Source organism: Tetrahymena thermophila (genome assembly GCF_000189635.1).
Source record: "Tetrahymena thermophila SB210 genomic scaffold scf_8254697, whole genome shotgun sequence".
In the NCBI taxonomy this organism is placed as follows: domain Eukaryota; phylum Ciliophora; class Oligohymenophorea; order Hymenostomatida; family Tetrahymenidae; genus Tetrahymena; species Tetrahymena thermophila.
In genome coordinates, this window is record NW_002476463.1 from 751093 (window position 1) to 1770409 (window position 1019317).

The 1019317-nt window shown below is 22.4% G+C and overlaps 279 protein-coding genes across 279 annotated transcripts in view; 175 read left to right on the forward strand and 104 right to left on the reverse strand. All coding sequences in view use genetic code 6, as the record gives it.

Moving 5' to 3' along the window:
* Positions 1–8985: 8985 nt before the first annotated feature.
* TTHERM_00085399 (kinase domain protein) lies at positions 8986–15551 on the reverse strand (the record flags this gene model as incomplete). Its single annotated transcript, XM_001471220.2, has 15 exons — positions 8986–9106; positions 9357–9446; positions 9705–9791; positions 10052–10141; positions 12127–12216; positions 12474–12563; positions 12819–12908; positions 13162–13251; positions 13510–13599; positions 13734–13823; positions 14083–14172; positions 14432–14521; positions 14781–14870; positions 15130–15219; positions 15481–15551. The coding sequence occupies 15 exons, from the start codon at positions 15549–15551 to the stop codon at positions 8986–8988; spliced, it is 1359 nt and encodes a 452-aa protein (XP_001471270.2).
* A 3974-nt stretch (positions 15552–19525) lies between these two features.
* TTHERM_00085380 (transmembrane protein, putative) lies at positions 19526–20326 on the forward strand (the record flags this gene model as incomplete). Its single annotated transcript, XM_001012685.3, has 1 exon — positions 19526–20326. Exon 1 carries the CDS (start codon positions 19601–19603, stop codon positions 20324–20326), a length of 726 nt encoding a protein of 241 aa, XP_001012685.1. The 5' UTR covers positions 19526–19600.
* A 1246-nt stretch (positions 20327–21572) lies between these two features.
* TTHERM_00085370 (hypothetical protein) lies at positions 21573–23712 on the forward strand (the record flags this gene model as incomplete). The annotated part of the gene is made up of 2 exons (XM_001012684.2): positions 21573–22161; positions 22208–23712. The coding sequence occupies 2 exons, from the start codon at positions 21573–21575 to the stop codon at positions 23710–23712; spliced, it is 2094 nt and encodes a 697-aa protein (XP_001012684.2).
* A 665-nt stretch (positions 23713–24377) lies between these two features.
* On the forward strand, positions 24378–26511 carry TTHERM_00085360 (hypothetical protein; the record flags this gene model as incomplete). The annotated part of the gene is made up of 2 exons (XM_001012683.2): positions 24378–25014; positions 25070–26511. The coding sequence occupies exons 1-2, from the start codon at positions 24468–24470 to the stop codon at positions 26509–26511; spliced, it is 1989 nt and encodes a 662-aa protein (XP_001012683.2). The 5' UTR covers positions 24378–24467.
* Positions 26512–28048: 1537 nt separating this feature from the next.
* On the forward strand, positions 28049–29434 carry TTHERM_000085349 (kinase domain protein; the record flags this gene model as incomplete). The annotated part of the gene is made up of 1 exon (XM_012796772.1): positions 28049–29434. The coding sequence occupies one exon, from the start codon at positions 28049–28051 to the stop codon at positions 29432–29434; it is 1386 nt and encodes a 461-aa protein (XP_012652226.1).
* A 425-nt stretch (positions 29435–29859) lies between these two features.
* TTHERM_00085350 (kinase domain protein) lies at positions 29860–32255 on the forward strand (the record flags this gene model as incomplete). The annotated part of the gene is made up of 2 exons (XM_001012682.1): positions 29860–30670; positions 30733–32255. The coding sequence occupies 2 exons, from the start codon at positions 29860–29862 to the stop codon at positions 32253–32255; spliced, it is 2334 nt and encodes a 777-aa protein (XP_001012682.1).
* A 769-nt stretch (positions 32256–33024) lies between these two features.
* TTHERM_000085339 (kinase domain protein) lies at positions 33025–36560 on the forward strand (the record flags this gene model as incomplete). The annotated part of the gene is made up of 2 exons (XM_012796773.1): positions 33025–34867; positions 34945–36560. The coding sequence occupies exons 1-2, from the start codon at positions 33130–33132 to the stop codon at positions 36558–36560; spliced, it is 3354 nt and encodes a 1117-aa protein (XP_012652227.1). The 5' UTR covers positions 33025–33129.
* A 1051-nt stretch (positions 36561–37611) lies between these two features.
* On the forward strand, positions 37612–43492 carry TTHERM_00085340 (transmembrane protein, putative; the record flags this gene model as incomplete). Its single annotated transcript, XM_001012681.2, has 5 exons — positions 37612–38035; positions 38085–38345; positions 38426–39123; positions 39205–39940; positions 39999–43492. The coding sequence occupies exons 1-5, from the start codon at positions 37669–37671 to the stop codon at positions 43490–43492; spliced, it is 5556 nt and encodes a 1851-aa protein (XP_001012681.2). The 5' UTR covers positions 37612–37668.
* A 541-nt stretch (positions 43493–44033) lies between these two features.
* Positions 44034–50268, forward strand: TTHERM_00085330 (transmembrane protein, putative; the record flags this gene model as incomplete). Its single annotated transcript, XM_001012680.2, has 5 exons — positions 44034–44844; positions 44894–45154; positions 45235–45932; positions 46027–46762; positions 46826–50268. The coding sequence occupies 5 exons, from the start codon at positions 44034–44036 to the stop codon at positions 50266–50268; spliced, it is 5949 nt and encodes a 1982-aa protein (XP_001012680.2).
* A 724-nt stretch (positions 50269–50992) lies between these two features.
* Positions 50993–52132, forward strand: TTHERM_00085320 (hypothetical protein; the record flags this gene model as incomplete). Its single annotated transcript, XM_001012679.2, has 5 exons — positions 50993–51251; positions 51315–51365; positions 51426–51683; positions 51734–51945; positions 52004–52132. The coding sequence occupies 5 exons, from the start codon at positions 50993–50995 to the stop codon at positions 52130–52132; spliced, it is 909 nt and encodes a 302-aa protein (XP_001012679.2).
* Positions 52133–52992: 860 nt separating this feature from the next.
* TTHERM_000085308 (hypothetical protein) lies at positions 52993–53785 on the reverse strand (the record flags this gene model as incomplete). The annotated part of the gene is made up of 2 exons (XM_012796774.1): positions 52993–53649; positions 53711–53785. The coding sequence occupies 2 exons, from the start codon at positions 53783–53785 to the stop codon at positions 52993–52995; spliced, it is 732 nt and encodes a 243-aa protein (XP_012652228.1).
* A 1664-nt stretch (positions 53786–55449) lies between these two features.
* TTHERM_000085309 (transmembrane protein, putative) lies at positions 55450–55926 on the reverse strand (the record flags this gene model as incomplete). The annotated part of the gene is made up of 1 exon (XM_012796775.1): positions 55450–55926. The coding sequence occupies one exon, from the start codon at positions 55924–55926 to the stop codon at positions 55450–55452; it is 477 nt and encodes a 158-aa protein (XP_012652229.1).
* A 1275-nt stretch (positions 55927–57201) lies between these two features.
* On the forward strand, positions 57202–57966 carry TTHERM_00085310 (enoyl-(acyl carrier) reductase; the record flags this gene model as incomplete). The annotated part of the gene is made up of 1 exon (XM_001012678.1): positions 57202–57966. One exon carries the CDS (start codon positions 57202–57204, stop codon positions 57964–57966), a length of 765 nt encoding a protein of 254 aa, XP_001012678.1.
* Positions 57967–59228: 1262 nt separating this feature from the next.
* On the forward strand, positions 59229–59996 carry TTHERM_00085300 (enoyl-(acyl carrier) reductase; the record flags this gene model as incomplete). Its single annotated transcript, XM_001012677.3, has 1 exon — positions 59229–59996. The coding sequence occupies one exon, from the start codon at positions 59229–59231 to the stop codon at positions 59994–59996; it is 768 nt and encodes a 255-aa protein (XP_001012677.1).
* Positions 59997–60642: 646 nt separating this feature from the next.
* Positions 60643–61407, forward strand: TTHERM_00085290 (enoyl-(acyl carrier) reductase; the record flags this gene model as incomplete). Its single annotated transcript, XM_001012676.3, has 1 exon — positions 60643–61407. One exon carries the CDS (start codon positions 60643–60645, stop codon positions 61405–61407), a length of 765 nt encoding a protein of 254 aa, XP_001012676.1.
* Positions 61408–62204: 797 nt separating this feature from the next.
* Positions 62205–62975, forward strand: TTHERM_00085280 (short chain dehydrogenase reductase family protein, putative; the record flags this gene model as incomplete). The annotated part of the gene is made up of 1 exon (XM_001012675.3): positions 62205–62975. One exon carries the CDS (start codon positions 62205–62207, stop codon positions 62973–62975), a length of 771 nt encoding a protein of 256 aa, XP_001012675.1.
* Positions 62976–64018: 1043 nt separating this feature from the next.
* Positions 64019–67587, forward strand: TTHERM_00085270 (kinase domain protein; the record flags this gene model as incomplete). Its single annotated transcript, XM_001012674.3, has 2 exons — positions 64019–65705; positions 65765–67587. The coding sequence occupies exons 1-2, from the start codon at positions 64148–64150 to the stop codon at positions 67585–67587; spliced, it is 3381 nt and encodes a 1126-aa protein (XP_001012674.1). The 5' UTR covers positions 64019–64147.
* A 1482-nt stretch (positions 67588–69069) lies between these two features.
* On the forward strand, positions 69070–69706 carry TTHERM_000085249 (hypothetical protein; the record flags this gene model as incomplete). The annotated part of the gene is made up of 4 exons (XM_012796776.1): positions 69070–69118; positions 69174–69263; positions 69484–69570; positions 69618–69706. The coding sequence occupies 4 exons, from the start codon at positions 69070–69072 to the stop codon at positions 69704–69706; spliced, it is 315 nt and encodes a 104-aa protein (XP_012652230.1).
* A 2277-nt stretch (positions 69707–71983) lies between these two features.
* Positions 71984–74418, forward strand: TTHERM_00085250 (transmembrane protein, putative; the record flags this gene model as incomplete). The annotated part of the gene is made up of 7 exons (XM_001012672.2): positions 71984–72403; positions 72461–72579; positions 72636–72732; positions 72793–72923; positions 72982–73107; positions 73181–73487; positions 73549–74418. Exons 1-7 carry the CDS (start codon positions 71993–71995, stop codon positions 74416–74418), a joined length of 2061 nt encoding a protein of 686 aa, XP_001012672.2. The 5' UTR covers positions 71984–71992.
* A 621-nt stretch (positions 74419–75039) lies between these two features.
* TTHERM_000085239 (methyltransferase, putative) lies at positions 75040–76418 on the forward strand (the record flags this gene model as incomplete). The annotated part of the gene is made up of 5 exons (XM_012796777.1): positions 75040–75406; positions 75469–75563; positions 75610–75707; positions 75773–76142; positions 76218–76418. The coding sequence occupies 5 exons, from the start codon at positions 75040–75042 to the stop codon at positions 76416–76418; spliced, it is 1131 nt and encodes a 376-aa protein (XP_012652231.1).
* Positions 76419–77065: 647 nt separating this feature from the next.
* Positions 77066–78677, forward strand: TTHERM_00085240 (hypothetical protein; the record flags this gene model as incomplete). Its single annotated transcript, XM_001012671.1, has 3 exons — positions 77066–77359; positions 77495–77593; positions 77880–78677. 3 exons carry the CDS (start codon positions 77066–77068, stop codon positions 78675–78677), a joined length of 1191 nt encoding a protein of 396 aa, XP_001012671.1.
* A 1148-nt stretch (positions 78678–79825) lies between these two features.
* Positions 79826–80830, forward strand: TTHERM_00085230 (hypothetical protein; the record flags this gene model as incomplete). The annotated part of the gene is made up of 1 exon (XM_001012670.1): positions 79826–80830. The coding sequence occupies one exon, from the start codon at positions 79826–79828 to the stop codon at positions 80828–80830; it is 1005 nt and encodes a 334-aa protein (XP_001012670.1).
* A 1955-nt stretch (positions 80831–82785) lies between these two features.
* TTHERM_00085220 (MEK kinase) lies at positions 82786–84970 on the forward strand (the record flags this gene model as incomplete). The annotated part of the gene is made up of 2 exons (XM_001012669.2): positions 82786–83299; positions 84192–84970. The coding sequence occupies 2 exons, from the start codon at positions 82786–82788 to the stop codon at positions 84968–84970; spliced, it is 1293 nt and encodes a 430-aa protein (XP_001012669.2).
* Positions 84971–87148: 2178 nt separating this feature from the next.
* TTHERM_000085199 (hypothetical protein) lies at positions 87149–88169 on the forward strand (the record flags this gene model as incomplete). The annotated part of the gene is made up of 6 exons (XM_012796778.1): positions 87149–87224; positions 87303–87395; positions 87458–87547; positions 87650–87739; positions 87842–87934; positions 88018–88169. The coding sequence occupies 6 exons, from the start codon at positions 87149–87151 to the stop codon at positions 88167–88169; spliced, it is 594 nt and encodes a 197-aa protein (XP_012652232.1).
* A 2440-nt stretch (positions 88170–90609) lies between these two features.
* TTHERM_00085200 (polyubiquitin) lies at positions 90610–94092 on the forward strand (the record flags this gene model as incomplete). The annotated part of the gene is made up of 2 exons (XM_001012667.3): positions 90610–91240; positions 91349–94092. The coding sequence occupies 2 exons, from the start codon at positions 90610–90612 to the stop codon at positions 94090–94092; spliced, it is 3375 nt and encodes a 1124-aa protein (XP_001012667.2).
* A 1462-nt stretch (positions 94093–95554) lies between these two features.
* TTHERM_000085189 (kinase domain protein, putative) lies at positions 95555–98766 on the forward strand (the record flags this gene model as incomplete). Its single annotated transcript, XM_012796779.1, has 16 exons — positions 95555–95587; positions 95650–95705; positions 95758–95844; positions 95959–96048; positions 96171–96260; positions 96388–96480; positions 96546–96638; positions 96704–96793; positions 96859–96948; positions 97005–97094; positions 97143–97238; positions 97780–97860; positions 97917–98003; positions 98088–98189; positions 98342–98431; positions 98511–98766. 16 exons carry the CDS (start codon positions 95555–95557, stop codon positions 98764–98766), a joined length of 1524 nt encoding a protein of 507 aa, XP_012652233.1.
* Positions 98767–100483: 1717 nt separating this feature from the next.
* TTHERM_00085190 (polyubiquitin) lies at positions 100484–103966 on the forward strand (the record flags this gene model as incomplete). The annotated part of the gene is made up of 2 exons (XM_001012666.2): positions 100484–101111; positions 101166–103966. 2 exons carry the CDS (start codon positions 100484–100486, stop codon positions 103964–103966), a joined length of 3429 nt encoding a protein of 1142 aa, XP_001012666.2.
* A 936-nt stretch (positions 103967–104902) lies between these two features.
* Positions 104903–106099, forward strand: TTHERM_000085178 (ubiquitin family protein; the record flags this gene model as incomplete). Its single annotated transcript, XM_012796780.1, has 1 exon — positions 104903–106099. One exon carries the CDS (start codon positions 104903–104905, stop codon positions 106097–106099), a length of 1197 nt encoding a protein of 398 aa, XP_012652234.1.
* Positions 106100–106577: 478 nt separating this feature from the next.
* Positions 106578–107903, forward strand: TTHERM_000085179 (ubiquitin family protein; the record flags this gene model as incomplete). The annotated part of the gene is made up of 1 exon (XM_012796781.1): positions 106578–107903. The coding sequence occupies exon 1, from the start codon at positions 106593–106595 to the stop codon at positions 107901–107903; it is 1311 nt and encodes a 436-aa protein (XP_012652235.1). The 5' UTR covers positions 106578–106592.
* A 1094-nt stretch (positions 107904–108997) lies between these two features.
* On the forward strand, positions 108998–109682 carry TTHERM_00085180 (60S ribosomal protein L32; the record flags this gene model as incomplete). The annotated part of the gene is made up of 2 exons (XM_001012665.3): positions 108998–109194; positions 109259–109682. The coding sequence occupies 2 exons, from the start codon at positions 108998–109000 to the stop codon at positions 109680–109682; spliced, it is 621 nt and encodes a 206-aa protein (XP_001012665.2).
* A 3766-nt stretch (positions 109683–113448) lies between these two features.
* TTHERM_00085140 (hypothetical protein) lies at positions 113449–113637 on the forward strand (the record flags this gene model as incomplete). Its single annotated transcript, XM_001012661.1, has 1 exon — positions 113449–113637. The coding sequence occupies one exon, from the start codon at positions 113449–113451 to the stop codon at positions 113635–113637; it is 189 nt and encodes a 62-aa protein (XP_001012661.1).
* A 42-nt stretch (positions 113638–113679) lies between these two features.
* Positions 113680–114360, reverse strand: TTHERM_000085119 (transmembrane protein, putative; the record flags this gene model as incomplete). Its single annotated transcript, XM_012796782.1, has 1 exon — positions 113680–114360. The coding sequence occupies one exon, from the start codon at positions 114358–114360 to the stop codon at positions 113680–113682; it is 681 nt and encodes a 226-aa protein (XP_012652236.1).
* Positions 114361–115317: 957 nt separating this feature from the next.
* TTHERM_00085120 (hypothetical protein) lies at positions 115318–115602 on the reverse strand (the record flags this gene model as incomplete). Its single annotated transcript, XM_001012659.1, has 1 exon — positions 115318–115602. One exon carries the CDS (start codon positions 115600–115602, stop codon positions 115318–115320), a length of 285 nt encoding a protein of 94 aa, XP_001012659.1.
* Positions 115603–117517: 1915 nt separating this feature from the next.
* TTHERM_00085110 (phosphatidylinositol-specific phospholipase C, X domain protein) lies at positions 117518–123544 on the reverse strand (the record flags this gene model as incomplete). Its single annotated transcript, XM_001012658.2, has 6 exons — positions 117518–118663; positions 119011–119440; positions 120263–121275; positions 121748–121897; positions 122211–122673; positions 123021–123544. The coding sequence occupies 6 exons, from the start codon at positions 123542–123544 to the stop codon at positions 117518–117520; spliced, it is 3726 nt and encodes a 1241-aa protein (XP_001012658.2).
* A 1716-nt stretch (positions 123545–125260) lies between these two features.
* TTHERM_00085100 (cysteine desulfurase) lies at positions 125261–127651 on the forward strand. Its single transcript, XM_001012657.3, has 7 exons — positions 125261–125448; positions 125681–126321; positions 126429–126492; positions 126570–126628; positions 126699–126839; positions 127171–127364; positions 127425–127651. Exons 1-7 carry the CDS (start codon positions 125379–125381, stop codon positions 127567–127569), a joined length of 1314 nt encoding a protein of 437 aa, XP_001012657.2. The 5' UTR covers positions 125261–125378; the 3' UTR covers positions 127570–127651.
* A 1251-nt stretch (positions 127652–128902) lies between these two features.
* On the forward strand, positions 128903–130083 carry TTHERM_000085089 (class V family aminotransferase; the record flags this gene model as incomplete). The annotated part of the gene is made up of 2 exons (XM_012796783.1): positions 128903–129659; positions 129761–130083. The coding sequence occupies 2 exons, from the start codon at positions 128903–128905 to the stop codon at positions 130081–130083; spliced, it is 1080 nt and encodes a 359-aa protein (XP_012652237.1).
* Positions 130084–130653: 570 nt separating this feature from the next.
* On the forward strand, positions 130654–132513 carry TTHERM_00085090 (transmembrane protein, putative; the record flags this gene model as incomplete). The annotated part of the gene is made up of 1 exon (XM_001012656.1): positions 130654–132513. The coding sequence occupies one exon, from the start codon at positions 130654–130656 to the stop codon at positions 132511–132513; it is 1860 nt and encodes a 619-aa protein (XP_001012656.1).
* Positions 132514–133346: 833 nt separating this feature from the next.
* Positions 133347–139258, forward strand: TTHERM_000085057 (kinase domain protein). The gene is made up of 24 exons (XM_012796784.1): positions 133347–133752; positions 133799–133972; positions 134035–134090; positions 134145–134219; positions 134275–134630; positions 134917–135009; positions 135169–135258; positions 135414–135503; positions 135682–135771; positions 135831–135920; positions 136267–136356; positions 136496–136582; positions 136664–136756; positions 136976–137065; positions 137119–137208; positions 137296–137385; positions 137548–137637; positions 137760–137849; positions 138058–138147; positions 138221–138310; positions 138471–138560; positions 138692–138781; positions 138956–139045; positions 139166–139258. Exons 1-24 carry the CDS (start codon positions 133404–133406, stop codon positions 139224–139226), a joined length of 2694 nt encoding a protein of 897 aa, XP_012652238.1. The 5' UTR covers positions 133347–133403; the 3' UTR covers positions 139227–139258.
* An 89-nt stretch (positions 139259–139347) lies between these two features.
* TTHERM_000085058 (transmembrane protein, putative) lies at positions 139348–141227 on the forward strand (the record flags this gene model as incomplete). The annotated part of the gene is made up of 11 exons (XM_012796785.1): positions 139348–139425; positions 139506–139607; positions 139659–139708; positions 139781–139864; positions 139955–140059; positions 140115–140204; positions 140326–140415; positions 140462–140569; positions 140636–140725; positions 140817–140906; positions 140960–141227. The coding sequence occupies 11 exons, from the start codon at positions 139348–139350 to the stop codon at positions 141225–141227; spliced, it is 1155 nt and encodes a 384-aa protein (XP_012652239.1).
* A 669-nt stretch (positions 141228–141896) lies between these two features.
* TTHERM_000085059 (kinase domain protein, putative) lies at positions 141897–143498 on the reverse strand (the record flags this gene model as incomplete). Its single annotated transcript, XM_012796786.1, has 10 exons — positions 141897–141987; positions 142050–142139; positions 142213–142302; positions 142424–142513; positions 142576–142662; positions 142715–142804; positions 142899–142988; positions 143154–143249; positions 143351–143400; positions 143460–143498. 10 exons carry the CDS (start codon positions 143496–143498, stop codon positions 141897–141899), a joined length of 813 nt encoding a protein of 270 aa, XP_012652240.1.
* Positions 143499–143994: 496 nt separating this feature from the next.
* Positions 143995–145242, forward strand: TTHERM_00085060 (hypothetical protein; the record flags this gene model as incomplete). Its single annotated transcript, XM_001012653.2, has 1 exon — positions 143995–145242. The coding sequence occupies exon 1, from the start codon at positions 144091–144093 to the stop codon at positions 145240–145242; it is 1152 nt and encodes a 383-aa protein (XP_001012653.1). The 5' UTR covers positions 143995–144090.
* A 1019-nt stretch (positions 145243–146261) lies between these two features.
* On the forward strand, positions 146262–147149 carry TTHERM_00085050 (DnaJ domain protein; the record flags this gene model as incomplete). Its single annotated transcript, XM_001012652.1, has 1 exon — positions 146262–147149. One exon carries the CDS (start codon positions 146262–146264, stop codon positions 147147–147149), a length of 888 nt encoding a protein of 295 aa, XP_001012652.1.
* A 626-nt stretch (positions 147150–147775) lies between these two features.
* Positions 147776–148180, forward strand: TTHERM_00085040 (AIG2 family protein; the record flags this gene model as incomplete). The annotated part of the gene is made up of 1 exon (XM_001012651.1): positions 147776–148180. The coding sequence occupies one exon, from the start codon at positions 147776–147778 to the stop codon at positions 148178–148180; it is 405 nt and encodes a 134-aa protein (XP_001012651.1).
* A 197-nt stretch (positions 148181–148377) lies between these two features.
* TTHERM_00085030 (transmembrane protein, putative) lies at positions 148378–152798 on the forward strand. The gene is made up of 10 exons (XM_001012650.2): positions 148378–148598; positions 148750–148904; positions 148961–149044; positions 149182–149280; positions 149345–149659; positions 149729–149896; positions 149955–150114; positions 150171–150692; positions 150967–152118; positions 152201–152798. The coding sequence occupies exons 1-10, from the start codon at positions 148470–148472 to the stop codon at positions 152618–152620; spliced, it is 3204 nt and encodes a 1067-aa protein (XP_001012650.2). The 5' UTR covers positions 148378–148469; the 3' UTR covers positions 152621–152798.
* A 477-nt stretch (positions 152799–153275) lies between these two features.
* On the forward strand, positions 153276–157464 carry TTHERM_00085020 (hypothetical protein; the record flags this gene model as incomplete). The annotated part of the gene is made up of 5 exons (XM_001012649.3): positions 153276–153375; positions 153463–154215; positions 154437–155271; positions 155698–156761; positions 156830–157464. 5 exons carry the CDS (start codon positions 153276–153278, stop codon positions 157462–157464), a joined length of 3387 nt encoding a protein of 1128 aa, XP_001012649.1.
* A 1751-nt stretch (positions 157465–159215) lies between these two features.
* On the reverse strand, positions 159216–160561 carry TTHERM_00085010 (fatty acid desaturase family protein). The gene has a single exon (XM_001012648.2). It carries the CDS (start codon positions 160542–160544, stop codon positions 159285–159287), a length of 1260 nt encoding a protein of 419 aa, XP_001012648.2. The 5' UTR covers positions 160545–160561; the 3' UTR covers positions 159216–159284.
* A 962-nt stretch (positions 160562–161523) lies between these two features.
* Positions 161524–162174, forward strand: TTHERM_00085000 (transmembrane protein, putative; the record flags this gene model as incomplete). Its single annotated transcript, XM_001012647.1, has 1 exon — positions 161524–162174. One exon carries the CDS (start codon positions 161524–161526, stop codon positions 162172–162174), a length of 651 nt encoding a protein of 216 aa, XP_001012647.1.
* Positions 162175–163370: 1196 nt separating this feature from the next.
* On the forward strand, positions 163371–165857 carry TTHERM_000084988 (hypothetical protein; the record flags this gene model as incomplete). Its single annotated transcript, XM_012796787.1, has 2 exons — positions 163371–164952; positions 165262–165857. 2 exons carry the CDS (start codon positions 163371–163373, stop codon positions 165855–165857), a joined length of 2178 nt encoding a protein of 725 aa, XP_012652241.1.
* Positions 165858–166817: 960 nt separating this feature from the next.
* Positions 166818–169305, forward strand: TTHERM_000084989 (hypothetical protein; the record flags this gene model as incomplete). Its single annotated transcript, XM_012796788.1, has 5 exons — positions 166818–167017; positions 167159–167270; positions 167371–167494; positions 167601–168110; positions 168215–169305. The coding sequence occupies exons 1-5, from the start codon at positions 167001–167003 to the stop codon at positions 169303–169305; spliced, it is 1854 nt and encodes a 617-aa protein (XP_012652242.1). The 5' UTR covers positions 166818–167000.
* An 825-nt stretch (positions 169306–170130) lies between these two features.
* Positions 170131–173607, forward strand: TTHERM_00084990 (hypothetical protein; the record flags this gene model as incomplete). Its single annotated transcript, XM_001012646.2, has 5 exons — positions 170131–170981; positions 171050–171092; positions 171179–173219; positions 173274–173345; positions 173408–173607. 5 exons carry the CDS (start codon positions 170131–170133, stop codon positions 173605–173607), a joined length of 3207 nt encoding a protein of 1068 aa, XP_001012646.2.
* Positions 173608–175121: 1514 nt separating this feature from the next.
* On the reverse strand, positions 175122–175514 carry TTHERM_00084980 (like-Sm protein; the record flags this gene model as incomplete). Its single annotated transcript, XM_001012645.1, has 1 exon — positions 175122–175514. The coding sequence occupies one exon, from the start codon at positions 175512–175514 to the stop codon at positions 175122–175124; it is 393 nt and encodes a 130-aa protein (XP_001012645.1).
* Positions 175515–176195: 681 nt separating this feature from the next.
* TTHERM_00084970 (FHA domain protein) lies at positions 176196–177524 on the reverse strand (the record flags this gene model as incomplete). The annotated part of the gene is made up of 1 exon (XM_001012644.1): positions 176196–177524. The coding sequence occupies one exon, from the start codon at positions 177522–177524 to the stop codon at positions 176196–176198; it is 1329 nt and encodes a 442-aa protein (XP_001012644.1).
* A 1536-nt stretch (positions 177525–179060) lies between these two features.
* TTHERM_000083949 (transmembrane protein, putative) lies at positions 179061–179639 on the forward strand (the record flags this gene model as incomplete). The annotated part of the gene is made up of 1 exon (XM_012796789.1): positions 179061–179639. One exon carries the CDS (start codon positions 179061–179063, stop codon positions 179637–179639), a length of 579 nt encoding a protein of 192 aa, XP_012652243.1.
* Positions 179640–184321: 4682 nt separating this feature from the next.
* TTHERM_00083950 (transmembrane protein, putative) lies at positions 184322–184913 on the forward strand (the record flags this gene model as incomplete). Its single annotated transcript, XM_001012641.3, has 3 exons — positions 184322–184500; positions 184563–184696; positions 184753–184913. 3 exons carry the CDS (start codon positions 184322–184324, stop codon positions 184911–184913), a joined length of 474 nt encoding a protein of 157 aa, XP_001012641.3.
* Positions 184914–186457: 1544 nt separating this feature from the next.
* TTHERM_00083940 (transmembrane protein, putative) lies at positions 186458–187949 on the forward strand (the record flags this gene model as incomplete). The annotated part of the gene is made up of 3 exons (XM_001012640.1): positions 186458–187059; positions 187115–187242; positions 187303–187949. 3 exons carry the CDS (start codon positions 186458–186460, stop codon positions 187947–187949), a joined length of 1377 nt encoding a protein of 458 aa, XP_001012640.1.
* A 2837-nt stretch (positions 187950–190786) lies between these two features.
* Positions 190787–192369, forward strand: TTHERM_00083930 (transmembrane protein, putative; the record flags this gene model as incomplete). Its single annotated transcript, XM_001012639.2, has 3 exons — positions 190787–191457; positions 191513–191640; positions 191705–192369. Exons 1-3 carry the CDS (start codon positions 190853–190855, stop codon positions 192367–192369), a joined length of 1398 nt encoding a protein of 465 aa, XP_001012639.2. The 5' UTR covers positions 190787–190852.
* A 1935-nt stretch (positions 192370–194304) lies between these two features.
* Positions 194305–194839, forward strand: TTHERM_000083909 (hypothetical protein; the record flags this gene model as incomplete). Its single annotated transcript, XM_012796790.1, has 4 exons — positions 194305–194345; positions 194519–194604; positions 194698–194729; positions 194795–194839. The coding sequence occupies 4 exons, from the start codon at positions 194305–194307 to the stop codon at positions 194837–194839; spliced, it is 204 nt and encodes a 67-aa protein (XP_012652244.1).
* Positions 194840–198026: 3187 nt separating this feature from the next.
* Positions 198027–199493, forward strand: TTHERM_00083910 (transmembrane protein, putative; the record flags this gene model as incomplete). Its single annotated transcript, XM_001012637.1, has 3 exons — positions 198027–198565; positions 198624–198805; positions 198865–199493. The coding sequence occupies 3 exons, from the start codon at positions 198027–198029 to the stop codon at positions 199491–199493; spliced, it is 1350 nt and encodes a 449-aa protein (XP_001012637.1).
* Positions 199494–200481: 988 nt separating this feature from the next.
* On the reverse strand, positions 200482–201144 carry TTHERM_000083899 (transmembrane protein, putative; the record flags this gene model as incomplete). Its single annotated transcript, XM_012796791.1, has 1 exon — positions 200482–201144. The coding sequence occupies one exon, from the start codon at positions 201142–201144 to the stop codon at positions 200482–200484; it is 663 nt and encodes a 220-aa protein (XP_012652245.1).
* A 960-nt stretch (positions 201145–202104) lies between these two features.
* TTHERM_00083900 (hypothetical protein) lies at positions 202105–205042 on the reverse strand (the record flags this gene model as incomplete). Its single annotated transcript, XM_001012636.2, has 7 exons — positions 202105–202143; positions 202340–202346; positions 202472–202605; positions 202678–204116; positions 204327–204401; positions 204610–204768; positions 205003–205042. 7 exons carry the CDS (start codon positions 205040–205042, stop codon positions 202105–202107), a joined length of 1893 nt encoding a protein of 630 aa, XP_001012636.2.
* A 2142-nt stretch (positions 205043–207184) lies between these two features.
* TTHERM_00083880 (hypothetical protein) lies at positions 207185–207947 on the forward strand (the record flags this gene model as incomplete). Its single annotated transcript, XM_001012634.2, has 3 exons — positions 207185–207223; positions 207280–207381; positions 207570–207947. The coding sequence occupies 3 exons, from the start codon at positions 207185–207187 to the stop codon at positions 207945–207947; spliced, it is 519 nt and encodes a 172-aa protein (XP_001012634.2).
* A 1938-nt stretch (positions 207948–209885) lies between these two features.
* On the forward strand, positions 209886–210726 carry TTHERM_00083879 (transmembrane protein, putative; the record flags this gene model as incomplete). The annotated part of the gene is made up of 3 exons (XM_001471217.2): positions 209886–210064; positions 210124–210281; positions 210332–210726. 3 exons carry the CDS (start codon positions 209886–209888, stop codon positions 210724–210726), a joined length of 732 nt encoding a protein of 243 aa, XP_001471267.2.
* A 1836-nt stretch (positions 210727–212562) lies between these two features.
* TTHERM_00083870 (transmembrane protein, putative) lies at positions 212563–214250 on the forward strand. Its single transcript, XM_001012633.2, has 3 exons — positions 212563–213117; positions 213172–213380; positions 213433–214250. The coding sequence occupies exons 1-3, from the start codon at positions 212573–212575 to the stop codon at positions 214224–214226; spliced, it is 1548 nt and encodes a 515-aa protein (XP_001012633.2). The 5' UTR covers positions 212563–212572; the 3' UTR covers positions 214227–214250.
* Positions 214251–216060: 1810 nt separating this feature from the next.
* Positions 216061–217131, forward strand: TTHERM_00083860 (transmembrane protein, putative; the record flags this gene model as incomplete). Its single annotated transcript, XM_001012632.2, has 4 exons — positions 216061–216239; positions 216297–216475; positions 216536–216682; positions 216896–217131. 4 exons carry the CDS (start codon positions 216061–216063, stop codon positions 217129–217131), a joined length of 741 nt encoding a protein of 246 aa, XP_001012632.2.
* A 956-nt stretch (positions 217132–218087) lies between these two features.
* Positions 218088–218468, forward strand: TTHERM_000083849 (transmembrane protein, putative; the record flags this gene model as incomplete). Its single annotated transcript, XM_012796792.1, has 2 exons — positions 218088–218384; positions 218460–218468. 2 exons carry the CDS (start codon positions 218088–218090, stop codon positions 218466–218468), a joined length of 306 nt encoding a protein of 101 aa, XP_012652246.1.
* Positions 218469–219453: 985 nt separating this feature from the next.
* TTHERM_00083850 (transmembrane protein, putative) lies at positions 219454–221043 on the forward strand (the record flags this gene model as incomplete). The annotated part of the gene is made up of 3 exons (XM_001012631.3): positions 219454–220040; positions 220099–220298; positions 220358–221043. Exons 1-3 carry the CDS (start codon positions 219496–219498, stop codon positions 221041–221043), a joined length of 1431 nt encoding a protein of 476 aa, XP_001012631.2. The 5' UTR covers positions 219454–219495.
* Positions 221044–222080: 1037 nt separating this feature from the next.
* Positions 222081–223565, forward strand: TTHERM_00083849 (transmembrane protein, putative; the record flags this gene model as incomplete). The annotated part of the gene is made up of 3 exons (XM_001471216.1): positions 222081–222622; positions 222679–222839; positions 222901–223565. 3 exons carry the CDS (start codon positions 222081–222083, stop codon positions 223563–223565), a joined length of 1368 nt encoding a protein of 455 aa, XP_001471266.1.
* A 2224-nt stretch (positions 223566–225789) lies between these two features.
* TTHERM_00083840 (transmembrane protein, putative) lies at positions 225790–227159 on the forward strand (the record flags this gene model as incomplete). The annotated part of the gene is made up of 3 exons (XM_001012630.2): positions 225790–225968; positions 226027–226193; positions 226246–227159. The coding sequence occupies 3 exons, from the start codon at positions 225790–225792 to the stop codon at positions 227157–227159; spliced, it is 1260 nt and encodes a 419-aa protein (XP_001012630.2).
* A 3429-nt stretch (positions 227160–230588) lies between these two features.
* On the forward strand, positions 230589–232085 carry TTHERM_00083830 (transmembrane protein, putative; the record flags this gene model as incomplete). The annotated part of the gene is made up of 3 exons (XM_001012629.2): positions 230589–231133; positions 231196–231383; positions 231433–232085. The coding sequence occupies 3 exons, from the start codon at positions 230589–230591 to the stop codon at positions 232083–232085; spliced, it is 1386 nt and encodes a 461-aa protein (XP_001012629.2).
* A 1264-nt stretch (positions 232086–233349) lies between these two features.
* TTHERM_00083820 (transmembrane protein, putative) lies at positions 233350–234565 on the forward strand (the record flags this gene model as incomplete). Its single annotated transcript, XM_001012628.2, has 3 exons — positions 233350–233624; positions 233682–233839; positions 233901–234565. 3 exons carry the CDS (start codon positions 233350–233352, stop codon positions 234563–234565), a joined length of 1098 nt encoding a protein of 365 aa, XP_001012628.2.
* A 1459-nt stretch (positions 234566–236024) lies between these two features.
* TTHERM_00083810 (transmembrane protein, putative) lies at positions 236025–237515 on the forward strand (the record flags this gene model as incomplete). The annotated part of the gene is made up of 3 exons (XM_001012627.2): positions 236025–236566; positions 236624–236781; positions 236842–237515. 3 exons carry the CDS (start codon positions 236025–236027, stop codon positions 237513–237515), a joined length of 1374 nt encoding a protein of 457 aa, XP_001012627.2.
* Positions 237516–239145: 1630 nt separating this feature from the next.
* Positions 239146–240403, forward strand: TTHERM_00083800 (transmembrane protein, putative; the record flags this gene model as incomplete). The annotated part of the gene is made up of 4 exons (XM_001012626.2): positions 239146–239155; positions 239219–239323; positions 239613–239976; positions 240205–240403. The coding sequence occupies 4 exons, from the start codon at positions 239146–239148 to the stop codon at positions 240401–240403; spliced, it is 678 nt and encodes a 225-aa protein (XP_001012626.2).
* Positions 240404–242968: 2565 nt separating this feature from the next.
* On the forward strand, positions 242969–247227 carry TTHERM_00083790 (ABC transporter family protein; the record flags this gene model as incomplete). Its single annotated transcript, XM_001012625.2, has 8 exons — positions 242969–243206; positions 243260–243787; positions 243840–244066; positions 244127–244320; positions 244378–245746; positions 245798–246140; positions 246195–246818; positions 246872–247227. 8 exons carry the CDS (start codon positions 242969–242971, stop codon positions 247225–247227), a joined length of 3879 nt encoding a protein of 1292 aa, XP_001012625.2.
* Positions 247228–248800: 1573 nt separating this feature from the next.
* Positions 248801–249948, forward strand: TTHERM_00083780 (transmembrane protein, putative; the record flags this gene model as incomplete). The annotated part of the gene is made up of 3 exons (XM_001012624.3): positions 248801–249303; positions 249362–249492; positions 249557–249948. The coding sequence occupies 3 exons, from the start codon at positions 248801–248803 to the stop codon at positions 249946–249948; spliced, it is 1026 nt and encodes a 341-aa protein (XP_001012624.3).
* Positions 249949–250812: 864 nt separating this feature from the next.
* Positions 250813–252680, reverse strand: TTHERM_00083770 (FHA domain protein; the record flags this gene model as incomplete). The annotated part of the gene is made up of 2 exons (XM_001012623.2): positions 252373–252680; positions 250813–252310 (listed from the first exon to the last, which is right to left on the reverse strand). Exons 1-2 carry the CDS (start codon positions 252561–252563, stop codon positions 250813–250815), a joined length of 1689 nt encoding a protein of 562 aa, XP_001012623.1. The 5' UTR covers positions 252564–252680.
* A 3812-nt stretch (positions 252681–256492) lies between these two features.
* Positions 256493–257587, forward strand: TTHERM_00083750 (hypothetical protein; the record flags this gene model as incomplete). Its single annotated transcript, XM_001012621.3, has 1 exon — positions 256493–257587. One exon carries the CDS (start codon positions 256493–256495, stop codon positions 257585–257587), a length of 1095 nt encoding a protein of 364 aa, XP_001012621.1.
* Positions 257588–258648: 1061 nt separating this feature from the next.
* On the reverse strand, positions 258649–259344 carry TTHERM_00083740 (glycolipid transfer domain protein; the record flags this gene model as incomplete). The annotated part of the gene is made up of 1 exon (XM_001012620.3): positions 258649–259344. One exon carries the CDS (start codon positions 259342–259344, stop codon positions 258649–258651), a length of 696 nt encoding a protein of 231 aa, XP_001012620.1.
* A 1890-nt stretch (positions 259345–261234) lies between these two features.
* TTHERM_00083730 (F-box protein) lies at positions 261235–268338 on the forward strand (the record flags this gene model as incomplete). Its single annotated transcript, XM_001012619.2, has 8 exons — positions 261235–263264; positions 263903–264385; positions 267456–267572; positions 267623–267684; positions 267740–267829; positions 267880–267954; positions 268022–268197; positions 268255–268338. The coding sequence occupies 8 exons, from the start codon at positions 261235–261237 to the stop codon at positions 268336–268338; spliced, it is 3117 nt and encodes a 1038-aa protein (XP_001012619.2).
* Positions 268339–270034: 1696 nt separating this feature from the next.
* Positions 270035–272716, forward strand: TTHERM_00083680 (nucleolar protein,Nop52 protein; the record flags this gene model as incomplete). Its single annotated transcript, XM_001012614.3, has 7 exons — positions 270035–270131; positions 270196–270300; positions 270372–270616; positions 270708–270768; positions 271116–271374; positions 271434–272581; positions 272634–272716. The coding sequence occupies 7 exons, from the start codon at positions 270035–270037 to the stop codon at positions 272714–272716; spliced, it is 1998 nt and encodes a 665-aa protein (XP_001012614.1).
* An 830-nt stretch (positions 272717–273546) lies between these two features.
* TTHERM_00083670 (Ras family small GTPase) lies at positions 273547–274327 on the reverse strand (the record flags this gene model as incomplete). Its single annotated transcript, XM_001012613.3, has 2 exons — positions 274125–274327; positions 273547–274028 (listed from the first exon to the last, which is right to left on the reverse strand). Exons 1-2 carry the CDS (start codon positions 274255–274257, stop codon positions 273547–273549), a joined length of 615 nt encoding a protein of 204 aa, XP_001012613.2. The 5' UTR covers positions 274258–274327.
* Positions 274328–275476: 1149 nt separating this feature from the next.
* TTHERM_00083660 (Ras family small GTPase) lies at positions 275477–276366 on the reverse strand (the record flags this gene model as incomplete). Its single annotated transcript, XM_001012612.1, has 3 exons — positions 275477–275958; positions 276045–276237; positions 276316–276366. 3 exons carry the CDS (start codon positions 276364–276366, stop codon positions 275477–275479), a joined length of 726 nt encoding a protein of 241 aa, XP_001012612.1.
* Positions 276367–277493: 1127 nt separating this feature from the next.
* TTHERM_00083650 (small guanosine triphosphatase family Ras-related in brain (Rab) family protein) lies at positions 277494–278389 on the reverse strand (the record flags this gene model as incomplete). Its single annotated transcript, XM_001012611.2, has 2 exons — positions 277494–278029; positions 278122–278389. The coding sequence occupies 2 exons, from the start codon at positions 278387–278389 to the stop codon at positions 277494–277496; spliced, it is 804 nt and encodes a 267-aa protein (XP_001012611.2).
* A 2196-nt stretch (positions 278390–280585) lies between these two features.
* TTHERM_00083630 (hypothetical protein) lies at positions 280586–281623 on the forward strand (the record flags this gene model as incomplete). The annotated part of the gene is made up of 3 exons (XM_001012609.2): positions 280586–281103; positions 281191–281450; positions 281592–281623. 3 exons carry the CDS (start codon positions 280586–280588, stop codon positions 281621–281623), a joined length of 810 nt encoding a protein of 269 aa, XP_001012609.2.
* A 720-nt stretch (positions 281624–282343) lies between these two features.
* On the forward strand, positions 282344–284161 carry TTHERM_00083620 (SPRY domain protein; the record flags this gene model as incomplete). The annotated part of the gene is made up of 1 exon (XM_001012608.1): positions 282344–284161. The coding sequence occupies one exon, from the start codon at positions 282344–282346 to the stop codon at positions 284159–284161; it is 1818 nt and encodes a 605-aa protein (XP_001012608.1).
* A 779-nt stretch (positions 284162–284940) lies between these two features.
* TTHERM_00083610 (cyclic nucleotide-binding domain protein) lies at positions 284941–288978 on the forward strand (the record flags this gene model as incomplete). Its single annotated transcript, XM_001012607.2, has 3 exons — positions 284941–285009; positions 285072–286532; positions 286636–288978. 3 exons carry the CDS (start codon positions 284941–284943, stop codon positions 288976–288978), a joined length of 3873 nt encoding a protein of 1290 aa, XP_001012607.2.
* Positions 288979–291522: 2544 nt separating this feature from the next.
* TTHERM_000083599 (hypothetical protein) lies at positions 291523–292110 on the forward strand (the record flags this gene model as incomplete). Its single annotated transcript, XM_012796793.1, has 3 exons — positions 291523–291606; positions 291665–291900; positions 292035–292110. The coding sequence occupies 3 exons, from the start codon at positions 291523–291525 to the stop codon at positions 292108–292110; spliced, it is 396 nt and encodes a 131-aa protein (XP_012652247.1).
* Positions 292111–292630: 520 nt separating this feature from the next.
* Positions 292631–295477, forward strand: TTHERM_00083600 (cyclic nucleotide-binding domain protein; the record flags this gene model as incomplete). The annotated part of the gene is made up of 2 exons (XM_001012606.2): positions 292631–293083; positions 293372–295477. The coding sequence occupies 2 exons, from the start codon at positions 292631–292633 to the stop codon at positions 295475–295477; spliced, it is 2559 nt and encodes an 852-aa protein (XP_001012606.2).
* A 1072-nt stretch (positions 295478–296549) lies between these two features.
* TTHERM_000083589 (cation channel family protein) lies at positions 296550–300362 on the forward strand (the record flags this gene model as incomplete). The annotated part of the gene is made up of 3 exons (XM_012796794.1): positions 296550–296621; positions 296673–298091; positions 298227–300362. 3 exons carry the CDS (start codon positions 296550–296552, stop codon positions 300360–300362), a joined length of 3627 nt encoding a protein of 1208 aa, XP_012652248.1.
* A 1287-nt stretch (positions 300363–301649) lies between these two features.
* TTHERM_00083590 (cation channel family protein) lies at positions 301650–305757 on the forward strand (the record flags this gene model as incomplete). Its single annotated transcript, XM_001012605.2, has 5 exons — positions 301650–301742; positions 301826–303286; positions 303442–305225; positions 305341–305354; positions 305549–305757. The coding sequence occupies 5 exons, from the start codon at positions 301650–301652 to the stop codon at positions 305755–305757; spliced, it is 3561 nt and encodes a 1186-aa protein (XP_001012605.2).
* An 831-nt stretch (positions 305758–306588) lies between these two features.
* On the forward strand, positions 306589–311386 carry TTHERM_00083580 (cation channel family protein; the record flags this gene model as incomplete). The annotated part of the gene is made up of 4 exons (XM_001012604.2): positions 306589–306741; positions 306803–307402; positions 307463–308323; positions 308441–311386. Exons 1-4 carry the CDS (start codon positions 306670–306672, stop codon positions 311384–311386), a joined length of 4479 nt encoding a protein of 1492 aa, XP_001012604.2. The 5' UTR covers positions 306589–306669.
* Positions 311387–312185: 799 nt separating this feature from the next.
* TTHERM_00083570 (cation channel family protein) lies at positions 312186–316292 on the forward strand (the record flags this gene model as incomplete). The annotated part of the gene is made up of 3 exons (XM_001012603.2): positions 312186–312278; positions 312360–313958; positions 314214–316292. The coding sequence occupies 3 exons, from the start codon at positions 312186–312188 to the stop codon at positions 316290–316292; spliced, it is 3771 nt and encodes a 1256-aa protein (XP_001012603.2).
* A 983-nt stretch (positions 316293–317275) lies between these two features.
* On the reverse strand, positions 317276–318589 carry TTHERM_00083560 (hypothetical protein; the record flags this gene model as incomplete). Its single annotated transcript, XM_001012602.1, has 1 exon — positions 317276–318589. The coding sequence occupies one exon, from the start codon at positions 318587–318589 to the stop codon at positions 317276–317278; it is 1314 nt and encodes a 437-aa protein (XP_001012602.1).
* Positions 318590–320870: 2281 nt separating this feature from the next.
* TTHERM_000083539 (hypothetical protein) lies at positions 320871–321263 on the forward strand (the record flags this gene model as incomplete). The annotated part of the gene is made up of 1 exon (XM_012796795.1): positions 320871–321263. The coding sequence occupies one exon, from the start codon at positions 320871–320873 to the stop codon at positions 321261–321263; it is 393 nt and encodes a 130-aa protein (XP_012652249.1).
* Positions 321264–321773: 510 nt separating this feature from the next.
* Positions 321774–323537, forward strand: TTHERM_00083540 (methyltransferase TRM13 protein; the record flags this gene model as incomplete). The annotated part of the gene is made up of 1 exon (XM_001012600.3): positions 321774–323537. The coding sequence occupies one exon, from the start codon at positions 321774–321776 to the stop codon at positions 323535–323537; it is 1764 nt and encodes a 587-aa protein (XP_001012600.1).
* A 1090-nt stretch (positions 323538–324627) lies between these two features.
* On the reverse strand, positions 324628–324906 carry TTHERM_000083508 (cyclin-dependent kinase regulatory subunit; the record flags this gene model as incomplete). Its single annotated transcript, XM_012796796.1, has 1 exon — positions 324628–324906. The coding sequence occupies one exon, from the start codon at positions 324904–324906 to the stop codon at positions 324628–324630; it is 279 nt and encodes a 92-aa protein (XP_012652250.1).
* A 588-nt stretch (positions 324907–325494) lies between these two features.
* Positions 325495–325705, forward strand: TTHERM_000083509 (hypothetical protein; the record flags this gene model as incomplete). Its single annotated transcript, XM_012796797.1, has 2 exons — positions 325495–325541; positions 325600–325705. The coding sequence occupies 2 exons, from the start codon at positions 325495–325497 to the stop codon at positions 325703–325705; spliced, it is 153 nt and encodes a 50-aa protein (XP_012652251.1).
* Positions 325706–326117: 412 nt separating this feature from the next.
* On the reverse strand, positions 326118–331644 carry TTHERM_00083510 (hypothetical protein; the record flags this gene model as incomplete). The annotated part of the gene is made up of 14 exons (XM_001012597.3): positions 331379–331644; positions 331170–331272; positions 330546–331053; positions 330066–330285; positions 329760–330004; positions 329540–329695; positions 328842–329476; positions 328632–328785; positions 328406–328570; positions 328129–328350; positions 327876–327979; positions 326838–327809; positions 326552–326676; positions 326118–326289 (listed from the first exon to the last, which is right to left on the reverse strand). The coding sequence occupies exons 1-14, from the start codon at positions 331570–331572 to the stop codon at positions 326118–326120; spliced, it is 3975 nt and encodes a 1324-aa protein (XP_001012597.3). The 5' UTR covers positions 331573–331644.
* A 781-nt stretch (positions 331645–332425) lies between these two features.
* On the reverse strand, positions 332426–333466 carry TTHERM_00083500 (papain family cysteine protease; the record flags this gene model as incomplete). Its single annotated transcript, XM_001012596.1, has 1 exon — positions 332426–333466. One exon carries the CDS (start codon positions 333464–333466, stop codon positions 332426–332428), a length of 1041 nt encoding a protein of 346 aa, XP_001012596.1.
* Positions 333467–335385: 1919 nt separating this feature from the next.
* On the reverse strand, positions 335386–335838 carry TTHERM_000083478 (hypothetical protein; the record flags this gene model as incomplete). Its single annotated transcript, XM_012796798.1, has 4 exons — positions 335386–335406; positions 335456–335573; positions 335639–335736; positions 335785–335838. The coding sequence occupies 4 exons, from the start codon at positions 335836–335838 to the stop codon at positions 335386–335388; spliced, it is 291 nt and encodes a 96-aa protein (XP_012652252.1).
* A 2522-nt stretch (positions 335839–338360) lies between these two features.
* TTHERM_000083479 (hypothetical protein) lies at positions 338361–340520 on the reverse strand (the record flags this gene model as incomplete). Its single annotated transcript, XM_012796799.1, has 11 exons — positions 338361–338418; positions 338585–338686; positions 338743–338790; positions 338855–338896; positions 338966–339070; positions 339127–339218; positions 339567–339609; positions 339804–339883; positions 339993–340016; positions 340259–340423; positions 340512–340520. The coding sequence occupies 11 exons, from the start codon at positions 340518–340520 to the stop codon at positions 338361–338363; spliced, it is 768 nt and encodes a 255-aa protein (XP_012652253.1).
* A 946-nt stretch (positions 340521–341466) lies between these two features.
* TTHERM_00083480 (papain family cysteine protease) lies at positions 341467–342507 on the reverse strand (the record flags this gene model as incomplete). The annotated part of the gene is made up of 1 exon (XM_001012594.3): positions 341467–342507. The coding sequence occupies one exon, from the start codon at positions 342505–342507 to the stop codon at positions 341467–341469; it is 1041 nt and encodes a 346-aa protein (XP_001012594.1).
* Positions 342508–343645: 1138 nt separating this feature from the next.
* Positions 343646–346506, reverse strand: TTHERM_00083470 (hypothetical protein; the record flags this gene model as incomplete). The annotated part of the gene is made up of 2 exons (XM_001012593.2): positions 343646–345112; positions 345664–346506. 2 exons carry the CDS (start codon positions 346504–346506, stop codon positions 343646–343648), a joined length of 2310 nt encoding a protein of 769 aa, XP_001012593.2.
* Positions 346507–348191: 1685 nt separating this feature from the next.
* On the forward strand, positions 348192–349316 carry TTHERM_00083450 (hypothetical protein; the record flags this gene model as incomplete). The annotated part of the gene is made up of 1 exon (XM_001012591.1): positions 348192–349316. The coding sequence occupies one exon, from the start codon at positions 348192–348194 to the stop codon at positions 349314–349316; it is 1125 nt and encodes a 374-aa protein (XP_001012591.1).
* A 1663-nt stretch (positions 349317–350979) lies between these two features.
* Positions 350980–356627, forward strand: TTHERM_00083440 (rab-GTPase-TBC domain protein; the record flags this gene model as incomplete). Its single annotated transcript, XM_001012590.2, has 13 exons — positions 350980–351169; positions 351361–351503; positions 351635–351726; positions 351896–352142; positions 352202–352344; positions 352406–352606; positions 352661–352989; positions 353044–353469; positions 353711–354594; positions 354756–355899; positions 356018–356109; positions 356167–356442; positions 356499–356627. The coding sequence occupies 13 exons, from the start codon at positions 350980–350982 to the stop codon at positions 356625–356627; spliced, it is 4296 nt and encodes a 1431-aa protein (XP_001012590.2).
* Positions 356628–358041: 1414 nt separating this feature from the next.
* TTHERM_00083430 (hypothetical protein) lies at positions 358042–359634 on the forward strand (the record flags this gene model as incomplete). The annotated part of the gene is made up of 1 exon (XM_001012589.2): positions 358042–359634. One exon carries the CDS (start codon positions 358042–358044, stop codon positions 359632–359634), a length of 1593 nt encoding a protein of 530 aa, XP_001012589.2.
* A 1519-nt stretch (positions 359635–361153) lies between these two features.
* TTHERM_00083420 (lysozyme protein) lies at positions 361154–363497 on the forward strand (the record flags this gene model as incomplete). Its single annotated transcript, XM_001012588.2, has 4 exons — positions 361154–361764; positions 361861–361953; positions 362716–363297; positions 363401–363497. 4 exons carry the CDS (start codon positions 361154–361156, stop codon positions 363495–363497), a joined length of 1383 nt encoding a protein of 460 aa, XP_001012588.2.
* Positions 363498–364985: 1488 nt separating this feature from the next.
* TTHERM_00083410 (lysozyme protein) lies at positions 364986–365796 on the forward strand (the record flags this gene model as incomplete). The annotated part of the gene is made up of 2 exons (XM_001012587.1): positions 364986–365596; positions 365697–365796. 2 exons carry the CDS (start codon positions 364986–364988, stop codon positions 365794–365796), a joined length of 711 nt encoding a protein of 236 aa, XP_001012587.1.
* A 695-nt stretch (positions 365797–366491) lies between these two features.
* TTHERM_00083400 (lysozyme protein) lies at positions 366492–367304 on the forward strand (the record flags this gene model as incomplete). The annotated part of the gene is made up of 2 exons (XM_001012586.2): positions 366492–367108; positions 367208–367304. The coding sequence occupies exons 1-2, from the start codon at positions 366516–366518 to the stop codon at positions 367302–367304; spliced, it is 690 nt and encodes a 229-aa protein (XP_001012586.1). The 5' UTR covers positions 366492–366515.
* A 1775-nt stretch (positions 367305–369079) lies between these two features.
* TTHERM_00083390 (efflux ABC transporter, permease domain protein) lies at positions 369080–372914 on the forward strand (the record flags this gene model as incomplete). Its single annotated transcript, XM_001012585.1, has 7 exons — positions 369080–369338; positions 369434–369775; positions 369844–370202; positions 370362–370854; positions 370959–371618; positions 371861–372406; positions 372451–372914. The coding sequence occupies 7 exons, from the start codon at positions 369080–369082 to the stop codon at positions 372912–372914; spliced, it is 3123 nt and encodes a 1040-aa protein (XP_001012585.1).
* Positions 372915–373752: 838 nt separating this feature from the next.
* TTHERM_00083380 (hypothetical protein) lies at positions 373753–374013 on the forward strand (the record flags this gene model as incomplete). Its single annotated transcript, XM_001012584.1, has 1 exon — positions 373753–374013. The coding sequence occupies one exon, from the start codon at positions 373753–373755 to the stop codon at positions 374011–374013; it is 261 nt and encodes an 86-aa protein (XP_001012584.1).
* A 322-nt stretch (positions 374014–374335) lies between these two features.
* TTHERM_00083370 (transmembrane protein, putative) lies at positions 374336–375854 on the forward strand (the record flags this gene model as incomplete). The annotated part of the gene is made up of 5 exons (XM_001012583.3): positions 374336–374462; positions 374517–374558; positions 374615–374656; positions 374763–375488; positions 375577–375854. The coding sequence occupies 5 exons, from the start codon at positions 374336–374338 to the stop codon at positions 375852–375854; spliced, it is 1215 nt and encodes a 404-aa protein (XP_001012583.1).
* A 553-nt stretch (positions 375855–376407) lies between these two features.
* TTHERM_00083360 (telomerase associated protein p45) lies at positions 376408–377645 on the forward strand (the record flags this gene model as incomplete). Its single annotated transcript, XM_001012582.3, has 3 exons — positions 376408–376561; positions 376618–376773; positions 376834–377645. 3 exons carry the CDS (start codon positions 376408–376410, stop codon positions 377643–377645), a joined length of 1122 nt encoding a protein of 373 aa, XP_001012582.1.
* Positions 377646–378690: 1045 nt separating this feature from the next.
* Positions 378691–384568, forward strand: TTHERM_00083350 (hypothetical protein). The gene is made up of 13 exons (XM_001012581.2): positions 378691–378866; positions 378921–379059; positions 379138–379207; positions 379266–379528; positions 379707–380117; positions 380625–381430; positions 381838–382967; positions 383024–383244; positions 383301–383438; positions 383499–383632; positions 383709–383835; positions 383891–384138; positions 384193–384568. Exons 1-13 carry the CDS (start codon positions 378813–378815, stop codon positions 384427–384429), a joined length of 3978 nt encoding a protein of 1325 aa, XP_001012581.2. The 5' UTR covers positions 378691–378812; the 3' UTR covers positions 384430–384568.
* A 134-nt stretch (positions 384569–384702) lies between these two features.
* Positions 384703–390095, reverse strand: TTHERM_00083340 (zinc carboxypeptidase family protein; the record flags this gene model as incomplete). Its single annotated transcript, XM_001012580.2, has 14 exons — positions 384703–384780; positions 384836–386162; positions 386293–386642; positions 386694–386798; positions 386912–387267; positions 387317–387475; positions 387529–387871; positions 387929–388034; positions 388089–388236; positions 388301–388518; positions 388568–388704; positions 388769–389477; positions 389778–389996; positions 390061–390095. 14 exons carry the CDS (start codon positions 390093–390095, stop codon positions 384703–384705), a joined length of 4290 nt encoding a protein of 1429 aa, XP_001012580.2.
* A 1887-nt stretch (positions 390096–391982) lies between these two features.
* Positions 391983–392972, forward strand: TTHERM_000083329 (AMP-binding enzyme family protein; the record flags this gene model as incomplete). The annotated part of the gene is made up of 2 exons (XM_012796800.1): positions 391983–392642; positions 392700–392972. 2 exons carry the CDS (start codon positions 391983–391985, stop codon positions 392970–392972), a joined length of 933 nt encoding a protein of 310 aa, XP_012652254.1.
* A 2370-nt stretch (positions 392973–395342) lies between these two features.
* On the forward strand, positions 395343–397303 carry TTHERM_00083330 (AMP-binding enzyme family protein; the record flags this gene model as incomplete). The annotated part of the gene is made up of 3 exons (XM_001012579.3): positions 395343–397027; positions 397101–397200; positions 397256–397303. 3 exons carry the CDS (start codon positions 395343–395345, stop codon positions 397301–397303), a joined length of 1833 nt encoding a protein of 610 aa, XP_001012579.3.
* Positions 397304–398212: 909 nt separating this feature from the next.
* Positions 398213–400530, forward strand: TTHERM_000083319 (AMP-binding enzyme family protein; the record flags this gene model as incomplete). The annotated part of the gene is made up of 3 exons (XM_012796801.1): positions 398213–399900; positions 400053–400300; positions 400358–400530. The coding sequence occupies 3 exons, from the start codon at positions 398213–398215 to the stop codon at positions 400528–400530; spliced, it is 2109 nt and encodes a 702-aa protein (XP_012652255.1).
* Positions 400531–400931: 401 nt separating this feature from the next.
* TTHERM_00083320 (AMP-binding enzyme family protein) lies at positions 400932–403013 on the forward strand (the record flags this gene model as incomplete). Its single annotated transcript, XM_001012578.2, has 1 exon — positions 400932–403013. One exon carries the CDS (start codon positions 400932–400934, stop codon positions 403011–403013), a length of 2082 nt encoding a protein of 693 aa, XP_001012578.2.
* A 1544-nt stretch (positions 403014–404557) lies between these two features.
* On the forward strand, positions 404558–406633 carry TTHERM_00083310 (AMP-binding enzyme family protein; the record flags this gene model as incomplete). Its single annotated transcript, XM_001012577.1, has 1 exon — positions 404558–406633. The coding sequence occupies one exon, from the start codon at positions 404558–404560 to the stop codon at positions 406631–406633; it is 2076 nt and encodes a 691-aa protein (XP_001012577.1).
* An 847-nt stretch (positions 406634–407480) lies between these two features.
* On the forward strand, positions 407481–411166 carry TTHERM_00083300 (cullin family protein; the record flags this gene model as incomplete). The annotated part of the gene is made up of 7 exons (XM_001012576.1): positions 407481–407623; positions 408001–408550; positions 409052–409436; positions 409496–409866; positions 410191–410772; positions 410841–411082; positions 411142–411166. The coding sequence occupies 7 exons, from the start codon at positions 407481–407483 to the stop codon at positions 411164–411166; spliced, it is 2298 nt and encodes a 765-aa protein (XP_001012576.1).
* Positions 411167–411788: 622 nt separating this feature from the next.
* TTHERM_000083289 (transmembrane protein, putative) lies at positions 411789–413900 on the forward strand (the record flags this gene model as incomplete). Its single annotated transcript, XM_012796802.1, has 1 exon — positions 411789–413900. Exon 1 carries the CDS (start codon positions 411843–411845, stop codon positions 413898–413900), a length of 2058 nt encoding a protein of 685 aa, XP_012652256.1. The 5' UTR covers positions 411789–411842.
* Positions 413901–414939: 1039 nt separating this feature from the next.
* On the forward strand, positions 414940–416949 carry TTHERM_00083290 (transmembrane protein, putative; the record flags this gene model as incomplete). Its single annotated transcript, XM_001012575.2, has 1 exon — positions 414940–416949. The coding sequence occupies one exon, from the start codon at positions 414940–414942 to the stop codon at positions 416947–416949; it is 2010 nt and encodes a 669-aa protein (XP_001012575.2).
* Positions 416950–417744: 795 nt separating this feature from the next.
* On the forward strand, positions 417745–419766 carry TTHERM_00083280 (transmembrane protein, putative; the record flags this gene model as incomplete). The annotated part of the gene is made up of 1 exon (XM_001012574.1): positions 417745–419766. The coding sequence occupies one exon, from the start codon at positions 417745–417747 to the stop codon at positions 419764–419766; it is 2022 nt and encodes a 673-aa protein (XP_001012574.1).
* An 898-nt stretch (positions 419767–420664) lies between these two features.
* Positions 420665–422740, forward strand: TTHERM_000082268 (transmembrane protein, putative; the record flags this gene model as incomplete). The annotated part of the gene is made up of 1 exon (XM_012796803.1): positions 420665–422740. Exon 1 carries the CDS (start codon positions 420722–420724, stop codon positions 422738–422740), a length of 2019 nt encoding a protein of 672 aa, XP_012652257.1. The 5' UTR covers positions 420665–420721.
* A 1139-nt stretch (positions 422741–423879) lies between these two features.
* Positions 423880–426079, forward strand: TTHERM_000082269 (transmembrane protein, putative; the record flags this gene model as incomplete). Its single annotated transcript, XM_012796804.1, has 3 exons — positions 423880–424842; positions 425127–425204; positions 425285–426079. The coding sequence occupies exons 1-3, from the start codon at positions 423919–423921 to the stop codon at positions 426077–426079; spliced, it is 1797 nt and encodes a 598-aa protein (XP_012652258.1). The 5' UTR covers positions 423880–423918.
* An 847-nt stretch (positions 426080–426926) lies between these two features.
* TTHERM_00082270 (hypothetical protein) lies at positions 426927–430553 on the reverse strand (the record flags this gene model as incomplete). The annotated part of the gene is made up of 8 exons (XM_001012572.2): positions 426927–427594; positions 427658–427952; positions 428013–428278; positions 428328–428474; positions 428530–429165; positions 429227–429419; positions 429479–429580; positions 429639–430553. 8 exons carry the CDS (start codon positions 430551–430553, stop codon positions 426927–426929), a joined length of 3222 nt encoding a protein of 1073 aa, XP_001012572.2.
* Positions 430554–431020: 467 nt separating this feature from the next.
* On the reverse strand, positions 431021–431383 carry TTHERM_00082260 (Dpy-30 motif protein; the record flags this gene model as incomplete). Its single annotated transcript, XM_001012571.3, has 1 exon — positions 431021–431383. The coding sequence occupies one exon, from the start codon at positions 431381–431383 to the stop codon at positions 431021–431023; it is 363 nt and encodes a 120-aa protein (XP_001012571.1).
* A 1015-nt stretch (positions 431384–432398) lies between these two features.
* Positions 432399–434052, forward strand: TTHERM_00082250 (hypothetical protein; the record flags this gene model as incomplete). Its single annotated transcript, XM_001012570.3, has 8 exons — positions 432399–432566; positions 432703–432834; positions 432909–432970; positions 433056–433154; positions 433215–433280; positions 433352–433681; positions 433743–433818; positions 433873–434052. The coding sequence occupies 8 exons, from the start codon at positions 432399–432401 to the stop codon at positions 434050–434052; spliced, it is 1113 nt and encodes a 370-aa protein (XP_001012570.1).
* A 1601-nt stretch (positions 434053–435653) lies between these two features.
* Positions 435654–438838, forward strand: TTHERM_00082240 (WD repeat protein). The gene is made up of 4 exons (XM_001012569.3): positions 435654–436336; positions 436453–437092; positions 437227–437566; positions 437757–438838. Exons 1-4 carry the CDS (start codon positions 435744–435746, stop codon positions 438593–438595), a joined length of 2412 nt encoding a protein of 803 aa, XP_001012569.3. The 5' UTR covers positions 435654–435743; the 3' UTR covers positions 438596–438838.
* A 706-nt stretch (positions 438839–439544) lies between these two features.
* On the forward strand, positions 439545–441262 carry TTHERM_00082230 (eukaryotic aspartyl protease; the record flags this gene model as incomplete). Its single annotated transcript, XM_001012568.2, has 2 exons — positions 439545–440180; positions 440243–441262. The coding sequence occupies exons 1-2, from the start codon at positions 439572–439574 to the stop codon at positions 441260–441262; spliced, it is 1629 nt and encodes a 542-aa protein (XP_001012568.1). The 5' UTR covers positions 439545–439571.
* Positions 441263–442073: 811 nt separating this feature from the next.
* Positions 442074–442441, reverse strand: TTHERM_00082220 (Tim10/DDP family zinc finger protein; the record flags this gene model as incomplete). Its single annotated transcript, XM_001012567.1, has 2 exons — positions 442074–442174; positions 442312–442441. 2 exons carry the CDS (start codon positions 442439–442441, stop codon positions 442074–442076), a joined length of 231 nt encoding a protein of 76 aa, XP_001012567.1.
* Positions 442442–443794: 1353 nt separating this feature from the next.
* On the reverse strand, positions 443795–448743 carry TTHERM_00082210 (hypothetical protein; the record flags this gene model as incomplete). The annotated part of the gene is made up of 9 exons (XM_001012566.2): positions 443795–444390; positions 444645–445757; positions 445817–446327; positions 446411–446929; positions 447147–447247; positions 447413–447493; positions 447681–447744; positions 448211–448332; positions 448425–448743. The coding sequence occupies 9 exons, from the start codon at positions 448741–448743 to the stop codon at positions 443795–443797; spliced, it is 3426 nt and encodes a 1141-aa protein (XP_001012566.2).
* A 1335-nt stretch (positions 448744–450078) lies between these two features.
* On the forward strand, positions 450079–451381 carry TTHERM_00082190 (amine-terminal domain cyclin; the record flags this gene model as incomplete). Its single annotated transcript, XM_001012564.3, has 7 exons — positions 450079–450301; positions 450375–450555; positions 450606–450663; positions 450720–450789; positions 450857–450880; positions 450946–451152; positions 451215–451381. The coding sequence occupies 7 exons, from the start codon at positions 450079–450081 to the stop codon at positions 451379–451381; spliced, it is 930 nt and encodes a 309-aa protein (XP_001012564.3).
* Positions 451382–451613: 232 nt separating this feature from the next.
* TTHERM_00082180 (hypothetical protein) lies at positions 451614–452636 on the reverse strand (the record flags this gene model as incomplete). Its single annotated transcript, XM_001012563.3, has 2 exons — positions 451614–451843; positions 452012–452636. The coding sequence occupies 2 exons, from the start codon at positions 452634–452636 to the stop codon at positions 451614–451616; spliced, it is 855 nt and encodes a 284-aa protein (XP_001012563.1).
* Positions 452637–454483: 1847 nt separating this feature from the next.
* On the reverse strand, positions 454484–455179 carry TTHERM_00082170 (TATA box-binding protein (TBP): present in archaea and protein; the record flags this gene model as incomplete). Its single annotated transcript, XM_001012562.1, has 1 exon — positions 454484–455179. The coding sequence occupies one exon, from the start codon at positions 455177–455179 to the stop codon at positions 454484–454486; it is 696 nt and encodes a 231-aa protein (XP_001012562.1).
* A 2473-nt stretch (positions 455180–457652) lies between these two features.
* Positions 457653–458501, forward strand: TTHERM_00082160 (hypothetical protein; the record flags this gene model as incomplete). Its single annotated transcript, XM_001012561.3, has 1 exon — positions 457653–458501. One exon carries the CDS (start codon positions 457653–457655, stop codon positions 458499–458501), a length of 849 nt encoding a protein of 282 aa, XP_001012561.2.
* Positions 458502–460222: 1721 nt separating this feature from the next.
* On the forward strand, positions 460223–460647 carry TTHERM_00082150 (transmembrane protein, putative; the record flags this gene model as incomplete). Its single annotated transcript, XM_001012560.1, has 2 exons — positions 460223–460417; positions 460480–460647. 2 exons carry the CDS (start codon positions 460223–460225, stop codon positions 460645–460647), a joined length of 363 nt encoding a protein of 120 aa, XP_001012560.1.
* Positions 460648–461452: 805 nt separating this feature from the next.
* On the reverse strand, positions 461453–474043 carry TTHERM_000082160 (tetratricopeptide repeat protein; the record flags this gene model as incomplete). The annotated part of the gene is made up of 10 exons (XM_012796805.1): positions 461453–462225; positions 462534–464348; positions 464713–466306; positions 466596–466925; positions 467183–467599; positions 467795–467892; positions 468385–468463; positions 469028–472489; positions 472655–473492; positions 473583–474043. 10 exons carry the CDS (start codon positions 474041–474043, stop codon positions 461453–461455), a joined length of 9867 nt encoding a protein of 3288 aa, XP_012652259.1.
* Positions 474044–476100: 2057 nt separating this feature from the next.
* TTHERM_00354570 (tetratricopeptide repeat protein) lies at positions 476101–480592 on the reverse strand (the record flags this gene model as incomplete). Its single annotated transcript, XM_001010356.2, has 3 exons — positions 476101–476224; positions 476295–480035; positions 480132–480592. The coding sequence occupies 3 exons, from the start codon at positions 480590–480592 to the stop codon at positions 476101–476103; spliced, it is 4326 nt and encodes a 1441-aa protein (XP_001010356.2).
* Positions 480593–482063: 1471 nt separating this feature from the next.
* TTHERM_00354580 (tetratricopeptide repeat protein) lies at positions 482064–486554 on the reverse strand (the record flags this gene model as incomplete). The annotated part of the gene is made up of 3 exons (XM_001010357.3): positions 482064–482187; positions 482258–485998; positions 486094–486554. 3 exons carry the CDS (start codon positions 486552–486554, stop codon positions 482064–482066), a joined length of 4326 nt encoding a protein of 1441 aa, XP_001010357.3.
* A 1132-nt stretch (positions 486555–487686) lies between these two features.
* On the reverse strand, positions 487687–491551 carry TTHERM_00354590 (hypothetical protein; the record flags this gene model as incomplete). Its single annotated transcript, XM_001010358.2, has 2 exons — positions 488281–491551; positions 487687–488183 (listed from the first exon to the last, which is right to left on the reverse strand). Exons 1-2 carry the CDS (start codon positions 491525–491527, stop codon positions 487687–487689), a joined length of 3744 nt encoding a protein of 1247 aa, XP_001010358.2. The 5' UTR covers positions 491528–491551.
* A 1483-nt stretch (positions 491552–493034) lies between these two features.
* On the forward strand, positions 493035–494610 carry TTHERM_000354599 (IQ calmodulin-binding motif protein; the record flags this gene model as incomplete). Its single annotated transcript, XM_012796806.1, has 7 exons — positions 493035–493221; positions 493306–493385; positions 493484–493570; positions 493627–493689; positions 493837–494093; positions 494303–494459; positions 494518–494610. Exons 1-7 carry the CDS (start codon positions 493161–493163, stop codon positions 494608–494610), a joined length of 798 nt encoding a protein of 265 aa, XP_012652260.1. The 5' UTR covers positions 493035–493160.
* Positions 494611–494952: 342 nt separating this feature from the next.
* On the forward strand, positions 494953–496596 carry TTHERM_00354600 (IQ calmodulin-binding motif protein; the record flags this gene model as incomplete). The annotated part of the gene is made up of 2 exons (XM_001010359.2): positions 494953–495998; positions 496068–496596. Exons 1-2 carry the CDS (start codon positions 495046–495048, stop codon positions 496594–496596), a joined length of 1482 nt encoding a protein of 493 aa, XP_001010359.2. The 5' UTR covers positions 494953–495045.
* Positions 496597–498540: 1944 nt separating this feature from the next.
* TTHERM_00354610 (hypothetical protein) lies at positions 498541–499038 on the reverse strand (the record flags this gene model as incomplete). The annotated part of the gene is made up of 1 exon (XM_001010360.4): positions 498541–499038. One exon carries the CDS (start codon positions 499036–499038, stop codon positions 498541–498543), a length of 498 nt encoding a protein of 165 aa, XP_001010360.4.
* Positions 499039–500768: 1730 nt separating this feature from the next.
* On the forward strand, positions 500769–501128 carry TTHERM_000354629 (transmembrane protein, putative; the record flags this gene model as incomplete). Its single annotated transcript, XM_012796807.1, has 1 exon — positions 500769–501128. The coding sequence occupies one exon, from the start codon at positions 500769–500771 to the stop codon at positions 501126–501128; it is 360 nt and encodes a 119-aa protein (XP_012652261.1).
* Positions 501129–501536: 408 nt separating this feature from the next.
* On the reverse strand, positions 501537–502887 carry TTHERM_00354630 (Rab-family small GTPase; the record flags this gene model as incomplete). Its single annotated transcript, XM_001010362.3, has 3 exons — positions 502716–502887; positions 502121–502585; positions 501537–501733 (listed from the first exon to the last, which is right to left on the reverse strand). Exons 1-3 carry the CDS (start codon positions 502756–502758, stop codon positions 501537–501539), a joined length of 705 nt encoding a protein of 234 aa, XP_001010362.1. The 5' UTR covers positions 502759–502887.
* A 1771-nt stretch (positions 502888–504658) lies between these two features.
* On the reverse strand, positions 504659–516845 carry TTHERM_00354640 (IP3 receptor calcium ion channel protein; the record flags this gene model as incomplete). The annotated part of the gene is made up of 23 exons (XM_001010363.2): positions 504659–504787; positions 504845–505215; positions 505277–505703; positions 505762–506163; positions 506261–506659; positions 506883–507428; positions 507481–507548; positions 507717–508101; positions 508156–508495; positions 508557–508648; positions 508764–509461; positions 509513–509587; positions 509653–510296; positions 510371–510492; positions 510562–510807; positions 510867–511062; positions 511241–512760; positions 512851–513024; positions 513244–513565; positions 513618–513747; positions 513816–514296; positions 514384–515530; positions 515977–516845. 23 exons carry the CDS (start codon positions 516843–516845, stop codon positions 504659–504661), a joined length of 9783 nt encoding a protein of 3260 aa, XP_001010363.2.
* Positions 516846–518451: 1606 nt separating this feature from the next.
* Positions 518452–520917, forward strand: TTHERM_00354650 (transmembrane protein, putative; the record flags this gene model as incomplete). The annotated part of the gene is made up of 2 exons (XM_001010364.2): positions 518452–520841; positions 520893–520917. The coding sequence occupies 2 exons, from the start codon at positions 518452–518454 to the stop codon at positions 520915–520917; spliced, it is 2415 nt and encodes an 804-aa protein (XP_001010364.2).
* Positions 520918–522693: 1776 nt separating this feature from the next.
* Positions 522694–524146, forward strand: TTHERM_000354668 (transmembrane protein, putative; the record flags this gene model as incomplete). The annotated part of the gene is made up of 2 exons (XM_012796808.1): positions 522694–523112; positions 523174–524146. The coding sequence occupies 2 exons, from the start codon at positions 522694–522696 to the stop codon at positions 524144–524146; spliced, it is 1392 nt and encodes a 463-aa protein (XP_012652262.1).
* A 451-nt stretch (positions 524147–524597) lies between these two features.
* On the forward strand, positions 524598–525073 carry TTHERM_000354669 (hypothetical protein; the record flags this gene model as incomplete). Its single annotated transcript, XM_012796809.1, has 2 exons — positions 524598–524703; positions 525021–525073. The coding sequence occupies 2 exons, from the start codon at positions 524598–524600 to the stop codon at positions 525071–525073; spliced, it is 159 nt and encodes a 52-aa protein (XP_012652263.1).
* A 292-nt stretch (positions 525074–525365) lies between these two features.
* Positions 525366–527986, forward strand: TTHERM_00354670 (hypothetical protein; the record flags this gene model as incomplete). The annotated part of the gene is made up of 13 exons (XM_001010365.2): positions 525366–525475; positions 525532–525624; positions 525673–525762; positions 525897–526037; positions 526089–526178; positions 526251–526343; positions 526389–526737; positions 526790–527057; positions 527109–527202; positions 527264–527443; positions 527499–527591; positions 527641–527733; positions 527788–527986. 13 exons carry the CDS (start codon positions 525366–525368, stop codon positions 527984–527986), a joined length of 1893 nt encoding a protein of 630 aa, XP_001010365.2.
* A 1754-nt stretch (positions 527987–529740) lies between these two features.
* TTHERM_00354680 (ML domain protein) lies at positions 529741–530377 on the reverse strand (the record flags this gene model as incomplete). Its single annotated transcript, XM_001010366.3, has 3 exons — positions 529741–529821; positions 529874–530038; positions 530132–530377. 3 exons carry the CDS (start codon positions 530375–530377, stop codon positions 529741–529743), a joined length of 492 nt encoding a protein of 163 aa, XP_001010366.1.
* Positions 530378–532598: 2221 nt separating this feature from the next.
* Positions 532599–535019, forward strand: TTHERM_00354690 (transmembrane protein, putative; the record flags this gene model as incomplete). The annotated part of the gene is made up of 1 exon (XM_001010367.2): positions 532599–535019. The coding sequence occupies one exon, from the start codon at positions 532599–532601 to the stop codon at positions 535017–535019; it is 2421 nt and encodes an 806-aa protein (XP_001010367.2).
* An 845-nt stretch (positions 535020–535864) lies between these two features.
* Positions 535865–540893, forward strand: TTHERM_00354700 (hypothetical protein; the record flags this gene model as incomplete). The annotated part of the gene is made up of 17 exons (XM_001010368.3): positions 535865–535894; positions 535953–536085; positions 536147–536204; positions 536261–536595; positions 536656–536752; positions 536811–537191; positions 537252–537831; positions 538372–538921; positions 538980–539331; positions 539380–539430; positions 539484–539788; positions 539850–539992; positions 540047–540176; positions 540228–540350; positions 540412–540536; positions 540602–540712; positions 540771–540893. The coding sequence occupies 17 exons, from the start codon at positions 535865–535867 to the stop codon at positions 540891–540893; spliced, it is 3627 nt and encodes a 1208-aa protein (XP_001010368.3).
* Positions 540894–541580: 687 nt separating this feature from the next.
* TTHERM_00354710 (hypothetical protein) lies at positions 541581–544269 on the reverse strand (the record flags this gene model as incomplete). The annotated part of the gene is made up of 2 exons (XM_001010369.3): positions 541581–542968; positions 543345–544269. The coding sequence occupies 2 exons, from the start codon at positions 544267–544269 to the stop codon at positions 541581–541583; spliced, it is 2313 nt and encodes a 770-aa protein (XP_001010369.1).
* A 468-nt stretch (positions 544270–544737) lies between these two features.
* TTHERM_00354720 (MFS transporter) lies at positions 544738–547199 on the reverse strand (the record flags this gene model as incomplete). The annotated part of the gene is made up of 6 exons (XM_001010370.2): positions 544738–544979; positions 545054–545171; positions 545228–545385; positions 545448–545764; positions 545812–545989; positions 546272–547199. The coding sequence occupies 6 exons, from the start codon at positions 547197–547199 to the stop codon at positions 544738–544740; spliced, it is 1941 nt and encodes a 646-aa protein (XP_001010370.2).
* Positions 547200–548396: 1197 nt separating this feature from the next.
* Positions 548397–549953, forward strand: TTHERM_00354730 (hypothetical protein; the record flags this gene model as incomplete). Its single annotated transcript, XM_001010371.3, has 5 exons — positions 548397–548557; positions 548636–548861; positions 548934–549356; positions 549412–549679; positions 549736–549953. The coding sequence occupies 5 exons, from the start codon at positions 548397–548399 to the stop codon at positions 549951–549953; spliced, it is 1296 nt and encodes a 431-aa protein (XP_001010371.3).
* Positions 549954–550825: 872 nt separating this feature from the next.
* On the forward strand, positions 550826–552599 carry TTHERM_00354740 (tetratricopeptide repeat protein; the record flags this gene model as incomplete). The annotated part of the gene is made up of 2 exons (XM_001010372.1): positions 550826–552102; positions 552215–552599. The coding sequence occupies 2 exons, from the start codon at positions 550826–550828 to the stop codon at positions 552597–552599; spliced, it is 1662 nt and encodes a 553-aa protein (XP_001010372.1).
* Positions 552600–554258: 1659 nt separating this feature from the next.
* TTHERM_00354750 (hypothetical protein) lies at positions 554259–554732 on the forward strand (the record flags this gene model as incomplete). The annotated part of the gene is made up of 1 exon (XM_001010373.3): positions 554259–554732. One exon carries the CDS (start codon positions 554259–554261, stop codon positions 554730–554732), a length of 474 nt encoding a protein of 157 aa, XP_001010373.1.
* A 1796-nt stretch (positions 554733–556528) lies between these two features.
* TTHERM_00354760 (hypothetical protein) lies at positions 556529–559070 on the reverse strand (the record flags this gene model as incomplete). Its single annotated transcript, XM_001010374.2, has 3 exons — positions 556529–557298; positions 557401–557903; positions 558061–559070. 3 exons carry the CDS (start codon positions 559068–559070, stop codon positions 556529–556531), a joined length of 2283 nt encoding a protein of 760 aa, XP_001010374.2.
* Positions 559071–562956: 3886 nt separating this feature from the next.
* On the forward strand, positions 562957–563619 carry TTHERM_000354796 (hypothetical protein; the record flags this gene model as incomplete). Its single annotated transcript, XM_012796810.1, has 1 exon — positions 562957–563619. The coding sequence occupies one exon, from the start codon at positions 562957–562959 to the stop codon at positions 563617–563619; it is 663 nt and encodes a 220-aa protein (XP_012652264.1).
* Positions 563620–563639: 20 nt separating this feature from the next.
* On the forward strand, positions 563640–563985 carry TTHERM_000354797 (hypothetical protein; the record flags this gene model as incomplete). The annotated part of the gene is made up of 3 exons (XM_012796811.1): positions 563640–563687; positions 563748–563863; positions 563925–563985. 3 exons carry the CDS (start codon positions 563640–563642, stop codon positions 563983–563985), a joined length of 225 nt encoding a protein of 74 aa, XP_012652265.1.
* Positions 563986–565686: 1701 nt separating this feature from the next.
* On the forward strand, positions 565687–565926 carry TTHERM_000354798 (ion channel inhibitory toxin protein; the record flags this gene model as incomplete). The annotated part of the gene is made up of 1 exon (XM_012796812.1): positions 565687–565926. The coding sequence occupies one exon, from the start codon at positions 565687–565689 to the stop codon at positions 565924–565926; it is 240 nt and encodes a 79-aa protein (XP_012652266.1).
* A 403-nt stretch (positions 565927–566329) lies between these two features.
* Positions 566330–567444, reverse strand: TTHERM_00354799 (zinc finger, C3HC4 type (RING finger) protein; the record flags this gene model as incomplete). Its single annotated transcript, XM_001471155.2, has 5 exons — positions 566330–566530; positions 566586–566714; positions 566933–566995; positions 567051–567158; positions 567220–567444. The coding sequence occupies 5 exons, from the start codon at positions 567442–567444 to the stop codon at positions 566330–566332; spliced, it is 726 nt and encodes a 241-aa protein (XP_001471205.1).
* Positions 567445–568954: 1510 nt separating this feature from the next.
* Positions 568955–570781, reverse strand: TTHERM_00354800 (Tub family protein; the record flags this gene model as incomplete). The annotated part of the gene is made up of 1 exon (XM_001010378.3): positions 568955–570781. One exon carries the CDS (start codon positions 570779–570781, stop codon positions 568955–568957), a length of 1827 nt encoding a protein of 608 aa, XP_001010378.1.
* A 1891-nt stretch (positions 570782–572672) lies between these two features.
* TTHERM_00354810 (acyltransferase) lies at positions 572673–573821 on the reverse strand (the record flags this gene model as incomplete). Its single annotated transcript, XM_001010379.2, has 1 exon — positions 572673–573821. The coding sequence occupies one exon, from the start codon at positions 573819–573821 to the stop codon at positions 572673–572675; it is 1149 nt and encodes a 382-aa protein (XP_001010379.2).
* Positions 573822–575153: 1332 nt separating this feature from the next.
* Positions 575154–578055, reverse strand: TTHERM_00354820 (VHS/GAT domain protein, putative; the record flags this gene model as incomplete). Its single annotated transcript, XM_001010380.3, has 8 exons — positions 575154–575813; positions 575877–576129; positions 576191–576570; positions 576627–576806; positions 576866–576952; positions 577028–577282; positions 577512–577701; positions 577937–578055. The coding sequence occupies 8 exons, from the start codon at positions 578053–578055 to the stop codon at positions 575154–575156; spliced, it is 2124 nt and encodes a 707-aa protein (XP_001010380.2).
* A 1903-nt stretch (positions 578056–579958) lies between these two features.
* Positions 579959–581161, reverse strand: TTHERM_00354830 (actin-related protein 2/3 complex subunit 1A/1B; the record flags this gene model as incomplete). Its single annotated transcript, XM_001010381.1, has 1 exon — positions 579959–581161. The coding sequence occupies one exon, from the start codon at positions 581159–581161 to the stop codon at positions 579959–579961; it is 1203 nt and encodes a 400-aa protein (XP_001010381.1).
* Positions 581162–583532: 2371 nt separating this feature from the next.
* On the forward strand, positions 583533–584591 carry TTHERM_00354840 (hypothetical protein; the record flags this gene model as incomplete). The annotated part of the gene is made up of 1 exon (XM_001010382.2): positions 583533–584591. Exon 1 carries the CDS (start codon positions 583575–583577, stop codon positions 584589–584591), a length of 1017 nt encoding a protein of 338 aa, XP_001010382.1. The 5' UTR covers positions 583533–583574.
* Positions 584592–586292: 1701 nt separating this feature from the next.
* TTHERM_00354850 (transcription initiation factor IIA, gamma subunit, helical domain protein) lies at positions 586293–586832 on the forward strand (the record flags this gene model as incomplete). The annotated part of the gene is made up of 2 exons (XM_001010383.3): positions 586293–586478; positions 586620–586832. The coding sequence occupies 2 exons, from the start codon at positions 586293–586295 to the stop codon at positions 586830–586832; spliced, it is 399 nt and encodes a 132-aa protein (XP_001010383.1).
* A 1406-nt stretch (positions 586833–588238) lies between these two features.
* On the reverse strand, positions 588239–589126 carry TTHERM_00354860 (hypothetical protein; the record flags this gene model as incomplete). Its single annotated transcript, XM_001010384.2, has 1 exon — positions 588239–589126. The coding sequence occupies exon 1, from the start codon at positions 589061–589063 to the stop codon at positions 588239–588241; it is 825 nt and encodes a 274-aa protein (XP_001010384.1). The 5' UTR covers positions 589064–589126.
* A 553-nt stretch (positions 589127–589679) lies between these two features.
* Positions 589680–591624, forward strand: TTHERM_00354870 (transmembrane protein, putative; the record flags this gene model as incomplete). Its single annotated transcript, XM_001010385.1, has 2 exons — positions 589680–589952; positions 590425–591624. The coding sequence occupies 2 exons, from the start codon at positions 589680–589682 to the stop codon at positions 591622–591624; spliced, it is 1473 nt and encodes a 490-aa protein (XP_001010385.1).
* Positions 591625–592751: 1127 nt separating this feature from the next.
* On the reverse strand, positions 592752–593360 carry TTHERM_000354889 (transmembrane protein, putative; the record flags this gene model as incomplete). Its single annotated transcript, XM_012796813.1, has 1 exon — positions 592752–593360. One exon carries the CDS (start codon positions 593358–593360, stop codon positions 592752–592754), a length of 609 nt encoding a protein of 202 aa, XP_012652267.1.
* A 1534-nt stretch (positions 593361–594894) lies between these two features.
* On the forward strand, positions 594895–598887 carry TTHERM_00354890 (hypothetical protein; the record flags this gene model as incomplete). Its single annotated transcript, XM_001010387.2, has 1 exon — positions 594895–598887. Exon 1 carries the CDS (start codon positions 594967–594969, stop codon positions 598885–598887), a length of 3921 nt encoding a protein of 1306 aa, XP_001010387.2. The 5' UTR covers positions 594895–594966.
* Positions 598888–599883: 996 nt separating this feature from the next.
* TTHERM_00354900 (tetratricopeptide repeat protein) lies at positions 599884–605133 on the forward strand (the record flags this gene model as incomplete). Its single annotated transcript, XM_001010388.2, has 3 exons — positions 599884–601312; positions 601429–605034; positions 605090–605133. 3 exons carry the CDS (start codon positions 599884–599886, stop codon positions 605131–605133), a joined length of 5079 nt encoding a protein of 1692 aa, XP_001010388.2.
* Positions 605134–605375: 242 nt separating this feature from the next.
* TTHERM_00354910 (endo-1,4-beta-xylanase xylA, putative) lies at positions 605376–608399 on the forward strand (the record flags this gene model as incomplete). The annotated part of the gene is made up of 1 exon (XM_001010389.2): positions 605376–608399. Exon 1 carries the CDS (start codon positions 605508–605510, stop codon positions 608397–608399), a length of 2892 nt encoding a protein of 963 aa, XP_001010389.2. The 5' UTR covers positions 605376–605507.
* A 956-nt stretch (positions 608400–609355) lies between these two features.
* Positions 609356–611836, forward strand: TTHERM_00354920 (amidase; the record flags this gene model as incomplete). The annotated part of the gene is made up of 3 exons (XM_001010390.3): positions 609356–610244; positions 610495–610698; positions 610977–611836. The coding sequence occupies 3 exons, from the start codon at positions 609356–609358 to the stop codon at positions 611834–611836; spliced, it is 1953 nt and encodes a 650-aa protein (XP_001010390.2).
* A 632-nt stretch (positions 611837–612468) lies between these two features.
* On the forward strand, positions 612469–614331 carry TTHERM_00354940 (hypothetical protein; the record flags this gene model as incomplete). The annotated part of the gene is made up of 1 exon (XM_001010392.2): positions 612469–614331. Exon 1 carries the CDS (start codon positions 612601–612603, stop codon positions 614329–614331), a length of 1731 nt encoding a protein of 576 aa, XP_001010392.2. The 5' UTR covers positions 612469–612600.
* A 318-nt stretch (positions 614332–614649) lies between these two features.
* TTHERM_00354950 (hypothetical protein) lies at positions 614650–615222 on the reverse strand (the record flags this gene model as incomplete). Its single annotated transcript, XM_001010393.1, has 1 exon — positions 614650–615222. One exon carries the CDS (start codon positions 615220–615222, stop codon positions 614650–614652), a length of 573 nt encoding a protein of 190 aa, XP_001010393.1.
* Positions 615223–616676: 1454 nt separating this feature from the next.
* TTHERM_00354960 (kinase domain protein) lies at positions 616677–620489 on the forward strand (the record flags this gene model as incomplete). Its single annotated transcript, XM_001010394.2, has 2 exons — positions 616677–617641; positions 618407–620489. The coding sequence occupies 2 exons, from the start codon at positions 616677–616679 to the stop codon at positions 620487–620489; spliced, it is 3048 nt and encodes a 1015-aa protein (XP_001010394.2).
* A 496-nt stretch (positions 620490–620985) lies between these two features.
* On the forward strand, positions 620986–623257 carry TTHERM_000354978 (transmembrane protein, putative; the record flags this gene model as incomplete). The annotated part of the gene is made up of 12 exons (XM_012796814.1): positions 620986–621064; positions 621126–621453; positions 621505–621540; positions 621608–621694; positions 621743–621838; positions 621900–622237; positions 622285–622504; positions 622558–622647; positions 622711–622803; positions 622871–622963; positions 623023–623112; positions 623161–623257. The coding sequence occupies 12 exons, from the start codon at positions 620986–620988 to the stop codon at positions 623255–623257; spliced, it is 1647 nt and encodes a 548-aa protein (XP_012652268.1).
* A 1383-nt stretch (positions 623258–624640) lies between these two features.
* On the forward strand, positions 624641–626423 carry TTHERM_000354979 (kinase domain protein, putative; the record flags this gene model as incomplete). Its single annotated transcript, XM_012796815.1, has 13 exons — positions 624641–624678; positions 624730–624765; positions 624833–624919; positions 624969–625061; positions 625123–625230; positions 625305–625403; positions 625451–625540; positions 625584–625670; positions 625725–625814; positions 625878–625970; positions 626037–626129; positions 626189–626278; positions 626327–626423. The coding sequence occupies 13 exons, from the start codon at positions 624641–624643 to the stop codon at positions 626421–626423; spliced, it is 1101 nt and encodes a 366-aa protein (XP_012652269.1).
* A 361-nt stretch (positions 626424–626784) lies between these two features.
* Positions 626785–629427, forward strand: TTHERM_00354980 (EF hand protein; the record flags this gene model as incomplete). The annotated part of the gene is made up of 7 exons (XM_001010396.2): positions 626785–627065; positions 627133–627267; positions 627546–627882; positions 628157–628821; positions 628883–628988; positions 629046–629222; positions 629284–629427. 7 exons carry the CDS (start codon positions 626785–626787, stop codon positions 629425–629427), a joined length of 1845 nt encoding a protein of 614 aa, XP_001010396.2.
* Positions 629428–629684: 257 nt separating this feature from the next.
* TTHERM_00354990 (exosome complex component CSL4) lies at positions 629685–630481 on the reverse strand (the record flags this gene model as incomplete). Its single annotated transcript, XM_001010397.3, has 5 exons — positions 629685–629800; positions 629851–629935; positions 629988–630161; positions 630219–630394; positions 630451–630481. The coding sequence occupies 5 exons, from the start codon at positions 630479–630481 to the stop codon at positions 629685–629687; spliced, it is 582 nt and encodes a 193-aa protein (XP_001010397.2).
* A 1039-nt stretch (positions 630482–631520) lies between these two features.
* Positions 631521–633526, forward strand: TTHERM_00355000 (hypothetical protein; the record flags this gene model as incomplete). Its single annotated transcript, XM_001010398.3, has 5 exons — positions 631521–632574; positions 632631–632699; positions 632802–633151; positions 633209–633287; positions 633339–633526. The coding sequence occupies exons 1-5, from the start codon at positions 631629–631631 to the stop codon at positions 633524–633526; spliced, it is 1632 nt and encodes a 543-aa protein (XP_001010398.3). The 5' UTR covers positions 631521–631628.
* Positions 633527–634098: 572 nt separating this feature from the next.
* Positions 634099–636399, reverse strand: TTHERM_00355010 (hypothetical protein; the record flags this gene model as incomplete). The annotated part of the gene is made up of 1 exon (XM_001010399.1): positions 634099–636399. The coding sequence occupies one exon, from the start codon at positions 636397–636399 to the stop codon at positions 634099–634101; it is 2301 nt and encodes a 766-aa protein (XP_001010399.1).
* A 692-nt stretch (positions 636400–637091) lies between these two features.
* Positions 637092–639977, reverse strand: TTHERM_00355020 (Sec1 family protein; the record flags this gene model as incomplete). Its single annotated transcript, XM_001010400.2, has 11 exons — positions 637092–637177; positions 637231–637439; positions 637495–637577; positions 637681–638030; positions 638096–638195; positions 638253–638472; positions 638661–638797; positions 638851–639060; positions 639205–639375; positions 639526–639681; positions 639765–639977. 11 exons carry the CDS (start codon positions 639975–639977, stop codon positions 637092–637094), a joined length of 1935 nt encoding a protein of 644 aa, XP_001010400.2.
* Positions 639978–642614: 2637 nt separating this feature from the next.
* On the reverse strand, positions 642615–651334 carry TTHERM_00355030 (histone deacetylase family protein; the record flags this gene model as incomplete). The annotated part of the gene is made up of 18 exons (XM_001010401.2): positions 642615–642694; positions 642808–643359; positions 643618–643709; positions 643767–644145; positions 644198–644600; positions 645006–645085; positions 645137–645912; positions 645976–646397; positions 646472–646785; positions 646866–647277; positions 647333–647604; positions 647864–648427; positions 648564–648974; positions 649030–649473; positions 649532–649867; positions 650262–650657; positions 650926–651180; positions 651256–651334. 18 exons carry the CDS (start codon positions 651332–651334, stop codon positions 642615–642617), a joined length of 6267 nt encoding a protein of 2088 aa, XP_001010401.2.
* Positions 651335–652491: 1157 nt separating this feature from the next.
* Positions 652492–653989, reverse strand: TTHERM_00355040 (hypothetical protein; the record flags this gene model as incomplete). Its single annotated transcript, XM_001010402.3, has 4 exons — positions 652492–653178; positions 653462–653581; positions 653630–653711; positions 653829–653989. 4 exons carry the CDS (start codon positions 653987–653989, stop codon positions 652492–652494), a joined length of 1050 nt encoding a protein of 349 aa, XP_001010402.2.
* A 2715-nt stretch (positions 653990–656704) lies between these two features.
* TTHERM_00355050 (eukaryotic translation initiation factor 1A) lies at positions 656705–657346 on the forward strand (the record flags this gene model as incomplete). The annotated part of the gene is made up of 1 exon (XM_001010403.3): positions 656705–657346. One exon carries the CDS (start codon positions 656705–656707, stop codon positions 657344–657346), a length of 642 nt encoding a protein of 213 aa, XP_001010403.1.
* A 1038-nt stretch (positions 657347–658384) lies between these two features.
* TTHERM_00355060 (MFS transporter) lies at positions 658385–660070 on the reverse strand (the record flags this gene model as incomplete). The annotated part of the gene is made up of 2 exons (XM_001010404.2): positions 659896–660070; positions 658385–659812 (listed from the first exon to the last, which is right to left on the reverse strand). Exons 1-2 carry the CDS (start codon positions 659944–659946, stop codon positions 658385–658387), a joined length of 1479 nt encoding a protein of 492 aa, XP_001010404.2. The 5' UTR covers positions 659947–660070.
* Positions 660071–660962: 892 nt separating this feature from the next.
* On the reverse strand, positions 660963–662617 carry TTHERM_00355070 (sugar porter (SP) family MFS transporter; the record flags this gene model as incomplete). The annotated part of the gene is made up of 2 exons (XM_001010405.1): positions 660963–662450; positions 662513–662617. 2 exons carry the CDS (start codon positions 662615–662617, stop codon positions 660963–660965), a joined length of 1593 nt encoding a protein of 530 aa, XP_001010405.1.
* Positions 662618–664940: 2323 nt separating this feature from the next.
* Positions 664941–669297, reverse strand: TTHERM_00355080 (transmembrane protein, putative; the record flags this gene model as incomplete). Its single annotated transcript, XM_001010406.2, has 3 exons — positions 664941–667386; positions 668286–668417; positions 668717–669297. The coding sequence occupies 3 exons, from the start codon at positions 669295–669297 to the stop codon at positions 664941–664943; spliced, it is 3159 nt and encodes a 1052-aa protein (XP_001010406.2).
* Positions 669298–671874: 2577 nt separating this feature from the next.
* Positions 671875–672627, forward strand: TTHERM_000355099 (anaphase-promoting complex subunit 11 RING-H2 finger protein; the record flags this gene model as incomplete). Its single annotated transcript, XM_012796816.1, has 1 exon — positions 671875–672627. The coding sequence occupies one exon, from the start codon at positions 671875–671877 to the stop codon at positions 672625–672627; it is 753 nt and encodes a 250-aa protein (XP_012652270.1).
* A 1034-nt stretch (positions 672628–673661) lies between these two features.
* TTHERM_00355100 (dynein heavy chain) lies at positions 673662–689458 on the reverse strand (the record flags this gene model as incomplete). Its single annotated transcript, XM_001010408.2, has 28 exons — positions 673662–673739; positions 673832–674068; positions 674127–674245; positions 674305–674587; positions 674677–675426; positions 675481–675887; positions 676182–676686; positions 676745–678241; positions 678414–678941; positions 679015–679657; positions 679765–680057; positions 680116–680495; positions 680579–681200; positions 681301–681754; positions 681806–682301; positions 682358–682936; positions 682993–683186; positions 683244–683565; positions 683699–684083; positions 684148–684976; positions 685068–685951; positions 686011–686313; positions 686369–686530; positions 686594–686827; positions 686882–687130; positions 687322–687870; positions 687927–688127; positions 688391–689458. The coding sequence occupies 28 exons, from the start codon at positions 689456–689458 to the stop codon at positions 673662–673664; spliced, it is 13251 nt and encodes a 4416-aa protein (XP_001010408.2).
* Positions 689459–691069: 1611 nt separating this feature from the next.
* Positions 691070–695262, forward strand: TTHERM_00355110 (hypothetical protein; the record flags this gene model as incomplete). The annotated part of the gene is made up of 9 exons (XM_001010409.3): positions 691070–691100; positions 691174–691207; positions 691316–692069; positions 692120–692311; positions 692371–692400; positions 692460–693556; positions 693780–694124; positions 694214–694930; positions 694980–695262. The coding sequence occupies 9 exons, from the start codon at positions 691070–691072 to the stop codon at positions 695260–695262; spliced, it is 3483 nt and encodes a 1160-aa protein (XP_001010409.3).
* Positions 695263–695591: 329 nt separating this feature from the next.
* TTHERM_000355119 (hypothetical protein) lies at positions 695592–697091 on the forward strand (the record flags this gene model as incomplete). Its single annotated transcript, XM_012796817.1, has 7 exons — positions 695592–695942; positions 696050–696237; positions 696353–696419; positions 696475–696522; positions 696573–696725; positions 696784–696849; positions 696915–697091. Exons 1-7 carry the CDS (start codon positions 695691–695693, stop codon positions 697089–697091), a joined length of 951 nt encoding a protein of 316 aa, XP_012652271.1. The 5' UTR covers positions 695592–695690.
* A 752-nt stretch (positions 697092–697843) lies between these two features.
* Positions 697844–699799, forward strand: TTHERM_00355120 (signal peptide peptidase; the record flags this gene model as incomplete). The annotated part of the gene is made up of 1 exon (XM_001010410.1): positions 697844–699799. The coding sequence occupies one exon, from the start codon at positions 697844–697846 to the stop codon at positions 699797–699799; it is 1956 nt and encodes a 651-aa protein (XP_001010410.1).
* A 652-nt stretch (positions 699800–700451) lies between these two features.
* On the reverse strand, positions 700452–701484 carry TTHERM_00355130 (ubiquitin fusion degradation protein; the record flags this gene model as incomplete). The annotated part of the gene is made up of 2 exons (XM_001010411.3): positions 700452–700745; positions 700864–701484. The coding sequence occupies 2 exons, from the start codon at positions 701482–701484 to the stop codon at positions 700452–700454; spliced, it is 915 nt and encodes a 304-aa protein (XP_001010411.2).
* A 2626-nt stretch (positions 701485–704110) lies between these two features.
* On the forward strand, positions 704111–711606 carry TTHERM_00355140 (transmembrane protein, putative). The gene is made up of 8 exons (XM_001010412.2): positions 704111–705001; positions 705084–705342; positions 705399–705862; positions 705938–706316; positions 706497–709161; positions 710476–710618; positions 710707–711183; positions 711272–711606. Exons 1-8 carry the CDS (start codon positions 704267–704269, stop codon positions 711283–711285), a joined length of 5136 nt encoding a protein of 1711 aa, XP_001010412.2. The 5' UTR covers positions 704111–704266; the 3' UTR covers positions 711286–711606.
* A 1164-nt stretch (positions 711607–712770) lies between these two features.
* On the forward strand, positions 712771–713427 carry TTHERM_000355149 (hypothetical protein; the record flags this gene model as incomplete). The annotated part of the gene is made up of 2 exons (XM_012796818.1): positions 712771–712886; positions 712938–713427. 2 exons carry the CDS (start codon positions 712771–712773, stop codon positions 713425–713427), a joined length of 606 nt encoding a protein of 201 aa, XP_012652272.1.
* A 705-nt stretch (positions 713428–714132) lies between these two features.
* Positions 714133–716460, forward strand: TTHERM_00355150 (hypothetical protein; the record flags this gene model as incomplete). The annotated part of the gene is made up of 4 exons (XM_001010413.2): positions 714133–714327; positions 714403–714651; positions 714741–714893; positions 715183–716460. The coding sequence occupies 4 exons, from the start codon at positions 714133–714135 to the stop codon at positions 716458–716460; spliced, it is 1875 nt and encodes a 624-aa protein (XP_001010413.2).
* A 1703-nt stretch (positions 716461–718163) lies between these two features.
* Positions 718164–720875, reverse strand: TTHERM_00355160 (serine/threonine-protein phosphatase 2A 65 kDa regulatory subunit A beta; the record flags this gene model as incomplete). Its single annotated transcript, XM_001010414.2, has 13 exons — positions 718164–718253; positions 718320–718463; positions 718519–718660; positions 718738–718811; positions 718873–719147; positions 719201–719324; positions 719382–719465; positions 719535–719627; positions 719695–719835; positions 719888–719954; positions 720011–720192; positions 720287–720438; positions 720704–720875. The coding sequence occupies 13 exons, from the start codon at positions 720873–720875 to the stop codon at positions 718164–718166; spliced, it is 1740 nt and encodes a 579-aa protein (XP_001010414.2).
* Positions 720876–722074: 1199 nt separating this feature from the next.
* On the forward strand, positions 722075–725273 carry TTHERM_00355169 (hypothetical protein; the record flags this gene model as incomplete). The annotated part of the gene is made up of 10 exons (XM_001471157.2): positions 722075–722113; positions 722170–722219; positions 722703–722792; positions 723093–723182; positions 723393–723482; positions 723770–723859; positions 724160–724249; positions 724543–724632; positions 724859–724948; positions 725177–725273. 10 exons carry the CDS (start codon positions 722075–722077, stop codon positions 725271–725273), a joined length of 816 nt encoding a protein of 271 aa, XP_001471207.2.
* A 727-nt stretch (positions 725274–726000) lies between these two features.
* Positions 726001–730015, reverse strand: TTHERM_00355170 (plasma-membrane choline transporter; the record flags this gene model as incomplete). The annotated part of the gene is made up of 12 exons (XM_001010415.2): positions 726001–726539; positions 726592–726856; positions 726924–727096; positions 727331–727670; positions 727726–727901; positions 727956–728205; positions 728261–728332; positions 728390–728560; positions 728627–728824; positions 729044–729204; positions 729264–729344; positions 729445–730015. 12 exons carry the CDS (start codon positions 730013–730015, stop codon positions 726001–726003), a joined length of 2997 nt encoding a protein of 998 aa, XP_001010415.2.
* Positions 730016–731349: 1334 nt separating this feature from the next.
* TTHERM_00355180 (hypothetical protein) lies at positions 731350–734637 on the forward strand (the record flags this gene model as incomplete). Its single annotated transcript, XM_001010416.2, has 20 exons — positions 731350–731413; positions 731468–731540; positions 731602–731676; positions 731732–731809; positions 731874–731963; positions 732025–732117; positions 732175–732264; positions 732312–732401; positions 732459–732548; positions 732605–732700; positions 732748–732837; positions 732889–732978; positions 733536–733634; positions 733682–733771; positions 733825–733914; positions 733966–734052; positions 734098–734187; positions 734245–734337; positions 734388–734477; positions 734550–734637. The coding sequence occupies 20 exons, from the start codon at positions 731350–731352 to the stop codon at positions 734635–734637; spliced, it is 1746 nt and encodes a 581-aa protein (XP_001010416.2).
* Positions 734638–734728: 91 nt separating this feature from the next.
* Positions 734729–737544, reverse strand: TTHERM_00355190 (hypothetical protein; the record flags this gene model as incomplete). Its single annotated transcript, XM_001010417.4, has 9 exons — positions 737324–737544; positions 737121–737257; positions 736885–737036; positions 736690–736777; positions 736335–736631; positions 735858–736279; positions 735693–735802; positions 735553–735642; positions 734729–735305 (listed from the first exon to the last, which is right to left on the reverse strand). Exons 1-9 carry the CDS (start codon positions 737431–737433, stop codon positions 734729–734731), a joined length of 1983 nt encoding a protein of 660 aa, XP_001010417.4. The 5' UTR covers positions 737434–737544.
* A 565-nt stretch (positions 737545–738109) lies between these two features.
* Positions 738110–743413, reverse strand: TTHERM_00355200 (transmembrane protein, putative). Its single transcript, XM_001010418.2, has 12 exons — positions 742690–743413; positions 742234–742560; positions 742027–742181; positions 741679–741971; positions 741450–741625; positions 740568–741384; positions 739725–740477; positions 739317–739393; positions 738883–739262; positions 738655–738827; positions 738426–738594; positions 738110–738373 (listed from the first exon to the last, which is right to left on the reverse strand). Exons 1-12 carry the CDS (start codon positions 743016–743018, stop codon positions 738306–738308), a joined length of 3717 nt encoding a protein of 1238 aa, XP_001010418.2. The 5' UTR covers positions 743019–743413; the 3' UTR covers positions 738110–738305.
* A 2516-nt stretch (positions 743414–745929) lies between these two features.
* Positions 745930–752911, reverse strand: TTHERM_00355210 (transmembrane protein, putative; the record flags this gene model as incomplete). The annotated part of the gene is made up of 19 exons (XM_001010419.3): positions 745930–746153; positions 746210–746378; positions 746450–746622; positions 746679–746808; positions 746867–746969; positions 747028–747158; positions 747235–747327; positions 747383–747703; positions 747765–748205; positions 748633–749062; positions 749119–749423; positions 749478–749846; positions 749918–750210; positions 750261–750796; positions 750850–751740; positions 751924–752045; positions 752099–752189; positions 752254–752354; positions 752423–752911. 19 exons carry the CDS (start codon positions 752909–752911, stop codon positions 745930–745932), a joined length of 5412 nt encoding a protein of 1803 aa, XP_001010419.2.
* A 468-nt stretch (positions 752912–753379) lies between these two features.
* TTHERM_00355220 (hypothetical protein) lies at positions 753380–758117 on the reverse strand (the record flags this gene model as incomplete). Its single annotated transcript, XM_001010420.2, has 3 exons — positions 753380–755340; positions 755417–755611; positions 755672–758117. The coding sequence occupies 3 exons, from the start codon at positions 758115–758117 to the stop codon at positions 753380–753382; spliced, it is 4602 nt and encodes a 1533-aa protein (XP_001010420.2).
* A 1197-nt stretch (positions 758118–759314) lies between these two features.
* On the forward strand, positions 759315–762028 carry TTHERM_00355230 (hypothetical protein; the record flags this gene model as incomplete). The annotated part of the gene is made up of 2 exons (XM_001010421.1): positions 759315–759959; positions 760025–762028. 2 exons carry the CDS (start codon positions 759315–759317, stop codon positions 762026–762028), a joined length of 2649 nt encoding a protein of 882 aa, XP_001010421.1.
* An 836-nt stretch (positions 762029–762864) lies between these two features.
* TTHERM_00355240 (hypothetical protein) lies at positions 762865–764359 on the forward strand (the record flags this gene model as incomplete). The annotated part of the gene is made up of 6 exons (XM_001010422.2): positions 762865–762982; positions 763049–763301; positions 763351–763606; positions 763662–763905; positions 763957–764163; positions 764217–764359. The coding sequence occupies 6 exons, from the start codon at positions 762865–762867 to the stop codon at positions 764357–764359; spliced, it is 1221 nt and encodes a 406-aa protein (XP_001010422.2).
* Positions 764360–765637: 1278 nt separating this feature from the next.
* Positions 765638–766813, forward strand: TTHERM_00355250 (linear amide C-N hydrolase, choloylglycine hydrolase family protein; the record flags this gene model as incomplete). Its single annotated transcript, XM_001010423.1, has 1 exon — positions 765638–766813. The coding sequence occupies one exon, from the start codon at positions 765638–765640 to the stop codon at positions 766811–766813; it is 1176 nt and encodes a 391-aa protein (XP_001010423.1).
* Positions 766814–767736: 923 nt separating this feature from the next.
* TTHERM_00355260 (AAA domain protein) lies at positions 767737–768336 on the forward strand (the record flags this gene model as incomplete). Its single annotated transcript, XM_001010424.3, has 1 exon — positions 767737–768336. The coding sequence occupies one exon, from the start codon at positions 767737–767739 to the stop codon at positions 768334–768336; it is 600 nt and encodes a 199-aa protein (XP_001010424.1).
* Positions 768337–768723: 387 nt separating this feature from the next.
* Positions 768724–769425, reverse strand: TTHERM_00355270 (fumarylacetoacetate hydrolase family protein; the record flags this gene model as incomplete). The annotated part of the gene is made up of 1 exon (XM_001010425.1): positions 768724–769425. The coding sequence occupies one exon, from the start codon at positions 769423–769425 to the stop codon at positions 768724–768726; it is 702 nt and encodes a 233-aa protein (XP_001010425.1).
* A 2217-nt stretch (positions 769426–771642) lies between these two features.
* TTHERM_00355280 (hypothetical protein) lies at positions 771643–778409 on the reverse strand (the record flags this gene model as incomplete). The annotated part of the gene is made up of 4 exons (XM_001010426.3): positions 771643–772850; positions 772974–774724; positions 775012–776359; positions 778289–778409. The coding sequence occupies 4 exons, from the start codon at positions 778407–778409 to the stop codon at positions 771643–771645; spliced, it is 4428 nt and encodes a 1475-aa protein (XP_001010426.3).
* Positions 778410–782158: 3749 nt separating this feature from the next.
* On the reverse strand, positions 782159–785109 carry TTHERM_00355310 (hypothetical protein; the record flags this gene model as incomplete). Its single annotated transcript, XM_001010429.2, has 5 exons — positions 784940–785109; positions 784825–784883; positions 784528–784770; positions 784395–784447; positions 782159–784336 (listed from the first exon to the last, which is right to left on the reverse strand). Exons 1-5 carry the CDS (start codon positions 784993–784995, stop codon positions 782159–782161), a joined length of 2589 nt encoding a protein of 862 aa, XP_001010429.2. The 5' UTR covers positions 784996–785109.
* Positions 785110–786063: 954 nt separating this feature from the next.
* On the reverse strand, positions 786064–791055 carry TTHERM_00355330 (oxysterol-binding protein; the record flags this gene model as incomplete). Its single annotated transcript, XM_001010431.3, has 5 exons — positions 786064–787676; positions 787940–788038; positions 788883–789297; positions 789434–789982; positions 790036–791055. The coding sequence occupies 5 exons, from the start codon at positions 791053–791055 to the stop codon at positions 786064–786066; spliced, it is 3696 nt and encodes a 1231-aa protein (XP_001010431.2).
* Positions 791056–792535: 1480 nt separating this feature from the next.
* On the reverse strand, positions 792536–795936 carry TTHERM_00355340 (hypothetical protein; the record flags this gene model as incomplete). The annotated part of the gene is made up of 2 exons (XM_001010432.2): positions 792536–794252; positions 794429–795936. 2 exons carry the CDS (start codon positions 795934–795936, stop codon positions 792536–792538), a joined length of 3225 nt encoding a protein of 1074 aa, XP_001010432.2.
* A 952-nt stretch (positions 795937–796888) lies between these two features.
* Positions 796889–798565, reverse strand: TTHERM_00355350 (Frag1/DRAM/Sfk1 family protein; the record flags this gene model as incomplete). Its single annotated transcript, XM_001010433.3, has 2 exons — positions 796889–797878; positions 798212–798565. The coding sequence occupies 2 exons, from the start codon at positions 798563–798565 to the stop codon at positions 796889–796891; spliced, it is 1344 nt and encodes a 447-aa protein (XP_001010433.1).
* Positions 798566–800086: 1521 nt separating this feature from the next.
* On the forward strand, positions 800087–800596 carry TTHERM_000355369 (hypothetical protein; the record flags this gene model as incomplete). Its single annotated transcript, XM_012796819.1, has 1 exon — positions 800087–800596. The coding sequence occupies one exon, from the start codon at positions 800087–800089 to the stop codon at positions 800594–800596; it is 510 nt and encodes a 169-aa protein (XP_012652273.1).
* Positions 800597–801527: 931 nt separating this feature from the next.
* TTHERM_00355370 (aspartyl aminopeptidase) lies at positions 801528–802958 on the reverse strand (the record flags this gene model as incomplete). The annotated part of the gene is made up of 1 exon (XM_001010435.3): positions 801528–802958. One exon carries the CDS (start codon positions 802956–802958, stop codon positions 801528–801530), a length of 1431 nt encoding a protein of 476 aa, XP_001010435.1.
* A 772-nt stretch (positions 802959–803730) lies between these two features.
* Positions 803731–806196, forward strand: TTHERM_00355380 (kinase domain protein; the record flags this gene model as incomplete). The annotated part of the gene is made up of 13 exons (XM_001010436.3): positions 803731–803766; positions 803820–803869; positions 803929–804018; positions 804222–804311; positions 804369–804458; positions 804524–804613; positions 804716–804805; positions 804950–805039; positions 805120–805209; positions 805296–805385; positions 805659–805748; positions 805835–805918; positions 806028–806196. 13 exons carry the CDS (start codon positions 803731–803733, stop codon positions 806194–806196), a joined length of 1149 nt encoding a protein of 382 aa, XP_001010436.3.
* A 64-nt stretch (positions 806197–806260) lies between these two features.
* On the forward strand, positions 806261–806798 carry TTHERM_000355389 (hypothetical protein; the record flags this gene model as incomplete). Its single annotated transcript, XM_012796820.1, has 2 exons — positions 806261–806336; positions 806701–806798. 2 exons carry the CDS (start codon positions 806261–806263, stop codon positions 806796–806798), a joined length of 174 nt encoding a protein of 57 aa, XP_012652274.1.
* A 212-nt stretch (positions 806799–807010) lies between these two features.
* On the reverse strand, positions 807011–808314 carry TTHERM_00355390 (hypothetical protein; the record flags this gene model as incomplete). Its single annotated transcript, XM_001010437.2, has 2 exons — positions 807011–807741; positions 807828–808314. The coding sequence occupies 2 exons, from the start codon at positions 808312–808314 to the stop codon at positions 807011–807013; spliced, it is 1218 nt and encodes a 405-aa protein (XP_001010437.2).
* A 797-nt stretch (positions 808315–809111) lies between these two features.
* Positions 809112–810371, reverse strand: TTHERM_00355400 (hypothetical protein; the record flags this gene model as incomplete). Its single annotated transcript, XM_001010438.2, has 1 exon — positions 809112–810371. The coding sequence occupies one exon, from the start codon at positions 810369–810371 to the stop codon at positions 809112–809114; it is 1260 nt and encodes a 419-aa protein (XP_001010438.2).
* A 384-nt stretch (positions 810372–810755) lies between these two features.
* TTHERM_00355410 (hypothetical protein) lies at positions 810756–811997 on the reverse strand (the record flags this gene model as incomplete). Its single annotated transcript, XM_001010439.1, has 1 exon — positions 810756–811997. One exon carries the CDS (start codon positions 811995–811997, stop codon positions 810756–810758), a length of 1242 nt encoding a protein of 413 aa, XP_001010439.1.
* Positions 811998–813643: 1646 nt separating this feature from the next.
* Positions 813644–814711, forward strand: TTHERM_00355420 (chitinase-like protein cluster protein; the record flags this gene model as incomplete). The annotated part of the gene is made up of 1 exon (XM_001010440.3): positions 813644–814711. One exon carries the CDS (start codon positions 813644–813646, stop codon positions 814709–814711), a length of 1068 nt encoding a protein of 355 aa, XP_001010440.1.
* Positions 814712–815152: 441 nt separating this feature from the next.
* TTHERM_00355430 (hypothetical protein) lies at positions 815153–816722 on the forward strand (the record flags this gene model as incomplete). Its single annotated transcript, XM_001010441.2, has 7 exons — positions 815153–815189; positions 815257–815436; positions 815490–815703; positions 815802–815860; positions 815917–816150; positions 816217–816407; positions 816456–816722. 7 exons carry the CDS (start codon positions 815153–815155, stop codon positions 816720–816722), a joined length of 1182 nt encoding a protein of 393 aa, XP_001010441.2.
* A 347-nt stretch (positions 816723–817069) lies between these two features.
* TTHERM_00355440 (kinase domain protein) lies at positions 817070–818653 on the reverse strand (the record flags this gene model as incomplete). Its single annotated transcript, XM_001010442.2, has 1 exon — positions 817070–818653. The coding sequence occupies one exon, from the start codon at positions 818651–818653 to the stop codon at positions 817070–817072; it is 1584 nt and encodes a 527-aa protein (XP_001010442.2).
* A 1182-nt stretch (positions 818654–819835) lies between these two features.
* TTHERM_00355450 (hypothetical protein) lies at positions 819836–826225 on the reverse strand (the record flags this gene model as incomplete). The annotated part of the gene is made up of 4 exons (XM_001010443.2): positions 819836–821920; positions 821977–823051; positions 823437–825238; positions 825512–826225. The coding sequence occupies 4 exons, from the start codon at positions 826223–826225 to the stop codon at positions 819836–819838; spliced, it is 5676 nt and encodes a 1891-aa protein (XP_001010443.2).
* Positions 826226–826865: 640 nt separating this feature from the next.
* Positions 826866–827560, forward strand: TTHERM_00355460 (mediator of RNA polymerase II transcription subunit, putative; the record flags this gene model as incomplete). Its single annotated transcript, XM_001010444.4, has 3 exons — positions 826866–827172; positions 827228–827324; positions 827377–827560. The coding sequence occupies exons 1-3, from the start codon at positions 827004–827006 to the stop codon at positions 827558–827560; spliced, it is 450 nt and encodes a 149-aa protein (XP_001010444.3). The 5' UTR covers positions 826866–827003.
* Positions 827561–830105: 2545 nt separating this feature from the next.
* On the forward strand, positions 830106–834608 carry TTHERM_00355470 (IPT/TIG domain protein; the record flags this gene model as incomplete). The annotated part of the gene is made up of 3 exons (XM_001010445.2): positions 830106–830223; positions 830287–830502; positions 830551–834608. The coding sequence occupies exons 1-3, from the start codon at positions 830163–830165 to the stop codon at positions 834606–834608; spliced, it is 4335 nt and encodes a 1444-aa protein (XP_001010445.2). The 5' UTR covers positions 830106–830162.
* A 1414-nt stretch (positions 834609–836022) lies between these two features.
* Positions 836023–836558, reverse strand: TTHERM_00355480 (hypothetical protein; the record flags this gene model as incomplete). The annotated part of the gene is made up of 2 exons (XM_001010446.2): positions 836358–836558; positions 836023–836304 (listed from the first exon to the last, which is right to left on the reverse strand). The coding sequence occupies exons 1-2, from the start codon at positions 836406–836408 to the stop codon at positions 836023–836025; spliced, it is 333 nt and encodes a 110-aa protein (XP_001010446.1). The 5' UTR covers positions 836409–836558.
* Positions 836559–840027: 3469 nt separating this feature from the next.
* TTHERM_00355490 (hypothetical protein) lies at positions 840028–840341 on the reverse strand (the record flags this gene model as incomplete). Its single annotated transcript, XM_001010447.1, has 2 exons — positions 840028–840240; positions 840294–840341. 2 exons carry the CDS (start codon positions 840339–840341, stop codon positions 840028–840030), a joined length of 261 nt encoding a protein of 86 aa, XP_001010447.1.
* A 2369-nt stretch (positions 840342–842710) lies between these two features.
* TTHERM_00355500 (cyclic nucleotide-binding domain protein) lies at positions 842711–846135 on the forward strand (the record flags this gene model as incomplete). The annotated part of the gene is made up of 8 exons (XM_001010448.2): positions 842711–842731; positions 842786–842981; positions 843085–843296; positions 843346–843621; positions 843677–843778; positions 843832–844215; positions 844277–845107; positions 845161–846135. The coding sequence occupies 8 exons, from the start codon at positions 842711–842713 to the stop codon at positions 846133–846135; spliced, it is 2997 nt and encodes a 998-aa protein (XP_001010448.2).
* A 673-nt stretch (positions 846136–846808) lies between these two features.
* TTHERM_00355510 (hypothetical protein) lies at positions 846809–848344 on the reverse strand (the record flags this gene model as incomplete). Its single annotated transcript, XM_001010449.2, has 3 exons — positions 847632–848344; positions 846927–847503; positions 846809–846862 (listed from the first exon to the last, which is right to left on the reverse strand). Exons 1-3 carry the CDS (start codon positions 848258–848260, stop codon positions 846809–846811), a joined length of 1260 nt encoding a protein of 419 aa, XP_001010449.1. The 5' UTR covers positions 848261–848344.
* A 435-nt stretch (positions 848345–848779) lies between these two features.
* TTHERM_00355520 (copper homeostasis protein CutC) lies at positions 848780–849406 on the reverse strand (the record flags this gene model as incomplete). Its single annotated transcript, XM_001010450.3, has 1 exon — positions 848780–849406. One exon carries the CDS (start codon positions 849404–849406, stop codon positions 848780–848782), a length of 627 nt encoding a protein of 208 aa, XP_001010450.1.
* A 964-nt stretch (positions 849407–850370) lies between these two features.
* On the forward strand, positions 850371–851192 carry TTHERM_00355530 (inhibitor of apoptosis-promoting Bax1 protein; the record flags this gene model as incomplete). Its single annotated transcript, XM_001010451.1, has 1 exon — positions 850371–851192. One exon carries the CDS (start codon positions 850371–850373, stop codon positions 851190–851192), a length of 822 nt encoding a protein of 273 aa, XP_001010451.1.
* Positions 851193–851925: 733 nt separating this feature from the next.
* TTHERM_00355540 (inhibitor of apoptosis-promoting Bax1 protein) lies at positions 851926–852741 on the forward strand (the record flags this gene model as incomplete). Its single annotated transcript, XM_001010452.3, has 1 exon — positions 851926–852741. The coding sequence occupies one exon, from the start codon at positions 851926–851928 to the stop codon at positions 852739–852741; it is 816 nt and encodes a 271-aa protein (XP_001010452.1).
* Positions 852742–854319: 1578 nt separating this feature from the next.
* TTHERM_00355550 (extracellular response kinase) lies at positions 854320–857014 on the reverse strand (the record flags this gene model as incomplete). The annotated part of the gene is made up of 2 exons (XM_001010453.2): positions 854320–856302; positions 856835–857014. The coding sequence occupies 2 exons, from the start codon at positions 857012–857014 to the stop codon at positions 854320–854322; spliced, it is 2163 nt and encodes a 720-aa protein (XP_001010453.2).
* An 823-nt stretch (positions 857015–857837) lies between these two features.
* TTHERM_000355569 (hypothetical protein) lies at positions 857838–858287 on the forward strand (the record flags this gene model as incomplete). Its single annotated transcript, XM_012796821.1, has 2 exons — positions 857838–858002; positions 858240–858287. 2 exons carry the CDS (start codon positions 857838–857840, stop codon positions 858285–858287), a joined length of 213 nt encoding a protein of 70 aa, XP_012652275.1.
* Positions 858288–859372: 1085 nt separating this feature from the next.
* Positions 859373–862477, forward strand: TTHERM_00355570 (hypothetical protein; the record flags this gene model as incomplete). The annotated part of the gene is made up of 1 exon (XM_001010455.3): positions 859373–862477. The coding sequence occupies one exon, from the start codon at positions 859373–859375 to the stop codon at positions 862475–862477; it is 3105 nt and encodes a 1034-aa protein (XP_001010455.1).
* Positions 862478–863230: 753 nt separating this feature from the next.
* TTHERM_00355580 (cyclic nucleotide-binding domain protein) lies at positions 863231–865963 on the reverse strand (the record flags this gene model as incomplete). The annotated part of the gene is made up of 1 exon (XM_001010456.1): positions 863231–865963. The coding sequence occupies one exon, from the start codon at positions 865961–865963 to the stop codon at positions 863231–863233; it is 2733 nt and encodes a 910-aa protein (XP_001010456.1).
* Positions 865964–867472: 1509 nt separating this feature from the next.
* TTHERM_00355590 (transmembrane protein, putative) lies at positions 867473–870024 on the forward strand (the record flags this gene model as incomplete). Its single annotated transcript, XM_001010457.1, has 2 exons — positions 867473–868306; positions 868438–870024. 2 exons carry the CDS (start codon positions 867473–867475, stop codon positions 870022–870024), a joined length of 2421 nt encoding a protein of 806 aa, XP_001010457.1.
* A 437-nt stretch (positions 870025–870461) lies between these two features.
* On the reverse strand, positions 870462–871376 carry TTHERM_00355600 (NRDE protein; the record flags this gene model as incomplete). Its single annotated transcript, XM_001010458.2, has 1 exon — positions 870462–871376. One exon carries the CDS (start codon positions 871374–871376, stop codon positions 870462–870464), a length of 915 nt encoding a protein of 304 aa, XP_001010458.2.
* Positions 871377–873925: 2549 nt separating this feature from the next.
* TTHERM_00355610 (transmembrane protein, putative) lies at positions 873926–880851 on the forward strand. The gene is made up of 7 exons (XM_001010459.2): positions 873926–875147; positions 875419–876157; positions 876476–877090; positions 877143–877535; positions 877624–878830; positions 878893–879229; positions 879314–880851. Exons 1-7 carry the CDS (start codon positions 873994–873996, stop codon positions 880698–880700), a joined length of 5832 nt encoding a protein of 1943 aa, XP_001010459.2. The 5' UTR covers positions 873926–873993; the 3' UTR covers positions 880701–880851.
* Positions 880852–881242: 391 nt separating this feature from the next.
* Positions 881243–882865, forward strand: TTHERM_00355620 (NLI interacting factor-like phosphatase; the record flags this gene model as incomplete). The annotated part of the gene is made up of 1 exon (XM_001010460.1): positions 881243–882865. One exon carries the CDS (start codon positions 881243–881245, stop codon positions 882863–882865), a length of 1623 nt encoding a protein of 540 aa, XP_001010460.1.
* Positions 882866–883681: 816 nt separating this feature from the next.
* On the reverse strand, positions 883682–884970 carry TTHERM_00355630 (hypothetical protein; the record flags this gene model as incomplete). Its single annotated transcript, XM_001010461.2, has 8 exons — positions 883682–883784; positions 883840–883944; positions 883995–884082; positions 884143–884240; positions 884293–884382; positions 884504–884593; positions 884653–884856; positions 884912–884970. The coding sequence occupies 8 exons, from the start codon at positions 884968–884970 to the stop codon at positions 883682–883684; spliced, it is 837 nt and encodes a 278-aa protein (XP_001010461.2).
* A 288-nt stretch (positions 884971–885258) lies between these two features.
* Positions 885259–886290, forward strand: TTHERM_00355640 (methyltransferase domain protein; the record flags this gene model as incomplete). The annotated part of the gene is made up of 1 exon (XM_001010462.1): positions 885259–886290. The coding sequence occupies one exon, from the start codon at positions 885259–885261 to the stop codon at positions 886288–886290; it is 1032 nt and encodes a 343-aa protein (XP_001010462.1).
* Positions 886291–887473: 1183 nt separating this feature from the next.
* On the reverse strand, positions 887474–888562 carry TTHERM_00355650 (transmembrane protein; the record flags this gene model as incomplete). Its single annotated transcript, XM_001010463.2, has 7 exons — positions 887474–887564; positions 887695–887811; positions 887877–887890; positions 888025–888112; positions 888166–888197; positions 888254–888299; positions 888357–888562. The coding sequence occupies 7 exons, from the start codon at positions 888560–888562 to the stop codon at positions 887474–887476; spliced, it is 594 nt and encodes a 197-aa protein (XP_001010463.2).
* Positions 888563–889228: 666 nt separating this feature from the next.
* Positions 889229–890344, forward strand: TTHERM_00355660 (transmembrane protein, putative). Its single transcript, XM_001010464.3, has one exon. It carries the CDS (start codon positions 889293–889295, stop codon positions 890247–890249), a length of 957 nt encoding a protein of 318 aa, XP_001010464.2. The 5' UTR covers positions 889229–889292; the 3' UTR covers positions 890250–890344.
* Positions 890345–891033: 689 nt separating this feature from the next.
* Positions 891034–892509, reverse strand: TTHERM_00355670 (hypothetical protein; the record flags this gene model as incomplete). Its single annotated transcript, XM_001010465.3, has 1 exon — positions 891034–892509. The coding sequence occupies one exon, from the start codon at positions 892507–892509 to the stop codon at positions 891034–891036; it is 1476 nt and encodes a 491-aa protein (XP_001010465.2).
* A 5656-nt stretch (positions 892510–898165) lies between these two features.
* On the forward strand, positions 898166–903215 carry TTHERM_00355690 (transmembrane protein, putative; the record flags this gene model as incomplete). The annotated part of the gene is made up of 3 exons (XM_001010467.2): positions 898166–898696; positions 899247–899779; positions 900800–903215. 3 exons carry the CDS (start codon positions 898166–898168, stop codon positions 903213–903215), a joined length of 3480 nt encoding a protein of 1159 aa, XP_001010467.2.
* Positions 903216–904946: 1731 nt separating this feature from the next.
* On the reverse strand, positions 904947–906485 carry TTHERM_00355700 (hypothetical protein; the record flags this gene model as incomplete). Its single annotated transcript, XM_001010468.2, has 1 exon — positions 904947–906485. One exon carries the CDS (start codon positions 906483–906485, stop codon positions 904947–904949), a length of 1539 nt encoding a protein of 512 aa, XP_001010468.2.
* Positions 906486–907342: 857 nt separating this feature from the next.
* On the reverse strand, positions 907343–909124 carry TTHERM_00355710 (protein kinase; the record flags this gene model as incomplete). Its single annotated transcript, XM_001010469.1, has 1 exon — positions 907343–909124. One exon carries the CDS (start codon positions 909122–909124, stop codon positions 907343–907345), a length of 1782 nt encoding a protein of 593 aa, XP_001010469.1.
* Positions 909125–910821: 1697 nt separating this feature from the next.
* TTHERM_000355719 (transmembrane protein, putative) lies at positions 910822–911223 on the forward strand (the record flags this gene model as incomplete). The annotated part of the gene is made up of 1 exon (XM_012796822.1): positions 910822–911223. The coding sequence occupies one exon, from the start codon at positions 910822–910824 to the stop codon at positions 911221–911223; it is 402 nt and encodes a 133-aa protein (XP_012652276.1).
* Positions 911224–912571: 1348 nt separating this feature from the next.
* Positions 912572–914361, forward strand: TTHERM_00355720 (peroxisomal biogenesis factor 11; the record flags this gene model as incomplete). Its single annotated transcript, XM_001010470.4, has 5 exons — positions 912572–912841; positions 912999–913378; positions 913677–913793; positions 913845–914074; positions 914138–914361. The coding sequence occupies 5 exons, from the start codon at positions 912572–912574 to the stop codon at positions 914359–914361; spliced, it is 1221 nt and encodes a 406-aa protein (XP_001010470.4).
* Positions 914362–915580: 1219 nt separating this feature from the next.
* TTHERM_00355730 (cation channel family transporter) lies at positions 915581–923688 on the forward strand (the record flags this gene model as incomplete). Its single annotated transcript, XM_001010471.2, has 17 exons — positions 915581–916551; positions 916608–916651; positions 917041–917887; positions 917945–918152; positions 918211–918433; positions 918482–918600; positions 918661–918917; positions 918979–919843; positions 919892–920015; positions 920310–920536; positions 920609–921001; positions 921073–921608; positions 921674–921800; positions 922252–922903; positions 922966–923179; positions 923231–923286; positions 923414–923688. The coding sequence occupies 17 exons, from the start codon at positions 915581–915583 to the stop codon at positions 923686–923688; spliced, it is 6138 nt and encodes a 2045-aa protein (XP_001010471.2).
* Positions 923689–924419: 731 nt separating this feature from the next.
* TTHERM_00355740 (Serine/Threonine kinase domain protein) lies at positions 924420–928491 on the reverse strand (the record flags this gene model as incomplete). Its single annotated transcript, XM_001010472.3, has 7 exons — positions 924420–925638; positions 925794–925935; positions 926696–926811; positions 926877–927355; positions 927450–927539; positions 927797–928057; positions 928282–928491. The coding sequence occupies 7 exons, from the start codon at positions 928489–928491 to the stop codon at positions 924420–924422; spliced, it is 2517 nt and encodes an 838-aa protein (XP_001010472.3).
* Positions 928492–929487: 996 nt separating this feature from the next.
* TTHERM_00355750 (GRAM domain protein) lies at positions 929488–931292 on the forward strand (the record flags this gene model as incomplete). Its single annotated transcript, XM_001010473.1, has 5 exons — positions 929488–929535; positions 929629–929748; positions 929839–930034; positions 930093–930459; positions 930638–931292. 5 exons carry the CDS (start codon positions 929488–929490, stop codon positions 931290–931292), a joined length of 1386 nt encoding a protein of 461 aa, XP_001010473.1.
* A 1471-nt stretch (positions 931293–932763) lies between these two features.
* Positions 932764–934134, reverse strand: TTHERM_00355760 (FHA domain protein; the record flags this gene model as incomplete). Its single annotated transcript, XM_001010474.3, has 2 exons — positions 932764–933647; positions 933771–934134. The coding sequence occupies 2 exons, from the start codon at positions 934132–934134 to the stop codon at positions 932764–932766; spliced, it is 1248 nt and encodes a 415-aa protein (XP_001010474.1).
* An 801-nt stretch (positions 934135–934935) lies between these two features.
* On the reverse strand, positions 934936–935401 carry TTHERM_00355770 (hypothetical protein; the record flags this gene model as incomplete). Its single annotated transcript, XM_001010475.2, has 3 exons — positions 934936–935027; positions 935117–935155; positions 935215–935401. 3 exons carry the CDS (start codon positions 935399–935401, stop codon positions 934936–934938), a joined length of 318 nt encoding a protein of 105 aa, XP_001010475.2.
* Positions 935402–936111: 710 nt separating this feature from the next.
* TTHERM_00355780 (alpha-tubulin N-acetyltransferase) lies at positions 936112–937870 on the forward strand (the record flags this gene model as incomplete). Its single annotated transcript, XM_001010476.2, has 7 exons — positions 936112–936435; positions 936492–936713; positions 936786–937136; positions 937240–937490; positions 937535–937591; positions 937648–937756; positions 937814–937870. The coding sequence occupies exons 1-7, from the start codon at positions 936283–936285 to the stop codon at positions 937868–937870; spliced, it is 1200 nt and encodes a 399-aa protein (XP_001010476.2). The 5' UTR covers positions 936112–936282.
* Positions 937871–938874: 1004 nt separating this feature from the next.
* TTHERM_00355790 (Ibr domain protein) lies at positions 938875–941240 on the forward strand (the record flags this gene model as incomplete). Its single annotated transcript, XM_001010477.2, has 6 exons — positions 938875–939936; positions 940232–940466; positions 940524–940628; positions 940685–940795; positions 940845–941138; positions 941197–941240. 6 exons carry the CDS (start codon positions 938875–938877, stop codon positions 941238–941240), a joined length of 1851 nt encoding a protein of 616 aa, XP_001010477.2.
* Positions 941241–944949: 3709 nt separating this feature from the next.
* Positions 944950–945272, reverse strand: TTHERM_000355799 (E1-E2 ATPase family protein; the record flags this gene model as incomplete). The annotated part of the gene is made up of 2 exons (XM_012796823.1): positions 944950–945014; positions 945101–945272. 2 exons carry the CDS (start codon positions 945270–945272, stop codon positions 944950–944952), a joined length of 237 nt encoding a protein of 78 aa, XP_012652277.1.
* Positions 945273–945568: 296 nt separating this feature from the next.
* On the reverse strand, positions 945569–949312 carry TTHERM_00355800 (Na,H/K antiporter P-type ATPase, alpha subunit family protein). Its single transcript, XM_001010478.2, has 2 exons — positions 945734–949312; positions 945569–945680 (listed from the first exon to the last, which is right to left on the reverse strand). The coding sequence occupies exon 1, from the start codon at positions 949263–949265 to the stop codon at positions 945837–945839; it is 3429 nt and encodes a 1142-aa protein (XP_001010478.2). The 5' UTR covers positions 949266–949312; the 3' UTR covers positions 945569–945680; positions 945734–945836.
* A 2123-nt stretch (positions 949313–951435) lies between these two features.
* Positions 951436–956317, reverse strand: TTHERM_00355810 (EF hand protein; the record flags this gene model as incomplete). Its single annotated transcript, XM_001010479.2, has 4 exons — positions 951436–951759; positions 951819–951918; positions 951975–955925; positions 956043–956317. 4 exons carry the CDS (start codon positions 956315–956317, stop codon positions 951436–951438), a joined length of 4650 nt encoding a protein of 1549 aa, XP_001010479.2.
* Positions 956318–957459: 1142 nt separating this feature from the next.
* TTHERM_00355820 (hypothetical protein) lies at positions 957460–959413 on the reverse strand (the record flags this gene model as incomplete). The annotated part of the gene is made up of 5 exons (XM_001010480.2): positions 959309–959413; positions 958585–959237; positions 958340–958492; positions 957600–958028; positions 957460–957544 (listed from the first exon to the last, which is right to left on the reverse strand). Exons 1-5 carry the CDS (start codon positions 959333–959335, stop codon positions 957460–957462), a joined length of 1347 nt encoding a protein of 448 aa, XP_001010480.2. The 5' UTR covers positions 959336–959413.
* A 1008-nt stretch (positions 959414–960421) lies between these two features.
* On the reverse strand, positions 960422–961318 carry TTHERM_00355830 (hypothetical protein; the record flags this gene model as incomplete). Its single annotated transcript, XM_001010481.3, has 1 exon — positions 960422–961318. One exon carries the CDS (start codon positions 961316–961318, stop codon positions 960422–960424), a length of 897 nt encoding a protein of 298 aa, XP_001010481.1.
* A 1159-nt stretch (positions 961319–962477) lies between these two features.
* TTHERM_00355840 (D-alanyl-D-alanine carboxypeptidase family protein) lies at positions 962478–965390 on the forward strand (the record flags this gene model as incomplete). The annotated part of the gene is made up of 2 exons (XM_001010482.2): positions 962478–962721; positions 962983–965390. 2 exons carry the CDS (start codon positions 962478–962480, stop codon positions 965388–965390), a joined length of 2652 nt encoding a protein of 883 aa, XP_001010482.2.
* Positions 965391–965888: 498 nt separating this feature from the next.
* Positions 965889–966200, reverse strand: TTHERM_00355850 (hypothetical protein; the record flags this gene model as incomplete). The annotated part of the gene is made up of 1 exon (XM_001010483.2): positions 965889–966200. One exon carries the CDS (start codon positions 966198–966200, stop codon positions 965889–965891), a length of 312 nt encoding a protein of 103 aa, XP_001010483.2.
* A 244-nt stretch (positions 966201–966444) lies between these two features.
* On the forward strand, positions 966445–966771 carry TTHERM_000355868 (hypothetical protein; the record flags this gene model as incomplete). The annotated part of the gene is made up of 1 exon (XM_012796824.1): positions 966445–966771. One exon carries the CDS (start codon positions 966445–966447, stop codon positions 966769–966771), a length of 327 nt encoding a protein of 108 aa, XP_012652278.1.
* A 2214-nt stretch (positions 966772–968985) lies between these two features.
* Positions 968986–969516, reverse strand: TTHERM_000355869 (transmembrane protein, putative; the record flags this gene model as incomplete). The annotated part of the gene is made up of 1 exon (XM_012796825.1): positions 968986–969516. The coding sequence occupies one exon, from the start codon at positions 969514–969516 to the stop codon at positions 968986–968988; it is 531 nt and encodes a 176-aa protein (XP_012652279.1).
* Positions 969517–970738: 1222 nt separating this feature from the next.
* Positions 970739–973195, reverse strand: TTHERM_00355870 (Sec1 family protein; the record flags this gene model as incomplete). Its single annotated transcript, XM_001010485.2, has 1 exon — positions 970739–973195. The coding sequence occupies one exon, from the start codon at positions 973193–973195 to the stop codon at positions 970739–970741; it is 2457 nt and encodes an 818-aa protein (XP_001010485.2).
* Positions 973196–979153: 5958 nt separating this feature from the next.
* TTHERM_000355919 (hypothetical protein) lies at positions 979154–979549 on the forward strand (the record flags this gene model as incomplete). The annotated part of the gene is made up of 1 exon (XM_012796826.1): positions 979154–979549. One exon carries the CDS (start codon positions 979154–979156, stop codon positions 979547–979549), a length of 396 nt encoding a protein of 131 aa, XP_012652280.1.
* A 10162-nt stretch (positions 979550–989711) lies between these two features.
* On the reverse strand, positions 989712–1000994 carry TTHERM_00355920 (hypothetical protein; the record flags this gene model as incomplete). Its single annotated transcript, XM_001010490.2, has 13 exons — positions 1000902–1000994; positions 1000665–1000770; positions 1000116–1000570; positions 998664–999805; positions 997942–998479; positions 997535–997876; positions 997023–997475; positions 996711–996967; positions 993967–996659; positions 991563–993592; positions 991394–991509; positions 990800–991276; positions 989712–990750 (listed from the first exon to the last, which is right to left on the reverse strand). The coding sequence occupies exons 1-13, from the start codon at positions 1000956–1000958 to the stop codon at positions 989712–989714; spliced, it is 9705 nt and encodes a 3234-aa protein (XP_001010490.2). The 5' UTR covers positions 1000959–1000994.
* Positions 1000995–1002556: 1562 nt separating this feature from the next.
* Positions 1002557–1007276, forward strand: TTHERM_00355940 (hypothetical protein; the record flags this gene model as incomplete). Its single annotated transcript, XM_001010491.3, has 4 exons — positions 1002557–1003691; positions 1003768–1004435; positions 1004521–1006610; positions 1006670–1007276. The coding sequence occupies 4 exons, from the start codon at positions 1002557–1002559 to the stop codon at positions 1007274–1007276; spliced, it is 4500 nt and encodes a 1499-aa protein (XP_001010491.3).
* Positions 1007277–1007702: 426 nt separating this feature from the next.
* TTHERM_00355950 (hypothetical protein) overlaps positions 1007703–1019317 on the reverse strand; it is a gene marked incomplete at both ends in the record, with an annotated part of 14212 nt that continues 2597 nt past the window's right edge. Inside the window, 31 exons of the mRNA XM_001010492.2 lie at positions 1007703–1007751; positions 1007810–1007977; positions 1008043–1008147; positions 1008203–1008298; positions 1008595–1008684; positions 1008760–1008867; positions 1010099–1010188; positions 1010450–1010539; positions 1010815–1010904; positions 1011179–1011268; positions 1011538–1011627; positions 1011891–1011980; positions 1012245–1012334; positions 1012596–1012685; positions 1012949–1013038; positions 1013308–1013397; positions 1013667–1013756; positions 1014019–1014108; positions 1014970–1015059; positions 1015307–1015396; positions 1015660–1015749; positions 1016008–1016097; positions 1016357–1016446; positions 1016714–1016803; positions 1017067–1017156; positions 1017412–1017501; positions 1017710–1017799; positions 1018067–1018156; positions 1018419–1018508; positions 1018764–1018853; positions 1019100–1019189. Of these exons, the coding sequence (XP_001010492.2) occupies positions 1007703–1007751; positions 1007810–1007977; positions 1008043–1008147; positions 1008203–1008298; positions 1008595–1008684; positions 1008760–1008867; positions 1010099–1010188; positions 1010450–1010539; positions 1010815–1010904; positions 1011179–1011268; positions 1011538–1011627; positions 1011891–1011980; positions 1012245–1012334; positions 1012596–1012685; positions 1012949–1013038; positions 1013308–1013397; positions 1013667–1013756; positions 1014019–1014108; positions 1014970–1015059; positions 1015307–1015396; positions 1015660–1015749; positions 1016008–1016097; positions 1016357–1016446; positions 1016714–1016803; positions 1017067–1017156; positions 1017412–1017501; positions 1017710–1017799; positions 1018067–1018156; positions 1018419–1018508; positions 1018764–1018853; positions 1019100–1019189 (2866 nt within the window). The remainder of the gene's footprint in view (positions 1007752–1007809; positions 1007978–1008042; positions 1008148–1008202; positions 1008299–1008594; positions 1008685–1008759; positions 1008868–1010098; positions 1010189–1010449; positions 1010540–1010814; positions 1010905–1011178; positions 1011269–1011537; positions 1011628–1011890; positions 1011981–1012244; positions 1012335–1012595; positions 1012686–1012948; positions 1013039–1013307; positions 1013398–1013666; positions 1013757–1014018; positions 1014109–1014969; positions 1015060–1015306; positions 1015397–1015659; positions 1015750–1016007; positions 1016098–1016356; positions 1016447–1016713; positions 1016804–1017066; positions 1017157–1017411; positions 1017502–1017709; positions 1017800–1018066; positions 1018157–1018418; positions 1018509–1018763; positions 1018854–1019099; positions 1019190–1019317) is intronic.

Sequence of the window (1019317 nt, forward strand, 5' to 3'; positions counted from 1 at the left end):
ATATAACCAAGTTGAATTAAAAGATGTTGAAAGTTATAATTAAAGATAATTTTAAATATAAATTGATATATTTTTAATAAAAACATAATAATTATCTAATAATCTACTTATGATAAAATAAACTTTTTACTTTTTAATTACGTATTTAAGAAATTATAAAAAGTTCATCTTAATTAAGTTAATAGTTAATTTTATCTTAATCAAATGATTATTAGCTGAGAGAAAGTAATTAAAATGATATAGAATTATAAAACTTAAAACTTTAAAATTGAACACAAATAATAAAATTTAATTACATAAATTATTTTTCTTCACAAAAAGGCTTAAATTCTTAAATTTAAAAAATTATATTTTATTTTATAAATTTAATGTAGCTTATACATCAAATTAAATCATGAAAGTTCTCTATTTATATTAAAGAATATAATCTAATATTTATTTTTTATCCCATTTATTTCATTTATTTTAAGTATAAAATTATATTTCAATTTTTCATAAAATATGATAGTTGGTACATTAAGGCTTATAACTAAGTATGAGCAAAAAACTAAATATTAATTGACTTTTGTAGTCATTTTTCTAAATTCAGTAATTCTATCTATTTTATTTACTGAAAAAATTATTAACAGATTTGATCAATTTATTGAAATAGAAGTATTTTTCAAATGAATTCTTTCAAAACATTAATTTTAATTTAAATAGACAAATCATATAGAAAAATATAAGATAAATGAAAGATAAATATTACACTTTTTCCTATTAAATAGTACTGCACTAATTATCCCAATTTATTCTTTTTTCCAATATTTAAAATATCTGTTGTCTACTTTCATGAAAATTTAGATAAAGTCAACAAATAAGAAACTTAATAACTTTATTTAATCATAAATGAGTAAAGAAAAATGATATTTTTAAAATACAAATCAATTATAGGTTAATCATCACATAATTAATATTTGAAACGACAATAAAATGATTTTAGTTTTGATAATATTTATCTTTTGTAAAAATTAGAGAATATAATTCATAAAAATTTATCTACTTTTCCTTACATAAAAAATAATTAAAACATACTCCTATTTTATTTGTAATTCAAGAAAAAGATATTTTCAAAAAATTAATTAAATTGAAATTATAATTTTTGGGTGGTTTGATTATTTATTAAAGGGAGATTTTATTGAAAGTTAGATTATAAATCAATTAAAAAAATAAAATTCAAAGGTATTCAATAAAATTAAAGAATGCAACATTTCTATTAAAAAAACTAAAATAAACAAATATTATAGGAAAAAGGAAGAAGCTGCTTCTTTGCAATAAATATAGTTAGTATATTTTTAACTATATCTTAGCTTTTTTCTAAGAATGAAACTTAATAAAATGATTTTTCTATCCTTTTTACTTTAGCATATCATAGCTTGAATATATTTGCAGGTTATAAATTAAATCTGTTTTGGATAAAGGTTTCTAAGATTGTATCAATATGCTTTGGTATTATTCACTCAATAGTTGTTGTTATCATGGTTTTTATTCTGATAGCTATTATATTTGGAAAATCTGATAATAATGGTGAAGAAAATAATGCAGCTGTTTTTTTTATTATGCTTTTTTTTACTCTTATCTTATGTTTGATATTATTAATAGATATACTAAATTATAAGTACTTAAATTAGCTTATTATTTCTCTTGAAAATTTTGAAAATTAAGATGAATTGACAAGTTTGCATTTTCCTCATAACTCATAATAGCTATAATAGTAGTTTATCAATCCTTATTAAAATTAACAATAAAACCACGTTGAATTAAAAGATGTTGAAAACCAGAATTAAAGATAATCTTGAAAATAAATTACTATTATATTTATATTAACAATATAATAAATATCTAATAATCTACTTATGATAAAATAATATTTTTTACTATTTACTTATGTATCGTACATAGTTGAGGTATTTAGCAATTATTTTAAATGGATAAATTGATTGGTTAATATTTTAATAATGAAAATATTTTGTTTTTAATTTTGATGATAAATTATTTTTTGTTTTAATAATAAGAAATGTATATGATTATGAGAAAATGGTTGATTATAAAAATGGGTTTATATTCACAATATCCTTTATTTAATGTGTAATTAGAATATTTTATAAATATTCATATTTATTATTTTAAAATAATATAAAATTTTTTTAAAAATTAAATTTGATTATAAATAATAAAAAATAATAATAAAAATTAAATTATTTTTAACTAGATTTCATTTTTTAAATTAAAATGGTTATAAAAATAAACTAAATTAATTTAATAAAATATTATTTATATTCTTCATCACCATTTTCTCATAAATAAACCAATTTTTTTAAATTCATTTTATAAAAACAAAAGTTTAAGGATAAAAAAATAGACATTTTATTTTAAAGACTTAAAATATGCTTTATGTTTTTTTTGGTTTCAGCAAAAATTATCTTTTCTAATTAATTGGGAAAATAGTAAATTGTAATTGATAAGCTAAATTTGTACAAATTTGATTTATTTATAAAAGAATTTACTTACCAATAAGTAGTATAAAAGATACTCTTAAAATTTTTTATTATATATACTTAAGATTTCAACAATTCCTCTTAATTAAGTTAAGTTAGACACAATTTTGAGTATATTTTTACAAGTTGATAATAATTAATTATAAAATGACAATTCAAAAGTAAGTTAGATTTGAACTTTAGTTTAAGAGTATATAGCTTATGATTTAGATTAAACCAAAAAAGTTGACTAAATTGCTAAGAAAGTAAAAAATAAAAATAACAAGGTTTTAAGGTATATAAATTATTATGTTTTAATTTTTTGTTTAAAAAATTAAATTAAATTTCATACAAATTCTTCAGGATAAAATAACTATTTTTTATTCACTTTATTAAATTTATTTTAAATTTAAGATTTTTTTCATATTTTTCATAAAATATGTTAGTTGGAGCATTAAATTGTTTAAAAATAATTTATAACTAAGTATAAGTAACTAAACTAAATTAAATTTAATTATATTTTGTAATCCTTTTTCAAAGTTTAGTAAATATTTTTATTTTATTTATGAAAAAAATTATCAATAGAAATGATTAATTTTACAGGAATAGAAATATTTACTCTACCAAATTCATTAATATTAATTTTAATAGGCAAATCAAATATTGATAAAAAGTAATTAAATAAATATTAAAATTTATCTACTTCTTTACATAAAATATTTAAATATACTAATAGATTTTGTCTATTTTTGATTGTGATTCAGAAAAAAGATATTTTCAATAATTTAATTAAATTGAAAATATATTTTTTGGGTATTGATTGTTATATAAAATGAAATTTGATTAAAAGTTAAAATTATAATTTAATTAAAAAAACCAAATTCAAAAGAATACAATAAAATAAGACATGGAAAATTAGAATTTAAACAATTAAAATAAATAAACTTTATAGGAAAAATGTTGCTTCTTTGGGATAAATATAATTGGCATATTTTTAACTATATACTAGCTTTTTTCTTAGAAATACATTGAATAAAATGATTTGCTTATTCTTCTTTCTTTAGCCTACCATTGCTTGAATATATTTGCAGTTTATAAATTAAATATATTTTGGATAAAAGTTTCTACGATGGTATCAATACTTTTTTGTGTTATTCACTTCAAAGTAGAAATGATCATCGTTTTTATTCTGATAGTTATTAATATACTAAATTTTAAGTACTTAATATAGCTTATTATTTCTCTCGATAATTTAAAAAATTAAGATGAAAATACAACTAATAAATCATAACAGCTCTTACAATAGTTAATCACTCCTAATTAAAATTAACAAATAAACAACATTGAATTAATGGATATTGAAAATTAAAACTATAGATAACCTTGAAAATAAATTCACAAATTTACAATATAATACAAACCTTATAATAAATTATGATAAAATAATAAAATTCTTTAATTATGTATCTTTGTTAGGTATTAGTGTTTTTAGCTTATTTTAATATAAATCTACTTTCAACATATAAATTAAATCAAATTTTTGTAGTGGTTTTAATTTTTTTAACAATTTGTTTTAGAAAGATCTCGACATATAATTTTGATATAAAAAAATATTTATTTTTTATACAATCTATTTCATTTATTTTAAGTATAAGATTTTATTTCAATTTTTCATAAAATATATTAGTTGGTGCATTAACTTATTTGAAAAGTGGATTTATAACTAAATATGAGTAAAAAGCAAAATTTTTATTGACTTTTGTAGTCCTTTTTCCGAATTCAGTAAATCTATCTATTTTATATACTGAAAAAATTATTAACAGATTTAATCAATTTATTGAAATAGAAGTATTTATTCAAATGGATGGATCCTTTCAAAACATTAATTTTAATTTAGATAGATAAACTATATAGAAAAATATTAGATAATTGCAAGATAAATATTACTTTTTCTTATTAAATAGTACTACACTAATTATCCCAATTTAATCATATTTTCCCATATTTAAAATATCTTTTGTCTACTTTCATGAAAAGGTAGATAAGCAAATAAATAAGAAATCTAAAAACTTTAGTTCATCATAAATTAGTAAAGAAAAATCATATTATTTTTAAAAATATATTTTATATTATTTAAAATAAAAATAAATGATATGTTAATCAATAATATTTTTGTTAATTTTTAACTTTTTTATAAATTAGAGAAGATATTTACTTATTATAATTCCTAAAAATTTATATACTTTTCTAACAAAAAACATAATAAAGCAAACTAATAAATTTTGTCTATTTTTATTTATAATTCAAGAAAAGGATATTTTCAATTATTTTAATTAAATTGAAATTATAATTTTTGGGTGGTTTGATTATTTATAAAGATTAAATTTGATTGATAGTTATGATATAATTTAATTAAAAAAATCAAATTCAAAAGAATTCAATAAAAAAAATCAACAAAAGTATTCAATAAAATTAAAGAATGCAACATTTCAATTAAAACAACTAAAATAAACAAATATTGTAGGAAAAAGGAAGAAACTGCTTCTTTGCAATCAATGCAATTAGCATATTGTTAACTATATCCTAGCTTTTTTCTAAGAATAAAGATGAATAGAATAGTTTTTCTATCATTTTTACATTAGCATACCATGGCTTGAATATTTTTGCAGGTTATAAATTAAATCTGTTTTTGGTAAAGATTTCTAAGATTGTATCAATATGCTATGGTATAATTCACTCAATAGTTGTTGTTGTCATGGTTTTTATTCTGATAGCTATTATATTTGGAAAATCTGATAATAATGGTGAAGAAAATAAAGCAGCTGCTTTTTTTGTTATGCTTTTTTTTACTCTTATCTTATGTTTGATATTATTAATAGATATACTAAATTATAAATACTTAAGTTAACTTATTATTTCTCTTGAAAATTAAGATGAATCGACAAATTTGCATTTTGCTAATAACTCTTAATAGCTATAATAGTAGTTTATTAATCCTTATTAAAATTAACAATAAAACCATGTTGAATTAAAAGATTTTGAAAACTAGAATTAAAGATAGCCTTGAAAATAAATTATTATTTTTATAAATAATATAAAAAATGTCTAATAATCTATTTATGATAAAATAATATTATTTACTATTTAATTATCTATCTTTGTTGAGGTATTTCGAAATTATTTTAAATCTATAAATTGATTGATTAAGATAAAAATAATCAAAATATTTCGTTTTATAAATTTCGATGATAGTTTATTTTTTGTTTTAATAATAAGAAATATTTATGATTAAATGAATAAAATAATACATTTAAATTTTGTTAACTTAAACAATTAATTTGTTAAAAGTTTATTACATTAAATTTGTTTATATTTTATATATCTGTTCCAGCATTTGAAATATCACTAACCATGATATCATGATTTGTGATATTTCAAATAATTTTTATATTACTAATGAATATTTTTATTTTCTAAATCTTAATTAATTACTTTCTTTATATTTGATTTCAAAATATTTACAAAAATTAATCAAAACACAGAAACCTTTTTTCAAATTTTGAGAGTAAAAAAATTTTTTTTACAGTAACTTTTTAAAAAAATTGTTTTAAATGATAAAATAATTATTTTTGTATCCCGTTTATTAAATTTATGTTAAATTTAAGATTTTTTTTATTTTTTCATAAAATATATTAGTTGCTACATTAAATTGCTTTAAAAATAACTTATAACTAAGTATTTGTAACTAAGCTAAATTTAATTGACTCATGTAATCCTTTTTCAAAGCTTAGTAAATCTTTCTATCTTATTAATTAAAAAAATATGTGTAGATATGATCAATTTAATGGTATAGTAATATTTGTTATACCGAATTGATTAGGACATTAATTTTAATTTAAATAGACAAATTATGTCGAAAAAAATAATATAATTGAGAAAAATAAAATGATATCATAAAAAGTACTTAAATAAATCTTAAAAATTAATCTATTTCTTCTTTGCAAAAACATTATAATAAGCTTATAAATTTTGTCTATTTTGTTTGTGATTGAGAAAAAAGATATTTTCAATATTTTAATTAATTTGGAATTATATTTTTTGGATGTTTGATTGTTTATAAAAATGAGGTTTGTTTTAAAGTTAAAATATTTATTTAATTAAAAAAACTAAATTCAAAAGAATACAATAAAATTGGAAAATACAAAATTTGAATTTAAACAATAAAAATAAACAAACGATGTAGGAAAAAGGAAGAAACTGCTTCTTTGCAATAAATATAATTAGCATATTTTTTAATATGTACTTGCTTTTTTCTTTGGAATAAATTGGTTTACTTATCCTTCTTACTTTAGCATACCATTTCTTGAATATATTTACAGTTTATAAATTAAATAAGCTTTGGATGCAGATTTCTAAGGAGCTATCAATATACTTTGGTGTTTTACACTTCAAAATAGCTATTGTAATGGCTTTTATTCTGATAGATATTATATTTGTAAAATTTGATAATAATTCTGAAGATAAGAAATTATATGCTTTTATTGTAGTTTTTATTATAACTCTGATCTCATGTTTAATATTACTCATAGATATACTAAATTATAAGTACTTAAATTAACTTATTATTACTCTTGAAAATTAGGATGAACATATAACTAATAACTCATAATAACTCTTACAATAGTTAATCATTCCTAATTAAAATTTATAAATAAACAATATTGAATTAAAAGATATTGAAAATTAAAACTTTAGATAACCTTGATTATAAATTTATAAATTAAAAATATAAAATATAATAAAAATCCTTTTATATATTGTAAAAAAATAATATAAATTATCTTTACTTTTATACCTTAGTTAGGCATTAGTGTATGTAGCTTACTATAATTTAAATCTATTATCAACAATCAAATCTTTGGAATGTTTTGAATTCTTTTAACTATTTGCTTTGGTATCTATTGCTCTAAATATATTTTTGATGTGTTTTTTAATAATTTATCTTCTGGAATAGTGACAGTTATTTATTTTTCATCTTATCTAGTATATTATTTATATGTATTCTTAGTACATGTTCTTAACTATTATTACTTTAGTTAAATACTTGTAAATAATAAACCAAAAATCAAGATTACACTTAAAACATTTCAAACAGTCTATCTAAATTAAGTTAAAAGTTAATTTATCTTAATCAAATGGTTATTAGCTGAGAAAAAATAATAAAAATGATATAGATTTATAAAATTTAAAATTGATTACAAACAATAAAATTTAATTATTTAAATTATTTTCTGTTTTTAATTATTTGTGTTATGTTTTTTCTAAATTATACAACTTTTTTAATTGAATAGGTTTTAAAAGAAATAAATAAAACTATAATAAGAGTAAAATAAATGAGGTTTTATTTTAAATATTTTTTAACAATTTTTTTTAATAGCCATAAGAACATTTTTTTAAATTAAATAAGATAAGCATTTTAAAATTTATAATACCACATTAATAAAAAATTACATAAATTCTTGATATGAAATAAGCTTATAAAAGCCAAATTCAACATTAACGACTTTTAAATTTATTAATTTACTCTAAATATTATTGAATAAAAATCAAATTTGTATTATTGAATGAATAAATGATAATTTAAAAAACAATTATTTTATGATTTTAAAAAATATAAAATGAAAAAAATAAAAATAAGATAAATTAAAAATTTGAGAAAAAAAAAACAAAAATAAACATATTAAACAAAAATGTTAAAATAAAAAGTAAAACTTGATTTCTCCCTGAGGTTTTATTTAAATCATGGCATCTAATTAATCAAGATAAATAAAAAAAAAGGATAAAAATATGATTGATGGATAATATTTAAGATTAAAATATAACTGGCATATAAAGTTTGGCATTTATATAATTTAATAAGATGTAATATAACACTAAAAGTTTCAAATTGTTTGATTGTTTTTGGAGAAACAAGAGAGTTTGCTTAAGAGTATTTAATTTTTTATTTTTTATAAATAATTTATTTACTTACAAAAATATGAATCATATTTATAAATATAAAATCAATAATAAAATCTATTTATATTTGTATTTTAGATTTCAATTTTTTTCAAAATATTATTTAATAAAATATATAATATTATTCAAACATTTTATATTTATTCATCCTTTTTTCAATACTTATTTATCATTAGAAATTAAAGATAACTAATCTTTTTGATTTACGACACTTGCTTATTACTTTGAATATTTATAATATATTCATTGAGTTATAACTTTTATAATAAATTTGTGTAAATTATTAATAAATATCAAAATAGAATAAACTTTTAAATTAAAAATGATTCTTTAAATTAATAAATAAAATAATATTAGTTGAATAAAAAAGATCAAAAAATAAAATAAATAAAAGTTATCAAATAAATTCAAAGAGCTTTTTTGTTTTATATTCATTTTTTTTGTTTAAAAATCACAATCCAAAACAAATAAACTGTTTTTACCTAAGGTAAAGTGTCAAATTCGAGAGATTAATGCAATTTGCTAAAGCAGAACCTAAGCCTGATGTACCTTCATCACCAATTTAATTGTAACTTTTTAAATATTCAAGAAAAAAATATCATTAAATAGTTAATTAGAAGGAAAAAATGAAGAAAATATGAAATAATAAGATTAATTAATAATAGAAGCAAAATTTAAAAATAAAATGATGAGCTAAATTAACAAAGAAAGAACAAAAAAAAGCAAGCACAATAAAAAGAAAAAGAAAAAAGAGCTTTATTGTTTTTAATTAGTTTTTATAATTAAAAATATCACAATCTAAAACAAATAAACTGTTTTTACCTAAGGTCAAGTGTCAAATTCGAGAGATTAATGCAATTTGCTAAAGCAGAACCTAAGCCTGATGCACCTTCATTACCAATTTAATTTTCACTTTTTAAATATTGAATAAAAAATTTATCATTAAATAGTTAATTAGAAGGAAAAAATGAAGAAAAAATATGAAATAATAAGATTAATTAATTAATAATAAAAGCAAAATTTGAAAATAAAATGATGAGCTAAATTAACAAAGAAACAACAAAAAAAAAGCAAGCACAATAAAAAGAAAAAGAAAAAAGAGCTTTATTGTTTTTAATTAGTTTTTATAATTAAAAATATCACAATCCAAATCAAATAAACTGTTTTTACCTAAGGTTAAGTGTCAAATAGAAATTAATGCACTTTGCTAAACTAGAACATAAGCCTGATGCACCTTCATCACCAATTTAATTTTCACTTTTTAAATATTGAATTAAAAAAATATATCATTAAATAGTTAATTAGAAGGAAAAAATGAAGAAAAAATATGAAATAATAAGATTAATTAATTAATAATAAAAGCAAAATTTGAAAATAAAATGATGGGCTAAATTAACAAAGAAAGAACAAAAAAAAAGCAAGCACAATAAAAAGAAAAAGAAAAAAGAACTTTATTGTTTTTAATTAGTTTTTATAATTAAAAATATCACAATCCAAATCAAATAAACTGTTTTTACCTAAGGTCAAGTGTCAAATTTGAGAGATTAATGCAATTTGCTAAACTAGAACCTAAGCCTGATGCACCTTCATTACCAATTTAATTTCCACTTTTTAAATATTGAAGAAAAAATATATCATTAAATAGTTAATTAGAAGGAAAAAAAGAAGAAAAAATATGAAATAATAAGATTAATTAATTAATAATAAAAGCAAAATTTAAAAATAAAAACAAAGAAAGAACAAAAAAAAAGCAAGCACAATAAAAAGAAAAAGAAAAAAGAGCTTTATTGTTTTTAATTAGTTTTTATAATTAAACATATCACAATCCAAATCAAATAAACATTTTTTACTTAAGGTAAAGTGTCAAATTTGAGAGATTAATGCAATTTGCTAAAGCAGAACCTAAGCCTGATGCACCTTCATCACCAATTTAATTTTCACTTTTTAAATATTCAAGAAAAAAATATCATTAAATAGTTAATTAGAAGGAAAAAATGCAGATAAAATATGAAATAATAAGATTAATTAATTAATAATAAAAGCAAAAGTTAAAAATAAAATGATGAGCTAATTTAACAAAGAAAGAATAAAATAAAAGCAAGCACAATAAAAAGAAAAAGAAAAAAGAGCTTTATTGTTTTTAATTAGTTTTATAATTAAAAATATCACAATCCAAATCAACTAAACTGTTTTTACTGAAGATAAAATGTCAAATTTGAGAGATTAATGCAATTTGCTAAAGCAGAACCTAAGCCTGATGCACCCATTAAACCAATTTTATTCCTACTTTTTAAATATTGAAGAAAAAATATATCATTAAATAGTTAATTAGAAGGAAAAAATGAAGAAATAATATGAAATAATAAGATTAATTAATTAATAATAAAAGCAAAATTTGAAAATAAAATGATGAGCTAAATTAACAAAGAAACAACAAAAAAAAAGCAAGCACAATAAAAAGAAAAATAAAAAAGAGCTTTATTGTTTTTAATTAGTTTTTATAATAAAAAAATAAACAATCTAAAACAAATAAACTGTTTTTACCGAAGGTCAAGTGTCAAATTCGAGAGATTAATGCAATTTGCTAAAGCAGAAGCTAAACCTGATGCACCAATTGCACCAATTTAATTTCCACTTTTTAAATATTGAATAAAAAATATATCATTAAATTGTTAATTAGAAGGAAAAAATGAAGAAAAAATATGAAATAATCAGATTAATTAATTAATAATAAAATCAAAATTTGAAAATATATTGATGAGCTAAATTAACAAAGAAAGGACAAAAAAAAAGCAAGCACAATAAAAAATAAAAGAAAAAAGAGCTTTATTGTTTTTAATTTGTTTTTATAATTAAAAATATCACAATCTAAAACAAATAAACTGTTTTTACCGAAAGTCAAATGTCAAATTCGAGAGATTAATGCAATTTGCTAAAGCAGAACCTAAGCTTGATGCACCTTCATCACCAATTTAATTTTCACTTTTTAAATATTGAATAAAAAATGTATCATTAAATAGTTAATTAGAATGAAAATATGAAGAAAAAATATGAAATAATAAGATTAATTAATTAATAATAAAAGCAAAATTTGAAAATAAAATGATGAGCTAAATTAACAAAGAAAGAACAAAAAAAAAGCTAGCACAATAAAAAGAAAAAGAAAAAAGAGCTTTATTGTTTTTAATTAGTTTTTATAATAAAAAATATCACAATCTAAAACAAATAAACTGTTTTTACCTAAGGTCAAGTGTCAAATTCGAGAGATTAATGAAATTTGCTAAAGCAGAACCTAATCCTGATGCACCCATTGAACCAATTTAATTATAACTTTTTAAATATTCAAGAAAAAAAATATCATTAAATAGTTAATTAGAAGGAAAAAATGAAGAAAAAATATGAAATAATAAGATTAATTAATTAATTAATGATAAAAGCAAAATTTGAAAATAAAATGATGAGCTAAATTAAAAAAGAAAGAACAAAAAAAAAGCAAGCACAATAAAAAGAAAAAGAAAAAAGAGCTTTATTGTTTTTAATTAGTTTTTATAATTAAAAATATCACAATCCAAATCAAATAAACTGTTTTTACCTAAGGTTAAGTGTCAAATTCGAGAAATTAATGCACTTTGCTAAACTAGAACCTAAGCTTGATGCACCTTCATTACCAATTTAATTTCCACTTTTTAAATATTGAAGAAAAAATATATCATTAAATAGTTAATTAGAAGGAAAAAATGAAGAAAAATATGAATTAATAAGATTAATTAATTAATAATAAAAGCAAAATTTGAAAATAAAATGATGAGTTAAATTAACAAAGAAAGAACAAAAAAAAAGCAAGCACAATAAAAAGAAAAAGAAAAAAGAGCTTTATTGTTTTTAATTAGTTTTTATAATTAAAATTATCACAATCCAAATCAAATAAATTGTTTTTACCTAAGGTCAAGTATCAAATTCGAGAAATTAATGCACTTTGCTAAACTAAAACCTAAGCCTGATGCACCTTTATCACTAATTTAATTGTAACTTTTAAATATTGAAGAAAAAATATATCATTAAATAGTTAATTAGAAGGAAATAAAGAAGTAAAAATATGAAATTATAAGATTAAAAAATTAATAATAAAAGCAAAATTTAAAAATAAAATAATGAGCTAAATTAACAAAGAAAGAACAAAAAAAAGCAAGCACAATAAAAAAAAAAGAAAAAAGAGCTTTATTGTTTTTAATTAGTTTTTATAATTAAAAATATCATAATCCAAATCAAATAAACTGTTTTTACCGAAGGTCAAGTGTCATATTCAAGAGATTAATGCAATTTGCTAAAGCAGAACCTAAGCCTGATGCACCCATTGCACCAATTTAATTTCCACTTTTTAAATATTGAATAAAAAATATATCATTAAATAGTTAATTAGAAGGAAAAAATGAAGAAAAAATATGAAATAATAAGATTAATTAATAATAAAAGCAAAATTTGAAAATAAAATGATAAAATAAATTAATAAAGAAAGAACAAAAAAAAAGTAAGCACAATAAAAAGAAAAAGTAAAAAGAGCTTTAATTTTTTAATTAGTTTTTATAATTAAAAATATCACAATCTAAAACAAATAAACTGTTTTTACCTAAGGCCAAGTCTCAAATTCGAGAGATTAATGCAATTTGCTAAAGCAGAACCTAAGCCTGATCCACCTTTATCACCAATTTAATTGTAACTTTTTAAATATTGAAGAAAAAATATATCATTATATAGTTAATTAGAAGGAAAAAATGAAGAAAAAATATGAAATAATGAGATTAATTAATTAATAATAGAAGCAAAATTTAAAAATAAAATAATGAGCTAAATTAACTAAGAAAGAACAAAAAAAAAGCAAGCACAATAAAAAGAAAAAGAAAAAAGAGCTTTATTGTTTTTAATTAGTTTTTATAATTAAAAATATCACAATCCAAATCAAATAAACATTTTTTACCTAAGGTAAAGTGTCAAATTCGAGAGATTAATGCAATTTGCTAAAGCAGAACCTAAGCCTGATGCACCTTCATCACCAATTTAATTTTCACTTTTTTAATATTGAATAAAAAATATATCATTAAATAATTAATTAGAAAGAAAAAATAAAAAAAAAATATGAAATAATAAGATTAATTAATTAATTAAAAATATCACAATCCAAATCAAATAAACTATTTTTACCCAAGGTTAAGTGTCAAATTCGAGAGATTAATGCAATTTGCTAAAGCAGAACCTAAGCCTGATGCACCCATTGCACCAATTTAATTTCCACTTTTTAAATATTGAAGTAAAAGTATATCATTAAATAGTTAATTAGAAGGAAAAAATGAAAAAAAAAAATATGAAATAATAAGATTAGTTAATTAATAATAAAAGCAAAATTAGAAAATAAAATGATGAGCAAAATTAACAAAGAAAGAACAAAAAAAAGCAAGCACAATAAAAAGAAAAAGAAAAAAGAGCTTTATTGTTTTTAATTAGTTTTTATAATAAAAAATATCACAATCTAAAACAAATAAACTTTTTTTACCGAAGGTCAAGTGTCAAATTTGAGAGATTAATGCAATTTGCTAAAGCAGAACCTAAGCCTGATGCACCTTCATCACCAATTTAATTTCCACTTTTTAAATATAGAAGAAAAAATATATCATTAAAAAGTTTATTAGAAGGAAAAAATGAAGAGAAAATATGAAATAATAAAATAATTAAATTAATAATAAAAGCAAAATTTGAAAATAAAATGATGAGCTAAATTAACAAAGAAAGGACAAAAAAAAAAGCAAGCACAATAAAAAGAAAAAGAAAAAAGAGCTTTATTGTTTTTAATTAGTTTTTATAATTAAAAATATCACAATCCAAATCAAATAAACTGTTTTTACCCAAGGTTAAGTGTCAAATTCGAGAGATTAATGCAATTTGCTAAAGCAGAACCTAAGCCTGATGCACCTTCATCACCAATTTAATTTCCACTTTTTAAATATAGAAGAAAAAATATATCATTAAAAAGTTTATTTGAAGGAAAAAATGAAGAGAAAATATGAAATAATAAAATAATTAAATTAATAATAAAAGCAAAATTTGAAAATAAAATGATGAGCTAAATTAACAAAGAAAGGACAAAAAAAAAAGCAAGCACAATAAAAAGAAAAAGAAAAAAGAGCTTTATTGTTTTTAATTAGTTTTTATAATTAAAAATATCACAATCCAAATCAAATAAACTGTTTTTACCCAAGGTCAAGTGTCAAATTCGAGAGATTAATGCAATTTGCTAAAGCAGAACCTAAGCCTGATGCACCCATTGCACCAATTTAATTTCCACTTTTTAAATATTGAAGTAAAAGTATATCATTAAATAGTTAATTAGAAGGAAAAAATGAAAAAAAAAATATGAAATAATAAGATTAGTTAATTAATAATAAAAGCAAAATTAGAAAATAAAATGATGAGCAAAATTAACAAAGAAAGAACAAAAAAAAAGCAAGCACAATAAAAAGAAAAAGAAAAAAGAACTTTATTGTTTTTAATTAGTTTTTATAATAAAAAATATCACAATCTAAAACAAATAAACTTTTTTTACCGAAGTTCAAGTGTCAAATTCGAGAGATTAATGCAATTTGCTAAAGCAGAACCTAAGCCTGATCCACCATTATCACCAATTTAATTGTAACTTTTTAAATTTTGAAGAAAAAATATATCATTAAATTGTTAATTAGAAGGAAAAAATGAAGAAAAAATATGAAATAATAAGATTAATTAATTAATAATAAAAGCAAAATTTAAAAAATAAAATGATGAGATAAATTAATAAAGAAAGAACAAAAAAAAAGCAAGCACAATAAAAAGAAAAAGAAAAAAAGAGCCTTTATTGTTTTTAATTAGTTTTTATAATTAAAAATATCACAATCCAAATCAAATAAACATTTTTTACCTGAGGTAAAGTGTCAAATTCGAGAGATTAATGCTATTTGCTAAAGCAGAACCTAAGCCTGATGCACCCATTGCACCAATTTAATTTCCACTTTTTAAATATTGAATAAAAAATATATCATAAAATAGTTAATTAGAAGGAAAAAATGAAGAAAAAATATATCATTAAATAGAGAAAATTACTATAAAAATTTACAAAAATAGAGTTTTATATACCAGTTTTTCATTTTATAAAATAAAAATTTTTAATATTTTTTATGAAATTTTTTCTATCCTAGATTTTCAAAATTTATTTTTTTTCAAAAAAAATGATATTTTATGCTTAATAAAAATTAGCTTTATTTATAATGTAATTTAGATATAAATTAAATAGGTATTTCACTATTGTTAATTATGAGGAAAAAATGAAGAAAAAATATGAAATAATAAGATTAATTAATAATTAATAAAATTAACAAAGAATTAAAAAATAAGAATTCATAATAAAAAGAAAAACGAAAACAAATCAAATAAATTAAAAGAACTTTAATGTTTTAAATTAACTTTTATAATTAAAAATATTATAATGTAAAACAAATAAATAGCTTTTATTAAGTGTAAGTTTTAATAGCAAAAATTAAGAAAAAATATCAAATAATAAAAATGAATAATCAATAAATAATTAAAAATTGAAATGAAAATTAAGTTAAAATTGCTAAAAAATTTAAGTTTTAATAAAAATCAATAAATAATGATGATAATTTCTTTTATATAAATTATTTATTTAAATAAATTTAAAATAAAATAAACAAAAAATATTAATAATAATAAAAAAATATTTTTTAATTAAATATACTTCAGATTAATATGGAGAACCTAATGAGATAAAAGTGAAGAGCTTTTAAACTTTTTTTATTAATTTATATAAATTAAAAGGATATTAATAAAAAAATAAATAATTACTTCTTCTAATCTATTATATCTTTTAATCTATTATATCATTTATTTTTTTTTTCAAAAATATTGAATAGCAGTTTATGAAATTTAATTAATTAATTATAAATGGATAAAAAGAACAAATAAATACAATAATTAATTAATTATCAAATATTAATTTATATATTTGGCTTTATGAAGAGATATCACATTCACTATTTAAACTTAATATTTTTATTGAAAACATATACTTAAAAATATAGTAGGAATTAAAGACGGCCAGTTATTTATTTAGTAATATTTGAAAAAAACCTGGTAGTTAATGTTATTAAGTATTATAAAAATAATGTTTAAAAGTAGATTTTTCTGTTTTAGCTATGTAATTTTAGGAATATTTATAATATTTCTAATTATAGCCTTATGCCATACAAACAAAAATTTCATGGTTTGTTTGACACTTATTATGAAATATATTTTTTATTTATTTATTAAAAAATCTAATTTATATATATAATTTCAAAGATAAATAATTTTTTTACATCAAAATTTTTAAATTGAGCTAGATTTTATATTTTTTAATATTTTTTACTATTAAACATAATTTAAAAAAATTATTTAGTCAATAATGTTGAAGAGTTATTTAATAAATTCTATGCAAATAAAAATAATATTGATTTATCATGCCAATATGAATGAAGATTTTCATATTTTATATAATTTTTTTAGAAAAAAGGGGTATCCTCTTCAATTCTGTTGGTTAGTCAGCTCAAGGAATTAATGTAATAAAATTATATTCATTTATCAATAGTATGAGCTTAACTCTTACTAATGGTTTAATTTTTTTCTATTCGAAGAATTATGAATTAAAATTTATTAAATTATTGAAATATGATTTTAAACTTATTTTGGTTCTAGTAAAATCAAGCAGCAAATTAGTAATTTTTCAAGGAAGTCTTAACTTTTACTTTTAAAAATTTTTAGTTAAATATAAAAATCTATTTACCTAAAAGAAAATCATATTCCAAGAGGGAAATATTCCTTATTTGCAATATGTAAACATTTAAACAATTTTCTTAACTTTATTTAGCTTAAGAAGTTTTAAAAAACTTTTTAATTTTTGATAAAATATTGTCTTTATTAAAAAGTAATCAATAAAATTTATATAAATACTTTTTATTAGCTTATTAGTATGTTATTAACTATTTTTATATTAAATTGAAAATATAAAATATATAACAGCAATCAATCATAAAAATATTTTATGATTTGAATTTTTTTAGTGTAATGCTTTGAATAATAATGCTTTTTAAAATTTAAATAGATGTTTTCTTCTCTTCCAATTAATATCTACAGTTTATACATTTCTTCATTCCCATAGATTTGTTTTCAATTTATATTAAAAGTAGAAAATAATTAATTTTTGAATGTAAGTTTAAAGATGTAATATTTTATTAAATTTAATTAAAGAATTTATCTATTAATAGTAAGTAATTATGTAGTATATATTATTGTTGGTTACTTTGATTAAGTAATATATTTAAAACTTTCTAATAAATATATAAAAGTTAATTAATCAAAACATTTAACAAACTCGTTTTCTAAAAAATGCTCAGAAAAAACTTAGACATTGAATTATTACATTAAATCAAGTAAGAAGTATAAGGAAGATATCGATTCTTTACTCTAAACCTATTGTGTATAATTTTAAATTTATCTTAATTTTTTTATAAAGATAATTCTCAGTAAATTGGTTTCTTTAGCTTACTTGGATTGGCGTATCATACTTTGAATTTATTAGCTGTTTATAATTTGAATCTTTTTTGGATCAAAATTTAAAAGATTTTTTCATTTTGCTCTGGCTTAGTACATTCAATAACTTTTTTGATATTGTTTATCCAAGTGATAATTTCTATTTTTGTTAATCTTGATCAACCTTCTGTTAATAGTTAATCTTCTGCTTTTTAAACGCTCTTTGTCTTTACATTTTTGTTATGCTTAATATTAATAATAGATATAAATAACTTTTTGCACTTAAGTTAGCTTTAAAAATGTATAGAAAGTAAATATGAATAAAAATTTTCTTATGAAAATAAACCCACTTAATTAGATTAAAGGCTGGTTTCTCCTCATTAAACAGATAGTTTAAGGTAATTTGAGTTATAGGATATAGAAAATTAAAATTAAAAAAATGTTTGAAAATATCTAAATATAAAAACAATAACTTTTGCAAAATAATTCTCAATTTTCCTTCAATAAAATTATTAAGATTAAATTTTTACTTGAGTAAAAATTTTAATGTATTCATAAATATTTAAATATATGTAAAAAAATAATCAATTATAAAACTATTTAAAAGTTTAATTGCAATTTAATTTATTTATTTTGAATTTTAAAAATTAGTATCACTAAAATGAATAAAAATATATTAATTACTTCTATCATTTATAAAATTACACAAATTTTTAAATGACTTTATTGTTAGTTAATTCATTATTTTAAAACTTTGAGGTCGATTTTACTAAAAACGATAGAATAAATTTAAGTCCCTATGATTAATATTATTTATTCCTATTTTTTGCTTATTATATAAAAAATGTGTTAGTGATTTTTTTTCTTTTTCCCTTATTATTTTTTTGTTTTTTTTATTATTGAAATTTAATTAATTCAAAAAAAAATAATTTCAATATATTTTACTCAGTTTTAACAATATTTTAATCCTAGTTTAAAATAAAATTTATTTTTTTATTTCTAGATGAACTATTTTATATTTAAATATTTTAATTTAATAAGTGAAAATATTTTAAGAAAAAATGTTGAAAAAAAACATCAACAAAATTAAAATTAATTTGAAACAAAACTAGACAGAAATAATTGCTTAAATATATTTGATAGAAAGATAGATAAACTAATGAAGAATTTATTGCAAAAATCTTTTATAATATCATAAAATTATTTGTGTAGAGAAAATCAGTAATAGCCGATGATAGGTTTCTATTTGATAAGAAATTTGATGGGTTCAATCGAAAATTTGATTATCAAAATTTCGATTTACTAAATATAAGAAGCTTTTTGCAGCAATGAATGATATGATAATTAAATATATTAATTATCATATGATCATATTCAAATACAGAAAAATCACAAAAAGATAAAAAATATTTAATTTAAAAGATTTCGATTAATCAAATATAAAATAAAGCTAATTAATGATTTAACCAAACTAACAATAATACTTATAACTTGATAATAAAGTTGCAGGTCGTGCTTGCTTCTTGGCCACTAACTTGATTAATGTTTTAGTACATACCTTGGTCCTTTATGAAGTTTATCATAATATTGGAGCTAAAATTTGGGTCTTATATGTCTTGCTTGGCTACCTTGTTACTTACTATACTTTGGGTGTTGTTTCTGCAATTGATTAAAATTAATCATTACACAAATTTTATAAGATTTCATGCATTATCATTAGTGTTGCTCACTCTATTATTGCTTTAATTTGCCTTGGTTGTGTAATTTACTTGGGCACAAAGCCATCTTATGGAAGCGTTGCAGACTCTTTGCTCTTTTTACTTTACTTAGCAATTCTTATTTGCACTGTAATTGAAGTCATCATTGATTATTCTAATTACAAGTACATTAATCAATTAATTGCTTCTTCTAGCAGCTAATATTTCCTTGGTTACTCTCAACCTGCTTAATTCGCTCAACCTCCTATCCATTAAGTTGCCCAACCCTAATAACCTTAAGCATAGTTTAGTCAACCTTACGTTATTCACTACCCTTAATTACAATAACAAATTCCTTAACAAAATAATATAGATTTAAAGCAATAGTAATTCGCCTAACCTATCACTGCTGATGTTTTGAATGCTTCATACACTACTCATAAGTAGCCTTTAATTTTATAAAATGGCTTTACTCAATTCTAATGAGCAATTAAAATAATTGGGGTTATTCTAAAAGTAAAATTTATGTTTTATTAAATATATAAATAGTATGAAAATCAATTAATTTAGCAAAAATATTATTCAATACTTACTTATTTTATAACAAAATCTTTGAGATAATTTTGATTTTTTTTAGCTATTGGGAAATTCCCTTCTTAAATACAAATTTATTTTTATTTTCTCAAGTAGTTTATGTGTAAAACTGATTTTTATAATTCCGAAAGATAATTGTTATTAAATATTAACATTTACATTATTACAATAGATGATATGACTAGAAATTTTATCATTACTCACCTTGTTTACATTAATTAATTGCTTATCTTTGATAAAAATCCATTTTTTATTTCTTGAATAATAACAATAAAAATTATTTTTATATTTCATTTTTGTTGAAGATTTAAAATTTATTTATTAGTATTTTTGGATTTTAAATATCACAAAAAATAAATTTTATTTAAGTTATAAATTATATTCACAGACAAATAGAATTAAAGAATTGAGCTCTGACGACGTAGTCCTTTAAATAAGAACAACTTTGAATTAGACGAATATAATAAAATAAAAAAATATAATTCTAAATAATTGTTAGAATACAATGTAAGTATTTCATTTATTTGATTTTAATATTCTTGGATTTAATTTTTAAAATTGAAAATATTTAATTTTAGAATTTTTATTTTTTTATTTCAAATAAATAAGTGTAAAATTATTTAACTAAAAGGTTCAATTTTTATTATTAATTACTTTTTTTCTTGAACCTTAAATGCAAAAAGCAGCATTTAAAAATAAGAAAGGTATTATGCTTAATTTTTATTTATTTTAAAATTATGATTTCTAAAAATTGTTCTATTTGAGTTTCACTAAATAAAACAGTATATCATCATATCTTTACATCTTTGAATATATGTATTATTTAATTTGATTGGTAAATAATTAACAATAAAATTTTAATGAAGCTTCATTACAAAGCGAGATAAATCTATAAATAATTTTAAGAGTAATATTTTATTTTAATTAAAAATTATTTTATATTTAGTTTTTAAAAATTATTATTGTAAATTTATTGATAATATATTGAATTTTGTTTTAAATTTCTTTTAAGAGACTTAAGGCAATTATCAGATTATTGATTTAATTATTAATTTTTATGATACTGATAAGAATCAAAAGTGAAGTTGTTTGAAAAACTTTAAATATTTAAAAATCATTTACAAAACACTAATCAAAAATGGAAGATTTAAGTTAAAAATAAATGCTTGAGGAATAGTTTGCATCTTAATAAAGAAATTTGTCATATATGATGTAGGATATGGCTAATGATTTTTATTAGGAAAACTATGCACCAAATCTTAATATAAATATAAATAATCAGAGTTATACATAGATTAAAATTCAAGATGAATAAGAAGAGTAAAATGATAAGAGATCTCCAGAAATATAGAGAAGAAATTCTTATTTGAATGAAGATGCTTTTAATTTAAACAAAAAAATAGAATCCCCTAGATTAGAGTACGATTAAGAAGAAGATGATGGTGATGAGAATGTTGAAGAAAGCGATGATGAACCATTTATAGAACAAAAAATTAAAATGTATAAAAAAAAAACTAGAACTCGAAAAAGGTCATATGATATGGATGATGATAACTCTTAAGATGAATCCTACTTTTCGATTTCAAGAGAAGCATAATATAAAAGTAAGAATTTCTTAAAAACAAGAGATATGAATGATATAAAAAATGATTCTTTAAAGACTTCTTTTCATATAAATGAAAAATCCTTTAAATGGAGCACATAAATTAACCATCCTACAGTGACATGTAAAATTATAAATAAATAATTTAAAATACACATTATTTTTAATAGAAAGAAAAGGAAATGTCTCAAAGAATTATAAAATGGATGTTAATAAATTACAAAATAAAGAAAAAACAGAGAAAATGTTCTTCAATAAAGCAAAAGAGACAGACTCAAATATTCTATTTCATAGAAGCATTTAATAAAGCTTAAATGAAAATTAAAATATTTTTAAAAATATTTCTAAATACTCAAATGCCCTAACAATGTTTTTGCAGAAATTTATGATTCAAAAAAAAGAAAATATGAATAAAATTGAATTCTATCATTATGAAAAGCTTGATAAGGGTAGTTTCGGATAAGTAGATTTGTATTTTTTTGAGATAGATCAATATGATTTATGCAATTTCTAGAGTAAATATGAAAACTAACAAAGCAATTATTTTATAAATAGAGAAAATAATAACTAATATAATTAAAATTCTTATATCTTCTCTTCATAAAATTCTAGTCAATCGAATCAATCATAATCTACTAATCAAGATACTCTTTAGTAAAATAATATTAATAATAGTTAAACATCCTAAGGATCTACTTATTAGGGCTCTACTTAACTATATAGTACAAGTAAGAAGCAAATAATTGGAAATAATAATATTTCTTCTCATTTAGTGGATCAAAAAAATTAAAACTTAAATTACTAGGTAAATATTTAGCTTAATTCAAAAAATTATCTGCCAGCTGCTGGAAAAAAAATCAAAATTAAATATGAATTCATTCGTGAGCTCTTTATTATGTAGAAAGTATAAAGTGAATATATGCCTTCTCTTTTGGGTTAGGATATTGAGTAACAGATTTTGTTTATAGAGCTTGGGCTTTGCAGTTTATATGATTTAAAAATGTACAGCGAAAAACAAAACTATAAAATAAGTGACAATCTTGCATATTCGATACTTATAAATCTGTTTTAGGCAATCGAGAGTCTTTTATAAAACTTTGATCAATAGGAAAATAAAATTCTTCCCCTTTTCCATAGTGATATAAAACCTTAAAATATAATCTTGACAGTTAAAAACTCTAAAGAAAATATCCCATAAATTCAACTCTTATTAATCGATTTCGGAGGAGCCTCTTTCTAAGCTGAAGATTATTGGTCCTACTTTACTCCAGCTTTTGTATGTCCAAAACTTTGGGAAAAGTTGGTCAATAGTAAATCTCAGAAAGAGTTTTTAACATGGCCAGAAATAAGATATGCTGAATTATATGCCGCATGTAGGTCTGTTTAATTTTTAATCTTAAATCAGAATGATTAGAATTTATTTAAAAAAGAAAATAGTTAAGATTTTATTTAATCTTACTAAAAGCTTTACCCAAAAACCTGCAAAATTTTAGAGGAGGTGTATCTTAAAAATACAAACTGCTAAGTTATGAAAGGATATTCTAATATTTTAAATGAAGATGAAATTTCTTCTTAAAATTAGATATATCCTTAACCTATTTATTTCGAAACCCAAAAGTTATTCGAGATATCTAAATTTTACAATATAATAAACAATAATAGCTCCAAACAATGATATCTTATTTTCTAAAAAGTTTAAACAAAACAAATTAACATTACAAAACAATTTCAATTTTTAAAACATTTTAACCACTAAACTTAAAATGTCTAATAAAAATACCAAACCGAAAGATTTTATTTAGTCAAATGTAAAAAAAAGTGCTTATAAAGTTATTTTATGGCTTTTTTATATCTTAAAAATCTATAAATTCTTGTCAAAAATACTCAATTTAATTAGAATATTTGGTATTTCTTTAAATAATTATTAAAAATTAATTAAAAATCAATCAGCAAAACAAGAATAAAGTTATAAAATTAAAATATGAATTAATTTTTTTAATTTAAGATAAAATGAATTATTTTATATTTATTTATATTATTTATTAATAAGAAATATTATTTTAATTCAAATAAAATAATTTAAAATTAAAATTTTAATTAAATTCTTATTTGAATGAAAATTAATGTATCATAATTGATTTATTTTATGACTTTATTTTTTATTTTTTTATATAAAACATGTTTTTAAAAATTAATAAAAGATTCTCTTTAAAATAAATAATTTAATAAAAGTATCATACCATTTTTTTTTTGCTACTTGATGTAGACATAATGATTATTTGTATTAGATTCCTGATTAATTGAATTTCTATTTGTATTAGATTCCTGGCTATTATTAATATTAATTTTTGGAAATTTAATTAAAACAAAAGAAAGCTCTCTTTTTTATATTTTGGAAATCAATTATTCTTTCGAGAGTTTATCCATTAAATGATTAAGAAAACTTGTTCAAATAAACCAAAAAAAGTTTAAGATTTACCTGTTTTGTAGCAGTTTGCATCTATTATAAGAAACGATGATCTTTAAGTTTAGATTGAAGCTGATAAATATTATTAGCATAATATTGAGAATTAATGGTCTAATTATAGCGATAGCTCTTCGTCAGATATTAGTTTAGAAACTTCATAAAAACTAAGCTTTTTAGATACAAAGGATTAAGAAAGTAAGAAAATAGAATAATATGATAAAGAGAAAAGTAAGATAGATAATAAGAAAATTATAAGATTTGGAACGAGATAAGAAGAAAATGAAGAAAGCAAAAGGAGAACAAGATAGAGATCTTACAATGAAGATGAAGAGGATCAATAATCAAAAGAACTTTATTTTTCTATTACTGGAAAAAATCCTCTGTAGTAAAATGTGATTCAGAAGAAAAGAAACATGAAAGATATTGTGGATAATTCTTTACAAACATCACATCATATAAAAAACTAATCTTTTAAATGGAGTACGAATTTAAAATACCCATCAAATACTTGTATTGTTTATTACTTATAATAAATATTAAATTAAACTACTTATATATGAAATAGTTAAAAAAGGGATGATCAATGCATAAGATAAACAGGCTTTGAATTAATAAAATTTGAAACAAAAAAATAATTTTTAGATCTAATAAGACTTTAAATAATAGCAAAATATTTATGAAAGTATTACACAGAATGGTTGTGATTAATAAAGCATTTCATAGATGTTTGAATCTTTTGAAAATTTTGCCAATATTTAATATTATATTTAAGATACATAGAAAAGATAGTAAGAAAAAAAAGATAATGTTTTAACCCATCAGATTATGAAGCATTTTAAGTAATTAGATAAAGGAAGTTTTGGCAAAGTTGATTTATACTTCATTGAAATAGATTACATTTTAAAAGAAAATTTATAAATTTAATAATAAAATTTGCTCCTTTCTTCGTAAAATTCTAACTAATCTTATTCAACTCAAGCAAGTAATGAAACAATTTAAAACTCAATCTAAATGCTAAAACAGAAAAGTGATTATATTTTTACAAACTCATCAGCTGATTACTAAAATAGCATGTTTTCTGAAGGCGGACTTCAGTAAAAGACTTCTAAAGAAAACTAAACTTGGTAAAATAGTCATTTAAGTTTGTAATAAAGCACTTCAAATATGAAAAAACAATTATTACCTGTAGCGGGTAAATAGATTAATGTTTAAAGTGAGTTTATTCGTGAACTATATATAATGGAAACAGTTAATTGTGAGTATATGCCTAAATTACTGAATTATGATGTAGATAACTAAATATTGTTTATGGAGTTAGGATTATGCAATTTGTATGATTTAAAAATTGACAGCATTTAAAATGAATATGATTTTACTGATGAATTCACTTATTCAATTCTCATAAATCTTATTCAAGCTGTAGAAAGCTTATTAAAAAATTATAATTAGAAAGAAAAAAAATAACAACCATTATTTCATAGTGATATCAAGCCTTAAAATATTATGCTTACTGTAAAAAAATCTGAAGATTAATTATTGAATACTTAGCTAATTTTAATAGATTATGGAGGTGCTTCCTTTTAGCTTGATGATTATTGGTCTTATTATACACCAGCCTTCGTTTGCAACCAACTTTGGCAAAAGCTTGTAAACTCTAAGAATAACTGGGAGTATTTAACTTGGCCTTAAGTAAGATATGCTGAAATATATGCTGCTTGCAGATCTGTTTAGTTTTTGCTTATAGAAAGTTTAGAATCCAATTTGTTTAAGAAAGAAAATACAGGAAAATTTATAGAAAAATACAGTCAAAGCTATCCAAAAACTTGTAGGATATTAGAAAATGTGCTTATAAAAAATAAAAGTTTTTTGATTTTCAGCGATTACAGAGATATTTTATATGAGGATGAAATATCTGAATGTAGTAAATTAAATCATTATCCCATTTACTTTGACTAATCTAAGTTGTTTTAAATTTCTAAATTTTATAAAATAATTAATTAAAAATGAAAAATTTACATTTTAACAAATAAATAAAATTTTAATTAACAATTCGTAACAAACTAATCAAAGAAATAAAATTAAATTATAAAGTATTAAAATAAATTTTAAAATTAAAATAATTATATGCACTTTTTGAAAGAAAGAATTAGAAGTAAAACTTGGCTAATTGCAAGGGATGGACTTAATATTCTGTTTTGCATTATAAAATAGAGAATATTAAATATACAGCCAAAATTAGATATTAATTTATACAGTAAAGCAGAATTTTCAACCAAATTTTAATTTTTGGAAAATTTCAATTTGAGTCCACCCCTAATATTTTGTATATTTTATTTATTACTCAGTATAATTTATTTTATGTCAAAAATTCTAAAGAAAATCTAAATTGCATTAAATTTTTTCTGGTTTAAAGGAGATAATTTTTATTAGTTGTAATTTAAAACCTGATAATTTATTGATAAAATTCATTTGTTCCTTAAATATTTTTATAATTTAAGACTTATAATCAAATACTTTGATAATTTTACTCTTCTTTTAAATATATACTGCTTGTAGAAGATTTTTGATAATATTTAGTGTCTATAAATTAATTAGATAATTAATTAATTAACCAATAGTAATAATTTCATCAAAAATAAATAATATATTTGATAGATATGGGTAAGATAAAATAATTCTTAAATCCTTTGAAAGAATAAATATAATAACTGCCAGAGTTTTTGAAATCAAGGTAGTTCAATGATAATTTTAAGATTTAAGAATAGGCCAAGTAGAAATATCCGAGTGGCAATTAGAAGCCATAAGGTTAAAAAAGAATTTTAAAAAAAATAAATAAAAAAAAATAATCAAAAGTTGAATATTAAATTGAAGATTAAAATGAATAAGATTATCCCAATTCTGATTAATATAATTATGAAGACGAAGATGAAGAAGGTTAAATGGAAATAGAATAAAAATAGATTTAATAAATTAATAAGTTATCTGGTTTACCATCACAAATGTAATATAGTTAACCATTTAGCAACTCACCAATGTAATTTAGTTAATCATTTAGCAACTAACAAATGTAATCTAGTTAATTGAAATAACAATTAGATGATTTAAGTATTTAATCATTAAAAAAGTAAAAAACTATAATTAAAAATGATAATTTAAAGGAATCTGCATAGATTAAAGATAGATAAATTGAGCTAAACTTATTTAAAACCACAAAGCAAATATAAACTGCTAAAAAATCAATAACACAATCTACTAAAAAAGTGAAGTCAAGATAACTTGATAGCTAGAAAAATAAAAGTAGTGTTGCTGATTCAAAAAAGAGAAAGAGAGAAAGACCTAAAACAATAAATTAATTTCCCTAAGTTTTAGATGAATCAATCAAAACATCTTATTTTTTAAGCTAGAGATCATTTAAGTGGCTATCCAAAGCCCAGTCAATGATAAAAACAAGTATGTTTATGCTTAATTTCTAGATTGTTAATATAAAATAATTTTGTATTAATTAGTTAAGAAGGGAGTTAAAAAACAGAATAAGGAAAAGGCTATGTTTATAAGAAACCTGAAAAAGGCAAATCAAAAGGTGAAATCATTTTCAAATTTTAATATATAAAACCTATAAAGATCTTTTAAAGATTTTAAAACAATTTAAGACTTTACATCTAACATACTTAGATTAATTGACACATATATTAATAACAAAGATAAAAATTAGAATGTATTTCATTTATACTGTTAACTAGATAAAGGTAGTTTTGGATAAGTTGATCTTTATTTTTGTGAGATTGAATAATAATTTCTTAACAATTCAATATAACAAGATATAAAAATAGAAGATATGGAAATTGAATAATCTATAAATATGTAATAAACTTTATATCCATTTAAATAAAAGGAATACTCTTACAATCTGAGGAGCTTTAAAAATAAAATGAGTGAATTCAATTTATCAAGTTAGTCTCTAGGGTCTAAGAATTCTAAGAATAATACCTTGGCATCTACATTAATTGTTGATGAAAATAAAATATCTAATACTATATCAAGTAGAGATAATAATGAAAGTATATTAATATCTTCAACTATTGCTAGTAATAATAAATAGCAATATTTTCCTGTTGCAGGTAAGAAATTTAGTAATAAAGAAGAATTTATCCGTGAACTCTTTATTATGAATTAGATAAGTAGCACTTACAAGCCAAAAATCATAGAATAAGATATTGAAGAATAAATTATTTTTCTTGAATTAGGACTCTGTAATTTGTATAATCTTAAAATAGACAGCTAAATCAATAATTATAAGCTTACTGATGAATTTACCTTTTAGGTATTGATTAATATATTTAATGCCATAGAATCGCTTTTAGGAAATATTAATCCTAAAACACAAACTCCTTTTCCTATTTTTCATAGTGATATTAAACCTTAAAATATCATTTTGACAGCGACTTAGCATTTAGAGGATAAGTCTCCTGAAATTAAACTTCTTCTTATAGATTTTGGAGGATCATCAAGCGATATACAGGATTACTGGTCTTACTATACACCTGCTTTTGTTTGTTAGGAGCTATGGAATAAAGCAATAGAAGGAACACATAAAAAAGAAAAATTAAGCTGGTAAGAAATAAGATATGCTGAATTCTATGCAGCATGTAGAACTATTTAATACATTATCATAGACAAAAATGATGAAGAAAGTTTTAAAAAAGAAAACTATAAAAGTTTTATAAATAAATATTAAAATGATTATCCAAAGACCTGTTATATTATTGATAAATTGTTTGAATTCAGTAATATATCAAAATTAGACAATAATTATAAAGAAATATTAAGCGATTCAAAATTAAATCTTCAGTAATTAACTAATTTAAAAATTTAGTTCGATGTAGTAAAGCTCTACCAAATTTCTAAAATTTATGAAGTGGTCAATATCTGAAAGACAAATAATTCATAAATAAATAAATGCATTAGACTTTTATGTTCGATCTATTTTTTAGTTGTATAAATTTCAAGCATAAAAATAAGATTAAGTTTATTCTAGGTAAATTTTATCAAGTTTTACTGTAAAAAATATTTATTATGTTTTGATCTTAAAATATTAACTGAGTTTATAAAACTTTTCAATGATGAAGTAACAAATGTTTTATATATAGATTATCCACTTGATATATCTGATAGATTGCAATAAATAAAGTTAATCCAAAGAATTATTTAATATATTAATTTTTGTATTAAAGTCTTTACTCAAAAATTTATGTAATTAGTGTTGGTTGAAATTGCATCAAATGTAAATCAAAAAAGAACAAAAAATATATTTTTTAATAATTAATTCTAAAGTGAGAGATTATTTGGTTATTTGAAATGAGTAAATAACGATCTAGGGAAAGGATTTAGTAAAACAATTAGGAATCAAAATCTAATGAGCGAATCAATTCATTAAAGAAAGAATTTTCTTAGATTTAGCAAAATCGTTAGTTTAATGTGTAGCTTGCCGCTTTATCTAATATTATGAAGTAGGTAGATCATGCATATTGGGATAAGTGCTTTTCAAAAAAATAAATGAAGGAATGGGAACAAATAAAATCCAAATCTTCTAGAAGCACTTCTCCATAGACAGCAAGTATAAGTTTAATTAAATCAAAGCGATCTGAGAAGAGTAAAGAGCCAATTAAAAGTAATAAAGTAGTTTAGTAAAGATAAAGATCTTTTTCTCTTATTAAGCCCTAATCATAAGGTTAGCATTATCTTATATCAAAAGAGTCTAAAACTCTTACTGATATTTAGCCTATTAGAAGGTCATTTTAAGAAATTCCAAATTCGTAAACATTAAAAAAAATACCTGCGAAGAGTGATGAAGAAAATATAGATGAAATGGACGTTGAGCAAGAAAATTATGCTTCAATATCTTAAAAAATAATTCCAGAATTTAAAATAGGATAAATTACAATGAAAAGGTCAAGGAAGAGATCATATGATGAAAGCGAAAATGAAAAGAGCAGTTAATAAAATTCTGATTATTTTTCTTACTAAAGAGACCTGCTGCTATCTAATAAGATAAACTCTTAGCAAAGATCTATGCAAGACATTTAAAATGAATCTATGAAAACATCTCTTTACATAACACAGAACTCTTTTAAATGGAGCTAGAAGCTTTAATAATTTACTTCAACTTGTAAATAATTACTTACATTTACATTTCTATAAATAAGCTTATTATTACTATAATACAAATAGTGAGAAAGGGAGCACTTTAAAATTTTTATCAAAATTCTAAAAACAAAATTCAACAAGATAGCAATAATTAAATTCAAAATAATACTAACAGCAAAGCACAAAATTACACCAAATCAACAAGCTTGGAAATAAACATAGAATAGCAAAATATTTCTTAAAATTTATAGCTGCTACAATCAGCTGAAACCTTCAGTGACTTGAGTAATATCTACTCTGTATAATAAAAAAGCATAATAGATAGTAATAGCAGTGATTAAAATTTTTAGTATTATTGCAAGTTAGATTCAGGGAGTTTTGGTTAGGTAGACTTATACCTACTAGAATTTGAAAATAAAATCCCGTCTAAATAAGAAATTCAGAAGAATGAAAAGTAAAATGGAGGTTCTCATAGGAACATAGAACAAAAAGATGCATATTATAAGAAATCTTCTACTTATTTTTAGTCAACAGAAAACGAAATTGGAGATTTTGAAAGACAAGTGAAGTAATTAGAATTAAATTAGAATACAATTTAACTAAAATAATAAAGATCGCACGAATCAACAAAGGAAGACTCAAATGGAAATAGATTGCAAAATTCAAAGCTAGTTGATACTTCAATTAATAGTGATATTTAAAATACTCCAATAATGAATAAAATAAGAGCGAAAGCTAAACAACTTTCAATAAATAAATAATATAATTATTAATAAGAATAACTAATTTTACCTGTTGCTGGAAAAATGATAAAGAATTTTAATGAGTTTGTACGTGAACTGTATATAATGCAAACTGTTTAATTTGATATGATGCCTAAATTAATTGGCTAAGACATAGATCAAAGAATACTGTACATAGAACTAGGATTATGCAGTTTATATGATCTCAAATAGGATTCATTAAAAAGAGGGTACAAGCTTGATGATCACTTCACATTTTCCATTTTAGTTAATATAATTTAAGCTATAGAATCCATGCTTTCAAACTACAATGATAGTAAATAGAAATCACAGCCACTCTTTCACAGCGACATAAAACCTTAAAACATAGTTTTAACTATAAAAAAAAATAAGTAAACAAACTAATCAGAAATTAAATTAATGCTGATTGATTTTGGTGGAGCATCCTTTGAATTGGAAGACTACTGGTCTTATTACACTCCAGCTTTTGTTAGTCCATACTTATGGGAGAGATTAGTAAATTCCAAGTTCAAATAAGACTTCCTAACTTGGCCAGAAGTTAGATATGCAGAAGTTTATGCAGCGTGCAGGACTGTCTAATATCTTATGTTAGAGGAAAGACATAAAGATTTATTTAAAAAAGAAAATTGCTAAATATTTATCAGATAGTATGAAGTAAGCTATCCAAAAACTTGCAAAATACTTGAAAAAGTTTACTAAAGCATTTAAGACTACAAAATATTCAGCGACTATAAAAATGTATTTAATAACTAAGATTTTTATTCTATTAACTAAAGAATAGATTTTAACCAAGAAAAAATATTTGAAATTTCAAAATTTTACTAAGTAATTTAAAATATTTGATCTCAAAAAATCACATATATATTCAACCAATTTTAAATATTTAAAAATCTAAAATAAATATTCTTAAAAAAAATAATAACTAACCAATTTTGTTAATACTGATTTGTAAATAAATATTTATTAAATTTATATTATTGTATTATTTTATTATTTATTATCGATGTAAATAAATCCTATCATATTACAAAGGTTGTTATAGAAAATTATATTAAAACATATGCATTAAACACCAAATAAATTTCAAAATAGTTTTTAGAATTTTATGTTTGCTCCAATATTATTTGAACCAATTAAATTTAAAATAATAAATTATTTTTTTAAATATCTAATAAAGTAGTTTGTGCTTTATAATTTTTAGTGAGTGTCTAAGAGATAGATTTTTTCATCAAAAGTTTTATTTCATTTTGGAAAACTTTCAAATACCAAAAAATATAGTTTTTCTTAACTAAAATATAATTTTTATGTCTAGTAAAATATTTATGTATAAATAAATGATAAATTTATTAAGTAAATTTAATTAAAAAAATTTTAATGTTAATTAAAAATGAATTTTTTTATTTTTAGAAAATTAAAATATTTTTAAATAAAAACAAATTTTAAATTGAGAAATGACATATTAAAGTTTGGTAATAATCAGAAATTCACTAAATAAAGCTAAATTATGATCGAGCTTTTGTCTCTACTTAAAATATATGTATCTCAATCTTATAAAATTGATTTGCATCACCAACTTTTATAATTAATTTAATTAATTACGAAATTCTAATAATTTTTTTAATAAAAACTATTAATCGATAATTTAAGATTAATAATTAGGTTATCTATCAAATAAAAAAAGCATATCATTTCAGATAGAATTTTACAAGCAGTAAAAATGTAGCAAAATTAATCTTAAAATAGTAGACAGCAATAGAATATTGACACACTGAGTTAAAATAATGGTTAATAAGAAGGATTGCAAGTGATTGGAAGAAATTTTAGAAATTAAAATGAACAACAGCAAGGATATGAAGAGATTTTTAATGAAGATGACTCAATATTATTTGATAAGTAAAAATAGTAATAAATGCAGTAAAAGAGGGGTTTCTAAATGCAGAAACTTGCTCAAGATTATTACTCGTCAAGCCACGCACCAAGTAATCAAAAAAGCTAGATGCAAAAAATGCCTCCAATATAATCTAACAATTTCAACTATATCCAACCATAATATGTTTAATAATAAGGTTAGAATTAATATTTGCAGAATTAGCAATAGTAATAATAATAATTTTAACAACCATAATAATAGCCTTAATAGTAATTTAAATAAAATTAATAGAAAAATAAATAAGAATAAACAAATTTAATTACTGCCCCATATTTTTTTAATGCTAACTAAGTACCTGCTCCTCCTAGTGCATTTCTTATGCCTAATTTTAATATGAATTAAATTCCTACTCCTCCTAGTCTTAACCTTTAATAAAATATTCCATAAAATAATTCTAATTTTCTCAACAATTCTTAAAATTAAAATTAGAATTAATATCAAATATATGCTCCTCCTTAATTTTAATAGTAATAGTAAAACATTCCTTCACCACCTTAACTTCCAATTATTAATACCAATAATAATATTAATAATAACAATAATTTGTTTGGTTTTGGAAATAATAATAGTAATAATAATAATAATTTGTTAGGTTTTGGATTTAATAATTAAAACCAATCATAAAATATATTTAATAATTTATAATCTTAGAACGTTTAATTTTATGATAAGCCTAAGGTTTCTTCTTTAGATCAATAAAATGAAAATAAACTTCCTGCTATAGGTGGTGTTTAAAGAAGATATTAGTAAGGAGTCTTTAACCAAGATAAAGTGAAAGAAGGTGGCTTTTAGTAATTAACAAGAGAAGGCTATTTATCTTAACATCCAATATTTAAAAAAAATAAAAATGTTTCTTCAGCATAAAGCTTTGATGAAGAAGAACAAGATTTATCAGAATAAGATGATCAAAAATTTGGTACTTTGTAATAATATTCATTAAAGGAGAAGCTACTGTAAAATCAATCGAAGAGTTAAATAATAATTTAAAGCCCACTATTAAATAAACAAACTAAATCAAAATTAGATCTTGATATTTAACCACCAATTTAATACAGAGGCTTAGAGACAAATGAAATACAATCTGATGATAATTTAAACTTCGATCTCAATATTAATTTACCTAGTAAAAATTAAAATTAATTTATTGATGTTAATAATAGCTTAAATTTTGATAGAAACTTATTGGTAGATTAAAGAGATAAAAGTAGGGTAAGAGAGAGATCTCGCTTAGGTGAAAAAAAGAAGAAAAAAGAAAAAACTAAAAAATCTGAAACTCATCCTGCATAAGAAGGCCAAATATTATAAATACAAAGTCCTCCATAAATAAATGCTAATCCATTTGAAATAACTGCTAAAGAAATATAAATGCCTTCGTAAATAGAATTTAAAATAAGAGACACGTTAACGGGTTAAAAAGTCTTGAGAACTATGATGGATATTTAAGGAGAGTCTTTGAGAACTTCTCATTGCTTTTAAGCTTAATCATTTAAATGGACCTCAAAAATAAAAAGCTTTTCAAAAACAAGTATTTAATTAATTTGTTGATTAGCGACAGTTGATTTATATTTTATTTATTTATTTATTTTAATTAATTTTTTAAAGTTAAAAAGGGAAATTAAATGAATGATATAATACAGAGATAGAAATAAATTTAAATATAAAATAAGCAAAACACTAAAATGAAATTAAATGGTCCTTTAAGTTTAATCCCTGAATTCGAAGAGTCTGAAATTCCTCAATAAAGATTAGTGAGTAAACATTTATAAAATACTGATATTACTAGTAATCCAATATATCAAGATGAGAATTATACTATTAATGACTCAGGTATGGAATTAAAAACAAAAATAAATCAATTTGGAAATATTTTTCCATCAGTTGATAACTTTGCATTATAAATGACCCTATTTAAAAAAAAAATAGCTAATTTATATCAAAATGGGTAAACTCCAAACATTTAATTTTACTTTCATAGCAACATTGATAATGGGAGTTTTGGAAAAGTAGATTTATACTTTTTTAATTAAAGTAATTTAAATTTATAGGAAATAACACCTATTGAATAACCATTTAATTCACCAAAGTATTAAATTACATCTGAAACATCTAACGATACATAGTAATAAGGAATTTAAATAAGCAATGAAATGGAATTTGATGATATTTTGCCACTAAGTTCCTCATAACAAAAAACTGATATTTTCTTAAGCCAAAAGTAATTATCTGATTAATCAATCAGAAGTAGCAGTAATAATTTTTCAACTTTAGAAAGTGCATCGCAGCTAAACAGTCAAGGAATTTTTCTTTCTTCAAATCATAGAGAAAAAATTAATTTTATGATTAGCTCTTAAAAAAGAGAAGCAATAAATATTTTGCCAGCTGCTGGTAAAAAAATTAAAAAATAAGATGAGTTTGTTCGTGAGCTTTTCATTATGTAAACATTTCAGAGCTAATACATGCCTTCGCTATTCGGTTAAGATATAGATTAATAGATTTTATTTATGGAGTATGGCTTGTGCAATTTATTCAATTTAAAATAAGATAGTATAAAAAATAATTACAGACTTAGTGATGAATTTACTTATCAAGTACTTTTAAATATCATAAATGCTATAGAATCCTTTCTTAGCTTTAAAGATCCAAATAGCGGAGAACATAAACCTATATTCCATAGCGATATTAAGCCATAAAATATAATCCTGACTGTTAAAAAGGAAAATGATCTTTAAAATGCTTAAATCTAACTTCTTTTAATAGATTATGGTGGCGCTTCCATAGAAATTGAAGATTATTGGACTTATTACACTCCAGCTTTTGTGAGTAACAAACTGTGGAGTAAATTTGTAAATGACTAAAACTACCAAGAAAAGCTAAATTGGGAAGAAATTCGATATGCTGAAGTATATGCTGCTTGTAGATCAATCTAATATGTTATTGTAGAAAAGGATAAACAACGTCTTTTTAAAAAAGACTCTACTTAATTATTTATGAAAGAATATTGGCAATTATATCCGAGAACAACAAGACTTATAAATACAATATATCAACTAGAATAAAAAGGGAGAATTGATAGTAAGTACAAAGGAATTTTTAATCAAGACGAAATTTCTTCAATTAAATTTATTAATCCCTAAAAAATAGTTTTTGAAGCCTAAAAAATATTTGAGCTTTCAAAGCTTAACAACCATTTCAATTTGAATTTATTAGAAAATATTTGAATTTTATAATATTTATTTACTTATTTGAATTTTCTAAAAATTTAATTAAGTTCTTTAACCGAAAAATCACGCTATTTGCTTGGTATTTTAAATTAATAAAAGTTCTAATTTATTGCATTAATAATGCGTTATTAGCTAAATATTTGTAATTAATTTTTAATTTAATTTGTATATAGTATTCTCTTACCTAATCTTAAAATATAATAACGAAGTAAATACTTATTTATTTTAATAATCAACTATTACTTACTTATTTATTTTAACTTTTAGTTTTATAAAATATTTTCCCTTGTGTATATAAAAATTCAATTTAATCAATTCACTAATACATATGCCTTAAAAGCATATTAATTAAGATTATTTGTAAACTCTAAATGTAAAATTCTGTTAATTATAAATTAAAAAACAATTCGCGAGCAGCGGATAGATTTAAATTAGGGGAGAGTAGCTATTATATCTTTGAATTAGTTTATAGAAACAAATTAATTAAATTGAAAAACAGATATTTTTCTTATTTTTTTGTTATTTTGCTTTCTTTTTTAATAAAACCAATTAAATTTCTTTTTAATGAATCAATGCGAAATATTTGAAATTTTTTATGGTAAATCCCAGCTAGTAAATCAAGTATTATAATTAATTCCAAATATTTTACCAATAAGATTATAAAAAGTAAAACATACAAGAATTCATCAAATTTATGACTTATCCCTAGCTCTAAAAGCTTTTAAAACATTTTGTAATTTTAAATTGGCTATTTTCATAATATTTAAATCTATTTTTATATGTTTTTTTTTATTACAAGATAGTTGCTACTGTTAAGAGCTATTATAAATTCCTATTGCAAACTGAATAGATATTTATATAATTTAATTTACTTCTCTTGCAATTAAAAAATAAATTTTTTTTTTTGAGATTACACTATTTTAGTAGCTAATTTGGTTTTTTAAATTTGATAATACAGTTAACAAAGAAATAAACTTATTAGAATGAAAGCTAATTTATAAATCTAATTTCTAAAGATCTCAGATTAAAAAAGATTTGGAATTAGCTATATTATAATAATTAAATTAACTAAAATATCAAAAAATTATAAGCTTTACTTAAATTGATGAACGAAATTAAAAAAAAAGTTTTCTTCATATTTCTAGGAGTGGTTGTTTATTCCTTTGCCAAATAAGAATAAAGTTTAATCAAAGAGAGAGCCAAAGAACAAGACCAATTTATGATAATGAAGAAAGATAGACAACTATAACAATGCTTTAGTAATTGTATTTTATGCAACAATAGTTATTGTTTATAGTGTGCAGTTGATAGAGTTCTTCCTGATTGTAATTGTAGAGAAGGCTTCTTTCTAGATACCTCTTTAAATTGTCAAAAATGTGGTGAAAACTGTAAGACTTGTCTCCATTAATAACAATGCTAAATCTGTAATGAGCACTATAAGGTAGTTGGTGGTTTATGCGTTTGTGATGGAAGTAAATTATTTATTTATTTATTAATACTAATATAAAAATATTTAATAAGATTGCGATAATACTGTACTGTATTATACAACTCAAGTTGGACAAGATTTATAAAGCATAGTTATTACCTTTAATCAGATAATTGGAATTTAAAAAACAACTTCTAAAGATATTAATAGTGCATTTACTTTATCTTATGACAATTGCTCTATTCTTACTAAAGACACCTAATAAATCTATGGTGTTTTTGATGCAGGTGATTTACAATATGGTGGCTGCTACATTCGATAATCCTAGCAAAATTAGTTTATCATAATGCTTAGTAAATTAATTTTATTTTCATAGAAATCTTTTAATTCACTATTTAACTTATTTAATAATTATATTCCTTTTTAAATAAAGCTTCCAAACTAGATTAAAGTAATTTATTAAAAGCCCCGAAAATAGATTCTACTTAGATTTTGATATTTAATGGAATTCCGATTTATAAACCTCTATAATAAGGAGTTACTGCAACAACCACAGAAACTTAGATAGGATCATAACTAGCTTATATACCTAAAATATGTTATTTTTAATAATCAAAAATTTTTGCTTCACTAACAGAATAAAATTTATCTATATAAATTACTGCGATATAAAATATGTATGACATTTTTTAGGCTGGCAGCGGAAATATAAAGTGCGAAATAGTAAATTCCTCAGTACCTTCCATAACCTTTGATCCTTGCTCAGCATAAAATGGATTACTAATTTCAACTTAAAAATTTGTAGATTAATCTACGCTTTAGGTAAGTGTTGAGTGCTCTTTTTTAGGATAAAAAGCTAAAGACATAGTCGATATAGTTTTTACAAGTTAAAATTCATAAAATGTTAGAATTGAGTATCAAGATTTATTTTATACATCTTCTTTTAAAGACAATTTTGAAACTAAAGTCTCATTTTTTTCAGATACTGTCTTAGACTAAATTTAAATTAGCTAAAATATATATCCACCTTCAAATTTTGCTGCATCCTATTAGTTATTATAAGACAGTTATAATTGTACTTTTTAAATTCCAGGTTCTAATATCATCACAGAATAATACATATTTATTTCGGTATTTTTTCTACAGTTTGATATTTTATTTTTTAAACAAATAAAGTGTTAAACTAAAATAATTTTAATATTTAAAAAATAGATTATTGCATCTACATAAAATACAGTATCTACATTATAACTTGCTGTTTCATATTTGAGCTCGTTTAGTTTAGATGTGGATTAAAAAGTTATCTCTAATTTCTTTCCAAGTAAAAGCTTAACGATTAAAGCTAGCTTGATTGATAACGATGTCACAACCCAAGATATTAGTTAGTTTTAATTATAATGGTATTGTATTTCTGAAGATACTCAAACATAATGCAAGGATCGTAATTAAAATGTTATCTCAATATAATCATCTTTAACTGCACAAATAAGTCCTAAAACATTTAATTTAAATGGAAAATTTACTCTTTTCATACTAGCGAGAAGAAATAATAATCCGAATACATAGCAAATTGCAGTCACAAAGCTAGACACAGGATAAACTTAGTTCAATACAGTAACTGATATGAATTCCTTATAATTGATTAACTATTAAGATATTGTTTTCATTGAACTAAAATATGAAACCAATTTATACACAACAAATCAGACATGCACCTACAAAGCTAATATTTTAAATTCTCTAACTTAAGCATAGAAAACGTATGAGTCAATTTCTAATAAGCTATCTTTCATTATTTAAGATCTCTTTCCAAATTTAGATGTGATAGCTCAAAATAATTTTTCAATTTAGTTTTAAGTTTATGACTTAACCATAGATGATACTCTTTCTTCAAATACATATGCTATGCAAATTAGATAACCTCCTTAAGGATGTAAGCTAGCTTTAAGTAAATTTTAAAAATACGAAATAAAACTCATTTTTTTAATTTAATTTTTTTAATAAAGGTTCCTTAGCTGTATTTCAAACAATTACTATATCTGTAAACAGCTGCAATTTAAATGGGCAAGATACTCAATATTAATTTTTCTTTTACTCTAGCTAGGAATAATAAGACTAAGAAATAAAAACCTCAGGAATAATTGTTAACAGAAGAATGCTAAGCATAATTTCATAAAACACATAAGTCACGGCACATTTACCACCTGGAAATATCATAGTTATGGTAGTCACAGTAGGACCTAATAACCTTAGATCTAATTTTACACAAGCAGCTACAATTCAAGACAATAATTGGAGCTAAGTTGAGTATGAGAAATACATATAAAACCAATATGATTCAATTTAATAATAATCAACAAAATCTATTTAAGTTTTTGGATATTAATATATCGCAAATGCAGTGGAGTATTATGAGTCTAAAAATTCAAACTACATTCCTTCAGATAGCACTAATTAGTTAAAAAACTAGATAACTCAATAACTAATAGATTCATCTTGGCAAAATGAAGATGACTAAGTTTACTTGCTTTCAACTTAAATTAATATTAGGATAAAATAATCAAAAATAAAAATATCTTCAAGTTCTTCATAAGCATTTGTAAATGCTAATGAGAAAGAAGTTTAAAATATTTTACAAAAAATTAATTAATCTCAGTTAAATAATCAACAAAGATAGTATTATTAAGAAATATTATCTTCAGTTACTTAGAATTATATGAAGAACATGAATAACTTGAATAATTGGACAACAGGTAACTGCCAGAATGCTATTTAGTAATCAAACAATATAATGTAAGGTATAGCTTAAACAATGATTGTTAATTAGTAGCCAATTCAAGTAATTGCTGAAGATGTCTCCCTTTTAGTTGACAAGGTAGACTATATAACTTTATTGTCTAAGTATTACGACGATATAAAAATTGAGCCTGGCCAGTCTTAGTATAGCTAAAGTTACTTTGTTTTAATTTAGACATGGCCAACTACTCATCCTTTATATAGGGATGAATTAAAATAAATAAATGAGCAATATTATTCAAAATCTACCCCATAATAATTAAGTCTTCTTCAAAAAACATACCCAATTATGATACCTAAAATTCTAGAAGATGATAAAAGAAGAAGGTAACTCTCTACTGCAAATGCGAATTTGCCTGGGCCTTTTTAGTTATAATTCCCAACTTAAGATGAAAAGCTATAATGTATTTAGAGAAATTTAAATGGGAAATGGGTATCTAGTAGTTGTAAAACTACCATCAAGTTTATTAAGCAGAAAAGAGTTGTTAATTGCTCATGTTAAACTCCTGACCCAACATCTATACTAACAGATATTTCTGAGCTTTTTGAAAACCAAAATATTTAAGACATCTTTAATGGAGAAGGTTTTTGGAGAATATTCCATTTAAATAATTGGTATGAATATGCACCAATCTGGACAATAATTGCACTTAATATATTTTTTATTGCACTCCTAGTTATTGGATACAAATATGATAAACTTGACAAAGCCAAATATTTAAAAAAAGCATTCTTATTTTATGATTCTAAAATAGGATAATCATAAACTGTAGGTTAAGAAAACCTATTTATGTAAATTAAGAATTAACGAACTACATAAAATAAATTAAGTAACAATCCTATCAGCCGACTAAATACATAAAAAACACAAGAATAATTTGAAGATTAAGATGCTATTAATAATATTAACAATAACAAAAACAATATTAATAAAATTAGTTTGGAATTTAATAAAAAAAGCATAATTGCTGAAGGAGAAAAGGTACACTCTAACAATTAAATAGCCCAAAAAACACCTATTAACAGTTATAATAGTGAAAATTTGACAAGCGTAAATTTGATTTAATAAAATATAAGACAAGAAGGTTAAAATGATTATTAAGAATAACTTATTGATAATTAAAACAAAGTTTCGAATGAAAAATCAACTTAGAATAATTAAATAATTATAGAAAATGAATCCTAAACTTTGAAATTTAACAAAAGCTTATCATAGTAAGGCTAAGAATAAAATTAAAATGATAAATAAAAAGCATTTGGTGAAAAATCTCTTTAGGATATTGAAAATAATAATCAAAATAGAATTAATTAAGAAATCAAATCAAGTAACTAATATTAAATTATAAATATAGATTTGAATGAAAACAAAGAATAGGAATAATAAAAACATTCACATAATGATCTTAAGGAAATTAAAAATTTATCTCACATTTCTTCTGATTTTTAAAAAATCGATGAAAGAGAAAATTATTAGTAAAATGCTATTGAAAACTTTTAATTCGATATCAAAAAATAATTCAAAAAAGATGAATTCCTTATTTACGAAGAGCAAGATTATTCAATATATTCTTCAAATCTTGATTAAAAATCTCAAGATCAACAGTAATCTGGTTTATAATAAATTCAAATCACACCTTAAAATTAAATTAATTTGGAAAATGTCACTCCAGATATTGAAAATAATAAAAGACCAAGTATTAATATCAAGTAAAGTAATGATAGCTCAGATATTGAAAATAATAATACTCCTTAAATTGATGGAAAAACTCCATAGTTGGAATCACAAGTCTAGTAAATATAACACATAGACATTAAAAAATTATTTATTTAAGAAGAAGACGATTGCGATAATTTCTAGCAAACACCTTAACCAAACAGTAAAGCTGAGAAAAATTTTTTACTTAATACTGATTAGATTCAATTAGAATAATTTACGAAATAAGAAGAAAATATTTTATAAATTTAAAATTCAAATATTTAGTAATTAAAATAAGAGACTCCAATAATTAATAATAATTAAAACGATGAAGAAGCTATGAAAATAGATCATAAAAATGAAAGTTCAGATTAAAAAGCTTGTGATTTGGATATAAATGAATAAAAAAAGCTTGACAAAAAAAGGTAAAAAGAAATTGAACGGAGTTTATTTTTAAATGCAAAAGAGAAATTATAACTCTATTTATAAAAAGAGACAATAACTAGGGCAACACTTGCCTATCATATGTTTTTTTAGACATTCATAATATATGATAATAAAGTATCTAGAGTTCTAAGATTCACTATATATTATAATAGACTGATTTGGCTTTTAACAATAAATTCGGTTTTTGGAGTTAAGTTAAGTGTAGTTTAAGTTCTAGTTTTAAGTATAGTTTCAACAGTAATTATATAAGTAGTTACCACTTTACTTATGCTATTATACTTCAGATAAAAATTAAAAGTATTTGGAGTAATAATAACCAGCATATTTTTGCTATTTTGCTACTATAGTATACTGGTAGTAATTTCAGGATAGTAGCCTTATGATGCAAATATGTGGATTCTCTCTTATTTTTCAACTTTGATTTTATCTGATTATATCTTCGGATTGGCTATAAGTTTTGCCTTTTTTTATTTAAGTAGAAAATATATAGAAAAAATATAAGACCCTCTATACTTGAATATTCTAGGTTCTGCTTTACTAATCTAAGCTTTTTAATAGTGAATTTTATAAAAAATATTCATTATTTACTGTAATTATTTGTTTGTTTTATACTTAATTTAGCTTATTTTCTTTTGGGAATAATAATTTTCAAATCAAGTTATTTGTTTGTATTTTAAATTAATAAAAGCTATAAATTAGAGCATTTATAATGAGTTATATTGTAAATATTAATAATAACTTTTTAATTTAATTTGTAAATAGTATTCTCTAATCTAAACTTAAAATATAATAATCAAGTAAATATTATTTATTATAATATCAATTATAGATACACTTTTGGGGTCTATTAACTAAGATTATTTATAAACTAAAAATACTAAATTTTGTTTACTTTAAATTAAAAATCAAATCGCGAGCAGCGTAAAGAAAAAATTAAAATTAGGTGAGAGTCGCTAATATATTTTTGAATCAGTTTATGGAAATAAATTAATTGAATTGAAAAATAAATATTTTTCTTATTTTTTTGTAAAAATTTATGTTTTTTTCTTATTTAATAAAACCAATTATATTTGTTTTTATTGAATATTTGCGAAATATTTGAATGTTTTAATGGTAAATCCCAGCTAGTAAATAGGATATTATAGTTAACTCAAAATCCTTTAACAAGAAGATTATAAAAAGTCAAATATACAAGAACTTTTAAAATTTATGGCTGATCCAAAGCTCTAAAAGCTTTTAAATGTATATTTATTTAAATTTGCTACTTTTATAACTATTTAAATTAGTTTTTTATTTTCTTTTAACAACAAAATAGTTGTTCCTTCTGAGTGCTGTTATAGATACTTATTTTAAACTGAGATTACACTACTTTAGTAGCTAATATACTTTTTTAACTTAATAATGTAATTAACTAAGATACAAGCCTATTAGATTGAAATTAATTGAAAAATCAAATTTTTTGCACCTTAGATTAAATAATATTTGCGAATAGCTATATTACAAAAATTAAATTAATTAAAATATCAAAAAAGTATAAGCTTTACTTAAATTTATGAACAAAATTAAAAACATAGTTTTTTTCATACTTCTAGGAGTTATTCTTTGTTCTTTTGCCAAATAAGAATAAAATTTAATCAAAGAGAGAATTGAAGAACAGGATCAAGTATTTATAAAGAAAGAGAGACTACTATAATCATGCTCTCCTTCGTGTTTATAGTGCAGTAATAACTTTTGTTTATAATGTATGGATAATACAGTTCTACCATTCTGTTATTGTGCAGATGGTTTTTATCAAGATTCCTTTTAAAGCTGTAAAAAATGTGGTTAAAACTGTAAGAACTGTTATCAATAACAATGCCAAATTTGTAATGAACACTATTAGGTAGATAATGGTTTATGCGTTTGCAATGGAAGTAAATTATGAATTCATTTATTAATACTAATGCAAATATATTTAATAAGATTGTGATAATACTGTCCTCTATTATACAACTCGCGTTGGATCAGGTTTATAGAGCATAGTCATAACCTTTAATCAAATAATTGGTATTTAAAAAACAACTTCTCAAGATATTAACAGTGCATTTAGTTTATCTTATGACAACTGCTCTATTCTTATTAAAGATACTTAATAAATTTATGGAGTTTTTGATGCAAGTGATTTAAAATATGGTGGCTGCTACATTCGGTAATCCTAGCAAAATCAGTTTATTATAATGCTTAGTAAATTAATTTTCTTTTCATAGCAATCTTTTAATTCACTATTTCATTTATTTTTGTATAACATCCCTTTTTAAATATAGCCTAGAAATTAGATTAAACTAATATTTTAAAAGCTCCTATTATAGATTCTACTTAGATTTTAGTATTTAATGGAATTCCGCTTTATAAATCTTTATAATAAGGAAGTGTTGCAACAACCACAGAAACATTTATAGGATCATAACTAGGTTATATATCTAAAATATGCTATTTTGAATAATCAAAAGTTTTTGCTTCACTATCTGAAAGTAATTTAAAGATATAGATTAACACAATAAATAATCTTTCTAGCATTTTTTAAGCTAGCAGCGGAAATATAAAGTGCGAAATAGTAAATTCCTCTGTACCTTAGATAACTTTTGATCCTTGCTCATCATAAAATGGATTACAAATGACAACTTAATAATTTATAGATAAATCTGTACTTTAGGTAAGTGTTGAGTGCTCCTTTTTAGGATATAATACTAAAGACATAGTCGAAATAGTTTTTACAAGTTAAAATTCATAAAATATCAGAATCGAGTATAATGATTTATTTTTTACATCTAACTTTAAAGATAGCTTTGAAACTAATGTCTCATTTTTATCAGATACTGTCTTAAAATAAATTTAATTTAGCTATATTATATATCCTGCTACAACTTTTTCTGTGTCTTCTTAGCTATTATAAGACCGTTATAATTCTAAACTTTAAATTATAGGTTCTAGTGTCATGACAGAATAAATTATCTTTATTTAGGTATTTATTTTTTATTCAGTTAAAACTTTATTCTTTATTCAAATTTAAGAAGATAAAATGCTAAACTAAAATGATTTTAATATTTAAAAAATAGCTTATAGCATCTGCATAAAATACAGTATCTACATTATAACTTGCAGTTTAATATTTGAGCTCGTTTAGTTTAGATGTGGATTAGAAAGTTATCTCGAATTTCTTTCCAAATAAAGGCTTAACGATTAAAGCTAACTTGGTTGATAACGATGTCACAATCCTAGATATTAGTTAGTTTTAATTATAATGGTATTGTATTTCGGAAGACACTCAAACAGAATGCAAAGATCGCAATTAAAATATTATCGTTTTGGGATCCTCTTTAACTCTACAAGTAAATCCTAAAACATTTAATTTGAATGGAAAATTTACTATATTCATACTAGCCAAAAGAAATACTAATCCAAATGCATAGCAAATTGCTGTAACAAAGCTAGATACTGGATAAACTTAGCTCACTATAGTTACTGATATGAATTCCTTATAATAAATTAACTATTAAGATATTATTTTCATTGAACTAAAATATGAAACTAATTTATACATAACAAATCAGTCATAAACCTACAAAGCAATTATTTTAAATTCTCTTACTTAAAAAAAGAAAACAATTGAATCGATTTCTAATAAATTATCATTCATTATTTAAGATCTCTTTCCAAATTTAGATATGACTGTTCAAAACAATTTTTAAATTTAATTTTAAGTTTATGATTAAACTTTAGATTAAATTTTTTCTTCAAATACATATGTTATGCAAATAAGATAACCTCCTTAAGGATGTAAGCTAGCTTTAAGTAATTTTCAAAATTTTTTATTGAATTGATTTACTTTAATTTAATTTTTTTATTCTAATCAAGGTCCTTAAGCTGCTTTTCAAATAATTACTATATCTGTAAATAGCTGTAATTTGAATGGGTAAGATACTTAGTATTAATTTTTCTATTACTCTAGCAAGGAATAGTAAGACTAAGAAATATAAACCTCAGGGATAATTGTGAACAGAAGAATGCTAAGCCTAATTTCGTAAAATACATAAATCACTGCATATTTACCTCCAGGAAATATTATAGTTATGGTTATTACAATTGGACCTAATAACCTTAGATCTAATTTTACACAGACAGCTACAATTCAAGATAATAATTGGAGCTAAGCTGAATATGAGAAATACCTATAAAACCAATACATTTAAACTTAATAATAATCTACAAAGTCTATTTAAGTTTTTGGATATTAATATATCACTAATGCAGTGGAATACTATGAATCTTAAAATCTAAACTATATTCCCTCAGATAGCATTAACTAGTTAAAAAATTAGATAATTCAATAGCTAATAGACTCATCTTGGCAAAATGAAGATGACTAAGTTTACTTGCTTTCAACTTAAATTAATATTAGGATAAAATAATCAAAAATAAAAATAACTTTGAGTTCTTCTTTAGCGTCTGTAAATGCTATTGAAAAACAAGTTTAAAATATTTTACAAAAAATTAATTAATCTCAATTAGATAATCAACAAAGATAGTATTATTAAGAAATATTATCTTCTATTATTTAGAATTATATGAAGGATATGAATAACTTGAATAATTGGACACCTGATAACTGCCAGAATGCTATCGAATAATCAAACAACATCATGTAGGGTATAGCAGAAACAATGATTGTGAATTAGTAGCCAATTCAAGTAATTACTGAAGGAGATTCCCTTTTAGTAGATAGGGTAAACTATATCACTTTATTGTCTAAGTATTATGACGATAGCAAAATTGAGCCTGACCAATCTTAGTATAGCTAAAGTTATTATGTTTTAATTTAGACATGGCCAACTACTCATCCTTTATATAGGGATGAATTATAATAAATAAATGAGCAATATTATTCAAAATCTACCCCATAATAATTAAGTCTTCTTCAAAAAACATATCCAATAATTATACCTAAAATACTAGAAGACGATAAAAGAAGAAGATAACTTTCTACTGCAGATGCAAATTTACCAGGGCCTTTTTAGTTATAATTCCCAACTTAAGATGAAAAACTGTAATGCATTTAGAGAAATTTAAATGGGTAATGGGTATCTAATAGTTGTAAAACTTCAATCAAGATAATTAATTAGTAAAGAATAGTTAATTGCTCTTGTAAAACTCCTGACCCTACATCTATTATAACAGATATTACAGACCTCTTTAATAACCAAAATGTTTAAGACATCTTTAATGGAGAAGGTTTTTGGAGAATATTCCATTTAAGTAATTGGTATGAATATGCACCAATCTGGACGATAATAGGGCTTAATATATTTTTTATTGCACTCCTAATTATTGGATATAAATATGATAAGCTTGACGAACGTAAAGATTTAAAAAAGGCATTCTTATTTTATGATTATAAAAAAGGAGAATCCTAAACTATTGGTTAAGAAAGCTTATTTATGTAAATTAAAAATTTACGAACTCAATAAAATAAATTAAGTAATAATGTTCTCAGCCTAATCAATTCATAAAAAACATAAGAACATTTTGAAGATTAAGAGGTTAATAATAATAATAATAATAATAACAACAATAATATTAATAAGGTTAGTTTGGAATTTAATAAAAAAAGCATATTTGCTAAAGGAGACAAGGTATACTTTAACAATTAAATAGTTTAAAATACACCTATTATCAATTATAATAGTGAGCATTTGACAAGTTTAAATATTATTTAATAAAATATAAGAGAGGAAGTTTAAAATGGTAATTCAGAATACCATATCGATTATTAGACTAAAGTTTTGAGTGAAAAATTAAATCTAAATGATTAAATAATTCAATAAAATGTATCCTAAAATTAGGAAAGTAACAAAAATATATCATAATAAATCTAGGAATAAAATTAAAATGATAAAGAAAAAAAATTTGGTGAAAAATCACAATAAGATAATAAAATAGTTACTCAAAATACAATTAAGTAAGGAACAAAGTTAAAAACATAATAAGAAATGATAAGAATTGACTTAAATGAAAGTAATGGATAATTAGAAGAAAAAAAGTCACTTAGAGATCTTCAGGAAATTAATTCATCTCAAATTTCTACAGATTTTTAAAAGATTGATGAAAAAGAAAATTATTAGAAAAATGATATCTAAAACTTTGTGTTCAATACTAAAAAGTAATTCAAGTAAGACTATTCAATATAATCTTCAAATCTTGATAAAAAATATCAAAATCATTAGTAAATTAGTTAATAATAACTTCAAATTACTCCTGAAAATTAAGTTAATATGGAAAACATAACTCCTACTATAGAAAATAACAAAACACTATCAATTAATTAAAATAATAATAGTTCAAATCATGAAAATAATAATAATAATAATACTCCTTAAATTGAAGGAAAAACTTCTTAGTAAATAGACGTTAATAAATTATTTACTCAAGAAGATTACGATAATTTCTAGTAAACACCTTAGTCAAACTATATAGTAGATCATAATTTTTTACTAAAAACAGATTAGATTTAATTAGATTAATTTACAAATTAAGAAGAAAATATTTTAAAAACTTAAACTTAAAATTTCAATAATTGGTAACTAAAATAAGAAATTCCGATTATAAATAATAATTAAACCGATGAAGAAGCTATGAAAATATAGCATAAAAATGAAATTTAAGATTAAAAAGCTTGTGATTTAAATTAAAATGATTAAAAAAAAATTGACTAAAAAAGGTAAAAAGAAATTGAACTGACCTTATTTTTAAAAGCAAAAGAGAAATTATAACTCTATTTGTAAAAAGAGACAATAATTAGGGCAGCACTTGCCTATCATATATTTTTTTAGACATTCATAATTTACAATAATAAAGTATCTAGAGTTCTAAGATTCACAATATACTACAATAGACTGATTTGGCTTTTAGCTATAAATTCTGTTTTTGGAGTCAAGTTAAGCGTAGTTTAAGTTCTAGTTTTAAGTATAGTTTCAACTGTAATTATATAAATAGTTACCACTATACTTATGCTATTATACTTCAGATAAAAATTAAAAATATTTGGAGTAATAATAACCAGTCTATTTTTGATATTTTGCTACTATAGTATATTGGTAGTAATATCAGGATAGTAGTCTTATGATGCAAATATTTGGATTCTATCTTATTTTTCAACTTTATTTTTATCTGATTATGTATTTGGATTGGCTATAAGTTTTGCAATGCTTTATTTAACTAAAAAATATATAGATTAAATATAAGACCCTCTATACTTGAATATTCTTGGTTCTGCTTTACTAATTTAATCTTTTTAATATTGAACAGTATAAATTTTCATTATATAGTGTAATTTTTTGTTTGTTTGTTATATATTTAATTTAGCTTTGTTTCTTTTAAAAATTATTTATGGTCAAAGCAATTACCTATTCATTTTTTGTTAAAAAGGAAATAATTTCGATGGAATATACAGTAAATTAATTATTAGTTAAAAGCAAAATTCATCAATTTATCTTTATAACATTTTAGTAAAATGTTAAATTATAACGTAAATTTTGTCATAATCAATCAAAACAAATTAGAAGACAATTCTATTTTATTTTTATTTAAAATTTTAATTTGTGGTAATTTGTTTATTCATATTTTTTTTAACAAATTAAATGCTAGACTTTATTTATTTGTATTGAATAAAACTTTAATACGTAAGTACTGGTTAATTATTAAAATTCATTTAATTAAAAACTGTTTAATACATTTTCCTGAACTAAAATTATAAAGAAACCAATTTCAGGTAAAACCTTTAATAATCAAATAAATTAAATTTAGAGCATTTTAATATTACTTGTAGGGGTCTTAATTATATTAGTTAGTAATAGTTATTTGAGAGAATAATTATTAATCTATATATTTATCTACTGTATTTTAAGCTAATATCATGTTTTATTAAAAAAAATAATAAAATTATCAGCAAAATTAAATACAAAAAAAAGAGAGAAACTAATTTCATAAAAAATAAAAATTGAAAAATAATTAAAAAAAAAAAATTCAATGAGCTCAAATAAAATAACATTTCTCTTAATCTTATTAGTTACAATTAATGCTTAAAATTATATTAAATATAATAAGATTATTGATGAAAATAACTAAACTAATCTAACAATTAGAGAGCTATAAAATAATCCAAATACATCTTAAGATAATGAAAAATGCATTGCTTAAAATAGTTCTGGCTTGTATTGTGTTTAATGCTAATTAAATAGAGTACTTCCAGATTGCAAGAGTATTGACGGCCATTATTTTGATAAAAGTAATAACTTATAAAAGTGTCCAATAAACTGCAAAAAATGTTTAAATTCTAATAACTGTTTAGATTGTAATGAAAACTACTCATTTGTATAAGGCGAGTGTGAATGCAATGGGAGTAATTTAACAATTAATTTTCAAGTAAAAAATATAATTTTTTTTAAATAATTTTTTATAGCTTGCGATAATTCTGAGCTTTATTATTCTTCTCAGCTAGGAAAAGACTTAAAAAGCATTGTCATTACTTTTAATTAAATTATTGGAGTTAAAAAAACTACATTAAATTAAATAAATGATGGATTTGCCTTGTCTTATGACAACTGTTCTATTTTAGCTTAGTAGACCTAAATTAATTATGGATTATATGGTACTAGATCTAGTCATTCTGGGTGTTATATTAGATAATCTTAGTAATATTAATTCGTCATACAGCTGGGTAAGTTTTTTAATTATTTAGATTAGCTTTACTATTTTATTTATTAATAGGTGAAGAAATGGTTTTAAATAATTTAGCAAAACCTCCATAAATTGATTCAAGTTAAATTTTAGTTTTTACTGGAATACCTCTTTACTCCCCTCTTAAAATAGGAGTTAGTGCTATAACATCTTAAGAATCTTTAGATATGTAAATAAGGGCCATACCACCAATTTGTTAGTTTTAAAGTAGATCTTTTTCAGTTTCAACATCCTAAACTACAGTAAAAATACCTATTAACACCATCTTTCCTTTCAGCATTTACAAAGATAAATAATAAGGAATAAAATGCTAACCTTAAGAAAACTATTCTAAATATTATGTAGACGTTTTAAGCTGTTCAGATGCAGAAGGATTGGTCTTTTCAGTAAAATAGCCGTCAGAAAACATTAAGCTAACATTTTATGTGAATTGCTAATATTTATCTTTTGAAACACAAGATTCAGTTTCTATAACATTTACTAGTTAGAAAGAAGAAAAAATACTAATTTAATAAAATGAATGGTTTTATTAATCTAATTTCAAAGATAATTTTAAATAAAATATTTTATTCTCTTTTTAAAACTAAATTAGTATACACTAATAAAATTTAAATTAAATTATACTTCGATACCCTCTATATTCATCTGAAGCAGTACAAAATTCATCCAAAAACGATTACAATTTGAATGTAAATTGTACTAACAAACAAAACTAAGATATTGATTGTTCTATTGAGTTAGAAGGTTCATAATTTAATTAAGAGATTGAACTAATGTACATGGTATGGTGTTCATTTAAATTTATTTTTTTTTTATAACAAAAAAACTAACCCTTATTCTTTTATTATTTCCTTTTTTTAAAAAAAAAATAAAAAATTTACCTACTTTTTATTTAAAATAGATATCATATATGTATAATGTGCCATCCTATAAAGATCTTAAATTGGTTACTTCTAAATATTTTATAGTTTAGCTCTTAAGTTCATTTACCTTAAGCGTTGATTAATAAATTATTTAGAACTTCAATATAGACCAGGCTTTGAAAATAACAGGAATTGTAACTGATAATGATAGTAATATTACTGATATTAGTAAATTTGAGGTTAAGTGGATTTGTATATTAGAAGATGGGTAAACTGAATGCACGGATCGCAATTAAAATAAATTTAAATATAAATAATCTTTAACTCTAGAAATAGATCCTTAAATTCTTGATAAAAACTAACAATATAATTTCTACTTGATTGTAAATAGATTAAATAAGCCCAATACTTAATAAATTGCTTAAGTCAAAGTTATTACTATAACTGACTAGCTGGTTGTATAAACGGATATGAGTCTTATTTAACAGGTTAATTACTAAGATATAATTCAAATCTCATTATAATACAAATCTTAATCTAAGATATAGAATACTTAATACATTTATTTAGCAAATATTAAGCATTAAAAATCATAAATAATTAAGTAATATCAATCTAATTCCAACCAATTATCATTTATTTTTTAAGATATGTTTCCTGAATTAGATTTGAATGTTTTAAATCAATTTAGTATTAGCTTTTCTGTTCAAGATAATTCTACAGGCTTTAATATATCTTCAGCTATTTATTTTATAGAGTTAAGATAACCTCCAAGTGGATGTTAGCTAAGCTTAAGTAAATGCTTAATTTCTTTTTAATTAATTTTATTTTTACCTAATTCTTTATTTTATTCTTCATCCGTTTTTTTTTCGTAATTTTTAATAGGTTCTTAATTTTCATTTTCTGAGATATATTTATCAGTTGATAGCTGTAACCTAAATGGATAAAGAACTTAGTACTAGTTTTTCTATTACTCTAGCTTGGAAAAATAGACTGAAGAGATAATAACTTCTGGATAAATAGTTAACAGAAAAATGTTAAGCCCAATTATTAAAAATAGGGTGATTAAGACAAATCTACCTCCTGGTAATATTATATTAATGGTTGTAACAATTGGGCCAAATAATGTAAGGGCTAATTTTACACTGTAAACTACTATTTAAGATAATAATTTTGACTAAATATTATATGAATAGTATTTGAAAAATTAATTTGGCATTGCTTAATAATTAAAATCAAATTCTGATAAAATTTTTCATTATCAAAACATCACTAATGCTGTAGAGTATTATGAGTCTAAAAATCCAGACTACATTTCATCATATCTAATAAATTAAATAAAAGATCAAATCATCGAGAAATTATCAGACTTATCATGGTAAAATTAAGATAAGGAAATATATTTGCTTTCAATATAAATTAGACTTAGGATTTAATAAACAAGAATTTAAATAGATTCTAATACTTCACAAGCATTAGCTAGTAATAATGTGTAATCTATTTAAAATATTCTTAAGAGCATAAACTCTACTCGATTAGATAGTTAATAGAGGTAGTATTATTAAGAAATTATATCTTCTATCGCTTAAGATTACATGATTAATATTAACAATATCAATAGGTGGGAAGCAGTCGATTGTTAAAATTATATTTCATAAACAAGCAATATTATGGAAGTTATTGCTTAAACTATGATAACAAATTAATAGCCGCTTCAAATAAATACAGAGGGAGCTTTTCTTTTTATCGATAAATTAGACTACATCACTTTTATGTCAAAGTATTACAACGATTATACAATTTAACCTAGTCCTTTAGAGTTGGATTAAATCTATTATGTCATAATTTAGGAATGGCCTGCTTCTCACCCTTTATATAGAAATGAGTTAAGCAATGTTAATGAAAAGTATTATAGTTAAATATCACCATAAATGATTTTTGCTATAAGAAAAACCTATCCTGTAATTTTACCTCAAATATTAGTAAGCAGTGATAGTAGGAGAAGATTATTATCTTTATCTGATGCAAATCTCCCAAGCCCTTTCTAAGTGTTAATTCCTACAGTAGATGAAAAATTAGAGTGTGTACAAAGAACTTCAAGTGGAAAATGGGTATAAAATAGCTGTTAAACAAGTATCAAATTCTCTAATTAAAAAAGATATGTTGCTTGCTCCTGTAAAACTCCTGATATAACATCCCTAATAGCAGATGTTTCCGAGCTTTTTAACAATAAAAATATTCAAGACATATTCAATGGTGCAGGATTGAAAAGAATACTTCATTTAACTAATTGGTATTTGTATGCACCTATTTGGACAATAATTGGACTTAACATTCTGTTTGTTATTCTATTAATAATCACATATAAATAAGACAAGTAAGATCAAAGCTAAAATCTAAAAAAATAACTCACTATTAATAGTAACTCAGATAGTAAAAAATAAAATAAGGAAAATACTTTTATGTAGATAAAAAATATGAGTATTAGATCAAATGATTTAAGCAAAAAAATTAACTCAATTTAAATTTTTGAGAATCAAACAAATAAAAATTCAGAAAAAAAAAAAAACATTATTTAAAAAAGCGCCAATTCTTAAAATTTATAAAATGAATAATTAAGAGCTAGTGAAATGATAACTTCAAATATATTTTAATAACCAAATAAACAAAGCAGTAAATTTAAAATAAATGAATAAATTCTCAACAATAAAAACAGAGATAATTTCAATTTAGATTGTGAATCCTTAAATAAATCTAAAAATTCTTGCGATTTTGAGGAAATAGATGAGTATGAAAAGGATAAATAAAATGATGCTTCCAATCCTGAAAAGAAAATGAATAAAATAGATCTATTTGTTTTTTAGCATCCATAGCTCAAATAATTCAAATGCTAAAATAGATTTTAATCATCATCCTCATCATAACGAAGTGATAAAACTGAGCATGTTTTTTCATAAATATTTAATTAAATTTAAAATGAAAATAACATTTAAAGGGAATGTAATAATTTATAGATTGTAGCATAAGATAAAAATAATAGTAAATTTGAAAGTCAAAACGAATAGGAAAACTTAAGCTAAGACTTGAAAATATAACAAAATTAAAATGCAAAATGCGATCAAGAATAAGGAATTCATATAGTTGATATTGAAATTAATTAAGTAAACTAAGAGATGTAAATTTAAACTTATTAAGAAAATCAAAATTCCAAATAAGAGCTTTCAAACACAAATAAAGAAGGATAGAAAAAGTCAGACAAGCAAAGATAAGCAGAAATTAAATAGCGCATATTTTAGATAGCAAAAGAAAAATTGGAAATATATCTAGAAAAGGAGTAAAAAATAAAGGCAATACTTGCATACCATTTATTTTTCTAAATATTTATTATTTACAATTAAAAAATACCTAGAATGCTAAGAACAACTATTTATTATAACAGATTAATATGGCTTTTAGCAATAAATTCAGTTTTTGGAGTGAAATTGAGAGTTTTCTAAATTTTTGTGTTGAGTCTTGTTTCAACAATAATAATATAAATAGTTACCATTGTTCTTACTATTTTGTATAAATACAAAAAACTCTAAATACTTGGAATAATCACAACAAGTTTATTTTTGTTGTTCTGCTATTATAGTATTCTAGTAGTCATATCTGATCAATAACCCTACGATGCAAATATCTGGATTATTTCTTATTTTTCTACTTTATTTTTATCAGATTATATTTATGGCATGATCATATGCTATATTATGTTTTATCTCAATAAAAAGTACATTCAGAAAATAAAAAATCAAATTTACATAAATATTCTGGGATCTGCGTTACTGATTTAAGCATTTTAAGAATGATAAAACATTTTATATAGCATATGTTTTCTTAGAATTATTAAATTATATCTATATAAATGCTTTTCAAAAATGTTTTGGATTAAATCCTATTTAATAATTTTAAGGTTCATCTAATTACTATATTTAACTAAAATTTTTATTTAGTTTAATTTTTGTTTATAGTTTTCAAAAATATATTAGCACATATAATGAGCTATTTATTGATTAATCTTAATTATTTACAACCAATAATATATTTCAGAAACTTAATTTCAAAATATAGTTCAAATATCAGAAAGCTTATTCGTGGATGATCTACTTTATAAATTATTGGATTATTCAATTAAGAATTTTAGAATAACTATTTAATCTACATAACTCCTAAAATTTAATCTTAATATTGTGTAATCGTATTATTTAAAGAGTATTTTTGGCGAATTCTTTAAGTTTATATAACAAGCATTTATTTATTTATTTATTTTAAAATATAAACTTAATTTAAATATATTAAATAAATGATTAAAACAGATTTCTATTATCCAAAATTTATAATTTCATATTAATTCTATCATGATAATATTTCTAAAGACTAAAAAAGAAATATTAAATCAAGATTAATGTAAGCTTAAAAATGATAGATATCTATACTTATTTATTTATAAAAGAAAACTTTACTTTGAGGATATTTAATATCTTTGTTATTTAATTAAAATTTACCACAAAATAAATAATTAATAAGTAAAATTAATATTGATAGTAAAAAGATAGAAAGATATATATATATATATTTATATAAGATATTAAATAAATGAAGATAGATTAGGATTTAGTGGTTTTTATAACTGGGGCAGCCAGTGGATTAGGCTTTTAAACTGCTAAAGATTTGTTAGATAGAGGTGCTAAGTGTTTTTTAACAGACAGAGATTCAATTGATCATGAATTTCTTTAAAGATATTCAGCAGATAAGGTAGTATTTAGAAATTTAGATATTACAAATGAAGAAGATATTAAGAAAGCTGTTTAAGAATGTGTAAAATATTTTGGTCATATTGATGCCTTATTGAATAGTGCAGGTATTGCTACTATGCAATTTGTCACTGATGATAGCTTTAATACTAAAACAATTACTAATATCTTTAACATAAATGTTGTGGGAGGTTTAAATACAAGTAAGTATGTAGCTCTCTAAATGGTAAAATAGTAGAAGGAAAACTAAAAAAGCAAAGATTATTTAATAATTAACGTGAGCAGTGCTGCAGCAAATGGAGCTCCAAGTGGACTAAGTATATATGGAGCCACAAAAGGAGCAATTTTAGCAATGACTCTTCCTATGGCTAGAGATCTTGGTAAATATGGAATTAGAGTAGTATGCATTAGCCCTGGATACTTTAATACAAAGATGGGGAAATCAACTCCAAAGTAGCTTTATGATTTTATGGCTAGAATGAATTGTTTAGGTAGAAATGGAGAACCATAAGAATTTAGTTAAGCTGTTTAAGGAGTTATGGAATGCTAATTTTTAACTGGAACTCATTTTTATTTAGATAGTTGTTATGCCTCACCACATTTTTGATGAACTAATTAAATTTTTATGTTAAAGATATTTATTTATCAGTCAAAGTAGATTTTTAACAGAATTCATTTGTTTGTTAGTTAAATTAATAAATAAATAAAACCTAATTATTTTTGATATTAAAAACTATAAATTAGCTAGCTTAATAGATGTAAAAAACATATTTTTTTTTTACAAATCTTAAATATTTAATTTTTTTGGCTATTTACTAATTGATTTTATTTGAAAAATATTTTTTCTTTTTTAATCAAATATTAAAATTAATTTAATAAGAACCTTTAAATGCTATTAATATCGAAATTTTCAGATATGTTTAATTCATGATAACTAATATTTTTAGAGAGAGAGTATTATCCAATAAATCTATTTAAAATTTTATTTTGTTAACTATTTGTTAATTACAATAATTTATTATCTATAAATTCATTTTTTTTTTGAAATATATAAAAATCAGCCATTTATTTTTGTTAATTTTCTCATAAAGTTAAAGTTTATAAATTTCCTAATTAAATATAAATTCATTTTCTCTTTAATATTCTAATTTAAATCTTACTTCATATTATCTATCTATCTATCTATCCTGCATTAAAAAATTAACATTATCATATGATTAATAATATTTAAAATGAGTATTGTTTAATTCAATTTTTTAAACTGAGAATGAATTAAAAATTATAGATTAATTAGTTTTTATGATAAATCCAATATTTTAAGAATTTGAAATATCAAAATACTCTATTATTAGGTTATTTATAGGATAAATATTCATTTTTGTATAATCTTAAGTCTACAGAAGTATAATGACTTATGTATCTCTAACATTAATTTAACTCGCTTTTTATTCTACATCTTAATTATTTTCTTTATATTTATTTTTAAAAGACTTACGAAAATTAATTAAAATATAGAAAGTTTTTTTCAATTTTGACATTTTTTCATAAAATTAAATTCGTAATAATTTTATAAAACCACTCTCCATTTTTATATTAATTGTTGAGAATTAATTATGGATAAATATTTAGTTTTGTTTATTTATTTTTATATTGCAAAAAAAACGTTTTGAATAATTATTTTAAAAAATAAAAATAAATAACAAATGTTTGTGATAATTAAAAAATAAATGACGTTGAAAAAGAATTTGATCAAGATTTCAACTTAATTAGATATCTATCTTTTTAAAACTTTTGTTGGAGCAATTTCTCAATCATATTCTTAATACTAATTAAAAAATACATTAAAAATAATTTACAAGAAATTTTGATATGAAAATCGATTAAAATTTAGTTGTTTTTATAACTGGTGCCTCAAGCGGCTTTGGCTTCGAAGTTGCCAAAGATCTTTTAGAAAAGGGAACTAAATGCTACTTAACTGATAGAGATGATATCGATACTGAGTTTTTAGCAAAATACCCTAAAGATCAAGTTACTTTTAGAAATTTAGATGTTACTGATGAGTAAGGTATCAAAAGTTGTATTGATGATTGTGTCTAGAAGTTTGGTCATTTAGATGCAGTTCTAAATAGTGCAGGTATTGGAACACCTTATTAAAGTATAATTGATGAAAAATTTAGTTTTTCTATGCTAAATCTCTGTTTAAATATTAACGTTGTTGGAACTTTTAATGTATGTAAATATGCAGCTCTGTAGATGGTTAAATAGCAAAATTAAAACAATCAGAAAAAAGATTATGTAATTGTTAATGTAGGTAGCGTTGCCTCGGCTAATGCCACTCAAGGTATGAGTATATATGGAGCATCTAAGGGTGCTGTTCTGGGTATGACTCTTCCAATGGCTAGAGATTTAGGAAAATATGGTATTAGAGTTGTATGTATGTGTCCTGGTTTCTTTAATACAAGAATGGGATATAGTGTCCCTGAAAGGCTTTACAAGGCTATGGCTAGGGTGACAGCATTAGGAAGACATGGTGAACCATGCGAATTTAGCCACGCCTTCTAAGGAATAGTTGAAAGCACATTCATAAATGGAAGCCATTTTTATATGGATAGTTCATTTGCTGTTCCTTTATTGTGAAAATAAATTATTAAAATACAGTTCTTACGTCATATGACGTATTACATACCTAATTTATCGTGTAATAAATTAATTAAGTATTTGTAAATGAAAGTCAAATGTCCATAAATTAATTTCTTACTTTAGATCATTACAATAATGTTAATTTTTACTCTAAAAATAATTAATTACTTTTAATTTAAATGCTCATTGCTTGAAAGTATTTTGTAATTTATATAATTATTTAATTATTTTATTGAGGTTTAGTCCTAAATAAATACTTAAATAGATATAATTTATTTTTTTATTATTTTTACTTTAAAAAGTAAATTAAATAATTTCACTTTTTAAAAAACATTTCTTGCAAAATTAATTTTAAAAAATTCAAACAAATTTAACTTTAAAAAATTCAAAAAAATAAACTTTAAAAGACATTTGAAAGCAAATATTTGTTTGTTTATTATATATTTTATAAAAAGAAATTATCTTGATTTGATAAGATTTGTTATTTATTATTAAGAGGATTTATTTTAATTTAGTATTCTTGAGATATTAAACTTATAGTTTTTTATAATGTATTTGGCATTTAATTAAATTTTCTAATATAATTAATTAGGATTTATTTCAAGTTTATTATAAGATTCTCACAAAATAATTAAGCATTTTGATGAAAATAGATTCAAACTTAGTAGTTTTCATCACTGGCGCTTCAAGCGGATTTGGAATTTAAGTTGGTTTAGACTTATTAAAAAAGGGTTGTAAATGCTATCTTACTGATAAAGATGATATTGAACTTTAGCTTATTAGCCAGTATTCTAGTAGTCAAGTTGTTTTCAGAAACTTAGATGTTACCAATGAAGAAGGAATCAAGAAAGCTATTGAAGATTGTGTTATGACTTTTGGGCATATAGATGCTGTATTAAATAGTGCAGGTATTGGTTCTTTAGGATGTATCACAAGCGGAGATTGTAATAATAAAGCACTTGAAAGGTGCTTAAACATAAATGTTATTGGCACGTTTAATGTTAGCAAATATGCAGCACTTCAAATGGCTCAATAGCAAAAGCAAAATAAAGAGAGAAAAGATTATGCTATTATAAATGTTGGGAGCATTGCCTCTGTAAATGCATTAGAAAGGGGTACTATATATGGTGCTTCAAAAGGTGCTGTTCTTTCTATGACTATACCAATGGCAAGAGATTTAGGAAAATATGGTATAAGAGTAGTCTGTATATGTCCTGGTTTTTTTAATACAAATATGGTAAAATAAATTCCAGAAGAAAATTTAAAAAACTTAGCTAAATTAAATTGCCTTGGAAGGCATGGTGAGCCTTCAGAATTCAGTAGCGCCTTTTAAGCAATAATTGAAAATACATTCATAAATGGTACTCATTTCTAATTAGATAGTTAGATGGGTATACCCAATTTATGAAAGATAATTAATTTAAATGTAATAATTATACATGTCAAAATTAATTAATAGTATTTATTTATCTATTTAGACTTGTAAATCAAATTTGATATTTTTTTGAATGTAAGATTTACTTATTCTTAATTTTTTACATATCTTATTATTAATAAAGTAATTAATTATTGATTATTTAATAATATTATCAATAGATACATACATATTGATTTTATTAATAATTATATGCTAACAAAACTTTCTTTTAGTTAATCATAGTCAGTTTTAGTTTTAAATTAATTTTTTCATTTTTTATATTGAAGTTTATATTCAAACATACATATTGATAGAATTAATTTATACTTTTCAATAACTTAAAATATTTTTGTATTGTAAATTCTAATATTTCTACACCCCTCTTTATAAAATTTTATTTTTAATAACATGGATATTCATTAATTTTAATAATATTTTTGAATTTTGTGGGGTACAACATTAAATGAATTTATAATATTTGCTTATTTTAAGGATGTTTTCTTTTAATTTTTTATATAATTTTTTATAGAGACATTTTATAATGAATGAATGAATGAATGTTAATATTGGGTTTCTCTAATCAATTAAATAGCTTCAATTTATTAAATATTAAAAGCTTCTAATCTGCAATTATTCTTTATTGATTGATTTTAGAACAAAATATCTATCAAAAATTTAAAATTTATATCCACACAAGTAATAAATAATATTGGTAAATCTAATTGTGTAATTTCATAAATAATTTCTTAGGATAATAACAAAAAATCATAAATTTAATAGAGGATATAATGAAAATAGACTAAAATTTAGTTGCATTTATTACTGGTGCTTCAAGTGGATTTGGATTAGAGGTGGCAAAAGACCTTTTAGAAAAAGGATGTAAATGCTATTTAACAGACAGAGACAATATAGATCCAAAGTTCCTTGCTAGCTATCCAAAAGATAGAGTTGTATTCAGAAATTTAGATGTTACAGACGAAGAAGGAATAAAAAAAGCTATTGAAGATTGTGCAATATAATTTGGACATATAGATGCTGTTTTAAATAGTGCTGGTGTTAATATTCCTGCTTATTTATCAATAATTGATGAAAAATTCAGTCCCACACATGTTAATAAATGCTTTAATATAAATGTTGTTGGTACTTTTAATGTGAGTAAATATGCAGCTCTTTAGATGGTAAAATAATAGAATCAAGCATAATAGAAAAAAGATTATGTCATAGTTAATGTTGGTAGTGTTGCTTCATTTAATTCTAATAACGGGATGAGCATTTATGGAGCATCTAAAGGAGCTGTAGCTGCTATGACTCTTCCTATGTCTAGAGACTTAGGAAGATATGGAATTAGAGTTGTTTGTATGTGCCCAGGTGTTTTTGATACGCCAATGGGTAAAAGTGCTCCTGAAAGGTTATATAAAGCTACAGCTAAAGGAACTTGCCTTGGAAGACATGGCCATCCTTCTGAGTTTAGCAACGCTTTTCAAGGAATTCTTGAATCTACTTTTATGAATGGAAATCACTTTTTCTTAGATAGCTCGTTTGCAACTCCTTCACTTTGAATAAATTAAAAATAATGCATCAAATTTTGCGTCATCCTTTCTATAAATAAAATAAATATATTGTACTGATTGATTGATTGTAGTTTCTTTTATCAAAAAAAACCAAATATTTTATTTGATTGGATATTTTTTCAGTTCATAAATTTTGGTTATAAATAAAATGATGAATTATTAATTAATTACTTAATGGATGTTTAATTGAGATGAATTTCATTTTATTACTATGTTAAAATATTCAATTTAAATAAGAATTAAGGTGTTTTATATAAAATAAATAGTTATTTGCATGAGAGTTAGAATTCAAATTAATAGATAGAAGAATTAATAAGAGATAAATAAATATAAGTATTTAAACCTTTATAATGAATAAATTATACAATCATAAATATAAATAAATTTATCTATTAAGTTCATTTTGAATACATTAACACAAATATGTAGCAATTAAAATTTACTTATTTTACTCTTATTCTCTATAAAGTAAATTAAAAAAATGGATTAATTAATATTTTATATTTTTTAATTAAAATATTTAAAAATTAATTCAATTCATAATAAATTTTTTATTTTTTGAATTATATTATGTATGTATGTTTCGTAGCTATAAAAGTAAAACCTATATTTTTAATTTAGAAATATTAAATTTATTAAATATTTTAGATCATATGTGTCTTAAATTTGAATTTTCAAGAAAAGTTACACTGAAATTAATAAAATTCAATTAATATGTCTTTAATAACTTTACTACCAATTTATTTTTGAATTAGTGAAATAGCTTGCATACAAATTCGTTTCCTTTTTTAATATGTCTTTTGAGAATTTCATATATAAAAAAGCATTTAGAATAGACAAGTTATAATAGTTAAGTTAAAAAGATATTTATTTTTTATACATTTTTATGAAATCAAATATTTTAGAATTAGATTTCACCAAAAATTACAAATGAAATATTGAAAATTAGAAAAAAATAGAATCATATTGCGTAAAGACTATTATCACATAATCAATCAAAGTTTGAAATCATAAGAATTATTTTTATATAAATACTGATAAGCTTTTTTTATAATTTTTAAAAACTTATTTAGAGATAAGTGTTAGAAAAACTTGTACACAAAATTTTAATTCACTATAAAGAAGAATAAAGACCTGCTTATACTAATAAGTAGTAAACTATGAAAAAAACTAGCTAAATAGATGAGTAGGTTCTTTAGACTAACGCAAAGTCTAAATATTTTCCCAAAAAGACAAGGCTGTAAGAGTAGGATTTTTAAATACATAAAAATGTAGCTTAAAATGAAAAATTCAAGTGGCAAGAGCAGGCGAAATATAATTATGATGTTTAGCAAGAAAATAAATTAAATATAGATGATCAAGACGATTATATGAAAAATAATTTAGATAGTTATGAAAATACGAACACTATATAAACTTCAATTTAAAGAAATGCTAAAAAAATACAAGAAAATTTGAGGAGTAGTCTGAAAAAAGCTAAAGATAAGATAGATACAATAGATGAAAAATTAGGCATAAAAAAACCAGAAAAACCTAAAATAGTTGCAAAAATATCATTGCATGAGCAAGAAAAGATTCTTTAAAGAAAACTTTTACAACAACAATAGTCCTCTTAGCAATAATAACAAATATTTTAAGAAATTGAAACAGAAGATTATAACATTCAAAAAGAATTAAATAATTAATCATAACAAATAAATAATGATAATGTTAAAAGCTCACTTAAAAAATTAGAAGGAAGCATACAAACTTCTTAAAAACGAACTATTGGAACATAGGACTACAGTTCTATTTCAAGTTCATCAAATGCCAAAAATTTGCCTGAAAACAAAATTAAGGGACAACTTTCTTTATTTCAAACTCATTTAAAAAAGAATTTACCAAAAACTCAATAAAAAACTACTCAGTTAAGTCAATAGCAGTCTGCTTATTTTTCAGTTTCCAGAACAACAAACAAAAAACCATTAAATATTGAATCTGCTGCTACACCTAGAAAATAGATAGATGATCAATATAAAAGTAGAAAGTCAATAAAATTTAGTGAACAAGTTAACATATTTGGCTCTTCTCAATAGACAATTTAAGATCAAAGACCTACTGTGAAGAAATAAAATAATTAATAATAAAATGTTAAGGGAGAAAAATAGTATCGTTATGAAGATTTTTTTAATATTTAGAATACTTAATAAGAAATTAATAATTAAAAAAACTAAATAAATTTACTTGACTTAGAAGAAGAAGATGAAGCCAATAATTTCCCTAGATTTTAACAAATTGCTAACCCAAATTAATAAAACTAAGAGCCATAAATTTAAAGGAATAATAATGACTTATTTTTTTCTAATTTTGATAGTGAATATATTCCTTAATAATCTGGAGCAGTTAACCATTCTAATATATATCCTTTACCAGCAAGCTCTTAAATCATAGATAATTTATAAAATTAAAAAGGGAAAGAAGATACAAAATAAAATAGAATTTTAGATCCATTTAGTGATGGATTTGAAAGTGTGATTGAAAGAAGCAGAAAGAGAACAGAAAAATAAAAAAAGAAAAAGAAATAAAAGGAATAACAATCCAGAAAAAATTTAGATTCAAATAAACTTCCTGATAAGCAGTTTATCAGATCCATGAAAGACATTGAGTCTGGTTCTCAAAGAACATCATACGCATTAACAAAAAGATCATTCAAATGGAGTAAAAGTATATTTTCTAGTGGTAAATAATTAGTTAAATAATATTTGCAGTTTTAAATATTTTTTCATTGAATTTGATAGGTAAATCAAGTCTAAAAAGTGGATAAATATCTAAGGGATAGATAGAATATGTTTCTAAATTAGCAAATAAATTAGGATAAACAGATTCTTCAGAGGATAGTATGGAAATCGAGGAATTTGTTAATGAATTAGAAGTAAAAAATAAAAAAGAAATTAGTAAGTACTACGCTTTTAGTAGTAGTGATGAAATTACAGAGCAAAAAGGCTTTAAGCACAAGCAAAAAATTTTATAAAACTATTAAGATGAAAAAAAAAAATAAGATTTATCAGAAACTGATTAGATTGAAGGACTAAAAGCTCTTTAAAGTTTTTATAAAATGCTTTAAGTTAGTAATCATGCTGACATAGTTTCTTCTGTTGAAGCTTTTGGAGAGGCTATGACTTTGTTTATTGAAAGCTAAAAGCTTTTTTCCCACATACTCACTCTTGATTCATTTGTTTACTTTAGCAGTATCGGTGAAGGAAGCTTTGGCACTGTCGATCTTTACTTTTTTAAATAAAATAAATTATAAGAAAGTTAAACAAAAGACTCAAATTTCTTAAAGTAAACATGGCACACTTCAAATTCTACTATTAAAAATAGTCTTCCTCAAAGCTAATTATTTTCTTCTAGTTAATCTAATTAACCAAATGTGTTACAATTTAGTAATTTATCAGCCTAATAAAATGAAAATCCAATGATATTCAGTAGTGAAATGCAGCAAGAACAGTCAAATATTTTTAGTAGCAAAAATTCATAAAAAAATCAAAGAGACTATTAATATTAAAATCAAGATATGGCAAACTACATAGAAAAACAGTAATCTGTTTATATTGAAAAAATAGATTCAGAAGATTCCAAAAATACATAGGAAGAAGTTACTGCATAAAAATTTTAAGAAATGTAATATCTGCCTGTGGCTTGCAAAAAAATAGAAAATTTAGAAGAATATTAGCGTGAACTTTTCATTATGCAGACAGTTAAGTGTGAGTATATGCCTAAACTTTTTTACTAGGATTTGGATAAATAACTTTTATTTATGGAGCTTGGCTTGTGTAGCTTGGAAGATTTGAAAAATGATAGTGAAGAAAATGGGTATAAATTTAGTGATGAATTTACTCACTAAATTCTTGTTAATCTGATAAAAGCAGTTGAGTCTCTATTAAGTAACTATAATTAAGAGACTTAACAAAAGCAGCCACTTTTTCATAGTGACATTAAACCATCGAATGTAATGCTTACTGTAAAGAAATATAAAAACTAATCTACTTGCTCTATAAAATTACTTTTAATTGACTATGGAGGTTCTTCATTCGCTTTAGAAGATTACTGGGCATTTTACACTCCTGCTTTTGTTTCTGCCGCGGTGTGGGAAAAACTAATTAAAAGATCTTAATCTGGTTAATGCCTTTCCTGGGAAGAAATCAGATACGCAGAAGTATATGCAGCTTGTAGATCAATTTAATTCTTGCTCGTACCTGAACAAGATAAAGAATTGTTTAGAAAAGAAAACTATAATTAATTTTTAATCTAATACTCTTACCTCTACCCTAAAACCTGCTCTATCCTAAAATAAGTTTATTTCAGTGAAAACATTGGCTATATCAGTAATATATATGAAAGTGTTCTATCTGAATCTGAAAAAACTCTTTACACAGGACTCAATCCATAAAATATTCCTTTTGAATCACACAAAATATTTGAGCTTTCAAAGTTTTATAATTGTCTAAGTATGGACTCAAAAGAGCAACCAAACTAAAATATTGAATAAGAAAATATATTGAATCATCAAAATTAGAATCCTTTCTTACAAAGTAATCTCAAATCTACTCAAGTCTTCTGAGATAATTGAAATGTAGCTAGCTCTTTTTCATTTTTGAGCAAACCAAACAAACAAACAAAAATTAGTTTTTCTATAGTATAAAAAACAATAAATAAATTTCAATAAAACATTAAATTAAGCAAAAAAAACTATTAAATATTTATAATAAAATATAAAAATACGATCAAGTGAAAAATATATCACACAGTTTAGTTATTTATAATAAAATAATGCATCATTTATTTATATTAAATACTTTTAATATTTTTATTATCTCATTAAGTAAAACTAGCATCTTTTTCTTCAAATTAGTTCCTTAAATTTGCTTTTATTCTCAAAAAAAATATCTATATATTAATATCTTATTTTCATTTTAATATTTTACTTTCATTTAATATTCATTTTTGACCAAAATTAAACAAAAATAACTTTTTGAAAAGTATAAAAAACAATAAATAAATTTCAATAAAACGTTAAGTTAAGCAAAACTATTAAATATTTATAATATATAAAATACGATCAAGAAAAAAATATATCATACAGTTTAATTAATTATTTATAATAAAATAATGCACCGTTTATTTATATTAAATACTTTTAATATTTTTATTATCTCATTAAGTAAAACTAGCATTATTTTCTTCAAATTAGTTCCTTAAATCCGAATAAGTTTTTTAAAAAATTCTTAAAAATTTAGCTTCCCTAGGCTCCAAGGTAAGTAGGTAGAAAGAGGTAATCAAGATAATACGATTAATCTTTAATGATATCAACAATAAAATAAATCGTATCCTTTCAAATTAATCATCTAAACAAAAAATTTTCTGAAATTTTATTTATTTTAAAAAACAAGCTAACAAATATGCTTTATCTTTAACATACATATAAGATCGATGTAAATATTATTAATAAAATAAACATATGAGTTTTTTAATTTTTTTTGTCAAACTAAATTTAATTTTTTATTTGTTCTCAAAAGAGTTATTTTTAATTCATAATTTTTTTTTTAACATATTAAAAGAAATTTCATTTAATAACTTTTTGGAGAAAAAAAAAAATGTAAAAATAGATATTATTCAATGATGATAATTTCAAAGATGTAATAAAACTTAATAAATAAACTTAAATTAAATATTTTTATTAAAAAAAGTTTATATCTTCTTCTAATTAATCTGAGACTGAACTAATTTTTAGCTTGTAAAAACTAATTAAATTCTTATTTAGCTTTATCTCCTAATTATAGTTTATAGTTTATGAAGAAAAACCTTAATATTAACTACTCTTTTAAATTATAATTTATTTATTTATTTTTAATTACTTAAAATATAATATTTTTCAGCTAGAAATATATTCATTGGAAGTCTTTTATTTTAACCTTGTCAGGCTATAAAAATCTCAAGAATTTGAAAATATATATGAAACATTAGTTTATCGCTTTCTAATAATTATTTTCGGATATTACATAAACAAGTAAAATTTGCGAGTAACATATCTTAAATTTAAGTAATGTGTTGTCAAATTTAACAAATCTTATTAGTTTAGAATTGGATCTTAGGTTTTTAAAAAATATTAAACTTGGATTATTTCTTATTTTTTTTAAATTATCTAAGTTCAAATACATTTAGTGAATAAAGTGCTCAATATTTATGGACTGCTCTAGCAAACTGTAAAAATCTTTAAAATTTAACTGTCAATCTGGAGTAAACAATTTTTAATTAATTAATTAATTTTATTTATTAATTTATTTATATTTATCTTTTTGAATTATCTATTTGAATATTTATAAATAAATAAATACTACCAAACCAGAAAATATTATCTTTATTCAATTAATTTTTGTTAAATTGTTTAATATTATTTCATAATGCTTCTTTTAAATAATTATCTATCTTGAATTTTTTTAATATTATTTTAAATTAGCAAAAACATATTTAGAAAAGGATTTTTATATATAAGGTCTGCTTTATAAAGTTGTTCAAATCTCTAGAAATTAGATCTTGATTTAAAGTATTAATTAATTAAATAGATCCATTTTTTATTTAAAATTATTTAAGTTAAAATTAAGTTAGTCAAAATAGTGTTAAATATTTAGGTGCTGCTCTAGGTTATTGTAAAAATCTCTAAAACTTAAGACTCAAAATGAGGTTAAAATATTTAATTGCAATTATTTACCTTTCTAAATTATTTATTTATTTATTAGTAGACTAATTAATAAAAATTTTTAGGAAGATAATAAAGAAAATAGTTAGTTAGTTAGTTCATTTTCGAATTAAATTTATCTTAACATAATTTCATTTTATCTTTTAAAAAAACAAATAGAAAATTTTTTTCTATCTTTATTTTTTTTTACAAATTAATAAATATATGTATTATAGATATAATCCAATTGGTTCTATGGGAGTATAATATATCCTCTCTGGCTTAGAAAACATCCCTAATCTCACAGCTTTAAATCTAAATTTATTGTATAAACTATTTAATTTATAATAAAAAAATAAAGAGTTTTCAACTTCAAAAATTTCTTTCTTACTATATATTTAATAATATAAGCAAATAAATTCATAAATCAAGTTTCTTTAAGTTTATCTAATTTTTTTATCTATATTTTGATAATAAATCTTAAATTCAAAGGAGGTGTAAAATTGGGAACTAAGGTGCATTAGCTTTAGGAAATTATTTTTAGAAATGTATGAAACTCTCAGTTTTGAAGCTTGCTGTTAGGTAAAAAATAAATATTAAAAATTTGTCTTTTTTCTAAATAATAATATTAAATCATTAATTAATTCACCTTAACAATAGTAAAAATTTTAAATTAACAGAATAACTTATTTATTTATTTTTATTTTTCTTTTCTTTGATTAGCTTTAATGATATAAAATACTTATCTTTAATTCTTTTATTTGTTATTTGAATTAATAAAAAACTAACTTATTTTTAAAATATAAAAAAGTATGAATTAAATACATGAAGTTCAAAAGTCAAAATTAAAATTAGATCTCTAAAAACTAAAAAGATTGGTTGATAAAATGTTTTTTATTTGATTAGATTTATTCTAATACTTTCTTTGATAATATTAAATTGTATGAAAAATAAAAATTGTTTTTATTTAAATTAGTTACTATGTATGTACTAGTATATATGTTTTTTGCATTAAATATATTTTTGTAATAATTTTAAATAAATTTTATCTGATCTACTTTTAAAAAGCTGTTAAGAGTAAAATGATAAAAATTCATTTAAAAAACTAATTACAAATAGAATTTTTGAATTAATAAAAAACTTATTTTTAAAATATAAAAAATTATTAATTAAATTAAAAAATAAAAATTAAAAATAGATCTCAACTAGCTAAAAAGATAGATTTTATTTGATAAGATTTATTCTAAGCTTTTGATAATATTAAATTATTTATGAACAATAAAAAATATTTATTTTTATTTAAATTTTTTTTTGCATGTTTTAAATATTTTTGTAATAATTTTAACTAAATTTAATAATAAATATTTTTTTAAAAAGCTTTTATGATTAAAATGATAAAAATTCATAAAAAAAACTAATTAATTACAAATAGAATTTTTGAACTCATAAAAAACTTATTTTTAAAATATAATAAAAGTAGTATGAAATAAATTAAAAAATCAATCGAAATTAAAAATAGATCTCAACAAACTAAAAAGATTGGTTGATAAGATTTTTTTAATTTATTATATTTTTTCTAAGTCTTTTATAATATTAAATTATTTATGAAGAATAAAAATTGTATTTATTTAAATTATTTATTATGTATGTTTTTTGCATTAAATATATTTTTGTAATAATTTTAACTAAATTTAATAATAAATATTTTTTTAAAAGCTTTTGTGATTAAAATGATAAAAAATCATATAAAAAACTAATTTAAATAGAATTTTTGAATTCATAAAAATCTTATTTTTAAAATATAAAAAAAGTAATATGAATTAAATTAAAAAATCAATCGAAATTAAAAATAGATCTCAACAAACTAAAAGGATTGGTTGATGTTTTTTATTCGATTATATTTTTATAAGTCTTTTAGAATATTAAATTATTTATGAAGAATAAAAAATCTTTTTATTTATATGTTTGTTTTTTGTATTAAATATTTTTGTAAAAATTTTATTAAAAAGTATTTTTAAAAAGCTTTTTTGAGTAAAATGATAAAAATTAATATAAAAAACTACAAATAGAATTTTTTTTTTTTGATTAAATAGCAAAGAGTAAGCATTTTACCGAATTAAGTAAAAATGAAAATAAAATTTATTAATTTAAATGAAAAAAGATAATAAATAAATAATTAAGATTGTGCGAAATTAATTATTGGCCATAATTAGCTTTTAATTAGTTAATATAGTAAATTTAATAATAATTTATGTAAAATCTTATTAGCAATTAATTAATTAATTACCTTATGAAAATGTAGAAATATTAGAACGAAAACTCTAATGTGACACTAGAAATTAATATTACAATAGGCAATGATTTTAAGAAAACTCTTACTTACATACAAGGATAAGATCCTGTATTGGCAGCTAGTTTATTTTGTGAGCAGAATAATTTAAAACCGTCTGCTGTTTACTATATTTAATAAGCAATAGAGCAAGTTATTTAAAATGTTGATTCGTTTGAAAATGAAAACGAACAACAATCATAAATTATTGAAGGAAATTCAAATGACGAATATGATCCAAGATCTTCAGATGAATCAGAATATTAAAATTAAAGAAGTATGAAAAAATCTAACATTTATAATAAGCAATACTCAAAAAGTCCTATTCGCCAAAAAACCAAAACATAAATTCATTTTGGAAGTGATAACAAAGTAAATAAATCACTAAATTGAATAATTTAATAAATCAAATGTATGCATTAAAAAAAGATTTATAATGGAACAGATTCTGAAAACAGTCATAGAATGTATTAAAATAATTCGTTTAGAATATAAAATCCAGGCATAAATCTTTACTAAAAGGGGATGGTTCATCAAATAGTAAAAGAGTAATTTATAATTTATATAAATATAGTGCTTTAAATTGGATTATGCTTAAATAAAGAAAAAAAATGAAACAAATGCAGATGCAGTAAGAGAAAGATGAATTAAAAGAAGCTACATTTCAGCCACAAATAAATTACAACTCTATTTTGTTATATGTAAATAATTTATAAAGAATTATTTATTTATTTATTTAAAATAATTTATATAAATTAAAGGGCAAGCAAGATTAACAGTAAAGATATGAAAAAATAAAGAGAAAGATGGAGGATAAAATGAATATCATTAAATAAAATACTCAATTATAGGAATAATTAAAGTGCACATTTTAGCCTTAAATTGGTGTTGTGTATGAATTACTAATTTTTCATTCTTACTTATTTTTGAAAAGAGAATTAAAAAAATAGAAGCTCTAGAATTGGTCAGTTTGCAAAAGAGCACAGAGAAGTTAAAGAAGTTTTTTAGCATCTTTATTTAGATTCATATAGGAGATAACAAGAAAAAGATAAAAGATAGCAAGAAATAATAGAACTGTATATTTATTTATTTATTATTTAAGGATTGCTTTTAGCTTTTTATTTAAGAATGATTTTATTGATTTAATAGAGAAGAACAGAGGAATAAAGAACAATGCCCTTTTACTCCAGAAATAAGTTCAAGCAAAATCTAAAGCTTTAACAAACTCTCTTCAGAGAGAAGGATGCTTTAGAATCCATAATAATAAGATTAAGATTTCAGTTAGCGTCAAGACTTTTATGAAAACTATGATTTGAAAAACTAAGAAAATAATGAAAGTTTCGATTTCTCTAAAAACTCAGATGCTATATCATAGCTTAGCTAGTTAACTGAAAGAGAAGGTTTGCTAGCTCTTCGTCCGAAAATTTAAACACCTATTTGCAGTTATCCAATTTAAGTAAGATTTTTTTAATTAAATATTATATGAAATAAAAATTTCTCTTGGTTTTTTTAATTAGGAACCTTAGTAAGAATTAATGAAAGCATAGCCATAAATTCAAACATAACCGAAGGTTTAATTTCAAAAGAGTTTCTTTAACTTGGAGAATAAATTTTAGCAAATGAGAAATAGTAAAGAATAAATGAGTAGTCCAGTTAAAAAGTTTGTAAAACCAGAATAAAAGTAAATTTAAAAGAAAATAAAAAGGTCAAACTCTTTGAATGTTTGGGAGGATCTGTATAAATAAGCGCAGCAACAAAAAGAAAGCTAGAAATAAATAGAATTTAAGATAAAACAATAAATATAAAAAGAAATAAACAAGTAAAAACTCTCATTAAAAAGCAAGGAAATTATAAATTAATAGCGAGATTAAATAATTGAGTGCATATTCTAAGTATTGGATGGAAAAGAAAAAGGATATATAAGCCCAGATAATTTGTGCAGCTAATTCCTATCAAATAATTTGAATAAAATACTTAATCCTCTATATGAAGCAATACGTTTGAATAATACAATGTTAGACTACTCTCAATTCAATAAAGCAGTGAAATCTCTATATAACTCTATCGACTTTAATGATAAATTAGTTATTTCTAGAATATTATAAAAAAGATCATAAAGTCTTCCAAACCATATGTAGTAAGTAATAAATAAATAAATAAATAAATAAATAAAAAAGATATTTTTACTCAGAAAACTCTTTCAAAACTATTCATTAATCAATTATGCTTTTTTATTATTCCTTCAAATAATATTTAAAGATAGTAATTTTAATTTAATTAAGCTTCAAAAAAATGTTCAATTTGATTTAAATTTTTTTTAATTTTTTTTGGTGTTTATTTTTGATATTCTTGGTGATTTTTATAATTTTAGAATAAATCCAGCTTGACAAGATCAATTTTTTTGACATTTTTGTATTTTCTTTTTAACTTTTTACTAATTTTTTTAATAGATTCCTAAAATAAATCACAACAAGAGAGGAGAATATGTTTGCAAAAGATGTAAAACATGCTAAGATACTCTAAATATAATTGGTTAACTTGAATAAATTAAGCAATAATATCATACTGAAAGTAAATGTGAGCATCATTCTAATTAATGATTTTAAAAAATTTAAATTAAAATAGATAAATTATCATATCTTGAAATAAATAAATCAATAAATAAATAATAATTAACATATTTTAAATACTTCTTGAATATATTATATAAATTAATATAAATATTTTATTTCCTATCATGTAAATTAATTAATTAAAATTACTCATTTTTATGTTTTGTACAGGTTTTAGTTAAAATATTTGAGTATTCCTAGTAGAGATTGCTTTTTGATTAATGCATTGTATTGAAACATAATTAGCATTTTTTTAATATAAAATTATACCTAACAGAGATATGTTATTAACTACTTTTGATTAATTTCAAAGATATTTTTTAATCAATCTTTATTTATTATTATTTCCGATCACAAATTAATTAATTACTTTATATTTTTCTAATAGCTATAGTAATGTTTAATAGAATCAGCATAGGAGGCAATCCAAAGAAGGATGCAAACAAAGAGGCTTCTAAAAATAGCAATTTTAATTAAAAGAATCAATTCAATTCATAAAAAAAGGGAGAAAACAAAAATACTTTGAGTAGTCTATTACAAAAGCGCTCAAACCCTGAGAAGAGTTAAGATAATTCAAGTGGTAAACCTTATAAGTAGGCCTAAAATAATAATTAAAGTAGCAATAAGAACAACAGTTAGAAACCTTAAAATAACTAATCAAAGTAAAATGATCAAAATAAAAATAAAAAGTTTTAAAAGCACGAAGAAAAGTAGAACTAAAAGAACTAAGATTTAACAAATAGAATCGAATAAGGATTAGTAGGTAATAATAAAATAATATTTCATCAATTAAATTTACTATTTTACAAAAATATTTGCCAATAGGCTCCAAATTCAGAATGATCAACGAATACTTGTACACAACTGATAGCAAAACTTCAGCAGACCATTTTGCAAAAAACAAAGAAGATTTCTTATTAGTAAAAATTGTTAAATTGATTTGTATTTCTAATTTATTATTTTTAGTATCACTAAGGATTCTAAAGTTAAATCGTTAAGTGGCCTGAGAAACCAGTTGATATGATAATAAATGAGCTTAATAGCAATTAGATATTTTAAAATGCGTAATTTAATATATAGTTGACAAAAATTATTGAATGATATTACAATGTTTAAAATAATAAAATAGAGTTATTGCAGATTTAGGGTGCGGAGATGGAAAAATATTTGAATATTTTAGAGATAATAATAAGTTAAAGAGCTTAGACAGTAGTGTAAAGTAAGGAATGAAAGAAGTTCATAGCTTTGATTTGTGTGCACATAAAGATTTTATTAAAGTAGCAGATAGTAAAAATATACCTCTCAAAAATTCTGAATGTGATGTTGTTGTATTTTGTCTTGCATTAATGGGAACCAATTACATAGAATTTTTAACTGAGGCTAATCGCTTACTTAAATTAAATGGCCACCTTATCATTTCTGAAGTAAACTCAAGAATAACTGACATGGATCTATTTATCGGTATGATAGAATGCTTAGGATTTAAACTTTAGAAGAAAGTAAACAATTTAAATTAATCTTAAATCTAAATAAATAAATAAATAATTTATTTTATTATTTTCATCTAATAAAAGATTTTACCAAACACTTATTTCTGCTTCTTGACATTTAAGAAACTTGCTGATAATAAATTAAAGTTAAATTCCTAAATACTAAATTAAAATAAAAACTTTAAGACAAAATATATCGCTAAATTCCCTAAAACTAAAGATCAATCAGACGTTTTATACATCTCATAATCTCTCCTCAAGCCTTGCATTTATAAAAAAAGATGAATTAAATAATATCTTAAATAAATATTATATTTAGTGTATGTAGTAAGTTTTAATTACATTTAAAATATTCCAATTTATAAATTTCAAAAAAAATAATTATAATTATTTATTTAAATTTAAACCATAATTCTAAATACTTTTTTTGCTTTTTGCAGTATTTATTTTTTTTTAGATATTCCTTTTAAAAAAAATATTTTTAAATTAAATTAACTTGTGCTTTGAAATTATATTTATAAATATATTTTTTTTATTTTATCCTTCTTGTAAATCAAAAATAATAATAAATTTTTATAATTTTGATAGAATTATGGTGAGAGAGGCCAATAATAAAATTAAATTTTTATCTTAGCTTTCCAAATAACTTATAAGATTATATATAACTTTACTATATACAAAAATAACAATTTCTTATTTGTTCCACTAAATTTGCTGGATCAATATATACTATTATAGATTTTCATTGTAGTTCTATGAAAAAATGATTGGCGTCATGCGAGAAAATTATCAATTAATAATTAATTAATTGGTTCTGTTTATACATCTATTTATTTATTACTGAATTTAGTTATAAAAAAAAAGATTCTTGAAAATAAATCTAAAGTAATAAAACACATAAAGAATATTATAAAATCCAATTTTTGCAAAAAATGTCAATAAGTTTTAGTGAAATTCCATAGGTCATTACTGTTGAAGATTCTCCAAAAGGTAGAGACAGTTCGTCAAATATTAAAAGTGATAGTATTAAAGTTAAGGTTCCTACATTACAAGAAAAGCTTTAAAACAAATTAAAAAATGAAGAGAATCGCATAAATGAGCAAAGCAAAAAGTTGCTTGAACAGCTAGAATAAAATAAAAGAAATTTCCAACTTGAGCAAATCAAACTGCACAAAACACTTATCAAATAAAAAAAATAAGAAAATTATCAATTGTTAAAATCTATGGTAAATATTTACTTTATCATTCATTAAACTAATTTATATAAGTTACTAATGTATGTTAATTCATACATTTTTTAAAATATTGAAATAAATATCCTAATTTTATTGAGTTAATTAAGTTATTTTTAAATATTTTAGAGCGATGGACAACCTAAGCATCCACACGATTTTAAGAAGGCTAACAAAGAATTAGAAGTTTTCAAGGAAAGAGGATTTTTGCTGCCAACAATCGAAGAGGTAAAAACTTCATTAAAATTTTAGTTGAATATAAACTTTTTATCCTATAATATTCTATTGGCTGATATTTTATTAATAATCTATCTAAATAATCAGTCAGAGATAGATGATATTTTTATTTATTAACTATAAATATGTTTGTTTTACTATTTTGATTATTATTTATTCATTTACTTTTTAAAATTTTTTCAATAAATAGTTTTAATATGTTTTATTTTAATTTCTATTCAAATTATAAATTTGATTTTATATTAATTATTTTTTGCTTTATATGATATGATGATAGGCTAGATAAGAATAACAGCTAGAAAAACAAAAAGAGAAGTTTAGATAAACGTATCTCAAAGCAAAGGCAGTTTCTTAAATAGAAATTCCATTTTTCCCTACAACTTAAATCCCTAAATTCTTTGATAACATCCATTTAATGAAAAGTGCTGAAGAAGGTTAATAAGTAAGCAGCTAATATCCTACTGCATAAAAGAAGCTTGGCTTATTAGTATCTAGCAATAATATTAAAAGTTTATAAAATATTCACATTTCAAACGATAATTAAAGAAGCCCTGAAAAATCAGTTAACAAAGGTTCTCTAATGTAGCAATCTCAAATAGAAATGTATCATTTAAAGCCAACATCAGCTAATAATTTAGCACTATTCTAATAACAACTGCATTAGTAAAATGAAGAAATATCACAATATAAAAATGCAAAGAGTATGAACAGTATTTCATCTTTAAGAAGAAATCAATATTCGATGTCAAATCTTAGCACAGAAGCTGGAAGCTAGTAGAAAAATAAGTAATGGATAAATGCTTATCATTAAAAAGAGATATTTAGTCGCCCTCTTTATAACAATTTAGACATAAAACTATAAGGAAACAATCCTCATTTTAAACCTTTTAAACCAACGAAAACTTAAGGTTATGATTTCAATAAATACATATCACTAGAAGCTGGTGAAAGAGATAGCAAATCAGCAAACTTAAAGAAACTTTAAGATATATAAGCAATAAATTTCGAAGATGAGCCATTTGAAATTAAGCCTCCTTCATAGTTCAACTCTTTAACTAGAATTGATAACTATTGATAAAGAATCAATTAAATGATAATAATCAAATAAAATCAGATTTAAAAATCTACAAAGATTTACAACAAATTATATTTAAATGTGTGAAATTTGCCAAAATTTACTTTAATTTAATCAGTTTAAAATATAAATTTTAAGCTTTATAATAATTTTTCCCAAATAAATATTAAATAAATCAATTTACTAAAAAAATATTCCTCTGAGTTAATTCTGTGTATTTGGATGATTGATCATTTATTTACTTTTGTTTTATATATCTATCTATCATAAAAATCTTCTTTGAGTAATTAAACACAATAATGGCGATTTTATAAATACATTTTTAAGTTAATTTTATTATTTATCTTAAAATATACTCTATTTTCTATTAAATTTTACATATATGTTTTTAAAAGTTTTTAATTTTATATTAATTTACTATTTAAAAATTACTGTAAAATTTATGATATAAGTTGGTCATTATTAATGAGAGTAATTAGTATTATCATTAATTAAATGAATTTTATAGTTTTATAATAACCCTTTCATTACGATAATTTATAATATTATTCAAAATCTTGCTAAGTAGTTTATTTCTATCTAAAAAATGAATGAAAATTACTGTTTAAAAAATAAATTATCTAAAAATGTATTAATTTTTGCAATTCTGAATTAAAGAGTTTATAAAAAAAAATGTACCAATGTGTTTATATCTCCACACTTATAGATAAGCATAAGACGATATTCAGAGGATTAATTTTAGCAAAGTGGTGATATGTATTCAATTTGATGAATATACTAATATATACACCTTGCTTATATTTAATCTTTTTTTTTAACTTGTTTTTATTTGTGGTTTGAAACATAAAATAGTGTCATTCTTAATTAGAACATAAATGCTTATAAATTTAAATTTTCTGAGTTATTATTATTTGTGGGTCTTCTTAATTGAAATTGATTTAATTATATCTTTTAATAAATAATATTTATGTTTTGTATAAAGTATAAATAGACTCTTTACTTTTAGCGCTATATTTAATTGCAATTCTCTAAAGTAGTAGTTCATAATATTTCCAATCTAAAACAAAGAGATTTTCATATTATTTTACAAATTATTTTCAATCAATAATTTAACATTAAATAGAATTTTACTCATTTAAAACTCAAAAATGGCTTGCTCCCAATATGAATATGTTAAAAAATTCGAAACATACTAAACCCTTTTGCCTAATACTTACATAGTAGTTAGAATTGACGGAAAAGGATTTACTAAATTTACTGCAAATCACAATTTTGAAAAACCAAACGACAAAAGAGGTTTAGATTTAATGAACAAAGCAGCTGAGAGTGTTATGGAAACATTTAATGAAATTATGTTGGCTTATGGCTAATCTGATGAGTTCTCTTTTGTTTTCAAAAAAGATGCTGAATTATACTAAAGAAGAACTGAAAAAATAGTTTCATGTGTAGTTTCTTGCTTTACTGCTGCTTATGCTATGCATTTTAGCGACTACTTCAATATTAAACCTTCTTTTTTACCTATGTTTGATGCTAGAGCAGTTTGCTACCCTGATTTTAAAAATTTAAGGGATTACCTCAACTGGAGACAAGTTGATTGTCACATTAACAATCTTTACAATACTTGTTTTTGGACTATGGTCCAGAAGGGAAACATGACTCCTTAGAAAGCATAAGAAATCCTGAAAGATACCTTAAGCGATAGAAAAAATGAAATATTATTTAATGATTATGGAATTAACTATGCAAAGTTAGAACCTCAATTCAGAAAAGGATCCACTTTAATAAGAGTTTTAGTTCTCAAAGATAAGCATGCTAACAAAGAAGCAGAATAAGCGGAATCTTAACAAAAAAGAGAAAAATGTGAAGAAAATTAAGGATTAAACAAAGAAGGTGCTTTATAGTAGTAAAATGAAGAGGGAGAAGAACAAAAAGAGAATGCAGAAGAACTTCTAAAGGAGGAATCTGATTCTGTAATGACAAAAGGAGAAAAAAAATATATCGCTGGATAGAAAAAGTAGAAGAAATTAAATAGCAAGTAGCTAGAAAAGATTGAAAAAAGTAAATATCGCTCAAAAATAATTACATTATCTGACGACATAATCTAAAATGAATTTTGGGATAAGTACAAAGACTCGCTAAAGCTTCAAGAGTGATTGGCTAAAATTAAGAATAAATTAGAATTATTTAAAAATTTAAAAAGTAATTATAATAAGAAGTAAGATTTATTTATTTATAATTTTAAATCAAGACATTACTTAGATTGATTAAAGATGTAATAGAAAGATTACTACAAGCACAATAAGATTACAAATAAACAATTCATTAAGTATATAAAAGCATTAATAATTAAAGGGTTATTACCTATTTGTCAAATCATAATATTCTTTTGTAAACTGTGTATCTAGTTGGATTAATTTATTTATTTATGAATGAATGAATAATGTATTTTATTTACAAATCTACTGGATTTAATATTTCATGATTTAATAAAAAAAGATACTTTTTAAATACAATTTATAAGCGCTATCAAGATTTACTAATTATAATTTTACTTTTTTGCATCAAGCGCAATGAACTAATTTAATTTTCATTAACTTAATTCATCAGAATCTATTTATTAAATTAAGAATAAATAAAAACTTAAAATAAATCTTGCTCTTTTCTTTTTGTATTCGAAGGATTAATGCTAATTATAGAGTACTTCGTTATAAATTGTTGAGATTAGAAAATATTAAATATATTTAAGGTGTTTTTAAGTTGATGACAAGAAATAAAAAATCATCTATTTCATTGTAATTTATTTAAAAAATTTAATAAATAACCTTCTCTCAAAATCTAACTTTTGTTCAGCTAAATTTTTAGATAAAATTCCTACTATTTTTTATCTTTTGGGAATGTTCAAAGAAAAAGAAAAATACTAGTAAAATTATAAAAAATATTTTAGCTAATCTAAATTTTAGAATTAAAATATTGTTAAATTTAAACAAAACTTTATTTTCAGTTATGTTTGTTGGCACTTTCTTAAAAAAAGTATATTGTATCTAATTTTATAAATTTGTTACTGAAACATGCTTTTTAAATTGACTGGCTAAAAATTTCCTTCTAAAGTGAGTTATTTCTGTTTAAAAACAATAACTTATACTGAAAATATTATCAAAGATATGTTTCGTTTCTACATTTGTTGGAAATGAGCAATTGTAAAATTATGAAAAATATTTTAAAATTCAACCAAACGAAATATGTAAAAAGAAGAAAAATTAACATTCAACTAATTTAAACTAATATTTTATAAATTTAAAATCGAATTATACATCAATTATTATATTAATTTTTAAGGAGTTTTCTTTGTTTTTTTAGCATGTAGCTTTCAGATTTTTTTAATATCTTCTTCTGTTTTATTTAAAAAAGATTGATCTAAATAGATCTCAAATCAATGCAAGAATTATTTCAATATTTTACTTAACGCTTATAGTACAATTTTTTTTTCTTAAAATTTTCTATAAAACTAATTCACTTTTTCTTGACTATTCAAATACTAGAAAATGTTAACAAAAAGATTTAAATGGTTTTATTTTATGAAAAGTACCTATTTAGTAATAAATAATACTTGGAAATATAAAAATAAAAAGATATCTTCATATAAAGTAAAATTTTCTTAGTGGAGCTTATTTGGAAAAAAATTAAATTCAGTAATCGATAATAATTGCATAAAAAAGTTAATTAGCGAAAAGACATAAATAAAGAAAGATTGGGTGTATTTGTCATAAATTAATACTACTGGAGCGAAATTCAAGCATTTATTAATGGAAAATGACGATTGAGTTAGCTATCTAACTAGCTTTGATTTTGATTAATTTAATTATTGAGAATTGAACATACACACATATATATATATAATATATAGTGAATTGAATTGATGAATTGAATTAAGTCGTTTATAAAGTATTGTATTTTTTATGATTATTTATTAATGATTGATCACCTTAATTTTAAAATTATCGCAGACAAATAAAAAATAAATAATTTTTATAAAAACAAAACATTCATTTTCAAAGAAAAACCTAAGTAAAAAAACTTTAAAAAATAAATAAATAAATAAACAAAATAAATGGACAAAAAGTTATCTTCCAAGAATTTTTCCGACTGGGAGGTTGGTGATAGATATGATCTTATTAAGGTTGTAGGTAGTGGTTCTTATGGTTCTGTAGCTGAAGCTACTGACAAGAAATCAGGCAAGAAAGTTGCCATTAAGAGATTGAATGGTATCTTCGAAGACAATGTTGACTGCAAACGTATTCTTAGAGAAATTCACTTGTTACGTATTTTAAATCACCCTAACCTTATTAGAATCAATGAAATTATTGAACCTAAGGACTTATAGAACTTCGACACTCTTTATGTCGTTACTGAATATTGCTAATCCGACCTTAAAAAGCTCTTCAAGTCACCTATTCACTTGTGCATGATCCAAGTTTAAACATTAACCTACAACATTCTCACTGGTATTAAATATCTCCACTCTGCTGAAGTACTTCATAGAGATCTCAAGCCTGCTAACGTCCTTATCAATGAAGATTGCTCTGTCAAGATTTGTGACTTTGGTCTCGCCAGATCTGTAGAAGGTAATTAAAATCTCAGATTTTCATTTTTCACTTTCTCACTTTTGATTGGCTTTATCATTTATTTAACACTTTTAAGGATGAAAATGATCCTCCTTCTTCTATTTCTCAAATACCATAAAGTCAAATAGTAATAATAAATGTTAAATAACAATATCATGTTAAATTGCTATACAACTTCTACTTTTTGATTCATTTAAAACTCATTTTTATACATTTTTCTATCAAATATAATCTAATTGGTTTTAAAAAAACCGAATTTCTAAAACTAATCTAAAGAAATTCTTAAACAGAATTAATATCCACAGGCAATGACTTCAAGAAGTCGTTGTTTAAACAAACACTACTCCAAAATATTATTAAAATTAAAAAAAAATCTCCACATTGAAGATGATCTGCAAGAGTTTATCCTAAAAACTCGAGTAATAAATAAATAAAAGAAATATAAATAGATCAAATTGTTAAATGAATAATCGAGTTTGTTTCTAAAAAAATAAAATAAACAATAAAAGTCTACTTAACATAGCTCATTTCATGATGAATTTAGCTAATAAATAGATGATAACCTAGCAATCTTAGTAAATTAGGAAAATATAATTCAAGATTAATAATAGATAGTCAAGGCGATAGAAACAAAGAAAGAAAGAAAAAATAAAAATAGATATTTCAGCAAACAAAATAGCAAAATAAAATTCTATGAAAAAAAAACATAAAGAAATTTAAATAATTATCAGCAAGCATCAAATTAATTATTGTAAAAAGCAGATAGATAGATAGATTAAAAATTCTTATGTTAATCTAAGAATAAATTTTAGCCAACAATAATTTTTTTAATTAAAAAATTGTCTTTTTTATTTTTATTAAATAAATAATTAATTAAATTAATAAAATAAAGGTATTGAAGGTGCACATATTTATGATGATAGAAATAGCAACAGCCCTCAAAAGTAATAAACCAGTAGCCAAAGCCCTGAAAAGCCTGCAGCTACCAGCAGTGGAAGACCTAAACTTTCTAAAGAAAAGGGAATTAACTCTAAAACCACTAAGAGAGAATTGACTGGCCACGTAGTTACTCGTTGGTACAGAGCTCCCGAATTGATTCTTTTGGAAAAAGATTACACTGCTGCCATTGATATCTGGAGTATTGGTTGTATCTTCGCTGAATTGATGAATATGATCAAGGAAAACTCCCCCACCTTCTTAGATAGATCTCCTCTTTTCCCTGGTAGCAGCTGCTTCCCCCTCTCACCTGATAGAAACAACACAGTTAAGTAGGGTGGATTCCCCCACAGCCACAGTGATTAATTGAATGTCATCTTCTCAGTCTTGGGTACCCCTAATGAAGAAGATATGGACTTCGTCACTGATGCTAAGGCTATCGAATATTTAAAGAGCTTCAAGCAAAAGAAGAGAGTCGACTTCAAGGATTTATTCCCAGCTGCCACCCCTGAATGTATTGATTTCTTGAACAAAACCCTTGTCTTCAACCCTCGTAAAAGAATTACTATTGATGCTGCCCTCAACCATCCTCTCTTTACCCCTGTCAGAGATATCAAGAAAGAAGTATTTGCTGATGGCTCCGTTGTTCTTCCCTTTGAAAAAGAAGGAGACATGGCTATACCTAGACTCCGTGAACTCTTCATCGAAGAAATCAAGCGTTATCACACTAAGTGAGAGAAAAACTTTTATGCATCTATATTGGATTTGTAGATATCTGAAGCAAGCAATAACTACTAATTTTGATAACTTTATTAATAAATCACAAATATTATCTAAATACCATCTATTTATATGACTTGCTCAGATATAACATATAGGCAGTAAGTAGCCTGCGTGCTCAAGAAAAACAATATAGATCTCCTTTAAAAAATCCTTCACATAAATAACAATCTTACTTCTCCAAAACCACACATTTATTCATTAAATCAATATATCTATTACTAAATATATTTTTTGTTTTATTTACTCTAACTAAACAAACATGTCAGTCAGTCAGTTTATCATCTTTTTATTTCTTATAAATTAAATTAACTTTCCTCATCAAATAAATACTTTGAATTAATCTTTTCAAAGAATATATAAACAAATAAATAAATAAATTCAATTAATTCTTAACTAACATTAAACTATCAAAAAATTACTTCAAAATGAATGCTGTAATTTTTTTTACTAATATTTATTAAAAGTTATTTTATAAAAAATAAAGAGAATTAATTAAATAATGACTGAAACCTTCAAAACTGTAACATTAACTAAAAAAATGTTATTTTTAGATATCTTAATCATTTTATATAGAAAATAAATTTAATAATTTATTAATACTTTTTAGATTTTATAAGATATTAAAGTATCTACATTCAGTATGAATTTATCAGGTAGTTTGCTTTAAACACATTAGCCAATCAGATTTTTTAATTTAATTAGAAGTAGATGCTATAATTTTCTTAAATTTATACACATTAACATGCCAAAGATTGAAATTAGAGATAAACATTGTAGTAAATAAGGTTAGATTAGTATATTTATTATCATTTTATTGTAATGATAAATTTTATTATTATTAATTTTTTACCTAAAAATATTATAAATTTATTTTGACTGAAAAAATTAAGAGAATTAATTAAATAGTGACTCAAAGAAAGCCTTAAAAATTGTACCATGAACTAAAAAGCTAATTTTTAGATACCTTAATTATTTTATATAAAATATTATGACTTGTTAGATTTTATAAGATATTAAAACATCTCCATTCAATATAAATTTATTAAAATAAGGTGGTTTATTTAAATACATGAGCTAATCAGATTTTCCTAATTTAATTAGCAAGTAGATGCTTTAATTAATTCACTTTAATTTGCTTGTAGATGCTATAATTTTCTTAAATTTATACATGTCAACTGTTAAAGATAGAAATTAGAGATAAATATTGTAGTAAATATGGTTAGGTTAGAACATTTATTATCATTTTTTTGTGATGATTAATTTTTGAATTATTAATTTTTTACTTAAAAATATTATTAAATTTATTTTTTGCATTTATTAAGATTTCTTTCAATGATATATTTAAATATTTATAAAGATTGGAAACTATCTTTTTTTTTTATAAATTAATTAAAAAAATAAAATTGCTATTAAAAAATAGAAAGATCTAAAAATAAATTAACAAAAAATAAAATAATAAAAAACTCATGGAAAAAGAAAAAAGTTATCATTTTGTAAATATTTTTATATATTTTAAAAAATTTACAAAATTATTTATGATTAATAGCTAATTAATTAATCTGATTACTAAAACGCTGAATTGAAACAATTGCATTTACTTAAGTAAATATTTATTTACTTTTTTAACATATTCCTTAATCTAAAAATTAAACTTTTGCTTTAATTTAGGAAGTAAAAAATAATCAACTAGAGTGTTTTTTTTTATAAATTGAAATGTTGTTCGAAACTCATTTCCTTATCAGTTAACCTTGAGTAAATTTTCTTTTATTTATATTTTTTTAAAATAATTAAAAAATTCAATCTTTAAAAGCTTTTATTTTTAACTCAACCATAAAATATCTTTAGCTTTTATTATTAATTCGATTTTTAAGACATTAATTCTTCATTCAATTTTACCAAGTTTCTTAAATGAAAAAAAGTTTCATTATTTTATTAAAATAAATTCATTAGAGAAAATGATATCAGTGTGCCATGCATATTTAATTTGATGAAAGTGATTCAAAAATTAAAAAACTTAGAAAAAATAAACCTAAAATTAGAGTAAGTAGTTATTAAAATTTGATTTTATAATAATCCAAATATTATCTACTGTCTCTTAATTGAATATTTAAATAAGAAAAAATAGAATTGATGCTTAATGCATAAAAATAATAGTTGAAGGGTTTTAAAAATGCTCTAAGCTTTAAAATGTAGATTTAAATTTAAGGTATTTATTTATTTTTTACTTATTAAATTCTTTTATTTTATGAAATTAAAAATTAATTTAAATATTTTATCATTAAAGTTTTAATCGCAGATTGGATAAAAAGGCATTATAAAACTTATCTTATGGAGTGTCATAATGCAAAAATATAACTCATTTATGCCTAAGTTTTCAGTATTTTATTAGAATCATATAAATTTAAATTATTTCACAATAACTATAAATTTATTTCAAAGAGAAAACAAAATAGATGACGATTCTTTATATGAATTAAGCTCTGGTATTTCAGAATGCTAAAATCTTTAGTAATTTGCTATCAATTTAAGGTAAATTTTAAATAACAAAATTCCAAAAATCTTCAAAAATAATTATAATAAATTAAATTTGGTTTTTCATCTATCTATTAATTAATTAAAAAAATTATTTAGAAAAAGTTAAATTACACCAGTTGGAATAATAATCCTAGCTTAGTCCTTATTAAATTGCAAAGCTCTAGAAAATCTATCAATTAATTTAGCGTAAAATTTTATTTTATTTTTCTATTATGTCTCAACAAATAATTTCAATTTAGAAGCAATATTTTTTTATCATTTAACAAAATAAAAATGTTTAATAAACAGTTAATGCCTAAATGAAAAATACTCTAGCTGCAGTGATTTTGGATATTATCTTTGTTAGCATCAAAATTTAAAAAATTTAGAATTTAATTTTAAGTAATATTAATATTAAATAATTTAATATTTAATTGATAAAAAAATTAATTCATTAATTAAATTATTATTTTAATAAAATCAAGTGAATCATTTTTTAGTTCGTAAGATATTGAAGAGTTAAGCTAAGAGTTAAAAAATATGGAAAATCTTAGTTCTTTAAACATAGAATATTAATTTTAATACAGTTACAGCGATTAATCTTATGATTCTAATAAAAAAATGTTTAAAAGAATGAGCAATTCAACCTTTTTGGGTATTTTAACTAATTTGAATGATTGCCAATAACTTTAAAAGCTGAATCTCAATTTGTCGTAATTTTAGATTTAATTTTTATTTAATTATACTTATTTTGAATTCTATGAATCAAAAGAAAAAATGATATTGGAGATGACTATCTATTTTTTGAATCGTTAAATTTCAAATATCTAAAAACTTTAGATCTCAACATTAGGTAAATTAATTATTTATTAATTATTGAATATATATTATAAATTCTCTTAGTTAAGACTTTTCTCTATATTTCAAAAATTTAAGTTCTTTTTTAGAAACTAAAATTTAAGATCAAAATAAAAAGAGAAAAATCTTAGAGGAGATATTTTATATTTGTTATGTTATATCTATTTAATTATTTTTATTTTTACAAAGTTAAAATTGGAATTGGTCTGAGTGTTTTAATTATTTTGACTTATTTGGTAATATGCATAGTTTATAAGACCTAAAATTGAATCTAAGGTTTAAAATTAATTTAAAATTTTTATGTAAAGTGAACAATTAATTATTGAATTTATTTTTTTTAGCTGTAATAGGTTAAGTATCAAAAATATCCTTTCACTAGGCTTGAATTTAAAAACAAATTAGAATATCTAGAAATTGGATCTAATTATAGCGTATTTTTTTATTTAAATATTATAAAAAATTCCTTTTCAAACAATTCATTAATTTTCTTGAAATAATAAACATTTTTTGTTTATAAATTACTAGTAAGTGTCGACTTAAATTTGTATGTGCCAAAATTCTTTTTAACTAGATATCAGAATGCACACAACTCAAAAGCTTATGCTTAAATCTAGAGTAAGTTTATTTACTTTATATTTTCAATTCTTACAAAATCAGAGACTAAATTATTAAAAAGAATAAAAGTCCATCATATATTTATTGTAAAATAAAAGAGGATAATTTGATGATGAAGATGAAGAAGCTCAAGAAATACTGTGTAAATTAAAATTATGTACTAATCTTTAAAATCTATAATTAACTTTGAAGTAAATACATATCAATTAACAAATTAATGTTTCAATTGTAATTCAACTGATTTTAATTTTAAAAAGCTGCAGCTAAATTGAATTAGATCCAAGTGAACTACTAAATTTCAAAAATTTATAATCTTTGAATTTAAACATAGAGTAAATTTAGATAACTTTTTTATTATCTATTTTTTTAATTTAAAGTTAATATATTTTACTTTGCTTTTTTCTTATTTTTATTGTTTAGTTAGTTAATATGTTAAAATGAAATAAATTTATTTTTATCTAGCTTTTAGCATATCTAAGATCCTGCTTCTTTAGGAATGGCTATGAAAAAGCTAAAATCGCTTTCCTATTTAATTTTAAAAATATGGTATTTTTATTATTTTTATGGTGCCTAAAATATATTAAATACTTTAAAAAATGGTTAGGACAAATTACAATGTTTATCTTAAAAAATAAATAAACATAGGATAAATTCTTAAAATTAAAAGACTGGTCAAATGCTATCTAAATATTTATTGAATTTTAATAAAATTCAATCTATATTTATTTATTTATTTAATAAAATTCAAAAGTAAAAATAAATAAATATTTGATTTGTAAGTTTATTTAATAATTCTAATTTTTTAAAAATTTTATTTGAAGCATATGTATGTGTGTATGTGTGTATGTATGTATTTTGATTATTTTATGGTTTTATCTTTTGTGATCTTTTATAAGAATTTTACCAAAATAAATATACTTTTAGTGAGCTTATTTTTTAATTTTTATCTTAAATTATAAAATATTATCTAAAAACTCAATTTAATCTAATTTTTAAATGTATTAAATATTTCTAAATATTTTGTTTAAATGGAGTAGGACATTTTAATGATTAATTCGATTATAATTTGAATTTTTTTTTTGATAATTATCGTTGCATTGATATTTTGCTTTGAAAACAAGAAGAATTATATTAGATTAAAGATTAAAATAAATCAATTTAAATTAATTAAATTTGTTTGAATTCCTTTTAATCTTATTACTTTATCAATGCTTAAATTATTTTTAGATTACCTTTCTAATTAGGACATCAACTATATCAATATGGAGAAATTTAACATATTAGAAAGAATACTTAAAATGGCAATAAATCAACAAAATCAAATGAAATGTCTACAATAATTTAAGATAAAAAGATAAATTTTCAATAGTCTTTTAAATTTAAAAAAGTATTAAACGAAATACAAACTAAAAAACAAATACATAAAATACTCAAAATAAATTGTGTTTTGATGTGAATATTCTAATTCATATCCCATTTTAGTTCTATCAAATAAATTCAAGCTTTTAGGATTTACATATAAAAATTTAATTAAATATCAAAAGCAAATTTAATATCTATTCAATAATAAATAAAAGATACAATAACAATTTTAAGCATAAAAGATGGAACTTCAGTAATTCCTTTTAAATTTAAAAAATGATTAGGAGAACTACAAGCCAGATATTTAACTACTTAAATTTTCAGAAATCTTAGCTTAAAATGAATATGATGAGAAAACTTACTATAATACTTATAATATTAAATTTTAATTACAAAATGGACAAAATATATAAATTGCAGTAACTGAAGGAAATACATTAAGCAACTTAAAGATTTCTATATAAAAAACAACAGGAATTCAATATGAAGAATAAATTTTAGTTTTCAGAGATAAAGTTTTGAAAGATGATTAGATGTTATAGGAGTAATTAACAGATTTAACATACGATTGTTGTAAAGCATATGTTTTTGTTAAATCGCAAATAAATACCAATATTTAGATTAAAGATTAAAAAATGAACACTTTTACCATATAAGCCCATTTAATCTCTAAAATAGATTAAATAAAATAACAAGTACACTAATTCACTGGTCTTTAGTCAAATAAGTACCATTTAAAATATAATAACAAAGTTTTATTAGATAAAGAATTTATTTTTGAAATTTGCGGTACTTAATAATAAAATATAACACTTTTTTTGGTAGAAAAAGATCCTAAAGAAATAATTACAATAAATATTATCCTACCTTAAGGTAAAAAAATGTAATTATAAATGTATTTGAGTGATTTGATATATTAGATAAAAGAATAAATATTTCTTTTGGAAAGAATTCCTATATTAATCTAATAGCTTAAAATAGATGACAAAATTTTAAGTAAGTGTGACACATTAACTTTAAGCGAATGCAAAATAAAATAATATTCAAATATATTTGTCATAGTTGAGTAAAATAATGCATGCTTTGTTTAAAACACTTTAGTTACTCTAGCAAATGGTGAAAAGAAAAAAATAAAAGATATTTCTGTTGGTGATTAAGTAATTAGCTACAATTAGGAAGATTAAATAATTGAGGTAGATGTTGTGCAAGAGGTTATGCAATTCAAGGCTAATATATTTTGTAATATATAATTTGAAAATTCAAACATCATTTGTACATTGAATCATCCTTTTTATAACCCTGAAGAAAAAGCATGGAAATGCGTTTATCCTGGTGGAAATTCTACTTTAAAAAATTACTTAAGTGCTAATGATTCGTTATTATTATAGGATAAATCAATATCTTATATAAAAAATATTGATTTTTTTACTACTGAAGAACGATTCATCACTGTTTATCATTTAACCATTTAAAAAAATCATAATTTTTTTGTAAATGGAGTTCTTGCTCATAACAAATATTTATTTGTAAAAACATTAACTGGAAAAACTATTACTTTGGATGTTGAATCTATAGACACAATTTAAAATTTAAAAGCCAAAATATAAGACAAAGAAGGTATACCACCTGATTAGTAGAGATTAATATTTGTTGATAAGTAATTAAGTGATGGAAGAGATTTAAAATTTTATAAAATTCAAAGAGAATCAACATTACATTTAGTTTTAAGATTAAGAGGTGGTTGCTTTGTCTCTAATACATAAATAACTATGGCAAACAATTAAAAAAAATTTATAAATGAAATACAAGAAGGAGATTTAGTAAAAAGCTATAGAATCACAGATTAAACTTTTCAACAAAATGTTGTTACAAGATTCGTTAAGCATGACATTGATTAATTGTGTAAAATAACTTTTGGAAATTAACATGTGGTGTGTACAGTTAACCATAGGTTTTATGATCCAGAGAGCAAATTATGGAAATCAGTTTGCCCTAGTCCTGGCTCAGATATCAGCTTCTTAAAAAAATACGATTATTTACTTTCTGAGGAAGGTGAAAAATTATAAATTACAGAAATTAAAATATTCACCACTAAAAATCCTGTATTTATATACCACATACAAGTAGAAAATAACCATAACTTTTTTGCGAATGGTGTTTTAGCTCATAATATGCAAATTAATATTCAGCGTTAGTAAGGTTCATTAATTAAATTAAATGTCGAACCTTCTTATAAAATTATGGATATTAAAGTAATGATTTTTAAAGAGACTGGCATACAATTAATAGATTAAATTTTAAAATTTGCTGGAAATGAATTAATAGATTAAATGACGCTATCTGATTACTAAATTTGTGAAGGTACAGAGGAATAGACTCTCCATCTTGAATTAAAACAAGATTTAATGGCTTCTATTATTTGCGATGATAAATATGCACCTACCTAGTAAATGCTTGATAAGAAATAAGACAAGAATTAATATGCATAATTTAGAATTATTACTCCTGATTGTAATTACTTTTTTACTTCGAAAAAAGATAAGAAATTCTAATAGCTTGAGGAAAAAATTAAACCTTTAATTAAAGAAGAGTTTTTAATGATTTATGGTGGTAAAATCATAAAAAATAAGCTAGATTCACTTTAAGAATTTACAAAAAATCAAAGCTTTGAAATGATAGTAATTTCAAGCTCTAATGGTGGAGAGTAAATTAATTTATTTGATAAAATATAAAATCTAAACCAATAATAATAACAATGGACTGATGCTATTCTTCAAATTTATAGTAAACATTAAATTTAAGAGACATTTTAATTTGTAACAAACTACATACAGAATCTAAAAGTTTAAGAAAAAATTAAAAAAATTGCTTTACCAATTACAATTTGGACAACTAACCTTTTATACAGATAAATCAATCAAAGTCTTTCGAACAATACATATTCTGATTGGCTTCCATATTTAAAAGAATTTATGAATAGCATCAAATACTTCCCTTACTATTAAGGTAAAGCTTACAGAGGGATAAAAAACTTTTCTTACTAAGATTTTGACTATAAAATTGGAAATTATGTTACTTGGAAAAACATCATATCTTTATCCTTATCTGAGAAACAAGCCAGAAAATTTAGCAGTTTAGAAGGTGCTTTATTTGAAATTGACGTTATAAGTGCTAAGTAGATTTTTCCAGTTTCTGTTTTTTAAGATGAGCAGGAAGTATTGCTTTTACCTTTCTCATGCTTTTTAGTTTAATCAATATAAATATAAGAAGGCAGCCCTATGGTAATTAAGATGAAAGAAATAAGTGTCCCTAGATCTATTTAAGTAGTTATTTGGGTAGATGACAATCCTATCAATAACTATAAATATGCAAACTATATAGAAACATAAAATCCAAATGTAAGCATTGTATTTTGTAAAACTACTTATGAAGCAAATAGGATTTTAAGTTAATTCAATTGGATAGTACATCTAGAACAATCAGCAATTAGGGTTATCACAGATATGGTTAGAATAGAAGAAGATGGCAAGACCAATTAATAGGCAGGATTAGAACTAGCAGAACTTTTATTTAAATAGCTAAAAAAGAGCATAGAAATTATGATTTTTTGTCAAAATGTTGAATAAGCAAATAAAAATTTAAAAGAAAAAAATTTATAAGATGCAAGAATAATAATAACAAACAAAGAAGACAAAGTCATAAAATTTGCTTTATTCTAAATTTGAATTATAATTTTATTAATATATATTGTGACTTGCAAAAACTTGGAAACAGTAGAATTTTTTTATCAAATACATTAATTGAATCAGATATTAATTTTATATTTAACCAAAAGGAAGAGTAAAATTTTATTTTATTTTTGTAATGAGTGTTGAAGATATTTATTTTTTTCTTTAAATATTTTTATATAAGTTATAAAAATTAATTTTTTTAAATCTTTTAAGAATTACATTTATTTATAAAAAAAATATTTTTAATTTTTTTCTTCCTTAAAATCGAACTCTTTCTTGATTAAATTAATTCTTTTCTAAAGGATTAATTTTTCTAATTATCAATTTAATGATCTATCTATTAATGGCATGCTACTCATAAATAATGCTAAATTTTTACAATTTATTTTCTTTTTTGGATTTAATTGTTTTTTATATTAATAATTACCATAGAAAATGAGCAATAATAAAGTAGAGAGTTTTGAAGAGATAGAATTTTTTATCAGATTAGATATTTTAGACAAATAAAAATATATTTACTATTATCAAAAAATAATGTATGTATTATTAGTAAGTATAATCTTATGTAAATATATTTTTAAAGATATATCTAAAATGTTATTTTATTATTTAATCTATTTTTTTCTTAAATTCAACCTTTCAAAAAGATTGAAAATGTTTTTAATAAAATAAAAGAATTTTTTTGCTATTAATACTCATCTTTAGTAAGCGTATTTATTAATATATGTACAAAAATATCATTTATATTAGCATGATCTATTAGACTAATTTTTTATCATTAATCAACTTTTTGTTTCACTTTTAATAATAAGTAATTTAATCAATTATATTAAAATAGACTGATAACCGATTGATTGATATATTTAAAAGTGATTATTTAAAGATATTTTAGTAAATTGTTTGCAAATTATTCTATTTTAAATATCTAAAGATAAATTAAAATATGTATTAAATTACTTTTAATTATATATTTTTTAGCTAAATTTAGATTAAAAATTAAAGCGTCTATCTATTTCTTCAATTACTTAGTTTACTATTAATTTGAATGCGAAGATTATAAATTATAAAAAAATTTCTTATCAAATAATTTTTTGATATAAAATTAACCATAACTGAATGAGTTAATTAAATTACTATTTAATGTAGCATCTACTAAATTAATAGAGTTTTTAATAAATAAAAACAAAATTTTTGATGAATAAATAAATAAAAATTAAATTAAGATAGATAGAATGATAGATAGACTTGAAAGGATTAGAGTGTATAACAATTATTTTTGAGATTATATAAAATTGATTATTTGCAAAGTAAATTATTGCAAATTAAGTCAGAATCTATTAATTTAGATTTTACCTATTTGATCATTTAATTATATTCAAAACAAATAGTTAATTAATTTATATTTATATTAATTATTTTCAAATTATAAAATAAAGAAATTGATAATTAATTAGAAATGTGGTTTTCAAAAAAAGATGAGTATCGATTAGTAAATAAAAAAATACATACATTTAAAATATTTTAGAAAATAATAAAAATTTTTTAAAAAAGCTTGAAAATTTAAGCTATCTTTAAAAAACTAAATTAGTAGAAATACACTTAATCAAGTAAATTGTTTCTAAAATAATCAAATTTTCAAATTTATTTTAAATTCTATAGAAAAGTAAATTGCATACCTAATATGGCTAGTTTCTGTAATAAATTGACTTTTTGTTAATAATTGATCTTCTTAGAACTTAATCTTAAGTAAATTAAATAAAATTTTGTTCAATATATTTTTAAATATATAATTAGATTTATAAATTTAAAATAATTTAAAAATCATAAAATTTATAGAAAATTTTATTGAATTAATTATAGGGATAACTAAATAAATGCACCAGATATTTAGAGTTTAAGTAATTTACTTAAAAGATTTACTAATCTATAAAAAATTGGTCTAAGCTTGAAGTAAATTTTAATTTTTTTTGTTATTTAAGTTATTTATCAAACTTCATAAAAATTAAATACAAAAATAAATTAATTTAAAATAATTAATAATTAAATAATAAGTAAATTCATTAATAAATTAGGAGAAATAAGATAGATGCATAGTGTATAAAATTTTTAGTAGAAGCATTTTAAAATTGTAAAAACCTTTCAGATATTACATTAAAATTGAGGTAAAAACAAAATATTTTATTAGTTTTGTTTTTTTTTATTTTAAATATGAAATAATTTTTGTTTTAAGATATGATATTTCCAATTAAAAATTATTTTTATTTAAAATAAAAATAAATAAATAAATAGTTAAAATTCTAGATTAGATAAGAAAGCGTTGTAAAATCTATCATAAGGTCTTGCTAAGTGTACAAATCTAACTAGACTATATCTTTAATTCAAGTAATATATGATGATAATATCAAATTTAGATTTTCAAAAGTAATAAATAATATTTTTATGAATAGGAATAATAGATTATTTAATGATAATTTATTGGAGGAATTCAGCTAAGGAATCTAAAAATGTAAAAATCTCTAGTCCTTTAATATACAATTAAAGTATTTTTTTTATGTGCAACTCAGTTTAATATTTTGGCTAAATTTTTTACTAATTACAATTACAGTTCAACTCAAATAACTTTTGCTGGCTTAGAGAAATTAACATTTTTTTTACAATAATGTTTGCTATTAGAAAGCTTAGAAATTGGTTCAGAGTAATATTTAATATAAAAAATATTAATTAAAAATATATAATATTTTTTAATAAAAAATATATTAGAAATAACATTTAAAGTGAATAAAGTTGTAAACTTTTAGCTGTAAATTTGGGCTAATTGTCTAAATTAAAAAATTTAAAAATTAACTTTGGGTATTTTATTTTTTTAATCTTACTTCAATACTACATTTTTTATTTATAAAATACAGTTATTGCCTAATAAGTTAAGAAAATTTAGAAGACTTAGCAAGAGAATTTAGAAATTTGCAAAACCTTACTTACCTAAATTTGAACTTATTGTAAATATCTAATTCTATCTTATATATTTAAATAATTTAAAACATTAGGAGATGTCGTAGGACAATAGATGCATAAGGAGTTTTTAATTTGTTCTCTTATTTGTTAGATTGTCTGGAGCTTTAGCAATTGGATCTCAATTTTTAGTAATATATTAATAATTTTTTATTTAAATTAATTTTCTTAATATTATTTAATATAAAAATATTAATTAAAATAAAAATTAGAGAAAGCATTGAAAGTGAATAAAGCTGTAAACTTTTAGCTGTAAATTCGGGCTAATTGTCTAAATTAAAAAATTTAAAAATTAATTTTAGGTATTTTATTTGTTTAGTATTACTTGAATATAAAATTTTTTTATTTATAAAATACAGTAATTGCATAATAAGTTAAGAAAATTTAGAAGACTTAGTGAAGGAATTTAGAAATTTACAAAATCTTACTTGCCTAAATTTAAACTTATCGTAAATATCTAAATTAATAGCATAATTCTATCTTATATATTTAAATCATTTAATATTTTAGGAGATGTGATAGGAAAATAAATACTTAAGGAGCTTTTAATTTGTTCGCTTATTTGTTAAATTGTCTGGAGCTTTAGCAATTGGATCTCAATTTTTAGTAATACATATATTAATTATTTTTTGATTTAAATTAATTTATTTATTAAAATAAATTTTAATAAAGGGAAAGTATAATTGGAGATATGACAATTGATTCTTAATTAATAAGCTTCTCAAAACTAAAAACACTAAACCTTAATCTTTAGTAAGTATCTCATTTTATAAATTTATTCAATTAAATATTAAAATTAATTAAAAAAGAGATAACAACCATAGAGGAAAAATTGAGAATTTCTTTAAAGTATTAGAAAATATGCAAAACCTAGAAAATTTGAATCTAAATTTAAGGTTGAATATTTTATTCTCTATTTTTTTTTTCGTTCATTTGTGATTCATATATAACAGAATATCATAATTATTTTTTTCAAATAGCATAAACTCTTAAACAAACTGTTTAAGCAGTGATGCTTTAATGGAATTAGGTTTGGTTTTAAAACGACTTTAGCATCTAAAAGATCTAAGCCTTTAATTAAAGTAATAATTATTAACCAAAAACTTTTTATTTATTAAAAAATAAGGTCTTCTTTTAATATTAAAAAATGCCAAAATTTATTTTTTATTAAGTGAATTAGCTTTAAAATAAATAAATAAATAATTTATTTTCCTATTTTATATAAAATTATTAGCAATAATTTCATTAGCTCAAAAGACTTTAACAATTTACTTTACTAATTAAGTGAATGCTTTAAGCTTAGGAGTTTGCATCTTGGTTTAAAGTAATATCATTTAATTTATTTACTAAATTAATTTATACTAAATTTATAATAAATAAATAAATTTAACCTTATTTAAAAGCGGAGTGCCCTTAAATACTAAATATTACTTTGAAGCATTCAATCAAATAAAGAATTGTGCAAATCTTTAACATTAATCTTTATAAGATGATTCCATTATTATAAGTAATAAAGGAGATAACAGAGAAAATTCTTAAAATATTTTACAAATTCTTAAGAATATAAAAAATAAGTTCTTATCACCTATAATGTAAATAATGTAAATAAAAAAGCATATTTAACTTTTGAAATAAAAATCTAATAAAAAGGTAAGATGAATCTCTTAATTTAAAAAATACAGTTAATGTGCACGAATCTATGAATTTCAAATGCATTTTATCCATTAATTTGAATATTGAGTAAATATTTTATTTTAATTTGATAATAAAAATAATTTCTCATTAATTAATTAATACCTACTCATAAAAATACTTTTATCTATAAATTGGGTTTTAATCTGGATCTATATGTCAAAAATGGGTATCAAATAAGGGGTTATTAATAAATGAGAATTCACACACAGTATTTAATTTAACTCTTTTTGATTGAATCTTTTCTTTAATTAAATAGAAATACCTATAATTTAAATTTGTCTGGTTTAGGTAATTTCCTTGGATATTTACAAAACCTTTGTATCCTTGAAATTCATATTAATAAGAGGTAGTTTAGATTAAATTAAATATAATATTTTTAATTTTTATTGTTATAAAAAGATGCTCTAGTTTAAGTACAGAAAGTTATATTTCATTTTTTTAATGGATTAAAAATTCAAAATGTATTCAGTATTTTCAGATAACTATTCCAGAGTAAATTAAATTAGTTTATTTTACAAAATTAACATTTTTATGTGAAACAAATTTAAATTAGCAAAATCTTTCAGTTCAACAAATAAAAATTTAATAAGATACATTTATTTATTTTTTGAAATTATTTATCAAAATCAATAAAGTTTTTGCTAAAGAATTAACTTTAAATAATAATAGTTATTATCTGCGCTTTTATTTAATATAACTTGCTGCTTCTAAGACAAAAAAGATGAAGAGATTGGTCAACTTCATTACAAATTTGGGATTGTGATTAAATAAATGAGCCATTATTTTAAAAACAATCTATTAATTATTTTTTAATTTAATATCTTTTTTTAAGCTATTAGTTTTACAAAAATTTTATATTATTGTAAACATTTATTTATTTATTTTTTATATTTACCATAATTTAAGATTTAATTTATTATTTTCAAATTTATTTAAAATAAAAACATAAAATCTTTTTTTTAAAAAAAATAAACAAATAAATATTTATCTATTAGATTATTTAATAATTCTAAATTTAAAAATAATTTTATTTGAAGTTTGTGTATGTATTTATGTATCTTAATCATTTTATGGTTTTATTTTTTGTGATCTATATCAGACTTTTACCAAAATATACTTTTAGAGAGTTTATTTTTTAATTTTTATCTAAAATTATTAAAAAAAAAATATGTATTGATCAAAAAAACAATTTAAAATAATTTTTAAATTTTCTGTTTCTGAATTGTTTAAATGAAGGAGGAGTTTTTAATGATTAATTAAAAAATAATTTGATTTTATTTTAATTTCTTTGATTTTTTTTTCTAATTATCATTGCATTACTATTTTACTTGAGAAATAAGAAGAATTATCTTAGATTAAAATAAATCAATAAAAATTAAATAAATTTGTATGAATTTTATAAAATCCTATTACTTTATAAATGCATCAATGATTTTAAGATTTTCTTTCTAATTAGGTCATTAATTTTATCTATGTTGAGAAATTTTAAGATATTAGAATTAATACATATGCATTTTTTTAGTAAATTTGACAGAAAAATTAGTTGATTAATAAATTAACAAAATCAAGTGAAATATCTACAACAATTTAAGATAAAAAGATATTTTTTTTTTTTAACCTTTTAAATTTAGAAAGTAATAAATAATAAATAAAAGAAGGAATAAAAATTTTAAGCAAAAAGATGGAACTTCAGTAATTCCTTTAAAGTTTAAAAAGTTAATAATAGAACTACTAGCCAGATATTTAACAAGTTAAATTTTCACAAAGCTAAGCTTAAAATGAATATGATGAGCAAACTTAGAATTAGGCTAAAGAAATTAAATTTAAATTACAAAATGGAGAAACTTATTTTATTGAAGTAAAAAAAAAAGATACATTGAATAATGTATAGATTGCTATATAAAAAACAACAGGAATTCAATAGGAAGAATAAATTTTAGTTTACAAAGATCAAATTTTAAATCATGATTAGACATTTTTGAAGTAATTAATAGATTACAGCATATAAGTTTTTGTTTTTATTAAATCACAAATAAAAATCAAAATTGATATTAAAGACTAAAAAATGAACACTTTTAGCATAAATGCAGATTTAATCACTAAAATAGATTAAATAAAATAGCAAGCAATTAAAATCACTGGTCTTTAGTCAAAAAAGTACCATTTAAAATATAATAACAAAGCTTTAATAAATAAAGAATTTATTTTTTAAGTTTGCGGTACTTAATAATAAAATATAACACTTTATTTGGTAGAAAAAGATCCTAAAGAAATAATTACAATCAATGTTATTATTACTCAAGCTTAAGGTAAAAAAATATAATTATAAATGTATTTGAGTGATTTCATATATTAGATAAAAGAAGAAATATTTCTCTTAGAAAAAATTCCTATACTAATCTAACAACTTAAAATTAATGATAAAATTTTAAGTGATTCTTATGATACATCTACTTTAAGCGAACTTAACATTAAATAATATTCAAATATATTTGTCATAGTTGACTAAAATGAAGGCAACTCTGCATGTTTTGTTCAAAACACTTTAGTTACTCTAGCAAATGGTGAGAAGAAAAAAATAAAAGATATTTCTGTTGGAGATTAAGTAATTAGCTATAATTAGGAAGATTAAATAATTGAGGTAGATGTTGTGCAAGAGGTTATGAAATTCAAGGCTAATATATTTTGCAACATTTAATTAGAAAATTCAAATATTATTTGTACATTAAATCATCCTTTTTATAACCCTGAACAAAAAACATGGAAATGTGTTTATCCTGGTGGAAATTCTACTTAAAAAAATTGCTTAAGTGTTAATGATTCGCTATTGTTATAGGATAAATCAATATCTTATATAAAAAATATTGATTTTTTTACTACTGAAGAAAAATTTATCACTGTTTATCATTTAACCATTTAAAAAAATCATAATTTTTTTGTAAATGGAGTTCTTGCTCACAACAAGTAATTATATGCCAAAGCATTAACTGGGCATATTGTTATTTTAGATGCTGAATCTGATGACACAATTTTAAACCTAAAGACTCAAATATAAGATTAAATAGGTTTTCCACCTAATTAGTAGAGGTTTCTATTTGCTGGTAAAATTTTAGAAGATGAACGTACTGTAGGTGACTATAATATGAAAACAGGATCAACAATAAATTTAATTTTAAATTTAAGAGGTGGCTGTTTTGTCTCTAACACATAAATAACTATGGCAGACAAGTAAAAAAAATTTATAAATGAAATACAAGAAGGAGATTTAGTAAGAAGCTATAGTATCACAGATGAAACTTTTCAACAAAATGCTGTTACAAGCATTGTCAAGCACGAGGCCGATTAATTGTGTTAAATAAATTTTGGAAAGTAACATGTGGTATGTACAGTTAACCATAGGTTTTATGATCCAGAGAGCAAATTATGGAAATCAGTTTGCCCTCATCCTGGCTCCGGTATCAGCTTCTTAAAAAAATACGACTACTTGCTTTCTGAAGAAGGTGAAAAATTATAAATTACAGAAATTAAAACATTTACAACTAAATAACCTGTGTTTATATATCACATACAAGTAGAAAATAACCACAATTTTTTTGCAAATGGTGTTTTAGCCCATAATATGCAAGTTAGTATTGAGTTCTAGAATGGTGAAAAGCTAAAATTTAATGTCCAACCTTCTCATAAAATTTTAGATATTAAAGAAATGATCTTTAAAAAGACTAACATAAACGTAAAAGATTAAAGTTTAAAATTTGCTGGAAATGAAATGATAAATTAAAAAACGTTATCTGATTATTCAATTATTGATAGTACAGAGGAATTCACTCTCCATCTTGAAACAAAACTAGATTTAATGGCTTCTTAAATTTGCAAAGAAATATATGCTCCTAGTACTGCTTATAAACAAGAGATGGCATAGTATGCATAACTTAGAATTATTACTCCAAATTGTAATTACTTTTTTAATTCCAAAAAAGATAAAAAATTCTAATAGCTAGAGGAAAAAATTAAGCTATTAATTGAAGAAGATTTTTTAATGATTTATGGTGGAAAAATCATAAGAGATAAACATGCTTCACTTTAAGAATTTGAAATAAATCAAAGCTATGAAATGATAGTTATTTCAAACTCTAATGGTGGAGAGTAAATTAATTTATTTGATAAAATATAAAATCTAAGCCAAAATTAATATGACTGGACTGATGCTATTCTTCAAACTTATAGTAAACAAGTAGTTAATGAAACATTTTAATTTGTAAGAAACTACATACAGTAACTAAAAGTTAATGAAAAAATTAAAAAAATTACTTTTCCTATAACAGTTTGGACATCTAACCTTTTATACTAACAACTCAATTAAGCTCTTTCGAACAATACGTATTCTAATTGGCTTCCATATTTAAGAGAATTTACAAATAGTATCAAGTACTTCCCTTACTATTAAGGTAAAGCTTATAGAGGAATTAAAAAATTTACTTACTAAAAATTTAATTATTAAATTGGAAAATATGTTACTTGGAAAAACATCATATCTTTATCCATATCTGAGGAGCAAGCCAGAAAATTTAGCAGTTAAGAAGGTGCTTTATTTGAAGTTGACGTTATAAGTGCTAAATAGATTTATCCAGTTTCTATTTTTAAAGATGAGCAGGAAGTATTGCTTTTACCTTTCTCATGCTTTTTAGTTAAATCGATAAGCTAATAAGAAAACGGTCCGATGGTAATTAAGATGTAAGAAATTTGTGTCCCTAGATCTATTTAAGTAGTTATTTGGGTAGATGACAATCCTATTAACAACTATAAAATCGCAAGCTAAATAGAAATATAAAATCCAAATGTAAGTATTGTATTTTGTAAAACTACTTTAGAAGCAGACAGGATTTTAAATCAATTCAAGTGGATAGCACATTTGGAACAATCTGCAATTAGGATTATCTCAGATATGGTTAGAATTGAAGAAGATGGCAAGACCAATTAAAACGCAGGATTAGAACTAGCAGAACTTTTCTTTAAACAATTAAAATACAACACAGAAATCATGATTTTTTGTAGTAATGTAGAATAGGCAAATAAAAATTTAAAAGAAAAAAATTTATAAGATGCCAGAATAATAATAACGAGCTAATAAGACAAAGTCATAAAATTTGCTTTATTCTAAAGTTGAATTTTATTTATATTAATTCATAAATAAATAAGGTTATCCTCTAATATTTTTTCTTGAGTAAGAAATATATTAAAGAAGAATAAAATAATAATCAGCTAAGAAGATAAAGTCATTAAATTTACTTTATTATTTATATAAATATTAGTTATTATTCTCTAATATTATTTTTGTGGGTAAGAAATATATTTAAAGAAAAACAAAAAAATTTTTATCTTAGAGAAATAATGACCAATTTATCTCTTAGCCAACTTAATAGGTTTAACTGTATATAAATTATTAATTAAATTATATTTAATCAAAAGGAATACTAACAAAAGGATAGAGATTGGTCAAAGTCATTACAAGTTTGAAATTGTGATTAATTAAATGGGCCTTTATTAATTTTTGAAATAAATCTATTAACAATTAATATGATTTTTTAATTTAGTATTTCTAAACAGTTAGTTCAATAATAATTTTATTTTAATTATAAGCATTTATTTATTTTTTATATTTACATAAATTTAAGATTTAATTTATTATTTTTAAATTTATTTAAAAAAAAAATGCATTTTAAAAACAATAGTAAAGTTTATCTTATGTTGAAACGCAATTTGTTTATTTAATTCTTTAAATTTAATTTAGCAAATCATTATTTAGCTTAAAATTAATAGCTGTTATCAACAAATAAGTTTTTTTACAGTGAGATATTTTATAATTTGAGTAATAGAAAAGTGTAAGAATAAAATAAATGCACAAAGAACATCTGCTTATTTATATTTATAATATTATTTATAATACTTTTAATTACTAATTCCAGTGTATTTATTTTATTTTCATATTTTAATAAATATAATTCTATCAAAAACAATTAATTAATTTGATTGCTGATTTATTTTTTAAGTAAATACAATATATATATTTTTATTCATCAAAAAGCTAATTACTTCTTAGTCCATGGAGAGACAAAATCAGCTTGTCTGCTAGAGACACTAGTTTTAAAAAAATAATTTGCAATTTATTTGTATGAATAAAGATCTACCTGAGGGATTAAGTAGACTGCTTTGCTAGTATTGTCTTGAAGATTCGAATTCGTAGAATTTAATATTAGCGTCCATAGATGGACTAAAGATTAACACAAAAATTCTCAATCAATGGCCTCCTCTTCACCAATAAATAAATTTAAAAGGGATTCAACAAAAGCATTTAAATTTGGATTAAGAGTAAATAGTAGATTTCTATGATAATTTGAAAAACTAAATATGCGAAATGATAGAAAAATAAAAAAAGCTAGACATAAAGCTGCATTATGAGATATCAAACAATCAAGATTTTATTTAAAAGTACTATGAAATTTCTGATTTCAACTAATTCTCAAAGATAATCGAGCACACTAATTTATCTTTGTAATAAATCGAATAGCAGTTGGAAGACTTAATAAAGCTGAAGTACTAACAAAAAGACTAAAATTAATCCTTTGTAAACTCTTTGTGTGAAAAGAATCTGTATAATGTAGTAGATTAAAGCGAGCTAGTTAGACTTAAAGAAGAAATCTTAAACAAATTATAATAATTCTCATATTTTTAAAAATTTTAATAAAGTGATATTGTTTAAAACATGATTTAATGCAACTATGCTGATTCTTAGCAAATAAAAATTGAGAAAAATAATGGAAGAATCTAGTTAATACCAAGTAGAACTCTAATTGGTCAAGTATATTCAGAGCAGCCAATAAATTAAGACCTAATTTATGAATTTATTATCAATTTCAAATAAAAGCCAACCAATTACATTTGCATAGGTTTTGAGGAAGAGAGTCTTAAAAACAGATACCTTGGTAGCTATGGCCGTAACTCTTTTATTTTCGGATAAACAAACGACCTATTTTGTAATGAGCTTGTAAAAGGAAATACAAATTTGTAGGATATCTGTTAAAATGAGTTTGTTGAAAATGTGATCATTCAAGTATTGCTTAAAGAAAATAAATTTTACATTGCAGATTATCCTTAAAAAAGAGCAGTTAATTGCATGAATTAAAATCAATACAAATTTAAAAGAGAAGAATAATATTATTTAACAATATTAATTTACGATTAAAGTACATAAATTGAAATATTATCAAGCAGAATAATATCAAATTTTACACTTTTATGACCATCAAAAATAAAATTTGTTTTCATTTTATCATAAATTGCTTTTAAATAAAATATTAAATATTAAAATCTATTTATTTTTTTTAAACAAATTTGAATTGATTATCCTATCCTTAAAGTTATTTATTTTTTGAATTTGAGCTTATTAAGCTTAAAATTTTTATAAAAATTAGTAAATTATTCTAATTAATAACTCATTAATTAACAAAAATATCAAGCTAAGTATTAATTTTATATAAAATACTAGAATATAATGAATGCTTTTTTAATTTTGGATAGGTAATTAATATTTAATTTAAACAAATTTTGATAATTCAATAGAAAATTATTTTTTTTAAATTTATTTTAAAAAGCACTATAGTATGAAAAAGTGTGTTAAATTTGTTTATTTGTATTTGAAAATATTTGTTAGTATTTAAGAAAAATAAAAATAATTATTTATTAATTTCAATAATTGAATATATCAAGAAAAAGAATTGTTTTTATATCTTTTCATGTATGTTTAAACCTTATCAAATATTTTTTTAAATTTTTATTCAATATTTATTTTTGATAAGATATTATTGAAAATAGTTATCAAAAGTTAGAGAAAAGAAGAAAAAAAGTAAAAAATGAATATATTAGATCATTTTTGTAGCATACACGAAGAGCAGAATAATTAGATAAAATTCTTTTGTTTAAATGAAGAAATGCCTGAAGAGATAAAAAGCAGACTTCTCTGCAATTATTGCCTTGAAGACGCGAACAAACACAAATTAATTTTAGTTTCTATCGATAGGCTATATAATAATAATCGAATTGTTTCGTAGTGGCCACCTACATATTAAGATATCTCATAGAATATTCTTCTGCCAGATTTCTTAACAAAAATAAAAATAAGCTATATAGAAGATTATTATGAAAATTTAAAAAAAGAAATATGTGAATCACTAGAATAACAAAAAAAATAAGATATGATGGCGATTAGCTAGATGCTTGATTACGAAGGCATTATAAATAAATACAATCAGATTTCTGGTTTCAGTTAAATTTAGAATATCATCTCGTAAAATAATAACTCTCCCTCAATATTAGAGTAATAATTAAATGAATTGATCAAACAAAAGTATTAGGATATTGATAAAAACTAGTAGGTTATTGATGATATTTTTTAAAATATTGCTGTAATGCAAGAATAAGAATTGAAATTAATTTAAGATGATATCATGTAAAAGGTCAGATCTCTTTAAATTATATAAAAGAGTAGTTAAGTAAATTAAATTGGTAATATGGTTTCAAGTACTTTTAAGGAGTCTGCTAACATAAAAATTAAGACCAGTGCAAATAAGATATCAATAATTCCTAATAAGTTACTTTGTGGATAAGTGTATTCCATGAAACCAATCAAACAAGATAAAATTTACTAATTTATCGTTGAATTCGATAAAAAGCCTTAAAATTATATCTGCATAGGATTCGAGGAAGAAGCTCATAAAAATAGGCACTTAGGAAATTAAGGGAGAAATTCTTTCATTGTTGGATAAGTTAATAGTTCTTTTTGCTCTTAATTATTGAAAGGAAGCAAAAATTTGTAGGACTTAGTGACAGAATAATTTGTAAAACAATTAATTATTGAAGTTAAGCTTTGTGAAAACAAGTTTTACATATCAGATTTTCCTAATAGAACTTCTATTAACTCTATGAATGAAACTTAATATTAATTTAAACCAAACACTGATTACTATTTCACTATTTAAATTAATAATTAAGATACGCAAATTTAAATTTTATCTAGTAAGATAATTCCATAATTTTCTTTAGAGTGATAAATAGATCTTAAATAAATTAGAATATTTAGTTTTTAAATTTAGTTAAACAAGATATTTAATTATTAAAATCTATTAAATTGAAAGAGTGTCTATAGACAGACCATTTACTAATGAATTGATTAAAATATTTAAATATTTAGTAAATATAATTATTTTTAAGTGTATAAATATTATTTTATTTCCATGTTGTATCGGTCATTAAAATGGAATATATCTTCACAGTGTTTTTAAATTTTTTGATCCTCTTGCAAATTTTTGTATCAAGCATATTAAATATATTAATTAATAAATAAATAAATAAGGTGGATTCAATTTTTGTAGATAAAATTAAAATAAAAAAATATTTTATTAGTTGACTCTTAAATTATAATTCTTGTTTTAATTTTATGATTTAAATTCTTCCCTCTTTAAATCCTATTTTAATATCTTAAATTGAAAAAAATAATTAAAAACTATCTTTTGAATTTCGAATTAATAACAAAATAATTTATAAAATATTTTAAAGATTTTACAAAAAATTAATTGTATGTTATAAAAAAACATTAAACTAATAAAAAAAATCAAAATGTTGATTTTATTAAATTATAATTAATAAATTAATTATCTAGGGTCATTAATAATGCCGTTTTTAAATGCATTAGCTATTCTTTCAATCACAAAAGCTAAATAGCAATTAATATTTACATAATTTATTAATTTTGTGATAGATTTTTAATATTTTTTAATGTTATTGTTTTAAACATAAAATTGAATTGATTATATGAATAATAATATATAATATTCAAATATTGCATTTAGGAGATTTAAAATGAGTTAATTTTATCATAAATAATTTTCTAATTAATTTATTAGAAATAAAAAAATATTTATTAATCAAATTCAGCAGATTTAACAGAAAAAAAATGGTAGATTTTTGAAATTTGAGTGATAGTATTAAAGCAAAAAAATGAGAATAATTTTGCAAAATAGAAAAAAAAGAAGAAGATGAGAGGGCATTGCAGATTTATTGCAGGAAGAGGTTTGGCATGTTTGTTTTTAGGAGTAGAGATTAGTGGAGGTTGGTCTGTGTTGGAGATAAAGAAAAGAAAGAAATGAAAGAAGACAAAATTGTATTAGAAGGGGGGAAATTAAAAAAGATAAAAGGGATGAAAGAAAGAAGAATAAGAGAGAAGAAATACATAGTGAGCAACAAGAAAGTTTGTATAGATAAATAAATGAAGGGAAAGCATAAAAGAAACACAAATATTACAGAAAGCAAAATAAGGGATATATTAAATTAAAAAAGAAGGTATTGAATATATAAAATTTAACAAAGAAAAGAAAAAACAATTTAATTAATTAAAAGAAAAAAGGATAAAAGTAATAATAAAAATGGCTATTAAACCCGTTGCCCACAAGAAGATCATCAAGAAGAGAACAAAGAAGTTCGTTAGATTCGAAAGTGAAGATTTCGCTAAATTAGATTCTTCTTGGAGAAGACCCAGAGGTATTGATAACAGAGTTAGAAGAAGATTCAGAGGCCAAAGAAGAATGGCTAAGATCGGTTTCGCCTCTGATGCTGCCACCAAGCACTTACTCCCCAACGGCTTCAAGAAGTTCTTGATTAGAAACCCCGCTGATCTCGAAATTCTCTTAATGAACAACAGAACTTACTGCGGTGAAATTGCTCACAATATTTCTGCTTAAGTTAAGGCTGCCTTAGTTAAGAGAGCTGCTGAACTCGGTGTTAGACTCACCAATGCTAACGCTAAGGTCAAGGTCCAAGAATCCGCTTGATTACAATAAATATAATAAAATCATAAATATATTATAAAAATAAAGGGATAAAATATTGCACATTAGCTTATATTCAAATTAAGATAATAACTATTAACATAGTATGTAAGTAACTAATATTTTTCGTATGCCCTATTTTTTATAGCATAGTTATTTAAACCATTTAAATTTATAATCATACTGTCAACTACAAATAAATCTATCGCTAAACTCACTCAAATTAATCAAATACTCTTCGAATATTTTAAATTATTTTAAATTGCATCCTTGCATTTTGTATAAAGTCAGCATATTTGTAACTACGCTATTATCTCCGCTTTTTATGGATTTTCTAGCTTGCTTCAAATCACTTTAAATTAATTGCATTGATCTCACTAAGCAAATCTTTTTCTTTATATAAATATTTTTAATCAAAATAAAGAAACTAGCTAGTTATTTCATGCAAAATTATAAGTAGATTGATTCAATATGTTGCTTGCTGCTCAAGTTAGTTAATTTTATTTTTCAAGCTAACAAACACATATACTAAATAGCATTAAAACCTGCACATTTAATATCTTTTAAAAATCATAACTCCTTACTAAATAACTAACTAACCCTGCAAAAATGACTAAATCAACTTTCCTAATTTTTTAAACAGTCATAATTCATCTCTTTAATTTACACATAAATGTTGTTTCACAAATTCTATCAATCTCATCTTAATTTTCAACAAAAATTATTTAAATAAACAAATAAACTTTTTGAGATTTACATTTCAGGTTTTTACATTAAAGTAGAATTCCAAAATCAAAAAAGAAATTTTATAAATCCTTAACTAAAAATTTCATTCAATAATTATTTTGATATCAAATCAAATTTAAATTTATATCTTTCCCATATAAATAAATAAATAAACTGGATGGATATACTAAATATTTAATTCAATTAAATTTTCGCATAACATAATTTATTCAAAATTTTTAGAACTATCTATCATTCATTCATTATTTCTGATCACTAATTTTTTATTTTTTATAAATTCAATTTCAATAACTCAAATACAATCATTTTACTCATATAAATTTTAATAATAATTACTCAAACACAATCACTTTACTCAAAAAAAAAAAAAAAAATTACAATATAATTTTATTTCTGCAAGAATTCAATATTTAGACTAATTTTTTTAAATTAAAAATATTCTATTATAAATTTCATTTTTTTATATAAAATCAACGAAATAAAATTTTAAAAATTAAATAATTTATTTTTTTCTTAAATAAGTTTTTCAAAAAAAAGATTTAATAAACTAAATTATAATAATCATAAAATGACCTTTCATTCATTCTTAATTTCAATAAGATATTGGATCAAAATGGTCTAAGTTGAAATGCAAGTTTATAGTTATTCATAGTTTTGAGATTATAAGATTTTATAATTAATTAACCTTTCGTTTATATGGCTTCCAAGAAAATGAAATAAAATGATATATTTTAAAAAATAATAAAGTAGATTTAAACTATTTATTTCAAAATTATCTCATATTTATTTATAAAAAATATTTTCAAATCAAATTTTTAAAATTTAAAAATAAGGAATTTAAATAAAAAATGAAGGATAAAGTGAAGCAGTAAGTTAAAATAAAAAATTTTAAAGGTGATGCTTATAAATTAATTTAATATCTTTTATTTTATATTTTTTAATATTTAGTTTGCTTCATTTGTGTTTATTTTGTTTTATGTCTTGTTTGTTTTTTATTTGCTTGAGTGCTTTTAATTAGTTTGTTAGCTATTTATTAATTTATTTATTTTTATTAATTTATTTAATTTTATTTATCTTTTTAATTTTTTAATTTAAATATTTATTTTTTTTTCTTTTAATTGAATATTTTTTAAATTTTATTTAATAGTGAAAGTCAGACGATTCTCTTTTTTTTCATATGATTAATTTATTTTTTATAGAATCCGGTTTCTCTACAAAGCATGTAAAATTCATTGTTAAATTGTGCGCTATTATATTCTCTATTGGTTTGGCTGTATGCTCGGGGTGAGGATAAATGAAATCTGAATTAAAATATCTATTGGAGCTAAATAATTAACTACCAATTCCAATTGATCTTTTTAGATCACGCTATCTAGGATTGATACTTTGCTATGCATATTTATGATTATTTCTAATCAAAAGATATGTCATTCAGATTTCGGAGATTTAAAAACTTTAATTTAGAGAATATGATAGGTTTATTGCAACCGGGCTTAAAAAACTAGAGAGATACGGACCTTCTATTTTGAATTTTAAAAGAAAGAACGAATCGTCATTTTATTAATCATATGCAATCAATTTTCTTTTTTATTTTAGTTTAAAGATATCTTCTTTTATATTTAATTATTATGAAAAATATTCAAATATTTTTCCCACTTTTTACAAAAATTTATGAAAAAAACAATCAATAACAATCATACAAACAAACAAAATAGAAACACTATTTTTCTCAATTTTTTTCATAATTAATTAAAAGGTCTTCATTATTCAAATTTGTATTATTGATAAAGAGTCCTTTTAAAAAAATAAAAAATAAATTAAAATTTAAAAATATTATAAAATATTCATTATTATATTAGTTTTTAAATTAAAAACCAACAAAAAAAATAATGATTTTATTTAAAAACCAAAAATTTAAACAAATTTATTATTAAGAAATTTGGCATTTATTACATTTCTCAATCGCCATTCTTATTATTTTAAAAATTAAAAAATGAATAAAAATTAAATTACTAAAATTGTTAAAATAAATAAATATTCTATTATAAAAATAAAAAAAATATTATTTCATCAATTTAATCATTGATTATTTTTTCAAATTTTGAATTATCGTTTTACATTTTTTGAAATAAACACAATAGTTTTTAATATCGAAATTTTTGCTATTAAAGTAATCTTTTAAATATTTTAATGTAGTAGGTTTGTATATTAATAAAATAAGATAAGTATATAAAATCAAAGAAGATTTTCAATAAAAATAATCATTGAATACTCTTCTTATTCTATCTAAAACTTTTAAAGCGTAGATTATTATTAAATTTTAATTTTATTGCAAATTAAATTGAAATAGCTTATTTTTAAAAAGAAAGCACAATTAATTCTAAATATTTAATAATCTGTTTATTATTTACTATTTCATTTTTAAAATATGAATTTAAACACATAAAGTTTATACAAAATTATATTTTTTAAATTTATTCACATAATTAATTTATTGTTGAGTGATTCGTTAAATGCTGATTTAAAATTTCAAACAAATAATTAAAATGATTTTTTATTAAAAAAATAAAGAAGGCTTTTTTGATTAATAATAAATTTCTTATATTGTAAATCTAAGAAAAAAATATAATTGATTGTTATCAATCAATCTAATTAAAATTTCACTTCACTTGTCTCTGATCATGATTTTCAAAATTGAATTTACAACTATTTCTTTTCTCTTTATTTTTCATATCTTTGAAATTAATTTTAAAGGAAATTTATGAATTAAAATTAATCGTAACAGAATCAATAAAAGAAAATAGGCCACTAATGACAGCGCCAATTCGTAAAATCAGAAATGGTTCCTTTTTTTATGAAGATGCTCGAGAATGTCCTCTTTTACTTGCTTAAATCGAAATGACCGCCATGCAGTGAGAATTGAAGTTCATTCCTAGCGACTTGTTAATCCGAATGGAGATTAATAATCATCGCGAAAGTTTTTAAAACTCCTCTCATCCAGAAAAAAATAAAATGTTCCAGAATGATACGATTCTACAAATTTTTCTGCGATGTCACTTAGTTTTTACCTACAAACCAACAAAATTGGAATGCTACTTCAACGGAAACCATTGCTAGAGTTAGAAAAGCGATTTAGGCAGTAGAGAACCATAGAGTACTAGAGCACTTCACCCTGAGAATAGCTAGATCTGGATAATTTTTATTTTTCTGATTGTAAACTGTTGTAGATAGATTCGAAGTTTTTAAAAAATAATCACATTTTACTCCAGAGAATGAATGAAATATCTCTAATAACCAAATTCATATTGAATGGTTATACAAATTAGAGAGATGTGTTAATTATTTATTAATTAATAGAATAGAGATATTTCATTCCGATGGATTGATTAAATTCAATCTTAAAAATGGCAAACGAATTCCCCCTCAAAAGCTAATTATCTAGCCCGCCAGATAATTATTGCAATCCCAAAATCCTCCGCCTTGCCAAAAAAAGAATCTAATTTACAACAGAAAAAAAGAAAAATAAAAAGGACTAGAACGCTTTCTCCTATGTCTTATTCCGTATATAAAAATATTTTTTAAACTAGGAACCTAAAGAGCAAAAGAGCAACATCAGAGACTATAAAAAAGAAAGAAAAAGATAAAAATAAATAAAAATTAAAAATAAATTAAAAAAATAAATAAATAAAATATAAGATAAAATAGATAAAAAACAATTAAAAACACAAGAAACAAAAATAAAAAATAACTCAAGCAATATAAAACATATAAATCTCAACCAAAAATAAGATAGATAGATAGATAAATACATATACATTTCATAATATTTTTATTTTATTTAGTTACTAAATTTCAAATTTGAATTTGAATATTTAAACTAAGATTTTTTATATATTTTCTAATTTTAATCAAATAGTCCATAAATGATTTTCATTTTTTATTAATTAATAAAATTTTTTACTCTTTAATTATAAATGATCGTTTGAATAGATAAATATGGTTAACCCTATTATTTGTATTTTATATTTTAAATCCTAGAACTCCTCTTTAAATACAAATATTATTTTAAGGGTTATAAGTAATTATGGAATTTTAAATTTTTTTTTTAATAAAATATGAATATGGTTATAAATGATTACAGCTTTAAGAATAATTATATATATAATTAAACAAACAATTTTAAGATTTAATTTATATATTTAATATTTATGAAAAAATATTCTTTCAGCTTTTAGCTTATTTATTTATGATAAGAGTTTTGAGAGTTATTTTGTATGTTATTTATTAAAGTGAATTTTTTCAATCAAAATTTTGTAAGAACACCTTTAAGGAGTTTTGTATTTATATTTTTAATAGTATTTTATAATTTATTAATAAGTAAATTTTAGAAGTGTGGAGGGGAAAAAATTATTCAGAGATACAAATAGCAAATAGGATGAGCCAAGACTTTTTAATTACTATAATGTTTATAAATCAATCAACTTGTCTTATTTTAGTTGCTAAATCAATAAGATTCTTCAATTTATTTATGGTGGGGAGTATTTTTAATTACCTACAATTTGTCATAAAATAAATAAATAAATAAATAAATAAATAAGAGTGATGAATATTTTTTGAATAAATATATAAATTTTATTTTAGAAATTGTATTGATTTCACTATTTCAATAAGATAGACTTTTTATGAAGGAACAAAAAATAAATTTGTTATCGAAACAAATAATTAATTCTTTCTATAAAAAAAACTTCTAATATTTGTTTTTAATTAATTAATTATTTTTGTTGGCTATTTCACAAAATTAAAAAATTTTAGGGAAATTAAAATTAATATTTGAATAATTAACCTGAAAAAATTTGATGATGTTTATATTTAATTAATAAAAATACCTCTTTCAAGAAGGAATCTAAATGTTTTCTTGAGAAGTATCACTAGGAGCCGCAGTACTATTACTATCAGTTTAGTAATTTTAGCTATTTTGCAAATTTTAAATCCAGCAATCAATGTTTTTAGTAGTTTTTTTGAATGAAAGCTTTAGCTTTTATATCGATTCTCTTTTGTATTTTCCTTTAAACCTGATAAGAGTGTCTTCAGAAAAATCAAATGCTTCTGATTTCACAAAATTGAGTTTAAATTGTATTTTTTTGCTCACAGGCATTCCATACTAACCGCCTTGCATAATATGAGATCCAGTCTAATAATTTTTTAAGCTCAACAGTATTCTTAAACAGACAGATAGATTGCTTTTTTTTTATTTATTTGGTTTATCAGCAATTTGTTGAAAATAGAAATTTGTATTTATTTTTGTTTTAATTATTTTTATAATTATTATTCTTCGCTCTCGTTGTTGGTATATAAAAGAAGTTTTGTTTGATATATAGAGAAAAATGTTAAATTATTTATCAAAAAATAAATATCAAGCTTAAGAATATTAATAAAGTTTAAAAATTAGAAAATAAATTAATCACTTTATCAATCAGTGAGTACTTTCACCTAATTTTTATTAACTAAATAATTTGCAATGCCCAATTAATTAAAATAAACTTTTTTAATCCTTTCAATCCATGCATTTTTATAATTCAATTATAAAAATAAGTTAATTAAATACTTTTTATTTAGTGAGTTATGATTGATTTAAAATATATCGATTACATCACATCTCATAATTGCAAATGAAAGGTAATTAATTAATAAATCACAATTTTCATAACACTCTTGTATTATTTATTTTTACTATATTTTAGCTAGTTAAAAAACCATAAATTGAAACATTTAAATTGTATTTTTAAATAAAACACAATAAAGATTAATAACAAGTTAACTTATTTCCTAATATAACCAAAATTATTTAGTTAAAGTTATCTTTTAAAAGAAAAAATTCTCTTGTAAATATATTTCGTATTAAATTAATAGATCAATATTATTGCCTAGATGTAAACTAATATTCAATTTCAATGCTTGAAAATGTTTAAATGAGCTTAAAGAATAATTTAGTTAATTACGTATTATTTTAGAAACTTTTTTTAAATTATGTGAAAAGATTCAATTTTTCTTCCACTTTGATGCAGTATATAAATTATCTATAGTCTTAATGTTTATCAAATATAAAATTAAGTATAATTTATAGAATCTGCTACTTAGTTAGATAAGCGATTGTTCAATCTTAATTAATATATATATATTTGGAAAATACGTAAGTAATCTCATAAATGAAATTGTTTAAATTATTAATTAAAATTCGATCTATCTACGAAATCAAATTATAAATTATTAACATTAAATATCATATAAAAGCTGCAAGCAACTTAAGATCTAAAGTAGCTTACTAAAAAAAATACAAAGATATTAAGAAAGATAGCTTTTGATATCTAATCAAGAATAATAATCTTCATACAAAAAATGAAATAAATAATTATCATTAAAATATATTTTCAACTTTAGTTAAAAACAAGATTTAACAAAAATCACAAATAAATTGACAAAAAATTGTGTCTCATAAAACGTGTGATGAAAACGATTTGAAAAAATAGCTTAAAAAGTAAAAATTGAAATATAATTTGATTTTATTATTTATTTTTTGAAGATGAATTAGTTTATCAAAGCTTAAAATGAAATAATACTATTTCCTTAAAAAGTTAATAAAATAAGAATTTGCTAAGTTAAATCAATATTTAACATATTATTGTTATCAATAAATAAATTTTTAACTTTGTTGAACTATACAAATATATTTTTAGGTATAATTAATTTAAGTAAATTAGTTGTTAGCATATAAAGAAAATAATTAATTTATATTTTTATTTAATAAGTTGAAGTTATTATACATTATTTATTATTCATTCATTCATTCATTCATTCATTCATTCATTTATTTTATTTTATATTGCTTTATTTGAGATAACTTTATAACTATAAAATTCAATTTAATTATTTTTTTTATTTAATTAGATAATTTAAGATATGAAGGAAGTTTTATATTGATTGATTGATTTAATTATTTATTTATTTACTTTTTCTTATTCTCTATACTGTAAACTGTAACACTCAACTGATTTGATATATTGAATATCAAGTGTTAATTTACTTCTTACAAATCAAATAGAGGTGATATTATGTAAACTAGGTTAGTTATTTTGAGCGTTTTTACTTTTTTTGCTAAGACCTTATGTTGAAGTGTTTATTTAGTTGTTTTAAGTTTTTAGTGTTTGTTGATTTTGTTGTTGCTACTATTATGTTAGTATTTCTATACTTATATGAGCAAATAGAAAAGAGTTTGGAATTGGGTTTAGTTGTGAATCTAAAAGAGGAATTGTACGGAAACCTTTACGGATACAGCTAACTGGGATTGCGTATTAAGCGAAGCGATCTTAGCATTCAGGGTTATCGTATACTTGAAAAATGACAAAGGCTAATTCTGGGATGTAAACAGTAAAATCAGCAATACAGTTTTCAAACTGTGGGTTATAGCAGCTATTATTTTTTACCTAATTTGATACAAAAAGATTTTCGTTTGCCTAAATATCTAAGGCTGTTCCTATTAATCTTATGCTGATATAAGGTGAAAATATTTTTTCTTCATCGCCAGGTATTCTAAGGCTTTAAGCGCTTATGATTTCTACTTTGAGCCAAATTTTAGGCTTTGATGCTTCTTTTTCAAAATATTGGTTTGAAGTTTTTGCAGTCGATGAGAGGAGCCAGGGTGGTTTGAGCACATATCCACATGAAGCATTTTACTTGAAATATTGTAAATAAGCAAGAAGATAAAGATCCTATGTATAATAGTTCATAGCAGAAAATTAACACCCACTCACCATAGTCTGCAAAAAGTTATAATTTGAATGATCGCTTTTTGCTTATTTTGGGTAGGTCCTTAACAAATACTATCTTGTATGGTTAACTATTTGCTAGTTCATTTCTTCTTAGGGATTCATAATTAGAGCAACAGTTATTTAAGAGATTTTCTATTCGCTCAATTAGGAAAAGCTCCAAATAGAAAGCTCTTATTAAATGCTATACTTACATGCAAATAAAGCAGTGCATTATTCTATATTATTAGAAATAGGAACACTATTCTTTTTTTTGATATTTTTTTGTGATTTCATATTTACAATTTTGAAATCAGGTGAGTATGTTGAGTTCTGCATCATATCTCCTCTTATAGAAACATTATCTCCTCCATTATTTCCACCATTGTTTATCGCATTACTTAATATAGCATTAATATCATCAACTCCTTATTTCTTTAAAATTAATAGAAAAAAGCATTTAAATTTTATTAAAAAAAACAAACAAAGTAATATTTAAATTTGGATAATAAAAAATGTAAAATATTTTTATGTGACAGATTATTAAAAAAATTTATTGCATTTATGATTTTTTTATAAAAAAATTAGTTTTGTCATAAATGGTATTTTAGGTATAAGGTAGTTTTATTTTTAAACTAAAGATCTTTATTTGTTTTTAAATAAAATTTAATATTCTTTATTTATTTTAGATAAGATTGATATTTAATTTTTATTTTATTTTTGCTTGGAATTTTATAAAATAAAAATAATATTTTAAAAATATTTTGAAGATTTTCTTTTACATTTGTTGATTTGTTATTATCAAAGATTAGAATCTAACTAGTGATGTCCCTATTTTAAGAAACAAAATCGCTGCTTTCATCATCATCGTCATTATCTTGTTCTCCATTTAATAATTTTTTATCTCCATAAAAAGAATTATTCTACAGTAAATCTTTTTAAGATTCATTCTGCTATGTTTAAGCATTATTTAGTATGCTGCCTATAGGCAAGTTCTCAAACGAAGCTCTTTTCCTAGCCATGTAAAGCAAAGAGTGTCTCTTTTTTTCGTTTACATTTTAGTGTTTAATAAAGACGGGAGAATCCATTGCAAAATTTTCATCTTTGTTAGCAACTAAGTTTACATTTGGCTAACTTCCATGATACTCATATAGTGGAACATCTGACTTAAAAGGTATTTCTAAATGAGGGATTTGCTTAAAAGAGGAAGATCTAAATATGATATTAGTAAATTCTTAAATAAAAATTTAGAAAAGAAGATTAAAGAGTATTTTTCTATTTAGAAGTGATTAAAATTTAATTACAAAAGCCACAAACCTTATTCTGAAATGTGTAAAAAATCAAAAAAAGAAGATTTTCTAGAAAAATTAATATTAAACATATTTCAAATATATTACAAATATAATTTCAACTAAAAAATGAATAAATAATAAAGTAAGGAATTTAATTAAAATAAAGAAAATTAAAATTGTAAATAATCAAAAAAAAATAAATTTAAAAAAACAAGATTATAACTTTTTTATTATTTATTTTTTAAAATAATAAATTTTTTTTTTGTTAAAATAAATAAATAGTTGATTTTAAATATCAAATTTCAATTAAAAATGATACAAAATTATTGAGACATTACCTTTGTTGATAATTTGTATCGTTTTTTATGATACTTAAAGTTTATATGAAATTTTGATAATTATTTGTTATTATTTGCATATTTTAATATTTCTAAATTAATATGAAAAGTGATTTTTATTTTTGATTTGTGGAGTTTCGTTGCTATTTTATTTTAGATTCTGTTTAAAAACTGAATTTTTTAACTTAAGAAATAAATTTAAATTAAAAAAATATTTTGAACATGTGCTTTATTGTAAATAATAATTATGAAAATTATTATTATTTAAAAGTGATAAAATCTAAAAAGATTATAAAATTTCTTCATTTTTTCTTATAAAACAACAAAGAATATTCTTCTATACTTAAAAACTATATTTTGATTTAAGTCTGTACTAATAATAATAAAAATAAATTTATTTTTACCTTGCGGTGTGTCTCCTTTGTTTGTTGGATTGCTATGACTTCAAGGAAGGTGATCTTGCTTCTTAAAATTAAATTTAATCAGTTCTCATTTTCCTTTGCATTGCTTCTTTAGGATTTTCTACAAGACTATACTATGAATTTTACTATTGAATGACCATGGATTTAATCTCTCTGTTAGCAGTTATAAGAGCCTTATTTTATAAAATTTAAAACTGATTGATTTAATTAGTTTTTATTGTTGCATAATTATCTTCGTTTAAAAATTCTTTATCTAAATTCAATTCTAAATCTATCAGTTGCTCAATTTCATTTGGCTACTTTTTATTTAGCTATCCTAATAAAGCTATAGATGGTTATTTGCTATTATCTCGAGTTATATTAGGGCCATTTTATGGTTTTTTTTGGATGGTCTTTTACTAAACAATAGGTTTCTTTTAGTTACTGTTATTTTTTTTGTTGCTGTTATTCTTACTCTTCTAATTACTTTTTTTCCCACTGTAACTGTCATCATATTCATATTCATCATCATCTTCTTCTTCATTCTCTTCCTCTTCCTCTTATTATTATTTTCTCATTCTTTCTTCTTCCTCTTTTTTTTATCTCTTTTTTCTTTACTCTTCTTCTTTTAACTTCATCTCCCTCTCATACTACTCTCTCTCTTCTCTTTCCTTTACTTTTTTGTATACTTTTTTTTCATACAATGATATTATGTTTGCCAGCTTTCCTTTAGCTCTTATGATGATTTTCTTTTTAAGTTAATTAGGTGAGGGAAGATAATCTAACGAAATAAAATCCTCAGGAAGCCTATAAAGCATATCCTAGAACACATTTACCAAAAATTAAGCTATTAAATTTTATTAATTCACAGAGCATTCATGCTCCAAATTTATAATTATTGGATAAACACTTCTTTCAAATCCATATTGTTTAATCGCCTTGAAAATATCTTCAACACTAACTGGAGTTACCTAAAAAACTCCTTATAAGGCTTCAGGAACTCCTGATTCTCCATCCTAAAATTTATTTATAAAATAGCTTTATTTAATACATTCAAAATTGCAATATTTATAAGAAATTAAATAGCTATATTTATTGGATATAAAATTGCTTTTTTTATTGGATAAAAAATAGCTTTATTTATTAAAGAAAAATAAAAACTTGATTTAAGCACTAAAATTAGAGTTGTGCCCATATATTGAACTTCGATATTAGATTTTTAAAGTATCAATAAATATGTAATTTTGATTTTTTCTCATTAATTTTGGGTAAATAATATCGAAATATTAGATTTATCAAGCCTCGATAGATATTCTATTTTCTATAGTATCAGTATCGATATACAAAAAAATAAATTAATACCGAACATCTCTAATTAAAGTAATAAGTTTGTGATTTAAAATTCAATCCATTATTTATTGTTTTTATGAATAAATTTTTAACTAATTTTGCTAAATTATTATTTTTAATAAATTAGTTAATATTTACCTAACAATAAATATCAAGGTGCCTAACTCCCTTTTACAATAAATAAATGTATGCTTTTGTTAAATCCTTTGTTTAAGTGACTAAATCATAAACCAAGTAAGATCTGAAAGAGCTATTAATAAAGTAATCAGAAAGAGGTTTGTCCATATTCTATTTTAATAAAAATTATTTATTTTTATCAAAAATTTTAATGATAATAATGATGATTTTATAAATTTAAATTAAATAAATTAATTAATTTATATATTTAATTATTGTCTACTTGGGGCGTATATTAAAAGAACAATTAGCTAGAAATAAGTTAAAAAGTATTGAAAACTTGATTAAAATTTATTTGAACAAATTGTAAATTAAAATCTTTTTCGAATAAACCCTATTTAAGATATTAATGCTTTTAAAAAAACATCAAAGATTATTAATATAAAGAAGAATTAATTTGATTTTAAATGAAATATTTAGATACCGATATGACTTATTTTGCAGGATCAAAAATAGAATTATCCCCTGTGAATATTAGCTGACAAAATGACAAATAATTAATCATTTTCTTTTCTCTGCCTTTTGTAAGTTTGTTCATTTTCGATAACACTTGCTTTTCGTCATAATTTTCTCCTTATTCGTTCTGGTAGAACTTCAATATATCCTTTTGCAATATCATATTATTGTTTGTGCAATATGATTAGTAAATAGGTTATATTTCTGGCTTTTCAAGTAAAGTTATTGTTAATTCTATGAATTCGTTATAAGTTAATGATTTTTCATTGTTTTTGTAGTACTTTTTAATTTTGTCTTCTAGCTCTTCATTATTAATTTGTATTAAAAGCTTTCTTAATAGCTTTTTTACCTCTTTATCAGTAATCTTCTTTTTTTTATCGATTTCAGCTCCAAGAAGCAGCTAAGCAATAAATTGCTCTTTTGTCTAATAACTTTTAAAAAACAAAATTAATTTTACATTTTCAATCATTTTCAATGCTAAATAAATAAATATTTATATATTTTTTGGTTGCTTTTTGATTGTAAGTTATTAACATATTTCAAATTCAAAGTAACTATTTAATTGGCTTTCTTACTTTCAATATTTTTTTTAGAAAACAAATTTATAATAATGAACTTATAATTTTCATGATTAAATTTCTATTTTTTTTCATAACTTAAATAAAATTCATTCATAAGTTTATTATATTTTGCTTGAATGCTTAAGGGAATTTACAACCATAAAACGCTGGTTAGATTCATACTAATTTAAAAAAACTATAAAATATAAAATTGCTACTTCTAAATGTCATAGTCTGGACCATACTCTTTTACAAATAGAAGTCCTTTCCACCACTTATCTCGTGTCTTTTTATCATTAAATTCTAAAATTAACTCAAATCCTCCATCCATTGTCAAGCAAAGCGAGACTGATGAATCATAGTTATTAATTTCTGTTAAAGAAGGTTTGGATTGTATGTTTTTAATTTCGCTTAATTTAATCCTTGATTCACTAAATTTTTTGTGGGCAGATAGCCATTATAAGATGTTACAATCTGTTTCAAGCAAATAGAAAAAGCATTCATGTTTTTTCTTTCCACTTTTTGTGTATCTATTAATTACATCTCCATAAACCAAAGCATTAACTGCTTCATTAACAATAATACTATCTAAATTTCCTTTGCCTGTAGTAGCCCTACCATCTTTACCAATTAAACTTTATCTAAAACTTTGCTATTTCCTGGCTGCTTGGTTTAAGGATGGCCTTTAATTATTTGAAGCTTATTCTGCTTATTTCTGCTAAACCTTTTAATTGTCTTCCATATAAATTATTCCTTTTTTGCTATAATCTTAACAATGATTAATAATAAGTTACTGTGCAAAAAATTGATTCTTAATTAAATTTATGATGGAATTTTTGTTGGTTTAAAGAAAAAAGCAAATATTAAATAAAAATAAATAAATAAAGAAAAAGACCAATTTCATTTGGAAAAACTTCGTCTTATCCATAACAAATTATAAAAGATAACTCAACTCATTCATTTCATGTTTATATTTTTTTGAATTCATATTTAACTAAAAATTCAAGAAATTTGTTCTTTTATTTAAAAGAAATAAATTAACAAATAACTAAACTCTAAGTTACTAACATTCCTTATTAAATTTACATGTAGAAATATAGATTAAAACAAATAAAATTAAGAGTTATTTCTTCATAAATTAACAGATTAGCTTAATTTATTTTCTTGACTTGAAGCAAATTTATATTATCACGAATATTTTTGAAAAAATTTAATTAATAAAAATTATAAATTGCTCAAGTAATTTCATTTAACGATTATAATTTATCTAAATGTTGTAATTTTCTTAGCAAAAAAATAGTAAAATTAAACATAAATTAACAATTTTTTTTAATAAGATTGAAAGATACAAAATAATAAATTAAGATAATTATTAGATGAATTGATCCATATTAAAAAATTTTTTAATTTTATTAATTAAAGAAATTACAATATTTTGATGTTTTTAATAAAAGCCAGCCATATAATTTTCTCTTATTTCTACTTTTAAATTTAATTATGGATATTTTTGTTTGAATCATAAATCTTTATTGATTAAAATAAGAATTAAAGTTCTTATTTGATTTTCAATAAAATATTTTTTAATAAATTTATTATGAATTAATGAATATATCTTATTTAAATATTGCAAAATAAAGAGAAAATAAACTTTTAACATATAGCAATAAACATTTTTCAATATTTAAGTTGAAGGATATTTTTTGAGAAATGATAAAAATAGTATTTTTATAAAATCAACGAAGTAATTTTATTTATAAGTTTGTTAAAAATTTTAAAAATAATAAAAACTTTTAATTTATATTTTATAATAAAATAATAATTTAATAAAAGTATTTTTTTATGAATATTTGTAGAAAATCTAAGTGAGAAGATTTGTAGTAAATATGAAGGGTTAGAAAGTTAGAAATAATCATTTTTAAAAATAATTGTATTATTTTACTATTTATTTATAAATAATCTTAAAATTTGTAAAATTTCTTAAATAAAAAATTAATTTAAAGAAGCCAGAAAAATATTTTTATTAATGAAAGTAAAATCTTAAAGGAAAAAAGGTTATTAATTAATTAATTTAAACTATTATATAAATTATATTTAAAATAGATGATTTAATTATATTTAATATAAAAAGCAAATTTTGAATATGAATTAATTACTCAGCTTTGATTAAAATTTAAAATTATATAGAATTGATTTAATTATTTATTTATTTATTTAGCTATTTTGCTTTGGGAATATTCTGTCTTTTAGATTAAAAAAATGTGAAAATTCTTAACAATTTTCGAATAATTGTAGAGCATATAAACTTAATTTGCTACAAAAAAAACTCTAGAAGAGAAGAAATATTTCTTCAAAAATTCTATGATGATAAAAATAAACAAAAGTTAATTATTAATTAATTAGAAAGTGATCAAATAAAGTTTTTTCTTTCTAAAAATATATTCGCACTTATTTTATTTGTAAAACATTGTTAATTAATTAAAAAGAAAAAAAGAGAAAGATTTTTAATTTCTTTGCAAATAATAGATTCAATCAATAATAAAGATACTAACTTACTTACTTACATTTGCCATTTTAAAATGATCAAAAAAATTATACAAACAAGAGGACTATACAATTTGTTGAAAGCTCCATTTTCTTAAGAACCTTGTAATTAATCTCTAATATCTATTTAATTAAAATCAATTTATCAAATAGCATAAAAAACAGCTTTTAAGATTTTATTTTTTAGGAATTTGATCATAAAATAGCATCAAAATATAAATAGACATTTATTTGTTTAATAGTTTATAAAATGAGACTGATTAAGATTTTAAATTTCATCATAAATAAAAGTTTTAAATAAATTATTTAATATTTTAATTTTGATTGATATTAATAGTGCTAAGTTCAGGTAATTACAACACAGCAGATAAGCGCTCAATTTATTTAGATTTTCAAGCAACAACTCCATTGGATTTCAGAGTTCTTGATAAAATGATGCCTTATCAAACAAATATGTATGGAAACCCTCATTCTAGATCTCATGAATATGGGTGGGCCACAGAAAAAGCTACTGAAGATGCAAGAGCTTAAGTAGCTGATCTTATTGGCGCAGATCCAAAGGAAATTACTTTTACTTCAGGTGCAACTGAATCAAATAACTAAGCATTAAAGGGATTAGCCGCTTTCTATGGAAAGAAGAAGAAACATATTATTACTACTTAAATTGAGCATAAATGTATTTTAGATACCTGTAGAAATTTAGAAGAATAAGGATATGAAATTACTTATCTTCCCGTTTAAAAAAATGGTTTAGTTGATTTAGAAGTTTTTAAAAACGCTATTCGTCCAGATACTCTTGTAGCTTCTATTATATTAGTTCACAACGAAATAGGTGTAATTTAAGATATCAAAACAATAGGAAAAATATGTAGAGACAATAAAGTTTTCTTCCATACAGATGCTGCATAAGCACTTGGAAAAATCCCTATTAATGTAGATGAAATGAATATTGATTTAATGTCTATGTCTAGTCATAAAGTATAGAATTATTTTTAATATTTATGCAATAGTAGATAGATAAAATAAAATATAATATAAATAAATTCTTATTTAGAATTCATCTAAAATTTTTATCAAAAATAAAGGTTTATGGACCTAAGGGTATCGGAGGTTTATATGTTAGAAGAAAACCCAAAGTTAGAATTTTACGTAATGATTGATATTTATTTATTTATAAAGGAGATGAAAAAATGAATGCAATAAAAAAATATTTTGTAATTATTTAGCAATTATTAATGGTGGTGGATAAGAAAGAGGTTTAAGAAGTGGAACTCTTGCTCCTCATGTAATTAATTCTTTAAATTTAAAAAGACTTTAGAATTGAATTCAATTTTTTGTTTTATCAATAAAAAAAGTTGTGTGTTGGTTTTGGTGAGGCTTGTGAAATTGCCAAGAGAGAAATGGATAACGATAAAAAACATATTTAAAGGCTTTCAGAAAAATTCTTGAAAGAAGTCTACCAACGTATTCCAAATATATATATAAATGGTGATAAGGTAAATAAATAATTTTAGAAAAATATGAATTCCATTTGCATAAATAATGAATAAAACTTAAAAGTAAAAGCATTAGAAAAAAATTAAAGTAGCTATTTATTTTATGTCTTAAATTCAGCTCAGTTAAAGCAATTTCTAATTACATAAATTTTATGATTTTTTATTATAAATTTGCCTGATTTTCTGATTAAGAAATTTCTTGAAAAATTAAGATTTTTACCAGAAAATAAGAAAAAGAAGCAAATCTGATAAAAAATGTTGATTTACTGCTAATTTTTCTAAATGAATTTCTAAATACTAAGAATTAATTTAATTAATGTATAAATTAAAGGATCAAAGATATGTCGGTAACATAAATATTTCCTTTGAATTCGTTGAAGGAGAAAGTTTAATGATGGGTATCAAGTAATGTGCTGTGTCAAGTGGCTCTGCATGTACTTCTGCTTCTCTTGAACCATCTTATGTCTTAAGAGCTCTCGGTGTCAACGAAGAATTAGCTCACACTTCATTACGTATTGGATTTGGGTAAAATTAACTTATTTTAACTAAAAACTTTTAATACTTAATATTATTTCCCTTAAAAAGTCGCTTTACTACTGATGAGGAAGTCGATTATTTAATTAACCTCTTGTCTGAAAAAGTTTCTAAATTAAGAGAAATGTCTCCTCTTTGGGAAATGATTTAGGAAGGTATTGACATTAAAGAAATTTAATGGTCCCAACCTCATTGAAATAAATAAAAATTAAATTTATAATAAGTGTATTTATTTACTGTATATTATTATTTATTATTTTAAAATAATAATCTCATTTAATTAATTAATTTACTATTTTCACTCAATTTATGAATGGCGTTTTATTTTTAAAATTTAATCTAAATTAATATTGAAATCATATTTTTAATTAATTCATTTAGGGATAAACCGAATACTCGGTCTAAAGTCTATTTATCTTATTCGATGTTTGGTATTTTTTAAAATAAAAAATTTGTAACATTCTACATTTGGCAATTTTTTTTGGAAACAAACATTCAGTAAATTTGCCTAATAAATTTCTGAATATATTAAAATAAAAATTTGTTTTTTTATGAGAAATAATTAATGTATTTGTATATTTTAAATGTATAAATTGAATAAATATATTTAGGAAACTAAAATTAATTATTATCCTTATTAATAAATATATTTGATTGAATTACTATCAAAATTGATGTTGATATTCTCAGATAATTATTTCTGTAGTAGGAAATAAATATTTAGTAGAATAATAAATCATATTTTTAAAATTTAAAGAAAATTAAAAATAATAAATAAGGTATCGAAATAGGTTGGTTTCGAACCTAAACAAACTAAAAAAATAAAAAATGTTTAAAATTGTATTAAAAGATTAAATAATTATTTTCAAAATAAAAATATTTTTTAATTTAGAGAGGATACATTAAATATTTTTATGTACTTCTTCGCCTTCTAATAAATTTTTTCTCCAAATCATTAATATTTATGAATAACATTTTTTTTGTTTTAAAATCTAAATTAATTTAATATCATAATACCTTATAATTTTTATCAAATGATAGAATTATTTTTTTTTTATTAGCATGAAAGATAAAATTTATTTGCTCTTTTTCTTCTTCTAATAAGAACACTCATTTTTATATAAAACATTTAGAATTTTAATAAACATTATTTATTCTATTTATTTTTGAATTATATCTATTCAATTCAAGTTTTTGTTTTCTCCAAATAATAACATAAGAATTAATAATTCATTTTAAAAAATAGTTTAATTAGTTATATAATTTAGGCTTTCTAAGAAATTTATTTAATTTAAACTATTTTTTTAAATAAAAATAATTTATTTTAATTTAGAAAAAAAAAAATGATATTTATTTTGTTTAAATCAAGGATATTTATTAGCTTTGAAATTTTATATTTTGATAAATGAATTAATTAGGTGAAATTGAAAATTCAAAATAAAGCTTTGAATATTAATCACAAGATTTTACTTAAAGCGAGCATTTACTTTTAATTTAAATGATTAAAAATAATTAAGAAAATCAAATTAATGAGTGTTTATAATTAATAAAATTTCAACAGGAATCCTAAAATTCAAAGTTCCTCTAATACATACATTCCAGTTTGTTTTGAGGATAAAGAAAATGTTTTTGAAGTAGTGAATATGTCATTGAATGGTAGTTCAAGATAGGAACAAGGAAAGGTTCCAAGATTAGAAATATCACGTACCAGGAGCTTTTCTAGATAATCAAGCCCAAATAGCAGCTTTAGAACTTAAACTGAGAATGAGGCAAACAATTCAATGCTCCATTATACTAATTCACTATAATAGCATTTAAATACATAGGGTTCAACTATATCCAGAGATTATACAAAAAAACAAATACCTATTCCTAAGCCTTAAAATCTTCCATAAGCACCTTCTTCTAGGTCAAATTACAGTGTAAAAGATATTGTAAATGGAACTTAAAATAATTTATATAACTATGCCTACTAGCCTCAAAGGACAAAGAGGAGCTTAAGTGGATAAATTTACTCATCTCCTTCTTACGAAAACATTTAGAATAAATAATATTTCCCTGATTACTCTCTTGAGTATTCCTGCAATTTTTCTTCTAATGGCGGTAATTATGTCCTTCCTCAAGATTCAATTCTTAATGAAAGCAGGACAGTAATTTCTAAAGAAACAGACGCTTGTGTTCAAGAATATAAAGAAAAGATGAAAGAATTAAATAAATTTTTTGATGAAAATAAAGCTTTCGAACAAGAAGTGCAGACAAATTTAAAAAACCTTTAATATTTAGGATGTAAAAATTTGTCTTTATTTGAAATTTGAATTTAAATGACTGTTTATTTGTTTGTTTGTTTGTTTATTTAAAATAATTTACTTTTTTTATTAATAAATTAGAGAGAAAGTAAGATATAATACTTGACTGTATAAAAGACCTTGATGATTTATATTTCAAATACTAAAAATAAAGTAAATATGATGATTCTAATAATTAAGCAGTAGAAGTCACAGATGTCAGCACTTAAAATTACATAACACAATAAAAAAATCAAATATCAAGTTAAGATATCATAAATTGTCATAGTTCTCAATATGATTTTAGTGATTTTTAAGATCGAAAATCAGTTTAAATAATTGAAGGAGATTACAGTTTGTCATATAAAAGCTAGAGTCAGTGCGATATAATAAACTAGCCCTCTGTTAACGATTTTGACTCGTGATTTTATAATATTAAAAATATTGATACTACTTAATGAACAAATATTTCAATAAAATACAGAATTTCAAAAACTAAATTCCATAATTAGAACAATTTCATCTAAAAATAGGTTTTAATCCATTAAATAAATTTATTAAATTAAATTGTATCATATCAATGTTTGTTTGTATGTATGTATGCAAATTTATAGAATTTATTATTGGAAGCTAAATCAGTTTAAATCCCATTCAAAAACAAATACACCTACCTACCTAGTTATTTTGCTTTCAAAGTAACTAAAGAATTTAATCATCTCTTGCTTGAAGCTATATAGGATAGATTAAAAATTTAGTCATCCGGTTTGTCTTTATTATAGCTTACAACACTACTTTAAAATAGTGAATGAATTCTGCAAATTATTTTGAATTTCACTATATTCTTTCTTTTGGTTAGTAGAAGATTTTTTTTAAATAGAGGCAAGCTCTATCTTTTTATCTTTTTAATTTCATAAAAAATTGACTGTTAATACAAACAAATAAGAAATTTACAAACAAAAAAGTAAAATTTAAAAAAAAATAATTAAATTAGATACATGAAAAGTAATTTTCCATAAGACCAAATAGATTTTTTTCCTTTTGGAGAATTTAGCAGTACAATCTAGAAATCCTTATCTGATGGATCATTTTATTTTGCATTATCAGTTAGCTTTAGTTTCTTAGTTTTAGTTCTTCTGTGTTATATTTATAAGGCTTATCTTTACAAAAAGAAAGGTTATTTAAAGGTGGAGAAAAACTAACTAAAATATCTATTTAGAAATTCTAAATCTAATAGCAAGGGAGGATAGCACAATAGGAGACTACTCTCTTTAATGACAGATGAAGGTGAAGATGAAAAAGATGAGCATTTTTAGCAGAATAAAATGAAATCTAAAAATATTAGAAATAAATAACTATCAAATTCTAAGATAAATCACAAGAGTTAAATGGTAGCATTAAAAAAGCCTTTAAGTTTTTAAAATGAAATGAACTTTATTTGCTCTAAGAATGAAGTAACTATTTGTGAACAGCGTGCCAAAAATTTGGTTTAGTCTTCAAATTAAGATAATGTCTAAAATATAAATGTTGTATCTTAAATTTGTAATTAGGAGTATTAGATGTCTAAAAGCGGTCCTTTTCTAAATGATCAATAAAGTAATATAGTCACTGCTTTAGCCAGCCCTTCGAAAAATAATAGCGAAAAACAGCAAATGCTCTTTGGATAATAAAATAATGCTGAATTGAATAATTAGGCAGAAGGTAATTTTAGATCGAGATCATCTTCAGTTGCAAATAGTTTTAGTTCTGCACCACGCTCTCACAGATTTTAATCTACTGCTGATACAGCTTCGATAACTCCCTAGTCTGTGAATTGCTCCTAATCTCAACCCCAATCTATTAATCAAAAGTTAATCGATTCTTTTACAAACATAGTTGTTGTTTAGGAAAAAAGTAATCCTAGTACTGTAAAATAGTATTCTAATTTCAAAGAAATTGAGAACAATTAACTTAAATCTTTAACAGACTAACTCCAAAAAAGCAATGAAAACCACTTATTATCTAATTAAAAAATAAAATCTCAAACAATCTAAAAAGAAAAAGCAGTAGCTAAGAAAAATTAAGATTTTATGGCTGACCTTGAGAAATAAATGTAAAAGTAAGAAAAAAATGCTCTCGAATTATCTTTTGACAAAATTGTAATTCATAAAGAAACAAATTTTTGTCAGAGACTAACAAAAAACTGGATTAGACTATTTTAAAATCATTGCATCATATTTAACACTTTTAAAGAAGATATGATTGTCTTTCCTAGATAACTAAAAGTTCTTTTAATTTGCCTCTTTGTCAACTTGAAATTCTTCACTGGAAGCTTAATTTAAATATATTTCTTCAACAAGGAAGTTGAAAGACTGTAGTATAAATACATGTACAGATCAGACCATATAATGAATCTTGAGAAAATACTCCCAAAAGATGATATAGCATCAATAACTTTTGAAATAATTGTTAATGCAGGAATAACTATTCTACTTACATTATTAATCTGCATATTATGCCAAGCAGCGAAAGCAGAAAAAGACATCATATATATTAATTACAACAATTAGTAATTACTAAACAACATAAAAGTTATTTAAGGTATATAATCATACAAACTTTTTGTGGGACTTATCGTTTCCTTCGCTCTTGGTTCTTTGACTTTCTTATAATATATTTCAGTTATTCAATTAATTAAATTTGAGTTTGTTAAGAGATGGCTAGCGATTGATGCCTTAGTATTCTTATTTTATTTTTGCTTTTTTGATCTTTTCTATCTAACTCTACTCTCTTTAATCAAAGCTGCTTCAAAGACATCAGCAAGATGTCACTTACTACATAGATATCTTATCAAAAAGCTCTCATGGTGGTAAGTTTGAATCGACTATTTCCCTCTTTAAAAAAAATATAAATAATTAAACTATATCTTAATAGATTTATTTAAAAACATATGAAACTATCTAAATAGATAAATAAATTGTTTAAGTATTACATATGATTCTTCTTTTATGTCTATTCTATAATATTTATGCATTTCTTTTTAAAAAATAAAATTTGCTTTGTAATTAATTATGCTAAGTCATCACCTCGCTTGCTATCTAGTTAGCTAGCTGAACGATAAAAAGTTTACAATAAATTTAAATTTTAAATAAACTAAATTGAAATTTTTTTGTTTCAATAAGGAAAAAGAATATATTGTATTTTACTATAAACCCTCCTACATTCTTTCTTACCCACTTAATTATATATATAGCTAATTTCTAATAGCAGGTAGAACTTGGAGTAGGGATGGGTAAAATATAAGAAGATTTGCATTAAATGATAAATATTCTGTAAATTTGATTGCATATTAGAAATTTTTGTTATGATAATAGCAGTATGTCTTTATTAGAGATTACGTCTACTTTATTTGCGATATAAGATTATAATTTAAATATTACCAATTAATAATCTACTAGACTAAAAATGCCTTTTAAAATTATTTATTGTGAATATTTAAATTAAGCAAACCTATTTTTTAAGTTGAATTTGATAAAATTTAGTTTATTACTTACTTTAAAATTTATAATTACTATACGAAAGTAACATTTAATGTTTTTATTACTTTTTGAATACATTTATCAATTTTTACTACCACAATTTATTTAGAAACTTTTTAGAATTATAAAAAAATTGTATTGAATGATTAATATTTATCATAAATAGATACTTTTTCTTAATTAAGCTATTCAGTTTTTATTTGTTAAAGTATTAAAAAAGGCAAGCAATTATGGGTTGCACATAAGCCATTTAGCTTTATAGTTAAAGTTAAATTGAAAAGATAGATGAAGAAACTGTAATATAATTCTTAATGTAACATAAATATGACTTTTAAAAGGTACTGGAAAAAGGAGATTTTTCATTAGCAATGATTGCATATTCTTAGAAACTAAAATGTTAAGTTGCAATTAAGGTTTTTAAACAGTTCGAAAAGTTCAATTAGGAAAATGAAAAAGAATTAGACAAAAAGATAGAAGTTCTATAAAATATCACTAATGAAATATATTTCTTAAAGACAATTGAAAAGATTTACGATAAACAATAAGGATTAATTGCTATTGTGACTGAACCTTATGATTGTAATAATTATAATATTAATATCAGTTAACATTAAATATACAATAGGTAATCTTAATAAAATTCTAGAATTAAACAAGCTTAATATTGAATAAATTGTTGCAATCGCTTATTAGTTGCTAAAAGGTTTAGATGTATTGAAAAAAAATGGTATTTCTTTTCAAAATTATATCTTATCTGAAAATATTCTCTATAGCTAATCTAAAAATAAGTTTTTAATTGGTATTAATTATTAATTCAATACAATACAATTTATAAGAGAACTAACTTTATTATATATATAGCCTATTATGGATTATAAAACACAATGGCAAACTCTCTACCTATGAAAACACATGAAGTAAATAAAATGTATTTATTTTTTGAATAATTTATTATATTTTTTAAATAAAAGTCTGATTAACATTTAAAAAGCTAATAATCTCTGAAAGAGATTAAAAGGCAAGAATCAAGTGCAGAGATATAAAATGTATTTTATTTAAATTTAACTAACTTATAACTAATTTTTTTACATAAATGAATAGATTGATATATTCTCGCTTGGCTTAATTGTGGCTGAAACTTTTATATAAAGAAGACTCACACAAAAAGAGATTTTGAATTTGAAGCAAAAAAAGTTTTTAGAAGTATTTCCTTATCAAGAAAGATCAAAGGACGTAGATTTTATCAACTAAATTATTTCAAAGATGACAGACCCTAACAAAGATAAAAGACTTTAGCTAATACCAATTCTGCTTCAGAGTTTAGATTCATTCAATATTAATGAGAATTCTCTAAAATCACTAAAATTCAAGAAAGTAAGAAGGCTTTTCATAAGCAAATAAAATATTGATGACATAGTTAAAGCAAATGAATATGATGTGCTTGAAATAAATCTTGGGTAAATAATTTAATCAAATATTACATTTTAAGCATTTATTTTTTTAGTTATATTTTAAAATTTTTAAGCTTTACAAGAATCTTAATTTTTAAAAGGGGGATTTATTTTTTATATTTTTATTTAGCTTTTATAAATTAAAAAAAGTAAGAGTAACAATGTTATTTTAAGAAATAAATAATTTGAATATTATACCTACCTATCAACATATTTAATAAATAAATTGTTCATTTGATTTCATAAATACTTTAATTGATATTTTTGTTTCTTAAATTTATTTTCTTTTTAGGCAAAATAGTCTTTTTGGGGCAGAAGGAGCTAGCAATTTAGGTTAAAAATTAGAATCCTGTTAAAATATTGTTTCCTTAAATCTTAATCTTTAGTAATATATTTATTTTATTAGATTTTTAACACAATTATTAGTTAGATAAATAAGTTTAAGATTATTGATTGCTGCACATTTAACAAATACAAACAATAAGCAATTTTTATTATTTTTTCTTATAAAGTGTGAAATTAATAAAATTTATTAAATTCCTAGTCTAACTAATCTTGGTGCAAAAGGAGCTAATTATATTTGTATGAGTTTAGGAAAATGCTTAAAAATTAACACTTTAAACCTTAATTTAAGGTAAGTATTTTAATTATTTGTTAAATTAAAATAATTAAAGTTTAAAAATTATGAATTTGTTAAAAATTTAGTTAATTATTTTTAATTTTTAAATCAACTTTCTTTGAATTTGAATAAACAAATAAATACTAAAATATTTTATATTATTTATTTAGTTTCAATTAAATAGGAGCTGAAGGAGCGAAAAACATTTGTATGAACCTTGAAAAATGTTAAAGCATAACTTATTTAAATCTAAATCTTTAGTAATTTTTTTCAAAAATTTTAAAAATTAATAAACGTTAAAACAAACAAATAAATCAAATCAATGTTTGCTTTTTTATTTCAACTTTGGATTAATAGAAATGTCCATTCAAAATTGATCTAAATTAAAGAGCTTTCTTTTTGATAAAACATAAATTTATTTTTTATTTCTTTTATTAGCTATAATAATCTTGGAGCAGAAGGAACAAAATACATTGGGATGTTCTTAGAAAAATGCTAAAATATATATTCTTTGGTTCTTAATTTAAGGTAAATTTATTTATTTTCAAAATAATTTTCTTATTTACTTAGAAAATGTAATTTTAAAGTAAAAATAGGATTGGTGCAAAAGGAGCAAAAATTATTGGAAGAAGCTTAGAAAAATGTAAAATGATTACTTCGTTGGACCTTTTAATAAGGTTATATTATTAAATATTAATTCATGGAATATTTTTACAATTAATCATCTCATATTACTGCCAATCAATCACATTATTCTTTTTGTATTTTTCGCTATCAAATTTTTCAAAATTATTATTTTTAAATTATTTCTTTTTGTACTTTTGATAATTGCACATTTATCCAAACTTTTAAAATAAATTTGCCAATTATTACATTAAGTCAAAAAATTTTAATAAAGTATTTCTTAAAAATGAGTGTTTTTTTATTAGATGCACAATAAATTTATTATTAAGCAAATATGATTTCCTCATAATTGAAATTTTAAACCAACTTATTTCTAAAAATATTTAATTTTTCAAATAGTGAAAATGATCTTGGAGTGGAAGGAGTAGAAAATATAGGGACAAGTTTATAAAAGTGTCAAAACATAACTTCACTGAATCTTAACTTCAAGTAATTGTTATTATTTATATTTTTTAAGATTTAATAATTGCATTTTTTAATGATTTTTAATGCTATTAATTAAAAATTTATGTTTATTTTATTCTAAATTCAATTTTTGATTTGAAAAATTAATTTATTTTATTCATAGTGGAAACAATCTTGTAACAGAATATGCTTAATTAGAAGTAAGCTTAGAAAAAAGCCAAAATGTAAGTTCACTATATCTCAGTTAGCAGTACTATATATATTATTAAATATAGATTTAGATAATTTATAAAACATAAATAAATACATCAACAATATTTTTTTAATTAAGAAACTATAATAAGCTTTTTGAGAATGGTGCAAAATATATTGAAAGGAGTCTAGAAAATTGCCAAAACATAACTTCTTTGAAAATATAATTAAGGTTATATTATTTATAACTAATTTATTTAGCTATTTTTAAGGTAAAAGGGAGAGAGAAATTACAAAAAAAATATATGATAAATTATTATTTTTTAATTAATCTTTTTTTTTTTAGAAAAATCCTAAAATAAATAATCCTTCGCCTCCCCTTTCACCCAAACTTAAAAAAAATAAATTATAAATTATAATGAAATGAATAAAAACGTTATAAACTTTATAGTTAAACTAATCTTGGAACTGAAGGAGTTATGCATATAGCAAATCTTTTATAAAAATGTCAGAATATTATTTTGTTTGAACTTGATCTTTAGTAATTTGTTAAAAGTAAATCTATAAAAAATTTAATTAAGCATTTTACTTTAGAGGTAATCGCCTGGGTCCAGAAGGAGCAAAAAATATTGGAATAAGCTTAGAAAAAAGTCAAAATATTACTTCTTTGAGTCTTAATCTAAGGTAATCTAGTTAAGGATTTATTTATTTAATTAATTAATTTTGAATTAATAAAAATTAATAATAACTAATTATTTACTTTTTTAATAGTAATAATAACCTTGGTGAGGCTGGTGCAAAAATTATAGGGATGAGCTTAGAAAAGTGCCAAAATTTATGCTCTTTGACTCTCTCTTTAAGGTACCTTTATTAAAATTGAATTAAACTTTAAAAAAAAATAAATATAACTAACAATTAATTAAGAAATATTTATTTAAAATTTTAATATTTAATTTAATTTTTCATTTTAAATTCACATATTATTTACTTCTTTACAAAACATATCAAATATATTTTTAATAGTGGAAATAATATAGGTGCTGTAGGAGCAAAGTATATTGGAATGAGCTTAAAAATGTGTAAGAATATCACTTATTTAAATCTTAATATAGAGTAATTTAATTAATTTAATTGTTAATCAAATTTTAAGTTAAATATAAAAAAATAGTTTTTCTTTAAATAATAATTTTTATTAATAATTTTGTAGCAATAAAATACTAATTTATTATTTATAGTGTAAATGAAATCAGAGCTGAAGGGGCAAAATATATTGGAATGAGCTTAGAATTGTTTTCAAATGTTACTTCTCTAAATCTTTTTTTAACGTAATTTTCATCAATTAATAAAATTAATTTATCTATCTATCTATCTATCTATCTATCTATCTATCTATCTATCTATCTATCTATCTATCTATCTATCTATCTATCTATCTATCTATCTATCTATCAGCCATTAATTAAATAGATTATTATTTTAAATTATAATTTGTTTTATTTTCTAATCATATTAAAATTTATTTTTTTACTGAAGCGGAAATAATTTTGGAGCGTTTGGAGCAAAATATATTGCAGCAAGCTTACCAAATTGTGAAAGTATTACTTCTTTAAACCTCAATATATCGTAAATTTTTTTTTAATATAATTTTAATTATTTATTATCAAAATAAATTAACTATATGTTAATTTCTTAATAGAGGAAATAACGTTGGTACAGAAGGAGCAAAGTATATTGCAACAAGCTTAGAATAATGCCAAAATATAACTTCTTTAAATCTTAATATTTAGTAATTTTTTAAAATTAATATTTACATTGAGTTACTTACAAATGTATAAAAGAAGAGTTTGCTTTTTCTTCAACATAAAAAATAAATTCGAATGAATAGTTAAAAATTAATTTTTATTTCCTAATTCTTATTTTAAAAAAATATATTATTTTCTTGTTAGTAACAATAATATTGGTACAGAAGGGACATAGTATATTGTATCAAGCATAGAAAAGTGTTAAAATATTACTTTTTTGAATCTTTCATTAGGGTAAATTTATTTATAATCTTGTATTAAAATATGAAATGTCTTTTTTTAGTTAGAATAAGAATTGATTATTTATCTATTTTATTTAAGTTTAACTCTTTTTTAAGAATAATTTTAAATAAATTAATTTGAAGCAAAAATAATATTCATTCAGAAGGAGCAAAAAATATTAGTTAAAGTTTGGAAAATTGTCAAAACATTAATTCTTTGGATCTCGATTTAACGTAATTTTCATACTTATTAAAAATACATATAAATAAAAGTAAAAAACTATAAAAACAAAAAGAATTATTTTTTATAAACTAATAGTTAAGACAGACTATTTTTAATTTATAAAAGATATTTATTTTTTATCAATTAATTTTTAAAATATTTTTAAACAAATCTTTATTTAAAAGTGAAAATAATTTAGGTGAAAAAGAAGCAAAAAATATAAGAATTGCCTTAGAAAAATGCCAAAATATTAAATCAATTAATCTCTCTCTAAGGTAAGCTTTGAAAATTTAATTATTTAATTAAATAAATCAAAAATAAACAAAATAAATGTCTATTTCTGTTGATACTGTAATAAATAATTTATTTTATTTTTAATTTAAAAAATAATTAAGCTTCTTAGTAAATGGAATAATTTGGATAGAAAATTACTAAAAAACTTCAGAAGATGCTTGAAACCAATAATCAGTGCAAGTTTATAACAGAAAATTAAATAAATAATAATATAAATGCATTTTATTTCATTAATATATATTATAAAAATTATATATATATATATATGTATATAGATATTTGCATGTTTTTTTAAAAATTAAATCTAATAAGAAGTTTAATAAATTTTTTAAAAAATTTTTAAATTTTCTTGACTGTCTATGTGATATTTAACATGAATTACTATTTTATATTCATATTTTCTAATATTGTTTTAAATTAAGTAGAGAGTATTTTAATTAGTAAAAGAAAGATAATTAATGTTAATAATAAATATCTTAAAGGTAAAAATTAAAAAAATAAAATTAAAAGAAAAATAGAATGATATATAAAGATAAATAATAAGTAAAAAATAATATATTTATTTAAAATTTAATTTATTCTTTTAAATAAAAGTTTTTAATCACACAAAGCAACGATTAATAAAACTTAAAACTAAAATTTAAGTATTTATTTATTTAATTAAATAAAATTAAAAAATTAATATAATCATTTACTTGAATTGAATAAATTAAAAGCGATATAAATAGTCAAGATATTTCAGACTTATCATATAAATTGTAGTTTTTCAAAAACTTAAAATCTCTCATTCTTGAAATCAAGTAAAATCATCAAATTATTAAATTTATTTTTAATTAATTATTTTTTAAATCAAATTATATTTGTTAAAAATACAATTTACTAATAAACAGAAAAAATTAGCTAAAAAATTAAGATGCTTTAGAAATAATATCTCGTGTATGTTAATTGGAAGTTTTATCAGAATTGTAAATAGATCTTTCGTAAATAATTTCAAGGTTTTTATTGATTTAAATTGTTTATAAATTTCTTTATTTATTTTTCTGATTAAAGGTAAAATTTAGTTGATAATACAGGCTTAGCACAAATTGGTAAACAAATATCTTAAATAAAAAACCTTTAAACCCTTAAACTTGAGTTATCGTATAAATTTTTCTATTTCGATAAATATTTTATTGAATGGTTTAAACCCTAATAAAATAATATAAACAAAAATTAAAAATTTTTAAAATTAATTTATCGAAATTTTAAAAAAATTAAATAGATAAAATCACTTAAACAACAAAGGAGTAGAAGAGTTAATTTAATGTTTACAAAAGAATAAGAATATCTGTAATTTGGATTTAAATTTAGGGTATAATTTACTTTCTATTTAAAGTAAAATTTGTAAAAATCAAAAGTTTTTTTATGTTATACAGAAACTTGAGGCTTGATAAATAAGGAGCTTCAATTATTGGCGAAGGATTATATAAGATTTCTAATCTAAAAATATTATTTTTAGGGTTATAGTAATACAAACAAATTAATCTTTGAAAAATCAAAAAATATATCATGGTTAATTTGAATATTTTTAGATGTAATAAAATCGAAGATGAGGGAGCTCGCATAATAGTGACAGAATTAAAGGAAAATATTAACATAACTAATTTTTATTTAAATTTATCGTAAAATACTTTTAAATCTTAAACTATTTTATACTAAGAGCTTTTTATTTAATTTTGGTATTTAAAATCTGTATTAAACTTTAAAAATAAGGTAAAATAATATTACTAACATTGGAGCAGCTTATTTAGGTACATACTTAGGTCAATTTAAGAACATTGAATATTTAAAGTTAGCATTATAGTAAATATTTTTGATATATTTTTACAATATTTAAATGTATTTCTATCAAAAAGATCTAATAAAATAGAAAACTAAGGGTTTTTTGAATTGGTTGAAGGATTAGGGTATTGCAAAACTCTAAAAAGTTTAATTATCGTTTTAAAGTAAATATTTGTTCAATTTATTTTTAAAATTTCATCAAGTATTTAAATATTTATTAATGGGAATATTTTATATTTTATTAGCCTTTAACTAATACCCATTCATATTATTTTTATTTTATTCTTTGAATATTTCCTTCAAATTTCTCTTAATTACTTGTTTAAAAATTCTTATGAATGACTCATGCTTGAAAAATAATATTTATCTATTTATTTAAAATATATTTTTTATAAATAACTAAATATTTTTAAATTAAAATTTAAAAAAGTTTTAACTAGCTATTTGTATAAGATATAAAATAAATCTGCAAACTTTTTTAGCATTATCCAAATCTAACATTTCTCAAATTAGTCATAGGATCTGAGGTATTTAAGTAAATAATGATTTTAATTATAATTAAATTACAATTAATATTTTTATAAAATAAAAAAAGATAATTCTGCAATATGGAATCATATAAAGAATATTTAAATTAAATCAAAAAACCTTTTAGAAAATCAAAAAGGTTAATTAAATATTAAATATAATTTTGAAATAATAAATTTTATATTGTGAAGCATGTAAAATAGTATAAAATATAGCTTTAAATAATAATCAAATTTATCAAATTTATTTTATATTTATTAATTTTTCATGAAATTATGTAAAAAATTTTTCCTCTAAAAATTTGACAAAAGTTTTATGCATTTTAATATCAATAAAATAATTAAGTTGTAGATAATACAAAATTTATTTTATAGGATAATAATCATTATAAATATTGTTAATTGTGATAATTGTGATTTGATAGTTGGCGAAAAGAATTATGAGCTATATAGTTAGTTTTAGTTATTTTTGAAATTAGACTTCTCAGGCTTTAAAATAAAAATCTACTAATCTACTCATTTTCTTTAATTTTCTGATTGTCTAAAATTTAACTTAATTCTTGATTTAGTTATCGCTAAATATAAATAAATAAATTTAATGATAAAATATGAAAAAATTAAATTGAAGATGTTTTACATCATCATTATTTTTAAGCAATATAGATAACTGTTTTATATTAGTTATTAGCATAAATCTTGGGCTCCTTAATCTTAAATTCTGTTAAAACTTTAGAATTATTAAATAATTTATCAATAATTTATTTTGGCTGATAAATACTTTTTGATCAAATTAAAATTACTTTAAATCCATTTTTAATGATCGAAGACTTTTACAATTTTTAAAATGTTAAGACAATTCATTTAAATCTTAACTTACTAGGCCATTACTTCTGTTTTCATTAGTGGTAAATAAAAAAATAAGTAGATTAATTAAATTTAAATTTATTTTTTGAAAATAAAAATAATTTGTAAAAGAGTTTATTTTAAAAATTTATAATATTTATAAATTACTCAAAACTGAGTATGAAACATCTTAAAAGTTTACAGTTCTAAATTGAAATTCCTAAATGATAGAATCCTTCTTTGATAATACCATTACTGCTTTATTTGGATAAATTTATATTTTAATATACTTAGCAATAAAAAAGTTTTATTAAAATTACTTTAAAACTAGACCTAAAGTAGTTAGATTAAAGCACTTAGATATTGAAAGGCATAAGCTACTCATACTATTACCTAGAGAACACGATCTAATATACAAATTCATATAATTTAGATAAAATTTTTATTTTTAAAAATTACTTGAACGATAGAATTAATGTATTAAGGTTTTAGATTGTAGGAAAAGGGTTTGTTAAATTAATAATGCATTCGTTTGTTAATTTATTGTAACTAATTTATATTTTTTAAATGATAAAATTTAATAAAATACTTGATTAAATAACATTTTATTTAATAATATAACAGTTTATTTATTAAATTTTACTCTAGATTTATTAAAAGAGATCTTAGATTCTAACAATTTTTTAATCCTTCAGTTAATCCTTTTATCCCTTCACTGCTTATTTAATGTTGGCTTTTCATTAAAAATTAAAATTTTTTAAATAAATACTAATTAATTTTAATAATTTTAAAATAAATAAAAAGACAAAATAAATTTAATTAAATAAAATTTTTAAAAGTTTTTATTCATAATTGAAATTTAATTTTAATTAAAAAAAAAAAATTGTAATAAAGATACTCTCCTGAAATATCTAAAGCCAAATTTTATAGATTTGTGCAAAAGGATAAACCTTAGCCTATCTGAATTGCCAATTCGTCATTAATTTTTCGACAACTAAAATAGAGATATTAAAAAAATTAATAGATTATAATATGAATAAAAAATTCATATTAGAAATCATTTCATTCAATAAATAAATAAATCAATAATTTTACCTAAAGTTTAAATTAAGATGAATGCAAAAAGGAAACTAACAATTTAAAAACTTTTGTATAAAATAATTGAATAAGTGTTGTTGATTTTAAATATTTTAAATTGAGTTACATCTTAGATTTAATATATATTCTTGTGAAAGAAAAACATTTTTTTTTTTCAAGTTCACTAAATTACAATTTTCTATCTTGATTTATTTTCTTCTTTTTCTATTAATCTTATTTAAGATTTAATTTTATAATGTTAGATATTAAATTCCGATTACCAAATTAAACAATAAATAAAAATTTCAGAACATAATCTCCATTTATTTTGGTAATAAATAATGTGAATTCTATTAATAATAAAACCTAATGTAATAAAATAGTGCATGTTATGATAGGAATAAAACAATTCTAAACTATATTAATAAATGAATTAATGCTAATAAATAGATTGAAAAAGAAAAGATGTTTTTTTTATTGAAAATGGAAAATTTCTTGCAAAATTATAAGTTAAAATTATAGACACTTTAAAAGACTTTTGAAAGAATAATTATAAATAATATCAGGAATAGATTGTTTAGTTAGAATCCACTTTAAAAGAAAGATTATGTGTTTATGTGTGTATAAAATTTGATTAAAAGTAAATATAAAAGCATATAATAATTATATATATCAAAACAAACACAATTTATAGTGGTTTATTTTAAGCGCAAAAAAATATAATAAATACAAAATCTAATTTATATTAAATAGCATAAATGAATTTCTAAGCAATTAATTTAAATTTTTTATTTGAGAGTGATGCTAACTGTGCTAATTTAATTTTGAGCTATCTTAATAAGAGAGAGCTAGCTAGGTTCGGATAATGCTGCAAATATATTCACACATAAGTTATCGAATTTTAAAAAGATTAGTATAATGAAGAATACAATGATTGGAGATAAAACAAAATTAATAGGCTGAAAATAAACAATGGTACAAAGAAGGGCAATTAAAACATTAAATTTATTGAAACAGATACTAATTATATAATAAAAATGAGAATTTTTGATATTCCTCTTAAATATTTAGTTTAAAAGAATTGGAATTTTATCAATGAAAGCGATGAATAATATGTTAAAAAAATCAAATCTGATAAATTTATTAAAGAATACAACAACCTATTTTTTAAGAACAAATAATACAACGACATTCTATTTATTAACAGATCTATCATTGATCCAAGTCTCAATTATCAAGAAAGCGACTTCGATGAAGATGAATTTGAATAAACTAAATATTAAGAACTTTATCAAGGCTAAGAATTTTCTTCTGATAATTATGATTTTTCTAATATGCAAAGTCTTCTAAGTAGATAAAAATAGATTATTTAAAAAATGAATAAAAAAGAATAAGTTAAATAGTAATAACAAATTGAAGAGTCAAGCTACTTAAACTAATTATAAACAATCAAAAAAATTACTATCATTCTTTGTCACGGAGGTTACTTCTCAATTGGAATATTTAATGATAAAGGCAATTGTATTTTCCACAAAAGTGATCATAAATACGTTGTCCGTAAAAAAGCTGGTCAACGTTAGCTCAATTGCGATACCTAAACAGGAAAGAAAGTAAAATCTATTGGTAGTTAAATCAGAAGAGACCAAGAAAAGAAACATTAAGAAAAAGTACACAATATTTTGAATGAGCATATTGATGAAATAGATAAAACAGATGTAGTCTTTTTACAAGCTCCAGGTCTCAATAAGCAAATTCTAATCAGAGATAATGAACCACTCATGAAAGTATAACATAAGATTAGATCTCTTTGCCTTACAGCTAAAAAGGCTAACTACACAGAAGTAGAAAGAATATACAAAGCTATAACAAAAATATATTTAGTATTAAATAAAGAACCAAAAAAATAATGAAAATAATAAACTAAATAATTTTAATTCTATATAAACAATTACTTAGTGTTTGTTTTCATTCATATTTGCCATTTTTAAATTATTTTTGAGATTATCAACATTTATTAAATGAAATTCAAGTAAAAAATTTAAATTATTATTAAATTAAAAAGAAAATTCAAAATACAAATATTTTCTATTTGATAATAGAAATACAATACACAATTATTAATATATATTGTTGCCAATTAGCTTCTTTTTATAAAAGCTTATAAATATTTTTTTTTTAGTTTACAGCTTATCATTATTTATTTATTTAATAAGGAATAAATAATATAAATTAAATAATTATTTTTTCTTTATTTATAAAAATGATAAATAAATGCTTAAATTCATTCTTATATTCATATTTATGTTCCTTTTTTAAAATTATTTTTGTAATTATTAATCCTTTTATCACATGATCACTTATCATATTACCTTTCTAAATGTATTAAATAATGTTAAAATATTTTTTAAAAGTTTTTATTTTAATTTAACCAAGAAAATTTTCTTTGGTGATAGTTGTTTTAAATGTTTAAAAATATATAATTAATATAGAAAAATTCTAATTTAAAAAAAATCATTTAAATTCAGTAAATTTATTATTCAAAAATTTTGAATTAATTTAAAAAGAAATAAATAATATAAGTTTATTGCCAAATATTTTAGAAATTAATTTGTAAAATAATTTAATACATTTCAATTATTATTAATATATATTAGCATTATTTTTAGTTCATTAATGTGTTGAGTTTATTATTAATTAAAAATATATTTCTTAAGAAAACTATAGAAATTTATCTATTTTTTAAATAGATTTTTCTAGCAAAACATAAAAATCTCTGATTTTAATTTTTGATGATTCACAATCTAGTTAAAAAGATAAATTACTGTTTAGCATAATTATTTGTTAACAATAAATATTTATTAATTGAAAGTAGCTGTTACTGCGATAGTTTTATTTTACTCAAACATAGTTAAATAAATAAATACATAAAATGTTTTCTAAATTTTTGTAAAAGGCAACTTCTTCTTTTACCAAAAACTAATTGTAAAAAACATTCCTGGTATATACTCCAAAAAATCATTTCTTTTTTGTCTCGAATGATTGCTATAGCAAATTAGGAATAAATAAAAATGCATCTAAAGATGAAATTAAATCTGCATATTAGGCTTAATTAAGAACTATTTAATAGTCGTCAAGAAGCTCTGCTTAAGAAAGATAAATATAGGATTTAAGAAATGCATTTGAAGAAGCTATGAGAAATTTAAATTCAAAGAAAGGCAACGAAGACTAAGATATTTTTAAAAATAATAATGAAGACTATTAAAACTCTAAGTAAAGCGATAGCCAAAGGGAGCAAAGTAAATTTTCTAGTGAATAGTTTTAATAAGAATAGTATTAATAGAATAATGATTAATAATAAAAGAGAGGATGGTTTAAGTAGTTTTTACTAAATTAGAGTTACGGCTAAAAGCCTAATGCTCAGTAAAAGTAGTGGGGATATGAGGTTTTTGCATTAAGTATACTTGGTATCACTGGTATATGCTATGTAATTGGTTCTAATTTAAAAGATTATTCCTCATAAAATATCGATAAACCAGGAGCTAGAGTAATTATGACTCATAAAGATTTAAATTTGGCTAAAGAATAGTACTCTCAGTATTAAGAGTATAAAAAAGTTTAAAATCAAATCCTAGAATAACAAAGATAGAATCAGCAAATTCAGTAATAAAATCCATAAATAAAAAACGAATAGGATAGTATAAGTGGCTTCTTTGGAAATAATGACCAAAATAATAATAAATAATCTGCTTTTGATAAAGAATTTGAGGAATATAAAAAGAAACACTCTAAAAATATTTTTGAAGGAAAAGATGAGTGAAATTTCATTAAAAATTCAGTAATTATTTCAAGTATTTATATTAAAATAAAGTATATGTTTAGTCAGTATTTATTTATATATAAGTTCCTATTTTAATCAGGCTAGAATGAATCTATCTATCTATCTTAGTCCAATTAATTTATTTAAAAATATTTTTTTATAAAAATTTTCAAATAATTAGAAAATATTTTTTAAGTTTGTTTTACTTAATATTAAATTTAATTTTATTTATTAGAATTTTTTGAATATTTTTAATAAAATTAAGATAAAATTCCATCACTAATTTAAATTTTTTAACTGATTTTAATTTAATGCACAGAATTAGATTTTGAACAAAATACTCTTAAAATTATTATTGAAGAAGACATATTAATTATAAATAAAATGTTTTCACTACTTAAATATGAAAAAAAGCCTCCATAATATTTGGTGCGTCTTTGTTAAATAAAAGGATCACAAAAAATAAAAAATTTATTAAATTGACTTACTTTTAAATCGAAATATTTATAAAATAGAATGAATCGAGAATCTTTATTGGTGAGTTTTGTACTTGTAAATAAATATATCAAAGGAATAAATAAATATATTTTTTAGTAAATTTGAATTAATAAATTAGATATCTAATTATGAGCTTCGACAGCGATAAGTGGTTTTTTGTATTTGGAACTTTGAAGCCAGGATTTACTTAATTCTCTTGGAATTTATAAATTCATAATGACCATTTTAAATTAGCTTGCCATAAAGCTTATTTGAGGGATTATGAGCTGTATTAATGTAAATATCCTACTATTATCTAAGAAGCTGGAAAGTATGTTGAAGGATATATAATTACATCTGAAAAATGGGATGAACTTGTTAAGATATGTGACGAAATAGAAGAATATCCTGCTTATTATACAAGATTTTAAGTATAAGTTGAGTTAGATGAAGATCCATAGAAAAAAGTGACTGCATGGGTTTACTAAATGCAACCAGACAGATATAAATTAGAAGAACTAGAGAGAATTGGTCCTAGTTTTCAACCTAAATGATATTACTAAGATATTAAACTAAAATAGCATAGACAGCTTTTTTAATTAATTTTAATGTGTTTACTTTTTTATTTTTAGAAAAATGTATGCAAAATGTGTTAAATGATAAAGAAATTATCTAATATTAAATATAAGACATTAATAAATACTTTTCTTTATTTTGAATGTGGATATAATTTAATTTATCAATCTACTATCTAAATTGCTTAATTTCTTTTCAATTAAAAAATAAATAAATAAGTAGACTATATTCATTCATTTTTAGAAATAATAAACTCCAACCAAGCCAATGATTTAGATGTCTGAACATCAAGAACATCATCACTAAAATCATAAAAAAAAATAAAGCCTTCTACCAAATAATTTTAACATTTAATAATCAAAGAAGGCTTCAATGGATAAATCTTCTTCATCAAAAGTAATTGTGTTTGTTTAGCTTTTAAATATACATTCAAATCAGTAGAAATAAATATGTTCATTTTATCTTAAAAAAATTTGATTTAAAATTTCTTATTAAATTTTAATAAGATTGATTTGAAGTTAATGATTTTATTTGGTATTTTGTTAAGGACTCCTCATCGAGTGAAAGCTTCGACATGTCTTCTGAAATAAATCCTTATGAGAGTTCTGATTCTTCAAGCTCAAGTTCGAATTCAAATTCAAAACATTCGCATGAAGATGTTGCATAAGATAAATAAATATCCTAAAAGCTCCCAACATTGCAGTATAAATTAGATTTTAACTATTATAAAACTATTAAGCACTTCTATATAAACTTAGCTCAATTGAGAAGTCAAAATAAAATATTACATTTGTGCTGTCATATTATCTACACAAAGAAAGCAACTTTCCTGAAATAAATATGTAATTTTAAAATGAAATATTTGAAAGAAAAAAACATTGATAAACTGTTTTGATGCATTACTTACAAACAAAACAAACGATTAATTATATTTGATTTTAAAATATTGAAATTAATATTTAATGCTTGATTTATTTAGGAATATTTCTAAGATGATTAAAAAATTAAATATACCCAAATTTGATATGGTCTTACTTTACATAGCAGCCTGCTTTAAAGACAGAGAATATGATCAACAGTAAATTCTTAAATAAATTTTTCCTTTTAATAGTTTGTTTTAACATATTTTAAATTATCAAAAGAATTTTGTTAGAAAAAATTAAGCTAAAATTCTTTGAATTAAGTGACAAAAACGATAATGAAAAATTAGCATAGATAATTTATAGCTTAGTTGATGATTAAGTGAAAAACGATAAAGTTAAAATCGGAAGTATTTTTATTGAGCACTCAACTTACTTTATGTAGAGAGTTTTAGAAGATAAATAAATTTATTACGAGCTATTTTAGGATATTCTTCAATCAGGAGATATTAATATGAATCTTTTGATCCCTAAACTCTACATACCAACATCAACATTATACATTTTGCTTAATGAAAAAAAATTTGATTAATTATTGTAAGAAATAAATATAAATAAATGAATGAATGAGGATTTTTGGTAATTTATTTATGATTTTAAAAATAGATTCCTAGTTAAAAATAATATCAGAATCATGCATACATCCATGATATCTTTTACATCAAAACATGAGCTCACTTATGAAGGATATTTAAACAAACCCTTACTTAAAGTTAATTTAAAATTATATGCCTTATTTTACACAGACAAGGTGAAGGACAACAGTATAATTAAGTAAAGCTCAAAAATTATATATAAATTTAATTCTTTAATTTATTTTATAAATAATTAGGAAATTCCTTTTGGAAATTAGGTAGAGCTCTTAAGAGTATAAAGAATTGCTAAAGGTTTTTGTCAAATATAAACATAATTCTCTAGCTAAAGATATTTACAAAGCCCTAATAGATTGCAATCATAATTTTGATTATAAAATTCTAAACTTTTCTTTGATGGTAAATAAAAACAAAAAGTAATTTTTTATTTAATTTACTTGTAATTAATTAATTAGAATTAGAATTTAGAGTTTCTGTGGTTTTTGGGGAAGTAGCAAAATGTAATTCTAACTAGTTGGTTAAATGAAGAAACCACATAAAAAATATTAGTAGATTAACTATATTCTGTAGATGGAGTTTACTTTGAGTATTTGATTTACTATTTAAAGAGAGTAAAGAGATTTAAAGTGAAGCAAACCATAAAAAGAATGTGTGAGACATTAATTTTTAGAATGCAGACTTGTAGAAAGGGATAATTTTTATACACATTTAACAATCCATTGAAAGTCTCTTTAATTGTCATGGAATTACTCCATCAGACAAAAGAAAAAGTTGTGCATCATACTAGTAGATTGAATAAGGCAATTGAATTATATTACAAATTTGTATAAACTTATTGCTCTTTAATAACTGATGACTCACTTATGATTGATATCTTTAAAGATATTGACCTTGAAAAAAGAAAGGTTATTTATTTAATTAACAACAACAACAGTGGCATTCTCCAATCAAATCAAATAGTTGAAGATGCAATTGAAGTAAGTTATTAGACAAATTCTATTCAACATCAATCTAATTCTTCACTAATAAGCTGATCATAATTTTTTATAAATCAGCAAATTTTACATTCAAAAATTTTAAAAAACCCAAAAATTAAAAAATTAGCATGATCTTATTTATTGAGGAATTATATTTATTTATTAATTTAAGAAAGAAAATATAAAAGGCTTTTATTAAAAAATATTTTTTAAACTAATTTAAAGAAATATAATTTAATGAGTTTAATAACATCAATTTTTATTTTAAATAAAGTCTATGTGGAATGGTAATGTTGTGCCATAGGCAAATCTGCTCAAGATGTTTACAGTAACCTAAAATCTTTTCTTTTCAGAAATGAGTGATTATATAATTGAAAAGGATCCAAAAAAGAACCAAATTTTTATGATGATTAACAAGAATTATCAAAACCATCACTTTTCTTTATAAAGAGTCGTTTGGACTTATAATTGCCGTATTAGAAATTAAATAGATCAGTGTTTAATTTTAGTTCTAATGGCTTTGATATTCATTAATTTTAGTAGTTTATTTTAACCTTAATATGATCTGTAAGCGCTTCTTTCAGCTAATAATTATAATTATGATGATGTTTATGATCAAGAATTAGAAATTATTCGAAACTTAAAGGATGTTTACTTAACTTATCAAATTATTTTAGACATCATTATAGGTTTCAATTTTACCTTTAAACCTATCTTTATTCTTTACTTTGATTGGACTTAAAAAGCCTAAACTAAATTCTCAGTCTAAGATTTCTTTTGCTTTTTACTCGGAATTTTAAGTTTTATTTAATGGGGCTTTATTTCAAACATAGAAGATGTAGAAGAACCAATTAGGTTTGATATTTTGATAATATTTAGAGCTGTTTATATGTCTATAGTTATTGTTTAATGTGTATTTGCTATCAAAAACTTCAAAGTATTTGGTCCTATGGTTAAAGCGCTTTGGCTTGTAGTCCTCGAATGCTCTAAATTCTCTTTTATATTTGTATTGGTCATTTTGCTATTTGGATTTTTAGCCTACTTTTCATTTTTTGAAAATATCAATGGTAGGTTTACTAGTTTAGACTAAGCTTTGCTATTTCTCATTGAAGCTCTTTTTGGGCAATTTGCTTTTTCTGATTTCAATTAACCTTCACCTATATATGCACCTATATTCCTAAATGTTTATCTCTTCTTTATGCCTATCATTTTCATGTAATTATTGGTTGCCGTTCTGACATTTACATTTGAGGCAGCATCTAGAAGTGGTAGAATTCATTATTTCTTAGGCACTATCGATAATCTCAAAAATTTAGAGTACGACCCTGTCAATGGTTGTCTCGTTGCTATTCCTATTGTTGGAAACTTTATAAATATCACCTTTATATTGACTCATATGCTCTCAGATCCAGACCCTTCCGCTAAAGTAATTAATTAATTAGCAAATTTATTTAAATATTTGGTTAATTTTAGCTTAAATTTACTACTATAACTTATAAAATTAATAGGAATAAAATATTGACACACTTAAAAAAGTTAATAAATTCTTAGTTCGATTAGGATATTTCCCTATATATGTTATTTTCACAATTTTTTGTGCTTTGATGATAATAGTATTTTCCCCAATATTCTACATCGTTAAATTCTACAGAATTTTGAATGAAACTAACAAGGAAGAAGGTTATTCCAAAGGAAAAAGATTATTAAAATGGATTCTACTGGGTTATTACTATATGCTAGTCTAAACTATTCAAGACTTTAAAACTAACTATCAATACTTAATGCATGGTAAGTATGTTAATATAAATAACAGTCCTCATATAGACTAACAAAACAACTAGCAGTAGATATTAGCATCTCTAACTAAAAACTGTCTCAAAAATATGGAAAAATAAACTTCTAAATTGCCTCTACCTTCCCTACATTGAAAAAACTCAACTAAAATATGTTATAAAAATTGAACATTTTAAATTCAAATTATTTGTTAATTTCTTCTAATATAAATTATAAAAAAAATTAACTCTTAACACTTGCAAAATACTTGTATAAATTATTCATAAATGTATTTTTCCTTCATTCGAATTATTTGCAATACCATACATAAATATAGAATTATTATTAATATAAAATAATTTGTAAATAAATCATTTTTGTTACAACATTAATAGAAAGGTTAAAAATAAACTCCAAAGAAAAAATAAAATATATAAAGATTTGAAAAAAATATCTAGATTTTATTAGTGATATCTGAGATAAAATACTTTTATAAATTAATACCACAATATTCGCTCCAATTTATTCAAATTTTGTAAATTTTTTTTGCAAAATAATTAATTGCTTGTTTTTTGAATAAAAAAAATATTAAATATCTTAAAAGAAGCTTAGTAAAAATATATTTTTAGTGGTATTTAATAAAAGGGTTTTTATAGTATTTTATTTGTTGTGTTAGTTTTTTTTAATATTTGATTTGATTTATAAGAACGAACAAGTCATCATTTGCATTTTTATAAAAAATTTTATCAAAAAAAAAAAGATTTGATAAATAGATAGATAGATTAAAAAATATATAGTTAGGTATCAAAAATGAGTTTTTAATCTAATAGCACAGATACTAAGACATATACGCCTCCTTTTAAAACGAAGAATAGGGATTAAGGAAAGGACCCTATTTTCTTTTATACAAGTAAGCATTTACCTTTCGGTTTTAATTTTTAACATCTGCACTAAGAATAATCCTACCATGTTTATTAAATCTTTTTTATACAATTAGAGTTGAATAAAGATTTGAAAGAAAAAATTCAAGAAGAATTTTAATATAAGCTAGAAGATGATTATATATATTTATTGCTAGAATCTTACAGAAGAGACTGTTTTCATGAAATGATAAAAGTCATAATAATGCTTCTATTTAGAGATGAAAAGTCTTTCTTTAGTTTTTTTAAAAAATAAAACAGCAAAACACACATCTAATGTCTATATGGAGAGGGTTATGATGTTTAATAATTAAAAAATTAATCAGATCCTACATATTATCTAGATTTAATGAATAAGTATTTAAGAATAGGAAATTAGTACAGTTTTATAAAATGCAATCTTTGTTATAACCTATTCTAAAAAATTAATAATAACTACTAAAAATTTAGAGATTAATTACCTTAGGTGTTTGAATATGTCATATATAAATACAACTAAACTCCTAAGGCGTATCCATTTGAAAAATACAAAGAGAATCCTGGAAATAATACCCTTAAAATTCGTTTATGCTTTTTAGCAACTTATGCTTAAAATTTATGCACAAAAAAAGACAGTGAGAATGAACCATTTTTCATTTTTTAACAAGCTTATTGTAATTTTGATAAGCTAGAAGATACTTATTTGCAGGAGACACTAAAATCAGGAAGATTTTTTGTGGTTTCTAATAAAAATAATACAAAAAAATATGCTTTCTCAGATATGCCTGTTGTTGTAGATTTTACTGATGAAGAAATAAATCAACCCTCTTTGTATCTTATAGATTGGTATGGTAAGGTTTTAGTTTAATAAATCAAAAAAATAAATAATTCAGCCTATTTTTTTTCTCTCCCAACACTTACTTCACTTTATTAAAATTCTAACAATTAACTTAGCAAATTTTAAAAAAACAAGTATAATAATTTTTATTTTTAGAATAATTTGGTTATTTTTTTTTGGAAAGTTCATTTTATTTTATCAAACTTGACTGAAATAATTTTATTTTATTTAAAGAGGATCTTTAAGATTATATGATGCAAATATCTGGCTCAATCTCATACCCAAAAACTCTTTCATAAGATATATATAGAAGCTTGTAAGTTAGGCTAGAAAAAGAACTAGGTAATTTTATTAATTGTGATTTGCTAAGAGGAAAACTTAGAGAAGATCAATATAATATTACCCTTTGGATAGAAGCAAGAAAAATTTAAAAAGAAATAATATAAAAATCAAATATCTTAGAAAAAGAGTAAAAAATTATAAGAATTTTTGACTATGAAGATAATTTGATTTAACAAAGACAAATTGATCCTTTTGAAGTTGAATATATAGATCCAGAACATAAATGCAAATTTATTTACGGCGATGGGCTAGAAATTACAAATTACCTTCTTCCTAATGAGTATGACTCGGTTCTCATAGAGAATTATCCTGAAAACGAAAACGAGGTTTCCTTCTTCTAAGAATTTAAATTAAATTATCAACTGATTTTAAGCATAAAAAAGAAAAATTAATAATTATATGTTAAATGCCTTAATTATGCCTTGGCTAAAGAGTTTTATAATTACTTTATAAACAACCATTTAGTTAAAGATAAACAAAACAGACTGATATCTAAACCTCTAATAACAGAAAATCTCTATACAAATAAAGCTATGTATGTTATGAAGGTCTAATATGAGGTTATACATAATCTGCAAGGGCAATAAACTATTGAATAGGTATTTGATTTATTTATAAAAAATAGTTACAAAATAGTCGAAAATAAAAATAACGTATAAAATCAAAACTAAAAAATCTGCTATTTGCTATTTGATAAGAAAGAAACTGGTGACATCATTAAAGAAACGTAAGTTACATATTTATTTATTTATATATTTATTTAAAGATCTTTAAAGGTTTAAAAACATTTTGAATTCATAAACAAGATATTCTTATCAATTATCACCAATTTATATTAATGTAATTTCTCAATACCTCATTCCTTGGTTATCAAGATACCGAAAAATAGAATAATATGAGTTTGAAATTATTTTTTAAAATTTGAGAAAATGGCGAGTATTAATTGATAAGAATCTACGTTATTTTAAATAAAAAATTTTTGAAATTAAAATCATTTATTTATATTTATTTTTATATAAAAAACAAATAAAGAGTTAAAGTTTAGTTTGATTAAGCATTAAACAATTGTTTCCATAATAAATACTCAAAATAAATTTATTAAATTACTTTAAAAATGAATTTTTTTAAAATTTTATTTTTTTATAAAATTTAGATTAAATTAACAATTAGCTTATGGTATCAGATTTGTTAGCATGGATATGTAAGAAATTAAATAAGGTAAAATAACTATCGATCATAAAGTCTATATTTATTATGAAGAATTGCTAAAGAAAATATATCCGAATGAATATAAAATACTCCTACCAAATGAATAAGAGTACGAAGAGAAGGAAACTGTCCAATAATTACTTCAAAAAAAGACACAACTTGTTAAAAAATAAATAATTAGATTTTTTGACGATCCAAAAGACAATTCTAAAGTCAACATTTTAATTTAATCGGATACTGACAAGTTGGTTTTCAAAGGTTTATATGAAATTCAAATGGTTATTAAGCCTAAAGATATTTACTAATTAAAAGACACATACCAATATCATATTTTTACTAATGAGGATGCTAAGAATAAGCTCAAAGAATTAAGCATAAATAATTCAATTTACATTCACCATAATCACTAATTAAATAGGTTAGAGTTTTATACTTATTAAACAGCAAAACAGTCTAAAAATTTAGTTAAAAAAGTCATTTAAGAAATTGAAGAATACATTAATAAATACAAGGTTAGCGTATCTTTCAATATCTAATAAAGTAATTCTAAGGGCTTAGTTGAATATCTTAAAATCAAAGGCTTCCCTTACTAATACGAACATAATAAAATTTAAACAAAAATTGTTTACACTTAATTTAAAGAATAACTAAACTATATAAATGAAAATTTTATGAAGCCTCTTCACTAAAATGTTGAAGATTGCTAAATTTGTTATGATACTTAGGAGTTGTTTAAACTTTCTAATTGTTAATGTAAAACTGTTTGCAAGTCATGTTTGAAAGCGCATATAAAAGATGAAGTTATAACTTCTCTGACTCACTTTAAAGCATAAATTATTTGCCCTTCTTGTAATAAATAACCGATATCAATCAGAGATATAAATAAAATTTTTGATAAATTTGCTCTTTAAGATTTATTCAAGATGAGATTCAAATCAGGCATCGACCATCTTAAAAACGAAAATGGATAAAGAATCTTTAAAGGATGTGATTTCCCTGATTGCAAAGGTAATTAATTAACTAACAGATTTTATTTTTTTAATTCAATATTGAGTTGATTTTATTTTTAAAACTAGGTATTATGAGAATTCCCTACATTGTAACTAAAGATACTAGTGATCATTGGTAATGTCCTATGTGTTAGTACGATTATTGCATAAAACACATATTAAATTAATAATATCATTTACCTCTACATGATGTGCATGAAAATTTGATTTCTTGTGAAGCATAGATTAAAGATGTAGGTATAAATGATTTAGAAGAATTAGGAGTGATAAAGGTATGTCCTAACTGCAAAGCGAAATTTTCTCATGAAGAAGGATGCAATCATCTTACTTGCAAAGAGTGTAAATGCCATTTCTGTGCTATCTGCAATTGGTATGAACTATAGTAAAAAGATATTTATAAGCACTTGTAGGAATTACATTCAGGACATAGTTCTAATAAACCTGTTAGCCTTAAAACTGCTAATCAAGAAACAATAGAAAAGCTTCAAAAAAAATTAGAGAAAAGACAAAATAATATAAAGGAGGGTAAAATTTTAAAAGCAGATAGTGATGAAGAAGACAATGTTTTCTAAAAGCTTAAGCTACCAAAATCATGTCGCTTTTAACTAGGTGATGTAGACGAAAACCTATTAAAAGTTCTCTTCCATGAATCAGATTTTTAATTATAGTAATCACAAGTTTCTAAAGTATTTAATTACTGAAATTATTTTTAATTGTATACATTCATTCATATTAATTTAAATATTTTTATAAAAGTTTATAGTTTATTTCATTTAAGATTTAAATTTACTTTTTACATGCTTGTTCAAAAAAATCATTAAAAAAGAATTGTTTCTAAGAGTAAATAATTATTAGTGATTGATTTTCTGAATAAAATAATTAATTATCTAAAAAACCAAAATAAAATAATATTTAATATATTTTTTGTATGAATTTCGATAAAAAAATGTTTATTTTAGTTTAGAATAAAATATTATGAGCTTTCTTTCTACGTGTCAATAATATCAAATTTAAAAGCTTAAATTTCTGAAAACCAGCTTAAAACTAATATTTTAGATTTTTTTTTGATATTTAAAGTTACTAAAAGTAATTTCAATAAAATGATATGACTATAAAATAGTTGAAATTTTTTTATAATTAGAATTTTTCGAAACAATAAAATAATTTATAAAAATTAATGTACACATTTTTGAAGTTATATTCATTTTTTAATAAAATATTGAAAGAATTTCTTTATATTTTTTAATTCAAAAAAAATTAGATTTTAATTTGATTTATTTCTACTTATAAAAATTTGTAAAAATAATTCTAAACTTGTTAAAACCTGTTAATATTTTCAGATCTTAGATAGTTTTATTTAAAAAAATAACGCAATGAAATGATAAACATTTTATATTTATTAATATTTATAATTAAATTCAGAATTAAATAAAATTCTCTCTTTAATATTTCATTTTTTTAAAAAGCACTAGTGTTATTAATTTGCCTTTGTTTAACGAAACATACGTTTTTTTAATGAGAAAAAAGCATCTTCACATAAAAATTATATAGTGCTCATTAAAATCTGAAGATTTTAGAGAAATATTTGTGCTATTTATTACAATTAACAAAAAACAAATCAATTTTTTTGTCATTTTAAGCTTGAAAAGAATATTATTAATCTTTTTTTTGTACTTTTTAATACAAAATATGTTCAATAATAATAATATTAAACACATTGATAATATTATTAAAGATACATCAGTTTTCATCAGAGATAAAGTGTGATCTCTTCATTTTAAGCCAACCATAATAAAGTAACTATAATAATCAAATTAATGTAAAAATTAAAAATCATAATTCTTACTAATTATTTTACACCATTTTGAATGGCTCCAAATATAATTTTGAGACTAAATTAAAAATAGCTCAAAATTTTCATTCCATTAAAGAATATAATTTTGAGATGTGCATTACTTACCTTCTAAAAAAACACTAATTGAAAAATTTCAAAATTAATTAAAGGTAACTAACTTTGTTAAAAAAAATAAGTAAATAAAATAATTTTTTTTCTTATTATTTATAAAAATATTTTATGTTTTTCTTCTTTTATTTAATAATTAAGTATTATAAATATAAGCAAATATCATTTATTTTAAATGGATTTGAGTAGACATAAAATTTCTTTTTACATATCAATATTTAAATTACTACTTTTTAAACATATATTTTTTCTATAAAACTTTACTCCTTCCTTGATCTTTGAGCAACTTAATTTTGCCAAAATTAAAAAATGTTTAAGAATTTTATTAAATATTTAGATTAATGCTCTTATTTGTATAAAAAAATATTTTTAAAAAATATAATCCTAACATAATTATGCAAAATAATTTTATTTTGATAAATCAGATGCAAAAATTTTCTTTTTAAAGATTGAAACTAACATATAATTAAAATAAACGAAAGCAATTTAAAGATAATTCAGTATAAATTTTATGAAATACTACATAAAAACACACGTATACATCTGCTTTGAATTATATCAATCAGTTTTTGATGAAGATTATACATTTTGGAATGGGCCCCATGTGCATGCTCTAACTCTTGCTTTAACAAATTCTACCTTTTGTTCATGAGTTAAATTTTCTTTTGTCATCAATTTGTTAGCTAATATATCGTATTGCTTGAATGCAACAAAGCCAAATACTTCGAAGGCATGGGTATCCTAGAACATTGAAGCCTTTTGCTTTTCATATTCTTCTTTGTGCTTTTCATATAATTCGCTGTGCTTTGTCCAATGAGCACCAGGGTATTGGTGATGAACTACATGATAATCTTCTTCAAGAATGTTAAAAGTTCCAAAACGAATTGTGATATTGTATGCATATTCGTTTTCTGGATTTACAGGATCAATGAAGGCGTGCCATGACCAGTTGATAGCTGCTAAGAGAATGACATTCTCAAAGAAAGGATAGACGACATACCCGAAGGCGAAGAGAGGATGTATATTATAGCAGAAAACAACAAATCCAATAAAATAAATTGTTCCAACAATCATATTAATACAGCACTTATAATTTTTCTCTCTGTAGAATTAAATAACTGTGGAGACATTAGTTGCGTATAATGTAAATCTAGGAAGATATCTTACCCAATTAGCAAAATTATCACGTGGTCTATCTGCAGTAGAGATAATATCCAAGTATGAATTGTTGTACTTATGATGGTTCTTAGAGTGTCCAATTGCAAAAGTAGAAGGAAGAATACCGTAGAAAAGTCCTATGAACCAGTTGAAAACATTTTGGAAGAGGATTCCATAAGGTTCTTTGTAAAGAGACTTGCCCATGTGACCTTCCTTGTGGGAAAGAGCATAAGCATATGCAAAATTAATCATGAAAGGACCAAGTCTTAAGACATTGTAGGCAAGACAAAGACTGAGACTGAAGCCATATGTTAAGGTGTACTTAAGACACAATGTAAATAAGATAGGTACTAAGACAGCCAAAAGGATAATCACATTCATCATGTATGCATCTTCCTTGTAAGTGACAAAGCGCTCATTGAATGATTGAGTTTTTTTATTAAAAGCTGCTGCCATTCTAAATAGGAAACCTGTACCTGGTTAGCCTTTAAACTTTCTGTCTATGCACTCCCATAAGGTAGCTATAGCAGCCATCAAAACGACAGGCAAAGAGACAATCAAAATAAAAGCACCAGCTAACAAATTACCTTGCTCTCTTAAATATAAATTAGTTTTAGACATTTTTTTATAATATGCTTGCTAATTTTCTTAACTACTCATCGATCTATCTATCTATCTATTTAATTATTTATTTATATCTTTTAAAAATAATATTTAATTGAATTTTATTAATTATTTAGATGTGATGGGGTTGTTTTTTCAATTTTTAAAACTTTTGATAATGCTGATTAAAAAATTATACATCAGCTTCCCTGTAATCTTTTTTGTTAACTCTTATTTGGTTTGATTGCAAATTTCTATTTTTAAACACGAGTGTTTTAAAAAGTAATTAAAAGTATATATAATATTATTAGGCTTATTCATTTAATAGTAAGTAAAAGGTAAATTAAAAAAAGTATTTATCTCATACCTTTTTATCCATTAATTTTACTGTAAATATTATTTTTAGACCTCTCCAAAACAAATAAACTATTGATAAAATATAATTATTGTTTTTTTTTTTCATAATTTTCTGATGAATCTTATTAGTATTTATATTTACCGACACACTAATTATCTTACGGATATGACGCGTTTACATATTTATTCAGTGTTTGATTGGTTAGAAAACAGGAATATAATTGTAATTTGATAGAAAAAAAATTAAATGAGCTGAAATAACTTCTCAAGAAAAAAATTTAAATCTCTAATTTAAAACATTTAAATTTGATTTTAAAAAAGTAAGGAAAATTAAAAAACTCATTCAATTTTAAATAAAAATAAATATATTTTATTATTTTTAGATATTTCATAAGAAGCTTTTTTCAACTAAAAAATATATCTGTTAATTTTGTATTAAAAGATAATTAGCTTGAACAATTAATGTTTTTTTCTTTTATTTAATAAAAAGGAAGTCAAATAATTAGTAAAAGATATTTGTTTGTTAACATTAACATTTTCCAAACATTTGGATTGTAAAAATAAATCAAAAATTTAAAGATTTATAAATAACTCTTAAAATTAAATTAAAATAGAAAGTAAAATATATAAAGCATATTTGTTTGTATTTTGTAATTTTTCAAAAAAAGAGGTAATTATTATGAGTGAAAATAGCACAGTTATAAGTTCTGATTTCTAAACTGCGGATGAAGCGTTGCAAAAATTCAATGAGTTTTTAGAGAAATTACACTTAAAACAAAGATGGACTAGTTTAGAAGAAATAAAAGTTGAAAAAAAAACAAATTGGTTTAAGATAATTAGCTCTGAAGAATTTCTAAAAATAATAGAATGGATATTAATTGTGAACTTGAGAATTTAACTTATTAATTTTTTAAACAACATTGAAACTTATTTCTTTATTCTAGCTTACCATCTAATTCTTACTGCATACTTTTCTTATAAGAATTACTAAGAAAAATAACCTGAATTTCCTTAATTTGCAATTTCAATGATTAAGTAAGCTGGTTTATTCGCTGTCATTTTACTAGCATTCGAAGGTAGATTCTTAAATTTACCTATTCCCGAAACAATTAAAAGTGTCAGCTTCTTTTTCTTCCCAGTTATTGTTTTTAGTTAGTACTCAATTTTGACTGATGTTAGTCTTACTTTTAAACTCAACAATAGTATAGTCATATAAGGCTAAAACTGGAAAATTTAGCGTCTAGCTATGATTTGGATAAAAGCAGTTGAGTTGCATTAATTTTATACCAATAACTACTAAAAATCCTTAGCACTTAAAAAACTAAAATGAAATTTAATATAATTAACATCAATAAAATTTTCTAACCAAGTGATGAATGGTAGGTAGACTTTATATTAATTATATTTATTTTAATAACTTAAAAAATAATATTTGTTAATACATGAAATTTATTTTTAGTATCTTTAGGATTTAGATATATAGATAGATATCACAGCTTTAATTTATGCTTAATTATTTAAAAGTTTTAAATTTTTATTTTTTATAAAATATTTATTTAGGTTATATTTATTTTAGAATTTTAATAAACTTTGATAATTAATTTTATGATAAAATATTTATTAAAATTAAAAAAATAAAAATATTTAATGTAATTTTTAAAAAATCTAAAAATTTATTATATAAAATTATTAAGAAAATCAAATTCTTAAAAAGCTAAAAATTCACAATTCTTCACTACTCTATTTGCCATTTTGCATGAAGAATTACAGTTATTTCTTGGTAATTTTTTAAAATATTTAATTATATTCACAAAAATAAAAAGAAATTAAACCATAAAAATACTTAATAATTATTAAATTTGAAATAAAATTGAAGAAATATTGAAATAGAAATTAATTTTTTTAATTTAAAATTTTATTTAAATTAAAAAAAATAAACTTAAATTAAAAGCTTATCTCAAATAAAGATTAAGTTTAAAAATAAATTATATTTTAAATAGTAATTTCTTTGTAAATATTCTGAAATTATATATATTTTAAAATAAATTTATTGCTTGTTTAATTTAAAAAAATAAAATTGAAATGCTTAATTAACACTATCAATAATCAAATATAATACAATAATTATTTTTTCTATGATTGATTAATTGATTTATCTATTTTTTCTTGGTTAATTTATTTTTTAAGGTGATAAAATATATTTTAAACTTGGTAAATGCTTTTCAAGTTTTAAAATTAGAAAAACTAGTGTATGATTAATATAAAAATTTTAATTGCTATTTAAAATCTAAGAGAATTTTAATAAAACTTAATATTAGATTATCATTAAATATTAAATATATAAAACATTTTTTATTTTAACCAAATAGAATTAAATATCAGGTTTTTATTTTTTTTATTGTTTATATTATTAAAAACGGAATTATTAAAAATTTAAGCTCAGCTTAATTCATTATCAGATATATTACATTTTATAAATTATAAAAGTTGTTTGTGATTTAAATCAGAAAAGTTATTAAGAATAAAATGAATAATCAATAAAACTCAAGTAATTTGTGTATACTACCAGCTATTCATATTAAATGTATAGATCACCCAAACAATGAGATCAAGAGCGTATGTTGCTAACTTGACTGCGAAAAGCATAGCCCTTTTATTTGCTAAGAATGCAATTCCCATCCCAGTGATCATAAAATAGAAGAAAGAGATAGATTCCTTCTTTTATTTAGCCGTGAAATAGAAAAAAATGTAAAGATTTAGCAACAAATTTATGATGAAACTATTGGGAAAAAGGAGAATTTGAGCTTATTAAGATGGATGGAAGATAGCTAAAATCATATCATAAAGTTATAAGACTATATTAAAGCCTAGAAATTTTAGGTTGAACAAGATATTGAAGAATTTATTATAATAATTAACAAGACGCTCAAGAACATCAAAGAAAAATCCTTTCAAAAATTCGATGAGTTTTTAGATAACTACAAATAAAGTTTAGAAATATTTTAGCTATTTAAAGATGATGTGTTTTAATTGAATTAAAAGTTTAAATATTTCAGTAATCCAAACATATTGGCTTCTAAATTGATAAATTAGAACAATTAAAAGGCCAGCAAGACTATAAATGAAATAAAAAGAGCTATTCTAATTGCTTAGGAAACAAATTCAAAAAGCAAGGATTTTGTTGATAATCTACATCTTAGTCTTAAAGAGTTAAATAGTTTAATTGATGATCTCCCTTCTTATCGAGGAGCAGGTTTGTTCTAAGAAGAGTTAACTGAACCTCTGTAAAAAAAAATTGAAGAATTTTATATGGATAATTTACATATTCATAAAAATGCACCAATAACTCTGAGTCTAGCTAATTACAAAGAAAATCGTCTAAACAAAACAATTAAAACAAATGAAATTAGTCTCTCATAGAAGTACAGCTAGAATAATTCGCAGAATATTGACATACAAAGTATTATAAACAAAAGTGTTTTAAATTTCTTTGACCCAAACATTGGTTTGGTAAATTAGATAGGAGTGAATTAAGACGAAAAGCAACCAAACAAGCTCAATTAATTTAATGATTTGAACTTATATCAAGAAATCAGCAGTGATGCTTTTCATGAAATAAACTACCCACTTTACACACCTTTAAAGCTAAATATTAGAGAAATTGGGAAGTTTAATCTATATGAGAATGAAGAAATTCAATTTTAATACACATCTATGAGTTATTTAGGATACAATCTTATTGCTTTAGCAGGAAAAGAACCACATGTATATGATATGATATCCAAGAAGATATATACTCCTGATCCATTCGTGATTAATAAGCATTATCAAGATCTTATTTCAATAGAACCCATTTCGCCTTTGTTTTAACCACTGCATTTCAAAGATAAAATTATTTTTGCTACTTCTTCTCTTGATTCCTCTATTGTATTTTGGACTATAGACAAAAACCATGTTATTAATTCCTTTTAAAAGCTACTTGGCTTTTTGATGCCTGTCAATTTTATAGTAGACCTCTAAGATGGTGCTAGAATTCTAGCTGTAGATGGTAGTAATGAAATCTAACTACTTGAATACCATAATTACAGATGGTTATTTTCAAAGAAACGTAACTCATTTTTTAAATATTTCAATACTAGAAATTTATTTAGAATTATTTTAAATTTACTTTTTAACAACCTAAAATAAAAATCTCTAAAAATAAATTACTAAAATATTCAATTAATTCTAATTGAATTGAAGAATTAATTTTTAACATGTGAATTAATTAAAAATATCTCAAACTCAATAAAATTAAAAAATATAGTTTTAATTTAATAAAAGTTATAGAAATTTTTTAGATTTATCTCAAGAATAATTTATTTTGGAAAAAATATTTAAATTTTATTGTTTATTTAAAAAATTAAATGATTATTAGTCTCTCAATCAAAGGTTACAGACATAAAGCTAACTTAGAATTAATAAGTAGTTGTAGCTTTAGAAGACGGATAGATAAGTGTGCTAAAGTTGAATATTTCTTACAATTCTTCGTCTTCATTTGAAGAGATATTATAGTTTTAGACAGGAGTTTAAGGTGTAACTAGCTTAGGACTAATCCCAAAGACATGGGACAGAAAAAACTTCTACATTTTAGGATGCAAAGATGGATCTTTAAAATTATTTGATATCATATAAAAAAAAGTAATGGCAACTTTTAATTGTAATCAAGGTGAGTTATTAGATCATATTATTTTAAGAGAGAGTAAAAAATGTGCTTTTTCTTTAGTTTATTTGGGTCAAAGTGATAAATGTTTGAAGGCTTATCACTTCGCTGAAAATAGCAACGATAATGTAATAATCTAAGAGCAAATTCTATTAAATATTTAAGAATTCACCTCAAGTTTGCCAGGTTAATACAAAATCTAAATCATACCTTCATTTTAATAATCCTTCTAAAATTCTCCATTAATCTTAATTTTATCTGAAACTCACAAACATATTATGGTATTGCAAGTTGAGTCATAAGCAAAATGATTTTGATTTTACTTGAAATAATTTTATGTTTTATTAAATATTCTAAGTTAGATAGATTAACATTTTATAGCAATAAATTATAATAATATTTGTTATACATATGTTTTTGTAATTATCAAATTTTATTTTTTTGAACTGCTTTTCTTCTAAATGTTATAAGAATTATTCAATACTTACTTATTTAGTAAAGCATATTATAGTTTTGTTTCTTATTTTTGCTTAATTAATATTTATTTTATTCATTTTGTTAATTTTAAAAGTTATTTCTATCTCAAAAAAAACATTTTAATTTTGTATTTGTTTATCTTAAAAACACTTGGAAATGGATGTACTAATTATGAATTATTTAGCAATTTTGGTGTGAGATCATAAAAATAAATCTTGTTCTTTTCTGCTTTTTAAATTTTTAAGAGATTATTTTATTTTATTTAATTATTAATTTAATTATGAAAATAATTTTTTATTTTTTTTATTAATTTTTTGGTTAAAATTTGAAAAAGAGCAAATTAAATTATTTGAATAAATATGATTTTTTAGTTGATTTTAATTTTTTTTGATAAAGTATTTTTCAAGAATATATTAATTATTAAAATAATTTTTGTAAAAGCTATTGAAAGGAGTGAAAATAAATAATTTTTAGCAAATATCTTTTTATAAAAATAGAATTAAAATAAAAAAATATTTAAATAAGTAGATGTTTGTTTGTTTATTTGATTGATTGGTGAATAGGTAAAAGAAATACAATAAACATTACTTATCAGTTAAAAATAAAAGATATCTACTAAATTTTGAAAAAATAGCAATTCATTCTATTTTTTGAAAGCAAATCATTATGTTAAAACGAAAATTTAGTAATACTTGTTTTTAAAAGAGCGAAAATATGAATTATGCTTATTTTAATATATTCTTTGTTTCTATTTTCTTACATTGATAATAAGTTAATATTTATACTTTGAGGAAAAATTTGTAAAAAGATTTATTTTCAAAAATACCTTATTTTCATTTAAGAATAAACTGTAAATTAAAAACAAATATATAGTTTTTAGGTAGCTAATAAGTAAGAGCAGCAACGATAACCACTAATTGCTAACTAATTAACTGCAATATTTAGATTTACTCATTTATTATTAGAAATTGTATTCGATGCAGGGATTTTAAAAGTAAGCGCTTCATTTTACAATATAATTTAGAACAATAAATTTTGTTTGCTTTAGAGCAAATTCACTCAAGTTTGTTTTGACTGATTCTAAAACTTAAAATTATTTAATGCATTTATGAATATCAAAAATATATAAAAATAGGACTAGCTAATCTCCATAGAGAATGCAAGCCAAAAAAGACTCATCTCTAATTGTAGGTTAAGTGAAATCATAACAATCTGGGGCGACCTGTTTAATTCCTAGTGATTCTGCAGTAATAAATTCAGTAGATTTAATTCCTTTTGTAAAAAATAATAATGTTTACGAGCAAATTCATTTAACTTATAATTTTTACTTATAAAAATCTTATTAAGTATACACTCTATAATTTCATAAAGGCAAAGACTGCTAAAGAAACTATATCAAAGAATAGCTAAATTAATACTTCTCACAGTAACCAAATGGGTACGAGAAGAGATAAATCAGCTAATAATTCAGGTAAAATCAATTTATAATTTTGTATTTTAGTAATGCAATAGAATTTAATCAACAACAAATATTTGAGTTGATTTTCAAATTATAAATTTGTATTTTAATAATTTAGCTAGTAAAGAGAGGGCAAATAGTGGGAGTTAGAAGCATGGGTTGAAAAATAAATCAATATCTCCATCAACTTAAAAAAAGACTTCAGCTGCTTTGATGTCTACTTTGAAATAGAAACTAAAAAACTAAAATAGCCAGAATGGATTAAATTAAATTGCATAAAAAAAATAGCATAACTAATCATCAATTCAATACAATAGCAATAGCAACATAAATTAAAGTTTAGGAAATTAATACTTTCCTTAGCAACCAAGCATCAATAGCATTATTTAGTAGTAATGTTAATAAATAAATAGATAAAATATGCAGTAGTAGTTTCAAACTACCTCTCCTTATCTTCAAAGTAATTAAAAGCATACAAGTTCTTCTGGCATAGAAAGCATTGAAAACCTGTTAAGTGCAACCAGTAATGCAAATAAAAATACATAAAGCAGTTAAGACTCAAAATATCCTTTAAAAAATTCACTTTCGACTTCAAATATGAATAACTAAAACGACAACAAAAGTTAAAGTAAATACTTTTTTTTTTTAAATTGGAATATTACGGAGTAACAAAATTTATTGAGTTACATTTAAATTAAATAGATATTTAAAAAATTTAACGATTTAAAAAAGAAAAGAAGTAGCAGCTTTAAAACAATTCTATAGCATAAATATATGGCAAGCATAACTAATAGAATCATCATTAAAATTAATAGCAGTAAATTTAGCAATTAGCTTAGATGACTTCGCATTCAATACCTAGCTCTTCACAGCGAAAGACAACTTCTAATAAAAATTTATAAGTTAATTAGTTTGGGAATCAACAACTCTCTCAATAGCAACTTGCATAATTATAATATTAAATTTAAAGCTCCACAGACTCATCTAGTTCATTGAATATAAATTAAATACAGGGTATTTCCACTCTGTTTAAATATGATTAACTTTATAAAAGAATTGATACTTTTTGGAGTAGTAACATGTACAGCTATTAAACTGATGAAACAAATATGAAGAGCTACTTCGATAGCTTATTTAGCATATTTGAGGAGTATAAAAATTAATTAGATATGAAGCTTGTAGATATTTTATTCAAAGTATTTATGAATCCAATATAAAAAATGATAATTGAGTTAGAGAAGTTAAACGAAGATAAATCTAAGCTGTTAAAAGACAATGAAGAAAGAAGAAACGAAGCACGCTAACTGCTTTACTAAGTTGAGATGCTTTAACATAAAAATGATTAACAAACCGATATACTTAAATAAATATAAGATCATCAATTTCATTCACCTCTTTTGGAAAAATTATTTACAGAAAATTAAAAACTTAGCAAGCTCCTTGCTAAGTAAAAGCACAAAATGCATGAACTAAGAAAAAAAGATGAAAAAGTGATGAAACTGTTATATTTTATTCGTAAAGAAGGAATTGATGTAGACAAAATATATAAATTGCATATGTAAACTCCAAGAAATGAAACAAGCAGCGAAGAAGATTCATTTATGCTAATGAATGATAATAACTTCGATGATCTTCAGTAGAGCTCTCATAAAAATAATTTTATAAACGATGATTAATCAGAAGAATAAAATGGATTAAATGGAGAGGAACAAGATCTGCTCGTAAATAACGAATAAAATACAATAAATAACAACAATAATAATCATAAAATATACAACAACAATAACAACTACAATATGTAAGGTATACTGATTTAAAATTGATTAAAAATAAAATCAATATACTAACAACAATCTAATAAAATAAATACATTTTTCTTAATTTTCTTGATAAATCAACCACTCTTATTTTAAATTTTGTAATGTAAAGCTTACTATTTATTAAATAAATCTATATAAATAAATAAATAATATTTGTTTATTTAATTTGTTAACTCTTATATAATAAATTAATTTAATAAAATATTTCTTTTTTTTACAAAATCAAATAATTGTTCATTCTTAATATTACATTATTTCTTATTTTTAAATTATAAAGTTTAGTAAAAAATTAAATGAAAATAACTAAAAATAATATATAAATACTGTAATCTTCATTTAAATTTAATATTTTATTAATAAAAGCCTTTGTATTTAAATTTTGTTTTATGAGAAAGGTTTAATATTAAAAATTATAATGAGATTGTTTTTGTTCAAAGCAAACTACATTACATATTTTTTTTAACAAATTAAATGTTATTTATCAAAACAACAATGACTTTTTAATTTATTTAAATAATATGAAATTAATTCTAGTTTTTTGATTAGAAAAATTACAATTTTAAACTTAAATCTTAAAAATGTTTTTATTTATAAAGCAAAAACTGATATTCCAATTAATTATCTATTATAACTCAAATAAAGTCAATTAATTAATCAATCAATAAATAAATCACTTAAAAGAATAATCTTTTGATAAGATATGTTCAAAGAAATTAAACTACTTTCTAATTAACTATTTAATAAATTAATTAATTAATTTTAAAAATAATCAATTTAGATTACTTAAAATACTGACAATTCATAAAATTTTTGATTATTTTAGGTATTATGATATTTTCTAATATTCCAAGATCACCTTCTAACTAAATTTCAACCTCCATTTAGAATTAGGCAGGAATAAATTTTTAATCTTAGGTGTAGCATACTTAAATTCCATAATAAAATAAAATTACTCCTATAATGTCTACTAATAAAAATACTTTGACCAAAGAAGCTCCAAAAATATTCACAAATATTCAAACTCCTTATTAAAGCGGCTCACTACATAATGGGTAAAGATATTCTGCAACATAGATTAATTTAGCAGCAACTTCTTCTATTTAGCAAAATTAACTATCTTAAGTAAACCATGTCTTTTTTATGAGTCCTTAACCTTCTGAAAAGAGAATACATAGCTAAGAACCTGCTAGGAATTCATAAAATGTGATTAAAAAAAGCAATAATAATAATAGAATATTTACGACTCCAGATATTTAGCTCTATCAGCCATTATCACCTCCTCTTCATTTATAATAGAATATATTTTTAGATTAACAGTAGACACTAAATACGTAAGAAGACAAAAATCCTAAACCGTTAATCTAGAGTATAGTATTTTAGCCTTCTTAAAAAGCAGAGAATTTATAAAATAATCAAATTACAAATGAGAATCAAAATGAATTTTAGCAAATTTATCCGTTTAAACCAAACTACGAAAGCATTATTGAAGTTGGTGGAAGTTAAAACAAAGGTAATTTATATGCTGATGAAAAATCTTAAAACACATAATAATAAGCTTTGTAAGAAGATTAGTATGCAGCATTAGCAAAGAAGGTGATAACTGAGTACAAATTAGAGCTTTAAAAATTTATAGATGAAAATGCTGAAGTTATAATAGGCGATTAAACAGAAAATTAAAGGTATAATTGAATAAATATTTTATTAGTATTTAATATGATGAAAAAATTTGATTTTTTATAAAAAATAGAAAGTTAAATGAGATATAAGAGTTGATTGCAAATTCTAAGACAGTAATTTATTTATTTATTTATTTAGTTAGTTAGATATATTTAATACTAAATTTTTATTTTGATTTTTAAAATGTAATTTAAATTAGGATGTTTTCAACAAAATAAATAAATTCTGTTAAGAAAAATTAGAAGCAATTACTTATGAGTAAACAATTATTTAGAAGTAGATTTAAGAATTTCAGCAAACCCTAAAAGTCAAAGTGGAAGAACAATATTTAAATCAGATGGGGAAATAAATGAATGAAAATATTTCAAAGCTGATTGAAACCAAATGGAATGAAAGTTTCTCTTAAGTTTAAAAATAAATAGAAGAATGCCAAAATTCTTTTTAAATTTTAGATGGAAAATAAGATAAAGCTTTTATAGAAGTTGGACAGTTTTTAACAAAGCTTAAAACAGATATTGAGAAAGTTTTTTTTGAAGGATAGGCTTATTTCAAAGCAAATTTAGATGCATTTGGACTAAATTTATCAGAAAAAATAAACACTGCTGATGTTAAAAGTGTTTTTATTGAAATGAATTAAGGATTTTATGATCAAATATTGCCAAATCTAGATTCTTTAAAAGTTAGAACAGATGCAATTAGTGGAAGCATAAAGGCAATGGAAGAAGAACAAACTAAAAAGATTGAATAGCTTGAATAATAGCTAAGTGGGTATCTATCTTCGTTAGCCAATGGAGTTGAAAAACTTTAAGATACATAAAGGAGAACAGATTAGGCAGCAGTCTCATTTTAAAATGCCACCTCTTGCTTGCAATAATATAAAAATAAATTAGATATGCTTGAGAGCATTGTAAGAAATTTAGTAATGACTAGCAAAAACAATTAATACTCCAGTGAAGCACAAATGTAAAACAAGGTCGATAAATTAGTAGAAGCTTTATCAAAAATATAAGAAAATTTTAAATTATTAAAGGAAAAATATGAAAAAGAGTCAGCTGAATGGAAAAAATAAATTAATAATAACTCAACACTTAATGATTCTAAAGTGAACTCGACAATAGCTAACAATTTATCCAGTTAATCAATAGCTAGTTTTAATTCTTAGTTAATTCAGTTAACAAATTAAAATAAACAGCTGTTGGAATCTTTGAGATTTAAAGAGTAAATGATCTAAGAATAGAAAATGCTTATTGATAATTTTGAAAAGAAAACTTAGACGCAATCGTAATAACTTGTCGCACTTATAAAAGAGCTCAAGTAAATTAAATAAGAATCAAAGTAGAGATAAAATGTAATACAAGAAGCTAATAATTCAATGTTTTCATCTATTTAGTCAAATAATGGAAATAATCACTCAATAGCTGATTCACTTTAACAAGATATTATGTCTAATATCTAGGTCCTTAATCCTAAACATTAAACGAGCTAATAAACTCCTTTTGATTTTAATTAGTTAGAGGATTATTAAGAAGAATTCGATGATGACTGTGATAATATTGATGATGATGATGAAGTTTATGATCAAGAGCTATCTCTTAATGGTAAATGTCAGACAGAAGAGTATCAAAATTAGAGAGAAATTCAAAGCTACTTTAAGAAACTAAGAACTGAACAATCGTCTCACCCAAACTAACAAAAAACATTACATAAATATGAATAAGACATTTTCTTTTATCCTCATGAGAATTAAAATAATGATTTGATGATTTAAACCTGTGAAGTTAACTTAAGAGATTTAAAAACTCTTTCAGGATAAGAATCATATAGATAAAATAAATAGTCTTTATTATAAACTCAATAAGCTAACTTATTTGCTAAAAAGCCATTAGCAGGATTTAGAAAATAACTAAGACCAAGAAGAACTGTTCAAAAAAGATGTAATACCGAATCTAATATAGAAAATTAACTACCACAAGCTTTCATAAAATCTCCAACTTCAAATACAGTCATCTCAATTAATAACAACTGCAAAGATCCTACTTATTCTAATAGTTCTATATATAATTTAAAGACAGAGGGAAGTCAATCAACTCATTAAACTTCAAATAAGTAGTTAACTTCTCAAACTATAATATAATAAAACTCTTAAAATTGTTTCTCTTAACCACTTAAAAATATAAACACTACATCATATAATCAAATACCTAAGCTAGAATCTTCAAATCACACTTCATAACAATTCTGTAAAATAATTTATTTTTAATATGATAAATTAAATATTTATATCAAATAAACAGAAACACAAAGTAACTCCCAAAGCTTAAACTCAAGCTGCGCGGTAAATGACTTAGTTCATCTTATAAAAAGAAGTAAATTAAAAATTATTTTTATTGAATTAAAGATAATAAATATTTTAAAATAAATATATCAGGATTACTTTACAACAACACACTTAAAGAGTAAAAAGAATAAAAGCTTAAGGTTAAAATAGAAGAAAATAGAAAATTAAAAGATGATTACGGAAAATTCATTTATGATAAGAATGGATAAGCTTTAATATTTAGTGAAGAATAGTTGGAATATTTGGAATAGGAAGCTTAGATTATCGAAATAATCAACAAAAATAAATGATTGCTTAATTCAGAAAGATTATATAAATGCATAAGTAAATTATAAAATAAAATAAGGTGTTGGATTCTACAAACAAAATACTATTATATAAAAATTAATTATTAAAATATATTATCAAAATATTTGTTTATTTATTTATTCTTTTGTTTATTTATTTTTAAAAAATAGATAGATAAATAAATAAATATCTTCATTTCAAAAATATATAAATTTATAATATTCAACTTTTTTTAAAACAACTATAAATTTATTAATAATCAAGCACACTGATCGTATAAAAATCATATCACTAATCTTAATGGTAATTATTTATGTAATTTTGCATCTAAAATAACTACAAATCTAATATTATACTATTACATTTAAAAGCTTTCTTAATTATTTATTTTCAATAATTATCTGTACTTTTTAATGAATGATATGTCTTGAAAAGGAAAGATTATTGATATATTTAATAAAATAGTTTTTAAATGAATTAATTAAAGTTATAAAATAAATTAAGAAAATACTATTTGATAAAAATAAATAAAAATATATATATAAATATCTAAGATTAGTGATATCATTTTCATACAATCAGCATATTATGTATGTGTGATTGTTAATAAAATTTTTTTTTTTTTAAAGTTGAATTTTCAATTAATTATAATTATTTTATTTATGTAATTTTACATCTAAAATTATTACAAACCTTATATTATACTATTACATTTAATAACTTTCTAAATTAATTATTCAAATATTTATCAATATTTTTTAATGAATGATATGCTTTGAAAAGGAAATATTAATTATATCTATTTAAATAAAAGAATATTTAAATGAGTTAATTAAAATGTTAAAATAAATTAAAAAAATACTATTTTATAAAAAATAAATTTTTATAAATAAATATATAAATATCTAATATTAAATTCAACAAAATAAAAAAAAAATTTTATTAACAATCACAAATACATACATATATTGATTTATCTTATGAAAATAATATCGTGGATTTTAATGATAATTATTAATTTTGTAGTTTCACATCTAAAATAATTACAAACCTAATATTATACTATTACATTTAACAACTTTCTTAATTAATTATTAAAAAACTTTTTAAATGAATGAAATATTTTGAAAAGGAAATATTATTTATATATAATAATTATAATTAAATTTAAATAAAAGAGTATTTAAATGAATTAATTATGATGTTAAAATAAATTAAGAAAATACTATTTTATAAAAAATAAATTATAATAATATAGAAGCTATATATAAGTAGTCATAGCTGTAGATGTCATTTTTTAAGATTTATTTATTTATTCTTTAATTTATTCAAAATTTTATTATCTTGGCTTTAAAGTAAGAAATCTCTTTAGATATCTAACAAAATAAATAAATACGCTTAATAATTAACTAACTATCTTGTTTATTTAGGAATTTTATTCTTTTTTACATTAAATAATACCAATATGCATTATATGGCTTTTTGTTGAAGAATATAATCAGATAAAGAAATTCAATCATTGCTATTCCTATTCAACACTTGTTTTAGTAACATAAATTTTTCTCATGTGCTTATCAGCTATTATGACATTTCCAGACCAAAATTTATTTTATCTAAATATTTCATTAAATTTCTCTAATTTTTCAGAGTTATTAAGCACATCTTGTGGTAACTCAATATATTTTTTAGCAAGGATATCATTTCTTAAATATATTTTAAGATCTTTATTGATTGGTGTATTATATTTTACATCAACCTCAGTGATTGAATCATTGATCACCATATTTCTTTACTTATCTACGCAAATCAATTGGCCATATATTTTTCTATCGTCATTCAATTCTATACAAACTATCTTTCCAATAACAGAATTTATAAATTCTTTTTTCTTATCTTCATATGTAGCCATTTTTAACTTAAATTATGTTTATTTTCTATGTCCTTTTCTGTAAATTAACTATTGTCTTTTGGATTCACTCTATTTAATAAAGTTTTTTTCTCCTTTTCTTAGTATGCCTAAAAGCTTCTGATATATCTTTAAATAATTAATTAAATTTTAAAAAATATCTTACTAAAAATATTGGTTTTAAATCTAAAATTATATATCTTTTCTCAACCTCGTTCTAAGTGCATTCATTTTTCAATAAAACAATAACTTTCTAAAAATTTAATAAGAACATATTAATAAAAATAATTTATGTTTAAATCAAAACAAGATATTCACTTAACAGAAATCAACTAGTTGCAATCGTTTTAAAATTAAATTCTAAGACAGATGTATAATATTTTAGTAGCAATTAATACTGATTTTAGTTATATAAATTTATAAATACAAAACCTTTAATAAAATAAATAAAAATATTAAAATTAAAATACTGCAAATATTATTTATTTTTATTAATTAATTTTAATAAATTGTTCCTTTATCTTCAATCATTTATACTGTCACTAAAGTCAATAAATAGTTGTTTGCATGATAATATAAATTTATAAATACAAAACCTTTTATAAAATAAATAAAAATTTTAAAATTGAAATACTGCAAATATTATTAATTAATTTTAATAAACTGTTCCTTTATTTTTTATTTTCAGTCATCTATACTTTCGCTGAAATCAATAAACGGTTGTTTACATGAGGGACATATGTTATTGCTCTTTGTTAATGTACATTATAAGCAGAGGTCTTTGTGATTGCAAGGCTTTAGATAATATAATTTTGATTCATTCTAAGAGCAAAAAAGACACAAATTAGACACTTAATTAGTTATTTAATTAGAAATTTTAGAAAAAGTAGTTTCTACTTAATTGTTATTGCCAATTGATACTTTGTACTTATTCAATAATCCAAATTTTATTATGCATTCGTTATTTAGTTTAAAAGGAGTATTCTACTATATCTTAATACTAACTTTATCGTAGATTTCTGGCTAATTTAATATCAGTATTTATTTGATACAATTCATTTTAATACTGCAATGTAAGTTTTCAATAAGTTCATCTTCTTTGAGCTACTTTTAGAAATTTTTGCCTATTTAGTATGCATCTCCTTCCTGTTTAATATCGAATTCTAGAAGAAAAGAATGGATTGATTCATCTACAAGGTTAGAAAAGAATAAGCAAACTCTATTAGTCTCTTTATCCAGAGAGAAAATACTTTTTACCTCGCAAATAAATGTACCGATAAGCAACTACATATCTGCCTTTAAAACTATTTCATCCTATACAATATAAGTTCCATTTATAGAATTATTATCAATTAAAAACCATTAGCGATATTCTTCTTCATATCTTAAAGTAGCATGCTTTTTGCTTATTGATTTTAAAGGATCACTTATAACATAATCGCATTCTGTGCTAGCTCCTATCAAAACATCCTTGTTTTCTCTTACTAAAAAGTATCTTTCTATATCTTCATGAGGTCTCTTTTTTGGATTTAAAATTCTTTTTATTTCTTTAAATTAAATTCTGTATTCATTTATAGCTTCAAAGTTTCTTTTAATTATTGGCCTCTAAACAGTTGGATGAAAAATCTCTGGTTTCAGTATAGACAGATTTAAATCGTCTTTATCAGTTTAATTTTCAAATTAATCAAATTAATTTTCTTCTTATTTGGTCTCCTATATTTCCTCTTTATCAGTAGAAGACTAATCCTCACATTTTGGTTGTAAACTAAATTCGTAAGTCAATGTAGAAGCTTTGACTGATATTGAATTTTGAAATTCTATTTAGTTTTTAAACAAATCAGGATCACATAACGAATCTAACTTTTCAAAGTATGGTGTATCAACTAATTCAGATTATTTTTCGTCCTTCTAACTACCAACTGAATTTATTTTCATATCGACACTTTTACTCATACTAACTGGCAAATCTTGCAAAAAGTCTGCCCTGAATTCTATTTTTTTTTTATTATTCATATAAATAATGAGATCTTATAAAATTAATCAAATTAATTATGATCAAAATTTTTTATAAATGCTTCTAAGCACAAAAAAAATTGTAAAAAGGTTAATATCTCATGGATAGAACTTGGCAAGCATTAATTTAGATGATAAATTCTGTATTTAATAATTTAAGTAAATTTAAAAATATTATTTTTTGCACAATTTTAATTCAACATGAAATTCAAATTTCCAGTTAAATTGCAATCACACATAATCGTTTTAAATTTTATTTTTTAAAATTATAATTTATCTCCCCTTTAAATAAAGATAAAAAATTAGCTTTGAGTTTTATTGTTTTAGTTAAAATTTTCAGGGGTATTAAAAATTTACTCAAAAAGATTATATTTATATATACTTTCAAAAGATCTTTAATATTTAATAATATATTTTTTTTATTTTTTCAACAAAATAAAAAATTGAAATAAATTTGTTTTAGAATGATTTTAAAAAATTAGCTAAAACTATTTTTTATTTTTTGTAATAATAAAAAACAAAATAAATAGAAGATTGATTGTTTTTTTATACTTTATTTAAGAAAAGATATCTATCTAAATATAGGAATAAACTACAATTTAAATTATATTTATTTTATTAAGTTAACGACAAATAAATTATTTTTCTTTCTTTTTATATGGTTTTCAAAATTTAAATAGATAAATTTCATATATTATTATTATTAAAACTTAGAATGAATGAATGATTCATCTCAAGTTTTAATTATTTTTTCTTTTATTCGATAAATTAAGTGAATAGATATATCTATTTCTTTTATATCTATTTTTTACTTGGTAGGAATCTAAGATTCTATTAAACTAAATAAGATTTTACTTTTGATTTCGTTTTTTCACTCTTTATACTTAAAATCTTTAAATTAACATTAGCAAATTGGACAATTCTTTTTAGACTCCATCAATTTAATTACACAGTGAATACAAATCCTTGAGTGATTGCAAGGATTTAGAATACATATCTTTTTAGAAGTCATGAAACAAATACAACAATCTTCTCCTTCAATAGAAGATGAAATAGATGTAATTGTATCCAAGTTTTTCTCATTGTTTAGACACTTTAGCATTCTTGATTGTTTAGATTCAATCTTTTTAACAAATTATGAAAATATATAATAGTTTACCAATCCAAATCTTATAATATCTTAATCTTTTATCTTAACTGATTTATCAGGCTATATTATTTTTGCTATTTTATAATCTGCCTCTTGACAATTCCAAATTTTTATTTTATTCTTTTAAAATTATATGTAGCATTAGTTGTTGGCAATCATTGGATCATCTTTCAGCTAGGGTTAATGTAATTTTCCTATTATGAGCTTTTCATCAAAAGGAACGCTTTTTGTTATTTAAAAAGGCTCTATTGAATCATCAACCATGCATTTAAACGTGAGTACAAAATCAGTTATCATAAAGTTTATACTATAATCTATTGTACACTAAAAAAGTCCTATTGCTATTCTGTCATTTGGCTTAATAGGGGAATTATCAATCACTAGAAATGACCCATTTTTAGAATTATTATCGTTTAAATACCACGATTGCTTTTCTTTATTCCAGTAAAATGAAGCATGATTTGTACTTATCGAGCTTAGTTCATCGCTAATTACTATTTTGTTTGATAACTTTGATCTACCTACCTTTACTTCTTCAGCTCCATCGCTCTCATAAATTTAATCTGGAAGATTCATTTTTTCTTATTATTATTAATCCTATTTCAATTTTAGTTGTATGCATTTTAGTATCTTTGTTACATAAGTGCTATTATCAATAATTTCAGGATCTCCTAGATCATTATATTATTTTTAATCTAGTTTATCTGCTATATTTGACTATAAAACAGTAATTGGCCTATGATAATCTTCTTCTTCTACGACTTAAGTCTGATTTTTTGTTACATTCAATACCTAATTTTCAGTAACAAACTCAATGTTTGCTTCAGAGTTATCTTTAAAATCGAACACGTTGTTATAATCCTTTTTCTCTTATTTATCTGTATTTATAAAAACATTAGAGCTACAATTTTAGGATATAATCATGCTTTCCATTATATTCTATTAATTGGAACCCTAAAAGCTGAATGAATTCTCCATTTAAAAGGGTTGGCTCATTTTATTTTATCTATAATCCTTAAGTTTTCTTTAAAATGTTGTCTATTTTTGATTAATTTAAATTTAGAAATGTATTAAGTAATTTTTAATAAAAACAATCAGAAATCTTATTCTTGATGTTCGATTTACAAAAATTGATTTTGGGTAGAAATCCAATTAAACAAACTTTTGCTTTTTTTCTTTCTTTCTATTCCAATTGAATATTATTTTTTAGCTAACTGTATTTGTTCTTCTAATAAAAAAGGTATATATATACCTTTTATTCATAGCAAGCATTCAATCTATCTATTTTATTATTACTTCACTTATCTGTATCCACAATTTTAGTTTTTATTTTGTATTAAAAATCACTTCTACTTTTTTAATTTTAATAAAAATTTAATTTCTACTTCTAAATTTACAGCACTGTAACATAATTCATTAAATATTTCATTCTATAACAGATTTAATCATTATAATTGTAATTTAATAAACACTAACCATCTTTTATCCATACAAACAATATTGTTAATATTATTAATTGCAGCATTTAATTCTAATCTATTTATTACAACAAATTAATAAATCTTTATTTTTATTACTTTGAAATATTAGAACCAAAGAAAATGTATTTATTATATCAGTCATAGTAAATATATTTCCATCATAATTGATTAAATATTTAATTCAATAACTGATTTAATGATTATAATTCTAATTTAATAAATACTAAGCATCTTATATCCATACAAACATACTCTTTAATATTATTAATTGCAGCAATTAATTCTAATCCATTTATTACAACAAATTAATAAATCTTTATTTTTATTACTTTGAAATATTAGAACGAAAGAAAATGCATTTATTATATCAGTAATAGTAAATATCTTTCTATGAATGTTTGTTTATAAACTAAATAAAACACTTTAATTTTCATACAAATTCTAAATATTTATTTCTTAAAAACAAAAACAATAAATACTAACTAAACTTATTTAACAATGATTTTAAAGCTAACTTTTTTATTAAATAAACTAATCAGTTTTTTGTTACAAAGTTGATAAAAATTGGCATGCATTTCTTTAAATGTGTTTAGATTTAAGTAAATTAAGATCTTTATTTTTATTTTCTACTAAAATTTTGGCTAAAAAATAAAAATAATTTTAGTAACGATTTAATAATAAAAAAAAATAAACTAATTAAAAAAATCAAATTTATCAATTTTAAAATAATTTATAATATCAAGTAAAGATAAGGGTTTGTATAAAAATATTATATTTTGAAGATATTTAACCTTATTTTATGTAAGAAAAATCATCTGAAATTATAAAAATCCTATCTATTTTTAAAACAAAAGAATTTAAAAATAGATCTAAACTAGTTAGATTTATACTAAAATTATTATTACAAATGATATTTAGGTGGTATAATTTTTTGATTTATTCTTTTATTTAATAAAATGGCTATTATAACTTAATTATAATAGCCAAATGCAATTGCATCAATATTAAAATTTTTCTATATATTTATGATTTAATATAATAATCTTAAAATTATAAATATATTTTTTATATTACTATGAAAAATAAAATAAATTTTATACTTAAGTAAGTAAATAATTATTTATGATAGTCAAGTTATGTTTTATATTTATTTTAATTAAAAATAATAAAAATAATGAATAAATAAATTAATTTTCTTTCAAAATTTTAACGTATATTTAAAATGATTAAAATTTATTATTAAAAACTACTCAGTCTCAATAGGAATTGGATTTAGAACCGCTTTGGTTACTATCCTTCCTTAAGGGCTAAATCTCTTCTTTCTATCAATAAAGCAAAATAATAAATAATTATAAATAGAAATTATCTAAAAAAAACAAACTATGTAAAAATTATTTTTTAAGTTTTTTTAGATAATTTTTAGATCATATTAAAGTTTAATATTTTATTCTAAATAAAAGTTATTTATTTTTCTATCAAGTAGTTTTAATTATATTTTTCGATAAATTTTAATTCTCAAAATATTTATGCTTTCACTATAAAAAGAATTTATTGATTAATTAAATATTTTAAATCATTTATCTATCTATTATTCTACTATTATATTGTATTTTTTCTAAAAGAAGAAATATTTAAAAATAAAATAATTTACTTTTTTAGGATATTTGTAAATACTTCAAAAAAATTTATTCATTGTAATAAGTTTGCAGTCCCAACCAATATCCTTTATATTGCATAGTTTATTAATTTTTTAAAAAATTTATATTAATTGTTGAAGATATAAAAATATTTAATCTATTTATTTAAAATTTAATTAAATAGGCATAAATAAATTCAATTATTTGATTCATGCAAGCTTTATATCTAAATAAAACATGCTTGCAATAAAAACTAATTTGATTAGATAATAATTAGAGATATTATAAAAATTTCCCTTAATAGAAAAAAAATCTAAAATAAAAATTATTATAATAAAATTTAAGAAAAGTAACAATTCGAATTATTTTTACATATTACTTACTAACTACCCATCTCTAGTTACTATTATATTTTTAAGTGATATTTTAAAATGCAATGTTAATATTACTCTAACTTTTTTGTGATATCTCTTAATAAAAGCAAATTTATAAATTGAAATAATTTATTTGTTCTTTTTATATACAAAAAATTACTGAAATTTCCATTAATTGCTATTCAATATTTTTGAAGAAATAAATAAATGACATAATAGATTAAAAAGTACAACAAATTAGAAGAAGTTACTATTTATTTTTTTATGAATTTACTTTAAATTTATTTTTATTAATATAAGTATAATAAAAATGATACATTTAAAGAAAGGTATTTAGTTTAATTTTTATTTTTTAAGCATTTTTTTAATTCAATTTTATCTAATTTTAATTACACTATAAAATTTGTTTAAAACAAAAATAAAGTCTTTGTATCATAAAATATTTTTCTGAAGATTAAATTAAAATAGTTTTTTGTTCTTTTGTTATTATTTTGTTCATAAAAAAGTTAAGACTATTAATAAAAATTATTTATATTTCACTTTTAAAATCAAGTTAAAATTCAAAAAGATTCAAACAAAATTTTCTCGAAATTGAAAAAAAAATAAAAAATAGATAAATTAAGATTTGCGATATATCGTTGTTTTAATTACGATTAAGAAAACTTTTATTTAATCTTTCTAAATTAGTTTGAGAAAAATCTTTCAAAAAAATAAAAAAGAATTTCATTAATGTTTGTGATATCTTAATTGTTTTAATTATGATTGAGAAAAACCTTATTTAATCTTTCTAAATTAGTTTGAGAAAAATCTTTCAAAAAAATAAAAAAGAATTTCATTAATGTTTGTGATATCTTAATTGTTTTAATTATATTGAGAAAAACCTTATTTAATCTTTCTAAATTGGTTAGAAAATCATTCAAAATATCTTAATAATCTATATATTAATGAAATCTTGTTAAAATTGTGATTGCGAAGATAAATTTTGTTAAAATCTATTCTTACTTCCTTTTTTTGTGAAATAAAATCAAAGCTTAAATAAGCTTCCTTCATAAATATAAATAAAAATAAGTATATATTTAATGTTTGAGAATTATTTTAACAATTTTTAAATATTTGATTATTATATTTTAAATTATGATCAGATAAAAAATTTAAAAGAATATTTGACTTTTTTGATTTAAAAAAAATAACATCGCTAATATTTTATTGTACAACACTATTTAACTTAATATTATTATAAAAATACTATTAAAATGAATTTTAAGATTATATTTTTATAAGCAAGTAATTTGGAATATTTTAAAAAAGGTTCTACATTTATTGTTGAAGTTGAGTTTTAAAAATGTGTTAGTTATTTTATTTTACTAGTTTTTCTTATTCAAAATATTAAAAATAGAAAATTCCTAAATCTCAAATTTATGATCAACATTGAAAAAAGAAGAGATATTAATACTACATTAAATTATGTAGTATTTAAATCATTATTATGAAATCTTCTTTGGAACCTAAAAATATAAAATAAATTCACCAAATTCTAATCTCCTAAACTAAGGATGATTTTAATAGATACATACTTTTAGATTCTATTATTACTCATTTGCCTAATTTAATAAATAATAGATAGATAGTATTTTTATAGAAAAAACTAATTAAATTTCTTTTATTTTTGCAAATTAAGTTTATCAATTACTGATTTACCTAACTAAAAATAGTATTTGCAATATTGAAAAAGGCAAATTTGATTAATATGATAATCAATTTTTTATATAAAATATATAATTTATTTTAATAGCAAATGGAAAATAATAGTGTTCCTATATTTTTTTATAATCAAAATAAAGATCCAGACCCAGATCAAAAAACTCATTTCTTCGCGACATAAGCATAGACCCTATTGGTCGCTATACTAGTGACTGGACTGATGCAACTGTCAAATTATTTAGCTACTTATCTGATTATTTGCTGTCCTTTCTACTTTTTTTTGGTAGTAATTTAATACTATGTATTCTGGAAACCTAAAACAGATTTGACTATTGTTTTTATTAGTTATAATTGCTTAATGTTTTTTATCTGCTGTCCTATCTTTTTTTGTTTATTTTTTTTATTCTTTCACCCTACAGCTTCTATTGAATTCTAAAAAGTAAATAGCTGTTAAATGGTTGGTTAGCTAAAAGACTGGATAGAATGGAATGAGAAATATTCTATTCTATATATTAACTTTGAATACAAAGGTCAATAATATCTAGGTTAAGCATGTGCTTCAGATTAATTTTAAGGAAATACTTACAGTTCCATATGTCCTTACAAATTTTATAACAAATATGACTCATTATCGTAATTAAATTATTTTATGCTTATGAAATTAATTTTTAATTAATTCTTAATTAAACAAACAGATGTGGAGCTGATAATACAAATAATACAGACGCAAATGATACTAGACTATTACTTCAAGATTAATCAAATAATATAAGCATAAATCAAACTCATAGATTTTTAACTGCAGCAGCTATAGGTTTGCTTCATAGAAGTAATTTAGTTTAAATTCAATTAACATATATTGACTAAATTATTTTAAGAAAATAGTTGCACTAGAGATTATTTGTGGAGCTAAGTTAAAATTGCTAGTTGGTTGTGCTTACCTAATAAATTTAACATTTCTTATTACATGGAACCACGACCTTGTTATGTCAATTTTTTTAAAGGTGAAGAAGCCATTTAAAATGGAATTGGGAGAGCTCCTATGAAAGATTAAAAAAATTTTCCATTAATTTCATATAATGAGCATGCTTATTACCCGAAAGCAGATCTAATTTGTTTGATAATATTTACTTACTATAATTGGATTTTATCGTTTAATTTAATATTTTAATATACTTCTAATGCAATACTAAAAAAGCTTAGAATTTTTAAAATGAAAATCAATAAGAATATATAAAATACAATTAGTAGAGCTGATTAAAATAATTAAGATTAAGCAGTTTAGTTGAATAATTTACCAAATTAAAATGAAATAATTTAATCCAAAGCCAATAAATAATTGTAAAAGATTGTTCCTATCAGTAATTAATAAGAATTTAATTGAATAAATTATGTTGAATAACAATGTTTTAATAACTTAAGAGATATTTAACGATCCGCTGGAATAGATTTTGGGTCAAAATAAAAAACTCATTTACTCGCTTGAATGAAGATTTATTAATTTTATATTATTGACTATTACTAATTTAGAAAATTTTTAAAATTAGAAAAGTAAATAAGAAGAATCTGTTTTTAATTACTTTTTTTTATCTTTTTGTTTGAAGTTCTAATAAATTATAAATTAATTGTTTTCAATAGTGTAAATTTTATTTTAGTTAATTTTTATTGTAAATATTTAAAAATCTTTAATCAATAAAATACTTCATAATATATTAAAAATATGTTTTATTTTTATGAATAAAATGTTTAAAGAACATTCTTTTTAAAAAAGAATGATTATTTTCTAAAATGTTGAAAAAAAATTTAATGTTTATCCTCAAAATATAAAAAATCTTACTGTTATTTTAATTAATAAAGCAGAAATGATAACCCATATCTTAAAACAGGTACACTGTTGTTTTTTCAATTAAATTATAATTTATTTTAACCATTGTTTTTTTTTTAAAAAAATTTATATTAGATTTTAAATAACCTTACTAAATAATTCTGTAATATTATGAATCGATAATTAAATGTTTAGTAAGAATAAAATAAATAAACTTTTTAATACTTTTTAATTTTTTATTATGATTTATTTACAAGAACACATTTAAAATATTTGAAAAGAATAAACGAATTACCTAAGGTAAATATGTAGTATTTATTCATTTATTGAAATTATTTGAAGAATTTAATTTATTTTTTATTATTCAAGAATGTTTTTTCATTATTAGAAAAATTTATAATTTGAACTTCTTTAGTGAGTGAGTGAGTTGAATTTGCTTAGAGTAGCTAAAAATTTAGATAATCTAATCAGTTAAAAGTGATTAAATTCTTTTATTTAATCCCTCTTTCTTTATATTTATCATCTCTAATAAATATAAATTTTTATAATTATCCAATATTATTTTTACTGTTGGTAAATGTACTTTTATTCAATTTCAACCTATTACATATTAACTGGTTGTATCAAAAGTGTTTAATGTGTGGTTGGTTTTAAAATTTTAGATTGATAGGTATACATTAATTAAAGCAGTACTTAATTAAATAAGTAATTAAACTAAAATAATTGGTTAATTTAAATAAAATTGCAAAAAATAATAATTTAATAATGAATAAGGAGGAAATTGAGACTAATGAGGAGCTAGATAAGAAAAATGAAATAGAATTTAGAGATGAAATTGAGCAAAAAGATGTTTCTCCTGTTGAAGTGAAAACAAAAAAACCTAATAAGAATTTTAGCTCCTTTTTGGTAATATAATTATAATGCTTGCTTGTAGCAATTATCACTACTGGATTAATGTAATTATCAAATCATCTAGCTATCTACTTGATTTACTGCTGTCCGATGTATTTCTTAATAGTTTTCATTTAATACGCTTGTTGTTGGTATGGAGAATACAAATTTTCATTCTTTTTTGACTTATGTAGCTTTGTTGTGTTTATAGTTTCTTTACCAGTGTTCTTTGGAATATTTTTTGGCTGTTTTCATCCTACCGCTTCTGTAGAATTAGTACAAGCTTAAAATTGCTAAATGATTGGCTAATTAAGTAACTTTATTGAGAACACAGAGAAATACTCAATACTCTATATCAACTTTGAATACGAAGGCTAAAAATACTTAGGATAAGCTTGCGCTTCTAATTTCCATGAATCTCATATATTTAATAAAATTCCTGCTTATTTATTTTATTCTAAATATGAGGGAATTAAGTAAGTTAGATCTTGTTTAAGCATACAATAAGTAATATTTCTTTTTATTAATTAGTTGTGGGCCAACAGATGGAAATAGAACAGATCCATAATATCCATATTCTAGATTTTTATCTTAAGATAATATTAATTAAATAGATGTAGAGGACAAATAAAGATTTCTTGCTAGAATTTCAACAGCAGGTATTAAATTTATTCTTCTAATATTAATAATAAAATAAATATTATTTAAATTTTAAAAAGCTGGATGCTCTAGAGATTACAAATGGAGCTAAGTAAAAATAGCTAGCTGGTTATGTTAGTCTAGAGGATATGATGTAGAAAAATTAATGGAACCTCAATCATGTTATGTTAATTTTTATAAAGGAATAAAAGCAGTTGAAAGTGGTATATAAAGATCTCCAATGAGAGACTCAAGTAATTTCCCTCTTATAACATATTAGCCAAGCGCATACTTCCCTGTATCAGATTTAGTTTGCTTAATAGTATTTACTTATTATAGTTGGATACTATCTCTTAGTTGTATATTTCATCGCACAACTAAATGTATTCTCAGAAAAATTAAATAAAGAAATAAGCAAGCAATACCAGATTTACAACAAAAATCTGATCCATAATCAGTTTAATAAATTTAACTTGAATAATAAAATAAAGAAATATTAAATACAATACATTAGGAATAAATTAGCTTCAAAATGACAAACAATGTTGAAGATATCCAAGGATAATAATAATTATCAAACCCTATGACTTAATATTAAAAAAGATATCATTTCTTATCTGATTTAAATTAAGTTCCAGTTTTACCAATAGGTTCAGATGGAAATAAAGATGATATTGTAAAAATTGCATAAAAAAAAGATAATTAATAGAAATACCCTTTACTTTGAGTATAAATATGTATATTTTTTTTTTATTTTATGTTTTATTACAAAAATTTATTACATTTTTATTACTATTCTTTAATACTTCATTTTATAAATCAAAATTAATTAAGCTTACTGTAATATTGGTGAATATTTAAATTATTATTTGTATCCTTAAAAATTAAAGAGATTTTGTAAAAAGAAAAAAAATTATTATTAATAATAAAACTCAAATAGTTAAATAAGAATAGAAAAACTACGCTATTTGCTAGAGATTAGTAATCTTTCTATTTTGCTTTTACTAACTGCTTGAATTTGTTTTCTCATTTTCCTAAATTTCAGAGTTAAGTCACACTTATCAAAAATTATAATTTAAACTTATTCAATATAAAAAAGTTAAATTTATTTAAGATGATTGAAAAAATTAATTTGTTTAAAGGTTAAATGACTATAATTTTTTATCTTATCAGTTTTTGATTTTGAATGATTAAAGATTAATATTAAATAAATTTAGTTTTTTTTTTTTGATATACATTATTAATTAACTTTTTTTCAATTTAGAGAAACTTTTTTAGTTTAATTAAAAAGAAATGTAAGAAGAGTTTAATGTGAGGATGATTAAAAATTTTAGTAAATAGAATATATCAATTAATTAGAAATATATAAAAAAAATGTTATTTTAATTCAAAAAAAACTTTCATTTAATTAATATTAAAAAAATAAACAATAAAATAGAAAATAAAGATGAACGAACTTAAGCAAAAATAACCTTAATCTTTTAATTTTAAACAAAAACCTTATAAAAAATATCGCTTTCTTATAACCTAAATTTAGAGTTTCATTCTGTTTATAATAACTACTGGTTTGATTCAATTATCAAACCATCTAGCTATATACCTAGTCTATTGTTGTCCTATGTATTTATTCATAGTCTTAGTTTAATACTTTATTTGTTGGAATCCTGATCATAAATTTTCATTATCTTTTGATATCTGCAGCTTTATTGTAAAAATAAAAGATATTTAATTACTTTTTTCTAAAAAAATACCATGAATTTGTTTAAACAAAAAATAAAAATCTTTGAATTAATAAATCTTTTTCTGAAGATTAAATTAAAATTTATTTTTTGTTACTATTTTGCTCATAAAAAAACATATTTTAGTGATAAAAATTATTTATACTTCATTTTTAAAATGAAATTAAAATTTATAAGCATTCAAATAAATTTTGCTCGTAATTGAAAAAAAGTAGATTGATTGAGAAAACTTTATTTAATCTTTCTAAATTAGTAAGAAAAAATTCTTTCAAAAAAATAAAATTTGATTACACTAAGATTTATGATATCTTTTAATTATGATTGAGAAAGATTAAATTAAATCATTCTAAATTAGTTTGAGAAAAATGTTTCAATTTATCTTAATAATCTAGACATTAATAAAATCTTGTTAAAGTTTAGATTGCCAAATTAATATTTTTAAATTATATTTTTATTTACTTTTTTTTGTTAAAATAAAATCAAAACTTAAATAAGTAATAGAAATAGAAATAAAAATACTTATATATATTTAATATTTGAGAATTATTTAAAAAAAAATATTTTAATCTTTATAATTACTTAATGTTATTTATCTGCTGTCCTATCTTTTTAGCTGTTTTTTTTAATAATCTTCGAATGCAATACTAAAAAAGCTTAGAATTTTTTTAAAAAAAATCAATAAGAATAAAAAAAATACAATTAGTAAAGCTGATTAAAGTAATTAAGATTAAGCAGTTTAGTTAGAATAATTTACCAAATAAAAATAAGCAAAATTAAAATGAAATAATTTAATCCAAAGCCTATAAATAATTTTAAAAGATTGTTCCTATTAGTAATTAATAAGAATTTAATAAAGTAAATTATGTTGAATAACAATGTTTTAATAAATTAAGAGATATAACCACCCACTTACTGGAATAGATTTTGGGTCAAAATAAAAAACTCAAGTACTCGCTTGAAAGAAGATTTATTAATTTTATATTATTGATTATTACTAAATTAGAATATTTTTAAAATTAGAAAAGTAAATAAGAAGAAACTGTTTGCAATTACTTATTTTTATTCCTTTGTTTGTAGCTCTAATAAATTGTAAATTAATCGATTTCCATAATATGCATTTTATTTATTTTTGTTAACTTTTATTTAAAATTTAAAAAAATGTTTAATCAAAATAGTTCTTTATAATAGATGATAAATATGTTTTATTTTTATTTTTATTAATAAGATTTTGAATGAACTTTCTTGTTAAATAAGAATGTTTATTTTCTAAAATATTTAAAACAAATTTATAAACTATAAAAAATGTTTACCCTCAAAATATAAAAAAGCATACTGTTATTTGAATAAATAAAGCAGAAATATTAACCCGAATATTAAAACACAAGTACATTTTTAGTGAAATAATTATTCGAGAATAACTAAAATATAAATCGCCATTAATTAAGGAAAACGTACAGTATATGATATTCATTGAAATTATTTTAAGAATTTAATTTATTTTATAATGATTAGTAAAATTAATAATTTGAACTTCTTCAGTGAGTGAGCGAGTGAGTGAGTTGAATTTACTAAGAATAAAAATATATATTCTAAGTAGTTATTAAATTTTTTGATTTAACCCCCTCTTTCTTTAAAATCATCATCTCTAGTAAATAAATTTTTTATAATCATTCAATACTATTTTTGCTTAAGGTAAATGCACTTTTATTCAATTAGGAGCTATTACTAATTAACTGATTGTATCAGAAGTGTTAAATGTGTGGTGGGTTTTAAATTTTTAGTTTAATATGTATACATTAATTAGAGCAGTACTTAATTAAAATAAGTAATTAAACTAAAATAATTGATTAATTTAATTAAAAAATTGCAAAAAAATAATAATAATCAAAGAATGAATAAAGAGGAAATTGAGACGAAAGAGGAGCTCGATAAGAAAAATTAAATAGAAAATAAAGAAGAAATTGAGCAAAAAGACCCATCTCCTGTTGAAGTCACAACAAAAGAACCTAATACCTATTAGAAGTATCGCTTTTATATAGTATAGTTATAATGCTTGCTTGTCGCAATTATCACTACTGGATTAATGTAATTATCAAACCATCTAGCTATCTACTTGATTTACTGCTGTCCAATGTATTTCTTTATAGTTTTAGTCTAATACACTTGTTGTTGGTATTAAGTTTACAGATTTACATTCTTTTTTGAACTATGTAGTTTGATTGTGTTTGTAGTTTGTTTACCAGTATTCTTTGGAGTATTTTTCGGCTGTTTTCATCCAACCGCTTCTGTAGAACTAGTATAAGCTTAAAATTGCTAAATGATTGGCTAATTAAGTAACTTTATTGAAAATACGGAGAAATACTCAATACTCTATATCAACTTTGAATTCGAAGGCTAAAAATACTTAGGACAAGCTTGTGCTTCTAATTTCCATGATTCTCATATATTTAATGAAGCTCCTGCTTATTATTTTTATTCTAAATATGAGGGAATTAAGTAAGTTAAAACTTGTTTAAGCATAAAATAAGTAATATTTCTTTTTATTAATTAGATGTGGGTCATCAGATGGAAATAGAACAGATCCATAATATCCATATTCTAGATTATTATCTTAAAACAATTTTAATTAAACAGAGTTAGAAAGCAAAAAAAGATTTCTTGCTAGAGTTTCATCTACACGTACAAAACTTATTTATTTTTCTAATTTTAATAATAAAATAAATAATATTTAAATTTTAAAAAGCTGGATGCTTGAGAGATTACACATGGAGCTAAGTAAAAATAGCCAGCTGGTTATGTTAATCTAGAGGATATGATGTAGAAAAATTAATGGAACCTCAATCATGTTATGTTAATTTTTATAAAGGAAGAAAAGCAGTTGAAAATGGTATATAAAGATCTCCAATGAGAGACTCAAGTAATTTCCCTCTTATAACATATTAACCACACGCATACTACCCTGTGTCAGATTTAGTTTGCTTAATAGTATTTACTTATTATAGTTGGATACTATCCCTTAGTTGTATATTTAATCGCACAAATAAATGTATTCGCAGAAAAATTAAAAAAAGAAATGAGTTAGCAATTCCAGTTTTAGAACAAAAACTTGATCCATAATCAGTTTAATAAATTTAACTTGAATAATAAAATAAAGAAATGTTAAATACAATGCCAAATGTTAATTAAATACATTAAGAAAATATTAACTTCAAAATAACAAAAAATGTTGAAGATATCCAAGAATAATAATAAATATCAAACCCTATGAATTAATATGAAAAAAGATGCCATTTCTTATCTGATTTAAATTAAGTTCCCGTTTTACCTCTAGGTTCAGATGAAAGTAAAGATGATGTTGTAAAAAATACATAAAAAAAGGATAGTTAATAGAAATATCCTTTCCTTTGAGTATATATATAAATGTGTGTGTATTTTTTTTTTACATTTTATATTAATAATATACAAAAATATATTACATTTCTATTATTCTTCATTAAAATTTCATTTTATAAATCTTTAAATTCATTAAGCTTACAGTAATGCTGGTGAATATTTAAAAATATATAATTTTTTACTTCAAAATTGAAGAGATTTTGTAAAATGTATACCATTTAGTAGACAAAGAGAGTTACATATAAAATCTCCAATTTAGATGCTATCTCAGTATTAAATTTTTATTATATTGCTAATCCATAAATTTCATTTAATTTTTATGATTTAAGCTAATTTTGTATATAAGAGGAAAAGTGTGATCTGGCGATTAATTTTTTACACCCAATTTTTAAAATCAATTTTTTAAAAGGGATAGTATTATTAAATAATTATAATAAACAATTGACTTCTATTTGTAGCATACGCAGTACATTTATTTACTTTTGTAAAAAATTAAGCATATGAACTGTTTGTGTGAGTTGCGATTTAAAAATTAATGATATATCATCATCGATAATATAAACAAATAATTTAATAATGTCAAAATTAATTGTTTATTTATATAAATCTATATTTAGCGAAAGTCAATCTTTAAAATAAATTTTTACGTTCAAATCAATACATGAATGCTAGAATACTGATGTGATTAGCTTCAAATTAAGAAATTTTTAGTTGCAAATTGAAATATATTTTAGGAGAGATAAATAACCAATAAATGTTTGTATTGCGTTTGTTAAATTAGTAATATTAACTATTACTAATTCATTATATTAAAATAGTTGAACAGTAATCTTGTATAATTTAGAAGAAAATATTTGTAACTAATTATTTAGTAATAGTTCAAAAAAAATAATTCATCAACACAATATAATTTATATCATAATTGTTCAAATTATTTATTTTTAATTAAATGAAAAATGTCAGTAATAAACCATATACTTTTTTTATTGACACCCAAAAAAATATGTCAATTTATATTATCATCTTAATTTTTAAATAATAATTATAAAAAATAATATCACTCAAATCGTTATATAAGAATAGAAAAATTACGCTATTTACTTGATATTAGTAATATTTCTATTTTGCATTTACTAAATGCTTGAATCTGTTTTCTCATTTTCCTAAATTTCTGAGTTAAGTCAGACTTATCAAAAATTATAATTTAAACTTATTCAATATTAAAAAGTTAAATTTATTTAAGATGATTGAAAAATTTAATTTGTATAAAGGCCAAAAGTGGCTATAATTTTTTGTCTTATCAGTTTTTGATTTTGAATGATTAAAGATTAATATTAAATAAATTTAGTTTTTTTTTTAATATACATTATTAATATACTTTTTTTCAATTTAGAGAAACTTTTTTAGTTTAATTAAAAATAAATGTAAGAAGAGTTTAATGTGAAGAGGATAAAAATTTTTAGTAAATAGATAGATAAACATATCAACCAATTAGAGACAAAAAAAAAAAGTTATTTTAAATGAAAAAAAATTATCATCATTTAATTAATATTTAAACAATAAACAATAAAATGGAAAATAAAGATAAACGAACTTGAGCAAAAATAACCTTAATCTTTTAATTGTAAAAGCAAAACGAAGAAACCTTATAAAAATATAGCTTTCTTTTAACCTAAATTTAAAGTTTCATCCTGTTTTTTATAACTACTGGCTTGATGCAATTATCAAACCATCTAGCCTTATATCTAGTCTATTGTTGTCCAATCTATTTCTTCATAGTCTCTGTTTAGTACTTTGTTTGTTGGAAACCTGATCATAAAAATTCATTCTTTTTTGATGTATGCAGTTCCATTGTATTCTTAGTTTGCTGTCCAGTTTTTTTAAAAAGTATTCTTTGGTATTTTTCATCCAACTGCTTCTTTTGAATTTACAAAAGTAGAAAATTGCTAAATGATAGGGTAAATAAGTGATTGGATTGAACACACTGAAAAGTACTGAATACTTTAAGTAAACTTTGAGTATGAAGGCTAACAATATTTAGGATAAGCGTATTCTTCTAATTTTTATCAATATATATTAATATTTTTATAAAAATGATGGAATACATTTAGTTAGTTTGCTCATTTTTTTAAAAATATTAAATTATATTTGTAATACTAATTAGATGCAGTCCTACTGATGGAGATAATACAGATCCAAATGATAATATATTATTAACCCAAACTACTTAAAATTAAACTGATGGAGATAGTAAAAAAAGATTAATTAGAGGAATTTCATCCTATAAAATATGAAATTTATTTTTCAAACTAAAAATTTAAAATTATTTTTAATTTTAATTAGGTGTTTGTAAAAGAGATTACTTATGGAGTAAAGTAAAATAGCTAGTTGGTTATGTTAGAAGAGAGGATTTTATGTTAATATGTTAATTTTTTAAAAGGAAATAACGTAGTTGAAAATGGAAAAAAAATTAAGAACTCAATGAAAGACCCAAATTATTTTCCCTAATATCATATAAACCACAGGCTTATTATCCTAAAGCAGATTTAGTTTGTTTAATTATTTTTTCTTATTATACCTGGATATTAGCACTTAACTTTTTATTTTCTAGTACAACTAAATATTTTATTAAAAAAATTAATTTAAGAAATTAGATAACTATACTAACATAATAATAACAGTCTCACAAATAACCAATATAGTAAATATAAATTGATCAATAAAATAAAGATACACTGAACACATATCTAAATACTAACTAAATACATATAGAATAAGTGTAAGTAAAAAATCAGATTGAAAGTCTCTCATATTAAAACTAATTTATTAAATAAATTGATTAGCATCTGAAATAAGAAGTTTCTAATCAATATTTTCCAATTGAGAATTCAAATAATATAGTTAAAAATAATGAAAAAATAGATAATTCTATTAAATATCCTTTGCTTTGAAATTAATAATAAAAAAACTAATTGTATTTATATAGTTTTGAGATGAAATAATTTATAATTTTTTTAACACAAAGAATTCAAAAAATTTAACAGAAAAGTTTTTTTAATTTATCTTTTTTTTATTTGGTTTAAATATAATTTTTTAAACATTCGTTTTTTATTGAATTTTTATCTAATTATAATTACCAAAATAAATTTTTTTTAAAATAAAAAATAAAATATTTGTATGAAAAGAGAAGATTAAATTCAAATGTTATTATTTTGTTCAATAAAAAAGTAGATATAGTAAAATTTGTGATATCTCATTGTTTTAATTATGATTGAGAAAAATGCTATTAGATTTTACTATTACTAATTTATTAAATTTAATAATAAAATAGAAGGTATTTTTGTTAGAAAAAGTAATTAAATATCTTTTATTTTTACAAATTAAGGTTATCTATTACTGATTTACCTAACTAAAAATAGTATTTGTAATATTAAAATAGGTAAATTTGATTAGAATAATAATCAATTTTTTATATAAAATATATAATTCATTTTAAAAGCAAATGGAAAATTATAGTGTTCTTACATTTTTTAATGATTTTGGCAAATTTTCAATCTAATATGTTTTTTTATCTGTTAACATGTATTGATACACAGTCAGTCCTAGTATATAAAGTATGCTAAAATTAAATATATAACTCTATAAATAGTGTATCTAAATTTAAAATAAAATTTATGCACTTTCTAAAATAACAGTTGAACAATTTATATTATCTATAAGTTTAAAGCTTACTATTAATTTTTTAGTATAAGTAGTAATATTATATTCCTTATCATTATTATTTGATATTATCACCTTAATTTAAAGAATTGATGGTATATTTATAATAAAATGAGCAAAAAAGTTTAAAGTTCTTTATGACTATTAATTCTAAAAATAAGGAACTTATGATACTTATTAAAATATGTTTTAAAGTAGAGATTTAAACAAAACATTATTTTTTTTACAACAGTAAAACATTAATTTATTAAGATCAAAAAAATAATATTTTTTAAACAGTCCTTTTTTTTTGGATTTTTATCTAATTTTAATTACACAAAAGAATTTGTTTCAAACAAAAAATAAAATCTTTGTATTAAAAAATCTTTTTATGAGGATTAAATTAAAAATTGTTTTTGTTATTACTCTGATCATAAAAAACTTAGTTTAGTGATAAAAAATTATTTATACTTCATTTTTAAAATGAAGTTAAAATTTAAAAGCATTCAAATAAAATTTGCTCGTAATTGAAAAAAAATACATAATTAATTATGATTGAGAAAAAATTTATTTAATTTAGTATGAAAAAAATATTTCAAAAAAATAATATATAATTACACTAAGATTTGTGATATCTTTTAATTGTCATTGAGAAAGATTTTATTAAATTATTTTAAATTAGTTTGAGAAAAATTTTTCAATTTATCTTAATAATCTAGACATTAATAAAATCTTGTTAACATTGTGAATGCGAAAATTAAAATTTTTAATTCATTTTTAAAATAAAATTAAAATTTAAAAGCATTCAAATAAAATTTGCTCGTAATTGAAAAAAAATACATAATTATGATTGAGAAAGCTTTATTTAATTTTTCTTAATTATTATAAAAAAAATATTTCAAAAAAATAATATATAATTACACTAAGATTTGTGATATCTTTTAATTATTATTGAGAAAGATTTTATTAAATCATTTTAAATTAGTTTGAGAAAAATTTTTCAATTTATCTTAATAATCTAGACATTAATAAAATCTTGTTAACATTGTAAATGCGAATATTAGTATTCTTAAATTATATTTTTATTTACTTTTTTTTTGTCAAATAAAATCAAAACTTACTTAAATATGCAAGCATCATAACTATAAATAAAAATACTTATATATATTTAATATTTGAGAATTGTTTTAAAAAATTTTAAATATTTGATTATTAGATTTAAATTATAATCAGAAAAAAATTTCAAAAATTGTTTGATTTTTCTGATCAATACAAAAACGACATGGTTAATATTTATTTTATTGTACAAAAAACATTATTTAACTTAATATTATTATAAAACTACTATCAATATGAATTTTAAAATGATATTTTTATTTGCAAGGAATTTGGAATATTTTAAAAAAGCTCTACTTTTTTTTGCTTGAAGTTGAGTTAAAAAAATTACTTAGTAATATTACTGATTGATTTTTCTTTTACAATATACTAAAAATAGAAAACTCACAAAGCTTAAAATTTATCAATAATCATACTTTACAATTTGAGAAATATTGAGAAACTTTTCTTATTAAATTACTTTTTTATTAGCTATTACTAAAATTATTTAATAAAAATATCTAAAACAAGAAATATTAATTCTACCTTAAATTATTTAGTCTTTATTTTATAATTATAAAATTTTTAAAACACAAAAATATTAAATAAATTCATTTAATTTTAAACCTCTAAACAAAGAATGATTTTAATAAATACATTCTATTCGATTTTATTATTACTAATTTATCAAATTCAATAATAAAATAGTTAGGTAGATAGTACTATTATAGAAACAAAGTAATTATATTTTTAGAAATCAAGGTTCTATTACTTATATACCTAACTAAAAATAGTAATTGCAATATTGAAAAAGACAAATCTAATTAATAACATAATCAATTTTTTATATAAAAATATATCATAAATTTAAATAACAAATGGAAAATAATAGTGATCCTATATTTTTTTATAATCAAAATAAAGATCCAGACCCAGATCAAAGAACTCATTTCTTTGTGACATAAGCCTAGACCCTATTAGTCGCTATACTAGTGACTGGACTGATGCAACTGTCAAATTATTTAGCTATTTATCTGATTATTTGCTGTCCTATATACTTTTTATTGGTAGTAATTTAATACTATGTATTCTGGAAACCTAAAACAGATTTGACTAATGCTTTTAATTGTTATAATTGCTTCATGTTTTTTATCTGCTGTCCTATCTTTTTTACTGTTTTTTTTTTAGTCTTTCACCCTGCAGCTTCTATTGAATTCTAAAAAGTAGATAACTGTTAAATGGTTGGTTAGCTAAAAAACTGGATAGAAAGGAATGAGAAATATTCTATTCTATATATTAACTTTGAATACTAAGGTCAATAATATCTAGGCTAAGCATGTGCTTCAGATTAATTTTAAGGACATACTTTTAAGCCCATATACCCTTACAGATTTTATGGCAAATACGATTCAATAAGGTAATTAAATTATTTTATCCATTAGAAACTAAATTCTAATAAATTCTTAATTAAACAGATGTGGAGAGGATATTAAAGATAATGATACTAGACTATTGCTTCAAGATGAATCAAATAATATAAGCATAAATCAAACTCATAGATTTTTAGCTGTAGGTGGAGGCGGAGGAGGAGGTGGTGGTGGTGGCGGTGGTGGTGGTGGTGGCCATGGAGGAAGATTCGGAGGTGGATCCAGTGGAGGTAATTTAGTCTAAATTTTTAAAAAATTAATTAACATATATTAATTAAATTATTTTAAGGAAATAATTGCAGAACAGATTATTTATGGAGCTAAGTTAAGATAGCTAGTTGGTTATGTTTACCTAACAAATTTGATATTTCTGATTACACGGAACCACAATCTTGTTATGTCAATTTTTTTAGAGGTGAAAAAGCCATTGAAAATGGTATTGGGAGAGCTCCTATGAAAGATTAAAAAAATTTTCCATTAATATCTTATAAAGAGCATGCTTATTACCCTACAACAGATATAATTTGTTTTATAATATTTACTTACTACAATTGGATTTTATCATTTAATTTAATATTTTAATATACTTCTAATGCAATACTAAAGAAGTTTAGAATTTTTAAAGTGAAAATTAATAATAACCTATAAAACTCAATTAGTAAAGTTGAGTCAAATAATTAAGATTAAATAGATTAGTTGAATAATTTACCTAATAAATTTGATAATAACCAAAATTAAAATAAAATTGCTTAATAGAACAAAAGATAAGTAAAGATGATGGAACTAATAAAAGAGACATAAGAATTATAAACAAAAATAATTGATATTTAACTGAAATATTTTAATAATTAAGATGATATTTAGATGTCTGGTGGAATTGATTTTGTGTAAAATAAAAAAACTAAAACTCCAGCTTGATAGAATATTTATTAATTTTTTATTATTGAATTTTACTAAATAAGAATATTCTCAATTTTAATTTTGATAAGCAAATAAAAAGAAACTGTAAAATTAATTTACTTATTATTATCTTTATGTTTTTAGTTCTAATAAACTGTTAATGAATGATCAATTTATACAAAATTCAAATTTTTAGATAATTTATATTTAAAAATCACCATAAATTTTATTAATTTAATAAAAAAAAAGTTTATTCTTTAAATTAATTATCTGATAAATGTATATTTAGAAAAATAAATTTTCCTCTGCTATTTGACATCTAATATGAAATAATCATACTTAGTTAATTTTTAAAGAAAATAATGCAATTGTAAATGGAAAATTAATAACTCCAACTAAAGATTTAATTAAATAGCTCTCCCTTAAATATGGACATTATTTTTCTAAAGTAGATTTAGTTTGCTTACTTACTTGATTTTTCTTATTATAGTTGGGTATTAAAAATTAACTTTTGTATTTTATTATCAAATATTTAGAATATTCACTCAAGATAATTTAATATATATAAAGTTAAAGTTTGATTATATTCCTTTTATGAATCTTTAAGGTGATCTAATTTTCTTTTTATATAAAAATAAAAATATTGATTCTACTTTAGATCAAGGGTTAAATTATATTTTTGCAGAAATGTAACCCATTTCCCAAAAGGCTAAATATCTATTCACTTGTTTTTGTAAGAATTTTAAAACTTAAAATAAATATTAGAACCAACTGGTTTATTTTAATTTTATTTATTTAATAATTTTCTAATTTAATAAGAAATACCTACAATAATTTGTATAGTAGATCAATTAAAAAACTTCTGATTAGCAAGCACAGATTACTTATAGAAAAATTAAAAAAATTAGTAAATTATTAAATGTTTTAAAATAATTCATGAGCGAATGAATGATGTTTTTGAAAAATTTAAAATAAAAAAAATGACAAGATTGTAAATGTAAAATGATCAAATTTACTTTATCCTGATTAGAGAAAGTTTTTATGTTATTTAATTAAAAGGCTATGGTGAAGGATTCAATTTTTAAAGTTTTTGGTATTAATTTTTTGAGAAAACACTTTTTAAATGGTAATAAAAATAAGTAATACTTAATATTAACACAAGATTATTATTTGTGCAAAAAAAAATAAATATTGAGAAGTTAAAAATGGAACTTGAGAAAAAAGAAGCTCCCACGCTGAATTACAATGAAAATAAAGATCCAGATCCTAACGTGAAAGGCCACTTCATTATTACCTAACTATAGACTTTATTTGTGGCTATATTTATCACTTCAATGATGTAATTTTCTAATTATTTAGCTTTATACTTGATTTATTGCTTCCCAATATATTTCTTTATTTGTTTTTTTTTTTTTTTTATTTTAATTTTAAATTTGATCATATTCTAAATCTAATTGATTTAAATATTATTATCAAAAGTCAGATAATTTTTTTTTTTTTTTTACAAGATTAAATATTTACTTTCCCAAATTATTTCTGATAATTTATTTTATCTATAAAGTTGCACTTTAAGGTAGAGTTTTTTAAAGAGTTATTAATTTGAGAATCTTATTATTCTTAGAATTAAATTTTAATGTATAATTCTAAATTTTAATATTAAACAACCCATATTTTATTTAATATTTTATTTAAAAATATTTAAATATAATAATTTTTTATTATATTTAATGATTCATTTTTAAATTGATCAAAATATTATTATGATCAAATTATTTTTAAAGTTCTTATTTTATCTTATCTTTGTTGAATTATTTTTATTATTTATTTTTAATATCTATTATTTAATATCTTTAAATCTATAATTCAGAATATATGTTCATTGAATTTCCTCTTATCTTACAATGATTAATGATTTGTTTTTTTTATTTTTTATTTTAATTTTAAATTTGATCATATTCTAAATCTAATTGATTTAAATATTATTATCAAAAGTCAGATAATTTTTTTTTTTTTTTTTACAAGATTAAATATTTACTTTCCCAAATTATTTCTGATAATTTATTTTATCTATAAAGTTGCACTTTAAGGTAGAGTTTTTTAAAGAGTTATTAATTTGAGAATCTTATTATTCTTAGAATTAAATTTTAATGTATAATTCTAAATTTTAATATTAAACAACCCAGATTTTATTTAATATTTTATTTAAAAATATTTAAATATAATAATTTTTTATTATATTTAATGATTCATTTTTAAATTGATCAAAATATTATTATGTTTATTTTTACATTATTTTATAGTTATGATATGTTTATATTATATTTATTCTTTTAAACGTTATCAAAATAATATTTCATTTTTTATTTAAATTTTGAAAATCTAAAAGATTAAAATAGTTGGGGAGAGGTGATGACTTTTTTATTTAAATTTTGAAAATCTAAAAGATTAAAATAGGAATGAAAATTTTCTAATATTCCCATAATCCCAGATTCCCAGAACACTCGTGCACTCTTATTATTTGAAGCTTCTTTAATTAGTAAATAGAAATATAATTTAATTATAAAATGGTCATAAGATTTTAAATCACAAAAACTAATATGTTAATCTATCCAGATATTATTTAATAAGTTCATTGCTTATGATCTTAATTATGGGATGATTTCATTATCTATGTTATTAATATTATATCTTTATGCAAATTCTTTATATGTCTAATCAAAGAACTTTAATTTATAAGATATTCTCATATTATTAATGCTATAATTTTGATCCAAAAGTTATTCAATATAATCTTTGCTGAAATAATTTTCTAATGGAATTTTTGTTTCAAAGAGATATGTATACTTTAAAATAAAGGTATATACTAATATCCTTTATTATATTGTTAATATACGTTTTTATATGATTCCTTTATGTATTGTTCTGGTAACACATACATTAACAATTTAGAATAATGAGCAATTATTAACGAAGGAGATAATATTATATATGCTTACTCCTCTAAATGTTTTACATTTTCATTTTATTTTATTGAATCAATCATTTCTTCCATAACTTTTGTAAACATTTTATCTTATAAATCATCTCTAAATTATGTAGCTTTGAAAAAGTCTAAGCAATCTTAAAATAACTATTAGTAATCACATTATAAAATTTAAAACTATTATTATTTTATTTTATAAATCTTGTGAATTAAGATTACAACAGATTGAGCTACTTGTATCACTTCCAAATATGAGGATTCTCTTTTATTATTTATATATAGAACCTAGATAATGTACTATATTAATTTATTTGTCTCTGTCCAAAGTTGATCTCCATCAAAATAGCATAGTGAATCTGAAATTATTTCTATTAGTTATTAAAATCCAAAACCTTAATTTTACTATCTTATTCTATGAAAATTTGAAGAATTAAATTATGAGAATAAGGCTTCGAACAATTTAACCACCATATCAACTCCGTGATTTCCTGCAATTTCATATAAAAGAGCAAGATAATTTTTGGTGTTCTCCAATAAGAAGATATTTTGCTTTTGTATCTTCAAGTTTTATATCTTCATCAAATCTTAGACGAAGCAATTGAACAAAGATTAACAGTTCAATTATTCAAAATTATATGGAGTTTTATCAGCAGTTATAGAGTTGATAATTTATTGAATTAATCTGTTTATTATAAGATTTAATTGAATTTCACAATCGTTTACAAACTATTAGTCTTAATTTTATGACCCGAAAACTATGCCTGAATAATTACATAGACTTATAATAATATCAAATGGACTTTCTGATATTTTCTATTAATTTATCTTATTATAATTCTGTATGCCTTTATGGAAGATAATTTTACTAACGCGTTAATTATCTCTTTATCTATTTTGAATTTTTTAAACATATAGCTGTAATTAGCTTTACAGATCGAACTTTTTCTAGTTTAATAGAATACAATCAATTTCATCTATAAATTCCAATGGTTCTTTCTTAATTCCGAAGAGAACTTCTACTTTACCATTTAAAACAACTTTTTTATGATGTTAAAATTATTATTTTTCAGAAGTATAAAATTTCATTTTTTCTGATTCTACTAAAAACATTTATTAGTTTAAATAGTTGTTAAAAACACGTTTAAGCATGTTATTAAGTTAAATTTAACTTTAATCACCGCCACAGATTTATACAGATTTTTACTGGCCACAAATTTACCAAGAGTATTGATATAATTTCTCAACGAATTCTGATAATAAATATGGATGTGAAGAATCCATATATTATAACATATTTGAGAATGGGAAAAATAGTTTATACAACTTAATTTAAGATTCAAATTAACCTTTGATATTATTCTATTAGTTTATTACTCCCAAAAAAATGAAGTAATTTTTCAAATATGTATAAACCACACTTGATTATTTTACCATGTTGTAAAACTATGAAAACTTCTCATAGGGAATCAAATCAAGAACAAGTTAATAGTTCTGAATAGGGTAAGAATTTAGGAAAATATCTATTTCCTCTGATAATTCATTTGTTTTTAATTCTTTCTATATGATATTTGATTGTTCTATCAAATTCTTTTCTTGCATTTATTATAATATGAATTCGAAATTGTCCGTATTAAAATCTTCATCAAATCCACGCGTATCTTCATAATTTGATATTTAACATATCAAAAACTTTCATATTCGCTACAAACCTCTCTTGAGGCGTACATCAATTTGTCTTTTTTTTTTTCATTTCTCTCATTTTCCCTCTTCTCCTTATTAAATTTATTTAATAAGCTACATTATATAGTTCAATAAACTATCATATAAATTAAGATCAACTTATTCTTATGGGAATTGATAGTTTATACCATATAATTCTTGCATTTATTATAATATGAATTCGAAATTGTCCCTATTAAAATCTTCATCAAATCCACGCGTATCTTCATAATTTGATATTTAACATATCAAAAACTTTCATATTCGCTACAAACCTCTCTTGAGGCGCACATCAATTTGTCTTTTTTTTTCATTTCTCTCATTTTCCCTCTTCTCCTTATTAAATTTATTTAATAAACTACATTGTATAGTTCAATAAACTATCATATAAATCAAGATCAACTTGTTCTTATGGGAATTGATAGTTTATACCATATAATTCTTGCATTTATTATAATATGAATTCGAAATTGTCCCTATTAAAATCTTCATCAAATCCAAGCGTATCTTCAAACACTAAAATTTCACTCAATTCATCTAGAATTAAGAGCTGAAATTTATTCCAGAATTCTTTTTATCCTTTCAAATTTTCTATTTTTTTAATAAAAAAGAAACTCTGGAATTGCTGGATATTTTTAGTAAGGAGGAAAGGGTAAATAATAAATAAAATTTGAATTTATTGTTTTTTTCTTTGAGTTAATTGATATCTATATGCAACAATTAACCGAGAGTTTCAAGATATTTTATCTACTCTTCTTTCAAATCAAATTTTATTTTTATTATTTCTTCATATTAAAATATTAAAAGAATTCAAAGTCAATTTACCCTATTTTTTTTAGAGAAAATACGAGAGAAGGGTGATCATTTCACGATACCATTTTTTAACCGAATTTATAGGTAAATAATCCCCTATTTTCTTCTATTTCGCCCAGATTTAAAAAGAAGAAAAATTGGTTATCCAAAGTTATAGTTTGGATCTTCAGCCAAAAAATAATCTTCTCCATTTGCTTAAATTTAGTTATCAAATTTGGAGGCTATCTGGTCCAAACAACTTAATTTAAAAATAGAATCTTTATTTGAAATACAGATTGTGTTTTAGATTATGTCTAATAATCTTAATTATTCTTTCTTCTTTCCAAATAATTCAATCTCTTCACCAAGAACTAATACATTTACTTTTCCTTGGTGGTATGTTACGTTCATAGTTCCAGCATAAAGCTATATTTAATTTAAAAAAAGCCCGCTAATTTAATTTTAATTTATTTTATTGGAAGAAATTTTAAGTTTTAATTAATCGCTTAATTTTAATTTTTGTTAATTTTTATTTTATATTAAGTCTTCGGTTAAAATTTTGAAAAGTTAATAATTTTGATCATCCATGTATTAGACCAAAGAAGCGAAAGGGTAGAATGAGATATTTATTATTATTAATAGGCATTTGTTTGTCTGTTGTTTAAAAAAATCGAATATTAAGGCTAAAATATTTATTATTATTAATAGCCCAACTTTAATTATGATGCTTGATGTTAAAGCTTATTGGGCGATTATCCACCATAGAGGAGTTTGAGAATTTTTAAATCAATCTATCTGTTAATATAGGTAAAAATTGTAGAGCCTTAATTAATCATCAGAAAATAATTCTTATTTTTAAGAGCTCAATTTTCTTGAAGTCAATTTCGACTTCGTCTAAAATTAACAAGTTAAGATTTTTATTAATTTTTGTTACTTATTTTACTAAAAGAAAAATTTGTTTATTAATTAATTAATTATTTATTTATCTAATTTTCTACTTGTAATTTGTTGGGGATTTGTGGGGTTGATGCAACATTTATATTATTATAATTTTTTGAAAAAGAGCTTGCCTAAAAAATATATCTCTAGACCTCACTTTTCCCTTTATATACTAAAAGATGTTTTGTAGATAAAAAATTAGAAATTTATTTTCTAAATATTGGAAAATTAATAACACAAATAATTAGCTTTTTAGTTTATGAATTTTTAATGATGCTTCAGAATAAGTAGTTACAAATATATCAATTGATATTCATTATTTTTATAAGTAATAAATGTAATGAATATGCTTATTGAATATAGGAATTACCACAAGATTTTGAATTAAACTTAAAAAAATTAGATTATGGTTAAAGAAGAATTTAGAAATAGATTTGATTAAATGGTTTGGATGAAATTTATAAAAAAAAGGTTAATAAAGTAATTAATTTATGATATTTAAGATATTATTATTTGATTAAAAGTTGAAGAAAAAAAAAGTGTAGTTTTAATAAAAGCATGGAACAGCAAAATAAATAGCCACCTATATTTATTTACAACTAAAATGATGACACTCCTGATACAAAATATCATTTCTTTGCTACATAAATCTAGACTTTAGTTTTGGCAATATTTATCACAGCCATGATGCAACTTTCTAATCATCTTGCTCTATATCTAATTTATTGCTGCCCTATGTATTTCTTTATAGTGTTACTTTAATGGTTCGTTTTTTGGAAACCAAAACGTGACCTCTCATTTGGGTTTAACATATATAATTTTATTATGTTCATAGTTTGCTTACCTATATTTTTTGGAGTATTTTTTGCCGTTTTTCATCCAACAGCTTCTTTAGAGTTTAAATAAGCTAAGAATTGCCGATTGATTGGTAAGTAAAGTAAATGGATAGAATTTACTGAGAAATACTCCATCCTTTATATCAATTTTGAATATGAAGGAAAGCAATACTTAGGATAAGCTTGCGCTTCTAATTTCAATTAAGCTGAGACATCTAACCCAATTTTTCCATATTAATTTTACTACAAATATGATAAAATTTAGTAAGTTCATTTTCTTTTATTTATAAAAATTGAATAATACCTCTATTTATTAATTAGATGTGGTCCAACAGATAAAAATTCTACAGATCCATAATATCCTAATAGAATATTATCCTAAAATTATTTTAACTAAACGAATCCTTATAAAAACCAAAGAATTCTTTTAAGAAATCGTAATGGCTGAAGCAGCCTCAGTAGAGGTAATTCAAGACCAAGTAAAAAATAAATTTTTTAATTTTAGTTTTAATTGTATTTTTATGTAATTTAAAAGGTTCATGTTACAGAAGTTATTTATGGAGTAAAGTAAAAATAGCTAGCTGGCTATGCATGGATAATTAATTCGATGAAGAAGATTACATGGAACCTAAATCATGTTATGTTAATTTTTTTAATGGAGATATAGCAGCATAAAGCGGAATGTAAAGATTAGCTATGAAAGACTAAAATAGCTTTCCGTTATTAGCATTTAAGTCTCATGCTTACTTCCCTGAAATAGATTTAGTTTGCTTAATAATATTTTCCTATTATAATTGGATATTATCCTTTAATTCTTTATTTTAGTACCCAGCTTATTTCCTTCTCAAAAAGATTTCAAACAAAAACAACTAAAAAGTCATCCCACTAGATATTTAGCCACATTAAATTTAACAAGAACTCTAGCAAAATTAGTTGCAACCTATTTAACAGGAGTAGTAAAACAAACATAAATTGAATTTTTATCCAAACTTAGTTCAAATAAACTAACAATAAATGGATATCAGCCTGAGTAATTAAAGTGATTATGTCATTTAGTCTTTAATACCACATGATCAGCTTTAATAATCGTTTTATTAATAGCCAGACTCGAGTTAAGTTCCAATTCATATAAAACATGGGTAAACATTTTAATAAGATGATCTATAAAAAGATGATAACTCTGTTAAATCTTGTAAACTCTGATACTAAAATTTGAAATCCTCATCTTTAAATATTTTAATAATATTTTTAATTGTTAAAACAAATGTCATATTTATAAAAATTTTAGAAAGAAATTTCAAGAATTTCAATTTATTTTTAGAAATTAAATTAAAATTGTATATTTATTTTCATGTTTGTGTATATTTTTATAAAATGTCAGAGATTTTTATAATATTATTTTTTCAATTCTTAAATTTGATCTCTCTATTTTTTTATCAAAATTATTATTAAATTAAAAAAATAGGAGACAAAAATGACAATATAAAATAGAAATTGTTTGTATTTCACAATTTAATTGGTAAATTTATGGTTTTAAAAATAAGTAAAATCTTCACTTTAGAAAATTTAATTTTTTAATATGCTAAATATAAAAGTCTGTTTTTTTTAATTATTGGCTTAATCTTTAAAGTAAAATATTTTTAAAGTATAATTCCTACTTAAATTAAAAGAAAAATCTCACTAACTCTGCCAATATCAATAATTGTGTTAATACTTGTAAATTTAAGTTTTTAAAAAGATATTTAAATTTAAATTTTAAAATTTGAATCCTTAAGAGTATTTAGGATCAATCTTTAGATAAAATTTATAATTTAGAAAATAGAAAGAAATCTATAAATAACTTATGTTAAAAAAATATTATTTAGCAATGTGTTTATTATTGATTTTATTTTAATTGACAATACTTAATTTATAAATGAATTATTTCAAATTTTAATAATTTTATATAGAAGAATTATTCTTTGAAATAATTCATTTAATTAATTAGCATTGATAAAAGAGAGTTTATTTAGATAAATTCAATTTAGACAACTTTTCTGCTTTAATTTTAATTTTGATTTTTGAAGGATTAAGTATTCGATGATTTCAATTTTTTATTATGTAAATTAACATTAATTTTAAGATATTCAAAATATATGATTTTGCATTTTTGAGAATCTTTTGTTTTGTTAATTTTTTGTTTAAAAGTAAAATTGAACGAAAATGGAAATAGAAACACTACAAAAAGAATCACCTAAATCTTTTACAATTAAAATAAAAACCCCTATTCCTGATGTTAAATGCCACTTCTTTAATCTAGAATTTGCTTTTTACAACACTTATTACAGATTTTATGTAAATTTCTAATTATTTAGCCATACATTTAATATTTGCTGTACTATTTATAGAAAATTTGGTATTTATTTTACTTGATTTAATTTTTATATTCCCACATTTTTGGGTATGTATTAATTATTTGAAATTAATTTTCATAAAAATTAGGTGTTAAAATATATGACTGTTTAAGAATTTATTTTACATTAGTGATAGAAGATGAGTTTTATCACTTATTAGAACTTCTATTAATGAACCAATCAATTTATTCTATTAAAAAACAACTTAAACTATTTTACTCTTGTCTTTTCTTCTTTAATTATGTTAAACTATGTTTATTGAACGATTTAAATTAATTTTGAAAGATTGACCAATCAGTTGATTATAAAAGTTAGAAAGTTAAAAAAATAAATAATCTCCGATTTCAGAAGTCTTATTCTATTAATATATAACTAAATAAATTTAAAGAAAATGAAAGAAGTATCATTTACAATATTTAATAATTAAAAGAAAGACAGTGATTATCAAGTGAAATGCCATTTCTTTATGACATAAATATAGAATTTATTTATATTTATATTTATTACAGCCTTGATGCAATTTTCAAATCATTTAGCTGTATATTTGATTTATTGCTCTCCTATGTATTTCTTCTTAATCTGCATTTAATGGTGCGTTTTTTGGAAGACTGAATCTGATCTTACTAAACGCTTTCATATATTTAACGTAATTATGTTTATAATTTGCATGCCCATATTTTTTGGTATATTCTTTGGTGTCTTTCATCCAACATCGTCTTTAAATTTCCAATAAGCTTAAAATTGTTAGATGATTGGTAAGCTAAGTAATTGGATAAAGTTTACTGAGAAATACTCAATTCTTTATATCAATTTTGAATACCAAGGGGAAAAATACCTAGGATAAGCTTGTGCGTCTAGCTTCTTTTAAGCTAAAATAACTAGCTCTATTCTTCCATATAAATTTTATTATAAAAATGATTATATGACGTAAAAATATTACTTTATTTATTTATCAAAATTAAATTATATATATTTTTATATATCAGATGTGGTCTTACAGATGGAAATCGGACAGCTCCACAATATCATAGATTATTACCTTAAAATAATTAGAACCAAATTGAAATAAATAGTCATCAAAGACTTCTAAATTCGAATATTAGTAGTGGCAAAAATACCAGTAGTTCTAATTCTACTTCTAAAGGTATAATTAGATTTTTTGTTTAAAACTTAAATTTTTAAATTATTTAAAAGATTCTTGTTTTGCAGATTATATATGGAGTGATGTTAAAATAGCTAGCTGGCTATGTCAGGATAAAGAATTTAATGTAGAAGATTATATAAAACCTAAGGATTGCTATGTTAACTTTTTTAATGGGAATGAAGCATTTATAAACGGCTTATTAAGATATCCAATGAAAGACGTATATAGCTTTCCTTTAGTATCGTATTAGCCTTATGCTTACTTTCCTAAAATTGATTTAATATGTTTGATATTATTTAGCTATTATAATTGGATATTATCATTTAATTCAATATTTTTGTACACTACAAATTGTTTTCTCTAATATATATAAACCCTTTAAAAGCCTATGGTTTTTTTTAAAATAATACCAAGTTATAAAACAAACCCAACATAATAGGATTGAAATAGTATACACTTACTAAAATTGTAGTAAAAAATAAATTAAATAGATTAACCGTAAATAAATGTTGTTTTGAATAACTAGATTTAAAATATACATTAACTATAATATATTGAATATTCAATATTGTCTCAAGATCAAGATTAACAATAATTAAATTCTAAACCATAAATCAATTAAGTTCAAAATTATTCAATACGTAGAGTAACAGCGTAAAATTTAAAGTGAAAATAAAGTTCTTAAATGAGATATTGAAATTTAAATTCCTAAGATACTAAAATACCAGCTCAGGTATTAGATGGAGTGGAACATTAACTAAACATAGAAGATGAAGATAATATTATTCAACCTGATTTTGTAGATCATTAAATTTAAAAATCTATATTTTTACTATGCTTTCTTTATTCATTGTTTTTAAAACATTAATTTAGATTTTAATGAATTATTGAATTTTTTTGCTTTAAAGGATAAGTTATTTTTTAAAAAAATATTTATATTTATTCTTAAAATATTTAGAGATCAATTAGTTACAGCAAATATTTTTGAAAAAATTAAAGGGCGGGCGAAATATTTTAATTAATTAATTTTTGTTGAAAATAATGATTTTTTCTATTTTGGGTTTAAATATATATAAAATATTAATTATATTTTAAACCCTTTATTATATCAAGGTACAAAGGTATAAATAATATCTTTAATTTATATTATTAAAAATTTAAAAGTCAATAAATTATTTTTTTTTCTATTATATTTATTTTATCCTAAATTAAGTACAAACAAAATAATAATATTATTTTACTTTGTAATGTAGAAGTAAACTGATAATTTCTTAAGAAAATTTAAGTAAATAAAGGCTTGTTACACTAAATGAAATACCAGCTCAGACAATAGTTGGAGTAGAAGATTAACTAAATATGGAAAATGAAGATAATATTATTCAACTTGATTTTGTAGATCATTAAATTTAAAAATTTATATTTTGACTATGCTTTATTTGTTCAGTGTTTATAAAATATTAATTTAGATTTTAAAGAAATTATACAATTTTTTTTGCTATTATGAATAAAATATTTTAATCAATATACATATATATTCCTAAAATGTGTAGAGATCAAGTAGTTACAAAAAATATTTTGGAAAAAATTATAATTTACAGCAAGAAATACTTTCTTTAATGAATTTTTGTTTTGAATAATTTAAAATAATGATTTTAATTTAATTAAATGAAAAGATAAAATTAGAGGAATTAAAAAATAGATCTCTTTTAAACTTATATAGGTTTAATGATGTAAAATCTTTTGAAAGACTCATCCATCATATTTACTTTTCAAGTTTGATCATCAATTTTAAATTTTTTGCCAATAATAAATTATAAGTCACAAAATATTATTTTCATTATTGTTAATTTTTATGATAAAAATTTTAAATCATTATTTATTTTATTTCATTTTTATAACATTTTTATTTATTATTTAATTCTTTTAGATTAAAACCTACATTCAAAATACTATTTTTCAATCATATTAATTTTAACAAATTTTCAAAATAAATTTGGGTATTAAATATACGGCTGATAATTCATAAAAATGAATATTTTTTACAAAGTTATAGTGGATGATTTTTGTCATTTATTAGAACTTCCATTCATGAGCCAATCGATTTTATTAAAAATTAACTTTTTCAAATTAAAATAACTTTTCTCCTTTAACTATTTGAGCTAAGTTTATAGAAGGATTTAAGTTAATTTCAAAAGGCTAATCAGTAGATTGATTACATTATAATAATACACAAATTTTGATTTTCAATAATCTTATTTTATTAATATAAAATTTAATTTAAAGAAAACCTAATGTATACAGTGAAATAATTACCATCTACAATTTCTAACAAATAAAATAATGACAGTCATTTTCAAGTGAAGCGCCATTTCTTTATCACATAAATATAGAATTTATTTATGTATATACTTATTACAGTTATGATGCAATTTTCGAATCATTTAGCTGTATATTTGGTTTATTGCTGCCCTATGTATTTCTTCATAATCTACATTTAATGGATCGCTTTTTGGAAACCTAAATCTGATCGAACTAAATTCTTTCATATATTTAACGGAATTATGTTTGTAATTTGCCTACCCATTTTTTTTGGTGTATTCTTTGCAGTTTTTCATCCAACAGCGTCTTTAAATTTCAAATAAGCTTAAAATTGTTAGATGACTGGATAGCTTAGTAATTGGATAGAGTCTACTGAGAAATACTCAATTCTTTATATCAACTTTGAATACGAAGGGGAAAAATACCTAGGATAAGCTTGTGCTTCTAATTTCTTCTAAGCTAAAACAACTAGTCCTATCCTTCCTTATAAATTTTATTATAAAAATGATTTAGTTGCGTAAAATATTACTTTATTTATCAATATTAAATTATATATCTTTTTATTAACTAGATGTGGTCCTACAGATGGAAATTAAACATCTCCACAAAATATTCATAGATTATTACCCTAAAATGATAAGAGTCAAATTCAAATAAATAGTTATCAAAGACTTCTAAAATCAGGTAGTCGTAGCAGTAGTCGTAGTCGCAGTAATAGCCGTAGTCGTAGTAGCAGTAGCAGTAGCAGTAGTAGCTCTAGCTCTAGTTCTAGTTCATCTGGTATAATATGGATTTTTGTGTTTAAAACTTACATTCTAAAATTATTTAAAAGGTTCTTGTTTCAGAAGTTACATATGGAGTAATGTTAAAATAGCTAGCTGGCTGTGCCAGGATAGTGACTTCTACGTAGAAGATTATATGTATCCTCAGGATTGCTATGTTAACTTTTTTAGTGGGAATGAAGCATTTGTGAACGGTTTATTAAGATCTCCAATGAAAGACATATATAACTTTCCTTTGGTAGCGTATTAGCCTAACGCATACTTTCCTGAAATCGAATTAGTATGCTTGATATTATTTAGCTATTATAATTGGGTATTATCATTTAATTCAATATTTTTGTACACCACAAATTATATTCTCTAAAAGATGAAAAAGCTTAGAAAGTAAATGGTTGCTCTAGAACTAATACCAAGGTTTAATAAAAACCGAATATTAAAGGAGTAATCTAACTAAGATTTACTAAAATTAAAGCAAAATATAAATTAAATAGATTAACCATAAATAAATGCTGTTATCAATAACTAGATTAATACTATACATTAGCTTTAATAAGTAGAATTTCAAATACTACCTCCAAACCAAGATTAAAAATAAATAAATTCTTCACCATAATAATTGAATTAAGTTCAAGATTATATAAAGAGTAGAGCAACTTAGTAAAATAATATATAAAGTGAAGATAATATTTATATAAAACAAATTGAAATTTAAAATTTGAAGGCAAACAATGAAATACCAGCTCATACAATAGCTGGAGTATAATTTTAACTAAATCTGGAAATTGAATATAATATTATTAAACATGATTTTGCTGATAATTAAATTTAAAAATCTACATTTTGACAATACTGTCTATTACATTCTTTGTTTTTAAAATATAGATTTAGATTTAAATCAATAATTTAAATTTTTTAATTTAAATATTTAAATAATAAAATAATCTTTGTTAATATTGTTAATCCTTAAATTAAAACATTAAATTTATTATTTTAAGCTAATTTTATTCATTATATATTTTAATTTTTTTTATAATATAATATTTTAACAAATTTTAGATAGTATTTAATGCTTTTTCTCAAATTTTGAATATAAAAAATTCTTTTCTTACAAATTTTCTAAAATCTAAAATTTTTGTTATTATTTTGCTCATAAAAAAATTTAGTCTAGTGATAAAAAATTATTTGTACTTCATTTTTTAAATAAAGTTAAAATTTAAAAGCATTCAAATAAAATTTGCTCGTAATTGAAAAAAAATAGATAAAGTAAGATTTGCGATATTTGATTGCTTTAATTATGATTGAGAAAACTTTATTTAATCTTTTTAAATTACTATGAGAAAAATATTTCAAAAAAATAAAATATAATTATACTAAGATTTGTGATATTTTTTAATAATCATTGAGAAAGATTTTATTAAATCTTTTTATTTTATCTTAATAATCTAGACATTAATAAAATCTTGTTAACATAGAGATTGCGAAAATTAATACTTTTAAAATATATTTTTACTTACTTTTTTTTGTGAAATAATAAAATCAAAGCTTAAATAAGAGTCATAAATATAAATAAAAATACTTATATATATATTTAATGTTTGAGAATTGTTTTAACAAATTTTTAAATATTTGATGATTACATTTAAAATATATTCAGAAAATCAATTTCAAAAATTGTTTGACTTTTCTGATCAATAAAAAAAAACAACATGGTTAATATTTATTTTATTGTACAACACTATTTAACTTAATATTATTATAAAACTACTATCAACATGAATTTTAAAATGATATTTTTATAGGCAAGGAATTTGGAATATTTTTAAAAAAATTCTATTTTGATTGTTTGAAATTGACTTATAAAAATGTGTTAGTTATTTTACTGATTTTTCTTTTGAATATATTAAAAATAGAAAACTCACAAAACTTAAAATTTCTAAATGATCGAAATCGAAATATCTAAAACAAGAAATATTAATTCTACCTTAAATTATTTAGTCTTTAAATTATAATTATAATATCTTTAGAACATAAAAATATAAAATAAATTCATTTAATTTTATACTCCTAAACAAAGAATGATTTTAATAAATACATGCTATTAGATTTTATTATTAATAATTTATCTAATTTAATAATAAAAGAGATAGATAGTATTTTTAGAGAAAAAAGTAATTAAATTTCTTTTATTTTTACAAATTAAGGCTATCTATTACTAATTTACCTTACTAAAAATAGTATTTGCAATATTGAAAAAGACAAATTTGATTAATATGATAATCAATTTTTTAAATAAAATATATCATTGATTTAAATAACAAATGGAAAATAATAGTGCTCCTATATTTTTTTATAATCAAAATAAAGATCCAGACCCAGATCAAAGAACTCATTTCTTTGTAACTTAAGCATAGACCCTATTAGTTGCTATACTTGTGACTGGACTGATGCAACTGTCAAATTATTTAGCTAGTTATCTGATTACTTGCTGTCCTATCTACTTTTTTTTGGTAGTAATTTAATACTATGTATTCTGGAAACCGAAAGAAGATTTGACTGATGCTTTTAATTTTTATAATTTCTTAATGTTTTTTATCTGCTGTCCTATTTTTTTTACTGTTTTTTTTTCATTCTTTCATCCTACAGCTTCTATTGAATTCTAAAAAGTAGATAACTGTTAAATGGTTGGTTAGCTAAAAGACTGGATAGAATGGAATGAGAAATATTCTATTCTTTATATTAACTTTGAATACAAAGGTTAATAATACCTAGGCTAAGCATGTGCTTCTGATTAATTTGAAGGAAGTACTATCAGTTCCATATTTCCTTACAAATTTTATAACAAATACGACTCACTACAGTAATTAAATTATTTTATGTTTATTAAATTAACTTTTAATTAATACTTAATCAATAGATGTGGGTCTGATATTAAAAATAATACAGACACAAATGATACTAGACTATTACTTCAAGATGAATCAAATAATATAAGCATAAATCAAACTCATAGATTTTTAGCTGTAGGTGGAGGCGGAGGAGGAGGTGGTGGCGGTGGTGGTGGAGGAGGAGGATTCGGAGGTGGATCCCATGGAGGTAATTTAGTCTAAATTTTGTAAAAATTGAATTAACATATATTAATTAAATTATTTTAAGGAGGTAGTTGCAGTAGAGATTATTTATGGAGCTAAGTTAAAATAGCTAGTTGGTTATGTTTACCTAACAAATTTAATATTTCTTACTACACAGAACCACAGTCTTGTTATGTCAATTTTTTTAGAGGTGAAAAAGCCATTGAAAATGGTATTGGGAGAGCTCCTATGAAAGATTAAAAAAATTTTCCATTAATATCATATAAAGAGCGCGCTTATTACCCAAAAGCAGATCTAATTTGTTTGATAATATTTACTTATTACAATTGGATTTTATCATTTAATTTAATATTTTAATATACTTCTAATGCAATACTAAAGAAGTTTAGAATTTTTAAAGTGAAAATTAATAATAATTTATAAGACCAAATTAGTAAAATTGAATAAAATAATTAAGATTAAATAGTTTAGTTGAATAATTTACCAAATAAATCTGATAATAATCAAAATTAAAATGAAATTGCTTAATCTAAAGCCACAGATTAATTATAAACAAAAGTAAATTATGTTTAATAACCATATTTTAATAACTTTAAAGATATTTAGTTGCCTAGTAGAATTGATTTTGGGTAAAATAAAAAAACTGAAACTCTCGCTTGACATAATATTTATTAATTTTTTAATATTGAATACTAAATTAGAATATTTTAGATTTTGATAAGTAAATAAGAAGAAACTGTCTACGTTTACCTATTTTTATTTTTTTGTTTTTAGTTCTCATAAACTATTAATCAATCAATTTATAAAAAATTCAATTTTTTTGATAATTTATATTTAAAAATCACCATAAATTTTATGAATTTAATTAAATAAAAGTTTATTCTTTAAATTATTTGATTAATGTATATTTAGAAAAATAAATTTTCCTCTGTTATTTTTTGTTATTTGACAACTATAATGAAATAATCATATAAGTTATTTTTTTAAAAGAAATAATGAAGTTGGAAATGGAAATTTAAAACTCCAATTAAAGATTTATTTTGTTCTCCCTTAATATCAAATAAAAAAGTTATTTTTCTAAAGTAGATTTATCTTGCTTAATTGTTTTTTCTCATTACACTTGTTGGGTATTAAAATTAACTTTTTATTTTCTCGCACAACAAAATATTTGATTAAAAAAATACCATAATACCTCCAAAATCGCGACGATAGTTTTGACAAGGAATGACCTATATTTAAAAAAAATTCCTTGAGGAATGGATCAAAATTTAATTTCATTCATCTTAAATAACTAAAAATTAAAAAATATATTAATAAAAATTTAATTGAAAATGAATTAAAAATTAATTCAACCAACTTATTAGATAAATTTGTAAGAATGATTAAATTTATTGTTTTTTGATTGGATAATCTTATTAAGGTTGGAACTTAATAAATTTTACTGTAAATAATAAATCCAAATTAAAAAAAAATCTTAATTATCGTATTGGTTATAACTATTTTCAAAAAATTTTCTAATTAATATAAATTAAATATTTTATTGTAATTAGCAAGCATAGATTACTTATAGAAAAATTAAAAATAATAACAAATTATTTAATGTTTTAAAATAATTGATGGGTTAACGATGTTTTTGTAAAATTTATAATAAGAAAAAAATGAGCAAATTTCTGTTTTACTTAAAGAAAGATTAAATATTTGAATATTTCAGTAAATTATTTTAGAATTAAAAATAATTTTAAGGTTTTATTACAGGTTTTATGTAACTTTTGAATCATCTGGTCATATGTTTAATATATTGCTGTCTTATTTATTTTTCATAATTTCCAGATTGTAATTTGTTTTTTGGAAACATGAAACTGATCTAACTAGCTAAATTAACATATGAATTTAAGCAAATTTTGAATACGAAGGTAATTTTATTCATTTTGATTATTTCATTTTTTTTTACCATTATTAGTTAAATATTATTTAACTACTAAAATTAGAATTTATGAGAGCAAAGACATTTAGAATTACAATTACTCTTCTTAAAATTTAATAAATAGAGCTTTAACATAATTTTAGTAGTATATATATTTGCATAGCTATATATTATGTGTTTTAACTATACATATATACTGTACATACATACATTTAACTAAAATTTGCTTTAAAGACAAATTTAATAAAGTTTTCAATAATGAGCACTGATTATTTTTTTTTAATAGAAAATTTAAAAAAATTAGCTAATAATTAGCACTTTAAAATAATTGATATATAGACAATGTTTTTATAAAATTTATAATAAGAAAAATATTAAAATCAATAAAATTGAATTTAAAGCAAATAGCTCAATAGTTATTACCTTTAATTTATGCATTTTGATAAAATATTTACTATCAATCCTACTAATTTGTAAACTTACTTAAAATTTATAATAATAAATTAATAATTTTAGGTTTTTTTATATTATTTAATGTTCAGCTTGATTTAGTGTTTATTTAGTTTGTTTTAAAAAAATAATCAAATTATTTTTCTAATTCACTAGATACAATTTATTAAATTAAATTTTTATCTTTGGGCACTTAAATTAACTCTATATGTTGAATGAGTGGTCAGTAAATAAATATTGGTTGAATGATACAAAAATTATGTATGGATTTCACAATAATTATTTATTTTCATTTACATAAAAATAAATTTAATTCTATCAAATTTTAAGAGCAAAAGAAGCTAGAATTTATTAAGTCTTTACAAAATTCTAATCTAAATGTTTCTATAGCTTTTAATATAAGCCATAAAATCATAGGATAACGATTGTAAATTAAATTAGAGCAAATTTACTTTATACTGATTTGAGAAATTTATTATTTTATATTAATTAATTAATAGGTTATGCTTGTAGAAGGATTTAAATTTTAACTTTCTCTTTGAAATTTGATTCATAGAAAAACGCTTAATAGTAGATTACCAAAATAAGTAATACTTAATATACAAGATTATTTTTTAGGTAATAATAAAATTAATATTGAAAAGTTAGAAATGGAAGAAGAGAAAAAAGAAGCTCCTACATTTTTTTACAATGAAAATAAAGATCCTGATCCTGATGAGAAAGGACATTTCTTTATTACATAACTATAAACTTTGCTTGTGGCTATATTTATCACAGCAATGATGCAATTTTCAAATCACTTAGCTGCATACTTGATTTATTGCTGCCCAATGTATTTCTTTATAGTTTTTATTTAATGGTTCGCTTTCTGGAAACCTGAAGCTGATCTTACAATACTCTATAACATATATAATGGAGTAATGTTCATTGTTTGTTTACCTATATTTTTTGGTGTCTTTTTTGCTGTTTTTCACCCAACTGCTTCTTTAGAATTTAAATAAGTTTAGAATTGTCAATTGGTAGGATAATTAAGCAAATGGATCGAATTTAATGAGAAATACTCAATTCTTTACATTAATTTTGAATATGAAGGTTAGCAATACTTAGGATAAGCCTGTGCTTCTAATTATAACGATGCAAAGACAATTGCTCCAGTTCTTCCTTATAAATTCTATTATAAATACGATTCAATGGCGTAAGTTATTTTTTATTATTTATATCTTATATAACGCACACAATTATTACTTAAATAGATGTGGTCCTCTTGATGGAAATAATACTGCACCATAATATCATAGATTATTAACCTATAAAGATTAGAATTCAACTGAATTTAATAGAAATGAAAGAATTCTTAGAACTGGAGGTGGTGGTGGCCATAGCGGTGGCGGTGGCGGTGGAAGTAGCCATAGCAGCAGTAGTAGCTTTAGTAGTGGCAGTCGAAGTTCATCTAGTATGAAATATTTTTCCTGTTTAAACTTAACATAAATTATTTTATTTAATTTTTAAAAGGTTCTTGTTACAGAGACTATAAATGGAGTGATGTAAAAATAGCTAGCTGGTTGTGTTAGGACAGAGATTTTGATATAGAAGAATACATGTCTCCAAAGTCATGCTATGTGAATTTTTTTAGTGGTAATAAAGCATATTAAAATGGACAATAAAGAGCTTTTATGAGAGATTCATATAATTTTCCTTTGATAGCTTATAAGGAACATGCATACTATCCTCAAGCAGATTTAGTTTGCTTAATATTATTTAGCTATTATAATTGGATACTTTCATTTAATTCTATATTTTAGTACACAGCTAATTACTTTCTCAAAAAAATTAGAAGAACCAGTGAAAAGAGATAGATAGCTGTCTAGGCACTAGAATTTAAACCAAATCCAAACCAAAACCAAAACCCAATATAAATTGAATAAATTAACAAAGAAACACCAATAGTATTTTAAATAAACTAACAATAAGTAAATCCTATTGATAATGTTGATTGTATGCCTTAACCATAATATATGCAATAATACATATTACCTTAAGCCTAGTTTGAATAGCATTTAAATAACCCATAAGTATAATATTTTAATCCTGTTATTGCAATGGTTGGACCCCAACAATAACTAGATCATTAAAATGAGGATTATATTGTAAAATAACCTGTAAAAATAGATCATACTTTATAAAATCCTATGCTTTGATTTTGTGTAAATATATTTTTGTATGAAAAGTTAAAAAAAATATTTTATATTTTAATTTTAATTTACAATTTATAAATTTATATTTCTAAAAATTCTTAATTTTGTTTTAGATCAATATGAATAGTAAAAATATAAGTTATAATTTTTTAGAAAAATTACAAAATTTGTTTAAAATATATTTTAAAAACTCTCATAAATAAAAATATTCATATGGTATCATTTTATTATCAAAGCTAATTAAATCAACATGATAGTTTATTAAAATAATAATTTATTTGTCTAAATTCTACTTTTTACTATAACTGCTTAACCTAAATCAAATAAATTGTTTGAAATGGGTAATTATAAGATTATTATATTTAAAATTGCATATAATTCAGGATATAAATATAAATAAATTATTTATTTAGTAAAATACACAAAAACCTTTATCATTCTTTAAAATTATTTTGTAAAAAGCTCTTAAATTATAGTTAGTATTTTTTTGCAGTCAAATGAATTAGATTAATATTGTAAAAAATCAAAATAATAACTGCCTAAATTTTATTTTTCCAACTATTTTGATGCTTAAATCAAATAAGCTCTTAGAAAAGGGCTTTATAGTTTGTATATATTATTATTAAAATAAAAATTAATTATTGAATGACGAACTAAAAGATGTTTAATAGATAAAAATATTAGAAATTTTCTATATTTTTGGAAATTAATCACACAATTAGTTAGCTTTTTAATTTGTGAATTTATTTTTAATGATGCTTCAGAATAAGTTGTTATAAAAATATGAATTAATATTTATTATTTTTTTATTAATAAAAATCATAGCTATCCTTATTGAATGCAGAAATTGCCATAAAATTATTAAATAAACCTAAAAAAAAAATAGATTATGGTTATAGAATCATTTAGATATATTTTTGATTAAATTGTTTGGATGAAATTTATAAATAATAGGCTAATAAAGTAATTAATTTCTAATATGTAAGATATTATCATTTGATTAAAAGTTGAAGAAAAAAAGGTGTAATTTTAAGAAAAGCATGGAAGAGCAAAATAAATAATCACCTGTGTTTATTTAGGACAAAAATATAGATATGCCTGATACAAAAGATCATTTCTTTGCCACACAAATCTAGACTTTAGTTTTGGCAATATTTATCACAGCCATGATGTAACTTTCTAATCGTCTAGCTATATATCTAATTTACTGCTGCCCTATGTATTTCTTTATAGCTTTACTTTAATGGTTAGTTTTTTGGAAACCAAAATGCGACCTCTCATTTTGGTTTAACATATATAATTTTATTATGTTCATAATTTGCTTGCCTATATTTTTTGGAGTATTTTTTGCTGTTTTTCATCCAACAGCTTCTTTAGAGTTTAAATAAGCTTAGAATTGCCAATTGATTGGTAAGTAAAGTAAATGGATAGAATTTACTGAGAAATACTCCATTCTTTATATAAATTTTGAATATGAAGGAAAGCAATACTTAGGATAAGCTTGTGCTTCTAATTTCAATTAAGCTGGGACATCTAACCCAATTTATCCATATTAATTTTACTACAAATATGATAAAATTGAGTAACTTTATTATCTTTTCTTTATAAAAATTTAATAATAACTCTTTTATTAATTAGATGTGGTCTAACAGATGGAAATTCTACAAATCCATAATATCGCAATAGAATGTTATCCTAAAATTATTCTAATTAAACAAATCCATATAATAAACAAAGAATTCTTAAAAGTAGCGGTGGTGTTAGAACCAGCTACAATGATTTAGGTAGTTCAGGATCTAGTAAAAAATAAATTTTATAGTTTTTGTTTTAATTGTAAGTATTTTTATATCAATTTAAAAGCTGCATGTTACAGAAGTTATTTATGGAGTAAAGTAAAAATAGCCAGCTGGTTATGCATGAATAATGAATTTGACGAAGAAGATTACATGAAACCTCAATCGTGCTATGTTAACTTTTTTAATGGAGAAAAAGCAGAGTAAAACGGAATATTAAGATTAGCTATGAAAGATTAAAATAGCTTTCCGTTGGTAGCATTTAAGTCCCATGCTTACTTCCCTGAAATAGATTTAGTTTGCTTAATAATATTTTCCTATTATAATTGGATATTATGCTTTAATTCTTTATTTTAGTACCCTGCTTATTATCTTCTCAAAAAGATTTCAAATAAAAACAACTAAAAAGTCATGCCACTAGAAATTTAGTCATAATCTATTTAACAGGAACTCTAGCAAAATTAGTAGCAACCTATTTAACAGGAGTAGTAAAATAAACATAAATTGAATTTTTATCCAAACTTAGTTCAAATAAATTAACAATAAATGGATGTCAGCTTGGATAATTAAAGTGATTATGTTGTTTAGTCTTTAAGGCCATAAGATCAGTTTTAATAATCGTTTTATTAATAGCCAGACTCGAGTTAAGTTCCAATTCATATAAAACATGGGTAAACATATTAATATGATGTATAATAGGAAGATAGCTCTGTTAAATCTTGTAAACTCTGATACTAAAATTTGAAATCTTCTTCTTTAAATGTTTTCATAATATTTTTATGTTTGTGTATGCTTTTTTAAAAATGCCAGAGTTTATTATAAAATTTGTTTTTCAATTCTTAAATTTTATCTCTCTATTTTTTTTATTGAAAATGGAAATTAAATTAAAAAAATAATAGACTAACATGAAAATAAAAAATAGATTTTTTGTAATGTTTCACAATTTAGCTGGTCAGTTTATTGTTTTATAAAATATATAAATACTTCACTTTAGAAAATTAATTGTTTTTAATAGGCTAAATATAAGTCTGTTTTTCTATAAATTAAAATTTATGAAGGGTTTAATCTTTAAAGTAAATTATTTTTAGCATATTAATCCTACCTAAATTAAAAGAAAAATCTTACTTACTCTGCTATTTATATATTTAGATTTGTAAATTTAAGTTTTTTAAAATAGATATTTAATTAAAAAAATTTAATTTAAACTTAAACATTTGAATTCTTAAGAATAAATTTATGATCAATCTTTTGAAAATATTTATTATTAAGAAAATAGAAGGAAATCTATAAATAACTTATGCTAACATAAAAGATTAAACAATATGTTTTAAATTAATTATTCCTTTTATTTTAATTAACAAAACTGTTGATTTATAAATGAATCGTTAAAAATTTTTATAATTTGATATAGAAATATAATTTTGAAATAATACATTTACTTAATTATCTAATTTAATTGATAAAATCGAGCTCATTTACATAAATTCAATTAAGAGCAACTTTTCTGCTTTAATTTTTATTTGCTCATAGAATGATTAAACTTTTGGTGATTAGAGTATATTATTATGTAAATTAATATTAATTTTAAGATTTTCAAAATAAATGATTTTAAATTTTTGAGATTCCTTCGTTTTTATAATTTATTGATTAAAAGTAAAATTTAAAGAAAATGGAAATGGAAACACCGCAAAAACAATCACCTAAATTTTTTTACAACTAAAATAAAGACCCTAATCCTGATGTTAAAGGTCACTTCTTTATTATAATATGCTTTTTATAACACTTATTACAGGTCTTATCCACCTTTCTAATCATCTAGTCTTACATTAAATCTATTGCTGTCCAATTTATTTTTTCATAATTTCCATAAAGTGGTTTGTATTTTTTAAAAATTAAATGAAAAATAATTTTAATTAATGAATATTTGCTGTAAATAACAAAGAATATTATAAAGTAATTATTTTAATTTAATTAAATGAAAAAAGAATGAAATTTAATAAATAGAGATCATTTCAACAGAAATAAACAAAATATTTTGAAAAATTCATCATCTTTTCAGATGAATTTTCAAGTTTGATCATCAATTTAAAATTTTTGCCAATAATAAATTATAAATTTCAAAATACTTATTTTCCAAGGGGCGTGTTAAAATATGAGAAACAAAAATATTTATAATTTTTTTATTATTATTAAATAGTTTCAGAAAAAAATTTATTTTATTTTATTTTTATAACCCTCAAATATATTTTCACATTTTTGATTATTAATTTTTTAAAATTTACATAAAAAATTAGTTTTTAAAATAAATGAATATTTAAGAATTATTATTTTTTACACTAGTTATAGAAAATGAGTTTTATCATTTATCAATCAATCTATTTTATTTATAATCAACTCAAAAAAAGAAGAAATTTGCTCTAGCTCGGATTAAATTAACTTTCTTCTTTAATTTTTTTGAGCTAATAAGTTTATAGAAAGATTTAAATTAATTTAGAAAGACTCATCAATTAGTTGATTAAAAAAGTTAAAGGGCTATAAAAGTAAATAATTTCTGATTTCTTATTCTATATAACTAAATTAAAGAAAATTAATATAAACAATGAAAGAAGTATCATTTATTATATTTAAAAATTATAAAAAAGACAGTCATTATCAAGCGAAGTGCCATTTCTTCATCACATAAATATAGAGTTTATTTATGTTTATTCTTATTACAGCCTTGATGCAATTTTCAAATCATTTAGCTGTATATTTGATTTATTGCTCCCCTATGTATTTCTTCTTAATCTGCTTTTAATGGTTCGTTTTTTGGAAACCTGAGTCTGATCTTACTAAACGCTTTCATATATTTAACACAATTATGTTTATAATTTGCCTACCCATATTTTTTGGCATATTCTTTGCTGTCTTTCATCCAACAGCATCTTTATATTTCAAATAAGCTTAAAATTGTTAGATGACTGGTAAGCTAAGCAATTGGATAGAGTCTACAGAGAAATATTCAATTCTTTATATCAACTTCGAATACGAAGGGAAAAAATACCTAGGATAAGCTTGTGCATCTAGTTTCTTCTAAGCTAAAACAATTAGCCCTATCTATCCATATATATTTTATTATAAAAATGATTATATTTAGTAAGATATTATTTTATTTATGAATATTAAATAAATTATATATCTTTTTATTTATCAGATGTGGTCCTACAGATGGAAATAGGACATCTCCACAATATCATAGAATATTACCCTAAAATAATTAGAATCAAATATAAGTAGATAATCATCAAAGACTTCTAAAATCGAGTAGTAGCCATAGTAGTAGTAGTAATCCTAGTTCTAGCTCTAATTCTAGTTCATCTGGTATAATATAGATTTTTGTGTTTAAAACTTAAATTTTTAAATTATTTAAAAGAATCTTGTTTGGGAGAATACCTATGGAGTGATGTTAAAATAGCTAGTTGGCTATGTCAGGAAAAATATTTTAATGTAGAAGATTATATGGATCCTAGGGATTGTTATGTTAACTTTTTTAATGGGAACAAAGCATTTATGAACGGCTTATTAAGATATCCAATGAAAGACGTATATAGCTTTCCTTTGGTTTCATATAAGCCTTATGCCTACTTTCCTAAAATTGAATTAATATGCTTGATATTATTTAGCTATTATAATTGGATATTATCATTTAATTCAATATTTTTGTACACCACGAATTGTATTCTCTAAAATATGAAAAACCTTTAAAAGCATATGCTTTTTCTAAAAATAATACCAAACCCAACAAAATAGGAGTAAACTAGTTAAGAGTTACTTAAATTGAAGCCAAAAATAAATTAATTAGATTAACCATAAATAAATGCAGTTATCAATAACTAGATTCATGATATACCTTAACTATAATAAATTGAAAATCCAATATTGTCACCAAATCAAGATTAACAATAATTAAATTCTTCACCATAAATCAATTAAGTTCAAAGATATTAAATAGAAAGAGTAACAGAGTAAAATAACATGTATAGTGAAGATAATGTTCTTAAAAGAGATATTGAAATTTTAAATCCTAAGACATTAAATGAAATACCAGCTCAGACATTAGCTGGAGTAGAAGATTAGCTAAAAATAGATAATGAAGATAAGTAAAATAATATGTATAGTGAAGATAATGTTCTTAAAAGAGATATTGAAATTTAAAATCCTAAGACATTAAATGAAATACCAGCTCAGACAATAGCTGGAGTAGAAGATTAACTAAAAATGGATAATGAAGATAATATTATTAAACCTGGTTTTGTTAATCATTAAATTTAAAAATCTATATTTTGACTATGCTTTCTTTGTTCAGTGTTTATAAAATATTAATTTAGATTTTAATCAATTATTAAAATTTTTTTGCTATAAAGAATTAAATGTTTTTAATAAATATATATATATTCCTAAAATATGAAGAGATCAATAGGATAGATACAACAAAAATTTAGTGAAAAATACTATTTAATTGATGAATATTTGTTGTAAATAATTTAAAATAATGATTTTAATTTAATTGAATCAAAGGAGAATAAAATTAGAGGAATTGAAAAAATAGAGCTCATTTAAACTAATATAGAAAACTCTGACTTAAAATCTTTTGAAAAACTCATCAATTTTACTTTTCAAGTTAGATCATCAATTTTACATTTTTTGCTAAAATAAGCCTCACTATTTTCTGAAAATAAAATTTTTTTGTTATTTTTATTTAGAAAATCGACTTAAATTAGAGTTTTCATTTAAATTTAGAAAATTTGATTTTAAATAAGGCTTAATTAGAAAAATAAAAATAAAAATTTACATTAAATATTATAAAAATTATTAAAATAATATAATAAATTATAATTAAAAAATAATATCAAAAAATAAAAAATGATTGAAAAATTTGAAAAACTTATTTTGTTATTTAATTAAAAAGTTATGCTAGTAGAATGATTTAACTTTTTAAGTTTTTGGTATTAATTTATTAAAAATTCTTTATAGAAGATTACCAAATTAATATAATAGTTAATTCACAAGATTATTAATTAGGCAAGAACAAAATTAATATTGAAAGGTTAGAAATGGAAGAACAGAAAAATGAAGTTCCTACTTTTTTTTACAATGAAAATAAAGATTCTGATCCTGATGTGAAAGGCCACTTCTTGGTTACATAATTATAGAGTTTATTTGTAGCTATATTTATCACAGCAACGATGCAATTTTCAAATTATTTAGCTGTATACTTGATTTATTTATTGTTACCTAATTTATTTCTTTATTTTATTTATTTAATGGTTCGCTTTGAAGGAAACCTAAAGCTGATCTTACATTACTCTACAACATATATAATGGATTAATGTTCATTATTTGTTTACCCATTTACCTTAAGCCTAGTTTGAAAAACATTTAAATAACCCATAAGTATAATTTTTTAATCCTGCTTTTTCAGTGGTTGGGTCCCAACAATAATAGATCATTAAAATGAAGATAATATTGTCAGATAACATGTAAAAATAGATATTTCTTTATAAAATCCTATGCTCTGATTTTGTGAAAATGTAATTTTGAAGTAAATGTTTTTAACATAATATATTTTAGTTTAATTTAATTTAACTTATAAATTTAAAACTTTTTAACTATAAATTAAATATTCAAACTTTTGTATTAGATTTCAATATCAATAAAAAACTATTATTTTGAAAAAAAATTATCAAGGTTCTTTAAAAAATATTTTAAAAGCATTCATAACAAAAATATTCATATCGATTAATTTATATCCTCAGAACTAGTCAAATTAATATTGTAGTTTATCAAAATATCAATTTATTTGTCTAAATTCTACCTTTAATTAAAACTGTAATGACTAAATAAAATAAATTATTAATTCAGGATAATATAGATGTATCATATTTAAAATCACAATTATTTTTTTGATAATATAAATAAATTATTTGATTTTTTTAAAAATACACAAAATTCTTAATCACCATAAAAAATATTTGATAAATAACTTATAAATTAAAGTTTTCACATGTATTCATTCTATCCTCCAAATAAATTAAATTAATATTACAATAAACCAAAATAATAATTTATTTGTCTAAGTTTTATTTTTTACAAAAATTTTAATGGATGTGCTCCTATAGATAGATGGTAATACTATTGACTCTTCATATCATAGATCATTAACCTAAAATTATTATAATAGAACTGAAACAAATATTACTTATAGAATTCTTAGAATAAGAGGATGACGCAGCATCAATGGTAGCCATATTATCATTTATTTTCTTTTAGGTCTATTTTTTATTTTATTCAATATATTTTTATTATTTTTTCAATAAATTAATTAGAAAAACTGTTTGAATTTAATTTAAATTATAATATTTATTAAATTTTGTTTAAACTTAAAAAAAAATATTATGATTCTAATTACATTAAATGCATAATTCATTTCACCTAATTAACAATGTTAAAATTTAATTTTTTGTTTATTGCTTACGAAATTAAATTTTTTTGAAAAAACCTTTTATTTTAATTATTAAATAAAATTAATTTAACTTTAAGCAAAAAAATGTTAGCTCAATATTTAAAATTGATATGAATAAACAAACATTCTTTGAAAAAAATTATAACTTTTATTAACTAAATTTTATATACTTTAAATAAGTAATTTAATTTCAAGGTAATGGATTAAATATTTAAAATTAAAAAATACTTTGCTTGTATTTGAAGGAATTTATTATGAAAAAATTGGTATTTATTCTAAAATACTGAAATTTAATAACATTAATTCTTTCCTATAAATTTAAATCTTCTTAGTCAATAACTTAATTCTACAGTTAATTTTTTTTATTTTTATTATTTTTAAATTGTTCTGAAAAGCAATCGCTGATTATTTTTGTTAATAGTAAATTTTAAAAAATTAGCAAATTATTTAGAGTTTTAAAATAATTGAGAAAAATATTATTATTAATAAAATTGAAAAAAAATAACTATATAATTAATTACCTTCAATTTATGCATTTTGATAAGATATTTACCTCTACCACATTCAATTGATAACTTTCATAAAATTTGTAATAATAAGTTAATAGTTTTATGTTTTTTTTTTCATTATTTAATGATCAGTTTAGATTTCTTATCTCAATATAGAGTTTATTTAATTAAAAAAAAAATAATTAACTTATTTGTCTAACTTAATCAAGATAATTTATTGATTAAATTTTATCTATAAGTACTTTAGATTAACGCTTGAATTTGAATATCTTCTATTTATTAAAAATAAGCAATGGTAAAGAAAATCAAAAATAAGTAGAATGGTTCGTAAATAGATGGTGGGAGATATAGAAATTTAGTAATTTATTTTGCAATAATTTCCTCTATTTATTTCCTTAATAGTAAATTTAATTCTGTAAAATTTTAAGTACAAAAGGAGCTAAGAAATTACTAAGCCTATACAAAATGCTAAGTTAAATTTTTCTATAGCCTTTAATAAAACCATAAAATCAAAGGATACGATTGCAAATTTTATTAGAGCAAATTTACTTTATATTGATAGAGAAGCTTATTATTTTAGTTAGTTAAAAGTTGATCTTGTTAAAAGATTTAGATTTTTATGTATTTCATTGAATTTTGCTTGGTAGATAAACGCTAAATAGAAAGTTATCAAAATAAATAATATTTGGTATACAAGATTATTATTTAGGCAAAAACATAATTACTAATATTGAAAAGTTAGAAATGGAAGAAGAGAAAAAAGATGCTCCTACATTTTTTTACAATGAAAATAAAGATCCTGATCCTGATGTGAAAGGCCACTTCTTTATTACATAAATATAAACTTTGCTTGTGGCTATATTTATCACAGCAATGATGCAATTTTCAAATCACTTAGCTGCATATTTGATTTATTGCTGCCCAATGTATTTCTTTATTGTGTTTATTTAATGGTTCGCTTTCTGGAGACCTGAAGCTGACCTTACATTGCCTTACAACATATATAATATAATAATGTTCGTTATTTGTTTACCTGTATTTTTTGGTGTCTTTTTTGCTGTTTTTCACCCAACTGCTTCTTTAGAATTTAAACAAGCTCAAAATTGCCAATTGGTAGGATAGTTAAGCAAATGGATTGAATTTAATGAGAAATATTCTATTCTTTACATTAATTTTGAATATGAGGGTAAGCAATACTTAGGATAAGCTTGTGCTTCTAATTATAACGATGCAAAGACAATTGCTCCAGTTTTTCCTTATAAATTCTATTATAAATACGATTAAATAGCGTAAGTTATATTGCGTTATTTTTATCTTATATAACAATAATAATTATTACTTACTTAAATAGATGTGGTCCTCTCGATGGAAATAATACAGCGCCATAATACCATAGGTTACTAAGCTATAAAAATTTAAATTCTACTTAAGTTAATAGAAATGAAAGAATTCTTAGAACAGGAGGTGGAGGTGGCCATAGTAGTGGTGGAGGAAGCTCCAGCAGCAGTGGTAGCCACAGTAGTAGCCGTAGTTCAACTAGTATGAAATATTTTTTATTTATAAATTTCACATATTTTTTTAAAAAAAGGTTCTTGTTACAGAGACTATAAATGGAGTTATGTAAAAATAGCTAGCTGGTTGTGTGAGGACAGAGATTTTGATATAGAAGAATACACGACTCCAAAGTCATGCTATGTCAATTTTTTTAGTGGTGATAAAGCATATTAAAATGGACAATAAAGAGCTTTTATGAGAGATTCATATAATTTTCCTTTGATAGCCTATAAGGAACGTGCTTACTATCCTCAAGCAGATTTAGTTTGCTTAATATTATTTAGCTATTACAATTGGATATTATCATTTAATTCTATATTTTAGTACACAGCTAATTACATTCTCAAAAAAATTAGAAGAACCAGTTAAAATGGGTAGACAGCTATCTAAGCACTAGAATTTAAACCAAATCCAAACCCAATATAAATCGAATAAATCAATAAAGAAACACCAACCATAAATTAAATTAATTAATAATAATAAGTAAATCATAATGATCACGTTGATTATATGCCTTAACCAAAATATGGGCAATAACAACTAATACATTAAAATTAGATTGAATAATTATTAAATCCTCTTTTTGCATTGATTGGACCCCAACAATAACTAAACCATTAAAATGAAGATTAAATTGTAAAATAACCTGTAAAAATAGATAATTCTTTATAAAATCCTATGCTCTGATTTTGTGTAAATATATTTTTGTGTTAAATATTTTTAACGAATTTAATATTTTTATTTTATTTTAATTTAACTTTTAAATTTATAAATTTGTGGTCTGTCTTCAAAATTCACATTTTTGTTTTAGATCTCTATATTAATAGAAATGTATTAATTTTTTTTATTTAAAAAAATATCTAACAAATTTTAATTGGTTTTTTATAAAAACAACATTACAGTTTATCAAAATAATAATTTACTTATCTGAATTCTACCTTTAATTACAATTTTAACTCATAAATCAAACAAATTGTTTTAGATGGGATATTATAAGATTATCGTATTTAATCACAATCAATTTAGATATAAATATAAATTATTTTTTTTAAAGCACGCAAAAACCGATCAACTAACTTTTAAAATAATTTTGTAAGCAACTAATAAATTATAGTATTTATATGCAGTCATTTTATCCTCGAAGTAAATTAAATTTATATTACTATAAATCAAAATAATAATTATCTAAATTCTATTTTTACAACTATTTTAATACTTAAATCAAAAAAACTCTTAAAAAATGTCTTTTTACAATTGGTATTGATTATCGTAATTAAAATCAAAATTAATAATTGAATGACGAATTAAAAGATATAGATAAAAATATTAGAAATTTTCTAAATATTGTGAAATTAATCACACAATTAATTCGCTTTTTTTATTTTTTGTGAATTTTTAATGATGCTCCTGAATAAGTAGTTACAAAAATATAAATTGATATTCATTATTTTTATTAGTAATAAATGTAATGACCATGCTTATTAAATGCAAAAATTACCACAAGATTTTGAAATAAACTTTATCAAAAATTAGATCATGGTTATAGTAGCATTTAGATATAGATTTGATTAATTGGTTTGAATGAAATTTCTAACTAAAAGGTTAATAAAGTAATTAATTTCTGATATTTAAGATATTATCATTTGATTAAAAGTAGATAAAAAAGTATAGTTTTAAGAAGAGCATGGAACAACAGAATAAATAACCATCAGTATTTATTTACAACTAAAAATATGACATTCTTGATACAAAAGTTCATTTCTTCACCACATAAATCTAGACTTTAGTTTTGGCAATATTTATCACAGCCATGATGCAACATTCTAATCACCTAGCTTAATATCTAATTTATTGTTGCCCTATGTACTTCTTTATAGTCTTAATTTAGTGGTTCGTTTTTTGGAAACCAAAATGTGACCTTTCATTTGGGTTTAACATATATAATTTTATTATGTTCATAATTTGCTTACCTATATTTTTTGGAGTATTTTTTGCTGTTTTTCATCCAACAGCTTCTTTAGAGTTTAAATAAGCTTAGAATTGCTAACTGATTGGTAAGTAAAGTAAATGGATTGAATTTACTGAGAAATACTCCATCCTTTATATCAATTTTGAATATGAAGGAAAGCAATACTTAGGATAAGCTTGCGCTTCTAATTTCTATTAAGCTGAGACATCTAACCCAATTTTTCCATATTAATTTTACTATAAATATGATAAAGTTTAGTAACTTTAATTTCTTTTCTTTATAAAAATTGAATAATACCTCTTTTTATTAATTAGATGTGGTCCAATAGATGGAAATTCTACAAATCCATAATATCCTAATAGAATGTTATCCTAAAATTATTTAAATTAAACGAATCCATATTATAACCAAAGAATTCTTTTAAGAAACCGTAATGGCAGAAGTAGCCTCAGTAGAGGTAATTCAAGATCAAGTAAAAAATAAATTTTTTAATTTTAGTTTTAATTGTATGTATTTATATATCATCTTAAAAGGTGCATGCTACAGAAGTTATTTATGGAGTAAAGTAAAAATAGCTAGCTGGCTATGCATTGGTAATGAATTCGATGAAGAAGATTACATGGAACCTAAATCATGTTATGTTAATTTTTTTAATGGAGATATAGCAACCTTAAACGGAATGTAAAGATTAGCTATGAAAGATTAGAATAGCTTTCCGTTGGTAGCATTTAAGTCTCATGCTTACTTCCCTGAAATAGATTTAGTTTGCTTAATAATATTTTCCTATTATAATTGGATATTATCTTTTAATTCTTTATTTTAGTACACAGCTTTTTATCTTCTCAAAAAGATTTCAAATAAAAACAACTAAAAAGTCATCCCACTAGAAATTTAACAATAATCTATTTAACAAGAACTCTAGCAAAATTAGTAGCAACCTATTTAACAGGAGTAGTAAAATAAACATAAATTGAATTTTTATCCAAACTTAGTTCAAATAAATTAACAATAAATGAATATCAGCATGAGTAATTAAAGTGATTATGTTGTTTAATCTTTAATGCCACATGATCAGTTTTAATAATCGTTTTATTAATAGCCAGACTCTAGTTAAATTCCAATTCATATAAAACATGGGTAAACATTTTAAGATGATCTATAAAAAGATGATAACTCTGTTAAATCTTGCAAACTCTGATACTAAAATTTGAAATCCTCTTCTTTTAATGTTTTCATAATATTTTTATTTGTTAAAATCTATGTTATATTTTAATCTCAATTATTAAGAAATAAAAGTTTTGAAGTAAATTTCAAGAATTTCATTTTATTTTTAGAAATTAAATTTTATTTGGATTTTTATTTTCATGTTTGTGTATTTTTTATTTTAGATAATAGAGTTTTTTAAAATATTATTTTTTCAATTCTTAAATTTCATCTCTATTTTTTTATTGAAAATTATTAAATAAATTTTGATTTATATAAATTTGGTATAAGATTTAGCATTGAAAATTTAAAGAGATAATAAAATAAATTGGTTATTTATTTATTGTCATATTTATTCTAACAATTAATTTCTTTTAATTTTTTTAAGAACAATAGATTTATTGCTTTTAAAAATTGATGTCAAATTTTTAGCTAAAACATTGAAAATTTAAAAAAGAGATTTAATGCAATTCAAACCTATAGTAGAAAAAATGACTTTAGAGCTTTATGTTTAATTATTCTATATTGACCAAGATTTTTATTTATTTATTATAAATATAAATTTTATCAATTAGTGTTGTGCTTACAGTTATGAGGTGAAACTTAATATATATTTAATAAATTATATGTTTATTATATATTTGATTATAAAATTTAATTTATTTCGCGAGAAAGCTATAGCTTGGGATTAGTATTGGGGTTGATGTTAAATTTTTTGCTGGTTTATTATTATGCAGTTTAAAAAATAGCACTTCCAGGAAATTAAATTCTGCTATTGAGCTCTATTTTATAGCAAAATTAAAGTTAACTTTGAAAGAAATATTTTAATGAGACATATGTATAGATAAACCTTTATCATTCTTAAAAATTATTTTGTAAACAAATAATAAATTATAGTATTTATATGCATTCATTTTATGCTTGAAATGAATTAAATTAATATTAACATAAATCTAAATATTAATTGTATAAATTCTATTATTACAACTATTTTAATGCTGATATCAAATAAACTCTTTGAAAATGGCTTTTACTCTTAGTAAAGATTATAATAGCTACAATGAAAATTAATTATTGAATGACGAACAAAGATGTTTAATAGATAAAAATATTAGATATTGGGAAATTAATCACACAACTAATTAGCTTTTTAATTTGTGAATTTTAATGATGCTTCAGAATAAGTTGTTACAAAAATATAAATAGATATTTATTATTTTTATTATTAATAAATATCATAAATATGCTTATTGAATGTAGAAATTACCACAAAATTATTAAATAAACTTAAAAAAAAATTAGATTAGGGTTATAGAAGAATTTAGATATATATTTGATTAAATCGTTTGGATGAAATTTATAAATACAAGGTTGATAAATTAAATAATTTATAATATTTAAGAAATTATCATTTGATTAAAAGTAGAAGAAAAAAGTGTAATCTTAAGGAAATCATGGAACAGCAAACAAAATAACCACCTGTGTTTATTTACAATAAAAATTATGACACTCCTGATACAAAAGATCATTTCTTTGCTACGCAAATCTAGACTTTAGTTTTGGCAATATTTATCACAGGCATGATGCAACTTTCTAATCATCTTGCTATATATCTAATTTATTGCTGCCCTATGTATTTCTTTATAGTATTACTTTAATGGTTGGTTTTTTGGAAACCAAAACGTGACCTCTCATTTGGGTTTAACATATATAATTTGGTTATGTTCATAATTTGTTTGCCTATATTTTTTGGAGTATTTTTTGCCGTTTTTCATCCTACTGCTTCTTTAGAATTTAAATAAGCTTAGAATTGCCAATTGATCGGTAAGTAAAGTAAATGGATAGAATTTACTGAGAAATACTCCATCCTTTATATCAATTTTGAATATGAAGGAAAGCAATACTTAGGATAAGCTTGCGCTTCTAATTTCTATTAAGCTGATACAACTGACCCAATTTTTCCATATTAATTTTACTACAAATATGATAAAGTTTAGTAAGTTCATTTTCTCTTCTTTATAAAAATTGAATAATACCTCCTTTTATTAATTAGATGTGGTCCAATAGATAAAAATTTTACAGATCCATAATATCCTAATAGAATGCTATCCTAAAATGATATTCATTTACCTAATTCATATAATAACCAAAGAATACTTAAAAGAGGTGGCGGTAGTAGAGGCGGGGGCAGCAGAGGTAGTTCAAGATCAAGTAAAAAATAAATTATTTAATATTGTTTTTAATTGATTGTATTTTTATGTAATTTAAAAGGTTCATGTTACAGAAGTTATTTATGGAGTAAAGTAAAAATAGCTAGCTGGCTATGCATGGATAGTGATTTCGATGAAGAAGATTACATGTAACCTCAATCTTGCTATGTTAATTTTTTTAATGGAGATATGGCAGCATAAAACGGAGAATAAAGATAAGCTATGAAAGACTAAAATAGCTTTCCACTGATAGCATTTAAGTCTCATGCTTACTTCCCTGAAATAGATTTAGTTTGCTTAATAATATTTTCATATTATAATTGGATATTATCTTTTAATTCTTTATTTTAGTACCCAGCTTATTATCTTCTCAAAAAGATTTCAAACAAAAACAACTAAAAAGTCATCCCACTAGAAATTTAGCCATAATAATAGCAATCTATTTAACAGGAACTCTAGCAAAATTAGCTACAACCTATTTAACAGGAGTAGTAAAATAAATTTAATTTGGAATATTTTCCATACCTAGTCCAAATAAATTAACAATTAAAGAATAATAATCTCGATAATAATAATGATTATGCTGTTTAGTCTTTAATGCCACAAAGTGAGCTTTCATAATTGTTTTAGTAATAACCAGATCCTAACTAGGTTCCAATTCATACAAAGGATGGGTTAACACATTAATATAATCTATAAAAAGATTATAATTCTGCTAAATCTTGTAATGACTGATATTAAAATTTAAAATCCTCTACTTAAAATGTTTTCATAATATAATTATTTGCTAAAACTTAAGTTCTATTTTACTCTCAATTATTAAGAAGAAAAATCTTAAGAAAGATATATTTCTTAAATTCCAATGTATTTTTAGAAATTAAATTAAAATTGGGTATTTTCATGTTTACTTTTGCGTATACTTTACATAAAATGATAGATTTTTTATAAAAATTATTTTTTCAATTCTTATATTTGATTTAAAATTAATTTATATCTATCAAATATTTCTTGGTATTTCAACTCAAATAGTAACTTTTACTTTTTGAAATATATTTTTTAACTAACCATTTTTTATAGCACTTCCATCTATTAAATTCTTGTGGACATGCAAAGTAAGAATTATCTATAAATTAGGGTACTTAAATAAATAATTTTTTTAATTGTTATCAAAAAATCTTTGTTAATTTTGAGCAGAATTTTTGTATTTTTATTAATTTTTTTTAATCCACGCACTATAAAAAATTTAAATAAATAATCATTAATTATAATTATTACTATTCATAATTCTATTAAATTAAAAAGAAAATTTATTTTCTTTTGTTACTAAAATTATCTACTTGATCACTCATTATCAGTGATCAAGCATTTTTAAAATAGCAATTTGCTATTATTTAATTAACAGATACTCATCTAAAAATATAGAGATAGGTTCCCTTAATTTTGTAAATTACAAAACAATTCATAAATGAACTGTTTCATATTTTTATAATACAAATTTTAAATAGAAAAATATAATCTTTGAGATAATTAATTTAGTGAATTAACCAAATTATTAATTGGTAAATTCGAGCTTATTTACATAAATTAAATTTAGAGCAACTTTTTTACTTTAATAGAATTATATTTTGCTCATATAAGAATTAAGCATTTGGCGATTTCACTGTATTATTTTGTAAATTTACAATTTTAAGTTTCAAAATAAATGATTTTGCATTTTTAAGAGTCTTTCATTTTTTTAATTTTTTGATTAAAGGCAAAATTTAAAGAAAATCGTGATGGATACAGTACAAAAATAATCACTTATATTTTTTTTCAACTAGAATAAAGACCCTGATCTTGATGTTAAAGGTTAATTCTTTTTACTTAAATCTAGAATGTGACTTTTGCAATACTTATTAGAGGTTTTATGTAACTTTCTAATCATCTAGCGATATATTTAATAAATTGTTGTCCTATTTATTTTTTCATAATTTCCATAAACTAAGTAGTTTATTTTTTGGAAACCTAAAGCTGATCTAACTATTTGCTTAAGTATATTTAACAGGATAATATTTTTTGTATGTGTACCCATATTTTTTAGTGTATTTTTTGTGATTTTTCACCCAACAGTTTCTATTATATAAGTGTAAAATTGCTAAGTTATTGGATAGCTTAGCGATAGTATTGAGCAGACTGAAAAATACTTGATTCTATATATAAATTTTTAATATGAAGGTAAACAATACTTATGATCAGCTTGCGCTTCTAATTTTTATAAAGCTAAGACAGTTAGTCTGATTCTTCCTTTTAAATTATATTATAAATATGATGATGTTAAGTAAGATAATATAAAAAAACTTTTTTTAATTATTTTATCAAAAATAAGATGTGGTCATGTAATAATACTAATACTTAATATTATAGATTATTATCATAAAGCATTTATAATCAAACTAAAGCACATAAATTTTAAAGAATTCTAGAAACTGAAGGAAGCAGGGGTAGTGGCATTGGTGGTAGTATTAATAGTCACAGTAATAGCCGTAGTAGCTCTAGCTCATTAAGTTGGCAATATTTTTTTATTTAAAAATAAGAATAAAAAATATTATTAAAATACTTGCCATAGGCCTTATAAGTGGAGTTAAGTAAAAATAGCAAGCTGGCTATAACTTTGATGTAGAAAACTATAAGAAACCTTGATCATGCTATGTTAATTTTTTTATTGGAACCAAACCAGCTTTGAATTGTAGATTAAGATCTGCTATGAAAGGCTAATATAATAAGTAGCTCTAGTTCATCTGGTATAATATAGATTTTTGTGTTTAAAACTTACATTCTAAAATTATTTAAAAGGTTCTTGTTTCAGAAGTTACATATAGAGTAATGTTAAAATAGCTAGCTGGCTGTGCCAGGATAGTGACTTCTACGTAGAAGATTATATGTATCCTCAGGATTGCTATGTTTACTTTTTTAGTTGGAATGAAGCATTTGTGAACGGTTTATTAAGATCTCCAACGAAAGACATATATAACTTTTCTTTGGTAGAGTATTAGCCTAACGCCTACTTTCCTGAAATTGAATTAGTATGCTTGATATTATTTAGCTATTATAATTAGACATTATCGTTTAATTCAATATTTTTGTACACCACAAATTATATTCTCTAACAAATGAAAAAGCTTAAAAAGTAAATGGCTGCTCTATAACTAATACCAAGGTATAATAAAAACCGAATATTAAAGGAGTAAGCTAATTAAGATTTACTAAAATTAAAGCTAAAAATAAATTAAATAGATTAACTATAAATAAATTCTGTTATGAATAACTAGATTAATATAATACCTTAGATTTAATAAATAGAATATCCAATATTGTCTCGAAATCGAGATTAAAAAGAAATAAATTCTTCACCATAAATAAATTAAGATAAAAATTATACAATAAGTAGAGCAATTTAGTAAGATAATATATAAAATGAAGACAATATTCATATAAAACAAACTGAAATTTAAAATCCGAAGAAAGTAAATGAAATACCAGCTCAGACAATATCTGGAGTAGGATATAAACTAAATCTGGAAAATGAAGATAATATTATTAAATTTGATTTTATAGATAATTCAATTTAAAAATCTACATTTTGACTATTATATTCATAGCTTTTAAAATTTAAGCTTATATTTTAATCGATATTTAAAATTTTTTAGATTTAAATTATTAAAAAATCTAAATTAAGATTGCTAATACTGAAATTAAAATATTAAATTTATTATTTTAAGCTAATTTTGCTTGTTACAAATTTTAATTGTTTTTATTATTCTCTTTTTATCAAATTTTAACAAATTTTTGATATCAATTAATCATTTTTTTTTAATTTTGGATGAAAAAAAATATTTTTTTTTTACACATTTTATAAAACACTATTTCTCTTTTAAAATTGTGAGTGTTAATATAAATAGATGGTAATTAAGGAGAACATATAGTATTTTATAGTAACAATTAATTTTATTTATTTATTCAAATTATTAAATTATCATCAAAAATCATATTTTTAAGAAAAGATGAAAATTTATTAAGTCTTTTTATAAAATTAATCCAAAAATAAGCATTCATTATTAATTTAATCAAAAATATACTTATCAATTTTACTTATTTACTCAATTTAAAATGATAAATATTTTTATTATGCTTAAGTAACATTTTTATTTATTTACTTGCTAAAGATTTAAAATTAATTTAGAACTATCTTAAAAATAGTAAAACTTTCTTTTTCTCATAATTTAACTAAAATGGTAAAAGCTTTAAATTTTTGAGCAGAAAAAAAAAGGAAATCATTTTAATCAAATATTAATATTTTAAAATATTTATTTTTGTTTGCTTATTTTTGAAATATTATTTTTCTAAAATCCTAATCATTAAAAGAATAAAATAATAGCTTTGGCTAAAAAAAATGAAAAATATATACTCATTTTTTGATGAAATTTTATTTTTGTTAGTTCGAACAAATAAATATATATTTAGATTCACTAATAGCTTTTTGATAGGGCTGTACACATACATATACAAGAAACTAAAAAAAGTAAGATAATGATATCAAGTCTGTTTACTGAAATTAAAAATAATAAATAATTATAATCATCTATTTTTAAAAGAAATTGATTTTAACATATTTAATAATATAAAATATTAAGTATATTAATACAAGAATATATATAAATGTTATAAGATGTAGAATCATAATTGTATTAAATATTTTTTAAAATGTGTTATTTAATGAATTTGCTTTTCACAACAAAAAAAATGTATTTTTGAAATTTGTTAAGTTACTGGTATTTTATTTTAAAAAGCTATTTTTTAGAAATTATAATCAAAAAAAACTTTTTAAAGGAAGTGTTCTTGTGTAAAGTGTAAGATTATTAAGGATGGATTCTATTCTTTTTAAAATTTGATAAAAATAAAATTTATAAGCATTAAATAATAATATACACAAAATCATTTAAACATTACTGATTTTAAATATTGTTTAAACCTTTTTTTTTTAATAGTTAGCTCTCTAAGCTAGCTCTATTTTCAATATTCATAATAAATAAATTTAAAAAATATAACACTTAAGTTAAAAAGTTTTCAGTAGTAATATTTATTTCAAAATGTTTAAATATTTGAGTTTCTTAATAGTTAGATAGCTGTATTTTCAATATTATTTTATAAAGAATCTAAAAAAATTTAATATAATATAATATTTATATCAAAAATATTTAAGGAATATAATAGTTTTTTTCATGTTTGGTCTTAGAAACAAAACATTGCACTCGCAACTATTTATTGAAGTTGGCAATTTAAGCTTACTATTAATTACTAAACGAAGTGAAAAGGAAGAAAATTGATTAATTTAGTAAAAATAATAATACTTTAATATAAATTTCCAACAAAATCAAGTGATCCTACATTATGAAATAATATTCTAATGTTTATATTTTTTAAATTTAAAAATATTTCTCAACATAAATTATATTTATTGATAAAGTTATCATTCAATTTGTTCAACTACTTTTTGATGGATTTATATAGATTTTTATCATATTAATTTGTAATTTATTAAAACAGATTTATTTATCGTAGAAATAATAAACAACTTTATAAAAAAATCTCTTTCCTAAAATAAATAGATAAAAGTATGGTTTAAAATATTTAAAAGAAAAACATAAATTTTTTTTGCTCCTTAAAATATGTTCAAATTTAATTCTAACCTTATATTGATTTTATTTTTTTGTTTTACTTATTTCAATATTAAAAGAGCTCAGAATTTTTAGATTACATAAAAAAACTCATGGGAAAAAAACTATAATCTGTAAAAAATAATTTGGATTAATAAGTCTTTTCTTTATAATTATCACCATATAAATTAAACATAAAAAAATAATAAATTTCAATAAATCATAACTTGAATATTGATTACAAAATTAATTAAAAGATTGAGATTGTAAATTTCTTAAGTTTTTATGATAAAATATCATAAATACCAATACAATCACAATCACATATTTTAATTAAATATTTCTTTTTTTTCAGTCAGCTAAACTGTCTTTATATATAATTTATTAGTAGACCAGCCTGTTTGTAATATTCTCTGTGATTTTATGTTCTTTAAAAACCAGCACAAATATTTTGATAATTTAATTTATTATGTAAAAATATTTTGCTTAAATAAAATGTCATAAAATAAAAATAATAAAGTTCCTTTTTTTTCACTTTACAGATTAGCATCTAAATAAGATATTATATTTATCTTTATTGGTACAATCTCAGCAGTTGGAAATGGAGTTATGCAACCTCTTTTTGGATAACTATTTGGAGAAATGGCTCAGAAATTTACACCTGAAAATACTCCTGACTAAGTTTTTGAAGGAAGTGCTGTATTAGCTGGATATTTCATTCTTGTTGGAGTTTGTAAATTAAAATAATTTTAAAATGTTTTAATTTTAATTTAAAAATTTAAAAAGTATCGTTTTTTCTGTCGTGCAGCATGCTTTACTGTTGGATAAATGTAGGAGAAAAATAAGCTATTAATATAAGATATAGCTATTTTAAGAGCATGATATAGCAAGATATAAGCTATTTTGATAGCATCAATTCAAATGAGTTATCTTCAAAAGTTGCTTTGGATTGCTTTAAAATTTAACAAGCAATTGGTGAAAAACTTTGCATGTATATTTATACTCTCAGTATGCTAGCTGGGAGCTTAATTATTTCTTTTATCAGAGGCTGGTAGATTGCCCTTGTTTCTTGCATTATTATTCCTATTGTATGGTATACTTGCAAATTCTTAACTTGGGTTTCAAGCGGTGTAGTAAAAAAGACTAGTTAAGAGTACTAATAGGCAGGAGGTGTTGCGGAGTAAGCACTCAGTTCTATTAGAACGATAAAAAGTTTGAACGGAGAATAATTTGAAGCAGATAAATTTTCATCTTTAATCACTAAAGCTTATAAAGTATCTATCAAATATAGTATATTCACTGGTATTGCTTATGGTAAATAAATTAAACAGGATTTTATAAAAATAAATGATTTTTTTTTTTAAAGGTATTTAAAATATGATGCTTTTTTTTGACTTTTCTTTGACTTTCTGGGTGGGATCAATTTTTATTGAAAAGGGTATTACCAACTAAAACATGTAGAGAGATTATTTGTTTTCAGATATAATAGTTGTCTTTTTATCTATTGTCCTTACTAGTTTTAGATTAGGAGGAGCTACTGATTCTGTTAATTATTTCTAAGAAGCTTAAGTATCTGGATTCGAAGTTTTTTCTGTATTAATTTGATAAGCTTTTATCTGAATAGTTCTAATTTTTATTTTTTTTTAAAATTAGATCATAGAAAAGAAACCAGTAATTTAATAGAATGAAAGCGCAATCAAATTTACTGATTAAGTTTAAGATGGGAAAATTTAGTTTGAAAATGTTAGGTTTGCTTACCCAAGCAGAAATGGAATTGAGGTTTTCAAAGGTTTAAATTTTTAGCTTTAAGCTAAAAAGAAGACGGCTTTTGTTGGAAAATCTGGATGGTATTTATTAAATAAATAGTTTAAATTAAAATTTTATTTTCTTTAATTACATAATAGCGGAAAATCTACGATCATATAGCTAATAGAGAGATTTTATGATCCAACTGAAGGAAGTATTTATATTGATGGAGTAAACATCAAAGATATGCAATTAAACTCTCTTAGACTTGCAATTGGTTATGTCTCTTAGGAACCTATTTTGTTTGCAACAACTATAAGAGAAAATTTAAGATATTCGAAACCTGATGCTACTGAAGAAGAAATGATTGAGGCTCTAAAAAAGGCAAATGTATGGTCTTTTATAGAAAATTAAGAACATAAATTGGATACATTTGTTGGATAAAATGGAACTTAACTATCTGGTGGCTAAAAGTAAAGAATTTGCATAGCAAGAGCAATTCTAAAAAAGCCAAAAATACTTTTATTGGATGAAGCAACAAGTGCATTAGACACTAAAAACGAAGCCTTAATATAATTAACATTGGATGAGGTAACTTAAGGTATTACTACTGTAATCATAGCGCATAGATTATCAACAATTTAAAGTGCTGATGAAATTATTGTTATTGATGACGGTCAAATTATGGAGAGAGGTTCTCACTAAGAACTAATGGAAAAAAATGGATTTTATTTTGAATTTGTAAAAAAATAATAGAAGACTGAACAAAACAATGAAAATAATAATACTTTATTAGAAACTGATAGAAAATTAAATCAAGCTGAAGAATTCATAAATATTGATTTAAATAAATAAACTTCATTACTTTTTACAAACAATATCTTAGTTTAAAATTTAAATGGCACTAGTTATAAAGATCTTCCAACAACTTAAAGATAGATGTCAAGTAATCAAGATGCAAACTTAATATCTTAAAACTTAATAACAAATCTGTACACAGAGACAGACACTTAATAATTAAATTATTAAACTAGCTAAAATGAAAATAAATTAGATAGAATTCCTTAATTGAATATCGAAGTACCAAAATAATATTCATTTTTTTAGATGGTTAAAAAGTTATTGACATACGATAAAAAATAAACATTAAATGCTTTTTTGGGTATGTTTTTTTCAATTGGGAATGGAATCGCTTATCCTTTTTGTGGTTGGGTATTCGGGAATATAGCAAGCATTTTATTGAACCCCAACGTTGATCATTTTAGAGAAAAAGCTGATCTTTATAGTATTTATTTTGCTGTTATAGGTTTAGTGGATTTGGTTTCTTTGACTCTTTAATATTTCTTTTAATCAAGAATATCTGAAACTTTAACTTTAACTCTAAGATAAAATCTTTTTAAAAAATTCTTGACGATGCCAATTAGTTGGTTTGATAAACCCTCTAATAATTCTGGAGCTTTATCATCTTCACTTCAAATAGACTGCAAATAAGTTAATGTTTTAGTTGGCACCACATTAACTTTTAATGTAAATTTCAATTTTTTATATAAACGCTTATATTCAATTTTAAATAATTAGATTGCTAATGTAAGTTCACTTATATGTGCAATTTTGTTGGGGTTATCTGCTGATTGGAGAACTACTTTAGTAGGATTATTTTTGATGCCCTTAATAGTTTTGGCAAATATTCTCTTTGCTGTAAGAATGAATATTTTTAGTTCTAAAATGAATCAATCATCTGAAGACACAGCATAATTAATAAACGAGTCTTCATGCCATATTAGAACTGTAGCAAGTTTAGGAAATCCTCTATGCTTCTGTGAAAATTTTAAAGCTATTTTGAGCAAAAATATAAGTGATATTAATGAGTCTGCTTTTTAAGCAGGAATGGCAATTGGATTTACCAATCTTGCTCTTTTTGGTAAATTTTTTAAATTTTAAATGATAATTATTTGAAAATTTTTTCATTTAAAAGGTGTTTATGGGATCATATTTATATGTGGAGCTGCCTTTCATAGGAGTTATGATGTAGAAATCAGAGATATCCTAATATCAATATTGTGCTTAATGTTTGCTGCCTTAGGTATAGGAAAAAATACTGAATTTATGGGAGATGCAGGTGCATCTTTGGTTTCTGCGAATAAAATATTTTAGACCTTAGATTTATAGGATGAAATTTAGTAAAATAAAGGCGTATTCGAAACAGATTTGATCAATGGAGAGTTATCATTTGAAAATGTATCATTTAAGTATCCAGAAAGAGATGCTTATGTTTTAAAAAATGTCAGCTTTAAAATACCAGCAAAGTCAAAAGTTGCATTTGTAGGACCTTCAGGGTCAGGAAAAACTTCAATAATTTAACTAATATAACGTTTTTACTCAAATTATTAAGGAAAAATTTTTTTAGATGGAGTAGATATCAAATAATACCATTTAAAAAAGTATAGATCTTACTTAGGTGTAGTTCAATAAGAGCCTGTTCTTTTTAATGGAACAATCTAATAGAATATGATTTACAATACTTAAAATGTTAGTGAACAAGATTTAAACAATGCTTCTACATTATCTAATACTTAAGAATTTGTTAAAACTTTTGAAGGTAATAATTAAGATTTTTTTAATTAAGATTAATTTTATTTTTTGTAAAAAAAGAGGGTTTCCAAAAGTAAGTTGGTTAAAGAGGCATCCAAATTAGTGGTGGCTAAAAACAAAGAATTGCAATTGGAAGAGTTATTCTTAAGTAACCTCAAATAATGCTACTTGATGAAGCAACAAGTGCTCTAGATTCGTAAAATGAAAATTAAGTCTAAAATTCATTAAATAAAGTAATGTAAAACAAAACCTCAATAAGTGTGGCCCATAGAATATCAACAATAAAAAATTCTGACATTATATTTGTTCTAGATAATGGATAAATAGTAGAGCAGGGTGATTACAATTAACTAATGAAACTTAAAAACCACTTTTTCAAGTTATAATAAAATACAAATAATCAAGATTAATCTTGAATTATTTGTTGAATAAATGTTAATAACATTTAATTATAAATATTTAATATACTATTCAAAAGATTTGATTAATCTTCAAAAAAATTTTATTTCTAACATAAAAAAAATGCATTTACTAATATTTAAATCTATATAATTCTTATAAATTATTATATTACTGTTTGCTTACTATGTTTTCAATTTTTTAAGTTCCTTGAAATATAATTCTTAAACAAATTCTAAATAAATGAATTTATAAAATAAGAATTTTTAATATAAAAAATATTTTTGTCAGGGGTAGGTAGGAAAACGGGATTAATAAGACTTCCATTTAAAGTGAATATAAGTATTTGTATGCTTAACTATTTTAAAAGAATATATCAAATTTTTATTTTTACCCCTCTTTTCTTAAATATTCTTAAGAAAAAAGAGCAAAATTAGGTTTTATTTTTTAAAAAGGGGGTCTTAATTAATGTTAATTAGATATATAATTAAAGATTTTATTATTTATTATTAAATTTATAATTTTTTAATAGCACTGTAATTTTAATATAAATAAATTAATTAGTTCATTAAAGGTATATTAATAATCCTGAAATCAATATAATTATATAAATGAAAAATAGATTTATTTTTTAGGCTAGTATAAGTAGTAATGATTTTGGAAAATATCATTGAATTTATTTTAGCTAATTTTATAAATAATATTTTATTTTGAATTAAAAGTATAAAATATTTTTAATATTATAAGATTGAATAAATATGCAAAAATTAAATGTTCAAATATTGCTATTTAAAAAACATTTATTCTTTGATGAAAAAAAATTAAAATATCATTTTTAAATTACTTTTAAACAAAAATATCATTTAATGAAAAATAAAATAATTAAAATTTTGCTTAAAAAAATAATATTATTTTATTCTATTTTATTTTATTATTGAATATTATTATTGATTAAATTTTTAAAAAAGGGATAAGTTAAACATAAAACTAATTAAAATCGTATCATTAATTATATAAGAAAACAAACAAAGATTTGTTACACAGATTAAATTTTTTTTTAGTAAGTAAAAAGAGTAAATAATTTTTATTTTAGAAATAGAATAGAAAATAAAATAAATAAACAAAAAATACTGATCGAATAGAAAAATTTATGTAAAAATTTACAAATTATACATATAATTTAATGATGATTTCTTTTCTAATATTGATCTTTTTATTATAAGATAAATGTAAAATTAGTAAATTAAGGCCGACTCAAAGTATTAATTAATTATATTTGAAAATATTTCATAAAGAATTCAAAAATCTTTTAAAAAATTAAGCCTGAACTAATTATTCTAGTTATTTAGCATTAAATTTATTTGATTTACGCGTTAGTAATTATCACTAAAAAGTACAAAATTCTAAATCAGTAAAATAAAATTTTTGATATCAGTAAATTTAATTAATATAAACCGGATTAAGATTTATTTTGATATATTATTTCATACCATGTGCTCAGAATCAAAAGTATTTTAGAAAAAATTAATTAATTAATTAATTTTAATAAAATTTTTGATAAAAAAGCTCTAATAATAGTAATAAAATAAGATGTAAGACTCAGTTTAATCGATGTAAGTCAAGCACTTCGGGTTAACAAATGCTTTAATAATAATAGTAGGTGGTTTAATTACATTGGGTATAACATATTAAAATAGATTATATGCTCTGTTTTTAGCTTGTTTACCTATTTTATTCCTATATATGCTGATTGAATACTACTTAGTTTGGAAAAAAAAATGGGAGTTCACTAGAAAATTTAAATGCTTTAATTTTTTGCTTTTACTTATAACGCTTCCTATTTTCTTAGCAATGTATTATATTTTTTATTATGAATCCACCTCATATCAGTTTTAGAAAGTAGAGAACTGCTAGGTAGTTGGAAAAATATCTTCTAACTTAGAGTCAAATGAAAATTATTCTATTTTATATGTAGACTTTGAATATCAAGGATAAAAGTTATTAGGATATGCTTGCTCATCTAATTAAAACTAAGGAAAAATTTACGAAAAGATAAGGCCTGGGATATTTTATAACCAAGGTGATGCAATACCGTAAGAATTAAATGAACTAAAATTCAATTAAATTCTTAAAATTATTTTTCTAAAATAGATGCAATAAAAAAAAGAATTAGACAGAGTATGTTTATAGCTTTTTAGGTCAAGACGTTTAAAGTTAAGTTAGTATTCCAACTTAATAAACCTAACTTTAGAAAGTGTACTCCCGAATCTATAAAAATGGAGGTATTAAATTAATAAAATCCTATTTAATCTCAAAAGAATTAATATTTTTATTTAAATGTAATAGATTGCTCGATCCCTTTTTCATTTAGTTCTGTCAAATTACCTAGTTGGTATTGTCTAGAAAAAAATTTTGATTTGGAAAAATATATGGAACCATAGAGTTGCTATATGAATTTATATAAAGAAGAAAACACGGCTTTAAAGAGTGGAATAAACAGAGAAATTTTGCGTTCTTCAAGCAATTTTCCAGCTATAACTTTCTCAAATCCAAATTACTATCCTTAAAATGATTTAGCTTTGCTAATTATGTTTGTATACTACCCATTTTTAATTTCGCTAAACTTAATATTTAGTCCTCTAGCTAAATATGCTATCCATATAAAAGAATAAGCATCTTTTAACAAACAAGTTCTCTCAAGCGAAAATTTCACACTTAAAAGCATAAGCAGTTAATGATTTTAATTTTATTTTAAAAATAATTCAAATTAAACCAAAAATATTAGCTAAATTAATTCACACATTATACTCAAAACAAACTCAAATTTAAGACATATTTAAAATAACTTAATTAAAATTGAAATTATCAATAATTCATAGCTACTAAAAAATAACTAACTAACTACATATTTTCTATTAAAACATACTAAAATTAATTTATTATTATAATAAATAAAATATAAATCGATTTATCAAATTGTATTTTTTTATATATGTAATAGCAAAAACATTATTTAATTTAAAATAAATTAAATTAATAATTTTTTAAGTCTAGGAGCATAAATAAATGTATATATTTATCTATCAATCTATATCTTTTACAATTTATATTTTCATTTTCATTCAAACGCAAATTAAATTAATAATAACGCAAATTTTTATTAAAACAAGACTAAATTTATAATTTTCCATAATTCATTTACTTTAATAATAAATGCGCCTATTTGCTAAAACTTTAAAAATGAATAATTTTAATTAGTATTCTAATTTTAAATTAATTATCCTATTTAACTTAGTAGATAGATACTTTAGATTCTAAGGATAAATTTTGCATTAAAAGAAGAGAAAATAATCTTATACAGTATGTATTTAGATCTAAATTTAAGTGAGTTAAAGCTAAATTATTAAATTATTATAATAATTGAATAAATATAAGACTTTTATACATATATTGGACAGAATATAATTATTTTATATATTTTTTAAATTAAAAAATTATAGGAATTAAATATTATTTTTTATTTATTTATTTATATTTTTATTAGTTGTAAGTTACATAGTATTTTATATTTTTGTGTCTAAATCAACAAATAAAGTTTAAAATCAATTAAAATCAGTAACATTTTTTTTGCATATGGGGCAAGTGGCTAATGAGAGAGCACAAAATTAGCAGAATTAATCGTGACTACAAGGGACTAGTGTATATAATGTTTAAGTTTCTTTTCCACATATTCTGCATTTTTTTTCCTTTTTACTGCTTTATTTTTAAATGCCTGGAACTTCGATGGTAACTTCTAAGACTTTTGTGTATGGAGTAAATTAGTATTGATTAAAAAAGCCAAACCTTATAACGCTATTGGCTGATAAATCAACTTATTTTGTTTTATCTAATTTCTTAGCTGTTTTGTATTGAACATTTTCACAGTTTTATATCTTTAGCTTTTTATTTTCAAAGAATATGAAGCAATGATCATTTTGAACTAGGAAATCTGATTCAAGCTACTTTTAATGATTTTTACCAATCATAAATTTCATCCCTAAATCTACTTTTCCTATTACTGTGAACTGTGGAGTATCTTCAACAGAGTTTTCAAAGAGTAGTTCAACTTGGATTGGGAAATCTTTAGTTATTTTAACAACCTTGACTAAATGCAAGCCAATCATAATTTCATCATCAACTTTAATTGGAGAATTGTTTATTATTAAATAGGTACCATTAGTTGATCCTTCATCTGATAAGCACCAAGTTATTTTTTATGGTTTCCAAACAATCTAAGCATGTTTCCCGCTCACAGTATTGCAATCGATTTATATATCAGGAGGATTTGGCTTACCTGTAGCCTATCTTCCTATTATTACTTTCTGCTTTCCTTCACTTTAAAGAACTTTCGCTGGTTTGTTATTTTAGTCTAAGAGTTTTAGATCAAAATTCTATATGTATTGCTTGTTTTTCTTATGGTTCGTATTTGAGATGATATCAGGATCAAAAGATTGTGCAGGAATACTTTCATCCTCAGAAGATTCGCTTTTTTGAATTTCATTAATGATCTAAGTGCCAGCAAGTCCTTAGCCTCTCTAGATGTTTTAAATTCCTCCAGTACTATTGCATAGCTATTTATTTTGCTTTCCCTTAGGTTCAGTCTAATCTGATTGCTAAGACTGCTATCTGAGCTATTATTAACTTTGAGGTTAATAACTAAGAAGATTACTATTGTTGTTTTTAAAATAATTCTCTGAAAAATTAGATTAAGTTGAAACACTTGAGGAACAATCATTAGTCAGTACAGATTTTTCATTCAGCTATTGTTCTTCCACCTTTTAAAAATTTACTTGAATTGGAAAACTTTCTAAAATATCCTAATTATAGAATTAATTTCCTTATTTTTCTTCTTTCTCGCACTAAGATGCAGTTGATTATTGTTAAGAAGAATCATTAAACTTTTATGCATTAAAATTTAAATCTAATTATTATGCAAGCTTGCCCTAATTGCTGGTATTTTTAAGAGTATCAGAATATGTATGTATTGGAATACTTTCTAATAACACATTGCATGAAAGATATCCTGGTGTTTGCTTATCTGAAGACGGCATTGCAGTGCTACTGTTATAAATATATTTATTAATTTATATCCATTATTGCTTAGCTTAAAATGAATTGATTACTTCAAGTCTGAGTCAGAACCCTATTGATATTAATTAGAATTAAAGCTGATTGGAAAGCTCTCTTCAAGCTAAAACTTTTACTAATTTTGCTCATTTTAATTTTTTTGTTTACTAGTGTCACTAAATTTGGCTAAGTTAATCTCAAATTCTAAACTTTTATCAAGATTGTAATATGAATCTTTATGAGCCATATCTTTAATCTTTTTTCTTCTCCTTTTATCCAGATTTATCTATTTATTTTATTTGATTTTTATGCAATCCTTAAGTAAAAAAAAATCTTATAAAATATAAGCGTGATTTTCAATCAAAACTAGCAGATAGATTCTATTAAAAAGTTGTAAAGAAATGGCTTTAATTAATTCCTAAGAAATATATTAATTGCAATAAATTCTTTCAATAAATAGCTAGAAAAATTTACCATAAATCTTAATATCAGCCAATTTCTAAAACATTTTTTAAACATTTACTAACTAATTTTTCTTTCTAAATATATCTGTTTTTTACTTTGATAACTAATGAGTTTACAATACAATCTTCTTTTTTTATTGTTGATATCTTTAATTTGTAATAGAAGATTTATTTATAACATGTGATATTTATTTTATAATTCTTATAATTAAGTAAAAATATAAATTTGTAATTTAAATAAAAATAAATTATTTTTCTTCTTTTTAATTTTTCTATTTTACCTTTTTATTTTTTATAATTTTGTGACTAAAAACTGCTTTTGAGCATATAATTTTAATATTTAATTTAATAGAAGTAAGAATTGATCATCTAATTAATATAGATATTATTTTCAAACAATGAAAAATTTTTAATCATCAATTAAATGCTTTAACTGAGTTTCTTAAATTATTTTTAAAACTGAGTAAATTTCAATAATTTGAATTCAAAATATTTTCAAAGTGGTAGTTAAACGAAAGAAAAATAAAAATTATTTGTAAAATTTTCATACCAAAAATATATTTTACAAATTAAAAGATAGAAAGAAGATAATTTGCATATTAATATTTTTAAGATATTGCAATTTATGCTCATAGAAAAATATAGAAGCTATTACATAGCTAAGATAGATAAGAGGAAAAAAATAAATTAATAATTAATTAGAGTAAATTTTTCTCTATCTTGAAAAGAAACATGAATTGATAGAAAAGTAAGTAACAATAATATTAAAATTTAGAAATTTATTTTTAATTTGCGAGAAAAATACCAATTAATCAAATAAAAAAATAAGAAATTAATGAATTATTTTTAAAAAAGACAAGAATCAAAAACCTCAAAATAAATTTATTATTTTATTAGGTATATAAATTAATTTTCATATCTTTAATTTAAAAATCTTACTTCAGTATCGAATAGTAAAAATAGATAGATTAAAATTGCTAAAATTGATTTAGAAAATTTACTTAAAAATTATTGCTCTCAAAAGATTATTTTCATTATTAATCTAAAAAATGAAAGTGTTTGTATTTATTAAAACAAATAATTGAAATTATTTAAAAATTCTAAATAAAAAATAATTTTTCTGGTTTTTATATTTATTTTCTAGCAAATTAAGCATACTAAAGTACTTAGGGATCAAAAATGATAAAGATTGCTATTATCAAAAAATTATAACTGTGAAAAACATATAAATTTATAAAATAAAAAAAGGAGAAAAAAAAAACCAATTAAAAAAAATTAGCATAGAAATGAAACTCTAATTGCTAGCTCTCTTAATAATATATGCTTTTTTAATACATTTTCTTTTTAAAAGATATATCCAAAATAGCATTTTTTAATAAATGACAGATACTAAGAATATTACAATTAACTAATAACTAATTCATCAAAACTTATCTAGTGTAATTTTGAGGCTTAATTATGAGTTAGATACATTTATAGTAGATTAAATTTTTTCTGATGAAAAACTTGGGATTAATTTGCAATATAACTTAATGATAAGAAGCTAAAATAAGCTTTTTATTTTATTTAGACTAATTAATTGATATCCTGACAATATAAATCAAAAGTATAAGATGGCATACACTTCAAATTTTATTGAAGTTTCTGTTCATTATGGCATTAATCTCTAATAAATGTTTTAAGTAAACGGTTATTAGAATCCATAATTCCTTTATGAATATTTTGTTTCATTTAATCAAACAAATCTTTGAGAAGATAATGCCTTTATTCTAGCAAAAATTTTCATTAAAAAATATTTTTATTATTATTTTTAAGATATTAAAAATGGATTAAAAGAATCAAAATTAATTTATTTCGTTTAATGATAGGTTATGATTAGAATGAAAAAATACCGATTTATACATTAAACTATAATTATAAAATTTCAATATTTAGTGCATCTTCCCTTTTAAATTTAACTGTTTAAGTTTATGATTGGAGAAATCAGTTTTATAAGCTTTCTCATATCTAAGCTTAAATATTCAATTTAATTTTGAATGAAATTCTTATCTTTACTAAAAATAATATATGCACTTTATTATTTGTTATCAAATTTTTATAAATGAATGATGTGTTTTCAAGATAAAATAGAGTAGTTAATTAGTTATATAGCTTGCTAATTTTTTAATAATGATATTGCTGACTTCCATGTTAAATTGGATATTTACAGTCCTTACCCAGCTAAAGAATTTACAAATGTAAATCTAGATCTTTAATAATTTAAATTTTATATGTTATTCAAAGAGGCAACAAAAATTAAATGATAACTTAATTTGCACATTATGGTATCTATAGGTCAGGTTAGAATGATTTCAAATTAAAAATATTTATTTAAATTAAATTTACTAATAAGCTTCATTTATAACTAAAAACTCATCTGAATATTCATTCTAATTTAAAAAATTGAATTATTTAACTTTCATATTTAATCTAATTTCAAAGCATTCTTAACAAATACAAAAAATAATTAGATTTTCTTCATGCTCAAAATTTTGGTTTTACTATCCACTTTAATTATTTGTTTAGTTAGTGTAATTAAGTTAGGCAAAATAAATCTCAAATACAAAACTTTTATAAAGCTCTTAAAATGAATCTTTATGCTATATATATCTATGATACTCTTTTCTCCTTTTACTCAAATTGATTTATTCATTCTCTTTGATTATTATTCAATATTTAAGGGGAGGAAAAGTGTGATTTTCAATCAACCAAATCAGATAAATTCTATCAAAGATTAATAAAGAAATGGATAAAAATAATTCGTTAGAAGTCTATTAATTAAACTAAAATCTTTCAATAAATAGTGAGAAGATTTAAATATAAATTTTAGGATCAACCAATCTCTAAAATATTTAGAAAATATTATAATTAATTTTACTAAATTAGTATATCTAGATTACACTGTTTGAAATATTGATTTAATAATTGAAATAAATTTTTAGATAATTTATATCTTTAATTTATAATAGAAAATCTATTAATATCATATCAAATTAGTTATTAATTTAAAACTTTTATTATCATTGAAGAATAAAAAATTTTACATTTAATTTAAAGTAAAGGATTTTGTTTTTTATTTTTTCTATTTTAATTTTCTAAAAAGAGAAGTAAAAATAATTATTCTATGCATATAATAAGTATTTAATTTTATAGAAGTAAGAATTAATGAGCAATAAGTTAAAATGGATATAATTTCAAACTTAAAATGAAAAAATTGTTATTATAATTTTAATAAACAAAAGGATTATTTAATATGCCAAATTTTACATATTTGCTAAAATATTTAAGTATGTTTTAAGAAGAAAAACTATCAATCAGCTCAATTTATTAATTTCATGTTTCTCATGAATATTAGATCTATATTTATTTTCTATTCACTATTCCAGATCATCAATCCATAATTATGCAGCTATTATAGTAATTAGAAGAGAAAAATAAATTAAAAATAATTAATAATAAACTAGAGTAATTTAATAACAAATTAATTTTTTTCTTCCTTGAAATTGAAAGAAAAGATAATTCATAGAATAATAATAGTGATGATGATGATGATATTATTATATTTTAGTTTTTTAGCTTTCCTTTGGATGAAAAAATACCAATTAATCAAATTAATAATTTTGCAAAAAAACTAAAAAAAGAATATTGAAATTAACAATTGATAAAAAAACTAATGGAATTTAACAGCTAATTTTTTATTTAAAGCAAGCCTTATATGGCAAACTCTAATGAAGGTCAATTTTTTAAAGAAAACTTAACAACTAGCAAATTAGAGAGCCACGCCTACATATAAGATGATAATATCAGCTAGTTTCTGAATGAAATTCATAGCTATACTCACATTAACACTTTAATTGTTTGTTAAGACTTTTTCTACTAGAAGATTGATGAATGGTGTGATTTTTAAGATCAAATGGCTTAGTTATTTGCACATTTGCCATGTTTTGATAATTTAACAGACTTATTTATTAAATTGGATATTTACAGTTCTAATCCTAACTAGGAATTTAGAAAAATAAATCTAGAGGATATTAAAATTTAAGGTTGTCCAATGATAAATAGCTCTTTAATGCTTAGCGATAATAAAATCGATACAAGCTACACTAATATTCTTTCAATGCTATCTGCTATTCAATAAAGTAACCCCTATTTAAATAACAAAATTAACTTGCACCTAGTTATGTGTATAAGTCAGGATTAAAACACAAAGCATTTTATAGATTCTATCAGCATGATCTCAAATTTAAAATCGTTAGAAATTAAATACTATTGCTAAAATTATATGTAAGAAAATATTAATGATAATAATTAAATCTCAAACAATAGACTTCTTTTTCTCAACTTAACAAGACAAATATCTAAATGTTAGAGCTTAAAAAATATCAAGCTCATCATCCCTAGCTTAGACTTAATTCAGCCTATCCAAACTTAAGAAAACCACAATCCTAATTCTTTTAACTAAGAAGTTATGCAATTAACAAGTGCTATTTCAATGTGTAAGAATCTATAAAAAGTATCTCTTCACCTTCCTATCCAGTTCTTCTTTTAAGACTACTTAAAGCAAAAAAATTCATCTGAAAAAAGTATTCATTCTAACTTAAAAGCACTCAGCAATCTTAATAAAATCAAAATTTTTGAGTTTCATTTAATAAAATTTAAAAACACTCCCAACATGCGCAGAAAAACACAGCAAATTAATGATCTTAGTATTTACTTGAAGAAGTAAATTGTATAAAATCTATCTCATCTTGTGCTTTATTAACCTTGATTTAATAAATTCTTAATAACCAAAATTCAATTAAAAATGTTTTTCAGATTTGACTAATGATAATAAATTTTATATAAAAATAAATTTCAAACAAATATAATAAATTTATAAATAAAAATAAATATTTAAATATAATAATAATAATAAAATAGCACTAATATTTCAATTAAATTAATAATATTTTATGATATTTTGTAGTTTAGTTTTAATGAATTTATCAAATTATTAAAATCTTTTATTTTAAAATTAATTCAAAATTTAGTCTTTGGATTTAGTTTACTTTTATTTCTTATAAACAAACTTACATTCATTTATAATAAAGAAATTATTTAGAAAATTAAATATTTAATATTATTTTCAAAAGAAAAAAAAAAATGTTTTTTAATTCCAAAATTAATTAAACAAAAATCTTTTTATAAATAAATCATTTAATGTAATTTTAATTTCTTTATTATAATTAAAATATTGTATTTTTTAAAAACTTTATGATGTTGAATTTTCAAATCTTTTGACCATTTTTGAGAGAAGCCAAGTGCTTACGTAAAAGGAAATACAACAGATATATTATGAATATTTAAAAAATTATTTTGAGTAAATAAATAAATATCTGAATTCAAAAAAAGGTGTTTAATTTTCATCATTGTAAATTTAATTTTCTCAAACTTTTTTTTAACTCTTTAAAGTCGAAATAAAACTCATAACAATTATTTTTTTTAAATTAGAAAAATATAAATGGTTATTAATATTTAAAGAATTTAACTTTAAAGATTACTAATTTACTTTTTATTCTTATTTCAAATTTTTTTTTTTGGAAATCAGTTTTATATTAAACAACATTAATTTATGTGGATTTTAGTTATAATTAAAAATACTATTTAAAAAAAAATAATTTTTGAATTGAAATAAAATTTGCTATGAATTGTCAATTAAAAAAATCATTAGTATGATATTTACCATTTTATTTTTAAATGAATTCATTTTGAAACAAATTAAAAAATAAACATGTTAAAAAACTAACAAAACGCTATTTAACTTATTATTCAAATATTTATTATAGATAATCATGGGAGAGCGGTTAGATTATTAGCTTCATAAAAGCCCCATTAAAAACTTTTTACTTTATCTATTCTAGTATAAATGTCGGTCATAATTTTGTAGAATTGCTCATCTGTACCATTTTTGCCAAGACATAACTCCTTAACTTTTTCTCTACTAGGAGCTGCAGACATAGCTAAACTAGCACCAGCTTTAACCATAAAGGAATGATGCTTAGAGAAAGCAAAGTCATAAGCCTTTTAGAAAGCTTTGCTTGATTTTTATTATCTATCTATAACAAGTTCTTCAAACATAACTTTGAGATAATTTTAGAACCACATCATTCTTAATAAATTTCTTGAAAAAGAATCATAATTTGAATATTTAGGATCTTTAGTTAGCTTTTTGTTATTTTCTCCGTTAAGAGCAGCAATATTTAAGCCCATTTCTTTCTTAACAACAGCGAATAATTGTCCATGACATTCATCCTTGTAATTTTAAGTATGGGTTCTCAAGATTCTGACTTTGTCGTCAACATCACTAAATGCCATGCTAAGTAATTTACCCATTTTTCTAAAAACTCCGCAAAATTCATGAAGGAATTTGCACAATTCTTCAACTGGGAAATCCTAAGTTTTTTCAAAGCTTTCAATGATTGTATCTAACCATTGAACACAGCCCTAATGATTGAAAAGATCACTTTCTTGGTGGTGAGTATCCATTTTATTTCGGTACTTGCTTAACTTTTAAACTAAGAAATTTGTTTTAAATTTTATAAGTTAAATAATTAATTTTAATAAATATTATTTCAATTTGGTTTTATACTTGTTAATAATATTAATAAACTATAATTTCTTGAAGAATTTTCAGAAGAATAAATAAATGCAAGCTCAATCTAACTAAAATACTACCTTTAAATTATTTCACCAAGTATGCAAGTCCAAATTAATTTTTGGTTTAATATCTATGATGCGTCTGTGCCTAATCAGTTTTCTATTTTAATTAAATGTCAAAAATTCTTTCTTTTCACATCAGAACTGTTATTTGGCCATCAAAAATAAAAATAATTTTCTTATAAATATTAAAAAATACAAATTTAATTTTATATTTTAATTAATTTTATTTCAGAATTACTCTTTTTCTATTTTCAAATTTTAATTTAAGTTAAAATTAATCTACATCACAAAATCTATTTTAAATTTAATTAATTAAAATATTTGGTTTCTTAATCTAATTTAGCTTATTTATATTAACCTATTGAATAATATAGTGTCATATAAATTAATTTCCTGAAATGTTTTTATAATTTAAATATTTAATTAAAACTTTATTCAAAATATACTGTCATTTTTTATTTATTTATATATCAAATTTCTTTGCTAAATAAAAAAATTTATTATTTACTAATTTTTGAAATTTAGTAAATTTTTATTGAAGAGGGGATAATTATTTATGAAGATATAAAATAGTTAAGAATATATAAATCACAAAAATTATAAATAAATTATTAGAATATTTATTTAGATTATTGACATTAAATTTAATCAATTATATTTTATTTGATCTTAACTCTTGTTTTAAAAAATTGAAATTCGAAAATGTAATTTGAAGCTATCAAAATAGAGATGATTATGAAATGAATGTGGTAAACTTAAATATGATTCTAGACACTCAATTTAATATAAATATTATAAAAAATAATATTAAAATAAAAGGAATGAATGATGTGTCTCTTAACTTACTAGTCTAAAACAAATTCATTAAATTTATAGTAAAATTTTTTCAGTTTGTCTATATTTTGTAAAATCAAATATGCTGTTATTTTTTTATTTGTTTATGATTAATGAATTCACAAAAAAAGTTTAAATTTTTAAATAAATTTAATGTCTAGCAAAGTATTTATTTAATATTTTAATGTGTGATTTAAATAGCTATTTTTACACTATTTTAAAATAGAAAAACTATATATTTTTGATGAAAAGTTTGCTTTCCTTACTTACTTCTTTTATTTATATTGCACAAAAAAAAAACCAATTTTTTTCAGAAATTTTGGATCAGCGAAAAAATTTATTCTATGAAACAAACAAACAATTGCCATTTATAGTCATTTGAAGCAAAATCTAGGTCTTTGAAGCAATTAATTTTAAATAATATAGGGAGAATATTTATTAAATTTATTAGAATTTATGATTAACTCCAATCAATATGATAGAAATACTTATATTAAAATTCTTCCTGATAAAAAGCATATTAAAAAAGAGTGAAGAAATTAGCATCACTATTTTTTTTTTTGAAGTATATAGTCTATCTTTATATATTATGGAGTCAAGTAAAATAAAAATAATAATTTAGTAAAATGAGTGGACAAATAAATTGTCAAAAAAAAAAATGAAGATTTAAGAAGACACTATATTTTAATATAAAGGCAACTCTAATTACGGATATATAAAATACTAACAAATATCAAGGTATCAGTCAAGCAAGCAAGCTAGCTAACATTCAATAATGAAGCATATAAAAGTAAAATAGAATCTGTATGAATGAGAAAGAATGAAGGCTGAGTTAAAATATTAACAAAATTCCTTTGTTATTTATAATGTGTCTAATTATTGATGAGTTAATTAAAAAAAGAGGAAAAAGTATATGCATTTTATTATAATAAAAAAGAAAAATTATCAATTGTGTTTGCTTCTGAATTTTTGAAAGCAAAAGGGAAAAAATTTAATAAGTCTTTACTAATGAAAGAAATACCAAAAATTATCTAAGAAAGGATAATTTAAAACGAAGGGAAAGAATCTTAGCTGACATCTAAGATGGATGTTGAAAAAGAAGAAATAGATAAAGAATTAAAATAACGATGTGTTTAGCAAATAGGAGATTAAGGCCTGTTATATTTGCCATGCAATTTATTCAACTTTATTTGCATGTTTTTAAAAGCAAAGGAAATAGTCAACTTAATGAGAGTGAGTAGAGCTATGAGAGAGAAAGTACTCACTTAGGCTTAATACGCTATTTCAAATATCGCTCTTAAATTGTTCTTTAGCAACGAAATAGATGCGTATGTAGAATACGGCGAAGAAGAAAAATATCTGGCTTGCAAAGTTTAGAGAAACAATCTTATAGCAGAATACATGAAAGGAGCCACTATTAACCATCTTCAAAGATACTCTTAATTACGATCTTAAATTCAACATACTCCTCAAGTGGCTGATTTAGACCATATTTTTGCTGATATTTTGAACCCACCTATGCCTATTATGAAGATTAGACGAGAAAACGTGGGCATGCATGCTCATTCTTGGTTTTAAAATAAATTAGTTGATGTCTATTACGACAATTAGACTAAGTCATCTAAATAGTTAAACTCATTTAATTTCGCTAGCTAAGCATTTAGAAAAATTAACTAAGGATCAATCGGATCATCATTCGGAAATGGATCTTTATCTTAGACCTTTCCCGCATAATCATCAAGTGCTTTTGGCTCATCAGGAGCCAACATTTTATCATCTTCAAATTCAAAATCTCTCGGATTCTTTAATAATCACTTTGGGGCTTCTCACAAGAAGCTTAAGTTCTTTAGTTAAACTATTTCAGAAATTTAATAAAAATTAATAAGATAAAAGTAGATGCCACTTTAGTAGTAACAATAACTTTTAGGGATATTTTAGTCTCTACAAAATAATACAAATTCTAATAACGGTACCAACAATAACGATTTCTAGATGAGCGACTAACACTAGTTCTCATAATAGAATATTGAAAAGCTTTTAGACTTGATCAGATGGTATCGCGATTTTGATGAGATTTAGTTGATTACTGACTCATCAAATCCTGAAATCTAAAGATATATCTAAGAAAACACAGTTGTGCTTACAGTTTTACTAGTGTCTACCATTTTTAAGAAATAGTGTGAATTCCTACATTAATATCTAGAACTCAATAGCAATCATGCAACTTATTTTGATCTTATTTCAGAATACAATCTTAAATGGAATGCTTATTAAGCAGCCGTCATAGAGACTCAAGAGAATTTAGAAGAGGTATATAAATCTTTTAATGATTTGTATTAATGTGAAATAGGTGTTAAAATGTATCCACAGTACTCTGTACTTCGTGTTGCAGCTTAACATTGGACAAGAATAGTGCTCAAGCCACTTTAAGAAAAGTTGTTTGAAGCCTTTTTCTGTTTACTCCAAAATCGTAGATTTGAAAATTTAAGTTATGTTGTCACTGCTGATCCATAGAAGATCGATCCTAAGCTAGCATCTATTTATTATATGCCAGATAAATTAGAGATAACTTCAGGAGAACTTATTCAAAGATTTTAACGTTTAGCTCCTTAAAATGTGTTGTATTGTGGCAAGGCCACATAATGCTTCACCTCCAACTCAAATGCAATTTCATGCAACGATAAAATGTATCAAGAATTTTTTTCAAAAAACAGTTATTATGTAGATAACATGCTTTATACTTTCACCGAGAACATGATGGATCTTTCTGTTAATGAGGCATCAGTTCACTGGTTAGGTCACACTGACATGCAAGTTGGCGAAATCTATTCCAATTTACATCATAATTTCCTTGAAAAAACTGCTCTTTACTTTGAAGAACTCTACAACCAAGTATTCTTTGGATACGTCAAGTAATTTTTTTATTATTTATTTTTCAAAATTTTTCTTTCTCTTTTATTAAAAGTATTTTAATATGAATCCAATTTCTATTCTTCCTTTCTTATCTTATAAAGATTTTATTCACAAAACAACTCCAAAAAATAAAAATCAATTAATTATTTTTAAAATCAACAAAATCAATCAATAATTTGTTTTGTTGTTTTTTATAAAATTATTTTAAATAAAAATACTAACAATAAATTGATCAATCATAAAAAAAAATGCTTAATGAGAGCCTTATAAACTCTAGACTGAAATTACTATCAAGTTGTAGAAGAATTAATCAGGTTTACTCATCTACAGATAAAATATAATTTATTATCAATCAATCAATCAATTAATCTATCTATCTTTCTTTCTGCCGACGCTTTTAAAATACCTACCAATAAATAAATAGATAGATGAAGTTTTATCTAAATTCCTTTGTTTTATTAAAAATACTACAATTGTTAGTGTAGTTGCTAGTTTTTAGATGAGTAAATGAGAAAGATAAAGAGAATATTCTTTATTTAACCACTAATAAAAAAATCAGAAAATAATAATTATAAATGAATAATTTGAATGTTATTAAAGACACATTAAATATTTTTATTTTAAAATAATTACATAGCGAATGGAAACAATTCCTTATGGGAGAACTCAAATACTGTCGCAAGATAGTTAAAGAATCAACATTTAAATTAACTAATAAGCTTGTTTTAGAAAAATTTTTTAAAGCATTTGTCAAGGACATTGAGACTAGAGCAGCAAATGCCTAGCCAATTCAAATTTAATAATAGTAGCAGCAGTATGGCACGACAGAAGAGTCAATATTACGATAAAAGCTTCTTCTCAAAGGTTTAACACTATAAGCTTCTAATTATATTTTAAGTGAACCCAAGCTTAGAAAAGTTTTAGAATCATTCAAGGAGATGAAGGAAGAAGAAGAAGATTTTAACTGCAAGTCCGTCAGAGATGAGGATATTGAAGACATAAACAGATATAGACAAATCAAATAGAAATTAGATGAAGATTCTTTTGCTTTTTATGATCTCATCGGAAACGTTGATGCCAACCTCATTGAAAAGACAAAGAATTTAATCAGACAAAAATTGTAAAAATAAAATGAAAATTAATCAAATTTATAAAAATAAAATAGTGCAATTCTTAGCAATAGCAGTAGCAACAGCAATCCTTTGGCTTAAAATAATGCCTAACATGGAATCAATATTCAATAACTTTAATAGTAATCACAATTTAATAATAGCAGTCATAATCATGGAAATAACCATCACTATAATAATAGCCATCACAATCATCACCATCACTTATCAACTTACCCTACTCATTATAATGGAAGTCATTTCTTAGCTTTATAAAATTCTAGCCATAATATCAGTAATTACTTTAATAATAATCATCATAATAACAATAATGCTAGCCAGCTGCACCATCATAACCAACAGCAATAAAATACATAGATTTAAAATTAATCTACCCATTAAATTGATGGACTCTTTGTCATTTAATAAAATTAAACTTTAAATAATGGTAGCAGCAGCAGGAACAGCGTTAGCAATCCAAATAATGGCAATAATCTGAGCACTTTTCCTAACAACTGATTGAATCCTAATTAACTTTTTACTTTTTTTGAATAAGTTTGATACTCACTCCATCATCCTAATGCTCAAAAAATTAGGATGCTTTGATTTTTTAATTTTTTATTCTTTTAATCATATTCTAAATATTCTCAAAAGATTTACTTTTTGTTAGACATTTAGCAACTAAAAGTATTCTTTCATCAAAGACATCAATATCATCATCATCTATTTCATTCAATCAAAATCTTTAATGAAGAAGTCAAAATGTATACAGATATTCATTTTGTAATCCTTCTTGCTCTTTTTGCTAGCTTGTCTTGACCCAGTAAATATAATGAATGATCAAGGATACCTAATGTAGAAATATTTAATTGACAAAATTGAAAAAAAAAAAAAATTTGGTCATATCAAATAAAAAATTATTTGAATTAGTTTATTAGTAGAACTTAGCTACAAAAAAAAATCTTAATCTCTAAATCATTCATTAATGTCTAAATAGCAAATACTTATCAAAATTATTCTTTTAAATCAATTTGGACCTACTCAAAAGCTACTCTAACAAGATAAAGAATTTGATCAACTAACAAAAGAAAATCAATTGCATAGACATTTAGCAAGAAAGAAGAAAAGCAAATTAATATGGAAGTAAAAATTATCAATACGATTTAAATTGTTTTTATTATGCCATTTGATTGAAGCATAGAAATGATTCCTTCCTAATTGAGAAAAAAATTGTAAACAGAATAAATAATTAATATGACCTTTCTTTTAAGTACAACTTAAAAATAAATATATTTAGGCAAAATAATTAGGCAAGCAAGCAAACACATAGCAAAACAAAACTCAAAAAACATGAGACAGAAGTTTTGTACAAAAATGATGATCGATCCCAGGATAAGATATGAACAAATTACAATAAAAATGATGTAATAAAATAGAGAGAAATAAGATGATGATGAAGAAGAAAGAGATGATAAGCGAAAAAAAAAAAAAATCAAAAGTATAAAAAATTAGAATGTGAAAACACTTACTTCTAACTTCTATTTACACCCACCACTATCCACTACTCTAATAAATATACAAACAAACAAACTCTAACTTATAAGTAAACAAAGATTAAAAATAATATAACCAAACACATCAATTAAACTATAAATATACCATCGCAATAGAAAACACTACTACTATATTAAATTAGAAGTATGATAATTTTCAATCCTTTTTTAAATTTTCCTAGTTAAACTATCACTACTTATATAACACCTTTTTCAAGCCAAAGTCTTTTAGTGTGTAAAATATCTAAATTATGCATAATTGTATTAAACTTAAACAAAGTTATGTTTATTGTATAGAAAATCATTCATATATGATCATTCTATCCACCTTCATATAACTCTGGCACCTCAGATCCCCCAAACTGAGAAGCTTATATGTTTGTAGTGTTCGTCTATTTATTTTCTATTCCACACTCCAAGACTTAGGCTAAGGGTTGGGATAGGATTAAATAGGAAATCACGAACATTCTAATTTTACTCCTATCTTCTTCTTCATCATCTTTTTAAAAAAAAAATTTTTTCTTTTGTTTACATTTACAGCTCTCTATTTTTCTATCATTTTTATTTATTTATGTTTGTTCATTTTTACCCTTTCATCTTTGTTTTGTACTCCTGTCTCTCTTTTTCTTTATATATGCTGCCTAGTTTTGTACCAAAATTAATTATTAACTATTATTAAATGAATGAATGAGAGCCTTTATTTAGGCAAATATTTTATTAATATGCAAACACATTCAAGAAGAAGATGTAATGATGATGATAATTATGATGAAGATGATACAAGATGTTTTTATGATGAATAATTTCAAATTTGAAAAGATTAAAAGAAATCTAAAAACATTATTCAAATATATTTTTATTTTTTTAATATCAAATTAAGATCAATCAGTGAGTTAGTTTGAAAATATTTTATTAAAAAATTCATTTTTAAAAGGGATGGCTTTTTTAATCCAATCCAATCCAAAACATATAATTGAAATTTTAAAAATAAAAATAATATTTTGCTTTTGGAATAAATTGCTAATTTTACGCTATAAAATTTAATAATTTCATAAATAATTTGAAATATATCATTTTTGAACTTCAGGTGATGATTTGTAGATAGGCTTTATAGAGTATATAGAAAATATAATAAATTATTTAAAGTGATTGAGTTATGAATTCCTTATATAAAAGTTGATTATGATAGGTGAGATTAAATCATTTTTATATTTTAAATTCAATCAAAATATTTACTTATCTCTTTTAACATTTTAGAAAGTAGGTAGGTAGATAGTTATGTATGATTGATGATAGAAGAACAGTAATTTACAAACCTTCCCTTATTGATAAGAGAGTTCTTAAATTATTGTTGCACTTAGTTAATCAGAATGAAGCTAGCTAGCTATACTTTTATTTTTCTTTAAATATTTTTTTTAATTTAGGATTGCTTTGCTTACTTGCTTGCTATGCAGTGAATTCAAATATTTAATTTAAATCAATTTAACTTCTTTAAAGAAATTACAATTTAAAATTTATTTAAAAAAAGGCTTTTTGATCAAATCAATATATTCAACCGACCTTTTAGCAGCTAAGAAGAATTTTTATTTGATTGCAACTACAATACTAACAGTGAAGATGAATCTTACAACTTATAATCTTTTGAGTATATTTTACTTTCAAATAGAATAAAATAATAATAAGTTTTATAATTAGAAACACTTAGGTACGAGATCAATAATACGACTTTAATTTTGGTTTAAATATTGATATATAAGGTAAGTATTTTTTATACTTTATTTTCATTCTTTTTAACCATTTTTATACTACTAGAGTAAACCTATGAAGTGGCTACATTAGGCGAAAGCCTGCACTATTAATTTAAGAGCTCTCCTATTCCTTACGATGAATTTTAACTATCTCGTAAGTTATTTTATTTTCATTTATTTTATCTTTGACTTATCTTTAAAAAGTACCATAAGGATTTTAACAAAACTTCTAAATCGATCAACGGATGCAATATTCAAATAATCTTTCGCTTTCTGGAGGTAAATATTTTTTAGCTTATTCAATAAATAAATAATTATTTATTTATTAATATATGAAATTACTAAGATTCTTGTTTACTTCTCGGTGACTTGAATATTAAGGGGAGTTCTGATTATCTTGATGCTTAATAACTCAAGATGTTCAATGAATAAAGTCCAAGTACATAAGATTCGAGTAACCACTTCTTTGATGAAATAGATTAGCTACTACCAAATCCGAAGGCAAAACTAGTTGTAGACAGTGTATGATTTATTTAAAACTGAATTGTTTAATTAAAATATAAAATTTTTTTAAAACAGAGGCGAAAAAATAGTTAAGATGTATCTACCTAAGATAACAGCTTCAACTCAAATGAGATTGAAGAGGAATTCTCAATAATGTGATTTCCTAAACCTTTAATCTCTAAATAAGAAGTATGCAATCAGAAAACTAATTGCATATTTAAACAAAACCCCCAAAAATTTAAAGAGTTTTCAAATTAAATTTCTAAAATATGCTTTTAAAAATAAAAGTAATGCTTCTGAAAAATTGTATGAGATTAAATATTTCATTTAAATCTGTGCAAATTAATAAATTCACATCGTTGAAAAGAAAAATAAAATACTTAGAAACTCCAAGAACGACAATAGACTCCTAAATAAATGTTAGAAGCATTTTAGCAAATAATTTGTGAGCTCTCAAAATTCAACCACCTTTAAAGTGAGTTAGGCACTATATAGCTTAACCCTACATAATTTATAATAATATTTTGCTTGTATTGCATTTACTCATAATAAGAATTTGCTTAATTTAAGGAGGTCTTCTATTTAGGGCGTTTCTTTAAATGCAGAAATGAAATTTCTAGGCGGTCTCATTAAAAAGCATTTTCTTATTAATTTGTATAATTTGTAAATTTGAATTTATCATTTTTGTTAAAATAATTTTTTTATCATTTTTCAAAAGACTCTTTGTAGTTTGAGAGCCAATTAATTAATTACACATTATTAGTTTTTAAATTTTTATGAAAAATGTCTACTTTTTATTCATGTTAGCTTTATAATAATTATTACTCTATATTTTATCTTATTCAATGAGTATCACATATGATCTTTTTAAAAGATCTTTGGAATTGGTCTTCTTTAAAATATATCTAGATATTGAAAAGGTATTTTTTACTATTTCTTTATTATGATTTATAGATTTAATTGAAATTTATTACTAAAAAGTTTTATTTATTTGAGATATTTACTTTATTTTTAAAAAAATTGTAAAATAATAAATAAAATTCTTTGATTTATTATAATTTAGTGCTTTTTCAAAGTAAAAAATTTACTAAAGTTTGTTTTATTTTTAAAAATAATTTTAAATCTTTTTTACCTTTTTTGTGTAATTAAATATTTTATAATCTAAATCCAGTTTTATTTAATTTATTTCAAAGTTTTTTTGACTTAATTTAATTGATATTTAATATTATTAAAAGATATTTCTGTTATTTTTTAATCAAATGCTTTAAAAACTGTATATTAATATGAATGAATATTTTAAAAAACCCTACTTAACTATTTTGAAAGTAAAAGTAAATTATTTTTTTATCATAAAATCGTTAATTGAAGAATTTTTCAATTTCAAATCATCTTTTGTAAAAAAATAATGTTCAGTACTTTTTATAAATCATGATATGCAAATATCAGTTTAGTTTAGTTGCTAGCAATACAAAAAATTAGATTTAATTATTTGCTCAAATAGTTCTATAATTTAATAGTATTTTGATATAGGCAGAAAGAGAGTTAAAAAATTTAAAAGCCAAAAAGATTTAATTGAATAATGAAATTTTATTTTATTATTTGGGAAAAGCCTACCTAAAAACAGTATAAGAGAAGAATATTCATAGATAGATAGAAATAACTAATGATGATTTGAAAAAGCAAAACAAAGCAAAGACAAACAAAGCAATTAACAAAATAAATAAATAAACAAGCAAAATTAAGAAATTATAATTTTTTGAAGAAAAGAAAATAAATTAATAGTCAAAAAAGAAATAGTTTTGCAAATAACAAAATTAATAAATCTTTAGGAACTTATAAATAAACAACATTATAGATGAGTATATCCACAGAAAACAATTCCAATAACAATAGCGCTTCTAACACTAATGCAATCACTCCTGCAATTATTGCTAAAAAGCTATCAGCTATTGGTACGAAAATAGATAAATAAATGAATTTGGAAAACACTAAACTCTTTTTTTTTAAACAAAATAGTTCCTGCTAACACAAAAGAAGTGATTGAAGAAGTTAAATCATATTTAGATTCATAAAAGCTTGATAAAGATGGATATCGTTAAATCTGGAAAGGAATCTTCTTTGGTATGTTTATATCTTAAAAATAGTTTACATTAGAAATTTAAGTAAAAATTCTTTACTTTATAATAAAATAGCTATGTGGGCAAGTGATAAAGTTCCTGTTTAATAAGCTCTAGCTGATGAATTGGCTAATCTTATTTTTAGTGTCAATAAACAAAAATTTGAAGCCATTAACATGTGGTTTTAAGCTTGTTTCAATATAATGAATAAGGAATGGGCTAAAATTGATTACTGGAGAGTAAATAAGTTCTCCTCCTTAATGAGAAAAGTTATAACTGCCTTTATCAGATATTTAAGGAAGAAAGGCTATAATACTGATGTAATTATTGATTAATTACTAATTCTACTCAATTTAATTCTCAAATAAAAAGCACATAGATTTTAATCCTTATTTAAAAAATAATAATTAGTATGTCAGATAATTCAGCAAATCTGTTCATGATGAATTCTACGTTGAACAAACTCAAACAGGTAAGAATTTTCATATTTTGATCATTTTGACTTAAAAATTTATCTATTAATAAATCTGTCTATCTTTTTAAAGTAAATTTACTCCTTAGATTATTCTCCTAAATAGCTTAAAAATGTATTAAAATAAACTATTTCTCATAAAAAGCCAAATTAAAAAGCAAATTAGTAGAAGGCTTACTATTTAGGAATTAAATTTATTTAAAGTATCAAACAGTTTATTCACAAAGTGCTTGTGAGTTAAATTAATTGATTGTTTATTAGTTACATTGATAGATAGATATAAAAATAAATAGATAAATTTTTGATTAATTTGTCAATATTTAAAATTCTAATTAATTTTTAATCAGTAAGTGGATTAGCTCTACATATTATGCAAATATTCCCAGAAGTTTTGAGTCATTTTACTAGTGCAAAACATGATTAAGTTTGTTTGTTTCTTGATATCTTCTTGAAATAGCTCAATCCTAATTCTTGCAAGGGACTTAGATAAAAAATAAAGGAATGCATTTTCGAAAAAATAATAGAATTGAAGAATTCATCTTAGCTATATTAAAATTTTAACTTGAAAGCTTATCGTGAAAAGTTATTTGACATAGCAAAAAAGAAGTAATAGATAATTAGACTAACTTAAATATAAATATTAAATGCTTCTTATATATAATTAGGAAAACTGATGATGTCTCAAGAAAGGAAATTTATGAAATAGTCGAGCTTATAGATGCTAATGTTTAATTAGATGAAGAAGATGAAAGATATAACAAGTACATTAAAGAAAAGGAAGAAAATAGATAAAAGGTTAATGCAGAAAAAGAACTTAAAAAGAAAGCCAAAGAACCTTCATAAAAGAAAAATAAAGATGAAAAACAATCAAATAAAAAAGAAGAAAAAGTTAACAAGAAGGCTGATTTAGAAAATGAAGAGTAAAACAAATAAAAAAAGTAAAAACTCAATGATACATCTGCAAAATCAGTTGATAATAAATAGTAAAAGGTGACTGAGTCAAATAAAAAAAATGAAGAATAAAAAGAAAACAAAAGTTCAGCAAATACTAAAAATGAAGAAAAGTTAACTAAATAGCAAAAGAAAGAGCTTAAAAAGTAAGAAAAATTATAGCAAATGATAGATGAGGAAGAAAAGAAACTTTTATAAGAAGAAAAAAAACTCAATTAAATGGAACAAAAGCTATTAAAATAGGAAAAAAATGGTGAAAAGCTTTCTAAAAATGCTAAGAAACAAGTATAGGAACCTGAATAAAATGAAGAAGATTGGGATGATGAAGAAGACGATGAAGAAGAAGATTTTTAAGATGAAGAAGGAGAGGAAGATGATGAAGACGAAGACGATGAAGATTTCTAAGGAGAAGAAGATGAAGAAGATGACGAAGAAGAGGATGAAGAAGAAGATTGCGATGAAGAAGAAATGGAACTTACTGAGGAATAATTAAAAGCTATATTAGGCAAAAACGGTGATTTGGAAGATGATGAAGATGAATTAGATGAAGAAGAATTGCAGATGTTAATTAAAGGTACTGCTGAAGACATTGAGGTCGATGATATGGATGATGATTTTTACTGTGAAGATGATTTTGAGGGATATGACATTTAGGAAGTTACTAATAATCCTCTCAGAATTAATGGATTATAAAATGTCTATAACAGCTTACCTGAATATCATTTTCTTTCAGATCCTTAAAAAATTAAATACTTTAATAACTTAACAAGCAAATTTAAATAAAATCTTTTAAAAGAAAAAACAAATGGCTGCTCTCATAAAAAATCTGTAATTATCAATACAAACAACAACTTGATCAAAGGTAAATTTTTTTTTTGATATTACGATCTTATATTTAAATAATATTTTTAAAGAGTTTGATTTGAATGAAGAAGTCACAGCAATCTCTAAAGCCCCTGTCATAAAGAAAGCCAAAAAGGTTAAAACAGCAGCTTGAATTTGAAAACAATAACTTATAACTACAAAATGAATTACAAAATTCAATCAAATATCTATAAATTTGGCAACAAAGCAATACTAATAAAGAAAGAAATGAAACATAAAATTGAAATCACAAACAAATAAATTATTTAATGTTGAATTCTTAAGCTACAATAAATAACTCCAGACATACTTAATTTATATCAATGAATATTAACAATTAAATGGAAAAATTGTATTATTTATCTAAACTCTTTTAATCACTTAAATAAAGATAGTATATTCTTGTACTAAATATTATTTTGTATATATTTTATTGAATCAGATTACATATAATATTTTTTCATTTAATTATTATATACTTCCTAAAATATTGTGCATTTAATTAATAAATAACGCATAACTATGATTATATGTCCTTATAAAATTCAGAAAGATAACTTAACAATACTAAATTTTAATCAAATTTTGGTTTTTTTTTTTTGAACCTAATTGAATTTAATAAAACTGTATAAACTGTATATGATATAAAATTTGATGTAACTTCATAATTTGTTTATTGGGTTTATTGATAATGAAGTATTTTAAAATGAATATAAACATTAAAAAATGAATTTAAATAACAATAAAATTGATTAATAGTTAATTACACTGTTTTTTAATGATAATATAATATTATTTAGAATAAATGAAATTAATTATTCATTTAAATTTGTAGTAATTAGCAATATTTTATATTAAATTGTTTTTTAGACTTATTTATCTGCTTTGTTAAATATAGAAGATAGATTGATGGATGAATAGTTGGATAGGCGTGAAAATTTTAGTTTAAAAAAGCTAAACTTTTCAACAACAATTTTTTTTAGTTTCTCCATTTTCTTATTTTTTCTTTGGTACAATAGATTAAGGAGACCTAGTAGAACTTTTTATCTCATACTAATCTAAGCACATTTTAGCAAGTTAATAAAAAGATTCGCTCACATTAATATTATTAAGAGCACTAGTTTCCTAAAAAGGAATATTATATTACTCAGCAAGCTTTTCACCCTATTCTAATGAAACTACTCTTTGTTTTGAATCAGATTTATTTCCAACTAATAATATAGATATATTAGCATTATCGAAATTTTCTTTTATGCATTAAATCCAGCTTCCTACTTTCTCAAACGATTCTTAGTCTTCTACTGAATAGGCTACTAAAATACCATGAGCTGCTTTGAAATAATTTGGAGTAATGGTTCTAAATTTATCCTAACTAGCTGTATCCAAAATATGCAAATTAAGCTTTTTTTTATTAATTTCAAGTTTTTTTATTTTTAAATCTATACCTTTTTATTAACAAAGAAATTTACTTTTACATGTTTATATTTTTTTGAATTAGATCATTATTTTTTTAATTTTAAAATAATCAATAAATACAATACCCAATGTGATTATGCTACTATTTGGAAATTCACTATTGCAATATCTCACCAATAGACATGTATTTCCAACTGCTGAGTTGCCTATCATTAATATTTTAAAATAAATTTGCTAATCATCCTTATTCTAACTCATAAATCAATTTTTCACAAATAACCTTTTACTTTACTTTCTTTTCAAGTATATTTATTTTTTGAATTTTAATTTATAAAAATTTAATACTTCTTTACAGGTTAATTGATTATTGAATATCATGTTAGTATCATACCATAAAAATTTATTCCGCACCACATATCTTGAAATTAGAATATTTTCTCATATAATTTAAACATTAAGAAATTAATAAAAAAAGGTCTGTTTGATAATGCAAATTACAAAATTAATTCCAGTAAAATAAATCTTAAAATAAAATGGATGAATGTATACTTATTTTTTAAAATTTGTTAAAAATAAATTAAGTCTTCTCTATTCACTATTTATTAATACTAATTTCATGATAAGCAAAAAGATTACAAACTATTTGTTATTAACTGAATAATTTAGACTAATAAAATCCAAAAAAACTATAGGAGAAAATAAAACAAAAAAGACTTACAAATATTAATTATAAAAATAAGTAAAAAGTACTATCCTTATTTTTAATATTAATAAAAGATAAATATCAATTAATATTACTAAATTATTATCTTATAATTATAGTTAAATGGCTAATGATTGAGACTGAAATTAAAAACAAGAGATTTTCTGTGGTTTGTTATTTTGTATTAGCTTATTGCTCATTTAGTTATACTATTCTCTGATAATTATTTCTCTAGTAGGAAATAAATATTTTTTTGAATAATATTTTATTTTAAAAATTTAAAGAAAATTTATAATCATAAAAAAAGGTATATAAATAGGTTTCGAACCTGAACAAACAAAAAAATAAAAAGGTTTTAATCAAAGATTAGGTTTTTTGAACTTCAAATTTTGGTTTGTTTTTTTTTTGACCTAATTAAATTTTATAAAACTGTATAAACAGTATATGATTTAAAATTTGATGTAACTTCTTAATTTATTTATTGGGTTTATTGATAATCAAGTATTTTAAAATGAATATAAACATTAATAAATGAATTCAAATTACAATAAAATTGATTAATAGTTAATTACACTGTTTTTTAATGATAATATAACATTATAATATTAATAAAATAATAAATGAAAATTATTTTTTTAAATTTGTTGTAATTAGCAATATTTTATATAAAATTGTTTTTTAGACTTATTTATCTGCTTTGTTAAATATAGAAGATAGATTGATGGATGAGTAGTTGGATAGGTGTGAAAATTTTAGTTTAAAAAGCTAAACTTTTCAACAACAATTTTTTTTAGTTTCTCCATTTTCTTATTTTTTCTTTGGAATATTAGACTAAGGAGAAATAGTAGAACTTTTTATCTCATACTAATCTAAGCACATTATAGCAAGTTAATCAAAAGATTCGCTCACATTAATATTATCAAGAGCACTAGTTTCCTAAAAAGGAATATTATATTACTCAGCAAGCTTTTCACCCTATTCTAATGAAACTACTCTTTGTTTTGAATCAGATTTATTTCCAACTAATAATATAGATATATTAGCATTATCGCATTTTTCTTTTATGCATTAAATCCAGCTTCCTACTTTCTCAAACGATTCTTAGTCTTCTACTGAATAGGCTACTAAAATACCATGAGCTGCTTTGAAATAATTTGAAGTAATGGTTCTAAATCTTTCCGAACCAGCTGTATCCCAAATATACAATTTAAGCTTTTTTTTATTAATTTCAAGTTTTTTTATATAATAATCTATACCTTTTTATTAACAAAATTTACTTACATGTTTATATTTTTTTCAATTAGATCATTATTTTTTTAATTTTAAAATAATCAATAAATACAATACCCTATGTGGTTATGTTACTATTTGGAAATTTACTTTTCCAATATCTCAGCAATAGACATGTCTTTCCAACTGCTTAGTTGCCTATAATTAATAGCTTAAAACAAATTTCCTAATGTTCCTTATTCAAACTCATTAATAAACTTTTCACAAATAACCTTTTACTCTACTTTTTTTTCAAGTATTTTTATCTTTTGAGTTTTAATTTATAAAAATTTAATACTTCTTTACAGGTTAATTGATTATTGAATATCATGTTAGTATCATACCATAAAAATTTATTCAGCACCACATATCTTGAAATTAGAATATTTTCTCATATAATTTAAACATTAAGAAATTAATAAAAAAAGGTCTATTCGATAATATAAATTACAAAATTAATTCCAGTAAAATAAATCTTAAAATAAAATGGATGAATGAATCCTTATTTTTTACAATTTGTTAAAAATAAATTAAGTCTTCTCTATTCACTATTTATTAATGTTAATTTCATGATAAGCAAAAAGATCAACAGACCTTTTTTTATTAATTTCTTAATTTTTAAATTTATATGAGAAAATAAAAATAAATCTTAAAATAAAATGGATGAATGAATCCTTATTTTTTATTATTTGTTAAAAATAAATTAAGTCTTCTCTATTCACTATTTATTAATGCTAATTTCATGATAAGCAAAAAGATTACAAACTATTTGTTATTAACTGAATAATTTAGACTAATAAAATCCAAAAAAAACATATGGAGAAAATAAAACAAAAAAGACTTACAAATATTAATTGTAAAAATAAGTAAAAATTACTATCCTTATTTTTAATATTAATAAAAGATAAATATCAATTAATATTATTAAACTATTATCTTATAATTATAGTTAAATTGCTAATGAATGTGACTTATTTTGTATTAGCTTATGGCTCATTTAGTTATACTATTCTCTGATAATTATTTCTCTAATGGGAAATAAATATTTTTTTGAATAATATTTTATTTTTAAAATTTAAAGAAAATTTAAAATAAATGAGAAAATTCAGTTTTTTGAACAATAAAATTTGGTCTTTTTTGGACATTATTGAATTTTATAAAACTGTATAAAATAAAATATGATATAAAATTTTGATGTAACTTAATATTTTTTTTATTGGATTTATTGATAATGAAGTATTTTAAAATGAATATAAACATTAATAAATGAATTTATTCTAACTATCTGATAGATTAATAGTTAATTTTATAGTTTTTTAATGATCATATAATATTAGAATATTAATAAAATAATAAATGAAATTAATTATTTATATAAATTTGTGGTAATTAACAATTTTTTATATTAAATTGATTTTTAGATTTATTTATTTGTTTATATGCTTTGTTAAAATATAGAAGATAGATTGATGGGTAAATAGTTGAATAGGTGTGAAAGTTTCAGTTTAAAAAGCTAGACTTTTCAACAACAATTTTTTTTACTTTCTCCGTTTTCATCTTTTTTCTTTGAAGTTAACTTTTTAGATTAAGAAGGGCCAGTTATTTGCTCATCAATATCGTTTGATGAAGATTTCTGGTTCTTTTTTTTAGAGCTTATTATTTCATGCTAATCTAAGCACATTTTAGCAAGTTAATTAAAAGATTCGGTCACATTAATATTATCAAGAGCACTAGTTTCCTAAAAAGGAATATTATATTACTCAGCAAGCTTTTTACCCTATTCATATGTAACTACTCTTTGTTTTGAATCTGATTTATTTCCAACTAATAAAATAGATATATTAACATTATCGCAATTTTCTTTTATACTTTCAATCCAGCTTCCTACTTTGTCAAAAGATTCTTAATCTTCTACTGAATATGCTACAACAATACCATCAGATCCTTTGTAATAATTTGTAGTAATAGTTCTCCATTTTTCCTAACCAGCTGTATCCCAAATAGACAGTTTAAGCTTCTTTCCATTCATTTCAAGTCTTTTTATTTAAAAATCTACCCCTATTTATTAACAAAGTATTTACTTACATGTTGATATATTTTTGAATTAGATCATTATTTTTTTAATTTAAAATAATCAATAAATACAATACCTACTGTGAGTATGTGGCTATATGAAAATTTATTATTGCAATATCTCAGCAATAGACATGTCTTTCCAACTGTTGAGTTACCTATAATTAATAGCTTAAAACAAATTTCCTAATGTTCCTTATTCAAACTCATAAATAAATCTTTCACAAATAACCTTTTACTTTACTTTCTTTTCAAGTATTTTTATCTTTTGAATTTAATTTATAAAAATTTTATACTTCTTTACAGATTAATTGATTATTGAATATCATGTTATTAGCCTACCATAAAAAATTATTCCGCACCACATATCTTTTAATTAGAATATAATAACTGGAATTAATTTTGATAATTTGCCTGATCCAAGAGACCTTTTTTTGTTACTTCCTTAATTTTTAAATTTAAACGAGAAAATAAAATAAAATGGGTGAATCAATCCTCATTTTTATAATTTGTTAAAAATAAATTAAGTCTTCTCTATTCACTGTTTAGGAATGGTAATTTCCTGATAAGCAAAAAAGATTATAAACTACTTGTTTATTAACTGAAAAATGTAAACTAATAAAATCCAAAAAAGCTAAAGGAGAAAACAAATCAAAAAAAGACTTTACAAATTTTAATTGTAAAAATAAGAAAAAAGCACTATCTTTATTTTTAGTACTAATAAAAGATAAATATAATATAATATTATTAAATTATCATCTAATAATTCTAGTTAAATAGCTAATGATTGAGACTGAAATTAAAAGCAAGAGTCCTTTAAAAACGAGAGATTTTCTGTGGTTTGTTATTTTGTATTAGCTTATGGTCCATTTAGTATCGCATTGGGATAATTATAACTGCGGTAGCAATTTTAATGTTTTTCTAATTTGCATTTATATAATACATCTACTGAGAAGGATAGTCAGTTATTTAGGAAAGTCCTTAAGAAACAAAGCTTTGACATGGATAGGTTACTCTTTTGTTATTCCTATTTTAGTTTGGAGCAGTGTGACTGCTTACTATTTACAAAAATACTAAGAAGAACTAACAGATTACTCTAACTGTTCATCATTTTTTATAACTTTAACCTTTGTTGTATATGGGTTCGTTGTTTCTATTTATTAAATAATAAAAATTGTAACTCACCGCAATCAACATTTCCAGAGTGAAATAGATGAAGAGTTTTTAGGAAGAGTTAGTACAACTTCTTGATCTTCCCAAGAGTATGAAGGAAAGATACATTTTTAAATAAATTTTTTATAAAAAATAAAGCTCTACATAAAGAGTACATGTAAATTTAATTAACTAATGCTATATTTATATTTGTTAATGTAATACAAAAATAGATAAAAATAGTAAATTTTTGTGCTCAAAAAAAATATTTTACAATAAAAATTGAACTCCTTTCGATTATTAATATTTTTAATTTTATCTAGGATTTATTCTTTTAATTAATTGATTTAGTAATAAATATTAAAAATAATTATTTGATTTTTAGTCTATTTATTTAACAATAATAATTAATATCATCTAAAATACTTTGAATTTAAATTTTTTATAAAAACAATTTATTCACATAAAAAGTACATGTAATATTAATAAATTAATGAATGCTCTTTTTATTTTTGTATAAATTAATTAACAAAAATAAATAAAAATAATAAATTTTTGTGCTGAATAAAAAATTTTTATAAATATTTTTCAATAAAAATTAAACTCCATTTGATTGTTAATATTTTTAATTATAACTAGGATTTATTATTTTAATTAATTGATTTTGTAACAAATATTAAAAATATTTTAAAAAAATAATTAATATCATCTAAATAACTTGAATATAATTTTTTTATAAAAACAATTTCTTTGAATAAAAAGGACATGTATAATTAATTAATGCTCTTTATTATTAATGTATACAAAAGAGATAAAAATGTAAAATTTTGTGTTTAATAGAAATATTTATATAAATAAATATATGTTATTGCATTTTGAAATTTTAGTTATCTATATTTAATAATAATTATTATCTATTCTTCTAATTGATTGAGGATACATATTAAAAAGAATTTTAAGTCTATTAATTTTAGAGAATGATTAATAAATTAAGAATTTTAATATTTTGAATATAAATTTATTAAATTAATATTTTAATCCAGCCATAATAAATAATTAATCAATTATATATTTATAAGTTAAAAAGTATTCATTTTTCCATTTAATATACCAACTAAAATAATATCATAAGATCAATTTTTTAATAATTAAAATAATTATGAATAAAACAAACATACAAAATTATAAATTCTAACTTGGTTCTTTTACAGTTAATGGTTACAAAAAAATTTTACTCTTGAAGTTTACAGATTAGATTTTACTATAAAAAAGAATGTTTTAGAACTCAATCAACTTTTTATAATAAATTATTTTTTAAAGTAATTAAATTAGAAACTTAATCAATCAAAAGTGACTTGCACTAGTTTTTTTAAGAGTTTTGTAAATAAAATGGATAAGATATGGACCAAGTTCAAAGACTTGTTATAATTTGATAAAAAAGAAAGGTAGCAAATAAGTTAATGCGAAATTTGCGTTAAGTTATTTGTGAAAGATAGTGGATAAACCATTCATATTAATAATAAATAAGTAGAAATTTTTTATCCTAAAGATATCAAATAGCCAAAATCTGTAGTTTTTCTTTAAAATCCTAACATTTTCTAGAAATAAATTCTTTATGGGAAACACATAAGCGGCACTGATTTGGTGGCAATAATATTAATTGATTTAAAGTTGATTTTATTAGATTACAAGAGAGGACATGTTTTAAAAATAGTTAGTAATGTTAATTAAATAGAAAAATTGAACACAAATTGTCTACTTCTCTTTGGTACAAATTAAGTCAGAACTATTTGCAAAAGAACTTTTAAAGTTATCCATTAAGCCAAGACCTCTTTCTCTTCTCCTGTGTTCACTATAGATGTTTAAAAAGACCTATTTGTTATTGGGTCATACTGGGATATCTATGTGTATAATCATAACTTATAGTAAAAAGCAAATTAAATAAGAGCTCATAGTATGAATGTTCTATGTGTAAAATTTATTAATTAAAATAGTATAGTTTCTACTAGCGAAGATTATTATCTCAATATATGGGAGATATAATAATAAATAATAGAAGGAGAAGAAAAATATGAATTAGTTAAAAAATATACTGTGTATATGTCATACGTAGCTGCAAGTTGCATAATTCCTTGTCCATATAACAAATACAGCCTCATGGCTAATTCAAATTCATCAGTAAGGTATATAGTATTTAATCAAGATATTAATGGACAAAATCCAATAGACTATGATTCACTTCAGCACAATATCTGTAATCTTAAAATGGATAAAATGTTTGATTCTGAAATGCAATTTTATATAAAGTAATTAAATATAGATGTAAAAAACAGTCAGATGATAGCCTATTTCAAAGATTCTTGCAAATTATATTCTTTTTACTTTAATAAATTAGCTTTTTCCAATTTATCATTTAACTAAAATTGATCATCCAATTTTTAAATATTTATCTAAGAATTATTAAAATAATAATTTACCAAAAGGAATTTTAATATTTATTTATAATTAAATATTATATCTATTTCTTTTTTCATGTATAACCAACAATTTTGTTGAATTAATTCTAGATTGTATTAGTTAATTTAGCAAAATAATTAAAAATAATCAAAGTAATATTTTATTGTAATAAATTTATCAATTAAAATTATTATATTTTCTTTGATTTTAAAATTAATTTAACAAAAAAATTAATAAATATAATTTGAAATAAATGTTATAATTAATAATGAAAGATTAAAAATAATATATGCAGCTAATCAAAAACAATAAATATTGTATGAGATAAATAAATAAATATTAAAACTTTAGAAAATTGGATGATGAAAAATTTGTAAATAAATAAATAAATAATTCACAAGAGTTTTTAAATGAAAAGTTTTAATAAATAAATAAATAAATTTTAATAAATAAAAGGTTATAAAAAATTCAGTATTAATAAATCTTATTTAAAATATCTTAAATCAACATTATTTATTGTATGGATAGTTATAAATAGATTGATAATTAATTTTAAATCAGTAGATTTTTTAAATTACTACATTTATAGTTAGTTAGTTAGTCAGTTATTAGAGAAATTATAATTTTAAACAAAGTAAGCTTTAAAATTTTCAATACAACACATAAAGGTATTAGATTTTATTTTTAACCATGAATCAATAGCTAACTGTAGATAGCTAGTACCCTTATTTTAGAAATTAGCCAATAAGTCTTCAAGATCTTCCAAGCCAATAGCATTCATAAAATTAATGGACAGGTGATAATAGTTTTTAAATGGAATATTCAGGGGCAAATGGAACCGTCCAAGTGAATTATCCAAATTATTTAGTAGCTTAAAACTAAAGTTAATCATCAAGGATTACTCCTTAAATGAATTAAAGCTTTTAAAATTAATCAAGATCACCTCTTTAAGAATTAAATGTTTAAAGAAATAGCATGAATAATCTTATTTAAGAAAATGAATATGAAAATAACGGACCTAAGTATGTAGCTTTTTAGCTTCCTGCAATCATGTGCACTAAAGGAAAAGGCAACTCAATACACGCTCAACATGATTAGCCTCTAACTATGGTATGTGTTGATAGAAATTGTCTTGATAATAACTAATTTTTGTTATGTTCTATTTGTAGCTAAACTGATCACTAGTTTCACGAATAAGTCCCACTAAAACTTCTGATACACGATATAATAGCATGCTTGAACGATAAAAAAGACTCACCGAAAAAATTAAGCAGCAAACTGGCAAATTTAAGAGCAGAGTCCTTGTAGCGTGTAAAAGAAATAAGATAAAAGATATCCTAGAGATTAGATGAAATTGAATAAGAGATTATTTTTCTCTATGAAACTCTTTAGGAGCATTAAATAAAATAAGTTATTAGATTTTCATAAAAAGATGTTCTTGAGGGAATTGATAATCTAATGAGTTGTAAGACAAAGGAGCATCTGTAAGCGGAAATAAGAAACATTATGAATAATACGCACATTGATAGTGGTAATGCAAATAATTTCGGAGTAGACATTTTAAATGAAGCAATAGCAGAAAACACCTTATAAGATATTGGAATTAAACATGAAAACTTGACAAAATTACTAGTTAATCTTTAAAAAAGCTGTGAAGATTTACTTTAAGATAAAGAAAAATTAGTAGCAAACTTCACAATTAATTGCAATGAAAGCTTTAGTGTACACCCAACCTTAAATAACTCAGCAGTGGCTGCCTTAAATAATCATTCTGCTCTTTAGGAAAATATCGTACATCACAAAAATACTATTTATGATCCAGATTATGTAAACAAAAAAGGAGGGTTGCAAGGGAGTGGAGACTCTTTTAATAACATTCCAGTAGACGAACCTTAGAGTTTATTATAAACATCTTTTATGTCTCATACTTCTAAATCTAGCAATATCTTGACTTAGCGTTTCGAATTCAGCAAGACAATGCGTGATCCTAACATAGTTTTGCAAAGGAGAGTAATTATTAACGGTAATTACGAAGGGAATAATGAAAGATTACATTATCGTGTCTAACTAGTTTTACCAGAGCTAGAAACAGCTACGCCAAGTATTAAATAATGGAGCTTTAAAATTGCTAGATAGTTACCTCACTGGATTGGATTTGGAGTTTGTCATGTAAATGATATCAAAAAGCAATAATTCAAACTAACAAACAATGAATTCTCATTTACTCATCATGAAGGCCAAAAAAAAACAAATGATCATGGATGCTATTTAATTACAACACACGGATGGGCATTTGGCCATAAAAACTAACCTTAGAGAACTAATCTTCGTTTTAGCAAAAATGATATTATAACTTGTAGATTTGATCCTTTTAAAAATTTCATAATTTTCTACAAAAATAATGATTTCTAAAATCCCTATAATTTGAGTTTTGAATCCATCTGCTGGAATAAACTTTACCCATGTGTAGTATTTTGGTATCCAGGAGATTCTGTAGAACTCCTTTGAAGCACCATTTATTAATATAACAAATAAAATAATCTTTGAGTAAAGGATTGTTTTTATAATTGTAAGCTAATTTTTAAAAAATCTTATTTTTTAGCATGTATTTAGTATTGTTTTAAATGAAATATGAAGAAATAAATAATAAACAAACAATAAAAAACATATAAATAAAAATAAAAAATCACTTTTATAAATCTTTAAAAATTGAGATATTTTTTTTATGTTTAAAAAAACAGTTTGACAAATTTAGAAATTATTTAGCTATTATTTAATTTCCATAACAATATGTATACTTTTTTTTCTTTATATATTTTTTAATATGCCAACAGTTTAAATCATAAACTTTTTTGATTTTTTTAACCTAATGCATATTAAGGGAAACATATAATTAAGTCTAACTTAAGTTGTAGAGAGACTATAAATTAATAAATATAAATTATTTTGTGAAATTAGCACATAAATATATGTATGCTTATTAAATGGCTTTGAGAAAAATTTTGCAAGTATATATATATGTGGCTTGTATTTATATTTATTAAGGAATTATGTTAATTATTTTGATGTCTAAACAATAAATAAATTTATTCATATAGATTACGGCTACTTTTTTTAGTTTGTTAAAAATTATTTATTATTTCTACTTTTAAATAAATTAATTAACTAAATAACTCCAGAATATTAATAATAAGTAGAATAAAAGAAATTCACTGAGTTTTAGCTTTGAAATACTCATTTTTAAATTAAAAAGCTATTTAAAGTTTTGAATAGAGAAGGTTTTAGCTATGTAATCCTTGAAATATGAAGAAAGCTCATTTAGCCCATAAAATCCATTCCATTCTTTTAATGCTTAAGTATAATATTTAATTCATTAATATGATAATTTTATATAGAAATTATTGTGATATTATTTTAGGAGCACCAAGAATTGAATGATATTTCAAGAAAAAAAGATGATAGCGTTATCTCTGATCGTAGTATACAAAAAAATATAGAAATAATTCCTCATATAAAAAATGAAGCTAAATCTATTTTGTAGTCAATTAAAAATTCGCCAATCCATCATATAAAAACATCAATAGAAGCTAGCTAAAGATTTATCGAAGCAAGTCAGGATATAAATCCCAGCTAAATGATTATCCATAACAGAAAAAAAGGAGAAACAGTGATTTCAAACTTAACTAATCATGATGAAGCAATACAGAAATAATTAGAAAGCAAATCTATTAAATAAATTTAAGAAATGAAAGAACCTCGAAGACTCATGCTTGCAATTAATTTGCTTGTGAATGTTAAAGGGTTTTATCGTAAAGTAACTTAAAATTCAAGACTAATTGAAAAATTATCAAGAGAGTAGCATAACTAAATTGGAGATTTATCTTCATTTTTTACAAAAAATTAATTTTCAAAAAAAGTCAAAAGACTTTTTAAATTCTAGACAGCATTTAAAAACATGGTAGCTTAATTAAACAATAATACAAAGTATATTCCGATTTTGGCTCCGTACAGCATATTTAAGCAAATATGGGATCTAATTTAGACAATCCTAGAAATGATAGTTTCTTTTCTCTTTAGTTTGTATATATTCTTTCAACTTGATGTTTAAGAATACAACAATCTCTTCTTAATTTGTTTTATTCTTTTTTTCTGCGATGTTCTTGTTAATTTCAACACCGGAATTCTTTAAGAAGGTACAGTTATCTACAAAAGAAAGCTAATAGCTTAGGAATATATAAAAGGGAATTTTTTTTTTGATATAATTGGTCTTATACCCTTCATGAATTTTTTCTGGATAGGTGGAGTTGCATATTCTAGAAGAGAAGTGAACACCGTGCTAATGAGCTCGCTAATATCCATGAAGTGGTTTTCTCTTGGAGCAAATCTTGGAAAGCTTACTTTTTTTCTAAGCTATTAAAAAGGGATGAAAAATTCACTTGATTTGATAAAGCTAATTTTTCTTATGCTTTGCGTTTGCCACTCATTTAGTCTTGTGTGGCATGGGTTAGCTATATACGAAATATCATATCTGTAAAGAGATGACTCGTGGCTTTAGTAATATCAGATACTTGATTTTAATGTTTGGGTAAGATACTGCTATTCTTTTTACTATTTAACAGTCACTATGACAACCACCGGATATGGTGATATCACTCCAAAAAATTATATTGAAGTGATGTTTGCAATAGGAATCATTTTTATAACAGCTATTTTCTGGGCTTTCTTCTTAAATAAAATAGGTTAAATTATTGATAATATGGAGGAGAAAGAAAAGCAATATACAGAAAATATGCTTGTAATACATAGATTAATGAGAGAAGAGGAAGTTGACAAGGAGTTAAGGGTAAAGATCTCAAATTACTTGAAGTATTTGTATCAGGTATTTCTACAATAATATCGTTTATTGAATAATCTTAAATAAAATTCTTAATATAAACTTGAAAAAGTATTTATAATTTTATATACTTATTATATTTAAATAGGAATCAAATTAAGTACAAAAATCGAAGGAGAAAGAAATTATGGATAAACTCTCCAAGCAGTTGAAAGACGATCTTATATTGGACATGAATGGTAAATTTATAAGAAATATACCAATTTTAGAGAAACTAGAATCAAAGAATAAAATAGCTTAATCCATGGAAGAGTGTTTATTTTCTCCTGGAGAATATATTTTTAAATAAGATTAACTGGATGATTCTTCTTTGTATTACATAGCAAAAGGATCTGTAAGTATTGTTTTTGAGTCAGAAATTAACTTTAGAAGCTAAATAAACGTGATCTAAACTTTAGGTAAATAGCAATACTTTGGAGAAATTGGTTTTCTTTTTTAATCTAAGCGTGCTTATTCTGCTAAAGCTAATAACTTTTGCAGGCTTTTTAAATTACAAAGGGTTATTTTTGAATAGATAATTAAGCAATCCGAACATGATTTTGAAAATTTTTAAATGACCAAAGAATCAATCCTTATGAAAGATAATTATAAATTTTAAAAGATCAGATGCTATACTTGCAATCAAGGAAATCACTTGTCTCATAATTGTCCTAAAACCCATTTGACTATTTCTAAATAGGTGCATATTAATCGCCACAACTACTCATAACCACACAAAGAGAGAAGTAATTTCACTAGATGTAGAATTAAGATCAATAGTTTAATTACCATGGTGATAGCTCATAATGCAGTATTTTAGATAAACGATAATGTTGACTTTTTTGAATATCTTGATAAAATAGAAGAAGGTTTAAATTTATCTGACTAAGATCAAGATTAAGATTTCGATTACAGCGAAGCATACAACACAGATAACGAAAACTACTCTGATCATGATTTAAATCAAAATCATTTTTAAAAGTTTGATGAAATGGGTTCTGCTGATTAAGAATTTTCAAGAACTCCTGTTACAAAATCAAGATCATTGGTAAAAAAAGGTACAGCTAATTCATCTGTTCCTTTGCAACCAGGTAGGCAGAGTATCATGGAATAAAATGTGATGTCTTTCTAAAATCAATAGTAATCAATTATTGATGAAGCTTACCATAGAGAGGAAGAATCATAACCTTCATCAAAAAGCTCAATATCTTCTTCAGATTAATTATCAGATAAAGATTAGTCATAATACACACACACAGTCACTAATAACGATACATTAACATCTAAAACAGGTTAAAGGTAGAACTAAGAACAGAATATACCTCAGATTGTTAGAAAGTAAAAATCTAATTAAACATTTGTTAGAGGGGATTCTAAAAAGTTGAGTCACAACGTCACTGGAGAGCATTCCTCATTAGCTAACTAACTCAAAGGTTCATAATTGCTCCCCATCACAACTATTTTACCTCCGACTGATTCATAAGTATTTAATCAAGAATATCATCAAAATCAACCTAACAATAAAAGAATTGTTTCTGAATTACAGCCTTTTAAAGATAATGATTCACATGTAGGTTCTCTAACTTCAATTACAAGCAGATCCAGAGTCCCATCGAGGTTAGTACTGAATGAAAAAGATAACAAAAGAAACCCAACAACAAATTCATTCTAAGACTAAAATTAGCTGAATGCGAATAATAATGAATAGATCCGTTCTTTGACAAAAATTTCTACCCACTCAGCCAGAGAAAAGTCCCCTATTTAAAATTCTAACGTGAATTAAAATTAACAACAATAGAATGCAAATGATAAAAAACCTATGAAAAATAATAGCATAAATGAAATAGTTTAGAGTAGGAGAAGCAGGTTGAGTGAACGAAGAAGCATAGGAAGAGACCTATAATTTAACAATTAATTATAGCAATAGCTTTAGGAAATGCTGATAAGGAATCCTACAAGAGGAAATAATAAAAAACTGAGTAAAACGGATATATAAAATATGGCTAAATAAAAAACACGTGCTTCAGTTTCAGTAGATAAATTAGCAAATTAAATAAAAATGCTGTAAAACCTAAAAGGATACACCACGAATCAAACTTTAAAATCTAACAATGATAAAAATAATCTTTAAAAGTAAAATACTCCAACTAATTCTAACAATATAGAAGAACAAATAATGTATGTCCTAAAGGACTAGATAGATTTATAATAAATATAAATAGGAATGGAGGAAGAAATAAGAGACCAAACAAATTATTTAAATATTTAAGAATTCGATAGAGCATTTACATTTAAATTTTATTATAGAAATGATAATTATCTTCTTGTTGTTGAAAGATATCAAGAATATTGGAAGAAAATGAACAATTTATTAGACAAAATTGCCAAAAAAAACAAAAAAAAAACAAAAAAACGTTTGAAATCTAAATTAGGCGGAAAGTAAGTTTTCTGAATAAATTTATATTTAAATACATCATTATCAACTAGCCAAATAAAAATACACTTCAAATAATACATTTTGATTAATTAATATATTACTTACTACATTCATGCACCTTGACTGTAATTATTAATTTATTTTTTATCAAAAATATTATACTTCTTATTGTTTTTACCCTCTTTCTTTAAATTTTTTCATAAATATTTTACATTAAATCATTTAAAATATTTTTTGACTAAATTATGACTAATTTATTGACAAGTTAGTAATTAATTATGCACAATTTCAATGTCATCGTTAATTTATTTTTAATAAAACTAAGCATTTCATTAATTTCTTTTATTTTACATGTTTTAATAAATATTTTATCTATTTATTTTTGAAATAAATTTACAGTAAATCAAATAAAAAATGATAAAATTTGCACAAAGCATTTTTTATAGCACTAAATAGTAAAACTATTGAAACAGTTAAATTATTTGCTCAATTTTAGAAAAAGACTTTCCTTACTAATAATCACATTTAATAAATTGTATTTTTAAAATAAAAAATAAATACTTTATTGAATAGAAAATAACAAATTTATTAATTTAAGTAAAAATACTGAAGCACTGTAAAACCTGAATGATTGTAAGATTGATTAAAATAGGGAATAATTAAAAATATTATGGTTAATTTGATATTTTAATCAAATTTATCTCTATTTTTAGTACGTGAAATCAAGGTATTACAGATATTAAAACTTTTTTGATTCTGTTAATTTTTTATTAATTTAGTTTACAATTAAATAATATCACATTACATTCTAAAAATAATGAATCAATTAATTTTCTATAGACTTTGCAACTTAACGTATCAATAAATTTATTAATTTATTTATTTCTTTAATCAAAATTCTATTTTTATAATTTTAAATATCAATAAAAGTCACAAAGCTTTTTTTGCTTGATTGTAAATAAATGAATCTAATTTTTGAAAATTTATTCTGTTATAATGGTCATAATTTTTCAAACTTTATTTATTTTCTTCTTTAAGATAATTTAAATCAAAAAATATAAAAATATCAATGATAAGATAAAATTTGTCAGTAACTAAAATTAAAGATTTTTTAATAAAAATAAGATAAAATATAACAAAATAACCACAATTTAAATTACATAAATAAAAATTAGTAAGTCCCTAACTTTGAATGTAAACAAATCAAATATTTCACAAAAAATAAGTTATTCAACATTAAAATTTGATGTATCATAAAGATAATATTGTGATGAATATGAATAGCAATAAATTTCAAAATTTATAAATTCATTTAAAAGGAAAAAAGACTGAATTATTTATTACTTTTTTATAAGAAATAGAAATGTTCTATAAAAATTTTTATTTTTTGATGTATTTTTTAAATATAAATCTTAATATAAAGCTATCTAACAGAAGTAGATTTTTTTTATAAATTATCTTTTTATATGGTGGTCTGTCTATCCATATTTCTATCTAAATTATATTTGATGCGTATAATTGAATTTATTAAACATTATCCAAACTACTGATTAAAAATTGAGAATTGGAGAAATTTCTGTAAATAAATTTTTCTTTGTTATTTTTTAGCATCTTTAAAACTAATTTTATGTTCGTATGAATAATTATCATTAATTTTTTAAGAATTTTCATTTTGAATAAATTAGAAAAGAAGATATTTAATTTAGATTTGATAATTTAATTAGTAGGAAAAATAAAAGATATTATATTAAAATTTATTTACGTGAATTAAATAAATAAAAAATATTATTCTTATTTATTTATTTGTTTGTTTTGCTTTTTTAATTTCATTTTCAATAACTAATTTTAATTTATCTAATCTTTTTTTACATTACACCTTACGTTCTAGTGCTTAACGAATAAATTAATTTATGACTAATAAAATTTTTTAGATCGTTATCAGTTCAAAACTTTTTATATTTGATATGCTTTTATTTTTCTTTTAAAGAATTTTGAAAATAGGTTTTGTTACATTTGAGATATACATATATATTTATAATTTATCTAGTATCTATAAACCTAATTGTCTTTTTTTTTCAATAATAAACAATATATAAAATAAAATAAAATTAATTATTGATGAGAAATCACTTGCAGAAAAATTAAAAGTTTAAAGTTATTTTTTAAATAAAAAAAATAAATTACAGAAATCTTAAAAATACAAACATTTTTTATATTTTTTCGTAATAAATAAATTAAAAATTTTTTCTAAAAGTAAAAATTACTATTATAATAAACAGGTTAATAATAAATAAAAAGTGTTTTCTTTGCTAAAAAAAGAAACATATCCAATAATTTATCAAAGTAATTTTAAAGTAATAGATGATTGATTGATTTTCAAGGTTAGTTAGTACATACCTACTTTATTTATCACTCGTTTTTATTATTAATTTTAAAATAAATGCTTTTATACTTGATTTAGTTATTATTAATTAAACATTCAAAACTATTTATATTTCTAAAAAATAATTAAAAGTAGAACTAAGTATCATAGATAGAGAGATTTAATTATATAAATAAATGCTTACATTTTAAGATGATACTGTTTTTGGCAATGAAGAGAGCTTATAAAATAAAAAAAGAGCCTTTGTTTTTAATTAAGAAGTATCCCATTATTATACTAATTATATTTATTATAGAATAACTTCTCTATTATAAAAAGGACCATCATGGATTACAAAATATAAGCTTAAAAAAAGAAACATTTGTTACAATGAATGATTCATTTATCCAAAAATCATTATGCGATATTTCTGCTAAAGAGAGTCTTCCAAGACCTGATATTAAATAAGATAATTCAAATGAAAGTAACTCTAAAGTTATTTCAAATGTGAATAGCTTAAATGTCTAAAGTTTACAATTGAATTTGAGCTTTACTAAAAGAAAATAATCTAAAATGTAAACTCATCTTTCAAAGGCTACGCAAAGGAAGTTTAAATCTGAAGTTATACTAGATGAATATAATTAATAGCTTAGCTCAAAGGAACCAAGGAAATTAATGAAAGCTATTAATCTTTTAGTAAATGTAATAGGATTATATAGAAAGTTATCAAGAAATACAAGGCTGTTTAGTAAGCTTTCTCTAAGTTAGTTTAGATCAATAGGTGATTTTTCATCTAATTTTAATAATAAAGGCCAGCTATTTTAAAAAAAAAGTTTTATTACTTTTTTTTGTAGATTAATCAAAGCGCAGATGAATGTTTTTCAAACAATTCCAAAATTGTCTCCATTCAGCTTCAAGAAGAGTATTTGGGATTTGCTTTAAGCTTTTATGATTATCTTTTTGTCTTTTATATTGAGTATCTACTTTTTTTTTGGATTGAATTTAACTGAGTACCAAATTTATATCAAATATTGCTCTTTGATGTTTTTAATAGATATTTTTATAAAATTTAATACTGGAATAGTTAAAAAAGGAAGTATTATATTTGAATAAAAAATTATAGTTTCTAAGTATTTAAAAGGTATCTTTTTTTATGATTTGTTAGGAATAATACCCCTAATTTATTTCTTGACAAAAGGAGGAAATATGAATTATAAATATTTCTTGCTATTGTTTTTCTTTAAATTAAGAGTCTTAAAAGAAATCGGTGAGACTATTAATGTATTTTTAGGGTTTAAAAAAAACATGAAATCTGTGATAGATTTAATGAAATTGGTATTTTTAATAGCTTTTGTTTGCCACATATTTAGTCTTTTTTGGTATGGGCTTGCTATCACACAAATAGATTATGGTAGAACTGACACATGGCTTAATTCTAAGCACCTTGTTGAAGAAAGTACCTGGGTTAAATATGTTTACTCATTTTATTTTTTATCAGTCACTATGATTACAGTTGGCTATGGTGATATCACCCCATAGAATTACATCGAAGCGTTATTCACAGTTTTGATTATGTTCACAACTGCCATTTTTTGGGCTTTCTTTTTAGGAAAAGTAGGGAAGATCATTGATACTATCGCAAAACAAGATAAACTCTATAACAAAAATATGGGAATCCTTCACTAAATGATGAGAGAAGAAAGAGTAGATGTTAGTTTGAGAATTAAAATATCTAATTACTTAAGCTATTTTTATAAAGTAAAATTTTCATTAATTATTTCTAAAATTCTTCAAAAACAAATTTAGGATAGTAACATTTTTTAACATTTAAAAAATAAAATATAATTCATTTTTTCATACTGAGTCAAAGTTTTAAATGTAAAATTCAAAATAAAGTTTGAAAAAATGGATTAAACTTAATAAAATAAATATAAATAGATGAATAATTTAATTTAAAAAATAATTTTTTCAAAGATATTAATTAAAATGAATATTTTTTTGCAAATTTAGTTTGAAATCATTTAAATAAGATTTTTTGAATATTAGGAATTTAATGAGACATAGAAGAGCTAAGAGAAGATTATAATTAGTAAACTATCTAAGCAGCTTCAAGATTAATTAATTTTAAATATTTAAGGAAAATATTTAAAACAAATACCGTTTTTTGAAAAATTGTACTCAAAAAAAGAAATAGCTATTATTATGGAGGAAGTTATTTTCTCACCTGGAGAATATATTTATTAAAAGGATGATGTTGATGATTGTTCTTTATATTTGATTGTCAAAGGATAGGTTGACATAGTTTTTACTTCTGAGAAAAGAGGAGAATCTATTATTTAAACATTAGATAAATTAAAATATTTTGGGGAACAAAGCTTTATTTCTGGGTTTTAGAGAGAACTTTCAGCTAAAGCTGCTACTTTTTGTAGAGTATATAAAATACCTAGAAATAAATTTCTTGAAACAATAAAACTCTATGACTTTGATAAGGAGAGCTTTCAAATGCTATAAGATGCTCTTTTTCTTAAATAAAACTACAAGTTTTGCAACATTAGATGCTAAATTTGTTAATCCTACCAACACCTACCGCAAAATTGTCCAAAAACTCATTTTGTCTTATCAAAATAAGCTCTTATATGTAGACATAATCAATCTCAAGTTCATTTAGACCGCAAACAATTTAGTAGAAAAAGCTTTAAATTCTAATCTTTAAATTAAATAAAAAATTGCTATTAAGCTATATTTTCTATAAATGACAATGAAAATTTTTTTGAATATCTTGATTATTTAGAGAATCTTATTTAATCTTTCGATAATTTCTCAGTAAGTGAATAAGAATAGGAATTCGCTTAAATTTATGAGAAAGAAGATAAGGAAGAAATTAATGAGGGTAAAAAAAGATAAAAAAAATATTCCTCTTCTAAACAAAGTCTTTTCACAAAAATGACTCAGTAAGAAACACTAGAAAACTTTTAAGCTCAATAAACATACTAATAATAATAATCTAATTTAGAATCATAACTAAGTAGCATTCAATATTAAGATGAACAACAAAAAGAATAGGAAGATGACGATTAGTCTTACAATTTGTTAAATAAATCAATAAATCTAAATAATTAAATTAATCTGCAGTAGAAGCTAAATAGCGAAGCTTTATCATAAATCAATAATCAAAAGGCTTAATAAAATTAGAAAAAAGCTTCATTTATAATGAATACATTAAACATGCAAGACAGTAGTAATATTTAAGTTTTAGAAGGATAATTTAGTCCACAATCCGAATAAGGAAATTAAGTTGTTTCAGACTATATCTTAAACGATAATGATAATAAAAGTTAGTATTTTTAATCTAATTTTGAGTCTCAAAATTCTTTAAAGAGTAAATTTCCTTCAAGACTATTATAGAATAATACAGAAAAAAAATAAACTTCATTTACATCATTCAAGGAACATCCAAGTAATAATTTAGCTTAAAAAAGATAGTCAATGCAAGAATCTTTTAAATCTTAATCCTAAATTACAAATGATTTTAGTTAACTATAGATGAGTCCTCAGCCAGAAAGGGAATAACAAATCTATAAAAATAGCAATTATTAACAATTGCATCAATATACTAATAAAAGCAAATTAAAATAAAATATCCATCAAAATCCTTTAAGTCTACATAAAATTTAAAACAAACACATATCATCGAGCCATTTGTAAAATATATCTTAAACTGATATTTTAAACAGTTCTAAGATAGCTCCTTAGAGTATCAGTAACTTACCTCACTAAATTCAAGTTCTCATAAAACAAAGGTAATCTTCTTTAGGTTCTGAAATTTCTGAATCACCACTCTATGGTCAATAAAAAATAAAAACTAAATGTCAAGATAAAGAGTAGATTCTAATAGGATAATTAAATGATGAATAATTAATGTTTATTTCAAAATAAAAGTATGAAAGCAACATCACTGAATCTGAGAATAATTATTTCGTTTTGTAGTTTTTTGAAAAAGCTCATATTTTTAAATACTACAATCCACAAAGTAATTATGATCATGTTATTTTTAAGCATTAAAAAGTTATGCTAAATAATTTAAAACAAAGACAACACTTTCAAAATAAAGAGAGAAAAAAATCAAAATTTATTTTCTTATAAAAAAATTGAAATGAAAATTAAATAATTATGTACCTTTCTTTATAAAACTCAAATTCTTGCTTATAGACAAGACCATTTATTAAATATAATAGTATTGCTTAAACCGTATTTTTATTATATATATCCATACATGAATTTAGTTGAAACTTATTTTACATCATAATTCACAGAATTAAATTATTCAAATACATATAGGGATTGAGGAATTAATTCATGAATCCTAAGATAAAAAAAGAACTTCTAAAAAATTATTAAACAAAATATAATTTTGGAAATTTGAATTATAAATACTACCTCATTAAATTTAAATTTAAGCAATTCAAAATATAAATAAATCTTTACAAACGAAACAAAAATACCCTCCTTCCATCTCTTGGCTTTGGATTTAGAGCCACTTGGAGGAGTCAAGTTTTTACAGTGTAGTTTTTAAAATAATTTTTAGAATGGGGAGTACAGAATGAAATCAACTTCTTATCTTTTATTTATAATATTTTATTATTTAGAGATTTAATGAATTCTATAAAATTACCTTAATAAACAAAAATACAACAAAAAAAAAATAAATAATTAGTCTCTATTTAAATACATAAATTTTTTTTTTGTGTTTTTACAAATTAAACTATGATTTTACTTATATCATATTAACTGTATTCTAATTTTTTTGTAAAGTTTATTTCTATTAAGTTTTAATCAATACAGTTTTAGTTCTTATTTTATCAAAATATATTTTTTAGTAAATTAATTTGTTTGATTGTTTTTTTAGCAAGACCAATAATTGTTTTTTTCCTATAGAGAATTAAACAAAAATGTCATTAATATTTGCTTATTAGTTAGTATGCTATTAAAAACAACTTAAGCTGATTTCAAGAATTTATTTTTTAATTTGATATATATTTTAAACTAGATGATAGATAAGAGTTTAGATTGACCACAAAACTAAGTCTTTTTACATACATACATACTTATAAATTTCTAGATTTATTAAAGAAATTTTTGGGATTAATAATACAGTTTTGCATTATATTTCAATAAACTATTAGAAAACAAAAAAACACATAAATATATTAAAGTCATAATCAAAATGAGTTAAGATACTGATGAAAATAAACAAATTGAAGATAAGCATCAAAATCAGATTCACTTTGATGTCGAAGTAATCAATATAATTTTTGAAACAAATAATTTGAAAGTATTTTTATTTTAGAGTCACTTAGAATTATCGAAATTTCCATTGAAGAGAGATGATAGTATAACCACTAATTATTTAGAAATAGTTGATGAATCTGAACTGAATTAAAAATAGAATCTCAAAAATTCTGTTGATTCGTTGAAACTAAACTTAGACATTTTAAATTTTTCTGATTAGAAACGTTAGTCAATTAGAAGCTAAAGTAGACAAATGCTTACGCCTTTTTAGATAAGAAAAAGAAGTTAATAAATTAAGTATTCTATTGACGAAGGAAGCACATCTTCTGCCTAAACTCCAAATTCAAGAGATGGGAAATTAAGTAACTTTACTAGGAGAAGTAGAATGCTAAATTTTGTTAACTTGTTTTTAAATGTAAAGTTATTTGTTGATACCCTGCAAATTAATTTAAGAGTTTTAAGCAAGCTAACATAGGAATAGCATGATGCTATTAACGATGTTAGTTCTACTTTTGGAAATTCAAATCAGAAAAAATAATTTTTTAATAAATATAAAATTGATGTATTATAATCAAAAATATTTAAATTTCTCCCAAATATTCCTGTATTTAGTCCATATAGTATCTAAAAAAGAATATGGGATTACCTCTAAGTTCTCATAATCTTAGTATTATTTTATTTAATTAGCTTGAGCATATTTTTTGATTTAAGTATTAAATTTATGATACTCGACTTTTACAAAATTTGTTTGAGCATGTTTATAATCGATATGCTCGCAACCTTTAATACTGGAGTTTTATAAAAAGGTTCTGTAAATTATAGTAGGATAAGCATAGCGATAGCTTATATATAAAAATACTTACTGAGTGATATACTTGGAAATTTATCATTAATGATTTTCATTCCATTGAATGAATCGGATAATGAAAAGTATAAATTTATTTAAATTTTAATCTTTGCAAAATGGGTTAAGCTCAGAGACATTTTTTAGAGATTGAGTTTTTATTTGTGCTATGAGACAAATTAGAAGAATATACTTGATATTATTAGACTATTCTTTTTATTGATAGGAATTTGCCATATTTTTTGTTGTTTTTGGCATGGATTAGCTATGTACGAAATCAGCATAGGAAATTAAAATACATGGATGCATCATCTAAATATAGTCAATACTTCAATCATGGTAAGATATACTTACTCCTTTTATTTTCTCTCAGTAACTATGATAACTGTTGGTTATGGAGATATTACTCCTCAAAATCCTATTGAAATAGCCTTTACAATAGCAACTATGTTTGTTACAGGAATCGTGTATGCATTTTGTCTGAACACAATTGGATTTATCATTGACGATATTGAAAAAAAGAATAAAAATTATAAAGAAAATATGTAAGCTATACACTAACTTATGAGAGAAGAAAATGTGAATAATGATATTAGAACTAAAGTGTCTAATTACTTAGAGTATTTGCATAAAGTATTTGCTATTTCTTTATAAAATATTTCCTCAAGAATATTTTTTAATTTATTATTCAAAAATACCAAAAAAAAAATTTACTTTTTTTTAAAGCTAATTAATTTGATGTTTTAAAATTTTAAAATAATTGTTTAGGGATAAAATGAGATTTTATAAAATAAGCAGAAAACTATAATTGAGAAATTTTCTTAATAGTTGTAAAGAGATTTCATGATTGAAGTAAAAGGAAAATATATTAAGGACATTCCTATTTTTAAATCCTTGACTGAAAAAAATTAAGTTATTCTTTTGATGGAAGAAGTAGTTTATTCCCCAGGAGATTACATTTATAAGTAGGAAAAAAGAGACGATTATTGCCTATATTATATAGTAAAAGGAAAAGTGGAGTTAACTCAGACTCATTTTAAAGAAAAAGAAATTGTTCTAACAACGAAATCTAGGCAAGAGTATTTTGGTGAAATTTCTTTTATTACAGGATGCATAAGATAGCATACAGCAAAGGCTGTTGATTTCTGTAGAGTGTATAAAATTAATAGATAATAATTTCTTAATGCCATAAAATAGGATGATCATGATTATGAACTATTTTAAATGCTTAAAGATACAATAATTTATTAAAAAGAATATCAATAGTGTACATAATTATGCAAAACTTGTAATCAAAATGGCCATTACAAAACATATTGCCCTAAAACACATTATACATTAAATAAATAAATTTTAGCTGCTAAATTATTTTACTCAGAGCCTCATGCTAAAAGAATGGATTTTCATAGAAGAAATATAAGCAAGTAAAAATGTTTATTATTACTTAAATAGCTTGATGAAGCTTATTTCAAAATAAATGAAAATTAAGATTGCTTCAATGCATTGGATGAAATTGAGAGAGGATTAAATATATTTGAAGAAATGAATATTGATGAAATAAATGATTAGTATCTTGAATGTATAAATGAAGAAGATGAAAATATGAATAGTGAACCTCTACTACAATAAAAATATTTTAAAACAAATTATTCTATAGGATCTTAAAAGAGAATCTAAATGACTCCAAATTTATTCAATTAGGATACGACATAAAAGCAGAACTAGCAATACTAATTACATTTTAGATGTTCATTGCAAGAATTTGATGTAAATGAAAATGGTTATAACAATAAAGTAAACTCTTCATCTTCAAATTCTTTTTAATCTTCATAAATGTCGTGTTCTAACTCTGGTAATAAATCAATAATCTATTCCCCTAAAATTATATAAGAAAAATCTAAAAGTTTAAACGAAGAGAGTTAAATCAACAAAATTCCTAGTTATTTAAGATAAAAAACTTCTTAAAATGGCATAAAATAAGATGATTTGCGTAAAATAGTTACAACAGATCTCGATCAATCTTATAGCAAAAATTCAAACACTCTACAAAAATCAAGCATAAATTCATCAAATTAATAGGAGAATTTAAATTAAAAGTAAGAATATGTTATCTAAACCAATTTATTTGGTCCATAAATTTCTCAAAGTTATTCATAAAGTATTACAGATATTGAAAAAGTCTAAAAATTATAAACAATTGACTAAGATAATAATGAAAACGATATAAATTCAAGTAAAAGAAAGAAAATTAATTTACCTTAAGAAAATTTATTTAATTATTAAGGAAATACTGAAGGTTTCTTTTAAAAAAATGAAAATTAATATTTAAATGAGAATTATCAAACTAAGTTTTGTTTTAAAATTTAAAATAAGAATGATGCAAGCGAAAATATGATGAGATAAAACGAACATAATTTAGCAGGATAAAATAAATCAAATCTGTCAATTAACTTAGATTAACATTAAAATAGATCTAGAAAAAGCTTTAAAGGTATAAAAAGATGTATAAATAGTTAAGAAACTCTTCAATCAACCATTAATTAGTTTTTAAATAATCTTAAACAATCAAATATTAAACAAGCTTAAGATTTAATGACTGTTGGTTTCTCAAAATCAAGTTTACAAATGAATAGAGATAAATTTCTATATTCTACTAAGTTCGAAGAAAATGTAGATACTATTCAAGACGAAACTAGCTAGATTCTTATTATGCTTGATAAGCCTCACATATTTTAACATTACTTTCCATAATATAACTTTCCAATCATCTTAGAAAAAAGACACAAATTTTTCATTAAAAGATAAGAAAAGAAGAAGAGAGATAGAAAATAAAGTTCATAAAAAAAATCTGTCACATAAAAGTAAAAGTTCTTCTTTTCGTAATATATAGGCAATAATTCTTGAATAATTATGTTTAAAGAAAATTTTTAAAATCTTTTACTTATTTATACCTACATATATTTACATACATGAATTTTCTATTAAGACTACATTTAATTAAAACCTAAAAATCATATTTTTTTTATTTAGAATAAATTTTAATATTTTGTATGATAAAAAATGAAATAATTAATGAAGAGGGAATGAATTAGAATGCATTTTATACTGATCATATAAATTTATTGATATTCTAATTCTATCTATTTGACATATAAATTTTTATATTAATATTTATTTAATTTTATATTATTAAATTTCCATTTTGTATCAATCAATATTAAATTATTTTATAATTAATTACTGCTTGATTAAACTAATAGTATCAAAATCGTTTGCTTACATAAAGACCCAAAAAATTAATAAAAAGAAATTTCATATTTTATCTTTAGTGAATTGTTTTTAAAAATTGTTTATTATTAAATTTCGATTTCTATTTACTTTAAAAATTATTAAATTGTTACTTTCTTATTGTATTTTATTTTTAGATTTTGAAGGATTTTAATTAACTTTTTATTTGCTTTTTTTTGTGATTATTTTATTTTTTATTTAAAAGTATGCCTAACTAAATATAATAAATAAAAACCAAATTTTATTTGAACCACAATTTATATAATTGTTAAAATAACTTCAATTTATATAATTTATTATATCATTTTTTGAAATATGCCAAAAAAAATTAAATTTTTTTCAGATAAATACATGAAACCTTTTTACAAAAAAATTACTAATTTCTATAACAAAAAAGCAAGATATTACTAATTTTGTTAACAGAATAATATATTAATTTTTTTAAAGATTTTTTAAATACTGTAGATACTCAATAATTAAGGCCTACCTTAATTAAGGCCGATTTTTTGGAAAAAAAAACTTTTGGCCAAATTTTCAGTTTTTAAAATTAAAATCTATCGGCCTTAATTAATGAGTATCTACAGTAATATAAACTATTATTCTTAATTAAAATAAATATATTAGATTTAAAATTCTAAAAATATTTTCTTAATGCTTAGTTTTATTAAGAAATTTTAATGATTGCACAAATATTTTATTTCATTCAAATTTAGTTAATTAACATAGAAAATTTAATTTTGGGTTGAGTTTTTGATACTTTTTTAATAATAATTTATTAATATTTTGTTACTTCTATTTTTTTTAGCTAAAATTGGTAGAATCCTATTAAATATAAAAATAGAAGCTTTAAAATTTTTATAAAATAACTCAAATAAATTTAAAATATTTTAATTTAAGATATACATGAATACTGAAAATGCAAATAGTAGTGAATAAGATTAGTATTATCCTAACTTTAACTCTAGCCATATGCTTGAGGTTTAAATTGGAAACAAAGTAAAAAATGATTATTAATAATTAACATAATTTAGCTTAAAAAATGATATTTACCTTACAACTTAATTATAATTTTTAAATAGAATGAAGAGGAAGATTTTTATAGCTTAAACATGCGTAAGCAGGATACAATAATGATATCAGCTTCATTAGTTACTGAAGCAAAATATTTAAATGTAACGAAAGTAGATTCAACTCAAGATTAAATAAATGTGATAGAATAGTAAAGAACTAGACTAGGGTCAGTGTAATCAAAATTAGAGCAATAGTAAAAAAGAATGACTACAGAAAGAGATCAAAGATTTAGTAGTGTTAGTAAAGCTATATTAGGATTTTAACGTAGAAAAATTCAAGATTAGAATTCAAATTAAGAATAAAATTTAAATGTAGAAGTTTCTGAATAGTAGAATGTAGAAGTTGTACCAGTTAAGCTAATGAAAGCTATAAATCTACTTGTCAATGTAAAATCTTTTTATAGGCAGCTTTCTAAAAATTAAAGGATTTGGGGTAAACTAACTGATTAATAGCACAGCGTAATAGGAGATATAACATCTTTCAGAAAATTGGAATAAGATTATACATTTTTTGCCTTTTAGATAATTCGAATAACACAAAAAATTGTTAATCTTTTTAGATTGCAAAAAAACTCTGTTTTAATACAAATACCATTATTTTCACCATAATCATTATGGAAGAGGACATGGGATTTATTTTAAGCCTTTTTAATAATTACCATATCTTTTTTGCTCAGTCTAAGGAATTTTTTTTTTCTAGATATAAGTCCATATTAGACCTATTTTAAGTTAACGTCATTTGTTTTTGTGATTGACGTTATTTTCAGCTTCAATACAGCTTTAATACAAAAAGGTAATCTAAACATAGATAGAAAATAGATTTCTCTTCATTACTTAAAAGGAAATTTTGCTCTAGATTGTATTGGAATTATTCCTATATTTTTATAATCTTATGATAATTAATCGGAAGCTGATGCTCTATATTGGATTCTTGATTTATTGATTATTTTCAAGTTTTTTTTATTGTCAAAAATTATTGAAAATATTGCCTTTTATCTTAATTATGAGAAAAATTCCAAAAACTCTGTTGATTTGGCAAAATTATTATTTATGATTGGATGTGTATGCCATTTTTTTTGTATTTTATGGCATGGTTTAGGAGTTTATGAAGTTAAAATAGGAATCGAAGATAATTGGTTATCTGCATAAAATTTAGTCAATGAATAAAATGTATTAAAAAGATATGTTTACTCTTTTTATTTTTTAGCTGTAACAATGATAACTGTAGGATATGGAGACATTACTCCTAAAAACTAGTATGAGATGTGTTTTACAATATTGACAATGTTTACCACTGGATTTATCTATGCTTTTTGTTTAAATAAGATAGGTAGTATTCTAGAAAATATTGAAAAAAAGGATAAATAATACAAAGAAAGTATGCAAATCCTTCATGGATTTATGAGAGAAGAAAATGTTTCCACTATCCTAAGAGCTAAAATTTCTAATTACTTAGAGTATCTCTATAAGGTATTATTTTATATATTAAAAACTATCAAATATAAGATAACAAAAGTGACATTTTAAAATAAATTAAATAAATTTTTTTTTTAAATTAATAAAAACATTATTTTTGTTTGAAAAAATTTAAGAAAATTTGAAAATAAAATTTTATAAAATAAAAGGAGTCAAATGAAGTGTAAAAGCAATAAGAAAAAAGTATAATAGAAATTTTATCTAACTAACTAAAAAGTGATTTGATTAAAGATGTTTAAGGTAAATATGTATGCAATCTGCCCATTTTAAGCAAATTAAACTCATTGCAAGAAATTATTTACATTATGGAGGAATGCTTGTACTCTCCAGGGGAATTTATTTTCAAATAAAAAGATTTAGATGACTCTGCTCTTTATTTGTTAGTTAAAGGTCATGTTAATATTGTAATAGAAACTTAGAATAAAGAAAACCCAAATACTATATTAAGAACTATAGAAAAATAATAATATTTTGGAGAAATATCTTTTTTTACTGGATTTTGTAGAACTGCTTCGGCAGTAGCTGCAGATTTTTGCAGAGTTTATAGAATTAAAAGACAAAAATTTCTTGAGGTCATCAAAAAAGATGAGCAAGATTTTGAGAATTTTTAGATGACTGTTGAAACATTGATATAAAAAAATAATTTTAAGTTTGCAAATATAAAATGTTATTTATGTGGTCAAGGAGATCACTATTCTATCAATTGTCCTAAGACTCATCTTACTTTTTCAAAGCAAGTTATAGTAAGTCAAAATAACAAATCAGAACCTCACATGGAAAGATCTTAAACTGATAGAAGAACAATGGATAAAACAAAAGCTCTCTAATTAATATAAAGATGCGTAAATGGGGTTTATGAGATAAATAATAATTAAAATTATTTTGAAATATTAGATGAGTTAGAATAAGGTTTGAAATTAGATGAGTGGTATGATGAATCTGAGTCAGAAGAAGACACTTTTTCTCAAGATAAAGTGTATAATTAGAATATGAAATTAAAAGACGAATAAAATGTTTCGAATAGCAAATTAAATTTCCTGAATGAAATTTATCATAAAGAAACTGATTAACATAATGATAAATTTTATTAATAGCCTTCAGACATCTCTAGCTAAATAATGTGTTTAGAACAGAAAGATTAGAACAATAGAAGTAGATTATCAATATTTAATTTGAATAACAATAATAATTGCCCTCCTTAAACTATTGGTAAATATAGATCCTCAATAGTTGACTAAATTTAAAATAATATACCTAAAAATGAATCAAATTTATTGTAAAGTGTATCAGAGTAGAATCAATCCTCTTAATTCAGCAGCTCTGAATCAGACTCTAGTAGTACTAATTCTTAAATCTCTTCAGAGCAAGTATCTTAGAGTTCATAATTTCCAAAAAAAAAACGAACTCAAAAATCAAATAATAAATCATAAAATTAAAAATAAATTAAAACAAATAATTGCACAGAAACTAACTCCAAAAAAATTACCCAATATCTTGCAGAAAATGAGAACTTATCTCCTAAATTACCTAAGTATAAAAAAGAAAAAGTAAGTTAAAATGAGGGTAGCCTTATAATCTAAGAAGAAGATACTTAAAAAGATCATACAATAAAAACTGTTGCTAGTAATTAGAATATCCAAAACAAAATATTGAGTAACAAAAACATTTAGTATGAAGAACCATTAAAATAATCAATAGGGAAACTAGCTTCTTAATAAAATAATTTTTAAATCCAAAATACTTCAGACATTCATCATTCAAAAAATGTGCAGAGATCATAAACTCATAATAATAATAATAATCGAGATTAAGTAAAGCGAAAATCAATAACAGAATCAAAAAAAATAGCAGGTTCTACATCTTCTTTGAGCAGTTTTCCCACAAATACAAAACTTAATTATTAAAACCAACAAAGCATTACAATTAACAAAAGGTAAATAAGATAATCGCTTAACTAATAGTTGCTATTAAATTAATTTTAGCAATAATATTAAGGCTAGCTGGGAGCTTTTTAATAAAATCTTTTAAGCTTTATTTAAAATAATAAGAGGTAATCAATCAGGTAACCTATATTATTAAATGATTAAAAATACTAAAATTAAATGTCTAAATAATTTTAAATGAATGATAAAAACTAAACTAAGCAAAGAAATAGTCAGTTAAAATAAAATTTAAATTAACTGTTTGGACAGTTGAGTTAAAAAAAAATGAGTTAGATAAATGAACAATCAAATTAATTTCAGTAAATTCTATCAGGAATGTAAGATGGATGCTATGAATAAGACATTAATTATTATATGTTATAAAATTTCGAAATTGCTAAATTATTTAATTTCTACTATCCAAATTAGAATTACACTGAAGTCATTAAAAATCTCAAGTATAATTAATAAAACCTATTTGCCAAAAAACGTTAAAAAAAGATGTCAAAATTTGAATTGGAAATTTAGTCAGAAAAATTATGAGCAAAAAAATAATAAATAAGTAAATTTGATAATAATTTTAATCCCTTAATTAAATACTTTATTTTGTTAATAAATTATAAAATAATTTAATCTAAATCTTTAATGAAGTCTTTTAAAAGTATTTGTTTAAAATTTAATCAATTCATTCTAATTTTTCTCATCAAATTAAATTTAAGATAATTATTTAATTAAATTAATTTGTAAAGAGAATTAATAAAACTATTTAAGTTCTTATATTTGCTGCAATTTCTCATATTATTCCTAAATAAATTTATCTATTCAAATTTTTTATATTTAATTTTTGTTTGAATAAACTTTTAAAAATAAATTTTTTAAATTTGACTTATTGATATATGAATTTTTATTATATTTTGGGATCATGAACAAGTATTTTGAAAATCACAAAAAAATTATCTTCAAAAAAACCTGAGAATTAGTAATATAGGTTTTTTAATATTCAAACAATTATATGTGATCTAAATAAAGTAATAAAAATATTGTTGTCATTTATAATTATACTATAAAAATGTAATTGATAAAGAGAGGAAGACGATATAATTACTTTTTATATTAAGTATTAATAACTAAAAATAAATATAATGTCTTAATTATTTATTTATTATTTGTCTGAGCAAATAAGTAGTAATCAACAAATGAATAAAGTACATTATTTAATGGATTATATTAACTTTTATTAAATAATTGACTTTTTATTAAAATTTAGTTGTTTATTTTATAATATAGTTAAAATTTATAATATATTTCCAAGGTTTATTCATTTCCTTTATTATTTTTCTTAGTTAAACAAATACTGAGAAATAAATAATCAATATTTTTGAATAGATAGATAATTAAGTAGAAATAATAGTTTTTATTAAATTATTCATAATCTTGAAATACCTTAGAGAATAAATGGATTTTAATATAACAAATGATGATGCATCTTTAAGCGTACACATGAATAGTATTTAGTTCAATATCAAAGTATGTTAAAAAATTGAGAGCTTAATTGATATTATTTTATTTTATTTTATTTTAAATAAAGGATCATTAAGATTTGCAAAAAATGAATAAAAGATAATCTGAAACATTAAGTTACTGCACAAGCGAAGACTTAAAAACTGAAGAATTAACTCAAACAAAATATAAAATCTAAAAAAATTAAAGTGATACTTAAAATGATGATTTTTTGTTAAATCCTAATAAAGAAGAAAGTAGTTATTAGAATTCATTATTTAAAGTATAGTTTACTACTGTTGATAATAAAGAGCAAAGTAGAAAAGAAGAAGATTATGATGATTAAGAAAAGAAGCTAAAATACTTGATAACAGATAAAAGTAAATCAAAAGGGAAGTACTTCTCAAAAGAGAATTCATAATATTATGATAATGAAGGTAAATAAAAAATGGATTCAAGCCCAAATTTAGATAATATTTAGAAAAATTATCCTACTAGGCTAATTAAAGCAATTAATTTACTAGTAAACGTGAAGAGCTTTTACCGCCTTTTAACAAAAAATACAAGGATTTTAGGAAAATTGACTAACAAATAGCATTACTTGATTAATGATGCTACTTCTGTTTATTACATTCTAATGGAATCTAACAACTAAAGCTTGTTATATCACTTTCCAAAACTTAAGCAAGTATTGTAAAAAATAAAAATAGTAGTCAGAAACTTAAATTTTTGCATTCCTATGTTCTAGCCTTACAATCTCTCTAAGTTTATATGGGATATTTTATAAGCCATTCTAATTTTGAGTGTTATGTTTTTATTCAGCTTAGTGACGTTTTTTTAGATGAGCACAATTTAATTTATTACATTTTTTTAAGTGGTTTTTATTCTTTTTGTCTTAGACATGCTATTAACATTCAATACAGCAATTTTGGAGAAAGGTGAGGTTATTTTTGACAGAAAAAAGGCTGCTATAACTTATTTAAAAAGAAATTTTATCATGGACTAAATTGCACTCTTGCCTTTATTCATGTTTTTCTTCAACATATAATTATAGGGGTTGTATTCTTGGGCTATTTATTTTTAAATCCTTATGAAATTATATGTTCTTTCAGATATATTTGACAGGTTAACTTATTATTTAAATTATTAAAAGAATATGAAAAACATTGTTGACATAGTTAAGCTCATCTTTATTATTGGCTGTGTTTGTCATGTTTTTTGTCTTTTTTGGCATGGACTCGCTATATATGAAATAAAACAGGGATGTAAAAACACTTGGCTTTAAGTAAGAGGAATTTAAGATGAAGATGTATTTACTAGGTACGTCTAATCTTTCTACTATCTTGCTGTTACTATGATAACAGTGGGGTATGGTGATATAACTCCATAAACAACTTACGAAATAATATTTTCAACTGTAACGATGTTTGTAACGGGTTTTTTCTATGCATTCAGTTTGAATAAAATAGGTATTATAATAGATAATTTAGAAATGAAGGATAAATCTTATAAGTAAAGTATGCAGATAATACATAGACTCATGAGATAAGAAAAGGTATCGTAGGCTCTAAGAGTTCAAATATCTAACTATTTATAATATCTTTACAAGGTAATTCATAATAAAATTTTTAAATAAAAAAACAAATTATTTTTAATTTAAAATTAAGAAAAACTTTTTGAATATATGAATGAAGTATAAGCTTTTATTTTATAAATATTTTAAAAGGAATCAGATGAAATAGCTAAATAATAAGAAAGCGATATTATAAACAAGCTTTCAAAAAAGCTGAAGTCTGATCTTGTGTAAGAGGTTCAAGGAAAATACTTAAAAGATATAGAATTTATTGATAAATTACAAACTAAATTTAAAATTGTTGAAAGTATGGAAGAATGCTTGTTCTCACCTGGTGAGTACATATTCAGACAGGGAGAAATAGATGACTGTGCTTTATATTACATCGTGAAAGGCAGTGTTCATATCACTTATGAGTATTAAGATGGAAACTAAACAAGAAGTTTAATTTTAGCTGAATTGAAGAAATCTCAATATTTTGGAGAAATGTAATTTATTCAAGGAAATTAAAGAATTATGACAGCTTAAGCAAGTGATTTCTGCAGGACATACAAAATTCCAAAAGATTCCTTTTTTTAAAGTTTAAAAGAGAGTGATTAAGATTATGAAAATTTCCAAATGTTAAAAGAAGCTTTCACATTTAAAGAAAATCAAAAATTATTTAAAATAAAATGCTACATTTGTAATAAGACAGATCATTTTTCAATAAAGTGTCCCAAAATTCATTTAACATTATCTAAGTAGACAATGATTCAAAAAACAAACAATTCTGTACCTCATATTGAGAGAACCAAGAAAGAAAGAAAAAGAGAAAGGTTTCACTCTCTGGAAAAAAATTTTGAAACAACGGATGCAATCTTTCAATTCTTATAAAAAGAAGAAAACCTTACATAATTGTAGTAATTGGAAGAAGAACTACATCTAAGTTAAGATGAGGCTTTTATAGAAGAGTGCCTTTAAGAGCTTAAAGATCTAGAAAAAGCATAAGAACTACAAAATTTAGAAAATAGTTTGGTAAAATAAGACAAATTTGATAGTAATCCATAAAGAATTAAAGAAGAGTAATAAGAGGAAGAAGATAATGATAGCTAAGATAATGACAATAATAAAAATTAAAATGTTTCTATACAAGATTAAAATAAAGTTAAAATGTAGGTGTAAACTTGTTAAAGTAACTCTTTAAATTTAAGTTAAACATATTAGAACCGGAACTCATCTTTTGGTGAAATAAAAAATCAATAAGAAATTCCTATTTAATAATTTTAAAGAAATCAATCTATTAAAATGAGTAAAAAAAATGAAGCTATTCCGGATTAATAGTATCTTAATTAACAGTTTTCAGTAACTAGTTCAAAAAATTCAATAAGTTAATATTAAATTATATATGGGGATTAAAGATCAAGTTCACTTTGTAATTCTAAGAAATCTTGCACTCTACAAAAGACTAGCAGTTTATCCTAAAGTTTGAACGAATAAATAAACTAAACAAGAAGTAAAATTTAAACGAGCTCTAGTCCAAAAGCAAATATCATTTTATAATAGCCAAACGAAGGTGGGTTAAAAAATAGTTCTTTTGATTAAAGAGTCAGATAAATAAATAATGAAAATAGCAATCAATAGTAAAAATCTTCAGATAATAAACATAGTTTTTTATCCACAGCTTCATAATAAATTAATTATTCAAATAACGAGAATCATGAGCTTGAAAAATAGCCAAATATAAAAACATTTTTACATAGAAAATCCTTCAGTTTATCTATTTTGGAAGAAAATGAAACATAGTAACAAAAATAGATAAATCAAAGCTAATTCAAACCTTAAATGAATTAAAAGTAAAAGGAAGGCTATTAAGTTGATTCAACTGAATAACCTTAAAATGAATAAAATTTAATTAATAAACCTTATCATAGCAAAGATATTTAATAAAATGAGAAATAAAATATTCCCAATAGAATAAGAAAATCTAAATCATTTGATGAAAGCTTTTATTAGTAAATTAAAGATTAATTAGAATTAGATAAAATTCCAAAATAATATAATCAAATTAATGATAGAGATTCAAACTAAATTAAATTACTTTAAAAATTAGAGAAGTTAAATAGCTTTAAATAAAATCAATATTAAAAGACAAATACTCTATCTTTATATACTAAAAATCGTTCTAAATAGGGAAGTGTTAACAGTTATTTAGGTTCCTTAGCTTCATTAAACTCTAATGAAATAAATTTCGAAATACCTTAGAACTAGTAAAACAGTATTTCAAATAGAAGAAAAAGTAAAAGATTAACTATATTGAGGTAGATGATGCAATAAAAGAGATAATCCTTGATATCATCGCCAGCAGTGTAGCTGCAAATAATAAATCAGATTCAAAATTAATAAATTAAAAATTAAACTTTTGATATAAATTAAGCAGATTCGAATTTATAATTTTCAAACAAATTTAATAATGAAAATACCTAAAATTATCCATCAAGGAATTCTGGTATAGTTCAGTAGGTTAATTAAAATAGAGGTAGCATCAATACAATACAAAATTATCTTTCCTAAGCTTTTTTACAGCCTCATTTTCAGCCTTTGAACAATCAGAGGAATTCACATATTATGAATAAAAATCTAAATAAATCTCCACATTAAGATTTTAATAAAAGCAGATTATCAAACACTTAACTTTTTGGTAACTTAGATCTTAATAATAAATTAGTAGAGACTTTAACAGATATTAATATGAGAGAAAATACAAAGAAAACATTATTAGCTTCAGAATTATAATTGCCAATAGATAACAATTTACTTTATTAAGCAGAAATACTTGAATAAGATCAAGATTATTCATAGCAATCTGGAGATTCAAGCTATTATATGCTGCAACTATTTGAGAAATTTAAAATTTATAAATATTACTATCCTAACTGCAATATAGGTGTAGTTATATAATCCTTTAAATAGAGTTGGGAATAATAAAGTAAATTAAAACAATCTATAAGGCAGAAACAATCATCACGAAACACACTTCTAAGTAAAAAAATGAATAAATTCAATGAAAAGATTTACAATTTAAAGAAAACTAAAGATATGTCTTATAAAAATATTTTTTGATAATAAATTCTGTGTTAGTCTTTATGTTTTTATTTTGTTTTAAAACAAATTTGAGCAGTCAACATTTATAAAAATTCAAGATTAATTTAAAATAATTTTAAAATTAAATTTATGTTTTCTGCAATTATTTACTTAATTTGGGAAATTTTTATTAGATTTAAAATGAATTAAAACAAGTCGTATTTAGTTCAAATTTATTGATAAAGTTAGGAAAAACATGTTTTAATTAATTTTAATTATAAAGCTTTAAACAAGTTAATTTTAAAATTAAAATCATAATTTTAGAAAATTTTATTTGAAAAAAAAAAATAATTTTATGTGAAATTAAAAAATGAGAAGAAAAATTAATTTTGTTTTTATTATTTTTTAGTATTTGAATATTACAAAATTAATTAAAATAATGGGTTCATATTTTATTGATTAGTTAATAGGAAATTCATTTGTTTAATGAAATCATTATTTTGAAACAAATTTTTAGCTAACAAAACCAATCAGTCGTCCATTTATTGATGCATAATGTTTATATAAATAATTAATTAGAAAAAACATAATAGTTTGATTACAGAAATTAATAAAGTGAAAAATAAAATCACAAATAATAAATTTCTTTTTAATAAACTTTATTGAATAGTTTGTATTTGTTTCTTTATTGATTTCCTTAAAATAATTAATTAAATAATTGATTTGATTATTTAGTCAAAAAGCTTAGCTAATTTTTTTCCAAAAAGTCATACACAATAACATAATCAATTAAAAAAAGATTGTCTCTTTTTTAGAGAGAGAATATTGAAAAAGCAAAATGGCAAGTTAGTAATTAGATGATATAAGCATTGATGCAAGTTCGCTAGATAATACCCATTTTCATATGAATTAAATACACATATACGATAAGGTTAAAACATTTTTTTATTTGTTTGATCATCAGAAATATAAAATACTTCTACTAACTAACTCAACATGTTTATAAAAATAGATTGAAGAGGAATTCAAATAGTTAAACCATAAAAAAGGTTAATCTATTGATTTTGAGTAGGAAGCAGATAATAATTAATAATTTAAAATCATTAATGATAGCGTTTCAGCTGATTTAATAGCAAATGCTAACGTTAATACTCCTACTTAGGAAGGAGATAATACTCCTATCGAAATCAATTAAAACACATCTATTGTAAAAAATGAATAGTTAAGCATGATGATACAAGACTCATCAAATAGTTAAAATACTAGTTTAATCGTTAGCTAATTAAAACCTTTACAAAATAAGGTTTAATCCTCTAAGAAAATAAATCTAGATTAATTTAAGATAGCTATTTAAGGTATGAATAATTAACAAGTTTAAAGCCCATGTAATAGACCAGCCTTTGGAACAAGGCTTTTCGATGAGGGACCAGAAAACACTATAGAAATAAAATCTGAAATTGTTGTTCAAAAAGAGAAAGTTCCTGTTAAATTGATGAAAGCAATAAACTTATTAGTAAATGTTAAGCATTTTTATAGGTAATTAACAAAGAATTTAAGAATATTTGAGAAAATCACATAAAGACAACACTAATTAATAGGAGACGTTACTGCCCGATTTAAGAAATATCATGCCAAATCAAAATAAACAAGCAAGTTCACAATTGCATTTGGTGAGTTCTAAATCTGGTTTTAAAAATTTTTATCTTTCTTTAAATGGGTAATTAGAAAAATATAGTTATTTTAGCCTAATCATTTGTTTAAGAGAGTTTGGGATACAATAATTGCCGTCTCTATTATTTACTTCATATATGTTATCAGTTTGGTAGTTTTCTTTGAGTTAGACACAAATGACTATAGGACGACATTCACTATCGGTTATATTTAATTTATCTTTGATATTATTTTCACATTTAATACTGCGATTATAGAGAAAGGCAATGTAAATCAAAATAGGGTATCTGTTGCCATTAAATATATCAAAGGAAATTTAGTGTGGGATATTCTTGGGTTAATTCCTTTTATGATTAATTATTTTAAAATTGATATAACTAATCCTATAACATACAAGATAGCGTTTGGTTTTATGGCTTTTAAAATATTTTAACTTACAAATATTTTGGATGCTCTTAGCTTTTTCTTGAGCTTTTAGAAAAATAAGAAAAACCTTGTTGATTTGTTTAAAGTTATCTTTTTGATTGTTAGTGTTTGTCATTTTTTTTCGATTTTGTGGCACGGACTAGCTCTTTATGAAATCAAAATATTAAAGAGAAACGATACATGGATTGATAATGAAAATTTGAACGATGCTGAAATTCATATTAGGTATATTTATTCATTTTACTTTCTAGCTGTCACAATGCAAACAGTTGGATATGGTGATATCACTCCTAAAAATCCTATCGAAATTATGTTTACAATTATAACAATGTTTTGCACTGGAATGATATGGGCTTATTCTCTTAATTCTATTGGTTGCATCATCGATAATATAAATAAAACAAATCTAGAATATAAAAATGACATGCAGATGATACATTGCTATATGATTGAAGAATAAGTTGATTCTAAAGTTAGAGTTAAAGTTAGCAATTATATCGAATATTTACACAAAGTAATTATTTAACTCTTTTTTGATTTCTTTTTTTAGAAAATTTAATTATTTTGATTAACTTTCTTTCATCCAACAAATTAAATAAACACTTAATTTTAAAAAATAACTGACTGTTATTTGCATATTAATTAATTAATTATTTATTTATTTATTTTTTGATTTACTAATTCTTTGTTTGATTGTTTTTTGATTTATTTATTTATTTGCTTTTTAATTAATTAAATAATTTTTTTGATTTCTTTTTTTAAATAAAAGGAATCAAACCAAACGAAAAAGCAAAATGAAAAACTGATAATTTAGAAACTTTCAAAATAATTGTAAGAAGATCTTGCGAGAGAGGTGTAGGGTAAATTCTTGAAGGATATTCCAGTTATAAGAGATTTTGTTTCTGAAGCTACACAACTTAAGCTAATTTAATACATGGAAGAAATATTATTTTCTCCTAATGAAATTATCTTTAAATAGTAGGAGCTAGACGATGGAGCAGTTTACTACATAGTTAAAGGCTCAGTTTAACTACTTTATGAGAGTAGGACGGGAGATGAGAAGGAATATGTTTTTTAAGAATTGCATAAGAAATAGTATTTCGGAGAGATTTCTTTCATAACGGGATAAGTTAGAGGCGCTACAGCAAAAGCTTGCGATTTTTGCAGACTTTATAAAATAAAAAGACAGCACTTTTTGGAGATGATAAGACATAATAATAATGACTATGAGAATTTCTAAATGGTGAAAGAAGCGGTAACATTGAAAAACAATCTTAAGTTCGCCTCGATTAGATGCTATCAATGCAATTAGGGAGATCATCTATCTAACAAATGCCCTAAAACGCAGTTAACTTTAACCAAATAAATTATCTTCTTAAAGCACAATTATTCAGTATCTTCTCTAACAAGATCAGAACATAAGCGAAGGAAAAAAGATATTCAATACAGAACTCTATTAAAACTAAATATGATATAAGAAATAATGTATAATTTTATGAATAATCCAGACCACCAATAAGACTTGCTGAAGCTAGAATAAGAATTTTTTAGAGTAGAAGATGAGCTCATAAATGATGAGATTTCAAGCTCTGAAAGTTCTTCATCAGAAACAGAAACTCAAAAAACATCTAAATCCTAATTATCAATTATTTCAACGGCAAAAGAAAACAGCGACTTAGATTCGTTTGGAGGATAGTAGTAGCAGCAACTCTCAGTAAATAAAATAAATAGAAGAAAGAGTTCTATATTTGTTGGTTCAAACTCTAGAGGTAGTGTTATTTATGATAACAAAGGTTAACAAATTAACACAAAATAGCAAAATCTTAATCCTATCCCTGAGCATGATCAAGAACACTAAAAAAAGACACAATAAAATTTACAGCCTCTAAGCACGTATAATTTGATTGCTTTAGAACCAAACATACTTGTACTTGAGTCTTCAAATCCCCTCCCTCCAAAACATACAAGAAAAAACTAAGTCAATAAAGATGACTTATAATAATTCTAACATTAGGTTTAATTTGTCACACAAAATACGGATGATCACCATTTAAGCGCTGATCAAAAGGATATAAATATAAAGAGAGGAAGTGTATTAGCTCAATCGATAAGCTTAAATGATAAACAGCTATAATAATTAATTTCCATGGGTAGAAAAGAAAAACGAAATCATTCTTAAAAAATACATTCGAAAGAAAAAAAAGAAAAAGAGACTCAAATTAAACATAGGAAGGCATTGCAAAGAAGAAATGATCCAAGAAAATCAATGTCTGCAAATGCACAAAATGGTTTATTGCAAATTCCTAGCTCGTTAAATCCAATTGTAAACCATGCAAATGCAAATCCTTATTAAGCAAGCAATTTAGCAAACAGTTACACCCTAGGTTCAAATCTGATTTAAAATAACTTTCACAAATAATTTACTACACAAACTACAAACGGTTAAGAAAAATCTTTTCATTACTTGACCATTGAAGACTTAAATAAGAAGTTTGATAAGCTTTACAATTTTAAAATATACTATCCTCATAATAACTCAACAGAAGTTATACCTAAATATAGTGCAATTATATAGAAAAACATAGATAAATTAGTTTCAAGGCAATTTTTTAAGTTATAAATACTAAAAAAAAACCCTAAAAAAATTGGTATATCTAAAAACAATATACAATTTCCTAAGGAGTTTTCTTAAAATCAAATTAGTGTTCCTCAAACTAGAAATAATAACAAAAAACTAACGTTTTAGCCTTAAATTTAAAGTAAAATGAAGCCATAGACAGATAAACCAGAAAAGTGTAACTTTTCTATGAAGAATCTAAACTTAGTCAAAACATAGGAAATTATTTGATAATATTTTTTTGTTATGTTTGTTTGGTGTTAATGTATTTATTTTTTATTTGTTTTTTTCTCTCATTAAGAAAATATTTAAAATATCAATTTTAAAAATTTTATAATCAAATTAATTATTAATTTAGATAAAATTGAATATTTAAATTGAATTAAATATTTTTAATTACTTTTAATTTTTATTTGTGTTTTTTATTTAGCAATTGATTTAATAGCAACAGCAATCTTTTTAAAATTTTAATGTAGATGCCAATTTAAATTTTTTCTTTTAAATATAGTTTAATAATTTACTTTTAATAATTTTATTTGCTCTTTTATCTCTTTTTATATTAAATATAAATATTGCAATTAACTAAAATCAATCAATTAACTCTCCTAACAGATTTAAATTAAAAAATTAGACTAAATGTTTATTCTAAAAAACAGATTTCTTTCATTACTTCTTTAATAAAAAAAATAAAAGAAATTTAATGTAAAATTAAAATGAAAAATATTAATTTGTAAATAAAGTGAACCTCTATGAAAAAATTTGAGAAAAATAAAATGGTGTAGATTTAAAAGTAAGTCTACATAGATTTAATTATTTTTTTATTTAAATAAAACTCTAATTTTCTTTGACTTTCCTCTGGCTCTATAAATTCATTTTAGTGATTTTTTGAGGGAATTAATTAGGAAAGGGTATAATTCTTAATAGTGATTTTTAGAAAAATTATGATTTTAAGAATTTAAAGCTATAATATCAATACAAATATTCTTTATAAAAGGTAAGTAAAAAAACAAATATGCTTAGTTTTACTAGTGATTTAACTTTTTTTCAGGTTAAATTAAATTAAAAAATACCTTAATTTCAATAATAAATAATATATTTAAAAATTAATTCATTTTTAGATAAGCTTATGTCATTGTTTAATTTAAAATATTAACATTTTTTATAAAATATATCAATTAATGTTATTAATTATTATAATATAAATTCAACACAAATCACTATCGAAAGCTTTAAAGGTCTTTAACTATTTAGGGGACTCCTCTATTAAGCATTCTACGATATTCACTCCCAAAGAAGTTTTACTTCTAGCATGGAATAATAAAATTTTTTTATTCTTCTTGCTAATCTCGTGCTATTGCTGCACTATCTTTAGGAGGATGAAACCCACTATTCAATTTTAGAATGGTCTTTTTATTCTTGCAAAAGTTATCTTTAGGGCGGTAGTGAACAAGAGGATCATAGTCTTCACTTGTTAACTTCTTTTTGTTTTTCATTAGAAATTTAACTATTTCTAGGTTTTTAATTATTAATTTTCTTTCTTTTTCTTTATTCATTTCATTCAAAACTTTATTTAAGATCGTTTATTATATTTTTCTAACTTAATTGCTCATTTTTATGCAAGTATTTTATTTCTCTTGCTATCTCCTCTCTTTAAGAAAATTTTTTAAAAACTACTTGGAAGATTCATTTATTGGTTCAACCTTCTTATGAGATTAAGTTAAATCTTCATTGATATCACCGCTGTCAGAAGAATCAGATGATGATACAGGAGTCCTAATGGTTATAATTTTATCATCATCAAGAGGTAAATATCTATTATTTGGAAGTAATGTAAACGCGCTCTTAATCAGCAAACATTATTATTCTTTCTTAATCCCCACTGTAGGCTATTTATCTTATAATTAAGTAGAGTTAAGATTTTAATAAGTTTGAGATCTGTGTAATATTTTCTTAATTTGATGATTTTCCTCTTTAGGTGGTTATGTGATAAAAGAAGATGTTGAAAAAGAGTGCTTTAAATTATTTTCAGGACTTTTAAATTATAAAATCTTCTTTTATGGAGTTGAAAAAAATTCAGAGTTTTTCTTCCTTGAATCCTCTTATGTTGTTGAGCTTCTATATCGAGTAATTATTTCAGATAAATTATGCCTTTTTTCATTTTAAATTGATTTATTTAAAATATTTTCTTTTTGAGGAGAATAGGTTTTTATGCTGATTGAATCATGATTCCTTTAAATACTATTTTTTTGCTAGATTCGATTAAATTTGATTTATTATTTAGAAATATTTTTCAGATTAAGTTTTTCATAATCATTGAGAAGCTAATTGCTACTTTCTGTAAATGTTTGAAAATCCTTCTAAAAGATAGATGAATTCAACTTATTTGAGGTTGGCTTTTTAGCTTAGAATTCATTTTCTTTTATTTGAGCTTAGCTGACAATTTATTCTATTGAGGAAGTACAGTGATTAATACTTTATTCTTTTTGTTTACTTATTTGCTTTTTCTAAATTACATAAGTAATCTACATAATTAAATGTAATCGAAACTTAAAATGAAGAAAATGAACAATATCTATGTGAGAAAATTATTTTTTTAAAGAATTTTTATTTAAATGTGAATCCTAAAAATTATTTTTAAATTCACTTTTTTTAAATATAAACCAGAATACTTAAAATATTCTTTTTTTATATTTAATTATTTTATTTGTATTGCTTAGATATTATCATTGATCAATCAAAAAGTATATTAATTAATTATTCTTTCTTTCTCAAAGTATGTTTGATCAAATATTATAAAGTATGTATATTTGCTAATTTATATACTTAAATTAATTACTTTACAATAAAATTTTAAGAATAGCCAGCACCAAATATAATATAAAATTAGATTTCATGGTGAGTATTGATTCTATTTTTGATTATTCTCAGACCATTTAATTAAATGGCAATATAATTACCATAATAACCATTAAAATTAGTAAAAATATTATTGCATATTTAACAATTTGTAAATATAATAAAAGGAAATCAATCTCTCTCTACTCGTTCCTTCCAGTAAAATTAATATATTAATAATATCTATCATATTAAAATTTAAGATTTAAATTTAGACTGTTTCTAAGTTTGAAAGAAAATAACTAAGATCATTCTTAAAATAGCTTATTGAGTAAAAAAATAAATATATTCAATTCTCATAAATTAACACTTTTTAAAAAAACTATTGTCAAAAATTGGAGGGTTATAATCAGTGTCAAGGATGTAAAGAATTTCAGCAATTTTTGACTATTGATAGATAGTAGATATTTCAGATTTCAAAGTCATTTATTTCCAACCCTCTTAGTTTTCTTTATTAAAAAAGTACTATATAAAATGAAGTATTTTTGCATATTAAAGCAACTATTTATTGTAAAATTAATTCTATTCAAATTTATAGAAGTATTTTATATGAATAAAAATTGGTGTTTAAGAAACAGATAAATCATAAAGTGATTTTGGTCTACAATAATTGTTATTTTAAATATTTTTTCTTTAAATATATTTTATTTATCTCTATTAACTTTTATATAAATGATAAACTCTTCAAGTATTTATAAATATTAAATATTTATTAAGAATATCTTAAAATAATAAATTTGTCTTTTTATGAGAAAAGAAAAGTAATAAATTATTTATATTTTGCGTCTACAATAAATTATAATAAAAGCCATACAAATAATTAATGTTGGTGATAAAATAAAGAATGAATTTTTATTTGTGTTTTTTGGGATTTTTATATAATATGAAATATATCATAAGTAAGTTGAAATATTTAAAGCTTGGTTACTTATCCTATCGTCATTTTAGCCAATCAAACTATTAATATAGATTAATATATCTAAAGATTAGATTAGCTTTTTACGAGGATAGTAGTTTTATTAATTATATTCATTCTCTTCAAATAGAAGCTGATGAATGAATTGTAAGACATTTAAGATAAATTCTGGTTAATTAGATGTTAAGCAATTAACCAAATGGTTCATTATAAAATACTTTAATTAGCTTTCGAAGAAATGTTCTATTTGAAAGTGATTGGCATAAGAAAATACTTTAAGAATAAGGCTTATAAAAAATTAATATTCCCTACTTTAAGAAGTGAAAACATCAAATAGTTTATTTATTAATTAAGAGTCTATTAGTTGTTGTATGATGCTTTAGATATTTTCGAGACACTCATTATTTTCATTTATAATTGAATATAGAAATTTAGTTATTTCTTTCATCAAAGGAATATCTTTTAGCTCCAAGTGCCATATCAGCAATTAGAATATTGTGTTTTAGCTTTATAAATTAGATTGAGCAAATAAATTATATATATTACTATTTTCAATTAATATTGAAGCTATGTTTAAAACTTTCATGGATATACTCTTGCATTTTAAATGCAGTAAGCGCTTAAACATTTTTTAGAAAAAGTGCTAACTTAGCTTCTGAATTAAATATGAGTCAAATTTGACTAGCTTATCAATAAAAATGTCTAATATTCTTTCAGAAATTTCTATTTTATCCATATTAATATATTAAATCAAGTATTAGATGATATTCTACTTTAGTTTTGAAGAATCATATAAAGTGCCCATAATATCTATTATTTCTAATTTTTATTGGATGTCGCACACATTCATCATACGTGTCAAAAAAAGGATATCATTCAGATGAATTATTTATATACCACCTATTTCTTCAATTGCTTAAGCGAGGTCAATATAAACACGAATCTACTGAAGCTAATTATTTGAAAACTAATTATGCTCTATATCTTAAAAGCACTATATGTTTTTTAAAAACCATTCTTTTGCATCGCTTAAAAAGAGTTAAGAGCAGGATTGCTAAGAGATAATAGATCGAATTAAATCTTTCTTGTTTGCTACTGTGCTTAAGAATGAAATTTGCTTTTAAGTCAAACGATTTTAAGGACTGAATTTTGCGATTAATTCTATTGATGAATTGAAATTTGTGTTATCATTTAGACTGAAGTTTGTGCTTCCATAAAACTTTTTTTGTCTTATTTCACAGAGAGCTTACTAAACTTTAGCTTTGCGTATATTCAGACGATAGGTCTCCTTCTTTTTTAAGAACGCCATTTCCATATAGTCGTCTTCATCAAAGCTATCATTAACACACTATCTTTAACTCATGAGGTTTGAAATCAAAAATTAATAATGATGTATTAGTTTTTTTATTAAACTATAAAATTATAAAAATAACCAATAGTTAAATAATACTTTTATTTATGCAAATAAACAAACCTTCTTTAAATATTAGCAAAGATGAATTTTTAATTTGAAAAAAGTTTATTAAAATAACAAAAATTGCATAAAATTAGTTGAGACAAACAAACATTCCATAGATATTTTATCATATTTTTACTATGAATTTGTTAAATTTTTAAATGAAATGCATTTTTTTTAATCTACTTTGATATTTTTATTTTTTCTGAAAAAATTTAATAACTTTCTAATTTGTAGAATTTCACCGCGAAATAAATAAACAAACAAACAAATAAATCAATAGTTAATTAATTAATAAGTCAGTCAAATAAAAGCAAAGCTTAATAAAAAATAGACTAAATAATCTAAGTCAATATTAATATAAATTATTTGTTAAATATCTTGTTTCATCTCTAAGGACTTAATTAGTATTTGTTCTTCATAAATTCTTAAAAAAGATTATAAAATGAATTAGGAATCTACAGAAAAATCTCAAGAGATTGATTAGAAAATCGTAGAAAAAAAGAGGATATGCAAATTGTTTCTTAAAAGGAAAAATAGGTTTTGTAAATTTGAATGTTTAGAAGGATTTGACTACTGTCATCATCATGCACATGAAAATGCACGTTTTTTAGAAGAAGATACAAATAGCAAATTTTAAGAAAGCAATAATGAATAAAATGTTGAGCAGCTGAAAAGTAATATAACTGCTAAGACAGGAAGAATACCTTGTCCACTTGACCCTAATCATAATGTGGATATTAATAAATTGGAGAAACACTTAAAAAAATGTCAGTCTTTTAAGTAAAAAAATAATGTGGAAAATAACATTTGGTTTTCTAAAGGAATTAATAATAAATCAAATTTAAGTGAGTAGCAACAATTAGAATTATTAGGGGAAGAACAATAATAAAAGTTGCATGATTTAGATAATAAAAAATTTTTATAGCAATTATATAATGAATAAGCTCCTTAGTTGAAATAGCTTGTAGAAAAGATATAATAAAACTTTCAAAAAGCTGTAAAATTGTACAAATAGTATGCTGAAGTTGATGAAATGACAGAAGATGAAATTTATACTTATCTTTTAGATATAAATGATGATGCAGATAAAGAAAAAATTATCAAAAAATTAAAAACTGAAAATTAGGCTTTTTCAGATACTTAAAAAGACCATAGGTAGGTATGTAAATTGGTAGAAGTTATGAAATAGCAAGGTATATGGAACAATTAATATATTTACATTGAATTTGGTGCTGGAAAAGGACTTCTCTCACATGGTATTGCCAAATCTTTGTAGTTAGGAGAAAATTCAGAATTAACATGCGAAGTTTTAATGGAATCCATGAAAGAAAACTCAGTTAATTGTAAGGTAAATTTATAAAAAAAGAAAAAGCTCTCAACAGATGAAACAGTGGAAGAAATTAAAGAAGAAAATAAAGATTTAATGGATTAAGAATAAAATTAAAAAGATGATATTTAAGAGGATTAACCCTCATATAAACCTTATCATGCTTGCCATGTTTTATTAGAATTAGAATCAAGAAGAAATAAAATGGATAGATTGCATAGAGATAATCCTTTTTATTTAAGGTATAGAACAAACATATTAGATTTTAATGTAAATGCTTTGCATTAAATTTTACTAGAATAGAAGTATCCTTACATTAATCAAGATCTTCGAGTTGTTGGAGTGAGTAAACATATGTGTGGTGGAGCAACTGACTTATCAATAAACACCTTATTAAACTGTTAAAACCCTTAGAAATTTGAAGGAATGATGATAGCTACTTGTTGTCATCATAGATGCAGTCCTGACACTTATACAAATAATGAATTTTTGATGAACGAGCTAGGCTATACAAGTGAAGATCTCTAAATTCTTTTCTACTGCTCAAGTTGGTATGTTAGTGGGTAAATAAAAGAAGAAATAATGAAAAAAATTGAACAAAGTGAATAAAAATAAGTGTCTGAACAATTAAATTAGATATAAAACGAGAATTCTTAAGACAATAAGTAAGAAGAATCTAAAAAAGTAATTGAATAATCATAACCAAATAACAAGGAGTGGCTCTCTTCAGAAAAGAAGTCTTTGATTGGGAAAATGGTAAAGAGGACAGTTGATATAGGAAGAATTTTAAATTTAGTAAAAAAAGGTAAAAAAGGAAGAATCGTTAAATATTGCGATTTTATTTTAAGCCCTGAAAACTTTGTTATAATTGCTAAATGATGAAATGGTCTATTCAATATTAATAATAATTTGGTTTAATGGGATTTTATTTATTTTAAAATTTCCTAAATTATAATTTACTTAGCTAAATATTCTAATTAAAATTTTTTGTAATTAAGTTAAAATTTGGTATAAAAGTTTTACTTCAAACGATACATTTATGTTAATCGTGCATAAATTTAAATAAGCTTTTAGTAAAAATCTAAAAACTTAAAGTAATTTTCAAGAGATTATTTATCAATCAAATTTATTTTACATAAATCAAAGGATTATCAGAAAATATTATTTGAAAATTCAAAATAAAGAAATATTTTTCAAGTTTATTTTTAAATAATTTTGAAGTGAAAAAATTATAGAATAATTTATATAAATTTTTTTATTCTATTAAAAATCTAGCTTAAATCAAACATATTTGATTTAGACTGCAAATATGAATAAAAGTTTGAGTATTTATTTAATTTGTATGATTAATTATAAAGTTTTTAGTTAAATATTAAAATAATAATAATAATGATATATTCTGATTTGAAAATACCGAATTCATAATGAAATATGAAGTATTAAATTAATAGAAAACTAAGGTAGAATAATAAATAAAATTAATGATATATATTTGTTAATTTGAAAGAATTAGTTTTATGAATGTAAAAACAAGATTCTTTAAATGTTATCAATAACTTTTAAAAAATTTGATTTATTTATTTATGTTTTTTGAGTGAAATTTTAATTTGATTTTATGATATATAAAAGATAGTTAGACAAATAAGGATGATAAGTGCGTAAACAAACAATTCTAATATATAAATTTAATTATTAAGGAGTGCTGATTTTAGAGATAAATTAGCTCAAGAGTAGATGAACGAGCTAAGCATCACAGAAAATATTAGAAATGAATGTCTTTAATTTTTAGTTAGCATTTCTGTATTTAAAGAAAATCTTTTTGTTTCTTGAACATCTTTTTCTTTTAGATTAATTAATCTCCAAAGCAGCTGCATGCATTTATATTTAAGAAAATTTTACAAATTAATTAATGTTGTTTATTATGTGTGTGTATGTATGTATGAGTATGTGTGTATGTGTATGTGTGTGTTCAATAAGGAGGCTTGAAATCGCTTGGAGGTTTTCCAGTTTGAGGATCGGTACCAATAGCTCTTCTGAAGAGTAAAATATGGGGTTCAGGACGATGAATTTCATAATGTTACCAGCCTCTGCTTTATTAAACTCCAAGAGAACGCCACTCAGTTTCGTTCATAATTTTATTACGGGTCATTTTTTTAAATAAATGCTTTGGTAAAATGACATGACGATATTCATAATAATCGTCGCAGTACTTATCGCTATATTCAATTTCTTCAGGGAAGTGAGGCATCTTCTTACTATATTTTTTATATTTATTTTTTGATTTCTTATTTTTTTCAAATTATTATTTATTAATTATTACAAATCTGCTGCTTTTTCAATCAAAATTTTATATAAATTTTTTAATATAAAAGCATCAGCTAAGCAAGCAAGCACTTTACAAAAAGAAAGAAAATTTGATTAGATCCATGCAAATTATCATGAAAATAATCTTCAAACAAACTATGAAAGATAAAAAGCACATTAATTAATTTATATATGAGAAACAACTATTAATTTTTAACTTTTTTAATGTTTGTTAACAAATTTGTTTGCTAATTTGCTTGATTCTTAGCTTAAAATTTTACAATCGCTCTCTAAACACGCTTTTTGTTTTTTAAAATTATTAATTTTGTAATTTGAAAGTTTCTAAAATTTAGAAAAAAAATGTTTGTTCGATTGATCGATTGTTAGATTAATTAATAATTCAACTAAATAGCAGACAAGAATAACAATTTTTCTATGAAGCAAATTGAAATTAAAAGACAAATAATGGATATACTTCACAATAGCAAGAGAAAATGGTTTTGTGAGAAATCTTGCTTAATATATTATTCATATGCATTCTGCAAAAGATTAGCTCATTAAATTTCGATAATATCTTTTGTATTTATTTGAAAAAAGCGACCAATAATAATTTAAATTTAAACGTATATTTTATTAGAAAAGAGACAACTGAAAGAAACAAAGGTTATCTAACTAATACAAAAATTTGCATTCTTTTTTTACATTTAACAATCAATCAATAAATAAATAAGATTTTTGATTGATCACTAAAAATGATATAAAGGTGGATCGAAACATAATTAGTTACTTTGCTATGCTATTTACCACAACTTTTGAATTTAAATTAAGTGACAATTAATTTTTTCTACTAAAAAATTTTAGTTAAATTTCAAAAAATTTATATAGGGAGTATAATAATCTAATTGGCTAGCATATTTAAATAATCTTTTTTTTCTTAATTACACAAGGCAAAAATTAATTTTCAATTAGAAAATCAATAAAAAAAGGCACACCATAAATTTTATGGTGAATATATCCAAATTGATAAGAAAAGAATTTTAATAAATTTGAATTAAAATAGAAAACAACTAATAACAAAAATATTAATTGTGAATAATAATTTATCGTGTACAAACTCTATTTATAATTAACTGTAATTGAAATTAATGTAATTTTTCAAAATTTAGTAAGAGATCCTTGTTGCTGCTATTTGTTTTGCATAATTTCCATCTTTTTCTTGAGTCTTGCAAGACGAACTACTTCTGTAAAACTCATATAATCCTTCATAACTTTTCTTGAAATTCCTTGTATAGATTTAGTTAGTAATTATTCTTAGTGCTGTATTAACCTATTTAATAATCAATAAGATTTTAAGCTTATAATTTGGAGGCAATTTGAGGTGGTATTTAATCGATTAATTTTTAATGTATTTAAAGTTTATTTGATTTTGATGGGGAATATTAATTATCTTATTATTTGTAATATTTAGTTCTTATTCTAAAATTTGAACAACATAAATAAATAAATAAATAATAGTGTTTTTTTAGAGAAATCAAATTTCAAAAAGGATTGATTGATTGGGTAATAAATTCATTAAATATTTTTTATACCTTTAGCCAAAGTTATCATCAACAGCCATGTTTTTAGACACACCAAGTTTGAATTTAGTTTATTATAATTGCTTTTTATCTTTTTATAAGCTTTAAGTAACTTCTTCTACTACAATCTTGAGAGACTTTTAAATAATACAATAAATATTGTTAATTAGTTTAATAATTAGATAACAAAAACTAAATTAATCATATAAAATTAATAGATAAAATAGACATAGTAGAAATTAATTAAGTTTTTCTATATCTGTTCTTTTGTTTAAATAAAATTAAATTTTTAAATTACCTTGCTTGATTTTTGAGACATTTGATTAAGCCTATCCTTGTAACTTGCTTTTTATGAATTATCAAATTTTATAAAATCTTCTTAATCATGTTCGTACCTCTTTTGAATTTGTTGAGCTTTTGACAATATTTTCGATTTTTAGCCAGCCAATTTTATTACATTGTCAGATGTGTCTAAATATTTTCTTTTCCCCTAAGCCCTGTTTGGAGAATTCTTTTCGGAGTGAAATTGTAATTTATCTCTTTTTTAGGATTTAGGTGTTTATTTATCTAAAAATCTTAAATTCTTTCCTGGTGTATAATTTGGTATATTAGTAGTGCTGACTATTTGTGAGCTAGAAACAGGCTCTTCCTAAATATTCCATTTAAGTCTTTAGTTCTTAACACTTTTTGGTTCATTCTAATAATTTATTTCTTTTTTAGACTATACTTAATTTTTATTCTAAACGAATCCTATTTCTGATGGGATTGAAGTTAGTGTATTATTAAAGTGGTTGTTTATTTGTGTTAAAGAAGAATTATAGTTCTTTGTACTTATAGGAGATTTTTCATGCTCCTCAATTTGTGCTTTAGATTATCTAGCAAACTCTCTCGAGTCATCAAAATATTCACCATTTTTCTCCACTATTTAGCCTATATCACTTTTATTTACTTAGCCTCCTGTATTTTTAGCTTGGCTCTAACGAGTTTACTTTTCAATATCTCTTTCGTTTTATTAGTGTTTAAATTTATCTTATTGCTTCTTTTTTTAAGTATATTCATAATAAACATGCTTTAAGTAATTAGCATCCTAAAATAAGTAGTTATCTCTGTTTTTGAAGATTAAATCCCTTAGATTCTTTTTTCCTTGATGCTTAATTTCGCTTTATATAATCATTTCTACCTTTTTCTTCTTCTACTAAATATCTGTTGAGAATCCAACTTTAGCTTCCACAACAAAGGCTTCATCTTTTATCATCCTGTCAAAAGTAATCTTCAAAATTAATTACACATTTTTTATGTTAATTTAATATTTTATTTGAATAAATAGAAGTTTTACTTTATTAGGAAAGTTACTATAATTGATTGGTCTGCATTTGTTCTTCAGTTCAGATATTCTCTTAATGTTCAATATTCTCCTAGTATACCTTTGTTCTCTCCTATCTAATAACAATATTTAATATTTATATAAACCAACAATAATTAGATTTCATTTTTTTAAATTAAAAAATACATCCAGTTGAAAAAATATTATTTTTTTTTTTCAGAAATAATTTTTTTAAAAATTTATTATTGTTAAAAAAATAAAATACATTTTCCTTCTATCTCCTCTTCATTATAAAAATCTTCCTTTGCCCATTAAAAGGGTTTGCTTTCATAGCCATCTTAGCCAAGATCTTCTTAGAGCTTATTCTCTATATGGAGATCCATGCCCTAGAAGTCATATTCGTATGCTGTTTGAGGGCGAATAAACTATTAAATAATTTCTTTTTTTGTGTATCCTTCTTAAATAGCCTCTTTTATTGGTTAGAAGACTATATTTTTTAACAAATTTAATATGAATTTATTATCTTTAAAAAGTAGATTTACAATTATATTCTAACTCTTATTTGAAATCATTAGGAGACTTGAATCCAGTACTTTAATATTTCTACTTTTTAAGTTCATCTTTTGCTTATTTGTTTTTATGTTTAAGTTTTGTTTGATTATGGTGTAAATCACGGTTGACTTTCATATTTTCTAAAGGTTAGAAGACTATTTTATATAAAATTTAATAATTTTTAAAAATACCTAATTAAATAATTATAAATATTACACATATTTGTTGTGAGTAATTTTGGATTGTAGTTAGGTCCATATTCTTTTTTCTTTTTCACATATTTTTTCTTTTAAACCTACTTGAATTACTAATTAGCCTCTGCTAAGCTGCTGTCTGAGATGTCATCCTCATCACTCTTTTTTTTACCTGACTATTTTTAATGTAAAATAATGATAAAGTAATAGCATTTTTATCATATTTAAGTACATCGTCGTCATCATCTGACATAAATCCTTCAAAAATATCTCCAAAGAAGTCATCGCTACTTGCTGAATCATCTAAGTCTATTTAAGTATTATCACTCTAGCTGTTTTTAGAGTGACCGTCATCTTTAGAATTGACTTTTTCACCTTAAATTTCATCTATCTAATCTGATTAGAAAGAGTTCTACTTGCTAGATTCAGACATACCTATCTAATCACTATTCTTTTTTTAAGTATTAGTATGTAGAGATATGTCTTTATTAGAGATACTCTTTTCTTAAATCCCAGGATTGCTTTTATCTTACAATCTAGATTTCATCTACTCATCCAGTTAGCTTGCTTACTCTTAAGATACCTACGAAGCATTTTTGATTTCTACTTCCAACTACTGTTAATCAGATAGGCTATTAGGATTATTATTTATCTAATTCTTTTTTTCTTACATTTCTTCTAAATATTTGTTGTAAATTTCTTTCTTTTTTTTCTTTTCATCCTATTACTGCTTCTCTAAATCCTTAAGTGAAATCTTCTAGTTATATTTATGCTTAATAAACTACATCTTGTTCAAATCTCTCACCCTAAAAATATTATAAAGCTATTGGTTTATGTACTTATTTATTGTTGATGGTAGATTCTTTTCTATTTTTAGTAATTTAAATAAATAAATAAGTTCATTTTTTCACCACACAAAAATAAAATTACATTCTTCATCCCAATTTTTATAAAGGTTTAATAATTCAACCCAAAATACATGTTTAGCAACTACCTCTAAATCTCCTTTCTACTGAAGATAATCTGAATACCTTTTTTCAAACTCACTTTATATTTTTGAGCAATATTTTCTGACCTCATCCAATCCTATAAATAAAAATTATTCAAGTTTGATTGAAATAAAGTTATTTAAATAAATAAATTAGCCTACCTTTTACATATTTTGTACAGAACCAATCTGCAGTTTAAATACTAAAATATGCTTCTTCATAAAGTTAGAGTTCTTCCTAATATGTTGCTAAATTAATCATGCCTGTTATCATAGTTTTTACACATTTGCTAATTGCATCATCTGCATCTTTAGATTTATGAAATTCCCATTTTGTTTATCTTAAACGCAACTCACACTGTAAAACGAGTATTGCTTTTTCAATTTTTTCAATTGCCAAAGGAGTTCTATAAAAAAAAATAGTTTTTATTAGTTTGAACTTATTCTTTTAGAATGATAAAAATTTACCGATCTGCTTCGAAATAAATATTAGCTAACGAAATATGAACTCGAGCTATAACATTTAAAAGCTCCTCATTATTACTCTATAAAACCTAATCACTTATCCTTTCTGCTTCTTTTAAAAACCAATAGGCTATTCTATGCTTAGATTGTTTCTTAAGCATAAAAGCTCCCCAATTAAAAAGAGATATCACATTTATAAAAAACTAATCGAGCTCCAAATGAACTAATTAATAATAAAATTTTTTAGAATTTTAAAGAAGCCATTGATTTTTTGGCTAGAATATTGAAAAATAGTTATTATTTAAATTTAATGAAACTTTCTGCTAATATCTTAAATATTTATTTTTCTCCTCAAATTTTGTTTATTTGTTTATAATTGCTTTAATTTCATATTTATTTGTTTTTGAAGTTGACTTATTCTCATGCAAATAAAAGTTATTCCTATTTTAATTGAACTTATAATAAATTGAATAATATCATTACGATTTAACTCAATATTTTTCAGACTTAACATTTTTTCTATCTTTTGCCTGGTTATGATTTCATGTCCTTTTCGATATTTTAGTTTTAGATCATTAAAATTTTATAGGGTGTACATAGTATTGACATCATTAACAGTTTTTGGTTTTGATCTCTCTATACCTTCTGTTAAATATTCATCTTCTGAAGTAAGAAAACTTTAATCTTAATCTAATATATTTGGAGCTGTAGACTAAGAATTTTTGTCATTTTAATTGTATAAAGGTAAAATTCTAGTAATATAAATATTCAGAAATCTGTAAAGCTCAAAAACAGCTCTAATTCCTCTATCTAGATAGTTATTTAGCTTTTCTTCGTTTTCTTGCTCACTTTCTAATATCAATTCTTTAAGTAATCTATTAGCACAATTTAAAACCCTTCTATTAAATAATATTCTGTCCGTTATGCTCATGTCTTATTTTCTTTTCTCATAATAATTATTTAACACTTCCCATGTTTTTCTATTTTATCTCTATTTTAAAAATTATTTATGATGCCATAGTTATTAATTTTTAATAGCACAATCGCTTATATTAAAAATAAGTAAAATGCTTTTCATATTGTGAAATAATTTCATTGATATTTTACTTCTACCAACCATTAGTTTGTTTATTTATGTAATTTTAAATAAGGCCAATTTGATATAACATTTGTTTTCAGTTCATCTTTTGACATCCCTTATGGCTAAATTCTTTTAGATACATAATAATATTAAATTTCTTCAATCATAATTTCTAATTTTATTGCTAAATATTCAAAGAAAGAAAGTTTATGTTTTAATCATAATGATACATTACTTGTTTTAAGGACTATTTAATGATTGAATCTGTCCTAATAGAAAAACTGGATTTTGAGAACTTGTTTTGTCAGCAGTTTCTTAATTATCTCCTAATATTGGATTGGAAATCTACTGAGAAAGAAAATTTTACTTATCATCTTTAAAGATAGAAAGTTATTTGCTTTTGTTTTTAGAATTTCCAAATATTGACATTTTTGGATCTGTTTACAAAGAAATATATCGAAATTTGATAAAAAATATTCTTAGTTGAATAATTTCTAATAGTTAAATATAATCCAATCATATGTGCGAAATTGAAAATATGCTTTATCTAAATAATTACTAATTAGCTCTGTTATTAGTATGATAAAGCTAACTTATTTTTTATAAAGCTTGATTCAACTATAAATATTAACTAAAATAACTAAAAAATAATTTTAGTAATAATATCTAATATATTTTTAAATTTCTCTCTTTTTCCTTAATTATTCGAAGCCAAATTAGGATCAAAAATTGACTGATTATTTAATTAAAATATGCTATTCTTAAAACTAAACCTAAGTTTGATATTCCAAAAATTAAAATAATATTATTTATAAATCAAAATAAAGTCTTTTGAAATAATATTTTTTTTTAATTTAGTTTCATATTTTGACTATCAAATAGAATAGCTCTAAAGAATAATTATACAATATTTATTTAAACCTCCTGCAATATAATTTAATAAAAAATGAATAACTAATAATTTAGGATACTTTTAATAATGAATTCATATTCTATTTTATAAATTATCTTGTTTTACTTAATAACTTTAAAATAAAAATCTCAGATGATGATTGATTATTATTTATTTATTTTGAATAACAAATAGAAAAAGTATTTAAATGTTAGTTAGAATTATTGATATAAGTTTTATTTCTTTAAAGTGATAAAAAATTAGAATTTTAAATGTTATGTATATATGTATGATATGGATTTATAAAGTTTTAGGATATTTAAATTTAATATTTTTATTTATAATAGCAGTAATTTTTTTAGTTTGCAACAGACGCTATTTGTTTGTTATTCAGTAAGCTGGTAGGGCAGTAACGCATTCAGATTCGATACCACATTCATTTTAACCTCTCAAAATTTTGAAAGTTCCCTTATCTCCCCAACTTTCATTCCATGAATTAACGATAATCCAGTAGGGTGTACCATTTTCAACTCCCCAACCTACCATTTTTACAGCGTGTCCACCTAGTTCGGAACCAGTGACATGTTGATAAACTCCACTCTTGTAGGTTAAGAAATCTTCATATACAGTGAAAGCAACTTCAATAGGTCCATTAGTTTAAATTTCAGTCATAATAGCCTATTCGTTTTAATCTATACTATAAGCCTTTGAACCTTTGTGAAGATCTTTAGGGTAAGGAATGGTGTAAGTGGAATTAGAATCACAAGATTTAACGCAAGGAGGAGTAGGTAATTCTCCAGTGCAAGGAGGATATACATCAGAAGTCACATGGTGTGCACAAGGAGCAAGAGAATAAGCTTAGCACCAGGAGTTATTTCCATATAAGTCACCAGTTACTAGACCATTGTTAACATAATAGTCCATAGCAGCCTCAGGCCAACCACCATCGCAGCCAAAACCACATTCATCACAGCAAGTAACTAGGTTTTAAGTTGACAGTCTGATATCTTAGCCAAGGTGAATGCAGTGTCTATCACTTAAGGACTCAGCTGCTCCAAAAGCCCAGCAAGATCCACAATTAGATTAATCTCTAACTTCCCATAAAGATGAGCACTTGTCACCCCATTAAACACGGGAGTCGAATTCACTGGGTAAATTATTAGCTTACCTATTAACCTTTTCTAATTTAACACCAGATTTTTAATTCAACAAGGTTCCCATATGAGCCTTAACTCCAGCAATATCAGAATTAATCCACTTAATGTTCTCGCCAGCTTTCCATGTTGTGTTAGAATTATTAACTTTTTCAGCTATTTATTTTAATCTATCATGGTATTTTTGATGCTTAAATCTAAAGATTTCATATGTAGCGAATCCAGTTAAAGCAATTAACAGAAAACTTGCACTTAATATTAAAGCAGTGTGTTTCATCTTTTTGAACTATTTAAATAATTTCTTTTATAATTAATTATTATTATAATTATTGATTCACCAATCTTATTTTTTTAGAATTTATACACAAAAGTACTGAAAGAAAGAAAAGCAAATTTAAAAATTGCAAAGTTGTAAAACTTGAAGATATATTTTAATTTTAATAATTATCCATATAAATTAAATTATAACCATTAAGAAAAGTTTTATTGCTACTAATTATTTAAAATAGATTTAATTTTGAAGAATTATTTTTTTTAGACATGAGTAAAAAAGAAGATCCACAAATATTGAATAAATAAAGAGAAAACTGATAAAGTTAAAAAAATGATTGATGAAGGGATCAGAATTAAATAAAATCAAGATAAAAAAAATATTCTAATTACGATTATTTAGAAAATAAGTATTTGTTTTTATAGAAATACATTTAATTAATAAATAAAGAGATCCATAAAAAGTTAGGTAGGTTGATTTAATGCAATTTCTTATTTTTTATTGTTCATATTTTTGTATAACATTAAATAAAAAATATATTTAGAGTAGTAATTCAAATATATGTGTAAATGCTTATTTTATAAATTGAATATAAACTAAATTTTTTTTTATCTACCTTTTAATACATTTTTAATAAATTAGATCATATTAGATTTAATATTCTAATTTATTATATAATTTAAAATAACGAAAAATATTTTTTTAATATTTAAATCAGGAAGAATTCTATTTTTAATTACTTAAATCTAAAATTTTACATTTTTATTTTGAAATTATAAATAATTAAAAAGAATAATTATTTCTATCTATAATTAGTTAATCAAAAAAGTATCTCTAAATATAAAAATTGCATAAAAATAAACTTGAGAAAACCAATTAAATTCATAAATCTATTCAAGTATAATATTTTATGGTTACTATAATTTCATGTATTAAATATTACAGATTCAATTAAAACTTGTAAATAAATTATATTTTGAAGTAATTGCATTAATTTTAAATTAATTAAAAAATATATCAAAGTTGAGTGACTATTCTCATTTTTCTTTAAGTAACTTATTATTTTCAAGTTCAATGCATATTTAAAAATCTTTTATAAATATTTAAGGATTAAATCAATAAGCTTTTAAATATTAAAACATTTTTGAATAAAAAAATAATTAAATTCTATTTTAATAATTTATAATTTGAAGTTTGTTCTATCTTAAATATCTTGGATTAATGAATGAATAAAGTTATTCAATTAAATGAAAAAATAAATAAATATTAATTTTTATTTTAAAATATCACATACATTTACATAAAATTAATTGATTTAAATTTTTAACTAAAAAAATAAATTATTATATAAATAAATAAATAATTTTAAAATTAGATCATTTAGAGCTACTTTACATTCGGTAATATCCCTTCTAGCAAGTACAACCATTTTTCCTTTAAAGTAAAAAGTGTTCAGTTAAAATAAATAAAATAAGTAATATTTACTGGTCATTTATAATTAAGAATTTAGAGTTATCACAGCTGGAACAATTTTATCTTTAACAATTTAAAAATTTAAACAAAATATTTTGATTATTCTAGATAAAAAATTACTTGAAGTCTAAATAAAACCCATTATTTTAATCACACTAAATGCAAGTCTTATCATCTTTACAAACTAAACAATTAGGAATGCATTTTAAACAAACTGAATTCCTTAATTAATTAATAAATATGTTTTACTGAAAAGCTTTTAAAAATATTTTAAATAAAATATTTGAATTTAATTAATTATTTCCATTTACTCATCAAAATATCCTAAGCCACAAAATTTCTAACAAGAATCGGTAAACCTTTTTTAGCAAAAATATATTTTAGTGAATGCATAAATTTTTAAGCAATTAAAAATTTATTTTTTTTTTTACTCGTTAAATTTCTTATTAGATTCACACTTTATACATTTTTAACTTTTAATTAATATTGTTAAAAAGAGATTAACTTATTCAAATAAATAACTTCAATATATTACGTAGATTTTTAATAATAATAATCGTCGCAATAGCAAATATTTTTGGGATTGGGTATATCACATATTGTTTGATAAGGAGAGCAAAGATCGTTATCATTTTGTCTTCTATTAAAAAATATTATTATTATTGTATAAATTAGTTTTCAAAATAAGTTTTGTGAAAATTTTACTATTAGTTCAGATATTAACCTATTGGACAAATGATTGTTTCAAAAGAATGCATAAAGCCAGTATTATCAAATAGTCCTAAAATTATGAATACTTAACCCTTTATTATATTTTATTAATAAACAATTATTTGCTATTAAAAATTTACAATTAAAGGGTATAATTTAATTCCATTAGTAGTTAAAGAAGGAAGTAGAGCCATATTTTTACTATAAGCAGATTTAATCTCAATAAAAGTGATAGATTAATCACCTTATATCTGTAAGACTTAATTTTGGTTAATTAAAAGATCTTAATGGTATATTAAAATACTTCTTTAGAAATAAGCTTAAATCGTTTACCCTTTAAACGTTTTTAGATTAATAATTTAAATTTAAAAAGTTGATGTATCTTTTTATTGCAAACATCCTAAAAACTTAATCTAATTTTAGTTATAAAAAGAAAATATTGATGAGAAAAATATTATTTTATATTAATGATTGTTAATCTAGTATATCTAAAAATAATAATATAAAATAGATAAAAAAGGTAATATAGCTGTTCCTGCATTTGAAATATTACTAATGAATATTTTTTTTTTCTAAATCTTAATTATTTTCTTTAAATTTGATTTCTTATATTTTACAAAAATTAATCAAAATACAGAAACCTTTTTTCAAATTTTGAGCGTAAAAAAATTTTTTTACAGTAATTTAATTTTTATTTTTTTGTTAATTTAAATCAATTTTTCATTTTAAAGTTTTGTTTTTATTTTGAGTTAATTTATTAATTTTTTCTTCATTTTTCCTTCTAAATAACTATTAATTTTTCATTTTTTCTCAAATATTTAAAAAGTAATAATTAAATTGGTGATGGAGGAGCCTCAGGCTTAGGCTCTGCTTTAGCAAATTGCATTAATCTCTTAAAATTGAAACTTTATCTTAGGTAAGAATAGTTTACTTGTTTTGGATTGTGATATTTTTAATTATAAAAATTAATTTAAACAACATAACTCATTAAATTTGTTTATTAGTTTTTAATTGATTTATTTTTTTTCTTTTTTTTACTGTACTTGTGTTTTTTTTTTTTTCTCTTAATTTAACTCATTTTTTATCTTAAACTTTTGCTTTTATTATTAATTTCATATTATTTTATATTTTTTATTCATTTTTTCCTTCTAAATAACTAATTAAAAATATATTTTTTCTTCAATATTTGAAAAGGAATAATTTTTTAGAAGAATAAGGTGCATTGGGCTTATGTTCTGCTTTAGCAAATTGCAGTAATCTCTCGAATTTGACACTTGAACTTGAGTAAAAATAGTTTATTTGTTTTGGATTATGATATTTTTTAACATAAAAATAAATTTAAAACAATAAAACTCTTTTAATTAATTTGCTAACTTTTTATTTGATTTATTTTTTCTTTTTCATTTTTATTCTGCTAATTTTTTTTTATTATAAATTTTTAAAATAATTTTTAATTTAAAAACTTTATTCTATTTAATATTTTTTGTAGTTTATTTTAATTTATTAAAAAGTTAAAGCTATTAGTTTAATTCATAATAATAATAGAAAATATAAAACAAATGTCTTAAATTAAAAAGATTAGTTGTCATTAAAATAAGTCTCAGATTGAATATTGATTTACCATGAATAATAGGAATAATATGCTTTATTATATAATATTTTGTAATAAGATAATTTAACCTATAATATAGATAGATTTATTAATATATATATATTTTTATGAATATCAAATTTTGGTAAGTTAATAAATATTTTATAAAATAAGTGAAAATTTATAAATTAAATTTGCTTAAATAAATTAATTAATTTCACTTAAACTAACCAACCCTCAGTTTTCACAAAAAACAATCAAAACTTTTAATCTTAAATATTATCCATTATGTTAAGAAATTTGATTGTCAACAAATTGCAACTCCTAATTTTTTATTTATTTTTATTTATAGTGATTAATTCAAAACTAGGGAGAAATCAAATAGTGCTTTTTATATTGATCTAGATTATTTTTAACTCTACCAATGAGAAACTATCTATTTTTACTCGAATTTTAAAATATGGGTAAGTTTGATATAGCTATTTTTGTAGTTTATTTATCTATTACTTTATAATAATTTAGTATTAAATAATTACAATTATGAAAATTTAAATAATTATTATATGTACCGTACTTTCTGTTTGATAAGAATCACTTTAATTTAAGAATTTTTTTTAATAAGGAGGTAAATAAAAATAAACTTGAGAATATTAATTAAATTCATAAAACGATTCAAGTATAATAATTTATGATAACTTTTTTTAAAGAAAAAAATATAACAGATTCAATAAAAATTCCTAAATAAAAGATAATTTGAAAAAATTGCATTAATTTTAAAATAATTAAAAAATGTATCAAAGTATAGTTGATTATTCTTATTTTTTTTTAAATAAATTAATAATTCAAGTTCAATACATATTTAAAAATCTTTTATTTCTATTGAGAACGATTAAAGCAATAAGCTTTAAAATATCAAAATATTTTTGAATAAAAAAATAATTAAATACTATTTTAATAATCTAGAATTCAAAATTCGTTCTATCTTTGTTAATTATTCAATCAAATAAAAAATAAATAAATAAATATTAATTTTTTATTTTAATATTTTATATTTGTATTAATTTGATTGAAAATTTTTAATTAAAAAACAATTTATAAATATAAATTTGTAATTTAATAATTATATCACTTTTGGTTTCTTTACATTCGGTAATAGCCCTATTTGCAAGTACAACCATCTTTCCTATAAATAATAAAAATTTTAAATTTTTAGTTAAAATAAATAAAATAAGTAATATTTACTTATCATTTATAATTTGGAATTTAGAACTATCACAACTGTAACAATTTTAGCTAGAAAGATTTTAAAATTTAAACAAAATGTTTTGATTATTTTAAATAAAAATTACTTAAAGTCTAAATAAAACCCATTATTTTAATCACACTAAATGCAAGCCTTATCATCCTTACAAACTAAACAATTTGGAATGCATTTAAAACAATCTGAATATCTAAATAAATATTTTTTTAATTTTTTATTTTAAATTATTTAATTAATTTGATTTACTTATAAAAGTATCCTTCTGGACAAATATTCTAACAAGAATCCTTAGACCTTATGTAGAAAAAATATAAATAAATGAATGAATAAATTTTTAAATAGTTAAATAATTATTTACTCATCAAATTTCATTTGAGAGTCACACTGGATACATTTTTAACTTTTAATTAATATTTTTAAAATAATTCAGATTATCTTATTAAAATTTTAAAAAAGTTCTATATAATACGTAGATTTTTAATAATAAAAATTCTCGCAATTGCAAATGTTTTTAGGATTAGGCAATTCGCATGTTGTAGGCGTAGGAGAACAAATATCGTCATCACTTTGTCTTCTATTAAAAAATTTTATTTTTATAATTTGTATAAATTAGATTTGTGAAAATTTTACTATTAGTTCAGATATTAACCATTTTCACAAATGAGTGTTTCAAATGAATTAATTGTAATTTTATCATCTCCTTTGGAAATGAATACTTAACTCTAAATTATATTTTCTTAATAAACAATTATTTATTGATTGGTAAAAATTTACATATAAAGGTAATTATTAAATTGGAGAAAAAGGCCGCACATTTTTATTTAAATCGGATTTAAGTTGTTTTAAAATAATATTTTAATCATATTATATCTGATATAGTTTATCATCGCAAATTAAAAGATCTTAATGCGATATTAATATAAATTAACTTTCAAAAATTGATTTTTATATTTCAGTCTCATATTCACTCAATACCTTTAGACCATTAGTTAATTAATTATTCAAAGTAGAATCATTTATTTTAGTCTCATCATCTTTAAATGCTTTTAGATCATTAGTTTAAGAAGTACTTGAACCATAATCTTTATACTTACTATACCCAAAGAACTTAATCTAATTTTAATTACCAAAAGAAAATTATGTTGAGACAAATATATATTATTTTATTAAAATAGTGTTAATTTAGTACATCTAAAAATAATATCAACACAAAATTTATAAAAAAGCTAAAAATTAATTTATTAAAAGTTAGAAAGTGAAATAAATTCTTGTTTTATTTATATAAATGGATAAATATCAGTAATTACCTTATTTTAAGTTTAAATCTGAATAAATTTTTAACAATCTTGACACTATAATTGGGACTTAGCTTCTATTGTAATAGATTCTTTATCAAAATTAAAAATTATTAATTCTTTATCTTTGGTTAAAACTACATTTTTTTCATACTAAAGATAATAAATCAATTTTAGGTTAATTTATTTTAAATAACTTACATCAACAACTTCAGATACAGATAACTTGATTTATATTTAATAAAGTTTGGCTTTCCAAAAAATATAATTAATATTATTCTCTGTAAATTAAAAACAATAAGATGTTTTTTCGAAGTTCTCAATAGTTCTTATCAATCTATCTAGAGGAGAAAAATGTTAAGTTATTTAGTTAATTTTTGTATTCGTGTATTTCACATAACTTTAATCCTGATTATAAAAATTTTTTATATTTTATCATATTTTACCAAAAAATAAAAGTTCATTACTATTTTAAAGTATCCTGTCATTTATTCACCATATCTCATAATTAAATCTTCACAATCAAATTCTTAACCATTTTATACTTATAATAACTCATCATAATTTATTTTTTGATATTCTCCTTTATTGTATTAAAATACATAGAGATATCTTACTTTAGTGTTATCTTCCTATTATATTTTCAAAAAAATATCTTAAATTTATCAATTAAATCAAATAATTAAATGAATAAATAAATAAATAATGAAAATGATTTACCTCAATCATATATTCATCTTTTTCATCCTGTTTGCCAACAAAATTTTTAAGTTGTATTGAAAAGGTAATTTATGCTTGTTAATTGAATCTGCTATAAATCCATACTTTAGTTTTAGAATCTTGATAAATAATACTTTAATCCTCCTATTATATGATTTAGTAGTAGAGTTATTCAATATTTAAAAACTTAGAAATTTAAAGTTACGCTAATTTTAAACCAATATTTTTCTATTTCAATAGATAAAGTGTGGCAGCACAGTATTATTTTAAAAATTAAAACTAATTAGTTTTTTATTTTCATTCTAGAATTCAATCTTTTATTTTTTATTTTAAATACCTTTTTTATTCAGTTCTTTATTTCTAAATTTTGTTCTATCTATAAGTAGATAATTGCTAATTTCGCATCAATTATTTAAATTGGTATAAATTAAAAGTAATCAAACAAAAATTTAGCATTTATTTAATCATAGTAATTTTATTTTAGAAGAAATATATTTTTGTATTTAATACAGTAGTTTACATCCATTTTACATAGTTAAAAAAAATACTTTGAGTAAAGGTGTATACTAAAATTTATATGAAAAAAATAAAAATATTTGAGGTATATATAGTGAGAGAATTAATTAATATTTGGTATTAGGTGTTCAATAAACGCATGTTTACCATAAAAGGATATATTAAAGGAATTTATTCTCAACTTAAAATTATTTTAATTAATATGGGTCATAATTTTATTTCATAAGTAGTTTATTAATTTTACAGTAAATAATTAATCTAATAAGTTGATAAATAAATATATATAGATAGATAGTTTTATCATTAAAATCTTTGAAATTAATTACAGTATAAAAATATCATATAAATCTATCATAAATATTTATAAAATTTCATTAATATATCAAGAAAGATATCCTTGTTAATTAATTTTATGCTAGAGTATATTATTTATTTTTAATCAGTAAGCAGGAAGAGCAGTAACACAAGAGGATTCAATACCACACTCGTTTTTACCTCTCAAGATCTTGAAGGTTCCCTTATCACCCCAACTTTCGTTCCAAGAGTTGACAATAGTCCAGTAAGGAGTACCGTTTTCAACACCCCAACCAACCATCTTGACTGCATGACCTCCCAATTCATCACCAGTAACATGTTGATAAACACCGGTCTTGTAGGTTAAGAAATCTTCATAAACAGTCAAAGCGACTTCAATAGGTCCGTTCTTATAGATTTCAGCCATGATAGCCTTTTCATCCTTAGCAATACCATAAGCCTTAGATCCTCTGTGGATATCCTTAGAGTAGGGGATAGTGTGAGTGGAGTTAGAATCGCAAGAATTGATGCAAGGAGGAGTGGGTAATTCACCAGTGCAAGGAGGATAGATATCAGAAGTAACGTGGTGAGCGCAAGGAGCAAAAGTATAAGCTTAACACCAGGAATTGTTACCATATAAATCACCAGTAACCAAACCAGTGTTAACATAATAGTCCATAGCAGCTTCAGGCCAGCCACCATCGCAACCATCACCGCAAGCAGCACAGCAAGTAAGGAGATTTTAGGTAGAAAGTCTAATATCTTAACCAAGATGAATGCAGTGTCTATCAGATAAAGATTCAGCAGCACCAAAAGCCCAGCAAGAACCACAAGTAGATTGATCTCTAACTTCCCATAAAGAAGAGCACTTGTCACCCCATTAAACTCTAGCGTCGAATTCTTCAGGTAAACCGTTTGCTTAAGCAGAAACAGTTTCAAGCTTAATTCCAGATTCTTGACCTAATTTGACACCCATATGAGCTTTAACTCCTGCGATATCAGAATTAATCCATTTAGTATTTTCTCCAGCCTTCCAGGTAGAGTTGGAGCTGTTAACTTTTTGAATGATTTATTTAAGCTTATCGTGGTACTTTTCTTGCTTATATCTGAAAGCTTCAAAGGCAACAAAACCAGTTAAAGTAGCAAGCAAAATGCCAGCAGTAATAATTAATGCTTAGTGTTTCATGTTTTCTTTTACTATTTATAAAATCTTTAATGTATTTAATAATTATTATAAGTAGGCTCTTAGATTTTTCTGTGTATTAATACAGGAAATAAATAAATTAATTAATAAATAGATAAATAGACAACTAAAAAATCAAAAATACGAAAATTCAATCTCTTCACTCAATTGGTTATTTTTTATATTTCTTTTATTAACTTAAAAACAATCTTAACTATGATATGATATGCATGCATGCATGCTTGTCTGTTTTTTATTTTTAGATATTTTAAAACAATTAAGAAGGAAAAATAAAGAAAAGATTATTTAGCAATAAAATAAAATATTAAACATTTAAAAATTTAAGCTTATTAACGTTTAAAAAATTATTCATGTGAATTTAAATATAAAGTGGATTATATTTTGCTTGCATAATTCAGAATTTTTACTAACTCAAATAAAATCTAAAAATAGATGAAATATTATTTTTCAATTTAATTTACAATATTTTAAGCAAAAAATGATTAACTACAAATAAAAAATTTTATTTAATAATAAAATTAATCAATTATATTTTTAAGTTTTACTAATTTAAATATGTTGAGATCCTTTTATGAATAAAATTTGAAGTAATATCATGTAATAAGTATATTATATTTAAATATTAAAATATTAATTATGGTGATTGATTTTTCTAACTAATTTTAAAATAGTTAAAAACAACAAGTTATTAAAACAGTTACCTTTAAATATTTTTATCTTAGTAATAAAATAAATAATATAAATCTTAAAATAAATGCTAATTAAATATTAAATATGGTTTTGCAGATAGATAAATATCAAGAGTTTTTTAGGAAATTTATGTTTTGTTAAATAAAATGATATTATGAGATTTTTATATTAAATTTAAATATATTTCAAAGTAAATATTTTAAATGTTGAATTAGGAATTTATTTAGCTGTAAAATAATATTTTAAAAACATAAGATTTGTGCTTTTAAATTTAATGATAGTTTTAATTAATTAATTCATAATCTAATTATTAAATCTTACACAAAAAATTAACTTTAAATGCAAAGTGAAATAATATTAATGTTTTATGTAAAAATAAATAGTGCCAATAAATGTCTTTTTATTATTAATTTTTCTGTGAAATTATTTTTCATTTCTTTAATTCGTCTAAAAGCATATTATTTCCCTCTTCAAAATTGTTTGGTTAGTTTGACTACTTATTTTATGGAGCTTTTCTGCTTGAATTTTCTTTTTATTATGGCTTGCTCTTAGATGTTGGTGGATTTGAATTGTTATTATTGCTGAATATTAAAGTGTAAAGATATTTTTTAATTTCTTCTTTTGATAAGAACTCCTCCAAGATTTGTCTTTTGTTAAATTCATTGAAATCAAGCTCTGAAATTGTTGTAAAGTCAAGAGTTGAATCAGCAGTCTTGAAGCCAGAAGGGTTAGTGACGTCTTGATTACTAGGTTGATCTTTATTTTTAACATAAGGCAGCTTATTAGCTTAAGTTTGTTACAATTTCTTTTGCTTTACTGATAGTACACACTCCATAAAAATTTTCTCAAATTCTGTTTCTTAAAAGCATGGATCATTCAAAAATTCTGTTAATTTTTCATTAATTTCTTTTTATCTCTTTAATTCTTATTTTGCTTTTTCCAAATCAGTTTAATCAATATTACCACCTGGTTTCATAATTTATCTTTTACTGTATGGTGAAACATATTTACCAACTCCTTAGATTCTGCTAGCATTAAAACCTGTGTTATTTTAGAGCATTATACTACCTTATAGTTGCTACTGTTATTATTCATTTGTCATAATACTTGTTTAATTATTTCCCTAAACTGAATTATTATTATTGTTTTGATTGACAGAAATGCTATTATTGTTTGCAATATTTTATGATTATTTATTATTCTATTGAATACTACTTTGATTTTTAAAATCATCTTATTCTCCAAACAATTTTTACTTAGGAGGTAGAGACAAAACATCTTCCAAATTATCAAGCTTAGCATTGGGATCAAACTTATGTATTTCATCTTTGAGTTATTCCAACTCATTTTAAAGCTTTTAGTTATGTCTATCTGCAAAAACAATTTGCTCATTTAAAAAATTAATTTCTGCTTCCAAGTCTTTAGTTGTGTTAACAACCTTGGTGAGAGTATTTTTAAATTCCTTGCATTAATTTGAAAAATAAATGCTTGTTTCCAAAAATTTTTAGCGCTCTCTTTGGAGCTTTTCCTTTTTTTCTATTTTTCTCTTGTTGAGTTCTTACTCACTTGTGCATTCTTACAATTCTCTTAAGCGCTTTTATGCTTTAGTCATTTCTCTCTTATACATATTGCATAAATCATCTTCTTTCTTCTTGAATAACCCAATAAGTTTTTGATTTAATTCTTCAATATTAGTGTGAATGTCATCATAAAATTTTTCGATATCTTATTTGAATCCACTTGTAGGGATACTATAGCCTTCGTGTGCGAGGCTAACTTTTTTTAATCCCTCTTCTATTTCCGAATCACTCATACTCATTTCTACTAAAGCAAAAACTGAATAATATTGTTTTTAATTTATCTAATATTGTTAGCCAATAAACTAATCTTTTGTTTCCTTTAGGTATAATAATGAAATTATAAATTATAATAGTTTCCTTTTTTAATCAATAATAAATAAATAATTAATTAATTGCAAACTTAATTTTTTTATATATTTGTTTTACTTTTTTTTAATAATAACTATTATTTACTATTTTACTAACAAAATTTAATGGAAACAAATAATTTACCTAAATTAAATTAAAATTTTGTTCATTTAATAAAATAATTCTTTTAAAATAAATTAAAGATATTATTTATTCTTTCAGACGAAACATTTGATTTAATTTAACAAATTTAACGATTTTTCAATAAAAAATAACTTTAAATTAATAGGAAATAATAACAAAATAACTAATCATAAACAATCCAATCAAAAATTTGAATTAAATTTAAGCTTTTTACTAACTCATAAATAATTTTTACAGATCTAAATAAATATATATTGTGTAATTCTTTACATATGTTATTGTTATTAATTTTATAGTTTTTTTTAATTAAATATTTAAATTATTAAAGAATGATTTTGTTTCAATGATGAGTTCTATATATAAAGTAGTAATTTACAGAATTATTTTCTTTTGAAATATCTTTTACAAATATTTTTCTTGGATTTTAATTATTATTTTATTCTTCTTTTTCATTCATTTATTATGCGAAATTATTTTCTATTTTTTCCATTTCTGATTCATCTAAGGATTTTGGTGATTCTACTTCACTATATTGTTCATCAGATAAAAAATCAAAATCAAGTTTTCTTCTTGCATTAATATTATATTATTCTTTAGTAGATAGCTAATTTTCATCTGAAATCTTTTTATTAGATTCATTAAATGTAATTTCTTTTAAAAGAGTCTTATATGATTGCAGCTATTAATTATTCTGGTATTTTTTAATTTGGGATTTTATCTTAGAACAACTTTTTGTGCAAGATCTCTCTATTTATTTTTATGCAAATAAAACATTTAATGGAACAGTATGATACACTGCTGTAGTAATATGAGATTCTTGATTTTCTTTCTCATAGTTTTCATTATTATTTCCATTAAATAGATTTGAACTTAGCTATTAATTAAATATTTTTTTTGCCATAAAATCTGGATGTATCATACTATCTACTTCACCTCTGAGCCTATCGAGACTAGTACCTAACTTACCTAAAATATTGCGTATTCCTTTAATTTTATCATCGACATCTTATTGTATTTTGCTTTAAAAATCAAAATCTTTTTGTTAATACTATTCCAAATCATCTTTATGAAAATCATCTACATCAAAAATAAATTTATTATCACTGTCTCCACAAAATGAAACACAATCTGGAGATACTTTACTTATTTTTTATTTATCCTTAGCCTAGAATTTAGGAGGTGTATTATAAATCGAGCTATCTTCAATAAAAGAAAACATGTTTGTTGCCTTATTGCTCTATAAATATTATTATTAAAATCTTCTTTTTATCTTATATTTTATTGTGGATATTATTAAATTTTATGTTTCTTTCTTATTTTATTATAAAAATTATTTATTATGAATCTTTTAATTTGCGCAAAATTTCAAAGCTAATTTTTAAAAATCCAAAAGGAAATTTATTTATTTTCATGTTTTTAACTGAAAAATATATCTCATCTATCAATAATCATAATGCTTAAAATTACAAACAAACAAACAAACAAATAAATATTTAAACAAAATATTATTTTACTCAAATATTTTAATTATTTCTTATTTTTTATTCTAATTTATTTTTTCAAATAAAATTGAAGTATTTACTTGAATAAAATTTAAAAAATTTTTTTTCAAAATTTAAAGGAAAAGAATCACTGATGATTTTATTATAATTTAATTTTTTAGGTTTTGTTTTTAATTAAAAATAATTATAAATTAAATTTAAATTGATTTTAAGCATAATCAAATTTTTTAATTCTTATATAAGCTAAAAGAAAAATTATTTATTAATCATAATTATTAAAAAAATAAAAATGAAAATTTACTTTTTAAATAAATAATTTTTAATATTTTAAAGCAATATTTAAATTTCAATATAAAAAATAAAATAATTTGAAATTATATTTATAAATTTTTTAAAAAAAATTAATTGTGCTTGAATAAAAAAAATTAGAAAATCTTTATAAAATTCTATTTTCTTTAAGAGAATTTTATTTATATAATTTTTTGGTATTAATTTATTTATTAATTAATCTACTTGATTTAATTAATTAGATAATATTTTTATTAGTATTTAATAGTAAAAGTGTAAAATATGTAAATATTAATTATTTTTTCTTTGAATCAAAAATGCTTAATAATTTGCTTGATTTACGCTTGTATTTATATTGAAACATTTAAATTAATTGCTTTTATTCAATACACTAACAAACGAATGGTACATATTTGACCAAATTTACATTTGTTATAAATAAATTTTTGCACAATAATTAATTAATAATTTTAAATGAAGAACAATGATCATCAAAATTAATTTAGGGTATTTATCTTTTTGATTTACTTTATTTATTAGAAGATAAAATTTAATTATTGATTGGATTTTCACCCAAAAAACAGAAAAAAGAAATTACAAAAATCTGCTAGAAATATGTGTAATGATAGTCTCATCTATCTTTAGTGATAATAATTTGTATAGTAATACTTCCTATTTGTGTGACGATATTTTAATAAAAATCAAAAGATACATATAACCTTATGTTGCAATTATAAATATCTCTAAATTTAAATAAACATAGAGTGAAATTAGAGGTAATGAATGATAATGATAATCAAGATGATGATAAAGGATTCTTTTTTTTTTACTTGGATAAATAAAAACTTAATTTTGTTTGGATGATTTTTAGGTAATAGATATTAATTATATCGTAATATGTATTTCGGTAAGATACCTCAAAAATTGTAATTTTATTAAAGATAATTAATTGGCACTCTCTCTCTCTATTTATCTATAAAGTACTCTACCTAATTATTCATTAAAAAGTAATATAAAAAACAACTTTAATTGTGAATATTTATAAATCATTAATATCAAAAATCAACACATACATACATTATCACTGGAAACAAAAAAATAAAAAACAAAACAAATGGAAAATAATTTAGAAACTTAACAAGAAACCAAGCTTGCTCAAGAAATACCTTTATCAGAGAGCAAGCATGTTGAAAAAGAGTAAATGGAATAAGGCCAGAATAATGAATAGAAAGAAAAAGTAGATAACATAAACTTGAATTAAGTAAACAGAAGTGAGAGTATGAACACTCCAACTAATATTAAAAGCACAGAAAGCCCATATACTAGTAATAATAAGGCAAAATAAGTTTATACCCCATAATATGGAAGTGGAGTTAAGAAAGCTTACCCTCATTCATCATCAAATTTTGCAGGTAATGGAAGTAGGAAGTATTTATTGGACTCACCTAATCGTAGTTCAACATTTAAAAACTTGACTGAAGGTGAAAGAATATAAGGTAGCAATATTTTCTCTTAAAACTAATTTAATTTGGCTGGAGGCAACTCTTAAATATCAACCTAATCTAATTTTATGTCTGCATCATCCCTTCGTTATTCTGCCACCTCAATCACCTTCCCTAAGGCAGAACGTTTTACCATGCCTAAGCTATCTCATTCTGGCGTTCAATACGATCTTCCTACTCTTAAAGATCAAAAAGCTACTTCTTTTGGCTATGGCGAGAAGCGTCTTCTCCCACAATATCTGATAAAAAATGCAGAAGAAAACCCTTCACCAGCAAAATATTCCACCCATCGCTCTTTAGGATCACTCCCAACTGCTAAGACCTTTGGACTTGCTTACTCATACTATTCTAAAACTTATATTCCTAAAGTAACTATAAAAGAACCTGAAGCTAGTAGAGATATTCCTGGAGTAGGTTAATATGAAGTATCTGAGAAATTTGCATTAAATAAAGCTAAATATTCATTTTATGGAAAAGGAATTGTATTCCAAGATATGTTCCCAAAATGTTCTCCTCCTTGTAATTAATATAGTCCAAATGAAAAATTGGTAAAAAGCAGCAGATTCTCTGATCCTTCTTTTGGATATGGTCAAAAGTATGATTTTACCAAAGTAACAAAAGTAACTCCTGGACCAGGTGCATATGTAATGCCATCTGCCTTTGATAAATACAAGAATTAAAAACATAGAATAGTTTCCAAATCTCAAACCCGTATAAACCAAGCTTAACTCCAATGAAAAATTAATTTAGGAGCTTCTATTCAATTAAATTAATAAATCTGCCTATTATATAACTATAATTTTATTAGTAAACAATTAATGAAAATTAATTTACAGAAAATTCAGAGTAAATAAATAAATAAATATATTCACCAAAAATCAAACTAGAATCAAAGATTCAAAGGCCTTTAAATTAGGTCTTTCTTTATCTTATACTAAAAAGTAGATTGTATATTTTTATATTATATGATAAATTTTATTACATTAAAAAATCCATTTATTCTTTCACTCAATATCTTTTTACTCATCTCGTATTAATTAATCACAAACTCATAAACAAGCACACAAAATTTTAAAGATAAATAAATAAATATCTTAAAATATTACTTAAAATTAAATATATTTATTCTTTTTTATATTTGATAATATGAAATTTCTCCTTACATCTTTAGTTTAAAATATTAAAATTTCAATTCTATTCAAGCATTATTAAAGTTTTTTTTATCGCATATAAATTATGACTTAATTTTTTCGAAATTATAAATAGATATAGATGTAATTAAATTTTATTAATCACGAAAAAAACTTGATTGTATATTAAACATTCAATAAAGTATCTCAAATTAGTTTTTGAAAGTTTCAAATTTAATATTCATAATGTAAAAAAGGTACTTTGAATAGAATCAGAATTTTAAAATAATTTAACAATTTCATCTTGATAAAAAATATTTTTCAGTAAAAAATTAATTTCTGTTTTAACTATTTAATAATTCAAATGTTGAGGTAGTATTTAACATGAAAAAATTTGTTGAATATTTAAAAATGATTATTTTTTGAAAAACTTATTTTATAAATATTTTTATACCTCAATTTGATGTAAATTAATTATCTAGCATTTGAGTTTTGTTAATTAATCTAAAATTAAAAAGATTTCTTAAAGTTTATATCTAATGAAATACAAGTTTTTCTTTCTGATGTAAAAGGAATATTTAATTATAAAATATAACAGTATAAATGATCAATTTTAATGATTGAAATAACATTTAAGCAAGCAAGTATTTAGGTTTATCATTATTTATTTATTAATTAAAAATAACATTTTTAATATTATTATTAATAACTCAAATTATTTATTTATTGAATCAAATTCAATATTTTAAATTTCAAGAAAAAAAAATAAAGAAAACTTATATTTTGAGGATAAATTTAGAATAGATTTTGTATAGCTCATTTTATAATATAAAAGAATCAATCATAGGTAATAAGTCTATTGTTCTTTAGGTTAAACAGATGATCAGAATTAAATTATTTTAAGAGGCATATTTGATTAAATTTTAACAAAAATCAATTATTATCTATTAATTAATTAAATGAAAATTACTTATTATTTTTGATAGTCTTAATCAATCAATCAATCAATCAATTAATTAAAGCAAATAAGCAATTAAAAACATAAAAATTAATACAAGAAATTAAGCAACCAATATACAACTTACCTACTAACAAAAAAGCAAGCAAGCAAGCAAAAATCAAAAAAGTAAAAAGCAATTTAGCAAGTGAAAGAAAATATTGATAAATAATTTTTAAACAAAAATAAATTGAAAGCAGTAGAAAAGAAGTAAGTTAGTTAGTTAGCAGGCAATCAAATCATCAGTTATTTAGGATTAAATTAGCAACTATTATGAATCTGTCTTAATAGCAGAGCCACAAAGTAAGCAAGGCTCAGCCATTCGCAGATAACTCATCTAAGAATTTATATTATCAGAATTAAAACCCATCTAAATCTTATGCGAATTTAAGGTTAAATCACACTAACACATAATAAACATCACACACAGTAGGAAATAACTCTTTTATAGTATCATCAAAAAGTAATAAGCAGCATTTACAAATTCATTTTAACATAATTAAATAATTTTGTTTGCATATTTGCTTATTTTGAAAATTAGATCACAATTTTTGATATAAATCAATCAATTCATCAATAATATGCAACAAATAGAATTATTAAATCGATGGATTAAAATTAGTTTAAAAATGAAAAAATATTATTTTTTAACAGAGCAGGAAGTCAGAGAAAGGAAAATTTCAGAAAGCATTAATGGTAACGAAATCAAAAATCTATAGGCTATGTATAGTAGTGTAAGCAATCAAGAATAGATGAGTAAGAGTTAGACAATACACAACCGCACACATTTTTGGGATGTAAAAAATTGTATTTAACTGCGATACTAAAAAATTTCTAAAAATCAAGTTTAATGGCGATAATAAGAATATTTTGAAGCTAATTTCATAGAATTAAATTTTAAAAATATTTTTTTAAATAAAAATAAAAGTATTTGCTATTAAATCCCTCTGATGAAACACAGAGAGGCGCAGTTCATGATTAAATGATATTAAATTCTACTCTAGACCTACCAAATTAGTTGTAAGAAATGAATTAAATTCTATCATTAAAAAATAAAAATAGTAGCTCTAAATGCAAGCAATAAATAACTCAATATATATTATTGATAATAATTGAATTAAAGCACAAGCTTTAGCAAGTTGGACTAAATAAATTTATTATTATTAAATAAATAAATAAAAAAATAAAGGGTTATTAGATAGGACACTAAGAGAACAAGATGTGGAACTTTTGATTCAGAAATGCATATAAAACTAGAACACTTTTTAACATTTTATTGTAAATAGTAAGATATAAAATATAAACAGGGTTTAAATGAGCTTGCTGCTCCTTTTCTCTATCTTACAACTTCTAGCTATAACGTCACTCTTTCACAATCATATAATTATTTTATTAATTTTCTAGATAAATTTGTTCCTAACTTCTTTTAAGATTCTGTAAAATATTTTTTGCTATAATAAAAATTCAACTTATTTTATTAATATTTTTTTAATAGGAATTTAATAGTCTTTAATGCTTTTTCTTTGCTTTCACACTGTTGATGAAATACCATGATCCTAATTTAAATAATTTCTTACAAAAAAATGATATCTCTCCTGAAATTTATGCTTATCCATGGTTCATTACTCTCTTTTCAAGGTATTGAATAATTTATTTTCATTTTTGAATAACTTTGTTTAAAATATTATATCTTATTTAGCAAAGTAGAACTAGATATCGCATTTAATCTTTGGGATTTATTTTTAATCGAAAATGACTAACTTCTCATTCTATATATCTCTCTTGCTCTTATGATACGTTCTAAAAAACTGATAATGTCAGTCGATCCATCCGTTATTCCATAGACTCTTTCATCCCTCAAAATAGAAAACCTTTCAGACCTTAAAGAAATTTATGCAATGTAAAAATACATATAGCTTAAAATAGTTTTTTATTAAATATTTTTACTTAATAGTGCACTCGAGATACGTAAGCAGACACCAATTTCTTTTAGCAGTAGAATTAATTAGCTGAATGTATTGTAAAAAAATTATCATAAGCATTAGTCTACTATGCTAGAAATGAAATAAGCAGCAGGTTAAATTCAAAAGTATGTTGCTATGCCTATAAGTCCTATAGAGTTACTTCATCATCTCTATCCAAGCGTTATACAGTGTCCTAACCCTGACTGTGAAAAAAATAGTTTCTTAGATAAAATTGTTAACGGAAATCTAACAGATTAAAACCCTTATTAAAGTAGTTTTTAAAATTAATAGCACCAAAGCATGTTTAAAACTTTTCATGGTAAAAATATTTTCTTTAGTGAATTATTTAAATTGTTTTGTTTATATTTATTAGGGGATTGGCATCAAGATGGAAAAAATATTACAGAGGATAACGGAAGAATATTTTAAAATAATAAGTAAAAAGAGTGCAAATATTGCAGTATAAAATCTCTTATTCCTATTGAATTAAATAGTTATGTGAATAAAAATAATTTTTTGAAAGAAATAATTGAAATCAGCAGGCAAAACTCAATTAAAGTGTACAAAGATAAATAATTAGATTTTAAAACTTTTGACCTTAGAGTTTAGTCTAAAAACCAAGGATATTTAAACAAAACTACTTTAGTTTCTATGAATAAATTTGATTAAGAAACACTAGATTCATTGATAAGTGATTACATCGAATATAAGAATATCTCTCATTTTAGTTTTATAGTTTCAGAATACTCAACTTTCGAATCAGATTTTCATGTCAATTAATCCTTGCTTTACGTAGATCGTAAATAAATTTTATCTTAAATAAATTTAAACTAAAAGAGAAAATTTTTAACTTTAAAAAAATACTTGACATTATCTTAAATTTTTAACTTAGTCTTTTAAAATTTTAAAAATTGGATAATTAAATTTAAAAGAAAAAACATTTTAAATAAAAACTTTGGATAATATATAATCGATGTTATCTTGAATGTTTAATTTAATATTTTAAAATTGGTCAATTTAAAATTTTTATTTTTTAATAGCAAAGTAGCAAGAAGTTTATACTATTCAAAAGTTTTCTAGCGATTTTATAGAATATGGATTTCCATACATAAGCATAGTAGAAGGTGGCTTTAAAACATGCCATGATATAATACTTTATTAAGGATTAAAATTGAATGATCACAATGCTGAGCAATGTAAATATTGCATACGCTCTAATTAGCTAGCACAGCCTAGAAAATAACCAAACTCAATTCTTGATTTTTTCACAAATGTTTTCAGCTCCAAAGATGCTTCCTAAGCAAATTTGCCTGTTTAAGCAGGAGGAATAAATAATCCCCATTCGATGAATTCAAGCAATGTTTAGAGTAACGTAAATAATTTATTTATAAATTAGAAAAGAAACAATTCAATAGAGAAATATACAATACCAACAGCAAGCTTTGCTATTAGTTACTCAAATAACAATCAAGTAACAAGCAATAATGCAATATCTGCTAAATCATCTATAATGAGTGCTAATTCTAAGAGAGAATCTACCTAACCTACCTCTGACTACAAAGTTGCAAGCTCAAATTAAAACAATCCAAATTTAAGTAATTAACTTAGTGCAAGTAGTAGCTTTACCCAACCAATAATTAAAGTGGGTAGCCAAGTAAATAATAAAGATAGCTTTCAAAATAGAACAAGCAGCTTACACAATAATAGCTAATAAATAGAGAAGAGTAAAATATAAGCTCCAAGATCAAGTCATAAAATTAAAACTAAGCAAGATGAAGATGATTAAAGTGAATTCGAAGAATTCTAAAAGGAATAGTTTTCATCTGCTTCAAGAAACAAATTAGACAAATCTTCTAGAATCAATTAAGTACAAGCTTCTCTTAGTCCACCAATCAAACCTAAACTCATGAGTAAAGTAGAATAAGTAAAATTTATAAAAGAATTTTCAGATAAAATTTGTTATTTTTTCAAATTTATTTCGGCTTAGTTTTTCAAAATGAATTCTCATTTTAGATTAAATTAATTTTTTCTAAATAAATTTTTTGTTTATTTAATGAAATGTAATTTATTTTAATTTTAAATTAGTACTAGTATTAGCTAAGAACTCCAACAACTAAGTTTTTAAACAACTTTTAGTCTTAGGACAGTTCAAATAAATAAAGTGGGAGTGAAAATAAATTTAAGATGTCAAGAGACCAAAAGATTAAAACGAATGATATAAATGAAAGAAGCTTAACAATTCCTAATGAAGACTCCTTTTGTGATGAAAATATAGATGAGATTAACTTAAATTAAATTTACAATGCCCAAACTGTACCTGTTAATTCTAACAAAAATATCTTATCTGAATAGCCACAAGCTGCTCCCCTTAAAACAAATAACATGAATAATAACCAAAATATTCTTGGAAACAATAATAATAATCCTAACCCCTAAGTATTGATGGAAAGTTCTAGGGTACTTTAAAAGAATATTTTTAGCAGTAACACTATAGAAAAAGGTAGAGAAGCATCTAACTCGAAGGATAACTTTAGCAAACAATAATCTAACTCTCAATAGTATTCATCTTAATATTAGCAAAGCTAATCAAATTAATCTCATCAGAATTCATCTTTATCCCATTTTTAAAACTCTATGGCTGAATCTTCAATCTAAGATAAAAAAGAGAGAAAGTTGTATTCATAAAACTCCCATATTAGTTAGTCTTTTTCTAACTAAATGATAGGTAACAATATTGTAAATAACCAAAATAAGTCACAACTGTAAAACGAGCCCATAATAAATGTTACAGGTATCAGTTTGAACAGTAACGCTCATAGTAATAATATTGGATCTCCATAGTCAATTATTTCTTTGAAGGAGGAATTTCTAAAAAGCTAAACTGTAAACAGTTCAGATTTATTGAAAAAATCTTAGCAACCTCTTAACTCAAATGCTCTAAAAAAAATACAAAATATGGGCCAAGTCTTCCAAAAATAAACAAAATAAAATTATTTCGACATGGCCAAAAAGCAAATCAGCCAAAAGAATTTCTAGCTAAGAGGACTCTTTCAAACTTACAAAGTTTCAAAAGAAGCTTGGAATGATTTTATATAAATTTTGTAAAACAAACCATTTAGCTTTTATGAATGCTAAAATCTGAAAGACAAAAATAGTGAAGAAGTTCGACTCTTTTAAAATACTCCCAATAGCTATAAGTCCAGTCCGAGAATTCTCATCTTATCATAAGGTAATAAAAATAAATTTTAATAATATAATTAATCATCATTAATAAAATTATAAATAATGTTTAATGTTATTATAAACAATCGTCATATTATTCTAAATACTTTTTAATATAAAAAAAGAATTTGTATTGAGCATAAGTTCAAATTAATAAATAATCCATTAACTTTAACAAATCAAAAATGGTGTAAAAGTGAATAATATTATCGAAAAAGTAAGTTTTATTTATTTTTATTTTATGAGATCACTCTTAATAAAATTTTAATAATAGGAAGTAGCTTCATCGAAAGAAGATAAAAATAATTTCGTTTAAATTAAATCATTCTTTTTTATGAGAAATCTGCTCAGAATAACTTCAAAGAAGTTCAATAACAATATTATTTCTTTTTACTTTAAAATCCCTTAAATATTTAAGAATCAAAAGTTTGAGAATACCTAATATTTCTAATTCATAGAAAAATTTGATTTGTCCCATTTGAAGGAAATCATCATCACCAAAAAATATAATGAAATTCTCCATGAAATCTACTAGATCATAGATGAATCTGTAATTTATTTATTTATTGTTAAATTTTTAAATTAACATAATTTATTTTAATAAAGGAAAAGTTTGAAATTAAGAGCTTGTGTAACATGGAAAATGAGCTACAAGCATTAGACTGCATCAAGAAAGCTAAAGAATATTACACCATTCAAACAAGCACAAATATGTATAACAACTACATGCATTGAATCACTCTATCTAAGAAGATTCTACACATAAATAAATAATCCTTTCTCAAAAATTTTCGAAATGTTAAATAAAACATAATATATTCCAAATTATTAGCGAAATTATTTAATTTTTTCTAATAAAACCTAATAAATTAAATATAATTACACTATAACTAATGAAAAGCTATAAACTGCAAATAAATTCTACGCAATCCTATATAATAACTATCACTCACACTCACACACAAAAACTCCAATTTTTTTAAACCCCTAATAAAAGTTAGAGACTCTTCTTTTATCATGTTAGCTTACTTAATATGCTCAATCGTAAACATAAAAAGTTCAAATTAAAAGATTAAGAGCAAACTAGTGATTTTTTTTTTCAGTCAAAATATTTTCCTACAGTTTTTATATAAACATATTCAACAGGATTATTGAGTAAATATGAATGAAATCTGCTTATCTTATTACACAGTAATATTTGTTACTCAAAAAGATAAGTAGAAATTTAATTCATAAAGCTTAAATTATATAAAAATAAGCTATTCTAATTCTTATAAAAAATTACACGGTATTATAATGCGTATAAATAAATATATATATCTTAAATTTAAAATCATCAAATGGTAAATTAATTATCTATTTTTTTGAAATAAACAAATTAATCAAATAAATAAATAAATAAATAAATATATTGTGTACCTTCATTTAACTGTTTTTGAAATAAAATAAATTTTTATATTAAATTAATATATTCAAAAAAAGTCATTGAAAATATTTTTATTTTATTTAAAACTCTTAAAATTAATGAATTAAAGCAGATAGATGAGTTATTATTCTTAAATATTATAAATAAAATAAGTATAATTAATATATTGCTTAATTTATATATCAACAGAAATTTATTTAGTTTTGATGATATTATTTAATTAATTAGAAATAAATGAGTGGAAATAAATTTTAATGTTTAAAGTAAATAAAATTTAATGAATGATTATAAAACTTTGGCGTACAAAAAATTAATTTTGATAGAAGAAAGCTAGTTAAATAATCTTAATAAATATAACAAAAAAAAAAAAAGCATCAAACTACTTAAAAATACTATTTTTTTCTCAATCGATTTGATATCAAAAAAGCATTTGAAAAGTAAAGTGACCTTATTTATATCATTGCTATTTTGATTGATAGTTAAATTATTAATAAATCTTAGTTAAAAAATTACAAATTTATATTTATCTAATTTTATTGTATTTAACTAATAAAAATTTATACAAGTATAGTAGAATAAATCCTAAATATTAGCTTTAAAATCTTATAGTAAATCATTTAAGACGCATTTCCTTGATATTTATTGATATAAAATATCATTAAGACAGACAATACTATATTTTTAAGTTATCAGAAATTACAATCTTTTTGGAATTGTTGAATTATGATTAACCCACATTTCATGGATTCATATATGAAAAACATTCAAGCATAATCTCCTCCTAAAAATGGATAAATGAGAATGTTCCCTGAAAAATTTCATACTGATAAGATGTTTGGCTAACCATTAAATCGCATGGACCAAGAATAGGCAAAGCATTAAACAAAATTAAAAAACTATGGAGATATTGATAAAATAAATTAGATTTATAAGACAACATATAACATGAAGAATTAATTTAATTAGGGCAATACTTATTCAAATTTACACTTTTCTAAAATGGCATATCAAAAAAATAGAGAATCATCTCTGGATACATCTACAGAATCTCTTAGGAGAACTGGAAAGAAAATGGTAAATAATAGCTTTAGCGATTCAAAGCCTATTTAGCAGACATACTAATCATAAAATCATCTTTAGAACTCCTACTTTTATTAGTAATAGAATTCTGCTAGAGATATGCAAGCGTATTAGTAAAACATACCTAATTAAGAGACTCTTTCTAGCAGTAGACAATAAAATATTTAAAATAATGAAAATAAATTACCTCATACAACAATTGGCGACTTTTACAGATTACCTTCAAAAGATGATGTAAAATAGTATTAATATTCACCTCAAAAGAGGCCAGCTTTTGTTCCAGATAAAGTAAGTTGCAAAAAGAGATTCGATGAACGTGATCACCATGATACTACAATAGTTTAGTTAATTAGCAGGACAAGCGAAACAGGCTTTCATAACGATACACCTTCAAAAAAGCTATTAAAATCAGATACATTTTAAGACTCCTTTAATCATCTGTTTAATTAGTAATAGCGAGGATAAGGATATAGACCTGGTAAAAAAGCAGCGAATTCCTCAAGAGAAAATTCTGCTGAGAATTATCAATTCAAGAATATATTAACTGGGGAAAATGTATCAGGAGATAAAAGACAAGGTTTAGCTATTGTGGATAAATCTATGTATAAAAGAGAGGAGATGACGTTAGCAAATGAATTTAGATAAAAAGTTAATTCTTAGCGAACAAATTCAGCAAATCCAACCTATAAAAAGTTGTATTTTAGTAATATTTTTAATAGAGAAGATATGTCTGGTAGCGATAACTTAAATTCTTCCTTAAATAATGGGTAAAACTCCACGACAAACAAATTAAGAGACAAGAAAGTAGCATTATATGATTCAAACAATGTAAGAGGTTGTCTAGATCACTCTATTAGCAAAGATCCTATAGCAAATAATAGCAGTACATCTAGAGAAAGATAAATAAATAGAATCCCTATCAGCAATATTAGTAATAATGTATCTGCATTAATGATCTCCCATGAAATATTAACTAAATAACCAAAAGAGCAGCAAGATTTAATTAGTAAAATATTATAGACATAGAATACTCCTCATGGCAAGATGATATTAAAAGATCGTAACTAATCGCCAATGACAAAAGGCTTGTTAAAGAATGAAACTATGGGAACTCCTTAGAGATTTTTACTATCAGACTCTTCAAATAAAATATCCAGCAAGCATTCCCATAATCTGATATCTTCCCCATTTGTAAAATCTACCAGAAACTGTACAACTTAGCCTTTCTTCAATTGAAATTATATTAATTTGATAAAAAATAAATTTTTTTTATCCTTCTTAATGAAATAAATGCTTAAAATTTAACATTAAAATTGTAAATAAAAATTAAAACAAAAAAGAGTGAAATATATATATAACTAACATACATTCATACATACTTGTTTTTTTGTAAAAAAAATTATTTTTGTTATTAATTAAATTATTTTTGAAAGAAATTTTTTTAATTTTTATAAAAAACTGTAAATTTATATATACTATCTATTTATTTCTATCAAAATAATCAAAATTTTAATTAAAAGATTGAGTTTTTTCTAGGTTTTTTGGCCTTACCTTGAAGATCAATTAAAAAAAGCCTAAGAGGTTTTATTGTTATTAATTTGAATTAATAACTTTTTTAAATACTATTCATTAAACTAAAATTCTAACAGATTTGATAAGCTGTTATTGTTAAATATTATAGTGCAAAAAGTTTTCATTTATTTTCTAAAATTAATAGATTTAATAATTTTAGAAAATATTTAATTCAAAAATGATCTTTTGAAAGGAAAAATGAATTATTTAATTACGCAGAGATATAAACTAGTAATGCAAATTATATCAAAAATAAGTACAGATTGGAAATAATATTTAAAAATATTCTTCAAAATTTTATTATTAGATTATATCAGTCTTTAAATTAATTTGTATCAAATTCTTAAAGCTTTTTTACATATTTGAATGATTAAAATAAATTTAAGATTTCAGTGAAGAATAATTTTTTAAAACAAAAAGATATTAATATTATTATATACTAATTGTGTTTAATTGTTGTTAAAACTATTTTTAAATATATTTTTTTTTGAGTTTTTCTTTTTTTGATAATTTCTAATAGATTAATATTTGTCAAAATTAAAAGTTTGCTGACCAAATATATGATTATAAAAACCTTTTATTTGTTTATCAAATTAAATAATTTAAATTTAGAAAAAAACTTAGATCAGATTTATATCTATTTTTCTAGATTAAAAATTTGTTTTTTATGATATTTACACAAATTAGAAAAATAAGAGAAAATAAATTTTGTATTGCTTTCTTTATTTTGGTGATTTAATTAAAAAACCTTACAAATTTATTCTTTTTTAAAATATATCAAATTTACATAAAAGATAATAGAAAATTTTCAGTATTGAAAAGTATGAGAATTTGTCAGTATTTTTTCAAATTAGAAATAGCAAACAAGTAAACTTAGAAACTTACAGATTCCTTTTTGTAATTAACTTTTGAGATGATACTGATAATATGAATATTATTAAAAATATTTAGAAGTATATTTCCTAATCTTTTTTATTGTGCTTTTTTTTGGATATTTTATATTTTTCATAGAAAAATTGATTAATAGATAGATACTTAAGAGTGATAAATTATATCAATCAATATTAAGTTTGGTTTAACCTTATTAATTGCTTGAATACTCAAAATTTAACTTTAATTATTACTTGTAAAGAAAATTCAATTTAATTAATAAATTAATTAATTATCTAAAAAATAAAAAAAAATGAATAAATTATTAGTTGCAAGTTTAACTATCCTTTTAATTACTTCTTTTGCAAGAGCTTAAAAAGGAATCTTGGGATTTACTCCATAATACTCAGGATATTCCTAAGATAAGTATTTATGCATGAAAAACTCCTAAAATGAGTTCAAATACTAAAATCTTGTTGAAAAATAGATCTGGGGTTATGATCGCTACCATAAAACAGGGTAAAATTATGCTGATAATGTTGGTTTATCTACTAATTCTATTTATGTTCCCTGCATTAATATCAACGCAGCCGAGTTCCCATATTTTAGTTAAGAAAACTAACTCTTCACATTCCTTAAATACTTCCAACAAAATCATGATGTTTTCAAAGGAGATTTTTTGTGGGTTTCTATTGAGTAAAATTAATCTAAAAATTGCTAGTGGCATAATGACTTTAATATTAATTGTTCAGTTCTTGAAGAAATAATGAACTAAGTTAGGCGCTCATTTGTTGGAGTTGGCAACATTGGTATAATGACAAGCAAGTAAGATTGGGAAGCCCTTTTTGGAAATAAATGTAACAAGTACAGTAGTTACCCCCTTCACTATAAAAACTACGACAATAAACCTAATTTCAGTGATTGGTAATTTATTATTAAAAGTTTTCAATAATTTTTATTATTGAATTCTTTATTTTATTATTTATCTAAAATAATTTTAAATATACGATAAACAAACAGGATTCAATAAAAGTTTGGTGGCTGGACTAAACCATCAATGAAAACTTACTCTAAGGGAAAATATGAATGCTACATGGAGGCCGAGTTGACTGTGTATTGATTCAACAGAAATTATTTATAAATAAATAACTAAATAAATAAATTAAAACTAAGTATATATATGAAATTTTTATTATATTTTTATTTTCAGCATTAATTTTTTAAATTTGGTAAAATAAAAACAAGACTTTTTAAAATAAGATTAGATTTTACTTTTTTTATATTTTCACAGTATTTTTGCGGATATTAAATATAAAGTTATTTAACAATTAACTAGATGTAGGATTAAATTAATTAATCACAAAATATGAAGAAAAAAATATAATTTTGACAAAAAGTAAATAAATTTAACTAAACTAAGCAATAAAACAAATTTAACTTAGAATAAATAACATTGTTTTTGATATTTTGATGAAGTTGAGAAGAACTTTTCTAGGTTGGTGTTTATTTATTTATATAGAATCATTTCTATTATTCGATTTTATAAAAGAAATCCTTTATATAGTAATATCATAAAATTTTGAATAAATTAGGTTTTATTAGAAAGACTTTTTAAATTTGGATTATGTTTAGATATAGTGTAATTTTCTTTTTGATTAACAATTTTTTTATAATATCAAAGAGATTTTCTAAATAATAAGAAATCATCAAAAATTATATTTATATTGGATTTAATAGATATACAATTTAATTAGGTATTTTATTTCTATGAGAATTTCTATTGAATTTTTGAAAAAATAAATTAATCATCATTTTTCATAATTAATTTCAATTTAATAAAATTAAAACTAAAAAAATTTAATAAATGAATAAAAGAATAATTTCTTGCTTTTTAATACTATTAGTTGCTTCAAGTGTCTACTCATAAAGTAGAATTGCCTTCTATGATTTACTTGACTATGAAGAAAATATGTATTAATGCTTAAAGTTCTATAAAGTCTCTACTCAACTCGTTGATGGATTTAAAGATAACACCACAATATTTTCTCCCTAAGTTTAAGGTAAGATTGACAGAGCATAAGAATAAGGGATTTCTACAGATTTACTTTTTGACCCTTGCGTTAATACTGTCAGATAAGAGAATTTTTACACTCCTGAGCATCAAGTAACTAAATTCTCTGAAAACTACAAATTTCTTACAGGCTACGAAAATATCTGGTTTAATGTCATTTAAAAAGCTGATAGAAATTGCTTTTGGTCAACTGATGCCAACTTAAATTGTGAAATTTTGACTAAATACATTTCCCTTCTCCAAGCCTAAACAGGTAAGAAAATTGGTATTCGCTCATCATCTCTTGACTGGTCCAATATCTTCGGTACTACCACAAACTGTGCTAATTTCGGCAACCTTCCACTTTCTTACATAAACTATAATCAAAAACCAAACTTCTAAGACTGGTAATATTTAATTTATTTTTTTCGCAATCATAAAAAATGATATAATAAATAAAAGTTTAATTAAATTAAATATTTAAGTAAAAATATATTTAATTTTACAAAGGTAAGATTAATAATTCGGCTCTTGGAGAGGTCCTATGATGAAAGAATTTGACACTACTGAATTATGCGGTCTCACTACTACTTTATCTGTCTATTGATTAATAAAATATATAATAAATTAAAGAGATTTAATTTTTAGATTTATAAATTCATATTTATATTTTTAATACACAAAAAAAAAATCTAAATTTTAAAATTAATTTTTATTCTTTTGTCTTTAATTAAAGAATAAGTGTTACAATAAAAAATAAAAAGCTCTTTGCATTCTTAATCAAACATGCATAATAAATTTAAATTTTATTTAATTACATCATTATAAATTAAAATAATTAAACTTTTTAAAGTTTTTAAAATTTAATTAAAAAAATAAATAATTATTCATTAATTTAAATTAATACTATAAACAACACAAAATAAAAAAATCTAAAAAAAATACTGAGAAAAGCTATAATATTATAAAAAAATTAAGAGCTTTATTTCGAAACTAAAAAAATTTTAATATGGTAACATTTTTTCATGTAAACATATAAAACAATTTAAGTTTAGAAAATATTTAATTAAAAAATGACCTTTTGAAAGTAAAAATCATTTATTTAAACAGAGATGAATACTAATTAATCAAAATTTTTATAAAAATAAATAGATCTGAAATACTATTTGAAAATACTCATCAATATTTTATTATAAAGTTATATAAGCCTTTGCATTAATTTATATACAATTCTTAAAGAATTTTTACTTATCAAAGTGATTAAAATAAATTTAAGATTTAACAGAAGAAAATAATTTCTATTTTTATAAATAATTAATAAAATATGGATATATATATTATAATATTATAATTTACTAATTACTTTTAAGTTAAAACTGTTTTTAAATATATATTTTTTTAGTTTTTCTTTTTTTTTTGATACTTTCTAATAGATTGATTGAGAATTGTCAAAATTAAAAGTCAAAAAGAAGCTAATAAAAACTTTTTAATTGCTATCATATTAAATAATTTAAATGTAATAAAAAAATTTTACATCAGATATCAAACAATTTTTTTTAGAATAAAAATTTGTTTTTTATGATGTTTACACAAATAAGAAAAATAAGAGAAAACAAATTTTGTATTGTTTTCTTTATTTTGGTGATTAAATTAATTAAAAAACCTAAAAAATTTATCCTTTTGTAAAATGTAAATCAATTTCCATAAAAGATAATAGAACATTTTCTGTTTTAGAAAGGATAAGAATTTATCAGTATTTTTTTAAGTATCAAATTACAAACTAATAAACTTAGAAACTTACAGATAGCTTTTTGTAATTAACTTCTGAGATGGCACTAATAATATGAATATTATTAAAAAATATTGAGAAGTATATTTATTTTATAATCTTTTTTTTATGGTGCTTTGATATTTTATATTTTTCATCAATAAATTGATCAATAGATAGACTTAAGGGCGATAAATTATCTCAATTAATATTGTTTGGATTAACCTAATAATTGCTTGAATACTCAAAATTTAACTTTAATTATTACTTGTAAAGAAAATTCAATTTAATTAATAAATTAATTAATTATCTAAAAAATAAAAAAAAATGAATAAACTATTAATTGCAAGTTTAACTATCCTTTTAATTACTTCTTTTGCAAGTGCTTAAAAAGGAATCTTGGGATTTACTCCATTATACTCAGGATATTCCTAAGATTAGTATTTATGCATGAGAAACTCTTAAAACGGATTCAAATACTAAAACCTAGTTGAAAAATAGATCTGGGGTTATGATCGTTACCACAAAATAGGGTAAAATTATGCTGATAATGTTGGTTTGTCCACTAATTCTATTTATGTTCCCTGCATCAATATCAACACAACTGACTACCCCTATTTTGGTTAAGAAAACTAACTCCTCACATTCCTTAAATACTTCCAACAAAACCACGATGTTTTAAAAGGAGATTTTTTGTGGATTTCTATAGAGTAAAATTAATCTAAAAATTGCTAGTGGCATAATGACTTTAATGTTAATTGTTCAGTTCTTGATGAAATAATGACTTAAGTTAGACGCTCAGCTGTTGGAGTTGATAGATTTGGTATAATGGCAAGCAAGTAAGATTGGGAAGCCCTTTTTGGAAATAAATGCAACAAGTACAGTAGTTTCCCTCTCCACTATAAAAACTATGACAATAAACCTAATTTCAGTGATTGGTAATTTATTATTAAAAGTTTTCAATGATTTTCTATATTGAATTATTTTTTTATTTTACTATTTATCTAAAATAATTTTAAATATACAATTAATAAAAAGGAATGAATAAAAGTTTGGTGGCTGGACTAAACCTTCAATGAAAACTTACTCCAAGGGAAAATTCGAATGCTACATAGATGCTGATTTGACTGTGTATTGATTCAAACAAAATTATTTATAAATAAATAACTAAATAAAATTAAAACTAAGTATATATATGAAAATTGTTTTTATATTTTTATTTTCAGCGTTCATTTTTTAAATTTGGTAAAATGAAAACAAAACTTTTTAAAATAAGATTTGCTTTTACTTTTTATGATTTCACAGTATTGTTGTGGATTGAATAGATGAAAATTAATCAATAGCAAAATATGAAGAAAAAAAATATATTTTAAGCCAAAAAGTAAATAAATTTAATTAAACTAATCAATAAAACAAATTTAACTTAGAATGAATGACATTATTTTTGAAATTTTGATGAAGTTGAGAAGAACTTTTTTAGGTTAGTGTTTATTTATCTATTTCGAATGGGTTTTGATTTTTGATATTCAATTTAATAAAAGAAATCTTTTATAAAGTAATATCATAAAATCCTGAATAGATTAGGTTTTATGAGAAAAACTTTATTTACTTAGATTAGGTTTAGATGTAATGTATTTTCCTTTTTGGTTAACAATTTTATAATAATACTAGCTACCCTTTCTAAATAATAAGAAATCATCAAAAATTATATTTACATTGAATTTAATAAATATACAATTTAATTGGGTAGTTTACTGCTATCTGAATTTCTTTTGAATTATTGAAAAAATAATTAATCATCACTTTCTCATAATTAATTTCAATTTAATAAAATTAAAACTCAAAAAATTTTTTAAAATGAATAAAAGATTAATTTGTTGCTTTTTAATACTCTTAATTTCTGCAAGCGTCTATACATAAAGCAGCATTGCCTTCTATGATTTACTTGACTATGAAGCAAATATGTATTAATGCTTAAAATTCTACAAAGTCTCAACTCAGCTTGTTGATGGATATAAAGATAACACCACAATATTTTCTCCCTAAGTTTAAGGTAAGATAGACAGAGCATAAGAATAAGGGATTTCTACAGATTTACTTTTTGACCCTTGCGTTAATACTGTCAGATAAGAGAATTTTTACACTCCTGAGTATCAAGTAACTAAATTCTCTGAAAACTACAAATTTCTTACAGGTTACTAAAATATCTGGTTTAATGTCATTTAAAAAGCTGATAGAAATTGCTTTTGGTCAACTGATGCCAACTTAAATTGTGAAATTTTGACAAAATACATTTCCCTTCTCCAAGCCTAAACAGGTAAGAAAATTGGTATTCGCTCATCATCTCTCGACTGGTCCAATATCTTCGGTACTACCACAAACTGTGCTAATTTCGGCAACCTTCCACTTTCTTACATAAACTATAATCAAAAACCAAACTTCTAAGACTGGTAATATTTTTTTTTTTTCTCAATTATAAATAATGAAAAAATAAATAAAAGTTTAATTAAATAAAATATTTAAGTAAAAATATATTTAAATTTATAAAGGTAAGATTAATAATTCGGTTCATGGAGAGGTCCTTTGATGAAAGAATTTGACACTACTGAAATATGCGGTCTCACTACTACTTTATCTGTCTATTGATTAATAAAATATAAAATAAATTAAAAAAATTTAATATTCAGTATATATAAATTGATATTTATACTTTTAATAAACAAAAAAAAAAAATCTAAATTTTAAAATTAATTTTTATTCTCTTGTTTATGAAATAATAAATTATTTTACTTTATTTGAAAAAATTATTTACTTATTCATTCATTTTTTAAAGATTATGAACTTTATTTTAAGAAGTGTTTTTTTAATCTTTCAATTTTAACTAATATGCTTATATAAATATGCATTTACATTTGAATTATAGTAAGCATTTAATATTTTATTTATTTGATTAGAAAAATGATAATTTAAAAAAACAAACATTTCAAAATCTAAAAGATATGTTTTACAAATAAATTTTTTATTTAAACTTTAATTTTTTAATAAAATAATATTTCAGAATCAACCAAATAATAATAATTTTATAATTAAGTAATAAAAAATTAATGATTTCAATTATTTAATAAAAAATAGCAAATATTTATTCTTAACCGAAAACTATTAATTTTAATATTAAATCTTACAGTAAAGCTTGAATATATTTTAGTAAAATAATATTTCAATATCAAAAGTATTTATTATTTAAAGGGAATAAAAAAATTATTTATTAAAAATTATCATAATATCTCTCCTTTTCTAATAATTACTATGAAAATCGCTTTAACTTTATGTAGAAAGATTAAAAAAAAGTAACTGAATTAAAAATAAAAAACATTTTAAATAGCTAGGCATATAGGAATGACTATAGAAATTCAGTGCCAGGTTTTATCTTTTTTAATAATATATTAACCCATGTATTTATTGATTATTTTTTGATTAGATTTTTTATCGAGCAAAGAAAGAAAGATATTACTTTTATTTTTTTGGGTAAAAGAATTTTATTAGAATAATAAAATTTGATTTATTTAAAATGAAACAAACATTAATAAAATTAAAAATAGCTCATTTTATAATAATTTATTAAGCTTATTTAATTTATTTAGCAAATTATTAAATATATAAATGATTTTGTTATTTATGATTGATTTTAAAGACCTTATTTTAATTATCTTTAAAATTACCTATTAAAGATAAATCTTTTATGTAATATTTTTAAAATATTCTAAAAGATAACCTATTAAAAATATTGAGCTTTTAATCCTATTCTTCAATCTTTTTAAATAATCCAATATACTCAGATTTAACCATTTTTTCTAATAACCTCTCCTTTTTTTTTGTGAATTGTAAAGATTAAAAAGTTAATGCTTTTTTAAATCAACTCTTAAATTTTATGTTAATTTTTTAATTTAATTTTAATTATCTATTTTTAATTTATAAAAAATATATTTTATGTTTAAATCACAATCAAGAAGTACAAATAAGAAAAAATTAATTAATAAATAGTTTGCCATAAAGTAATTTTCTCTTTTCTTCTTAATAGCTAATTTAATGTTCATAAGCTGTAATGTTTCTTTTCCTATCATTTGTAAAATATACAATAACTATTACCAATATGTATGTATATGCTCATGCTTATATAAATTTAATTTAAAGGAATTGAAAGGATAGTTAATACACTCTCAATTAATTTACTGTTAAATCAGTGTCTTGCTTAAACACATAAAAAATATTTAAATCTTTTTGTTTGATAGCAAATTATAAATCTACCAAAGCAATAAGCATTAAACAAGTATTGATATTTTAAAAAAAGGACTCAAAATTTATTAAATAAATAATTGAAAAGAAATATAAAAGGAAAGTAAATTAATAGTAAAAGCAAATAAATGAAAGAAATAGAGTTAAAAGTAGTTTAGCAGAGTGTTTTTTCTTCAATGTCCTACTTCTTGAAGAACTCTTTAATCGAAATGAAAAGGAGATTTTGTTATTTTTTGCTATCACTAGTTTCAATCATAGTAGTAGTTTGTGCTGCATAAATTACCTAAACAATTACAGATAAATCTTAATTAATTTATTTGCAATCTGGTGAACTAGCTTATGGATAAATAGATATGAAGTTTACCACTAATATAGATTACATTTATAGTAATTTTATTTTTCTTGCACTTTTAGAAGTCATTTTTAAAACCAAATTCTGCGAATAAATAAACTCAATTAATTAATACATTTTTAAAATATAGTACCATTCTACAAAAATAGATATGAGGATAAATCAACATTCAACTTCACATAAGTTCAGAAGAGACTTGAGCTTTTAGGCTTAGAGAATCAAATTTCACCTAGAATTGTATTTGACTTAAATATTACTCTTGTATCATAGTAAGGAGCTTGTGTTGTAGATAGTTCAACTCCACTTTCTTCATTTCCAGAAATATTCAACTATTGTCCAAATTAAAAAGATTCTGAATTGATATTTATAGATACTGAAAAGGAAAGAAATATTGGATTAGGGAGATCATTTGACTTATCAGAGATTCCAGAAGATTAAATTGTGATAAATTAAGAACTTGCAGATGAGATGTGTAATTTCAAAATATATAGAAAAATTAAATAATAATAATATTATTAAAATTTCTACTTTTAATAAAAGAACTCAAAGAAGGCAGCACTGTTTTGTTCTCTATCAAGCCTAATATTTATTATTTCTATGGAATTTAAACTTTTTGTTGGTTTCACTTTGACGGAAATGAACAAAATTGCTAAACTTCTCTAACTAACTTTGAACATTATTAGTTTGACACGTACATTTCAGCTAAGGTTGCTAAAATTATTGATAAAAATGTTGGTAAAGAGTCATTTAACACGATGAAGAAGGCTGCTTTCATGGAATTTAAATATTTATATAAGCTCTTAAATAAGCACGCTAATTAATAGTTGAAATATTACTTTCCTTTATTGCAATATTATGACAATTTGTTTGAATTGGATCCTTACTAGCATACTGCATAAGTAAGCCATTAATAATAACTAATATTTAAATTTGAGATGAAATTAATAATAAATATATTGATGTTCAAAAAGGAATATATTATTTTATCACACAAATAGTTATTAATAAAAAATATTTTATTATTGTAAAAATTAAAAAATTATTATTAAATTTAATAGATGGTGCTCAATTTGCCAAACAGAGTAGATTTTTATACTAAACAAAATATGGACTAAATTGAAATAAGAGGAAACTTCATAGCAAGTGAAATAATAAGAATTTTAGGTGTTTATCCTGTTTCAATTAATTTACCAATACTTAAGCTATTTCATGATCTCAAATATGCTTAGATGTTTTTAAGTGTTGTTACAAATATGATTATACTTCTTTTCTCTTCTCTTAGCATAATGATGCTCTATAATCTACTACTTGTATCTGTAGAAACAAAAACATACGAACTAGGTGTATTAAGAATAATAGGACTTAACAAAGTAGGTGTTGTTATCATGATTCTTTCTTAAAGTCTTTCTTTTGTCATTCCAGGAGTTATAATCGGTATACTCCTTGCAACTTAGATATTAGCTATTGCCAGTGTAAAAGCTAAAGAAATTGTTGGATTAGATATCAGTAACTCGCCATCTATTAATTCATATGGATTATGCTTATTTTTAGGTAAAAATAAAAATGTTTAAATAAAATTTATCATGAAATAATTTATTAATTATAAAATGATTAAAAAAATTTATTTTTTATATCTTTAAATCATTATTTTACAGGGCTATTTATACCATTGGCTTCATCGATAATACCAATCAAGAGTGCGCTTAGTAACTCACTTAGTTTTGCACTTGATAAAGATAGGTCAAAGAGTTCTGCAGTTAAGATCACTGTTGATTTAGATGGTAAAAATACTAATTGGGGATAGATTAGCTTTGGCCTACTTTGCTCACTTTTTGGATTTTCTATCTATTATTTATTGCCTCTATCGCTTTTTACATTAGACATGAGTATGCTCATAACAATATTTTTCTTTATTTTAATTGGACTTTTAGTGGGATTGATACTTGTAAGTATTAACTTTTCTTACCTCTTTGAAAAACTAGTTGTCTATGTGTGTCTATTTTGGATATCGGCATCTTCATAAAAACTTGTCCTTAAGAACTTAACTTGTCATAGAATAAAAAATACCAGAACTTCTATTATGTATGGACTTAGTATTGCATTTGTAGTTTTTGTATGGAGTGCAATGAGTCTTTAAATTGACTCCTAATACTATCAAGTTCTATTAAGTTTTGGAGCAAACTATTGTGTGCTTGATAATTTTAATGGCTTTAAAATAGACTCTTATGAAAACATGTTTTCATCTGATCTAAAAGAATATATTAGATCTTATACCATGGTAACACAAAACATAGAACAAACTTTACAAGATAATGGTAAATTCATTAAAGTTCAATTTAAACTAAATTTTCAACTAAAAAAATTAATTAATTTAAATACTGTAAGTAAAGCAAACCTCATTTATATCTCCCTCCATATTTTTATAAAACAAATTAAATCTAGCAAAATATCAAATCCATCACTAATTTAAAAATTGATTTGATTAAAATAATAATAATTTACAGTATATTTTAATCAAAATAATTAAAAATATATTTAAAAAACTAAAAATGTATAGGTGTTCATGGTTAATTTAGAATCAAAAATAAAGGTTAAACATTAAATTTGAGAACTAGAGTTTTAGCTTTGTAACCAAATTACTTGCAAACAACATATAAATAATTCCTAAAGATAGAATAAAAATCATCAAGTGGTTTAGATATTGTTTAAGAATTATATTCATCATAAGAAGTAGGAAAAATAATAATAAGCAAATAATTAGCAGAATAGCTTTTCTATAGCTCTGATGTAAATTTAGATGAAGGAAGCAATGAAAATTACGTTTTCTTAGAGTTTACAGATGGAAAATAAACAGTTTTTAACTATTAATTTTAAGTTTCTTCTATTGTTTCTTCATTTCCAGGTATAAATATGCAAGGAGGAGGTTTATCTTCATTAGATTAAGAGCAAAATGTTATTATATCTATTCCTGCTTTTCAGCAAATACTTGAGAGTATAATTAATAAGAAATAAACTAATATTTATGATAGAATGATTATAGATGCAGATTTAGAAAATGAACTGATTATTAAATCTAAACTTAGGGCTGCTTCTAATTATTAATGTAACTTAAACTTAAATATTCAATTATTAATATTTTTTTATTAGTAAGATATATTTGGTCATTTAAGGGCTCTTCTGAAGAATTGGAATAAAATATGAAATTGATTAATATTTCATTTTCTGGTTTAGGAGGCTTAGTAATGCTTCTTTGTTTTTTCTCTCTGATATCTTCAATGACGGCAAATATCTATGACCAAAGCAAAGAAATAGCAATAATGAGAGCTGTAGGTCTGTCTAAGTTAAAATTATCTTTGATATATATCTACGAATCTTTTGTCTTAGTTTTTTCGAGCTGCATTATAGGAACTATTGTAGGTATGGTTATTGGATATTCTATGAGTATGCAAAGATAGTTATTCACTTAAATGGCTGTTAACTTTAGATTTCCAAAGGATATTTTGCTTTCTTAATTTGTAATTTCTATAATATGTGCTTTTGCCTCAACTATTATGCCCATAATTCACTTACTCAGATAGCCAGTCTCAAGCATAATAAGAAAAGTCTTTTGAGTAATTTTTACAAAAGCAAGCAAATAACTTTAACTGATTTATGAAATTAAAAAATTTAGTCAAAAATACAAAATACTACTATATATAATATATATACCAATAAATTCTGTATTCAAATTTATTTTAAGTTTTATTAAATTCTCATTTTAAAACTAATTTTTCTTCATCAATAATTAGAAAAACAATTACATTTCTTTATATTGAATTATATTATTGATCAATATTTATTATAAATAATCTGTGTAAAAAAAATAATCATCTATTTATTAATCAATCAGCATAAAGTAAGATAAAAATAATAAAATAGCTTAATTATCATAATCAAAATTTTTATTCATTTTTTTTTTAATTATTTAAATTTCAATAAATTTTTTATAAGACTATTTTAGTTTTTTTAAATGTAAATTAAGCTGTTTTTTATAAAAATACAATTATCTCAATTATTTGTTTGCAATAAGTTCGTTTTTTAAATTTTTGAGCAAATAATTTAGTAAAGTCTTTGAAAAAATTAGAAATATTCTTAAATTATTTTATATAATCTAAACATTTTAGTAAATGATTTAAAATAAATCATAAGTTAAAAAATATTAAATAGAATAAATTAATTTTAATTTTAAATATTAAATAAATTTTACAAAAAAATATATCAATAAATAAAAAAGTGGTTTAAAAGTCAATGAAAACTCTTTGTTGAAGCAATATATTTTTTTATTTGTTAAACATCTATTTAACATATGAATGCCTTGATTATACTTTAAAATAAAATAAAAATATATTTTTTAATTTTTAAACACAGAAAAAAAGAAAAGCATCCAAAATAAATTTCTTCATACTATCAATGCAATAAGAAAACTCAGAGTAAAATAAAAATTCAATCCCCTCTGAATTTTGGTATGGATAAGGGTTCTATTGTCCAGAATGCCACTTCGCCTTTGCATACTTTTATGAATGGGATCACATGTGGTATGAATGTTATTGGAAAGAATACAAAAATGGAGAATATGAATAAGCAGATAACCTATCAATTAAAGAGAATGATGAGTTAAAATGCATCAGATGCGAAAAGACAGTTAAAGTCGTAAAGAGAAATGAAAATTGAAGGGTTGGAATACAAAAAGGAGTTGAAGAAACTAATTTATTTCAGACAATTATTTTCTGTTTTTAATATTGTATTTTTATGAAAATTATGTTATATTTTTATTAATATAGTCCCCCGCATGAATTTTGAGAAAATCATATAATATATCAAAAGTTTCTCAAAATTCATGCAGGGCACTGTATATCTATTAAACATATTTTTTTGAAAATAGGATTTATTACTATTCAATAAATTATTCCAATTTGATAAATTTGCTTTAATTTAAATAAAATCGTAGGATTAACTAACAAATTAACTATCACATAAAGTATCAAAACAAACGATGTTTACAAGAAGTTTATTTAGAACTGCTGCTAATAGCATGTTCTTTAAAAAAAATAATATTTTCTCAACCTTCGCTTTACAAAGAAGCTTTACCACAAACTAAAGCAATTAAACTGCTAGAAGAAGTAAAATACTCTAGTTGCAATTTTGATAGTTTTTAATATATTATAAAATATTAGATCACAACCATAATCATCAACACACTAACTAAAAATCTACAAGTAAAATCTTTGCTAAGCTCATTCTCATATTTAATAACATTTTTTATACCTTAAAGCTTAACAAAAGTAGATAACTGAATTAGATCCAAATGCCAAAAGTAATTTATTAGCTATTTCTACTCACAAATACATTATTTAGATAAATGATTGAACAATTAATTTGCTATTAATCATTTGAATTTTTAAATTTTATAACAAAAAAAGATATTGATTTAATCCTCAGACACAATAGTGTCAGCTTAGAAATCGAATTAGATGGAACTAGGAAAATTTATTTTATAAATGAGAATTTTACTTTCAACATTCTCAAAGAAATGATAGAATTTGAGTATCCTAGCTGTTCAGTTGAATTTGACTTTACAAGAAGTGGCTCTAATCTCGTTGATTAGGACTCTAATTTATTTAATTTTTTGAGAAGTGACGAAATGGGTGAAGTAATCATAGAGGTCGATGATGAAGTATTTGTATTGAGAAATAGTGGTCACAGTGTTCTCAACCAGTACCTAATTTAGGTTGAAAAGGAATCTTAAGAGAATTAAGGTGCTCTTCACTGGTTTTTATAATGCTAAAAAAATAAAATACATCCTTCCCACGCAGGGGTACTTTCTCATCTTATAAGTTAATTTTAATAAGAAGTTAAAAACCTCAAAGCAGCAGCAAAGAAAGATATTAACTTATCTGAGACTGAACTTGATAATATATTTATAAAAACATTTAAAAGTTTTAGTGCTCCAGTTAACTAAGAAATTGAAGCAATTTAACATCAACAAAACATCATCGAATAGGAGCTTTCTAAATTGTATGATAGAAGAGATAATCTCTTTGAAGCTGCAACCAAAAAATCTTACTTTTACCTCAAACTCATTTTACTTATCTCATTAGGCCACTTAGCTACTTTCTACTATATGATATTCCATGTAGAATGGTTAGGTATGACTAATTTTTTGTTATTTCTAATATAAATAACTAAATTAAATTATTTTAACTCTTTTTAAAATTAATTTTATTTTGAAAAAAGGTTGGGATATAATCGAACCTATTACCTACACTGTTGCTCAATTTTCAGTTTTGCTTGCAATAAGATTTTTCTGGAAACATAAGTAAATTCGTTCAGTTGAAAACATCATAGAAATCGGTAGATAAAGGTACTTGAATTAGCGTGTGATAAAGGACATATATTCTAACTTGCAAGAATAAATAATTTAGAAAGAATAACAGAGAGACTTTTTAACAAAGAGAGCAAAGATACTTTTAAATAAAAAAACCTATAACACAATATCAATAAAGGACATTTGAAATTTAATTTTTTTAAAAAACATTCAAATTTTCATTTCTTTAACTTATGTATTTGTGTATTCGTATTAGTTTTAACACAAATTATTAATAGATTAATTCAATCAAAATATATCATTTGTTCATCGTTATTATACCAAAAAATTTATTCTTTATTAATAATTAATAAATTATTTTTTAATATTTTTTTCCAAAAAAATGTATTCTTTTAATCAGATTTTTGAAAACAAAAAATGTAGATTTAATATTTGAAAAAAAAGTAATATTTTTTTATTCAGTCTTGAGATATTCATTTTTTTCATATAATTTAATCTATTTTTTATCTAAATTAATTTTAAAAATTAGTTATTTAAACATAGTAAAAATAATATTAATTGTGTGTTTTTAAGTCAAATTATATAAATATTAAGAAAAAATATTATAAATTCTAAGCGAATATGTTTGAGTTAATAATATTGATATTAATATATCCAAAATTTTTTAATAATTTGCAAAATTAAGCGCCAAAAAATAATATTTTTCAAACAATTTTTATATTATAAATCATATAATTGCAATGGAAGATAACTTTGAACTAGTTTTTTTAAAAGAATTACCTTCCCTTCCAGATTTTTCTAAAGTATGCTTCACAGGGCTGATTTTGAGCTTTTCTAATTTTCCTTCTTCTGAATAAAATTAATAAAAAGATGTGCCACATAAAATAGCAATCAGTATAATAGCTTAATATATATTTTTAAATATATATTCAAATTAATTTAATTGCTAGTTTAAGACTCCACAGGCGAAGCTGAATTGTTTCTAGATATGTATAAATTTTGCTAGGAAGAAATAAGTGTATTTAAGGCAATTACAGGAATTGGAGTCCTTAAAAAGAAGAATATTGGAGCAGGATAGGTTTGCAAAATTATTGTTGAGAGATTTAGTAAATTCGTATATTGAAATTATTGATTCAGCTTAATATGTTAATTATTTAAATAAACAGGAATAATTCACTCAGCTGATGAAGAAATGCTGCAATATTTGCTCATTCAAAAGTATAAGCTTAGTAAAACTTTAAATGAACAGCAATAAATAAAATAAAAAGAATAGTAGATTAATTAGTAGAAGATTGATAAAGTAGTTTAGGATAAAGAATCTAAAGAGCATTTATTGTGGAAATAATAATAAATACCACAAATAAAAAGCAATTAAGAAAACATCAACACATTAAAATATAAAGAATTAATTGCTGGCGAGTTGATGAGAATAACCCATAAATTGCTGATTTAAAAGCTTTAATAATAATAGCCTGCAAATAATAATAAATAGATTAATGAAATGGATGTTGAATCAAATGAATTAGCTGAAAAAAAAGAAGTAATAATTAAAATTCAAGAAATTGCAAAAGATTAACAACTTTACGATACTTTAAGCATTTAATATCAAGTAGATTAAAAAGAATAGTATTATGCTAAAATTGCATAATCGCTAGAAGATTTTGTTTCTATTTCTGCCCTTAAAATGGTTTCATACATTTACCCCAATATTTCTTACTAAGTTTCTATTGGCTTTTTCCAAAACATCTTAGATATTGCTACAAAAACTGTGAAAGATAGAGGAGCTCTAGGTTGTAATTACAAATATTTGAAAGATAAACTAACTAAAGCACTTAATCTACAATAAATTTCATATCCTTTAATATCGGAATCATATATTAGTTATTTAGTTCATTTATTCTAAGATTTTAATATTATAGAAATAGAGAACGAACATAAATTTTATTATAAATAAGCATTTTAGTATGATGATTCATGAGGGAATGATTATCATTCTCAAAATAAATTGTAAAATTGTAATCAGATAAAAGATAAATATTATAATAAAATAGAATATATCCTTAAGTAAATTATAATTTGAGAAATTACATAAGAGTATTGTTAGAAATTTGTTTTTAAAATTGAAACTAAAGTTTGATAATAAATGAAATTATTTATTTTTTATTTGACAATAAAATTAAAACATTGATAATTTTAAATATTTAGTTAATTTGTATTTTATTTTTAATGGTCTTTAGTAAATGAGAAGTAAGTATGAGTTTAATATAAATGTTGTGTTAATTACAACATACAAAATAGTTAGATAAACAAATATAATAAATAATAATAAATTACTTGTCTTTTGTATTAAAAAATAAGTTAAAAATTAAAAATATATTAATTTAAATAATTTTTTTTTCATAAAAGAATTAAATTAAAACAATTAATTTTCTTGATCATTTATCTTTGTGATTGTTTTGTCTTTATTTTTTTTATCTTTAAATTTTAAACATCTTTTACAAATCATGGGTTTTCGCACAAATCAATAAATAAATTAAATTTTGTGGAATTTTGTTAAAATTTTAAAAATATTGATAATTTTTATTCTATTAAATATATATTTTATTTTTCGATTGTTTATACTAAGGAGTGAATGATAAATATTAAAACAAACATAAAATCTATTTAAAAAGAAAAATGCAAGTTAAAAATAGTATTTTGACTTTTTCAATTGTTAAAATAAACCAATTTAGCAAACTTTATTGTTTATTATCTTAAAATAAATGAAATAATCGAAAAATATTAAAAAATCATGAATATATTTTATTTTTATATTAATAATAAATATTTATTTAAATGTATATGATGAATAACTATGAAGTTAATTAAGTAAATAGCTACAATTTTTATATATCAAGTTTTTAAAAGTAAAAATAGCAATTGAAATAGATTAACTAATTCCTCTCATTTAATCAACATCAGTTTTTATGTTTTTGTAAAAGCAATATTAGATATTTATCATCAATAAATTTTACCTCATAAATCAAATTTAGCACACTATTTAATTAATAATTCTAATATACTCTGCTTAATTAAGCACTTAAAAAACCATCTTATAAAAAAGCTTTAAAAAGTAAAATATAAATAGCATTTTAGATATAGCTTTATGATATAGTCGCCAACATAAGAGTTTCACATATTAGATGAGGTTGCCATATTAGTAAAATTGCATTTTTTCAAATAAGATGATTATTTTAGGAATATTAAAAATTAGAAATCTAAATTTGTGGTTAACAAAAAAATTGATGATTATGAAAAAATCTCAAAAGCAATGGCTTTCTTTTTCCAAAGCTTTTTAGAAGTACAAAATACATATTTAAATAGTTTATAATAGCTGTTAGATGGATAAAAATGTAAAAATTTCATATGAATTTACTGAAAATATCATGTTTTATTTATTTCCATTTACATTTTATTTTTTAATAAATTAGAAGGTTAAATGGTAGATTAGCAAATTAATATTTACAACATATTTTAAGAGTCAGAATTTGATAGAGACATGTATGCATTTATTGATCGAGTGATGATAACATTAAAATTAAAATTATTATATAAAAAGAAATATCAAGGAGTTTTCAATCAAGCTTAGAAAAGAACTTTTAGATAAAGTAGAACAATAAAAGAAATTTTGCAATTATGTTTAAACAGGTATTATAGGCGAAATAAATAAAATAAATGAATAAATGATAGATATGAGAAGCTCTTTTAATAGAATTATAGATGAAGATATAATTACATCTAGACAGGCATTTTTAAAAGATTACGAAAATGAAAAAATACCTTTAACTTAATTATAAAACTGGTCAGATGATGCCAATTCAGGTTGAATATTTTATTTAAATTTGTAAAACCAAATAATTTAAATTTGTTGAATCTTATTGCTGTAATAGAAAAAAAAATAGATCAGTGATAGTAATTTTAGTTAGATCAGTTGTCTGATAAAAATAAATACTTCTATTTATTATTCACATATTTAATAATTATTTATCTATAATAAAAGCTCTATAGTGTTTGATTAATAATTCTAAGAGCTAATCAAAAGTTTCTTGCAGTAAACTAATTGATATAGGATAGAGATTTCTCAAAACTTAAACAGCTTAAAAGCTGCATTAGTACTTGGAAGAAGAGCAAGTAGAATAAAATTAAATGAATTTCTAGGGAATTTCTAAAGGCATATCATCTGTAGTAGCACCTTATCACGAACATAGAGAATCTTATTTTCCATCAAACAGAAAGAGTATGTATTAAAATATTTAAGCTTCTCGAGACATAAAAGAAAGAAATAACACTCTCTTGAAAGAGATGCTTCTTAAAAGTTAGAATGTGAATAAAATAGTCGACCAAAAAGAGACTTTTTTCAAAGAAAATTTAGAAGAAAACAAGTAAAAAGTTAAATCAAAGAAAAATAAATGTAAATAAATCATTTTTATAATAAAAATTTAATTTTAAATGAATACCCTCTATTCTCTAAATTTAATACAAGACCATTTTTTAATAAACTTATAGAATTTCTAAACAAAGAGTTGATAAAATATGTAAATAATTTTTAAATTCATTCAGAATAAATTAGAGAATACACAGTAGTTAAATGAATAATTTATACTAAAATATTTAAACTTTAAGCAAATAAAGCAAAATATGAAAAATTAAAAAAAAGCAAAAAGATTGTAAAATAAAATTTCAATAATTTTTAAAAACTTAAGAGGTCAAAATGCTTTTATTAAATACTTAGTTTTGTTTTTTGATAAGGCTTTAATTTAATTTAAATTTTAAATTTTTTCATTAATAAAGTAGTAAGTTAAAGTTCAAATAAATACTAAAAAAAAATAGTTTTCATTAATATTTTTGAATATAATGATCAATTTTATTTCTTTAAAAACATTAAAATTTATTATTAAACCAATCTAAATTAAATTAGATGGTGAACAAAAGGAAGTTAACGATTTGAAGGTTAAAATAGATTATAATTATCATTAAGATTTAATAGACTTGATAACTCCATTTACTGATTAATTAAAGATTAAATACAATCAAAAATAATTTGAGATTCTATTATATAGCTTGATTGTATTTAAAATATAAAATCATGATATTTTTGACTAGGATGATAAAAGTAGCATAAAAGAATTGTTTAGAGAGTTATTTAAAATAACTCCTGAATAAGATGCTTTGATTCACAGCATAACTCATAACTAACCTATTGATGAAAATCTTTTAAACTCTTCTGCTATTAAAGAAAAAGATCTTGATACTTCTGGAAGCTTCATAAGCTCAAAATTCAAAAGTATTTTGAATATAATGAATATATTATCTAATAAATAGTAGGCTGAAAATTTTGAAAAGGGAAACAATATTTTATAAATTTTGCTTTATAAAATTATAAATTTTTCAGAAAAAGATTCATTAATATAGAAAAATTAAGATTTTATGAAAAATCTACTTTAACATCTTCTAATTACAGTTGCTTTAAATAATCAATGGTACTGTAACATTAATTACGAATTAAATTCTGCTGAATTTGATTAATCTGTTGAATCATTTGAGTCTTTTGCTAAAATTTTCTTCTGTAATATAATTAAATATGAAGATATTCTAATGAATATAAAAGAATAACAAACTTTGCTTATCTAAACAATCACTTACCCATTATCGTACTAAATAATCAAAATATTAATTAAATAACTTATTTTCCCTTATGATCCTGAGCAACAATCAGATTTCTAGGTAAATAACTAACAAAATTATTATTTTCAACATTATTTTTTGGCTTAAATTTTTTTAATTTTAAAATACATTTTTCAATAAATTAAAAATTTCTAAATCTAAGTAAAATTTTAACGCTTTGCTATTCAGATAAAATAAATTAAAACAAAAAATATTTTTCTTTTCTCTAATTTTCTTCTAGCTAATAAAAATGAATTATCATTTTAAGCGAAAAAGCCAATGGATGAGAGTTCAAATTATTGATTTAATCAAATTAAATAAAACTGAATACATAGAAAAATATTTTTTTTCAATTTTTGCTTTATATTTTAAAAATCAACAATTTTTTGTTCAATTCCCTTCACTCAAAAAAATTATATTTAACAAAAGTTAAAGTTTAATTGAATTTTATTTTTTGAATATATAAGATGCTACATGAACATTGGGTTGATAGCTTTGAGTTAATAAAGAGCTTTAGTGATAATTACTTGAAATTGAGTAGCCATACCTTAAAAATTATCCTCATTTATGAATGTTATACAAATTATATTAAAATGTTTAAAAGTGTAAAAAAGTTTTAGTTTTTACTTTGCTTTAAAGAGTTAACTTTAGATTTCCATTTTGATAATGAAAGAGGGACATTTTAAGGTGAACAAATTATTTAAACTTAACTTGTGAATGAGCTTGTGTTTGATTTAAAAGATGTTTGTGATAATATCCATAAATATGTCATGTTAAGTCACTCTGCATTTCCATATTTCTGCTAAATATATGATTATTTACTATCATTTTACTTACTGAATGAAAAGGACACAAAATAAAATTACATATAATAGCATTTCGTACACTCAGGAAAAAATCTTTCTTTTGAGCTGATGAAGATTAGCGGTTTTGTCACATTAAAGTAGCCTTCACTTAATGTGAAAATTCCTCTTGAAAAATCTATAAGTTTAGAAGCAGACCAAACAGAATAAATACCCTCTGATAATTAATAGGATAAAATTGTATAAGAAGAAAACAACAACAACAATACAAAGTAATAGTCTGCTAGCTTTCAAAATATTTCTACAAAAAATTAAGATTAAAATATAAATAATATCTTTTTGCATGATAAAAAAGATAACAGTTTAACAGATTTCGAAAATCAAATTTAATATTCTGATTTGGATGACATATAATAGCAATAACCAGGTGAAAGCCATGATAAGCAGCTTATAGCTGAAACAAATTTGAAAAGAATATATAAAATTTTGAGCTGTCTGCATGAAGAAAAAGATCATATTTTTCTATTTAGTATCTATATTCCTGAATTCTAAAGGCAATTCGATTTCAAATAGCATGAGTTAATTGTTTTGTTTGTTGATAATCTCCTTTCAGATATCAATGAATAAATTAAAATTCTTATACAAAATAAAACTGATATTCCTAAATCGTCATATGAATTAATACTTTTGATATGTCAAGAATTATAAAAATTTGACAAAATTACAAACTTCACTAAGGATCTTTCATATTATGAAATAGCATTACCATTGCTTGATTTATGGCTTGAAAATTAGTAAATAAATTGGTTATAAAATTTGACAAATAAAAATAATTTATTTTATGTAAAAGCAAATTTGAGTTGGCAAATATGACAACCAAGTGTATTCAAAATGAAAGATGGGAAAATCAAGAGAGCGTTGGGAATCAAGTTTACTACAATAGCAAAAATAGCTAAGATTTTGTATCAATCTTATTTAAATCCATAGAGAATCTTTTAGTTTTAAGTTGTCCATAGTCTTTTAGCTTTACTAAAATTATAAATTATCTAATCGAAACTATTCTTTTAGATAGTAAAAATATTATTTTGCTTTTAAATCATATTAAATTTTTATCTTTTATTTAAAAGCTTGCGATTATTATTGCGATATTGTACTCTCTAGCTTGTCTGAATTATCAAAGAATATTCAAGATATATAATTTTAGCCAATTGACAAGTACTGCGAAGAGATTATCAAAGAAGACATATTCCAATAAGAAACTAATTGTAAATATTTATTTTAGTTTTATTTTTTTATGAATAAAACTTTTTAAAAAAACAATTCAGTGTAAGTTTTGAGATCAATTTGCTTGAGATTAGGAAATTTAAGATTTTTGGCTGATTAAATTAACTAAAATTCACATCTGAAGGGATAAAGTATTTTAGAAATCATAAATGATAACATCAACTTTGCATCGAAAGTAAGCAAGCATTTGTTAATAGCATTATTTCTATCCTAAAAAAATATTCATTCAATTTTAATTTATTCAAAAATAGAAAGTTTCTGAAATTCTTGGAAAATCATTTGTATTCATTTTTCTGAAGAATTTCTTTGATTGTTACCTATAAAATTTAGATTCTCACTAGCTAAATTAATAATCAATTAAAGAATTCTCTGTTAGTGGTAAATGAAAATTAATTATTGTTTAATATGAAAATAAAAATTTTTATAATAATAGCTTTTTATGGAATAATCAATCTACTCCCTAATTATAAGGCGTATTTCTCATTGATATTAAGAAGAGTTCCAAGATCTTCATTTAGCTATATTTAGAATATTATAGTTGACTAATTTGAAAAGTAAATGATTACTTGCTTTGTCGACATAAATAAGCTAGATAAAATACAAAATTAAAAGAAGTTTGGCTTATTCCTTCAAAATGAAATTGACTTTTGCCGAGATTATCTCAAATCTTACTTCTAAGAAGTAATAATTAATATATTAATTTTCTATATTATTAAAGTAATTTTCTTTAAAAAGGGTTTCAACCTTTCTTAGGTGTATAAAATAGCTATATTATATTAAAAAGAAACATCAGATCTAATAATGTAAATATCAAACTAAAATCTCCCTGAATTTGACCATTAACTAGCCTTCAGGATTATATACATGAGAAAAAAATATGACTAGTCTGCCAAAAATTATGTTACAAAACATTAACACAAATTTATATAGAAAAAAACTTTTAATTTAAAAAAATTCTTGCAAAATATTTGAAAATGATAATAGTTTATATATTGTAAAAATTAATAAATGCAATTTATTTTTTTAACTAAAAATTTTAGTTAATTAATATTAAAATTTAAATGGTTGTTAAAATAAATTTTATGAGGTAAAATTTGATTTAAAAAACTATCAGGTATATTTAGTTTAAGAATTTTTATATCGAAAAGAATTACTGCTTAATTATTTATTTATATTTTAATATATACATATTTATACACTCAAAATTATATAATATAAAAGGAGTTAATAAAAATTATTATAAAATCAAATTTATGCTTAGTACTGTTGTTAATAAGATACATTAGGGTTGTAACCATTGGTTTACTTTTAGTATTCTTCATTCTATTTTTTATTGAAATATATAAATTTTATTTAAATAAGTTAAAAATTAAAATACCTTTTTCTTTGAAGTAAAGTGTTTTTTAATTTTGTAGAAAGCAGAGGGACAGTTCATCTTTTTGTTAGAACTTTCTCTTGGTGAAAAGTTAATAAAACTATTAGTGGAATTAGGATTGGCTACATTAAGTTAGTTGTTTGAATAGTTTGAGTTAGTAGTTTAATGAGGTTGATAACTTACTCTTCTAGAAAAACTGTAATTAGCAGAATTATAAGAATTTTTAACTGGAGAAAGAGATTAAATCGGGGAATTATTTGCAGAATTAAATTTATTGTGAAATGTGTTATATAAATGGCCATTTTAATTATTATTATTATTGTTAGTATGACTTTAAATTTCTCTTTTTTTGCTTAGACCTGTCATAAGTTAGATTTATTCATCTTTATTTTCTTTGAATCCAAAGCCATTACTTGTAATATAATATGAATCAGCTTATTAATTTTAAAGAGGTTTAGTTGGAGAACACTCATCTAACTTAGCTTGCTATTGCTATATAAATTGCTAATAAGATTATGAAAGATGTCGTTTAGGTGATTATCCTTAGTTTATATTAGCATTTTACTGATAAAAACTTATTGGAGGAATTATTTAAGTTTAAATTTTTTCTTTTATCTATGCTAAATTACTAAATAAAGTGGTATTTAAAATGCTCTTAAGATGTACTTATGAAGGAATTTGCTAATTTTAAATACTAAATGCTTATTTCTTATTATTTAATTAGCTAGAATCTATCACTGCTCGGTTAGTGGCTAAAGAGTTTGTTCTAATCTAATTAAATGATTAATTAACATTTTAAGGCAATTTTTAACTGCTAATATTATTATTATCATTTAGGCTATTAAAGTAGCTATTATTAGTTAAAACAAGTACTCTCTTTCCTTGAATTTCCTCTAATTCATTTCCTTATTTTTCTACATCTTTCAACTTGTTAATAATTCTCATTAAACTTTAGTTATCAGTAGTTTAAACTAAAGGTGTATTATTTACTCTGTGAAATAGATTAATTATATTTAAATTATCATCCTTGAACGGAGTTGCACTATTATATCTTCCAGTTCTAGAACTGATAGGATTAAGATATTAAGCTTATTCAATTTAAGTGAATTCTTAGCTGTATAAATCATCGTATTTATCATAGTTAATATGGTCTTTTATCATTTTTTTTTATTCGCTTGAATTCAAAAATGCTATTTAGCTACTGAGTAAATTACTATTATCCTTAAGCTAGATCCTAGATTATTTTTTCTTAGAATTATTTCTATCTTTGAATATATCTAACCCAATTTATGAGTTACCTACAATTTACTATTTTTTCTAAGGTGTATTTCTTTTGTTAGAAAAGATTTGTTAATTCTTTAATGATTTACTTTAATCTGAAAATTAATTTTTAAAACAAATCCAAATAATAAAAAAAAAATAATACATTTAAAAAAAAAATAAATCATTGAAATAAATACCGTTAAGAAGATGGGACTGATTTATATTCTATTTTCAAAGACTTATCATTCGTTTTGGGTCTAATAACAGGTGCTTTAAAATGAGTTGGTGTTAAGGCTGATTGGTTATTATATGACTATCTAATACTGTTATCGTTAATAAATTTATTTATCCCTAACTCATTCTTTTTTTAAATGAGTTGAGAACTTATTTTATCATTTAAATATTCTTCTTTAAGTTTATCTGGATTATTTCTTTTAATTAATGTTTATTCTGTTTTGACATCAAAATTTTCTAAGTTTTTAAAGATGTTGTTAAATAGCTAAAAGTCTCTCTGAACAGTGGCTTAAAAATTTTTTAAGAAAGCTTTCTATTAAAAAGAATTAAATATGATTAAATTTTTTATAAATATTTATTTTACATCATAATCTTCTCCTTCTGACTCACTATCAGAACCACCTTCTGAAAATCCATCTGATTCTGCATCATTTTACTTTTGCTTTTCTTATTCCTCTGCATTTTTAGACTAAATTTTAGAAAATAAAAATGATTTTAAAAAATTACACATTTTAAATCTAAATAAAGAATTATTTAGTTTAAATTGATTGATCATAAAGAGTAATTTTTATAGTAATTTACGAAATATTTAGAGAAAGGAGATTCTTCAAGTAGAAACTGCTTGTTAAAGTTAATACTTTTTTAATTTATTTTTTATATTTTAAAATTCATTTTATTTTTATGATAGTACTGGGCCTTCTTTTTTTTATCTGGTTTACCATTTGTTTTGCTTAAGTAAGATAAAATTCCTTCATTTTCAGAATCGCTTTAAAATTTTTAAGAAAGCCTATCGTTCCTTATTTTAATCAAGCTAGCAGGAGTGACTTCTTCTACAATTGATTTTTAGATTAAAGCTCTTTAAGTTATAAAACCAGAATTATCACTTCTACTTCCAGCTGTAGTAGCTTAAGTTGAAGTTAAAAATGATTATTCATCCACTAATTTACAAATTTACTAAATATAGCTTTTTTAAAAGAATTTAATTACATGCTTTTTATTCACGTTCTAACTTTTTTTATTGGAGCTTTGCTTATTATGTTTAGTCATAATCAATGATTGTTTGAACATACTCGTCTATTCCTTTAGCTATTTACTCTCCCATACTAAGCCAGTCATTTATTGTAAAATCAATAGTAGTTTGATTACCTAAATAAAGAGTAAATAATTTAGATAAATATGATTATTACTTAAAATTATACCTATGTAGTAGCTTCCATTAGAAGCTTCAACAGTGAAACAATTTCCAATATCGTAATTATTAAAAAAAATTCCTCTTGCTGTGTTTTTTTTCATTTGAGAAATACGAAAAATGCAAGAAAAATATCTAAACATATCTGTCATTTTTGCTAGTATTTTACTGAATAATCTGCATTTGTAGTAATTTAAATCAAATATTGGATAATCTGGACCATATGTGAATACATTTTTCTTAACAGAGTGACCGTGTAAATCTAAAAACATGATCAAGTTTTATCCATACTATTTTTTCGTAATTGAAACTAATTCTTTCAGCCCGATGACAGTTGGATAAAGCATTTTGTCCTTGTTTGTTTAGAAAGAAAGTAAGATATTTAAAAGGAAGAATTAGTAAAATATTACTGGATTTGCAAATACTCTATTCAAATCTCTACCTGCTATACCAGTTCTATAGTTACCAAGAACAACACCATCAGGATTAAGCATCGGTACAATCTTAAATATGCATCTATTTATATTCATTATTATATTTTTTAAATGAAATATCTTAATTATACTTTACTTTTTTCTTAATTCATTTGCCTCCTCAGTAAACATGTACTTGAGAAAACCATGCATCAGGTAGGATCCATTTGACTCTCCTGGATGAATCCTAGCAGATATAATGATGACTTTTCTTTTATTTATTTCCTCCTCACTTTAGTTAAAATCTATTAAAAAGTTATATTAATTTACATTTATAATATTAAGCTTCTTAAAATTTTAATTCATTACCTGTAATAGTTAATAGAGGAACATCCAAACCACTCATTGAAGAGCTTAATTTTTCTTCTTTAAGGAAATTACCATTTTAAAGCTTATGTATTGTTGATAACTCCCTCAAAAACATAGTTAAGTAAGAAAATGTATATGGGGGACAGTACGCGATACTTACAACATCATCTGAATATTTAAAGACATACTCAAATGAGAGCTGGTAATAAACTTTAGGCCTATTTTTTATGAAATTTAATGATAGAAACTTTAAGTTTAAGGATTTACTTAAGTTCATCTATATATTCTTTTATGAATGGATATCTAAATTCTTTAAGCTAATAAGTTACTTTCTCTCCTTGTTGTGACCAATCAGATTTAAAAAGCAGGTTTTCTTTTTGTGAGTAAATATATGGCTTCATTCCCTGATGAAATTAATTTAATTTAATTTAAAATAGACTAAATAAAATTGATATAAATTTGAATTACTCTCATATAAAGAGATTTGTTTTTACTGAAATTACAAATATTAAATTTCACTCTTTAATTTGCTTAAGCACCTTTCACTTTAAAGTTATACCACTAAAGATGCCCTTTAGTATTTGAATCAACTCTCATAAATAAATCATATTCATTCTAAGCAACTTGCACAACACAGTCAAGATTGCCACTTTCAAAATATGAATCAAAAATCAAAGTTTTATTATTTTCTCTGTTTTCTTCAGTTAAAAAAAGGCTGAACTATTTATCATTTTTATTAAAATTACTTTAGGGTGTTTTCAAATTTATTTAAATTCCTTATGTTAAACTAAACATTTCTGAAGTACTTTAGTTTGTTTCATCATTTTAGTCATTTATTTTAATTATACTTTAATTATTATTTGAAAGATTTGGGTTCATTCCCAAAAATGGCATTTCAAATTTATTTTTATTCTTTTTTTCTAAAGAGTGAAAGAAGCCATTCATTCGAGAATTACCATAAAGACTGTTGAATTTAAAATAATATGAATCTTCTCTATTATTATCACAATAAGCAGAATGTAATTTCAAAGTATTTAAAGGGCGAAATCCTAAATAAATTAATTTATATGGAGTTTTATTTTAGGTAGGACTATTTAGATGAGATATAATAATATCTACAATGTTATTATCAAAAGTCATAGGCACTGGCCCTTAAAACTATATTTTTGGCTACCATCTATTTAATATTAAATTAGATAAATATGTTTGATTGATTTGTTCAAAGTAAATAAGCAAATTATAAAATAAATAAGCTCTCTTTATAGTTAGTAAGTAAATCTGTTATTTCTTTTAATTAGAATTAGTAATATAAAAGTAAATTTGTTGTTGCTAATTTAAAAACATTTTTTAAAACCAATAAATAATATTCTAAAAATTTTATGTCCTGCTACTTTTACATCATTTTAATATAAATAAGCTCAAATACTCATTTTTTATTCATATATCTTAGTTAAAGATAAATAAAATTACAGTTTACCCAAATATCATATCTGCTTCTAATGAGTAATCCTTTACAACAATTGGTTATGAGGGAGGTAGATTTTCATTAAAGAAGTTTATATCTCGCAATTAAGCTTCTTAAGGATCCAATTCTTCGCTCTTATTTAATTGCTATGAATTTTCTGCTTCCCCTTTTTTCTTATTAACACTAAATTGCTTTGAAGATCCATCAGAAAAGCCTCCATCACTACTTTAACTATTGAGAATTAAAATCAAAATATTGAGTTAATGGAAATCATTAAAAAGCTATTTTATTTTACAAACTATCTTTCCTAGTTTATTTTTTTGGCTTCATGCATGAAGTCTGATTTTAACTTATAATTGTACTTGATTTAATACTAAGAAAGCTATTTGGTTTTTTTATTTTACTGACACTTTCTTTGAAAAGTCTTGAATTTTGTTGTTTATTTTGCTCTATTTTTCTGAAAAGGAGGTAATTAATTTATCACAAGAAAAAACTCGTTAAAATCTAGTTGGTATATCAAAATTATAAATCTTAATAATTGAAGTCCACAAAAGTACCTATTTTTTAAATACAAAGTATCACACATATAATTATATGATTGGTAATATAAATCAATCATTCTAAAAATTTATAAATTATTTATTTGTGGTTAAATCAATTGACCATTTATTTATTACATTTTTTTATTATACATATTTCCTTTTCTCAAATATAACAAAAATAATTGCATATTCTTTTTATTTTATTTAGAATTTCATAAATTTAAAACTTTTTTTTAACTTTTATTTTATTTAAGTTACCTAAGATAAAAATATCAACCTTTTTAAAATAATCAATTAATTTTAAGTAAAAAAATATGATTGCTTTTAACAATTTACATTAAAATTTGAATTTATTTTTGAAGGACTTTAAGAATATAAGCTTAATAAACAAAATTAGTTTTCATCCTTCTTTTAGTATAGTTTTGATAAAAATTAACCAAAAGACACTGTAACAAATAGGTCCATTATTAACTATTAATGTTTGTTGTTCCCAAATATAACAAAAATAATTGCATATTCTTTTTAGTTTATTTAGAATTTCATAAATTTAAAACTTTTTTTTAAATTTTATTTTATTTAAGTTACCTAAGATAAAAATATCAACTTTTAAAAAAAAATCAATTTATTTTAAGTAAAAAAAAATGATTACTTTTAACAATTTACATTAAAATTTGAATTTATTTTTGAAGGACTTTAAAAATATAAGCCAAAAGGCACTGTAACAAATAGGTCCATTATTAACTATTAATGTTTGTTGTTCCCAAATATAACAAAAATAATTGCATATTCTTTTTAGTTTATTTAGAATTTCATAAATTTAAAACTTTTTTTTAACTTTTATTTTATTTAAGTTGCCTAAGATAAAAATATCAACATTTTTAAAATAATCAATTAATTTTAATTATAAAAAAATGATTGCTTTTAACAATTTACATTAAAATTTGAATTTATTCTAAAGCATTCTAAGAAAATAAGCTTAATAAACAATATTAGTTTTCTTCCTTCTTTTAGTATAGTTTTGATAAAAATTAGCCAAAAGGCAGTGTAACAAACAGGAGCGTTATTAATTGTTATTGTTTGTTGTAGAATGTGGTATATCAAGATTATAAATCTTAATAAATAAAATCCTCATAAGTACCAATTTTTTAACTACAAATTTATATGAGGTTAAATCAATTGACTATATATTTATTACATTTTTCATTTTATATTTGTTCTTTTCTCAAATATTTAATTATTTGATGAAGAAATATCAATTTATTTTTTTATCAAACATTTAATCTTTTTTTATTGTTATTTTACATATAAAATGAATGAAAATAATGTTTAATTCTAAAAATTAAATGTCTGATTAATAATTTTGATTTCTTCATAAAAAACTATTATTAAATATTTTTTATTTTTTGTTTGCTTGTTGAGGTTAGAAACCTATTTTGATACCTTTTTTTATTACTTTAAATTTTAAAAATAATATTTATTATTCTACTAAATTTATATATTCTACTATTGAAATAATTATCTGATATTAGTAATATGATAAAAATATCAACTTTTTAAAATAATGAATTATTGTTAAGTATCAGAATAATTACTGCTTTTAACAATTTATATTAAAATTGAATTTATTTTTGAAGCATTTTAAGAATATTAGTTGAATAAATAGAAAGTAAGTAACATGGGTTTCAAGGATTTAGATTAGTTTTCTTCCTTCTTTTAGTTTAGTTTTGATAAAAGTTAGCGAAAAGGTACTGTAACAGGAGCATTATTAACTGTTATTGTTTTTTGTATTGTTTTAGGATATTTCATTTATTTACTTCTACTATTTTCTGATAATCAAATTGATCCTAAATATGCTTCATAAAGTTTTGTCTAAGATTAAGTTGGTATTAGCCTTTAAGAAAATTTAGTTGGATTTAGGTATGAATATGACACCAATCAAAGTTTAGATGATTTGTAGTCAAAGTAAAATTAAACTTATCTTGTTTTTTAAACATACTTCTTATTTCAAAACGGAAGCAATAATTAATTGATTGAATTAAATTATACGAAATGTTCTGATCCCTAGCTTTATGGTTTTAACTGCTTCGATTTTTCTTAGATTTAAGATTAATAATTATTAATAAGCACTCAGGCTAATATTTTTTCTAGTTTATACATATTTGTTCATAGATGCTCTGATACAGATCAATTTAAATAATTTATCCCAAACAATTGTGCTAACTAAACTTAAATAGATTAAATAATTAATAATCCTTATGCTAATCTAAGATTCAACTTTTACACTTCATAATTTAACATGACTTCTAAAAAGTAGTAAGTAAATTACAGGAGCTAAGTAGTTTTTTTGTAAGGTTCATAATTTTAGCTATATTTATACAATATCTAAAAATAGGTTACTTAAGTTAAGTAAGGAAGTCTGTTTTAGAGAGAAGATTTTTTTAGCTCACCAATACAATATAATGTAGACCATTAAACTTTTGATGAACAATTTTCTCAAAGAACTGGATAAAAATAAATTTTACAAGTTACATTTGAACTGGATGAAATTGTTCAATATATTAAAATTTAATATCCAACATTTCCAGAAATATTAGCTCTCTGTAATAGTACTTTAACACTATTAATGTGTGTAGGCTTTATAGGCAAAATTATATAAGAGAGTTGATTAAAAGAGATATTTTTATGTTAATTTTATCAAACATTTATCTTCGAACTTTTGAAAGTATTTTATAAGCAAATGATATCATTCAAAAAAATTAAGAACCTGTTTTGACTGAGCGAGAGAATTATTATGAACATGAAGATGACGAAAAAGTTTAAAACAATAAATTCTCTTAGGTGCCTAATTTAGAAACTAAATCAAAAATATCTATTGATGAAAAACAAAATTAATATAGCTTTCAACTCGAAGATAAGCACAAAAGTATTAATATTGATTTTGATAATTAAAATAGTTTAAATTAATTTAATAAACAGAAATATTTACATATTAGCATGGACAGTAAATATTTACAAAAACATAAAAGAACAATTAATATCCCATAATTTAATTAGAAAAAGAAAAAAATAAATACAAATAATTCTGTATTAAAGCTAAATATGTCTTCATAATAATCTAACACTCTCAAAATTGATTCTTAAAATCAAAGCAAAACAATAAAAGGATAAAATCTTTTAGATATTGATGCAAGTAGTCATTATTATCCCAAAAAAAGTTTAGATTTTACAAATAAAATTACAAATCAGGTTTAAAAAACATAAGAGTAGTAAGAAATGAAAAATAAAATTTAGAATCATATTTAAATCTTAAACTGGCTTTAGGATAAATATCTTTTAAAAAAATTGCAATAAACTCTGTTTAAATCTCAGTAAATAATATTAATTTTTATTTAAATTTTAATTATAAATGTTTTATGAATAGGATCTGCAAAAAAGATAAATACCTTATTTCTAAAGGATTAGATCCTTAATCAAAGTAAGAAATAGAAGCGTAAGTTAATAAAAGCCTTGACATTATGCAGATATATAAAGATATCATATTTTTAAAGAAAGCTGTCATGATTCTTTTAAGTCATGAGCAATTAGCTGCAATCTAACTAGTTGGATTTTCTTCAAATTTTAACAGTAAAAATTAAATTAATTAAACATTATTTTATTCCTAGTAAACATTTTTAATTAAAAAATATATAGTTTCAAATTTCAATCACATTTAAAAGTAGTTTACTATTTTTGAATCATAAGAGAAGTAAAAAGAACATATAGAAATATTTTTTAATAAAATAACATCTAAAATGCATCAAGAAGACATTATTGATTAAAGAATAATTTCTTCTATAATTTGAAATAATTGTAAAATTTATTTTTTTATTTTTAACAATATATGAAAAAAAAATATTATTTCAAATAATAAAAAATATTTACAACAAATTTTGAATTAATATTCAGAAAATTAATTTAGCTTTTAAAGTTTTTTTAATATAAATAAATATGACAATTTTATGAGAAAAAATAATCTCCTAAAGAAAGCATATTAATTATACTTTTCAATCTTAAAAATATTTTAAGTAATGTTTTAGTTTTATGTGAAATTTTTTTTTGGTTGCCTAATGAATCATATTAAATACTAGATAATTAATTCAATTAGTTTTAATTTATAAATCTAAAAGTATTTTATATCTCAAAAATATAAAAATATATATTAAATCTAAGCGAGAAAAAACCAATTACCACAGACTGTGTTAAATTTTAAAAAAATAAGATTTAATGGCTGGGCTTGTTAAAATTGTGCACGTTTTAAGTCTAGTAGATGCTAGAGCATTTATACCATCCATATTCATATGCTTAGTCAAAATTAATCATTTAATAAAAAAATAACGATACTATTCAAAAGTTCAGTTCTATGTTGGAAGAAGTAAAAAAATGGCAAATTAAAAAGATATTTTTTTGCTTATTTATTAAAAACATAAAAAATATTTGAATGAGTCTTTAAAAAAAGTTGTTAATGATTTTTTCAATTCATTGAGAGTAATAAGCAAACATCTGCTCAATAAACCATTATTTATCTTATCTTTAAATTCAATAATTATTTATTTTTTGATTAAACTAGAATTAAATTTAATTTTGAGTTGATTGTATTAAATTTTTCTTTTTTTCACACTAATTTATTTAATTTGAAAAAGATTGATTAAAACCACCTTTGAAATCATACTTAGTTGATGATAAGATTTATATTTTGAATATGATATTAAAAATATAACAGGTTATAAATAAGAAGGGTGGTTTTATGGTTTTAGTATAATAGGATGCAAGTAGTATAAAATTAGTGGTAGTAGTGCTTTAATTTTTATTTTATAATTGATTATTTTCTAATTAAAATATTATAAAATGAAAATAACATTTAGCATTTAGAATTAGTCTAAATTTTATGTTATTTACTTTGTAATTAATTATAGAAAAGAAAATTAGCACAAATTGAAAATTAGTAGAATTATTGTTATTAAACCAGAATACATTTTTATTTAAAAAGAAAAGAAAAATGAATTTTTCAAAATTAGATATATTTTCAACTTAGTTTAACTTTAATTTAGGAAATTTGAACTCAAGAAAAGGAACATTTATAGGTACTTTGCTAACTCTCTTTATTGTTATAACTGCTTTGACATATTTAATATACATTCTTCAATAATATTTTAATAATTTGATCGAACCTAATTTTCGATCTTAAAATGTCATATCTTCCTAATTAGTTGATATTGGATTAACTAATGATATTTTAGGATTCAGATTTGAGTATGATTTAAATAAAAGCATAGACCCTTTGCAGGTTAAGCAAAATTTGACCTATATCGTCTATATGGCAGTGTTTGAGATTTATGATGGTAATAGATAGTAATTTATCTAGCTAGATATAAAAAAATGTGAAAATGAACAGTTAAATGAATTTAATTGCGTAGATTTTTCTCAATTATAAAATAATGTATTATTTAGCAATTATTAATCAAATGCCTACTCTTCAATTTAAATTTATATGTATGGCTGTTAAGATCTAGATAATATAAAAACAACTATCCCAAATAATTGTGCAAGCTAAGACTAAATTGACTAAATTATAAATGGCTATTATGCAGGATAAAGAATTATGCTTCTAACTTCTTAATATGATGTATCTTCTAAGAGTATTATGGCAAATTACAGGAGCATATTTGTGTACTCTATTGCAAACTAGTATGTTTTAACTACTGTTAAAGTATAAAAGCAGATATCAAAAATAAAGTAGGGCTTTCTATTATAATCAGAGGAAATATTTTCTTCACCAATATAGTATGGAATTTACAATTAAAATTTTGATAAGTAGTATTGTATTTAAACTAGTGGTTTAGGACCTTATAATTAATTTAACATTGTAATGGATGAGGTATAGTAGTAGATAAAAATACAATATTAAACAATACCTTAAGTTCTAGCTATGGTCAATAGCACTTTTACACTCTTAATGTTTTTAGGAGTTATTGGAAGGTATTTAGCAAAAAAATCTATTATGTAGGACTTGTTTATGCTTTTTTTAAGGAATATGTACTAAGATTCTTATTCTCAAATTCTAAAATTTAATAGTTACTTTTAAAGCAACTAAGATTTTGAATTTTATTTAAATTTCATGGAAACCAAGAGTAAGTTTATAGAGGAAAAAGAAGAATCTTAATCAATAGTTGTGCCATCTTTGATGTTAAAAACCAAATAAAAGCTAGATTAAAAAAAATAAAGTCTAATAAATTATGAAAATATCTATTCTTCATAAATAGGCGACTAAGATAAAACCATGAATTATAACTCATCTTTTAAATTTTTATCTAAATTATGCACTGTTTCTCATGATTAAAAAGAATATTCATTGGATGATAGACAAGTTAATATTTTTAATTCTTTTAAGTAATAAATTAAAGATTGCTCATCGAAAATTGATTAAAGTGTATCAAGTGAAAGCTCTCCAAATTAAATGATTAAAAGATAAATAAAAACACCAGTTACTAATAAAAGTTAATAGAAACAAAGATTTTCTTTCAAAAGCGTACGTCAATTTGAAAGTCCAGTAATAGAATAATCAAATAAATTAAGTAATATCGATTTAAATAAATCCGTTTTTGAGTACTACAGCTAAAAGCTAAAAACTATCTACAATTCTTCAATTTCGTTAAAAATTCAAAAAATGATTTTCAAAACAAGGTAAAATTATTTTTTTATTTTAAAAAATTTTTAAAAATCAAAAAAACAATATTTTGCTTTTTAAATTGAATAGATTTTGTAGAAGAAAAAAGGAATTAAATAAAATAGGATTAAGCCATCAAATGTACAAAACAATAGAGGATGAAGTTAATAAAAATATTGATATTTTTTAGGTATACAAAGATATCTTATTTTTGAAAAAAGCAATTCTAATTTTATTGACTAAAGATTAATTAGCTGCTTTACAACTTGTTGGATGCTCTTCGATCTATTTGAATTTAAAAGATAGTAAATTGGAATAGATTTTAACTTAATTTGGTAATTTATTAGTTCTCTATTCATGAAATAAATAAAAATTTTATTAATTATTTATTTGTTTGTTTGTTTTAAAGGTGAAAACAGAAAGCTCAATTATTTTGAGTAGTAGATGTCAATTCTATAATCACAGGAATTATAATCAAGATACATCAAAAAATTCATTGCAAAGTTTCATTACAAATAAGGTTTTGAAGAGATAGATAAAAGGATTTTATCTTCTATTTCTAAATGTAACAATGTTGATTGAGAATATATATTATTTTATGCTCGTAAATTAAATATTTAGTTATAATTTACAAATAACTAAAAATGAATAGATTTTATTTTGTTGGTTTAGTTATTTTTGAGTTTTATTTTTTAATATCAAATGTTTTGTATGTAAACCCTTAAAAGCATTTTCTTTTGGTTTTTGGAGATAGTTATTGAAAAATTAATAATTAAAATAGTCAAATAACTGGACATAATTTAATGAGTAGTAATTTAAGTATATAAAGTAGAATGTTTTTTTTAATTTTATTTTGCCAAAAATACACTGATATTATTTATTTTCTTATTAAGATTTCTTAAATTTATATTACTGATTAAATTTATCATAAACTCGAGATGTAAGATTAACAAAAATAAATTTCTTTTTTTAGCTATTTAAAATAGTTACATACTTTTTATAGTTGCTGTGTAATTGAAATTCTAGGCAAAAAAAGTAGCTACTCATTTAATTAAAAAATAGTAGAAAAAATAATTTACAATTATCAAAAATAAGAACAAGAAAAATAAAAAGAAATAGAAGAAAATTGTATAAGTAGAATTATTGTATAAAGCTAGCATATTATCAAGTAAAAGTCAAGTTAAAATTTTTAAATAGTAAAGATGAATTTTGCAAAGCTAGATATGTTTTCAACTGAGTTTACCTTTAATTTAGGTAATCTAAACTCTAAGAAAGGAACATTTTTAGGTACTTTACTTACTATTTTTGTAGTTTTTACTGCTTTAACATATTTGACATATATTCTTCAATAATATTTTCATAATTTGATTGATCCAAATTACAGATCTTAAAATGTAATATCTTCTTAGTTAATTGATGTGGAGTTAAATAATGATTTTTTAGGATTCAGATTTGAATACGATTTAAATAAAGGCATTGAATCTTTGTAGAAATAAAAAAATTTGACTTATGTTGTATACATTGCTTAATTTTAGATTAGTAATGGTGTTAACTAGCAAACTATATAACTTGATATAATAGAATGTTAAAATGAATCATTGTAAGGATTTAATTGTGTTGATTTTTCAAAGTTATAGAATAGCACGCTCTTTAATTATAAATAATAAAGCCAATACTCTTCAATCTAAATTTATATTTATGGATGCTTAGATTTAGATGATGTAAAAACTACTATTCCTGATAATTGTGCACCCTAAGTCGAAATAGATTAAATAATAAATGGGTATTATGCAGGGTAAAGATTAATGTTATCTTCTTCTCTCTATGATGTAACTTCAAAAAAATTTTTGATAAGCTACAGAAATATATTTGTATATGCTATAGGAAATTAATATGTTTACACTACAGTCGAAACTTAAAAGTAGAGTACTACTATAAAGTAAGGTTTGTTTATATAATCTGAATAAACATTTTCATCACCAATTTAATATGGGATTAACAACTAAAATTTTGATAAATAGTACAGCATCCAAACATGTGGTATTGGACCTTACAATTAGTTTAATATTGTAATTGATGAGATAGTATAGTAGATCAAAATCGAATATTAAACAATACCTTAAGTCTTAGCTATGGTTAATAGTACATTTACTCTTTTAATGTTTTTAGGGGTTATTGGAAGATATTTAGCTAAAAGGTCTATAATGTAAGATTTATTTATGCTTTTTTTAAGGAATATGTATTAAGACTCCTATTCTTAGCTGCTAAAGTTAAATAGCTTCTTTTAATCCAATTAAGAATTTGAATTCAATTTAGACTTAATGCAAAAAAAGAATAAGTTTGTAGAAGAAAAAGATGAATCTTAGTCAATAAATTTTCCATCTTTAACATTAAAAACAAAATAAAACTTAGATATAAAAAGATTGACTTCTATCAATTATGAAAATATTAATTCTTCTTAAATAGGCGATTCGGATAAGATAATTAATTAAAACTAATCACTTAAATTTTTTTCTAAAATGTCATCTGTTACTTATGAATAAAAAGAAAACATGCTAGAAGATAGGTAAGCTAACATATCTAGTTTTTATAAGCAATCAACAAAAGATAATTAATAGAAAATTGATTAAAGTATTTGTAGTGATTGCTCTCCAAACTAAATGCTGAACAAATAAATAAAGAGAGTAGTTACCAATTAATTAAGACTTAAAAAAACATCTTCTATTAAAAATATTTCTCAAACAACAGACAATCCATTATATAATTAAGCAAATAAATAAAATAATAACGATTAAAATAAATCTGTTTTCGATTACTATAGTGAAAAATTAAAAGCGATCTACAACTTTTCAATATCTTAAAAAATGCAAAATATAATATTTAAAACAAGGTAAGATTAAATTTAATTAATAAATAAATAAATTGAACCAACCATAATATTAAACAAAAATAATTTTAATTGAATAAGTTATTCTAACTTTTATCAGAATTATTTTAAAATTTAATATTTAATTACTTTCAATAAATAAATATATTAATAAGGTTCTGTAAAAGGAAAAAAGATTTAAGCAGATTAGGATTAAGCCATTAAATGAAAAAAACGATTTCAGAAGAAGTTAATAAAAACATAGATATTTTTTAAGTTTACAAAGATATCTTATTCCTTAAAAAGGCTGTGCTTATATTGTTGACTAAAGAATAATTGGCTGCACTTTAGCTTGTAGGATGCTCAACAATTTATTTAAACTAAAAGGATAATAGTTAATAAGAATAGACTCAAACTTAATTTGGTAATATTTTTAAAGTAAATTAATTTTAAAAAATAAAAATAAATTTGATAAATTCAGGCGAAAGCAGAAAGCTGAATTATTTTGAACAGTAAATGTAGATTTTGCAGTCACAAGAATTGTAATCAAGATACATCAAAAAATTTATTGCTAAGTTTCATTATAAATAAGATTTTGATTTAACAGATGAAAGAATACTGTCATCAATTTCTAAGTGTAATGATATTGAGTGAAAGATTGTTTAATATTTTCATCTATGTACATATTTATTTTTTATAAAACTATGCAAATCACCATATTTAATAAAAATAAATTTCATTTTTTTACATTAATATTCAATGGTAAAAATGTAATTCAGAATATTAATGAATTTTCTTATTTTAATTACTTAATTTGTAAATTCTGGGTAAAATTGATTGGAATGGGTATTTTTTTATGATTAAAAGCCATAGATTTTAGGCAACAACAAAATTTGTAAATTAGCTTGTTGGGATATTTGTGATATTTTTTTGACGAGTTTTTTAATTGAAAAACGAATGATTAATTTAATTTTACTTTACTTTGATTAATAAAGGAAACTTTGAAATTAATATTATTAAAAGATAAATTAAACAAAAAAAGGGAATAAGAAAATATGAGCTAAGTTAGTAGTCTACCTCAATCAAATTCACATTAAAAAAGAGTTTATAATATCTAGATTGGTAATAAATTGCCTAATGCAACACATGTGATGAGAAACCCTAAGTCACTTGATAAGCTACTTTATCAACCAATGCCAAATATTCACAATTTGTAAGATTTAATTAATGAAGGACTTAAAAACTTTGGATAAAGGGAGTTTATTGGAAATAAAAATTTGTAGACAGGCATGTATGAATATGAAACGTATGAAAACATATATAAGAAAGCTAGAGCTTTAGGTTCCTCTTTGTAGAATTTAAATCTTTTGAAGGTATCTCGAGAATAAAAAACTTTCAGAGTTTACTCCAATTTAAATTAGGATTTTGATGGTACAATTAAAATGGTAGGTATTTACTGTAAAAATAGACCTGAGTGGACCATATCAGATATGGCAAATGCGCTCTATGGATACACAATGGTTCCAATCTATGATACTTTAGGACCTGATTCTGTTAGTTATGTATTAGGACACTCTTTAATCACTACTTGCATTTGCTCAGCTCAATCAATAGAAATTTTATCAAAAACAAAATAACTTTTTGATTTGAAGAATATAATATCTTTAGAGGATAATTACAGTAAGGAGTCTAATCAAATTTTAACATAAAGAGGCATTAAAATAATTTCTTTCAGTGATATAATTGCATTAGGAATTAAAAATGGTGTTCCTCTACCTAAGAATATACCTACAGATACTATATTTACATTCAGCTACACTTCTGGTACTACTGGAAATCCAAAAGGAGCAATGCTAACTCACAGAAATTTGCTTTCTGTAGTTTAGAGTAAGCAAAATGGTGACCATTAATTTAATGAAGCAGACACCCACTTAAGCTACTTGCCATTACCTCATATATTCGAGAGATTTGTCCATGTTACCTGCTGGTTAAGTGGAACCAAAATTGCTTATTATAGTGGAAATATTCTTAAATTAAGAGAAGATTTTGCTGCAGCAAAACCTACTGCTGCTATATTTGTACCAAGATTGCTAAACAAAATATATGAAGATTTAAATAATTTTATTAACAATCAACCCCAACCTCAAAAAGAGTACATTCAAAAAGCGATAAATGAAAAGTTAAAAAATTTGTACTCAGAATAAAATCCTACAGTTTTTCATCCAATATATGACGAGAAAATTTTCAAAAAGTTTAATGAAATGTTTGGAGGAAAAATTAAGCAAATCGGAAGTGGTTCTGCTCCACTTTCTTAAAAAGTTATTGACTTTTTTAAAGTTATTTTTAGTGCTAACTTTAACTAAGGCTATGGTTAAACAGAAGGAACAGGTTTAGAAACAAACTAAGTACATGGAGATAATGTTGAAAATAATGTTGGAGGTATTGTTACAGGTATTGAGCTAAAATTAGAAGATGTTCCTGATATGGGGTATCTTTCTACAGACAAGGATGAGTTTGGAAATCATATGCCAAGAGGAGAAATATGTGTAAGAGGTCATAGTGTATTTGCAGGATATTATAAAGATGAGGAAAAAACAATAGAGGCTATTGATTCTGAAGGCTGGCTTCACTCAGGTGATATTGGTATTATTTTACCTAATGGAGCTTTGCGAATAATAGACAGAAAAAAAAACATTATGAAGTTGCAATAAGGAGAATACATTTCACCTGAAAAAGTAGAAAACATCTACATAAGATCAAGAGGAGTATCAGAAGCTTACATTCATGGAGATTCAATGTAATCATATTGTGTTGGAATAATAGTACCTAACCCTGATGAAATAGTTAAAATTGCAAAGGAACTTAATATTTCTGAAACCTCAATAGAAGCTTTATGCAAAAATAAATTAATAAACGATGCTTATCTAAAAATTATCTAAGAATTTGGAAAGAGAGAAGGTTTATTGTCTTTCGAGTAAGCCCATAAAATTTACTTAGAGCCAGTTTCACTAGCTTTTAAAGGATGTCTAACTTAAAGCTTTAAGCTTTAAAGACATATAGCAAAATAGGTATTTAAGTAGATCTTTGACTAAATGTACAGTACTCCTTTACCTCCAAAATTATAATCTCGTTTGTGATTAAATTGCTAGTTTCGATTTATTAAACCTATATTTTAAATAATTTGAAAAATGTTATTTGCAATTAAAAAAATAATTTTAATAGTAACTTATTAATTAAATTGCTTATTAGTTATTAATGCATCAAATAAAATGTAAAAACATAAAAAATTGTTATTAGAACTATTAATTGTATTTATTTGTTATGATAACAAAAATTTAAAGAATGAAATATTTTAGTTTTCAGAGCCATTTAAACAGAAAATGTTTTTTGTAAATAATTTTATTTTTATTGTAAAATTTATTATTAAAATTAAAAATAATAACTATAAAAAATGCTTAATTTAGCGAAATTTTTTAGTTCTAAGGATTGATTAAGAAAATACATAAGAATAGTCTATTTTCCTTTTAATAATAGCTGGATAAGCTTCGATCAGTATTTTTTTAAACTGATTGGGTATATCATTGTAAATTAATTATTTATTTAATTGTCTTAAGCGATAAAATAACTTATTCGTACTCATAAAATAAATACTAAAATAATATTTACGTTTTTTAATTGTAAATTTATTTCTAAAGCATTAAAACGTAAAATTTTAGTTATTAAAATTAAGAAATATTTTGATTTACGTTTTATTATTGGTTTTTTAATAATCTAATTAAAAATGTTCTATTTAAAATGCAAATATTATACAAGGTAGAAGAAAAATATTTAAAGAAGTTCATGATTATGAAAATTTGGAATCATATTGCTAATATAAGGCAACATTTTTGATTTTATATTTTAAGGTATCAACTATTTCTAAAACTTATTTAAATATTTATTAAATGGTATGATTCAATTAGCATGTATAGATTACTGATATTTGGTTTCTCTAATATTTCTATTTTTAGAGAGAATACCAAATACCATAAAATTTTGAAAAGATTTTGTAATAATTTAAATTACAAAAAAAATAAATAACCTAAAGCTAATTAAATCTTTATCTTTAATAGAAAAAGTTGTAAGACTGATAAGTAATTTGATGTAAAGAATTTACGTATTATTTAGACACGCATTATAATTGAAAAATAAAAGATACAAATTGCATCATGCTTTTTAAAAAAATATTTAAGTGAACGTTTATTTTTATAATGAAACATAATTGTACATTTTAGTTGAGAATTATATAACTTAGCTTCCAAATTTTGCACTTCTTCAGTTTTTATTAAATATTTTTAAAATAAAATTGAGCATATTTGTTGTGTTTATGAAGATTCGAAATACTCATTTCAAAACTTTTACAACCATTTATTTGATTTAAAAAGAAGCGGATGATAGAAACTTGAATATGCTTTTTATTAAATGAAAAGACTTAAATAAATTATTCTTATCTGTTTAGTTAGAAGTGATGCAATTTCTAATCTTAATTAAAATAACTCTGTATCAAAAAAAATTTGATTCTTTCTGATTTTTGATATTCTTTTACCTAATAAAAACTCATCTGGTTATAAAAAGAATCAACAAATTAATTAATTAATTAAATTAAATAATAATAAACAAATCAATTTCTAAATTAATAAAAATGAGTGTAGGTAATTAAGTTTAAAAGTCAATATCAGAAAGAGTTTATAACATTCCAGTTGGAAATAAGCTTCCTAATTCTTCTCACGCAATGAGAAATCCTTAATCAGTTAATGGACTCCTCTACTAACCCCTCCCTGGAGTGCTAAATCTCTAAGATCTAATCTAAGAAGGTCTCAAAGTAAATAGCCAATATGATTTTGTAGGAACAAAGAATCCTAAAACAGGAGTCTATGAATATGAAAAATACCAAGATATTTATGATTAAGCAGTTGCTTTAGGTTCTTCATTTTAGAATTATAACTTGCTTAAAGTCTCAAACGATCACAAAAATTTTAGATTTTATAATAACCTAAATCAAAATTTTGATGGAACTTTAAAAATGGTAGGAATATATTGTAAGAATAGACGTGAATGGACTATTTCTGATTTTGCTAATGCCCTTTATGGCTTTACTATGGTTCCTCTTTATGACACTCTAGGACCTGAATCTGCAAGTTATATATTAGGACACTCTGGAATACTTACATGCATTTGTTCTACCTAGCAAATAGATATCTTGTCAAAGGCTACTAATCTGCATGATTTAAAATATATCATTTCTATTGACGAAGATCTTAGCGTGGAAACTTAATAAACCTTACAAAATAGAGGAATTAAAATTCTTAAATTCAAAGACTTGATAGATTAAGGTCGCAAATAGCTGGTACCTTTACCAAAGAATCTTCCTTCTGATACAATTTTTTCATTTAGCTACACATCTGGAACTACTGGAAATCCTAAAGGAGCTATGATCACTCATAGAAATTTGATTTCTATTGTATGCAGTCAATAAAGAAGTGAGTCTAAGTTCGATAATAAAGATGTCTTCCTCAGCTATTTACCTTTGCCTCATATTTATGAAAGATTTGTTTAAGTGACTTGCTGGTTTACTGGAACTAAAATTGCTTATTATGGAGGAGATATGCTGAAATTAAGAGAAGACTTTGCTGCTGCTTAACCAACTGTTGCTATTTTTGTTCCAAGACTATTGAATAAGTTTTATGAAGAAATAAATGCTTTCATCAGCAGAATGCCTTAAGCATAGTAAAACATAATACAAAAAGCTATTTAAGAAAAGATGTAAAATCTACAGAAAAAAGAAACATACACTTTCCATCATCCAATTTATGATGAGTAAATTTTTAGTAAATTCAAAAACATGTTTGGTGGAAAGCTAAGAAGTATGAATTCTGGTGCAGCTCCTATTTCTTAAAAGGTATTAGACTTTTTCAAAGTAATATTTTCATGTAACGTCGCATAAGGCTATGGCTAAACTGAAGGTACAGGAATGGAAACAAGCTAGGTTATGGGCGATATAGAAGAAAATAATGTAGGTGGTATTGTTTCAAGTATCGAAATCAAATTAGAAGATGTTCCTGACATGGGATATCTCTCCACTGATAAAGATGAATTTGGAAATCCAATGCCAAGAGGTGAGATATGCATTAGAGGACACAGTGTCTTTGCTGGATATTACAAAGACGATTAAAAAACAAATGAAACTTTTGATTCAGATGGCTGGATGCATTCTGGTGATATCGGAGCTATCTTGCCTAGTGGAGCTTTGAGAATTATTGATAGAAAGAAAAATCTTTTCAAACTACAATAAGGAGAATATGTTTCTCCCGAAAAAATAGAAAACATCTACATAAGAGCTAGAGGTGTTTAAGAGGCTTTTGTTCACGGTGATTCTTTGTAAACTTATTGCATTGCAGTAATTGTACCAAAACCTGACGAAATAGTTAAAATAGCTTAAGAATTAAACATAAAAGAATAAAAAATTGAAGTTTTATGCCAAAATTAATAAGTAAATCAGTTCTACTTAAATACAATTTAAGATTTTGGTAAAAAAGAGGGATTATTTTCTTTTGAATAAGCTCAAAAAATTCACCTAGAACCTGTATCATTAGCTGTTCATGGGTGCTTGACTAGTAGTTTTAAGCTCTAGAGACACATAGCTAAATAAATATTCAAAAAAGTAATTGATGAACTCTATAGTAAACCTTTACAATAGAAGTAATCTCCTCGTTTGTGATAAGCAAAACAAATTGTCTGTCTGCATGTTAAATAAATTAAATTTTATTTTGTTTATAAGTAATATTTTTAAAATAAAAATCTAATGCTGTTATATTTATTTTTTTTGTTTTATTCAGTTTAAATAAATGATGCTTTTTATAAATTTACTTATTTTTTAAAAAATTTCTACAGATTTTCATTATTAATCTCAATAAAATAAATTTAATTACTTTATGGAAAGTTCTATTTTAAAAAAATATCAATCTTACATTTTTTAGAGATAAAATTTTTTCTTTTTTCTCAAATTTTGATTATGTTAAAGATAAATTCTTAAGTTTTATGTAATTTGATTGCCTATTGGGACACAGATCAAAGATTTTAAAGTAATTAAATTATATAATTTTATTTAAAATTATTTAATTAGTTTTTCTCAATATGGAATTTCAGAGGCGTTTTAGAAAAATTAAAATTTGGGTGTAGAAATGAAATAAATCAGAATTTATCGAATTGTTTTAATAAAATGAAAAGAAAAGATTATTTAATATTTATCGCTTAAATTAAAATATTAATGTAAATATCATAAGAGAATAGAATATAACACAGCTTAATAAAGAATTAATGAAATTAAAAAGATGTCTGATATCTATTACATATAAATATATAAATAGATATCATATACATATACATGAAAAACAAACATATCAATCAATATATGTATGTATGTATTCATTTATTTATTTATATATTTCAATTATTTTCAATATTGAATAAATAAAATAAAAAATACAGAATAACTCAATTTAAATTAGACTCATTATTTAAAAGAATAGTGAAAATTGAAATAAAGTAATTAGATAGATTTAAAGATGCTACACACAGCTAAAGTCAATGAAGAGCTGTATCAAAAAGCTCGTGAATTAGTTACCGATGTACATGCAAAAGTACTAAAGATTTTAAAGAGAGGTGAGAATGTTGTCGTTTCAAACGGAGAGTATATGCCATGTTATAAGTAATTCCTCTTTTCTATAGATTATGCATAAATGCATTATTTAATATTAGAAGCATTGTAAAAACCTTTAAATGGTAGCTAATGTTTACATAAATTGCAATAATTATTCATTAAGCTTTAAATTTCTAGCTTTTTTAAGCAATTTTAAAACATTTACGAGTTTTCTTGATATAATTTTATATTTCTCTATTTAAAAATTCCCAAGAAATGACATTTAGACAATATTTTTTTAGTAAGATTTAGCTGGAATTTGGAGTATTGCAATAAAATAAAAATATTTTTATTCATAGAATATTACTTTCAATGTTTTTGATAATATTTTAAATGTTAAATGAATTTTAAAAATATAAATTCTAATAAAAATTTAAATAAATTAGTGCAGTTATTAAAGCTTGTGATTCTTCCTAAGAACCAACCGCAAATAAAGATGAAAAAATATAAAATAATGAAGAAAGGCTATTCAACTGGTTTAAATAATTGATTAAGGAATATTTATTAGGTGATGTTTAAGAATCAAATTTAATTATGGATTAAGAGTAGTATATTGAAAAGGTGTATAAATAATATAAAAATTTTTAAATTTACCTCCATTGGCTCTCACGTCTGTTCTACTACCTTGACTAATTCTTTTTAAAAAACAAGAATTCTACTCTCCACGTTGAAGGTTTTAAGATATACAGAGATGATTATTTTTAGATTATTAATAATAAACTATTCAATCACATTGTAAATTTCTAAAAAATGGCTAGAGAAGACTAATCAATTCCTCGTGAAACTGTAAAAAGACTTATTCAAATATACTAAGAAGTAGGCTTTAAAAAGACTGTAAAGCTAAAAAAGATTGCAAACTCTTCTGAGTTCGCTTATGAAGTTGACGATGGCTCTAAGTATTACGAAGATAATTTCTAAGCAAAGTTTGCGGATGAGGTAATTAAAATAATTATGGAATTTTAAATGAAATTGTCTGCAAAGTTTAACAGAATCAGTGTTAAAAAGTTTAGATTTTCAAATTCTAGTTTAAAATTTTAATTTGCTTCAAAAGATTTAATTGATTAAGCTGTGGAAAATATTTTAAAGTTATTCGACTATTTACTAAGATTTAAAAATATCCTAATCAATCAATCAATCTTCATTTATTTGTCTATTTTTCTCCTTTCTGATGATATCTTTTCTATCTGATGTTTTTTTAAATTAAAAGCATCTACTCTAAAATTAAATAGGATAATTTAATGATCAAAGTTTAGTTTTAAATTTTAAAAAGTAGAAAAAGTTAAATTACAAAAAAAAAATGTTTTTCATTGTTTTTTTGAAAAGATAAAAATTTTATTATTAAATAAAAATTAATTTTTTCTAATGCAAAATTGAAATTACTCTTTTATAGATTTTAATAATGTGAAATGGATTAAATTGTATTTTGTAAATAAATAGATGGAGCAATACTATTTAAAAAGGGTAAATGAGTGGAGTAATTTAAGCACTCCAGAATATGTAGAATAAGCTTTAAAAAGCCTTTAAAAGGAAGAAGAAATAGCTTAATACTTCTACAGCAAATCATAAAAGATTATTGTAAATAGAATTGAACAAATCGTTATCTAGCAATAAAGTGAAACACTTGCTAATAATGAGTAAACAGGTTTATATTCTATGCTTAAAGAAAAGAAAGAGAATGAAATGAAAAATTTATATAAACTTTTCAAAAGAGTAGCTGAAACTCTTGACCATGTAGCCAAAAAGCTTGGTTAATACATTAACTACCACGGAAATATTTTCAATGAATAATCTGATAGCCGTAAATCAGAAGGAGTTACATAAAGTAAAAAATAATTGAATTTAGAAAATTAAATTAATTTTAATAATAATTATTTTGTAAAGAGGATATTGCAGTTGAATTCGTCTAAAAAGTATTTGCTCTAAAGAAAGAATGTGATCATTTGGTCTAAGATGTTTTCAACCAAGATATTACCATCTAAAAAGCAAGAGATAATGCTTTCTAAAATTTCTTAAATAAAAATGATAAAAGTACTTTCTTTCTTGCTACTCATGCTGATATCATTTTGAAACAAGAAGGGCTTTAAAATGAACAAGAAATCGAAGATCGTGTTTAAGAAATTGTTGGTATTTTTGTCTATTTCTATTCAAGAGATACTTTCTTTAAACATTATTAAAAATTCTTTTCAAACCGTCTTCTAAACGCTACTTCCAGAAACAAAGAAGCAGAAAAGTCATTAATAGCAAGATTCAAGGTATAAATTTGAAATGATTATTTTAATATTTTTTTAAAATTAAAATAAATTTTGAAACATTTTTTTGATTATTAAACCAATTTCTTCTCAGATTAATTAAAATATATCTTACTTTCTCAAAGAATTTTGATTAATTTATGTGCTTTTTATTGCTCAAAAATTAAATTAGTTTAAGAGAGATATATATCACAATTTGTAGATGAGTTAGTTATTTTTTACTTTTTTTAGATATTTACATTGGTTATTTGAGAGTGCTTTTTTTATTCTATTAGAGAAATTAATCTTAGATAAATGAAAATTTAATTGAATTTTTTGTTAAAATAGACTGAAGCAGGTTAGACTGGTGTCAATAAAATTGAAACAATGCTGAAGGATATTAATAATAGTGAAGAATTCAATTAAGATAATAGAAAACATATTAGTCCTCTTGGAATAGAACTAAATGTTAGTGTACTCACTACAGGTAGTTGGCCTATAGCAAATACCTAAGAAAAGGTTAGTACACCTTAAGTTTTAAAGTCTAGCATAGAAAAGTTTGAATAACTTTATAAGTCTAAATACAAAGGTAGAAATATTAATTGGTTATATAGTTAAGGTACTGCAGAAATGTAATTTAGATCTAAAGAGAAATATTTGTTAATTGTAAACTCGTATTAAATGGTTGCTTTGCTTTCAATCTAATCTTAAGCTAATACAATCAGCTACTAAAAGTTAGTTTAAATTTCAGGAATTCCTGAGAATGAACTTGAATTCTTACTGATGCCCTTTGTTAAATTAAAAATATTGAACAAAAGTGATGAAGGAGACGCTTTTAATAACAATTCAGAGCTTTCTATTAATAGCCAATTCTAAAATAAGCTTAAAAAAATAAAATGTATTCCTGGTGGTAAATAAGCCCAACAAAAAGTATTTATTTTTATTTAAAAAACACAATTTAAATTTTGTTTAATTATTTTTTTTTTAATTTAAAATAGAAATAAAAAGAAGACGATGAAGGCAGAACTTAATTTATGGAAGAAATGAATAGAGAAAGAGAATTTATTGTTGATGCTTGCATTGTTAGAATTATGAAAAGTAGAAAAACCATGAAACACAATGATTTATTCCCAGAAGTTATAAAATTAATCAATAATTTTAAACCAGAAATTCCTCTTATAAAAAGACGTATAGAATCTCTGCTTGATCGTGACTATCTCAAAAGAGATGAAAATGACAGGTAAAATTTAGTTAATTTAAAAAAATATTTTTATAAAATAAATAATTGTTCTAAATTAGAAATACATTTATATACGTACCATGAAACTTCTAATAAATAACATGACACTCACTCACTACTAATAAACATTCACAACTTATAATCGAAATATGCTGCTAAAATTATTTAATTTCAATTATAAATTTCATTTATAAATCAATAAATATATGCATGTCTAAGTTTATAAAAATCAATTATCTTTAATGAAACTATTTAAAATTCTCATAATAATTATATATGCGTGCGTATTATAACTAATTGGCAATTATTATTTTTTGTAAAAATATTAAAGAAATAAATAAATTCACTATATTTAAAATTAAACCATTTTAAAAAGTTAGAAGTTCTATTATTTTAGCAAGCAATTCTTTAATTTTTGGAATATCTGTAATAAATAAGAAATAAATTGTTGCATTATATTGTAATAATTAGTTTTTAAAAATAAGCCAAATTATTGTTTGTTTATTTATTTATTTTCTTTATGGAGAGAAAATATGCGTTACAGTAAATTTTAAAAAATAATTGAAAAATTTAAAACGAATGAGGTAAATTTCAACAAGAAAAAAACTATGAATTAGTGGTCTTTTATCAAGTTTTTAAAAGTTCTATTAATAATAAATTGAGAAGAGAAATAATCTTTAAAATAAACAATTTAACAAAAATTTATCAAATAAAAATAATTACAAAAAAGTAACAACTCTAAATTAGTAGGTAGGTAGGTATGTAAAAACTTCAAAAATTAGATTTCTTTTCGTAGCAATTTTCTTTTCTTGTAGGACCACAAAAAAAAAAGAAAACATCTGAAGGAGGCTTATACACAGTTGTAGCATTTAGTTTATCTTTAGGTTATCTCATTTATCTGCTTGTTTTCTATTTTACCAATTAGTTCCTTCCTAAAATTACATCCAAAATAAAAAATCAAACTAATTTATAAGATATTACATTTAATGAGAGCGTCTTTGGATTTACTTTTAGTAGCAATGGATAGACTTTATAGTAATTGCAGTAATCTACAGGCAAGTAATATCTCATTTTCAAAGCTTAGTATGCTTCTATAGCTTTGCAATAATAAAATTATTATGATCTCCCAATCACATATTGCACTGATTAAAATTTTTAAGGCTATTTGTGTCTTGACTTTAATAATATGTCTGATGTTGAAAAGACTTTGTTTACTGATCCAACATCATAATCAATATCTTAATTTGTATTAACAGTTTAGCCTTGTACAGGATTACCTAATTGTGCAAGCCCTGCTGAAATCCAAAGTAAAATAATTGACAGTAACTTCTAGTTTTATTTGAAAATTAGAATTATTCAGTACAATGAACAATCTCAAAAATATGAAGAAGGATTTCAAATAGATTTGATTCAATTTGATGATAACTTAGCTCTATAAAATTAATACTAATTGACATAATCTATTACTACAGTAAATCAAGGTTTCCTTTTTTAAACAACATCCGTTTCTAAGTTTATTTCTGGTTATTAGAAATCTTCCTCCTATTACACCCTCAATAATCTACTTCAAAAAGCAGGATTTACTGGATATGCTTAATTTGTATTTTAAATTTAGCAAAATTAGGAGATAAATCAAATACAATATCCACTTATTACTGAAGCTTTAGCTCAATTCATGCCTATAGTAAATATTTTATTTACAATAGGTATTTTAACAAGATTGTTTTCAGAATCTAAAATAGTGGAAAATATTAATACATTATACTTAAAAGAATATTACAGAAGCACTGCTCTTAAATTATTATCAAATGAAAAAAAAAATAAAAATTTAAAAAGTTATAGTAGTGATAATAAGAATAATATAATTGAATAAAATCAAATAAATTAAAAGAGCGATCAAACCCCACTTGAAAGTAATAATTTAAATAGCGAAACCAAAAAAAATTCAAACAATCTATTAACAGCTGATTAAATTATTGATACTCAAAAATAAATTGATGAAACTGTATTTTTAAATGAAGAAAAATCTAAATTTTAGGCCAATTTTTTCTAATTCTACAAATAATACTTCTTTGGTAATTTGATAAAATAAACTTCTCAAAAGGAAGCGATGTATCAAAAGATGTGCAATTTCACTAAAAAATCTATAGATATTTTCGAATTATACAGGAATTTGATGAGGGTTAATAAGGCCATTAAAATGCTTATGAGCAAAGAATAATATGCTGCTCTTTAATTTTGTGGATGTGAGATGGATTTAGATTAAATAGATTTTGAAAAGAGCTCTACTTCAGCTATAAATAATAATCAAAAGCTTATTAGTTAAATTAATGATAACTAAAATAGTAATAATAATCATCCAAATAATTAAGCAGCTATATATCCTACTTATGCGATAGATATAGAAGAGGGTAAAATTCAATAAAAGACCAATCTAAATGAAGAAAAAAATAGTTTAACTATGAGCGCTGCTGGTGTTGATAATGGTTTATCTATTAAAAAATAAGCGTATGATAGCTATAAAACTTAATTATCTAAATACAAGGAGTAATAGCTATCTTAAAAAAAAAATGATAACTAATCTATTGATTCTGAAATATAACAATCATTGTCAAATTCAAACTAAATAAATAACCACCTTTAGCAGTAAGAAGAAATTCTATCAAACAAAAGTATGCTACATTTTTATCTGAACAAATTTATAGATAAAATAAATAAGAATTAAAATTTAACGCAAATAGATTTAAATATTTATTCATCTCTTATAGGAAGAATTGCGCCATCTTAGGAATAAGAGTAAGTCTATAACATAAACTGAAATTCTTCTATCATATTTTGAAATAATTATAAAACATAGAAATATTTAGTTAGTTAGCTTTATATTTTTATGTATTTTTATTTTAAATTTTGATTATTTTTTATATTTAAATGTATCAATCACTTTTTTTTTAAAATTACATGTTTTGTCTTTATTAAATTTCTTTTTTATTACATATAAAAGCTTGAATTAAAAAATCTAATTTTCAGTTTGTTATCAAATGACTCAAATAATTTTCTCATATTCTTTCTTTAGCTTATTTATTTATTATGTTTTAAGTTATCTATTTTTTCTTTTTTACATTTATTTCTCAATTTTCTAGTCAATTTTTTAATATTTTTATTTGCATTTTTGAATTTATTCAATCAATGTAATAATTTATAAATATTTTGGTGATTTAGCTTTAAAAAATAGTAATTATACAATCATTTTAAAAATTATTTTATACTTTTTTTATTTGATAATAATAGAATTTGTCTTAAATACATACTTTTTATAACATTTTTAAAAATATTTTAAAGCAAAAACTTTTTTTTCTTTTTATTGTAAAATTTTTAAAGTAAAAAATACTTGAAATTGAAAAATAAATTTCGTTTACCAAAAATAATTATTGAAATTGTATGAATAAATGTATTAAAGGGTATGAATGATATAAAAATAATATTAAATTGATTAAATTTTCAAAAATGAAGCATCATTAATTAATATTAAAATTATTTTTCGAAAATTGAGGAGGTAAATAAAATGTTAAAAAATATTTTTTTTTTTTAATATTTAATTATTGAAGAGTTACCAGAAAATATAAAACATAATGACTTCATAATATGCTAAATTGTCCTAAAACCTCTAATGATTTTAGAAGAAACTATAAAAAATCACCACAAAAAATCCATGAATAAATTGTTAAATTTTATTAAGTAACAAAAACTATCTCTATATATTTAATAAGATTAAATTGAGAAAAAAAGACTTTAAATAAGAAGGTATATTACTCTTTTTTGTTATTAAAATAATAATTAATATTATTAATTAGAAAGGTATGTAAAAGTTATAAAAATTTGATTTCTTTTCATAATAGTTTGCTTTTCTTGTAGGAGAATAAAAGAAAAAGAAAACTACTGAGGGAGGCTTGTACACAATTGTCGCATTTAGCTTGTCTCTTGGCTATCTCATTTATCTGATCGTTTTCTATTTTGATAACAAGTTTTTGCCTAAAATTACATCCAAGTTAAAAAATCAAACTAATTATTAAGATATTTAGCTAAACTAAAGTGTTTTCGGATTTACTTATAGTAGCGATGGGTAAACTTTGTAGTAATTGTAGCAATCAACAGGCAAGTAATTTCTCATTTTTAAAGCTTAGTATTCTTATTTAAGTACATAATCTTATACTACTTTTGATCTTCCTATCGCAGATTGCACTGATTAACACTTCCAAGGTTACTTATGCCTTGACTATAGTAACATGCCTGATAATCAAAAAGCTTTATTTATTGATCCGTCAACATAAACTATATCACTTTATTAGTTAACAGTTTAACCTTGTACAGGATTACCTACATGCGCAAGCCCTGATGAAATCTAAAGCTATATAATAGACAATGGTTTCTAATTTTTTTTGAAAATAAGAATTGTTTAGTACAACCAGTAATCTTTATAATATGAAGAAGGATACTAAATAGAATTAATCTAATTTGATGATAATTTAGTTTTACAAAATTAATACTAACTAACCTAATCAATAACAACTCTAAATCAAGGTTTACTTTTTTAAACTACATCTGTTTCTAAGTTTATCTCTGGCTATTAAAAATCTTCATCATATTATTCTCCTAATAATTTACTTAAAAAGGCAGGATTTACTGGATTTGCTTAATTTTAGTTCTTCTTATAGCAAAACTAAGAAATAGATTTCATACAATATCCTCTTATTACAGAAATTTTAGCTCAGTTCATGCCTGTAGTAAATATATTATTTACGATAGGAATTTTGACTAGATTGTTTTCAGAATCAAAAATTGTCGAAAATTTAAATACATTATATTTGAAAGAATACTACAGGAATACTGCCCTTAAATTTTTATCATATGGAAAAAAAGAGGATCAATTAAGATTTTATAATAGCGATAATCAAAATCAAATAAGCGAAAAGCGTGATCAAAACATACTTTTTAGTGGTAATTAAAACAATGAAATAAAATAAATTACCAGAAACCCTTTAACAGCTGAATAAATTATAGGTTTATAAAAATATATCAATGAAAACAAATTTGAAAATAAAGAAAAGTCTAAGTTTTAATCAAATTTTTTCCAATTCTATAAGTAATATTTCTTTGGAAATATAATAAAAGAAACTTCTCAAAGTGATTAACTATATCAAAAGATGTGTAACTTCACTAAAAAATCAATTGATATTTTCTTATTATATAAGAATATGATGAAGGTAAATATGGCAATTAAAATGCTTATGACTAAAGAATAGTATGCCGCTTTGTAATTCTGTGGATGTGAAATGGACTTAGACAAAATAAATTTTGAAAAAAACTCAAATTCCACAATTAAGAATAACTAAAATCTAAAAAATAAAAACTAAGAACTTTAAGAAAAACAATATAATATAAAAAATTAAAATAGTTAAGCTGCTGTTAAAACTGCTTAAGTATAAGACATAGAAGAAGGCTAATATAATTAAAAGATTAAGTAGATTTAAGAAGCGAGTTTAAGTTAAGTTGCTCTATTTGAAAAAGACCTAACTTAAAAAAGTGAAATGAATAAAATATATATTAAATAAAAATAAAAGAATAATGAGTATTAACTTTCTTTAAAAAATAATGATAATTAATCAATCAATAGTGATTTGGCAACATTAACCACTTTTAATCAAACAAATAACCATCTCTAGCAATAAGAAGAGATTCTTACTAATGAAAATATGCTACATCTCTATCTAAAGAAGTTTATAGATAAAATAAATAAAAATTAAGAATTAACTCAAGTAGATTTAAATATCTACTCATCACTGATAGGATTTGAGCCAAAAATAAGCTGATATTATAAGCCTGTGCTTTTTAGATAAATAAATAAATATCTTTTTATTTAATTGTAACCTTTTTAGTTTAGAAATCCCTTTAGAATACACTCAATTTAAATAAAATTAACAAATAATTATTTTTAATATTAATACTTAATACATTTTAAAAAATATGAATCATCAATGCTCAATTAATACCTTCTAAAAACATATATCTGTTTTTATTTTTAATATTTTTTTAATCTATAACTACAATTTAAACTTTTTTATCTAAAAAAAATATAATAATATTTTAATTACTTTATCTTATATTAACTAAATATTGAAATTTCTACTTTGAAAAATATTTTAATATGTTTAAAAAATAAGGTTTGTGTTTATATTTATTTTCAAAAAAAAATCATTCCTTTCATAATAAAAGTTAAAGGTTTTCCAAAATTACATTATTTCAGATGAAAATATAAACCTTAAAATTTTAATGTTTAAGTATGATTTAGACTCTCACTTATATTTAATAAAGAAAAGAAAATGTTAAAAAATATAATTTTTTTAATATTTAATAATTGATGAGTTTGTAGGAAATACAATAAGCAATGATTATATAATATGTTAAATTTTATCTAATAAAAATCAAAATAACCACTAAAAAAACGATGAATTTATTGGTATATTTATTTCTCACAAAAAGTATCTCTATTTATATATTAAGACGAAATTGTGAAAAAAAAGACTTTAAATAAGAAGGAATTTTACTCTTTTTTGTAATTAAAATAATAATTAAAATAATAAAAAACATCAGAAATATTAGAAAGTATGTAAAAGTTATAAAAATTTGATTTCTTTTCATAGTAATTTGCTTTTCTCGTTGGACCGCAAAAGAAAAAGAAAACTACTGAGGGAGGCTTGTACACCATTATTGCATTTAGCTTGTCTCTAGGCTATCTCATTTATCTCATTGTTTTCTTTTTTGATAACAAATTTCTGCCTAAAATTACATCCAAAATAAAAAATCAAACAAGTTATTAAGATATTTAGCTAAACAAAAGTCTTTTCGGATTTACTTATAGCAGTGATGGAAAAACTTTATAGTAATTATAACAATCAACAGGAAAGTAGTTTCTCATTTTTAAAGCTTAGTACTCCTCTTTAAGTTTGTAATCATAAAACACTTTTGATCTTCCTATCGCAGAATGTATTGATTAAAACTTCCAAGGTTACTTATGCCTTGACTATAGTAACATGCCTGATACCCAGAAAGCTTTATTTGTTGATCCGGCAACATAAGCAATATCACGATATTAGTTAACAGTTTAGCCTTGTACAGGATTACCTACATGTGCAAGCCCTGCTGATATCTAAAATTATATAATTGACAGTGGTTTCTAATTTTATTTGAAAGTAAGAATTGTTTAGTACAATGAGTAATCTTAATAATATGAAGAAGGATATATAATAGATTTAATTTAATTTGATGATAACTTGGCTTTACAAAATTAATACTAACTAACCCAATCAATAACAACTCTAAATCAAGGTTTTCTTTTTTAAACTACATCTGTTTCTAAGTTTATCTCTGGTTATTAAAAATCTTCAGCATACTATTCTTCTGCTAATAATTTACTTCAAAAGGCAGGATTTACTGGGTATGCTTAATTTTAATTCTTTCTATAACAAAACTAAGATATAGATTTCATATAATATCCTCTTATTACAGAAGTTTTAGCTCAATTCATGCCTGTAGTTAATATATTATTTACGATTGGTATTTGTACTAGATTGTTTTCAGAATCAAAAATTGTCGAAAATTTAAATACGCTATATTTGAAAGAATATTACAGGAGTACTGCCCTTAAATTATTATCGTATGAAAAAAAAGATGATGAGTTAAAAATTTATAATAACGAAAATCAAAATAAGATAAATGATCAAAATTAAATTAGCGAAAAGTGTGATTAAAACGCACTTTGTATTGTTAATTAAAACATTGAAACAAAACAAGATACCAGAAATCAATTAACAGCTGAATAAATTATTGGTTTGTAAAAATAGATTGATGAAAACGAATTTCAAAATAAAGAAAAGTCTAAGTTTTAATCAAATTTTTTCCAATTCTATAAGTAATATTTCTTTGGAAATATAATAAAATAAACTTCTCAAAGCGATTAACTCTATCAAAAGATGTGTAACTTCACAAAAAAATCCATTGATATTTTCTCATTATATAAGAATATGATGAAGGTAAACATGGCAATTAAAATGCTTATGACTAAAGAATAGTATGCCGCTTTGTAATTCTGTGGATGTGAAATGAACTTAGACAAAATAAATTTTGAAAAAAGCTCTACTTCCACTATTAACAATAATTAAAATTTAAATAATAAAAACTAAGAAATTTCAGATAAATAACACAACATAAAAAGTTAAAATGCTTAAGTAGCTGTATATCCTGTTTAAGTATAAGACATAGAGGAGGGTATAAATAATAAAAAGGTAAATTAGAATTAAGAAGAGAGTTTAACCTAAATGGCTCTTTATGAAAAAGATTTACCTGAAATGAATAATAGATATGTTAAATAAAAATAAAAAAATAAAGAAAATTAGCAGTCTTTAAAAAATAATGATAATTAATAAATCAATAGTGAAATGCCAACATTAACAACTTTAAATCAAATGAATAATCATCTCCAATAATAAGAAGAAATTCTTACTAATTAAAATATGCAGCATCTATATCTAAAGAAGTTTATCGATAAAATCAATAATAATTAAGAATTAACTCAATTAGATTTAAATATCTATTCATCCCTAATAGGAATTGAGTCAAAAATAAGCTGATAATATTTACTTGTTTTTTTAAAATAAAATCAATTTATCTAATTGTAAGTTTTTTAGTTTAGAAATCCCTTTTGAAAACTAAAAAATTAAATAAAATTAACGATTTATTATTTTTAATATTTTTCAGTCAATAATTCCATTATAAAAACAAAAATATTAATCAATTTACTCAATTAATAATCTTTAAGTACTACTTTTAAATAAATTGTTTCTTTTAATTAATTATTTTTTAAAATTATTATTTAAAGAAATTCAAATTTATTTGAAAAAGTAAATTTTGCAATATTCAAATTACTTTACTTTAATGGCTTCTTATTATCAACATATTAAAATCTGTGTTTAAATTTATTCACAGACAATAGTCATTCCCTTCTTGATAAAAGCTAAAATTTTTACAAATAATTAACAGTAAATCTCATAATAGCATCTTTTGTTTTTCCTCAAATTACTAGTAAAAAATTTATTTTACGACTGTAAAGAGAATTTAAGGAAATCTTCTTTTATGTTGATATAAAAAGCTTTAAAACTATAATGTTTTCCCCTCAATCTATTTAGTAATAATTTTATGGTGCTTCATATAAAAAGTAAACATGGAGTAAACTATACTTTATAAGTTATCAACTATAATTTTTTGAATATATTTTTTAAAACAAGGTTATTTCTTTAATTTAAAAATTAGATAAATTTTGTTAATATATTATAAGAATATTTAAAAAATGTCACTTTTATTTGCTAAATTGGGTTTAGTCTTTTTTTAAACTCGAAGAGAATTTTTAAAAAAATTCCCACTAGAAAAAAACGACGAATTTTTAGGGATCTTATGTTACATTTTAAAAAGTCTCTCAAATAATAATAAAATTAAAAAGAAAAAAATTAAGTTAAAGGCTTTTAATTATGGTTATTAGACTTTCTTGGTTTCAAAATAATTAAAAAAAATAATAAATATTAGAAAGATATGTAAAAACTATAAAAATTAGATATATTTTCTTAACAATTTTCTTTTTTTGTGGGATAAAAAAAGAAAAAGAAAACCTTAGAAGGAGGCTTGTACACAATTACAGCTTTTAGTTTATCTTTAGGTTATCTTATTTATCTTTTAGTTTTATTTTTTGATAACAAGTTTCTTCCAAAAATTACGAGCAAAATAAAAAATTAAACTACTTTATAAGATATTTAACTAAATTAGAATGTCTTTGGGTTTACCTTTAGTAGCTAAGGTTTGACTTTACAATAATTAGAATAATCTACAGGTAAGCAATATTTAATATTTAAAGCATAGTTTGCTTATATATCTTTATAAAAATAAAATTATACTGATCTTCCTATTATTGATTGTCCAGATTAAAGCTTCTCAGGTTATTTGTGCCTTGATTTTAATAACATGACTGATATCCAAAAAACTTTGTCAGTTGATCCAACTACATAAGCTATGTCATAATATACATTAACGGTTTAGCCTTGTACAGGATTGCCAACGTGTGCTAGTCCTGCAGAAATATAAAATAAAATAATAGACAAAGATTTTTAGTTTTATGTAAAAGTTAGAATTGTACAGTTTAATGAGTAATCTCAAAAATATGAATAAGGGTACTAGATAGATTTAGTTTAATTTGATGATAACTTGGCTTTATAAAATTAGTATTAGCTAACTTAGTCAATAACTACAGTTAATCAAGGTTTCCTTTTCTAAAATACATCAGTCTCAAAGTTTATATCTGGTTATTAGAAATCATCATTATACTATTCCCCAAATAATTTACTTTAAAAGGCAGGATTCACAGGATACGCTTAATTTTTGTTTTTTTTACAACAGAACTAAGAGATAAATCATATTCAATATCCACTTATTACAGAAGCTTTGGCTCAATTTATGCCTGTAGTAAAAATATTATTTATATTAGGTATTTTTACAAGATTATTTTCTGAATCAAAAATAGTAGAAAATTTAAATACATTATTTTTGAAAGAATATTACAGGGGAACTGCTCTTAAATTATTATCATCTGAATAAGAAGATGAATAATTAGAAAGTAATAAAAGCAATAATCAAAATAAGATTAATTAGTTAAAGAAAATTAATTAAAATATTGATAAAAATGCAATTTATGGGATTAATTAAAACAGTGATACCAAATAAATTTAAAATACTTCTTTAACAGCAGATCAAATTATTGGTTTTTAAAAGTAGATCGATGAAAACGAATTTAAAAATGAAGAAAAATCAAAATTTTATGCTAATTTTTTTCAATTCTATAAACAATATTTCTTTGGTAAGATAATGAAATAAACTTCCCAAAGAGAAATAATCTATCAAAAGATGTGTAGCTTCACTAAAAAATCAATAGATATTTTCTCGTTATATAAGAATATGATAAAGGTAAATATGGCCATTAAATTGCTTATGAGCAAAGAATAATATGCAGCTTTGTAATTTTGTGGATGTGAAATGGATTAAATAAATTTTGAAAAAAATTCTACTTAGTTTATCAATAATTAAGAAAATATAAGTAATAAAAATTAAGAAATTTTAGATAAATAATAAAGTAATTAAAACTAAATTTAGTAAACCACTATATGTAAAGCTTAAGATTTAGAAGAAGGTAAACATAAAAAAATAGTTCATAAAAGTGAAGAAGCATATAGCTTAAATTAGATTCCTGTGATTGACAGTAATTAAACTTCATAAAGATAGACAAACAATAGCTATATTAAATAAATGCCTAAAAATATAGAGTGTTAAATATCTTTAAAAAATAATGAAAACTATTCAACAAATTGCGAGATGCTATCTCCATCAAGTTCAAATTAAATAAATAATCATCTCCAGCAATAAGAAGAAATTCTTACTAATAAACATATGCTACACCTATATCTAAAGAAATTTATTGATAGAATAAATAGGAATTAAGAATTAACTCAAGTTGATTTAAACATTTACTCATCCCTTATAGGATCGTAACCAAAAGTTGGCTGATAGTATTAATGTGTATTTTTTAAGTAAATAAACAAAATATCAATTTATTTCAAAGTTATTTTTTGATTAAGATATTCCTCGAAAATTAAAAAAATTTAATTAATTTAAACCATTTGTTTTTTTAACTATTATCAATTCATATAAATTTCTTTTTTAATAAAAAAACTTTTGATGGTAAATTAGCACACAATTAATACTTTTTATTTTGGTTAAGTATTTATATTTATATTTGTTAAAATTTATATATATATTAAAGTAAATCAAATAAAAAAATAGCTAATTTCTTATATCTCAATTACTGGAAAAACATGCTTTTTATTTTAATTAAAATTTTTATACAATTAAGAATTTGAGAATGATAAATTATAAAATTAATTTTTTTTCTGATTTTTAGATTTTTTAGTTTTTGTATTATCAATTGCAAATATTGTAATTAAATATAGAATATTAAATCATTTTAATTTACTATTTGATTGATTTTTTTTAGTGTCAAGTAGTTTTTATATTCCATTTATATATATATATATATATATATATTTTAATTTCGAAGTTGAAGTCAAATAAAGTTAAATTAATTACTGTATTTTCTTAATTATCATTACTAATTTTTAATCATACTTTCTAAAAAATGAACTGCTTAAAAATTTTAATTTTTTTTTAACTTAAAAACTATTTTAGAGTTGTAAAAAATACAAATTACGGAAAATAAAAATAAATGAGAGAAAAAATTTATTAATAATATGCTATTATTAGCTATGCAGATATTTTATTGGTTCAGATTAAAATTAAAAATGAAATAAATCATACTTATTTTTTTTTATCAATTATAATTTTTCAAATATATTATTTGAGACTAAGCTGTTTGTAATCAATTTATTTTACTTAAAAATCAAATTCAATTTTGATTTTATGCAGAACGAATTTTTAAAAAATTATACTTTTATTTGCTCAATTGAACTTTATCTTTAAATGAACTTGAAAGTCATTCTGATGAAATTTAAAAAAATTCCTATTCGAAAATAATAAACAATGAATTTATTGGTATCTTTTGTTATATTTTAAAAAGTCTCCCGATTTATAATAAGAAAAATTAAGAAAAAAAGTTTTTAAATAATGAGTCATCTTTGAACTTTTTGCAATTAAAATAATTAAAAAATAATAAAAAATACTAGAAAGATATGCAAAAATTATAAAAATTAGATTTCTTTTCATAGCAATTTTCATTTTTTGTGGGGCTATAAAAGAAAAAGAAAACAATAGAAGGAGGCTTGTATACTATTGCGGCTTTTGGTTTATCTTTAGGTTATCTCATTTATCTTCTTGTTTTATTTTATGATAACAAGTTTCTTCCCAAAATTACTACTAAAATAAAAAATTAAACAACTTTATAGGATATTTAGCTAAGTTAGAGTGTCTTTGGATTTACCTTTAGCAGCTAAGGATTGACTTTGTAATAATTAGAATAATCTACAGGCAAGCAATATCTCACTTTTAAAGCTTAATACTCTTATATTTCTTTATAAAATTAAAATTATATTGATCTTCCTATTACTAATTGTCCTGATTAAAATTTCTCAGGTTACTTGTGCCTTGATATTAATAATATGACTGATACCCAAAAAACTCTGACTATTGATCCTACTACATAAGCTATGTCATAATATACATTAACAGTTTAGCCTTGTACAGGATTACCAACATGTGCTAGTCCTGATGAAATAAAAAAGTATATAATAGACAACAATTTCTAGTTTTATATGAAAATTAGAATTGTTCAGTATAATGAGTAATCTTAAAAATATGAATAAGGATACTAAATAGAATTAGTTTAATTTGATGATAGTTTACCATTTTAGAATTAATACTAGTTAACTTAGTCAGTAACTACAGTTAATCAAGGTTTCCTTTTCTAAAATACATCAGTCTCAAAGTTTATATCTGGTTATTAGAAATCCTCATTATACTATTCCCCAAATAATTTACTTTAAAAGGCAGGATTCACAGGATACGCTTAATTTTTGTTCTTCTTACAACAAAACTAAGAGATAAATCATATTCAATACCCACTTATTACAGAAGCTTTGGCTCAATTTATGCCTGTAGTAAATATATTATTTACATTAGGTATTTTTACAAGATTATTTTCAGAATCAAAAATAGTGGAACATTTAAATACATTATTTTTGAAAGAATACTATAGGAGCACTGCTCTTAAATTACTATCATCTGAATAAAAAGATGATTAATTAAAAAAAGTGAACCCGAGCTCAGTAAAAAAAAAAAATATATTTCATCTCTCGGTCCCAGTTGTTGGGACCGAGAGATGAAATATATTTTTTTTTTTTACTGAGCTCGGGTTCACTTTTTTTTATATATTAATTAAAAGTTAATAAAAGTGATAATAAAAATCAGATTAACCAGCTAAATGAAATAAATAAAAAGATTGATAAAAATGTACTTTATGGTAATAATTAAAATATCTAAACAAAATAAAATTCAAATAATCCTTTAACAGCGGAATAAATTATTGGTTTTTAAAAGTAGATCGATGAAAATGAATTTAAAAATGAAGGAAAGTCAAAGTTTTAATCAAATTTTTTTCAATTCTACAAGCAATACTTCTTTGGTAAAATAATAAAATAAACTTCTCAAAGGGATAAACTCTATCAAAAGATGTGCGAATTTACTAAAAAATCAATCGATATTTACTAATTATACAGAAATATGATGAAGGTTAATATGGCAATAAAATTGCTTATGAGCAAAGAATAATACGCAGCTTTGTAATATTGTGGATGCGAAATGGATTTAGATTAATTAAATTTTGAGAAAAACTCTCCTTTGTGTCTTAACAATAATTAAAATCTAATTTATAAAAATTAAGAAATCTTAGATAAATAACAAAGTAATAACAACTAAATTACTTAACCTATTATATATAATGCTTAACTTTAAGACTTAGAAGAAGGTAAAAATAAAAAAATAGTTCATAAAAACGATGAAGCATATTTAAATTAGATTGCTGCTATTGACAGTGATTTACCTTTATAAAGGTAGGTAAACAATAGCTATATATAACAAATGTCAAAAAACAAAGAGTATTAGCTATCCTTAAGAAAGAATGATAACCACTCAACCAATTGCGAGATGCCATCTTTATCAAATTCAAATTAAACAAGCAATCATCTTCAATAATAGGAAGAAATTCTTACTAATAAACACATACAGCAGTTATATTTAAAGAAATTTATTGACAAGATTAATAGGAATTAAGAAATAACGCAAGTTGATTTAAACATCTATTCATCCCTTTTAGGATCAGAATCAAGGTTTAGCTGATAATATATACTTGTATTTTTTTAGTATAATCAAATTGCAATTTGTTCTTTGTAAATTTTTTGATTAAATTCTTCCTAATTCTAAAAAATCTAATTAAAATATTAATTTTTTTGTTTTTAATTTTAATCAATTAAAAAATAAATAAGTTCATTTTTTAATTAATAAATAAACTTTTGATTTGAAATCAATAAGAAAGTTTATTAATTAATTAAGTATATTACCAATAATGAATTAGTGTTCAATTATTACTCTTTGATTTTGTTTAATTATTTATATAAAAATTATTTAAAGCTTTTTTTTGCAAATTAAAGGTATTGAAATAAAATAATCTCAAAAACTTAAATTTATCAAATACCAATTTCGAAAAAATTTTTTAAAATATTTATTGTATTTTTATAATATTTCTAAATTTTAAAATTAATTTATTATTTTTGCCTGTTTTTAGTAAAAAAATCTTAATATACTATCCCTAATACACTAACTTGTACACTCATATTGAGGATTTATGGTAAGTATATATCGAAGGAAGTCTTTTGGTTAAATATAATGAAAAACTCAATAAAAATGTATTAAATTTTTTACTTTCATAAATATTATTTATTAAATTTATTTCTTAATTTTTAAAGATCATTATCATTATATTATTATTTTATTTTTTGATTTCGAAGTTAAAATTAAAATCAACTAACTAACTAGCCATCAGTTATTAAATGAAGAACTATTTGCTTCAGATATTTTGTAATTATAATAAATAAAAATAATTAGAATTTTAATAATTTATTATTTTGCAATTAAATATATAAAACTAATTAAATTTATTTTAAGCAATAATCAATCATTCATTGATTCATTTTGTAATAAAGGCTAATATCTTTCTAAATTTTTCCCAAGAAGATTCAATAGCAAATATCATGTCTTCTTTAGTTTTTTCCTCGAATTATTCATATTTAATTTATTTTACAACTGATCCAGGAAGGGTAAGGAAGTCTTCTTTTATGTTGGTATGCAAAGCCAATAAACTCTAATTTTTTTTCTCAAGCTATTTAATTAATGGGTACATCATTTTATATGTTTCCTCTAATAACCCTAATTAACTAACAGTGTCATAAAGAGAAGTGAGCCTTTCTTTGAATTTTTACTACTCAATTTATGGATCAAATACTGTAGTTGAATTACTGTTATTATTATTATTATTATTATTGTTAGAAGTACTGTTTGCTGTTTTTGAGCTCGATTACTAACCATTTTTATTTAAAATATTTCCCATAATAGAATTTCCAGTTTTACTTGGATTTTTAACTGTATTCATTGAAGTTATTGATTTTTACTTACCTTTACTATCATCTTTTTTAGAATCATCAGTCATTTCAAACTTATCTGTTCTACTTACTAGCTCTTATATTGCTTTAGGAGCTTTTATCTTTAAAAAATTTTATTTGATGCAGTCATCGTTAACCAGAAAAGGTATTAATCTCATAACTGCTACATTGAGAGGTGTTTTTTCGGTTGTTACTCCTATATTTTAATTTGTAAATAGATATATTTAATCTTTAAAAATTTATATTTGTATATTTTTACCTTAACAAAATTCTCTGTATGTAACTTCTAACCAACGACTGCTTTTTTTAGGCAGCACTTTACTTACTATTTTGGTAAAATCTTAAAACCCAATTAGACATTCAAATCTTGGATTAGATTTCAATTTTAAGGAAGAGTATACTCCTTCTAGCTCAAAGAATCTTTAGTCAACCATAGTTTCTAATATGCATCTACACAAAGTATCGAACCGAATATAAGAGTCTTCTTACTCTTGTTATGTTCCTGTATACACTCCTAAAGGATCGTTTGTCCTTTGAATCACATCTTGCTGTACCTAAAAAAATAATTAAAAAATATTACTGTCTGTTTCACTTTTTTTTTTTGCTAATTTTACTATCCTTTTAAATTTGCTCTCTAAAGCAGAGAGATCTAATTTATATAAATTTTCTTCTTGAGCTATTGTTTCCCATATTCTAAGACTGTAGTCGTTTGAAACTAAGTCCAAGCACCTCTGTAAAATATTAGGATATAAAGGCAAGTACTAATTTTAACCATAGTAATTTTTGTTAGTCATTCTTACTAAATAAGCTATCTTCTATAGGATTGTAACAGTTTCTTAAGTTCTCATGTATGTCTTTTTAAATCTCTATCTATTTATACCTTTAATAGAAAACTTATAAAATTAAAATTCAATAATAAATAATTTAACCTATTTAAACTGCATAAGCTGTATTGTTGTAGAGATAAGAAGTGTTATCTTAGTCTTATTCTAATAGCTCATCTAACCCGCATATTTCACAAAATATCTTAAATCTTTCATTCTATTTCCCATACTTTTTTAAGCTAATAAGATAATCTTCATTATAAAAAAAATATTTTTTTTTTTAAATATAATTTATTCATTTCTTTACCTTTCATGAGTGATTCTGCAACATCTTTGTTTCCAAATTTTTTTAGAAACCACTCACAAACATAAATATTCATTGGTATGCAGGGACGTAGGTCGTTTTCATCCATGATATCAGATAAAAACTTATCTGAAAAAACAGCATTTGTAACCATTAAAGTCCACTCTTTAGACTACACAGTAGCACTTTTCAGATATATAATAGGCTAAATAATAATATGTGTTATGTCATTTTCTTTTTTTAAAACTGGATTCTTTTCAACAACGAATGTGCATTAAATTTGTTTGTCTGCTGTATAATACTGCTTAATCTTATTTTTTATATCATCCTATTAATTATTCTTATTTAAAACCCCACTATTATTATGTGCATTAGTTCCCATTTCTATTTTATCTTTTTAGTTTAAATTGGCTGAATTAAGCATGCCATTATTTACATTCTAAGAAGCATTATTATTGTTATCTTTAAACATGTTGTTGTATAACTGAATCTTCTTGCTTTGTTTTTGTATTTATTCATTCAATCTTTTATTTTCTTATTTTAAATTCTCAATTGTTTAAGTGTAATAGTCTTCTAATATCCTTATATTAGAATTTTAAGAGCTAATTGAGTTTCGTTTCTGATCCTGCTCATTACTTTCTGTTTCCAAAAAGAAAATGTTATAAATAAGACTTATTTTTATCATAACTTAATTAATTACCTGCTCCCTACTTATCGGTCTGTATTGTGAGCATTTTATGCAAAAATTGGCTCCTTTGTTCTTGTAAGTCTTAACATATTTTAGTCAATTCTTCATTTTCTTTATTTAGTTTTCCAATCTTAATGAGTGCATTATCAATTTTTTCGTAGTTACTTTTTAAGAGATCCTCTAAATCTTCAAACAGCTTACAAACCTATCACATATAATATTATATAAAACTGCTTTAATTAATACTTGAATAATTTAGTTTACTTTATCATTTCTTGGGTCAGTTTTTAAAATACTTTTAAATTAGTATAAAGATTTTATATAAACATTATAGTCTTGCTTACTTTTACCAAAAACTTCTAATTCCTTTTATTAGAAATATTATGTGTTGGAGAAATAATTTTTTAAAAGAAAATAATTTTACTTTGAAATAATAATTGTATGTATCCATCAAGACTTTAAGAGCCTCCTAAAAATCAGTTATCAAAATAATTTCTTTGTCTTGGAAGGTATTAAATTTTTTCAACTACTCTTCTTAATTGTTGATATACTAATCGTAATACTCTATGATGGTTTAAATTTCCTGTCCTATAATTTAAGCAATTTCTTTATTAACTTCTTTACTAGGTCCATCCTTTATTAAGGTTTCAATAAAAAACCTTTCGTATAGCCTTTTAATGTTTACAACTCTCTCTTTTTAAGAAGAAAGAAATTCTTTTGATTTCATTTTTTTTATAAGCTCTAAAGTGTATTTTTCTTTATCATCATGGTGTTCTAATATTTCTAATAGATTATTAGAGTAGTTTCCTAGGATATAAATAACGTTGCTTAAGTTTGTCACACGTTTAATCATCTCAGAATTTTGATTATTATCAGTTTACTGCTTTTTCTATTTGGTTTGTTATTGAAATCTTTCTTCTTACTATTCATCTTATATCATGTTCTACTATGATTTCTCAATTGTTATTTTTTTAGATTTAGGACTTAAATCTTTTTATTTAAATTTATAAACGACTCCTTTTTCTGCGCTCACTAAATGATGAGAATTTTCTCTTTTTGGTGAAGTACTTTACATTTTAATTTAGGGAAAATTTGTTTAATTCTCAAAAGAATTATTTCTTTTTAATTGATTACTATCTTGCCTAACAAAATTAATTCCTGTTCTAGCCGTCTTTACTCCACCAAGTATTTTATCAATCTCACTTGATAGGTCCAATTCTTTCTTCTATTTTTTCCCATAAAACGAAGGAATTTATTCTTTGCCTAAAGTTTAAAATGGATTTCCATTATCTTACCTCGTTAAAATTGATTTTTTATCTGTAAGTTCTACCTTCATCATTTGTTTAAATAGTAAAATTTACCAAATATATAAAAAATTATATTGAATAGATTTAAAGAATGTAATAAGATCTAAACATTAAAGTAATCATAAATTTAAATAATACAGACTAACCTTTAAAAAAGAGCTTAAATTTAATGGAAAAATGTATGTTTTAATAAATCAATTTTAATTGATTATTTTTATTTTAAAAAATATTTTAAAATTTATCAATAGAAAAAAGATAAAAGTTGTTTTTTTGTGTTTAAAAATTAAATAAAAAAAATTCATTTTTAAGTAAATAATTTATTTTGATAATAAAAACATTAGCTAAATGAATGACAAAAAATATCTTGCAAAAATTTCAAATTTTTATATTTTTTTTGAAAATACTTTTTAACATTTTAACTAAAATTATTTAATAATTAAGAATTTTTTAAGAGAAATCTAAGACTAAACATAAAAAACAATAATATTTAATCAATTATTCATTTAATTTCAGCCTAAGTTGGAGCTATAACAGGTTTTGATTCTTAACTGTTTAAGGGTACTTTAGCATGTTATTAAGAATAAGGATTATGTGTAATTAGATAATATGAAAAGAATTCTATAGGATTAATTGGTCTTTCTTTTTCTAAAGCCTCTAATGCTTAGTATACAGTAGGAAGAATTGCTTTTTCAAGATAAAGTCTAGTTGGTAAAGCATTTAAATTTATTTAAGGTTGATCTTCTAAAGCTCTCGCTTCCACATATTATGCTTCCTTTTCATCATCTAAATTAAATTCAGGATCTATAGGCTTGCTTTTTGATTAAATTTTAGTTCCTTCTTATTATAACTACTCGCCTTCCATTTAATATATCTCTAATCTATTCCTAAGTAAATATGGTTAACTAACTATTCAAAATTTTAATTTATTCTATGCCAAAAAGCAATTCCTGTTTTCAATCTTAACTATTGAGTTATGATTCTTATCTAATTTTTTAATACAAATTTTAATTGCTTGTAAAAGTAAAACTTTTTCTTATTAATTAAATAACAAAATTTAATAATTAAACTAATGTTTGCAAATAAACAATATTAATTGATTTATAATAATTAGATCTATTATATTAAATAATTTGTTGTAGTATTTATAAAATACTTGCTTTAAATTCTTTATTCAGAGCTAATTAAAAAATAATTTTTTATTTTCATAATTAACAAAAATATAATTTGAATATTAAAAAAATCTTTAAAATGAAAATATATTTAAGGAATGCAATCTGCCTAAAACAATAAGTTTTTATCAAATAATCGTTAAGATATTTTTATATGATTTTCATATTTTCAAATGATTGAATATTGATTAATAATATTGATTAATTATGATTTACCTTTATCTTTATTTTTATGCTATAAAAAGCTAATTCTTCTTCAATGTTATTTGACTAAAAATGTGATTCGATGATTATTTAAGCATATAAAAATTTATTTAAATTATTATTGTCATGTAAATTCAATAAAAATAATTTTAATTTTTTTGAACGCTTAGTAAAATAGTCATATAAAATAAGAAGAAATGTTTATAAATAAAACGCTTAAAAAGAAAAGTTATTAATCTTAGTAATCAATTGAATTTTCAAGATGAATCATTCATTCATTAAATGATTTACTATCAGGTTTTTTTAGAATGCAGTTTTACATATTTCTTTCGTAACTTCGATAAATTAATTGATTTATGTAAGAATAAAATTTGATAAGATTGATTAATATATAATAATATAGTAGAAACTATTAATTTGTCAAATAAAATCGAATTTACTTCAAACTTTTTAGGGTAGAATTAACATTTAAAGCTGCATTTAGAAATAATATTCATTTGAGAAATGGCGTATGTTACTGATTTACATGATCCCTCAGGATTGGGAATGTTTTCTAAGGCCGGTAGATTCACGTCTGAAAAATACATTATATTTTAGAGGAAAGATGAAATACTTTACAATAAAAAAAGAGTGCTTAAGGTTTCGTCATATCCTTCATTAGGATTGGAAAATGTAAAAATTAATTTAATTTCAACTCTCATAAAATATTTTAATTAATTAAATTATTTTTTAAGTTTTTTGAATCTTAAAATAGCATTTCAAAACTGTAAGTTTTTAAATCAATAATATAATATTTTTTTTTTAAAAGAAAGTGAATGAGTTTGATAAAAAGAAGTAAGATGACGCAAAAAAAGATGAAGAGGATAAAGATAAAAATAAAAAAGAAGGCAATTAACCATTTGATAAGCAGCTTTCACGTGAGCGTTTGAATTAGATAAAGGTAAATAAAATACATATTTTGCTTTAATTCTGTTTTTTAATCTATTCAAATTCTTTAAAAAAAATATAATAAAGGGTATTAAAAATCCGCCTAAACCTGTTGGGTATTATCATCCTAGATATACAGTTCTCGAAAAGTAAAGCTTTCTCTTTAAAAATAATTTTTATTCAGGAAAAATAAAAATAAGTGCTTAATTAATAGATTTTCTTTATTATAATTAGATCACCTTAGCTAGTTTGGAACATCCTTGAAGTATATAAAAAATAATATTAGAAACCTATTTCAGAAAAACCAGAAGTGACATATGAAGAGCTTACATAGTAAAAATGAGTTATAAATAATACAGGAAATAATTAATTATATTTATATTATATTTAAAGACCAATTCCTGAAAAATTGCCACTTAAGGTTCAAGGTTTAATTGAATATGGAAGATCACTTGGAAGGTAATTATTAGATTTAGTTGTTAATAAATATTGATGAAATATAATGTGAATTTATATAAAAATAAATTAAGAGGTGACACATTAATGAACTAAAAAGGTAATCCCCATGAAAATAGATTTGAAACTATTCATCTATCTTAAACTTGGTCAAATATGAAGAGAGTTCCTTCTTTTAACATGAGAAAAACTATTGGAAGAGAAGATAATAAAATATATGAAAATAAAGAATTTGCACCAGATTATCACCCCAACTACGAGTTTGGTAAAAGAGGTTTAGGAAGTAGTGGCCCACTTTTCCAAAAAATACCTTCTCGTAGGCCATTCCATAAGGCTGCTTTAACTCATAATGAAAATTTCTACGATTTCGATAACTATAAAACTAAATCAGTTATATTTAGAAAGTAAAAACTCATTTAAAAATAATCATTAAATAAATAAGTTTTATTTCATTTTCAAAAAAAGTACCACTTGCCCAGACTTCAAGCGTTAATTACCCAGAGAAAGAGATCCAAATTCTCCTTTGCCAAGTTTTATGCAAGTAAATAATATAAAAAATAAAAATAAATATGTCTAAATAAATTATTTTAATTAGAAATTTGTAAACTCTAGAACTCAGCTTGTAAGTTTAAGTCATAAAATGTTAGAAGAAAATAATTATATGGAAGGCAGATTCTAAAGTACAGAATCTTAATTTAAATCAGTACCTAAAACTAAACCTAAATAAGACGACGAAGAATCTCAAGATTCTATTGTTTACGATAACTAAAATTGAACTAGGAGAATAAATAAATATCTATTTTAAGAAATCTTCTTTATATAAAAAATTAACTAACTAATTTAAAAAAAAAAAAAATTTATTTTCTATCTTTCAAATCAAATTAATTTATATTTTTATAAATTTTCAAACGAATATAATGTAAGAATTTAGGTGTTTGTTTAGAGAGTTATTTTAATCACAAATATAGTAAAATATTCTCAAAAGTATTATGTTTCATATTAATATCTCATTTACAATTTATTGGCATTATTGCTAATTTTATTAAAAATTGTTATTACTATGAAGCTTTTTCGATAATAAAAAGTCGTTAAAAATCAAAATAGTAGTTTTTTATTAAAAAAGATTTAATTCTAATAAAAAGTATTTTCATCTAAAATAATTTGAATATCTTATTAAAAAAAAAATCTTTTTTATTAGTGTAAATTATAAATTTATAAAATTTGATTAATTTTTAATATACTAACTTAAAATTAAAAAGCATTGCTATTTATGTGTGAGAAAGATTTCTTAAAAAGTATGGAAAATACATATATTTATTTTAGTGCATTTGATAATTATAATAATATACCATAATTCCTCAAAATATATGCCCAACCGAAAACCTGAGGAAAAGTTTTTATTTGTTTCTTATAAATGGGTATTAGGGAGGAGTTAATTAATGAAAATTATGCTATATTAAAGGAATAAAAATTTAAATTAGAAATTTTGCATTTAAAAACATTTTATAGTTATTATCAATTTATTTCATATCATCTTTATGAAAGTTCAAATTATTTAAAAAGAAAAGTTTTTTTTTAAATAAAAAAACATAATTCAAATTACTTCTATTGAGCTTCTTGGTTTTAACAATATAATTCTCTTTAATTTTGATTAATTATAAATAAGTGCTACCAAATGATTATTAAAAATATTAATTGCAGCAAACTCTATTTATAATTTACTTAAATTTGGTACATAGAATTTTGGTAATATTTATTGATATAAATTTTATTTTTTAAATAATTAACAGAATTATATGTAATTCTCAATAAATTGATCTCTATCTTCATTTAATTTTTAATTTATTTTTGTTGATTTTATTTAAAAATATTTAATTTTCAATATTTAAGTCAGTCAAATTGTTTTTAAGGACTTATTAATTCAAAATCACAAACAAATTCTTTCTTACTTTTTTATTTCACAGAAATTTTAAATAAGAAATTAATTATTTTAGAATTAAATCTTATTAGTAAAGTTCAATTTATATTTTGATTGTCAAAATATATTAAAATAACTTGTAAAAAATAGAAAATATTTTAAAGAGAGATTTATTAATTAATAATAGACAAAAAATAAATCAACTAGTTTGTTTGATGATTAAAAAGAAAGATAACTTTTATCTTCTATTTTATATTAATTATTAGATCAGATTTTTATAATGTGAAAAATAGAAAATGAAAAATTACTGATTATTTTAATAAAATATCTTTCATGTGTTCATTTTCAGGATAAAAATTTTGATATTTTATATTTTTATTAGAAAGAGCAGCTGAGCGATTCTATCATTTTAAATATTTTAAATTATCAAAAAAGGGAATTATTTCTTTATTTATAATAAAATTTAATAAAAATTGACAAAAAATTTATAGAAAGTAAAGCAAGAAAGAAAGAATTTATTTATTGTTTGTTTGTTTAGGTTTACAAAAATGATGAACACTATCTACGAAGAGTTCGATTTCGGCTCGAAGATTAAAGATTTACAAAATAAAAAGATTAAAATAAAGAGGGCAGTTAAAAAAGATGAGCATGGAAATCCTATCATGACTCAAAGTACTATTGGTGGAGAAGATTAGAGCTTAAGCGAATCAGTCATGATGTCGAATAACAAAAATAAGATTAATCCTACCTCAAAACCAAATTTAAGTGCATCATCATTGACTAACTCTACTATATTAAACAAAGCTCTTGACTAATCTTAAATAGTAGCTAATCCTAGATTAATTTAACCTCCTCAATCTAGCAATTAACAAATAGGAGGAGTAAGCAACACTCAATAAGGAGTACCAGAAAGAAAAATTAATAACCCACTTTTTTATTCCACTGCTCCAAGTGGAGCTGCTGGTGGCAAATTCAATAGCCATTTGGTTGGAGGAAATCAACTTCTCAATACAACTAATAATTAGATACAACAAAAGCTTAATCCTGGATAAGATGATTCAGGAAAGGGTGATAGAAAAGCAGGCAATCAACTCTTCATGAGTTAAAATGTTAATTTGGGATAAAGCACCGTTTCCTCAAGGTAATTGGAAATAAATTAAATAATAGAAAAACATTTATTTAGCAAATAATTAAATGGAGACTTTTAATAATTGGATATAAAACCCATTTCAATCTTTTAATATAAATATAAAATAGATAATTTGCTCAAGATTTGTAACATTTAGTTCTTCCTCGTTCTGTAACTTAGGCCATTGGTGAAGAAGATGAGGCTGTTCAAAAAATGGAAGCCCACATTGCAAAAGAGAAGAAGAAAATTGATATAGATTTCGATTAAACCATTAGTGATGTAGTTGAAATGTTCAATTAACAACGTCAGACACTTCATTCTAAATTTGATGACTTTCTAAATCGTTATAAAGAAAATTATTCTAATTTGAAGGAAAGAGTTACCTACTTCAAAGAAAAATCCTATTTAGTTTCAAATAAGAATAACACTTCTGCACCTAACTAGAATATTAGTACTTTGAATATGGTTACTTATTATGGAAGAGATCCTGTAGCTACAGACACTATAGTCAAATTGAGGGATGAAAAGTGCAAGCTTCAAGCAACTATTGACAACATCGAAAAGGAAGTAGAAAAGAAGCTTTTGAATTTCCTTTCTGATGAATTATCTAAGCAATCTTTCCACTTACCTCTTTACAATCACTCCGAAACTTCTTAACTTCTATTAACAGAAATCAAGATGAACATTATCAATTCTTTAAGTGAAAATCTTAGAAACTTAAATCATTTAGCATATGCAACTTAATTCCCTGAGTTTAGACATATGACAGTAAATTATTATTCAAATTTCATTTTTTATTACTTACTTCGAATCAACAATAAGAAATTTTATCATGATGATAATTAATTATTTTTGAATTTGAATTTAAGGAATTTTGAATAAGGATATTTTTTAATTTTTAGGTAAGTCCAACTATCACATCCCTTATTTCTGAAGATAGAACATCAGTTATTGGTGATTACAGACCTCAAAAGGGTCTTTAAGTTTCTATCGAAGCTAAATTTTCAACTTCACATAATGACTCAATTTTGTGTTTGTTTGCTCTTAATGAAGATACTATAGCTACAGGTTCTAAAGATTCAACCATTAAGATTTGGAATATTACTTTAAATAAGCATTTAGCTAGTCTCCAAGGTTATCACTAGTCATCAGTTAACGCTCTTAGAGGATTTAGAGCTTTCCCTTCAGAAATGAACATTGGAAAAAGCTAAAAGGGCTCAAATTTAGCCAAATTTTTGCAAAGTAATTTTTTTTTAATTTAAATTCAAGCAAGCAAGCAATTTTTTAACAAATAAATAGCTTTAAATAAATTATTTTAAAAAAGATTAAATTAAAAAATGAATAACAAGCAAAAATAATAATTTATAATAAAATAATTAATTAAAAAAGAACAAAATAATTAATTATTTATCATTAATAATTTTATAAATAGATCGTTAACAAAATGAGAAAGAAAAGGAACTTTTATATTTGGCATCAGGAGGTGGTATGGGAGACCATTAAGTTATTGTTTGGGATATATAAAAACATTCCCCAATTAGAGTTTTGAAGGGTCATACTGGAACTGTTACCAGTTTAATCAGTGTCAAGGATGGTAGAACTTTATTAAGTTCTTCATAGGATGGCACAATAATTATTTGGGATGTTCTTAATGGAGTTCCTTTGGCTTAAATGAGAGAACATGGTGGACCTGTTAACTGCATGACTATTTCAAAAGATGGTAGTATGCTTTTGAGTGGTTCAAGTGATAAAACAATTAAAGTTTGGGGATTAACTCATGTATTTAATGTAGGTTTACAACGTAAAGTATTAGATGTTTTCACCTTCTAAAAGTCAATTGAAGACACTTGCCATGTTTACAGTATAAACTCTTCTCATATGGATCCTAACATCATATTCACTGGTGGCTCTGACTCCAAAATCAAAATCTGGAACTTAGCTAACAATACTTTGGAGAGAGAAATCGTTGGACATTAAACTATAGTCTCAGAATTAATTCTTTTTGAAAACCCATTCGATAACAAAAAAAGCAACTATATGTTATTAAGTTGTGGATCAAGTGATGAGCTCCTTCGTTTGTCTAACCCAATCTCTCCTATTAATAATGGTTTAATGATTGATGAAAGATTATATCACGAATGGGCTCCTTCCTGTTCCCCTGTAATGCAAATCATTCGTAATAATGCTGATGATTCTATTCGTGTAGCTATAGTTACTCAAGATGCTAATGAAAGATTCTTTTTAGTATTCAAAATACGTTCAGCCTATTGAAATTCAATTATTTATTTATTAAATTGGATTTTAAATTCTAAAATTATTAGTGCAAGTTTAGAATATTTTAATTAATTATTTATCTTATTTTCTGCAAACCTTTATGTATCTGTTTAATTTAAGAATGCAACTTTAGTTGTTTTCTTATAGATTGATTGATTATGTAATTTAATTTCAATTAAATACTATTTTAAATTTTTGTAAAAATCTATTTTAATTAATTGAGATAATAACGATCAGTAATTAATTAATTAATGGTACCTTTTAACTTTTAAATACTTTAAATCCAAATATTTTTTTTTGTAATTAGAAAAATAAAAATAATTTTTAAGTGTAAAAATCTAATTACTATTTTTATTAGTTATTTAAAAAAAATATTATGATGTATTTTTTAATAAGTAGAAATATTTAAGAATAATTAAATTATCCAACAGTTTATCTCAATGTTAACATCTTTAATCAATATTAAAAAATAAAATTTAATTTTAAATTTTCCATTTTCAAAAGCTATTTTTATTTTATTTTATTTATTAAATTGAAAAAATAGTCAATTTAACTTGCTACTTATTTTATTTTTTTTGGTTAAATTTGTAGGTTTTTGGATTTAAAGTATTATTTTTTAGGGTTTGAACAAAGATGAAAACCAAAATTTAAAGAAAAATTAATGAGATTAGTTTCATTTAATATTATTAAATACATGAAAATAATGTCTGGGTTTTATTATTTTGGAATGCAAAGAAATAAACAAACCTATTTAAGATTTAACAATAATTACAAGTTTAAAGGTTCAAATGTGCGCTAGTACTACCTATCTATTTTATATCTTCTAATAAAGTGTTTATTTTTATATTTTAAATTGTCTATATTACCTTTAATAATCAATGGATACTTTTTGTAGATATTAAAATTCTTAATTTTTAGTATTACAATTAATATTATAAATTAAAAATTAATTAATTGTTTTTCTACAAAAAAGATGAATTAAAAGTTACTATTTATACTAATTGCCTTAGCATCCATCTTTTTTAACTAAGTAGCATGCTCAGAAAAGGTAGAAATTGATCTTGTACATACCTTAAGATAAAAATTTGATATAAAGAGTGTAACATCTGGAGAATTTTAAAAAATTAGGAATCAAAAGATTTAGCAAATAATTTAAAAGTTCGAAAAATAAAATAAAGCATAGATAAATAAGTTAAATTTAGCATCAACACCTCAAGAAATAGAAGAAAATATTCATAGAAGCTATTCTACATTCAAAGAAATCGTGACTCTCACAAATTTTATTAACTTTTAATATATTGGTTAAATCAAAGTTGGATCATCAAATTAGTAATTTACAGTACTTTTTGATACAGGCTCGAATCAGCTTTGGTTACCTTAGGATTAATGCTAGTAATGCACTTTTGCAAATAGTAGATATACATGTCAAACAAATACTTGTTCTAATACAACTTAAGATATTGCATACGGTTAAGGCAAAGTGAAAGGATATAATTCGAAAGATTTAATCACTGTAGGTAATAAGTCTACTTTTTACCCTTTTCTTTCTGTCTTTTAAGCTTAAGATTTAGATGGATTCTAGGTAAAATATTATTAATATGCTAATATATTAATATAAAATATTTGTTTTAAAATTAAATTTAGAGTGATGGAATAATGGGAATGGGTGTATCTAAAAAGGACAGTCTAGTTAATAAATTGTATATGGAGAAAAAAATAGAAAAAAATTAATTTTCTTTTAAGCTTTCTTCAATTGATTTAAGTTAGTATTCAAAAGACCAACAAAACATGGCAACAGATAAGAATTCATAATTAATATTAGGTGGATATGATGATTAGTTAATAAGTGAAGACAGTATAAATTATTTCTAGGTTGTAAGCAAAAGTTATTGGGCTATTAAAATGCGTTCAGCAAGATATAATAAGTAAGACATTTTTAATGGCAAAAATGAATTAAGATTAGCTTTGATCGACACTGGTACTAGTTTGATTCATATGCCTACAGCTGATTATTAAGCATTTAATAGGACGGTATTAGAAAAATCAAGCAATAAAGGATGCTTCGAGTTTGGATTGCTTATATGTGTGTGTAATTAGAAACAAATACCTAATTTCCCAACAATTAGTTTAACTTTTACAGATGTTGATAATAATGACCAAATAATTAATATTTTACCAGAATATTACATCATGTATTAAGATGGTTTTTGTGTATACTTGGTAGCTGAATTTCCTGATATGGGCATTAACAATATGTGGATATTAGGAGATGTTTTTATGAGATAGACATATAACATATTTGACTATGATAGACAAGCTATTGGTATTGTTAATTTGTAGCCAGAAGACGAAGAAGGTCATCAAATAAAAAGTGGTACATTTAGTGGCTTTGGTAAATTAGTTATAATGCTATTAGTAATTGGTATTGGAGCCTTTTTAGCAAATTACATTTATTAAAATTACATTAAAAACAATTCCAATAACTAATAACAAAACTATCAAGGCAACTATTAATAATATTAGCCTTAGTAAAGCTATTAACCTCCTTAGTAATATTACTAATAATAGCCTCCTCAGCAATACTATCAATAGCCACCAGCTTAATATAATAACTAAAACTATTAAAACATTCCTCTTTAGCCATTAAACTAGTAATAAGTTTGATTCAAAAAGTAATTAAACTCCTAAATACAATTATTTCTAGTGTATTAATATTTAATTACAAAGATAAATTAATATTTGTACAAATTAAAATAAATAAATAAACAAACTATTTATGCATTCAAAGACTATTCCAAATAAAAAGGATAATTTTTTAAAATTAAAATTTAAACGATTTTCATATTTAACAATCTAAGATTTATTTTTTTTAATACAAATTAACTGCTTTAAATCTGTTTTAAATTTCTTGACATAATTTTATAACTTTGTTGATACATATCATGATTTGTGTTTGATTACTTGCTAATATTTTTATTTTTAATATTCGAGAAACAAAAAGAAAGATTTTGATAAAAAATTAATTAATTAATTAATTTCTGCTATTGATTTATCTTGTTTGTTTGATTATACTTTGAAGATAGATTTGAAAAAATAAATCAAGAGAGAAAATAAATATTTTTAAGTTTTTATTCTAATTTATTCCTTTAATTCTAGAATATTAAATTTTTCGAATACTGATTACAACAGGCAAATAATTTTCATTGAGAAAAAAATAAATTTTAATTGGCAGTAATCGAAATATCTACTCAGCAATAGAAATACTAACATAAATTTGTATGAATGCTTATTTTTATAAATTACTTTCACAAAGTTATAGTAAATTTAAAAAAGGAAGATTTTAGATGTATCTAAGCTAGGCAACCATTTCATGTCTTACTATGTACATTTAATATAAATTTAATTTATAGATATATGAATTTAAATTGAATATGCGAATAGAGTTTTTGTTTTTTTTATCTTCTTCTACTTTCAATCAGTAATTGGACTTAGAAGGTTGAATTCTATCAACTCCACCATTTTCATTTAAAGTATGCATGAAATTTAAAGCATTGATCAATTTTATAGTGCATGACTCTGTTTATTAATAATAAAATCATAAAATTATTTAATTGGAATTCATAACTTTTAAAAAGCAAGCAATCAAGCAACTAATTAATTAATTCATATTTCTAATCTGTTTAATAAATTGTAAAAATGTAATTTCAAATTACTTAAGCAATATTCTTCATTATTATTTAACTTTTTTTAGGGAGTGCTAACACATTTATCATAACAAATAGTGTCTATGTCCGATATTTTTGAAAAGAGTAATTAAGCTGCTTTATCTTTCAAATCTGACATTTTTAATTTTACTTTATATGAAAATAAGTTTTAATTTGAGTACTTTTTCTTAATAATTAAATAATTTATTAATTTATTAAAATTTTTTAATAATTTCTGGTTTTTGTAATTAATTAATTAGTCATCTCTTTTATATCCTATCAAATTTTTATCAGCCAATTCAATCATTAAATCAAGAATATTCTGTATCTAATTTGTAAAAATCCATCGTAATAAAATTATCTAATGCCTCAAAATAAAATATAAGATAAAATTAATTGATTTTTGAAGATTTTGTTAAAAATTAAAAAATAATATTTTTTAAATTGATTTATTTATCATTACCTTCTAAAATTTTTTTATTCGAATTCTAAAAAGTAGTAAATAATTTATATTTTATTTAAATAAATCTAAAAATTGTGTTTATTACTTAATAATTAAGTTTTAAATAAAAAAAAGCAAAGAATTCTTAAATTTAAGATTTTAGTTTTTCAAAAAAAATAAAATATTATTTCTAAATATTTCTAAAGAAATTAAACAAATTAGTTTTAATATTTTGCAAGTTTATATTATTTTTTTCTGGATCATCGTCTAACAAGCCTTCTTTAAAATCTAGAAAATTTTATAATTTTTATTATTTTTTTAATTTTTGAATGAAAGATAAATATTTTCGTTTTATTTTATGTTTAAAATAGAAATATAAATAGATGAATCATATTGGATATTTTTATAATTATTTTATATCAAAGTTATGGTGTTAACTTTTATAATTGAGCAAAATTTGAGTGTGTTTAATTAATTTGATTTTAATTGTTAAAAGTATTTAAATTATTTATTAAAATGATACTTTTGAGTTAATTTTACTGTTATTTTTAAAATAGTGAGTTGATTTTTATGAACAACTAAAATTAATAAATTATTAAGAATATTATTTATTTTAATTAAATAACTCATAAATTTTACTTTTAATTTTAAATATTAAAAAATTGAAGAATATCAACAAATATAAAAAAGTTTAAAAATATATCAAATTCAAAGAAATATGAAAGTAAAAGTAATATTATAATAAGAGTAAACATCAAAAAGCTAGACAAAACATGTATATAATAAAATAGATATTACATTTATTACACATTTAACATTTTATATAAAGTAAACATTTAAATTATTTGTTTAGGAAAAATTATTTAGTATTTATTTTGTTTTTATTATGTACATTATTATTTTGTATTTCTTTAATTTTGAAAGAAATCAAGTTATCAAGTTATCGTAGATTTTTTTTAATAAATAGAAATCTAATTTTTATATTTATTTTAATATTGTTTATTTAAAAAAATAATACATTTGTAAAGATTGATTGTTTAAATATTGTTCTCAAAATTACTTTTGAATAACTATTTATCTAAAATTTATTTTCTAAGCACAAGGTTCAATATGCTCTTATTCGAATTCTTCGAAAACAGAACTTTCTTAGAAACGAGTTCCTGTCATATTTTACTTTTGTAAATACCTCTAACTTTGCAGTTCATTAAATTAATTCTCTTATTATAAGTCTATATTTACTTTATTTTAAATTTCTAAACTTTGGTTATTTTATTCTATTGTTTATTCATAATGATTTTCAACTCCATTAAAAATAAACTGATTATGATTCAAAAACTTATTTAAAGGTGTACTTTTTGACAAAGGTTATGTGTGATTAGTCGATTTTAGGTAAGAACAATTATTCACTGTTGCATGAATATTATCTGCACCCACTTAAGTACCTTAAGTAGATAAATCTATTTCACTGTATTAATGATTAAATGCCAAAAAATGCTTTATAAACTTTTACCACACTTCTTCATCAGTAAAAGTTTTTATTTCTTTTGAATTCATTATTAGTTTATTGTTATCAAACATAACAATCGATTTTTTAAATAGAGGGTTATTTTAAGGAAAGCTCATTGTGTACATATTTTCTTCAGTTGCTTTATTTAATTAAATAATTTTTTATTTTTAAAGTATATTCAATAAAATAAAAACTATTTATTTAAATCCAATTTCAATTTTATTTCATCAAAAGTTGATAAATTTTTAAAGTAAAATCTAAAATTTTTTTGTTATTTCATCAAAAATAATTTTTTTCAATTAGTTTAAAGTAAATTTTATTTAGCTTATTTAAATAAAAATCTTGAATTTAGCTTTAAAAATTATTGTAATTTGATAATATTAAAAAGTTTACTTTTAAGAATTGACTGTTTTTGGATATTCGAGGTGTATTAAGGATTGTTCATAGAATTAATTGTATTCAAGACTTAATTTTGTGAACCTTAACGAGTGTGATAAATATTTTAAGGCATTTAAGTATGTGCAGCTGCTTAAGTTGAATGAATTTTGTTTTAATAATCGTTGGGATTATATTTGAATGCTTATTTTGGGGAATCATCATTGTGTTCATCATCTTCCTCTTTTACTTCCTCTACAACATCTTTTTAAGCAAAAATATCATAGTAATCATTATCACCTTCCACTTCACTTAGCTTTAAATTGTTTTTGTTTTAAGCTTGACCATTTTATTTATAATCTCCACTACCAAATTAAGAGCGGTTATTTTATCTTTTATTTTTAATTAAAGCAAGTTGTTGCTAGTGAGTTATATTATTTAATTATGATCCATTTAATGTTTATGAATTAATATTCAAGTTATTGTGAATACTTAAAGTGTGCAAATTTTAATTTAATTCGTTTTCTTGAGTATTTAGATTACTAAAGAATTAATTTGTGTTGAAACTTTGGTAGTAACAAAAGCTAGCTTTATTCTTCTTTTTCATTCTAACTAACATGGTTTTATGGAAATTAATGGTGAAAATCCATTATTTGCGCTTATACTCGCTATCAGCAGCAATTATTAAACGATCTGGAGTTTTTTTATAGATTTTTTACAGAATTTTTGAAAAGAATCCTTATTTGCTACTCTGCTACTGACCATTTGGAGTTTGTTATTATTAGCAATTATATTATAACACTTTAGGACTTAATATATTAGTAGTAATTTCATTTTTTAAGCTTTTTTCTCCTAGATTTATACTTAATTTATTTTACATTTTATTATTTTCATTATTTATCGTATTATTTGAAGGGTTGAAAACAACTACTGAAGAATGCTAGGATTGTATTTATTCTTCTTTCTTCTTAGCTTCATCTTCATTGTTATTTTAATCTGGCTTGACAGTTTTTTCAAGCATAAAAGAATATTGACATGATGGAGTATGAGGTAATTTTGGATCTAATTTAATTTCGTATTCCATAAGATTTATTTTATCTTTCTGTTTGATGTTATATATTTTACATTTACCTATTAATTCATATCAAATAATATATTATATAATAAACCATAGAAAGCTATTAATTTACCTTAATCTATGACAAGATATTATTTTTTGAAAGAAAATTGGTTGAGATTCGTGTAAGATATATTAATTGATTTTTTATCGCACATTGCAATTTCAATTATACCAGAGTATTATCTATAGTACTCAGGAAAGTTTTATAGCTTAGTATTTAAATCTTTATCATTCTTTTCATTAAGGACTACTGTTTTGTTGTGGAAGGAAATAATGCTCATTATAGTAATACTTTCCTCTGATCTTATTAAATAACTTTTGTTAGAGGATTTATCGAATAAAAAGAAATTTTATAATTCATTTTTTCTTGCAATTGATTATGTATGAAGATTAGAATTAGACATTTTTGATGCATCGTTAGAGTTGTTGTAAGTATTTAATTTATCTCCTTCTGTCATTGACATAAAATTTTTGTTTCTAAGCTTTCTTCTTTCCATATTTGCCTTCCTAGTTTCCTAATAATCTAGCAATTCTATGAAATTGCATTTAAATAATTCTATATTGAGGCAGCTTATTTCTCTCTATTAATTAAATTAAGAATATAAAAAATGTAAGATTAATCTAAAATAAATGTATTATCAGCTTTAAAATGATATAATTTTACTTTAAGAGAAGTGGGTTTGATAGAAACTAAGTGTGAGTTATCGTGGTAGATGTAAAAGAATAAATTTGACCATTTATTTTGATGTTTCTTGCTTTTTCTTTGTAGCCAACCTTTATTTTTAGGGCGATTCTCTTAAAAATAATCTTCTATTTCATTTTCTACTTGATTTTCTTTATCATTATTTTCCTCAACAGCAACTTCAAAGTTAAGATTGAAATTTTTCTTAAGCAATCCCTAAATACTTTCTCTTTCCTGTTTAATGTCAAATGTGTTTAATGCCCTTTTTTAACCACTCTTTACTTCTTTATCGTCATAAACTTTTAGTTTAAGAGTAGTAGAAGTGTCTAGCTTTGGTCTTTGGTTTTATAAAAAATCTTCTAATTGATAAACAAAGCGATCACTTATAACTTTAGTAATCTTTGGAGCACAGTTTTAAAAGAATTATACTATAGACTATTTTTTTTTAATGACTCCTGTATAAATATTATCATAGAATTCAAAAATTTCAAGAAGTTATATCTATATAATTATGAAAATAAATATAAGACATTTTATTTAGGTTACAAATTATTTAATCTTTCATATTTTTGTTAATTAATTAAAAATAAATAATATATTTCCAGTAAAACTATTAAATAATAAAGACTGTGTGAGTTCTTCCTTCAGTCAAAATATCAAAATAATACAAAAAATACTTTAAATCAAATAATTAGTAAAATCATAAATAATATTTTACAAAGTCTAAATCAAGATCTAAATGTGCTTTGCTGTAGATCATTAAATCTCTTAAATCTAATTAAACTTTCTCCTTTCCTAATACTCTGAAAAACTCCAAAACTTTTTTTTTTAATTTTATTTAAATTAACATTTAGTTTTAGTAGGAATTTTATAGAAGACTATAAAATCATCTAAATAATCAATCAATCAGTTAGCAATTAATAAATGTAAAATTAAAATTAAAAATTATTTTTTATATTAATTTCTAAAATGAATAATAAATACCAAGTCTTAGCAGTAATTCTGTGGTTGCTATTTCAGTTAAATTTAAAGATTTTAATTCCTTACTAAAAAACAAGAAAAACTCTAATTTTTTATAAAAAAAATATATTAATTAATAAATAAATAAATTCGATAATTAAACTAACTTTATAAAAATCCTATCAAATATTAAATATAAATTTTGTTCATGAATGACAAAACTCTGATAAATTGGTGGTTAAAAATACATCCTGAGTTCTTTAAATTAAGATTAAAGTTAAAAATAATTTACATTCATGAGAGCAAAAGTCATAACTCTGACCACTAATACGTATAAAGACTTTTTGAGCTTCAACCTGTTTTAATTTTTATAGTGATACATGTTAATATGGATTAAAAAAGTATTTAATGTTAAAAATTAAAGTAAAACATTAATTTATGTATATGTTAAGTATTCAGCAATCTGTATTTTTTTTTAAATTTAAATTATATTTTAGTTATTTAATCAGTTAATCATTCTGTTACTCATTAATTATATATTTTGTTAGATTGTTTATTAGATCCCATTTTTAATTTAATTGCTAATATTATTTTATTTATTAACAAAAAAAATTGATGGAAAACTTATTTCTAACTCATTTTATATTCGTTAGTAGCTTTTTGAAAATACTTATCATCCTATTTTGTTATCTATCTATTTATTGATTGGATATTTAATTTTTTGATTTTTTCTATGTTTCTTATTTGCATGCATGTATTTGAGCTATTGTTTCATTCAATTAAGTTTTTGTATGTAAATTAATAAATTGATCTAATAATTACTTGACTTGAGCATATTTTCAATTTTTTTAGGAGTTTAAAAAAATTGTTAAACTAAATCTTTCCGTTTGAATCAGCTTCAGCTAGCACCATAAGCTCTCTTATGACAGGAATTGATTCCATCACTGTTTTATATTGAAAAAGTATTAATATATTTTAATATGAAAACTTGCCATAATAATAAAAAAGTTTATGAATTTAGTAGAGAGTAGCTTACTTAATGATAGATTTTCTTAGTCTACATTTTAATCAATATAATTGTCATCTTTTAGAACAGTAGATTCATTTTCTAAATTCAGATTGCTGATATTATGAAGATAATTGTTGCAATCCTAATTTTAAAATTGTATTTTATCCATATTGTAGTCATCTTATGCTTAAAAATTTTCTTGCTCAACAGAATCATCAAAGTAGGTACAGGGCGAGCATTTGTCATTTTTAATAGGAGAAGTTTTATAGTTTGCTTACTATTAATTTACTAGCTGATAAGTATAATGCGACGGATTTTAGTGGCATATGTTTTAATAGCTACTCATCTTTTTTATCTTATGTTGGATTTGTTTAGCTATTGAGCCTAGAATTAACCTTTAATTTTTGCCTTTTATATGATATTCTATGCTTATTATCAATTAAAACCTGTATGTTCTTTATTAAACGGAATTTTTTACTTTGTAATAACATAATTTTTTGTATTTTTTTTATGAATCTTAAGTGAATGTATTTATCTAATTATCGGCTGCTTGCAGTCATTGGTAAAGTTAATAATATAGAGAAATCAATCCAAGCTAAAGCAAATTATAATAATATATATTACTATAAATTAAATTACAAACATACTATTATTATTATGAAAATATCAAAAAAAATTGAAATCAAAATTAAAAACCAATTGATTCATTTCATTAATATAAATATTTTTTTTCGTTGATACTGCAAATATTCTTAATTACCATATAGTTATTAAGGTGTTTACTCTTAAATCGATCATTCGAAATAAATATTTCATTCTATTTGTTCATTTTATTGATCGAATGGCAACTGTGTAGCCTTTTTTAACAATATTTTAATAAATACTAATAACAACATTTTATTTTTAATTATTTTTAACATTTATAATCACTTTCTTTTCTATATTTTCATTTTCGCTCGCTAAGCAGCATTTAACATTTTCAAATATATTTTTTTACTGTTTATCACAAATTAATTAATCATATTAACAAATTTCCTATCCAAATTAGCTTGACTTTTTTTTAAATTTTTTTTTCTTTAAAAAGCTAAATAAATTGGTGAATTTTTATATTTGCGACAAATACTGATCATATTGTTTGGGGTAATAAATTTACTGTATTTTTATAATTTATATTGTCAATTAAGTAGAAAATATAACAAAATAGTATCAACTAAATTCTACTCTAGAGTAAATTACCTTCCTTTAAAAAATTGATAGAAATACTCTAATGAATTTTTAATATATTTAACTGATTTATTAAATTCAAGGATAAAGAGAGAATAAATTAATAAATACCTCAAGTAGATAATCATTACTATTTATTATTTAGTTTGATCTAAATTCTAGCATTAAAAAAAATAGGTGATTTTAAAAATTAATTAATTATTTTTGATATAATGACAAATAATCAAATTTAACTTTTTAAAAAATCTAATTTTTAGATGATTTTATACGCAACACAAATAAATAAAAAATAGCCGAACTTTTATTTCTTAAATAACGTCTTTTAATAAATTTTTTTGTTTAAATTTTATGTATAATTTATGTGTTTGTTTTCTCACAAATATTTAGGATTATTGTAAAATAAATAATCATATAAATTTTAATTAACTATTTTTCAACTTAAATTTAGTAAGATTTAATGGCTGCTTTTTCAAAATTAAGAGGAGAAAAATTAATTATTATAAAGTAATAATTAATTTTTTAACCAAAAACTATATTTTTCGTTTGTGTTTATTTGATAAATATTTAAAATAGTGCTTGCTGTTTTATGAAAATGAACCATCATTAAAATTTTGAATAATTTTAATTTTGTTCTTAACTTGTATGGTCTGTTCCATCCCTCTTTGGGATTAAAGTTACAGGTATCTTACCTATATTAAACTCCAATTTTCAAAGATATTATATTTTTTTACAAATACTTCAAATTAAATATAGAGTTTTTGAAGCACAATTTGAATGAAAAGCGTCATGAGGAATATGTAAAAAAGTCAAATATTAATATTCCAGCAGATTTGATTGCTTACATTTTTTAATGTTCAGAACTGCTTGAAGTAGAGACGATTGTCCATTTCCATTCTATCCACTTATTTCACTTTTACTTAGAGAGGAATCCACAGTATTTATTCATTTTCTTAATCTTTTTTAATGAAACACTTTAAATTATAGTGAATTGAAGAGTGACTTGTAGCTAGTGTGTCTCGTTTGTCTGATGCTTTCATCGAAGGTAACTTTATAAGTAAACATTATATTTATAATAAGACTTCTTATTAAAATTGAAAGTTATATGAGAAATGTTAGATATGTGCAGATAATATCATTTACATATCTAATTATTCATACACCAAACAAGGTAAACAAATTGAATTTAATTATCTTATAGCTATAATATTTTACTTTAAAATGATAAATACCACTAGATATCCTAAAAACAGAAAACAAAAGTAAATAAATAAAAATTTAATTTAATCAACTTTTAAGTAAGTTTAAAATTAATTTCAATAAACAGTTTTAACTTCATTTAATTTCTAAATCACACTAAGAGATGAGCTATTAGTTGACAAAGTCATGATTTTTCTAAAACTACTTGACCCTCTTGTAGCCTCAAATACCTTAGAAGTGTTCATTAAGATATCTATATAGCTAATTGAGGCCCTCTACGAAGATTTTTTGTACATAAAGAACTTCCCAGATATGAATTTGCTATCTGCATCAAGTAATTTGATTAAATTCAACATATTATTCTTAAATACTTTTTAAAATTTTTAATATATCAAGTAATTTAATGTGCATCCGTCCTTTTAACAAGACATACAGGAAATATGCCAATTATTTTAAGATTAAGCAGTTTGATAAAGCAAAATCAATTAACAGTCTTGTAAGTTTCTCATTAAATATTTAAGAAAATCCTTAAAAAAGAGTTTATGAAAGGATTCTCCTTTTGAATTAAATTGAAAATGGATGAATAAAAACTGCAATGAATATATATATATATAAAGTGTTTAGATGCACATACATATTTACAATTAGTATAAATTAGTTAAAGAAATATATAATTAATTATCTAATAAATTTAAACAGTTAAAGAAGTTTGATACTATTTATTGTTATTTAATCAATTAGAGAAATAGAATGTCAACCTATTTATCCCTTTTTATAAATAAAATCTATATGATTTCATTCAAAATACTCTTCATCTTTTTATTAAGCTAATTTCTTGCCCTTCCTTATTTGTTTCATATTTTCTTCTATCATAATTTATATTTCATCAGTTTTAATACCACCAGCCTCTGCATGTTCTTTCTTTCTATTTTCTTCATCAATGAAGAATTGATCATAGTCTTTCAAGAATATTGGATACAATGAATCAAATACTCTATCGATGCTTCTATATGATGCTATTTAACCTATTATAAAATTAAAAAATAAATTATATTATCATTATTTTATAGTTTAAACTTTAATCTTCTCTTATTTTAATAGTAAGCTTGCTTAATTATAATAATTAACTATAAAATACTTTAAATATAAATCTTGTATGCTAAACAAAAAAATTATTTTTTTTTAATAGTTACCTCCTATATGCGTGAAGGTTAAAGTCAGACAGACCTTTCTTATAATTGATTATTTTCTCATAAAAGTACCCCAACAAATACTAGAAGCGAAGATTCCCCAAAAGAATCCATTAAATCTGATACGATTTTGACATTAAGCGACTTAGTTAATGTACAAAACTCTATTATCGAATTTTAGCTTATTTATACCTTAAATTCTGTTTTCGAGAGTGTATATATACATGTCCTACTCTTCAATACCACCATATGCTGATTTATATTTGAGAGGGCTTTCCATATCAGCTTTGTTTCTGAAGTACAAATAATTCAATATTTTTTACTTTTATGAAAAAGAAAAATTATTTTTAGGTTCATAGTCATCACCAATGATGCCCTTAAAAAAAGCTTTAATGTCACCAAGAGCAGTATCAACGTATTTTGCAACTCTCATTTCTTCACCATATTCAGGTTTTCTCTCATCAGTAAAAAATTGCTTTTATATCATCTCTTTTTAATACTTAATTTCTATTTTCTCGAGTTGTCTTTCCTCAGATTTATCTTAGAAGTACTTTGCTTTGGCGATATCATTTTCTACACCAAGTTTAATGGCGTCTCTAATTGTCTTTGGTTGATCGTTTGAAGACATTTGTTATCAGTAAAACCTAATTTAAAATTATAATTTTTAATACACTACGAATGTACTAATTAAAGAATAAATATTGATCTCTAAAATATTGGTAATTTTTAATCAAAAATTTGCATTTAGAAAATTCTTTTTAAAATAGCATATCCTTTACTATTCTAAAATAAGATACATACATACATACATAAACATAGAAGATCCATGTCAAATTAATGAATCTAATTAATTATCTGTTAAATTTTAATTTGCTGAAATAAATAGCTATAATCTCTGTCATAATATCTAATTATATTTTATCATAGATAGATAAATCATCTTTATTTAAAAACTTACTTTTCAATAAAAAAATGGTATTCAAAATTTGTAGATAGAAATAGAAAACAAATAAATAAATAAGTTAAGTTAATAAATAAATAAATAAGTTTAAGATAGATTTTAATGTAATTTCAAAGAATATAAATTTAATGACATTCTGAAACTATTGAATTATTATTTCAATAGTCTCTTTTTTACATACACAAAGAAATTTAGGATTTTACAAATAAAGGGGCTTATATGTACGTTGGCTGGCTAGTAAGTTTTTGTTTGTTTATTTGATTTTTTATTGTTTTATCTTTTTTTTAAAAATGGTTGGATATTTTATTTATCTTGCCAATAATTTAATAATAATTTATTATTGTCTGTATGTTTGTTTGTTTGATTGATTGATTGAAAAGGTTATTAATTATGGTAATTAATTAATTAGAAATTAAGATTTTTCATTTGACTTTCGTTATTTATTTATTCGAGTAATGATTTGCTCCATTAAGTATGGCTAAAAGTTCTCTCCACATGTTTAAAAGGCTTATGGGTTAATTTAAATTTGGAAACATACATCAAATTCAGCTGCAATTATTTGAACACTATTACATATTTTCTTGCTAATAACTTGATAGTTGGTTTGATGCTCTCTTAATAATTAATTAGTTCTGTTCCAGAAATTAGAAGCAATTTATTTTTAAGAAAAAAAGGAGTCTTGAGCATAGATAAATATATTATAATATAATTTATCTGAATGCTTCAAAGATGATAGTTAAATAATATTAATTTATTTATTTATTAATTAATTACTACAGTACTTAAGTGTTGGGTAATTATTAGTTTTTTTGTAAATATATGATTATGTGCTTCTATTTTTGTTTCAGAATCAAGTTAATTAATTTTAATAAAATAAATATTATTGTTTTAATAATGTTTTAGTATTGTTGAAGGGAGGCGAAAAAATATAATGAGTTTCATGCTATTTTAATTGGTTTATAAATATTTATTTCAAAAGTACTCAGCTATTTTTGCATTGTTGGATGGTTGGCTGATTTACTGGATGTATGTTTATTTGTTTGTTTGTAAGTAAGTTTATATTTAGGTATGTATGTAAAAATGGTTGTGTCTAGATTCAAAACAACTTTCTCAATTTATGATTAATTTAATGCGAATTAAAAGCTAGAAATAGAAAAATGGTTCTTTGCAAAGCTTAGAGTAAGTGATTAATTTTTATTATTATGATTGTTTGTTTGTTCGTTCTATGATATTGTAGATTAATTATTAATTTACTAATAGGATTTATAAATAAATATAATGATGTATTTATGGTTGGCTAAGAAATGAGAAGAGGACTAGCTGATAGAATGAGAAAGATAATAAATGGATTTAGAATGAATTAAATTATTAATGTTTTTATTGATAAGAGTATCTATTTTTTTATATTTATATAGCGCATCATGGTTATTATATATATTTATTTAATGATGTCTGCTGATTGATTGATTGTTATGTTAATTTATTGGTTGGCTGTTTCATTAAGCTTAATTAATTCAATTTTGCACCATATTTTGTCCTAATTAACCACCATTTTGGGCGTTGCTGGATGGTGGTTCTTTCTTCATAAAGGCAACAAATTCTGGTTTGATTTTATCGTATGCTTACTAAATATCTTCTTAGCTTTTTGCACCTGTGAAAACCATTTTACCAGATGCGAAAACTAACGCAATAATGTTATTTTTTTTCTTTTACTCACCAGGATTAAGCATATAGCGATAAATTAAACCGGGGAATGTATCATCATAAGTTGAGAATTGCTTATGATCTTTATCATCATGTATTTTATCTAGACACACAGGGTATCCTAGTTTACATGAGGCGACTATATTTCTAACTTGGACTTCTTTATTCTCAAATCTACAGTCCACATTGAGCTGTTTTTTGATGATACCGAAAATTCTCTCTGCGGCAGTTTGACTTTCATTTGTACTTCTTGTTCCAACGATTGTCATATTTCCAGAAGAATAAATTAAACCAGTTGCTTTGGGATCTTTAATACGCATGAATACAGCAGGAAATCTTTTTGGATTGTACTAAGTATTACGACACTTTTGCGCAATCTCCTAAAGATCAAAAGTCTATTTTTGCTTGCTGCTGTTGCCATCTTGACGAATCATCTTGATGGTTGCGACTACGTTTTGGATTTTTGGAGTGTCGTCAGATTTATTTTGCTAATTAGCTGAATTCATCAATTCCTCTCTATTCTTTTCACACTCTCAGTTTTTCTTCTTTTGTAATTTTTAATTTATTATAATTTTTTGACTCCCCAATATTTAAGCTTCAAACCCCAAAACCTTGAAATCTCTCTCTTTTTTTATATTTTTTAAAATTTTATACAAAAATTCTATTTTATAATCACATTTTGGACTGAATCGGTACCCTTTTAGTGCTCCTGATGTTTTAAATGCCTTCAATAAGACATTTTTTATTACAGTTTTCTTCCCTATTATCAGTGCTTTAGAACCTTTCTTAACAAATAATATAAGAAATTGTAATAAAATTTGATCTCTTAAATAAAAGTGGGGATAACATTCAATTAAAATTCTTAATCGCTACATAAAATATGTCATCCCTTACCTTTATACATTTAACTCCTCTTTCAGAGCATATATTCAACATTTTAACTGTATTTTAATTTGCTTTTCTTTTTTTAAAAGGGGGTGCTCTCATATTGTCAAAAATTCAAAAAAATTTGAAAAACCATTCTCCTTTATTTTACGCGCTAATAAATATTCCATATGTTAATACATTGATTTCAAATAAGATGTTGTTTCTATTACAAAAAATCATGATACATAATTAATTGATTAATCAAATAAAAAATCAATCTTTCTAAGGAAGGAAAAAATCAAATAAAATTTGGGTAGCAGCTAGCTTCCCTTCAAATACGACTCATAAAAATTGATATATAATTATTTGAATAATACTTAATTAAAAATCAAAAATTTCTTATAGATTTCTAAATTTCTTTAAATACAATCATAGAAATAATAGAACTAAGAAATAGTCGCTACTTCCTCTTATTGAAGTAGCTCAATCAAGGAAATATAATAAATAAGAAGATACATTATATCCAAATTCAAATTCATTTATAATATTTATGATTTATAAAGCTAATTCTTTCTCCGTTTGCATAAAAATAAAATACTTAATTATTTTATTTAAAACTATTTTTTTGTTTGATATTTATAGAAAACTTGTTTTACCAGCTTTTTTATCAATTTTTGATATAGACAAATAAAGAGGAAAAAGAATATAATTATTCAAAATATCAACCAAAATATAAAATGTCTAATTAATTATCAATAAGCTAATAAATCATAGAATCAATAGATACATTTCAATTCCAAATTAAATTTTATCGATAATTTAAAAATTTTCTTTCTTTGATTTAGTTTGTTTAAATAAAAGTAAAATAAAACTATTTTATATCTGAAATATATATGATTTGAAATCAAATAGATATTTGCTAAATTTATCTATCTAACTATTCATTTTATTTAATTAAAGAAGAATCATATATGACAATTTTAAGAAATTTCTTTATAATTATTAATTGATTTTTTAACTATTTAATATTCTAATAAATAATTATTTTATATTAAAATGCTATAGACAATCAATCTTTTTTAATTTTTCAATTCAAATATCATCTTGCTAACAAATATATCAAATCAAATAGATGCATTAATTCATTATGTTAAATTTTATCAGATTTGGCATAAATTATATATTGAAATCTGAATACTTCAAAAGATAAACTAAAAAATTGATTAATTAAATAATTATTGAGCAAGGGAATTTAAATTAGACTGATTTCTTTTCAAATTGTTTTAGAAAAATTTATGTAAATTTTATATTTAAGACATTTTGAATAAGAAGATGCATTATAAAAAAGTTTGAAATAAGATTAAATATAGAATATTCAGTGTAAAATACTTTTATTCTATACTATTTTTCTACCAAAATATACTCGAATGATGTTTTTATAAAACTTCCATATTAGTCTGTAATTTTTATAAAAGAAAATAAAGTTGATTATATAGGCAAATGTTTTGAGAATAAATATTTCAATAATAATAAGTCCAATTATTTTATGATTAATTCTAATTTTAAGATTCGAGATTCAAGAAGTTTCTAAACGAAATATTTAACCAGCAATTTATTCTATCTGTTAAAATATTGCTTTTATCGATTCTAATAATAATTTATATTTACAAACAAAATAATAAATAATACTAAATAAATCAATATTGCCCAAAAAATATAATTGCTGCAATTTGAATAAATAATAGAATAAAAAACCTTAATAATTGATATAATTTATTGATTCCTACAAAATATAACTATTTAATATTCGTAATTCTAAAAAAAATACATCTTTTTAGCTACTTTTTTAATTAAGGGTAACCTGTAATAATACAAAATATTTATCTATTAAAGTAGTTAGTTGGTCTGCTTTACTACTTCATAATTGATAGCCTTTAACTGTTTTAATTGAACACGCAAGCTAGAGTATTAAAAATATAGCAAAATAAATCTGAAAAAAAAAAAAACATAACAATAAATAGTGAGAAAGTAGCTAAGAATAAATTTTTTAGACTATTTCAGTGAGAAAAACAAATAAAATACACTGGGAGATCAAAATTTAATTAGATTTTTATGAATAATATTTTGATTGATAAAGGAAACACATTTACAATGAATTTAGTTCAAAAATGTATAGATAGGTTACCTAAATGGGATGATGTTACTCGTAACATGCCATTTATCATCACAGGTTCAGTAGGAATAGCATTTATTTTGATGAGCAGGTAAGAAAGGAAAAAGCAACTTTAAAGGGAGCGCAAGATGCTTGAATAAAAGCTTAAAAAAGACACAAAGGCTACTGAAAAGAAAAATGATTAAGGAGCAAAACAAGTAGAGGAAGAAGAAGAAAAAAAAAATGATTAAACAGAAAACAACAATAATTAAAATAATTTGCAATTAAATCATCAATTCCAAACAGAGAAAACTGAGGAGAAGACTCCCCAATCGCTCAATAACAACTTGAGATTTTAAAAAAAGATTAACAAAAAAACCTTGGAAAACGATTCAGGTTCAGGTGATGAGAATGACTCAGATGAATTTTAAAAGAAGCTCCAACAACACTAAGCTCATTAAGGTAGTAACCACGCATACATTAACAGCAGCGAGTATGATTTCTTCAATAGCCATAGACACAGCTAAGGTGAAGATGATGAAGAAGAGAGATTTGATAAGGTGAACCCAAATGAACAAATCTCTGAAATAAACTCTGTTCATTAAAAATCCACTATCCCAAAAGAAAAAAGACAAAAACGTGCTCCTATAAAAATCAACAGAAACTTTGCCACAGACACTGAAAATAACGAAAAATTACAAAAGTTGAAATCTATTGTACAAAAGGAAAAGAAGATTGAAGACAAAGTTTTCTTTTAAATGTTTTTGAACATCGTCGGCACTGAAGCTGAACAAGATGACGATGATTGATTGAATTGTTTATTTGAAAAGCTAATAGCACTATTTTATTTATTCCTACAAAAATTGCCAATATATCAAAATCCATTACTAATAATCATTCCAACGAGCAACTAAACACAAGCTCTATAACTAAAATACTCACAAGCTTTAACACCTAACGCTTTAATGATCTTAATATCTTACTCTATCTTAATACTCCAAGCAATAGTGAAACAAAAATATTAAAAATTTGTTTACTTTAGTAAAGTAAAAACAGACAAAAACGCAGTTGGTTACATGCTAATTATAAAAATTTTAAAGCGGAAGTGCGAAAAGAATAATTTAAAATATTTTTTTATAATATAATATAAAATATACATAAGTAAATTCATAAAATACCATTTATTACTTTTTATATAGAAAACTAATCAATATGATGAGTCTTATAAATAAATAAGAAAAAAATAAGTCAAATCAAATCAAATCAAATAAATTTGAAAACAAATAAAACTCTACATTAAAAAAATCTGAATTAACCCAAATCAATCAACCAAATATTTATTTTCTTTTATTGAAATGATTATAGAATTTTAACCTAAATATTCCCAAATATTAATAAAAGTGATTGTTTTTGTTGGTAAATTAGTTTTGCTCTTCTTATCCCCAAAAACTAATAAACTAACAACTTATTTTTTTATATATTAGGGATTAATTAAGTCCAAATTTAAACAAACAAACTAAGAAACAATCAATAAATCAATTAATAAATTTGTAGGTGAAGCAACATGAAATAAAATAGTAAAATTTAACAATAATTGATACATTTATTCAAAAATATTTTAGATGTAATGGTCCTAATTTGTATATTACCAAAAAAGTTTTCTATATTGTTTATTTATTCTTATTTTAACAATTTTAACTCATAGTTTCTTTTTATATTACTAAAATATAATGCATGGTATCTCTTTTTAAATTTAAAGATAATTCATATCTTTTTTTTCGTTTTTAATTCTTAATAATTTTTATTTACAAATCTATCTAATTAATTAATTGCTGAGTGTATCTTTTGACAAATATATATTTATTCTATGTTTTCAGTCTTCTCATTATTTTTTAGAGCCAATTAATTTTAATTTTTTTACTTTAACTGATAAAAATTAATAAAACATTAACTTTTAAATTAAAAACTCTCCATCAAAAATAAATAAGAAACTTTATTCGCTAAAATAAATTATTAAAACAAAAAATAGAAAAAAAGTAAAATTTTAATAAATCTTTCTTTGTTATTAATTTTAATTTTATATTTTTTTAAATACAAAAAATACAATTTTAAGTCTAATTTTTTTGTATTTTTTTTTAACAATTAATTCAATTTATTTTTTTAATCAAATTTGTTTTTTTTAAAAAAAATATTTTTTGAGTTATTTAACAATTTACTTGTACATAAAAAATTAAATTTAATATTTACAATGATATGATCATAAAATAGAATAATAAATCAAGAAAAAAAATATTTCTAATCAACCTTTTAATTACTATTGAAGAAATGGATTTTTCAATTTGCTAATTATTTTTACAGAATCGTCTAAGAATAATTAAAGACAGGATTTGATTATAAATTTTATGATTAGAAATCTTGATAGTTGATATCTTTTCAATTAATTTTTAAATTAATAAATACAAACAAAATAATTTATAAAATTTTTCAAAAACATTTAAACTTTAAAAAAAGTAATTCGTAAATAGCAACAATGTTAAAAGGAATCTTCGAAGCTCTTGCAGGCAACTTAGTTATAATTTGGGTTATGTTTATTTTATGCCCAGTTTATCTTGTTTTAGGAAATTTAATCGCAAATTTCTATAAAAATATCTGGTTAATGGTAACTAGTAGATAGTCATGGGTTTATAAAAATTTAGGAGATCTTTCATGGCTCTTCCCCTTCACTGTAATAATTATAGTTTAAGAAACTAAATTCTATATATGACTATTTTTTTTATTTAAATATAGTAAAGTAGCTAACAAATTAGATTAACTGATACTCTCTTAATTTCAGTTTTATGTGGTATTTTATCTCTTCTGATTGTAGTTGCTATGGTTTATAATAATATGCAAGAAAAAAACCAAAAAAGACTTGAAAAAGAAATCAAAGAAGAAATGGATAAAAAGAAAAATTGAAAACTTTAATATTATTTGTCAATATAAAATTTTTAATTTGTATTTTCATTAAAAGTATTCCTTTAAAGATAATCTTTTAAAATCATCAAAAATGAATTATTTTTGACACTAATGAACTAGATAAAAAATATCTAATCTTCTCATCCTATCAAACTTAAATAAATTAAAAAAAAAATACTTATTACTATAATTCAATTATTTATTTACTTTTATAATATATTAATATTGCAATATAATTTATTTAAAATTATTAGTATTATTTAAAAAGCTCAATCAAAAATAATTCATATTACTAATTTAAAATTGGCGATGAGTATATTTTGCAGCAGAAAAATTCTATTTATTTTAATTTTTAAAATCTACTTTCATTAATATAATCAGATATTTTAACTACTATTCCTATCAAATAAATTCTAATTTCATAAATTATTTTTTTAAAATAATCAAAGATAAATATTTTAATTTAAGAAATTAATTATAACTTAAATTGAATTTTATTTTTACTTTAAAAATAATTAAAGTCTAAAAGAAATAAAGAAAATTAAAAACAAAAGAAAGTCTTAAAAATTATTTTAGACATTCTTAAATGTGTAAAATGGAATCTTTTATTTTTAATTTAAGCATTACTGTAATATAAAAAAGTAAAACATACACAAAATATTTGTAAAATTAAATTAAAAAATGGGATAATGAATTATAATAATATTTTTAATTATTGTAAATCCTTTACTAATATTATATAAACAATGTAAAATATGATTAAATAAAGATTATTGATGTTATAATATATATTGAATAATAATTTTCATTTTAATTTACTAATATAATTCATAAAGTATGGATTATCAATAATAATATCAGGCTCGAATAAAGTGATAATCTTTTTATTTTTATAAAGTTAGTCACTCACTATTTTGAAAAAGTTCCTCCATCCAAATACGTAGATTATTAAAACAAGGAAAATCTATGTGGAAACAAGAATGTATTAAGTAGTCCACATATCATTTATTTTATCATACCCGTTATTTAAAAATATCTATTATGTAAAATCAACTATGAAGCACATGTAATCATAGAAGGTTTCAAATTCTTTCACATCAAAATTATGCTCCCACTCAATAAATTGGATTTTTCTCATAATTGTATCATTTATACTAGAAATTTAATATAAATCATTCATTTAATTTAAAAAGTATTAGCTAGCCACCTAGAAGCCTTTAGTTAATATTCCACCTCTAATTTCTTAACATTATTGGTAGTTAAAAGTTATTTAGTTTTGTAGGGAAAACAGATTAGGATATTAATTTATTACTTCGCAAAGATTATTTTAATATATTTCAGTTATTATTGATAAATATGACTTATTACTATTGTTGGATTGTGATTAAATTGTATTTGCAATTTTCTACAATTTTATAAAATTGTTTTAGCTTTCTTAAAAGATTTTTACGAGATTTTACTCGAAAAATTAAGGATTATAAAGGTATGAATTTTGACTCTCTACAAGCTTAGAATAAGTGTTTCCGTAACTGAATGCTACAGTTTTTGTTAGTGAATCTTTCATAGCAAATAAAGCATCTAATTTTAATTAAAAAATTAAATATTTATTTATTTAATAATTTAAAACACATTTTATTAAAATGTCATACTTGCAGTTAAATATGAGTATTCATAAAAAAATAATTGTAAAAAAGATAATTAAAATTTTTTTAGATTATTAATCTTTTATGTAAATAATTTAAAAAGCTTTAATAAAAACTTAAAATTATCATAAATTTTATCGGTTTTGAATTTGTAAAAAAATATTTAGAAAAAATAAAAATGAAAATGATAGCATAAATTTATTTAATAAAGAAAAATTTTAAAAATGTTAAATAAATTATTACCTAACCCCAAAAAGATAGTAATACACTCTTGTTTGAAAGATTGAACTAGAATTGAATTAAGGATAGGTTGAATGCTTATTATTGCAAATACAGCAAAACCATAAAGTGGGAGAAGAAGATTCATTTTATTTATGCTAGATGTTTAAGATATCAATTTTTTCTTAGAATTAAAATCTAGTGCTTGGAAAACTAATGCTTTTTTGGTGTCAATATTTTCTATTTCAGCAGAGATACAATTTTTTTTAATTTAATTATTTAAATAAAATTGTTTATATTTTTAATTTTTAGATTAAACAAATTGCTAATTTGGATTATTTGAATTTAATAGCTATAAACTTTCTTTACAAGAGCTCTTCATTTTATCGATACTTTATTTTTGTAGAGTAGAGAATAGCTTTAGAATAACTTCACGTTCTTTTTGAATGAGTATATAAATTGGCAGAGTAAACAGAACTTATATGAAAGTTAAAGCTATAATGACTATCATGACAGTATATACATCCACTGAGATAGAACTGTTAGAGATTTATTATTCTAAAAACTATAAATTATTTTACATGAGTTCATAATTTTCAGTGATCATTAATTATTCTTCTAATGAATGGTATACATTTAAAAAATAATAATACATGTTAGCCATATAGTTTTGCATAAAAACTAGTTCTGAATCTCCTTAGCGAAATAACTCAACAACAGAAGTGCTAGGAAGATCTTATTTAGGAATGTAATAAGAATTTCTTCTGTATGTAATATCCAAAAAATACCATCCTATAGTATAATCACTTATTATTTAATCGTGGTAGATGTATTAACCGTAGTGTTATAACTGAAGCATTTTTTGTTAGATTTCTGGTTAATAGTTTATCCAAGAAGCGCTTAGCTAAGGTAAAATCTTTGAGTTTTGTATGAGTAAAAGATTGATATACATCCAAATTTGGTTGCATGTAGATGAAATTGATGCTGGCCAAGAAACAAAATGTAAATCAAACTGAATACTTATAAGTCCATCTACCATCTCGACAAACTAAAAGAAACTAAGTCCTATAATAAGAACGAGAGTAAATAATCCAAAAAGACTTAGAAAAAAGAGAGATTTATTTAGCTTTTTATTTGCTAATTTATTGTAAACTGTTTTAATTTAGATCTGATGGCCAGTTTTACCAGAATTTTAAGAACTCTTTTCATTCTCCTCTTTATTCCTATTTATATCAGCTTTATTTACTTTATTAATGTCATTATTATGAATATAAAACAATGAACTACTTTCATTATTCTAAGACTTGTTTACTATCAATTATGATTAAATTGAATAACCACGATTAAATTATTTTTGAATATTTTTAGTGTTGTTGTCTTGGATTTCTTAAATTGAATTATTTTAATACTGATTCTGATAATGCTTCATTTAATCAAAAGACTACTCTATTTCAATGAAGCTTTCTATTGGTTTAGATAAACTCGATTGTATATTTAATTCATCATGTTCTCTATATACAGAATTAGCATATAGTTAATTTAAAATAGAATCTAAATAACTCTTATTAAATTATTATTATTAAACTTAAAGATAATCTTAGAAAGTATGTGCAGTAGTTAAACTATTTTTATTCATTTTAGGAGTCAGCAGGGAAGACCTTTAAGAGTTGATTTTTAAATAGTTTGAATCAGCTATTTCTGTAATTGTTTTCTAGTTGTTTTTTGAGTGGCTAGTTATTTGGTTATTTTCTTCAGTTTCATTTGTTGTTGGATGCATTATCTAATTAAATGTATGATGATGCATTTACCTTTATCTAGGAGTGATCATTAAATCTATAACTTTAATAAAATAAATTAAAATAAATATTTTATTTTTAATATTAAAATATTTCAATAAAAAGTTATTTGTTTGTAGTAAATATATTTATTTAGCTTAAATAATTAAAATTAAATTTTTAATGATTTCTAATTTTATTTATTTTCATTAAATAATAGATTAGATTTAATTATTATTTACTTTTAGCTTATTTAATCAAAATAATAACTTTATTTTATATTCCAAAGTATAAAAAATATTATTTTAAGAAAAGCTTTAATAATTGATATTTTTAAATACATTTTCTAGATAAAACTCTTAGTTTTTCTAAAAAATTAAATGAAATTCAAAGAATTCAAAATAAAATAATTTTTAAAAAGTGTTTACTGTTGATTGAGGATACTTCGTTGTCAGGAGAATATTAAGAGTTCTACTTGCTGGCTTTTGCTTGATTATCTTTAAAACAATCCTGAGAGATAAATTAATTTGTTTTGAGTAACTAGCTTAAATAATCAAATGCTGTGAAAATTTCTTAGTCAGAGGAAACATTATATATTGAAACAATTTCTATTATTGTTAAGTCAGAGCTTTTAATTTATTTCAAGCTGTGCATCTTAATGTTTATCTTAAATACCTAAAATTGGTTAAGATAAAATTACGATTTACTGAAAGATTCAGTTAAATTTTTATAGCTATAAATTCTATTTTTTTAAAAATATTCTTGGGTTGGTAGGATTGCATAGCTTTAGATTTCTTTATTATCATTTGGTTGAACAGGCTTTTTTTTGAAATCAAGGCTACTGAGTATTGGTAAAAATGAAGGAGTCTCCATTTATTAGAGCTGTTCTTAGTTTATTAAGTTATTTAAATATTGATTATAGAAATTTTTTGACACAAATCTAATTTTCTAAGTCTTGTTATCATTAATAATAAAATAGCTGGAGTTATTTAATGGAGTAAATTATGCAAATACAACTATTTACTGTAATTACTAAATATATTCTATACTAAATTATATTTTCATAGGAATGCAAAAACCTTAGCTTGTTTACGCAATAACAAAATTAAGTCTTTGCTTATTTGTTATTTATTCTCTTTATTAGTAGGCTTGGTCTGAAGAAAATTATACCAAGTATTAACTGATTAATGCTTAATGCTCTTTTTAGAATTCATGTGGAATAAAATCATAAATATCTGTTCCTTGTGGTGATTTTATCTCAAACAAATCAGAAAACTGCTATGATGCTTTGACTATCATATTTATATCATCTTTTTCTAAAGATATTAAAGCTGTAGCTTAATTTAAATATTATTAAAATTTATAGTTTGAAGAGGATTAAATATGATTCATTTGATTGTCATGATCAAATTTTAAGTCAAAGCCAATGCTTTTCTATAGCAAAGGAATTATTTCTGCTAATAAATGATTACATCTCCATTTTTTTTATATCTCTTATTTATAAATTTACAGCTGTTGCTTACTTTTTAAAAGTTAAAGAGCCAAAAATTAAAATTAATCCAATTAAATGTAATCTTTGTCTATTAAATTTAATACTTCTAATTTGTCTATTAAGAATTTCTCATAGTATTTCTTTAAACGATCTATTTTATCTTCTACAAGTAAAAAGCTGAATGATTAGTTTGTTTGCTTATTTAATTAAAACTCCTATTTTTTTTTTAAGATATTTTAGTTCAAAAACTCTAAATACATCTTGCTTTTTAAACTTAATGATTTCTACATTTGTTATAGCAAATGGACTTAGTAGAGACAATTAGTCTTTGATAAGCTTACATTCATCAAAAAATTAATGTAAACAAATTTAAGTTCTAGCAATTAATCTGAAAATTTTGAATCATTAATCTTTTCATTTTAAGCCTCTGCACATTATTAAATGAGTAACTAGTTGATATAGTTCAAAACAAATATTTTACGTTTATCATCGCTGATAACGTTATCCCAAACATCTTAAGCAGTTTCAGTCTTTAGTATTAAAATAAAATTTTTTATGAAAAATTAAGAATTCGAAGTTTAAATTTACTTAAATATAACAAAAGCAGTCTGGATAATTTAAACAAATTTGATTGTGATTTAATATGATATCATCGATTACTTATGAAGATTAATTTTGAGCATAATCTATGTAATTAATTTTCTTCAAATTTTAAATCAAGGAGTAAATTAAAAAATAGATGCTATTTTTAGTTCTTTTTTGTTAATAATGCGAATATCTCTTAATTAGGCTAAAGCTTGAAAACTCATAGAAATATACTATTTTTAGTATCAAGGGAAAAACTACAACAGACAAAAAAATTAAAGAAATATCATTATTAACAATTCTTACAAAAATCAAAGTAAGAGAAAATCCTAAAAGAATAGAATACCCAATCAAATCTATTAATCTTATATTTCTCTTGATGAACGCATTTCCTTAAAACACCACCATTAAATTATAAACAGAAAAAAAGAAAAAAAATATATCTTGATAAGCAAATATGCTTTTAGTATTGTTAATGATCAAGAAAATCATTGTTATCTGACTAAGTTCTTCAAAATACTTTGTTGGAAACTTCAAAAGAGAGTCATCTTCGCTTTCCATCAGCTAAAAATCGAAATTTAATAAGAAAGCTCCTGATTCTATTTTTTAAAAAATATAAAAAATTGATTTGATGATAACCAAAAAAAACAATAAAAAAAACTGGAGTTTTAATGATAATCTCAAAGATAAAAAAATCCTAAATTTGAAAATAAAAGTAGTAGATATAACAAAGTGTTAAATGAGATGAATTATTTAAATGGATAAAATCTAAAACAATAAAAAATGATTAAATAATTTTAAAATTTACATATGATTAGTACTAGTATCATATTTAAAATAGCAGGAGCTAAATTCGATTATAGAGATAAACTTACAAATAAAGATGGAGCAAAGAAAATATATTTGTAGGATCTCAAAATACAGCTAAGCAGTTTAACCAAAACTAATTAGTCATTTTATACATTAATAGCATATGAAACCAATCTGAACAAGAATAGCACTACTATCAAACAGTTGATTGTTAAAACAAGCCATAAAATATACTCATTTGTTTAATTTTAAATTGTAAAAGAGTCAGTCTTTTATTTGGAATGAAATTAAGCAGAATCCAACGAAAAAAGTTTGCATCTCATTTCATAGTTAAATAAAATGTATAATGCTTATATTTTATATAAAATGACTAATATTCCTGCAAATGTTGAATTGAACTTGGAGATTTTATAATCGAATAGCAATTGCTTAATAAAGTATTATCTAAAATTTTCCATTTTCTTTTTTCTTAAACTGAGTATTATGAAGATATAATTTTAATAATTTAAAAAAATAATAAACAAATTATGTAATCTTTGTCTTTTTAAATCATTAAAAAGTTTAAATATCTCCAGATTATTTTTGCTACTTTAAATTAAACTGTAAATTTTTTATTTGTTTACTTATTTTCCACAAAACTAACTATTAATTAGTATTAGAAAAAACATCTTCAATTTATGTAATTTTTTCAGCAAATACGAAGGATCATTTTATAATTAGCCTAGAAAAAAATTAACAATATATTAAAATGAATCTTTCAGAAATTTACAAATTTGTTTTAAATTTAAAAATATTAAAAAATAAAGTGGAGAAAGTTATGAAAATAAAATGTTTTGTGACTAATTTTAATATTTATTCCATATTTATATTATTTTTATAAATATTTCGCAATATCAAAAAATTAAAAATAAATTTCCCTAAATTTGATTGAGATAATTTTAGAGATATTTTTGTTAAAAAATAATTTTTGATATAATAATTATCAAGTACATTTATATTTTTATTTTATAAATAAGAAATATAAAAATTCTATTGATTGATTCATTCTAAATATAAAAAGTAAACATATTTTTTCATTTATATAAAATCTGATTTATCAACCAAAATCTTTTACTTTTAAAAATATTAGATAAATAATTTAATAATTAATTATTTTTTTATATTTTCTTTTAATTAAATTAAAAATTAAAGTAATGCAGTAATTTTCTATGACATTTAAGACAGATTTAATTTCTGTTTTAAAGTTCTTCCTTGTGATTTAGTTTCCCAGTTTCCTTGAGGTTTATTCCATTCTTATAAATTAAATTTTTATAACTACTATTCCACTTTTATTTCTAAAATTGTTTCTTCAATAGTCTCTAAGCTTTCCATCTTTTTATGAGCCATTTAACTTCATGCGGTAACATTCAATTTTTTTAATAATTATTGTTTATTTATATATGATTTAAGAGAGTATGAAATCTTATATTATTTTCATTTTTATTTTAAAAATTGTAAAATGCCAAATAATAAAAAATTTATAATAAATCATATTATAAAAGAATATCCTTCACATTCTAATTTAAAATAATTAATAGTTTCTAAATTAACTCAAAAACAATTTACATTTCAAAAAATAAAACTTTAGTTAAATATAACTAAACTAATTTTACATAAGTTGTATTTTTTCTAAAAGAGTTTGTATAATAATAGTATTTAATATATTAACAGCAATAAATAAAATACAAAATAGCTTTAAAATTTAAGATTAGCTTTAAAATTTAAGATTGGCTTTTAAATTATAAAACTAATAAAGTGCTAATAGTTATTATACTTCAGAAGTGTTCATAAATCATAGGATACAGATAATTTTTAACATGCTCTCTAGAGTTGTAAATATATTAGAGTAGTTTTTCTTCTGTACTAAAAAATGTAACTACTGGCTTTTAGTTGTAGAAAATATTTCTAAAATCTGTATGTTCTTACTATGATAAATCCTAATTTAAAATTAAAATCAATAGTTCTACTTGTAAGTTGATTAAAATAGCACAAAGCTCGTCAAATAATTATTAATTTTTGATTTAAAGTTACTAGTCAGTGATAAAAATAAGATATGTGTAAAATTCTTTAACTCTTTATTATTATTATTAATCATTTTTTTCATTATATTTCTTTTCAGAAATATAATAAGATATTTTTTCATCAGTATTAAGTATAAACTACTTTATGGCTGCTTAAATACCTTAATGAAATAAAAACTCACCAGAAATAAGACATGGATTTTAACTGATTTATATTTAATTTGATTGACTTTCTAAAAGAGGACTTTATTCATAAATGATAGAAGTATTAACTTATGATTACATCATTTTTTACTTTTATTCATAATTTTGATTATCTTATTTCTAAGGATTTTGGTTAATTGCATTGTTTTATTATTATTTTGATTAATTTATTTAAGACAATTAATCTGTTTTTTGATATTCTTTCTATTAATTTTTATTGGATACAATTTAAAAATAGGTCTATTGGTTATTTTAAATAAATTTATTGACTTACTCTTAATTATTATTATTACTATTATTTAAGGTTTTACAAATATTTTCTTCATTCAGCAGTTTATTTTGAGTAAAGCTTTTCTTTAAAATTGTAGGAGACTAAATACTATCCATAACTTCAATAATATTATTGTTTTCATAGCTCTTTAGCATACTATTCCCTTAGTTAATATTATCGATACATTCTGAATTTAATCCAGAAAAACTTTCTCCTAAATTATTTGGTTTTGCAAACTTGGAAACTTGAAAATTTTGGCTGTCTAACATACAATTCTATTATGATTTAAATTTATTTTTGTTAACAATATTATCACTTGAATCAAAATTATTAAACTCATTTTTATTATTTGAATTTAGTTAGCTAAGTTGTGGGCTTGAATCTACAAATTTATTTTCTGAGACGAAATTATGAGAAATTATTTATTCATAACTGCCTATTTTAAAGAATTCTTCCTAATTTTCGGTCTTGTGATTTTTTAAATTATTTCTTTATGGACTAAAAGTGTATTTCCTTATTAGAGAGTCTGGATTCAGTAATGAATCATCTTGATTAAACTAAGATAATAAGAAGTTTAATTATTGATTTTAATTATTTGTAATATGTTATGCTCTAGTTTTAAGTCTTTGCTAAAGCTTTTGTGCAAATGAAGGTTTTTTATTTTATTAAGTTTTATTATCACTGAATTTTATTTCTTCAAATTATATGTTAAAGGAATCTTTTAAGTTTTTTTATTCATTTTAAATTGGTCTACTAAATGAAGATCGATTTTATTCTGATTTTTAGATTTTTTTTTAAAGAGTATCTTAAAAAATACTCTTAGTTAGTTAAATACGGTTTTAAAAGAAAACATTTTAACTTTGTTAAAGTTATTGAACTTCATTCTAATTGTATTTAAATATTCCATATTTCTCTAAACTTTTAAAGTCTTTATTAAGTAACTTTTCGAAGAATATTTTGATGAAAATATTTTCAAATATTTCTAAATTTGAATTTAAAGTTTTTAAATTGATAAATTGCACTAGCTGCTAATAGTTATGATCTTCAAAACAATAGTTTAGCAAACCGATTTGATCTCTTTCTTTAAATAAAATATCTTTGATTAAATCACTTTAAACAGTATAAGATCTAAATAGAGAATATTTGCTAAAGCAAGCTTAAATAGTGCATACTTTAAAATAACTATCAGGGAAAATTTAATATTTATTAGCTATTTCTTATAGTTCTGGATTATTAATATTTTATTATTTGAATAGTTTACATAGCATATTAAATGCCTGTCTTTTAAGATGAGGTAAATAAAGTACACATTTTTCTAGCATATTCGTTAAAATAGTCCCAGCATTTTTGTAATTTTTTAGAGTAATTTAATGTTGAGCTTATTCAAGAGCATAGTACTAAAAGAAAATATCGGAACTGAATTCATAGCGACATAGCTTGAATTAATCAATTACTTTTTTTACTTAAAAGTAGCATTTTTAATTTGAAAAATTTTCAATTCGAGTGCTTTTTCTTTGTTTAATTTTATAGTTTTGTTTCTTAATTGATTGCTTACTTTGACTTACAGTTTTAGTTCTGGAACGATCAATGCAACTCGAAGCAGATAATTGTTATTGATTCGATTATGTTAGCTTATCAAATAAGTCCTTTAAGGCATATTTTAAATGTGCATTTTTATAATTTCTATAACTGTCAGGTAAATATTTTTGAAGTTACTATCTATTTTTATCATTATTCTAAATTGGGGATTCTAAAAAACTAAAAATGTTATTTTAATACTCATATATACAAAAATGTTTCTAAAAATTATTATCCTTCTGCTCTTTAGATTTATCATCTTCACTTTTTAGATCATTCTTTTTAAATTTTATCAGGTAAAAATTGACAAATTAATCTAAGATTTGAATAGAATCTGACAGAGAGTTATTCAACTTATTTGTTAGAAGTTATAAATAACACTCATACATGAATCTCTTATTAGAATCTGGCAAATATAACTTGCTTATACTTATTAATTCATGAACTTGTTCAATTAATACTTCTTAATGATATGTCTCTTTGCTTTATACAGCAAATGAATTAAGTGCTTTTATTAAATTGAGTTTTCTATTGTACAAATTCCAAAAATGGTCATTTTTTTCTAAATATTGATAATTATTATCTTTTGATTCTTTATTATTTAGGTGCCTTTCAAACTTAAATTGGTATAGTGCTTATTCTTGATCACCATTCTGCTTATATATATTTACAAAATCTTTGATGTTTTTTACTATCTGAACTCCATTTATCTCATGGTCGTAAAGTCCTAACTCATATTTTGCAAACACAACTGATTTCTAGAAATTTTCTATTGATTCTTAATATCTACCACATTTATAGTGAATCACACCTATGTTATTATAGCAAACTCCTAGCGCTCGGTTATTTCTAAATTTATCAAAGTGTTAAATTTGAATATTCAAGTTGATAAGAGAAGTGCTTTCATTATCTTTGTACAAGTTTTATGTAGTAAAAGCCAGCACCTTAAAAAGATTTTGAAAACTGTCAAACAATTGCTAAGTATCACTTGAAAAGCATTGCTCCTTTTAACTTTATTCCTACTACTGTGAATCATAGTTATTCAAATCTTCGAAAATCCACATATCTTTGTTTATATCTTCTATGGTTGGTAAATACTAAACCAAATTATCTTTAACTTACTTTTTTTAATCATTGTCTTGAGAAATCATTTAATTTAAAATCTTTGTTAAATGAATAACAGGATTTAAAAATGAAGTCCCAAACTACAATGAGTATTTTCCATGTATTATTAAAACTAGAATAGTTATTCCTAAACTGATATAAGAAAATAGTACATTGTAATATAATATTTATTGCTAAATGCTATTTGAATATTATTCCATTTTTTCTTTTGAAAGAATGTCTAAAAATAGAAAAGCATTTTTAACCTAAAACTTCGGAGCGGGATTAACTTTTCTTTAATATTCATATTTTGGTACTTTATCAATGAAGGTGACTATATTTTTAATCACTAAACACTCAGTCCCGTTTCTGTTGTATTCGAACAGATATTAATCAGAAAAAGTAAATCCAAATAAATCTGCAAAGCTTGTGTTTTTTATGATAAAGTCATTATTTTATGTGATATTGTTTAAAAAGTATTTTGCTTAGTTTTAATCTTATAAGTATTATGTTTCTATGTCTTTTATAGTTACAACCTAAGTTCTTTTCAAATTTTATTCAGAATCATAAACCACAGTGAGGTAAGAAGGATTCAAAACAAATTGTAGCTTTGAATTATTACCAAAATTTTCGAAATATTTTGGAATTAAAGTGAGATCTAATGTCAAACAAAGAATAGAATATTTAGTATATTCTGAATTAGGGTCATCTGACTCATATTTTAGTCTTCTTTTACAAAAAGGTTGTAATATAAGAGGAGTTACATCTGTATATAATATGGAAGGGTTAAAAACCATTGTTGAATAATTTCCCATAGTTGGGCTGTAATAATATCTGCATCTAACATCCATTAGATACTATCCAATATAAGGGCAACCTTTAGGAGGAACATACCCTTTGTAAGTAACATTAACACTAACAGTGTAGATTAATCCATCATAATCAAATCCATAATAAAAGTCTTTGAATTTCATCCATCTTCCATTTTCGTTTTTATTATCTAGCTAAATAGATTTCCATATTGATTCAATGCGTATTGTTTCATCTAACTCTTTTAACTATTTTTAATCTAATTCTGTTAAGAAAGATTAACTAACTTAATGCCTTTTTTAAATTAAATAAATTCATCAAGAAAAACCAATAATAAATAAGTAAAAATCAGAGGAAAGAATGATTATTAAGCAATAATTTTACCAAGTAGAAGTCATGACTGAGTTTTTTTTAAACATATTTAATACAATAGGGTTTTCAGTTTAATTATAAGTCCTATCTATATTGTGAATAGCTGGTATGTACTTACTATTTTTTATTATTTTGCCCTGTATAACATTCCCAAAAAATTCATTTACTAAGTTCATCTACCAATCAATTTTTTGAGTTTGCGAGCTTAGCTGATATACTATTGCAGAATTTAGGAGTTTGGAACTTGTGATCTAATCTTAGAATAAATTATTTGAGAAGTCTTTAACTATTTAGAAGCAGACATCTTAAAAGTAAATTAGTATTAAATAAGTAGAGACTACTAATATAAGAGTTGGAAAGAGAGTGATTACTAATATAACTGATTGCGTTTTATGATTCTACAAAAATTTGCCTATAAAGTTTAGACCTTAGCCAGATTCTTTGTTTTGGTTTTTAGAAAAATTGTATTTCATTTATGGTTGATTTCTTGATATTACTTTTTGTTGATTTTGATTATCAAATTGTTTTTCTACTAACCAAATATAAATCAAAAGAGTAATTAAGAGTTTTCCTTCTTAACATAATAATTAATTTATCTATTATTTAGCATTTATTATCGTAAAACTAAAAATTAGTTTAATTTTGATATTTACCATGAGTTTATTTCCATATTGGTCATTTCTAATTAACATAAATTATATTTTATATTTTAAATTGCGATAATTAGTTTTACATTAAGAATAAAGATTATTTGTAAAAAAATTGCATTCATTTTTTTTTTTGCGAAAATTTCTGTTTAGTTTTAGTAAAAATTGAAAATCAGTTTTTATTTTTAAAAAACAATCTTTATTCAGATGAATTTTTAATAAAATGTGTATTTTTGATGGATTTTGATAAATTATAAAACTTTATTTTCCTTTTATAATAAATAGAAAATTATCAGATATACGAATTATCTTTTAGCGGATCAATATTAATTGAATTATTATGAATTCCTAAAATATAAATTAAATAAAAAAAAGATAAATTAAAGAGTTCAAAAATTATTTTATTTAAATTTACTTTTTAATTAGAGTTTAAAATTACTTTTATTCAATAAAAATTATTATTAATAAAAACAAATATGAAATTTTTACTTTTCTTTTTAAAAAATACTTATTTATTTTAGAAAGAACTTTATTATTTTCCTTTTTAAATATTTTTCATTTTATCAAATTATTTTCAAAACATAAAAAGATATTTTTATATTTAAAAAGCACTATTAATATTTTAATAACAAGATTAAAATTTTAATAATATCTACATAATAAGAAGTAACTTCTAGAATTTTATTTACATTATATTTAAACAATAAGTATTTTTTAAGATAAATTTTTTATTATTATTTAATTTAATAGTTATTTATTATAATATTTTTTGTTTTTTTAATCAAAAATTTTTTGATAAGTATATTTTTTAAATTAATAAACTTTGTCAATTTATTATAATTTTTATTTTTCACATTTAAATTTGATAGAAGATTAATAATGGTTGATATAAAATAAAATTTATCATCATAAAAATTTAAATTTATTTATTTTTTGCATGATTTAAACGCATTTTAGCATTCTTTTACACATTTTGCTAATATTTTATAATTTATTTTATTAAGTACTGTATCTTTTTTTTTAACTATTATTGTCAATTTTTATATTTAAGTATAAAAAATATTTATTACTATAAAATTAATTAAAATACTTAAAAATATGAAATATGAAGAAACAATGAAAAAATACAATAGTTTTTAAATTAACTTAAAAACAATTTACATTTCAAAAAATAAAACTTTAGTTAAATATAACTAAACTAATTTTACATAAGTTGTATTTTTTCTAAAAGAGTTTGTATAATAATAGTATTTAAAAAATAAAGAGCAATAAATAAAATACAAAATAGCTTTAAAAATTAAGATTAGCTTATAAATTATTAAACTAATAAAGTGCTAATAGTATTTAATTTCTTCAGAAATGTTCATAAATCATAGGTAACAGATAATTTTTAACATGCTCTCTAGAGTTGTAAATATATTAGAGTAGTTTTTCTTCTGTACTAAAAAATGTAATTACTGGCTTTTAGTTGTAGAAAATATTTCTAAAATCAGTATGCTCTTACTACGATAAATCCTAATTTAAAATTAAAATCAATAGTTCTACTTATAAGTTGGTTAAAATAGTACAAAGCTCATCAAATAATTATTAATTTTTGATTTAAAGTTACTAGTCAGTAATAAAAATAAGATATGTGTAAAATTCTTTAACTCTTTATTATTATTATTAATCATTTTTTTCATTATATTTCTTTTCAGAAATATAATAAGATATTTTTTCATCAGTATTAAGTATAAACTACTTTATGGCTGCTTAAATACCTTAATGAAATAAAAACTCACCAGAAATAAGACATGGATTTTAACTGATTTATATTTAATTTGATTGACTTTATAATAGAGGACTTTATTCATAAATGATAGAAGTATTAACTTATGATTACATCATTTTTTACTTTTATTCATAATTTTGATTATCTTATTTCTAAGGATTTTGATTAATTGCATTGTTTTATTATTAATTTAATTAATTTATTTAAGACAATTAATCTGTTTTTTGATATTCTTTCTATTAATTTTTATTGGATACAACTTAACAATAGGTCTATTGGTTACTTTAAATAAATTTATTGACTTACTCCTAATTATTATTATTATTATTTAAGGTTTAACAATAATTTTCTTCATTCAGAAGTTTATTTTTGGTAAATCTTTTCTTTAAAATTGTAGGAGACTAAATACTATCCATAACTTCAATAATATTATTGTTTTCATAACTCTTTAGCATACTATTCCCTTAACTAATATTATCAATGTATTATGAATTTAATCCAGAAAAACTTTCTCCTAAATTATTTGGTTTTGCAAACTTAGAAACTTGAAAATTTTGGCTGTCTAACATGTAATTCTATTATGACTTAAATTTGTTTTTGTTAACAATATTATCACTTGAATCAAAATTATTAAATTCATTTTTATTGTTTGAATTTAGTTAGCTTAATTTTGGGCTTGAATCTACAAATTTATTTTCTGAGACGAAATTATGAGAAATTATTTATTCAGAACTTCCTACTTTAATGAATTCTTCCTAATTTTCAGTATTGTGATTTTTTAAATTATTTCTTTATGTACTAAAAGTGTATTTTCTTATTAAAGAGTTTGGATTCAGGAGTGAATCATCTTGATTAAACTAAGTTAACTATAAGTTTAATTATTGATTTTAATTATTTGTAATATGTTATATATTAGCTTTAAGTCTTAGCTGAAGCTTTTGTGCAAATGTAGGTTTTTTATTTTATTAGGCTACATTATCACTTAATTTTATTTCTTCAAATTAATTGTTAAAGGAATCTTTTAAATTTTTTTATTCATTTTAAATTGGTCTACTAAATGAAGATCGATTTTATTCTTATTTTTATATTTTCTTACAGTTTTATAAGAAAGCTTTTTAACTTTGTTAAAGTTATTGAATTTCATTCTAATTTTATTTAAATATTCCATATTTCTCTAAACTTTTAAAGTCTTTATTAAGTAACTTTTCGAAGAATATTTTGATGAAAATATTTTCAAATATTTCTAATTTAGAATTTAAAGTTTTTAAATTAATAAATTGCGCTAGCTGCTAGTAGTTATGATCTTCAAAACAATAGTTTAGCAAACCGATTTGATCTCTTTCTTTAAATAAAATATCTTTGATTAAATCATTTTAAACAGTATAAGATCTAAATAGAGAATATTTGCTAAAGCAAGCTTAAATAGTGCATACTTTAAAATAACTATCAGTGAAAATTTGATATTTATTAGCTATTTCTTATAGCTCTGGATTATTAATATTTTATTATTTGAATAGTTTACATAGCATATTAAATGCCTGTCTTTTAAGATGAGGTGAGTAAAGTACACATTTTTCTAGCATATTTGTTAAAATAATCCCTGCATTTTTGTAATTTTTTAAAGTAATTTGATGTTAAGCTTATTCAATGGCGTAGTACTAAAAGAAAATATCTGAGCTGAATTCATAGCGACATAGCTTGAATTAATCAATTACTTTTTTTACTTAAAAGTAGCATTTTTGATTTGAAAAATTTTCAATTCGAGTGCTTTTTCTTTGTTTAATTTTATAGTTTTGTTTCTTAATTGATTGCTTACTTTGACTTGCAGTTTTAGCTCTAGAACGATCAATCCAACTCGAAGCAGATAATTGTTATTGATTCGATTATGTTAGCTTATCAAATAAGTCCTTTATGGCATATTTTAAATGTGCATTTTTATAATTTCTATAACTGTCAGGTAAATATTTTTGAAGTTGCTATCTATTTTTATTATTATTCTAAATTGGGGATTCTAAAAAACTAAAAATGTTATTTTAATACCCATATGTACAAAAATGTTTCTAAAATTTGTTATCCTTCTGCTCTTTAGATTTATCTGTTTCATTTTTTAGTTCGTTCTTTTTAAATTTTATCAGGTAAAAATTGACAAATTAATCTAAGATTTGAATAGAATCTGACAGAGAGTTATTCAACTTATTTGTTAGAAGTTATAAATAACACTCATACATAAATCTCTTATTAGAATCTGGCAAATATAACTTGCTTATACTTATTAATTCATGAACTTGTTCAATTAATACTTCTTAATGATATGTCTCTTTGCTTTATACAGCAAGTGAATAAAGTGCTTTTATTAAATTGAGTTTTCTATTGTACAAATTCCAAAAATGGTCATTTTTTTCTAAATATTGATAATTATTATCTTTTTATTCTTTATTATTTAGGTGCCTTTCAAACTTAAATTGGTATAGAGCTTATTATTGATCACCATTCTCCTTATATATATTTGCAAAATCTTTGATGTTTTTTACTATCTGAACTCCATTTATCTCATGGTCATAAAATCCTAACTCGTATTTTGCAAACACAACTGATTTCTAGAAATTTTCTATTGATTCTTAATATCTACCACATTTATAGTGAATAACACCTATGTTATTATAGCAAACTCCTAGCGCTCGGTTATTTCTAAATTTATCAAAGTGTTAAATTTGAATATTCAAGTTGATAAGAGACATGCTTTCATTATCTTTGTACAGGTTTTACGTAGTAAAAGCCAGCATCTTAAAAAGATTTTGAAAACTGTTAAATAATTCCTAGGTATCACTTGAAAAACATTGCTCCTTTTAACTTTGTTCCTACTACTGTGAATCATAGTTATTCAAATCTTCGAAAATCCACATATCTTTGTTTATGTCTTCTATGGTCGGTAAATACTAAACCAAATTATCTTTAACTTACTTTTTTTAATCATTTTCTTGAGAAATCATTTAGTTTAAAATCTTTGTTAAATGAATAACAGGATTTAAAAACGAAGTCCCAAACTACAAAGAGTATTTTCCATGTATTATTAAAACGAGTATAGTAATTCCTAAACTGATATAAGAAAATAGTACATTGTAATATAATATTTATTGCTAAATGCTATTTGAATATTATTCCATTTTTTCTTTTGAAAGAATGTCTAAAAATAGAAAAGCATTTTTAACCTAAAACTTCGGAGCTGGATTAACTTTTCTTTAATACTCATATTTTGGCAATTTATCAATAAATGTTACAATATTTTTAATCACTAAACACTCAGTCCCGTTTCTGTTGTATTCAAACAGATATTAATTTGATAAAGTAAATCCAAATAAATCTGCAAAGCTTGTATTTTTTATGATAAAGTCATTATTTTATGTGATATTGTTTAAAAAGTATATTGCTTAGTTTTAATCTTATAAGTATTATGTTTCTATGTCTTTTATAGTTACAACTTAAGTCCTTTACAAATTTTATTCAGAATTGTAAACCACAGTGAGGTAAGAAGGATTCAAAACAAATTAAAGCTTTGAATTATTACCAAAATGTTCAAAATATTTTGGAATTAAAGTGAGATCTAATGTCAAACAAAAAACAGAATATTTAGTATATTCTGAATTAGGGTCATTTGACTCATATTTTAGTCTCCTTTTACAAAAAGGTTGTAATAAAAGAGGAGTTACATCTGTAAAAAATACGGAAGGGTTAAAAATCATCGTTGAATAATTTTCCATAGTTGGGTTGTAATAATATCTGCATCTAACATCCATGAGATACTATCCAATATAAGGGCAACCTTTAGGAGGAACGTACCCTTTGTAAGTAACATTAGCACTCACAGCGTAGATTAATCCATCATAATCAAATCCATAATAAAAGTCTTTGAATTTCATCCATCTTCCATTTTCGTTTTTATTAACTAGCTAAATAGATTTCTTTATAGATTCAATGAGTATTGCTTCATGTAACCTTTATAACTATGTTTGATCTAATTCTGTTAAGAAAGATTAACTAACTAAATGCCTTTTTTAAATTAAATAAACTGATAAAAAAAACAACTAATAAGTAAAGAAAATAGTAAAAATTAGAGGAAAGCATTATTTAAAAAAATAATTTTACCAAGCAGAAGTCAAAATAGAGTTTTTTTTAAACATTTATAACACAATCTGGTTTTCTTTTTAATTGTAAATCCTATCTAAATTAAGAATAGCTGGTATGTACTTACTATTTTTTATTACTTTGCCCTGTATAACATTCCCGAAAAATTCATTGACTAAGTTCATCTACCAATCAATTTTTTAAGTTTACGAGCTTAGCTAATATACTATTGCAGAATTTAGGAGTTTGGAACTTGTGATCTAATCTTAGAATAAATTATTTGAGAAGTCTTTAACTATTTAGAAGCAGACATCTTAAAAGTAAATTAATATTAAATAAGTAGAGATTACTAACACAAGAGTTGGAAAGAGAGTGATTACTAATATAACTGACTGAGTTTTATGATTCTACAAAAATCTGCTTATAAAGTTTAGACCTTAGCCAGATTCTTTGTTTTTGTTTTTAGAATAATTGTATTTCATATATGATAGATTTCTATTCCTTTATGTGCGTATTGATTTTCAAACTGTTTGTTTTTCTACTAACCAAATATAAATCGAAAGAGTAAAATTTTCCTTCTTATGAAAATTTTATAATTAATTTATCTGTTATTTCACATTTATTTATGAAATTTACCACCAGTTTATTTTCAAATTAACATAATATAAATTAAATTTTGTATAATAAATATTTATATGTCGTATTATATTAAGACAAAGGATTAATTGTATAAAAAATTGCTTTCATTTTTTTTTGAGAAAATCTCATTTTAATTTTTGTAAAAATTGTTAATAAAAAAAATAATTATGTAATTTTTACTTATCCTTTTTAAAAAACAATTATTTTAATTCTTATTAAATATTTTTCATATTATCAAATTATTTTAGAAAGATAAAAAAGATATTTTTTATTTAAAATTTATTATAAATATTTTGATAGCAAGAGAATTTACAATCGGGGCGTTTATGGATCAGTAGGTAGAAAAAAAAATATTCTACACAAAATAATGAGTATAATTTTATTCGTATTTGCTATTTTATAAAATAATTAATTATTTTTACATTTATATATATATATATTATTTCTTTTTATATTTCTTACTTCTTTTTATATTTTTATATATTTCTTATTTCTTTTTATTATAAAATTAATTAAAATACTTAAAAATATGAAATATGAAGAAACAATGAAAAAATACAATAGTTTTTAAATTAACTTAAAAACAATTTAAATTTCAAAAAATAAAACTTTAGTTAAATATAACTAAACTAATTTTACATAAGTTGTATTTTTTCTAAAAGAGTTTGTAAAATAATAGTATTTAATATATAAACAGCAATAAATAAAATACAAAATAGCTTTAAAAATTAAGATTAGCTTATAAATTATTAAACTAATAAAGGGCTAATAGTATTTAATTTCTTCAGAAATGTTCATAAATCATAGGATACAGATAATTTTTAACATGCTCTCTAGAGTTGTAAATATATTAGAGTAGTTTTTCTTCTGTACTAAAAAATGTAATTACTGGCTTTTAGTTGTAGAAAATATTTCTAAAATCAGTATGCTCTTACTATGATAAATCCTAATTTAAAATTAAAATCAATAGTTCTACTTGTAAGTTGATTAAAATAGCACAAAGTTCGTCAAATAATTATTAATTTTTGATTTAAAGTTACTAGTCAGTAATAAAAATAAGATATGTGTAAAATTCTTTAACTCTTTATTATTATTATTAATCATTTTTTTCATTATATTTCTTTTCAGAAATATAATAAGATATTTTTTCATCAGTATTAAGTATAAACTACTTTATGGCTGCTTAAATACCTTAATGAAATAAAAACTCACCAGAAATAAGACATGGATTTTAACTGATTTATATTTAATTTGATTGACTTTATAATAGAGGACTTTATTCATAAATGATAGAAGTATTAACTTATGATTACATCATTTTTTACTTTTATTCATAATTTTGATTATCTTATTTCTAAGGATTTTGATTAATTGCATTGTTTTATTATTAATTTAATTAATTTATTTAAGACAATTAATCTGTTTTTTGATATTCTTTCTATTAATTTTTATTGGATACAACTTAACAATAGGTCTATTGGTTACTTTAAATAAATTTATTGACTTACTCCTAATTATTATTATTATTATTTAAGGTTTAACAATAATTTTCTTCATTCAGAAGTTTATTTTTGGTAAATCTTTTCTTTAAAATTGTAGGAGACTAAATACTATCCATAACTTCAATAATATTATTGTTTTCATAACTCTTTAGCATACTATTCCCTTAACTAATATTATCAATGTATTATGAATTTAATCCAGAAAAACTTTCTCCTAAATTATTTGGTTTTGCAAACTTAGAAACTTGAAAATTTTGGCTGTCTAACATGTAATTCTATTATGACTTAAATTTGTTTTTGTTAACAATATTATCACTTGAATCAAAATTATTAAATTCATTTTTATTATTTGAATTTAGTTAGCTAAATTTTGGGCTTGAATCTACAAATTTATTTTCTGAGACGAAATTATGAGAAATTATTTCTTCCAAACTTCCTACTTTAATAAATTCTTCCTAATTTTCAGTATTGTGATTTTTTAAATTATTTCTTTATGGACTAAAAGTGTATTTCCTTATTAAAGAGTGTGGATTCAGGAGTGAATCATCTTGATTAAACTAAGTTAACTATAAGTTTAATTATTGATTTTAATTATTTGTAATATGTTATATATTAGCTTTAAGTCTTAGCTGAAGCTTTTGTGCAAATTAAGGTTTTTTATTTTATTAGGCTATATTATCACTTAATTTTATTTCTTCAAATTAATTGTTAAAGGAATCTTTTAAATTTTTTTATTCATTTTAAATTGGTCTACTAAATGAAGATCGATTTTATTCTTATTTTTATATTTTCTTACAGTTTTATAAGAAAGCATTTTAACTTTGTTAAAGTTATTGAATTTCATTCTAATTTTATTTATATATTCCATATTTCTCTAAACTTTTAAAGTCTTTATTAAGTAACTTTTCGAAGAATATTTTGATGAAAATATTTTCAAATATTTCTAAATTAGAATTTAAAGTTTTTAAATTAATAAATTGCACTAGCTGCTAGTAGTTATGATCTTCAAAACAATAGTTTAGCAAACCGATTTGATCTCTTTCTTTAAATAAAATATCTTTGATTAAATCACTTTAAACAGTATAAGATCTAAATAGAGAATAATTGCTAAAGCAAGCTTAAATAGTGCATACTTTAAAATAACTATCAGTGAAAATTTGATATTTATTAGCTATTTCTTAAAGCTCTGGATTATTAATATTTTATTATTTGAATAGTTTACATAGCATATTAAATGCCTGTCTTTTAAGATGAGGTGAGTAAAGTACACATTTTTCTAGCATATTTGTTAAAATAGTCCCTGCATTTTTGTAATTTTTTAAAGTAATTTGATGTTAAGCTTATTCAAGAGCATAGTACTAAAAGAAAATATCTGAGCTGAATTCATAGCGGCATAGCTTGTATTAATCAATTACTTTTTTTACTTAAAAGTAGCATTTTTGATTTGATAAACTTTCAATTCGAGTGCTTTTTCTTTGTTTAATTTTATAGTTTTGTTTCTTAATTGATTGCTTACTTTGACTTACAGTTTTAGCTTTGGAATGATCAATGCAACTCGAAGCAGATAATTGCTATTGATTCGATTATGTTAGCTTATTAAATAAGTCCTTTATGGCATATTTTAAATGTGTATTTTTATAATTTTTATAACTGTCAGGTAAATATTTTTGAAGTTACTATCTATTTTTATCATTATTCTAAATTGGGGATTCTAAAAAACTAAAAATGTTATTTTAATACTCATATGTACAAAAATATTTCTAAAAATTATTATCCTTCTGCTCTTTAGATTTATCATCTTCATTTTTTAGCTCATTCTTTTTAAATTTTATCAGGTAAAAGTTGACAAATTAATCTAAGATTTGAATAGAATCTGACAGAGAGTTATTCAACTTATTTGTTAGAAGTTATAAATAACACTCATACATGAATCTCTTATTTGAATCTGGTAAATATAACTTGCTTATACTTATTAATTCATGAACTTGTTCAATTAATACTTCTTAATAATATCTCTCTTTGCTTTGTACAGCAAGTGAATTAAGTGCTTTTATTTAATTGAGTTTTCTATTGTACAAATTCCAAAAATGGTCATTTTTTTCTAAATATTGATAATTATTATCTTTTTATTCTTAATAATTTAGGTGCCTTTCAAACTTATACTGGTATAGAGCTTATTCTTGATCACCATTCTGTTTATATATATTTGCAAAATCTTTGATGTTTTTTACTATCTGAACTCCATTTATATCATGATCATAAAATCCTAACTCATATTTTGCAAACACAACTGATTTCTAGAAATTTTCTATTGATTCTTAATATCTACCACATTTATAGTGAATAACACCTATGTTATTATAGCAAACTCCTAGCGCACGGTTATTTCTAAATTTATCAAAGTGTTAAATTTGAATATTCAAGTTGATAAGAGACATGCTTTCATTATCTTTGTACAGGTTTTATGTAGTAAAAGCCAGCACCTTAAAAAGATTTTGAAAACTGTTAAATAATTGCTAGGTATCACTTGAAAAACATTGATCCTTTTAACTTTATTCCTACAACTGTGAATCATAGTTATTCAAATCTTCGTAAATCCACATATCTTTGTTTATGTCTTCTATGGTCGGTAAATACTAAACCAAATTATCTTTAACTTACTTTTTTTAATCATTGTCTTGAGAAATCATTTAATTTAAAATCTTTGTTAAATGAATAACAGGATTTAAAAATGAAGTCCCAAACTACAAAGAGTATTTTCCATGTATTATTAAAACTAGCATAGCTATTCCTAAACTGATATAAGAAAATAATATATTGTAATATAATATTTATTGCTAAATGCTATTTGAATATTATTCCATTTTTTCTTTTGAAAGAATGTCTAAAAATAGAAAAGCATTTTTAACCTAAAACTTCGGAGCTGGATTAACTTTTCTTTAATACTCATATTTTGGCAATTTATCAATAAATGTGACTATATTTTTAATCACCAAACACTCAGACCCATTTCTGTTGTATTCGAATAGATATTGATTTGAAAAAGTAAATCCAAATAAATCTGCAAAGCTTGCATTTTTTATGATAAAGTCATTATTTTATGTAATATTGTTTAGAAAGTATTCTGCTTAATTTTAATCTTATAAGTATTATGTTTCTATGTCTTTTATAGTCACAATTTGAGTTCTTTTTAAATTTTATTCAGAATTATAAACCACAGTGAGGTAAGAAGGATTCAAAACAAATTGTAGCTTTGAATTTTTACCAAAATTTTCGAAATATTTTGGAATTAAAGTGAGATCTAATGTCAAACAAAGAACAGAATATTTAGTATATTATGAATTAGGATCATCTGACTCATATTTTAGTCTTCTTTTACAAAAAGGTTGTAATATAAGAGGAGTCACATCTGTAAAAAATACAGAAGGGTTAAAAACCATCGTTGAATAATTTTCCATAGTTGGGTTGTAATAATATCTGCATCTAACTTCCATGAGATACTATCCAATGTAAGGACAACCTTTAGGGGGAACATACCCTTTGTAAGTTACATTAACACTCACAGTGTAGAGTAATCCGTCGTAATCAAATCCTTAAAAAAAGTCTTTGAATTTTATCCATCTTCCATTTTCGTTTTTATTAACTAGCTAAATAGATTTCCATATTGATTCAATGAGTATTGCTTCATCTAACTTTTTTAACTATATTTAATCTAATTCTGTTAAGAAAGATTAACTAACTAAATGCCTTTTTTAAATTAAATAAACTGATAAAAAACAACTGATAAGTAAAGAAAATAGTAAAAATTAGAGGAAAGCATTATTTAAAAAAAATAATTTTACCAAGTAGAAGTCAAAATAGAGTTTTTTTTAAACATTTATAACACAATCGGGTTTTCATTTTAATAGTAAGTCCTATCTAAATTGTGAATAGCTGGTATGTACTTACTATTTTTTATTACTTTGCCCTGTATAACATTCCCGAAAAATACATTTACTAAGTTCATCTGCCAATCAATTTTTTGAGTTTAAGAGCTTAGCTGATATACTATTGCAGAATTTAGAAGCTTGGAACTTGTGATCTAATCTTAGAATAAATTACTTGAGAAGTCTTTAACTATTTAGAAGCAGACATTTTAAAAGTAAATTAATATTAAATAAGTAGAGACTACTAATATAAGAGTTGGAAAGAGAGTAATTACTAATATAACTAATTGTGTTTTATGATTCTACAAAAATTTGCTTATAAAGTTTAGACCTTAACCAAATTCTTCGTTTTGGTTTTTAGGATACTTATATTTCATATATGATTGATTTCTATTACTCTCTGTTGATGTTAATTATTAAATTGTTTGTTTTTCTACTAACCAAATATAAATCAAAAGTGTAAAATTTTTTCCTTCTTATGAAAATTTTATAATTAATTTATCTGTTATTTCACATTTATTTATGATATTTATCACCAGTTTATTTCCAAATTAACCTAATATAAATTAAGTTTTGTATAATAAATATTTATAATTAGTTTTACATTAAGGCAAAGGATTATTTGTATAAAAAATTGCTTTCATTTTTTTTTTTTTGAAAAATATCATTTTAATTTTTGTAAAAATTGTTAATAAAAAAAATAATTATGTAATTTTTACTTATCCTTTTTAAAAAACACTTATTTTAATTCTTATTAAATATTTTTCATATTATCAAATTATTTTTTAGATTTTAGAAAGATAAAAATGATATTTTTTATTTAAAAGGTATTATAAATATTTTAATAACAAGATTATAATTTAGACAATATCAATAAAGAAAGAAATAAATTCCAGGTACATTTTAAAGAATAGGTATTTTTTAAGATAAATTTTCTTTTTTATTTAATTTAATGGTAATAATAAAATTTCTATTTTTTTCAATCAAAAAATTATTGATAAGTATAATTTTTAAATTAATAAGTTTTGTCAATTATTTATTATTTTTCATAATTAAATTTGAGAGATTAAAATTGATTAATATAAAATAAAATTATATCATAAAAAGTTCAATTAATTTTTTGTTGTTGCATTATTTAAACGCATTTTAGCATTCTATTATTAATTTTGTTTTGCTAATATTTTATAATTTATTTTAAGTATTATATCTTTTTATTTAACTATTATTGCCAATTTTTATAATTAAGAGTAAAAATTAATATCAAATTTTTAAAAAGTGATGAGATAAATTAAAAAAATTAAATTAAATTTTGTTCGTTTTTAATAGGTTAATGTTGAACTTTATTTATAAAATAAGTAGACAATATAAAAAGATAAAGTAAATAAAACAAGTAAAATATTTATTTGATGCAAATAAATACTTTTTAAAATTAGTGAAAGTTAATTTATTTATTTATTTTTTAATTAATTACATTATACTTAGTTAATATAGATAAATAAGAATATACTATCAAGAGTACGAACTGTCTAATATGTTAATATTATTAATATCTTCTAAAATATTGCATAATTATTTATTTTAACTTTAATCAAAATTACATTCCTAATATTCCTGCTCAATGAATATGTTTTCGTTTATAAATCCTTTAGAGTTATTGTTAATAAACTCATTTTTGAGAAGGTTTTATTCCACTTTTTGATGTGCATTTTCGTAGCATGGTAGTTAATTTATTTATTACTGTTGAAGTTATTATTTTTAGTAAATTTCTTCAACCTAGTTTCCATTTTTATTATTTTGCACAGCTTCTTCGTTAGTTTAAGTTGGGATTTTCTTAATTTCATTTAAATTTAACTTTAATTTCTTTTGAATACCATCCTCTATTTTAGATCTCCCACTGTTTGCATTAGACTAATACTTAAGTTAATCAATTTGATTAAGAAGGGAATTTTCTAAGCTTTAAGGTTTTCCATAATAATTAAAACTACTTTCATCAGAATCATTTATAACTATTTTATATAATTTACGTTAGCAAAATGTTAAATTAAAAGATTTGAAAATCATTCTTTTTATTCTTAAATATAACAAAATTAAAAAAATATTTACTTGACTCGTCTGCATATCCAAAGAACTATGAATTGTTTCTTTAGTCGATGATTCCATTTTTTAAATTTTCAATATACCTTGATCTTACAAGATTGTTTACTTAGCCCTAATCATTTTCTTCCTATTCATCATCTTCTTCATCATCATCATTGTTATTATTCAAATTTTGCTATTTGTGTGAGTGTATTTAATTAACAACGTCTCTTTCATATATTTCATCAATGTCAACTCCATTTTTTTTTATTGCAAGAAGAAGTTTGATCATGCTTGATTCCTTGTCTTTGTATGCAGTTAATTTTTTTTCTTGTTCAACTACATACTCTCTCAGTATTTAGTTTTCATTGTAGACTTCTTCAATTTCTTCTTTTGTTACTTGGAAATTATTTTATTAGTTTTATTTTTATTTTTCTGTTGAATCATTTTCTTTTAATATTGTCTGAGTTTGTTTTTCTTAAAAGCGGCTAATTTCTATTTATTTTTCATTTGGGCTATTAAACTGCTTTAATGATTATACCTTATACTATTAAGTTTCTTCTTAATTGGTTTTTGCAATAAACTCGACCTAATTTGTAGGAGACTATCCACTGCTAAGTAACTTTTGATTTTGATTAAAATTAATATTATTATTGTAGTTGTCAGAAGGAATATTGATGTTATTATTTGTTTTTGATTGATTAGAGTTTGTCACGTTTGTAGAATTGCTAAGCAACTGCTAATTCTCATTTTAAAGAATGTTAACTTTATTTATTAATTACTTTTTTTCATTGTTAATAGTTTCTACATTCTTTTTTAGCTGCTAAGTTTTTGCTGCAAATATTTTTAAATTCTTTATTTTAGAATTCATGTCATGCATAAGTGAATCTAAACAAATCTTTAACTTCTAAAGGCTTGATTAGAAATAGATATCTGACGAGCTCAGCTAAGAAAAGACTTCCATAATTTCTGAATAGCTGTTTTAATCAATTCTTTGTTTTAAAATCTAATCGAATTTCGATGAAATTTTTGCATTTTCTAAATTTAAGTTCTGCTCAGAGCTCTTTGAGTGTTGCTAATCTTTTTCTGAAATTTTATCCTTTGTATAACTATTTACGGCAGTTGTATCATCACAACTGACATGATTTTATTAATGCTAACTCTGCTTATCATTTTAATTTTTGGCTGAACTATGCTACTCTATTAACTGCTATTTCAACAGTTAAAAATTTACTTAGCTTTAATAAATTTATTTATTTTATTTAATTAAGAGATCAGTTCCTCCTCCACCTACTCCGCTTTGAATTGAAAGTTAAGGAATTTTTTTAGGCTCTTCTTAATTTTTATTTTAGTTCAAACTATTTTAAGCAATTTTCTAATGATTTGGGTTTGCAGTAGAAACTGATATGCAACTTTAGCTTTTATGAGATTTCTTTTGTTAAGTCTTTTTAGCTTACAATTACTGCTATTGAACAGCAGGCTTTGTGTTATTATTCTTGCCTTAATTTGTTATTTTAGACAAAAAGTTTTTACTTTTTTCTGAACTCCTATGAGAAGATTTCTCAATATCTCTACTTACTTCATTATTTTAACAATTATTAGTGATTTTTTAATTAAAACTCAAATTTCCTGGTGTTTTGCTAACCTTGATTTATAAATAGTTTTAATTATCTGCATTTTAAACGGATTAATTCTAATGATTATGAGGAGTGCAGAAATTTGCTTCTCCCTTTTCACCAGAGTTTAACTATTTCAGTTACTTTGCACCATTTGAATTAATTTAATTTGTTGAAAGAAGATGGAAATTAGATGTTGTTTAAGGACTAATTCCTTTAAATAGCTTTTTGACATCAACTATATTATAAGATCCTTTGGAGCAATCAATATACATATTTTCTTTGCTGTATTTTGGTGAGCTTGAGCTCATAGACGCTACTTTCCTATGTTTTTATGTATTGCTTAACTATTAGGTAGGTGATTTAATTCCAGATAAATTGGTGTTATTAAAAAAATTTGGTTAGCTTTACCCTTACTACTAACTTCCTGTAATATTACTTTAATTAACACTATTGGAGTTATGAATTTCATTCTACTAGTTGTTTACAAGCTAGTGAATTTGCTTAATAAATTAGTTCTAAGAATGTTGAGGCTATTATTACTAGTAAGGTTGATGTGTATCATGATTCATCAATTAGTGATATTGTTATATAGTGAAACTCAATGTTTTTGAAAGTTGATTTGCAGAATTTGATTGGACTTAATTTGAATTATTGTTCAAATTCGTTTATTGTAACCCAAACATATTTTTACTGTTAAAATTATTTATGCTGTTGCTGAGAAAAGCTGTGCGCTATTATGGCTAAGATGCTTGAGAAGGTTAAATGCTGTTTTTGTTGGATCCTAAAATTTGCTAGTTGAAATTGTAATTATTATTATTATTATTACTGCTGCTATTATTCCCTTAGTAGTGATTAACAGTTGTGGAATTATTTGATGGAAGAGAAGATTTCGAATAAGAAGCATTAGAAGTTAAACCTGATTAGTGTACATTTCTTGGATGCCCTTTCGCTGAGTTAGAATTTTTATCTCTTTTTTTAAGTTTTTCAAAAATAAGAGTTGCTGCTAAATTTAAATTATCTAAATCAGATTATTTATGATGCTAACTATTTTTAGAATATCCTTCTAGTGCAGAATTATTTCGTTGTACACCTGAATTGATTACTTGGTGTTGTATAAAATTCGAGTCTGCATTACCATCTTAATGATCAGTATCTTCATGAAGCTATTCCTCTACTTCTTCGTTTTTGTTCTTTAAAAAGTTATTTTCATTTTCTATATCAATTTTATTTTAAAGTTTTTTTCCATTTTGCATTTATTACTATATCAATTTTTAAGACGACTGTGCTGAAATCTATGAAGCAGAATAAGAACAGGCAGAGTCCTTCTTCTGATTTTAAGAAAGATCTTGAATTTATTTATTCTAGCTTTAGAATAAGTTAATTTTATTACTGCTAGAATATTAAGGTGTTATAGAAAGAACCTTTTTAAATGTTTGATTTGAATTTTAAAATGAGCTATTCTAACAATTATTGATTGGCGTGTTGCCATGTGTAGTAGAGCCAACGTTATTTGAAAAGATGTTTCCTGTGGCTCCTTAATTGCATATCAAACCTAAATTGCTTAAGCTGTTTCCACCTATTAATATAGCATTTAATTCTGTTTAAATTTATAGCTTGCTATTTAAATTATTCCTTATTTTATCTAAATTTTGCATATGAGCTGATTTGTTTATACTTTAAAGTAATTTATTATGAGATTTTCTATTTATTTGAGAATTTACTATTCCAACTGATTTGTATATTGCTTGCTACCTAGCTTCTCTTTTGCATGCTTGTTTAGTCTTTGCTATTTATATTTGATTCCATTTCAACTATATTTATATTTAAAGTTCTCTATTAAATTTTGTTAGCATTTTTACAATCTTCAAATTTGCTAGTCTTAAGTCATTATTTTTTTTGTTTGATTGATTCTTTCTTTATTTGTTATCCATTCTACTTCAAACAACCAAACAACTTCTTTAAAGGTTATTCAAGTCACTTAATTAATTATCCTCTCAAATCATTTATTTTTAAAAATATCATTTTAAAATTATATATCAAAAAATAAATAAATAATTACCTTAAAACAATCTCAAACAGTAAGTTTAAATTTGTATTTTTTAATCATAAAAATATTTGCTAAACTTTTAACTATTTAAAAGGATTAGTTATGATGAACTAATTATTAAGCTTTTCAAAAAAAATATAAAAAATGAAACTTTTATATGAAAAAAACTAATTTTTGTTGATATTATTTGCAAATAATTTAGTTCTCTTTATACAATTAACATTTTAGCGATAAATAGTTCATTTATAATATGTTTAAGCGGTATTAATGTTAAAATAGTATGCTGAAGACAAATAAATGCTTATACAAATAATAAGTTTAATAATTTATTTTTAATTTGCTAAATAGAATAATGCTATTTAAAATTAGTAAAAACCAATAAATAAATTAATTAGATTGATTCATCTAACCAGATTTTTTTCTTAAATCTTTCAGATCTCAAAAAATCAAATAAAACACTTAAGAAACTATTTTTGGAAAAAATATTTAATCATAAACTGATTTTTTATTCTTTTTTAGATTTAAAATATTTCTAAGTTTATTTGTAATTTTTTTATTTTCATCAATAAGATTTTAATTTTACTTTCCTTCCATATAAAATTAACAAATCAACTATTTATAAATGAATTTCAAATTATAATAAAACAGAAGTTGTTCTTTCATAATTATAAAAATTTAGGAACAAAAAGATGCTTTTTAAAGTTTACCTTTTAAATTTGAGTTAAAATACTTATATTTGGAAAACAAATAAACATTTTATTTATTTTGAGATAGTATTTTTTACTGCTTGAATGAAAAAATAAAAATTTTTTTTTCTATAGTCGATTTAAAAATCGTTTTTTATATTTAAAATAAAGTAATTTCAAAATTTAATGCAAATATTTTCATTTTTTCACATTTTAACATTTAAAAATGTTTTATTTTTTTATTTATTCTTAAATTTCTTTCAACAAAAAATTTTTTTAAAAATATTTTTTTAGTTGACTGAATCCAATGAAATTTTGCAAAGATTATTTAAATTATAACTAATTTAAAAAGGATTTATATCATTTCATTCTAAGATCTAACAATTAATTTGTAGATATGATTATATGTATAAAGATTATTTGAAATTTAAAAAGCATAAAAAACAAACAAAAAATAATAATAAATAAATAAATAATTATTTAATAAAATAAGTATCTTTTTTCATTATTGTCCAAACAAAATATATTTTAATTAAAAGACAAATTATAAAAGTAATGTTCTCTCAAACAACTCCTTTTAGAAGAAATTTCGAAAGCCCCGCTAGAGATATCTACAGTAATATTTATATTTAATTCTAGCAAATATATTATTTTAAAAATAACTTTAATTTGATTATTTTTATTATGATTATCTTAAAAGCATCGCCTAATCTATCTAAAATAGCTTAATTAAATGAAAGAGTTAAAACTATCCAAACCAATTTTGAGGAATCTAGAGCTGTATTTCATTTAGATATTTATTGATAAGCTGCCTATTTATTTATATTTTAGCAGCCATTGCACAATTTATCACAATTAAAATGGATTCTATAAAATAGGCCAAAAGAGAAGTATTTTAAAACAAGATGAGATATGTAGATGATAGAATAAATAAAGTTGAATAATAAAATGATTAAAAGTTTAGAGTAAATAATTTTATTTAGAATACTCTTTATCTAATTAATTTTGAAAATTAATTTAGTTGCTTGCTGAATAGTTGAATAAGATATAAGAAGAAGCTAACTAAGAAACATTGGCTAAAGAAGTAATAAAAATTATTTAAAGAATTTTGAGAATAAAAAAATAAATAAAGTATTTAGTTGACTAAATACTTTGAAATAGGCTTATAAAATTGAATAATTCTTTGTAAGAAGCTGTAAATGTATTTTAAATTATTTATATTATAAATTAGATTCATTCTGAAAAAAGATTAAAGGAAATTAAGTTGCTGGACAAAAATTTTTCAATCAACATTAGCAAAGAGCATTAAGAAAAAAAAGAAAATGAAACTAAAATGTTGAGATAAATTGATGAAAAGATATAAGAAATGAAGATTGAGCTTTTCCGTGACAGAAAGAAAAGAGAAGATTACGAAGTTTATAAGACCAGCGAAATAGAAAATAGAGTTAACGATCTTAGAGAACAATTTGAATAAGAAAAAAAAATTAGGTAAAAAGCTGTTAAAGCATTAATTAATTAATTAATTATTAGTATTGATTGTATTTATTAAATAAATAAATAAAACCAAAATAAAATTTATTAATTGCAAATAGATTAAATGCAACTCATTCATTATTTAAATTCATCAACATAAGTTGATGAAATTATGAAATGCAATTCATATATTAATCTGTACTATGGTTTTATATAAAAAAAAGAGATGAAGTATCAGAAAATCTTATTAAAACTTTTGGAGAAGAGATTTTAAAATTTTAGGATCTTCTTAGATAAGAAAAGAAAATCAGAGAAGAATAACACAACAATATGCTTAAAGTTTTAGAAGACTTGAATGATTCTTTAACTTCAGAAGTTACTGTAAGAAAAAATATTTTGTATTTTTTGCTAAAATTAATGAATTTCAATAAATAAATAGTAAGAAAAACACATTAGAGAAAAGTCAGAAGAAATGTTGCTTAAGTTATTAGAAGATACTTGTTAAAAGATTGAATCATCTCTTTTGAATTGAGATAAACGTTAACCAGTATTTATAAAATAGCAATCAATTTTGAAACTCTATTAATATAATTAAAATAAATGATACTTTTTTAAATTTCAAATTTACTTTTTAGCAGAGTAAATTATAAATAATCAGCTTAATTAATAACTAACTCACCTTCTTTCTTTATTTGTTTGTTTTATATGTTAAATTTTGTGAAATCTATTTCATTAAGATTATATTTTATTTACTATTTTAAAATAATTGCTTAAAAATTTCACTATAAATAAAAAAATACTGATTGATGTTGATAATATTTTTAACTACTCCGTTTTACTTTAATTATTTATTTATTTACTGTTCAAGAAATAAAAAAATCTTTTTAGAAAGAATTAATTTTTAATTTCTCCTTAAATTTAATTAAAAATTGAATGGTAGTAGAGAAACAAAGGAAAGAGAGTTATTATGGGAAATTGTTGCGGTTAATAATAGATCAATAATGGAGAAGTTCCTTCAAATTTAATATTCAAAGACAATTAGTATTTAGCAATGGCTCCTGCACTAGAGGAAGGAGAGGAAGTCAAAGAAGATTATTAAGATGTTGAAGAATAAAATGAAGAAGATAAAATTTTAATGTAGAATAACATTTAAATGATTTAAGAATAAGGCTTTGCTGATAATACAAATATAGAATAATTATAATAAAATCCTATTGTTTTTTAACAATTAGAAGCTAATAATTTAAGTAAAAATGAAGATGTAGTAGATGTTTCCTCTAATATGATATAGAATTTAAGTTATACTTCAGCAGCTGCTGCACCTTCTGACTCATCAGCTATCAAAAGAAAGTCCACTTTCAAACCAACTTATGTTGAAACAGATCCTAAAGTAATTGAAGAGCAAAGAAAAAGGAAGGAAAATGAAGAAAAAAATAGGATTGTAGAATACTACGCAAATTTAAATAAAGAATACGAGATTACAAAAATCTAAGCTCTTTATAGAAGCCACAGATCAAGATAAGAAGCAAAAGAAATAAAAGAAAATAAAAAAGTGTATCTAACAGAAAAAGAAAAAGCTTATTCGCCAAATTCAAAATCTGCATAGCCTTACTAGCAGTAGAAAGTTGTTTTGAATTCAATTTTACAAAAATTAGTTGATACCTATGGAAGATTTAATCCTTATAATCCTGAAATCAAAAAGAATCAAAGAGTGAAAAAGATTATATGTGACCTTGATAAAGTTAAACTTAATATTCCATATGTATTTTCGAATTCTAAAGGTATTTATACTGGAGAATGGAAGAAAGGACTTCGACATGGATATGGTACATTTGTCACAGAAAATTAGATTTATGAGGGATATTGGGAAGAAAACTACGCAAGTGGTTATGGAAGAACTATTTTTATAAATGGAGACATGTATAGGCATTTTTATAATTAAACAAATAATTAGAATATATTTATTTTTATTACAAAATAAATAAAAAGGTACTAAGGAGACTATTTTAAAGATTAAGCTTAAGGTTAAGGAATTTATATTACTAAAGATAAAAGTAAATATGAGGGATAATTTTCTAATAACAAACCTCATGGGTACGGTAAAGAAAGCTGGTATGATGGATCTAAGTTTGTAGGTACTTTTGTTATGGGCAAGAAATAAGGTGAAGGAAAATTTTATTTTAGAGATGGAAGTGTTTATCATGGAAATTTTGAAAATAATATGTTCAATGGAAAAGGGAAATATATATGGCCTGATGGTAGAGAATATGAAGGGTTATGGAAAGATAATAAAATGCATGGAGAAGGTGTTTATACATGGCCAGACGGAAGATAATATACAGGACCATATATTGATGGTAAAAGAGATGGATCAGGATATTTTAAATGGCCAAAAGGAGAGTCATATTAGGGCTAATGGAGGTTTGGTTTACAGCATGGAGTAGGATATTACACTGATGATAAAAAAATAACAAAAAAAGGATATTGGAAATTTGGAAAGTTTTAAGGATTTGTATGAAATTAAAATAAATAAATAAATATATTTGTGGAATTTAAATTAATTTTTATATTCGTTTTTTAATTTAAAAAAAAATAACTATTTTAAAGAAAAGCTTGATTATTTTATAAAATAATATCTTTTGTAAAGAAAGGCAAATAAACAAATAAATAAATAAATAATCTCTCAATAAAATTACATTTTTAAAATTGTTGATAAATAGATTTTATTCAAAAAATTAAAAAATAACTTTTGTTTCCTTTTTCAATATTTTCCTGAGTTAACTAACTGAGTATATTGCTTGCTTATAAATGTTTTATTTTTCATTTATGAATAGTGATCTAATTAATAATCTAATAATAATAAAAAATAAATAAAATTAATACTGATTAACTGAATTTGTTAAATCTATAAAAAACAAAAATATATTTACAGTTTAATTTACTTTTATATTGTTTATGAAAAAGTAAAATTTGGTAATTTAATAAAACTGTCAGGAAATTCATTCATTATTGAGATCTAAGAATAAAAATTTTTTATCTCAAAAATTTTTTTTTCAAAATATTAAAAAAACAATTACTCATATTTTAATTTTATTATATATTTTTTCTGTAATGGATTGCTTTTAAAATTTGATAATTTTAATATTAAAATATATGTTTTTACTAAAAGCTGCTTATTTTTTAACTTTAGATAATTAAAAGTTAATTTATTTATTATCTTATTTTTTATTTTGAATAAGAAATCTAATATTTACTCTTAGTTTTCTAAAGAAAAAACATCAATCCATTCAAAATACAAATAAAGTACTTAATTTTTAAAAAATAAATTTTGAAAAATAGTTTGAAAGCAAATAGAAAAGGAAAATTATGATTAGGATAAGTAAAAAATAAAGCAATAAAAATTAAATTAATACTAGAATTCTTTCAAAGTTATTTTAAATAATTAAATTAAATGTTTTGTAATAGTAATTAAATTATTCTATTAAAAAATATAAGCCTTTCAAAAGAATATTTAGCATCAAAAATAAATGTAAATAGAAAATGTTTTTATTAAAGTATATATTATAAAACTTTAAAAAAATGTTTAAAATTTATAAAATATAACTAATGTTTTGTTGGAATAAGATCACTAAAAATATATTAACAAAAACAAATTCATGAGAGAAAGAGTGTGTGTTAATCGTAAATAATCAATAAATGATTCCTTTTTTTGAATCTCATTTATTACAATTTTTTCATTAGTTCTAAATCAAGTTTTGATTACCCTTATCTTCTATTTTAGATTTTGATGCTTAATTTTCAGAAAAATTAACTATTTAGTTGTTTTAATCATTATTTTAAGTACTATAAGATTGGTTTTAGAAATTTTATTAAGTAATAAAATTATTCAGTTATTGGAGTTGTTCTTATATCTCTTGTTTTTCAGCAACAATGTATAAATATACTAGTCTTTATGACCAAAAATCTGTTTATTTTCAGCAAGAATCTGTTCAATAAACTAGTCTTTTTGTGCAATAATATGTTTTTTTTCAATAAGAAGCTTACTTTATCAGTTAAAAATCTTTAATAGTCTTTTGTTTTCAGCTTTAAAGTAATCCACTTTATCATTTCTTTCTAAAATAAGAAAACCATTTTCTTTTAATGATATTCAAGATGTTGTATTATTAACTTAATCAAAAATAAATATAAATAAATGATGTTTTAATTGAAATACAATTTTTCCAAATTAATAATTACATGGGATTTTTTAGAAAACTTGAAAAAAATTTTTTTAATTTAGACAAATAAAACTAATGTTTGTTTGAAATAAGATCAATAAAAATACGTACATATAAAAACATATGCATACATAAGCATAAGAGTTTTGATTTTAAAAGCAATCAATAAATCAAGCTTAGTTTTTTGAATGTCAATAGTTACAATATTTTCATTAGTCCTAAATCGAGCTTTGATACCCCTATCTTCATTTTTAAGATAATGATGCTTAATTTTCAGAAAAATTAGCAATTAAGTTGCCCTAATCATTTTAAGCACCATAAGATTGGCTTTAGGAATTTTACTAAGCAATCAAATTAAGCAGTTATTGGAGTTCTTCTTACATCTTGTTTTTTTCAGCAGTAATCTGTTCAAATTTCCATTTATTATCAGCAACTTCCTTTTTGTAAAAAGCAATCATTTCATCTTTTTGATCACAAAGCTTGTCTTTTTGATCACAAAGCTTGTCTTTTTGATCAATAATTTTATTTTTTTCAGCAATAATCTCTTCAAAATACTTGTCTTTTTGAACAATAATTTGATTTGTTTTAGCAATAATACCTTCTTATTGAAGAACAATTTGATTTTTTTCAGCAAGAAGCTTGCAGTATTCTTCAACAATCTTTAATGTTCTTTCAATTTCAGCTTTATGGTTCTTTTTTATAATATTTTTTTAATACATTTGATGTTCTTGTTTATTTTGCATTTTTGGAAAAAATATTGTTAATATTATTATTTTTATATATCAAATTAATTATGAGTAAAATTTTACTGATTAATTGTATTAAGTTAGTAAACCTCATTATTAAAGTTACATATTGGACTTAAGCTGTATCAGACTAACCACCCTATTAGCCTTAATTTCCATCATTTAGTTATTCAGAGAATGTACTAAGGTTGTTTATCAATTGACCATCCATCCATATCCATCCATGAGCAAAAATAATCCGAGAAAATTTAAAATAAGGATTTTTATTTGTTACTGATAATTTTTATTTTTGATTATAAATTATTTATTATTTACTTTTGATAGTGATTGATTAATTTTAAAGCTAAATATTTTTGAAAAAATTTTTTCAATAAATATTATTAATCAAAATTTAAAAGATACACTAAAATTAACAAAATTCTTGTGGTATCTTTTTTAGATACACTAAGTAGAAATCAGAAAGTTCAAAAAGTAATTAAATTTAATTGAATAAAAATATACAAAAGAAAACGATACAGTAAGTACATGATATAAAAAAAAAAGTGTTATCCTATCAACTTATTCCGCACCCTTAATAAAATTCTCCAAAAATTAAAAAAAAAATATTAAATAGAACACTTTTTATAATTTATATTTACATAATGTATTCAATTTATGAATTTTTTTAATTAGTTATTTCCTTTACTTACTTATTCATAAATATTTTTTTCATTTAAATTAAACCTAATAAAGGTATCAAAATATAATGTTATCCATTTCATCATATTTTAATACCTTGATTAGCAATATTTAAAAAAAAAATCTAAAATAAATTTGAACACTTATTTATTAAACATTTAACTAGTTGATGTTAGATAAGGTTACATATAATAAATAATATAATATTAATAAGAATAATAATTTTTAAATTAAATAATAGTATGAAGGTATTTATTTAAATTGACTTAATAAATTAAATTAACTTGCTATACTAATTAACTTCTTTTCTTAAATTTTTTTATCTTTTTAAGCCAAAAAACTTTAATCATTTAAATTAGTAAATTTCAAAATGGAAACTATGAAGAAATTAAAATCTTTATCTAGTGACTCAATTGCCTTAATTTTAAGATTTCTTGATCTTATGACTTGTAAATAAAGGAGCAATTATTAATAGCTTTGTGTTTTTCCTTAAAACATTTTCGAATAAGTGTATCTATAAATTATCCATGAGAAATAACACAAACCATTAATTGTTTTTATTTTTGCAGACTTAATTCTTTTAATTTTAATGAATACCTCTTTGTGCATTTATTTGTATGCTAAACTCTTATTAAGAAGTTAAAATGATTTTCTAAAGGCTAGTTTTTGTGATACTCCATTAAATTCATAATAGTGGTTGTATCAGCCATATGTCTCTATATTTTATTGAATTATTATTATACTTCTACTTCGCCATTAATTTCTTATTCACTATCTGATGAAGATGATGTAGGCATCTTTAAAAATTATTCATCAATAATGTTTGCCTGCCAATTATGCTAGTAGAAATACCTGCAATTAAAGGATATTCCATCTTTCTAATAACTAGTTTTAATGAAATCAATGAACTTATTTGAGTCAAATATATCAGAGACTTTTGTTAGCTATTCTGAAATTTATGGCTAAACAATAAATTGTATTTTTCTATTGTTTGGGTGATTCCTAAATAATTCTACGCAAGTTTATAAAGTCCTTTGCATCGGCGAATAATGTACAGCTTATATTCTCAATTTATGAAGATAAGAGCTTTATTTTTACACTATATTATTCCATAAGGATATAAAGGTGTATCTACAAAGTCTTAAGAGTTGCTAAACATTTTATCTTTAATTAATTATTTTAATTTCTTGCTATTAATAGTTTATGAATTTATGTATTTGTCTACGAAATAGTTGTAAAAAGAGTAAGCATGTCTTATAAAAATAACATTCCCATCATCGCTAGCGAACTAATCATATGGATTTAAACTAATACCCAGCTGTTACACTTCACTTTCATCAAAAACAAAATTTTTATGTAATTCCCTAATTTTTAGCTCGCTAGGAGTATTTTGGTATAATAATAATTGATTTGAAGCCAATAATTTTAAAAATGTAATAAAAATTTTTTTACCATCGTTATTAATTTTCAAAAAGATAAATTTGTTATATTTTTAAAGATAAAATGTTTTTGATATTTCAAATAGTTTATAATTTCTGAGGATTAAATTTTGAATATAAAATTTTGAAAATTACCACATTTTTTGGTTTTTAAATATTAGGATAACTAACTCTTTTGAAAAGATGGCTTAAAAATAAAATTATTGAAGTAAATTAGATTGATTGATGGTATTGATCTGGAAAGATAACAAACAATAAAAATATAAATTTTGACATAAAAAATATTTATTGAATAATTCTTTAGTATAATATAAATTAGTTTATTAAATCATTTATTTTTTACATAATATCTTGTTATTTCAGAAAATAATAATAAAATCAACAACAAGAGCCAGAAGGTTTCTTTTTGGGTTCAGTTTTACTTGGGTGTAATAGAGATTAGCCTTATTCATTTTTCTTAAATTCACTTCTGCTATTAACTTATTAGTCTACTTGTTACTTAGGTTAGGTATTTTCATTTTGTGATTCTTGCTTATTTGCTAGAGAATTGACTTTTTCATGTTGCTAATAGATTTCTTTTAATAAAATTAATAAAATAAAATTAACAAAATCAGTAAGTCAGTGATGATTAAATGTAATAAAAGAATTAATGAATTTTAAAAACAAACACATTGGAAGTATTTTTTTCGATGTAAATTTAGCTTTATTTATTTTATTCATTGATCCCTGTATTTATTTTGTATAATTTCAAATTGTTTGTGTAAAATAATTTTTGGATAGAATTTATGAGTTGAAAATTCTACTTACACTACTATTTTTAAGTGTCATATCTTATAAAAGATTTTTCAAATTTACAATAATCGATTGCTTCACACTTAAAATTAATAAAAACTTTAACTTCTTTTTTTTCGCTTAAATAATTAACTATCAGTAAATTGAAATAATTCAAATGGTCAGTCTACCTTCTATGAGAGAAGTGAAGGCTTCTTTAACATTGTCTCCTGTTTTAGCAGAGCAGAATGCAAGAGCTAGGTTTTTAGATTGAGCAAAATTTAAAGCTTCTTGATTATTTACTTGCTATTTATCAATTAAATCTTTCTTGTTTCCAACTAATAAAATAGCAATTTAGTTATCTTAATTATATTATTTAATTTCGTCAAGCCATTTATCACATTTTTTGAAAGTTTGTTAATCTGAAATATCATAAACTAAAACAGCTCCAACTGCACCACGATAAAATGCTCTAGTAATAGATCTAAACTTTTCTTATCCAGCTGTATCCCAAATTTATACTTGTACGACTTACCCATTATTCAATTTAACACTTGTTGTAGCAAATTCAGCGCCAATAGTTGTAACATAATCTTCTGTAAATTTATTTTTGGTGTACCTTTAAAGCATTTATGATTTACCTACACCAGTTTCTCCTATTAATCATGTAAATAATAATTAGTATAAATTATAAAACCATAGTTAATTTTTAAAATATCATCTATAATAAATTGTGCATTTCAATGCTAAACACTAAAATTTATTTAATTTGGAAACTATTAATACCTAACATGATAATCTTAAATAATAACTAACCAGTATCAGCCATTCTATCTATTTTAATCCAATCTAAATAATTTCCTTTCTGCTTTTATTCTATTTATAATAATAATTCTTTACGCAACTTTAATTATTAACAATTAATTATTTATGCCAAAAAAAATTTATATGATATTAGATTTCTTTGTTATTTTGAAAAAATGCAGAATTAAAATTAAAAAAAGTGTGTGTGCTCTTAATACTTAAATATAAGATAGACTTCTCATTTTAGAAAACTTGTAAAATATCTCATGTCAGGAATAATAATATCTATCTATCTATTGATCAACCTAAATGTGCTGTTCTTTAAACACCTAAATTTTCTTTATTTTCTCCGAGAATTTAACAAATCTTATAAATTTGATTCTCTATTTTTTCAAAAAATATTTAGAATTTTAATTTAAATATTTTTTAAAAGCTGTTTTCTTAAGCATTAATAAATTAAAGAGAAATTTAATTCATAGGAGAGGAAAGGGGTGTTAATAATTATACTTAACATTTAAATAAACAAATATTACTTACTATCTGTTTTAGTCATGTATGAGTGTGAAGAAAGAAATTATTTTCTTTTATAAATACTCTTAAACAAAGCATAAAATACAATAAAAACAGGCCTTTTAAAAAGTAAATTATTTAATGATAAATTTACCAAGTTTTATTTGAAAAAGTGTTTGAAATTGATATTTATTAAAATAAAAATTTTTAATTCAATCTTCGTAAATAAGTGGCTGATTGTTAGATAATGAATATATATAAAATATTTCTCTCTAAATCAAACATAAATTAAAAGTATTTTTAAAAAGCTTTTATGTTAAAATAAAAAAATAATTTTAAATTATTTTAAAATAAAAGATAATTTATTGATTTAATTCATTAATAAAACATAAAATTGTAATTTAAATCTTTAGGTTTTGTCTATTCTTAATAATTTAAATCTTTTTGGTAGAATCTCAATTACAAAATTTTTTAAGCTCAGAAATAATTTATGTATTTTTAGCATCAATGGTTAATTAATTTATCTATTTTAAATATTAAATTATTTTCTCCTATTAAATATATGGAATTAAAATAGACTTTTAAATGATTTTCTAGAAAAATTTATTACAAATAAATTAGGTTTGAATTTAATATTCTCATTTATTTATCAGAGCATTTATATTAAAAAATTTTATATTTTTGGATTTGAATAAGATTATTTCATGGACTTATCAAAAAAACAAATGAAAAAATGAAGTATAATAATTCATATTTCCTCAAATAAATTGTAATATATTATATAAATAATAAATAATTAGTTACCTTATTTTTAGTTTAAATTTCAATTTTGAATTTAAGAAAATTTATTGTGAAATTTATCAAATTGCTCTCTTAAAATATTTTGGTATACAAATGAATTAATAGTAATTAAGGAGAACTTAAATACAGTATCTATTAAATTAAATATATTTTTGTAAGTTAAAATATGTTTTTTTTATTAAAATTAACTATTTTTTTTATGTTTGTTTTAACAATTTTTCAATTTATTATTATTTAAATGTAATTTAAGAAAAATAAACATAAACAGACAAACCTAAAATAAATTAAATTTCTTAAAATAAAAATAGATAGATAGATATTGAAATTTATTTTATTAAATCTAATAAGCTAATTAATTTTTTTAATAATTCATAAAATTTATTTTCAGAAGAAATATTTATTTATTTATTTACAAAAATACAAATAGTTTATTTGATTTTTATTTAAAAATATTTATTATGTATGTATATATAATCAGATAATTATTACAAATTTATTAATATAAAAATAAAATGATAAAATTTGATTTTTTTTAATATATTTTTTTAAATTGAAATTAAAATTTTTTATAGAAAAATTTAAAAATATTTATTTTATTAGCTTATTTATTTATATCAATCACTATCAGAGTTAGGAATAACTATTTCATCTAAACCTTTTCTAATAACCTCCATTTTTTGGGTTATAGAATCTAGTTAAATGGCTACATTTTCTTTAATATTTTTTTCATTAAATTCTTTATACTATTAAAAAAAAATAATTATATTTAATCGAAAAATTAATAAATAAAAAAATATTACATCAACATATATTTGGTCTTCTTGGAACCTAAGATCTTGCTTCTTCTTTTCTATTTAGACTTTTTCTTCTAATCCATCTTATTCAGCAATAAAATCTAGAATAGGAAACCAATTTATCTGTTACCTATCAATTTACTATTTGATCAAGTTTTCAAAACCAGAAAGATCATTTTTCGACTTAAATTTAAGGTACATTATAAAGAAAATATAGTTCATTCTATTATGGTCTTCATTTACATGCTAATCCCAACCCCCTGGTTTTCTATCTAGGTAATCTCTTTTTTAGCCACATATAAAGCAAATTGTTTACATATCTTGATTTTTTGCAGCATCTTATTCTCTTAGCTTTGCAAGAGTGTCAATGATAATACCTGAATTCAATTATTTCGAAAAAATTAACAAAATGTAAATCAAATCAAATCAAAATTTTACCAGAAATAATTTCTGTTAGGATAATTACAATAATAAAAGTGTATGTTAGCTGTTGGAGACTCAGTGTACCTATTCTCCAATTATCTGTATAATCTGGAGGATAGCTAGATGTATAACCTGCATTATTTTTAAAAGTCATATCAAAAATGAAAAGGAAGCAAGTCCAGAGCGTAAAACATTGATTGGATAAGTAATCCCAAAAAAAGTAGTAAACAAGGATAGCAAAAATGTATGTTAAAACTAGGAATAAGATAAAAGTTAAGAAAAGCTAGTATCTAGCTATAATTAATGATTATAAGATATTTTTAAGAGATGGAATTCTTCTAAAAATATCAAAAAGGAGAATTGCAGTAACAACAGGGTTAAATAACGCTAAAAAAGCACAAGCAATCAACCCAATATCAACCCATTTTTCAAATACAAACTCCTAATATATGTTAAAAGTAGAATTAAATAATATATTAATAAAATATTTATTAAATTACAAGTAATTTCTCGACTTAAAGTTAGATAAATTTAATGTACTTATCAAGCTTATTCCTAAGAATTAAATTTAAGTAATTTATATATTTGTGTATTTTCAGTTCTTGATGGGCATATTTATTATCAATTTTATTATCGTAAAAAGAATAGTCTCTCAATATCAAAGAAATAAAAACAAAAGAATTCAGAATAACTTAGATAATTTGAATCACAACTAAAAAGTTCACAAAAAAGCCAACTGGATTTAAGTTAATTCCAATAAAAGATAGGTCCTAGAAAGGAGTTGAGTTTTAATCATCGTAATAATCGTCAGTGGTTGATTCTTTTGCCAAACCCCACTTAAATGTAACAAACTGATGAAAAGATTTAAAGCTAAACAAAATAATTATGTTTTAAAACATAGCCTAATTTTATTTTTTAAGTAAACAAATTTTTAACATTAAAATAACCAAATAGTTAAAAATGAGTGAATGAATGAATTAATTAATAAAAAATTATTACAAGTCTGAAGGAAAATGTTTAAAAAGTATAGCTTTATTTGACAATCTTATCAGATATAATTTTTTTTAATTTTTACCATAAAAGATATATTTTACTATAAGCTTGTAATAAAACATTATCATCTTCTACTTATTCATCATCTTCGTCAGCCAATTTTTCTTGATCAGTATAATTTATTTTATATTCATGCTCGAATTTTATAATTATTTCTTAGCTATATTTTAGTAAATCCTTTGTCTTTGTCTTTGTACTTAATCTATCATATTTTTCTTCATATTTTTTAATTATCTAACTAAAATCTATGCAGCAAGCAGGCAGTTTGGGAAAATATATTTAATAAAATTTATTATCAATATTCACTTCTATGTGTAATGAATACTTTTTAAAATACTCGTAGCCCTATAATTAAATTTTTATTTATTATTCATTAAGTTATTATTTATTAAATAAATTTATGAAATTCATTGAATTGATTAATAATAATTAATATCACAATGAGTTAAAATATTTCGAGTTAGTTTTATTATTTTATTTATTTATGAAATAATGAATGAGCAAATAAAAAATAAATAAATAAGTAAGTAATTTAATGAAAAATAGGTTTTTAAAGTTGAATAGTTACTTCAAGTATGTAATTTTGGTATTGAAATTCTTCTTAGTTATCTATATCTTGGTTGAAGTTTAGACTCTTCAAGTTATTGTTCTTATTTTCCTAGTAATATAGTACAAGTAAATGATAGACTCTAAAACCAGTATCGACAATAATTCCATATTTTTCTCTTTATTCTGAAGGAATTTAAAGTATTTCTTCGATTTTTACAAAAGAAAGTCTAAAGAGTTTTTCAGATAACTTAATATCTGATTATTATTTATATTGTTTCAATTTTCCAAAAACAATTCCTAAATTTTCTGAAAGTGTTTATTGAGGAATATCATTCATTATTTTATTTAATATAAATGAATCTTGATTTCCTTCTAGTAAACTTTCTAAAAACTGAATGCATTTGTTCTTTAATTTCGATACCATCCAGTTTTCATTAGTTTTAAAAAATTTGTTTGCTACTTTCTCAGAGAATTTTTTGCTTAAATTCTTCAAATTATCTATAAGTCTGACTTATATTTCTTATTTACTACCATTAAGTTTGTTATTCTTTTTCTGCTGTTCGCTCTAATAATTTAAAATGAAATTATTATATCATTTTTTACTAATAAAAGCTTACTGATAATTTAGATTTTCCCTTAGGATTTTATTTATTTTTGAATTTGATGTATTCGATATTCTCTTCCTCTAAAATTAAAATATTAAATTTAGTTTACTAAAATCAAAAATTTTACAATTTTAATATCAGAATTTTTGAAATTAATTTTTTTTTTGAACTTCAAAATGATATTTTTAATTTATTAAAATTCAATTTAAATTTATTAAAAAAAGAAATTTTAATAATAAAAGCATTACATGTTAAGATATCGCAAATAGATTTCAATATTTTTGACTAAATCAATTCAAGCTAGTTTTCATAAACTGGTCCTTAGATAGATTCAATAAGAGTATCAAGAATCTGATTGGCCTTTTACAGAGAAGATAAGTCAATTTTGAGCTAATCAGGAATATTGTGATTTCTAATTACAATATCAAAAAGATCTGATATTTTTTCAATTAAATTAATGCTATTTCTAGAATTAGTTTGTTATCTGATATAATTTTGATTTTTTTTAAATTAGCCAAGGCAAAGAAGCTAAATTGTCTTTAAAACTTCCGATATACCTAAAAATTTATCTTTTGATCTGTAGACAAATTCAATCGTTTCCAAATCTTATTCAATTTCATCATATATAGAAACCTATTTATTTATTTGTTTATATAAATATGAATAAAATCATTTATAAATTTTTACATTCAGAGTCTTCTTTATCTCTTCGTCAATCATATCAGATACCATATCGAAAAATAATTAAGAATTAGCATTCTAAACAAAGAATTGATATATTTAGTTTTAAATTTTTAAATTTCCTCCTTGAAGCAAAGCATTCAAAAGACTGAATATTGTCCTCCTCAACTTTATTGACTAATGATGCAATTTGTAATCAATATCTTTATTACAAAGCATCTCTAAGAGATATTTAGGGAGATTATAATTTGCAAATAGATCTTAATAGGACTCTCTCTTCTTTTAAATCATATTTTCTAGAATTGCTTACCTCTCACTTTTGCTCCCAACTTATTTAGCTTCATTTCTATTTATTTATTAATTTATTTTTTTTTATAAATTTTTAATATTCAATAGTAGTTTTTTACGCTTTTTTTATTTCATCTCTGTCCAAAGGATTATCAAGCAATAAGATCATAGTCCTCATAATATCAACTATAACTCTGTATTCATTCCATCCCTGATAGTATATTATTTTATGAATAAATATAAATTTAATCTTTAAATAATCAATTAAAACAAACTCAATTTTTATTTGTAATATCTATTTAATAAATGAATATATATATATCTACCTTGCTAATAGAATACTAATTAAAACTTATTCTTAAGAATGAAGTAAATCTAGGGAAAATGGTACTAATCTTTTAGCTCTTTTCATCATTAAGGACTTTGTCTATTTTCTATATTGCTTAAATAAAGCTCCTCTTTTCTAAATTAATAATTTATTTCATTTCATCCATAATAAGCATGTTTAGTAAGAATATTTTAGTATATTTATCTTGAACTAAACTGCTTCCTTTACTACTCAATATATTTTGCAGGGGTAGAGATACGTATTGTTCTAAGTCGCCATCAAATTAATTGTTAGATATTTAATAATATAACTAACTATTTTTCTAGTTAAATCTACTTGACTGAGTTCTAACAGATATACCTTGGTCTTATTAAAATATATATTTTTTTGTCTCTAACAGAGTTTTCTAAATTATATTGGATGATTAAAACATCTAATTTTTGTTTATTTAATCTTCTATTTTGTATTTTTTTAAAAGATCTTCAAGTATTACTCTCTTTTTTTCAAACTTAGAACTTATTTTAAAAATAAAGTTTATCATTGGGAGAGAGTACTCAGTTAACCATTGTATATAATCTAATTCGCTTTTTTCTATTTTTGAGCACAGAGTTTAGTATAGTCTATTCTCGTAAACAAACTCTTCGTAATAGCTTTAGTCTTTTTTAATCTCCTCTAATCCTTCATTTCTTGCTTTGTCTAATTAAAAATTAATTATAAATGAAAGTAAATTTATTTTGAACAATTTACAACTATTTTTATCACTGCTATTTATCTAATTGCTTAATGGAATTTCATGCTAATAGTTTTGGTACTGGTTGAACTCTTTTTATTTAATTTAGAATGAATATAGGCTTTAAAATAAAAAAAATATATCTTTTATTATTTACAATAATTCAAGACGGATTTATTAGTATTTATCATTTAATCACTTAATTTCTGCAACTGCATACTCATTTTTTTAATTTCATTGTCTAAGAATCGCTATGTGTGACTACTTTCAAGTATCTGCTTTTGGTAGTTTTGTAAATTTTACTAATCAGCATAAAGGATCAAAAAAATCTAGCACAAAGGCTTTTTAAGAAGGAGAACAAGTCTATTTTTGTTACAATCTTGAATAAAATAATCTTCCTTCTATAAAAAAAATAGCAAATAATCGCAAGGAAGATATTTTAATAGAATATTTTTAAAGAAAGAGGATTTTCCTTCTGTTTCCCTAATGATATCTAAAATTGAGTTTAGCAATTTTTAGTGATATAAAAAAGGCTAATTAAACTAAAATTCCTCTTCAAAAATATAACTGTAGCAAGGTTTCTAAACTTGTTAAACAACATTTTGAGGCATTTCTAGGTCGAATATGTATTATCCATAATATTTTTTATCGCAATCGCAGTAGCTTTTATTTTTGTCATAGAAGTCATTTCTCTTCATGTATAAAAAGACTAGCATCTTTTCTGTACTCATAGTAATTTAAATATTCTAAATGACTTTCCAAATATTATTTGTTATTGGCATTTTGAGTTTCTTAAAGAACCTTGTTAAATAATAAAAAAATTTATTTAAAATATCTCACTTCTTTTTATTTGAATTAAAAAGCTATTATTTTACATAATATTTTAAATGAACTGAATATATCTTATATGTCTTCCACCATATCCATTCTAGCTGTTAGGATGGCAAATTTTTTCTAAGTATAAACGAATAATATCATCATCAACTTCAGTTGAAGCCTATTTATTTATTATTACAAATTTAAGTAAATTCAAAAAAAGATCTTAAATATAAGTGTATTTATTTACCTTGTAATTATCTTGATATATTTCATTTATAAGATCTGTTTGCCCAACATCTACGTATTTCATAAAGCGGATAAAAAACTTTACATCTTTATAGAGCTCTTTTTTATTAATTTTGTTATCTTTCAGACAAAAGTTCTTTAAAAATGTAAAACATCCAGTAAACACCTATGTAATTTAGCAGCTTGAATCATATTTGTTAATTTCCTCTAAAATATGAATATTATCTTTCAACATATCCATTATAAGCTTTAAAAAAAAAACAATGAATACTTTTTTTCAGTTAAATTGTAAAATATTTAATATACCTTTTATGAATTTGCATTTTTCATCATAAATTATCTTATCATTTTGATCTAACTTGCATTTTTACCGACATCAAAAATCTTTTTTTCTTGCACTGATTAAACATACATTAACTTATTTAGATCCTTTATTTATTCTATACACTTACAAACCTCTTCCTTTTACTTTAAAAGAATTTTATGCTCATCTTGATGTTTCCTTTTTGTTAAGTGTTAAATATTAATATACGTTTATTTAATTGTTTCTTAGAAAATAAATATCAATAACATATATTTATTTAGTTAGTATAATGTAAAAAAAGATAATTTTATTCCCACTAATGAATAAATTTTCTTATTTTAAATATAATTTCATTAAAATTATTATGTAAAATTACGAAACCCACTCTGGATCATCAAGAAGCTTTAATCTTGACGCATGTACAAACCAAGTTTCAGAAGTTTCACACATGAAGGAAAACTCTTTTATTGTAGTTTCAATAGTTGAATCTATTTTGACTTCTTCTTCATCTGATATGATAATGAGGTTTTTAGAGACTTTAATTGTGTGCTTTCCAAGAGAAAAATTTTTAAAAATAATATTAAGGATTAGACAGTTAAGCTAATAATCACTATTGAGTAAGAAGATATCTAGGAGACTTATCAATAATTATTCTGATTTTTCAGTAATTTTTGAATCATAAACCTCATTGAGAGATGTTTAGTCTTTCAGATAAAAATTTAATGCAGGAAACTCTTCATCCTCTTCTCTCTTTTTTTTCTTCTCATAATCTTTAAAAGGATCATTAGAATCTTAATTATAGTTTTTCAATAGTGTAGCTAATGGTAGTTCTATTTTAGGGAAAATGTCTTAGATTGTTTCAGGTTTCTGCATATGCTGATAGATGACATCTTCAGATTACAATTTTTATTTATAAATGCAATTACGAATATGTTGAATTATTTTATCAATCTGGTTGTTAATCTTTAAATCTATGTAAATTAAAAAGATCTCAGCTATTTTTTTCTTGATATCGATATTTGTTTGTCTAGAAGACTTTTCATTTATTTATGTTTGTCCAGGATCTTCGTTAGGACTCTATATTTATTTACGATACAAATTTGAAAAAGCCTCTCTTTAAAGCGTGTCTTTAACAGACTTTCTTGGAATTCTTTACTTAGAAAATCTATTTTTAAAAGTTGATTTTTCTTTAATATCTGTTCCAAAATGAACTTTTTTGTTAGCTTATGTCTTTTCTATATCCTTAGGTTTGCCAGTAAGAAATTATTTAAATTTACTAACTGCAGAAGTTTCTTGAAATTCTTACTTATGCACATCTTTTATCTTTGTTTTTTCATCAGGCCCAAGCCTAAGGTTAGTTAGTAACTCTTAATAAATTTGTTACTATTGTCTTTTCTCAGTTATACTAAATAAATCAAAAACAATAAATTTACGAATCAGCTCAATTGTATTTAATGTCAGAGATTTATTACGAATTTCACTTGAAGCCTTGCATTTCTCTAAGTATTATATTATAGTGTTAAACACCTTCATCCTTAAATATTTTTTAATTTCTTCATCTTCTCTACTTTCATTAGCCTGTTAATTGTATTCATAATAATTTTCAAATTATTCCATTTCTATATTTTACTGAGAATATCCCATTTTTTCATTTCTTTCAATTATATCATCATCTTCTTATATTCCATAGATAACTTTCTGTTTTTGCTAATTTGAAGGTACTAACTATACTGAATGCACTAGATCTGGAATGCATTAATGATATTAAGGTTTTCTATCTATATAAACACAGTCTAATATAGAGATAATTGATGATAAAATCTCAGAGTCATCTGCACTCCACAAGTAACTTTGAATACTCATAAAAGGTAAAATAGCTTTCACCTTCTCGATACACTTTTAGTAAAAAATAATTAATTAATAAAAAAATTTATCATAAATAACTTCTAAATTAAAATTAAATAAATTCATTTATTTATTTATTACGTTGTAATTTCTACCAGAGCAAAGACTAGCATAAAGCAGAAATAACTTTTGAACAAACTTTTTTTTATTTATTATTATATTATCATTTGATTTTTTGTAAAACTCTAACAGTTCTAAAGTTTTACGATCAGTGTCGGTTAGTATTATTAGATTTTCTATTTCTATTTTTTTATCCTTTTTTATTAAAATTAAATATTTTTTATTTTAAATAAATATTTTTTACAAATATATTTTTTTTTAAATTAAAAACCAGGGAAGTAAAGAATAATTCTAATTCTAAAATTCTTATTGATAAGAATTAAAAATTATTTATTTTGGTTGTTGGTCGCTTTTAAAAATTTAGATTTCCCTGTTCAAAGTTTTTAAATAATTTAAAAAAATTAAAATATTTACTAATGGCATAATTTTCATAAATTAACTGTCATATAGATGTTTATTATACTTATTTCTAGTAAAAATAAGATCACATATTGAGCTTTAATTGATTGTTAAACTTTCTTAGCCATTCTTGCAAAGACAGATAAGTAAATCTAAAATTTAGAATTGCTAACCTTTTTAATTTTTTTCTTTTTCACAAACTAATTTATATTACTAAAGAATTATATTGATTAATTTATTTTCGTTGGGCACTTAAACTTCCTTTTATTTACCAACTTATTTCTTTCCGAACATTATTCCCTCATCCAGACTGTATTTTAACAGCATTTCATTTTTCCTGTAAATTAATTACAATCAATTTAAATTTATTAAATTAAATTAAATTGTACTGAATTATGTTTTATTCCACTTCTAAGTCGTCTGGCATTTTTAAGATATCAGCGAAATTTTAAGCAAGAAGCAAGTCTTCGTTATCTTGAAATATTGCAATAATGCAATTTTCAGCTCCCAGGTTAAAGCCTAATGTTTTAAATAAAATTTAATTGAAAAACTTAAATAAAATTGTATATAATTAATTAATCATTCACCTATATGGTTTTTATAAATTTTGATATACTTAAAAGCTTGCACTTAATTATCAAAATTTTGTAAGCAAATTTGGTAAATTAGATGATAGCATGCACGAGTTATTTTCTATAAGCCTTTAAATATTTTGACTATCTTTGTTTGTATTTCTTGCTTTTCTATTTTTGTATTCTAATCATCATTGATATTATAAGATATCTGATCTTTATTGTCTCTAGTCTTTTCAAACATCAAATATTATTTTTAGTTCAATAATGCCCATTTAAAAGTCTTATTTTCTTAGAAGAGATACTTAACTACCAAAGTTACATATCTCAAAACACCTTGCTCTCTAAGCAATCTTTATCTCTTTATATTGCATCTAAACTTACCTTCTTTAGCTTGATTTGTTTGCAAAGAAGATCTTTCGTAACAAAATTAGATTATTGACTAAATTAATTTGTTAAACTGCAGAAACTACTTTTCTAAGCTATCACCTTGAATCTTTTTGAAAATTTAATAATTTTTTCCAAAAATTAATATTAAGATAAAAATAGATCAAATTCTAAACAGGAAAATCAAATAAATTACCTTGATTTTTTTACATAAAGGTGAATTTATATCGAAATCTTCAATAAGATTATCCATAGATTCTATACGGTAGACTATATTCTCCTATACATACTTGAGTAAGTTTATTCCTTTTTGAAGCTAAGGTATACAACTTAGCAAGAAGAGAATTTCCCAAACATCTTCATGAGGAGCTTTATATAATTTGATAAATTCTTTACTATTAGACTCAACGGTAGTAATAACTGCTGCTAATCTTTTTTAATATTCATCTACATTGTCTGTCTCATCATCTGAATTAATTTTTACAGCATTATCTTCCAAAACAGAAGTACTCATAAAATTGCTATCATTCTTAGAAATATTCTACAACGAGTTGTTTGGATGTAGCACATTAGAAGATTAAAGATTAGGCTTTATATCATTTAAAAAAAATCTATCTTTCTAATTAGAAAAATCCTTTACATACATTTAACCTAGAAATTGCTTGGTTTACTCATGCTAAATGTCATATAAAAATTCGTAAAGATATTCATTATTTGCAGTAACAACATTATTATCATCCTTTCTGATAAGCGAAAACAAAGTAGCAGATTAATCTTTAATGTCATTTTAATGCATTTCCACAATACCTACTCTCTATTTTTTTTATTTGTTGTTATCATAGTAAGGCATGTAGCTGCGTTCGTACAAATAATTTCTATTTTACTCTTCTTCGTTTGCATTTTCTTGTACAATCGCTAAGTACATACCATTTCTTATATTTTTTAATCTAATCTTAGATTTAGTAGAAATAGGACCTCCGCTCTCCATTTATGGAGCTTCTATTTTCCATAGACCACGTGTATTCTTCATTTATGAACTCTGCATTTTTTTGAACAATAAACTCAATTAAATTGTTGTCCTTTACTATATTTTATTTAGCTGCTTTTATTTTATTTCGTATTCATCTTTATTACTTGCTACTTAATACTAGCTTAAGCTCTAATATCTCTAAGAAACTTGAGTACCTTTCATAGTTTCATCTTCTACATTGTCCACACACTCCAAGTAACTCTCACTCTAATTCTCTGTAATCCAAACAATATCACCATAAATCAAAGTAGAGATATCTTCCTAAGTTACAGTCCTTTTGTCATCTTCAATACACTCACAATACAATTTCAATCTAATTAATTTAAATTAAAAATAAATAAAATCATTAACCTAATACAGTTTAAAACAAACCATGAAAAGTTAATTTTATTCTCAATTATTTTATTTTTTTTGCAAATAAACATTTCTACTTAATTTTATTCTGAAGTTAAATCTTCTAAAAATTAGATTTGAATTCGATAAACACTAAGTAATTTCCATAATTAACTTAACATCTGCAAAAATATTGCATATAAAATGGTTTTATTGTTTTTTATATCAAAAAATACCTGATAAACTTAATTTAACCTATTGCAAAATTCATTCAATCAATTATTTAATAAAGTAAATTAAGTTTTTTAAATATAAAATTTCTATTTTTCTATTTGAAATTCAAAATTCAAATGAAAGAAAGTCTTTTATTATTTGATAAATGTAATTAAATTATTATGCTATAATGAATGATTAATTTTTGCTTACTCAAAGATAGTTTGCTTCATGAACTTAAAGAAAAAATCGCTCTTCTTTTCTTTTAAAAATATTTCTAAGCTTTTTTAATTATCTTTAGATTTATCAAAGTCATTGTGACTTGAATCTTGATATATCTTCTACATTTCTTAATTATCCATTTTCTAATTCTCTTAATTTAAAAAGTAAATATATCCTTCCTTTTCGATATCAATCGCAAGATAGACGTGATCATCAAATTGCACATCTTTGGATAGGTCGAGTTGATGCTTATAAGCAGAAACAAACTTGAAGAAAGTCATTTCACTTGGATTATTCTCTAGTTAAAGTGAAAAAGAGTTTTAATAGTTGTCATCGAAAGAGAGATTCGAAAGACACAAGTACTTTTTTGACCTGTAATGCTGTAACTAAAACTTTTCTCCATAAGCTATGTTCAAATTTTTATTTTTATTAAATTTTAAGTCATTTTATGCTAATTCCTTATTTAACTCATGAGACAAATTTTATAAATACTTCTCTTGCTTTCCAATATTCTCTTCAAATTTCTATTTATCTTTCAGCTTCTTTTCAAGCTGAAGCCTGTAATCGTATTTATCATCCTCGACTGAATTGATATCTTATTCAAATTTTTATGTCTCATCTCTGTAGAATTGATCGAGCTGCTTTTGAATTTCTTACTGCTTTTCATACTGATATAAAGGCAACACCTAAAATACAGAATCTAAAAAATCAACATTTCTTAATCCATCACTATTAAATCTATAATCTTATGCTACAACACATTTCTAAATAAAACCATCTGCAGATAAATAGCTGTTCTCTTACTAGAATATTTTCAAACTAACCAAACTACCATAATGAAGATGCGTTCTATTTCTCATTATAGTTTTTATATCTCCTATATATGATCTAGCTAGCTACCTTTATTTATATATATTAATTAATTATTTTTTGAATTATAAAAATATTTTGGCAGATTCTTTTGAATTTATTATAAATTTATTAATTAATTAAAATTTGAAATCTTTTACTAATTGCTTTTTAATTTCTAAATTTTAAAAGCTTTATTATGTGGTTCTCATTCTACGACCTAATTCAATAAAAAAATGAATATAGATATAAATAAGTCAATTTTAAATGATATTTTTTTAGCTCGTTTGCATTTAATTTCTAAATGAGAAACCTAAGAAGTTAGAATTATCAACATTCATTAAGTTAATCTAAAGTTTTATACTACTTTATAATTATTAAATTTGTTGAAAATTAGAAATTAAATTATTAAAACAGGGTAATTTATATCCAAAGTTTAAAATTAAACTATTTTATAATAAAATTACATTTTTTATCAATAAATAATTCAAAATGTAATTTCTTTGTTTATTTTGATATTTTTTTTTAATTAAATATAAATAGACAAAAATAATGATAAATGAGTGTTTTATGCTTTTTCAAGTATATCTTTATGAAATCCAAATTTAATTATTATGTATGTTATTTGCTACTTTTATAAATTGTTTTTTTTTTTGTAATTATGAAATCAATTTCAACCTTATTATTGTAATAATTAATTAATAAAATAGATTTAAATATTAGTTATTATATAATTTATTTTGATTTGTTTATTAGTAAGATAAAATGTTTGAACAAAATTTAAACATAAAAAGAGAAATCAAATGGTTTTTATATTAATAAATCTAAATTTAGTATGAATTTTATTTTTTATAAGTGTGGAATTGATAATTAATGCTAAAGGACACAAAAAACAAACATAAAATTTTAATAATATTTGTTATTTATAAATTTGAAGAAAAATATTAAAGCTTTTTTAAACAAAAATTTATTTTGATTTTATTTTTTATTCTATTAAATGAATTAATTTATTTTTATTCTATTGAAAAAATAATTATTTTTATTTGTATTATTAAATAAATAATGCAAGCAAATATGTTTATTTTTTATTGGCTTAATTATGATGAAAATATAAACAGTAATTGTCTTTTATATTTTTAGTGAGTGAAGTAGCTAAAATTTATTATGGTGCTTTTATCTTTTAATTTTCTAAAACGAGAATAACTTTAAAATAAAATAAATGATCCGGTTTATCTACTTTGAGATAGTGTTTCTTCTAGAATAAAAAAAATAAAATTAATATTAAGAATCAACTCATTTGATATGGGGTAAACTATATAAAATACAAGATTAATTATTAATCATTGCTATTTATTTACAACAAAACAATAAATTTTGGTGTATCAATCTGTTGGAAAATAAATAAACTTTATTAAGAGAATTCAATTATAAAAAGAAATTAGATTAATTAAAATCATAAAGCTAGTGCTAAAAATTTCAATAATAGTAATTTATTGAGATGATTAATTAACCCTTAAAATAATAGGTTATCTACATTCAAATTAAATTAAAAAAAATAATTTATAAGCAAATTCATTAGAAATTGTAAAAAATTTAAGAAATAATAAAGTAGAAGAAATGAATTCTCTTACTAATTTTATTAAATTTGCTGATATTTATGGATAGAGAGTTCAAATGAACTTTTCAAAGTAGCCAATATATAAAACAGTATATGGAGGTTTAATTACCTTGATTATAGGCGGTTGTTTTATAGCAGGTTGTTACTTTTTTGGATGCATACTTTTTAATAGGCTTAATCCTTCAGTCATTACTTCAGAAAGATCTGTTACGTCTGCTGCTAGAATAAATATCACTGAATCTAATATCGTTGCAATGTTTGGTGTTTCTAATGGTGCATCCTAGATCTGGTCAGATCCAACTATATTTAGAGTGTATGCTGTCTAACAAATTATGCAGATAACAAACAGCACAGATTCAGGTTTGTAACTTAGATAATTAATTTCTTACAACAAAACTATGAAAACGTGTGATGAAACAGATATAGGAATATCTGAAGTCAAGCCATATTTTAATGAACTAAACTTAACTAATTTATACTGCTTTGAGTAAGGCTAAGATATCTTCATGGAAGGAGATTTCGATGCTTAAAGATTTGCCTAAGTGTTTGTGTATGTAGAGAAATGCTCAAATGGGACTGTACCGAATGTTGTATGTAAGCCTATAGATGTTATTAACTAGAAATTGCAGCTTAGCAAAATATAGATGTACTTGTCTAATACTATAGTTGATCCTTTGAATTTTGAGGAACCTTTTTCTTCTAAAGGCATGAATCTATATACACAAACGTCTTCAAATTTTCCAAAAGAAGTTCAACTTTACTTCACAAATTAATATATTTAAGATGATGTTGGCTTTATGTTTAGCTAAGTAGAAGAAAAACACAGCTTTGTATATACAATATAGCAAGAAACTACTTTTTTTAGTAATTACAATGTGCTTGTTCGTGTTTTGATGAGACTACAAAAGCAAAAAGAAAATCTTATGTAAAGGAGATACTAGAAATTTTAGGATGTTGTTGCTTAGATTGGAGGTCTCATGAAATTGCTGACTACAATTGGCTCAATAATTACTTATCGCTTTACATAGCTATACTTATTTAAAGCTATAGGTGATGAGATATTAATCTATGATGATGCTAACATTTAGAAAACTAAAATGGAAAAAAATAACACTTCAAAATCTAAAAAGAAGAAAAACAGTGATATTAAATATAAAGTGAATTCTTCTTAGGAAAATGTAGATAAAATCAAAAGTCCTACTAGTAATAAGTCATAAGAAACTAATAATTAAAAAAATAATAATTAAGAAGGTCAGTAGTAACTAGATGGTTTTACTTCTAAAATTTACAATTTAGAGCAAAAGAAAAGTAAATTTGAAAAAACTGCTTCGTTTGAATTATCTAATTCGCCAAAAAATCAATTAGAAAAATCAAAATTTTAACTGACAATAATTTAATCTCAGAAATTTTTCAAGGTAATTTAAAATAGCATTTAATACAATTTTATTGATTACTTTAAGTAGTTGTTTGCAAAAGTGTTGCAAACAAATGACTTCAGAGCAAAGCTAGTCCAAAAGGGTATGTAGATAATAGAATAGCAGCTTGATATTGTCTATGTTATAAATAAGCTAAACGAAATAGATAAGCTCAAGACAGTTATTTTCAATAGAGATTAGTTAAAAATATTTGATTGTATTCCTAAGCCTATAATTTCTGATGATTACTTATTCAGTGATCAATTAAATATTTCTCCCCCAAAAAATTAAAATAGAGAAAGATAAGATAGTGTGTAGTCTACACAGATGCCGCATGGTAAAGATAATATGGTCTACTACAACATTTAAAAAGCAAAAAGTGAAGAATAAAAAATACAAGATGCCATTTATGGGCTCTAAAATATACTGAATAGCCAGCAACTGACAAAAATTGATAAGAAACTTTTATAAATAATTGATCCAAAACTACTTTAGAATTATTAGCCTGATAAATATAATGTGGCGTAAGATCAAAATAGATTAGAAAATAGCTCCAGGTATTAAGATGATTCCGTTTTTGAGTCTCATAATCATGTTTTGCAAAAGCTAAATAACTCTAACTAAATGGCCAATGAGCAATTAAAGATTAAAAAATACCTAAGTGAGAGTTTAAGCCGTTTTTCCCCAGTGTCATAATAAGCTAAAAATATATCTATTTAATAAGATTCTAAAATCATACAGCCATCTTAATTTATTTAAGATTCAATAAAGCAATCCTCTGTTTTCAGTGATGATTAAAGTATTAAATTAAACTGTGAATCTAGGATTGATGAATAAATTAATTGCTTAGACATAGAATCTTCCGAGAGAAGACACTTAAATGTAAATGCAAGCTAATATAACCCATATCTTCAAATATAGGCAACAACTCTTGAATCTATAGCCCAAAAATCCAAACGCACTAAGAAGATTAAGTAAATTTTATTTTTCTGTTTATATTCTCAAATAATTTTTAAAATAAAAAGAAAGCCAGATAACACTAATAAGTGATCTACAAATTAACTTAACTATTTATTGTAAATGGAAAAATAAATAAAGAAATAGATTTTTTTAAAAAATAAACCTTAAATTCAATAAAATTTATGTTTTTGATTAGTAAAAAACGTTTTTTTTCTTGTTATAATTTGTAGAATGTTAAATATTTCAATCATTAATATTCAAATAACTAAGTTAGTAATAATTTGCGTTTTTTAAACATTACTATAATAATAAATAAAAGTTAATTAACAACCTAATTTATAATTACAAATAAAAAAAAAACTTAATAATCACAATGAAGTTAGTGATTAGAAAGTAGATAAATTTTCAAATTAAGAATATATCTAAATTCATACAGATCGAATTAAATAAGTGTAAATAAAAATTTCAAACATTTAACTTTATTCAAATTTTATTTATAAATTAATTATCATAATTTTTTCTTTAAACAAATTAATTACATCATCAAATTTATTTTTCAATCTACATTTCTACTTCAAAAAAAAGCTTTTTTTAATTTCTTATTTCTTAAATAAGGTTTAACTTGAAATAAAGAAAATTTTTAAATCTACTTTATTATACATCATAATATCTCGCTCTAATCTCAAAAGCTCTAAAATTCTCATTATATTTTTTAATATAATACCACTCATAACTATAAACCTTTCAGCTATCATTAATTTATAAAAAATTACATTATATGTATCGATATTAATCAGAATATTTTTTAGAAGTTATATATATATCTAATTTTAATAAGTAATTTTATTATTTTAAAATATTGATATCTTAATTATTACAAAAATGCAAAAAATATAAGCCTTTAACTAATCCTTATTATTATGAGTTGAAAATGAATGACTTAATTTTTACGATGTTTATAAATGTAATTAGTAGCTCGATTAGCTCAGCTGGTTAGAGCATGCGGCTGTTAACCGCAAGGTCGTAGGTTCGATCCCTACATCGAGCGCTTTTTTTTAATTATAAATTTGGGGAAAAAAAAATATTTGCTTATTAGAATTAACTTAAATAATCTTAATCAATAAACTAAGAAATATAGTAACTAAATAAGTGTTTATTGAAGAAATTTCATATTATTTTTAATGTAAGACACAAGTAATGCAAAATACATGTTTCATATCTAAATAAGTAAGAAACACAAATTTACATATTTTATTTGGTTTTTTGGTATTAAACAATGAAAATTCATTCGTATTTTTAAACAATTTTTTTTTTAAATGATCAAATAATTACTTTATTTTTTTTTTAAAAATATCAAGCTAAATAAATAAGAAAATAGTCTTGATCAGAAAAAATAACCTAGATACACGAACTTCTTGTGCTATAATAAAGTTACAATAAAATCAAAGTAATTTATAAGCATTAGATATTAATTAAAGTTATAATGTAATTTTTATTTTAAAAAAAAATTTAGTTGGTTATTGTTTTACTATCTTAAAAAAAAAACTTATGAGGTCTTATATATATTTATTTAGAAGAAAACCATAAAAGATATTGAAATCTATTTCAATTTAATAATTATCTGGTATATTTCATGTGAGAGTGTAAATAAATAGATTGATAATTTATATAAAAATCAAAATTTTAAAATAGAGTTATAGTTTTATTATAAATTTATAATTTGAATTATATTTTTAAATAGCTTCGAATGGTCTTTGTTAGCTAATCTATTTCCTTCTTATATTTGAAAAACATAGAAAAATTGTTTGTAGATTTAAAAATTAGATAAAATAAGTAGACTTAATTAATTAATCAATTAAAAAGAAAATGTTGAAATCTTTATTTTATTAAATTAGCTAAGTATTATTTTCTGATGGTTTAAAGAATGTATGGATAATACTCCTAAGTGTCAGTAATAACATATCATTAATTTATTACATTGCTTGCTTAGAGAATAGGGATTTTTCTAAAGGAGGTTTGTTCTTCGTGTACATGTGTGTGCCAATAATAAATACATTTTATTCTTTAATTATGTTCTGCTTAAATTTAATTATCACTTTAAAAAAGGACTTTGCTTCCTTTTAAAATTGCAGAAGCATCACAATAAAATAAGCTTTACTACTTGTTAAATGCATTCTATCAAATATTATTTGGGCTATTATAAATGCTTTGCTAATTGAATTGAGATTGGTTGAGCTTATATCTTAATTTGCAATCTATAGCAAACATAGTATAACAATAAACAGGTAGAAAATATACAATTTTTACAAATAAAATAAATAATTTTATAATAATTTTAAAAAAAAGGGATTTAGAAAAATATTTATTGGATAATAACCTTTGGGAACATAAATAAGATTTATATGTTAATAATACTAATTAGTAGAACATAGATACAGATATTATATAATTAGAGATATGTGAGACTGAAAACCAGTTTTTACCAACTCAGTAAGATCAAAAATTAGAAAGTGTACAGAGCAGAAAAATGATATTTAATTAAAATTTATAGTCTTAAAATGCGAATGCTAGAAATAAATAAGGAAAGTAATAAAAAAATTCTATCCTAATAGCTAAGCAAGATGGGACTAGTTCTATTAATAGAGATTTTATATATTTTAATAAGTAAAAACTACAAAAAATAGATATTTAGTAAACCTAAAATAAATTAACTGAGGATATTATCTTCCATTAAAGCCAGGAATTCAGTTTGAAAGATATTTTTACAAATTAAATATTTAAGCTGAGTTTGTAAATATAGCTAAAAATCAATGTAATATTCAGATCGATACCATTTATTGCAATTTTAATAATTGTAGAAAATTAATTTTTGCATCTTTAAACATTTTGGTTAAACATTTTTGTTGTTATTTAGTGGATTTATGATAGCTTTGATAAATAATTAATATTAAAAATAAACTAAATAATTTAAAAATTGCTTGAAATCAATTAAAAGGGATTTTTAATTAAGAACTAGCTTAATGCATTAGACCTACCATCATAAGTTTGCTTATTAAATTCAGATATTTTTTACAAATTTACTAAATTAAAAAATGCTAAATAATATGAAAGAGTCACAGATTTATAAATTATATTTAATGAAAAAGAAAAAATACTTAATTTTGATGATTTTGATACCAAAATGTTTATTTTAGGCGACAAATTAAATAATTTAATAAAATTATAGCTCATTTGTAGGTATCAATTAAATTTAATAAAATTTTTTTAACATTTTAATTTAAAAGTTAAAAATTAGATAAATAAGATTATTCGTCAGTGATAGATGTTGCATCTACCATTTTGAACAGTTTTTTAAATTTAAAAGAATGTACACTTATTATTGAGTAAAATATGTTTGAATTGTGTTCAATTTTAATTAAAAGCTTTTCAAAAATTACTATAAAGGGATTTGTAACTATCTGATTAATAAATTGAGTTATTTAGATTTTCTAAAACTTAATAATCTCTTGAATCAATAATGATAGCATTTAAGAATTATTTCTAATACCTTGATTTAAACAAAGATTAATATGAACGAATTTTAGATGATTTAAACCCAGACATCCTTTTTAATGAACATTTAACTAAGTCTCTAAAGTACTTAAATGAAATTAACTACTTCACATAAGAAATTCCGATTGATTTCTTGGATATAAAACTTAAAAAGAATCACTTATCAGAATAAGAACAAATTTAAATGACAGCAATTTTAGAAACTAGGCCTATAAAGAATGGAAAACTAAATTTAAACACACAAAACAAATAAGCATATTTTAGTTTCTTAGATACCTTAAAAAAGTTTAAATAGTACAACTTTTTTTTGCTTCTCAATAATGAGTAAATTTTAGCAAAAATTAAACACAAAAATACAAAAAAATTTCAGCTTGCATTTAATTTAAAAAAATAATTTCTACTTGCCAAATTTAATTTTTAAATACATATTTTGGTTTAATTTAAAAAAGAAAAATTATAGAAAATATAAATTTTGTTTTAATTTTTTAATATTTATTATGTTTTTTTCTTTTTTTAGTTAAATCAAGACATGCATATTCAATAAATGAAATAAGTTTTTTAAATATTTATTTTAATTTAAACAGAGCTAATTTTTTTAAGTGAAATTTACAAAAAATGATATTTTATTTTATTTAAATTAGAAAGGATTGCATTGCTTTTATAGATTAAGATGTTATAGATTTTGATAAATTGATTAATAGATTTGAATTATCTTTAAATCATATGAAAATAAACTCAAGTTTGTTAGGAATATTTATTAAAAACATAGAAAAATTAAATCAAGTATAAAATATTTAGATTAATTTAGAGTAAATAAATTGAAAACTTATATCAATTGAGATTAATTTTAATATTTAAATAAAGAAATTTAGGGATGTCTAGTAAGAATTTTGAGTCTATCATGAAGTTAATTTTAAAAAATAAATACAGAAAAAAAATAAAACTGAATTTGAGGTAAACAAGAAATCTTTATTAATAGATGTTTTATGAAATATCATTTTTAAAGTTAAAATAATTAGAGGAGTAGCTCGTTAAAGGTATTATCTGACTCGCTTAAAGATTGTGTATCATTAGAAGAGTTTGATTTCTAGTTCAGGTATAAATTAAAAAGAAAAAAATAAATTTAAAATTACTTTTAAAAAAAAAACGCAGCAATAACAATTTGAGCTAAAAAGATTTTCTGAAAACTTTTTCTTAAAGCATTTCAAAATTATTTTTATTGAAATCACTGAGCCTAGAATTTAAGTAAATAATTACAAACAATCACGAGAATTAGAATAAAATTATATAAAGGGATTGTCATATTTCTCAATACGAAGCAATTCCTTTTTTCACCAGTTTAAAAGATATCAAGAATTTAAATCACTTAAATTTGAACTTGAAGTAATTTTTTGTGTTTAAATTTTTACTAATCTTAAAAAAAGCTCTAAAAAAACAAATTGACTACAAATTTCTTTGTTTACTTTCAATTGATTTAAAATAAATATAAATTATATCTATATATATGTTAAAAAAAGAAATAATCAGATTGATAAGTAAGTTTTCAGTGAATTTTAATGGTGTGTTGCAATTGATTAAAATTCAAAGTTGCAAAGTTCTAGATATTTAGGAAGTTTTCTTTCTAATTAAAATTTGACGACTTTAAATCTTAATCTAGAGTAATTCATCAATACACAAATTTTATATTTACATAAATAAATCTAATAAAGTAATGTTGAATTGAGGAGTTAAGGATTATAGCTTATAAGTTAAGGTATTATGCAATAATTTAATTTACTGGAGCTAATCTTTAGTGTTAGGTATTTATTTACTTATATTACATTTATTTATATAATTATAAAAAATGAAAAATAAATTTTGCTTAAAAATAGTGAAAATAAAATTAAAAAAGAAGGCTTAGTATCACTGTATCTCAGTTTAAAATGTTTAACCTTAATAAATAATTTAACTTTAATTTGCAACAAGTAAGTAATTTTAATTTGAATTATCTAATTTTAACACTTTTATAGAATAAAAACCAAAAAGTCTTCTCAATAAATTGCTTAAAAGGTAAAACTTAGTGATATAAAAAGAGAGGAAATTTTAAAAATAAAATAAACTGAAAGAAATTAAAGATTAAAAATAATTAGAGAAGCTAATTAATTAACAGAAAATGTTAGCCTCAGCATAATTAAAAACATAGATAAAGTAGATAACAAAAGCAAATAAAATACCTTAAACTTCATAAATAATTATTTAGAAGATTACTAAAACGAATCTTCTTATAAACAGATTGAATAATTAACCTCAAATAAATAAAATTCTTAATTGAAAAAAGCAAGCTAATAGTTTGAAACAGAAAAAATCAACAAAAATTTAGTAAACTTTTTCATTTAAAATAATTAAATAATTTTTTTTAATTTAAAATTAGTCAAAATAATTTATTAAGTACAGTAAACAAAACTCAATTATTTTAAATAATGAAAACTGTTTTGATTTAGAAAATAAAATAAAATACATCTAAAATAATGAACCAAAGAATTGTAATTCTAAATAACTTTTTAAGAAAAAATAATCAAGCATGCAGAGTCTTCAATTAAAAAATAAATAAAATACTATATAAAGTTAAATTTAAAACAGCTTTAATTTGGATGTAACGTTTAATCAAAATCAAAAATTAAACTATTCTTTACAAAGATGTAAATTAATAAATTTATTGTAGAGTTTTACATTATTTAATTTAATTATAGTAACATAAAGTAGAAAAAAGCAGTCTTCATTCTAAACTTTGTGTGAATCTTTAATAAAATTAACAAAATTAACTAGAATTTGCTTATCATTTGAGTAATAAAATAGTTATTTGTAGAAATTAATTTAATAATTATTTGTATTTTTCAACTTTTAGGAACAATAATACCATTTCAGAAGGACTCATATAAATATGCTACTCCTTTGACTACCTACCTTAGATGAAAATACTTATCCTAAACTTTGGCTAAAATTTTATCTAGTCAGATGGCTTTTACAAATTAGCTGAATCGTTGGAGTTTCTCTCATAATTAGAGGAGCTAAAAGTCGATTTTAAGTAATAATTTAAAATTGTTGATAATAATTAAGAAATTTTAATTCATTTTGTATAGCTGCAATTAAATCGATGATTTCGGGTTGGTCTGCTTCTCTAATATGATAAAAAGGTTTTCTAGATAATTGGCAATATTCCATTTAAATTTAGAGTAAGTTGCATTTTTTTATTAAAATTTCATACTAAAAAATTTTTATTAGATCAAATAAAATTGAATCACTTTTAAGTATTGATTATTTTAGTAAAAAATTTCTAAAGCATCTCAGAGTTTAAGACTTTAAACTTGTTGTCTTGTAAAATTATTTAAAATTCGAAGATAAAAATAAAATTATTTATAATAATAACAGAGATAATCCAATCTGCCTTACAGAAAAATATTCAAATAATAACGATACCTAAAATAAAAACACAGGATCTGAATAAGCAGATACAATCAAAAGTTCAAATAATTTACATAATAAATAATAAGAATTTAGAAATATTTAAAGGATAAGTGAATTATATCCTTATAGTTTCTTAATTGAACATAAATATTTTAATAAATGAAATATTTTTACAACTTTTAATTTATATTTGAAAATTGAAGTATCTAAACAGATAATCAAATAACTTAACAAAAATGTATCATTCATATGATACTATTCTATGATCAATAGTATGATAGTGGTAAAATATAATATTTAGACAAATATTTAAATGTAGAAGCAATTAAATAAGTGCTTTAATAATTTTAAACTAGCCACATTTTATTTTTAAAAATAAATTGAGCCTTTTTGAAAATAATTTAAAAAATAAAAAAAAGTTCTAAAAATGATAAATTTTATTGATTGTATCAAATTAAATTTATTTAAATTTTACTTCTTTATTCATTTGAAAATTAAAAGTGCGAAATAATTTTATTTTCTTTGAAATTAATAATAAAATCTTTTTATTTTTATTTTTTAAAGAAGTAATTAAAAATAATTTTATTATTAATTTATTATTTGCTTTACCTAAAATATTGCATTTTGCTAAATATTTTATTTGTTTATTAAATGGTAAATTACCTTAGAAATATAACTATTAATTTAAAATATTGCATTTTGCAAAATATTTTATTGTTTATTAAAATAGTAAATTACCTTATTACAAATGATAGATATATTTCTTTCTTTTTTTAGCTTATTAATATCTTAGTCAATTATTTGAAAAAGTATAAATTTATTTATTTCTTCATTTTGTTTTTAATGAAATTTTAAAAAATATTTTTTACAACTAAATATTAAAAATTAGTATTTTTCTTTATTTTTAGAGTAATTTTAAAAGCTGGTTAAGCTCCAAAAATATTTATATAGAGGTATCAGATTTTGTAGGAAAAAAAATTTTGATTATTTTATTCCCATAAAAAATATAAAAAGAGGATTGAGAAATAAATACATCATAAATAAATTTAATTACTTTTGTAAAAATAGATATTGAAAACTTTATTGGAGAAAATTAAGCTTATTTCTTATTTATTAAAATGTAAAGTTTTTGTATCGATCCAGAAATAATTAAAGAATAAAAATAAAAGTTGTAAGTGTTTTCTAAATCATTTTAAAATGAAAAGAAAAATTTAGTTACCATTGAAATAAAAATTGCAAGTATGATTTCCTTTCTTTTGAGTGATATTAAAATTAATTGCGGTATAACTAAATTTATAAAAATTAAATTAATTGTATTCTTTTATATTTATCCAAGCTAAAAATCAAAAACTAAAATAAGAAATTTTAAATAGAAAAATTTAATCAATTAAAATCGTCAAGCCAAGCAAAGTCGTCAGTCAGTCAACTATTAACATTAATGTTTTTTTTCCAGTTCTAAAAAAGTAAAAAAATAAGCAAATTGTAATCTTAGTTACTCTGAAAATCTTCACAATAAAATTTTTTATATTTCTTGTACTATGATTTCCATATTTATACTAAAGAATTTGCAAAATTATAAGTTATTTGCATTTAAACAATCTAGTATTATTACGTCAATAACAAATATTAATTTTTTCTTCTTTTAATATTTTCAAATATTGCTTTCTCACTTTGATTTAATTAGTCAAAAATATAGGCAAACGTTTACAATTACATTTAAATTTTAATTTGTTGGATAGATTTTATAAATTATGATATTATATGATATGAATCATTGTTTCTTTCTTTCAATCGTTTTGTTACATTGTTTAGAATATAAAATATGTTAAAACTATTTTTATTATATGAGAATTAATAATATAGAGTAAATATATTTATTGAATTCTTGTGCTCGCTTTTTTAAATTAGATAGATTTCTCATAAATCCATAGAAATTTGAGTACAAGATATTTGATTACCTGCCTTATTTAAAAACTTCAAGTCGAGAGTATATGCGCCCTATATAAAAATGAAAATTAATATGTGAACACTAAATAAAATCTTTATTTACACCAGGAGCTATACCAGGAATTTGGAAGGTGTAAGGGAAAGTGAACATATCACCAGGATCGTAAGTACCTGTAGCTGCTAAGTTATTGTTAAAGACTTGTACTCCTGAGAGTTTGACAACAACGTTCAAAGCTTTTATGTCTGTGTGAACCATGTAAGTACCAGTCTAATTTATTATTAAAAATAATGAATAAATAATGGATTTATAAATGCTTGATTTCTCAATCAAGAAATCATTTATCAAGAGTTGTCAAATTACAAGAGTTGCATCATTAGGAGGAGCAGCACGTTCTGGTTGAGCTGAAAATACAATAGAAGTAATAATCAAAGCATCGTTTTCAGAACCACAGTTTGTAAAGTTCCAAGGAATACCACCCAATCTAATTTTTCTACCTTAATCGTCTAAAGGATAGGAAGTAGTTTTAGCGTTTTATACTTAGTAAACACCACATATTGTGACTAATGCGAGTGCAGTAACTACCAAAACTAATTTAAAATCAGTCATTATCTTTTTTACTTTGTTTTGTTTGTGTTTATTTTAATTAATTAGTTTTTATAAGTCCGCTTAATCTGAAATTTAATAAAGATGCTAATAGGTTGTAATAATATTATTCTTGTAAAGGTAAAAAATAAGCTTTCTTTCTTCTCTGAAATTTATTTATTTATTTAATATTGACATCCAAGCAAGCAAGGAAAGTACTTAGCTGATACTATGTATTCAATCATATTGAATTTCGCATTATAAGTGATTTATTTAGATCCATGACTTAGTTTTGATAATTATAATATTATTCATATAGAACAGAAATATTATAATTGTGTATTACCTTATACTATTACGTAATATACTATTTCTCAAAATAGAATCTCAGGTATTATGTTTACTTCTCTAACTAATCTTAAATATTTTTATTTAGTAATTCATTCATTTTTATTAATTCAAAAATAGTAAAAAAAAATTAATTGGTTCAAATCAAACAAGCTCATTATTTTTAGGCATTTTTTAGTGTACTCTTTATAAGTAACAACAATTCTTTTGCTTCATTTCTTGGCTCAATCTGGGCATGCTTCTGCATAAAATTACTAAATATTATTAAAGGCAATACTGATTAATCGTGATCTATTTGAGATTTTATTTGTTCCTTGAGCTTATTTTGTAGTTTTGTCTTTTCCCATTAAAATATTTTAAAATAAGCTCTTTTTGAAAAAAAAGTTATTTTTGCTTTTTAGATAGATATCATTTGCACCTTTTCTTTTCAAAAAATACAACCTAAATTAACAAATCACATGGTTTTCATTAAAAATCAATTAAATATTGAAAATTTAAAAAATTTACCAAGTATTTCTGATGATCAAAAATTAATTTCTTTTATAATTAAAATTGATGAATAAATTTCCGCTAGACTCAGTAATCTTTGAGTGAAGATTTAACTTTCTAATTAAATAAATACTTAACTATATTATTGATTGATTAAGTCTGATTACATCCTAACAAATATTTATTTTATAAAGTTTTCGATCAAATTCAACATTAATTATCTTTTCAATAAATCCTCAATCAAAAAATAATATTTAAAATAAAATTAACAGATTTCATTTTTAATCATAATAAATTATCCATTTAAGCATAACTCATTTTAAAATATATTTTAGATTTTTCAATAAATGAAATAAAAATAATAATGTTTTATAAATATAATTTGTAGGTAGAAAGCATAGATACAATCACTGTTATTAGATAAAAAATAAGAATTATTTGATATTTATTTATTAATTAAATTTTTTAGTAATTTTTGTAAGATTTCAAAAACAAATTTAAGAGCAAGACTATAAAATAATATTTATGTTAACATGAAAATAAATAGACTTTAATCTAACGAAGTAATTACTTAATTTATATAGAAAATTTAATATTGTTATGTTATTTTAAAATTTTATCATCTATTAAATTTCAAAAAGCATTATTTATATATATAATATATATTGTGTAAAAAATTAAAAGGGATGAATAACTAACAAGGAGATTAACTAAAATTCAAATCAAATTATAATCAAAAAGTAAGTGAATAATTAAAAGAATATTAAAAGAAAAATTTAGATTTAAACTATAATTATTATTATTGTAAAAATATATTAATTTATTTATGTTTTTATATTTATTACTGAGTATATTCAAAAACAAACTATTTATCAATAATTTTGTAATAAAAAGTTTTTTTATTTTTAAAATAACTAGTACCCATAAAATTAAAAATTTTTTTAGGGAGGTATTTTAAGGAGAAATTAAGTATATTAATTTTATTACTGACAAATTTAAGAAAATGTTTGTGCAATGTAATTAGTTAATATATTGTTATAAAGCTAACATTTTTTAGTTAATTTTAAAGAAATATTTGCTTATAAATAAGATTTATGCAAGGTTATTTTAAGTTCAGTATATTTGGAAAAAGCAAGCTTATAGAAAGATAATTTTTTAACAAAAAATAAAATTTCTGCATCCATTTATTTAATTTTTTTACAATTAATATTTGAAATACTTCTCTTGATTTAAAGAAAGGTAAATATTTTTTTATTTAATTTATCATAGAAGTATTTATTATATTTGTTACATAAAAGACTAATATTAGATGCTATATTTAGTAAAATTTGGATTTTCTGGAAATTAAATTTGATAATTAAAAAATAAATACAAAAAATACAAAAACTTTTAATTACTAAAAAAAAAGATGTCTAAAATTCAGGATCTCTTTAGAAGTATTGATATTTATGGGTAGAGGATAGATATCAACTTTTAAAATAAGTAAGTTTATAAAACAATTTATGGCGGTGCTATTACGTTCATTATTGGAATATTTTTTATTGTGGGTTGTTGGTTTTTTGGCGATTAGCTCATTAACAGACGAAATCCTTCTGTTATCTTTTCAGAAAGATATGTGGAATAAGCCTAAAGGATAAATATAACGAGCGATAATTTAATTATAATGTTTGGAGTTTCTGATAAGCAATCTCAGTTGTGGGTAGATCCCACCATATTTTAATTAAGGGCAGTATAATAAATTTTACAATTAAATAATAATACCTAAAATGGTTAATATGAAAGAAAACTTATATCTGTAAATAAAACTATTAAAATTTGTGATTAAAGTGATATTGGAATTCCAGAAGTCTATAATTACTTTAGTAAACTTAGCTTAAATAAACTATTTTGTTTTGAAAAAGGTCAAGATCTCTACATGTAAGGAGACTTCGATGCTCAATAATTTGCATAGTTGTATGTCTATATTGAAAAATGTTAGAATAACACTAGTGAAGTAGTATGTTAGCCAATAGATGTTATTAATTAAAAGCTTTAGCTCATAAATATTGATATGTTTCTTTCAAATACTATTATAGATCCTTTGAATTATAGTAATCCTTTCTCATTTAGAGGGATGAATTAATATTCTTCAGCATCTTCAGTGTTCCCAAAAGAACTCCAACTTTACTACACAAATTATTACATTTAAGATGACGTTGGTTTGCTCTACACATAAAAGGAAGAAAAACACAAATTTCTATTTACAGGTAAGCAGGAAACTACTTATTTTGGGGATTATAATGTCCTTGCTCGTATTTTAATAAGAATATAAAAGACAAAAGAGAATTTAATGTAGAGAAGATACTAAAAAATATAAGATGTAATTGCGTAAATGGGAGGATTATTGAAAATTTTATTTTTAGTTGGCTCGTTTATTGTTTTCCCATTTTCATCTCTTATCATGTATAAAGCAATCGGGGATAATATTTTTTTATACAAAACTACTGACTATAATTAATAGCCATAAAATAAAATACAAATTCATTAAAACAATAAAGTGAATTTGAATGATTTTAGCTAAATGAATTTAAATTTATAAAATTAACTGATGCAAAATAGTTCTAAAAAAATCAACGAATCTAATTCAAATTAATTATACTAATAATAATAATAATAATAAAATTCTATCTATCTCATTAATCAAAATGGAAAAAGCAGTAACAAAAAAATAACGGAGAAGAAACAACTTGTTTAGCAATCAACAGACAAAAATCTTATCCAAGATAATAAACAAAAAAAAATAAAAGTAATTTAGCAAAATGAAGAGTAAAAAACAGAACAATCTTCAAAGATTAATTCATATTAATCGATTTCTTACAGCTTTTTCGATTATTTCAAAAGTATATTTTGCTTTAAAAAGACGTTGAATGATTAAAAATCTTAATTAGTTTAGAATGGAATAAACCAAGTTAAAAAGCAGTTAGATGTAATTTATTTAATAAATAAGTTGCAGGAAATAGACAAACTCAAATCTGTTTTGTTGGATAAAGATTAGATAAAATTATTCGATTCTATTCCAAAACAAATTACTTTAATTGCTTCACAGAGTCAAAATCCAGTCAAATTTCATAATTTACAAGAATGTAAGTCTGATTCAAATAAAGAAATTTATGATAAGTCAGGAAAAGAAAAATCATTCAGCTATAATAAAAGCCAATAAAATTAAGAAAATCAATAAAATTAAATTGTATTGTAAGCTCTTTAAAATATAGTAAAAAAATAGCATTTAACTTAACTAGATTACAGATTATTTGATATGATTGATTGTGTTAATTTTGGAGACATTTAGATATCTTAAAAATAATAAAATTTGCTTGAAACCAAACCCATTCCTGCAAATATACCTATTAACTCTTCAACATAAATAGCAAATTTTTAGTCACCTAAAAGTCTTAGTGACATAAGCCAGATAAAAATATCTCTTTTTTAGAAAACATCCACTAACAGTAATCAAAACAAACCAGAGTAGTCAAATACAAATAATTAAATTAACTCAAACATATTTATTTATAATTAAATGTCATCTAAAATTAATTAAGAGGAAGAAGTTCCTTAAATTAGATCTAATTTAGAAGATGAGACATTAAACAAATTCAATAATAGCTAATCAAACTCAATTTTAAACTAAGAAGTAGATTTAGAAATCTCAACTTAAAATTTCAAAGAGCTTTACCTAGAAGAAAGCAAAGCTAAATATAACCCAAATACTTAATTTAAATTCAATACAATAAACAGCATAAAAGCTATGCAAAATAGCAAAATATTTAAATAAAACTTCAAGCAGCAGTGAAATATTTATAATTTATTATTGGTCAAATTTTCTACTAAGAATTCAACGAAAATTGTCGCGAGTTTATGAAAATAAATTTTACTGGTTTTTTTATACTCAAAATCATTTATATATTATCATCTAATTTTAAAATTTTCTGATAGAAATATTAATTTCATTACTATATTTAATAAATACAAATCATATATAGTAAATGTTTAATAAAAAAATTTATATAATTACATTAATACAATATAAACTCTCTAAATTGGTATCAACAAGACCAAAAATTTTGCACAAAATATACAGATGAAAATTCTATTTTTGTTTAAAATATTAAAAAAATTTTTTACATTCAAAATTTGAGAAAAGGCATTAAATACTATTAAAAATTTGTTAAAATTTAATAAAAACAGAATGATAAAACAATTAAAATATATAGAAAGAACAATTAGCTTAAATTCATAAAAATTAAATGAAAATTTTCACAGTTGGTAATATTTTAATTTCAGGATTAGCAATTATTTTTAAAGAGGATATTTAAAATAAATATTGATAGTGTCTAGTCTTAGTATTTTTTAGAATTTAAAAAAAATAAATGCAATATTTTAGAAATATTTATGTTATGTAAAGCATGTTATTGATAATTTTCATATTTAGAAATTTTAGTTAGCTAATTAATTACTATGTTTGTGATATTTTTAATTTAAAATTTGCTCATTATAAATTAAATATTATTTAGATTTTCAAAAATTTTAGTTATTATATGATTGGTAGAAAAGATTTATTTAAATTGATTTAATAGTTTGAAAAATAGATACATCAAGTTTATTTCTGATATAGTAAGCTTATTAAAAAATTAAAAGATGCAAAAAGAAATTGTCACCAAAGTTGAAGTAAAAAAAAGTTTAAAGAGAAATAATAACTAAGTTAAATGTTAATTTATTTAATTAGGATGCTAATAAACTTATTAGCGATAAGTTTTCAGTGATGAAAACAACCTGCAAGGCTTTCTTAGCATTTTATAAAGAATTAGCTAGTATTTAACAAAATTATGCAGATTAATTATTAAAGTTGACTAAAACAAGTAATCTATATATTCTCAATGCTAAATAGCAGTTTAATTTAATTTATAAAATATTCAACAGCCGGAAAACATTTTGGTATGAAAAAGTCATTAGCAGAGTGTAAAGAAATTGAAAATCCGTAAGAATTTAAACCAAAATTAGTTGATCTTATTTTAAATATAAAATATTATGCAGGACAATTCGCGCACTTATTGACAATTAACTAGGTTTTTTGCTAGGGATGTCAGATATCAATAGCCAAGTAGCATAACAAATAACTTAGAAACTTATTCCTGAAATAAATGATATTTATTTGAATTGCAAATAAATGAAGCATGATATAATGAAAGTAATTCAAAATGAAATCAAAAAGCCTTTCAACACTTACAATGATAAAATGAAGAAGCTACAATCTAGCATTACATCTTCTCAAAAGAAATTAGAGAACCCAAGCAGATTATTGGAGCTATAAAAAGAAAATGAATAGATTCTCAAAGAAATAAGCAGTTTTGGAACTGAATCAGCAAAATGTAATCATTCATTTTAAATTAGAAAACCTTTGATTTTTTATGTTTCTTATTTTATAAAAGAGATGCTCAAATTTGTTGATTAAAGTACTGAAAGGGAGACAAAAAGAAATATTTAACTTAAAACTTGCATTTAATTATTTGGAAATATTACTCACAAGTATCACAAAATTATTTATTTGTAGTCTTAAATTAATTATTATAAATGAAAATTCTAGATAGTATGAAAGTGCTTCAATATTAAGCAAAAAAATAGCTGAGAGCTATGAAAAGATGACATTAGAGCCAGATCTAAGTGATTTCAATTAAATGTCATCTTCTCTTAAAATTGCAGCAGGAATAACCACAAGCGATGGTTTAGTAAATAAGAATAGCAAAATTAATATTGAACAAGAGAATAGAAATGAAATCAATAAATAAGTTCAATCCACTTAACCATAAAATTAGTTGTAATTAAAAAAGGAATAAATTGATTCAGAACTAAAATAAAGCAGAATCAGAAAAAATAAAATTAAATATGATACAGTTTAATCTTAATCGATTCCATTAATTATTAAAGAACAGCTAGGAATTTTTCATAATAACATTCCAGAAAATGAGTAAATTAATTTTTAATTTTTACCTTTTTATATTAATTTAAAGTTTTTACGATAAAAAAGGGAATTCTGTAAGCGCTTCTAGCTTTCTTAGTTTGGTATTTTGATATGCTCCCTTGCAAGAATATTTTTGCAAAATGAGAGTGCCAAAGATTAGGAATAAGCTGAAGAAATCGAAGTTTTTATTTCTTATATTAAGAATAAATTCAAAATTAGTTTGAAGGACTACAAAATGATCACTAAGTTTTTTGGAAAAAGGCAATAAAATTTATAAGAATAGAATAATTATTTATCTTGTTTGTTAAAGGAATGTACAGATTTAATTAAAAATAATAATTTATTAGATGATGAAGTGAGATTCCTAGTGTTATTTACATAGCACTTGTACGCTTTTATAGGAATTAATTAATACTGGAATAATATTTTAATTCCTAGGGCTTATTATTAGCAACCTAACCCAAAATTAGAATTGACATATAAGAATAACTTAGAAAGCATTCATGCAATCTTCTCACAGTAAAATCCAAGTAGAGAGGATTTAATTAAGTATTCTTCTCTAAACATATTCTTGGAGCCTTAGATAACTTTCCCCTTAAATTAATCTCTTACTTAAATGATGATTCAAACACTTGTTGAAAACTAAGTAAATAATTTCTCATTTACTGTTTAACGATTTTATTCAATTAAAGTAAGCCTATTAAACTTGGCTCAATTATAAACTGAGCACTGTTAATTAAAATCGCTCAAAATTTTAATCACAAATTTAACTTTTTCATTATAAAATCTATGCTTACACCTAAATATTTTGGGCAAAATTTTTGGTCTCGTAATTGTCCAATTTAGATAAGCTTGACTTTATAAAATTTAATACTTTTGTTAATATTCTCATCTAGAATAAATTACTTTTACATAAGATTTCTTTTATAAAATAAATAAAGGCAAATTAGATAAAATAAAAAAATATTCATGTTTAAATTTTCTAAATATTTGAAATTAAATAATTTAAAATTCAAATATTTGATTTGACATTTAAATTATTAATTTTTGATAATAATACAAAGGCACTAAATTTATTTTTTAATTGTATTTTAGTTAAAACTACTATTGAACTTTTTACTTATTTAACTAAATATATTTGATTTGAATTGAGTATTATTTTTAACTTTTAACATTTAAATCATAGTTGCTGTAGGAATACTGGGAAGAGAATCTAAATTGGATAATTAAATTTGGTTAGGAGGGATTAAATATGAATGCTTAGAATATATAATTGACTTTTATTAAATATTACTATGAGAATATCTTGCACAGTAGCTTGGTAAGGAAAGAAAAAGAATCTCTTAAATATTTGTTAAACTTAGAAAGAGTTTTAGAACAAACATAAGAAATTCTATTAAAAGAATAAAATTTAACTCCTAAAAATGAAAGTGCTAATTAAAAACTATTAAGCTACCTAAATCAATCAATTAAATTCACATTGTCATACAAACCCTTCCTAGATTTTCTTGATATCATTAAAAACTTTTGGAATTATTTCTATCCTTAAGAAAACTAAATTAAGGCTGCTTGTCATTTACTTTACATTCTTGCAGTCAGTTAAAAAGATTATACAATATACTCTGATTTGGAAGAACTATTCATCTATATTTTTAGCTCTGCAGGTTTAAAGTATTGTACTAACTTCTACAAAAAGATTAAATTTAATCCTTAGGATCCAATCGATAAAGAGACTTGTAATTAATAAATTTCATTTTTTAAATGAATTTAATGGATTTATTTGTTTATTAAAAGTACCAAAAATCTAAGATGTTTTGGCAAACAACAACAGAGAGGGATTAATCGTGATCAGTAGCTACATTCCATTGTTTGCAAAGCACATGCATAGATTTATTGATTACAGATAAAATGAGTTGAAAATAGAGTTTGTTAACAATTATATTGAAAATTTACTCTCTGAGATAATTAAAATTTTAGAACTTGTCGTAGAACACAATATGCTAAACAATGACAATAGTTCTTTTGCTTTCACTATTGCTTTTGAAATTTCGAAGTTAGATGATATTTTGAATAAATATAATCCAGAAAGAGCCACATAATATTACTAGCTCCTAACTCCTTTCATTGATTATTGGTTCAACAACTTGTAAAATTTTTTATTAACATAAAAATATTAAATTTATATTTTAAAAAGAGAATTTTAATGTAAAAACATGCTCTAGAACTGCTTAAAATAAGAAAATTGGTAAAATTGGAAGTTTAAGTTAAATAATTTATCAGATAATAATTTTTAAATAGGTAAACTGGAGAAGGTTAGAAATTGTACACAAGGAGTGTTGTGGATTATTGTTCTCTCATGTTTAAGAGTATAGAAGTGATGAATCAACTAGTAAATGCTCCTGAAACTAACAGATTTAGGAAATAAATAGTTAAAAAATTTGAGATACTTGTATATGAAGCTTTAAATGACTACTCTAAAGAAGTTTTAAATAGCTTGAACTATATAAATTCTATTGAAGAAACTTAATTTAAGAAGCTTTCTACTTCTAAGTTAAATCCATAAATGTACCCTAACAATACAGAGAATGAGATTATATCAAACTGTAAATAATTTATTTACCCTGCATAAATTTTATTGATTTTAGTTTAATTTACAAAATAAAGTAAAAGAATTTAAAGCTATTTGCTATAGATTTGGTAACATGTAGTTCTTACATGAATAAATTGATACAGTTGCCTAAGATTTATTGCAATTCTCCTCTGATATCCTCAATGGATTGAAAAAAGAATTCGATTAAAATATCTAAGTAAGCATTTACTTCAAAATTAAAATGTATTAATTAATTAATAAATAAATAAAGAAAATTAGTAAATTGGCCGCTATGAAGCTTGTTAGAAATTATATGAGAAAGCCTGTTTTCAATCAAATTCTTATGAACTTTGATGCTAATTAATTCAGCATGCTATCAGTTGAAGAGTTCTCGAAATAATGTAAATTATTTAAGTTTATTATTATTTGAAATAATCATAAATTATTTATAGATAAGGGATCCATAAAGAACCTTTTAGACGAAGTTGATGACTTTTTCTAATTATTTTCTAAGAGAGTTCCAAAGTAGCACCAAGAAATTCTGGCAGTAGCATTTGCAAGCCAATTCACAAAAGGTAAAAAATAAATTATTAAAATTTGAAAAAATCAAAATCAAAAATAAATAAATAAAATTAGAATATATATTTGCTGTGATGGACGTTAATAAATATGTTTTTGATATTGACAGTAGTAGATTTAGCTAATATTTTAAATACGAAACAAACTACATTAAAACATATCTCTCTTCCAAAATGCCAATGGTAAATAAATAGATTTCAATCCAAAAATATGTTAATAAATATGAATATTTATTTTGAATTATTAGGGAGTTAACATCCAACTAGGTTTGGCAGAAAATATTTCAATATTAATGTAAATTGCTAGCTATCTCGATGAATCAGTAAATGACCTTCTCAGTAATTTTGAGTAAGCTATGGTAAATAAATTTAAAATTAAAAAATAAATTATTGAAGAAAATAATTAAAAATCTTTAGGTATAAAATGACGAATTTAGATGCTCTATTCTTTTCAGATTGTTGTATATCAGAAGAAATGAAAATAATAAAAAATAAATTGAAATAATCAAAAAATATAAAAAGTATTATTTAGGAGTATGATTTTTTATAATCCTCCTTATCTTCATTAAATATCTTATTCTTTTTAAGTTAAATTTCCTTTAGTATTGAATTTTTTATTAAGGATATGTTTTTGATAAAACAAAAATAACATAATTTAATTTAATATTCAATTGTTTGAATTAAAAATATAATTTTTAGTTTATAGAATAACAACAACTCTTAATTAAGTACCATAAATGCTCACTATTTCACACTGAAATTAATACTCACTCTCCATATTTCCTATAAAAAAATCACTACTAAACTCTTTTGTAGTTTGTGAGTAGAGTTTAAGTGAATAAATGAGCATTTATGGTATCTAATTCATTTTAATTCAACAAAAATGATTGAATATCTTTGATTAAGATATTTATTTTAGTTGATAGAATAAGAATAACATTTAATTTAAAATATAGAACTATAAATTAATATGTTTGTACTATTAATGTTATTGTATATTATATTTTTGGAATTCATTTAAATTTTTAAATTTTAAAGATTAATTGACTTTCAAATGGTACCTACCTACCTACCAATAAATAAAATGTGATTATTTTAATTAGTGAGAATAATAAAAATCAATCATATTTATTAAATTTAAAATTTAATATTTTACAAAAATACAATTTTAATGAAGTTGAATTTTTATATATGAAAATATATTTCTTTGAATTTATTCTTTCATAATCACATTTTAGTAGCTTTTATGAGCGAATGCAAAGATGACTCAAATTATACGGAAGCCTATTCATCAGAGATTTTACTGTCTGGTATTTCATCTTTCTTTTCTTTAGTTATTTATTTATAAAGGGCTAATGTTTGTGAGTAAAGAGGGCTAATGTCTTCCATCTCTTTTGATAAATCTGAAAGAATAATTAAAATGCTTGATATAAATTTGCTGTCTAGATTTCCTATATAGAATTAACCAAATTTATCTAATAATATGTATTAGACTGTTCTTAAGAAATTAAGCTTATTATCTGCTTTATCTTTTTTGATGAGGTCTTTTATATAGTACTTAGTAGTTAAGATGAGATTTTTTTCAATTTTCTTATCCAAAATAGCTCTAACTCCCATTAATTGAGTGTTGTTCATCAAGTATTCAATCAAGGGTTTTGGTTGCTTTTTTAAGTATAACTCGAAAGCTTTAATAAGGAATAAATTATATTCTTTAGGAAGTAAGCTTATGGCTTGCTAGAGCATTTCCTTGCTTTTAAAGACTTTTTTCAAAACGAGAGTAGCAATTTAGATATTTTTGGAGGGATCTTCTTCATCTTTTTTTATGAACAAGCCCTGTGGTAAAGAAATAGCTAATTTTTTGCATATTAAGACAATAGTGTTTTCAATAACAAGACGGAGAGTGTAGTGTATATTATTTGAAAAGAGAGTCATATTGATATCGGAGTGGTTATTTTCAATGTAAGTAATAGAATTTTAAGAAATTTAGATCATAAGCATAGCATCTTCAATTAATTAGTTAAGTTGCATAATCACTTCTTAAGATCCTGACTTCTTTTTGTCCATCATTTCCTTTCTTAACTACTCAATGTATTTCTACAAGCTAGGCTATGCTATGCGATACAATTTATTTTCGAAATCATCACCCTTATCATTTTAATTTATTATTTTAGCTTCTAGGAGAATGGAAATGAATTCGTCTTGATTGAAGAGATTATTTCCTTTATCTCTTTACTCTTCAGTTTACTTTTTAGTTGGTTTTTATGCTCCTCCTTTCTTATCTTTTTTGTTTTCAAAAGCTCTAGTTGAAACGCTAGCACTAGCAGCAGGAGGTTATTTCTTTCCTTTTCCTCCTTTCTTTTTCTTACCTCCATCCTCACTGTCATCATCACTATCATCCAGAGTCTTATCTTTCTAGATAGCCTTTTATGGATTTTCTTATAGCTAAGTGATAATATTTTATTTAAGGCCTGTAACGCATTTCTCAATATAATGATGACTAAATATCATAGTCTCATCTAATTCCACTTCAGTAAGCTTCAAATGCTTATTCACAATTGTCTCAATATCTGCTTCAGTTAAACAAGTAGGGAACATAAACGACAAGTCTGTGTAACCTATTAAATTAAAATTATAACCATTTTAATAAACCATAGCTGTATTTTTTTTAGCAATTATCTGAGAAACTTCAAAAAAAATTTATTCTTATTTTAAAATTTATTTAATAATTTATTTTCTTTTTCAGATTTCAACAAATTATATTTAAATTTTGATAATTAAAATAGAACTTATTTTTAATTATTTAAACAGATTAACTCGCTTATTTTGTTGATTTTATAATAAAAGTCCCTCACTTATTTAATTTATAATTATCAAATATTAAATCTTATATTTGATATTCTATTATTTTAATTAAGTTAAGCCTATTTAGAGAGCGCGAAATGAAATGATTGATAGAATAAATGAATGAAAAAGTATTAAAAATGACAATACCTTCTTCTAAGAGCAAGTTGACAATTTGTTCTTTTAATTCTTCAAGTGAGTCTTTGTAAAAAGCGCAGTCATCTAAAAGAATGATTTAATCTCTGAACATCTGCTTCAGAGTTTCTTCTGGCTTTTAGATGAATAGCTTTTATAACATACTGTATTCAATGTATTTATTTTATTTCAAGAAATCACGAATAGTGTTTTCTTAATTCCTTTAGAATCTTGTAGGAACAAATTAGCCGCTAATAATTTTTCCTTCAATGGCTTCACTGCTAATGAGATCTTCTATTATTTCTTGCAATTATCTTTATTCTATTTAATAATCTTTTGCCAAGCTGGACAACAAAATAGGCTTTGTTGCACCTCTAAATAGACCTCTGAATTTAGATTTAGTTAATTCTTAGTAAGTAAGTGTACAGAGCTTATCTCCTATAATGTTTCCATCAATAATATTATTGTCAATTCTGTATTAAAGTTGCTCTTTCAAAAATTACAATGTCAATGAATACTTGCTAGTTAATTCAAAAAGGAATATTTGAGATTATTATTGTAAATCTTCATTAATTTCCTCACATATTTGATTTAAATAATTGCTTGTTATAACTTCATTGCCTACTCTAATAAAGTCCTTTTTGTTCTTCTTTATTATTTTGGGGACTCTGTTTTCAACAACATCTTCAGTAACATTTAAAATAGGAGGAATTTCTAAAACTTGAATTCTTCCTCTTTCACTTATTAACTATGCTAACTATTCATCTAAATGTTCAGGAGTCATATATTCCTAACCATCTTGACTGTAAATTAGATGTAATCCATAATCATTGATAATTTTATTTACTAATTCTACAATGACTCTATCTGAAAACTTATTTGTGCAGGTTTATTCCTATACCTCAGCCAACAATCTTTAAAGTTCTAAAATCTCGTCCATTTTATTTACCTTTTAGCTATCTATTTTCTTATTAAATTACTTGTATTTATTTTCTTTCCTGACAATCAAATAAATTTTGTTTTAATTGAATCTAATAATAATTCTTTTAATAATTTGCTCTCTCATAAACAGCCACGCAAGCAATTAAGAATAAATATCTTTGATATTTTAGTTTAATTTAATAGCCAAAAACTAAGCTATCATATGATAGGCTTATTAAAAAATGTTATTTTTTCATTTAAAAACCAATTTATTTAACAAACAAACTAATAAAAAATATCAATTAAATAATCTGTTGAATCAAGCAAACCATTAATAATAAAATAATAAAATATTTATTTAAAAAGTATAAAATTAAAGAGATAAAGTCAGTTAATTTAATTATTATAGATAGGCATTATATAATAATAAAGAAATTTAATAATTAAAGAATAATATTATTTTTGAAAATTAAAATTTTTGAAACACTCATTTATTTTTATTGTCGTCAAATTCTTCATCTTAAACTTCAACTTCTCTTTAAATAGATATGTGTTCTTCAAATTCAGGATCTCTTAGTTCCTCAATTTAGTCCTAAAGCTTTTAACCTCTTGTTTCTGAAAGGGGGAATGAGCAAGCTACACCTGCAATACCAATAATTCCTAAAGGAATCATAGGTGATATGGAAAGATTTTAGCAAAGTGTTTTCATGAAAGGAGCTGCAGTACTTCCTAAAATAAATTTATTTCAATAATTAATTAATTTATGTTATTTATTCAAAAACATAATTAATTAATTTTATTACCAACTGTACCTAATGCAGAACTAAATCCTAAAGCAAGATTTCTTACAGTTGTAGGGAACAGCTCAGCAATCCAAATATAAACGACTGTCCAAACGAAACAAATGACAAATCTCATAGACTTTAAATTTTTTAATAAAATTATATGCAGTTAGTTATGATTTTAGAATAAATTACCCCAGCAAGTATAATTTGAATAACTTTTTAGTAACAGAATGTGCTTCCAGAACAGGAGTCAGGTATGGTTAAAAATATGAAGGAGAAGGACAAGACAGTGACTATACCAACTCCAATAATTGTTGTAATTTTTCTCTTTATTTTTGGAATGAAGTGATCTAATTAATTAATTAATTTAAAATTTTAATAACAAAGTTGTTACATTTAAAATGAAAATTACCTGTAACACAATATGCAAATAATTCGCAAAGACCAATTACAAGGGAATTAATATAAATATTAAATCCGACTTAACTGATTGCAAAAGTGATTCCGTAATAAACCATTTAGATTGCTAAGAAAACAACTGCACAACATATATTTTTTACTCTCAAAGATTTAAACTTGAATAAATCGACTATTGAATATGAATTATCTTTGTCACTTGTTTTCAAAACTGATTTTAGTACATCCAATTTAAGTGGCTCTTTTTTATTAACTTTAGCTATTTCATTTAAAACTATTATAGCTTTTTCTGTGCTCTATTCATGTAGAAATCTATTTTTAAGTTTAAATGAAATTTTCATTAAAATAAATTGATTTACTTGGGGGATTCTTATATGAGGAAAATACCAAAGTTAAGGATAGTAACTGGAATACCAAAAGCAAATAAAACCAACCATCTCCAATAAGGGATTAAGTAAGCAGCTAAAATTAAAAAGCATTCACCTGCAGCAAAGAATATTTGGACTCCAATTGATGTATACTCTCTGAATGGTCCTTCTTTTTATTATAAATACAAATTTTATTATAAAAAATATGAATAGTAATTGTAGTTTTTTCTTCATATCTACAAACATAAAAATTCCACTCGGTTTCCCATATATTATTAAGCCCACCTTCCCCCCACTAACTTTACTAACGACTTACCTGGTAGTTAGTCTACATAATGTAAGTTATTTAGTAGGTATTTGATAATTGAAAATCCTTTAAATATAATATGAGGGAATTCTTTTTTTGAAATATCATCAAGAAGCATAATTAAGAAATATGATTAATAATTACATGAGTGCTCATTTAAAAAGGAAAAGTGAATAGTGATAGCAGGGTTTGCTCCTAATCCCTATAAAAACAGTCCAATACTGCAAGTAACAATATCTTTTTGAGAAAAGCCTACCATGAAAGTACCAATAGTAGCAATAAGCCAACTCCAGAAGAGAGCAGACTTTCTTCCTTTATTATCGGCGTACCATGAAAAAAAGAAGAATCCAATAAGACTACCTAAATAAGTAAGAGCAGACATAATACTATAAATAAATCCTCTATCACATACGAGAGGAGGGTCATAGTAAAATATTAAAGAATCATCATTTCTAACAATGTAATCCATGTAATTTTTTTAATCACAAACCCAACTAGCATTACAATCTGAAGCAGATATATTGCTTGGGCAATCATATTCTGGATCCATAAAAATAAAGTTGCTTTAAAGTAGAATCCAAGCACACCAGAACCATTAGAGGCCAAACCATATAAAGGCTCTTAACTAATACCAATTAGCGCTTCCAACTAAATCAAGAGCTTCTTCAAATGTAATTTTTTAAGACACTACTTATGATCTACGAGGATTTTATGGTTAATTGAGAGACTATTTCAAAGGTGTGTTTAAATCATCAACTCCGCTTATATCAGAGTGATTTATTTTGCTTACTTAATCTTTATTTGAAGAATTCATATATTGTTTACTTTTCTTTTCACTTTTATTAAATTCTTTTAGTGATTTAAAAGTATATTTGTTTTAAAAGTACACTTTTAATAATAATATTGGCAAAGGATTAAGATTTTGTTAAAAATCTAGAACCTCACTTTTATGAATCCTTAATATGCAATCAGAGACTATTAGTGATGTTATTTTAATACTTTTACTGATAAGCCAACAAAAGAAATTAAATTTAATGAGTGTAATCTTTTGAATTACTAACTCTGCCTTCATAATAAAATTATTTGAATATATTATCTTAATAATAAGTTATTTGAATACATTACAAACTATTTAAATCTTTGTCTAGAATATCTTTCTGCCTACATTTCTTTCTTAAATTTTAAGCTAAATTAAAAGGCCTAAAAAATTTGTATCAGTTAAAATATTGATTTGTTTTTTTACTTAATTAAAACACATTTTTATGTATTCTCATTAATTTTTATCCTAATTCAAAATTGTTTGTATCTCATTGAAATTTCAAAAAAACAATTTGTATGGCTAACTAGAATGGATTACTTTTTTAAGATGAAATTAAATTAAAATGTAAACAAAAAAAAATTTATTTAAAATCTTAATTTTTTATTGTTTATTAATAATTTTTTCATTAAAATTTGTTTTTATTCAACATTTTTATCATTTATCAAATATCATAAAATATGTTTGTATCTTTAATAAAATATATTTATTTCTGTTTTAAGCTTAAATTTAAAATAATAAATTAAAAAAATTATTATATTTGTTAATATATTATTTGCTTGTTAATAAATTTCTCATAAATATTCTACCTGTGGTCAAAACCTTTTTTTATTTATGGTGTTAAAAAATTTAGTTCACAGTAAAAATACAATTTAGGAATTATAAATTTATCTTTTTACTATCTAAAATTATTGAAAGATTTTCTTTCTATTTGATTTGATCAACATTAATTAATAGTAATTTCTTAATTGAAATTAAAGTAAATAACAAAATAAACACTTACTTACTTCTGTTAGTAATTTTTTGATTCTATTTTGCTTAACTAAAAATCAATTATAATTAATGTAAGAATTAAGGTAGAAGCAAATTTAGTATTTAATTTAATAATTATAAAAATTTAGCTTACCTAAATTAAATTTTTATTTTACTAAATTAAAGTTGATAATACTATTATTAATTAATTAATTATTTCTTTTTTAAAACTCTTTATTTATTTATTTATTTATTTATTTGTTCTCAGTTTGATTTTAAAGGCTATAATTATAAAATATTTATTCGCATTTTTAATTAATTACATAAAAATACTTCATAATATTAAAAGACTGCAAATTATTTATTTTTTGCTTTTCAGTGTATTTAATTATTACTTAAGAGCAAAATCTTTGGAGAATTATTAAAAATTATTTGTTTTCTGCTTATAATTTTTGATATTAACTTCTTTAAAAAATATTTATGAGACTTCTCTAAAATTAATCAGATAGCTCAATTATTTCAAGATACTAAAAGCCAAAACCTGTGCTACCTGAAGTTAAAAATTTCTTAGCAGAGGATTCTATAATTTAGAATTTGCAGCAAAAGCCTTTAAACTATGATTTGAGTAGTATTATGCCAAAGTAAGTAATGCAAATTATGCATGCATGAATTAAATAAAAGTGATGAATTCAGTTTAATCAGAAACATTTTTAATAAAGGAAAATAGAAAATAAATAAGACAAAGAGTTCAAGCCTTTTTTTAATGAGAGAGATAGACTTGGGAGACTGCTTTAAAGGCCTAAGAATGTAAATACATCTACTTAAAATAATGAATCGACCCTTGGCTTGTCAAAGAGTTTAAAAACAGCAAATATAAGTGATACTTAGTTTCAAAACATAAGTAGAGATACCAATACAAATAATTCTAAAAAGCTTTAAAATAGAGTAGAGTTTTGATTATTTTTCTTAGCTTTTTAATATAATTGTGCATTAATTTATTTAATTTAATAATTTAAGGGCTCGCTTCAACTTAATACAGTAGCTATTATGCATCTCAACGAGTTCTACTAGCAAACAAATGATTAGCAAAAGAAGGTCTTTTAAAATTATCAGAAATTTGATGAATTAATTGAAGATTAAACCGGATTGCTAAAAATAAACACTGAAGAAAACGAAAATATATCCTAAATTTCCATGAAAGATAATACAGGAGATAATACGCACAGTAAGATACCATTAGATGAAACTGTTAATGATAAAACATCTAAAATTTAGAAGTCAATAAATTATTCTATGATCAAGGATTATAGTCTTTTCTAATAACTAAAAGAGTTTTGTATATTATATTAAAAACAAGAAAACATAACTCCTGAAGCAGATTAGTTAATGAAAAATATAGCAAAAATGTATACTGAAAAAAAAAAGAGATATTAAATTTAAGTATGCTTTATTTATAATATAAATTAAAGTAAAATCTACTATTTATTCATAATAGAAATAAAAGGTGAGCTTACCTAGTATTGGCCAATATGAAATAACAAAATCTGATAATCTTATATTTCGAAAAAGTCCGAATACGATTATCTGTAAAAGTAATTTATAAAGTTTAAAAAAATAGCCTAAAGATAGTCTAGAGGTATTTATGCAGGGATAAGAATAGAGAAAATAGAAGCTATCTAAGCCATAATAATATTTTTCTTCTTTAAAAAACTCAAGGAATTAGTTAGAAGAAGAAGATACAACTTTACCATATTTAAAAATAAGTAAAATAAAATAATCTTAAAAAATATTTTGTTAACCTAATATAATTTATATCTAGGAAATTTAAAAGTAGATTATCAATCCACATATATAGATGAAGGAAAGTTATTAGATTAAATGAACTAAGAATTTTATAAATACCCTTAGGAGTTTGCATACAAATTAAAAATAGCTTAGTAAAAAGTATAAAAAATATAAAATGATTTAAAAACATGGGATGAAAGATACAAAGAAAAAATGTTTGAAAAACCTAAAGATTTAATGAATTCTTTGTGAAAAAATAAATAAAATCTTTCTAAATTTCAAAGAATTAAAAAATTAAGTTAACAAAAAAGAATATTATGAAAAAGAACTTATTTGAATTAAATTTTATTAAAAGTTTGTAAGTGAAATTAATGATTTATGAAAACATCTTTACAAATATAGCAAAAATTATTTATATAATCTTCCTGCTAAATGATATTTTGCAAGCCTTAAAAATTATTTAAATAGTAAAAATTAAATATAAAATATCATAAATTAAACTAACCTCTTTATTACTTTGAGATTTGAAGCTAATCAAATTACTTTAATGCTTCACTTTAAAATTAATTTATAATCTGTAGTCTGTCTAGATGAATTATTTATGTAAATATTATTTTATATTTATTTATCTATTTATTTTTATTTATTTTTTAACTAATAATTATTTATTTATTGATTCAAATATTTAATTATCCTTTTATGTTTTGCTAAAAATAATTTCTTTAATCATATCCGTTAGATGGTTTTAATGTGTTTAAAAATTTTTAAACTGAAAAAAAATAAAATTGTTAATAAAATGTAATTATTTAAGAGGCTTTTATTACTTAAAAGATTAGATCTAATTAAAATCATTTTATTGCCTCATTTTAAATCTATTAATAAACTAGAATTCCTTATAAATAAAATGAATACTCTTTTTGTTTAAAAAAATATTATGATAAATAAATAATGCTTTTACATCTATTTGTTATAAAGTGAGTTTCAAAGATTGATTAATTAATTAACGTGATAGATAGATAGCAAGTAAATATTGGTGAATTTCAAAAGCGATTTGTATTAAATTTGTTTTTTAAAACAGTAAATATTTATATTAATAGAATTTTAAGGTTTTTTTTGAAATTTAAATGAGTGATACTTCTAAATCAAGATCGAAAAATACCTCCTACCATAAAGAAAATACTGTTAGTTTGTAGCAGTAGTCAACTCTTTAAAATGAAGCAAATAAAGAGCAAAATAAGCCCTATTAGCAAATCATAAATGAAAGAATACAAAATAGGTTAAATGATGCAAGAAGTGCTATTTAGAAAAAAGATTATTACTCAGCAATTAATGGATTCACTAAAGTTATTTTTTTGAAACCAAACCAAGCTGAGACATATAAAGAGCTTGGAGATGCGTATAGTCAGATAAATGATATCAGCATGGCTATTATGCTTTATAAAAAGGCTAATCAATTATCTTACAGTTTAATTACAGAAGATAAAATGAAAGATCTGCTCTTTCGTAAAGGTCTTATGCTCTTAATGCAAGGCGAATATAGTGACATTTTGGAGGGATCTTAATATGAATAATTTGCTCGTTATTTAAGATATGATGTTTAATCTATCATGCAAAAAATATACAATTTTAAAGCACCTCCTTAACAAATTTAAATAACTAATGCCTCTTCTGAAGTTCCAGCATAATAAGAAGCACCAGAAGGAAGCTAAGAATAACAAATTTTAGCAGGTTTAAATGAAAGCAACAATGAAAATAAAGCTGAATAAAATGATGAGAAAAGAAAAAGAGCATTTTAGCATTTTTTAAGAGCATATTGTTATGTTCTAACATATCATAAATCTTATGCCTTAGAAGAATTAGATTTAGCTATATAAAAGGACAATAAATATATTCATGCTTTTCTTCTTAAAGGAAAACTCTTGTGGAGTTTAAATAAATATGCTGAAGGAAATGAAATATTTTGGAAAGCTGAAAATATTTTTAATGAGCATCCTGAAGTAAGAGATTTCTTGAAAATAATTGTGCCAAAAGCAGATGAGCTATTAAAAGAAACACGTTATTTGTTAGTTTAAAATTAATTAGATAGATGTCTTGTTAACGTTAAAAAAGGATTAGAATTATTCCCAAACAACACTCAATTTTTATTAATAAAAGCCTTTATATTACGTAAGCAAGGGCAATACGAAAATTCTCTCAACTTTTTACTGCTTGCTTTTCATACTTTGAGAGATAAATCATTGGAATTCGAAGTTAAAAATTAGATTGCTTTAACTTATAATGAAATGGGTACAGTCTGCTTTAATAGAAATAAATATGAAGAAGCTATTGCCCTTTTTAATGAATCTCTTTAATTTAAACCAAATGACTGGGGAGTAATCACTAACAGGGGAGATTGTTACAGGTAAATTTTATTTGAAATAAATATTAAATTACTTTAAAATGAAAAGAAATTTTAAATTCAAATTTGCAAGTGGAAGTTTGTTTTTATTCATTTATTCATGTTATATAAAAAGAATGCAAAATAGGATTGATGATGCCCTTAAAGACTATTTGAAAGCACATAAAATTATTGGAGACAAAAGTGAGCTGAATTTAAGAGTTTCGATGATGAGAAACAGCAGAGGAATAGTATTATTTAATTAGAAGAGATATGATAAAGCATTAAAGGAATTTAATGAAGCAATTAAATAAAGTGATTAAGTTGCACAATATTATTAAAATAGGGCTAAATGCTATGTAGAAATGAAGTAAATGCAAGAGGCTATTGAAGATTATATATAATGTTACAAATTAGACCCAACAAATAGTGAAGTTGGAGTTATAGTTAATAAATTAAAATAGGAATCTATATTAAAGAAAAAAGACAAATACATGAAAATTAATCATGCAAATAACTGAATAATAATAAATTACAATAAAATCAATAATTTTTACAATTAAAATAATAGGTAATTTTATTTAATTTTTATATTAAATAAGTATTTTAATATCAGTAATAAGTATTTTTAGATTAGTCCTTCATTCATTCATAACTACTTGAATAACTAATTATTTGTAATCTTAATTAAAAAATATACAGATATTTAAATAATTTATCAATTTTATTTTTTTCTTTTAGCATTACTTAATATTTACTTTATTTTAAGGTTGATAACTAAGAATTGCTTGATAAAAAAATTATAAATTTAAAGAAAGATAGATAGAATATAAAATAAAATTATTAAAATCAACATAATCTTAACCCTATTTCGTATCTATTTTATCAATAAAAATATTTGATTTTATTTAATCTTAAATGAAAATGTATAAAAATATTATTTAATTTATTTAAAATATTTCTAAGAAATTAAGCTATTAAAAATATTTTATATAAACTTTTTTGAATGATAATTATATTAATTAGAAAAAAAATGTTATTAATTATCAAAAAAACGATTAGTCGAAATATTATTGCATATCATTATTGAATATTTATTTAATATGAAAAATATTGTTAATTATCTGACTTAAGTAAGAATACAAATATATTTTAACTTTTACTTAAAAATAATTTATTTTAAGTCATAACAAATTTTCTTAACTACTTGAATTTATATATATATATAGTTATAGATTTGGTGAGTAAAATAAATTGATATTTCTATTTGATTTTTATGGAATAATCCAAAAATGCAGCTCTATTCTGGAAATTTCTGAGTTTTAAATTTTAGTCTGACAAATTTGGAATAAAAAGTTATCAAAAATTTGATCTATTATAATTTAAAAACAATTAATTAAATAAATAGGTTTGGTTTAACAAGATTTTGTAATATGATGATAGTAATAACATTCATAATTTGATAATATATTAAATTGACTGATAATTTATTATTCTCAAAATTATGGTAATTAATTACTTTTAATATATCAGGAATAAATACTTTGCTTTAAAAATTTATTATTTTGAATAAAGTTTGATTAGTATTGTTCTAACAAGCAAAATTTATTTATAGATTAAATTCTTTTTCAATAAATTCAAAAATTATATCAAATGTATTTGATTGATTTCTTATTTAAAATTAATCTCAAGGTAAACGCAAAGAAGAAAACAATCATTTTTATCTAGATAGTATTTAAGGAGATAAATATATAAGTGATTTGATAAAAAATATATCATTTTCTAGACTATTTAAAATATATATAAATAGAAATAAAGAATTCATTACAGAATAAGAGTGTTTAGTATTATAAATTTGTCTATTCAAAGCTAAATCTAACATAAGTGACAGTAAAAAATAATATGTCATTCTGATGATGCAATCTCAAAAATCAAAAAATTGCCATTACTTAAAAATTTAAGTATATTTTTTACATTGAGTTTTCTATGCTCAGGAGATTAGCTCTATCAAAGCTATGAGAAAGGGATAAAGGCAAATCATTATAAATGCATGCAAATAAATCTTCGCATAAAATAATAATTAAATAATTAAGAAAAAACAAATAAACAAATAAGCAATAGAGTTATAAGAAAAATATCTTAGTTAATTTATAAAAATCTTTAAAAAATCAAGTTTTAATATGAGCAAAGAATAGTATGTTTTTGATTATCCCTTCGAAACCGTACTCAAAGGTTTCTGGCATAAATACCCTCATCCTGATTTGAGTTTTGTGAAAGATAATTTCGTTTTGAGCTACGATATAATTGACGAGTAGACATTACACGTAAAGAGATTAATGTATTCCAAAATGTACAAATATTTATGGTGCTATACAATCGAAGATATTAAAATATACTTTGATAAACGTGCAATGGAAATGAAATCTAAAATAATAAAAACATCTTCTATGTTCCCTCCTACTGGTTAAGCTGTTGAACTGATATCATATAAAGCTTTAGAAGATTTCAAAACTGTTTACGAAAAAACTATACAAGGAACAGAAGAAGGATTTATAAAGAAATACGCAAAGAAATTTAATAACACATTCTAAAAAGGTTGCCAGATTATTGAAGAAAACTGTAAAAAAATAACTGAGGAAATGAAATCTAATTGATTTTGTGTTCACAATCGATAATTGATTTTACGTAGAAAAGCAACTGAATAAAATAAAAATTTGTATGAGATAGCTTGCGAGAAGGTAGGTGCTTACTAGTCTTTAACTAACAAACTAAAAACAAATAAACTAATTAAAAAGACTATTCAAAATATCAATTGGAATAAATTAATACTGCTAACTAATTAATTAATCAATTAATAAATAAACAAATACTTACTTACTTAATTTATTTTTGATTATTATTTATAATTAAAAACTCTAAATTTCTACTGCAAATTGGATGTCTTTTACCCCAGAATAATCAAAAAAATTAATTAATATTGATCATAATGAAAAAATAAAAAGGTATTAATTCAATTCATATTTGACTTTAAACAATCACACTTCTGAAGGAAAATCTTTAGTAAAACTGTTCTTTCTCTGTTTGCCAAAAATTCATTTAAATTAATTATAACTTACATATTTCAATAAAAAAAATAAACAGCAGAAATCAGCTAACCCTTTCTTCTATCATAAAGAAGATTTTTATCTCTATTAATATTTTATTTATTAGTGCTTTCTACTAAATCACTATCTATTTCAAATAACTATATATTTGTGTATATATTCAATATTTCATCTTATCTCTTTTCAAAATATTCATAAATTCTTCTAATTTCTTTAATTAGCAACTTTTATTTCCACTTCAAATAGATTTTTAAAAAAGCTTATTTATTAAAACTTTCATCAAATTAAATAAACAGAGAGGTAGGTTTTCACCAATCAAAGAAATGGAATTTTTATAAAGATATTGGAAATTTTCTGATATTAGTTCAAGTATTCTATCTGTTAAACTAATTTTTTAAATATATTAATAATAATAAACATGTATATAAATGGAGATTTACAATTACTGCAAATAAATTTAAAATAGAAATAAAATAAATATATTGATAAATAATAAGTAAAGATTGAAATATTAATAAAATATTCCTTTCTAATTTTAAATTTTATTTATTAAAAATAAGATTAACATTCACCATAAATAAATTATCTATCAGATTTTCCACAAAAGCTCATAGCTTTCTTCATTCTATCTCAATAATAATGTATTCAATAAATTTAATTATAAAATATTAAAAATTTTCATTTTATTTATCTTAGAAAAAAATTAACATTTAATTATAATTTTAATTCCTCTTAAAATAGAAATGATATTATTTCCCTAAATAATAGTATCATTTTTTCAACTTAGTCTAATAAAAAAATTCTTAAAGTAGGACAATTTTTTTATTTAATATTTTTAAAATATTTGTTTTTAAAAATGAATTTAAATTAAAAAATTTGATTTTAATTTTAAAAAACAAAAGATTTTAACTTTTTTAATATTATTTTTCTGAAATAAATTTAAATTGAGTAAAATTTATTTGTTTTTTCTAAAATAATTTTGATTTTCTAGAATAAAGACAATGATATAAATATTAAAAATTTTAAAAAAGTTATTTTAATTATCATTTTAAATTTCAATTTAAAGAAGAATAAATTTGAAAAAATATTTTTTTAAAATATTTTTAAATTTTTCAAACCAAAATGATTAAAATTGATATAAAATAATTTATATTGAGAAAATTAAAGACATTTTTTTATAATTTGATTTCATAGCAAATTGTTTAAGTGTACAAAAAGTTAGTAAGCAGTTTTACAAAGATGAAAAATAATTACATTTTTCTATATAAAAAGAAAACCAGTTTACAGAAATAGTTTTTTAAATTAAAAATAGATAGATTTATGTGATAAATTGATTGGTCTTTGGGTCAATTTTAATTTTGTATAGAACCATTTTTCTAGTTCTTTAAATAATCTTCCTTTAAATTTCTAATAATACCTTCTAATTCTTTTTCTACTGAAGGACTAATTTAGTGAATTTTAGCAAAGTTACGAGCGAAGGTGTGGGGATCATCACTTTCCCTAAGTGAGATTGTAACGACTTTATTTTTGCTTAAACTGACTTTAAATTGAGAGAAAGGCTTTTCTTTTTAGACTTATCTAGAAAGGAGAGTGGGGGGAGCTGGTTTAAGCTTTTTTAATGAATCATAACGCTCTCCTTTACTTACTTTTTCAAGCTTTTATTTTAAAATTTAAGATCTTTAGAATCCTGTTTTAACTCTTCCTACAGATTTTTCGAAATCACGCACAAGGTCTTTTGCATCGATTTTTTCATTAATTCCAGAAATCCTTGACCTATTTACATTAGGCTTAAAGGTACATTAATTTAATTCTTCTTATTGTTTTTCATAATAAATTTATTCTTCCTTTTTTACTCTCTCCTCCAAAGGTTCGACTTAATACAGGCGATCAAATATATTTACATGTCCATTGTATTTTAAAAGTATAGAATGCTCATTAATTTTGCTATTAATTGACAAATCTGGCTTAAAAGTGCACTACTCCTTTTCTTTTTAATCTTTTTCTTATCTTAAATTAAATATCTTTTCATTTATTTTTTCCTACTTTTTATATAAAATCTTATATCTTTCTAGTTAAAACCTTGATGGAGAAATCTAGTCAGAACCTTGCAATGATCCTATTTATAATTTAATAATTACATCAATATATTATATAAAACTTTCTTAAAATATAATCGATTAATTTAACATTATTTTTTTAATTTGTATTTTTAAATTACCATTTCTATTTTCATAACCGTTGTTCATTCCACACTCTTCTTCATATTCCCTCTATTTTTACTCATAAACATCTGGTGTTAAGCCTTCAATTGGATTCTCCTATAAAAACTTATAAGTATTATGCAACTCTAAGTGTTCTGATGTTTTTTCTATTTTAGGATGGAAAGTAAGCATCTCTCCTCTTCTGTAGCAGAATTCTTCAAATTATTTTGGCTTCAAGAAACCTATTTTTTTATAAGCGAATTGATCGATTTCAAGTTCCTTCCAAGCTTCTACTAGTTTGATCAACTATTCTTCGAAAGAAGAATCACTCATAATATACTCTTCTTAATTCTAATTATACTTCAGTAAGTACTCTCTAATTAAATTTACTGTCGCTATTGTGGTAAGCTTAACAGGATCAAGAAGTATTCTAATTAAGCAATAAACTATTTCAGTAGATATTACTTCAACCTATTCATTGTTAATAGAACAAACATTCCAAAATTCTTCATGAAAATACCTTAAAATAAAATAAAATAATATAATTTTTTCATATTTTGAATAAAAATTGAAAAATGTTTTTATAAAAACAAACAAAAAAATCAACTTATTTATTCAATTTATTTATTTATTCAACTAACTAACTGTTAATATTTTTAAATATTTAAAAAATTTACATTTCTGCAAATCTCCTTTTTACTTCCATTTGCTTAGTTGAACTAGGATTGTTTTAAAAAGGAAGTATATGACAATTTTCATCGTACTGCAAACACTAAAATACTTTCAATTGATAGAGCACTCTACCTATTTGTTCGAAATTCAAATTGTTCTTTCTCATAAGGTCTACTTGCTATAATGCATTATTCAAAGTATTTTCCATTTTGTAAGTCAAAAGTTGGTTTGATTTTTTTGAAATTTTTCGAGAATTAGCAGATTCTTTTGCCTATTTTGAAATTAGCTTATCAAGTAACACTGTTTTTTCTTTTTTGACTTCACTGTAGTGATACAAACGAAGTTAAGCTCGATTGGCTGATAGAGATCTGCTTTGATAGTGCTGTTAGGATGAATTTAGACCTGATCTGTTTTATGATTATCTTAAATATTCTGTGTAACTAGCGTTTAAAGATTGTTGTCTTTATCCTTGATAAATATAATCATAATTGCTACTGCGACTGCTTCTAAAATTTTAGAGTTAATTTTGCTGAGAAAAAGAGCGATTTTAGCTGTTATACATACTGTTTGTGCTGCGATTATGTGCAGATTGCTAATTGTTAAGATTAGTAACACTCTTTGTAGTTAAACTGTAGGCTAATTCACGAATTTCGCGAGGAGATAAAATCTTTTAAAGCTCAGTGGATACTAACTATAGATTATGATTGCGCTAAACTTACTATGAGGATGAGGATCTTAGATTATTCATTTTTTGCTCGTAAGAATTAGTCAAGTAATTTTACAAATTTTCAACTTTCTTGATTTTTTAATGATGCAGGAGTTGGGGAGAGTCTTATGAGTATATTGGCGACTACTGAGCCTTCACTTAAGAAGGATCTGTTGATTAAATGTTAGGGTTGCTTATAAAAATATTGTGAGGGGAATTTGCTTAAGCTCCTTAAGAGTTTGCTACTTGATTATTCATCAAATAAGCTTACTCTTCTATTTGTTCATGCTATTGTGAAGATGGTTGCATTTATTTTTTAGTCTTTTTTTCTTCTTTACACTATAACTCTTCTAATCACAGCTAGCTTATTCAATATGGTAAAACTTATGGTTTGATCTATCTTTTGTTTGTTATCAAATAAAGGATATCCCCTATGTTTTTAAATACCGAGCACTTATACTTTGGAATGCGAAAACAAACGATACCTTTCTTTAGAGAAAAAGCTTTTGTAAAGTAAAATAATATAAATTATTACTTTTGATTAAATAAATAAATAAAAAAAGAATAATAAATAATTTATGAATAAATAAATGTTGATTAGTTCAGCATTTTAATATATATCTTTATTTGTTTCATATATAATTTTATTAAGCAACTATAAATAAATTAATAAATAACATACTAATTAAATTAATTTCTAAAACAATGAATGCAATTTATTTTTCTTTCTCTTTTTACTGTTTCATAGTCTTTCCATTCTAATTTTCAAAAATTGCTTGTAAATAAATAACCAATTAAAAATAAATAAAAAAATTAATGGATTTGTTAGTAATTTAACAAGAGTCTATTTAATATTTTGATTTGTAGCTCCTTTTATTTAAATTATTTAATAAATTTTTATTATTTAAAAAAGATCTTCCAACTTTTCCATTTAATTAAATTTTATGTGATAAAAATAAATTTTTACAAAAATTTAAAAGTAAATAAATAAATACATACATACATTCATTTCTATAAATTACTGGATTCTTTCCTTTCATTATTTGTTAACAAATTTTATTTATTTTTAAATTAATTTTAAAAAAAATATTTTAATATTAAAATTAATACAAAAAATTGTTCTAAATTTAAATTTTCTAAGTTTAAATTTTTTATTAAATTTAATTAACCAAGTATAACTCAATTAATAAAATTTTAAAATCTTTAATTATTTCTTATTAGGGTTTTATTATATATTATAGTTATTTGCTGTATATTTTCTTTAGATTGTAAACTGTAATATTAATATAAAAAATAATTATATTAATAATTTTTTTATTATTTTAATCGAATTGTGTTCATATTTACTTTTTAATTTAAATAAATTTATGATTTTTATTTTTATTTTTTAAAATAAAAAAATTATTTACTAATTTAAAAATAATAATTTTATTGCTTCTTTATTTTACTTACTTTACTTAATTATTTATCGATTAATTTATTTATTAAGAAACCATATATAACTTAATTTTATTCATAATTTATTTTTATTGTTTATTATATTTTGAATTAAAAAACAAAATTTTTATTTTATTTTTTTTAAGATTTAATTTTTAAAAGAAATAGAATTTTTTTATTTTATAAATTTTTATCACCAAAATTTATCATAAATAAAATGAATTAAAAAAAAAATGGCTTAGAACTAACAATTTCAAATATATTTTTATTTAATTTTAAACTCATTAATACTCAAACCATTAGATTTTAATTAGGTTGGCTATAAAATAATTGATATAAACAATAAAATAAATAAACCTTAAAATATTAATACATGAAACATTTGATTAAATTCGATACGATGTGTTAAAGTGGAAATATATAATGTTTAAATATTTAAAACTGTTAAGATTATTAAAATTAACATACTTTTAACTAAAATAAATGTATTACTTGTAAATAAAAATTTAAAAAATAAGATTATTAATAATAAAGGATATATTAAATAATATCAATTCTTTCAGGAAAAGAGAGGATGCACATAAAAATAATTTGAAAATTAGAATAGGAAATAAAAGATTAATAAAGATATTTACCTTATTGTTATTGTTAATTAAATTTAATATCTTCTTTTTTGTAATCAATAATGATAAAGCAATAAATTTTTTAAAATAATTGTAAATAAATATAATTTCAAATTGCAAACAGTATATTAAATTTAAAATCATTTTAGGAAAAACTTTAAGTTTAATTATAAATTATGTAATTTAAATATATTAGTAAAGTTGTTGTTGTTACAAACCTTAATGATAACTAAATAGAGTTTATTTTAGTTAATTTTCATGACAAATGAAATTTTATTATTGAGTTTATATTGTATTTAAATAAAGATTATCCTCTTAAACCTCCATATATCAAAATTTTATCAAACTTCAATTGATTTAAGATTAATATATTAACAGTGATATTCTTAATGATTAATGGTGTCCAACAGTTACAATATTATTAGATTTAAAAATTTTAACAATATTTAATGACATTAGATAATCCGATTTATGCAAATACACATGGCAATAATACTAATAAATGCAAAAAAGATAAAAATCTCTCCAAATAATGCTTGATTAGTGTCAAAATATATTTACTAATTGATTAAATTATTATTGATAAATCATATAGTTATTAATTAGTATAGATAAATCTTCTTTTTACACAAAACAGCATCACAAATAATAGTCTGCATAACTAACTTTATAAATTTTAATAATTTCTAACCATAAGTAAAAAGAAGTATTGAATTAAATCTTAAACAGTATGTAAAATTAAATCATAAACAGTATTTGACAATTAAATAATAAATAAATCATAACCATTAAACATAATCAAGCATTTAAATAAGAATTGAGATTAATTATTTTGTTTATAATGATTTTTATAGACATTTATTACTTTTTTGTTTTATTTATTAAAATGCAAAATCAATTAAACGATAAGCAATAAAAGATAATTTACCAAAATTTATTTTTGCTTTTAGTTTAAAAAAAATAAATATGCTAAAAAAATTTTTATTTTATATTTTATATATTATGTTGTTGTATTTCATAAATCATACAATTTAAATTTAAAGTTGGACTTGGAATATTTGATTTTTTTTTTTTTAAATATTATTTATTTCTATAAACTATCATCCTAATTTTTATATTATGACTGTTTATTATATTTAAAAATCAATTTTATTTACTTATGAATAGTTAAATAATTTGCTTATTTGAAATAAAATTGGGAATAGAAAGAATAAAGAAGATTAAATTATTTAAAATAAGTGTTAATGGATCTCTTGCAAAACATGAAATATAAAAAAACCTTAATATTATGCTTTAATTTTAAAATTATATATAAGTACTGTGAAATAATTTTCTTAATTACTTTAAATTCTTCTTTCCTTGAAATAGAGCTCACTTTTTTGCCAATCAATAATATTATTCTTCATTATTAATCAATCAATATTTTATCAATTTCATCAATTTTCTTTTCATTTTCTATCTTTTCATTATTTTATTCAATATCACTTTTGTGGGAAATTATGATACCTTCCATTTTTTTACTTCTCAAATCTATTTTAAATTAGTGATCTTAGCCTTCTTTGTCATCTTGATATACAAATTTTATTTAAAATATTTCTTCTAATTAATTTAAAACTTGCCTCAATTATAATTCATCACCTTTAAAATTATCGTTTAAAATTTTTGCCAAAGATATGAATTTATGCTATGCTCTATTAATTTTATTCTATTTTATTATTATTTCTTCTTATTTATCTTCATTTTCAATGATTTATTGTAAATCAATCAATTCATCAATCTTTTATGAAATCTCTTCATCATTTTAAAAAAATTCATTTTTAATTTTTCTTACATTTTCTGTTAGTTCTTTATAATTGTGGTGATAATCTTCACGTTATGCCATTTCATCTTAATTTTGTAGAATTATAATCTTAAAAAATATAAGTAAATTCTGAAAGTTATTTTTTGAAATACCTTTTTCTTTTTTTAGTTTTTGGTATTTGTAAAGAACTTAACTGAAAATGGTAATAAAAGACTAATGATATTTTTCAAAATAATCTTCGAAATTATGAAAATATAATAATTTCGATTCTATATTCCTGTTTTCATCTTCAAATAAGGATTCTGTGTATTATACAGCTAGCATAAACTCTATCATGGAATTAAGAATTCTTTAAATAATTTCTTCAATATTAGTTTCAATATTATCCTCATTAAATGGGAATTAAAGGATTTTACGTAGTTCATTTAGTTCCTTATTAATTTAGTCTTTAAATTTCTAACATTGTAAATTTTTTTCTAAAATATTTTAATTTTCCCTTTTTTCATCTTCCGACATTTCATATTACAATATTCCATATTACAACATTTCATGTTACAACATTTCATATGACAACATTTCACCTTATTGCAGTAATTAATGCAATTTTTTATTTTCTTATTCTCTGATCTTTAATAATCTTTGTTTATTTTATAATAATATAATATTTAATTTTCCTCACCGTTTAAATGATGAGGCGATGAATGAATTTTTTATTTTCTTATTCTATGATCTTTAGAAATCTTTGTTTATTTTATAATTATATAATATTTAATTTTCCTCACTAATATCTAAATAAGAAAAAGTTTAAAAGATGGACTTATAATATGAATATATCTATATTTTTATATTATCTGCTTTGAATAAAATGCTATCTATATATTCCAATCATTATAACAATTAGTTTAATTGTAGGGTTAAAATATCCTCTTAGTAAGCAACTGTGATTCAACAAAAAAATAGTATCAGGTCTATGTTGTTACTAGATAAACAAATTTGAGCAAATAGTTTCTTTAAAATATGTGTATTTAAGATTGTATTATCACAACGAAAAAATATGAAGAAACGGTGAAATTTTATAATTGTTGGAATACATTTTGAAAAATTTTAATTTAATTGAATAAAAAGGGTAATTTTGTATCAAAGCCTTGTCTTTAAAACTCTCTTGACACATAATTAATGAACTCTTTTGAATTTACTGTGGCGTTACTTTTAAAAGCTGAATCATCTGTGTGTATTTAAATGTATGAAATTTCCCTTTTGCATTTAGTAAATCTATTTTGAAAGCAAATTTTTTTAAAAAAGAAAAAGTTAAAATAAAAATAATAATGAATGCACCTTTACAAATTAAACAAATGTAAAATGATTATTGCAAGAATGGAGCTGATAGTGAACACTATTAAAAGAGATTTTAATTAAAATGTTTTGAAATTTTAAAAAATTTAAACAAATAATATCCAAAAGAAATTGAAATTCTTGTTTGCTAAAATCAATATAAAATCATGGACAAAAAGTAATGATCATAGATAATAAAATAGTTTGTTTTGGTTCAACAAACTTTACATATGCTGGATATTTTTAGAATGAAGATTAGTGGTTTGGGACATCGAATATTGAAACCGTTCAATAATTTGTAAATGATTTTGAATTAAGTAATGGTTGTGAATTTATTTTATAAGAAAATCTAAAATATAGATTCAATGAATATAGAATTAGTAAATAAATTTGTTTTTATTTTAAACAAATTTATTTTAAACATTTTTTGAAAACAAGCTTAAAAATATGGTTTTACATTTCATATAAATTAGAATGAATAATTAATAAATCAGCTATATTGTTTTATAATTTATGATTAAAAATTAAAATAATTATTATTGTGATGTTGTTTTTCTTTTTTATATTAACACACATAAAATATAAAAATCAAAAAAGAAAATATTTAAAAAAAAACTTTTACTATTATTGATTCAGATATTAATAGAATTTTATATAATAAAGCTTAATTTACTATATTTTACTATTATAAAATATAAATTTTAGGCAGTATCAATAAAGGTTATAAAATCAAGATCATTTAAATTTGCTTACAAATTATCTTAATTGGTAAATTATATGCGGAAATTATTTCTATTTATGCTTGTGAAATAACTAATGTACTCAGTTATAAATTTAATGCAACCAAATAATCAAAATAAAACTAAAATTAAAGATTAAAAATAAAATTATTTTGTAAAAATATCTATCTCCTTTACTACTTAAAGTTCCAATACGATATTTGAGTTTAAAAATGGTAAAATAGAATTAATAATTATTAAATTTATATCAATAGTATTCTATATATTTATTATTAACACATCAAAATTTGTAAGATTGAAATATAAATATACGAGTATTGTTTAAAAAACAAAAAATAAATTAATATCTAATTTTCAAAAGTGAGTGGAACATTTTATGCCTACTTTTTTTAAATATTTATCTTATATTTAAATCATTTTATATTATCTTATTTAAATTTATGCACTTTTCACATATAAATGTTGTTCTTTCTATTTCTTAAATGCAAAAACATAAGAAGACATTTATGCTTAATAATATTTATGAAATAAAATAATAAATTATAAGCAATTAAAATAGAATAAAAGTATATTTTGTTGTGTTTTTTATGTTATAAATAGCTTTTGATTATAGAAGAATTTCATTCTCTTTATTTACTCTTATAAATTTTAAATGAATAATCCTATTCCAAATTTGAATTTTAAAAGATATAAATAAATGAACTAACTTTTAAAATTGCTTAATACTAAAATATTTTGAAAGCAACAAATAAATTATTTTGAAAGGTGCAATAAATTTTATTAATGCCTATAATAATTGTTACAAACTAACTCACTTTTCATTATCTTACAAATGAAACATTAAGTAAGAATAAATAATAAATAATCTTTATAAACATAGAAGAAATATAAGTTTTTTTTGTATTTTAAATAATCAAGGTCATTAATGAGAAAAATAATAATTTAATTTAAAATAATAAAATTAAATTAAAAAAAAAATATTGTCAGCTATAATGAATACTCAAAAACTTGCTATTGTTTTGACTGTAGGAACTCTTATTCTCCTCTCATCTGTATACTACATCTACAAAATAAACTAAGTAGAATTAGAAAGTGATGATCTCCTTCATTTATCAGAACCTAATTGTAATGGTATAGGTGCATACTGTACAAATACCAATGATTGTTGTCCAGGTCTTGTGTGTTCTTATGACACGTATGTCAATTTACGTTGTTTCAAAAGGAACCAATGAGAATGAATGAATACTTTATATTTCTAATTAATAAGTTTTTGATATAAAATTTATTCTATATATAATGAAATATTAATATATTAAAACAAAAACAAATTGTTTTAGAAGAATAAGATTACAAAAATTATTTTAAAAATTAAAATTTGCATTTAAATTGGATTTAAATTTTATGTCGGTTCGTTTTTTTAATATCTTATTTTTAGCTTACTAAACTCATAAAACAAAACTAAACATGAATAAAGTTTTCTAATTTATAAATTTAAAGCATATTAACAAGTAAAGATATGACACATTAATTGGGTGTGAAATTTATAAATCTGAAAATACTTTATTTATTAATATTATTTTTTTGGAAAATTTTTAGAGTAATAAGTTTTGTCTGATAATAAATTAATAGTTATTGTCATAGATCATAGACTACTATTAAATCTTTAATGGGTTATCTACAAAAAGGACATTCCATTTTATAACTCTATTTAATTTATAAGGAACATTCATAGCACGAAGCCTTATGCCCACATGGATAAAATACTGTATTAATTTATTTTGAACTACATATTGCACATAATTGACTATCATTTAATTAAGGAATATCCAGTTTTACCTTTATTTTAAAATTAAAGAAATAATCATTTTTAATTTAGAAAATAATTCTTTACTTCCTGCTTCTGAGCTTCATACAAAATTACTGAAAGATATAAGCAGCAAACACCACAAATAAGATCAGCAATATATGGTATACAAAATATAAAAAGCATAAGCTTCTCAGAGGATTATTCATCTTCATTCTTTTGTCATTTTATTATTAAAATATGCTTTAAAAATAGCTGTTAACACAAATTTTGTTGACGATTAGAATAATTAATAAGCCTTTTGAGTATTTTTTAATATAGTTTGGTTTTGAAAGGCTTTAAATGTACCAAAACCTTTAAGAAAAAAAGATTTATTCAATAAAGATAATTAACTAAAATTGCTTAATAATAAATATTATGTAAATGTATGTTACCCTCAAAAAGAGGATTTCTAAAATGGAGTAAAGGAAGACTACAGAAAATACTGAACTAGTTATCTAATAATAAAATTGTATAATTTATAAATATTTATCAATTATTTCAATAAATTACGACTCCATGAACTGCAATATGCATTTTATTCAGAGTTAGAACTCCTCCACGTCCAAAAAATATTATCAACAATAAACACATTACATTTACTGCCTATCCCACTCTCATCTATAAATCAAATTTATATAATAAATTGATAAACTTTAAAAGTTTAATTTAATTTATCTACTTTTCTAATTGTGTACATTACAAAGCCACTTGATGAAGCAACTGTTTATAAAATTAGCGCTATAATACATCTATTTCTCCATAATTTAATATGATAAGGAAGTCGATTCCCTCTATATTCTGGATCCAAATAGTCTTGATAATATGACTATAATTATTTATCAGGTAAATTATTGCTACTGTTTTGCTTTTCTTTTTATTCTTCTACCTCAAAATTTGAGTACATTTTCTTCTAAATACTTAATGATTTTGTGATATGTATCAATTTATCTATGAATATTTTATAAAATAAATCTTAATTCGGAACAAATAATACTTTAATCAATTTTTAATATAATCAACGAATAAATAATATTATCAGAAAATTCATAAGCGAACCAATAAAATATTCAATTTAGTATTTTCTATTTTATTTATTAAAGCACTACAAAAAAACTTTTAATCTTGGATTTTAATCTATCTCTTAAATTCTAATTTCTATACTATTTGGTTAAAACATTCTTTAAAAATACTTCGATTAGTAGTTCAAATTAAAATATTCATGATTAAGAGTAGAAATTAATCTAAAACTTAAAAATAAATTATAATAAATTTCATTTTTTAATATTATTCACTCATATTTTGTCAAAAATTGTAAGGTTGTAATACAAAACTTACTTATTTTTTTATTATATAATACTTTAAATATCTTCTAATAATTTTTAAATAAATTTTCTAGAAAATCCTATTTTTGAAATATCTTGCTTGATTCATACATAAAAAAGTAAAAACTTCTAAAAAATGTATTTCTAAATCAAATATATTTATTTACATGACAAAAAACCTTAAATATTAGTTAAATCTATTTAAATTTAGTACCATAAATAAACTAAAGTCTAAAATATCCTTTAATTATTTTATTTTATTAAAACACAATAAAATAATTGAGCTTATAATTTACAAACTGAATCCATGAAAACCAAATAAAATTGACTCTTTAATTTTATGCAAGGAAGACAGTAAATTTAAATAAAAATAATACAAATTAAACATTTTCAAACTTTATTATTAGTTAAAATTATTTTTTAAAACCAGTAATTTTTGATTTATTAATGAATATTTTTATTAGATTTGTGTATTGACACTGAAATTAATGAAATGTAAAAAACAAAATCTTATTCAATTATTTGATAATCGAAATCACTTTGAAATATCAAAAACAAACAATTATTTTTTTGATTAAATGTTTTTAAAAATAAATTTCTTTTTCTTAGAATATTTTTACAATTTAAGTTTATTTGTTTACTATCTATTATTCATCGATTTTATTACAAAAATTAAAGCTTAAAGTAAAATAAACAAAGTAGGTGATTTTGAAAAAATATAAATTTATATTGATGTTTATTACTTTAGAATGTAATAGATAAAAATGCATAAATTTTAATAATAAGCAAGAATTAAAATGATTATTTTTATTTATTAAAATAAATTTATTCAATATTTTTATTGTAAGGAACGAACAATATTTTTGTCTCAATCAATACCTAGTTTTGACGAATGATAAGAAAGCAATTAAGTATATTTGTATTTAAGAAGCTAAGGTAAAGATGAAATTAATTTGGAAGGTTTAGATAATAATTATGAATATTAATAATTTTTATAGTTTAATTTAAATTTTATTATATTTATTTGGTTGAATCTATCAAAAAAACAACATAGAATTGAATGAATGAATTTTAACTTGAAATTAGAATCGCTCATTCACATGCTATTTTATAATCAAATGAGGAGAGACAGATACCGAATGCCTGAACCAAAGACAATGGATGCATTACGTCCATATTAAAAGCATCGTCACCAACACGACCAAATTATAATAAAATCATTTCATCATTTTAATCGTCAATTAATTAGAAGTTTTTTACTGATGGTCTATCTACTCTACCATTAAAGTTTAAGACGAAAGCTTGGACACTATCGTTCCATTTTGGGGGCTTATTCTGGAATAATAAAAGTCCATCACGTCTACCTGTTTTAAACATTGGGAATATACCTTCCTTGTTTGATGTAGGACGTATAGTTATTGGATCGCCATTAGGTTACAAATCTGGGATTAAGACTTTCATTTTACGAGGACCTCTAGCACCTAATAAATTAGATTCGTAAATAACACCTGCTAGTTCTTTACGTGCGTTTTCTAAATTTTTGCATTTCTTTGGGTTCTCACCAGTATCATAAATGTGAAATTCAGTTCCAAGGAAGTTTGAACGAACTTTACCTAAGAAATGAGGTGACTTTCTAGAGAGCTCTGTTTTACTCATCGACATAAGATAATTGGATGTCTTGTTGTTGGAACGCTTCTTTCCTGTTAGGAGATAACGCATTCCGCTTGATAGATGGACGTGATATTTAGGATAGAAACGGGCAAAACCACTCTTATCTCTTCGAATCTAAGTTTAAATAATCATACCTTTAGGAATTGGCCTTGTTAAGAATTGCTTCATATCAAATATTTCTATATTTTCTGCTATGTAAACTGAGGTGGGACTTTTATTTTATGCAATATTTTACTAAATTTGCTCGTTTTGCTATTAAGTAACTGGATGATTCACAATACCTACTGCTTATTAGGCTTAATTTGCTTCATCATCTTCATCGCCAATAACTTCGCTTTTATTGTTCTTTTATTCTTCAAGCTTTTTCTTATGGGCAGCTTCTTCATCCTCCTTTTCTGAATCTTCACTGGAATCTCCATATAAATTTTTAAGAAGCTAATCTGCTTGAGCACGAGCTGCGTTATTTCCTGCACCTTCTTCCTTTTAAGATTCTGCAGGTTTTGTACTACTGTTTTAAACATTACTTGATTGTTCTGTGTTTTGTTAAAGAGGTTAACTTTCTCCCTTTTTATTTAGCTTATCAATAATATTCTCTCTTTCATCCTCATCAGAATCATCAATATTGATAATGTTGTTATTCTTGATTTCATTATCTTTCTCATTGAATTTTACAATATTATTCATCTTGGAAACAGGAGCTAAGCCAGAACCCTTAGCATTAAATTCACCTGGCACATATTAGTTATTATTTACTGAACTATTATTAACAATTGTTTAGAGCTTGTCAAAATCAATTCCGTCTGTATTTTATCCGTAAGTAAAGCCGGCACCTGGCTTTTTGTTAAAAGTCATTGAAGAAGTTCCAGTGAAAGCTGCTTATTGCTTATTTAAGAGAATATCACGCTATCTATCAATAACAGACTGCTTGCTTGAGGTCTAAGGGCGGTCTTCAGCGTTGCTATAACCAGCATTCGAAAAAGTTGTCTTTGTGCTAAACCCAGTCTAATTAGAGCTACTGTTATTATTTAAGTTTGGCTTGTTACCTAATATTAAATTATTATTGTCATCATCGCTATCGCTATCATCATTAAATTTGAGTATTCCTGGCTATTTATTGCTGGCCTAGACATTTGAAGAGTTGTTAATAGTTGAGTTCTAGTTACCTCTTCCATACTGCTAGTTTCTTCCATATTACTACTTTGAATTATTGGATGGCTTGTCGCCAAAATCGTCATCTCCTCCAAACATTTTAAAGTTTTTTTTATTTAATTAATTCTTTATTTTATTTTTTTTGATATCAAATTGTCTCTCTACTTTCTCTCTTTTTAAAAAATAAATTAACTATTTTCTGATTAATTTTTCTTTATAATTTTTTTTCTATTTTGATAACTCTTATTAAAAATAAATAAATCATTCTAATGGAAACACATAATTTCTGTATAATTATTACTACTAATTTAAATTTTTACTCAGCTAACAATAAATTTGAGGTAATGATTAATTATCATTTAGCTGATTTGTTAAAAACAAACACATTTTTTTCTCTGATTTATATTATTTAATTATTTATTTATCATTCATTTTTATATTATTTTTATTTTTATTTTTGCTGCCAAGTTTTTGAATATATTTTTCTTACTTAAATCAATTACATATCTAGCTTGCTTTTTGTTCTCGCCTTCTTCCTTTCTTTCTCTATATTCAAAAATTGTACACCATAAAAATTTTCTTTTTAATATCTTTCTTTTATTTACCATTCAGCCTTTTTCATCTTATTTTGTAAATACAGAAATATAAAAAAAACTCAGATATGATAATTATACATAGTACTATGCTTTTGCTATTAATTTTTTTGTTTTTTCTCTCCTTAGAGCTTATCAAAATTTATAACTTTAAATTATTTTCGAGATAATCTCAGTGTATAAAAATAGAATAATTACTTCTTATAAAATTAGATTTTTATTATCTTTTTTAAGATTTTTAATTTTTGAAATCATAAAATTTAGATTTAAACAGATCTTGCACCATTTTAAGTATGATATATTTCAAGAAAGAGTACAGTATATTTATAAATTTTTTTGAATTCTTTTGTAGTGCTCTCATAGTATAACGAATTAATATGATCGCTACTTTTTTTATTATTTCTTGCTTTGAATTTTTAATTTATTTATTTTATCTTTTCCAATCACTAAATAGTATTTTATATTCTATTCTAAACCTATTTTTTTATTTTGAATGATTTATTATTGGTCATAGTAAAGTTCAAATTTTAAAGTTGTGAATAAAAATTAAGTATAAATAAGTTAAGTAAATTTGTTTGATAAAACAAATAATAATTTTTCAATCTGAAAAGAAAGAAATTATTAAGTAATTAAATAATAACTTAAAGTTATTAAAAGCAAGACATCCGATAATAGATAATTATAAAGTGTACTTCAGCCAATTATTTATTTATCGAAACAAATTAAAAAATTATATTTTTTTACCTAAATTCAAATTTTAATATTTTTCTACATTAATAGTAAGCTTTTTATAGACTTTTTGTTTTATAAATATTATAAATTTAAATAAAAATTAATAAATAGTTAAATAGTAAGTAAATGGAAATATTTGCTTTTGTTTTTTAGTTGTTTCAACTTGATTTGCCCAATTTATAAATTTAGAAAATTATAATAAAAAATGAAAGGTTTGAGATTAGAAAAATCATTTGAATGATTTAAAATGTAAATTTAAAAATAATTTAAAAATTCAAGCAATTTAAAAAATAAGTTTGTGATAAATAAATGATCAATCAATGACAACGAATTAGTTAGTTAATTAGTTCTACCTTTAAACATTTAATCAAGCAAATGCAATAAATATAAGAATCTAATTTTAACACTTATTATAAAATCATATTTACTAAAAATTCAATTAATTATTTTTTGATATTTAACTAGAAATAAATTTATAATTAAAAATAAAAATAAAATTTTATTCAACATTTAAGGATTTAAACATAAATATAAAATGGTATTTTTATGTATTTATTTTATCAGATTTAGCATATGAAAGAAGGATACATAAATAAATAGATATATTAACATATCCTATATCCTGTATTTCATTGAGTGATTTCAAACAAATTATTGAAATATTTTCAATTATCTTTTTTTGTTTTTGTTGCATTCACTTTTTCAGATTTTTATCTGCTTTCTTCTCTTAACTATTTTTTAAATAATTTAATTTGGTCATAGTATTCTTTCATGTGACGCCATCCGGATTCACTTGGTTTAACGGGAAGTACTTTAAGATAGATATCACGAATGTGCTTGGCATAGATTTCCCAATCTTCTTCATTTTTCAAGTTAAGGTGATCAGGGAAATAAGTGTCGAACTCATACACTTCCATAGTATTGTATAATTAAGAGCACATGATTAAGGCATGATCAACTAAATTCATACTATCCTAAGTTGGGTTAAATTTAGTGTACTTATAATTGATAGCATATAATTTAATTGGGAGGAAAGATTCAAAAGCACCTTTCTTGAATGAAAGAAGGTAGTGACTGTTAGTGGTAGTGCCTTCAGGGAAGATTAAAATGGGAGGAAGATTTTATCCTTCAGAGATTTTTTTGCCACGCTCAAGGATAGCATCTCTTACGGCATTTTTTTAGGATCTGTCATCTCTTTGAACAAATATTGATTAAATACCAATAGCAGCAGGTCCGAATAAAGGGAAATTAGCTATTTCTTCTTTAGAGAGGAAACTGGGAGCTTCTTTGACAGCTGACATGGCCATAATATCAATCCAAGAGACGTGATTGCAAGTAAGAATAGGTGCGGATTGACCCTTTTTCTCGACTGCATACTTTTCAGCAGGGTATTCGGGTTCATAATCTTTAATTCTTTTTTAGATAGTTTTAACTCTCATAAAACCACATGCAAAGTTGATTCCCCAACCGACAAAATTTAAGTTCTTGGCTATCAAGAAACGCTTCCAGCGGGGAAGTTCATCTTGTGCTTGGCTCATATGCTTAATACCTAATAATTTGCAAGTCATTGCAAGAGTAGAAATAATAAACACAAGAGATAGCAATCTAAAAGGAGCCAAGAATATGGCACAAATGTAAATTTCCAATAAGTTCCATTGCTTTCTTTCAGTTCTTTCAAAAGGCTTGTACTCTTCCTTGAATTATGGCATAGGGACTGAGAGATAATTGTAATCCTTATTAATTTTTTTATTTATATACCTTACGATAAAGATGGCATATGCCGTCCAAAGAGCTGCTATAATTATCAACCACATGAGAATTAATTAATTAATCAATAAATCAATCAATATTTATTTCTCTACTTTTTATTTTTCTTAAAATTTGTAATCAATTATTTTTTTATATCATTTTGGTGATGGGATGTTAAAAGATTTCTAGCAAAAATCAAATTTTTAATCAGGATTAATCTTATAACTCGTTTAAATTAATTTATCTTAATTAATTATAAAAATTTCTTACTAAATAAAGCAAGCGCAAGCAAACATAACTACATCTCTTATTTATACTACAAAAGAGTCAAAGATACTCAAGCGCTAAATATTTTTATATTCATATTTTCTTTAAAATGGTTACAAAATATAACTAAAGAAACTTAACTTGTGAAAAAAAGTTAAATATTTTTAAGGCACTAATGCTACTTAATTGAACAAACATAATTTTATCTAATTTTTGTAGTACTGAAATTTTCTAAAATATTATAGACAGGCAAAAAATAGGCATTTGAATTTCAGAATTTGTTAATTCAAATAAAAAATATTATTAAGACATCACCTACGACATCGCTCACCTTTTTATGTGTAACTCTAAAATCTTAATTTCTAATTTCTAAAAGAAAATTGATATTTTGATAAATTACAAATACGTCAATAAATTAGTCTAAACAATCAATTGTAAATGATTTGTGAAATATTAATTTCCTTACTATTAATAGTCATTCCATACGTAATTATATTCCCAAAACATCTTTTAGGTAAAATAAATTTAGCAAACCAAATAAATTTTGATTTGGCATTCAGCTAATTTTATTTTTTTAATTTAATTTCACGTATTTTGATTTTAAATTAAAAAAAAATAAAAATCTAGAGTGAAATTCTAATTATTTTATTGATTTATTTTGGATAATTTATATTTTCTCAATATTTTGAACAAAGCAAGAACAAAATAAAATTAATCAATATTTTTTGTGAGTTTTTCTATAAATTTTTTGTTAAATTTTCCATTAATTTTTTATAATTTTTTCTATCTTTTCTATTTTCAAATTTTACTTAAATTTTTTCATTCAAATTTCTCTATCAACTTTTTTAGGTTTTTCTTTTTTATTTTTTTAAAATACATTTTTAATTAGATTTTCTACGAATTTTTTATTGAAAAATGAATATAAACATGAAAAATAAATTAAAATTTATAAATAATTTCAAAGAAAGAGTTTGCTTTAAAGTGATTTCAAAGTGAATTGACAAACAATATAAACTTGTATTTAAAAGAGAAAGTATTTACTTATTTTAAGTTTTAATTTTAAATTTATAAGAAAAGAGATTTAAATTAATTATTATTTAATTCTTATTTATCTTCAGAACAAATCAAAGTCAGGCTATTTAGCAATATTATTTTACTAAACTGGCTTATTGTTAGCGTTATTATTACCTTTAGATATAAATAAATATTATTTAAAAACTATTATTTTGAAAAAAAAATTTATTACTTTAGATGCCAAGCATGTCATCTAGATCATCAAAAGCATCTTTCTTAGCAACGTTTTAATTTCCGAATCCACCTGAATTAGGATTAAAATTGTTGTTGGGTGCACCTCCGAAACCGCCACCCATATTCATATTATTATTCATTCCAAATCCAGTACTTGGTCCAGTACTCATACCTGCACCACCATATCCCCCCATATTTGGATTTGTGTTAAATCCTCCAGCACCACCTAGAGGATTATTATTATAGAGACCTGCACCAGTATTCATACCCATGCCAGTGTTCATACCCATTCCATTATTCATTCCCATATTCATTCCGCCTGTAGGAGCCATACCTCCCATTCCCATAGGATTATTATTTATATTGGTTGCAAATTAATTATTTGCTCCCATAGCACCGTAAGGATTGGGATTTGTGTTATATTAGTTCATGTTATTGTAACCCATTGCACCACCCATATTTTATCCTACAGTATTGAATGCTGAATATTTATTTGCAGGGTTTACTTGAGCATTATTTGACTATTTATTGTATAAATCACTCTATTTAATATTAATAAGTTTTTATTATTATTTAAAACATAAAATAAATAAATAATAAATTACGATTGAGGTAGTACCTACATTGTTGACAGGAGGATTATTGAAATTGTTAACAGGAGGCTAAAAGTTATTATTATTATTTACTGGAGGCTAGAAGTTGTTATTAACAGGAGGTTAGAAATTGTTATTAACAGGAGGCTAGAAATTGTTATTAACGGGAGGCTAGAAGTTGTTATTAACTGGAGGCTAGAATCCGTTGTTTACAGGAGGTTAGAAATTATTGTTATTTGAAGATCCATCAAAAATATCAACTAAACTATTTTATTTAAAAAAATATTTATAATTGATACTGAATATGATTGAAATAAGTAACTTACTTTCCAGTATTTTAGTTAGGAGGTTAAACGACCTTTGGAGGGATAGAAATAGGAGGTTGATCATCATCATCGTCTAATAAATTAATCATGTTAGTTTTAGGAGGTTACTAGACAGGTGGTTGAACAGGAACTTGTTAAGCAGGAGGTTAGAAATTTTGAGGAGGTTAGAAGTTTTAAGGAGGAGGGATTCTATTTTAAGCTTTAGCAAGTGATGTGCTTAAGGCTTGAGCGGTATCTGCAAAAATGCTAGCAGAGGGAGCTTATTACTTACTAGTAATTTCAAGCTATTAAATTTGATTCATCACTTCTTCTTCTACTGCTTTACCTCTAAATGGTTTGGGCTTTTGATGTCTTTTTAAAGCTTGATGTCTCTCAAGAGTCTTAAGTATAAAATAATTTGCATAAATTAATTAATTAATTGAAAGTATTTGGTTACTGATTATATATCATCATTGAGTTAGAGAGATAATTCTAACAATTATTCATCATTTTCTGTTGCTAACTATTCTATAAGACCCTACATATTCTTTTCAGAAGTTTTTAAAACTGTAATTAAATCGTTAAGAGCTCCATTTTGATCAACATTTCCTTTAGGATCTTAATTGTCAATCATTTCCTATATTAAGTTTAGTTATAATTATTTTATTACTCATTTATCCATATTAAATTAATTACATTAACCAAAGTGATGTTTTGCTTTATGGTCTCAAGATCGTTTTTCAACTTAAGTTTTGGGCCAGAATAATTTTAGTTTGAGTTAGTCTTTTTAAAATAATTTTAATTAAATATAATTTAAAAAGGCATATTTAATTTAAAAAAAAAAAATATTTTTTTTACTCTGTTTTAAGTAGCATTGCTTGATGTAGAACCAATTGGATTGTTTTAGCTGCTAGGAGGTTTGTTTTAGAAAGTGCTAACACTGCTACTACCGCCACTGCTTCCCTTTAAATTCTAATAAGGAGAAACATAATTGCCAGGAATTTCAAAACCTTTTTGTATACAGCCTTCATAGAATTAAAAGAATAAGACTTATAAATCCTTATGGAAGATTTCTCTCCAACATTTAATCAAACAACATAATCTCTTTTTTACCTATTATTATTAATTTATTTATATTATAGTTAATATTTATCAATTTTATAATAAAATCATCTATTTTCTTTTTAAACGCTACTATTAAAAATTAAATGCTTTATAGAGCATTTAAAAAACATTAAAGAAAGGTAGAACAACTAATATTCGTCAAACAGTTTAGGAAGAAATAAGTTTTGGGGGAGGCAGAGGTGTATTTATTTTTTTATATAATTAATAATATTTTTACTAAGTCATCTAAATCATGAGATTTAAGAAGTGTACCCATACGTTACATGAATTCCTTGGTTGCAATTTAATTATAAAGAGTAATATCGCAACTGTAAGAAAGATATTCTAACAACTCCAAGCACAACATAACAACTGTTTTGTCTCTTTTCATGAGTCTATTATGAATCTGCTTAATGGCTTCTTTAGGCCTATTTTGATAAGTTAAATAAAATCAAGTGTTAAGTTTAAAATAAAAGCTCTGCAAATATTAATATTTAATGTCTGGAGTAAGACTGAGAGTAAAAAAATGTGTATTATCTGCTTATTTTTAAGCATCTAAATACAATTTTAAAGGAATACATTTATTTAAAACGCTAAAGAGCTTTAAATTGAACCAAATTTAAGATTATATGAAATATAACTATGATATAAAAGGCGTTTTACATGTCAGGACGAGAGCGAACAACTTCAGACACTTCGCGCATTGCATTCACATCAGGGCGTTCCAATCTTTCGCTTGTGGCATTTTCAATTAAATTACTCAGTACTCTATAATAATCCATTTCTGATATTTTTTCTCCTTTACTTTTATAATAGCTATTTATTTGTTTTTCTCACAAAGATTCTTTTTTTTTTTCTTTTTTTTGAAGTTAACTAATAAAATCGAGCAAAATTTATTTGAGTTTTTATTTAAAGTCCTGCTTTTATTTTCTTTTTAAAGCACTTTCAAAAATTACGATTTATCAGATCATAATAACCTCTTCATTTACTTTCAATTAATTGATAACTTTTATTGAAATCATATAAAATTAATAAATAAATGAATGAATAGCTTGCTTTAATCTCTTTATTTTAAAATATCAAAAACAATCTCACTAAATCCTCATTATATATGTTAATTATTTCTGCACACAGAAAAAAAACACCATTATTAACTTTGGTGCATTCGAACAACTCGCTCACTGTTTCAATCTTCAAAATTTTATTTCAAAAGTTTTTTTAAAGTAAATAAGTTGAATAACAAATAAACAAAACAATTGCAAAAAAAAAAATTAACATATTAATTTTCAAATTTATTTTTAATATTTTCATTCGTAGCTTTTAGCTTAAAAGTAATAGACATTTTAAATTTATATGTCTCCACCAATTCTGATTAGTTGATTATCTCCATTCTTACTATTGTTAGATCTACTCACATATTATATTTAACTTTTGAGTTTTTGAGAAGAAAATATTTTATTTTTAATAATTAAATTAATTGAAATAATAAAAATTGTTATTATTATGAGTTTCTTATCTTATTTAAAATCTAAAGTTGTTTCTATCTATTTTTGATTTAGTTTTGGAAATAAACAGAATATTTCACATCAATTCTCCAAAAAATTTTAAGAATAAAAGTCAAATTTAAAGGCAATCAGCTTCCATCAAAAATTAATAAAAGTTTACTTCAACTCAAATTATTTCAATATTTTTTGAATTTAAAATAAATATTAACTTTTAATTTATTATTTTAACTTTAACTAAAAAATAAAAATCTCCAACTTCCACATTTAATTTTTAAAATCAAATAAATAAAATTAAAATCTAATAATTATAATATCTTCAAATTTATTTTGTAAATAAACTTTCTTTTCCCAAAATTAAATCCGCCATCCTAAACCTCTTTTATTCTAATATGGTTTTTTATATTAAACAAGAACTTAATTTTATTCTTTGAAATACTCAAAAATTTTTATTATAATTTTAAATAAAAAAATAAAAAACTTATTTTTTAAAAATAAAAGAAAAGTGAAATTTTTTATTTTAAAATGAGTTTTTAAAATATTTATTATTCAGTTAAATTTAAAAGTAAAATTGGATTGAATATTTTTATTTTTATACCAAAAAATATTTGATTTGACACCAAACTTATTATTTATTACTTTCTAGCTTTGATTCTTTTATGAAATAATTGTAAAAAATTGATTAATGTATCTTAAAGCTGATTAAAATATTCTAACATGATATTTTTTAAATAACACTAAAATTTATAAAATTATTATTTAACTTTTAGAAATACAAAAATTTTGAATTTTTCAAAGATTAAAATTTAATTAACTGAAGAAGTTTGGATCTTTATTTAAAAGACAAGTTTCTTTTTGGTATTTTCTAAAAAATTAACTTATTAATTATGCCGTAAACTCTAATAATAAACCTATTATTAGTTAGTTATTTATTTATTTAACAATAACTTTTATTTAAGAATCTTTTTAAGTTACTTTTGATAATATTTTAAAATTTTTTATGCTTTTAGTCGTCTAATTAGTTCTAGCTATCTGAATCATTAAATTTTATTATTATTATTTTTATATGTGTAAAAGGAATTAAAAATAGTTTTAATATTAATGTTTTTATTATTATAAAACAGAAAAAAAACAATATGAAATTAAATTTATGATAAAGAATTCAATTTATTTATTTGATTTATCAAACATTCCAAAAGAAGATTTGTCCATTAATATCGTTTGAAGATATAACATTCTTCTCAGCAGGATAGTGCTAAAGGCAAATAATTGGATTAGAATGACCAAATTTAGAAGTTGCTACAGGTTGTTAAGAATTTCTAAACATGTTTTGTGCAGCCAAACCTACTCTATTTTAAGCTACTTTAAATGCAGTTTGATCACTGCTTGCTTCTATGGTTTTGATTAACTTGATGCCACTTGCACTAGACTCTATTTAAAGGACAGAACCGTCATAAGTACCAGCTATTAAGGTATTATCGTCTTTATAAAGCATACAAGAAACAGGTAGGCCTTTGAGGTGAAGGGGTGTTTCGTTAAAAGTAGGCTTTCCTTCAGGTGTTATAGCTATGTTAAATATACTTGAATTGTGAACTGAGAAAGTCAAAAGCTAGCCATTAGGTGAGAAAGCTAATGAATCAATCCATCCACCAGTGAGATTTTGTGAAATTTCAATACTAGATTCATAATAAGTATCAAATAATGTAAACTTTCCTTTATATTATGGATCCTCTTAATTCAATTGATCAATGTACAATTATTTGTATTGCTCAATGTCTGCTTAACTATTCTTTTGTTAAACCATGTCTTCTATATGGCTTTAATAATTTTTTTCAAGATTCAAAGTTATCAAACGAACAGTGAAATCCATTGATCCAATAGCAATGGCCTTAGAGGAAGGATGGAATGCAAGTGCAGAAATAGATCCTTTGGGACCCTTAATTGCCATAGTGCTCCACCAATTATTCTTTGTATCATAGTAACCAACGTATGCCTTGTGATCACCACACCCAACAGCAAATTTCTTACCATTTGGACTCCATACACATTTAATACAGCCTAATTTATTTTCGCAAATAACTGATTATTTAGTCCAATTGCCATTCTTATCCTATGTCCAAACCAAAATAGATTTATCATGAGATGCACTCAAAAGCTAGTTATTTATGGAAAAGCTTAAACCAGAAATAGTTTGTGTGTGCTCCTTGAGTTAGGTTTTGTATTGCCAAGTATTAATTTATCTGAAGGAATCTTTTTTTAAGCTATATATTTCAATTACATGAGATTTCTTTAATGAAACTGCACACAATGTTCCATCAGGAGAAAATGTATGGCAAACTACTCCTTCTTCCTTAAATATTTTATCAACTGCTGGCAACTCCTACATTTCGATTCACTGCTATAAAATAATTTCTAATATTGATTAGGAATCTTTTTCCCTTTTGCTTTTTTATTTATTTAATTTTTTTAGTGTGTATGATATTAAAGATTTTTGTATCTTATTTAGTTCCTTCCTTATAAGACAGTAATCAGCAATAATTATTTATCTTATTTGATTTATTGATTGATTGATTGCTTGATTGCATACATGCTTGGTTCTCTATGACTTTACCAATAAAAATTTATATTTATTGAAAATGCATAATTTGGCTGATTATCAAAAACCTAATTCTTTGTTTATTAGATTAATTGACTAATTGTATGTAAATATGCATGTTTCCTGCTATTTAATAATCCATATCTGACTAAATTATTTCTTAACAAAAATTTCTATTGATGTAATTCTCTCTATCAATAATTTCTTGCCTTTTAATATTATTTTGCCTTAAAATATTGGTGATAGATGAATCTTTGTTATTTAGAAAATATCATCTATTTTAATTGAGCTTTTTTTAAATAATTAGATTTTAGATATTTTTAATTTCTTAATTGCTTAGAATTAAAATAATAAAAATTTTAATAGTTTCTTTTTACTATTTATTTTAAAAATATTTCTATTATAATTTAATGAAAAGTGTTAGAAATTCATTTAAATTAAGTTAATTATTATAAATGAATGATTATTTTTATTTAAAAATTAATTCTCTTTTTAATATTTTGTATAATTAATTAATTTAAAAGTTATTTCTATTATAATTTAATGAAAAGTGTTTGATATTCATTTAAATTCGTTTGATTTTTATAAATAAATAATTATTTAATAATTAATTCTATTAAATTTTAATTTCGTATTTTGAAATTTCTATTAAATATTTAAATTTCAATAATACTAGTATATAAAAAATAGACAAAATTAATTGGAATAATTAGTAAATATTATAATAAATAAATAAATATATTTTAAAGAAAATTATATTATTAAAGTTAAAAAATTTAATTATTCAAAATTTATTATTTTTTTTATCAGATTAGAAAAAAATTTGACGAAATCAAATAATCATTTAAAATTCATAAAATTTATTAATAAAATTGAAAAGATAATATTTAACAAACATCTTAATTAAGGCATTTTAAAAATATTTTTGTAAATTTTTTAGAGAATAAAATTTATTTTAAAAAATAATTGATTTTTTGTTTTTATGATTCATTGTAAACATAAACAAAAACTTTTTTTACTTTAGGGTTTTGATATTATTTAACTATTTATTATTTTAAGCTTAAATATAATAAAAGTAAGTTTCTATGAAATAAAAGTTACCTTATATTGCTAAATCTATTTTATTGAATTATAATATAGAGTTATATTTTAGCAAAAAAACTATTCTTTTAATAAAAAATTCGTTAAAAATTTATTAATGAAGAAAGTGAAAATTCTAATTAAATTGAATAGTTTTTAATTATTTATAGATACTTCATAAGAGTTGTGTGATTATTATTTGTGAATACTTTATTTTGATTTTATATTACTATTCTAAAATATGAGCATTAATATTTTTTGGAAAAAATATATCTTAGACATCTCATTTAGCCTTTTTTAAATAATTTATTTGACTTAATAAATGATCTATCTTATGTATAAATAAAAGTTGGTTGAAAAATGTTTGCTATTTTCCTCATATATAATATATAAATATAATAAATGTGTGACATTAAAGTATTTTTTGCGATAAAAATAAAGTCTAAATTAAACATCAATCTGTATGTATATTATAATTTTAATTTATTGATATTTAAAGAGTAAAAAGTTTAAAATTAAGGATATATCAATTAAATAATGTAATTATTAGTTTAGGTTACTTACTTTCTGTATTTTCTATATTTGGCTATTTGGCAAATTAAAAAATTAATTTAAAATGTAATATTTTAATTAGATTACATTCAAAAGATCAAATAATACACAAGATCATTAGAATTAGCTACAATCTGAGATTTAATGATTAACTAAAATAATTTTATATTCAGCTATTTATGAATAAAAACTTTATTTTTATTTGATAATTGATTCTTTAGCTACATTTACATTATAAACAAAATGAATTAAAATTCAAATTATAAATAGTTCTATAAAATGATCTAATTACAATACAAAAATAGTTTACGTTTATGTGCTTAATAAAATTAAATTTGATCAAAATCTGTTCGAATAACTTTTCTATATGTATTTGAAAGCAAAACTTACTAGGGTTTATGCAGAAATAATTAATCACACAACCAAACTATAAAATTACCATTAGTTGCAATTACTTTTTATTTAATAAAAGAAAATTTTAAGTAAATTAGACAAAAGACTATAAATTGTTGGGTATTGAACCTGATAAAAAAAATAAATAATTAAAAAAATAAAATTAACATTAAATCGGATGTGCAAAAAGTAAATTATCTTAGCTATAATTTTAATTAGCTCAGTTTGTTCTTTTGAAGGTCTTACTACTGAACTTATTCTTAAGGATGATAGTACTATAGTCTTTCCTATTTAATAGAAAACTCAAGATGGCAAATAATGTTAATTCTATGTTACTCCAGTGATAGATTACTGTTCTAATGCGATTACTGAAACTCCTGCATAAGCTGTTTAATGTGGAAATACAGAAGTTGGTTCAAATTATTTTGCTGATGGAAATGACTACTCAGGTGACTTCTTTATTGGAGAAAAGAAAATTAACTTTGAGTTTACTATTCCAAATAGGGGATCTGTCTTTTATGGATCAAATTAATTCTGCTTTGGGTTTAAGTATGACGGTCAAGTAAATGCCTTTACTTACCTTGATCACAAAGTTCCTAAGTAATAGATCTTTTTGAGTTTACCTTAGGCTGGTTCTAAATAAAACAAGGGTACTATTGACATAGGTGATGCTGATTTATCAAAAACTAAAGATAATGTTTATCCTTTCTCTTTAAAAAGTTCTGGAGAAGCAGGTTATTACAGTGCCTATTCCAGCTAAAATGTACAATACGGCTAATTCAGCTTATTTAGCCCAAGAATTGTTTTTCTTAATATCAACTAACCTTTCTTTTTGTTTTCACTTTTCTAAATATAAGACTTATTAAAGGCTTTCACTGCATAAGGCATAAAATATGATTATTAGCCAAACAAAAATCACTTCATTTCAGTCTCCTCCACTGACAAACTGAAAAATCTTGAAATCTAAGTTGTGACAGAAGACTCTAAGCCATTCATTATCACCGTATTACCTTCTTAATATACATTCAAATTGGCTGAAGGAATTTATTAAGTTTTAATTTAACTTGCAACTTACAAAGGAGCTATGTCTCTTAGTAACAGAGTCTTAGAAACTTACTATCTAGGAGTAGACTTTTCTACTAAACAAATTTTAATAGCAGAAAAGAATACCTAACAACAACAATAACAATTCTGAATGAATAATTAATTATAAGATAAATAAAATTTGAATTTTTTTTACCAAAAACACTATATAAAGTTTTTATTTTTTTAAGTTTAATTTGTTGTTTTTTGTTTAAAATTTTAAAATAATTTCAATTAAATTCTATATTTTTATATTATTTTTTTCAAGAAATAACAACAATCTCTGTGCAATAAAATAATTTTTTTGGTTTAAAATAAAAAATTTACATAAACTTTGACATGAATTCGAAATTCATTAAAATATCAATAAATTGGTTCAAAATAAAAAAATTATAACTTCTCAAAAAATCAAATTAATTTATGTCACAAATTACACTATCAAGTTACAAACTTTAGATTAAAGATTTTTAATTTTGCAAATATTACAAAATTAATGCCTTATGCAATCTATCTTTCTATCATCTTGATATTTTTATTCATTAAATTAAAATAAATCATTTCTATATTAAATAAATAAAATAATAACATTAATTTTAGATATTTTAGTTTTACTAAGTTAATTCTTAAAAAAATGAATTAATGAAATACGATTAAAATTGAATTACTAGTAAATATGGTCGTTTCAATTATTTTAAATGATTAATTTCTCCTCACTTAGCAATCAATTTAATTTTTTAAATAATTAAAATAATTAGATTAATAATTAAATTAATTGTTGATATTTTGATAATTATTTTAATTAAAAATTGATATTTATATTAATATTTAAAAATGTCTTTTTAATGCTAATAATTGTTTTTATTATAAAAATAATGAATTTTAGTCAATTAAAATCTTTTAATTATTTAAACCCTTAAAATTAATAAATAGTTTTTATATCAAAAGATATTTTAAATATATTTTTAAAAGTAAATAGTTGTTTTTAATATCAAAATAACTAGCCTTTCTAAAACAAACTCGTATAACTCATTAGACTTTAAAAATTTTTAATTGCTATTCTAATTAATTTTCTGCTTGCAAAATAATCATTTTTTTTTTGTAATATTTTGTAAATGAGTAATTTTTTAAATATTTTCGATTTTTGTTTAAATGAACCTTTCTTTAAAATGCAAGATTTTAAATAATCAAAACATTTTAAATATTACTGAAAAGAATAATTTAATTATTTTTATAGTTAAATTTAAATGTAATAATTAATAAAAACAAACTCTTTTATTGAAAAGGTAATAGATACAAAATACTATTGTGAATATCCTATTTTTTTTAAATTTATTTTTTAAAATATGGTAATTAATAATATTATTTATTGTTTTATGTTAATTAACTTGCTTTAGAGGAATTAAAAAATGGAATAAAAAAAAATATTACCAATTTTTTAACTAATATTTTCAAAATAGTTTTAAATTTACCTATAAATTTTATCATAAAAACAAAGTTATATTTTAAAATAATTTCATAAAAATAATGAGATAATAGGTATATGTATTTGTTTGTTTAGTATAGATAGGTGCTATGAAAATAGATTAAATATTTATTTATTATCTAAAAATAAATAAATTATGTAAGGTAATGAATTAATGAATGGATTAGTGTGAATTGTTTGATAATTAGTAAAAAATGAATTAAAACAAGATAAGAAATTCATTGAAACAAAGACTAACCTGATGGTTTTATTTAAATGGGCCTTTTAAATAGGGGAAAAAGGGATTTTAAATATTGTGTAATAAAAAAAATATAATAATAATCAAATTAGATGGATATTTCAAAGGATATTTACAGAATTTGCAGTTTAGGAAAAACTCTAACAGAAACAATACAAGAAGTAATTCACGAAGATCCCTAATCAAAAGAAATAATTGAAAAGATATGGAAGATTTATGATACTGTTCTTGATGAAGAAATGTCTAAACTCTAGAATACTCCTGACGCTACAATCAACGTACATTGAATTAATTTATTTTTCTTCCTGTTTTGACTCGGCCAATTCATTATTTTATAAGTTTTGAGCTGATCATGTAAAAATAAAAATGAGTTTTAATCATATAGCAAAGCATTAATAACTTTTATGATTAAATATTAGGGAAAGCTTGAAACTTTCTAGCGTATTCCCCTTGAAAACTCGAATAATAATAAGTAAGTTTGCAGACTCGTAGTTAAAGATGCAAAAATTGATGTCAAATATAGTAATAATAGCTCAAAAATTGATATAAAACCACAGTATTTGAAGATTGTTGCTTATGAGCAAGCTTCCAATAAAGATAATAAAAACAAAAAAAAGAGTAATGCAAAGTGATTGACCTGTAAAAACTATAATTTTTCATTCTTTCATTCGTTAGTTCGCTAAATAATTCTAATAACCACTCAACAACAACAATAAAAACTACTTATAATATCAATCAAACTTTATTAGTTTTACATTTTGATAGTATGTTTATAAGCTATTATTATTTTATATTAGTTTGTGTCTCATTCATTCTGCTATATCTATCAATCTATCTATCAAATATTGTTTATTTTTTATAGATTATTCACAAAACAAAACGCTAGCAAATAAAATTCAAATTTATATTTCGATTTTTGCTTGTTTGATCAAACATGCCAACAAGTTAATTCATTTACAAAATTAAACACAAAAGTCTTATTTAAAATGGTTTTGTCATTTATCATATTATTTTTTTGTTAAATGAAATTTTTTATTGAATAGAAAATAAAATTAATTATATAAAATTCAAAATATAATTTTGTTGGTTTGATCAAACAAGTTAATAAGTTAATCCATTTTAAAAATTAAACACAAAAGTCTTATTTTAAAATGATATTTTAAATTTTTTTGTTAAATGCAATTTTTTATTGAATAGAATATAAAACTAATCAAATAAAATTCAAAATATGCTCTTGCTTGTTTGATTAAATAAGTTAATTCATTTTTAAAACTAAATTCAAAAGTTTTATTTAAAATAATTTGTCATTTATCATATAATTTTTTTGTTAAATGCAATTTTTTATTGAATAGAATATAAAGCTAATCAAATAAAATTCAAAATATGCTCTTGCTTGTTTGATTAAACAAGTTAATCCATTTTCAACATTAAATAAAAAAGTGTTATTTAAAATGATTTATCATTTATCATATAATTTTTTTGTTAAATGCAATTTTTTATTGAATAAGTTATAAAACTAATCAAATAAAATTCAAATTTTATATTTCTATTCTTTTTTTGTTTGTTTGATCAAATATGCCAAAAAGTTAATTCATTTTCAAAATTAAATACAAAAGTCTAATTAAAAATAATTTTGCCATTTATCATCAATTTTATTGTTAGCAAAAAAATGTAATTTTTATTGAATAGAATTTTTTCTAAAAATTTAAATGTAAGCTTCATCATTAAAATCAATTTATATATTTATTTATTTAAAAGCACTCCTAAAGAAGTTTTATACCAATTAAAACTCTTATTAAATAATTAAAAATATATTTTAGTTAATTTAAGCAAAAATATAAAAGTAGAAAATATCATATTTCCTTTGTGTCAATTTGATTAGCTTTTATGAATCAATAAAATATTAAGTGTAAAAAATAATGAAAAAAATATTTTAAAAATAATTATTTATTGAAACAACATCAATCAATCAATTAAAGAAACAAACTATACACCATAGCTTATTTTTATATTTAGTATTTACAATTTTAAGATAGAATCAAATATTTTGGAAAGAATTAATTTTATGGAAAGCCTCCTTTAAATTAGAATTTACAAAGATCCAATTATCTAACTCATTTGGAGTGTAATTTCCCATTTTCTTTTTTAGTTTCTTTTGGAGTTTCTTCTTTTCTTTTTTATTTTTGGTTTGTTCAGTTTCTTTTTACATCTCTTCTATTTCGTCGAGTTTTTAATAGCAATATGGGAATACCAAAGGAACATTTTTGTTTTTTCCAAAGAGTACCACCATACAGTATTTAAGAGTACTTTAGGCGGGATGAGCTTCTTCTGGTGAAAGTAATATTTATTCAATAGTTGTAAAATCAAAGGTTGTATCAAACTCAACTCTGTTATAAAGCTAATTGTCTTCCTTTCTGAGTAAAACAAAGTTTTTCACTTTGAGTTGTACACAGTTAGCTCCCTTTGCATTAGCATTATCTATATCTCTTTTAATATTTGTGAATAACCATGTTTTGATTTATTCCATTTCATTTATTTCTTCTTCTGTATATTAGCTTTCTAGAGATGGCTTTAAATCAGTTTAATTTTCTTCTTAGCTTTATTCAGGAAGAGTTGCAGGGAATAATCCTTTAGATTCATTTTAAGGTTGTTATTCCTAATTTTCTTTAGCTATTTTCTCAGCCTATGTTGCTTTTTTAATTTCCAAATTGAATCTAACGCTTTTGACCACTTTTTTCTTTTTGACTTCCTCTTATGGCTGCTAGTCTTATTATTAAGAGTTATTCTTAGTTTCTTCCTATTAAGCCTATTTAGCTTCTTTGATTTCTAACTATTCCAATTATTTGTTTAATTCTTAACTCATTTTTTGTTATCTTGATATGCTAAAAGTAGTATTTTAACTATAGTAGGAATTAATAATTGTATCTTTTTTAATTAAAATACCAAACACTTTTCAACCAAAATATGCATTTATAATTTTATATCAAAAATTAAGACCAAAACCTTTTAAAAATTTTGTCTATAAAGTAGAACAATAACAAACAAGAAATCTTGATATAATTAATAATAATAGTAAGTAAGAATGATTGATATCTAATTTTCAAGGCCATTTATCTATTATTTAGATGAATGATATTGAAAGATAAGATACAAAGTAAACTAAATTATTGTTATTAATTGGCCTAATACAGAAAATTATTGTAGTCATTTTGCATTTAGTTATCAATTAATTAATTTATTTTTTTTAAGCAGCTGATACGATTTTTTACTCAAAAATTTTAACATACAAAAATAGTTAAGAAATTAAAGTAAAGAAAAGCAAATAAATCGTATCAAAAGTTAAAATCATAAAATAGGGATAGTTAGGTTTCTATATTAATTTCTGAAAAACATTACAAATAAAATAAGTTTAAAAGCATTAGCGAGCAGATAAGTTAAGTTAAAAATAACCAATAGAGTAATCTTTGCAATTATAAAAGATGGAAATACCTGATGTCAATCGCCCAAAAAGGCCTTCTGATGATTAATCAAATATATCAATGCATTAAGGTTCATTTTATCAATCAAACGATACCTAAGTTAACCTTTACAAAAAGAAACTTCTTCGAACTGTTATTGGAATTTCAGTTGTAATACTGTTGATCATTATAGAAAGAATTTTCTATGAGGTGTTTTTAGATAATGAAGTAACATTATTGCATAACATACAAAATGGACTAGGATTGATTGAAGAAATCACAGTTAAATAAGAGGTATTTATTGCATTTTTACAAATACAATCCATATAAAAAAACTAATAACATTTAAAGCAATAAATTATCAACTTATAGCTATTGAGTTTATTCGATTCGTACGAAACCATTTAGCTTTTTTATTATTTTTACAAACATAAATTAATTTGCTTACAATTTAAAAAATCTACAAATAAAAGTATAAAAATATTAACACATCAACAACTGAAATAATCTCTTTTTCAATTTATAATTAATTCTACCTTTTAGCTTAAAATATTTCATTTTTTTCAAGCAAAAATAGTTTTTTTACATTCCTCAATTAGAAAAAATTAATTAAATAAAAAATTATAAAATCTATTTTGTTAAATAATAAATTTTCTTTTATTTAAAGCATCATTTAAAAAATTTATTCATTAATTTATTATGCGTGCATGCTTTCTTTTTTAAAATATTCATTGAAACAATTTATTTTAAATTAAAACGAATATAGAACGAAGCAGAAATTACTTTTTGGAAGTTTAAAGCCCACTGGTTCTGGGACATGTTTGGATATTTAGATCTCTTTAAGTATAATTTCTTGATTCTTACTGCTTTTATTGGAACTATGTTTGTTTCTATTGACTCATTAATTGCTGTCAAAGTTGGTTATATGGGAATCTACTCAAACTATTTGATTTCTTGCTTAGAAATGGTTTATGGCGGTCCTCGCCCTTTTTGGTAGAGTGATACTATTGGCTCACCTGTCTGCTTAAACACTTACAGTCATCCTTCTAGAAGCGCTTTCATACTATATTTCTTAATATTTTACACAGTTTTTTGCTTTAGAAGAAGAGTTATTAATAGAGATATGGATGATTAATCTAAAATTTCAATTAAGTTCAAAATATTTGAGATTGCTTTGAGTATTTTCGTTTTGCTTTTGGTATTTGTAAAGTACATTATGGGAAGCGACTTTATCATTAACATTTTACTTGCAATAATGTATTTCTTGATTTATTACTACTCGCTGAAGTTTATGGACAGCTACATTGATAGCTTGATACAAAAATCTACCATTCAAGAAAGATCAGCAAAGAAATATGTTTTCTACTGGTTTTTATATTTGGTTCTCTCAGAAACATTCGCAACTATCTTATACAGCTCCTAAGATTATTATGCACCAACTGATTGGATTACAAATTTCATACAGTGTTCATATGCAAATGGAACTCTAAATGGAGACTTACCATACGATGAAATATTAGGACCTTGGTTTACTTTTGTTTAAACTTCCTGCTTGTTTGCTTTAATAGGTGCTGTATTTGGTGTAGCTTATACCTATAGAAATACTGCAAAAAATTATAATTGGTACAGAGGAGCACTCAAAAATAGAATTTATAGATCATTGATTTTAATTTTATGTATGGGGCCATCAATTGTTTTAACGGTATTCTAAGGAGATATAGTAGAAACAAATTGGGTTAAATAAATTGGCATTAACGAATTCTTTTTAAGTGCCTTCCACTACTTCTTTTTATACTTCTTCTTATTTGGTGTTTTACCCTCCATATTCAAGAAAATTGGTCTCATAGAAGACATTGACGAAGACGGCTACAACATTCTTTAAAATCATTAATAACTAAGCTTTATCGGCAATAGATCACAATTCAGAACAATAAATGACTAAAGATAAGAAAATTCATAAGAGTGATGAACATCCATCCTCAACTTATAAAAAAATTTAATTATTATTCATAAAAAATATCTATCTATAAATCGATATTGCAGAAATTTAACAAATTTAATCTTTTACTTTTTACATATTAAAATTATTTATGAGTAAAGCTATTTTAAAATAATAAATTATATTCTAAGATATTTCAGATAAATTAATTAAATTTTATTATTCTATCTATATTAGCTATTATTTATAATATCAAATTATTAAAATGATTAAATTAAATTAAAATCAATACTAAATAATTAATTATTAATTTTTAAATTATTTAAAAAATCTACAAATAAAATAATTTAGCTAATAAGTTTATTTTTAAATAAAAATTATGATGCATAATTAATTAATAAAGAGCAAATAGCATTTGCATAGAGAATTTTGAGTAAAATACAAAAATAAATCATTAGGGGTGAAATTTATTATGAAAAAAGTAATTAAAGATAACAAAAATAAATAATTGAGTTTGTTTTTGTTATAACTACTACTAAAGTAGGATAATTTATTTTGCAAATATTTTTTTTGTTTTTCTATTAACTAGTTTGTTTGTTATCAATAATAATGATGATTATATGTAAACCAATTTAGATTATATATTATTTGGTTTAATATTTTACATACATCAATTTATTAAGTATTGATTTATTAGTATAAGCAATTAAATAAATAATATCTTGCCAAATAAAGAAAATACTAATATAGATATATATATTGTTATTATTTTTTAGGTAAAGTAGAAAACAAAAATATATTTTATTAGGATGGATAAGATACTAAAGAATATTAGTACACTCTTACTTGAAGTATAAGAGACTCTTTTAAATATTAAAGCCTATAAAGATGTTAATAGAGTTTACCTCGCTTTTCTTGAAAAAGTAGAAAAACTTTTACTTAAAGAAAATAAAAATGATTTGATAGCAGCATTTGAAAATATGCACGAAACTATTGAAGCATAAGAGCTTTCTCACTAATAGAAGCATGTGCATCACTTGACAGCTATCATAGCCATTCAAACAATTATAAAATTAGGAGATGGATTGGATATACTCTCTAAAAAAAATGCTTTAGGTTAAATCATCAAAACTTATATAGCAGAAAAAATATAGTCATTATGCATGAGTGAAAGTGAGCAATTCAAAAATTGCTTGCTAATTTTAAGCTATTTTACTGTTGGATTCAATTGCTGGCGTAAGTGTCGTGATCATGTGCCCGAACTTTACTCTGGAATGAGATATTTATTTATCTTCCTTTAAAAATAGCTTGTTACTAGCAACATTGATGGAAAAAATACAAATGCTACTTTGCAATAGAATAATGATAAAGATGATGATAAATAAAGATTGATTACTTTTGATAATTTATTTGAGAGTGTTATCATTAATAATGAAAAAAGCTTAAGTCATAGCGCTTTGCAAGCTTTTTTGAGAATTTGTATTGCATTTTTGAATAACACCTTTAAAATTACAAACATGGAGTCTAATTTTGATTTCCTTTATTAGCCTATCTTCTACTAGCTCTAAGACATATATGAAAATGGAAGATAAATTGGAAAAAACTTGAAGGAGTATTTAAAGTAGTGTTAAGATAAAATTGGAGAGTGGATAAACGATTTCTCCTACAAGAGCTCCTTAGATATTCTTATAGAAAAGCCTATAATAAAAATCAAGCAATTAGATCCTCGTATTATTGAGAAGGGCAAGGCCTTAAATGACCATTTAGAAAAATCCAGAGTTAAAAAGAAACTTAAAAACCACACTAAAAAGGTTATTAAGGAAATAAAATCAGATCAAGCTATTTTAGATAAAAAGAAATATGAAGATTATGTAAGAGATCATGCAGAAAAAGATTAGGCCAGAAAAAGGTTTGTTACAATTATGGATAATCAAGCATTAGAAATTAAAAAGATGAGAACAACTCAAATTAATTTCCACAGAAATAAAAAGAAAAAAACAAGATTAGCTGGTAATCACACTAGTTGAAGTTGAAGTTGACTGTGAATTGTTTTAAAATTAATTAATAAAGTAAAATATTTGTTCAAATGTCTATAAATCAGTTATTAATATTTTAGCCATTCAAAATACTTTGTAAATAAATATAAAAGATTACAACTAAATTTATTTAAAATAAAAATTCAAAATTCAAATAGATAGCCTCTCAAAAAAATAAAAAAATATATTATTTTCTTTCAATAACAATTGGTTAAAAGTGGTTTAATCTTTTACATTAATTTCATTTAATAATTTTAGTTTCATTTTTTTAAAAAATATCTAAAACATCTTTTATAAAAAAGAAAAGTAATTTAACAAATTTCTTTTTATTTGTTTGTTTCATTTTAAGTAATTAACTTTTAAAAATTGTTAGTAAAATAAAAAAATTATGATTTTATTGGATAGCAGTAATTTAATTCTACATAAAATTCTATTTATGTGAATTAAATCATATAAAGATTGTTTTACTCTTTATTTATAATAATGATTAAAAAAGTAGAGTTTAAAGTTTTTTTTTGACATAATTATTTTATTTTCGCTCAAAAAATATTTTTATGAAAATTTAAAATAAAAGAGTTTAATTTTAAGAAATGCAAATAAGAAAAAGCTTGAGATATGGAAGTCGAATAATCTATTGAGGAATTAAACAAAAAAATTGTAAGTTAATATATGAAAAAATATTTTGTATGAATATTATAAATTTAGTAGCTTTCATATTAAATTGCTAAGAAGTAGGTTTATTAAATATAGAATAAATCATAATTTATTTGAAAGTGAAGAATATAAATATTTTATTTTACTTAAAATATCTCAATATATTTTATAAAATATCAAAACTAATAATAGACAGCTTCAAAAATTTAATTTTGTGTGTTTGAGGCAATTTATAAAATTAAAAAATCTTTAATAGTAGCTAAAATAAATTCAAATATTTTAATAGAGAATGTTATTTAGATTAAACAAAGTAATAAATACTCTATTTATATAATCTATTAGTTTATTTATTTAATATTTATGTTACTAAAAATTTTTATAATTGCTTAAAACATAGTAATGTATTATTAATTCAGGATGAACAAACAAATTTTAATTGTCTTTAGTTATATGAATAGAATTTTATTAGCTTAATTTCCTTTTAGTGATATTTGTTCACTACAAATTATAATTAATAAAAAGAAGGACATACAATTTATAAGGTCTATTTAATTTAATCTACAACTAATTGATTATTTAGAAGATAATATATTGTTGATTATAATAGAAACTTTTTTGTTAAATTATAATCAATTCAATTCAAATCAATTAATATTATATTAAAAAAACCATTAACTATATGAATAATAACGTAGAGAAAGAATAGTAATCTCTTTAGCTAGCAGCTATGAAGAAGTTCTATAGTCTTAAAATATCTCAATAAAATGTCAAAAACATTATCTACATTAATAAAAATACGGAATAAACCAATAAATAATAAAATTAAAATCATAACTAAGACATCTTAAGTGGTTTTAAAAGTGATTTAAAAAAGAACAAAGGTGATTAAAAAGGACTTATTCCTAATTTAATCTCTTATTAATCATTAAAAAACCAAGTTTCAGACATTAAATTTAACTTTGACTAGAATTAACTTTAAATTTCTATAAGTCAGCTTGATTATATTCTTATTAGTAGCAAAGATAATATTTTATATGAAAATTAAAAATAATTATATGTAGAAGTATTAAGTAATTGCAATAAATAAATAGATCAATATCTTAGATTATCTGTATTTAAACAAGATAATGTCAGTGATTAGTCTTTATATTTGTAATTAGCTTAAATCCTTATTAGCAAGTGCTAAATTTGGACTCAAATTTATGAATATGAGTCTCTTATGAAGATTAAAACTTTGATAAATCTAGGTAAATTTTATAGATTGCAATAAAAAATCTTTTTAAGTATGGAGACTTTAATTGATGCGCTAAGCTTGATTATGAGCAAAAATTTAATTGAAAAGTGTGGTGAAGTTTACTTTTATTTAGCCTAGTTGAATAGCTAGGTAGGATAGCATGTAAAAGCTTTTGAATTTTCAAAGAAAGCTCTTGAATATTGTAAAAAGGAAATGAATTCTGAAGAAGTAGCAGTTAGCATACAAAAAGGTAGACTATTAATTTAATTATAATAAGGTCTTCAAAATCAGAACAATAACATACAAAGCGCTAATAATTTATCAATTTATAAAGGATAACTAGAGAAAAAGGAATAAGTTAAAGAGCAAGGTTTAGAAATTAAAAATTAAAATAATTTCAAAAATGAAGAAAATCTTTATTTAAGCGAAGAATCATTTTATTTTTGGAATGAAATAAAATTAATAAATTTAATTCGTTGCTATGAAATTTAAGCATAAGAAGAAGAACACTTTGAGAATTTCGATGAATCTTTCAAATTACATTAGAAAGCAGTATCTATTGCTTAAGAAAAATTAGGAATAGATCACCCAGCTTCTGAAAAGCAGCTTTAAAAATTTATTAATTTCCAAAAAAGATAAGTAGAGTTTTAGTTAAAAAAGAAATAGAATTTAATTAATTAATTTAAGCATTTAAATATAAAACCGATTTTATAAAAGGATCTCAAAGAAAAAAGATAAAAATATGGCTAATAACTTAGCTAATAGTTCGCATAATAAAAAGTAAGCTAGCATGAAAATTTATTTTCTCCAAGAAGAAACTCACCAATTAACATTCTCTCAAAGTCACCTTACAATGAGAGGATTATTCCTTGCCAATCTGTGACATCTAGGACAAGCATAAATTTTAGGAATAGAAGCGAAGAGACTGCAAAAAGAAAAAATGTTGTAGTAGTGCGCTAGAAAAAGCTTAATTTAGAAAGTCTTCCTTATAATTTAAAAGTTACTCAAACAAATTACACTTTACCAACATAATCTTCGATGCTTACAAGTTCAACAACTGCTGCTACAACAAAAAATTAAAATTTCTAAAGCAAAAAACATCCTTTTATGTCTTCATTTATAAGCAGAAAGTTGTAAGAAAATAATATTTCTATATTCGAAGGTGACTGTGAGTAATTAAGAAATTTATTGTTATCTCCATCTAATGAAAAAAGAAAATACAAAGAATGTTAAACAATAGAGGAATCTTAACAATAAAATGAATAAACAATAAAATAATAAGGTAGTAGCACAAGTCTTTTTAATGAAGGATTCTCTAACTATCCACCACCTCGTTTGAGATCAGGTAAAAGTCTTAGTTTAACAACAAGATAAAAAAGTCCAAGCATTGATATAATCAAATCAGAAAAAATTAAAAATATGATTGAGAGTAAAATTGCTTTGTAAACCTAATAAACAGCTTAGCCTTAAATAGAAATATAAACTGCAAGAAGCAACCAGTTAGGATCTTTTTTAAAGAATAATATTGTATCGCCACGAAAGAATTATTTAACCAAATCATACTTACAAACATTTGTAGATTAAATTAAAACAAACTGGACTACAGTTAACTAGTAATGTTAGTAAATTAACTTTCTCAGGAAAAATCAAACTCCTTCGAGGGAATAGCAAATAAATTAATAGAAAATATTTAATGTGGAAAATTTTAGTAATAAAAAATCTCCTTTATACTGTGATAGTGCAGTTCCAGCTATGTTCGTATAGGGATATTTTTAAAATAACATTGAAGATTCAAATGAAATTTAATCTAGTTAAATTAAAAAGAATTTAATAATTCTACCAAATCAAAATATTTTTTCTAAGAACTAAATACGCTAGAAAAAAATAAACTATGATTAAAAAGAGTTGCTCTACTAGCAGCTATAAACTAAGCTTAAAACTGAAGATTAGACTAGTAACTAGAATAATGTTAATGACCACTGCTCTACAACAATAACTACTTCAAACCACTCAAATTCAATATAGTATTTTCCTAATTAGGATAAAGCAAATGAACTTTAAAGAAAAAAATCTTATTCAATCAATACCTCCAGAGTTAAAAACCTTGAAATCTATTAAGATTCTCCTCATAGTTTGCAGGATAAAAACGCATAGGAGCTTATTTTTGAAACAAATTAAATTAAAATAAAATAAATTTAAGCTAAAGATTCAGCTGAAATAAATAATTGTGAAGAAGTAGAGGGATAGCTGAAATTTTATTTGAATAAAGTCTCTAAGATAATAACAGTATAATGTCTTTTGAATGATTAAATGGCCTTTTAAAATGAGCAGGAAAAATAAAATTTATAATAAAATAAAAATAATTATGATTCAAGAAAAATTAATTGCTACTTCTTGCAAATTGATAACTTGTTTTCTTTAAACTAAGTTATCACAACAAATAAGGGATTTATTTTACAATAAATATGCGAAAAAATTGTTTGCTTTTTATTGATTGAAGCAAATAGTAATTAACTTATTTTTAATAATTTAAACTAAAATAATAATATTAAAAACCTATTTAAAATTCTAGAAATACCTTAAGATGATTTATAATTTTTCTTAATTTGCAAAGATTCTTAAAATAGCATAATTATAAATTAGGAATAAGCTAAAGAATTTAGTAGCTTCAAAGTGAATAAGCACAGAAGCGCATCAGTAGCTATAAATAGAAACCACCAAAATAATAATTAATTAGAAATCAGTAATAAAACTAAAACAAATAGCATTTATGAAAACTAAGCAAATAAATAGGTAGTTTGCTCATTCTTTACTAAAATATATCCTAAAAATTAACACAACCAAAATTAAAAAAAATAAATAATAGAAGATTGCTTTAACTATGAAGGATCAAAAGTATAATCTCCAATTAATTATGATCAGCTGAATACCTAAATAAACAAATAAAATTTTCCACCTAAAATTAAATAGAATCCTATATAAATTTAGCAACGCATTTAATAAACTGAATTACTTTCTTCTGAAAATGCAAAATAAAACAAGGATAAAAAGAATGAATCGCCTTAAAATATTGAATCCGAACAACCAACACAAAAAATATAAACTCCTAAATAAAATTCAACTAAAAAACGATTAGACACAGAACAATTTTCAGATAAATCTAAAATAATTAATTTGTATGACTAAGAAAAAATAAAACTATCAGACTCAAGTAAAAAATTTGAAGATTTTGGCGAGAATTTAGTAACTTCATCTCAAAAAAATTTAAATTTTATATCTTATTATCAGGTACCATCATTTTTGGATTCTTCATTTAATTCTAATAAAAATGGCTAGTGTGATAAAGAAGAACAAAAGAATATTTGAATCTTAAGAATTTAATATTAATTTTGTTATATAATTTATTATAAAATTGATTGAAAGTTTATAAGACAATCTTTATTTTCATGTTTCTAATTTAAGATTAAAATTTTATTTTAAAAATTCATTAAATTGATTCACATTTAAATTTTCTAAGATATATTTATTTTATAGTAAGACAACGAACTCATTTTAATTTTTCAATCTTATACTTTAACAAAATTTTGAAATATTTCATTTTTTTCAAAATATGACTTTTCCAAATATTATGAAAAAATGTCAACTTATAAAAAAAAGTATAATGAAAATTGTCATTTTGAAATATTTAGTTTGAGAAGATTATTTATTTATTAGTTTAGAAAAAAATTTGAGAAAATTATCAAATAAAAAAATATTATTTTATTCAAAATAGACTGGAGCTTAAAAATTCTTATCATTCATTGCTATCGAATTTAGACAAAACAAAAAAGTTTTTTTAAATGAATATTTTTAAAGCAAATTAATAAAATATAAGATTTATAAATTTTTATTTAAAAAATTGCTTTTAATTTCTTATATATATTTTATTAATAGAAATACGGTCATTTAAAATCGAATTATTTTATTTTAAATTAATTATTTTGCAAAAGGGAGGCAGACAAATAAACAAACAAACAGACTTATTTTTTAAATAAGTTATAAAAATGTGAAGAATTGAGGATTTAGATTAAGCATCAATTAGTAATTAAAAATAAAATAAAATAGCTAGCATTATAAATATCTCTAAGACTGAATAAATAATAAACAAAATCGAATATATGTTAATTATTTAGAAAGTTTGTTATTAATAAATATATACTGAATATTTTTTAATTAAAGTAAACAGCAAGGAACTAATTAATTAAATAAATAAATTTACTTAACGCAAAAAAACAACAAACATTAAATTTTGAAAATAACCACAGAGATTTAGAATATCCAGGTAAAAGGTAGAAGTAAGAGGTATTTATAGTTATAAGGTAGATGATTAGGAATATTTAATGCTCTAATCCAATTCAAAATCAAATAGAAATGGACTATTATTAAAAAAATGATTTGGTTTTGCCTATATAGCATGATATTTAAGAGATCACTTATGATCCAAATGATTAAATTCTATCATAATATCGCGATTATATCAAAAATAGCGACGTTGATTTTAAATTGGGCTTGCTTTAAAGTGGAATATAGAAATTAGGATGGGTAATACAAAATATTTAAGCATAAAAAAGCAAAGCAAATCTGAACTCCATATTTGTTTAGGCAGTTACTTTATTGAATAATTAAGCATTAAAATATATGAATAATGGAGAAGTTTAAAATTCTATGCTAATACTGGAAAAATGCTTAACATGGACGAATCATGAAGGTTCAGATCCTCTTATGAGAATTATTACCCTCAGTAATATAGGAGTATGCTATAGGAAAAAAGGCAAATTATCAAAGAGCTTAGACATGTTTAATGAGGCTCTTAAAATTATGTTTGAACATGATGTAAAATCCTACTTAAGCAATGTTTACCTGAACTTAGCAATAATACACTCTCAGATAGGAGCTCATATAAAATCTATTGAATTCGCTAGAAAAGCCCTAGCTGAATCTTAATTTGAATTGATTGGTATCATAAAACCGATTCAAAATAATGAATTGTAAAGTAAATATGAAAACAGTAAGTATGATGATTATCTAATAGAAACTGAGTAGATAACTGAACAACAAAGCTAGCGTGAGTCGAAGGTCATTAATCTTATTCTATGCTATAAAACTTTAGCTAATGAAGAAGAGCACTTTTAAAATTTTGAAGAAGCATTGCATAATTATGAAAAAGCTGTGGATGTTGCTTAGTAGAATTTAGGTTCTTAAAATTAATTAACACTTTCTTGTATACAAGAGTTTTCACAGTTTTCTTAGAGATATTCAAAGATATAAGTCTTTTAAACAAAAAAATAATAGTAAACAAAGTAGAAATTCCCTTCTTCTCCATTCAAAGTGAGAAATCTTGCTGCCTATTCAAGTCAGAATATAGCAAGACCTAAATTAAATACTAATAAACTTTAGCTGGAAAAGAAATTACATTTGTCTCCTAATAAATCTACTACTATTTAAATATAAATAAATAGTTTATCTAAGAACTCAATATTGGATAATTAGATCTCCATGAAAAATAGCTCTAGCTTTTTAAAAAATAATACATAAATAAGTTCAATTACTAGTCCTTCTAGCAAATTGTATACCTAATCATCGAAATTTAATGTTCAGTCATCTCCAAATTCAGTTTCGTTTTATAAGAATACTAGTTCTGCATAAAGACCTGAATAATCATTTATGAGGAGAAGCTCTAAAAGTATTTGTAAAACACAAGTAAGTGCTCCTTCCGACAAAAGCGAACTTGCTTTAGACTATTTAGGAATCTGTAATAAATTTATCATGCATTATTAATTTAATTTCAAATTATTTTACATAAATTTTCTTTAATTTTTAAATGAGTACAAAATTTGAATTAGACTAAAAAAATATTTTAATAAATAGCTTAAATAATCTCTAAAAAACATGAAAATAAAGATTTTGATTCTTAAATAACTTCTCCTTCTGCAAGAAGCTACAGAAGCTAAAGAGAATAAGATTCTTTAAATATTAATTAATCAACTAGAACAAGGTTACTCAGTCTTGAGAATCGTCCAAGTTCAACTAAAAATTCAATTGAGACTAATCGCAATAAGAATTAGTTATCACATACTGCTAGAAATTCTCCAAGTAACAGAAGTAAAGCTTAGAGCATATTTAAAACAATAAATTCTCCATACTTTACAAATTTATAAGAAATTAAATCTTTGAGTAGCAAAAATTTTTTCAGCAAGTTGCAAATCAGCCCAAATTAATATAAATTATAATCAAAGAATAGAAAAAATAATTACTTACAAAATCATCAATTAGATTTGAAAGATAATGTTCTTGACACTTTGAAAGTTTAGTTTTAAGATGCCTTTTTAAAGATGAAAAAAATCGAATAATAATTAAAATGTCATATTTTGTAAAACAACTAGCCTTAGAATCTGAATATATAATAAAAAAAAACTTTTAACTTAGCATACAATGCTAATAAAGATTAAAACTTGTTTCTAAAAAACAGAAGATTAAGACCTCAATCTATGCATATTGGAATTAATAGAAGCCTAAATGCAACACCTTCAAGAATTAATTAAAAAACTGTTATCAACTTTGAAGGTATTTAGGATGCTCCATTAAACATACAAGAAGTATTAAATAACTGCGATACAAATAACTCTCAGTATTTGTATTCTCTCCACTCTTCTAATTATGATATAAAATTGCTCTTAGAGTTAAATAACACAACTTTAAAAGATTTTAGCTAACAATAAAATCATAACTAGGGTGATTTGAAGTTTTACCTTAACTATAACACTATGATAATATAAGCTCTATTTTAAATGAACTTAAACCAATATCAGCATACTATTGATGCTAGCGATAATCAATTTTTAAAAATAGAACCTACATAATTATAAAATCTCTTAATAAGAATATGCAATAAAATTTCTGAGAATTTATTTATTGATTAACATAAAAACTATTTAGTTTATTAGAATCAAAATTGTGACTAATGTTAAGTTTTGATAAGTTACAAAGATTAAAACATTATTTTGATTTCGAAAACTCCCTTTAGCAGTATTATATTCCTTTAGCAAAAGAGCGATTTGAGTAATTATTCTCAATAATAGGACGTTTAAGCAACCGAATAAACAAACTCATAAAAAAATATATATCCTATTTAAAATCAAGTAAATTAAATTAATTCGCTTTAATAGTAAATAACTGTTAAATCTTAACAAAAAACTAATGAGAATGATATAGGAGAGGAAATTTATGTTGATGATTTTGACCTTGAAAATAGTTTTGAAGAAATTAGTTCTTTGTCTTAGTAGGTACCAAGTAAATAATAACAACAACATAAAACTGATAAATAAAATTAATCAGATAATAATTTCAGTTAAAGAAACTTAAAAGGGCAAATTAAAGATAAAATAACTCTTTCATAAGATATCTCACAAAATTTATCTCCAAGATAATTGCAAACTCAAAAAATACCTGTTTCATAAAAGGAGACTTAAAATGCTCAGAATTAACAAAAATACTTTAAAAACAACACAAATGCACAATCCTCTTCAAAAAAAATTTAGCTTGATACAAATACAAAGTAAAATAGTAAGATGAATAACGAACAAAAATAAAATTAAGAAAAAAATGAGAATAAATTGCAGTAGAAAAAGATAGAAATGGACATTAAAAGTATTTATGAAAAAGTAAATCATGTCAAAAGAATAGAAATTTTACCTTCTTCTGATAATTCAAATAATGCGAACACAATTAGCAACTTATCTCCTAAAAATACTTAAAATAAGTTTAGTTCAATACTATCAGAATAATTAAACGCATTCAATGAAGATTTAAATAAAAATACATTCGATGAAGGACAGAGTTTAAAGAAAAGCTAAAGATTTTATAGAAGTAGAAGTTCATATACTAAAAAGGGAACTCTGGAGAGTCAATTTTTTAAAACAAGCGCAAATTAAGAATTGAGCCCAATTAATAAACAATAAAAAGGTTTCAAAGGAGAAATGTAAAATGAAAATTAACAATTCAAGTAGAATTTTAAAAATCCTCCTTAATTTTTAACTCGATAAGAAAAAATTGCAGGCTTGAAAATTTGGAAAGCGTATGAGAAGATGAAGTACAAAAAAGTTATAAACTGGGCAAATCAAAAGTAAAAAATGGGTAGATTTTTAATAGAATTTTTCAAAAAAAAGTTTTTCTAATAGCTAGTTTAAAATTTAAATAAGCACAAAGAAGCTGCAGTAGTAATTTAAAAGTTCTACAGATAAAAGATCAATTATGATTAACAATAAATGGGTAACTCGCAGTAAGATAATAATTATGAAATATATTAAAAATTTACTATTTTGAATTTTGATTGTAATAGTACAACAAATAAAAATTTGAAAATTGATTAAGATAGAGTTGTTAAAATTCAATAATAATTTAAAGCATATCTCTTAAGAAAATCTCTTAGCTACAAAAACCAGATAAATGTAAAAAACAATTAGAAAAACACTTAACGAAATAAGGATGAGAAAGATAACCAATAGAATAACTTTTTAAAAAATTTAGCAACGATTATTAAAATTTAAAGAATTTTTAAAAAAAATTAAGCTAAAAAACAGAAAGATTTAAGTCTAAAAAATTCAAACAACTAACAAATAAAGTCTTTAAATAATAACAATAATAATTTAGGCTAAAATGAGGGAAAGTTGACAGATTTTTTTAAAAACTTAACTGTAATTATTAAAATTTAAAGAGTTTTTCGCAAAAGACAAGCAAAAAAACAACAAGAGCTAAAAAAAAATAAAGATCAAATAATACCTTTAAGCTAAGGAGCCAATAAATAAGCTCAAAAAGGTGACTAAAAAATAGATTTTTTTAAAGAATTAAGTTTAATCATTAAAATATAAAGACTTTTCAGAAAAAGGTAAGCTAGAAAACATAAAATTGAAATGAATGATAAAAATAAAACTTAGGAGCAATAGTAAACAAATGGTATAACTAATAAAAAATCTCAAAAAGGTGACTAAAAAATAGATTTTTTTAAAGATTTATGTTTAATCATAAAAATATAAAGACATTTCAGAAAAAGATAGGCAAGAAAACTTAAAATTGAAATGAATGATAAAAATAAAACTTAGGAGCATTAGTAAACAAATGGTATAACTAATAAAAAAGATCAAAAAGGTGACTAAAAAATAAATTTTTTTAAAGAATTAAGTTTAATCATAAAAATATAAAGACTTTTCAGAAAAAGATAGGCAAGAAAACATAAAATAGAAATAAATGATAAAAATAAAACTTAGGAGCAATAGTAAACAAATGGTATAACTAATAAAAAATCTCAAAAAGGTGACTAAAAAATAGATTTTTTTAAAGATTTATGTTTAATCATAAAAATATAAAGAAATTTCAGAAAAAGATAGGCAAGAAAACTTAAAATTGAAATGAATGATAAAAATAAAACTTAACAGCAAAAGTAAAAAAATGGTATAAATAATAAAAAATCTCAAAAAGGTGACTAAAAAATAGATTTTTTTAAAGATTTATGTTTAATCATAAAAATATAAAGGCTTTTCAGAAAAAGATAAGCTAGAAAACATAAAATTGAAATGAATGATAAAAATAAAACTTAACAGCAAAAGTAAACAAATGGTATAACTAATAAAAAATCTCAAAAAGGTGACTAAAAAATAGATTTTTTTAAAGATTTATGTTTAATCATAAAAATATAAAGGCTTTTCAGAAAAAGATAGGCAAGTAAACAGATAAAATTAAACTAAACAAATGAAGCTATTAATCAAACATTACCTAATTAAAGTAGAAATAATAAAAATAATAAATCTAATTATTTAAGTCAGAAAGAAGATTCTTTGATAAAATTTTTTAAAAATTTAAATGTAATCATTAAACTTCAAAGACTTTTTAGGTAGCGATAAGTTAGAAAACAAAAAGAATTAAATCAAGAAAAATAGAATAATATTTCCACAATGCCAATAAATAATGAACAAGTTCAAATAAAAAGTTAAAAAAGAAATTTTTTTAAAGATTTGAGTGTAATCATTAAGATATAGAGACTGTTCCGCTAAAGGTTATCAAGAAAATAGAAAGAGCTAAACAAAATCATCCAAAGCAAAAATACCAATAATTAAATAGATTCTACTCTTTAAACTCAGAGATAGGTTTATAAATAAAATTTTTTTAAAGATTTAAGCATAATAATCAAGATATAAAGACTTTTCCGTAAAAAATAATTAACAAAACAGAAAGTATTAAATCTAAATATGGAAAATAAAGAACCAAAAACTCCTATATAAAATAAATAGGTTCAAATGGATGGCTAAAAAACAAATTTTTTTAGCGATTTAGCAATAATTATTAAGATACAAAGACTTTTCAGAAAAAAATAAGCTAAAAAACAGGAAGAGAAAAACCAAAAAAATTAAAACAAAGAATAACAATTCGCAAATCTAAATAAAAATATGAACAATATCTTAAATACTAATTTAAGTCAGGAGTAAGCTTAAAAAAGAAATTTCTTTAATGATTTATCTATAATAATTAAGATTCAAAGACTGTTCCGTTAAAGATAATCAAGAAAAAAATAAGAATTGATAAGGTAAAATCAAAATGACTAGTAATTAGAGAATAAAACGAACAATTAGGTTAAAAAAGATGGCTATAAAACTAATTTTTTTAGCGATTTAGCTTTTATTATCAAAATATAAAGGCTTTTCAGAAAAAGATAAGCTAAGATATTGCAAAATAAAAACCAAAATAACTAAAATAACGAATAATAAAATTAACCTATATTAAATAAAAATAGCAAGAATATAACTGACTCAATTAATAAAACAGGCTAAAAAATAAATTTTTTTAAAGATTTAAGTATAATAATAAAGATTCAAAGACTTTTCCGTTAAAGATAATCAAGAAAAAAATAAGAATTGATTATGTAAACTCAAAATGACTAGTAATTAGAAAATAAAAATAATAATTAAGTTAAAAAAGATGGCTATAAAACTAATTTTTTTAGCGATTTAGCTATTATTATCAAGATATAAAGACTTTTCAGAAAAAGATAAGCTAAGATACTGCAAAATATAACCAAAAATAACTAAAATAACTAATAATAATAACCGATATAATAAAAATTAACAATCCTATAAAATTAAAATAATGATAATAAAATACCATAAAAAAGTAAAGATTAAATAAATTAAAAAAATTCCTTTGATTTAGGGCATAAAGAAGATCAGTTGACTAACTTCTTAAAAAACTTAAGTGTAATTCTTAAAATTTAAAGACTTTTCCGTAAAAAACAGGCAATAAAAAAGAAAGAACTTAACCAAAATATTCAAAAAGAAATTAAATTAAACTAATAAACAGAAAAAGTACTTGAAAATTAACAAAATACTTATTTATGTTAAAGAGAGTAATCAAATTAAATTATAAAGAATAATTAAACTAATTTGAGATCAAGTGACAACTAAAAGTAGTACACATTGCTAGTTAGAGCACCTGAAAATGAACCCACAGAATTAGAAAAATAATAACAAAATCAAATTTCTTTATAAAACATTCAAGAATTTTATTACGATTTCTAAGTAGAGGAAAGCAATAATAACAGCTCAAAAAAATAAAAGTAGAGAAGCTTAAACAAAAATTTAACTGTGCCAACATAAATGAAAATGCTGAATGAAGTATATTAAAACTAGACTTAACAAAATGATTATGATCTTTCAGATGATAAATTAACATACTCTTAACATTTAATATTAAATATACAGAAGAATATAAGTTCATTTTCCAAATAAGAAGAAAATAATGACTAAATAGATGAAATAGTTTCTAAATTGGTTTAATCAATTGATGTTTAGCAAGATAAAGGATTATAGCATACCGAAACTTAAAATAATTAATAAAAAGAAATAAGCTAAAACCTTTAATTAGAAAAAGAAAAATTTGTTAATTAAAACAATAACTAAAATTATTCGATTCAGAAAAATTTTAATTAAAATAAAAAAGTTCTGGACAATTCTGAGTAAAGGAATAATCAGCCTTCTAAATTTTAAGGTTAGTTACACACTGATTAATTTGATCCTGAAAAGAATAACTCAAGCAAATCTTTTTAGAATGAAACCTTTTAGTAAAGTCAAATAAATTAAAAAGATTTGGCTCTTACAGCTTAATTCTCGAACAACAGTTATTACATAAACTAAAATTTAAAGTAATAATTATTATTTAACTTCTCTCAATAGAAATAATAATCAGATTAATCTCAACAATCTAATAGTATAGCACCTTTAAGTCCAAATTTTCCAAATAAATCCTCAAGTGAGAAAATAATTTAGTAATCTTAGCAAAAAAATATTTTATTTCCAAAAAATGAAGAAAATTTATTCAAATTTTTGAGTGATAGAATTCCTCAAGAATAAGGATAGCAATTACTTTTAAAGGATATTGAAGCCTAAAAAAAGTTAATCTAAAGAAAGGTTAACATCAGTAGCACTCTTCCTCCTGTAATTGGAGAGAGATGCCTTAAACTATCTAATGAAAGAATGCCCTCTATTAAAGAGTTAGAGATAGCTTAATTTAAAGACAAAAATAGTTAGGATAATTAATAAAATTCATCATAGCTTTAAATTTAAAGTTCTTCATCAAATACTGATAATAAAATTCTTGTTTAGTCATTAAAACCAAAAAATGAATAAATGCAAGTAAATCAAGAAGATCAAGGCAAAGAATCTAAATTAAACAAAATTGAAACTGCTTATAATAATTTAAATTAAGGAACTAAAGTTATAAAGGATAGTAAATCTGCTAATTAAGAATAATAAAATTTAAAAGATTCAATCATTTAGAAGGATCCTAGACAATGAAAAGAATAAAATGGAAGACATAAGAAACTCTAAAGGTAATAAATTAATTATATATTTATTTTATTAGCTAAAAAATTAATACGAAATGAATAATCAATAAATAATTAAATAAAAGGGTTGAATTATTATCTAGATGTTAGACTTATTAAAACTCAAATATAATTATTTTCTGAATTAGGATTATTGAAAATTTATAATTGATAATATAAAAACTGAAAGTGTGCTATAAAAAAAATTATTTGAAATGATTTTTTGTTAAATATTTATTTTAATAAATCAATATTTATTGTATAAGAGATAAGAATTATATAAATTAAAATTTAAAAAGAAATTATTTTGGTTAATTTTTATTATTACTTTTTTAACCTAAAAATTTCTGGTTGGTAATGTGCTAAGAAAACTTTTTAAAGTATTTATTATAAAAATTTAGTTACTTCCTGGAATAAATTGTTTGAAGTAAAATCTTAATTTAATTTAATTGATTAACCTCAAAATAAACATTTAAAATGTGAAAATAAGAATTATTTTAGTTAGTTTTTAAGATTTAAATTGATTATTTTTTGAAAAAATATTAAAATATATGTAAAAATATTACTTGATATAAATTACAATTCTATTTATTTAATTTTAGAACTGTAAAAGATTTCTCTTTGAGGGATTTTGTTAATGTAATTAAAAGGTTTAAAGTTTGATAAAAGAAAAACTAAAAATACTTGTTTATTAGATTATCTACTTTAAAAATATAAAAATAATTGAATAGTATTTTTATTTTATTTATAAATTCCTTTTTCGGTGGTATTATATTGATTTTTTTATACATATCAGATGCAATAGTTAAATTTTATTATCAGAATTTAATAAAATAAATTGTAAGAAGGCTGTAATAATCTAGAATCTTACAAAATAAGATTTATATCTAATAGATATGACAATCAATAATAACACTTATTTATCGCATGGATTAGCAAGTAAGTTTTGACGGATCTTTAAATGCGGCTTTTGATTTCCAAAGATCAATTAAATTAATTAATAGCAATCTTAGACTTATTTTTGACAACTTTACCAAGCTTAAAAGTATGGATTATATTACAAAATTCACAGAATCTTCTCTATATTAGTAGCTTTATAGCAACAAGATCTATGTTGGCTTAGCTGCTCTAGCCCTCTTCATTGGCAAAAGGACTTTAACACCCTATTTAGCATTAAGGAAAGATTATCTTAGTAAATCATAACTAAATGCCATCAAGCAATAATTCTATTAAAAGAGAGATAAATAAATTGATTTAGCCAAGAAATTGATTAAAAATGTATCTCAAGAAAAGTAAGAGCAAATAATATCTGTTTCTGCAGTTCAGCTTGCTAAAGATATAAAGGATGGCAAATTTACATGCGAAGAAGTTTTTATAACTTATGCCTATAGAGCATCAACCATCGGAGTTGAACATAATCTTATTTGTGATATTGATGTAGAAACTAACTTGAGTTTGGCCTAACAAAAAGATGAGATCTTTAGATCTACTTAGGATAAATCATCTCTACCTGTGTTCTTTGGTGTACCAATCACTGTAAAGGAGCATTTAAAAACAAAAGGCCTACTTTCCTCTTGTGGATATGTTTAATTTGCATAAAGACCTGTTGAGAATGTAGATTGCGCCTTTGTCCAACTGCTAAGAGAATAAGGTGCTATCCCATTCGCCAATACAAATGTTCCTCAAGGTCTTTTTGCTATTGAGTCTAATAACAATCTCTATGGACACTCTTTGAACCCCTTTAATAAAAATCTGACTGTAGGGGGCTCATCAGGAGGAGAAGGTGGAGCTTAAGCTACTCGCATTTCAGCCTTTGGTAATTTAATTAATTTTACTATAGATTTATAAAAAATGTAAATCTTTATGTTAAATTTTACAAGGAATATTTTCTATGAAAATAAGATTAAAAAATAAGCTTAATAATAAATGAAAATATTTAATCATTGTTTCAGATAGTAAATTAATGTCCTATTATTAGTTTTTGGTAGATAAATAAATAAAAATGATAAAGCTTGATGATAGATCTGAAAATATTAATCTGCTTTATTATATATAAAAATAAATAGGTATTGGTAGCGATTCTCTTGGGTCTGCAAGAATACCTGCTGCTTTCTGTGGTGTACATTCTTTTAAAGGAACAGGCAAAAGAATAAGTTTAAAAGGAAGATTGGGTTTGACAGGAACAGAATTAGGGGGCTTTAAAGATATACAAACTAGTATTGGACCAATGTCTTAATTTGTAGAAGATATAATCGAAATCGAAAAAATAGGTGGGGGAATTTTAGAAATTATGTTTAAAATAGTTCATCTTCTAATTTTTTCAAAATTTATTGAAAATATTATCTATCTTTTTTTTTCAACTTTCTCTTTTTTAAAAAAAACATAATTTAATAAAAACTCTTTTATTACCTATTATAATAATCGAACTTTCTCTTATTTGAAAAAAAAAAACAGTTTAAGAATACTCTTTTATTAAGTATTTTATTTTCTATTTTTATGGCTGATAGTTTGTTCAATTTGTTGATGTTTTTTTTTAATTGATTTAAAGTTTTGGGCAATTTTAATAAAATTGATGATGATTCTCCTCCATTGTTTTGGAATGAAAAGCTCTTTGAAGAAACTAGTTTGCAAAATGTGAAAATTGGAGTAATTAGAAGATTGAATAGCGTCCCAAATGTTGCAGCTATAGATAACGCGCTAAATGAGACTATTGAAAAACTAAAATCTTTAGGCTGTTAAATTCATGAAATGGAAGGTCTTCCTATCGATGAAATGTCTATTTAGATACAAAAGCTTCTTGCTACCCCTGGTGTATAGCTGATTATATTTAAGATGCTTAGAGGTGATGAGCCATTAGATATTCATAAACTATTCCTCAATATAAAATTTACACCACAAATGATTAACGACTTGAAGATTAAATTGTTAGAATTGAAAGGGCTTTATAGGGAGGCTCAGTTTATTAAATTAGCAAAGACAAACGACTTTATTACTCATGCTACCGAATAGATAAAATTAGAGGCATACAAAAAACAAATGCAACAATATATAAGAGACAATAAAATTGATATAATTATCAGTCCTGTAACTCCATTTACAGCAATACCCCACAATTCAGGAGGAGATTTACTGCAATTCTTAGGATTAGCTGGAATTCCAAACATTCTAGATTAACCATCAGGTGTCATCCCAATCAGAAATGTTACTGCAGAAGAAGCTGATCCTGTTAAATACAAAGATTAATATTAAGATAAATATACTCAAATTATTCGCTAGAGTATTTAGCAAAGCACTGGCATTCCTGTTGGTTTACAAGTATCAGCAAATACATGGAAAGATGAAGTATGTTTGAAAATTATGAAGGAGATTAGTTAATTATTCAAATATAATTGTAATCTAAGCGGGTGACATGACGGATTAAGGATTACATATATTAAAAAATTAAAATTGATGTATTTTTTATAATAATGTTTGTTTATGTATGTGATGGTGTACTTTATGATCAATTTATAATTTGAATTTTTTCTTTCTTCATTTTAGTGTAAAAATAGGTTTGCGGGAGTCAAAATATTAAGGTTTAGTAAAAAAATTAAAGATATTAGAGTTGTCTTTAATAAATCACCGCTTTTTTAACAATTAATTTAAGAAACTTAAAGATTTTTTGTTTGTTTTATTTTCTCCCCATCTATTATAATAATAATAAGCGTAATATGCAAATTAGTCACTTGTAATTCTGACTCAAATAACAAGCAAGAATTTTATAAAAATTGGAGAATAATTTCCATTTTTTCTTTTAGTCACTTTAACTATCAAATATAAATACAATTTTGAAACAAATTATTTTATTTTACTTTATAGAATGCATAAGCAGCTCATATTGGAATATATTTTGTTCCCGCTTAATGCTTTTGCTTGCTCAGAAATTTTGAGTTATTATGAATTTAAATTAAAATAAAGAAATAGTTATTAAAATTAGTAAAGTTTTTTTTTGTACATATTTTAGAAAAATTAAACTTATATCTCTAAATAAGAGATTATTAGAGATTAAAGTTATAAATTATAAAAAAAAAATTAATTAATTAGGCCTCTTGAATTTAAATACGGGAAATTAATCTCTAATCTTATAATTAATTAATTAAATAAATAATAGATTAAAACAAAAACATAAAAAAATGTATTCATAACCACAAGTATAAGATCTTTATTATGATTAAAAAATCAGAACAATTGATTCTAATGGTTGTTGTGTGACAGAAGCAACCTAAGACCCCTCTGTAGAATCCTTTTACTATAAAGAGGATCATACAAATTCAACTAGCTATGGTTGTGAGGCATATTCCTAACCGCTGCAATGCAATCAACTTCAATAAGAATTCTTCCCGCAACAAAAACCTGATGTTCCTGAAGTCTTAGAAGTTCTTACTACATACTATCCATACCTTTAATAATATGATTCATCTTAATAAAACTCAACTGATTATACATACCAAGACATTTAACATGAAAATTTTTAAATTTAAGTATAACCATAATAGTATATTGATACCTTCGAAGAAAATAATCTTGATTAATATTAACCCTATATAACAGAATCAGGTAATACTAATCCTTTTTAATCTATTAATAAATGTCAATAGAATACACAATATAATTAATAAGCACAATTTTAATAATAGAATTTTAATCAATAGCATCATCACCAAGAATAAAACTAACATTAACAATATGAATAATAATAATATGTATAATAATAATAATAATAATAATAATAATAATAATAATAATAATAATAATAATAATAATAATAATATGAATAATAATAATAATAAGAATACTTATAATATTAGTAATAATATCCATCATACGAAAGTGAGTAATATTATTAATAATAATAATACTAATAATAAACTTAATTAGAACTATAATTTTACCAAGTCTAATATGAATAAAAATAATAATAATAATATTAACAACAATAATTAATCTAAAATTAACCATGCTATATTGATGAAAAAAATTATATCTAGAATTAAAAAAATTAAAACGAATATTAATAAGACTATTTTTATTAGAACCAAGTACATTAAATTGAACAAAATATAAAGAACTTAAATTTGAACACACATTAAGAGTAATACATAAGTTAATAACAATTTAACCAATATCATCAAGAAACATAGTTTTAAGGAGATATATTAAAAAGTTAATAATAAAATTAATTGAGTTAGAGCCTAAAAACAAAAAAAATTCAGAAAGAAAAGAAAGATAAGCCCAAAAATGATTTAAAAGATAAAATTAGAATTCGTAAATAAATAACAATGAAAAAGGTGGCAAAAAAGAATGAAAAAATGCCTGTAAAACCAAAGAGACCAGAATAATCAACATCATTTCACAATTAATTCAAAATATTTTTAACTAAAGCTATCCCATATATTTGTTAAAAAATTGATGAAAGTAAAGATTTAGATTTAGAAACCAAGAAGAAATACAAATAAATTATTCAACCTTTTAAAAATAAAATAAAGAAATCAGATGTTTATTTTCTTATAAATAAATATGATGAATTATCTGAATAATAATTTGAGAAATTGTAAAAAATATGCAAAGAAAGTTAACAGTTGATGAAAGATGCCAAATTTGATCCTAAGATTAGAGCTTTTTTGCAAGTTTAAGATTTTATTGAATAAAATAAAAATTAAAATGAAGAAATAACTTTCGATTGCTTCACATAAGCTACAAAATCTATAAACTAGCTTAACTCTTTTAATCGTACCTATCTCTTTAAATTCTGTGAAAGCGACTACTATCCAAAAATATTTTCAACTAAAGCAAATAAAATTGATTAAATCTATGTTACTAACTATATTAAATTTGTTCTTATGAATCCAAAGATTATGGAATGAACGAACAAAAAAATAATAATTTAAGTAAATAAATTTTGAATCTATTGCAAATAACTAACTAACTACCTTACTAATAAATATTATATTAAATTAAAAAAACAACAACATTAAAACATTATAAATTATAAAAAACAAAATTATATTTATTATCACAAGATTAATAAAAAAAATAATTTAGATTTTTGTTATTGGTCACTCATGTGTATTTATTTATTAATGATATATTAATTTAGCAAAACAATTTTTCGTCTTAATATTTTATTGATTCTAAATTCAATAGGCTTTTTAATTTTTTAAGTTTATTTTACTTATTTGATTTCATATGTTATTTATTTATTCATTTAAAATATTCAATAATGATTCTTTTGGTCTAAAAATGAAATATTCATATTCTTTTGTTAATAATATTTCATAGTTTTATACATCTATGTAATTTTCATCCTAATCAAAAAGAAATCCAATCTCATTTTCACATATTACTTCTTCTTCTGCTTCTTAATTTATATTTTATTCACATTAATTTGCCTTTAGTTTAATCGCAGATTAATCTTTGGATTAATTAGCGGGAGAAGGAGGTGTTGATTCAAAATCACTATCAAAACTATCATTACTGCAGGACTCATACAATGGTTCTTGAAAAATTTTAGATTCAGGAAAAATAAATACTTTTGCGCCATCCAACCTGTAATATTATGTACCAAATTCATAAGGGCTCTATAGCCATTTACCATTCATATTTTATGATGAATCAAAAGGGGGGTTTTTAAGAACATATTCTTCAATAGGCATGTAAAATTATTAGTCATTCTTCGCTAGCTTATCCTTCATTTTTTTCAAACGCTCTTACTTTTTTAAAGTCTTATTAGCTTAATCTGCTTAATTATCTTCCATTTTTTTAACACTAACTAATATGTAAAATATTAACAACAAAAGTTTTTTATCTAAAAATTATCACCAAAAATTAATTATATATTATCTTTTTTAAAGTTAATATTTGAAGCTATTCATACATTCAAACATAAATAAAAAACATCTATAAAAAATTTTTAGCAAGTCTATAAACATAATAAAATACTTTTATTCAGTGTAAAAAATAAATAAAATTGAATAAAATTTATACTGATAAAATATTTTTAAATATGAAATAATACTTTTATATTTTTAAAAATTGTTAAACCTCAACAAACAAATCAATAAAAATCTAAGCACTTAAAAAGATATCAGGAAATATCAGATACGATGAAATAATTTATTAAAAATATGGAGTAGAATATAAAATATGATATTAATTTATTTAAAATCAATAAACAATGACATATATTAGCTTGGAAAGTACATCAGTTTTGAGGAAAAACAATCTATTAAAAATTTATTTGTCAAAGTAATTATTTTAAATTATAATTTAAAAATCTAAAATATAAAAATTAAATTTCTTTCTTGCAAATCAACATGCCAAAGCAAATCTTAGATTTGATAAAAAAATACAAAATAAAATATCATGCATAAAATATAATCTCTAACAAATCTACAAACTATATTATTTTTTTACTCATTTCAATTCAAAATCAAGCAATAGTGTAACAAAACTTTAATAGTTGCGGTAATCAAAACTTTCGAAATTTAAAAAATAAAGGAAAAATAAAAATTTGTTGATATTAGATTTCTGTCCATTTTAATGATATCAAAACTTTCTATTCCTATCACTAATTTTTTTATTTTAAATATACAAATCTTTAACATTATTATTTTTACAAGATGATTAAAATAAGAAAATTCTTTTTCACTTAAATTTTAATTTTTTAGTTTTTAATTTAATATTAAAAAATTTTTAGATTAGAAAAAGAAAATTAATCTTTTAAAAAGATAAAATTAAATTTTTATTAATTTAAATTTTAAATTGATTGAGTTATTAATTTTCAATAAATCTCACTATTAAAGAGCATTCTTAACATATTTGTGATGATTTTGTTCTTAAAATAGAATATATTTTAAAAATATTTATAGGGCTGGATTAAACTAATTATTTAATCGCCATAAGATAGATATAGATAAACACTTAGCACTAAACATTAGTAATATCTAATTAAGTCTATGTGTAAATCAAGATTATATAAGTGAAGTAATTTACCCTAAATCACATAAATATTTTTACAAAAAATTAATATAATTTAAAATAAGATTATTTAGAAGATAGATAGATAGATCAATCAATACTCTTTTTAGAAAAAAAAATATCATAAGACTTACTTATTTTAGTATTCTAATCTTTTAGAAGCAAGTTTAAATCAAAAAAAAAAAAAAATAGGAATAGCAAATACACAAATTTAAAAGACTTTATTTATAAAATGAACAATAAGAGTACAAGACTTAAAAGAATAGGAGACAAGATGGAATTCGATATGGAATATAATCTACAAAGCGGAAAAGTTATAGGCTAAGGTTCGTTTGGTAGTGTTTACAAATGTGTTTCAAGTGAAGACAATTAGGAATGGGCTATTAAAATTATAGAAGTAGTAGATAGAGAAGAATATAAGGGATCAGCAGAGCATGAAATGAACATATTCTTATAAATGGATAGCCACCCAAATATCATTGGTATTAAGAGAATTTACACTTGGACAAATGACATTACTCATAAATTTTCAGCTGTAATTGTTCAAGAACTAGCAGATAAAGGTCTTTATGATGAGTATTAATAAAGAAGAAAGTTAAATGCTATATTTACAGAAGACGAGATCATGAATTACTTAAAATAATGCATAGATGGATTATATTTTATCATGTTAAAGAATGGTATTTATCACAGAGATATTAAAACAGAAAATATCCTATTGAAAAATAACCAAATTAAAATTACTGATTTTGGTGTCAGCAAAAGCATTTAAGCAGAAAAAATACGTACTTTATAATCTAATACTATAACAGGTACACCACTTTTCTTGAGCCCTAAATTATGGGAAGGTTACATCAAGAGAAGTGAATTTAATGTTTAGCACGATTTATAAAAATCTGATATTTTCAGTTTAGGTTTGGTCTTTTTGTAGCTTGCATTGCTACTTTCAAATTAGGAGATGGCTGGATTAAATCAGCCAGAAGGTGATAAAAAGCTTATACCTTTATTGAATAGGATACGTTCTATGAAGCTAAGAACAATATTAGCAGCTATGTTAGCTTTTGAAGAAAAGACAAGAGCTGATTATGCAACAATCGTAAATTTCTTTAGCATGAAAGAAATAGACTTTAGTAATGGGATTATAAACCAATATCTTCCAAATATTCTACCTAAGCTACCACAACCTCCTATATTTGCGTAAAAAACATTTTATAAGATAGACTAGTATTTTGAGATATTTATGTATCGATTTAAATTTGAAAAGCATTTATTTTTTTAAATTGCTTTGATTACAGATGAGCTAGAAGCATCAAAAAAAGAAGAAACAAATAAATAATTTTAATTAAATTAAAAAAGATATTCAATGACTTTTTTTAATGAATGAATGAATCATTGATTAATTTATTGATGTTTAGTATTAACTAAATCACAATTATATCCATTAACAGAGAATTTTTAGAATATAAAAGATAATCGTTACCGAAAAAAAATTAATTGAGTATTCAAGCAAAATATCTTCGTTTTATTTAATATCGTTTCAAGCACAAGAATGAAAAAAAAAAAATTAAACATCAAAATAATTATTTGTTTAAATAAAATATGACTAAATTTGGTAAAAAACATTTTAAATTTATGAGGAGATCAAACAAAAAAATACCGTTTTGTTATTAAAATTTTATGAGCCTGATTAAAGCTGAGAAAATCTAATTTAAAAACTAGCCAGAATTTGTAATTTTTCTATTCTTCTCTTTTTAAAAATTTGCAATTGGGAAAGTATTTTTTAAGATTAAAAAAAAGTCTGTATTTATTTGCTATTAAAAATGTGTTTACTATTTATAAAATTTTATTCATAAATTTTAAATTTAACATAATTTTATTTAAGTGCTAATAATAGCAGCGTTAAAAAATGACTACCTAACAAGAAAATAGAAATGTTAATTATTTTTATAATTCTTAAAATAGATACAATAACAATGCACCTTAAGTTAATGTTGCTAATGCACAGGGAGGTTACAGACTATATGGATAAAATATAGCTAGTCCTAAAAACACTTGCTCAAAACACTGTAAAGAAATCGAGTTTTTCTGTGAATATGAAAACTGCTTTGAGGGGCTCTGTTCTGAATGCAGGGCTATTCATGCACCTAGTCATAAAAGCAAAATTATGGCTTATTCTTTAGCAGTATCAAAATACATAGATTAAAATATTCTAAGTCAAAGCTACATGAAGCTTAATGTAACATTGAATAATGAAGTTAAAGGAAAAGTAGGAAAATATTTAGTCACTTTTAGAGAAGAAATGCAAAAGGCATGTTAGGAAATGAAAAAGCAAATCAATTAAGCCTTAGAATCAACTGTAAATAAATGGCAGTAAGATATAGAAAGTAAATTGCAGAGTTCAGGAAGAGATGCAGAACTTGCATATTTGTAAATCAAAACAGATGAGAGAATTCTGTAAGAAAATTAACAGAAGTTCAAAAGTTCTCCTACAAATTATTTCTATCTTTAAATGATAGCAAAGCAGTAATTGCAATTAGAATCGAATCTGTCTTGTGCTAGTGAGAAAGTTTAAAGAATCTAATCTGACATTTAAAATATGTCTAAAATTGAATCTATGTATCTCAATACAATGAATTTATCCTACACCTTCGCAAAAAGCCTTAGCCAGTAATTTGACTAATTTTTCTCTGAATTAATATTGCAAACTAGTGAAAAGCCTGTTTAGTAGCCATATAATTCAGTGTCTTCTAGCAAAGTAATATAAGTCAAAGGCAATATAGCTTCACATTCTTAGCCTAATGATCATGGTATATTGAATGGTAATCCAAAAAGCAGTAATTATTTAAATGTTTAAACTCCGAGCAATTTAAATGCTTCAGGTCAGCCAGTTCGCAATAGAAGTTCAGATACCGGACAAAGCATAGCGAATAAATTTTCTAATTTCTTTAATGGAGTTACTGGCTCGAAGCCTTCAAATGAGCCTTATACTGCTAGTAAGGAGGCTGGAAGTCCTTAAAGCAGTAAATTTTTTAAATCTGCACATTAAAACGAAGTAATTGAATTTACTCCTCTCCATCCTACTAAATAGTACTATATAACCACATCTTAACTGTAAGACTTAATCTTTATAGAGTAAACAAAATAAAAAAGAATTCTTCTCACAACTCAAAGTGATGGAAAAATAATTAAAATAAATCTATAAAATGAAGAAAAAAGTGAAGTTTCAATAGCAAACTTAGCTCCAAGATGCACATTGCTTTGGCCTTCAACTAAACGTATAATTTGTGGCACAAATGATGGAAAAATATTTTTATTTGATCCCATAAACATGAAAATGATAGACCATCCTTTTAAAGACTCACAGAATAATGCAATAATTAATATGACTTTGTTCGAAAAAAAACTGCAACTTTTAACTGGCTCAGTAGATGGCTAAGTTGCTCTTTGGAACTTAGAAAAAAAGATAATAGAGAGAGTATATCAGAAGCTACATTAGGGCGAAATCAGAGGAATAATCACAAATAATAATGATTAACACATGATAACAGTCAGTACAGATAAAAGCATTATTATAACTGAAATTATGACAAATAAAACTATTTTCACAAAAAGCAATGCACATTTAATGTCAATTGTTGCCCTTAAAAAAATTAAAGAAAACTCTTTCTTTACTGCAGGAGCTGATGGTTATGTTAAACTGTGGGAGTGGGTAGGATAAGAAAACGATTTAAAGCAAGTAGGAGAAAACAGAGTGCATAATGCTCCCATAACATTCCTAGACTATTACCCTAAATATAATCTTATTGTAACTTCATCATCTGATGGCGTTATTCACTTTACTGACCCTTCTAATTATAGTCAAATAGCAAGTACATTAGCAAAGCCTCTAAAAGGAGGTGCAAAAGGCATATATTGGTAGAAACCATGCTTATATACAGTTGATAGCAATAATATTTAGAAATGGGACAATGAAAAATTTGTTTAAAATTTAGCAATTCTTAAAAAAAGAGTAAAAAGTTAAAACTCAAATTGCAATATTTTTTGAATTAAAATATTTCAATAAATATCTTCTCTCATTTAAGCATACATGTAATATTTATAAGTAAATTAAACCAAAAAAAAAATTTTAATTTGTAATTTTATAAAAACTAGTTAGTTATTTGTATATTTCAGCAGTGTTAATTAAATTTTAAAATCTACAAAAATGTTAAAAAAATTAGATATTTTCATTTAAAATATTTCAATAAATATCTTCTCTCATTTAAGCATACATGCAACATTTTAAAAGTTAATTAAACCAAAAAAAATATTTTAATTTAGATTTTTATAAAATTAGCTAGTTATTTTTATATTTCAGCAGTGTTAATTAAATTTTAAAGCCTTCTAAAATTTAAAAAAATTAGATATTTTCATTTAAAATATTTTAATATCTTTTCTCTTTTAAGCATACATGCAACATTTTTATAAGTAAATTATTATTTTAATTATTTAATTTTTATAAAAACGAGCAAAATGTATATGAATTATTAATTATATTTAAAATGACATAAAACATTTAAAAACTTAGATATTATTTTAAATAAATATCAGATTAGAAAATTTTATTTAATTATTTTAACTGTAACTTCGTAAAATTATTTAATATCAAATAAAAAATTGGGTTAATATAAAAATTATCTAGAAAATTATTTAACGATTTATATTTTTCAGCATTTTAATAAAAGTAAGAATTTGAAAAAAAAGCAAAAATAAAAGAATTATTATTTTTTCTCAAATTAATTTAAGATATTAATAATAAAGAAAAAAATTAATTAAATTCATTAATTTGTTTTATTTATTCTTTAAAAGATCAAATTAAAACTTTTGAATATTCAAAATTTATTATCAAGAAAAAATTATAATTATAAATAAAAGTAAAAATAAAAAATTTAATTAAAAAAAAAAGCAAACAAATCCTACTTATTAATTGATATGGGAAATTTACTAACTTTTTCTGAAAATAATTTAATGTAAATTCTTTAAATTTTAAATGATGGTTTATTTTTAATTTGAAATAAAAGAGATCCTGACTGTAATGAGCTTGATTTAGAATTAGAGTATGTTTTTTTGCTTTAAATGCTAGAATTTTATTTTAATATATTTTTTATTGAAATTTTTTACTAGCTAAAAGTTGAGTGATAAATAGTTCTAAAATTTTTGTCAAAAAATAAGCCATATTCAAAAACTAAATTTACTTAGATTACACTTTACGTAAATATTTTTTAAAACAAATAAATAATTATTTAAGGAATTCAAAAGTAATTTTAAAAGCGCTCCTAGTCTGTAAAAATTTAATAGGCTATTAGAAGAAGTAGCTAATCGCCTTAGTTTGAAATAAATTGAGATATTTTTTAAGTAAATTAATTAATAAAAATCATCAATAATTTAAATAATTTTGAATTAAAAATAAAAAAAGTGATGATTGCTATTTTCATGAGGAAATTATTTAAGCATTGAATTAAGGATTAAAAAACTGCCAAAATATTAATTTTTTGGAAATTAACTTTTTTTGTGACATGAAGTAATTAATTAATAATTTATTCAATTTTTTAAAAATAAATTATATTTCAATAAAATTAAATGTTAATTTCTTTAAATTCTAAATGAAAACAAACTCAATTAATTCTCTTAATATAAATATTTTAATTTTTTTAGGAAATATTATTATTTAAATTCTGATAATGATATTAATGTCAAATCACTAAGCGATCTTTTATCATCAAACTCTAATAAAATATAGTCTATTAAATTTAGGTTAAATATTTCATTAAAATTTAATTTAAAACTTATTTTTTGAAAAGCATTTTTTGGATAAGTAGTTCTGGACTACTAATGCCATTAAGTTCACGCACCTAGTGTTCAAATATCAATAATTTATGCTTAAAAATTAGGTATTTTTTATTTAATTTTTAATAATTTAAACTGTTTTTATAGAAAATTAGAGATATTTGTTGGTGGTATTCAAAGTCTGAGTCAGTCAATATCAAATCTTGAAAATCTAAAGACTTTAAAATTAGATTTGTAAATTTTTAATACTTTATTTCAATATTTAATGAAATCAATTTTTGAGAAAGATATGTTAGCTTAGTTGATCAATAATTTAAATATTTATGCGAAGGAATATCGAAATGTAAATAACTTTATGAATTCCGTTATACTTAACTGTAAAATAAATTTACGTTATGTTTTTTTATTTTATTAATATCATTTATTAAATAAATCCTTAGAGAAAAAAGTGAGCTAACAGACGATTCAATATAATTTTTAAGTAAAGCTATAGTCTAACTTCCTAATTTACAATCACTTTATATTAATCTGATGTAAATTTAAAAAAATATTTTTGATTATTTTTTAATTTGTTATTTTTATTGGTTAATATGAAAATAGAGAAAATAATTTTGGTTAATAGAGAATTGGACAAATATTAGGAGAAAGTATTTCAAATAGCTAAAACCTAACTTATTTATTTATAAATTTATCGTATCTACTTTTTTAAATTGAAATTTTCATTTATTTTACTCCAATTTTTTATTCAATAGTTTAAATAAAATTAAATAAGATGATGCTGAAGTTCTTTGTAATCAAATATCTAAATCTCCTTAATTGTATTATTTAAGCATATTTTTCAAGTAAATAATTAAAGTATTTATTATGTTTTAAAAAATTAAAATTTTAAGTAAAGACAAAATATTAGAAAGATTCAATAACAAAAAGAAACTATGTCAAATTAGTTTTAAAACAAAAAAATTAATTTATTTAAGTATAAGTATATGAGATTGATAGAGCTCAAGTTGATAACAATAAATGTTTGTAAAAAAGGATTATTCCAATAAAATTTAATAGTATTTTAAATCAATTTGAATTTACTTTTATTACCATAAATACAATAAAATTTTATATATATTTGTTTTTCTTTTTTGTAGGCTCTAGTATGCGCATTAATATTTAGTAGTTTCAATTCAATTTATTTGTAAATATCATATTATTTATTTATTGATGGAATATTAAATCTTAGCCTAAAAAAATAATAAATTTGAAATTTTTGGATTATATTTTTTTTTGAATTTTTTTATAAACAAATAGATATTATATAGCTCAAACATTTATTAATAAAAGCAATGTATATAAATATATAAAAGAGAAACTATAAATAGGTTATGAGAGTTTCTAATTTATTAGATTAGGAAGAAAAATACTTTAGAGTATTACAAATAGGTTTTATGCCAAGAGTTATAATTTTAGACATTAAGTGCCTTTAAAAGAATAGATAGGAAGTACTTTTACAAAACCTCTAAAATGAGGTGCAAATTGCATATGATGTTAGAAATCATGCTTGTATCCAGTTGATATCAATAATATTTAGAAATGGGATATAGAAAAATTTGTTTAAAATTTAGCAATTCTTAAAAAAAAGAGTATAAAATGAAAACTCAAATTGCAATATTTTTTGATTTAAATTATTTCAATATCTTCTCTCATTTAAGCATAATAATTTTTATAGGTAAATTAAATAAAAAAAAATATTTTAATTTGAAATTTTATAAAATTAATTATTTGTATATTCCAGCAATATTAATTAAATTTTAGAGTAGATAAAAATATTAAAAAAATTAGATATTTTCATTTAAAATGTATCAATAGCTTTTCTATTTTAAGCATACTTGCAATGTTTATTCCTAATATGCCAAAGAAATAATTTAATAACTTAACTTTTATAAATACCAGCTATAAGTATGTGCATGTAGTATTAATTATATTTTAAAGGCTATAATAAATTAAAAATAATTAGATATTTACTTTTTAAATCAAATCAGATTCGAAAACTTTATTTAATTATTTTAACTGTAACTTTTTAATGGATTAATATAAAAATTATCATTAAAATTATTAAAAGATTAATAATATAAGAGCATTTTTATAAAAATAAGAATTTTAAAATGAGCAGAAATAATAGAAATTTAAAATATAAAATAAAAAGAAAAAAATAAAATTTATTAATTAGCTATTTTTTATATTCTTTTAAAATTATTTACATATTTTTTTAGAAACAAAAAATTTTATTTTAAAAGGAAAAATTAAAACTTTTGAATAAAAATTTTTATTTTATTTATTAAAATTAATTAAAATAAAAGCAAAAAATTAACACTTATTTGTTTGATGGGAAATTTGATAACTTTTTCTTAAAGTAGTATAATGTAAATTCTTTAAATTCTAAATGATGTCTTATTTTTAATTTGAAATAAAAGAGATTAAGACTGTAAAGAGCTTAATTTAGAATTCAAGTATGCTCTTTAGCTTAAAATGTTTGAAGTTTATTTTAATATATTTTTTATTCAAATTATTTACAAGTTAAAAATTGAGTGATAAATAGCTTTAAAGTTTTTGTCAAAAAATATGCCATCTTCAAAAACTAAATGTACTTAGACTTTCTTTTAGGTAAATATTTTTTAAAACAAATAAATAATTATTTAAAAAAATTCAAAAGAAACTTGAGCACTAATAGCTAGTAAAAGATTACTAAGCTACTAAAGGAAGTAGCTACTTGCCCTAGTTTGTAATAAATTGAGATAGCTTTTGAGTAAATTCAATAATTCATTCAAATCATTAATTTATATAATTCTGATATTAAAATAAAAAAGTGATGAAAGCACAATTTAACAGGAAATCGTTTAAGCATTAAATTAAGGATTAAATCATTGCTAAAATATTAATTTTTTGGAAATTAACTTTTATTGTTGTGACTTCTGGTAATTTATAATTTGTTTAAATTCTATATTAAAACAAACTCAACTCTCTTAAGATAAATAATTAAATTTTTTAGGAGATATGACAAAGAAAATTCTAGTAATGATTCTAATGTCAAATCATTAAGCGGTCTTTTGTCATCAAATTCTAATAAAATATAATCTATTAGATTCAGGTTAAATATTTCATTAAAATTTAATTTAAAACTTATTTTTTAAAAAGTCTTTTTTGGATAAGCAATTCTGGATTATTAATGGTATTAAGTTCACTCAATTAATGTTCAAATATAAATAATTTACATTTACAAATAGGGTATTTTTGCTTTTATTTTTAATAATTTAATATGTTTTTATAGAAAATCAGTGATATTTGTTGATGGTATTCAAAGTGTAAGTCAGTCAATATCAAATCTAGTTAATCTAAAGACTTTGTAATTATAATTGTAAATTTTTAATTCTTTTTTATAATTTTTTATTGAAATTATTTGTTGATAAAGACATTTTAAGCTAACTGATGAATATATTAAACATTTATGTGAAGGAATATAGAAGTCTAAGTAACTTTATAAATTCAGTTTTACTTTACCGTAAAATCGATTTATTTTGTGCTTTTTTACTTCATTAATATCATTTATTAAATAAATTCATAGAGAAAAAAGTTAGCTAACAGACAATTCAATATAATTTATAAGTGAAGCTATAGTCTAACTTCCTAAATTATAATTACTTTCTATTAGTCTGATGTAAATTAAAAAAATATTTTAGACTCCTTTTTAATTAGCTATATATGATAATTAATATGAAAATAGAGAAAATAATTTTGGGGAATAAAGCATTGGATAAATATTAGGAGAAAGCATTTCAAAATGCTAAAATTTAACTTATTTATTTATAAATTTAGCGTATTTATTTTTTTAAATTGATATTTTCAGTTATATTATCCAAATTATTTATTCAAAAGTATAAATAAAATTTCATAGGATGATGCTGAAATTCTTTGTCATGAAATATCTAAATCTCCTTAATTGAACTATTTATGCATATATTTCAAGTAAATAATTAAAATATTTATTATGAATTAAAAAATAAAAATTTTAAGTAAAGACAAAACATCAGAAAGATTCAACAACTAAAAGAAACTACGTCAAATTAGTTTGAAAACAAAAAAATTAATTTATTTAAGTATAAGTATATGAGATTGATAGAGCTCAAGTTGATAACAACAAATTTTTGTAAACAAAGATAATTCTAACAAAATTTAATAATATTTTAAATAAATTTGAATTTATTTTTATAAATATAAATACGTTAAAAGTTTATATATTTGTTTTTTTTGTGGGCTACTAGTATACACATACACACATATATATAAAATTTAATAGTTTCAATTCAATTTATTTGTAAAGATTATGTTATTAGTTTATTTATTGATGGAATATTAAATCTTATCCTAAAAAAATAAATTGAAATTTTTGGCTTATATTTTATACTGAATTTTTTATAAACAAATAGATATTTTATAGCTCAAACATTTATTATTAAAAGCAATATATATAAATGTATAAAAGAGAAACTAGAAATAGGTTATGCGAGCTTCTAATTTTATTAGGTTAGGAAGAAAAGTACTTAGAGGATTACAGATAGGTTTTATGCCAAGAGTAAGATTTTGAACCATTCAGTGCCTTTAAAAGAATAGATAGAAAGAGACAAGGATTCATACTTGCTTCAGATATTTAGGATTTTTTGTCTTCAAATGGAGCATTTTACGAATTAAGAGATTGCTAAACATATATTTATTAATATGATATAGATTTAGATAATAAGTTATCTTACATGGAGTAAATTGAATTTATATAATCCTACATTTTTTTAACAGAAATTCAATTTTATAAATATCAATCAAAGGTTTTTGAAATCATTACTTCCGTTTGATAATCCCGAGTTAAGATAAGAAGTTACTTAGAGGCCTTCTTACGAAATCGAACCAGACGACTTACTTCCATATGATGTTGAAAATGCATTGCTCAAATTTATTGAAAAGTAAAAGAGTTTTCTTTTGTTTTCATTTAATTTAGAAGTGAAGTTAAGAATATCAAATAAAATGAAATAACTTGAAAAAAAAGCAATCTAAATATAAAAAATAGAAAGTCAAATTGATAAATTTTGTTAAAATTGAGCTAAGACTTTAGCATGGAAGAACAATCTAAAAATATTCTTTGCTTTGAGATTTCATAAAATAATTAAAACATTCATTTTTTTTATCAATTAAATAAAATTTAATAGAATTATTTATGATATTTTATATTTTATTAATAAAGAGATATTTACATAAACAAAAAAATTGAGAATCATAAAATATTGCTCCACAAATGCAGTGGATTTAGTGCTAAAGATGCATTTAGTAGAATCGATAGAAGCAACGAAGGAGACATTAATTTCACAAATTTATCAGAATATATGACAGATTGTGGGTGTGATCTAGAAAATTAAGAAGATTTAATCATTAATATTTTGAGGAGATTAGACAGAGATGATGATGGAAGGCTAAACCTTGCAGAATTTATCCTTGGTATTTAACCTTTACAAATAAACTTAGAAAGACTTAATAGAAGAACTAATGATTAAAGTATTCTTGAGAAACAACTAAATCAAAGTGTAAACAAATTAAATTTAACTTGGATAAAAAGAATTTTAAAAAATATTTTTTTTACAAATAAAAGTAAAATTTGATTTTGTTGCTTTTAAAACTGTTTTGTAAGATAATGTTCAATTTAATAAAAATAATTATTTTAAATTGAAATTGAACATTCAAAACAATTATTTTATTTTCGATGTCTTTTATAATTTTTTCATAATTAAAATAATATTTTAATTTATTTGTTAAAAAAAGTTGACAAAATATTAAAAAATAATTTTATTTAAAAAATAGACAGCTTCAGCTTTAAATAGAAGCATAATTAACAAAAGTATTTTAAATAAGAGTACAAATATACAACAGGCATCTATAAATGCAATTAATAATAGCTAGTTTTATGCAGGAAAAGATGCTTCTTAATTAGATTTAACCTATTCAAGGACGATCAATAATTTGATGAATAGTCATACTCTCAATAAAAATCTTATTCTTGAAAAACTTTAGAACAAACATAATTAAACAAACACAAGCTTTAGAAATTTTATATAAGAAAATAAAAAAGTTGACTTTAATGTAAGGAAGAACAGGAGCTTTTCGAATATTGATAAAGAAGAATTAACAACTCCTACTCTTGTACTTAAATAAGATAAATTCTTCTAAAAGAAAGGAATAACAAAATATATGAATTCTGAGATTTTTAAGCAACTAAAGGAATTGATTTTAATTTTTAGAGAAATAATTAACTTTGAAAAGGAAATAGAATTATGCAAATAAAATTTAGCATTATGTCCTGATTTTAATCTTTAAGATGCGTACAGGGTCTTCGATTCTTAAAATAAAGGACTTGTTACTCAGTCTGAATTTCAAGAAACTTTATCTTCTTTGAACATCTTCTACAATATAGAAGATATTTTTCTCTTTTACAGGAAATTCGATAAAGATCACGATGGTCGTTTAAGGTAACAAACAATTTTTATTATCATCAAGCTAAAAAAACTAACTAATTTATTTAAAAAAAAGGTTCTCAGATTTCATCGATGCCTTTTTACCAAAACAAAAGGAGTATGCTAAAATGATAAATTGTAGACAGCCAATAAACAAATAAAACTTACTTGAATATCATAAAGTAATTTTTTTAAAAATTTTGATTAAATTTACAAAAATATTTTTAAAAAAACAATAGGTATTTTAAAAAGAAACTAGATTGAATTTCGAAAAGTTACTAGATACTCATCTTTAATATGGATTTACAGTTGAAAGGATGCTTTAAAATTTGCATGGAGCATATGAAAACTTTGAATTGCTAAGACTTTTTGAGTTGATTGATTCCGACGATGATGGATACATCTTGTTTAATGATGTAATTAAATATAAATTTTATAAAATTATACTTTTTAATTTGTTAATCTATAATTTTTTAGCTGAGGAAATCTATAGAATTACAAGGGTTCTCTGTTAGTGAAAAAGAGTTGGGATACCTATCAGACAGATTCTGCAATCTTTAAGAAGGGAGAATTCCATTTTAAGTATTTATATAAGAGTTAACACCCTAGCTTTAATTCTGAAAATTTCAATTTGTTGGCTGATAAAAAACTTTAACATAATTTAGTTTATTCAACCAACAAAACTTAAATAAATAAAAAAATTAATAACATACTAACTTTATCATTTACTATAAAAAAGAAAGACATTTATAGGGTATTTAAAAATATCCAATCAAAAAAATAAATAAATAACTGTATATATTTATAGAATTATATATTAGAGTCATTTTTTAATTCATTAATTAACATATGTACTTGTTTTTAAAATATTTGCCTTTTCATTACATTTAAGCAGAGAATAAAGATATATTTGGTTTAGCTACTTTTCTTTTTTCTTTTTATCCAGTTTATACACAAATCATTTCTTCCCAACTGAAAGGAATCATTAGCTATTCTATTAAATTTAAATAAAAATTAATTAAAATATTTGAATTCTTTTATTACTAGATTCAGTATGCTTAGCAAAAACTACTCCTAATTCATCTTCGGTCACAGACAAATATAATTTTTATGAATCGCCATATGATATCTTTAATTAATTTAGAAAAATGAGGTTCAAATTATTTAATTTAAATAATTACAAATCTAGCTTTAATGATATCTCCTGGAATAAATTATTCCTCCATTTTTAAAATATCTAAATTAGTTTATCTAACATCTTATTTTCTAATTATTCCTTATAAATTATAGTTAATCACAGCATCTTCTACCATCATTATTTTGACTTCAACTTTATTGTCTCTAATTCTTAACACCTAATAAGTATGCAAAATAACTTATATTTTCATAATACTTTCAATTTAAAGATTTACCTTAGCTGTCACTATTGAGCCAACTTGTAAATTTGCTACTTTGTTGCCTAAAGGAACTATACTTACTATATTGTCTTTATCAATTTAGCATTTTCCGCAAATAGAAGCAAATATTTTGCCATTCAATTCATAGCATCCTTATCCTGCTGAATATCTAACATTCCCTTGAGGTAAATCTATTTTTTATTTAATAGCCTCTTTAAATAAAATTCTTATATCACTAATTTATTACTTAAACTTTAACCAGGTAGATAAACGTTCATTTTACTAAATAAATTCTTTGCAAAATTTCCTTTTAAATTATAATATCTAGTTTTTAATCAAAAATTATTAAATTAGGCTAAAATCTTTTGCTTTAGGTTCCTATATAATTAAATAAGATCCAATAAATTATTATGAGAATAATTAAAAAATTCTTAGTTAAAATTCAACAGTTGAAGATTTAATAATTGACAAAAATGATTTTATTTGTATTTAAAAGTAATTTTTAAAAATAGTGAAATTCATAGTGAATTTAATTTTTAAACAAATGTTAATTTAAATAAGTTTAATTTACTTCTTCTCTTAAAATATAATTAAAATAATAAAACCATAGCTTTAAATTATATTGTTGGTAAGGAAAAGCAATTCCTTGATTTATTATAAAATCAATAAATAATTTTATTTAAATTTTTGTCATAAAAATCTTATTTTTTAGTTTTTTTTTGTTTGAATATGTATTTCTAATTTTATTATTTTATTAAATATTTTTTATAATGTAAAACCTTGAATAAGAAGCTTAAATATGGATCAGGTATACTACAAAATCTAAATTTTTATTATTAATTATTTGATAGTGATTAAATGAAATTATCTTTTTTAAGATTGTAGTCTTATGGTATTTATTTTAATTTTTTTTATTTTGTTTAAATCTTAACCATAATTTTAAATTGAGGTCTTTATTTTAAATTAAAATATTTATTTTTTTATTTTATAAAATAATTAAAATATATTTTAAAATGATGAACTTACTTAGTTTAATAGGAAGTATTGATTTTTAAACAAAAGTAAATAAAAAAATTAAATTTATAAATGAATTTGTTATTTTAACTGATAAATAAATAAACTTAGATTTTTCAAAATAAAAAGATAGAAAAATTAAAAAAAGAAGCAAATCTAAAAAACTTAGCTCTAATTTTAAGATAGAAAAAGTATTAAATTCATGAAAGTTTTGCAGTAGAAATAAAGATTAGCAAGCCAGATGAATTCTTAGCTTGCAAAAATTAAAACTCAGTAATAGAATAAGTTTTTTGTGTGTGTTTAAGATTAAGAGTTAGTTACCAAAAAATAAAAAATCTAAAATCTAAGTATTTAATTTATTATTTTTCTTATTTTTATTTGCAATTTTACACAAACAAATTAGTATTTCAAATGCATAAAAACTAAAGTATACAAGAAGATAAAGAATAATAATTTGCAAAACCCTTGGATAATCAATATGCACGTTTCGATATTAATAGCCTCAAAAATGATAGGGGATATAATAATTAAGAAGAATATGAATATAACTACTAGAGAGATTATAATTTGAGCTCTGTTTAGGTTTCTTAAAAATCAGAAAGTAAAAATTAACAAATATAGAGCCCAAATTAGTAAAATGGGTATAGACAAAATGAAGTTTAAATTGCAGAAATAAGCTTTGATGAGAACGATGCACTTTAAATATAAAAAGAAACTCCTTTATTTTAGGGATAGGCTAATTATCCTATTTAAAAAGATGAAGCAAATTCTTACTTCAAAAATTATATTGCCTATTTGAAGCATAAAAATAATGCTTCTGTTAGTTAAGAAAGTGCAGAATAAAGAATGCAAAATCCAATTTAAAGCAAATAAAATGGAAATGATTAAAATATGTAATCAGTAAACTTGTCTCCAATTTCAAAGATTTCTCATTAAAAAAGTTAAAGCTTGAATCAATCTTAAGATCAGTAAGAATAGGAAGAAGATAACAGGAGTGAAATATCGTAGATATAAAAGTATATTTTGAAAAAAAAAGAGGAACACTTAAATAAGTAAATTGAAATTAAAAATATGAATTATGTAGATGCTAACAACTCGTAAGACCTTATAACTTAAGATAATTTAGATTATGCTGAATTAATTATAAAGAAAAAACCCAAACTAATTCAAAATACTTCAAATGAAAATAATCCTTAAATCAAAAAAGCTCTTATCACTTAATTCTAAGAAGAAAATTAAAAAGAAAGTTTAAAAGCACAGCCTTCGGAGGATGAAGAAGTAATAGAAGGTTATAAATAAAATCAATCAACTGAAGGTGAAGGTGAGTTATTTGTAAGCAACGAAGAAGCATTATAGAGTAATTTATAAATGTTTATAATACTTTATTTCAATTTAATTTGTAAATATCAAAAGAAGCTGAGGAGTAAAAATTATCAACGTACATATCGCGTCAAGTCATAAGACTCTCTCTTTAAAATTAAAGTAAATGAATTTAAATTTCAAAAAAAAATTCTTAATTAAATTAAAAATTTTACATAATAAATAAAACTAAAATTATATTCGTTTTTTTAATTTTATAAAAAGAAAAAATATTATTCTAAGGCGAATTATAAAAATATAAACCTGGCTTGAATTATAATTTTATTTCAAGATATATAACTTTAAATTTAGAGAGCATAAAATATTATAAAGATAGAGTGCATTCTAAGTGCTATGAAGATAAACCTTTGTAAATAATACCTATTGCTAGCATTTAGTCTGTTTCTAAAGTGCAATTCTAAGTTCCTCTCCTCCCAAAAGAAAAATAAAGATAAAAAAATAATTTACAGAAACTTTATCCAGATAATTTAAGTAAAAATGTGGTAGTTTATTATTTTGAAATAATTTTAGATAACAACGAAAACAAGGCTGAAAACGACAGCTAAATTGGAAACGTAAATAAATATTTTAGCTATGGTTTTAAAAAATTAACTTTTTAACTATTTAATTAGAAAATTCAATATAACCATTTAATGCCTTAAGACAAATTAGATTCTTATAGAAATGGAGGACTAAATAAAAAAATTAAGGGTAAATTACTAAAAATTGTATTGAATATATAATGTTCTATTAAAATTTTAGATTTAACAACTTGGTCAGGAAGAAGTCATGAATGGTATGAGTCAGAACAAAGGCTTTTGTTTTGTACTTAAGATAAATCAGTTCTAGAAACATGGGTAGCTGTTTTGAATTGGATTATTTCTCTTAAAAAGGAATAGAATATATCGTCTTACTCTCTTTTATACTCCACAGAACGAATTGAAAACTGAGGCATTACTCTAAAATAAAACTGAAATATTCTTTCTAATTAAATAGAATTAATTTTTTAAATTAAGCTTAATAAATTCTTCAAAAATTTTCCAATCTAAACAAAATAATTAAAAATAATATTTTAAAAAAAACAATACATCATTTTAATATAAATAAAAATCAATCTTATTAATAAAATATATAATTAGTTATTCAACTTATTTATGAATGTATATATCTATCAATACTTTATAAAACCTAATACAAAATATTCATAAATTTAATTAAGTTAATTAAGCAATTTTTATTCTTAAAATACCAATTTATGGTAATATGTTCTCAATATATTTAATAGAAAATAATTCATTTTTTTTTAAATAATTTATTAAAAAATTTCTAAAATTTCTAAAATAAAGAATTAATCATTTTTATTAAAAATTTTTTATTTTTGTTATATGCTGTATGTTTTATTTAATATATATTAGATTCAATTTATCATCATTTTTGAAGGAAATAAAAATATTTATAGAATATTAATTTGTGAGAATTAATTATTAATTATAAATAAAATGACACTACCGTATTAACTAAATCAATTTTATTGCATATTCTAAACTCTTTCTTTTATTTCATCAAAATATTTACTTAAATTACTCTATTCTAACTAAACATGAGGCTCAATAATTTTTTAGAATTCAGGACTAAACTTATTATAGTTTTAATTATTATATTCTTGTAGCTCTTCTAAGAGTGTTTGAGTATAACACTCTGACCCATCATCAAAGTTTTTATTATAGTTATTTAGACTAAGGCATAAAGAAACTATTTCTTAGTATTTTTGTTAAGAATATGTTTTATGAGAGTCAGATATTATTCTGAAAAATACATCCTATAGAAAATCTATTTCTTTTAAGTGAATATCAGCCTCTTATGATTACTTTATCAGTTTGATTGTCAGTAATACAGTTTCTTCATTTATGTTTTTGAGTTAAAAGTTCATTAAATCATTAAGTTTTATTTGCAATAATTTCAAATTTTTATCTTTGTTTTCAATTTCATTTATAAACTTCATAAAAAGTATCAAAAAATTTGATTTTAGCATGAAGCATCCTTAAAATACCTTAGTTTCTCCATATTAATCTATGATTCTCTTTACAACTTCAATTACTTATTCAGGATGTATTTATGAATGATCAAGCAAGAAATTTATAAAGTAACTTTAATTCTATTGGTTTATCCTTTGAATATTATCTGTTACTTGAGCTAAGAAGTTCTCACAATTCTTGAACTGATCAGAAAATAGCTCAGAAATTATCTTAAGTAAAGGAATTATTACTTGTTATTAATTTACTAATTCAATGTTTTAAAATGATCCATTTATCATTTTCAATAAATCAGATTTAAATATTTCTAAAAATAATTTGAATTATTTGTTACTTAAAAATTAACTTAACTTATCCTCGCTCTTAGCCTTTTTTTCTTATTCCTAATTTAAATCATACATTTTTTTGTTGTTTAAAACATTATCTACAATTTAAATTAAGCTACACTTCATAATTCTATCGAATTTCTAATTGTGAAGAGTGTAATAGTTGAAAATAACTTAAGTTAGGAAAATAACATCTTTATTTGTTTATATAACGTTCTTATCAATCAATGATATTAGTTAAACAAGTTGCTTATACAGGGAGTGTAATTAATTGTATTCTTATGAATAATCTAACTTGACGATGTGTATATAAATTTATGAAATCTCATTTATTATTTCAGATAAAAATATTTCTATCAAAGGAGAGTTTTTGAATTACACACTTTATAGCATTGAAATTGCCATCTCAAGCTTTTATGCTGGCACTAAATTAATTTCTTTTCTAAATTTAGGTTCTTTTTAAGTAGCATTAAGTAAAAATATCCTTGTTAATGCAGTTTTTGCTAACTAGAATAGTGGCTAATTGAAATCATAAATTCCTAATTTACGGATGAGATATTCTCTTCTATAGTATTTAGTCTTAGAGAGCAAGTTAAAGTAGACTAGCTCTAAAAAACGAGAGACTTGTTAAGGCTCATCCTTCATATGCAAAATAAAAAAATTTGAAAGAAAATATAGCTAATTATTGTCTAAGCTTTTAAACTTATTGCAAAAAAAAGCATCATAATTCTAATAATTTATCTTAAATTTATAATTAGTAGCCAGAGATATTTTTTATGCAAAGTAGAGAATGGAAGGTAAAAATTCTGATTATTTTAATTCTTCTATTTCTTCATAATCTTTCAATTTTTATTAAAGATAGTTAAAACCAATTTTTTGTTATTAAACACTAATATCTTCTTTGTTAGACTCTACAATAATTAATATTGCTTTCAAGATGTTACTAAAATCGTCATTGTTAATACTATAAACTCTCGTTTTTAATTATTATATTATGAATTATAATATCTTTTCATATATTATGTCCTACTATTCCTGATATTCAGATCTTAGAATTATTTTTTGAAGCAGTAACGATAAAGGAACAAAATTTTTATAATCAATTATAATTTTGTTATTTTGTAAATCTTTAGCCAATTCTACCATATTTATTTCATGATATAAATCAAAATCTACTATAAACTGAAATGCAATATAATCCTCATGTATTTTAAATTGCTTAGTAAGTATTTGAGAAGCCTAATCTTTTACTTTTAAGAAGTGCTAATCTTAAATATTTGCTTTTCTCGATTATTCTTACAAAAGTAATGAGTAGAAATAATATTAAGAATTTATGTTTTTATATTATTTTAAATTTTCTTCATCAAAATCCTATTCAATTTCTATTTTATTTTCTAAACTGACTTCTCTTGAATATATTTTAACTTTCTATAACGCTTTATTCCTAAATAATCCTCTTAACATTTTACTTTTATGAATTTACAAAATCTTAATTTGTTTAATGTTGAATAAGAATTAATTAATTTTATTTTTAATGAATATTTTGAAAATAAATCTTTATTTTATTAATTTTAAATCATCAAATGTAAAAATAATAATTAATATAAATAAAAAGTTGTTATTTTTATAAAAAACAAGATTTAAATATTTTATTTTTATTAATTTTTGGTAAAACTTTTAAAAATAAATTTATTATTAATGATTAAATCTTTTATTAAACAATTTACAATAACTTAAATATATTTTAGCATATTATAATATTCTTTAACATTATATAAGTATGTATTAGAAACATAATCTCTTTTTGTTTATTTTTTATCTTCATCAAAAAAATTTTATATTTATTTTTGTTTTATTAAAAATGAAAGATTTAATGTATTTAAATAATTTAATTTATAAATAAGTAAGGCATTTTATTTTTTTATTGAAGTTTTTTATCCTATTTCAAGATCTTTTCATAAGAAGTTAGCTATTGTCAAAGTGAATGACATTTATTATTAAAAACAGAAAACAATAACAGTAAACTTTATATGATTCATTGTGAAATGTGAAATGTGATATGAAGTATTTTTAAAAGGAATTATCGATGCAGAAATAAAGAATAATTTTGACATTTATTAATTACTTACTGATTTAATTTATTAGAAAAGAATTAATCATAAATCAGCAAATCCAGACATAGCTTCTTTGAAGATGGATTTACTATTTATAATATTAGTGGTGCAAATAACTATTTCTTTATCTTAATTTTAATAGATAAAATTAAAATATTAAAGTAAAAAAATATTAATTTACAATGCAGTTTTCCTAGCAATCTTAAAGCAGCAACTTCACCGTATGAAACTCCTCCAATAAAATAAACTACCACTAATTTTTTTTAGTTTGTCTTTAATCCTGCTTTAGGATTAACATCTTTAGGCATAAAATAATTTCCTAAAGTTTTTAATTCCCTTTCAATTTCTCTCCATTATCCTTTCTTAAATGTTTGCTGGACTAGTCTAACACTGCAATAATTAAAAAAAGAATAAAAAAAGCTTTTATTTATGATTAAAAATTTACGATATAGGAGCATATGCTATATAAACATAAGATATGTCATTAGGATCAGTTTCATCAACTTACTCATTAATAAGCTATAATTTCTATTTATTTTTTTAATTTTTATAAATTAAAGAAAAAAATCAGTAAAATATTAAAAATTATTCATTGCTTTTTCCAATTAAAAATAAATATAAATTAAAGTACTGCAACCAAGTTATTCCAATCTTCTTTAGCTTATTTGTTTTAGTATTTTTTTAAAAACCCAAGCTATTCTAACCTATTTAAAGTAGCTAGATGCTCAATACCGTATTATTAAATAATCAACTTCCTTAATTGATCAAATACTTTTTCTTTTAATCCATTTTATACTTAGCACATTAGACAGAATAGTCTTAATACTTCTTCTATGGGGTATTCAAAGAGGATTAAGCATTCTAATCTTTCTACTACATCTGAAATATCATTTGGGTCTAAAGGAAAAAGTATTGATGTCTCTAATTCAAAATGGCGATCATACTACTATGCTTGCATGAGGTGTGTTAATAAGTATGTGTCTTTATTTATTTTAATCAATAAAAAACAATTTAATTCTTTCTTTACAATAATTAGTAATTAATACGTTGTTCAATTTTTTTCATATCTTCATCTTTTAAAATCTTTTTGACTTAATCTTACTCGTCTTAACTTAATCCATTAAAACCATTATTTTCTATATATTTCTATTTTATAAAAATATTAAATTAATAAAAAACTAAATTAATTTCTTCTTTTCTTACATTCAAAATTATTTTAAACTCTTTTCTTTTTACATCTAAAAGCTCTCTTGCTACATTCAAAGTCTAATTAGATATCGAGGCGAATATTTAATCAGAGTTTGGATTTAAAAAAATTTATATTTTTTGAGTATCATCTTTGACTGTTTCGTCTACCAAACTCTATTTAATGTTGATAGAATTCATAGTTATTCCAAACTGTTCATCAAGCAATGCTTAATATCTGTTTTATTTTTTGATAATAATTAGCATAAATTTTAATTCAAATAAATTAATAAAATTTCATAATAATTTATCTGAAAACATAAAAAAGGGAAAATAATTTATTGAGACATTATTTTTTTTATGCAAGCAAAATAAGTATTTTATTTTGCAACTTTTAGAAATAATAAGAAAATATCAAAATTTTACGTGATTGGAGTATACAAAGGTGTTGCCAAATCAGCAGTTCTATCTATTATAATAATTGATTCTAGAGTTTTATAGTCTGCTAAATCTCCTTATATGATGTGTTGCTTCTTCTTTTAATTTAAAACTTATTCTACTGCCTTTTAATTAAGATTTATTTAGATATTTTCACTTTACTAAATAGTTTATTTACTTTTGCTGCATTTCCTATACCAAAAATATTATTTGTTTGGCCATATAAGTATTATATCCTTAGCAAAGAATCAGCTATCAATTAAAACACGCTCTATTCTTTTTCAAAATAAATCTATTGTAAAGGGTTCTGAATTTCAAGAGAGAAAAGATCCTAGCCAAAAGGGATTAAGTCAAAATTAAAACTTTTAAGGGTAATGTTAGCTTCTACCTTTAATAAATGAAAAAGAATAATATTTAATCTTATTGATTTCAACTCAATTTACAACAAAATTAAAAAAAATATTATTTTAATTTTAAGTAAAAATAACATTTCTTATGTTATTTACTGATAGAAAATAGTAAATTAATTTACACCATAAAGATTCTATTAGCAAATAGTGCTTATCCTTGGTACCATAATACATGTATACTTTCTTTTAACCTCTTTTTACTAGTCGACTAGGATAATTGTCTTTATTTTTTGAATCAAATTTAAATCTGGATATATAAAGAAATAGATTCTTTCATGACCTTCACCTACACTCTATTGTTTAAAAATTGAATAAACTCTCTTTCTATTACAAATGAAAGCATTTATTATCTAAAAAACTAAGTATAAAATATCTAAGCTGATAGATTTTTTAACTTCAGATAAGTAAAATAAATTATGAGACAGTAAATTCAACATTATTACATCTTAAACTAAATAAGAAATTTTATCTATTCCTGTTTCTGACAAGAAATCTTTAAATCCTGTCTATTTTGACTCGCCAATACGCTTCGCCCTTATTATCATATCAAATATTTAATGGAGCCTTTTATCCATAAGCAGAAGCTTCTTTCCTTCATCCTATTTAAATACAATAAATCTCATTGTTAATTATTTTCGCTTCAAATATTTAATAATTCAGCAAATTTTTAAAAATTTCTTACTTATTTAAAAACATCTACCAACTTCTATTTAAGATGAGTAATGTAAATTTCCTCATCAAAATTCTTCTCCCTCTCTAAATTCTAATTTTCCTAATCATATCCCTCATTTTCTCCAAACTCCTAAAACTGATACTCAAGTTAATCATCGCCTCCTAACTAAAATATGTCGAACTTTGGTATATTGTCTACAATTTTGCTAAAAAAGTTATCCATAATATATCGATTAATTCAAAATTTTAATAATAATTATAATATTTTGTTTAATTTTTTGATAATTATATTTTTTGCTGAAATATTTTTTATTTATTTTTTATAAAGCAAAATATAAAATCATTTGCTTAATAAAATTATTAATCTCTTAAAATTATTTAATTTATTGTCAACTTAAGAAATAATTCAATCAAGCTATTATTATCAATATCTTGTTTGCTAATTTAATTAATTGAGTGTTTTATTAACTCTTTTAAAAATTGTAAATTTATTTCATTAAAGAACCAAAACAAAAATTCTACTTTAATTTTCCATTGTAAATAATTAATTTATTTAACATTTTATAAAATAGAAATTTAAAAGACAAACCAAACGAGAATTTATTTATTTATTAATTATTTAATTTATTAATTTAAAGTTAATTAAATATGTTAAAAATTAATTTAATTTTTTAAATTTAATACTTGCTGAATATTTTTCATTAAATGATGATATCATCAATTAATTGACTAAAAAATACAAAAATACTAGCTTTTATTAAGTAAAAAAAGGTTATTATTTGAAAAAATGCAAATACTTTAATTTAAATGTGAGAAAAATATTAAAAGTAAACACCTTTGAATATCACAGATTATTAAAATAAAAGAACACAAAAAAGTTAGAATTACTTCAAATTTGTTATATCTATTTTTTGGAAATTTAATAAAAAAGTTTTAGCCCAAATAAATAAATAAATTATACTAATCAAAATTATTGTGGAGGATATTTAAGTAAATTAAATAGATTTGATTAAGTTAGAAAAATGTAAAATAAGTGGTGATATTTTTTATATGAAGATAAATAAATCTATAATATAAAGTTTGACAGAAATAATTTAAATTTATAAAATGTATTTTTGTTTAATTAGACATTATTTTTGTGATAAATATTTGATATTGGCCTATATTCTTCTTTCTTGAAGTTGAAAATATTTGATTGAATAGTTTGTTAGTAGACTTAGTTAATAACTTAGAGATGCTTTTTAATTTATTATTACAATATAACAGATTTTTATTTAAAAATTACTCTTTTTCTTTTCATTTTTATTCATGCTTTTAGAAAAAATCAACTCACTGTAGATTGAGTGCTTATTTGTTGCAAGCTTCTTATATTTTATTAGCTTTTTTAGATGTTTACTTTTTCCCAAATTTCATTTTTTTTGCTATTCTCATTTTTCATTCTATCTTCTTTTTGCTTTTTGAGTGAATACTGTAGATAAAAATAAGTTCCTACAAATCCCAAAACTAAACAGGTAGCACATATTATAGATCCTACCCAATACTAAACATATGTCCCTATATCTAAATAATATTAGCAATAAGGTCCTATATATGGAGAAGGACAGTAGCATTGGTTAGAAACGCACTACCCTCCGTTATTACACTTATTTTTTGAATCATCGCAATATGTCTTTTATCTAAGATCTTCTAAAAATATTATCTATTATTCCTGTAATGTAAGCTAATTATTTCGATTATATTAATTTTTCTAAATGCGGACTTATTAACTTTAGCTTATCATAATAAATAAAAGGAGTATGACATAGTAATTTGAAGTTATTTTAGCTTTAAAATTTATGTTTCCTTTCATAATATTTACTCTAAATAATCTTCAATTATTCACTTTTTTAGATATTTAATTAATTATTTTTACTTTGATGGTAATTAAAAAAAGATTCATAATTATATGATTTGAATATTATTAATAAAAGATACTTATTTATTGAAATCGATTTGAAATTTTTTATATTAGGCTTTAATTAATTAGTAAGTATCTTTTTTTATGTTCTGAAAATATTTTCTAAAATACTTCTTCTTATTGCAATTATAACATATGATATGAATTTTAAATGAAGTATTTACCTTCGAATTGTAAGTAGTAGTATTTATATTATTATATAATTTTATTTTGAATTTTTTTGAATAATGAATGAATACGGAGTAGTTTAGAAATCTCACTTTTCAAGTGATAACGTATTTATGTTATAGAAAAATTTAATTTGCGTTACAATAAAAAATGTATTTCTTTTGATAATAAAATTCGATAAGCGTAATTTCTAAAACTCAGCTAAATATTAAAAATTTTATTATTTATTAAATTAAAATTTTATAATCTACTTCTAAAAATTATAATTTATTTTCAGAAAATATAAACTTAAATATTCAAGGTATTTTAATTAAGAATTTTTTATTATCTTTAAAATATATTATGGTGGTTCATACAAATTTTACCAGTAAAGTTAGTGAAATTTTGTTAAGAATTCTTTATTAGATTTGTTAGTATAAATCTAAATTTAAAATATTAACATTATTAGAAAATAGATTTAAAACACATCTTAAAATAATTATATACAAATAATAATTAAGAGTTGTTTGGACTTTAAAATATTATATGAATTTACATTAACACAACAAAGTTAATACTTAATTTAGATTTAATATTTTTAGATAAAATTAATTAAAAAATTATTTATTGAATTATTTATAAAAAAAAGTAAGTAAAAAAAATTATAAATAGTTGTTTTTATAAAATAAAATTATAACAAAATAAATAAATAAATATATTTGTTTATAATCACTTTAAATTAATTGAATCGAAACATCATAAAACATATAGAAGTACGAATATGAATTAAGGAATAGCAAATTTGAGTATCATTTGTGATAAATCCAAGATGGGTACTAATTTTATTTTAAAAAATAACATTAAAGTAAATGATTGGATATGACTGGTTTATTGTGGATATGTTAAAATTCTAAATAGATATATATATTCAAAATAAATGAATCCTTACAGCTTGGAATAAATAGAGTCTGGGCTGATATCAGTTAAATCTAAGAATTATCCATTAAATCAGGATAACCAGGTTAAACACTACCTCCAATAATATAAACATTATATTCAGTGTTCGGAATCATGCTAGGAATAGTAATATTATATTTTGTATATGGTTATGATATTTCTATCTTCCAGCTTGGCACAATTCCGTTTGTAGAGTTATAACCCCATTAAATTTATTAGCCATTTGGTTTACCTTTATCCTCTTAAGTCTTAGTAGCCATAGCATAAACAAAGCCATAATTATCAAGCTCCACAGAAATTGTAACCTTATTTGTTGCTGTGTCTATTTCAGTTGGTGTAATTAAAAAAGTAGGAACATAAACTGAAAAATTAGAATAAGGAATTGTTGCACTAGTATTGAGATTAGTTAAGATATTCGCTAGATTATTTAATTAATTTTAAATCAAATATCCGACAAGACTGTAGGGAGAAGGGAAATTTTCTGTAAAAGGATTAGATATAATTTATAAGTGAATCGAAGTCTGTTAAGTCTGCAATATTCTCTCTATTCAAATTAACAAATAAAATCATTTAATTTACTATTAAATTTTATGTATTTAATTTATTGCCTTTCAATTAATTAAAATTAAGTAAGAAAAAAGACAAATAAAAAGTGTTTTGAATGGTTTTTTTGTAATTGAGCAATAATTAATTATTTTTTGTGTGTCTTTATATATATTTGATGATTTAATTTGATAAATATTTAAAAAATTTAGAACTTATTCTAAAGTGAATAAATTCTTATTAAGATAATGTTTATTACCTTTTATAAACGTATCTTAATCCTATAGAATTCTTGAGGAAGTTTATGTTGAGCTTTAACTTGATGTAAAAACATATTTTCTTTCTATTACTCTTATTATAAAATTATGTTATAAAATACATATTAATAGTTGAAAATTTTTTATTTACTATGCCTACATCAAACTAAGTACAAAAGCAACTCCATTAATAATATTTCTCTTTTCTGCAGAATTTAAGTAAGCTTAATTAAATGTTAAGGCAAAGTCTGCAGCAACATACCTGCTTGAAGTTTAGAAATCAAATTATTTTAATCCACTCCATTAACCACCTCTATCTACAGCATAAGCAAAGCAGGTATAATATACTTGTGCTTATAAGCCTGTAAATGTGTAAGTAGCCTAATTGGTATTACCTATAATAACGTTTCCATACATAGTTCTTGTTGATTTCCATTTAGGCTTTTTCTAAATCAAAAGGTCATTTATTGAAGGAGCATCTGTTCCTTATAAAGCTATCATCAAAAAAGCTTAGGTTACTTCTGAAGTACCTGTTTTAAATTATTATTCAATTTTATAATTTAAAAAAAAAATTATTAATACCTATTGTTATAGTAGCAGTAGTCTATGTTGTAGTTGTATTGGAAAAGTCTGTTATTTGAGGCGGACTTGTGTCTTATCCAATAATAACAAAATTTAAACTTGTTTGACTTAATGTGTAAACATCTGAGTTAATACCGTCCAAAGAAAGTTATAAAGTACCACTTTAGACAGTAGTGTCAGTTGTGCAATTCAAGTAAAATGATACAGAATTAACTCCTTATGATAACAGTAAACTCTTTTAAGAAATAGTTACACCTTGGTAGTTTTGCTTGAATAGAATTAAAATTTCTAAAGAAAGATTAGGAGCATAGTCGGTAGAAATTACAGTTGGCAAAGACCAACCTCCTAAAGGTACTTCTTGCAAAGTTCCTACATTTATTCTAATATTTTTATTTGCTGTTACCTAATTATTTATTTATTTATAAAAAATAATATTTCATAAGATTTGAATTTTAGTAACTTAAAATTAGTTTAAAATTTTGGTTTTATTTTGTTTAAATTAGAAAAAAAAATTAGATTAAGAACAATTAAATGCAAGCAGCTTGTTTTACTCAATTTAAATTAATTTATATTATTAAAATATTTTTCTATTTTCGGAATAAATAAATTTTTAAAAATAAAAATTTGATTTAAATTTAAACAAATTTTATTAAATTATTTTAAAGAAGTTATTATTAAAATGTTTAAAAATAAATTAGGGGAAATTATTTATTTTTGAATGAAATAAAAATTAAATTATTTCAAAAAATTCTTTTTAAATTATAAAAAAAAATAAATATTTATTTGTGATTTAAAGAATTTAATTTACTTGAACTTAAGTCTTTTACATAGGAGTATAGAGAGGAGGATTTTATTCTCCTTAAATAGACCAGTAGATGTAATAATTACCTTGTATTTGTAAATAATAAAGATTGTAATCAAAAAAAAAAATTTAGTTACCTCCATTTAGTCCCTGATCTACTGAAACTCTGAAAGTAGATGTTAAATTTCCTAAAAGTAAGGGTAATTGAGAAGGTATAACTGTTATTCCTTATTAAGAAACTTAGGGAATAAGAGTTAAATTAAGAGCGCATGGATAAATAAGACTGACTTAAAGATCTTTGGTTTATGTACCTCTTTCTACTATTATTGTCTAATTAGCATTTACACTTATATAAGGTCCAGGAATTTTAAAAGTGAAGAAAGAAGGATCTATGTTAAAGAATGTCTATGAAATGATATTATTGTTAAAACCATCAAAAGCTTTGATGATAATTGGGTTTGTTGATCCTGGGTTGGTTGGATTTAGGAAATTATTAATATATAGATCTGTTAGTCCACTAAGCTTTACTTAATTTCCTGTAACAGTTACTATATTGTTATTGACAGAGCAATTAATATTATTCATAATCACATTTGTGGATGTGCAACTTAAAACTTGCCAATTCGGTACATCATATTAACTAGGGTACTCAATTAGGATTTGACCAAGTGAGTTAGCACTGGGTAGAGGATATGATGGGTCTATGATAAATTGCATGTAATAAGTAGAGGATCTTCTAATGTAATAGTTGCTTGGGTACATATTTTATAGCTATAGCCATGAAGGTGCTGCTGTTGTCCTTAAATTTCCAGCATTTCCATTAAAGTCAACAAAGTAATTAGTAAACAAAGCGTATATTCCAATTTAAAATGATCCACCGTTTCTGTCTTAAAGCTCATTTGGGTTCATTATTCTATTTTTTAACAATCATAATTAAATACAATTAATTTATATATAATTAATAAATATTATTTACCCAGAAATAACAAGAACAATTGGATTATCAAAACTAGGAGTATATGATGTTATTCCATTTATTGTTATAACGCCTAGGCTGACTGAACAGCCTATTTCAGAAGTTAACCCACCTTAGGATTAGCAGCTTATATTTTAGCCTAGGAGATTATCATATTATTATGGGAATTTAATGTATATTAAGGAGTTTGAAGTTAGACTATTAGTAGGAATTAAAATAAAAGTATACTATCCGTTTTGTGCTTCATTAATAGGAGAAAAGGACATTTGTTGAACTTAAATAGGAGTTGCACGATTAGTAATTTATAAAGTTCTTAAATTAAGTGTGGTTGTATCTGTATCTTATAAAAGCACACCATCATAATAAATTTAAACAATAAATCCATCAGTCTAACCTGGAGACGGGTTTTAAATATTCTAAACCTGTAAGTAAAAATTAAAATCAATTATTAATTTACTTACCTTGATAATAAAATTAAAATTTGATAAATATTTACAGTAAAATTTATGGTATCTGAATTATAATCAGTTTCTGTAACTAGAATGAATGTGTTGCCTGATATTGAGCAGCTTTTAAAAGTCTAAAGTCCGCCTGAAACTTAGCAAATTGGGTTTATTGGCAAATTCTAAAAACTGCTTATTGGGAAGGTAATTTAAATAGTAGCATATGCTTTAAAAGAGGATGAAGGAGTGAAGGCTATAGTGTAAGTAGCAAATAAATATGAATTACTTGGAAAAGCATTAATTCCTTAAAATATAACAAATCCTGACTGAAAAGCTGTTCCTGTTACATAACCGCTAAATGCATTTCCTTTTTTATTTTATTCAATAATATTTATTTTAAAGGTAATTTAAAATTTTAAATATTAATAAAAAATCAATAATGGTTACTTTGATTAATAAAGTTATTTTAGTTTTAATAATATGCAATAACAGACCATCCTGTAGTTGTTTAGCTAATTGAAGCTGGGTTTTTAACTCCATCCACTACTATTCTGAAAGGAGATCCAGCAGGATGAGATTAGATATTAGATATAGTAAAAACATTATTTTGCACTTTGTATATTAAACCTTAAGAAGTTAGAGGATTTAGCTGAGGAGCTGAAAATGAAGGACTGGGGAAACTCATTTACAAATTAAATTAACTATCAAACGTAATTTGAACAGAAAAACCATCAAGCAAATCATTTTAAGGAATTATGTAAAACTCAAATCTTGAACCTGGTTGAAAAGCAGCCTTAAAAGGTACTTGTATTTAAACATCTGTGAAATCATTTACAACTGGCAGTGAATTTGAATTACGCTTTAGAATTAAATAAATAATAAAATTTGCTATTAATACTTTATTGTAAAATTACTGATATAGCTTAGATATTTGACTAGGTTGCTGGATTCATATAAACTGGAATTTAGATTATAGTACCAAATATTTGTGCATATCTTGGATAAACAAGGTTTCTTATATAGATGTACAAGTTGTTCGTAGATTATAGTTAATTTGTAGAAGGATTTACACTAGTAATTTGAATTAAAATCCAATTTATTGAATGATATAAAATAGTTTGTTGAGTATAATATGTACTTCCTTCTAATATGCCTATAGATATACTATCATCATTAGGGATAAATCCTATTCAAAAAATATATTTCAGATTATTTTTCTTTTTATTTAACTTAGTAAAATGGCAATTAAATATCATAAATTTCACTTTCGAAATTCAAACAAGACAAACACTCTAATTTAAATATAACTAAAATGTATTTATCATTGTTTATTAACCAACTTATTTTAAATTTTGGGAAAAAATGATTTTTTATGGTTTATTTAAAATTTTAATTAGAAATTAACAGATTTAAATAAAAAATGAAGTGTTTTTAGTTAAATTTACCTGTATCGAATGATGGAAGAATTAGTATTATGAAATCTCCAAGATTATATGAAGGCACTGTGGCACTTAACGCAATTTTAATATCAAAACTTTATTGAAGATAATATATATTAAATGAGGTTGTATCTAATATTGTTTTAGGATTAAAAAGGATATAGTTATCGTTCTATAAGTTAGTCACAGCACCTTAAGGATAAGAAGCATAATTTACATTGATATTTCCAGATGTATTTAAAATTTACTCTCTTCTGTTAGATAGTTATTTTAGCAGTACTTTTATTTATGCTGGAGATTATAGAGGATTAAGAATATTTGGAATATGGAATCTTATGTAGGAATTCGGAGCAATAGACTAAAAATACTTCATTCTGATTGCAGTATACGTCGCAGGAGCTGATGAAGTAGTGGGATCAGCATATGTTGTCTTTATTAAATAACATTTAATATTGTATTCCTGCAAGCTAAATAGTCCATCCAGAGCCTTGCAATAAAATTCCTTGCCAAATTAAACATTACTGCCAAGAGTTTAGTCATAATTTGAAATGAATAAAACATCAATAAATCCTATTAAATTTTATATTTTTTTGTTAAATAATTTAGAATTTTTTTAAAAAATGTTGCTTAAAATAATATCAAATAAAATTAATATTTCAAATAATTTCTTTGATTTAGAAGGTTAATTTTATTATTTATTTTTTACCTTATGGGTCAGTTGAAAGATTTGATGGCATTCCTTAAGGGATTGTTAATGATACTGTTGTTAGAGAAACCTCTAAAATACCTCTTCTTATATAGTCAGTAGCAGCAGCTGGTGCATAATTAAGATAGTTCATATAAACGTATTGATTAACAGAAGTTAAAGGCTAGGGTGTTATTATTAATAAAATGCTGAAAGTGAATAAAACGTTAGTTTGAGTGCTATCATAGATAGTTAAATCGACTAAGTATGCGCCTTAATATATCGGAGTAGTGATAAAGCCAGTAAATGATAAAGTTCCTTAAACACCATTTGTAATTGATGAGCCAGGAGCAGTAGAAGAATACATTGTGACAACTTGATCTTTACGTTTGCAAATATTTGAATTTATCGCATTTACTTAACATTTAGAAGCTTTTTATATATAAATAATAATTAAAATAAAGCAGAAAATATTTCAATTGAAAACCTGAAACAGAAGAAAGAGAAAATTAGCTGGGAAAAATAAGCCTATAAACACTTCCAGCTGGGATAGGGGAAGGAGGAGTAAAGTTAATGGTAGCAGACGCTAGAGTATTTGCTTGATATTTATTGTTAGCTTAGTTTTGAACTAATATAGCTCCATTGTATGAATTGTATGGTTATACAGTGATGAAAGCAGAAGTAGAGTCTTAATCGATGATAGTAGTCATCTAACTACTTGTGTAAGTTGTAACAACGATTGAGTTTGAATTACCAGGAAGTCCTGGCAAAATTAGTCTCATAAAAATAGATATCTCTGAAGGTGATGTTTAAGGTGCAAAATTCTTGAATCTTATATAGTTATTTGTTACATCAGTATCATCTAATTCATTATCTGAGCTGATATCACTCAAGCCATATAAAAGCTAGTAACTCGAAGTAAAATCAGAATCTTTTTTGCAAAGAAAAATTTGAATTATATAATAAAAATATTTTAAAAATAAATGTACTGTTATCAAATAATTTAATAGAGCCATCAGAAGGCAAACTTATCTAAATTATGGAACCACTTAGTAATGGATTTTTAGGAAGGAATGTCAGAGTGTAATCAATTATTTTTTGTTCTGCTTAAACAACCAAACTTTAAACAGGTTGAAAATTTATATATTGCATCTAACCTGGCGTAATTTGTAGACCTTTTAAATAATTACTCCAAGCAAGTACTACTTTAGTGTTTGCTCTATAAACAACAATTCTAAAATTTCCTGTAAATATTGATATAGTTGGATTTGTCATTGTTACACTTAGCCCTACATCACTTCCAATATTTATGTCCTGTGAAAAACCTAATTAATTTTAGTGTATGTTAATTCTAATTAATGATTAAGTATAGAAGTAAAATTTGCTGTGAGTGCTGTATTACTTTAAAAAGTTTAATAAATATATTTTTCTCATTATTAATATATATATATCTGTAATTAATCAATTTTTGATATTCTTTTTAAATTAAATGTGAAGTTTGTTTTTGAAAAATAAATTTTAAAGCTTATTTTTAAAGAAGTATTCTTTCTTTTGCTATTCTGATTGACAAATGATGTTTGTAAAGAAATAATTAATTTAAGCAATAGAATCATTTATTATTTAAAAATTTTAATATATTATTTGCTTTAAATTTAAGAATACTTTGCAAATAAATTATTTGTTTTTATATTATAATTTTTATCAAATAAAATTAATTACCTGAAACTTAGATTATTGTAGTTCCAGGTTCCAGCGTACATTATATTTAACCTTAAATCTAAACACCATTAATAGGGTAAGTTGAGCATGAAGGGTTTTTGGAAATAGAAAATCCTGAATTGGGTATCCATAATTCTATGTATGAATTTTAAGGTATGAACGTTGCAGTTTTAAAGGCAAAATTATATTTTGAAGGTTGACCTGCTGAAGTAGTTCCTGAAGAGTCGACTGCTATAGTAGTTGAAGCTAACTATGCAATACTACCAGCAACACCAAGTGATCCAAACATTAAGTTTGAGTCATAATAGTTTTAGCCCCTCATTGTTTCAACATAGAAATTACCTGTACCTCCAGCATTCAAAGGATTTAAAACTTGATAGATGGTCAAATTAAGCTCTTTAATAAAATAAAAATGTATATATGCCGAACTATGTCAAAATATTTCATATCTGTAAGTTATAAAATATGTTTATTGTTTTTAATTTTCAAAGTATTCTAGTTTAAATATTAACTGTGACTGATATCAAAACCATTCTCAATCATTGAAAGTTTTATTAGAAACGAATATTTATTTAGTTATTTAGTTTTGTTTGAAAATTTTAAACATAAACTTATTTTATGTAGATTCTGTTTTAAAATTTAAATTAATAAATATATATTTTACATATGTTGCTAAGGATATCTTATGTGTCAAAGTAGAAAAATACTTTTTAATCATAAACATCACATCGCATGTTGCAAGTTGTACTTGTTACTGCTTGTATCCCTAATCCAGGAGCATATTGATATGGGAAGGTTATAACAACTTAACCACCAGCAGGAATCGAAGATTAAGGTATAATTTAAAATGTATAATCTGCTTTTTAGTTATTATTTGCTATCGTATTGTAAATAGGAGTGGTCCCTTATAAAATTGTGCCTTAAATAATAACAAAAAGATAATTTAATGATTAAAATATTCAAAATTATTTTTTTTTATAAATATATGCATTACCTGCAACAACGTCTTTGATAATTGAAAAATTAATCAAGACGAATAGAGCAGCTAAACACTGACGACTATCTATTTACATTAAAACTTATGGTTTTAGCTATTTTATTAATACTTTTAATAGTGCTTAATGAAGATAGCGTGTCTATTTTTTGCAATTTCTACTTGGATATCTTTAATTATGTTTATATAAAGATTAAAGTTGTGTTTGATTAGATAGATTTTGAAGCTTAGAAATTTATTTCAAATATACAATTAATATAAGTTTATAAGTAGTTTGATAATTATAAGATTTTTATTTAGTTTTTTTGTGGAGATTGTAAAAATACATCATGCCCTTGTTAATTCTATGAGGTTTTATTTCACGTAAATTATTCGCTCTTCATTAGATTATCTAATCAACTGATACTGTTTTTGTTAGATAGCGACTGATAGGTGCTCAAAAGACTTTTAAGAGCTAACAAAATTCGTTACATCCATATTTATAGACTTTTGGCAAATTTCAATCAATAAAATTTCTCTCAAACAAAGACAAATGATATTTTGCATATTTCAATTTTGCAAAGAAGATCTTATTAGATTTCGATTCATCAAAATATTTATTTTCTCATGTTTCAAAAGTAAGTCATTCATTCATTTATTTATTTATTGTAGAAATAGAAATAATAAAAAGAAATGATTTATCTTGATATTGAGTTCATTTAAAATGGAATTTATTTCAAAAGAATTTAATGGAATTAAAATGAAATTAGAAATAGTTTATTTAGTTTATTTGAATTTGTTAACTAAATATCTTAAGATTTACAAATATAAAAATAACTTATGTAATATAAAAGTTTAAAATATGATTGATATTTAGGTTAGTTAATAAATGAGCAAATAAAGTAAGCTTAGTTAGATAAGTAAGCTGGTTATTATATTATCAATTAATCAACCCACTGATAAAAATAGCAAAAAACAATAATTATTTACTTCATTCTTGAAATTGGAGTGAATATGTGTAATAAATTAAATTTTGTAAAAATGTGGTATTGAATTGATTTTTTATGCTTTAAGTTTTTTATTCTGTTTGCTAATTTTGAGAACTATCATTAACTATTACTTTAATATCTGCTTTAGAGAATAATATGTGTCTTAAAAGAATAGATTTTTTTATATGCAATGTAATATTATTTTTTTTAGAATTTACATATATGCAGTTAGAATGTAAATTACTTATACAACTGACTGCACGCTCTTTCATTCATCATCTGCTTTAATAACCAACTTTGTATTTGTATATCTGTTTGCAAAAAGCCAGTTAGCAAAATGTTAAATTATATAGACTGCATTTTTAAGTTATTCATCAGATGGACCTATAATAACTAAATCATTTGAATTGGGATATTCTCTGAAATAATTAGGTAAGACTTCGATGACTAAATCGTTGCATATTAAGAAAGAATCGTCACCATTATTTATTTGGCAGTACTCTTATAGTCTTCTAGATTATTCAATTTAATATTGCTATTAGGGTGGTGCTGCTTCAGAGTTTCCATTTAATTCTGGATTATCTCCGTTTTAGCCATTAACAAGCATATTTTATTATTGCAATTCATTGTTTATTTTTTATTCAAGAGCATCCCAGCCATATTAATTCAATGCTTTACGATAAAAACAGAGGAATATCATAATCTCTTTTAATGCTTCGTTTTATACACCTTTAGCTATGTAATTTAAGAATAAAACAAATATTCTATTCATTTCAGTCTTCTTGATTTCCTCTTTTGGATCTATTTCTTCATAAATATAGTTTGCTGGATCATCTTCAAGTTGCTTAATCCCATCTAAAATTGCTTTATACTCAGTTTCTTCCTTACCTTGGAAGAATTCAATAGGGAATATAGTGCTTAGCTTATTATCTTCAGTCCACTCGTCATTTTTATTCTATTATAATTTAAATATTTTAAAAAATTCAATAAAAAATTAATTTTCTTCTAAACAATTTAAAGATTTTCAGTCATCCTTTTTGATAGTTTTTAATTATTTTTTTATTTATTTTTGATTTAATTTTAATATTTTGATATTCAAAACTTTTCATTTTGATACAATGAAAAAAAAATATTATGCAATTAAGGATTCTGATAGAATTAATTTGTTTGATTATATGATGGATCAAAAAACATTTTTAAATTTTTAATAATTTTAAGTCAAAATAAAATTTTTTTACTCTTCTATAATTCTTATCAATAGTATCTAAAAAGTTCAATATTTCTTCAAGCACATCAACTGCTTCGTTAGATCCAACGCTCTTCTCTTCTTCTTTATTATTTTGATCACCATCTTCTTTCTAATAAATTAAATTCAAATTTCTATTTCGCTCTAAAAGTTTGTTTACTTTGGGAGGACGTCCTCTGCTATTTGCTTTGCCTTATGGTCCTGGAAGACTAGTACCCTCAGGTGGTTTACCATCGTGTTTTCTTGTTATAAATAATATAAATCTGTTAAAACAATGCTAATTACAATAAGTAAAAGAATTAAAGCTTCATTATTTTAAAAAAGCTAAAGCTTAAAAGAATTGAATAATTGCTATTTACTGTTTAAGATGAGTATATAAAGCAGGGTATGATAAATATGATTTACCACAACCGCAATTATAGTTTCTGTCATTTTAATCTTTACGGGTTCTTCTAGTTTTCTTTTCAGATTAACCGTTTTAACCATCTTACATTCCTTAATCCACTTGCTAATTATTCATTTTACTACTATTATTTTTAAATAATGGAAAAATGAAAACCTAATACAAGAAATCGGCTTTTATTAATTCTAATTTATTAATTGTATAAGAGAATATTGCTTACTACTATGAAATGCTTAATATTTGTAGGTGCTAAATTTATAAAATACGCTTTCTACTTTTATTAGATAAATTCTTTTCTGAATCACTAAAAAATATCTTTAGAATGTATATAATTATTAATTAATTATTATTAATTTAGTTAGAAAGACAAAAAAATTATAAATATTAATTAATATCATTGGAATGTATTTATTATTAATTTATTATTATTGTCTGCCTAATTATTCCACTATCAAACAATATTATAAATCAAAAAATCAATTAATTAAAAACACTACTTGTCAATGCAAAAAAAAAAATTATAAATTATTTCCCGCACAACTATTTTTTATAATTAATTCAACTCAAAGATTTGCGATTATATACAAAGACTATACATTGAAATACATTATTTACTATCATATAAATTAGCAAGCAATCAAGAAATTTATTTATATTTATTTTCAAAACACAAAAGATATTTTACTTTTGTCTTCTCATAAATTATATGTGATTAATAATATAAAATCTCTTAGTTTTTGCATTCGTTGATTCATGAAATAATTAAAATTTGATAGTTTTTCCATTTTTAATAATGTAAAGTAGCATAATAATTTATTAAATAATCTCTACTTTTATCACTTTCAAATTCAAAATATTTTTATTTAAAAATACAAATTTAAAAAAAATATTAAATACTTTTAAAAAAAAATTCATATCAAAATTTCACATTTATAAAGTTAAAATTTAAAATGTTTTGTAAAACCAGTCTACTATTTGCCATATATTATAATACTTAAATTAGATAATTATTTCCCAAAAATGTTCAATTATCATACATTATATGTGGTTAATAATATATTTTACATTCATTGATCCATCAAATAAATTAAAATTTGAGAGTCTTACCATTTGTAATAGTGTAAAGTAGCATAATAATTTATTAAATAATCTCTACTTTTATCAATTTCAAATTCAAAATATATTTATTTTAAAAAATATAAAATACTTTAAAAAATAATACAAAATATAATATGAATAAAGTTAAGATTTAAAATGTTATGTCTAACCATTCTATTATATTATTAGTTAAATTAGCTGATAATGTCTCAAAAATGGTCAATTTAAAATAAATTATCATATTAAGTTACTATATTTCTAAACTAATATTAATGAAAGGTAATAATTAAAATTAAAAGATAAACTCTTTTATTGTTAATAATTTGATTATCTCATTTTTTTCAACATTATTTATAATTTAAAGATAATAATTTTTTATTCTAATTAATAACTAGAAATGTTTTTTTATTTTACCTAATTACCAAAATACAACATTAAAGTAAGTCATAAAATTTTAATCATGAAATAATACTTAAGTAATATTTATGGCATTAAATAAATTTTAAATTAAAATATTGGTTGGAAAACTTTTATGATTATTTTCAAGATTGAAAGAAAGTATTTTATAAAATTGCTTATTAGTTAAATAATTAAATTTTATCACATTTCATGGACATGGCTCTAATATTTTGATAAATTTACTTTAAAATGATTAATAATTATTATAGTAAACCATATTGAAAAAAAGATAAATTCTATTAAAACCCAATTTTTCAAGAATTACTCCACTTTTATTGATTACAATATTATCAAAAAACATAATTTATTACTTATTTATATCAGAGGCAAAGTTGAATAAACTACTCTTCTTATACGGTTTGCTTGTAGTTATTAAAACATTAATTAAAATTCAAAAACAGAGATGATAAAAAGTATTATTCTTATAAATCTTTATTCTTGTATTTAAAAATAAAGTTCTCATCAGCTTTTGTAAAGTTCTAACCTAAAATTTTTAATTTTATCTTTAATTTGAATTCAAAATATTTAAAACTTCTATAATTATTTAGTTAATAGATCAAGTATTTGAGAATTAAGTAAGTAGAGTAAAAATTGATCAAAATTTAAAAGAGTGTATGACCTTTTATATCTAAAAGGTAAAAAGAGAATAATAATAATCTTCAGAATTATATTAAAAAGATCAATTTAAATAAATTTTCATAAATTAAATAATATTTTTCTTACCTTAATTTATTATAAAATATTAAAAACTAAAAATGTTTATTTGTTTATTTATTTGCATGATATTGATAATTTTGATAGATAAAAATTAAAAATGTATTGAATATTAAACAATTTTTGTCTAAATGATGATAAATTTCCAACATTTACTCTAATATTTTTCAAATATTATTAATGAGCAGATTTCAATTTATTTTAAAGAATTAATAAATTTTTAGAAATTTAAATTAAGTAGAAACTTTAATATAAAATCTATAAAATTAGAAACTGAATGTAGAAGAATTTATTATAACTTTCTTGGTAAGTTGATATTGAAAAACCAATATAATTAATACTTGCAATCAGATAAAATCAGTTGAAATTTGTTTAAGTACATTAAGCCAGTTCCTATTTGAATTTAATCACCATAAGCAATTTTTAGAACTTCTATGTGATGTAATAGAAACTGTCACTAAATATCAAATAGATAGTAAAGCAAACCTATAAAAATTATTTACAAATATTTGATTATAATTAAAAAATTCAGCTAAATCAAACATCAAAATTTAAATTAAAATGGGGCAAACCAAAAGAAATTAAAAATAGAAATTATCCTAAAATTATTATCAGAAGATGTGTCCAAGCAGAGAACTTCCAATTAAAGAATTTGAAACAGATTACGCTATAATAGAAAAAAATTTAGGCTAACTTCATTTTGCTGTTGCTTGTTCTGATGGTAAAGTTAGATTAGGAGTATTGAGAGGCAGACTTAGATACAAAATTTATGTCAATGAAGGAGATATAGTTCTAGTAGGATTAAGAGACTACTAAGATGACAAGTGTGACATTATTTTGAAATATCACAAAGAAGAAACAAGACAATTATGGTAGCTTAAGGAGATTTCAGATGATTTTTACTTAAAAACCAGACACATTTTCCCATTTAAATGTGGAAGTGATGCTAATTCTATTAGTAGCGTTAATGATTCAGATATAGTCTTCTTGAATGATGATGAAATTGAAGATTTAAAAAGCAGAACCACACTAATGATATCCTAAATGGAATCAAACACAGACTAGTCATTCTCATTAATTGAAGGTTAGCAATCACTAAATACATCAGGCTTTGACAATTTCACTCTCAATTCTGACTTAGATACAAGATCAGAAAGATCAGAAAACACATAAGTTTCTGATTTTGAGGTTTTAGATATTTGAAAAAACGTTAAAAAATTGATAGATTTTATTTTCAAATGGCTTTAGTTTTTTCAAAATATTAAAAAACTGATTAATCACTACCATATTAATAAATTTTTATGCTAGTTGATTGATAGGTACACTTCTAAGAAAACTTACTTTATATTACAAAATTATAAATCTACAAAAAAAACTTCTACTCTTACCATAAAGCTGTTTATAATAAAAGCAAATAAATATTTTATGTATTCATCCACCTTTTATTTTTAGTTTACTCTTAAAATATTTTTATTCTATTATTTTAAATTAATAATCATAACATTTATGAATGAATAACCAACTTATTACTAACAAGTTTTATATTTTATCAAACAAATATTGAGAAATTTAATCAAAAAAATTTTTGACAAAAACTTTATCAAAAATTAATTATGTTATTTAAATGATTAATCATTAATATATCTAAATTTTATTTAATTAGTATTTTTTACTTCTTTCTCGCTTATTTATTGCTTGTTTTTCTATTCTATTTTTTAAATAATAAAATTTTACTTCATAGAAGTTTAAATAAATTAATTTTAATGTATTAAATAAAAATATTAATAGTTAAAATAAATGCTCAATTAATTTATTCTCTTACTTTTTTTAATCAAACCAGTAAATTCATAAAATTAATAAAAATATTTTATAAAGCGAATTAGATTTATTCATAAAGATTTTCTTTAACAATTTTTAATCAAATAGGAAAAGATTATTCAAATTTAACTGTAAAAAAATCAAATAAAATTTGATAAATAAAAATAAATTTATTTAATAAATAATTTGTTCATTAAGATTTTATCTTATAAATTAATTTAGTTAAACACTAAAAATAAAGTAAATTCAATAAAATTAATCAATAAAAATTATTTTTTTGCAAAAAATGAATTTTAAATAATTCATAGTTTATTTTATAAAATAAAACTTAAATTTACATAAAACTTAATATTATTTTAATTAATATTTCTATAAAATACACAGATTTTAATTTTTAATTTAATTAACCTATTTGTATTAATTTCAAATTGGCTGATAGAGGGGAATACATTTTTATTCATTGGATTCTTATGGTTAATATAATTTTTATATTTCTAGTTTAGACTTATTTTTTGTTTCTTCTACTAAAAAATAAGTAAATATAGAACATAAGAAACAAACTGTGGAGTAGAAAATAAATAAAATCCATAATTTATCAAAATAGGGAAGCATCATTACGATTATTGTTCCACAAATTTAGTTGACTGTAGTGGCAATACTAAATCCTTTTTATGGAAGAATTTCTGAACAATATAGCCAAATTATTGGGCCTAGCGAAAAATTAAATGCCACATAATAACAATCAATACATATAACTGTCAAGTATGTGATATTCTTATCATCTATTTCACTAAGAATCGCTAAAGATAATATGAAAAGCCCAGTAAATGCAGAACCAACAATAAGAATTATACGACGAGTATATTTTTATACAATTTAAGTGTTGACTAAAGCAGCACAAAAGAAAGCTGTACTTGAAAGAAGTGTTAGTAAGTTTGCAGTCTTAAATTAATAGTTTTCTTTCTCATAAATCTAACTTAAATACATAGTAACCGCATTGATTCCAGAAAATTACTAAAAAAATTATAAGGTGCAGCCAATAAAAAGACGCCAACGATTTTACCTATTAAACATATCTCTATAACTCTCTTAAATATTATTAGTATTTTCTGCTAACTACCTTACTTGCTAATAATTTTGATCAACATATTAAGGTTTATAAATTTTCTTAAGCAAATTCTTGCATTTTTCATTCTCATTATTTATAATATAGTAAAAAGGTGTCTCATGATTAAAAAATAGCTATAATAGCACCATACGTGTTATATTTATTAATAAAGGAAAAAAAAATACATAATACCAATAAGTATCTTCAGGGATTGGAAACTCATTAAAAAATTAGCCATTTAAATTTGCTAAAACAATTCCAAAATTCAAGGAAGTAGTAAAAAAAATACCCATAACTCCAACTAAACTAAGAGGAGTAATTTCTTATATATATTTAGGCACAAGAGAAGTATTTAGGCCTGTAACAAAACCAGCAAAAAGTCTTGCAATAACTAATAAATTTATATTTTTAAATAGGCACAGCAATCCAGTTATTATTCCAAAAATATCAGCTAGTATTAACGAATTTTTACGTGATACAAAATCTTAGATCTTTCCTGATAATAAAGCACCAAAAACAGCGCCAAAAGGTATAGCTGAGTCAATCATTGAAGAATAAAAATTTTATTAGCTATGCTTTACATCAAAAACAATAAAAATAGTATTTTAGGCAAGAGACATAACTCCTAGTTGATATCCAAAATATAAAACACCCATATTGGCAACTAAAACAATAGCAAGTATGTAATTAAAAGAATTGTATTCCTATTCTTCATTAACTGTATTATATTATTCTTCCATATTCTTTTGTAATTAAATAAAATAAGTATTTAAATTATATTGATATTTTTATTAAAAAAATAAAAAAGCTAGTTCAATTAGTATACACGTATTACAGAAGAGTTTTATTTTTATTAATTCTATGTTTTTTATTCCATTTTTATTGTTTTGCGTGATCAATTTATTTCTGTTTTATTCTTAAATATTGATTTTGTTTTATTTTATCTTAGAACTAATTATACTTAATTATTAAATTTATTTAATTTAAATATCTTTTTTTATCATATAGAAATTATAAATAAAACTAATTATTTATCATTAGAAATTTAAAAATATCAACTTATGTTCAAATAATTAAAACTAAATCCAGATATTGCTTGCTTGCAGATTATTATTAATAATACTTTTCCTAAAGACATACTGATTTATGAAAACTCATAAGCAATGATATTAATTATTAAATTTGTAATTTATTTGTTTTTCATAAGCTAGCGAAACTTATTTTTTTTGTAATTAATATAATATTAAGTATCAAAGTTTTGGTACCCCTTTTTAATGGGCACTTCTGTATGTTGGGGATTAACTTTTTAAACCTCAGGGAATGGTAAAAATGTGGGGATTGTGTGGGCCTTAATAAATGAGGATTTACAGTATATTAAATTTAAAAAAATAAAAATACCAATAAATTATCCAGATTAGAATATGAAATAATAGGTAAAACAATACATAATTAAATATACTAACTAGCAAAAAATAATTTTTAATTAAAAATAGAATAATGTTTTTAAAATTACAAGGTAATTTATTTTAAATTATGGATTTACTTCAAAAATTGTTTAATAATTATTACAAAGTAAAAATTATTTATTTTAATTTATTTTCCTTAGATTTTGTTTAACTCAACATATTTATTTAGAGCTTTTTTAAAATGATAAAAATAATTAATTGTTTTGTCTGATGGAAAAAAAATAATTTTATTTATTTCCTTCTTCAAATTTGACATAAAAAATTTAAATTTTAATTATATTTTTACTAGAATTTATGAATAAAATACGATTAGTTAATTAATTAATACTAAATTTAATAAACGATTTGTTAAAATGCATAACAATAATAGAGATAGAAGATTGATTGCTTTGATAAGTATTTTTTATATCATAATGTTTTAAATAAATCAAGAGTTATACTTTTCTTTATCAGTAGAGTATGTAGAAAGATTATTGTATTATTCTGAGCCTTTTGGTAAATACATGTTAGTGATTTCTATTTTAGATTTATCTTTTGTTTCTTTGACCAAAAATATAGTAAAAGCGACACAAGCAAAACACATAGCTGCATAAAAGATAAAGAGTGGCCACAAAGCACTAAAATAAGGGAGAACAAGAACAATAATAGTAGCTCCTATCCAGTTAGACATAGTAGCAATACCAATTCCCTTTTCAGGAAGAATTTCAGAGCAATAAAGCCAAACGATAGGTCCGAGAGAGAAGTTAAAAGCTACAAAGTAAAGGAAAATAAAGGCTACAGAAAGCATAGATAAATCCTTATTATTTACTTTGGATAATATTGCTAAACCTAGTTAAAAAGCTCCAGAGAGGGCAGATCCATAGATTAGGATAGCACGACGTCCAAAACGACTAACAAAGAAACCACTTAAGAAAGCAGCAGATAAAAGAACTATATTTGAAATCAATGAAAGAAGGTTTGTTGTTCTGAAGTCATAATTGTTATCTTTGAAGATGTTGCTACTGTACATAATAACTGCATTAATTCCTGAAAACTATTGGAATAATTGTAATGTGCAACCTATTATCAAACGCTTACGATATTAAGGCTTAAACATATCTAAATAACCTTCAGAAGATTGCTTAACTTTTTCTACTTATTGTTCTACTTCTGATTAAACTTCATCAACGAATTGAGGCTTGTAGATTTTTTCAAGGAATTGCTTACATTTTTCAGGCTCATTTTTAAGGATATAGTAGAAAGGAGTTTCATAATTGAAGAAAAGGAATAAAAAGAGAGTACGAGTTACAGTCAATGCTAATGGGAACAACAAGACATATCTCCAATAGGTGTCAGAAGAGGTTGGATTTTCTTAAAAGAATTATCCATTTAGAGAAGCAATAATAATACCAGTATTAATACACATAGAGAAAATGGTTCCCATAATACCAGATATTGCGATGGGAGAGACTTCTTGAATGTATTAAGGGACTAATGCGCTATTTAATCCTGTAACTATTCCTGAAATCAATCTTAAAAAGAGGAATAAATTAATATTTGTAATTTAAGTTAAGCAACAAGCAATAACACCAATAATATCAGTAATAATGAAAGCGTTCTTTCTTGATACATAATTAAGAAGTAAACCAGCAGAGATAGAACCGATCATAGCACCAAGAGGAATTGATGCATTAATTAGAGACGAGTACATATCTTTTTTGTCGCTATCTACATCGAATACAGCAAAGATAGTGTCTTAGGCTAAAGACATCACACCAAGTGAGTAGCCAAAATAGAGAGAACCAATTGATGCAACTAAAACCATTGCTAACACCTTGGCAAAAGATTTATAATTTTATTCTTTTTCAGTTAACTAATCTTTCATTTTTTGACTTTGTGAATCTATTTATTTAAATAAGTTGTTTTGACTTGAACTCTTTTATATGTTTATAAAAAATGATGCTTATATAAAAAATGCTGACTTTTATTGTTGGTTACAGGACTGGAGGAATCAGATTTGGACTCTTCTTCTTATTATCTAGAAATTGTTAATTCTTCTTTTTATTTGTTAGAATCAAAAACTTAATGTTCTCTTTTTTTCATTAAAAATTGTATTATAACTTTACTACTATCTCTGTATCAATTTAAGTAAATTAAAATTCAACTCTAAAATATGATTCAGTCAAGCAATTAACTAACTAACTAGCTAACAAAATAATTTAATTCGTTTACAATCATTTAAAATTAACATAATACAAAAATCAAATTATCTATGCCATATACTTACTTTAACCCGTATATGTGATAAAAAAATAAAGTTAGTGATGCAAAATATAGATGTTTTTGTGTAAATTACACATCATCATCATTTTTATTATTTTTTCCTTCACTATTTTAGTTTATTAATTCAAAGAGTAGTACTAAATGACTAAAAGGGTATGTGTAAAAAAATTACTTTTTAAAAATTTAATTATCATCATCAAACCAAATAAATTAACTTTTTATTATATATTAATTAAAAAGTGTGCTAAAAGAACTATAAACTGTATCCAATTTATGTCGTAGTATTAGATATGTTACTTTCTAAATTAATAAAAATTTATATTTTTATACAAGCTAAATATTTTCATAATTTTGCTGTAATAATTAAAAGTTTAAGCAATCAAGTTGAAATTTATCTATTTTTAGCACTTCATTTTTATGATTCTACTAAAAATACTTTAAAAAACTTGCAACAAAAAAGTTATCCCATTTTACATGTGACGACCTTTTTCTTCTAAAAATAATTAATTTGAGGTGAGAAATCAGAGACAAGCTCAAATAAATTTGAAAAATTTATTCTTTCGAATATTAATTTTTTACTACATAAAGTAATAATCTAAAATTATTAAGTAAGTAAGGAGAAAAAAAAATAGGCAACAAATAAAAAGTTATTAGAAAGACTATAACAAAGATTTTCAATTTTCTTTGCAAGTTGAAAATTATTATGATAATAAAATGGTCTATTAAGCTTTAAATTGCTTAATTAAACAAGATATTAGCTACATTATTTTTGTATATTTGTATTTTTAGCACTCGTCTAAAATGATATATTTAAGCTCATTTAAATCTTTTAGAATATTCTTTTAAATTATTTTTAAAAATCAAAGCATTAAAAAAATAATAAATACTAAAATTAAAGAGAAATTTTTTTAAACTTTTAATTAACTACAATAATGTAATAAATAGTAGGTATGTCTTTAATACATAAATACCTTTTAGATATTTTTTGTCTTTAATTCTTTTATAAATCATATTTTATTTATATACAATCAATATTTTATAAAATAATATAAAAAAACAAATTCTTTCTCAAAAAAATTTGTTACTTTCATTACTTTTTTAACTAAATTAATATTTTTAGATAGTATAAAAATTACAAATATTCTAAATAAAGTAACCATTTTATATTTTCTTTCTAATTGATTTTTATTTTTTTTCAATAACTTATATAAACCATACAAATTTTGTAAAGTTACTTTTTTTGAAATATTTATATGGTAATCTTTAAAAAATATTAATTATCAGATAATATATCCTTTCTTGTAAAATAATCTCAAATTAATAGATATTTTATTAATCAAATTGAATTTTTTGATGAAAAATACTCTATAAACCATATATAACTTGGAATTTACTCATCAATTTTGTTATAAAGTTAAAATTATTCAGAGATAAAATATAAATTAAATTTATTTTTCTTACAAAAATATTGCTACTGATTGAAAAGGGTTTTCTTATAAAAAGCAGAATTTAATTTTATTTAACAATAATAAATTACTAAAATAGCTAAACAAATAATGAGTTTTAATTGATAATTTATTTATTTGAAAAAAAACTAAATTGATTTTTCAATAAAAGAAAATTAATAAAAGTTAGTGCTTCAATAATATTAATTAAATGTTATTAAAGCAGATTTTATGAAATAAAATTAGAAATTTTATTAAATGAATGAATACAAATACATTATTCTTTGTTTATAAATTAAAATATTATTTGAATATTTATTAAAAATATTCTAGTAATTTGAATAAAATAATCCAACATATCTAGCTAATTTAACTTTTGTTATTTATTTATTTTATTTTTCAACTCTTTCTTTCTTTTGATAATTATTTTTAAGCAAAGTTTTAATTTTATAAGTTTTTTTTATTTTCAGAATTAAAATTATCAGAGTTATAAGATGGTAGAGTTTTTATTTAAATCGATCACTATTTATTCATTAAATTAATGGCATATAAAAGATTTAATAATCTATATCTACTTATTTATGAATGAATGAATGAATTGATGGAAGGATGAATGGATGGATAAAAGTAGCAGTAATGTTGATTATAGTTTTCTTAAATAAGATTGCTTATTTTTTGAATCAAAACAATAATTTTTTTCAATTGTTTAATTTGTTAACGTTTAACAGCATAAAGTCATCACAAAGCATAAAGTTATCAGTACGCATCGATAGCAGAGACTAGCTGTTATCGAGCCTTTTTAATGCCTTTTCAATAAATTAAGAAAGTGTAACGAATGTAGGAGCTTCTAACATATTTTTTCCATTTTATTTAAATTTTTAAGCTATGAATTCATCAAGTTGCTATTTGACTTAAACACCATTTTTTTATTCTTTGAGTGTTAGTCTCTCAAGCACTTAATTTAATTATGATTTATTATCATAAAATATATGATTGAGGAAATGTAGACTTAAATTAGTGTAATTATTTTCTTCACATTTGTAGCTCTTCCACATATACTTTTAAAAATACTGCTTTGAGCCATATTTCTCTTAAATATAAGTTTACAAATTGTAGAAAATAGAAAGAATATCTTCATGTTTATACTTGAAATTCGTGTTGCTCTTACGGAGAAGCACAGGTAATAGTTTTTTGCGTTAATTAATTTGATCATTCAGCTCTTGCTTTAGCTTTTCTGCAGTTTAATAGTAAACTTAAGTAACCTTATTTTTAGAAAAATCAAAGGGCAAAAATTGAGACATCTTCTTCATTTTAGCATCGTTTTGGAGTACAGGTTAATTAATTTTTGTGATCATTTATTAGCGGTATTGCTCAAGGATATCTTTATGAAATTCAGCATCTATGAGCTATTATAATTAATCCAAGGTAAGTTAATCGATTACTTATTCACTCTAGTTCATGTTGGTACGTCTTAAACCTCCACTTTCATAATAATTAGTAGTATTTGGATTTCTTTATCTCGATATCTTCCATGCTAAATAAGAATCACCTCCAGGAATACGTCCACATGTCCTTATAAAAATGAAAACTATTATATCTAAAATTCTACGAAGAAAGTAAATTAATATTCCAAACACAATTAAGAGTATTCCAAAAACTATATGAGCAGCAATCATTATGACACTGATAGCAATTTAACCAGCTCCTCTTACCATCAGCCTCCAAATCAATAAGTCAAGTAAGGGAGCAAAAATGGGTAAGTCCCAGCTTTAATGATTACTCGGTACAGTAAAATCCATGCAAAGCAAGCAAATAATAACGCATAAGAGAGTATAAATAGGAGCAAGTACTAAAGAAAGTGGAACTAATATTAAAGCAAATATACCAATAATCAAAAAAAGGATACGCAAGAGAATGTTTGTGCAGATGAAGCCTAAAAAAAAGTAACGCAAAATCCAGTTTTCGATACGGTTGCAAATACGAGTTATTGACTTGCCTAATAAACCATGATCAGGCTCATTTTCAAAGTTTTCAATATTTTATTTGGCAGTAGTCTTAATGTTTTTATACATTCTTGAAACAGTATCCTCCATGCTATCAAGATCGTCTTCGATTTTACCAGTTTGAGGATTAACAAGAAAGTTTGTTGCGAATTAATTAGGATAAATAGCTGCTTTCAATCCGCAAGGAGAGTACAAAGCAAATTATAGACAAAAGTTGATAAATTTGTGAATCATAAAATAAGATGCAGCAAAAAAATAGAAAATTTTCCAAAAGTAAAAAGAGGTAGGTACAGACAATTCTCTTATCCAATCAGCAGAATATTTAATACGCCCTTAATTATCAACTTCCTTAACAACTCTTGGCTTGAAATATGAGAATTGCAATCTGTTAACTTTGGAAACTTCTCTAATATTATCTTTTATTTTTATTTCTTCCAAAAGACTAACACCTTTTTTAATTTCTTCTGCAACTAAATGAGCAAGCTCTGCGATTCTATCACATTTTTATCTTTTCAAATCTTTAACAACACTTTCTGGCTTACCATAATTACGACTGTTATGCATCTAAAGTGCTCTGTGTCTTTACATGGTTATATATGCTCTGAAATTATGTTCCAAGCTTTTTATTACTTCTGGATCTAAATCATGTTTGGATGAATAATATTTCTCCATTCTACTGAATAAGCTATCATACAGTTTCTCCTGCAAATCTATTTTTATATATTGCTTATCGTCATCTGTTTATCCTATTTATAAACTGCCATCTTGAATTTGTTTAGCTAAAGAAATTAGCTCTAATTCCTCTTAGAAGTTAAAGTCGTTATTCAAAAATGTAGACTTATTTGCTGCTAAGTAATTTAAAAATAAAGTGTCTAAATATTTTCCCCCATTGCTCTTCTTAATTTGCTCTTCTATTCTTTTTTAAATTTGCCTATTTGATTCATTCTTTAACTTAATTGGATCAATATTGTATAGTGGAATTCCAATCAGTAGAATTAGTAAGTGAATTGGAATACCTAAAAGCACTCTCAATCCTTCCAGCATGTTGATGTCTAAGCAAGCACACTAACAATTCTCAGAATTTACTTGTAAGTTTTTCCTATTATAAATGATCAACTCAATTGTTTCCCAAGTATAAAACCTAAATAAATATTAAGCAATATTTAAATATTTTAATGAATAAAAATTTTTAAAATTCTTTTACAGTTAATTTTTAATATCTGTCTTTAAAATTATTTTTAAAATTCAAAAAAATGACAAATTAAACATTTTATCTCTGTTTCTCATTTATGCTTTTAAATTTTGTTACTTCTATAATTAAAAATTTCAATCGACGTTTAAAAAATAAAACCTAATCTGAAGACTTTATTAATTGATATTTTAAGAAGGCTACTTTTAAATTAATATATTATTAGTAGGTATTTTACAACAAAATATGTTAGAATTGAAGTTTGATTACAAAAATAAAATTGTATTATTGCTAAATTTCGTATACTTTGCTGAAAAATTAATTAATAGTTCGCACTTATTTTGATAATGTTGTATGATTTTAATTACATTATTAAAAAAAATTATTGTAAATATTTTACCAGTAATATTGATAAATATTTACTATTTAGAAGCGCTTCGAAAATATCAATCATTCATGTATTCAAAATTATGAATTACTATTTATTGTCTATTTTAAAAGCTTTTATTATTTTTTCTAAATTGGTAAGTTGGATAGAACGAACTAAAATATGAACTTCTTGAAAATAAAGTATTTAAATTTTATGATATTTATGGTCAATTTCCTTCCTTTTAAATAGTTTTAAATTAATAGAGGTAGATCTTTTTAAGCATATTGATAGTAGAAATTATTGTCAAAGAATGCAAATTTGGCTATTCACCCAAATTTATTTTACATTTTTAAATTCTTTATAAATAAATATATTTAAAACTTGAGAAAAAATTAACTTCTATATTTGATTTATCTATATAAATCAATCACTCTTTATTTTAAAAATACTAATAACGAACTAACTAAATAATTTTCTTTACCTCCTTTTTATTTGTTTGAACTAGAATTTAGCGCACTCAAATGCATCTTTCAAAAATCTAAATGAGCGCTCCTTGCTATAAAAAACCCAAGGCTTGACCATCCAAGTTTCTGGTTCTCCCGCTGTTAATTACCTTAAAATAAATAAAAATGTTTTTTTTAATTTTAAAATTTCTACCAAAAAATAATTTTTATCGTATAATTAATAAATTAAGTTTTCACAAATTTTGCATCAACTCATTAGAAAAATTATGCTTCAAAAATCATTGGAACTTTGTTCTCTTAACTTTAAAAGCGCTGTAACATGATATATTTGAGGTAAACAGCTATTTATTGAGGCTATTTATTTGATGGTTACATCAATTTGATCACTTAATGATTCAAAAAAAGAATTAATTGAATAAAAAAATGATTTCTCAAGCTTATTTATTACACTGTGAATGTGCCTGTGTCCCAAATATCGCTTAATTATTATTTATTCAGGTCGTCGTATACTTTTTGCTGCTGCAGTTAAACTTTCTATTTTTTGCTACTTTTATTCAATAAATCTTCTTCATCTCCTGGTCCTCTGCTGCTATTACTCTTGCTTTATCTATCTTGGTTTGTAAGCAGACTATTCATTTAAAAGAGACTGTTTTGCTTGTAGAGAATCTGCTGAGGTATTATTTTAGTTTATTAGGTATTGTTTCCGAATTAGCTTTCTGGAAGAAAAAATTTAATAGGCTAACTACCATATTCCCAAAATAATACATTCTCGTTAATCCATTAATTCAATTCATTCGCAAATTAGAACTCAGCCGAGTTTTTAAACTAGTAGTTTTTAACAAGATTTACATTTTGGATCATTAGATTAAAACCACTAGTATTCGAGTCTTCGTCTACATCATTCATTTAATCCAAAAACTTTTAAGAAGTAAAGGAATCATTTTAATTCTTTCCTTCGTTATTATTGTAATCTCCTATGTCGTCCTTCTTGTTAGGCTTGATTTAGCCTGGTTTTTCTTAAACTTTCATATTAAAACAACTTTATTTATACTTTCTCTTTATAAACGCTGTATTGATAAATTTATATTACTTTTTTATAATGTTTACAAATAAAATAAATTGTGTTAATTATTTATCATCATTCCTTGCTTCATTCTATTTATACTCAAAGTAAACAAAACAAATAAGAAACAAAAATTTTCATTAAAATAAAAATCAAAAACAAAACAAGCAATCAAATTTAATCATTAGCTATTTACCTACTTACCTACCTACCTATATAACTATTTGCTTATTAGCTGTTTTGTCTATTTAAACATACAAAAAACAAATAAACAAAAAAATTATCATTTTTTTATTTTTTTATTTACTTGTTTATTTACTTATTTAATACTAACTCATAACTTTATTATTTCTACTCTTTTAAAATTCAAAATTCCTTATTTACAGCCATATAATTTTCCTTTTGTTCAAATGGTATTCCATAATTAAACAAATTAATAACCCTTCTGAATGCATTAAAAAAAAAATAAATAAAAATTTTTTGAAAATTAACTTAAAGAGAGTACGTAAATTTATTTATTGTTGACCTCTTTTATATAATGCATAACTTCTCAAATATATATTTTCTAATTTCAGTTTTTTGAGTTTTATATTAATTCCATATCAACCTAAATTTACCAATTTAAATTTAAAAAAAATGCAAATTTCATCCAGCTTAAAATGAAAGAGTTTTTTGATATAATTTCTATTGGTTAACAAACAAAAATAAATGTATTTTTTGTGAATACCTAATTTTAATTTAAGATTTAAATTACTTTCTGATAATAATCAAAGAACAGTTGATTATTTTTATGTGAAATTAACATATAATTTTATGGTTTTTATTTGATTGATATTTTAGTCCATAAAATTTGTTTTGTTTACATTATTAAGTATGCTTTAAATTATTTAATATCAAATCTCCAAGTTTTATTGTTCTGAAAAAGCATATTTAATGCCACTTAATATATAGATATTATCTATTATTGGTATATATTCAAACAAATAGATGAAATCTTCACTAATTTAGGTTATTTAATAAAAATAAACAATTCTATAATCTTAAAATTTATTATAAAATATAACAAAAATAAAAATTAACTCTTAACAAAAAGCTATATAAAAAATAACATTTAATTTAATTTATGCCTTTCTTAAGAAGTAAAAATCATACTTTAATAAAGTAAAAATAATTTAACTTATAGAAGTAAAATTTTATTATCAAGATTATTTTTAAATATTTACCAATCAAATTTTGATGATATTTTTGCATACAAGTTTTGTAATTCGCTTAAATATTGCATATATTTTGGTAAAAAGTACTTATTTACTATCCAAAAATATTGAATGTTATTTTAACTAATATCTATTAAAACTCTGAGTTTATAATCAATTTATCTAAACAGAATATGAGTTAACAATATATTAAATAGCCTTCTTTAAGTAAATTTGCTCATTTGATTCTTAATCTAATCATTATTTTTACCTTTTTTATTTTATTTTAATGTTAAAATTGTATTTGATACTTTCATTTTATTAAAATTTTTGAGAGTTTGTTATCAAGTTTAAAATAAAATTTGTTTACAATAATAAAAATTTTCTTGAAATTTTAATAGTTCTCACCAATTTTAATTTACTTTATTTGATTTTGTTATTTTTTTAAGTATTTGTAAGCTAATCAAAAATTAGTTAAAAAGAACGAACTATTGAAAGTAGTTAAGAATAAATCAGGTAAAAATTAAATCTATTTAAATTACATTATTTCCCTTCAAAAAATAAAATAAAAAATAGTATTTTAGGTAATTTTAGCCTTTAACTTATTATATTTTTTTTATTATTTGATATTTAATTTATTTTATTTAAATTTACATCTACCTTTTTAATTATACAAAAATGTCAAATTTATTTTAGGAATCAATCATACATTTAAAACTCTATCAATATAAATAGAAAAAAAATTTACATAATTTAAAATATTCCTTTATTTCAAATATTTTTATTCAATCTTTAATTAGATAAAGTTTACATTTTTTTATAAGCTGATTAGTTATTTTATGATTTACTTATAAACTAAAATCTGCCAAGCAGAGCAAACCCTTATTAATAGAGTAATTTTAAAAATGGACAAAATTTTTAATCATAAATTTGACTTTTTTGATTATGAAATTTAAAAAAACTCTGTATATTTTAGGAAAATATTTAGTCTTTTAACATCCATTTTAGCACGTTTCACTATATAAACAAACAGTAATATATTAATTTAAAAAATTTTATTTGAAATAACAAATAAACTTAGTTTCTAAAAATAATTTCAAATAAAAATTATTTTATTTGAAAAGAGTTTTTTTTCAATTATATTTTTTAGAGATAATAAAATAAAAGTATAAATAAATGATTTCAAATAATGGATGAATGAATAAATAAGATTCGTAGAAATTTAATAATATTATTAACAATTAAGATATTTTGAATCTGAAAAGTTAAATAAAAATTTTATTCTGATCTACTGATTTAAAGAGTATTTAGAAGAAATATTTTCTTAAATAATAAGTTAATTTAGGTATTATGGATTACTGTTAAGTTTACTCTAGCTTAATTAAGTGGGGATTGACTACTCTTTATATTGCAGTTACTATTTTCATGTGGGATTAGGAGCCTATATGTGTTTAGCGAATAAATGTTGTGCTTTCAATCATATTTTTTATAGGAGTTAATAAATGTGTTTCTATATTTAGATTATTTTTATAAGAGAAGTCTCTAGATTTTGAGATAACAATCCTAATGATAATTATACATATTTAGAATGAGCGTTTGAGCTAGGGTTGCATTGAAAATACTACTTCTCTATTTGAGCGTGTTTCTGTTTTTTTATTTTTTATCATACTAATTAGTAATTCAATTTATTTTGTAGTGGCACTAAGTTTTCTAATATTTTCACTTCTATAATATTTATTACTAACAAGAGAAGTTTATAACTAAGACTATTTCGAACAGAAAGGAATAACAAGCTAGTAGTTAATTTAGTTGATTAAACCTTTAAGTGATGAATGTAGCAAAGATGAGTGTGCAATCTGTTTATCTTAATTAGGAGAATAGTCCAAATTTACAAGTGAAAATATTTAATAGAATAAACTTTAAAATACTAATGAAAAAGAATAAGTCTAATAGTATATAAATCATAATAATTGCATAGTCTGCATTCCTAAATGTTAGCATAAATATCATTTTTTCTGTGCTAAAGAGTGGCTAAAAAATCACAATACATGTCCTTCTTGTAGATAGAATTTAAAAGATTTATCTTTTAACTAATAAAACTGAAGCTTAATTAAATAAACATATTACTCAAATTAAAATCTAAATAAAATACTTAATAAAAACCTCTAATTTAAACTAAATTATATTAGAAATGGAATTTAATACTGTTAATTCTTCAGCATCTCTTAATAAATAATATTAACATTACTAAAAATAAAAAATTTTATAAAAAATATTAATTTTGTTTAAAAATCTCTGATTTAAACTTAATTATATTTGATATGTAATTAAATATTATTAATTTTATTGCTTGCGTTTCTTAGCAAATATCATTGAAGTTATTTATATAAATTTAAAAATAAATATATTAAAAAATATTAATTTTTTTTTTTTTAAATCTCTTGTTTATACTTAATTATATTTGATATGTAATTAAAAATTATTAATTTTATTGCTTGCGTTTCTTAGCAAATATCATTGAAGTTATTTATATAAATATATTAATTTTGTTTAAAAATCTCTTATTTACTTAATTATATTTGATATGTAATTAAAAATTATTAATTTTATTGCTTGCGTTTCTTAGCAAATATCATTGAAGTTATTTATATAAATATATTAATTTTTTTAAAAAATCTCTTATTTATATTTAATTATATTTGATATGTTATTAAATATTATTAATTTTATTGCTTGCGTTTCTTAGCAAATATCATTGAAGTCGTTTATATAAATTTAAAAATAAATATATTAAAAAATATTAATTTCATAAAAAAAATAGATTAATTTAAAATATTTATAGTAAAATAAATTAATCAACAGCTTTATAAAAAGTAAACAATTTAATAATTAAAATAATGAACTATTTAAAATATTTATTTACACTTTAATAAATAGTTATATATTAAATCTAATTTTTATTTTTAAAAATTAAATTTTTTCTGAAATGGCACAAAAATGTCTTATTGATTAATTAATACTTTATTTATTTTAATTGATTTTTTTATTTATTTAAATTATTTACTTTATTTATTTTTTATTTATTCTAAATTTTCACTTTACTTTTTTTAACATTTTAATTTTACTTTCCTATTATTTCAATCATTTAATTAGCAAAGCAAAGCTGTACCTCTTAATGTCCAAAATTCAGGTGCTTCATGCTTTGTGTTAAGTGACTATTTTACAATAAATAAATTTTAATCAGTAATTTGTTTCTTAAATTGAATATTAATTTCATTTTTTCAAATTAAATGAAAATATTTCTTACAACTGCTATAATGAAGTTGGTTGATTGACCTGTCGTTGATAAAACACCTACTCTATCTGATGTTTTATAAACTGGACAACTGTAATTATCCTCAGGTTAAGTATAATTTTCTTAGGGATTAAAGTGGATCATGGGCATAGTGGAATATAATTATCCTATTTGTTAGTCTACTAAAGAATCCATTGGAGTGTCCCATCTAGCTCCATCAAGATACAATCCATAAATGTAAACACCATCCTTTTAATTAAATTTAAATTTGAATAAAATAAGAAGATTTTTAATTATATTTTATTACTTTGGGACCTGCAAGTATTTTATCATAATCAATGCTCATTATTTTATATTTAAAGCTCAAACTATCAATAGGGATTTTATATTTTCTAGAGTGTGTCTGAAGTACACCTGTTAGGAAACCTATATATATCAAATAAATAAAATCAATAAGTAAATTTCATTAACAATTCTAAATATACCTTGAGGGAAATAGAAACCACTAAGCCAATATGAGACAGGATTACCAACTTCAAGCCACTTTTTCATCATATTCACTCTCTCAATCAAATCAATAAACCATGAGCTCAGTGGTTTAAGAGAAGAATAAGATACTTTTTTCCATATTGGTGGGAGGAAATTATTTAAAAATGATAGGTACATGTCATCTAATTCCTAACTCATGACTACAAAACCTTTAATTGCTTTTTGCAAATTACTCAAACTGTCTTTGCAAACTCCTAAAAGTCTATTAAATTTCTCAATCTATTTAAAATTATTTTAAACAATCATATACTTTCTGGATTTAAATTCTTTAAAATCATAAATAAAGAAAATAAGTTGATATAATTTACTTCTTAAAGGAGAACTGTGGTGAGAGAAGGAAGTGATCCAGCGTCTGTTTTTTTGAATAACTCTGCATTACCTGTGTTTTTATCTAAAAGAGGAGGTAATCTAGACTCTAGATCTTTAGCTAAATCCATAACTATTTCATCTTAAGTTTTACCTGTTCCTCCACTTGTACTAACTCTAGGCTAAATGCTGATTACAGTCTCTATCATTTTCACAGATTCCTAGCTATTAAAAGTAATATTAGCATTTTCATGCATGCCAAATACTTCTGGATCATCAAAGTTAGGAAGATTTTCAATATAATTTCTAATTTATTCAACTTAATCAGATAAAGGAACATAGTAGATGCCGCTACCAGAAAGCTTACATTAATCTTTTAAGATTTCTTCATTATAATATTTTTTCAAGATACTTAAAAGACATATTCTATCCCAATCATCAGTAACTCTACCACCATAATTAATATGACCAGTCATGTAGAGCATAGCCTCCCAAGGTATTTCGTCTGTTGGTTCATTTAAGAACATTTTTAATGTTAGAGTACTAATGTCTAAATCACTATCATTAAATTCGTATGCTTTGTTAAAACCAAGAGGACCGAATTTTCTTCTTTCTTAGACTATTGCATGGAAAAAGCTTAAACCAAAGAGCAACCTATTCCATTATACTGGTTTGTATGAGCAGCTATCCAAGAATTCTTAGTTAAATTCTTAATAGGATCTTTTTAAATTTGCTTTTAATCCTCTAGGAGCCTGTAAATTTTAAAACAAAATAATTGAGATCAAATTATTAAAAAATTAAATTACTTCAGTAGTAAGCTTTAGACCATTTTATAAAACAGAGACAGGGAAATAATTAACAGGCATAGATGTCAAGAAAAGCCTAAATTAGTCATTCTAAATGAAATTTGAAGATGGGAAAGCTTCTACTATTTTTTCTAAGCTGCCCATCCAACTCTTGGCTAAATGGCAATTCTACAGTAAAACCCAAGTTCCTTAGTTTTTAGCTTTTTCTATTAATATTTCAGCCTTCTTACCTTGTCCTTGACCAAGTGATATTTAGTTTATCTATATTTCTTTTTACTTAGCGAGTTTTAATAAAAGAGAAGTAGGATCAGCACCAGATGAAAGAATAAAAATAATTGGTGTAAAGCAATCACTATCATTATAAACACTTTCCATATTACTAGTCACTATTTCATCATAAAATTTACCTATTTTTTTTTATTTTTTAATTAAAATAAATAATTTAAAAACAAATATTTGTTAATAAAATGGTTTTAGTTTAGAAGTTAATTTTGAATTTATTTTAGATTTAATTTTATTCTTTTATTGTTTTATGTTTTATTTACTTAAATTTTTAAACTCTATATTTTTGTATCAAATAAAAATTTTAATTTTTTGAATAACTAACTAACTAACTAACTAAATAACTCAATCAGTCAGTCAGTCCTTTGTGTTAAAATAAAGAATTATAATTAAAATAGATTTATTTTGTTTAATCTTACCTATTTCATCACTAACATAATGAGAGAAGGAGTGCATAACTTTTTCAGGTCTGAAAATTTTGATTAGAATAAGTTTCAAGAATCTGTCTATTTCTTCACAGCCTTTAGGAAGCTTTTCGTGGTATATGTCTTCACTTTATATAAAGCTAGCCCATGAAGCCATGTCTTTCTTGATTAGATTAGGAATTTCTTTGAATTGTGTGATTTAAAGGGAACATTCGAAAAGTGTAATCCATTATTTGTCTGAGATTGTTCCCTTTGCTGGGTTATCAGGAATTCTAGAAGTATCTTTAATTGTAAGAGCTGGTCCACGCAATAAAATATTCCATGAATTTTAAGTAATTTCTTCTCTTTGTCTTTTAATGGCTGTGCAAATTAAAAATGAAAATAGCTTCTTATGGGTATTAAATAGACCTCTACAAATATCCATGAATAATGTTTTTGTAATATTTTCAGATAAATTTAATAATCTTTCTTCTAAAACATTAGTTTGCTAAGATGTTTCCTATTCATAAAATAAATATTATATTAAATTGATAGTTTTTTTATTAAAAATAATTTACCAAAGCTATTTTGAACAATTTCTTGAAGTAAGCTAACGAATATTAATACATAGGATCAATACCAGATAAATCACTTATAACGAAATAGAGTACAGTACCTCTGATTGATACAGGAACATATTGAGATCTACTGATGTTAATTTATTCTTCAATTTATTAAGCGGCTACTAGATCTTTTGCAATAACTGCAGATTGCTTCTTTGATTTTTCTAGAGTTTCAATAAGTTCTATGTCATCTAAAATCATACCTTTTGAATTAGCTAAAAGTTCTAAGATTTTATCTTGAGCTTCTTTGATAGTTTTTTTGGCATTCGCAATTGAAACTGTGGTTTCGTCTCTTTGCTTTTCTATTTCAGGCTTTTCATTTTTCATGACATCACCTAAGAGCTAGTCTTGAAGACCTTAGAAAGTGATACTAAAGTTTATTACTGTTACCTTTATAAATATTTCAGGAAGATAGTGTGGGTTAGCCATTTTTGTTGTGATATACATTTTGAACCTATTATCATAATCTATCTTTTTATCTCCTACTCTGATTAATTTTCTTCCATCAACTTCGAAAGTCTGTTAATGAAGCACAGAGTCTATAGAAGGTTCGAGCCTTTCACTTACATTTTCAATAAGTACTGGATAACCTGAGCTGATAGCTCCTTAAATTACACTTAAGAAGTGAGATTCACTGAATCTGACGATTTTTAAATTGTTATCTTTTTCATGATTCTTTATCCATTTGTTAGCTTCTCCTTATGGATCTATCATCAAAGGCCATCTTTCTGATTACTTAGTAATTACACCATTATCAATACTGAAAGCATCGTTTGGAAGTCCCTACAAATTCCAATCACGAATTGTGATAGGCGTTTCTAAAGTATCTGCCAATGAATAATTTTCTGGCATTGGTACACCTAATTCTTGCATACCTTCGACCCAGGATTTAGTCATAGGATCACGATATTTACTGATAAATCCTCCCAAATAATTTATAGATGCAGAAGCCAAGAAAACACTACCAATAAGCTACTAAATAGTAACATCAATAGTTGCAATTTAATTTTTCCATCTTACTCCTTCATCAGCCAATAAATCTTAAAGTTTTTCAGCAGCAATTAAACGATTCTTAGTTCTCTCTAATTCTTCTTCAAGTTGCTTTTTGATCTATACTGTCTTGTCACATTCTTCTTGTAATTTTTATACTTTATCTTTCACTTTTTGTAGTTCATTCATTTTGAGTTTTAGTTCATTATTTTTAACATCTAATTTAGATTATAAATCTCTAACCTTTTCTTTGAGTGGATTGACATTTTTAGCCACCTTAGAATAATTATCCATAGCATTACACCACTTTGCAATAGAGCTACAAGCAGAAGAAGCCTTCTAAATATTTACAGGATCCCATTCTGGTTTTTTAAAATAAACTCTAGCCTTATTCAAATTTTTCTCTACTATACTATCTTTATCATATTTCTATAATCTTTCAATAAAGTTGTCTTGTAAAACCTAAATATTAATTATTTCATTTAAATAAATTTTACAAAAAAGCTAGTGAAAGAAATGAAATTTAAAAAAATAAAATATTCATCAATAAATTAAAATAAATTTTTAAAAAAAGAAAAAGTTATTCTAAAATTAATAATTTTTTGATATAAAAAATAAATAAATAAATCAATACCTTTAGTGCTCTTTCCCAGTCATTCTTTTCACCAAGCAAACATAAAACACATTCTAAAACCATTTATACAATCTCAGGAGGTTTTTTATAGGTTCTGACTTAATCTATATCTGCTTTGTTAATACTTTTCAGTGCTTCCTCGGCTTTTTAAAGATCAGGAAGAGCCTTATTTAATTCAGTCTGAGCTTCATCAGAAATAACTTTGATTTCTTGAGCTTGCTCATTTACTTTTTCAGCTTCTATTGAGACTGCTAATTCTTTCTCTCCTGCTTCAGCAGAATCAATAGAAAGTTATTAAATAAATTAATCAGTTTTAATTTATTGCTCTTCAAGTTAAGGTTATAGTGCTTCCATTTCAACTTTAAGTTGAGCAACAATATCATTTGTAGTTTAGAGCTTTTCTAAACCATCTGACAATTTCTTTTTAACTGATAACATTTCTTCTCTCTTCTTGGTTAACAATTTACAATATAACTTAATTTAATCTAAATAACTTTTAGGAGTTGTATAAATCCTTCTTCTTAGTTCCTAATTTAAAAATGCATTTAAGTTTAATTTATCAATTTTAAATTTAATAAGATTTATCAAAATTAATTATTACTTTATAAAATAAATCACATTATTGAGAAACATCGACTGCAACTCTCATGCACATTTCGGTTAAAGAATCTCTAATGTTAAGACTTGGTAATTCTACTTGACCTAAGAAACGCTGGGCAACTGATAGTAGGGCTTCTTTAGGCCAAGGAGGGAACCAATCAAGAGTACAGCAATTTACTAATGAAGGGAATTTTCTGCATCTTACTCTCAAAGCTTCACCTACTGGAGACATGCATAAAATTATATGTAAATTTTCTCTAACTCTTTCAACAAAGAAACTCCATAAAGACTCAGGAGAATCAGGTCTTTTTAATTTAACAGCAACTGTTCTAATATTGTTAATTACATTATCTAAATCTTCTTTCTTTGCATATAAATTAGGAACTTCTCCTGTATTAAGCAAATTATTTATATCTTCTAAAAAGCTCTCACTTGAGATTTAAACATCTGTAAAGATAAACGAGGTAGGAATGCCTTCCACACCAGATCTGTTCATGATTTTCATCAAATCTTCTCTAAATGATTAAGAGTTGTAGTTTTTTACAAGTTCTATCTAAAATACTTCACATTTCATTACAAAACTAGATAACTTTGATAAGCTTTACTTGCCACTTCCTCCAACTCCAATAAGCATAGCATTACCTCTTTTATATTTTTTTATATTACAAAATAAATTTTTAATTGTTTTTTTGAAATAAATAAATAAAAAGAATCAAGCTTTATAAAGTCTAATATAGAAATAATAAGTTACCTTGGCTGTCTGAGAATACGAGAAATTCTTACAATATGTTCCATAGCATCATCAAAGAAAACGAGATTCATTTTATCATTTGATGAAAGGTTGTAATCTTCTAACTTTTCTTCAAGGTTTTTGATAACTTTTGGTCTATCAGTAATTTCTTCATATATATTTTATCCGAGATCTAACTTTAAGATATCAGAAAATAAGAAAGGTACAGTAAATATTTCTTCTTATGACCACGATAAATTAAAATATCTTGAAACCATACTAGTGATTTAGTTTTTGAACCAACCTCTGTCCTCCTAATTTTTTATTTATTTATTTATCTCTAACGAGAAATTGTAAATAAGTTTATTTTACATCATTAACAAGCCTGTCAGCAAAAACACGGGAAGTTTCATGAATCCAAAGTTTAGTAAGAGATTCTAAACTATTAACTGATTAAGGTCTGACTTATAGTATTCCCTAGAATACTTTAGAAACATCTCTTAAGTTAAATATATAGTGGAATTTAGAAGGAATGGGCAACAAATCTTTGCAAATGATGTTGTAGATATCTATTGTTGATTTTACCACTGCCTCATGAGATTTTTTCACACCTTCAGAGAAATTATAGCTGCTCGTGAAACCTTTCATAATTGAGCCAAAAATTTATTCCATAGTAGAATTTGAAGGCTAAGGCAAGCAGAATACATTGAAATGCCTTACAAATCTAGGAGTAAGAGGGTTACGACCACCACCTAATTAATTAATTGATAAATTCATTAAATTTGGATTAAATTTAAAAATAAATTTTTGAATCAATAAAAATATTGATTAATACCTGGAGGAGCACCTGCACATATTAAGGTGGTATCTTCAATATTTTTCCAGAAAAGCTTCTATCTATCATAAAAGCCTCCTTTATCAGCGAGTTATCTCAGCAATTCAATACAAGGTTATGCACCATATGATTCTAATGCAGGCATGTTAACGTCATCAATAAAGATTGCAATTCTTTCGTTTGGACGTGCACCAAATAGAGTTTTACCCTTTTTATTAAGCTTCGATTCAATAGCAAGTTGTGTCTGTTTTGGATTAGTTTATGCTGAAAAGTTTAAGAAAATACCATTAATGGTAGCTTTTTCTGATTTAACATCTTTATTTTTAGCGTTATATAAGAAATTTTGAACAATAACAGACTTTCCAACACCAGTATCACCTGTAAAAAGACAAGGTTTCTGTATATATATCAGCTTTTCTAATATATGAGTAATCTTTTTGGTATCAACAGTAGGAACTAGCAAATTAAAGTAAGGAGTGTCTCTAGAATAAGCAAAATCTTCTGGCTTTACTTCCCAAGGGACGAAATTTTTCTATTAATTAGTTTCAACAGTGAAGTCGAAAATAGTTTCACACTTAGGGAATCTTAGCTATTAGAATGTATCCTTAAAATATACGTCCAACTAAATTAATTTGTTTATTTAATATTTAGTTAAATCAAATATTTTATATTCAAAAAGTAAAAATAAAATGAAAAAAAAATTTGAAAAAAAACAAACATACGGTATCGTAATGCTTTTGACTAACTGAGCCACAAACACCCCAAATCAATGAGAAGACATACATGTAATTGATTCTTTTTAGTATTTCCTCATCTGAATCACTTGTTATTAAAGTTTTTAACAGAACTTGTAGGATATTGCACATATTATTAGCCTATTGTATTTGAATTGTAGGGAAAGGCTCATAAAAGTTTCTTGTAAATTTAGAAGTTTAATCAAAAGTGTTATTAAACATATTAATTAATCCGTCAAGACAATTCCTACTCATATAAATCTTTCCATGATTAACAGCTTCTTCTTTACTGGTTGTGTTAATGTAGTTTTAAGTCCAAGTCTTAACATAAGGCATCCAGCCTAGATCTTCGTGGCATAAATAGACCATACCACATCTACTGACTGTAGCAGGTGAAGCTACAGCCAAATCTTAAACTTCAAAGACCATTCTTAATTCTTATCTTTTATATCAATTTGAGGTTAATTTTAAATATAAAAAAAATTTTTTTTACCTCAATTTAATACGTTCTGAATTAGCTAAGCAAAGAGTCATGTTATCATCCAATACAGTATTCATATTTTCAATCCAAAGAGCATCAACTGGACCATCAAAAACAATCCAATCTCTATGGCGAGGATCCCAAGTTCCATCAAGACCTGGAGTATTTACATTTCTGATTATGGAAGAAGCCAAGCCATCCATCCATTCCTATGTGAACACATCTACTTCACCGTATAGCTCACCCATAGTAATACACTTAGGATTTAAAACATGATAATCTACATATTAATACCTTTAATCTGGATCATTTTACTTTCTTAAAGTGCTCATTGTTTTTGCCAAATTCTTATAGCACTCAGTTTTACCACTACCTGTAGGGCCAACAAGCATAACACCAAAACGTACATTCATAGTATCAAATAACTGAATAATTTTAGTCACAAATGTGTCAACCACTTAAAGTCCACTTGATTTTAAGCATTAATGAATCACAAACTCAAGATTACCTATATATTTTTTATTTTTGTTTAAATAAATTTAATAGCAATATAAGAAATTTTACCATATTGGACTTCTGGAATTTCTGCACCTGGGAAAAGATCCTACACAAGAGCAGAGAAAAGAGGTAAATCATCCTTCAAGAATTTAGGAACATTTGAGTCTCTCATGGCTCTAATTAGAACGATGTCTTCACTAAGTTTGCTTTCTGCTCTCTTGAGAGAACCTGCCATAACTAGTAGGGATTTGACTGCTCTCATACCAAAATCATAGTGATCTTACTGTGAAAGCTATTCGGAACTTAACTTATAAAGCTAGACCATTTTCTTTGAAAGTGTTTGTGCATTTTCAAAACCTTCAGCAAAAAGCATAATTTCTGCAATCATAGCATAATCTGGAATCATCATACTTACAGGACGGAAAAGTGATTTTAAATTATCAGGTAACTCAGTTCTACCAGCATAACCAGGATTCATAGTAATAAATACACCATAAGTGTTCTTTAAAGGTATTTCGATACCTTCAAATTCAAATTTCTCCTTTTCTGCTAACAAAGCTATACGAATTGTAAGCAACTACTAAGCAATAACTGAAAGTACTTCAATATCAATACGATTGAATTCATCCAAACATGCCCAAGCACCTAAAACACACAAATTAACATTAAAAATAAATAATTATATTATTCAATAAAAATACCTTATTAAACTAATCCTGAATAAAGCTTATTCATCATAGCAGCTGTGATTTAATCAGAACAGTTAAAGACAATACATAATCTACCTAAACTTTTAGCTAAATCTTTTGTGGATTCAGTTTTTCCTGTACCAGCAGGTCCAGCAGGAGCAGCACCTAATTTGTTTTCTAGAGCAGAGGTAATAGTGATCCAGCACCTATTTTCAATTATATAAAAATAAATATCTTTAACAAATAAATAATAAATTGCTTACCTATCTGTAAGAGGAGTAATAACTAGACGTGATGTAGCACCTAAATATTCGTAACCGTATGTTATTTTGGCTGTAACTTGATTGATCACACAATCATCTTGTCTTTCGTCCCAATAATATCTTAATTATTATTACCAATTAAAGTCAGTTACACTTTCTATGCTTAAATTAGCTAATCTTTCTACAATATCTCTATTATGCACATCAGTTGTAATAAGAGCAACAATAATCTTTCTATGTAAACTTGATAAGTCCCCTCTAACTAAAGCAGTTAATTGTTAGAGCTATCCAACACAGACTTCATACCATTCCCACATATTACCTTTTTAAATAAAGAATAAACATTTTAAAAATAATTTTTGTTTTATTTCAATAAAATTTTATTTTAAGAAAAAAAAATGTTTAGTTGATTTATTAAATGAATTGAACTCATTTGAAGAAAAAAGTGTAATTACCTTTTTCAGTATTGTTAGGATCAAAAATTAAATAATCTTGGGTATTTAAACACCATAAAATTTGACTAATTGTAGCCACTACTTAGCCTTTGTTTGTTAAAATCCACTCATTACGTTTCTTCTTGCCATCCATATATTCTTGTAAACCTTCTCTCATTTTCTTTTTGATACATTCAAACATTTCTTTTTGCAGATAATCAAGCCAAACTTCTACATTACTTTTGGCTTAAACATACTTGGAAAATTCTACAACTTCACCTTCAGGTGATATCATACCATATATTAAATTACTATTTGAAGTAGTTTTATCAGGTCCCATATATAACTTAACTAATCCTTCAAAACACTTACCCAAGTGAGGTTCAACTTCTTCAAGCTTGCTAGCCTATAAATATAAATAAATATGTTTAAAAATATAAATAAAATTATTTTTTGAAATAATTATTTACCTTTGCCAAAATTTCTAGCAATTCATCATTTGATAAGAAGTAGAAACGTGGGAAAGACTATCTCTTCAATTCAAGATAATCTTCTAACTATCTCTCAATAACATCTAAAGCCTCACAGTTTTTACCGAGATTTTCGTTTAAAGTAGTACCAGGCCACTTGATAAGTTTAATTATTTTACGATTCATAGATGTTTTTTTCATAAGTTATCTTAAGAATTTGTCACACACATCGAATTAGTGAGATTCTTAAGGCAAATTCTTTTTAATATCTGGTGCACTAAAAATATTTTCTAAATACATCCATTTTCTTTGATATTCAACCCATTTATCAACAATATCTGAAAGCAACAATAAACTTTATTACATTTTTTCTGCCCTAGCTCTTAGAGGTCTGACATATCTACTAGCAAGAATGTTATTAATTGTTGCCAAACCTTCATCAAATTCTTAAATTAGTTCATCTACATCTGCTAAAACCCATAAATCATTAGAATCCTTGTATTATTTTAAGTGTAATTCTACTTCTTCCCATCTCTTTTCAACTTAGTCGATTTGCTATCTTAAACTCTCTTCTTGAGCTGCACGAACTGATATGTCCATTATATCTTCTTAGTGCTTATCAACCTATAGAGCAAGTAACTTCTTAAGAGTAAAATCGGCATCTTCAATGCTAAAGTCACTTTTTAATATTGCTTTAATATCTCTCCAATGGTCTTCGGTTAAGTATTCACTTCTTAAGGCTGTTACAACAGGCATAGTATCTTTGTACTTCCAAACCATGTTCATTAAATGGTCAATTACTTTATTTTCAGGAAGGTTCTTCTTACATCTATAATATATTTAAAAATACAAATAAATCAATTTTTATTTACTCCTTAAATAATAATAATAAAGAAAAAATTTTTTTTAAATTTGTTTACCTATTAACGATACGTATGTACTACTCAGTTTAAGAAGCAATCTATTTAGCATTAATTGAGGCAAAAGGAAGATTTTCCCAATCTTTTTACAGTGCATCAAATTCTAGAATACCTTTCCACATACTCAATCTTAAATTGAGTTATTCTCTAGCGCTTAGAAGTGTTTCGTAATTTGCTGTTTCTTAAACTGCAAGAATTTCTTCATATTAGATGTATTTATTCATATTATCTTCTTACATTTTAATTCTCTAATCAATGTCAATTAATTCTTTGACATATGCTTCTCTTAATTTCTGATCGACAGTCATTTCCAAATATTTTTTATTCTAAGATTCTTCAAGCAGCTCAACAGCTTTTTCTTTAAGCATTTTAATTTTATCTTGCAGCTTTAATTTTTATTTATCAATATCCTAGGTAGTTTAAGTTTCTGCATTATTTAATGCTGTGTTTAGCTTTGAGTCTAAGTCATTAAGCTTTAGCAGTAAGTCTGTATCTGCTTTTTGTAACTCTTGCACTTACTTCGATTTGAGCAATCCAAGAAGTAAATCGAGATTCATCAATTCATCTTTTTTACCTGATTGCTCTTTGTAAATTCTATCTAAAGCATTTTTCCTTTCAACAAACTACTCGATTTCAGTAACACCTCCACTTAAAGCGCCCTGGGCCTATTCTAGCCACTGTCTAACTTTTTACGATCTTTCTCTATATATTTTGAGTAAAACTGTCTCCAATTCATGCACTCTCTTTGTATGATCAGGGATAATTTATTTAGCTAAATCGGTTGTAATAGCTTTAAATAGCCCGAGATTAGCTTACTGAATGAATTTAATATTGAAAATTTCTGTGTTGTCTTAATAGCATTTTAAAGCTAATGAGAATGTTTTCTTTATGAATAATATGAAAATATAAATATAATATTAAAAATAATATTTGTAAAATTTACCTATTATCTTAGTAATCTAGGATTTTCTAAAATACTAATATTGCAATTAATTTCTCTCCAAAACATATTGAAATAAGGCTTGAATTCTTCTTAGAATTTTTCGATACGCTTAAAAGAAGACTCAATAACTTTGAAGCAGTCTTCCATAAAAGAATTTTGTTGCATACTCTCTTTAATCCAGGTTGTAGGATTTAAAGAGTAGCTTTCTGGTTTGGTCCATTTTTCACCAATAATTTCGTCCCATTCTTCTAGACCTTTGACATAAATCAAAAACTACTAATGTTTGCTCCATCTTTCGATGTTCTAATTTATTATTTTTTAGGATAAATATGATTTTCCTCAAAAGCTAAATGTTTACTTAAATGCAATCTAATCCTTCTGAGAATATGTGTTAAATAGTATCTAAAAACTCTTTCCTACTTGGCAAAACTTATAACCATGAAGTATGAATGTTTACAGCTTCTCTTTTCACTTTAATGTCATCATCGTCTAACTCTTCATCAACTTGTAAAGTTGTTTTCTAAATTTTAATTAATCAAAAATTAAATATTTAAATAAAAAATATGATTTATTTAAATTGTACATTTTCTTATTGCTACTGTTATTGCTCCTCTTCATTTGTAATTTCTTTAGTAAATTCAGAAAATTTCTCTAAATCAAAATCATCCAAATTTTTTTTCAAGTTAGCAGCTCTATATTGTTATGTCTAAACAACTAAATTCTAATTGATATTCTTCAAGTCATATTTTAATTTAAAATCAATCTTAAACATAGGATCAAATTCTTAGTACAATTTATCAGGATCACTTTCAAGAATCTAAATAAAAATAATAATTTTTTAATATTAAATAACTTTAATTCTATTTATTACCATATTTTAAGTAGCGCAATCAGCTGTTTCTTTGATTTTTGATAAAAAGTCAGTTGCTGAGTTAATATAAACATTTCCTAGACTCTAAATTGCTACAAAATCAAGCAAATAAGCTAATCTTAAGAATCTAACAAATTCATTTCTCATCATACTTCTTTAGCCGTAATTCATATCCTAAGGAAAACCTAAGCTTTCCCATATTTGTTTCTTCTCATCCATAACTTGATTCTTAATCGATACTTCATGAGCCTTTTTTAAAAATTTTTTTATTTGACATTAATTCATTGAAAAAAATGAAAAATAAATTAATCAAAAAAATGATAATTGAAAATAAATTTAAAACAAACAGTCTTTTCAAAAATCATTTTTCAAATTTTATTGTGAAATTAAAAAATGTAATTTTCTTAAATAAAATATTTGTTTTTATTAATATGAATTACTTATTCTCTCATTTGTTCTTCTTCGTTAGATTTTGCTTTTAGAATTTTAAGACGAAGTTGATCTATTTCTTCTTTGATTCCTTTTCTACAATTATCATGCAACTTTTAAGAGAAAGTCTCCAATTTAGAAGCTACATCGCTTCTTTGATTTTACTATAAATCTTAAAATTCTTGTAATGTTAAGGTATCGCTTCCTTACACATCGACAAATCTCAGTTTTTCTATATCATAGCATAAAGCACGGTGATTTAGAAGTAATTTTTAATAAATAGGTTTTAAAATAAATAATTTTTCGTTGAGAATATCTCCAAGTTATTTGTGACGCTATTGATAAATTATTTTACACCATTTCTTTAAAGTTTTCCATTTTCTAAATTTCTAAAAAAATTTCAAAGACTTTATTTCGTTGAACTAGTCTCTCTCTTTAAGCCAATCACTTAAATGCACAAAATCTGATGGCTTATTATTTTCAAATCTAGTAACACCTTAAGAACTCAAAGTGTAGTAATCGTTTATGTTATTTTTTTTCAGTTCATGATACTTAACAACCTTTTTAAATATTACAAATTTAGCTAATAGTTAAAAATTAACATTTTAAAAATTACTTTCATATTATATGCATCATTTGAGTTTTATTGGATTTTTACTAGATAAATAAATTAACTCAAAGGAACCTTGCTTTCTCTTACTGCTTATATGAAGCTATCTATATCTCTTGATAGGAAAGTTTCTCCGTTATTCTCAATAATATTTGTATCACTAGCTTACTTATATAATCCCTTTTCGATCTGATTTCCAGAAGAATCCTATTAATTAATTAATTTATTTATTTACTTCTAAATACAACAAATAATAAAATTTCAAATATTTTAAACAAAGAGAACATATATTTATAAATAATCTATTTAAAATTATATTTGATTTATCATCATTTAATGTTAATTTCATTCATACTTATTTATTTATTTATTTATTTGGGCAAAATTCAAAATTATGTTTAATAAATATGCAAAAATATGCCAAATTTTAAAAATGCTATTGTTTAAAAAATTATTAATAAAATATTTACTGCATTGTATTGAGATTGATCAGGACCAATTGTATCGTCATCTCTAAGGACAGATTTAGAAGCTTAGCTTTAAAATACCTTTTTCATTTATTGAGTTTGATAATACTCTAATGAAGTGTTGTTAGTTCCAATCATCTCATCCATCAATATCTTCACTGGTTTTATTTTATAAGAAACATTAAAAGGTGCTCCACCATAAAAAGACCCATCTTATTGATAATTGTCTTATACTTCTTCAATTTAATTAAAAGATGTTTGATCCATCATTGTTTAGTTCAATCCTTATATCATACGCTTTTTATTTTTATCCCTTGAAATGATATTTCTAGATGGTGGCAGCATTAAAGAAAAGCTATTATCATATAAATTAATAGCGTTGTTGTTTAATGGTGGTTATAAATTTGATGCGGGAATATTATTGCTACTATTGTTTAAATTATTCTTTTATCCTATTGAGTTTGCACGTTTTGTACCCAAAGCCTGTAAACGAAAACTTTTTGAAATTTGTTTTGATGTTGGTCTAACTAATTCATTAATTGTCATGCTAAGATTATTTCCATCTTCCTGGTTATTTCCCTTTGTAGTTTAAGCACCTGCTTTGACTATAGGAGGAAGAATATCTTTTGGTTTAGGATTACCAAGTTGTTATTATTTCCAATTATCAATAACAATTTTAGGTGTCATAGAAGTATCTTAAGAATTACCTCTATACCTTACAATTTAATTTAAATTTCCTACTTAGACCTTTTGAAATAATCTATTTACAAGCATTTACTTTGCTTAACTCATCTTTGCTTACTAAGACTAAAACTATTGCTGCTATTATGAATAATCATTCTTATTAGAATTTCCATTGCTATAGTATTAGTTATTGTCATGTTAATTATATTGTTGTTATTGAGGATTCTCGCTATAGTACTATTGTTAATCCATATCCTAATACTAGTCTTATTCTTCACCATTGAAATCTCTTTAAGAATTCATTCTTTATTGCTAGGATGATGTCATACTTTATTATGATGTATTCCTAGAAACAGAAGAACCTCTTCTGCGAAAAGAATTATTCATTTTTACCTAATTTTCTTTGATTGTTTTAATATAGCTATTATTTTTTTCTTATAAACTTAATTCTATTCTGTGTTTGAGTAGTAGCTAGTCGTACTTGAGATCTAAGCTTGTTTGATATTTTATGAAATAAATACTAAGTAAACTTAATAGATAAAGATGCTTTTATTTATTTCTCTCCTAATTTAATTACTTATCCTTTAATTTTTGAAATTAAATGAGCAAAAATAATTAAATTTCTATTAAATATTATCTTTTTTGTTTTATGGATAATAATAAAGATTTTCCAAACCACCCCTACAATAAATTATTGATGATTTTCTTTAGTTAAACCCAAAAATTAAAATTAAAAAATTAGTAAAAAAGCTAATCTCAGATTAATAATAAATAAGTGGACCTCCTTGCGCGATTAAAAATTCAAATTATTATTATCGACTTCTCCATCGTTATATTTATTTGAATAATAAAAAAAATTCAAAATCAAATAAATATTTTTATTTCTGATATTTATTTATTTATTCTTCACCATAAGTTTTTTGAAATCCTCAAAATGCATGCATCAATCACATATATAAATAATCACATGTTACTACTTCAATTTATTTATCACCTAAATATTTAGGATACAAAAACTTTAGATTGTTTATACATTCTAAAATAGATTTAAATAATAAACAAAAGTTTAGATTATTAAATTAAGCTAAACTTATTTAAATAATTTTATATTTTATTACAACTAAATTCAATACAGAAGCCATTAATAAAATTTAAACTATTATTGAGAAAGAGATTGTTTAAAGTTGAAAATATTTATTCAAATTAAATTAAATATTTAATGATTTAATAGAATTTTCATTTCTATAAATAAGTTGAATGTTATCAAATTAAGAAATGTCATAATACAGATTTATTACTAAGTTTTAATTATAAAAAAGTTATATTGGATTCTAAGCAAAAAACTGTAAAATCTATTTAAAATTTAAAATAGTTTATTATCTATACACTTTATCATGTATCATTTAAACTAATCAAAAAAAATTAATTTATTAAAAATTGTATCCATTGATAATTAAGACTATTTTGAATAAAGTATAAGATTTTTATGAACCTTATTTTTGTTTGAACTTATCAAATCAAATATTTCTTTAATAACTAAATTATTTTTTTTATCAAAAATAAAATATAACTTTATGTATATCTCATTTAAATTTTTTTAATAAAATGTTAAAAAAAAAATAATACCATTAAAATAAAAATTAACGAATTTTAAGTATGTTTTAACAAATTTTTTTAAATTGAAGATTTATTTAATAAAAATAAAGTAACAAAAATAATAAAGATACTACAATTTTGAATTTATTAGTAAAATTAAATGCTATTTAAAGATATTCATATAATTAATTATTAATCCCTAAGAATCTTTATTTTTTGCAATATTAATTCTTTTTTTTCATCTTATTTATAAATAAATAAATTTTGTTTGTAAGTTGTTTTGTTTTAAATATTTATATCATTAATTTGATTAAAATTTACTGAAATTTTTCTAAAACTTAAGATAGTTAGTTATTCATATACGAATATAGGAAGAAGATTTTAAAAATAGTTTACAGTAAAATGAAAAATTTAGATAATGTTTTCTTTGAAGGTAATTTATTCTTAATAATGAAGATTGTTTGGAATCAGATTTATATAGATTATCTATTATTAATATACAAAAGATCTCGAAGACATGTTGAAACTGGATAATAAGGCGTAATTATTTGTTGTTCATTTTAAACCTCTCTAAAGATTAAATTGATTAATAGTTGGAGATGGTATTAGCAATTTTATAGATAAAAGAAGATAAGTTATAATTAACAGAAATTAGGCAAGGCCATAAAGTTAGAAACCTAGTACAAGTACTTTAGCTCAAAGAGATAGGGGTTTTTAATAAGCAGCAGGAGGAGATGATGATATTCAATTCTTTGAAGATAATAATGATTTTTTTGGAGGGGAATAAAGACAAAAATCAAGTACATTGCAAAAATTTGATAGAAAAATGGATGTTAGATCAAATACAACTGTAGATTTTACTAAGACTAGGAAAGATAATAATGAATTTGATGAGTTACTTGGTAATCTTGACAATAAGTCTAACTTCAAACCAAGTTCAGGCATTTCCTAAAAGAATATGCAAGGATAATACAACTAATCTTAAGTGAATTATTTTTAAGATCTAAATGATGACATCGATGATGACTTTTAAAAGAAATCTTAAATGGGTATGACAGGAATGACTATTTAAACAACTTATTCTAAGAACGAAGATAATTTCCTCAGGATGGGATCTTAATAACAATCTCAATAACACGACTTTAAAAGAAGTTAAGATCATTTAAATTTTGAAAATAAAAATGATGATTTAGATTTGGATATGCCCTTTTCTAGGAGAAATCCTAGAAGAGCGGAGACTCAAGTTAAAAGTATGATTGATGATGATAATTAAAGAATGAGTATTATTGGTTCTTCATTTAAGCCACCTATTCCTTCAGGGAGTATGTTTGTTACAACAAGTTAAATAATTGGTAGCAAAGATCCAATGCAACCTTTCAACAAGAAGATTTAAGAATAAGGAGTAAATATTTTTTTAATAAAAACAATTTAAATTTTACTATAACTATCAAGTACCCAAGTACTAGGTCAAGAGGTAAAGATGATGACAACATCCTCTCCGTTTTAGAAGAGGAAGAAGATTAAAACAAAAATCCTTTTGGTAAAGGTATGTCGTTTGGAGTAGGTAGCCAATAAAAGTAGTAATACCCTTTCGCTGGAGGAATATTTGATGCTAATCCTACTCATTCTAGAGTAAAAAGTTAGGTAACTTATTTGCTTATTTACTTAACTATATAAAATAATAATTTATTTATTTAAAAAAGGATCAAGGCTCTGAAAAAGGATCACAAATAGTAAATGTTTTATGAAAGTAATAATAAAAATTAATATAAACTTAATTAATATTTGATAGGGAAACTCTAAGAAAATAACCTAATAAAACGATTTAGAAGATGCCCTTGAAGGATGTGACTATAACCCTTCTTCTGCTTCAAGATTAGCTGCTTCAAAGAGACCTAGAACTAGTTAAAAAGAAAATCAAAGTTAACCTGGCTCAATGAATAATACTATGAACAATATTAATCCTTCTGTAATTCAGTCATAAGCTCCTAAATCTCAAGTGTACCCAAGATTAATGAAATCTCCCGATGACCCATTTCAAAGTAATATAAATAGTAACAACAATAATATACTCAACGAAAGTGTTGGTACTTAGTAAAAGTATAATCGTAGTTAAGGAAATAAGAATGAGTCTTCTTATATAAGTGATAAAGATTTATATGGAGGAAGTGAAACTAAAGAAGGACCTTAGCAATTTGATGAAAATAATAACTTAGATATAAATAAATTTAGTAGAAGAAGCAGTTATATGAGAGGCGGAGCTGCACCTTAATCTGCTGATAATAAAAACTCGGGATAGATACAGCCTCATTCAGCTTTTTTTTAGAATTCATAATAAAATTAGGGTCCTCTTAGTGATATCCCAGATTTGAAAATGAGTGAAACTAACTTTTAATAAAATTAAATTAATAGCAACTATGGATCAGAAAAAACACCTGCAGATCCAAAATAATTTTAAAAATAAAATTAAGAAGAAATATCATTAAAGTTACTTAAGCAAATGGAAGAAGAAAGAAAGAATATGAGAATTTAAATAACAAAAGAGCATGATGAAGATATGAAAAAGTTAAAAGTAAATTATGAGGATTAAATTAAATCAATTAAAGAAAACTATGAGTAGCTTTTAAAGTTTGAAAAAGATCGCAATTAACAACTACAAGATGAAATGAAAGAATTGATCATAAAAGATAGAGAAAGATAAAGATAGCTATTTGATATAGAAGTTGAGAGTCTTAAAAACTCATTTGAAAAAGAAAAAGCTTAAATTATCATGTCTCACTAAATTTAAAGTGAATCGCTCAAAAAATAACTTCAGTAGTAAGCTGAAATTATTGGATTAGCAGAGTAACTTAAATAAAATTCAGAAAAGCTAAATTCAATATCTTATTAGTAAATATGTTTTATTAAAATTAGAAACTTTTAAATATATCTTAATTTCTTATTTTCAAAATTAAATCCAAACATATTACATCTGAAAATTTTTGGATTTAATAAAATTCAATAAAATAAAATAATTTTTTTGAATAAACTAAAATTAAATAAGTATTTACATTAAACTAATAGTTTAAATACTAGAAATATAATTTGTAACATATTAATTTATATTTAACAGGATTGAGACTACTTAAGAAAGAAATTAAATAGACATGTAAAAATTAAATAATGAAGTTTAGGAAAAGCAAAAATATTTAAAGGATTTAGAATCTAGATTAAAATTAGAATAAGAATTTATAGATTCTGAAAAGAGAAGATTAGACAAATTAAAATCAGATATTTAGTAAACTGAAGAGAGCTAAAGAGGTTACTTAGATAAAGAAAAAGCTATGATTAGGACAGAATACACAAGATTGAATGAATTGCAAGATTAAATTAAAGAAATAGATGCTGAAAAGAAAAGGGAAATAGCTCATGAAAGAAATAAAATGGAAACTGAAAGATTAGAAATACAAGAAGAAAGGTAAAAAATTAATTTATTAATAAATAAAACTTTTTTTATTTTTTATATTTTATCTTTAATAATTAACTAATAATTAAATTTTAATAAAGAATAAAGCTAAAAGAGGAGTATGAGAGAATGTATAAAGAATTTGAATTGAAAGTGAATATTTTTGAATAAACAAAAATGGAGCTATAAAGAAGTTAAACTAAAATGGAGTATAAGTAATAATAGCAAATTAAAGAGATTGAACAGAAGCATATTGACTTACTAAAGTAAGAATAGATAATTCTTTAAAAGACTAAATTATTAGAGTTAAGAGAGTATGAGCTCAAATAATAAGAATAGTAATCAAATTAATATTTCAGATAGGTAGCAACTGAAAAGGCAAATTTTGATTCCGAAAAGTAAGGTCTCAGGGTATTGGCTGATAAAATAGAAGCAGAAAACTAAGGAATAAGAGAGTTTAAGGCAAACTTCGATTTAGAAAGAATGAAATTAATTTAAAAGGAATAGGAATTGTAGGATTAAGAGAAAAATATTAGAAGAAAGTAAGAATAAGTTCTTTCAGAAAAAAGAGAAGTAACATAACTATAAGATACTCTCAGAAACCTAAGAAGTAATTTTGTTAAAGGATTGGTAAATTCTCCTCCTAATTCATTAACTTTAGCTCCTTCTTTATCCTCGTTTATTTCACCAAATAAGTCTTCTGCAACAAATTAGTTTGGATTTAGGTCACCTCAAAATTAATTTTTATCTAGCTAAAGAACTCAATAAAATTAAGATGTTACTTTTAGGTCTCCTGAAAGCAAATTAAATAAAATCCAGTAAGATTTTTTAGTGATTATTTTAATTAATTTAAATAAAAAAAATTAGTATTAAAGAAGTTGAAAGGGAATTAGCTTTCCAAAATTCACAAAAGAATGAAGGATATGTAAAATAAGTTATGCATGAGAGATTCGATTTAAAAGGGTTTATGAACCAGATAAGAGAAATAGACTAAAAGCAAATGAGCAATGTTGGGTATATAATGAACGAAAAGGATAATTTGTATACTGGAAAAACCAAGGACAGATTTCCTACTTTTAATTTTTATGAAAATGAGTAACATAGTTAATCAGAAAGAAGTATAAATGCACATTCTTATATTGAGAATTGAAAACATTAAAATTGATTTATTTTATAATTTGTTTTAATTTCTATGAGATTATTATCACTATTTATTATATTTTTATAGATTTTGAAAATGGTTTTAAGACCAAAAATTTTATTTGGATTATTGGGCTTTTTGTTAATTTTAAATAAAATATTTTTTGATAAAAATTTATTTTTTTAATCATTTTAATTTTTTAAACAGAAAATATTTGTTAATAATGAATTTTAAAATATTAATTTGTTTGTTTTTTTGTGTATTTATTTAGTTGTATTACTGATTTTGTTATAAAATTCAAAATTTATAATTGAAATATGATTTATTTCATTCAAGTATTATTAGTAATATAAATCTTTAAGTGTGTACTTTTATTAATAAAATAAACATAAAATAAAATAGAAAATACTTTGGAATAGCACGCACTTCGCATTTCTATGTCTCAATACTTTTCTAATATTCCCAGAGATTTCCCTCATCAACGCAGAGGGAAACAAATACCATAGGAAATCAAAGGTTCTGTAAAAAGATTGGATTAGCAACAAAATACAGAGGGAAACTGGGATAAGCTAATTTAAAAAACATAGGATTTTTAAGTATGTTCAGATCCTAATAAGCAAACATAATATAGATAAAGAATGATTGACGAATTTAAAAGAGGTTAATCGAACATTTTTCCAGAATAAGGAGTAATTATATTCTAATATAAATTATTTATGATGCTTTTCAAAAGAATTAAAAGATATTATGTGAAGAAGATGAAATTTAAACATTATTGTTTTTTAAATGAATGTAGACAGAAAATGAAGTAGTGCATTTTTAAAAAAGGGTGTTTCCTGAATAAATAGCAAATCAAAATAATACAGGAGGTATCATAAATTAATTGACTCGCTAAGATGTAGATTAATACTAGCCTTAGAGATAAATTCATAATATTTAACAAAGACAAAGCTGTCATGACGATTATGTAAAAATGTGTTAAAAGTAAGTTATATTCAAAGATTCTTAATAAAAAAAACGAGAGATTATTATTAAAGATAAATTAAATTTTAATTTTTTACCTAAAATATCTCAATTAACATAAAATAATTTAAAAAAGGAAAAGTTATTATCCTTAATCTGATTTAAATTATTATTCACAAATTAAAACACTTCCTGGATAAGCTGTAAAATGTTTTTAAAATTTAAATTAATTATTTAACCATTTTATATACTTGAAAGTATAGAGAAGGAGATGAATAAAAACTGCTTGGTCCAGTTGAAGAAAGAGTAATTAATTTATTTAGCATAATTAAAATTAATCATCTTAAAATGTTTAGAATAGAGGTATTGCATCTCTCTAACAAAAAAGCTAAATTACTAACTTACCAGGAAGTATTTATGGTAAAGTTGAAAGATAACCAGAGAAAGTACCTAATCCAGATTCATATAAAGTAAGACTTCAAGAAACAACACCTGAAATGTACAACAATGTAATAAATTTATGCCAAACTTATTTGAAGATATGAATTATAATTTATAATTTAAAAGAGTAATTTGACAGAGTACTATTTCTAAAAGATATAACCTCATAGTGTTGAGAACGCATTACATTGTGTAATTAATTTTTTAATAAAGATATTATCTAAATCAAAATTATTTAACAATCTTTATATTTTAAGTAAGAAGAATATGATATTATTCCAGATAAGGGTTTACCTAAAAAGTTTCCTGAGAAAAAAGACAATCTATACAGAACCACCTATACAAACGAATAAGTAAAAGCAGACACAATAACCGGTTGTAGAAAAAAGAAAGCTTTTAACGATCCTTTCCACACTCACTTCTAGCTTGGCTGATTATTTAAACAATATTTATTTATTATTTTTGTTTCTTTATTGCATTTAAAAATTATCATTTCTAAAAATTAATTTAAATAAATAAATTAATAAATTTAGCTGTATAAATAATTCAAAAAATAAAATTTTTAAATTGTGTAAAATAAGAAATAATTCAAAAAATAAAATTTTTAAATTGTGTAAAATAAGAAATAATTCAAAAAATTCGATTTGAAATAAATTTTTTCTAGTTTTTTTATTATTATTTTTAGCTGTTTTTTAATTTTTAAAAGTAAATATCTTTAAATTAAACTACTTACTTCACTAAAAAGTAAAAATAATTTAATTGATGCTTAAACTATTTTAAAATAATGATTTAATTACATTTTACAGTAAAAATTAATTATTTTATTTTAGAATATTTTCATTTCATAAGTTATCAAATAAATTTCTTTTCTTACAACAACTTGAGAATCCAAACAAACATAGTTTTTTTTCTATATCAAAATAATTGTATTCGAAAATAAGTAAAAACCAATTTTTAAAGATTAGAGCGAACTTTTTTTGAATGCCTAATTTAATCAGTTTTTGATAATTTTTTTGATTAGCCTAATAATTATTTGCTAAATTCTAAGACTTAATTAAAATCTTATAAATGATTAATTACAATTATTCATATCTTGAAGAGTAATATCAATTATTATTAATTTAATTTTTTTTGGAAAGTTAAAGATATTTAATCATTTATTGAAATAAAAGTGATAACTTTAAATATGAAGCATCAAGAACAAATACGCAATTTCTCTATTATATTTATAATTTATCTTTTGCTCGTTACGGTTAGATGTATACCTGTAGAAATATCAATAACCAATAATTAAAATTAAGAGAGCGTTATTTATAACTAGTCTAAAGGCTAGAGCAGAAAATTTTCATAGGATAGCTTATTAGCATGCTCGTGTTCGCCTGATTCTTACAAATAAATTGAATACAGCCCAAGCTAACAAAATTATATTTTAATAAAGAATGTAGGATCTGATCCAATAGATTTATAATCTGCTTCTTTTTATTAAAGCCAATCTAATGATGTTTATTTTTCACTTTAATGGATAAATCCTTCAGATAATAAATAAAACTAATAGTATAATGCATAAATTAACTAAAGCATAACTATCTAACCTAATCAAAGTGTTAAAATACTTTAGGTAGTTTAATTTCCTACTAAATTTGATGAAAATAACTATTGGGTGTAAGCTAGCTTAGATTTTGTATTTAGCAGCCCAAGCTATCATCTAAACGTAATATATACTGCTATTTTAGATAGTAATTATAAACCTACAAAATTTGATTGGGTTCTGCTTGTTTTGATTTCACTTGCTTGTATTATGATTTATTTTTTCGCTAGATTTGGATAGATTTACGCTTTTAAAACTTCGTTTTGTGGTTATAAAATTGAGTGGTGGTGGGGAATAGTTTACAGTATAATTTTAACTCTCATTGTGCTGTTGGTAAAATATTATGATTCTACAAGTGTTCTTCTATTTGACATTATAATCAGTGCTATTTCCATTTTTTGCTGTTACTTTTTTATGTGTGAGGTTTTTGGTCTTATTTTATTTAGGTGTAGAACATTAAATTCTACCAGATCTAAAAAGTCTGTTTAAATATTTTTCTTTTAGCCATTTATCTCAAAAGTCAGAGGAGTTGATTTTATAGGAGCAATCTTTAGTTTAGCTTGTGTTTCTTCTTGGTACTTTATAAAGAAGCCTTGGTTTATGAATGATATTTTGTCTGTAGCAATTATGAGTTGCACTATTAAATTTTTTAAAATTACATCTATGAAAAGTGCAGCCATTTTTATGGGAATAACACTACTTTATGACACAGTTACAGCTATTTTAATCCATTATAGCTAGTCTCAAAGTTATGATTCTCTGATATTGGCAAAAGCCAACTACCCTTTCGAGCTGTAAATACCGTCATTTAAACATATTTTAGATAAAAAGTGTGCCTGGATAGCAATAACAAGCATAGTTTTACCTGGATTTTTTTTATAGTACTTACATAGGTTTGACAAAAGTAGAAATTCTTAAGTTTATGCTATCTTAGGATTTTCTGGATTGTTTTTAGGTTCAATTTTATGGGTGCTTGCTACAATTTGGAATATTCATACATGGCCATTTGCTTGCTTTACATATCCGTTAATTTATTTATTTGTTCTTCTGTTTGCTCAAAAAAGAGCAGAAGTTTATGATCTTTGGAGTGGAAAATTTCATGATCCAGAGCTATTAAATCCATTAACATTAAAAATAATGGAGGATGAGGCAAGGAGAGAAGAACAGGATGATTATTTAGAGCAAATAGAAGAGTAAAACGAAGAAGCCGAGGATGATGAAGAGGAATAATGTCGTGTTAAATTATTACATAATAACATAAATAATGACTCAATGCTTTAAGCTTCTACAAAGGAAGAACCTGAAAAAGTAGTTTTTTCAAAAGCATTTAACTCTTCTGCAAACAGAAAAACAAAAATAAATATAGATAGTGAGCTCTTTTATGGTCTATAAGTAAATGATTAATATATTGAAGATTTCTAAAATTGTAGAGAAACTAATAGCAGTAGTAATGCTAACTCAAACACCAGCCACCACGACTAATAATTTAGTGAAGTCAGATAAATATATCATAAATAAGAAGAATTAAACGACTTTTCTTTAGATAGCTAATGAGCATTTAGCTTTTATACATAAATTAAAATTTAATAGGCTACGAGTAAGCTTATTAAAAATTTTTGCAGATTTGTAAACAAATAGTATTTATTATTTAATGTGTCAAATTTATTGTAGCAAAAAGAAATTTTTCTCATTGTTTCATTGCATAAAAAATCAATTTAATTTATTTTTTTTAAGAAAACATGTTTTAAAAGTATTAAAAAAATCAAAATTTTTCGAATTTAATCATATATTTATGAATTATAACAATTCTCATATTATAAATTTATCTTTATAGATAAAAAATATTAATATATATTTAATGAATTCTATCAAACAGCTTACTTTTTGATATTATTTTAGTTATTTTAAAATTCAAATTTATATTAAAAATAAATATTTTGATTTAAAAACTTAATTTATTTTGTGTTACAAAAATATTTTAAAACTTAGTTTGATGAATTGCCATAGAAAATAAATTTATTTGATTTATATTGTAAAATGACATATTGGAACCTAGTTAACAACTATAGTTAAGTATAATGCATGTTATTTATATAGATAAATTAGCGAAAGTATTTATATATATTTTGCTTATTTAAAGTTTAATTCGATATTATTATTTGATTAATCTAAGGTACTTTCTACAATTAAAATCTTTTTTTAATAATCATTTTTTTTTATTCATAGTAGACATAGACTTTCCAATAACAGTTGATTTACCAACGAATTCGTTATTAAGTATTTTTCTTCTAACACCGTTAGGTAGTCTATGCTTTCTAGGATCGTAATCTTCCTTTACTTCTTCTTTCATTTTTAACTTCTTTTAATCAATAGCTTTACCATCTATTCTAGTAGCCTTTCCACTGAAAGGATTTTTCTCCTATTTAGGCTAATTTTCTTCACCCATGACAACACTTGATTCCTTTTTGGTCATAGTTGGCAAGGGATGCTCTACATAATCCTTTATTAAAAATAAAAAAATTTATTTAAAATTAACTTTCTTTTTTTCTATTATTGCTTTTATGCATTTGTTTAAAAATCTAAAAGCACATTATTTAATAAGAAATTCAAATAAATACCAAAGGCTTAGCGAAATCTACTTCGATTTCTGCATCAACGACACAAATTGCATTATAATCATTAGCAGGTTTTACTTCTAAAATATCAATCTAAAAATGCTATTTCATAAATTCTATGTGAATTGTATCTCCTTAATGCAAAACTGTATAGTTTCTTAATTCTTTTTCAAGGATAGCTCTAGGATCAGGTAAATCTATAAAGGCAGTTTCGTGTGGCTAAATTTTTACGAATTTTCCTTTTTTTACATCAGTGACAAGAGTTACCTAAATTTATTACCCATCAAAGCATTATAACATCTAAAACATCCAAAATGGAATGTAGCAAGTACCTTCAGGAGCTATAAATTCCAACACACCTACATATGTCTGCTTATTTAAATAGGTATTTTATACACAAAAAATCATAGGATAGGGTAAGTTAGATGCTGAAAGAGTATTTAAAACAGAAGGTGGCAACAAAATCTTATTTCCCTTTTCTAAATCATGTCTTTCTAGCATATAAGCTGGATAAACTTCCAAATGATCTGAATACTAAGGCTTTCTATTATTATAGGCGTAGTATTATTGATTATAATTACCACCGCCACCGCGGCCGCCAATTAATTAATTGATGAAGTCCATTTATGAATAATCGATTTCTTTGCTATTAAAAATTAGGATTCTTGAATACTTTTTTTCGATTGCTATACTTAAAAATAATTTAATATTTTTGATGAAAATTTTCTTTTTGTTTAAAATATTGAATTCTCCTTTTAAAATAAATAAAAAATAATCAAATCTTATAAGCTATTTGTTAATTAATGATCAAAATATAATATAAATAACAAAAACAATATTTTCACTTTCACACTCTTTTCTGAAGGCTTATATTTTATCAGCTTTCTATTCTTGAAGGTAATCAATCTATTTAATATAATCGTTTCTGCTTTTGCTGCAGTTAACTTTTTCTTAAATTTTGTAAAACAAATCAAATGTTTTCATTTTATAATTTATTAATATTTTTTTTATTTAATTTAAAAAATATTTTTCCGAAAAATATAATTTATTTTATTGATAATTTAGTAATTAAATAAATAAAATCTTTTTTTAATTTAATCTAAAAAACTAAACATCAGCTTAATTATAAAAATATAATTTTAAAAAAATCTTTTTTGAATTACAATATTATTTTTTTCTTTCAAAATATTTTGGCTTTTAAATAAATTTTAATAAATTATTTATATTTTAAAAAATAAATATTCTTTTTTATCATTTGTTTATATTCTCTTGTTTCTTATTTGTTATTTCATCTTTTAATTTATAAATATTTCTATTTCAAATTTTATAAATCCAAAATCAAAAAGTAATTATTTATTAATTATTAACTACAAATATTGTAAACTGAAAGATGTTAAATTTTTGGTAAAGGAAAATTCTAAATTTTTTTCACTATAAATTATTTAGAGTTCCTGTAGAGAACGATTTGGTTTCTAAATTTAGAAAAACAAAGCTGATAGATTTAAAATCTGAATCTGAAGAGCTGTATTTCATTTGCTTATCAAATCTAAAAAAATATTATTTTATCAAAGTTGAAAAGATAAAAAAAATTTAATTTTTGCTGAATGTATTTGATTTCTTATTGCCCATACTCCTCATTATTTGCTCAAACAGCATAACTCATTAATAAACGAGTAATCGAAGAATTATTGTAAATAAATTTTATTTAATGAATGAATTTTAACATAAAACAATTTTAACAAAATATTTTTATTTTATTAAATGTTCTATTTTGAATTATAAACCACAAAATATATCGAATTTTTTTTAATCAACTTAAATTAAAAGGTTTTTAAAATTAACCAAGAAAAAAAGCGTTATTTTACTTGAATAAATTAAAATTTAAATAATAATAGTCTTAATAAGTTGATTGAAAGACAAAAATTATTAATAACTTTAAATTTGCAATTATCTTAAATGACACCTTGATAAAACATTATTTTAGCCAGTTTCCTATTAATTGCAATACTGCATTTTATAGTGAAATAAATAATTTATCTTTATTTAAAATTTTATCTTGTATTTGATAGTTTTCTAGACTATAAATACATTTAATTAAAGCTTTAAAAGATATTATTCCTTACCAATCAATAGTCAGATACTTTCTTTATTGTTTTTTATAATGAGGCTTCATAATTTAAGTCAGTAAATCTATTTTTAAATACTATTATTATCAAAAGTAAGATATTTAAGAATAATTTACTTTTTATAAAATATATAGTTCCAATCTACTTTACTAATTTAATATTGATTGTAAGTTTATAAGTTAATCATGATAGCCAATCTATGCCTATCATGTAATAAAACCTGCTTATATTGTTTGTAATTTAGATTCATCTACTATTGCTTAAAATGTGCACTAATAAGTTAGTTATTCAGATTAATTTTAAACTAAATAATTATTTATTTATTTACTTATTTGTCATTTTACTTTTAAAAGATATTTGACCAAATTATTATGGTTTAAAAATTCATATCACTTAAATTTTTTATTAATTCTAAAAAACATTTATTTTATTAAATATAAATGAGAAAATATCTTTATATTATAAATTTAGAATTTTTTTAAATAAATAAATAAATAATTTAATTATAATTTTTTTAAATTGTGAAAATGTTCAAATTAATTTTTACTTATTTTACAAAAATATTTTTTATATTTTTTTTAACAATCAAAATTTTTTGAACACAAATGAAATAATTTTTTTAATTTTTAAAATAAATCAAAAGTTCTTACTAAATTAAATATTTTTTCTTAAAATAAATATTATAATCTAATTTAAAAATGGAAAAGAACTTCCTAAATAAGATTTTAGCTTTTTTTAGGAAATCTAAGAAACGAATAGGTTTTAATATGATAATTTATGGTTTATTAAAAAATATGTAACATATTCTAATATTTAAAATTAAAGTGTATTTTTATAAAACAAAAATAAAGAAAACCATATCTAAAATCAATTTATTATCAATCATTGTAAGATGTTATTTGTTAGAGTTTAGAATAATTTGTTTAAATAATAGAGTAAAATAATGAAAAAATAAAATGAAGATCTACTAAATAAGTAAACGTTTTTAAATAATTTTTATTTTGCAAAAGATATTTTAAATTTAGTTAAATAAATACCCTTAAAATACAAAGTAATTAAAAAAATAAAATTTATTGGTATTGAGATAATTAATTAATTAAAAACGCGAAAGAAAGTTTTATTATTTAAAAATAATCTAAAACCATATACATTAATAAATACAATATACTTAAATAGATAATATTTTAAGGGCAAAGTTTTTAAGTTTGAAACACTTTAAGGATTGACATCATCACCTAATATAAGTTAGCTAACAAATATATTCATCTTTGTAATAGGATATGAACGATAAATTTTACGAACATCCAGTTGATCGAGTTCGTGAATTGGGGTAGCTATCATAATTCCACAAGCGTGATGAATTTGGAGTAATCCAAAAAAACTAAACATCGATTTACGAAAACAATCAATTAAATAGTTAGAATTATTAAATAGTCTAGGATCATGGAATAGGCAATGTCCCTAAAAGAAAATCAATCCAAGAAAAGATAAGAAATTTATTTTTTTAACAGTATAGTTTCTTATATATTTTAGTAGGGTCATTCTGGATAGCAATGATGGTTTTATTTTGTCTAGAAGTCAATTAACCACATTATCAAGATGGAAAGATTATTGCTCATAAAAGAATAAACCAGCTCTAAGCTAACTCATTTTTATACACAAACAGTGAAAATGACCATAAAAAAAATATAACGATTAACATGAAGGAGTCTTAGCTTAAGATATTGGATGAGAAGTTCTCTCATGATTACTCAGATCCTTTTAGAATAGAATATGAATGTTTTAGCAATGAATAAATAGATTTAGAATAAAATAATATTTTTTCTAATTGCTTAATCACTCTCTATGTAAATTAAAATTACTTAACTAGGAATTAAACATTTAGTTAAATCCAAGTCAACTGTATTGGACATGATAAGTGTGTTTTTTACTTATAATCAAATTATTTAACATCTGAGAGACTGATTCTTAATGGCTATAATCTATAAGTTCGCGCAAATCAAATAATAACTGGAGTAAGGAATTAATCATTAATTAAAATATTTTGAAAGAATTTAAAAAATAATTCTTAATTTATTTATTATTTTTATGTAAAAGGAACTTGCATACAATTCGCATTTAGGCTCTTTTTATGTTTAAGACCTTTAATCATACAATTCATCACATATTAATACTTTCAGAGGAGATGTTGTAATAGAAACAAGGCAAAATATTCTATTAAACACATACACTATAGATAAATTTATATGTGCCACTGCCCCTCTAATGGTCTCAGCAGATGATTTATAAAATTATTATTAGATATTAAGTCTAGACAAATAATTTGTTGAGCTGAATGAAACTGATTGCATTGGCTGTATTTAAGATCTATTATTCTTTTAAAAATATTAATTTTATTTTAATAATTAAAAGCACTATTTTAGCACTCTAAATAAACAGTTTCAAACGACTTAAAAAAATAGATTCAACATCAGCACTCAAATAATTAGAAATCCTCAAAATAGTTTTCTTAACAATAATTTGATGGTGAATATCCAGATCAAAACGAATTAAAGCGCTGCACTGCATTAAGAAATGTTTTATTATTGAATAGCATCTCCTAATAATCTATTTAAGAACTACAATAAGCATAGAATATTACTATAAGCAGCTCAGAAGGAAACATATTTATCAATGTTATTGATTCATATAATATTTATGCTCCTCCTATTATGAATTCTTTGTATCTAAACAATACCATGAACCTCTCAGAGAGCTCATTAAGTTTTTTAGACTCTTAATTAAAAGATAAAAAACCTAAGGATGTATCTCATTTAATCATTAACTTATATTTTGATGGAAGAACAGGATTATTCAATGAAACAAATAAAATCAGTGTAATTAATTAATTAATTATTTAATAAAACTCATAATTCTTTTAACTATTTTATAATATGTTTAAATTAAAAAAGACATCTTACAATTTCGAATATCTATTTATTCCTCCATGGTGGGTATCAACATTAACTTTCAACACTTTGAATTATGAAGTCTTAAATTATGATTTGCTATTTACTCCTGCTAAATGCCCTTATTACTTATCAAAAGAAATTCAAGAATACACATATAAAAACTTTACAACAGGGTAATATCCCTATTTAAAAGAAAATTATACTTATAATAATTACTCTTACGGCTACAGTCTGTTTCATAATAGCTCATATGAATAAACATAATTCTATGAATCTGTGTATAAATTAGTTTACAACCAGCTCTATTCTTATGGAATAGATGATATTTCTATTCGCTATGAAGGAAAAACATATTAAAATGAAGATATAATTTATACAGGTAAATATATTTTTAATTCTTATTCAATAGATTTAATAATAAAATTAAATAATATAATTAAATCTATTTTTTTATGAAAGTAGCTCTAAAAATTAATATATTAAAATTTATGTATGATTAAATGAATTGATTATAGCTAATAAAATTAAATTTAATTGTATTTTATTAAATTAAAATCAGTAATGATAGCATTTGGAGTGACCATTTTAATTTTAAGTGCCATAGGATCTGTTGCTATGCACATATATTTTTACAGATTAATAGAAAAACATAGAAATTAATTGAAAATGAATGCATTTGAGATGTGGATTTACATGACAATGAATTTATTTGGCAAATACAAAGCCTAAGATGCTCCTTTACAGAATTTAAATTAGTAAGATAACAATAATTTGATGGTTTAGTAGCAATCACTATAGTATTCTTAACATAACTAACTAAACAGTTAGTATTAGTATACTTAAAATTTATATTAATCAGAAGTCAATACTCTTTTGATTAGTTATTAGTATTACTTTGATTAAACCTTTATCTTAATTACAAGAGTGATGAATAATTCTATATTAATGAATTATAATGAAATTAAAAAAGAAGATTAGCAAAATGACATTGGTCCTTTATTGATAAATTTAATTTCTCAGCCAATAAATGTCTTGTTTAATAATGATATTTCTAGATATATTCCACTTACTGTTAATTATTGCATTTTGTGTGTTGACTAATAAGTAATACAAGATTTAATAAAATAAATCGCTATAGTTAATGAGTACTTAATTAGTAACTAATAAACACCTAGCGATGATAAAATCATAGAATTTATCTACAAGATTTAGTAATTAATAAATGAATTTTAGCCTACATTTAATCATAAAGTATTTCAAATTTTTGCAGAGTAGAAGATTAATATTGAGAATAATCATGGATAGTTGAAACTTGCGCTTCTTAATCAAAGCATGGGCTTCTTAAAATGCTACTTATAAGGATACAAAGGAAAACTTGCAGGAAGAATAGTAAACTCAGAAGACTAAGAGCAGTTAACTCTAGAGGCAAATAGCTTAGATGCAATGCTAGACTAGTTTAGTTAGTTCTATATTAAATGCAAGCAAATTTGCCCTCAAATTTTTGATTAAATTGAAATTAATGACTAATAAAAAGTGTCTGTTTATTTAGAAACAATTCATGAAAATATGAAAACTCTTAACGTTTATACTAGGGTAACAAAAGAGCTCCAAAAACTGAAATCTGAATTTGTAATTTCAGGTTTTCTTGTAAACTTTAAAATGATAAATATACTATTTGATAGTATTGTATATAGTTAGTACTCCTCAAATTTTGTAAATTTATTATATGAGCTGTGGTAATATATGTCGATTATTAACATAAGCAACCAGTATGACACTACTTTAATTCAAAACATAGTCTATTTAAAATCGTCTAAATATCAGTAACAATAAGCGAAAGCATTTTCTTTAAGATAAACTCAGAAATATGGATCAAATTAATTTTATCAATCAAATTTGTTCTAATCCTCAAGTAATTTTGGTTAAGCTAATTAAATAAATGCTCAAATTTATGATTAGGATCCAAGAAATATAAATCCAAAAGTTTTAAGCATCATCCAAAAGTACGAGTACTATCCTACATTTGCTAATTGGGTCAATTTTATTTAACGTTAAGTATAAACAAAGAAAAGCACAATAGAATGCTTTTGTGAGCTCCTTTTTGCAAAGATTCCCAAATTAGATTCTAAGAAAAGAATAAACCCTGCTGAATACTGTGATGACTTGACATTTTAAAAATTCAAAGAGTATTATGCAATTTACTGCTACGCTCTCTACTGCAAAGAAGAAGTTGTCACTCCTAATCAGGAATTGAATTCAATTTTATAAAAGTATATGTATGCTTTGGATGGAGATTACTTAAGAGCATATTCTGCCACTGGAAGATATAAAATTTATATTGGATTAATGGAAAATCTATTCTATGTTATTAATATGGCCCCTAAAGTTAGTTATGAAGCAATCCTAGATAATAATTTTTCAGAAAATTTGATTAAGTATAAGCACTATCTGATTAAACATAGCTACAAACTCAACAAAGTCAATGCTTTCACAATCATCGAATAAATAATTTAGTATTTGTACATACTCTTCCTACTGAATTTACCTATACTTCTTTGTGCTCCCATCATATTTGCTCAGTATGCCTATTCAAATGCTTATTTCTAATACTAATACTCCTAGAACATTTATTATTAGTAAAACTTCCATAGCTTTTTCACAATATTTTGTTCTTCAGGTTTGCCTTATACAGTTTTTGCTATCACATTCACATTCATATTTATATGTGCTACAGATGCTCTTGTTTACTTTATCAAACCTCGACTTGATAAAAACAACTATTATTTAAGTTATTTCAAGCTAACTTTTTAAGAATTTTTACCTGATTTCAGCTTAATTCAAAGTAATAAAGATAATATATAGTAGAATTCTCTTTTTGTAGCAGAGGATAAGAGATTCTCAAGCTCAGGTCTAAATATGAGTCAATAAAATCTAATAAATGGCTTATATAAAAACTAGAATTAAAACTATGCAGGAGTAGACGAAGTTGATAAACATAAAATATCACAAGCTCCTTATTCTAACAGAACTTTTGGATTTTACTTCAGATTATCATATTAAGTGGCATTTAAAGTTTTACTGTGGTCACTCATAGCATTTAACACCTTCTTTTTCTTCTTAACTCTTTTTATCTTGACTATTTCGTCATTTGTTTATTTAGAGTAAGGACTACTATTTGCAATATTTTTGATCACTCTGATAGGAGTTCTCTTCTTAAGATAGAGGTAATTAATTAATTAATATTCTTGAAAATATCTAAAATAATTTAACTTATAATTTTAAATCAAAATTTTCCACCCATTAGCCATCCTATCTATTTATTACATTATTTATTTATAGAAAAAAGAACACAAAATAAAAAACATTCTTAAATACAACATTTTTATTAAATTTTTCAAAAGGTGGAAAGCATAAAATAAAATAAAAGTAATTAAAGTCATTATTATTTTTTTTTAGAGTAAAATAAGTCAATCACTTAATTAATCTCTTTTTTTGCTTTAAAGTTCTGATTAACTTTCACAGTTTAGCAAAATTTTTGAGGAAAAGATTTTTAATTTTTTAAGTGGTTTTATTTTAAATGATATTAGTTAATAATAATTAAATAGACTATTTAAATTTTGATATATGTTTATTTTTTGATTTAAGTAAAGTAAATAAAAAAAATATTGTTGCTTTTGGTTTTTAAAATAAAAATAGATAGTTTACATCTTTTGGATAGTGTATTTGCAAATATTACATTAAATTTAGCTTACAAAGCACGTGAATAAAGAATTTATTAATATTATTAAAATATTGTAAATGTTTTCATACTTAATCAATTACTTGAAATAGAGCATTCTTTACCATAAATTAATCTGTTTTATTGAATAAATTATAATTAAGAAAAACCTCTGCATAAGTATATTTATTTATTGTAAAGAAAAGTTTAATAAGTAATCGAAAAGATCTTATGCTAAAAATAAAACAGGCAAATAATCTTATAAAGTCGCTAATTTTTTATAGCACTTACTATAACAATTTTTGATGAATAAATTATTGAATAAATTTCAAATATCAAAAATACCAAGCTAAAAATTATAAAATAAAAAATTAACAAAAAATTAATAATTTATCTTACTCATCATAATAGCTTTTCTTTTTCTGATTTTTTATTATTAAAACCAACTATTTCTATCACCATAAAATTTCCTTAATAAACACCTATTTTAATTTTTATTATTTTTTGAATTTACAAATATAATACCTTAATTCATAGTAAAAATTTTTTAAAAAATTGACGCTTATTAATGAAGATTTATGATTGAATTAATTTTAAAATTAATTTTCCACTTTAAAACGAGAATAAAGTTATAAATTAAACAAGACGATATTCAAATTACTTTATTATTTTTCAATTATTTTTTATATTAGAATAAAATTTTATGCATTAATTTAAATAATTTGGATGCCATATTTTTTAAAGAAATTTAATTAGTAATTGGAATGTTGTTAGAAAATATAGAATTTGTAAATATATATAATTTCTTTATAAAACCTAGAAATCTCTTATTCACTCATAAAAAAACCAAAGAGCAATTAGCTCATAGCTGGGAGCGCTTGCTGGTGTGCAATATTACTCAATAATACGCATTTAATATCTCACTAAGTCCTTAATTAATAGAAAATTTCTTGCGCGATAAAAGTAAAATTCATCTTTTATTAAAATAATAAATTAATTAATTGAGCAACTAATAAAATCTAAGTATTAAATAACCTATATTTGTTTAAAGATTTAGATGAGAAATATTACAGACGTGATAAATTGATAGCATATGTAAAATCTCTAGCGTATTATGACAATTCTTAAGGTGTAATATATCGCTATATGCACCCTGAAAAAATAGTTGTAAGCCAAAATCAGTTTATTTAAATAATCTAATATATGGTAAAGCGTGGCACTAAGCGCTGCCTAAAACTACTCAATATTTCAACAACAGACATAATATCTGAGTTAGCATGGCAGACAATTATACAATTTTCTGTATTTTTAATTTGTAGTATGATTGTAGATTACTTCAATCTTTGTAAGAATGGAGTTTAATTATTATTTAACGCTATAGTAACTATAGTGATAGCTATTGCTATTTTCAGTTTTTTGGATAAAAAACATTCTTACATTAATGCTTAATCTTTAGATAATGCAGTAAATTATGTATCTAGAATAGAATGCAGAGCAGGCATAACCATTTTCACATAAAATATTGACAGTAAGATAAATTTTGTTTATTGTTTAGCCTTTCATTTTTTAATTTAAAATTTGTAAGATATAATAAAATGATCCTTTTTTAATTAAAGTTTAATAGATCTGATTAGATCGAACAAATGACAAAAAGTTGAGATCCTAAAATAGAGTTTGTATGAAAGTATATACAGTAAATTGAACAATTAATAATTTTGAATAATTTACATAAAATTAATACTAGTTAAACTGAAATTAAAATATATGTCATTTTTTATACAATTCAAAAATTAGTGACGTAAATAATCTAAGATCCATTCTTTATCAATCAAATATTGAATGATATCCATCAGTAATTTACATCTTTTATGTAATGTATAACATAATTAAATGTTTAAATGATTTTATCAGTAACACTCAAATGTAAGTTTCTTCCTAATTTTCGCATTTCAATTTCCTGATAAAATGAAAGTAGCAAATACTGTGAAAACTAAAAAGAGCTTTACTTTTTGAGTAGAGTAATCTTGATACCAAGTATTTACGCTACCAATCTGATTGTAATAAAAATTTAAAAATTAATTCATCATTAAATCGAATTAATCGACCAAAGATGTTAGCATAAAAACTAATTAATGTAAAAAAAGCAAAAAAATAAAAGTAATGAGAGCAAATGAATTAAAAAACAAGAAAAATAACAAGTTTCTTTGCAATTTAATTAAACAAATAAAAAGAAAGATTATCATAAGTTAATTGTATTTTAAACTCGTTGATTGTTTTCATTTAAATTAATTAATTCCACACATATATTATTCAAATTTTTAGTAAGTTAATAATTGTGTAATCATACACCTCAATTTACAATATTCCATAACAAAAATTGACTATATTTTAAATCATAAATTTCTTCCCGACATCCTCCTTACTCTGTTATCTCATAATAAAATTTTATTTTTAATATAATTAAATAAATAAATGAGAGAAATTCTCTATTAACAAAAATATTAAAATAAATTTATTTCTTCAACAAGGCAAAGAATTAAGTTAAAAGTAAACTTTTTTTGTTATTCACATTTTTTTAAATTTAAAGTATTTAGGAAAACAGCATGAATATTATTCCAAATAGTATAGAATTTGTTGTAAGTTTTGTGTGCTATTTATGTAAATCATTTAATATTAACAATTTGTAAATCAAATAAGAAATCAGTGTAAAGAAAATCCAATTTATTAAAAGAGAGAAAAATAGAAAATTTTAAGATTTATTAAAGATAATGTTCAATCTAATTAATTAACTAACAATCACTAAAATTCTTGAGTAACTAATAATAATTCTGTTTATGATTTTCTTATTTTTTATCAGATTAAATTAATTTGTTTTTACATGATTTACAATTGACATCAAAAATATTAATTTAAAGCAATATAAAATCTTAGTGAGAGTGGGAAATAAATGAAATGAATTATATTTATTTTTCAAACAATAAATTGAATAAATACTCAAATAAAATAATAAAAATATTTAAAATAAAAGTATAACTTTACAGTTAGATTAAGAACAATATTCAATTCTCATAAAACAACTCCATCTTTTAGAATTGCTTAAACAGCCATCTAATTAATGTCTAGCTTACTTCTTTCTGATTTAAATATTGAGACTATATGCCATGATTTATTTGCATTCGTTAATTAGCAAGGAAAATAAAGTAAAACCCTCTCAAAAGCTGAATTGAAAAAGTAAGAGTTATATATCATTTTAAATTTTCTAAAAAAATTTACTTTATTAAGGTAAAATGATGAATTTGATGTCGATCAACGAACTTAAAAATGCCAAAACCTTAAATAATGGTATCAGTTAAAGGAGAGCTAGTTTTTAGGTTGCTCAATGATTAATATAAGCCAAGAAAAGTAATTTATATGGGACGCCAATCGTGAATAGTAGCTTTGGTATAAGAATTTAGTAATCCCTACTATTAAAGTAAGCTTTCCTTTCAGTTAGATTTCCTCAAAAATACCTAAGATCTCAGCTAAAATAAGGTGCTTTAAATAATTAGAAAACAATACTTTTAAAGAAGTAGAATTAACAGGAGAATTGGAATAAGATGTCAAAGACGATAAACCCCTTTTCTTCTCAGGCATAAAATTTTTAGAGACTACCTTTATCTCAAGAGTATTAATTTTTTTCTAATCATTTTTTACAAATTTTAATAAAACCTTAAAAATACTAATCTATATAAATATCTATCTAAAATATATATTTTAAATTTCAATTTTTTGAATACCTTTTAAAAATGTTTATTCTATAAGAATGAAAGTATTTCGAAATTTCTTATACTTTAATTATAAATATGTCAACTAGTTTTACTAATGAGAAAAAATAATAGAGCTATTTGGTTAATAATGTTAAAAATAGATTTACAAATGTAAAATTTACCTATTTGAAGTATCTCAAGTAGAAAAATAAAAAAAGTTAATAATATTTAATTTTTTGAATAATGATTACTCAGTTTTGTATAAGCGAAAATCAATTATTCACCTGAAAATTTAAAGTAAGAGAGAAAAAAATTTTATATTCAAACACTGAATTCTTGAATTTTGAAATTTGATGTTAAAGATTAAACACGAAGGAATGTAAAATTTTATTTACAAAAATAAATTTTTAATATGTAAAATAAATATGAAAATAACCAATTTGAAATTACTATCTAATCAAAGCAAAGAAAGTTAGTGGTTTTAAAACAATGTTTTTGAATGTGCCTACAAATTTAAAATGTATTTTATTTTAAAACCTAAATAACCAATCATCATATTTGCTTCTAATTTATAACTCAAGTAAATAAATGTAATAGATAGATAGAGATAAAGATTAGATTTCTTTATTTTAATTTGAACGGCTATAAAGTTGATTTACTATTAAATACAATAATTTCAAGTATTATTACAGAGTAAACTAAATAATAAATTTCTGATCAATTTAAAGCACATGAATTACATAATACATTTTACAATTAATAATCTTTATTTAAAATAAAATTAGAGTGTAAGCTTTTACCTAGTATTAGTATTTTAAAACGCTCAATCATATGAAAATCAAAATTAAAATACAATATTGGCAAGCTATGTTAGTGATTCAATTTATGTAGAAGCAAGAAAGAAGAGTAAAAGATTAAGAAGTGAAGTAATATTTAGTTTTCTATTCATTAAAATTATTTTTTGAATGCATTTTATTCAAAATTAATCATTTTAAAAAAAGAGATTTACCTCGAGTTATTTAGACACACTTTTATCTAAGAATGAATCTTCCTAAAACCAAAAACAGGATTTAAAAAACAATTATATTGTATCTGAAATCAAAGAGCTCTACTAACTGAATTCATATTTAAATTCGTTGAACAGTGAACAAGATGAAAAAATATCACCTTTCATATTATCTTAATTATTCCCAAACATAATTAGAGTATACATCAACAATAAGATATTCGCTTAGTGCAAAGAATAGCTTGTAAATAACTTTATTATTTTAATGTTATTTTACATAAACTTATCTTTTTATCATAATGATTAATGTAATGTAATTAATAAATTTATTAGAATGAGACTGTTGTTCAAACTTAGTAAATACTTCGTAATTATTCAGCTTATTTTCTATAAAATAATGAACATTTCTAAAATGAGTCTGTTTGTATAATCTAATTATCAGTTTCTAAGTCATCTAAAGATTAGCTCCTTCCTACGATTCAATAAGTAAAATATGCAAATTTCTTACTTTTTTATAATTTTTAACTTACACATTCAAAAATAATGTTACATAATTTTTTTTTGCAATTACAATTTTAATTAAAATGTATCGGTAATGGAATTAAATTTGCATCAATCAATTAAATGGAATAATAATAGAACTAATTAAATTTTAAAAATCTAATTTACATCATTTATTACAATAGAAATTACTTACTTTATTGCTTTTTAATAGATAAATTTATCATGTTTCTTTAGTCTATTCCTTCTAAATCATTTATGTCTTTATAAATAGATTCAGTAAAAACTCCTCAGATTTAAAACTTAAGCCCTTTCATGCATTTTTGAAAAGAATTCTTATCTTTAATAAGCCTATAGACAAGTTAATCCTTCTCAAGATGTTGCATAGTTAATCGAAGACCATAATAAAATCTTCAATATGAACTCTACTCAGATTATTAAGTTCTCTAAAGCATTAAAAAAAATAACCAAGATTGATGAATTCCTAAATTAATTGGAAGAAAACAGGTCTAAGGTAGAATATTCTTATAAAGAATTTATAAAGTAAGGAAATCAAAATTATTGTAAATATACAACCACCATTAATTTAAGAGACTTCCCTCCATTTGAACCATTACTTACAAAAAAAATAAAGGCAATCGCTAATAAGACACAATTGAAAAAGAGAAGCACAGAGTCTCTATTTGAGGTCGAAGAAAAAGACTTCATACTTAACAACAAATACATGAAAACAGAAAAAAATATTTCCCTATAATCCACTTAAATTACATCTTTTGCTTCTCCTTAGACTTAAATGCTCTAACTAGACTCAACTCCTTTAAAAATATCACTATCTACTGAAGACTTGCAAACTAAATTATTATCAAAAGAATCGCCAAAATTTTAATAAGATAAACCATTCAATCCTATGTTAAACCTAAGTTAATCTTCTATCTGCTGCTTTGACGAAATACATCAACAAAAGAAAGATCTCTATCAAAATGCTCAAAGCAGCTATTAAATTATAAATGCCTAAGAAAATATAAATTCTTTAGCCTATTAACCATTAAATATGGATTTACTTGAAAAATAATAAAATTTATAAAATAATTTGAATTAAAGTTAACAAAACTATATTAATTAAATGTAACAAAATAGTATTAATCAAAAACAGAACTTCAGTAACCAACAAATAATAGAAAATTAGTAAGCTAGCTTTTATTTAAACTAGTTATCTAACAATTAATAATAAAATCAATATAATTATTTTAACCAACCTTATATCCCTAATCTCAAAACCAACTTGTAATAAAATTAATAATAATAAATTTATTCTAGTAAAAATTAGTAAAATAGCTATCTAAACGAATATAATATGCAACACCTATATCACAACTAAAATTCTTAATATAACATTAATGAGCAAAATAAATAATAGTATTTTGGACATATTATTCCCTAATAACAAATACCCTTTTAATTACAGTTAGACAAAAATAATACAGTACAAAATTTATATTAACAAAATTTAATTATGTAACAAGCAGGCTCTATTTCTTTGATTTATATTTGAAGGTGAGAAAAGATTATATATGTTTTCACCTAAAAACTTTATAATATCTAATAGTTAAAAGCTTTTGATAAATTTGTAAATATTAATTTCCTTCTATTTTAAACATTTTTCTCTAATTTTATATGAATTGCATATTTAATTGTAAGTAAATCAAATTTCAGTAAAGTTAATATGTAATTTTGTAACAATAAACAGCTTACTAGATAAAAAAACTTAAAGGCGGCTGTCATTAACTATAATTTTTATCATTCAAAAATATTTGATTAAATATCACTCAAAGAAATTACATTTTTTTTATTCAGTTTAAAAGCAAAAATTTCAACCATAATTAAAATTTTTATTGACTTAAATTTCAATGAGTATTCTATTTAAAATATTAAGAGTTTAAGTCATAAAACCTATTATAAATATTTGGATAGTTATGTTAAAAACAAAAATGTTGTATTATCTCTTCAGTATTTATGAACATTTATTTAAACATCTTAATAATAATTTTTATGGTAAAAATAATAAATGCATATACATAATCGCTCTTAAATAATTTAATATTTTAGAGTAATTTTTTAATAGTAAAGTCAATTAATCAAAAAAATATTTAAATAAACTAATCTTAAAAATATTCAAATAAATTAATCTAGAAAATAAATAAATAAAGTATTAAAAATATTTTAAAATTTTAATTGAAGTTTTTACATAATTATTTCAACATTAAAATTATAAAAATATTTTATAAATAAATAACCTTTTAAAAAATAATGGAAAATAAGCAAGCAAATATTTAAAAAAAAGATTAAATAAAATTTAAGTAACAAGGATGAATTGAAATAATTTTTTATATTCGAGAATAGAAAAATCAAATATTGTAAATATAGGAATATATCATAATAAATCATATAAAATGTGGATTAAAATTTATATTTTCTATAATATTTTAAATTTATTCAAAAATAAAAATTATTTATTTGCATTAAGAAGTGAGAATAAAGAAAAAAGTAAAAAAAGATGAAAAATAATTTTATTAAAACTAAAATTTTAGGTTTAAATTTTAAGTATTTCTTCTTTAACTTTTTATTTCTCGCAATAGCCAATTAGTTTTATTTTCTTAATTTGAAAGCACTTAAAATTATAATTTTATTTATTTGTATTTAAATTAAGATTTTTAAAATTCATGAATTTTATTGGTTACTGTATTTAAAATTTAAAGAAAAAGCTGATTTCTTTTATTAGCTTTTCTGTTTACTAATAGAATCATACGAATTAGTTAAAAATAAACACATATTTTTAGTAAAATTTACAATTTTTTTATTAATAAAATATATAAATTGATTGATTGATTGTTTAAAAATAAAGCTGTTTTTAAAACAAATAAGTTTTTCATTTGAAATATTTTCTATTTTTGATTGAGAATGAGTTAATTTTGTTTGCAAATAAATGGAATACTTTTTATTTGTAATAAAGATATTTATTTATAAGTAAAAAGATTTATTACAAGTATTAACTAAATATAAATTATATATAATTAAATTGCTTTCTTCTTCATGCTTTGTCTCATTATTAATTTTAAAAGGGATTTACCTTGGGTTAAGATAAAAGAAATCATCTTGAAATATAAAATGTGTAGGTGTGAGTTTGTGTAAGTCTTTAAGTAAATAAATAAGACAAAAATGACGAGTATTAAAATATTATTAAGCTCAAAAAGTATTTCACATTGAGTCCAATGCTTATTTTGCAAAATATTTAACATCTATATCTGAATCTTCGCATAAGCTTGTTAAAACTTTTTTAGTTTATTCCTAATTTTTGAATTAAATTTAGTTAATACCTCCTTAAGCTAATTATAAATGAATGAATATTGTTACTTTTTCTTTAATTTAAGTACTGAGGGCTTTAAAGCACTTTGCTACATTAAATCTGATATTAGCTACGGGGTCTTTGCTAAGAGATATCAAGGTAGGGACAATATTTTTGTTTAAGTAATCAGAATTGATTTATTTATTAGATTGCTATAATTGAAAAAGAATAATTAATAAATGACCTTCATACTAATTTAATAAATACTATTAAAATGAAGAGCAGAGTCTCACGGTGTAAATAGTTTGTTTAGTCTTTTAATGCTAATATCTTAGGCATGATATTCTTTTCAGACCACTACCAACCTAAAGATTGGATAATATTTTTAACTGATTGGACTGCAGATTCTCTTTTTATTTATTTATTTAAAAATTTTGTTTATTGATTAATTCATTCATTTTTAGCAAATTTTTTATTTAGTTTTACCTGACTGCATAAACACGATCAGAAAGCCAGTCCATTAAAATTTTAATAATTTTATCATTTAAAAAGTCTGATCCCTTTGAATATAAATATAAATATTTAATTATGATTTCTCATTGATGGTAGGAGAAAGCTTACAATTTCCTTAGCAAAGAAAGAAATAATATCAATAGAAGAAGATCTTATTCTCCAGTTTTTATCTTGTGCAAGGTCAGAAAGAGCAGGAACGATAGATTGTTGGAGTGTATCAATACCTAAAACGTTCGTAATTTAATTAAGTGATTTAAATAAGCTGATTCTAACTTCGCTATCTTCATCTTTTAAGAGTTAAAGTAGCACAGGGAGTATTAAATCAACTGAATTTTTCTTTCCAATAAACTAACTCAATCCCAAAAAGCCTTATGCTAGCGAATCTAAATTCATTTGTTTTAAATAAATTCAACTTTCTCTTATTATAATTATTTACTTCTGACATAGTTTTATGTGTCAGTTGAAAGAGTTTTAACAATAGGAATAAGTTTTTGGACAACCTCATCAGGCTCAATTTATGCTCCTACAACAGAGAGCTTTGTAGCTGCGATTGATCTTAACTATTTATTATTATATTTTATATTAAACCTTGTCTATTTCAAATATCATTTAATTACTTCTGGTTCTTAATCTTCAAGATACTTAATGTAATTTCCAAAAATTAGTCTTTTAAAATCACTCTTACCAAGAGATTAGGTAACCTAAGGAATTTTAATAACAAAATTATATCTATTAATTGTTTTTCTGTTTATCTTTATTTATTCATTTACCTCTTGAAGCTTTTCACATAAGTAATATTTAATTCTCCAGGATTTGTCTTCTGAAAGATTTTTAAGGTGTTGATGGATAATACTATGATTTTTCTAATTTTAAATTTTAATTAAAAGTTTTTTATTAGGCTGACTGTAATTTAAATTATATCATTTTTACTTAAGTGCCTTCAGTTTTTAAATATCTAGTACATGCATCTACCATATAAAGACGAACAAAATCTTATTCTTCTTCGATATTTTAATTTATAATGCTTAAAACTACATCATCGCTTTTTGGACAAGCAACAGCTACAAAATCCTATTTTTTATTATAAGTTTTATTTATTATATTTTAAAAGATATTTGCCTACTTTTAAATTTAAAGAAGCTTGCTTCTTGACTTAAGGAATTTGATCACGAGTAGCTGCGAGATAGATTCTAATATCAATAATATTTATCAGATTTAAAAGCTAATGCAATCAATCGAAACTTACTTATTCAACTCCTACTGGAAACTTGATGATACTTGACCGTAAAAAGAGGGAATAATCATTGTCAAAGGACCCTTAGCTAAATAGTTTTCACTTTCATTTAATCTCTTAACGAGATTTTGGAGAAGCTCCTCGTTCTTTTTAATATCTATAACTTTGATCAATGAAATTAGTGTTTGGGCAGCCTTATAATTTATATTAGTAATATTTTAAAAAATGACATATTTAGGTTAAGCACTTAATTTTTGCTTAGAATATCTATATTGCCAAATAAATTACCTTATTCCTGACCGAACTTTCATCAACTTTGCATAATGATTCTAACACTGAAAAGAGAACGACAGCATTTTGGTTTCCTCCTACGAAGTCAATAAAATTTGATAAGCTTTCAGCTAAGGCAGATAAAATTTCATCTTCATCATCCATCAGCTCTTTTTTTAATTTAAAAGTCAATGAGTTATTCAAATTGAAATTTTAACATGCTGTTTTTTTATCACTATTAACTTAAAACAAAATAACAAAATGTTTTAAGCACATTTTACATTTGAAATCAACAAAAAATATTTTTTTGAAAATTTCCTAAAAATTGAAATCAATAAAAGCAGTTATCATCTATATATCTTTTTGTATAGTTAATTCTAACAGCACTTTTAGAATAAAACTGATTGATTGATTTATTAATTAATTAATGTCTACCGTTCAAGAATGGAATTAGTTCCAAACGGGTACGTTCAGGTCCTAATGCGCTTGCTATAACATTTAAATTCTAAACTGAGAGCTATCTTTTACGAATATCCTCGCTCTTTAAATCATCAATTAAAGTACTAACTGGAATACCAGTCTTGTTTTCTACTGTTTTTTTGCTCATTACTTACTTACTACTTATGTTTATCTTATTTGTATTTATTTATTGATTTAATTGAAACTTTGAATTTGACTGAAAGAAGGATTTTGATTTTTTTAATTTATTTTCCTATAATATTTGATTTCTCTTCTCTATCTATTTAATATGAATATTTAAAGAATGCAAAGTAAATATAATATTTACAAATACACAATTAATTTTTAGTTAGTTATTTGTTTGTTTATTTATTGATTTATTTTATTTACATAATACAGTACTAAAATCTCTATGTATTAAAAAACTATTGCTTATTCAAATCTCAATTCTATGAATGAAATAGATTAACAAATAATCTCTTTATTCTTTTTTCATTACATTCATTATTTGTATGTATCTGTGCGTGTTGCAGCATTTTATTATTGTTTATTTGATATTATTAATTTATTTTATTTGAAAAACCTTTAAATTTGCAAAAACAGTCTATTTAATTAGAACAAATGATAAATAAATTTTTTATAAGTTTATTTATTTTGCAAATTTCTTAATAAAAAACTGCAAATTTTTATTCTGTTTTGTATTTTTAGTCGATAAAACTTTAAATTTAAGAAGTTGATTTTTAAAAGTAATTCAATTTTTTTATTTTTCAAATTAAAAATTAGTTGTATTTAATATCTTTTTATAAAAATAAATAATTATTTTAAAAATATGCAAAATTATTTTAGAGAATTAATAATGATCGGAGCTTTTTTAGACCAGTAGGCAGAAAAAACCTCTCTGCCTACTATTTTTTCGCCTTCCAAGTATTTTCCTTGGAGGGCTACTTTTTAAGACTTTTTAAAAAACATTTTTAACAAATTTTTAGTAATAATAATCAAAATAGTAAAAAATTTAGGAGGGATTGGTTTTAATTATTGAGGATTTATAGTATATATTATTATATATTTAAGATATTATAATACTTGCTTTATTTTTAACTTAGTGTATGCTGCAATGTATGACAAAAAACTAATCTAGGGTCCAGACTCAATTCCATTATCAACTTCCACATATTTTAGATAGAAATATTAAGATTTAATAATGAATGCTACACTAATTTTTTTGTGATATCTCTAGCTAAAAGCTAATTTATAAATTCATATAATTTGTTCTTTTTTTTTCAATTTATAATTAATTAAATTTCAATTAATTACTTACTATTCAATATTTATGATAAAAATAAATAAATGATGTAATAGATTAAATAATACTACAAATTAGAAGAAGTAATTATTTGTTTTTTAAAAAATATACTTTAAATTTATTTTTGTAAATAAAAAAGTTTTTAAACTCTTAACTCTAATCTCATTAGGTTCTCCATATTAGTCTGAAGTATATTTAATTTATAAATATTATTATTTCTTAATATGTTTTATATATTTAACTTTTAATTTATTTATGATATTTTTTTTCTAATAAAAATTCTTTTTTTAGATTTTTTAAACTTAATTTTAACATTCACTTTTTAATATTCATTATTCACTTTTTATTATTTGATATTTTTTCTTTCTAAAGGTTTAAATTGATAAAAATAAATAGTATATTTGTTTTGGATTTTTGATATTTTTAGTTATAAAAATGAATTTAAAACAATAAAACTTTTTTAATTTATTTTATAGCTTTTTATTTCATTTCTTTTTCGTTTTTATTGAATTTATGTTTTTTTTTATTTTATTTTTCTTAATTTTACTCATTTTTTATTTTAAACTTTTTGCTTTATATTAATTTATTATTTTTTTATTATTTCATATTTTTTCTTCATTTTTCCCTCAACTAAATAATTAATTATATATTTATTCTTCAAATTTTCAAAAGCAACTAATCAATTGATGCAATTGGCGCATCGGACTTAGATTCTGCTTTAGCAAATTGCACTAATCTCTAAAATTTGACACTTAACCTTAGGTAAAAGCAGTTTATTTGTTTTGGATTGTGATATTTTTTAAAATAAGAAGTGCTATATAAATAAATTTACATATTTTCTTTTAATTTTTTTGTTAGCTTTTTGTTTGATTGATTTTTCTATTTCTTTTTGTTTTAATAGTACTTTTTTTATTCTATCTTTCATAATTCAACTCATTCTTTATTTTCAACTTTTGTTTTTATTACTAATTAATTCATTTCTTATTACTTCAAATTATTTCTTTATTTTATCTTCTAACTAACTGATTAATTAAATATATATTTTTTTCAATATTTAAAAAGTGGCAATTAAATTGGTGCAATTGGTACATCTGGTTTAGGTTCCTCTTTAGTAAATTGCTCTAATCTCTCTAATTTGACACTTATACTTATGTATAAACAGTTTATTTGTTTTTAATATTGATATTTTTGAATATAAAAATGCATTTAAAGCAATATAAATTTATTCTTTTAATTGTTTATTAGCTCGCTTTATATTTTATTCATTTTTCTTTTTCTTATTTATTTTACTTAATTTTTTTTTCTTCTACTTTCTTAATTTACTCACAAGTTAATTTTATATTTACTTCAATATTTAAATAGTGGCAATTAAATTGGTGCACTTGGTGCATCAGGTTTAGGTTCTGCTTTAGCAAATTGCACTAACCTCTCAAATTTGGCAATTGATCTTAGGTAAAAACAGTTTATTTGTTTTGGATTGAGATATTTTTTAATATTAAAATGAATTTAAAATATATTATTTATTCTTTTAATTTGTTTGTTAGTTTTTTATATGATTTATTTTTCTATTTCTTTTTTATTTTACTTGTGTTTTTTTTTATTCTATCTTTCATGATTTAACTCATTTTTTATTTTAAACTTTTGCTTTTATTATTAATTAATTAATTTATTTTTATTTCTTTATTTTTTTCTTCTAACTAATTAATAAAGTAGATTTTTTTTCTTCTATATTTAAATAGTTGCAATGATATTCTTGATGATGGTGCATCAGGTTTAGGCTCTTTTTTAGTAAATTGCACTAAACTTTCAAATTTGACACTTGATCTTAGGTAAAAATACTTTGTTTGTTTTGGATTGTGATATTTTTTAATATACAAATAAATTTAAAACAATATAATTATGTTCTTTGAATTTGTTTGTTGGCTTTTTATTTGATTTATTTTTTATTTTATTTGTGTTTTTTTTTCTTGTTTTTTTCTTAATTTAATTTAATTTATTTTTAATTTTTAACTTTTGCTTGCTTTCTTTTATTATTAGTTAATTCATTTTTTATTATTTCATATTTTTTCTTCATTTTTTCTTTCTAACTAACTTATTAATTCATATTTTTTCTTCAATATTTTAATAAGTTACAATGAAATTGGTGCAAACGGTGCATTGTGCTTAGGTTCTGCTTTAGCAAATTGCACTAATCTCTCAAATTTGGCTCTTGATTTTTGGTAATAGTTCATTTGTATTAGATTGTGATATATTTAAATATAAAAATGAAGTTAAAACACTATCATATATTCATTTAATTTGTTTGTTGGCTTTTTATTTGATTTATTTTTCTATTTCTTTTTTATACTATTTGTGTTTTTTTTCTCTTTCTTAATTTAACTCATTTTTTATTTTCAACATTTACTTTTATTATTAATTAATTAATTATTTCTTTATTATTTCATATTTTTTCTTCATTTTTTCCTTCTAACTAACTGATTAAATACATATTTTTTCTTCAATATTCAAATAGTGGTAATGAAATTCGAGCAATCGGTGCATAAGGCTTATGCTCTGCTTTAGCAAATTGCACTAATCTCTCAAAATTGGCACTTAATCTTCGGTAAAAGCAGTTTATCTGTTTTTTATTGTGATATCATTTAATATAAAAATGAATTTAAAATAATTTAATTATATTCTTTTAATTGGTTTGTTAGCTTTTTGTTTAATTTAGTTTTCTATTTCTTTTTTATTTTACTTGTGTTTTTTTTATTCTCTCTTTCTTAATTTAAATAATATTTTATTTTCAACTAGCTAATTAATAATATTTTTTTCATTAATTTTAATAGTGGAAATTAAATTGGCACAATTGGTGCATAAGACTTATGTACTGCTTTAGCAAATTACATTAATCTCTCAAATTTGACACTTAATCTTCGGTAAAAGCAATTTATTTGTTTTGGATTGTGTGTGATATTTTTGAATATAAAAATAAATTTAAAAAAATAAAACTCTTTTAATTAATTTGCTTGTTCTTTATTTAATTTATTTTTCTTTTTCATTTACTTTACTAATTTTTTTTATCTATTAATTTTAAATATAATTTTTAATTAAAAAATTTTATTCTGTTTTATTATTTTAGTAATTATTCTAATTTGTAATAAAAGTTAAAACTAGATCAATCAAAAATAATAAGAATTGAAAGTATAAAGTAAGTGTCTTAAATCAAAAAAATTAGTTATCTTTAAAATTAAATTCTAGTGATAAGCAAGTGGTGAAAAGATGTACAAATATTAAATATTGGAATTATATATTTTAATATGTTTAATTTTATAATATTTTGTAATAAAATAAATTAACCTGAAAAAAAGATAGATTTATTATCATTTTTAAATTTATCAATATCAAATTTTAGTAAATAAATAAATAACTTATTGAATATAAGAAAATTTAGAAATTAAATTTAGTTAAATAAATTAATTTTTCTAAAATAGCCCTCATTTTTTACCAAAAGCAATAAAATCTTTTAATATCTTTTTAGTTATTATTTTTAATTTAACAAACAATTTTTTCAGAATAAATTACAACTAAATATTTTTAATTTTGCAAATTAGAATAAATTTAATTTGATTAACCTTTATTTTTTTAAAAATAAATATTTAAATCTAGTAAATATTTTTGGATGGATTAATATTTGGTAATTAATTTATGTAAATTTCAAAAAATAAATTAGTTAGAAAATAAACATAAAATGTGTAATAAAATTCTAAAAAATCTTTTTTTATTTTAAGAGATTGTGGTCTTCATTTCAAAATTGATAAATAAATATTTTGATTTCTTTATTTCATGATAAAAATACTTAATAAGTAAAATAAATTTAATTTAAAATATTTATTTATATATTTTTTACTTATTTTCGTAAAAGATATTTTTAATATTATTTAACTAATAACTTTAATAAATTAATAAATTGAATTATGTTATTTTCCTTTCACTACTAATTTTTAGGAAGCTTATTGCCCATAAACAATCTAGGTCCTGAATTAAGTCTTCCATTGTTAGCTGTTCCTCCTCTTGAAAGATCAATAACCTTCGTTTCGCTATTACCAGTTCCTAGTCTTTATTGAGTTGGAGCATTATTTATACTAAACGCTGAGCCATTATTAATTAGATGCTATGTTTCATTCTTGGTTTTACCATCAAAGAAGCTAACACCACTGCTTCTCATAGATGTTTCATCCATTCTCTTTAAAGCAACTGTATCTCCATTAGCAGAAGAAGCATTATCGTTTATGTACATATTACTTGTATTGTAGCCTGCAGTATTTTTTCTTTATTAAATTCTAACAGGTTAAGTTTAAATAACTTTGGTTGTATTTCCTCCAATATTAAAGTCATCCTTTTAATCATCTGAATCATCATCGTCATCTCCCTCAATAATATAAGAGTCTGAATCAGATTTTTTATTTTTACTGTTATCCTCTTCATCATCACTATTATCTTCGTCCTCATCATCTTTTTTCTTTTTTTCTATTGAATTTATAAATTTCATTTAAAAATTTTCAATATTTTAATGAATTACCGAATGGTTTAGTCTTTCCTTCGAATTCGTTAAAGTAATTTTTATTAATAGCCTCAAGAATTTCTTTATTTTTCAATTTCTGTGTAATTGCTGCTGCTTTCTCTGACTTAATTTTAAATGTATTTAAGTCTTCTTTAGCATAAAATTCCATAAAATCTCTAATGAATTTTTCAACGAATCTTTGTTCACCCACAAACATTTCTTTGTCTATAAAGTAACATTAAATAATAGTCTTACAAGCCATGTGAAAAGAACCTTAGAAAATCTATTTACCATAATTAATAATAATAATTTAAGAATGCTACTTTAAAAATTTATTTTTTTTAATTTACATCAGATATTTAATAGCAAATAATAAAAATAACACCAGCAGGTAAAATTGGTGTTTCTACTTCAGAAAGGTCATTCTAGAGAATAGGTGTATATGATGTAGTCCTGATTATAATATAAAGTAATACAGCAATAATCAGAGCACAACATAGTTTAATTTGGTAAATCATAAAACCTTAATTTTGAATTAATTATTAGAAATTCTTATTTACTTACGATAATTAATTAGAATTTTATTCTAAAGTTGTAAAAAAAAATTCTTATTCAATCTTTCTTCATTTTTCTAACAAAAAATATTTCTAAAATTGATGTTTTTTAATCATTTTAAATTCAGAATTTTATTTTAACTTGAGAAATAAATAACCCTTGAAAAATAAATCAATGAAAATAAAATAAAATATTATTTTACTAATTAAGAAATCAAGATCTTTTAGTTTTTCTTTATGCCTGTTGATTAAGAAATAGGCTTTTTTGGATGCAGTTCCATATCCATCTCCAAATAGACATGTTTGGACAAAGCAATTCACTGAAATATATCTTAAAAAGGATCTATAAATGTTTATACAAAAACAAAAGCATCCTTCAATATATCTAACAAATTAACTTCCTTAAGGTAGTTATCTAAATATGGCAATAACAAGGTCTAAAAGCATTTTAGGAATGATAAATATAGGTTTCATCAGGACATAGAGAGAAACAGTTCCTATATGATATCTGAAAATTCTCTTCAGTGTAATTTTTAGAGGAATCTTAATATTTTAAGTATAATTTAACTCTTTATTTAATAACTAACTAACTACTTACTTCAACAGTATCTTTCTTCTTTGCAAAAAACCAGATACATAGGGCGAAAGAAGTAATCATGTTGTTAACATTATGAGCAAAAAGTTACCAATTGAAGAACATATAAAACAAAAACAATATTAAATATACTGAGTATGAGCTATACTCAATAACTTTTGTCTCATTATTTTGAATTGCTTTTTAACAAAATATGAATTATATATATAAATGATATAAAATATGTTTTTTACCTGAGGCTGCTGTTGGAACCTAAACAACTTAACCAATAGTCATCGCATAAATACAAGAAATAACGGTTAATGCTCCTGCAGCTACTTAGAAAAATACTGAGAAGAAAGGTACTATTGTAAGCTGATTTAAAACTTTTATTACTCTAGAAGACGCCTTTACGAATCCTATAGCTAAGTTGATTCTGTTAAAAAGATTAATAACAATAAGCAGGTAAACTCCAGCAACAATCAGCATTACCCAAAATAGTGTCTTTAATTTAAAAAAAATACTCTAAAAACTAATTTAATAAAAAATTAAATAATACATAAAAGAGATATGCACGAGAACCGCCACATGAATGTTTATCAATGCCGAGCAAACAGTTGAATTTAATTAGCTTTATTTTAATAATTGTTATTAAAAATATAAATTTCGCCTTTGAATTTAATTTTACTCTAACATATTCTTCATAAAACAAATAAGAAATTATGCAAAAGCAAAATACACTTCCCCAAATGCAACCCCAAATCAAATATGGTACTTTTTCTTCATACCTTAGTACATATTAAAATGCAAATGCTAACAAAACTCCCAAAAATGCTCCGATACAAATTAGATCCAAAGTCTATTAATATTTAATCAATTAATAAATTATTATTTTTAATTAATATTTTTTTATTTTAAATTATACCAAATTTAAATCTGATGAAAGTCTCTTGACTGTATTTCTTGTTGTAGATAGATAAACTTCTACTGCCTGTCTATTTAAGGGTTCTTTCGGCATGCAATATCTTCCTAAATTATCACATGCAAGCTGCTAATAACAGAAAGTCTGCCATTCATCAGGATAAATAATTCCTTGCAAATTGTAAAGACATATGCTTTATCCCTATCCAGCAAATTTATTTCAAAAAATTTTCAAATAAAATATTTAAAAAGCTTCAAATAAAATTAGAAAAAGTCTTCAAATAAAACATAAAAAATTTCATATAAATTATGAAAAAATCTTCAAGTAAAATATCAAAAAGTATTTCAAATATTTTAAATTCATCTAATTATAAATAAATGATAAAATAGTTTTAAAAAAACAAATTAATTTTTTTTTTACAGTTGTTTAGGGACATTTAGATACACATATAGATACTTTCAAATCTATAGTAGCAGCTGCAAAATATTAGAATTATCTGTCTGATAAAATTCCAACACCACATATATCTCCTCTAAAATCATTACCATTTGAAAGTCTATTAGGCTATCCCTGCATGAAGCCTAATGAGTTAAAAAGAAAATTACTTGTTTAAAATCAGACATTTAATTAAATTTTTTACTAACTACTGCACAAAAAAAAAAACCCCCGTTTAAAATAATCCAAACTAGTAAACAAAATATGTTCGTGCAACCTCTTTCCTCTTTTTAAAAAAATTGTGTTATTTAAAATATTAACTAATAAATTAAAGAGAGAATCTGCCTATTTATTGATCATCTCTTGAATATCAAAGGTTTGTTTACCAACGATTCCTTTAAAGTCTTAGATTGGCATAAACTTTTGATTGTATTTATCATTCATATCAATTTAATCTAGTTTTTCTATTGCAGATAGCTTATCTTATTTAGTAAATTTCTGCTAGCCATTTACTGTTGTCACAGTTACTGTATTTGTTTTATTAGTTTCTGTTTTGGACTTTTAAGTATTCTCCATATTTCCAATATTAAAATCATCTTCATCATTTAACTCCAACAATTCCATTAGTCTCTGTCTTTTTTCTTCTTTTTTTTACTGCTTTTTTCTAGCCCTTTTTTAAGAGTGAGTTTCTTGTTACTCTTCAACATTTTGTGCTTGTTCATTTTATTTTTCCTCTTTATCACTATTTTAAGATCCTTCGCCGCTTTCTTTACCACTTCCACTTCCACTATTATCTTCTTCATCGGATTCTAATATTTATAAAACTTTTTGTGTCTCTACTTATTTTTTATCCTCATCTTCAAATGAATCATCTCCCTTTTTTCCAAAGATAAGAGTTTTGATTTCCATCTCTGAAGGAGGTCTGTTTTTATTTCCTTCTATTTTTAGCTAACTCATTTTTATAGTCTACTTCTCAAGAATATCAATAATAAATTAAATTGAATAAGCAAGAATTATAGTTTATAATTCTAAGCATTTAATAAATTAATTGATTAAAATCCGCAAATAATATTGATTTGAGTGTATGAAGATTTACATTCTACTCTAAAGCTTAATAATATTAACAAATAATAAATCAATCAATCAATCAAAAAATTGCCTGAATCAAACATTTACTTTAAGGATAACGTAAATCTGTTCAAATTGATTTTCATATTTTTTTATTATTTATTTATTATTTGAATTTATTTTAAAACTTTATTATTACATATTAAAAATTTATTTATGATAAAATATCCAAAACTTTCAAATCTGAAAATGTTTTCAATATATTTTTAAAGAAGTTTAATGCAATTCTTTTAAGTATATTTGTTATTTTGTTTATTCATTATTAGTAAGTATATATTATTTATATAAAATATTTTTAAAAAATAAAGACCATCTATCAAGTCTAAGTTTAAATAAATTTGTTGACATACTTTTTATAAGTTTTTACTTATTTAAAAATTTCTTGTAAATATTTTAAAAAATAAAAAATTTTCATATTATTCATCAAAAATAGCCAATAAATAAAATTTGATTTAATGAATTTACTATATCCTCTCTTTAATAATCGAAATATATAACAAAAAATTTTATTTTTTTGACTATTTCTATTGAGTAAGAGTCCAAAAATTTCTCAGTTATTACAAAAATATATATTATGGCAAATTTATTATTTTTATTTTGTTGAACAATGATAATTTAGATATTACATACTCATTTACTTGCAATTTAATATAAAAATTTTAAATGAAATATATTAATATCAAATAATTTCTTATCAATTCATAATATATTTTTAAAATAAATATTAAAAAAAGAACTTCATAAATTAAGATATTCAAATCTAATAACAGTTTATATGTATTAAATTTTATAACATCAATTTAAAAAGTTTTATATAAATAAAACTATAAATATAATAATATCAATAAATTTTGAATAAATGAATAATTAATTATCTCTACTTTTAACTATTCATGAAAGCCGTAAGTATATTTTAACCAAAATAAAGTTTATATTTTTATGTATTATTAGTTTAACTTTATATATTTTACTTCACTTTAAAATCATTTTTGTATAACATTAGTTTAATTAATTTATCTAAAGAATACTGTTTGTTTTTTCTATTCATTGTTATTGTTATTTTTTAAAATTAAAAAGGTATTCGAATTTTTAAACAAAATAAGCATATCAAATTTTTATTGTTAGATCTGTATCTTTTTAAATAAAAGTTTGTGTATAAGTAAATGGAAAATTAAGACTCAAAAAAAGAAACTCCTGCAGCTAGTAATTAAGAAAATAAACAAATAAGTATATTTACTCACAGTAATCTCTAAGATTAAATTAACTTATTTTATTTAAAAGATGAAAATCTATCGAACGCTAAGTTTGACAAAAATAAAGAAGTACAATAATCGAACTAGGAATAAAATAATGAGTAGAATTTAGTTGAGTTGAAATATTTTTTTAAACTGATTTCGATTTCATTTAATAAAAAGATTATAAGAGTAAATTAAACCAATACCAATTGATGAAGTTAAAGAAAGATTAAAAAGTTTGAATTTTGGATTTAAGTATTTAGTTTAAATTTCATAGCTAAAGGAATCTTAAAATTATGTTTATTTATAGATAATAAAATGAAATAGATGAAATTAGAAATGCAATTATTTAATCTGCTACAGAATTCAAAATGATCATCTAATAATAGTATAATCCTATTTATATTTATCAGAAATATAATTATTTAGAATGAAGGTTAAAAAATATATAGAAATAAGCTAATAGATGAAAAATTTGTCAAAGATTTCAACAACATCATTTAATTGTTTGCAAGCTTAGCTGAAGTTAATCTTAATTTCGAGTAAGTTTTATTTTTATGCTTTATATTAAATCTATTTATAAATGCAAATAAATAAAAAAAGATCTACTCAAATTACCAAAGTCTAATTAGAAAGCCTGATTAAAGAATTGACTAATTCGTGTGTTAGCTTGTAAATAATAGAGCTTAATTTTAGGTAAATTTAGCTAGTTTATAGAATAAATAGTTTACAGATAGCTTTTGTAATATTTAGGAATAACAATTTAAATTCAAAGTGCATCAAAAACATACTTCAAGACCTGTCTTAACTTCTAAAATTAAAAAAACTAACAATAAATTTAGAGTATTTATTATTATCTTGTGGAATTCTTATAACATAAATTAATAAAGTAATAATTATATAGGAGCTTATGGATTAGATATTGCTCTTGAAGGATGGTAAAAAGGTTTGAATGTGGAGTATTTAGATATTGATTTTAGGTTTGGTTTTATTATTTCTTAACTAAATTGGTTATTTAATAATTATTTAAAATTTAGTAATAATTCATTGTAATTTGATGGGGCTTTACTCCTTTTCTAAGAAATGAAATATTTAAAAAATATTGTATAGCTAAAAATCAATTTAGAGTAAATAAAATGACAAAGAAAAATTATATCAGTTATTATATTTAACTAATTTAAAGAGGTAATTCAATTCAAAGTTAGCAGCTTGATGAAAAATCACTTATGGAAGGAATTGTTTCATGCAAGTTATTACAAGAGATTGATATTGATTTATCGTAAATTTAAATTATAAATCAAAATTAAGCTTATAAATCTAAAAAAGCAATAATTCTATTGGAGATAGTGATGTCGCTGATATGGCTTTACAATTCTTTTAAGTGACAAGATTGAAAAAAATAAAATTAGTTCTATGGTAAAAATATGATTAATAGTTAGTAAGCTGATTATTTTTATAAATAAAAAGGGAAAACTAAGTCACATTTGAAGGATATTATAACTTTTTCTAAAATATATCTAAATGCAAATAATTAGAAGAGCTGGATGTTAATTTTGAGTATTATTTTAATTCAAAATTTTTTAAAAAAATCAAAATTTATTTAATTCAATATTTTTTTTGACATAATTAATTTTTTTTCATTCTTTTTAGCAAAAAAATATAAATTTTTGTATAAGCAATCAATAGAATCTTTTTCTGTTATATTTAGAAAAAATCATTTTTACATTATTTCTTAATGAATTTATTGAATTTGCTGTTAGAAAGTAACCAGAAATTAATTTTCTATTAAATTTTAGCTTTTCAAAAAGTCTATCAATTTTAATTCCATATTTCAAGAAAATTTAAAATCAAATATTTTCTAAAAAAGATAATTTTCATTAATTATTTTATTTTTTAATACTCTTCTTTTTTAATATATTGGATTAATTTTAATTCAAAGGAATGTCAATTTTATTTTTAAATCTAATAATAATTTAGGATTAAACATAATTTCTATATTTATAGGTTTAATTTTTTGTTCAAAGTTGATTTAAATACATCAAGGATTTTATTTCATACTTTTTAATTTAAATTTGATATATTTAATTCAATAATTAATTTAAATTTTATTTAAGTGATAATTAGTTGAATGAGATAGACGAAAGTATAGCATATAATTTTTCAGCACTCTATTAAAAAATGAATAAACTTCTTTTTCTCTCAATAAGCTTATGGTTTTTATTATTTTTATTTTTATTTGATAAAAAAATATTTTTTGTAGTAATAATTAACTTAGCAGTTTAGCGTGTTCTACAATTTTTAAAAGAATGGATGTTATTGCTGGTTTAAAATAATTGAATATCAATTTAAGGTTATTTTTTTATTTAAGTTATTATTTTTTAATATTTTGTAATAATAAAATAGAAAAAATAATTTGACTGCTTAAGATTGTATCGAGAGTTTTGAAAATTTTAGCAACATTTAGTATTTAGCTTAATTAAATATAAATCTATCGTAAATTTATACAAAATTAGTATTAAATTTTTTCTAATGAATTTTACTTAGTAAAAACAGAATCGAAAGCAACAAATATGGGTTTCTGAATAAAATAACTAGTTTTCCTTTTCTTCAAAAATTCAGTTTAGATTTATCGTAAAATTTTTAAAGTGTTTAAATTTATTAAGCATTTTTTTTAAGTTTAAACAGCTTTGATGAAAAATATATTGGGACGGTCTTAAAACCATTGTCAAACACAAACTCTATTAAGCAACTAAGCATAAATTTAAGGTATTTTAAACACAAAAATGTATATATAATATTAAAAATAAAAACTATTAAAATAAGTGCGTGTGGAATAAAAAATATAGGAATACAATCTGTGGCTGAAGTTCTATTTTAAAGCTATGTTTAAATTGAAAGTCTTGAATTAAACTTATCGTAAGAAAAATAATGTTTTTTAAAAATAATTATAAATTTTTTAAATTTAGAAATAATATGTGCTAGCTGGAATATTTATATAGCTATTTAGAGTGCTTAAAGTAAATGAGAAACTTGGTATTTTTATCAATAAATTTAAGGTATTTCTTTATTTTTTATCATAAAAAATAAGACATGTATTATATACACATATATATATATTAATTTAACAGAAATAATGGATTAGGAAGTATTGAGTAGGATTATATATTGAATATAATAGATAAAAAGAGATATAAATATTGTGAATTGCTGTTTTGATGATTGTTTATATTTAAAGTTAATTAAGATACATAAGAAATTATTTATTTATTTGTTAAATAGTAAATTTAATAAATTTATTTATTTTTCATCAAGATTAGAACAAATGTTTATTGTAAAAACTTTCATTTACATCATTTACAACCACATTATTTTATGAGTAATTTAATTATCTACTTGGACTATTATTTAATCCATTTTAGTAATTACTTCCGTTACTATTTGATCTTGCATGAAATTAGCTCTAACTAATTTATATCTATGATCCTTGTGAAGGTTATATAGTGTAAATATATGTAGATTATTATGGTTACTATTATTGCTATGGCTATTAAATTACTTGTTGATCATTACTTGATTTAATTTTTTATAAGTGTCTGTCCATTACTCTGTCATAATCTGACTAGTTAAACTCTATTTAGTTTTATAAATCTTTATATTTCTTATAAATTTCATCTAGTCTATCTTTGTTTTAACTGTTTTAATTATTTTAGTGGCTAATTGTTTACCTCTAACCATTTTAATTTCTATGCACCACACTTCCAAGTAATTGCCTTGTTCTTTTCTTTCTCTCTTCTTCATCCAATTACATGCTACCTCTCATAAGCTATTATTATGGGGCATGATTAATATATGATCCTCCATTAGAATCCAGATAATTTGTATTTCTATCATATTAATTTGACAAATAAATATTTAAATTTCAAGTAAAAATTAGCTAAATTATTCAAAATTAAAATTGCCGTTACAAGCATTGAAATGAGAATAATTTTAAAAAATTAATTTTTATAATTCTATGAAGTTTAATTATTTAATAATTAATAAATTTTTTTTGAGCTTAAATTAGACATTTTTATTTCCTTAAAAATTAATTGATATTTTTTAAAATATCATCAAGAAAAGCTATTTATTTACCTAATTTAAGAGTAGCTAAGCACGTCATTCTAAAATTTATAAGAGTGAGCAGCACTAGAAGCATCATTTTCTGTTGAAAATATCTATTAACTTTTTTTAAAGATAATTTAAAAAGTATTTTGGTTTAAAGTTAATTTTACTAGTTTTTATATTTTATAAATTAACGATAATTGTTTTCAGCTAATTCAATTATGTTCTGTGAATGCCTAGGGAAATCTTTGGTTACACTCCATGCTTCTATATGAATAAGCTTTTTAAGAAATATATATTAAAATAAAATAATTTTTCAAATGAATAAAATTTACAATGTGATTTTAAAAATAATCAAATCCTGATTCAAAGTAATCATCTTTCGAAAGAATGTATGAGCTCTAAAACATATTTCTATCTATCCATATACGGTGTTTTTATGTTTTTTAATCATACCCAAAGCCTAAACCTTTATCTGTGTAACTAATATAACGCTTTAAAGGTTCCTGTTTCTATTAATCAGACTATTGAAGTCTACTTCTTTCCTTTCTCTTAAGAATACTTTCAATAGAATAAATAGGCTAGAAATGAGGAGATATTTCAAATAATATTATTTCCTAAGATCCATAAACTCCTCCTTAATTAACTGCTGATGAAAACCCATCAGGTACATACACGCCTACTAATTGCTAATGATGGGTACCAGGAATTTCTTTTCCCAAAAACTTTAACAAAATTAAAAGTCCTCCTTCAAAACCTAAAATCAAATACAAGAAAAAATAAAAAAAAAGCTTATTTTTTTATAAACTTACTTTCTATTTGTTGCTAGAATGTTTCATAGTTAAAACTCAATTCACCAGATGAAAATATGCGATTTAAAATAGTGATTTTCCTAAATAGATGGTCGCTAGTCAAAGCTATTGCTGAGCTTATGTTGTAATCAAAAGCCATAGTTTGTTTAATTTACAATACAGGGAAGCCATATTGCATAGGCTTTCTCAAAAATTTGTATTCATAATAATTCCTCAAAATATCATCAATCAAGGGATATTTTTTGTAAAAATAATTTATTATTTCATCCCAAGATTTCGTTTCTTCTAATCCTTCTTCTTTATAAAAAAATAAATCAGAGTTTTTTAACAGTTTCTTATTAATTAACTGTTTTACTGAACATTACTGTAAGAATTAAATTAGGATCAGGAATATTGTAGCTTGACTTCGCACTATCTGTAGTTTCAATGATTTTAAATATTTCCTAAATTAAAATTATAATTTATTTAGCTTATTTCACTTTATTCTACTCTAAAAACCATTTTAAAGTTATTTTTAATTCAATATTTTAAATTAATATTCCATATTTACCTTCATAAATTGCTGGAGTTGTGTCAAAGTTGTTCGTGTTTATTTCCATTGATCTCCTCTTATTTTTGGATTAATAAGCTTAATTTTCCACTCAACGAGAGATTCTAAATAATACATCTTGTAGCCAGGCTCACTAAAAATTAAATCAGCACCTATTTAAATTTTAGAAAGCAATAAATTAGCTCGATTTCATAAATTGAATGATTAATTTATGCAAATAATTTTTTAAATATTACAAAAGTTGCAAAACCTTTCATATGAAATAAATTAATCATTTCCAAAAAGCTCATCTGTTAGTATTTTTTGTATTAAATCTGTCTCATACATATAATCTGCAAAACCCTAAGGATCAATTATTCCCTTCTTTTTTGTACTAGTTTATATTTTACATTTTATATGATACATTGATTGATTTTTTAATATTTGATTCAATTAATACTTTTCATTGTTTTCTGAGATAGTAGTGAATAGCATGTTAATGTAGTTTTTCTAGCTTTTATCAAAATTTGACTCTCTTTTCCTAATCGCACAGCAATTGTCATTTCCCATGTTATCTTAAATTCTATTCTTTATAGTCTTTTTACTAATGACCTAATATATGAATTATTGATTATATTATTTCTGAACTACTTCTAAGTTTTTAATTATTACTTAAAAAGAAATTATTTAATTAATTAACAACTATTTTTTATAGGCCGCTTATAATTTTTGATTGTTTTAAGATATAAATAATACTCTTGTTTATAATCTTATCAAACTTAATATCATAAAATACTCATTTTTTTAATAGTAATATATGATTACATCAGCACTTTTAATTTATAATTTAATAGAATATTAAATCAATTATTTTTTAAATATATTATTATAATCTTATATTCGTTTAAAATTCAACTATTACAGACAGACATTGTTTTAAAAAACTGTGTTTAAATTAAATTCTATTTTTACCTACTTATTATTTTCGTAATAAATTTGTTTCAAAAATAGTTTAGAATTAATATTTCTATTTAATTACACCTTTTTAAAAGTATTTCTACTTTCTCTTCCATAAAAATTTTGTTTTATCAATATTTAAATAAAATATAGAGCTTACTGATTCTAAATTAATTATAAGCATTATAATTATCTATCAAAATTTTAAAGATTAAAGCTTTAATCAAACTAACAAATATTTTATATGAATTATTTATATGTTAATTTTATCATCATAAATTACTATTTTAAAATTGTATCAGTAGATAACTATTTTTTAATTTGTTATTTATAAATCCTCAAAAATCAAAATTTTTTAAATGAAATAATTTTTCTCAAACGTGATTTTTGAAGATCTTATGATAAAGTTTAAGAGAATTTAATGTATTATTTATAATTTAAAATATTAGAAAATTTAATATATTTTATTTAAGTTAATTTTTTTATCATTTTTATTGATTTTAATTGAGAGGAGCAATTTTTTATTTGAATCTATTTTTTGAAAGTTAAATTTCTAATTTATAAAAAATAAGATTAAAATTAGAATTAATATCTAAAATAATTACATGGCAAATCTACTATTTATTATTTAATTGACTGAGAGGCATGCATTTTATACATTTTACGACTAAAAATGTATGTAGCTAAAATAGTTAAGCATAGAAAAACTATTGTTAAAATAGTTCCTATTTTAGATTAATTAGTTATAAATATAAATAAAGCTCCGCTACATACCTTTTTAAAAAAATATAAAATCAATCAAAATTTAAAACTGAATTTATTATGTATTTTTACAATAGCAATAGTAAGTTGTAAACCTATATCTACTATGTTCCACCAGTTTACAGTACAAGGCCAAACTTTTAAAATCAAGGCAATATTTATGACTTAAATAACAATTACAATAGAGAGACAAGAAATCAAGTAAAAGCTACTATTATCTTCACTTCTTAGAAAGCTAGTTGCCCCTATTTATATTTGTTAAAAATAAATTATTGAATAAAATTTGTCTAAGAATATTACCTAATACAATTAGCTAACCTTATTAAAATAAAACTAAAAAGGAAGGCTGATATTTTAAGTCAGTTGCTTTCTAAATGAATTGAATATTAGGAAATATAAAGGTTGTAAATGGATAGTAGATCAGTAAACCAAATAGAGCAAAAAACATATGAATGTAATGAGTATTATCAAAACACATAATACTACTATCTCTAACTAAATACCAAGGTTAAACTTAAGACCAATTACACACAAAGCTATCAATGAAAGTTCTCATTATCAGAAAAAAAAGATTTGATCCAATAATTTAAATGATTTTAACTAAAAAAAATTGTGGATGAGGAAAGGTAGCTATCTATCCACTACTATCTAGTCCTAGAGTTTCATTTTTTAAATACTTCCTATAGTTATAAATATTATTTTATTTTCAAGTTATAATTAAAATAGTATTTTACAAAGATTTTATACTAAGTAATCCATATATCAAAGAAAAACCCAGTGAAAGCCAAAAAAAGAAATCATAGCCTAAAACCTAAATAAAATTAATCATTATAAAGAATAAAATATGTTTCATTTTTAATTTTTAATTGATTATTTAGAATATGATTTTTATTCTTTCTTTTTATTTATTTCAAATTAAATTATAAAACTGATAATTAAATTAAAAAAAATAGATCTAAATTACAAATAATTATCACATAAAAATTTAATAATATAGCATAATCTAAATTTAATTTTAAAAAAATTAAAGTAAATTTTTTGATTGAAAAAACATTAAAGTAAATTTTGTAATTAAAAGTTAAAAAAAATAATGTAAATTTTGTTATTAAAAGTTGAAAAAAAAATGAATGAAATAAAATTACATTTCCATTTTTCCCATCAAATATTGAATAAGAAGATAAATCAGCTTCAAAATCTGAGAGGAGAGACCACTTGATAGAACTGTTAATTGCTACGCTTAAAAAGACATAGCTATCACAGAGACGATCTATAATAACTAAAATGTTACCTAAATTTAAATTGACCTTATAGACCGTATTCTATTTTTGTTTATTGTACTTATTTTCAGAATCTTATATTGTGATTACAGTTAGGTCTACGATAGTTTCCCAAGAGGGAGATATTCTTCTCTTAACCAAATTTTTTAATTTAAGCTTCTCTAACTAATCTAAATGATCTTAATCTTCAGATTTAGAGCTTTGGATAGAGCTTTTAATCAAATATGGAATATAGCAAAAACATTTTTTTATCAGAGTACCAAGTTATTTGATACATTATTTGCATGAGAACGAAGAACCTTTATCATTTTATATTTTTTCTTGTTCTTCTCCTTATTTTTGATTATTTTAGTTATTAGCCTGATTATCATATCCACTGAATAAAAGCCTATTTTTTCTTTCATATAAACTTTTTTCAAATGTATTGCTTATCAATGATGCATTTAGATTTTTTTACAGCTCTGGATTGCTAGATATTCTAAAAGGGGAATCTTTAAGCATTATTTCCCATTTCTTTTATACTTAATCAAAGGTTCTATGTTACATTCTAAAATTAATTGCCACCTCTGGACAGTTACCCATAATATTAGAATAAAGTTATTCTACACATAAGTCGTACTTTTTAATAAAATTTATTCATAAGCCAATGTTTTGATTTAAAAAATAATTTAATTTAAAAACAAAAAATCTTTTTAATTTGATTCTTACTATTGTTTTTTAATCTTCTCCCATATAAAAATTAGCTGTAAGTTTTTATAAGAAAATAGCAAATCCTTTCATGTCCATTGCAAAGGTTTTATAATTCCAGTTTACCTGTGCACTTTAATCAAAAGCCCATGATAAGAATTATTCATTTATATTCATATTTGATATTCTAACAAACTACAATGCATCATAATAGATAACTAATTCTTCATCATACTCGTGATTATCATTATTTGAAAATTGATAAAATATATGATGAAAAAATTCAAGTTTTGCATTCTCATTTTCTTTTACATTTAAATAATGTTCATTGTATGATAGTGTATTAGCATCGAGAGCATTTTCATTAGAAATTTAAAATAGATTTTTTGATTTGGAAGATGTAAATTCATTCTTTTTAGATTTATCTATCTGAGATAAATCATGTTATTTATTTCTTTTCTCTATTTTCTCTAACAATTTAGGCTCAATATTATCCTAAAAATGTTTTACTTTCAACATATAAGGAAACAAAAACTAATCTATGTTTTTAATTTCTTCTTCATCTTCTTCTTCAATGCCGCTGCTATTTTTACCTAAAATTTCTAATTTATCATCTAAATTTTCTAATATTTCTTTTTAGCTTTCTTCTTTTTTTATTATTTAGTCATCTTCTTTAACTTCATGAATATTACTTTGCAAGCAGCAAATATACTAAATGCAAGTTCTCTTGCTTTATTCTTTTCGCTTAGATTAATTTTTTTCATTTAATCTTTTGTATTCAATAGTAGTAACAATTTCGTTACTGTAGTTTAGGTCATTTTTAGATGTAAAAGGTATCCTAATAAAATAAATTCATAAATTTATTTACATCAAATTGATAATTTTAAAAAAGTTAATTTTTACCAAAAAACTGGCTTTCCCCTAAGCATTTATTCCTTAAATATTGACTCATTTCTTTCTTTCATAAACACATCCAATAAATGATGTAAAATTTCTAAAGTTGATTTCACAGCATTATGAAATAACATAAACTAAAGTTAGTACACAATGTATCTTCTAATCCTATCTAGCTCCATTTTCTTTTAATTAAACACTTTTTAAATTTGTTTTCATTTATTTTAATAATTTTTACATTAAGAACTATATGAAAAAATATTGTAAATCCAGTAACTCCTAACATTATTAAAATAGCACCACAAGCTATGGTATATTTTAAAAATACCCCATATTAATCTGATTTGCTATCAATAAAGAGAGAAATAACTGGTACAATAACAATAAATGGTAATATTGCAAATAGCCAACTGATAATAATTAGAAAAGGAGTCAAAAACCTTTAAAAGGAAGGATTGCTATCTTTCACACGCTTTAGAATGGCAAAAACTCCTATAAAGAAAGGTAGAATAAACATTAAGCTAATAAGGTCTTATTTATAAAAATAAATTTATTTAATTATAAATTCATAAATAAAATTGAATACATATAAAGTACTGTCTATCTTTAACTATGAATAGCAAAGGAAGTGTAACAATCAATATCAAAACCGTTGAGAAAATCATTAATTTATTAATCAAATTATTTTGATTTATTTTATTTAGCTATTCATTTTATTCTTCAGTTGTTAAATAATCGTTGCTAATTTTTATATTTTTAATTAATATATTTTTCTTTTAAATTTATTAAATACTTTAAATAATTCTATTATTCAAAAGCACGAATCCTTATTGATATATTAAGCATGATGAAAATTAGAGGAAAAACCGTTAGAAGACAATACAAAAAACCTTTTTTATCTGGAGTTACAGTATCAGGTTTCTCATATAATCCATAAGAAAGCAGACTATACCCAATAATAAAGCAGAAAGCATTAATAAAATAGGAAAAACTTTCAAAGTTGTAATATTTAATTTAAATCAAGAAAGTATGAATTGAAACATCTTCAAATTTGAGAGATTTGCTTATTAGATAAATTATACTTAATATTCCATATACTACTAGTATGAGAGCTCCTATCCTTTTTATAAAAAAAAAAAATTAAAATATCCTCTTTTAAATTTTTTTTTCAAATAAATTTTAAACCTAATTTATAAATTTTCATTAATGTTCTTAATTAATTAAATTAAAAAAATATTCAATTTATTACGATAAGAGAGTAAAAGAAACTGCTACTGCTTAAATATTTTATTCAAAGAATCCAGTATTTGATTTAGCTATAGCTAATATCCAGATAGGTATTATAAAAAATGTTAAAAAATAAGTAAGAGAATAGAGATATCTTTTCCTCTATCTGTATCCAAATAGGCTGAGAGTGAGCCAAAAGATGAAGATAAAAGGCAATCCTATAATAGGATAGTAGCTTATATAATGTAAATCTTCTATATTATTCAAATAGTTATATGCAGGCATCATAATTGAAATAGAGAGAACTCCACTTATAATAGGATAAAGTAACATTTTATTTTTAATGCTCATACTGGAGCTGCTAACACAAACCCCAAGTATCAAAAATATAGGAAGAAAAGCAATATGAAAGATTGATATAAGTAGATTAAATTAATTAATTTAAACTTAAACTATTGCTTCCCTTAATTTATAAATAAAAAACCCTTCAAAAATAAAATATGATACAAAGACTAATAACTAAGTAATCACCAAGCACTTATTACTAAAGAAATTGTTTATTTTTTAAAACCAAAATACTTCCTAATTTAATTACTAATTTGCTTCGTTTTAACTTAAAAAAGCTTAATCTTATTTCTTTCTTATTTGATCTACAATTTCTTCTAAAATTTTATTAAATTAATCTATTTTAGGTAAGAAGACATTGTAATGGAAAAAAATGTAAGCAAGAGTAACTATAAATGCTATCAAAGGTAATAAAACATCAATAATGCTCTTCCATAGTTCTACTCCATTTTCACAAAGTGCCTATTTAAGGAAAAATAGGCCACACCCATATACTATATACAACTCTATGAATAAACAGAAGACTAAGCTAATTATATCAGAATACCTTTTTCTAATAATTTTTTAATTTTTTTATTAATTTATTTATTTATTAATTAACTATCTAAATACTGTCTCTACTCAAGTTTAATATTAAAAATTTTTTTTAAGATACTGCTTTTGTAATTTAAAAAATTATTTATTTTTTTAAATTAAAATTTTATGTTTTTTATCAACAATTACTGAGTACTGACGGTAATTAGAAATTTTATTATATTATTCATTTTGAAAATAATTTATCTTTTAAAATATTTGTTTTTTTTAAAAATAAATATAATACAATAAATTACTCTATGAAGTTCCAAATTAGATAAATCACACTCCAATTAATTAGGAAGATTATACAAATTAACCAAAAAAATATTCTTGCACCTTCAACCTACTCATTTGAATTTGAAAACTATAAGGCCTAAATATAAAAAACAGTTAATTTCTTAAATTGTAAACTAAAGGATATTCTAATGAAAAGAAATAGAATTAATTAATTAATAATTTCATTTTTGATTTAATTAATTTTAAAAGATTTATATACATTTTATGAAAGCAATATATCTAAAAAGACATATGTTAAGATTCCTAGACAGAAGGTGTATTTGATTTTTTTATGCACCTTTAGAAAGATCAGTCCTAAAATAGTGAACAGAAATGAATATAAAAAAATCTTATCTTACACATACGACTACCAAGAATTATTACCACTGTACTTACTTGGTATTTCTACTTCCTTTGAATTTTAGTTAATAAATTGAAAAAATAACCTTTTAAAACTAAATAAAATTTACATAAATTATGAAACTAAACATGAAAGTAAAAGCAATCAAAACAATCCCAAAAATAAATTCAGCAAATCCTATACTAAGTGTTCCATTAAAAAATGAGCAATATTTGTTAAACAAAACATCAGTTGACTTCTTTATTGATTAAGAGCATTAATATACTCTACTATAAAATTATTTTTGAGCTATCCCATCTTCAATCATACTCAAAATCGAAATTATTTCTTTATTGGCAGGTCCTTTGTATGAATATAAAATATTGCCATTATATCTAATTACTTTTTTTATTTCATAAAACTAACTTTCATCTTATTAAATTTCATTTTAGATTTGCTTTTTCTCATCATCTTAAAATTCTATTTCTTATGATTCTAATTGATCTAAAGTCTTTTTTTAGTCAAAAACAGATATATCGTTTTCAACAGGTAGCTCAAACTACTTATTACTATTTTTAATCATAAATTAATAATTAGATTTTTAGATTTGTATTATTTAATGGAAAAAGCTATTATATCTTTAAGCAGTTTTTTACTTAAATAGTATAAATTTATATATATTAATCTTTATTAGAAAATGATTACATTTAATAATTAATTCAAAATACAGTCTTTAATTAATTAATTTTGAAAATTAAAAAAATATATAATAATAAGAGTAAGATTATTTTTAGAAAGTTATAATGACTTGTCTGATAATTAGCAAAAATATCTAAACAACATTAATTGAATAAACAATTAAAGAAATAAAAATATTTATTCTTCTTTCTAAGCATTAAAGATATAAGTCAAAATTTACCTTTAAAATATTTAAAATCATATTAACAAGTAGTTAGATTTAAATGCTATTAGATAATTCATAAATAAAGATTACTTACTTTATAAGAGTTAATTAAAAACTATTTTTTTGATTTTTCTTTTTAACCATTAAAGATATAAGTCAAAATTCACCTTTAAAATATTTAAAATCATTTAAAGAAGTAGTTAGATTTAAATTCGACAATTCATAAGTAAAGATTACTTTGCAAGAGTTAATTAAAAACCATATAAAATATTTTATAAATATATTCACCTTTAAAATATTTAAAATCATATTAAGAAGTAGTTAGATTTAAATGCTATTAGATAATTCATAAATAAAGATTACTTACTTTACAAGAGTTAATTAAAAACCATATAAAATTTTTTATAGATCTTTGGTATAAATGATCAAAAATGAAAAAATGTATATCTATCTTTAAAATCTATTTAATTATTACTTAAATACTGCTGTTTAGTTTCAAAGTATATCTTTGAATCTATCTATTTTTATATCATTCTTTATTATTTCATTTTATTTTATTCATTTATCAGAAAATATTTTTACAATAACGTTAAATTATTTATTAATTTTGCAAAGGTTATAAATAATAAATTTTTTATTGTTTGTTTAATTTTATGGTTAAAGTTAGAATAATAAATTTTTTATTGTTTGTTTAATTTTATTTATATTAAAAAATATTATGATAGTGATTGAGTGAGAATTTATTATTTGCGTTTTTTGTAGTAAAAAAACTATTAAAAATACATATATATAAATTAACTAACTAACTATAAAAAATATCTTCATAATTATTCTATTTCTAATATCTTTGAATTGGCATCTGATAAACCTTCGATATTAACTTTGTTTTTGAAACGTTATTAAGTCTAAAAAGAATCTGTAACATCTTTTGATGTAATATGATTTCCCCTTCTTGAAGCTTGAAGCTGAGGAGTTTGTTAAGGAGTTTCTACTCCAACTTTAAGTTACTCTAATTCTTTCTTTTTCTCTTGTGTTTTTTAAATTACTGTTTAAATAGAAAAGTTTAATTATTGATGGATTATTATTCAAATTAATTTTTACCTGGTAAATGATTTAGGACAAGCTTTTTTTGTTGATGTTTACCAGAAAAATACTTTTTTTTAATGATGATAGCTAAAATTATTATGACAATAAGATGTAGAACAATATTCACAATAAATAGTATCAACGATTCTTTTGTAATTACAATTAGAAGTCCAATACCGTTAATCTGTTTATTATAAATGTTTAATTAGCTTATATATTTTTTATTCTTAAGAAATTAAATAAACAAATAATTACAATTCCTATACATAGAAGGCATCCTATTTCTATAGGATTAATAAATCCAATTAGACAAGGTTCTATTTTAATTGCAAGCAAACTCATTCCAAAACCTACAAAAGATGTGATACTAAGTTGGATGATGCTAATTAAAGTTTTGTTTTAAAAAGAGTTAAAAAATGCTGTGGCACCTATTTTTAATTTAAATTAATAAATAAAAATGATGTATTTGTTGAATTTAAATTACCTAAAACAATTAATTTAGCTTGAATATAAACTGCAATATACGATTTATCATACTTAACATCAAGAGTATTATCTAAAAACTAAATACTTGGCTAAATAAAAGTAGATAGAGGATAGTAACCTAACAAAGCCTTTTTTTTATTAAAATATTTTAAATTATAAGTTTTGCAGATGTAATTTATTTTTTACTATAAAACCGCTAGCCATCATCCAAAAATGAGTATTGCTCAAACACTAAATAGAACTAGTTCTATAAAGACTCCAGGGTGAACTTGTTTCCCAATCACAAATACTTTTTGTTATGATATAGATTTTACAATTAAACATTTTAATTGAATTAAAATAAATACTATGCATCCATCAATGTTCTCATAATAAACATAAAAAAGGTGGCTCCTAATAAGTTGACACCTTTAGATAAATAGAATTGCTTGTGTCTAAAGTTTGCATTTTCACCATTTTCATCTTTTCCTAAAGTACCCTATTAATTAATTAATTATAGTTGTTTAAGTGCTCATTTAATTAGTATCTGTAAATTTAATTTTTTAATAATTTACTTCTTCAGCATAATCTTAAGCAATCAGAGCAATAAAAAAGTAAAGTATACCTAAACCAACACACAACCAAAATATTATTTAGTAACTACTAAACTTTATAAATTTTAAATTTAATTACATTATTTATTTTAAATTAAATAGAGCTTACTATTGATCCTGAAGTCACTTATGCTGTATCAACTTTTGTAGTATATCCAGGAAACCACTCTACTTGATTATTAAAGGCTACTCCGTAAAGAGTTAGAAAATCACTTAGTTTACCAACAATAGTCATAAGATTATTTATATTTAAATTGAACTAAACTTTCATAGCCTAATTTTAATTTTCTTCGTATGCTCTTATAGAATTAACCATTGTTGTAACTAAATTATCTGCCATATCATTCCAACTAGGAGCTTTCTTAGCTTGAGGTTTTCTGGAAATAACATTCTTTGCAATTTTTGGTTTAGTTAATCTCTATATTAAAGACTTTTCATTTTCAAAATGTAAATTAATTAACATTAACTCGAAAAAATAAATAATAAATTACACTTATTTTTTTATCAACATATGAGAAAGCTTTCCCTGGGTAAACACAACAGCAAGTTCTTAAGCATCTACACATCATAATGAAGCAAGAAACATTCTCTTTTATTTTTTAAGGTGCATTTTAGTCCTGAACCTTAACTTTGTTTTTATTTGATCCTTTTACTTCATTTATGTTCATTCTTTAAATGTTTTCATAGTTTAAGTTTTCTTCTTTTTGCATTGATAAAAGATATTTATTTTTTCTCTAGTAATTAAAAATGACATCTTCATCATCCTCAAGTTAAGTTTTTAAAGGAATGGTAAAAATAAAAGGAGATCCTTCCATCCTCTTCTCAATTTCTTCTTTCTTTATAAACTTTCTAATATCTGGTCTATAATTGCTTGCAAAGTTTGGAATATTTGTCATTAAATACCCAAACATTCTTTCATATAGTAGTTCTCTCTATAAAATTACACAAATACATTAATTAATTTTTATGAAATAGGAGTAGTTAAAAATATCTATCAAAAAATATTTTTATATTTTCTTTAAATGATTAAACTATAAATATACATTAAATCTATTTAACACTAAGATAAATTAACACCAAAATTTTGAAAATTAAAAAAAAATTTTAATAAATTTAATTTAATAAAAAAAAAAAACTCATTGCTGATTTTTTAAAAATTTAAATGTAAAAATTATTATTATTTGATTAATTATTTTTTTTAATTTGTAAAAGAATGTTTTGAATAGTGTTTATAATTAATATGTTTAATTTAAATTGATTTGCTTTATCTTAATATATCAAGAAATATTTTGTTTGGATTAAGAATTAATTATAAAAATAAAAGTAATTAAGCTAAAATAAATAAAATGATAAATATACCAATTTTAATGAAATAGTTGTAGATTCCTTGTTAATTGATACTTTGTTTGCTATATCAATCATACATTTAGAAAAATCTTATAGATTTAGAGCTAATATTCCTCCTTTCCAGACTTATGATGAATGTGAATCATATATTTAAGAAAGTTCTTTCTATATAAGCTACTATAGGTAAATTTCATCAAAGCTTTATAAGTCGCTTGGTATACTATCTTACTTTTCCTTTAAAGAGGGAACTTCAGATCTCAGTGAAGATGCATAGTCATCATCAACTTGCAAGATACCAGAAAGACGACAAAGTTCTAAGAAGTCGTTGTAAATCATCAATTATGGTTAATTATCGTCTTCATTTGAAAAATCCTTGTACAAATCATGAAAGAACAATCCTCTTTCAAATTCAGAATTATAAAGTAACTATGAGTAATCTGTGCTATTAGTTTATAATTTGAAATAAGTAACAACAAAATTTTTATTTAAAAAATTTACTATCTGAATTTATTTATATCTTCTGCTTTTATGCGTTTTATTTTATATGATCTAAACATTTAAGTTTTTGAACTTATTTATTCGTGCTTAGACTTAACTTTGAGTTTCGGATTTTCAAAGAGTTGAATAGCATTTTATTCTTTAGTCTACTCTATACGTTCCATCAAATTAGCTTATTCTTCATCTAGCTATCCTCTATTTTTATTTTATTTATTATATAGATAACCCATTTTAATTTGCTTTGGTAAATAATCATCCATGATCTATTCTGCCCTCTCAACTTCTTTAACTAAATCATCCATGGTCTATTATTTTTATAAATTTTTAGTTTTATCTAATAAATTAAGTTAATATTTTACTATCTCGCTTTCATCGTCTTTGTTTAAATTATCAACTTAAATTCCAAATCTACAAAATAAATAATCAAGACAAATATCAAGTTTCGATCTTTTATTTTCTTTCTTAGTTTCTACTTTTTTGTTGCTATTTTTTGAGACTATGATTTCTTCTTCGAAATTTTTATCTTTTGGTTTTTAATTGTGATTATATTTCAGAGGTTTCGAGTGGTCTTACAATAAAAGCTTCATCCTATCTTCTAATTGATGTATTTTATGAAAATAATCATATAAGATTGCCAAAGGATTAACATTTGATTTAACTCTGTTATCTATGCACATTTTTAGCATCTGAGTTACTACAAATTTTTTCTTCTTTTCTTCTTCTAGTCTCTAATAGATAAATAAAGGCATTAATGTATAAATAATTATCTTTAATTTTCAACAATTTTCAATTAAATTACATTTTTAATGACGAATATAAATATGCTAAAAGAAGTGACACCGCATATCAATATAAAAGCTACTGCTGCTATTATTGATCTCATAAAATCTGCAAAGTAAGGTCCCTCAGTTTCAATATAATTTGCTATAACTGGAGCTATTACAAGCAAGGGCAGGATTACACAACACCAACAAATAGTTGCCAAAAAAGGTGTAAAAAAATTTTATAGCTTCTTACTTTTGTTTTTAACTTCTAACAAGAACCATAAAAGTAAAAAGCAGCAGGGCATTCCTACCATAATCACAGCAATTCCTAATTATTTGTAAACATATTTGAAATATTTTTAGTAAAAATAAATTTACTTGTAGTAGTTTATCTCTGACTTGAAAGAATATACAAAGGTAAGCATGTTACAAATGGTACTATTATACCTACATATATCAATCTTTTCTAAAAAGATGTTTTTTGTTATATTTCTTGATATTCGGCATTTGATGATATTTAAGATTTTTATAATGAACTTTGATTCATTGAGTAAGATTAATTAACTGAAGAATCTAAACTAAAATTGTCTTCTTCGATAATGTATTCTAGTGACTCTGTTTGCAAAGAATAGTTTATTAATACGAATATCAAAGGAAGATTAATAAGCATCCCGTCTACAAATCCTCTGTCATCGTTTGATGCTGTAGAAGGTCTAGCATAAAAAACATAACATAATAGTGTATAGCCTAAGATAAATCCACTACTGTTTACTAAAAAACCCATATTTTTTAAATTAAAATAACTTATTGCAGTTAAATTAATAATTGATTTGGATTATCTTTTGTAAACATTTTAATATAGGAATTTTATAATGAAGACGACTAAATATATGAATATTAAACCTAATCCAGCTCTATTCAATAATAAAAGTTATTAATAACAAAGTCAAATAATTTTTAAATTTACGCTACAATAACTCCACTAATAAAATAAACAGTGCTTGAATTGAGACCAGAAATATTTATGTATGAGAGAGGTAATAAAAAACCAATAGGAAAAGCAAAGAAAATGCATGTATAAGTTATAAAAAAGAGAAATTGGAATCTTCTCTAAACTCCAAACATTGCCAATATGAGCCAGTAAATGATGCATGTTGGTAAAGCAATAATAGCTACATATGTAATGTTACCACCAAATGATGTATTCTCAAGAAGCCATGTCAGTGGAATGATTCCAAATAATGGGAAAGCAGCAACAAATAAAGGAAAGAATGTAAATGTAGCCCAAGTTTAGCGTTTAGAAACTGAAATAATAATTCCAAGAACAACAAATGCAGGTATAATAATAATTTAAAAGAGTAGTATTGCTAGATTGTCATAATTTATTGAGCTAGAAGAAAACTCGTTTATCACTTAATAAATTAAAAAAATTTCACAGAAGCAATAAATGCTGCCAATAACGATTGATGATATCATATAAAAATTTATTCTAATAAACTTTTTGAATCTCTTCCAATTTGATCTTAACTTTTTGTTTTGAGGATCCTCCTCATCATTATCCTCAATAGGTATGGGCTATTTGAAATTCTTTTAGATTTCTTCCTTTATCCTTGCAATAGCTATTGTGATGTTACTTACTGGAAGCATAAATAGTCTATAGTGTAGGATAATCCAACTTACAATAACAATTATGATAAAAGGAGCTATTAAAATATTTAATATACTATTGATGGCATCAAAAACCTAATAGTTCTTTTGAAGCAAAAGGTATGACATCACTTGCAAGCAGACATAATAAGGAATCAGTAAACACCAACCTATACCTAAATACATAGCACTACTTCTCTTAAAAGAGTTCCTATAAATAAATATATATATTCAATAAATTCTAGAACTTAATATTTTAGTACTGTAAAATTAATTAAAATGCTCCAATTCATTCTTAAAAGATTAAACAAAATATTTTGATATCATTTTTAACTTAATTTATGTGAAATATTTTAAATAAAAATTATTAATGAAGAAATATATTATATTTTACTTAATCCAATTGTAGACCAAAGAAAAAATGAACCAGTGCAAATACAAAATCATAGGATATATTCTAGAGTATAATGTTGAATATGAAACCATTTAAAAGCTGCTTATTCCATTAGTTAAAATCTATTAACATAAAAAAAAATTATTTTAATAAAATAACGAATTGATGAAATTACATTAAAATCATTTAGAAGAAGGAGAACTTAAACTACAACAAGAGCTAAGAAAAGTAAAAATAGTATTAAGACTGATTTAATATTTATGTATCTATTTTTAGAAATAAAAAGTTCAGTAACTTATTTTATAAATGAGAAAATAATTATTTATTTACATTATTCCATAAATTGTAAAAATAGCTCCAAACCAGATGGAGTTTCCCTACAATTAAGACTTCCATACTGAGCTTCTAACATTTATATCATCACCTACAGACTAAGTATATTTTAAGTGTTAAATAAAAATTTAGCAATTTTGATTTTTAATGATTTAAATGAATTTACGGCCATGTTTACTGCATAAACTATGTAAATAATGATGAAAAACAAATACATTATAGATTCGTATAGAGATAATTTCATTCTCCCACCAAAGAAAACACATTTAGTGTCAAAAAATTCTTCTAAATCTTCTAATTTTTATCTTAAATAATTGATTATTCTAAAATCAGACTATTAAACAGATTTTTCTTTTAATAATTCAAAAAGTTGCATGATCTCAGGGTGAGGTTTTCCTGTATAAGTGTATAACTTTCTATTTATAACTACAGACAAAGTAATATCTTAAATCTCATCAAGAATGTAGTCTTATTCTTGCGGTTCAGCTTATTTCAAAAGAGATATAACACTTTTTTTGCTTTTTTATGTAAATGTATTAGAATTTTAAAATATTGCAATATTGTTCATAGGTGTGTTTATTGTATTATTATCAATAGAATTAATATCATTTTTTATTATATTAAAATCTTTTTATTCATTGTCAGCAGAATTCATTTTAGTCCAAACCCTTGCAGAAATTCTAATATATTTAGTTAGTTAGGTATGATACTTATTAATTAATGCGTTTAAAAGTAAAAATTGAGTATCAAGCTTAATTAAAAATATCAATTTTTTTCTTTTAAATTATTAATAAAAAACTATGTTTAAATAAATAAATTAATTAATATGTAAAATGATGGTATATTTTTGCGTTTGGATAATATTTTTAAAACCATACCATTTATTTTAATATCCAAAGATTAGATTGGCACTCGAATTTTAAATTATAATTTTTTAACTTAAATTTTATATTTATTATGCTTGTTCTAAAAATATTATTGTAAATTTTGTTTATTTAAAAGAAAAGTGGTGAAACAAACAAATAAAACTTTATTAAAAAAAATACTATTTTATAAAACAAAGTATTTGTTTGAAATTTATTTTTGCATAAAATAATAATTTTTCCTTTATTTAATTTAAAAATCAGTTTTTAAAATTTCTGGATAAATCATAATCATCTCTAATTATAGTTTGGAATAGATTAGAAAGTTCACGCTATAAATTCATCTAGAAATTTTAGTTGTGCTTTTAAAATAGATCACTAACCTTACCAATTAAATCTTTTTGCTCTCTCAAATTTAACTTTTATTAGACATATAAATGGACAACGTCATATAATGAGTTAAAGAAAGCTTCGCAGTTTTTATGTTTATGTAGCTAAAAATTGTCATTAATAAATTTAATCTCTTTAAACATTTCGGTGTTCTTTAGCTCAGGTAAAAATTAGTAGAAGTTCTCTCTATTTATTAAGGAATTAGCGAGACTCATGCGCACTTTAGGCAAATAAACAGAATGAAGATCATCCAAAAATTCTTTTATTTGTTTTTTCCTCTGCTATTTTTGTATATAAGACTTTACTTCTTGATAAGCTGTTGTGTAATTCATGTGACATTCTTTGTATTTATCACCTTGAATTATTGTTTGTAATTTGGCTAAGAATTTTATATCAATTTTTTGCAGAGATATAGTGACTAGATTTTTAAGTTTTTCAATTATTCTGTTTGAGAAAAGGTAGAAGGAATTTAATTTAGAATTTTTCATTTCAGTTATAAACGTTTCCATACGTTTGTCGAAATTAGTAGAAAGATCCAAACATTAGTTAACATTTTATATGAAATTTTAATCTCCTAGATCAATTATTCCCTTACAGTTTTCAAAGCACTCCGTAAAGGCTAAGCGGATGCGGTTGCATTCGAGAGCATACTCAAAAAATGAATAAAAGCTGCGTGCTATAGTCTCAAAGCGGTGATATATCTCTATATTTATGTTCTTTCTCTTTTTAAGATATATTTCTATTTTACTTTCTGCGTTATATGTATAGAGAGATTAAATTTAAGACACAAAATCATCACTGTTGTTATATTTAGATTATTTCATGTTTGGCATTATAGTTTTAATCAAATTATTTGACTAATTTATCAAAAAATTATTAAGCCCAATAAAATATTTTGTGAGAAGAATATTTTGCTAAGCTTCCAAATGATAACCATCTAATAGTTGGAAATGTAGTGGCTAATTCTTAAACTTACGTTGAAGTGTCTTGATCTAATCTTAAAATTTTTAGAAATCTATTTTATTTGTTTAATACACATTTTCAATGCCTCCAACTATTTCAAATGTTTGCTCTGTTTCGAAGATAAAAAGATAGAACTTTTCAATACGAGCATATATGTCGTTTTTGTATATAGTTAATTGATCAATCAACTAATTCTTTTGTGTTATATTTTGCTCAATAGCTTTCTTATTTATTTATTCAATACATCTTTTATGAAATTCTTAAGAGAAAGAAGTAATAATATTGATTGATTTTTGAAGATTTCTATCACTCATACAGATAGAACGCAATGTTTCATTAAACGACTCAAAGCCATACTCTGATCCCAGTTTTGCTAAGTCTTATACCTTTTCATAAGCATTCTTAAATGTCTCGTGTTTTTTCATGTAAAGATCAACCAACTAAAAGAATCCTTAATTAGCATCTAAAATTTATTTAAAATCTTGGCTATCCTAATCGATGGAAACCATTGTTTGTATTCCTTAAATCATATTGCAAAATTTTTTGAACTCTGCTTCGCTTTTAGTATCAGTTAAATCCAAGCTGCTGACTAAACTTTAAAAAGCCTTTAAGTCAATCAAATGAATCTCTTTTTGTAAAAACAAGTTTCTCAATACTTTTTTATGGATTGCTTTTAAAGAAATGTAAATCTTTTTAGCTTTTTTGAAGTTCATAGAACTCATATTACACCTTACTTAAGAATCATAAATATGTGCTCCTATACTTTCTAGAGTTTCCTTAAGTTATTTGTAGAAAGCTTCTAAATCTTCTAATTGGAGTTTAGACTTGCCTTCATCTACATATTCCCATTACTTTTAGAGATTCAATCCTATAACATAAATAAGTTAATTGTTGGTTGAGTATAATTTATAATAAATTAAAAATATAAATTAAATTTAAATAACCTTAGTTTTAGAGCATTTTGATTGATTCATCTACATCAGACTCTACATACCTATACTTCAAAACATAAGACTCGATTGATTTCAAACTCTGCTTTGAAGAGTTTATTTCTTTCTAAATTTGATCACTTAATACTGTCAAAAAGTGATCATAAGGTAAATCTAGCTCTGAGCATATTTACTTAATTTTATTTTAATCTATATATTATTTATTAAATTAAATTAAACTATATCATTATATTCAAAAAATATATTTACCAATTTAGAGTAAGCTCTACTCAACTTGTTATTGAAGATCTATTGAACTCTTATATAGTTCAAAAATGTACTCAATTTCTTTTTGACTTATATTTGGATGATTCATTGAGTCGATGGTAGACTTGTGCTTGCTCATTATATCCATGGGATGAACAGTTTCAGAAAGCTACTTTTTTAGCTCTTGCATACTTTCTATGCTGTTTTTACTGTAGTTTTGAAGGAATTCTAAAAATTATCTCTACTTTGTCAATTCTTCATTGACAGTATAACTGTAATAATAATTCTATTCGCCTTTAGTTGTTCTTTCAATTAAATTTAAGTAGAATGTAATATCTTCTTACATATCCTGCAACACTTTTATAAAGCTGTCAAAAACCTAAATATTATATTCGTTGTTCTTGCGCATTGGAAGTCTTATGTCTAAAAATACTACACACAAGTATTTTAGCATTATTTTTTTAAGAGGTTCGTATTTAATTTATTTATAGATAACGCACTGCTTTAAGTTAAATAGTCCTGTCTGTATGTCAATCAATAAGTTTTAGGTATCTTACTCATCTAGACAAAGGATATCCCATGCCTTCCTAAAATTTGGTATAGATTAAGACATAAGATGGACTGCATCTTTCAAAACCTAATCAAGAGGTATATCTATAACTAACTGTGATTTTAAATTATCTTGTTAATTCTTTTATACTTGAGAGATAGTACTTTATCTGATAAAGGTTTTATCTATGTCCTTGTCTTATACCTGAGATATAATAGATCTTGCTGTTTCGCATAGATCCATCGCATCAGCTAGTCTTCGTAGTAACAATTCACTTGTAATCTTTTTTTAGTAAGATAATTAGGATTCTTGAGTTTTGAGCTATTCTTCTTCCTCTGTCTATTTAGCTCCATTAAATTCAATGCAATCATATTTGTATTCAATTAATTATAGCTTGCATAAATTTTCAAGTTAATTTAAATGAATTTCTTTTAATTGTCCTTCTAAATCTAAGTCAATTCTTCCATCAATTGCTAGTTTTCTTATTTTTTCTTTCTTAGTTTTTTAGCTTTCGATCATTTCAAGCATCTAATTTGAGAATGTCAGAGATGTTTCGTTTACAGCTAATTCTAGTTCTTTAATTAGCTTAATTTATGCTTTCATTCTTTCAGATAAATTGTATTTCAAATCACTTGGATTTGTATATCGAGTTAAAATATTTATACACCCTTCTTTTTATGATATTCCATACTTCGTTTCAATTAACTAAAGAAGATTTTCAAGCTTTTTTACCTATTTTGGTTTTGGCCTTTTGGAAATCCATCTTTTTTCATTGTTTTATCCAAAAATAGTTTAAGTTTGCTCATCTTTATCACCTATTTTATTAATGAATTAATAGTTTAGAGTTTTAGAATCAATAGCGTCGGGTAACATATCTTTGTTATATTTGTAAAAAGATTTTTGTCTTCTCAGCTTACTGGAAAGCATAGAAACATCAGGAGAGTTTAAATTGTTATTAGCTCCTTCTGATAAATTGCGTTACTGTGCTTTACGGAACATTGATAATTGCGTATTAGCAGCTTAAAAGGAACCGGTATTGAAATATTAAGGGCTATTAACTACTTCAATATCATCTAAATCTTAATGTTTAGTGTTTTCGCTAAACCTTACAGAATCATTTTCTCTAGAATGACTTCTTTGCTATTTATTATTTACAGTGATTATAGGTTGTATCTTCTTTTGTTAAATTCCGTTTTGAGGAATATCTTTAATACTATTACTATTGAATTTGCTGAGTTAAGAGTTTTATTGAGGATAGAGAGAAGTAGAAAAAGGTGTAGCTTAAGGTTGATTTTAAATCATGTTTCTCTAAAAATGAGATGGTGTAGAATTCTAAATATTAATTGCAACATTTTAATTAAAGTTATTATCTCTCTGAAGTGAACTCGAAAAATTAGAGGGTTAATACATCTAAGGTGGTGCTACGTTCTAAGCATATTGACTTTATTATTGTTGAATAGGCTAGCGATTTAATGGTGTATTCATTTAAATGCTAGTGTTGCTGAAAACTTAGGGCATAGCACCAAAATTATTATTCTTTGGAGTATTTGTGTATCCTTATGAGGGATTATTTGATAAATTTAAATTAGTAGGTTACATGTTTGCTTTTGGAGTTGCATTCCCTTGAAAAGGACTTGAATTTAAATTCATTTAAAAATTCTTATTTCCCTAAATGCTCGATTAAGAATTATAGCTAACAAATTATGAGCTTGATGGATTTGAAGGAGGCATTGTCCTCAGTAAATTCATATCTTAATTTTAATATGGCTACTACTTTTATTCAAATTAACCTGTACCCATCCTTTAAACACCCTACTAAAGTTAGCTTTAGTAGTTATACATGCCAAAACTGCTTAGCTATTAAGTTTAGGGTTATCTTTAACTCTGAAATGTATTCATATATTCTTTCTTGTTAATAAATATAATTTTTCAGCTAATTATAATAAATATTATTTATTTATTTATTTAGTCGTTTTTGTAAAATCATCAAATATTAATCATAAATTTTCTCGCTTATAATTTTTCTAAGACTTTAAATGTTCTATTTCATTTTTAAACAATTTAAATTATTGTCATATTTTATAAGAAAGTATTTATTTAGTAATTTTTTATTATTTTGCTGATTTAAAATGTTTTTAAAAAAATAATTTAATGATTTTTAAAGTAAAGTTAATTTTTAAAATAATCAAATCAATCTTAGTCTTAATAAAATAAATATATGAATCAATATGAATTTCTTTCTTTCAAAAAAAATATCTACTTACTTAAACAAGGTGTATTAAATTTTCAGTTTTTTTACAAAAATTATGTTAATTAATCTAATCTAATCAAAAAATAAACACAATAAATATATTTCTATTTACTGATTTAATAATAAAAATAAATATTAGCAAATACAATATCATAAAAAAGAAGCCAAGTTTTATAAAAAATAATTGTATCAATATTAAAAAAGTAAAAATATTAATAGGTTAGTTCAATTAAATATCAATGCGAAATATGTAAAATATAAATTTGGTTAATATTTTACTTCAAAAAAATCTAAATAAAATATTATTTATTTATTTCTGTAATATTAATAAGAGCAAAAAGAAAATTATAGTTGCTTTTATGAAAAATGATTATTTATTAATATATTTCTACTTTATTTTCATAATAGTTTTTTTTTGAGGGAATTTTCCATCATAATGTTTATAAAATATAATTAATTTATTTATTTATTTATTCTCAAAATATAAAAAAATTGTTTTAAAATTAATTTTTATTTTCATTAAAAATATATTTATTTAAAAATAATAATTTATTTAAAATTCCATCAAATGGTTTACAATACTATGAAGAATTTGATAAAATCATAAATCTTAAATTGAAATAATTGGTTCATATTAATTGGCTCTTATGACAGCAAATAAATTTAGATAAAGCATATTGATATTAATTATAAAGACTAAATAATTAAAATTTAATTGAAAAAAAATATTCGTTAAAGTAGAAAGAAAGTTTTTGCAGTTTATTGTTTAATAAAAATACTTACTTGATTAATTAACTAATTAGCTCAATAACTAAAATATTTACTGCTATTTTCAACTTTGAAATATGTTCTCTTAGTTTAATTAAAGTAAGCAATCTCCATTTAAATTTTTAGCCCCTGCTTAAAAGGAACCAGCTCGATTGAGTGGAACGATTGTAAATCTAAAATCTATGTCGAATTATGATTTTTTCATGCTTCTTTGGGAAATTGGAGATTTTTAATCAGAAGACAATTTAGATAGCTCTAATACATTATCTTTGTAAGATGGTTAAATATAAATATAGTTTCGCTTTTTTAGTGATAGTAATTTAAATGAAAAATAACAGCTTTCAAAGTCTGATATTATCATACTATTACTCAATGTAGACTAAGAAAATGTTAATGAGTAGTTTAAATTTATAGAAGATTATTTACATTTTTGCGATGAGAATAATTATGATAAAAAAAATTCTCAACTTTTCTTTTTTGTTTAGAATTTCAGCTTTAAAATTCATGAAAATAGCGATTTTGAGTATTAAATTTCAGAACTTCTAACAGAATATCCTTAAATTATTCATTGTAAAGTAAATTCCGATGATTCAACTACATTGAACTAATTACTCAAACCGAAAATCATATAATTTTCCTAGAAGCAAGACTAATAGTTAGGATGGAGTCCTATACTTAATAATGAATTAGATCAATATAGCTAGTAAAAGACTTCAAGAAATGTAAAAAATTATTACTTTCTCTATTTATTTATTTTTTTAATATTCATTTTAAAAATATAAAAAAGGTTTTAGATTAATTAGACTTATATAAATAAACAAGATAAGTATCTCAATCGCCGCCACCGCTTATGGAATAAAAAACATGGCATCAATCTTTTTCACCACCTCCTATGTTATTATAACCAAAGTAAGTGTCACAATCTCCTCCTCCAGCTGCATAAAAATCTAGAAAATCTATATTCGAAAATTCATTAGTTTTTGCTTTAAAACAACATTAAGAAGAAAAAAAAATGTAAGATGAGGCTTAGAAAAGCTAACTAGATTTATTAAATTAGCAATAATAAGGAATGAAATCTGCTTCTAAAATTATGTCAACTTCAAATATATAAGAATCACCAGAACAGTCCTTAATAAGTAGAAAAAGAGATACAAGTCAGAGCATTATGTATTATAATAGCAGTGTTAAAAAATTTGAAAATGATTCTCCTCTAAGCACATTAAGGTTTCGAGGTGAGGATGAAAAAGAGTACAATCATTAAATAAAAGTTAAGATGTCTCCATTCAAATAAGAAATATGTACAACTTATTCATATCCTAAACTATCTGGAGAAAAATAACCACCTGTTTTTAAAACGAGTCTAATTCAAGGTGATAATCAAGATTTTTTGATATAAAAGTTAGCAACAAAAATTTCAAGAAGCAGCAGTCCTAATATTTCATAGCAAGCCAAAGAAATTAAAGAAAAGAATATCTTAAAATAATACAACAAGTAGTAGAATTATCTTGATGTTAGTATCAATAATTAAAATTTAAATAAATCAAACCATCAATCTGAAATAAAATTAAATAAATATAGCGAAATACCTAGATCAATAACACCAACCAAGTTAATAAACAAGGTTAATTAATAAAATTAAAAGGACTAGAATTTAAATGAGCTAAGAAGGAATAAAAGTAGTCTAGGAATAAGGTAGAGTAATACAAACATGGATTTAGAGAGATCTCTAACACCAAACAAATTAGGCAGTAGAAAAATACAAAAGCAAGTTGTTACTTCAAACACTCCTTCTTAGAGTTGTATTATGAAGTTGAATATAGAAATTCAAAACAAAATAGTATAATTAGAAGTTGAAGAACACGACACACCTCACACGTTAACCTATAAATTATTATAAAAATGTAATTCCTCAGGTTAGCTTAAACAAGTGAAACAAATTTCACTTGTGATTGAATAAAAATTAAAAAAATACCTTTAAAATGTAGATAAATATTTTAAAAATCACTCTAGACCTTAAGTCACTCACATTTGCAAATAAAACAAATAAATACTCTAAGATTTGATAGAAAATGACTACCAAGAATTATAATAAAAGAAAAAAGCAACTCAAAATTATTACAACTAAGGGTTAGATAGAAGTTACTCGAAATATAATATTTAAAACAACAATGAAATGTAAAATGATGTGAATAACAGAACTTCAAGCGCACTTGGAATGAAGAATAACTTTTAAATACCTTAATTTTAGCAAAACCCTCAACAAATGAATAAATATATAGGAGAAATATAAGTTTAAGGAGAAGTGAATGGAAAGTTGTAGAATGTTTCTATGTTTATTGAAGAAAATGCTCTTCCAGAGATCTAAGCATAAGAATTCATAATGTAAAATAATCTTAGCCTCGACCTTAAAGACTAAATAGTTTAATAAATCTAATAAATTATAGCCTAACATAAATAAGCAAACACATTCTCTGAAATCTTTTAAGAAAACAGAGAGTAAATTAGCTTTATTAAAGAGCTAAAATCAAAGTATAGATTTGACAACAATGTACTTTTCTAAAGTATATAAAAATCCTAAGCAAAAGTTAATCACTTTAGAGTCAATTTAGAATTAGAAAATGGGAAAATAGTTAAATTTAACTTTAATGATACAGATAATTTGTCTAAAGCCATCAACATATTTTGCATCAACCATAAGCTTTCTTCTAAAAACTAGCAAAAACTATATAGTATATGTGAATAATCAATTAAATATTACAAAGAATTGTAAACCAAAAAACGCTAATAGTGATTGTTTATTAATTAATATTTTATGAATGTCTTAATTTAAATACAAATTTTAAAATAAATAATAATGAAACATATTTTTATCATTTAAACATCTATTTATTACATATAAAAGTTATCTTAAAATAATAGTTTAATTTATGTTGCATTTAAATCCTATTAGATAAATATCCTTTTATATTTTTAATATACTTTTTTTTATTTTTACATAGTGCTTCTCATGAATTTACGCCCACACCCCTTATATTTTTTTTAGTAATTTAACCTTGTTAGAAATTAATTAAAATAAATATTTTCAAATTTGAGATTTTTGGTAAATGAGATATATAAATTATAAAAAAAATATTTGAAAGTCCTTTTTTATAAAATAAATAATTTATTTAATTCAATAGAAATATCTAAAATTTATCTTGATTGATATTTGCTATTTATTAATTTTAAATTGATTATTTTGTTTAATTTCTAAATACCCAATTTCATTCACATTCTTATAAATTAAAGAAATTTAAATCTTCTATTAGTAAATTACTATAAGGGTGTTTGTTGAATAAAAGAGATTTAATTAAATTAAAATATTATTGTGAAATAATACTTTATGTCTCTTTACTTAAATAAATAGATAAAAATAATAATCTATGATTTTAAATATAAAAATTAATAAAAATATGTTTAATAGCATGCATCTATCTATCTATTTATCAGGATAATAAATACTACATTTGCCAGTAAATTAGTTTTTAATACTAAAAAAAAGTATCAGAAATAATTAAATACATATTTTAAAATTTAGTCAAATTTTATAGAAATTAGAACAATCAATATCTTTTAAATTTGATATTTATGTAATTTCCAAAGCCTCCTCCTGATCGCAGAAAAAAGAATTCTTAAATCAACAATCAAAAAGCAACTGAATAAAATAGTAATAATTTATATAGGAAGAGTTCTCATTAGGAATTAAGTAAATTCAAATAAAAAGTGATGAATCATTCAATCATTTTATTGTATTTTACAAAATATAAATTAGATGATTGTCAAAATTAATAAGCTTTGAAGATCTTTTCTTATGAAGAATTATTCAAAGGCTTAAAAGAAGAAGATGAATTAGAAGAAAATAATGTGATTAAAAAAGTGAGAAAATAATAAAATTAAAAAATGAGAGATTGCTTGAAAGAATATACAATTTTGTAAGGCTTTAAACAAGACAGAGAAGATTTGCCAAAACAGTTAAATATTATTCTATTCGGCCCAACAGGATCAGGAAAGAGCTCACTGATAAAGTATTTTAAAAATGCTATAAATATGGTAATTGAAAATATAAAATAAAAGAACATTTTATTAAGCTCTAAATGAAGAAGGAGATCTTCCTCCAGAAATAAAAAAAGATTTTGTTATTTAAACACTGCATCATAATGAAGGTACCAAAAAGTTAACAAGTATACCAATAAAAAAGGGTAAGCATTAACTAATCGAAACAGGTAATAGCACATTTACTATAGAAAATAGTTCTATAAATTGCTTAGATACCAGAGGATAAATATTTCTGAGTGAATAAGAAATGCAGCAGTTTAACATAATTATAGAAGTAAATAAATTTCATTTATTTAATTAATTTGATTTAAACTTGTATTGTAATAAAGGGTAAAATTAAAAATATGAGTGTTGTCTAACAAAGAAGCTTTAGATATGCATATTTATTATGGGAGTTTTGGAAAAAGAGTTCAGAGCTCTTTCCAGATGATATATTAGAAGAAAATTAATAGTCATTATAAAATTTACCTCACTGTGTTATAATAGTCTTTGATGGAAGTCTTGATGAAATACCAAATGGTGAAGAAGAAACTTAATTTTACAGATAGATGCTTGACTCTCTTAGAAAAAAAAGTAGGTATATATATAATTCTGATTAGTTTTAATTTTTAAAATATAAAAAAGACTATTTTTAGCCTCAAATAGTAATGAGCAGACTTGATTTAGTAGAAAAAAAGATGAAAAATGTGTTTGATAAACACTAATAAATGAGTGAAAATGAAAAACAAATGAAAATGAGCGAAGTTATAGATTAAAAAATACAGTAGGTAGTAAATAAACTTCAAATCCCTCGTAGTTCAGTTCACTTTATAGAAAATTACAATCAATTAAGTATAAGTTTGTTATTAAACAAAAATAAAGCTAAACATTTTATATTTAAATAGACTAGAAATTCGATGAAAATGTTAATTATTACTCATTGAAACTTTTGCAAGAATGCACCAAATAAGGAGATGAATTTATAGAGTCTTATTTAATTAAAAAAAAATCTAATCAAAATATACTAGAAAAATGCTCTATTTTTTGAAAAAATTAGATGAATGGTTAAAAGAGTAAAATAATAAATACAATTAGATATCTACTTAATTAATAAAATCTATGATAAAAGATAGGATATTAAAAAACCTAATTTTAGTTAGCTATGATTATTAAATAAGTTTTTATGCTATAATGAAGTATTTAATACTAACTTTAATTTTTAAATATTCATAGCCTAAAATCTAGCAATTTTTATTTAAAAATAAATAGATTGAAATAATAAAACTTAAGAATAAAAAAACATATTAAAAAAAATGAAATCAATGTTATTTATATTTATTTACTTTATATAAATTTCTAAAAATATTTATTTTGATAATAAATAAATTTAAGAATATTCATGGCTTAAAATCTAATAATTTATATTTAAAAATAAATAGATTAAAATAAAAAAATTTAATAATAAAAAAAAATTTTGAAAGTTTTAAATAAAAAATAGTCTAAATAAAAAAAATGAATTCCATAGTATTTATATTTATTTATATATTAGAATCATTTTCTTGTTAAGTCAAATGAATAAATTATATTCCTTAAAATTCAAATATTTAAAAAAATATATATAAAACTTTCTTAATAACTTTATTTCACAAATCATTTTAGGTAATTATATTTATTTGTAATTATTAAAATATTTCTATTTTCATTGAATGCAGCGTCTTTTGATATTATTTCTTAGTTAAAAATACCAAAATCTTTTTGAACATCAAATTCAATACAAAGCATTTATAAAAATAAACTTTGTAAGTATATTTTATTATGAATTTATATTTAAATTTATTTCTATAAACTTTTAAAATATTTTATATTCAATTAACTTAAATAAGGGAGGGAGCAGTTTTTTGAGAATTATTTTATTGGTATTTTATTCATTTTTAGTAATAAATAAGAGCTAATAATCAATTTAAATCCATCAATTTTTCAATATTTAAAAGTTTTTTCTTTTGCATGAAATTCAATGCATTAAAAAAATTGTAATAACTTGAAATTCTGAGCAAATCTAACATCTAGTGGAAACAATGCTATAAAACAAAATTAATTCTTTTGAATTCTTACATTTTTATAATTAATTTACTAATTTTATAAACAAAATCAGCCTGAACAATTTGAAATTAAGTTTCATTTGAGTTTTTAACTTAATTTATTTGTCTTATTCATTGAAATAATTTATTTATTTATTTGTAATTATTTTTTAAATTGGAATCAGTTAATAGCAATTAATTTTTTATAGAAATATTAAATAAAATATAAATTTAATAAAATAAAAGAAATGAAAAATATTCTAAGTGCAATTCTTTTTATTGCTTTTGCTTTACTATTAACCTAAGCATAGTTAAGTTCATATTGCATCTATCAAGATTAAAAAGCGAAAGAATGTGCTTTCTATGATAGTCTTTAGTAAAATTTTGGAGGAGTAAATTTACCTAAATACAAAGTGAACTTGGACCTTTCTTACAAAGACAGGTGGAGAGAAATTATCACAAATTACAAAAACCCAATTTAAATGTTTGCAAACTTTCTGTAATCTTCTGATGGATTCAAATAAATAGAATAACTCTTTCCACTATATTCAGATCCTAATTTTTTAAATGAACTCCAAGCAATATCTGACTTGTCAGGAGTATCATTTACTAGCATTTAATTGTTCAGTTAAATGTATGAAATTTTAGGTTCAATAGCATGCACAAGTATCATAGCAAGAAATCCAGATGGAAGTATAGTGCATGGAAGAAATTTAGATTATGGTTTTTTTTAACAAATATCTCCACTGCTTGCAAATATAGAGTTTTAAAGAAATGGAAAAACTGTATTTTTTGCTGATATGGTAATTGGAACTGCTATAGTTGTTACAGGAGTAGTTCCAAACGGATTTTCTATAACGATCAATCAGAGAGATGTTGATTAATAATCACTTAGTTACCTCAAACAATAGTACATTCCTGCTTGTTATTTAATATATTAAGTTTTATAGACAAATACAACATATTAAGATGCCCTAAATACTCTTTTAAATACTAAAGTAGCAATGCCTGCCTATTTAAATATCGCTGGAGTTTCTGGAAATTAAGGTAATGTGATTGAAAAAAATAGAGAAAGTAATAGTCTACAAACAACATTAAGTGAATCTACTTGGTTTATATGTTAAACAAATTACGACAGATCTATACCAGATCCTTAAAGTGATTACAGAAGACTACCTTGTGAATAAAAAATGTCGTAATTAAACTAAAGTTCATGGTAACCTTAAGAGATGTTTAACATATTATCTTAATAACCTAACTTTGTGTAATCAACTATTGCAACAGACATTATGGTTCCTAAAACAGGATTTATCAACTCTACAAGATGGTTTAATCCACCTCCTATTATGCAGCAAATATAATAAAAATTATACAAATAAACTTTGTAAGCTGTTACAGTGTTTATATTAATTTTTATTTTATGAGTTTGGTTTGTGTTGACTAAATTTAATTGTTTTAAATTAATATTTAATTCAATTACTTGACCAATTTTTTTTATGAAAGTTTAAATAAAATTTAATTAATGAACATTTTAGTTAGTTTCATTAAAATTTTTTCAATGCAACTTAAAATAGTTAACAATTTAAAGATTCAATAATGAGGTTAATTTTTTAATTTGAAAAACCTTTTTATGTAAAAAGCTCAAAACAATGTTCACAATAAACAAAATAATGACGAGTAATTGCATGCCTGAGCATTTTAGTATTTTAATTAAGAATCTCCCCAACATAGAATAATTGAAATAAATAATATTTTAAAAAATAATGAAATAAGAAAAATTTTGTAAAATATATATTAAATATTAGAGTTGAATTTTTGGTAATTAATATTAATACCCTAACTTCATTAAGTATTTTAAGGTACCAAATATTAAAATAAAATAAAAAGATTCTATTTCATGATATGTTTTTATGATATAAAAAATTTTTAATAATTTTAATACAAAATTTGATAGGTTTTTATCTTTTTATAAAAGAATTTATTCGTATATTGTATATTGAATATAGAATTAATGTTTTTTATCAAATAAAAAATATTTTGTTTCAACATAGAGTGCCAAATTTTAATAAATTGATGAAATTTATAAATAAAGTCTTCTATGATTTTATTTACCTACGTAGATAAATATATATGTAGTGTGTAATAAAGGTAATGGTAAATTATTGAAATAATGATATTTCTCCACAATTTTTGAATATTAATTTGTAGTTTAATTAAAGAAACAATTTATTTTTTTGGTGAACCAAATTTTGGAGTATTTAAAAAACAAAAATCACTTTTTTGCAAAGAATAATATCTTGATATAATTATTATTGTTAGCAATTTCGAATTTAGCAATTTCGTAATAATGAGTAGTGAATAATATCAATTTCCAGAAATACCTGAAAATGTATTTATGGTAGCACTCACTGGATGCTCAACTAGTGGTAAGACAACACTAGGCAAAGAATTATAGAGCTTTTTCTAAAATGATGCAAACACCTCATTAATTCTTATTCATTAGGATACTTTTTATCATCCAGATGAGTATATTTATTCAGTATTAAAAGGAAATTGGGAAGTTAAAGAAGCTGTTGATTGGGAGAAATTCATCAATCACATTTCTCTTTCCTTAAAGCAGATTAATCCAAACAGAAAATACTTATTTTTGATTGATGGATTCACTTTATTTTATGTTCCTGAGTTTTATAATATTTTTGATGCAGTTATCTTCATGCATTTAGATGATGAAAATGTTATTTAGCGTAGACTTGTTGGTCCTTGGAATGATACTATGGAATATCTAAAAGACTGTGTGATTGCAGATTACAAGAAATACAAAGTTGAATGCATTAAGTAATTGCTAGAAAGAGAGAAAGAATTTATCGTTTTAGATGGTAGAATTCCTAAAAATTTTATTTATTAATCAGCTCTATCTTGGTTGTAAAGTTTGAAGAAAATATAATGAAATTAAGATAAAAAATTTATCTTCTATAATAGCCATACTAAAAACAATTTAAAGTTGTACAGTTCTTTATAACTAATATGTTTATTTAGTTAGCATCTATTTATTTTTAATTTATAAAATTCTATTTTATTTATTTATTAATGCATTTAATATAATTCAAATATAAAGTGTTAAGCTAGATAGATAATAAATATTTAACAAAAATTATTTTTATTTACATAGTTAATTAGTTTTCTGGTAATGCCAGAAATAATTAAGAAATTTTCCAGAAATTTTGCACAAAAGCAACTTAAAAAATCAACTAACTAAGTTTTGATTTTAAAAATATTACTAATAAAAATATAAGCAAATGACAATCAAAAATTATTTATTTGTTTATATAAATCTTCAAAGAGCAGGAGCAACCATTTCAGCAACGAAATCAATTTATGCTAAAACATTTTCTCCTTCAAGTAATTCGGCAACAACGTGATCTCCGTGCTTAATAGGTCCAACACCATCTGGAGTTCCTGTTAAAAATAGATCACCAGGGTATAAGGTCATAAATTTACTTGCATATTCGATTTAATCTTTGATCTTAAAGTGCATAATACCAGTATTGTCTTTTTAAATAGTCTTTCCATTTATTCTGAGATGTAAGGTCAAATTGTATGGATCTTGAACTTTTTCTTTAGGGATAAATGAGCTTATGGGTAAGAATTTATCTTAACCTTTTGATAAATCCCAAGGGAATCCAGCCTTTTTTGCAGCAGCTTGAAGATTTCTATCTGTTAAATCAAGAGCTAAGAAATAACCCCCAACATAATCTTACCAGTTTTCTCCTGATTTTTAAAAGCTTTTATGAGAAGCTTCTTTGCTCATCATGAAACCGAGTTCAATTTCATGATGAACTTCATTTTTAGTGAAGAATTAAACCTTTTATCCTTTTTAGATATTAGGTAAAACAGAAGAGTGGGGCTTCTAAAATATAACAGGCTCTTTAGGAACTTCACTACCACCCATTTCTTTAACATGTTTAACATAGTTTTTACCTATGGCTAATATTTTATTCAACTTGGGGTTTAAAACCTTTGTAAATAGTTATTCCATTTATTTGAGATTAGTACTAATTAGACTTTTTATTTTTTAATTGACTTAAAATTTTGAATTAAATTATTATCAGATAGATATTTTATTTAGATATGAAATTTATTAAGAATACTATAATAGATAGATAGATCGATATCTTTGTTTATATTAGCATTTATCAAAAATGCTTTGAGTTAAGTGTAATTTTAATTAAGATATTTCTATTTTTTATTCCAGAAGCAATTAGGTACAGATGTCATTTATTATTATATTGAATACTCATATCTTTTTTTCTAATAATTTATATCTATTCTTTTTTCATTTAATTTATTTCAGGAACATTACAAACACAGTGAAAACTGTATTAAATTGGCACCAAAAGGATCAAAAATTTTACAGGTGCCACTTTTAAATATGGATTTTATGATGAAAATGTTAAATTTTGGCTTATAAAGGTGCCAGGCTTGTTGAATTTTACTCTATTTCATATCTAAATAAGCAAAATTTAATTACTTAAAAAAAAAGAATATTCTTAGAAAATATCTACTAAAATTTTATTTGATATTCAAATATTTTTTATCTAAAATATATTCTTATCAAATTTTATCAAAAAGGGTCTTCAATAATTTAGAAATATTAATGAAAATAGTTTTATACATTTAAAATCAATTTTTAATGAAAACCTAGAAAATAAATAAAAATATATCTGTATCTTTAAGATTTATTTGAGAAAAAAAATTAATGTTTAATTTACTTATTTGTTAATAGTTTCATAAAAAAATAATGTTAAGATTTATTAAAACTTTAAAGATATCAAGATGTTTAAATAGTTAAGCTGTTCATATTCGGGAACTCATATTTAAATTTTATTAAACGAGTTCTCAGCTTATAAGGGTGCAAGGCTTGTTGAATTTTACTCTATTTCATATCTAAATTCTATTTAAAGCAAAATTTAATTACTTAAAAAAAAGAATATTCTTAGAAAATATCAACTAAAACTCAAAAATTTTTTTATCTAAAATATTTTCTTATCAAATTTTATCAAAAATGGTCTTCAATAATTTAGAAATATTAATGAAAATCAATTTTTAATGAAAACCTGGAAAATAAATAAAAATATATCTGTATCTTTAAGATTTGAGAAAAAAAATTAATGTAAATAAATATACTAGTTTCGTAAAAAAATAATGTTAAGATTTAATAAAACTTTAAAGACATCAACATGTTTAAATAGTTAAGCTGTTCATATTCAGGAACTCATATATATTTTATTATATAAAATAAAAAAATAATTAAAAACTAAAAAACTAAAATTGATTTATAGTAAATTTAACAAGTTTTTTTTTAACTTCTAAAAAATTTAATAAAAATTATTAGAGTTAATTGAATGAGCAGATTTGAAATATTGATGGAATGAGAATTTAAATTGATTTATAAAGTCATTCTATTATAATTCAACAAGTAAATATAAAAATTATTTACAAATATATAAAGAAATAGTGTTAAAACTGAGTTTTAAATTTTATAAAATTGCAACAAACAAACTTTTATTTGAAAACTTTTAATTTATTTTTAATATCTAAATATATTTAATTACATATAATAATTGATCGTTATGATAATAAATAAAATTAATCCGATAAATAGAGTTAGTTAGTAGGTATTATTAACTTTTTAATTTTATAGTTTGAAAGCTTTTTTAGTAATTGACTGTGTTTACTACTTTTTATATTTCATCAGAGAGTTAGTTAGTTAGTTATTTATTTATTTATTTATTTAGTTAGTTATAAGTTAAGTTTATTTCACTAAAATATTCATAAGCTCTGATTTTTAATTGGCAAGTAAGAAATAAGTTTTGTTTATTTTAAGATTGAAAATGCTCATATAGCTATATTTAATTGCTCACCAAATTTTGTTTATGATGAATATTTATTTAACTTAACTAAAATTGAAGATTGATTGACTATTAAGATTTTATTAAGCTAATTTGGGATTAAAATAAACATTTCAATTTGGAAGAAATGATTGAAAGAAAAGCATTTTACTCCAAATAAATAAATTTATTTTGTATTTTTTTATTGAGTGAATATTTATTTTTTAAAGAATTATTTAAATATTTATTTATTTATATGAAATTTTATTATTATTTTGATTTGAGGTCTTATAAAACTAAACTAATTTTTATTAAAAAATAATTATAAACATAAACTGTTGTTTATTATTTTTTCAACAATTTATTCACAAAAGTTCAAGTTTGATTTCATCATTGTCATAGGACTATGGGTTATTTTATTATTATTGGTGAGTTGGGTTATTTATTTCAAGATTCTCCATATTAAGATCATAATCATCTTCGTATTTAGGTTGATAATTTTGGTAATCAGGGAACTGATAATTTTATGGTATGTAATTCATGTTAGGATCAAAGCTCGGGTAAATGTTATAGTTTTCATAACCGTTGAATTATATATTTTAATCGTAAATATTTTGCTAGTAGTTTTAGTCTTCTTGTCTATATTCTTAAATTTGTACTTGCTATTCTTACTACCATTTTCCTTTACCTTTCTTAGCTTTTGGGGGTTTTTCCAATTTTGCTTATGCTTTTTACTATTCTTAAATTTGTTTTTTCAAATCTTTCTTTGCTTTTTTCTCTTCTGCTGTCATTTTCACGCTACTTTTACTTTTAACATTTAACTCAGGCATGGAAGGTGGCATTTAATTTTAATCGGGCTCTAAATCTTATTACTGCATTTGAAGGTTTAAGTGATTACCATTTTTATTTTCATCATTTATATCTCTATAGATATTTTATTGAAGATGAATATTTTAATGGTTATATTATTATTAATGGATTGGAAGGTAGCTTTTATCTTGCATATTTTGATCTTAATAGTTGATTAAATTTTCAGTGTTATTTATTTGATACATTTCATAGTTGTGAGAGTTTCCTCCTTCGTACTACTCCTATTCAAATTTTATATCTTGATTCAATTTATCACTGCAAATATTTTATTAAACTTATTCTAACTACATTTAATCATTATGAATGTTATGCATCATGTTGCCTTGCTAGTTGTACTAATAATCCAATTATTCAGACATCATCTGATTTTATTAAGGAATGACTTCGTTTCCATTATTTATTATTTCTGATTGAGATTTTACTGGTGCTGCTGAGTTTCTACGTTTAGAATTTGTAGATTTTCTTGAAGATTCCTTCCTGGATTTTGATTTAACAATAACAGGCTCAGGCATTTGCTCTTACTATTCTTAAACATTTTCAATTTTCTCTTCAACTTTTATCAGAGAATCTTGAATATTACTACTTTAAACGTTTTCCATATTCTAAAAACTATTATGAATCTCATTTGCCTTTTACTGCTAGCTATTGTCAAACAAATTAATCTAATCTTCTTATTTAATATTTTCCTATTCCTAAGTAATATCTATTTTATTAAAAAAAAACATTACAAAAATAAATTCAATTTTCATCATAAAAATTTTTAAATTATAAAAAGTTATTAAAATTTTGATTAGCAAAAATGAATAATTTAGAAATAATTGTTTACTTTCTTAAGACATTTATCTTTCTTTTTTTTTCTCTGTTTTTGATTAAGATCTTTAGAGCTTCTGCTATTAAGGCTAGCTATTAGCATTTTATTAAGTTTCTTGCATCAACTTCTCTTTTTTGAGTTTTTTAGAAACAGAATTTTCAGAACTCTACTATGCAATTTAACTCTACAAGAAAATTTCTTTAGTGATAACTTCGTTAGGTTTTTCATTTTAAATTCTATTAACTAAAAGTTTAACAGTAGAATGATCCATATTAAATTGTCTACCAACTCCTCTGTAACTCTTAAGCTTGTCATATTATTAAAATACATCCCATTTTTCTTCGGTAGTTAAATCACGTATTCCTCTTTTTTTTTCATTAACACTTTTTTCTTTTGTTATTGCTACAGGTGCAGGAGGAATAGGATTTATGTTGTTTTGCATGTTGTCATCAAACTACTAATTATCATGTTCGCTATTACTATTGTTGTTGTTAGTTACCATAGCTGCAATAGAATTAGCTGCTTTTCTTTTCCTGTTTGAATCCTTTGCTTACTCCTTTGAACTCTTTTTTTTTGTTAACTTTTCAGGCATAGCAAAGGATTGTTGCTTATTGGAAATATCATCTTCATTTTCTATTTATTTGAATGATTGAGAAAAATTATTGGCTTAAACTGTAACAAGTTCTAATTCAAAAGGAGGTTGCTTCAATTAGTCTTCATCTTAATCTAAAAATTATTTCATCATATTTTATTTACTTTAATCTTTGGAATAGGTATCTTTTTGAGATAATTTAATAGAAGGATTGCCTAAATGCTACAATTATTGTTAATTAATCTAATCGTTATGGAACTTTTATATATTATTCATATTCACTTGTTCATCTAAATGCTACCCTTAATTTTATATTTAATTTTATTCTAACTGCTACAAACCTAAATGATCATGTTAGTAAATTTAATTCATATTATTTTAAGGCTATTAATACATGTAAACATTTTTATTATTCCACATTTCATCCATTTTATATTGCTCATTAGTTAGCTTTTTTTACAAATTTTCAATTAAGTTGCTTTCAGAAAATATATTTTATTAGTGAGTAATCTCCATATGTTGTTGCTACTCTGCTTATATTTGTTAATTTATTATTTCATCAACCTGTTATTCCTAATTAGGAAAATCTTCTTACTTTTCTTCTTATGCTTGTTCTTCAACTATTTTTTAGTTAGCTTTGGTTTTCTTTTTACTAGGAGCCCTTTTTTTAGTTTCTTTTTATTGCTTAGAAGTTTGCTTTAACATTTCACCTTCTAAACTTGGTTATATTTGTTCATCTTACAAATTGCTAGAAATTTAAATCTTATTATTTTCTTATTCAATTTATAAATTTTGTAGATTGAAATTTTCATTTACAACTTATTTATCATTATCGTACTTAGATTGTTATTCAACGTAATTTTAATTTAAAATGGAGGCCGTTGTAGTAGATGAAGAAGCAGTTGTGGTATTCGATTTATCTGAATTACTTTATTTCTTTTCCCTCTGCTTTTTAGGAGGAGCCTCTGTTGGGTTTTCTGTATTTTTAGCATTTTTTTTCTAATACTTTTTCTTACCTGTGTTCTACTAAGAAGTTTAAATTTGCATATTATCAGTGGTAGCAGGATAATTTTAATCAGCAATATTCTCTTAATTTTCAAGCTAATCTTAATTGTTATATTCATAAATTTATTATTACTATTCCTCTTTTTGATAATTTTCTTGTTCCACATTTCTACTTTAATTTTTATAAACACAAATCATAAGTAAGTAAATAAGTAAATAAATAATAAATTTGAATATTAAAAATTAATTGATTATCTTCACATTTTTCATATATGCGAACATAATTTTAATTAATAAATCAATAACAAATAAACAATTTTTGCTATTTTAAAATTAAAAGGTGAAAATTTCTTTATTTGTTTGTTTTTTTGTTAGTTTGAAAGTAATTTTAGAATAATAGAGGGGAATTTGATAACTTTTTATAAATATATTTAAATAATTGAATTTAAAAAATACTTCTCAAATCCTAGAGCTTCATTTGAAACAAATGTGTAGGCTTAATTAGCAATACCATGTCCCTAGATATATTGCTAATTTTAATTGCTATATAAAAATTATTGTTGTTAAACTAAATACTTTTAGTTTTGTTAATCTATTTACTATATTTCTTAATTGCATATATCATTTTCATTTTGTTATTAATTATACATAAGATTTTGTTGTTGTTGTTGTTGCTATTATTGTTATTATTATTGTTGTTGTTGTTGTTGATTTTAATGTAGATGATGAATATTATTGTGAATCTATTGATTATTTGTATTAAGACTTGAGTTGCTATCATTGTGCATTATATTTTAAATTTAAAATTTATTTTTATCATTTTGAAGATAGAGTTATTCATTTTACTAATTTTCTAATGGCTATGGCTAAGGAAGACTTTTTTTATTCATCTTTATAGTTAAAAGATTTTATGATGTTTCAATATTTATATTTGAAATGCTTTTTTATTCCTTTGGCTGCTGAGTTGATTAAGATTTCCTCTTTTGATTCTAGGGTATATGCTGATTAATATTATTATCAATTTGGTCGTATTAATTAGCAACTTAAAAGTCTTGCTTATTCAAAATATTCATATTCCCTACTTGATCTATCTATTCCTATTCTTTTTCCTAAATTTTATTTATTTCATTATATTCTATGTTTTCTTATATTATTTCTTGTTAGATTTTGTCATTATTTCCTTTCTTCCCTTTTTTTGTATTGCTTGTTGCCTTTGGATTCTCTTGCGTGTTTTGGCTACTCTTGCTATTTGAGTTTCTGGGCTTTTTTTGTTTGCCAGATGCTGCTGTCTGGAGCTAAGGTGGGGCTGGACTAGCAAATGTGTCTAATAGTTGATTGTTAGGGTAAATATTTTCTTAGGCTGTAATGTTTTCAGATATCTCTACTTAATTTTGCTAATACGGATAGTACTGGTTGTTAGTATTATCCAGATAGATTGGATTTCTCTATGTATCATAATTATTTATTAAACCTATTTAATTGTTATCTATGTAGGGAGTATTCGCAGCAGTTGGATGGTTCATGTAAATTTGTTAATTAAAATTGTTATATTATTTGGTAGGTTCAATTACTCCCTAATGAGAATATTGCTGATGATAGTCCTGATAATCGATTCTGTTGTCTCCCTAGCTAGAAAAAACTATTTCATTTTCAACACCTTCTAGCTAGATCTTATCGCCATCATAAGCGGGCTGATAATAATTAATCACATCTTCATTCATCTCATAGATGGGTAGATTTATTTAATTTATTTCTTCCTTTGCTATTTAATGACTGTTAAGTATTTTACTATTTTGCTTTCCTGCTTTATAAAAAAAATTTGTAAGTTTTGTGTTTTCTGACATTTAAGAAAGAATAAAAATTTAAGAAATGTGCCTTGATATTATGCTTTTGATAAAATATGGAAAGAAATTTGCGATAAAAAGAAAAAGGCTCTTTAAGAGAAGAAAAATTAGCGTAAAAATTAAAAGAAAATCCTCATAAAGAAAATGAACCAACCTCACGCTTTAAACAATTTAAGAATAGTGTCCTAAGAAATATGGAACAATTGATAAGTGAAGAAAATTATTTAAAATATTCGCTTCTCTCTCGCGCCTAAACGAAAAATTTATAAAGTGATAATATAAACAAAAATGTAATTCAAAAGCATCTTTTGAAGAGAGAAAGCATTAAGTACATACAAAATAAAAAGTAAAAATTGTTTGAGTGATAAGCATAAAATTTAAATGAAGAGTTGTGGTTGATGTTGATTATACAGCTGCTGCTGTAGATGCATTAGCTCTCAGTAGTTTAAAAATAAGAGCCTTTTTATTATATTTTTCACTATTTTAAAAAAGAAAGAGAGAGTGATTTGATTGTATTAGAGTTCAAACTTCTTAGCTTTTTTCTAAATGAAAGAAAATCTTAATAAGTATTAATCAATAGATACAAAGATATAAAATCCTTATCAAAATTTAAATATAAAGGGATTAGTAAGATTCAATTTTTATTCCTAAACTAGAAAATTATAGGGAAATTTATTTTAAATTTATTAAATTGAGAGTAGAATTGAGCAAAAAAATTTTTTTTAATATGCCTAAAAAATTTATTTTGCCTTTAAAAGTATGAGAAGAAGGCTAAACTTGCTTAATATTAATGCATGATTCTAATTCATTTGTTTTTTCTTTCAAAATTTATATTTAATCAACTTACTTGCATAATAAATAACTAAATGATTGAAAATATCTATAATAAAGGTAATATTTGGTTACATTATGTGTTTATTCACCTATAGGGGTTTGTTAAATATTTAGTTTTACCATTTAAAATTATAGTTGTTGATGCAACATTTTAAGCATGATGTAGTATTAAGTAACTTACTAGAAGATAATTCAAGATAAAAATATAAGTAAACTTCAATGGATTGAAATTTATAAATTTGAGAGGAAAATAACCAAATGAAAGCAATTTTTGGCTGAAGGCCATCAGAAATACATCCAAGCAATAAAAATATTATATTTTAAACTATCTCTGTAAGCAAAACAACGAGAGAAACAGTTGTTCATTTAAACTCTTTTGTTGTTAGTAATAAGCTCAAAAAAATAATCCAAATAAGTATTTGCTTGGATGCAAAAAGTAATACGCAATATTTATATGATACTTGTAAAATAAATTTAATAAATTATCATTGATAAATAAATAAGCTAGTTATTGCTATTTAGCGAATTTCATTAAGGCTCGGAGGGAGATTAAAACATATTAATTAACCTTCAAAAGATTTAATTTATTGAACAATTGATTATTGATTGGATGTAAGAAAAAAATAAATTGAAATATCTTTCTTTATTGAATCTGACTATCATTTATTTATTAATCGGTGTATGAGGAGTTATTAAATTTTAAAAATTATGATTGGGAGGTTTTTTAGATATAATGTAAGTGGTGAAAATAAAATAGATAGATATATAGATAGATCTATAGATTGGTTTGAGTAAATAAAATAAAAGAATAACCCAATCCAAGTTAGCCAGCCAGTAAAAAAAATGAAAGTAAGCTAACTTTTATTTAAGAATCTTAAATAAATAATAATAAAAAAATCAAAATGATAGATAATCTGTATAAGTAAGTAAGCGGTGCTTTCGATAAAAGCAAAATTTTTAGTTCAATTTTGGAACCTACTTGAGAGGTGAATAATTGAGGATTTAGCCTTGTAAAAATTAAGAAAGGAGAGTATATTTAAAAAAATAAAGGATACCTTTGCGAGATTGTCTTTTTTATTTTATTTCTGGTTATTAACTTGGCTGCTGAAGTTATTTGTAATCCTAGTCAATGTCGATTTTACTAAAATAATCATCTTACTAAATTTAAGTATTCATCCCAGCTGCTTAATTTCTATTTTATTTTATTTATGAAGTTGGGTGCTGCTGCGGGAAGATATGTTATCAAGAATGTTTATAGATTGATTTATTAAGTTGATAGATAGATAGATTGTTAGATAGTTACGGAAGGATAATCAATCAGTCAAACAATAAATAATGAATGAATGAATCAATCTATGAATGAATAAATAAATAAATGATAGGTGGTTTTCCAAATTAATATCAATCAATCTTTGTGATCAAATTGATGAGCCTCTTTATTTTGGTTTTTTTCTTTCTTTTTTTTCTTGTTTTCTTTTGTTGCTAATTTTTTCCCTTTCTTTCAATAAAAAAAAATTTTCTTTTATTTATAATTCCCCGCCCCACTTTTTCTTTCCCCAATATCATCTTTAATATTTAATAGATTGATAGATATATGCATAAGTACATACAAAGATTGATTGAGAGATAGCTAATAAACTCGCAAGCTATTTATCTATAATGATTTCACAAATAAATACATACATTTTTTATAGGCAAATAAATATTTCAATAATTGCGCGACTTCTAATAAATTTTCTAATTTAATTTAATCATGCCTAAATAAAGTACATTAAAAATTTTATTTTTATTGAGAAATGTGTCTCTCCATCGCTATTTGTATTTTTCGCACTTCAAACATAAAACATAGTATAAAAATTATCAAATATAATCATGTATTTTTTATTTTTTTTGTTTCAATTTTTGCAATATTTAAGTAACTTGCAACTTGTAGATCTAAGTAAAAGCAGAATTTTTAATTGAATTATTATTTATTTCTTTTTAGTTTATTCTTCAATAAAGCTTTAGCTTTTCTTTGTAATAAAGCCTTTTCTTATTAAATTTTGTTAATTCAAATAAGAATGATTCTCTTTAAGTGTGAATTGATAAATTTAAAATTTTTAATTGATTTTTGTTATTTGGCTTTCTTTGTTTTAGTACTTTTTACTCTCTAATCTTTTTTCTCTCATGCTCAAACAAGCAAGGAAAAATTTTATTTACTGATTTTAGGTATACTCCTTTTTTCTTTTATTACTATTTACATTTTCCTTTTTTATAAATAAAAGGGCACTTTTACTTTCAAAGAATCAAGCAAATACAAATTATGCCTGTTTCTTTGAGTTTAAATTTTTATTTAATAGACATTTTTATCATATTTCATTTAATTATTTTAATTTAAATCAATTTAAATTACCCATTACAAATATAAGATTGTTATATTAACTCCCACAAATCATTTCAACTATTTTATTTTCAATTTTAGATCTTTTACCCATCTTACTCTTTATATTGATTTAATGGATTTAATACTTTAACTTGCTTTCCCCTTTAATATCCACCCATTCATGAATACATAAAAATCAAATAACAAACAAACAAACAAATTTATATTATTTACACATAGAAATGAAAATAGCTTCTAAAAAACAGGCAATCAATCAATCAAACAAGCAAAGAAATAAAAAAAAGCAATCAAACAAACAAAGAAACAAAGCGAGAACCTAAAATTTTGGGGGCATTTGATTTTATGTAGTTTAATTTCTTTATAAATATTAATATGAAATACTCTCAATTTAATAAATTAAATTACATACTACTAGCCAGTACATCTAATATTCTAACACTACTCTCATTTTTTAAAACCCATTTGCCACTTTTGCTCTTTGTCTCTTTTATCCTGATTTTTCTCTGGCAATATATATATATATATATTCCACCTTCTTTTAAACCTGCTTATAATTAAAATAATCAGTCACAATATAATGAAATTATTTAAAAGTGACGTCGTATTATAAAGTAATTGCCTAGTGATTTAAGTGTTTTTATTTCTCTTAAAACCTTTATTTTTAAGTTACAAGTATTAATCAATAAAAAATATCGAAATTAACAGAGTAATAAATCTAAGGGTAAATCTTAACTAAATTATATACGTTATTTTCTATAAAATATTTTTAACCACTCGTATTAGTTACTTTATTCAGCAAATAAAATTAAAAACTCATCAATAATAATTAAAACAAAAATTAATTACTTTCGTTAGTAAATAAATATAATTTTTCTTATAATAATTATAAATTTTTATATAATTCATAAATTTTCTATTATTCCTTAATTTCTTTAAGAAAAATGTAAAATGAATTTTTAATAAAAATGAAAATTTTATAATAATTGATTTATATTTTTAATAATTTAATTAGACAATTAGCAAATGTGTAATATAGTAAATATTTACTCAATTAATAATAAAAAATATATTGCATTTTAATATAAGTTATTCTTATTTTTTAATATTGTATTGATAATTATTTAAACTTAAATTTTTCTTTATTTTAAAAGAAGAAATATTTTAAAAAAATAAAATAATAATTTAGTTAAATAAATAAAACAAAAGTATATTGAGATTTTGTTTATTCTTTTTGTATAAAATATCAGTTAAGTTATAAATAAATATTTAATCATCATGATAATCATGATAGATTTTTTAAGTTTTTAAATTATAAAAAATTAGATTTTCATCAATAATTAAAAAATTTCTTCTATTTTAGTAAGTGTATTATAATAAATTTAAGTATAATATATCTATAATATAAAAATATCTATAAATATTATATTTTAGCTTTTAATTCTTTGTTCAATAATTCTTAAATTAAAATCAAATTTATTTTAATACTTTTTACAAAAATAAAACAAACAATTTAAAAAATATTTATTGTATAAGATTTTATTAACTGAAATATTTTCTTTACTCATTAATATAACTAATTATTGATTTTTTCATTATATTTATTAAACAATTAACTAAGATGAGTTTAAGTACCTCATGCAAGATGTTTAATTCTTTAATAAACATATCTATCGCATCAAATTTATGATATATTAAATTAATTTGAAGCATCTTTTTCGAAATTTCAATAAAATTTAGGGATGTCTAGATATTGAATTCCAATATGAGTTTTTTAGGAATTATTTGATCTTTACTGATAACATATTTATTCACTGTTATTACTTTAAAAAGTTGCATCAAATTATAATTGTCTATTTAAAAAAAGATTGTTTAAAACTAACAAAAACTAAATATTTTTAAAAATATTTTTTGCAAGCTAAAAAATTTTAATTTATAGAGATTTTGCTTAAATATTTATTATCAATTAAAAGCTAAATATGATCTGTAAAAGCCAATTTCTTTAATTCTCATTTATAAAAATAGTTTTTATATATGACCTAACTTAGATACAAATAAAATTAATAAATGAAAAAAATAGTTTAATTGAAATGAAAAAGCTGCATAAAGGGATAATTTATATATATGAGATTAATATAATTAATTTTTTACTTCTATTTGTAAAGTGGGTAATCCATATTTTTAAATAAATAAATAAATTAATTTAATTTAAATGATTGTTACTAAAAAGTTTTATTAAAAAAACCACACACACAATTTTAATATACAAAAATTATCTACAATATTATTAAATAAAATTAAGGAAAAATGAAAAAATAAAAAAAATTATAATTTATCAACTCAAAAAACTCATTTTAAAAGTTATAATTTATTATTTTTATTTTCAAGCTATCTATCTATCAAGTTTGATGCAAAAAGATTTAATTATAATTTTAAAAAAATATTTTTTTCTTTTTTATTTAAGAGTTTTATTATCTTTTTACTTCAAAAATAACTTAAAAAAATGAAATTGCTTTTTGAAAATAAACACAAATTTGTGATTTAATCATTAGTTTTATTGATAGTAATCTTTTTGATTGCTGAATTATGTATTTTATTTACAGTCTTAAGCTATTTTTCTAATATATTCTCTCACATTATACTCATTATTACCTGCTTGAGTTATATATTTTGCTCCATATTTTGATTTGAAGTTTGGGGAATAATTTTGAAGGAGTTTTAAGTCTTATACTTTATCGCTGTAAAAAAGCATTTTATCAGAAGAAGGTTTTTCTTAGAAAGCGCTATATAATAATCCTGATTAATTGAATGAGAATTCTTTTGGGATTGATTGTTAAACTTGATTGGCTTAGTAGAAATTTATTTGTTCATTATTATTTTTAACTTGCTGTGGTGTAAGGTTAACGTAACTTTAGTAATATTATTATTATTATAAATTTAATTCTTCCTATTCTTTTATCTACTGTTCCTATCTCTGTCTTTAAGCACTATCATAAAGAGTACTGATAACTTTACTTTTATCATCTCTCATTTATTACTATTGGTTAAAATAGATTTATTTATTTTAATTGGTAGGCTAATTATTTTATCCATTTTCATCTACATTTTATCTTTGGAACAATACTGTTCTAGGGGAAGAAGAGTTACTTAATACATTATTGCTGTTTAACTTGCTTGAAATTTAGTTTCCATTACTATTTTTATTTACCTAAGTTTGTTAAAGCTACGAAGTATTATTTACAGAAAAAAATTGTTTTGTTTATTTTAAATAATTTTATTTTATCTCATCTCTTTTGTTAACAACCAGTGAAGATTGTGAAGCACTGAAGATATTAGGCTTAAATTGATATTTCAACTGTTTTTTACCTTAAAGTCTTTAATATGCTTCATTCTGAATAATTTATTCATTAAATTCTTTATCATAAGTTTATTCTAATTTGAGAGGCATCGTTTAGTTTTATAAATAATTGCTAGAGTTTTCTGTTTCTCTAAAATTCTAGCTCTGTGATAAACTCTTAAGTTGTTGCTGATAGTATTTTTAGTTTTGAATTGCATCTTATTATTGACCCTAAATGTAGCTTTGAAAAAATTAACTATCCAAAGATGCTCCCACTTGTTAAAACATTTGATTTTGATCTAAGCTTTAGTGAGTCATCGACTGATATTCTTAATAATTAGTCTACTTTTGTCTATATAAATTTTTATCAGGAGATTTCGTTCTTGTCATTTGTAAGAATTACTAGTCTCTTTCTATTCTTAGTTTTTGCAGCTTTTCTTCTTTTTTATGTCCCATTTTTAGAAGACGATCTTCTACTCTTTCTTGGAGTTTCTCAGAATACTCATAATTCGAAGAGGTAGCATTGAATTTACGTTATTGTTTCTTAGATGAACTATAATTTGAAATAGAATAATTGAAATTCACACTGCTTGCTAAAGAGTATTAGTTTTAATTTAATAAATCCTGCAATGAAACATCGTTTCCTTCTTCCTGTCCACCTCTCTTTTTTATTTTCTTCTAATTCACTAATGGGTCATAGTATGCTAAAGAATGAATATACTTAATTTTCCCAAAATCTTGACTTGAGTTATCCTTATCTTCATATCTTCCATAATTATTCTTATTTTGCATATATGAATCAGCTATCTAAGCATCTTAATTTTATCTTCCTTTTTTAGTAATTTAAATTGGTGTTATTTAATAGCAGTCAGTGTTTGAATAATCATAATTTTATGCTGTTTCTTCAAAATTATTGTTTTAAGAATAGGTTTCATAATTTGCTTGCTTTGGTTATGAACGGCTTGAGTTATCATTCTATGTATTTGAAGGAGATTTTTCATCTATGTAATTGCCACTAGCTCTTGCAGATGGAGTTACTAGCCCTGCAAATTACTTATTTTAAAGGGCTAATTACTATTAATTCTATGCTTCAAGTAATTGTTGTGGCTAAAATTGCTATTATTTCTATTATTGTTTTTATTTTTCGCTTAAAAATGCTACTTGCTATTTGTATTTATTTTATTCTTCAACTTGCTTTTCTTAGTTGACTACAAATTATTCATTATTTTAAATTTCATGTGAACTATAAACTTTCACTTTTTCAATCTCTAAAACATTCTGAATTTTATCTTCTCCATTAATACTTTGCTGTTCTACTTCATCGTGTCTGCATTAAATACTATTATCTGTGTTGTTTCTTAGACTTACTGCATCAATAGAACTTTTCTATTTTTTAAATTATAATAACTTAAAAGACACATAAATACTCAAAAAGTTTCTATACTTGTTAATTTGCATTATGAGGAGAATTTTAACTATCTTGACTATGATTTCCTACTAAATATTTTAAAGATATAAGTTAATAAAGCTCTATGTGATCAAGTAGATAAATGATTGATAAAACTAACTAAATTTACATTAAGCTACATTTTAACTGGCCATTTACTTAATATACTATTACATCTATGATGCCTACAATTAGGAGGATGCTTCATTAGTATTATCTGCTAATTCGTTGATATTTTATTAGGGTATAAATTGATTTTGATTTTCTAAAGTGCTAGTATTTAGAGTCACTGTATTTTGATTTGATTCTCCTTTTTCTGAGTATAAATCAAGCTTTTCTTAAATAAAATTCTACTTATACTACGATTCTGATGCTAGATTATACACTTTAATTTAACTAAAAAATGAATTTGAATTCAATAAGTTACCTTATCCTATGTTTTATTACTGGTTTTAATTCTACTCTTATCCAATTAATGAATCTTCTCTTCATAATAAATTAAAAAAATGTAAGTCAATTAAACTTTTTAAACTTTTGCATACTTAATATTGCTGTGAATGCCATTCTCTTAGATATCTTAATCTACCTAACTGCTCATTCTAATGAAATTATGATATAATGGGTATTAATCTTTTAAATAGTTTGCGTTTTCTAAAATATGGATAGATATCGATTTTATTTATTTTACTTTACTCCTTATAGTATAATAAATAATTAATTATTAATAATTATTAAATTCCTATAATTTAATTATTGTAATATTTAAGCCATCAGAATGGTTTAAAAAGCTTGATTTCTTTTAATAAATATATTTGTGTGTATATGAATGAATGACTGATAAATAATAAGCGATATGAAATGTTTAGATTTATTGATAATTATTTATTCCAATCATAAATTAACAAATAATTAGATAGATCAATTTAATTTTATTTACATTTATATAAAATAAATATATTTTCCCAATTAATTTTAATGAATGAACTAAACGTAAGATAATTCTCATCTTAAAAAATACTAAATTTTGCACAAAAATTAAATAAGACCCTAGTTACTTGATATATCAAACTCCATTATAGAACACAAATCTTATTATTGATTAAATTTTTCAAATTTAATTAAAACCAAAAAAAGAAAATTTATCTGTTAAAATAATTTTGAATTAAAAATTTAACAAATTATAAATTTTTTTGATAAATTTTCATAAAAAAAGCATTTTATGCACTATAAATTTTCATTTTTTTAAATTAATTAGAAAAGCTACAAGACAATATTTTAAATTAAAAAGGAAAAAATGATTGATATGCTTTATTTAAATTATTTATGATATCTATTTTTGGTAAATTTTAAATAAAATAATATTTCATTAAAATAAGAGAAAAGCTTTGTTTTATCCAAAAATATTTAGACTTGTTTCTTTTTATTAGAGGGTTTTTTTTTAATTTTTAAAAATAGCTTTTGTACGAAATAAACTACATTTAAAGAAATAAAAAAATTATAAAAAAAATTAGGAAATTGTTTCTATAACAGAATTATTTAGTTTAATTTAATTTTATATTTATAAATTTTAAGTTTTGTTTGATAAGTAGGCTAATAATGAATGTATGTATGAATGAAGTGTGCTAATAAGTATAACAATAATAAGTAAATATCAGAAGTTTTTTTTTCATTTCTTTTTCTTCATGTTTTTCTTTCTTTATTCATGAGCTTTTTCTCTAAGTTTACGATCGGCACGCTGATGATTTTCTAACAGCTCTTTGTAGGTTTATCCATCTTTTAAGTTGCGATCTTTAAGGTATAAGATGTCTTGACGATAGTTACAGTCACTGGGAATAGGATTTAGTTCATGCTCTAACTTAAATGGGAATGGATTTTCAATATCAAACCATTTAACATCATCAATAAAAATTTCTTTATTCCAAATACCTGTAATTGTAGAGACTTATTCTACCACATCTTCTTTCATGTTAAGGCCTTAGAATTTATAATAATGGGGATGCAAGCTTTTCAATTTAGCTATAAACTTATCATTTACTCTATAAATACCACCAGCCATATAGTCCATTGTGCAACCAGCACTTTTGAAGAAACCTTTCTTATCAGGGTTGACTTTAATATCTAATACTAGTTTATTTTTAATGTCATAAGCAAGGTATTTACCATCAACTGACATGTATCTAGTACCAAAGGCTGTGCCATTAAGACTACCTGGAGCCTAGATTAAACCAATTTCATTTCCGGTTTTATGGAATTTTACAAAGACATTACCTTAGTTAAGACCAGTAACAGAATTTGCATGCATTTAGGCGATACTTTCTAAACTGCCTGTTAGTTTGTATGAATCTGTATAATAAGAATAAGCACAAATTGGAGGATGATGGCAAATTTATTCAGCGTAAAAGGGATAGCCATCTAAACGACCTTGATAAGTTTCTCCTAAAATGGGGTTAAAAGGCTTTTCTAAGTCTAAGTACATAATAGTTGTTGTAACAAGATAAATAGCGCAATTTTTCATTTATTCAATTGGATCTGTTAGCTCAGCTGCCTTCTTTAAGTAAATTGGAGCAAATGCACAACTGTAAGCGAATCTTTCTAAATTAGAACGAGGTTCGAAAATATCAATAGGCAGTGAAATACTGGTTATAGATTTACCGCTTAAAATATTGGAACCAATTTTTGATAATATGAAAGATATAACTTTTTTTTAAGTGTTAATTTTCTCTTAATTTAAAAAAATGAACTTGCCAGTTTTTAAATCACGTTCCCAATCTTTTTTAAACTAATAGTGACCCTTTTCAGGATCTGATGTAATAAATTATGGTTTAGTGTCAATGCGGCCCATATTAAACTTCTAGTCAAGACATATCTTCCAATGCTTATTCTAATTAACAAATTCAATAATTTAAGGAATAGTCATACCAGCTAATTTATTTCCAGGCTTATTTATTTCTTACTATTGTTCAATGAGTGCTTGAGATTCTTCAATAATATTTTTGGATTTTTTATTATCGTCCTTATGAATTTCCTCACAGAATTTGCTAATCTCTACATTTAATTCTGCGTTTTGAATTTCTTCTTCTTCATAAATCTTTTTAACTATTTCTTTTTCTTCTTATTCAATTTATTCAAGCTCAGTCTTGCTGCTAATTTAACTAGAAGTAGGTATATTTTCCTCTTAGTTTTCTTCAATTTTGGTCATTATTTTATTTTAGTTAATAACTATAGAATACTATTGCTAATAAGGCAACTGTTAAGAGTCGAGTTGTATGCTTTAAAACACTTTTTTAAATTTTTTAAATTATAAAAATTAGATTTAATTTTTAAGTTGTTTCTTTTTTTTTTTAATGTTGATATTTGTCAAATAAATAATTTTGAAATTTATTAATTAAATAATTAATAATATTTATCAATTTGTTCTATCTTTTAAATTAAAGAATTTTACAATTAAGATATGTATGTATGCAAAATGAAAATTTATTAATTAAAAAAATTTGATTTGTGTGATAGACTAATGAATAAAAGTAAAAATTTTTCCTGTTTACCATTATTAGGATCGATTGATTTATAAAGTTAAGACTACTAAACAGATTCTAATACATTATGCTTGCGTCCCTTTTCATTTTAAGTCTTCCTGTTTACGGCTGTTTATTTTTATAAAACACAAAATTATTTTTAAAATTTCCCTTGCGGATGATAAAATGATTGTAATTTCAAATAGTGATTTTATAGATGATTTTGTTTGGTTATTGTTAACCTATCTTATCATTTTTGTTCTAATTTCTCTCCTAAGCTTAGACTTAGGAAAACACGTACAAATATTTTTAATTAAAAAAATTGAAATGTTTCACTTAAAGTCAGTAGTTACTATTAAAATTGATTAAATTTAGCCTGTCATTTCATATTTTAAGACTAGAAGAAAAATCTTTGACATAGTTAAAATTTTGAAAATTAATTTTCGCTATTTTAGGTTTTATTAGGGGTGCAGTGAAGGATGCTTTAATTTACCTAAAATAGGTCTAACATACATTATTCATTATAATTCTATTTCAGCAAATTAAAATAGAATAATAAAAAAGACTTTATCGGATCAGAGTTTTTTTAAGATAGTTGCAAAGAAAAGAGTTCCTGATGAGGAAATACAAAAATTTGGTTTCTATTTAAAAATTTATTTTGCTTGAAGATAATTTTATCTTTTAAATAAAATTTAAATATACAGTTTTTGATTATTTTAATTTTTTTGTTACTTATATAATATTATCATTCCTTCAAATATCCCTTCCCACTCTCACACACAATCAGAAAATATTGATTGATAAAGAGCATTACTATGTAAACTGAGTAATAAATGAATGAATAATCAATTAATTAATTAATTTCTCTTTTCTATTCTAAATAATTTAAATTACTTAAGAGCAAATTACTTCGTATTTTTAATAGAATATAATCTAAAATAAATCTTATCAATTAATTTAATAATCATCTTACTTAAATCTCCTATGTCAAACATGTTGATTTTTATGCTCTTCTAGAAGCTCTTTTGAGTTATGAACTAGCCCAGATTACAGAAATTGTTGATATATGCGAATGTGATAGAAGCATCCTATTCCTTGTTAGAGTAACCTGAATTGTTATAATAAAAGTCACCAATCATTAAAGATCTGCTTTCGTCATCCTTATGAGTTTTAAAGCACCATACTACATGTTCGATTTCACCGCGGACAATAGACATACTAGTAGGAATACTATCATATTCTATAGATTTATCAATCAAATAATAAGATTAGTCTTTGACGAAGGCATGTCTTAAGTAAACGAAATCACGAGGACGATACATAATTCCAATACCCTTATGCTTTTAATAAATTATGCATGTTTGCTCATTTTTCATTATATTAAGAACCTAGATTAAATTTCAAACAAAATAATTAATGATTACTTGTTAAATTACTTTAAATTTATCTAATTAATTAATTAATTAATTAATTAATTAAGTCTATTTTTAGTTTAAAAATTCTTTGCTTAAAAAAAAAAGCTACTTTAGTTTCAGCAACATTGCCATTCCACTTGCTGTAGTCGTCAACATTACAAATTGAGTTAAAAATTTCAAAAGCAGAAACACCTTAGAAAGCCAAGAAAATCTTAAATCTGCGAGGATCTTCAGTGCTTTACAACAAACTCATTCCATTATTAAAGCTTATGCTTTTGAAATCTCTCTCATCTGCCATCATTTCTAATTTGTAAGAGTTTAAAAATTATTAAACTGCTTAAGGTGTTTTTATTTCATCAATATGCTCTAAGTATTAATCTACGTCAATGCTCTGTGCTAAAGTTTACTATTGAAGAGCTTAATCTACTCTATGTTTTAAAATTTACTTTTACTCTTCCGTTTTTTGTATTTATCTTTATGTATTGTTGTCTTTATTGATAGGAGAAGGAGAGTTTGTATTTCTAGAAGGTGATTTTGATTCAATTCTTTAATTATTTAGTTATTGCTATTATATTTGTGGCTTTAGCAATTAAGATTGTTGCTGTTATTATTACTACTGTTATTCTTATTGTCTTTTTTAGGCCTAGCTTTGATCTATCTATTTATATTAAAAAAATTAAAAAACTGGTTGTTATTGAATTTTATTTTTACCTAAATTTGTTGCATTTTTTCAGGTTTTTCTGTACCCTATTTTTGCATAGGAGAAGAAGAACTGGAAACTACAATCTATTGTTGCTATTTGGATGATGGAGATGAAGAAACATCGTTTTAGATTTACTTTTCTCCTGCAACTTAAAGGTTATTTTTGGATGAGGAGGAAATTTCTTGCTACTAAGAAGATGACTTTAATTCTTCTTTTTTAGTTGCTTTATGCTATATGCTAAGTTAAAGAGAATCTGTAGGCTTCTCTGCTTTCTCAAGCTATTCCTCTTTTAAATTCAGCTATAGACTAGCTCTTCTCTTTCCTTAAGTGTCTTCGGAATCTTATTATTTTTGCATATTTACTTAGCTCTCACCAAAAAGGTCTTAAGAAGATTTAACTTAAACTGATTAAACTCCCAACCTATCAGGAATTAAATTATTATCAAGGAGCTGCTTACTTAATAGGCGCAAAATGCTATCGTGCCATAAACGAGCTCCATCAAAATTGACCCATCCAAAAAGCAACTATTTATATTTATTCTATGGAGAAAGTGAATCGAGAGCGAAAGCTTAGTATTCTTTCTTTTACCCTACCCATTTAACTGAGTAAGTGTTGAGATTAAGCTACTTTTGCTTCTTTTTTGAAAGTACAACAAATTATTTATTTATCTCGTCTAAGCGTACTTTCTTTTCTTTCCAACGCTTAAGTGTTAATGAGCGCATATATATGTTACCTTCCTTTACTTTTGATTGATTGAATTCTTCTAAAATTTGTTGGAGCATATTGTTGAAATAATTAATGCGAAATTCAGTATCTCCTTTAGTAATTTCTTAGATTACTGCTTCTTCTACAAATAAACCCTTTAATTTTTCCTCTTCTTTATGGGCATGTTTTGGCTTCTCTACCAAGTCTTTAATCCATTTTAGTATTTACAATCTTTTAGCTCCTACAGCTTATTCAGTGAATATTGCCACTAATTCTTTATTCACCTAAAATGCTTCAAAAGTCTGCTTCTATTATGCACTCATATGTATACTTTGTTAATATAGTTTATTACTTAAAATGATTCTGTAAAGCTATTTTCTTTTTTATTGTTTAGCTATTAAAAAATATTTTCAAGAATTTCTTTATTTATTTATAATTTCTGTCTGATATTAGTTTTTAGCTTGGAATTAATACCTATAATATTATAGCTTTTATTGAATATTTTATTTTATTAATAATTATAATTGCATTCATTCCCCATCTCCAATTCTTACTTTTCTAAAAAATTGAATAAAAGAACAAAGGAAAAAAATAAAAAATTGATAAGGTCCATCATATATCTTTATTTATTTTTTGCAGAATTTGTTTTTTATTCCAAAAAGAATAAGCATCAATCAACCACGCATTTATATAAATTTGATGAATTTTTCTGATAACTCACTTTCATGAAAATTTAACTAAGGATATTTATATGAATGTAAACATAAATAATATTTTTTGATTTTCTTACTTACTTTTATTTATTAATTTAAAAACCTCACTTTCATTAGTAAATTTTTCTTTAAGTTAATTTACCTATTTATTTATAAATTAGCTTAAACTGAAGTGTACTTCTCTTTTAATATTATTTCAATGATAAAAATATACTAATTCAAAAATACTTATTTATTTAGAATAAGAATTTATTGAAACTGTAAGATTATGCATTAGAAATGCTTGTTTAAAGATTACAATATAATAAATAACTCTAATGTGTATTATTAAATACCAATTCAAAAAAACCAAATAAAAAAATTAATCATAATAAATACTTCAAAAAAAGTTTAAGTTTTGATTATTCACACATACAAAAAGACTAACAAGCTATAATAAATAATTTAATAAAAAATTAAAGGAATATTATTGTAAGATAAAGCAAATAATACAAATTTAAAAATAAAAAGTACTTAATTCGCATTTGGAATAAAAGTATAATGAAACTATGACTTATTAATATAAACAAAAAAAATTAACATACATAAATAAAATTGATTTGAGAAAATTCACTAAGTATTTTTTAAAATTCCTTATTGTTTCTGTGCATAAAAAATATTGTAACCAACAATAAATAATAACTTAAAGGAAATATTTTTTACTAATATAAAAATAAAAATTTATTTATTGTTTTCTTATTTGGTGGTTAATGTAAGGATAAGATAAATAACAAATTTCTAAATTATTATATAAAATTCAATGTAAACTATGAGCATTATTTTGACATTTTTAGATTTAAAAAATTGGGTGGTATGATTGGAAACATAATTTTTTTTGAAGCAATTCTTTTATAATTATATTAATTAATTTTAATGTATTTTATACAAAATTAATGTTTTAATCAATAATTTAAATATTTGATTACTCAAATATTAAAAGATAATTTCTTTAATTTTTTCATATATAAATATTGTAAGAAAATTAATTTAATATTTACAAATTTAACAAATTCTTTCAACTTAAAATTGGAATTGTTAATCAATCAATCATTCATTCTTATTTATTTTAAAATAATATATTGTCAGTCTTTATGTCTTCATAAGTGTTTTGGATGGTGGAGGTAATGAATTTATGTTCTTTTGGTGGGCAAGTCAGTTCTTCAATTCCATAATAGTCTGTTTCTTCTTTCTTTTTTAGTTTTTAATAATTTTAGAGCACATACTAATTCTTTTCTAGTTCTTCTTTTCTAAAATTGTTTACAAGGTTTCGAATCAGATGTGGATTTGCTTTTTAAGCCAATTTCCCACCATTTATATGAATGTATTTCGGCATAAAGTGAGAATTTATGTTATCGATAACTTTCTATCTTTTGTTAAGTCTTTCTTAATTCTCTATTTCTTATCTTTCCACCTTTAATTTATACTGGTACATAGTGTCATAGAAATTTATAGATTACTTCATCGACTCCTATGTTTATTATTTTTTAATAGTTTACTATGTATCGTTTAATGTCTTTTCTCCAAACTAAAACTCCTTAACATGTATCTTTATATTTTAACTTTGTTTAGAAACCTACTTTTATACACTCATTGTGCAAGCTTGCTCTTTCTGCAACAATTATTATTATTATTATTGCTATTAATATTCACTTTAGGAATTCAAAGAATTCATAATAGGTAGAGTATTTGGAAGTTGCATTCTATTTATAAGTAATCTTTATCTTTACCTTTTAGAAACCATGTCTTAAATATCATCCATGCTATTATTCTGAATTTGTTTTTTATTACTAATTGATTTTTCATTTCTGATGCTGTAATCAAAACTTTATTCTTAACTTTTGAAAGGAGACTGCTGACTGGTAAACAGCGTACTTCCATCCTAGTGTTCTTCATAAGACTCGTTTTTACTTAAATTTTAATATTTTTTCTTACTTCTGGGATTTTTTTAAACAACTTAATAATAATCCACAGAATTTCCTCCTAATTCTGAGGAAGAACATCTGGAATTAACACTCTAAAAATGAAAAGTGTTATTTATTTGGTTATAGTTTTAGATTTTATTCCTGTTTACTCCTCTAATTCTCTAATTAGGTTTTATTGGGCTTATTTATTTATCACCTACACGAATAAGAATTTCTTCGTTTTATTTACAAAAATTAGAATTTGGGCTTAATTCCCCAACAGAAAGGTCATTCATACTTGTAGGAAGATTTTCTTAGCTTAATTCTGCCATAGAATTGTCATCTGATTTTGAAATGTTAAATTGATTTGAATTAAATGTATTCCTCATATTGAGTAGTATTTAAGGAAATTTGTTCTACTATTTTATAATTTTCTAAGATTCTAAATCTCTGTTTAAAATTTACTCGTTGACTTTATCTTCGTCAAAGCTGTTGTTTATCAATTAATTTATATGCTGTTGCACTTACTTTGAATTTTTTTATTATTCATATTCTTGCAGTCCTTTTCTTTTTTAGCAATTTTATTTTAATATTTAAGTAAATTCTTTTGTTTTATCTTTATCCTTTGTAAATTATTTATTCCCGTAGTTGCTATTAAATTTAGAGAGAATTTTTCTTTATTTCTCTTAAATAAGTTTTTGAGGATCTTCAATTAATTTACTTGAGTGCATCGATTTTTATAAGTTAGTTGGATTGCTATTTGATGTATCGTCATATTTACTCCAAAGACTATTCTATCTACTCTATATTTTTGATAAAATGCTTAAATCATTGCTTCTAACTGTATCATTTCTCCTTACTGTGGATCTATTTTTCATAAATATAATTGTTAAAAACCATATTTTTATTTTAAATTAAAAAACATTTAAATTTCCATTCTCAGAAAAGAAATTAATTAATTTAGTTAATTTTAATAAAAAATTGATTTTTAAAATGTTTTTATTTAATTTTTTTCTTTAAGTCAAAATATTCAAATTAAATACGTAGGTTAAGAGCAAATAGAGAAAGATTGATTTGTTTTTTATATTCTTTAGATGTGTTTTTGCATTTGTTCTTCTTATCTATGTTTTATATCAAACTTTTTCACTAAATGATCTTCATGAAATCTAGATGGATCTAAGTGTTTAAATATTGGCACAAGATTGTCTTTGTTGAGGATTAAATGCTTATGAGTTATCATTCCTTGATCTCCCATATACCTTTTAAATGTTGGTTTCTCTTCTTTTAAAGAAATTTTCTTTTTTTCATCTAAATATTAAAAGGATTTTTGAATAATTGTTCTGTATTGCTCTATCTTTTTCTTAAGTTCCTTTTTTTCATAAAGGTTCATATTTTCTTCTGCTTTAAGGAAATTCTCTATCCTGTTTTTTATCAGTAAATTATGTAAGAATAAAACAGTTTTAAACTCATTGATCATTTCAATCATTTCATGAATCTTTTCAGTTTAAGCTAATTTTATTAAATCACCTAATTTACTCAGTCTTTCCATTAAGTGTTTGAATTTTTTTTCAATTTCTTTTTAACTATTTTCTTCCACTCTTGAGTCTTTCATCAAAAAATCCAAGTACTCTATTTCTTTATGGCTACTAATTGAAATATCAATATTGTGTTCTCTTTTGTTTTAGGTAAAAGCATTTATGCTATGTCCTGTATACATTGTGTTCGAAGAAGATTTTATGCCATCATCTTTATAATTTATTGATTATGTGTATTCAATTTAATTAATTTTTGTATCATATTCTATCATAGAAGCATTTCCCATGTAGTTTTTGCTATCCAAGTTGATGAATTTTTGTTCTATCTCAAGCAATCTATGCAGTAAAGAATTTTTGATATTTTTATTTAGGACTTAATGCTATTCTTCTGACATTAACTTTTCACTTTTAAAAACTATTTCCTCGCTACTGATTTAGATTATCTATAAGTATTTTTCAAGAAGGTTTTTAATAAACTCTTTATTCTTTTCTGAAACTATTTATTCATAATCCAAAACTTTGCTTATTTGCTAAATCAATGTCGTAAATAAAATTATATTAATCTTGTTATCATCAATTTATTTCATCATAAAATCTTTTTCGAATTAACTCAATTTAGGTTTATTTTCTTTTTGGTTATCATCAGGCATTTATTGATGTAATATCATATTGTTGAAATCAGAAACCATATTCTTCAAAAATTTCATAATATAATCCATCGATACTGTATTAGAAGGATTAAATTTTTCTTCGAATTCTAATTTTTCCATCCATTCCTTAATTACTTTGTCTTCTATTTGCTTTGTATGATCTTCAAATTTCTTGCTTAACACCTAGAAATTAGGTAATAATATTAAGCTTTTTTGATATTCTTTTTTATGGATTCTCTAATTATAATTTGGTTACTTGTAATAACCATTAATTTGATGAATCCATTCAACATATTTACTCATTTCCGACTAGATTCTATTCTACTCGAGAAATAGTATATCCCTAGAAATAAAGCTTTCGTTCATATCGATAATTTATTTAATAATATCAGCGAAAAAAGTATTAATATATATTTATAATCAATCTAGCTTATTCTTAATTAAATTATAATTTGCCCTAAAAATTTAATTGGATTATATCTAATTGCTAATAAATATATTTACTGAAATTAATATATTTATTATTAAGCTTATTTACTGTTAAAGTATTAATTTCTAATTCTCATATCAAACACACAAATACATTTAATTATTTATTTAACATATTTACTTTTAGTATTTTTTATATGTAAAATAATAATAAATAGTTTATTTTTTACCATTAATTTTCCTTTCATATATTTTTTAACATCCATTTATTTATATAAAATCGATGATTTGGTTACATTTTTTCTAAAGTATTTATCTGACTGTTTAATTATATTTCAAGACTTTTTAACTGAAAAAAGCCCTTTTATTAAATTATAAAAATATCTAATAGGCCATTTATAAGTCTCATTTACTATTATTTTTATTATTAAATATAAAAATATCTTTATTTTCTTGCTTATTTATTAAATAAAATAAATAAATTGAATTTAAAAGCCTATTATTTAGCCATAAATTTATCTCCTTGTTCAGATGATCTTCTATCTATAAAACTCATTTATCATTTTATTTTACTAATATCAAATTAAATTAAAAAAATCTTTACTTTACTTGCTTATATATTAAATAGAATGAATTAATTGAATTGAAAAAAAAAATGTTCATACTTTATTAGTATTTTAATAAAAATATTTATAGTTTTTATACACAATAATAAATCAATAAAAGAAAATTCGATTAAGTTTAAAAACGAAATAAAAATATTTTGTTTGTAAATTCTGAATTTATTAAATGAAATTTTACATAAAAATTTATTTTGGTACTTTAAAAATCAAATTTTTTTTATATTTTATATAAATGTAAATATAAATTTTATTTTTTATAGTCTATTTCAATTTTATCCATTAATGTTTATGAAAGGCTTCTTAATAGACATGAAGCTGTTGTCAGCTTTAGAGATAGATTCAGAAAGATTCACATGATTTAATCTTGCAGAGTGGAAGTGAGCTTAAGCACAGACTTAACTGTGTACTTGGTGATTTTACAAGTAAGATTCAGTTGAGTTTTGCATGGGTGCTTGATTGATATTTTATTATTAACCGTTGCTTAGTTAAACTATGGGGAATTATTGAATGTGTTGAGTTTGATTTCCTTAAATTAATTGAGGAACAACATTCTAGATTTAAGGATTAGTAGCTTGTAAAACAGCGTTTTATGAAGAGGGTTCTTATTCATTTAATTGCTTTTCTTCTAAGTTTCTAGCAAGTTCAACTCTTAAATCTTATGTTTTAAATTATTAGTCATCAACACTAACTGTGAAATCCTTCAAATCAGTAGCAAATGTTTAAAGATAGAAAATAATAGAGTAGGTTCCAATCCATTCAGCAACTGCAAGAGCCCATTTCTATTTTAAAGCTAAGAGAATGATAAAGAAGAAGACGACATACCAAGCTTTAGCAAAAAATTTTTTTCTGTTGTAGCTGCTATTAGACATGAAAGCAGGGTTTAATTTTCTAAGTTATTAGCAAGTATTGAAGTTTAATTGGGTATAAACACAAAGGAAAATGAAGAATATGACTGCACAAGCACCATGGAATTAAGTAGGAATGTGTCCATCATCAATAGTAGCAATTGTGAGGCCATAGAAAAAGAATCCAACAAAAGCAAAATAATTCATTTTTTTGCTCACATTAACAACACCCATCATGGCTTCAGACTAAGCTCTCAACCACCAGTATTAAAAAACAAGCATTATTAACCAGTAGAAAATATTAGTAAGCAAACCGATTCTAAAGAATATATTTTCAGGATAATCTGTACCAGCAGAAGTGATCATGCATGGGAACCACTGTTGGTGACCTAAAGAGCAAGCTACGACATACTTTTTTTATTAAAAAATAAACTCATTATCACATTTTTTATAATCTCAGAATTAAAATAAATCAAACTTTTAGATTTAATTTTGAAATTAAATTAATGTTTAAGATTCTAATTAAAAAAGGTATTTAGAAGTAATAAATTTATTTATATTAGATTAATTGAGAAGTATGAATATATTTATATTTAATTTAGATTATCAATTTGATCAAAAAATACATTAATTTGTGAAGGAATTTTGTTAATAATAAAATCTAAAAGGACAAAGATATAATTATTCACCAAACAAATTGAATTTTTAATTAAAAAACAAACAATCAATTAAAGAATTATTTACTGTGATAAAGATGGCAAAAGCAGCTAAATAGCAGCTGATGTTAACCATCATAGAGACACTAAAACTGCCAATTACTTCATTTAACTGTTTTAAAATAGGGAAGTAATAAATAGGTTATGGGTGAACTACATAAACAGGACTTTAAGCACCTTAAACTATTTATTAACCCTATTGCAACAATTAGGCATTTTGAGGGACAAACTGCTATTAAAGCTAAATAGGAGCAGTCGTCTACATTTCAATAGATTAGTATCCTTATTGTGGATGTTGAGGAGTCTGCAATTAAGGATAGTTATGATTAGGTTATTGACCATAAAAGTGAGGTTGAATTTGAGGATTTATTTGTTGGTACATTTTTTATCAACTTTTCTTGTTTATCAACTCTTTCTTTCCAAAATCTTAAGCTTAATTTTACTTGCTTTTGTTTTATTTATAAAACTTTTTGTGAAATCTAAATTTTACTCATCAAATCTTGAAATTCTTTTACTAAGTATGCTTGCAACCTCTTATTTTCAGAATTGTCGCAATATTTGCTCTGGTCTGATTTCCATGAATTTATTTTGGGAGGTTATGAATTTTGGTTTAGTGTAAACATTTTTAAAGATTTTTATGTCTTTTAAATAATAAAACAATCTTTTAATTCTAAAATTTAGATTTGTTTGTGCCATTTTCGATTTACATTTTTTATTATGTATTTAAAACCTAATATATTTATTTAATATCATACTCCTTAGATTAACAATCAATAAAAGCTCAACATTCACCAAACCAAACAAAACTTACATTTTTTAAATAACTAATTAATTGTATTTGTAAAAAATAAAAATTTATTTTCTTCTTCCATTAAATAATTTTCAACATTTTTTTTTAAAATTAAAAATTATTCTCATAAAATAAATACTATTTTATAAAATAGAATTTTCTTTATTTAAATATCAATTTTTTAAACAAATCAGAGATAAAAAAATAATTGCAGTTATAAAAGAATATTTTTATATCTTTAAACATAAAATTTAGAGATAAAAAAACAATTAAATGAATAATTTATTTATTTTATGTAGATTTTCTTATTTTAAAAATATAATTAATTTATTTGTTGCTTTTGTTGATTTGCTTAACTTCTTTAGAAATATTTCTAAAATTATTTGAGCATGCATTCATATTTTTAATTAAAGACTCAACATCTTAATAGAGAAGGAGCAAACTTTTCATAGTTGGAAAAGAAACTTCCCATTAATTCAACAAGGTAGTAAGTATCTATGATACCGCAAGTTTCTCTGATAGAGTGCATACCCCAAGTAGGTGCACCAATATCAACAGCCTTAATACCACATCTGGAGGAGATTGCAGGACCGATAGTAGAACCACAAGGACTATCATTTTTAACAATGTAAGCTTGGAGAGGAACATTTACTAAATCGGCACAGGCCTTAATCAAAGAAGCACTGACGGAGTCAGTAGTGTATCTCTACTAGGGATTAATTTTCAATGCAATACCTTCATTAATTTTAATTTTATGGTTTTCTTTGTGACGATCTTCATAGTTAGGATGAACAGAGTGACCAACATCACAAGAGAGTAAGAAAGAGTTTAAGAACATTTTTTATAAATCATCCTTAGAGAGAGGAGAAGATTAAGATTGAGATAAAACTCCCCAAATTCTCTCCATTGCAGATAAAAGAACATTGCTTGCTGCTCCTTAAAAACTGACTGAACCACACTCTTCATGATCATAGAGATTAATCATAGAAATATTACTGCTATTAACAAATTGATCTAAATATTTAGGTTCTCCAATAGCTCTAATACAAGCCCAGGAAGAGAAGAGATTATCTAATCTAGGAGAGCTTACAAATTCCTTATTCAAACCTAAAAATGCTGAAGGTTGGACATCTGAGAAACACAAATCGACATCATAAATATTGTCAACAGAAATACCAGTCTTTTCTTAGATATCTAATAATAAACCAGCATAGTGATTATTCTTCAAAGGAGCGTTCTTAACATCATCTTCTGTCTTAGCTTTTCCAGTAAGAGTTTCGTAAACGATAGAAGATAAAATAGGCTTCAAATTTGTTTCAAGATTAGGTGAAAAACTAGTTAATTCTGTACCAGATTGAAGATGGATACAAAGGTTAGGAACTTTCAAAATAGGACCATCACTTTAGTAAAGAGTAGTCTTGTATTAATCTCTATCTTTGTATACAACTCTACCAGCTAGTTGCAAATCTCTATCGAACCATGTGTGCCATAAAGCTCCACCATAAATGTGAACACAAGTTTGACGGAAGTTAAGTTTGTCGATTTTGCTAACTGGAGCAAGTCTCAATGCAGGTGAGTCAGTGTGAGCACCAATAACCTTAAAGCCAGCATTAGAAGCGTTGAAATTTTTACCAACAACGAATGCAATGAGAGTAGAGTTTGATCTGATGTAAAAGTACTTTCCACCTTTTTCTAAGCTCCAATTATCAGCTTCGTAAAGTTGAGTGAAGCCATACTTAAGCAATCTCTAACGACCTTCTTCAACAACATGGTAAGGAGAAACACCCTTGTTAATGAAGTTAATCATATCTTAAGCGCATTCTCTAGAAGCAGCATCAATATCAATATTCATTTTATTAGAAAAATTATTAATTTCTTTTAAAATTTGACTTCGTTTAATTATTTATTTTAATTTATTTTTTTCTAAGCTTTTTTAAGAATTGAAAGTCATCTCTTTAATTTTGTTAGCAGTAACAACCAAATAATAGAGCATTTATTTAGTTATTTTTAGTAATGAATTAGTAAATTTCTTCTATTTACTCTCTATCTCTCTCTTTCATTTTATAAAATGTAGATACAAAGTACAATTTTCTTTTATAAATTTATAAAAATTATTGCAATAATTTTGATATTTAAAATAAAAATAAAACATTTAGATCATTATTTATTTAATCAGTGAATGAATCAATTACAGCTTTTATTTTTACTTATGGATAGATTAACTTTTTAATAATATTTTATTTAAATTTTGTAATTTATTTTGATTTTCAGCAATAAATTACTTTAGTGATACATCAAAATTAATTAAAAATAAAAGAAAAAATTAAAAAATTGTGTATCTATCAAAGATAATTTTTAAAACTCGGCTTCAAAAATCAGAAATTTTATTATCAAAATTTTTGAGATGAAAATTACGTGACTAATAAAAAAATTAATTTGTGATTTTATGCTTAGAATATTCAGCGAATAAAAAAATTATGATAATTATTACTAAACACCGAACATAAAAATATGACTTTTTTCAAATAATTATGTTGATATTCTCTTAAAATTTTCAGCATTAAAGAAGAGTTGGGGCAATAGTTTCATAATGTAAGAAGAAGGCAGACATTAATTCAACATAGTAGTATGAATCTACTACACCACAAGTTTCTCTGATGGAATGCATACCCCATTGAGGAGCACCAATATCACAAGCTTTAATACCAGTGTTAGGAGAAACGATAGGTCCGATAGTGGATCCACAAGGACTATCGTTTTTAACGACGAATTCTTAAATGGGAATTTGAGCCTTGGAAGCAACTGATTTAATAAGGGAAGCACTCACAGAGTCAGTGGTGTATCTTTAGTTGTGGTTGATCTTTAAACCAATACCTTCATTAATTTTAATGCGATGGTTTTCCTTATGCTTTTCAGGGTAGTTGGGATGGATGGAGTGGGCCATATCAGCAGAAACAAAGAAAGAGTTAATGTAAGTTTTATGGAGAGAATCGACATCTACATTAGCCTAAGTAGCAGATAATAACTTAAACACTCTGTCGATAGTTTATAAAAGAAGAGTACTTCCAGCTCCTTAGAATGATTCGGAACCACATTCTTCATGATCGAAGAGACAAATTACATTAATGTATGATGAATTTTCAATTTCTTAATTGACTTCGGGTTTTGTTAAAGCAACTAATGCAGCCCAAGAAGAGAAAAGATTGTCGAGACGAGGAGATGAAATGAATTCTTCATTAATACCAACAACAGTAGCAGGTTAAGAATCAGCAAAGCATAAATCTAAATCAATAATATTATCAACGGGAATACCAGTTTTTTTAGAAATATCGAGTAATAATCCTGCATAATGGTTGTTCTTCAAAGGAGCATTTTAAACGGCATCCTAAGATACAACAGTGTTAGAAAGCTTTTCATAAACTTCACTAGAGAGAACAGGCTTCAAATGAGTTTCAGTATTAGGAGCAAACTTACCTCTTTCATCTTGAGGGGTTAAATGAATAGCTAGGTTAGGAATTTTAAGAATAGGACGTTCGCTGTTGTATAAAGTTGTCTTGAATTCACCTTCAGCAGTTTTGTATACAACTCTACCTGCGAGTACAAGGTCTCTGTCGAACCAAGTGTGCCATAAACCACCGCCATATGTGCAAACGCAAGTTTAACGGAAGTTTTGGTTGGTGGCTTAGCTCAAAGGAGCAAGTCTCAAGCAAGGAGAATCAGTATGGGCACCAATAATCTTAAAACCAGTATTGTTGGCATCGAACTTTTTACCAACAGTGAAGGCAAGTAAAGTACTATTTGAACGGATCAAATAATATTTTCCACCAGGAACTAATTTCCAGTTTTGACCTTCATGAAGTTGGGTGAATCCTACCTTTTCAAGTCTTTCCTTAGATTCTTAAACAACGTGGTAAGGAGACAAACCCTTGTTAACAAAATTCAAGAAATCTCCTGTTAAATTTCTAGCTTTCTCAATGACGCTCATTTATATTTGCTATAACCTATTTAATTTTTTTTGAAAATATGAATATTTTAATTATCTTAATTAATTTGCATTATTTCGTTTTAGAAAGATTTTTTTTTCTATTTAAAGAACAAATTGCAGAATCGGAAATAATTAAATAAATAAATATCTTATTTATAGATATTGTTTGCATCACCTATTTTCTGAGATATCTTTCTAATCTCAATTTAATAATAAGCTCATGCGTCTTTTTTATAATTATAATATCTTTCTAAATCAATAAAAAAAATAGCATTTTTTTATTTTATTTTGCACATTCAAATTATTTTAAATATTATTTTTCTTTAACATCAAAATTTGGGTATTACATATTAATAAATAAACATTTTAATTTCTTTAATATAATATTATGTCATTCTAAAATAAATAACCAAATTTCTTAATGTATCGAATGGTGAAAGTTTTGAATATTAAGATTAATAAAAATCAAATTTTAAATATTAAGTATTTTGTTAATGTAAAGAAAAAATAGGCTAAATTAAAATATTTCTTCAACTTTTTTAATCACTTTAAATCCTAATTAATTATAGTCAAAAGAAAAATCACTTTTTTTAAAAAAATGTTTGACCTTATTGTAAAAAATATTGTGATTAAATAGTTTATAATTTTTTAATATCAATTATGTGGTTAACATATATATAAATTTGATTACTGTTTTTTTAAGTTATTGATTGATCAAATAAATTAAAGATATAAAAAGCAATATTTTTTTTGAATCTGTAAAATAATCATCATGATAAAACATAATATATACAAAGATAGTTGTGATGTAATATTTACTTATTTTTAAGACTCACTAAAAAAATATTTTTTAACATAAAGTTTTAGAAATCTAATTTATAAAGTCATGTTAGTCTAGAATTACAATTAAAGTAAAATTTCTTTAATTATCAAATAAATTAAAAAATAATTATGATTTTTTTATTAAAAGTGGCAAAAGTTTTACTGAAAAAGATTTAATGCTTTTAAGTTCTGCTTTAGAAAAATGCACTAATCTTACTAATCTGTTTTTAAATTTAGGGTAATTTTTAATGAAATAATTGAATAAACTCGATTAAATAAAAATACTATTTATTTTTTTAAGATTAAACAAAAAAAACATAAGTTATGTACCTACTATTGTACAATCTCTAGTAAAGTGTAAAAATATGAGAAATTTAAGTTTGTTTTTAAAGTAAATCAATAATTTTACTTACTTATTTTTATTGTAATTTATTATTTAAGTCAAAATAATTTAGGAAATGAAGGAGCTGCACAAATTGGAACAATTCTTGAAAAATGTTTAAATTTAGAAACTTTATTCCTTAACTTGGAGTAAATTTGATTGTTTTTTTTGTACTAATAATTTATATTTATTTTAAATGTTTAAAGCTTAAATGAAATTAGCAAAAAAGGGATTCAATCATTGAGTTTTTCTTTAACTAAGTTTATTCATCTTAGAGTGCTAACTCTTAATTTAGAGTAAAAAATAATCATTATTATTTTGGATATTAAAAATATAGTTAGTTTCAAATTTCAAATTATAGTAGCAATTATATCAAATAAGATGGTGCTATTATTTTAGGTTAAAACTTAGGAAAATGTTAAAAATTAGAAATACTAATCTTATGGTCTAGGTAAAAATCATTAATTACATTTAAAATTACTTACCTGAAATTATAAATAAAAAAAAATAAATTTAATTTTCAAGAATAAAAAATGTTTATTAATTCTAACAGCAAAAATGAATTACATTCAGGTGGAGCATCAGGTTTGCTTTCTGGTTTATCTGAATCTAAAACATTAAAAAATTTAACTTTTTGGTTTAAGTAAAATAACTTTTATTAATAATGCAATAATAAATAAACACCAGCTTAATTAATTATTAAATTTTTAAAAATTATTACAAAAATTTAATGTTTTATTTCCTAAATGTTTGATAGATTTAATATAATTTAACAATTTTTTAAAAGCTAAAATATGATTAACGAATAAGGGGCCAATTAAATGGGATCTTATTTAGCAAAATTAAAAACTCTAGAAACCTTGAAATTGGACTTAGAGTAATTGAAATTATTAAAAGAAATTAAAAATAGATTTTATTAAATAAATATTTTTAAATATTCAAATTAATTATTTAAAGATAAAACTAAATAAAAAATGGTGGCATTGTATAATTTACTACTAAGCTTGCTGAAAACTAAAATTTATAAGCCTTGACTTTATATTTAAGGTATGAGATTCCATTTCTTATTCTAAAATTAGCTTTTATTTTTAAGCTATTTTAATAAACTCATTAAAATTCATTTTTAAAATAAGAGAAAACACTATTGATGGGTATGGTTTAATAAGTATTATATATATCTTGACATAAATGCAAAGTTTATCCTCTTTAACAATACATCTTAAGTACAATAACTATTTTTCAATAAAAATTAGAGTTATCAATTATAAATTTTTTTTTTCAATTTTATCACTTCTATGCTAAATAAGCAAGTCTTTATTGAGTATATTTATGGTAATAAATAGTAAAAATTAAATTTCTTATTAGACTATTATTGATTTTGGAAAATTTGCAAAAAATGATCTCTTAAAAGTTCTGAATTTGAATTTAAAGTAAAACTTCAGAAAAGATAAATAAGAAATTTAATTTTTTAATTGAACTAATTTATAAAAATATAGCCAAAGTTAAATTGGAAATGAAGGAGCATACTATTTAGTATCATTTTTAAAAAATTTTCTTAACCTAAAAAGTTTGTATCTTTTTTTAAGGTAATTAATTTTAATTGAACAAAATCTAAAAAAAAAAATCATAAAAAAGAATTTGTTACTTTATTTTTAATTTTATATCACAAAAGAGACTGTTTAATTGATGATATTTCTAAATTTACCTCCGTTTTAAGTGAGTTGAAAAACCTCGAAATTCTTGAACTAGATTTACAGTATTTTTTTTTCTCTTCTCATTATAAAAATTCTTTTCTAAAATCTCTCCTTCAAAATATTAAAAAATAAAATAAAGAGGTTTTCAATTTTTTTAACTTGAATTAATAGTGATAACTAAATTGGTAGTTAAGGAGCTCTTAACCTAGGTGTTGCTTTATCGAACTCCTAAAAACTTAAAGTATTAAATCTAAATTTACAGTAATAGCCTATACTTTTAATCTTAAATTAAACAAATAATAACAAAATTAAAACAAAACAATAAAATCAGATATTTTGAATTTAAATTAGTTTTTTAGCTATTTTAAAATTTATTTAATTAATTTAAAGCAACACTAATATTAATGTTTAAGGAGCATTTTCTTTAATTTCTTCCTTAAGAAATTGCAAGTTAGTTTCAAAATTAACGATTTAATTAGGGTAATTACTTTTAATATTAAAGAAATAACTTTCAATACAATTATTAAAAATAAAATCCAATTTCTTTTTAAAGTTGTAAATAATTTGAAATTAAAGCATTCAAAACTTTTTATTAATATTAAAATCTTATTCAGTGACTCTACATAGTTCAAACAAAATTTTTTAATCTAATAATTATAAAACCCCATGTTTTATGAGTTTAAAAAAATGTTTCTGTTGTATCAAACAAATATCAAATCTGAATAAATAGTATCTAGTTTAATTTATAATCAGTATGAAAATATATTTATATAGTAAAAAAGAAAAATAACAATGTATTTTATTTTATTCTTTTCTATTTTTAATGAATATTTTTTTAAAAAAGATTTAACAACCTAGTAAGTTAAACATAATCATTAACAAATAGAGCTAAAAAAATTAAGAGATTAGTATTTCTTTATATTAAAATTTGAATTAAAATGAAAGTATCGGATAAAGAGAGAGAGACTCTAAGATATTGAAAATCTTTTGTCACATATGATAAAAAATCATGAACAAAATAATAATATAAAAATAAATATTTTTTTTTTAAATTATGAAATATATTTTTAAATTATAAAATTCGATTTGTATTTTTTTTGGATTTTTAAAATCAAAATATTAATTAAAATAAATTAATTTTATATTTTGTTTTTTCAATCAATTAATATTTAATTACCACCTTCATCCACATTATTTTCTTCATTTAGGATTATTAGTTTAACTGATTTTTTATTCAATAACTATTTATATAGATCTGGATAAAATTTTTCTATGAAAATCTCACTTTAAATAACATATTCTAATTTAATACTTTCTTTAAATTCTTCATCTACCTAAATTTCTGTTTTTTGAGATCTCTCATTAATGACATGTTATATTTAATCAGCAGTAATATCGAACTTTTGAAATATAATAGTATAATCATATGTAGATGCCCATTTAGGCCTTTCCTTCCAATGGACAATTTCAAATGACTCCTTAGTTGGAATAACTATATCATCTATAGTGCACATTTGATAGTCATTTGTTATGCTCAATTTATTGTTTACAATCATATCTAAACTGTCTAATATGTTATTCAGCCTATCTTTACCAAAAGTTATTTAAAAGGAGTTTAGTTAATTAAATAATAATAATCTATAATCTTCAGGTTCTACGCCTAATAAACTCATTAAAGATAAGGATACACATCTCCTATCTGTATTAATATCCATCCTATCAATATCTATCATATATAACTGATAAGCATAAAAATAGTTACCTTAATCAATTTATAATTTTACAAAATTATCTACAAATTATAAAAAATCTTCTCTAGATTATTATATATCTTCAAGCGATACTAACCTCTAATTTAGTTAAGTTTTAATATCTTAAATATGCTCTATTTGTAATTTAGTTAAGTTTTAATATCTTAAATATGCTCTATTTGTAATTTAGTTAAATTTTAATACTAAATTAATTGCGTACAGAGCTTATGATAGTCTTAAGTTGTAAATCTGCTAAAGTGATTTATTAGGAAATTAAAATCAGTTATACCACTACTGCCTTGGTTGTTAAGAAAAATTTGCAGCTCATTTTTTGTCTTATTATTTTCAACTAACTCTACTTGTTGAATGCAATTTAATTATGATGTTAAATCAAAATCATAAGGATCAGAGTAATCTTTGTAATATGTCTCAATTTCTTAAAACCCAAATAAAAGGTACTTAGCAGCTGACTAAATTTATTTAGTTAAAATTGGAACAACTTCAAATTGCTTTTTAACAACAAAGCCCTTCCTTTAATATCTTTTAGATTTTACTATTGACTTATGAACCTTAATTGGTATTATCTACAATTCTAATGGAATATTTTTTTCAGAAGACTAAAATTCTTCTGTGGATGATAAATTACTATCATATATTTACATTTAGAAACTTTATTGTCTACTTTAAATTTGAATTTCTTCTTCCATTTATAAAATATTTGCTACTTTATCTGATTCTATATTTTATATTTTTAATTTGGCTTTTTTGTTGTTTTTATCTTACTAAAATGAGTATAAAAGTGCTTAAACGAATTATAGGCTTATTAAAAAAACATCAACAAAAAAGTAATGATTTTCCTTAGAAGGACAGTACTTTTCTTACTTATCCCTATTTTCGATTAAAAAACTAAAGACATTAATTAATTAAAAGTGAGGGCAATTATTAATTTGCTAATTTTTTAATTTCATATTAAAAATATTACCATAAAACTTTAGTAGTACAATTAAGCAGTCCTAATATCATCATTTTATAATATCATACTTTGATTGAAAATTAGTTTTTAAAATAAATAGATATAAACATTTCCATAAAAATAAAAAAAAAAGCAATAATTAAAGCTCAGTATTTTAAAATAAACATAAATAATAAGATTAATTTTAAATATTAGCTAATTATAACTAATAAAATATACTAAATATGGGTTTTTGATTTTAAATTCTGAGAAAAAAATGAACTGAGATGATTTAATTTGAGAATTACTCTTTAAAAAAAATAAATCTTGCTAATTAATAATTCTAACAAAATATTAAGAAAATAAAATATGCAAAACAATTTGATGAGATCGTTTTGTTATGAAATAACAATTTATTTTTCATTTGATATATAAATTTTTACTAAGTTGGTATTGTATATGTAAAATAGTAGTAGTGTTATAATAATATTTTTTATCATAATAATTCTATTCAATTCATAATTGTAGTTTTTGTTTTTACTTTAGAGTACTTCATTCTAAATTATGTTCTTCTTAATTTTAATTTTACTATAAAGTTTTAATTTTTATTGATTTTTTTTGCTTTAAATCTTTAAACAAATCAGGATAGAATTTTTCTAAAAATATTTCGGTTTGAATACAATAGTCAAAAGTGTAAGTCTCAACAATGTCTGGATCCATTTCTAATTTGGATTTGTTTTATCTGATCTCAATCACTTATTTAATTCTTTCTGCTGGTAAATCAAATTTTGCAAACAATAATACGTAGTCAAATTTTGATGCCCACTCAGGCCTACCATCCCAGTATACTACTTCAACTAGTTCTTTTATCGGAATTTTAATTCTATCAAAAGTTCTTAAATGAGCTTCAAAGAATTTATTGCTATTACCATTAACAAAAATATCTAACATTTCAAATAGTTAGTCCATTCTCTTTTTACCCAAATTACATTCAAACCCATCTCCTTAATGAAGTACTACTTATTCATAATCAGAAGGTTCAATTCCTAATAAGCTTAAAACAGATAGAGATACACATCTTCTATCGTATTGGATATCTGCTTTATTCACATCAACAATATATAACTAATAACTATAAAAATAATATCCCAATTACTATTGCTAACTAATATAATTCTCAATAAATTATAAAAAATCCTCACGAGCCTTCAACAATTATTCTTCAGTAATTAACTTAGAATCTAGTTTCATCTTAAGGTAGTTGATATGCTCTGATTGTTATTAAGCTATTTATTAGTATTTTATAAGCTCTGTGTATAATTTACGATAATCTTGTGATGTGCTTTTGCTAAAATGATCTATTAAAAAGTTAAAATCTACAATTCCACTGCTACCTTTACAATTAAGGTTTATTTGCAGTTCATTTTTTCTGTTGCATCTCTCAACAGACTAAAATCCAACAATACTATTTGATTAATCAATCAAATCTAAATCAAATGGATTTGTGTAATCCCTATAATATGTTTCAACTTCTTAATATCCGAAAAGCAAATACTTGTGATTTTAGCTGATTTGCTTTGGCATTATTGGAACTACTTCAAACAGCTTTTTAACAAATCCTTTAAGAGGATTCTTCCTACTTTTTAATATTTACTTATGAACCTTAATTGGCACAATTTTCAATTATTTGTTAGAATCTTTTTTGTTTTATTACTCTTCTTTTTCAGAAGTAAGCGAATTAGTTGAAGTTAACATCAAAACTTCATTATTATTTTATTAATCATAATGTGTGCATTAAAATTCTATATCCATTTTATTGAATAGCTTATATTTTCAATTTGCGATAACTGATCAGATAATCCTTTATATGAACTTACTTTTAATAATCAATTACTTCCAAAAAATAATAGTAGAGTATCAATTTGATTAAATTTTGTTTTTTCTGAAAATCAAATTGTAGCAAACATAAATTTTTTAGTAATTAATAAATAATTGTAAAGATAGAAAAATAAGGTCAATAGTAAATTATAAATAAAGCAAACCCTAATTTAGATATTAAAAAATATCAAAAAGATTAATTTATTATAAGTTGGTACTATAAAATACAAAAGTTAATTTTTTTTTTTTTGAAAATGAACAATTCAAGAAAAATAAATAATTTGTTAATCGATTTAATTTTAGATTTTAGTATATTTTTCAAGGTAGATTTTCATTTTCTAATTTTACAGATTTTTTTTCTTTGAACTGCTTGTAAAATTCAGGATAGAACTTTTCTAAAAATACTTCACTCTAAATTACATATTCTAACACATGGTTTTCTATGTTATCATAAGAGTTATCTATTGAATTTCTTTTTAGCCTTTCATCAATTACATATTTAATATTTTCTGCAGTTAAATCTACTTTTTAAAGTATCATTAAGAAATCGTATTTTGATGCCCATTCAGGTCTTTCATCCCAAAAAATCAATTCTTCTACTTTTTTCACAGAGAATTTAATTTAATCTTTTGTTTAAATGGTTGTATCTTTACATCTAAATACGAGACCACTATTGAGCATCTCTAAATCCTCTAGTACTGCATTAAGTCTTATTCCTCCAAAAGAAGCTTAAAATGATTATCCTGAATGGAGCAATAATTATTCACATTCTGATAAATCTATACCCATAAAGCTCAAAAAGGCTAAAGAAAAACCTAATTTATCTAACTTTATATCAACTGTATCTACATCCAAAGTATAAATCTGATAGACGTAAAAATAATTACCTTATATGATTTATTAATTTAGTTAGTTTTCTACAAATTTTTAAAATTATTAGCGAGCATTATTTACTTCTTCTTGCTGTATTAGCCTTGATTATATTTTCATTCTTAGAGTGCTTATATGATCAATTAGCTATGTAGTTAAACTCTAATACTTAATAAGTTCTAAATAAAGCTTTCTGTAATTTTAATCTGTAAATTTTGCAAAATGATCTATCAAAAATTAAAAGTTAGTAATTCCACTGCAAGTTTTGTTATTAACATTTACTTGTAACTCATCATATTTCATACATTTCTTTATTGATTATATCTCTATACCTTGCTTGGTTAAGTCTACTAAATCAAAATCAAAAGGATCAGAATAATCTCTATAATATGTCTCAACATCTTAATAACCAAAAAGAATATATTTATGAGAAAAGTTTAACTGTTTAGTAAAAATAGGGGAGACCTCTAATTATCTTTTAACGAAGCCCTTTAAAGGATTTTTTCTAGTTTTTAAAATTTATTTATGAACTTTAATTGCAACTAATGATAACTAGGTGCTAGATTATTTTTCAACCTAAGATGACTCTCCTTCAATTTATGAAGAAGAAAAAGAATTTTAACACCCTAAAACCAAACCAATATTTTTATTTTTTTTACTTTAACTCTGTGATTATAATTTGCTATCCATTTTATAAGATTTTTCAGATTTCTTTAGTTTATGTAAAACTTTTTATTAGCTATTTTTTTTAATTACAATTTTTAACAAACTTAAAAAATAAATTAAACTGTATTTAAATTTAAGGAATTTTTACTAAAGTATCATATATATTGTTTTTTGATTTTATAATAACTAAAATAGGTACACCTAATTGATCAAAATTTTCCTTATAATATTTGTGATGATTTAAAATTTATCAAAAATGTAAAAAATATGAAATATAACTTGATCATTTTTATCTTAAAATTTATTACTGATTTCAATTTTACTTTTTTTAACTTTATCAAAAATAGAGAGTATCTTTTAGAAAATTTTAGAACAAATAAATTATTCAATTTGTTAAATTTTTATCAAAATTATTATTAGATTATTAAATTATTAAATATTTTTTATTTCAATTTTATTATTATTATTTTTTAAATTTTTTGAAAAAATACAAACATTTATTTTAAATAAAAAGAGAAAATATTATAAAAATTTTATTTAAAACTTTTTAAAAAATAAGTATTCAATAAAACTAAATTAAATCTAAATTTATTGTAAATTTTAAGCAGCATACATGGATTTATCATTATCACCGCGCTCTACTTTTTCATCCACCAAAATAAAATAAAATTTAAAAATTAAAATCTTTGTTTTTTTTTAAATAAAAATTTTTTTAAAGTTTATGTAAATTTTATTATTAATTTTAAAGATAATTTTAAATATAAATATTTTTGGTATGTAAATAAAGTTGATATTAATTAAGAAATAAATTTTCAAGATATTAATTGTTGTGAAAAAGAAATATTATTTGTGTATTTCGTTTAAAATATAAATTTCTTTATAGCTCTTTTTTGTTTATAATTTATTATTAAAATGAAATATCAAATTAATTTAGTTATAAAATTATTTTGAAGAATAAATCAATTATATTCTATATAAATAAAAGAAAAATTATTTAATGGATGAGTAATATTTTCCTTATCATTTATATTTTGAACAATAGCTATTTTACGACATTATTTACATATTTGAAGATTAATTTAATATAAAGAATTGTTTTTCTTCAATAAAACCAAAGTACTCTCTCCAAAATGACTAAATAAAAATTATTAATATTTTTTTGTAAATATTATTTTATTTGGAACTTCAAAAGTTTAATATTTAGTATTTTGATTTAACAAATATTCATAAAACTTATTCAAAGATTTAAATTATTTTTTTTCCATAAAAAAATCTTTTACATCTAAAAACCTTGTAAAGTTATATCTAAAATTAAAATTTTTGATACTCAGAAGTACTTATTGAAAAATGGGAAGAAGAGTTTATTAGTATTTAAAAAATTATCTTAAGAAGAAATGAAATGGAGATAAATCTGATGTATGGAGTAACTATTTGAATGAATTGATGTTAGGATGAAATCTGATAAGAAAAACACTAATTAGTTATTTAAATAAAATAAATGAATATGAGTCATCGATTTTAATTTTATTACACTTAGTTTAAACGAATATTTTCTTAAAGTATAATTAAATTATCTTATTTTGTATATTTCACTATAAAAATAAGTAAAATTGTTAGCTAAGTTTATAAATATTAATAATTTAATAAAATTATCAATCACAAAATTTGAGATGCAAAAGTAAGTATCCTTCGCATTAATAACCTTGATTTTGATAACAACTGCAGTTGTTTCTTATATAAGCTTAGAAAAAGGATCTAGTTTTCTTTCAAAGAAGGAAAATACCTCAAATCATCATCACAAAAATAATGCCTCTTCTTCTTCGTTTAAGAAGATTGCTTACATTAACTAACTCAGCGAGTGGGATGGACCCAAAATACTTGATGCTATGGGATTGAACTCGCCTTGCTATAATGTTTTTATCCTTACTTTTTGGATGCCTGGTTGGGTTTCAGATGCTTTAAGCGTATGGGAAAACATCTCAACATATATTAGCACAACGAAGTACGGGAAAACTGATGCTGAAATTTAAAAAAAAATTTTAGAACTCTTCCATGCTCAAGGAAAATAGCTCTTTATTAGTGCTTTTGGTGGTACTGATAATCCAACTGGATCCGATCCTGTTTAAATAGCATCACAGCTCGCAGATTTTGTTAATAGAAATCCATACATTGACGGTGTTGACATAGATTACGAAGATAATGATGCCATAGTTAATGGAACTGGAGTAACTTGGTTAATTACCTTCTAAAAAGCATTAGCTGAAAAGATAAACAATAAAAACATTATATTTACTCATGCTCCCTAAGCTCCTTACTTTTCTCGTGCTTATTACGACAACGGAGCCTACTACACAATCGAATAAGAAGTTGGACATCTTATTTCATGGTACAATGTTTAGTTTTACAATTAAGAGTCAGATAGCTATGATTCCTACGAAAAACTCTTTTTAAACAGTGGAGCACCATTTGTTAATACTTCTTATTAAGAAATCATTGAAAAAGATAAAATTCCTATTAGCAAATTGGTGCTTGGTAAGCCAGCTACTCCAAAAGATGCAGATAACACTGGATATGTTGAACCTGCCGAATTAGGAAAAATATGTACTGAAGCTCAATAGAAGCTGGGCTACAACATTCCTGGATTCTTTATTTGGGAATTCATAAATGATCAACACTGCGTCTTTTCAAATGCATTCTCTAAAAACTATAATCCAAATGCTATAAAAAAGACCTATTGATAAGTTTATAAAAAAATAAAACTTTTTATATTAAATAAAGTAAAAAATTATATAAATTTATATAAACATTACATCAAATTTTTATTAAAATAATCCAATTTAAAATTCTTTCAACACAAATTTTAAAAAATTTAAAAAACAAAGTCAATATTTTATATTAATTCCATCAATTTTATCCTCATTTTACATAATTCAAAAAGAAAAATAAATTTATTATTATTTTATTGATAATTTTAAAACAATTTTAAAGTTAATTTAATGTTTTTCATTATATGAATTATGGATTAGTTGGATGTTGAATCTGATGTATGATATTAACAATTATTAGGTAGAGAATATTGTTTAATTAAATTAAGTTATATATTTAAAATATCTAAAAAAGTAGAATACTTCTAAAGCGAAAAGCAAAAGTAAATTGAGTTATTCTCTGTTAATTTAGCAATGAAAAAGCAATCAATATTTAAGAAAGAAGATACATGTTATGATTTTATTTATGAATATGATGAATCATGTTTTTATTAATACGATTTTTATAATTTATACAGTATTAGTAATTCAGCCGCTGTTTAATGAGAATGAATTGAATCCATGGTGGCATTACAAAAAGTATTCTCAATCTGAAATTGAAAAGATTAACTAGTATTTTACCTCAAATAATGATTTTTTATCTAAAGATTTGGGAGATAATGTCAAATTAAATATGAAGGCATTAGCAAAAAAAATAGGTTTAAGCTTTTGTTTCAGTTTTATGAAAATATTAATTTATTATATTATTTAGGAGTTCTCCTTCCTCCTATTTTTGCTTAGGAAGACTCTTAGTAGATAGATAGGGAAGTAAATGATAATAGTGTTTCTTTAGATATAATTAAAACAGAACCAAATGAAGTTGATAACAACTTGAAGTTTTTTATATTGAACAGCTAAAAGTTAGATTATGTAACAATTAAAATGCTAAACATTGCATTACTTGGCGCAAAGATAAAAGTATTAAGGTAAATAATTAAGAGTAATTTATTGATTATAAAACTTGCTTGATACATAAATACAATAATTATGTTAAAAATTTATATTAAATATCAAATTAATCTAGGATAAATAATAATGTATTTGATATGAACACTTTAAATGAGCTGATTAAGCTAATTTAAGGTAATTACTTATTTAAAATCTATGCATTTTCATTTATATTAAGCTTACTTGAATAGTCAATAAAATAGTTAAGCTTTTTTTTGATTGGAATGACATTGAAGATTGTTAAAACAAAGAATACTTTTATGAAGTTTTATTTAGTAGATGTGTGGATTTGGAATTAGTCACTTTAAGGAACTAGAATATAAATGATCAAATGTTAAAAAAAATATGCAGTACTATTCTTGAAAATAATTCTACCTTAAAAGTAAAAGTTTTAGATTTCTTCTAAAATTAAATCACTAATGCAAGTATTTTTTTGACATGTTTGTTTATACAGAACTTGTATTTATTTGTAAATTGTTTTAAATAAACAGGTCTTGAGAGTCTTTTTACTCTACTCTCTTCATATACAAACATATAATATTTAGGTCTAGGAGCTAATCATTTAAGCTAATTGACTCCTTTGATAAACAGGATTGGTAAGAAGGTTTTAAGTTCAGAAGAACTTTAAGAATATAGAAGAAAAGAATAAGAAAGAGATGCAATAATTTAGAGGAATTTAAAAGTAAATTCATTTATTTATTTGTTTTTATTTTTTTACATTTTTTACTAGTAAAAAGGCAAGAATCAAGAAGAAGTTCCAGTTTTAGATGTTGTAAAAGATATAGGATAAGATAAATTTGCTTATTTTTACAATGAATAGCTTTAACACTTGAATTTAATACAAAATGAATACTCAGAATAAGACAAAGATATTTTAGAATAATTTTTAGCAAATGCTTTAGATGGTTTTACACTTAGCATATCAGCCAATAATTTTGAGAAAAAAACAATAGATCGCTTTAAGAAAAAGTTTGGACAAAAGATTTAATTTTATTGAATAAATTAGTATTACATACTTATGTGTATTCTAAAAATATTTTTATAATTAAAATTAAACTTATTAAATAATTATTTTGCACAATAATTAATAAAATCCTCTTATAGCAAGTTAAAATAATGTATATGTTTTTAAATTATTTCAGATATTCTTTTAAAACACCTTAAAATTCTCATAAATTCATTCAATTATATAGCAACACACACATAATATATATTAAATAAAATCAATTAAAAACTTAATTATATCTTTCTTTTTATCATTTTTCATATAATTAATTTAACCATTTTTATATTATGCTTCAATGGGTTATCTATATTTAAAATTTTCTATCATTAAGAGGGATTTCATCTCTTAAGGGTGTGTATTGATTGTGACTAACAACTTGAGCAGTAGAAACTAACTTAATTTCCGTAGTGGTATCCCCATTTTTATCCAAAATAGTAATTACAGTCATTGCAATAAAAGCCTGGTCCTTAATAAGTATGGGTCTATTTAACCTTTAATCGGAGTTAATTTCTCAAACTTTCCTCAAGCTCCTTCATGAGACTTTAATTTTTTAAAATAATTTCATTTTCCTTCTTCTTGAATTCAATTCTTAATCCTTCAAGTTCTTAGTTGAGTTTTTAGATTTGCTCATCTTTTATAAGAGAACCTTCTTTGAGTTTTTTTTTTTCATTTTCATGTGTTTTTTGTTCATCTAAAAGTTATTTGGTGAGATCATCAATTTTCTAGTCTTTCAATTTAATCTAATTCTCAAAATTTTATATTTTAATAAGTAATTCTGAATGATCTGGTTTAAGATTTTAAACTTTTTCTCCAATTTTTCCAATTTTTTTTTAAACCTTTTCAATGTAAATCATAATATTTTTAATATGTTCATCTCCTGAATCTTAAACTTCCTATTCAGCAATGACATCAACAGATATCATTTTTTAAAGCTCTGAGAGTGAATCAAAGATTGTCATTCTTTCGTTTGAATCAAATTTAGTTAATCTTGAGATAATTTTATAAAGAGACTCCTTTTTACTTGAAGAATCGCTTAAATTAGCAAAGTACTCAGATATTTGCTCTTTTTTTTTTTCATATCTCTTAAGTTCAGTTACACCAAGTAACATACTAATCATAAGACATCCAAATGAAAAAGCATCGCTTTATTTACTAAGTGATGTAGAAGCTTTAGTATTATCACTGGCATCTTATTCCTATGAGTTTTATTCTATTTCAGGAGCAATGAATAGAGAATTTTCCTGAGAAAGGTTTAAATCTCTTGCAGTAAATGCACTTACAACTGCATTGTTATTGAAATCTATAAAAATCTGATCTAAATTTAAATGATAAAAAAAGTGACCATTCTTGTGGGCATGACATATACCTTCAGCAATATCTTTTGAATACTTTATTACAGAAAATTCTGATAATTTTCCACCTTGTTGCTCTAAAAGTTTCTAAATGGTTCCTTTATTAGCATTGAAGATCAAATAAACCATTTCTTCACCTTCTATCTCATTAACAAGTTCTATAGAGTAAGGAGATCCACTACATTGCTTAAGTATCTTGATTTAATTATCAATATAATTTTTTAGTTCGTTAGCATCTTCTTTATTCTTTTTAGAAAATATTCCTTTAATGATATGTCTGTTTTCAATGCCTTTTTTATTTGCAGATATTTAACATCCTTAAGTATCAGAACTTAAAAATCTGAATTCTTCATATTCAAATTTTTTTAGCTCTTCTGTCATTTAATTGTAAATATCAGAGATAGTTTGTGATTCAAACTCGCTATCTGAAATTTTACTCATCTTCTCAAAATCGAATTCTAGTATTTCCAAGCCATTGATTTCAAGAGTACCTGCTCTTTCCTCTGTTTTATTCTTTTGAATAGCAGTATTAGTTTCAGTTTATGGATTAGTTTGAATAATATTCTCCATCTTTTATTAATTTTTTTATCTTTTATTTATTTATTTATTTATTTCTTTTTATAAATTTCACTAATTTTTGTTTTGTTTCTAAATGTTTTTAAATTCTCTTATATTCAATGGAAAGTATTTATTAATTAATTTTATACTTAAACTTCCTCTAGAATTAATTAATTAAATATATAAATTATGTATTTGTATTTTGTAGCTTTATTTATCTTTATTAAGAATTAACAATAGTAATAGTAAAGGAAAGCTAATTAAAACCAAGTTGTTAAATTTTTAGAATGTTCTTTTTTTTTTGTTGATATTTTTCACTTTGTTTATATTTGACCATTTTGTTATATTGTAATTTATCACTTTAAATTTCTAATATCTTAATCATATTAAATGATAAATTTATTAAATATAAAAATATAAAATTCAATTTGCTTTTAATTAGAAAAATAATTTTTTAAAAATATTCTAAAAAAGTCAAATAAAATTTGTATCAAGTGTTCAATATTTTGTTTAAATAAGCAAATAATTTATTATAGTTCAAGGAAAATGTTGAATAAAATATCATAATTTTGTATTTTAAGGGTTTTGAAATAAAATAGATAAACTTTATATAATAAAAATGAATTAGATAATATATATGTATATAAAGAAATTTGTTTTTATACATTTTTTTGCAAAAAAGATTCTTTTGAGGATTTAATGTACAAATATTTATACATGAACTCACTTTATTTTTAAAAATAAATTATATAATATTTTACAAATTTATTCTTGTCTTAACAAAAAGAGCTTAAAATAATAGAAAGAAAGATAGCTTACTTACTTAATAATAATTTTATAATTAATTGCCTTATAATTTAATATTTTTATCATTTTACTATTTTTATTATTGAATGTGGTTGATTTATAATTAGCTATTATTAATATTATTCAAAATGTTGTCTACAACTAACTAACTATTTGGAATCAAAAACATATTATTATTTTATTATTTAAAACTGTTTTAATTTAAATTGCTAATAATGATTATTTATTTATTTGTTTGTTTATTTTTTAGATTAATAGAAAAGAAAATAATTGGTTGATTGATTGTTTGATGCATTAAAAACTTAATATTTTTATAGCTATTATTTAATTTTGTTTATACTATTTATGCTATTTTGACTTCTTGTTTAAGTATTCTTTTTCGAAAAATCACACAGTCTTACTATATTCTATGAATTTACGTTCTCCTTCTTTCATTTTATCTTCTCTGAAATTATTAAATTCATCTTGTTTTATTTTGTGATCATTAAACGATTATTAGAATTTTATTTGAATTTCTTGTTCTATCTTTGAAATTTTCTCTTTTGCTTTTTCTGCCTCTTTTTTTAGAACTTCATTTTATTTTTATTTATCTTATTTCTTCTTATCTTTAATACTCTTTTCTTCCTTCTCTTTTTCTCTTAAGATAGGTCTTAAATTTGCTTCTATTCTATTTATTATGTCTCTACGTAGATTTTCGTTTTCTTAACTGTAAAAATCATTTAAGAAATCATCCTCAAAAGAGGCACCTCTATGCACGCTCTTAGAAGCAGACTATTTGCGCTTTTGGGCTTCTTCACCTTCTCCTTCATCTTGAGAGTCTGAGTCTTGATCGTTATCATCGTTATTGTTGTTATTATTTGAATTGTTATTCTTATTATTTGAGTTATTCAAGTTAGACTACAGACATTTGGCTATAGAGCTTTATTTACGTCTTAGTAAAGTAGGAAACAAAAATTACACTAACTTTGGATTTTCTAATAAATTGGCGACATACTTCTAGTTGCTTTCACTTAAAGAAGGGTTCTTCAAGATAGTCATAATAAGAATTTGTAGAGGGAAGTTGTTTTAATTTTAAATAAATATCTTCATCAATGATGATAAAGAGTGATTTTTTTCAAATTAGGGATGATTTGCTAAAGCTTCAAATGAGATACCTTCAAATATTTTGACAAATTTATTTCCATCTTATTCATAAGTGATAATCCTTATAATTAGGTTATCTCTCTTTTCAAATAAACCCAAATTTTTCATCTATGCACGTATCTTTTAATCATTTTTAGCATTCATCTTAATAATGCATTAAAGAATGAGTCTATGTATTTCTGCTTCAAATCCAATATATGAGTCTATGCCATCAATAAAAGCCTTGAAATTTTTCAAGAAATATTATGCTGAATCGTCTTTAAATATACAATTATTTCTTGAAAGCAGCTCATTGAAGAAGTTCTTAATAATAATGTTGACAAATTCATCATCTGAGTGAGAAAAGCGTTTAAAATACTCAATAAAATCGAAATCAGCTGGCTTTCTATGGAAGAAATGAACCATGATTTTCTGAATTATAGTAAATATTTTTTCTTTCTCCAACTTAAATGCCATATACTGAGAATTGCTGATTTGCTTGAATTTTTGTGATTGTCCTAAACTCTAGCTGCTGTTATTGCTGTTGCTATCCATTGACATTTTCATCTAAGGAGTTTAATTTACAAATTAATTTTTAGAAGTGTTATTATTTAATTCGCTTTTGATATTTTAATTTGTTTAATCATGAGCTAATACGCTGTTATCAGTTTATTTTTTTTCAGCGCTATTGAATAGGTGATTGCTTAAATTACTTTAGTTGTTTTGAAGATTTTGATTTCCTGAATTTTTTAAATTGATTGAATTGTTGATTAAATTATTAGAAATCTTGCTTTGACTTAAATTGTTTGATTGCTGTTACTGTGATTTAAAATTATCATGAGGATCAGACAGATCTTACCATTTATTTGGAAGCAGTAAGTAGAACCAATTTAGGAAACTAGTTTGATCAAGAATTAAGTTAACGTTGTTTGGTTCATCAAGGACTGCTTCAAAAATGTTTAGCATTTCATTTCTAAAAGAAATAGAATTTTCGTCATTTTGATTTTCTGGTTCATATTCTTTTAACACCTTAAAGAATATTTCAAGCAGATATATATTAGTGATAGTCTTTCCACCTTTCTGTTATTCCATTTGGGACTTAGATAAGTTCATAATACTATTAGCTTATCCACTTCTATTGAGCAATGTTGAAACTACAGAGGAGTTACTTGGATATAAAATATTTGGATTGTACTCCCAGAAAGTAAAGTCGTAGAGAATTTTACAGATATTCTAATTAATTTTTCCTTTCTGAAGCTTTTCACCAATTAAATGGTAGAAATATTCTTTTTTTCCATAGACTTCTGTTTTTTTAGTCTTTGAGTAAATGCTCATGCAAGAAAGTATAAACTTTTTATCAAAATGAATTGTTGAAAATTTTAAAAATTAGGATAAATATTATTTACCTTAAGCACCATTTCTGTCACTTCTAAGTTAGGACAATTGAGGCATCCAAATAGATTATAAATGTAATTTTAGCTAATTATCTTTTCGAGAAGAGGACTTACTTTTTCAAGTATTGTTGGTCTTGTATGTAGCTAAGGTGTGGTATTTAATAAAATATGAATAGCCATAATTGAGAGAGCATCAGTAAAGAATGAAGTGGATTATTTATTATGACTTAATTGCATTAAGTTGTTATAATTCAACAAACTATCAAGGACTAATTTGATTTCATCAGAATTAGGTTTTTGAATAATTCTTTCGAATATACTAAGAATTTATGTGTATAAATTATTATCTTTGGATAAAACTCTACTTGTGTTCAATAACTCTAATAAAAAGATTAGAATGTAGCTTTCGTTTTTAAAAACCTTTAAATTGCTAGATTTTAAAATTACTTTTCCCAAATATTCAAAAAATACATGATGTGAATCTTTTAAATTAGCATCGAATAAACTACAAAACAAAGCATTCAAACATATTGATCTCTTTGGTTCTATTGAAGGAATTTTTTCATCATCTTACTTAAGCAATGGATTACTTAAAATAGCATTAGAATTATTTACGTTCAGGCAAATATCTATGAAAAGCATACAAGCTCTCTCGACGTAATTGAAATCTTAAATAATTTTAGAAACCAAGTAAGAAAGGATAAAAATTCCATCCATCTCTATGAATTACTAAGCTCTTTGAGGATTGTTAACCAGAATATCTTTCAAAACAACCAAGACTCTGTAGGCATATTCAGTATAATTATTATCATTTTTTAACTTATTAAATTTAATAACCTTCATCAACATTTTTACCTCCTCTTTTTCTTGCAATTTGTTTACATACTTCTCAGATATTATTTTCTTTGTTTCTTCACATTGATTTCTGCAAATAATGCTCTTAATAAGCGTATTTTCTCTCTCTAACTTTTTCATTCTTTCATCTTTCTGTAATTAGCTTGAATGATCACAGCTCAAATACTAATCACTGAAAAACAAAAATTTCCCCAAATAATGAACAGTCTCATCATCATCTAAACAAATTTTTCTATTTCAAATAAAAAAATATTTACTTAAAGTAATAAACTCTTTAAAGAAAAATAAATTAAGGCAAGTAAGCAATTACATTTTTATTGGAAAAAAAATTCTTAAAAACAAAATAAATTGGTTTTTTTTCTCAACAAAAATTTCAAAATATATTTTGGCTTTGAAAGAAGAAAAAAAAAGATGCTTTCTAATATTATTAAAAACGAAGATATTTTCTAATTTTTTTAATGCAAAAAAGATATTTTCTAATTTAAATTTAAGTAAATCATTAATTATTTATTTTTCTGATAAATTACATTTGTTTAATTTTTAAATTTTAAATTATTTCATGATCTAATAAATTATTAATTAGAAAAGATAAATATAAAAATAGTAAAAGAGCTTACATTTAATCTGGAGTTGTAATTTTTTATAGAAGGATAGTTGCAATTTCTTTTAGACACTCCATTAATCCGTGGAAAGTGTTGTCGAAAGTAGAAATTTAGCAACATTTTCTCTATTACTTTCTTTCCATAAAATCAAAAAGAGTGTCGAGGAAATATATTGTTGAGTTTTTATTATCATCTCTTTAAATGCTCTTCAATATAATTTCTGTAAATGCGTACTCGTACTCTGTAGAAAAAGTTCCCTCTACATATGAGTATATTTTGAGAATTTCATTCACTTTTTATAATAATTCTTCTCTTTATTGCTTTCCAATAGGCATATTAGATTGTGTAATTTCGCTAGAGTAAAAAATAGGATTGTTCAGCTAATAAACATATTTTAAGCCTTCGAGGATGCTAATTTCATTGTGATTCTCTGTATTTTTAGTAATTTAATTAGTTACTCCATTTGTTTCAACTCCGTTTAATGGCTAGAAAATAGAACTAGAACTACTTTCATAATCACTCTCGAACAATCTCATAATTAAAGCTAATAAGTGATAGGTTGATTTAAGTCTTCTAGCAATGATGAGATTCTTCCAGTTAGACAAGAAAAGATTCTTCAAATTATCTAAAGACAAGGATATTACTTCATATTACTAGCTTGCAGAAATTAACTTAATAAAGGTCTCAAATGCATCAAAATTCATTATTTGCATAATTTCTTTATCATTGATAATGATGTCAACATATAATTTCATCATGTTTTCCAAAAATTTTTTATTCTTTTCCTCTCCATAATTGCGAACTCTATTAATTACACCTGCAAGAACTTCATATCCCTTCACTTTTCTAAATTCTGCTTTATACTTTTGATCTTCGCTACTAAGCAATTTGTAAATAGTTTACATTAAATTCAATTAAGCTTCTTCATTGTTATTACCGTTGTGAAGAGTTTTCAAAATAGCTTTAAATCCTCCCTATAAAATGGTAAAAATTTCATCACTTTAATCAGATTGTTGATCAATAGATTTAATCTAGCTTCCTTGACCTCCTTAGTAATTGATACTGCCTTAGTTATTTTTTTATTCTTCTAGTTCTTCCTCTATAATGCTTCCATGGTTGCTTTGAGGCTTGATATTTTACTAAGAATTAGCCATCATATTATTATTTTATTGTATAACTCGTTCATTAGAACTAACGCTAATTTCTAAATGATCGTTTGATAAAATGTTTGCTTACTCGCTGATATTATTTTGCTAATTAATCTTTAAAGCAATCAAAAGCTTTAAGTCCATTTCAAAAATATCTTCATAAGTAGGAGGATCAACAAATTCTTACACTTTTCCATTACTAAGAATATTGCCATTCGAATCTTTTCTATTATTTTAATAGTAGAGAGAAGTCTTTTTGGTTACACTTTACTATCTTTCTCTATTGTTGGTATTTCCATCTTCCTGAACTTAATTAGTGGTATTTTGATTGTCACTTTACAAAAATATTCTTTGAATTTCGTTGAATGTAAATTTTCTAAAATCTAATGCAATTTTTTTTATTTTTTTTTTTATCGAGTTGAACTCTTCTTTTTCTTCAATATGTCCCTACATTTCATTGAGGAGCCTTGATTCCTCCGAGTTATCAATTTATAAGAAATGAAGTAACGCTCTGCTTATGACTCTGGAAACTCTTTCATCTTTGTCCATCAGCATCTTCATTAACTTGCTAAAACCTTCCTTTTAAACAAAACTAACTTTTGAGTCAACATTTTCAGCAATCATGATAATGAGCTCGACCACAGTAACTTTGCTTTCACTTTTATCCAACTATTTTGTAATTTAAAAATAAAATTTAATTCTATGAAACCATAACAACATTTTCTATTAATTTTTCTCTAAAATTTGCATTTCTTGTATATGTAAACAAACTATCTATCTACCAATCAATCATATTTAAGATCAAAAAATTATTTCTTGATTCAAAATAATAAAAAAGACAGAGTAAAAAAATAGTTTTTATAACAAGAATATTCATTCGATTGACAGATATTTTTCTCAATATCTAAAATAATAGCAATAAAAGAAGAATTATGATTTTACTTTCTCTGCGACACTTAAGAAATTGTTAAGAATAGTCTGAGAATTCTCAATTTACTTTCTATATTTATCATCCCTCAATATAAATTCAACTATTTCTAAAACCTAATTAACAATTTCATTTGCTAATGCATTATTTGGGCTGTTAGCGTCTGCAGTCTTGTCATATTCTTCTAAAAACTTAAGCAAACTCTTTAAAATGTCACTTGCTTCTCCTAATATACCATCTATCTACTTTTTACTATCACTTTTTTCTGAAAGTGTCTTCAACGACTCCTTCACATGATCGAGGAATTTTTTCAATCTATTTAGAGTTTCAGGATCATCCTACAAATGGCTTACTTTTTTAAAATCCGCCCATAACTTTTAAGCTTTCTATACAGAGCTTGAAACTCTAAACTTAGCGAAAATATTCATACTTTCGTATGCTCCTATTATAATTTAAGTATGTTTTCTCGCTTACTAATTTGAATTGTCTTTTTATAATCCTACTTAATGAAGTTGAAAAACACTTTCTTTTGATTTGTTTATTAATTTTTTGTATTTTAATTTACCCTTGTTTCTCTCTCTAAATTATTATTTTTTACTTGAAGACAAACTATTAATTTTTTTAGAAAAAGGATTATCTTTTGTTGTATTTTTTAGTATTAATTAACATGCTTTAAATTAATTGCAATATTTTTTCTTTACTTAGCAAAGCAATGAAGCTGATCCCATCATTAAATTATTAAATTTAATAAAAAAAATATATTTTTTTTTGTATTTAAAAATCAAATATATGAATGAATGAATGTATTCTTTTCATTGAACTGAAAAAATAAACACATTTATAATTAATTAAATCAATTTAAAATTACTTCTATTTATTTATTTAATTTTAACTAGCAAGCTTTTGTTTAAAATTTAAATAATATTTAATATTTACTATTCTTATTGGGCTTTTTTTTTCTAAATCTTCATTTCTCTTTTACTCTCAATTTCTATGTATTTTTGAAATTTAGCTTTTCTAAATAATCAATTTTAGTAAATTAATTATTTAAAAAATTTACTTATTTGTTTGAACTATATTTTTTTGAGTAATCTTCTTAAAATATCTAATTTTTTATGGATGGTGTATTTGATTAAATAAGCTCTAATTATTTTTAAAAATTATAAAGCTGATGGAAAGGCATTATCTTAATTAAATTTTTTTGAAATATTTTGTCAAAGGTGAATTTTCAAATATAAAACAAATAATAAAATTAGTTAAAGAAATATTTTAGAATTCTTTATTAAATTCATTTTTTTAATAGTGTTTTTGTAATTGAATAAAAATGTTAGGTAGATGCTTAATTAGTTATATAAAAAATATGTATTTAAAATAAATAAATCAATTATATTTGCGAATTATAAATAGTCTAATTAGTGTTTAATATTTTGCAAAATAAGAAAAAAAGATTTACTTACTAAAAAAATATCTTTAAAGCAAGCTAAATTTTGGGTATTCTAATATAAAATGATGTAGCATTAAATGAGCATGCAAATTCAAAGCTAAAATCAATAAGATTAAAGCTAACAAGCCAACCAAGATCTTATGAATTTTAGGTCTGATTTTGAATAATACTAAAGATTTTAGTTAGATCTTGAATTTGTCAATATGCTAGCCAATCCATATTACATTTTATGTATAATTAAATATTACATTTTAGACAAATAAAATATTTAGATTTTTTTAAATAGAACTTTAAGAATATGATTATTTTTCAAACGAAAGATTTTAAAATTATTTGAAGTATTTATCATATTTCAAACAACCTGAATATTTCAAATTCGTTAAGTAAGCTTTACTATTTAATACAAATCATTTCTAAGCAATTTTTTAAAAAAAGGTATCCACTAGGCATAAAAATGCTTGATTTAATTTAACAAGACAAATTTATTGAAAACTTGAGTAATAACGGAATTGAATTAGCAAATAAAATGAATATTCAAAATACTTATACTAAATAATTTTTAAATTATTTAGCAAAAAAATCTAGCTTGTAAAAAGATATTAAAAAAGAAGAAAATTGATAAAAAAATTACATTCAAATTATATAATATAAATCTTTTACTAAAACTAATATAATATAATAAATTGATATATATTCCATTCAATCTCTTTACATAATAAATAAATTAGTTATCAATTAAATAAAATATTATTATTATTATTAAATATTTATGCTAAATTATTAAATCTTATTTAATCCCATTTTGTTTAATAATAAAATTCAAAACAAAATGAATGAGTAAAAATCAGAATACAATAATGTTTAATCCTTCTCTAACCATTTAAAAATCTACATTAAAAAGCCAATTTAACTAAAGGTGGATTTAAATAAATTTTAAAAATTAATATGCTCTTAATTTAATTATTGATCAATATCTAATAGATTTTATATAAAGTTAAAGTAAAAAATACTTTTTTAAAATAAAAAGAGATTTCAATAATTTTTTAAAGATTTGTTATTTTCAATTTTTGTCTCCTTTCACTCTTTCTAAAGTTGATTTTAAAAATAAAAAACATGAATAATTTATTTATAGCTCTTTCTTAAATATTTAGTTAAAATCACATTCTTTTTAAATTATTGTAATGAAATTAATAAGTTAATGTCTGTGATATATGAAAGTTTATTTCTTTTTTGTATCAAAACTGTATTTACCTTCAATATTTACTTTCTTAAAATATTGATTAATGCTAAAAAAATCTTTTATATTTTCTATTCTGATTGATTAAAAATATTTGTAAAAAATACAAAAAATGTTCTATGATTACGAGAACTAAAACTTTAATTTTGTTATTAGTTTATGAATGTGATTTTATTTGTTTTAATATTTAAAATAGAAAACTACTAAATATTAAATGAAGCAAGTGGATATTTGAATCTGTAATTTTTTTAGTTAGAAATAAAATATTAATTTAAATTATATTTTAATAATAAAATAAAACTTTTCAGAAGAAAAATGTATTATGTTATAATAAGCATACATACATATTTATATTATTTCGTCTTTTAGTATTTTATTATTCGACAAAAAAAATATCTTTTGTATTAAGAATAAAAGTATAAAAATTAAGATATTGTATTTAGATTTTAATCAGTTTGCCTCGTACTTAAATAATATTTCATGATTTGTATTAAATCTGTAATTTAAAGAAATAATACAAGTTGACCATTTAATTTATTTTATATTTAGATTTTAGAAGAATAAATTACTCTTTCATCAAATTTCAATTAGATCTATCAAAAATGATAAGAAAATAGTTATAAAAGACTTAAAAAATAAAATACCTATCAACATAAGTCAAAATATTTTCACCACAATTTAAAATAAAATGATGAAAATGTTTGATTTTTCTTAAAAAGATTTTTTATTTTATTTTACTTGTTTCTTCTTTTTTTAAAAAATTATTATTTTTTTAATTCTTTATTTAATTTTATTTCTTAAATTTTGATGGCTACAATAATAATCCAAAAATTTATTCTGTAATTATTAAGTATTTAGTAAATTATCATGTAAAATAATCTTCTTAAAAGGTGTCTAATTATAAAACCTTTCTTACATTTAGTTATTAAAATTATAAGCCTATATGGATCAATATCCTATAAGTTAAAAGTAATTTTTATAGAAAAAGCTATTATAATTGTTTTTTTAGTTTAAAATAGCCATGGCTATTTAAATTTATTTATCCTTATCATGAATTTTTATGAGGGATAAATTACTATTAAATTTTTAAAATACAATAATGAATATCCTATTACTTGTTAATTGCAAGCCAAAATAAAGTTAAGCATTTTATTTTATAGCAAGTTAAATTAGTCACTTGAATATGAGTTGAATGGAATTCTTAAGATTAATGTTATTTGTATGCTATTAATTTTTGACGATGTTAAGTCTTGCTTAATATTTAAATAAATTATCTATATCCACAAATAAGATACTTTTGCTTGAATTATAAGTTTATTAAAAAATGTAAAAGTCCATATTTAAACTAAGGATACATCTAATTTCCAGATTGCTAGTTAAGTCTTTATAATACACAAAATTTCACTAATTTGTGGTTTCTTTTTAATACTTTCACTTATTTTTTATGTGAATATTTCAATATTTATTTATACTAACATATGTTCCATGTTATGTCCATAAAGAATCTTATTTAAATCCATTCAATCAAAGGTTAGTACTAATTTTATTAAAAAATTCATACCAAAATTCGAATTTAATTTAGAATAATTTATTTTCATAAATTTAGTTTTTAAAAAATACTTATTTTCTCAAAAGGATTTATTTATTATTAATATTTTATATGTTAAGTACTTATTGTTTGGTTTTTGCACTGTATGATATAACAACTTTTTATATCCACAATATTTATTTATTTATTATTTTTTTGTGGTTTTCGAGTTGAAGTGGTAAAATCTATATTTAAATAAAAGAAGTAACTTTGAGATTTAATAAAAAATGATCAGCAAATTTCTGATTAATCTGCTACCAGAAAATGTCAAAAAAGTATTTTGGCTTTTAAAAATTTAATTTACACATTTTTTACTTTTAAAAAGTTTTGCGGTGGCTAAAAATTATAATTTATTAATTAATTAAAATAAAAAATAAGTAACTCAAATTGAATAAAATGGCTCTATAAAGGAACTATCTTATTTTAATAAGTTTAATCTTGTTAATAAATGCACAAGGTATTCATTCATTTTGATTTTATTTTTTTAATTAAAAAATATTTTTTAATTGACTAAAAATAGCCTAATTTCTGCACAGGAAAGTTAGACAGCTTTAAACTTCAGAAGTGACTGCATCTCCTCAGGAAGTGTCCTTCATAGGCTAATCTCACATCACTTTTTCAGGAATTTCCAGTACCTCAGATATTCAAAAAGTTGAGCTCTCGAACAACCAATAAACTATTGAACTATAAATTCTTTAGATATACCCAAACTCAGTTTTATGCCAATTTTAAGGAGGTATTTATTTATCATTTAATTATTAGATTTTATCATAAAATTAAATAGGTTTTAACGGAGTATTTTAAGGAATTATCACCTTGAAAAATGGTTAGACTATTTAAGCAGCAAATCAAATTACTTCTACTGTAAGAGTTAATTCTATCTCACCTTCATAAGGAAATTCAAATGGAGGTGTTCTTTTAACTGTTTATGGTTTCGGCTTCAGTTATGACACAACACAGATGCAGGTCCTCATTGGAAGCGTTGGTTGTGATATTCTTACTTCTACAGATACTTAAATTTAGTGTGTTACTAGGTCTGCTTAAAACCTAGTTAACTAAAGTGGTATTGTAGTTGTTACTAGCAATAATCTTCTTTCTCAATCTGCTGACCTTACTTAAACTACTTACACCTTCGTAAATATATAATAGCAACCTAGCGTTACAGCAATTTAATCTTAGGATGGTAATTTCTATAGAGGCTATACTTATTCTATTATCGGATCAAATCTTTTAGCAGATAAAATATCAACTCTACTTTTTATCGGTAACAGAAATATCTAATACTAATAGACATCTACTGGATTACAATTCGTTGTTCCTTAAGATTTATCGAGCACTTCTAATAGTTTAATTGTATTTGTTGGTTCAAACGGAAGTTCTGCACCTTATCAATTTTAAGTCAAAGTAGAACTCGACAAGCTCTACTGCTAAGACCCAAGTGGTAATTTAATGATTAGACAATATGGAAATTTGTTTTTCGCTGCTTCAATTAAAGGCCTTGCTCCCAGTTCTTAAATATAAATTTAATATGATTAAGGAAATAACAGAATGATAGAATTTGAATAAAATAATAATGGGATCGCCGTCTATACTTCATTAGATTATAATTAAATGCCAAGTTAGGTAACTTAATTGATTGTTGATGGTTAAAACATTCTTAATTAACCAATAAAAATCAATGTAAATCCTAATTCTAACTATTTAAATGTTGACTTTGATATATCTTCTGACTCCTCCACTTTTACTTTGACATTAAAACCAAATTAACAATTCCCTGACTTGCAAATCTACAACATACTAATTTTAGATAGTAACTGGCAAATAATTGACAACATGAAATAAATCAGTGGTAATACTTTTTCATTCAATAAATACAGCTAAAAGAATAGAATTTATTTCCATATTTGCAGTGATGCTGGTGAAGCTAGTTTCTATCCTTCATCTTCTGATTAATTTTACCTACCTTAGCCAACAGTTACTATGTTGCCTTACAATTAAAATGTTTAAACAGGTGATATTTTAAAGTTCTAGATAACTCCTTCAAATTAAAATGTACTTTATTCAATGAATGTACTTTGTCATAATGGTAACATGAATAACAGTACTGATACCAACCTTGATGATTACAGTGTATCAGGAAAGGATGTTTATTAGATTTTACCTAGTACCCAAGATGGTGATATATTTGGATATTAATTCCCTACAATACTCTAAAGAAATTTAGCTACTTCTCATACTTGCGATATCATAATTGCAGTTACCAATCCTCTTAACGTGAAAAAATCTCAATAAGCTGACTAGATTAACTAAGAATCTAACACCTTTGTAAGTTAATTTTTGCAGTAATAAGATGGACATTAAATAAATGGTGGAAATTATTATCCATTTAATGATATAGGATCAAATTAAATCTTTAATAGCTATTTTATTGAACTTTTCTTAAAAGCTGTTACTCCAGTCAAATAAAGCAGCTATGTTTTAAGTGTAGAACCTTAAAATTTATCAGCCTATGGAGGTGAAACAGTTATAATAACTGGTAATAACTTCTAAACTAGCTAGAACACTGGAATTTAAACCACTAAAGTATCATTCTTAGGAGTTGATTGCTAAGTTATAAGTCTAACTAACACTTAAATTAAATGTATCTCAGGATAAAGTTAATATTATGATCCCTCTCATATATAACAAACCAAAATTATCCTTGGACAAGAGTTTGCGTTCATGTTCACTCATGTCAATTATGTATTCAATTATAGTGACAAAGTACAGATGAGATATGTCTAAAATGACTTAATTAATGGAAACCAATTTTAAAGTATTCCTTTAGGATTAGGATTAAATCTTGATTTAGGAAAAATATTTTAATCTGATTAGTTAAATTTCGACACCATCAATGTTGATGGATATCTATCTTTCTAAACAAGCAAAGATTTAAGTATAACAATTAACTTGTTGAGTGGAAAAGGTATCTTCAGTTTAGGATCTTAAGATATTAGAATCAACTCTAATTTTGATGTACAAATAAATAAACTTAACATTCTAAAAGTTAGGTCTTATGGTCAAAAGTTATAAAAATATAACTACAGTTTGCTAAGTTAAGTTTCTCCATTATCAACATCAATCATTCTAAACGAAAACCCTGTTTATCTCTAAAAAGGAGCTTAAATAGTTGTTTTGGCTACAACTCAAAATGATGTGAATGAAGTATTCTAAGTAGATAGTGTCAGTGGTAATAGTGTCCTTCTGACAACCCCTGTTTAAAATCTTCACACAAACATACAAGAAACTTTAACATAGAAGAATGGATAAAAGTAAAACCTAAGCATTAATGTACCAGTTTTGTAAACCAGCAGAAATGTTTAAATCTCAATAGGGGAATCTGAACCAAGGATAGGTATACTTGATGATATCTAAGATACTAGAGTTAATATTCCATATCTAGTAATTATCAATAACTTAGTGAACTCATTCGTTAATGTCAGTGCACCAAGCTCTTAATCATCTAATTAATATGTTGAATTCAAAAATATCTAATCAAGTGTTATTCAAGCTTATGATGACCTCGTTTTTAATGGTGATACTTTCTAAAATAGTTATATCATAAGACCTAATAATTCCAACACTCTTAAAACAATCAGTATTAATTTTAAATTGTTTGAAGGTAACTTCCTCTAAGCTGGTGTTTCAATTACTAGATATTTCTATTATACCACTCCAGCTGTACCATCAAGCTAAAATTTTTCAAACAACATTATAGTTTCCTCAAACTCTTGTTTGGATACTATGATTGAATCCACATAGATTATTTCTATGGAATAGAACGTTTGCTTTTCTACAAACTATTTCTCGACCTAGCTTTCTCCCCATAATATTAGAACACAAAGTCTCGCCTTTACTGTATTGAATTTGTCATAATCTGTTTTCTAAAATTAAAATAATGCTTTTAGAAATCCTGCTGGATACAAACTAATTCTAGAATCTGACAACCAAAAGCAAACAAAATTCTTTATAGTTGCAAATTCAATATCAAATGCAACTAAATTTACTCCAAACATTATTACTATGCAATATAGAGATGAAGGTTTTGTCTAATCATAATTACAATAATTTGAATTATAAGGATTTTCTAATACTCCATAAGACAGTTTGGTAGGATTCTAATCTTATGTTAATGGTATAAATCTTATAGAGTCATTTAATGTTGTTTCTGATATCAGTTAAAATTCATCCTTCTTCTAATAAAATAACTAGAGTTAAGGCTTCATATTAATTGATTCTGATGGGTCCTTAACAGGTCAAACTTAAAATGTATTTAGTGCTAATTTAGTTAGACCCTAACTTAGTTGCACATAAAATGCTTAGCACTACTTTTGCAGTAAGCAAATAGGTATAATTACCGCTAAAGCCTCAAACTGGAATAAGTATCCATAAGATTACAATTGTTATCAGTTAAGCGGTGAGCAAACTCTAGTAAGTGGATAAATGTTTAACAATTAAGGAACTTTTGTAGCAGTTTTAGAAGATATTACAGAATTTTAATTTGTTGAGTAATAAGATAACTCTAAGCCAATGCTTCCATGCTATTTTGAATTAAATCCACTATATTTCTAAGACACATCTAAGGGCTATATAGTTAAGTATAAATAAGATGTATCTAATTTGAAAGTTAAACTTTAGTTAGAGATGGGGTATAATGGAATAGACATTTTACCAGTTAACAATTTAAATGTTGAAACTTGTCAGCATGGTGATTACTAAATAGTTTCAGATGGTATACTAGTATGTATTAAAAATAAAGATGGACAGATGTTTAATATTTCAGTTTCTTTATAAACCCAATGATAAATTAGTCCTATAAATTTGTATTTTTTTAATGAGTATTTTTATATAAAATTTTTTAAATTTTATTTTTTCTTTTTATATAAAGTTGAATCATTCAATATATTTTTTAAATTATTTTAAGCATGATGATCTCTTTATTCTTAAAAATATGAGAAATGCTTTTATTTTAGATAATAAATTCAACAAATAATTTCTGTTCTAAATTAAGATTTTATATTTTTTAATTTACTGTGAAAGTTTTTTCTGTTAAAGAATTTCTCTTTGAAATTAACAAATCATTTTATTGATATTGTTTTATTATTATGATTTTATTAGCATCGAATATTTATATTCCTATTCTAAAAATTTATTCTGTATTTCAGAAGACAATTCTGATTTATATTTATTAGAACCCTAACTTAAAATAGATTTCTTATAGCGTGACATTTATTATTTTAATTTATAAACAAATATAAGAGTTTAAAGTAATAAATAGAAATCATATTAAATATTCTTATTTACTATTAATACATTTCATTTTAAAATAGCTAAAGAGATTGAATAAAAGTGATGATTCAAGCTAAGTAACTTCTGGTATAGAATTAATTTAACCATAAAATTTATTATAAGTTTGTTTTGTGGCTGAATTAATTTAATAAAGATTGTCCATACAAATAATAATTATATTAACTCGAAAGAGACAAATTAAAAATTTCGAAAATCGATATTTAAGATTTGTTTGATAATTTATTTGTTAATTTTATAAGGTAATTCAAAAAATCTGAGATCATTCATTTGAGATTATTCTTGCTGTTTTGATTATTTTTAATTATTCTCCAGCTCTATAATTGAATTAGATAGATCCTGCAAGTAATTATTTTATCATAACTTCTTTGTTCATTTTATGCAAGGCTACTTGTAAGAAAAGAAAGTAGCTAATGATATAGAATTATTTAACCATAAAATTTATTAAATTTTGTTTTATGGTTAAATTAATTTAATAAAATGCACAAATATTATCCATACAAAAATAGTGGTTATAATAACTAAAAAGAGATAAATCAAAAATTTCGAAAACCAATAATAAATAAAACAAAAGATTTGTTTAATAATTTATTTATTAATCTAAGGTATTATTCAAAGAGTCTGAGATCATTTATTTTTAATATTATTCTTGCTGTTTTGATAATTTTTTAATATTTTTCCAACTAAATAAGAAAATTAGATAGATTTTGCAAGCAAATATTTATCCAAGCTTTTTTCTTCATTTTATGAAAAGCTACTCATAAGTAATAAAATAGGAATAAAATAAATTTTTAAGAAACTATATTCTTTAAAAAAATACTTAAAACAAAACATGAAGCTAATAATATATATTATCATTATAATTTCAGATTAAATTTAAAAAATTTAATAATTAAAATAATCTAAGTAGTCATTTATCATCTTCTTCACTGCTGTGATCATCTTATTTTTTCTTTTTCTTTTTATCTTTGCTTTTGTGACTATTTTTTTCATTATCACTGTCTTTATCGTGGTCTTTGTCATGGTTTTTTTCTTTCTTTTTATCTTTTTTATGTTCTTTTTCTGAGTTGTGGTCCTCTTCTTTCAAATTATCTTTATCTTTCTTATCTTTGTTTTTCTTATTGTGATCTTATTTTTCATCTTATTTATCAGATTTTTTTTCTTTCTTTTGTTCTGGTTTGACATGATTGTCCTGTTTCGGATTAATAAAATTAAAAATTATTTAATTTAAATCAGTAAAATTACATGTTCTTTTGGCTTTGATGCAGAGGATTCATTAGATGTGCCACAACCCATTTTTTTATTTTAAAAATACAACTTTTTAAGATTTTAGTATAACTTAATTAAATTTATTATTTATTAAATAAAGAGGAATACTTATACTATTTGAAACAGTTTATAAAATTAAATTTTCTCGAAATTGAGGTTTTATTAAATTCGAAACAACCTTCTTATAAAAATTTATGTTGAATTGTTATAATTTTTCATAAAAATGTATTTATGTTTTGAAACTTGAAAAATATACATTAAAATATATATAATTGATATTTTATTGTCCATAATATTTATTCTAATTACCTATCTCCTTGTGCACCTATGAGAGTATAGCTTGTACTACCACTAAATAAGCTTCAACCTTCTAGGTATCTAACTTTTCCTTGGAATTTCACTTAGATAAAAGCAAGCCAACTATTTTGTTAAAATTTCTAAATATATAATAATAGCATAACATATTTTTAAAACTCCCCTCCTATTAAATACAATAATATTTTAATTCTTAATTTTTTGTGTTTTTTTTTTGTTAATTATTTTTAAATATTTAGTAGATTGAGTTTAAAACATTTAATTTTTCTTTAATGAAAATTATTCCATATTAAATGAATTTATTTTATTTTTATTTAGAAAATTAAAAAGATAATAATAATTTGAAAAGAATTAAAGTAGAAAAAAAATTTTAAATATTGAGAGTAATTAATTTTTACCCTATTAAAATAATATTATGATTAAATTAATGGATACTTATTTTGTGTTCCTTCAGCAATTTAGCTATAAACTGTGAATATGTTTGATAAAATAAGATAAAATATAACAAAAATTTTATTTTGCGTTGCCTTTTAAGAATAAATAATATCCATTTATTTTATTCTTCTTGGAATTATTTTAAGTTTTTCATTTATTAATTATTAAAATATTAATTTACATTTAAAGTAAGATAAAAGCATGAGCATTCAATATAAAATCAAAGACTAAACATAAACATTCAAATTATAATGGGAGGATTTAATAAATGAAAAAGATGAAAACTAATAATAGGGAATTATATAAAAAGCAAATTAAAGATTTTTAGAAATTATTTCATCAGATTTTGATTGTTCAAAGTTTTCTAAAAATGAATTTCCAAAACAGTGGCTTAAATCGAATATAGTTAGATAATGCAAAAATTTAGCATATTTACAAATTTTTTTATCAGAAATATCATTTCACTTTTGTGGAATCAGCGAAATATGTTAAGCAATAGTAAAATGTGCATATTTAAAGCATATAGCATTAATTTTTTATAAGAATGATATTAATACTAACTTATCATTTTAGATAGGAGAGGCAATATCTTAATGTTAATTATTAGAAAATATTGAAGTGTCCTTTTTGCGTAATTATATTTTAGCTTAAGGTGCTGAAGAATTATGTAATTAGATATCAAAATGTAAGTTAGCTACTAATATTAGCTTAGAATTTAATAGAATAGGTATAGAAAATAATGATGAAACAAGCATCATAGGTGATTAACTATCTAATTGCTAATAAATTCGCTATATAAAATTAGTAGTACTTTAAAATTAAATAAAAATTATTTCTGCAAAAAAATTATGTGTTGAGCTAAAGAAATTAAAAATCTTCAAATTAGAACTTATTATCCAAGCTCATTTAAATATTTTGGAAATTTACAAATATTTATAGCAAATGTAGAACTTAAATACTTTATTTATAAAATTTTTAGCATTAGATTAAATAGAAAATGTTTAATTACAAACAAAAATTAAAAAATGTTGCAAAAGAATTGTTAAAATTAATTGAAATTTTAAAAAATATAAAAAATAGTAAGATATTTTCAATTTAAGTTTTGTTTTAAATTTATGTCTCCTTACGTTTATCAACTCTAATCTTTTTTAAATGGCAATAAATTTGTATTTCTTATCTCTATAAAGTTTATTTATTAAATAATATAAAAAAAATTCTATTACAAGTAGTGTTTGTTATATTTAAATTTAATAAAACATTTTAAATAACAACATTTAATAAACATTTATTCCAAAAATTTATCATTTAACTAGAATTCAAATATTTTTCTTTATTATTAAAGTAAATCTTTTAAGGGGAGGAAATGTATGTAAACTTATTCATTTCCTAATTGAAAAATTTACAATTTTTTAATATAAAAAAGAAATTATAAATCTAAATAAAGACAAAACTTAAATAATATTACAAATTACTTATTGTTTGTTTTCGAAATTCAATTAAAAATAACAAATTTAATTTTGCGATTTCTTAATTTTTGTTAATATCTAAAAGTTTTTAATATCATCTTATCCTAACTTATAAATAAAGTCTAATCATTTTTTTGAAAGAAGAATTTTTATTTTTTCTAAAAAAATACTACTTTTACATAGCCTTTTTATTAGTAACTTGATTAATAATTGTGAATTATACTAATTTCATTGTAATTTTCTATATTCGCTCTATTAAATTCATTGTAATATTAACAGTTAACTTGCATTTTTTGATAATTAGGCGTACTATAATATCTTGAGCTAAAATATAATTATCAAAATAACATCGATGTTTATTAATAAACAAAGCTATTATTTTACTTAATATCTCTGAATTGCTAAGCTAGTTTTAATAAGGTTCAATTCAAATTTATTGATGTATTATTTAAGTATTTATACTCACAAAAATAGTTGACTCCAAAAAAGTTGAATCATTTTTTAAATAAATAAAGAATGATAAATATATAAATTGATCACATTATATTAGCCACTTTTTAAAAAATATATTTTAAATATGTTTTTAGTTATCAAGGTTTGATGAAATAATTTCTAAAAATCATTGATTAGTTTTTATACTTTAAATAAATTTTATTTACTTTCAATTTTTTTATTATTTAAATTCTCCCATTTTTATTAGAATAGTTGGGTTTAGATTTTGATTTGATATTAAATGCTCATATCTTTTCTTTTAAGTGTAAACTAATATTTTAATAATTAATAAAGGAGAATCTCAAAATACATAACAAGAATGATTAAAATGAGTGGATATTACTGAATAGTTAAATTAACAACTAATAACCATAATATTTATTTGAATATTATTCTATCTTAATAAGAAAATTCTTAGAGAAATATTAAACCTCATTTTTTAAAAACTGTAAAATCTTTAAGCCATTAAATAAAAGTAGTGGTCAAAAAAAAATTAATATGTTTTACATATCTGTAATAAATCGATGGAAAATTACAAATTTTGTTATTCAATTTATTAAATTATCCAAAATAGAAAGAAATTAATTAGCTAAATAAATTTTAAAAATAAAAGATTTAACTTTTTATCTCTAAAATCAGCAAAAATTAATAATTTTGTTTTACTTATCCCTTATTTTACAAAAAATTATTAAAGTTTAGATCTTTAACTTTTTAATCTTTTCCGATTAATCTGAGCTCATTATTAAATTTTTTGCTTAAGATTAAAAATTTTATTGATCAAATTCGCTGATATACAGCTATATGTCTTTTGATATTTCGATTGTAAACAAAATATTAAAACATTGAATCACAAAGAAAAATAGATAAAATCCATTAATAATATAAGAAAAACAAACAATAAAATAATCTATATCTTTAATAAATAATATATATCCAACTCACTCTAATATTTTCATTTTTGATATATGATTATATAAATCTTCTGCTACTTAAAGTCCTTTTTATAGATTATCTTCTTCATCACTTTCATTTTTCTTTTTCTTTTTTTCTTTCTCTTTTTCTTTCATTTTTTTTTCTTACTCTTTTTTATTTTTGTCTTATTTTTCATCTTTTTTTTCTGATTTCTTAAGATCCACTTTCTCTTTATTTGCCTATAATAAATTATTTAAGTTTAATATTGATTAGTTCATTTAGTAATTATTACTTAGTCTTTCAACTTTGGATCATGAGCATTAGAAGAGCCGCAACCCATTTTTTTATTTTATAACAATTTTTATTTTTTTGTAAATATTAATTAAATTTTAACTATTTTTTAATAAATTTTGAAGGATATTCAAATATTTTAAATAAATTTATCTAATCTTCGAATTTGAAAGTTTGGGTTTTAAGTAATAAACTTAAATTTTTATCTAATCGAATTACGAGTTCCATAAAAAATTATAGTTTTATAATAAAATTCATTCAGCCTTAGAATTTCAATTCGAATCTACTTTAATTTCTAAGATATATTAATATTCGTTTTTTTACAGAAAAATATTCAAATATTTTGTAAAAAATAGTTTGTTATAAAATTAAAATATTATTGCAAGATAATAATATAACAGATAGCGCAAAACCTCAAAATACCTTGTTAATGAAATTTGATTTTTTGGGAGCTACCTCTCAAATTTTTAAGATTTAATTTTTTAAAATATGAGTAAAATTAAGCAAACTTATTTCAAAGGGTAAACATGAAATTACGATAATTAAAATATGAAAACAATTTAATTGTTTTAAGATGAATATATTGATAATATTAAAATAAAATAAAAAAAATTTCATTGTTTTTTTAATAGTAAATAAATTTATTTTGTATATTGTTTTATATTCACTTTTTGGTTAGTTAAAAATAATAAACTTTTTCCAATTTTTGTAATGTAATCTCTATTCTGTCCATGTGTTGAGGAGCCGAATTTAGAGGAAGTATGAAAGGTTTGTGTTAAATTTAAGATTAAAGTAATAAAAACATTTTATTAATATCATAATATATAAAATGTTAACTAACAGTTTAAATCTAGCTTATAAAACTAAAGTTTACACTTTAGGTATCTATAAATAACATATTTAAAAGGATATGATAAATTTTTTATATAAGGCATATGAATAATTTTAATGTAATTAAATGAAAAATATAGAGTAACTTGAATAATTTTTTTTATATATTTATTAATTGCCTTAAAATTCATAAAAAATAGCTAATAAATAACAGATATAAACAAATATTTTTTTCAATAGGAATATTATAGTTTATAGCTAACATCTTAAGTTTATTTTGAATCTTAATATCAAACAAAAAAACATTGTTTGTTGTTAATTATTAAATATGAATTTTATTCATTTTTATTTTATTAGGAATAGAAATACTACATTTGTTTTTTTAAAGTATTTCAAAAATTTAACATAAAAATAATATCTTTAGGATAAATTATTAATAAATAAATCTATTATTAGCAAATTAACCATTTTTTTTCATTTATTTTTTTCTCAAGTAGTTTTAACTTATTTATTTAAATATGTTGCTCTAACTATTCTATAAAAGACCAAAAATAAAACCTTTATTAAGTGTTAATTGACCAATTTAACTTAAATCAAATCAAATAAATTAATAATTAATAAATATACTTTAATCAATAGTTTTTCAAAATAAAATTAATTTATTCATTATTAAAATATTCCTTAGAGATTAAAAATTTCAAATTGATTTATTATCATTTTACTATAAGCAAATTTAAAATTTATTTTTTAATCTTTTTTATTTTGTATGTATTTTCAAAATGCTTTTCAATATAATATTAATTTTTAGTCTATTAACTTCCTAATTCTATTTTTTACAAGTTATTCTGAAATTTTATGCTTTTTATTAAAATTATCTTCACTTATAAATTAAATTATAGGCGTAAAATTTTAATTAAATTTCTTTTTAAATCCTATAATTAATTTAATACCAAACAAATTATATTTTAGACAAAGTTCTATGCAAATTTTAGAATAAAATGTAAATATTAATCAAAAATATTAATAAATAAATTGAATTTAGATAAAGAAAAATGACATTATTAATTTAATAAGTGATATTTATAGTTATAAATATAAAGCAAATATTTAGATGCAATCAAATAAAATAGTTTTTTTATTTGAATTATTTATAATTATAATTTTAATAAAAATCTAAATGTTATTTCACAAATTATTTTAAAACTTATTTTATATTTATGATAACAGTTTTATTATTGTTTTTGAATATCAAAATAAAATATGTTTAAGATTAATTAAATTAAATTTTTTGAAAAATATAAATTTAATATGAAAATTAAATTATAATATTTAAAAAGTTAAAATATTTTATTTTGGTTTCATACAAAAATAGTAAATGCAAACCAATTTTAGTTTATATTAAAAAATAAAAACTAATTTTTATGTAGGTTGATTTATTATTAATATATAAGTAAGTGTAAGTGTATTAATATATTGTTTTAAGTTGATTAAATCCTAAAAAATTTTACAACCACAAAATAATTAATTTATAAATTCATTAAATCTAAAATAAAGACTTTTTAGAATTCAAGTAATTTTATAGCTTCAATGCATTTAAATCGCACAAATGTATCATACTTAATTACTTAGTTAATATTTTTAATCTATGAAATTTTAACAAAGGAGAATATCATTTAGACATTAAGAAAAGCTTCTCACTTGAGGAATTCTATAGAAATAGATGCCCTGATTAAGTTTACTTCTTAAATTCCATTGTTTTAAAGCTATATTGAGTAGAAATTAGATTAGATTCATAAAAAATGTTGCGAGCTAATGAAGTTAGAGTCGTTTTCAAAAGATTAGATTGTCTATCATATAGGTAAATGATCAATTAGCTTATTTTTAATGATAAATTCCTTGCTTTCTTTATTTACAACTTTTTAAAAGAATAATCTATTTTAAACTTACAATTTAAATAATAGATAGCTTTAGCTAAAAATTTTTTGTTGTTCTCGATGGTAAAGTAGGAGTATATACGAAGATAAAAGATTAAAATGAATAAAATAACTCTAACGATTCATTGGACTATAAAATTAGTGAAAGGCATAACAAAAAGAGCAAAAAATTGTTATAATTTGTTAAAGAATTAGGTCCTGGTTCATCTTTTGGTGAATTAGATTTAGAGGGTGATAAAGTAAAATTAAAATAAAAGAGCAATTTTATTTATTTATCATTAAAATAAGCCCAGAGAAGAAACAATTAAATGTCTCTCAGATTGCAGCTTTGCTATTTTAAACAAAAGAGAGTTTTAAACTTTAATTAGATAATTTGAAGAGGAAAAGCTACTAAAGGAAATGGGGTTTTTCGCAAAGCTGCCTATATTTTAAGGATGGTATTTTACCAAAATTAGAGATATTTATTAGTCAACTATTAAAATGAAACTTAAGAAAAACAGTATTGTATTTAAAGAAGGTTAGATATGTTAATATGTATATATAATAGCTTAAGGAGATTTTGTCGTAAATTCTATTAAAAATATAAATAAGTTTTCTTCATATTCCATTTTATTAATAGGCTAAAATGAAATTTGAATAATATAGTGGAATAAATGATATTTTAGTTGAAGACTAGAAATCTATTTATAAAAATGAATTTTCTTCTAAAAAAGACTTAAAAGTAAAATAAGAAATATGTATTTATTATTTAATGTTTTTATATATATTAATAAGATTTCTGTATTGTCGTATCCTGAAATGTTTGGTGAAGAAGATATAATAAAGCAGTAAAATAGGAGCTACTCAGTTATTTGTGAAAGCAGTGAAGGCTGTCTACTAGCAATTAGTAAGGAAGATTTTATTAATAAAATCATGATAGACAGTAATTCTAACTAGTTTATCATGCAAAGAATGGAAAATAAATCGTCTAATACTACAAACAGAGTTTAGAATATAGAGAATTTGCTATCTCAATATTCAAATTTTGTTATTGATGATAAAAGCAATAAGAGTAAAGAAAGAGAAAGTTTCAGCAGCTAAGTTAATAATAATCAAAGAAGATCAACTTTTATAACTTATTCTTAATCTAATTCTTTTATGATCCCTGAAAATAAGCAGGTAAATAAATTTGAGTTTAAATTATAATTGTAAAAATATACTTAAATGATTTAATAAAAAGAAAGAGAATATTCCAATTAGATTTCCATCACCAAATAAGAGTAAAAATGAAGTCAGTGAGGATCAAAATGAGATAGCTTTACCTAAAAATGAGTATTTTCTACAAGAAATATAATAATTTAATTAATTTGGATATAACGAATCTTTCGAAGAAGAGAACCCAATGATACCTACATCACCTATCCGAGATAAGAAAAAAAAAAGAACAATAAATTTAGATTAGCTCTAAAGACCTGGTTCAATACATCTTTTAATAGAATAAGACAACATAAATAATTAATAGGAGTAGGTTTCTCCAATTAACAAGCAGAGATTATACAAATCATAAAGCTAATCATTTATGAATTTATAGCCAACTACAAATTAAGCTACAACAGATAAATATATATTTAAACTTAAAGAAAACTATTAAAGCTCGTTGCAACAAAAACTAAGTGTTGAAAAAGCTTTAGAGCAACAACAGGAGATGGTTTCTTCTAAAAAATAAAGGTTGAGAGAATCGTTAACTAAAGATCCATTATCTGAAGGATTTAAAAAGTAACTACAAATAAGATTCTTCAACTAATTTAGAGAAACAAGTTTAAAGTCATTATAAGATCATATTCCTCAATAAATAGTTTAAGAGACACCAAAAAACATCAATGAAAATAGTTTGACAAAATACAGAATAGATTTAATGAAAAACAATAAAATAATTATACCATATTCAGGTAAATCAGGAGTTAAAAACTATTTAAGAGACATGCAAAAAAAAGTTGATGAAAAATTAAAAAAAGAAAATGAAAATACTCCTCAGTCTTCTGATAATAAAGAGCAAGAATTTACAAACAACGTAATCAAATTATTTTTTTTTTAATTTATAGCATCAATTTAATTTTTCTAAAGAATAAAAGATCAAAGTCTGTCTTTTTTGAGAGAAACAAAGATCAATCAGTTAATTAAATTCAAAATATTATGCTTGGAAAAATTATAAATAATTATATGGAGAAAACTCAACAATCTCAAGGAAATTAAAATGATTAGAGAGTTTTAAAATTTAAAATGACACAAAACTCAAAGTAAAATTCCTGTTCAGATTAAAGACCAAATTAGAATTAAATTTCAAATTAAGATTCACTATAAAAAATGCAAGCAGATTCTAGAAAAAGCTCTATTTCAAATATGTCTAATACTTAGAAGTAAATAAATATATCAACAGTAATGGAGTTTAAAATAAAAAAGTAAGATATTACTCCTCACAAATTAGGATCAAAAGCTACTTCAACAAGAAGCATATAATCTAGTTTATCTTAATTCTCTCAAATAACGCCTATACATAATATGAATTTGAAAATAAACTAGAGAGATGTTAGTCCCTTAATCAAAAGAATTAAGTAATCATAATTGCTTCCATTAACTTAAAGCTCAATTATAACAAAACAAAATTTAATTTAAGAGTATCAAAAGAATAGTTATCATATTTCTACTCATATAAAAATACAATAAGCACCTACATAAACTATCACTAATTTATCTTAGTCTGAAAACCAAAGTTAGTCTAACATAAATAATTAGTATTCTGTATAATCATTTACAGATTGTTTGGAAGGTGTAAGAAGTAAATCACTTAACAATTTAAGTAAAATTTAAAATAACTCGTCTGTAAAAATGAACACTTTTGCAAAAATAAGTCCAAATTTATCTCCTTCAAAAAGAAAAAATATATAATAAATGCCTTTATATAAATTTTAAATACACCAACAAGCAAATAACAGATGCTAATCAGAAAATTAAGATAATATAAATAATCTAGGTAAATAAATAAATATTCAAAATAACTTTATTATTTCATCAAAAGCTAAATATACAAATTAAAATTGATTATTATTAAAATACTATTAATTTAAAAAAAAAATTAGATAAATTCTTTAAATTATTATTTAACCATTTTGTTATAAATGTAATATTTAAAAATTAATTTGCTTTTGAAATAAATTTTCAATTTAAAATAAAGTGACTGATTTATTTTAAATAATAATCATTAAATTAAATTTTAGTGACAAAAATATAATATAAAAGAAGAATTTTAAGAATATATTAATTATAATAAATGAATTTTATTTTAAAGTTATTTATGCTTTGAAATTTATTTATTTTTTGACAGGTTTTATTAATTTTAATATTTACACATAAAATTGTTTGAGATGTTAATGTCTGTTTGTTAATTTACAAATAAATAGAAGTAAATAGTAAAATACTTACAGAGAAAATTTGTTTGTGCATAATTATTTATATATTGAGGCTAATTTTAGAAATTATATTTAAAAGATATTGCAATTATTTCAGTTTTTTAGAAAATTTACTTTTTTATTTTGATAAATTTTATCAAAATGTTCGTTTTTTCAGTTCTCTATTTTTTATTGTTTCGATTCATTTCCCATTTCTACATACCAAAAATCCAATGATTTTTAGTTGTCAATAGTTTTTTTATAATACAAATGCATTTTATTAATTGATTACTAAACATTAATTAACGAAATTGATCTTAAATTAATCAGTTTTTTTCTTTGATCTAAGTAGGTTAATTAGTGTTGACTTACTTTTTCATCTAATAAAATTTAATAAAACAAATAATTTATAAACAAATAAATTTTATTAAAAAAATAAATTACTTGAAGATTGAGTTTTAATAGAGAATTTTGTGTATTGATATATTCATTTATAGCTTTTTGATTTTTGTTATGCAAAAAATTTATTTAGTATAGCTCTCTCTCTATGCTACTGCATTCTTCCATTATTTAATTTCTCTCATTTATTTTTTTTCTTTTCCATATATTTCTATCCATATCTTAACTTTATTCTGCCATCAATGGAGCTGAAACAAGTCCAATTGATGACTAATCAGCCTTTTAAGAAGAAGAACTTGAAACTTTACTAAAATTTTCAATTTATTTTTCTCCTTATCTCTCAAGAGCTAATCCAAGTGAATTTTATTTAATAATTTACTAGAATGATTCTAAATTTTCTTTTTATTCTACTGGAAGTGAATGAGGAGTTTATTAATTTTCATTTTTATTTTCCAACAGTAGTTTTTCATGTTTTTACTGCATCTCCAAAAAATTTGGATTGTTAAAATCTTAATTTTATTATTTTTATTAATAGAGTTCAACCTATTCTTTATGCTTTTTTTTCAAGTCATTAAGTTAAACTAGCAGCTTTTCATAGTTTTCTTCCTTTTTTTCATCAAACCTATTTCAAAAATTAAAGAATTAGCTTAATTAATCATTTGCTAATTTAACAAATAAATAATCTATTTATCAAGTATTTTAATATAAATCTAATTTAAAAGCATTAAACCATTTAAATATAAATGTTACCTTTTCCAAGGGTTAAACTTAATTTTTTCTATGTTTTTAGTGCTTTAAACATTTTATAGAATATCATCATATTTTAGAAATGTCTTTTCACTCAAAGTAGGACTATTATTGCTAGAGAATTGCTGATTTTGCTTATTTGATTGCATTTTTTACATTTTATTAGAAGGAGTTATATTTGATGAAATCGAGTCTCCTTTTTTCTCTTTCTTCTTAACAATAAAGCTTTGAGGTCTTTGAATTTTTCTTTGAGACCGTATTGCCTTATTATCTGATTCACTAAAAATATCTTCATCTTCATCATCTTTTTTATCACCAATAAATGCAGGTAAGTTATTATTTTCTCTGCTTGCACTTGCTTATCTTTTTTTTTGCATCTGTTAAAAATTATTACCCCTATATATCGAAGGTAAAATTAAATGAGTGCTTTGCTTTTTCATTTTTTAGCCACTCTCTGGATTTTATGGAGGAATATTTTAAATTTATTATTAATTTTGATTGTTAGGAAAAGGCTTTGCTGATTTTTTAGGATTTTCTAATTTCATTTATTTAGGCAGTATTTATAAAAGAGGCTAAGGAACATTTTATATTTATATTTGCTACTAGCTTGCAGCCTGTTTTCCTTTCTTCATAAGAATATTTATAAATTTAAATATAACTCTATCTTACAATATGATTTTTGACTTGTAAATTTTAAAAATAGAATGTGTAAATTCTTTAAATTAATAATATTGAATTACAAACTTATTTATTTGCTTGTGATCACCAATTATAACTCAAATTAAATTAAAAATTGAAAATATTAGATTAAAAATTTATTAAATTACTGCTAATATTTTAAAATAATATAGAAAAAACAAAATTTCAAGACTGATAGAGTAATAATTATTTTTTAACAAAAATCCAAAAATAAACAAATATCAAACAAGCAAAAAAACTAACAAACACACATATTTTGTTCCTTGGAATAAAACAAAATATTTTAGTAAATAAAATATTTTTTGAGCAACTTTGTTGATGAAAATTTAACATTTTTAGTAAAAAATTACATAAATTCTTTTAATTCAACAAGTAAATGATTTTATTTATTGTCAAAATTAAAGTTAACCTAATTTTTATTTAGATTTTCTCTATAAAATTTTATTTCATATTCAAACTATTTGAGTTCCATGTAATTGAGTAGCTTTAGTAAATTCTGCTAATTGCTTATAATTTTAAGAATTTATTCCTTTTCCTGGCATCACTTCAATTCTTCCATTTGCTTACTCAATTAATTTTTTCAAAACTTCCTAACCTTCTAAAGCATTTTTAAATTTTCCACCTTTTGTTAGTATTCTTGTAACCTTCAATTCTATCAATTTTTCTAAAGCTTAAAATTAGTCATCTACTTCATCAAAAGCCATGTGAAATGTTACCTTGAGTGGAGCTGATAGCTCTACAAACTCTTTAGTCAATTCAAAGTCGATCTATTTTTAATCTTTGGTTAAAAATCCAAAAACTACACCATCTACATTAAGCTACTTGCAAATTTTAATATCTTCTCTCATGATATCAAGTTCATCTTTACTGTAAGTGAAATCTCCACCTCTTGGTCTAATCATTACACTTTGTGGGATATTCAATCTTTCTTTACAAATTTTAATGGTTCCATAAGAAGGAGTAGTTCCTCCCTAAGCTAAATTATCACATAGCTCAATTCTATGAGCTCCTCTATTTTAAGCCTCTAAACTTTGTGTATAGCTTTCAGTGCAAGACTCAAGCAAGATATTTTATTGCATTTATTTTATATTTTTACTATTCAACTAAAAAAAGATATCTTAAATAAATATTAGATTGGCTTTTCAATAAAAAACAAATATTAGATTAAATAGCACTTTAACATAATCCAAAAAAGAAAGTGTTATATTTTGTATCAAAATCTGATGATTAAATCAGAAATTTTATTTTTTATAAAATAAATTTGTTTTGAGAAAATTTTAGGAAAAGCCTTTTCTTCTAAAATTTATCATGGTAAATCTTACCTTTGATAATGCTTAATATATTTTATTTAATCAAAAAATGTAGTTTACTTAAATGAATAATTGATAATTAATCATAAATTAAATGGCTAGAATAAAAAGAATAAAAATATTTTTTTATTAGAAAAGTTACAAAGAGAATTTACAGACAATACTTTACATATTTTCATACTTTCATTAAGATAAGAATATGCAAAATATAGAAAAATAAATTCAATAAGAAAAATAAAATAGTAAATGTTTATTTTAAACAAATATGTAATTATTATTATAAAAATTTTGGGTATTTCAAATCATTTAAACTATTATGAAAACATTAAATATGTTTACATTATATGAAAGTTATTTACTTTAAATGAATAAAATTTTAAAGTTAAATATTTTCTAAAGCAATTTAACAGTTTAGTATTTTTAAAAATGAAATAAGTATTTCAATAAAATAGACAAATATTAAAGCACTGTTCATCTCCCTAATATCTACCTTATGTATATTTGATAATATTTTAATTCTATATGGTCTCACAAGAAAAGTATAAATTAATTAGATGTATTTCCAATTTAAAAACAGATTAATATTTTTTAATTAGATTTGTTTATTGAATTGAATAATAAATTAATTATTTTGCTATAAATATGTAGCTATTAAATTTTTGTATATTACTAATAAATATTAAAATAAATAAAAATTACCTTTAAGTAAAGTAGAAAAAAATTGTCTAATAAAATGGATATTGAATAAAATTATAACTAAAATAACAACTATTATAATAATAATTCCTAGTATAATAATAATTAGAGTATTGATGGCTAGAATTAATATTAAGAAGAATTTAACTAATAATTATTTTAAAAGTAGAATGAAGGGTTGCTAGGAAATACTCGCCTTGGATTTATTCGTAAGGTCTACTTAATATTAGGTACCCAATTACTAGTTACTGTTTTGATGACAGTCGGAGCTATGTACTCTCCAGGGTTCACCACATTTTAATAAAATAATTTATGGCTATTATACACATGTATAGTAATAATGTTTATTGTAGAAATAGCTCTCTTCTGCTTCAGAAATATAGCTAAAACTGTTCCTATAAACTACATTTGCCTATTTATTTTTACATTCTGCATGTCATATTTTGTTAGCACTTGTTGCTCTCTTTTAAATAAATCAAGCGAAGATGGATAGAAAATGATTTTAGTTGCTGCTGTTATGACCTTTGGGATAGTAGTTGCTTTAACAATTTATGCTTTTAAAACTAAAACAGACTTCACTATTTTGGGTGGCTTCCTCTTTTGTTTTGTGATAATTCTTATTATATTTGGTATATTTTTAGTTTTTACTTATTCAAGAGTAGCTTACATTGTGTATAGTGCTCTTGGATGCTTGCTCTACTCCCTTTATCTGATTTATGATACCCAACTAATTATAGGGGAAAAAAAATATTCACTAGATATTGATGATTACGTGATCGGAGCTTTAATGCTTTATAATAATATTATTTATATATTCTTTGAAATTTTAAGAATCTTTAGAGTTTTGAGCTTAAAATGAGTGAAATGATTATAATATTCTAAATCAAACGAATCTACACACAAATATATAAATTAGTAATAAACTATAATTAAATAAATAATAGCAAATTAGTTAAAAATTATAAACAATAGAATAAAAAGTTTCTTTAATAAATAATTTCCATATTTTCATTCTTTAAAAATATTTATTTTTTAATATAAAAATAAATTGAAAATAAAAAATCATTATAAAGTTAGAATTTTAAATTATTTTTTCTAATTTTCTTTTGGGCATTTTAATTAATATAAAAATTAAAATAAATTATTAAAATATTTTTTTAAAAGTAAAAAACTTAAAACATATTTACTTTAAATATTTTAGAGAAATAAAATATTAAAAGAAAATGTTTTTTTATTTATGTATTATTTATTATTCTAAAGAGTATAAAAGAAAAAACTTACTTACATATTAGAATAAAATTTGATACTTTTTCAAATTCGCTTTTTTCTGCCTTATGTAAATTTGATAGTAATGTAATCAATCTTGTTTGAATACATATTAAAATTTATGAAGTAGATGAATTATCAATTATGAAAATAGATAAACATTTTTTTTGTTAGATTTGCTTATTTAATAGAATACTAATAGTTAGTTAGTTAGTTAGATATAAATATAGAGATAGCTTTTAGATTTTTTTATATTGTTAAAAGATTATTAAATACACAAAAAAACTAATTTTAAGAAATAAATAACAAAAAAGTTGTTTGATAAAATGGATATTGAACAAAACTAAAACTATAATAACAACTAGTATAATAATAATAATTACTAGTATAGCAATAATTAGAACATTTATGGCTAGAATTAATATTAGGAAGAAATTAACCAAGGATTTTTTGAAAAGCAGAATGAAGGATTGTTGGGAAATACTCGTCTTGGATTTATTCGTAAGGTTTACTTAATATTAGGTGCACAATTACTAGTTACTGTTTTGATGACTGTTGGAGCTATGTACTCTCCAGGATTCACCACATTTTAATAAAATAACTTATGGTTGCTTTACACATGCATTGTAGTAATGTTTATTGTCGAAATAGCTATCCTCTGCTTCAGAAATGTTGCTAGAACTGTCCCAACAAACTATATTTGCCTATTTATTTTCACTTTCTGCATGTCATATCTTGTAAGTGCTTGCTGCTCTGTTGTGAAGCAATAAAGTGATGACGGATAGAAAACAGTTTTGATTGCAGCTGTTATGACTCTTGGCGTAGTAGTTGCTTTGACAATTTACGCTTTTAAAACCAAAACAGACTTCACTCTTTTGGGTGGCTTCCTCTTTTGCTTTGTAATGGTTCTTATTATTTTTGGAATATTTTTAGCCTTTGCATATTCAAGAACAGCTTATATAGTCTATTGCGCTCTTGGGTGCTTGCTCTATTCCCTTTACTTGATTTATGACACCCAGCTTATTGTAGGAAAAAAGAGATACGCATTAGAAATTGATGATTACGTCATCGGAGCTTTAATGCTTTATATTGATATAATTGGTTTATTCTTGGAAATTTTAAGACTCTTGAGCTCTAGATGAGTGAAGAAATAATAATAATAATTTTCTAAATTAAAAGACTCTATAGAGTAAATGTATTAAAAAATAATATAAAAAGTTGATAATTAAAAACAAAAAATTGATATCTGTCTTTGTTTATTTATATAGCAAATCTCATTATAAAATTAATATTAATTGTCAATTTTACCAAATAATTCCAACATTTTTATAGGAGAAACTAATATTTTTGTATTTTAATCAATCATAACTATAATTTTAACTTAAAAAAATGATCAAATTATAAATTTTTTTTTAATTCTCATTATATGTAGATAAACTTCATTTTATATATGCTTTTTCCTTTGATAATAGTACATAATTTAAAAAGTTAAAAGTAAATAAGTCTATATTATTGACAGTCCATTTTTATTAAATTAATATTTTCATGCTTAAAATACAAACATCTTACTCACAAAATAAAAATTTAATTCTAAAAAATTTATTTAATGTTAATTCTTATAAAGGTTTTTATATATCTGAGCTTTTATCTTTATTTTTTAATTAATTTAAAATAATTAATATTTTTTAATTATTTTATATTAAAATATTACAAATGCAAAAAAAACCAAAAAACTGATATTTATACAAGATTTTTTTGCTTTTTATGGATTGAATAAATTTTGCCATAAAATCAAAATACAAAGCTTTTTAAGCTATAAAAAAGACAATTTATTTTCAAATAATTATAAATTATATTGGTTTTTTAATGATTTTTCAAATTATTAATAGCAATTTATTTTAAAAATACTATCTTTAATTATTAGAATATTGCTATATTTTTGTTTTAGAATATTACCATAATAATTAAATTTTCAAATCTAATTTATAATTGATTTTATGAAAATATTCTAATATAATTTAATAAATTTATAAAAAATGATTAAGTTTATATTAGCATTTTCAGAAAAGAGATAACAATTACTATCATAAAAAAAGAAGTAATAAATATAATAAATAATTCATAATTATAATTAAGGATAGATAATTTATTTATATTTTTATTTCAAATTTATCCATCATCACTATAATTTATTTATTTATTTAGTGGTACGTATTTACAAAAAAAGTAATTTTTATAATTCAAAATTATTCATATAATGAAAAATTTAATGTAATTAATAAATTTTATTTAAATTTCATTATGAACAAATTAAAAAAATAAAATCCCAGCAATTAATTCAGTTATTCATTTAATAATGAATTAGAAATAAAAAAGGAGCAAGTGAGTGAGTCAGTGATTAATGGATTTAGTATTGATTGTTGACTTGATTATAGTAACACAAAGAAAAATACTTAAATTTATAAAATCTAACAAATAGAATGCTAACTAAAAATAAATTTTAGAGATTGAGAGAATAACACACACTTAAATTTGTTTATTTGTTTGTTTATTTATTTATTAAATATAGTTGTAAAGTAAAGTAAAATATTTTGTGTAATATTTAATTCTCATTATTCAGTCAGTCAGTCAATCATTGAGTAAGTGAGTGAGTGAGTTGATATTTGATGATTTATGCAACATAATAATTATTAATTTGTTTGAATATTAGTTTATTGATCTCATTATTGTTTGTATTGCTATGCGTATTGCATCTATTTAGTAACTTGTGATGGCTGTTGTTGCTGCTAAATTTATTGTTATTGTTATTAGTTTTTCATTTAATAGTACTACTGTGCCTAGGTTTAAGATGGGTTACTTCCCTACTATTATTACTACTATTATCTTTGAACATAATTTGCATATGTAGCACCGCTTGCTCCTTAAGGTTGGTTTTGTTGACTTTAAGAAGCAGTAGCATTGCTACCTGGCTAATATTTATATTACTTTTATTGTGGAACATAGCTGCCGTATTACACAGGCTAGTTTTAAGCATCAGATTTGTAAACACCAGAGCTGTTATTTGAAACTGCACCAGCATTTCCGTTAGCAGCAACATTTTAACTGTTTGGTACTTGTCCGTAGTTATTCTTAGCTGGAATGTAGTTATTATAGTTTGTTTAGTACATGGCCTTGTTAGGTCCAGTGCCATTATTATTTGCAGCAGTAACATTATTTTGATTTTAAAACTGAGATTAAGTCTAATACATAGGTGCATTTTATGATTTAAGTTGAGATGTCTACTAGGTTGTACCATTTGCTTGTGTATTGTTTTGTGATTAGGTTAAGCTTTACTGTTGAGGCTATTGAACTTATTAGTTGGCTTGTGGCTAATACTTAGCTCCATATTAATTTGCCTAGTAGGGCTAGTATTTGCTTGGCTATTGTTGTGTGGAGGATTACACACTACTGTTTTATTATTGTAATTATTAGCTTTACTACACAGATCCTTGTTGAGCTTGTTCACGATTGTTTTGTTATCTAACTTATTATTGCTGGTATTACTATTAATTTGATGATTATTACTACTATTGCTATTACTAAGAAACTTGTTCTATATTTTCTTAAGAGACTTAACGAGCATTACGCTTTTCAGGTTATTGAGCAGAGTTATTTTTAACTGTAGAAGATTGTTGCTAATACTGAGAGTATTATATTTACTATTATTACTACTGTACTTGCTGTTAGGGTTGCTATTATTAACCTTCTGCTATTTATTAACCGTTTTACACTGCAGCTTACTAACCTTCATCTCCTATTGATAAACCTAATTATCTTAAATATTTATTTCTCCACTCAATTCTTTGCTTTTTCTTACGCTCATTTATGTCAGCGTAAAGAGACTCACGATATTTTCTTATGGAGAATTTTTCGTGGTCATTTAGAGGAATCTAGATAGGCTTGGAACATACATGCTCTTCAGCAGGATTGTGGAATTCAGCTACATAACGATGCTAGAGAGCTTGTTCTGCATCCAAACGCAATTTAGGATTGAACACGAGAAGTTTCTTCAATAAATCTAAAGCATCGGGAGAAGCGCCTTGGAAAAATTGCTCGAACTTCTTTTGCTTAGTAATGTTAATAGAATTTAAAATATTCCAGGCTAAAGAACTTTCAATAGCTTCAATATCTTCATTTTTAGGTTTGCCTGTTAATTCGAGGACACGCTCAATTTAATTAAGAGTACTTACACCAGGGAAAATAGATTTTCCTATAATAAGTTCACCTAAAATACATCCGACACTCCACATATCGACAGCCTTAGTATATTTAGTGCTACCTAAAAGAATTTCCGGAGCACGATACCAACGAGTAGCTACGTATTCAGTTAAAACAGGTGGAGCATCATCTTCTTTTTAGGCTACCGAACGAGCTAAACCGAAATCAGCAAGTTTAACGTGGCATTCACTATTTAAAAGAATATTGGATGGTTTTAAGTCACGGTGAATTAAATCGCCTGAATGCATATATTTAAGTGCTTTTAAAATCTAATACATAACGTATTTCTTGTGAATTTCTTCTAATATATCTGCACGAATGACAGCGTGTAAATCTGTCTCCATGAAATCAAAAACTAAGTATAAGTCTTTATTATTTTCTGCTTTGATAATATTCAGTAGTTTTACTATGTTCTCATGCCCATTCAGCTCTTATAAAAACATAACCTATTCATAAGAAAAGAGTTAAATTAAATTACATATCAAATTTGTTTTAACATTAAAGAGTTAATGAAGATATTGTAAATATTTTTTAAATTTATTATTATTATTTCATAATGATATTTATTTTAAAACGCAACGATCATCAATTTTACTAAAGTATCCTAATTTCGGAAAATATGCTTCATGTTTACAAATATACTTGCAAAGAGTAGTTTTTTAAATAGGGTTAGAATAAGCTTATTTTATAAAGTAGAAACCTTATTAATATAATTTTAGATTTATTAAAATTTGCCTTCATATTTTTTCTATTAACTGAATTATTATTATTTTGTCAAGTATGTTTGTTTCAAATATTTTTTTTGAGATTTTGTGAGTGTAACATGTTTTGAATTAAGCTATGAAAACGTAGAAAAATATTTAGATATAAACTCTATCTAAGAATCGATCATTTTATAATCTTTAAAAAAAATGTTATTATCTTCAGTGATATTCCACTTTAATAAAAAATTTAACTCAGCTAAATAGCAATAATTACCTCTCTAAAAGTACGCTAAGCATCAGTAGGATTATGGAAAGCGTCAAAAACTTTCTTGACAGCCACAACTTACCTCAATTTTCTATCAATAGCTTTCCAAACTATACCATATGCACCCTTTCCTATTTTTTATATGATCTCAAATTTTCTCATAATATGAGGTTCTATTTCTTCACTCATTTTCAATCAATAATCAATCCTGTCTAATAATTAATATTTTTCTTTTTCAAACGAATTCACTCTTTAAATAATTTATTAATCTTGTTTTGATTTTTATTATGTTTGATAAGGTGCTTTATAATATTTTGTTATTAAATAAACTATGATTATTCATTTCCTTTCCTAATTAACTTTTTATTTCAGCATGATTATTTTTTCAAACAAAGTTTATTTATTAGCAAATTTTCTTTGATGCAACAAACTAAGTTTCTTCTCTTTATAGCAAACAACTGCAACTACACAGAAATTAAATCCCTTCATTCATTAATAATTAATTCATATATTTGGTGACTTTCAATAAAAAATAAACAAAATTTTATTCAGCTATTGAATATCGATTTATTTATTTACCAATCATTTAGCTTTATGACAAAAAATAAGTACAATGCGAATATTGAAATGTCTTGATTATCAATAAAAATAGATTAGATTATCAATTATATGAAATTTATTTTTAATTAATTGAAAAGTTAATTTTATTTTTTTTATATAAAAAAATTTAAATCAATTATTTTGAAAAAAATGGAAGGTTTTTTTTTTTAGCCAAATAGAAAAATAAAAAATTTGATTTTTTAGTGAAATTTTATTATTATATCATTAATTTATTTATGTATTCGAAATGAATGTTATATACTCTGTTCTGATTGATTAATAATTGAATTTTATACTCTTTAATAGAATAAATAAATATTTGTTGATCTTGAAAATTTTGAAAATCAGTTTGACACAAACAAGATTTTCTATTTCTTAGTTAAGCAGAATTAGAATAAGATATAATAAGTTTATGTATTATATTTAAGGATACAAAGGATTGTTAGTATAATTAAAAAAAACCTTCAAATATTATGAAAAATATTTATTTTTTAAATTTAGTAGAAAAAAATTTACCTCAAAATAAAAAGCACACTATTTGTTTGAATAGTACTTTTTTATATTTTCTAGTCGCATAGTAAAATCTAATTTATATTAAATTAATTGATAATAAGAAACAATTACATTTTATTTTTACTTTTTAGATCATTAATCTTCAAAAAAAATAAAATGTAAATATAAGAATGATAGCAAGCTTTTTAGTGTTACTCAAAAGTATTTGGCTAATTTGCAAATATTGCTTTAAAATCATCAAATTTTATGAATTTATTATTTAAATAGTCATTTTTCAAAATATTTATTTAATCAAAAACAGGCCCAGTAGATTCAATCCTTTTCTATTAATATATTCCCTGGTTATTGAAAATTAAAGTAAATTCTTATAAATATGTTTTTGAAGACAGATTTTAACAATTACTGTATAAATGCTGACAGAATTAATATTTTTCAAGAGAGATTCTTTCCTTATTTTTTACACTCTCCTGTTTAAGCTCTTATAGCCACTATTATTAAATATAATTTTTATTTTACATTTTTGTGAAAAAATATTAATCATGAATAATTTATCACGCTGGCTTTATATTGAATTTATAAAAACCTAAGATTTTTATTTCGTATTGCTTGAATATAAGCTATTTTGCTGTAAATTGTAAGCACATTTAATTATATGACTCTTTGAATCCAGGAATTAAAAGAAATGTAATTTTTATTATATTTAAATCTTAGAAATTTATTTTTAAAGAGAAGATGATTGGAAATTTATATAGAATTAAGAAGAATAAGGAAAATTAGCTTTCATCTTTATAATAATTTGATATTTATTGTAAGGATTTCTTTTTTAATCTTATTTGATTTCAAAAATTAAAATAAGCATAAATTAAATGAATGGCAAATAATTGATTATTCTAAACATTGTAAAGTATCTAACTAATAAATATAAATATTATTTACAACGAAGCAATTATCAAGATTAATAAATTAAGTGCGAGCCTAATTAGTTTAAAAAAAAATAGACAGACAAGAACATGATTAAGTGTAAACACAAAAATTTAAATTATAGCTACCAGATACTGTAAAATCGTCAAAAAAATTTGTTTTTAAAAATAGCTGAAATCAAAAAATAAAATAAAAAAGCAAAATTAAATATTAAGAACAAAGTATAATTCGGAATAATAGTAGAAAAATTTATAAATAGAATAGCTGATTACTAAGACTCTTACGTGCATAAGTAAATAAATAAATTAATAGGAAACACACAACCATCTAATTTTAATAATTTGATTTATTTTAATTATAATAAATAATTCACAAAAAAAAGTAAAAAGAGAAAAAATAAAACAAAAAATCAAAGAATAGCTCTTAAAATTTAAACTAACATAGAAATTTTTTTAAAATTATTTGGAGCTAAAACAAAATTGAATATAATCATATAAAATTTTACTACAAAGAATGAGCTAATCACCAATAGTTTTAGAAGAAGCTGCTAATTCATCCTCTTTACATGATAAAAGTCTCTACAAAAATATAGAAACAAAATTTATGCTAAATTCATTCTATAGTCAATCTCAAGCAAACTAACTTTAGTAATCACCAAGCTCTAACGGATCTCTGAAGGCTTCACCATAAATATATCACTCGCCTCAGATTGGCTCAAATAATTAAAAAATATCAAAATTTAATACAGAGAGTGGATTTTCGCCTTCTTTAAAAAATAGAATTATTTCATAAACTACATTAAATAGAGGCAGCAATACTCCACCTCCTTCATTTTTTAAGCAAACTGAAAATTTTAAAGAGAGTCCAATATTAACTGAATAGGGGGAAACAAAAAATACTAGAAGGTAGACAATTAGTACTAACATTGCTTTTAACTATAAAAACTCAAAAAGTGTTTAATATCTTCCATCCTTTGGATTTAACTCAGAAAATAAAGCAAAGAAAGAAGAAACAGTTTAACTACCTCAAATTGAATAATTTCAAGCAACTAAGTCTGTTTAAAAGATAAAAAACAAACTTTCTCAGCTTGAAGACAAATAATGCTTCTTCAATGAAATTAATAAACTCTCTAGGAAATCGTTATGCAGTAATATAAATACAATAAGTGAATAAGTTAAAATATTTGCTGCTATTCCTGATACTGCTAGTAAATCTAACACAAACCAATAATTAGAAAGAGATTAATTTAATTAAAACCAGCAATAAGCTTAAAAAAATATTGACAAGAAAAGTCTTTAAGAATATACCAGTTTAACTTTGCAAATTAACAAGTCGCCTAAACTTGCTCCTACAAGCCGCCCATCTATATTTTAGGAAAGTCAAAATTCAATTAAGAGTGATTAAAGACTAACTCCATAAAAGGCTTATGGTCCTAATCCTAACAGCTGTTTGAATAAACTTTGCTTAACATCAAAAGAAACAAACGAATATGATTCTCTTTCTACTTAGAAGACCAAAAATGGTACTCCTATGAAAAAAGCTTCAATCATTTTTAAGTATCCTATTGCAGAAAATTCAAGCGGTGCATCAACTTTACAGGAAATCGAAGGCAGCAATGGTACATTATAAAACATAATCAGTAATAATAATAAAGGTAAGCATCAAACAAAAGATTAAAATAAGGAAGCTAGTGATATTTAATCATCTCAAACATTCTCTTCAGAAGAGGAATCTACTTAAACCTTGATTTCATAAATTAATAATAATCAACCAAATATAAAAAACTTTAACAATCTCCATAAGCTTTAATAAATGGATAGTTAAGATTATAAGAGCTCTTAATATTCACCACAAGTAGGGAGCTAAACTCTGCGCAGAAGAAAAACAGCTAACCATATGGTTATCACTCCATTGAATTAAAATACACAAAAAATATAAAGCCCAATTAACAAAGAAGAAATCATTTACAATCTAACAAGTAGATAAAGCCAAAAAACTGAAAGAATTATGAACTTATTCTAGTAGCAGCATGCTACTTTTAGCACTTCCTAATCATAAAGCGCTTTAAACTATGATAGAGCAGCCTTGATGAGATAGTTGTATTTCTTATTACCTGATTTAAAGAAATTTGTTACAGAGGAAATAGAAAAAGATGATGAACTAAAGACTAGCGTCTTTTCGTTTTACATGATGTAAGACATAAATGAATTCTCATTTCACTTTAGCTAGTATTTAGATCATTTAGCTGAGTAGCGCTAACTTACTTAAAAGACTTTTCCAAATAAATTTCCAAAAAAAATATTATCAAAAATAACTAGTTTTATGCTGAATTATTTATCTCAGCAACCAGAAAATAGCGAATAACTTAAATGTTTATTAAACGAATAAATAAGTAAATCTCTTCACATTGTGATGCCTTCAACTTTATTAGAAGCGCTAGGTGGATATAGCAAAGTTAGAGTCCTAAGCTAAGAAATCTTCAAGATGTTGCAAACTAGCGCTCTTTCCAGCCATATTTTAATCCACCCTGAAGAAGAAGGAGCAAATAAAATTGAAGAATTTTTACTTGCAGCATTGTAATCAGATTAGTCTAAAACTTAAAAAATGATTGACGAATTTAAAAAATACACAGGAACAAGCTTTAGTGGGGCTGAGTTTTATGTTATGAAGCAAATTTTATACAACTATTTTAATTCTCATACATATTATTCTGATGAAGTTAAAAATGCTTTCTTTGAGCTTTTAGAAGGTGTGCGCTACTAAGTTACAGAAGAAGAAGGTTTTAACTAATTATTATTAGAATAAAAATAAGCTGATTTAATAAAAGAAATGCATTTCATTTGGAAATAAGATCCTATTTTAAGTAAGCTAAAAGAATCATTCAAAAATTCTTCATTATCTTTTATCTAAACTGTCTTTGATTACACTTTTTCTAGTAATAACTGCTATCAAATTAGTAGTGCTTACTATGATAGCTTCTCCACCTAATTAGATATATTAGTAGTAAAATCTCTTCATTAAATGGTCAAGGTTGCTACAAGGAGATAAGGAATAACTTAAAATTTAGTTTAAATGAACATCAATTTCTTATTTAAGAAATTCTAATGGTTTATATAAAAAACTAATAGCAACTATGTCAGTGTAGTAGGAAATTGTAAAGAAATTTCTGATCAAATGCTTTTTATAATCTTGAATTAAAAAGTAAATAATGACTCTCCAACAGTACCTTCACCCACAAAACCTAGCAATAGCATCACTGATCTTGACAGTAAACAAATTGCTAAAACTAAAAATAATAAATTTAGGTTACTCTATTAACTTTAATAATCCAATTAATAACAAAATTAACAAAAATAAAATCTTTCTACATATTAACCTCTAACTGATATTTCAAACTTTTCCCAATTCTTGAGTCTTTTCTTTAATTTCTACTCCACATTTCATTATTCTGATTTAGTTAACTTCTTTAAGTCAGAAAAATGTACAATAGAAATATTTTAATTTTGGACTTAGATATTCTCAGAGGCCCTTGTAGACGTTAGAGGAATATCAACTAAATTAGCAGGTGAAATTAGCAAATTTATTTATGATCTCTTTGAATTTTTAAAAAATAAATGATTTTATAAATAAAAAACCTAATAATAAACTCTTCAATAAAAACATTACCAAATCAATTTATAAACTAAAACTTTAATAAGCAAAAAGTCATCTTCAAACAATAAATTCTGTATGTTACCAAAAATTAAAAATATTAAACCAAATATATAATCTATTAAAATAATTTACACATAAACATATTATAAAATCAATTTTGTAAATATTTTTCCATCCATCCATCTATATCTATCTATCTATCATTATATTTATATATTAAATATTAAACTAGACTATTAAAACAATTTCTATGCAATTCTTGTATAAATAATTTGATTTTTTAATAATACATTATTAAGAAATACTTTAGATTCTTTAAACTATTAATATTATTAATTATTTTTATAAGAGCTTCTTGATTTACTTTATTTCAATAATTAATTTCATTTATTAAATTGATAAAATAATAAAATTTAAGAGATAAAAAGTTCTATTTAGAATTTTATAATAATAAAAATATAAAAAATTCATATTTGATATTAATTATAATGCTAATGATTATTTTGATACTATAATTATTATTTTATAATGAGTACAATAAATACATTTTTTAAATTAAATTTTTAGCTTAAATATTTAACTGAAATATATTTTAAAGTTTTTCAATTGTTAAAAGAATCAACATAAAATTAATTATGTGTAATTTAATCAAAAGAAATATGTGTTACCATTCTTAAAATTTTAATTTAAAGTTGTAATAAAATGTATAATTAAACTTCAAATATCTTGCATTTTTTTAATTGGAGGATTTAACTTGTAATTATAAGAGGATTGAGGCAACTGTTTTGATTCTAAATAAAAATTAGAAGTTTAGTTATCTAATTAGTATTCTATTATATACCCCAATACATTCTACATTCCTCTTCTACTCTTTTTTATCATTCTCTTAGTATTTTTTACTGCACATGACGGAGAAACAATAAAAGGTTTTACTGGGACTTTGCTATAATTTTAGTTAATTTCATCCAGCAGTTATTCTATAGATGCAGATTCTCCTTGCTATTTTACTTTTTGTTTATTGTCTCTAAAAATTGAAGTATTAATTTTATCAAAAGTATTGTTTTATAAAATCACTTTTTTTTCTTATTAAGTTTGATATTTTTCTTCTAAATCTCTAAATGTTAAATGCTAATTTATACTTCCATCTGATTTATTTAACAATCTATAATTATTTTAAAAGCCTTCCTTCACTTATTTTTGTTCTTATTGTTACTATAAATTTATAGAGCTTAATCTTAAATTATAATTTTTACTGTATTATTAATTTAAGTTATTATTTGTTTAGTGAAGAATCTAAATTGTTTTATCTTTTTTATTTAAACCATACTCTATTTCATCTAAGTCTTCAATAAATTGATTGTTTTCTTCACTATTAAGCTTTTGGTATGAGCTAATTGCTTGTAATTATTTACTTTTATTATTTAACTTTTTTTATTGTTAATTGTATTTTCCTATTTATTGATTATCAATATTTTGCATTTGTTTTTCCTTAGTTTCACAGATAATCTAAGAATTAGTTTATTGCCTTTGGTTTTATTTACACTCTATTTCGCTTAAGTAATTAAATAATCTGTTTACTTTTTTGACCCCATTTAGGCTATTACTTTTTGCATCGTTTATTGATTCTACTTATTGAAGTTTTATTATTTAATTTTTTGGAGATATTTATTGGATAGAGTTTACATCATGAACATTTGCTGAAATATGTTCAGGTGTTTGATCTCTATCTTTATGATTAGAATTCGAAGTATAGCTTCTTTTATAACGAGACTGTTAAGGATTAGTCAACTAATAGTTTAATTAATGGATTAATAATTTGGATTATCCTCTTTTTGGTGTTAAGGAATTTGAATGCTGCACATTTGCATTTTAATTTTTAATAATTAAATGATTTTTCTTCTCAGATTATTCAATGGTTACTCTGTCACTGAAGTCTGTAACAGCTTTGATATATTTTTGCATATTATCATTATAAATAGAAATATTTTTATTAAATTGCTCAAAATTATTTTTTATTTAATCTACTTATCCTAATTAAATAGCTTTATTATTTAAATTTTATTATTTGTCTAAAATATATTGAGAGTGCTTTTAATTTTATCCATCGCTGGTAATAAATAGTTAATTTGGATGATTGCTGTTTTCATCTTTTTAATGAATGCAAAAACTTGTCTATTTTTTCATTAAAGCAGTCTATAAAGAAATGGATTAATTATTGAGAAAAGGTATTGACATTTCGGATGAACTATCATGTAATAATTTCTTATAGTATGTTTAATTCTTTTCTTTCTATTAAATATTAATTTCGTCGTTTTATATTTGATGATATTTTTGCTATTCTTTCTTGATATTTTTCTTTATTGCCAAAACTCTCATTTCTTGCTTTTCTTATTCTAATTTTTTCTTTGCAAGAATTTCGTTTCTAATATTTGCTTAGTTTTATAAGCTATCGTTATCAATAACCACAGTCTCAGAGTTTATATACTTTTTAAATTAATCATAAGGTATAATGAATAGTTCGCTTTCTGCTTAAAGGCATTTCACAGAATTAACTCTTTTTATGATATTTGAATTCGGATTACTTGAAATTTGATTGTTGGCCAAGTGATTTTCTAGAAGCTCATCTAATCCGAAATATTGACCCTCAGTAAGAGAACAAATTTCTATATGTTTAATAATCTTTTTATTGTATAAATCAGGCATTTAGTGGCTTTTTATTTATATTTCCTTTTAAACAGCAAACTCTCCTTTCTTTACAATATAAAGATTCTCAGCTATATCGTTCTCGTTAAATACTATCTAAGATTTCTTATAAACCTGAATTTTTGTTTTTTAAAGTATTTAATTGATTTCCCTCATTCTGAAATTGCTGAAAAGTGGAATAGATAGAAAAAAAGATATGCTATTTATTTTTTCTTCACTCTCTATCATATCACTAAAAAGCTATTTAAAAGTTTCTCCTTTTAACATCAAAACAATTGCTTAAGCACTCTTTACAACTATTTTCTAAATATCTTAATTTCCATCTCCCTAAACTGTTTTTTTTTCTCCAACTGTAGCCAAACCCGAAATCATTTTGAGTTCTTTAAATTCTCTTGCTTACTTTTTAGCTTATTTCTATTAAATAATACTCAATTCTTTTAATTTTTCTTTATGCATTAAATCCTTCTAATTAGTTTTATAGTCATCAGCTTTACTTTTATCATTATTATTAACTCCAGACCCACTTTTAAAATTTAGATCATTTGATTATTATTTTTATTATATTTATGTGTTCTCTTTCTCCCTTTGTTTATCTACATAACCATCAGCTTTCCTTTTTAGCATAGCTTATCCTACTTGTTTAACTTCTACATTAAAAAGTTTGTTGCTGTTTATAGCAGCAGATTATTAATTAATCTATTCTAAATTCTCTTTTAGAGCCTAAGCCCGTTTTTACTCCTCTTGCATCTCTTCCAAGAAAAATTATTCATTTTAAACATATAACGATATAGATCCATTCAACAAAATGTAAAAATTTTATTTGTTCCCCTAATTTATATTATAAAGCTCCTAATTACAATTAAAATACTCTAATTACATCTGATTTAAAGCTTAAATCATAAAAGCTTCTCCTTTTTTCCTTAAAGTCTTTTTTAAGAAGGGCAGTTTTTAAATTTTTTGTAATAAAAACGACATTTCATCTTTATTTCTCTCAAATGATTATTTTTTATATGTTTCAATTACTTATTATAAATCATTTTTGCTAAAATTAATTGCATTTATTTAGTTATTTACTTAACCTAAGTTTAAAATTTTCTGATTTATTTTAGGTAAAGATGATTCCTGAATATTAAGTTTTTTACGCCCTTATTCTATTAAAAATTTTGTGTTAAAACTCATATTTACTATTATCTATTTATTATTCTTATCTATTAAAAATTAAGAATTTAATAATATAAATTAATATTAATTTAATTGGTTTTTATGAATCTCAGAAGTGTAATTAATAATTTTTACAAATAATTTATTAATAATAAAAATAACTTAGCTATATATCTCACAAAATATTTATAAAACTAGAAATTTGTAATTATCATTTAAGCTTACATTATTTTAATACATCTTCATAAATTATTTTTTTTGTTCATATCTCAATTATTTTGTTTTAACTTAAATTAAATTAAATAAAGAATATTCATAAACACTAATAAAATTAAAATTTATAAAATAGAATTTTTTTTTTCAAAAATGTTTGCAAACAAAATAAATGAATTAATTAATTTAAACTTTGATTGATTAAGATTTAATTTAATAAAAAAAATTAATCGTAAATTATTTAAAATTTTTTGATAAGTGGCTTACATATTATGCTTTTCTATTTCGAAAATAATAGAAATATTTAAAAAGAAAAACCTTTATTTGCTTTTTATATTTTTAAATCGAAAATATTTGAACGATATTTATTTAATTTCTTTTACAGTAGTGGCCTATTTTTTAATTTCAGTTAATTACTACATTCTAATTGAATTAATTTTTATTTGTAATATTCCATTTTAATAAAATATATTTTGAATTTAATGTTGAAATAAAAATACTAAATGAGTTTTCTTATTCATTTCAAAAATAAATAAAAAAAAACTGAATTTTTTTAATGTTTTAAAATTTTAAACAATAAATAAAACATAAATTTGTCTTTTTATTTTTGAAAAAGTAAATAAAATGAGTACATTTAAATTTCAACCTATTATTGACATGTAATAATAAGAATAGTCATTAAAATGAATTATTAATTGCTTATTCATTAATTAAATTAATATGTTCATATAAAATTGTATTTATTAAAAAACTAATTTCTTATTAAAAACTTCTACTTAAACTTAATAAATAATTTTTAAAGATTGTTGAAAAATTAATAATAATTACTTCTTCTAAAATTACAATCTAAAAGTTAATAAAAAAACCAAAAAAACTAATTAAATGTGCTTTAAATATTTAAGTAAAATTGATATATTTGGTAGTAGAATAACTCTTAGATTTAAAGGAGAATCAACATACAAATCAAAATTAGGATCAACAGTCACTCTTTGCATTTTTGGAATTATTGCTTTTCGTTTAATTTCAATAATAATATCTATCTACTAAAGAAAAAACCCTATTCTAACTTATCAAGAAAGACAAGTTGACAACCCTGCTTAGTTTATTGCTAATAGTATGACATTCCCATTTGCTTTTGCTATGCAAGATCCTGTAACTAAAAATTATTATGTTGATGAAAGCATATACACTGCTACAGCAACACTTATGTAAAAGTATTTAGTTTTTAATTAGAATACTTAGTAATATGTTACTGTTTGGAATAATACTGAAATTCCTGTTCAACGCTGCACCAAGGAAAATTTCTAAAATTAAGAAAATGCTAATTATTTCTTGAAGTTAAATTACACTAATATGTATTGCTTTCCTCCTGATGCACAGATATCAATTTAAGGAGATTTTCCCTCTCCGATTTTGTAGTAAATTAAGTTTACTTTGTAGTAATGTTTAACAAATTGCAAGTCTCCAAATGAGCTTAATTATTATCTTATGAAAAGTGGGATAGGTTTACAACTTTCAGATGCTTATGTTGACCCTAATATCAAAGATAACCCTTTTAAAATGTATTCTAGAGATATGTATTTTCCGATTAGTAAGCTAATGCCAAAAGACGTTTTCATAAATATTAGAAACAATTATGTATATAGTGATTTTGGCTGGTTTACTTCTGATATAATAAATTAAGTCTTCCCTTCATATAGCTTCTATGAAGACTTTGTAAATTAATTGATAATTTTTGAAAAAGTGTGTGTTACTTCTAAATAAATTGAAGTGATTTTTTTATTTTATTTCTAAAACAATATATTTCAGTAAATTAGAAAATATTTTATTGATATTTCAAAAAACAGGTCTATCCAGCAGATTTTCAAAATTATTACTTGAGTGTCACAATCAGACTTGAAAAGTAAAAAGAAAATGTTTTTTAAAGATCCTATCCAAAGTTTACGGATGTAATATCTTAAATAGGAGGTTTTTCTTAAACTCTTTTAGCAATTGGGTTCATCATTTGCAATAATTTTTCTTAGCTTTAATTAAATCAATAAATTATAAACTCAGTATTCAACTACGATGAAACAAGAACAACAGATTAATAAAAATAAAGGAATATATAATAAAAACAGGTAATATTGAAGCAACAAAACATTGGATAAAGCATGAATTTATAAGATAGAAAAAATGAATAAAATTTATCTTCTTCAAAGTAGAAATCTAAGTAAGAAAATAAAAATAGTTTGTAAGAATAAAATAATTAGTAAGTATAAATTCCATAAAGTTTTTTATAAAAAATTGACTAAGAACAAACTAAATTACAAAATGTGATACCAGAATAAAGCACTCCATTAAATACAAGCAAAAACATGAGTTATTAATAATAAAAATTTAGCTAATTTTTATAAGAGCAAATGGAAGGTGATAAAAGTACTAACATTAATGATAGATCTAAGAAACATAACAGATAATCAAAATTTCAAGAAAAATAAAAAAAATATTAGAAAGAGTAAATATTCAAAGAAAATCAATTTGACGAGCTCATATAAAAGGAAACAAAAAGTATGAAAATGAATTTGTGGGAATATTTTAAATCATTAATTTACCCATGTGGTTATTTGAAAGATAAAAAGTAAATAATTAACTACAGCATAGAAAAACTTTACTATAATCTTGATATTATGTAAATACTTAAAAGGCTGATTGAAGTTGAAAAATTAAAAAGACTATTGCTTGATTAAGATTAAATTCGATTGTTTGACTATTTACCAAAACCAACTATTAATCCAGATTTAGTTTTCAAAAGTTAAAATAATCAGAATTCACTCAAAAGTTAAGAAATAGATTTACTTTATTCAGATAATAGATCAGAACTTTAAAAGACTAGAGAAGCTTTTAAAGCTTACTAGTAAATACTATCTAAATAAAATAATACTTATCTTGATCAAAAGATTTTAGAAACGTTAGATCCAAATTTAGTAGCAATTTTTAATGCACAATTTAATAATTACTAAGATGCACAATAAGAAAAAATTTCAAGCAAACATAATTAAGAACTGTTTTCTGACTATTGTCTTTTATAAAATTAAAATACTGTAAAGACAAACTCACCAAACAACTCTTTTGCATAATAAAAGATAATATTTTAAAATTATTAAAAAACTAAAAAGTCAACTTTAATTAGTTCTTATCAGTCATCAGAGTAATCCCCAATATAACAATAAACTGTTTAATAGTTAATTCTTTCTAGATATTAAATTTCAGATGAAGTAAATGAATTAAATGATATATAGAATTTGTCTAACTAATTAACAAAAAGCCAACAAAATTAGATATAAACAAAAGATTTATTAAATTAAGTTGCTTAAGAAGGAAAATATGATTTTTAATTATAAAAGCTATTGCCTTTTGAAAATTAAAAATTAAGTAATCTATAAAAAGTATGATAGTTTTATTTTACTTAAAGTAGTTAAGATATGTTTCTGCTTCTTTTAATTGATTAATAGGATCATAATTTATAAAACATTTTATCATAAATCTACAATGAGTAAATAAATGCAAAAACCTTATTAAAATTAGTATGCCAAAAACAGCTGTAGCACATCAATTTTTTATTAAATATTTGGAAACAGTTTTTTGATTATGAAAATTTATTAATCCTGCTTTAAATTTTAAATAATATAAATCTTCATTAATTATTATTCTATTTATTTATTTAATTAAAACCTTATTTATTATAAAATTTATTTTATATTTCATAAATAAAAAACTAAATTATTTTTATGTATTATCAATAAATGAACATTTAACAGTATAAATAATTAATTGATATTTACTTTTGATAGTTAATAAAATGCTAAATTAAATATACTAAATACTATAATCATAGCTAAATTTCATATTTTTTGTTAACTTTTTATATACTAGTATCTTAAGAATAAGTATTTTCAGAAATACTTAATTTGTTTTTATCATTTAAAATTAATACTGTTGAAGTTCTTGTTCCTCTATAATGCCTACTAAAATATGAGTAATAAGGTTTTATGAATATTTTTGATTCATTCCACATAGGCAGCAAGCTAAAAGTAAATTAATACTATTCATTCTCCATTATATCGTGAATATTTTAGATTAGTCCATTTTCATTTTCTTTTTATATTTTTTCTGCATTATTATCTTTTAAATTTGAAATAGTTTGCTAAACTAATTCTTTAAAGCGATTTAAGCCTACAACTTGCTTTTAAATTGGAGCTTCAAAACTTGAAAAATTACAAAATGTATGATATCCATCTCTCAAGCTAACAGGAGGAAACTTATCATAATTACCCTAAAATACAAACTCCATATGTTTTAGATTTGCTACTAAAAGATTAAAAGGCATGAACCTATTTTTATTCTAGAAAATGGTCTTGGCATAATTATATGTGCTATTTTCATCATCTTATAAGGAATATCTTTCAAAAAAATCTGTAGAAATAAATTCTTAAATTAACTTTCCTCTAGAGATAGTTTTCTATTCACTTGCTTTACTAAATACATTTATTTTAGAAATCATTCTATCTTTGAAGATCGACCAAGAGAATCTATTTGTGAGAAATGCTAAATTTTGTGTTTTAGCATTAAATCCTAGCCAAGTTCCTTTCTCTCTTTCATCTCTACCGCCAAAAATATTGGTGTCTTCTTCAAATTATCCTAGCTATAAAGTGGGTCTTGCAAAATCTTCTTCTCTGTTATGGACCATAACAAATTTGATCTTAGCATCTGGAGTTCTATCTATAAAAAAAAATGTTATACACATTTACCTTTATTAATCTAATAAATTTCAAAAACTTTTAATTTTAATATTCCTTGTCCAAAAGAAATTTCTGATTTAAATATATATAAATTAACAAAAATAGATAGATAGAAAGATATATCATTTTCTAAAATTTACTTACATTAAATTAAACGTATTATTTACACAAAACAAAATAATTATTGACAACTTCATTATGCATATGCTTTAATTTTTATTAAATTTTTTATATTTTTTAGAATAGAAATATATTAGTAAAAAAATTAACTATTTTAAATAGAAAAAAATGTCATATTAAAATGAAAATATATTTTCTACTTTGAGCTAAATACACTTTAAAAGTAGCTTTAATTTTCCATTTATTTAATTATTGTAATTTCTTATTTTAAAAATTAAAATTTATAATATCATAAAATATGTCATCTATTGGAGAATAGAAAGTATCATACCACTCTTTCTAAAAGTTAAAAATTTTAAATGAAATCTTTGAGCTAATTATAAACAGTATTTTAAAAAAATAGTCAAAGTTTATTGATTTCTAATATTGAGGAACTGGAAGAAACATTTATAAGTATCTTAAATTAAATTAATAATTTTTTTTTCACATCATGAAATTAAAATATCTCCAACTGTTTAGGTGAAGATGAAATTTTCATTAAATTTAAATATTTTAAGCTAATTTTGTTCATTCTATATTTTTATTTTTTTATATCTAGTTTTATTAAATTTTAATAAATTTTAGATAGCAATTAATGCTTTTTCTTATATTTTGAAAATAAAAAATATTTTTTTTACATTTTTTGAAAATCTTTGATAAATGTTACTTAAATTAGGAAGGGGCTTAAATAGTGGGGTACCTATAAATTATAGATTCTACAGTAAATAACTTATGAAAGAAAGTATCAAATAATTTACAAAATTATATTCTTATTTATATGAATAGGGCTTAAGTAGGATTAGAATAAAATAAAATCTATCTATCAATAAAAAAATTGTAATATAGTTTTCAGTATATTTTGATTTTTATGAATAAGATTTAAGTAGAATTAGTATAAATTAAATTCTATCTGCTATAAAATTTTAATATTTAAAGAGTAAAAAAAATAAATATTGGTTAATTCATGTATTTGAATTACAAAGATTAAAATTGAAAGTATTTTATTTACATTTTATGTAAGTTTAGAGTATATCTCAGTATTTTTTTGCGAAAATAAAAGGTCATAATTAAATAAACATGTATAATAATTATTTATTAAAATTAAATTTTAGTTTAATAAAATATTTTTTTTTTTAAATATATTATAAGTTAAATAGTCTAATAATAGGCTTTTTCATATTAATTTTTATAGATTTTTATCCAATTTAAAGGTTTATTTTCAAAAATGTTGTATTTTAATCTTAGAAAAAGAATTAAATTAAGAAAAGAATACTTAATTTACCTCAGAATTTTATTTAATTTATGGAATATATTTATTGTCTGGAACACAATTAATTAAGATTAAGAATGCAATCATTGAGACCACTAAATATTATTAATTTTTATTTGAGTAAAATTAAATAAATATTTAGGTTGGCAATTCTTATTAATTTTATGATAATAATTTGGTATAGTTTTCAACCTTTATTTTTTTGACAATGTAACATTTATTATTGATTATTAAAAAAATTATTTGTAATCCAAATCTTAAGTTATTATCTCAATAAAAAATAAATACTATAAATACTAACTAAATGCAAACCTTGTGTTTTAAAAATTAAAGATATAAAATAATTATCAAAGTTTACCTAAAAAATACAATTTTTAGATTATGACTAAATGTATCTAGTTGTTACAATCTTTATTTACTTGGTCTGTGATTTGTATATCCTTAAAAAATTTAAATCTAGACATAAAAAAAAATCTAAAAAAAAGAAACACAAAATAAATATTGAATCAATCTGAAAAAGTTATTTTAGATAGAAAAAGAAATTAATTAATTAATTAAATAAATTTTAGGTAAAATTATTTGTCTATTTTACTAGTAAAATCAACTCCTTTTTAACAGTGATCTTATACTCTTAATGTAAATAAAAGATCAAAAAAAGAAATTTTTATTATATTTTTGATAGAAATTAATTTAAAAATACTCATAAATCAATTGAGATAAGTGGATAATTACTAAAAATATAAACTATAATCTTGATCTGTAACAAGATGAGTTATGAAATATTTAACGCAAAATCATTATAATAGTTTTAATCTTTCCTCATTTATATATAATTTAACCATGAAAAAATACATATGAGAATAATTTTTAGACAGTAGGTATAAAGAGTATAATTATAAAGTAAACATTAACATTTAAACTGATATTTTTGATCAATTCAATAAATTATTCTGCAATATTTTGAAATCCTACTAATTATTATGCATACTATAGAATTTAAGATAATTAATAGATAATCGTTGATATATACAAAATAAAATAAATGGATGAGTTAATAGATAGGCTTTTCTAATAATGTATTTTTGAAATCAATATAAGGTGTTTATTGCTTAATTAAAATTTTCCAAAACAATTCTAATTAAAAAATAGGTAAACAAAAAAAAAGTATTTAATTAGTTAAGAACTAAGGAAACATGAATTAAAAGCAAACAGGCATTTCCAATAACACATTAAAGCCAAACAGCCACTAAAATCTTAGCAATAAAAATATTTAGCCTGTTTAAAAAGCCGAAAAATAAAAAGAGAAGAGTATTAATAAAACGAATCAAGGCACATTGTTGAATGGAAAGCATCTATTAGGCACAATATTTTAAACAATATTAGAAATTATAGAAGATAAAAGAGATTATGAAATCCCATACTCTATTTATGCTGGTATGATAGTAATTTATATGCTGCAGATAGGTGGATATGTATTTTAATCGGATTCTGTTCCATTAATGAAAGAATAAAAAATACAAACACTTGCTTATGTATCAGAAATTTCAACTGGAACTTACTTCTTATAGTTAAAAGGCAATGACACAGAAACAATAGAGTGCTTTTATTTAATGCAGTTTATAATGTGGTTTCAAGTTTTATATATTTGCTTTATTGCATTTCTTAAGCTGTTCTTTAGCAAGTGGTTTAAGGAAAATAGGAAACTATTTAAAAGACCAAATTAAATTTTAAATATCTACTTTATGGTTTATGTTTGGCTCATAGTCCTACCATACATTGAAGTATTTTCTGGGTTTTGCAATTGCGGATAGTATAGCTACTTGTTAGCATACACTGATCCATCAACTTGTTACCTAAAGCCTAAAATTTTCTTAATTTTAGGATACTCAGGGTTGGTTATTACTATTCTGAATACATTGATTCTACTCTTTTTTTATAGAAACTATGAATTCAACGACTCTAATATTTTAAAGAGGAGATTTCATCCTATTTTGCTTATTTAAGTTACTCTCTATTTTATAGTTATTTTCTTCTACTACATACCTTCGATACCCATAAATATCTTATACGTATGTCTTCATTTGGTAGGAGCTACATACATTTATGATTCAATCCTTATTATTCCTTACAAAAACTTATTTATTGCTAAATTTTATGCTGTAAGTTCCATATGCTATGAGGTGCTGTGCATTATTATTACTTTATGGGTTTATGATAGCAGCTTTCATGATAGCGAATTACTCTATAATTGCATGATATTCAGCTCAATTTTCATAGCTCTATTTTTTGGAATATGGAACTATAAATATGAAAAGATTATGAGATTTGCATCATTTATTGGCTATAGGTAATTTTAAATTAGTTGTTAATTTTAATAATTTGGGTAGTATTTATGGGAGTTTTGATTGATCTATTTTATTAGGATTAGTTTACATTATCTTAATATAATTGATAAGACGCAATAACAGTATTAAATAATTAAGTTTCTTATTTTTAATTTAGTATCTTTTTCCTACTAAATTAAAATTAAAGTCTTTTTTTACTTCTGATTAAAGATCAAAAAGATTAAATACTACTAATTTTAATTTACTTTATAATTTGTTTTGTTTATATAATAGCGAACATTTTCATATTGATATGTTTTTGGAGGAAATATTTAGGCTGGCCTAAGATTACTAAAAATCTGAATATTCTAAAATTAAACTATTTGAAATAATTTTGTTTCATCAAGCAAGCTGCAATCAGCCTCTATGCTATTGCAAAGCTAGCGCATTTAAGGACGAGAAAAACATGCTGATTTTAGAAGATGTTTATAAATTAATTGATAGTATTTTTATATACACTTTAAGCTCTTAACAAATTAAGAAAGATAGAGACTAATTTGAACATGTATCTTTGAAATATATAACTTATTTGTCTAAATACAGGAATAATCCTATGAGAGCTTATTATGAAATTAAAAAAATATAGTCCTAGTAGAGAAACGTAAGCCTGTACTTTACTACACTATCAAAAATTCTCTCATAGAAAATGGAAGAAAATTTAATTAATCTTTAAAATCAAAGAATGTCAATTTACTCAAGATACGATTAGGTTGTGATTTAAAAAAACCAAGTAAAGCTGATTGAAAAATCAGAAAAAATTAAAGGGGTTTTGCTTCCCCTTCTAAGAAAGTATATTATTTAAAAAACTTCTTATTTAGAAAAATTACGCTAAGGCTATCAAAAAATAGATGATTTACAAGTTGAAATATCAAAACTAACCAAGTTTGGTTGGCAAATATAAAAAGTGTTTTCTTAATATTTCAAAAAGAGCTCATATTCATCTTAAATAATGCAGAGCGTACAAATGTTAAAGGTAATTGTTTTATTCTAATTTAAAAATTTAATAACTAACTAACTCATTTTAATAATTCTACAACAATCTTTTACCATTATTAATTTGAAAGAGTTTTCAAGCAGTAGCAAATTTTTAACTAAAATAATGATTGGAAGTGTGAAACTAATTTACACTCTTTTAGAAATGATGCTGTTAGTTAATTATTTATTATTTATTTATTTTCAGATAAATTACTTTCCTTAAATTATTTGTTTTTAATTTATTAATTATGAGCTTACACTTAAAGCAGTATTTTCAAATGCAACTTTATATTACAAATTAACAATATAAAATTAGTTAGAGTCTATTTATAAGTGTACCGTTTTGAATGAGTATGTGAATTCTCTTTAGATAGAGCAATAAATTTAAGACCTTAAATTGAAAGATCTTTCTAAACCACAAAATTAAATACACTCTGTTAATATAATTAATCAGAATATTGTACATTTTTTAGTAAGCTTAGCTAGAGATAAAGGTAAGATTCTTACTAATACTAATTAATGCAAAAAGTCTTTATGCAGATTTTTGGGAAGACCTTTATCAGATGATAAAAAAATAACTCATATTGACATTTTTATGCCAAACTTTTTTTAAGAAATTCATAACGAGTTAATGTCTAACATGATCAATAAGGGATCTTCTAAGCTTCTCGAATAATCCTATCACACATTTGCTCAAAATTTTAAAAGCTTTATATTTCCTATTAATCTCTATTTGGATAGCACTTATCATTTTTAAGATGATTTTTGTGTCAACGCTACTGTCCTAAAGATAGATACACCCAATCAGTATATTTTATTTGACCCAGAAGGTAAAATCAAAGGGATCTCTCAAGATATATTTCGATAGATTTCTGACTGTGAAGAACAAAGTTAAGATTAAGCAGCTCACTTGAATTTTGCTAATTAATAAGTAAATTAGAAATATTTGAAAAGTTATTCTTAATTTATTTTTTTTCTTCCAGAATACATAACAAAAATATAGTTTTAATTTAGAGACATTGAAGAACAAAATATTGATTTTCTTTTTGATGCCCAAGCTAGCTGAAATTGTTACCTCCCATATGTTAAATACAATTTAAGGGAGCGAACAAAATTTTCAGAGATTTTCAACTGAGCTATTTCTTTAAGCTAAAACGACCAAGAAACAAGAGCAGGTTTGCTATAAAGAAAAGGCTAAGATAAAAATACCAAGCAACCTTACAAAAATCATAAATTAATTTTTAAATTATTCTGTTAATCCTCTTGAAAAAACAAGAGGCTCCACATTTAACAAGTAAGCAACTATGGCAACTGAAACCCCAAGTATAAATATTTTCTACGAAAAGTTAAAGAGCTTCCTTGAAGAAAAAAGAAGAGTAAAATTAAATTTAATGTTTAATTAAAATTTTTAAATGTTTGTTTTTTTTTTTAATTATTTATTTATGTTTGTTTTAATTTACTTAGGATTACACATTTGAATCATGCAAGAAAGTGCTGAACATAAAATTTAACTTATACTTTGATAAGCTACATTACATGAAAAATAACAAAAAATTAGAAAAACTTTATTATTGTATGGAAATCGTTGAGATATCATAATGTTCTGATTTAACAGATAAAACAAATATCTATTCTGCTTTAGATTATCAAATGTCACCTAAAAACATTTAAAATCAGTCAAGGAATGAGATCTCTTCAACAGATTCAGATGTAACTTCTTATTATAAATGTGATACTTTAAGATATAATGAATCACCTAAAAGATCATTTTAATCAAGAAGGCCCTCTTAACTAAATTTTTCTAGCAAAAAAGTGTTTAGTTAAGAAGATAATGCATTTAATCTTAATTCTTTTGGCTCATTTACAATCTAGAGTCCAACTAAATAATAGTAAATTAGCAGCTAATTTCCTTAAGTAATCAAAACTAATTCTGAATAGATTTTAAATGATTTAAAACTAAACCACAAACATGATATATAATTTGAAAGTGATTTTAATTCGTTGACACATAAAGAATAAGAGATATTCTCTGTAGAATATTTATCGCCTAGAGCTTCTGAGAGATAAAATTTTAAACTAACTGAAGATCATAGAGTTTAATCGCCAAGAAAAAAATCTTTAAGTAAAGGTCCTATATTTTCAAGCGAAAATTTTTTGAAAAAAATAGGGAGCTAAGGAAGTATCTAGGAGCAGACTTCCAATTGTCATACTTAGCATAGTTAAGAAGAAGAAACCAGTAAAACTAAATAAAGCAATTTTAAAAGTTTAGATAAAAACCCTTCTGATAACGTTAAGTCCATAACACTTGATTTAAATCCTCTAACAAAATATTTAAATGTCAAAATTGAAAAGTAAGTTAGCTGGAAGAACATCAAGCATTCACCAAAAAGCAATCAACCAAGCATTCAAATAATTAATAATCTAGCAAGTTAAAATAGCATATCTTCGCCTCCCATAAACGCCAATCATTCTAAATTAGATAAAACTCTGAAGAAAGAATAACAAAATAATGAAAAAAATGAGTAAATTTTAGAATAACATTTGTTTGGGTAAATTCAAGGAAAAAGCTAAAATGGATTCTAAAATAGAAGCAAAGACAACTAATATATGTTTGAGTTGGCCCATAACAAGAAAATGCATTATTCAATTCATCAATTTTTTATTTGTCTAGGTATTTATTTATTTATTTATTATTATTTATTTAATATAATTTCAATTTTTTTTAAATCATAGCTTGCTTTCTTTGTATTTTTTACATATCTTCTGTGATCCTTGATATTTCTTTATACTACCCAATTTAAGATATTATCAGAGATTTCAATTCAGGTATAACTGAAGCCTCCTTAAGCAGCTTATATTCTAGTCAGACATTGTTTTCCCTTTTAATCTACTAAATAGACACAGGTTCTTCGTACTTAAATAATTAATAAACTGTTAGGCAATAATTATAAGAGGAATGTGATTAAATTTCAAAACTTTACAGCTCTTAACTTTTACAGCTTTTCAATGATTATGAAAAGGGAATTTACTTATAGCAAAATTAAACATATACATATGTTTATTCTGCATTGTAATTTAAAATAATTTTTTAAAAATATGCTTTCATCCTTTTTTATATTATTTAAATTTATATAAAATATTAAAATAAAATTAGAGTTCTTTAACATGAAGAAAATAGCAGCTCTTATACTCTCTTATTCAGAAATTTATACAATATTCTTTCTGTGTGCAGCCAAGATAGCATAAATAAAAACTCTTTTTTTTATTTGTTGAGTAATATGGATTTAAATAAAAACTTAAGTAACACAAGAATTTAAGAACTATAAAATCAACTAAATGATAAAATAGATGATTTAAAGAGAATCTAAATACTATTTATTATTATTTTGTCTTCTTTAATGTTTGCCTTGTTTGTAGTATCTGGTCCATCGATTGGCAGGTATAATAAGTATAAGTAATAACTACTTCTTATAGCTACAAGGATAACATAGTTGGAATGTGAGAAACTTATCAGTATCCTATAATAGTATACTTCACTTCTTTAGGAAGATTCTGATGAAAAGTGGATGCTTGCAGATTTTGTAGGTATAGCACTGAAAATAAATAGCTAAGAAAATTTTAAAGTAAAAGCTTAAAAAAAGGATTAATAACTAAGCAGTTTGATTGTAGATTAAAACTTGGGCAAGAAAGTAGAGTCTAGAATTGTTATAGTTGCATTTTCTACTATTATTTTATTTTTCGGAATAATTATGACTATTGTCTTTATTTATAATTCTAAAATGAGTACTTCAATCAGTTTGTATCGAGATTCATTGCTTATGTAGAATGAGTTTTTCAATTAAAAAACTCTTTATGAACAATTAATTTCTTAAAGAATAATATAATCTGTTGATTCTAATTACCCTCAAATACCAGATAATAATTCAAAATTGAACATTATAAATAGTAGTTAAGAATTTCTTTAGGAGTACATAAGAGACTTTCTAAATAATTTGGATAAATGCAGTAGTATGGATGGTAACGATAGTTCTCACATACAGAATATTTTCACAAGTGATTTGTGTACATAGTTGATTGATACAGATTACCCTTGTGATAGTAATGACGATTATCTATAATAAGGATTATAAAGTCTTATATAATTTTAAATATAATTTATTGAGCGTGATTATTACTTGATGCAAAACGATCTTTCACTAGATTTACAAAAGACCAAGCATTAAGTATCATAGTCATCAGAAATATATTTCCACTATTTTATAGATGATTATGATAAAGTTTCAGAAATTTTCTAATTATTTTTAAAGCTTTTTAAAAATAGCTTATCAAATTAATATTAAAATTTGATCTATATAATACAATCTTATTTATTGGGTGTTTCTTCATTCGTTGCAGTTATGCTGCTCATTGCAGGAATTTTGGTTGGATTTTATTAACAAAGTATGATAAATCATCTCAGATTCTCAATGACCTTCTTACCTTATGAGAAATCGCTTGATGAATCCACATTATTCCTCCTAAAAAACCTTTCTAAAATATGACATTATATATAAAACAATAAAACTCCTAAAATTTAATATTTCTAAATTTCTTAATCTTAAATAATAAATGTATTTATATATAAATCTATACTTATCTTAAAATGGTTAATAATTATCTCTAACATAAAACTTATCTCTTCAAATCTGTTAGAAACTATCTCTAACATAAAATTTAAATTTGAATTAAATATATAAATATATTTTTAAAAATTTTTGTTTGCATGTACTTAGTTAGTTTACTACTGATAATTGCCTTGCTTTTAATACTAATAATTAGCTTGGATAAAAAAATAATTAATTAGAGGGATGGCTAAGAGTCTAAAGAATTCGGACAGTCAGTTATCATTAAAAAAAATTGAATTAGGATGGAAAAGCATGTAAATTTTAGTTAATAAATATCCGCAATATCAGATAAATTTAAAATGGATTTCTTTGATTATTCTTTATAATTTATTGAATAAATTTCTATCAAAATTGATTTATATAAATTATAAAATTAAGGTAGAAGAAAAAATTATAATTGACTTGAGTGAATTAATAGAATGGCTCATTAAGTAGACAAAGTAAAAAAGAAAATTTAGAAAGACAACGATAAAGAAGCTTCTCCGAAAAAAGGAAAACTGACTCATGTTTAGAAGTCTGCTTATCAATAAAATAAATCCAAAGGTAGGAAAATAAGTGTAAAAATAGAAAGAGGTGACAAAATTGTGATAGGAAACCATAGTTAGCAAAAAGTAATTGATTTTGTACTACTTGATAGGAAAGAGATCAAATAAAAAAAGGAAGAGGAAGAACAAACAAAGTAAATTGAAGCAGAATTAACAAAAAAGAAGTATAAGCTTAATGATAAAAAGAAGAGTAGCAGCAATATTAAAAAACCATACAATAAAAATAAGGAAAAGCTAATAACAATAATAGATGATGATGAGACTTATTCATAAGAATTAATCGAAATAGAGGATGAAGAGGATAATACAAATGGACATTTAGAAAAATAGGATGAGGAAGACATCCTTAAATAAAATAAAAAAATATTTAAAAAAGTTAATCCTTTTCTCTGCTAAGAGCTAGGCAGTGCATCAAAAGATCCTCGATAAAATAAATTAGTTTCAGAGATTTAGAATATTTTATAATAGAATCCTTCGTAAAAGCTCAATTTAATTTTGGATCTCGATGAGACACTTGTCAATACTGTTTGGGTTACTAATGAAAATTAAAGTAAGTTAGAAGAGATATACAGATATAAAATGCCTTCGAATAAAAATGTAATAACAATACAATACTCAAATAACGAAGGAGCTTAAAAAGAATTTATTACTATATTAAGACCTCATTTGAAGGAATTTGTAACAGAGATGAAAAAGTATTTTAATATTTTAGTATACTCTCATGGCAGAAAAGACTATGTCCTTAAATTATTAGACAAAATAGATCCTCGCAGGGACCTTTTTAACAGAAATAATATATTTAAGAATGAAGGATAAGTTAACATTAAAACATAAAAAGATATTAAAAATATTATTGAATGTGATTCGCCCTCTGCACTTGAAAAAGCTCTAAAATCTTCTATAATTATTGATGACATATTTGAAATTTGGCTTGAAGAAACCTTCCCAAATGTTGTTCCTATCAAGAGATTCTAACCTTTGAATGAATTTTTATAAAAGAATAATTAATGCACAATCTTTATGAACCACAATAAATAATTTTTAAGATTTCCTAAAACACGCCAAGATTATTTTTAAGACGTAGATTTTGAGTGTTCCAACTAATTCCTTAAGGGCTTATAAAGATATCTTACTTCAACAGCAATTTAATTTTATAATAAAAAATTAATTAAAAATGATTAGAATGCTGATGTTAGAGAGTATTTGACATTTTAAAAGCTCATGATTATGAATTAATTAGATCTTAATCTAACATTAATTGAATATGATGAGCTATACGACGTATTTAGATATGTAGCTCTCGCAATGGGAGCTAATATTACACTTAAAAATTTCAGATATGCCATAGTAAATAAAGATTTTACTCAATAATATGCTAAAAAAATGGCTTTATTGAAAGAATAAAATCCAAATCTTACTTTTATTGATGTATAATGGCTTGTAGATTCATTTTTCCTACATTACTAACTAGATATTTAAAATTATGTAATAGAATGAATATTTCATGCGATATTTAAAGAATTTAGCCATCATCACATGCAACTACTATTAAAATTTACTTATTTTGTGTATTTATTTGCACTATTAAATTTTATTAATAGATTTTTTTAAATTTAGTTTAAAATAAACATTATTAAAATATTTATTATTCAAACATCATGTTAAATCTTCATATTATATATATAAATCTACAATTTAATTCAATTTTTTATTATATCATACATTTCAAAATACCATACGCTATTACTTTAAAAATTAATGTTTGAGTGTTATCATAGATTTTTTATTTCTCTTTAAGTAGCTTTAAAACCCTATTTTTATGAATTTTATACTATATGGTTTGAAATAAGTTTTTTTAATCTGAAAATTTTACTATAAAAATTTTACATACATTTTTAAATAAAAATAAGATATTAAATCATATTAAAATTGAAGGAATATTCAAAATGTCTTAAATTACCTATATAAATTAGTTTTTCCTCTTATTTATTAATTAATAAATAAATAATAAATTCTGTATTAAATTAATTTTAAACTATTTTTTTGTTCCTCAGTAATAATAAATATTTCAATATTTTAGCACCTTGAAATCCTCTGTTCTTTTAATATAAACCCAAAGGAAATAAAATTTTTAATTTTTCGCCATTTAAATGAAATCTTTTAAAATTAATTATTTATGTTTTCTTAACATATAATAAGATTAATAATTACTATTTAATATATCAAATTACTAACAATATATAACTCACATTAAAATAATTACAATTAAGAAAATATAATTAAAATAAAATGAATAAATATTATATTTTTTAATCACAGTGAGTATACTATTTTATGTTTGAATTAAACTAATCTAGCTAATTTAAAAATTTTAAATAATTTGAAAGATTTATTATTTTAATAGTAACCAATATGCCTATTATTAATAGTAATAATACAATAAATAGATGATGATAATAATAAAATCTTACCCAATTATTTGAATGTCTAAAAATGTGATCTAATCACACATTCTAATTTATGAAGAGAAGTCTTTGCAGTCACATTATGAATTTTAGAACGACTTTCTAACTTTCCTTTAATAAAAAATGTGTTTAATATTTTATTAAAATAAAATATAAATTACTCTAAAAAAAGAGAAAAATATTTTAGATTTTTACATTTTGAAAGGTATTCTCCTATTTATTTTGCATGAATTATGTTCTTTTTCTCCACTATTTATTTTAAAAAATTTAAAATCTGAACAAGTTTAATAAATTGATCTTATTTTTTACAATCCTCAATTATATTTAAAGTCAAATATGTCAGACTTTTACATTATATTAACTCTTCAAAAAGTTATTCAATTCCTTTTATACTAATCTAATTTTTGCTTTTAAACAATTTAAATAAAAATATTAAAATCAAAATAAATATATTTTTACGACAAATTTAGATTCAAAGATTAAAGTTAAGGGAGATTTTTTATACTTTGACCTAAATATGATAAACCAATGTCCTCAATATCATTTTCTCTAATATATTTTTAATTAAAAAAATAATTATTATAATTGGCTTTTATTTTCCATAAATTTAATTATTTTAATATTTTTTTTAACAGTATAAAATTATTGGCATTTAGATTAAATAAATTACGTTAAATCAATTTTGATTGTTTTTATCTTTTGAGACTTTGATATTCCTTCAAACAAAATAAACACACCCTGATTTCCAATATTGTTTTTGCTTTTTAAAATTAATTAAAAACCTTATTTAAAATATTCTCAAGCAAATAAAAAAATTACTTGAGTTTTATATAAATTTTTTCAAGTATTTAAGATTTAGCTACCTATTCACTTATTATTATAGCTCCTTGCTCTTTTATTTCATTTTAATCATGTGAAGGTCTATCACTACCCAAAATAAGATCAAAAGATTACAATTCTTAAATTTATTCCATAGCTGAGATGAGTAGTTGATAATTTTGTCCATGTTTAATATTCTCATATCTTTATAATAAATGTTTAAGATAATTTATTACTTCTAAAATTTAGTTTATATTACACTAAATCAAATGTTTTATTCAATTTTTTATGATTGACAATTTCTTTAAGTCTTCTCATTTTTGTAATTTATTATATTATGTTAATTTAGTCAATTTTTAAATTATATTTGATTTATTTATTTATTATTTAAACAAAGCTAAATATTTGAGACCAAATAAGCACAAAAAAATATATGTCAAGTTAATATTTTTTTTTCTGATAACAAAAAAAATTAAATATTAACATCTTCTCAATAAAATTGATAAAAATAATGAGCTTCTGAATATTTCTGATTATAATAAAAATATACTTCTATATTTAAATAAGATATAGATAATTTATTTAATATCAAATATAATAATAGCAATGGATTTTAACAAGAATTCACTACTAAATGAATTGAATGAAGATGTAGAAAATTTGTCAATAAAAAGTAAGACATCTCCAAAGCTTACTATGAGAAAAATGTAAAGCTTAATAAGGGATTATCGTTTGATTGATTCTTCGACAGGAATAATTACAATGAGTATTGTAAATTTATTAAATATATAAAACGCTGATAACATTTTAGAATGTGGATGTGGTTAAGAATACTCGCTGCCATATATTTGTGGAGTTAAGAAACCATCTTCAAATTTGTATTTGACTGATTTTTAGGAAGTAAAATTGAGAAAAATAAAGCAAAAAGTTTAATTATTAGAAGATCATCCTTTATGTTAAGATATATATGATCATAGATTAGTACCTGATGTTGAGTTCTAATAAAAGTATGAAAGCAAAAAGCTAAATATAGTTGTTGAGCTTGCTGATGCAACTTAATTGAACTATCCTTCAAATATGTTTGACTCTTATTATGGTGGCCTTTTACTAGATGAGGTCTAAGAACCCTAACGTATAGTTGTTGAAGCTTATCGAGTATTAAAAAAGGGAGGACGAGCTGGATTTACTGTTTTTTCTGAAAAAGACGAAAAAGAATATGAAGTTTATAAAATTATTGATAATGCTTACCTTTAGATTTTACAAGAATAAGAAGATAGTATCAATTAAGATGAAATATAGATGAAAAAAACAAGAAAAGCAAGCAGTTATACCTATGAAGAATTGGATTCTTTTTATCTAGAAATCTATCAAATTGGATCTAGAGCTAAAATACAGAAATATCTTCAATTAGCTAATTTCTAAAATATCCTTATATGGGAAAGCTTTGTACCTGTATAATGCTACGATGCTAATCATTTCAACGAATGCTTTGAAGTTTTTGCTTAAGATTAGAACTGGGATCCAAATTTAAAGTAAAAGGTTTTTGAATTGAGTAAATGTAAATACTTTGAAAAAATGTAAGAAACTAATAAGCCTTTTGGATTTACAGTTATTTGTGCAGTAGCTCAAAAATTATGATTAATTAAATGAAATATTATAATTTTCAAGATATAAATATTAGCTCAATAAAATTGGATATACATAAGAATAGGTTTTGAATAAGTGATTGAGCGAATTAGTATTAAACAACAAAATCTACTTGAGCAGTTAAGTTATTTTATATCAGTAACTAAAATTAGGAAATTTAATTATCAAATTATTTTCATATCAATTTAATATTGGTATGATAGACCTAATATTTAGTAAAGTAATTGACAAAACAACTAACTTTACAAGGACAATTATCATAAATTTGTTAATAAAATATTTAATTTATATTATAATCAATAAATTTTTAAGTTAAATTGAATTTGTTAAAATGCTAAGCAATATAAATCATTTGATAAATCTATTTTTAATAAAATGAAAATTGTTTGAGCATATCACCTATAGAACCTAAAAGGTTTCCCTAAAAAATAGGTGCCCATTTTGTGGATTGATTTTATAACAAAATTGTTAAATTTGGGATAAAATCTTTTGCCATTTATAAACAGTTCTCCTTTTATTTATTATAGTGCCCAGTTTGACAGGTTTTACTAAAATAAATTAAAATTTTTTTATTTTATATAAAAATTTGTTGACTGATTGAAATCATATTTAACATAAAATAAATATTTTTATTTGATGCTTAATATGTTTTTATATTAAATAAATATTAAAATAAATTAATAATAAAAAGATATATCAATTAGAACTAAATAAAAAATAAATATTTTTATTTGATTCTAAATATGTTTATCTTTTTTCAATATTTTAAAATAAATTAAAAATAAAAGGATAATTTATTTGAAGTAAATAAATGAGCAAATCTAATTTTACAAATAAATATTTGAAATTTAAAAATATTATTTTAAATATTCAGATTAGTAAAAGTTAAATGAATGAATATAATTCTACAAATAAAAATTTGAAATTTAAAAAGATGATTTTATTTTTAATTTTTCAGAACCATAAAATTTAAAAATAATTATTTAGAAAATCTTAGTTAGTTAGTTAATTACATATATAAATTTAATAAATATTATTTATTTTCATCAAAAAATATACAACTACTTGGTTAAAGTTGTATAATTTAATATCCTAAAAAATAAATGACTGCTTTAACTTGTTTAATAATATCTAAAATAGAAATTTAATTTGAATTTATGCTTTTTAATTATTCTCAAATAGTCCTAAATACAGTAACATTTAGGAATAAGGCACAAACGATTGTAAAGATCAAACCTTAATATGCTCTAATTAAAGTCAGGAAACTATTTCATAAATTTTAATTAATGTCAATTTTATATATTTATGTATATGTTTCATCAAAAGATTTTAAATGTCATATTTATAAATTCAAAATCTAATTAGTAAAATATGTTTAATATAAATAAACAATACCTTGTATATTTTGCCTTAGTGATTCCTAAAACAAAAACATCAAATTTATTCCAGTTGATTTTACCTTTATACTGTAAAATGTTCAGAGCATCGGCCACATACTTGTGCGAATTGTTGCTATCAAAATATATTTAAATAAAAACAATTAACTTACAAATTATATCAGCCTTGAATTTAATTACCCAAAGAAACCAAACTTTTTTAAAAAATAAGTTAATTAATACTCTAAATTTCAAAAGAAGAAAAATAGTCAAATGAAATATTTATTTCTTTAATTAGTTTGATAGATAGCTAGTTAATTATTTGTTATTTAATAAGATAATAATTTACTCTTTTCTTTTAAAATAACTGATCCAACTGTTTAATCATAGCATCATAGCTTTCTTGCTAAATATTTGTTGTATCCAATTTATAATATCTAAATAAGTAGTTAAAAATTTATGTGAGATTCACCTGAAACAAAAATTCTACTTTAATGGTGAACCATAAGGCACAACATCAATCTTTTTATTTAAAACAAAAATTATTTTCATTTAAATTCTTTAGAAAAAACACTTACATAAACTCGGAAGTCCTTGTTGAAATCATGAATTACTCCTTTAGAGCTAAATATTCAGTTAAAATTATATTAATAATAATTAAATACTGTAAAAATTTCATACCAACAAATAGCAGCGTGACCTATCCATGGTATCAAAAAAGATATAAATGGAATTGCTGACCATACAATGCAAAAGGGGTAAAAATCATTATCTACGTCAATAATTTTTTATTTTGGTTTAATTTCTTAATCATTTTAAGAGTCTTAAGTGCTTGATCCATCATCGTCAACATTATCTTCTTCGTCAAATCTCTTAAATTTCATCATTTTAATATAATTTATTAGTTCAAGTAGATAGAGATTAGTATTATTATTTCTTTTTTTTTTAGAATTCAATTAAATAATATAATACTTCTACTCTCAAAGAAGGTAGATATTGATTAATAAAAGTAATTATCACTTGATTAACTTTCACTTATAACACAAAGAGCCATTCTATTTAAAATTACTCTAAGCTAAGAGATTTTTTAAAAAATAAAATAAAATATTGTAAAAATAATGTCTTTTAAAGCATAAAACTTTATTTTAATTTTGATTATTGTCTATAGTTATTCTACTTTAGGTAATGACAGATTATGAATGTGCAGTATAAATAACTTGTATTTCATGCTCTATTTTTGGTATGATATTTTTACTGCACTCAGAAATCATCAACTGAATTTTACTTTCATCCTAGTACTCATTTGAAATCTTAATTTTGATAATAAAAAAATGACTATAAAGTACTATTATATAAATAATTATTTCTAACCTTCCTTAGAATTGTTTAAATACAATAAGAATTATTTTAATGGTTATTAATAAAATTAGAGTTGAAGTTATTTAATATAAAATATCATTTTATTTTAAATAAATTAAAATGATTAAATATAAATATTATAAAATATTAATCAATTTTTTAATTAAAGTGTAATTAATTTTATAATAAAATATGGGAATCATTATTATAATATCACTTGAAAGTTTGTCAGATTTTGTGGTTGTTTGTAAAATTTATATGCATGCTATTAATTACTTGACTAATTTAGAAAAAGATATTAATTTTAATTTATTAAAATTTGTATTAATTCTTAAAAACTACTTTTATAAAATGATTGCTAGAAGTTTCTAACGCAGCTTACTTTATTAGTTAAAACAAAAGCCCATAAATTCATTTGCTAGCTTAGGTGTCTTCAACAAATATAAATTCTCCACAAGTTAATAAGATGGAAAGAAATAGGAGTTGGAAGAAAAAAGCCGCTACATTATGAATGAATTAAAAGATAAGGATAATTAAGGAACTGGATCTATGAGATTCAGCAGAGAGAAGAATTTTCAAAGCTATGTAATTTATGAGCATCACATGGATTAAAAGGAAATTCGACTTAAGATAAGACTGAGATTGTTATCTTCTTCAATCTGGTTTGGCGCTGGTGTGCTAGTATTCCATTATGTGCATCCTTTAGCTGCATTTATTCCTTTAATTATTATGTCTAGGTCAATTATGTCTTACAAAATGGGAAGCAATTACACCAAGAAGTTAATTAATAAAGTGCAGTTAAGTGAAGATAAAGCATCTGTCAAGCTATATGCCTTAAGCGGAGACATTTACGAATGTGCAATTGAAGAAATGGATTTTTAAGGCATCAATGATTTATCTGATGCCAAATCAAATGACCAAACATTAAAGGAAGATTAAAATAGCGAGCTTTCAAAATTGAAGCAAAGTTCTTTTTTGGCTATGTTCGATACCACCGATAAATAAGGCAATTACCTAAAAGATCTTAAAATACTCTTCAACGACTAGCTTGTTAATATGGAAAATGCAGAATTGCTAACTAAAATTTTAAGAGGTGATAAAGATGCAGTTTTATCCTTCCAATACGTCAACGAATATGATAACTCTTCTGATGAAATTTCAGATGAGAAATTAGAAGAATAATTATAAGAAGAAATTAGAAAAAGAAAGAAGTGATTTAAAAAAATGTTTTATCAATGATTTAATTATACAAGTTTAGCTTAGACTATATTTATTTATATTAGTATGTAGTTAACTAACTTCTTTATTCATACAAATTATATATAAATTATTCAATTTTAATTTTTATAAAAATAAATATGCTATTTTTATAACAAAAAGATATTTCAGCTCAATAAAAAGAAATATAAATAAATGTCTCAGCATAAAAAAATAATTTACAAAAATTTAAAGGATAAACATTCAAAAAATAATTTAATTTAACAATTAAGTTTGTTACTTAAATTTATAAAATGAAAGAATTTAGTTGATTTATTTAAATTTAAGCTCATATTTTATAATATAAGCATGAACTTTAAGGCTTCCCTTGAACAATTTATATTTTTATTATTGAAAATCATTTTTTTTATAATGATTGAAATTAATAATTGATGATATCATTGTTTATGTACTTACTTAAGGTAATTATACCTTAAATTCATATTAGCTTTAATCTGATATCTACTTGTTTAAATTTTAGCTAATTATTCAATTATTTTTTATATTATTCAAACAAGTAAAAAAAAAAAAATATTCGAATAGTAAAATTTTTAAATTTGCACTACACTAATATATTTTAGATTAATAATTTATATCTAAACTATTTGAATATGAAAGATATTTCTTGAAAGTTTTCTATTTAAATATTATTAAAAAGTTTAATCTACAAATATAATTTTTAGTAAATAAATTTGTTAAAAACTGTAAAAATTATTATTATTTGAAATATATTAAATAAAGATCATACTTTAATATCATCAATATTGTTATTAATTGCTTAATCATCATTTTCCCATGGTTCAAACTTGTCATAGAATTCAATATCAGTTTAATTGTAATTTCTGTTAGTATTTTATATTTATTTATCATTATTGCAATATTATGTTTTAGATAATTAGTTTAAAATAGATTGTTTTTTATTTTCATAGTTGATTGGTTAAGTGTACTTCTAATGGAAATATTAATTCAAAATCATATATTTATCATCTGGATTTTCTTGCTCGACAATATCTTTATCTTTTTCATCTTCTACTTATTAAGGCTGTTAAAATTGGTTATTATTTAATTCCTCTTATTACTCTTATTATTAAATATAATCATAGCTCTCTAGATAATTTTATATTTAGCTTTATTATGTTTCAAGCTAATCATAACTACTCTCTTCTGTTTACTAAACTGGTTTTTTAATATAATTTTACAAAATTTTTCTATTTATATCTAATCTCTAAGTTTTACTTAATTTATTTGTGTTTTCCTAAAAATTTTAGTTTTTCAAGGTTGAGTTTAAACAATTTAGTGATTTTTTTTTAGGAAAAATAGTTGTTATTTTGTTTAAGAGATTATTTTTATCTGGAAAAAATGATTTTTTAAATATTTTTCCTATGAACTAGTCAATTTATTTTTTTTTGGCTTCTTCGCTTTACTATTTAAACTCATTTAGCTATGAATTTTTTCTATTAAATAGTTCGGAGTTTGAAGGTAAAATATTAGAAGGATTTTATTTATTTTTTATCGATCTTATCACTACAGAATTGGATTTAATAGTTTCTAGCTAACTATCTTCTTTTAAATGCAATTAAGAACTGGATATTTCCTTTGATTGATCAAATGGCTGAAGTGTATTTTTCAATATCATACTTTTATAATTCGACATGCTTTAATTTTTTTTATTTGTGTTTTAAGAGTTAAAATCTTCAAAATCTAAGTAAATTCCTACACTACTATTAAATATATTACGATTTTATTTATTTTACTTTCTTTACAAATTTGCGTTTAGAGTTTCATCTCTAAAAATTTTATTTTTAATAAGTAAATTATTTGCTGTTGAAGGCCTTGATGATAAATTAAAAACTACCATGTTGTTTTGCTTCTAGTAGTCTTCCATATTTTTTTAAGAATTTATATTGCACTTCAGCTGTTTGCCCAAAGGAACTGTGTTGCTGCTTATTTTACGATGTTTTCTACTTTCTTCTGAAGTGCTAACTCTCATTATCTAGCTTTTATTTTGAAATTATTAACCACTCACATCGTTTGATTCGTTAAATTAATAAATATATGATTATTTCTATAGTTCTTGTTATTCTAAATTTATAATGCTATTATTTTTTTGTATTTCATTCTTTCTAAAAGCTACCTAAGTAGGTTTTTTCTTTATTGTAGAAGCTAAAAAATCCTAAGCCAAGCTACTCTGTACATTTTCCTATTCTGTATTAAGCATATTAGAAGGGCGTCTGTAAATGATTGACTTTTGATTGTCAAAATTATTTAAATTAAAATTAAATGAAAGTTATTTTTACTATTTTTCTGTTATTTCATTTTAGTAAGGATAAGAATTTAATTTTTAAATGTTATTTTTTGACAATTCCTTTTATGTAGAATTATAATAAAACCCTTGGGATGTCTTGCTATTGTTAACTTAGCTTTTTACGTTTCTGGTTGTGCATGAAGTAGATAATTGCTTACTTTGCTGAGAATCAACAAATTAAAGTTAGGATTGCTAGTTAGAATCAGCAAAAGTACTCTATTATTGTAAATCATCATTTAAATTTTAATAGGTGCTTTTTGTAAGGTTCATTTATGAAAAATTATCATTTTTTGAATATTTACTGTCTTTTTCATTGAATCTACTAGATTGCTAATCAAAAGTTATCTAACTGTTTTAAATGCTATTTTCATGATGCATCCCATAACTTGTTTGAAATTCTTTTAATTTAGTATTTTACTCTCTGTTTTATTTGAGCAAACTTTATTAGTCGTACTACTATTACTAATTAGAACTTTTCTAACTATGAGAAAAGCTTCCCTATGTTTTATTTTTATCTCTTGTAGACAAAAATTTTTTGTTATGGAGGTTTTTTGAGTATTTTTCGCTAAAAACAAATTAGTTTCTTGAGGACTAAACTCCAGAGTCATTGAAGTATAAGTTATTTGTTTTAAACTAAAATATACTTGGTTGATAGTATTTTCCATCAAATTCAGTGTAAATATTTTGGTTAGAAATTTAACCAACCATCATATTTGAGGTATTTGTGTTTTAAAATGATTTAGAAGTTTCTGGTTTATAATTAATTTGCTAGGTTTAACAACGATTTATATTTATAGGGCTTTTTGCTGCCTTTTATTTTTGTGATGTATCATGAGATTTTTAGCTTTTGGCGATGTTTAGATTTGTAAACTGCTCATTTTCATTTGTATTTGAAAGTACTTTCACTCTCTGTTATCTTAAATCAACTATCCTATAGCATTTTTGCTAAATTACTTTGCTTGGTCTCATTTTATAAATTATTTTCTACTTTTTATCATGAAATATTAAATCTTCTAATAATTTTAATTGTTATTATAATGGACTTTGACTTAAGTTTTTTGCCCCTCTCTACCTCTCTTTGCAAGGCATTTACTAAACCTTCTAATTGCTAGCTTAATGACTATCGATTTATTAGATTTACTACTCAACTACGTTATCATTTATATTGTTTTGAGATAAACTTAAATTCATTTAGTCTTATTGGTCATAAAATTAATATATAAACTGCTTATTAATTATTAAAAATCAATCGACTATTATTATGAAGAAATTTTACTTAAAGTACCTTACAATCTTCTTAAATTATTAATTACTCTTGATTATATTATAGTTATTAGTACTCTAAATATAGTTTGTTACTCTCATTTAATTGACTACTTGTCTTTCATAGATTTTATTTCTAGACAATTAGTTTTGTCTTGCAAATTAAAAGGTTAAAGATCGATAAAATATTTTTATTTTTTTGAAATTTAAATATTTTCTTTATTTGATATAATCTTATAACAAATTAACTATAAAAGAAATATATTATAGAAATAAATAAATAAAAATACAAAATTTTTCATAATTAATTAGTCTAGAAATTATAGTCACTAGTACTAAAAAAAAATAAGAACTAAGAGAAAATTCAATTTTTTATTAATTACAAAAATTTATTTGTAAATTATATCACTATTAAAAACTTTAGTTATTGAATAATCGTCGTCATTCAAATATCTCAAACTTTTTATCTATTAATCAAAATACAAATGTTATTTTGATCTGCCAAATTCATTCTAATTAAAACATACTCTTACTTTAGAAAAATTTACTATGATTTTTTATAAAATTCTAAGAGATACTTTTAAATTGATAATATAGTTTAGTTCCTTTAAGTTAATGTAAATAAGGTACTGTAATTCCTTATATATTTAAGTCTATTTTTTAGCTTTTTTCTAGTTAGAAGAAGGTCAATGCAGCAAAGTTATAGGTTTTATGAGGGAAGTGGTTGGTCTTACTTAATATATAAGAAATTACAGCATTTTATTTTATAATAAAATAAATTTTTTCAAATTATTTAACTCAACTTTCATATGAATATTTCTTAAATAATCTAAACACTACCAACATAAAATTATAATTTATTTTATTACATTAACATTAAAAATGTTTTAAAAAATAACTATTTTAATCATGCTAAAGTGAATATTTTAATTTCTGAAGTTCCTTCTTAGCTTTAACAAAAATATTTCTTAACCTTGTATTTTTTTTTGATAAAAATTAAATCTAAGTTGTATTGAAATTTAATCATAATTCATTTTTGTTTAAATAGTAAGCAAAATTAAAAGATAATTATATTTAAAACAAAATAAAAGTTATACTAAAAAGAGATATTTATTTAAATAGAATATATATAACTTTCAAGATGAAAATACTATCAAAGTTAAGCAATTATTAAATAAATGATGATATTAAAATAAATTTTTAATAGATTTCAATTAATGATTAATTCATACATATTTTTATTTTTTTGGAAGTAGAAATTTTATATTTCATAAACAAAAAAGGTAAAATTTAATTATGTAACAAAAGACTTTTGTTACAATTTAATTTTGTTTTCAAGTTTTGAAAGTTGAAATTAATTTGAAATATAATGGGTAAAACCGATTAAGATTCACAACCTTAAAAATAAAAACTAATTTGTAAGATAAATTTATCTTCTTAATCTGAATTAGACATATTAATAATTAGATTTCTCTCAACCTAAAAATCTAAGGAAAAGATTTCTATTTTTTAAAGAATAACAAAATAATTTTAATCAGTATTTAACATAAAAAGACCCAAAAAATTATAATATTTTATTTAAAAAACTTTCAAATTAATTAAACTTAAAAACTGTAATTTGTTTTTTAAGCAAGATTGATTTCTATTTATTTGGAATATACTTTTAAAAGTAGTTTCTTTATATTTTAAGTAACATTTTTAGGATGAAAAATTTTAGCAAAGAGTAGATTAATTTTTAAAATAATATTTAATTTTTATTATTATTTAAGGTTTTTATTTGTAAAATCTTAAAGAATACTTAAAAAAGTGCAAGAAAAAACCCTAGATAATATCAGTAGGAAACAGTATGAATGTAAGCTAAATCAATTAAATAAGAAATAAAAAAGTTTTCTTATTGCATTCAGTTACAGATGATTAAAAAGCTCTTTGTTTTAACATTACTAGATTAATAAGTGCAAAAATAAATTATAAACTATTTAACAAAATTATAAAACCAATTAATTATTATGCGGTTTGAATTTAAATCTTTTATAAATAGCAAATTTTTTATTTTTAGAAATTAATTTCATTAAAATAAACTCAAAAACTTATTTTTTTAGAATTGATTACTGAATTTTGATTTTTAAAGCAAATAATTTACCTTAATTTTATTTTATTTTACAATTACTGATTTATTTTTTAGATTCATTTTTTATTTTTTCTTAGTTTTTTAATAATAGATATTTCTTTTTCATACAAGTAGTATTTGTAAAAATAAATTAATAGCTTTTGTAAATATTGAAGGACCATATTCATATGTAAAGTAAATAGTTTAATTTAAATAATAAAATTATGATAAATTAAATAGAAATCCTTACATTTTTTTAGATAACCTATTTAAGTATTAAATTTATGTAGGGCTTAACAATTTTATTTTATTTTTCAATCCATTAAATAATATAAAAAGGAAAGAACTCTAGTAATGAATTTAATTTTAAGTGATTATAATTTTTTTCTTACTTTAGAAAGTATGAATTTATTACATAGTACTAACCTTGATTACATAAAAATGAAATAGTGTATTTTTGTTTATTTTAATATTTGACTGTATAGATAAAACATAATTTTAGTCTTCCCTTAATTGTAATTTAATTTTGTTTTCTACATTCTTTCTATTTGAGAATACCCAATTAGAATTAAATAATCCGATGATGAATAACATATTAAACAATTACTTTTATTTAGTAATAAAAAATAAATAGATTTTTGCAACGAGGAATATTTTATATTTTTGTATTGATTTCTCTTTAACTGCTTTAAAAAAATGCTATAAAAATCCGAAAGTATTTCAGTTTATTAAAATTCTTAACAAATTTGAAGATATATATTATTTTTAAATGGATATTTATCTCAAAAAAAGTAAATTTTTAGATAACCATTATTTGTTCAAGTAAAGAAAAATAATAAATTGCGTTTTTGATTAAATGATTTCATTACTCAGTAAGAATTAAATTAAAAATAAAAGTAATTCAAATAGACTTATTATATAAAAAGAATTTGTTTTTTTTTTCTTTCTGCTAGAAAATTTATATCGGAGCAAAAAATTAAAAATGAATCTACCTAAACTTTAAAGATTGAGCTAAGTGAGTTCTTATTCATAATACTGTTGATAAAAAAATTTAAAGCAGAAGAAAAAATATTTTGATGATATGAAAAAAATGTGCTAGAACTTTTTCAAGTATGAAATTGCTATTAGATTATATTTAAAAAGGTTTAAATAATGCATAAATTTTATGATTTTATTTATGTAGGACAATAGAAAAAGGGAATTAATGAATGAATGATTAATTAGATATTATTTATTAAGATTGTTATTGTAGTAATATAATTTAGCAATAATTAGAAAGCATAAATAGGATCAATAATTAATTAGTCCGATTTAATTACATGAGAAATATATGGATAGAAGAAGGCGCAAAAAACTGGAATCTTAGATTTAGAATTGATGCATTTATATTAACAGGACAAGATATAAATAAAGCGCAAAAGATAGACAGATCGAAAAAAAGTAAAACAATCTAATTAATAGAGCAATAAAGAAGAAAAGAAAAAGTTTTTAATTAAATTTATAATTATTAAAAAATATAAACAATACTTTGAAGAAATTAATCGATTCCAATAAATAAATCTAACAAAACAAATAAAGTAAACTAAAAATACAAAATAGGGAAATTAAAAACATAAAATTAAGTGAATTTAGGATATAAAACACATTGACACTATTCTTAAGTTTTCTTTAAAATTAATCTACCTTAAGTGCAATTTAATAGGAGACACTAACTAATCTTGGCATAACTACCTTTGGTGTTCATACATAGAAATACTTAAATATTTTTAAATATACAAATAAAAATAGACTCAAACCAATCTTTCGAATTTTGATTGAAATCTTTAATTTTGTTTGATTGCTTGAGCTTTTGCAAATCTAATATCAGTTAAAGTTATTTTTGAAAAAATAATCAATCAGTTATTGTCTCATTAATTACCTCTATCTTTCTCTGTTTTCTATCTCCATCTTTTGGTGTATAACAAAGGTCTATACAAAACTCTATAATTATAACAAAAACTGAGAAAAAAAAGTAAAAAAATAATAGAAGCCTTTTTCAGTTGTTTAGTTAATCAATCATTCACTCTAATTTTTAGCAAAATTAATTTACTTTGAAAGTGGAAAAAAATTATAAAATTTTTATATAATATTTAAACTGGTTGAAATTACATCAAAAATTATAAAAGTAAGTAAGTAAAGATTTTATTGAGGTTTATTTGAATGAATAAATACACTCTTTAGCTTAAAAACAAAAAAATTCGATAACAGTATGAGGCAGAGGATTTGTAAATATTGAAAATACACATTCGAAACATTGCTATTGTATTGACTATAACAGTAGTAGCTTAGATGATTATATTTATCATACATGGGACTAGCAATTATAAAATTTATCTTTATTTTTCTTTATATCTAGTTGGTATTCTTACTACTTATTTAGTTTCTAAGTTTTTTTTGCGTTTTCTTCGAATATTTCATTCACTTAACGTACTCCTCTTTGCCAGTCTGATTTTATGGAGCTTTGTTGACTCTGAACTGAAATAATCAATAGAAAACGAAAAAAGCTTAACTCCTTTTGTGAGAGGAATCTTTCTTTGCACTCAGTTTTTTATTTTGAATATCTCAAGCTATTTTCCTTTTTAAGCTTTGATGTACGTATATTTAATCGTTTTATTACTTAGCGCTGCTTCCTAAAATCCACTTGTAGACGCCTTAAAGCTTATTCCGATGCTAATTGCTCTGATCTAAAAGGTAAGAATTTTTATCCATATTTAATAAGATAATTTTCGAATTATATTTTTGGCATTAGTTTCATTGAGCTGAGAGTTAATATTTTGATTCCAAATTTAATTATTTTAGTCCATAACAAACAAACAAAGGAAGTGTAAAGCAGTGAAAAAAAATTCTTATCAATAAATAATAAGTTGCAATTTTCAATTTAGGTTACAATTTTAAATATTTAAAAACCCAAATAAAGAAAATATTAAAAACGTTTACTCAAATCAATTAGTAAATAGTGGTTGTTTAATTGTTTGATTTTCTGGTTAACTTCTTAAGTTTCTTTTAACCTTCCAGTAGTTTAATTTTAAAAAAGAAATTAAATTTAAATTAATTAAATAGGTTTAATGTTACAGTTATTGTAAAAAAGAGGATTACATATTTATTCTTTATTTATTTTTGATAATCAATATTTAAACTGATCAGCTAAGTTACTCAAACAATAACACCCTCAATCACTTATTTTTTTCTCTGATTTTGTTAAAAAAGAAAAAAATGAAATAATATTTAATTAAATATTTAGGGTTATTACGAAGACAAGGGTAAAAAGAGAAGATTTTTACTCCAAAAAAAAGACGATATCTGGGATCACCTTACAAATGAGCTTCTTCCAACCAGCTTGATTGTCGTAAAATGGGACAAACAGTCAAACAGAATAGAATTTTATTCTCAAAATAAGTAAGCTTAGAAAGTCTTCAAAATATAAAACACTGAAGATTTCAATGAGTTTTCTCGAAAATTTGTCTTAGAAGAGATTAATGATAAAATTGAGAGAAAAAGGTCCTTAAGAAAAAGCGAGATAAAATGGGAAGATACTTTGCTTTTTTAAATTTAAAATAAAATAGAACGTGAAAAATGTATTTTCGATAATTGTGAAGAACCTCAGTTGCTAAGCGATAAGGATCTATCAGAGAATAATTTTTTTCGCAAATTTGCTTAAACAATTAATTTAGATAATACATACAAAAAATCAGTTAGCACTGCGACTCTAACGAACAGAAAAGCGTTATCACCTAAAAGCAAAATAAATATGATGGGAGACACCTATAATCTCAAGTAAGTAAAATTTAATTCAAAAAAAATAAATTGAATAAGATAAAAATATCTTAACCAACAATGAATTCGTTATGAAATTATTTATAAAATCAATCATACTTTTAAAGCTAATTTAATTTTAATCTATTTCTTTCTTTTTTATATAAAAAAAAGTAAACTTCCAGAATATAAATTTTTTTATTTTACACTACAATTTACTTTCTCAAAAGTAATCTATCAAGATCAAATAGAGCTTGACTTTTATTAGATTAAAATAATTACAGAAAATTATTAATATTAAGTACATAGAATTTTACCTTTTAAAAATTACTCTTTCCCTTTTCTTCCCTTACATTTATATTTAACAAAAAGCTAGCTAAGCTAATTAATTTTTGCTAAAAATAAGAAAAAATATCTAAACCAAAAATAAATTCCACATTTCTAAATTACAACTTTTCAAGTGAACAAAATAAAATCATTTTTTTAATTTCCAATCAACAAGATTCTAGGTAAATAAATAAAAAGCTAATAAATAATAGTCTTTCAAGGCAAAAATCTTTTTGCTAAATACAAATTTAGTACGAAGAACGAATATGATTAAGTGATGACATTTTATAAACTATTATTCAAATAGAAAAATAAAGACTATATTCAATTTATACCTATTGAGTAAAATTAATTAAGTTTTTATATAAGCTTTGCCAAATTCTATCATTCATTATAAATTATTTATATTCCTTAATTAATTTTCTTGGAATAACCACATAAATTGCAAAATATTTTTAACTTAGATTAAATGAAAAAACTTTAATTTAGTAAATTAATAGTTGTTTGTAATCAGAGATAGATTTAATTAGCACCTTTATTTATTATTTTCACTCTTTTCTACCAAATAAAATGTTCTATATTTAATTTAAATTTTAAACATGTAACCTTTTATCACTTTAATCTTATAATTTGACAAAAATATTTATTATTTTTTAAATATTTTTGAGGGATATTTTAAAAGTTTTATCTGAATTTACTTTTAATTTAAAGCAGGTAAGAAAAGTAATTCTTAGGAAAAATAGACTACTTTTTAGGTGAACATAGACACTAAAATTTTGAGATAAGCGATGAACATGATAGATATTCAGTGAGACTAGGTGCATATTTTTTAAACGAATGGTATGGAGTCATTTCGATTGAAAATGAATCATTCCGTGATAGATATATTCAGTAAAAGAATTAGTATTTAAAGCTTAGTAAGTAAGTCAATCAGAATTATGAGTATTTGCTACACTGCTCTCGCTTAAATATAAAAAATATTAGAGATTTGCATTAAAAATTTGTTTGTTCAAACGGAGCTTAATAAAAAGGTTAAGCAAGATATAAAAACATAGGACAAATACAGTAAGAGATTAATTTAAACAACTATTTTTGTGATAGGAGCTCTGCCTCAGAAACTTAAAATTCTTTTAATGAGCCTATTAAAGAATGCTCTTCCTATCTAGAGAATAGAAGTCCTATTACTAATAATAAACAGAGACAAAATTTCCACCAAAATCATTCTTTGCCTCATAAAAGTAGCGATTAAAAAGAGGAAAATTTATAAAATGAATAATCCTTAAAAATTAAACATCTTTATAAGCAGAGACACTCTAATTCTCCACCACCAACTTTTGGTAGCGATTACTTTCATGCAAATAGCAATAATTTTAAAAATAGTTACTCAGATTAAAATTAAAATTTCAGCAATCAGCATGAGTAAATTTTTGAAGGCAGTAGCCCTAAGAATTTCAATATTAACCTTTTCACTAAATAGAATCGCAAAAAATCATCAATATTAATTTCGAGCGAGAATTAGAAAAATATAAAAAGTAACTTTGTAGTATTTAGCGATTTGAATGCACCTGTTCCGAATAATAAGAGTAACGATGATAACTTTAATAGTAACAGTAATTTTGTGTATAACTTGAATTAGTTATAAGCTACCTCTCACTAGACTAATTAGATCAATAAAAATATAGAACTATTAAATGATGCTAGTATTACACCTAAAAGTTAAAAATAACTTAACTCTCCTTATTTTAAATTATCTAATGAGTATTAATTTGAAAGCACAAAGCCCATATACACAGCTATTTTGATGAAGATAGTTCTTTTAAATCAAATGCTTAAAGCTACTAAAGTTAATAAATAAAATAATTAACATGCTGAAGGTGAGAAAGTTAAGAGTCATAAAAAATCATCACTTAAGCAAGTAGTTTAAAATATTACATCTCTTTTCAGATACTCTCTAAGTGATAAAGGCTCAAATATTTCAATAACATATGATGAAAATTTACCAAATAACATAAACCAAGATTAATCTAAACTCACTTAAATACTATTCAATAGTTTGCATTTGATGGTGATAAATACTTAACCTACACACGAATTATAACTCCACATTTCTTCACATGCTTGTTTGTCTGAAGGGGAGTTGATTACTCCTTTATCAAATTAAGATTTTATAAATAATAATAATAAGATTGTTTTAGATTTGAACAAAAACTAAGAAAAAGAAAAGCACGAACGGAATACTACATAAGAAAATGATAGGAACTAAGTCATAAAATTTACAATAAAATCTAGATTAATAGATGCAATTACTTCTAAAGTGCCAAAATTTAAGGATTTGAACATAAGCATATTCGAAAATGGATTTGAATAAGTTTTTGCTAAAAGTGCTATTCCAGCTTGCTAGAAAATTATTTAAGAAATAGGACCTTATTCTGCCATTAAGCTTTAGTTTGATCCTACAGATTGTACATTTTAAATAACATATTGTGTTTATTAAGATTTAGGAGTACTCATCAAAAGTTAAAATGTGAGTAAAACTAACATAAAAAATAAAAATAATGCGATTAACCTAACTCCACTAAATTATAATTAATTTACATCTAACAACGCAGGTAGAAGAAACACATAAAATACAGTACCAAGAGATAGAATGGAATCAAATCTTCATAAAAGCTACAACATCAACTAAAGTGAAGAAAATTTCTTAAAAACTAAAGATTTAAATTTTAATTAAATAGTAAGTAAATAAGTAAATCGTAGAACTATTTAGATATTAGAGAATTTTATTCCTATTAACAATCCTTAATAAGAAACTTTGAATCAAATAAAAACTAATAATAATTTTTTGAATTCACCTACAAATTAAATTGAGAGTAGCTCAATGAACTAAAATGTAGTTTTCTAGCTAAAAAATTTTTAAGATAAGTAATTTTAAAAAATTCTGAAAAAATACACTCCTTCTTTTTCACTGGGATTGATTGATGGGAATGCCTTACCTCTATCAAACCAAAAAGAAAAATAATAAGAACTAAATAGCTCCCAAGAAATCTCTCAGAATTAGTAAAGAAGTCTTATCAATCATAACTCTGTTTCAAACATAATACAGTAGCATACAAATTTAACTATAGACTGAAAAAGCTAATTTTAGATATTTCAATTTATTAATCAAGATAAATTCATTCCTAACTTTATTTATTTATTTATTATTCTAATTTTTGAAAAAATACAAATAAATTGAGTAAGTAAGTAAGTTAATTATTTAGAAATTTAATTCTGCAAGATAAACTTTCAAGAGAAAAGCACATTTATAATTTTAGCTTCCTTCCTTCCTTGCTTATTTGCTATTTACTTACTGATCACAATTACACAGCAAAATTTGTAAATTTCCTGAAATTATTTTTGTAACCAAAAAATGTAAAAAAAGATCCCTAAAATCACAATTGATCAAATATTCTTTTACCAATTTATTTAAAAATAATTTATTTATTTATTAATTAATTAATTCAAACACAAATCACTCCACTCCCTTTTTTCAAATAAATAAATAAAATAAATTCTAATGTTAAATAATAAATAAATGTAATTTAATAATATTTTGTTTGTAAATAATTTTAATTACTTTAAAAAATATATCAATAAAATTTTATGCTTTTTATGATAAATCTAAAATTAATTTAATTTATGCTTAAAAATTTAATTTTTTATATAAAATAAAACAAAGAGAAAGTCAGAAAAAGTTATAAATATTTTGATTTTTAAATTATAGTTGTTAGATTATTAAAGCATTAAGGATAAATAAACAGACATATCTTATATTTTTCTTAGTATTCTTTTTATTTCTTTTCTAAATTCATCTAAATCTATAAACATGCCAAGCTGTAGCTCTAGGATGATATATTGAAATATCGTATTCGAAGTAATAATAAGCACGATAAACGAAAGAAATTAAATAACCAACTACAAATATTTTTAAGTACAGATTTAGATAAGACAAGCTTCTTCTAATCAACCTTTCGAACTCATCTTATTTTTTTTCAAGAATATTCTACATCATTAATTTTTAGTTGCTTGGAAATAACTCACTATGACCACATTACTTTACTAAATCATGCAAATATTTATGATTTATATCTTTCTTTTGAATAATTGAAGCGATAAAAACCTAATACTTAGTTTCATCATTCTACAAGAAACTTTACAGTTATTTAGCACATAATTCATTATAATAATCAATTTCAAACTTTTTTGATTGCTAAATATTTTGATTGCTTATCATTAAGGAATAATAATCTAAAAGTTTTTCATATGTGTCAATATTTGGACTTATATCTTATAAATTGATTTTTGAAGAAATAACTGATGTTTTTTCTACATTGCTTGAACAAAACTTGTAGAGAATATTTCTCCTTTACAAAAAATGACAATTATATTTGAAAATATTATAGATTCTTTTATTCTACATAACTTTTAATTAATTATTTATTGCTTTATATTTATAAATTATTATATAATTACACATATAACATAATTACTTTGTCAATTCATTATAAAAAAAATTATTTTTAAAAGTAAGTACAAACATTTTTAAAGTTGTCTTTCAAAGAAATTAAACTAAAAAGGTAAAAATATTTTTGAGATTTAAGGTTGTATTTGAATGATTTCATTATTTCTTCAGATTTATAAAAATTATGATTTTGAAAATAGTTCTTTAATTTTATTGCATAAATTGATATTATTTTAAATGAAATATTTAATTTAATAGTAAGAATCAACAATCAATATATTTATTCATATTTAATATAAATATTCATAACATTTTATTCTTAGTTATTTATTTATACATATATTAATTCATATCAAAATATCATGAATTATTATTCCTTATAACATGTGCTATTTTTTTTCTCATAAGGAATTAAGATTTCTTATTTGTGTCTTCTTTAAGCTTATCGTAACTATGGATGTAAGTTAATTCTAACACATTCACTTGCCTTGTGCTATCAAAATAGTATTTTTATACCTAAAATACCGAAAATAGAGGGAAAAGGTATTCTTTTTCTTCAGGATATTCTGAAATAATAGAGATAGATCTAGGTCTATATTAGAATTCATCATCATTTTTATAAGAATGAGTTATTTCTAGTAAGAGTCTCTAGTCAGCAGGTTTTCTTTGTAAATAGCTGACAGCTTAAGTTTGATTTGAGGAAGTAGAAGTGAAAGCTGCCATAACAATATATCTTCCAATATTTGTGGTATTTGTCAAGAAATGTCTCATTTAGTTTGAAATAGTAGTGCCTCTATATAACAAGAAACTTTTATTTTTATAATCAAAGTAATTTTTTAATTCATTTCCATAATCTCCAAGGCCATTTCTGAACTCTTTCATTTCATCAAAATGAGTGAATCCTACACCAAAGTATCCTATCATAGGTTTGAATGGCTTCAATACATTTTCATTGAGAGAGTTAAGAGCAGAGTTAAGAACACCATAAAACTAATTTCCTTAATCAGTGTACATCTTAAGGAGTGCCTTACTTTTGCTTTATACATCAGGTAGTTTAGTTATATTTGAAAACGAATCTTTGTAAGAACTCTCTAATTGATCAAATGTTTAGTTTGTGTATAAATTGAACCCTTTCAATGTTTAAAGCACTTATATACCTTCATGAATTGATTTTTAGATAGATTCTAAGCTATACTTAGAAAAGTCTTACTTAACATAGTGTCTTTGAAGTTTCAAATAATCTTTATAATCATCCAAATAAAGTGGAATAAATTAAAAGGGAATTATATTGATAAATTAGAAAACAAGAGATTCGTTTTAGAAATAAGCTTAAAGATCTTATTCAGTAGTAATTAGCTAGGAATTTGATTGGATAATTTACTTCTCATCATTAGATAATTAATTTTATTCATTCTACCAATCTTCTGAATAGCATATTATTTTTTAGAAGTTGATAGTCTATTAGTTTTTGACTAAGTTTTGTACATCTATTAATTTTTATTTTGCTTATTCTACATTCAAAATTACGTACAAATTGACAAACATGTTATCTAAACCTTTAATATCGCTGTAAAAAGTTTCATAGTCATCATACAACAAGAATGATACCTTAGTTTTTATTTACTTAGATATTTTTTTACCTAATTTTTTATTTTTCTTCAAGTCTTATTCATTATCCAACCAATACACTACCTATCTAGATTTTATTTTATTTTCATGATGATGTGTTCTATGATAATCTACATCTAAGTCTTCATCAGCTCTTATCATTTCTTTATCTTAAAGAAAAGAGAACAATGTTGCTTCATGATCACTCTCAAATTATTCTGCCAAGCAACATCCTAAAATAGAGAGCAGATAAAGTATGAAAGCTACTTTAATTATTTATTTAGATATCATTTCAGAATATTTGATTTTTTGTTTGTTTATCTTTCAATTTCTAAATTTATATATATTTCACGCAGAATCTTTAGTTGAAAAATTAATGTAATTTCAAAGATAGAAAATAAAATAAAAAATCCAAGCTTAGAATGAAAGACTGTTTATGAAAAATAAAAAATCTATTAATACAAATTACTTGGAAGTAAATACAAAATGTTAAATGTCTTTCTTTTCATTCAAAAACGTAAAAATCGTTTTAAACAATTTAGTTAGTTATTATTTATTCTATAAAATGGTTTTAAATTGTAAATTTTAATTTATTTAATATAATATTTACTTTACTTTTATCTAATATAAATAAATAAACATTTATTTCTCAAAAATATTTTTAAAAAAGTAATTTATAAAGTTTTAAAAATTAACAAATTTTTTTATGATGGTAAATAACTTTTTAACAGTAAATATTATAAACAAAAAATTTAATAAATAAATTTAAATTCATAAAAAATTTAATTCTTAATAATAAGCAAATAATTTAATAATGCTAAAGTTTATTTTTTGCTTGATAATTTCTGGTTTTTTTGTCAACTTTCATTTCAAGATTTATTATTTTCAAATTTTAGAGTAAAATTTATTTATCAATTAAATTTTCTTTGTAAGAAAATTGAAAATTAATTGGAAATATATATTTATAATTATTAAAACATCTAAACTAACATATTTGCTATTGTTAAAATGATTAAATAGCATAATTATAAACAACTACTTTTCAAACATTAAATATAATAAATATATAAATAAATTAAAGAATTTTAAGTGTACATTTTTGTTTTTTTTAGTTTTAATTAATTAATAAATAAATATTTTTTTAAACTTCAACTTTCTTCTTTGTTTAAATATTATTGCTTTTGTCCATTCATCCACTTTCCTTGGAAAACGATATCATTATTTTCAAGAAGTATTCCTAGTCCATTCTTTTAATCATTTTCCCATTCTCCTTGGTATGTTAGACCATTATTGTATTTGTATATTCCATATCCATGTCTCTTGCCATTTTTAAAACTTCCTTCGTATGTTTCATTATTAGATGCTGTGTATAAACCATGACCAGTTTTTAAATCATTCTTCCATTCACCTTTGTATGAGCTTCCAGTATGATAGTAATAAGTTCCATTACCTTGTTTTTTATCATACCAATAATTACCGAGGTATCTATCTCCGTTTTAAAATTTATACTCACCATATCCATGTCTTTAATTATTAAGCCATTCTCCTTCATAAGAGCTTCCATCTTGGTATATAAACTTACCTTTACCATTAAAGGTACCTTGCTTAAATTGTCCTTCATATTTTTAATTGTTAAGTAATTTTAATTTTCCATATCCTTCTTTCTAGTCTTAGACCCATTCACCTTCATATTTCTCTTCTTTGTTAAAATATAAGGTACCAAAGCCATTTCGTTTTCCAGCAAAGAAATTTCCATCGTATAAATCAGTATTATTATAGTATAGGATTCCTTTTCCTTACATCTATCCTTCAAACCACTCTCCTATATAAACATTTCCATCTTTATCATAGTAGCTTCCTTATCCATGAAATTTATCATTAGAAAATCCACCCTCATATCTTTCTCCTAATAAATTTATAAATATTCCTTATCCATGTCTTCTATTACCATCAAAATCACCTATGTAAATACATCCATTACTCTAAATCTCAAGATCAGTCCTTTAATTAAGCTTTTGTTTGTAATTAATTACTTAATTTAACTCTAAATATTTCAAAACTTTTTAGTTTAATTATGGAGAAAATAAATTCTACAATTTTTGAAGTGCTTGAACAAAATTTATTCTAAACATAGGATTAAAATTCATCATTTAAAATGCTACTTCTAGTACTTGTTTATATTCATTTTCATAAGTTAGCACAGGGAAAAATCCTTTTTTGCAATTTTTACTCAAAATGAAATTTTCCTGGACATCTAATTTACAGAGAAGACAAATGATAGCTCCAAGAGAATAATAATTGCTCTAAGAAGTAACAAGTGTTAGAAAGTTTTACTCTTTAGGTAAAAAAGGATTATTTTTTTGTATCATTTACAAGGTATTAAAAGGAGAGCCTAAATTAAGAATTTTAATACTTAGATCTTGAGAAACTAATATGTTAGAAGGATTTAGTTACATTAAAACTTAGCTAGAATTGTGAATATCATTCAAACCAAATAGCAAATTTACAACAATTTGTAGTGTTTATTGAAAGGTAAGAGTATTTTCTTTTATAAATTAGCTTAAATTTTTCAAAGGTGAATATTCAATAATTAAAAAGTAACAATTATTTTTTAAATCACAAATTAAATCTCTATTTTAGAGTAAATATTAAGATTTTATTGTAATTGTTTGCACATCATAGAGCATCGCTTCATTGAAATCATCTTTGTCGTAATGCTTGATAAACTTTATAAATACATCTTATTCTCTTCTGAAGTCGTAAGCAATCATTAAAGCACCAGAATCTGAAGCTCTCTCTATAGTTTTAATAGTATAACCTCTTTGTTTTAAAAAATCTTGAGTTTCATAAATATTCTGAGCAGATATTTTATGCTTAAAAGGAACAAGAAAGTTTTTAATTGTTTGTAAATCTAATTCAATCTTTTCCATATTAATTTGTTTGATTATATTTTTTATTGCTTAAATATTAATAATAAGTATTTCTAATGTTTGCTTATAAAATAATCTTTTTTAATCTAGACACTTTGTAATTGTTTATTTGTTCTTTTTACCATCAGATTTTCTGGTTTTAAGAATTATTTCTAATTTAAAGCAGTTTAAAGATTCCAAATAAAAATGTCTATAAAAATGTATTTTAAAAAAATTCAAAGTAAGCATTCATGCATTATTTATATAAATTTTCTACAATAGCACGTTATAAGATTTATTTATCAGAAAATATAAGAATAATTATAGATTGTTTGACTTTATATGTTATAAATCTTATTTGTTCTTCTTATTTGTGATTGTTTAAATATTTTTCAATCTATTTTAACAAAGTATAAAAATTAAATGACTTACAAGGTATAAAATAATTATTATTTCGTCTACTAAACAAACAATAAAATACAATAATTTAATAAGAATCCATTATTGATTTCTTTGTTTTGTTATTTTTTTTTAGATTGTTGTGCTTTTTGGTACAAAGAAATAAAAATAAATTTAAAAGTGAATGAAAAACCAGAAGAATAATGTTTAAAAATAAAACTATTCTTAAATATCTTTTGATTAGAATTAAACAGTAAATTAATTTAATCTATATCAACTAAAGGATTAAAAGGTAACATTTTTAAATAAAAAATAATGTTATGGAAAAGAATTAATTACAATTAAAATGATATCTTTTCAAATTAAAAAAGATATCTCAAAAATAAAAAATTCTTAAGCGCAAATTAACTAAAATTCAACAATAAAATAAAAAGAATTAGTTATATTTTCTATATAATTTTAAATTTAATTGTAAAATATTTGTCTTATTTTTATCAATAAGGTTAAGTAGTTTAGATTTTAAATAAAATTAACTAAGTAAACAAATTTTAAGTTTTGTTAATTAATTTTGTTTTAATTTTATTTTCAATTATTCATCTAACTTATTTAAATCATTTTGAAAGTTGAAATATTTAAAGAAAAATTTAATTTCTCATTTATTTATACTAAGCCTTAAAGAAGATCAAGATATGAAATTTTGAAAAAATCATACTAATATTTCATAAAATATAAAAAAATTGTACATGACCTTAACATATCGGGGTTTGTCTACAATAAAATAAATTTGTTAAAATATAGGGGTAGTGATATAAGGATTAAGAAAATATTAATTTTTAAAGCTAAAATGAAAATTCTACTACATTGGTATTAATTTTAATAAAAAAGAAAAAAAATTTTACAAATTTAATAAATAGATTAAATATTTTTATAAAATTAAATACAAATTTTATCATAATTTATTTCATAAAATTTAATTATGATGCTTATTTCCTTCTAAATTTGATTATTTTAAATTTTTTTCTTAAATTGATTAGAAAATATTTTAAATTATAGGATTTTTTAAGCAAATATTATTGGTTTAATCACATAAATAATGAAATATTTATGTAAAATTACAATAAAAATAAAGAGTTCAGTAAGAAAGTATTGAGATATTAGATAAAAAATTGAATGTTCTAAATTTAATCATATTATTGATAGATTTTTAGTCACTATTTTGTTAAGTTTTAAAAAATATATATTTGCTTTTATTAATTAATAGTAAAAAGGTAAGAAAGCACCGAAAACAAATAAATTGCGTATACCCATAAAAAAATCATATGAAAGTAGAAATTAAATCGATTAGCACGCTTTTAGCATTATTAATATTAGTAGGAACAATACCAGGAAGAGTAAATGGTGAAGATTATTTTGTAAGTGAAATAATAAACTGCATTACTAAGGTGAGCTGCGTGTAGCAGTATAAAGTTTGTGCAGCTGATTAAACTTGTAGTACAATATTAAATGCTCAAAGTTAATGTAGAGTTAATAGCAATTGCAACTAAAATTCTAAATTAATTTGGGATCCGAATTGCTATTTAAAATGTGTTTAAACAAATAAAAATGTACCATATAACAATTTAGTATAATGCAGCAGCTCTTAGTGTCATGCTCAATCATAACTTTTGAACCCAGTAATTATGATAACAGTGATATTATATTTTATAATTTACTATATTTGATTGTGTGTCTTTCATGCATTAAATAAAATTTAATATTTTATTTTTAAAATATTTTAAGATTTCTATTCGTTAGATTTGTTTTGAATCGTTTATATCTTTATCTGTAAATTTGTTAAATTCTATTTGAATGAATCCATTTATTTTGAAAAAATACAAAAAAAATTTCAACTCTTAAATTAATTAAAATAAGAATAAAATAAATAAGTATTAAATATAACATGGATTATTTAAGTATTATAAGCAGATTTAGACACAGTTTTTCTTTTATAATTTTTAATTAGTACATTTTATTATGATAAATCTATGGCAATAATGATGCATAGATTTATATGACGTATAAGTTGATTAACAAATACTAAGCTAAAGAGTATCTGATAATAGAATTTATGGATAAAAGATTTGCAATAACTAGATAAAACTTTATATATTTTTGTTTGGGAATATATATAAAAATTATAAATTACCAATAGATTGATATATATTTTGATTTTTATCATAGATTGCTGTAACAACCAAAAAATGTCGTCATATTTACAATTCAAAACTCATAATTAGATTTTAACTGGCAATTTCGTTTAAAATTTGCTAGATATTGGATTGGTAAATTCAAAGAGAATTAAGAGTTTTTTACTTGATTTTTATTTAAATTTTAGTGAATATGAATGTATATGTAACTTTAAAAAGTAATACATCACTTAAAAATTAAAAAAAACAAAATTGTAAGGAAGTTAGGTAACACAAAGATGAGGAAATGTTTGAAGTAGAAGAAGATTGTTTTTAAGTTTAACTAAGAACTGATGATAAACTTATCTAGATATCCACTACCTAAGTTAAAACATTTAAAATAGGCAAAGATAATATCTTCCTTATATTTATCTATAAAATATTTTATGATTTGACTATTAATTTTAAAGGATGTATTATAAGATAATTTATAAAGTTAAGTAGATTTAAAACATAAACAGAATCTAAATACCCATTAATTTAAAAAAAAATAGAAGACTTAGATTTTAAATCGAAAAATAATATGAATTTCAATCATCATTAAAAGAAAAAGTTTATTTTGTTTGATGCAAATGCTACGATACAGTCGTAATATCTCTAAAAGAATATTATATTTACAACCAAAAGATTATAATTGACCTAATATCATTGCAATATCAAAAATCCTGAGAAAAGTAAGTACTCTGAAAAAAGAAAAATAGATTGATAGATAGAATTGAATTGAATCAATCTATTAAGCAACAAACAATAAATAATTAATCAAAGTTATAAATTCTTTTAATTTATCAGAAATAGGAAATATATATTAGAATTTTATCATAGTATCTACTGTTAAATAGCTTACATGGAGCCAAATATAGAGGAACAGATCGACCAAAAGGAGGAAAATTAAAATAAAGAAACTAAGACACTCAGGCAGAAAATGCAGAGTGAGACCAATATTTCTTTAGATAGTGATTCATCATAAAAATAATCTGCATCAACTTTCAATAGATAATTGAATAGGAAATCTTCTCGCTTAGACTTTTCTTCTCTTATTCCAAATGATTTATAAAAAAAAATAAGCAAAAATGTTGAGCATTATCATGAATTTAGTTAAAGTCTCGTGTATTCAGTAATGCTCTATCCTTTTTTATAATTTTCATCAATATTGTTAATTTTTACTAATTATCTATGCTGATAAAAGCATATTAATTGCTACTTTCTTAGAATTATTCAAATATTTTTAAATAAAAAATGTTTTACCAGAGTTATTTTATTTAAATCAAAAGGCTTCAAGTCTCTCTAAGCACTTCTCAGCATTGGTAAATACAAGCACTGGTAGAGAAAAGGTATTAGCAGTGTTCTAGTATTGGGGTGAATTCTAGTGTGATTTAGCCAAGCATTCAAATATCGCATAAATACAAGAACTCTACTCTAAGAGAATGCTCGCAAGTATTAGATTTATGTTTGTTATGAAAGAGAATCTATCTTAAGCCCGTAAGACATTCAGATTACTTAAGTTTCTTGATGATTTTAAAGCTGTTTAGAGAGTTATATAGACTAAAAAGCCATTTTTGTTTAAATTGTTGGGAGTTTTATGTAATTACTTCTCTTTTATGTATTACATCAGTGACAACATCCTTTTCATTATTACTCTTCTTATATAAAGGTATTTAATATAATTTATTTCAAATTAAGGATTAGCATGTAGAGTTTCTTAATTGAACAGTATAGATTTAACATGCAAAAGTGTTATTGAGCTTATTTGATAGTAATTTACAACTTTACTAAAAATTAATATTTTACATTTGTTTGAAAGTTTACTTCAAACAATACTCATCCACAGCTTAAAATAATTAAATTTTTAATAGAAACTGCATTAAAATCCAAAATAAAGATTAATTATTCGTATTAAGTATTCAAGATATTTATTTTTACTTTCAATAAATTTGTTTCTTTAAAAAAAGTAAAATATTTCCCAAAGAAAGAGAGCACAAATGGAAGGATAAGAAAAATTCCTTTTCACTACTTCGTATTGTTTTCAGTATCATAAGACATCTCTGGAGTTTATATATGAGATATAAGTAAATTAAAAATCTATAAAAAAAAAATAAAAATATATAATTTATACTTAGAAAAGAACTTGATATTTATAAACAAATAACTGAGGCAGAAGAAAAATAAATAACTAAAGAAGATAAAATATATGAGCTATGTAATAAACTAATTAAAAAGAGAAGAAAAAGAAGATTTGAATGGTTGGAAGTTACAATTGATGTTTGTAGATTTTTTATGCTTTACAAAGGATTAAAGTTGCCAGCTTATAAAATTGTAGATCCTGCTTTTATTGGACTATGTGGTGTTAGTAATTATAATAATTTTTTTATATTTTAAGTTAAAATATTGATTTATTTAATAAATGAAATAGTGTCTTCAACTATGAGTCTCATGAAAATGATCATAGATAAAAAAATATTTGTTTCTGTATAGAACCCAAGTCCTCAATAAAATACATATACTTATGAAGATCAAAATGGAAATAAAGTTAAAAATATTTTTTACAATATCGATTCATTCAGCACAACTTAAAACCTGAAGGACTTTGATGGTCTTGTCGGAAACGTCTATCAGACAAATAGTAATTAAAAATGAATTAAAAAAGGCAAGAAGAATAATTCGATTGATTGATTGATTGATGATAGATCAAATCTAATTAATTTTTTAATATTACAATCAGAAACTAAATAATAAATAAATAAATATTTGGTTGTTAAAAGAAGTTCTATAAATATTGATTTATCATCAAGAAAATATAAAATATTAAACATAAAACACTCACTAAATACTAAAGCTAATAAAAATAAAATAAATAAATAGTGTATTATTTCATTCTCCTTATTTTAAATTAAATAATTTAATCTTAGCATAAAATTTATTTTAATAAAATAATTTATTATTTATTTATTTATTTGTTTGTTTGATTTATCAAATGAAACATAAAAAACTTTGTCAGTTTTTATTATTCCATCAAAAAACTTAATTTGTAAAACAGCAAAATTCTAAAAAAAATAAAAAACAGTAAAAGAATTTTTTTGAAATTGTTAATTAAACCTCAAATAAGATAGGTAGAATTCTGTTAAAAATAAGTTGCTATTTAATTAGAAAGCTCACTTATTTATGTTTTTTATCATCAAATTTTTAACTGAAAATATTCTAGTCCAAAAAATTGTTTGTTTAACTTATGTTTTTTATTTTAAAATTTATATATTTAATGTATTAAATTAATGAAATAATTGTAATATTTTTGGAACAATTACCATCACTTAAAAATGTAATATTATTTCTTAAGTTAAAATACTAATTCATTAAAATTAATAGTTTTATAGAACTTTTTGCATTTCTAAATATAGAATATTTTAAACAAATAAAGAGCTTAAAATAATAATTTGAATTAATGATCTAGACTAGTAAAAATATTTATGTTTGAAGGGTTACAAGATAATTTAAGTTTACACAAATACTGAACATTTAAATAAATTTACTTGAAATCATAATAACAATCAGATTTTATGCATCAATTTTAGAAATCATCAATTAGCAACAATTAAAAATTATATGTAATTCAATCTAAAAAAATTAAATCTTAATTTGATATATCGAAGAAACTATTCTTAGGGTTTTAATTTTTACAAATTAACTGCAAAAGGTTTAAATTTGGCAATTTGCCATAGTATTATCATAAGCAAATAGCAAGGACATTTTAAATTAGATAACTTGTCATTATATAGGCAAATAAGGCATTTTTGTTAAGTTTAAAACTGATAAATTTAATAATATCTTAACTTATATATTCTAAGAATTAAATTAAATTATGAATACATACGTTGAATAATATACTGACACTGTTAATTATAGAAGGGGCGGCTTGTTTAAGTATCCCACAAAAGGAAGTGCTACACTAAGGACTCAATATTCTTTGCAGACGCGTAAAAAAAAAGGTTTAATTCCTAAGAAGATTCCTGAAAAATTCACATAAAGGGAATATGATAATAATGAATTAAGTTCGAAATGGGATGTAAAAAATAAAGCTTTACTTGAATATACATCAATTAATGAGGAGAGACATTACGCGGTAGGGGAAGAAAGAAAAATGGTTGATAAAAGTACCTTTTAGGGTTTAAATTCTTTTCAAATGAAAAGCTTGTTCTTTCAAAAGGATGAAGATTTAGAAGAAGATAATAGTAAAAAGATGGTTTAATTCTTCTACCATGGAAAAACATTCACGTATTGCAAAGAAAGTTGTTAATTATTTAAAAAAGAGCATTTGATTAGAAGATTATCTGTCTGGATTACAGAATGGAATTACTATAAATTTTTTACTTTTATTACAATTTTAACTATGGCAGTCTTCATGGGAATGCATAACTACAACTTAAGCGATGAGGAAAATATTAAATAAGGAGGATATTAGAGCATTTTTTCATACACTAAATATTTCTACATAAGTTATTTTGCCATTGAAATAGTTTTGAAAATCATTGCTAGAGGGCTTTACTAATCGTATAACAGCTATCTCAAAAACATCAATAATTTAATCATCTTAATAGTTTTTGGCATAATAGTTATATATGATACTTCATTCATTTTCCTCTTCATCTTTAGGATCTTTTACGTTTTTGAGTTTACAAGTAACATTAAGTAATTGAGAAAATCTTACATAATCTTAAAACTTTATCAAATTTCTGGTGAAACTCTATTTAAACTATTATTTCTTATATTCTTTTTTATTACTCTATTTGGAATCTTATCCACAAACATATTTTCGGGATCTCTAGACTACAGGTATGTATATATATATTTACTTTTATGTTTTTTTCATATGTATTTTATTAAATTAGATGTAGAACCACTCCAGTACCTGGCTAAGGAGATTGGGAACTAGGTAAAACTAAATTTAAGATAAAAAAGTTATAAATTTATAATTTTTTGTTCTAATAACTTTTTTAATTCAACCAAAAATGGATTTCTTAATTTCAAAATAAAAAACTTTTTTGTTGTTTTTAAAAAAATTAAATCAATGGCAAGGCAAATTGAAGAGAAATTTGTAAAAAAAATATTTTTTATAAATAAACTCTAAAAAAAACTTTTTAATTTGCTGATTAAAGATAAATTTAAATGTCGTTTTTTTGAAAAAATTAAAAATAATTCTAAAAATATTAAAAAACAAAAAAGTTAAGATTGAGTAAAATTTAAAAATTTTAGATTTATTTATTAGTTTAGTTCTTCCTAACTTTTTCAAATATAAAAAACAAATAAATTTTTAAATAAAAGCATAAGGAGTTTATAGAGTTTGTGGTGGTAGATTTTCATGTCCTGATAATACCTATTGTGGAAGTAACTATAGCTATATAAAAAATGATACTTCATACATTGATAGTGCTAACATGGATAAACCTACTAGTTCAAGATATTATAATTATGGAATCACAAATTTTGATAATTTATATCAAACTTATTTGACTCTGTTCTTATTTTATATGGTGGAAGGATATTATAATGTGCTTTATATGATGGAGGATTCTCATGACTAATTCATTCCTATTATTTTTGTTACTTGCTATTTTTTAGTGTGTACATATTTTCTAAATAATTTGATTATAGCTATCTTTTTTATCAAGTACTAATAAATTGAATCTGAAGAAGAAAAAAAGAATGCTTCATAAAAAAGAAAATCAAATTCTGTTAGATTTCAAGGATCTTAATAACATTAGCAATATGATGCTATTACTAATAATTAATCACTAGCTACAAATAGCTTTTATAACCTTAAAGGTGGAGCAGCTGATTCTTCTAACAAAAATGTAAATAGGATTTACCCTGAAAAAATAACTCTTAACACAGAAAAATAAATTTAAAATACATTTATAGGCTTAAATTTAAATTCTAAATAATAAATAATAAATCCTCCATACAAAAGAAGAAATGCAAAATAATTAGAAGAATTGAATAGAGAGAAGAATTATGGATAAAGTATAGAATTAAAACAAAATAAATAAATAGATTAACTGAACAACAGCAACAATAGCAATAACAAAAAAGATTTAAAAAAACATTTAGAGTATTCTAAAAAGGTATCTTTGAAATCTATAGCTGAAGAAAAAGATATTTTTTATATGAAGTAAAATTCTATTTATAAACAATTATACAATTTATTCTTAAATATCAAAAAATTTAGGGATAGAAATGTAGCAGAAGAGCTAAAGAAATTCAAATAATTATATGCTAGTGAGTTTTTAGATAAATCGATTTCAAGAGCAGAAACTAATAAAAATAAAAACAATGGGTAACAACATAACAATTTTTCATTAGCATATAGGACTAATGCGTCTTTCAATTCAAATAGAAGAAAAACATTTAATAAAATTCCATTTAGTCCTTCAATAGTAACTTAAATTTTGAAAATTAAATCCATTTTAAGAAAATATTTTTTAAATAATAAAGTATGGCTAATCAATTTTGAATTTGTTGTAAATAAAAAGCTCAAAAAATAAAATAGAATCTTAGTAGAAAGAAAATGAATTAGATTACAATAGGGGAATAATTGACATCTTTCTTTCAAACAAAATATTCTTAGTATTTATCAATCTTTGCATTTTCTGTAATATTATTGTACTCAGCTTCAATTAATACCCTGCAGTTAGTGACAGCTTCTACAGCATATTAAGTAATTTTTAAATAAAAATATTTTAAATCTAATTATACAAATTTAAAGAAACACTTAATTTGGTATTTATTCTCCTGTTTCTTTTTGAAGATGCGCTTAGACTACTCTCAAGTAAGTAGAATTATTATATCTTACTCGGTGAAATTATTATAGATGTAACTTCGACTGTAATCAATCAATCAATAAAACAAAATTATTATCATAAAAATTTTTTTCATAAATATAAGGTTATAGTTTTCAAAACAAAGGATTTGGTTCCTTTTTCTTGTCTGAAAGGGATTAGAATTTTGTATGCTTTTACAAATATTTAGAAATGGGTTAACTATAGAATATTAATAGATGCTATGAACCATAGCATGTCCTATGTAATCAATATTATGTTGATAGCATTTTCCTTTATGTACTTAGGTACGATAATTGGAATGTGGCTATTTGGAGGAAAACTCAAATTTAATGACTCAGATGAATATGACCTCGTCAATGGGTAAATAAATAAATAAATAAATATCATTTCAAATTAGATTCAATAACTTTATTTATAAAAGGAAATCTCCTAGATTTAATTTTGATAATATTTTATCAGCTTTTACTTTAGTTTTCACAACTATTTAAGGAGATCAGTGGAATAGGGTTTGGTTCGATTGTGTTAGAAGTGAAGGAAGTTTGAAAGCGCATCCTTATTTTATTCTATTAATGGTTATTGGGAAAACAATATTTTTAAATTCATTTACTGCTATTATGCTTGCATCTTTTGATTATGCAAATAAGAAATCAGATGCAGCTATGAGAGGTGCTAAAACTGCAATTGATTAAATTTTGAGTATGAAGTTGAGGAGAAAAAATTCTGAACTTCCTTAAGAAATGTAAAAGAAAGATTTTATAAAAAATGATACTTATAAGAATATAAATTCTAAGTTTGTGTCTAAAGGGGATGATGATAGTTAGTCAAAAGAAGATAATTTTAAGAGCTCAGTAGTCGACAGTGAAAAACAGGACGATAAATTTAGCTTAAAAGCATAATAAAAAAAAAGAAAAGTACTATAATAAGATAATAATGAAAATAGATTGTAAACAGAAGATAATTAACTGCAAACATTAGGTCCTCTAATTAATAATTAAGACTAATAGACACTCAAAGATTTTAGATCTCCTGGTCTCAATTTTAAAATTATGCCATTAAAAAATGATGAAATTGATGAACAAAAACCTCGAAATGCCAATTATCCAAAGCCTTAAAAAGTCAATGAAGTCACTTCTCAATTAGGAGAGGAGAGAACCTTTTAAAGACAAGGATCGAACAATAATGATTCAACCCCTGATTAAAGAAAATCCCCCTTTTAGTTATCCATGAGCTCCTTTAAGTAATACAATAAACATAGAAGTCAAGCTGATCTTGAGAAGGAAAAAAAAGTAAAATTAATTCAAAATAAAAAACATTTCACACAATTTTTAAAACAGAAACTAGGTAAAATAGGATTCTATTTGAAATATTCAAGCTGCTTTATGTTTCATAAAAATTCCTTTATAAGAAAAAATTGTATCAGGCTTATAGAGACTAACTATTGGGATAATTTTTTCTTAGGTAATTAATACAATAAATAATAAGTTATTTCAATTAAATCATCTTTTAAATTCTATTTATTTAATATTAAAATTAAGGAAAATATATTTATCTATTTATTTTTCTTTCTTTCTTTATTTTTCAAAGACCTTTTTATTTATTTTTAAGACTTTTTTATTTGTTTTTCAAAGTACTTATTATTTTATCAGAACATTTTTGATAAAAGAAATTGATTTTATTTTATTTAAAATATATTATCAAATTAAATTATTTGAATTTTAATAAATTTAAAAATATTTATTAATAAATATAAAGTTCACATAGTTTTTAGTTCAATTCAACTTGCATTGGACAATCCTCTATATGATCCAAATTCAATCTTTAAATAAGTCTTATAGATACTTAACTTTTACTTTACTGTTGTTTTTTGTGTTGAAGCTGCTATTAAAATTATAGCATATGGGTTCTTATATAATTTCACTAAGCCAGACTAAGCCTACTTAAGGAGTCCTTGGAATATCCTTGATTTTTTTGTTAATATTGTAAGATCTTTTTATTTTAATAAAATTATTTTAAAAATATATTTATCAATAAATAAATGAATAATAAATTAGTGTGCAATTGTAGATTTATCTGGATTTTTATCTACTTAAAGCCTTAAATCATTAAAATCACTAAGAGTTTTTAGAGCACTAAGGCCATTAAAAATTATAACAAAGAACGAATCATTAAAGCTACTGGTTAATTCACTGTTTCAAACAATTCCAGTTTTAACTAGTTTGGCTTTTGTTATTTTGATAATGACTTGGATATTTGCTATCTTCCTTATGAGTTCATTTAAAGGAGAATTACAATATTGCTCTTTTGACGATATTAATAATATGGTAGATTCTGATTTATATAAGAAAATAGTAACAATTTAAGATTGCAACTAATCAGGTGGCTAGTGGGTCAATCAATATTTTAATTTTGACACTGTTTTTTTATCTGTAATATCTTTGTTCAAAGTAAATTAATAAATATATAACTAGTTTGTTTTAAAATATTTATCAAATAAATTTTTGCTTGAAAAAATCAGATTATTTTAGGTGAAAATTGGACTCAATTGATGTGGTCATCTATAGACGCTTCTGGAATAGAAAAATAACCAATAAAAGATTATTAAAGAGGTTATGCACTTATCTATCTATTGCTATTGTTTATGGGAAATATTTTTACAACCAACCTAATTACAGGTTTAGTAGTAAATAACTTCAAAAGAATAAAAGATGAAATTTCTGGCTACAAAAACTTAACAAGCATTCAAAGACAATGGGTAGAAATGTAAAAGTATATGATGAAAAGAAAATTAAAGGTAGTTATTCCTACTCCTGAGAATACTTACAGACACTTTTGTTATATATTAGCAAAATCTTCTAAATTTGAAAAAATAATTATCTTCTTTATAATTTTAAATCTCGTAACCATGGGATGTTAATACAAAGGAATGGATGATTAGGGAGCTTATGCAATTAATGTTATTAATAATTTTTGCTTAGGTATTTATCACGTAGAGGCCCTTATAAAAATAGTCGGAGTTGGGGTTTATTTTTACTTCAAAGATGATTGGAACAAGTATTTTTATTTCTTTCATTCAAAGTTTTTTATTTGACAATAAATAATAAATATATCAATAATAGATTTGATTTTGGTGTTATTTTGATTACAGATATTGTTCTCTTTTCTTCTATTTTTGTATCAACGTCGACAGTTTCAAACTTGCCTATTATATTCAGAGCTCTTAGATTAGGAAGAATAGTTAAATATGTAAAAAGCTTTAAATTTTGTTAAAAATAAAAAAAATAACCTGCACAACTACCCACATTAATTTTATTTATGTCATTTAGATTTAATATTTAAAAATAAAAATAAATCGAGAAGCAAATTAAAATAAAAAAATTTACCTTAATGAAACTGTTTTTTATTTAATGACAAGAGTTAAATAAAATACTTAAAAAAAATAATTATAAAATATTATTAATAAAAACTGAAGACATACATTTCAAAACAATGTAAAAAAATGCTAAATAAACTAAATAATTTGAAAGGAAGCAAAATAATAATTTAAATAATTGCTTAAAAAATAAGTTTTGAAAGCTGACATTTAAATGTTTATTTAAATTATTTTTATTTACAGTATTTTGACTTAAAAACAAATTTAAACATTTGCTTACTATAAAATTAATTTATTTTTAAAATATTTAATTAAAAAAATTAGATTAGAGCTTCATAATCTTTAAAGGTTTTGATAGATTCGATATACTATTTGTTACCTTCTTTAATTAATATAGCTTTTCTTGTATTTTTGATAGCTTTTATTTGTGCAATTTTAGGAATGAATTTATTTTCTTAAGTCTAGCTTTTAGATGGAGATTAATAATATCCATTCTTTGATTCAAGAGCTCCTTATCCATACTCATATAATTTCTAAACTTTTACAGGTTCGTTTTTAGTTATTTTATAGTGTATACAAAATTAAAACTGGGATTGGTACATATAATAATATGGATTTGACTAATCAGGCTGCTATAGTTAGAGCTATTCAGACTAATAATAAGATGGTATCAAAGGTTGCTCTAATCCACTTAGTTACCCTTTCTTCTTAGTAGTGGTCTTTTTCTTAAGATATATAATCATAAATCTCTTTTTAGCTCTCGTAATCGAGGGTTTCTTTGACACTCTAAAAGAAAATGAAGCTGTAATTTCTCCAGAAGTACTTGAAAGTATTATTGAAAAATGGTCAGTCTACGATTAAAATGGTACAGGGTTCATTGACCCTGAGGAGATGTATTTATTATTATTGGACATTCCAGAGCCTATAGGTTTGAAAAATGAGTTTTTATAAACTCAGATTACAGGTCATGGTTATAGTAAATAAATAGATCAATAAATTAATATAAAAAAAATAGCTAATAAAATATTTATTAAAAAGGTTAAAAAAGAGATATTAAAGATAGAAAGAGCAAATTGTAACTTTTCTCAAAAAGAAAGATTTTCTAGGAGCTTATAAATTTCAATGTCAGATTATATTCAAACGACAAAACGCACTTCATGGATTTCTGTGTAAAAATATCAAGAAATGCAATTATGAAGAAAGCTAAGGATAATAATATCTCTGATCCTTTTCTGATTAACAGTAGGATAGTGTAAGTTAAATTACAATTTCATTAAACAAATTATACTTTTTTATATAAAAGAATTGAAGACAGTCTAGTGTAAACACTGATGAAGAATTGGGAAACAGAATATCCAAGTAATTAACCAATAAATCTACTTTACTAATTATTACTTGTTTATTTGATTTCTTTAAAATAATAGTTTGAAATTTAATTATATTTACATTTATTTAATTTTAAATAAACAATTAATTACTTAATTAGCTCTAAAGAAGTATAACAAGAGGAAAGATGAATTTAACTAGCCAAAGAAATACTTCACTATTTTAAATTACTATGCAGCAGTAACTATTTAAGATTATATTAGATAGGTTTAAAGAGAGAAAAAGATAAAGGAGTAAATAATTAAAAACAAACTTAGTAGTAAAATGAATAAAACAGAAAACATAAACACTTATAGCTTAACAAATAACTAAAAGTAAAAAGTTTTATAAAGAAATTATACAAACAAACCGTGGAGTTCAAACAATAAAAAATGAGAAAATTAAGTTATTTCTTAAACTATATATCTAACTAGCTAGATATAACTTTCTTGTTTTAATGAAAGAAATTAATATTTTTTGACACAAAAAGCGAGAAGGAGCAATCAAAAATAATATTTTTTAAGAATAAAAAAAATAGCAAACGATCATTAGTAATTAATAATTAACTGTTTGTAAATATAAATATATATCTAGTTAATTATATATAAATCCTATATATATGATAAGTAATTTAAAATTTTTTAATTTATTTAATATTGAAATTTAGTAATACATTTATTTATTTATTTATTTATTTATTTATTTTTATATTTAATTTTATTGATTAATTTACTTATTTATTATTATCATTATTATTATTTTACTTCGCTAGTAAGTTAGTTAGTTAGTTAGTTAGATATTTAGTTATTTGGTTATAAACAATTTTTATATTTTGGTTCTGATTAAATCAATATTAGTTAGTTTCAAAGGATTTTATAGAGATTTTTTCTTTAATAAATCATGTCTAAAGTTATAATAAATTTAAAAGATAGATTCAAAAAATTCATTTTGATAATATTTTAGATAAATTGAATTTTAAAACTAGCTTAAATCTATTTTAGATGATTTATTTATTTATTTATATTTTAATAAGGACAAACTGGTTGGTCTTTTATTTCAGCTTTAAATATTTATTTTGTAATTTGGTAGAAAACTATTTTAAGATCTTAAATAAATTATTTTTTTGGTCATAAACACACATTGCAGTCGAAGGGATTGTATCTAAAAATGAGATTACGATTTATTGTAGTAAAATGCCTTGAACTTATATTTTCTTCTACTTCGCTCACTCTAAAATCGGCTTCTTGGCAACTATTCTAATTGTATGTACTGTTTCTAATCCCTTGCCTTGAGTAGTATTGATGCTGTTCGTCTTCAAAAGCTTCTGAATTATAATTCTAATTTTCCTTGCTTAGAATACTTGGAGCAGCAACTATTTATTATATTGGGTTGTACCACATACTTGAGCTATTAAAATCTCTAAGTTTTATTTTGATGTGGTTTACTTTTTAGCAATGATTTTCAAGTGCTTCATTTTTTTTTAGATTATACTCTATGCTTCTATTTGAAGAGTATTGCTTATTATAGAAATCTTCATCCATATTCACTTTTTCATCTGAAATGATATTGCTGAGCCTCACATCTTAACGCTCCTTTTAAGAAATTTAGCTCATAAAAGTTGGGTATTAAACATTTATCGCCTCCATATTTTGGAAAGGCTTTAAAGAGTATTTGTTTTCTAATCTATTTTAATTTAAACCTTGCTTGTTAATTTATGGTTCATTTTCGATGCTTTCCCATCCACTAGATTTCATGCTAGGTTTGTATTCGTCCCTGTTTGAATCTAAAAATTGACTCTTTTTAAATTATGAAGCCTTCAGATTTAATTAGTTATTATTATAATCACTATTTTATTATTTAAATTAGTCTTCATTTTTATTTTATTCTTATTAGTCCAAACTATTTTTTAAGTCATATCCGCTTACATCAAAATTTTCTTCTATACAATCAATATTATTATCAATAGACGCTTCTGGGTTATCATTGTTTGTTTATTCATCTCCTTATTTTTACTTCTTTAACACTGTTATATGAAGACTCTGATTTTGCAAATATTTATTTCTGAAATCGCAATCAGCACTGGCACTTCTTTTTTCTCTAACAGAGCTAGCTATTCCACTATCATCATCTTTACTTTCCTCAGCATGAACATTTATAGGAGCAAAGTTGCTTTTATTTCTTTTTCTAACATCATTTATTTACAAGTATATTGAAGATAGCTTTGTCACTGTTTAAACAGTATTTGTCTAGCCTTTCCACACAGGATTAACCCAATACAAATCATTTTAAGAATTCTTATCTAAAGAATCTATTTTAAGTCTATTAAGTCCATCTAATGATTATAATCTAATATTTTTTTAAAATGTATCATTTTAGGTAAGCCAAATAATTAAATATTTTATTATTTATAAAATTATTTCTAATTAATAGTTTTTTTAATAAGATTAAAATAGAAAAGATTTGATTGATAATTATTTTAAATGAATAAAACTATTTCATACTTTTAATTTTCGTAGTTATGTAAATCGAAGTGAAGAGAGTTATTGATGATATTTTCTTTAAAGAATGGGCTGTTAAGACACTCTTGCGATGTAGGTCTATTGATAGGGTCTTTAGCTAACATTTACTTTACCAAAATTTTAGCTGTTAAGTTTTGAAAAATAAAAAATTTAATTTTAGAAAATGTAAAATTTAATTAAATTTATACTTTTTTATAAATATTAAATTCAAATAAATAAAATAGAGAAAATAAAATTTTAAGCTATAAAATGAATGCATTAATATATGAGGGATGAATTGTGTAAAAAAATAAATTTAATTGAGTTTTTTTTAATATTTAAGTTAAATAAAATTTATGCTTTTTAATAAATATTAAACTCAAATAAATAAAATTGATGCTTATTGATAAATATTAAACTCAAATAAATAAAATTGATGCTAAGAATTTAACTTAAATAAAATTTATGCTTTTTAATAAATATTAAACTCAAATAAATAAAATTGATGCTTATTGATAAATATTAAACTCAAATAAATAAAATTGATGCTAAGAATTTAACTTAAATAAAATTGATGTTTTTTAATAAATATTTAACTTAAATAAAGTTGATGCATTTTATATTTGCAAACAGTAAAAAAGTTAAATTCTTTAAATATTAGAGGATGTAAAATAACATCATTTATGAAATAGACTTTTATTTCTCTTTTAGACAATTAATTATTATTAAAAATATTAATTTAATTTATCTAAAATTCTATCTTTTTTGTGGTAGATTTATGATTGGAATAGTTTTTGTTAATTTTTTTCTAAAATTTATTTATTAAAAAGGGAACAAATAAATATGTGTTTATTTGGATTAAACACAGATATATTATTATTAATTGATTAATCAAATTTCTTTACCTGCTTAAGGGATTTTTTAATTTGAATCCAGTATTTAAAAATCAATTTCACATTTTTTATTTTACTCAACTACTTATCTGTGATTGCTTCCTTTGAAAGGTTATTGACCACATAATCTATGTTTATTATCATTAAATTTTATATTAATTAAAGGAAATTCAAGAAAGCAAAATTTGTTTACAGTATGTAAAAAATAACGCCAGCACTAAAGACATCCACTTTATGGTCATATAGTTTATGTGTATCTTTGTTTGAAAGAACTTCTGGAGCTAAGAAACCAGGAGTACCACATTTTTTAAATAAAAAATCATTTAATACAGTACTATCATAAGTAGCTAGGCCAAAATCAGCTATTTTTATTTTAGTAGAATTAATATCATCTTCAATTAGGATATTATCTGGTTTTAAATCTCTGTGGATAATCTTTCTTTGATGTATATGTGCAAGGGCAATCAGTATATTTTACATAAGTTATCTCATATTTTCTATAGTAAAGTTTTATTTGTCTTTTAATTTTATTTTTTTTACTAGCTCACCACCTTTGATATATTCTAAGATCAGATTTACAGAGCTGTCTGTTTCGTAAACACCAATTAATTTAAGACATCCATTTACATTATCAAGTTCTTTCATTATCTATATTTCGTTAAGCAGAGATTTCTTTTTTTTTACAAACAAATAAATCATTTAATAAATTTTCTTTGCTTTTTTAAGTAATTATTAAGTTTTAAAACTTTAAAAAAAAATATTTTACAATTCCCTTTGTTTACTATAATAACTTGTCTTTAGTTATAACTTTTATTGCATAATTTTCACGTGAAAACTTATCCTAAGCAAGAAATACCTACAGTTATAAATTAAAGAAATTTGAAAAAAGAAGAAAAATATTTAATGGTATTTTTAATTATCTCAATAAATTAATATTTATAAAATCTGGTATTAGATTTTTTAAACACCTTTGATTGATTTATTTAATGATTAGAGTTTTCTTTGAATATCACTAAAAATTAATTGATTAAAAGAAAGTCAACTAAATGCTTTAGAATTATCTTGTGTTATAAATAATAGAACAATAAAATTGTATAAAACATAATATTTTACTCTTGAAAATCCACCTTTACCAATCATTTTAAGTATATTAAACTAGTTATGAAAGTCAAGCATAATACAGCATCTTCTTAGAACAACACACCATTCATTAAATATTTGTTTATTTTCTGTTAATAGTTCTACAAAGGAGGAATCTTATCGCAAACAAATAATATACGTGTTATTTTTTAAGATTTTCACTTTGGATTCATAAAATTCTGCATAAACTAAGCTGAGATCTAACATTCCTTTTATCGATGTGCTTTTTTATTTCTATATCAATATTTATTATAATTTAGAAACCAAATATGATTTTATTTTTATACTTATAAGATTTAATAGATCTTTAAAAATGAATTAGTTAAAAATGTAGTCATAAATCAATTTTCGTAATTTTATTAGTGACTAAAAATGAATTATAATATGTCGATTTATTCATTTTCTTTTAAAGGTATAAATTATTTTTTTTTGAATATGATAGTAAAATATATTTCTACCTCGCAATAATATAGAGTATTATTAGCAATATAGTAGTATCGCTTTACGAGTCTCTTGAATGTTTTAGTGCGCTTTTAAAAATAGCTAGGTGTAACTTATAAATTCATTAAATCTGATTATTTGAGAGGTTTTTTTTCTTTCAACCATATTGACTATTAATTTGAAGATTTTTGTGAGGCGAATAGCCAACCATTAGTTTTAATTTTCATAATATTACTTGAAACTCTTTAAAAAATAAAAAATTTAGCACAGTAAAATAAAAACTTTTGTTTCTTTTATTCACTTTCTTATAATCTCTCTCTAAACAATCAATATTTCAGATTTTTATTGAAAATAAATAATTTATATATATTTTTTAAGAAAGGGGTTTGCAATAATTAATAAGCTAGATCTATTTTGCTAGTATAATAAAAACTTAAAATATAAAATATGCGATTAAAAATAACCAGATAAACTCAGATCATCAAAAAAACAAAAAAAAAAGTAGGTCTGAGACAGATTCAGTAATTCATAATTTTATTGCTCTTTTTTAAATTCTTTAAACAATATTTTTAAGAACTATCAAACTAGTAAAAGTTTTGTAGACGATTATAATAACATTTAAATGTTAAAATTTTTAATATTAAAAATTATTTTATTTTACTCCTTCAATAAGATTCAAAAAAATAAATAAATAAATTTAACTTGTACAAAAAATGAAAGGAAATATTTAAATAAGATAAAATTTATTTGAACAAATGCACCTTAATGAGTAACAAAAACTCCATAAAACTAAAAGGTAAATTTGAATATAAAAATTTTCAAAATCAACGTGAAAAGTTTACATTTTTTTTACTTATTATTGTTATTTTTTACTTAATTTTTTAGAGAGAAAAAAAATATTTCTAAAAAACAACAAGTTTTTCATTTTGAATTTGAGTATTTATTGTGCTTTAAAATTAGAGTAATTCATAAAAATTAAAAAGAGTTCTTTCTTGTATTGATTTAATTAATATTATTATTAACATATTATATAATTGGATTATTAGCCATAAATTTTTTATTAGATTGTGAGTTGTAAGATATATTTTTATATTATTTTCATCAAAATTAAAAATCAGTGCTTTGCTTAACTATTCTCCTTTATTGATTTTTATCCTTTTTCTGTCAAATCTTATTAAAAATTAATATTACTCAATCTTTATTGATTTTTACAATTACTCAAAATGTCATCAAAAAAGAGACTTCTCTAACTTTTTGGTTTACCAAAGGATGTAATAATAATTTATAGCATATTCCTTTTTCATAAGCTTGCTAATTTTAAAATAAAAATTGCAAAATGATACAATTCAACTTGTATAAAATAGGAAATCATTTTTGAAGATTTTAGTTGTGCTTGTTAGGATGGAATATTAAAACATGGAAGAATGTTTATAGCAGAAAATTATATTTGCTTTTATGCAACAGTTTTAGGATTCAAAACTAAAGTAAAAATAACTTTAATAAATCACTCTTTAATTTGTAAAAGATAAATAAATTTCAGTTTATTAACAATAACCCATTTTTGATATTTACAGAGAGTCATCAATGTAAATGAAATCTAAGATATTAAGAAAGAAGCAGTCCTAGGTTTTATAAACAATGCAATTGAGATAAAGACAAAAGACTAAAAATCACACTTTTTCTGCTCTTTCTGGAATAGAGAATCAGCTTATAAACTCCTCTATGGTATTTGGAAAGGAGAACCTCTCCAAGATATCGATAAAGAAAACAGTAAAATATTCTAAAATAGCTATTTTAATTTAACTTGATTATGTATACTATGTAATAGGCTCAGATAAAGATGATAATATAAGCGAATAAGGCAGCCAATCAGCTGGAGATAGCTTAGTGGTTGAATAATCAGACGTTGAAATTTTGAATCCAGAGACATCTGAAGAAAACAAAGAACTTTTAAGGTGTATTCTCCCCGTTTCTGTTGATGCATTTTTTGAAAAGTTTATTGGAGACAATGCAATTTTTTCTTATGGTTAGCATATGGAAAAAAATGGATCAACTGATATAAAAATTTCAGAATGGGCTGAAAACGAAGAACTCAAATGCTTTACAAGAGAGTGCAATTTGGTAATCAAAGTTTCAGGAGTGCCTCTAAGAGATACAAGTAGATTCCAAAAAATTTAAACATATAAGAAAGAAGGGTAATAAAGATTTATTAAATGAATAGTTTACAATCTACCTAAAATATATTTATTTATCAATCATCTTATATTCATAATATACACTAAAGATTGATTCTAAAATAAATATAAACTCGCTTTAATTAAATAATTATGATTATAATAGAAATTCAAAATTCATTTACTTTTACCATAATAGGGAAAATTTGATCATCTCAAGCACTAGTAAAGTATTTGACGTGCCTTATAGTGGGTATTTTACCACTGAAGAGAAATGGGAAATATCTCCTGTTGAAGGAAGTTCAGACAAGTGTTTATTAGTGTGTAAAGGCTGGGTTACTTTTAATAAAAATACAATGATGAAGAAAACAATTACACAAAGAAATGAGCAAGGTTTGAAAGAAGATTATGAAGTCTGGATAGGCAGGATCAGGAAAATTTTGTAGCCTAAAAAGCCTGAAGAAAACCCCAACAACTCAAATAAGCAACAATTTGAATAAGTTCTAACTAAAAATGAACTCAACTTAAACAAAAACAACCCTAAAGACAACCAATCTAAAAAGGTTTCTAAACTTCAAAGTTCAGGAAAAATTGTTGGTACTGAAGATTTTAAGAGACTAAACTAGGGCATAACTATTTTAATTGGCTTGATTGGTATGATTATCTTACTCATAGCTCTAGACATTATCATTTTCAATAACAATGTAAACAAGCTTGATTTAAAAATTGCTAATCTTGAAAAAATGGTTTTAAGTCTTACTTAATAATTAATAAACTAAAATCTTACATCATCATCAACAATAACAACCGATTATGCTATTGGTTAATAAAATAACATTAATCAAGAATTATGAATAAATAAATAAACTTTTCAATCAAAATAAAGTATTTTAATCGAAGTCTAGTTATGTGTATTAAAATTTTTATAACGTAATGAGTACTAATAAAATAAAAAAATTATATAGAAATGCTTAATATTGGCTATTTGTCTTATACTATACATACACCCTCATAAACAATATATGTCAAAATAAATTGATAGAAATTGATATTTAGAAAAATATTATATCTATGTTTATGGTGTATAAGTAAGTAAAGAATGAGGGGTTGCCATAGCATATGAAAAATTACAATAAATATATAAAAACTCCTAATTTTATTTTTTTTAAATTTTGAGAAGGTAAAAATTGTACATATTGTAAGGAAATTTGTAGAATAAAAATAAGTTTTTTGAAGACTGACTTTAAAGATTCATGAATTTAATAGATATTGCATTTAAAAATTAATGAATAAAATAAGACATGTTTAAAATTAAAAGCAAATATAGGAATATAAATTATATGAATTGAGTTTCTATAATTAATTTAACAATTTATTATTTGAAGATATTTATTACTGATCTGATTTATATTAAAAGTTAGTCATTTAATTTACTAATAATTTTAGAAGTAAATAACAAACCAAAAAAAAAGATAAATATACCGAATTACGTACAAAAAACACTTTAACTTCAAATAATCTAAAAAAAAAGAACATAAAATTTAATACTTATTTACATACAAAAAATCATATTTTAATTTTAATTGATTATTTATTGTGATATTACTCTCTTCTTTTTGCCAATTTATACTTAAGTTTATATCAGATAATTTATCATTAACCAAATTATTATTTTAAGTATTTTGATTTTAAATTAACTATTTTAAGATTTTTTATCATCGAGAAACACTCAATTATATTTGTGAAATTTAAAATTTGTTTTCGTCATGCAATTACGCAAATTAAATCCTGTATTTTCTAAAAAAAATTTAAATTGAAAAAAAATATAGTCATCATATGATTTTTAAATTCATTAACTAAAGACATAATTAGATATACAAACACTACAATTATAAACGTAACGAGTGAATGATGCACATCTGAACAATTAATTATAAATCAATTTACTCTCCTTTATATAAATTATTCAGTAATTTACTAACTAAAAATTAATTTGCCATTTTTAACGCTTAAATTATTTTCTTTAAAAAATAAAAGTAGTAAATAGTTTCTTGTGTTATTAAAATTATGAGCTGTTGAATTTATTAAACGTATCCTTTAACAAAAACTCGTTATTTAATTAAAGACAGCACAAGCGTTAACTATATAATTTTATATTATTAATTCTGAATAATTTGGAAATTGATAGTTTATTTACTGTACGTTGTTTTATTTTTTCATTAATTAAAAACATAATCACATTTATATTATTTGTTTTTTTAAAGTAAGCTTAACAATAATTTTTTTATTTATTTATTTGGTTGGTTAGCTGGATTTTTATTCTCCTCACAACTCTTCAAGTTTCTTATACACAAGTCTCGGATGAAATATGTAGTTATGTAACTCAAAAGAGAGATCACTTTGTATGAGATGAAAGTTACTATGAGTATTATTAACATATTAATCATAATTGGCAAGGTAAACGAATGTCCCAAGAGTCTTTTATTATTCTTTTAGCATCCATATTCCATATGTTTTATTAAAATAGATTACTGCATGATTCTAAGCAGCGCTTATGTGCTTAACTTGAACATCAGATAATTTATCTCTGCCTATAGTCAAGCTTTTTGAGTTTCCTTTAATAGTATAAGTTTGTCCTTTAAGTTCTCCCTCTATGCAATCTATTTCAATGCAGTATTCTCCAATAGGATCAGCCGTTGTTCCTGTTTGAGATACATTTTTTTAATTTTTTTTAATTTAAACTTGCTCTTCTCTCCATTCCTTAACATTATGAAACATCTTAGTTTATGATTTATTTTAGAAATCTTGCAGTTCTGCTTCTAAACTATACTAGCCAGTAAATATATAGCTGACAAAATTCATATTTATTTCTTCAAAAGTGGGTTCTGGGTATATTTTACGAACTGCAAAACGACAGCCACTACTTCCTATTTCAAATACCATCTTATAATCTAAAACCAAGGGCTTCTTTTCTCCAATAATAAATCTCATCCTATTCATTTTCTTACTCTAATCCTTTACATAATAGCCAGTAGTACCTATTCCTATCTTACAATGTGTAGGATAAATATCGTATGTATCAGGAAAAACAATATCATTAGCTCCTTTCTTTGTGCTACTGCCCATTTTCAAGACATCAAGTTTATTTAAATCCTACTCAACAGCTTTATTCAGAATAATTTTATCTCTAAAAATATCTATTGTGCTACCTTGATTAAATAATTATTTTAAATTAATACCAAATTCGTTAGAATAAAAATGCAATTTTGTAATAATTTGATATTAAATAAAAATAGTTTTTAATAAAAAATATTTTTTTCAATATAAAATACCTGTTTATAAGTAAACTATTTCAGATTTTTAATACTTATTTTATATTGTTAGCTCAATATAATCTAAATCATTATGGCTTTTTTTTTAATTTTCTTCATTAATTTTAAACTCGTAGTTGAACACAAGCTTTCTCTTTGATGGAACATTCCAATAGCTAGTAAAAAATATCAAAAAATCGCTTATAGATACTCTAAATTATCTATCTGGATCAATCAACTCTCTAATATACCTCATTTAATATTCATCTAAATCGCAGTCTCCGTATTATTTTACAAAATCATGAAATTTATCATTAAATTCCTCATAATCAACTTCTCTAACTCTCCCAAATAATTGCTTCCAAAGTTACAATCCTTACTCCATAGTTTAAGTTATTAATATTAAAGTTAAATATCTCAATAAATTGAATTAGCAATAGTAAAATAAGTCTTTTTCGGTAATTAGCAACGACTTAATTAACAAATACAAAATAATATTCAAAGACCTAATTATTATTACAGTTATTTTTATTGTATAAAATAAATACGAAATTATGGTAATACTTCAATATACAGTTAAAATATTCAGAAAGAAATAATTATAAAACAAACTAAGTGATGAAATTCTAGAATTCAAAAGATAAAACTGAATAAAATAATTTCTTTCAATATATGAAAAAATAAATAATATAATTATCTATTCTATTCGTTAAATTTACTAAAATAATTTGGAAACAAATTTTTAAAAGCAATTGAATAAATTATATCAAATAAACAAAAAAATTTGATAAAAACACTTCTTTTTTGATTATTAAATTAAATTATTCTTAATTAGAATTTTTGGCAATTATTCATAAATTTTCAATTGAAAAAAACTATTTTTAAAATTAGAAATTTTCAAAGTTTTATTCGAATAAAATATTTTTTTGATAGTAATTATCAATTATTGTTTTTTTTTAGATATTAATTAGATTGTTTCAATAATCTAAAAATACCATATTAAATATCCATAAAAAATAATCTAATTTAGATATAAAGATAGAATAGCATTTCTGGAAGATTCATTCAATTAAATTCTAAATGAAAAAAAAGAGTTTACTTACATTATTATTTAATATAATATAAATAAGGGAACTATTTGAAAATAGAATAGAATTTATTATTTTATATAAAATGATCTATTTCTTCATTAAGCTACCTACTAACTATTTTGAGTATTTTTTTGTAACATAAGCTATTTTCTTTCTGCTAAATTGTCGTCTTCCTTCTTTTTAGCCTCTATAATTTATATAATCAAAATGTTTACAATTTATAAAAAAATAAATGCTTTATAGCAATAATAATATTTTAAAATTTGATAACTTTACCTAGTCTTCTTGTAGTACTTTTTTGTATAATATTGTCATCTAAATGCATTTATATTTATATAAATTATTTAATTTATTTTTTCTCCTAATTATTTTACATATTCTTGTATTTATAATAATGAACTCAGTTATGGCACCTAATATAAACGCATTTCTAAAATGTTTAAAAATCAACTTCTTTCCCTTAGCTTAAGAATCTAAAAACTTAGACTCTGTAATCTAAAATGTATTAAATTTGTTAAGCTTTAAAGAGTCTTTGCTTTTTCTGATATTAGGGTCTGACATTAAATCTTTGAATAGTATTAAGTATAGCTAAATAAATTAATATTTAAAAAGAAAGATATAAATATATATATAGTTTTCATCCAATAAAAAGAAGAGTTAAATTATAAATTATTAAATTTAATAATCGTTTAAGTATTAGTAGAATTTTGCTTTTTTTAACATATATTTTAAATATTTTGCATAAAATTATTTATTTCATTTGATAATTTGAATATTTTATCAATAAAAAAATATTTTTTCCAAGTTTTTTTTAAAATTATTTAAATAATTTTTTAAAAAGATTTTATAATTTTTTATTTATTTTACATTTATTGAAATAAATTCATTTTTATTTATTAAGCAAATATAAAATTTATTTATTTTTCTCTTTATTAATATTTACAAAAAAAGGAAATTAATTTTATTTATTTTTCTAAATAAAAGCAATTTAAAAATGTTTCTGTTTAAGATGACCATTTTCATTCAGAATGAATAGCTTTTTGATATCAAAAATTTAATTTTTCAAAAAAAAAAAAAATAACTAAAATCAACTATTAAGAATAAAAAAATTTAGAAATAGAAGATTTCTAATTGTTATAAATGAAAGTGTTATTTTAATCAATGAAAACTTTAAAAAATTTAAAGAAACAATGAATGAATTTTAAAACTAACAATCATATAAATTTTAAGGCAGGCAAGGTAATTAATTGAAGGTTTTGCAAAAATCAATCAATCAATTACTGTTTAAAACATAATCTATAGATTAAATATTACAATATCTTTAACAAAAGAAAAAAACCCACTAATCGATTTTAGAAAATTAAAATCAGCACATACATTCAATTGGTTTAGTTAGTTAGTTAACAAACTAAAAAATAAATAAACAAAAAAATTAAAAAGCAATGGAGTTTAATTTCATCATTAATAAGTTAGTTTAATTGGACTAGTAAGGCCTTGGTGTATATATACCAAGGGCTAGTAGAAGCAAAGTTAGCAGTTAGCAAGAATAGTAGTTAGGATAAGTTTTAAATACGATGGGTGAAAGATCAGCGATAGTAAGTATTAAGTCAAATACGACAAATAAAGATAGAAATTTTACAATTAATAATAGGCCTAGGGATTAAAGCAAGTAATAACAAATTACGATAAGGTATAAGGAACAGACTAAAGAGTTTACATAGTGGCAGAAGGTAGAACTTGCTAGGGATTTCTTAAAGTTGGATAAAAGAATCTTTTTTATCGAGATATGATGGGAAATATTAAAGAAATTAAGCCACTATGTGTGCTTGACTTTTATGTACATGAATCTTGCCAGAGATAAGGATATGGAAAAGTATTTTATTTTTATTTTATACAAAAAGCAGAGAAATTCATTAATTTAAATTAAATTTTAATATGAATGTAGCTACTTTTTGAGTACATGATTTAATGCGAATAAACCTCACCAGAAAAATTAGCATATGATCGTCCTTCTCCCAAGCTGATAGCCTTCCTTAAAAAGCATTATAATTTAGTCAAATACATAGCACAAAATAACAATTTTGTTGTTTTTGATTAGTACTTTAGAAGTGATGCTTCTAGTTAAAACAAATAAAATTAAAATACTCGTTCTTATTCTTAGCCTTACAGTGATTATTCTTCGCAAATTCCTACTAATTATCCTTAACAGCAGCAATAACAGTCTAATAGTAAATCTTATCCTTATAAACAAGAAAATAATATCGATTTAATGCAACACTCTTCATCTAGAAACAACGTAAAAAATATTTATAAAATAGATGAACAATTTTATATTTATTTTCAAGCACTACTTATTAAACATGATTAATTTTTATAAAAATACTATTTAATTTAAATAGAAAGAATTCTTGAATGCAGGCAGAGCTATACTATCAAAAGAAGAAATTTATAAAAAAGATAACTTAAGTCAGTAGAATATAGAAAATACCTTAAATAATATTAATAATTCCTAATATTCAACAAAAAGCCAACAATAGCAGTAATATTAAAAAGACTACTAGTTAGATAAGTATGAGAATAATTGGGGAGCTGACAAAAATATCAAAAAGCCTCCCTTCCCTGGATAAGATAGATAACTTGATAAAATATAGTAAAATTAATTTATTAGTTTCAATAATTAAAACAAATATTTAGGTAAAAAATATAGTAAACTGAAAGAGAGCTTGATGTCGTTAATTAACAAATTATTAAGTAAAAAGTTTAATTATTTTTTGTTATTCAAAAATTATAATTACATTATTTAATAGGCAAAGGCAAAACCTCTCTCAAGACCCATTAACATAAAACCATAGAGCATAAAATGTTTATAACACAAATTAGTTTGGAACTTCTCCATGGGCTCAGACAGGATTTAATGTAAGAAATTAAAATAAAAATAAAAATATTAAATTATTTTTAATAAAAAATAAATAGTATTATTCAACATCATCTTCTAACTATGGAAATCACTACACATACTACAAAAAATGATTAATTTTTCTAAAACTTATTATTATTATTTATATATTTTTTTACCTTTATTAAATTTTCATTTCACTTGAACCTAATTCTTTTGAAATTATTCACATTCATATTGATTTTCCTTTATATTAATCAACTTCTATCATATTTTTCTTAATCTTTTAATTTAATTATTCGTTTTAAACATTGATTGAATCTATATATTATTTTTTAATAAATTTTAATGAAGAAAATATTTTATCTAATAATACATTTACTATTGAAGAGACTTACTAATTAAATAAATTCATTTCATTAAATTGCTATTAAAATCAGTTTCTTCCATAAATCTGTTTTGTCAAGAATTAAAAAGATTCATTTATGAATTATTTATTTTTTGATGATTATTTAAAAAGTTTGTTTAGCTAATAATGAAAAAATAAATAAACATTGTTTTAATAAAATAAATTTGAATAAGTTTTTTTTCTAATGAATACATTTTAATATTTTTTATTTTAAAGGATATTCATTTCTATAAAAATAATGTTTGGCAGATTTACTATAAATTTTTAAATTAACTATTTATACAATTTTAGTTATTTATTTATTTATGTTTTTTAAAGAAAAAAAGTTTATTTTAAATTTTGTAAAAGTAATGACTAAATTAGTTTTTTAAAATGCATAATAATAAATCTTTACTTCGATTAAAGTTAGATCATCAAGTTTATTCAAAAATTGTTGATTATCTATCTATCTGTACATTTAAATATAAATTCAGAGAAAAGGAAATTATATAAAAAAGTAAATATATAATTCAACAGATTCGGAATATTTTTTATATTAATTGTAAAATGAATATAAGTTAATTAATTTTTATAATATTTAAACTTCGCAAAAATCAAAAAAGAAAGAATTGCTGAAATCTCAACAGGCATCTACTAGAAACAAAATTTGATTTATTATATCAAATAAATTATTCTGCAAATTCAACAAAATTAAAGTAAATAGCACTTAATAAAAGCATATAAACATAGATGATTTATTCACAAGAAGAATGCATAATATAGTCAACTAGAGATATAGTAGAGTTGCCTAATATAAGTAAAATAACATAAGCTAGTAAAATATACTAGGCCAGTAAAATTTGCCATGAAAAGAATCCTACAGTAACATAGACTATGATAACTGGTTTAACAAACTCAACATATGAGTCTATTAGTGGGACTAAAAACACAATCTATCAATAGTAAAATTCCTAAAAAGAGGAAAATTTGAAGAATTAGCATTTTTCTTAAAAAAGCATATTATTATCTAACAAAGAGTAAGATTAGGCATTTTCTATTTTTTATAAAAATGATTAAGCTTCTAATGATAGTAGTAAAAATTAAAATAATGACATGTAAATAGAAACAAACAGCATACTTTCAAATAAAAGCAGAAATTAATCAGATTAATTAACATAAGATTTAAAAGCGAAGTGGGTTTTTACTCGTCTACTTGAGATGAATATATCTCAATACACATATTAAGATGTGATAAATATTCTTTGTCTTTTATAATAGTAACATTAAATGAATAAAGAAGACTTTTTACAATACATGGTAGATAAAAATTTTATTTAAAGCCAGTTAAAGAAATAAGAACATGCAATTAATATTGATAGCATCAAAGGCATTTAACATGAAAAATTTAAACAAGTATTAACAATTAAACAGGATATGAGACAAGTTTAAAAGAATTAAGGAGATGAAAAAATCCCTGATATAGAAAATAGTTTAGTATAAGAAAGATAAAGTAAAAATGAACAAATTTTGCAAAATAGCTTTTTATATAATAGCACAAATACTCAGAATATGAAACAAAGAATGATAAATAGGCATATTTAATTTAGATGCTCCGTAAAGACTTAAACTAAAAATTATTTTTTATCTGAAGCAGAAGGAGGAGTTACTTGCAATATTTGTTGTTTATCGTATTAACGCGAATACTTCTACACATTAGACTCCTGCAATCATTTATTTTGCAAGAACTGCATCATATAATATCTAGAAAATTGTATAAATACTTCATAAGTGCTAAAAATAAAATGCCCTGACGTAATAATTTTAAACATTTTTAACTATTTAAAATATTAAATTTTGGTTTTTATCAAATTATATTATTGATTTGATTTGATTTATTTGTTTTGAAAAATACAAAATCTATCTGATGAATTAATCAATAGAACTTTTATGATCTTAACCAAATTTTATAATTATTTCTAATACTAACTAAATCTTATAAATATTTCTGAATTAGCATTAAAAGGGTTTGTAACTCAATCATATATTTATTAAAAATGAATTAAAAATAAATTGACATTTTAATTATTAATATTTTTTAAATTATTAGGAAAATTGTAAAGTAGAATTTACAGATCAGATACTTTAAAAAATACTTGATACAAAAACATTTTAAAAATACTTAAAATTCAAAGAACTTAAAATAATTAATTCAGACCCTACTCTTAAATGGTGTAATCGCACAGGCTGCACCTTTTATTGCAAAATAAACCTAAATGATCCTAAGATAATATGCAAGTGTGGTCACTAAATGTGCTTTTAATGTGGAAATAACTGGCATGAAGGTAATTAAAATAATATTTATTGTATTCGTCTCTGTAAATAAATTAAATTTTAATTAGGAAAAACCTGCGATGAAGTTATACAAGAAGAGTTTTAAGGTGCGATTTAAAAATATGTTATTTCATTTTGTCCTACTTGCAAAAGCAAAGTACAGAAGGCTTCTGGTAATATCCATTTTAATATCTTGATCTAATTTAATTATTTCTTTAAAAATAATTAGGGTGTAATCGAATTTACTGTCCCATCTGCTCATAATCTTTTTGCTGGATATGTCGAACTCCAAATATATCCTATGCTCATTTCAGTCACTTAAATATTTTGGGTTGTCCTGGTATAATTTGTTCATAATTAATTAAAATATTTAGCTATTTAAAAAATAGGTAAATAATTTTCAAGATCAAACCCAGATGAAAATCCTCAATATTAAAGAATAGTAATGTTCATACCTAGATTAATCGTATTTATTTGTATATTAGCTGCATTTACAGCCATTATGCCTTTCTTTCTAGTTGGTTTAGCTATAATAACTCCTAACTACTTTTATTGGAATAATGTGAACTAAAACTATGCAATACCAAAATAAAAACAAAAGCAAAGATTTGTGAAAGCAATAGGGATATCGATACTTCTTTTATTTGTAGGAGTAATATTGTTCCCAATTTGCTTAATACCAGGTTCATATTTATTTTTAGAATATTAATTTTTAGCTTAAAAAACTTAATAATAAAATAGGTTCTTGCATAGTCCTTCACAGAATAATCAAAAATAGATTATGAAACAAATTTAAAACATATCTTCAAAATTTAGTTAAAAAATACCTAATTATAATATCAAAAATATTTTATACAAAACCCTAGAAAAGTAAGCAAATAAATGTATCTATCTATGTATTTATTAATCTACTAAGTATTAAATTTATAGAAAAAAATAATACTATTATAAAAGATGATATTTTCAAATAGTATATTGGTAAACTCGAATAATTATTTCGATAGTAGGAAATATATACCTAAAATCCTGATTGATTAAGGCAAAACTAGCAAAATTTGAAAATGAAATATATTATGACAAATTAAAAACATTTGCTATGCAACTAAATATTTGTTTCCTGCTCGCAAAATAATATTTCGCAATATATTTTTATAATTTATTATTTTATAAATTTTATATTATAATAAATTAATTAATTAATCATTTTTGGTTTTAAATTTCCTTTATCATTTTTAATTTTGAAGTGCAAAGTATCATTGTTAAATTAATTCTTTTAGAAAACAATTTTTTTATTGGTATTATAAATGAATTGAATCATATATCTTGTATTTGTGGCTTTGCTTGTTTTTCAAAGTAGTTTATTAGCAATAACAATCATGAAAACCATTAATTTAGCTGAAAGTATTTGTAAATTAAAATTGTTTGTATTAAATTTTTTAATAATTATTCTTTTTTAATTTTAATAAGCATTTAGTAATTAAATATAAAAATTATGAGAAATAATAAATTTATTAAATAAGTCCATCAAAATTTAACAAGAAAAAGAGTAAATTGTTCATATTAATTAATACCTAAATATTCATAAAATTAAAAATGGATAGCAATTAAAATTAACAAATTTTATTCGTCCTTAAGAATAAACTCTGCAAAGAAGATAAAAAATTGTTAGAAATTCCAGATTTTGAGGATGATATTAAATATGAAATAGAACAAGCTAAAAAGAAATACTCTTTCATCATAATAATAGGTTGTATTTTAAGCAAATTCGGGATGGCATTTTGCTATAAGTATTCAATTTAGAGCTTTGATAGCGATTTAAATGAAGAAGTTTATAGATATATTACATATTTTACTATAGTTTTGTTTACTGAAGTATTAATTGGATTTATAGTTGATTTAGTATCTTTGAAAATGTCGTGGATATTTACTTAAGCTATTTTTATTGGAGGTATTATAACATATTTGGCATCAATATTCAGTTCAAGCAATTAGTATATAGTTTTAGCAAACTACTTATTTTATTTTGCGTTTGCATGCAATTATGCTTGTGGGACTTATATAATATTTGATTCATCTTACTCTCTAAAGAATAAATTTATTTATTAGTCATTTTTCATAACTCTTGGTAGTTTTTTACCATTTTCAATTATCTTGATTCTAAATTGGTTTTCCGAATAATTATAAATAAAAGATTAATATTTAATCCTTTTAATCTTGATAGTTTTTAGTATAAATTTAGTTGGCTCTTTTTTAGTTTAGAAATTCTACAATAAGATTGTTGAAATAAGAGAGAAATCTTAAAAATATTAGCTCTTTATTTAATATAGAGGTGTAGGTATAACATTAAGAAGTATAATTAACTTTTATTGGAATCAAAACAATATTTATTTAATATTACTTATTATTTGTCTCATGTCATTGAGTTCTGTTGATAATATGTCTTTTTTAATAGAAAATTTAGCTATAAGAAACTAAAATAATGCAAAATATGACATCAAAAAAACCTTAACTCTAACTTATTATTTGACAAACATATTAGGTGTATATATTATCTTTAAATTGACTTCTAAAAGAAATATGATAGCTTTAAGTTATAAAATATTGAAAAATTTGCTACTTTCACTAACAGTATATTAGATCATCTTAACTTTTATTACATAATACTAAAGTGATTTACATTTTTATTTTCTCTATGCAGTCATCTTTGTAAGCCTGATATTTAAAGGATTGGCTAACATTTTAGCATCTATACTTAGCAATACATTAATTATTGTCTTACAATCAGAAAATAGCTCAATAAGATGTATAGGATTAGCTTTATTTGGAGCACTCTAGGATGCTTTAGATATTATATTTATTATAGATATTTAACCTTTTATTTTGAATTGTATTTTATCTCTAATTGGAATACTTGATTTAATCTATTGCTTTTACTATTTAAAGAATAAAAGCTTTTCTCTTTTGGAATCTTAATTAATAAATGAAACTAATCAACTACAAAATTAAAATTAGCCATTTATATAAACTGAATAAGACTTTTGAAAAATATTCATTTAATTAAATGATAATAAATATTTTTAACAAAAATAAACCCTTCTGTATATATAGTGATACCATAATTTTAACGTTATTTGCTCTCTAAGTGTAAAAAATTTTATAATTTTAAAATTTATATAATAGCTAATTTTTAAAAATAAATCCACATAATTTTTATAGTTAAATAATTAGGCATTATAATATGTCATTTTTTAATAAATTTTTAATATTATTAGTTCAATTACTTTTATAATAATTGGACTATTTAGTTCTTTGTTGGGTGATATAATTTTATGCTTTTTGTTAAAATAAAATAATTTATTTATCATAAATCTTATAAAAAATTAAACATTTTTATAACCTTAAATTTTATTAAAACATTTAAAAAGAAAGTTGACAATTTTAGACTTATTGAAAGAATAAATAGTATTTATAAATAAATAAATAACTAACTAGCTTCTCTCAAACAAACTAATTAATTTTAATTAATTTATGATTGAATAAAAAGAAGAATAATTAGAATAAATGGATAATAATTTTGTTTAATAGGTTAGTTAAATAGGTAAGAACCATCTTAGCGAGGAAGATAAAAATTTATTAGAAATTCCAGACATAGAAGAAGATATTTAATTTGAAATAGAATAAGCAAAATAGAAAAGCCACCTTTTAATACTTATTGGATGTATACTAAGCAAATTTGGAATAGTTTTTTGCTCAAAATATACAAGCATTACTCTAAATAGACAAATTGATGATGAAGTTTATTCGTTTATTACATATTTTACTGTATCTATGTTTGGCTAAGTTTTAGTAGGATTTATTATAGATCTATTATCCTTAAAGGCTTCATGGCGATTTTCTTAAGCCATTTTTTTATTTGGTATTTTAGCTTACTTTGCTTCAATATAATTGGAAAATAATTAGTTAGTAATGTTATCTAACTATTTCTTCTAATTTTGTTTTGAATGCAATTACGTATGCGGAAATTATGTCATATTTAATTCGTGTTCTCACCTAAAAAGAAAATTCATCTATCAATCCTTATTCTATGCAATAGGAAGCTTTATACCATATATAATAGTTGAAATTCTAAAATTGTTTTCTGTTGATGAAAGTATAAAAAGTTATTACTTACTTGGATTAATTTTGATATTCTTAATAATAAACTTGATTGGATATCTTTTGGTTTCGATATTTTACAATAAGATAGTTTAAATAAGAGAAAAATCATAAAGATATTAGCTTTTCTTGTAATATAGAGGAGTTGGTATAACTTTGAAAAGCATATTTAATTTTTATTGGAACAAAAATAACATTTATTTAATATTAAATCTTGTTTCTCTTAAATCGATGTGCTCCTTGTAGAATATTTCCTTTTTGATTAATATTCTTATAAATAATTAACAGAATAACAAATAATATGATATTGAAGGTATATTAAATATAACCTACTATTTATCATGTATATTAGGTGTATTTCTATTACTAATAATTATTTCTTCCAACTAAATAATTGCTTTAAGCTATGAAGTATTAAAATATTTTCTTCTTTCTTTGATTACCTTTTAGGTTATTTTGACAGTTCTCATATATTTCTAAGATCGTTTACCTTTTGACTTCTTCTACTCAGTTGTATTTATTAGTCTTATATTTAAGGGAATAGCCTATAATTTATCAGGTGTCTTGTGCAATTCATTATTAATTGTCTTACAATCAGAAAAAAGTTCTATTAGAGGAATTGGATTGGCTTTGTTTGGGGCTTCTGAAGAGATTTTAGACATTTTTTACATTTTTTAAATTGATCCTATGATTTTGAGTCTTATTTTATGTTTAATTGGAATATTAGATTTATTATATTGCTATTACTATCTAAAAGCAAAAACCTTTACTCTTTTAGAAGCTTAATTATTAAATTAAAACTAATAATAAAATAGTTAAAATTAGTTGTTAATGTAATTCTAATTACATACTTGATAAATTTAAAGTTTTTAATTAATTTTTATCAAATATTAAGTTTAAGCAATACTTTTTAATAAATTTACAAAATTACTTTTATGTTTTTATTTTTTAAAATTTTATGTGAAACATCAAATTTAAATATTAACTAATTCATTATTATAAAAAAATATATTAACTAAAATTCTAATATAGCAAGATGTCATACAACAATTTCGTGGTTTGCATGCCACCTATTTATTATTAAATAAATTTTTTAGTTATTTTTAATTTAAAAAAATTTTACGGGTAAAACATTTAAATGGGTTTAGAATATTGGATAATTTACAATTAAAGAATTATTTTTATAACACTTTTATCATTTTATAAATTAATAAACATTTTAATTATCACCAATAACAATATTTATAAAACCATTTATACTTTCTACAGCAATATTTTCTTATTTCCTCATAAATTAGCAACAAAATAGTTATTGATAAGCAACTAGTCCATAACCAGAAAATAATTGGTCTACCCCCAAATACTGTTTAAATTCCAGGAATATATTATAGTATTATAGCCAAAACTGTTTAAAATGCAATTCCTTAAAACATTAAAGAATTATAAGAACTTTTTACAAAGCTTGTAGATCTAGTCTTACAAGCAATAATATTAAACGACTATACAAAAATAATTGTTACAAAATAAACACTTTAAGCATAGTTTAGAGCTTCTGTCGAGTAGCATGCTGTTTGGGATATTAAAGGAGACCAATTTTATTATTTATTAATATCACAATAACTCCAATTAATATTAGGCTAGAATGCCCCACTTTCTGGATCACAATATACCAACGATTTTCTCAAATCAAAGTTACCTTCAGTAAGTTTAAACCAATTTATTTAATATTTTAACTTAGAAATAGCTTCTTAGTATTGAGGCTTATTACAGTTATCAAATTTTGTGATGTTGTATAAATCTTAATTATAGAAAGGATCAATTTAGTTGTTCATTAATGGATTAATATAACTACCAAAATCGTTTTAAGGTGATCTATATCCTGTAATAGAAGCTAAGCCAAATAAAGAAAGAACGGGGAATCCAAAATAATTAAATGCTATAAGATATCCTAGATGACCAGCTGCGCTAGCTATTAAACCAGTTTATAAACAGGATACGGTAATTAATTTATTAGAAATTAAATGTTCTGTTTTATTTCGAGGTTTTCTTGTCATCAAATCAGTCTCAGCCTCTTCATATGCAAGAGAAATAGCAAGCAAAAACTGATTGCATAAACTTAAAATTAGCATATAAATATTTGAAAGTGGTAATGGAATTTAGAAAATTATGAATGATAAAAATGGGATTATTTCTGCCATATTCGAAGAAAAAAGGAAAAATATAGCTTTTTTCATGTTATCAAATATTTTTCTACCCTCTTCTATGCATGAGACGACTGAGGAAAAGTCATTATCTAATAAAATAATATCAGCAGCATATTTATTTCTTTCCCAATCTGATAAATTGATAAAAATACCCACTTCTGCTTATTTAATCATTTTAAAATCATAATAATTATTTCCAATACCTGCTACAATATAACCTTCTCTTTGGCAAACTTCAACAATTTATTTCCTTTATTTTTCAAATACTCTACAAAAAACACAGTAAGGTTTAGATATCCATTAACGCAAATAATAATATTCATCCTCATTCTCTTCCTAGGATTATTCAATATATTATACTATATCTACACCACTGACTACAATAGCTTTGCACTGCTGGCTTGCTTCAAACCAAGAAAGATTATTATTTATTTCCATCAAATCTAAGTTAGTTAAGATATCTTTTGGAATGAAATTTAACTATTTTGCTGTGCTTGCTGATTCATGTGGATGATCTGCTGTAATCATGATAACTTTAATTCCTGCTTTTCTTAATTTTTAAACTTACTATAAAACTCCTTATTTAGGAGGATCTCTAAATGAAATTAAACCACAAAATTAAAAATTTTAAAGATTAAAAGGAAGATTTTAAAAGGATGAAACGTTAATCATAGATCCTTATGGGAACTAAGTATTTGATAAGTGCAATCTAGCTAATCCAAGCGTCCTTTAACCATCTCGATAAAAAGCACTAATAACAGCATTTATTTTTTCTCTCCACCTATTATTTAGTTAAGATGACTGACCATTTAATATTATTTCTGAGCAAAAGCTCAAAATCCTTTCTGGAGAACCCTTAACGTAAACAGTGTAGTAACTATCTTCTTGCTATTCCTCAATTATGATTAAAGAACATTTCATCTAATTAGTAAATGGTATTTTACAAAGTGTACCATTAGGATTTATTGCAATTTTATGTCTATTGCGAAATTCATTGATATCTTCTATGTACTAATAAAATCTAATAATACTAATATCAGTATTACTACCTACTGCTGGGCAATTCAAATAGTCAATATCTTGTTTATCTACTAATTAAGAAGTATCAAATTGAGCTTCACAGCTAAGTACCGCTGCTTGATGAAGAATCTTAAAATCAGGGTCTTATATATCATATTGAGGAGTCTCTCCATCTTAAAGATGAACCATATTTTTAGATTAATAAACTCTTCCTTTATAGTATAAATTATGAACAGATATTATATTTTAAGTTAGAACACCAGTAGTATTAGTGCAAATGCAAGAAACAGATCCTAGGGTTTCTATAATTTAAGGATTTTTTACATAAACTTATTTATCATGCAAACTATTTGTAGCAATAGAGAGAGAGATTGAAAAGCAGCATATTAAACCTAATGGAGTGCTCCTAGCAAGAATACTAATACCAAATACAAAGCTTTCAGACAAGTTAAACTCACTATAAAAGAAAGCTAATAAGAAAAACAATAAACATAAGAAAATTGCAACTATAAATATAAAAATAGTGAAGCGATTAACTTCAATACTTAAAGAAGTTTTAGCTTATTATTCTTCTTATTCTAATTATTCAAATATAGAAAGTATATTATTACTTCCAGTGTTTACTACAACACCTTCTCCAGAACCACTACAGCAAAAAGTACTATAAAAAGCAATATTTGAAGTTTCTAAAAAACTTTCTGGATGAGAGCATTCAACAGTTCGATATTAAGGTTCACTTTCGCCTGTTAGTTGATAGTTATCTACCATCATTCCATTAGATGATAAAATGCGAATATCTGCAGGAATTCTTTATCCATATTTTATTTATATTATATCACCAACAACAAGTTAACTTGGATCTACCTGTTTTTTTTAACCACCTCGAATAACATCAACCTTTTAAGCAGTAAATTGGGAATATAATCTATCTTTTAACACTTCTCTTGATGAGTGCTATTAAAAGTTAATAGCTGCACTAATAAAAATTACAATAGCAAGTATAATAGTGAGATAAATATTAGATGAGTTTGGTTGTATAATTTGAGCAACAAGAAATAGAACCACACATAGCCAAAGAGATAGAGAATAAATATTTTTCATTTATCTGAAGAACAAGAATATGATATTTTTTTTCTTAGGAAGTACTTTGTTTTCGCCGTGCTTTTTCAACAAAATATTAGCTTACTCATCTGTTAAACCTAAAGCAAAGTCAGTATTATACTTTATTTTCAGTTCTTCTAAAGAAATTTTATGATCAACATACTAATCTAAAATATTATTTTATTAATTTTAATTAGAATTTTAATTAATCTAATTCAAAACTTAGTCTTCGTTTTATTCTGAATATTAATTAGTGTGAGCATCTTTGTTTCCATCATCTTAATTTATATTTATCTATCGAACACACTAGTTTTAATTAGCTTCTTACATCTTATTTTAAGGAAGCAAATATTTATTTATAATTAAACTTTTTATTAAATTATAATTTATCGAAATTAATCCAATTAACTTTTAGTTTCTTAATAGTCTACTTTTTAAAAAATTTTTCAATCTATTTCTAATCTATTAAAATATTGACTCTGTTAATAAAAAAGATAAATTGATGAAAATCAAAAATTAGTTTATTCTTTAATTAAACTCTAAAATTAAGGTTCTTTTTATGGTAATCCCAATATAAATAAATAGAGGATCATCATAACTATTTTGTTTAGTAAAGATGATTATATATCCATTTATTTATTTACTTACTTATTTACACATTGGTTTTTATTTCAATTTCAATCTAAATTATTTCTTTATATTAAATATTTTAACTCATAATTGTTAATAAGGTTAGAAAAATTTTATTAATCAATAAAATTATCTTTAAATACTTTAAAACATTTTTAACCATTTACATAACTACATAAAAATAAATATAAAATTTATTAAGTTTAATAATAAGGTATAAATTTATTTTATCATAAATTCTGAAACTATTAAAGGACACAAATTATTGAATATGATCAATTTTAGAATTTAAAAAATACTTTTATTATTCCAAAAATATAAAGAAGATTAATTTTAAATAATTTTTAGTAATTGTTTTAAGCATTAAAAAATATCTAAAATTATATAAAATACAAAGAAATCAAAACAGTAAATGTGTAATATCTAAAATTTATAAATTTAAGTAAAATATTTATTCTCACAAGCTGGTAACACTACAAAACTATTCTTAACTTATATATATTTTAATATTTAATAACTCAATTAAAATAAAAAAAATTACAAAAAATCATAAATATAATTTAAAATAATAAGGTATTTATTTAATTTAAATTTAAAAATACAATAAGCAATTAAATAAAATGAAATATATTATTAATTATCTTAATTCTTTTCTCTTCTTCAGAATCACCTTTTTCAGAGTTTTCTTCCTCATTAATATCCTATAATTAATCAAAAAAATTACTTAAAAATTTTACAAACATTTAATATAAACTCATATTCCTAGTTAGATCTATATTATTTTTCATTAAAAATGTTTAAATAATATCACATGCTTTTGATATTAATTAATCCTTAAAAAAGCATATTTCTTTCTATTTAAATCTTTTAATTTCCTTAAAGTAAAATTTAATGTAAATCAATAAATTACTCTGTTTTTTATTCAAACTTTTTAACAACAAAAAAATTGTAACTTTTTTATATTTATTCTATTTTATAACCTAAAAATTATTTTATTCGTTTAAATTATTATCTCATTAAAAAAATCAAATAAAATACTATAAAGTAGATTAATTAGATAAATAATTTTATTTTCATTTTTATCATAAAATCTCTGTTTTATGATTATTTAATTTAGTAATTTTATAAAATTAAATTTTAAATTTATAAAAAATTTTAATTTTTTATATGCTTAATTATTTTAAAATAAAATATTAATTATTTAATAATCAAATAATTTGAAAATTCTTTTAGAAAAAATGATTGCAAATTTTAATTTTTTACTTCTTAAATATTCTTAAGAAAAAAAGAAGTATTAAGTTTGATTAATAAATTAAATTAAAATATTTTTAAATTAAAAAAAGAAATTTCTATAAAATCTCATCAAAATTTTATTAAGATTTCAATTATTATTTTACTTCAATCTAATATGAATTTTTAGTTAAAAATTTTTAATTATAAAAAATGAATGATAAGTCATCTTTACATAATTCAAAATAATGTTAATATTAGTAAGTTTATTAATTAAAAATTGTTAATAACAAAAATTTGATAAACTTTTTAAAATTATTCTTGTTTTGAGAGTCACATGTACTGCATTAGATAAATAAAAAGATTACTCATTATTTATTATATTTTGCATTTAAATATAAAGAGTAAAAATTTTGTATATTTTTTAAACAAAGAAGATTGTACTATCTTAGATAAAAATAATTACAAATATTATATATATTTTGAATATTAACAGATTGATACTAATTAATTTTTATATTATTTACATTAATTAATAAACTTTTTAAAAGTTATTTAGGATTTAACAAGTATTTTTATTTGCTTGCTTGATTGCTTGTTTTTCTTCATAATGAATGAATTAATGAATTTGGTATATAAATCAATGATAATTAGATTATGGCAAGATCTCTTATCTAAAATCTTCGAAAGTTATTTTTCCTCTTTAGTAGCGATCGAAGCGGCTAAAGATATTTTTAATATCTCTATCGACTGTGCACAAATGATAGGAATCTAAAACTTTTTTGAGCTCATCATGAGATAAATATCCATTTTTTTCCTTATCAAGTAAAAAATAGGCATCATCTAACTTAAAATCTTTAGAGTGTAAGAATTCTGACTTCATTTATTCTAATTTTTACTCTTAATTTAACAGCTGCTTAAATAATTAAGAGATGATGTCTTTGGTCTCAAAAGTGAATTTACTCTATTTTTTTCATTTTTAAAAAGATTTTTATTTAAAAAGTAAATTTTAAATGAAATTACAAAGTCTGGATGTCTTGGATTGTAAAGTGACACCCTGTTGTTAAGTATAGCAGAATGATCTGAGGATATAGGCTTGAATATGTCATCTACATCTTCTTTCCTATAATTAAAAATTTTTTTTTCCATTTTATAATTTAAAATTAAAAGAATTATTACTTCAAAAATTTCTAATTTCTGGGACATAACTTGTTAAATAGGAAATAAATAGATTCTCTTGACGAGTGGTTGTCAATACTTTTCAAAAATGATTCAAATTAAGGAAGCTCAATCAATCCTTTCTGATCGATATCCATTATTCTAAAGGCATCAGAAAGAGTGAAGTCTGCTCTCATTGACAAATTTTCTTTAATATTTTGAATTTCATTTGAGGAATCAATAATATATTTGAAGATTTTAATCATGTGAGATTCAAGTGGAGATTGATTGTGTCCATTGTTTAATGATTTATTGAGTGAGCTAATTTTGTTAGGAGTGCCAGACATATTTAACTCGTTTCTATTTGACTTGCTCACTACTTCATATGCCTTAGTAGGGCTTTCTTCTGGCTTAAAAGAATTACTAAAATGGTTAACTTTTTAGACATTTATATAACTTAGATCTTTTTCCAAAGCAAGAATTCTTTGGTTTTCTGCTTCTTCGATTTCTCTCAATTTTTCATTTTTGAATCTTTCTATTTCTAATTCTTAAAGTTTCTTTTTTTGCATTTCTTCTACTAAAATGAGTTCTTACTTCCTTTTCTCCATCAGCATAGTTTCTTCCATGCTTTCTTAAATTTTTTTCTATTTCTCTAAAGCAAGTTTAACCTCTTTTGCCTTTTGATTTTCTAACTCTAATTATATTCTTTTTTGTTCTATTTCTCTTTGTAATCTCTATTTGGTTTCCTACTCTGCAGCCAAATCATTATCTTATTTAAATTGCACTTGTTTTAAGTTTGATTATGGTTATTATAAACTAGCTTTATCGTTTTAATGTTTCGGAGTTGTGAGTGAAACTGGCTGAAGCTGTATAATTTGATTCTTTTCAATAAAAGGAGTTTCAGGAATTGTATTAGAAGCATGTAAACTGCTGCTTCTATCAACATAGTTTTTTGTTACAAAATCTTATCTGAAGGGACTACGTTATGTATTTTCAGCAGATGCCCTCATTTGCATTTCATAAATTTGTCTAGTTTTTTCTAATTCTCTTTATTTAATTTCGATTTCTTACTGTCTTCTAAAATCTTCCATTTAATTATACTATCTTACACGCTCAAGAGAAGCCTGTCTAGAAAGTTATTATTCTAATTATTAAACATCTCTTTCAATCTTTTGTGATTTTAGTTATTTCATTCTGATTTCATCGTCAATTCTCATCCTTTCCCTAATAGCTTATTGCATCTTTTCATCTTATTCTCTTATCCTATCTCTTTCTTTTTTAATGCGTTAAATTCTTTCCAACTCTTCCTCTTCCTATTTGATTTTCTCTCTTCTTAATAACTCCTCTTCAATTTACTATTTACGAATCTCTTCTTCTTTTCTTAGTCTATTAAGTCTTTCTTCTTCCATTAAAAATTGCTTTTATTTTATATTTTCAAGCTCTCTTAGCTATTTTTCTTCGATTTCTTTAATTTTCTTGATTTCAGCATTTCTAGCCTCATTTTTGATTTCAATCTAGTCAATAATTTATTACTCTTTGATTGATTACTTTCTAAGTATAATTTCATCTGCCTTATAAGGAGAATAAGAAGAAGTTCTACTATTTAATTATTATTAATCTGTATGCTTTTATCTCATCTTCTTTTCTATTTCATCTTGTATTTCATATCTTTTATTTTTTTCTATATAATATTCTTTCATGTTGTCCTAATAGCTAGTTCTTACTGGACTTACAATACCTTTTTCATATTTTTTAGATTTTTCTTCTTTTTGCTAATAAATTTCTGAGCTTCCACCAAGAGATTCTCTATTCAAAATTTATGTTTGCATAAGCTTTTTCTTCTCTGTTGAAGGATAATACCTTGAAACAGCGTTTATATCTTCATCAGTATTGTTATTTATATATCCCTAGAAAGCTCCTTCCTTTAAAGTGTTATTTAAAGGCTGAGGAATACTTTATTTTTTTTCAGTCTATGGCTAGCTAGATATTAATTTACTATTATTGTTGCTATAATTATATTTATCTGATTAAATAGTGCTGGTTTGCTTTAGAGGATCAATATCTTTTACATCAACTTTTATCATTCTTACTGGTGAGGGAGAATGGCGATAATTAGAGTAAGAATCATTGTATTTAGAAGAGCTGAGGTCTTCATAATTTGCTTATCTTCTTTCTTAACTTGATCGAGACAACTCTTCCCTGAGTTTTTATTTAAACTCTTTCCCATATTAGTTTGCATTTTTCATGTCATATTAAGAATCATAATTGATTGTAGAGTGATTGTTTTTGCTGTTAGAGTATAAATTCTCCTTCAATTTTTTATAAATTTAAGTTGTTGGCGAGTTTTTTTCAGAAAGAACAAGACTATTATTCAATTCATCCACTAACTTTTGCTTGAGCTCTCCATATCTTTTATTACTGGAATTTTCATACTTGGCTTGATTACTGTTACAGTTATTTTAATGGTAATTACTCAACAATAAAACTTTTTATGCAGGCTATTGAGCAGAAGAGGAAAATTAAGAATTAAGTTGCTACTATAATTCTGGATAACTTGTGTTGCTTTCATGTTATGAATATACATTATTTTATTATTAGTTGTTGCGTTTTTAATTAGAAAATTGCTATCCAAATATTTCATTTTTGATTTAATTTTTAAGCTCTTCTTTATAGTTTAAAAATGAATTATTTATATTTTCTTTTGGATTAGAAGAACGATTCAGCTTAGAGGTAACTTTTGAAGAATTACTGCTTAAAGGCTAGAAGCTATTATTATTATTATTTTAATAAGATTTCATACCACTGCTTGAACTCATAACCCCTTTGTAGTCTGAGTTTTAGTGGCCACTAACCTTCTTACTGCTTGTTTGATTGCTTGATGATCCTCTATAAGGATCTACATTTTAATTATTGTATTAATTTTTATAATGATTAGAAGAATTTTATTTAGACTAACTTCCAACAAATCCTTGTGAAGTACCTGTACTATTATTACTAAGTGAATTACCTCTACTTGGATTATTGTAGCTGTTGTTATTATAATTGTTACTATATGAGATGGTTTTCATTTTAGTTGGTGTTGTGTGGATATTACTGTTATTATTATTGTGGTAATTGATTTCTGTTGAAGAAGATTGTGGCAACTATGATTTTTTGCCACTATTTCTTTATATTGAAGAACTTTATTTAATTTTATCTGTTGAATTTTATCTTCTAGGAGTCTTATTTATGTTTGAGTTATCATTATTTAATTCATCTGAAAACCTTTAGCTACTTCTATTTGTATATCCTTAATAGTCATTTTACTAATTATAATATCCGTTCCCATGTGTCCCATTTTAGTATGAGTAAGAGCGAGACTTCGCTTATTTTTACTACTCAAATCCATTGCTATTTTAAGAATATGAAGGATTTCTGCTTTCTTTCTAAGCTGATCCTGTAAGATTAGTGTTATTTACTTTTTTCTTTGAAGAAGAATTGTTATAAACAGCAGAATTAGCTAAATTGCTAGAGGAAGATTTCTTTTCTTATTGCTGGGCTTAAGCAGCTTGTTAAATGAGGGCAGTTTTATATTTTTTAAATGGAGTTAGGCTTAATTCTAAATCTAACTAACTAATTTTCCCATCTTTATCATGATCACATCTCCTTAAAATATTAAGAATATCATCGCTTGTTGAAGAATATCCCATCAAATCAATAAAATTCTATAAATCACCATGCTCAATATGAATCTTATTAGATTTTTATGAAATACATCTAAAAGCTGCAGATATCTTGTAGTCCCACCTACTCATAATTTCTTCCTTTTATACTTCAACTACTCTGTATAACTAAAGCTCTTTTTCAAATACCCTAATTAAAGCCCATTCAAGCTCATATGTTACTTCCACTACTTTTCTTCTATGTGGAATGAGTTCCACCTTAAGTTGTCTTAAAAAGTGACTGCTGTTAGGCAGAATCATTTTTAAAAAGCTAATTTTTTTATCATAAAAATACTTAATTAAAACATCATCTTGATTTTATGAAATAATTAATCAAAAACGCTTTAAACAATTTTATAAAATTATATTCAACAAAATGAAAAATTACTTTGTATAGTTCATTTTTTCTTTAGAGCCATTGTAATTGTAAAATAATTAGTTCATTTCCTATGGCAAATAACGCACTGAAAAATTATCTAAGAAGTCAGTGATATCTTTGCGAATTATGTAATTTTTATTTCCACTAATTTTGACAAACAAGGAGTGAGGATCGAATTCCTCCTATTCAGAAAGAACTTATCTTACTACCTCAACTAATCTTTCATTTTCTGCGATATTCTAAAATAGATTCGCAATTCGTTTTTAAGTCTCTAAAGTGAGCATATTTTAACTATTTTTTTAATATTATCAATCAGAATAAAGTAATCTCCAATCTGTTTATTAAATATTCGCTAAATTTTATCTTTTGAAGAGTTTTTTTTCAAAAAAATTGATCTATGAAGTAATTTATATGCAGTCTTTACAGCTACTCTGTGATTTTGTTTATTTATAAATTCAAGCCAAATTAACTATCCTAAATACAATGATTGAAAAGAATACTTTATTTAACTATTTTTTTATTTTACTTTTCCTAAAAATATTAATAATCTGTTTGTATATAATTAGAATGTATTTATGTTTGTTTGTTTTTATTTATTTATTTGTTTGTTTATCAACCAAAATTAAAAAATTTATATTATTAATGTCAATATTTATGATAATACATAATTATTTCTATGCAATTAATTGAATAAATGTTAAAAACCACTTATTTTTCTGTTGGATGGAATTTACCTTCTCTTTCAATTACATTATTAATTAATAAATTTTAATCATAAACGAACTAATTGTATTCCAAGCTTATTAATTTCAATTGTTAAAAATTTTGAATCTTCAAATTCAATCAATTTATTTTTTAATATATTCGTTAAAATTGTCTGTTTATTATTTTCAATATTTTTACATTTATTCCTATTCTCATTCTAAATAAAATTTATATTACAAATAAAAACATATTTAGTAAAAACGCATATAAAAAATAAATTTAAAAAGTATTTGTAAAATTGTAAAAATTGATTTGATAAATATTTTTAAAAATAATAAATATTATTAAAATTAAAATAAAATATTTCTAATTTAGATAAGATACAACTAATAGCAAATAAAAATAATACAAGGTTGTAAGATATAAAGTTTTAAATAATTAATGAAAAAATAAATTAAAAATTATTTTAATTTTAAAAAGTAAATAATTGATATATTTTATTTTATGCAATTTGTGTTATTTAAACGAATATTAATTACTTTCAAAATAAAATCAGAAAACAAAAAAATGCAAAATATAAAATAATTTTTTATGAGATTAATAATCTTATAAAATGAGTATTTGTTTGCTTGATGGTTTTACTTTAATATTTTCATTAAAACTTTACCTTGATCAAACTTATTTTTTATTAATTACTTTAAATTTAAATACTTGACTTATTTCAGTAGTAGCTTCTTTCATAAAACTTTGTGCTTTTAAGAGCTTTAGTAATTGAAGCAGCTAATCTTGTAAGTTCTTCAACATATCTATTAGAATGAATTTGTTAATTTAAGAAAAATTCTAAGTTTTAAAAATCTTTACGTAGAAGGCAAAGAGGCTAACTCTTAAGGAAGAGTGTTTTCAACATGAGATCTGATTTCAGTTACCTTTGTAATGGGAACTCTATCAACTAATTTTTTTACTTAAGGAGAAGAAAAGCCTAATCCTGAAGAGGAGCTAAATACATTTCTCTCTTAAGATCTTCTTAGAGGAGTATTTGAAATCTAAGAAAGAAGATTTTAGGAAGGATTCAATGATGATCTCTTGATAGAATTCAAATTTGAGAATGAGCCAGCACTGAGCTTTCTTGGAGAGACCTAAGCGTTTTTAGTAGTTAATGCACCAGATTTTAAGGAGAAACTTTCAGAAAGAGTGTCTTTCTTCTTGCTCTCAAAAAGTGAGGTAGATAATTTATTTTGAATTGCACTACTTGAAGACTATACTGCTGACTTTGAATTATCTCTCTTTTTGCTATTAATATTAGTTAAAATAAATTATCATTTTAGATAAAGCAAAATTATATTCTAAATACTCTTTAAAATTTAATAATAAAATAAGATTTTCTAATTTTGTTTTGATTAATAATTTTAGGTAAAAATTCAAATTAAATATTTATAGATAAGATTATGAGCTGGTGATTTTAATTATTTGAATATGAAATAAGAGAGGAAATATTCCTTTGATGTAGTTGTTAGTAATTCAAAAATAAAGAATTTAAGAGATATTATATTTATTAATGTTTGGCGTTATTCAAAATTTTTAATTGTTTAGCAAAAATTTACAAGAAATCCATTTCAGAGAGCAAACCTACAGTTTTAGTCTAAGCGGGAGATTGAGGTTAAACAGATAACTTTCTTTACTAGAAATCAAAGATTCCTTTCAATCCATTACTCTATTACTATTATTACTATTGCTTTTGGCCTAGAGTTTCTATTCTTTATATTTTTGATAAATAAAAATAAAGCTTTAAAGCCGCTTGGATATATCTTATAATATATAAATATTTCAAGCAGATTATAAAATTTACGATTTTTAGACTTAAGAAAAGCGAGGAGGAGAATTGGCCTATTGTGATGATTAAGAATTGTAAGCTCTTTCGTTTTGAACGAAGCTCTTTTATTAAGAATTTTAAGGAGCATCTCCCCATAAACTACTGGCTAGAGAAGATTTTTCGTTTTTAAAGAAATTTTAGCTTTGTGGCTAAACTTTGCTGGCTGAGTGATCCTTTAAATTCCTCTAAAGTCCATCAAAAGATGGAACTGCTCTAGGAGAGTAAAATTTATGTGATAACTTGAGAGGAGAGTATTGCTATTATTGCTAATGTAAGCTGTGTAATTCTCTAGATTGTTGTTGTGATTGTTATTGTTAATTTTACTAACCTAAAGAATCGTAGTTAATTTTTTCAAATAATCTTTTATTCACTGGAGAAAACTACTACTGGGCTTATGGTTATTGCTATTAATGGAACTATTGCAAAAGCTAGCTCTCTTTTTGAGGTTGATTCTAGTAATTCACATATGAGGAATTAGAAACTTCGGTATTCATCTTGGAACTATCAAAAAACTTATTGTATCCTATAACCTTTTCTGTAACGTTTGTGCGAATACCCTTTCTCAATTCATTCATTGAATTAGATATTTCTTGTTATTAATCAGGTATTTACCATTTGTGCTTAGCTGCCTTTATAATATAGGTGCAACATTAATAAATAAATCCTATCTTATTTCTTAAAGTATCTATCTAATATTTACTTGACTGGATGAAAGTTAGAAATTCATTTTTGATGTCTATTAATTTATTTATCTATCTATCTATTTATTTATTTGAGCTATACTCTTAACTTGTTCAGATTTTTTATTAATAAATTATTATTAAATATTTGATATTTTTAATATATCTTTTAGATTTAAAGTTTCTCTTTTCTGATTTAATTGATTGATTGATTAATTATTTAATAATTAACAACTCACTTTGTTTCATAAAAATCTTTTAATGTTTTATTTTGTTTTATTTAATCATCTATTTATTTTTTATTTATTTATTTATTTTCAGAAATTAAAAATAAGCTTGAATGAATATCCTACAATCAAAAATTATAAGTTTTATTGTATTTTTGAAAAATAAACAAAATCAATCAATCAATAATCTTTCTAACTATCCTAACATTTAAAATAAATACTGAATCTTTATTTTTGATACCCACAAAAAATAAAACTATAAAAAAATTTCATATTTTTATTAACTAAAGCAACCTGTATAAATTCAAGGCGTTTTTGAAATAAACTTTGATGACCACTTAAAATATCTTAAAAAATAAATATTAGAATTGTATTTACAAGTTGTTTTAAATTGATATAAACATATAAAATTTCAAATTATTTAATAATAAAAATGTTTTCAAAATATGAATTCAAAAATTACTCACAAAAGTAAAGTGATTAGAAAAAATTATTCTTTTACAATTTTTTATTTGCTAAATTTATTAATTCTTATAAAAGTATGAGCAATTATATATTTATTATTAATTTAGAGCTTTAGAATTCCTATTTTATTCATGTAAATAAATAACTCAACAAAGAATTAAACATTCATTTTTTTTGGTAGGTTCAAACAAAAAATACATTTTGAAATGCTTCTTATACTTTTTTAAATTGATAAATAAGCTCCTTTTTATATGAATCTTAATTTACATTTTCATTTAAAATAATTTTTCTAAAACTTAAGCAAATTTTATGACTGACGATTATATACATAATTATTGTATCAAGTTAGACGCTTGCAATTTATTTAAGATATGAATTAAACTAAAGTAAGTTAATATTTATTATACATTTAAATATAAAAACGTGAATTTATTAAAAGACTCAATCCATTTTATCTAAGGCTCTATTAAAACCACCTTTTCTATTCATATATCTTCTATATTTTCTTTTTTCTTTTCTACAAAGGAATACTGATTCTTTTGCAGTTCCATTATGGTCTTTCCCTTTTGAAGAAGCAAAACCAGTTATACCTAGCATTTATATCATTTATTATTATAGATCATCTTGACCATCATCTTCTTCTTCTTCATCCATTTCCTCTCCTCTTGAATCATCATTATCATCTCTTGATTGGCTACTACTGCTACTTCTGCTTCCACTTCTACTATTATTGTCTTTTTTTTATTGTTTTCTTTTTGATTAATCTTGATGCTCTTTATTTTAATGGCTATTTTATTCTTGCAAATTATTTTCACTTTATGATTTTCCGTTTTCGCTATCTTTATTCACATCTTGTGATGAATTTGTTTTTTTATTATCCTTTTCATCATTTATTTTTTATTGAGAGGATGATTGTCCTTCGTTTTTTTAACTTCTTTCCTTTGATCTGCTTTTGGAATCACGTCTATTTTTTTTAGATCTTTATTCAGATTTGCTTTTAGATCTTTTGTTTCTAGTCTATGATTTAGAAGATCTTCTCTTTCTGTCTTTAGATCTACTTCTTGATTTATTTGATTTTCCTTTCTTTCTATCTCTGGACTTGCTTCGAGAGTTATTTCTTTTTCTCTCAACTGATTTGCTTGAGTTTTTATTTTTTCTATCTTTTGATCTCTTTCTGTCTTTAGATCTTGACCTACTTTATTTTCTATCTCTGCTTGAGCGTCTTTCACGACTTCTTTTTCTCTCTGCATCCCTTTTATCGCTATCTTTTTTCTTAGATCTTGATCTTGATCTTTTACTTTTTTCTTTCTCTCTTTCTCTCTCTCTTGATCTACCCATTTTTTTTACAACTATCGATAATAAATTAAATTTTTTTGTATAAACTGAAATTTAATTTGACTATATATATCTTAATCACTATTTGAATACAAATAATATTTAGATCTTCTAAGAATATCAAACATTAACAAAATATTATAATTAATTTCTTTAAGTAGACATAAAAGTATGAAATTAAAAAAATAAATATGTTGATTTTTTTCAATTAAAATAAAAATTTATAAAATTGTTAATTTGTTTTATTAAATTTATTAAAATAAATTGCAATCCATTCGCAATAAATTAGTTTTATTTATCACGTAAAAAAAAAGCTTAAAAATGATTATTTTCCAAAAGAATAAATAAATGTGGTGAATTCTAAATTAAAATTGATTGTGAGTTTGTTAAACAAATATTTTTGATATTTCGTAGTAAATACGCACTATAATTAGATTATGATTGCTAGTAAAAATTTTTATCTGAATTCCAAAGACTTTTTTGAGATCTAATTGTAATTAATTTAAGCTTAGTTAAATCTAATAATTAGAATTCTAGCCCTTCTCTAATAGTAAAATAAATTTTAAATAGTAAGTTCAAATTTTAAAGGAAAGTTATAATTTTAATATAATGAGTTATCACAATTAAATATAAAAAATTCAATTAATTGATATCAAAGTTGTATTTAATAAACTATTTTGTTTTGAAAAATGTGAAATCAGTGGTCGGTAAACATCTACTGAGAGTCTATGAATCAGCAGATAAATACTTCCCAGAAAATCTCAGAATAATATTTAGAGGTATTTAGTAGTCTTTAATCTAATTTGTAAAATTAGACTAAGGGAGATTCATGAAAAAATATCTATCTATTTTTGATAATTGAGTATAAATAAGAGATTACCTCTACTGAATAAGACTGTAGAGTAAATGAATGGTATAATATAAACAATATGAGCTTATGTTATTCATAAATAAAATTCTTTATTCAGTCAGATAAATTAATTATCAAGAAAATAATTAATATTTCTGCTATTATTTTTGCGCTTAGAAGACTTTAACAACTCAATCAATTAATGCATTTCTTAAATTGTTAAAATAAATAATTTTGATAATTTTTTTTTGTAATTATAGATATTAAAAAAGCTAATAAGAAGACGAGAAATAAAAAGAGTTTTATAAATAAATGATAGACTAAGTTCAATCAGCAAATGATTTTGATAAAAAAGAAGAATCAAACAATCAAGATAAAAAAGAAAAGAAGCTACATAAAAGACTGAGAACTTCATCAGCCAATTTATATTCAAAGAAGTGCAAGAAATAAAACATTTCACCCGCAAAAGGATCAGCCAATTAGGCGAAAGTAGCCAAATTACCTCACCAGCGTTCTCTTTCTGCAAAAAAACCAGCTCTCCCTGTTATATTTCAGGGTAATTATATTAAAAAATGATAATTATTTTTGCATTAAAAGAACTCTTCACTGGAGTATATAATTTTTTATTTTAGCAATGAATAAGTAAAGTAGAGTTAGAAAGTTTACTTAAAAAATCTTTTTCATCTTGTTAATATTATTAAAATAGTATATTATTTATAGTTTGCTCTATATTTTAAAGAGTAACCTATTAAAAATTCATTTAATTTATATGAAAATGCTTCATACATTTAACTCATTAAATTTAATTAATAAATAGAGCAAAGAATTAACTCTAATTCTTTGTTACCTATCTCTGCGCTGTGTTGGAGTGTTACAGATGCAGTTAGCGGTCAATTAATCTACTCTAAGATGAGTTCTGAAGTAAGAGAAATGGCTTCTTTGACTAAAATGATGACATTATATGTCTGCCATCAGCTATCAACTACATATAATCTTAATGCTGAATCAGAAGAAATTATTGTTCCAAGGATAGCTGCATATACATGTGGTACAAGTGCATTCTTAAGAGAAAATGAGAAACTTTGCCTTCAAGATTTATATTACGCGCTCATGTTGCCATCTGGAAACGATGCTGCTGTAACACTTGCCCACCATTTTGGATAGTTGTTAATTAAGAATCCCTTACAGCCCATTAAAATTCGCTAATAATTAAATAACTCTTTAATCAATTAAATTTAGATCTAATAGCAATCATAATAATGCCCTCAAAAATAAACTTCTCCAGAAAGAGATATGAGTCCATTTAAAAAATCTATGAAAGAAGATGCGAAATTACCGAGTGAAAATCCTGATTTATAGCAGAATTTAAGCTCATTTTAATAGTTGGATTAAAAAAAGAAATCACAGTAATATATTTCAAGATTTGTTAAAGAAATGAATAAATATGCGTAAAAACTGGGCATGAGAGATTCGTAATTTTCAAATTGCCACGGACTTGCTTCAAAGAGCAATCGCTCAACATGCGAAGATTTATCAAAAGTGGCGCTAAATATTATCCAAACTCCATATCTTTAATAAATTTGTTCGACTAAAAATTATCAATGCATTATCTACCATACAATTAAAAAAGATATTAGAAAAGCAGAGTGGGTAAATACAAATAAATTATTATGGGATGAAACTAATTCTTTTAAAGGAGTTAAGACAGGCTGCACTGATAATGCCGGGCCTTGTCTTTGCGTATATTATAAAGATCCTATTAATGTAAATATTGAATTAATTGTCACAGTTTTGTGCTGTAGAAATCCTGAAAGAAGGTTTGACGATTCCTCTAATCTTGCTAGGTGGGCAGCAAAATAGCTGAAATCTTGCTAAGCTCCTATATAATAATCTACATCAAATTAGAATAAGTTCCAATTTTACAACCCTTCAAATTCAAACTAAAAAAACCTCTTCTCAAGAAGCAATGCGTTCTAGGTAAAAAACAAAAATGAAATATCATCTGAAATAATTCCATAGCTAGAACAAGTACATTCTTCTGAAAAGGTTTATTAACTGGGAAGAACTATTAATTCCTTTACTCAACTGACCTCTTTTTGTAATATAAATACAAGCTTTATCCAAGCTAATAACAGTAATACAATCAATCTAAATAAAAGCATGATAAAAGCAGCTAAAAATACTTAGAAAGTCAAAAAATTAGTTTCACCTCTACTTTAGCAATCTGAACAAAATAGAATAAATAAGTTTATCAACTCTAACATTAATTAAATATAAAATCACCACTTCAATGTAAATTCCTTGTATGGTAAAGATGAATCAGAATTAACTGAAAGGAGCATTATCCCCCAACTGACAAACAGAGGAAACGAAAATATTTAAAACACAAATAATAGCTAAATTCAAAGAGACCACTCTGCAAAGTTGTTGTACAATTCAGCTGAAAAAAATATGTCCATTAATTTGATTAAAAAACGTATTGAAGACAAAACTAAAATTGAAAACGAAGCCAAATACTCAAAAAGTCCTACTAAGATCTAAAAAATGATCTCTCAGCTAAATAGTTGTAAACCGAGTACTATATAAAATGTTCCATAACTGGTAATAAGCTCATCTTAATCTACTTCCTATTCGAGCAACTAAACTTCATCTACAAATAAAAATTACAATGATAACATTCTTTCTATTTAAAGTGATGATAATACTAATAATAATAATAATAACAACAACAATCCTAATACAATAATGTCTCCAACTACAACAAAGTCTATTCAAATAAGTCATTAAAATAGTGAAATATAAAATTAAAACTTTGATATGAGCAATAATCCAAGTATAATTTAAAATTCAGAAGATACTCAACAAGATCAATCTCAGTAGAGCAGCTTATAATAAAATTTAAATAATAAATAAGATTCTCATACAAGTTAATTAAATATCCTTTTAAATGAGAGGATCTAATACAGATCTGAAATAAGAGATAGCATAAAAAAACCAATAGGAGGAGGAAATAGTATTAATTCTATTTAGTCAATCAGTTAAATCCAAAATTCTGAAAGAGCTTCTTCATTGATAAACTAAAGTTTAATAAACAACTTAGAAATAAATAAATCAACCAACTTGAATAATTCAAATGCAAATAATAACAATAACCACAACATTAAAATATTTTCAAAATCAAAAAAGAAAAGATACATTATTTCTTGTTTAGCAAATATAAATTGAGTTAATTAATTAATAAACTACTTTAAATTACAATTTATTTGTATTGAATTTTTCCAAAATGAGTAATAAATACATACTCATCAACTATTCAATACATTTACATTAAATATTATATTTACTATTTATTATTTTTAATATATAATTCTCTTTAATTCTTTATTATATTTTTGTAATTATTTATTTCAGAGTTAAATTTATTTTCAAATTATTTTTCTACACAAATCCGAGTTTCTCTTATTTTTAAAATCTAAGCTATCATAAAATAGTTAAACTGTTAGAGTGTATTTTTGTAAATTTAAGATTAGGTTTTATTTAATGTTTAAAATTATTTTTCAAAGATTTTATTTATGGTAAATATTTTTAAATTATATATAGTTTCTTAAAATTAAATTCAATTTGTATCTTCAATAAAATTTAGTAAAAATTTTGACAAACTGAAACAATCTAATTAATTATTTTGTAATAAATTAAAGTACAGAATTTCTAAATATATATTTATCAATTAAATAAACTTTTATTTACAACAATAGATTTTATTTTGTTTGGATTCTATTCAATTTAATTTTTATCTACATCTTCATCTTCATCATAATCATTTTAACTTTAATCTGAGTTTTATTCCTCTTTGAATTCATCTTCAGGTTATTACATTTCTTATTATTATTTTTTTTTGGAGAAACTAAAGTTTTAGTTTTATTTACACTAACCTTGCTTATCATTTTGTTATTAAATATCTAATTGCTAATTTAGCTAATCTATAGTTTGTTAACTTTTTTAATTTTATTCTTCGAATTCTTCATCTACTTACATTTCTTCTATTTTTTCTTCTATTTCTCCTTCTTTAGGTACTAGTTATTTATTTTGATAGCAGCTTTAATGATAAATTTGATAATTCTATGTAATATGTGCAACATCTTAAATTTATTTTGAACAAATATTGCAAAAAAGTTCTTCATAACTTTTTAAATTAAGATCTTTTATACAAATATCTTAGGGAGATAACAATTACTAAATCTTTACTGAAAAATATTTTTACTTTTTTTGAATCTTGTTTATGATTTTTAAAGAAAGCTTGTAAACTAGATTATATATTAACCAAAGAAGAAATGGACTAAATAAACAAGCCAAAAGAATTGGCAGGAATTCAAAAGTATACTATTCAGAGCAAGAATAATCAATTTAAAGGAGAGTCATCTTTATAGCCTTAAAAATTAATACAGTCTCCCCTTTAATTTATATTTAAAATTATGAGCCTCTAATTCCTTTATCACTAATAATATTATTTTATTACGTATCTGCAAAGTAATAACTAATATCATTTTAAGAGTAAATTTTTAACTAGCAAGAACCAGAATTATTATATTCAAAAGGCTTTAGATGATAAGAATAAATATAATTATTTACTGCTTATAAAAGTACCCAGTCTTAATATGCTAAACCATTCTGAGAATTTATTGAGTTTTGCATCAGATTACAATATCTTCCCCCATAAAGTCTATTACAGTTACAGATTCCATTATATTAACAATTACCTTACTACAAACAGTTAAAAGGACATACTAAGCTGCCATAAATATCTACCTAAAAGGTTTCGCTTGAAAGTTGTTAATCAAACTACAAAACTATATAGTTTATCGATATAGTTGAACCTTTTTAGCTGCATTCTTAAGGCAATTAAATAAAAGCCTTATTTATAAGCAGTAAATTATTATAAGGGTCATTAAATTATTAAATAAAGTCATTATTACTACATATTACTTAAAAATTTAAATTGTATTATTGTTGCGAGCTTATAGGTTAGATTTAAATGGTTAAATTACCCATGCTTTATTACACTTAATATGTTAATAGAGCTGAATTAGTTAAGTCAATCTAAACACCTTTAGAATATAAAGGGGCAGTTTGAGGTTTAATTTTAACTATCAAACTAGTAAAAATGACAAAAATAGCTACTAAATTTCTTTAAGTAATCATGAAATCTCAAAATTAGTTAGTTAGTTAGTTATTTTGCTTTTTTTTTAAGATTGTGTTTTTAATTAAAGAAATTATTTAAATTATATTCAGCTTTTTAATCTTTTTCCAAATTAAAATTTCATTAAGTTAAAATGACATCATATATTAAAGGTATGTTTTTTATTTAAATTGCTCTATCTAAGATAACCAACCTACTATTAAATTTTGACAAATATATAGGAGAATCATAAAGTAAATTCAAATTTAAATGTAAAACAAAAATGCATAATAGCAGTTTTCAATTTTTACATTGAAATTCACCATCTTAACAATGAATTAGTTAATAATATATTTTTAAAATATTTGTAGAAATGTAAGATCACAATATAATAATTTAGTTTTGTAGATTTTATTAGGATAATTATTATTGCAGCCATCTTAAATATTTATTTCTTCTAAAAGCGTTTTAAATAATTTTGCTAGATTTTATAATTATCAATCAATTCTTACTTTTATATTCTGTTTATTAAAAGTTTTTCCTACTCCTCTTGCAATAATTCTAAACCTAAAATTAATAAAACCATTTGTATATTATTTATACATTTTAATTCATTAAGAAATAATTTACTACTAATTTTTATGCTAAAATAAAGAATTTGCACATATATTATAAATAAGTACCCATAGCCAGTGAAATAATTCGGATACATATGCAAAGGTTGTAAATTGAAAATAAATAAATTGGGTATTTATTTTTTAGAATTTTAGTTTTTAAAATTTAACCTGAATATATATATTTACTAAATTAAAAAATATTAATTAAATAAATAAGTAAGTAAGTAACAAAAGAACTAATAAAAACAATAACTTTTAAAAAATAAATCAAATCTATATTTTCATATAAAAAATCAATATCATGAAATTCAAATTTTTATATAATATTTAAACGATTAGTAAGTATATAAATAAATAAATAAACAAATAAATAAATTTTTTATTCATTATAAACGGCTTTTCTAGTTTAAATCTTATCCTACTATTGAATTTTATAATAAAAATTAATTTGAATTCTGATTTTAATTAATTTAGATTTATACAATTTAAGTTGTTTAGGGTTTCAAATCTATTTCTAAGCTTTACTTTTTTACTCTATTTACTAGTGATAATTATTGTTCTTTCTCCATTAAATTAATTTTACTCTACTAATATGGTAACTCCTTCATTTGATTACTATTTTTTTTATCCCTTTAATCTTCTGTTAAGTAATTTGGGAAAATTATATTTGAATTTGTTCCTGTAATCAAGTTAGAAAAGCGTTTATTATGATTTGTATTTTCACAACACTTAAATTCGTTTTCATCATGTCGTAATTGATAGAATTTAGTTAAAATTATTTTTTAATTTGGATTAAACTCTTAAAAACATTTACTGCATTCCTTGATTTCTTTAAAAATAAAATCTCCTTTTGTAAATTCTTCAAAAGTCATCTTTTTTTCCTCGCCTTAATATTCAAGGATTTATTTTATTTATTCAACAGGAGATGTTTGTTGCTATTTAGGTTATTATTTCTTTTTTTATATACATAATATTTATACTAGCATTATGAGGATAATTAGAAAAGGTAAAACTGTACAAACAATAATCAAAAAGTTACGTTAATTTATTATTATTTATTGATTTTCTGATGAGCATTAAATATAAGTTCTAAAGAAACTATTAGGATAGTCTGTGTATAATACAATTAAATTATCTTCAAAGTAGGATTAATTCTCGTGTATTTATAATATTGTTGAGTTGTAATTTGTTATTTCATTAGTATTTACAGGAGCTATAAACATTTTTAAGCTTCCATAAGGTGTTAAAGTACAGAATTAGTAATTCTACTTTTGGTTTGAAAACAGTTTAAAAAACTAGACTTGATTATTTTAAGATATAAAGTAGCTTCCTAAAATAGCTTCTACGTTAGATTGAGGAGAGAGCTATGTTTATACATAGCTGCAATCGTATCCTGAGAAAAACTCATCACATTAACATAAACCAGTTGATAAATCGCAAGAACCTCTATTATCGCAGTCAAAAGGGCATATCTTTAATCCAGTTTCTGATTCTCCTTTCCATGCAATATAAGCACTAACACTAGATTATTATGCAGATTCATCTTAGCTTAAAGCATATATCTAGAACTAAGTCATAGGCTAATTACAATCATCAGGAATCGGGAAAAAAGCCTTGGTTCTTTTTAGCTTAGTATTATATGTATCAACTAAAACATTGCCGCGACACTAAACAACTAAACTCAAGTATTATTGTGATTAAAATGTCTAATCTAATACTATCTCAATAGCTACTTAACTATAAAACCCATTGTATATTTATTTAGTTGGTTATGAGCTAATATTAATTTTCTAAATGTTAAATACCACATATCCTAACGACTAAGAAACACAGATTATTAAAATAATTATAAGAAATTAAAAACCTACTTGAATCATAGCTTTCTTTTGATTATTTCTAAATTGATAAAGATTATTTAATTTGGATTTTAATAAATTTTTTAAATCTTTTTAGAAATCGCCAAAGTTAATTTAATTTTTATTGTTTTTATGCCAATTTTTACTTGAATTTTTATTCATTGAATGCAAATAATTTATATATTAGTAAATCAATCAAAAAAAATTTGATTGAACCAATTTTTTAATTTGATTATTTGTAGTTAATTAGATTTAAAAAGTGAAATCTATTTAAAAAAATAAACTCCTATAAATATTAATAACTCTTATCTATCTTATTAGATTTAAAATTTAAAATGGCTAGCGATGTCTTTCAAACACATTAAAACAAAATATTTTATAATATATTGCATTATTTTTTTCATGTTTATCTTTTATTTTTATTTATTAATTAATAAATTACTTGCTTGCTTTCTTACTAGATGAAGTTTATTTATTTTCCTATTTTTAATATAGTTTAAGATTCATCTAGCATAACTCTCTTGTTTTATCATTTAAATATACAAATTTAAATAAACAGAGTGCCAAGGTAAAACGGAATATGATAATTATTTAACTAAAAATTTTGAATAATTTATTAAAAATCCTAAAAACTCTAAGAATAATTTTATTTATCTATCTCACAAACTAAAAATTAAAAATTTAAAGACATTTTATTTCCATTTAATTTTTAAATTACTTTTTTTCATCATATATTATGTAATTTACAAAGGTCAAAGCCAAAACTTAAATTCTTTTTTTTTAATAAAATGAAATAATTTTCTGATAATATTTATTTATTTTTTGATATATTTAGTTTTAGAATTTATTTATTTTTGAACTATTAAATTGAGATCAAGATAATAAAATCATTAAATTCTAATTTATTTATTGATTAAAAACCAGTCAAGCAAAAGTTGACATTTGGTCTATCTCTTCTATGTAGTTGCGATGGGTAAGCAAGTGAGTTGCTCCTATTATTACTGGATTACTCTAATATTCATCCTAGAATTTTCTGATAGCTCTAATTTCTGCATAACTGATTCCACCAATAAAGAAAGCAATTATTTTTTTACTTTTTTTGAGAGCATCTGAGTCTTCACTCTCTGATTATTACAAAAATGCTTCATATTCATTGGGTAAATGCAAATCACCTTTTTCTTTTTTTTATGATTTAGATTCTTCTTTGTCTTTTTTTTTGTCTTTATCTTTCTTTTTAGATGATTTTACTTGTTTACTTGAATTTGTTGATTGCAATTTATTTTCAGATTACATCTCACTTTCTTCATTCAATAGTGGCTATTCTTTAAGTGGAGATATAGGTCTATTAACTTATCCAACTTATTTTATCCCAAACCCTAAACTATTTAATGCATCCTTTGAAACATCGTATGATTTAATTATTTATTTGATTGCAGAATGTATAGCTATAGCTGATAGAGGAGTGTGCCTCATAACGCTAAAGACGAAATACAACTAACCACATTCATCACAATCTCGCTTTTAGTCCTCTTCAGAATTTCCTCCTTTCTTTGATTTTTTTGCATCTGCACGTATTTTCTTACATTCTTAGCAATTTTTTTATTTATTCAAATAAGCATTATACTACTCCTTAGATAAATCTATAATTTGTTAATTAACTCTACTAAAAGTAGAATTTTTATCATCACTAAATTAGATACCAAGCCATGCTAAGTTTTTTAATTATTTTTATTCACTTAATTCAAATAGATTTAAAATTTTTTGTCTTTAGTCTTATTGGAGATCACATGTTATAAAAGCAATCATTGCTATCCTAAGTCTATCTGTGCTTTTTATATCTTTTCTATTTAATATATCTTATATACTTTGAATAATAGTATCACTTTTAATAGGTTTTGCAAGATCATCAATTCCAGTTACCATAGATTACTCAAGCTCACAGTTTAATTGCAAATTATATTTTTAAAAGGTATTGAAACATTTTAAAATCAAGTCAAAATGCACTGCATATTTTTATAAAAGTTCATTGTATTCTGGAAACTCTCCAATAATTTTGTTAACATCTTCAATACTCCTAACTTAATTTTGAGAAGACTTTGCTCTCTACATATTTTCTGTGTGTTTTTCAAAATCATCTCTGATTCCTTTCAAAGCTTCAGTGATGTTTTGATATCTAAACTTTGCAAAAACTTCATCCTTATGATCACTTAGCTATTATTTATATTTTTTTACTTCTTTTGTAGATTCACTTGCTTTGTTTTCTTTTTTGAGTTCTATTTTTTCATACTCAACTATATTTTTTTCTGTATCGACTTCTAATAAATCATAAATCATGCTCTAGTAAGAATAATCATGCAAAAGAGGTGTGACGGGATCTATACCTCTGTCAACTATAATCAAGTAAATCTCTCCTGATGTTGGATCGATGTATGGAGACTCACTTTCCTTCAATTTCAAAATCATTTCCTGCAATTTTTTTTCAAAATAGTTGGCAAACAAATAGCTTGGACTGCTTTGATTTTAGTTATTGTATAATATATTTATCTTATCAAACCTCAATAGAGCAGGTAGAACTGTAGATAATTGATCAGAAATGCATTCAAACATTATTCTTGCCTCTTAGCTTTCCTTCTTAGAAAAAAGAATTGGTAAAGATTACTCTAAATGTAGATGAAATCCGTTTTATTCGAAGAAAAAGAAAGAATGATTAAATTCTTTCATGGTTCTAATTCTTTTGACTAACTTTTCAGACTTTCCCATTTCTTCGAGCAAGTATTTTGGTAGCTTATTCATAAAGAAAATATGAACTCTAGCATATTATATTTCTGGTGGTTGCAAATCCTTTTTTTTCTCTGGTTTTTTAGGTTCTAATTCATCTTGTTTCCTCTTCTTTTTGCTTTCTTCATTTTCTTCAATAACTTCATCATCATCTTCATCATCTTCTTATTCGTCTTCATCATCATCGTCCTGTTTACCTTTTTTCTTCTTCTTCTTCTTTTCCTTTTCCTTTTGCTTCTATGCTTTCTTCTTTTTCTTTTCATCAGTGTTTTTAAGTTACAAAACCTGTCCCTCAAAGTCAGATATAAGTAGACTTATCGATTCTTTACTAGGTGAAAGTAAGTAAATGGCATGCGTATTTGGATGTTCTTTTCTTTTTAACTCCAGCTTTTCAATTGAAGAAACACCCATTTTTATTAAATCTGCCATTTTAAGTGCTGAAGAAAGCAGTTTTAAACTTTGCTAATCTACAACAAGAATAAATGTTCCTATATTTGGGTATCTGCTTCTTACATCATCAAACATTTCTTAAAACCTGTAGAAAACATTTTCTTTCAGGGAATACTAACTGATATTCTCATTTAGTTTTTGTAGTATTTGCATTATAAGTTCTTTTAAAAATGTTCTAAGTTGCTATAAATAATATTTGAACTCTTTTCTTTTATTTTTACTAATTGACTAATTGCTATAAAATGGCTGGTTGATTGATACTGATTTTTTTATTTATTATTTGCTAAGCTTGAAATATTAAAAATAGATAAAAAAATTCCAAATAAAACACTAATAGAAGAAAGAAATAGATTTTGTTTGATATTAATAAGATTTGTTTATACAACAATTAAACTTTGAAAGCAATTAGACAACTATCAAAATTCATTCATTCATTAAATAAATAAATTGCACATACATATATTTAATTTCTATTTCTCCTATGTTATTTTCTGAGCTAATAAATTTTATAATAATGATATTTTAACAAATCTATATCATAGATTTATTCAAGTATAAAAATCTCTTTAAGAAAAATATTTAATTTGGGTATAATTAAATTTAAAAACAGTCTATTCTAAAATACAATTAATTAATTAATATTTTCATAAATATACCTTAGTAGCTAGTTAGCTATTTAGTTTATTAGTTAGTTAGCTATTTGAATTTAAATACAATAATTGTAAACCTTATTGATTTTTTTATTCTATAATGAATTAATGAATAATTTAATTAATTCTAGCTAAAAAATTTATATTACTTGTTTGTGTTTAAAAAAATTCTAAATTCAGTCTATTATAATTTATCTTAGTAAAAAAATAAAGGGAGTTTATTTATTGTTATTTTTTTGAATTAGCGTTAATTTTCGTCAGACATACTACATGTAGATGAAAGTTAATTACATATTTTTATATAGATTTTCTATAAATAGCTTTTATAAGTTATTCTTGGTTAACATATTGCTAATATTATCTCTGGTAAAATAGACAAATAAAAAGGTCTATGAAGGGTTTTAATTGAATTTAGTTATATTATTAGGCTATTTATGATCATTTTGAATTAATGTGTTGTTTTTTATTTTGGTTCCCAAGTGTGAGTAAAAAACAAAAATTACAAATAGTTATTGATTTGAATATCAATTTCAATTTACTTTATTTGCTTTTTACTTTAAGTTGTTAGAAATAGGCTAATTTTTTTAATTTTGCTCAAGTGTATATCTTTCAAGTAAAAAGTGAGTGTTCTAGGTAATTATTAATTACTAGTATTTCATGCAGTCTATCAAGCACTATAACTTTATTTAGTGATATAATTAGCTTATTAGCAATTAATTTTGTTATAAATTTGTTACTTTTTTTCCCTTAAGCAAAATTTCTATTTATGTGGGAATAAAACCAAAAAAATACAAAAATAATTAGAATAGGATTTCAATTTCTCTCTATTTGGTCTTCTATTTTTATTATTTTAAGCAGTTTTAGTTAGATTAAAATTGCTTATTTCACAAAATTATTTAGCAAAATAGTAAAAATTTTATTGTTCTAGGTAATTTTTAATAATTAGTTAGTTAATTATAGTTAATATCACTATATAAAAGTAAAATAACTATAATTTTAGAATAATTAGTTATAGTTTAGTAATACTGATATGATTATGATTTAAAAACCTTTTAAAAAATACTTTCTTGGAATAGAATAAAAATTATTTCTTTCTTTTTAACTGGAAAAAAAATGTATTGGAAACTTTGTAAAAATAAATAAAATCTTAAAAATAAATAATTGTTAATAAATTCTAAAATTGCTCAGAAATCAAATAATTTTTCTACCAAATAAAATAGAAGCAATCACTAAATACAAAAAATATATTGCGTGTTTTAAAAATAAAAAATTAAGTTTGATTTGTCATTAAAGTAAGGCTTAACTAACATTTTTTTTATTTTACTTTTTACATTTTCCCAAGTAATTTGTAAAGCCTAATCAATACCAGTTTAGTTTTTGATTTAGTCTTCGACATAGACAAATAATTTTTTTTGTTTATTTATTTTTTACTTATTCCTATTAAGTCTTTAATCATAGGATTTTAATTTTTTAAAAATTTCATTAAGGTAGTTTAATATTTCTGTGCCACAGTAGAGAATTCGAAAGAAAAATAATATCAATTAGAATAATAAATAAAGTATTTTAATTATTTGATGTATACAAGAAAAGATTCATTTATTAAATGAGGTAAAACCATTTCATTTCATTTGAAAGATTTCATTGATTTTAATTTACATCGATTAAAATTACTTTTAATCAAATTAATGAAAATTAATTTTGTTGTTCAAGAAATTAAAAAAAGTTAATTAAATTTTGTACTAGATCGGATGCAACAAAATTAAAAATTTCTTTTATTAGTATTTTAAAAGTGGTAAAATATAACTATTTTGTAGCAATCATAATTTAGTTTACATCTAATTAAAAAAGAGCTTTTTCTAAGGAAACTTTCCCAATATTTTCGATCACATAGCTTTGTAAATTAATCAGTAATTATTAATTTTTTAATTTCATTTTTGTAGTATGCCCTATAATTTTTTATCATTACAAAACAAAGATATTTGTATTACACTTAAAATTCGTAACAATCTCAAATAAAAAAAAGCTTGTTCGTATCTTCAAATAGTATTCTGGTAGAAAATGCACTTAAAAGCATTTCATGATCAATATAAATCATCTCTTTCAAATATACTCCCAAAAAAAATTAGGAAAACTTTGAAGAATAAACAAACATTCTTTCTTTCTTTCATTCATTCAATAAATAAGTAAATCAATTGGTATTTCTATCAATTATGGGGATAAAATTAATCTTTAATCTTAATTAAATGAATGAGAAAGAGTATAAATAAATCTGTAAATACATTCAAAAGATGTAAAGTAAGGTAATTATATGTGAATATTGTTTATTTTGCAATAATTAAATTAAATAATAGGGATTCATATAATAATAATTACAATTTTTAGCTATTTCTTCATAAAATAATAAAAACACATCATATGAAGCTAATTGAAAAATAATGCGAATCAATAGAATGATTTGAAAATTATAATTGTATTTTTAGTTTTTAGTAATATTTTGAAAAAGATAACTTCTTAAGATTTTTTGGTGTTAGAATTTGTTCATACTTTGAAATTAAATTTAAAAGTAAACTAAAAATATGTGTTTTTAGTTAGTAAATTTATCTGATATCTTAATTTTGATCTTTCAATAAAAATATATTTTTGTGAAAATAGTACAAAGCGTAATTAATTATTGATAGTGAAGAATAGATTTAAATTAATTGTGTATATCGTTGTTTTTGATTTAATTAAAAGATATTAATTTATGGAATTTTTCTAGCTAAATTTATAGAACAATCTAAAATATACATTTGACTGACAACAAAAATAAATATCTCAAGTAGAAGCTATTACTAATGTTGTTTGTGGGGTTGAGATTAAATCAACAAAAAAATCAACCATATCAATTTATTTTAAAGATATTCTTTTACTAAAGAAATATCTAACAGTACTTTCGATTATTTTTTTCTTGTTAGTTATAATCCCCAAAATCAAGGAAAAGGAACAAGCAAACAAACAAATATTCAAATATTCGAGATAGGTGATTAATATATTTTGTAGTTCATTTACAAATTAATCAAAATATTAATTAAAACTGATTAAAAATTTGCATAGAGGTTGGTGATGATTAAAATTTGAAAAACTATTTATTTTACTCAATAAGTTATCAGCAAATAAGAGATTTAGATTAATAAAGTTGCAAATTTAAACTTTTACTATTTTATAAAGAAGAAATATTTACTTCTGTACACATTTTTTAGGCAGAATTCATCAATTTGATATGTAAAAAAATTTTTTTTTCATAATTGACAAATTTAGATTAAACATAGTTTTATTGATAATTAATAAAAGATAATTTCGCTGATAAAGTCTTAAATTTTTCATTTAAATTTGTATCACCAGCTAAACATATATTTTACTTTAGAGACCAAATTATAGATCAATTAATTTGTTCAAGCACTCATTTAAGCATATTAGAAGATAGAACATAAATACTAGTAAATGGCAAGAAAGCCATATAACAGATACACATTATATTACTGATTTTGCTTAATTTAATTTTTGTTAGTTTCACGAACTATAAATTTTTTCTATTCATTTTTAACAATCAAGTTTGTTTCTATCTCATAATTAGTAGTGGTAGAAGGTATTTGAAATTAATTTACAATTCAGAAATCTCTATATTAAGATTTCAATTTATTTATTGATATTAAATAAAAACCACTTAATATTTTGTATGGATATTTTGAAATTTTGGTTAATGAATCTATGGATCAATTTTGTTTAATGTTTATGGTATTGAGAGCTACCTAGCTCAATTATTTATTAAGCCAATAAATTTTGTTTTTGTTTAGTATTTTGATTTAGTAAGCACTATTTTGTTTGGTACTACTACTTTAACACTTGATAAATAATCAAATACTTCTAAAAGAATTAAATTCCCCAGAACTTTTGCTTGCAAATTAGAATGTATGTATTCAGATTTTTAATTGTTGATTAATTTTTAATGTTATTTGATAAGTAAAGACGCATTCTTAATAAAAGGTAATCATTCTACATATAAAATTCTATATTACCTTTCATAATTTATGTAATTTGTTTGTATCATTTAACTTCCCCTCTTTCATAAAAAATGTTTTCTAAACAGTAAAACTATCTCCTATGTTAGATTTACAAAGTTTTTTTAAAAAGGATTAGCAATCAATTTCCTTTATTTTTATTAAGATATTAATGGATTCCAATTTATAATTTAATTGAAGAGATATAGAGAGCAATCACATAGAATGAATGCTTTTATTTAACACTAAAAATTTTTATGATTTGAATAAAATAAAAGAGATAAGGAATAACAAAAAATTTTAATTTACTCTATTTTACTTAAGAAGAATTCTAAATTATATTAAATAAGAAAATGAAAATTTAAGTTGTTGCTAATTTTGTAAATTTGTTGAAGAGATCTGAAAAAATTAAAATTTGTCCAAATACTTTTAAATGATTTTGGATATGTAGCATTTATTTAATTCATTGACAACAATTAATTTAATTAAATTTTAAAGCACCTATGTCCACACAGCTAATTTACTTTGAAGAAAGTAATTATCAGAAAGAATACTACACAATTAATGTAATGTAAAGAGAAGCTGAATCATAATTATAATTTAATTGCTTTTAATTTTTTAGTGATAAGCATTTATAAACTTTTAGTTCTAAAAAATAAAGAGAAAACATATCATTAGACAGGAATCACTTGTTTAACTTTAATATTGTAAAACATAATGCTTCTTTCTCCAAGCTTTTGCTTTTATAAATAATAATTTTTTGCTTTTTGTTAGAACTAATGTCAATTAAGATTGAAAAGTTAATGCCTTTTTATCGAGAAAAAGACTTGAATTGTGGTTTATATTTATTTTAACATTATGGATGCTTAAATTTAATAAAAAGCTTCAAATACTTGGTTTCGGACATAAATGAAATGTCACCCGAATTTTACGCCAACAACATTAAATTTATCTTTTTATGGCTAAAAGAAGAGAAATAAAATAATTGAAGAACTTAAGATTATTAAAGTATTAGCTTACAAGGCTCAGTTTTTTGAAAAAAGTAATTTATATATTATAAATTTCTTTCCCACTTCAATTTATTAATGATAGGGTAGTAATCAATTTTAAATTATTTTGTTTGAAGAATAACCAAATAAAATCCCACCCCTTAATTAATCGATAGATACTGAATGACAAATAGACTTTAAAAAAATCAAAAATTAAAATAGTAGGTTGAAGGTAGAAAAGAATAAATACGAGTCCAAGAGACGATAATCAACATATAATTAATTCATTAAAAAAAAAAATAATTAAAGTTAAAACACTAAATCAAATAAATTTACAAACAAAAACTCATAATTCAACAATATCAATTCTTAAAATGAACTCAATCATTGACTACAATTGCAAGGAAGTCGAAAAGAAGATCTTCGATTGGCTTGATGCCAACGAAATCTTCATGGTAGAACCTGAATAAAAATAATAAGATTTCTTCGAAAAAAAGAGAATCTCAGTTGTCTCTTTCAGAAATTCCTCTTCTTCTATTTCTTCTGACTCATCACTTGACTTAAATGAAGTCTCCTTTTCCCGCAGTGGATCATTTTCACCTTCTTCTGGTTCCAACAGACTCTCTCTTGGCAGCAGTCTCTTAAACAGAAGAAAATAAAACAAAGTCCTCATTATTTGAAAAGACTTGCAAAAGCAAATCTAAATAAATAGATAATGATTTCTTAAACGAATAAAATACTGCTATATAAAATTAATTAAAACACTTACTTTAATCAAAAATTAATAAATAAATAAATAAATAAATAAATGATTTGACTAAGATATCTTGATTTTAATTTTTTAAAATAAAGAGATCGCTATAATCACTCAAAAAATCCATTATTTGGATTATAATTAAAATACTACTTCAAACAAAATATATAAAAACTACTTCAATAATCAATTTTCCATCTCATCTGAATCTTACAATTTTGATGTTGTCTTTCTTGAGAGAGTTATTAACATGAATACTGCTCACTCGCTAATTATTTATAAATATTAGAATCAATTTCCATAGCAAACAAATTAATTAAAAATATCAATATAAATAAATAACAACCTATTTAAAAAAGTACTCATGAGAGTACCTTTCTTTGAATGGACAACTCAAAAACTCTTCACCTATTTAATCAACTAATTCATTTAATATAAATTCTATTCTAATCAAGTTTATTTGTATTATAAATTCACTTTCTTACATACAGTTTCAATCCAATATAATATACATTCCTTAAATTTAACTAAAAAACAATCTCCCTTATGAGCTATATTTATTTCTTATTTTATAAATTTGATTTCTATCTTACAGCTTTATAGATGTTTATTTCTTTATTTGCTTGTTTGCTTGCTTGCAAATGAATTATCAAAAAGATAATTTAAGTTTATTAGTTTGTTTATATTTTTAGAATTTCTTCTTTACAAACAAAATTTACACATCAAGTAAAAAAGAAAATTTTTTGACATTGATTGGATTAAATCAAAATTTTTTGTATTGATTTAGAATGCCAATCAATCAAATTATTAATTTGGTAAATTAGTATATTTAGAAAGCTTATTTTTATTAATCAGAAAATGTAATGCTTTATTGTTTGGAAATAATCTTATTTTCATATTGATCAGTTTTTGAAGTTTTTAGAGATGTAAATTAATTATTATTATTAATAAATAAATAAATAATCAAACAAAGACTTTCTTAACAACCAGACAAATATTTATTTATATGCATTTTTATCAACCAAAATACAAAGGACCAGTCATTTAGCCAATAAATAAATAAATCAATATTTCATTTTGTCCTTCAAGTTATATAAAACTCACATCAGAACTTATTATTTTCAAAATATAAATTATAAATTTTAATTTCCTAATTTATATCGCAAAACATTCGAGCGAATATTTCATTTTATGCTTTAGCATTAATATCATTTTTAAATTTTAACTCACTTATCTTATCACACAAATAAAAGTTTATCTTGTAAACGAAATTTTCAAAAAGATAATAAAAACATTTGATATAAAAGTTAAAATGAACCTCAAATCAGGATTGCCGCTTGTCCAAAAGCTTATAATTGGCGCCAAAAGTAAAAAAAATATAAAAATGAAAACGGAAAATTCTTACACTTTTTTTAAAAAAATGTTAAATTCTAATAACTTTATTGAAGAAAGTATTTTTTAAAATTTAATTGATAAAAGCACTTATTCTTAATTGTTCAAAGCTTCTTTTATTCTAATTAGAAGCTAAACTTTTTTTGTCTATCTTGGTTAATAAAAGGTAATCACACTTTAAATTTTATGTTTTGAAAAGAAAAAGCATGTACTCTTTCCCAACTTTTGGAAATGAGTGGATAGGGTTAGGTAAACGGCATTTGTCTAGAAGGATTAATTCAAGTATTAAATCTTAATTAGTAAAGTTAAATTAAAATAATTTAAGGACTATTCGGAGGATTACTCCGTTTTTTTTTTATGAAAAAGCTGACATTTATTATGAAAAGTAGAAGAAATTTCAATGGAACTATTATTTAAAAAGGAAAATTTATGTGAATGTTCAAATGTGAAAATTTAACTTACATTAGAAAATGCTAAAAGTAAATAGAGGCTAATAAACACTAATCTCTATGTATTTTAACTTTTTTTAAATATTTTCAAGGTTATAGCATTCAATTAAATAAGTGGTGTGAAATAGCATTAAGCGATTTAATTAAAAAATATTGTAAATAAATAAAAAAATTAAAAGCAATCTCACACTTTTTCTTTCTTTATTTCTTTCTTTTTCATGAGATAAAAAATACATATAGAAAAAATATAAAAAAACATTGGAGGATGCTGATAAATATTTAATTAGCATATAACGCAATCTGTTTATTTCAACAAATTTAATATCCTACACAATAAAAAACATGCATGAAAAAGGTAAAATATTAAAAGCACTTCTCCCTCAATAAATAAAGGATCTATTATAAAATAATTTTATATAATATTCAGTGCATTAGTTTTAGTCTATATTCAATAATAGAGACAGCTTTTTAGCTTTTTCATTCATTTTACATTTAATAGAATATGAATGAGAGTTAAAAGTCATTTGCTCCTCTATTGAAATTTCCAGATGCATCTGGTTTTCTTACAGATGAAAAATATTGTTTTGATTTGAATATTTAAAAAATTATCGTCATCTTAGCTATTAATTACTAGAAATGTTTGTTTGCAATTTATTAGTAATTTATCAGATTAATAATCGACTTCAAAAATTTATACAAATCTTTTTTAAATTTGTGGAAAATATATCGCAGATTATTGCGGTCCAAATCTCAATTAGAACTAAGAAGTAAAAAGAATTAAATTTTTTAATTGAAAAAAACATTTTAGACTAAATTATAATTGCTGGAGAGATAATTGAATGAATGATCTATGTCATCTTACATTATAAGTTAACATTTTTAATATTGAAGCCAGATTAGATGAAAAAATTTATTGCCCATAGATAATAAATCAATTTATATTTATTAATAGCTCTAATCTCAATTTTCTGATGAATTATTTGGAAGTATACAAAATCACTTTCTTAATATCAATATAATGCTAATTGTATGTTAAACAGAAATGTATAAGCAGAGCAATATAAATAATCTTTAAACATTTATGTTCTTCAAATTAAAAAAATTTCCCCCTTTTAATATATAATTGTACTACCTAAGGCTTCTTGGAGGTATTTATGAACATTTATCTTTTATTTTCATTTTGATGTAACTATTTCACCAATATAATATGCGCTTAGTAACTTGAATTTGGATTTTTAATAATGAGTTATTGTTGATTGGTTATTAGATTAGCAATTTATTTCAACAAAAATAATATAATATTCGAATATATTCGTTAACAAAATTTATTTGATTGTGCAAATTAAGCACAAATAAAAAATTGTTGCCAAAAATTTGTCAATAATAAAAATAAATTCTGTGTTAAATTTAATAAAGTGTAAATGTAGTTTTTCAATTATGATGATTGATTTGTCACTTTGAGATTTAGTAATTATTTCTAACTTCTTAATAGATTTTTAATATTTGCATGCGTAATAATAATATTACAGTAAATTCAAAAAATTAAGACTTTTAATAAAAAATTTGTGACGCATCTCTGCTCTTTTCTTTCTTTCTTTCTTTCTTTCTTTTTGTTTTTATTTATCATTTATTTTTAATAAATTTTTTCAAACTTCATATTCATTCATTCATATATTTTTTTTATCTTTTTTTGATACTCTTTCACTTATTTACTATAAATATCTTTCGATTCTCGCCATTATTTACTCGATAACACAGTAAACGCTAACGCTTCGCTAATAAAAACAATTATTTGAATCACAAGTAATTGAGCTTAAGATAAAATTTTGTTGTTTAGACATAACTATTTTATTTTACATTGTTTTGAAGAAGAAAAACTAAAATTATAAGTCTTAAAATTATGTTATTATTTATGTATCACGATATTTTACAATCGGAATTTTCGATTCTAAAGTTAAGCAGTTAGTCCTTCGATTTATTTATATTATCTTTGAGACATTTCCATTAAAACTTTATGTATCTGGTGGTTTTAGCAATTGTTATCTTTTGGCATTTAGAAATCTATTTTTAGCTTAATTTAAATCTATTCCTTTTTTAAAAATATACATGTGATAAAATATTGCATTGATGATTAATATTTAAAAATTGCACAAAAGAAAACCTATAAAATGGACAAGTGAAAATGAGAAAGCCTAATTATTTTCATAAATCGTTAAGTGTTTTTGACTTTTTATAGTTATACGAATGAAAATGTAGCTGTTTGCAAATAAAACAGATAAAAAAATTGAGTATAAATAATATTTTGTCTTAGACATTTATGAGTGAGCATATTAATTAAAATTTATGAAGATATTTTTAGAATTTTTGAAGTTATCTTCTTAATCCTATTAATAAGTAAATAGATGAATTTTTTTTTTTTTACTTTATTAAAAAAAAAGTTTTTTATCAAAAATATTGGTATTCTCTCAATATAAATTTTGTAAAATATGTTTATTTAAGAAAATAGACTAATTCAAAAACTGAAATAAATAAATATATTTCTGGAATAGTAAATCCTAAATTATAACTTTTATAATTTTACTGTATATCAATTATCAAAGCTTGTTTATAATTTAAAGAGAAAAAGCAATTCAATTAAAACATCCTCTCAAACATAGAGATTATCTATCTCTCCTATGCTTTTAATTAATTATCACTTTTGTAATTTTGTTCAAATGTAAGAAAAATTAATTCATCATTAATGATACAATTTGTGTTCTAAAATCTTTTAAGAAATTTCATTATGTTTACAAACCATTTTGTTTAAATGAAAACTGCTTAAGTACTTTATTTTCCTATATGTTTTTACTCTCTTTCTAAAATTAATTTCTCCAGGGTTTAGATGTAAACAATCTTGATTAGGGAATTAGATATTTGCACTTACTTCTGATGATTTTTGAAGAGTTATTATAATTTTTTTTATTAACAGTTAAACTAATTTCTTTTTGTTACAATTTTCAATAAGAATTTAATCTTATCGATGTTTGTTTTGTTTGAAATCAATCTTTTCTTAAGATGGATCTTATTATTCAAATAACTTTATTAAGTTATTAAGAAGTATTTTATTTAATCTGCAGTAGCTGAATTCAGAAGCAGTACAAGACCTCATTTGAGGACAGACTTTATTTTGGATATTTTTAAATACATTCTTCTAAATCATTTATAAATTAGCTTATAATAATAATAATTATTATTTGATTTATTAGAAAATTAAAATTTTGTAGGTGCTCTGATAATAATGACTTTAGTAACATAGATGAAAATTATAGTTTTAACTTTACAAAATACAAATCTATAACAAATATTTTGTTTTAAATACATTTTATTAGGTGTAAATAAAAGTAGAAGGGCTAGCAACTTGAATAGTTATTAATATTTTAATTTTCTTATTTGTTGTTGAATTATGATGACAATATAGATTAAAATTATTGGTATGACTGAAGCAAATTTTATAGATCAGCGAATGTAAGATTCCTCATCTTAATAAAAAAAATAATTTTGAATCAACATAAGAAAAGAGAGATAGTTAAAAGGAAATATACAGTAAATCACTAACTGAAATAGTAAATAATATTACTAGTTAAAACTTTGTTTTCTCCAAATCTAATTTTAAAAAAAATCAATTGTTTTAATTAAACGCAATCAACTTTAGATACCACAAATTAATTGTTTAGGAAATGTATAAGAAAAATTGCACAATTATTCCAATTAAGTGAAGAAGAAAAAAAAATTAATAGGAATATTATACCTGAGTTTTTAAATTCAAGTTAATTATTCTTTCAATTTAAAATTATCCCAAGATATTATCTTGTGATTTTACACTTTTAGTTAGGTAAGTTTCTCTATACAAGAAAGAGAAATTAATCTAATATTCTTATATAAAATACTTTAGCACAAAATCTTTTTAAATAGATTTAAAAGCTGCTTATACATTTGGTTTCCATAAAAGTCAAACTAAATTTTGTAATTTAAGCTGGCTCACTTTGTAATATCTGAAATAAAATTTGCTCATTTATGAAATTATTGTTGCATGAATCTTTTTTTGGATATAAATCTTATTTTTAATAGTAATCTTAAATCTTAGTTATATTTAATTTTAAAACCTAAAAAAACTATCCTTTTTAAATTGTTTTAAGATTAATGTAAAAGTATTTTTGTTAAAAATATCTTGCTTTTAAGAGAAGCTATATTCATTTTTACTTAAAAAGATCGTTCCATTTAGAACATATCTTTATTAAGATAGATTTTGTAATGAAAATTTTTACTTACAAATTAAAAAATTGCAATCTAAAGTTTAAAATAAAGTAAAGATATGTAAGACTATAAAAATTTGCCAGTTATTTGCTTCAAAAAATTAGTAAAAATGTAATTTACATTGATTTTAAGTAAGAAAAGCAAAAATTAATTAAAATTAGCTTCTAAGAATATTTAATGGTCAGCTAATAGCTATTTTTGCTTAAAAAAAACATTTTTATTTAACAATAACATAAATAAAATATAGTGAATAACAAAGAGAGATAATTTGTTCTACCTACATTTTAATTTAAAAATTTTAATAGTTTTTGATATATGCTTGAATTTATCAATTTAAATTAATTAATTATTAATTCTTCCTCAGTTAATGAATAAATAAATTCTAACATTTGCATTTAATATAGAGCCAACAATAACTAGATTTTATGAGAAATAATTTGTTTTTTTTATTTTTTTTTATTTTTTCAAGTGTTATTTTATAAAAATACCCTTAAGACCTAAAAATATTTTTAATATGAGGTGTTCTTAATTCAAAAATATGCAAAAATACTTCTTAATAAATAAAATATAATAACAAATATTTGCATTTTGCAGTAATTATTATATTAACGTTAAAATAGAATATTTTATTCTTTCTTTTGAATGAAGTATTATCATTGATTTTAATTAGAATGAGAGGCTGAATAACTTTTTGTTTAAGATGAATTTTTCGCTTCATTCAAATTTTTGAAGGGGTTGAAATAGTTCTTGTACTCGAAGGCTGAATTGTAAGATTCATTTATATGTTTGATTTATTTTTCATTAAATTTAATTTCAAAGCTATCAGAATGTAGATTTAGTACTTTCATACTGATAGTCTAGTGCTTCTATAATAAATAATAAGGCAAGTTAAACAATTTAATTATCAAATGAGTAAAAAAAAAATTTTACCTGATCTTCTTAGGTATCTACACAATACTTAAATTTTAAGTATCTTTCATTAACTCCAATGTAAGAAACATCTTACTTTGCTACATTCAATATAATACGCAGTTATTCTTCATCAATTATAATAAATCTAATAATCAAATAAAAAACAATAATAAATTAATAAATAAATAAATATTGCAGTCATAAAGTATTTTTTTTGTAAGTATTTAGAAAATCAAATATTTTATTTCATTTTTATGTAAAAATTAATAATTATTTTATTGTAAATTGTATTTTTAATAAAAAATATTTAGTTCATTTATCTGTAAACAATAGCTTCATGAAGTTAGTTTACTCATTTAAATTATTTTTAAATTTAAACTATGTCATTAATTTCTATTGTAGACAAACATTTTAGTTATTATTGAAAGAAAAACTTGATAAATCTAGAATTATTCTAAGTTTTTTTTTTTTGAAAGTTGTAATCAAAGTTATTTAATTCCCTAATTAAATATCTATAAAATATAAATATTTCAGTATTTTTTAATTGAAATTAGAACTTTGAATATTTATTTTTATATAAACAATTTTTATACAAAAATAAAAAGAGATCATTAGGAATAGTTAAAATTTTTAATTCATTAAATTAAATTAATAACAAATAATTTGTGTATTCATATTAAAATTTACTTTCAAGAAATTTCTATATTATTTGTAATACTGGTTTTACTTAAAATAATACTTAGTTATATAAGATAGATTTATTATTATATCAGTTTTTAAATTAGGGGGTTGCTTCTTATCTAAAAAGAATAAACCTAAAAAACTTACTGGAATTATGTGGAAGTAATATTTTTTAGGTAGTATAACATAATTCAATACCACTCTCTAATTTCGCTTGAAATAAAAATTAATTCTTGCAATAATTTTAAATTTTTTAGCTTGTGCTTATAATACTTTGTATGTTTAAAGTAAAAAATATTGAATGAATTTACTTAAAATTAGATTGATTATTTAAGCAAACATTTTTTATTTTGAAAAGTGAAATTGTAGACTAGTATTTTTTTTTCAATCAAGCAAATAGATTTTAATTTTTAAGAAATAAGAATTTATCATTTTAAATATATTTCTAAAAATTTAGAAAATAAATTTTTCAATTTTGTTATAAAAATTATTTACTAGTATCGTTTTCTGTCTAAATTAAATAAATAGATTTTATCAGTTTTTACTATTTTATCAGATTTGATTTGATGAGACAAAGTTGAATTAATTGATTTTAAAATTATGTTTATTGGCTTAAACTGTTTGTGATTATTTTAAATTATAATTTAGAAGTATCACGAAAAAATACAAGAATTTATAAGAATTTAAAGTTGCAAAGTCATAAAAAGATGAACTATTTATTCTAATAACTTGGTTAAAATATTTTTAATGTTGATGAGTTTGTATTTAATGAAAAAAAAATCAATTTTATCATAACATAGTTCTTAATAAAATTTGTTCTTTTAATGTTAAAAAATTGAGGTTGATTATTTTAAAAATAAAATCTAAATCAATTTTTATTCGTGAAATTTAAATGATTTTCTTTCATATCATAATAAAAAATAATATGTAAAATTTTTAGAAGAATGTTTTTTTAAGGGGTTTAAATAGTTTTTCTTTAATTAAACTTAAATATTTATAAATTGTAAATGTTTTAATCAAATATTTTTTATTTCAAATTTATTTTCTCAAAGTATTTCTAAATAATTTATTAAAAATCTTTAGTTTATTTTTTTGATTTATTTAAAAACTTTTTATTTTCAAAAAACTTAAAAAATAAAGCTAAAGTCCAAAGATACCTACAAATACAAGAAAATTCTATTTAGAGCATAAAAATTATATTATTTATTTACCTCTCTTTTGTGACATACCAAATTTTGTTATGCATAAGCTCGTATTGCTCTGTAATAGTGTCTTCGAAATCTCCAAACTCCATTAAATTAAATGCTTCAAAAAACAGCTATTATAAAAAAACAAAGAAAAATAAATAAATTAACTGAATATAAATTTATTTATAATTTGCGAAATAATGATTATAATTATACCTTTCCCAATGACCTTTTAGGTTCATACTTTTCTAGGCAATAAGTATTTTCTATTTTTTTCACAGCCCTTGGATATCTTTTCACTTTTAAGATAGATTGGAGGGATTTTATTTTTTTCTAGTCAAGTTTCTATAATTTTTTAACCATTACACTGTTTAAGGAGTAAGGAGTGGAGAGTGGGAAAAGGAAGGCAGTGTGGAATAAATTAACGAAATTTCCTTTGAAACTCTTAAGTTAATTGATATCGGAGAAATATTTTTCTTTAGTTTTATCTTACCCTGAGTGCTTATTTTACTACATTTGAGCCAATATATTTTTAGAAATTTAATTTTAATCAACATGATCAAATAGCTCTGAGATGATACTTTTACTTATCACTTAGGCACTGCTTTTAAATGCTTAAGCTACCCTTTTAGTAAATGTATACCCACTTTTAAAGGTACTTTAATAAAACTTCTCTGTGAGGTTAACTTCTTCACTTCTATGTACCTGGTTAATTTGATAAAGGTTAAATAAATATTTAAAAATAAATAACAAACTTTAAAAAAATGTAAGCAAGTGAAGTAAAATAGAATTGTATAATAAATAATGTATATTTACCTCATCAAATACATTGTTCATGAGATCAACAAAAGCAAATCCTATCTCTTTGAAAAGTTAACCAGGATTTCCTATCAGATTAGCATTAACAATAATATTAAAAATTTAATTCTCAATCGAGCTGTAATAATGGTTGAATATTTTCTTCGTCAAATTTTGAATGGTGTAAAGATGATTTTCATCGTTGAATCTGTCAAAGTAAAACTTATTTGAGCCTATCAAATTTAGCAAAATCATTATGAAGTACTTGCTTGATGAATCTGAGTTTAGTTAGCTTGTGTGCAAGTTACTGAATTTCAAGTCAACAGAAATTGGTAAAATATCAAATTTTTCAATCATAAATTAGAAAATTTTCTCTGACTTCTTCAGCTTTTGTATTTCTTTTTTCTATAAAGGTAGAGCCAAGAATACCTTTTTCAAAATTCGAGGATCCTATTCTTCTGATAAGTGCTATTGCTGCTACTATTCATATTAGCTTTGTTATATCTTAGGATGTTTCTAGTTTTTAATCATAACATTATATTAAATAAGCAAATTGTAATGAAATATTTGAAAAATACCTGCAAGAGAGTTTTTATTTCATCAATGAATTAAATCAATCTATGGATTAGACCTCCATCGATATTTGTTTCTATGGGCTGTACTTCTATTTTGAATTTTTCAACGTGATTTATTTTAGTGCTTTCATAATATTGCTAAATGTAATTTAGCTTAAAAAAGCTTTTATATTTCGAATTTTTATTTGCTTGCTGATATTTTAGTGTAGTAGTGCTTGTATATTATGAAATAGCTTTACTTCTCTAGGTTAAAGTAGCTGGAGTTACAGTGCCTGTCATTTGAGATGTAACCGTTCTATCTTCCTCCGTCATTTCTCTTTGTTATTGATTTCTCAAATTTTATAAATCAAGGTGCAATTTTGGATTAATTAATTAAGCTGATAAATTCTAAGTATCTCTATTAGGTGTCATTTCTTTTTATTTTTTTATTTAATTATGTAAAATGGTAAATTTTTAATAAATAATACATCCTAAATTTATAGATGCGTTTGGTATTTTTCCTTCTATATGAGATGAAATTGATTTATCATCTACAATCAATTCTTTCTAACATTATTCTGTTATTAAAGTTTCTAAGTTGTGAATTTTATGATCTTATTTAATTAGACCTTATTATTAATTTAAAATGGATTTATCATCTAAAATCAATTCTTTCTAACATTATTCTGTTTTTAAAGTTTCTTTGTTGTAAATTTTATGATCTTATTTAATTAGATCTTATTATTAATTTAAAGGAACACTTAGAGTTTGTTTACTCCATAAACTAGATATTTTTGAATATATTTTCTAAAAGAAGTTAGCTTCCTTCTATTTCTAAACATCAATTTTATTTTATTTTTAGGCTTCTTCGTTCTCTGTATTCTTAATTTTTTTTAATTTCTCTGACCTATCTTTATGTTAAATCTTTTTGGTGACAAGGAATGGAGTTGGTAGAGGCTTTGCAGCTTGATAATCACCTTAGATATCTTGAACTTCAATCAAGACTTCAAATCTAAGTTTAAAAAAATAATTAATACATTTTGTGAAATATTTTAAATTACCTTTTATTCAACTATTTAAGACTTATTTATACTTATTCCATTTAAAAGTAAATTATTTCCCTTGGATGACTGTCAACAATAGAAATGCCAATTTTGTTGAGATTGAGACGAAAAGTTAGATTCTAATAAATATTTTCTTCAAATTTGTATTCATCAAAGAGTTTTTGATTCTTTTCGTACAATATCATAATGACTTTAGTCTTTGGATATTGCTTATCCTAAAATACCTTAATAACAATATCATCTTCTATCAATCTCACCACTTTTGTGTAATTCTTTTCTTAAAAATCTTTTTTAGTTAAATTGCACAGTAAAGAATCCATTGTGCTGATCATAATAGTTTCTTCTCCAAATGGATCATCCCAGCCAAATGGACTAAAATCTTTTAAGAAATGATCTATCAGCTTTTCATCATAATTCATGTTATTCTATATTTCTCTCGGATCTTGTTGCATCTTCACAAATAAGCTTTGGCTTCTGTTAATTTATTTAATAAAATTGTTACAAAAAATAATATCCATTTTATTAATTTTTCCATCATATTTTTCATCCTAAATAAAAAGTTAATCTTAAAAAAAAAAAGTTAGATATTACTGGAAATTTTTTTAGCTTACTGCCAATTCTTCGTTTGTCAAATTTACTATCTTAAATGGAGGATATTCATTTGTATCTTCTATTGTGATCAAATTTAGACTGGATTCTTTAGAAATCTTTTAATATATAAGGAAGGTAATTATTTATTCAGGAAATTGCTTAATTTTACAGTGATTCTGAGTAGTATAAATGAGTTGGATTTATTAATATGATTGATCTTTATTATAAATTAAGATGGCTTGTTGATTGGGAATTTCTATGACCATAGACTAAAATTGTGAGCTGGTTTGAGCTGAATGAAAGGATAGTGAATTTAATCATATATAAGCTATCTAGTCTAATGAGGAGAGAGAGAACTTTCAATTGACTGCTAAGAAGAAATGAACTGGTTTACAGAAAGAAAATGATTGCTTGAATTCTTGATAATAATTATCGGAGTTAATATAAAAAACTTAATCCCTTAATATTTTTCTGGGAGAGAAACTTAATTGGCCATCACAGAAAGGTATTTCAAATGCCTAAAGCTGAGATTTTCATTCTTTTATTGTAATTACATGAAATTTGTAGTGAAGCCATGATCATGATTAGTGTTTTCTTCGTTGTTCTTATCTTTGTATGGCTAGACCTATAACAAAGATTATATCTCGTCTTATGGGATTTCAAATCTGAATTGCTTTTCTGAAGAAAAATTACCAGTAAATATTTGAATATTTTGAGATTATGTTTTAAAAAGCTGCTCTATCTGTGCAATAGAAAAGTTATCTGAATTTATACCAAAATATGAACTTTTTATTGAGTTAATATCTGTTTCCTCATTTTAATTGTCTGCATTTTATTATTTCTCTGGATCAAGTTAGGTGTTTCCGTCATCAAATTATCTAATATTGATATGTTCATGACCTACTAAGGAATTTTTTTTGTCTTTTAGCTTTTCTGTAGAAAGGAAGTTATTATTTTATTTAGGAGATTTCTTGTGAGAACTTTAAATGTTTTCTTACTAAAATCCTCCAACTTAGTCTTTTCTTTCTTTATTGCTACTCTGGAATAATTATTAAGAAGAGTTGAAGTTAGTTGATGTCTGTTAAACAGACTAAGATCCTTAAATATAATTAATATTCGAATTGTAGCTATTCGGAACTTTAAATTAGGTTGTTTTTTCAACTTTTTTACTAGGCAAAGAAATTATTGGATATAAATACCTGTTTTCTTTGATTTGCAAGTTTAAAGCGAATTCAGTTTCGTTAAGGAACCAATATTGTGACTTTAAAGTAATTTCTAGCATTCCTTCATATGAATATTTAATGTCAAATACTAAATTCATTTATTTTCCTTCTTTGTTAAGAAGCTGAAGAGTTTTTTATTTAATTATTGGTTCTAAAAATGGATTATTTTGAAGCTAGTTGGGTGTTTGTTAAGAAAAGTTTTCGTTTTATTATTATTATTATTAATTGACAAATTAAGATGCTGTGCTTGACTTTAAGAAATTTTATTGCTATTCTTAATCGAATTCTGAATTTTCTAAGATAGAGTAATTTGGACTATTTCTATTAAAATTTGTTTTTTAATTTAATGGCTCATTAGAATAATCTAATTTTTCCCCATTAATTTTATTATACTGTTACTCCATGTATATCTATGAAGACATTAAAAAGTCCCAGTAAGTTTTAATAGTTTTGTAATCAAATATCTCTAACGGTTTAAACTAATGATAACTTTATAGTTCAACACTGACTTTACACATTAAAAAGATATTAAAAGAAGATAAATATGTACTTTATCCACTATCTAGACTCATTTTATATTTGTTATAATTTAATTTTTTCCAAAGAGCATCTTCATCATCATCATCATGATCTTCTTCATGATCGCTTTCATCTTAAATTTACTATTATTTATCATCTTTGATTATTTTCATAAGATTTTTGTAAAAAAGAATCTAAGGTCCTCTATTATTTATATAGTTTTCATATTCGTTAGGATATAAGAATGAAATATCCAAAGGTAAAGGATTCACATTATGTAAAAGAATAGGATACTAAATAACAATTTATATTTCTCTTGATTCAGTAGAAAGTAATTAAACATTTTGAAAACCATTTGCTACAGCTTTTTAAGTATGCATATTATTGCTTTCATTTCTTAACCTTCTAATAATTATATAAGATTGGCGTGCAGCTTCATTTTACTATTTTTCTTCGTCTTTATTACACAAATAAAATTATTAATTAAAAGAAAGAATTTAGTTTATTTCATTCATATTTAAAAAATTTTAAATTTATATGCTCAAGTAACGTTTTAATACAGTAAAAATATCTAAAACATTGATTTTTATATCATTAAAAATTCTAATTAAGTTCATTAATTTATAAATTTAAATTATTTTAAATAAATATAGATTGAAAAGTATTCCCTAAATCAAGAATGGCATTAATTAATATTCAAAAATTAAAATTAAAATTTTGATAAAATTTTTTAATTTATAAAAATTTCATAATAAAGAGATGTTGGTGTTTGCTTTTAAATGTATTTAAAAAGTTCAATAATTAATAATTAAATAAATTTTAATATTTTACTAATAGATTGACTGCTATTTATAGGATCAGAAGGCATCACCATTGAAACCATAATTGGAATATAATTAAAAATATTATCCTTGAAAAAGTGTGTATGTGTTTATTAGCTTTTACTATCTCTATCTTGGTCTTTGACATGAAGGTATTTCAACTAAAAGAGTTGTAGAGGAATATATTGTTCACTTAGTTTTTTGACTTAAATTTGAACATTATTTTCTTTATTATTAATTTAATTACTTTGTTAATCAATAGATTCTTTTTATAAAAATGATTCTTCCTTATGAGAAAATGAAAAATTAAAGTTAAAGTGAGTTAGATTGGTAAGCTTAATGTTAGATCTAAAAACTATTTTTCTATCATTATATGTGATGGGCTGACAGACAATACTAGAATCTCCATTAAGTTTAATATAAGTATCTCTACTACTTTATAATAAATCTATAATTGTAGTTTAGTTATTAATAATAACTTTAATATCATGACTGCTATATTATATTTTTTAATTTTTATATTTTGGATCATTTAAAAATTGAATAAGATATTAAACATCTGGCTTAACTTCTATTTATATTGCTTAAAACTCATAATAATTTTGGTTTAAGCTACCCAATTATCTACTTTTTAATTTTGTGCCTCTCGGGAATTCTATCCTGAAAGCTATGCCAGTTTAATTAGATATCTCATATTAGTAATCATTTTATTAGTTATCTGCTTTCTTTTAGTTTTATCCCTTTTCTTTATTTTTGTTTTTACTCACTTTCAAAAATGATTGCTACAATATGAAGATATTGTCAATAAGAGCAGGATGAAAGTTTACTAGGATATCGTTTTAACACTCATAAATAATTTCTTTTTTGTAATTTTACTAAATGAGTTCCAAGTTAATTTTCATGTCTTCTACAAAAGGCTCTGTTTGTTTATTATACATGTTGGTATATGATGCATTAAAGCTCCAGCCTAGCTAGATTTTATATTAAACATAATTCATGATACTTTCAAGTTATTCGATATATCTTAGCTCTGAAAAATCAAATTTTATAGGGACATTCTCATCAGTTTCAAGTTTGACATCATCAACAGACAACTCGACAAATTCCTTAAATTCCTTAATCTGCTTTCTACTGTCTTAAAACTTAAGACTACCTTTCTTTAACATAAAATTTATATTTATTTCGCTGTCCTTAATTAGCAAAATAGTTTTTAAATTGCTTAAAATCTTTTGATCTTTTTACTCTGCTGATTTACCACAATCAATTTATTATTATGGCTGCTTATCTGTTTTTTCTGAATTTTTAGCTTTGTTTAGAGCTTAATTTTCATTTTAATTATTAAATAATTATAAAATCTTGTCTATTTTATATATTGTTATGTACACTTAGTCAATTTCAACTTGTGTTTTGATCACATGATTTGTAGTTTAATCTAAAATAAAATCTAAGCTCTTTTTTCTAGACAGTTTTTCTAAGCAATTTTCACTTTTAACCAGATTGTTTTTATTTTAAGTTAAAAGTATTTATTACTAAATATTTTACTACGAATCAAGTTTTATTGATTGATTTTCCATTTTCTGTTGCTCTTCTAGACTAATCATTGAATTAGTAAAGTCGCTCTTACTATTAAAATTTTAGTTGTTTCCACTAAAACTAGGCATGAAGGTAATATTAATACTAGCATTTGTAACTATCAAAGCAGATGTTTTCTTGGGTAGTTATACTTAAATATCACCTACCTCTAATGTTTGTGCTTGGTCTTGATTTTTATTCTTTCTATGTTATTTCTTTGATGATAAAACATAAATTCTGAATTCATCTAAATTAAATGTGAAATCTAAAGTGATCAAATCTCTTAAACTAAGCTATTACTCAAATTACTCAGCATCAATATCTTCATCTACACTTTATTAACCCTAATGCATGTCTTTGATTTATTAATTATTACTTATTTTATTTTTATTTGTTTCTTCCTCATCATATCCTTCACCAATTTATTCACTCTAGAAGAACCTGCTTGAAGATTTTTTTATCATTTTTTATCTTAAATATTATGAATGCAATTAACCTATATAACTCTAGTTACGTGCTAAACGTATAATCTCCATTCTCTTTTTCATTTCTTCACTGTTGTATTTAATATGGTTTGTATTTAAATATCCTCTATCTTGCTTAATATTTTAGCCTTCGTAAAAATAATTTCCATTTAAGTGAGATTTTTCTATATTACTAAGAGGAGGATGTTAAAATATTTATGAATGCTATTTAAAAAACTGAGAGAAATCTTCAACAGCGTCAAAAAACTCTTCATCCCTAAGAGTTTAATATGTAGTGTTGAGTCTGTTATTTTAAACTTATTGTTAATTTTCTTGATGCTGCAATAAATCCAAAGGAGAGCCAAGAACACTCTTAAAATTCTATTCGCTTAAATTGGAATTATTCTCAAAATGATTTTCTTCATCAATAATTTTATCTTAGTTAAAATATTAATTTTGTTAATAGACAAAATTTGATAGCTCATTATGAATATTTTCCTTTTTAGTAAAAATTTTATTATATTGAGTAATTATCTTGATAATCTATTCATTTGTTTCTAAATAAATATTGATTCCAATTAAGTTAATTTTCATCTCAACAGCTAGCTAAACTTTTGAAATATATTTGTCTTTTTCAAAATACTCTGTAATCATTTGACCTTAAAAACTTTAATAAAATGCTTAAGTAATAATCCTAATTAATTTTAAATAATTTTACTCATCTAAAGAGACAGTTTGCCTTTTCTTAGGCAATTTATTTTTCTCATTTTTTATTTCTTTTTCTTACTTTTATGCAGCAACAGTAGCAGGTATTTCATTTAATTTATTTTCTTAACTTTTACTTTTAACTGGAAGAATATTATCAAAATCAATTTTATCTTCGAATTACTGATGCTCAAAGTCTCTCTTTAAGCAAGTTTCAATTTAAAAGTCTTCTAAAATTTTATATTTCTCGTCTTTTTTTGTATTAAAACCCTTTTTTTGCAATTTATTTAATGAAAAAACATTTATTTGAATGAATTTATTTTACATTTTGACAAAAACGCGTTGATATTTTTGATACAATAAAATTGATTTAAAGATTTTCTATTCTTGACTCGTTAAGTTAAGAATTCTTCAAGTTTTAAAAATAATTATTTTCAAGAAGCTTTCTAATTATTTTTTATTCCTTTTCTTCTTTGGTTAAAATTTTAGCAGGTTCTTTGCTTTCTAAGTTGTTATTTATTGCTTGATGATTTATATAAACTTTATTTTTGTATGAGTCATGATCTGAGTCTTCGCCATCTGATTAACCTTCTTAAACTAAAGATTTAAGGTCATCAAAATCATCCTCTTTGGTTTGGTTAAAAGCTGGATTAATTTCTAAAACACTTTAAAATTAATCTGTTTTGTATGTAAAACATGATTGCTATCCATTTTATATGCTGTACATTAAATCAGATTCTTTCAGAAAAGATTTATAAATAGTATTATCAGGATTATTCTATTAAATAAAAATAAAAAAATACATTTACAAATTAACAATCGAAGTTAAAAAATTACATTGCTGTTAAGGTTTTGTTGAATAAAGCTGTCCATTATTTGTAAGCTATTATAATCTTTATATTTTTTTCTATCATTTTATATTATTTTCTTTAAATTTTATTTATCTATCTATTTATTTGATAGAAAGAGTGATTTTATCACAAATTCAATTAAAGGCTTTTGTGTATCTGAAAACTTTTCAGGAAAAATAAACAGCATCTTTCCACACTTAACATCGACTTTATCAAAAGTTATTTTATGACCAAATATTTTTCTAATTTATTAAGCTAAATACAAATCTATTTTTTGCTTAACTTGTTTAGTTTTAACATTGAAATCTTCCAAGAATGATCTCGATTTCTAATTTTATTTTATATTATATAAAAATACTTTTAAGTAATTGTTGCTGTGCTAAATTTGTTTACTTATTTCATTGAAAAAAAAGAAGCGATACTTGAGAAAAATACATCTGTTAAAACAAATCTATGACTTGCAATATTTAAAGAAAATCTATAGCTCACTTAATTTGTTTATTTGTTTTTTTATGTAATTATCTTAAGAGAGAGTGAAGGTTTATGAATATTTTTTTCTCTATCGAGATTACTAAGAGTTTTTTTATAGTCTTCATTAGAATTAATTGAGTGACGACAGTCAAATTCACTAATAACAAATTTTATCATCGTGTTTATGTTAGTTGCAATCTTCATGCATTATTATATTTTTATTTTGATGTGAAGAAGCTCATAATTAAATTCCTTTGACTCATTTCTTTAAAACTTCCCAGAATTACTATTCTTTAAATTGGGAATCTAATTACTATTCACAAAATTTTCCCTTTCTTACTCTAAATTATTTATATTCGTATTCTAATTGCTTTTTGAGCTAGTATTAACACCCATTAACGAAATCTTTATATCATCTTTGAATTCAACTGATATCTTATTTTTAATGTAAGTTTATCCTCTTTTTGGCAATTAAAATAAAAAAATTATTTTTAATTTTAGATTAAAAGATAGATAGATTGATAGATTTTCCATTTGTTTGTTATAAAATTCAATCTTAATTAAAAAATATGAATTATTTTTTAAATTTAATTCATATTTTTTAAATTTAATTTTATCAAAAAAATCAATCATAAATAAAATACTTCATTTGCTCTTTTGATATTGATTATGACTGCCCTTCAGTGTAAGATTCTATTAATGAATTGAATTCCTATTAAAGAAGCTATTCTTTTTCTTCCTCCTCAATTTATAAAATTTATTCTTCACTCAATATATTTCGATTGGTGGAAGAAATAGAGGATTTTCTTCTTATTTTAGATGTTAACCAACTAAAAACATTCTTTATTTTTTCTTTTTAAAGAGCCTTTTAAAATATGTTCTTAGCTTTTTATTTTTCTAGCTGCTTATTCTTATTTTCTTTTTTGAGTTTAAGAAGATTTTAAAATTATTAACTTTGTTCCTTTCTAAATTATTTTTTAGCTAAATCTCTAAAACAAATTATGTCAACTGGTTATATCATATATTTAAGGAGATCCCTTTCTACCTCTTCCAATTCTTTTTCTATTTCATTTATATCTATTTTTTTGTGTTCAACAGTAAAATCTTTTTGCTATTTTTGTAATTCGTTATAGTTTAGATTTGAATTAGCAAATTTATAAGCTGCCATCTTCTGTTCTAGCTCAAATTCAAGCTTTTGTTTGTACACAGAAATATATTCTTTGATTTGTGTAACAACTTTTCTTGCTTGAGTCAATTTTATTTTATTTACTTATTTTAATTCTATTCTAAATTTTAGAGAATTAAATAAATAATCAAGCCATTTCTTTGCATTTCCCAAAACATGTTCATTGTAATCAGGACGAAGATGAAGATTTAATCCCATGTCACAATTCCAATTTTTGTATTTTAATAAATTTCTTATATGCTTGAATTACTTTTCAAATAATTCAACTCTAACTTAACTGATAATAACTTTAGTTGATTTTTAAGGTAATGTCTGAAGCTCTTCCTTGTTATTATTTCTAGTCTTTTAAATATCTATATCCACAGGGTGAAGTATATACTGCTTGTCGAAATCTAGATTCTAGTAATCTAAAAATGAATCTTAATTAGCAAATACTTCAAATTTTGTTAGCTTATAAATTTAGTATTTTTTTTATTCTTTTTTAATTTAATCAGGATTTATAAATGCAGGTTCAAAATCGCTGTTTGCAGGACTTATAAGAAGCTTCTCAAAAGCTACTCCAAGCTAAATAAAATTATGTTGAGTGGCTATTCCTTCATCCTATTATTTACATATTTATGTTAATCATTAAATTATAAATTTCTTGATCTCAAAATTGAAAAAGACAAACTTTAGAAGTTTTCGAATGCAATCTTTATTTATTAATTTAGTTGAAAAATTCTAATATGCTTTGCAAGGAAGATAAGGCAAAATATATGATATATTAAATTATTTCTACTGCATTCTACTAAACAGATATATTATTTACTCATTTATATCAAAAATTAATTAATAGTTTATCTTTATCAACTGAGAAATTTCAAATTAGAAAAAATATTAATTATTTTCTTATAAAAAAGAAAAGGAATACTTATAACTTTAGAACCACATCTTCTACTTCAATTCTAATATTCTATAAAATTATATCCTTTACTTATCCTATATAATTCTTATAAATGTTCATTTTTTTTTTAATAAAATTTGCTTCATTTTCTCCCTTTTACTAGGATTATCCTTCTTTTTTAGAATCATCATCGTCTTCATCATCCTAATCATATAAATTCTAATTCGTTTCTTTAATATTAAACTTTTCAGATTTCCTTTTTAGAATATCTAGCTCTATTTGCTTCAATAGCTTTTATAAAAGCTCATACTTTTTTGCACTTAATCTCTTTTCAAAGAATTCTTAATTATATTGTCCGCTTGTTCTACATACAACTTTTATCCCTTTTATTTTAATTACAATTGGTTCACTCCTAATTTTCGTCCAAGGAATAGAAAGTTAAAGTTTTTCAATTATAGCAGACTCTTTAACTAAAGGAAACCCTATTTGAAGAAATATTTAATAAAAATGATTACTAAAGAACAACTTTTGAATTTTAATTCATAATTTTAAATAATTATAAATAACTTTTCTGACCTATTTTAACTCCAATATCTGTGAGATAATCTTTTTTAATATTTAGATTTTTTAACTCTAAAGTCCCCTTCCATTTGCTCAACTCTATGTCATTCTCAGAAAAATCCTTAGATTTATACAAATAAAAATTAAAATTGCTTAATCCAACACATTTAACTCATTAAATTATTTAAACAATAAGTAAATTGTTTTATTTAGAGGAATGATATTTCTTTAAAATCCACTATCAATAAATACCTCAATAATACCCTGCAAAAAGCCATATAAGAGTTTCTTTATTTGTTGCTCAAGCATATTTGATTTGGTTTTACTTGCTTAAACTATTTTACTATTAATAAAATAAATATTTTATTCATAAATCAAGAATTCTCATTAAGCTTTACATATTGAACTAACTAAAACTTTCTCAACTATTAACTATATAAACTTGTTATTTAACTTTTTAACACTAAAGTACAAATATACTTTTAATTAATTAAAAAAACTAATTGCTGATTTTGTTTGTTTATTTGTTTATCTTTTTATCTATTGAAATATATTTGATTATCTATAACTTAAAACAATAGCTTTATTCTTTTAAATGAAAGATATTGCTAAAAAATTATTCATCATCAGCTTATGAATTTAAAATATTATAAATGTACAAATACCTCCATTAAAATTATCCTAATTTCTTTTCTCTATGATAGTGATTCGTTTCTTTAACATAAAAAGATATTTAAAATCTCAAAATTAAATTCAACAATCTATTTTAAAAGTTTTTAGAAAATTCTTGAACATTTTTGATCATAATATTCTAAATTAATAATTATTAATTTGTAATGAGAATCATTATTACTGATTTTATAAGATATAAGCGAACAAAATTTTTGTATTATTTGTTTAAATTAATCAATTTGAGAGTGTATTTTATTTGAATCACTTGGATTAAATTACAAAAACCATCAAAAAAAATAATTTTATCAATTGATTGTTTACCTTATTAGGATGATTTTAAATATTAAATATCAATAATAACATTAATAAATAAATAAAAAAAGTTTAGAAATGATGATGTTGCATCAAGGAAAATATATTTAGATTTTTTTTAAATTTTTAATTTCAGACTTAAAAATTGCTAATAATAGGATACCTCTGAAAAAATTGTTCTTTTGAAATAGAAATTTTTTATTTTTAAAATATTTTTAAAAAGAAAATAATTAAGCTGTTGAAAATACATAATTGAAAAATTATTTAAAATGCAAGATCAGCTATATAAAATGATGATTTAGTTTTACTTTATAGAGTTAAATATATGCTTTGAAATTATTTAAAAAATAAAATATTATTTTTAACAAATATTTTTCCATTTTATATTTAGAATAATTTTAAAAAGAAATTTATTTTTTTTAAAACTTAAGCAAATCAATTTAGCCATATTCTTCTTGCTTAGAAATTAGATATTTAAGTAATTAATTTTTTTTTCATTTTTTAATGTTTATTTAAATAATTAGATGAAAATTAGAGTATAGATAAACAACAAATTATTTTAATTGTCAAGTGAATGACTTCATTATCAGTTAAAACAGATACAAACTGTATAGCTCGATTAGCTCAGCTGGTTAGAGCATGCGGCTGTTAACCGCAAGGTCGTAGGTTCGATCCCTACATCGAGCGCTTTTTTTATTTTTTTAAAAACATTTTAAAAATGAATTTAAATAGAAGAAAAAACAAAATATTTATGTTTAAAAATAAAAATAAAATTAAATATATTTTATTTAATTGTTTTAATATGTAAAATTAATCAAAAGAAATTAAAGAATCTCATAATTAAGTAAATATTTTTAATAAATAAATAAATAACAAATCTTTTTTTGATCAAGTAAATTAAATAAGTTAAAAAAAAGAAGTAAATGTCAAAGATTTAAGAATTTAGCTTTAGAGAGTTCTTGTATTATCTTTAAGTGAACGAAGAGTTTTTTGATTTTATGGAATATCTTGATCTATAGTAAAGCGTTAAGATAGAGATAAAACTATTGAATAACCTAAATGAAATAAATTAAACAAAATTAAGTAACTTCAAATAATGGAATCACTTTGGTAATAATTAATTGTTAAGAAGCACACATTTTCACAAAATATATAAGAAATTTAAAAACTACTGTTAATCTATTTAGTAGAAGTATTTGATACACAAGACTTATCTGATAGAAGATTCGTAATTAACTTAAGATCTTCTATCAATAATATGTATTTATGCAGATAAATTAGGTAAGGAGAGTAAAGAGGCCTATAGCATAGTAAAAAAAGAAATTAATTACTTTCTTTAAGAAAAGATTCTTTTTGAAGTAAGTATAACTGATATTGATCTTGATAATGGTATTATTTATTTGGAAATTTACTCCGAAAATAATAACTATGTTGAAAAGATAAATTAAGTAATCTAAGATTATGTAAATCAATTTGAAATAGTGACTGTAAAGCCTTAATCTATATATGAGCCTTTTATAGAGTAGCTTAGTCTTAAATAAAAGTTCGCCTATGTTAAAATACTGAAGTTTTAAGAATAAAAGGCTATCTAAGATAGTAAATAAATTGAAAAATTAGAGTAATAATAGTAAAAGGAAATTGATAAAGATCATGATGATCTAATCAGAAATAGTGAGTAGAAGTAAGATAATAATGATTAGTCGAATAAAGAAAGTGACTCATAAAAATATGAAGATTATGATGCAATTGTATTAATGAGAAAAAGAATATAGAAAGAAGAGGTAGAAGAGGAAAAAAATAAAGAAAACATTACAAAAGAACTAATATATTCTTAAGCAGAGGAAGGCGGTAAATAATAATAAAAATAATTATCATTAAAGGAAATAGGTAAATTAATTGAAGAAGAAAATTGTGATAGGTTTAGATAGTTTGATGAATATGAAATAGAGATTTTAGATAAAATAATATATTTAGTAAATGAGTTCCAATTTGATTAAATGATTTTCAATAAATACAATGTATTTATTGAGATTCAAGAAGATTTAATAAATATCTTTGGTAATTTATAATTTATTTTTTATCCTAATTTTAAAAGTATTTTATAATTTAAATTTACTTAATTACTGAATAAAAGGTGACATAGAAGGAACCAATTTAATTGATCAACTAGTCTATCAGTTAAAAAACAACTCTTGCATTGTTATTAAATCAATTAACATGCCCTGGAGCAAAATTTAACAAATGAAGCAAGACATAGTTGAATTAAATTAAGAATTTTAAAATGAGGAAAAAACTTAAATTATTTTGTTAGACATAACTTTAGATGTCTATTCGAAATTAATTGTACCGATAAAAGACAAAGAGAATAAAAACTAAGATGAAGAAAATTTTAAGATCTCATATATTAATTTTAAAAATTAACATAGGGATATATTTGAAGACATATTTAAAGAAAAAAGTAGAAGAATTGAAATTGATTAAGATGGTCTTTCAAACATTTAAGAAGAATTCTTAACTAAAATTTGTAAATTAGATATAAAATAAAGCAAATCCAACGGTTTTATAGAGTTTGAATGCACTCAAAGGAGGTTTGATAAATTTAGTCAAAGTTTTAATGATGCGAGGGAGGGTTTAATGGTCAAAGAAGATTTTGTGGCTCATTAAATTTTCTTCACCATCTTCAGTTAAAAATAATAAAGAAAAATAATTAAAATGCAATCTAAGTATAAATTTTCTATCGTTTTGGAAGCCTTAGATGATTCAAATTATAATTAAATTTGCTTAATTTGTCCAAAGAAGAAAGTAATTAATTAATTAATTTTTTGCTTTATTAAATTTTACAATAGTTAATTTTAAAAAAAATTAAGTTAATATTTAAAACAAATAGAAAGAAAAAATAAAATAAAAAATTGAAAAATACTTAAGAGATATAAAAAAAGAGGTTAGCGAATTAAACTATGAGCTGACAGAAGATGACTTAGAAATGTTTACCTAGAAGGGTGATTATCTCATGCAAGAAGTATTTTGTTCTAATGAGTAAGAATAAAGTGATTAATAGGATGAGGAGGAATTATTAGATAGAAATTTAAAAAACAGTTAAATTTATTTGCAGTATTATTTGTCAGATATTATTTATGAATTTAAAAATAACTTAATTGACCTATAAAGATTGAGGAGCAACCAGATAAATAAAGATTTCAAGATAATTTTGTCTTAAAATTAGATAAATAAATACAATGAAAGTTTAAATTAACAGATTATATAAAGGGAAAATGTTCAGGTATTTTAAAGAGAAATATCTATATAAATGATTTCTTTATAAAGTTACGAGATAGAAACAAAAAATATTCTAAAGGGGTCTGCTTCTTAGAATTTAATTATACTAGATCACTCATATGAGGATCATAAACTTAGGCTTGACGAAATATGTTGCTCAAAAAAGGATAGGCTAGTGGGTTATATACATAAGAATGAAACCACCAAGTCAAATTAAATTGAGAACAAGTTTTTAGATTTAATTTAGTTGAAATAAAATTTATCTCAAATTAAAGATTAGCAGCAAGTTCATATAAAAATAAAGGAAAAAGAATTTAACTAAGATATAGCTAATGAAAACTCTTTAGTGTTAATTGGTTAAAATTTAGTTGATTACTTTGATAATTTTGCAAATCAAAACTAGTTTAATTAGATTAGATAAGAATTCTTTAATGATATCTTCTTGAATGCAATTCTAAATTAAAATAATATACATATTATGGTCAATGACAAAGAAATAAGATCTTAATTAATTTATTGTTTGCTTTATACTTTGGAAAATAGTTATGTTTAATCCTTAAAAGAAGAAGGTTTGCTAGTAAAAATATATTTTATTAAAATAGACGAAGATAAGCAAGAACGAGATTTTCTCAAAAAAATAAATTCAATTTAAAATCTATAAGAATAACCTAAGCAAGGTAGGTAAAATGACGTCTAGAAAGCTGAAGAAGAAATTTAGAATACACTTTAGATATTTAAGAATCATGAAAAGGCATAATCAGAAAAATTTTTAAATTAAGCGATTGAAAATGCATAATGGTATTATGTAAAAGAAAAAGAAGGCAAAAGCTAACATTTATAGTTTGATTAAACAAACTGTTTAATCATTGATTATTTCTACAGAGATTTTATAAGATAAAGAGATGTAAATTAGAATGAATCAGAAAATAAAATTTATAATTTTATGTTTAGAGAAGATTAAAACCCAACTACAAATAATTAAATAAAAGAAAGAGAAGTTAGAATAGACTTTTAGAATGAAGAAGTTATAATATAATTTTTGAATATTTCTATAAACTTTAATTCATTCTTCAAACTTTACCCTTAGCTGGAATAATTAATATAAGAAATGAGGAATGTTTTTAAATCAATAAATAATTATAATATCAGTGATATTATCTTACATGCTACAGAAGAATCAACAAAAAATAAAACTATTTAAGGTCTAATTTTTGAAGAAGGATTGTATAAAATTATTTTTTATAAAGATAAATATTGGATTGAATCTGTCACTCATCCTCACTTTCAAAAAGTAAAGGAAAAAATCTAAATTAATAGATAAGCCTTGATATCAGACTCAAATTCATGCTTTGGTAATGAAGAGTATATGCACGAAAAAGTTCACATCAAATACAACTTTAAGCGTGAAGATAAAAAAAATTAAAGTGAAAAATATCATTTAAAACTACTTGTTGAAAAGAAAGACTATGATAAAGCTAAGAAAAATTTAGAAATTTTCTTCAAATTTAGGAGAACCACTTTTGAAAAAGCTAAACAAAACTAAAAAGAAATGAGTAAAAAGGAAAAATCATTGACATTTTTCTATTACACTCCTAAACTGAGGAAATTTTTGTTATAAATCTTTAAAATGAATAAATACACTATTATTAAGCATTAATAGGAAGAATGCTTCTATATTATTACATCTGACTCAAAGACTTCGTAAAATAAATTAGTTAAAAATATTTAAGTTATTTTTTAATTTTTTAATTTATAAATAGAATTAAAAACTTTGAAAAAAATGAAATAAGCTAACTCTAAAATTTCTACAATGAAAATTGGTTTGAAATATTGCAGGAAGCTTAATAAAAACTAAATAAAAAGGTTATTTAACTCAAAAATAACAGTTATTTCTTGAACCAACTTTCAAGTAGCCATACCTAATTCCTTTGCCTATTAAAAAATTGGGAAATTGTAGGATTTAAGCCTTACTTCTTTTTAATTTAAAGTGAAAAAAGTATATCAGAATTTAAAAAATTTTTAAATTTAGAGAATTCGAGTGATCAGATCAAGTTTAATATTGTTTCAAAATAAACTTTATTCAAAATTGTTTCAAAATAAACTTTATATGAATACTTAGAAAGCTATAAATTTGATCAATAAAAAAAAGAAGGAATATAAAATGACTTTTTAAAAGAATTTAAAGATTTAAACTTTGATCCAAAATAATAAGATATAAATATCTTAGTATTAATAAATATTTTTGTATAAAAAAATATCTAAGAATAAATATAAAATGATAAAGAAAAAGAAAAAGAAAAAGAAAAAGAAATAGTATTATATGAATACTATTAGATACCTTTGTTTTATCTTTTATTCTAATAATGAATTACTTTTTAAAAAAAGGTTAAAATGATGTGATGCTTTTAAATTTAACTTTCAATAAAAATATTCTAAATACTTCAGATACTTTTTAATTAATTATTAAAATACTATGTAACTTTTTTTATAATTAAGTATTTTTATTTAATTTTCAATATAAAAAAGCTTTAAATAAATTATTTAACAATTAATTTTTTAATAATTTTTAAAAAAAATTTAATATATTGTATCATTTTTTTTATTATTCTGTTAAAATTTCAATCGTTAAATTAGAAAAAAAATTTTAATAATAAAAAATGAGCTTATGAAATATTAAAAATGGAGCTTTAATTAATGAGAATTTGCAGTAAATATACAGATAGAGAGATATAATAAATTAATCTATTTTTTTATTTAAGGATAGTCATAAATCAGATTCTCTTATTTAATAATTCACTAATCTTTTAGGTTTCCAAAGACTCTTAAATATACTAGCTTCAATCTATCTACGAATTATCATATTTTAAATATTGTTACAAAATTTATTTAATTAGATATACCTTTTAATTGATACATATCTTAAATTTTAGCATTTCTATAGTTCTTTAATTTCTTTTTCAAATTCTTAGATTTCAAATATATCCCTATACTCTATTACTAGAGAAGAAAGGTTATTTATTTTTCCAATTGCTTTACCAAGTCCAGTAGCTGCTTTTGTACTACAAAGACTAATTAAAATTTTTTTTTTTCAAAATATAACTTAAAAAAAATAACAAAATAATTTTGTAAATACTTTAAATTCAATTCTAGGGATTTCAATGTTTTTATTTGACTTATCTAATTTGCAAAATTTGAAATGCCTTTATCAGTGAAAGCTTTACTCTAATGTTTATTTTTCCTAATATAAAATCATAAAAAATTAAATATCATTAATTTAAAAATAAATTATTTACTCTTAAGTAATTATAAGTGATAATTCTTAAATTGATTGGTTTTTGGCTAAATTAGATCCTATAGAATAGATGCGTTAGTCTGTCATTGAGAAAAATCTAAATTTTAGAAATAGATTAGGAAATTTACAAATAAATATTTTTTTAATAAATAAAAAGTTATTTTTATCTATAAAAAACTATAGATAGACTTACTTTTTTAATTTAAGAAGCAATTTTTGTAAATTAAGAAACTTGTGATAGAGTTTAACTCAATTCAGTTAAACCAAAACTTTTAATACCATTACTTTTAAATTAAACAGTTTTTTTTTAATATTCAATTATTTAGAATTCTATTATATATTGTCATGAAATTCTATTTAAAATTAAATATAAATAGTTGATTAATTAATTACGGTATTGTGAATTCTATTTACTCTAAATTTATACATTATTTTAATCCTTTACATAAATGAGTAACATCAGAATCTTAGAGCTAAAAATAACTATTATTTTATATATAAAATGGTTTAAAAAGCTATCAAAATTAATTATCAGAGTTTAAATCAATAAATAAATACCTTACATTTAACTTTAAATTAACTAAATTCTTAAGTTATCCTATTTTTTTAAACGCTCTTACTTCTTATTATAATATTTTTTTACTTTCATTCAAAGATAAGTACTCTCTATTTTTGAAAAAAATTTAAATATTTACATAAAAATAAAAAAAGTAAGTTACATTTAACAAGGAATTTAGAGAGATTTTTATTAAATTTAGAGAGATTTTAATTATATTAGCTTTTAAATAGCATTCATCATACAAGAAAAATCACCTTATTTTAGTTCAACCCTTTTGTAATAATTAACATTTTTGAGGATGTTTTTAAACATAAATTAATAAAAATACCATAATTTTAAATTTAAGTATTATAAATTTGACAAAAGAAAAGGTCTAACTTTTAGGAAATACTATGCAAAATCTCACTATTTTTATCAGCGATTCTTTTTAAAAGATAATTTATTCAAAACATAAAATGAAATTCTATTTATTTATTTATTTATTTATTTATTTATTTATTTATTTTACTCTAAAGATAATTTCTGCAGTAATACATCTAAATTAGTATTAAGAAACTTTTATATAAAAGTTTGTTAAAAAAGCTACATAAAATTAATTTATTTACTTAATTTTAAGAAATATAAATTATGTCTCTCATTATTGTTTTTAAGTCTATCTTTTTTTATAGTTAATTATTATTATTTTTAATGTTTTACTTATTTTCCCTTACCTTTTATAATAAGATAAAAAATATTTGTTTAAATCGTAAGATAATTATTTACCGCAAAAATTTCAAAATAAAAATAATATTATTAAATTTATATCTGATACTTTTAAGTATTCCTAATTAAATTTTTTTATTTTTTTATAAATAATTTATTTACTTATAAAAATAAATATGAATGATATTTATAAATATAAATCAATAATAAAATCTAACTATTTATTTATATTTTAGATTAAAAAAAACTTTTCAAAATATTATATAATATTATTCGAACATTTATTATTTATTCATCCTTTTTTCATGATTTCTTTATAATCAGAATGATTTTTTAAAGACAACTAATCTTTTTGATTTAAGACACTTGCTAACAACTTTGAATTTTTATGATTGATTGATTTGGCTAATATTTTATAATAAATTTTTGTAAATTTTAAATAAATATCAAAATAGAATAAACTTTTAAATTAAAAAATATTTCTTAAATTAATAAATAAAATAGTATTAGTGGTATAATAAAGATAAAAAAATAAATCAAATAAAAGCTATCAAATAAATTCAAAGAGTTTTAATGTTTTTAATTAGTTTTTATCATTCAAAATATCACAATCCAAAACAAATAAACTGTTTTTACATAAGTTCAAGTGTCAAATTTGAGAGATTAATGCAATTTGCTAAACCAGAACCTAAGCCTGATGCACCTATTGCACCAATTAAATTACCACTTTTTAAATATTGAAGAAAAAATATATCATAAAATAGTTAATTACAAGGAAAAAATGAAGAAAAAAGATGAAATAATAAGATTAATTAATTAATAATAAAAGTAAAAAATTTGAAATTCAAAGGATGAGCTAAATAAATTAACAAAGAAAGAACAAAAAAAAGCAAGACAATAAAAAGAAAAAGAAAAAAGAGTTTATTGTTTTTAATTAGTTTTTATAATTCAAAATATCACAATCCAAAACAAATAAACTGTTTTTACCCAAGGTCAAGTTTCAAATTTGAGAGATTAATGCAATTTGCTAAACCAGAACCTAAGCCTGATGTACCTTCATCACCAATTTAATTACCACTTTTTAAATATTGAAGAAAAAATGTATCATAAAATAGTTAATTAGAAGGAAAAAATGAAGAAAAAAGATGAAATTATAAGATTAATATAATAATTAGTTAATTAATAATAAAAGTAAAAAATTTGAAAATCAAAGAATGAGCTAAATAAATTAACAAAGAAAGAACTAAAAAAGCAAGCACAATATAAAGAAAAAGAAAAAAGAGTTTTATTGTTTTTAATTAGTTTTTTATAATTCAAAATATCACAATCCAAAACAAATAAACTGTTTTTACAAAAGGCCAAGTGTCAAATTTGATAGATTAATGCAATTTGCTAAACCAGAACCTAAGCCTGATGCACCTTCGTCACCAATTTAATTTTCACTTTTTAAATATTGAAGAAAAAATATATCATAAAATAGTTAATTAGAAGGAAAAAATGAAGAAAAAAGATGAAATTATAAGATTAATATAATAATTAGTTAATTAATAATAAAAGTAAAAAATTTGAAATTCAAAGGATGAGCTAAATAAATTAACAAAGAAAGAACTAAAAAAGCAAGCACAATAAAAAGAAAAAGAAAAAAAAGCTTTATTATTTTTAATTAGTTTTTATAATTCAAAATATCACAATCCAAAACAAATAAACTGTTTTTACTGAAGGTAAAGTGTCAAATTTGAGAGATTAATGCAATTTCCTAAACCAAAACCTAAGCCTGATGCACCTTCATCACCAATTTAATTACCACTTTTTAAATATTGAAGAAAAAGTATATCATAAAATAGTTACTTAGAAGGAAAAAATGAAGAAAAAAGATGAAATTATAAGATTAATAATTAGTTAATTAATAATAAAAGTAAAAAATTTGAAAATCAAAGGATGAGCTAAATAAATTAACAAAGAAAGAACTAAAAAAGCAAGCACAATAAAAAGAAAAAGAAAAAAGAGCTTTATTGTTTTTAATTAGTTTTTATAATTCAAAATATCACAATCCAAAACAAATAAACTGTTTTTACATAAGTTCAAGTGTCAAATTTGAGAGATTAATGCAATTTGCTAAACCAGAACCTAAGCCTGATGCACCCATTGCACCAATTTAATTACCACTTTTTAAATATTGAAGAAAAAATATATCATAAAATAGTTAATTACAAGGAAAAAATGAAGAAAAAAGATGAAATAATAAGATTAATTAATTAATAATAAAAGTAAAAAAATTGAAATTCAAAGGATGAGCTAAATAAATTAACAAAGAAAGAACAAAAAAAAGCAAGCACAATAAAAAGAAAAAGAAAAAAGAGCTTTATTGTTTTTAATTAGTTTTTATAATTCAAAATATCACAATCCAAAACAAATAAACTGTTTTTACATAAGTTCAAGTGTCAAATTTGAGAGATTAATGCAATTTGCTAAACCAGAACCTAAGCCTGATGCACCGATTGCACCAATTTAATTACAACTTTTTAAATATATATTGAAGAAAAAATATATCATAAAATAGTTAATTAGAAGGAAAAAATGAAGAAAAAAGATGAAATTATAAGATTAATTAATTAATAATAAAAGTAAAAAAATTGTTAATAAAAGGATGAGCTAAATAAATTAACAAAGAAAGTACTAAAAAAGCAAGCACAATAAAAGAAAAAGAAAAAAAGCTTTATTGTTTTTAATTAGTTTTTATATTTCAAAATATCACAATCCAAAACAAATAAACTGTTTTTACCGAAGGTCAAGTGTCAAATTTGAGAGATTAATGCAATTTGCTAAACAAGAACCTAAGCCTGATGCACCTTCGTCACCAATTGAATTATAACTTTTTAAATATTGAAGAAAAAATATATCATAAAATAGTTAATTAGAAGGAAAAAATTAAGAAAAAAGATGAAATAATAAGATTAATTAATTAATAACAAAAGTAAAAAATTTAAAATTCAAAGGATGAGCTAAATAAATTAACAAAGAAAGAACAAAAAAAAGCAAGCACAATAAAAAGAAAAAGAAAAAAGAGTTTATTGTTTTAATTAGTTTTTATAATTCAAAATATCACAATCCAAAACAAATAAACTGTTTTTACAAAAGACCAAGTGTCAAATTTGAGAGATTAATGCAATTTACTAAACCAGAACCTAAGTCTGATGCACCCATTGCACCAATTTAATTCTTACTTTTTAAATATTGAAGAAAAAATATATCATAAAATAGTTAATTACAAGGAAAAAATGAAGAAAAAAGATGAAATAATAAGATTAATTAATTAATAATAAAAGTAAAAAATTTGAAATTCAAAGGATGAGCTAAATAAATTAACAAAGAAAGAAAAAAAAAAAGCAAGCACAATAAAAAGAAAAAGAAAAAAGAGCTTTATTGTTTTTAATTAGTTTTTATAATTCAAAATATCACAATCCAAAACAAATAAACTGTTTTTACCGAAGGTAAAGTGTCAAATTTGAGAGATTAATGCAATTTGCTAAACCAGAACTTAAGCCTGATGCACCCATTGCACCAATTTAATTCTTACTTTTTAAATATTGAAGAAAAAATATATCATAAAATAGTTAATTACAAGGAAAAAATGAAGAAAAAGGATGAAATTATAAAATTAATAATTAGTTAATTAATAATAAAAGTAAAAAATTTGAAAATCAAAGGATGAGCTAAATAAATTAACAAAGAAAGAACTAAAAAAGCAAGCACAATAAAAAGAAAAAGAAAAAAGAGTTTTAATGTTTTTAATTAGTTTTTATAATTCAAAATATCACAACCCAAAACAAATAAACTGTTTTTACTGAAGGTCAAGTGTCAAATTTGAGAGATTAATGCAATTTGCTAAACCAGAACCTAAGCCTGATGCACCTTCATCACCAATTTAATTACCACTTTTTAAATATTGAAGAAAAAATATATCATAAAATAGTTACTTAGAAGGAAAAAATGAAGAAAAAGGATGAAATTATAAGATTAATAATTAGTTAATTAATAATAAAAGTAAAAAATTTGAAAATCAAAGGATGAGCTAAATAAATTAACAAAGAAAGAACTAAAAAAGCAAGCACAATAAAAAGAAAAAGAAAAAAGAGTTTTAATGTTTTTAATTAGTTTTTATAATTCAAAATATCACAACCCAAAACAAATAAACTGTTTTTACTGAAGGTCAAGTGTCAAATTTGAGAGATTAATGCAATTTGCTAAACCAGAACTTAAGCCTGATGCACCAATTGCACCAATTTAATTCTTACTTTTTAAATATTGAAGAAAAAATATATCATAAAATAGTTAATTACAACGAAAAAATGAAGAAAAAAGATGAAATAATAAGATTAATTAATTAATAATAAAAGTAAAAAATTTGAAAATCAAAGGATAAGCTAAATAAATTAACAAAGAAAGAACTAAAAAAGCAAGCACAATAAAAAGAAAAAGAAAAAAGAGCTTTTTTGTTTTTAATTAGTTTTTATAATTCAAAATATCACAATCCAAAACAAATAAACTGTTTTTACTAAAGGCCAAGTGTCAAATTTGAGAGATTAATGCAATTTGCTAAACCAGAACCTAAGTCTGATGCACCTTCGTCACCAATTTAATTCTCACTTTTTAAATATTGAAGAAAAAATATATCATAAAATAGTTAATTAGAAGGAAAAAATGAAGAAAAAAGATGAAATAATAAGATTAATAACCACAAAAGTTAAAATAAAAAGTAAAATTTGATTTCTCCCAGAGGTTTTATTTAAATCATGGTATCTATTTAATCATGATAAATAAAAAAAGATAGAAATATGATTGATGGATAATATTACAGATTAAAATATAACTGGAATATAAAAGCTTGGCATTTATATAATTTATTAAGAAATAATATAACACTCAAAGTTTTAAATTATTTGATGGTTTTTGGAGAAATAAGAGGGTTCCTTAAGAGGAATTAATTAGTTTAAGTAAATTAAATTTTTTTATTTTTTATAAATAATTTATTTACTTATAAAAATAAATATGAATGATATTTATAAATATAAATCAATAATAAAATTTATCTATTTATTTATATTTTAGATTAAAAAAAGCTTTTCAAAATATTATAATATTATTCAAACATTAAATATTTATTCATCCTTTTTTCATGATTTATATATAATCAGAATAATTTTTCAAAGACAACTAATCTTTTTGATTTAAGACACTTGCTAACAACTTTAAATTTTTATGATTGATTGATTTGGCTAATATTTTATAATAAATTTGTGTAAATTTTAAATAAATATTAAAATAGAATAAACTTTTAAATTAAAAAATATTTCTTAAATTAATAAATAAAATAGCATTAGTGGTATAATAAAGATAAAAAAATAAATCAAATAAAAGCTATCAAATAAATTCAAAGAGTTTTATTGTTTTTAATTAGTTTTTATAATTCAAAATATCACAATCCAAAACAAATAAACTGTTTTTACCTAAGGTTAAGTCTCAAATTTGAGAGATTAATGCAATTTGCTAAACCAGAACCTAAGAGTGATGCACCCATTGCACCAATTTAATTACCACTTTTTAAATATTGAAGAAAAAATATATCATAAAATATTTAATTAGAAGGAAAAAATGAAGAAAAAAGATGAAATAATAATAAAAGTAAAAAATTTGAAAATCAAAGGATGAGCTAAATAAATTAATAAAGAAAGAACAAAAAAAAAGCAAGCACAATAAAAAGAAAAAGAAAAAAGAGCTTTTTTGTTTTTAATTAGTTTTTATAATTCAAAATATCACAATCCAAAACAAATAAACTGTTTTTACATAAGGTAAAGTGTCAAATTTGAAAGATTAATGCAATTTACTAAACCAGAACCTAAGCCTGATACACCTTCGTCACCAATTTAATTCTCACTTTTTAAATATTGAAGAAAAAATATATCATAAAATAGTTAATTAAAAGGAAAAAATGAAGAAAAAAAATGAAATAATAAGATTAATTAATTAATAATAAAAGTAAAAAATTTGAAAATCAAAGGATGAGCTAAATAAATTAATAAAGAAAGAATAAAAAAAAGCAAGCACAATAAAAAGAAAAAGAAAAAAGAGCTTTATTGTTTTTAATTAGTTTTTATAATTCAAAATATCACAATCCAAAACAAATAAACTGTTTTTACTAAAGGTAAAGTGTCAAATTCGAGAGATTAATGCAATTTGCTAAACCAGAACCTAAGCCTGATGCACCCATTGCACCAATTAAATTCTTACTTTTTAAATATTGAAGAAAAAATATATCATAAAATAGTTAATTAGAAGGAAAAAATGAAGAAAAAAGATGAAATAATAAGATTAATAATAATAAAAGTAAAAAATTTGAAAATCAAAGGATGAGCTAAATAAATTAACAAAGAAAGAACAAAAAAAAGCAAGCACAATAAAAAGAAAAAGAAAAAATAGCTTTATTGTTTTTAATTAGTTTTTATAATTCAAAATATCACAATCCAAAACAAATAAACTGTTTTTACTCAAGGTTAAGTGTCAAATTTGAGAGATTAATGCAATTTGCTAAACCAGAACCTAAGCCTGATGCACCCATTGCACCAACTTAATTATTACTTTTTAAATATTGAAGAAAAAATATATATCATAAAATAGTTAATTAGAAGGAAAAAATGAAGAAAAAAGATGAAATAATAAGATTAATAATAATAAAAGTAAAAAATTTGAAAATCAAAGGATGAGCTAAATAAATTAACAAATAAAGAACAAAAAAAAGCAAGCACAATAAAAAAAAAAGAAAAAAGAGCTTTATTGTTTTTAATTAGTTTTTATAATTCACGATATCACAATCCAAAACAAATAAACTGTTTTTACTCAAGGTAAAGTGTCAAATTTGAGAGATTAATGCAATTTGCTAAACCAGAACCTAAGCCTGATGCACCCATTGCACCAACTTAATTATTACTTTTTAAATATTGAAGAAAAAATATATCATAAAATAGTTAATTAGAAGGAAAAAATGAAGTAAAAAGATGAAATAATAAGATTAATTAATTAATTAATAATAAAAGTAAAAATTTTGAAAATCAAAGGATGAGCTAAATAAATTAACAAATAAAGAACAAAAAAAAGCAAGCACAATAAAAAAAAAAAGAAAAAAGAGCTTTATTGTTTTTAATTAGTTTTTATAATTCACGATATCACAATCCAAAACAAATAAACTGTTTTTACTCAAGGTAAAGTGTCAAATTCGAGAGATTAATGCAATTTTCTAAACCAGATCCTAAGCCTGATGCACCTTCGTCACCAATTTAATTGTAACTTTTTAAATATTGAAGAAAAAATATATCATAAAATAGTTAATTAGAAGGAAAAAATGAAGAAAAAAGATGAAAGAATAAGATTAATTAATTAATAATAAAAGTAAAAAATTTGAAAATCAAAGGATGAGCTAAATAAATTAACAAAGAAAGAACAAAAAAAAGCAAGCACAATAAAAAGAAAAAGAAAAAAGAGCTTTATTGTTTTTAATTAGTTTTTATAATTCAAAATATCACAATCCAAAACAAATAAACTGTTTTTACCTAAGGTAAAGTATCATATTTGAGAGATTAATGCAATTTGCTAAACCAGAACCTAAGCCTGATGCACCTTCGTCACCAACTTAATTATTACTTTTTAAATATCGAAGAAAAAATATATCATAAAATAGTTAATTAGAAGGAAAAAATGAAGAAAAAAGATGAAATAATAAGATTAATAATAAAAGTAAAAAATTTGAAAATCAAAGGATGAGCTAAATAAATTAACAAAGAAAGAACAAAAAAAAGTAAGCACAATAAAAAGAAAAAGAAAAAAGAGCTTTATTGTTTTTAATTAGTTTTTATAATTCAAAATATCACAATCCTTAACAAATAAACTGTTTTTACCGAAGGTAAATTGTCATATTTGAGAGATTAATGCAATTTGCTAAACCTGAACCTAAGCCTGATGCACCTTCGTCACCAACTTAATTATTACTTTTTAAATATTGAAGAAAAAATATATCATAAAATACTTAATTAGAAGGAAAAAATGAAGAAAAATGATGAAATAATAATAAATGTAAAAAATTTGAAAATCAAAGAGCAAGAACAATAAAAAGAAAAAGAAAAAAGAGCTTTATTGTTTTTAATTAGTTTTTATAATTCAAAATATCACAATCCAAAACAAATAAACTGTTTTTACTCAAGGTAAAGTGTCAAATTCGAGAGATTAATGCAATTTGCTAAACCAGAACCTAAGTCTGATGCACCAATTGCACCAATTTAATTATGACTTTTTAAATATTGAAGAAAAAATATATCATAAAATAGTTAATTAGAAGGAAAAAATGAAGTAAAAAGATGAAATAATAAGATTAATTAATTAATTAATAATAAAAGTAAATATTTTGAAAATCAAAGGATGAGCTAAATAAATTAACAAAGAAAGAACAAAAAAAAGCAAGCGCAATAAAAAAAAAAAGAAAAAAGAGCTTTATTGTTTTTAATTAGTTTTTATAATTCACGATATCACAATCCAAAACAAATAAACTGTTTTTACTCAAGGTTAAGTGTCAAATTTGAGAGATTAATGCAATTTGCTAAACCAGAATCTAAGCCTGATGCACCTTCGTCACCAATTTAATTGCAACTTTTTAAATATTGAAGAAAAAATATATCATAAAATAGTTAATTAGAAGGAAAAAATGAAGAAAAAAGATAATAAGATTAATTAATAAATTAATAATAAAAGTAAAAAATTTGAAAATCAAAGGATGAGCTAAATAAATTAACAAAGAAAGAACAAAAAAAAGGAAGCACAATAAAAAGAAAAAGAAAAAAGAGCTTTATTGTTTTTAATTAGTTTTTATAATTCAAAATATCACAATCCAAAACAAATAAACTGTTTTTACCTAAGGTCAAGTGTCAAATTAGAGAGATTAATGCAATTTGTTAAACCAGAACCTAAGCCTGATGCACCTTCGTCACCAATTTAATTGTAACTTTTTAAATATTGAAGAAAAAATATATCATAAAATAGTTAATTAGAAGGAAAAAATGAAGAAAAAAGATGAAATAATAAGATTAATAATAAAAGTAAAAAATTTGAAAATCAAAGGATGAGCTAAATAAATTAGCAAATAAAGAACAAAAAAAAGCAAGCACAATAAAAAGAAAAAGAAAAAATAACTTTATTGTTTTTAATTAGTTTTTATAATTCAAAATATCACAATCCTTAACAAATAAACTGTTTTTACCGAAGGTAAATTGTCATATTTGAGAGATTAATGCAATTTGCTAAACCTGAACCTAAGCCTGATGCACCCATTGCACCAATTTTATTGAAACTTTTTAAATATTGAAGAAAAAATATATCATAAAATAGTTAATTAGAAGGAAAAAATGAAGAAAAAAGATGAAATAATAATAAATGTAAAAATTTTGAAAATCAAAGGATGAGCTAAATAAATTAACAAAGAAAGAACTAAAAAAAGCAAGCACAATAAAAAGAAAAAGAAAAAAGAGCTTTATTGTTTTTAATTAGTTTTTATAATTCAAAATATCACAATCCAAAACAAATAAACTGTTTTTACTCAAGGTAAAGTGTCAAATTCGAGAGATTAATGCAATTTGTTAAACCAGAACCTAAGCCTGATGCACCTTCGTCACCAATTTAATTATGACTTTTTAAATATTGAAGAAAAAATATATCATAAAATAGTTAATTAGAAGGAAAAAATGAAGAAAAAAGATGAAATAATAATAAATGTAAAAAATTTGAAAATCAAAGGATGAGCTAAATAAATTAACA